Source organism: Eurosta solidaginis, chromosome X (genome assembly GCF_040869045.1).
Source record: "Eurosta solidaginis isolate ZX-2024a chromosome X, ASM4086904v1, whole genome shotgun sequence".
Taxonomy (NCBI): domain Eukaryota; kingdom Metazoa; phylum Arthropoda; class Insecta; order Diptera; family Tephritidae; genus Eurosta; species Eurosta solidaginis.
This window is the reverse complement of record NC_090324.1, coordinates 143,587,625-144,741,057: the sequence shown is the minus strand read 5'-3', so window position 1 is coordinate 144,741,057 and position 1,153,433 is coordinate 143,587,625. Positions and strand designations below refer to the sequence as shown.

Here is a 1,153,433-nt window from a genome sequence, read left to right as displayed (position 1 = left end):
AATAGTGCATACCCTGCCCATTGTTTCGATAACCTTTTCAAACCACACAGAGCTACGCGATATCTGCTTCATACGCGCAGTGCCCCAATGACCATCGTGTAGCATGTTTAATGTGCACTGCTGTAACTTGTTTGGTATGACTACTCGCAGATACTCAGTTTGTAGTAGAACAACGCCATCTTGGCATGACAGCCGGAAACGACGTTCAAAAAAAGGTTTCAATATTCGTTGCGATTCATTGAGTCGAGCAGGCCATCTCTCTAAAATCATTCTTTTAACGAGTTTAAGATTTTCGTCCTTTTCAGAATGTTCCGCTATGACGGCAGCAAGGAGCGGAATAGACTCAATGACGACTGAGTTTATTTCTTGTACATATTGAATTGCCAATTCCTTCGAATCGAAGTCCTTGTCGCCTCCCACAGGTAATCTTGAAAGAGCGTCTGCGTTTCCATGTAGAAACGTGTGTCGATATAGAATAATCGTAGGCCTGTAAGAGAATCGCCCATCTTTGAAGACGGTGCATAGTCATAACAGGGAGTTTCTTATTTGGACTGAAGATCGTTGTTAAGGCCTGGTGATCGGTGAGTAACTCGAAGTACCGACCGTAAAGAAATTGATGGAATCTAGTAACCCCGAGTATGATGGACAGGGCCTCTTTTTCAACTTGTGTAGTTCGCCTGACTTTGTGTAAGTGCTTAGGACGTAAATGCAATTGGTGTTTCTTGGCCATCGGGGTAGCGATGAGATATCACTGCCCCAATGCCATTTTTAGAGGCGTCGGTTGCTAAAATGATGGGCAGATTTCCGTCATAATGTACTAATAGTGTGGCTTTAACAATTTCATTTTTCAAGGTTTAAAGGCATCTTCTTGCTCACTGCCCCATTGGAATTGCGCTGTCTGCCTACGTAAGACATTCAATGCGCTAGACTTTGACGAAAAGCTAGGAATGAATTTGTTATAGTAATTAAGTTTTCCAATGAATGTTTCCACTTCTCTAACACTCGAAGGCCTAGGCATCATTCTAATTGCTTCATGTCTTTTTTCGGAAGGTTTAATATCCTGACAGCTAATTAAGTGACCCACATATTCTATATGTTCGCTTGCAAATACACATTTATTGTATTCGCAGCGAAGCTCATATTTCACAAATCGTGTAAAAAGCTTACGCACGTTTTCAACGTGCTCCTTATGTGTACGCCCTGTAACTATAACATCATCTAAATAAGTGGCACAACCTGTCATTCCACTTATAACTCCCTCCATAAATCTTTGAAAAATACCCAGAGCGGTGCAATCCCGAATGCCAGTCTTTGATACTGATATAAACCGAAGGGTGTGTTTATGACCAGGAATTTCTTAGTTTTCTCACTGAAAGGCAGTTGATAATAAGCTTCGCTTCGATCAAACTTTAACAATTTTCCTTCACGGACTTTTATAAAGAACTCCTCTACCTTGGGGATTGGATACCGATCAATTTCGATCTGAGGATTTATGCCTACTTTAAAATCTGCGCATATGCGGATTTTCCCATTACGTTTTCGCACGGTGACAATAGGAGCGGCCCATTCACTCGCATTAATTGTTTTTAGAACACCTACTGATACTCCCTCATAGGAGGGCGGCGGGATGTCGGTAACCAAGAACTGCCAACCCCCTAATCCAGGGTGTTATGCGGACCGTGCCTATTGGACGATTTGCAGCCAGGGGATAAATTCGGCTGTATTCGAACGGAGCCTTCCCGATACCGGGCCACCTCGGGAAGTATTAATGGCCTTACTACAGTAAGGGGCGCGGCTGTGGCGGACGGTTTTTTTCACGTATATAATACTGGACCGCTGAGCCCGCCTTGTCGGGCAGGTGGTGGTACGACCAAGATGAACGACTCATTACCTGATTGTAATGAAGACGATGTAAAGAGGACTGAGTCGCAATCCAAGGACGACAAATACGAATTAAGCGATGCGTCGGACTCGGGGAGCGAGAGTAGTGCTGATTCAATGAACTCCGTGTTGGAGAAGCACACAAATGAAAACGGAGTAGAAGAGTGGAGAAGGGTACGGAGCAGAGGAAGTAAAAGAGCTCCCTCGCAGTACCGTGAAGCACTAAGAATTGTACAACGCTTGGGAGCAGTGGTCGACCCAACAGAAGCGGTAGAAATAGGTCGAAGGCAGTTCAAAAGATTTGCTGCGAGAAACCCTCGGTTCTGCAACCGTTACGAGGAGGAAGGAGCGTCGAATGGCAGAATGAAGAGGCAACGTTCGGCGGAAGGCGACAAGCCTGCTTTCAAGAGGCAGAAAGGACCCAGTCCTAGAGCCGCGAGGCAGGGCAGTCGCATAGACAAGACAAGTAGGCCCAAAGCTGTAAGACAGATGGGCTCCAACAGCGAGGTAGCAACTACCTCGAAAGCTGCGAGTCAGAAGGAAGTAGGAGATAAGCCAAAGGGAAATAACGCTAAGACTCCGGCTTTCTCGGAGGTGCCAAAGGGAGATAACACTAGCCAAAGGGAGATTCCTAGCTTTTCCCGAGAAGATGAGTGATGTGGTAAAGCAGTCACTGACTGTGGCGTTGGTTGATCGTAGCAGTCCTTTCGGACAAATGACTACTGAAAGGTGGAGATCTGTGGAAAGGGAGCTTATTAGCTTAATGCTTAAGATGATGCGGGAACAACCAAGTAAGCCCCTTCCAACCATTGATGCGGGGGCTGGAGGAAGTTGTTCCAAACCTCCAAAGGCAAGGCACGAATGCTCGGTTTGAGGTGGTGGATAAAGCGCAAATCCCCACGGTACCAAAAGTTAAGGTATGGATACCATGCGTGATGAAGTCGGAGGATACACTGCGTCTTCTGCAGAATCAGAATCCGAACATACCGACACAGGATTGGAAGGTACTTACTGTATCTCGGCCTACCGAGGATGGTCAGTTCTACATCTTCCAAATAAACAAGCAGGCGGAGGATATTTTGTACACGCAGTTTGGCAAAATGTCCTTTGGCGCAGGCAAAATTTACATGCGACTAAGGAAAAGAAGTCCCGAGGATAAAAATCCTAACACGCTAGAGGTGGGCGAAGTCGAAAAGGGCCTCAAAACCTAAGGGAAAAAGGACAGGTGGAGGTCCCCGACGTCACCACGAATGTGCTAGAAGAGGACCAACCGCTAAATTGTGCTGTGACTCGCACAGAGGAACACCCGGCACAACAGTCCCGAGAGGCTGAAGGGGGCCTCGAATACTCTAAACCAAAAGGACAAGGGGAGGACGACGACATCAAGACGAAGGTGCTGGAGGGGGACAAACAGGCCAATGGTGCTGCGAGTCCTACAGATAAACTCCTCCTAACCCTTGAGGAGGTTTCGTTTGACGTGGCGCTGATCCAGGAGCCGTGGCTCTCATCGGGGGGAAAGGTTTCTGGACTGGGTTTGGCGTTTACTACGCGCAAACGGAAGGACGGGTGCGAGCTGTAGTAATGGTAAGGAAACAGCTGCATTCATATATGCTGCCTAATTACACCACTGAAGATTTCGTAGCGGTGGCCGTTGAGCAAAAGAATAAGCACGCATTCATGCTGGCGTCCTGCTACATGTCCCATACTGCGGAGGTTCCAGCGAGGCTAGTACAGGAGGAAGGGCGCAAAGGGCGGTTGGTCATAGGCGCAGATGCAAATGCGCACCACAATGCGTGGGGAGGAGCAGATACGAACGAGAGAGGCGAATCTCTGTTTTGTTACATCCTGCAAACCAATTTGCAGATAGCCAACAGGGGAAATGTCCCTACATACATTGGTCCAACATCCAGCAATGTTCTGGATATTACATTGAGCTCCGAGCGTGATATATCAAGGTATGATTGGATGGTTCTTGATAGACCATCCTTCTCAGACAATGCGTATATCAGCTTCAGCATCACAATAAAGAGGGTAGAGAAGGGAGGAACCTTTAGAAACCCTAGGTCAACGAACTGGACTAAATTCCAGAAACATGCAGAAACAAAACTGGGACAACCCAAAGAGGTTGCTAATGTAGAGGAACTGGAGGAGTCGAATGAATTCCTAACAAGGACGCTTATGACTGCGTATAAAAAAGCTTGACCTCTAAGAAAATTCAGAGGAAAAGCAAAGCCTCCATGGTGGAGCAATGAGCTGAGTCTTCTAAGAAGACAGGTATAAGAAATGTTTAAGCTCGCAAAGACCGCGGAAAGCGAAGCGTGTCGGGACGAGTACAGGGATATACTGAGGATCTACAAGCGTGAAATTACCAGGGCGAAGAGAAACTCATGGAAAAGTTTCTGTACGGATATAGAGTGCTCCAGCGAAACAGCACGGTTGAAAAAAGTCCTAGCAAAGGGAAACCTAGTCCAGGGAGTAATAAAGAAAGAGAACGGGGAATGGTCACGTAATAGTGAGGAATCCCTTGAGGTGCTTCTCGATGCACATTTCCCATCGGGAGACAGTTTAGAAGAGCCAGCAGACATCTCTCACACTTCGATCACGGAGCTAGTAGCTTGGTGAACGATACCAAGATCGAGTGAGCAGTGAAGACGTTTTCTAAGTTTAAATCGCCGCGCCCAGATGGTATATTCCCGGCCATGCTACAAGTCTCAAGTACGGCGGTCGTGGAATCGCTTAAAATAATATTCGATGGGTGCATAAGACTGAATCATGTACCGCACTCTTGGAGAACTGCTCGTGTTGGTATACGCATGCTGTGTTGTGGAGAGCAGCTTTTCATCCACGTTGGACGTTATGTACACATCTGTCAGCCTCTCAAAGGTTTTGAGCAGAAATGATGTTAAGCTAATGGGTCTATAGTCTTTGAGATACATGTGACTGATCTTCCCCGCCTTTGGTAAAAAAGCTACACGAGCAGTTCTCCAAGAGTGCGGTACATGATTCAGTCTTATGCACCCATCGAATATTATTTTAAGCCATTCCACAAAAGGGCCAGCAAAGTATACATGTACCCGTTCCCATGGTGTTGTGGACTCTGGCCACGAAGAAAATTCACGTTTGGGTTGAGTAGCCGAAGACTGGCAAATAGTGCATACCCTGCCCATTGTTTCGATAACCTCTTCAAACCACACAGAGCTACGCGATATCTGCTTCATACGCGCAGTGCCGCAATGACCATCGTGTAGCATGTTTAATGTGCACTGCTGTAACTTGTTTGGTATGACTACTCGCAGATACTCAGTTTGTAGTAGAACAACGCCATCTTGGCATGACAGCCGGAAACGACGTTCAAAAAAAGGTTTAAATATTCGTTGCGATTCATTGAGTCGAGCAGGCCATCTCTCTAAAATCATTCTTTTAACGAGTTTAAGGTTTTCGTCCTTTTCAGAATGTTCCGCTATGACGGCAGCAAGGAGCGGAATAGACTCAATGACGACTGAGTTTATTTCTTGTACATATTGCATTGCCAATTCCTTCGAATCGAAGTCCTTGTCGCCTCCCACAGGTAATCTTGAAAGAGCGTCTGCGTTTCCATGTAGAAACGTGTGTCGATATTTGATAGAATAATCGTAGGCCTGTAAGAGAATCGCCCATCTTTGAAGACGGTGAACATTTGAACAATTGTGGTGTGTCGCAAACTCGGCAACGGAGTGGAGGCACCACAATTGCGTTTGGGTTAAATTTAAAAAGAAAAGAAAAGAGGCGAGAGATATTTCTCGTTATAATAATTTCTTTATTATAGTGAAAAATTAAATTTGAACAGGAAATTACCTTTTTATAATAAAATGTGTTGGGGCTCCTCGGACGGTGTTAGCTCTGGTTCGCACAACGATCGCTGAAGAAGTAGACGGTTGCCTTGTCGAAGACAACCGTTGAACCGTGGAAAAAGTCTCCGGTTTTAAGGGGAAGCTTCCCCACATAGTTGTACCGGCATGCATGTATATGTGTACGGACAACATAACCCTACCCATGTACACCCATACATGCATGTGGGCGAACTAGTCGTCGATAATATTGTGCTATTAGGGTGGCGCAAATTAATAAGAATTTAGGCGTCGGCCCTAAACATGCCGGCCCCCTTGCGATACGCAACAGCCAAGACTCCGCCCGAGCGTCCCGACCACGATTTATCTTAAAACTAGATTCTAAAATTAAAGGTGCGCGCCGGATGGCGCGACGGCATCCTCCTTGCCTTCGCCGTGACCTAGAGCTAGGATAAGAAAAATTAATGGAAACCGTATGATATATTTCTTGCCATTCATATAAAACTTCATTTATTTCGGGAAAATACAATATACATGTATAAGCTTATCATCAGCTAACTAACTCTAAATAGCCATTGAGGTATATCAGATCGGGTGGGTCCCTGAGAGTACCCACCCGAAGATCATGCTTTGTGCGAGCAGCGATCCGAAGGATGGTGGCAATGTGCCCGACGTCATGATTTCGGCGTAGACGTCGCCGCCTAGAACGAGGCGAATTGGGGTGGACGCATAAAAGTGGGGGTCTGCAAGACGGATGTGCTCGTAAGGAGCCGCGACGCTGGGGTCGACGTTGTAAGTTGGACTGACGCGCCTGAACTCGTGGACGCAGACTGCGTGAGTCGTCACCGTCTTACTCTGCCCATGTTTGCCTCTAAAACGAATAAAACAGCCGGTTTCGCCGTCGGCGTTGGTTGTCGGCACTGCTAACTCTCGCGCCAGCCTGCGGTCGATCGTTGTGCGGGGGGAACATTCGTCTATGAGTGCACGAATGAGGTGCAGACGCCCTCCGGCTTCCACCTTCACGATCGCAGTTGGCGCCAGAGCAGCCATTGGCCGAAGAGTTGGGCCGGCTGAGGCGCGGGCCGGAATGACCCCGTTCCGGAAGGAACTGTGTTGGGGTAGCTTGCGCGGCCGAGTGGCCAGTCTACCGTATCGATGATCTTCCTTCACGTGTCGTATCGCGTGTAGGTGGCACGGCCGAGGGGCCAGTCTACGATCGCGCGTTGGTCGATGTGCTTGCGTGCGTTGTTGTGTAGGTGGGCGGAACGGCCGTGATTCCGCTCCACTGTTTCCTCGTCGTTCGTGTGCTGATAGGGGTCGGAACGGCCGTGGGTCCGATCCCCTAGTGTCGGGACTTACTATATGGCAGCCCGCTCCACTCCCGGATGGCAGTTGTGGTTCTTCTGCAAAGGCCGACTCGGACGCGTGGAGAGACAGCGCCTCATCCATCGTCCCGTCGTCCACCTCTTGCATCGTAGGCATCCGCTTATAACCTTCTCCCTCTTCTTCCATGACTAGCTGGTACCAGCTCTTCGGCGGCTCTGGCTCGGACGACAAGTCCTTCATGGAAAGGTGCAGCGTGGTATGATGATTGCTACCACATCTTCGGCACCTTCCTTTGCTAGTGCAGTCTTTGGCACGATGTACCATTGAAAGGCAATTTTGGCAGTACTTGGCCTTTATAATTTCGCGCAGTCGTTGCAGCGGGGATTTCGCGCGGTATATCGGGCATGACCTGATTGGGTGTTTCGCGTCGCATAAATGGTACGGCTTTGGGTAACGAGCGGCCTGGCGCTCAGTCCTCCTTCTTAGCGAAGCGTAACGAGTCATTCTATTGAGAGAGTAGGGAAGAAAATAAAGGAAACTCGTTGAGTTGTTATGACTGTATCACGCTTTCGGTGGCGACTAAGCCCCAATTCGATTATCGGGCGCTTTTGAAATTTCGCGCGTTAGTAGAGTGAAAACATGTCTAAATGCCTACGAGAATATATTCATCTCGCGTATGTTATGTGCGTGACCTCTTTCCCCGCACGTTATGTGCCTGGGTCATTAGTGCCTTATTCTGTTTAATTTTGTGTCATCCGGTAGCGCTTCAGCTAGTCAGGCATACTAGTGCTGCAGAAAAATTGACATTTAAGTTGCTTGGTACTCACATTTTGGTACCGAACCGGGTAGAGAGTGTTTAATGTGGGATCTTTCGAGTCGTTGCTATTTGTGTTGTTGGTGCTAAAAACCAACAACTTTCCTGCCCGCCACAAAAAAATTCTTGGACAGCAAAATTTTATCGATATAAAGAAAAAATATAAAATCTTCGTTTTGGACGAGGCGTAAAATTTGTCGAATGAGCCATTCTTTTGTATTGCCCTTCGATTATTTGTTCAGCTTTTCCCAATTACGCTTTTAGTCCTGTTTTATTGATGGTCTTTACTAAAAGGCACGGTTCCAGAAGTGTAGTTGGTTCCGATACCGATTTGCCAGAAACGGGTTTTTGGGTACCCGTTTGCATCTTTTTATGCATCCCTAATATAATGTACATTTAAAACTCGGCATATATATGTACATTCGTTGGTATAAGTATATGGGCAGTCAGTGCGCGGACTCTATCGCATTGGTAGATTGACCTACCTTTTTGACCCATTTTCATTTTCCACTACTTTTACGACTTCTGCTACCAAAACTTAGATTCTACCAATATTTCAGTATTTTCGCACTGAAACCGTATACTGCATTACAGTATTGAGTTGCCGCAACCACCCAACTACTATTAGGAGGCGATACTGACCAAATGAGTCAATTTTGACAAATTTGTGAATAACTTAAATAGGAAATGAATTTTTTTTGATTAGAGAAATATAGTAACTGAGCACGCGAGTATTTACTGCGCTATTTTTTCTCAGTATTTTTTTTTTTTTGACGAGTTTGAACGACAATAAAAAGTTTTGCGTAAACGATAACCTGCCGAAATCGGTTATTTTGCGGCAGTATTTTTGGTACCTTGAAAATTGTTGCGGTTGTCAGACGTTTTGGTATGTGATTTATTTTGAGAGCTGTTTGTTTTACAATGAATTGGGAATTTTTTGTTACCAATATAAACCGTAGTTATTGTTTCCATGAAACTTCTACTACTATTTTCATTCCCTGTTTTCCAACATTTTGCCTTTTAAAAAAGTCCGTGCACTGGTAGATATTTACTAGCAGCAAAGAGAAAAAAAATAAAAATTGTGCACATTCATACACACTTGTGTATAGAATGTAAATTCCTCTGAATTGAAGCCAACGGGACTAATCGAAAATTTATTCCGTTGCTTCATTCTTTCATTTTTTACGCATGATGGAGTAAGGTTGGCTAAACATGGTAAGTAAGTTGTAATATTTTCTTTCTATTAATATAAAAATAAAATCATTTTTTCCCTTTCCATTAGTAATTACTTTTATTTTATTTTTCAGGTGGAGAATGGGCATGGGCATGGAGCGCATGGGTAAGGTTGTTTTGTATCGTATTTTGTTCAAATTTAATTTTTCACTATAATAAAGAAATTATTATAACGAGAAATATCTCTCGCCTCTTTTCTTTTCTTTTTAAATTTAACCCAAACGCAATTGTGGTGCCTCCACTCCGTTGCCGAGTTTGCGACACACCACAATTGTTCATGGTCCTTTCTCCCCGTAAAAAGGAACTAACACCTATATAAAAGATACAGTCCACATTGCGCAAAATTTCAACAAAAATTATCCTGGTGATACACAAAGCCGCGACAAATCCGGTCCTTTAGGGTACATTTTTGGTGATACGCTTTGATACACATCTTGGTGACACTTTCAACGTCGACATACACTCAACACTTCTCATACAAATATCTTGGTGATACCAGCATTTAGTATATATCTTCGTGGTCTTACACTCTTGGTGGTATTGTTTATTTCGTGGTGATACACTCAAAATTTTTATTGGTGATATACACGCTTGGTGGTACACTCCTGGTGCAAGTTATCGTGGTGGTATTTTTTAATTTCTGGTGGCATTACACATCTAGGCAATTTACCGCAGCAACACAACAACAAACACTACTTCACGCAGCAGCCACGTAAGTTTATATATTTCTTGCCACATTTTTTTTTGGTTAAAACAATAAAATAAAGTGTGAAAAAAAAAATCAATTTACTGCCATACGTGACTTCTAATTAACCGCGAAAAGTGTAAAAAACAAAAATTTTTAGTGCCGAAAAGAAAAATAAGTGCAAACGCGTTGCATTAACTTCGTTTAAGATTCCTTGTGACTATCTGGTCTGTCCCCCCACCAGCGGTAAGGCTCTCCGGACACAGCACAAGGAAGAGGTGCACATAACCTCACATTCATATTAAAAATCTAACACAATACGGCAGTGGCAATTTTCATTTTCTTTTCAAGCACTTTAATTTTCACTAGTTCAATCAACACAGTTTTTTACAACAGTTTTTAGAGTTTTTACACTTTTCGTCGAGTTTTTATATCAACGCGCACACGTATTTTTTATAATAAAATAGAACGCTCAAGTGGCGAGTGGCCCCCCTTTGCTTCGCAAAATACACATTGGAGTTGCTCCCCCCTGCTCTCTGTCTTACGGTACAAAATAATCTGCAAATAAATTAATACACACACCGATACATACATACATATAAATTTACGTGCGGGTGGCGAGTAAGCCACATTGTTGTGTTTTACTTTTATCGTGGGAAAACCAGACGAATCGGCCAAGTCTGACCCTTATAATTTAATAGCCAGATCAATATATACATATATATATAATTTGCGTGCGGTTGGCGAGTAGGTTACACCATTGCCTATTCTTCCCTTGAAAAAAAAAAAAAAATATCAGACGAGTCGGCCAAGTCTGAAATAACTAAATAAAAGCGACCTTTCAAAGCATTGTTTCCATTTTTTTGTTCAAAGAATTAATTTGTTTTTAGTTGGGTAGGAATAATTTGTTGAGAAAATGGAAAATTATGTCCGATCAGCTGAGGTAATAACAGAGTTTGAGAAACAGTACAGCCTTATTCCAGACGAACATCATAATAAGCACACTCTTGCGATACAGCAAGAAGAGTTGCGCTCCTTATGGAAGCAGGTTAAGTCTGTGTTTGACTCACTGATGGGATCAGACGATTTCGACGCAAATGATGTGTTGGCCATCCGGAAAAAGCATATGACTACTTACTCAATATATATGCGATGCTTATCCACAGTATCTCCTGAGGCAGAGAAATTTAAAAAGGTAGAAAATAGTGCTATCTCTGAGCAAGCACCCCCAGCCGCACCTCGCGGGCATAAGATCCGCCTCCCTCCTTGCGACACGGAGATTTTCAAAGGTGATTATTTATTACGGCCATATACATAAATAATTCCGACCTACAGGGGGTGGAAAAACTGTTCCATCTGAACAACAAGACACAGGGCGAGGCCAAAGATATTGTAAAAAAATGCCCACTAACAAATAATGGGCTCGATATGGCCTGGAAAAACCTGTGCGAAAGGTATGAAAACAAGCGTATATTAGTCAACACGCAATTGCAAATTCTTTTTAATTTAAAGAAGGTAGAGAGTGAGTGTGGGAGCGCGTTAAAAAAACTACATAGCGATATAAACAATTGTCTATCGTCCCTCAAGTGTCACAAAATCGACACATCCAATTGGGATGCAATACTAACATATTTGTGTTCGACAAAGTTACCGGAAAGTACCCTGGCTCTATGGGAACAAAGCATAGACCACAAAATGGACATATCTAAATGGGAAGATATGGACAAATTTCTATCAAATAGGTTTCAGACACTGGAAACAGTGTCTAGCTTCACTGGCACTAACGCCCAAAAGGGACAAAAGCCATCTAATACTCGGCATACAACCGAAACCCCCATAAAAAGACTTGGTTCCTTCCAAACGAAGGTATCAAAACCTACCTCAAAATCAACTTCCAGGGTTTTTTGTAAAATGTGCAAAGCTGAACACAGGTTACGGAATTGTCCCCGATTTTGTGATCTGACCCCGGTGGAAAGAATCAACTTCATCAAATCCACGGGGGGATGCCTGAACTGCTTATCCCCAGGACACACAGTGACGAGGTGCACCAGTTCGTACAACTGTGCCAAATGCCACTCTCGTCACCACCCCCCTCCTGCATGCGGATACAGTTCAGCAAACTACAAAGCGCAATCCATTTAAAGACGCGGATAATATCCCGTCAACTTCAGCACAAGCACAAAGAAGACAGGAATCGGGGCAACCAAATTCTTCTGCGAACCAGAATGTAAAATCCTGTCATGCTAATTCCAGCACAGGCGTGCTATTAGGAACTGCTCGCGTATACATTCACCATAATGGCACCGACTTCTCCGCGCGGGCACTAATTGATTCAGGGTCTGAATGCTCTTTCATGACAGAAAGACTAAAACGCAGAATCAATTTGCCGGCAAGGAAAATGTATGCCTAAGTTTCAGGCATCGCCAATGCAGTATCTGCTCAAGTTAAAGAGGCATCCACCATCGAGCTACGTTCACCAGTGGACCCATGCTTTAGTTTGACTACTCCTGTTCTAAATTTAGCCAAACTAACTGGGAATCTGCCATCCTGCCATATCGAAACAATGACTATGCAGGCATTCCCAGACTTAGTTTTGGCAGACAAGAGGTTCTACGTCAATGAAGATGTAGACCTCATACTTGGTGGAGACATATATCCCCAAATTATACTAAGCGGTCTAAAAAAGAATGTACTAAATACACTTCTGGCCCAAGAGACAGTGCTCGGTTGGATACTAACCGGTCGTATTGAAGCACCGAATCCAACAAAGAACATAGTGTCGTTTTACAACGAAGTCGCGCTGGACAACCAACTAAAAGCTTTCTGGGAGTTAGAAAATTTGCCAAAAGGCAAAAGCATTAATGCAGATGAGGCATATTGCGAACAGCTGTATAAAGAAACAACAAGAAGAAACAAAGATGGGAGGTATATAGTATCCCTCCCATTCAAGCAAGGCTACTCAGAAGAGCTGAGTTTAGGAGGATCCCTTAAGCGCGCATTCTCACAATATTATCGAAACGAGTCCCGGTTAATAAAAAATCCGGACTTAGGGAAAGAATATATTAGGGTACTCTCAGAATACGAGACTTTTGGACATATGGAAAAAATCGGCAGTGTCGTCGCAGCAGATGAAACAAATAATTACTTTCTGCCACACCACGCCGTTGTCAAAGCAGAAAGTATAACGACGAAAGTCCGAGTCGTTTTCAATGCCTCAAGCCCGACGGCTAATGGCACCAGTCTAAACGACATTCTCCTACCTGGTCCAATACTACAAGCAGATCTCCCAATTCTTATTCTGCGTTGGAGACTCTTTCGATATGTCTTCAATAGCGATATAGAAACAATGTATAGGCAAATTTGGATGGATGCCAACCATACCAAATTTCAGAGGATTGTTTTCCGAAAAGACATTAGTGAACCAATAGGCCTCTACGAGTTAAAGACTGTAACGTTCGGAGTTAACTGCGCTCCATACCTGGCCATCAGAACGCTTCTACAGCTAGCTGACGATGTTGAAAATTCCCATCCAACAGCATCGAGCATCGTGCGAGAATGCATGTATGTAGACGACGTATTAGCAGGAGGACACACCACTGCATCGACCATTAAGGCAAGGGATGAAATACGACAGGTACTATAGTCAGCTGGTTTTCCACTTCGGAAATGGACATCAAACTCGGAGGCAGTTCTAAAAGACATCCCGAAAACTGATCGACTAAGCGAAGACTTTCTGGCGTTCGAAGACACCAGCACCGTGAAGGCATTGGGCATAAGATGGAATGTGCACTTCGATCTCTTTTATTTTAAAGCGGGACCACTGGAGGATCCAGAAAATCTAACTAAGCGAGAAATATTGTCAGCCATCGCCAAGCTGTTCGACCCATTAGGGTGGCTCGCCCCCAATGGTCATAGTGGCGAAAATATTAATGCAGAATATTTGGTTAGAAGGCACCGGATGGGATGAGCCTGTCTCACCAAATACATTAGAACGGTGGAAAACCTTCACCCAACACTATGGCGAGATAGATAACATACGGATACCGCGGTGGGTAAATTTTTCCCCGGAAGGCTAAATAGAAATCCACGGTTTCTGTGACGCTTCCGAGAAAGCATATGCTGCAGCGATATATATGCGCGAAAAAAAAAGAGACGATCAGCTTTTCATACACTTACTCTTAGCAAAAACCAGAGTAGCTCCAGTGAAAACCATCTCGCTACCACGTTTAGAACTCTGCGGCGCCGTGCTTCTCGCAGAAATGATGGAATCAATATTCCGAAATATTCATTTGGGACCAGTAAAAGTTCACCTCTGGACGGATTCAACCATCGTACTCGCATGGATACGCAAGCCGCCCTGTACTTGGTCAACCTTCGTCGCACATCGAATCACCAAGATCCTCGATATGGTCGGTAATAAGGACTAGCTTCACGTTGACTCGGAATCTAACCCAGCGGACTTAGGGAGCAGAGGACTACTAGCGTCAGATTTGGTCAACAATTCGTTGTGGTGGCAGGGTCCTCCTTGGCTACAAGAAGACAATTCTCACTGGCCAGCACAAGATGCCGATTACAACACGTCCGTTGAGGAAAAGAGGGCACAACATATGCCACGACAAGGGTAGATCATACAGATATTCTTGAACGATTTTCGAATTGCCACGAGCTTTGAAAGTCTTATCTTATGTTAGGAGATTCTATAAAAGAACGCATCATAAAACCAAAGCAGTGTTCCAAGAAAAGTCGTGCATAATCTCAGCCGATGAGATAAAGGCAACGACTCAAGCATTAATACGAGTCTGCCAGAAACAATTTTACGGTACCGAATATTTAAAATTAAAGAATAGGGAACCTATTGACCGGAAAAGTGAAATCCTGTCACTCAACCCATACATCGACAAAGATGACATTATCAGAACAGGAGGGCGTCTAGGGGCTTCAAGAGATATGTCATTCAACGAGCGGCATCCGATCATCTTGCCTTACAATTGCAGGCTGTCTCGCCTTGCAGTCATGATGATTCATCATGATTCCCTTCATGGCGAGAACCAGCTCATGCTCCGCCTTATTCGAACCCAGTATTGGATTCCGAAGGTCAAGACAATGATCAGAGCCATCATCTACAATTGCAAAACCTGCATTATTCACAGGAAGCAGGCGCAGTCCCAACTTATGGGTACCCTTCCCTGCGAACGCACCACTTTTACTCGCGCGTTCACCAATACCGGGGTAGATTTCGCGGGGCCTTTCGACATCAAAATCTACCGCGGTAGGGGATGTCGACTGTCCAAAGGCTACGTATGCCTCTTTGTTTGTTTCTCCACTAAGGCCATCCACCTAGAAGCCACTAGTGACCTGAGCACCCCATGCTTCCTCGCAGCCTTTTCGCGTTTTATCGCGAGAAGAGGATGTCCAAAAAACATCTACTCCGACAATGGTACGAACTTTGTCGGAGCTTCCAGATCTCTACGATCGGAATTCAAAGCCTACCTGGCAGAAAGCCGGGACAAAACAGTCTCCAGGTATAGCCATCAAGCATTAACTTGGCATTTTATTCCCGCCGGCGCTCCACATATGGGCGGCCTGTGGGAAGCGGGAGTGAAGAGCTTCAAAAGCCACTTCAAAAAGGTCGCTTCTCTCCATAAATATACCATGGAGGAGTTCCAAACCATTTTGTGCCGGATCAAGGCATGCCTAAATTCACGGCCTCTCAGCCCGGCGTCCAATGACCCAACGGACCTGGAGCCACTAACCCCAGGACATTTCCTCACGGGCAGCCATCTTCTGGTGCCGCCAGAACCGGATGCGAACGAAAGCCCTGCCTCCATGCTAAATAGATGGCAGAAGCTCAAGGCCCTCCATCAAACCTTCTGCCGGCGATGGAAAACCGAATATTTATCCGAACTTCAAATGCGTGTGAAGTGGAAACACCCCAAACCAAATATACAAGTGGGAGATCTCGTTGTCCTCAAAGAGGACAAATTATCTCCCAACGAATGGCGGTTAGGTAGAGTCGGCAACGTACACCCCAGCGAAGATAACCGAGTACTACTTCTTCAGCGATCGTTGTGCGAACCAGAGCTAACACCGTCCGAGGAGCCCCACCACATTTTATTATAAAAAGGTAATTTCTTGTTCAAATTTAATTTTTCACTATAATAAAGAAATTATTATAACGAGAAATATCTCTCGCCTCATTTCTTTTCTTTTTAAATTTAACCAAACGTTGCCGAGTTTGCGACACCCCACAATTGTTCAAATGTTCACCGTCTTCAAAGATGGGCGATTCTCTTACAGGCCTACGATTATTCTATCAAATATCGACACACGTTTCTACATGGAAACGCAGACGCTCTTTCAAGATTACCTGTGGGAGGCGACAAGGACTTCGATTCGAAGGAATTGGCAATGCAATATGTACAAGAAATAAACTCAGTCGTCATTGAGTCTATTCCGCTCCTTGCTGCCGTCATAGCGGAACATTCTGAAAAGGACGAAAATCTTAAACTCGTTAAAAGAATGATTTTAGAGAGATGGCCTGCTCGACTCAATGAATCGCAACGAATATTGAAACCTTTTTTTGAACGTCGTTTCCGGCTGTCATGCCAAGATGGCGTTGTTCTACTACAAACTGAGTATCTGCGAGTAGTCATACCAAACAAGTTACAGCAGTGCACATTAAACATGCTACACGATGGTCATTGGGGCACTGCGCGTATGAAGCAGATATCGCGTAGCTCTGTGTGGTTTGAAAAGGTTATCGAAACAATGGGCAGGGTATGCACTATTTGCCAGTCTTCGGCTACTCAACCCAAACGTGAATTTTCTTCGTGGCCAGAGTCCACAACACCATGGGAACGGGTACATGTATACTTTGCTGGCCCTTTTGTGGAATGGCTTAAAATAATATTCGATGGGTGCATAAGACTGAATCATGTACCGCACTCTTGGAGAACTGCTCGTGTAGCTTTTCTACCAAAGGCGGGGAAGATCGGTCACATGTATCTCAAAGACTATAGACCCATTAGCTTAACATCATTTCTGCTCAAAACCTTTGAGAGGCTGACAGATGTGTACATAAAGTCCAACGTGGATGAAAAGCTGCTCTCCACAACACAGCATGCGTATACCAAACGCAAGTTGGTAGACACCGCATTGCATAGGGTGGTAATAAGCATAGAGAAATCCCTGGAATATAAGGAGTATGCTCTAAGAGTCTTCTTGGACATTGCCGGGGCTTTCAATAATGTTGCAAAATGGGCGATTATGGATGGTCTTAATTACATTAAAGTACATCGTGCCTTAATCAGATGGATCGGCTGCATGTTAAATTGCAGAAAGATTATATCACAATGGGGATTGTACGAGGCCACGAAATCAGTGGACAGGGGCACGCTGCAGGGAGGGGTGCTATCACCTATGCTGTATACGCTGGTCATCAACCAACTGCTCAGGCAATTCGATGAGGGACCCGTAAAACTTACGGCTTACGCAGATGATGTTGCAATTGTCATAAGTGGAAAGTGCCTTCCAACGATTAGTTCTTTGATGGATCGGGCGCCTCGGGATATTCATACCTGGGCATCCAATGTTGGGTTGAAAGTCAATGCGGAGAAGACGGATATGGTCTTGTTTACAAAGAGGTACAAGGTCCCAAATTGGACCAGGCCTAAGTTAGGAGGGGTGACCTTACAGGAGAAACCTTGCACAAAATATCTGGGAATCATCCTAGATTGTAAGCTGTCATGGAAGCTCAACGTGGAGGAGAGGCTCAAGATGGCCTCAACGGCACTCTATGCATGTAAAAGAATGCTGGGGTGTACGTGGGGCCTATCGCCCTCTCTTTCTCATTGGGTTTTTACAGCGATTGTAAGCCCTATTCTATACTATGGAGTTCTTGTTTGGTGGAAAGCCACACAAAAAACAACATACCTCAAAAAATTAGAGGGGGTATGCAGACTATCATCGATGCTTAGCATTACGGGAGCCCTGAAAACAACCCCGATGGCTGCACTGTATGCCATTCTGCACATCCCACCTATAGACCTGGTAGAACAAAGCGTTAACGACCGCAACCTGGCTGGGTGCTTCGGGGCAGCTTGAGCGCCGACCATATGGCCATAGTAGTATAGCGTCATCAACCACAAGGCGAACAGACTACATGATTCCCTATCTGCGCTTCGAGGGAGATCTTAAGGCCACAATAGAGGTGGACGGTTGGCGCAAGGGTGCGCAAATGGCGGACGAGGCGATACATTTGTACACCAATGGTTCCAAAGTAATGGAAGGAGTAGGATCTGCGCTATACTTCGCTGATCCGGAAATAAGCAGATCATACAGGCTTCCGGATTGCTGTAGCGTTTTCCAAGCGAAAATATTAGCCGTAACCAAAGCAGTAGAAACCCTGGAAGAGAATAGCTTAAGCTGCAACCGTGTTAACTTTTATATTGACAATCAAGCAGCAATTAAGGCAATAATCTCGCATAGCACAGCATCTAAATGCGTGTTAGAGTGTAAGCAGTCCCTGGAGAAAATCGGGACAGGGAGAAGCATACATCTATATTGGTTCCCAGGGCATATGGGAATAGATGGGAATGAAAAAGCGGACGAACAAGCCAAATAGGGCGCATCCCTTGAAGCTTGATCCGTAGATGTCCCAATTAGATTGGGCGAGATTAAGCGAATGCGAGAGGTGCACATGATCGACCAAGCGGGAAAGGCGTGTGTTCAAGCGCGGGGCTGTAAAGTGTCGAAGATTATGTGTAGGTCTTAAAACCTTAGACTAACACAGTTGCTTCTATCATTAAAACGAGAGGACTGTAGACTCATGACGGGTATTCTGACTGGACACTGCTTTCTGGCTTCACATGCCTTTAAACTAAGCTTGGCCAGTGATAGCCGATGTAGGAAGTGCGGGTTGGAGGAGGAAACGATAGAGCACGTTCTTTGCTCGTGCCCTGCGCTTGCCAGGCTAAGACTCCAGCTATTAGGAGTGATACAGCTGTCAGATCTAAAAGCAGCAAGTGGCTTAAGTCCTAGGAAGCTTCTAGTATTTGCCAAGAGGACGGAGTTATTTTATAACATAGATCCTGGTACTTGATAGGGTTTTTCATTTGGTCGTTAAAAAAAACTTCTGGTAACACTACGGACTCATTCAGTCTATGTAAGGTCCTCATGGACCGGCCAGTTCAACCTACCTACTTACTGATACTAATCGTTCGATTTCGACACGAACCTCATTATACAACGCAAATGGTATACCATATGGTTTACTGAACTTCGGTGTGGCGTTTGGTTTGAGGGCTATATTAGCTTCGAACAACTTGTGAGAAAGCGAAAGATTATTGCATTAAAAATTTGATGGTAACGATATTATTATTATTATTATTTATTTATTATTACGGCGTTTTAAGCCTATAACTTAGATTATTACAAATTATAAATATATTTTAATAATAATAGGATTTCTAGCGTTTGGGGTGTCGGAATGCATGAGATTCCGATCAGCACGGGAACTGGTGGTCCCAACGGGCGAGTCTTGGAATCATCTCATTGGGAGGTTGGAAGGACCTGTTCTCAATCCTGCCCTACTCCAAGACGTATGATTACACAGTTTTATTATTTATGCTGTCGGAATGCATTTGATTCCGGTCAACCCAAAAGCTAGCAGCTCAGCAGAACGAAAATTGAATTTAAGAAACCCGTTTAAACCGAGAATATTGGTTGCGTCTTCGAAATCAGCAACTAGCAATGGTAAGAGATCGGCAATATTCTATTTTTAAGCAGCGATTTCATTTAGTTTTGTTCTTATAATGATAACAATCTTCTTGTTTATGGGAACTGGATCATCCGGGACATGATTGTAACATCTGCTCACTTACTTTGCGATTTGATGTTCGAGACAGCTGTCCGGATTTTGTTTTTTGAGCCGCATTGACGGCGGCTGCTTCCGCTCCCTGAATTTCGTTGCATGTACGTACGGTGACTTCGTATACTGTCGCGATATTTAGTATTTCCTCTAGAGTTGGACTTACTTTTTGTAACGCAACTGTTGGCACTTTCTCATATCACGGATTTTACTGTCCGCGTATGATTCTTCACAGCCCTGCTTAGCACACTTAAATAGGCAGTCTTTGGCTGCCTCTTTTAGTTCAGCTACCCATTCACTATACGATTGTTCTGGTTTCATAAGGGTACGATAAAATTTAAATCTCGCGCTTAGGACGTGTACCTTTTTGACGAAGTGCTGAGTCAGCGCGGAAGTTATTTCTTTGAACGTTTTCTCCTTCACCTTCCCATCAAACAACTTCTGCAGAAGCCCCACGCTTTCAGCTCCGATCCAGCTTAGGATACAAGCGCGTTTTGCGTCATTAACCCCATGAGCTTCAAAATGTTGTTCCAGCTGTAATAGGTATGTACTCCAGCGATCTTGTGTTTTGTTGAATTTATAAAAAATGGGTATAGCAGTGATGTAGTGATAAAATTCCCCAATTTAATACATAGCGACACATCTGGCAACGCCATTGCTGACAATGCAAGATGTGTCATTGTGAATGGTGCACTCTGTAAGAAAGAGTAAGAAACATGTTCAATCATATTCTAATAAGTAGTCAGCTATTGTAATACAATGTATAAGACAATATGCAAAGTATGTTTAATATAAATGAAATATAAAAATGACGAATGGCAATAGTGCCATCGGCATTTTTATATATTGCACCACCATTAATATATTCTTGGCAACCAAAAACTGCAGACGTTTCTGCGAGAGTACTTTAAATCATTTTAAATAAAACAGATTGTAAAGCAGTGTTCAAATAAAACATTTTTTATTTAAATGTGGATTTGGCGGATGAGAACGCCGCGAAAACTTCAATCTTAAGCATCTAGGAAAGCAGACGCCACTTGGTGCCACAGCCGATACGCAGGTAACCTAACCTAGGTTTTCACATGGCGACCGTGAGGCTGGAGCCTCAGCAGGCAACCGGATTTTTTGACGAAGGACTGGTGGTGAGTGTGGAAAATTTTTTTAAAAAAGGGACAGTCTTTGGCTAGCGGTGTAAAGAAAATGTGCGTGGTGTGCGAAAGCAAGGATAAAGTGCGTGGTGTTTAATGTAAAATTTAATAAAACTAAAATACAATTTTCAACATAAAATTTAATAAAACTGAAATATAATTCTCAATATCAAATTAAATAAAACTAAAATACAATTTCTAAACCAAATTTAACAATTTTCTAAATCAAATTATTAAAACTACAATTTCTAATCAAATTTAAAAAAAACCCCAATTTCTAAATCTAATTTAACCAACTAATAAAGCAAATTTAACAATTTTCTAATTCAGATTTAATAAAACTACAATTTCTAAACCAAATTTAATAAAACTAAATCAAATTCATTAAATCTAAAATTTCTAAATCAAATTTAATAAAAATACAATTCCTAAATCTAATTTAACCAAAGTAATAAAGCAAATTTCATAATTTTCTAAATCAAAAGATACAATTCTAATAAAGCTACAATTTCTAAACCAAATTCATTATATGTAACTACAATTTATAAAGCAAACTTAACAATTTTCTAAATCAAATCCATTAAAATTACAACTTCTAAATACAATTAAATAAAACTGCAATTTCTAAACCTAATTTAACCAAACTACTAACTTCTAAAACAAATTTAATAAAACTACAATTTCTAAATCTTATCGACCAAATTAAAGTAGTAACTTGGTAATACCAGCGGGCCTGTACTTAACGGCACTCACATCACGCCACGCCACGCATAACGGAACGCGAAAAACCACTCCACCAAATACAACGCCATTTTGTCACCACCACCAGCAGCAGCAACAACACCAGCAGCGATTCAGGTCTGCCAGCGCAGCAGCAGCAGTAACGGAAACTAGCAGCAGCGAAAATTAAGTATATATATATATGTATGTATTTAAAATTTTTTTTTGCTCACGGTTTTTTTTTTCTTTAAACACATATATGAACATATATAAAACATTAATATTCCAATTAAATGCAATGCGCTCGCTTTTCATATAATATAATTGGATTGTTTCAATAGCATTTCATATAAATTTTGGATTTTTTGATATAACGGTGGTTTGTGAAAAACCAATTAAATTTTTATAAACGGTGGTTTGTTAAAAAACAAATTAAAAACCAATTGAGATTTTTTTGAATAAAGCGGTGCGTCCGTGATTCCACATTTTGAGGCTTTTACCAATTCATACCTACATACTTTTGAGCCATTTTAAATTCAATATAAGTATACTGCAGTTTCAATTAATTCTTCTTTAGCCACTATTCACCTGTAAATCAGTTCCATTTTATAAAATTTTTTTTCTTCTCTCTTTTTCCTCAACAATTCAAAATTCAGACATTCAAATAAGTACTTCATTAATTTCATAGTTTGAACTGAATTATTTGTGCTATTCTGATAACTATATATGTACATTAGAAGTGGTAAGCAAGTGCAAAAAAATTCAGACTCAGAATCCGATTCCGATAATTCAGCCTCAAGCTACGAAAGTTTAGCTTCATCTTCGACCGAAGAAGTCACAAACCAGGAAAATATATTATCTTTGTCAACAGATTTTCCAGGCTTTGAATATTCTTCCAGTAAAAATTTAACTTCTAATTTAACTTCAAATCTTAACGATTCAAGTAGAGCAAACTTAACTTCAACTTCTTCCACTTTAAAATTAGATCTTAACGACTCAAATAGTACAACCTTAGTTAACCCTTCTTCTGACGTAAACCCAGATCTTAACGATCCAATTAGTACAAACGTGGCCTCACCTTCTGCTAATTCAGCTCCAGATCTCAACGCTCAAATCATGGCAACAGCTGAGGAAAAGAGAATTTTCATTAACACATGTGCTAATTCTATTAGAGAGAACTACAGTGGTGATCCTCTAGCACTTGATTCTTTTATAGACAGAATTGAATTACTTGAAAAATACGCTACTGCAGATTTAACTAATACTTTTATAGCATTCTTAAAATCCAAACTTGAGGGTAAAGCCCGGGAAGCAATACCAAGACAATTAATCTCAGTTAATGAAATTAAAACAGCTCTACGTAGTAGGATCAAACCAGACAACTCGAAAGGTGTAACAGGAAAAATTGCAGCCTTGCACGTTAATAACAATAATTATACAGATTTTGCCAAAAAATTTGAATATTTAGCTGACTCACTTCAGCGGTCTCTTATTATTGAAGGGATCACTCAAGTGAAAGCTCATGAAATGGCAGTCGAACAAACTGTTAACGTGTGTCGTTTAAATGCAAAATCAAATTTAGTAAAAACCATTTTAGCCTCAACGGCATTTACAGATCCGAAAAACGTGGTAGAAAAATTAATTGTAGAACAAAACAACGAAGTAACTGAACGTCAGGTTCTAGCTTTTCGATCACGTGGTAACAGTTCATTCAGAAATTCACATGGTAGTTATCGAGGTTTTTACCCAGACCGCGGCTATACTGGTTATAGAAATAACAGCTCATTTTCATACAACGGCAACCGTAACGGAAGCAATAATCAAAGATATAGGAATTATAACGGAAATAGATACCAAAATAGCAGCAATAGTAAAACACGTTCAAATACCAATGCTAATTCAAATAATAGTGACAATAGAGAAAACAATTCGAGATCATCCAACGGTAGAGGTAGAAACGTAAACGTTCGCGATTTAAACGCGAGTGCCCCTCAGGAGCGAACACTGGGGGAGGACGAACTAACCGAGTAAGCGAATTTCCCTCACCAATAGGCATCTATTGTTTAAAGCTAAATTATTCCGATTTCATAGAATTACAACTTAGCGAGTCACAAAAATTTTGTTCTTTCTTAGTAGACACTCAAGCAGACATTTCTTTAATAAAAATATCATGTATAGACAGTAATATTTCCTTAAATACCAACGACATTATTAACATTACCGGTGTCACTTCAAATTCAGTTTCTACTTTAGGTAAAATTACAGAAAATTTAAATTTTTCAAACTTTTCTATTAAACATACTTTACATGTAGTAAATGAAGACTTTAGTATTCCATCCGATGGCATACAACGTAAAGATTTTCTGAAAATTAACAAATGCATTACTAATTATGAAAGAAATAGTATTTCCTTTTGGGTAGGCAATGAAAAAGTAGCGATACCAATCCTGCACGGAACAGAAAGCGACAGTTGTATCATTCCTCCAAGATGTGAAATATTCAGACTTTTTGATTTAGGAGATTCACCCGAGCCACTTTTCGTGGACTCGCAGGAAATTGAAAAAGGCGTTTTCACAGCTAGGTGCATTGTTAATTCCAGTAACCCAATAATTAAAGTCATTAACTTTCAAAACTACAATGTTTATACAATTAACAAGGCAGAAACAGAAGAGAAACGAACGAGAAAACTTATTTCAATTTTAAAAAATCAAATACCTCAACATGCTCATAGTAAATTAATTGACCTTTACATAGATTATGCTGACATGTTCGCTACTGACACGGACAAAATGACTTAATACAACTTCTACGAGCAAAAATTAAGAATGACAGACAACGACCCGGTATATGTTAAAAACTATCGATTGCCAAACTCTCAACGCGAAGAAATAAATCGCCAAGTAAATAAACTGTTAGACAACGATTTGATTGAACCCAGGTATTCCAATTACAATAGTCCTTTGATTGTAGTCCCGAAGAAAGATACTAATGGTCAAAAGCTTATCGTATGTGCGTAGATCTCCGTGCAGTAAACAAAACACTCATTGCTGATAAATTTCCACTAGCTAGAGTTGACGATATTTTAGATAATCTCGGTGGAGCAAAGTATTTTTCAACACTAGATCTTTTTTCCGGATTTCATCAAATCCCCTTGCATCCTGACTCACGTGACATCACGTCTTTCAGCACTGACCGAGGTGCATTTAGATGGAAAGTGCTTCCATTCGGTTTAAACATAGCACCAAATTCATTCTCACGAATGATGACAATAGCTTTTTCGGGTATACCACCCATCGTCGCATTTCTGTACGTCGACGATATTATCGTCATCGGTTGTAGTGAAGCAGCAACAGTAGGTCTTTCAATCTCAAGCTTAACCCAAATAAATGCAACTTTTTACGACCAGAAGTTACATTTTTAGGTCACAAGTGTTCAGCCAAAGGTTTGTTGCCAGACGACTCCAAAATAAACGCAGTTAAAAATTATAAAAAACCGACTGACAAAGACGCGGTACGACGATTCGTCGCATTTGCAAAATATTACAGACGGTTTATACCTAATTTTCGTCTCTGGCAGCGCCTCTAAATCGATTAAGCAGAAAAAGAGTTGAATTTGTATGGGATGTTGAGTGTGAAAGAGCATTTTTATCTTTGAAAGCAACGTTACTTTCACCAAGATTACTTCAATATCCAGATTTTACTAAACAATTCATTATTACCGTTGATGCTTCCACAACTGGATGTGGCACTATTTTAAGTCAAGAACAGCAAGGTAGTGATTTACCAATTTGTTTCGCTTCTAAAGCATTTAATAAAACAGAGCAGAAAAACCCAATTATAGAATTAGAGCTTTTAGCTATTTACTTTGCAATCAAGCAATTTCGACCATACGTTTATGGCACCCATTTTATTGTAAAGTCAGATCATAGACCTCTAGTATACTTATTCAATATGAAAGACCCATCTTCAAAACTTTCAAGAATAAGACTAGAATTAGCAGAATATAACTTTACTATAGTTTATATAAAGTGTAAATCAAACGTTAGCGCTGATGCACTATCGCGCATTACAATGGATGAGATTAAGGAATCGAACAAACAAATTTTAGCAGTACAGACAAGATCATTGACAAAACGGCAAAACGAGAAAACGACAACAACCTTCCTAGCAAAACAGACAAAAACGACGAAAAACAACTTAATTTACATGTCTACGACAAATTTTCATTTAATTTTTTGAAAAAAGTTCCACGGATAAGATCTGCAATTACGTACGATAAAAATAATAAAACAACAAGTTTAAGAATTTTTGCACATATTAAACAAAAGAAACTCGAGTTACTTAGTTTTGAGCTTGTTAACGAAATAATGACTTTAGAGAAATTACTTTCGAGGCTTGAATCAGAAGCCGGCAAACGCAAAACTAAGCAAATTGAATGGCCTAAAAACGATATTTTGTTCGAACATTATACTATTACAAATTTCAAAAATATTGGAAATAAAATTTTAAAATTATTAGAAATTATTTTAACAGATCCAGTGGAGACAGTAACAGATGCAAAATTAAAGCTAATGAAAATTTACCATAACGATCCCATTTCTGGTGGACATTACGGAATGAAAAGACTTTACGCAAAACTACGTACAAAATTTTATTGGAAAGATATGACTCGTGATATATCGAAATATATCAAATGTTGTAATGATTGTCTTTTAAACAAGGTTAAACCTAAAATAAAAGAAAAACTTGTTTTAACACCAACTCCCTGTAAACCATTCGATAAACTAGTAATTGACACAATAGGACCCCTACCTGAGTCCAAATATGGTAACAAGTTCGCACTTACCATGATTTGCGACATGACTAAATACCTGGTAACAGTCGCTGTGCCAAACAAATCAGCAAAAATTTTTGAAACATTTATTTTAACATACGGCACAATGAATGCCATAAAATCAGATTTAGGTACAGAATTTAAAAATGAATTATTCGAAGAATTAACCAAACTTTTACATATTAAACATAATTTTTCAACTGCATACCATCACGAAACTGTTGGTACAATTGAACGTAATCATAGAGTTTTTAATGAATACTTACGTGCATATTTCAAAGATACTGTTTTCGATTGGGATGTTTATTTAAAATACTTTACTTTCCAACACAATACTGCGAGTAGCACAGTTTTCGACAATCAATTTTCGCCTTTCGAGTTAGTGTTTGTGAAAAAGGCAACTTTGCCTAATGAATTGGCAAAAGAAAAAATTTACCCAATCTATAATGTCGAAAACTATGCCAAAGAAGTTAAGTATAGAATGCCGAAAATGCACAAAATGGCACAAAACCTAATTAATAAAAATAAGTTACAAAGTAAAAATCTCTACGATAAAACGGCACGACCTTTAGTTGTCAAAGTCGGAGATAAAGTACTTTTACAGAAACAACCACATCATATACACGAAAATATTTATCAAGGTCCGTTTATTATAACCAAAATTAACGAACCTAACGTAACTATTTTCGATGAAGTTAAAAACAAAGAAAAAGTAGTACATAAAAATCGCCTAAATAAAGTAAATTAACATTACTTTAATACTTTGAATAAACCGTAAATTTGATTGCAAAATAAATCCAAATTTTTTTTACTAACATTTAAGCAGTCACGAAGGCTTAAAAACTGTTAAAAAAAAAAAAAAATAACACAAAATTTTGTATATTCAAAGAAAAAAAAAACTATTTTATAAAATTGTTCATAATTTATAACAAAATTATATTTCTTAAATTCCAAAAAAAAAAACAAACAAAACAAAAAAAAAACATATTTCAATGTTGAATGTTGAAAATATGTATATGTATATGTATATGTTGAATATATATTAAAATGTAAATATTTACAAGAAGAAAAAAAAGAACAAACAACATACTTTACAAAATTAAAATCAAATTAATTCGTTTGTAACAATCAGTAGCAAAATGGTTCCGAACCAACGAATTCAAAAGGGGAGGCACACCCTAATATAAATATATTCATTTGTTCGCAACAATTTTTAGAAGTCTATGGGCAAGAAGAATGTGACAAAACTGATCACTTTGTCAATTCTTCTTTTCCCCAAAAAGGGTGATGTAGTGATAAAATTCCCCAATTTAATACATAGCGACACATCTGGTATGCAAAGTATGTTTAATACAAATGAAATATAAAAATGATGAATGGCAATAGTGCCATCGGCATTTTTATATATTGCACCACCATTAATATATTCTTGGCAACCAAAAACTGCAGACGTTTCTGCGAGAGTACTTTAATTCATTTTAAATAAAACAGATTGTAAAGCAGTGTTCAAATAAAACATTTTTTTATTTAAATGTGGATTTGGCGGAGAAGACCGCCGCGAAAACTTCAATTTTAACCATATAGGAAAGGAGACGCTACTTGGTGCCACAGCCGACACGCAGGTAACCTAACCAAGGTTTTCACAGTGATCTGCCTCTCGCTACTAGAATGCCGCTCCGCAATCAAGTCCTGCATCATTTTTGTATTTGCTTCTATTACGCTTTTGATAAATGCTTGATTGGACGTTTGTAAGTTCTCCATAAGTGCTTTTTCGTCCACCATGTTAATAAATTGTGGTTAGGTACATTGTTTAGCGTGTGTATACTTTTCTTCAATTTACACAAACTCGTCGCCAAATGTTGAAGGTACCAAAAACGCAATACCAAAATATAATAAATTCGAGTATTTATTGAATTATATTTGAGCAGATAATTTTCACACGTTTATTGAATTCAGATGTCTATCCAGAATCGAACATCAGCTTATTATTAGTATGTATATCAGAACGAATGTAAAAAGGAAATGTCAAAAACAAGAGTTGCCATTAGTGTACTACTTTGATTATACATAACATCAGCGATTATCGTTTGCTTTAAGGAGCGTGATCCTTTCGGCGATTAATACCTCGCCATATTTCGCGCTATTTGGTATGCCTATGGTTCAACATGGGGCATCTTATGAATTATATAGGAAATTAGGGTAAATCAAGGATGTGGACTGTGAGGTAGAAGTGACGTCCGACAAACTTCAATCAATCCGAAATAAGATAATGAAAGAGCTGAGGTTGGCCCACGAGCGAAGTAAAAAGGTATATAATACTAGAAGTAGGGATGTGACGTTTAAAATAGGACAGGTGGTATACCGCCAAACAGAGTTCACAAATAGACAATTATAATGCGAAACTTGCCCCAAAACAAGTAAACTGCATAGTATTGAAAGTAATAGGTAACTCTATGTATGAACTCGGGGATGTTAGTGGAAACAGAATCGGGGTATACCATGCTAAGTACATATATGTGGCATGATGTTATTAAATGTTGAATGTTACATGTTATTTATTATCCACTTTGTACCTGAAAACTTGACCTTTAGTAAATTGAATTACCGTTTTTTTTTATTTATGCGATTATTTATTCATTTATTTTGGGTTTATTGACCTACTGTAGTGTTGCGAGGAATTCACCTCAATGCGTTTAACGTTACCAATATACATACACACCAACGTTCATATTTAACTGACCCAGATAACCACGATGAGTTCATTCGCATTTGCCAAACCGCCCAATATATCGATTCGTCATACCAACAAGCTTATGTGCGGATCATATTGGCAATATGTCACTACAATAAAATGCTGAAAAACAATTATTTATTATGAAATCATGTACTTTTTAGTACGTAAGCATTAATGTAATTATGTATGTGTAGGTTAAGAACTTTTGTATAAATAGAAATGTATTTCTTTAATAAACAACATTCACTTTTTAACGCTACACTTCGGCGTTCCTCATTATTTATTTAAAATATCATACTACTATTGTAATTATACACCTTCGACTTGACCTTCTAATTTGATTATACATTTCCGACTTGACATATTAATCCATTTATACACTTGCAACTTGACTAATTTTTTCTTCAGTCTGTGATATAAAAATTAAAATAAATGTATGTCGCGATAACCTCCGAAGAGATTTAAGGTCGAGCTTCTCTTCCAATTTGCGTCGTGTCCTCTTATTTTTTCCTACAAATTGGCTGGATGGGACCTACTTGTTTTAAGCCGACTCCGAACGGCATCTGCAAGGCAAATGAGATTTCACTGAGAGCTTTTCATGGCAGAAATACACTCGGAGTGCTTGCCAAACACTTCCGAGAGGCGACCCCGCTTAGAAAAATTTTCTTCTAATTGAAAAGACTTGTTTCTAAAATTTTTGATGTAGCTTTGCCCGAGGCGTGAACCCAGGATTTTCGGTGTGGTAGGCGAAGTACGCTACCATCACACCACGGCGTCCGCCGTATGTGATATAGTTTTAGAGTAACCTGTGATATAGGATTAAGAGGCTCATCTGTGATACCCTATAATAATTTTGCTTAAAACCCAGTGATATTAGATTTCGATTTTTTTAGATAATGTATTTATTTTTTTTGTGTCCTAGTAAAGTTATGTTAGTGTAGTACATGTTGCAGGAAAAAACAAGTAAGGAAGGTTAATTTCGGGTGTAACCGAACATTACATACTCAGTTGAGAGCTATGGTGACAACATAAGGGAAAATAACCATGTAGGAAAATGAACCGAGGGAAACCCTGGAATGTGTATCAAATGAAAGGCATTAAAGAGTATTTTATGAGGGTGTGGGCCATAGTTCTATAGGTGGAAACCATTTAGGGATATAGCCATAAAGGTGGATCAGGGTTGACTCTAGAATGCGTTTGTACGATATGGGTATCAAATGAAAGGTGTTAATGAGTATTTTAAAAGGGAGTTGGCCTTAGTTCTATAGGTGGATACCGTTTCGAAATATCGCCATAATGGTGGACCAGGGGTGACTCTAGAATGTGTTTGTGGGTATCAAATTAAAGGTATTAATGAGGGTTTTAAAAGGGAGTGGTGGTTGTTGTATAGGTGGTCGCCTTTTCGAGATATCACCATAAAGGTGGACCAGGGGTGACTCTAGAATGCGTTTGTACGATATGGGTATCAAATTAAAGGTGTTAAAGAGTATTTTAAAAGGGAGTAATCCCTAGTTCCATAGGTGGACGCTGTTTCGAGATATCGCCATAAAGGTGGACCAGGGGTGACCCTAGAATTTGCTTGTACAATATGGGTATCAAAAGAAAGGTGTTAATGAGTATTTTAAAAGGGAGTAATCCTTAGTTCCATAGGTGGACGCCGTTTCGAGATATCGCCATAAAGGTGGACCAGGGGTGACCCTAGAATTTGTTTGTACAATATGGGCATCAAACGAAAGGTGTTAATGAGTATTTTAAAAGGGAGTGGGCCTTAGTTCTATAAGTGGACGCCGTTTCGAAATATCGCCATAAAGGTGGACCAGGGGTGACTCTAGAATATGTTTGTACGATATGGGTATCAAATTAAAGGTATTAATGAGGGTTTAAAAAGGGAGTAATCCTTAGTTCCATAGGTGGACGCCGTTTCGAGATATCGCCATAAAGGTGGACCAGGGGTGACCCTAGAATTTGTTTGTACAATATGGGTATCAAAAGAAAGGTGTTAATGAGTATTTTAAAAGGGAGTAATCCTTAGTTCCATAGGTGGACGCCGTTTCGAGATATCGCCATAAAGGTGGGCCAGGGGTGACTCTAGAATTCGTTTGTGCAATATGGGTATCAAACCAAAGGAGTTAATGAGTATTTTAAAAGGGAGTGGGCCTTAGTTCTATAGGTGGACGCCTTTTCGAGGTATCGCAATAAAGGTGTACCAGGGGTGACTCTAGGCTTTGTTTGTACGATATGGGTATCAAATGAAAGGTTTTAATGAGTATTTTAAAAGGGCGTGTGGCTTAGTTCTATAGGTGGACTCCTTTTCGAGATATCGCCATAAAGGTGGACCAGGGGTGACTCTAGAATGAGTTTGTACGATATGGGTATCAAATTAAAGGTATTAATGAGAGTTTTAAAAGGGAGTGGTGTGAAGGCGTTTTCCAGATATCGACCAAAATGTGGACCAGGGTGACCCAGAACATCATCCGTTGGATACCGCTAATTTATTTATATATGTCATACCTGCCAAGATTTTAAGGGTTTTTTATTTCGCCCTGCAGAACTTTTTCATTTTCTTCTACTTAATATGGTAGGTGTCACAACCATTTTATAAAGTTTTTTCTAAAGTTATATTTCGCGTCAATAAAACAATCCAATTACCTTACCATGTTTCATCCCTTTTTTCGTATTTGGTATAGAATTATGGCATTTTTTCATTTTTCGTAATTTTCGATATCGAAAAAGTGGACGTGATCATAGTCGGATTTCGTTCATTTTTCATACCAAGATAAAGTGAGTTCAGGTAAGCACGTGAACTAAGTTCATTAAAGATATGTCGATTTTTGCTCAAGTTATCGTGTTAACGGCCATGCGGAAGGACAGACGGAAAGACTGGGCGTGGCATCAACCGATTTCGCCCATTTTCACAGAAAACAGTTAATGTCATAAAATCTATGCCCCTACCAAATTTCAAAAGGATTGGTTAATTTGCGTTCGACTTATGGCGTTAAAAGTATCCTAGACAAATTAAATGAAAAAGGGCGGAGCCACGCCCATTTTGAAATTTTCTTTTATTTTTGTATTTTGTTGCACCATATCATTGCTGGAGTTGAATGTTGACATAATTTACTTATATACAGTAAAGATATAAAATTTTTTGTTAAAATTTTACTTTAAAAAATTTTTTTTTTAAAGTGGGCGTGGTATTTTTCCGATTTTGCTAATTTTTATTAAGCGTACATATAGTAATAGGAGTAACGTTCCTGCCAAATTTCATCATGATATCTTCAACGACTGCCAAATTACAGCTTGCAAAATTTTTAAATTACCTTCTTTTAAAAGTGGGCGGTGCCACGCCCATTGTCCAAAACTTTAATAATTTTCTATTCCGCGTCATAAGTTCAACTCATCTACCAAGTTTCGTCGCTTTAGCTGTCTTTTGTAATGAATTATCGCACTTTTTCGGTTTTTCGAAATTTTCGATATCGAAAAAGTGGGCGTGGTTATAGTCCGATATCGTTCATTTTAAATAGCGATCTGAGATGAGTGCTCAGGAACCTACATACCAAATTTCATCAAGATACCTCAAAATTTACTCAAGTTATCGTGTTAACGGACGGACGGACGGACATGGCTCAATCAAATTTTTTTTTCGATCCTGATTATTTTGATATATGGAAGTCTATATCTATCTCGATTCCTTTATATATGTACAACCAACCATTATCCAATCAAACTTAATATACTCTGTGAGCTCTGCTCAACTGAGTATAAAAAGATTAGGCAAGAAGCGAACTAGAAGCCCGGCATTATATCGTTGGTCGAGGCCACACGTGGGCACTGGACTTATAAAACAACTCAAGACTGCAGTATGAATTTTTTTACAAGCCTGTGATGACAGCCTTTGATGATTTCTCTGACGACACGCAAGCGGGTATATGAACAGATGTGTAAGCAACCGCTAACCAAATCCCCTTCTCCACTTTTACGATATTAACAAACCGGATGTTTGATTGTGTGCGCGGGTTGAACTGTTGCTTGCACATATGTGTATACGTGTCGCGAATGGGTCAATCTCGGATTGGTTTGACCAAGGCAGGCAGGCAACTTGTGCCTTACGGGGTATAAAAGGGGTTTCTGCAGATCGACCGCAATCAAAATCGAAAAGTCGCGATCTTTAGTGTAGTGCTAAAAGTTGAAGTGAAAAGTTTTTCGCTAAAGTGCGGTTTTCACCATAAAGTGTTGGTACGCGAAGTAAGCTTTATTATAAAGTGTGGTTTGACTCGAAAGTAAACGCGAGCGCAAAAAGAAAATTAATTTAATAAAGTTAGTGAAGTGCCTGGAACTAGGGAATCCTCCCTAGAGAGATCACCAGCGCAAGGTGAGCTGCCACCACAGGGCGAGGAAAATACATACAGCAGCGAGCTTACTGGTAAGTCGACCTCGTTATTTAGTTGTATGTATTGTGACTAGAGTCAGGGCTGTAATTGGTTTTTGGAAGAAAGTTTTTTGTGTAAATATCGGTTTAAAATTTTTTATATTCTAATTAAAGTAATAGTTGAATCATTAATTTAGAAGTTCCATCCAAAGTCCCGTTTCTTTAGTTTTTGAATTTTTGTGAATACCTTTGTTCATCCCTTTTTTTGAAATAATTTGGAATTATTAATTTATTAGTTTTTATCAAAGTTCGTTTAACTTTAAATCCACAGAATTATAAAATATTCGGGAATAGGTTGTAGATTCGCATCTAAGGATTTATGCGTATGTATGTATGTACATATATGTCTAGGTATGAAATTAGCCAAAGGGGTATTGGGCGAACCGAAGTAAGAAAACAAATAAAAATTATAATTATCCAAACGCGTTCTTTGTTAAGTTATGACTTTAGAAAAAGAGAAAAAAATATTTTTGAGAATTAATTAAAAATTCACGACAAAAAAATATTGTTAAATGAAATATCTAAAAATACTTAAAATGTATCTTCGTACTTTTAAGATCACGAAGGCAGCCGAGGGCCGCGACATATCTTGGAATTACGCAAACATATTTGGCGGAAAAAGAAGGAAACACGAAAAACAACACCAACAACACAATCATACATCAACTAAAAACGAAAGGATTAATTATGCTTGGCCAACAACACTAACCACAAGGGATATATTGGCCAAAAGCGTCCACACGGCTTTGGGCCAGAATCGACCGACACCAACTCACACTAACACGCACACATTGTTATGATTTTCGTTTCTATATAAAAGTCCGCGTCAGTGGAGTTACCCATTTTTTTTATTTGCTCACTATAAACCGTGAAAGGTAGTGAGATCACATACTAACACTAGAATGAATTTAAAATGACAAGTACATTTTCATAAGAAAGGATGAAAATACGAAGAGTTGTAATGGTTGAGGCGAAAATATTTGTGAAAATATTTGTTACACGTGGAGGAGACGAGGCAGCTCCTTTTCGTGCTGTCGAAGGCGGCTTTAAAGTCGACGAAGAGGTGATGTTTGTCGATTCTCTTTTCACGGGTTTTTTCCAAGATTTGGCGCATTGTGATAATCTGGTCGATGGTAGATTTACCAGGTCTGAAGCCGCACTGATAAGGTCCAATCAGCTGGTTTACGGTGGGCTTCAATCTTTCGCACAATACACTTGAAAGGACCTTATATGCGATATTAAGAAGGCTGATTCCACGATAGTTGGTGCATTTTGCAGTATCCCCCTTCTTGTGGACTGGGCAAAGAACACTTAGATTCCAACTGTCGGGCATGCTTTCGTCCGCCCATATTTCGCGCGGGGTGACATATATTCCATCCTCATCGATTGCGGGATCGGGTTCTTCATCTCTGCGCGGTGAATTGCTGCCTCCATTTAGGAGAGCAGAGAAGTATTCCCTCCATAATCTAAGCACTCTCTGGACATCAGTTACAAGGTCGCCGTTTTCATTCCTACAGGAGTTTGCCCCGGTCTTAAAACCTTCCGTCTGTCGCCGTATTTTTTGGTAGAATTTTCGGGCGTTATTCCTGGTGGCTAGCAGCTCAAGCTCCTCACACTCACGCCTTTCTGCTTCTGCTTTTATCTTCCTGAAAAGGCGTCTCGCTTCCCTTTTCAACTCACGATAGCGTTCACACACTCCTCTTGTCGCTCTCGCTTTTAACGCAGCCCTGTAGGCAGCGTCTTTTTTTCGGTTGCAATGCGGCATTCTTCATCGTACCAGTTGTTTTTTCGTGGCCGCCGGTAACCAATTTTTTCCTCGGCGGCAATACGAAGTGCTTTGTAGATATTCTCCCACTGCTCCTGTATTCCTTCAGGATGAGTTGTGCTCTCAGAGAGGAGGTGTGGGAGTCGAGTTGCGAAATCATTGGCAGTCTGTTGTGATTGAAGCTTTTCGACGTCTAGCTTTCCTTGTGTTTTTTGTCCCTTGGTTTTAGCCGCGTTGAGGCGGGTGCGTATTTTGGCTGCAACGAGATAATAGTCCGAGTCGATGTTAGGTCCTCATCGTGCGCACATCTAAAACACTGGAGGCATACCGTCCGTCTATCACAACGTGATCGATCTGATTGCGAGTATTTCGATCAGGAGACAGCCATGTAGCTTGATGTATCTTTTATGCATGAACCTCGTGCTGGATATGACCATGTTTCGAGCACCGGCAAAGTCAATCAGCCTCAGTCCGTTAGGAGAAGTTTCATTGTGTAGGCTGAACTTTCCGACTGTAGGGCCAAAAACACCTTCTTTGCCCACCCTGGCGTTAAAGTCGCCAAGCACGACTTTTATAACATGACGGGGGCAGCGCTCGTATGTGCGTTCTAATTGTTCATAAAAAGTGTCTTTCACCTCATCGTCTTTCTCCTCTGTCGGCGCATGTGCGCAGATGAATGATATATTAAAAAATTTTGCTTTTATTCGGATAGCGGCGAGACGCTCGTCCACAGGCGTGAACGCCAGCACTTGGCGACAAAGTCTCTCTCCCACCACGAACCCGACGCCGAAACTGCGCTTATTCGTATGGCCACTCCAACATATGTCACAATTTTTGATCTTCTTTCTTCCTTGCTTCGTCCAACGCATTTCTTGGGTGGCGGTGATGTCAGATTTTGCTTTGACGAGGACATCGACCAGCCGGGCATCTGCACCAATCCCATTCAGTGAGCGGACGATCCAGGTGCATGCCCTCAATTCATTGTCCTTCAAACGTTTGTCATGGTCGTCATCAATAGAGAGTGTATTTATCCGAGGCTTGTTGTTATATTTCACTGGAGTATGGTTTTACGTGGCGGGTCCCAAGCCCAGCGCACAACCCGCTCAGCGGGGGTGAAAATATTACTTGGAACGTTTATATAGCGAGCAGCTTGCAGCAGACGCCCGCTTGCAGCCGCACCTAGAGGTGTACAGACGCTGCCGATGAGATCTCCCCCGGCTAGCCCTTAAACCGATTATGTCAGAGTGGCCTAGCCAGGTTGTCGCCTTCTCACATTAGCTCACCAGGCTACCCAGAGGATACTTGGCCGCAAGCAACCGGCAGTAGTGAGCTGCTTGAACCGCATGCAAAAGAATCGCTCTGGCCATTCCCAGGTGAATGGCGGTCAGAAGCTTTCCCCACTTTCGTGGACTCTACACACGGCCCCACCCTCCAACACTTTCTACCGATATATAATTTAATTTTTTGAAATTTTTATTAAAAAGTGAAAAGGAAAACCCTACGTAGCACGTGGTTATTTATAAAACCACGTACCTTCGTTATATTGGTTATCCGGTGTAATGATTCCGATTTTTTGATGTTGTTGTTGTTGTTTCCAATATATTTGCTGGTATCACCAAGAGAGTTGTAGTGTGCAAATTGCTGATAATATCACCACGTTTGTGAATGATGTTTACTGTTCCTTGATTATCTGCTGAAGTTTTGCCTGTAAGATTGGTGTGGGCTGTATTTATGAGTTGCTGGTTCTCTTTACCGGCGTGGTAAGGACCATGTACAAGTGCGTGGTGGCAACGGCACGCACCCACGCAATTGCAAAAGGATATGTGTTTAGGCAAAAAGGGGACAAAATAAAAACACCAAAAAGGTTTCGTGTTAATAAAAAGGAATTCACAGTGGGTTTTTATTAAATGTATGTAAAGGAAACAACAAGTGTTAAGAAAGGATTTTAACAAGTGTTGTGAAAATTAAAATATTAAGTATATTTTGAAAATCGACACTTACGTAGACGTGAAAGATCGTGTTTCCTGGCTGGCTGCTGGATACAAAGAGGGCGAGCCTCTTTGCGACATGAGCCCGGCAACAAAGTTGCTGTACCGCGGGCTCACAGCGGTAAAAATCTAAGATATATACGTACTACCACTTACAGATGCCTGTGTGTATTAGTGATCACACGCATATGTGGGTGGTAGTAAACGAAGGAGAATAAACTAAAGAAAATTATGTTACGAGGGGGGGGGGGAGATATATTTCGGCCTGTGGCCTAAACAACTCCTTTGATGGAATCATAGGCGACGATACCTTGAAGGATATCGGAGCCATAGTTGATACGAACTCAAATGTTTTAATGGTGGGAAAATTTAAGATACCCCTTAAGGAACGAATATCCAGTGAAGTAAATTGTGCAATGACTAAGCACCTTCCCTTAGAAGCGAAAAGAAGGGTAAGCGGAGTAATTGAAAAATATGGCGAATTATTTCAACCGATTAATGGAAACGAATTGGTAGACACTATTGTACGTACGGAAATAAGGACATCGACATCCGGCCCACGCTTTCCACCGCAGCCGGTTCTTCGTGCCGGAGCGACTCGGGATTATTTTTTTCCCGACCAAGGGCTGTCATTTCAGTGTAACCTCATTTAATGTGTTGCGTCCCTCCCACAAATTGTCATCCTCGGAGCAGCTCGTTGCAGCTGGACTGCTCCATACCCTCCTGCTCCGGGAAGGTATTGAACCTAACCACGGTCTGCTGCATATGTCGGAAAAGGATTTGTCTTAGACGGTCATACTCTTGTCACGTGTAAAAGATGGTGGCATCATTCGGGCTGTTCTGGTTAGAACCCAACGGTCGTCGCACCGAAATTTCTATAAAACTTTTGTGGCTTCCTGCTATTAACGTCCAAGGACGTCCCGCGGTTCACTCTCAAACGTAACCCCGCCACCTTCTAGCAGCGATGCTGCTCAGCAATCCACTTCAATCGTCCGCTGTTGCTCGTGCTAAATGGCGCTTCCACCTAATGCGGCCGCCACAACCCATCACTACAATCTACGTAGCATGGATAGTAGCAATGCCGAGCACCAGCTTTTACCCCGTTCCTCCCCTCCCATTCCGACATTCGTACTCGCGTAAGAAGGAGTCATCAACTCCTTGTCCCCACACCATGTGTTCCATATGCCGGCTCAGATTGTTTACGATTGCGGCATCGGTCCAATGCAGTTCATGCCTTGGCCTATGACACCTTCATAGATGCTCTGGGCTTACAAACGGAAATCGTCCCACTGGCACATTCGTTGCACCTAACTGCCAAAACACTAGTATCAACTCACTGACACCAGCTACACCAGCAGTAATCGGACATCACACTCGTCAAAGCCTATATCCTTCAACGCGGCTTCATCCAACTCTGACTCCCAGAGTGACGACTGCCCCCCCCCCCCCTATGCACTTCAGAATTCTGCAACTTAATTGTAACGGTTTCACTGGAAAGATCGCGGGGATAGTTGACTATATGAATAAAAATAATATCCGTATTGCCGCAATTCAAGAAACAAAGCTAACTGCCAGATCGGACCGCCAACTTGGGATGGCTACAACATTCATAGGCAAGAACGCGCAAGAGGTAATGCTGGTGGCCTTGCCTTTATCACTTAACACACCATGCAATATAATCTATTTCAATCCAACATCAGCCGCAGGGATAATACCTTAGAAAGTCAAGGCATAGCCATCCGGCCAGGCGATGTTGACCTAGAAATAATTAACATCTATATTCCCCCTGCCACCTGCTGTCCAACTGGCTATCGCCCTGATATCAGTACGCTACCCTGTGGCGAAAACCGTCTTATCTTTTGCGATTTCAACGCTCACCACGACCTCTGGCATTCCAGCTTGCCAGTCGAGAGCAGAGGCAGGCATCTAGTAGAGCAAATAGACAATACGACTTTCTGCACGATAAACGGCAATTCCCCCACCAGAATTGCAGGTAATTGCCACAGCTCACCTGACATCTCAATCGTCAGTGCAGGTCTCACAAATTGCGTTGAATGGTAACCGATCCTTACTTTAGCTTCTGATCACCTGCCCATACTCCTTTCTATTGAGCGACCTGCCAATTTTATCACCTCTGAAAAGCGGACTTTCATTAATTTTAAAAAAGCAATTTGGGAAGATTACACAACCTTTACAAACCAATCTTTTGCTACTTTTCCCGTTCCGACCGATGTCCGGCAGGTCGAGTGTGCGTTTCGCAAGGTCATCGTTTGAGCTTCTGCACGCTTCATTCCGGCCGGTAGAATACCTGAAATCATACCGCATTTCCGGCCGAAGCCGCAAATTTAGCAAGAGAACGTGATCTTGCGTGACACCTCAACCCTAGAGACCCCCTTATTAGGCGTCTTAATTTGGATATCATGCGGCTGGTAAATGAACATAAACGTACCAAATTCGAGGAGCATCTAAAGAACTGCAACCTCTCTGCGGGTGTTGGTAAACTGTAGTTAACCGTCAAATCCTTGTCTAATCCTACCTAACACAATAATAAAGTTTCTATAGCCTTTGGTGATAAAAATTTATCTGATTCGAAGAAATGCGCGAACGGCCTTTGCCGACAATTTATAATGCATTCTACTGTAGACAAAGCCAGACGTCGTGCTAACAGACGAGCCCATAAACACAAACACGATGTCCCACCCATTACCATCACCCCAAAGAGGTTGAAGCAGCCATACGTAAGGCCAGGCCCTCCAAGTCGATAGGCCCCGACGGAATAAAATACCTAACACATGTTTTCAACTTGTCACTGGAATCCTTCGTCATTACCGAAAAATGGAAAATGGCAAGGTTAATCCCGCTACTAAAGCCTGGCAAACCTGCCAACGAAGGAGAGTCGTATCGACCGACATCACTGCTTCGCCAGTAGCTAAGACATTGGAAACCGTTTTGCTCCCTCATTTCACGGCAAATCTTCGCCTAGCCACGCACCAACATCGCTTCCGTAAAATGCACAGCACCACCACCGCGGACGATACCATTAACACTCAGATTAATAACGGGTTAAATCAACAAAAGCCCCATCATAGGACGGTGCTCGTGCCACTTGACCTGTCAAAAGCTTTTGGCACCGTCAACTACGGCACGCTACTCTAAGACATAGAAGGCTCACACCTTCCTGCTCGTCTAAAAAGATGGGCCGCTAATTACCTGAGTGGTCGACAGGCGTCGGTTGAATTTAGGAACGAAATTTCTAAACCTAGATAAATAAACAGGGGGTTCCACATGGTGGTGTCCTATCCCCGCTTCTGTTTAATTTTTACATATCAAAACTCACTTCCCTACCAGAAGGAGTCACAATAATTTCCTATGCCGACAACTGCACGATTATGGCTACAGGACCTGGCCCTTCAGTTGATGAATTAGTTTCTAAAATAAACGGCTATCTCCCCGATCTTTCCGGTTTCTTCACCTCGCGCAAATAGGCATTATCACCGACAAAATTCACGGCCCCCCTGTTTACGACGTGGAAGGAACAGATGTCGCAAATATTGGACGTACGCGTCGATGATGTCACACTACCGGCTGTCAGTCACCCAAAGATCTTAGGGGTAACGTTCGATAATACTCTAACCTTCAAGGCTCATGCCACCGAGATTGTTTCTAAAGTACAAAGTCGCAACAAAATCCTCAAGTCGCTTGCCGGCAGCACATGGGGAAAAGATAAAGAACCGTTTCTAACCACATATAAAGCAATTGGCCGGCCGCTCATGAGCTACGCGTCACCAGTTTGGTCGCCTGGTCTTAAAAATACACACTGGAAAAGGCTACACGCCTGTCAAAATGCCGCAATCAGAACTGCCACCCGATGTCTCCTTATGACTCCCGAACACCATCTACATAGCGAGGCCAAAGAGCTCAATATCAAAGGGCACAATGAAATGCTGAACAAACAGTTCTTGCTTAATTATCACAAACCAGGACATCCTAGCAAACAACTGCTTGACTTAGCACCGCTTCCACGGGGATTAAGGGAACATTTCCTAGAGCACTATGACGAGATCCGGCACCTGCCAACACTGCCTTTGATCCAGGCAAACATAAGCATGCCCTTAGCCAAATACACACAGAATCGGTAAACGCTTTTGTCAGGACGCGCCCGGTGAACCCCGTTATTAATATACAATATCACACCCTTGCAGAAGAAGAAAGAACACTACCAAGGGAAACACGAGCTACCCTGGCCCAACTTCGTTCTGGATACTGCAACAGGTTAAACTCTTACTTGGCCAGAATCAACCCCGACATACGTAATGTATGTCCTGCATGTGATGTGTCCCCACATGAATTAGTTTCTATACCAACCATCTTTTCAATTGTAATGTGGAACCTACGCTTCTAACACCCTATATCAACATTCAAGTTGATATTTTAAAAAAATCTTTTATTTTCGGTTTGAAATATAAAAATTTATTTTTGTTTATTTTTGAGTTTAAATATTTTCAAGCTAATAAGAAATTTCTTTTTTTTGAAGTTATTCAAAAATTTTAAGTTAACACGAAAACTCAATTAAAAATTATTTTAAAAATTCAAGTAAAGAATACAAAGTAGTTAACACTATATTTACTCCCCCTCCAAGAAAATTTGAAACAAACAAATTATTAATTAATATTAAATGTAACCTTTTTTTGTTTTTTTGTTGTTTAATGTATTTGTATTTAAATTAGTGTTAATAAGTATGTTTGCTGGTTTAAGTAAATCAATTGAAATATTTTTAATAGTATTTTTGTATTGAATTGTAAATGTTTTTTGTTTCTTAGAGATAACTTTAAAAGGTCTTTCATAAGGTGATTCTAAATTAAATTTATGAAGAACTTTAACAAAAACATACTCACAATTTTCTAATTGTTTAGGAACAAAAAAATTTTCTTTGTTATGATGAAAAACTTTAGAACGAACAAGCGAAAAATAATCTCTTATTTTATGAAGAGCGTCATTAGAAAAATTATGTTCTTTATTACTATTTGAAATAATTAATTCACCAGGTATTCTAAGTGTTTGGCCATAAACAAGTTCAGCAGATGAACGTTTTAAATCTTCTTTAATAGAAGTTCGTAAACCAAGTAGAATGAATGGTAAAATGTCAGACCAATGAACCGAGTCGTTTGATGCTATAATTGCTGCTTTTAAAGTTCGATGAAATCTCTCTATCATGTCATTTGCTTGGGGATGGTAAGGAGATGTATGAATTTTATGAGAACCTAAAAGTTTAGTTAATTCCGCAAAAAATTTTGAAGTGAATTGTGAACCTTGATCTACTGTAATATTTAATGGTATACCAAATCGTGGTATATAATTTTGAATAAAAGTTTTTACTATAGTATTTGTTGAAATATCTTTAAGTGGATAAGCTTCAGGCCAACGTGAAAATCTGTCAATAATTGTTAAAATATAACAATTTCCATTTGAAACTGGAAGAGGTCCAACAATATCCATATGAATATGTTCAAAACGGCCTGATGGTATTTGAATTTTTTGGATAGGAGATTTAATATGTCTTCAAATTTTGGATTTTTGACAATTGATGAAGATGAAGTCCAATCGTTAATCTCTTTACGCATGTTAGGCCAATAATATTTATTTTGAATTAATTTTCTAGCTGTTCTTATACTTGGATGAGATAATGAGTGAATTTTGTCAAATATAATTCTTCTCATAGAATGTGGAACATAAGGTCGAAAAGGTTGTAGAGAAACATCACACCATATGTTTAAATTAATAACTGGAATATGAATTTCTTTTAAATTATTTTTAGAATTTGGATCAGAAATGGTTTTTTGTAAAAATATATCAGTTTGTTGTTCTTTATATAAAGTTTCTAAATTTATATCTTGAGTTGAAATTGCATTTATTTCTGGAATACGGGAAAGTGTGTCGGCAACTATGTTGTCTTTTCCACGTATATATTGAATATCATTTGTAAATTGAGCAATATATTCAATATGACGTAGTTGACGAGGAGATCTATCTACTTTAGAATTTAGAACATGAATTAAAGGTTTGTGATCAGTATAAATTGTAAAAGTTCTACCTTCAAGAAAATGTTTAAAATGTTAAATTGAATTATAAATTGCCAAAAGTTCAGGGTCAAATGTTGAATATTTAGTTTCTGTTGTAGTTAATTTTCTTGAAAAATAAAGGTTCTAGTATATTATTGCTAGTTTGTTGAAGAACTGCTCCAATAGCAACATTTGATGCATCTACTGCTAATGATAAAGTACCATTTTTGTCGAAATGTGTAAGTAAAGTATTTTTAGCAAAAAGTTTTTTAACATTTTCGAAAGCTGTTGTGGTTTCATTGGTCCAATTTAATTGTTTGAGTTTGTTTTTAATTGCATGTGTTAACATTTCATGAAGAGGATTAAGTTCTGTTGCTAACATTTTAATATATCTGTGATAGTAATTTATCATACCTAAAAATTTTTGTAATTTATTTATAGAAATTGGTTTTTCAAAATTTGTTATGATTTCAATTCTATCTAAAGATCGTTTAATACCTTCGCCTGAAATTTCGTAACTTAAGAAATTTAATTTATTTACACCGAGAGTACATTTTGAAGGTTTAATATTTAAATTATATTCTTCAAGTCTTTTGAAAACTGATTTTAAATGATTTATATGTTGATCTTCATTATCACTGGCAATAAGAATGTCATCAATGTATGTAAATACAAAATCGAATTCAGAGAATTAATAAAGCGCTGGAAAGTTTGAGCACTGTTTCGTAAACCGAAAGGCATTCTTACGAATTCAAACATTCCAAAAGGGGTAGTTATTGCAGTTTTATGAATGTCTTCTTCTGCCATTGGAATTTGGTGGTAAGCACGCACAAGATCAATTTTGGAAAAAAATTGTTTGTTTTTTAAATCAATTGTTAAATCGTGAATATGTGGTAAAGGATACCGATCTGGTGTAGTAATAAAATTAAGTCTTCGATAGTATCCGCAAGGTCTCCAATCATTTGGTTCTTTTTTAGGAACGAGATGAAGTGGAGATGCAATAGGAGAATTTGAGGGTCTGCATATACCCGTTTTAACTAAAAATTCAAATTCAGTTTTAGCAATTTTAGGTTTGATTGGATCAAGACGTCTGGGTTTCGAAAATGGTAAAATACCTTTTGTTTCTATCCTGTGAACCGTATGGTGTTTAACTTTTTTAGTACAATCTGGTTCGCAGGTAATAGATGGAAATTCATTAAGTAATTTTGAAAACTTATTTTCGACAATAGGAGTTTTGAGTGAGAAAATATCAGAAAATCCAGAAGATCCAGCAACCTTAATTTTTGTAGTAGAATCCATTATTTCTTTATTTTTAATATTGACAATAATTCCGAATTTTTCTAAAAAGTTTGCTCCTAAAATTGGTGTATCAATATTCGCAATAATGAATGGAAATTCAATATCTCTTCTTAAACCTAAGTCAATTTTAAGTAGTTTTGTACCGAAAGTTTCAATTGAAGAACCGTTTGCTGCAGTCAAAGTAAGATCCGAATTTCTTTTATAAATTTTAAATTTAGAAAAGGGAATAACTGATACAACTGCACCGGTATCGATAAGAAAATTAAGTTTATTGAATTTATCAAATATGAATAGGCGACGAGTAGGTTTAATAATAGTTCCATTATCCGTCACCGTCATAATGGATCGTTTCAGTTTAAATTTTGTTCGTAATTTGAATTATGATTTTGATTAAAATTGCATGGGGGTATACATTTGAGAGCGTTATTCTTAAATTTTTTGTGATACCAACAAATAGTTGTTTGTGAATTAAAATTACGATTGTTTGAAAAATTTCTTCATCCTGAAAAATTTCGAGATTTAGATCTATTTCTATCTTTAGATCTTGAACGGATTTGTAATTGATTAATATCATTAGAAATTTTATTTAAATTTTGAAAAATAGCTGTGGTTAATTCAGTTAAATTAATTTAGTGAAGTGCCTGGAACTAGGGAATCGTCCCTAGAGAGATCACCAGCGCAAGGTGAGCTGCCACCACAGGGCGAGGAAAATACAAACAGCAGCGAGCTTACTGGTAAGTCGACCTCGTTATTTATTTGTATGTATTGTGACTAGAGTCAGGGCTGTAATTGGTTTTTGGAAGAAAGTTTTTTGTGTAAATATCGGTTTAAAATTTTTTATATTCTAATTAAAGTAATAGTTGAATCATTAATTTAGAAGTTTCATCCAAAGTCCCGTTTCTTTAGTTTTTGAATTTTTTTGAATACCTTTGTTCATCCCTTTTTTTGAAATAATTTGGAATTATTAATTTATTAGTTTTTATCAAAGTTCGTTTAACTTTAAATCCACAGAATTATAAAATATTCGGGAATAGGTCGTAGATTCGCATCTAAGGATTTATGCGTATGTATGTATGTACATATATGTCTAGGTATGAAATTAGCCAAAGGGGTATTGGGCGAACCGAAGTAAGAAAAAAAATAAAAATAATAATTATCCAAACGCGTTCTTTGTTAAGTTATGACTTTAGAAAAAGAGAAAAAAATATTTTTGAGAATTAATTAAAAATTCACGACAAAAAAATATTGTTAAATGAAATATCTAAAAATACTTAAAATGTATCTTCGTACTTTTAAGATCACGAAGGCAGCCGAGGGCCGCGACATATCTTGGAATTACGCAAACATATTTGGCGGAAAAAGAAGGAAACACGAAAAACAACACCAACAGCACAGTCATACATCAACTAAAGACGAAAGGATTAATTATGCTTGGCCAACAACACTAACCACAAGGGATATATTGGCCTAAAGCGTCCACACGGCTTCGGGCCAGAATCGACCGACACCAACACACACTAACACGCACACATTGTTATGATTTTCGTTTCTATATAAAAGTCCGCGTCCGTGGAGTTACCCATTTTTTTTATTTGCTCACTATAAACCGTGAAAGGTAGTGAGATCACATACTAACACTAGTAATGAATTTAAAATGACAAAAACATTTTCATAAGAAAGGATTAAAATACGAAGAGTTGTAATGGTTGAGGAGAATTATTAGAAAATCTTCTGCCTGCTTCTGATTTGGATGCTGCTGGAGTTAAGTGGTTCTCGTGATAAAGATAAAAAAAGTTTAATTATTCTGCATGAAAATATTTGTTACACGTGGAGGAGACGAGGTCCACAAGTACCAGTAGTGTAAATCTTCGAGAAGATCTATTTTTTGGTCTTCCCAACGAAAATTCTTTCCGGCTATCAGAAGGAAGTCAGAAACATCCATAATGTTCCCGATCCCCCGATTTCCCGAAAAAGTGACTAAATATTTAAACGTAATACTTAAATTTAAAGGCTGCTTTTGAACGAAGAAATTGGAAAAAAAATATTAGAAAACGAAATTATTAATAAATTGAGGTTCAGTTAACGAAGCTAAAATTTTTTGCGAATATAAGAGTTATACGGAAAAACAAGAAATAAAAAAATGATTTTGCGAATACAAGGTTTATACAAAAAAAAAGAGGTTTATTGAATAATTAAATTTATATGTGAAGAAAATGATACACATACAAAAATAATTATATTTTGTAGAAGTGTAAATTTTGAAGTTCTTTTACCAAATACAGACGTACATAGCGTTTCCTAAATGTACACAGCGTAATACGTGCATCTTATCGCCTGACCAGCCGAGGGATCTCACGTCAAAAATAATGTAAGTGAAAAATTTCATATTTTCATTTTTCTACGCCAAAACTAGGTAGTATAGTGTGTATATGCTGAATAGAATTTGCACATTTAACTTACACGATATATATAAAAATCAGGTTGAATTCTTTATAAGAAAATAGAAATATTTGAGAATTTTCATTTAAATTGAATTACAATTAGAATAAATAAAAATTAAGAAAATGTACACATTGAGCGGTAATACTTAATTATATAATTTTCATAATTATATAATTTTCATGTCACATAATTATATCATTTCAAAGAATTAAATTCCTCAAAGAAATTATAACGTAAAATTTGATACTTATTGTGTGATAAAAGCCCCAGTGTAACCATGTGTATTGGCAATTACGGTAACTCGCCACACACTTATGTATCATAAAAAAGTTCACCGCAATAGAGCCATATATGTAATACTTCTATATCGGTACTACTGAACTGTGCAGCCTGTCAAACATTACAGTACAGATATACAACGAGAGAAGGAAACAAAACCTCAAGGCTGTCGTTTAATTTTTGTAAAAAAGGGCTTAGATATATGTATATTTCAACAAGCCGTCTTGCTTCTATCAATATTGTACATTAGGCTATTCGGCTCTTTTTATTGTTTTAAGAACTCCGCAAAATAGCATTACCGATTTGTGCTGAGTGTGCAGATATACGTATGTAAATGAGCCCTTAGCCGTTTTTTGAAACGAAAAAAAGCACGGACTAAAAAGAGTATGTTAGAAAAAAATTTACATATTTGATATTATTTCAACACCAATAGCAGCCAGCCCAGTACCTACTCATATTTTGTTTACTTCATCAAAAATTTACTTCATTAAAAAACTCAAAATAAGTAAAATTTTGAAAACGTTTATACATCGTTTGTTCAAGCTAATTCACTTTAAGTTTTTTTTAAAAACGTTTAACAAATGCTTGTTGGGATGTATGTATATGTATAAGTATATTTTAATACATTTATATTTGAATTTTTTTCATTTCAAAAATATGAATTCTTCCCCTCGTTTCTTTTTTTTTTACTATTTATGTAAATAATGTACTTTGTATGGCTGCAGCCCATGCTTAATCGACTAAACTGAGATTTTATAACAATGCAGAAGTTGGGTAAAGGGGATAGTGACCCGTTGAACCCCTTTAATACTTTTTTTACACACGCTAATACAATTCACTAACACTAACAAAGCCCGCGCATGCGCAGAACATACATTTGCACAGTTTCAGCAAATAATGATTGACAGAAAATTTGCACATTAGGAAGATAGGAAGGTATTGATATAGAAGTATTATATATATGAATAGAGCCTAATACTAGGTTCAAACACACACCAAATTGGCAATTTATATTATTTGGGCAATTTATTACGCAATTTGTCATATAATAAATTGTAATAATAAATTGCCAATTTAAAAAAAATTGCGTAATAAATTGTTTCAAACTGCAAATGCAACATTGTAAAGTGTGTTTCTTGAGTATATTTAAACGTCAGTTACGCATGGCTAAACTATATGGTTGGCTCATCTCATCACCTGATTTTATGTCTTTCATTTCATTGGAGTAGAGATTGTCAAAAGAAAATGGCAAACTCAAAATTAAACCAAAACATTGAACACATTTTCTTACAACACACAAAAATTTCAAAGTTTTATGTTTTCATTCCATTTCATTCGCCTAATAATGTGCGTGGTTATTTTGACAGTCTGAACAAAGGTATGTTCTTGCTGTATAGATGAGCCAACCAGCTATCAAATTACTATTGTGCAAGCTAAATCGAGTTGTATGAACAGCACTCAATTCAAATCGAAATTTCCTAAATTTATTTTCCTGTTTGAACATAGTATAAACATGCAACTTCTCATTGACAAAATTCAAGCGACATATTTATATACATATATAAGAATTAGCACCACTCATTGATAAAGGTCAAGAGCCATAATTATATACGTATAAAAAAATGTGCAAGCGCATCCCAACGAACCATTCTGGTCATTACGCAAACACATTGTTATAAAATCCACGATAAGATATTAAATGTTAATTTTAATTTGATTTAAATAAAGTTATATTTAATGGCATTGTGAATTTCATCAAGGTTTATTATTATGAATTGCTAACCTAGTAAAGTAGGGTCTGAGTAATCGAACCTAGCATTAGGGTGTTTTCAATATATAGTTTTTTTTGGTGTCGGAAACACAAGGTAGGGAGGGCATACGCGGAGTTTACCATCTTGTCCGGAGGAAAATCATACGTTCGTGAGTATTCATAGTATCTGATTTCATACATTAGAGATGCAATAGTGGTTTTGAATTTATTTAAAATGCCTACTAAAAGCACGTAGATTTTTATTGTCGGCGATTTTAATCCAAGTGATGTGACAAAGATTTCATCTCATTCCGACGAGCTAGATCCGAACCAGTACGTGCTGCAGTCGCCTCTCACTTTGGATAGCATACCATCATTTTTAACGCAACAATATAACAGCCAGAAAACTTCACACAAAGCTACATTCAAGCCCAAACATACAACCGAAACCACGCAACACCATACATTTTTTCACAACACCAACAAGAGGTAACATAAAACACTTTTATACTCACAACACAACAAATTTTGGCAACGGGTTTCATCAGCCGCATAAGCAACATTTTTTTGCCACGCAATATCGATCGTCGCCAACTTGTTGCTAATCATTTAGTGGCGCAACCACCCACGCAGCTAGCAACATAGTTAGAGCACGGCATCATCGGCCACACTCATCAACATTTATTTACTACATAGAAACCCACCACACCACTAATACCATCACCGAAAGAATCTGAGAGCGAGAGAAGTTAAGTGTGACTCACTGGGAGCGCGCTCGCCAACTTGACTATTTTTTTTACTCACCACTACTTAAATTTATTTTTATTATATTAGGCCGAACCACCATTATTATACTCAGTTGAGCAGAGCTCACAGAGTATATTAAGTTTGATTGGATAACGGTTGGTTGTACAGGTATAAAAGAATCGAGATAGATATAGACTTCCATATATCAAAATCATCAGGATCGAAAAAAAATTTGATTGAGCCATGTCTGTTCGTCCGTCCGTTAACAAGATAACTTGAGCAAATTTTGAGGTATCTTGATGAAATTTGGCATGTATTTGGCAGTCGTTGAAGCTGTAATTTGGCAGTCGTTGAAGTTATCATGATGAAATTTGGCAGGAACGTTACTCCTATTACCACGCCCACTTTTATATAAAAGATTTTTAAAAGGGTCGTGGACGAATAAAATAAGCTATATCTTTGCAAAAAAGAGCTTTATATCAATGGTATTTCATTTCCCAAGTGTACTTATAACAGTAAATAGGAAAAACTTCAAATTTAAAAAAATGGGCGTGGCACCGCCCCTTTTATGACTAAGCAATTTTCTGTGTTTCGGGAGCCATAACTTGAAGAAAATATAACGGATCGTAATAAAATTTGGTACACAAATTTTCCCTAAAGCAGGAAATATTTCTAGAAAAAATGGACAAGATCGGTTAAAGATCACGCCCACTTTTATATAAAAGATTTTTAAAAGGGTCGTAGACGAAAATAATAAGCTATATCTTAGCGAAAAGAGCTTTGTGTCAATAGAATATTTACACTAAAATTTTGGAAAATGGGTGTGGCACCGCCCCTTTTATGGCTAAGCAATTTTCTATGTTTTGGGAGCCATAACTCGAAGAAAAATTAACGGATCGTCATAAAATTTGGTACACAAATTTTCCCTATAGCAGCGAAAAAGAGCTTTGTATCAATAGAATTTTACTTTCTAAATTGAATTATAACATTAAATTGGAAAACACTAAAATTTTTGAAAATGGGTGTGGCACCGTCCCTTTTATGACTAACCAATTTTCTATGTTTCGGGAGCCATAACTCGAAGAAAAATTAACATATCATAACGAAATTGTGTACACATATTTTCCTTTTAGTAGAAAATATTTCTAGTAAAAATGGACGGGATTGGTTAAAGACCACGGCAGCTTAGATATAAAACAAGTTTAAAAGGGTCGTAGACTAGAATAATAAGCTGTAACTTAGCAAAAAATAGTTTTGAATCAATGATATTTCACTTATCAAGTTTTATTATAAGAGCATATGGGGAGACATCTTTTTTAAACGGGCGGTGCTACGTGTTATGTAGAAAAGTAATTTATCTGAAATGAAATGTACAATTGAAGCTCACGTTGAGTATATAATGTTCGGTTATACCCGAACTTAGACACCTTTACTTGTTTTTTTTAAATTAGGATTAGGTGAATTCGGAAAGATAATTTAAGACCAAATGTTAAAATTTAAAATGTATTGAGAAAAAAAAGAAATAATTAAAAATTAAAATTCAAAATGTCAGGAATATTTTTTTTAATTAGAATCAAAAGTTTAAAAAAGTATAATGTAAAATATTTCTAAAATTCAAATATTTTGTAGTTAAGAAAATTAGAAATATTATAAAACCATTTTTATATAGACATTTTTGTATTTTGAGTAAATTGGAATGTTTAAAGCCTTTTTGGAAAAAGATAGGAATGAATAGGGAACCCACAATAGAGGATGTGAAAAATCCTACAACTAGAGCAGAAGAAATAGCTAGGATGATCAGGATGGCTTTCCCCGATAGGGATCAACAATTAAAATTATAATAGCCCTAAGAAAATTTTATTTGTGTGTAAATAAAAATGAAAAAAAATCGCATAGGAATAAATTTTTAAATATTTTGTAAAGAAAATTAACTATACTAACCTAGTAAATTATAATATTTTTGAAATGCTAAAAATTTTTTTTTAAACTAAATAAAAATAAGATCGCGGGTTCGAATCGAGCTCAAGGCCTATCAGTAATTATTTTATCATTATTATTGTTATGATCAAATTTTTCTTAATTGAAAAAATTATTAAATTAGAATAGAAGACAGACAAATGTTTGTTTTTTTTTTTAGACAACTGCCAAAGCTCGTTGTATAGATCCATTTCGGGAACTGCTAAATTCCTTCATCGGCAACGTTTAGGCGCCGCTGCTATAACCATTCAGCCATCACAGCGGTTTTTTTGTTGTCGTCATTAATCTTACTTCTATTCTGGTTCTTGCCAATTGATATTCACAACACTGCGACATCTGTTGCAGAATGAATGTGAAAATTTGACTTGTTTGATGGCAATGCTGCCATAGTGTCATATTTTATTGACACTTTTTCCCCGTGCTCTGGGATGTATTAACAATTTTTGTTGTTATATCGGCCTACTGATTTATAAGATCGCGGGTTCGAATCGAGCTCAAGGCCTAACAATAATTATTTTATCATTATTATTGTTATGATCAATTTTTTCTTAATTGAAAAAATTATTTAATTAGTGTTTGAGCGACTGTCGTAGTCGCCAACAGCCAACCCTTCTATTTAATAGAAATTAGGCTTAAGAAAACCTAAACATGAATTTAAATGAATTTAGCTGAATTTTATATTGAAGTTTTTTACATATGTACCTTTTACGTATAAGTATGCATCGTGAATTATTTGCATGTACAAATACGTATATTCTATATTACGTACATATTCCTTATTAACTTTAAGTATTTGAGACGTTTGTATTGTACGCTAACACGCCAGCGTATTTCACCTCTCTGGCAACCCCAACAATGGGTTGACAGATGTGACTATCTACACATACATATATTTATCATTGCTTTGACATTTCTTTTTATATTTTATTATTCGAATTCTTTGACCATCTCGTGTGTGACACAAAATTTGTAATCTCTTTAAAAGATATAATATATTAAAAGAAACAGTTTTACCTTTTAAATATATAAAGTGTCTTTCCTCTGAAAACCATTCGCCTTAGTGAAATCGCTATAGAAGCTTGCATAAAGTTCTGTGCATTCGACGGCGACGGGTTTTATACGTGCAATTTTCGTTCTAGTGTATCGGTAACTTCCCGGGTGTAAAGCCCCTTTCGTATCCCGAGCCAGAGAAATCTTCTCCGCCGTTAGTGTGCCGCAATTGTTGTCCAATTTAGTGACGCACTCAACCCCCGCCAATTCGCAGAGGTTACCGCCGCTATCTCACCATATTTGGCCGGCATCACCATCCTCATCACCTCACCACCAGGTCCACGCCATCACCGCAGCAGCCGTGTCCGCATCCACCATAGCTACATCCCGCCAGAAACAACAGGTAAAGTTTATACTACCACCCCCTTGAACAATTAGAATAGAAGAAAGAAAATTTTTTTTTTTAGACAACTGCCAAAGCTCGTTGTATAGATCCATTTCGGGAACTGCTAAATTCCTTCATCGGCAACGTTTAGGTGCCGCTGCTATAACCATTCAGCCATCACAGCGGTTTTTTTGTTGTCGTCATTAATCCTACTTCTATTCTGGTTCTTGCCAATTGATATTCACAACACTCCGACATCTGTTGCAGAATGAATGTGAAAATTGGACTTGTTTGATGGCAATGCTGCCATAGTGTCATATTTTATTGACACTTTTTCCCCGTGCTCTGGGATGTATTAACAATTTTTGTTGTTATATCGGCCTACTGATTTATAAGATCGCGGGTTCGAATCGAGCTCAAGGCCTAACAATAATTATTTTATCATTATTATTGTTATGATCAATTTTTTCTTAATTGAAAAAATTATTAAATTAGAATAGAATAAAGAAAAAAAATTTTTTTTAGACAACTGCCAAAGCTCGTTGTATAGATCCATTTCGGGAACTGCTAAATTCCTTCATCGGCAACGTTTAGGCGCTGCTGCTATAACCATTCAGCCATCACAGCGCGATTCGAACCCGCGATCTTATAAATCAGTAGGCCGATATAACAACAAAAATTTCTAAATAAAAATATTTTTAAGAAATTTAAAAATTTTAAAATAAAAATGTGTATACTACAAAAGTCATAAATAAAATGGAGTATTTAGGATAAAGAAAAAAAAACAAAGAAATTTTATTGGAATTTACCCCTTATTCACTGAAACAGGAAAATAATCACAGAAGGTTCAAAATGTCTTGGTGGACAAAAATAGCCCATGGCATAATGATAGCCATACCCTGGCTACGAAGTAGGTAAAGGAAACTCTGAAACTTCAGAGAACAGGATAATCAAGTATGAACCACCAATAGAATCAGATTACAAAAACGTCCCAAACGTCCCAGATTTTGGTTAGCAGTAATAATTTGTGTATTCATGCTACTGATCATCACAATAGCCATGATGCTCAAAAACTAAATGATGCTTAAGTACAGACAACTAAACATCCAAGATCGTATCTAAGAAATTTCACTTTTAGCACTCTATTATAAAATAAACTCTATTATTTAAAGCTTTTTATTTAAATTTAAAACTCAGTTTGATGTTGAGGAAGAGCAACAAACTTTTGAAAATAAACCCTTAAACATTTACCCTCACAATGTCTCAGACGACAGTAAAAACAACTTCATTAATACTGCCTAAGCTCAATAGCAAATCAAAAATTTGCATAATTCCTTTGAATGCTCCTGACAAAGATGGTCATGAAGCAATAGGAATTTCTAGGACAGTGGAAATATGCAAAAAACTAAGAACAAAAAACAAACCAGTCCATAATAAACAACAAAAATGAAGAAAAGTCACAAGAGTACATATATATATATATATATATATATATAAAGCGCTACAAAAATTGTAGCGTAGAAAAATTTTCAAGCAACCAGATTGTTGAGGAAGTTATTGACTTAGGACAATATTCGACCATGCATACAAGAAATGCCGACAATCCAGGACTTGAAATTTTTAAGGAAAAACACAGTTGTCCTGAGGAACAAATTGGTGAAAAATAATTGAATATATACTCTAGTAGGCAAATTTAAAATAATAAAAGTAGGTACCCACGTTCTCTAAGATCAAATAATTGCACAAACCCAAGAGGTTGTGCATATGACAAATCCCGGTTAAAAATTAAATAATTCTTCATTAATATGACGACGATTCTGTCTTGGTGGCCGCCGCAGAAATCGCATGACACACATAAGATCAAAAAGATATTGCTGGAAAATAGGAAAAATATGAAAAGAGAATATTCAAGGATAGAAAAATTTTTGCCTCCACTGTACCTTCCTTCTACTCATTAGCTGAGCTACTACTTCTAATACATAACTACCTTGCCCTTCCATTAATTACACCCCCTAAATTTTTCGTATCATTAATGGCAGATTTCTTACTTAGTAGAACTCAATAAACAATGAAAAGCGTTGTTTAATAAAAATAGTCAAATATTTCATGTTTATACACTTAGTTACAGATTTAACTAAATAAAGTGAAAAAAGTCAAAAAAAAATTGTTTTTGTTTAATAGGAATAATATGCGGAATTAGTTTAAGAAAATAAAATAAATACAAACATTTATTGGCCCTGGTTCATTTAAGAAAACCTCGCTTTTTAGAGAGGTCATAATTTTAGGCGAAATATTTTTACCTTAACCCTCGGTAGAATAGGAAATGTAAAGTTAAATTATAAGAAAAATATTCTTTATCTTATCTTCTATATAAAGTAAAATAGTTTTACATAATTTACTAAATGAATGACAAAAACAATAAAGATAAGGGAAAAACAAGTAAGGAAGGCTAAGTTCGGGTGTAACCGAACATAACATACTCAGCTGAGAGCTTTGGAGACAAAATAAGGGAAAATCGCCATTTAGCAAAATGAACCTAGGGTAACCCTGGAATGTGTTTGTATAACATGTGTGTAAAATGAAAGGTTTTAATGATTATTTAAAACGTAGTGGGCCTTAGTTCTATAGGTGGACGCCTTTTCGAGATATCGCAATAAGGGTGGACCATGGGTGACTCTAGAATGTGTTTATACGATATGGGTATCAAATTAAAAGTATTAATGAGGGTTTTAAAAGGGAGTAGCCCTTAGTTGTATATGTGAAGGCGTTTTCGAGATATCGACCAAAATGTGGACCAGGGTGACCCAGAACATCTTCTGTCGGGTACCGCTAATTTATTTATATATGTCATACCACGAACAGTATTCCTGCCAAGATTCCAACGGCTTTTGATTTCGCCCTGCAGAACTTTTTCATTTTCTTCTACTTAATATGGTAGGTGTCACACCCATTTTACAAAGTTTTTTCTAAAGTTATATTTTGCGTCAATAAACCGATCCATTTACCATGTTTCATCTCTTTTTTCATATTTGGTACAGAATTACGGCATTTTTTTAATTTTTAGTAATTTTCGATATCGGAAAAGTGGGCGTGGTCATAGTCGGATTTCGGCCATATTTTATACCAAGATAAACTGACTTCAGATAAGTACGTGAACTAAGGTTAGTTAAGATATATCGTTTTTTGCGCAAGTTATCGTGTTAAGGGCTGAGCGGAAGGGCAGACGGTCGACTGTGTATAAAAACTGGGGGTGGCTTCAACCGATTTCGCCCATTTTTACAGAAAACAGTTATCGTCATAGAGTCTATGTCCCTACCAAATTTCACAAGGATTGGTGAACTTTTGTTCGACTTATGGCATTAAAAGTATTCTAGACGAATTAAATGAAAAAGGGCGGAGTTACGCCCATTTTGAAATTTTCTTTTATCTTTGTATTTTGTTGCACCATATCATTACTGGAGTCGAATGTTGACATAATTTACTTTTATACTGTAAAGATATTAAAGTTTTTGTTAAAATTTGACTTTAAAAAAATTTTTTTTTAAAAGTGGGCGTGTTCGTCAATCGATTTCACTAATTTTAATTTTAATTTAATTTATTTACAGCTTATACTAAGCCTAGCTTATGCCTATATATAGTAATTAATATATAATCTAATTAAATTAATTTATCTGCATCTATTGACTACAAAAATGGAGTGAGAGATGGGTAGCAGACGAATGACACCAATGCAAGGATTTTGCCAGTTGTATCTGACGCTTTTAACGTATTTAAAGTGCGAAGGCAACATCTGAACGGCGATGCACTTACTAGGATGAGTGATGCGTTACAGTATGAGCTTCGGCTACTTTTTCATACGTGGGAAAGCTTCCTAGTGCCAGCGTAGAATAAGCGGGATGTATGCATTGCTATTGATGATTCGAAAGTTTGCCCATCTTGCACTAGAATGGTAGTGTTCTACAGTAATTGTACAATTTGTGTTTAAATTCCCTTATGTTACTAGAATTAATTATGTAGAATTTTAATCCTTTATAGTACAAATTACAATTGTCTGCTTCTGTTCTATAAGCAGGGAGACTAAAATCATTTCTTCTTCTTGTAGTTATGGAATGAACATTTCTTACATATTTTATGTTACTTTTCAAATAATCAGGCAAGTTGCCTTCTATTATGTTTCTAATAAAATTCATCGTATGATAAAACAGTACCTGTTTAATGCTTAGCCAATTTGGATTGGCGAGCATATCTCTGATAGGTGTGTCATAGCGTTTCCTAAGAATAAATCGCATAGCTCGGTTTTGTTGCTTTTGTAATTTGTAAATTTGGTTATCTCTCATAATGAAGAATAATGTTGGACAATATATGAAGGGAGGTTCGATTATCGATCTGTAAACCATTACCTTGTACCGTCTACTTAAGTACTTGCAGGTTCTTTGCATGAAATATATCTTTTTGGCTATTTTCCCAACCGTGTAATCGATGTGCTCACTAAAGTTGAGTTTATCATCGATTTTGATTCCTAAGTACTTGATAGTACTGACTTTGTCAATAGCTTCGTTGTTTATATTTAGAAGTGGTAACTCATTGTTTTGAAAATTCCTTCTTGAAATAACCATAAATTTTGTTTTGCTTATATTGAGTCTCAATCTATTCGAGCATAACCAATCATATACTATATTTAAGTCTTCTTGTAATTTTATATATATATCGTCAGCAAAAAGTTTAATATCACAGTACTTTAGAGAATTGGTTATATCATTAATATAGATATTAAACAATATAGATGCCAGGACACACCCTTGCGTAAGTCCAACAGGCACCTCTCTTTTTTCAGACAGGGATGATCCAATTTCAGTTCTTTGACTTCTCTTCATGATAAAGTCTTGGAACCATTTTAGCTCCGTTTCAGTAACACCTATGCTATAAAGTTTTTTTTAGCAATAAATTTTGATCAATAGTCTCAAAAGCACGTTTTAAGTCTAGGAATACAGCTATTATATGTTTATTTCTGCTCAGATCTTCTTTCCAGTTAGCTAAAACAAGGTTCAAGGCACTTTCACAAGAATGTTTTTTCCGAAAGCCTGATTGCTGCGGTATAATAACTTTATTATCATCTAGGTGCTTCACTAGCTGGTTTTAAACTACGGTTTCCAGTATCCTTTCCTCACACGCTAACGTGTTAATAGGTCTTATCTCATCAGCTATTATAGTATTCTTGACTTTCTCTATTGGTACCACAATTGAAGTTTTCCATAAGTTAGGAACTACCCCTTTGTCTAGACTTTCATTTACAATTTGAGTATAAAAGTATCCCGTGTATGTTATAGAGTCCCTTATGACTCCTTCAGTTATAAGTTTTTTCCCTCCTATTTTATTTTTGAATTTACTTACTATTTCTAGTATATCGCTTGCAGATACCTTATGAAATTTGAAAGTAAGAGTGCTACTTTCAACAGCCGAAAATGCTACGTTATTGTTATTAACTGCAATATTCGAGCTGATTTCGACTATGCTGTCAATGAAATATTAATTGAGGGACTGGGCTATTTTATTCTCCTGAGTATATAGTTGGTCGTTTATCAATATTTTATTGATTCCATTATTTTCTTTGGACATACATGTAAACAGTGGTCACTAGCTAACAACAGTCGCCAACCACAGTAGCCAACAACAACCACTCAATGCTGCTCCGTTTGGTTTACAACAATAAGTAGTACATATGACTTCCAGTCGCCTTTACTCTCTCAGTTGATCCGTTGTACCTACAAGCAGTTGATACAGTCGTTTTTTTTGAAGTTGCAGTGGACCTAACAAAGCAGTCTTAAAGTCAAGTTGCGCGCCGTCGGTTGTCAAGAAATCCGTTGTTAACATCAGTCAAGCCGTGTGAAACAAAGCTGAATCAAATATCTATTTCAATTAATATGCTAAATTAATGTGTTAAAATTAAATCAGTATTATAACTAAAACCATTTTATTGTGAATTGAACAATTGAATTACATTAAATTATATTAATAGTGATTATTAAATCACAAAACTATACTTTCCCTTTATTTTTTACATTGGGGGCTCAACCGAAGCCAAAAGCTATTAAAAATCAAATTGTAAAATTCCGATAAAGCGCATAAGTTGTTTTAATTGATATATCAGCTACATATATCAGTCGTCAACAAATTTTACCAAATATAAACTGTACCACAGTATACGAAAAAAAGTAGTAACTGCATAAAATTCGTGAAGGTTAAGAAAAGGTGACTGTCATTGCAGTCGGCATAGGAAAAAATCCGTTAGTTGTCGCGTTGTCTTTATCAAAGTATTTGCCAATAATACGAAGCCAAAATGCATAGAAATATACACCCTTACGTTACACGTCACCAAGAGTCTCAAGGTGCAAGGGCATGGGCAGCAGAGCTGCAGTAACTAACAATAAATGTACTAGAGAGTGCTAACAAAACGACACAGCAAAATAGTATCAAAGAAAATGAAAGGGGGAAATGGTTGAGAACAACAATGAAGAAATTGGCGGCCAAGCAGCATGTCTGAGCGAAGGCGCTGGAGCATTGGATATTTCCAACGGTCTAGATGAGAAAGACGAAAGCATAAAAGATTTGGTAAATTTGCTCACATTAAAGATGCTACGAGAAGACGATAACAACAAAAAGGTTAAAATCTCAGCGGACAGCTTGGCTAAAATAGTGCCAGCGTACGACGTCAGAAGTATTCCAGTGTTACAGTGGCTCCAAAACTTCGAGAGTAACGCAGAGGCTTGTGGGTTAGATGAGAAGCAAAAATATGTTCAAGCGCGCGGAAAAATGATAAAAACGGCTCAATTATTTTTAGAGTCGGTTTGCGTCAATAAGTACGTTAGCTTGCGTGAAAAATTAATTGACGAATTTCATAAAGACTATACAAGTGCGGAATTGAATAAAGAACTAAGAGAAATGAAAAAACATAGTGATGAAAATTTCCATGAGTATGTTCTGCGTGTTAAAAAGTTGGCATCACTTGGGTCAGTTGATGATGCATCGGTAATCCGCTATGCTGTTGATGGGTTACTCGTTAAACCCGAAATAAAATTTGTATTATATAATTGCAAAACTGTGAAAGAATTAATTTAACGTCATGAAACATTTGACTATGCTTTTAAAAGTGATCAGCCGGTTGTGAGAAATAATAAAAATAATAATAATACGTCGAAAAAAGATCACTGCTTCAACTGTGGCTCTACAGAGCACAAAAGACCAGCGTGTAAGGAGCCTATGAAGTGTTTTAATTGTAACAAAAGTGGCCACCACGCGAAAGTTTGCCCTGCTAAAAATCAAAATAAAGATGTTAATGTTATATCTGTTTGTAACCGTTTTAAATCTATTACCATAAACGGTACCGAGGCGAAGTCCTTAGTCGACACGGGGTCCGACGTATCAATTATAAGAAAAAGTTTTTATGAAAAATTCTTGTCAAACATTTTGTTAAAAGAATCCGACAAATTACTTTATGGACTTGGTAATGTATCAAACAAAGTTGAAGGCAGTTGCTGCTGTAATGTTGTTGTTGATAATTTGAGCTGTGAGCAAACCTTTTCGGTAGTGTGTGACAAGAATATAAAATTTGACATTTTACTTGGTTTTGACTTCCTAAACAGATTCAAGGTTGTCTTTGATAAAAGTGGTTATAATTTCAGTAAGCTTACTGATGAAACCTTTCAAAACGAATTGAAAGTGTATAATGTAAGTGAATATCAGCACGATCTCGTAGTACCAGTTTGTTTTAAAGACGCAATCGTGGAAATTATTAAACTTTATAAACCAATAAAAGGTGATCGCGAATGCCCTATTGCGATGGACGTTATCGGTGATAATATTAGACCCTTTCGCCAATCGCCAAGTCGGCTTCTATTTGAGGAGCAAGAGGCGGTGAGGAAACAAGTTGATCAGTGGCTAGAACAAAGTATTTTTAGGCACTCTACCCCTGAATTTGCAAGTAGAGTGGTAGTTGTGAAAAAACAGGATGGTTCATATCGTGTTTGTATCGATTTTAGGAAACTAAACTCGATGGTGCTTAAAGACTCTTTTCCACTACCAATAATAGACGATGTTTTAGAGAAACTACAAAAAGCTAAATATTTTTGTGTAATAGACCTGGAAAATTAGTTTTTCCATGTCCCAATTAAAGAATCAGCCAAAAAATATACCGGGTTTGTTACTAAAGAAGGCGTATTTGAATTTAATTATGCACCTTTTGGTTTTTGTAATTAGCCAGCCGTTTTTATACGGTACATAAATTACATTTTTCAAGATATGGTGAATGAAGGTGTTATACAGCTATATATGGACAATATAATTATCTTCGGGGTTACGGCAGACGAATGTACGAAAAAGCTGCAAAAAGTGATAATTAAAGCTTCTGAATACGGCCTTAAAATAAAGTGGCAAAAATGTGCGTTTATGCAAACAAAAATTAATTTTCTGGGCCACGTAATCGAAAGTGGGACAGTGCGACCTGGCAGTGAGAAAACGACGGCGATACAGCAGTTTCCAACGCCCAAGAACGTCAAAGACATACAATCATTTCTGGGCTTGACCGGCTTTTTTAGAAAGTTTGTGGAAGATTATTCCATAATAGCACGTCCACTTACCGATTTGCTGAAAAAAGACAGTACTTTCAAATTAGGCCAAGTCGAGCTTGCGGCGATTAATGAACTCAAAAAGAAGCTAGCAGAAGAACCAGTGCTCAAGTTGTACGATAGAAACGCGAGAACAGAGTTACATACTGATGCTTCCAAAGAGGGTTTTGGTGCAGCCTTGATGCAAGTTTTCGAGGGTGAACTGCATCCCGTATACTTCTGGAGCAAAAAAACAACACCGCAAGAGTCTAGGCTACACAGCTATGTATTAGAAGTAAAAGCAGCTCATCTCGCAATGCAAAAGTTTCGGCACTACTTACTTGGAGTAGACTTCACACTAATCACAGATTGCTCCGCTTTTAAAAGCACCACGTCGAAAACCAATATTCCGAGAGAAGTTGCGCAATGGATTATGAATTTCCAAGACTTCAGATTTAAAGTTGAACACCGTATAGCGCCAAGAATGAGGCATGTCCACAGCCTTAGTCGTAACCCAGTTGTAGATATATTTGTTGTTACGTCAGCTGTTACCACACGTATAAGAAAAGCCCAAAAAGAAGATGAGTACTTGATAGCAGTGCGCGAAATACTAAAAACTAAGCAATACCAAAATTAAATAGTAAAAGGCGATTTATTATTCAAATCAGTAGATGGACACGAATTATTAGTGGTGTCCAGATCGTTAGAAGCTGACATAATTCGTGATGCACATAACGTTGGTCATTTCGCCGAACTAAAAAAAGTACACGCTATACAACAAAACTATTTTATACCACATTTGCAAAATAAAGTAAGACGTTGCATAGACAATTGTGTAAAGTGCATAGTACACAATAAAAAGCTGGGTAAAAAAGAATGCTTATTGAACTGCATTGAAAAGGGAGATCAAATGCTCGAAACCCTGCACATAGACCACCTCGGGCCAATTGACGCCACGGCAAAGCAATACAAATACATCCTAGTTCTTGTGGATGCATTTTGCAAATTTACGTGGCTTTTTCCAACAAAGACGACGAATGCTGAAGAGGTAATACGTAGGATGAATGAATGGACAATCGTATTTGGCAATCCAACACGAATAATCAGCGATAAGGGTTCGGGTTTTACCTCCAATAACTTCAACGATTTCTGTAAGAAAAATGGAATCACTCATGTTACTATCACTACAGGTGTCGCTCGTGGCAATGGCCATGTTGAGCGCGTCAACCGATCCGTTCTGCAGGTGTTGTCAAAACTATCCACTGACGAGCCTGCGAAATGGTACAAATACGTCGGGCTAGTACAAAAAGCCATTAATTCTCATGTGCACACATCAACAAAACGTTCACCATTCGAGATCATGTTTGGAGTGAAGATGAGGGGTGATATTAGTAACAGGGTGCTGGATATATTACGCAATGAGCTGATCGATAGGTTTGAAGATGAACGGCAAAATTTACGCCGTGACGTGAAGCAGCAAATTCTTAGGGCCCAAGCTCAATATAAGAAAAACTACGATAAGCAACGAAAAAATGCACCTATATACAAAGTAAACGACGTTGTATCAATTAAACGTACCCAATTTGTAGCTGGCAAAAAATTGGCTAGCGAATTTCTTGGACCGTGCGTTGTCACAAAGGTCAAACGTAACGACCGGTATGATGTGAAAAAAGCTGAAAATTGCGAAGGTCCATTTGAGACATCAACATCCGCTGACAATATGAAATTGTGGCGCTATGTTTGTAACTCGGAAGAATTGATGTCATCTGGGTCAGATGACGAAGATCAGAATGGCCGAATGTAAACAGTGGTCACTAGCTAACAACAGTCGCCAACAACAGTAGCCAACAACAACCACTCAATGCTGCTCCGTTTAGTTTACAACAATAAGTAGTACATATGACTTCCAGTCGCCTTTACTCTCTCAGTTGATCCGTTGTACCTACAAGCAGTTGATACAGTCGGTTTTTTTTTTTTCAAGTTGCAGTGGACCTAAAAAAGCAGTCAAGCCGTGTGAAACAAAGCTGAATCAAATATCTATTTCAATTAATATGCTAAATTAATGTGTTAAAATTAAATCAATATTATAACTAAAATCATTTTATTGTGAACTGAACAATTGAATTACATTAAATTATATTAATAGTGATTATTAAATCACAAAACTATACTTTCCCTTTATTTTTTACATACATATGCTTTTCTTCAAATGCTTCCACATTGCCTTACTATCCCCAACATTATGTGTGATTTTTTGATCCATATACTTGGCCTTTTTAATCTTTATCAGACGTTTATACCTACCTTTGTAAGGTTGTATTCGTTCCATTCACCTGCTCTTTGAGCTATTTTGTATAGATTGAATAGTATATAGGAGTAACGTGCCTACCAAATTTCATCATGATATCTTCAACGACTGCCAAATTACAGCTTACAAAACTTTTTAATTACCTTCTTTTAAAAGTGGGCGGTGCCACGCCTATTGTTCAAAATTTTTCTAATTTTCTATTTTGCGTCATAAGGTCAACGCACCCACCAAGTTTCATCGCTTTATCCGTCTTTGGTAATGAATTATCGCACTTTTTCAGTTTTTCGAAATTTTCGGTATATATTTCGGTGGTTGTAGTCCGATTTCGTTCATTTTAAATAGCGATCTGAGGTGAGCCTACATACCAAATTCCATCAAGATAATAAAAATTTACTCAAGTTATCGTGTTTACAGACGGACGGAAAGACGGACGGATGGACGGACATGGCTAAATGAATTTCTTTTTTCACCCAGATCATTTTGATATATAGAAGTCTATATCTATCTCGATTAGTTTATGCCGTTACGGATTACCGTTATGCGCAAAAAGTTAATATACTCTGTGAGCTCTGCTCATCTGGGTATAACAATCCATAAGAATAGGCTTAAAACAATATAAAACATCTGCTAGTAACCCGAACAATCAAAAACAAAAAAAAAACAAAAAGTCTCAACTTAAGCATTCCACGTTACTTACAATTATCAATAAACAAACAAAAAAAAACAAAACTTAAGGAAAGAAATGTTAACCCAATATGAAAAAAACGAGAGTCAGCATAATATGTACTGTATGTAAAGCAAAGAACACATAAGCAAACAATTCATTACTTATAGCATCAAGTTACCACTATGACATAAATTACAACTGAATGCAAAAGATTGAAATTTGGTAACACCAAGCAAGTTGACTGGGTCATTTAATGTAAAATGAAACAACATTTAATGTAAAATGAAACAACACGGCACAATTATATCAGTGACATTAGAGTGACGGTCTATAATTAAGCGCGAAATTATATACGTTCACTTTTGAAAGGCCGGTTGTGTAGTGTTGCGTGGAGTTCACCTCACTTCGAATGCGTTTAACGTTACAAATATACATACGCACCAACGTTCATATTTAACTGACCCAGATAACCACTATGAGTTCATTCGCATTTGCCAAACCGCCCAATATATCGATTCGTCATACCAACCAGCTTATTTGCGGATCATATTGGCAATATGTAGGTCACTACAATAAAATGCTGACAAACAATTATTTATTATGAAATCATGTACTTTTTAGTACGTAAGCATTAATGTAATTATGTATGTGTAGGTTAAGGACTTTTGTATAAATAGAAATGGATTTCTTTAATAAACAACATTCACTTTTTAACGCTACACTTCGGCGTTCCTCATTTTTTATTTAAAATATTATACCTACTACTAATGTAATTATACACCTTCGACTTGACCTTCTAATTTGATTATACATTTCCGACTTGACATATTAATCCATTTATACACTTGCAACTTGACTAATTTTTTCTTCAGTCTGTGATATTTTCCTCTTATTTTTTCCTACAAATTGGCTGGATGGGACCTACTTGTTTTATGCCGACTCCGAACGGCATCTGCAAGGCAAATGAGATTTCACTGAGAGCTTTTCATAGCAGAAATACACTCGGAGTGCTTGCCAAACACTTCCGAGAGGCGACCCCGCTTAGAAAAATTTTTTTCTAATTGAAAAGACTTGTTTCTAAAATGTTTGAGCTTTCCCCGGGGCGTGAACCCAGGATTTTCGGTGTGGTAGGCGAAGTACGCTACCATCACACCACGGCGTACGCCGTCTGTGATATAGTTTTAGAGTAACCTGTGATATAGGATTAAGAGGCTCATCTGTGATACCCTATAATAATTTTTGCTTAAAACCCAGTGATATTAGATTTCGATTTTTTTAGATAATGTATTATTTTTTTTGTGTCCTAGTAAAGTCGTGTTAGTGTAGTACATGTTGCAGGAAAAAAAAGATTAGGCAAGAAGCGAACTAGAAGCCCGGCATTATATCCTGGGTCGAGGCCACACGTGGGCACTGGACTTATAAAACAACTCAAGGCTGCAGTATGAATTTTTTACGAGCCTGTGACGACAGCCTTTGATGATTTCTCTGACGACACGCAAGCGGGTATATGAACAGATGTGTAAGCGACCGCTAACCAAATCCCCTTCTCCACTTTTACGATATTAACAAAGCGGATGTTTGATTGTGCGCGCCGGTTGAACTGTTGCTTGCACATATGTGCCACGAATGGGTCAATCTCGGATTGGTTTGACCAAGGCAGGCAGGCTGTTTGTGCCTTACGGGGACATAAATGCCGCAAGGCCTAATGGGGTATAAAAGGGGATTCCGCTGATCGGCAGCAATCAAAATTGAAAAGTCGCGATCTTTAGTGTAGTGCCAAAAGTTGAAGTGAAAAGTTTTTCGTTAGAGCGCGTTTTTCACCATAAAGTGTTGGTACGCGAAGTAAGTTTTATTATAAAGTGCGGTTTGACTCGAAAGTAAACGCGAGCGCAAAAAGAAAATTAATTTAATAAAGTTAGTGAAGTGCCTGGAACTAGGGAATCCTCCCTAGAGAGATCACCAGCGCAAGGTGAGCTGCCACCACAGGGCGAGGAAAATACAAACAGCAGCGAGCTTACTGGTAAGTCGACCTTGTTATTTATTTGTATGTATTGTGACTAGAGTCAGGGCTGTAATTGGTTTTTGGAAGAAAGTTTTTTGTGTAAATATCGGTTTAAAATTTTTTATATTCTAATTAAAGTAATAGTTGAATCATTAATTTAGAAGTTTCATCAAAAGTCCCTTTTCTTTAGTTTTTGAATTTTTGTGAATACATTTGTTCATCCCTTTTTTTGAAATAATTTGGAATTATTAATTTATTAGTTTTTATCAAAGTTCGTTTAACTTTAAATCCACAGAATTATAAAATATTCGGGAATAGGTCGTAGATTCGCATCTAAGGATTTATGCGTATGTATGTATGTACATATATGTCTAGGTATGAAATTAGCCAAAGGGGTATTGGGCGAACCGAAGTAAGAAAAAAAAATAAAAATAATAATTATCCAAACGCGCTCTTTGTTAAGTTATGATTTTAGAAAAAGAGAAAAAAATATTTTTGAAAATTAATTAAAAATTCACGACAAAAAAATATTGTTAAATGAAATATCTAAAAATACTTAAAATGTATCTTCGTACTTTTAAGATCACGAAGGCAGCCGAGGGCCGCGACATATCTTGGAATTACGCAAACATATTTGGCGGAAAAAGAAGGAAACACGAAAAACAACACCAACAACACGGTCATACATCAACTAAAAACGAAAGGATTAATTCTGCTTGGCCAACAACACTAACCACAAGGGATATATTGGCCAAAAGCGTCCACACGGCTTCGGGCCAGAATCGACCGACACCAACACACACTAACACGCACACATTGTTATGATTGTCTGATTTGGATGCTGCTGGAGTTAAGTGGTTCTCGTGATAAGATAAAAAAAGTTTAATTATTCTGCATGAAAATATTTGTTACACGTGGAGGAGACGAGGTCCACAAGTACCAGTAGTGTAAATTTTCGGGAAGATCGGCTATCAGAAGGAAGCCAGAAACATCCACAATGTTCCCGATCCCCCGATTTCCCGAAAAAGTTACTAAATATTTAAACGTAATATTTAAATTTAAAGGCTGCTTTTGAACGAAGAAATTGGAAAAAAATATTAGAAAACGAAATTCTTAATAAATTGAGGTTCAGTTAACGAAGCTAAAATTTTTTGCGAATATAAGAGTTATACGGAAAAACTAGAAATAAAAAAAATGAATTTGCGAATATAAGGTTTATACAAAAAAAAAAAGAGGTTATTTGAATGAATAAATTTATATGTGAAGAAAATGATACACATACAAACATAATTATGGGTTCCAGTAGGAAATAAAAAGATGGTAATTATTCCACTGTTTCGGCCCTACGTTTCGCTAGTCGTCCTAGCTTCTTCAGGGGCGAAGTCTATTTTTTTTTAACAATAAAAAAAAAAATTTATAAAAAAAAAAAAATAAATAGACTTCGCCCCTGAAGAAGCTAGGACGGCTAGCGAAACGTAGGGCCGCAACAGTGGAATAATTACCATCTTTTTATTTCCTACTGGAACCACAATAGGTCAAATAGCCTAAAAACAAAATATTAAAATTTATTAAAATTGACCGGAATAACCCAAATACAAAAATAATTTTATTTTGTAGAAGTATAAATTTTGAAGTTCTGTTACCAAATGCAAACGTACATAGCGTTTCCTAAATGTACACAGCGTAATTCGTGCATCTTATCTCCTGACCAGCCGAGGGATATCACGTCAAAAATAATGTAAGTGAAAAATTTCATATTTTCATTTTTCTACGCCAAAACTAGGTATTATAGTGTGTATATGCTGAATAGAATTTGCACATTTAACTTACACGATATATATAAAAATCAGGTTGAATTCTTTATAAGAAAATAGAAATATTTGAGAATTTTCATTTAAATTGAATTACAATTAGAATAAATAAAAATTAAGAAAATGTACACATTGAGCGGTAATACTTAATTATATAGTTTTCATAATTATATAATTTTCATGTCACATAATTATATCATTTCAAAGAATTAAATTACTCAAAGAAATTATAACGTAAAATTTGATACTTATTGTGTGATAAAAGCCCCAGTGTAACCATGTGTATTGGCAATTACGGTAACTCGCCACACACTTATGTATCATAAAAAAGTTCACCGCAATAGAGCCATATATGTAATACTTCTATATCGGTACTACTGAACTGTGCAGCCTGTCAAACATTACAGTACAGATATACAACGAGAGAAGGAAACAAAATCTCAAGGCTGTCGTTTAATTTTTGTAAAAAAGGGCTTAGATTTATGTATATTTCAACAAGCCGTCTTGCTTCTATCAATATTGTACATTAGGCTATTCGGCTATTTTTATTGTTTTAAGAACTCCGCAAAATAGCATTACCGATTTGTGCTGAGTGTGCAGATATACGTATGTAAATGAGCCCTTAGCCGTTTTTTGAAACGAAAAAAAGCACGGACGAAAAAGAGTATGTTAGAAAAAAATTTACAAATTTGATGTTATTTCAACACCAATAGCAGCCAGCCCAGTACCTACTCATATTTTGTTTACTTCATCAAAAATTTACTTCATTAAAAAATTCAAAATAAGTAAAATTTTGAAAACGTTTATATATCGTTTGTTCAAGCTAATTCACTTTAAATTATTTTTAAAAACGTTTAAAGAAATGCTTGTTGGGATGTATGTATAAGTATATTTTAATACATTTATATTTGAATTTTTTCATTTCAAAAATATGAATTCTTCCCCTCGTTTTTTTTTTACTATTTATGTAAATAATGTACTTTGTATGGCTGCAGCCCATGCTTAATCGACTAAACTGAGATTTTATAATAATGCAGAAGTTGGGTAAAGGGGATAGTGACCCGTTGAACCCCTTTAATACTTTTTTTACACACGCTAATACAATTCACTAACACTAACAAAGCCCCCGCATGCGCAGAACATACATTTGCACAGTTTCAGCAAATAATGATTGACAGAAAATTTGCACATTAGGAAGATAGGAAGTTATTGATATAGAAGTATTATATATATGAATAGAGCCTAAACATACAACTTCTCATTGACAAAATTCAAGCGTCATATTTATATACATATATAAGAATTAGCACCACTCATTGATAAAGATCAAGAGACATAATTACATACGTATAAAAAAATGTGCAAGCGCATCCCAACGAACCATTATGGTCATTACGCAAACACATTGTTATAAAATCCACGATAAGATATTAAATGTTAATTTTAATTTGATTTAAATAAAGTTATATTTAATGGCATTGTGAATTTCATCACGGTTTATTATTATGAATTGCTAACCTAGTAAAGTAGGGTCTGAGTAATCGAACCTATCATTAGGGTGTTTTCAATACATAGTTTTTTTTTGGTGTCGGAAACACAAGGTAGGTAGGGCATACCCGGAGTTTACCATCTTGTCCGGAGGAAAATCATACGTTCGTGAGTATTGATAGTATCTGATTTCATACATTAGAGATGTAATAGTGGTTTTGAATTTATTTAGAATGCCTACTAAAAGCACGTAGATTTTTATTGTTGGCGATTTTAATCCAAGTGGTGTGACAAAGATTTCATCCCATTCCGACGAGCTAGATCCGAACCAGTACGTGCTGCAGTCGCCTCTCACTTTGGATAGCATACCATCATTTTTAACGCAACAATATAATAGCCAGAAAACTTCACACAAAGCTACATTCAAGCCCAAACATACAACCGATACCACGCAACACCATACATTTTTTCACAACACCAACAAGAGGTAACATAAAACACTTTTATACACACAACACAACAAATTTTGGCAACGGGTTTCATCAGCTGCATAAGCAAAATTTTTTTGCCACGCAATATCGATCGTCGCCAACTTGTTGCTAATCATTTAGTGGCGCAACTACCCACGCAGCTAGCAACATAGTTAGAGCACGGCATCATCGGCCACACTCATCAACATTTATTTACTACATAGAAACCCACCACACCACTAATACCATCACCGAAAGAATCTGAGAGCGAGAGAAGTTAAGTGTGACTCACTGGGAGCGCGCTCGCCAACTTGACTATTTTTTTTACTCACCACTACTTAAATTTATTTTTATTATATTAGGCCGAACCACCATTATTATACTCAGTTGAGCAGAGCTCACAGAGTATATTAAGTTTGATTGGATAACGGTTGGTTGTACAGGTATAAAGGAATCGAGATAGATATAGACTTCCATATATCAAAATCATCAGGATCGAAAAAAAATTTGATTGAGCCATGTCCGTTCCGTCCGTTAACAAGATAACTTCAGCAAATTTTGAGGTATCTTGATGAAATTTGGTATGTAGGTTCCTGAGCACTCATCTCAGATCGCTATTTAAAATGAACGATATCGGACTATAACCACGCCCACTTTTTCGATATCGAAAATTTCGTAAAACCGAAAAAGTGCAATAATTGATTACCAAAGACAGATAAAGCGATGAAATTTGGTAGGTGAGTTGAACTTATGACGCAGAAAAAAAATTTTTTTAAAGTAAAATTTTAACAAAAAATTTAATATCTCTGCAGTATATAAGTAAATTATGCCAACATTCAACTCCAGTAATGATATGGCGCAACAAAATACAAAAATAAAAGAAAATTTCAAATAGGCGTGGCTCCGCCCTTTTTAATGCCATAAGTCGAACAAAAATTTACCAATCCTTTTGAAATTTGGTAGGGGCATAGATTTTATGACGTTAACTGTTTTCTGTGAAAATGGGCGAAATCGGTTGAAGCCACGCCCAGTTTTTATACACAGTCTTCCGTCTGTCCTTCCGCATGGCCGTTAACACGATAACTAGAGCAAAAATCGACATATCTTTACTGAACTTAGTTCACGTACTTATATGAACTTGGTATAAAAAATGAACGAAATCCGACTATGACCACGCCCACTTTTTCGATATCGAAAATTACGAAAAATGAAAAAAATGCCATAATTCTATACCAAATACGAAAAAAGGGATGAAACATGGTAATTGGATTGGTTTATTGACGTGAAATATAACTTTAGAAAAAACTGTGTAAAATGGTTGTGACACCTACCATATTAAGTAGAAGAAAATGAAAAAGTTCTGCAGGGCGAAATAAAAAACCCTTGTAATCTTGACAGGTATTACATATATAAATAAATTAGCGGTATCCAACAGATGATGTTCTGGGTCACCCTGGTCCACATTTTGGTCGATATCTGGAAAACGCCTTCACATATACAACTACCACCACTCCCTTTTAAAACTCTCATTAATACCTTTAATTTGATACCCATATCGTACAAACTCATTCTAGAGTCACCCCTGGTCCACCTTTATGGCGATATCTCGAAAAGGCGTCTACCTATAGAACTAAGGCCCACTTCCTTTTAAAAATACGCATTAAGACCTTTCATTTGATACCCATATCGTGCAAACAAAGTCTAGAGTCACTCCTGGTCCACCTTTATTGCGATACCTCGAAAAGGCGTCCACCTATAGAACTAAGGCCCACTCCCTTTTAAAATTTTCATTAACACCTTTCGTTTGATACTCGTATTGTACAAACGTATTCTAGAGTCACCCCTGGTCCACCTTTATGGCGATATCTCGAAAAGGCGACCACCTATACAACTACCACCACTCCCTTTTAAAACCCTCATTAATACCTTTAATTTGATACCCATATCGTACAAACACATTCTAGAGTCACCCCTGGTCCACCTTTATGGCAATATTTCGAAACGGCGTCCACCTATAGAACTAAGGCCCACTCCCTTTTAAAATACTCATTAAAACCTTTCGTTTGATACCCATATTGTACAAACGCATTCTAGATTCACCCCTGGTCCACCTTTATGGCGATATCTCGAAAAGGCGACCACCTATACAACTACCACCACTCCCTTTTAAAACTCTCATTAATACCTTTAATTTGATACCAATATCGTACAAACACATTCTAGAGTCACCCCTGGTCCACCTTTATGGCGATATCTCGAAAAGTCGTCCACATATAGAACTAAGCCCCACGCCCTTTTAAAATAATCATTAACACCTTTCATTTGATACCCATATCGTACAAACAAAGTCTAGAGTCACTCCTGGTCCACCTTTATTGCGATACCTCGAAAAGGTGTCCACCTATAGAACTAAGGCCCACTCCCTTTTAAAATACTCATTAACACCTTTCGTTTGATACCCGTATTGTACAAACGTATTCTAGAGTCTCCCCTGGTCCACCTTTATGGCGATATCTCGAAAAGGCGACCACCTATACAACTACCACCACTCCCTTTTAAAACCCTCATTAATACCTTTAATTTGATACCCATATCGTACACATTCTAGAGTCACCCCTGGTCCACCTTTATGGCAATATTTCGAAACGGCGTCCACCTATAGAACTAAGGCCCACTCCCTTTTAAAATACTCATTAAAACCTTTCGTTTGATACCCATATTGTACAAACGCATTCTAGATTCACCCCTGGTCCACCTTTATGGCGATATCTCGAAAAAGCTACCACCTATACAACTACCACCACTCCCTTTTAAAACCCTCATTAGTACCTTTAATTTGATACCCATATCGTACAAACAAATTCTAGGGTCACTCCTGGTCCACCTTTATGGCGATATCTTGAATCGGCGTCCACCTATGGAGCTAAGGATCACTCCCTTTTAAAATACTCATTAACACCTTTAATTTGATACCCATATCGTTCTTTGTGGATATTCGTTGTGTGCGGTCGTGTTTTTGTTTACCGCTCTCTCAATTTTACTTTAATTGTTTGTATTTTTTGTCATGGATGATTTCTGTGCAAAGTGCAATAAATGTTTTTCCAAGTCGGTTTCTAATATTGTGCCGTGTAACAGCTTTTGCAAAAAAATATTTCATCGTGCTTGTTGCAAAAATATCTCTGATTATGATATTAGACTAATTAAATCTAATCGTCATTTGTTGTAGGTACGTGTGTGAAGAGTGTGTAGATATGCTGGATAAGCTCTGTAAAGCTCTTGATTCTGTGCTCACCGCTCAAACGCTTGGTTTTGAGCTAATCACAAGTGCTATTGATAATAAATTCCTAAAGTTTTCTAAACAATTTGACTCGCTAAAGGAGGAACTAATAAATTCGTTGCATTCGTCCAACAATAATTTGAGTGTTCCTGCATATTCTCCAGATCTCAACATCAGAAATAATGTCAACTCTAATGTTCATAGTCCACTAACAATTTCTATGCAGCCATCAAACGGTTCCTATTCTAAAAATCTTCGCGCCCTGTCTACATTTGCCTCTTCTCAACATCCATCTTCTTTCACATCTACATTTGCAAATAAACAAACACAATCTTCGTTTGCTCTGGTTTATAATGTTCCTGAATCCACTTATACATTGGCATCCTCATCTACTTCTACAGTCGCAACTAATACACAATCATTGTCAAATGCTCTGACAACTAACATTAACAATTCATCTACTTCTACACCTGCAACTATCACACAATCATTATTGTCAAATACACTGGCAACCTCACCTACAATTAATCCTCAGTCAACATTGTCAAATGCTCTTACAACCAACATTAATAATGCATTTACTTCTTCACCTGCAACTATTACACAATCATCATTGTCAAATGCTCTGACATCTAACATAATCAATTCTTCAAATACGTCAACAAAAAATAAGGTAAGATCGAAAGGTTCTGCACCCCCAGCGGGCGATTCCATATAGAGCGGATTTGTTATTACTCATTCTAATTATTCAACAATTGCTACTAATAGTGAGTCAGTAAATACTCTATCATATGCCACTGTCACTGCTTGCCCTACTAGCAAATCACCTAAGGCTCCTACCACAGTTATTCGAAGCACACGTGCTCCAAACGAATTAAATGTTAATGGCAATAATAACAATGCTGAGCTGGATGTTTTTGTACCATATAAATGGATCCATATTTCATCTTTCAGACCCTCGGTCACAGAGGAAAAAATTTTTAAATATATATCCGAGCATATCAAAATTGATAAATCAGCGTTGGCTTGTTTTAAGTTAGTAAGGAGGGATGCTGACATCAACTCTTTGGTGAGAGTTTCGTTTAAAGTTCGTGTGCGCTCAGAAGATTATAATAAGCTCTAATGTCACTATCAAGCCATTTCACTGTCACTAATCTAGGGTCGTTTTCTGATTTCTGTATCTCAGGTTGATACCATATATACCGACTTCTCAAAGGCTTTTGATAAAGTTTCACATCAAATCTTACTATCTAAACTTGAGTATATTGGATTTCACTCTGTATTCTTATCTTGGTTAAAATCGTATCTATCGAACCGGTCTCTATGTGTTGAAATCGAGGGCTGCAAGTCCCTACCTTTTTATGCAACGTCTGGAGATCCTCAGGGTAGCAATCTCGGGCCTTTGTTGTTTGTACTTTTTATAAATGATACTGGTTCCTGTTTTTTTTCGTCCTCTTTCCTTCTATATGCAGATGATTTAAAGTTATTTCATAGATTTAATGGCGAGTCGGATTCCCTACTCCCACAAAATGACCTAAATAATCTTATTGAATGGTGTAATGCCAATAATCTCTTCCTCAATGTGAATAAATGTTTCCACATGTCTTTTACTAAATCATCTAACTTATATTCCACCCTCTACGATATCGCAGGTGCTCGACTGGTTTCGGTTAATGAATTTATTGTCTTAGGTGTTGTTTTTGATTCCTCTTTCTCTTTTGTCAATCATATCTCTTATATGCTTCCCAAGGCTTACAGAAACCTTGCCTTTCTTCGTAGATATGCAAAAGACTTTAAGGATCCTTATACAAGGAAGGCTCTTTATACCTCTCTCGTACGTTCAAAACTAGAATACGCCTCAATTGTTTGGAATCCTATCTATAGCTGTTATGCTGCCAGAATTGAAAGGGTTCAAAGAAAATTTACTCGTTTTTGTCTATTTTCACTCAACTTTGACGACCCAATTCCATCCTATCACTCGCGCTGCTTACTCATAAATCTCCAACCTCTCGAATCCAGAAGGATAAAACATCTGTTAATGTTCGTCTATGATCTAATAGTTGGCTCTCATGATTGCCCAGTTCTCTTAGCGAAGGTGTCATTTAATGTACCTAATCGGAGTCTTCAAACATTTTTTCCATTTTACATGAGTGCTTGCAGGGCTAGTTATTGTAATTTTGACCCAATTTTTCGTGCACTAAATGAATTTAATAGACTCTCAAGGAGGTTTTTTATTGATTTTTCTTTGTCGAGAAGCATCTTCAAGTCAACTTTGCAAAAGTTCCTATAATCTTTACTTGCATTATCTTTTTAGTTTTTGTTTTCGCTAGTCATGTTACTTACGTTATTCGTTGTGGTTTTCAGTTGATTATTTGTTTAAGTATTTATTTGCTTTTGTATTATAGTCTGTCAGATTGTTTAATCATAGACTGAATAAATTATACATACATACATGTCTTTTACTAAATCATCTAACTTATATCCCACCCTCTACGATATCGCAGGTGCTCGAATGGTTTCGGTTAATGAATTTATTGACTTAGGTGTTGTTTTTGATTCCTCTTTCTCTTTTGTCAATCATATCTCTTATATGCCTCCCAAGGCTTACAGAAACCTTTCCTTTCTTCGTAGATATGCAAAAGACTTTAAGGATCTTTATACAAGGAAGGCTTTTTATACCTCTCTCGTTCGTTCAAAACTAGAATACGCCTCAATTGTTTGGAATCCTATCTATAGCTGTTATGCTGCCAGAATTGAAAGGGTTCAAAGAAAATTTACTCGTTTTTGTCTATTTTCACTCAACTTTGACGACCCAATTCCATCCTATCACTCGCGCTGCTTACTCATAAATCTCCAACCTCTCGAATCCAGAGGGATAAAACATCTGCTAATGTTCGTCTATGATCTAATAGTTGGCTCTCTTGATTGCACAGTTCTCTAAGCGAAGGTGTCATTTAATGTACCTAATCGGAGTCTTCGAACATTTTTTCCATTTTACATGAGTGATTGCAGGGCTAATTATCGTAATTTTGACCCAATTTTTCGTGCACTAAATGAATTTAATATACTCTCAAGGAGGTTTTTTATTGATTTTTCTTTGTCGAGAAGCATCTTCAAGTCAACTTTGCAAGAGTTCCTATAATCTTTACTTGCATTATCTTTTTAGTTTTTGTTTTCGCTAGTCATGTTACTTACGTTATTCGTTGTGGTTTTCAGTTGATTATTTGTTTAAGTATTTATTTGCTTTTGTATTCTAGTCTGTAAGATTCTTTAATCATAGACTGAATAAATTATACATACATACATACAAATTCTAGAGTCAACCCTGATGCACCTTTATACCGATATCCCTAAATGACGTCCACCTATAGAACTATGGCCCACTCCCTCATAAAATACTCTTTAATGCCTTTCATTTGATACACATGTCATAGAAACACATTCCAGGCTTTCCCTCGGTTCATTTTCCTACATGGTTATTTTCCCTTATGTTGTCACCATAGCTCTCAACTGAGTATGTAATGTTCGGTTACACCCGAACTTAACCTTCCTTACTTGTTTTTTTTTTTTTCAAGTTATTTGGAATTTTGATTTTTTTGAATTTGTTAATTTTTTATTATTAGTTCTATAATTTTATTCATATAAGTTATTCTTTTTATCCTTGATTTTTCTTACCTTAATTTCACAGTTAGCATATTATTTTTTCTGCCGACAGTCACACTAATTTTGGGGTATTCGTACCCAGCCCCACGCAGGCATACCTATTTCTATGTGCATGAGCCACTCGCAAAACTTTATTCACAAACAATAATTTGTTTTGAATTGTTATATTAATTTTTCGTTTAAATTTTTTTGTCTAAATCTTTTTTGAATTCATAATTATTACTTTTTTGGTCCACTTTTAAATTCTAGGTAATATCCACTCGGCACTTTTACCGTCTTATTTTCGCGGATAAAAAAAAATTTTAATAATTCACTTTTTTCACTACTCAAAAAGTAATTCTAATTCGACTGAATTTTTTTTCGCGATTTTTTTATTATTTCGAGTTTTTGTAGCATGTGTATAAAAGTATAAAAGTGTGCACATGCATTGAACCGATACGCAAAACTAATAGCAAAAGACATTTGTGCGTAGGATTAGCCGTGACCACGGTCAATCGGCCAAAGACCTATAACAGGCCAAAAATTCCATTTTTCTGCATATGTTGTTTGAATGTTGAGCAGCTTCCTTGAGATTTTGTAAGGGTCTCAAATATAAGGCAGTCGTAAATTGCCATATACCAAAAGTAATTTTTTGGCCCTTACCGCTGGTGGGGGAACCAAAGAATACTTTAAAGAAGCAAAACAATGTTTTTAATGAGAAGCTAAATACATTCTCAAACGTTACAACAAATGCCCCTTACCTCTGGTGGGGGGAAGCAGTTTGTATTAAAATAAGAAGTGCTTGGTTTGAGAGTTCAAATAATTCTGATTTATTTACAAATTATCTTACTTTATATACACTTGTCTTATCCTAGCTTTATTATAATTTGTTGTTGTATACATAAATATTTACAAAGGTTCATTTACATGTGTGTGTGTGTGAATGTCTTATCTTTAACTATATTTATTTACATATATTTGTTTTGTTGATATGAGCGACCTCGTATGCATTATCTTATCTTTGTTTGTGTAAGTAGTTCATATTTACAGAGGTTCATTTGCTATATATCTATATACATGTGTTTGTGCGTGATTGTCTTATCTTTGTTTAAATAGGTCGCTCAATCGCTAAAATATAGTTTCTAACAGTGGACTGTATTTACAAATCGGTTAACTACTATTATCCTGTAAATAAGAAAAAATGTTCAAGGTTGCTTGAACATTGTTTGTCTTTCTTTTTTTACTTTCAGCTCCGCACAACGATTTGGTACCAATTCGGAGTTCTGAGCGAGGTGAATTTTTCATAAAGAAAAAAATCGTATGTACACACACCTTAACCCACGTACGTTTGTAAATTACCACCTCAGAGTAAAGTATCACACACCCACACATATAGTTATTTAAATTTTTTTTTTGGAGTGAGCACGCACACAAGCGTCCACATATACATATCTTATACGTATGCTTGTGCACAAATAGTTAGATGGGTATTGGGCCGGATCTAAAAATTAGAATATAAAGTACGCGAAAGAAAGGAAAAGTTAATTGTATAAAATTAGAATAAGTTTTAATAGGTAGAAATAATAATTGAATTTAATTCATATAATAATAATTGCATAGAAAGAATACGTTTTCGAGATAGGTATATAGGTTTCCAATATATTTTTAGGGAAATATTTGATATCAATAAATTGTAACTTCAAAACGAAAGTTATGCATAACTATTATTTAGTTTGCATGCATGCGCTGAAATTTTGATTTTTGGTAAGACATATGTAAACCAAGTCTGGATAAAAGCTTCAAGTTGTTGGTGCAAGTGTTGCCCTTGTGGTAACTGATGGTAAGTTGAGGTAATTGAGTAAGTAATGGAAGGGACGTAAAGACTTAGAGACGGACATTAGTCAGGATGAATGGAACTCTATTCGGGAAGCGGAGCCATAGTAGAGTTCGAAGGCTGGTCACATCTTTTGAACATGAGGGGTGGGACGGCTCCACCTGACTCGGAGAGGTTTTCACCCGCTTTACTATATTTCTTTTTCTCCCTTTGTTTCAATTATTTCCCCAGGCATGAACCTAAATTTTGCTATGCAACTGTTGGGAAAGGAGAAGTGGCAAGAACCGCGCCTCAAAGCCGACGAGCCTCAGCCCGGCTACTACCATGCCACTCCGCCACTCCTCCTCACCGTACCAGGCAGTTACATAACAATGGCGCCCGACGGTAAAGCCCACTAGTAATTGTAATTTTTCCCATATTTCTTTTTGCGTAGTCTATTTTTCGCACATTTCCAACTTTTATAAATTTTTTTTCTTAACGTTCTTTTCTACATATTATTGTCAGCTTGTTATCCTGCTTGTTTACTTAATTTTCCTTCCCTCGAGCAGATTTATTGTCACGAGTGCAATCCAGCCGGTTCTAATGAATTTAAAAATTCAATTGGATAATTCATTGCCTCATCTTGATTCATAGCACTGTCAATTGATTTATATGTCGTAACTACACCTGGGAGGTTTGTTTGAATTTGAAAATTAATGGTATTGATATGTATGTTCTTCGGTACTAAAATGGCGCGTTCTCTCAACCAATCATGATTTCTGTAATTCTGAAGAATATTTGGAAAAACACATTCAATCAATTCATCTATCGATTTCGTAATTGTACAAAAATTGTTCGGTACAGTGATCAATCCGTTGGTTCTGTCGATTTGTATTTTTCCATCACCAATTTCTAACAATTGTTTTGAAAACTCATGGACAGCTGGATCATTTTGTAGGTGAATACGAATATTAATTTTCAGTGTCAATTTTTGTACATATCTCCAAAAAACTGATGACTTCAAACAGGCATTTATCTCTTCAGCAGGAGTTGACCTAGGAATGACAGGCAATGTTTGTCGAGAATCCCCTGACAGTAATATCAAAACACCACCAAAAAGCTGTTGATTACTACGTAAATCTTGCATTGTTCGATTAAATGCTTCTAGTAATTTTTTTTTCGCCATTGTACACTCATCCCATAAAATAATTAACGTTAATCGCAGAATTTCTTGAAATATTGCAAGTTGGAGTTTCAATCGCATTTACATTCAATGGCAATTGTAATGCAGAGTGTGCTGTCAGACCACCTTCTAATAATGTAGCAGCAATTCCCGAAGATGCAAGTGCCAATGCAATTTTCTGTTCCGATCGAATAGTCGCTAAAATTAGTGATATAACGAACGTTTTGCCTGTACCACCAGGTGCATCCAAGAAATATAATCCACCTGCATTATTGGAAATGGCTTGCATGATTGTGTCGTATACATGTTTTTGCTGAATATTCATTTTGGTTATAATCGATTGTACAAAAAAACGCAAATCATTAGAATTGAACTCCTGCTCACGTTGCAATTCACGATCAAACAGATCATGCATCTCATGATTTGGTGCGATCATACCCAATTGTACTAATATTTTATTTGCAATCTTTAGACATATACTTCAATTATTATCAAAGCTTCGTTGTACATTTCCAAAGTTATCAACAAATCAGGATTTCTTGCATGATGACGCATACGAATTAAAATATCTTCTGCAATATAATGTTTATATTTGTTCCATAATTCAAGTGGATTTGATGGCATATATGTTGATAATATAATGGCAAGTAGCATTCGTATTTGTCATCCTCAACTGAAATAGATGCATCATGAAGTGTTGAATCCCAATGTGCATCATCCTCAAACAAATGCAAAAGTTGGCATGCTTCACCGTATGTTTGACACACATGACCGTTGACTGTTCTCAATTCTTGAAATGATTTTGGGCCATTCACGTTAACTAATAACAATCTCAAATAAAAACCCTCAACATTGTTTGGATGTACTGTGTATATTCTCCCAATTGCATCTGTTTGGAAAATGCCAGGATGTCCATGAACTGCTGTTCCTTGTTTACGCCTTTGAAAATTTTTCGTAGACACATTCCATGTGTAATACTTAGGCACTTCAGAATACAAAAAAGTTATCGCAAATGTATCATTTTCGCATAATTTGAAAAAAGCTGTTAACGTAGTTGATGGCGGTTGTGCTGCTCTTTCCAATACATTTGCTACATTAAAATAAACACGTTGGCCGTTCTCAAGATGTACAACCAAGTGAACAACCGCAGGATTCTTTCATTGCTATTAATATAGCGCCCCATTTGATACTGAGTAATTTCATCATTTGTATTATAACCAGCAACACCGAAAATTGCCATATCGCTCCCTTTATTTACATACTTGCAAATATATTTAATGGATTTGACAGAAATATAATATTTCACATTTATATGAGCATTGAATATTGTCGATAGTAATGGACAATACGGAACCACCCAACGATTATCAACTTCAACTTCCTGGTTATGTATTCTAATGGTTGCCGTTTTGCCATTTTCATTAGGTGATCTGCGTCGATAAAACGGATATCCGTCATTGCCCGTTATTGTGTCTGAAGAAAATTGCCTTGGGTATCATTTCGAACACTTTTCATCAATCATACATGGTGAATTCACATTTAGTTCACCGCACGGTCCATGTATCATGTTTTTAATGACAACTTGAAATAACTCAGGATCAGCAGCGTGATCAGGAATTTCAGCTGATATAAGGTTATCGATTTGATCCGGAGTTATTTTATGTACCAGCCAAATTAGTATATGTGCGTGCGGCAATCCCCTTTTCTGCCATTAGATGGAGTACGTATGGAAACACACCTCCCCAAATACATATAATTTCACAGTTAAATCCATAAGTGCTTTACATTTGCTTTTTTTTGTGCTTACCGAAAAACACGCGCAGTAATTTCATGACGATCGGTTGTTGACTGTCCTGCAAATAAATTGTTTTTGATGTCATCCCACTGCGGATCACATATAAATGTAATGAACAGATCCGGTCGACCGTATTTTCGTACATAACACATTGCGTGGGCTAACAATATACGAAAATGGAAATATAGTTAAACGTCCGATGTCATTAATATTAGCACCATTCGCTATCGCATCTTGCAAGTGAATATATTGTCCAGATCATAATTTTGCTTGGCTGAAACGAATAAAATTAAGACGTTCTGTTTCTATTTTGGCATACATATTAACGATGTACGGATGATATAGTTTACCACATCTCAAGATATAATTTTGTTCTTGTGGACGAACCCTCAATCGATACGAATAAAAATTCATGGCACTAACTTTTTTCTGTACATGTAGACCGGAAAATAAGTGCAAAATGTGACTTAAGAAATTTATAAAAATGATGAAATGTTAACACGCTGAAAATATTATTTACCTGTTCGTGGATCAATCATTGGTATATTGATATGGCAGCCATCGTCAACTTTCCAATGCAATATTGGGTATTGTAATGCGTCGTAACTACGATGAAGTTCCGAAATACGTTGAAATTGCTCATTTTTGCAATGAAGTATAATATCACGGGATTGAAACTGATCACCAAGAATTACAATTGCAACCTCATCAATTGTCGGTGCATTGAATCGCCTTTCATGCTCTCCAAAAGGTGTTCTATCAGCCCATATTACGATTTTGTGATTATCAGATGGCATACGATAGAGAGCAATTTTGAACAATTGAACTAATGCGTTATGCTGATGGAAAAACCTCGTCTTGTATTGAAAGCAATTGCACAACGTTGATCCAATTCACGATTTTCATCACCAATAAAATAAATTTGCAAAAATTTATAATCAGCGTCGGGGTATGGCAATAACGAACCAGCTTAATGATAAATATGGCCCTGAATCTGCAACATGTATGCAATTTTAGGTATATGTTGCATAATAATTTTGGTTGGCTACCATACATTTCCAATGCAATATTGGGTATTGTTATGCGTCGTAACTACGATGAAGTTCCGAAACACGTTGCAATTGCTCATTTTTGCGATGAAGTATAATATCACGGAATTGAAACTGACCACCAAGAATTACAATTGCAACCTCATCAATTGTCGGTGCATTGAATCACCTTTCATGCTCTCCAAAAGGTGTTCTATCAGCCCATATTACGATTTTGTGATTATCAGATGGCATACGATCGAGAGCAATTTTGAACAACTGAACTAATGCGTTATGCTGATGGAAAAATCTTTGTAGCTCACAAATAATTTCTCGTCTTGTATTCAAAGCAATTGCACAACGTTGATCCAATTCACGATTTTCATCACCAATAAAATAAATTTGCAAAAATTTATAATCAGCGTCGGGGTATGGCAATAACGAACCAGCTTGATGATAAATTTGACCCTGAATCTGCAACATGTACGCAATTTTAGGTATATGTTGCATAATAATTTTTAAAACTATATAATACTTTTATGATTCAGATTGATTGGGATAATCCTGTTTAAGTATTTACCTTAAACGTCGGCATAAAATTATCTCTAATTATGTTAGTAGCACCAAAAGAAGTCATTTTAAATGCCGAATTGTATTGTTAAATATGACTCAAAAAGTGCTTAGAATTTGCAGAAGTCCCAAAAATTAATGAAGGCAATGGTTCGGGTTGAGTTTCTAATGCTGGCAATCTCACTTTGCCATTAGCACAACACATGACGGGCGTTTAGCCGCATCACAATGTGGACATATTGCGTCCATTATTCCAATATATCCGTACATACTGTAATCAATCTGACTGTTGTAATTAAAAACAGCATGCATAATTTCAGGTAAAACAGATCTATTTCGTGCATTACGTTCACGCTGCGATGCATTAGCTTGTGGTCGTTCAGCTGGAGTCTGTGATCGCAGCATTTGCATGACGCGTTCGGCGACCTATATTTTCTCGTGTGGGTCGTGGCATTTTTCTTTCAATTAAAGAAGAATAAATTAAATTTAAAAAAAAATGCCTACATTAATAGTGGTACACCATATTTTTTTCAAATAAGGAAACACACATGCATTCGTCTAATTCACTTCAACAGTTCAAAACTTACCGTTTTTTGCACGGAAATTCGCTTTGCGCTATATTTCTTCTTTTCACAAATTCACATAAACAAAACCACTATTTGCATTTTTATGTAATAATTTGCACCGCGGTAATTTCGGACACTACTGAACGTATTGGGTGCTTCGTTTATTCTGCTAACGAATGGTGTTGAGGCCAAAGGAAACGCTCCAGCGATGTTTACACTCCAATATCATTTATTCTCCTAATTTGAATTTTCTTAATGCTAAGAGCCAAAGCTCTATATACCTATCTATACAAAATATTCATGTAATTCTCTATGCAAAAAAACGCACCGTAATATTGTTCGATGTCTTTTCAAAGCCTACTTTGTTTGTCGATCTGCCTGCTACATATATATAAAAATGAATGCCATTTTTCGTTGTGATTTTATAACTCAAGAACGGGCTCACCTATCCAACCCAAATTTTTAGACTTTGTTCTGACCATTCAGTAGATGGTTTGTGTTGTGAAATTTTAAGAATCAGATATCAGAGCTCGAGATAGAGGCCAAAACGTGGACCCGGCTAACCCTAGGATGTGTTTGTACAATATGAGTATCAAATGCAAGCTGTTGACGAATGCTATAGTATAGAGTATTTTTCATGCCGCTCCTTGACTAGGGTCTCGAGATATAGACCAAAACGTGGACCCGGATAACTTTAGGATGTGTTTGTACAATATGGGTAGCAAATGGGAGCTGTTCATGATTGCTATATTATAGATTATTTTTCATGCCCCTCCTTCACTATGGTCTCGAGATATAGACCAAAACGTGGACCCGGATAACCCTAGGATGTGTTTGAACCACGTGAGTATCCATTGTAAGTTGTTGATAAATGCCAATGAAAAGAGGGCTTTTCTTTTCGCTGGGTAACGAAGGACTCGAGATATAGACCAATTGGGAACTCGCCTTCAGGTTAAGAGATTGCATTCTCATCTACTACAACCAGTTAAAATAGTATATTCAATCACATAACAATATAATCTTTTTAAATGAAAGAAGGAAATACAGGAGTTAATAATAATAAAGAGAAAAATTCAATAATAATATAATTGCTATTAATTCAAAAGGAAAGTTAAATAATGCCCACTAAATGGCCAGTTGAAGACCTTAAAAGATTACAATAAAGAATTAAAATGACTCTGGAACAGGCAACATAAAGTTGGCCATGTGAAAAACATGATTCCTCCAAATTCACACCACAAACGTTAAGTGTTTGCCCTTGGGCTTTGTTGATGGACATCGCAAATGATAAACGCACAGGATATTGTAATCGTTTGAATTCAAAATGGCATATCAGTTGGAATCATAGGGATACGGGGTATTAAGCAAACTTCTCCTTTTGATTTACCAGTTAAGATCGTAGCTTCATTCAAATTTGGCAATACACTTTTTAACTGCCAATCTGGTGCCATTACACAGTTTTGGTGGATTAAAATTTCGCAATAATATAATCAAAGAACCCACTTTCAGATTCAAACAATGCAGTCGCATACCAGCCGGTTCTAATGAATTTAAAAATTCAATTGGATAATTCATTGCCTCATCTTGATTCATAACACTGTCAATTGATTTATATGTCGTAACTACACCTGGGAGTTTTGCTTGAATTTAAAAATTAATGGCATTGATATGAATGTTCTTCGGTGCTAAAATGGCGCGTTCTCTCAACCAATCATGATTTCTGCAATTCTGAAGAATATATGGAAAAACACATTCAATCAATTCATCTATCGATTTCGTAATTGTACAAAAATTGTTCGGTACAGTGATCAATCCGTTGGTTCTGTCGATTTGTATTTTGCCATCACCAATTTCTAACAATTGTTTTGAAAACTAATCGACAGCTGGATCATTTTGTAGGTGAATACGCATATTAATGTTCAGTGTCAATTTTTCTACATATCTCCAAAGAACTGATGACTTCAAACAGGCATTTATTTCATCAGCAGTTGTTGATCGAGGAATGACAGGCAATGTTTGTCGAAAATCCCCTGACAGTAATATCAAAACACCACCAAAAAGCTGTTGCTTACCACGTAAATCTTGCATTGTTCGATTAAATGCTTGTAGAAATTTTTTATTCGCCATTGTACACTCATCCCATAAAATAATTAACGTTAATTGCAGAACTTTTGCCATAGCAGAATTTTTTGAAATATTACAAGTTGGAGTTTCAATCACCTGTACATTCAATGCCAATTGTAATGCAGAGTGTGCTGTCCGACCACCTTCTAATAATGTAGTGCAATTCCCGAAGATGCAAGTGCCAATTCAATTTTCTGTTCCGATCGAATAGTCGCTAAAATCAGTGATATAACGAACGTTTTGCCTGTACCACCAGGTGCATCCAAGAAATATAATCCACCTGCATTATTGGAAATGGCTTGCATGATTGTGTCGTATACATGTTTTTGCTGAATATTCATTTTGGTTATATTCGATTGTACAAATAAACGCAAATCATTAGAATTGAACTCCTGCTCACGTTGCAATTCACGGTCAAACAGATCATGCATCTCATGCGATCATACCCAATTGTACTAATGTTTTATTTGCAATTTTTAGACATATACTTCAATTATTACCAAAGCTTCGTTGTACATTTCCAAAGTTATCAACAAATCAGGATTTCTTGCATGATGGCGCATACGAATTAAAATATCTTTTGCAACATAATGTTTATATTTGTTCCATAATTCAGGTGGATTTGATGGCATATATGTTGATAATATAATGGCAAGTAGCATTCGTATTTGTTGAGGATGAGCCGAAATAGATGCATCATGAGGTGTTGAATCCCAATGTGCATCATCCTCCAACAAATGCAAAAGTTGGAATGCTTTACGGTATGTTTGACACAAATGACCGTTGACTGTTCTCAATTCTTGAAATGATTTTGGGCCATTCACGTTAACTAATAACAATCTCAAATAAAAACTCTCAACATTGTTTGGATGTACTGTATATATTCTCCCAATTGCATCTGTTTGGAAAATGCCAGGATGCCCATGAACTGCTGTTCCTTGTTTACGTCTTTGAAAATTTTTCGAAGACACATTCCATGTGTAATACTTAGGCACTTCAGAATACAACAAAGTTATCGCAAATGTATCATTTTCGCATAATTTGAAAAAAGCAGTTAACGTAGTTGATGGTGGTTGTGCTACTCTTTCCAATACATTTGCTACATTAAAATAAACATGTTGGCCGTTCTCAAGATGTACAACCAAGTGAAAAGCCGCAGGATGTCTTTCGTGCATTGGAAACAACATAACCCTCCAGACAGCTTCATTGCTACTAATATAGCGCCCCATTTGATACTGAGTAATTTCATCATTTGTATTATCACCAGCAACACCGAAAATTGCCATATCGCTCCCTTTATTTACATACTTTCAAATATATTTAATGGATTTGACAGAACTACAATATTCCACATTTATATGAGCATTGAATATTTTCGATAATAATGGACAATACGGAACCACCCAACGATTATCAACTTCAACTTCCTGGTTATGCATTCTAATGGTTGTCGTTTTGCCATTATCATTACGTGATCTACGTCGATACAACGGATATCCGTCATTGCCCGTTATTGTGTCTGAAGTAAATTGCCTTGGGTATCGTTTCGAACACTTTTCACCAATCATACATGGTGAATTTACATTTAGTTCACCGCACGGTCCATGTATTATTATTGTGGACGAACCATCAATGCATACGAATAAAAATTCATGGCACTAACTTTTTTCTGTACATGTAGACCTGAAAATAAGTGCAAAATGTGATTTAAGTAATTTATAAAAATGATGAAATGTCAACACACTGAACATATAATTTACCTGTTCGTGGATCAATCATTGGTATATTTATATGGTAGCCAACGTCACCTTTCCAATGCAATATTGAGTATTGTAATGCGTCGTAACTACGATGAAGTTCCGAAACACGTTGCAATTGCTCATTTTTGCGATGAAGTATAATATCACGGGATTGAAACTGACCACCAAGAATTACAATTGCAACCTCATCAATTGTCGGTGCATTGAATCGCCTTTCATGCTCTCCAAAAGGTGTTCTATCAGCCCATATTACGATTTTGTGATTATGCATACGATCGAGAGCAATTTTGAACAATTGAACTAATGCGTTATTCTGATGGGAAAACCTTTTTAGCTCAAAAATAATTTATCGTCTTGTATTCAAAGCAATTGCACAACGTTGATCCAATTCACGATTTTCATCACCAATAAATTAAATTTGCAAAAATTTATAATCAGCGTCGGTGTATGGCAATAACGAACCAGCTTGATGATAAATTTGGCCCTGAATCTGCAACATGTACGCAATTTTAGGTATATGTTGCATAATAATTTTTAAAACTATATAATACTTTTATGATTCAGATTGATTGGCATAATCCTGTTTAAGTATTTACCTTAAGCGTCGGCATAAAATTATCTCTAATTATGTTAGTAGCACCAAAAGAAGTCATTTGAAATGCCGAATTGTATTGTTAAATATGACTCAAAAAGTGCTTCGAATTTTCAGAAGTCCCAAAAATTAATGAAGACAATGGTTCGGGTTGAGTTTCTAATGCTGGCAATCTCACTTTGCCATTAGCACAACACATGACGGGCGTTTAGCCGCATCACAATGTGGACATACTGCGTCCATTATTCCAATATATCCGTACATACTGTAATCAATCTGACTGTTGTAATTAAAAGCAGCACTCATAATTTCAGGTACAACAGATCTATTTCGTGCATTACGTTCACGCTGCGATGCATTAGCTTGTGGTCGTTCATCTGGAGTCTGTGATCGCAGCATTTGCATGACGCGTTCGGCGACCTATATTTCCTCGTGTGGGTCGTGGCATTTTTCTTTCAATTAAAGAAGAATAAATTAAATTTAAAAAAAATGTCTACATTAATAGTGGTACACCATATTTTTTTTAAATAAGGAAACACACATGCGTTCGTCTAATTCACTTCAACAGTTCAAAACTTACCGTTTGCGTCGTAACTACGATGAAGTTCCGAAACACGTTGCAATTGCTCATTTTTGCGATGAAGTATAATATCACGGGATTGAAACTGACCACCAAGAATTACAATTGCAACCTCATCAATTATCGGTGCATTGAATCACCTTTCATGCTCTCCAAAAGGTGTTCTATCAGCCCATATTACGATTTTGTGATTATCAGATGGCATACGATCGAGAGCAATTTTGAAACATTGAACTAATGCGTTATGCTGATGGAAAAACCTTTGTAGCTAACAAATAATTTCTCGTCTTGTATTCAAAGCAATTGCACAACGTTGATCCAATTCACGATTTTCATCACCAATAAAATAAATTTGCAAAAATTTATAATCAGCGTCGGGGTATGGCAATAACGAATCAGCTTTATGATAAATTTGGCCCTGAATATGCAACATGTACGCAATTTTAGGTATATGTTGCATAATAATTTTTAAAACTATAGAATACTTTTATGATTCAGATTGATTGGGACATCCTGTTTAAGTATTTGTCTTAAACGTCGGCATAAAATTATTTATAATAATGTTAGTAGCCCCAAAAGAAGTCATTTGAAATGCCGAATTGTATTTATTTATTTATTTATTCAGTCCATGAAGATACAGGTCTTACAGACTGCCAATAATGGTAGATACAAAAAATATTAACACAAAGATAACAAAATATACATGTAAATATATAGTTTACAATAAATAATAAGTTCTTATAACAAACAAATTAAAAACATTTAAATAGCTGACTTTAAAATATTTATAAAAGCGTCCCTACACATAGAAAAATCAAGCTCAATAAAAGATGAAATCTTATTGAATTCGTTCAGGGCACGTGCAATTGGCGCACTCCTTCCATAATTGGTTCTAATATTGATACCATAAAACGGGCAAACATTACGAAGATCCCTCCTTGGAACATTAAAATTAATTTCCACAAGAAGGTCAGCGCAGTCTACATCTCCGTGGATAATGCCAAACAAGAAAGTCAAGGAGAGAATAGATCTCCTGGCTTCCAGGGATTTAAGATTCAAAAGAAGTAAACGAGCAGTATATGGAGGAAGAGGGTATGTAAACCTTAATGACCGTAAAGCATACTTAAGAAAAACTTTTTGAACTCGCTCAAGCCTGTTGATTGAGAATTGTTGGAAAGGTCTCCAAATGATGGTAGCATACTCAAGATGAGAACGCACGAATTAGTAGTAGAGTACTTTTAAAGTATACGGGTCGGAAAACTCCGAATTATTACGCCGAATTAAGCCTAGGCACAGCATAGGCCTTGGCAACGATGCAATCAATATGGTTCACGCACATAAATTTTGTATCAAATACAACAAGATCTTTGATTTTTTCAACAGTCTGCAACGTACTGTTAGCGATACTAAACGAACTGTTGAGATTTGAACGAGATTTTGAGTAGGTTACGTGGAAGCATTTATTTATATTTAATGAAAGATGAGATCTAATGCACCAGGAGTAAAGTTTATCAATATCAGCTTGAAGATTAATCATATCGTTTGCGGAATTTACAACAGAGTAAACTTTGGGATCATCGGCGTACAACAGAAATCTAGCGTAAGAGAAGCATAAGCTAATGTCATTGATGAATAAGACAAAAAGTAATGGTCCCCAAATACTACCCTGCGGGACGCCCGATGTCGCCAAAAAGGGATCTGATGATACCCCATCAATAGAGACGGCACACCATCTATTACTTAGATATGATTTTAGCCACTGCAAAAAGGTTGAATGAAAGCCAAGGCAGTACAATTTGTGAATTAGAACATCATGCGATACCTTATAAAAAGCTTTGGAAAAGTCGGTGTAAATACAGTCGACCTGAAGACCAGATGAAATGGCAGAGATACAATATTCACTGAACTCCACAAGATTCGAAACGGTAGAGCGACCAGAAACAAACCTATGCTGTCTCGGACAGATCAAGTGGTTCACTGAAAAATAAATCTTTTCCTTGACAACGCACTCAAATAGCTTAGAAACGGTGGAAAGCTTTGAAATTGGCCTGTAATTACAGACATCAGTCTTACTGCCAGATTTATAAATAGGAGTTATCGAGGCGAATTTCCAAGCATCAATAAACTCACCAAAGCTAAGTGACAAATTGAACATGATCGCTAACGGGACAACTAGGGAAGTGCATCCTTTTAGCAAGGCAGCCGAGAGACCATCAATGTCAGCTTTAGTAGAGTTGCTCAGTTTCGAGATACCACTGAAGATATCTTCAGATGAAATTGACATTGAAAATTTCCAAACAGAAGATTGGCAAACTAAAAAGATGGCGCATACAACAGTAGAATTTTTGAAAACGGCTTCGTCAATTCTGCCTGAGTTTGATGGTAAGCCTGAAAACTTACATGGTTTCTTAGACGCACTAAATATCCTAGAACAAATTAAGGATACTCATGAGACCATAGCAGTCTGCATGATAAAAACTAAGCTGAAGGGAACAGCTACAAAGCTCTTGCGCACTGAAAATTCAGTACTGGCAATAAGGCAAAAGGTGAGTTTAGCAATTAAATGTGAATCTGTAGAGGTTTTGACAGCAAAACTCTTAAATGTCAAACAGCGCAGTAAAACAGCTAACCAGTACACTGCAGAAATCGAATTGACAAAATCGTTGGAGGGTGCTTACATATCTGATGGTTTTGCACCTGATTTGGCAACCAAATATGTCACACAATCAGCTGTAAAGGTTATGTGTAAGAACTCGGCTAACGAAAGAGGTAAATTGATAATGCAAGCAGGAACGTTCACATCTGGGAACGAGGCTATTTCAAAATTTACGAATAGCTGTACTGAAGTCACGGGTAACTCAAATACAGTCTTACATCTGACGCGCTCACAAGGCAATTATCGGGGTAACTTCCGAAGAAGCTACCAAAATAATAATTATCGAGGTAACCAAGACCGAAGATATTATAATAACTCTAACCGGTATAATAATAATAACAATATAAAAAATAATAATTTCCCAAGACGCAATTTTGGAGGTCAGTCAAGATCATCTAATCAAAGTAACACGCGAAATCTCCGTAATATAAACCAAAGGAAAACCAGCAAACTCCACTCCAACAGTAAACTCCAAGGGTAATAAAATATGTACATTCAACTTGCATCTGAACAGCTACATATCTTTCAATACTACTCTAAATAAGTCAACTTCAACTTTTATGATAGATACAGGAGCGGATATCTCAATTATAAAGAAGGGTCAAATTGACAGTAATGTCAAAATAAGTAAAAAGCAGATCTAACAGATGATAGTCTTTTAATAAGACATAAATTTCAGAGTAGAAGACAATTTCCCAACCCCATGTGATGGAATTTTGGGACTCGACTTCATTAAAATATATAATTGCATTTTAGATTATACGAAAAATGGGGAGAGCCTAATACTACGACCATATGACTACCCAGATGATATAGTTACACAAATGACAAATAAACCAACAATTAATAGCATTACAATACCCGCAAGAGCCGAAGTAATTAGACAGGTTCATATCAATAGTCACAATAAGGAACTATTAGTACCTCATCAAGAATTGACTAATGGCATTTTTGTAGCCAACACGATAGTAAACTCAAATCAAGCTTTAATAAGATTAATGATTACAGCAGATAAATATGCAATCATTCAATCTTATGACATCAAAACAGAAAATTTAGAGGACTATGTAATAATCGAAAATACACCTCACAATAAAGCTAATAATAAAGAAAAATTGGAAAGATTGAATAAAAATTTCCCGCCATTCGCTAGTAAATCACTCAACACATTATGCTCAGAATTCGTTGATATATTTTCGTTAGAAACAGAATCAATCACGGCCAACAATTTTTACAAACAAAAGTTGCATATGAAAGATAATACTCCTGTCTATATTAAAAATTATAGTAGACTACCTCAAGCACATAAGATTGAGATAAACAAACAAGTAAACAAATTAATTCAAGATGATATTGTCGCGCCATCAACTTCAGAATATAACAGCCCCATTTTATTGGTACCTAAAAAATCCCTTCCCAGTAAAGAAGAAAAAAGGTGGAGATTAGTTGTTGATTTCAGACAAATAAATAAAAAATAACAGCTGATAAATTCCCTTTGCCTAGAATAGATGATATTCTGGATCAATTAGGAAGAGCGAAATATTTCTCATGCCTAGATTTAATGTCAGAATTTCACCAAATAGAACTCAGCCCAGAGTCAAGGGATATCACATCATTTACAGCGGATAACGGTACTTATCGTTTCAAAAGATTTCCTTATGTCATCAAAGTAGCTCAAAACTCATTCCAGAGGATGATGATATTGGAATTCGCAGGTATAAAACCATCACAAGCATTTTTATACATGGACGATTTAGTCGTATTGGGTTGCTCCGAAAAACATACGATACAAAATTTAAGAAATGTCTTTTCAATTTGCAGAAAACATAATTTAAAATTACATCCCGATAAATGTTTATTCTTCAGTCAAGAAGTTACTTATATTGGACATAAATGCACAAGTACTGGAATCTTACCAGACCCAAATAAATTTAAAATTGTTCAAAATTACCCAACCCCCAAAAATGCCGATGAAGCAAAAAGATTTGTCGCATTTTGTAATTATTATAGAAGATGCATACCAAATTTCGCGAAATACGCTAGGATACTAACAAGGCTTAGTAAGAAAAATGTCATCTTCAAATGGACAGACGACTGCGAAAAATCTTTTAACTACCTAAAAAATTCATTAAATAGTCCAAATATCCTACAATATCCCGATTTTGATACAGAGTTCTGTATCTGAGTATGAAGGAAAACAATTACCAATTGCCTATGCCTCAAGATCATTTACAAAAGGCGAAATAAATAAAGCCACGATCGAAAAGGGACTGACGGCCATACATTGGGCCATTATATATTATAGACCATATGTTTATAGCAGAAGATTCACAGTGAAAACAGATCATCGACCCTTAGCATATTTATTTTCAATGAAAAACCCTTCATCAAAATTAACTAGAATCAGGTTAGATTTGGAAGAGTATGACTTTGGGGTGGAGTACATAGCTGGGAAAGAAAATTACGTCGCTCCTTCGTTCCGCCAACCGGCGCCAATTGTTCACACCAAGGGAGTTTAAATCGTTTTCCACCTGGTCCTTCCAACGGAGTGGGGGCCGCCCTCTACCTCTGCTTCCATAGGCGGGTTCCGATAGAAACACTTTCTTGGCCGGAGCATCATCCTTCATTCATATAACATGGCCTAGCCAGCGCAGCCACTGCGTTTTAATTCGCTGGACTATGTTGATGTCTGCATATAGCACGTACAGCTCATCATTAAATTTTCTTCGGTACTCGCCATCGCCAACGCGTAGAGGTCCATAAATCTTTCGAAGAACTTTTCTCTCGAGCACTCCCAAAGCCGCTTCATCTGCTGATGTCATGGTCCATGCTTCTGCCCCATATAGCAGGACGGGTACGATAAGTGACTTATCGTTATATACTCTACAGTATGATTTTCGTTCGCCGAGAGGACTTTACTTTTCAATTGCCTACCTAGTCCAAAGTAGCATTTATTGGGATGATTGGTTCTTCGCTGGATTTCAGTGCTGATGTTGTTGCTAGTGTTGTTGTAATCTGTCACGAATTGATATCAATGATTTGAAAGAAATGTCAGTACAGGCATGTAAAATATTGAAAGTTACGACAAGATCGGAAACTAAAAAAATTCCAGTAATAATAATAATAAAAATGAAGAGAAGAAAACTCACAAAGAGAACTCTATAGTATATGAAGCACTTAATAAATTTGAAGTAAAAAGACTAGTCCAACTCGTTTTCGATCCTCCGAAATTATATTTCAAAAAAGGAAAGAAAATCTGTAGTGAATAAATATAGATAATCAAATTGTTGAGGCGAAAATTGACCTAGATCAATTCTTTACCAGGCTTATGAAAGAAGCCGGCAATTTAGAAATAAATAAAATGCAGTTGTCCTTAGGAGACAAATTGTTTAAGTATACTCCAGTAAACATATTTAAAGGGATTGGTACCAAAGTTCTCAGAAATTTAACTATTGCATTAACTCCGGAGGTTGTGCATGTGACGAGAATGATAAAATTAAAAAGATTCTTCAAAAATATCACGATGATCCTGTTAATGGTGACCACCCAGGAATCAATCGTACAACTAATAAAATTAGACAAAAATATTACTGGAAAAATATGAAAAATGATATAAGAAAATATATAAAGAAATGCGAAAATTGTAATAAAAATAAAATTAATAAAAAATTAAAAGAACCAAGGATTTTGACTGAAACACCACCGAAGGCGTTCGAAATAGTACAAAAGATACAATTGGATCATTACCGAGATCATTAAATGGAAATGAATACGCTGTTACTCTGATATGTAATTTGACTAAATACCTAGTCGCAATTCCTATACAGAGCAAACATGCAAAAACAGTAGCCAGAGCCATATTCGAAAATTTCATCTGAATTTATGGAAGTATGAAAACAACAATAACGGATATGGGATCTGAATATAAAAATAGCTTGTTTGAGTAACTATGTAAGCTTCTCAATATTGAGCACAAAACATCTACGCCATATCACCACAAAACTTTAGGCACTCTTGAACGTAGCCATAGAAATTCCAATGAATATGTGCGTTCTTACATATACATTAACAAAGATGATTGGGATGAGTATCTTAAATATTTTGCATATTGTTACAATACAACCCCATCTACAATTCATTGTTATTGCCCGTTCGAGCTAGTTTTTGGTAAAACACCCCAGACTTACGAATTTTTTACAAGAAAATACGGTAAACCCATTATACAATTATGAGGTTTACGATAAAGATATTAAATACAGGTTACAAATAGCACAGGATATAGCCTCTAAATTAGTAAAAGATTATTTGAAAATGAAGCAGGCCATAAGTTAGATAGTAGATATAAAGGCCCTGTAAGGAAGAAAATATCGATAAAAATTATAATTTTATTCTAATATTCTATAAGGTAGAAAAAATCGATAAAAATAATAATTTTACTCTAATACCCTATAAGGTAGAAACCATAGATAGAAATAATAATAATTACGCTTTAAGAAATGAAAATAAGAAAATTATAATACACAAAAATATACTTAAATAAAAATATCTTATCTCGACTTAAATGTTCACTTTACTTTGCATGTCTAAGTTGTGTTACGTGAGATGTGCATCAGCCTTTAGGTAATTCGGAAAAGCAAATGTCTCAAAGCTGGTACATCCATGCATGACAGATAAATTCACAAAAATCTGCGAACACACCATAGTTGCGAATAGCGATCGCAGCTAACTTTGCATTACGCGGTTTCCGGCCTTTTCAAATCGGGCAGCCAAACGAACAACACATAAAAGGAAGAGAAAAAAGTAGGTAAGCTTCATATGAGAATATGTTTAATGAAAACTAGTAAATTCACTCCAGAGGAAAAAAATATATATTTAAGCATAATAAATTATCTTATAGCAGACGAAAGAACGAAGATAGACGGAGGATTCACAAACGAAGGAGGAAAAGGAAGGCGATTTCGCAGCATAACAAAAAGTGTGGCGACACATGTACGCATATAAGGGCAAGACAAACAATTACCCCAGCAAATCTAGCAGCATAAGCATATTGCAATAAATAAATACACGGTGAACATCAGTTCAGCGACAGGCTGTTATCAGTGGGACAACGAAAAACACAGCGCACACCAAACCACCAGAATATACAGACGGAGCTCACAACGCAGTAGCGGATTCATCACTCTGGGCCAGCAAAAAACGACAAAATACAGCATGTTACTAAAGTCAGCGGCAGCCTCACTGCTGCGGTTCTGACGAGTCCAACTGCAAAAGCTATGTTATGAAGCGGCCACATCAATGCTGAACAGCAGGCACGCGAAAATTCTAAACCCACAGTAAGAAGGTCCCATAAGCGGGTAAGTGAGACCCTTTACGATACATAGAGTCAGGCCGCAGATACGCACCAGTAGAAAAGCATCAAGAATTACTCCCTTACTTAGTTGTCCATTTGCGCATGGCGCTCTGACCGCTAGATACACATCGGCGTACCGGGCACGGGCACGCGCAAGTGCGCTCCAGCGAAAGTGACAGCCACACACTCAACTAACTATTCCACCGCCTTTCATACGGCACGACAACATAAACGAAGCAGAAATAGTAGTGTTAAACATAAAAATAAATAACGTTCAAACAGCGAGCTGCATGGGCTATGGTCATGCGTAGGTAGGATGACTATTGCTCCGTATCGGTGCATATATGTACCTGCATGTAAGCGTCGCATGATAGTATAAATAGCTCCTGCAATTCTCTGTGCATCACTAATTTAGATGTAGTTATCATTAAAGAAATCTATAAACTGTTGTCAAAGCTGTGAATGCGCAGTAGCGAAAGAATGGTACTTTAGCGAAAAGTATCCTAGGTGAAAGAAAATTTGCTATAAGCAATCGAGATACACAACCCGTTAGCTCAAGACCCAGGCGCCTTAGTGTAGTAGCTGATAGGGCCAAACTGTCTTGATTTTCATTATGATGAAAGGGAATAGAGTGGCCATTCTTTCACATACTGAGTGCAAAATAATATTACTGTTTAGAAATAGTAGATGCTCAATACACGCCTGAGTGTCTAGGGAGTGAGTTAGTTTGGTAAGGTATAATGTAAACGAAGATTTGAGAACTGAATCTATGTAGCAGTGTGCTCACCTAAAATAAGCTGAGCAAATAAGTTGAGGATGAATTTCGAGAGTGTGGGCTACCAAATGTAATGCTGGTATCAAGCATTTCTATGTGGATATGTATGCAAACGCGAGCAGGTATAGCTTGTTGTAATGCCAATTTATGTGCAGTGTTGATAATGCATGATATATTCTTGCATATGAGGTACATTTGAGTCAACAGAAGGGTCTTGTTCTTTTGTTTACTTCTTTTGAATAGTTCGTTAATAATGGATAGGCATACTCACACATAGATGTTCATACACACGATTGCGGATCAGACGACGAAAATGCTTTCAAGTGCCTCGGAAAGCTCATTAAGGAGATGAAGGAGTTTGTAGGAAGTGGAAAACGCATCATTAACCAAAACCTTCGGGATTTGGTCAAGGCTATTGCGATCTCCTACGGGCAAGCCACTGATGCGCTCAAGAAGACGAGTAATTCTTGCTGGGAAGTGAAGCAGTCACAGACTACTCCATCTCTGGCACAAAGCGTGCAACAGAAATCTACAAAACGTGGCAGTGAGTGCGCATCCAGGGGTACGCCATCGCCGCAGGTGCGACCAAAGAAGAAGAAGAACGCACAAAAGACCTCAGAAGTCGTGAACGCACCAACGAAGGAAGTAACAGAAGTAGTAAAAGAACCAGAAAAAGGAGGAGCTTGGGCGACGGTTAAAAAGCAAAAGCGCCCGAAGCAGAGACCAGCCCGCCCCGACGCAATCCTGATCAAAAGCTCTGGCGATTGCTCATACGCGGATATCCTTAAAGCTGTTAAAAATGAAGAGTCACTGAAAGAAATGAACACAATGGTTCGTAAGATCCGCAAGACTGCTAAAGGAGAACTCCTCTTCCAACTCAGTAGGCAGTCGGACAATGACACTGCAAAACTTGAAGCAGCTGTAGGACAAGCTCTCTCAGAGAAAACCGATGTCAAGTCCCTCAAGGAGGAGTCTCTGTGCGAAATACGCGATATAGACGAAGTAACGACGGTTGAAGAGGTCTGCCAGGCGCTGAACACACAGCTTACAGGCTTCAATGCTAAGCCGTCTTGTGTGCGATCCTTGCGCAAAGCGTATGGCGGTACGCAGACTGCGACTATTTCTTTACCCACCGAGTTAGTTCGGGAACTTACGAGAAGTGGTAAAGTCCGAATCGGATGAGTCATATGCCGAGTCCGAGCAAAAGTTCAGCCGAAACGATGCTTTAACTGTCTCGAGTTCGGACACATAGCAAGAAACTGCGGCACCGAATCCAATCTCAAAGGCGTTTGCTTTAAGTGCGGGGGCCAAGGGCACGCGGCGAAATCATGCACTAACGCGCTTAAGTGCTTATTGTGCGCTAGAAGAGGGCTCAGCGGCACAGACCATCACACTGGTGGCTATAAGTGCCCAGTATATAAAGAAGCGGTCCAGAAACAAAGACCTTTATGAGATTATTGCAACTTAATCTTAACCATTGTTTTGGAGTTGAAGATTGACTTAACACTTCTTAGTGAGCCCTACAGAGCGAAGACTGCGAATTGGATACAAGACGAATTGAGCAAGACTGCTATTTGGTCCTGCAGACATAATCCCTTATATGCGGAATTAATACTTAAGGAACGAGGATTCGTATGCGGTAAGATTGATGGCATTTACGTTTACAGTTGCTATATACCACCTAGTACGCCGCTGGACGCGTTCGAAGAAATCGTCGGGAAAATAGCCATGGATGCGACGTTGCGGGAGCGTTTTGTCATCGCGGGAGACTTTAATGCATGGGCTATAGAGTGGGGCTCACAGAGAACATCTCCCAAAGGGAGGACTCTGCTCGAAGCATTTGCATGCCTTGATGTAGCGCTCCTTAACGTGGGTGGGCAATATACCTTCTTATGAAATGGGTTCGGCTCCGTAATCGACATAACGTTTGTCAGCGCCAATCTCTACAGGTTGGTTGAGTGGAAAATCAGTGATTGCTATACCCAAAGCGATCACTCAGCGATTGTGGTGGACATCAACCTCGAGGGGGGGGGGCGGCCCACTATACAGCCACCCCTAAAAAACAGAGGTTGGAATATCAATACTTTCGACCCCGACATATTCAAGCTAATGTTGACAACAGTCGAACATAGAGGAAGTGCTAACGACATGGCGAATAAATTAATGGCGGATATTAGAGCAGCATGCGATGCGTCAATGGCTAGAAAGCCCAAGCGCAAACAACATTGTTCCACATTTTAGTGGAACGAGCGCATACACTCCCTAAGGAGAGAGTGTATTCAGGCTAGGAGGCGCTATCAACGAGCCAGAGGGAGACCGGAATTTCTAGAGTGCAGAGCTACCTACAAAAGGGCGCGACTCGCACTTAAGAGAGCAATAAAAGATAGTAAGCGCGAATGCTTTCTCAAGCTTTGCGATGACGTCGAGAATGACCCTTGGGGCACAGCTTATAAATTGGTTTTTAAGAAATTGAAACACAAAGGAGAGGCGATGCCAACATGCCCCTCTTTTCTCAGAAACGTGTTAGATACTTTATTTCCCACGCAAAGGGAGCTAGTTTCTCCCACTGACGAGGTTACCGTCGTCGAGGTCCTTCAAGCGGTGAATAGACTGCAAGACCGCAAGTCTCCTGGCCCAGACGGGGTACCAAACAGAGCACTCAAACTAGCTCTCACTTATAACACGCCAACATTTGCGGAACTATTTAATGCATGCTTGGCTGAGGGGACATTTCCTACAATATGGAAACGACAAAAGCTAGTCCTGCTGCCAAAGTTTGGTAAAAATACGGCGGAACCATCTAGCTACAGGCCCATTTGCCTGCTCGACTCCGCCGGTAAGGTTCTTGAGCGAGTCCTCTATAATCGACTCGAAAAAGAAATTGAAGATGTGGGTGGTATTTCCGATAACCAGTTTGGGTTTAGGAAAGGAAGATCTACCATCCAAGCTGCGAACTAGGCGAAGGAAGTGGCCCAAGAAGCCATAAGTGGCACCCGATGGCTCGAAGGCTCTAAGGAATATTGCCTTATCGTTACTTTAGATGTAAAAAATGCCTTCAACAATGCCAATTGGGCAAAAATTCTAGACACGCTGGAGCAGATAGGCATATCCCTTTACCTGCGTAGAATCATACGCAGCTACTTTGAAGGTAGAGTGCTGGAATATGACACGGCTGCTGGAGTAGAAAAGCTTCACGTCACAGGCGGTGTTCCTCAAGACTCCGTGCTCGGTCCACTGCTTTGGAATATTATGTACGATGGAGTATTTCGACTCAAGGTACCCAATGGGGTGAAAATTATCGGCTTCGCGGACGATATCGCTATATTGGTAATCACCGCCAAGCACCTAGGCGAAATATGCGCCAAATCTAATACAAGCATAGCGATGGTTCAATCGTGGCTTACGAAAAATGGACTGCAGCTGGCGGAACAAAAAACAGAGGATGTACTCATATCAAGTAGGAAAATGGTGGAGCAGGTCACTATAAGAATCGGCCGCCATGACATCGACACTCTGCCTGCAATAAAATACTTGGGGGTTGTGATAGACAGGAGGTTGTCATTCAAATCCCACTTAGAGTATGCCAATGGAAAGGTAGCAAAAACCGTAGCAGCATTATCTAGGATAATGATAAATGCAAAAGGACCAAAGTAACGTCGGCGTCAATTTCTGGCTGGCGTTGTAAAAAGCCAAATACTCTACGGGGCTCCTGTTTGGCATCAGGCCACGGAGTATAAATCATACTTCCGCGGGGTAAAGTCGACTTACCGCCTGTGTGCACTACGCGTATGTAGCGCCTTTAAAACTTTATCTGACGACACAGCACTAATCATAGCAGGAATGTGTCCTATAGACATATTTGCAAAAGAAGCAGCGACGATTTATCGGGATCAAAGCTCACGTAACGGAGCACGAGAGCGAAGCGTGCAGAACTGGCAGCTCAGGTGGAATGCCTCAACAAATGGTCGCTGGACACACCGATGTATCCCATATATTAATATATGGACATCTAGAAAGCACGGCGAGGTAGATTTCTACCTCATACAGTTTCTGAGTGGTCACGGATGCTTTAAGGAATATTTGCACCGATTCAATCACGAGCCTAACAACATATGCGATCACTGCGGCGGCGATACAATAGAAGATGTTTACCATGTATTTTTCGAGTGTCCTAGGTTCTATAGCTCGAGATGCAAACTGTGCAGAATATTTGGAGAGGATTACACTCCTGAAACAATTGTTGGATGCATGTTACAAAGCAAGGTAAAATGGTCCGCGACATGCGATGTAATAGCGGAAATAATGAAGTGTCTACGAAGTCTTGAAAGACTACGGCGCAGCAGCGAACATTGAACAGTCGAGTTGTGTGGGTGAATAACAAATTGCTAAGGTGGAGGGGATCGAGCTGAGCACGTATTGGATGCCAGGCCTCCGTACAATTAGCGGCGTGAGAATGATAAAATAAGAAAATACCGTAATATATGTAGGTAATGTAATAGTAAACCAGGCGACGGATTGGAGACAAGGCCTCTTCAACCGTTCGAATACTGTCCCAGGTGAAGGAATAAAGCACGGATTGGAGACACGGCCTCTTCAACCGTGCGACCAAAAGCAGTCAACATACACGCAACGACAAACCTACGGATTGGAGACAAGGCCTCTCCAACTGTAGAAACAACGAGTATGAGGGTAAACGTCTCACGTGTAATCAGAGTTTATACTCGGATTGGAGAGAAGGCCTCTCCAACCGGTGGAAGTACGATGAAAGCCCCGTTAAGTATTGTGGAAAAAAAAAATTAAATGAAAAACGGAAAAACCTATTGAAATAAAAAAAAATTTCTATTTATACATATATAATTTATTTACACATATATACTTATATAAAAAACAAAACCCTACAATACAAGTAGTCGAACGCACAAGCATGCCACAAGCACTATATGCACAGTGTTTAAGGTAGGCTTGGAAATATTCGTAGAAGTGGTATGCGTCAAGCCCATTCAGGTAGTAAGCAGGGCGTGTCAGTCACAGTGTTAACCATACCGCGGCACTATCTAAGTACAGCAAAGTGACCCCGACAGACGTAGAGCTTAGTGCTCAACCTACCTCCCGATGGAATACTTGACGGTAGTACCGGGGGGTAAATGGTACTCAGACGGTAGGAGATTTAGTGCGGTTAAAGTCCCACACTGACTATAAGGCTTTCGATGCTTCCTCCTCGTAAAAAAAAAACCTACGATTGATATATGTTCAGTGTAATAAGCTACCATGCTCACTTAGTGATTAGTAAGCGTGTGTATATCCATCCACACATGAATTGATAAGAGGATCTTGTTTCTCTAGTTTTTTTAATTGATAATGCGAATGCTTGCTCGTAGTCAATTTGCGTCAATAAGCATACCCTTGGCTGTGTAAATGTACATATAAACATATCGACATATTCAGAGTGGGTTTAATACTTCCCAAGAGCCATTTTTTTTCTCAGATTGCTACATTTGAATAACTAACTAATAATATTTACACTTATCTATGGTTATGCGTACACTTAAGATTATGTTCAATAGGTAATTAGTATACATACATCGATAAGCAAACTCATACATCCACATATATATATATACAAAAATGTTTATTTAGGGTGAATTTAATAACACCCGAATGCGACAATTGGTGAGGAGCCTGATTTACGGCAAACCAGTACAAATGTAGACTAGGAAATTTGAATTGAAATTTTGTTTTTTTTTGAAGGAATTTATGATAAGCCTGAATAAAGGCAACCTAAAATAAGGATAGTTCATGACAGTAGTAGATCGTTAAGAGAGAGGAGTAAAACAATGTACTAAATAATAAGCGATATGGTATTAAACGAAATGAATTGCTAAGCATAAACCGAAGTGGTGTGTGATGATTGGGGGTGAAGTGGGTGATCACTTCGGCCAGACAGACGGACATAAGGGTACAGGTTTGATATTAGGGTCGACCAACACTGGCCACGGTCGACAATGGTAGGGAGGGATAGTGAAAGCAGAAGGGCCAATCTCGATTTTATGGAGATAAACTGCATCGACGATGAAGGCGCATCATGAGAGTGGACATTCGCGTTGAAGGGTAGGTATTTTCCATCGATATAGCACAAGGGTACGAAATTTCTCTTTTTGTTATCAACCTGTGGTTTAACTGTCATCGGCATCGATCTATACAGACCCACCCCAATCCGGCGAGCTCAGTCGATAAAGCAAGCGTACCCAGCGGATCGGCAGGCCATAGCTTCTCCTTTTTGGAGACGCTCTTAGCCACAACCCAGGTAACCTTACTGGTGGTAGGTAACACCAATGGTAGGTAAACGAACAAAAGCGGAACCGTAACAGTTGTTTAGTCTGTAACTAAGAATTTTCTGACACCGCGTATTCCTCTACTCCAACATTTTCACACGATTTCAGCAAGTGCATTGAAGCAACTTATGAATGTGTGTACGAATGTGTATACATACGCTTGGCTACATGACTTTTGTTATTTTGTTAGACTTAGTAAGATTTAGAGTAAATATGTATATGTTTATGTGGTAACTAAGTAGCGCATAAGGTTTACGTATAAATACGCTGAAGTTTTTATTAATAAAGAAGATTCGGTATTCGGCACTCAAGGGTGCCACCTCCTGAATTAATCTTGTTTAATCATTTAGGGGTATTCGGCACTTAATGTTGCCTCCACCCAAATAAATAAATTAATCTATTTTACACTGCTTGCAAAGTGTCCCCATATGACACCAACCACCTTTTTAATTGTAATGTGGAACCAAAGCCTCTAACACCCCTCACACTATGGTCCACCCCTGTTGAAACAGCAAGTTTCCTTAGACTCCCGTTAGAGGAAATTGATGAAAATTTGTGATCGGTCGCACCTATTGGATGGGGCGAAGCACTGCTACAACAACAAGAACAACATCAGGCCAGCGGCAGTAATGGGTAACAGCCGTTAACGTATGTATGTAACCATTTATATCTTTTAATTATATGAATCAAAATTTTCTAAAAATAGAATTTTCTAAATAATTTTCCTAATGTTTTTTCAAATCGGTAAATTTGTATCAATTCTTTCAAAAATGTATATGTATAATATACTTACACAATAAATACCTATTTATCAATTTACTTTCACATATCCAAACATTTAATCCCATAAATATTTACCCTAAAAATTCAAAATATATTATTAAAAATAATATTAAAGATAAACAAAAAAATATAAATTATTTTTTTTTATTTTTCTAACCTAAATTAAGGCAGTTCAGAGTTTTGTGCATTTGATAACAACCTATGAATTGTACGTAATTCATTTAAAAACATTTGTTAAAAAAAATGTAACTTTGGGTTTACCATTTGCACAAAGTCCTGAACTCCCCTACTTTTGATATGCCATAAAATGAAATTTTTGCCTTTATATATAAAACACGTGAATTTAATATGAAAAAATTAAATTTCAATTTTTAAACAAAGCATCTCGTTTTCATTAGAAATTATACAAACAGTTTGGAAATTTCATTAATAGCGGTGCGTCCGCGATATAATAGAAATTTTTTTTGACCGAAAGCGGTGCGTCCGCGGTATAACATAAAGGTTTTTCGAAACAACATAGCGTTTTTGATATAAAGCGGTTCGTCCGCGATACAAAATACGTTTTCCATACTTTCGGTATAAAGCGGTGTGGTCCTAAACATCGCCGTATATTTGGAAAAATTTGGGTTATGCTTGTAATACAAGTGCGGTTTTTTTAAATTTTTTCCAGTAGTCCGGAAAAAAAATATACCGCCTGTTCCGGTTTTCACTAAATAAATTACGATTTAAAAAACCGGAACACGCTTGCCTATTTCCTTTTGTAAAGCCCTTTCTGGGGGCGAGAAACCACATACCAAGTGTCCTTTTTAGGACAGCCTGTCCATTGGTTAGCTAGCGGGGCTAACGTAGTGGGGGACAGTCGTTAAGTCCGACTAAGTTCTGCACGGAAGGGGGGTAGGCATTCTCTAGCCTATAATTTAGAGAAAAGCGGCAGACCGGATGTTCCCTTGTTTTCAAAGAAAAAAATTATATAATTATATAATTACCTTCACCAGATTTACCATTTTATAAATATTACAACAAACGTGACAAATACTAACCGGACAAATACTACCCGGAAAAAAAATCTCGGATTTACAAAATATTTACCTGAGTTACAAAAAAAACTTCCGATCTTACAAATCAGTAGGCCGATATAACAACAAAAATTGTTAAAAAAAACTTCCTTTAAAATAATTATTTTCAATAAAAAATACCCTATTTTCAAACACATGTCCGATTCTGAGGGCAATTCAAGTGCGATAAATCAAGCACTAAAGGAAGGTGTTCACTAGATCGTCAAGAAGATTTTTAGGATTTAATAACTCAGATATCGTAGCAAGCAATAATTCAAATTTTCAGTCAATAACTAATATTATACATTCTCAGCTATTCTAATAAATCAGACAACTTACTAACTAGTACTTCCAATTTTCAATCAGAAACTGACTTTTCCAATTCTCATTCTACTTCAAATCCTTCAATGCCTTCATTCAACAAATGACTCTTCAAATTGTCAATATTCAAATAATTTCTCAAATTTACAATTGAATACCAATATTTTAATCATGGCAACCCCAGAACAGAAAAAGTCGTTCATTAGCACTTGCGCTTCAATTATTAGAGAAAACTACAGCGGCGACCCGCTGGCAATAGAATCTTTTATAGATAAAATAAATTTAATTGCAGACTTATCAGATCGAAATTGAAATAGTACTTTTATAGCATTTTTTAAATCTAAACTTGAGGGAAATGCACACGAAGCATTGCCAACCGTGATAAATTCAGTTGATGACATAAAGGTTGCCTTGAGAAATAGAATAAAACCGGACAATTCGAAAGTTGTTTCTGGTAAAATCGCGTCTTTACATGGCATCACCAACACCTACTCGGACTTTTCTAAGCGTTTCGAAGAATTATTATTATATCTTTGATTATTGAAGGTGTGGCAAAAGCCAAGGCACATGAAATGGCCGTAGAGCAAACAGTGAATATGTGCAGGTTGAACACTCGTTCAGAATTTGTCAAATCCATCCTGGCTTCAACTACCTTCACTGATTCAAAAGACGTAGTTGCAAAAATGATAGTTGAACGTTGTTTAGGCCAGCAGGCTAACCCCAAAGGAAAAATTAAGGGCCGGCAACCCTAATGCAATTTAATACAGAACCGCTTATTTATTGCGGCCGTTAGCACATATACTAAAAGCAAAATTGACGTTTCGTTAAGTTACCCCGCCAAAGGCCTGTTAGCTTTGGGGGGTAAACGGAACGCGTGGAATGGAACTCGGTCACTTGGATTAAAACCGCAGCAGTTTACGCACGCTCGAACGTCTTGAAGCCGCAAGTTTAAGCCACATCAAACGTCACACTGCCAGAAAGTAGAGTTCCTGAATATATTAAAGGTAACATTGTAGCAATTGCATGCTTGCTCCTTTAAACTCTCCCTCTGTTAATTTCCACTACGTATTTTATGAAATAAAGTCTATTGAAATTTTAATATTAATCACTGCCTTTCCTTCCTAACCTCCATCGAGAGAAACTAGTCTGGAATCCGCCAGCTCAAGTTTTCATGGTCCTTCGAGCCGGATAAAGGAGTCAGAGATAGAGTCCACTAACCAAAACCATAATATTCATCACGTTTTTAATCGTTGAGTACACAGCCATTCCGGAAAACAACGGAATTTGTACAGCGTCAGAGCTCGCAGTTCATCACTGAAGAATTTCATCAAATCACTAATAAAAGCGTTTGCTTAAAAGGTATTTGCTTAAATTAAAAGTGACATAAAGGAAAAAGGGGTTAAGTTTTTTTTATATAAATCACCTGCGGTGATAAAAAATTGCTAAAAAAGTGACACAATAAAAAATTGGTAAAATTTTTTCCATATAAATCACATGCGGTGATTAAAAATTACTGAATAAACAGTGCTATTACAAATTCCTTTTGTCTATCCAATACTCTCCCGCACCCGTGGTAAGAGGTATTGGACACAACCTAAGGCTAGCAGTCAGTGACATAAAATCTTAGTAACATTCCTTAAAACGTTCCACTCCACTGCACTTTCGGTTCTTGCAACCATCGCGTTTATAAATCATTAAACAAATTTTGAGCTTATTCGTGACAAAAGGTGCTTGTCCAACTTCTATGACACCATTTTGGTCGTTCTTAGAATATTGAAAAACTCGCTAACACAGTGCTTTCTGCTCATTTAAAAATTTAAACGTGCAAACACAAACGCTCATATTGCAATAGACCATTTATTGGCTCTAGCTACACGCGTTAATTGTGGTAAGCAATTTTTTTGGACACTTATCACCAGCAATATTCATTTTTATTAGAGGAGATATAACCTCACTTTTCATATTGAACACCGGTCTCTAGCCATTCACCAAGAAGAGTTAAAGAATAATTGGAGAAAGGCAAAGCTAGCTTAAGAGGATCTCTTGTACTCTGAACCGGCAGAGAAAAAGGTGTTAGCGCAGGCCAAACCGAAATACCAGGTGACGTATTCCGTATATGTACGCGGCAGTTCAACCATGGCTGAATTAATAGCAAAACTAAATAAACGCGATAAGGAGGGAGAAGATACTCCTGACCCAGAACACAGCATGCGACTACCTCCGTGCGATACGGATGTATTCAAAGGTGACTACCTCTCCTGGCCAACGTTCCGTGACATGTTCACGGCAATATACATACGGAATAAGCGCCTCACCCCAGTTGATAAGTTATTTAACCACAACCAAAAAACGCAGGGTGAGGCAAGGGATATAGTTAAAAAATGCCCACTCACAAACGATGGGTTTGACACAGCGTGGAAGAATTTAGGGGAAAGATATGAGAATAAACGAATTCTCATCAATACCCAATTAAAAATATTATTCAATCTTGAAAGCGTAGAAAGCGAGTGTGGCACCGCGATTAAAACACTTCAGCGGGAAATAAATAACTGCATCTCAGCTCTAAAAGCTCATCAAATTGAGATAGGCAATTGGGATACGATATTCACATATCTATGCTCCACCAAACTACCCGAAAGTACGCTAGCTTTATGGGAACAGACCATAGAGAATAAAACTGAAATATCAAAATGGGAAGATATGGATAAATTTTTATCGAATAGGTTGCAGACCTTGGAAACAGTCTCGGGATTAGCAGGTAGCAAAAATACCAAACCTCTCAAACAACCACCACCCAAACATAACAATGATTCGTCTCAAAAGAAAGTAGGCGCCTACCAAGCAAGTGTAGCTAGAAACACTTGCAGATTCTGTAAGAAAAACAACCACAAGCTGTCACAATGCCAAAGCTTCCAACGGCTCTCTGTCGTAGACAGAGTGGCGTTTATAAAAGACAGTAGGGGGTGTCTGAATTGCCTCTCGGCAAAACACGCAGTATCCAAATGTACGTGCTCCTTTAATTGTAGCATTTGCCATCTAAGGCATCATACACTCCTGCATATTCAACAAAATGCGGGCACGAGTACAAGGCCAACCACAACCCAACAAACACAGTTAGATCAAAGACCATCTACTTCGGCGCAGGCTCAGGCCCAACGTCAGTTTGCCACGGCAAATAGTCAACCAACCAACTTCAATTCCTGTTTCGCGAATACAAGCAAGGGTGTTCTATTAGGTACCGCGCAAGTCAATATCTTTTATAACAACGAAAACTTTTCGGTCCGCGCCCTAATAGACTCCGGATCAGAGTGCTCGTTCATTTCGGAGCGACTTAAAAGAAGAATAAATCTACCCAGTCGGAAGCTAAATGCACAAGTGTCAGGGATAAACAACACCGTGTCAGCCCAAGTGAAAGAGGCATGCTTCATTCAGTTGCGGTCATCAATAAACCCGAACGTACGCATACACACCACAGCATTGGTTTTAGCCCAGCTCACTGGCAATCTGCCAACCTGTCAAATTTGCCCCATGACACACCAAGTTTTCCCGGACTTAGTGCTAGCAGATCGGAGGTTCTTTGTAAATGAAAAAGTAGATCTTATTCTGGGTGGGGATATTTACGCGCAGATAATGCTAGGCGGTATACGGAAAAATGTTTTAGGCACCCTCCTTGCGCAGGAAACAGTATTTGGCTGGATATTAACTGGCCAAACGGAAACGGCCAGCCCAGTTGGCAGGTGTGTGTCATTTTTTAATGAGGTATCATTGGATAAACAAATAGCGTCATTTTGGGAGCTGGAAGACATTCCCAAAAACCATATTTATACCAAAGACGAAAATTACTGCGAGGAGTTGTACCAAAAAACCACCAAAAGAAATGAGGATGGCAAATATATCGTGTCCTTGCCTTTTAAGCAGGATTTTAAAAAAGGTATCTCATTAGGACCGTCGCTAAAGAGCGCGTGCTCACAATTTTTCAGAAATGAAACCCGAATAAGAATTGAAGACGGTGACCTTCGGAGTAAACTGCGCGCCCTACCTGGCCATAAGGACCCCTCTTCAACTAGCAGAGGACGTAGAGGAAACCTATCCCATCGCATCGGACATCCTACGACAGTTTATGTATGTCGACGACATTTTAGCGGTCGGACACACCATCGCCACCGCCACCAAGGCACGGGACGAAATCCAAGCGGCATTACAATCAGCCGGCTTTTCTCTCAGGAAGTGGACTTCAAATTGCGAACAACTACTGGACGGTATTCCAAGATCGCACTTATTAAATGAAAACTTTTTAAACTTTGAGGATGCTAGCATGGTTAAAGCCTTAGGGATCAGGTGGAATGCCCACTCTGACTATTTCTATTTTTCTACGAAGCCCATAGATAACCAAGTCGAGTTCACAAAGAGAACAATATTGTATGCTATAGCAAAATTATTTGATCCACTAGGTTGGCTAGGGCCATTTATTATTACCTCGAAAATCATAATGCAAGGTAATTGGCTGGATGGCACGGGCTGGGACGAAGCCGTATCCCACGCGATATTAGATAGATGGCATGATTTTTTGGAAAGCTACCGACATATTGAAAGCATTCGTATACCCCGTTGGGTACAGTTTTCCCTGGTAGCGAGCAGCGAACTACATGGCTTTTGCGACGCTTCCGAGAAAGCATACGCAGCCGCAATATACCTGAGGGTACAAATCGAGAATCAGGTGTTCGTAAATCTGCTTTTCGCAAAAACCCGAGTAGCCCCGGTCAAGACTATATCTCTACCCCGCCTTGAACTATGTGGTGCGGTTCTGCTAGCGGAAATAGTAGAGTCAGTCGCAAAAAACCTCAATTTTAACATTTCTACAACCTATCTGTGAACGGATTCGACAATCGTTTTGGCATGGGTTCGCAAACCCCCATGCTCGTGGTTTACTTTCGTTGCCCATAGGGTGACAAAAATAATTGACAAAGTAGGGAAAGAAAACTGGCTTCATGTCGACTCGGCATCAAACCCGGCAGATCTCGCAAGTAGAGGTATACCCGCTGAAGATCTTATCAACAAAGCCCTGTGGTGGGAGGGCCCTTCTGGGCTTCATGAAGATAGCTCAAATTGGCCTACCCAAGAAACAGAATATACCACCACGTCAGAAGAAAAGCGGGTCCAGGTACATTCGTCAATAGTAGACGCAGACTCTGATATCCTAACAAGATTTTCTGACCTCTCGAGAGCTTTGAAAGTACTATCCTACGTCTGGAGATTCTTTCAAAGAACTAACCCAAAAACAAGAGCCTCAGTTCAGGCGAATTCTTGCTCAATTTCGTCGAGCGAAATAAAAGCAACGACCCAACGTCTGATTGTTATCTACCAAAAGAGGCATTATGGGGAGGAGTATTCAGCTTTAAAATCTAAAAAACTTATAGGAGCAAAGAGCGAGGTAGTACCACTGAACCCATTCTTAGATGAAAGGGGGGTTATGAGGGCAGGCGGCCGCCTCGAAGCTTCCGAAGATATCCCGTACAACGAGCGACATCCAGTCATTTTGCCGTATAATTGCCAGTTGTCGCGTCTTATTGTAAAGTTTACCCATAGGATCTCACTCCATGGGGAAACCCAACTTATGCTACGCCTCATCCGTACGCAGTATTGGATACCACGGGTCAATAACATGATAAAATCGACAATCCACAATTGCAAGGAATGCACGATTTACCGAAAACGTGTTCAAACCCAGCTAATGGGAATTTTACCCAAGGAGAGAACTACGTACTCACGGGCATTCACAAACACAGGAGTTGATTTTACGGGACCCTTCGATATAAAGAACTTTCGAGGGCGAGGTTGTAGAGTGTCGAAGGGGTATGTGTGCTTGTTCGTTTGCTTTGCAACGAAAGTGATTCACCTGGAACCCACCTCCGACCTCAGCCTCCAATCATTTTTAGCCGCATTTGCGAGGTTCGTATCGCGAAGAGGCTGCCCTAGTAAGATGTTTTCCGACAATGGCACGAATTTTGTCGGGGCTTCTAGAGCAGTTAAAGCGGAAATGAAGGAATTCCTACAAAATGCCCGCGATAACACCCTATCCAGGTATTCCCATCAATCCTTATCGTGGCACTTCATTCCCGCATCAGCTCCTCACATGGGGGGACTGTGGGAGGCGGGAGTGAAAAGTTTTAAAAGCAACTTCACAAAAATCGCTTCAAGTTGCAAATTCACCTTTGAGGAGTTTGCGACTTTGCTATGCAGGATCGAAGCCTGCCTCAACTCCCGACCATTGAGCCCTCCGTCAAACAATGCATCAGACCTGGAGCCACTAACCCCAGGTCACTTTCTGGTAGGATGACATCTCTTATCTCCACCAGAACCTGACGCCAGCGAAAACTCTGCCTCAATCATAAATGGATGGCAAAAGTTAAGATCCCTACATCACTCCTTCTGCAAGAGGTGGAAATCGGAATACCTCTCTGAACTGCAGAAAAGAAGCAAATGGAGATTTCCCAAAACGAACCTAAAAATCAGGGACTTGGTCGTAATAAAGGAGGATAATTTGTCTCCAAATGAATGGAGACTCGGACGGGTGGTCAAATTACACCCAGGACCTGACGATCGCGTCAGAGTGGTCGATATCATTACGATGAAAGGCCAGATAACCCGACCCTTGGTAAAGCTCATCATCTTACCACACCATCGCGGTGAGGCAGAAGAATCTGCTGCATCCCATTAAAACCTTTGCCGATAGTATTTCACAGCCTCCAGATACAAAATTAGGCTGAAAGGTCTTGCACAATAAATCTACACAAAGGTCGCAGTGCTTCCAGACCTATTAATAATAATAATAATTCGACCTCACGAAATCCCACAACAAAATCTACCGAATCATGGAATCTGCTACATGTTGCTATAGAACGGCATGTGAAAAGGTAGAATACCAAATTATGTCAAAAATTAGAAAAAAAACTTCCATCATCGTGAACCAAACCAGAAGGGGTTTGAGGAACGTTAGGAGGAAATCCGAATTAGTTTGGAACAATTGTACCCGGCAAAGGATGAACGTCGGTACCACTCCCCCAAAACCTTCGTGGAGTGTTTTTGTCGTTAATGCAACAACAACGTCAAACTGAAACATCACGGGGGCGTAAGTTATCAAAAACCAGATTTGCGAATGCACTACTGCCTTCGCTTTCCTCTGTTGGCGAAAGTCTATATCGACAGAAATACTTTCTGATAGTCTGAGTTCGGTTACACTCGGGCATTGTATACGCACTGAGCTTTGGTTAAGATGCTAGATCACGCCTACATCTTTTCTTTTAAAATTTTTTAAACACACCAAACAAATGAAAATATATATGCAGCTCCGAACAACAAGGTGACATGTGCATAAAAGTAGTTAAATAAATTTAATTTTTGATAGTAGTAACTTGCAAGTTATATTGGAATTTCTATGTAGTGATTCCTTTGAAAACAGCTTTTATTAGCTTTAGGCATAAAGCAATAACCTTTTGCTTAGGAATCAATCTTCTTGAAATAATTGGTTTGGCCGAATATCTAGCCCTGTGCTGTACAATGTTATAATCTTTTCTCACCTAGAAGATGTTACACCAAACACGTACGCCCAATTAACTCATTTTCGCTGCACTTACTTTATATTCATGCCTTTATATAAATACATATGTATTAGACATAACTTTCATTGCGTCATTAATTGCTTGTGAACTTTCGCGGTGGTGCTTTTAATCTCAAGATGCCCATTTGATATACAGAGTGCCGTTGGTAGGGGGATAGGTTGTTAGTCATAATATTAACAATGGTGGTGGTGATGGTGTCTATTTGGCAACAATTTAAGTTATTCAAGTGCTTCTTCACACGATTTCACTCATGAAAATTCCGATTATCAGTGGCTGCTCGACTGCCGCTATCTTGATGGCTGGGGCAGTTAATAACAGCGTAGCATATTCTCATCAATATCATAATATTGGTGATATAATCTTCTATGATGACTTCCAAAAAATTGGATGCTAATCTTGCCGAAGTTGATATGGAAAGGTTTTGTACTGAAGACATTCTTCTACATATGCCTTCATATTGCAAGAATATGGGTAATAGTAATCATTTGCTGCAATCGTATACCATACAAAAAACCATGTAGCCTCTGAATGCACAACAACATAATGGAGGAGGCGGCGGTATGATTGGTTGCCCTAATCAAGCATCACAAATTCCTATCACCTCAAACATGGATAATGCCATATGTAAATCGGAGTTGCTTTTCTCGCCGTTTAAAAAGTCTCATTTATCAGCTGATTCAATATCCACGGATGCCTCTCCGGAAGATCAGGATCTTATATTGACATGCGAAGGAAATAAAGACAATTACACAATCGCTTTTGCGGGTAGTGTTCTCCATTCCGATGAGAGCTTCTATGCTGAACCTACGGATGTAGCCGCAAATTCACATCGAAATTGGTCCAGCGCGACCTTCCCTGGTATATTGAACTGGCAACAATGGCTTTGGCAGACCTTACAATGTTTTTATGCAGCACGTACTGAACCAAAGCAAAAACATATTGATACAGAAAGTGAAGCGTTTTAAGAGGAAGATGCTAAATTATTCGATGCACGCAACTCTTATGTGAAAGGCGCAACATTTAATTATCGACACTCATACCAGCTAAGTGTGGCCATCTCTAAAATGCAAGGCCTAACAAATTCGAAAAGACGTGGACCTAAACACATTATTCGCTATGGTCCACAATATTAACGCGCTTTGGCTAGTCCAATAATTATGCTCGCACCAATGGCGCCACATTTCGCATCAGAACTATGGTCGAACTTTGTAGCTACAGCAAATCGTTTGAGTATTGAATCAACAGAACTGCAATGGGACCTCGATGTGCTGATACAACTCTGGCCGGATACAGACGTAGACTACAAACTTGATTTAACAATTAAGGTTAATGGTTCTGAGTATCGCGCCATTAAAGTATCACGTAAAAATTTGGGTAGTATTACTCATAATGATGCCATGGATATTGGATTCGATACCGCACCTATCGCACCATATCTTATTGATAAGAAAATATGTACAACAAATTTCGAGTTATATCCCGGTATTGAAGTTATATTTATGTAACTAAAATTAAACAATCAACGGAGCAACCAACAAATTCAAATGCTGAAGCTTTCAGTAGATAAGCATCACATAGGTTAATAGGTATGTATATTGTTGTAAATAGATGTACTTAATACATAGTTGCTAACAACGCAGGAGTTTAGCTCTAAGGAGAAAACAGAATAAAAACCGGTATATTCACAATTTCATACATTTGCATAACAATCTTGACGATACTGTGACGCATAAGGCTTTGAATGTCTCAATGTCACGTTCAGATCAGGTCACCGCTGTGCAAGCCAATTTACGAAGAAGAACCACATTGGCGTTGCACAGTCCGGTCACAGTCATCGCTCGAATATGCTTTGGATGATCATTTAGGTACAACTATGTTATGTTATAGCTTTTAAATAAACTTTCGCAAACATTGAGTCGCTCGAATTATACAAACACACATTCACCTCTGCCCACCAGCCAAATTCTTGCCAACCACGCTGGTCAATGCTAAAAGGGGTCTATACAAACACCACGCGTCTTTGCCAAAATGAGCGCCGAAGAAAATAAACCGCTTTGGCACAAAACAATGCTGGTCATATTTGTATGATATTTCGTTTTTTTCACAAAGGAATGCCATAGCGGCAATAGTTCTTATCATTTACGGCACGCCCCGCCAATATGATCAATAATAAATTAGCCAAATGAAACTGTGCGACGGAATGAATGCTGCAGAAAACCTGAAATTGAAAAGAAAAGAGAAAAAAAGTTCATTAATAGTAATAATAATTTAATACATTTACGACACTTACCGCTCTGCTACCGTATAGCCTCGTGGAATTTTTCACAATGACATTTCTCATTCAGGAAATGCCTTTAATAACTAAACAACAAGCAGTGATGCCAACAACCATGGCCGCAATTAATGAGCACTTGACTCACCCTGCACCATTTTAGGCCAAAAAGCCAAATGTACCAAATATTCTGGTAGGTCGTTAATATCAAATAAGACGTTAATAGTCAATGAAATACCGATTACAAAAGTATACCGAATCTTTTACGAACGTATGAGGAGAAAGAGTAGTGTATTGTCACATACAAGGGAAGGGGCAATAACCGATCTAGCCACCAGTGTAATAACCCTATAAAACGCTATCGTCAATCCACGTCATTTGACCAGTCATTTTACAGTCATAGGTTATATTCATAGTCACATTTGCATGGGCGTGGGTAAGTTTAGTGACCAAATTTTTTGTAGGGAATGTCCACACAATAATCCAGCAAAGTTTAGCACCTTGTTGGTGGGAGTCCAGGGTGGTTTATAGTAAACATCACCACCATTTATAGCAAGTTTCTGCAATATAAAACACACTAGGAGACACAAAGATAACTCCAAATTTTGAACTCTGTTTCTAAATTTTGTATACCTCATTTTGTATACCGAAATTTGTATACCTGGTTCCGAAAAATTTTATAAGTCAAAGTTTTGAGGTAATCTCGTCATTCAGCCACAACCAGATATTTTTTTTTGAAAAATAATCAATACATATATAATATGACTTAATGACTCTAATTGCAGGCATCATGACCCGCTACGGCCAATTGCGCAAGGTATATGAAAAAAAGGCCAGCTATTTCAAGGTCCCATGCCATTTGTGTTCGACTAGGCATCCGATACGTCTATGCCCAGTCTACCGTTCAAAGACGCCTGAGGAACGGATGCGTGAAGCTCTTCTGGGCAATTATTGTGGCAATTGCCTCTCCATGGCGCATCGCACGGCTGGTTGCACAAGCAACGGGAGATGTCGGCGATGTGGCGAGAAACACCACACGACCCTTCACGTGGATGAGCAAACCAAAGCCTCACGTGAGCCGTACAAGCCGTGGAGCGTACAGGTAGAGGAGGAAGAACGCGATAACCTCGAAGGGGCGTTATCACTATACGCCTCCGATATTGAGGCGGAGGAAATGGGAAGAGAAACCACGGAGAGGGACACCTATTCTCAACCGGCCAGCATGGTCCAAGAGAGATCGGAACCACTGGCCTTCCGACTCTCCGATAGACCGGAACCACTGCCCTTGTGACTACCAGGGGGATCGGAACCACGGCTCTTCCGACCCCTGCTACAACATGAGCGCCAACAGTCGAACAGAACCCCTCACCGTCGTCGCCGACAACGACAACGCCCCCAGCTGGCCAACAACAACACAAATCACCGTCACGAAGCCATCACGACTAACCTGCCTCGCTCTACGTCGACCGCCGCCGATTCTCGAGGAATCCTTGCCACTCGCCAGCTAAGGACGCCGCTAACGTTCCGCAGTGGACGTACAGGGCTGGACCCCGTCGCTGGACCTGTACTGAGGCCCATGATATCGATTCCGCCGACTGCTATAGTGAAAGTTGAAGCTGGAGGACGACTTCACTTGGTTCGAGCGCTAATCGATGTTTGTTCGCCGTCAACCGTCATATCGGCCGACTTGGTCCGGGATCTGCGGCTGGACGAAACTCGAGTGGGTAGCCAGACAGGCTGTGTGGTGTGTCTGCGGGGGAAGCACGGCGACAACAAACGCATTGCGACCCATGCCGTCATCACACCACATTTCCACCGAGTGGCGCCTAGTCGCAGCCTGGATCCAGCCATCGCGACTGTGTACACGCACATATGTCTCGCCTATCCAAACTTCTACGTTGCGTCGCCAATTCACCTAATTCTCGGGGCAGACGTATATGCCGACATCATGCTCAACCAAGTGCTGCCAGCGTCATTCGGTCCACTCTTGGCGCAAAGCACAATCTTCGGATTCGTGCTCTCTGGAGTATCCCGCGCCTAAAAATGTTGCAGATATAAATATCCAAAAAAATTAATTTTGTTTTTGAATTTAAATTATGAATTTTGTAATAAATAATATTTTATACTTTTGAATTCATGCGTACAGTCCGTCCATCCACAAATCTCTCATCTTTCTCCCTCTATATATTGTCTACTCTAGCAGCAGGGCAAGGCGAGGTTGCGTACCGCAAGGGGGCCGGCATGTTTAGGCCAGCAGGCTAACCCCAAAGGGAAAATTAAGGGCCGGCCACCCTAATGCAATTTAATACAGAACCGCTTATTTATTGCGGCCGTTAGCACATATACTAAAATCAAAATTGACGTTTCGTTAAGTCACCCCGCCAAAGGCCTGTTAGCTTTGGGGGGTAAACGGAACGCGTGGAATGGAACTCGGTCACTTGGATTAAAACCGCAGCAGTTTACGCACGCTCGATTCCAAAAATCAAGGTTATTTTTAATTCTATGGTAACGTTTTTGAGATATTTACGAATAACCGTTTTGGGTCCACTTAACCATATGTATCTCAAGAGCGAACTAAGCAATTCTAAAACGGTTTGAAGTTTTTAAAAGGCAATAAAATTTTCTATAAACTGTGCATACAAGACTTTTTGGTAGGCCCTGCAGATTCAAAGATAACGAACAATCATTACGGATTTTTTAAATTTTTTTTGTAAAAATATAAAAAAATGTGTACTTTGCGAAGAAGGATCTCGAAAACTTTTTATTTTTTTGCAGATTTTTTTCTCTCTAAGCTCTGTTTTATTACAAAAAAAATAAGCTTTCATTCAACAAAATCGATGAACTAATACAAAAGTTATAAGCATTCAAATAAATATATCTATATAGTAAAACTTAAGTACCCTACAAATAATAGCATATGTACATATTGTAACGAATTTACTGCAAATCCTCTTATTTGCCCTTTTGCTAAGTTCGAATCACTAAACTGTTGAATAAATAACTCCAATATTGAATAATGGAAAAATGGCCTTTATTAAAGTACTTCACATAACACTTATACTTTGCTACTCGCTGGCTTAATAACCAAACTGATTGATAACTCAAATGAAACTCTACTATTGGCCGCCAGATCGCGTGCTTAATCAAACAGATTGATAGCTCAGCTCAAACTGAATTACTTCTTACTCGCCTGCCCCGCTTTTATAGTTTACGCTGCATACTTCTAGGCTCTTCGATTTCCAGAACTTACTAGTTATTTTCGGCTACAAAATCGCCAGCCACAACTACGTGCACAAATTATTGCTCTCTCTTGTGACAACTCAGATAAGATATATGCATGTGTTTGTGCATTGCCGCTCCGCTGCTCGTATACGTACATATGTGTAGACGCAATTATTTATTCGTTTATGTAGATACATAATGATTGAATTATTGATGTGAATGTTTGTAGTTTACAGTCTCTTGCGCATACATAGGCGTATAAGTAAATGCATCTGTGTGACATCTTTCGGCTGCCTTATATATGTGTATACATGATTTGATTATTGGCGTAAATACTGCTTATCGTGGCCTTGGCATCGTCTTAGTGATGGTATAACTTAGTGATGTTAATATCCGTGACACTGCCCTCCACCTAAGTCTGATCGTCCCGATCAGACAAATCTCCCGATCTAAACGTTGCCAGCCTTTCCAAATGGACCACTTTCATTTTGGTTCGTGGCTTACCGATGAGCTTTGTATGCTGGTTTACTCAATAATGACGCCGTTTCCTGAGTCAATGCATGGGATACCGTTTCAGAAAATGTTTGCTTTGGGTTCGCGTATGTGGCTCGCTTCGTTTCGACGTCCCTTATGCCTTTTATAAAGCTCTGAATCTTCACTCTTTCCGTGTATTCCACAGGTGCATCCGCATTTGCAAGATGAGCCAATCTTTCAATGTCCGAAGCAAACTCCTGCAAAGTCTCGTTAGCTTTTTGGTAGCGGTTTTGCAATTCTATTTGAAATATCTTTTTCCTGTGTTCGCTTCCGTATCGTCGTTCTACAGCAGCCATCAATGTTTCATAACTGTTCCTTTCGTACTCTGGAATCGTCTGTAAGATTTCCGCTGCAGGCCCTTTCAATGCCACGAACAGTGCAGCAACTTTACCTTCCGCATTCCAGTTGTTCACTGCTGCGGTCTTCTCAAACTGTAGCTTAAAGACCTGGAAAGGAACAGAACCGTCAAAGGATGGTGTTTTTACCTTTGGATTACTCGCTGAAACTGCTGGACGATTTAATTGTAACTGCTCCATACGACCCTTCAAATCATCGACTTCTGCCTGAAATTGAGCGATTTTTGCATCCTGCGCTTCCAGCTTTGATGTTACCCTTGCTTCCTGTGCTTCTAACTGTGAAGACATTTGTGCCACCTGCAATGATAAGCGCTCCTCTTGTTCTTCCATCTTTGATGTTATACGGGTTTCCTGTGATTCCAGTTGTGAAGAAATTTGTGTCGACATTTCTAAAATACGTGTTTCTTGTGCTTCAATCTTCGCTGTTATACGGTTCTCCTGCGATTCCAGCTGAGTTTCCATCTTCGATGTAATATCTGTCTTTTGCGATTCCAGTTGAGATGACATGTTGGTGGATATTTTTGATGACATTTCGGACATTTGTGCCGATATTGAAGCCAATATCATGTTCAGGTCTGTGTTCGTCATTGTCTGCGGTGTTTCTTCCATTTTTGTTATTTCCTCGCCATCAAGATGAAAGTCATACTCTTCCACATCAATTCCTTCTGCATCCATTGCCTCTCGTAGCCGTGCCTGAAGTTCCAGTTTAACGCCGCTTGTATTCAATCCACGGCTCTCCAACTCCTTCTTTAGTTGCTGGATCTTCAATTCACTGAACTTTGCCATGTCCTTGTTTTCTTCTGGAATTTATTCAACAATTCCTCTTCTGACACCAATTGTAACGAATTTACTGCAAATCCTCTTATTTGCCCTTTTGCTAAGTTCGAATCACTAAACTATTGAATAAATAACTCCAATATTGAATAATGGAAAAATGGCCTTTATTAAAGTACTTCACAATAACACTTATACTTTGCTACTCGCTGGCTTAATAACCAAACTGATTGATAACTCAAATGAAACTCTACTATTGGCCGCCAGATCGCGTGCTTAATCAAACAGATTGATAGCTCAACTCAAACTGAATTACTTCTTACTCGCCTGCCCCGCTTTTATAGTTTACGCTGCATACTTCTAGGCTCTTCGATTTCCAGAACTTACTAGTTATTTTCGGCTACAAAATCGCCAGCCACAACTACGTGCACAAATTATTGCTCTCTCTTGTGACAACTCAGATAAGATATATGCATGTGTTTGTGCATTGCCGCTCCGCTGCTCGTATACGTACATATGTGTAGACGCAATTGTTTATTCGTTTATGTAGATACATAATGATTGAATTATTGATGTGAATGTTTGTAGTTTACAGTCTCTCGCGCATACATAGGCGTATAAGTAAATGCATCTGTGTGACATCTTTCGGTTGCCTTATATATGTGTATACATGATTTGATTATTGACGTAAATACTGCTTATCGTGGCCTTGGCATCGCCTTAGTGATGGTATAATTTAGTGATTTTAATATCCGTGACAATATGATTCCGTCTTAACTCTATGATCTTATTTTATAATTGAAAAAGTTATGTGTCTTGTTTTGCCGATTATTTACATTAGGATCGGTTTCTCTTATGAGAAACCAACAGTAGTCACCCATCATAGCGACGTCAAAGAATCCTTGATACCGACTTTCAATCATTTTCATTTGCTGGTGAAACCTTCCGCCATGCTCGTCGCTTTCGTCGCCAAAATTTTGCGGGAAAAAATTTAAATGGGAGTGTAGAAAATAAATTTTTAAAGACATATTTACTCCTGAAAGAAAATAAAAAATTATATTAGATAAATACATAAGTGACACATTAGTATATAATTTTCTTAGGCTGGATTTATCTTTCAATTCAGAACAAACTTTTTGTTTACATTTTTCTCGTTCTTGTTTGTTCGAAACTGGACGATGAATTCAAATTTAGGGCTATATATTCTCATGTGAATTTAAAAACAAATTTACAAATTTTTTGTTTATCGGGCAGATAGGTTTTAACTTTAACTGAGAAAACGGTCTTAAATATGTTTTTTTATTTACCCATTTCCGCATAGTTTCTGATTAAGTCGTTCACTTTCATCTCGTAGTTAGAACTTTTGTATTTGCCTCAAAAAGAAGTAACGACCTTTCCAAAAGAACCCCACGCTGGGTCCACTGGTTACAATAGTTCTTTGAAATGGTTATTGGTCATCATTTTCCTGAAATCTCTGGAAGGATTGTCTTCAAATGATGAAAAGCTTCGCCCTCTTTGTCCAAAGCCTTGACAAAGTTTTTGATAAGGCCGAGCTTAATGTGGAGCGGAGGTAGAATTATTTTTTCCTTCTTTATAAGTGGGGAGTATTTTATGTTATCCACCCCAACTTGAAACTCGATTCGTTCTGGCCAATCCTTTATTATGTAGTGGTCTTGACGAGCTCAGCTATCCCATTTGCATAGAAAGACACAGGATTTTGTGCGTCCACTTTGTAGACCACATAGCATTCCAACGACTTTAAGATCGGCACATATTTTCCAATCATGTTCTTCGTATTTGATTAATTTGAGCAATTTTTGCATTATCTCATTCGTATTTACTGCATGCGCGATCGAGATAGATGGCTTTTGGTTGCCGATATACAATAATACGACCTTTAAGCTTAATTTATTGCCGTCTATGAACAATCGCCACTCTTTTGAATCATATGGTTCACCAAACTGTTTGAATAGACCAGCAATGTCTTTGCAGTAACAAACACTGTCCTCCTGCGTATAGTACTTGGAAAATTGTTCGTGACGAGTTCTTTAATATGTTACCTTAACATCGGATGAAACAAATTTAAATTGTTGCATACGAGAGGCGTGTAGTTCGGCCTTTTCCTTTGACAATTCCAAATCCCTTATCCAATCATTGAGTTGTGCTTGTGACAAAGATTTTCTTTCGTTTTCCGTTTGAAGTACAACATTATGCCGCGTAATCAGATACTTCTGTTGACAATGAAACTGGAGCCGGAACTAAAGTTAAATTTGATTCTGGCAATGTAGCTTCCGTTGAATTTAGTTCTGGTAATGACACTGTAGATACGCTCTTTTCTTGACTTTCCAACCCGAAGTACTTTTGTAGTACACGACGAAGGTGCTAGAGCGGGACAAATAGCCCAATGGTGCTGCGAGTCCTACAAATAAACCTCCAACACAGTAAAGTGGCGTCGAGCGAACTCCTCCTAACCCTTGAGGAGGCTTCTTTGACGTGGCGCTGATCCATAAGCCGTGGCTCTCATCGGGAGGAAAGGTTTCTGGACTTAGCGGGCGCGGCTTTGGCGTTTACTATGCGCAAACGGAAGGACGGGTGCGAGCTGTAGTAATGGTAAGGAAACAGCTGCATTCATATATGCTGCCTAAGTAGACTACTGAGGAACTTGTAGTGTGGCCGTTGAGCAAAGGAATAAGTAGGGACTTATCCTGGCATCCTGCTACATGGCCCATGCTGCGGAGGTTCTACCGATGACGCGGATGCAAATGCGCACCACAATGCGTGGAGGAGCAGGTACGAATGAGAGGGGCGAATCTTCCCCAGCGGGTTAGGGGTCAAAATATACCCGCGGTAGGTATGCCTGTCGCAAGAGGCGACTTAAATATATACCGGATTCAAGGGGCTGTGTAGCGCAATCTTTCAGGTTGCCAGCTTCTCCAAACCCAATTGTCAACCTCACCTATCCGCGGCGAATCCTGTTTCACTAACAGACGAGGCTCTGGCGACCCCATGGTAAGGGGTCCTCATGGAACTTGGGGGTGGGGAGGGAGGGGATGGCCTGAAGGTTTAATGTGGCCACATAAATCGTTCCCGAGATAGTCGGGCTAGCACCTTAGTGGTGCTGTGGTACCGGAGCGTAGCGGATCTGTATCCGGCAAAGGACCACCACATCGATAACATTCCCCAAAGCCTTCAACATATAGCTACAACAACAACAACAACAGAGAGGCGAATCATCTCTATTTGTTACATCCTGCAAACCAATTTGCAGATAGCCAACAGGGGAAATGTCCCTACATACATTGGTCCAACATCCAGCAAGGTTTTGGATATGACACTGAGCTCCGAACGTGATATATCAAGGTACGATTGGATGGTTCATGATAGACCATCCTTCTCAGACCATGCGTATATCAGCTTCAGCATCCCCCTAAAAAGGGTAGAGAAGGGAGGAACCTTTAGAAACTGGACTAAATTCCAGAAACAGGAAGAAACGAAACTGGGACAACACAAAGAGGTTTCCAATGTGGAAGAACCGGAGGAGTCTAATGAATTCCTAACAAGGACGCTTATGACTGCGTATAACAAAGCTTGCCCTCTAAGAAGATTCAGAGGAAAAGCAAAGCCACTATGGTGGAGCAATGAGCTGAGTCTTCTAAGAAGACAGGTAAAAGAAATGTTTAAGCTAAAAGAGACCGCGGAAAGCGAAGCGTGTCGGGGCGAGTACAGGGATCTACTGAGGATCTACAAGCGTGAAATTTCCAGAGCGAAGAGAATCTCATGTAAAAGCTTCTGTACGGACATAGAGTGCTCCGGCGAAACAGCACGGTTGAGAAAAGTCCTAGCAAGGGGAAATATAGTCCAGGGACTAATAAAGAAAGATAACGGGGAATCGTCACGTAATAGTGAGGAATCCCAAGAGGTGCTTCTAGATACACATTTCCCATCTGGAGATGGTTTAGAAGAGCCAGCAGACAGCACTCACACTTCGATCATGGAGCGGGTAGTGCCGGGCTTGATGGCCGATACCAAGATCGAATGGGCATAAGGAATATAAGGAATATGCTCTAGGAGTCTTCTTAGACATTGCCGGGGATTTCAGTAATGTTTCTAAATGGGCGATTATGGATGGTCTTAATTACATTAAAGTGCATCCAGCCTTAACCAGATGGATCGGCTGCATGTTAAATTGCAGGAAGATTACATCACAATGGGGATTGTACGAGGCCACGAAATCAGTGGACAGGGGAACGCCGCAGGGAGGGGTGCTATCACCTCTGCTGTGGACGCTGGTCATCAACCAACTGCTCCGACGATTTGATGAGGGACCCGTAAAACTAACGGCTTACGCGAATGACGTTGCAATTGTCATAAGTGGAAAGTGTCTTCCAAAGATTAGCTCTTTGATGGATCGTGCGCTGCGGGATATTCATACCTGGGAATCAAATGTCGGGTTGAAATTCAACGCAGATAAGACGGATATGGTCTTGTTTACAAAGAGGTACAAGGTCCCAAATAGGATAAGACCTAAGTTAGGAGGGGTGGCCCTTCAGGAATCGGCCTAGACAGTAAGCTGTCATGGAAGCTCAACGTGGAGGAGAGGGTAAAGAAGGCTTCAACGGTACTTTATGCATGTTAAATAATGCTGGGGTGTACGTGGAGCTTATCGCCCTCTCTTTCTCATTGGGTTTTTACAGCGATTGTAAGCCCCATCCTATACTATGGAGTTCTTGTTTGGTGGAAAGCCACACAAAAAGCAACCTACCTCAAAAAATTAGAAGGGGTATGCAGACTATCAATGCTTAGCGTTACGGGAGCCCTGAAAACAAGCCGTAACCAAAGCAGTAGAAACCCTGGAAGAAAATAGCCCAAACTGCAATCGTGTTAACTATTATATTGACAGTCAAGCAGCAATTAAGGCAATAATATCGCATAGCACAGCATCTAAATGCGTGTTAGAGTGTAAGCAGTCCCTGGAGAGAATCAGGACAGGGAGAAGCATACATCTATATTGGTTCCCAGGGCATATGGGAATAGATGGGAATGAAAAAGCGGATGAACTAGCTAAAAAGGGCGCATCCCTTGAAGCTTGCTCCGTAGACGTCCCAATTAGACTGGGCGAAATTGGGCGAAGGCGAGAGGTGCACATGATCGACCAAGCAGGAAAGCGTGGGTTCAAGCGCGGAGCTGTAAAGTGTCGAAGATTATGTGCAGGTCTTACAACCTTAGATTAACAAAGTACTATGTACTATTCGCCGTCTAACAATTTGTTGTTTTATAGTTTTGTTTACAATTACGGTTTTTCATTTGTTTACTCTGTTTGTTTAGATTTTTAATCGCTGTTTCTTTTTATAATTGTTATGTTAAATGTTAGTCTTGAAAGCGCATTTGAAGATGTAAGTGGTGTTAATGCATAAAAGAATGTTGTTATTTTATTATTAAAATTACGTATTGTTTTTTTGCAGTCAGTCCTGATGATGACTTCAGAGTGAAGTCGAAATAAAACAAATCAAATTAAAAAAATTAAAAGTGTTTTATTTAATCCGGCCTTGAGCTCAAAAATATAAAATAACTGTTTATACTGACGGCCAAAAAAGAAAATAAATCAAAGTTGCTTCTATCATTAAAAAGAGAGGACTGTAGACTCATGGCGGGTATTCTGACTGGACACTGCATTCTGCCGTCACACGCATTTAAATCAAGCTTGGTTAGTTATAGCAGATGTAGGAAGTAAGGTCTGGAGGAGGAAACGATCGAGCACGTTCTGTGCTCTTGCCCTGCGCTTGCCACGCTAAAACTCCAGCTATTAGAAGTGATACAGCTGTAAGATCTAGAAGCAGCAAGTGGCTTAAATCCTAGTAAGCTTCTAAAATTTGCCAAGAGGTCGGGGTTATTTTATAACATAGGTCCTGGTTTTTGATAGGGTTTTTCAATTTGGCCGTTAAAACAAACTTCTGGTAACACTACGGACTCATTCAATCTATGTGAGGTCCTCATGGACCGGCCAGGTCAACCTAACCTAACCTAGGCTCAATTCCAAAATACTTATAGTATGTAACTTTCAAAGGATTTGAATACACACGTCGCATCCTTTTAACGATAAATTGACCGCAGATGAAACAGAGCATATTTGGATCATTTGTACACTCAAACTCTCGCGTCCTTTTATTCATATTATATTTTTAAGTAAATGCCGTGTTAAAAACTGCAATTATACACTGAACAGTATCCGGCGAGCCTTGCAGATATTATGAAGGAACAAGGCGCATGTACTATTATTTATACTTAGATCAAGTAATAATTCAAGCCTACCTAGACAAAAAGGTTTCCTAGTTCTACAAAGAAAACACTACCTGCCCTAAAAATATGCTCTTGCTTGAAATGTACCTGTGTTTGAGAATGCGACACTAACAGTTTTTTGTATCTAATAGCCCTTCGAAAATCTACCTGCTAACTAACTGATATACGAATACTAACACATATGTACCAGTAGGGTACTTAAGTATTAAATGGATATATTTACTTGAATGCTTATAACTTTTGTCATCGATTTTGTTAAATGAAAGCTTTTTTTTTTTTATACTCAGTTGAGCAGAGCTCACAGAGTATATTAAGTTTGATTGGATAACGGTTGGTTGTACATATATAAAGGAATCGAGATAGATATAGACTTCCATATATCAAAATAATCAGGATCGAAAAAAAATTTGATTGAGCCATGTCCGTCCGTCCGTCCGTTAACACGATAACTTGAGTAAATTTTGAGGTATCTTGATGAAATTTGGTACGTAGGTTCCTGAGCACTCATCTCAGATCGCTATTTAAAATGAACGATATCGGACTATAACCACGCCCACTTTTTCGATATCGAAAATTTCGAAAAACCGAAAAAGTGCGATAATTCATTACAAAAGACCGATAAAGCGACGAAATTTGGTAGATGAGTTGAACTTATGACGCAAAATATAAAATTAGTAAAATTTTGGACAATGGGCGTGGCACCGTCCACTTTTTAAAGAAGGTAATTTAAAACTTTTGCAAGCTGTAATTTGGCAGTCGTTGAAGATATCATGATGAAATTTTGCAGGAACGTTACTCTTATTACTGCATGTGCGCTTAATAAAAATTAGCAAAATCAGAGAAGGACCACGCCCACTTTTAAAAAAAAATTTTTTTTAAAGTAAAATTTTAACAAAAAATTTAATATCTTTACAGTATATAAGTAAATTATGTCAAGATTCAACTCCAGTAATGATATGGTGCAACAAAATACAAAAAAAAAAGAAAATTTAAAAATGGGCGTGGCTCCGCCCTTTTTCATTTAATTTGTCTAGGATACTTTTAATGCCATAAATCGAACAAAAATTAACCAATCCTTTTGAAATTTGGTAGGGGCATAGATTTTATGGCGCTAACTGTTTTCTGTGAAAATGGGCGAAATCGGTTGATGCCCCGCCCAGTTTTTATACACAGTCGTCCGTCTGTCCTTCCGCATGGCCGTTAACACGATAACTTGAGCAAAAATCGATATATCTTTACTAAACTCAGTTCACGTACTTATCTGAACCCACTTTACCTTGGTATGAAAAATCAACGAAATCCGACTATGACCACGCCCACTTTTTCGATATCGAAAATTGCGAAAAATGAAAAAATGCCATAATTCTATACCAAATACGAAAAAAGGGATGAAACATGGTAAGGTAATTGGATTGTTTTATTGACGCGAAATATAACTTTAGAAAAAACTTTATAAAATGGTTGTGACACCTACCATATTAAGTAGAAGAAAATGAAAAAGTTCTGCAGGGCGAAATAGAACACCCTTAAAATCTTGCCAGGTATTACATATATAAATAAATTAGCGGTATCCAACCGATAATGTTCTGGGTCACCCTAGTCCACATTTTGGTCGATATCTGGAAAACGCCTTCACATATACAACTACCACCACTCCCTTTTAAAACTCTCATTAATACCTTTAATTTGATACCCAAATCGTACAAACTCATTCTAGAGTCACCCCTGGTCCACCTTTATGGCGATATCTCGAAAAGGCATCCACCTATAGAACTAAGCCACACACCCTTTTAAAATACTCATTAACACCTTTCTTTTGATACCCATATTGTACAAACAAATTCTAGGGTCACCCCTGCTCCACCTTTATGGCGATATCTCGAAACGGCGTCCACCTATGGAACTAAGGAATACTCCCTTTTAAAATACTCATTATCACCTTTCTTTTGATGCCCATATTGTACAAACAAATTCTAGGGTCACCCCTGGTCCACCTTTATGGCGATATCTCGAAAATGCGACCACCTATACAACAACCACCACTCCCTTTTAAAACCCTCATTAATACCTTGAATTTGATACCCATATCGTACAAACACATTCTAGAGTCACCCCTGGTCCACCTTTGTGGCGATATTCCGAAAAGGTGTCCACCTATAGAACTAAGCCCCACACCCTTTTAAAATACTCATTAACACCTTTCTTTTGATACCCATATTGTACAAACAAATTCTAGGGTCACCCCTGGTCCACCTTTATGGCGATATCTCGAAACGGCGTCCACCTATGGAACTAAGGATTACTCCCTTTTAAAATACTCATAAACACCTTTCTTTTGATACCCATATCGTACAAACAAATTCTAGGGTCACCCCTGGTCCACCTTTATGGCGATATCTCGAAACGGCGTCCACCTATGGAACTAAGGATTACTCCCTTTTAAAATACTCATTAATACCTTTAATTTGATATCCATATCGTACAAACGCATTCTAGAGTCACCCCTGGTCCACATTTATGGCGATATTTCGAAAAGGCGACCACCTATAGAACTAAGGCCCACTCCCTTTTAAAATACTCATTAACACCATTCGTTTGATGCCCATATTGTACAAACAAATTCTAGGGTCACCCCTGGTCCACCTTTATGGCGATATCTCGAAACGGCGTCCACCTATGGAACTAAGGATTACTCCCTTTTAAAATACTCATTAACACCTTTCATTTGATACCCATATCGTACAAACGCATTCTAGAGTCACCACTGGTCCACCTTTATGACGATATCTAGAAACGGCGTCCACCTATAGAACTAAGGCCCACTCCCTTTTAAAATACTCATTAACACCTTTCGTTTGATGCCCATATTGTGCAAACGCATTCTAGAGTCACCCCTGGTCCATCTTTACGGCGATATCTCGAAAAGGCGTCCATCTATAGAACTTAGGTCCACGCCCTTTTAAAATACTCATTAATACCTTTCATTTGATACCCATATCGTACAAACGCATTCTAGGGTCAACCCTGATCCACCTTTATGGCTATATCCCTAAATGGCGTCCACCTATAGAACTATGGCCCACTCCCTCATAAAATACTCTTTAATGCCTTTCATTTGATACACATGTCATACAAACACATTCCAGGGTTTCCCTCGGTTCATTTTCCTACATGGTTATTTTCCCTTATGTTGTCACCATAGCTCTCAACTGAGTATGTAATGTTCGGTTACACCCGAACTTAACCTTCCTTACTTGTTTTGTAATAAAATAGAGCTTAGAGAAAAAAAAGTCTGCAAAAAAATAAAAAGTTTTCGAGATCCTTCCTCGCAAAGTATCTACAATTTTTTTTATATTTTTACAAAATGGAAAAAATCCGTAATTATTGTTCGTTATCTTTGAATCTGCAGGACCTAGCAAAAAGTTGTGTATGCACAGTTTATAGCAAACCGTTTTGGAATTGCACAATTCGTTCTTGAGATATATATGATTAAGTGGACCCAATTTGGTTTTTTTCTTTTTGAGAAAACGGTAATTCGTAAATATCTCAAAAACGTTACTATAGAATTAAAAATAACTTTGATTTTCAGAATCAGGGGATCATTTTACATAGGAATTTCATAATGGCGTCTCCGGTGCAGAAAAAAATTTGAATTTGTGATCCAGTGTTATTATAGGCGTTTTATACCTAACTTCGCGTCACTGGCAGCCCCTTTAAACCGTTTAAATCGGAAAAAAGTTGAATTTGTTTGGGATGATTATTGCGAAAATGCTTTCGAAAAACTAAGATTTTCATTAATGTCTCCTCAACTTTTACAATACCCTGATTTTTCAAAAGATATTATTATCACTGTAGATGCTTCTAAGAGTGGTTGTGGCGATATATTAAGCCAAAAACATGGAGATAATGATTTACCGGTTTGCTTTGCATCAAAATCTTTCAATAAAGCCGAACAGAAAAAGCCAACCATAGATCTAGAACTTTTAGCAATACATTTTGCTATTAAACATTTTTGGCCGTATGTATACGGTTCACATTTCACGGTAAAATCAGACCATATACGATTAGTTTATCTATTTAATATGAAAGATCCTTCCTCGAAACTCTCTAGAATCAGATTAGATTTATCAGAATACAACTTTACAATTGAATATATTGTAACAAATTTAGTGAAACTCCGCTTATTTCCAACCTTCTACTAACGTTCGTATCGCTAAACTGTTGAATAAATAACTCCAATTTTCAATAATGCAAAATGACCTTTATTAATGTACTTCACAATAACACTGATACTTCACAACCAATAGCTTGCTTAAATCAAACTGAATGGTCGTGCCTCAGCTGGCGCTGCATTTATACTCTTAGGTTTCCTCGTTGGCATATTTCTAGGCGTTTCAATTTCTAGAATTTACTATTTGTTTACCAGCTATAAACTCACCAGCTATAAACTACAGATGCACGTTTATAGCTTCTCATATGCGCGTGTGTATGTGAGTGATACATGAACAAATGATTGCCTACTTTTGTGAGCATCTCAGATATATGCATGTGTATGTGTGAGAAATAATTTTCTGATGATTGCGTACTTTTGTGAGTATCCCTCCGCTGCTGGCATGTACATATGTGTAGACATTGTTACGTACGGGTTTCCATCCAGCCGTGGAGTGAATCTAAACTCCCGGGCCAACCTACTCCCTCACTCCCACCCACTTGGCATGTCGGGGTCAGCGCCGGTACGTTTGCCGGACTGTGGGGTGGTTCTTGCGCCGCCCGTACCATGCACCGCACCATACAAGAAAAAAAATCGTACCAATCTCTCCACTCATTTCACACTCCAGGGATGTCACATCATCCTGGTCCCCCCTTATTTCCCTTCACTGCTCCGTATCCCCCATCGGTCCACCCCATGTAATCCCCCACTTGGCCAAAGATGTTGTTTGACCAACCACTCTATCCACCCTTCCTTGGTCGGCAGTGGCAATATTGTTGTTGGCTTCTTTTTGCTGCCGACCCCAAGTTCACCCCCTCCCCTTACATTCCCCATCAATTCTCACCCTCCCTTTTTATCCTCATCACCGTCCGTCCCCATCGCATCTGAAATCAGAAATCAACTATTTGCAATATTAAATTTAACAATGCATTGTAGTGTTTATTGCTTCATTCTTAAAATACATATTAATACAGCTAGTTTTTACGAAATTCGATGTGGAAATGCGCTTGCCTTTTGACTTCTATGCAGCAGAGCGCTAATATCAAAATGATTTAGAAAGAATTATGTTTACACCACTCTCAAACACATCGGTTACCTGGGTCAGACATGAACATTTCAATTTATAATCCATTTAATTAAGCCGTCTGCCCTTGACATGCTTACATTTAACAATGAGCCTCGGGTTCAAAAACCTATCAATTCATGCGTTTGCTTAACTTAGGCAACGAGTATATGTATTTTCATTTATATGTATGTGTGACTTGTGTATCACTAAGGACCTAGTGTGTGCATGGGTGTGTACGTTTCCACAACCCCTCTCCCCCCTGGGAGTCAGGTGACGACACCGCTGACCTGAGGCTCACGCCTCACAATATTCTCAAATTTAATGTAGAATCAAAGTTCTTTGTATGCAACCGGACTTATGTATATGTAGGCATGCACGTCCTCTCACAATAAGTTTAAACTTCTGTATAATCACTATTACAATTGAATTTACATGTGCACAGGCACGCACGCCCACGCACATTCCCGCCCCGTTTAACACTACCCTGCCTGTTCGGGTGCAGCACCCACGTGTCTATATATATATCCCTCTCTAAACCCGCTCCACGCTCAACGTGCTATATTCGTTCCCTACCCCTCTACACTTATCCTACAAAACCTGATTCCTTGCGTTTTTCCCAAGTCCGCTGCGCTGGTGCCCAGAGATGCGGGTGGCGCATCCACTGTTGTTCGGGTGCGTTTAGTCCTGTTGGTCGTGGCAACGACGGGATATCGCCATGCAGTGGTGGTGACGGTTGTGGCGATGATGGGGTATATTCTGCGCCTTCGCCCCGATGGTTACGGTCGCGATGAGGTGATGTGCCACGGCGATGTCTCTGTCGTCATGCAATGAGTTGTTGTGACATGCCACAGATGGAGTTGGTGTTGGTGTGGCGGCCTTATATTTGTATAGTGGCCTTATATTGGTATAGTTGCCTTATATTGGTATGGTGGCCTCATTTATGCCGACGAGGTTGCTGCCCGTGATCGTGGATGGCGTGGGTGGGTTTGCTTGGCTGCACACCTCTACACTGCCAACCACTAAAATCGTCGGCGTGGCGCCACTGTCCCGTTGAGGACGTCGCCCTACACTACCCAGCGACGACATCTTGGTTATTTCTGTTTTTTTTACCCACAAGGCATTTACTTACCCGCTGCTGATTTACTTTGTCGTATGGCCGCGATCTGAAGTGATCGCATGAACCCTTGTGTCGCTGGTTATCGTTCTCGGCAAGCCGCTGGTGTGCCTGAACTTGCCGCTGGTGTGCCTGAACTTGCCGCTTCTTTTATTCGATGTGAGCGGATTCCTTGCTATGCCTTCATTTTTCCCTTTGCCAGGTTATGTGTGACCGCGCTGTCTGAATCCCCGACGAAAAAGGCGGAAACGGCAATGAGAGAGAGTTGGCTGTGGTTGGCGCCTGACAGCTGTCATTCTTGGCACGGCCCGAAAGTGGAGAAGTTGCCAGGTCGTATTCTGGCTTAACCCCACAAGGTGACTGCAACAACATAATGATTGATTTGTTTATGTACATACAAGTCACTGCTTAGTATCGGCTTAGAGATGATAATATCCCTTAGTGTTTCTAATATTTTTCACACTGCCCTCCACCTAAGTCTGATCGTCCCCATTAGACAAATTTCCCGATCTAAACGCCGCAAGCTTTTCTATATGAACCACTTTCATTCTGGTTCGTGGTTTACCAATGGACTGTATGCCGTAAACAACATCGTTGATCAGTTTTACAACTTTGTATGGGCCTTCCCAGTCACACTGCAATTTCGGGGACAAACTTTTTTTACGTTGTGGGTTGTATAACAGCACCAAATCTCCTTCCTGAAAACCTTCTGAATTAAGTGCTTTATCGTATCTTGCTTTCATCTTGTCACTCATAATCTTTGTTCGTTGCCTTATCAGATCATGTATTTCTCTTAGCTCTTCTCCCAAATCACTAGTGGATTTCTTGACATTCCTCTCCGCATTGACATCTATCTCAAACTTCAAATCAGCTGGCAGTCTAAGGTCATTGCCAAAAATTACTTTTGCAGGGGTTTGGCCCGTTGTCTCATGCACTGCTGATCGGTAAGCCATCAAGAATAATGGTATGCGGGTATCCCACTCTTTATGGTATTTGTCTACTACTTTCCTTAAGTGCTCCTCCAATGTTCTATTGAATCGTTCTACCATACCATCGGATTGAGGATGCAATGCAGTTGTTCGTGTTTTTCGAATGCCCAATGATTTACACATTTCCTGGAACACAGCTGATTCGAAAATCCTGCCTTGGTCAGAATGTAACTCCATTGGTACACCATACCTTGCAACCCAATTGTTTATAAACACTTCTGCTACTGTTTCCGCTTCTTGATTTGGGATTGGGTATACCTTTGGCCATTTGCTGAAATAATCCATAACCACCAGTACATATATACTAGTAGGAAATGGACCTGCGACATCCATAGCGATCCCTTCAAGTGGCGGACCTGAGTTATATTGCTTCATCTGGCTATGACTTCGGGCTTTGGGCCCTTTCACTCTGCTGCAAACCTCGCAGTTCTCAATCCGTTCAGTGAACAACTGACGGCAACCAACCCAATAGAATCTCTGTTTAATCTTCTCGAGCGTCTTCGTGATTCCAAGATGACCTCCGCTTGGACCATTATGCAGCTCGCTGAGCACGTCAGGAATCCTCTTTCTAGGAACAACTATCAGTTTCTTCTTGCATTGACCATCCTCACTCTCCCATACTCAGTGCAAGCAACCGAATATCAATTCTAAACTGTTCCACTGTGCCCAATGTGACTTCGCAATGGGACTCTCTGCTGACATCTCCTCTCTATTTGGTCTTTCGTTTCGTTCGAGCACTTGCATAACATGTGACAGAACAGTATCTTCTAGCTGACACTTCCTTAGTTGTTCCTTGACCCATTCATCCGTACATGTTATAGTCATTAGCTGGACATCTATAATGTCTTCTTTAGCCTCGGCCTTTGAACAGGGGTTGCATTCAAAATTACATGGTCTTCGTGACATTGCATCAGCATTTCCATGGGTACTACCTTTTCGATACTCAGTGGAAAAGTCATAGCTTTGTAGTCGCTCGATCCACCGTGCCAATTGTCCTTCTGGATTACGAAACCGCAGAAGCCATTCCAACGCTGCGTGACCTGTCCTGACGCGGAATCGCTGGCCGTAGAGGTATTTGTGAAAATGTTTAATGAACTCTACCAATACCAACAGCTCTCTCCGTGTAACGCAGTAGTTCCTCTCTGGTTTTCCAATTGAACGGCTGTAATATGCAACTACATTCTCCTGTCCATCGACCAGTTGTGATAAAACGCCTCCTATAGCATATCCTCTCGCATCTGTATCTAGAATAAATGTTGCTCCTGAAATCGGATATGCCAACAATGGGGCAGTGCACAAACGCTCTTTTAATGTTTGGAAAGCCACTTCTTGCTCCTTCTTCCATTCAAAAGCTTTATTTTTTCTTGTAAGCTCGTGGAGGCTATAGGCTACGCTGGCAAAATTTGGTACAAATTGGCGGTAATATGTGCACACCCCAAGGAAACTTCCCAATTCATGTAGGTTCTGTGGTCTTGGCCAATCCTGTATAGCCTCTATCTTGTCGTTCGCAGTGCAGATGCCCTCTGTCGTTACCTTGTGACCTAAATAATTTATTTCCTTTTTAAACAGCGCACACTTTTTGGGACTTAGTTCCAGACCAGCTATTCTCTGGAAAACTTCTTCCAAGTTTTTAAGATGTTCATCAAAGTTCTTGCCCAATACGATGATATCGTCCAGGTACACCAAGCATCTTTTCCAATGTAGTCCTTTCAATACCTGATCCATGAGTCTCTCAAAAGTAGCTGGTGCATTACAAAGTCCAAAAGGCATTACTGTAAATTACCAAAGACCATGTCCGACGCTGAAGGCTGTTTTCTCTTTGTCTTCCTCCTTCACCTCCACTTGCCAGCAGCCACTTTTCAAGCCCAGTATGGAAAACCATTTCGTACCAGAGAGCGAGTCCAGTGTGTTGTCAATTCTTGGCAATGGGTAGCTATCCTTTTTCGTAACGTCATTCAACTTCCGGTAGTCCACGAAAAACCTCATTTTTCCATCCTTCTTCTTTACAAGTACTACCGGTGAGCTCCATGGACTAACTAATGGTTCGATGACGCCGCTGTCGCCCATTTCTTGTATGATTTGCCTCACAACTTCCCGCTTCGCCAGTGGAACACTACGTGGAGCTTGACGGCTCGGCCTTGCATCCGCAGTGCCAATTTGATGTTTCACAACGTTGGTTCGGCCTGATTTGGAGCCATCTTGGTCAAATATGTTGGCGTACTTTAGGAGAAGTTGTTTTGCCTTACTCTGATATTCTTCCTCTAGCCCCTCCGTCCATGCCTTGAAGCCAGTTGAAAGATCAGTATTACTAGTCGAACGTGTTCCTGGAGCTGTTCACAGTTAATAACTACTTCAGCCTCTTGGCATCTTCCCAATATAGCTCCTTGGGTCAGTTGGAGTGGTGACTTGAGCTCATTGAGTACTCTTACCGGAATACGTCCATCTTGTTTTGTCATAGCCACGGTTTTTCCTACAAGTACGTTCGATGCTGATTTGTTTGCTGCTTCGACAACCCACAATTTGTTTGTCCCACAATCTCCATCAACCTTTGCCCAGATGACTGTTTCTGATTTTGGTGGTATTTGCTGACTCTCTTCCACCAGCACTCGTTTACTGCTGTAGCCTCTCTCGTAGCCGAAATTAAGTGGCACATCCATGTTCTTATATCGCATCGTCTTGCTTTGCATATCGATTTTGATGCCTTGGTTGATTAAGAAGTCCACTCCAATTATGATTTCATCAACAATACCTGCCACTATAAAATTGTGTACTACCGTGATGTTCTCCTAGAACCGTGGTGTCTTCTCCCGTGGCTGTACGCAATTTTGCTCCATGCAATGGTCTTATCTTCTTGTTGACTAAATCCGCTCGAATTATGGAATGAGATGCACCCGTATCTACAGTCAGCAAACGTTCCTTTCCATCCACATGTCCTCCGACAGTAAGATTGTTTGACCTTCTTCCAATTTGCGAGATAGAGATTATGGGGTATTCAATTGAGGGAGCCAGCTGTCGCCCCTTGTAGCTGACTCGCTTTAGTTTAACGATTGAGTGGACTTGGATATTTGCTCATCTCCTTCAGCTCTGCGTTTACATCCACCCACATTGATGGAACTATTAGGATCGGTGCTGCAATGACGAGCAATGTGGTCTGGGTTGCCGCACTTGAAGCGTTTCATAACTCCAGGGTTTTTCTGTTGTGATCCCTTCAGTGCTTCCAAAATTGTGTCCACCCAATCTGGCCTTTCTACTTCCACACGATGGGCTTCGTACGCTGGCTTACTCAAAAGTGAGGCAGTTTCCTGAGTAGGTGCATGGGATACCGTTTCAGCAAATGTTGGCTTTGGGTTCGCATATGTAGCTCGCTTCGATTCGACATCCCGTATTCCATTTATAAAGCTCTGAATCTTAACCCTCTCGGTGTATTCCACGGGTGCGTCTGCATTTGCGAGATGAGCCAATCTTTCAACATCCAAAGCAAACTCCTGCAAAGTCTCATTCGCTTTTTGGTAACGGTTTTGCAACTCAATTTGGTATATCTGTTTTCTATGCTCGCTTCCATAACGTCTCTCGACAGCGGCCACCAATGCTTCATAATTGTTCTGTTTGTACTCTGGAATCGTCTCTAAGATTTCCGCTGCAGGCCCTTTCAATGCCACGAACAGAGCTGAAACCTTATCCTCAGCATTCCAGTTGTTCACTGCTCCGTTCTTCTCAAACTGTAGCTTAAAGACCTGAAAAGGAACAGAACCGTCAAAAGGTGTCGTTACCTTTGGATTACTTGCTGAACTTGCTAGGCGATTTATTTGCAACTCCTGTATACGACCTCTCAAAACTTCTATCTCGGCATCCATTTTGTCCTCGAGCTGTACAATGTTTCTATTCTGTGCTTCTGGCTGCGAAGACATTTGTGCCACCTGCAATCTGTGTCGACATTTGTGAAATACGCGTTTCTTGTGCCTTCAACTGCTCAGCCAACTGAGATGTCATATAAGTATTCTGTTCTTCCAGTTGAGATGACATCTTTCCTGGGCTTCAATATTGGATGTAACACGATTCTCCTGGGATTCTAGTTGTGTTTCCACCTCGGATGTTATACGTGTCTCCTGTGATTCCAGTTGAGATGCCACTGTCGATGTTTGAGCAGATATTTCAGCCAAAATCATGATCAAGTCTGTGCTCGTAACTGTCTGCGATGTTTCGTTTTTCTCTTCAATTTGTGTTGTTGTCTCGTCCCCATCAGGATGAAAGACATCATCGTCCACGTTGATTCCTTCTGACTCCATAGCGTCTCGTAGTCCAGCCCGGAATTTATTCAACAATTCCTCTTCTGACACCAATTGTAACAAATTTAGTGAAACTCCGCTTATTTCCAACCTTCTACCAACGTTCGTATCGTTGATCTGTTGAATGTTTATACAAGTCACTGCTTAGTGTCGGCTTAGAGATGATAGTATCCCTTAAAAAATAAAAAAATAAATGTAAGGCGCGATAACATCCGAAGAGATCTAAGGCCGAGCTTCTCTTCCAATTTGCGCCGTGCTCCTCTTGATTTTCCCTGCAAGGCAGATGAGTTTTCACTGAGAGCTTTTCATGGCAGAAATACACTCGGAGTGCTTGCCAAACACTGCCGAGGAGCGACTCCGCTTATAAAAATTTTCTTCTAATTGAAAACTGTAGTATCGCGTGGAATTCACCTCACTTCAAACACACTTAACATTACAAATATACGTGCATTGACCCAGATAACTACCATGAGTTCATTCGCCTTTGCCAAGTCGCCCAATGTATTAACGCGTCATACCAAACTGCTCAAGCAGGAATCATATTGACATTATGTAGGTCAATATAATAATTTGCTGGCAAACCATTCTTCACTATTGAGTCATGCACCTCTAGTATGTAAATATGAATGTAAGTATGTATATATGTATAGGCTAAGAACTTTTGTATAAATAGTAATCAATTTCGTCAATAAAGAAGAATCAGAAATGGCTATCCAAGCGTTCGACACACAATCACTTTTAACGTTTTTACATGGCGATCCTGCCAGTCTATATCAGAATTAGCAAAACTTCTAAAGATCTAGCTGGTCAGAGGAACCTGTCGTAAAGCAGGATTCGCTTTCTTTACATGGCGATCCTGCCAGACTAGATTAAAATTGGCAAAACTGCCAAAAAATCTAGTTGGAGGAAGATCCTGCCAGCCTGATCTTCAATTAGCTGAAAATTTGCTCATAAGCAAAATCGCTAGATCTTGCTGAACAGAGATCCTGCCATCTCAACAAACAGTACGCTAACTGCCAAGAATTTTAAAGACAGGAATAAACGTTCTGATCGGCAATAAGCATGACTGACCAAATAAAAGCATAAGCGAGGTGGAATAAGGATGACTGACCAAATAAAAGCATAAGCGAGGTGGAATAGGGAAATCCTGATCAACAGCAAAAATCCACAGCAAACAACATTCAGACTGGCAGCAAGGAGCTATAAATGTTTAAGTATAATTAAAATTTTTTAGAATCAATTGACTTCGTTTTTGCTTAGGAATTTTTTAAAATACGGTAGGATGAACACATTTTTTTTTTAAAAGTTTGATGTCAGCCTTGAAAATAACACAAACTAAACCTAAAAATAGAGAAAAAGCTTGAAGCCCAATGTGGGTAAAAAAAATAATAATAACATAAAATTTAATTTTAAACAATACTTTGTAAAACGAATTCAAAGAAAAACTTTTTTAAGAAAATCAAAAATTTTACAAACAAATTTTATACAATTGCTTCTATAATCTTAATTAAATAAGGAAAAAAATCAACAAAATGGCATAAAAATTAATTTTTAAAATATTTTGTAAATTGAAAACAAAAACTAAATTTCTAAAATTTTAAGAAAAATGTTGATTAATTTGTAAAATTAATTAAACAAAAGAAAATAAAAGTGTACTTAACTATTAATTTGAAAAAATTAGAAAAAATGTTTAAGGAAAAATTTTAAATATCTAAATTAGAAATGAAAAAATTCTAAAGTAAAACAAAAATTACAATTTTAGAAATAAATTGTTAAAATATCTATTAATTAAATAAGGTAAATTTATTAAAAATTAATGAAGGTCAAGAGTAAAATGGAATGTTTGAATAAAGATTAAAATTAAAGCTTAAATTAACAAATTTTTTTCCCAAGGAATCAGCAATAAATTTTTATTTTCCCTTGAATTTTCTCTTTCAATCGAAATGTCTTGGTGGACAAAAATAGCCCAAGACATTATGATAGCCATAGCTGGCTACGAAGTAGGAAAGGAAAGTTCTGAAGCATCAGAAAATAAAATGGTTAAATACGAACCACCAGCCGAGGTAGACACAAAAAACATCCCAAATATTTCGGATGTTGGGCTAGTCGCAATGATTTGCGTGATAGCCACTATAATCAGAAAATACCTGAAATTTAAGTATAGGCAATTGAATAACGTGCAACAGCGCGTCTAAAATTTTTTTTCTCTACCCAAATTTCCAAACTCAAAGCTGAGGAAGAGCAATAAACAATTCAAGTAAATCTAAAATAGTAAATTTAAAAATGTCACAATCGACAGCCAGCCCTGCCTAAAAAGAACAGCAAATCAAAAATTTGCACGATTCCTTGATTGCTCCTGACAAAGATGGTCACGAAGCAATAGGAAATTCTAGGACAGTGGAAATAGGCAAAAACGAAGCAAACAAAAAAAAAATTATAATAATACTAAAAAACCAGCAAATAAGAACAAAAGAAAAATGAAGAAAAATTCACAAAAAGAACCTATAAAAATAAATGTGAAGCGCTATATAAATTTGCAACAAAAGACTAGTCGCGCTCATTTTCATCTTAGGAAAATAGTAATAGGAAAATATTCCTTAGAGTAGAATATAGTAATAGAAAATATGTTTACTTCAACACACACATATAATCCATAAGAATAGGTTTAAACCCAAATGATTTGAAAAAAAAAAAACCAAAACAATCACGCTATAGACATTCCAATTTGCTCGTCATTAAAAATGTAAACAAGCAAAAACAAAATACACAAACATAAAGTCATGTTAGCATCAAGTTGCAGTTACTTCATAATAATTTGTAAACACATGCCGATTTTTAAGTGAGTCGACGCTCTTAAGGGTCGGCTGTGCAAAAAAAAAAAAATTAATTACTCATCATAGTAAATACACAAAAAAAAAATAGCAAAAGTTAGCTTGTTATGAAAACGCAAGAATCAGCACAACGGGCACTATATGTAAAGCAAATGCAAATGAGAACGGCTCGACAGATTGCCATGAAATTTTTAGGAAAGATACAGGAAGGAAAGATGATGGTTAGTTGATTTTTAAATCCCAAATCGGTTTAGCCATATATATATAAAAATCAAATTCTGTGTGTCTGTGTGTTCGCTATGGAAATGTAAAGGGGGCGTGGAACCACCCATTCAAATGGAATCTTTGGTACTGCATAACTTTGAAGGTATACATGCCAGAACATTGAAATTCAGTAAGGAGTTATTTGAGGTCAATTCTTAACACCACCAAGAAAATATGGAATTGGGAAAAAGGGGGCGTGGCACCTCCCATACAAATGGAATATATTATACTGCATATATCTGGATGTCGTAATGGTAGGATAATTAAAATTGGTAAGGAGCTATGTGACGTTAAGTCCTAAAACCTCCAGTAAAATGTGGAATGGGGATAAACTATGGCTGCCGTATAAACTTAAGTTATTTTAACACCTAAAGTTTGACTGCATTGTTGAGTTAAGCTGTTATGCCTTTTGGACGTTTAGTAATCTTCCGCTGTTAAAAAAATTGTTTAGCTTCAGTCTATCTAAATCTTCTATAAAAATCAAATTCTGTGTGTGTGTTCCCTATGAAAACGTGTTTGCTATACTTCGATCATCACCAAATTTTGGCTCGAGGTTCCTTCGATCAAGACAAACATTTTTCATATTTCAGAATTAAGAATTTTAAATTTAAATGTTTTTGTTTTTTGGCTATGCGAAAGAACTATCTTAGCTCCCAAAAATGATCATGTTAACAAAATCAATGATCGCTTTCAAAATCAATTTCCTGGTGAAGTGAAGAAATATAAATCGATCGGCACAGTTACAGATGAAGATAAAATTGTGAATTATCCAAATGAATTTCTATACTCCTTAGAACCAAAAGGAATATATCAACTTTGAAAATTGGCTCACCAGTCATGCTTCTTCGGAATGTAATCAAAGCAACAATCATCAGCGGTAAAAGCAATACAATAATATAAAATAAGATACAATAAGATACAAGAATAAAATGTTTTAACAGAAAATTTCACGAAATGTGCGTACAAAATTCAATTCAATTTACAGAACAATAAATTAAATTATCAACAAACATAACAAAAAAATAACGCAACAACCATTCGATCTCGGGCGTTACAACGTGCGCCTGGTAAAGCTAGTATACTCATAATATCAAGTTACCACTATGACATAATTAATAATTACAATTAAATTAAAAAAAAAATCTCTTTTGGTAACACCAAGCAAGTCAACTGGGTCATTCAACGTAAAATGAAACAACACGGCACACTTATCACAGTGACATTAGACAGACCGTCTATAATTAAGCATAAAATTATATACGCTCACTTAAAAGGCCGATGGTGTAGTATCACGTGGAATTCACCTCACTTCAAACACGCTTAACATTACAAATATTGGTTCATTGACCCAGATAACTACCATGAGTTCATTCGCATTTGCCAAGTCGCCCAATGTATTAACGCGTCATACCAAACTGCTAAAGCAGGAATCATATTGACAATATGTAGGTCAATATAATAATTTGCTCACAAACCATTCCTCACTATTGAGTCATGCACCTCTAGTATGTAAATATTATTTTAAGTATGTATATATGTATGTATAGGCTAAGAACTTTTGTATAAATAGTAATCAATTTCGTCAATAAAGAAGAATCAGAAATTGCTATCCAAGCGTTCGACACACAATCATTTTTAACGTTCTTTAACGTTTGGCGGCCGGATAGTATCCCTTAGTATTGCTAATATTCGTCACAATATTAAAGGAAAATCGAAATTCGTGTTTGATGCACGAAATTAAAGATTCGACAAAACACGTTTTAGCCGTTAAAACGCGATCAAAAACTAAACAACAAGAATTACAAAACGAAAAAATAAGTTTAAATTATACGAATTCTAACGATAATAAAGTACACGTTATGATAAATTTTCATAGAATGATATATTTTTCAATAATTTTTCAATTACGAACTTTAAAATCCGCGCAAATGAAATTTTAAAATCATTACAAATAATATTGACGGACCCTGTAGAGACCGTAACATACAATTAACAGAAACAAAAACGTATGACAATTTATCACGAAGACCCACTGTTAGACGGTCATTGCGGTACAAAAAGGGTATATGCCAAATTAAGAACTAAATATTACTGGAAGAACATGACACGTGATATAGCGAAATTTGTAAAAAATTGCAATAAATGCTTTTAAATAAGTGAGACCCGAAACAAAGGAAAATCTTGTCCTTACTCCAACACCCTGTAAACCATGTGACATAGTAATTGTCGATACAATAGGTCCACTTCCAGAATCAAACTATGGTAACAAGTTCGCTGTTACTATGATTTGTGACTTTTCTAAGCCGTACCAGATAAATCAGCAAAACTATCGCATGTGCTATTTTTGAAACCTTTATATTAAAATATGGTACAACGAAAGCCATTAGATCTGATTTAGGAACAGAAAAGAAAATGAATTATTCTCGGAATTAACAAAACTTCTAAAAATTAATCATGATTTTTCAACAGCTTACCACCATGAAACTGTTCGTACTGTTGGTTCCGTTGAAAGAAATCATAGAGTCTTTAACGAGTATTTACGTGCATATCTTAATGAAACGTATTCAGATTAGGATACCTACATATTTAAAATACTGATAGAGTTTTAGTAGAAACAGAACCTAGAAATAAACATAGAAATATATATCAAGGTCTCTACATAATAAAGAATATTGATGGACCAAATGTAACAATGTTTGATGAAATTAATAAAAATGAAAAAACTGTACATAAAAATCGTATACAAAAAAAAAAAAATTAAGTTGATAGTTGTAAAGTTGTAAATAATCTTTAAATATAAATATATTTTAAGAACACACCTAATAAAGAATATTGATGGACCAAATGTAACAATGTTTGATGAAATTAATAAAAACGAAAAAACTGTACATAAAAATCGTATACAAAAAAAAAAAAATTTAATTGATAGTTGTAAAGTTGTAAACAATCTTTAAATATAAATATATTTTAAGAACACACCTATGAAATACTTAATAAACTTACTTACGTTAAGTAGTAGTAGTAGTAGTAGATTTTACAATAAGCAAACTTAAAAAAATAAATAAAAAATTTAATAACTGTTCACTTCAAACTAAAGTAAATTATCAAAATCTAAAAATTAAAGTTTTTTACATACTTCATTTGGCAAATTTCAATTTTAATTCTCGTTGGTAAAGCCTAAAGGAGTATGTGAAAAGATTGATCACCTTGCCAAATTCTTCTTTTCTAAAGGGGGATGATGTAGTGTCAGATTGGGTCACTGCATTAAATTGGAGTAAAGCTGGCAACTCCCCCTCAAATACATAATAAGATGAAACCCTTATATTAACACTTGGCATCACTGAAAATGTTGGAGTTGAATGACGCAGAGATTCAACCCGATTGGTTGAATCTCCCGTTATTCGACTCCATCACGCCATTTTACTGGTATGCGCAAAGTGCATACCGACAAGGTTGTTGCTGAAAGCGCAGTTGAGTTTAGTTTGAATTGAGCCGGACGCCGCGCTACACGCGCAAATAAAAAATAAAAAAAATAAACGGGGACGGAGTGTGTTAATAAGAATTAAAATACTTATTTCTGTGAACATAAAAGAAACAGTTAAATAAAACAACTAAAGAAGAGTTATAAAGACTAAAATATTTGTTAAACAAAAGAAACCAAAGTGTTAAGACTGAAATGTAAAGAACCTAAATTAGCAGTTATAAAACTAAACTAAAGTGTTAAGAGCTTAAGTATACATAAAAACTAAAAATGTAAGAAATCATAAACAGTTTATAAATAAAAGAGTTTAAATACCACTAAAAGTAACAATTTTTACTAAAACAAATTAAAGAGGTGAGCTCGTGTTGTATGTGCGTGGGGCTTATCGCCGAAAAATGTGCGGCAGTAAAGCGTTATCATCTATGGGTTAGAGAATGTAGTTAGAAGAGGACGCTAACACCACAAATGATACAAAAGCGAAGCTGAAATTCTGTTGCAAAATATTATAATTTTAGTTTCATAGCATGAGTACATTTCTGGTATGAAATCTTAATGAGGGCTGATCATATTCAGCTCAGATTACAAGATCCGGAGATGATTTTAGAGAAGCGTATCATGATCTTAAATCATTAGCGACTGAACTATCCGGAATTCGAAAGACTCTCTGTGAAGAAGCAATAGAAATAACGAAGTCTCTTTGTGAAAAATGGGATATTGTATAGTATAACGTGTAAGAAGGTGCCGCAAATGCCCGGAGAATCGGCGAGAGATATTGGTCTTTCCGCAGAATGTGAAATTTCTCGCGTTATGAAAATTGTTATCGATCGTCTGCAACAAGAAATACCTACAAGATTTACACAACTAAATGACCTTTCTATATTCTTTGATGGATCGAGTGCTTCGGGATATTCATACCCGGGCATCTTATTTCGGGTTGAAAGCCAACGCGGAGAAGACTGATATGGTCTTGTTTACAAAGAGGTACAAGGTCCCAAATTGGACCAGGCCTAAGATAGAAGGGGTGACCCTACAGGAGAAACCTTGCACAAAATATCTAGGAATTATCCTATACAGTAAGCTTTCATGGAATTTCAACGTGGCGGAGAGGGTGAAGAAGGCTTCAACGGCACTTTATACATGTAAAAGAATGCTGTGGTGGTCCTGGTTTTTGATAGGGTTTTTCAGTTTTTTTAAAACAAACTTCTGGTAACACTGCTTACTCATTCAGTCTATGAGACGTTCTCATGGACCAGCCAGTTCAACCTAACCTAACCTAAATGACCTTAATTTGGGATTTGGATTTCTCTTAGACGTTGGAAATTTGTTAAATAAGGATAATAACGACTTAGGAAGAATTTCTAAGAACTTGAGTAAATTTTATAACACAAATTTTGATAGAACAGGACTTTTTATCGAAACCTGTGACTGCAAAATACTACTTCGCAGTATAAAATAAATTGAGCTCAAAACTCAGTTAGAATTACTTACCTTTATAATCTCGTATGTATTTGAGTCTACTTATCGATGATATCTTCAGCCCATGATAAAAATATAGGAAGGCAAAACCATACGGCCATAATGATTTTTTGATTTAAAAAAAAAGTTGTAAAATCTCTCTCAAAAATTTTGTTGAATTCCAAACCAAAGAATACCAAAAAAGATTTTAGCATATTTGACCTTAACAAATGCCGGATAAAAAATGAAAATAAAATAGATCCAAAATTGGTATGCTTTTTTTAGATCGGTTATATATATATATATATTTTTTTAATTTGAACGATATAACCACGCATGGTCATAATTTGCTCATACCAGCATCCAGCTACTTCCATCATTAGAGATGTTGCAGGTCTTCTCAGCTGGACGATTCACCTAGTCCAATTGAGGATATTAATTTGTAGAGGCTGAGTTTTCCGACATCTTACAGCTCATACATATATACATTTTCCTGCTTGTCATAGACAGAATTAAGCGGCGTAGTCTTTTTCCCGTCAGTCCATGTATGGTTCTTATTTTTGTTGTGAAAATCGCTCGCTTGGGTTAATAGGTTAGAAATATTTTTGCCCGGGCGCAAGAAAACCTCACTACGCCACTGCGTACATTACTTGTTATGGAAAATATATCTGTGCAAAATTAATGAAATTGGATAAAATGCGTTTTAAAGAATATCCTTAAAACAGTCGTAAAAGGTCATAAAACTAACTTTATGTCTATGCTATTTTACTTCCGGAATTCCTTTATAATAAGCAATTGGAGAAAATGCCACGTTCATATTAACACCGAGTGTTTTCTATTTGAATCTGTTTACGAAATTTCACTTGTACGAATTTGGAGGTAAAAGCTGATTTTTCAAATCTTATTTCATAAATTCGTTTGCTTAAAATTTTATGTTAGGTTAGGTTGAACTGGCCGGTCAGTAAAGAGCTCACATAGACTGAATGTGTCCATAATGTTAACAGGATTTGTTTGACAACCAAACGGAAGAACCCCAATCAGCTACCAGGATTTATGTTATAGAATAACTCCGCTGGCGCGAGCAGAATCCGGTTGATACTATTGGAAATGCCGGCTCATATCTCGCGAAACAAATGTGTATAGCGTTGGTTGTAAAATATGGCGCACCCTACCTTAAAGTTTCGTAGGTATTGAAATTTCTGCAGGTGTGTATCCAATGAAAAGGTGAATTGAGATAACAAATAAAATAATTTTAAAAAAAATTTTAGTGAAACGGTTTTATTGAAAACAATACTTACATGAAGTAACAATAATACAGAAAGCTAGAAAATAATTAGGTAGGTCCTAGGTACTAGTCATCACACTCCTTATCAATCTAGGGCGTTCATCAGACAATTAAATAAAAGCATTGGGCACGTGAAATTTATAAAAATGTGAGGCGTAGCATAACCTGATTAAGGTTCAGTTGGTTTTACTTATGACTATCAATAGAAATATGACGCGCCCAACGCTTTTATTTAATTGTCTGATCAACGCTCTAGATTGATAAAGAGTGCGATGACTAGTACCTAGGACCTACCTAATTATTTTCTAGCTTTTCGTATTATTGTTACTTCATGTAAGTATTGTTTTCAATAAAACCGTTTCACTAAAAAAATTTTTAAAATTATTTTATTTGTCATATCATACTTCATGCAAGTATGGTTTTCAATAAAACCGTTAAAGTAAACATTTTTTTAAATTATTTTATTTTCAAGTTTTTAGTCTTTATTTAATTGCCTATTATTTCTCATTCTATTTAGTTCATTTAGTGACACATTATTACAAGGACTCTTTCCTGACAATTTGTTACAACCCAAATCCTCAATACATAATCCTTCCAAAGACTTTAATCGACTCTGCGCCACGTAGCTTGTCCCTCCTCCAACTCCAAATTATTCTGATTTCACTTCTACCGGACTGTATGCAATATTTGTTTGTATGTATTATGTGTTCCAAATATGGACCAAATCGGACCACAAATACGATTTTTGTGAATATCTCGATCCTTGCGCCACATAGCAACGATTTTTTCATAGGTCGCTTTCTATTCTTGTATGTATTATGTGTTCCAAACGTGAGCCAAATCGGACCACAATTACGATTTTTGTGAATATCTCGATCCTTGCGCCACCTAGCGGCGATTTTTTTCATAAATCGTTTTTCATTCTTGCATGTATTATGTGTTTCAAATATGAGCCAAATCGGACCACAAATATGATTTTTGTGAATATCTAGATCCTTGCGCCACCTAGCGGCGATTTTTTTTCATAGGTCGCTTTTTTCTTGTATGTATTATGTGTTCCAAATATGAGCCAAATTGCGCCACAAATACGGTTTTTGTGAATATCTCGATCCATGCGCCACCTAGCGGCGATTTTTTTCTTAGATCGATTTCTATTCTTGTATGTATTATGTGTTCCAAATATTAGCCAAATCGGACCACAAATACGATTTTTGCGAATATCTCGATGCTTGCGCCACCTAGCGGCAATTTTTTTCTTATTATTGCATTTTCATCGGGTTATGAACTATATTCCAAGTTTCAAGCTTGTAGCTTATCGGGCAGTTACTTAAATTGCAATTACAAAATTCGTTCACAACGGCCGTGTATGCGGCCTGCCTGCCAAGTCAAGCTAAATAAAACCGTTTAAAAAATTATATGAAGAACCCTGCCCTTTTATACTGACTTACCGATAACATGTACATGTGAATATAGAGATTACAAAATATATATGTGAAAATGAAGATGACCAAAGAACATTGTGTTCCCGTACTGGTCACTTATATAAACTGAGTTATGTTATGTGGCGTCCATACTGATCGTTGTGACATCCAATATTCTCCCGGCCATGGCAACATTGTTGGCATTAGTCTTGCGTTAAACTGGTTGTATAAGAATCTGCATGGCGTTACTCGGAGAAGAGAATAAATGACTGAACCAAATTCGTATGGCAATAATTAAGCAAACAGATGTTGTTTACAAAATAACTTGGAATGGCAACGAAAACGAAAAATGTAACAAATGTTACATCGGTACAACAAAACGGCAACTAGGTATAAGAATTAATGAACATAAGAAAGATGCAGAAAACAAAAAAACGTCGACCGGTCTAGCACAACGCCTTACAAAGAGCAAACACGTAGCGGATTTCTCAAATGTTAAAATTTTAGACATTGAACGGAGAGAGAAAACGAGAATGACGCTGGAAAGTATTCGCATTCAACAACAACTACAAAACGCGATGAACTTCAAAGAAGATTTTGACAACATAAGCAGCGCCTACTCAGCTATTATACAGAGATGCAAGAGAATGTAAAAAATAAACAAATGTCAGTTTAATGTAACTATGTTAATAATGTTGTGCAAAATTATATTAGTACCTGAAAAAAATAATTATTAATGTGAATATTAATGTAAGTAGCTAAATAAGTGTTAAGTGATGTGCCAGTTTTATGTTTATTGTTAGATATCTTAAAATAAAGTTTAATGTATTTAATTTTATATACTTAACATTAAACAGATCCCCAAAGAAGAAGACGTAAGGTAACGTCGAAACGCGTCGGGATAAACAAATATACCCTGTTTTAATTCATGGCCACAAATGCTCATTTTAGCAAACCAAATATTTATAAATTGGCCCAAACAACATAATAAAGATTCTACAATCGGTGAGCAAATCCGAGATACAAAAACATCTTAACTACAGTCTTGCATAAACATGAAACATTTCATTCGGCACATCAAAACAAAATACAATGAAGAAATACTACACAATATTAATAAATTTAACAAAAAATCAAAAAATATCGCGAAACAAAAAGAAAGGCTTAAATTTCTCCTCAAATGCAAGAGCTACGGCATCACACCACCACACTTACGAGGTAAAATTAGATTCTTAGCAAACTCCTTTAAACACCAGTCCACCAAAACCCAACTACAAAAATTGGAAACCGGTTTTCTACTAAAAATATTAAACCTAGAAATTAAGGAAACTAATATAAACATTAAAATAATTGAAAACGAATTAAAATACGTAACAAATACACTAAAACATAAATTAAATGAACCCGACTATGATAATATTGTAGAAAAACAAAAACATTTCACAAAATACTTCATCAACGCCACGGAAAGAACACACCTAAAGAAGATCCAAACACAAATAACAAAAAACATCGACAAATTTGGCATACGATGCAACGAGGACTGGTTCATTAACAAAACGAATATCGACGTACCTCAAGAAAGCTGCTTATTGCTCTCGTTTGGCACAAAGTTTGCATTACCGGTCACAAAAGATAATTTTTCTCCAATACATATTATCGCGCAGCTGGAACAAGGTTTACATGAGATCGAAGATGAAAAAAGTAAGGACGCAATAAGAAGCAGTATAGCTGAAAAAATCACTAGCTACCAAAGACGAAGCAACCAGAACCCCAAAGATAAGCTAATTATGAGAATTTTCGAAGACACAAAGAAGTTTTTACGTCAACACAAGGACAAAATAGTACTGACTCAGGCGGATAAAGGTAACAAAACGGTATTAATGAATAAAACCGAGTACGAGGAAAAAATGACAGACTTACTAAGCGACAGTAAAGTCTACAAAATAATTAGGAAGGATCCAACGCAACAACTAATGAGGAAAAACAATACCATCGTTAACGAGCTATACAAAGAAAATAAAATGAATGTAAGAGAAAAATTTCAACTATCATGTACTGCGGCTGTCGCGCCCAGATTATACGGTCTACCAAAAATCCATAAAGATAACATGCCACTGCGACCGATCTCATCATCTACGAAAGTACCATGCTATAGGTTAGCTAAACGTACCGGTGCCATACTGAAAAACTTAATATCTGATGATTACAATGTAAAAAATGCGTTCCAATTAAAAGAAAGATTGAAAAATATTAATATTTACGAAGACGAAATACTTATATCATTTCACGTAATTTCACTTTTTACAAACATTCCCACACACATAGCAATACATACGATAATGAAACAATGGACGCAGTTGGAAAGACATACAAATATTTCAAAGAAACAATTCCAAACTATACTAGAATTTTGCCTGCGAGAAAATAATTATTTCATGTACAATTCAAAATTGTATCAACAAACCTACGGGATGCCAATGGGAAATCCACTATCGCCAACTATAGCGGATATAGTACTAGACAAAATTCTTGACGACAGCATAGCTGAATTGAAGAAAAAGGACATATACATCAAATACATCAACAAGTATGTAGATGATGTATTCGCAATAATCAAATCTAAGGACGCGGAAGAAATATTAAACACATTAAATTCTCAACTCACGAGTATAAAATTCACGATTGAAACGGAAAAAGACAACAAATAAGCCTTCCTAGATGTAGAAGTGAGTAGAAAAAATAAAAATTTACTGATGAATTGGTACGCAAAATCCATTGCCTCGGGAAGAATCATAAATTACCACTCAAACCATCCATGGAAACAAAAAATCAACACAACAACAAATTTAATAAGAAAAGTAATATTACTTAGCAATGAGGATTTCTTGACGGATAACATTAAACAGATAAAGAAAATTCTATTTAAAAATAGCTATCCAAGTTCTCTTACGGATAGACTCATCCAAAATACGGTGAACAGAGTTCACCAAAAAGATAACAACACACAGCAAGATAATACGAAAAAGAAATATATCGGCGTTAATTACATCCCGGGCCTTACAGAAAATGAAATATTACATAAAACTATAAATAACAAAAACATTAATTACGCGCATAAACCAAATAACACGCTCAAAAAAATTTTCACTAGAACAAAAGACCCAATTACAAAAGAAGAACAAACAGATGTTGTTTACAAAATAACTTGCAATGGCAACGAAAACGAAAAATGTAACAAATGTTACATCGGTACAACAAAACGGCAACTAGGTATAAGAATTAATGAACATAAGAAAGATGCAGAAAACAAAAAAACGTCGACCGGTCTAGCACAACACCTTACAAAGAGCAAACACGTAGCGGATTTCTCAAATGTTAAAATTGTAGACATTGAACGGAGAGAGAAAACGAGAATGACGCTGGAAAGTATTCGCATTCAACAACAAATACAAAACGCGATGAACTTCAAAGAAGATTTTGACAACATAAGCAGCGCCTACTCAGCTATTATACAGAGATGCAAGAGAATGTAAAAAATAAACAAATGTCAGTTTAATGTAACAATGTTAATAATGTTGTGCAAAATTATATTAGTACCTGAAAAAAATAATTATTAATGTGAATATTAATGTAAGTAGCTAAATAAGTGTTAAGTGATGTGCCAGTTTTATGTTTATTGTTAGATATCTTAAAATAAATTTTAATGTATTTAATTTTATATACTTAACATTAAACAGATCCCCAAAGAAAAAGACGTAAGGTAACGTCGAAACGCGTCGGGTTAAACAAATATACCCTGTTTTAATTTATGGCCACAAATGCTCATTTTAGCAAACCAATAATTAAGCAGGTTGTATGTATATGAAATCCACATGGCTTTACTCGAATAGGAGAATAAGTGTCTGATCAAATTCGTGGCAATATTTAAACAGGTTAATGAGTGACGATGGGTATAGCGAGCTTTGCGATCGGTCTTTTAAACATGCCCGTGGCTGTCTTGACTCATACCACGCGAATGAGCTCATCGCTTCCGGGATGCAATGAGACCACGCGACCCATGGGCCAATGACCAACTGGAAAGCGATCATCCTTGATGATAACCAAATCGTTTTCCTTAATGTTCGGTTTACTTTATTGCCATTTAGTACGGATCTGCATAGTAGACAAAATATCCTCTTTGAATCGCTGCCAAAAGTGTTGAACCATTTGGTCCATCAGCTGATGTCGTTTAATTGGATTCTATTCACATGGTGGTTGAGGTCGAGATAGATGAGCATTGCCCGTAAGGAAGTGTCCAGGCGTTAATGCAGTAAAGTCGTAGGGACTATCCGTAATTAGTGAAATTGGTCTGGAATTTAGCACCGCCTCGATGCGGGTCAGGACGGTTGAGAACTCCTCGAAGGTCAGTTTGGCCTTTCCCACTACTCTAGACAAGTGAAATTTCATGGATTTCACCGCCGCTTCAGCTAAACCATTAAAATGAGGAGCACCGGGTGGGCCAAAATGCCATTGAATATGTCGATTATTGAGAGCTGGGATAATTTCCTTTGCTATTGATCGGAGATATTGGTATCGACTTCTTTGATTCTAATTATCAGCACCAACAAAATTCGTTCCGCAGTCACTGAATACGTCGTGACAAAGTCCTCGCCTGGCCACAAAACGGTAGAATGCATGAAGGAAGGTTTGGGTCGAGCGATCGCCTGCTGCCTCCACGTGAATTGCTTTGGTGGTCATGCAAGTGAACACAGCGACGTAGCCTTTGTATGACTTTTGGACGCGACCTCTTGAGAAACGAATATCATATGGACCTGCGTAATCGATGACGGTCGAGTGTTGTGGTTCACACGCACCGTGGATAAGGCGGCCATTTGTTGTTGAGATAAAACTGGACGCGCCTTGAAACAAATTACACAGTTTCGGATGAGACGACGAGCGACAGTGCGCACATCTAAAATCAAATTAATTTGTCGAATTTGATTGACGGTGACTCTGGGTCCTCCACGTAACGTGAGGCGATGATAATGGTATACAGTCAACGTCGCGAGGTAGCTCTTTGATGGTAGTATTATTGGAATATCTCTTCAAACGATATAAAGGCACTTTGCAAGCGGCCATTGGCACGAAGAATATTATTATCGTCAATAAATGGATTAGGAAGAAATAGTTGGCTAGATTTTGGAATTGGTTGCTTAGTGTGAACTGTTTTGAGCTCGGATGAGACTTCCGTGGATTGGATCCAGTGGATGAGTGACAGTTCGCTATGTTGAATTTCGATAACTGTGGGAGGAGGGATATGTTGAATGAGTGGGCTTATCGGGTTCGAAAGCTTTGCAATTGATGGACGTTGCCATTTGAGTTTGATTGAAGACCTCACAATTTTTACAAAACGGATGGCGTATGAGACAGCACGACGAAGGCGATTGAAGTTCGAAAACCGTTTAAGGAGTGTTTCTAGTCCACACTCTTCTTTCGTAGTAAGATTTGTGGTTTTGAATCGTGCACGAAGTTCGGATTCATCGTCGTCATGAAGTTCGTATGATGAGTTTGGCCATTCTGCTTGAGACAGAGATAGAAATGGAAGTCCGTGCCACCATAGTGAAGAATCGCACAATGGTTAAATCCCGTCTGTTGAGATCGGCTCGATTAGCTGAGGAAGTGACATTGTTCAACTTCAGTCGACGCAAGAATTTTATGAACGCGATTCCATACGAAGACAGCCCAGCGATTTTGATCTCCTCGAATCCAGGATAATACGACGGTGGAATCAGTCCACTTAAAAACCTTGCCGATTTTAAGTCTCAATGATTGTTTGACAGCATCAAGTAATGTGACCGCCAGCGTCGCACCACATATTTCTGCTCTAGGTATAGTGAAAGGTTTTCTTAGCTGCTAATAGGTTGGGTTAGGTCGGATATAAATAGCGGTGGCGTATGCCTTGCTTGAACTGTCGGAGAAAACGTGAAGTTGGTTCTGTTTGTTCGTTGAGAATGTACGGATCCAGCGAGGGATTTCAATGTGGTTGATTGACGGTAGGTCATCCATAGTTTGGTTAAATTCAGACTGTAGATTGATACACGTTATGGGTTTATCCCAATCTAATTTCTGTTCCCATAGCTTGTTTAAAAAATGTTTTCCTTGGTGATGAAGGAATTCAGCCAACCGAGTGGGTCGAACAGGCGTGCCACTATGGAGGAGACATTGCGTTTTGTCAGTCGCATCGTCGTTGGAAAATGCATCGAAAACGTAAAATAAAATCGCTGAGTCTTGACCATCCCAATCCAAGTGCCTTAATGGGATCTTCAGGATTAAATAAACGCATCGTTGTTTCATCGCGATATTCGACGGGAATTTGCTTAAGAATTTCGGATGAATTGCTCGCCCATTTGCGAAGTTCAGAACCAGCACTGCGAAGCAATTTAATGAGTTCTTGAACCATTTTTATGGCGTCCTCGATTGCTTCGCTTCCGGTAGTGAACTCATCCACGTATGTTTCAAACTTAAGAGCGCTGCAGACCGCTGGCGAAGTGATTCTGGCATCTTCGACCAATACGTGAAGAGTTTTAATAGCCTGATACGGTGATGATGCGAGGCCAAACGTTACAGTTTGAAACGCATATGTTTGAATGCCCGAATTTTCATCGTCTTGCCATAAAATGTATTGATAGTGGGTGTCATCTGGATGCATGTCGATGCAACGATACATTTTTTCGATATCTGCAATGAAGGCGTATTTGTGCGTTCTCCAGTTTAGAATAATTGAGACTAAATTAGATTATAAAACGGGACCGGTGGTCAAAATGTCGTTTAAAGATTTTCCGTTTGCGAGTTGGCCGAGCCGTCAGAAACCTGTCGAAGTTTCGTCGTGAGGCTGGCTTCTTTAAGTACTGCATGGTGGGGCAAATAAAGTGCTTTTCTTGGATCTCATGCATTAGCTTGACCTGATTCAATTTCTGATACTCGTTAAATACCTTAAAATATGCTTACTTGAATTTGTGCTCACGGCTGAAGCGACGTTGTAGCGATTGAAAACGTGGAAGTTCCACTTCGTAGGAGGAACCTAATGCAATTTACGGATCTAAATAGGATTTGAATGGTAGACGCACCATAAACTTTCCATTTGGTTGACGAATGGTAGTCTCATGGTCTGTCCATTCATCTTCCATGGATAACGATCTGACAGTAGGTACCTCCTCTAGTCCATAAAACCTTGTAAGCAAATCTCGTATTTCTGTTGTGGAGATATGGTTACACTGAGTTAATGGAAAGTAAGAACATGATAATATAATAACGGGATCACCGATTTCACACTTACACACCCCGTTTTCAAGAATGCGGCCGTATACATCGCCGGCCAATAACAAATCAATTTGGCCCGTAGTTGCATAGTGAGGATTAGCCAGCGCAAAATTTTTAAGATGACACCAAGACTGGATGCAAAGGCAGCCCCGATGTGATTCATGGAAGAACTGCAAATTTCGATTTAAAATTAAAGTTAGGATTAACGGGTGATTAAATACTGAGAATAACACACTTATCAGCAATTTTGTATTGAGATTCCCCCATGGGCCGGTAACCGTGTGGCATTACCACAATACAAGATATTTGTATTTATGTACATGCCAGAATAGGTCTAGCTTGGAATGCACAATCAAATGAATTTCACTTTCGACCACACACAAATTACTCATAGCGGCATAGATAAGTTATATTGAACCCAGCGGGGAGCCGTATCCGTTTACAGTTGCTTAACCCATAAGCGTCACAATCACTAGCTATTGTGCGTTTAACTTTATTTACAACTCACTATATTGCGATCCTGCCAGCTTAGATTAAAATCTGCAAAACTGCAAAAAATAATCTAACTGAACAGAGATCCTGCCTGTTTAAAATTAACCAGTAAAAGTATTATTTGAAAAACAACTCACTGAAATGAGATCCTACAAGCTTTAGAAGTTAAAAACGTTATCCTGCTACAAGGCAAAGGACATAAATTATGTCAAGGGAATAAACTAGTTATTATAAAGAAGAACATCGAAAAGGTCGAGACCAACAGGACATATGAAGTAAATACACCACATTGCACCCAATCGGACCACTGATGCATAAAATCAGAGTGGAATAAAACGCAAAAGGCAATTAACAACAAGCAGCATAAGAGATGAAAAAAAATTGGGACTAACAGCACTATTAATACACGGCAAGGATTAGGTAAAGAAGTCAGCTAAACATGGACATTGGTAACCAATAATTCAAGTGGAATATAGAAGACACCACAAAGGAGAATTTAGAATGGCAATTAATAACGCTAAGTATGTTTCAAAATTTAGAATAAATTGAGCGGCCCTGTGACGCTTCACCATTGGCAAAAATTCTATTTTTGCCTAGGATTTTTTTTTATTACAATAGGAGATATTTGAAATAATTTAAGCAGAAGAAAAAATATATGTAAAAAATTAAAGAGAAAAAAAGGAATTAATTAAACGTAAAATAGACAAAAATTCAATATTTAAGTAAATTGGAATGTTTAGAACGTTTCTTAGAATATTTAGTTAACTTTCGACATATGTAAGTTTCAGTTATTCCTTAGTTATGAACGAATAACAACAGAGGAGGAATTGCATAGAATTTTTGTATTTTACAACAAATACAGCAGATAGGATTAAATTAAAAGAAAAAATCTAAGAATTAAGGAAAATAAACTAAAATAGAGAAAAAAACCAAATTTTTTTCTTTGTCCAATTTATTCAATTTGATAGAAAATAGTTAGGAAAATTCACTAAAATGCCTTGGTGGACTAAAATAGTGCAAGGCATAATGATAGCAATAGCTGGCTATGAATTCGGTAAGGAAAATAATGAGAAAATTCCTGCAGATACATTAATCAAATAAGGACCAAAATTAAGTGTAGAAAATAAAAGAGAAAACACAGATAAATGGTGAACTATTTTTGCATGCATAATTACATTATTGATTGTCACACTTGCAATTTTAATAAAATATTACATAAAAAGTAAATTGAGACAATCATATAATGTACAACAACGCATTTAAATAAAATGAGTAAATGGCAAGAAATTTACGACAAATTATTAGAAGAAAAAATTAAAGCGGAAAAAGCAAACAAATGCATAAATAAAAATACCACGATAAAGCCAGAAACTAAAGTTAAATATTTAAACACAATCGTAGAAGCCCTAAATAATATAGGACAGGTAATCAATAAGCTAAATAATATACTCACTAAAGAACACCAAAACGGAGCTTACCAATTATTTTCACACGTACGTGGCAAATTAGTATCCTCATTAGCAAGATACAACATAGAAATACCCATACCAACTACAATAGAGGAAAATCTTCAAGTTGATTTTAGCTCAGTTCTAACCGAATCTTCACGAAACCGCACCCCTTCACCAGCATTGAGTCAAACTTCATCAGTGGAAGAACATATACCACTACATATCCCAGTCATAAACGTCACAATGGCACAAACAGTAGTAGAATTTATCAAAACTGCCTCATCAGTGCTGCTAGAGGTTGATGGTAAGCCTGAAAATTTGCACAGTTTCTTAGATGCCCTTGATATTCTAGACCAAATCAAGGATAATCATGAAGCCTTAGCGATAACCATGATAAAGACCAAGCTAAAAGGCACTGCAAGAAATTTTATTAGCAACGAAACTACTATTGAACAAATAAAATTAAAATTGAGAACGGCAATAAAAGGCGAATCAGTGGAGGTTTTGTCAGCAAAACTCCTTAATATCCAACAGCGCAGCAAAACTGCAAACCCGTACACTGCAGAAATAGAGAAAATTACAAAATCATTAGAAGGAGCCTATATATCTCGGACGGGCTTAACCCAGACTTAGCAACGAGATATTCGACACAAGCAGCAATAAAGGCTATGTGTAAAAACTGCTCGAATGATAAAGTAAAAAAGATAATACAAGCAGGAACGTTCACAACAATGAACGATGCAATTTCGAAAATTACAAATAGCTGTACAGAAATTACAGGCAGCTCAAATACCATTTTAAACATTCGTCAACAAAATCAATACCGGAGTAATTTCCGTGGAAGTTACCAAAGTAACAACTATGGAGGTTATCGAGGTAGGAGATTTAGACCCCAGCCAAGATACAACAACAACTTTAGATTAAATAACAATAATAATAATTCCCAAGGAAAATCGCAAAACCAAATAATAATAGACCCTACATTCAGACACGCAACCAGACACGTAATGTACGCAGTTGTAACCAGCAGGAAAACCAGGAAACTCCACTTCAAAATCAGTAGATAGAAAAATGTGTGTACTAAATCTACACTAAAAATAGCTATATATTTACAAAAACATTATTAAATAACTCAATTTCTAATTTCTTAATAGACACAGGAGCTGATATCTCCATCATTAAAAAGAATCAAGTAATTAATCATGCAAAAATAAATACAGAACAAATAACAGAATTAAGGGGCATTGGACAGGGTATAACCAGTACATTAGGCACAGTTAAAGCTGATTTAAATTTAATTTATCATAAATTTCACGTCGCAGAAGACTACTTTCCAATACCGTGCGATGGAATAATAGGTCTGTACTTCATAAAGAAATATAATTGTATTATGGCAAAACAGAGGATAAATTAATCCTAAGACCATATGATTTTCCCCAAACCATCACAATGTATCTAACAAATTACCTGTCTGCTAACAAAATTACGATCCTTGCTAGATCTGAAGTCATTAGACAAGTAACAGTAAACACTGATAATAAAACCATCTTCCTACCCCATCAACAATTATCTGAAGGCATTTTTGTAGCACACACAATCACAAATAAAGATCAAACTTTCGTCAGAATTATTAACACCACACATAAAAACACAACTATTAAAAATTACAAAATACATACTGAAAATTTAGATGACTACAATTTAATTAAAACAAACACACGCAATAAACAGAGTAATGACACAGAAAAATTAAAAAGATTAACTAAAAATGTCTCAAAATTTGTCAATTCACAATTAACTTCATTATGCACAGAATTCATAGACATATTTGCACTAGAAACATAACCAATTTACTCTAATAATTTTTACAAGCAAAAACTACACATGAAAGATGACACACCAGTTGACATAAAAAACTATAGATTGCCCGAGACACAAAAAGGGGAAATAAGCAAACAGGTTAATAAATTGATCGAAGATGACATTATAGAACCCTCAATATCAGAGTACAACAGTCCAATTTTACTGGTACCTAAAAAATCACTACCAGGTAATACAGAAAAAGATGGAGACTGGTAGTTGACTACAGACAAGTAAACAAAAAATTAGTGGCGGATAAATTCCCACTTCCAAGAATTGATGATATTTTAGACCAACTTGGGAGAGCAAAATATTTTTCATGCCTAGATCTTATGTCAGGTTTTCATCAAATAGAATTACACCCAGATTCTATAGATATAACCTCATTCACAGCAGAAAATGGTACATATAGATTCAAAAGACTACCCTATGGATTAAAAGTAGCACCAAACTCATTCCAAAGAATGATGACACTGCCATTTGCAGGCCTCAAACCATCCCAAGCATTTCTCTATATGGATGATTTAATTGTACTAGGGTGTTCAGAAAAACACATGCTGAAAAATTTGGGATGTTTTCTCTACTTGTAGGAAGTACAACTTAAAATTACATCCAGATAAATGCCTATTTTTCAGTCAAGAGGTAACTTATTTAGGACATAAATGCACAAGCAAGGGAATACTACCTGACCCAAGGAAATTTGAAACAGTTCAAAACTACCCAACACCAAAAAAAGCAGATGAAGTTAAAAGATTCGTAGCGTTCTGCAATTATTACAGAAGATTTGTACCGAGTTTCGCAGAGTACTCAAGAAAATTAACTAGGCTTTGCAAAAAGAATGTTTCCTTCGACTGAACAGAAGAATGTCAAAAAGCATTTGTCTACTTAAAGGAAGCATTAATCAGCCCAAAACTTTTGCAATACCCCGACTTCTATAAAGAATTCTGCATAACAACAGACGCTAGTGGGTATGCTTGCGGAGCAGTCCTTAGCCAAGAACACGATGGCAAACAGTTACCAATTGCTTACGCTTCTAGATCCTTCACAAAAGGTGAAACAAACAAAGCTACAATAGAAAAAGAACTAGCAGCAATCCATTGGGCCATAACCTTCTTCAGACCATATGTTTATGGCAGAAAATTCCTAATTAAAACCGACCATCGCCCTTTAACATACCTTTTCTCGATGAAGAATCCTTCATCTAAGTTAACACGAGTAAGACTCGAGTTAGAAGAATATGATTTCGAACTGGAGTACATTGCCCGAAAAGAAAACCACGTCGCGGACGCATTGTGTCGCATTAATATAACAAATTTAAAAGAAATGTCAGTGGAAGCATGCAAAATAATGAAAGTCACAACTAGATCAGCAGCTAAAGATATCAAAAATAATGTTAAAACTGAAGAAAGTCACACAGAGAACCTCAAAATATATGAAGCGCTAAATAAATTTGAAGTAATAAGACATGTCAGGATCATTCAATCCTCCGAAATTATGTTTCAAAAAGGGAAAGAAAATTTGTAGCACTATAAATGCAAGCAACCTAATTGTAGATGATAAAATTGACTTAGGACAATTCTTTACCAGGCTTGAAAAAGAAGCCGCCAATTTAGGACTTGAAAAAATACAGTTGTCCTTAGGGAACAAACTGTTTAAAAGTAATTATACTCGAGTAGGCAAATTTATTGAAATAGGAAATAGGGTTCTCAAAAAATTAACAATTGCACTAACCCCAAAGGTTATGTACGTGACTAATCCCGGGAAAATTAAAGAAATTCTGCAGAAATATCATGACGATCCTATTAGTGGTGGCCACTCAGGAATAAATCGCATGATAAAGAAAATCAAACAAAGCTATAGCTGGAAAAATATGCGATGTGACATAAAGAAATACGTAAATAACTTCATCCACTGCAAGCAGAATAAGGCTAATAAGCATATAAAGGAACCAATGACAATAACGGAGACACCTTCGAAGGCTTTTGATATTGTACAGATCGATACGGTCGGACCATTACCGAAATCAATAAATGGAAACGAATACGCAGTTACCATTATATGCGATCTCACCAAATATTTGGTAACAATCCCAGTCCCGAGCAAACATGCGATAACAGTTGCTAAAGCTATATTCGAGCATTTAATTTTGATTTATGGTCCTATGAAAACAATCCTAACAGATATGGGAACCGAAACTTTGCCGAAGGAACCATACCTCTAAAACGAATTCTGATGTCCCCCCCTTTGGGTCGTAGGGGCAAATTTTGAAAAATCCCACTTTGAAACGCCTATGTTTTTTCTTTTTGGAGTTTATTTTTCTCTTTAGAAATTTATTTAGTCAGAACATATGTAAATGAAAAAATGAATTTAACTTAGTAATAGAAAAGAAATTAAAAAAAATTATTAGAAATTAGCGTTTTTACAACCCCCTTTTAAAACCAAGGCATCACTGTAATGCATTTGCATGTCGTAAACATAGTTGTGGGAGTTTTTTATTCAACCGTTTTAAAAAATGAAGGTATCACTGTGACACAATTGCAGACCGTAAAATTGCTTGTGTTGTTTTTTTAAGCCACCACAAGACACAGCAGGTAGAATTCAAATTGCCCCTACCCAAAAGTTCGAGCCGAGGGGGGGGGGGGGGGGACTTTCTTATTTTGATTCCTAGAATACGATTTTCACAGAGCAATGAGCGATTTTTAAATGGACCCGCCCTAACGTTCATACATATCCAGTGACAAAGATGATTGGGATGAATACCTCAAGTATTTCGTGCACTGTTACAACACGACCCCATCGACCGTACACGGGTATTGTCCTTTCGAGCTTATATTCGCGAAAAACCCCCCGACCCCCTTGGCCTGAGCTCAGCCACGACCTCCTGCTAACGTCCGTCTTCTAGCTAAGTGTCATACCAGGTACCACTTCATCAAGTTGTAGAAACCCGATGAAGGAACCCTGGCATGAGCACTCAGCTACTCCTAATTCCATTGCCGTGACGACACTTGTCAACCAGGCGAACGTAATCGGCCTTGCCATCATGACGGTCCCTGTCCAGTCTGAAGATGGAAATAAGTATTGGGATCGGAAGGGTAAGAAGGATTTAAGAAAAACAAGTAAAGGGGTCTAAGTTCAGGTGTAACCGAACAATATATACTCAGCATGAGTTTCAATTGTACATTTCATTTCAGATAAATTACTTTTCTACATAACACGTGGCACCGCCTGTTTAAAAAAAATTTCTCCCCATTTCCTCTTACAATAAAACTTGATAAGTGAAATATCATCATTCAAAACTATTTTTTGCTAAGTTATAGCTTATTATTCTAGTCTACGACCCTTTTAAACTTGTTGTATATCTAAGTTGTCGTGGTCTTTAACCGATCCCGTCCATTTTTACTGGAAATATTTTCTACTATAAGGAAAATATGTGTACACAATTTCATTACGATATGTTAATTTTTCTTCGAGTTATGGCTCCCGAAACATAGAAAATTTCTTAGTCATAAAAGGGGCGGTGCCACACCCATTTTCAAAAATTTTAGTGTTTTCCAATTTAATGTTATAATTCAATTTAGAAAGAAAAATTCTATTGATACAAAGCTCTTTTTCGCTAAGATATAGCTTATTATTTTCGCCTACGACCCTTATAAAAATCTTTTATATAAAAGTGGGCGTGGTCTTTAACCGATCTCGTCGATATTTTCTAGAAATGTTTTCTGCTATAGGGAAAATTCCTAGATGAAAATAAAATAAGCCCACTGTATAATCACGACGCTTATGACAAGGAAGTTAAATATAGACTTCAAATAGCACAACAAAGAGCCAGAAAATTAGTGAAAGAAGCTAAAGAAAAAAAAAGTTAATTATGATAAAAGTAGCGCCAGTAAGGAACTGAGCCTGAGTTGACAAAGCTTCTCATTCGCAACGAAGAAGAACTTTACAAAAACAAATCTACATGGCACACAAATTAATATAGAGGCAAAATGTCTCAATTGTGTTGTTAGTGTAGAAATGAGAAAAACTGAATTAAGCATGAAAACAAATACCAGCAGGATGGCCTAGTGGTTAAAGGCTACTGCAGTTTCACCATGTGATTCACGGTTCGAATCCCGGTGAAACCTTTGATAACATTACAAAATTGCCTGATGATGATTACGTTGGCGGTTTCCGAAATGGGTCCATCGCAGTATGCCAGTAAATGTTTCTTTCTTTTCAGTTTCTCTTAGAAAACATAATAATTGCGCTGAACATAAGCGCTACTCAACTTATATGTTCGTTTAACTTTATTTACAACTCACTACAACCTATACAAAAAAGAATGAAGGGTAATTTAAATCGTTGAACCACGCGCGTGGTAATGATGGATTGTTGCGATCCATTGTCCATTAATGCACGAAGCCGGACAGGCTGACCAGATGCATCAATAACATTGACAATTGCAGTTGCAAGTAGAATTGTGGAATTTGTATGTAACAAATTGTGGGAACCATTTGCGGATTGACCAAAGGCGCACGTTTGCCGTGAGGTGAGTTCGTGATGGTTCTAGATCTCGGAGAGATGTTGTATTTGATGATAACTTTGATTGGTTGTGTTTAAACCGCCTACATCCCAAAATGAGACGGCGGCGTGCGCCACCCTTACGCGCAGCCGTGCGTGGCGAACTGGAAGCGCTAACACCTACGAAGGACCATCGCCATCAACAAATTGCAACAAAGTCAGCCTAGCACTATAAACGGATAAAACGCGGACGCGCTCCTTTTGCATATTTATGTATATTTCGAACATAAGTTTATTAATATCGTGAACATAAACCTTGTCATCAGAAAGTTGTTGTAGATTTCCGGATATCCGGATTTCCCATTTATGAATCCGGATAGGTGGATTTTTTGCTTAGCTACCCCGTTATTCGAATATCCGGTTTATCCGGATGGTTGAAAAATCCGGATGCAGTTCACAGCCCTAGTGTAAATATAATAATAAAGAGAAGCATTTTCAAAATAAACAAGACTCACAAAGAATCACTTTAACTGATCGAACGCTTAAACATCAACTCCGTATTAATTATACTATACGCCCTACCGATCCTTCCTCTGCTACGACGACCGTTAGCCGCCGCTATTCTCCCTCCCCCAGCATCTAGGAATGGAAAGCATCTGCCCTCCTAACACCTCCAGGTGCATTCATGTGTTCGGAACACAAAAATATTGTGTTTTTATTCATTAGGGGTTTGTGGGACCTTTACTCTACTATGGATTGACTGAGCGTTACCCCAGCCTTAGACAAAACCCACCTCATAAATGGCAGGCACCCTCCTAAGCAGATGACAGTGCAAAAACAAATACAACAACCACCAACACTACCGGGGCGGGTTCGACGAACACACCACCAGAAACAACAAACACACCGGTTCACGAACGTATATGCCGATGCTGAATACCGACTCACTTAATTGGATATAATTGCTGAAAAGAGAGGGACTGATAGAGGAGTGTAAGAAGCATAGGCTTCACGTGGAGGGCCAAACCGTAGCCGATCTGCGCCGTGCACTGAGCACGTAGGTGCAAGAAAAACGCACGAGGAAATCAACCGAAAGCCTACTGCAGGATTTGGAGAGGGAAGTAGAAGAGGACGAAGGGAAACTAGCTAAACTTTCAACACCGACACTAAACATCACCCCAACTCAACCGACCAAGTCAATCCCCATCACCCAGATACAAAATCCCCACTCGCATCCGCATGAGAGAGAACGCGTACCACCGAAACGATACGAAATGAGCGACGGTGAGCTAGTGAATATCGTCCGCCGCTGGTCTTTGCATTTTTCGGGAGAGGAGTCGCTGCACGAAGCTCGCCGAAAGTTACCGCATCCCCGTTGACCGCCTCCTCCTAACGCTGCCGGAACTTATAAGTGGCAAAGCACTCCAATGGTACCGCATCCGTAAACAACAAATCAACCAATGGAGCGATTTTCGAACGGAAGTACAGAATTTTTTCCTGCCTAAGCGTCATCTTCGGCATTTAGAAGAGACCATCCGACAACGCAGGAAACAAGGTCGAGAAAAAGCCTAGGACTACATCCTCGCATTGGAAACGCTGATCCGCCAGCACCCGACAATCACACATTGTCCACCACCTCGAACGGATCTACGATGGCCTACGCGTTGAATATCGCCTCTTCGTTAAGCTCAGCGAGTTTAGGACGATCGACGAGCTCCTGGAAATAACGGAAGAGTATCAGCTGCTAAAAAGCGAAACAGGGCAAAGTGTCGGTCTACAGCCTGTATCATCTTCAAACGAAGTACGATAGCAAGGAGTGCTGCTGACACTGCAAGGAACGCGGCCCCACCGCTTCCAATGCAGGGGCCTCTGGAGAATGTTATGCTCCATATGGGGACAAGATAAAATCTTCTCCAGGGATTGCCAATGCCCCTTGACCAACCAATTATAACACACACAGGACGCCGTCAAACTATATGAGAGCAAGCCGCCAAGCATCATTGGTGCTGTCGCAGAAGCCAATGGAACCACCAGATTGCGAGCCCACTGCCCAAATGCGAGTAGATGGCCGTTTCTACATACCAGTAACCATCGAGAGAATGAGCGTGCGCGCGCTAGTGGACACCGGCGCCACCCTCTCATACGTGGATGAGTCAGTACGGAAACGAACTGGCCCTGAAGAGGAACGACATCAAACCACGGCGTAACCAGAGGGGCATACAACTGGCAGACCAGACGTGCGTCTATAGCTCGAACTCCTACCCAGCGAGGATTGTGTACGAAAGACGAACATCTAACACAATGATGTCCGTAATCCCGAACCTGGCAGAACGGATGATCTTAGGAATAGACTTTCTACGGGAAAGGGCAATCACCCTCACGCTAGGTGGCCCGCCATTAGAAGCCACCTTGACCAGGAGATCAGCCGAGCTAGACACACTTTGTGCAATGACCAGCCGGGAACACGGGAGCGATTGCCGAAATTCGGAGCAGGACACTTTTTCAGCGCACCACTAGAGGCGACTGGGCGAAACGGTTGGCCCAACTACCGCAGCTGAACATTCAACTATCCTCAATCATAACCGACCGCTGAATCAACGCTTCTACCCCCGTTGCCCGACTACACACAAATACAGCTTCGATAAAGACTACGGAAAAGGAGCGCCGAACGCGGCATGCCATGCACCAGGCATATTGTATACAATAAAAAGCAGCAGAGAAGCGTCCGGCGAGATTACTGGCAACCGTGCAATATTCGCGGTTATGGAAAATAGTAACCTCCGACTTCATGGGACCACTACCGCGTTCCAAGCAAAGAAACACTTACCTACTCGCCATGGTCTACAAATTCACCAAGTGGGTGGAGTTAATCCCGGTGCGCCAAGCAACAATGGCAAGCGTGCTCAAACGCGACAAAAAAAGGTTATATACCGACTTGGTTGACCGAAAACCTTCCTCACCGACAATGGGAAGCAGTTCATCGGAAAAGCGTTAGCACTGTTCCTGGACGACCACCGCACATGGGATCAGGAGATTCCGCAAATCGCACTTGCAATAAATATGGTCAGCAAAGAGTGTACAAAAGCGTCTTCAGCAGATGCGTGTGTTCGTAACACATAAATGTTGTGTCTTTATTCAGTAGGGGTTTGTGGGAACTTCAGTCGACTCTGGATTGACTGAGCGTTACACCAGCCTTAGACAAAACCCACCTCATAACTTTTTGACTTAGGTGATTCACCGGATTCACTTCTCGTGGACACGCAGGAAATTCAAAAGGGTGTATGCACATCTAGATGCATTGTTAATTCAAATAACCCAATTATAAAAGTCATATATACCACGGATGATGTAAAGTATGTTAAGAGAAATAGTATTCGGACAGAAAAACTTTCTAACTTTAATGTTTATTCAATTAGCAAGACGAAAACAGAAGGCAAACGTACAGAAAAACGGATTTCAGTTTTAAAAAAAGACAGATTCCTAAAAATACTCGACGTGAACTAATTGACCTTTGCATAGAATATGCAGACATTTTCGCTCTTAACACTGACAAAATGACTTTAAACAACTTCTATGAGCAAACTTTAAGACAGACAGACAACAACACTGATAAAAAAACTATCGATTGCCATATTCCCAATTACAATAGGACTTTGATCGTAGTTCCAAAGAAAGACAGTAATGGTCAAAAAGCTAATCGCATGTGCGTAGATTTTTGTGCGATTAACAAAAAACTCATTGCTGACAAATTTCCTCTTGTGAGAGTTGACGACATTTTAGAGAATCATGGAAGAGCAAATTTTTTTTCCACATTGGATCTTTTTTCGGGATTTCATCAAATTCCCTTGCATTCCGACTCACGCGACATAACTTCTTTCAGCATGGACCGTGGTGCTTTTAAATGGAAAGTTCTTCCATTCGGTATCAATATAGCTCCTAATTCGTTCTCGCGGATGATGACAATAGGTTTTTCGGGTATACCACCCAACATAGCATTCTTATGCGTCGACGATATAATCGTCATTGATTGTAGTGAAGCCCATCATATCAAAAACCTAACTAAAGTTTTCAATACATATAGGTCTTATATTCTCAAGCTAAATTCACATAAGTGCAACTTTTTACGACGCTCCGCAAAAGGTTGGTTGCCACAAAACCAAATGATAAAGACGAGGTACGACGCAGGTTCATACCAAATTTTGCGCCTCCGGCAGCGCCTTTAAGTAGTATGAGCAGAAAAAAGTTGAATTTCTTTGGAGTAGAGTGCGAAGAATCATTTCAGTCGCTGAAAGCACCGTTACTTTCACTAAAATTAGTACAATTCAGTTAGTTTAGTGTTTAAACCTCTAAAATTTTGATAAAACAAATAACATTTAAGATGTAACATTCAGTTTTTTGATGCAATATTGTTATGAGGAAGTGTAGCAAGATTTGAGATATTAGTGGAACGCCTCGAATTCCCGCACAAAAGCACCGGGCAGCCATAGAGAATTATTTAATATAGTTTTAAAATGTTGTGCGGATACATCAATCCTCAAAACCGAAATATCTCAAGGATAGTTAACTTGAATTTTCTTAGCGATAATGTACGACTTAAGGTCCCCTTCTGTAGTGTTTTTATCAAATCTTGACACAAAAACATATTAAAAAATACAATAAGGCTGTTCGGATTCCGTAGAAAGGTTTTGGGGATCCTGATTACTTGTTGTAAAAGATTTTTTAGGTTTGTTAAAGAAGCCTTGGATGAAGATGGCTGAGCTGTTAAGTGACTTGGGGATGCCTGATTCATTAATTCTAGAGTTGGGAGTGAAATTACTACTATTTCATAGAACCCATCGGGGGCCTGTTTGAAAACTTTGAAAAAATCAATCTCCGTTGGTCTACATTTCAAACAGGCCCAACGAACTCCCTTATCACTATCGTTGAGTGCGTCAACCACTCTTGCTGACAAACCGGCACAGTTCATATGGGCGAGCCCATCGCAAAGCCAGGATGACACGAAGGGATGGGATTCACTTTTTATAAAACAGTTTGCATATTTATTTATTTATTTATAAGACTCGTTGGTTGAGCGTAAGACTAATGTCTTTAAGCCCATCATCATTAATTAATTTACAATATTTTCATATATAATTAATAATAATAATATCTAATAACAATAATAATTACTCTATAGGCATATCATAAATCATTGCATTAATTTAAATCATAATTAACAACTTATAACAAGTATTTTAGGTTTAGAAAGATTTATTCCTTAAATGATGTTTTGGTACGATGAGGTTGCGTGTTCTAATCGAATGCGCAAAAGCCAACTTTTCAAAAAGGTACTTTGGATTTCTCATATTTATGAGTTTATGCATATATATAAGATTACGGTACTTCAAGTAGCAAGTCAGATTGCAATCGAATATCTTGTAACTAAATTGTGAGAAGTGGACATACTTACGCCTACAAAACACATACCTTGTGTTACGTGGCGGCAAGCAGGTATGCTTGCGGGCCCAGGCTAGCTCGTCGTCTTGGGCGGGGCATTTCACCACCGTCCTCACCCGCAGCCACATGAACAAAATAGGGGTTCATACCTGCATGATGAGAAAAGAAGGGAAAGCTGAAAAAGATCGAAACATACGTGAGGGGAAAGTTAAGAGGGGAAAAAGGATGAAGGCCTGTCCTGTCAAGTGGAGTCTACCCTCCCTCTGCGGCGCAACTTGCACCGCACCGTGGGCACTGTGCTGACTGCTATCTACTTACAGTGCCCCCAAACCTGACATAAGTCTGTCCGTCCCTCAATAAGTCATTTCCCTATCGCTCACCTGCACCTTACCTTGCCACGCACAAGCGCAGCACCAACACCAAAAGTGGGAATTTAGCCCTGCATTATGAAAAGGTCTAAGATTTTCATCAAACATAATTCTTATAATTTATTTACAAAGTTCTTGGTTTACAAATTAGCAAATACCACCCTACTACTAGTTCAATGATTTCTAAAAAAAAAGGGAACTTTAAACTCTGAGTTTAATACAAAATAATGTGACAATGATTTCAAAAGGCTTAGCTACTAGGATCCTTCCAAAGTTTCTATTTAAAAAACCAAATAGTTGGTTCGATTTTTATCCAAATCGACACGGGTATACTGAGGCCCGTTGACTTTGTCCCTACGGACTATTTTAATATGTGCGCGTCGCGGATTTTTGGATCTTTTGGCCCTGATCGCCCGCTGAGGGTCTCTGTCGCGAACGGGGTATCATTCAACGAGTTAGATAATAGCCTAAACTTCTCCCAAAAAATCGATTTGGTGTGTCAAGTGGTCGATAGGGAAAACGTAGGTGCCCAGGGGGTGATGTTCCGGCGCAGAACGTACCATCAACGAATGTCGGCACTAGTTTTAATGCTCCTCAAAGCCACACCGCTCAAAATGCAAATAATTTCGAACAGCTGAGCCGAATGATGGCAATGATGGCGCAACAAAACGACTTGGTGGCGCAAATGACAAATGAGGTGATGAGCATTAAGACCAGTGTTGGTAACCCTGGTGGAGGCGTAGCAGACATAGAAACGTCTGCGCAAGCGCCTGTACATCGGTCCGCCTTGGCATCTACGCCCGAGCCTCAGATCCGGAGGGGGGGGGGGGGATGCAGAGCGCATCAATGAGCCAACGGTCAGTTACAGTACCGGGCGAGATGCCAGCGATCCTCCCAGGTGGAAAAAGCTCGACCTTGAAAAGTGGCACATCAAATTCGATGGGACCAGTAAAGGTATAAGCGTCGAGAGCTTCATATTTCGGGTGGAGAGGATGCGCGAGCAGCATAATATTTCCTACTTCCAGCTCTTCACGGACTTTCATAGTCTGGTTTCCGGCGGTGCTTTGAAGTGGTATTGGCAGGTCCTTGAGGACCACGCAGACGAACCCGATTTCGGCTACTTCGAGCTGAAAACCGAAATGCTAAGCCACTTCAAATCCGCCGAGTCCGACTATGAAATCATCCGTGAAATCATGGAAAGGAAATAGCTGCCCGCGGAAGCTTTTGATGACTTTTATGCCGAAGTCCACAATATGACATTCCGTTTGCGGAAGATAATCCCTGAGAGGGAATTGGTTGGCATAATTAGGGGAAATCTTAACCCGTACCTAGCCAACTTGACCTTCGCCATAAAAATGGACTCGTCGGCGGAGCTCAAGGCGGAATGCAAGAGAGACGAAAAACTCATCAAAGAAAATAAGAGGAGGTCTAAAGTGGTCAGCGAAGTAGGCTTCGAGCTTCCTGAGCAGTTAGGAGAATCAAAAATAGAAGCTTTTGATAGGAAGCCTCAACGTCCAGCCCAACACCAATCTCAACCTCAACATCAACTCCCCACAAATCCCAATAGTGTTCGTCCTTCTGTTAGTCCCGCGTCCAAGTCCATTGTCAAATCATTTTGTGTTTCCCCCTTCCACTTAATGTTGTGTTTTTCGTGTGGTATGCCGGTGGATCACTTTGTGAAAAACCCGGCAGAAGCACAAAACCCAAATAAATGTTCGTCCTCGTTCCACAACATGGTCTGTTTTGCTTGTGGTAGTGATTCGTCCTTTTGTGTTTTCAAACCGAAACAGGGAAACCCCAGGCTGGCGGAGTTGACCGGGGACTCCAGCCAGAAGACAAGCAACCCGGCAGTACAACTGTAAAGATTTTGAGAAGGGAAAAGGTAGATAGGAGAGTTGAAAAGATAGAGGGAAATTTGAAAAAAATTGCAAAATTTGGATTGAAAGTGCGTGGGCGTGCCGCGGAAATGCTAAAGTAAAGTATAGTGCCGGTCAAGTAAAAAAAAATCTTCATTTTTTAATAAAACAAAAAAAAAAAAAATCCCGTAATTTTCGCAAAACGGTTTCAATTCCGTTCAATCTGCACAATTGTAAAGTACAAGCCAACCAACAACGAAAAGGAAATCTCGTTGGACATCCTGCCACCGATTTTGGGGCAGGACCTAGGAATGGGCTAAGGCACATACTTACCCGCATTTTAAGCATTTTTTAAAGGGAGTGATTGAAAATTCTGGAACACATATGTTCCAACGAAATATGTAGCGCACTGGATTGCCGTGGAATGTCATAGAGAGCAAGGAGAGAGAGAGAACGAGAGAAAGATAGAGAAATTTCCAGGCTAGAGAGTGATCGTGGCCTGCAAGTGACATTAATTGAGCAAAAGCCAGTGCCCACGCCAACGCCAACGTTCGACAGAGGAAGCCAGCCAACGTCAGCAGCAGTGACAGCATCGCCACCAGCAACAACGCCGACAGCAACACCAGCAACATCACCACCACCAAAGGCCAAGGAGCACCGAGGGAACACATTTTTTTTTTTGCCGCATATAACCATTTGTTAATTTCAATATTTTTTTTAAATATCACTATTTATTTTATTTCTGTAAAGATTTCCTTTGTGTTTTTTGCTAGGAACGCGTGGCTTGCACATTTCCCGCTTTTTTTTTTGTTTTTGTTGGTTACACGTAAGCACATTCTTGTTGGCTTCTAAGCTAGCTTTCGGGTTTAAATTTTTTTTTTTTAATATTTTTTCTTTGTCATTTTTTTCCTTTGCACACAAATGTCTTTGGTTTTTTTCTTTGCGGTGTTCAAACAATTTTATCTCCACCCACCTTTAGATTCAAGCCAGTAATAATATTTTTTTTTGTGTAAGCAAATCTTTATGGCACTTACATACTTTTTTTTGTGGGATTTTATTTTTTTTGGTTCCTTTGGTATTTTTTGGCCACGCAATTTCGTAACCCGGCCACCGTGGTGTGATGGGTAGCGTACTCCGCCTATCATACCGTATGCCCTGGGTTCAACTCCCAGGCAAAGCAACATCAAAATTTTAGAAATAAGATTTTTCAATTAGAAGAAAATTTTTCTAAGCGGGGTCGCCCCTCGGCAGTGTTTGCCAAGCACTCCGGGTGTATTTCTGCCATGAAAAGCTCTCAGTGAAAACTCATCTGCTTTGCAGATGCCGTTCGGAGTCGGCATAAAACATGTAGGTCCCGTCCGGCCAATTTGTAGGGAAAATCAAGAGGAGCACGACGCAAATTGGAAGAGAAGCTCGGCCTTAGATCTCTTCGGAGGTTATCGCGCCTTACATTTATTTTTTTTTTTTAATTTCGTAACCCACTCGACGCCCGCTACCCCGAGTGAGTGAGCGTAGAGTCGATTGAAAGATTCCATTGAACCTTACTTAGGCAATGAACGTATGGTATTTGTACGAGTGAGAAGAGACAAATGTATGTAAACTTTTCCTCCCTCACAGGTCCCCCACACCTTGAAGGCGCCTACAATGCTGATGTGCTGAGATCAGGTGAGTGAGAAAACAAAGAAAAAAAACTATCATATTCTTTTCCTTACATATATACGTATGCAAGCATTGACCTATATATATTCCTATGTACATAATACCTTAGCCTAGGTCAGGAAATTCCATTAACTTTAGCTGCTTTGGTTACTTTATTTTATATATATACATACCGATAGATCTTTTTGCGGTTTATTAGAATGAAAGGTATGAAAATGATTTTTTTTGTAGAAGCAAAGTATCTTCCTAATACGGAATACATTAGGGGGTGACGAGTTATACACAACCCTCAATATCGTTCACATAATTTTGTTTGAATTCGACAAATTTTTTTTTTGCTTCCAACTGGATTGTTTTTTTGAATTATGGTTGAAAAGTTATTTGAAGATGTCAAGCTCTTGTATAAATAGATATATTGTATTGCTAAATAGAATTGTCAAAATACTTTATTGGGCTTTTGTTTGCGATAATTTTTTCTTACACGTAGATTTAAGACTAGTGGTTAGGGTATCATCTATTTATTTTGTTTGTGACTTTAAAATGGAATAAAATAATGTTTATAACGTTGGCAAATTTGAAAGGTTGAAGCTAAATTTATTTCGGTAATGGAAGGATATCTTTTCAACAATTTGGTGTAGGACCCTTAGACAGACGAACTTGAGTCAGGTATTGGGGGCGTCACAGAATTAGAGGAGTCAGCACGGCGCCCATGGCTTTGCGTAAGATACGCGAAGAGGGTGGGTAGACTCCCCCTGACTCTGGACGGGCCTTCTTTCCTTTTTTTCTTCCATTTCCTACTTTCCCTCTATTTATGTATACACCTCTAGGCATGAACCACTTTTTTTGTTGAGATAACTGCGGGTAAGGCAGGTGTGCAAAACCCCACCCCATTCGACGAGCTTTGTTGTTGTTGTTGTAGCAATGCTCGCCCCACCTAATAGCCGCGACCGCGTTTCCCTGGGGAGTATGCGTTCCTCTTCCGCAAGTTTTGGATAATTTTCGTTAAGCACTGGATTCACCGGGCAATTCCCGGCATAAAGGTCTGACACCTGTTTATGGAGTTCACCAAGGACCTGCTTGTGTTTTTTCACTTCATACCGCTGGGTTGTCAGGTGCCGTATTTCCTTAAAATGCTTACGGAGATGACTCCTTAAGCCCCTAGGCGGTGCTAGTTCATCAACCAGATGTCTGTTGGGATGCCCAAGTTTCTGGGTATTCACCAGGAACTGTTTGGTCAGCATCTCATTTCTCTCCCTGATGGGGAGTATTCTCGCCTCATTATGCAGATGGTGTTCTGGGGACATAAGAAAACAGCCCGTGGCGATTCTGAGAGCAGTATTTTGGCAGGCCTGTAGTTTCTTCCAGTGGGTGTTTTTTAGGCTTGGCGACCATATGGGTGACGCGAAGCACGTAATCGGCTGGCTAATTGCTTTGTATGTAGTCATGAGCGTTTCTTTATCTTTTCCCCAAGTACTGCCAGCGAGGGATTTGAGGATTTTGTTACGGCTCTGAATTCTCGGAACAATTGCGGCTGCGTGCTCACCAAAATTTAGACCCTGATCAAAGGTGTAACGTAGCGTTACAATAAACCACTTGTACTTATGCTTGTATAGCATAGTCAACAACCACTAATAGCAAACCAATGAAAAAGCACAATAATGGTGCGTTGACTTCTCAACCAGTTTCTATAGCATAGCCAAAAACCACTTGTATAGCATAGTCAACAACCACTGATAGCAAACGAATGAAAAAGCACAATAATGATGCGTTGACTTCTCAACCAGTTTGCGGCACCACCCATATAAACATTGAATTTGCATTTTTGCAATTCAGTCCTCGCAGGTGAGCCAGCGGGAGTGGTTGTCTTTTTAAAGACAAAATTGCCACTCCGGCTAGCTAGCCGAGTGGAAGGGGGCGCTGTCATGGCGCGGGTCACCCTCCACCAGAGTTGCACGACGCGAGTGGTGTCTTCGGACTATCCTTCCCTCCGTCGCCCACCCTGGTGTTGAGCGGCCCGCTGCCTTAATGACCAAATAACCCCCCTCCCCCGCGGCTCGGACTGAGCGGAAGGGGCGCTGTCATGGCGCGAGTCACCCTTCACCTGGGCTGGACGACGCGAGTGGTGTCTTCGGACTATCCTTCCCTCCGTCGCCCACCCTGGTGTTGAGCGGCCCGCTGCCTTAATGACCAAATAACCCCCTCCCCCCTCAGCTCTGATTTTAGTAGGCTGGCCGGAGCGGAGGAACCACTCCCTCTAGTTAGCTGGGGAGAAGAGGGTGCGGCCGTGGCGCGAGTCACCCCCTGCTGCACGAGGATGACGCGAGTGGTGTCTTCGGACTACCCTTCCCTCCGTCGTCCTGGTCTGGTAAGGAATGACTCGCCGCCCGAACGACCGCACGACCCCCTCCCCGCAGCTCTGGTTTCGGCCGTGAGCCGATGCGTGCGCACAAGGGGCTACCGCTGTGCCGTTAAGGTGCACTTCCCCTCCGCCACGGGTCGACCCACGGCGCCTCGGCTGGTACAACCCCACCCCCCTTACGCACCTTCTACTAGTGTGCAAGTAGGGAGGCGGGGGTGTCCAGCGGTGAAACCAGCACTAACCCGAGTCCTCGCAGTTTCTCCCGCAGGTGACTGACCCCGCCGATTACCAAGCCTGCCGAAGACGTTCGATCAGCCCGATCCTGCCGAAGCCGACCGACCAATACAAGTCCGCTGGTACGTCCATCCTATCCCGCCCGGAACACGCTGCCGCTGTCCAGGTAAACCCCGTCGCCAGCCCATCTCCCCTCTCACCACGGCCCTGGTACGCGCTCCGTAGCCCACCGCCGCATCGTCGCCCCTCTGGTGCCGCCGCTGCTACGACGACCGTTGGCCGTTCGCCATCCTACCGCCGTTAAGCCGCTGCATCCGTCACGCCGCTGCTACGACGTCCGTTGGCCGTCCGCCATCATACCGCCGTTAGGCCGCTGCATCCGTCACGCCGCTGCTACGACGTCCGTTGGCCGTCCGCCATCATACCGCCGTTAGGCTGCTGCATCCGTCACGCCGCTGCTACGACGTCCGTTGGCCGTCCGCCATCCTACCGCCGTTAAGCCGCTGCATCCGTCACGCCGCTGCTACGACGACCGTTGGCCGTTCGCCACCCTACCGCCGTTAAGCCGCTGCATCCGTCACGCCGCTGCTACGACGTCCGTTGGCCGTCCGCCATCCTACCGCCGTTAAGCCGCTGCATCCGTCCCGCCACTGCGACGACGACCGTTGGCCGTCCGCCATCCTACCGCCGTTAAGCCGCTGCATCCGTCCCGCCACTGCGACGACGACCGTTGGCCGCTTGCCATCCTACCGCAGTTAAGCCGTTGCTTCTATCCCGCCGCTGCCTCCGTACCGCCGTACCAGTCCGTCCGTTACCCGCCCGTTCAGCCACCCTACCGAACCTCCGTTAGTCGACGCTCCGCCCCCTCGCCATCTTGCGACGGAAAGCTGCTGTCCGCCTAATATCTCCAGCCGTGTGTGCGTGTGTTCGTAACACATAAATATCGTGTATTTATTCAGTAGGGGTTTGTGGGACCTTTACTCGACTCTGGATTGACTGAGCGTTACCCCAGCCTTAGACAAAACCCACCTCATAAATGGCGCCCGAGCAGGGACCCTCCTCCGCAGATGACCGTGGAAAAACAACTGCAACCACCACCAACACTGCCGGGGCGGGTTCAACGAACACATCGCTAGAAACAACACACACACAGACTCCGGAAGGCACGCTGCTGAACCCCGACTCGCTCAATTGGATCTACCTACTTAGGAAGGAGAAGCTGATCGAGGAGTGTAAGGAACACCGAATCGACGTGGAAGGCCAAACCGTAGCCGAGCTGCGTCGCGCACTGAGTACTTACGTGCGAGCGAAACGCGCCAGGAAATCCAGTGAAGACCTGTTGAAAGAGCTGGAACGAGAAGTGAACGAGGAAGAGGGGAAGTTCGCTACGCTACCCCAGCCAACAACAAATCCGATCCCTTCAATCCAGATCCACAGCCCACAGCCGCACGGAGGAAAGGGAGAGAACGCATTACCGAAACGAGACGAAATGAGCGACGGTGAACTTATGAATACCGTTCGCCGCTGGGACTTGCACTTTTCAGGGGAGGAGTCACTGCACGAATTTCTTGAGAGGATAGAGGAGCTTGCCGAATGCTACCGCATCCCCGTCGACCGACTCCTCCCAACACTGCCGGAGCTTCTACGTGGGAAGGCACTGCAATGGTACCGCGTCCGTAAGCAACACATACACCGCTGGAGCGATCTGCGGAGGGAGGTGCAAAATTTTTTTCTACCTAAGCGACACATACGACATTTGGAAGAGGCCATCCGACAACGCAAACAGCAAGGCCGAGAGAAGGCCAAGGACTACATCCTCGCACTGGAAACGCTGATCCGCCAACACCCGACGATGTGCGAAGAGAATCACCTCGAACGGATCTATGATGGTCTACGCGTGGAATACCGCCTTTTCGTCAAACGCAGCGAGGTTAGGACGATCGAGGAGCTCCTGGAGCTAACGGAAGAGTATGAGCTGTTAAGAGGCGAGGAAGCGAAACAGGGAAAAATGGTGGCCCACAGCCTATACCACCTACCCATGGAATACGACAGCAAAGAGTGCTGTTGGCGCTGCAAGGAACGCGGACACCACCGCTTCCAATGTAAGGGCCCCTGGAGGAAGTTCTGCTCCCGGTGTGGCCAAGACAACATCCTCTCCAGGGACTGCCCATGCCCTCCGACTAGCCCAATTACCGAGAACGCATCCCGAACGCCGTCCAACGCTATTAAAGGAAGCCGCCAAGCACCGTACGTCCGACCAGAGAAGCCGAGGGAACCACCCGCCAGCAAATCAACCGCAAAAACACAAGTAGATGGGCGATTCTATATACCAGTGGTCATCGAGGACATGAGCGTGCGCGCACTAGTGGACACCGGCGCCACCCTATCCTATGTAGATGATACCGTACGGAAACACCTAGAAAAGAACAACATCAAGGCACGCCCCAACAAGCGAAGTATTCAGCTGGCAGACCAAACGTGCGTCTTTACCTCAAATTCCTACCCGGCAAGGATTGTGTATCAAGGACGAGCCACAGACGCGATGCTGTCCGTTATCCCAAACTTGGCCGAACAGGTAATCCTCGGAATGGACTTCCTAAGAAAGAGGGGAATCATCCTCACGCTGGATGGCCAGCCGCTAGAGGCCACCGTGACCAAGAGAGCACCCGAACTAGATACGCTATGTGCATTGACGAGCCGAGAACACCTGAGCGATGAACAAAACACGGAACTGCGAAACTTCCTGGCGCATCACCAAAAGCGGTTTGGCGAAATCATCGGACCGAGCACTGCAGCCGAGCATACGATTCGTCTCAAACACAATCGACCGCTGAAGCAACGATACTACCCCCGCAACCCGGCCATGCAACAAGTAATCAACGAAGAGGTAGACGAGTTATTAGCCGGAGGAAGAATAGAACCATCACGAAGCGCGTACAGCTCGCCAATCGTGCTAGTCCGCAAAAAACAGGGCACGTGGAGGATGTGCATAGATTACCGTCAGCTCAACGCCGCCAGCGAACCAGACGCTTACCCGTTGCCGCAATTTGGAGCCATTCTCGACCAGCTGAAAGAGGCGAAATTCATCTCGACCATTGACTTGAAGAACGGCTACTGGCAAATCCCGCTCGCCAGAGCATCCCGACCATACACCGCATTTACAGTTCCTGGCAGAGGGTTGTTCCAGTGGAAAGTCATGCCATTTGGCCTACACTCTGCTCCGGCTACCTTTCAACGCGCTCTGGATTCGATACTTGGGCCCGAACTCCAACCAAAAGTTTTCGCCTACCTGGACGATATCATCGTATTGGGAGATACCTTCGAAGAACACTTGGCGATCTTGAGGGAAGTGTTCGAGCGCCTACAAAGACACAGGATGCAAGTAAACTTCGAAAAGTGCAGCTTCGTCCAGCAACAACTTCATTACCTAGGACACATCATCAGTTCGAAAGGAATTCACACCGATCCAGCAAAAGTATCCGCTGTACAGGAGATGCCCGCACCGAAAACGCTCAAAGAGCTCCGCCGTTTTCTTGGACTCGCGTCTTGGTACCGCCGCTTCGTGGCAGACTTCTCTACGCTCGCCGCGCCGCTTAACCAACTGCTGAAAAAGGGACAAGTCTGGAAATGGGAGGCGCAACAAAATCACGCTTTCAAAGCACTCAAGGATAAGCTTTCCAGCGCGCCAATACTTTGTTGTCCGGACTTCTCTCGACCGTTTTTTCTCCAGACCGACGCGAGCGGAGAGGGCCTGGGCGTCGTGCTCTATCAACGCCATTCCGACCACGAAAACGTAGTAGCTTACGCCAGCCGAAGCCTAACCCAGCTGGAAAAACGATACTCGGCCACCGAACAGGAATGCCTCGCCGTGCTATGGGGTATCCGTAAGATGAGACCGTACCTGGAGGGGTATCACTTCACCGTCATCACCGACCACCACTCACTAAAATGGCTGCACTCGCTCCAGAACCCCTCTGGACGTCTGGCAAGATGGGCACTGGAATTGCAACAATATAATTTCGAGATAGAATACCGAAAAGGAGCACAGAACGTGGTAGCCGACGCACTCTCCCGCTGCCCGCTACAACACGCCGATGACGACATTTTGTACACCATAACCAACGGAACAAACGACTGGCACGAGAGGAAAGCAAGACAGGTGCGGGAAAAACCTCAAGCACATCCAGATTACCAGATCGTCGATAACCGACTCTTCCGCCACATTTCCCCGAGAAATCAACTCTCGCGGTCACCGCAATGGAAGCTGTGCATCCCAGCCGACCGACGAAAGGACGTACTACAAGAAGTCCATGACGCCGCCGCCGCCGGACATCTCGGGGTGAAGAAGACGCTTAAGAGAGCACAACAGAACTATTACTGGCCCGGGATGTTCCGCGATGTTCTCAAACACGTACGGAAGTGTATCAGATGCGCAGAATACAAAGTCGAGCAAAGACGCCCAGCAGGATTGATGGCAACCATGCAATCATCACGGCCGTGGGAAATAGTAACCGCTGACTTCGTGGGACCACTGCCCCGGTCCAAGCAAGGAAATACTTGTCTCCTCGTCATGGTGGATAAATTCTCCAAGTGGGTGGAGTTGATCCCAGTGCGCCAAGCGACAACGACAAGCGTAATCAAAGCACTCCAAGAAAGAGTCATATACCGATTTGGCTGCCCGAAAACCTTCCTCACCGACAATGGTAAACAATTCGTCGGGAAGGCATTAGCAGCGTTTTTGAACAACCACCGCATCGATCACAAGTTTACGGCAGCTTACGCCCCGCACGAAAACCCCACCGAGCGAACCAACCGAGTCGTGAAAACCATGATAGCTCAGCGATGCAAGGACGACCACCGCACCTGGGACCAGGAGATTCCGCAAATAGCATTCGCGATAAACACGGCTAGCCACGAATCGACAACAGCATCAGCAGCAGAAATCAACTTCGGTAGAGACCTTACAGCACCGCAGCAAGTGCGCACGGAGGGAGCAGTACCAGCAGAGCCACCAACCGTACCACCGTCCATCACCAAGTTATGGGACGAGATAAAAGGGCACCTAGCCAAAGCTTCAAAGCAACAGAAAAAACACTACGACTTACGCAGACGGCAATGGAAGCCACGCATAGGCGATCAGGTGATGAAAAGGGACCACCCACTCTCATCCGCGGCCGACAAATTCGCCCAGAAGTTAGCACCAAAATTTTCCGGCCCGTACTTGGTGATGGAATATGTTTCCACGAACACGGTGAAAGTAGGCCACCCGGGGCAAACAAAGCACCAACACGCGCACTTGCAAGATTTAAAGCCGTACAAATTCTAAACAACCCCCGTTTTGCTCACTCATTGCAGGAACCAACCGTCCAACAATGAGTCGAAAACAGCGGCAACCCACACCACCGGACTCACCGAAACCGATACGCCCGTGGCGCCCGCCGTTTGAGGCAACAGGGTGGCCGGCAAACAAACCGCCACCAATAGAGCAACTAATGGCCATACAAGAAGACCCACAACCAGAGCCACAGGGACGGGGCGACACCGAACACATCGAAACAAAGAAAACGTCATGCGAAAAGGGGCACCCCGATCCCGAACAATTTTTCGGGGAACTAAAACTAAAACGCCCGACAAAACTGAGCAAAAAGTGCTGGAAATTCTATTATAAGAACCAGCGCGTCAAGGTGAAGATGATGGGCGAGAACCGGGAGAAAGTCTCGCTGATGGGAATCAACCGAATGGTACAAGTCGAATGAGACAGCAAGAGAAGAGGCCGCCGCATTTCTTTTTTATATTTTTATATTTTCATACCTTCTACAAAAACTTGTTAGATTTAAGTCAGAAATGAATTGTAAATTATTTGCACAAAAAAAAAAAAAAAAAAATAAATAAATAAATATATATATATATAAATACATACATATCTACATAACATTAAAAGGGGAACAAGAGAAGTACGACAACGGACACAGTTTAGTACGACTCCACCCCCGACAAAAAAAAAAAAAAAAAAAAAAAACAAAAAAAAAAAAAAAAAAACAACAACAAAACAGTGGAACATTTTTTTTAAACAATTACAATAACATTAACTCTGTTAGATATAAGTGGAATGACTCTGTATATTTTTGGAAAAAAAATTTTTTTTTTTAAATAAAGTGCTTCGCCCACATGCACACCGGCACAAGACCTAGGCCATGCCTGGAGATCCATCTTTCCCCACCGCAGCTTTCCGTCAACCGAAGTGGGAGGGGGACTGTAACGTAGCGTTACAATAAACCACTTGTACTTATGCTTGTATAGCATAGTCAACAACCACTAATAGCAAACCAATGAAAAAGCACAATAATGGTGCGTTGACTTCTCAACCAGTTTCTATAGCATAGCCAAAAACCACTTGTATAGCATAGTCAACAACCACTGATAGCAAACGAATGAAAAAGCACAATAATGATGCGTTGACTTCTCAACCAGTTTGCGGCACCACCCATATAAACATTGAATTTGCATTTTTGCAATTCAGTCCTCGCAGGTGAGCCAGCGGGAGTGGTTGTCTTTTTAAAGACAAAATTGCCACTCCGGCTAGCTAGCCGAGTGGAAGGGGGCGCTGTCATGGCGCGGGTCACCCTCCACCAGAGTTGCACGACGCGAGTGGTGTCTTCGGACTATCCTTCCCTCCGTCGCCCACCCTGGTGTTGAGCGGCCCGCTGCCTTAATGACCAAATAACCCCCCTCCCCCGCGGCTCGGACTGAGCGGAAGGGGCGCTGTCATGGCGCGAGTCACCCTTCACCTGGGCTGGACGACGCGAGTGGTGTCTTCGGACTATCCTTCCCTCCGTCGCCCACCCTGGTGTTGAGCGGCCCGCTGCCTTAATGACCAAATAACCCCCTCCCCCCTCAGCTCTGATTTTAGTAGGCTGGCCGGAGCGGAGGAACCACTCCCTCTAGTTAGCTGGGGAGAAGAGGGTGCGGCCGTGGCGCGAGTCACCCCCTGCTGCACGAGGATGACGCGAGTGGTGTCTTCGGACTACCCTTCCCTCCGTCGTCCTGGTCTGGTAAGGAATGACTCGCCGCCCGAACGACCGCACGACCCCCTCCCCGCAGCTCTGGTTTCGGCCGTGAGCCGATGCGTGCGCACAAGGGGCTACCGCTGTGCCGTTAAGGTGCACTTCCCCTCCGCCACGGGTCGACCCACGGCGCCTCGGCTGGTACAACCCCACCCCCCTTACGCACCTTCTACTAGTGTGCAAGTAGGGAGGCGGGGGTGTCCAGCGGTGAAACCAGCACTAACCCGAGTCCTCGCAGTTTCTCCCGCAGGTGACTGACCCCGCCGATTACCAAGCCTGCCGAAGACGTTCGATCAGCCCGATCCTGCCGAAGCCGACCGACCAATACAAGTCCGCTGGTACGTCCATCCTATCCCGCCCGGAACACGCTGCCGCTGTCCAGGTAAACCCCGTCGCCAGCCCATCTCCCCTCTCACCACGGCCCTGGTACGCGCTCCGTAGCCCACCGCCGCATCGTCGCCCCTCTGGTGCCGCCGCTGCTACGACGACCGTTGGCCGTTCGCCATCCTACCGCCGTTAAGCCGCTGCATCCGTCACGCCGCTGCTACGACGTCCGTTGGCCGTCCGCCATCATACCGCCGTTAGGCCGCTGCATCCGTCACGCCGCTGCTACGACGTCCGTTGGCCGTCCGCCATCATACCGCCGTTAGGCTGCTGCATCCGTCACGCCGCTGCTACGACGTCCGTTGGCCGTCCGCCATCCTACCGCCGTTAAGCCGCTGCATCCGTCACGCCGCTGCTACGACGACCGTTGGCCGTTCGCCACCCTACCGCCGTTAAGCCGCTGCATCCGTCACGCCGCTGCTACGACGTCCGTTGGCCGTCCGCCATCCTACCGCCGTTAAGCCGCTGCATCCGTCCCGCCACTGCGACGACGACCGTTGGCCGTCCGCCATCCTACCGCCGTTAAGCCGCTGCATCCGTCCCGCCACTGCGACGACGACCGTTGGCCGCTTGCCATCCTACCGCAGTTAAGCCGTTGCTTCTATCCCGCCGCTGCCTCCGTACCGCCGTACCAGTCCGTCCGTTACCCGCCCGTTCAGCCACCCTACCGAACCTCCGTTAGTCGACGCTCCGCCCCCTCGCCATCTTGCGACGGAAAGCTGCTGTCCGCCTAATATCTCCAGCCGTGTGTGCGTGTGTTCGTAACACATAAATATCGTGTATTTATTCAGTAGGGGTTTGTGGGACCTTTACTCGACTCTGGATTGACTGAGCGTTACCCCAGCCTTAGACAAAACCCACCTCATAAAGGTCACACCCAAGATTTTGGGGTGTAGTACAGTCGGTAGCGTAGTGCCATCGACGTGGATGTTCAAAATGGGCGACATTTGGGGCGTCCATGTTGTAAATAAGGTCGCGGAAGATTTAGTCGGTGATAATGCCAGGTTTCGCGAGGCGAAAAAACTGGAGAGATCAGGGAGGTAGCCGTTTATTTTATTGCATAGCGCATCGATCTTTGGGCCTGGGCCTGTGGCCATTATTTTGCAGTCATCGGCGTAGGAAACGATTCTGACTCCTTCCGGGGGTGAAGGTAGCTTAGATATGTAGAAATTAAACAAAAGTGGGGATAGGACACCACCCTGTGGCACCCCTTGTTTAATTCTCCTTGGTTTTGACGCTTCGTTTCTAAATTGCACCGATGCCTGCCGACCACCCAGATAATTTGCGGTCCACCTTTTAAGACATGGGGGAAGGGTGGACCCTTCCAGGTCCTGCAGTAACGAGCCATGGTTGACCGTATCGAAAGCTTTTGATAGGTCTAGCGCTACGAGTACTGTTCTATGGTGGGGGTATTGATTTAAACCGCAATTTATCTGGGTGCTAATGGCATTTAGCGCGGTGGTAGTGCTATGGAGTTTTCTGAAGCCATGCTGATGAGGGGCTAGCTGCAAATTTGCTTGGAAATAAGGGAGCAAAATGGCTTCAAGCGTCTTTGCCACTGGCGATAGGAGAGATATCGGACGATACGACTCACCTATGTTAGCTGGTTTGCCAGGCTTTAGTAGCGGGACCACCTTGGCCATTTTCCATTTCTCAGGTATGACAAAGGTGGAAAGAGACAGATTGAAGACATGCGCTAAATATTTGAAACCCTCTTTCCCTAGGCTTTTAAGCATCGGCATGGCTATGCCGTCTGGGCCCACTGCTTTGGATGGTTTAGCACGACCAATGGCGTCCTCAACCTCTTTAGCGGTGATGGTGATTGGTGACGCGCTGAATTTGTGTTTATATGCGTGTCTATTGGCTCTCCGTCTATCTTTGTCGACCGTAAGATGCATTATATTTTGCCGGCAGAAAACGCTCGCGCATTTTTTCGCGTCCGACAGGACTTTGTCGCCAAAGGCGATGGAAACTTTGTCTTTGTGCTTAGTCGGATTCGATAGGGACTTTACGGTGGACCAAAATTTACCCACCGGTAGAGAGGTTACAACCTCTCATTTCGCCCGCTTGTGTTCATCCACAAGCAATCTGATGCGTTGGTTTATATCCCTTATTTGGGGGTCGCCTGGATCAAGCTGTCTTATAAGGTCACGTTCTCTCGCTAAGTTTGCGACCTCCGCCGGGAAGTGGGGCCGGATTTTGGGAATTCTCCCGGCGGGAATGAAATGTGCCGAGGCGGATTTAATGACCTTACGGAAGGCGCGCTCCCCTTGGCAGGCATCAGTCGGGATAGGGAGGGCAGCAAAGCGGCTGTCAGTAAAGGATTTATATTCTTCCCACTTTCCTTTTTTGAAGTTTATGAAAGTGCGTTTTTCAGTGACGATGAAGTCGGCGGTACGCTCAAGCGAAATAAGTATGGGCAGGTGGTCGGATGCCAATGTTACCATCGGCTGCCAGTTGACGCAGTTTACGAATTCTGCGCTCACGATTGAGATATCTGGCGAGCTGTGACAGCTTCCTACCATACGTGTGGGGGCGTCTCCGTTTATTGTGCAGAACGTCGTTTCTTCTATTTGATCCGCCAACATCTCACCCCTACTGTCCGCCCGGTAGTTCGAATGCCATAGATCATGATGAGCATTGAAATCACCTAAGATAATGCGATTGTTGCCAGTGAGTAAGGCCCTGATATTAGGGCGGTATCCACTGGGGCAGGGTGCCAGGATCAATTATATAATATTGCACAGAGTGGTGTATGATAAACGCGAGACCGCCTCCATTTCCGCTCTCGCGGTCTTTCCTGTGGACGTTATACCCAGAGCAGGTCTGCAATGCAGATCTCGCTGTGAGTTTAGTCTCTTGAATCGCAGCAATGCGGATGTTGTGCCGCTTCATGAAATCGACTAAGGCGTAGACTACGGGACGCCCTTGGGCGTGAACAGCAAGGAGCCACAAAAGATTTATAAAAGTTACGTGGACGTCGGGTTTTGGGATCAAGCCCAGAACAACCTGTCCGATGCAACTATCCCTTGCACGAGACACACTGAACAGAGTATGAACGTCCTAAAAAGATTCTTTTCCGGCAGATGCAGCAAAACCATTTCTCAGGACCGGGGTCAGGAGACGGACCCGGATTGGACTCGATGCCTTCCCGGAGTAAGAATATGGAGCAGTCCTGCTGCAAGGAGCTGCTGGGAGGATGACAATTTGTGGGAGGGACGAAACAAATTAGATGGGGTTACACAGAAATGACAGTCCTTGGTTGGGAAAAATCCCGAGTCGCTCCGGTACATAGAACCGACTGTCTTGGGAGCTAGCAGGGGCTTGCTAGCAGGGGCTTGCCACCATGCCACATGCCACCTCCGCCTTACCATTAAAAGTCAGTAATCACAACACTTGCACAGCTGTTTATGGCCATTGCATATAGGCCAGACTTTTTAATATAAATAAAGAGGTGGGAAAAAGAAATTAATATAATAGCGAGAGTAAGTTGATTAATTGAAAAATAGCACCGCGGGTCATAAGAAAAATAAAACTTACTTACTTACTTACTTAATTGGCGCTTAACCATCTAAACGATTACGGCCGTCCAACAAGGTGCGCCAGTCGCTCTTTCGCTCCACCAACCGGCGCGAAATGCTCACACCAAGGGAGTTTAAATCGTTTTCCACCTGGTCCCTCCAACGGAATGGGGGCCGCCCTCTACCTCTGCTTCCATAGGCGGGTTCCGATAGAAACACTTTCTTGGCCGGAGCATCATCTTTCATTCGCATAACGTGGCCTAGCCAGCGAAGCTGGACTATGTTGATGTCTGCGTATAGCTCGTACAGCTCATCATTAAATCTTCTTCGGTACTCGCCATCGCCAACGCGTAGAGGTCCATAAATCTTTCGAAGAACTTTTCTCTCGAACACTCCTAAAGCCGCTTCATCTGCTGTTGTCATGGTCCATGCTTCTGTCCCATATAGCAGGACGGTATCGTACCCGTGACTTGTAGAGTATGATTTTCGTTCACCGAGAGAGGACTTTACTTTTCAATTGCATACCTAGTCCAAAGTAGCATTTATTGGCAAGATTGATTCTTCGCTGGATTTCAGTGCTGATGTTGTTGCTAGTGTTGATGCTGGTTCCCAAATAAACGAAGTCCTCGCACTCACTCCTTTCTGCTTCTGCTTTTTTCTTCCTGAAAAGGCGTCTCGCTCCCCTTTTCAACTCACGATAGCGTTCACACAATTATCTTGTCGCGCTCGCTCTTAACGTAGCCCTGTAGGCAGCGTCTTTTCTTTCGGTTGCAACGCGGCATTCTTCATCGTACCAGTTGTTTTTTAGTGGCCGCCGGTAACCAATTTTTTCCTCGGCGGCAGTACGAAGTGCTTTGGAGATATGCTCCTACTGCTCCTGTATTCCTTCAGGGTGAGTTGTGCTCTCAGAGAGCAGGTGTGAGAGTCGAGTTGCGAAATCATTGGCAGTCTGTTGTGATTGAAGCTTTTCGACGTCTAGCCTTCCTTGTGTTTTTTGTTCCTTGGTTTTTGCCGCGTTGAGGCGGATGCGTATATTGGCTGCAACGAGATAATGGTCCGAGTCGATGTTAGGTCCTCGGATCGTGCGCACATCTAAAACACTGGGGGCATGCCGTTCGTCTATCAGAATGTGATCGATCTGATTGCGAGTATTTCGATCAGGAGACAGCCATGTAGCTTGATGTATCTTTTTATGCATGAACCGCGTGCTGGATATGACCATGTTTCGAGCTCCGGCAAAGTCAATCAGCCTCAGTCCGTAAGGGAAGTTTCATTGTGTAGGCTGAACTTTCCGACTGTAGGACCAAAAACACTTTCTTTGCCCACCCTGGCGTTAAAGTCGCCAAGCACGACTTTTATATCATGACGGGGACAGCGCTCGTATATGCGTTCTAATTGTTCATAAAAAGCCTCATCGTCTTTCTCCTCTGTCGGCGCATGGGCGCAGATGGATGCTATATTAAAAAATGTTGCTTTTATTCGGATAGCGGCGAGACGCTCGTCCACAGGCGTGAACGCCAGCACTTGGCGACAAAGTCTCTCTCCCACCACGAATCCGACGCCGAAATTGCGCTTATTCGTATGGCCACTCCAATAGATGTCACAATTTTTGATCTTTCTTCCTTGCTTCGTCCAACGCATTTCTTGGATGGCAGTGATATCAGATTTTGCTTTGACGAGGACATCAACCAGCCGGGCATCTGCCGCAATCCCATTCATAGAGCGGACGTTCCAGGTGCATGCCCTCAATTAATTGTCCTTCAACCGTTTGCCATGGTCGTCATCAATAGAGAGTGTATTTCATTGGAGTATGGTTTTACGTGGCGGGTCCCAAGCCCAGCGCACAATCCGCTCAGCGGGGGTGAAAATATTACTTGCACGTTTATATAGCGAGCCGCTTGCTCCAAGCCAGACGCCCGCTTGCAGCCGCATCTATAGGAACGTGAATTAAACCACATACTAGAACGTGAATTTAAACCTATAAAAAAAAGTTATATACTTCTAGAAGCTGATCCAGCGTAGTTGAACAACTGTTCGCTCTTCATTTCCTTTTCAACCTGTCCCACGGTCTTTGGTGCCTCGTGACTCTTTGACTGCCACTTTTCACGACGTAGGTCAATAACATCCTGAAGCATAAAGCGTACACGTGAGCTCACCTTCGATCCTTCTTTGTCAGTCTTAGCAGCTATCGCTTGCATGCGCGCAATAGTTTTTTCCAATGAATAACAGCGAGTAGATTCCTTCAAATTAATAGGTGTTTGCTCGAATTTTTCACCAATGGTAGTCAGAATTTTGCATAAGCATTCAAGTTGGTCTTCCGAGGAAACGCTAATCCGCCAGCACCCGACAATCAGCCCAGATAGACACACTATGTGCATTGACCAGCCGGGAACACGGGAGCGATTGCCGAAATTCGGGCCGGAAACTTTTTCAGCGCACCACCAGAAGCGATTGGGTAAAAACGTTGGCCTAACTACCGCAGCTGAACACTCAGTCATAACCGACCGCTGAAGCAACGTTTCTACCCCCGTTGCCCGACTATACAAAAATACAGCTTCGATAAAGAGTACCGAAAAGGAGCTCCGAAAGCGGCATGCCATGCACCAGACATATTGTATACAATAAAGAGCAGCAGAGAAGCGTCCGGGGAGATTACTGGCAACCATTCAATATCCGCGGCCATGGGAAATAGTAAGCGCCGACTTCGTGGGTTCACTACCGCGTTCCAAGCAAAGAAACACTTACCTCCTCGCTATGCTCTACAAATTCACCAAGCGGGTGGAGTTAATCCCGGTGCGCCAAGCAACAATGGCAAGCGTGCTCAAACGCGACAAAAAAAGGTTATATACCGACTTGGATGTTCGAAAACCTTCCTAACCGACAATGGGAAGCAGTTCATCGGAAAAGCATTAGCACCGTTCCTGGGCGATCACCGCAAATAGGATCAGGAGATTCCACAAATCGCACTTGCAATAAATATGGTCAGCAAAGGTTCACAAAATAATCTTCAGCAGATGCGTGTGTTCGTAACACGTGAATATTGTGCTTTTATTCTGTATGGGTTTTTGGGACCTTTACTCGACTCTGGATTGACTGAGCGTTACCCCAGCCTTAGAAAAAACCCACCACATAACTTTTTGACTTAGGTGATTCACCGCATCCACTTATCGTGGACGCGCAGGAAATTTTAAAGGGTTTACTCACACCTAGATGCATTGTTAATTCAAATAACCCAATTATAAAAGTTATAAATACCACGGATGATATAAAATATGTAAAGAGAAATAGTATTCGGACAGAAAAACTTTCTAACTTTAATGTTTATTCAATTAATAGCAAGACGAAAACTGAAGGCATACGTACAGAAAGACGGATTTCAATTTTAAAAGACAGATTCCCAAAAATGCTCGACGTGAACTAATTGACCCTTGTATAGAATAATCAGACATTTTCGCTCTTGACACTGACAAAATGACTTTAAACACCTTCTATGAGCAAACTTTAAGACAGACAGACAGGCAACAACCCTGATAAAAAAAACTATCGATTGCCATATTCCCAACGCGAAGAGATAAATCGGTAAGTAAATATGCTGTTCGATAACATTTGATTGAACCCAATTTTTCAAATTACAATAGTCCTTTGATCGTAGTTCCAAAGAAAGACAGTAATGGTCAAAAAACTAATCGCATGTGCGTAGATTTTTGTGCGATTAACAAAAAACTCATTGCTGACAAATTTCCTCTTGTGAGAGTTGACGACATTTTAGGGAATCATGGAAGTCTTTGTCCACATTGGATCTTTTTTCGGGATTTCATCAAATTTCCTTGCATTCTGACTCACGCGACATAACTTCTTTCAGCACGGACCGTGGTGCATTTAGATGGAAAGTTCTTCCATTCGGTATGAATATAGCTCCTAATTCGTTTTCACGAATGGTGACAATAGCTTTTTCGGGTATACCACCCAACGTAGCATTCTTATACGTCGACGATATAATCGTTATTGGTTGTAGTGACGCACATCATATCAAAAACCTAACTAAAGTTTTCAATAAATGTAGGCCTTATATTCTCAAGCTAAATTCACATAAATGCACCTTTTTACGACCAGAGTTTATATTCTTGGTTAAAAAACGCTCCGCAAAAGGTTGGTTGCCAGGGAATCATGGAAGAGCAAAGCCTTTGTCCACATTGGATCTTTTTTCGGGATTTCATCAAATTCCCTTGAATTCTGACTCACGCGACATAACTTCTTTCAGCACGGACCGTGATGCATTTAGATGGAAAGTTCTTCCTTTCGGTATGAATATAGCTCCTAATTCGTTCTCACGAATGATGACAATAGCTTTTTCGGGTATACCACCCAACGTAGCATTCTTATACGTCGACGATATAATCATCATTGGTTGTAGTGACGCACATCATATCAAAAACCTAACTAAAGTTTTCAATACATGTAGGCCTTATATTCTCAAGCTAAATTCACATAAATGCAACTTTTTACGACCAGAGGTTACATTCTTGGTTAATAAACGCTCCGCAAATGGTTGGTTGCCACATTAGTCCAAAACAAACGCAATAAAAAAGTATACAAAACCACATGATAAAGACGAGGTACGAAGCCTTGTCGCGTTTGCTAATTATTACAGAAGGTTCATACCAAATTTTAGGTTAGTGTTTAAACCTCTAAAATTTTGATAAAACAAATAAAGGGCCGATTTAGCATTCAGTTTTTTGATGCAATATTGTTATGAGGACGTGTAGCAAGATTTGAGATATTAGTGTTACGCCTCGAATTCCCGCACAAAAGTACCGGGCGGCCATTGAGAATTATTTAATATAGTGTAACGAATTTACTTGCAAATCCTCGTATTTGCAACCTTCTGCTAAGTTCGAATCACTAAACTGTTTAATAAATACCTCCAATATTTAATAACGCAAAATGGCCCTTATTAAAGCACTTCACAATAAATAACTCTACTATTGCCCAACAGATAGCGTGCTTAATTGAAACTGACTCTAGCGCCTCTAGCTGTCGCTGCCTTATATACTCTTTGATTTCCTCGTTCGCATCTTCTAAGCGCTTCCATTTCCAGAATCTACAAGTAACTACAATTGCACGATTTTATAGCTTCTCTCATTGTATACTTTCGGGAGTATCTCAGATATATGCATGTGGTTGTGCGTTGCTTCTCAGCTGCGTATACGTACATATGTGTAGACATAATGATTGATTCGTTTATGTAGATACATAATGATTGGATGTGCATGATATCACTGTTTAGTATCGGCTTAGAGATGACAGTACCCCTTAGTGTTGCTAATATTCGTAACATTGCCCTCTACCTAAGACTGATCGTCCCGATCAGACAAATCTCTCGATCTAACCGCTTCTAGCATCTCCAAATGTACCACTCTTCTATTTCGTGGTTTCCCATTGCTTGTATGCGGTAGATGACATCACTGATCGTCTTCACAACTCTGTACGGGCCTTCCCAACTGCACCGATATTTGGATGGAACACCTTTCCGCCAGTGAGGGTTGTATAGCAGTACCAAATCTCCCTCCACGAAACCTTCCGAATTAAAGTTTGTAACATAGCGTTACAATAACGTAACCCTGTATTTCCTTATTCACTTAAACCTGAACCTCCCTGTACTTATTTTTCTATAGCATAGTCAACAACCACTATGGTAAATAACCACACGCTACCAACGACTGATAGCAAACCAATGGCGTGTTCCGTCAAAACAAGAAAATCACAAGAAAATAACAATAATGGTGTATTGGTTTCTCAACCAGTTTGCGGCACCACCCATATAAACAGCGAATTTGCATTTTTGCAATTCAGTCCTCGCAGGTGAGCCAGCGGTGGTTGTCTTTTTTAAGACAAAATTGCCACTCCCGCTAGCTAGCTGAGTGGATGGGGCGTTGTCATGGCGCGGGTCACCCTCCACCTGGGCTGGTCGGCGCGAGTGGTGTCTTCGGACTATCTCCCTCTGTCGTCCACCTAGGTGTTGGGGGGCACGACGCCCTAATGACTAAACCGCCCCTCCCCCGCAGCTCGGACTGAGCGGAAGGGGGCGCTGGTATGGCTCGGGTCACCCTTCACCTGGGCTGGACGGTGCGAGTGGTGTCTTCGGAGTATCTCTCTGCGTCGCCCACACAGGTGTCGAGCGGCGCGACGCCGAACGACCAAGCGACCCCTCCCCCTCAGCTCTTGTATACTAAGCTGGCCGGAGCGGGTTTAACCACTCCCACTAGAGAGCTAGGGAGAAGAGGGTGCGACCTGGCGCGGGTCACCCCCTTGCTACGCCCAGATGACGACAGTGGTGTCTTCGGACTATCTCCCTCCGTCGCCCTGGCCAGGCAGGGGATGGCTCGCTGCCCAAACGACCGCAGAACCCCCTCTCCACAGCTCTGGTTTCGGCCGTGGGCCGATGCGTGTGCACAGGGGCTACCACTGTGCCGTTAAGGTGCACTTCCCCTCCGCGCACGGATCGGTCCACGGTGTATCGGCTGGTACGGCCCCGCCCCCCTTACGCACCTTCTATTAGCGTGCAAGTGCAGCACTAACGCGAGTTCTCGCAGTCTCTTCCCCAGATGACCGACCCCACCGACTGTCGATCCTGCCGAAGACTACCGATCAATCCGATACCATCAACCAACCCCGCCCGGAACGAGCCGCCGCTGTCCAGGTAAACACCATCGCAAGCCTACTTCCCCTCTATCACCACGGCCCTGGTACGCGCTCCGTAGCCTACCGCCGCTGCCGTCGCCCCTCTGGTGCCGCCGCTGCTTCCGTCCCGCCGGTGCTACGCCGACCGTTGGCCGTCCGCCATACTACCGCCGTGCCCATCCCGCCTCGCTGGTGCCGCCGCTGCCACACCAGCCACTGGCAGTTCGCCGTCCTATCGCCCTTCAGCCGCCGCTGCTACGACGACCGTTGGCTGCTTGCAATCCTAACGCCGTTAAGCCGCTGCTTCCGTACCGCCGTGCCAATCCATCCGTTACCCGACCGTTCAACCGTCCTACCGAACCTCCTCTGCTACAACGACCGTTAGCCACCGCTCCGCCCCTCGCCATCTTGCGACGGAAAGCTGCTGCCCGCCTAATACCTCCAGCCGTGTGTGCGTGTGTTCGTAACACATAAATATTGTGTCTTTATTCAGTAGGGGTTTGTGGGAACTTTACTCGACTCTGGATTGACTGCGCGTTACCCCAGTCTTAGACAAAACCCACCTCATAAATGGCGCCCGAGCAGGGATCTCCCTCCGCAGATGACCATGGAAAAGCAAATACAACCACCACCAACACTGCCGGGGCGGGTTCGACGAACACAACACCAGAAACAACAAACACACCGGTTCCCGAATATACGATGCCGAATACCGACTCACTTAATTGGATCTACTTACTGAAAAAGGAGAGGTTGATAGAACAGTGTAAGAAGCATAGCATTTCCGTGAAAGGCCAAACCGTAGCCAATCTGCGCCACGCACTGAACACGTACGTACAAACAAAACGCACGAGGAAATCAAGCGAAGACCTACTGAAGGAGTTGGAGAAGGAAGTAGAACAGGACGAAGGAAAACCAGCTAAACTACCAACACCGATACTAAACATCACCCCAACACAACCTAACAAGTCAATACCCGCCATCCAGGTACAAAATCCCCCCTCGCATGCACATGAGAGAGAACGCGCGCAACCGAAACGAGGCGAAATGAGCACCGGTGAGCTAATGAGTACCGTCCGCCACTGGGATCCGCATTTTTCGGGATAGGAGTCGCTGCACGAATTTCTGGAGAGGATAGAGGAGCTCGCCGAATGTTACCGCATCCCCGTCGATAGCCTCCTCCTAACGCTGCCGGAACCGCTGCGTGGCAAAGCACTCTTATGGTACCGCATCCGTAAGCAACAAATCAACCACTGCAGGAGGTGAAACATTTTTTTCTGCCTAAGCGTTATCTTCAACATTTAGAAGAGCCCATCCGAAAACACAGGCAACAAGGCCGAGAAAAAGCCAAGGACTACGTCCACGTATTAGAAACGCTGATCCGCCAGCATCCGACAATGTGCAAGGAAAACCACCTCGAGCGAATATACGATGGCCTACGCGTTGAATACAGCCTCTTCGTCAAGCGCAGCGAGTTTAAGACGATCGATGAGCTGCTGGAAATAACGGAGGAATATGAGCTGCGAAAAAGCGAGGAGGCGAAACAGGGCAAAGTGGCGATCCATAGCCTTTATCATCTTCAAACGGAGTATGATAGCAAGGAATGCTGCTGGCGCTGCAAGGAACGCGGACACCGCCGCTTTCAATGCAGGGGCCGCTGGAGAATGTTCTGTTTCAGGTGTGGACAAGACAACATCCTCTCCAGGGACTGCCTATGCTCTTCGACCAACCAACCCACCAGCAACAACACATCCAGGATGCCGTCAAACTATGTGAGAGGAAGCCGCCAAGCACTATTTGTTCGGCCACAGAAGCCAATGGAACCACCAAGTTGCGAGCCCGCTGCCGAAATGCAAGTAGACGACCATTTCTACATACCGCTAACCATCGAGAGCATGAGCGTGCGCGCGCTAGTGGACACCGGCGCCACCCTATCATACGTCGGAGAGTCAATACGAAATCACCTGGAGAGAAGCAATATCAAACCACGTTTTAGCAGGCGGAGCGTCCAATTGGCAGACCAGACGTGTGTCTATAGTTCGAATTCCTACCCAGCAAGGATTACGTACCAAGGACGAACGACTACCACAATGATGTCCGTCATCCCGACCCTGGCTGAACGGATGATCTTAGGAATGGACTTTCTACGGAAAAGGGTAATCACCCTCACGCTAAATGGCCAGCCGCTAGAAGTCACCTTGACCAGGAGATCAACCGAGCTAGACACACTATGTGCAATGACCAGCCGGGAACTCGTGAACAATGGTCAAAATCCGGAGCACCACTAGAAGCGATTGAGTAAAACCGTTAGCCCAATTACCGCAGCCGAACATTCGACCATCCGTAAACTTAACCGACCGCTGAAGCAACGCTTCTACCCCCGTTACCCGGCTATACAAAAGGCAACTTCAATAAAGAGTACCGAAAAAGAGCGCCCAACGTGACATACAATGCGCTCTCCCGCCGCCCGTTACAAAACACCGATCCAGACATATTTTACACAGTAAAAAGCGACAGGGAAGAGCCCGATAAGATTATTGGCAACCATGCAATATCCGCAGCCATGGAAAATGGTAACCGCCGACTTCGTGCCACCACTACCACGTTCCAAGCAAAGAAACAATTACCTCCTCGCCATGATCTACAAATTCTACAAGTGGATGGAGTTAATTCCGGCGCGCCAAGCAAAAACGGCAAGCGTGCTCAAAGCGCTACAAGAAAAGGTCATATACTTACTTGGTTGTCCGAAAACCTTCCTCACCGACAATGAGAAGCAGTTCGGCGGAAAAGCGTTAGCATCGTTCCTGAGCGACACACATGGGAGTAGGAGATTCCACAAATGGTACTTGCAGTAAATATGATCAGCAAAAAGGGTACAAAAGCATCTTCAGCAGGCATAAACTTCGGCGAAATAAAGCGACGTCAGAGCGGGTGCCTGATGGCGACGATGAAATCACAACCCGAGGAAGATGGAAACGACGAAGAAGAATATTATGTATTATAATGAATTGAATGAAATATACTCTGTTAGTTTTAAGAACAATGAAATGTAATTATTCTTACGTTATACAAATGAATTTAAAACGTGACACATAAACATAAACTCTGTTAGATATAAGTGGAATGACTCTGTATTGTATTCGGCGCGACGCCGAACGATCAAGCGACCCCCCCCCCCCCCCCCTAAGCTCTTGCACACGGAACTGGCCGGAGCGGGTTTAAACACTCCCACTAGCGAGCTAGGGAGAAGAGGGTGCGGCCCTGGCGCGGGTCACCCCCCTTGCTACGCCCGGACGACGAGAGTGGTGTCTTCGGACTATATCCCTCCGTCGCCCTGGCCAGGAAGGGGATGGCTCGCTGCCCGAACGACCGCAAAACCCCTATCCACAGCTCTGGTTTCGGCCGTGGGCCGATGCGTGTGTACAGGGGTTACCGCTGTGCCGTTAAGGTGCACTTCCCCTCCGCGCACGGATCTATCCACGGTGTATCGGCTGGTACGGCCCGGCCCCCTTACACACCTTCTATTAGCGTGCAAGTAGGGAGGCGCGGTGTCCAGCGGTGAACCCAGCACTAACCGGAGTCCTCGCAGTCTCTTCCCCAGGTGACCGACCCCGCCGGGTATCGATCCTGCCGAAGACTACCGATCAATCTGATCCCGCCGATACCGTCAACCGACCCCGCCCCGAACGAGCCGCCGCTGTCCAGGTAAACACCATCGCCAGCCTACTTCCCCTCTATCGCCACGGCCCTGGTGCGCGCTCCGTAGCCCACCGCCGCGGCCGTCGCCCCTCTGGTGCCACCGCTGCTTCCATCCCGCCGGTGCTACGCCGACCGTTGGCAGTCCGCCATACTACCGCCGTGCCCATCCCGCCTCGCTGGTGCCGCCGTTGCCACACCAACCACTGGCCGTTCGCCGTCCTATCACCATTCAGCCGCCGCTGCTACGACGACCGTTGGCCGCTTGCCTTCCTAACGCCGTTAAGCCGCTGCTCCTACCCCGCCGCTGCTTTCGTACCGCCGTGCCAATCCGTCCGTTACCCGACCGTTCAACCGTCCTACCGAACCTCCTCTGCTACAACGACCGTTAGACGCCGCTCCGCCCCTCGCTATCTTGCGACGGAAAGCTGCTGCCCGCCTAATACCTCCAGCCGTGTGTGCGTATGTTCGTAACACATAAATATTGTGTCTTTACTCAGTAGGGGTTTGTGGAACATTTACTCGACTCTGGATTGACTGAGCGTTACCCCAGCCTGAGACAAAACCCACCTCATAAGTTCTTGCCATGCCAGTGTTTCATCTTACTACTCATTACCCCGGGCTGTTTCCTCACAATCTGTTGTTTGACCAATGAACTACTTTGTAGAGCTTGCGCTCCACGGATTGGCTTTGCATAATCAGTATCGTTCCCACGTTTCGCAACAGTAGTGCGCTCCGGCTTGAAACTACCCTCGCATTCTTTCTGGGAAATTCGTTGCTTCGTCTTTGTGCGTCCATTAGGTTTAGTTAATGCCAGTGTTTCTCTCGCAGATACTTTTGATTTTGCTTTATTTGGGCCATTCGATCATCAACCTTTGACTTCCGTGTTTTTTGTCGAGTCTTCTCCACCAGTACTCGATTACTACTGAACCTTCTCTGCAAACTGAAGTTAAGTGGTATATCCTGGTTCTTATAACGCATCACCCTTCTCTGCATATCGATCTTTCTGTCATGGTCAACCAAGAAGTCCACTCCCAATATGACTTCATCAACGATCTCTGCCACAACGAATTTGTATAGAACTGTGACCTTTCCAATCAAGACTTCACATGCCACTTCTCCCTGGACTTGGTTATACTCACCAGTGACCGTACGCAACCTTGCTCCAGGTAAGGTTTTTACTCTCCTGTTGACCAAGTCAGATCGAATTAAGGAATGAGATGCGCCCGTATCTACAGTCAGTACACGTTGTTTGCCATCCACATTCCCTCTGACGGTAAGACTGTTCGATTTTCTACCAATTTGCGACACAGACACCACAGGACATTCAATAGCTGGAGCTAGCTCTCGATCTCTACATCTTACTCGCTCTTGCTCATCCCCTCCAACTTTGTTATTAAGACCACCCATGCTGTTGAAACCACTAGGATCAAGATCACAACGACGTGCAATGTGACCGGGCTTCCCGCATTTGAAGCATTTGATAACTCTTTCACTCCGCTTTTGCGATCCTTTAAGCGCCTCCAATATTGTGTTCACCCATTCTGGCCTTTCCACCTCCACACGGCGTGCTCTGAACGCTGGCTTACACAGGAGCAATGCTGTTTCCTGAATCAGAGCATGTGATACCATTTCTGTGAGTGTAGGTTTTGGGTTTGCGTATGTAGCTCGCTTTGTTTCGACGTCCCGTATGCCATTTATGAAGCTCTGAATCTTTACCCTTTCAGTGTATTCCATGAGTGCGTCCGAATTCGCGAAATGTGCCAGCCTTTCAACATCCGACGCAAACTCTTGCAATGTTTCACCAGGCCTCTGGAAGCGATTCAGTAACTCCATTTGGTATAACTGTCTCCTATGCTCAGTTCCGTATCGTCTCTCTAGAGCGGCCATCAATGCTTCATAACAGTTCCGTTCGCCATCTGGAATGGTCTGTAAAATCTCAGCTGTAGGCCCTTTCAGTGCCATGAACAGTGCAGCAACTTTATCATCCGCATTCCAGATGTTCACTGCTGCGGTCTTCTCAAACTGAATCCTAAACACCTGGAAAGGAACAGAGCCGTCAAAAGATGGAGTTTTACCTTCGTGTTGCTTGCTAAAACAGCTGGGCGATTTAGTTGCAACTCCTGTATACGACCTTTCAAAGCATCCACCTCGGCCTCGATTTTTTCCCCAAACTGCGTTATTTTCTCGTCCATGCTCGCTTCGAGTTTTGATGATATACGTGCCTCTTGCGCTTCGAGTTGTACTGTTATGCGTGTCTCTTGTTCTTTCAGTTGTGCTTCCATCTTTGACGTAATCTGTGTCGACATTTCTGAAATACGCGTTTCTTGTGCTTCAATCTTCGATGTTATTTCTGAAATATGTGTCTTCTGTTCTGCCAGTTGAGATGACACTGTCGATGTTTGAGCAGATATTGCAGCCAAAATCATGTTCGTCTGTGCTCGCAACTGTCTGCGGTGTTTCGTTTTTCTCCTCAATTTTTGTATTTGTCTCATCTCCATCAAGATGAAAGTCATACTCTTCCACGTCAATTCCTTCTAATTCCATTGCCTCTCGTAGTCGTACCTGAAGTTCGAGTTTAATGCCGGTTGTATTCAATCCACGGCTCTCCAACTCCTTCTTCAGTTGCTGGATCTTCTATTCCCTTAGCTTTGCTATGTCCTCGTTGTCCTCTGGAATTTATTCAACAACTCCTCTTCTGAAACCAATTGTAACGAATTTACTTGCAAATCCTCTTATTTGTAACCTTCTGCTAAGTTCGATTCACTAAACTGTTGAATAAATAACTCCAATATTTAATAATGCAAAATGGCCTTTATTAAAGTACTTCACAATAAATAACTCTACTATTGCCCGACAGATAGCGTTCTTAATTGAAACTGACTCTAGCGCCTCTATCTGTCGCTGCCTTTTATACTCTTTGATTTCCTCGTTCGCATCTTCTAGGCGCTTCCATTTCCAGAATCTACTAGTTGACCATCAGCTATCAAATTTCTCAGTTTCGAGTGGCGCGACGCCGAACGACCAAGCGACCCCTCCCCCTCAGCTCTTGTATACTAAGCTGGCCGGAGCGGGTTTAACCACTCCCACTAGAGAGCTAGGGAGAAGAGGGTGCGACCTGGCGCGGGTCACCCCCCTTGCTACGCCCAGATGACGAGAGTGGTGTCTTCGGACTATCTCCCTCCGTAACCTGACCAGGCAGGGGATGGCTCGCTGCCCGAACGACCGCACGACCCCCTCTCCACAGCTCTGGTTTCGGACGTGGGCCGATGCGTGTGCACAGGGGCTACCGCTGTGCCGTTAAGGTGCACTTCCCCTCCGCGCACGGATCGGTCCACGGTGTATCGGCTGGTACGGCCCCGCCCCCCTTACGCACCTTCTATTAGCGTGCAAGTAGGGAGGCGGGGGTGTTCAGCGGTGAAACCAGCACTAACGCGAGTTCTCGCAGTCTCTTCCCCAGGTGACCGACCCCACCGACTGTCGATCCCGCCGAAGACTACCGATCAATCCGATACCATCAACCAACCCCGCCCGGAACGAGCCGCCGCTGTCCAGGTAAACACCATCGCCAGCCTACTTCCCCGCTCCGTAGCCTACCGCCGCCGCCGTCGCCCCTCTGGTGCCGCCGCTGCTTCCATCCCGCCGGTGCTACGCCGACCGTTGGCCGTCCGCCATACTACCGCCGTGCCCATCCCGCCTCGCTGGTGCCGCCGCTGCCACACCAGCCACTGACAGTTCGCCGCCCTATCGCCATTCAGCCGCCGCTGCTACGACGACCGTTGGCTGCTTGCCATCCTAACGCCGTTAAACCGCTGCTTCCGTACCGCCGTGCCAATCCATCCGTTACCCGACCGTTCAACCGTCTTACCGAACCTCCTCTGCTACAACGACCGTTAGCCACCGCTCCGCCCCTCGCCATCTTGCGACGGAAAGCTGCTGCCCGCCTAATACCTCCTGCCGTGTGTGCGTGTGTTCCTAACACATAAATATTGTGTCTTTATTCAGTAGGGGTTTGTGGGAACTTTACTCGACTCTGGATTGACTGAGCGTTACCCCAGTCTTAGACAAAACCCACCTCATAAATGGCGCCCGAGCAGGGATCTCCCTCCGCAGATGACCATGGAAAAGCAAATACAACCACCACCAACACTGCCGGGGCGGGTTCGACGAAAACAACACCAGAAACAACATACACACCGGTTCCCGAAGGTGCGATGCCGAATATCGACTCACTTAATTGGATCTACTTACTGAAAAAGGAGAGGTTGATAGAAGAGTGTAAGAAGCATAGCATTTCCGTGAAAGGCCAAACCGTAGCCAATCTGCGCCACGCACTGAGCACGTACGTACAAACAAAACGCACGAGGAAATCAAGCGAAGACCTACTGAAGGAGTTGGAGAAGGAAGTAGAACAGGACGAAGGAAAACCAGCTAAACTACCAACACCGACACTAAACATCACCCCAACACAACCTAACAAGTCAATACCCGCCATCCAGGTACAAAATCCCCCCTCGCATGCACACGAGAGAGAACGCGCGCAACCGAAACGAGGCGAAATGGGCACCGGTGAGCTAATGAGTACCGTCCGCCACTGGGATCCGCATTTTTCGGGAGAGGAGTCGCTGCACGAATTTCTGGAGAGGATAGAGGAGCTCGCCGAATGTTACCGCATCCCCGTCGATAGCCTCCTCCTAACGCTGCCGGAACCGCTGCGTGGCAAAGCACTCCTATGGCACCGCATCCGTAAGCAACAAATCAACCACTGCAGCGATTTTCGAAAGGAGGTGAAACATTTTTTTCTGCCTAAGCGTTATCTTCAACATTTAGAAGAGCCCATCCGAAAACACAGGCAACAAGGCCGAGAAAAAGCCAAGGACTACGTCCACGTATTAGAAACGCTGATCCGCCAGCATCCGACAATGTGCAAGGAAAACCACCTCGAGCGAATATACGATGGCCTGCGCGTTGAATACAGCCTCTTTGTCAAGCGCAGCGAGTTTAAGACGATCGATGAGCTGCTGGAAATAACGGAAGAATATGAGCTGCGAAAATGCGAGGAAGCGAAACAGGGCAAAGTGGCGATCCATAGCCTTTATCATCTTCAAACGGAGTATGATAGCAAGGAATGCTGCTGGCGCTGCAAGGAACGCGGACACCGCCGCTTTCAATGCATGGGCCGCTGGAGAATGTTCTGTTTCAGGTGTGGACAAGACAACATCCTCTCCAGGGACTGCCTATGCTCTTCGACCAACCAACCCACCGGCAACAACACATCCAGGATGCCGTCAAACTATGTGAGAGGAAGCCGCCAAGCATTATTTGTTCGGCCACAGAAGCCAATGGAACCACCAAGTTGCGAGCCCGCTGCCGAAATGCAAGTAGACGACCATTTCTACATACCGATAACCATCGAGGGCATGAGCGTGCGCGCGCCAGTGGACACCGGCGCCACCCTATCATACGTCGGAGAGTCAATACGAAATCACCTGGAGAGCAGCAATATCAAACCACGTTTTAGCAGGCGGAGCGTCCAATTGGCAGACCAGACGTGTGTCTATATTTCGAATTCCTACCCAGCAAGGATTACGTACCAAGGACGAACGACTACCGCAATGATGTCCGTCATCCCGAACCTGGCTGGACGGATGATCTTAGGAATGGACTTTCTACGGAAAAGGGTAATCAGCCTCACGCTAGATGGCCAGCCGCTAGAAGTCACCTTGACCAGGAGATCAACCGAGCTAGACACACTATGTGCAATGACCAGCCGGGAACAAGTGAACAATGGTCAAAATCCGGAGCACCACTAGAAGCGATTGAGTAAAACCGTTAGCCCAATTACCGCAGCCGAACATTCGACCATCCGTAAACTTAACCGACCGCTGAAGCAACGCTTCTACCCCCGTTACCCGGCTATAACAAAAATGCAACTTCAATAAAGAGTACCGAAAAAGAGCGCCCAACGCGATATACAATGCGCTCTCCCGCCGCCCGTTACAAAACACTGATCCAGACATATTTTACACAGTAAAAAGCGACAGGGAAGAGCCCGATAAGATTATTGGCAACCATGCAATATCCGCAGCCATGGAAAATGGTAACCGCCGACTTCGTGCCACCACTACCACGTTCCAAGCAAAGAAGCAATTACCTCTTCGCCATGATCTACAAATTCTACAAGTGGATGGAATTAATTCCGGCGCGCCAAGCAAAAACGGCAAGCGTGCTCAAAGCGCTACAAGAAAAGGTCATATACTTACTTGGTTGTCCGAAAACCTTCCTCACCGACAATGAGAAGCAGTTCGGCGGAAAAGCGTTAGCACCGTTCCTAAGCGACACACATGGGAGTAGGAGATTCCACAAATGGTACTTGCAGTAAATATGATCAGCAAAAAGGATACAAAATCACCTTCAGCAGGCATAAACTTCGGCGAAATAAAGCGACGTCAGAGCGGGTGCCTGATGGCCACGATGAAATCACAACCCGAGGAAGATGGAAATGACGAAGAAGAATATTATGTATTATAATGAATTGTATGAAATATAATCTGTTAGTTTTAAGAACAATGAAATGTAATTATTCTTACGTTATACAAATGAATTTAAAACGTGACATATAAACAAAAACTCTGTTAGATATAAGTGGAATGACTCTGTATATTTTTGAGAAAAGAAAAAATAATTAATAAAGTGCTTCGACCACATGCACACCGGCATAAGACCTAGGCCATGCCTGGAGATCCATCTTTCCTCACCGCAGCTTTCCGCAAACCGAAGTGGGAGGAGGACTGTAACGTAGCGTTTCAATAACTGAACCCCCCTGTATTTCCTTATTCACTTAAACTTGAACCTCCCTGTACCTATTTTTCTATAGCATAGTCAACAACCACTATGGTAAATAACCACACGCTACCAACGACTGATAGCAAACCAATGGTGTGTTCCATCAACACAAGAAAATCACAATAATGGTGTATTGGTTTCTCAACCAGTTTGCGGCACCACCCATATAAACAGCGAATTTGCATTTTTGCAGTTCGGTCCTCGCATGTGAGCCAGCGGGAGTGGTTGTCTTTTTTAAGACAAAATTGCCACTCCGGCTAGCTAGCTGAGTGGAAGGGGCGCTGTCATGGCGCGGGTCACCCTCCACTTGGGCTGGACGGCGCGAGTGGTGTCTTCGGACTATGTCTCTCCGTCGTCCGCGACGCCGAACGACCACGCGACCCCCCCCCCCCCCCCCCCTAAGCTCTTGCACACGTAACTGGCCGGAGCGGGATTAACCACTCCCACTAGCGAGCTAGGGAGAAGAGGGTGCGGCCCTGGCGCAGGTCACCCCACTTGCTACGCCCGGACGACGAGAGTGGTGTCTTCGGACTATATCCCTCCGTCGCCCTGGCCAGGAAGGGGATGGCTTGCTGCCCGAACGACCGCAAAACCCCTCTCCGCAGCTCTGGTTTCGGCCGTGGGCCGATGCGTGTGCACAGGGGTTACCGCTGTCCCGTTAAGGTGCACTTCCCCTCCGCGCACGGATCTCTCCACGGTGTATCGGCTGGTACGGCCCGGCCCCCTTACGCACCTTCTATTAGCGTGCAAGTAGGGAGGCGGGGGTGTCCAGCGGTGAAACCAGCACTAACCCGAGTCCTCGCAGTCTCTTCCCCAGGTGACCGACCCCGCCGACTATCAATCCTGCCGAAGACTACCGATCAATCTGATCCCGCCGATACCGTCAACCGACCCCGCCCCGAACGAGCCGCCGCTATCCAGGTAAACACCATCGCCAGCCTACTTCCCCTCTATTGCCACGGCCCTGGTGCGCGCTCCGCAGCCCACCGCCGCTGCCGTCGCCCCTCTGGTGCCGCCGCTGCTTCCATCCCGCCGGTGCTACGCTGACCGTTGGCCGTCCGCCATACTACCGCCGTGCCCATCCCGCCTCGCTGGTGCCGCCGCTGCCACACCAGCCACTGGCCGTTCGCCGTCCTATCACCATTCAGCCGCCGCTGCTACGACGACCGTTGGCCGCTTGCCATCCTAACGCCGTTAAGCCGCTGCTCCTACCCAGCCGCTGCTTTCGTACCGCCGTGCCAATCCGTCCGTTACCCGACCGTTCAACCGTCCTACCGAACCTCCTCTGCTACAACGACCGTTAGCCGCCGCTCCGCCCCTCGCCATCTTGCGACGGAAAGCTGCTGCCCGCCTAATACCTCCAGCCGTGTGTGCGTATGTTCGTAACATATAAATATTGTGTCTTTACTCAGTAGGGGTTTGTGGAACATTTACTCGACTCTGGATTGACTGAGCGTTACCCCAGCCTGAGACAAAACCCACCTCATAAGTTCTTGTCATGCCAGTGTTTGATCTTACTACTCATTACCCCGGGCTGTTTCCTCACAATCTGTTGTTTGACCAATGAACTACTTTGTAGAGCTTGCGCTCCACGGATTGGCTTTGCATAATCAGTATCGTTCCCACGTTTCGCAACAGTAGTGCGCTCCGGCTTGAAACTACCCTCGCATTCTTTCTGGGAAATTCGTTGCTTCGTTTTTGTGCGTCCATTAGGTTTAGTTAATGCCAGTGTTTCTCTCGCAGATACTTTTGATTTTGCTTTATTTGGGCCATTCGATCATCAACCTTTGACTTCCGTGTTTTTTGTCGAGTCTTCTCCACCAGTACTCGATTACTACTGAACCTTTTCTGCAAACTGAAGTTAAGTGGTATATCCTGGTTCTTATAACGCATCACCCTTCTCTGCATATCGATTTTATGTCATGGTCAACCAAGAAGTCCACTCCCAATATGACTTCATCAACGATCTCCGTCACAACGAATTTGTGTAGAACTGTGACCTTTCCAATCAAGACTTCACATGCCACTTCTCCCTGGACTTGGTTATACTCACCAGTGACCGTACGCAACCTTGCTCCAGGTAAGGTTTTTACTCTCCTGTTGACCAAGTCAGATCGAATTAAGGAATGAGATGCGCCCGTATCTACAGTCAGTACACGTTGTTTGCCATCCACATTCCCTCTGACGGTAAGACTGTTCGATTTTCTACCAATTTGCGACACAGACACCACAGGACATTCAATAGCTGGAGCTAGCTCTCGATCTCTACATCTTACTCGCTCTTGCTCATCCCCTCCAACTTTGTTATTAAGACCACCAATGCTGTTGAAACCACTAGGATCAAGATCACAACGACGTGCAATGTGACCGGGCTTCCCGCATTTGAAGCATTTGATAACTCTTTCACTCCGCTTTTGCGATCCTTTAAGCGCCTCCAATATTGTGTTCACCCATTCTGGCCTTTCCACCTCCACACGGCGCGCTCTGAACGCTGGCTTATACAGGAGCAATGCTGTTTCCTGAATCAGAGCATGTGATACCATTTGTGTGAGTGTAGGTTTTGGGTTTGCGTATGTAGCTCGCTTTGTTTCGACGTCCCGTATGCCATTTATGAAGCTCTGAATCTTTACCCTTTCAGTGTATTCCATGAGTGCGTCCGAATTCGCTAAATGTGCCAGCCTTTCAACATCCGACGCAAACTCTTGCAATGTTTCACAGGCCTCTGGAAGCGATTCAGTAACTCCATTTGGTATAACTGTCTCCTATGCTCAGTTCCGTATCGTCTCTCTAGAGCGGCCATCAATGCTTCATAACAGTTCCGTTCGCCATCTGGAATGGTTTGTAAAATCTCAGCTGTAGGCCCTTTCAGTGCCATGAACAGTGCAGCAACTTTATCATCCGCATTCCAGATGTTCACTGCTGCGGTCTTCTCAAACTGAATCCTAAACACCTGGAAAGGAACAGAGCCGTCAAAAGGTGGAGTTTTACCTTCGTGTTGCTTGCTAAAACAGCTGGGCGATTTAGTTGCAACTCCTGTATACGACCTTTCAAAGCATCCACCTCGGCCTCGATTTTTTCCCCAAACTGCGTTATTTTCTCGTCCATGCTCGCTTCGAGTTTTGATGATATACGCGCCTCTTGCGCTTCGAGTTGTACTGTTATGCGTGTCTCTTGTTCTTTCAGTTGTGCTTCCATCTTTGACGTAATCTGTGGCGACATTTCTGAAATACGCGTTTCTTGTGCTTCAATCTTCGATGTTATTTCTGAAATATGTGTCTTCTGTTCTGCCAGTTGAGATGACACTGTCGATGTTTGAGCAGATATTGCAGCCAAAATCATGTTCAAGTCTGTGCTCGTAACTGTCTGCGGTGTTTCGTTTTTCTCCTCAATTTTTGTATTTGTCTCATCGCCATCAAGATGAAAGTCATACTCTTCCACGTCAATTCCTTCTAATTCCATTGCCTCTCGTAGTCGTACCTGAAGTTCGAGTTTAATGCCGGTTATATTCAATCCACGGCTCTCCAACTCCTTCTTCAGTTGCTGGATCTTCAATTCCCTTAGCTTTGCTATGTCCTCGTTGTCCTCTGGAATTTATTCAACAACTCCTCTTCTGAAACCAATTGTAACGAATTTACTTGCAAATCCTCTTATTTGTAACCTTCTGCTAAGTTCGAATCACTAAACTGTTGAATAAATAACTCCAATATTTAATAATGCAAAATGGCCTTTATTAAAGTACTTCACAATAAATAACTCTACTATTGCCCGACAGATAGCGTTCTTAATTGAAACTGACTCTAGCGCCTCTATCTGTCGCTGCCTTTTATACTCTTTGATTTCCTCGTTCGCATCTTCTAGGCGCTTCCATTTCCAGAATCTACTAGTTGACCATCAGCTATCAAATTTCTCAGATGTAACTATGATTGCACGATTTTATAGCTTCTCTCATTGCATACTTTCGGCAGTATCTGAGATATATGCATGTGTTTGTGCATTGCTTCTCAGCTGCGTATACGTACATATGTGTAGATAATGATTGATTCGCTTATGTAGATACATAATGATTGATTTATGGATGTGTATGATATCACTGTTTAGCATCGGCTTAGAGATGACAGTACCCCTTTGTGTTGATAATATTCGTAACAATAGTTTGAAAATGTTGTGCGGATACATCGATCCTCAAAAGCGAAATATCTCAAGGATAGTTAACTTGAATTTTCGAACTGTCACGTTTTCAAATTTCAGCTTAGCGATGATGTACGACTTTAGGTCCTCTTCTGTAGTGTTTTTATCAAATCTTGACACAAAAACATGTTTTTAATAGGGACAATAAGATTACTAGTCGGCGGTTGGGATTCCGTAGAAAGGTTTTGGGGATCCTGATTACTTGTTGTAGAAGATTTTTTGGGTTTGTTAAAGAAGCCTTGGATGAAGATGGCTGAGACTTGGGGATGCCAGATTTATTAATTCGAGAGTTGGGAGTGAAATTACTACGGGTGTAGGAACTTCAAACACGGCATCACGGAGCACTAGAGGAAGCACTCGTAGGATTACAGTTGCTATGTGGAATGTTTGTTATGTCATTCGGATATTTGAAAGACTTAAACAAGTTTTCATATTGTATGAATTTCTTAGACAGTGCCTATTTCATAGAACCCATCGCGGTCCTGTTTGAAAACTTTGAAAAGATCAATCTCCGTTGGTCTACATTTCAAACAGGCCCAACGAAACCACTTATCACGTTCGTTGAGCGCGTCAACCACTCTTGCTGACAAACCGGCACACTTCATATGGGCGAGCCCATCGCAAAGCCAGCATGACACGAATGCAAGACTTTTTAATATAAATAAAGAGGTGGGAGAAAGAAATTAATATAACAGCGAGAGTAAGTTGATTAATTGGAAAATAGCACCGCGGGTTATAAGAAAAAATAAAAACACTTTGAAAATAGCTGTTAGATAGGGATACGCTTTGAGCAGTTTGAGATGCACTGTGATAACACTGAAAAAACCGCGCAAACAGCTGAGACACTGAAGAAAGAGAAATGAAGTGTGCACGCAAAATCAAAAATAAAAACAATTACACTATTAAAACTGATGCGTATCAACAGCAACAACACAATGCAAAAACACTCGGCAATTCAACTGTAAGTAAATAAGTTTGTGGATATGCAAATTGATAAAAAGAATTAGTTTTGATATTTAAGTTTCACTTAAATTTAATTAAATTTCTTGATGTAGCACACTCAATGATTTCACTTCACTACTTATGTCATCAATAAAACTATATTTAACATTATTAAGTAATTTATTTATCAAAAAGACAAGAGCGCAGATACAAATCAACTATACAGTTTGACGATTGCGATCTAACAATTGAAATTTTTTTTTTACTTGACCCATGTCTCTTAAGAGTTAACTGATGGTTTAGAAGGGAGAATACATACCTCACATTTAAGGAAAATTATCCATACCGGTAGGCAAACAAATTATAGGTTTAAGACCTAAACTAATAATTGAACATAAAGGATTGAGCAATCAACACTAATATCCCAGTTTTACTATATGCCGTTTCATATCTAGACCTTTCTTAAGTTGCATAAAAATGTTTTAACCAGTAAATATATACATTCCATTAAATCATGTTTTACTATTTCTTATATAAATGTTTTTCTGCCACTAACCCATTATCTTAATTAATTTCTACTTGTATTGATGTACAAATTATATACTTGAAAGTTATCTTATATAAATCATATCCAAACGATTGGTGAATTTTATCATTTTCCGATGGTTTATCTAGTTATTCTCGTCACTCGTTTCACTGTTAAGTACATGATTGAAAAAAGGATTCAACCCCTTCACGGCGACACCTGGATCAAAGTAAAAGTACATAAATAAAGGACAGAAAAATAGGCCTCAGTAACATACCCTTTCCAGCCGATTGATCTTTAGAATCCCGCCACTTTACAAAGGAGTCTTGTGGTATAACATCAGCGTCATAAATCTCACCAAACAGATCACTTAGCAGTCCTTCAAAAAACATCTTAAAATAAGTTCTTTATATAATTAAATAACAAACCTCTAGGATGTTCCAATCGTGCTACTAATAACTGCATAGAGTACAAACACTCTAGTTCAAATTCTTCTTTTGAATCTATATACCGATGAAGAACAGGTATGCAAATTTTTTGGAAGCAATCAGTGTCCAACTTATAACTAGTATCTTTGTATGAAATAGCAAAATCACACAATTTCGTAACTAAATTTCGAATAAAAGACTTGTCTACTTCTGTGCAATTCCCCTAAAATGATAAAAAATAAACATGTATTCATATGCTGATATTCACGCAAATTTAAACTACATTAATATAATCTATGATCTCATCTGCTGAAGCTCTATCCTTCAAAAAATGATGTACATTATCCAAAATTCTACTCATAGCATCTTCCTTCGGTTCCTTCACAGCGATCTTAGGTTGCATTGATTCATCCTGAATATATTCGTATTTCTGTAGGTGAAATAAACAAAACATTAATATTTTATAAACAAAAAAATTAGAAAACCCACGTTCATTTCTATAAAAGCTTTAATCTCGGTCTCAGTCATAAAATCAGACCATTTCACATTAGTATTTTTCCACATGGTATGTGTAAAGCTCGGACCAATTTCGGTCAAACAGTAATCTAAAAATGTTTTCAACAACTTTTTTCCAAAGTTGTCCCCATTATCCTCTTTAAGCTGATTATTCCATAGATCGTAAACTGTTAATATATTTTTCTTAACCATCGGCCCTAAAAAATGATTTAATGCAATATGGAGGGATGATATTCTCTTAAAGATGCACTAACCTGTAAATTCGATTATATATTTCCATAGGTCAGGTATATCAAGCGCCAAATCACTAGCTATTTTGCAAAATTCATGATATGCTAATTTAAAATGATCACGCGATATAAAATTGTTTTGAATTAGGTAAACAATTATATTGCCTAAGTAACGTCTTTGCAGCTGTCCTATATGTCGTAAGTGCAAATATTCCGTCATAATGTAGTACAGCAAAGCACTGTGTTGGCTTTCTTTTATCCGCATTATACAAGGCTCTATAGCGCAGAATTCTATAGAGTTTGAAGCTACTTCCAGCATATCTGATACGAGTGCTTTAATAACTTTAATATCTACATCACTGGATTTTTCAAACACAGCAGGTAGGGGATCTAAAGGTCTCTCGTCGCCCATGTCGCCTGCTTGAGAATTGTAGCTTGAATATGTACTAATACCATGCTGGGGACATTCAGTAGTCTTAAATAAAAGAGGTAAGGACACAATATTTATTAGATTACATAGTCGTCCAGATTACATAGTATCAGAAACAAAAATGCGTAGAAATATAATAATTAACCAAGCTTTCAAATAGTAACGTTTCGAAAATTTTAAATTTTTTTCATTCATATAATTCTTATATCGATAATTCTCGCTCCATACATTGTATTCAAAGCTTTGGGATAGCGTCGGCATCCAAAAGGCATCTGATTAATCCCTTTACACATTTATGTTTCTGAAATCACGAATGAACGAATCAACATTTGTAACATACCTTTGTTGTTTTTCTTGACGGAATTTGTGGTACATATTTAGAGTCATTTGCAGATTTCTGCATAGCTGATGCACCTATAACTGAACGGGATAACTGAGGGGCTTTTGACGAGGAGTTCTCTCGTGATGTTTGAGACGAACTAGAACGTGAATTTAAACCTATACAAATAAGTAAATTATTACTGTATTAATTGATTGCTTTTAAGAGATTACCGTAACGATCGCGTTCAGTGGAACTTTTGTTGAAAGATCCTTTATTTCGCGGTCCACTTCGGTCCCTCTCATTCATTCTATTAGTATCACTTAGGACTGATAATGCTGCAAAAGAGTTCGTCGGTGTCAATGTTGGAGCCGCGGTTTGGCGGGACCCAGATGACCAAATAAATTGCGACACTCCACCCATCTTTTTAATATCAAAATTATTGGCGGTTGTCTGCGTCAGAAATATGGAAGCATAATAGTACAAATAATGTTTTGCATCCCATAAATATACTAACCAAACCCTCTAATTTCATCGTATCCAAAGAACGATTTCCTTTTCCGGTTTGGACATGCCATGTGCTGTCGTCATTACACGGATTTGTAGGTCCTTCATTTATATTACTATGCCGGCCACTGTTGCTTACTTGTTGCCTCCTATTAGTACCAAGGTCATTTTTTTGACTATTACTTCCTCCATAACCAGATCGCAAATCATTGTATCTGCCACTTCGTTCTTCACGTATTCCGTTGGAAATGCCGCCGCCACTAATACTTCCAGAGCCTGATCCAGCGTAGTTGAACAACTGTTCGCTCTTCATTTCCTTTTCAACCTGTCCCATGGTCTTTGGTGCCTCGTGACGCTTTGATTGCCACTTTTCACGACGTAGGTCAATAACATCCTGAAGCATGAAACGTACACGTGAGCTCACCTTCGATCCTTCTTTGTCAGTCTTAGCAGCTATCGCTTGCATGCGCGCAACAGTTTTTTCCAATGAATAACAGCGAGTAGATTCCTTCACATTAATAGGTGTTTGCTCGAATTTTGCACCAACGGTAGTCAGAAGTTTGCATAAGCATTCAAGTTGGTCTTCCGAGTTTGGATTGAGTAGAGCATCAATGCATGAATTTATTATCTTTCCAGTAAGCATGGAAATTTTAAAAAGCTCACCAATGAAGCGTACTGTACCTCCGGAACGACGCCGAATTTTACGTTCTTCTTCTTCCAGCTGAGCTTCTAGTTCAGCTTTTTCTGTTAAATCGGTACAGTTTGATATTTTGTCTATAATGGGTTGCAGCTTATTTTCTTTTGGTTTGTTCTTTGTTACATTTTGCGTAAATTCTCGTTCGGTTTTATCTAACAATGCGGCACGAAACTGGGCTAAATTTGTTTTAGTACCACTTTCCATTCGCTCGTCTCTTGCTTTTACTTCTGTGATTAAACGATGACACAAACGAGCATAAGAAACAGAAAAATTTGGCTCATCTATAGCTTTTTCGAATACCAGAACCATTACTTCTTCCATTTTATCAGGCGTATCAATTTTAAGTTTAATAATTTCTTCAACTAATGTATCGAATTTCTCTGGGGTTAGCTTGTTTAAAATACCACGAACTCTACGAATAAGCTCCTCCTTTTCTCGTTTCCCTCTAGCTTCTAGATCGCCTTCCACACATCCATCTTTTTCTAGTACCCTGGGACGCCAGGCATTCTCAGTTTCACTTAGCTTGACGTCCTGATTCAGCGATAGATTTACACGGATCATTCCTTTTAATAAAGAAGAAAGTAATATGGATTATGCTCTTAAACCAGAGATTGTAGGTATTTTAAATACTATATTTATATCTGCACTATGTATTTAAATATTTTTTTGATATGTATATCTTGTATTTGGATTTAAATACTTTTTAAGCAGTCTATTTAAATAATTTTTAAGCTGCAAAGCGAAACATAAAAATACGTGGTGGCGAGAGCTACAATCGGATAATTGCACCTCCGAACTATATGCTGTTGAGAAAAATACTTCAATTTTGCTAACGGACATAAATACGTCGACTGCCTGGTGAAATATCACCTTATAGAGCAGCATCCTCGACAAAAAAAAAACTTTCCTAATAAAAAGTTGATAACTATGATGTCAACTTTTTTAAATTCCCTGAGCTACTATGAACTTTGTTTTAGGTTCTGCACTTGAATACTTATGAAGTCATAAAGAGAACGCATTAATATTTTAATTAAATGATAAAAGCAGTTGTAAAAATATTTGTAACTTATCGTACCTTTTTCGCTTTTCGATATCGATTTCTTTCAAAGTGGGTGTGGTCGTCAACCGATTCCGACCATTTTCACAAAATTTGTATATAATAATAAAGATAACGTCCATGCCAAATTTCAATATACCTTCTCCGGATTTTGATTTACGGCTGTAAAACTGTTTAGGCTTCTTCTTATAAATGTGGGTGGTCCACGCCTGCTCTCTAGAATTTTACCTAATATATATTTTTTGTCGCAAGGTCAGCCCAGGTATCAAGTTTTATTACTGTACCCATATTTGGTAAGGAATTGTCGCGTTTTTTTCCATTTTTGAAAATCGATTTTTTTCAAAATGGGTGTGGCCTCCAACCGATTCCGTTTATTTTCACGAAGTTCACAGGACAACCTTCGTACCGAATTTCAATACGATTTCTTCACCGTCTTTGAAATTTTTATTTTCTTCTTCTAAATGGTGGCGGTGCCACTCAGATTTTCAAACTTTTTTCAAATGCTTATTTTTTGGCATAGATTCAATCCACGCATGAGGTTAAAAATGTTTACTCAAGATATCGTGTTAAGGGACGGACGGACATGGCTTAATCACAATCTTTTTCGATGCAGATAATTTTCATACAAGAAAGTCTATCAGCCCAATTCTAAACGAAAATTCCGTGCGAGTTTTTTCCCTTCTCCCATTCCTCGTATTCTAAATAAAAATTCCGTGAGAGTTTTTTCACTTCTCCCTTTCCTCGTATTCTGAACAATGTTCGAAAAAGCGGAAACCGGTTATGGGAGAAAAGTAGGTATTATGAATGTGAGTGAGAGGGAGATTTTTCCTTCATTTTAAAAGAAATTGTTCACTTGATAAGCTGAAAGGAACGCTTCATAAAAATGTAAGTAAATTGTATTTTTTGAATTGAAAATTACTTATTTTATTAGGTATGTAATAAATAAAATAATATTCTCTTATATTACTCTTGATTTCAGGTCTAAAAGTACAAATAAGCAACAGATAGAACTACTAATCGATTTGATGCAAAGTCATCCGGAAATTGCGCAAGGTTGTTTTAAAGGAGGCAAAGAAGCCTTACACAGATTTTGGCGTAAAGCTGAGGAAGAGCTGAACTCAGCCGGACCACCAGCAAAATGCATTGCAGAATGGAAAAAGGTGCTTATTTTCATGAAAAAGTTGTATACATACAAGCTGACTAAAACTTATGTGTTCTAGGTGTGGGCTGATCAAAAACAATACGTGCGTCAAAAAGCAGCGAACAACCATAAGAGTTCCAGAGGCACTGGCGCTGGCCCAAATAACGAATACAAGTTTTCCACAACAGAACGGGCAATATTTGAGTTGATCGGTATGAAGGAATCCGTGGAGGGAGTGGGAAATAAATTTGGACTGCCATCTAGGAAGAAGATATTGCAGCAAATTAATGGCAACATTCAAATTGAAGATGGAACTACAGTTAGGGAAAGTGGTGTTGTGGACGACATTGTCGAAGTGAGTGAATGTGAGTTAGCTAACGGATTTGAGGAATTGAGTGAGACTGTGGTAGGGATTGATTGTGAGGTATTGCATGATGACCCAGTTATTAGTGTTTGTATGAATGAGAGCCCCCCAAATGCTTTGATTGAAAGGCCCACTTCCTCAAAAAGAGTGCCATCTAAGAGATCTTCCTCTGACATTCTTCAAGAAGAATTGTCAATTCAACGCGAGCTCTGTGATACCATAAAAGGTGCAGTGTCAGATTCCACTGATCAAAAAGAAAATATTAAAAAAATATATAGGGCGATTGACAAAATATATGCAATTAATAAAAAGCATTATAAGGAAATGGAAAAATTAAAAAGAGAGGAAATAGATGAATTGAAAAGGCATAATTTAGTAATAGAAAATCTTATGCTCCGCCAGCTAGAAAAATAATAGAAAAATACCTAGTCGCATGACACTTGTATATAGCAAGCTACCTGAATTTGTGATTTTTTTAATAGTCCTTTTAATATTTACTAAAATATAAGACTAGTAAATTTTTTTAATATGAATTATTTTTTATTTTATTTCATAGTAGTATTAATATCAGTATTATACATGCTTACGTGAACTATTTTTATTTTGTAGACTATAATATTACTTAATTTAAGACTGTGTTATGACGAGCAAAAAAAAACTATTTGTGATATTTCTATTTTTTGTAAGAAAATGAGACTGAAACTCTTTAGTAGGAATTAAGTAAAATGTACTAAATTGTGATACCTGAATTTAAAGGCAGAAAAAATGAATTTAAAACAGAAAATACGGAGATCGATTGCGAGAGGACCACGGGCTCCTCTTAACAATCCCTCCTTTCCTCCCCATCCCTCTTTTCAAAAAAAAATCAACCCTAACGCAGATCCGCATCTGTCACAGAACACAAAGGCATTCGGCCCATTAAATTGTTAAACAAATTTCAAAAAAAGGTCAACGCAAATTTCACTCGTTCACCCGAAACGATGCCACCCAACAATCCTAACGCGGATCCGCTATCTGCTACAGAACCTAAAACATTCGGCCCATTATATTTTTAAATTTTCAAACAAACATCTCACAATTCACCCGCTCACCCCGAGCGAGGTCACCAGAACCCTAAGGCAGATCCACGGTCTGCCACAGAACTCGTTAAAAATGCTAATCGTTATTTTAGTAATGACCATAATATTACGATATCATAATATTATTGTAAATCCACGCACTAATTCTGAGTTTCATGCATACATTATATATATACACTGAGGAATCGCTTCAGTCGTTCTCTCTAATGAGCTCGATCTTTGCCATTTTCAAACAATTTTTGGAATTAACTATGGGTCTCTTTTTGGGGATTCGTTGACGATCTTTTCAGAATAGTTCGGAATAATTTTCTACTGTCTAGGGACTAATTTTGGCAATACTTTGGTACCATTCTTATATCGGGACTAGTGTCGAGCTACATCCTTTGAGAATTTTCGGAGTAGTTTTTGTATAAGTTCGTGGCCATTTCAGCATATTTTCGAGGCTATTTGAAAGCTTCCTCACATTATTATCCGTAAAATTATTATTGACAGGTTATCGGCTTGTTATCGATAAGTCGTAAAACCTTCACTTTTCGAAGCATTATCTTCAGAAATGATATCTTTATGAAACTCTTAAGGAGCAGAACATCGGTCTGTGCAGACACACCAAAAGGAATCACAAAAAAAAAAAAAAAAACAAAAACACCGGTTCCGATAAAGTTAGAACATTCTGTTATTCTTTTGAATGAAATGAATTTCTAACGCATTTGTGAGAAGTTTCAGAGTTTTAGCGCAACTTTTTGTGAAGCTTTATTGCTGTAGTTTCGAACCCTTTTAAGACTCATTTTTGGAGCCACATTGAAACTTTTTTTTTAACCTTTTTGAAGCTTTTCTATAGTCTTTAGAATTCAGATCAGTGGCTGAAAAGAGAACTTAAGACAAGTTAAGAACGAGTACGTTTGCCTGTCAATATCAATAACTTAGGAAAGTTTTCTCCACCGAACTGTTTTAATTTTAAAACAAGAAAAACAAATATTTGCTGCTGATATACAGTTCGAACCAAAGTGAGTCTTCCTTCGGTTAATAGTAAAACTGCCGCTACGAAAGAATTAATTTTGGCATTAGATAAACTTTCCGAATCGGATACAATTGGCGTTTCATTGCTAATGAATCTCTTTCGTCGTGCTGAACTTAATCGTTCCGAAATACAAATCCTCATCGATTATCTATTGAATAAACAGCAAGATACACCAGCAACACACTCTGAATGGTCCGATGACATATGTCAGAAGTTGAAACGCCAACTGGAGGAGAAAGAAAAGGCCTTGTCGAAGAGCAGGAAGCTTCTATGGGGATTCAAGCAAAATTACATGAATTGCGCACAGAAATCAATACCGAACGCGCCCAAATTAATGCTACTGTAAAATATATATATTGAAAAACTTCAATCCAAGGATCAAGAAATTATTGCACTTAGTCAAGAAATGCAGGTACTTAATGAAAAATTCGCACAAGAGCGCAAACAATTTCAGTCAAAACTTTTGAATGACAAACAAGCTGGTACACAAGATATGTTTGCACAACTACAACGCATACAAAGCGAATCAGCACACAAGGATAAATGTATGAATGATTTAACTTGCTTGTTGAATGCTTGCAATCAAGCCAACGAAGAATTGAAACAACAAGTTAGCCTTCTGGAACAACAACGCGAAGAGCTCGAACAAATTTCAAATAATCGTATCTTCGACCTTGAAAAGGCAAAAGCACTAGAAGTTGAAAATGCCGAACGTCAAATGGAATCGAATAATTTACAAAATGCACACGAATCCATCAAAGCCGATTTGGCGCACGCACGTCAAGAATTGGAATTGGCAGCGGCGCGTTTTGCTGACTTGAGTGAAAAACAAAATCAAGTACCTAGTTGATTTGCAGGCCAAAAATGATGAACTGCTTCAGCAATTGGCTGGTATCAATAGCAAACCAGCAGATCAATCGGGTTTGCAAGCAACAATCGATGCGCGCTAAGCACAATTGGCTGATAAGGAAAACCAATTGACTGATTTCAATGTAAAGAATACAACGTTGTTAAATCAATTCAATCATTTAGAATATAAATCAAAAGTATTTGGTGAAATTGAACACGGCTTGGAAAAACGTATTGAGTCTCTGCAACATGATGTGACTAATAAACATCAGCAATTACAACAAGCCGAACAGACAGTGGAGAAGCTTAAGAGCCGAGAAAAAGAATTGTCACAACAGCTGCACGATCAGAAGTCTAAGAATGACGATTTGCGTAAGAAAAACTGAAAGTTGGTTGAAGCCTTACCAAACGCTGAAACAGCAGCTAAACAAACTAAATCAGCACCTAAAATCGCAAATCCAAGCTTAGCTGAACAGTAACAACTTTTGTGCCGCTTGAAAAAAAAAAAAACAAATTAAGGATTTTATTTCGAAAGTTAAAAGAAAATTCATTAAGAAACTAGAAAAAGTGACGTCCACTAAAACAGTATTGCATATAGCAAGTCGCTTAAATGGATTAACAAGCCTACGTCATTATTCCGCCGCCAGTACAACCGCCATAAGCCCAGCTGTAGCTAAACGCAATGACTTATTCTCACAGGAGCAGCGACGTCAAAAAGAAGCCGTGGGAAGAATCGAAAAAATTGAAGTGCGTCATCTTGGATTGCCAGAGGATGTTACACACGTTATGAATGCTTCTATATCTACACCCTATAATTGTGCACAGCACTTAAGTGAAGGTCATTGCAAACGTTCCGCACTCGCTTTAATCGACGGAAATGTGCCTTGGGATATGCATCGTCCGTTGCCCGAATCATGTACATTGCAGTTGTTGAATTTTACCGTAGCTGATCCACATATAGTAAACAAAGTATTCTGGCGCACATGTCGCTTCATGCCGGGCGCAGCATTGGAAAACTGTTGTACTGAAGAGGCACAACTGCAACTCCATAGTTTCCCTGGACCAAATATTAAATCCGGTAGGTTTATTTACGATATAGTATTACGTTCACAAACCTGGGCGCCTAATAAGGTAGAGCTACGCGCTATTTCCGCCAAAATGATTAAATTAGCAGCAGAAGATTTGCAAATTGAATGGCTCGACGTAAGCGACGAACTTGCTTTGGGAATGTTCGCCGATTCACATTACAAACACGAACAATTGCCTAGTATTGCACAGCAAAATCAAGGGCGGGTTACACTCTATCGTCTGGGTACACATATTGATATATCGCGTGGCCCTATGGTAGCCTCCTCACTTTTTCTAGGCAAATGTACTGTGACGGTAGCGCATAAGATAGCTAATGAAGGCGAAAATGATGTATTGTATAGCGTGCAGGGTGTTGGTTTGCCAGTTGGTTTTACGTTGAGTCATGTTGCGTACAACACTTTATAGGAACGTGCTAAGAAACTGATCATTTGAGGATTCACAACAGCAGATAGCTTAAATTATGCAAGTTAAGTTTTTCTTAATAAAAATTAAGTTTTTTTTGTGTGTTTTATATTTTAAACAATTTGCAAATATCTTGTGCGGTTCTCACGGACCGGCCTTTCAACCTGACCTAATCTATACCGGATTCACAGAGATTATGAATTTGACGAATAGTCTAAAAAATGGTTTTAAGTAAACTGGTTTCCGTACCTTGTTGAACGACGCCTTCCATAGCCCGGTAGTTCATGAGTTTCTAAACGTCTCTGGTTTGTTCATATGTAATATTCTTCCCATTCTTGATGGGTTGCACCCTCACGCACTTACGAATGGCAGAGTTAGGCTGTTTGACATGAGATGCTCCACCAAAAGGGTTAGCCCTCCATCTTGTTCCTAAACCGCCTTTTTTGTTATCTTTATCAGCCCAACGCTGATCGCGGCGATGATTCACATGCTTCCTGGCTGTGCGAAGACCTCTTGGCTCGCCCATAATTTTTTATTTTTTTTTTGAGTTATTACTCCAAACCACGCCGTAGTAAAAAATGGAAGGAAAGAACGGAAAATCACTTGATACATTTCCCGTTGTTTCAGTTCATAGGAATTTTGCCTTCAATACACGGGTATGTATGAATGTGCGTTTTTTTTGTCATTGCCGTTGGTATGCTTAGACCAGTGCGCGGACTTTTTAAGAGGAAAATGTTGGTAGACAAAAAAAAATGAAAATAGTAGTAGTTGGTAGATTTTTTTTACCAAGAAAACAATAGATACAGTTCATATTTGTACCAAACAATTAATAATTTATTGTAAAACAAATAACGGGCATTTCAAGGAAATGACACTTTAAAACACGTAAACAAGACAAAATTACTTGCACATTTGTATATACCTACATAGCTTATGCCTATACGATACTTTGGTACAGTTCATATTTGTACCAAACAATTAATAATTTATTGTAAAACAAATAACGGGCATTTCAAGGAAATGACACTTTAAAACACGTAAACAAGACAAAATTACTTGCACATTTGTATATACCTACATAGCTTATGCCTATACGATACTCACTTTTTTCCTGTATCATGAGTGTGAGATACTGACAAACATGCACCAAAACGTCTAATCACAACAACAATATTCCAAAATACCAAAAATACTGCCACAAAATAACCGATTTCGGCATGTTATCGTTTGCGTAAAAATTTTTGTTTTCCTTCAAATTATTCACAAAAAAAAGGCTATTTATCTCATAAAAAATTTAATTCTTGTTTAAAGTTGTTCACAAAGTTTTTCAAAAATTAACTGATTTAATCAGTATCCCCTCCTAATGTTAGTTGGGTAGGCTCGGCAATTAAATACTTTAAAATGATCGCAGTATACGTTTTCAGTGCGAAAATACTGAAATATTGGTAGAATCCAAGTTTTGGTGGCAGAAGTAGTAGAATTAGTAGAAAATGAAAATGAGTCAGAAAAGTTAGTAAATCTACCAATGCGGTAAGATCCGTGCACTGACTGCCATATACTTATACCAACGTATGTACATATACGCCGAGTTTTAAATGTACATTATATTAGGGATGCATAAAAGGATGCAAACGGGTACCCAAAAACCCGTTTCTGGTAAATCGGTATCGGAGCCAAATACACTTCGGGAACCGTGCCTTTTAATAAAGACCATCAATAAAACCGGCCTAAAAGCGTACTTGGGGAAAAGTCGAACAAATAGTCGAAGGGCAATACAAAAGAATGGTTCGTTCGACAAATTTTTCTCCTCGTCCAAAACGAAGATTTTTTATTTTTTCTTTATATAGCATACAATTTTGCTTACGAAACATTTTTTTTTCTGTGGCGGGCAGGAAAGTTGTTGGTTTTTAGCACCAACAACACAAATAACAACGACTCGCAAGATCCCACATTATACACTCTCTACCCGGTTCGGTACCAAAATGTGAGTACCAAGCAACTTAAATGTCCATTCTTCTGCAGCACTAGTATGCCTGACTAGCTGAAGTGCTACCGGATGACACAAAAATAAACAGAATAAGGCACTAAAGGCCCAGGCACATAACGTGCGGGGAAAGAGGCCACGCACATAACGTACGCGAGATGAATGTATTCTCGTAGGCATCTAGACATGTTTTCACCCGACTCACGCGCGAAATTTCAAAAGCGCCGATAATAGAATTGGGGCTTACTCGCCGCCGAACGCGTAACATAGTCATAATAAATCAACAAGTTCCCTTTATTTTTATTCCATCTTCTCTAAATAGAATGACTCGTTACGCTTCGCTACGAAAGAGGACCGAGCGCGAGGCCGCTCGTTACCCAAATCCGTGCCATTTATGCGACGCGAAACATCCCATCAGGTCATGCCCGTTATACCGCGCGAAGTCCCCGCTGCAACGACTGCGTGAAATTATAAAGGCCAAGTACTGCCAAAATTGCCTTTCAATGGTACATCGTGCCCGAGACTGAACGAGTCAGGGCAGGTGCCGAAGATGTGGTAGCAACCATCATACCACGCTGCACCTGTCGATGGAGGACTTGTCGTCCGAGCCAGAGCCGCCGAAGAGCTGGAACCAGCTGGTCATGGAAGAAGAGGAAGAAAGGTATGAGCGGATGTCCACTATGCAAGAGGTGGACGACGGGACGATGGATGAGGCGCTGTCCCTCCATGCGACCGAGTCGGCCTTTACCGACGACCAACTTTTACCATCCGGGAGTGGAGCGGGCACCCATATAGCCCAATCAGACAGTAGGGGATCGGACCCACGGCCGTTCCGACCCCTACTGGCCCACGAGCAACGAGAAAAGAGTGGAGCGGAATCACGGCCTTTCCGCCCACCTACGAAACGACGCCCACAAATAAACCAAGAGAAGCGCGAGCGTAGACTGGCCCCTCGGCCGCGCCAGCTACGCGCTGTGCGAAACCTCTATGAAGAAAACCGAGACGGTAGACTGGCCACTCGGCCGCGCCAGCTACCTCACAGCAGTTCCTTCCGGAACGGAGTCATTCCGGCCCGCACTACAGCCGCCCCAACCCTACGACCAATCGCTACTCTGGCGCCAACTGCGGTCGTGAAGGTGGAAGCCGGGGGGTGTTTGCACCTCATCCGTGCACTCATAGACGCATGTTCCCCTCGCACAACGATCGACCGTCGGCTGGCGCGAGAGTTAGCACTGCCGACGACCAACGCCGCCGGCGAAATCGGCTGCTTTATTAGATTTAGAGGCAAATATGGACAGAGCAAGACGGTGACGACTCACGCAGTCTGCGTCCATGAGTTTAGGCGCCTCAGCCCGACGTATAGCGTCGACACCAGCGTCGCAGCTCCTTACGAACACATTCGTCTGGCGGATCCACAATTTTACGCGTCAACACCAATCCGGCTCGTTCTGGGCGGCGACGTTTACGCGGAAATCATTACACCGGGCACGTTACCGCCGTGGTTTGGCTCGCTCCTAGCTCAAAGCACTATCTTTGGCTGGATGCTCTCGGGGACCCACCCGATCTAACCTGACTTTGAAGGGTTACTTAGTTTCAAGCTTTATAAATGTTAATAACATCTTTCTTTTTCTCATAATAAATGGAGTTCTGTAGTAACTGGCAAGACATAAATGATGCGTGTTCTTTTACTTTACCATTCCTTTATCTCGTCCTAGCTCTAGGTCACGGCGAAGGCAAGGAGGATGCCGTCGCGCCATCCGGCGCGCACCGCTTAATTTAGAATCTAGTTTTAAGACAAATCGTGGTCTGGGCCACTCGGGCGGAGTCTGAGCTGTTGCGTATCGCAAGGGGGCCGGCATGTTAAGGCCCGAAGCCTAAATTCATATCAACTCGCGCCACCCTAATAGCACCACTTTATCGACCCCTAGTTCGACCACATGCATGTATGTGTGTACATAAGTAGGGTTATGTTGTCCGTACACATATACATGCATGCCGGTACAGCTGTGTTGGGGAAGCTTCCCCTTAAAACCGGAGACTTTTTCCATGGTTCAACGGTTGTCCTCGACGAGGCAACCGTCTACTTTTCCAGCGATCGTTGAGCGAACTACAACCAGACGTCCGAGGAGCCCCGCCACATTTTATTATACAAGGTAAATTATTGTACTAATTTTAATTTTCACTATAATAAAGATCACTATTATAACGAGAAATATCTCTCGCCTTTCTTTTCTTTTTCCTTTAAATTTAACCCAAACGCAATTGTGGTGCCTCCACTCCATTGCCGAGTTTGCGACACACCACAATTGTACACTGGCTATGACAAAACAAGATGGACGTATTCCGGTAAGAGTACTCAATGAGTTCAATTCACCATTTAATTTGACCAAAGGAGCTATTTTGGGAAGCTGCCAAGAGGCTGAATTAGTTATCAACTGTGAACGGCTCCAGGAACACGTTTCATCTAGTAATACTGGTCTTTCAAATGACATCACAGCATGGACGCAGGGGCTAGAGGAAGCCTATCAGAATAAGGCAAAACAGCTGCTCCTAAAGTACGCGAATATATTTGACCAGGATGGTTCCAAACCAGGCCGCACCAATGTTGTGAAACATCAAATTGACACTGGAGACGCGAGGCCGATCCGTCCAGCACCACGTAGTGTTCCACTGGCAAAGCGGGCAGTTGTGAGTCAAATCATACAAGAAATGAGCGACAGCGGCGTCACCATCAGCTAGTCCATGGAGCTCACCGGTAGTACTTGTAAAGAAGAAGGATGGAAAAATGAGGTTTTGCGTGGACCACCGGAAGTTGAATGACGTTACGAAAAAGGATAGCTACCCATTGCCAAGAATTGACGACACTCTGGACTCGCTATCTGGTACGAAATGGTTTTCCACACTGGACTTGAAAAGCGGCTACTGGCAAGTTGAGGTGAAGGAGGAAGATCAAGAGAAAACAGCCTTCAGTGTCGGGGATGGTCTTTGGCAATTTACAGTGATGCCTTTTGGACTTTGTAATGCACCAGCTACTTTTGAGAGACTCATGGACCAGGTACGGTACTGAAAGGACTACATTGGAAAACATGCTTGGTGTACCTGGACGACATCATCGTATTGGGCAAGAATTTTGATGAACATCTTAAGAACTTGGAGGAAGTTTTCCAGAGAATAGCTGGCGCTGGTCTGAAGTTGAGTCCCAAAAAGTGTACGCTGTTTAAAAAGGAAGTAAATTATTTGGGCCACAAGGTAACGACAGAAGGTGTCTGTACAGCGAATGAAAAGATAGAGGCAGTAAAGGATTGGCCAAGACCACAGAATCTGCATGAATTGAGAAGTTTCCTTGGGCTGTGCACATATTACCGCCGATTTGTACCAAATTTTGCCAGCGTAGCCCATAGTCTCCACGAGCTAACAAGAAAAAATAAAGCTTTTGAATGGAAGAAGGAGCAAGAAGTAGCTTTCCAAACATTGAAAGAGCGGTTGTGCACTGCCCCAATGTTGGCATACCCGATTCCAGGAGCAACGTTTATTCTAGATACAGATGCTAGCGGATATGCTATAGGAGGCGTTTTATCACAACTGGTCGATGGACAAGAGAATGTAGTTGCATATTACAGCCGTTCAATTGGAAAACCAGAGAGGAACTATTGCGTTATACGGAGAGAGCTGTTGGCATTGGTAGAGTGCATTAAACATTTTCACAAATACCTCTACGGCCAGCGATTCCGTGTCAGGACAGATCACGCAGCGTTGAAGTGGCTTCTGCAGTTCCGTAATCCGGAAGGACAATTGGCACGGTGGATCGAGCGACTACAAAGCTATGACTTTTCCATTGAGCATGGAAAAGGTAGTACCCATGGAAATGCTGATGCAATGTCACGAAGACCATGTAGTCTGGAATGCAAGCACTGCTCAAAGGCCGAGGCTAAAGAAGACATTATAGATGTCCGGCTAATGACTATAACGTGTACGGATGAATGGGACAAGGAACAACTAAGAAAGTGTCAGCTAGAGGATACAGATCTGTCACATGTTATGCAAGGTGGACGAGTTTAGAATTGATATCCGGTTGCTTGCATCGAGTATGGGAGAGTGAGGATGATCAATGCAAGAAGAAGCTGATAGTTGTTCCCAGGAAGAGGATTCCTGACGTGCTCAGCGAGCTGCACAATGGTCCAAGTGGAGGTCATCTTGGAATCACCAAGACACTCGAGAAAATTAAGCAGAGATTCTATTGGGTTGGTTGCCGTCAGTCGGTCACCGAATGGATTGCCAACTGCGAGGTATGCAACAGAGCGAAAGGGCCCAAAACCCGAAGTCATGGCCAGATGAAGCAGTATATTTCAGGTGCACCATTTGAAAGGATCGCCATGGATGTCGCAGGTCGATTTCTTACTAGCAACCGCGGAAACAAATACGTACTGGTGGTTATGGATTATTTCAGTAAATGGCCAGACGTATACCCAATCCCAAACCAAGAAGCACAAACAGTGGCAGAAGTGGATAAAAACGAATGGGTTGCAAGGTATGGTGTACCAATGGAGTTACATTCTGACCAAGGCAGGAATTTTGAATCGGCTGTGTTCCAAGAAATGTGCAAGAAGTTGGGCATTCGAAAAACACGGACAGCTGCATTGCATCCTCAGTCCGATGGTATGGTGGAACACTTCAATAGAACATTGGAGGAGAATTTAAAGAAAGTAGTAGACAAGTACCATAAGGACTGGGATACACACATATCGTTATTCTTGATGGCCTACCGATCGGCAGTACATGACACAACAGGCCAAACTCCCGCAAAGGTAATTTTTGGCAATGACCTTCGACTGCCAGCTGATTTGAAGTATGGGATAGATGCCGATGCGGAGAAGAATGTCAAGAAATCCACTGGTGTCTTGGAAGAAGAGCTGAGAGAGATACACGATCTGGTAAGGCAACGAGCAAAGATTATGAGTGACAAGATGAAAGCGAGGTACGATAATTAATTCGAAAGGGTTTCAGGAAGGAGATTTGGTGCTGCTATACAACCCACAACGAAAAAAAGGTTTGTCCCCGAAATTGCAGTGTAACTGGGAAGGCCCATACAAAGTTGTAAAACGGATCAACGATATAGTGTACCGCATACAAACCATTGGCAAACCACGAACCAAAATGAAAGTGGTTCATTTGGAGAGGCTAGCAGCGGTTAAATCGAGAGATTTCTCTAATCGGGACGATCAGACTTAGGTGGAGGGCAGTGTTACGAATATTAGCAAAACTAAGGAGTGCTGCCGTCTTTAAGCCGATGCTAAGCAGTGACGTGAATGCACATCAATAATTCAATCATTATGTATCTACATAAACGAAACAATAACTACGTCTACATATATGTACCATGTACGTATACGAGCAGCGGAGAGTCAATGCACTAACACGTGCATATATCTGAGATACTATAAGTATGCAATGAGAAAAACTATAAAATTGTGCAATTGTAGTTACAGCTGAGAAGTTTGAGAGCTACTGGACTAGTAGATTCTGGAAGCGCCTAGAAGATGTATAAAATTGTGCAATTGTAGTTACAGCTGAGAAGTTTGAGAGCTCATGGACAATGCTAGTAGATTCTAGAAGATGCGAACGAGGAAACCAGAGAGTATAAAATGCCGCAGATGTAGAGGCGCTGGAATTCAGTTTGATTTGAGTTGTCAAGCAGTTTCGATTAAGACGATATCTAGCGACCAATAGCAGTATTATTTTGAATAGTAGAGTTTCATTTGAGCTATCAATCAGTTTGGTTATTAAGCAAGCTATTCGTTGCACAGTTTGAGTGTTATTTTGAAGTACTTTAATAAAGGCCATTTTGCATTATTACAAATTGGAGTTATTTATTCAACAGTTTAGTGATTCGAACTTAGCAGAGGATTGCAAATAAGAGGATTTGCAAGTAAATTCGTTACAATAGTAAATATTCTGTGTTAATTTTATTGTCAGCTCTTAGTCCAAAAATCGTTTAGTTGATGTGGCAAAATTTTTTTTGATGTAATCCATCAATAATGATTCATGAAAGAGACGTCATTAATTCAAGTTAATCAAATGTATTAGTGGATTTTTATAGGGGGCCCGTAAATTGTTTAGTCCCGGGCACGGATTTTCTCTCTACGGCCCTGCATATATATACTTTAAGAATTGTTCATTTTTGAATTTTGCACATATTTTATCCTTTATACACATAGGTATCTTTTTATACACTTTCTATATATATATACACATACATATACTTCTTTCATACCATTTTTACCATTTGAATTACGATCTTTGTTAACACTGTTTATTTAAATTTTGTCATACTTTGGGTACAAAAGCGTTTCGGTTTTTATTTTTTTGTTTCCTTTGTCCAACTTTGGAGTTTGTCGATTTTTTCGATATGGTTTTGGTAGTCTGATTGTGGATTCCCCCAAATACCAGCCCCCTTAGTTTATGGATAAGGCCGAGAATCAAGGGAGCTGTATCAAAGAGGGGTTTAGGATTATTAACACACGACAAGCGGATAACACGTAGCGTATCTCGGGCTCTGGAGAATCAGGTGGCAGGGTCCTTGTTCACTCATATCGATACAGGTATCGAATATCCAGTCGATTTCTTTTCGGTAGACCTCTTGAACCATTGCACTGCTAGGGTATTTGGACAGCCAGAGGCCCAAACCAACGTAAGGCAGGAGGTTAGTATGACAGATAGGTTTTCCTTCGAAGTTTCTGACAGCACTTTGAGTATTTCACGGAAGATTGAGAAGGTATTGGAGATGTCAAACTCGGAGCAAGGGGCAACTGGAAGTGCTATACCGAGAAGACTCCCGGAGGTTGAGACGACCACGTATGGGGGCGCCGTTCCTAGGAGGGCACCTGGAGCAGAAGCGGCCGCATATGGTAGAACACCATCAACGTTAGCTGAGAGGACTGAACATCTGGCTATCAGGTTATGGAGGTGATGGTCCAGCAGAATGCGCAGATGACGGAAAATATGGACGAGGTACGCCAGATGAGAGCTGATGTTTCTAGGCTCAGCAATCGCGTTGCCGAAGTGGAGTCGTCAATGCGCGCTCCTACTGCGCCACATTGGGAGGTCAGCGCAACTCCAGCAACGCCAACACAAATTACCCAAGAAGAAAGTTTTGTCTTTCGCCTAGAAAGAATTCGTTTCCAATATCAGTTGTCATACCAGCAACTCTTTTCGGACTTCCATTGTTTGGCGACAGGGCCTGCTCTCAAGTGGTACTGGCAGATACTGGAACATCACGCCGGTGATGAAACTTTTGATTACTTCGGTTTAAAAAGGGAGATTCTGGCGCAGTTCAAGTCGGCAGAATGAGACTTCGAAGTAATACGTGAGATTATGGAAAGGAAGCAGCAACCCCAAGAGAGCTTTGACGAATATTACGCCGATGTCCACGATCTCACGTTCCGTCTTAGGCAAAGGATACCCGAAAAAGAGTTAGTGAAGATAATTAAGGGCAACTTAAAACCGTATCTGGCCAATCTCACATCTGCAACGAAGACCGAAACGTTGGCATAATTGAAGCTAGAATGCAAGAGGGCGGAACAACTCATCAGGAGAATAGGTCTAGCGCAAAGCCCGTTAGTGAGATAGGGACGAATAGCGGGTTATGGCGGGTGAGTTTAGTGTTGAGGTATTCAGCAAGGATACTAGGAGCATTAGTGCTAATAAGAATATGCCTCGTGCCCCTGTCTCTCAAAACATTCCTAAGCCTACCATTCCCACCAATCCTAGTCCCATGGGAGTTTCATCGTCCAATGGCCATCGTAAAGGTGTTAGTTCAGTCCAAAGCCAAATGCTTTGCCCTTCCCCGTTCCACCTTATGTTGTGTCTTTCCTGTGGAATGCTGGCGGATTTTTACATAAAGAACCCGGCAGAAGCAACGAAAGACACCAAGTGTAAGTCGTCGTTCCTTTTGACAAAATGTTTTGCGTGTGGGGGAGATTCATCGTTTTGTGTTTTTAAACCCGAGGCGGGAAACCGGGCCCTGGCAGAGATGTTCGGGAGCTCTGCCCAAAATCAAGAATGCCCGGAGAATTAGTAGAGGGTACACAGATTTATATATATTAAAACGAGATAAGGAAAGAGAGACAAAGGAGAAAGTAGAAGAGAAGAAGGAATCAGTTAGAGAAAGCTTACACGTTAGGGAGATGAAGTACGAAGAGGCAAGCAAAAGGATATTTTGTGAGGAGCTGAACGCTAAGAAGAGGAAGAGAATCGAGAAAGATACGAAAAATTAGGGAAAAACAGAAGTTGCTTAGAAGGATCAGGAAGAAGATAATTTCAACGGCAGTCACTGTGTAGGGTGATAGCAGGCTTTTCGCAAAAACGGAGATTGGTGGACGAGAGGTGCTCGCGCTCTTAGATTCCGAAGCCGGGGCTAGCTGCTTAGGGAAAATGCCAATAAATTGCTCGTAAGTAAAGAAAGTCTGATTCTGCCGATCCAGGGGCAAAACGTTAAGACAGCCAACGGGGGTGAAACCGCGGTTGTTGGAGTTGTGAATCTTCCAGTACTGTGGGACAATGCCACTCGGGAGCTGGAATTCCTTATAGTGCAGGGGTTGCAACAAGAGGTCTATCTGGGGATCGATTTCTGGAAAGCCTTCCAGCTTAATGTAGTCAGTAGGGGGCCCAAATCAACTCAAAGGTTTCTGCCGTGTCAGAGCTTACGCCTGTTGATGGTGACTTGTCATTCGATGCGGTGCAACATGATCTGAGTCCCGAAAAAACTGTAGCTTTGGATCGCTTGAAACCACAGCATCGTTCATTTGCAGTACTTGGGTTGGGTAAAGCAGCGCCACTACCCAATTTCTCCGGCAATACAAAAATTTATCTTCGCAGAACTGGACAGAATGTTGGAAATGGATGTCGTCGAAGAAAGTAACAGCTGTTGGAATTCTCCCGTGTCATTGGTTATTAAAGGAACTAAAACAGATTATGTTTGGACGCCCGTAAGTTAAATGAACGTACAATGCAGGATGCCTACCCACCTCCACATATAGATGGTATTCTAAGTCGGCTTCAGAATACCAGGTACATATCTGCCATAGATTTGAAAGACGCGTTTTGGCAGATACCTTTAGAGCGAAAGTCCAGGCAGAAAACTGCTTTCACTGTTCCTGGCAGACCTTTGTACCATTTCACAGTCATGCCTTTTGGACTGTGCAACGCTGCGCAGCGAATGTGTCGGTTAAAGGACAAGGTCATCCCCACTTCTCTTCGTGAATCCGTGTTTGTTTATTTGGATGATCTCCTAGTCTGTTCAGAAAAATTTTCAGCCAATTTAGATTTGTTGTCCCGTGTAGCTAAATGTTTTCATGATGCCAAATTGACAATAAACGTTGAAAAGAGTAAATTTTGCTTTAAGGGAGTACGTTACTTAGGGTACGTTGTAGGAGACGGATGTATTCGTATAGATCTTAATAAGTTGGCAGCAGTGCGAGACTTCCCCCAACCCCGAACACCGAAGCAAGTCAGACGGTTTCTAGGGATGTCAGGCTGGTACCGTAGATTCATACGGGACCACGCGACAATTGCAGCACCATTGCACGACTGCCTCACTAAAGACAAGATAAAAGCTTTTAAAATGACGAACGAAGCGATGCAAGCATTCGATTGCTTAAAGCAAAAACTTTATTTGCACCGGTATTAATCCATCCGGATTTCGAGAAGCACTTTTAAGTGCAGTGTGATACCTCAACGGACGGAGTTGGAGGTGTACTTTTCCAACTAGACGATGGCGGAAAGGAACGACCGATTGTCTATGTATCCGAGAAACTAAATAAGGCACAGCGCAACTATAGTATTACAGCATTAGAGTGTTATGTAGCGCTCCTGAGCATAAAGAGGTTCCGGACCTACATTGAGGGATTGCCCTTCACAGTGATCACTGACCATGCCAGCTTGAAGTGGCTGATGGGCAAGTAGGACCTGTCGGTTCGACTGGCAAGGTGGAGTTTAAAACTGCAAGGCTATAGTTTCGACATCCAACACCTTAAGGGTAGCCAAAATGTAGTGCCGGATGCTTTATCCAGGGTCTATACGAACGAGCTGCAAGTAAGTGACAGAATGATGGATATAGACGTCAATTCACCATATTTTAAACCGACTGAATACCACGAACTTATAGACACGGTGACATCAAACAAGGACAAATTACCTGAAATATGTGTATCTGACGGGTATGTTTATAGACGGACGCAATTTGACAAGGGAGAGGGGCTTCAAAGTGACCATGCCTGGAAACTCTGTCTACCGACTGAACTTTGTTCAGGGTTGGTGGAAGCGTCGCACTGCTCACCTTCTGCAGAACATCGGAGCATACATAAGACCCTCGCGCGTATACGTGAAAGATACTATTGGCCAGGACTTGTGGCCGACGTACAAAATTATGTCAAAAGTTGTGTTATTTGCAAAGGTAATAAAACCCAAAACGCGTTCCACAAACAAATGATGGGAAAGCAACATGTTACTGAACGCCCGTTTCAACGTTTATTCGTCGATTTCATGGGTCCATACCCACGTACTTGTGATGGAAATGTCTGTGTTCGTGTGTCTAGATCATTTTTCTAAGTTTGTGTTTCTGAAACCAATGCGTAGGGCAACCTCAGCAGAAGTAGTGAAGTTCCTTGAAAGGGATGTTTTTCATATTTGTGGAGTACCAGAGTATGTACACTCTGACAATGGCAAACAATTGGTGTCAGAAATGTTCACATCATTTTTGGCAAAATATGGTACCACGCATATAAGGACCGCCTTCTACTCAAGGTAATGTCGCAGAAAGGGTCAGTCGATCAATATTGCAAATAGTGAGGTCTTACGTGGGAGAAAATCAAAAGAATTGGGACAAACATATCAGCGATGCAGCGTTTGCTTTAGGGAGGGTGATCCATTCGGTGATTAACACCTCGCCATATTTCGCATTATTTGGTATTCCTATGGTGCAACATGGGGCATCTGTGAGGTAGAAGTGACGTCCGAGAAACTTCAGTCAATCCGAAATAACATAATGAATGAGCTGAGGTTGGCCCACGAGCGAAGTAAAAAGGTATATGTATAATACTAGAGGTAGGGATGTGACGTTTAAAATAGGACAAGTGGTAGCCCAAATTTTAAACAGACAATTATAATGCGAAACTTGCCCCAAAAGAAGTAAAATTAGTACTATTAAAAGTAATAGGTAACTCTGACTGTATGAACTCGGGGATGTTAGTGGAAACAGAATCTGGGTATACCATGCTAAGGACATATTTGGCATGACGTTAGTAAATGTTGAAGGTTACATGTTATTTATTATCTACCTTGTACTTAAAAACTTGACCTTTAGTAAATTGACTTGCCTTTTTTGTATTTATGCGATTATTTATTCATTTATTTTAGGTTTACTGACCTTCTAATGTAATTATACACCTTCGACTTGCCCCTCTAATTAGATTATACATTTCCGACTTGACATATTAATCCATTTATACACTTGCAACTTGACTAATTTTTTCTTCAGTCTGTGATATAGTTTTAGAGTAACCTGTGATATAGGATTTAGAGGCTCATCTGTAATACCCTAGGTTAACTTTTGCTTAAAAACCCAGTGATATTAGATTAAAATTTTTTATAGATAATGTATTTATGTTTGTGTGTCCTAGTAAAGTTATGTTAGTGTAGTACATGTTGTAGGAAAAAAAAATTAGGCAAGAAGCGAACTAGAAGCCCTGCATTATATCGTGGGTCGAGGTCACACGTGGGCACTGGACTTATAAACCAACCCAAGGCTGTGTTATGAATATTTGTACGCACACGCTCAATGATGCAGGCACCATCGGCGGATGCGAGCCTGTAACGACAGCCTTTGAGGATTTCTCTGACGACACGCAAGCAGGTTAATGAACAGATGTGTAAGCAACCGCTAACCAGATACCCTTCTCCAGTTTTACGATATTAACAAAGCGGATGTTTAATTGTGTGCGTGGGTTGAACTGTTGCTTGCACATATGTGTATACGTGTCGCGAATGGGTCGATCGCGGATTGGTTTGACCATGGCAGACAGGCTATTCGTGTCTTACGGGGACATAAATGCCGCAATACCAAATGGGGTATAAAAGGCGATTCCGCTGATCGAACGCAATCAAAATCGAAAAGTCGGGGACTTTAGTGTAGTGCCAAAAGTTGAAGTGGAAAGTTTTTCGTTAAAGTGCGTTTTTCACCATAAAGTGTTGGTGCACGAAGTGAGTTTTATTATAAAGTGCGGTTTGACTCGAAAGTAAACGCGAGCGCAAAAAGAAAATTAATTTACTAAAGCTAGTTAAATTGCCTGGAACTAGGGAATCCTCCCTAGAGAGATCACCAGCGCAAGGTGAGCCGCCACCACAGGGCGAGGAAAATACCAACAGCAGCAAGTTTACTGGTAAGTCGACCTTGTCATTTATATGTATGTATTGTGACTAGAGTCAGGGCTGTGATTGGTTTTTGAAAGACAGTTTTTTGTGTAAATATCGGTTTAAAAATTTTAATATTCTAATTAAAATAATTGTTGAATCATTCATTTAGAAGTTTCATCGAAAGTCCATTTTCTTTAGTTTTTGAATTTTTATGAATACCTTTGTTTATCCCTTATTATTAATTTATTGGTTTTTATCAAAGTTCGTTTAAGTTAACTCAATCCACAGAATTATAAAATATTCGGGAATAGGCCGTAGATTCGCATCTAAACATTTATGCGTATGTATGTATGTACATATGTGTCTAGGTACGAATGTAGCCAAAGGGGTATTGGGCGAACCGAAGAAAAAAAAAAAAAGAAAAATAATAATTATCCAAACGCGTTCTTTGTTAAGTTGTGATTTTACAAAAAGAGGAAAAAAGATCTTTGAAAATTAATTAAAAATTCACGACAAAAAAATATTGTTAAATAAAATATCTAAAAATACTTAAAATGTATCTTCGTACTTTTCAGAGTACGAAGGCAGCCGAAGGCCGCGACATATCTTGGAATCGCGCAAACATATTGGCGGAAAAAGAAGGAAACACGAAAAACAACAACTAGCACCAACAACACACAGTCATAAATAAATAAATGAAAGGTGCAATAACCTCCGAAGAGATTTAACGCCGAGCTTCTCTTCCAATTTGCATCGTGCTCCTTTTAATTTTTCTTACAAATTCGCGGGACGGGACCTACTTATTTTATGTCGACTCCGAACGCCATCTGCAAGGCAGATGAGTTTTCATTGAGAGCTTTTCATGGCAGAAGTACACTCGAAGTGCTTGCCAAACACTACCGAGGGGCGAACCTGCGTAGAAAAATGTACTTCTAATTGAAAAAACTTGTTTCTAAAATTTTGATGTTATTTTTCCCGGGCGTGAACCCACGATCTTCGGTGTGATAGGCGAAGCACGCTACCATCAGACCACGGCGGCCACACAGTCATACATTAACTAAAAACAAAAGTATTAATTCTGCTTGGCCAACAACACTAACCACAAGGGATATATTGGCCAAAAGCGTCCACACGGATTCGCGCCAGAATCGACCAACACCCACACACACAAACACGCAGACATAACAGCCAAAAAACTTTATCCAAAGATACATTCGAGCCCAAACATAGAGCCGAAACCACGCAACCATACATTTTTTTAACAAAACCACCAAGAGGTAACATAAAACACTTTTATACTCCCAACACAACAAATTTTCGCAACGAGTTGAATCAGCTGCATTAGCAACATTTTTTTTTGCCACGCAACATCGATCGTCACCAACTTGTCGCTAACCATTTAGCGGCGCAACCACCCACACAGCTAGCAACATAGTTAGAGCACAGCATCATCGGCCACACTCATCAACATTAACTCACTGCACAGAAACCCACCATACCACGAATACTATCACCGAAAGAATCTGAGAGCGGGAGAAGTTAAGGGCGACTCACTGGGAGCGCGCCCGCTAACTTAAATATTTTTTTTACTCACCACTACTTAAATTTATATTTATTATATTAGGCCGTACAACCATTATTTTCTTCTTTTTTTTTTTAAAGAAAAACAGTTATTTGGAATTTTTGAATTTTTATGAATTTGTTAATTTTTTATTACTAGTTCTGTAATTTAATTCGTATAAGTTTTTCTTTTTATCCTTGATTTTTCTTACCTTTTCACAGTTAGCATATTATGACGAATATTAGTGACACTAAGTGATACTCACATCACTAGTCTGATGCTAACTAAATGAAGTCACAGCAACAATAAAACAGACGGTCACTTGTATCTACATAAACGAATCAATTATTATGTCTACACATATGTACGGAGAAGCAACGCACAATCACATGCATATATCTGAGATACTCCCGAAAGTATGCAATGAGAGAAGCTATAAAATCGTGCATCTATAGTTACAGTTGAGTAATTTTATAGCTGATAACTAACTAGTAAGTTCTGGAAATAGAAGCGTCTAGAAATATGTCAACAAGGAAACCGCACAGTATAAAAGCAGCGACGGTGGAGGCACGACAATCAGTTTGATTTAAGCAAGCTATCAATCAGTTGCGAATGTGAGGCGTAGCATAACCTGATTAAGGTTCAGTTGGTCTTATATATAACTATCAATAGAAATTTGACGCGTCCAACCCTTTTATTTAATTGTGTGATCAACGCGCTAGATTGATGAGGAGTGTGATGACTAGTACCTAGGACCTACCTAATTATTTTATAGCTTTTAGTATTATTATTACTTCATGTAAGTATTGTCTTCAATAAGCCCGTTTAACTTAAAAAAAATGTTTTAATTATTTTATTTTAAAGTTTTTAGTCTTTATTTAATTACGTATTATTTTTCAAAATATAAAAAATATTTTGGTGTCACTTCTACCGTAATTTCTGTATGTAATATTTGTTCCAAATATGAGCCAAATCGGACATCATAGGTCGCTTTCAATTCATGTATGTATTATGTGTTCCAAATATGGGCCAAATCGGGCCACAAATACGATTTTTTTTAATATCTCGATCTTTGCGGCACCTAGCTGCGAGTCTTTTCATAGGTCGCATTCTATTCTTGTTTGTATTATGTGTACCAAATATGAGCCAAATCGGACCACAAATACGATTTTTGTGAATATCTCGATCCTTGCGCCACCTAGCGGCGATTTTTTTCACAGGTCGCTTTCTATTCTTGCATGTATTATGTGTTTCAAACATGAGCCAAATCGGACCACAAATACGATTTTTGTGAATATCTCGATCCTTGCACCACCTAGCGGCGGTTTTTTTCCATAGATCGCTTTCTATTCTTGTATGTATGGCGTGTTCAAAATATGAGCCAAATCGGACCAAAAATACGATTTTTGTGAATATCTCGATCCTTGCGCCACCTAGCGGCGATTTTTATTATTGCATTGTCATCGGGTTCTGAACTATATTCCAAGTTTCAAGCTTGTAGCTTATCGGGAAGTTACTTAAATTTCAATTACAAAATTCGTACCAGCCGCCAACCAGCCAGCCAACCAACCAGCCTGTCAAGTCAAGCTAAATAAAACCGTTTAAAAAAAATCTTAACCCACGTACATTTGTAAATTACGATCTCAGAGTAAAGTACACACACCCACACATATAGTTATTATACTCAGTTGAGCAGAGCTCACAGAGTATATTAACTTTGATTGGATAACGGTTGGTTGTACAGGTATAAAGGAATCGAGATAGATATAGACTTCCATATATCAAAATCATCAGTATCGAAAAAAAATTCGATTGAGCCATCCGTCCGTCCGTCCGTCTGTCCGTTAACACGATAACTTGAGTAAATTTTGAGGTATCTTGATGAAATTTGGTATGTAGGTTCCTGGGCACTCATCTCAGATAGCTATTTAAAATGAACGATATCGGACAATAACCACGCCCACTTTTTCGATATCGAAAATTTCGAAAAATCGAAAAAGTGCGATAATTCCTTACCAAATACGGATAAAGCGATGAAACTTGGTAGGTGAGTTGAACTTATGACGCAGAATAGAAAACTAGTAAAATTTTGGACAATGGGCGTAGCACCGCCCACTTTTAAAAGAAGGTAATTTAGAAGTTTTGCAAGCTGTAATTTGGCAGTCGTTGAAGATATCATGATGAAATTTGGCAGGAACGTTACACTTATTACTATATGCCTGTTTAATAAAAATTAGCAAAATCGGAGAACGACCACGCCCACTTTTTAAAAACAATTTTTTTTTTAATTCATATTTTGAAAGAAAAGTTAATATCTTTACAGTATATAAGTAAATTAAGTCAACATTCAACTCCAGTAATGATATGGTGCAACAAAATACAAAAATAAAAGAAATTTTCAAAATGGGCGTGGCTCCGCCCTTTTTCATTTAATTTGTCTAGGATACTTTTAATGCCATAAGTTGAACAAAAATTTACCAATCCTTGTGAAATTTGGTAGAGGCTTAGATTCTTAGACGGTAACTGTTTTCTGTGAAAAAGGGCGAAATCGGTTGAAGCCACGCCCAGTTTTTATACACAGTCGACCGTCTGTCCTTCCGCTCGGCCGTTAACACGATAACTTGAGCAAAAATCGATATATCTTTACTAAACTCAGTTGACGTACTTATCTGAACTCACTTTGTATTGGTGTAAAAAATGGCCGAAATCCGACTATGACCACGCCCACTTTTTCGATATCGAAAATTACGAAAAATGAAAAAAATGCCATATACGAAAAAAGGGATGAAACATGGTAATTGTATTGGTCTATTGACGCAAAATATAACTTTAGAAAAAACTTGGTAAAATGGGTGTGACACCTACCATATTAAGTAGAAGAAAATGAAAAAGTTTTGCAGGGCGAAATCAAAAGCCCTTGGAATCTTGGAAGGAATACTGTACGTGGTATTACATATATAAATAAATTAGCGGTACCCGACAGATGATGTTCTGGATCACCCTGGTCCACATTTTGGTCAATATCTCGAAAACGCCTTCACATATACAACTAAGGGCCACTTCCTTTTAAAACCCCTCACTAATACCTTTAATTTGATACCCATATCGTACAAACACATTATAGAGTCACCCCTGGTCCACGTTTATGGCGATATCTCGAAAAGGCGTCCACATATAGAACTAAGGCCCACTCCTTTTTAAAATACTCATTAACACCTTTCATTTGATAACCATATCGTACAAACAAATTCTAGAGTCGCCCCTGGTCCACCTTTATGGCGATATTTCGAAAAGGCGTCCACCTTAAGAACTAAGGCCCACGCCCTTTTAAAATACTCATTAACACCTTTCATTTGATACCCATATCGTACAAACAAATTCTAGAGTCACCCCTGGTCCACGTTTATGGCGATATCTCGAAAAGGCATCCACCTATAGAACTAAGGTCCACGCCCTTTTAAAATACTCATTAACACCTTTCATTTGATACCCATATAGTACAAACAAATTCTAGAGTCACCCCTGGTCCACGTTTATGGCGATATCTCGAAAAGGCGTCCACCTATAGAACTAAGGCCCACTCCTTTTTAAAATACTCATTAACACCTTTCATTTAATACCCATATCGTACAAACAAATTCTAGAGTCACCCCTGGTCCACCTTTATGGCGATATTTCGAAAAGGCGTCCACCTATAGAACTAAGGCGCACGCCCTTTTAAATTACTCATTAACACCTTTCATTTTATACCCATATCGTACAAACAAATTCTAGAGTCACCCCTGGTCCACCTTTATGGCGATATCTCGAAAAGGCGTCCACCTATAGAACTAAGGCCCACGCCCTTTTAGAATACTCATTAACACCTTTTATTTGATACCCATATTATACAAACGCATTCTAGAGTCACCCCTGGTCCACTTTTATAACGATATTCCGAAAAGGCGTCCACCTATAGAACTAAGGCCCACTCCCTTTTAAAGCACTTATTAACACCTTTCGTTTGATACCCATATTGTACAAACGCATTCTAGAGTCAACCCTGGTCCGCCTTTATGGCGATATCTCGAAAAGGCGTCCACCTATAGAACTAAGGCCCACGGCCTTTTAAAATACACATTAACACCTTTCATTTGATACCCATATTGTACAAACGCACTCTAGACTCACCCCTGGTCCACTTTTATAACGATATTCCGAAAAGGCGTCCACCTATAGAACTAAGGACCACTCCGTTTTAAAACACTTATTAACACCTTTCGTTTGATACCCATATTGTACAAACGCATTCTAAAGTCAACCCTGGTCCACTTTTATAATGATATTCCGAAAAGGCGTCCACCTATAGAACTAAGGCCCACTCCCTTTCAAAATACTCATTAACACCTTTCATTTGATACCCATATAGTACAAACAAATTCTAGAGTCACCCCTGGTCCACCTGTATGGCGATATCTCGAAAAGGCATCCACATATAGAACTAAGGCCCACGCCCTCTTAAAATACTCATTAACACCTTTCATTTGATACTCATATCGTACAAACAAATTCTATAGTCACCCCTGATCCATCTTTATGGCGATATCTCGAAACGGCGTCCATCTATAGAACTTAGGCCCACGCCCTTTTAAAATACTCATTAATACCTTTCATTTGATACCCATATCGTACAAAATAAATTCTAGAGTCACCCCTGGTCCACCTTTATGGCGATATCTCGAAAGGGCGTTCACCTATAGAACTTAGGCCCACTCCCTTTTAAAATTATCATTAACACATTTCATTTGATACCATATCGTACAAACAAATTCTAGAGTCAGGCCTGGTCCACCTTTATGGCGATATCCCTAAATGGCGTCGATCTATAGAACTATGGTCCACTTCCTCTTAAAATACTCTTTAATACCTTCCATTTGATACACATGTCATACAAACACATTCCAGGGTTACTCTAGGTTCTTTTTACAACATGGTGATTTTCCCTTACTTTGTCTCCACAGCTCTCAGCTGAGTATGTAATGTTCGGTTACACCCGAACTTAGCCTTCCTTACTTGTTTTAACATTTTTTTGGGAGTGAGCGCACAATCAAAGGGTCCACATATACATATGTTATACGTATGCTTGTGCACGAATGTTTAGATGGGTATTAGGCCGGATCTAAAAATTAGAATATAAAGTACGCGAAAGAAAGGAAAAGTTAATTGTATATAATTAGAATAAGTATTAATAGGTAGAAATAATAATTGATTCTAATTCATATAATAATAATTGCATAAAGAGAATAGGTTTTCGAGATAGGTATATAGGTTTTCAATATATTTTTAGGGAAATATTTGATATCAATAAATTGTAACTTGAAAACGAAAGTTTTGCATAATTATTATTTAGTTTGCATGCATGGAAATTTTGATTTTTGGTAAGACATAGGTAAATCATTTCTTCAAGTTGTTCGTGCAGGTGTTGCCCTTGTGGTAACTGATGGTAAGTTGGGGTAATTGAGTAAGTAACGGAAGGGACGTAAAGACTTAGAAACGGACATTAGTCAGGATAAAGGGAGCTCTACTCGGGAAGCTGAGCCATAGTAGAGTTCGAAGGCTGGTCACACCTTGTGAACAGGAGGGGTGGGACGGCTCCACCTGACTCGGACAGGTTTTCTCCCGCTTTCCTATATTTGTTTTTCTTTACTTTGTTTAGATACTTTCCCTCAGGCATGAACTCAATTTTCCTATGTAACTGTTGGGGAAGGAGAAGTGGCAAGAACCGCGCCTCAAAGCCGACGAGCCTCAGCCGGGCTACTACCATGCCACTCCGCCACTCCTCCTCTCCCGCACCAGGCAGTTATGTAACAATGGCGCCCAACGATATAGCCCACTAGTAATTTTAAATTTTCCCATATTTCGTTTCTTTTACTTTCCTTTCTTTTCGTTCACCTCAAGTTGCTTTTCAGTATACTAGTTTCAGCTTTTCACTACCTTATCTAGTTTCTTAATTTTCCTTCTCTCGGACAGATTTAGGGTCACGAGGGCAACATCGCTTGTTGTCAGCAACGAGAGATATGTGCCCAATTGACAAACCAGTGGGGGGAGTGCTGGCGGTGATTTCTGAGTTCCTTTTAAGAACTCCAACGTTTTTGAAAAGTAGTATCAGAAGTCATCGGCAGTACTTTAAGACGATAATTTTTTTGTTTTTTTGTTTTTATTTTGTTGCAAGCTACATCAGCTGCTATGCGTATGGTCCAGCACCGTACGAATGTGAGGTTTTTGTACGTTTGCAGGGGTAGATAATTTGACAGGGTAAAGAGGGAATTGTGGCAACCACGTCTTGTGCTAGTTCTTAAGACGCTGTAGTGCCAAATTTCACAATTAAGAGGGGATTAGCTGACTTTGACCTTGGACAGAATACTTCATTACTTTACTCAACTACCCACAGAGCCCATCAGGCGAGGACAACACCAAATGCACCAACAGTACCACAATATATTTCAGAAAGTTTAAAATTTCATTCGGAAACTTAATTCAAAATACTTAGTCATACTGAGATTTTTACATTTTTTTCATTTAGTTGTTTTTATCATTTATACTTGCAGAATATTCATATATATTTTGCAATCAATTTTTTTACTACAACTTTCCAGTTAATGGGTTGTGTATAAATAGAGGAGATTGTTGATCACGATTTTTTTGATTTTTTTTATGATTTTTCTTTCATTTTGATTTCAACTCTTGGAAGTTTTTTTTTTGATCTTTTTCTTTTTAAGTTTTTTTATCTATACTAAAACTTAAACAAACAATTTAAAACTATACTGTTTATTGACTCTGTATTTTTATATTAATTAATTTTTTTTTTGAATTTTTATATCTATAACGATTAAAGGTGAATTTTATTTTTATCTTTATGCACTTTCTCATCACATACACTGAGAGGGTAATCTATTCATACATACATATGCAATCTTGAATTTTGTTGAAAACTATTTTTTTTATATGCCTATACATACTAATATATAGGTACATAGCCAAACAAAGAAAATTTTTGAATACCACACATTTTTGAATATTTCATACACATATCCCTATATACAAAAAAAAAAAAAAATCTCTGTTTGAATTTTGGAGTTGTACCCCTTTTCATAGCTAAGACTTAAAGTTCTTACTCGCGTAGTAAATACTTGTGTTAGACACATTTTGTTACATACAGTTCGACATACTTAAACAGAACTACATATAAATACAAATAAAGAAATTTTTGAGGCTAATTAGTTTTGAATTTGTGGCCTTGTTGAAATAGACACAATTTAAGACACACACCGATACATAGGTACTTATATACATGTAATTTTCAGCTTTCGAATTTTGCCTGTTTTTGAATTTTTGTACACATACATATACCTATACACAAATACACATACACATACATATATACGCTTAAGAAAGTTCCAATTTTTTTTAATTACACATTTATCATAATTATCTTTTATACCTATTTGGAAATATATATATATATATATATATATACACGTACATATACTACGTTCATATCCTTTATATTTGAATTTTACCCATTTAAATACATATACATACATATACTTTAATAATTGTCCATTTTTGAATTTTGCACATATATATTTTTTTTTTCTTTTTTTTTTTATCCTTTATACACATAAGTATCTTTTTATATACTTTTTATATACATATATCCACACATACATATATTTTTTCATACCATCTTTATCATTTGAATTGCGATTGTTTATTTCAATTTTTTTTTACTCCGATTTAAGAAATAAATCCATAGGTGATATAATCGTTGAATTTAAAATTGTTTTTTTTGCTGTACAAAAGCGTTTCGGTTTTATTTTTTTTGTTTCCTTTGTCCAACTTTGGAGTTTGTATTTTTTTATTACGTTTCGGTAGTCGGGTTGCGGACTCCCTTTTGATACCAGTCCCTTAGTTTATGGACGAGTCCAAGGACCAGGGGGCGATTCCAAGGAGGGTTTTAGGACTGTTAGGAAGCAACAGGCGAATTACGCGTAGCGTAGCAAGGGGTTTGGAGAACGAGGTGGTAGGGTCCTTGTTCAATCAAATGGACACAGGCATCGAATTACCAGCCGATTTCGTCCCAATAGACCTCTGGAATCTTTGCACTGCTAGGGTATTTGGGCAAGCAGAGGTTTCGGTTGCTGATAGAGCTATCATAAACACGTCGGATCGCTCGCTGAATTTTTCGCAGAAATTGGAAAGATTATTGGAAATGTCGGACACAGAGGAGGGAGCTGTTGGAGGTGAAGGGATACAAGACCACAGGGCAGGTGCAGCTGCAGCAGCGAGGTCTGGCAAAGACAGGCGCACGCAGGCATCGGTAGAAGAGCGCATCGACCAGCTAGGACGTATGATGGAGGTGATGATGCAGCAGAACGCTGAGATGAATCGTCACATGGGCGAAGTGCGAAAGGTAAGGGAGGATATATCCACTCTTAGCAATCGTGTCGCTCATGTGGAGACATCTATGCGCGCGCCTGCTGCATCAGCTCCTCCACCGAACACGTCCACGCCAGGACAAGATCGGGATGCCACCATGAACCAGCACAGAAACGCGAACCACACAGGTGCAGGCAACGGCCACTCCAGCATTTCCGGACGAAAGAAAGTGGACTTAGACAAATGGCACCTTAAGTTCGACGGGTCAGCAAAGGGGATGACGGTGGAAAGTTATGTTTTCAGGTTGGAACGAATGCGCGTACAATACCAGTTGTCCTATCAGCAGTTGTTTTCCGATTTCCACTGTCTAGTTTCAGGGCCCGCTCTCAAGTGGTATTGGCAGGTACTGGAGGATCACGCCGATGACGAGACGTTTGACTATTTTGGGTTGAAGAGGGAGATTTTATCTCAATTTAAGTCGGCAGAGTCAGACTACGAGGTAATACGCGAGATTATGGAGCGGAAGCAGCAGCCCCAAGAGAGCTTCGACGAGTACTATGCTGACGTCCACGACCTAACGTTCCGACTGAGGCAAAGAATCCCGGAGAACGAGCTGGTCAAAATTATTAAGGGCAACCTAAAGTCATATCTGGCCAACCTGACATTCGCGACAAAGACAGCGACATTGGCGGAGTTGAAGGCCGAATGCAAGAGGGCGGAAAAGTTAATTAAGGAAAACAGGTCTAGGGCGAAGCCAGTCAGCGAGTTAGGGACAAACAACGTAGATTGGTCGGAAGGTCAAGAGAGTGAGTTTAGCATCGAGGCGTTCAACAAAGACAATAGGAATTTAGGAGTTAGTAAGAATATGTCTCGTGCCCCTGTCACACAAAACCATCCTAAACCCAACATCCCAACCAATTTTCCCAGTCCTGTCGCAAGTTCGTCGTCCAATGTCCATAGTCAAAATGTTAGTCCTGTTCAAAACCAATTGTTTTGTCCCTCCCCGTTTCACCTTATGTTGTGTTATGCTTGTGGCATGCCGGTGGATTTCTATTTGAAGAACCCGGCAGAAGCAGCAAAAGACACAAAGTGCAAGTCGAATTTCCACTTTATGAAATGTTTTGCGTGTGGAGGTGATTCGTCCTTTTGTGTCTTTAAACCAGAGGCGGGAAACCGGGCGTTGGCAGAGATGTCCGGAAGCTCTGCCTCAAACCAGGATCGCCCGGGGAATTAGTTGGAGGTAGGCAGATAGAAATTTTAAAAAGAGATAGAGAGAAAGAGGGAAAGGAAAAGTGGAGGAAAAGAAGAAAGTTGAGCCAGTTAGAGATACTTTACATGTTAGGAAGTTGAGGTATAAGGAAGCCAGGAGGAGAATATTCTGCGAAGAGATCAAGGCTAAAAAGAAGAAGAAAAATTTCGAAAAAATACGGAAGATGCGAGAAAAACACAAGATTTTCAAAAGGATTAGAAAAAAAATTATTTCGACCATAGTTACTGTGCAGGGTGATAATAGGTTGTTCGCCAAAACGGAGATCGGTGGACGCGAGATGCTCGCGCTCTTAGATTCCGGGGCCGGGGCTAGCTGCTTGGGGAAAAACGCCCATAAGTTACTCGAAGGGAAGGAAAGCTTGATTCTGCCGATTCAGGGTCAAAATGTGAAGACAGCCAATGGGGGTGAAACCGCGGTTGTTGGTGTAGTGACTCTTCCAGTACTCTGGGACGGTACCACTCGGGAGCTGGAATTTCTTATAATGCCTGGACTGCAACAAGAGGTCTATCTAGGGATCGATTTCTGGAAAGCCTTCCAGCTTAATGTAGTCAGTAGGGGACCCCAAATCCAGTCAAAGGTTTCGGTCGTATCAGAGCTTACTCCTGCTGATGGTGATTTATCATTCGATGCGGTGCAACATGATTTGAGTCCCGAAGAAACTGTAGCCTTGGATCGTGTAAAAGCACAGTTTCCTTCCTTCGCAATATTTGGGTTGGGTAAGACCGATGTAGAGGAGCACGTCATCGAGGTGACGGATAAGCACCTTCCTGTAAAGCAGCGCCACTACCATATTTCTCCGGCAATTCAAAAATTAATATTCGCAGAACTGGACAGGATGTTAGAGGTGGGTGTTATTGAAGAAAGCAACAGTTGCTGGAACTCCCCCGTCTCACTCGTCATCAAAGGAACTAAAAATCGCCTATGTTTGGACGCCCGCAAATTAAATGATCGCACCATCAAAGACGCCTACCCACTCCCACATATAGACGGTATTCTAAGTCGGCTTCAGAATACCAGGTACATATCTGCCATTGATTTAAAAGACGCGTTTTGGCAGATACCTTTAGAGCGAAAGTCCAGGGAGAAAACTGCTTTCACTGTACCTGGTAGACCATTGTACCATTTCACAGTCATGCCTTTTGGACTATGCAACGCGGCACAGCGAATGTGTCGCTTAATGGACAAGGTCATCCCCGCTTATCTTCGTGAATCTGTGTTTGTTTACCTAGATGATTTACTGGTTTGTTCTGAGAATTTTTCGTCCCATTTAGATATGTTGTCCCGTGTTGCAAAATGTCTTCGTGATGCTAAATTGACGATAAACGTTGAAAAGAGTAAGTTCTGTTTTAAGGAAGTAAGATATCTGGGTTATGTCGTAGGCGACGGATGTATCCGTACGGATCCAAATAAGGTGGCAGCGACTTCCCCGAACCCCGAACACCGAAGCAACTCAGACGGTTCCTAGGGATGACAGGCTGGTACCACAGATTCATACAAGATTACGCGACAATTGCAGCACCGCTGCACGACTGCCTCACTAAAGACAAAATAAAATCTTTTAAAATGACGGACGAAGCGATGCAAGCATTTGATTGCTTAAAGCAAAAACTAATATCTGCACCGGTGTTAATACATCCGGATTTTGAAAAGCACTTTTACGTGCAATGTGACGCATCCACGGACGGAGTCGGAGGGGTACTCTTCCAACTAGACGAGGACGGAAACGAACGACCGATTGCCTACGTATCTGCGAAACTAAATAAGGCACAAAGAAATTACAGTATCACGGAACTAGAGTGTTATGCAGCGGTCCTGAGTATAAAGAGGTTCCGGCCCTATATTGAGGGATTGCCCTTTACGGTAATAACTGACCATGCCAGCTTGAAGTGGTTGATGGGTCAGAAGGACTTGTCTGGCCGGCTTGCAAGGTGGAGCTTAAAATTACAAGGCTTCAATTTCGACATCCAGCACCGTAAGGGCACCCAAAATGTAGTGCCGGATGCTTTATCCAGGGTCGATATGAGTGAAATGTTAATAAACGACAGAATACTGGACATTGACGTAAATTCACCTTACTTTAAAACGACTGAGTACCACGAACTCATAGACACGGTGACAGCGAACAAGGACAAGTTACCGGAACTGTGCGTATCTGATGGATACGTTTATAGACGGACGCAATTTGACAAGGGGAAGGGCTTCAAGGAGACCATGCCTGGAAACTCTGGGTACCGACTGAACTTCGTTCTGGGTTGGTGGAGGCATCGCACTGCTCGCCTTCGGCAGGTCATGGAGGTATACACAAGACCCTTGCGCGCATTCGTGAAAGATACTACTGGCCAGGACTGGTGGCAGATGTACAAAATTATATTAAAGGTTGCGATACCTGTAAAGGCAACAAAACCCAAAATGCTTTCCACAAACCATTGATGGGAAAACAACATGTTACTGAACGCCCTTTTCAACGGTTATTTATAGATTTTATGGGTCCATACCCACGTACATGTGATGGTAATGTTTATGTGTTTGTGTGTCTAGATCACTTTTCGAAATTTGTGTTTTTGAAACCCATGCGTAGGGCAACCTCAGCTGAAGTTGTAAAATTTTTAGAAAAGGATATTTTTCACGTGTTTGGTGTACCGGAGTATGTACACTCCGATAATGGCAAACAGTTCGTTTCAGAAATGTTTACATCATTTTTAGCAAGATATGGCACGACGCATGTAAGAACGGCGTTCTACTCGCCACAAGGCAACGCGGCAGAAAGGGTCAACCGATCCATATTGCAAATAGTGAGGTCGTATGTAGGCGAAAACCAGAAAAATTGGGACAAACACATTAGTGACGCGGCCTTTGCATTACGAAGCGTCATCCATTCGGCGATTAACACATCACCGTATTATGCGTTGTTTGGTATGCCCATGGTGCAACATGGTGCATCGTACGAATTGTATCGAAAATTAGGCGCAGTCAAGGATGTGGACTGCGAGCTAGAATTAACTTCAGATAAGCTTCAGGCGATTAGAAATAATATTATGAAAGAGCTGAGGTTAGCTCACGAGCGTAGCAAGAAGGTATATAACACTCGAAGTAGGGATGTGACGTTCAAGATTGGACAAGTGGTATACCGCCGAAATTTTAAACAGAGTTCACAAATCGACAACTATAATCCCAAACTTGCCCCAAAACAAGTAAAATGCATTGTACTTAAAGTAATAGGTAACTCGATGTATGAACTCGGTGATGCTAGTGGAAACAGAATCGGGGTATACCATGCTAAAGACATATTTGTGGCATGATGTTAGTTAAAGTTCAATGTTGCATGTTATTTATTACTCACCTTTGTACCTGGAAAAACTTGACCTGTAGAAAATGGACATCCATTTTAATTTTTTCGTAATTATTTATTCAATTATTTTAGGTTTTATTGACCTGTTAATGTAATTACACCGTTTTGACCTAACTTTTATTTAATTATACATTCCCAACTTGACATATTAACCCATCTAGACATTTGCAACTTGACTAATTTTCTTCAATCTGTGATATAGTTTTAGTTCAAACTGTGATATAGGATTAAGAGGCCCATCTGTGATACTGTAGGTTAGTGTTTGCTTGAGAACCCAGTGATGTAGGTTTAGAGTTTTGATAATTTGTTTAAATTTTGTTGTAGCAGTAAATACATGTTGTAGTATATGTTTTAGTAAGAAGCAAACTAGAAGCCCGGCATTAGGTCGTGGGTCGAGGCCACACGTTAGCCCTACACTTATAAACCAACCCAAGGCTGCGTTATGAATTCCTTTACGCACACGCTCCATGATGCAAGCACCATCGGCGGATCCGAGCCTGTAACGACAGCCTTTGAGGATTTCTCTGACGACACGCAAGCGGGTATATGAACAGATGTGTAGGCAACCGCTAACCAAATCTCCTTCTCCGCTTTACGATATTAACAAAGCGGATGTTTGATTGTGTGAGTGGGTTGAACTGTTGCTTGCACATATGTGTATATACGCGCCGCCTAAGGGGCGAACGCGGATTGGTTCAACCAAAGCAGGAAGGCGATTCGTGACTTACGGTGTCCTAAATGCCGCAAGGCTTAGTAGGTATAAAAGGGGGTCCCGCGGATCAACAGCATTAAAAATCAAAAAGTCGCGGTCTTAACTAGTGCCAAAAGTGAAGTGAAAAGTTTTGTATTCAAAGTGCGTTTTGTTCACCTTAAAGTGTGGGTGCGCGAGTGACAAAATATTTTTTTTAAAGTGCGGTTTCACGCGAAAAGTAAACGCGAGCGGAAAAAAAAATAAGAGTGAACCTTGATACCAGGGAATCCTCCCTAGGTGCACCGCAGAGCAAGGAGTATCGCCACCACTGGGCGTGGAAAAATCCCCGCAAGGAAGCAGCAAAGTCACAGGTAAGCCAAAGTGTGATATTTGAAATTCCCTTATTTTTTTGAGAAACCATTGTGTTTATTTTTTACACGCGAATTTTCGTTACACCTTTTTCCTTTTATTAGAACATTTTTTTTTTCTTCTTTTTTTGAACCTTGGTTTAGATGATTTTTGTTTGAAATTGACATTTTTTTGGTAAATTTTTGTGAAACCAGAGAGTTGTTAGTAAGCCCTTTTATTTTCGGAATTTTATACAAAAAAAAAAAAATTTCTGAATTAAGAATAGTTTTGAAGCGCTAAATCGGCTCAACCTAAAGTCTACTTCGCGAAAGTAGAGTTTTTCTAGGTACTTTTACACAAAAATCATTCCTCTATTACCAAGCTAAACATTTTTTTTTGACCCAAAATTCCCTTTCAAATGTTGACCGTTTTTCGGTGTAAATACTTGCATTCCCGTCGAAATATTTGTTGTGAATTTTTAAATTTTTTGACTTTTATTCGATCGAATTTGGTCTTAATTTAAAATTCATAAATATTAAAATATGCATAGGTGCACTTACATGTACATATGTATATACATATATATGTATGTACACGAGCACATATGCAAACAAAAGTTAGATTAAAAGAAGAAGAGAGGAGATAATTGAAATATTTTTTTGTTAAGTCATTTTAAATTTAGAAGAAGAGAAACAAAATAACTAAATTTTTTTCAAACCCAGAAAAATTTTAAACAAAAATTCTTTAAAATAAAAATATTTGAAAATATATATGCGTTCTGTTTTTGCAGCGCACGAAGCCAGCCGAAGGCCGCGACTTCTTTTCACATAAAATCTACACAAAATCACACGGAAAAACATACAAGTTATTTGATCGAAGAAAACACGCAAAACAACAACAAACACCAACCACACATACAAAAGGGGTCAATTGTCAAATTAAGGGATTGGGTTCTGGCCAAAAGGGCAGCCAACGAGGCTATATTGGCCAAAAGCATCCGAACGAATTAGCGCCAGAATTTCGCAAACACATACACAAACACGCACACACAACATAATCAAAAAGTCACCAACGTCACACCACCAAGAAAATAAAACCAAACCCGAACATCAAAGGCAAGGCACGCAACTTCACACTATACACTTCAAACCACCACACAAAAAGGTAACACAACCTAGTTAACACCGACTTCGCAACCGAAGTCAGCCTGATATATGTAGATAGCAGCAGAAATAACATTGCACGCAACCGCAGCAACATACAACGTGTTGCTAAACATTTAGTGGCGCAACCACCCCACGCACTTGGCAACATTTGTTTAAAGCAAGCACGGCTACACAAACAGCACTCATCAACATTTGCTCACCACACCTCCACACGCCAACTCAAAACAGAAAAAAAGACCACGATCACAGCACTGATAAAAGAGAGAGAGAGAGCAGTAAAGCGCGGCTCACTGGAAGCGCGCTCACCAACTTGAAATCTTATCTCTTATCACCACCACCACTTACACTTTTTATTATATTAGGGTACACCAACCGAACATTTTTTTTTTGTCGCAAAGCTTTCATAAATTTTTAATTTGAATTTTTTTTATTTTTGGATTTGTTAATTCTCTTTGCTTTGCCTAGTTATAAAACCAGTTTTATTATTTAATTAGCATAAGTTTTACAGATCTCCTTATACTTTGAATATTTTCCTTACCTTTAAGTTTTTTTACATTTTTTTTGCACTCGGGCCTACACGTGTACAGGCATATGCATCACCATTAGGGTGTATGCTGCCACTCTCAAAATTAAATCCTAGTAGTGGATCTTTTCGGGCTATCGTAGCCCATCCACACAATTTACATCACATTTTCAATCCTTTTTTTTAGGATTGAAAAATTTCCTTTTTTTGATTTTTCCTTACATCTACACCGCACTTACACTTATTGCTTTACGCGCCGCGATCCTGTTTAGTTCCGTTAATTTTTAATTTTTATATTTAATTTAATTCAGATTTAATTTTTACTTTTTGCTAAACATTAAATTAAATTAAACACATACATTTTTTTACATATGCATGAAGGAATGCACATGCACCGAACCGCCGCGTTAAACTAACATCAAAAGACATTAGCTCCTAATAATTAGCCTTGACCACGGTCAAGCGGCCAAAGCCCGTAACAGTATCAGGGATAACTCATAGATCTACATACATATGTTGTTTGTTTCCTTCTTTACTTCCAGCTTGGGTGTTGTTTTTGGTACCAAAATCATACGGATAAGCGAGGTAAGTTTTTTGAAGAAAACATAGAAGAAAACATATGCACATACCCTTATTTATGTAGAGTGGTTCTCGGTGTAAGGGCACATATTCCTATACAGATATTTCTGCTGACATATTTTTGAGAGTGAAAGCACACACGTACGTGCATTTTTATATATGATTATACGTGTACTTGTGCATAAATGATTAGATAGACATTAGGCCGTTGTTGAATTTGTAATGTTTATTGGTAATAATAATTATTAATTCTGCTTTGTAAATTTTCCTTTCAAACAAAAATTAAAAGTTTGAAATTTGGACTAGGGGAGAAGTAATGAAACAGGAGTCATAATGTTTGATTAGCTGTAAGGAGTCATTTGTAAGTTATTTTAATAAATATTGTTTATTAATTCGAAGTTGGAATTCCTTGGAATCAGCGTCTTTATATTGTGTTGTATGGGTTGAGGAGTATTATTTTTCATACATAGGTAATTTCAGCAACAACATGTCTGGCTAAAGGCAATCCTTTGTTGGTGTAGGTGTTGCCCTTGCGGCAACTGATGGTAAGTTGGGGCAGTTGAGGGGAAAGATGGAAGGTACGTAGGTACCCAAAGACGGACATTAGTCAGGTTTAAGGGGACTCTACTCGGGAAGCGGAGCCATAGCAGAGTCCAACGGCTGTTCACATCTCGTGAACAGGAGGGGTGGGAAGGCTCCACCTGACTCGGACAGGTTTTCTCCCGCTTTCCTATATTTGTTTTTCTTTACTTTGTTTAGATACTTTCCCTCAGGCATGAACTCAATTTTGCTATGTAACTGTTGGGGAAGGAGAAGTGGCAAGAACCGCGCCTCAAAGCCGACGAGCCTCAGCCGGGCTACTACCATGCCACTCCGCCACTCCTCCTCTCCCGCACCAGGCAGATCTGTAAAACACCTACAAAGTAGAAAATGCAAACAGCACCTTTTCGATCCACAAATATTTGATATTATCTGGAAGGGTGCCATAGTACGAGGATCGCATGCGGAAGATCAGTCGGTTCAAATAACTAAGTCGCTATGTATGGCATGTGATGCTGCCATGCCCAAAAGTCGCGGAAAAGCTCAGCGCACTCCGGTATATTGGTGGAACGACGAAATTGCGGAAGAGCGTAGAAAATGTCACAAAGCACGAAGAATAGCGAAGAGGGCACGCTCATCGCCATGATATGCGGAGCTAAACGGCACCTTTGTTGCACAAAGAGAGGCACTTAAAAATGCATTAAAAAGACCAAGAAGTTGTGCTTTAGGGAACTGCTGTATAATGTCGACCTTGATCCTTGGGGATCAGCCTACGGAACTCTGATGGCCAAAATTAACGGACCAATATCACAGCAACCACGTGGCCGAATTTAATGAATAATAATGTTGAAACACTTTTCCCAGCGCAAGATTGGTTGCTGAACTTATCAAAGCGAAGATCTCGAAAGTACGGAAAATCCACAAATTACAAAAAGGTGGTGGATGCTGCAATTATGCTGCAAACAGAGTTGCTGATAACAAATCCCCAGAACCCGATGGAATACCAAACATAGCCCTTAAAGCCGCGATCAGAACTAGGACTACATTATTTACTGATCTTTTTAATGCCTGTATGCAAGAGGCCTGTTCCCTTGCCCGTGGAAACGACAAAGACTTGTTCTCTCCCTGAAACCTGCTAAACAGCCGCAGCAACCATTCTCAAACAGGCCACTTTGTATACTGCATTCCCTAGGAAAGATTTTCGAGCGTATAATTAGCAAGCATCTACAGCTGACTTTAGAAAGCCCAGGGGGCTTGTCGAATAAGCAATATGGATTTAGCAAATCAAGATCCACCGTAGATGGTTTGTCTTGCATCTGCCGTCGTAAATATAGTTAGAGAAGCTATCTCTATCGCCAAAGTAAAAGAAATTTTTACTGATTACGTTGGACATCAAGAACGCTTTTAACACTGGATGCAGATAGTAGCAACACTGCGAAACTTCGGCACTCCAGCTTACTTACGCAGAATAATAGGTAGCTATTTTAAAGACAGAGTACTTCTTTTTGACACGGATAAAGGAGCGAAAGAGTACAACATCACTGGAGGCGTCCCACAGAGATCTGTCTCAGACCAATGCTTTGGAATACAATATACTTATGACGGGGTGCAAAAGATTGATCTACCAGAAAACACGCAAATTGTGGGATACGCTGACGATATTGCAGAAGAATAAAGGAAAGGCTGACCAATACGGGACTGGAGTTGGCTATCCAAATGACAGAAGTGGTATTAGTAAGCTCCAAACGGTAGCTTCAATTTAGTCTTAACTGTTGGGGACCATCAAATCACCTCAAAACTTTCTCTAGAATACTTAGGAGTACACGTTGACTCTAAGTTAACTTTCAAAGAGCACGTCAGAGCGGTGGGGGAGAAAATGACCAAAGTTAATGGTGAATGAGCGGAAGCACGGCGAATTGAGCTACCATCGCCGGCAGATACTGAGGGGACATGGCGGTTTCAAACGAGTATTTATGGAAGCGCAGAATAGGGGGAGATCCTCTTTACCCAAGGTGTACCACGGTGTTAGAAAACGCAGAACACTTCATGTTCCACTGCCCCCGTTTTCACGGGGAAAGTTTCACCTTGCATAGAGTTTTTGGGGAGGAACCTACTACGAGAAATTTAGTATCACAAATGTGCAACAGGAAGGAATGCTGGGCTGCAGTGGGAAAATGGCAGTTATAGTTAGACAAGCCTCATGAATGCTGAGAGGGAGCGCAGAGAAATGCACAGGCGAAGCAGTGGCGATTAAATCGACATTCAGAGCAAATAGCGGGAACCTGGACGCAGGGACAACAGTAGGCTCTTAAAAAATTAGAAATCTGGAACGCCACCCTGAAGTAATGCGAAAGTGGTACCGGGGTGGGCGACGGTTCCAAAACTGGGGCTGTTTTTTAGTCTACGGGCACACGGTTGTTGCTACGGCAGCATTTATGGTGGATTAGGCACTTTTCAGCACTCTCGCAAGAAAAAAAAAATAAACAAAAAAATATAGATAGGTGTTTTGTATGTGAGCACTTCTACGCAGTGTCCTATGAGCAAAAGTATTTAAATATTGCTCCTGTGATCTAACATAAAGATTGAGACGCCTAATGCAACGACCTCGGGTATTTCTGCTTTGCTCGGATGATCTAATAATGCGTTTTCGGTCGTCAAAACGCTCATTGGAGCGTATTAATAAATTTTGGCGGCGTACTCTGTGTTGCCTTGTACTATTTGCTCAGCTGCACGAATTTCTGAATCACAAGTATGTCTACTTTGCCAGGCAAACGAGTTTCCGAATTCTATCGGCTCGCAAGTATTTCTATCAGGGATGCCAGATAAACTCTGTAAAATTACTAACGGATATTAAAAAAAAATCTCTAGTTCGCCGCATTTTCAATAAAAGGATGGCATGAAATTTCCACAGAGTTTAAAGTATTTATTTCTTCTGTCGGACATTGTGGCAGCGCATTGCTTTCAAGTGCCCCAATGCAATAAATAAATAAATGTAAGGCGCGATAACCTCCGAAGAGATCTAAGGCCGAGCTTCTCTTCCAATTTGCGTCGTGCTCCTCTTTTGATTTTTCCCTACAAATTGGCCGGACGGGACCTACATGTTTTATGCCGACTCCGAACGGCATCTGCAAGGCAGATGAGTTTTCACTGAGAGCTCTTCATGGCAGAAATACAATCGGAGCGCTTGCCAGACACTGCCGAGGGGCGACCCCGCTTAGAAAAATTTTCTTCTAATTGAAAAATCTTATTTCTAAAATTTTGATGTTGCTTTGCCCGGGAGTTGAACGCAGGGCATACGGTGTGATAGGCGGAGCACGTTACCATCACACCACGGAGGCCGCCGATGCAATCCCGCTCATTTTTTTCCGAGTTTTTGATTAGCAGCGGTTCGTCATGCGTCTAGATTTAAAACTGCTCAGCTGCATAAGCGATATCATCAGCTGAGCGCAATACTTAAATTAATAGAATGGAAACATCAATATAATATATATAATTATCAAGAGAAATCTTTTTTATTTGAATAAATATAGTTCAAGAAAACTAAACAACACGCCGTAGCACAGAGGTTCGTGTCTCCGCTATTAAGCACAACTCGTTTTGTAGCGAGTTATTTAACCACTGCCTTCTTCAATAATTGCCGCTAGATGGGTCTCTTTGCGCGCCTAGCCTAGAGAGTTACAAACGTACAAGTGAAGCTAATATAAGCGTGTTAAAAAGGGAACCAGAGCTATCAAATGTGTTTGAGTGAGAGTTGAAGCGAAGCATTGCACGCCTTACGAAAAGCTGTGAATTGATCGCTCGACATAGATTCCAACAAGCCACTGTACTTTTCCTCCCTCTGGCAACTTCTTTGGATACGCTTTTTCTTTGCAGCGGACTTCAGAATGTCCAAATTATGTATTTTTAATAAATTCTTGTTTTTTTTTACTACACAACGTAACGCTACAATACACGCAAGAAAGTCAGAAAATTTTTAGGGTACTAAATAAATGTAAGGTGTTGTGAGTTGTGCAAAATACATATGGCAGGCCAAAAAAAACATATATTGACATTAACTGGAAAGTTGTAGTAAAAAAATTGATTGCAAAATATATATGGAAATTCTGCAAGTATAAATGATAAAAACAACTAAATGAAAAAAATGTAAAAATCTCAGTATGACTAAGTATTTTGAATTAAGTTTCCGAATGAAATTTTAAACTTTCTGAAATATATTGTGGTACTGTTGGTGCATTTGGTGTTGTCCTCGCCTGATGGGCTCTGTGGGTAGTTGAGTAAAGTAATGAAGTATTCTGTCCAAGGTCAAAGTCAGCTAATCCCCTCTTAATTGTGAAATTTGGCACTACAGCGTCTTAAGGACTAGCACAAGACGTGGTTGCCACAATTCCCCCTTTACCCTGTCAAATTATCTACCCCTGCAAACGTACAAAAACCTCACATTCGTACGGTGCTGGTTCATACGCATAGCAGCTGATGTAGCTTGCAACAAAATAAAAACAAAAAAACAAAAAAATTATCGTCTTAAAGTACTGCCGATGACTTCTGATACTACTTTTCAAAAACGTTGGAGTTCTTAAAAGGAACTCAGAAATCACCGCCAGCACTCCCCCCACTGGTTTGTCAATTGGGCACATATCTCTCGTTGCTGACAACAAGCGATGTTGCCCTCGTGACCCTAAATCTGTCCGAGAGAAGGAAAATTAAGAAACTAGATAAGGTAGTGAAAAGCTGAAACTAGTATACTGAAAAGCAACTTGAGGTGAACGAAAAGAAAGGAAAGTAAAAGAAACGAAATATGGGAAAATTTAAAATTACTAGTGGGCTATATCGTTGGGCGCCATTGTTACATAACTGCCTGGTGCGGGAGAGGAGGAGTGGCGGAGTGGCATGGTAGTAGCCCGGCTGAGGCTCGTCGGCTTTGAGGGGCGGTTCTTGCCACTTCTCCTTCCCCAACAGTTACATAGCAAAATTGAGTTCATGCCTGAGGGAAAGTATCTAAACAAAGTAAAGAAAAACAAATATAGGAAAGCGGGAGAAAACCTGTCCGAGTCAGGTAGAGCCTTCCCACCCCTCCTGTTCACGAGATGTGAACAGCCGTTGGACTCTGCTATGGCTCCGCTTCCCGAGTAGAGTCCCCTTAAACCTGACTAATGTCCGTCTTTGGGTACCTACGTACCTTCCATCTTTCCCCTCAACTGTCTCAACTTACCATCAGTTGCCGCAAGGGCAACACCTACACCAACAAAGGATTGCCTTTAGCCAGACATGTTGTTGCTGAAATTACCTATGTATGAAAAATAATACTCCTCAACCCATACAACACAATATAAAGACGCTGATTCCAAGGAATTCCAACTTCGAATTAATAAACAATATTTATTAAAATAACTTACAAATGACTCCTTACAGCTAATCAAACATTATGACTCCTGTTTCATTACTTCTCCCCTAGTCCAAATTTCAAACTTTTAATTTTTGTTTGAAAGGAAAATTTACAAAGCAGAATTAATAATTATTATTACCAAGAAACATTAAAAATTCAACAACGGCCTAATGTCTATCTAATCATTTATGCACAAGTACACGTATAATCATATATAAAAATGCACGTACGTGTGTGCTTTCACTCTCAAAAATATGTCAGCAGAAATATCTGTATAGGAATATGTGCCCTTACACCGAGAACCACTCTACATAAATAAGGGTATGTGCATATGTTTTCTTCTATGTTTTCTTCAAAAAACTTACCTCGCTTATCCGTATGATTTTGGTACCAAAAACAACACCCAAGCTGGAAGTAAAGAAGGAAACAAACAACATATGTATGTAGATCTATGAGTTATCCCTGATACTGTTACGGGCTTTGGCCGCTTGACCGTGGTCAAGGCTAATTATTAGGAGCTAATGTCTTTTGATGTTAGTTTAACGCGGCGGTTCGGTGCATGTGCATTCCTTCATGCATATGTAAAAAAATGTATGTGTTTAATTTAATTTAATGTTTAGCAAAAAGTAAAAATTAAATCTGAATTAAATTAAATATAAAAATTAAAAATTAACGGAACTAAACAGGATCGCGGCGCGTAAAGCAATAAGTGTAAGTGCGGTGTAGATGTAAGGAAAAATCAAAAAAAGGAAATTTTTCAATCCTAAAAAAAAGGATTGAAAATGTGATGTAAATTGTGTGGATGGGCTACGATAGCCCGAAAAGATCCACTACTAGGATTTAATTTTGAGAGTGGCAGCATACACCCTAATGGTGATGCATATGCCTGTACACGTGTAGGCCCGAGTGCAAAAAAAATGTAAAAAAACTTAAAGGTAAGGAAAATATTCAAAGTATAAGGAGATCTGTAAAACTTATGCTAATTAAATAATAAAACTGGTTTTATAACTAGGCAAAGCAAAGAGAATTAACAAATCCAAAAATAAAAAAAATTCAAATTAAAAATTTATGAAAGCTTTGCGACAAAAAAAAAATGTTCGGTTGGTGTACCCTAATATAATAAAAAGTGTAAATGGTGGTGGTGATAAGAGATAAGATTTCAAGTTGGTGAGCGCGCTTCCAGTGAGCCGCGCTTTACTGCTCTCTCTCTCTCCTTTTATCAGTGCTGTGATCGTGGTCTTTTTTTCTGTTTTGAGTTGGCGTGTGGAGGTGTGGTGAGCAAATGTTGATGAGTGCTGTTTGTGTAGCCGTGCTTGCTTTAAACAAATGTTGCCAAGTGCGTGGGGTGGTTGCGCCACTAAATGTTTAGCAACACGTTGTATGTTGCTGCGGTTGCGTGCAATGTTATTTCTGCTGCTATCTACATATATCAGGCTGACTTCGGTTGCGAAGTCGGTGTTAACTAGGTTGTGTTACCTTTTTGTGTGGTGGTTTGAAGTGTATAGTGTGAAGTTGCGTGCCTTGCCTTTGATGTTCGGGTTTGGTTTTATTTTCTTGGTGGTGTGACGTTGGTGACTTTTTGATTATGTTGTGTGTGCGTGTTTGTGTATGTGTTTGCGAAATTCTGGCGCTAATTCGTTCGGATGCTTTAGGCCAATATAGCCTCGTTGGCTGCCCTTTTGGCCAGAACCCAATCCCTTAATTTGACAATTGACCCCTTTTGTATGTGTGGTTGGTGTTTGTTGTTGTTTTGCGTGTTTTCTTCGATCAAATAACTTGTATGTTTTTCCGTGTGATTTTGTGTAGATTTTATGTGAAAAGAAGTCGCGGCCTTCGGCTGGCTTCGTGCGCTGCAAAAAGAGAACGCATATATATTTTCAAATATTTTTATTTTAAAGAATTTTTGTTTAAAATTTTTCTGGGTTTGAAAAAAATTTAGTTATTTTGTTTCTCTTCTTCTAAATTTAAAATGACTTAACAAAAAAATATTTCAATTATCTCCTCTCTTCTTCTTTTAATCTAACTTTTGTTTGCATATGTGCTCGTGTATATATATATGTATATACATATGTACATGTAAGTGCACCTATGCATATTTTAATATTTATGAATTTTAAATTAAGACCAAATTCGATCGAATAAAAGTCAAAAAATTTAAAAATTCACAACAAATATTTCGACGGGAATGCAAGTATTTACACCGAAAAACGGTCAACATTTGAAAGGGAATTTTGGGTCAAAAAAAAATGTTTAGCTTGGTAATAGAGGAATGATTTTTGTGTAAAAGTACCTAGAAAAACTCTACTTTCGCGAAGTAGACTTTAGGTTGAGCCGATTTAGCGCTTCAAAACTATTCTTAATTCAGTAATTTTTTTTTTTTTTTGTATAAAATTCCGAAAATAAAAGGGCTTACTAACAACTCTCTGGTTTCACAAAAATTTACCAAAAAAATTTCAATTTCAAACAAAAATCATCTAAACCAAGGTTCAAAATAAGAAGAAAAAAAAAATGTTCTAATAAAAGGAAAAAGGTGTAACGAAAATTCGCGTGTAAAAAATAAACACAATGGTTTCTCAAAAAAATAAGGGAATTTCAAATATCACACTTTGGCTTACCTGTGACTTTGCTGCTTCCTTGCGGGGATTTTTCCACGCCCAGTGGTGGCGATACTCCTTGCTCTGCGGTGCACCTAGGGAGGATTCCCTGGTATCAAGGTTCACTCTTATTTTTTTTTCCGCTCGCGTTTACTTTTCGCGTGAAACCGCACTTTAAAAAAAATATTTTGTCACTCGCGCACCCACACTTTAAGGTGAACAAAACTCACTTTGAATACAAAACTTTTCACTTCACTTTTGGCACTAGTTAAGACCGCGACTTTTTGATTTTTAATGCTGTTGATCCGCGGGACCCCCTTTTATACCTACTAAGCCTTGCGGCATTTACGACACCGTAAGTCACGAATCGCCTTCCTGCTTTGGTTGAACCAATCCGCGTTCGCCCCTTAGGCGGCACGTATATACACATATGTGCAAGCAACAGTTCAACCCACTCACACAATCAAACATCCGCTTTGTTAATATCGTAAAGCGGAGCAGGAGATTTGGTTAGCGGTTGCCTACACATCTGTTCATATACCCGCTTGCGTGTCGTCAGAGAAATCCTCAAAGGCTGTCGAGCAGCTATATACTAATAGCTTTATGGTCGCTGTGTGTGTAGACGTTGCTTATGGACAATTTTGCTCGTCTTGCTATTTCGCTGCTAGCGAATGTGAGATCTATAACGGATCTTCTGACACCTGTTGTTCTGACCATGCATTGAAGTCTCCTCCCACTAAAAGCGGGTGTTTACCTCGTGCTTCCATGGTGATCCCGTACATCATGTCCTCGAACTCGGCGATGTTCCTGCTCGGAAGGGCATAGCAACTGAAGAGGTATATATCGTTGATTTTGGCCCACGTGAATTCCACTACCGGTGGCGTCATATTTTCCTGTGGAAGAAATTTCTCTGGTGCCCAAATTGAGGCTTTCCCTGCCGAGTCTTGAGTGTCAACCCATGCTCATGGCGATTTTTATATTGTTCAGAAAGTACCACTATGTCATATCCTCCTTCATAGACTGTTTGGGATAAAAGCTCTTGGGATGCCTCGGAATGGTTTAAATTAAATCCTCGTACTATGGCATCCTTCCAGATAATATGTGGATCGAAAAAGTGCTGTTTCCCTATCCTACTTTGTAGGTTTTTGCTGCTACCGTTCGTGGAGTTTCAAGCAGCTCTACACTAATAGCTTTATTGTCGCTGTGTGTATAGACGTTGTTTATGGACCATTTTGCTCGTTTTGCTATTTCGCTGCTAGCCAAGGTGAGATCTGTAATGGATCGTCTGGTACCTGTATCGAAGGTATATATCCCTGGTACATTTAGGAGTTCTAGCCTCAGAGAAGTAAGGCTTTCGAGAAGGACTCTTCCTCTTTCGTTGGTTCCTCTACTTCCCCACACAGGTGATCATGCATTGAAGTCTCCACACACTAAAAGTGGTTGTTTACCTCGTGCTTCCATGGTGATGCCGTACATCAGGGGCGTAGCGACGGGGGATTTGGGGTTTTTTATCCCATTTCTAGACTCAGCAATTCAGAATTTGGAATTACGATTCAACATTTTAAAATGTAAAAAACACACTAGTGTTTTTTCCGTGTAGATATGACTTTTTTAAATAAAATTTTTTTCTATTCGATCAGTTTCTTTCTTTTGAATTTTATATACGTATACTTTAGATATCATATTCTCAAAAAGCATGAATTCTACTTATACCTGAAGGAGGTACTTCGATTTTTTTTATCAATTTATCTATGTCTAATATTAGAGGAATGCGATTCTGTGGATTTTCCTAATGTCCACATGTTGTTGAAAATCTTGTGTACGCTTCCAGTAACAACGACAACGAACGAGAGATACTTTTCAACTCTTAGGCTGATTAAAAACTATTTGAAAAATACGATGAGTGAAAATCGATTGAATGGCTGTGCATCACTAATCATCCAGCGTGATCAATTTGTTACCGTTGATGAAGTTTTAGATGAAATGGCAAAGAAAAGCCGACGCACGCGCTTGAGTTTTTAATGTAACCTTTTTCATATCATATTGTAAATACACGTACTTGTACTTTAATGTTAAAGCTGAAGACAAAATTTTTTTTTATTTATTTAACTGAAAAAAAAAATATAGTAAAGCGGGTGAAAAGGTGTCAGAGTCAGGTGGAGCCGTCCCACCCCTCCTGTTCACAAGGTGTGACCAGCCTTCGAACTCTACTATGGCTCAGCTTCCCGAGTAGAGCTCCCTTTATCCTGACTAATGTCCGTTTCTAAGTCTTTACGTCCCTTCCGTTACTTACTCAATTACCCCAACTTACCATCAGTTACCACAAGGGCAACACCTGCACGAACAACTTGAAGAAATGATTTACCTATGTCTTACCAAAAATCAAAATTTCCATGCATGCAAACTAAATAATAATTATGCAAAACTTTCGTTTTCAAGTTACAATTTATTGATATCAAATATTTCCCTAAAAATATATTGAAAACCTATATACCTATCTCGAAAACCTATTCTCTTTATGCAATTATTATTATATGAATTAGAATCAATTATTATTTCTACCTATTAATACTTATTCTAATTATATACAATTAACTTTTCCTTTCTTTCGCGTACTTTATATTCTAATTTTTAGATCCGGCCTAATACCAATCTAAACATTCGTGCACAAGCATACGTATAACATATGTATATGTGGACCCTTTGATTGTGCGCTCACTCCCAAAAAAATGTTAAAACAAGTAAGGAAGGCTAAGTTCGGGTGTAACCGAACATTACATACTCAGCTGAGAGCTGTGGAGACAAAGTAAGGGAAAATCACCATGTTGTAAAAAGAACCTAGAGTAACCCTGGAATGTGTTTGTATGACATGTGTATCAAATGGAAGGTATTAAAGAGTATTTTAAGAGGAAGTGGACCATAGTTCTATAGATCGACGCCATTTAGGGATATCGCCATAAAGGTGGACCAGGCCTGACTCTAGAATTTGTTTGTACGATATGGTATCAAATGAAATGTGTTAATGATAATTTTAAAAGGGAGTGGGCCTAAGTTCTATAGGTGAACGCCCTTTCGAGATATCGCCATAAAGGTGGACCAGGGGTGACTCTAGAATTTATTTTGTACGATATGGGTATCAAATGAAAGGTATTAATGAGTATTTTAAAAGGGCGTGGGCCTAAGTTCTATAGATGGACGCCGTTTCGAGATATCGCCATTAAGGTGGACCAGGGTTGACTCTAGAATTTATTTTGTACGATATGGGTATCAAATGAAAGGTATTAATGAGTATTTTAAAAGGGCGTGGGCCTAAGTTCTATAGATGGACGCCGTTTCGAGATATCGCCATAAAGATGGATCAGGGGTGACTATAGAATTTGTTTGTACGATATGAGTATCAAATGAAAGGTGTTAATGAGTATTTTAAGAGGGCGTGGGCCTTAGTTCTCTATGTGGACGCCTTTTCGAGATATCGCCATAAAGGTGGACCAGGGGTGACTCTAGAATTTGTTTGTACTATATGGGTATCAAATGAAAGGTGTTAATGAGTATTTTGAAAGGGAGTGGGCCTTAGTTCTATAGGTGGACGCCTTTTCGGAATATCGTTATAAAAGTGGACCAGGGTTGACTTTAGAATGCGTTTGTACAATATGGGTATCAAACGAAAGGTGTTAATAAGTGTTTTAAAACGGAGTGGTCCTTAGTTCTATAGGTGGACGCCTTTTCGGAATATCGTTATAAAATTGGACCAGGGGTGAGTCTAGAGTGCGTTAATTTCAAAATGGGCGTGGCTCCGCCCTTTTTCATTTAATTTGTCTAGGATACTTTTAATGCCATAAGTTGAACAAAAATTTACCAATCCTTGTGAAATTTGGTAGAGGCTTAGATTCTTAGACGGTAACTGTTTTCTGTGAAAAAGGGCGAAATCGGTTGAAGCCACGCCCAGTTTTTATACACAGTCGACCGTCTGTCCTTCCGCTCGGCCGTTAACACGATAACTTGAGCAAAAATCGATATATCTTTACTAAACTCAGTTGACGTACTTATCTGAACTCATTTTGTATTGGTGTAAAAAATGACCGAAATCCGACTATGACCACGCCCACTTTTTCGATATCGAAAATTACGAAAAATGAAAAAAATGCCATAATTATATACCAAATACGAAAAAAGGGATGAAACATGGTAATTGTATTGGTCTATTGACGCAAAATATAACTTTAGAAAAAACTTGGTAAAATGTGTGTGACACCTACCATATTAAGTAGAAGAAAATGAAAAAGTTTTGCAGGGCGAAATCAAAAGCCCTTGGAATCTTGGAAGGAATACTGTACGTGGTATTACATATATAAATAAATTAGCGGTACCCGACAGATGATGTTCTGGATCACCCTGGTCCACATTTTGGTCGATATCTCGAAAACGCCTTCACATATACAACTAAGGGCCACTTCCTTTTAAAACCCCTCACTAATACCTTTAATTTGATACCCATATCGTACAAACACATTATAGAGTCACCCCTGGTCCACGTTTATGGCGATATCTCGAAAAGGCGTCCACATATAGAACTAAGGCCCACTCCTTTTTAAAATACTCATTAACACCTTTCATTTGATAACCATATCGTACAAACAAATTCTAGAGTCGCCCCTGGTCCACCTTTATGGCGATATTTCGAAAAGGCGTCCACCTTAAGAACTAAGGCCCACGCCCTTTTAAAATACTCATTAACACCTTTCATTTGATACCCATATCGTACAAACAAATTCTAGAGTCACCCCTGGTCCACGTTTATGGCGATATCTCGAAAAGGCATCCACCTATAGAACTAAGGTCCACGCCCTTTTAAAATACTCATTAACACTTTTCATTTGATACCCATATAGTACAAACAAATTCTAGAGTCACCCCTGGTCCACGTTTATGGCGATATCTCGAAAAGGCGTCCACCTATAGAACTAAGGCCCACTCCTTTTTAAAATACTCATTAACACCTTTCATTTAATACCCATATCGTACAAACAAATTCTAGAGTCACCCCTGGTCCACCTTTATGGCGATATTTCGAAAAGGCGTCCACCTATAGAACTAAGGCGCACGCCCTTTTAAATTACTCATTAACACCTTTCATTTTATACCCATATCGTACAAACAAATTCTAGAGTCACCCCTGGTCCACCTTTATGGCGATATCTCGAAAAGGCGTCCACCTATAGAACTAAGGCCCACGCCCTTTTAGAATACTCATTAACACCTTTTATTTGATACCCATATTATACAAACGCATTCCAGAGTCACCCCTGGTCCACTTTTATAACGATATTCCGAAAAGGCGTCCACCTATAGAACTAAGGCCCACTCCCTTTTAAAGCACTTATTAACACCTTTCGTTTGATACCCATATTGTACAAACGCATTCTAGAGTCAACCCTGGTCCACCTTTATGGCGATATCTCGAAAAGGCGTCCACCTATAGAACTAAGGCCCACGCCCTTTTAAAATACACATTAACACCTTTCATTTGATACCCATATTGTACAAACGCACTCTAGACTCACCCCTGGTCCACTTTTATAACGATATTCCGAAAAGGCGTCCACCTATAGAACTAAGTACCACTCCGTTTTAAAACACTTATTAACACCTTTCGTTTGATACCCATATTGTACAAACGCATTCTAAAGTCAACCCTGGTCCACTTTTATAACGATATTCCGAAAAGGCGTCCACCTATAGAACTAAGGCCCACTCCCTTTCAAAATACTCATTAACACCTTTCATTTGATACCCATATAGTACAAACAAATTCTAGAGTCACCCCTGGTCCACCTTTATGGCGATATCTCGAAAAGGCGTCCACATATAGAACTAAGGCCCACGCCCTCTTAAAATACTCATTAACACCTTTCATTTGATACTCATATCGTACAAACAAATTCTATAGTCATCCCTGATCCATCTTTATGGCGATATCTCGAAACGGCGTCCATCTATAGAACTTAGGCCCACGCCCTTTTAAAATACTCATTAATACCTTTCATTTGATACCCATATCGTACAAAATAAATTCTAGAGTCAACCCTGGTCCACCTTAATGGCGATATCTCGAAACGGCGTCCATCTATAGAACTTAGGCCCACGCCCTTTTAAAATACTCATTAATACCTTTCATTTGATACCCATATCGTACAAAATAAATTCTAGAGTCACCCCTGGTCCACCTTTATGGCGATATCTCGAAAGGGCGTTCACCTATAGAACTTAGGCCCACTCCCTTTTAAAATTATCATTAACACATTTCATTTGATACCATATCGTACAAACAAATTCTAGAGTCAGGCCTGGTCCACCTTTATGGCGATATCCCTAAATGGCGTCGATCTATAGAACTATGGTCCACTTCCTCTTAAAATACTCTTTAATACCTTCCATTTGATACACATGTCATACAAACACATTCCAGGGTTACTCTAGGTTCTTTTTACAACATGGTGATTTTCCCTTACTTTGTCTCCACAGCTCTCAGCTGAGTATGTAATGTTCGGTTACACCCGAACTTAGCCTTCCTTACTTGTTTTAACATTTTTTTGGGAGTGAGCGCACAATCAAAGGGTCCACATATACATATGTTATACGTATGCTTGTGCACGAATGTTTAGATGGGTATTAGGCCGGATCTAAAAATTAGAATATAAAGTACGCGAAAGAAAGGAAAAGTTAATTGTATATAATTAGAATAAGTATTAATAGGTAGAAATAATAATTGATTCTAATTCATATAATAATAATTGCATAAAGAGAATAGGTTTTCGAGATAGGTATATAGGTTTTCAATATATTTTTAGGGAAATATTTGATATCAATAAATTGTAACTTGAAAACGAAAGTTTTGCATAATTATTATTTAGTTTGCATGCATGGAAATTTTGATTTTTGGTAAGACATAGGTAAATCATTTCTTCAAGTTGTTCGTGCAGGTGTTGCCCTTGTGGTAACTGATGGTAAGTTGGGGTAATTGAGTAAGTAACGGAAGGGACGTAAAGACTTAGAAACGGACATTAGTCAGGATAAAGGGAGCTCTACTCGGGAAGCTGAGCCATAGTAGAGTTCGAAGGCTGGTCACACCTTGTGAACAGGAGGGGTGGGACGGCTCCACCTGACTCTGACACCTTTTCACCCGCTTTACTATATTTTTTTTTCAGTTAAATAAATAAAAAAAAATTTTGTCTTCAGCTTTAACATTAAAGTACAATTACGTGTATTTACAATATGATATGAAAAAGGTTACATTAAAAACTCAAGCGCGTGCGTCGGCTTTTCTTTGCCATTTCATCTAAAACTTCATCAACGGTAACAAATTGATCACGCTGGATGATTAGTGATGCACAGCCATTCAATCGATTTTCACTCATCGTATTTTTCAAATAGTTTTTAATCAGCCTAAGAGTTGAAAAGTATCTCTCGTTCGTTGTCGTTGTTACTGGAAGCGTACACAAGATTTTCAACAACATGTGAACATTAGGAAAATCCACAGAATCGCATTCCTCTAATATTAGACATAGATAAATTGATAAAAAAAATCGAAGTACCTCCTTCAGGTATAAGTAGAATTCATGCTTTTTGAGAATATGATATCTAAAGTATACGTATATAAAATTCAAAAGAAAGAAACTGATCGAATAGAAAAAAATTTTATTTAAAAAAGTCATATCTACACGGAAAAAACACTAGTGTGTTTTTTACATTTTAAAATGTTGAATCGTAATTCCAAATTCTGAATTGCTGAGTCTAGAAATGGGATAAAAAACCCCAAATCCCCCGTCGCTACGCCCCTGATGTACGGCATCACCATGGAAGCACGAGGTAAACAACCACTTTTAGTGTGTGGAGACTTCAATGCATGATCACCTGTGTGGGGAAGTAGAGGAACCAACGAAAGAGGAAGAGTCCTTCTCGAAAGCCTTACTTCTCTGAGGCTAGAACTCCTAAATGTACCAGGGATATATACCTTCGATACAGGTACCAGGCGATCCATTACAGATCTCACCTTGGCTAGCAGCGAAATAGCAAAACGAGCAAAATGGTCCATAAACAACGTCTATACACACAGCGACAATAAAGCTATTAGTGTAGAGCTGCTTGAAACTCCACGAACGGTAGCAGCAAAAACCTACAAAGTAGGATAGGGAAACAGCACCTTTTCGATCCACATATTATCTGGAAGGATGCCATAGTACGAGGATTTAATTTAAACCATTCCGAGGCATCCCAAGAGCTTTTATCCCAAACAGTCTATGAAGGAGGATATGACATAGTGGTACTTTCTGAACAATATAAAAATCGCCATGAGCATGGGTTGACACTCAAGACTCGGCAGGGAAAGCCTCAATTTGGGCACCAGAGAAATTTCTTCCACAGGAAAATATGACGCCACCGGTAGTGGAATTCACGTGGGCCAAAATCAACGATATATACCTCTTCAGTTGCTATGCCCTTCCGAGCAGGAACATCGCCGAGTTCGAGGACATGATGTACGGGATCACCATGGAAGCACGAGGTAAACACCCGCTTTTAGTGGGAGGAGACTTCAATGCATGGTCAGAACAACAGGTGTCAGAAGATCCGTTATAGATCTCACATTCGCTAGCAGCGAAATAGCAAGACGAGCAAAATTGTCCATAAGCAACGTCTACACACACAGCGACCATAAAGCTATTAGTATATAGCTGCTCGACAGCCTTTGAGGATTTTTCTGACGACACGCAAGCGGGTATATGAAAAGATGTGTAGGCAACCGCTAACCAAATCTCCTTCTCCGCTTTACGATATTAACAAAGCGGATGTTTGATTGTGTGAGTGGGTTGAACTGTTGCTTGCACATATGTGTATATACGTGCCGCCTAAGGGGCGAACACGGATTGGTTCAACCAAAGCAGGAAGGCGATTCGTGACTTACGGTGTCCTAAATGCCGCAAGGCTTAGTAGGTATAAAAGGGGGTCCCGCGGATCAACAGCATTAAAAATCAAAAAGTCGCGGTCTTAACTAGTGCCAAAAGTGAAGTGAAAAGTTTTGTATTCAAAGTGCGTTTTGTTCACCTTAAAGTGTGGGTGCGCGAGTGACAAAATATTTTTTTTAAAGTGCGGTTTCACGCGAAAAGTAAACGCGAGCGGAAAAAAAAATAAGAGTGAACCTTGATACCAGGGAATCCTCCCTAGGTGCACCGCAAAGCAAGGAGTATCGCCACCACTGGGCGTGGAAAAATCCCCGCAAGGAAGCAGCAAAGTCACAGGTAAGCCAAAGTGTGATATTTGAAATTCCCTTATTTTTTTGAGAAACCATTGTGTTTATTTTTTACACGCGAATTTTCGTTACACCTTTTTCCTTTTATTAGAACATTTTTTTTTTCTTCTTTTTTTGAACCTTGGTTTAGATGATTTTTGTTTGAAATTGACATTTTTTTGGTAAATTTTTGTGAAACCAGAGAGTTGTTAGTAAGCCCTTTTATTTTCGGAATTTTATACAAAAAAAAAAAAAATTACTGTATTAAGAATAGTTTTGAAGCGCTAAATCGGCTCAACCTAAAGTCTACTTCGCGAAAGTAGAGTTTTTCTAGGTACTTTTACACAAAAATCATTCCTCTATTACCAAGCTAAACATTTTTTTTTGACCCAAAATTCCCTTTCAAATGTTGACCGTTTTTCGGTGTAAATACTTGCATTCCCGTCGAAATATTTGTTGTGAATTTTTAAATTTTTTGACTTTTATTCGATCGAATTTGGTCTTAATTTAAAATTCATAAATATTAAAATATGCATAGGTGCACTTACATGTACATATGTATATACATATATATGTACACGAGCACATATGCAAACAAAAGTTAGATTAAAAGAAGAAGAGAGGAGATAATTGAAATATTTTTTTGTTAAGTCATTTTAAATTTAGAAGAAGAGAAACAAAATAACTAAATTTTTTTCAAACCCAGAAAAATTTTAAACAAAAATTCTTTAAAATAAAAATATTTGAAAATATATATGCGTTCTCTTTTTGCAGCGCACGAAGCCAGCCGAAGGCCGCGACTTCTTTTCACATAAAATCTACACAAAATCACACGGAAAACATCCAAGTTATTTGATCGAAGAAAACACGCAAAACAACAACAAACACCAACCACACATACAAAAGGGGTCAATTGTCAAATTAAGGGATTGGGTTCTGGCCAAAAGGGCAGCCAACGAGGCTATATTGGCCAAAAGCATCCGAACGAATTAGCGCCAGAATTTCGCAAACACATACACAAACACGCACACACAACATAATCAAAAAGTCACCAACGTCACACCACCAAGAAAATAAAACCAAACCCGAACATCAAAGGCAAGGCACGCAACTTCACACTATACACTTCAAACCACCACACAAAAAGGTAACACAACCTAGTTAACACCGACTTCGCAACCGAAGTCAGCCTGATATATGTAGATAGCAGCAGAAATAACATTGCACGCAACCGCAGCAACATACAACGTGTTGCTAAACATTTAGTGGCGCAACCACCCCACGCACTTGGCAACATTTGTTTAAAGCAAGCACGGCTACACAAACAGCACTCATCAACATTTGCTCACCACACCTCCACACGCCAACTCAAAACAGAAAAAAAGACCACGATCACAGCACTGATAAAAGGAGAGAGAGAGAGCAGTAAAGCGCGGCTCACTGGAAGCGCGCTCACCAACTTGAAATCTTATCTCTTATCACCACCACCACTTACACTTTTTATTATATTAGGGTACACCAACCGAACATTTTTTTTTTGTCGCAAAGCTTTCATAAATTTTTAATTTGAATTTTTTTTATTTTTGGATTTGTTAATTCTCTTTGCTTTGCCTAGTTATAAAACCAGTTTTATTATTTAATTAGCATAAGTTTTACAGATCTCCTTATACTTTGAATATTTTCCTTACCTTTAAGTTTTTTTACATTTTTTTTGCACTCGGGCCTACACGTGTACAGGCATATGCATCACCATTAGGGTGTATGCTGCCACTCTCAAAATTAAATCCTAGTAGTGGATCTTTTCGGGCTATCGTAGCCCATCCACACAATTTACATCACATTTTCAATCCTTTTTTTAGGATTGAAAAATTTCCTTTTTTTGATTTTTCCTTACATCTACACTGCACTTACACTTATTGCTTTACGCGCCGCGATCCTGTTTAGTTCCGTTAATTTTTAATTTTTATATTTAATTTAATTCAGATTTAATTTTTACTTTTTGCTAAACATTAAATTAAATTAAACACATACATTTTTTTACATATGCATGAAGGAATGCACATGCACCGAACCGCCGCGTTAAACTAACATCAAAAGACATTAGCTCCTAATAATTAGCCTTGACCACGGTCAAGCGGCCAAAGCCCGTAACAGTATCAGGGATAACTCATAGATCTACATACATATGTTGTTTGTTTCCTTCTTTACTTCCAGCTTGGGTGTTGTTTTTGGTACCAAAATCATACGGATAAGCGAGGTAAGTTTTTTGAAGAAAACATAGAAGAAAACATATGCACATACCCTTATTTATGTAGAGTGGTTCTCGGTGTAAGGGCACATATTCCTATACAGATATTTCTGCTGACATATTTTTGAGAGTGAAAGCACACACGTACGTGCATTTTTATATATGATTATACGTGTACTTGTGCATAAATGATTAGATAGACATTAGGCCGTTGTTGAATTTTTAATGTTTCTTGGTAATAATAATTATTAATTCTGCTTTGTAAATTTTCCTTTCAAACAAAAATTAAAAGTTTGAAATTTGGACTAGGGGAGAAGTAATGAAACAGGAGTCATAATGTTTGATTAGCTGTAAGGAGTCATTTGTAAGTTATTTTAATAAATATTGTTTATTAATTCGAAGTTGGAATTCCTTGGAATCAGCGTCCTTATATTGTGTTGTATGGGTTGAGGAGTATTATTTTTCATACATAGGTAATTTCAGCAACAACATGTCTGGCTAAAGGCAATCCTTTGTTGGTGTAGGTGTTGCCCTTGCGGCAACTGATGGTAAGTTGGGGCAGTTGAGGGGAAAGATGGAAGGTACGTAGGTACCCAAAGACGGACATTAGTCAGGTTTAAGGGGACTCTACTCGGGAAGCGGAGCCATAGCAGAGTCCAACGGCTGTTCACATCTCGTGAACAGGAGGGGTGGGAAGGCTCCACCTGACTCGGACAGGTTTTCTCCCGCTTTCCTATATTTGTTTTTCTTTACTTTGTTTAGATACTTTCCCTCAGGCATGAACTCAATTTTCCTATGTAACTGTTGGGGAAGGAGAAGTGGCAAGAACCGCGCCTCAAAGCCGACGAGCCTCAGCCGGGCTACTACCATGCCACTCCGCCACTCCTCCTCTCCCGCACCAGGCAGTTATGTAACAATGGCGCCCAACGATATAGCCCACTAGTAATTTTAAATTTTCCCATATTTCGTTTCTTTTACTTTCCTTTCTTTTCGTTCACCTCAAGTTGCTTTTCAGTATACTAGTTTCAGCTTTTCACTACCTTATCTAGTTTCTTAATTTTCCTTCTCTCGGACAGATTTAGGGTCACGAGGGCAACATCGCTTGTTGTCAGCAACGAGAGATATGTGCCCAATTGACAAACCAGTGGGGGGAGTGCTGGCGGTGATTTCTGAGTTCCTTTTAAGAACTCCAACGTTTTTGAAAAGTAGTATCAGAAGTCATCGGCAGTACTTTAAGACGATAATTTTTTTGTTTTTTTGTTTTTATTTTGTTGCAAGCTACATCAGCTGCTATGCGTATGGTCCAGCACCGTACGAATGTGAGGTTTTTGTACGTTTGCAGGGGTAGATAATTTGACAGGGTAAAGGGGGAATTGTGGCAACCACGTCTTGTGCTAGTTCTTAAGACGCTGTAGTGCCAAATTTCACAATTAAGAGGGGATTAGCTGACTTTGACCTTGGACAGAATACTTCATTACTTTACTCAACTACCCACAGAGCCCATCAGGCGAGGACAACACCAAATGCACCAACAGTACCACAATATATTTCAGAAAGTTTAAAATTTCATTCGGAAACTTAATTCAAAATACTTAGTCATACTGAGATTTTTACATTTTTTTCATTTAGTTGTTTTTATCATTTATACTTGCAGAATTTCCATATATATTTTGCAATCAATTTTTTTACTACAACTTTCCAGTTAATGGGTTGTGTATAAATAGAGGAGATTGTTGATCACGATTTTTTTGATTTTTTTTATGATTTTTCTTTCATTTTGATTTCAACTCTTGGAAGTTTTTTTTTTTTGATCTTTTTCTTTTTAAGTTTTTTTATCTATACTAAAACTTAAACAAACAATTTAAAACTATACTGTTTATTGACTCTGTATTTTTATATTAATTTATTTTTTTTTTTGAATTTTTATATCTATAACGATTAAAGGTGAATTTTATTTTTATCTTTATGCACTTTCTCATCACATACACTGAGAGGGTAATCTATTCATACATACATATGCAATCTTGAATTTTGTTGAAAACTATTTTTTTTATATGCCTATACATACTAATATATAGGTACATAGCCAAACAAAGAAAATTTTTGAATACTACACATTTTTGAATATTTCATACACATATCCCTATATACAAAAAAAAAAAAAAAATCTCTGTTTGAATTTTGGAGTTGTACCCCTTTTCATAGCTAAGACTTAAAGTTCTTACTCGCGTAGTAAATACTTGTGTTAGACACATTTTGTTACATACAGTTCGACATACTTAAACAGAGCTACATATAAATACAAATAAAGAAATTTTTGAGGCTAATTAGTTTTGAATTTGTGGCCTTGTTGAAATAGACACAATTTAAGACACACACCGATACATAGGTACTTATATACATGTAATTTTCAGCTTTCGAATTTTGCCTGTTTTTGAATTTTTGTACACATACATATACCTATACACAAATACACATACACATACATATATACGCTTAAGAAAGTTCCAATTTTTTTTAATTACACATTTATCATAATTATCTTTTATACCTATTTGGAAATATATATATATATATATACACGTACATATACTACGTTCATATCCTTTATATTTGAATTTTACCCATTTAAATACATATACATACATATACTTTAATAATTGTCCATTTTTGAATTTTGCACATATATATTTTTTTTTTCTTTTTTTTTTTATCCTTTATACACATAAGTATCTTTTTATACACTTTTTATATACATATATCCACACATACATATATTTTTTCATACCATCTTTATCATTTGAATTGCGATTGTTTATTTCAATTTTTTTTTACTCCGATTTAAGAAATAAATCCATAGGTGATATAATCGTTGAATTTAAAATTGTTTTTTTTGCTGTACAAAAGCGTTTCGGTTTTATTTTTTTTGTTTCCTTTGTCCAACTTTGGAGTTTGTATTTTTTTATAACGTTTCGGTAGTCGGGTTGCGGACTCCCTTTTGATACCAGTCCCTTAGTTTATGGACGAGTCCAAGGACCAGGGGGCGATTCCAAGGAGGGTTTTAGGACTGTTAGGAAGCAACAGGCGAATTACGCGTAGCGTAGCAAGGGGTTTGGAGAACGAGGTGGTAGGGTCCTTGTTCAATCAAATCGACACAGGCATCGAATTACCAGCCGATTTCGTCCCAATAGACCTCTGGAATCTTTGCACTGCTAGGGTATTTGGGCAAGCAGAGGTTTCGGTTGCTGATAGAGCTATCATAAACACGTCGGATCGCTCGCTGAATTTTTCGCAGAAATTGGAAAGATTATTGGAAATGTCGGACACAGAGGAGGGAGCTGTTGGAGGTGAAGGGATACAAGACCACAGGGCAAGTGCAGCTGCAGCAGCGAGGTCTGGCAAAGACAGGCGCACGCAGGCATCGGTAGAAGAGCGCATCGACCAGCTAGGACGTATGATGGAGGTGATGATGCAGCAGAACGCTGAGATGAATCGTCACATGGGCGAAGTGCGAAAGGTAAGGGAGGATATATCCACTCTTAGCAATCGTGTCGCTCATGTGGAGACATCTATGCGCGCGCCTGCTGCATCAGCTCCTCCACCGAACACGTCCACGCCAGGACAAGATCGGGATGCCACCATGAACCAGCACAGAAACGCGAACCACACAGATGCAGGCAACGGCCACTCCAGCATTTCCGGACGAAAGAAAGTGGACTTAGACAAATGGCACCTTAAGTTCGACGGATCAGCAAAGGGGATGACGGTGGAAAGTTTTGTTTTCAGGTTGGAACGAATGCGCGTACAATACCAGTTGTCCTATCAGCAGTTGTTTTCCGATTTCCACTGTCTAGTTTCAGGGCCCGCTCTCAAGTGGTATTGGCAGGTACTGGAGGATCACGCCGATGACGAGACGTTTGACTATTTTGGGTTGAAGAGGGAGATTTTATCTCAATTTAAGTCGGCAGAGTCAGACTACGAGGTAATACGCGAGATTATGGAGCGGAAGCAGCAGCCCCAAGAGAGCTTCGACGAGTACTATGCTGACGTCCACGACCTAACGTTCCGACTGAGGCAAAGAATCCCGGAGAACGAGCTGGTCAAAATTATTAAGGGCAACCTAAAGTCATATCTGGCCAACCTGACATTCGCGACAAAGACAGCGACATTGGCGGAGTTGAAGGCCGAATGCAAGAGGGCGGAAAAGTTAATTAAGGAAAACAGGTCTAGGGCGAAGCCAGTCAGCGAGTTAGGGACAAACAACGTAGATTGGTCGGAAGGTCAAGAGAGTGAGTTTAGCATCGAGGCGTTCAACAAAGACAATAGGAATTTAGGAGTTAGTAAGAATATGTCTCGTGCCCCTGTCACACAAAACCATCCTAAACCCAACATCCCAACCAATTTTCCCAGTCCTGTCGCAAGTTCGTCGTCCAATGTCCATAGTCAAAATGTTAGTCCTGTTCAAAACCAATTGTTTTGTCCCTTCCCGTTTCACCTTATGTTGTGTTATGCTTGTGGCATGCCGGTGGATTTCTATTTGAAGAACCCGGCAGAAGCAGCAAAAGACACAAAGTGCAAGTCGAATTTCCACTTTATGAAATGTTTTGCGTGTGGAGGTGATTCGTCCTTTTGTGTCTTTAAACCAGAGGCGGGAAACCGGGCGTTGGCAGAGATGTCCGGGAGCTCTGACTCAAACCAGGATCGCCCGGGGAATTAGTTGGAGGTAGGCAGATAGAAATTTTAAAAAGAGATAGAGAGAAAGAGGGAAAGGAAAAAGTGGAGGAAAAGAAGAAAGTTGAGCCAGTTAGAGATACTTTACATGTTAGGAAGTTGAGGTATGAGGAAGCCAGGAGGAGAATATTCTGCGAAGAGATCAAGGCTAAAAAGAAGAAGAAAAATTTCGAAAAAATACGGAAGATGCGAGAAAAACACAAGATTTTCAAAAGGATTAGAAAAAAAATTATTTCGACCATAGTTACTGTGCAGGGTGATAATAGGTTGTTCGCCAAAACGGAGATCGGTGGACGCGAGATGCTCGCGCTCTTAGATTCCGGGGCCGGGGCTAGCTGCTTGGGGAAAAACGCCCATAAGTTACTCGAAGGGAAGGAAAGCTTGATTCTGCCGATTCAGGGTCAAAATGTGAAGACAGCCAATGGGGGTGAAACCGCGGTTGTTGGTGTAGTGACTCTTCCAGTACTCTGGGACGGTACCACTCGGGAGCTGGAATTTCTTATAGTGCCTGGACTGCAACAAGAGGTCTATCTAGGGATCGATTTCTGGAAAGCCTTCCAGCTTAATGTAGTCAGTAGGGGACCCCAAATCCAGTCAAAGGTTTCGGTCGTATCAGAGCTTACTCCTGCTGATGGTGATTTATCATTCGATGCGGTGCAACATGATTTGAGTCCCGAAGAAACTGTAGCCTTGGATCGTGTAAAAGCACAGTTTCCTTCCTTCGCAATATTTGGGTTGGGTAAGACCGATGTAGAGGAGCACGTCATCGAGGTGACGGATGAGCACCTTCCTGTAAAGCAGCGCCACTACCCTATTTCTCCGGCAATTCAAAAATTAATATTCGCAGAATTGGACAGGATGTTAGAGATGGGTGTTATTGAAGAAAGCAACAGTTGCTGGAACTCCCCCGTCTCACTCGTCATCAAAGGAACTAAAAATCGCCTATGTTTGGACGCCCGCAAATTAAATGATCGCACCATCAAAGACGCCTACCCACTCCCACATATAGACGGTATTCTAAGTCGGCTTCAGAATACCAGGTACATATCTGCCATTGATTTAAAAGACGCGTTTTGGCAGATACCTTTAGAGCGAAAGTCCAGGGAGAAAACTGCTTTCACTGTACCTGGTAGACCATTGTACCATTTCACAGTCATGCCTTTTGGACTATGCAACGCGGCACAGCGAATGTGTCGCTTAATGGACAAGGTCATCCCCGCTTATCTTCGTGAATCTGTGTTTGTTTACCTAGATGATTTACTGGTTTGTTCTGAGAATTTTTCGTCCCATTTAGATATGTTGTCCCGTGTTGCAAAATGTCTTCGTGATGCTAAATTGACGATAAACGTTGAAAAGAGTAAGTTCTGTTTTAAGGAAGTAAGATATCTGGGTTATGTCGTAGGCGACGGATGTATCCGTACGGATCCAAATAAGGTGGCAGCGATGCGAGACTTCCCCGAACCCCGAACACCGAAGCAACTCAGACGGTTCCTAGGGATGACAGGCTGGTACCGCAGATTCATACAAGATTACGCGACAATTGCAGCACCGCTGCACGACTGCCTCACTAAAGACAAAATAAAATCTTTTAAAATGGCGGACGAAGCGATGCAAGCATTTGATTGCTTAAAGCAAAAACTAATATCTGCACCGGTGTTAATACATCCGGATTTTGAAAAGCACTTTTACGTGCAATGTGACGCATCCACGGACGGAGTCGGAGGGGTACTCTTCCAACTAGACGAGGACGGAAACGAACGACCGATTGCCTACGTATCTGCGAAACTAAATAAGGCACAAAGAAATTACAGTATCACGAAACTAGAGTGTTATGCAGCGGTCCTGAGTATAAAGAGGTTCCGGCCCTATATTGAGGGATTGCCCTTTACGGTAATAACTGACCATGCCAGCTTGAAGTGGTTGATGGGTCAGAAGGACTTGTCTGGCCGGCTGGCAAGGTGGAGCTTAAAATTACAAGGCTTCAATTTCGACATCCAGCACCGTAAGGGCACCCAAAATGTAGTGCCGGATGCTTTATCCAGGGTCGATATGAGTGAAATGTTAATAAACGACAGAATACTGGACATTGACGTAAATTCACCTTACTTTAAAACGACTGAGTACCACGAACTCATAGACACGGTGACAGCGAACAAGGACAAGTTACCGGAACTGTGCGTATCTGATGGATACGTTTATAGACGGACGCACTTTGACAAGGGGAAGGGCTTCAAGGAGACCATGCCTGGAAACTCTGGGTACCGACTGAACTTCGTTCTGGGTTGGTGGAGGCATCGCACTGCTCGCCTTCGGCAGGTCATGGAGGTATACACAAGACCCTTGCGCGCATCCGTGAAAGATACTACTGGCCAGGACTGGTGGCAGATGTACAAAATTATATTAAAGGTTGCGATACCTGTAAAGGCAACAAAACCCAAAATGCTTTCCACAAACCATTGATGGGAAAACAACATGTTACTGAACGCCCTTTTCAACGGTTATTTATAGATTTTATGGGTCCATACGCACGTACATGTGATGGTAATGTTTATGTGTTTGTGTGTCTAGATCACTTTTCGAAATTTGTGTTTTTGAAACCCCTACGCATGGCAACCTCAGCTGAAGTTGTAAAATTTTTAGAAAAGGATATTTTTCACGTGTTTGGTGTACCGGAGTATGTACACTCCGACAATGGCAAACAGTTCGTTTCAGAAATGTTTACATCATTTTTAGCAAGATATGGCACGACGCATGTAAGAACGGCGTTCTACTCGCCACAAGGCAACGCGGCAGAAAGGGTCAACCGATCCATATTGCAAATAGTGAGGTCGTATGTAGGCGAAAACCAGAAAAATTGGGACAAACACATTAGTGACGCGGCCTTTGCATTACGAAGCGTCATCCATTCGGCGATTAACACATCACCGTATTATGCGTTGTTTGGTATGCCCATGGTGCAACATGGTGCATCGTACGAATTGTATCGAAAATTAGGCGCAGTCAAGGATGTGGACTGCGAGCTAGAATTAACTTCAGATAAGCTTCAGGCGATTAGAAATAATATTATGAAAGAGCTGAGGTTAGCTCACGAGCGTAGCAAGAAGGTATATAACACTCGAAGTAGGGATGTGACGTTCAAGATTGGACAAGTGGTATACCGCCGAAATTTTAAACAGAGTTCACAAATCGACAACTATAATCCCAAACTTGCCCCAAAACAAGTAAAATGCATTGTACTTAAAGTAATAGGTAACTCGATGTATGAACTCGGTGATGCTAGTGGAAACAGAATCGGGGTATACCATACTAAAGACATATTTGTGGCATGATGTTAGTTAAAGTTCAATGTTGCATGTTATTTATTACTCACCTTTGTACCTGGAAAAACTTGACCTGTAGAAAATGGACATCCATTTTAATTTTTTCGTAATTATTTATTCAATTATTTTAGGTTTTATTGACCTGTTAATGTAATTACACCGTTTTGACCTAACTTTTATTTAATTATACATTCCCAACTTGACATATTAACCCATCTAGACATTTGCAACTTGACTAATTTTCTTCAATCTGTGATATAGTTTTAGTTCAAACTGTGATATAGGATTAAGAGGCCCATCTGTGATACTGTAGGTTAGTGTTTGCTTGAGAACCCAGTGATGTAGGTTTAGAGTTTTGATAATTTGTTTAAATTTTGTTGTAGCAGTAAATACATGTTGTAGTATATGTTTTAGTAAGAAGCAAACTAGAAGCCCGGCATTAGGTCGTGGGTCGAGGCCACACGTTAGCCCTACACTTATAAACCAACCCAAGGCTGCGTTATGAATTCCTTTACGCACACGCTCCATGATGCAAGCACCATCGACGGATGCGAGCCTGTAACGACAGCCTTTGAGGATTTCTCTGACGACACGCAAGCGGGTATATGAACAGATGTGTAGGCAACCGCTAACCAAATCTCCTTCTCCGCTTTACGATATTAACAAAGCGGATGTTTGATTGTGTGAGTGGGTTGAACTGTTGCTTGCACATATGTGTATATACGTGCCGCCTAAGGGGCGAACGCGGATTGGTTCAACCAAAGCAGGAAGGTGATTCGTGACTTACGGTGTCCTAAATGCCGCAAGGCTTAGTAGGTATAAAAGGGGGTCCCGCGGATCAACAGCATTAAAAATCAAAAAGTCGCGGTCTTAACTAGTGCCAAAAGTGAAGTGAAAAGTTTTGTATTCAAAGTGCGTTTTGTTCACCTTAAAGTGTGGGTGCGCGAGTGACAAAATATTTTTTTTAAAGTGCGGTTTCACGCGAAAAGTAAACGCGAGCGGAAAAAAAAATAAGAGTGAACCTTGATACCAGGGAATCCTCCCTAGGTGCACCGCAGAGCAAGGAGTACCGCCACCACTGGGCGTGGAAAAATCCCCGCAAGGAAGCAGCAAAGTCACAGGTAAGCCAAAGTGTGATATTTGAAATTCCCTTATTTTTTTGAGAAACCATTGTGTTTATTTTTTACACGCGAATTTTCGTTACACCTTTTTCCTTTTATTAGAACATTTTTTTTTTTCTTCTTTTTTTGAACCTTGGTTTAGATGATTTTTGTTTGAAATTGACATTTTTTTGGTAAATTTTTGTGAAACCAGAGAGTTGTTAGTAAGCCCTTTTATTTTCGGAATTTTATACAAAAAAAAAAAAATTTCTGAATTAAGAATAGTTTTGAAGCGCTAAATCGGCTCAACCTAAAGTCTACTTCGCGAAAGTAGAGTTTTTCTAGGTACTTTTACACAAAAATCATTCCTCTATTACCAAGCTAAACATTTTTTTTTTACCCAAAATTCCCTTTCAAATGTTGACCGTTTTTCGGTGTAAATACTTGCATTCCCGTCGAAATATTTGTTGTGAATTTTTAAATTTTTTGACTTTTATTCGATCGAATTTGGTCTTAATTTAAAATTCATAAATATTAAAATATGCATAGGTGCACTTACATGTACATATGTATATACATATATATGTACACGAGCACATATGCAAACAAAAGTTAGATTAAAAGAAGAAGAGAGGAGATAATTGAAATATTTTTTTGTTAAGTCATTTTAAATTTAGAAGAAGAGAAACAAAATAACTAAATTTTTTTCAAACCCAGAAAAATTTTAAACAAAAATTCTTTAAAATAAAAATATTTGAAAATATATATGCGTTCTCTTTTTGCAGCGCACGAAGCCAGCCGAAGGCCGCGACTTCTTTTCACATAAAATCTACACAAAATCACACGGAAAAACATACAAGTTATTTGATCGAAGAAAACACGCAAAACAACAACAAACACCAACCACACATACAAAAGGGGTCAATTGTCAAATTAAGGGATTGGGTTCTGGCCAAAAGGGCAGCCAACGAGGCTATATTGGCCAAAAGCATCCGAACGAATTAGCGCCAGAATTTCGCAAACACATACACAAACACGCACACACAACATAATCAAAAAGTCACCAACGTCACACCACCAAGAAAATAAAACCAAACCCGAACATCAAAGGCAAGGCACGCAACTTCACACTATACACTTCAAACCACCACACAAAAAGGTAACACAACCTAGTTAACACCGACTTCGCAACCGAAGTCAGCCTGATATATGTAGATAGCAGCAGAAATAACATTGCACGCAACCGCAGCAACATACAACGTGTTGCTAAACATTTAGTGGCGCAACCACCCCACGCACTTGGCAACATTTGTTTAAAGCAAGCACGGCTACACAAACAGCACTCATCAACATTTGCTCACCACACCTCCACACGCCAACTCAAAACAGAAAAAAAGACCACGATCACAGCACTGATAAAAGGAGAGAGAGAGAGCAGTAAAGCGCGGCTCACTGGAAGCGCGCTCACCAACTTGAAATCTTATCTCTTATCACCACCACCACTTACACTTTTTATTATATTAGGGTACACCAACCGAACATTTTTTTTTTGTCGCAAAGCTTTCATAAATTTTTAATTTGATTTTTTTTTATTTTTGGATTTGTTAATTCTCTTTGCTTTGCCTAGTTATAAAACCAGTTTTATTATTTAATTAGCATAAGTTTTACAGATCTCCTTATACTTTGAATATTTTCCTTACCTTTAAGTTTTTTTACATTTTTTTTGCACTCGGGCCTACACGTGTACAGGCATATGCATCACCATTAGGGTGTATGCTGCCACTCTCAAAATTAAATCCTAGTAGTGGATCTTTTCGGGCTATCGTAGCCCATCCACACAATTTACATCACATTTTCAATCCTTTTTTTTAGGATTGAAAAATTTCCTTTTTTTGATTTTTCCTTACATCTACACCGCACTTACACTTATTGCTTTACGCGCCGCGATCCTGTTTAGTTCCGTTAATTTTTAATTTTTATATTTAATTTAATTCAGATTTAATTTTTACTTTTTGCTAAACATTAAATTAAATTAAACACATACATTTTTTTACATATGCATGAAGGAATGCACATGCACCGAACCGCCGCGTTAAACTAACATCAAAAGACATTAGCTCCTAATAATTAGCCTTGACCACGGTCAAGCGGCCAAAGCCCGTAACAGTATCAGGGATAACTCATAGATCTACATACATATGTTGTTTGTTTCCTTCTTTACTTCCAGCTTGGGTGTTGTTTTTGGTACCAAAATCATACGGATAAGCGAGGTAAGTTTTTTGAAGAAAACATAGAAGAAAACATATGCACATACCCTTATTTATGTAGAGTGGTTCTCGGTGTAAGGGCACATATTCCTATACAGATATTTCTGCTGACATATTTTTGAGAGTGAAAGCACACACGTACGTGCATTTTTATATATGATTATACGTGTACTTGTGCATAAATGATTAGATAGACATTAGGCCGTTGTTGAATTTGTAATGTTTATTGGTAATAATAATTATTAATTCTGCTTTGTAAATTTTCCTTTCAAACAAAAATTAAAAGTTTGAAATTTGGACTAGGGGAGAAGTAATGAAACAGGAGTCATAATGTTTGATTAGCTGTAAGGAGTCATTTGTAAGTTATTTTAATAAATATTGTTTATTAATTCGAAGTTGGAATTCCTTGGAATCAGCGTCTTTATATTGTGTTGTATGGGTTGAGGAGTATTATTTTTCATACATAGGTAATTTCAGCAACAACATGTCTGGCTAAAGGCAATCCTTTGTTGGTGTAGGTGTTGCCCTTGCGGCAACTGATGGTAAGTTGGGGCAGTTGAGGGGAAAGACGGAAGGTACGTAGGTACCCAAAGACGGACATTAGTCAGGTTTAAGGGGACTCTACTCGGGAAGCGGAGCCATAGCAGAGTCCAACGGCTGTTCACATCTCGTGAACAGGAGGGGTGGGAAGGCTCCACCTGACTCGGACAGGTTTTCTCCCGCTTTCTTATATTTGTTTTTCTTTACTTTGTTTAGATACTTTCCCTCAGGCATGAACTCAATTTTGCTATGTAACTGTTGGGGAAGGAGAAGTGGCAAGAACCGCGCCTCAAAGCCGACGAGCCTCAGCCGGGCTACTACCATGCCACTCCGCCACTCCTCCTCTCCCGCACCAGGCAGATCTGTAAAACACCTACAAAGTAGAAAATGCAAACAGCACCTTTTCGATCCACAAATATTTGATATTATCTGGAAGGGTGCCATAGTACGAGGATCGCATGCGGAAGATCAGTCGGTTCAAATAACTAAGTCGCTATGTATGGCATGTGATGCTGCCATGCCCAAAAGTCGCGGAAAAGCTCAGCGCACTCCGGTATATTGGTGGAACGACGAAATTGCGGAAGAGCGTAGAAAATGTCACAAAGCACGAAGAATAGCGAAGAGGGCACGCTCATCGCCATGATATGCGGAGCTAAACGGCACCTTTGTTGCACAAAGAGAGGCACTTAAAAATGCATTAAAAAGACCAAGAAGTTGTGCTTTAGGGAACTGCTGTATAATGTCGACCTTGATCCTTGGGGATCAGCCTACGGAACTCTGATGGCCAAAATTAACGGACCAATATCACAGCAACCACGTGCCCGAATTTAATGAATAATAATGTTGAAACACTTTTCCCAGCGCAAGATTGGTTGCTGAACTTATCAAAGCGAAGATCTCGAAAGTACGGAAAATCCACAAATTACAAAAAGGTGGTGGATGCTGAAATTATGCTGCAAACAGAGTTGCTGATAACAAATCCCCAGAACCCGATGGAATACCAAACATAGCCCTTAAAGCCGCGATCAGAACTAGGACTACATTATTTACTGATCTTTTTAATGCCTGTATGCAAGAGGCCTGTTCCCTTGCCCGTGGAAACGACAAAGACTTGTTCTCTCCCTGAAACCTGCTAAACAGCCGCAGCAACCATTCTCAAACAGGCCACTTTGTATACTGCATTCCCTAGGAAAGATTTTCGAGCGTATAATTAGCAAGCATCTACAGCTGACTTTAGAAAGCCCAGGGGGCTTGTCGAATAAGCAATATGGATTTAGCAAATCAAGATCCACCGTAGATGGTTTGTCTTGCATCTGCCGTCGTAAATATAGTTAGAGAAGCTATCTCTATCGCCAAAGTAAAAGAAATTTTTACTGATTACGTTGGACATCAAGAACGCTTTTAACACTGGATGCAGATAGTAGCAACACTGCGAAACTTCGGCACTCCAGCTTACTTACGCAGAATAATAGGTAGCTATTTTAAAGACAGAGTACTTCTTTTTGACACGGATAAAGGAGCGAAAGAGTACAACATCACTGGAGGCGTCCCACAGAGATCTGTCTCAGACCAATGCTTTGGAATACAATATACTTATGACGGGGTGCAAAAGATTGATCTACCAGAAAACACGCAAATTGTGGGATACGCTGACGATATTGCAGAAGAATAAAGGAAAGGCTGACCAATACGGGACTGGAGTTGGCTATCCAAATGACAGAAGTGGTATTAGTAAGCTCCAAACGGTAGCTTCAATTTAGTCTTAACTGTTGGGGACCATCAAATCACCTCAAAACTTTCTCTAGAATACTTAGGAGTACACGTTGACTCTAAGTTAACTTTCAAAGAGCACGTCAGAGCGGTGGGGGAGAAAATGACCGAAGTTAATGGTGAATGAGCGGAAGCACGGCGAATTGAGCTACCATCGCCGGCAGATACTGAGGGGACATGGCGGTTTCAAACGAGTATTTATGGAAGCGCAGAATAGGGGGAGATCCTCTTTACCCAAGGTGTACCACGGTGTTAGAAAACGCAGAACACTTCATGTTCCACTGCCCCCGTTTTCACGGGGAAAGTTTCACCTTGCATAGAGTTTTTGGGGAGGAACCTACTACGAGAAATTTAGTATCACAAATGTGCAACAGGAAGGAATGCTGGGCTGCAGTGGGAAAATGGCAGTTATAGTTAGACAAGCCTCATGAATGCTGAGAGGGAGCGCAGAGAAATGCACAGGCGAAGCAGTGGCGATTAAATCGACATTCAGAGCAAATAGCGGGAACCTGGACGCAGGGACAACAGTAGGCTCTTAAAAAATTAGAAATCTGGAACGCCACCCTGAAGTAATGCGAAAGTGGTACCGGGGTGGGCGACGGTTCCAAAACTGGGGCTGTTTTTTAGTCTACGGGCACACGGTTGTTGCTACGGCAGCATTTATGGTGGATTAGGCACTTTTCAGCACTCTCGCAAGAAAAAAAAAATAAACAAAAAAATATAGATAGGTGTTTTGTATGTGAGCACTTCTACGCAGTGTCCTATGAGCAAAAGTATTTAATATTGCTCCTGTGATCTAACATAAAGATTGAGACGCCTAATGCAACGACCTCGGGTATTTCTGCTTTGCTCGGATGATCTAATAATGCGTTTTCGGTCGTCAAAACGCTCATTGGAGCGTATTAATAAATTTTGGCGACGTACTCTGTGTTGCCTTGTACTATTTGCTCAGCTGCACGAATTTCTGAATCACAAGTATGTCTACTTTGCCAGGCAAACGAGTTTCCGAATTCTATCGGCTCGCAAGTATTTCTATCAGGGATGCCAGATAAACTCTGTAAAATTACTAACGGATATTAAAAAAAAATCTCTAGTTCGGCGCATTTTCAATAAAAGGATGGCATGAAATTTCCACAGAGTTTAAAGTATTTATTTCTTCTGTCGGACATTGTGGCAGCGCATTGCTTTCAAGTGCCCCAATGCAATCCCGCTCATTTTTTTCCGAGTTTTTGATTAGCAGCGGTTCGTCATGCGTCTAGATTTAAAACTGCTCAGCTGCATAAGCGATATCATCAGCTGAGCGCAATACTTAAATTAATAGAATGGAAATATCAATATAATATATATAATTATCAAGAGAAATCTTTTTTATTTGAATAAATATAGTTCAAGAAAACTAAACAACACGCCGTAGCACAGAGGTTCGTGTCTCCGCTATTAAGCACAACTCGTTTTGTAGCGAGTTATTTAACCACTGCCTTCTTCAATAATTGCCGCTAGATGGGTCTCTTTGCGCGCCTAGCCTAGAGAGTTACAAACGTACAAGTGAAGCTAATATAAGCGTGTTAAAAAGGGAACCAGAGCTATCAAATGTGTTTGAGTGAGAGTTGAAGCGAAGCATTGCACGCCTTACGAAAAGCTGTGAATTGATCGCTCGACATAGATTCCAACAAGCCACTGTACTTTTCCTCCTTCTGGCAACTTCTTTGGATACGCTTTTTCTTTGCAGCGGACTTCAGAATGTCCAAATTATGTATTTTTAATAAATTCTTGTTTTTTTTTACTACACAACGTAACGCTACAATACACGCAAGAAAGTCAGAAAATTTTTAGGGTACTAAATAAATGTAAGGTGTTGTGAGTTGTGCAAAATACATATGGCAGGCCAAAAAAAACATATATTGACAATTGTTTCTTGAAATGCCAGAAATACAAATGTATTATCTACTAAAATTGTGTCAGGATACGGTAAGAACGAAAATCAACGAATCATTTTACAATGTTTAGTAAGAGTGCTGAATTGTTTTAGTTATATTATGATCAGCTTTTCATACATAGTTACATTTGCTACAAAAAATATCCTTTCTTTATATGGAGGACAAAACAGTTTCCCATTTTTCCCTTTTACTAAATTTTACAGAAAAAAATCTCTCGAAAAGGGTATTTTCCTGCAATCTTGCGTCACTGATTTCTCCTCCTTGCAAAGCGAATGTCTTCTTTTTTTTTAAATCGATTTTTTCGATTCGATTAAATCGAACCAAACAAAATTTATTTAAGTTTTGCTTATTCTTTGTAACAGTGTACTTGCTTACGTACTTAACCATTTACCCGATTTTTCCCGATAAATAAAGCTGGACAGTTCCTCTCTCGTTTCGTTGACTGCAGACAAAATTGGAAGCATCAAGGAATGCCACATGGGTCTTCACTTGATCCTTTCATCGGAGTGAGATAATTAGTAGTCTTTACCGAAATGTCATACTTTTTGCGTTTTTTTGAATCTTTTATTTCAAAATGTAGGGAAAGCAACCTTGGGATCATTAACTAATATACTTTCTTCTTTAATACTTATGATTAAAATATGTATAATGTTCTCGCTTCGTTTACGGCATTAGCATCGATCTACGTTCAGCGCCACATAAAAACGAAGTATTTTTTACATACGTAAGGTAACATGTTTTCAGTATACGTTTTGCAGCTTTTTAATCAACGAGGTATACGGAACTTTCTTTATTTTCTTAGCCTATTGAAAATAAAAAGGAATAAGGTATTTAATTGACGAAATTTCATAAAAATTGCCACTTCTGTTTTCGTGTTTGCTGCTGTCTATGTCATAAAAAGTATTGATTTTATATATTTGTTAAAAATGTGTTTCTTAATGTTACTCGTGAAGGCAAAACGTACCGAGGATCTAAGCATTGTGTAAAAGATCTGAATCCGTTATCTTCGACAATCCTAAAGGGCTGCATATCTGTGGCAATCATTCTAATCAAAGCACAATCCAGTTGTTTTTTTCGCTCATCTACAGACTGAGACTTCCTTATGTTATTGTTATTAGGTTCAAAAAAGGATTCTATAGGAGCTGTTGATGAAGACATTACCATCAACGTTGGATGTGACCACTTCAAATGATTTAACAAATTGGTTGTTCTTCCCACCTGTTTTCCATTTTTTCCGCACAATTTGCATTTCGCAGAATCGCCCTGCACTTGACTAAAGTACTTCCAGACAACAGATCTGCGAATCTTTGGATTACTTATAAGATTGAATTCCCCTTCAGAGTCACTCTCAATTGGCTTACTAGAATCTAAAAATGTGGTATTAATTAGTTTTAATTTCGTACTGAACACAATATCATACCACAAAATATATAAACACATGTTCAATATATTGCTTGCCAGAAGTGCGTAGAAATTTCTTCATCTTTCTCGCGAAACCACCAACAAAATAAAGCTAAATTTATAAAAACAAATATTATAGAATATGTATTTCCTCAAGCGTCCGTAAAGTACATAGTGATGAAAACTTCGATGCCTAAAGAATTCAACGATTTAAAAAAAAAAATCGATTCTACATTTCTAAAAAAGAGATCGCTTAAATCGCTTAAGAATCGAATCGAAATCCAGCTTTACTCTTGGACCGATTAGAAGGATTATCGCGGCCTGAACTGTGTTTCCGTGCATTGCTCCTTTTATCAGCTGAGCGAAGGTGTAGAATTTCTCTATGCAACCTGACGGGTATTCCTACTTTGCTCGGCGGACTGATATTATGTTGGTTGCTACACCAACTTTGTTCAGCTGACCAAGTTTTCGAATCCAGCCTTCGCTTGTTATCTTCTAATGTTGTCTATTTCTTCTAACCCTGGGAGAGATTTAAGAAAAAAATCCTAAAATGGTCCGAAAATATATGACATAGTTCCATCCCTTTCAAAATTTCATCGAAGTCCCCTATTCCCTTAAGCTTGCAACACAATGCCTTGCCGCCGCGAATTAAAATCGACGAACTTCGCCTTGTCAAAAAAAAGAATCCCCGTAATTACATGAAGTCGAACACAATGCAAGCGAAGAGCAATAATAACAGCTAGGAGGAGAGGGTGAAGGCAGGAGAAGGGAGTAAATGTAATGGAGAAGAGATGAAGAAAGAGAAACAGAGAGCACAGTGGAGCAAATTTTGAAGTACGATGAGTTTGAAGTGTTCAACTGGCTTTAACCCGAATCACCCTACGTAAATTTTTTGTGGAATTTCGAAGAGATTTTTGCTTTGCAGTATCCTTTAGGTCCAACCAAAAAAAAAAAAAGGTCGTTAGATTTGATGTCATGGACGCAGGGTCCTTGAAATGTCCTGTTGCCATATGGCAACGCCAGGTAAGATAGACCACTGGTTTACATATACGTAATAAATCATTCCGTAAACCTTTAAAATTGAAATTCATTATTTTAGTGGGCGTTTATTTGAAAAAACAAAATAAGGTGAATTCATTTTAGAACATTTCATTGAAAAACAAGTAAGGAAGGCTAAAATCGGGTGTAACCGAACATTACATACTCAGTTGAGAGCTGTGGAGACAAAGTAACGGAAATCACCATGTTGTAAAAGGAACCTAGGGTAACCCTGGAATGTGTTTGTATGACATGTGTATCAAATGGAAGGTATTAAAGAGTATTTTAAGAGGAAGTGGGCCATAGATCTATAGATGGACGCCATTTAGGGATATCGCCATAAAGGTGGACCAGGCCTGACTCGAGAATTTGTTTGTACGATATGGGTATCAAATGAAATGTGTTAATGATAATTTTAAAAGGGAGTGGGCCTAAGTTCTATAGGTGGACGTCTTTCGAGATATCGCCATAAAGGTGGACCAGGGGTGACTCTAGAATTTATTTTGTACGATATGGGTATCAAATAAAAGGTATTAATGAGTATTTTAAAAGAGCGTGGGCCTAAGTTCTATAGATGTACGCCTTTTCGAGATATCGCTATAAAGATGGACCAGGGGTGACTCTAGAATTTGTTTGTACGATATGAGTATCAAATGAAAGGTGTTAATGAGTATTTTAATAGGGCGTGGGCCTTAGTTCTATATGTGGACGCCTTTTCGAGATATCGCCATAAACGTGGACCAGGGGTGACTTTAGAATTTGTTTGTACTATATGGGTATCAAATGAAAGGTGTTAATGAGTATTTTAAAAGGGAATGGGCCTAAGTTCTATAGGTGGACGCATTTCAGAATATCGTTATAAAAGTGGACCTGGGTTGACTCTAGAATGCGTTTGTACAATATGGGTGTCAAAGGAAAAGTGTAATAAGTGTTTTAAAAGGGAGTGGGCCTTTGTTCTATGGGTGGACGCCTTTTCGGGATATCGCCATATACGTGGACCAGGGGTGACTCTAGAATGCGTTTGTACAATATGGGTATCAAATGAAATGTGCTAATGAGCATTTTAAAAGGGTGTGGGCCTTAGTTCTATAGGTGGACGCCTTTTCGAGATATCGCCATAAAGGTGGACCAGGGGTGACACTAGAATTTGTTTGTACGATATGGGTATCAAATGAAAGGTGTTAATGAGTATTTTAAAAGGGCGTGGGTCTTAGTTCTATAGGTGGACGCCTTTTCGAGATATCTCCATAAAGGTAGACCAGGGGTGGATCTAGAATTTGTTTGTACGATATGGGTAACAAGTGAAAGGTGTTAATGAGTATTTTAAAAGGGAGTGAGCCTTAGTTCTATAGGTGGATGCCCTTTCGAGATATAGCCATAAAGGTGGGCCAGGGGTGACTCTAGAATTTTTGTGTACAATATGGGTATCAAATGAAAGGTGTTAATGAGTATTTTAAAAGGGTGTGGGCCTTAGTTCTATAGGTGGACGCCTTTTCGAGATATCGCCATAAAGGTGGACCAGGGGTGACTCTAGAATTTGTTTATACGATATGGGTATCAAATGAAAGGTGTTAATGAGTATTTTAAAAGTGAGTGGGCTTTAGTTCTATAGGTGGATGCCTTTTCGAGCTATCGCCATAAAGGTGGGCCAGGGGTGACTCTAGAATTTTTTTGTACGATATGGGTATGAAATTAAAGGTATTAATGAGTATTTTAAAAAGGCATGGGCCTTAGTTCTATAGGTGGACACCTTTTTGAGATATCGACATGAAGGTGGACCAGGGGTGACTCTAGAATTTGTTTGTACGATATGGGTATCAAATGAAAGGTGTTAATGAGTATTTTAAAAAGGAGTGGGCCTTAGGTCTATATGTGGACGCCTTTTCGAGATATCGCCATAAACGTGGATCAGGGGTGACTCTAGAATGTGTTTGTACGATATGGGTATCAAATTAAAGGTATTAATGAGGGTTTTAAAAGGGAGTGGCCCTTAGTGGTATATGTGAAGGCGTTTTCGAGATATCTACCAAAATGTGGACCAGGATGATCCAGAACATCATCTGTCGGGTACCGCTAATTTATTTATATATGTAATACCACGTACAGTATTCCTTCCAAGATTCCAAGGGCTTTTGATTTCGCCCTGCAGAACTTTTTCATTTTCTTCTACTTAATATGGTAGGTGTCACACCCATTTTACCAAGTTTTTTTCTAAAGCTATATTTTGCGTCAATAGACCAATACAATTACCATGTTTCATTCCTTTTTTCGTATTTGGTATGTGATTATGGCATTTTTTTCATTTTTCGTAATTTTCGATATCGAAAAAGTGGGCGTGGTCATAGTCGGATTTCGGCCATTTTTTACACCAATACAAATTGAGTTCAGATAAGTATGTGGACTGAGTTTAGTAAAGATATATCGATTTTTGCTCAAGTTATCGTGTTAACGGCCGAGCGGAAGGACAGACGGTCGACTGTGTATAAAAACTGGGCATGGCTTCAACCGATTTCGCCCTTTTTCATAGAAAACAGTTACCGTCCTAGGAGCTAAGCCTCTACCAAATTTCACAAGGATTGGTTAATTTTTGTTCGACTTATGGCATTAAAAGCATCCTAGACAAATTAAATGAAAAAGGGCGGAGCCACGCCCATTTTGAAATTTTTTTTATTTTTGTATTTTGTTGCACCATATAATTACTGGAGTTGAATGTTGGCATAATTTACTTATACGCTGTAAAGATATTAACTTTTCTTTTAAAATTTGAATTTAAAAAAAAATTTTTTTACTAATTTTTATTAAGCAGACATAAAGTAATAAGAGTAACGTTCCTGCAAATTGCATCATGATATCTTCAACGACTGCCAAATTACAGCTTGCAAAACTTCTAAATTACCTTCATTTAAAAGTGGGCGGTGCCACGCCCATTGTCCAAAATTTTACTAGTTTTCTATTCCGCGTCATAAGCTGAACTCACCTACCAAGTTTCATCGCTTAATGCCTATATGGTAATGAATTATCGAGAGGAATCGAGATAGATATAGACTTCCATATATCAAAATCATCAGTATCGAAAAAAAATTCGATTAAGCCATGTCCGTCCGTCCGTCTGTCCGTTAACACGATAACTTGAGTAAATTTTGAGGTATCTTGATGAAATTTAGTATGTAGGTTCCCGGGCACTCATCTCAGATCGCTATTTAAAATGAACGATATCGGAAAATAACCACGCCCACTTTTTCGATATCGAAAATTTCGAAAAATTGAAAAAGTGGGCGTGGTTATTGTCCGATATCGTTCATTTTAAATAGCGATCTGAGATGAGTGCCCGGGAACCTACATACCAAATTTCATCAAGATACCTCAAAATTTACTCAAGTTATCGTGTTAACGGACAGACGGACGGACGGACGGACATGGCTTAATCGAATTTTTTTTTCGATACTGATGATTTTGATATATGGAAGTCTATATCTATCTCGATTCCTTTATACCTGTACAACCAACCGTTATGCAATCAAAGTTAATATACTCTGTGAGCTCTGCTCAACTGAGTATAAAAATACAAACTTATTGTAAAAATTTGGGTTTTCAAGTTTTTGTATGATATGATTCGAAGCAAGGCAAGCAAAGTCCGACATCGGATTTTTTGCAGGATGTTCGCACGATGGACCCACATACGTCTATAGCACATCGCCTCTTATTTTTGATTGGAATTACAAGATGATCAGTTCTTTCATAGCGTAGAGCGTTCGCTAAGGATTCCGTACGTTTAGTTGAACATTTTTGAAAAATTGTCGGTTGGACGCCGTAGTGCTTACTGTAGTAAATGGATATTTTTCTCCTGAAGTCTTTATGTGACAAATTTTCATTAGCGGATCTATAAAGAAGCCAACTGTTCTGAATGCTCGCATCCACAACCCAAGTAAAAATGCAGTGCCACCATTTTTTTCCTCGAAAAGAGATGCGTTGACCTGAAATATTTCGGTCAAATCGATCAACACCCATCATAAATTTGGTTTACTGGGTTACAACGCATGGACGTGGAACAGGAATTTTTCTACGTAATTGGCTACTGTAGCGAGATGCTGTGGGTAGTGGTTCAGAGCCAAAGCACGTCGAAGCGAGGCAGACCACCGAGTTATCCACCCATTTTGTCAGATGAATTCCTTCCTCTTTGATTTCCGTGGCCTCGAAATACCCTCTTTTGCATTTCCGCAAGTTTTTTTTATGTGGAATAGGAAAATTTTTTGGGATTCGTTTTTCGCGAATAGTGCCTGTAGCTTGGTAGCCTTTATTTTTCAGGTATTCCAGAGGTATTCCAGTAAAGAGATAGTCAAAGTAAAATGAGAACGGAAGTTTTTGCACTTCTTCCGAAAAATCGTCAAAAGTTGAGCTGCGCAAATGTCAAATCTATCTTCATATTTAGGATTCATCCTCGGATTTTTGCCTTGGTATATTTCAAAATTGATCATGTATCCACTAGGAGTGCAAAGAGATCAAGCCTTGTACTCAAGACGTATCGGCTTTCCTTTTATAAGTTGTTTACATCCATGGCGTCCAAAATATGCAATCATGCTTTCGTCATATGAGAGATTTGGTTCTGGATGAAAATTTTCAATCATCTTGGTCTTTATATGGTCAGTCAATGGGCGTAGTTTCCAAAGAGTATCGAATCTGCCGGAACTTTGGCCAGTTCGCATATTGATGACTCGAAGTGTAGCATGTAATTAGCGGTTTCTTCGCATAGCATTGACGACCATTGTGTTTTGAAGGTCGTCTTCGCAGCTCCACATGTCTCGAAAGGATCAGGTAGAATTGTATCCAGTTACTATCAAAATTCCCATGAACACACGTAATTCTGAAAAAGTTTTGGTTACTTGTGTTAATCGTAATGGATAGTACAACTTCATTACCTCCTACAGTAAGTGGTTCGTATCGTTTCTGATTGTGCGTAGCGTACAAATTCGAACATTTGCATATATGTTCAAGCAAGTCACCGCTAAAAAACTTCTCAAATATTTCATGTGGTCTAAGTTCTCGACAGTCTTTGAAATTCGGTTCAGGAAAGATAGGAAGCACTGCCAATAAATTATCGGGTTTCCAAGTGTATTCACTGTCTTTGTTACTTGGTGGAAGTGAAATTTCAGGTTTTGATGAGATCTCGCAACGAATTTCCTTTGAAGTGCTTGGTAAACAATCATTGAAGCTATCATCAGGTGCATAGTCATCAATATCGCTTGGGTTGCAGTCGTACGTGTTGATTCGCATGTCACTTTCAAACACGATTTCATATCCGGTCCGTAGTTGAGCTGCGCAAACATTATCTGGAGTTCCACCTTCAACGTCACCATCATCTTCACCACTTATGTTGCCATCCTGCTCAGGTGGCTCGATGTAAAGTGCCTGGATATTTTTGGGAAATTCGTTCTCCTCATCCGAGCACAATTCTTCCAAAAAATCCAGTGCTTCTTGCAAGGACAGTTTTATTCAAAAAGATTGTAATAAAAAAGGCATAAAATATTGTATGTATGCATAATAAACCAATCTAGGCCTTTATGAGACCCCAAATTAACAACAAAAGCAATAAAACGCAGCAATAACAGCAAACACACGAAAAAACACATTGAAATACATTTTTCTTATAACCAATTAATTAGAAGTTGTTTTGCGCTTCAAACACTACACAAAACCACAAATTTTATTGCTTAATCGCGTTTTTTATAGATGTAATAGATCTACTTACTTTTTTGTCTCCCGTTTTTTTCAATAGACATTTTTTATCAATCTTGAAGTGCACTCACTATCACAAACTAATTTATACTGATGAGGAGATGAATGCTGCTTAAAGCGTGATCAATTGCGTAACACCGCGCGCAAAAAAGTTAACGGTATCTGCATTCTTTGGAAATTTGTGAACGTTTCATTGCAAGACAATTGCGCGTTGCCATATGGCAATCCGAGGGTGATTCGGGTTAAGTATATTTACTTATTTCTATTTAAGGCAATAAAATTGAACTATCGAATATATAGGACGAATAGTATTTCTAGAGGATGGGGTCGTGTGTAGAAGTCCACGAAAGTGGGGAAGCTTCTGACCGACATTCACCTGGGACTAGCAACAGCAATTCTTTTGACTGCGGTTCAAGCAGCTCACTACTTCCGGTCGCTTGCGGCCAAATATCCTCTGGGTAGCATCTGTTTAGTGGTTAGCTAATGTGAGAAGTCGACAACCTACTAGGCCACTCTGACATATTCCTTTTAACGGCTAGCAGGGGGATCTTTCATCGACGGCGTTTATCCGCCATGAGATGGGGCTGCAAACGGGCAGCCATTGTGGGGCGTCTCCGTTTATTATGCAGAACATCGTTTCTTCTATTTGAACCGCCGACATCTCACTGCTGTCCGCCCGCAACTTTGAATGACATAGATCATGATGGGCATTGAAATCGCCTAAGATAATACGATTATCGCCAGTGAGTAGGGCTCTGATATTAGGGCGGTATCCACTGGAGCAACAGGTGGCAGGAGGGATGTAGATTTTCGATACCTAGGTTTCCATCGCCTGACCTGAAAGATAAGCCGTGCCGTTCTAAGACACTGTCCCTGCGGCCGAGCTGTTGGTGAGGACATTACCATCAACGTTGGTTGTGACCGCTTCAAGTGATTTAACAAATTGGTTGTTTTTCCCACCTTTTTTGCACTTTTTTCCGCACAATTTGCATTTCGCAGAATCGCCCTGCACTTGACTAAAGTACTTCCAGACAACAGATCTGCGAATCTTTGGATTACTTATAAGATTGAATTCCCCTTCAGAGTCACTCTCTATTGGCTTACTAGAATCTAAAAATGTGGCATTGTTATGTACCGAGTGAAACGCACAGAAGAGTTGTTTGTTCATGACTTCACTTTATTGACTGACTGTATGCTTCTTCTAGACTAATAATGAGATGCGAATAATAACTAAGGTAATTCTTAAGGGTGTATATATATATTTGGAGGTGAGTTATGTTTAGTTTGTAATTCACAATGTAATTCCCCCTTTTGAATTAATTTTACGTTTTGATTTGATATCTTGTACTTATACTTATAGAAATAAAAATTAACATTTGACATTCGAATTCAAAAATGTGTGTTACATACATTCGGTTAATTGAAATATAACTTATTTTACACATACGCCATACCTGTGTATGATATAAATATAAAAAGTTATTATTTAGAAACTTTTCCATCCTTATTTCTAGGTCTCAGTGTTCTAGTGTTTACATTATTTTTATGATTTTCAGCTTCATTGTTCAGCGTATCTCTTTCTTCCCCATTTGTGATACTTTCATTTTCTTCGATGCTGTTCTCTACTAAGGTGTTATGATTTTCACTAACTTCTAAATTATCATTTGAGCTTTGCAATGATTCGGCTGATGCACCCAGTGTATTTTCTATTGATTGCATTTGCGTATGGTTTGAAGTATTACTTCTTACGCCTGATCTCATTTGATCAGTGTGTCGCTTAATTACTCTGTTATTTGGTAACGTGCAATAATACCAACGTGGACCAATTTGATTCTTAACAACTGCGGCGGACCACGACTCTTTGTTAGGATTAGAATAATCCCGTACGAAAACATTTTGACCTTTTTTGAAAGTAACAGAACGTTTACCCTTGTAGTAAGCAATACTTTTACTTTGTTTTTCACAAATTTTATCGCGAATGAGAGGAGGTTTAATAAGATCAAAACGAGTTCTAATAGATCTTCCAAGGAATATCTGCGCTGGACTTTCTTCTGTTGAACAGTGTTTTGTGTTTCGATAGTCCATCAAAAATCTATTCAACACAACATCAAAATTTTCCTTATTTTCAGAATTAAAATTTGCTAAGATTGATTTTTTTAGAGTTTTGACAAAGTTCTCGGCTGGTCCATTGGTAGATGGATGACCCGGAGCTGTTAAAATATGATTTATTTTGTTTCGTTTTGTAAAGTCTTTAAAATCATTGGACACGAATTGTCTGCCATTACAATGGTGGTGGGAATGCCGAAACGACAGAAAAGTTCTCTTAGCTTGGTAATCACGAAGCTGGTTGTGATGTCCTTTGTTCTAAAAACTTCAACCCACTTCGAAAAGGCGTCAATAATTATGAAAAGATAATATCCTTTAATCGGACCAGCAAAATCCATGTGTAATCTTCGCCAATTAGAATCTGGTAATTGCCATGGTATAAGAGTACTCTTCTGTGGGGACAGTGAAAGTTTTTGGAAATGATTGCAGGATTTATTAAATTTTCAATATATTTATCTATCTGGGGCCACCAAACAAACGACCTGGCCAATGACTTTGTCTTCACTATTCCTAAATGAGAATCATGTAATGATTGGAGCACATATTTCCTAAGTTTTTGTGGAATTATTACTCTATAGCCCCACAGAATGCAGCCCTGCTCTACTGGAAGCTCAACCTCTTTGTTGGTGTACCCTTTAAAATGTTCATCCTTTAGTTCCCGGACTAAACTTTTTGTATAGATTCCTACACTTTGGATAGAATTGGGTCACGCCTTGTTTCACGAGCAATGTCTTTAAAATCAAGACTAAGAACATTGGATTTTTCAACTAGGTTGACGAAACTGCACAGTCTCTCGCACAGTCTTCTGTGGCATCCGCGACAAATGATCCGCAGTATTCAATTGTCCTTTTACGTATTCTATTCTGTAGTTGAATCCCGAAAGTACGAACGCCCATCTTTGTACTCTAGCAGCTGCAAGAACTAGTAAACCTTTATTTTCGTTAAATATTGAAATCAGTGGCTTATGATCTGTTTTCAAGATACAAAAATTTCTCAGTAAATAATGTTTCAATTTTGTGACCGAAAACACGATCGCCAGTGCTTCTTTTTCAAGCGTGCTATAATTTTGTTCAGCTTTTGATAAAGCTCTGGATACGACGGCAATTGGCTTGAGTTGTCCGATAAGGAATGAGACAAAATACCGGATATTGCATTGTTAGATGCATCCGTTGTGAGTATGATCGGTATCTTTGGGTTAACGTGTACCAAAACTTGGTCTGACGTCACATCTTTTTTTATCGTTTCATAGGCTTGCTGGCAACTTTTTGACCAATGAAACGTTACATTTTTTTGCAATAGTTTATACAAAGGGATCATCTTTTCAGCAAAATTATTAATAAACTTAGAGTAGTAGTTAACCATACCTATCCTTGCTCTAAGCTCTGGTACATTACTAGGAACAGGTGCCTGTAATACCGGCTCTATTCTATCTTTATTTTTGCTAAGACCAAGTTTGTCGATTGTAAATCCTAAATAAGCAATTTTGGATTTGAAAAACTCAAATTTGTTAATGTTTAACTTAAGCCCTGCTTCCCTAAGTTTACACAGCACTGCCTTCAAGATCCGAATGTGTTGTTGCATGTCTTTGCCTGACACCGTTATATCGTCTTGATACACAACTACAAATGGAATGCTCTTTAGTAAATTTTCCATAGTTTTCTGGAATATGCCTGCTGCCGGTTTTATCCCGAAAGGTAAGTACGTCATTTTGAATGTGCCTATGTGCGTTTACCACGTGCATAATTTTTGTGATTCTTCGTCAAGAATCAACTGATTATAAGCATTGGACAAGTCCAATTTAGAAAAAACCTCACCAACCTGAAGTGATGCGAAAATTTCATCAATTATAGGTAGAGGATACTTAAAATCGGATAGATGTTTATTAATTGTGACCTTGTAGTCACCACAGATTCTGATCTCGCCATTTGGTTTTAGTATGGGAACAAGAGGAGTACCCCATTCCGCGTGGTCAATTGGTACTAAAACTCCTGTCGCAACTAATTCGTTTAAGTTCTTCTCAATTTTGTTTTTCCATGCAATAGGAACTGGACGTGGTTTGAAAAATATGGGCTTTGCGTCACTATCCACAGCTAACGAAATTTTACTCAACTTATAAGCGCCCAGATCATTGTCAAAAACTTCAAAAAATTCGTTTTTTAATTCCTCAGCGATTGTGGAAGATCGATTAGTGTTACCGATGGAATTCACTTGCACTAGTTCAAAACAAAATTTTCGCAAAAAAATGTCTGCCAAGTAAAGCGGAATTATTGTTATTAGTAACTATTAATTTTACTTTCTTTTTGACGCCATTGCATTCTATCATTTCATAGTATTCGCCTTGTACTTTGATTCGGTTGCCATTATAATCAATAAAAGGGTTATTACAAGGATTAACAGCCCTATTCTGTGCACTTGACAAATTCACCACCTTGCTTATTTGTCAAGTTTGATTATTTATCAAGTATTTTCTATTCTGTGTCAAATATAAAAAGCTCTTTGGTTGACAAGTTGTCAATAAGTAAACACTCTTGATAATTTAATTTATACGGATAAACTTAAATTAGAATTCTGTTATTGTGCGATCGAGAGAAAATGGAAGATTTATTACTTTTGCTATTATTGTGGGAAGATCCTCTGGGGATTTTGGGGGTAATTTCAGGACGGTTTTGGGGACTCCCTCGGGGTCATTTGGGGGACATTCCGGGATGGTTTTGGGGTTTCCATTGGGTGCCCCCGGGGTCATTTGGGGGTCGTTATTGTATCGTTTTGGGGACTACCTCGGGGTCATTTAGGGATCATTCCGGTACAGTTTTAAGGACTCCCTCGGGGTATTTGGGGGTCGTTCCGGGATGTTTATGGGGACTCTCTCGGGGTCGTTTAGGGGTAATTTTGGCATTGCTTTGGGGACTCCCGCGGGGTCATTTGGGGATATTACGGGGAGGTTTTGGGGAGTCCCTAGGGGTCATTTGGGGATCATTCCGGGACGGTTTTGAGGACTCCCTGGGGGGCATTTGGGGGACATTCCGGGATGGTTTTGGGGACTCCATCTGGTCCTCCCGGCGTCATTTAGGGGTCGTTCCTGTATCTTTTTGGGGACTCTCCCGAGGTCATTCCAGAATGGTTTTGGGGACTCCCTCGAGGTTATTTGGGGGTTATGTCCCTCAAATGACCCCCAGAGAGTCTCCAAAAAGATCTCGGAATGACCCCTAAATGACCCCGGGAGGACCCGATGGAGTCCCTAAAAAGATCCCGGTACGACCCAAAATGCACCCGATGGGGACCCCAAAACAATCCCGCAATGTCCCCCAAATGACCCCGAGGGAGTCCCCAAACCCGTCCCGGAATGATCCCCAAATGACCCCGAGGGAAACCCCAAATGCCCCGACGGAGTCCCCAAAGTCATGCCGAAATAACCCCCAAAAAACCCAGCGGATTATTTTTTCCTATTCCAATTTCGGGGTTAGAAGCATAAAATGAGACATATCGCTCCAATTGCTCCTACGTAGCATGTTCCACTTTTGATTTCTTTGAAAAAACTATGATTTTAAAATATTTGTTACAAAAAATTAAGAACAATATTTAACTCTTACGTTTTTTCCATTTCGCGATTGTTGCACTAAACGGTTGATTTAAATGAAAATAAAATACAGTCCATTAAAATAATAATTTATAAAATAAAAAAAAAAATAATAAATTTAAAAAATTCTTGCTTGCAGTGGGCTTTGAACCCGCAACCCCAAACGTGTGAGTCGGGTACGTCATCCACTGTGCCACGACTCATACACCTACAAGCACATCAAATTACTCCCTTATAACTCACATTAAACTGCTCGCCCTCAACTGCCCCACGCTTAGCTAATTTGGTTCACCCCAATATGGTGAAAAGCACAGGTCGTAGAGCTTTTTAGAGTTGTCAAGCTATGCACAGAATAGAAATATTTGTCAACTTGATAAAAATCTTGATTACTTGTCAACTTATTGACAATTTGTCAAGTACACAGAATAACCCCGTAAGACTTACGTTCTTATTAATTTTATTTAAACAATGTCTAGAAACCAAACTACATGGTGAACCCGAATCGCCTATTTTGACCGATACACTGTACACTTTAGCTGAATCATCACACTTGCTTTGGTTGATACTGTAAATAGAAAAATTATGCGAATTGTTAGTATTAAATTCGTCGCCTGAACTATCAGATTCTGATACGTAATTAACTACTTTTCCACTTGTTTTGCAAACTGATGCTAAGTGTCCAATTTTGCCGTACTTATGACATTTGCTATTCTTGCATCGACATTCGTTAGTTGTATGATTTCGCCACCCACAGTGATTGCAAGCTTTTGCGTATTTTTTTGATGTATTGTGAGTTCCTTTCTTCTTTTTACGGTCATGTTTGTTGTCTTGCTTTGAAGTGTCAGAAGTAGAGCTTTTCGATTTGTTATTACTCTTGCCACTTTTGGTATAATTCACTTGCAAGTTGTGCGCATGCTTTGTCGATGACAGTTTCATCTCCATAATGAGAGCTTTTCGGAGTGCTTGGTCAATGCATATGTTCTCGTCTTCTTCGCACATACGTTCAAATATTCCCCTGTGAAGACCCATTATGCAACGATCCATTACAAAGGCTGACAGGTTGTCAACAAATTTGCATGTTAGCGCGACTTTTTTTACTCGTGCATGCCATTGCGATACCGTTTCACCTTCAGCTTGTGTTGCTGAGTGAAAATTCTTACGCTCGCGGAAAACAATGGACGGTGGAGTGTAATGAACTTTGAGTATGTCACTTAGCTCCTTATACGTTTTTGATACCGGTGCAGTTGGGCTGCAAAGGTTGTGCAAAACCTCATATGGTGTTGGGCCATTGGCTTTTAAAAGAGTAGCCTTTTTTGTATTCTCTTCTGTGCAATTTATTTCCGCAAAATGAATTCTAACTTTTCTTTCCACAATATCCATGATTCCGTTTGTGGAGAAAATTGCTGCACATTATTTGGATGGTATATGGTTACCGTATTTTGAGGTTCGTCGGGCATTATAGTAAAGTTTATGATAAATTTTGTTTAGCTCTGTAATTACAGTTGCTGCACTTTCAATTTCTTTTGTATGTACAAAAGAAGAGAAAAAAAATAAATTTTATTTTTCCTTTTTACTTCGTCGCCAATATGTTATGTACCGAGTGAAACGCACAGAAGAGTTGTTTGTTCATGACTTCACTTTATTGACTGACTGTATGCTTCTTCTAGACTAATAATGAGATGCGAATAATAACTAAGGTAATTCTTAAGGTGAGTATATATAATTGGAGGTGAGTTATGTTTAGTTTGTAATTCACAATGACGATACCTAACAGGTATTAATTAGTTTTAATTTCGTACTGAACACAATATCATACCACAAAATAGATAAACACATGTTCAATATATTGCTTGCCAGAAGTGCGAAGAAATTTCTTCATCTTTCTCTCGAAACCACCAACACAATAAAGCTAAATTTATAAAAACAAAAATTATAGAATATGTATTTCCTCAAGCGTCCGTAAAGTATATAGTGATGAAAACTTCGATGCCTAAAGAATCGAACGATTTAAAAAAAAAACAAAATCGATTCTACACTTCTAAAAAAAAGATCGATTAAATCGACTAAGAATCGAATCGAAATCCAGCTCTACTCTTGGACCGATTAGAAGGATTATCGCGGCCTGAACTGTGTTGCCGTGCATTACTCCTTTTAGCAGCTGAGCGAACGTGTAGCATTCCTCTATGCAACCTGACGGGTATTCCTACTTTGCTCGGCGGACTGATATTATGTTGGTTGGTACTCCAACTGTGTTCAGCTGATCAAGTTTTCGAATCTAGCCTTCGATTGTAATCTTCTAATGTTGTCTATTTCTTCTAACCCTGGGCGAGATTTAAGAAAAAAATCCAAAAATGGTCGGAAAATATATGACATAGTTCCATCACCCTTCAAAATTTCATCGAAGTCCACTATTCCCTTAAGCTTGAAACACAATGCCTTGCCGCCGCGAAATAAAATCGACGAACTTCGCCTTGTCATAAAAGAATCCCCGTTATTACATGAAGGTGAACACAATGCAAGCGAAGAGCAATAATAACAGCTAGGAGGAGAGGGTGAAGACAGGAGAAGGGAGTAAATGTAAGGGAGAAGAGATTAAGAAAGAGAAACAAAGAGCACAATGGAGCAAATTTTTAAGTACTATGAGTTTGAAATGTTCAACTGGCTTTAAGTATATTTACTTATTTCTATTTAAGTCAATAAAATTGAACGATCGAATATGTACGATGACTAGTATTTCTGGAGGATGGAGCCGTGTGTAGAAGTCCACGAAAGTGGGGAAGCTTCTGACCGACATTCACCTGGGACTAGCAACAGCAATTCTTTTGACTGCGGTTGTTGTTGTTGTGGTAGCAGTGCTTCGCCCCACCTAACAGCCGCGACCGATCACAAATTGTCATCAATATCCTCTAACGGGAGTCCAAGCAAACTTGCTATTTCAACAGGGGTGGACCATAAGGAAAGGGGTGTTAGAGGCGTTGGTTCCACATTACAACTAAAGAGATGGTTGGTGTCATGTGGGGACACATTGCAGGCGGGGCATACATTTTGTATGTCGGGGTTGATTCTGGATAGGTAAGAGTTTAACCTGTTACAGTATCCAGAACGAAGTTGAGCAAGAGTGGCACGCGTTTCCCTGGGGAGTATGCGTTCCTCTTCTGCGAGTTTTGAATACTTTTTTTGAGTACTGGATTCACCGGACAATTCCCGGCATAAAGGTCCGACGCCTGTTTGTGGAGTTCACCAAGGACCTGCTTGTGTTTTTTCGCTTCACACGGCTTCACACGGCTCAGGTGCCGTATTTCCTCAAAATGCTTACGGAGATGACTCCTTAAGCCCCTAGGCGGTGCTGGCTCATCAATCAGATGTCTGTTGGGATGCTCAGGTTTCTGGGTATTCAACAGGAGCTGTTTGGTCAGCATCTCATTTCGCTCCCTGATGGGGAGTACTCTCGCTTCATTATGCAGATAGTGTTCTGGGGACATAAGAAGACAGCCCGTGGCGATTCTGAGGTCAGTATTTTGGCAGGCCTGTAGCTGCTTCCAGTGGGTAATTTTTAGGCTTGGCGACCATATGGGTGACGCGTAGCACGTAATCGGCTGGCTAATTGCTTTGTATGTAGTCATGAGCGTTTCTTTATCTTTTCCCCAAGTACTGCCAGCGAGGGATTTGAGGATTTTGTTACGGCTCTGAATTCTCGGAACAATTGCGGCTGCGTGCTCACCAAAATGTAGATCCTGATCAAACGTCACACCCAAGATTTTGGGGTGTAGGACAGTCGGTAGCCACCGACGTGGATGTTCAAAATGGTCGATATTTGGGACGTCCATGTTGTAAATAAGGTCGCGGAAGATTTAGTCGGTGATAATGCCAGGTTTCGCGAGGCGAAAAAACTGAAGAGATCAGGGAGGTAGCCGTTTATTCTATTGCAAAGCTCATCGATCTGTGGGCCTGGGCCTGTGGCCATTATTGTGCCGTCATCGGCGTAGGAAACGATTGTGACTCCTTCCGGGGGTGAAGGTAGCTTAGATATGTAGATATTAAACAAAAGTGGGGACAGGACACCACCCTGTGGCACCCCTTGTTTAATTCTTCTTGGTTTTGATGTTTCGTTTCTAAATTGCTCCGATGCCTGCCGACCACCCAGATAATTTGCGGTCCACCTTTTAAGACATGGGGGAAGGGTAGACCCTTCCATGCCTTGCAGTAACGAGCCATGGTTGACCGTATCAAAAGTTTTTGATAGGTCTAGCGCTACGAGTACTGTTCTATGGTGGGGGTTTTGATTTAAACCGCAATTTATCTGGGTGCTAATGGAATTTAGCGCGGTGGCAGTGCTATGGAGTTTTCTGAAGCCATGCTGATGACAGGCTAGTTGCAAATTTGCTTGGAAATAGGGGAGCAAAATGGCTTCAAGCGTCTTTGCTACTGGCGATAGGAGAGATATCGGACGATACGACTCTCCTATGTTAGCTGGTTTCCCAGGCTTTAGTAGCGGGACCACCTTGGCCATTTTTTATTTTTCGGGTATGACAAAGGTGGAAGGAGATAGGTTGAAGACATGCGCTAAATATTTGAAACCCTCTTTCGCTAGGCTTTTAAGCATCGGCTTGGCTATGCCGTCTGGGCCCACTGCTTTGGATGGTTTAGCGTGACCAATGGCGTCCTCAACCTCTTTAGCGGTGATTGTGATTGGTGACGCGCTGAATTTGTGTTTATGTGCGTGTCTGTTGGCCCTCCGTCTATCTTTGTCGACCGTAGAATGCACTATATATTGTCGGCAGAAAGCGCTCGCGCATTTTTTCGCATCCGACAGCACTTTATCGCCAAAGGCGATGGAAACTTTGTCTTTGTGCTTACACAGATTCGAAAGGGACTTTACGGTGGACCAAAGTTTGCCCACACCGGTAGAGATGTTACAACCTCTTAGGTGCTCCTCCCATTTCGCCCGCTTGTGTTCATCCACAAGCAATCTGATGCGTTGGTTTATATCCCTTATTTGGGGGTCGCCTGGATCAAGCTGTCTTATAAGGTCACGTTCTCTCGCTAAGTTTGCGGCCTCCGCCGGGAAGTGGGCAGAATTTCGGGAATTCTCCCGGCGGGAATGAAACGTGCCGAGGCGGATTCAATGACCTTGCGGAAGGCACGCTCCCCTTAGGGGGCATCAGTCGGGATAGGGAGGGCAGCAAAGAGGTTGTCTGTAAAAGATTTATATTCGTCCCACTTTCCTTTTTTGAAGTTTATGAAAGTGCGTTTTCTGTGACGATGAAGTCGGCAGTACGCTCGAGCGAAATAAGTATAGGCAGGTGGTCGGATGCCAATGTTACCATCGGCTGCCAGTTGACGCATTTTACGAGTTCTGCGCTCACGATTGAGATATCTGGCGAACTGTGACAGCTTCCTACCATACGTGTGGGGGCGTCTCCGTTTATTGTGCAGAACTTCGTTTCTTCTATTTGATCGGCCAACATCTCACCCCTACTGTCCGCCCGCAAATTTGAATGCCATAGATTGTGATGGGCATTGAAATCGCCTAAGATAATGCGATTGTTGCTAGTGAGTAAGGCGATGATATTAGGGCGGTATCCAATGGGGCAACAGGTGGCAGGAGGGATGTAGATGTTGATGATTTCTAGGTTTGCATCGCCTGACCGGACAGATAGGCCTTGACATTCTAAGACATTGTCCCTGCGGTCGATGCCAGGATCAAATATATAATATTGCACAGAGTGGTGTATGATAACTCGAGTCCGCCTCCATTTCCGCTCTCGCGATCTTTTCTGTGGACATTATACCCAGAGCAGGTCTGCAATACAGATCTTGCTGTGAGCTTAGTCTCTTGAATCCAAGCAATGCGGATGTTGTGCCGCTTCATGAAATCGACTATCTCCGTAATCTTCCCAGTTAGTCCATTACAGTTTAACTGCAGAATTCTGAAGTACATGAGGGGAGACGTCGCCACTCTGGGGGTAAGTGACGGGTGACTGCGCCAGGGTTGAGGAAGGCTAGGACACAATTGCTGTTGTGGTCCTGGGACTGGGCGTCCTTGGGCAAGCATTGGGGTACCCGGAATATTTGGGTTTGCGACCTGGCAACATGGCGCGATGAAACCCGTCGGGGGGTTGCCGTCGCGGAGACCAGAACATCTAGGAAAGTGGCACCACCCAAGGCAGGAGCTGCATTGGGCGGATGTCGCAAACATATATATTCTGTGCTGGCAAACGTAGGGACTACGAGTCTGTTTCCCTGACCTAAACGATTGCTGCCGGAAAAGAGGGGATGAGGAGACGGGACCAGGGGCTGATGTTCAGCATTGCTACCAACTCTACTACGAAGATAGTAGTTATGAGTGGTAGCAGCTGTTTGAGTTGTTGGCGCCGTGGGGCGCGAGCAGCAGCGGGTACTTGTTGTGGCTTGCTGAGCAGCGGGGCTGCTGGCAGGTAGTGGGGGGGGCTTAGGCGTAGACCACGGGACGCCCTTGGGCGTGAACAGCAAGGAGCCACAAAAGATTTATAAAAGTTACGTGGACGTCGGGTTTTGGGATCAAGCCCAGAACAACCTGTCCGATGCAACCATCCCTTACACGAGACACACTGAACAGAGTATGACCGTCCTAAAAAGATTCTTTTCCGGCAGATGCAGCAAACCCATTTCTCAGGACCGGGGTCAGGAGACGGACCCGGATTGGATTCGATACCTTCCCGGAGCAAGAGAATATGGAGCAGTGCTGCAAGGAGATGCTGGGAGGATGACAATTTATGGGAGGGACGCAACAAATTACATGGGGTTACACTGAAATGACAATCCTTGGTCGGGAAAAATCCCGAGTCGCTCCGGTACATAGAACCAACTGCCTTGGGAAGCGCTTTGTGGTTCAAGCAGCTCACTACTTCCGGTCCCTTGCGGCCAAGTATCCTCTGGGTAGCATCTGTTTAGTGGTTAGCTAATGTGATAAGTCGATAACCTGGCTAGGCCACTCTGACATACTCCTTTTAACGGCTAGCAGGGGGATCTTTCATCGACAGCGTTTATCCCCCATGAGATGGGGCTACAAACGGGCAGCCACTGTGGGGCGTCTCCGTTTATTGTGCAGAACGTCGTTTCTTCTATTTGAACCGCCAACATCTCACCCCTGCTGTCCGCCCTCAAGTATGAATGCCATAGATCGTGATGGGCATTGAAATCGCCTAAGATAATGCGATTATCGCCAGTGAGTAGGGCTCTGATACTAGGGCGGTATCCACTGGGGCAACAAGTGGAAGGAGGGATGTAGATTTTCGATATCTAGGTTTCCATCGCCTGACCGGACAGATAAGCCGTGACGTTCTAAGACACTGTCCCTGTGGCCGATGTCGGGATCAAATATATTATATTGCACTGAGTTACTTTTCAGTGTAAACCCATTTAATTTGTTGCGTCCCTCCCACAAACTGTCATGATAACGCTTCTAATGAATATTATACTACATAAATATACTGTCATTTTACATCGAATGTGCAGTATTGCTGGGTGATTCACAATAAAGTTATGTTGATACTGTATTATTGCACCGCCGTTATATTTCATATTATGATGAACATTAATTTCTAATGGACCAATTGGACCGTTCTTGTTATTACCACAATTTTTTAAACAAAGTTGCTTGCAGTGCTACCAATATGTAAATAAACTCAAAGGACTTCCGGCAATACATTGAATTTACGTTGTCACATAGATAAAATCCACGGATACAAATTGACCCAGGAGTTGAAAGATACGATGCTCACTGCAAAGCAAAGAAGAATACATAATTACGCCATTAAAAATCAGGACTAGTGATAGAACGGTACGAGTAGTGAGCAGTATCTATACTTTTACAAAAAATACTAGAATATTTTATTCTCGATGCTTTTTACCAAGTACTGATAAAGTAACACTATAACTTGGGAAAAAATTTAGATATTTCCACCAAAACAGCTGCACGAGCTAATCTGACCGCAAGTTATCGTCAATGCGGTAATGCTTCTAACTCCACCTTTCACTCAAAACGAAAAGTATGTGTTTACTGTCCAGAATCACTAAACAATTTTAAAGACAAACCTTTACACTTTAATATATGGTTTCATTGGGCCACTTGAGGGAAGCAACGTCCATTAAAAACAAAAAACGTAATATTTTGAGCGTCGTTTTCATCCAATTGAGCTTTTTCATTCTACAGTGAAATTTTGTAAAATGGAGCTTTTACAGCATTGTCGACAATGTATTGGCATTGAAAATGGTCGCAATCAGATTAAACCCAGCGCCAATGTTCAACACGTTTAATAAATAAGGTGGTGGGTGAAACTTGGGAAGAGATTTAGTTTATTAAGCACGATAGCAATTAAGTACAATTTTGTAAAATGTGTATGGCACCGCACATATTTAGTAAAAAAAACTTTAAGTTTTCCAATGCATAAATCCAAAGGCTCTGATTTGGTTTGCCAATGGTGGAAGTATGGTCCCTGGTATTATCTGAGCGAATTCGGTAGAGAACCCCAACTACTTTTGAAAAAAAAGTTAAATAAAATAAATATAAGGCGCGATAACCTCCGAAGAGAAATAAGGCCGAGCTTCTCTTCCAATTTGCGTCGTGCTCCTCTTGATTTTCCCTACAAATTGGCCGGACGGGACCTACATGATTTTATGCCGACTCCGAACGGCATCTGCAAGGCAGATGAGTTTTCACTGAGTGCTTTTCATGGCAGAAATACACCCGGAGCGCTTGCCAAACACTGCCGAGGGGCGACCCCGCTTAGAAAAAAAAGTTGCTTAAAAGTTTAATCTTAACCAAATTTGCAATATATTCATGGTTCGTAGCTACACAACTTACACGTAGAGGAGTTTAAAAAAATTTAAAATCATCCTGGTCCGCTCCTTTTTAGTTATTTCTGCATAAAAAGTTTAATGCCAAAAGTCGATCAAAAATCAACCCATATTCATGAAATTTTGTAAGAACATAGATTTTATGACAGCAGTTATTGTATAAGTAGCCTTTTACGCAACTTGATATTTGCACATGTTAAGTAAACTACCCTAAGCTCTCATGTCATTAAATGTTCCTGACGTTTCTCTGTATATCTAAATGATGACCTTAAGCGTACTGACGATGAAGACTTCGCAAGCTTCCAAATGGATCTATCTGCCAAGCTATGGAAGGTATCTGAAAATACCTTTCTCCTACTTTAAATTAAAAGTACGTTTTCAATTATAGAAAAACTAAAAAAAACAATAATTATCACATAAATTATTGTTATAGGCGTTGATCTTGAACCAAGAATAATTAAATCAATAGGCCGATAAATACAAAAATAATTGTTAATAAACCCTAGACCACATGGAACTGTCAAAAATTAATTGGCAGTAAGCAAAAATTCAACATTATCAGTGTCTTTGGAACAGATGGAGCAAGCTGTTAAAAATATAGTTGGTAACGTGGAATAGAAAAAGAAACTTATCAGACAAACAAACCACCCCTGTTTCGCCTAATGGTTAGGGCATCGGGTTAAGAGAGTATAGAAGAGAATAATTAGCAATCTTCGAAATGGATCTATCTGCGCAGATGTGGCAGGTGTCTGAAAGTTTATTTCTTCTATTCCAAACTAAAAAGAAATTTTTCAATTAAAGGAAGAATAAAAAAAAGTTATAAAAAATATATATATTGTAACGAATTTAGGGAAAATCCGCTTATTTTACACCTTCTACCAACGTTCGTATCGCTAAATTGTTGAATATATAACTCCAATATTCAAGAATGCAAAATGGTCTTTATTAGACTACTTTGAAAATACTTCACAATAACACGTATACTTCGCAACTGATAGCGTGCTTAAATCAAACTGATCACTGCTTACTCAGCTTTCGCTCCTTTTAAACTCTCTGCTGTCTGGTTCGCATACTTCTAGGCGTTTCTTCTTCTAGAATTTACTACTTAGTTACCAGACACATATATGCCTGTGAATTTGTAGTTTATAGTCTCTCGCATAGCCATATGCGTGTGTATATGTGAGTACTGATGATTGCATACTTTTATGAGTATCTCAGATATATGCATGTGTTTGTGCGTATCTCTCCGCTGCTTGTACGTACATATGTGTAGACATAATGATTGATTTGTTTATGTACATACAAATGACTGCTTAGTATCGGCTTCGAGATGATAGTATCCCTTAGTGTTGCTAATATTCGTCACACTGCCCTCCACCTAAGTCTGATAGTCCCGATCAGACAAATATCTCGATCTAACCGCTGCTAGCATCTCCAAATGAGCAACCCTTCTATTTCGTGGTTTCCCAATGGTTTGTATGCGGTAGATGGTATCACTGATCTTCTTCACAACTTTGTACGGGCCTTCCCAACTGCACCAAACTTTGGATGGAACATCTTTCCGTCGATGAGGGTTATATAGCAGTACCAAATCTCTCTCCAGGAAACCTTCCGCATTATTGTTCTTGTCAAACCTGTGCTTTATGTTACTACTCATTACCCTGATTTGTTCCCTCACACTCTGTAGCTTGACCAATGAACCACTTCGTAGAGCTTGATCTTGACGGATTGACCTTGCATCATCAGTATCGTCTTGATGTTTCACAACCGTAGTGCGCGCTGGATTGAAACCACCCTTGCATTCTTTCTGGGAAATCCTCTCCTTTGTTTTAGTGCGTCCATTAGGATTTGCCAATGCCATTGTTCCTCTCGAAAGTATTTTTGATTTTACTTTGTTTGACCCATTCGTTCCATCAACTTTTGCCCGATCTGCTACCTTTGACTTTTGTGGTCTTTGTCGAACCGCCTCCACCAGTACTCGCTTACTGCTGAACCCTTTCTCCAAACTGAAGTTGAGTGGTACATGCTGCTTCCTATAGCGCATAATCCTTCTCTGCATATCGGTCCTGATGGCAGGGTCAACTAAGAAATCCACTCCCAATATGACTTCATCAACAATCTCTGCCACAACGAATTTATGTAGAATCGTGACCTTTCCAATTAAGACCTCACATACCACTTCTCCTTGGACTTGGTTATACTCGTCAGTGACCGTACGAAATCTTGCTCCAGGTAACGGTTTTACTCTTCTGTTGACCAAGTCAGATCGGATTAAGGAATGAGATGCGACCGTATCTACAGTCAGTACACGTTCTTTGCCATCCCCATTCCCTCTGACGGTAAGACTGCTTGATTTCCTTCCAATTTGCGACACAGATATCACAGGACATTCAATAGCTGGAGCTAGCTCTCGATCTCTACATCTGACTCGCTCTTGCTTATCCCTTCCAGCTTTGTTATTAATACCACCCATGCTGTTGAAACCACTAGGATCAAGATATCAATGACGTGCAATGTGACCGGGCTTCCCGCATTTGAAGCATTGGATAACTCATTCACTCCGCTTCTGCGATCCTTTCAGCGCCTCCAATATTGTGTTAACCCAGTGTGGCCTATCTAACTCCACACGGCGTGCTTTGAACGCTGGATTACACAGAAGCGATGCTGTTTCCTGAATCAGAGCATGTGTTACCGTTTCTGTGAATGCAGGTTTTGGGTTTGCGTATGCCGCTCGATATCCCGTATTCCATTAATAAAGCTCTGGATTTTTACCCTTTCGGTATATTCCAAGGGTGCGTCCGCATTCGCTAAATGTGCCAGCCTTTCATCCGACACAAACTCTTGCAATGTTTCACCAGGCCTCTGGATGCGGTTCAGTAACTCCATTTGGTATATTTGTCTCCTATGCTCGATTCCGTATCGCCTTTCTAGAGCACCCATCAATGCTTCGTAGTTGTTCCGCTCTCCCTCGGGAATATTCTGTAGGATTTCAGCAGCAGATCCTTTCAATGCTACGAATAGTGCAGCAACTTTATCTTCAGCACTCCAGTTGTTCACTGCTGCGGTCTCCTCAAACTGAATCTTAAATACCTGGAAAGGAACAGAGCCGTCAAAAGATGGAGTTTTTACCTTCGTATTGCTTGCTGAAACAACTGGGCGATTTAGTTGCAGCTCCTGTATACGGCCTTTTAAAGCATCTACCTCAGACTCGATTTTATTCTCAAACTGCATTATTTTTGCATCCTGTGCTTCCAGCTTTGATGTTACCTTCCTGTGCTTCTAACTGCGAGGACATTTGTGCCACCTGCAATGATAAGCGCTCCTCTTGTGCTTCCATCTTAGATGTAATCTGTGTCAACATTTCTGAAATACGCGTTTCTTGTGCTTCAATCTTCGATGTTATGCGTGTATCCTGTGATTCCATCTTGGATGTTATTTGCGACGACATTTCTGAATGGGTGCCTCCTGTGTTTCCAATTGTGATGCCATATATGTCTTCTGTTCTGCCAGTTGAGATGACACTGTCGATGTTTGAGCAGATATTGCAGCCAAAATCGTGTTCAAGTTTGTGCTCGTAACTGTTTGTGATGTTTGCGATGTTTCATTTTTCTCTTAAATTTTTGTTGTTGTGTCTTCCCCATCAGGATGAAAGACATCATCGTCCACATTAATTCCTTCCGACTCCATAGCGTCTCGTAGCCGTGCTTGAAGTTCGATCTTATTGCCGGTTGTATTCAATCCAAGGTTCTCCAACTCCTTTTTCGGTTGCTGGATCCTTAATTTACATAACTTTGCCATGTCCAAATTGTATTCGCAATCTTAGGAATTTATTCAACAATTCTCTTCTGACACCAATTGTAACGAATATAGGGAAACTCCGCTTATTTTACACCTTCAACCAACGTTCGTATTGCTAAATTGGTGAATAAATAACTCCATTATTCAATAATGCAAAATGGTCTTTATTAGACTACTTTGAAAATACTTCACAATAACACTTATACTTCGCAACTGATAGCGTGCTTAAATCAAACTGATCGCTGCTTACTCAGCTTTCGCTCCTTTTATACTCTCTGCTCTCTCGTTCGCATACTTCTAGGCGTTTCTTCTTCTAGAATTTACTACTTAGTTACCAGATACATATATGCATGTGAATTTGTAGTTTATAGTCTCTCGCACAGCCATATGCGTGTGTATATGTGAGTACTGATGATTGCATACTTTTGTGAGTATATCAGATATATGCATGTGTTTGTGCGTATCTCTCCGCGGCTTGTATGTACATATGTGTAGACATAATGATTGATTTGTTTATGTACATACAAGTGACTGCTTAGTATCGGCTTAGAGATGATAGTATCCCTTAGTGTTGCTAATATTCGTCACAATATGTAGTTTAGTATTTTTTTTGTTTTTGTATCATTTATATGTATATTGAAGCTTGCTCCGTAGACGTCCCAACTATATTTTGCGAAATTAAGAGAAGTCGAGAGGAGCACATGATCGACCAAGCGGGAAAGGTAGGTCCAAGCGCGAGGCTGTAAAGTGTCGAAGATTATGCGTAGGTCTTACAACCTTAGACTACCAAAGTTGCTTTAATCATTAAAAATAGAGGACTGTAGACGTTTTGTGCTCGTACCCTGCGCTTGTCAGGCAAAGATAAAAGCTATTAGGAGTAATTTAGCTGCCAGATCTAGAAGCAGAAAGTGGCATACGTCCTAGAAAGCTTCTAATATTTGCCAAGAGAACGGAGTTCTGGTTTTTCAGTTTTTGTAATGTAATGTGTAATGTTAAACGGCGGCACCCCTTAAGAGAGCTCCTCAGGAGGCCAACAATTCTGCCAGTGAGATACTTGTATTACTTTAAAGTTTTAAAAATATTTTTCATAAGGTGGTGTTATATGCACAGCATGAGATCGGATACCTATAGTCTTAGGATAAACTCCCACGATACCGTTTATGTTTATATTGAAGCTCCCTCAAGAACCACACATCCCAGAAAATTTTACACAACATTATCTTCACTACTTGCTGATATTCGCGCACTAAGAAATTTTTATAATTTTATGAAAAATGTAAAATTCTTTCTCTTAAACCTGTTGAACAATGAAATTGAATCTTTGCAACGGGCGAATAGCCAACATATACAAACACTTTGCTTATTACTTTGCATATATGTAAAACTCATATATTGCTAATAGAAAATGCTCACAATGTGTTTTGAATTCGAAATCAAAACAAGATAGCCTATAAAATGTTTGTGATTGTAGCAGCACAAGTGTGACAAGAAAAAATTTAAATTTAGGTACATTCGATTATTGAATACAAAAACAAAAACTTTTAAACAGCAATATATCGGCACTCTGATGTTTGAGAATGTACCTAGCGTTTTGTAGCAATATAGGATTATTACATATATGTTACTTTGTATATACTTAGGTATATTGTAGTTTTAGTTATTTTAGCTCCAAGAGGAACAATTTTTATAATTAGTACTCCATCTTAAATTTTAGTCATATTTTTATTTCGTTATTCTTTCATTTTCACATGTTTTAATAAGTTATTTATTAGTCATCTTACTGTATTATTAATTTTAAGAGATGGCATTTCCCACTATGTTACGCTTAACATATAAAATGTCTTATCTTTTCCTGTGACGAAGGTTTATGTTATAATTATACTGTATCCATACCATTATTTGTAACTGTAACTTCTGATAATACAATAAAAATGATCAATAAAGAATGAATGAATAAATGTATAATAGCAGCACAAGCTGAGGAATAATCAATAAGTATGATTTTAAACAAAAAATTCATTAGAATACGAATATGATTTTAAATAAAGAATCAATTAGAATTCAGTAGAATATAAATACCCCTAACGGGTTAGGGGGTTGGCATATACCCGCAGTAGATATGCCTGTGGTAAGAGGCGACTAAAATAACAAATAGATTCAAGTGGTTGTGTAGCGCAACCCTTTCAGGTTTCCAGCGCAATATGTAGCTTCTCCAAACCTAATTTTCAACCGCACCTATCCGTGGCGTATCCTGTTTCTTTAACAGCCGAGGCTCTGGTGACCCCGAGCTCCTCATGGATCTAGGGGGTGGCAGGGCGGGATGGCCTAGAAAGTCACATGTGGTCATAACAAATCGTTACCGAGATGGTCGGGCTTGGTACCGGAACGTACCGGATCTGCATACGGTAAAGGACCATCAACATCGATAACACTCCCCAAGGCCTTCGGGTAGTGTCTTTACCGCTACAACAACAACAAAAACAACAACATGATTTTAAATATAGGAAGCGAAGTAAGGGAGTAATTTAATTGTAAAGTACTACTACCAAAGTAGTGCTATAAATGAATATTTAGGTTATTTATTCAGCGATTCGAATCATAACATAAGCTGCAGAGTAATCAAGAACTTCCCTAAATTCACTACAATATATTGAAATAAGATTTGAAGGAAACGGGAGGTCCCTGGCTTTGCCTTCGTATCTTGTCTGTGATATACAGGAGAGGGAATAATACAGTTGTAATAATTCGCAAGTTTTTCCGAAAAAGTGAAGTAACGTCTTAACACACTTCCAAATTATGTAGCGTGGCAGTGCAACAAATCCGGCTTAACTTTCATGAGCGATAAATAGGAAATTCATTGAAAAATAGAACGTTATTTGGAATTATTGCGAATCACGCTTAGTTAAATAGTTTAAGATATATGAGCACAAACAATGTACGATTGTAGCGGGCAGTGAAAAATTTTGGCCATATAATTACTTTCCATGAATAATTTATTAAGTTATTTTATTTTAATACTAGGAGAGCATTTCAACCAACTATTTTTATTTACTGTTTAGTTTAGTAACTGCGCTACTAAACAAAGTCGATGTTATCATATATTAATCTAATTTAAATAAAAGTTGAAGCTGTGCACATATAATTACTTTACTTTACTTTACGGAGGTACATAAAGGCAATTACTTTAGTAAAGCTCTGGAAGATTATTAACTGCCGATAAAAAAAAAGATAAATTTGAAATGAAAAATGTTTTATTTGAAATGAAACAAGTTTTATTAGACTTACGAAAAGTTTCGTTTGACCTGAAAATGCTATGTAGTGTGAAAATATTAGTTTGCAAATATGTGGTATACATATATTTACCTCTCGTACTGCCACGTCCATGTACACTCGACATTGAAGCCTGTTTATTTCCATAGCTGTCCCCAGCCGAAGCACATATAATGGCACTGCGTTTATTATTTAACGGGCTCACCATTGACTGAATACGCTTAGAATTACGGACAAATGATGGCAACAAATTTGGTGTTGGTAATATTGACACAATATTTACATCGGGTTGCCGGCGTGATGCTTTCGAATCTCTTAATAACAGAAGTTGTTCCCTGTCGTATTGTTTTTTTCCTGTCACGTTTTCCGGCGACCACTGGCCTTCATTGTAACTAATCAGATATTGTTGGAGTTCTGACACGCTACTTCCTTTTCTAGGAGGAATAAATACATTTTTCATTGGTACTATATCAGTAATACCCGTTTTATTATGAATATGGCTGGTCCCATTTTCGGTTTCAGAATAACCAATTAAATCTACAGTCTCTTTAGATTCCTTCTCTGCTGGCGGGGTGACCCTTGAATCGGTTGTAGAACTAATAATAGTACAAACTGAACTTGAACTAGTTTTAGATGTTTGTTGCGATTGAGCATTTATCTCACTAGAACATTGCATGTGTTCCTGGTTTTCAGAAACAGTTTCATCATACTCATTTACAGCATCTATATTATGTTTCATGTATTGCCCTTTACATGGTTCGACCTGCTGATATCCAATTCCATTTAACGATATCGGAAGATCTATGCTTATATTCCGTCTTTCTTTGTCACCTTTTGATTCCTCGCATACCAAATATTGATTACTCGAAGTCTCATCAGCATATGTTAGGAAAGTCGTATCCCCTTTTGTGACGCTATTAATCCTTGTCGAAGAATCCGAAGTACTCACATTTTGGTTCCCATCTACTTTGCCGGTCGATTTATTTAAATATTCTTTCAGCTCCGAGGTTACAATTTTGGAATGGGGCACATTATGCACTTTTGAGGCAATTACAGGCATATTATTACTTCCCAAATGCATCGATAATTCCGAGATTAGTTTATCCTCAATTGAATTCGTGTTGCTTATTGCCGCTATAGTTTCATGTGAGAGACAATCCTTCTCTTGTGCCTGTTGATTTTGCAGTTTTGATATTTCATTTACCTCCGCTAAAATTAGCGCGTCGGGTTTAACGCTCTTACCGTCTTCTGTTTGTTGACTAGTAAGAGAGTTTGGTACTTCTTTTGTTCCGGAGACGTTGGTCGGCTTAAAAGCTTGTGCACTTTCCCCAACAACTTTTTCCGGCTGGTGCACAAATTTGCTGCTTAGGTTATCACTGGGTCGGCTTGCTATAATAATAAATAAAACAATATTAGTAATGAATGTTACGCCTCGTTGTCGCAATAAAACAATACTTTTAAAAAAAAGTGTAATAAATTTTACTAACCAGTATTAAGTTAGCAATAAATATTGTGTGATTCAATACGTATTTGTTTTTTGAATCCGCTTAAATTCTTTTGTGTTCGGCAAGCTTAAATTACCCTACCCGCGATATTTTTTATAAGACAAGTGTAATAATTTTGTACCTTTTCGTTTTTTGATTCAGTTTAAATTTGTTTGTGGTTGCACCAGCTTAAACAACCCGCGATATTTTGTACAAAACAAGTGTAACAAATTTAATGACTATCAAAAATTAAACTAAAAGCAAGTTAGCCCAGATCGCGATATTAAAAAAAAAAGAAAAAGTGTTATAAATTTTATTTACCCGAAATTAAAAAGTATTACATATTGAGTAATTTAGCTTAAACTTAAACAAGCAGATCCCGCGATATTTTTTGAAAGAAAAGTGTAATAAATTCAAGTAACCTAAAAATTAAGTTGAACTTAAGCTAGCTTAAGCCGCGAATTTCTTAAAATACGTTTATAATAAATTTAAGTGACCCGTATTAAATGAGCATTAAATATTTTGTAAAATAGCGCATCGTTCGCTTTTTGTTCGGTTTAATGTTTTTTATAGTTGGGCCAGATTAAGCCTAAGGTAGCCCTTCCAAATATATTTTTTAAACAAGTAAGGGTGTCTAAGTTCGGGTGTATCTCAGCGTGAGGTTCTATTGTACAGTTCATTGCAGATAACATACTTTTTCGAATGTTATTATAAGGGATTTATTTTTTTTAAGCTCTAAAAATGTTGTGTAATGCTTGATCGGAATAGGGGCATGGCACCGCCCATTAAACAAAATGTTTCCCAATTTCCTCTTACAATACAACTTGGTACATCATTGAAACATCATTGATACAAAACTATTTTTCGCTATGATATAGCTTATTATTCTAGTTTACGACCCTTCTAAACATCCTTTATATATAAAAGCGGGCGTGGTCTTTAACCGATCCTATTTTACTAGAAATATTTCTTGCTATAAGGAAAATATGTGCACCCAGTCTTATTACGATCCGTTAATTTTTCTTCGGTGCTACGCCCATTTTCAAAAATTTAAATTTTTTGGCTTTTTCGTGTTATAATTCTACTTAGGAAATGTAACACCAATGATATAAAGCTCTTTTTTGCAAAGATATAGCTTATTTTATTCATCCACGACCATTTTGAAAATCTTTTATATAAAAGTAGGCGTGGTTCTTAACCGACTCCTCTAATTTTTCTCTAAGCACTCCTTTATTACTCTGTCGAATTCTATTTTAATAGGTTTAACGGTTTTTGATTTATGATTAATAATATTTATATGTTTTTATCTTTAATGGTGTGTTCAATTTTACTTAAGATTTTTTAAGAATTGATGAGCTTAACACCATTAATGATAATTGTTATTCAATTATTATTTTTGGTTTTATTGGGAAAAACTGAAAAGAAGGAAACATTTACTGGCATATTGCGATCGTACCATTTCGAAAACCGCCACGTCATCATCGTCAGGCTATTTCGTAATGTTTATTTATTGCAACAGGTTTCACCGGGGCCATTGGGCTATTGTGTTGTATTTGCTTTCTTGGCTTATTTCAGTTTTATCCCATTTACACGCTCTCGCACAATTTGAGACATTCTGTCTCTACATTAATTTGTACCAGGCGTGCTTTTTGTTATTGGTATTGTACCACTCCTATTCACTGCAGAAGATTGTTTGTGTACTATATTTAAACTCGTGCTCAGTTTTATATAGTTATGCATGTTTAATGAGGTGTTCAATTTTACTTAAGATTTTTTAAGAACTAATGAGCTTAACACCGATAAATGATAATTGTTATTCAATTATTATTTTTGGTTTTATTGGGAAAAACTGAAAAGAAGGAAACATTTACTGGCATATTGCGATGGCACCATTTCGAAAACCGCCAGGCAGTTTCGTAATGTTTATTTATTTCAACAGGTTTCACCGGGAATGATTAGGCGATTGTATTTTCAGCAGTTTGACCGCGGTTCGATAAAACTGAAATAAGCCAAGAAAGCAAATAAAATACAACAGCCCAATGGTTAGGCGATTGTGATTTCAGCAGTTTGACCGCGGTTCGATTTCGAACCAGTAAATGTTTCCTTCTTTTCAGTTTTTCCCAATAAAACCAAAAATAATAATTGAATAACAATTATCATTTATCGGTGTTATCTAAGCTCATTACTTCTTAAAAAATCTTAAGTAGAACTGAACACACAATTAAACATACAAACATATAACTATATAAAACTGAGTACGAGTTTAAATATAGTACTCAACAATCTTCTGCAGTGAAGAGGAGTGGTACAATACCAATAACAAAAAGCACGCCTAATACGAACTAATGTAGAGACAGAATGTCTCAAATTGTGCGAGAGCTTGAAAATGGGATAAAACTGAAATAAGCCAAGAAAGCAAATACAACACAATAGCACAATGATTAGGCGATTGTGATTTCAGCAGTTTGACCGCGGTTCGATTCCCGGTGAAACCTGTTGAAATAAACAAACATTACGAAATTGCCTGACGATGATCACGTGGCGGTTTTCGAAATGGTACCATCGCAATATGCCAGTAAATGTTTCCTTCTTTTCAGTTTTTCCCAATAAAACCAAAAATAATAATTGAATAACAATTATCATTTATCGATGTTAAGCTCATTAATTCTTAAAAAATCTTAAGTAGAATTGAACACACAATTAAACATACAAACATATAACTATATAAAACTGAGTACGAGTTTAAATATAGTACACAAACAATATTCTGCAATGAAGAGGAGTGGTACAATACCAATAACAAAATGCACGGCTAGTTCAAATTAATGTAGAGACAGAATGTCTCAAATTGTGCGAGAGTGTGAAAATGGGATAAAACTGAAATAAGCTAAGAAAGCAAATACAAAACAATAGGCCAATTGTTAGGCGATTGTAATTTCAGCAGTTTGAACGCGGTTCGATTCCCGGTGAAACCTGTTGAAATAAATAAACATTACGAAATTGCCTGACGATGATGACGTGCGGTTTTCGAAATGGTACCACAGCAATATGCCAGTAAATGTTTCCTTCTTTTCAGTTTTTCCCAATAAAACCAAAAATAATAATTGAATAACAATTATAATTTATCGGTGTTAAGCTCATTAATTCTTAAAAAATCTTAAGTAAGATTGAACACACCATTAAACATACAAACATATAACTGTATAAAACTGAGCACGAATTTAAATATAGTACACAAACAATATTCTGCAATGAAGAGGAGTGGTACAATACCAATAACAAAAAGCAAAACTAGTACAAATTAATGTAGAGACAGAATGTCTCAAATTGTGCGAGAGCGTGAAAATGGAATAAAACTGAAATAAGCCAAGAAAGCAAATACAACACAATAGGCCAATGGTTAGGCAATTGTGATTTCAGCAGTTTGACCACGGTTCGATTCCCGGTGAAACCTGTTGAAATAAATAAACATTACGAAATTGCCTGACGATGATGACGTGGCGGTTTTCGAAATGGTACCATCGCAGTATGCCAGTAAATGTTTCCTTCTTTTCAGTTTTCCCCAATAAAAGCTCATTAATTTTTAAAAAATCCTAAGTAGAATTGAACATACAATTAAACATAAAAACATATCTATATATATAAAAATGAAAGTTTGTATGTATGTCATCGATAAACTCAAAAACTACTGGACCGATTATTATGAAAATTGGTATATATATGTATTTTTCCACGAGGAAGGTTTGTATAATGAGTGCTTTGATACCGAGTGACTAGGATCTCGAAATATAGCCCAAAACATGGACCCGGGTAACTCCAGGAAGTGTTTGTACAATATAGGTATCAAATGGAAGCTGTTCATGAGTACTTTAATACTGGTTTTTTTTTTGTCCCCTGGGTGATTAGGGTCTCGAGATAAAGGACAAAACGTGGACCCGGGCAGCTGTTGACGAGTGCCTTAGTACAGGGTAGTTTTCATACCTATTGGTGACTAGGGCTCGAGATATAGGCCAAAACGTGGACCCGGGCACCCCTAGGATGTGTTTATACAATATGGATATCAAATGAAAGCTGTTGATGAGTGCCTTAGTACAGGGTAGTTTTCATACCTATTGGTGACTAGGGTCTCGAGATATAGGCCAAAACGTGGACCCGGATACCCCGAGACAATGTTTAATTAAATGCTGATTAAAACAGAACAAGTTTGAAGGCAGATATGTGTAACAAAGTTTTACATCATCTGCGTACATAAAAGCTCGAAAATGCAAGATAACCTTTGGTAAGTCGTTAATGAACAGGGTAAAGAGTAATGGACCCAAATGGCTACCCTGGGGCACGCCAGAAGTTACATCAAACGACTTTGAAAGATTGTTGTTGAATGAGTCCTATTTTCAAGATAACTTGAAATCAAACTTAATAAAGGCGCTGGAAAACCCAGAAGATCAAGTTTGTGAACTAAGAGCTCGTGATTAACAGAGTCTAATGCTTTACTAAAGTCGGTGTAAATTACAACTGTTTGTTTGCAATCTAAAAAACCATTCATAACAAAAGACGTAAATTCAAGCAAGTTGGTAGTTGTTGATCTCCGATTCACAAAACCATGTTGACAAGGTGATATTAAAGAGCTACACATGTATTGAAGCTGGTATGTAATTATCTGCTCAAAATTTTTAGGGATAGCTGAGAGCTTAGCTATGCCTCTGTAGTTCTCAATATTAGACCTACTACCTTTTTTATAAAATAAAATAAATGTAAGGCGCGATAACCTCCGAAGAGATCTAAGGCCGAGCTTCTCTTCCAATTTGCGTCGTGCTCCTCTTGATTTTCTCTACAAATTGGTCGGACGGGACCTACATGTTTTATGCCGACTCCGAACGGCATCTGCAAAGCAGATGAGTTTTCACTGAGAGCTTTTCATGGCAGAAATACACCCGGAGTGCTTGCCAAACACTGCCGAGGGGCGACCCCGCTTAGAAAAATTTTCTTCTAATTGAAAAATCTTATTTCTAAAATTTTGATGTTGCTTTGCCCGGGAGTTGAACCCAGGGCATACGGTGTGATAGGCGGAGCACGCTACCATCACACCACGGTGGCCGCCCACTACCTTTTTTATGCAAAGGTTTAATAAACGATTATTTCCAAATAGATGGGAATGATGCGGATTCCAGACCCCAGCGGGTTAGGGGGGGTCAGAATATACCCGCGGTAGGTATGCCTGTCGTAAGAGGCGACTAAAATACCAGATTCAAGGGGCTGTGTAGCGCAACCCTGCAGGTTGCCAGCGCAACATATAGCTTCTCCAAACCCAATTGTCAACCTCACCTATCCGCGGCGAATCCTGTTTCACTAACAGACGAGGCTCTGGCGACCCTAAGCTCCTTATGGAACTTGGGGTTGGGGAGGGAGGGGATGGCCTGAAGGTTAATTGTGGCCACATAAATCGTTCCCGAGATGGTCGGGCCAGCACCTTAATGGTGCTGTGGTACCGGAGCGTACCGGATCTGTATCCGGCAAAGGACCATCACATCGATAACACTCCCCAAAGCCTTCGGGGAGCAACCTTATCGCTACAACAACAACAACAACATGCGGATTCCAGAGACAGTTTAAATAATTTAAAGTTAGGCTCAGCTAAGCTGACAGCAGAGTACTTAAGTACACAACCAGGAGCACCATCTGGACCCGGTGAAGATATCGGTTTAAATGCAAGAAGATTATTAAGAACAGTATCTTTATCAATAAATGGGTTTAAAATATTATTAGAAGTTTCCAAGCAATATGGATAAACATTAGACTGGACACATTGGGATGAATAGGTTGCTTTAAAGAATTCAGCAAATAAAATCTGCGATTTCGTGATCAGAATTTGCGTTTTTGGACCCATAAATAAAAGTATATGGGAAACCAGAAGTTTTTCTTTTGGAATTAACAAATCTGTAGAAACGTTTCGGATTATTAGTAAATTGGAATTTGCAGCACGATAAGTAACCTTTATAACACTGCTGGTTAAGACGATGAAAATTGGAGCGCGCCACTAAATATTTAGAAAAATCAATAGCTTTACCAGATCTTTTGAAACGCTTATAGAGTCTAGATTTAATATTATCAAGTCTTAATAGTTGCCTTGAGAACCAAGGTGGTTTACCCGTGGTGGTACTGGAATAACGAAGAGGGATACAGCTTTCAAAGAAAGCATCAAGAGAGCTATAAAACAAGAAAGTCGGTGTTTCAACGTCTGTACACGCATAAAAACTCGACCAGTCATGGGCAGAAATCAATTTATTGAGCTCACTAAAATTCGTTTTTGAAAAACATCTCGAACGGGGTCGGGAATTCGGCTTAGAAACATCGAGCATCACAGGTTGAACAACATCCAGTACTATTGTTGCGGGGGGAATGTGGCGCCCAGGTCGTGGGGCGCGATCGCACGCAAATAAAAAAGAGATAAAAGAAAGAGTTAGAAACGAGTAGTCACAAATTTATTCACTTTATAAACAATGGGATTGAAGTGTTATCTGTATGAGATAGGATAATTAATTCACAAACCACTTCGAAATTCCAAATTACAAAATGATGAGTTGTAAATATTAATAATATGATGACCGCAAATTGTTAGCTAAATTACAGTTCAAAATCGAAATATTGGTGGCTGATTGCCAGACAATTGCCAAGTGCAAATTCTAATGTTAAAATCGCAATTATTAAAAAGAATCACAATAGCAAAGTGCGATTATAGCGTAAATTATATGCACAAACTGTGAAAAGATACGTAATATGATAACTCACCTGTGAGATAGCTGCTGGCTCGTGAACGTTCCAAAATAGAAAAGAAAGATTTAAAAACGAAAAAGGTCCGCACCACCTGCCGATAGCCAACCAATGCCAACTTTCGTCGAGTTTTTCCCCTTTGAAGTTAGCGCTCGGCAGGGGTGGGCCGTTGCCGGTAAATAATAATATTGCCAAAAAATGTGCATTAGGGTGGTAGCGAATATTTAGGCTGGTGGCCTAAACATGTCGGCCCCCTTACGGCGAGCAACTCGAAAGAGCAAAACAAAAAAAAAAAACTGGTGAGTACGCCAGCAACCTTCCCAAGGCAGGATAAACTAAATAAATTAAAACTATGATATGTATGTATAGTTGGATCGTAAGTACGATCTCCGGCGAACATCCGTGCTCGCAGTAATGCATCCTCGCTGAACTGTGGATGAAAAAGAAAAGCGTTAGTATTCAAGTACGTGGGGTTGCTTGGTTTAAAATGCACCTTGTGGTATAATTAAAGTTTTTTATAGGGGGTGGGCTCCGGACACGACGAGGCCGAAAATTGTGGCTTGGGTGAGGAGCCCGCCGACAGTTGACGTGGGTGTGCCTCCGACCATAATACTGGCGTAGACGTCGGCGCCCAAAGTGAGCAACACTGGGGACGATCGGTAAAATGTCGGATCGGCCAGCTTCATGAACTGGAATGGGGCCGCTACCGACGGGTCCAGATTTGCCGTGGGGTTTTACCTGGCATAGTTCGATATTACGGTGGCTTGGGTCGTGATCTTTCCCGCTACCCCATACTTCCCTCGAAGAACGACGGTGCACCTCGAAAGACGTGCGGTATTGTTACGCTCCAGGTGTAGATCCTTGCACAGATTGGCATCGATAATGCTGGTGGGAGCGCAGGCATCTAACAGGGCGCGGACCAGGTGTAAACGGCCTCCTGCCTCAATTCGGACTATGGCTGTCGGCGCGATGGCGATCAATGCTCGAGTTATAGTCGGTGCCGCTAAATTGTCCCGGAGTCTACCACTCCTGAAGCCAGTGGGGGTTTGTTGTTGCCTCACGAGAGCTCGATGGTTGTTGCGCATCTTATTAGGGGCCGCCCTCCCAGTGAACTGTCGTGACGAGCGGGACGGACGCGGTTCCGCGTCGTCACGCTGGTTACCAGTAGGGCGGTGCGATGGGCGGAAAGGACGTGTCTCCGCGCCATCCCCGATTTGTAAGCGCGCGAAAGCGCCGTGCATAGGCGAGCGGTTCTCGGGTCTCTCATGACGTAATGGGGGCCGGAATCACGGCGTTTCCAAGCTGCCCGATTGGGCTACCTCTGCTGCATTGGCCAGCCTCTCTTCTTCCTCGACTTGCTGGGCCCATGATTTAGTTTGCTCCGTGACATGGATGGAGAGGACCCCATCCGAGCTCGCATCGTCGTCGTTGTGCTTGCTTTGAGGTGGCGACGGCTGATCCTCGTCCATATGTAGCGTCGTGTGATGTGGTTTACTGCAACGTCGGCATCGGTCTTGACTGGGGCAGATTTCCAGGCGGTGGAACGGGGATAGGCAGTTGGGACAATAGCGGTGCATGAGTATTGCACGTAGTCGCTCCTCAGTCGACATACCACGGTAAATTGGGCACAATCGCACTCCGTGCGGTTTGGTGCACAGACGGCAAGCGATGGTGAACGCATTTGGGCGTGCCTCGGTTTTGGAGCGTTTGAATGCAAATCTAGGCATGTCTGGAAATGGTAGCGTTTAGTAATATCGCTGCATAGGTTGGTTGGGTGGCTAATTGCCGGAGACCCGGGGTCGATTCTGGCTGACCTATTGGTTGGCGTACTCGGGATAAGGGTTCATTTGGGATGAATAATCTGGTTAGGTTATTCTGCCGAGGTAGTGACGTGTAGTGGTTGAACCCACTGTTAGGTTTAGTAAACTTTGATTGACATACGCCTAAAATGACCTTTCGTTTTGAAAATAGTTTCATCAGAATGAAATTGCTGATATTGAAAGCCACCAATAGTAAGATTAAGAATTATTAAATATAGACTTAGGGCAAACTATATTTTTTGGTGTTTGCCTAAGGCAGGCAATACGCGAAAATATACGGTACATCACGGTAAACTCGTGCGTTGTCACGGCTCCTTGTAATTGCCTTCCAAAAATTTGGTCACAAAACTTACCCACTCCCATGCAAATGTGACTATGAATATAACCTATGAATGACTGTGAAATGACGTCGTGCAGATAAAATGTGCGACTGATGTAAAGAGGCCTTTATTCGCTGTCTGGGAACACTCTTTGTGTTGATTTGGGCCATGTTATGTGAATTCTCACAACTTGTGATGTGTTTGTTGAATTCAACACATCCTGGCGGAAATAGACTACACTATCGAGTGTGGTAATTTGTAGAGCTGTCAGCTGCTAACGCTTCCAATCGTTGGAATGAGACAGCTGTGCGGTGCTGCCCATTGCAGTGTAATGTACATAATGGTCATGTCATGCAATCATTTAGGGACAGCTCGCGTCTGAGTCTTGACGCGACATCAACGCTGATAATTATTTCTGGAAATTTTCATTTTTTTTTTTGTTTTGGGTTTTCCCATAACGTTGATTTTGTTGAATTACTATTTCGTAAAAACATTCTGACCCTTCCTTTAATTATTTTATCAATCTTAAAGATTGTATTGAAATCTCCCATTAGCTCTTCCACCGTTAAGTGTACGCTACTAAACAACGTTGAAAGGCTTGGAAATTTTACGGTCTTAAAATTCGAAGTTATTTCTTTATAGTTCACGAAACAGTCTAAACTAAGTTGGAGTTTAGAAGAAAACTTAACTTGTCCTAATAAAAATAATAATGGAAACTGATTTAAGGAAAATACCTATTTTGCTTGTTTTTTTTTCATGTTTTTTTTTTGTTTTGATAAAAGGAAGCCCATGATACAAACCAGAGAGCGCCTTCTTGTTTAGGTCTATATTTTCGCGATTATATATGTATTCTGATTTTTGTTCACATGCTAACGCTCGGGTGTGTTGGATCTCATGGATCCGAGTTGTGATACCCTTTGGATCGCGCGCAATGTGCTTACTGCGTAAAAAAAGGCATCGAGTGGCACCCTTGTTTCGTTCATTCAAAATGACATTCATTCATGGAAATGAGTATAGATACATTTTGAATGAATTTTCACTATGAAGAAAAACTTGTGTGATGGGTAAGTATGCAGGTACCGTTCCTTTTTTATATTTTTATAAATTTACTAATTTTATTCTTTTATTTCATTTCAGGCACTCTTTTTGTTTCATTTCAGATACAGATTAATGAAAAGTTGGATACAATGAAAGCGATTGCGTGGGATTTCCAAACTTCTTCAGTTATGGCAAACACAGAGTCAGCAATGACATAACTGGACATCCCAGACAAGTCGGAAAGCGACAAAACTTTATTAAGTAATTGGAATACGAGGTTTAGTCATTGCGGACCCAACCCCTGTTCCACATTGCGGATTAACCTCTTCATCATCATCCTCTTACGACTCCGCAGGCGATTCAGTCGCTGAAGAAAGTAGTAGCACTAGTAGCGAAGAAGAGGAATCGACTCCTGAGAATTTTGCTGCTATTGAGATGATGAATCTCCAACAAATCTTAGTTTTGCAAAACAAAATTGATTTGGTAAAAGAGAGCCAAGCTAAAGAGCAATACGAGGAAATAACAAATTTTTGCAGGGCACAAATGGAAATGGACCACTTTCACGCAAACATGCGTTAAAAATAGTTTCAATATTAGCTGAATGGGGTTCAATGCCTCGTGCAAAAATCAATGAATTTGAAAATGATGCACGCTTCTTGCGCATCTGTCGTGTTTTAGGGCGTACAGGGGCAAATAGGGCTGGCGCTGCGACCAATGACACAAATAACTCGAAGCGTATATCAGGGTTTCGCACAGATGATCTCAATACTGTGCTGGGGGTTGCTGGAGATGACGAAGCAGCTAAGTTAATTGCTAGCATAAGTTCGACACAAATGGTAAAAGTGATGAGCACTTTGGCGCAACGTAAAACGACGTAGCACAACACTTTTGCGCTCGCTTGTTTTCAATATAAGTAGTACAACAGATCAGCTGGATTTAAAGCAGTGTGCTGATGTATTATATGCAATGGGCACCCTAAACGTTCAGGATTCTGTGCCGGCAGCGAAAGTTTGTGCTGATATACAAGCGGTGCTAAATAAAAACTCTGAAGGGTCTGCATTCTCAGCTGTTGAATCGTAGGCAAGTTTGTTTACTTCTTTACTAAATAACATTTAATTTTAAAAATGTTAAAAAAGGATACTAGTCCTTTTGCCACCTTGGGGCTGAGGCCATGGCTAACAAAGCAGTTAAAAAAATTGGGCTTCAAAACTGCAACTCCCATACAACAAAATTGTATTCCAGTCATACTTGAGGGTAGAGACTGCATTGGAGCAGCCAAAACGGGAGCTGGTAAAACATTCGCATTTGCATTACCCATACTTGAAAAACTTAGCGAAGAACCGACAAGTCATTTCGCACTAGTGCTTATACCGACGCATGAACTTGCTTATCAGATTTCGGAACAATTTCTTGTTGACGGTCAACCGATGGGGGTGCGCGTCTGCGTCGCATCTGATCAGTAATCAAATGATCGAAAGCCAAAAACTTATGCAACGTCCTCACATTGTTGTTGCAATGTCAGGGCGGTTAGCAGATCACCTAACTGGTTGTGATACATTTTCGTTTGATAATCTCAAATATTTAGTAGTGGATGAAGCAGATCGTATGTTAAATGGTGATTTTGATGAAATATTAGCAATAATTGAACGTTGTCTGCCGAAAGAGAGGCAAAATGTATTCTTCTCGGCGACAATGAAGGATTTCATTAACGAATCTAGTATATTTCCCATAGCAAAATATTGCTTTGAATGGTCAGATGATTCTGCAGTAGCAACAGTGGAAACACTTGACCAGCGTTATTTGTTGTGCGCAGATTATGATCGTGATATGGTATTAATGGAAGCGTTGCGCAAATTTCATGAAGAGTACCATAATGCAAATGTTATAATTTTCACTACTACAAAGAAGTACTGTCAGCTCCTCTCTCTGACTCTTAATAATATGGGCATTGAGAATGCTTGCTTACATGGTTTTATGCGACAAAAGGAACTTGTTGCCTCATTAAATCGTTTTAAATCCAATCATGTGCGTACTCTCATCGCCACAGATGTGGCTGCACGTGGCTTGGATATACCTAGTGTACAATTAGTTATGAATCATCGCCTACCACGTACACCCAAAGAATATATACATCGTGTTGGTCGCACTGCACGTGCAGGGCGCAAAGGAATTGCGATTTCTATTTTTAGATTTCCACATGACCTGGAATTACTGGGAGAAATTGAAGCAGCAATTAATACGAAATTAACAGAGCATCCAATCAATCAACGCATGGTGGAGCGCATTTTTATGCAAGTAAATGTAACACGCCGTGAATCCGAAATAAAATTAGATAACAACGATTTCGATGAACGTGCGCAAAATTATAGGCGCAAGCAATGGATATTAGAGGGTAAAGATCCAGACGCAATGGAGCAAGCTTTTCTCAAAAAGCAACGAGATAAAATACGTGCAGCTCGTCAATTACGAAAGCAGCGTCAAAAGGAATGGGCCGAGAAGGAGCCAGAATTAATACAAGATACACGATTTAAAAGTGTGGATGCTTTGCAATTCAAGCGTAAAAAATCAAAACCATTTAAGAACAGCAAAGCTGATAAGGCTCCAAGCAAAGGCAAACAGCACAAATTAGCTGCTAAATCAAAGGTGATTAACAAAAGCAAATTGAGCGAGAACTCTTGAGCTGAAATTAAATGCGACAAATTAGCATTAAAATAGTCAAAAAGAAATTAATTTTAATAATTCTTTGAACATAGTTATTATAAATGCCCGTTTCAGGCAAGCGTTCACGAAGAGAAGGAATACCCTACAATTAGTGGCCTAAATAAAACGTTGAAAGGTATGCTGTTGTCGGATCCATTTTAACTAGTTTGGGCATAATGAGGTATCGAGATTTGGATATAATGGAAGCGCTTACGCAATGGACATGCAAATCTTTGGTGGTCAAACTATACAGCCTATATTGGACAGCAACCCGTTGATTGGAATCAATTTATGATGGTAAGTAGGCAGTAACGATAGTTAAATCACCTTAATTTCAAATCCGTTAATTTAAAGGTGAAACAACGTTTAACAAAAACAGCTGCTTCAAATGCTACTACAGCCAAAAAACCACAGGAACCTGCAGAACCTGCGCACACCTAACGGAGGATGGCAGAACCTGCGCAAAAATAACGGAGTTTGATACGCAAACAGATTTAAAAGGTATGATGTTAAACGATATTACCTTACGGTAATAAAATATTAGATGTTTTAAGACAAAATTGTGATTATTGATTCACTGGTATGCCTTGGCAGATAGTGGATCTGCAGTAGGGTTCTGTTGGCCTCGTTCGGGGTGAAAGAGAGCGGGGTTAAGTGGTTTGTTGGCTTCGTTCGGGGTGAACGAGAGCTGGGTTATGGGATTTGTTGGCCTCGTTCGGGGTGAACGAGAGCTGGGTTACGGAGTTTGTTAGAACGGTTGGGAGTTACAGATCTTCCACACCCTCACTGGGGGGTGGTAGTAGGACCAATTTCGTGATTGGTCTGGTGGTTTGTCCCCTTGCCGTATCCAGTTCGACGACTCGAACTCGGTTATCGGGGCCATAATGAAGGTTGGCTATCCGACCTAGTCTCCATTCATTAGGGGGCAGATTATCCTCCTTAATGACGACTAGGTCTCCCTGATTAAGGTTTGATTGTGGATGCTTCCACTTAACGCGCTTCTGCAATTCGATGAGATACTCCGTTTTCCACCGTTTGCAGAAGGTTTGATGCAGCGCCTTGAGTTTTTCCCATCGAATGTATGTATGTATGTATAGTTGGATCGTATGTATGTATGTATAGACGAAAGAACGTGTATTACGGGAGTCCCTGTCGTGAAAATTTACCTCCGGTGTAAAACACAGATCAATGTCCGTTGATCTTCGGCCCAACAAGTTGGTACCAATGCGGTGAGCTGGGGTGTTCAAGTCAACCAGCCTTGGTTTGGCCGAGGAGGACTATCCATCCTCCTCTTCCATTTTCGGGTAATGGCACCCGGTTGCACGGCAACTCCACCGCGAGTTCCGTGCTTGCCTCAAGGTCCCTCTTTCATTGATTTTGATATCTCGGTATCTGGTTAACAAGTTAACCAGATTGAGATATTTAACGGCGGCGCTTGGTTTTGCTTAGATGTTGCTTAAAGGGCCGCACTACGTTGACAAACAAAGTGAGCTTGGCATCCAATTAAGCTCCGTATTCAACACCAAACACCATCACAATTTAAATCAAGGGATGTGACCAACCTTTTCCGCACACAGACCTGTGAGTGCCGAGTGCCCGCCTCAACAATTCCCCTCGACATCGCTTGAGGCCACACTACGTTGACAAACATTGTGTGCCATATTGTCTACTATTGGCTTCCATTTTCGCTACTAATTTCGCTCCAATTTCCACTCAATTACACAACAATTATGCACCGATTTGCCTCCAAATACACTCCTACCACAATTAAGGGATGTGGCCAACCTTTTCCGCTCACAGACCTGTAAGTACCGAGTACCTGCCCCAGCAACATCTTTGCATTGCAGTCCGCCACACTGCAGTGATTTGACAACGTCAAATCTTGCCACATATAGGGTGTGGCCATCCACACAGCGAACGCCTCCTATTCGCTTACGCAGTCTAAAGCAGCCTCAAACATCTCAAAAGACGAGATGAGCACCGGCCCACTCGTACAATTATCGATTGTTTTTTGGCTGACGATAGACATGCGCTCTTACACCATCTTTCGTCAACTATTTTTCAGCATTTTGTCACAATTTAAGGGATGTGACCAACCTATCATCTGCCCCTCAGGGTCAGCTTCTCAATGAAATTGGGACCGCCGTGGCAAGCATGAGACCGAATTCCCTTGGGTCTGGGTCCCCAAGAGAAAACAAGTCTACTCAGAGCGTGTGTCATAAGTGAACTCTATTTGAAACCACAGCCACCGCGATGCTCCCACAAGGGGGCCATCCCAGGACAGGAGGTGAGACCTGAGTACAAAGCATCGTTCGATGCAGTGCACCAGATCACACTGGCTACTCCTGCTCCCGCGGTAGCAGTTTTTATAAAGACCTTGCCTAGGGTCCCACAGGGTGATACACCGCGTCCACCCTGCTACCTTTTGAGTAAAACACCTTACTCATGGATTGGGTACCCATGGTATTATGGTCGCCTTTTACGACCGGTATACCTACCGTGGGCATATTCTAACCCCTAACCCACAGGGGGGTATGTATTTTTAGTTGGATCGTAAGTACGATCTCCGGCGAACATCCGGCTCGAAGGACCAATGTTGCGGGGGGAATGTGGCGCCCAGGTCGTGGGGCGCGATCGCACGCAAATAAAAAAGAGATAAAAGAAAGAGTTAGAAACGAGTAGTCACAAATTTATTCACTTTATAAACAATGGGATTGAAGTGTGATCTGTATGAGATAGGATAATTAATTCACAAACCACTTCGAAATTCCAAATTACAAAATGATGAGTTGTAAATATTAATAATATGATGACCGCAAATTGTTGGCTAAATTACAGTTCAAAATCGAAATATTGGTGACTGATTGCCAGAAAATTGCCAAGTGCAAATTCTAATGTTAAAATCGCAATTATTAAAAAGAATCACAATAGCAAAGTGCGATTATAGCGTAAATTATATGCACAAACTAAGATACGTAATATGATAACTCACCTGTGAGATAGCTACTGGCTCGTGAACGTTCTAAAATAGAAAAGAAAGATTTAAAAACGAAAAAGGTGCGCACCACCTGCCGATAGCCAACTTTCGTCGAGTTTTTCCCCTTTGAAGTTAGCGCTCGGCAGGGGTGGGCGTTACCGGTAAATAATAATATTGCCAAAAAATGTGCATTAGGGTGGTAGCGAATATTTAGGCTGGTGGCCCAAACAACTATCTCAAGCGTAGGATGAAGAGGGTCTTCAGGAAGGGATTATGGGGCAGTTCGGGTTAGAGTAATACCCACAGAGTCATCTGTAAATACTAAGTTTAAGATTTTTGTTTTATAATTTATATTATTATTATTAATTTGGAGAAGAGATGTATCTCGCAGGGTAGTGGGAGTCATACAATTTTAGTCGATGGTATTGATCCAATTTACTGATGATAAATTGAAATCACCAAGAACTACTAGGCGGTCTTTGCAATTGCGAGTACAAACTACAAATAACAGTGCAATGACATGTATAAACGTGTATATCCGATCGTGGGGGTATATACGAGCAGCAGATAAACAAACTAAAATTGTACTTCCATTAGGTTGCAAAGAGTTTGTGGAAATTTCCCCCGCATGGTGACGCAGATGTCATCTGCATACGCGATCACTTGGTGACCTTCTGCCTCCATGAGGCGTAGTAGTTGGTTGACGGTAACCACCCAAAGTAGCGGAGAGAGAACGCCGCCCTGCGGAGTGCCTCTGCCGACCGGTCTGCGGATCACGCATCCACCTAGCTCAGTTTTAATCTGCCTACGCGTAATCACATTTTATACAAACTCCACCAGGCACGCGTCAACCCCCAGATCGGCTAGCGCCGAGGTGATGGCCTCAGGGAGAACGTTGTTGAAGGCACCCGCTATATCTAGAAATGCCACCAGTGTTTATTCCTTGAGGTCAAGTGACTTTTCGATAACGGATACCAGTGAGTGCAAGGCCGTGTCAGTTGACCTACCCTTAGTATAGGCATGTTGAGCTTGCGAAAGAAGCGATGGCTCAATCCTCCTCCTGATGTAGTCCTCTAAGAGTCTTTCGAGTGCTTTTAGCAAAAAGGAAGATAAGCTTATAGGCCTATAATAATTTGGTTAAGAGTGGGAGGTGTTCCCTGCCTTGGGGATAAAGACCACGTTGACTTCTCTCCGCGATGCTGGTATAGTGTTAACTACTTTGTACTCTTTACTTTAATTTTTAAAATAATTTTAATTGAGTTTTCGTGTTAACTTAAAATTTTGAATAACTTCAAAAAAAGAAAATTCTAATTAGTTGGAAAATATCTAAACTCAAAAATAAACAAAAATAATATTTTATACTTCAAATAAATAACATAATATTTTTAAAAAATAAATATTTAAATATTTGGTTAACCACCAAATATATTGGCGATTCTACCAACGGACCTAAATGTTTATATAAGTCTATATGTGATACAATCACTGAATGTCGCGCTTTACGTATCACAAAGCTATTGACCAATAAAATACCGCAAATAAAAGTGCAACTAAGTGACGTGCTACCAAAGAAAATTTGTTTAAAGTTACCTGGACCAATTACAAGCTATCTACCGGTTTCAGCAAATGTACACACGGTCCTGCTCCGAATCATCACATCCTTGAATGCTGTTTAATATAAATTTTAAAAGTATATTCAGTGCATTTTCATACAACAAGAACAACCATTAAAATTTAAATAAAAAATCAATAACCGAAATTAACAGGATGAAATACGCATCCATCTACCCTCAACATTTGTGCGGTACATCTGTTAACACTAGTGAAGAAATCAACAATTAAAACAAATATCGAACAGGATGAGTACCGTTATGTGATATAGAAGAAAGAATAAAAAAAAAACCGCTGGAACTAAACAAAAATAACTTTGATAGAAATAATAAAATAGTTAAAAATGCAACAAAAAATTGTGAAATAATTAAAAAATTTAATTTCTGAGTGATTTTTCGCAACACATTGCAACATATTTTTAAGTTACGCAATATAAAACGCTTAAAACGAGAAGTGTAAATACGCTAAAACTCATTTTTAAAAATAAATGCCAGATCAAAACAATACTGTCACTGTTTTAAATACAACCACAGCTGTAGAAAATTGATCCAGCATTACTCAGGAAGTTTCATCTACAAAATAGTGTCACTAACCTCTCCCTACATTTCATTCGTATATCCAAGTATTTTAACATTCAACAAGCAACATCGTCATATAGTGTACCGTTTATTGGAACCATTCATGATCTTTAACGTCCTCTACACAAATAAGAGCATCATTATATTTTAAAGCCATTGCATATTTAAATTTATCAATCAACTCTTCCATAGTAATAAATCGTAAATATAAATTTTAAATAATTTTAACTTTTTCTAAATACAATTTTTATTTTAATATTAAATTAAAATTTCAAATTTATTTTAAGATTTTTTTTTATATCTTAAAAATTTTAATATAAGTTATTTAAATTTATTTATTTTTTATATAAAATTAAATATTGTATTTAAATTGTTAACTCCCTTTCCAAAAAATTCTTAAATATTTTCTTATTTTCAAATTTTTCATTTAAATTTCTTTTCATATGGTTCTACGTTCACCAATACGAACTCGTAATTTTACAAATTCAGAAAATCAAAATATTAACCATACAAATAACATCATGACTCACAATACAACTCAAAATTCTAACATTAATACAACACAAAACAACATCTCTAAAACAACACAAAATACTTCAACACAAGATAACTTTACAAATTTTCCTTCTACTAAATCTATTAAATTACCACAATTTTGGCAAGATTGTCCTGATGCCTGGTTTTTGCTTGTTGAAGGACAATTTGAAATTAACAATATCAATGATGACAATTTAAAATTTCAAAATGTTCTAATTACTCTTCAACGAGATACTATATCTAAAATTTTAGATGTTATTAACCCTCCTCCTCTTTTTAATAAATATGATACAATCAAAAAAGTTCTATGTGAAAGATTTTCTCTTAGCGAAGAAAAACGATTAGAACAATTATTTTCAAAAACTGAACTTGGTGATCGTTCACCATCTGAATTATTCAGATTTATGAAATCACTTATAGGTTCTACCTCCATAGTTAGCCAAGAATTACTCTTTAAATTATGGATTCGTAAATTACCACAAGAAATACAAATTCATTTGACTTCCAATAATAATCAAAACAGAGATGAAATTATTATTTTAGCTGACAAACTTTTTGATTTAATCAATAAACCTCATTCTTCCAAATCTCCTGTAGTCTCAAGTATAAATAATAATATTTTAGAACAATGCGTTAAAAATTTAACTGAATTAACTACGGCTATTTATCAAAATTTAAATAAAATTTCGAATGATATTAATCAATTACAAATCCGTTCAAGATCTAAAGATAGAAATAGATCTAAATCTCGAAATTTTTCAGGATCAAGAAATTTTTCAAACAATCGTAATTTTCATTCACAAACAACTATTTGTTGGTATCACAAAAAATTTAAGAATAACGCTCTCAAATGTATACCCCCATGCAATTTTAATCAAAATCATAATTCAAATTACGAACAAAATTTAAACTGAAACGATCCATTATGACGGTGACGGATAATGGAACTATTATTAAACCTACTCGTCGCCTATTCATATTTGATAAATTCAATAAACTTAATTTTCTTATCGATACCGGCGCAGTTGTATCAGTTATTCCTTTTTCTAAATTTAAAATTTATAAAAGAAATTCGGATCTTACTTTGACTGCAGCAAACGGTTCTTCAATTGAAACTTTCGGTACAAAACTACTTAAAATTGATTTAGGTTTAAGAAGAGATTTTGAATTTCCATTCATTATTGCGAATATTGATACACCAATTTTAGGAGCAAACTTTTTAGAAAAATTCGGAATTATTGTCAATATTAAAAATAAAGAAATAATGGATTCTACTACAAAAATTAAAGTTACTGGATCTTCTGGATTTTCTGATATTTTCTCACTCAAAATTCCTATTGTCGAAAATAAGTTTTCAAAATTACTTAATGAATTTCCATCTATTACCTGTGAACCAGATTATACTAAAAAAGTTAAACACCATACGGTTCACAGGATAGAAACAAAAGGTATTTTACCATTTTCGAAACCCAGACGTCTTGATCCAATCAAACTTAAAATTGCTAAAGCTGAATTTGAATTTTTAGTTAAAACGGGTATATGCAGACCCTCAAATTCTCCTATTGCATCTCCACTTCATCTCGTTCCTAAAAAAGAACCAAATGATTGGAGACCTTGCGGAGACTATCGAAGACTTAATTTTATTACTACACCAGATCGGTATCCTTTACCACATATTCACGATTTAACAATTGATTTAAAAAACAAACAATTTTTTTCCAAAATTGATCTTGTGCGTGCTTACCACCAAATTCCAATGGCAGAAGAAGACATTCATAAAACTGCAATAACTACTCCTTTTGGAATGTTTGAATTCGTAAGAATGCCTTTCGGTTTACGAAACAGTGCTCAAACTTTCCAACGCTTTATTAATGAAGTATTTTCTGATTTCGATTTTGTATTTACATACATTGATGACATTCTTATTGCCAGTGATAATGAAGATCAACATATAAATCATTTAAAATCAGTTTTCAAAAGACTTGAAGAATATAATTTAAATATCAAACCTTCAAAATGTACTCTCGGTGTAAATAAATTAAATTTTTTAAGTTACGAAATTTCAGGCGAAGGTATTAAACCATCTTTAGATAGAATTGAAATCATAACAAATTTTGAAAAACCAATTTCTATAAATAAATTACAAAAATTTTTAGGTATGATAAATTACTATCACAGATATATTAAAATGTTAGCAACAGAACTTAGTCCTCTGCATGAAATGTTAACACATACAATTAAAAACAAACTCAAACAATTAAATTGGACAAATGAAACCACAACAGCTTTCGAAAATGTTAAAAAACTTTTTGCCAAAAATACTTTACTTACACATTTCGACAAAAATGCTACTTTATCATTAGCAGTAGATGCATCAAATGTTGCTATTGGAGCAGTTCTTCAACAAACTAGCAATAATATACTAGAACCCTTAGCTTATTTTTCAAGAAAATTAACTACAACAGAAACTAAATATTCAACATTTGATCGTGAACTTTTGGCAATTTATAATTCAATTAAACATTTTAAACATTTTCTTGAAGGTAGAACTTTTACAATTTATACTGATCATAAACCTTTAATTCATGTTCTAAATTCTAAAGTAGATAGATCTCCTCGTCAACTACGTCATCTTGAATATATTGCTCAATTTACAAATGATATTCAATATATACGTGGAAAAGACAACATAGTTGCCGACACACTTTCCCGTATTCCAGAAATAAATGCAATTTCAACTCAAGATATAAATTTAGAAACTTTATATAAAGAACAGCAAACTGATACATTTTTACAAAAAACCATTTCTGATCCAAATTCTAAAAATAATTTAAGAGAAATTCATATTCCAATTATTAATTTAAACATATGGTGTGATGTTTCTCTACAACCTTTTCGACCTTATGTTCCACATTCTATGAGAAGAATTATATTTGACAAAATTCACTCATTATCTCATCCAAGTATAAGAACAACTAGAAAATTAATTCAAAATAAATATTATTGGCCTAACATGCGTAAAGAGATTAACGATTGGACTTCATCTTGCATCAATTGTCAAAAATCCAAAATTTCAAGACACACTAAATCTCCTATCCAAAAAATTCAAATACCATCAGGCCGTTTTGAACATATTCATATGGATATTGTTGGACCTCTTCCAATTTCAAATGGAAATTGTTATATTTTAACAATTATTGACAGATTTTCACGTTGGCCTGAAGCTTATCCACTTAAAGATATTTCAACAAATACTATAGTAAAAACTTTTATTCAAAATTATATACCACGATTTGGTATACCATTGAATATTACAGTAGATCAAGGTTCACAATTCACCTCAAAATTTTTTACGGAATTAACTAAACTTTTAGGTTCTCATAAAATTCATACATCTCCTTACCATCCCCAAGCAAATGGCATGATAGAGAGATTTCATCGAACTTTAAAAGCAGCAATTATAGCATCAAACGACTCGGTTCATTGGTCTAACATTTTACCATTCATTCTACTTGGTTTACGAACTTCTATTAAAGAAGATTTAAAATGTTCATCTGCTGAACTTGTTTATGGCCAAACACTTAGAATACCTGGTGAATTAATTATTTCAAATAGTAATAAAGAACATGATTTTTCTAATGACGCTCTTCATAAAATAAGAGAATATTTTTCACTTGTTCGTTCTAAAGTTTTTCATCATAACAAAGAAAATGTTTTCGTTCCTAAACAATTAGAAAATTGTGAGTATGTTTTTGTTAAAGTTCTTCGTAAATCTAATTTAGAATCACCTTATGAAGGACCTTTTAAAGTTATATCTAAGAAACATAAAACATTTACAATTCAATACAATAATACTATTAAAAATATTTCAATTGATTTACTTAAACCAGCAAACATACTTATTAACACTAATTTAAATACAAATACATTAAGCAACAAAAAACAAAAAAAGGTTACATTTAATATTAATTAATAATTTGTTTGTTTCAAATTTTCTTGGAGGGGGAGTAAATATAGTGTTAACTACTTTGTACTCTTTACTTTAATTTTTAAAATAATTTTAATTGAGTTTTCGTGTTAACTTAAAATTTTGAATAACTTCAAAAAAAGAAAATTCTAATTAGTTGGAAAATATCTAAACTCAAAAATAAACAAAAATAATATTTTATACTTCAAATAAATAACATAATATTTTTAAAAAATAAATATTTAAATATTTGGTTAACCACCAAAGCTGGTACGTAATTGAGCCTAAGACAACCTATGAACATCCATTTTATCCAGGGCCTTATAAGTTCGGCAGTATACTGTAGCTGAGCCGGAAAAATTCCATCCGGCCCCGGCGATTTATAGGGCTTGAAGGTCTGTAAAGCCCAATCAATCCTTTTATCATCTGTGATTTCGCTTATTAGCTGATCATTAGGTTACCCTCCGCTAACAATATTTGAAGACACGCCCGCGCTTGCTGGGAAGTGTGTATCCATAAGCAAGTTTATGGTTTCAGCGCTGGAGTCCGTCCAGTGCCCATCCGGCTTTTGGACGTAGTCCTGGAGCAGCTCCAGGATATCAGCTGGGTCCGTTGGCGTCACTGGAACCCAGGCTCTAGCCCTTGGTCGTGAGGGGATATCAGGCGCCTCCACTACCTTGAGGCGCGCGCCCGGATATACCACCCCTATCAGCGTGACGGCGGCCCTATAGAGGTTTACCGACCTGGCGTCATCACAGGCAATTAGCTTGACATTGCCCTGGAAGCACCCTGCATCGGTGTAAGATGGCGGTGGACCAGGGTTGTCTTTCTTAACCTTAACGGCCACCGTAGCGAGCGCGGCTTCGATCCACTTCCACTGTTGTTTCAGGATCCTGCCATCTTCGCTGCTCTCGTCTATAATACCAATGATCTGCCGACCCTTGGCAATTTCGGTGAAAGACCGCGTTCAGCCTCCCTGCGTCTTGGCCCTTTTCGGTGCCGTGGGGTTGGATTCATCCATGGACCGCTGGCGTTTCGAAGTTTCATCACTCTCGACTAAAACTTTTAAAATTACTTGAACTAAAAAATTAGAAATAAATAATAGTTTAAAAAAACTAAAAAAACACGCTTTTATAGCTAACCGAACTAGGTTGGGTGGTAGCTTCCCTAATAGAGGAAGCTCACTTGGACAACATGACGGTCCGTTGTGATACCACATAACCGAACTAAAAAATAGAAAATAATTTTCAATTAAAAAGAGTTAATATAACAGTAGTAGAAGGTCAAAAAATCATTCAGATTTAATTACCTCAAAATAAAATTATAATAAAATTTAAGCTATTAACAGAATAAATTAATTCACAGTAAAAAGCGTGGGGTGCTTGATATTCAATGTTACAATCATTCTATTGGCAACTATCTGAGAGGAAAGATATGAAATGTAGTCAAATGCACCCCACGCTTTTTAATCTGAATTAAATTATTCTGTTAATAACTTAAATTTTATTTTAATTTTATTTTGAGATTATTAACTATAAATGATTGTTTGAATTTCTACTACTGTTATATTAACTCTTTTTAATTGAAAATTATTTTCTATTTTTTAGTTAAAAAAAAAAAAAAGCGTGTTTTTTTAGTTTTTTTAAACTATTATTTATTTCAAATTTTTTAGTTCAAGTAATTTTAAAAGTTTTAGTCGAGAGTGATGAAACTTCGAAACGCCAGCGGTCCATGGATGAATCCAACCCCACGGCACCGAAAAGGGCCAAGACGCAGGGAGGCTGAACGCAGTCTTTCACCGAAATTGCCAAGGGTCGGCTGATCATCGGTATTATAGACGAGAGCAGCGAAGATGGCAGGATCCCGAAACAACAGTGGAAGTGGATCGAAGCCGCGCTCGCTACGGTGGCCGTTAAGGTTAAGAAAGACAACCCTGGTCCACCGCCATCTTACACTTAGCTATAAAAGCGTGTTTTTTTAGTTTTTTTAAACTATTATTTATTATCTATCAAATCTTCTTCTGTTTTATTTAAAGGTGCTCTAGACAAGGCGTCTGCAACGACTAATTCTCTACCGGGCTTATATATCACATTTAAATTATACGATTGAAGCGAAAGTAGCATTCTCTGCAAACGAGGAGGAACTGACCCAATCGGTTTTTTAAACAACAGAATGAGAGGTTTATAATCGCTTTCAACAACAAAATCTTGACCGTACACGAATTTATGAAATTTGGACACTGCAAATACAATTGCATATAACTCTTTTTCTATCTGCGTGTAGTTTTGTTGGGTCTCAGTTAGTGTTTTAGAAGCGAATGCAATCGGCTTATTATCTTGCATAAGGACTGCTCCTACGGCGAATTGTTACGAATCACATGATATTGTTATAATTTTTTTTCGGATCGAAAAATGCTAAACACGGTGGACTAACAACAGACATTTTTAAAATTTGTAATGCTTTCCCATAATTGTCGTTCCCCTGAAAAGCTACATTTTTCTTTAAGAGATGTTGTAAAGGAACTGATTTTTCAGATAAGTTAGGGATAAAAGATCGAAAATAATTTACTAGTCCTAAAAAGCGTTGGACATCTTTCACGCATTTTGGTGTTGGCATATTCATAATTGCCTCTAATTTAGTTGGATCTGGGTTTATACCTTTTGCACTAAGACTGTTCTTTGTTTCATCTAACGCAATGGAATTAATCTTTTTCTTTTTACAGAATTTTGAGAAGTGATTTGAACCCTGACAATTAAAGAATATTTTACCTAGTGCTGGGCATTTGGATCTATGCTGCTGACCACATCTTTGACACGTACTTTGGCTTTCACTTTTCCCGCTAGTTTTCTGGTTTGACGTTGCCGTTGTTGGCCTTGGTGTACGTCAACTTTCATTTTGCTGCTTCGATTTTCCAGCATATTTCCTTACCATATTGACTGCATCTTCAAGGACTACTTCGTTTTGGCTGGACATCTCCTTGGCTTGAGTTTGATTGAGAATTTACGATTTGGCAGTAATTTCTGCTTTCGCTAGTGTTAAATTTTCAATATCCAAAAGCTTCGTGCGCAATTTGTAATCGCATAATCCGATTATGAAAACATCACGGACCATCTCAGACTCGTCAGTACTGTATTCGCATGTTTTGACATTCTCCTTTAAGTTAGTTAGAAAGCAGTCAATTGTTTCAGCTGCTTTTTGACGTGACGAAAGGAATTTGTAGCGTTGAAAAATTAAATTCTTTTTTGGCTTGAAATGCAGGTTGAACTTTTCAAGCACCTGATCATAAGTTAAATTTGACGTAAATGTGTTGAAAATTTTGATGCCCTCATTACCCAGTAAATGTAATAAAATTGCTATTTTTCGCGAATCTTCTTCCGCATCTAAATTACACGCAGTTATGTAATTCTTAAATTTTTCTTAAATTTACAGGACACATGAAAAAACGAAAATCGTTAAAGTTGACTTTAAAGCGAGGAATAATTTACCTGCGCGGGTAGGTTAATTGAACTTTATTGGGTGGATGAGAAAACGGCCCTTAAAATAAAGTAATTTTTATTGTGACATCTCAAGCCGTTTCCGGGATATAGACCTAAATATTGACTAGGGCTACCAGTGAATAGGTATCAAATGAAAGGGTGTCATATCGGGTAGGTCTGATAATCGGTCAACATATATCTGGGTATGGCCCCATAAATATTAAGGGTAGTCCACCACTCATTTTTTTGGCAACATTTTTTAAATTTTTTTATGATACAGCATTCAAAACAACATGCAACCATGAAGTTTTTTTCCGGGAAGTGGACCATGAACCTACCTATTTCAAGGAATTTATTATAACGAAATTATTACAAGGAAGAGAAAGAGATAGAGGAAAAGGAGGAAGAGGAAAAGAAAGATGAAGAGAATGAGGGAGATATAGGGGAAAAGTATGAGCTTGTTGTTGTTGTAGCAGTGCTTCGCCCAATCCAATAGGTGTGACCGATCACAAATTGTCATCAATATCTTCTAACGGGAGTCCAAGAAAACTTGCTGTTTCAACAGGGGTGGACCACAATGAGAGGGTGTTAGTGGCGTTGATTCCACATTAGAATTGAAGAGATGGTTGGTGTCATGTGGGGATACATTGCAAGCAGGGCATACATTTTGTGTGTCGGGGTTGATTCTGGATAGGTAAGAGTTTATCGTGTTACAGTATCCAGATCGAAAATGAGCTAGAATGACTCGCGTTTCCCCGGGGAGTGTGCGTTCCTTCTGCAAGTTTGGGGTATTGCTCTTTGAGTAAAGGATTCACCGGGCAATTCCTGACATAGATGTCCGAAGCCTATTTGTGGAGTTCACTGAGGACCTGCTTGTGTTTCTTGACTTCATACTGCTGTGTTCTCAGGTGCCGTGTAAGCTCATCCATCAGATTTCTGTTGGGATGCCCAGGTTTCTGGTTATTCAACAGGAACTGGTTTGTTAGCATCTAATTTCTCTCCATGATGGGAGATATGTAGATGCTGTTCTGGGGACATAAGAAGACAACCCGTTGCGGTTCTGAGGGCAGTATTTTGGCAGGCCTGTAACTTCTTTCAGTGAGTAGTCTTTAGGCTTGACGACCATATCGGGGACGTGTAGCAGGCAATCGGCTGGCCAATTGCTATGTAAGTGGTAAGAGCGTTTCTTCATCTTTTCCCCAAGTACTACCAGCAAGAGGTTTGAGGATGTTATTACGTCTTTGGATTTTCGGTACAATTGCGGCTGCATGCTCTCCAAAATGTAGATCCTGATCGAACGTCACACCCAAGATATTGGGGTTCAAGAAAGTCGGTAGCGTAGTACCATTGACGTGGATGTTCAAAATGGTCGACATTTTGGACGTCCATGTTGTAAATAAGGTCGCCGATGATTTAGTCGGTGATAATGTCAGGTTTCGCGAGGTGAAAAAACTGGAGAGATCAGGGAGGTAGCAGTTTATTTTGTTGCAAAGCTCATCGATCTGTGGGCCTGGGCCTGTGGCCATTATTGTGCAGTCATCGGCGTAGGAAACGATTTTGACTCCTTCCGGTGGTGAAGGTAGCTTAGATATGTAGAAATTAAACAAAAGTGGGGATAGGACACCACCCTGTAGCACTCCTTGTTTTTTTTTTCTTCTTGGTTTTGATGTTGCGTTTATAAATTGCACCGATGCCTGCCGGCCACCCAGATAATTTGCGGTCCACCCTATAAGACTTGAGGGTGGGGTAGACCCTTCCAGGTCTCGCAGTACCGTGCCATGGTTCACCGTATCAAAAGCTTTTGATAGGTTTAGCGCAACGAGTACTGTTCTATGGTGGGGGTTTTGATTTAACCGCAATTTATCTAATGGCATTTAGCGCGGTGGTTGTGTTATGAAGTTTTCTAAAGCCTTGCTGATGACAGGCTAGTTGCAAATTTGTTTTGAAAGAGGGGAGCAGCTTCCCTAGGCAGTCGGTTCTATGTATCGGAGCGACTCGGGATTTATCCCGACCAAGGACTGTCTTTTCAGTGTAACCCCCAAAAGGATGAGGTCATATCCGTGGACCCGGGTACACCTAAAACATGCTTATACAATATGTACATCAAATGAAAGCTGATGATAAGTGCTTTAGTACGGGGTAATTTTCATACCTATTAGTGACTAAGGTCTCGAGATATAGACCAAAACGTGGATCAGGGTAACAATAGGACGTGTTTTCATATTATGGGTATCAAGGAGGGACTGGCGCGCCTTGTTGGACGGCCATAACCGTTTAGACGGTTAAGCGCCAATTAAAAAAAATAAATAAATAAAAAACAGGTGCAGTGAGATTCGAACCACCGCACTTTGCGTCTTTCATAGCAGCAAAAAGTAGCGGTGACTTATAAGGTTCAGCCGCAACAATATATTCTTTACTTAAGTTTAAATTAAAGCATATCATGTCAAGCTTAAAATTATGCAGAAAATAAAAGTAGTATACTTTTAATGTGAACGTATTACAGTTTTAATGTGACGTTGCCAAATCTAAATCAAATGCAAGCTTCATTTTACAGGGAACATGAGAAAAGGAAAATCGTTAAAGTTGACTTTAAAGTGATAGTTTACCTGCCCGATAAGTTAATTGAACTTTATTGGGTCGATGACATCTCAATCCGTTTCCGGCATATAGACCTTAATATTGACTAGGGCTACCAGTGGTTGGGTGTTCACGAAATGGGTATCAAATAAAAGGGGTAGGTCTGATACAGTGACGCTAACAGTGCGTATAAATAAAAAAAAAATAAAATAATCAACAGTGCGTATACGCAACATAAAAATGAGAATTACTCATATATATGAAAAATTCTAATATATATAAGGGCTTTAAACATATTAGTAACAATGTTCTAATAGTTACTAAGATCGTAATTTAAATTACATTTGTTACTTTAACAACGAATAATTTAATACCATAAATAAAGTATACCTTCACTGTCTACAACGCTTTCGATTATAAGTACAACCCTAAACTCTGATGGTAAGTTAGTTTTTTCTATTGAACTAAAAAAATATTAGATAGAAATACTGTTTTTGGGAAAACAACGCTTGCCGGGTCAGCTAGTTTATAAATGTAATACCACGAACACCTACTTAATATGGTAGGTGTCACAGACATTTTACAAAGTTTCTCTAAAGTTATATTTTGCGTCAAAAACCAATCCAATCACCATGTTCCATCCTTGTTTTCGTATTTGGTATAGAATTATAGCATTTTTTTCATTTTTCGAAATTTTCGATATCGAAAAAGTTCATTACTGGAGTTGAATGTTGACATAATTTAGGCGCCCACCTATAGAACTAAGGCCCACTCTCTTTTAAAATACTCATTAACACCTTTCATTTGATACCCATATCGTACAAACAGATTCTAGAGGCCCCCCTGGTCCACGTTTATCACCTTTATGGCGATATCTCGAAAAGGCGTCCACCTATAGAACTATGGCCCACTCCCTTCTAAAATACTCTTTAATACCTTCCATTTTATACCCATGTCATACAAACACATTCCAGGGTTACCCTAGGCCCATTTTCCTACATGGTGATTTTCCTTATTTTGTCTTCAAAGCTCTCAGCTCAGTTTGTAATGTTCGGTTACACCTGAGCTTAGCTTTCCTTACTTGTTATATATGTAGAAATTTTCGACTTTTGGAAAAATGTGAATATAGGGATTGGTTTTGCAGAATTTTTTTTTTCCTCTCCAGAAATTCTAGAACTTTGGAAATTTTATGCTACATGAAGTTGGCATAGAAAAATTTCTAAACATTTTGCTTTAACTAAAAACCAGACTTTTTTCCTTTCAGGAACTCCAGAACTATTGAAAAGCTACTCAGAACACCTTTTTTTTTGTTAATTGAAAGTTTACATTTGTAAATTTAATTAGTTTGACGCGTATTTCTTGTATAAGGTTATTGTATTTTTATTATGATGTAAAAACTGAAAGGAATCAAACATGCTGATCTTTTCAGATATCTTTGTATTTTAAATTAGAACTTATATGCTCCCCTATCACAGCATCAAGCAAATAAAATTACAAAAACAACAAAAGGGATAACTGTAGTTAAGCCACATCCACACAGACGCATACATAAATCATATACTAAATAAAAAAATAAGAAATCAATAATAAATAAGGAATCATATGTTCCTTCGATCAACGGGAAGGTTTTGGGCTAAAAATAATTTCGATATATAAAAGGGGAGTGGCACCTCCCATATAAATGGAATCTTTGGTACTGCATAACTTTGAAGGTATACATGCCAGAACATTGAAATTCAGTAAGGAGTTATATGAGGTCAATCCCTAACACCACCAAGAAAATGTGGAATTGGGAAAAAGGGGGCGTGGCACCTCCCATACAAATGGAATAAATCATACTGCATATCTCTGGATGTCGTAATGGTAGGATAATGAAAACTGGTAAGGAGCTATATGACGTTAAGTCCTAACACCTCCAGTAAAATGTGGAATGGGGGAAAAAGGGGCGTGGCACCTTCCCTACAAATGGAACTTTTCAGAACTATGGCTGCCGCACAAACTTAAGGTATTTTAACACCCACAGTTTGACTGCATTGTTCAGTTTGGCTGTTATGCTTTTTGGACGGTTAGTAAACTGCCGCCGTTAAAAAAAATTTTTAGCTTCAGTCTATCTACATCCTCTATAAAAATCAAATTCTTTGTTTGTGTTCCCTATGAAAACGTGTTTCCCATACTTCAATCATCACCAAATTTTGGCTGTAGGTTCCTTCGACCAAGACGAAAGTTCTTCATTTTCATATTTAAGAATTAAGAATTTTAAATTTAAATGTTTCTTTTTTTGGCTATGCGAACGAACTACCTCAGCTCCCAAAAATGATCATGTTAACAAAATCAATGATCGCATTCAAAACCAATTTCTTGGTGAAGTGACGAAATACAAATCGATCGACACAGTTACAGATGAAGATAAAATTGTGAATTATTCAATTGAACTTCTAAACTCTTTAGAACCACCTGGAATTCCTGCGCATATATTAACTTTGAAAATTGGCTCACCAATCATGCTTTTTCGGAATTTAAACCCACCAAAATTGTGCAATGGAACCTGACTTTGCGTTTAGAAATTAATTACGAATGTAATCGAAGCAACAATCATCAGCGGTAAAAGCAAAGGCGAAGATGTGCTCATACCACGGATCCCAATGATTCCTACGGATTTGCCATTCAATTTTAAGCGCTTACAGTTTCCTGCACGCCTTGCTTTTGCAATTATAATCAACAAAGCACAAGGACAATCGCTTACTATTGCAGGCTTAAATTTAGAGAGTCCGTGCTTTTCCCATGGCCAGCTATATGTTGCTTGCTCTAGAGTTGGAACAAAAAATTTTTTTTTATCTTTGCACCGAACGAATAAACCAAAACTATTGTGTACCCACATGCATTACAACAAGATACAATAATAAAATGTTTTTAACAGAAAATATCACCAAATATAAGTACAAAATTCAATTCAATTTACAGAACAATAAAATAAATTATCAACAAACAAAACAGAAAAAATAACGAAACATTCATTCGATCTGCGTTACAACTTACGCCGGGTAAAGCTAGTATGAAAATAAATATGAAATTTTGCAAAACGTTTTTCTAATGCTCAAGAACTCCGGAACTTTTGAAGATTTTCAAAGTTTGGAAAAGAGTGGTAAATCTTGGTGATTCTGGTTTCATTGGTCTGTAAATAATTAATTATTAAATAAATTGTTGGTCTTCAAGACCGGCTTTGTTATTTTTGTAAAATTGTATTTTAAAAGTTATTTTATTAAAACTCTTTTGTACAGAAAACGAGTAAATTAGAAAAATCAAAAGTTCATTGACAGTATTAACCGCCCATTTCAAAATTCATGACAGTTTATCGTCAGCGATCCACACATTTAAACATTATGACAACAAGCCATCGATGCACTTCAAACTTTCTACTTATACGAGCTGACCCGGTGTGAGGACCCCAAAGTCGAGGACTTTGTATCCTCACAACATACACATATCCATACATTTTTCTAAAGAACATACGTTTTGAAATAACTGGAAACTTATAATAATATTTGAATTTATCACTTATACATTTTATATGAAATATGCATATGTATACCTTTATGAATTATGCCCTAAATACATATATTCTATTGTACATTGAATTGATAATTATTAAAATGAAGAACAAATTACACTTGCGCACTTTTGCACGCAAGCCAAATATTTACATTTTCGCAAACATAAACTTTGAATATAGGATCAACCTGCTACGTACGCAACGACAAATTATATTCAACAGCCTGGCACATATGCAACGACCATGGACAGAGTAAGGAAGTGGGGATTAAAGTACGACGGAGGCAAAGATCCCCTAGGATTCATCGAAAGAGTGGAGGAGCTAGCAGATGGGTATGAAATCAACCGCAACACAATTCCGAAAGCGGAAGGAAAAAGCGTTGGTATGGTATAGGAATAACAACCGGCATTGGTAGGAGTGGGACGCCTTCAAGAAGGACTTCCTGAAGTTCTTTCTAAGCTCCCGATACTTAGAGCAATTGGAAGATGAAATTAGAATGCGCTTACAACGACAAGGTGAGCTATTTAAAGATTATGTCTTAGTATTACAAGGACTCATGCGTCACGCGGGCTACACCGAGGAGCAGAAACTAACCCGCATATACAGAAACTCGCGCAGAGAGTACCAACTATATATAAAGCGAAGCGAGGTCAGCAATCTTGAGGAGCTGGTAAGTTTAGCTCAAGACTATGAAAATATTACTTCTGACAGGGAACCAATGCGACCTACCACAAGGCCATCCATACTACGGCGTCAAGAAGGTCAGTACCAGTGTCTCCAGGCAGAACAAAGACAGGAGAAGAGAGTAGAGGTTAGAGCCACAACAAGAAGATGTAGATACAAGAACAGCCTGCAGACGATGCGGAAGAGGTGGCCACTTCTCATACGGGTGCCGAGGCATAAGAAGAGAATTTTGCTGGATTTGTGGTAAGATAGGCGTGCTCACTCGTGATTGTTGTAGGAAGCCACAGGGAAACGACCAGAGACCACATTGGAACCGGGGGATGGGGTTTTCGGAAGTGCAACCTCGGAGAAATTAAGCATGTTCAAATACACAAACGGCCGAATATTGGTAACAGCGTATGTGAACGGAGAAGAAGCGGTAGCAGCGATTGACACGGGAGCGACGAGGAGCTTTATAAGTGATGCAATGGCGAGAAGATTAAAAACTGGCAAATTCATGGAGGTAAAGACACGAGTAAGAATGGGCGACGGCAGAGCAATAATAGTCAAAGAAGCGGTAGATGCAGAATTAAGAATGGGTGATAAAGTACAGAGGAACGAGATGCTAATCTTACCGGGACTGGGCGATGAGGTGGTAATTGGCACGGACTATCTGGCGAAGGTAAACTTTGAGATGAGATGTGGTGGTCAAGAAATAACGTTGAGAGTAGACGAACGGAAGCAAGAGGTAGTGACATGTACAACTATGGTCGAAACAAATAGCGATGACTTCAAGGCACACAACCCAATGGCGGCGATAGCAACTAGCACGACAGAAGATGCGGTGAGTAAATTTCTGAGCCAAGAATTACAGGTATTTGCAAAGATGTCAGGAGTATCCAACGTGGCCACACACAAAATAGTTATGAGGGACGACCGTCCAATTAAGCAAAGGTACTATCCGAAGAATCCGAAAATGCAAGAAATTATCAACAAGGAAGTCGACGAGCTGATCGAAAAAGGTTGCATCGAACCATCGAATAGCCCGCACAGCGCAACCATAGTTTTGGCAAAGAAGAAGAATGGCAAATGGAGACTCTGCGTAGACTACCGTCAACTAAACGCAAGATCACTACCAGACGCACACCCTTTACCTCGTATACAACATATCTTGGACAAATTAAGAAGCGCGAGATTTATCAGTAGCTTGGATTTGAAAAATGGATATTGGCAAATCCCTATGGAAACAAGCAGCAAGCAATACACCGCATTCACAGTACCTGCACTTAGCCCCAGCAACTTTCCAGAGAGCACTTGATCGTGTCATAGGACCAGAATTGGAACCATACGCGTTTGGTTATCTTGACGATATTATCATTACAAGTAAAACATTGGAAGAGCACATTGCACATTTAACAGAAGTATTTCGAAGGCTGCATAGAGCGAACCTGAGGATAAACCCGGAAAAATGTGAGTTTTTTAAGAAAAGGTTAAAATATCTAGGTCATGTCGTTAGCGAGGAAGGCATCCATACCGACCCAGACAAGATAGCAGCCATCAAGCAACTGGAACCACCGAAGAATATACGAGAGTTACGACGTTTTCTAGGAGTCGTGTCATGGTATAGAAGATTCGTGCCGGATTTTTCACAAGTATCACACCCGTTAACATCTATGCTTAAGAAAGGTAGTAAGTGGAGGTGGTCTGAAGAGCAGCAATCAGCATTCGAAGCACTTAAGGCAGCACTGACGCAGGCACCGGTACTCGCTTGTCCAGATTTCTCAAGGAAGTTTAGTTTACAGACGGATGCAAGTGATTTTGGTCTTGGTGCAGTACTTACGCAAGGGTCAGGCGACGAAGAACGAGTAATAGCATACGCAAGCCGCAGGTTAAACAAGGCAGAGATGAACTACTCACCGACAGAAAAGGAGTGTTTAGCAATAGTGTGGGCAATACGAAAAATGAGGCCGTACGTAGAAGGATACACGTTTACAGTAATAACAGATCACCTAGCGTTGAAATGGTTAAATGCGATAGAGAGTCCGACTGGTCGGATTGCGAGATGGGCGCTGGAACTACAGCAATACTCATTTGACGTACAGTACCGAAAAGGAAAGTTGAACGTTGTGGCAGATGCATTATCAAGACAACCGATGGACGAGCAGTTGGGTACGTTGACGATGGACGACGGAAAAGACGAGTGTAAGTGGTTTAAAGCTAAGATGGAAGATGTAAGAAAGGCCCCGGAGAAATTCCCAGAGTACGTTATCGAGGATGGAAAATTGTACAGACGCATAGGAAGTCAGGTGGATGGCGAAGATGCAGTGCCATGGAAGCTATGTGTGCCGACTCCACAGAGACGCAGAGTGCTAGAGGAGATTCACGACACACCGAGCGCAGGGCATATGGGCATCCGAAAATCGATAGCAAGAGCAACAACACGTTATTACTGGCCAGGAATGTTCAGGGATATAAGGAAGTACGTACAGCAGTGTCACACATGTCAAATATATAAACCGAGTCAACAGCCAGCCGCGGGTAAGATGCTAACGAAAATTTCAGAGGAGCCTTGGGCAACAGTCTGTGCAGACTTTGTTGGTCCAATGCCACGATCGAAGCATGGCAACACGATGGCATTAGTCTTCCTAGACAAATTTTCAAAATGGGTAGAGGTAGTACCAATCAGAAAGGCAACGACAGAATGTTTAATAAGAGGATTTCGAGAGAGGATCTTGGCACGGTTCGGCGTCCCAAAAGTATTTATTACGGACAACGGAGCACAGTTTATCAGCAGACGTTTTAAGAGATTTTTAGAGGAACTTGGCGTGAAACACCAATTAACGACACCGTACACACCGCAGGATAACCCGACAGAGAGGGCAAACAGGAACATCAAGAGGATGATAGCACAATTTACGGGAAAAGAGCAGAAGACATGGGATGAGTTGTTACCAGAGATAACGCTGGCATTGAATACAAGTGTATGTGAATCGACAGGTTACAGTCCAGCATACATAGTACAAGGGAGGGAACCGAGAATCCCCAACAGCCTTTACGATGAGCAGACATTTGGTACAGGTGAGAAATTAGCGAACCCAGGAGAGAAGTCAACGAGGATGAAAGAAATATTCGAGATGGTACGACGGAAGCAAGAGAGAGCATCCATGGAGCAAGCGAAATATTACAATTTAAGAAGAAGGCAATGGCGACCGGCGATAGGCGACCTAGTGCTGGTAAAGGAACATCAGCTGTCAAAAGCGGCAGATAACTTTGCAGCCAAACTAGCGCCCAGGTACAGTGGACCTCACCGGGTAACGAACTTTGTGTCACCAGTGATCGTAGAGCTAGACAAAGTCTTCAGAGGAAGGAGGAGGACAGCCCACCTAAGTGAGCTGAAAGCATACCACGCAGCCGATGCCGCCGACAACAACGAATCCAGGAGGCAAAGTCATAAACAGAGATACAAGAAGGACGCTAGTGAAGATCAAACCGCGTCAACATCGTCAAATCAAACAGCAAACAACAATCCCGAGGAACAACAACAAAGAAAAAAACAGCGAGGTAGCCATTTGCGGTACGCTCACACGAGTCAGCGAAGAGACCGAGAGACAACACGGGGAGAACCAAGGTACAAGTCAACAGCTGATGGCATACAGAGACGGTCAAGTACAAAACATTGCGGAGAATCAGGTACGAATATTTCCAGAAAATAAATTTCAGATCACCAGAGAACCGGCGCATGGATCAAGATTACACCTGGGAAGGCAGTTCGCTATGGCAGCCTTAAACGAACACACACCCCGAGACAACTGCGGAATTACAGATTATCTTGTAAGATTCTACTTCAATCCGGATGAAATCGGTAGTAACGGACACGCCCAACCGAGACAGTGTCAAATCATACACGAAGAAATTTCATATCAAGAAGTACTCGGAAGTCGAATGAACCATTAAAAGCTCGGTAAATTTTAACGACAATTACATAAACATCCCATAAACATACCCTTTAACTATGCGCATGATATACCACGTTTTTTTTTTAAATCCACCATACATGGTGGGAACACCCTAAGGAAAATCCACCAGTTTTCATTTAAAGTACAGGCTGGCATCATACATACCACCAACTGGAAGGGCAGCGACGAACAACAACATAGTTACAAAACCTAATTTGGTAAGAAGGATTGAGTGATACCCGCTGCCAGGAAAAGTACCGTCTAACGCGTCAGGAGGAAAACATATATAAACCGGGCCGCGGCAGGTCAAACCTCAAAGTATCGTAAAGCGAGTAGCAATGAGTACGCCAAATTCTTCCAACTTTTCTGAAGACCAGAGTGAAGGGTGCGAGTGGGCCCCATTGAGAATACGGCTACGGCGAACGACACCAGCTGCCACATACGAGGAGGGAAGTGGCGATGACAGCACCGAGGATTACAGGTCCGAGTCCGAGGAGTGGGCCATCGTTCGGGACCCTACCCCGATCCCCATTTCCTCAGAGAGCGAGGACGAAGGCGACAACGAACCACCGCCAAGACAGCAGGGCGAGTTTTCGATACGCCAGGAAGACGAGGAGACTAAGGGCCTAGGGTTCGTGGAGTACACTCGGCGCGTCAATCTCAGAATGCGCATATATAACGCGCATGTCGAAACCGAACCCCCGGCCAAGCAGAGGATCATGGAGGCGATATGCGAACAGCCTCAACGATGACAACGACGACATCAACAAATTAAGCCGTCTGGCCAGCGGGGTCAACGGCAGCCTCAACGACAAAAACAGCGACATATTGAACCTGATGGCCAGCGACGGCAGCGACGACGAAGCAGCATGGGCGAACACCACTTCCGCGTACGGATCACGCGGTCCGACCTGGTGACGGTGGGCCTCATTGCGGCAGGTGAGGGGGGCGTGTGAGGACCCCAAAGTCGAGGACTTTGTATCCTCACAACATAAACATATCCATACATTTTTCTAAAGAACATACGTTTTGAAATAACTGGAAACTTATAATAATATTTGAGTTTATCACTTATACATTTTATATGAAATATGCATATGTATACTTTTATGAATTATGCCCTAAATACATATATTCTGTTGTACATTGAATTGATAATTATTAAAATGAAGAACAAATTACACTTGCGCACTTTTGCACGCAAGCCAAATATTTACATTTTCGCAAACATAAACTTTGAATATAGGATCACCCTAACATGCATTAAATATTTGGAAAGTAGATACGCACAAAACACAAAAATGCAGCGGTCGATCAACCCTTTGCACACTCAAAATCCAATGTACCCAGTTACAAATACAACATACATAATAACTTAAGTGAACGGAGATCAGCAGCAAGTCGTCAAAATAAGCGCCGCTACTAATTGAAATTTCGTTATACATATTTACGCACTAGCATACAACACACCAACGCACGCCATACAACAGAAGGCAGAAGCATTGGGCAAACCAAAACACAACATTAGAATCAGGTGACCACAAACAAATATACGAACACACAATATATAAACCAAAGCCTGGAAAGCACAGTATGAGCAAGTACAAAGGCATTGTATTCAATAAGGAGCATTATGGTGCATGGAAATTCAAGGGAAGGAAATATTTACCGGAACAACAGTTGTTTTATATTGTTAATACTATTAGTTGAAAGTTGTTATTATAAAATAACCGTTTGCCTGCGTGCAAAAAATAGTATATAAGGGCGACGAGTTCGCATTGAAATTCAGAGATTAGGAGACAGGCATACGAGTCGGTAGGTTATATCACTACCGACCAAGAGTACACCTGAAGGCTTTTTCACTTCATTTGTACTAAGAATATACTCGTCTGGAGGCTTTATCACTCCATTCGACCGCAGAGGTTGGTCGAGGGCTTTATCACCTCCGTCACCTCTTATAGAGCAAGGAAATCAGCCTAGGAGTAGAAAAGTAGAATTTTATTGAATAAATAATTTTTTATAACGTTTTGTATCGAACAAAACAGAGTTATTCTTTCAGAAGGACCGTTAGGAATTTCTACTTCCAGGAACCCTGGACGGACTGAGACCAACCCCGGCAAAGTCAAGGAAAAGTCCGTCACACCGGCAAGCGTTGTTTTGTCACTTTTGTACTTATAATCGAAAGTGTTGTAGACAGTGAAAGTATACTTTGTTTATGGTAGTAAATTATTCGTTGTTTAAGTAACAAACATAGTTTAAATTACGACTCTTAGTAACTATTAAAACATTGTCATTAATATTGTAACGAATTTACTTGCAAATCCTCTTATTTGCAATCCTCTGCTAAGTTCGAATCACTAAACTGTTGAATAAATAACTCCAATATTGAATAATGGAAAAATGGCCTTTATTGAAGTACTTCACAATCACACTTATACTTTGCTACTCGCTGGCTTAATAACCAAACTGATTGATAACTCAAATTAAACTCTACTATTGGCCGCCAGATCGCGTGCTTAATCAATAACTGATTGATTGCTCAACTCAAACTGAATTACTTTTTACTCGCTTGCGCCGCTTTTATCGTTTACGCTGCATACATCTAGGCTCTTCTATTTCCAGAACTTACCAACTATTTCGAGTGTTTATAGTTCTCATATAGTTTCTACTTGTTTACAATTTTCTACTTTTCAGCGTCTCTCAGATGTATGTGAGTTTGTAGTTTACAGTCTCTCGCACACACATAGGCGTATAAGTAAATGCATCTGTGTGTGACATCTCTCGGCTGCCTTATATATGTGTATACATGATTTGATTATTGACGTAAATATCGCTTAGTATGGCCTTAGCATCGCCTTAGTGATGGTATAGCTTAGTGATGCTAATATCCGTGACACTGCCCTCCACCTAAGTCTGATCGTCCCGATCAGACAAATCCATCGATCTAAACGCCGCTAATCTCTCCAAATGAACCACCCTTCTATTTCGTGGTTTCCCAATTGTTTGTGTGCCGTAGATGGCATCACTCATCCTTTTTACAACTTTGTACGGGCCTTCCCAACTGCACCAAAATTTGGAAGGAATCCTTTCCGCCGGCGAGGGTTGTACAACAGTACCAAATCTCCCTCCAAGAAACCCTCCGAATTATTCTTGTTGTCGTACCTGTATTTCATCTTACTACTCATTATCCTGGATCGTTCCCTCGCACTCTGTTGCTTGGCCAATGAAAAACTACTTCGCAGAGCTTGATCTTGACGGATTGACTTTGCATCATCAGTATCGTCTTGACGTTTCACAACAGTAGTACGCTTGAAACCACCCTTGCATTCTTTCTGGAAAATTCTTTCAGTCGTTTTAGTGCGTCCATTAGGGTTTGTCAATGCCAGTGTTTTTCTCGCAGGTACCTTTGACTTTGCTTTATTTGGCCCATTCGATCCATCAACCTTTGCTCGATCTACTTTCCTTGACTTTCGTGATCTCTGTCGAATCTCCTCCACCAGCACTCGCTTACTGCTGAACCCTTTTTCCAAACTGAAGTTAATTGGCACATCTTGGTTCTCATAATGCATCGCCCTTCTCTGCATATCGATCTTGATGTCATGGTCAACCAATAAATCCACTCCCAATATAACTTCATCAACAATCTTCGCCACAACGAATTTGTGTAAAACCATGACCTTCCCAATTAAGACTTCACAGATCACTTCTCCCCGGACTTGGTTATACTCGCCAGTGACCGTACGCAACCTCGCTCCAGGTAACGGTTTTACTCTCCCGTTGACCGAGTCAGGTCGGATCAAGGAATGAGATGCGCCCGTATCTACAGTCAGTACATGTTCTTTGCCATCCACATTTCCTCTGACGGTAAGACTGCAGAATTTTCTACCAATTTGCAACACAGGGCATTCAAAAGCTGGATCTAGCTCTCGATCTCTACCTCTTACTCGCTCTTGCTCATCTCCTCCAGGTTTGCGTTTACGGCCACCCACATTGTTGGAACTACTAGGATCAAGATCGCAATGACGGGCAATGTGATCGGACTTCCCGCATTTGAAACATTTGATAACTTTTTCACTCCGCTTTTGCGATCCTTTCAGCGCCTCCAATATTGCGTCTACCCACTCTGGCCTTTCTACCTCCAGACGGCGTGCTTTGTAAACTGGCTTACACAGAAGAAATGCTGTTTCTTGAGTCATTGCATGGGATACCGTTTCTGCAAATGTTGGCTTTGGGTTTGCGTATGTGGCTCGCTTCGTTTCGACGTCCCGTATGTCATTTATAAAACTCTGGATTTTTACCCTCTCGGTGTACTCCACGGGTGCGTCCGCATTTGCAAAATGTGCCAAACTTCCAACATCCGAAGGAAACTCCTGCAATGTCTCATTTGCTTTTTGGTAGAGGTTTTGCAACTCAATTTGGAATATCTGTTTTCTATGCTCGCTTCCATAACGCCTCTCTAGAGCGCTCATCAATGATTCGTAGTTGTTCCGCTCTCCCTGGGGAATAGTCTGTAGGATTTCAGAAGCAGATCCTTTCAATGCTACGAATAGTGCAGCAACTTTATCTTCCGCACTCCAGTTGTTCACTGCTGCCGTCTTCTCAAACTGTAGCTTAAAGACCTGGAAAGGAACAGAACCGTCAAAGGATGGTGTTTTTACCTTTGGATTACTCGCTGAAACTGTTGGGCGATTTAATTGCAACTCCTATATACGACCTCTCAAAGCTTCTATCTCAGCATCAATTTTGTCTTCGAGCTGCACAATTTTTGTATCCTGTGCTTCCAGCTTTGATGTTACCCTTGCTTCCTGTGCTTTCAACTGCGAAGACATTTGCGCCACCTGCAATGATAAGCGCTCCTCTTGTGCTTCCATCTTAGAAGTTATACGTGTCTCTTGCGACTCCAATTGGGATGCCATATATGTCTTCCGTTCTTCGAGCTGTGTGGAAATTTGTGTTTCCTGTGCTTCAATCTTCGATGTTATTCGTGTCTCTTGGGATTCCATCTGCGATGTAATCTGTGTCGACATTTCTGACATACGCGTTTCTTGTGCTTCTATCTTGGATGTTACTGTCGATGTTTGAGCAGTTATTGCAGCCAATATCATGTTCAAGTCTGTGCTCGTAACTGTCTGCGTAACTGTCTCTTCCATTTTTGTTGTTTCCTCGCCATCAAGATGAAAGTCATACTCTTCCACGAAGATCCAGCAACTAAAGAAGGAGTTGGAGAGCCGTGGATTGAATACAAGCGGCGTTAAACTCGAACTTCAGGCACGGCTACGATAGGCAATGGAATTAGATCCATTGCCTCTCGTAGCCGTGCCTGAAGTTCAAGTTTAACGCCGCTTGTATTCAATCCACGGCTCTCCAACTCCTTCTTTAGTTGCTGGATCTTCAATTCACTGAACTTTGGATCTAATTCCATTGCCTCTCGTAGCCGTGCTTGAAGTTCGAGTTTAACGCCTCTTGTATTCAATCCACGGCTCTCCAACTCCTTCTTTAGTTGCTGGATCTTCAATTCACTGAACTTTGCCATGTCCTTGTTGTCCTCTGGAATTTATTCAACACCAATTGTAACGAATTTACTTGCAAATCCTCTTATTTGCAATCCTCTGCTAAGTTCGAATCACCAAACTGTTGAATAAATAACTCCAATATTGAATAATGGAAAAATGGCCTTTATTAAAGTACTTCACAATAACACTTATACTTTGCTACTCGCTGGCTTAATAACCAAACTGATTGATAACTCAAATTAAACTCTACTATGGGCCGCCAGATCGCGTGCTTAATCAATAACTGATTGATTGCTCAACTCAAACTGCATTACTTTTTACTCGCTTGCGCCGCTTTTATAGTTTACGCTGCATACATCTAGGCTCTTCTATTTCCAGAACTTACCAACTATTTCGAGTGTTTATAGTTCTCATATAGTTTCTACTTGTTTACAATTTTCTACTTTTCAGCGTCTCTCAGATGTATGTGAGTTTGTAGTTTACAGTCTCTCGCACACACATAGGCGTATAAGTAAATGCATCTGTGTGTGACATCTCTCGGCTGCCTTATATATGTGTATACATGATTTGATTATTGACGTAAATATCGCTTAGTATGGCCTTAGCATCGCCTTAGTGATGGTATAGCTTAGTGATGCTAATATCCGTGACACTGCCCTCCACCTAAGTCTGATCGTCCCGATCAGACAAATCCATCGATCTAAACGCCGCTAATCTCTCCAAATGAACCACCCTTCTATTTCGTGGTTTCCCAATTGTTTGTGTGCCGTAGATGGCATCACTAATCCTTTTTACAACTTTGTACGGGCCTTCCCAACTGCACCAAAATTTGGAAGGAATCCTTTTCGCCGGCGAGGGTTGTACAACAGTACCAAATCTCCCTCCAAGAAACCCTCCGAATTATTCTTGTTGTCGTACCTGTATTTCATCTTACTACTCATTATCCTGGATCGTTCCCTCGCACTCTGTTGCTTGGCCAATGAAAAACTACTTCGCAGAGCTTGATCTTGACGGATTGACTTTGCATCATCAGTATCGTCTTGACGTTTCACAACAGTAGTACGCTTGAAACCACCCTTGCATTCTTTCTGGAAAATTCTTTCAGTCGTTTTAGTGCGTCCATTAGGGTTTGTCAATGCCAGTGTTTTTCTCGCAGGTACCTTTGACTTTGCTTTATTTGGCCCATTCGATCCATCAACCTTTGCTCGATCTACTTTCCTTGACTTTCGTGATCTCTGTCGAATCTCCTCCACCAGCACTCGCTTACTGCTGAACCCTTTTTCCAAACTGAAGTTAATTGGCACATCTTGGTTCTCATAATGCATCGCCCTTCTCTGCATATCGATCTTGATGTCATGGTCAACCAATAAATCCACTCCCAATATAACTTCATCAACAATCTTCGCCACAACGAATTTGTGTAAAACCATGACCTTCCCAATTAAGACTTCACAGATCACTTCTCCCCGGACTTGGTTATACTCGCCAGTGACCGTACGCAACCTCGCTCCAGGTAACGGTTTTACTCTCCCGTTGACCGAGTCAGGTCGGATCAAGGAATGAGATGCGCCCGTATCTACAGTCAGTACATGTTCTTTGCCATCCACATTTCCTCTGACGGTAAGACTGCAGAATTTTCTACCAATTTGCAACACAGGGCATTCAAAAGCTGGATCTAGCTCTCGATCTCTACCTCTTACTCGCTCTTGCTCATCTCCTCCAGGTTTGCGTTTACGGCCACCCACATTGTTGGAACTACTAGGATCAAGATCGCAATGACGGGCAATGTGACCGGACTTCCCGCATTTGAAACATTTGATAACTTTTTCACTCCGCTTTTGCGATCCTTTCAGCGCCTCCAATATTGCGTCTTCCCACTCTGGCCTTTCTACCTCCAGACGGCGTGCTTTGTAAACTGGCTTACACAGAAGAAATGCTGTTTCTTGAGTCATTGCATGGGATACCGTTTCTGCAAATGTTGGCTTTGGGTTTGCGTATGTGGCTCGCTTCGTTTCGACGTCCCGTATGTCATTTATAAAACTCTGGATTTTTACCCTCTCGGTGTACTCCACGGGTGCGTCCGCATTTGCAAAATGTGCCAAACTTCCAACATCCGAAGGAAACTCCTGCAATGTCTCATTTGCTTTTTGGTAGAGGTTTTGCAACTCAATTTGGAATATCTGTTTTCTATGCTCGCTTCCATAACGCCTCTCTAGAGCGCTCATCAATGATTCGTAGTTGTTCCGCTCTCCCTGGGGAATAGTCTGTAGGATTTCAGAAGCAGATCCTTTCAATGCTACGAATAGTGCAGCAACTTTATCTTCCGCACTCCAGTTGTTCACTGCTGCCGTCTTCTCAAACTGTAGCTTAAAGACCTGGAAAGGAACAGAACCGTCAAAGGATGGTGTTTTTACCTTTGGATTACTCGCTGAAACTGTTGGGCGATTTAATTGCAACTCCTATATACGACCTCTCAAAGCTTCTATCTCAGCATCAATTTTGTCTTCGAGCTGCACAATTTTTGTATCCTGTGCTTCCAGCTTTGATGTTACCCTTGCTTCCTGTGCTTTCAACTGCGAAGACATTTGCGCCACCTGCAATGATAAGCGCTCCTCTTGTGCTTCCATCTTAGAAGTTATACGTGTCTCTTGCGACTCCAATTGGGATGCCATATATGTCTTCCGTTCTTCGAGCTGTGTGGAAATTTGTGTTTCCTGTGCTTCAATCTTCGATGTTATTCGTGTCTCTTGGGATTCCATCTGCGATGTAATCTGTGTCGACATTTCTGACATACGCGTTTCTTGTGCTTCTATCTTGGATGTTACTGTCGATGTTTGAGCAGTTATTGCAGCCAATATCATGTTCAAGTCTGTGCTCGTAACTGTCTGCGTAACTGTCTCTTCCATTTTTGTTGTTTCCTCGCCATCAAGATGAAAGTCATACTCTTCCACGAAGATCCAGCAACTAAAGAAGGAGTTGGAGAGCCGTGGATTGAATACAAGCGGCGTTAAACTCGAACTTCAGGCACGGCTACGATAGGCAATGGAATTAGATCCATTGCCTCTCGTAGCCGTGCCTGAAGTTCAAGTTTAACGCCGCTTGTATTCAATCCACGGCTCTCCAACTCCTTCTTTAGTTGCTGGATCTTCAATTCACTGAACTTTGGATCTAATTCCATTGCCTCTCGTAGCCGTGCTTGAAGTTCGAGTTTAACGCCGCTTGTATTCAATCCACGGCTCTCCAACTCCTTCTTTAGTTGCTGGATCTTCAATTCACTGAACTTTGCCATGTCCTTGTTGTCCTCTGGAATTTATTCAACACCAATTGTAACGAATTTACTTGCAAATCCTCTTATTTGCAATCCTCTGCTAAGTTCGAATCACCAAACTGTTGAATAAATAACTCCAATATTGAATAATGGAAAAATGGCCTTTATTAAAGTACTTCACAATAACACTTATACTTTGCTACTCGCTGGCTTAATAACCAAACTGATTGATAACTCAAATTAAACTCTACTATGGGCCGCCAGATCGCGTGCTTAATCAATAACTGATTGATTGCTCAACTCAAACTGCATTACTTTTTACTCGCTTGCGCCGCTTTTATAGTTTACGCTGCATACATCTAGGCTCTTCTATTTCCAGAACTTACCAACTATTTCGAGTGTTTATAGTTCTCATATAGTTTCTACTTGTTTACAATTTTCTACTTTTCAGCGTCTCTCAGATGTATGTGAGTTTGTAGTTTACAGTCTCTCGCACACACATAGGCGTATAAGTCAATGCATCTGTGTGTGACATCTCTCGGCTGCCTTATATATGTGTATACATGATTTGATTATTGACGTAAATACCGTATAGCTTAGTGATGCTAATATCCGTGACAATATGTTTAAAGCCCTTATATATATTAGATTTTTACTTATATATGAGTAATTCTTATTTTTATGTTACGTATACGCACTGTTTGCGTCACTGTATCAGACCTACCCGATATGACACCCATTTCATTTGATACCCATATCGCGAACACTCATCCACTGGTAGCCCTAGTCAATATTAAGGTCTCTACCCCGGCATCGGATTGAGATGTAATCCACCCAATAAAGTTGAATGAACTTACCGGGCAGGTAAACTATTCCGCACTTTAAAGTTAACTTTAACGATTTTCGTTTTCTCATGTGCCCTGTACAATGAAGCTTGCATTAGATTTAGTTTTGGCAACGTCACATTAAAACTGTAATACGTTCATATTAAAAGTATACTACTTTTATTTTCTGCATAATTTTAAGCTTGACATGATATGCTTTAATTTAAACTTAAGTAAAGAATATATTGTTGCGGCTGAACCTGATAAGTCGCCACTACATTTTGCTGGATTTATTTAAGGTAAAAGCTAAAAATAAATTTTAAAAGGCAGATGAGCTGCCGGTAAATTTTTAAGTTCGATAATTTAAAAAGAACGTGAGCAAACGAAAATTCAATTATAATGAGGATAAAGTGAGCGCTAAAATTAAAGGCTAGATGAGACAACGGCCCTTAAGCTAACATCAACAGCTTCCATTTGATACCCATATTTTACAAACACATCAAAGGGTTACCAGGGTCCACGCTTTGGTCTATGTCTCGAGACCCTAGTCACCCAGCGGTATAAAATATACTCTTTACTAAAGCACACATCAACAGCTTCAATTTAATACCCATAATGTAAAAACTAGGCCTAGTGTTACCATGATCCACGTTTTAGACTATATCTCGAGACCCAAGCCACCAATAGGTATGAAAATGATGATGTCCATATTGTATTAACATGTTTTAGGGGAACCTGGGTCCACGCTTTGGCCTTAACTCAAGACCCTAGACATCAATAGATATGACCTCTTCCTTTTCCTCTTCCTCATTCTCTTAATCTTCCTAATCATCTTCATTTCCTCTTCTTCCTTTTTCTCTATCTCTTCCTCTTCCTTGTAGTAATTTCCTTATAATAAATTTCTTGAAATAGGTAGGTTCCTGGTCCACTTCCCGAAAAAAAACTTCATGGTTGTATGTAGTTTTAAATGCTGTATCATACAAAAATTAAAAAAATGTTGCCAAAAAATAAGTGGTGGACTACCCTTAACATTATCGGGCCATACCCAGATATATGTTGACCAATTATCAGACCTACCCGATATGACACGCCTTTCATTTGATACTCATCCAGTGGTAGCCCTAGTCAATATTTAGGTCTATGTCCCGGAAACGGCTTGAGATGTCACAATAAAAATTACATTACTTTACGCTACTTTTTGCTGCTATGAAAAACGCAAAGTGCGGCGGTTCGAATCTCACTAGCACCTATATTTTATAAAATTTTTTTTTATATATTTTAAAAGCTAAAAATAAATTCTAAAGGACAGATGAGCTGTCGGTAAATTTTTCCGGCCGTTAATTTAAAAATAACTTGAGCAAACGAAAATTCATTTATAGGCAGGCGCTAAATTAAAGGCTAGATGAGAAAACGGCCCTTAAGCTAACATCAACAGCTTCCATTTGATACCCATATTACAAACACATCCAAGTGTTACCCGGGTCCACGTTTTGATCTACATCTTTGGCCTATATCGCGAGACCCTAGTCACCAATATGTATGAAAACTGCCTTTACTAAAGCACTCATAAACAGGTTTCATTTGATATCCATATTGTATAAACACTGTCTAGGGGTGCACGGGCCCACGTTTTGGCCTATATCTCGAGACCCTAGTGACTCAGGGGCATGAACATTACCCTCTACTGACGCTCTCATCAACAGCTTTCATTCGTTATCCATATTGTATAAACACATTTTAGAGGTACCCGGGTCCACGTTTTTGCCTATATCTCGAGACCCTAGTCACCCAGTGGTACGAAAAGTAGCCAGTATTACAGTACTCAGAAACAGCTTCTATTTGATACATATATTGTACAAACACATCCCAGGATTACCTAGGTCCACGTTTTGATCTCACCTAGCGAACAAAAAGGTAGACGCTGGCCGATTATCAGACCTACCCACTCACAAAATTTCATGAGAATCGGTTTAGCCGTTTCGGAGAAGTTATGCCTCTAACACCGTTACACACGAACTTTAGATAATAGATTTCATTTTATATTTTTTGTTGTTTTTATTCTTTTACCACCCCAAATGAATTTAATATATATTATAAATGGGAAAGTTTGGATGTTAAGATGTTTGGATGTTTGGATGTTTAGATGTTTGGATGTTTGGATGTTTGGATGTTTGGATGTTTGTCCAGACGTTTGTCTTTGTGACTCAATAACGCAAGAACGGCTGGACCGATTTGGATGAAATTTTGCACACATATAGCCAATAGTCAAGAAGGATCTACTAGCTATATATTTTTCAAAAGGGGCGTGGTCCCCGCCCCCTAGGAACAGTTATAATTTAATTATTATATTTTTTCGTCTTTGCGACTGAATCACGCCAGAATGGCTACACGGATTTTGATGAAATTTGGGACACAGACAGTAGTCTACTTTCGAAATTTTTTTCGAACATGGAAAGAGGGGTGGGGGTCCCACGACCCTTCGAGAAATTATTTTTCATAATTTTTACACATTATAACTTTACATATACTGGCCTTCGCCAATATCACAGACTCAAGGGGTCAAATAAGTCGAGGGCTTACAAAGTAAGCAGTGACACCCTCCGCCCGCCCCCCTTTATCTCCCCCTGTGGTGTAAAATCCATAAATTGTTATAACTCAATCTAAATTTTCTCCTAAATCAATAGTTTTTGGTATCTGGTACATACAGAACGAGATCTAGACAATTTTGGAGGAACGATCAGTGGTCCTCTCCTCTACTCCCGCCATCCGCCCTCCATCAATTGTTTTTATTAGCACGCTTTTATTAGCTTTACCTGTATGTTTCTATCTAACTTTTTATTCGCTCCAATGCGCCTGCTGCCTTATTAACATGGTTTTATAATTAGCTTCACCTTATTTGTAATCCCGTAAGGGTCATATCGAGACCCTTCCGGGATCATTTCTGGATGGTTTTCGGGATCGGTCCGGGATTACGCCGGGGTAATTTCGGGACTTTTTCGCGACTAATACGGGATCATTTGGGAACCCTTTCGGCATCATTTCTGGATGGTTTTCGGGATCCGTCCGGGATCCCGTCGGGGTCATTTCGGGACTTTTTCGCGACTAATACGGGATCATTTGGGAACCCTTTCGGCATCATTTCTGGATGGTTTTCGGGATCCGTCCGGGATCCCATTAGGGTAATTTCGGGACTATTAGGGGATCATTTGGGAACCTTTCCGGCATCATTTCTGGATAATTTTCGGGATCCGTCCGGGATGCCGACGAGGTCATTTCGGGACTATTTCGGGATCATTTGGGATACCTACCGGCATCATTTCTGGATGGTTTTTGGGATTCGTCCGGGATCCCGTCGTGGTCCTTTCGGGACTTTTTTTCGACTAATACGGGATCATTTGCGGACCCTTTCGGCATCATTTCTGGATAGTTGTCGGGATCCCGTCACGGTCATTTCGGGACTATTAGGGGATCATTTGAGGACCTTTCCGGCATCATTTCTGTATTGTTTTCGGAATCCTTTCGGGATCCCGTCAGGGTCATTTTGGGACTTTTTCGGGGCTAATACGGGATCATTTGGGGATCCTCTAGGGGTCGTTTCGTGACTTTTTCTGTTTTATCTCGGGATCATTTGGGGACCCTTCCGGCATAATTTCTTGATGGTTTGCCGGATCCATCAGGGTCATTTCGGGACCATTTTGGGATCATTTGGGGACCCTTCCGAGATCATTTCTGGATCCGTCCGGGATGCCGTAGGAGCCATTTCGGGATTTTTTGTTACTTTTCCGGGATAGTTTTTGGACCCTTCCGGGATCATTTCTGGATCTGTGCGGGATCCCATCTGGGTCATTTCCGGACTATTTCGGGATCATTTTGAGATCCTTCCGGAATCATTTCTGTATGGTTTTCGCGATCCGTCGTTGATTCCCTCGGAGCCATTTCGGAACCTTTTCTGGAGTATGTCGGGGTCATTTGGGGACTTTTTCGGGATCATTTGGGGCTCTTCCGGCATGATTTCTGGATGGTTTTCGGGATCGGTCCGGGATATCGTCGGGGTCATTTGGGGACTTTTTCGGGATCATTTGGGGGCTCTTCCGGCATCATTTCTGGATGGTTTTCGGGATCCGTCCGGGATCTCGTCGGGGTCATTTGGGGACTTTTTCGGGATCATTTGGGGGCTCTTCCGGCATCATTTCTGGATGGTTTTCGGGATCCGTCCGGGATATCGTCGGGGTCATTTGGGGACTTTTTCGGGATCATTTGGTGGCTCTTCCGGCATCATTTCAGGATGGTTTTCGGCATCCGTCCGGGATCCCATCAGGGTAATTTCGGGACTATTAGGGGATCATTTGTGGACCTTTCCGGCATCATTTCTGGATAATTTTCGGTATCCGTCCGGGATGCCGACGAGGTCATTTCGGGATTATTTCGGGATCATTTGGGATACCTACCGGCATCATTTCTGGATGGTTTTTGGGATTCGTCCGGGATCCCGTCGGGGATTTCTGGATGGTTTATGGGATCCGTCCATGACCCTTTAAGGGTCATTTCGGGACTATTAGGTGATCATTTGAGGACCTTTCCGGCATCACTTCTGGATGATTTTCGGTATCCGTTCGGGATCCCGTCGGAATCAATGCGGGAATTTTACGGAATCATTTGGGATTCCTTCCGGCATCATTTCTGGATGGTTTTCGGGATTTGTCCGGGATCCCGTCGGGGTTATTTCGGGACCTTTTCGGGGCTAATACGGGATCATTTGGGGATCCTCTAGGTGTCGTTTCGTGACTTTTTCTGTATTATTTCGGGATCATTTTGGGACCCTTTCGGCATAATTTGTTGATGGTTTGCCGGATCCATCAGGGTCATTTCGGAACCATTTTGGGATCATTTGGGGACCCTTCCGAGATCATTTCTGGATCCGTCCGGGATGCCGTAGGAGCCATTTCGGGATTTTTTGTTACTTTTCCGGGATAGTTTTTGCACCCTTCCGGGAACATTTCTGGATCTGTGCGGGATCCCATCTGGGTCAATTCCGGACTATTTCGGGATCATTTTGGAATCCTTCCGGAATCATTTCTGTATGGTTTTCGCGATCCATCGTGGATCCCCTCGGAGCCATTTCGGAACTTTTTCTGGAGTTAGTCGGGATAATTTAAGGACCCTTCCTGGATATTTTCTGGATGGTTTTTGAGATCCGCCCGGGAGCCCGTCAGGGTCATTTCGGAACCTTTTCGGGATCATTTTGGAACACCTTCAGGGATCATTTCTGTGTGGTTCTCTGGATACGTCTAGAATCGTGTCGCTCTCATTTCGGGTTTTTTTGGGACTATTCGGGGAATTTTTGGAGACCCTTTCGGGGCATTTCTGGATGGTTTTCGGGATCCGTCCGCGATAGCGTTGGGGTCATTTCGTAGCTTTTTCTGGATAATTTCGGGATCATTTCGGATCGTATCAGGTTATCAGCTCATTTAGTTCTTTTTTTTACTCAATTACAAAAATAAAATGCATTAGACAGAAAACAAAATTTTAAACAGATAATAAGCAGGCTAACGCGAATAGCCCATATATTTAAAATTTTCCTTGCGGACGGGGCCGCGGGTAAAGGCTAGTGGTCCATAAATGCATCACTGTTGTGCGACTGAATGCTTTCCAAAACTATTCCAATGACTCATAAGATCGAAGAGTGACTTGCACTTTTTAAAGGGTTTTATTTAGCTTGACTTGACAGGCCATTGTGAACGAATTTTGTAATTAAAATTGAAGTATTTTCCCAAGAAGCTCCAAGCTTGAAACTTGGGATATAGTTCAGAACCCGATGACAATGCAATAATAAGGCAAAAAAACTCCGATAGGTGGTGCATGGATCGAAATATTTCAAAAAATCGTATTTGTGGTCCGATTAGGCTCATATTTGGAACACATAATACATACATGAATAGAAAGCGACCTATGAAAACAAATCGCAGCTAGGTGTCTCAGGTATCGAGATATTAAAAAAAATCGTATTTGTGCTCCGATTAGGCTCATATTTGGAACACATATTACATACATGAATAGAAAGCAACATATGAAAAAAATCGCCACCAGGTGATCGAGATATTAAATAAAATAAATAAAAAAAAATCATTTTCAAGTTCAACGGTTTTATTGAAAGCAATGCTTACATTAAGTAATAATAATACTAAAAGATAGAAAGTAATTAGGTAGGTCTTAGGTACTAGTCATCACACTCTTCATCAATCTAGGGCGTTGATCAGAAAAATAAATAAAAGCGTGGGTCGCGTCAAATTTCTATTGATAGTCAACCGCTTACATCTTTATAAATGATATTGTCATATATACATAAGTACGATCAACTGAACCTTAATTAGGTTATGCTACGCCTCACGTTTTTAAAAATTTCACGCGCCCAAACGCTTTTATTTATTTTTCTGAGCAACGCCCTAGATTGATGAGGAGTGTGATGACTAGTACCTCAGACCTACCTAATTATTTTCTATCTTTTAGTATTATTATTACTGAACGTAAGTATTGTATTCAATAAAACCGTTTAACTTAAAATTTCTTTTATTATTTTTTTATTAAATGGGTTTTGACCCAAATTGCATCCCGTCGCTACATGATACACCTGGAAATATTTCAAACCAAGATTTTTTGCTTTCATTGGTAAATACGATATTAAGGGGAGTTATTAAACCTTATAAATGTCTTATCAAGTGTGTAAACGTGTAAAATTATCTAATGCTTAAATCAACTGTCAAATTTTGTATGAAAAATCATTTACACAATTTGTATAAATATACGGGCACATTTCATTGTGTAAATGTGGTAAACTCGAAGGAATGCAACCTTGCAGACATAACAGCCATAATTTTCATACGAAATTGCGAACATCAAGAAATTATTTACAAAAATGTCTTTGTAAAGATCTTTTATTTTTGATTTTACACTTATTTTTTTGCATAATAATCACATTTTTCTAACAATAATACAGCTGATCGCCAATTAAGTTAACAAGAAAATTACTAGGTGCGTTCATGTAGCAGTGTGTGTTAACGGATATAATTATAATAAGGATAGATGATTAAAACTTATTCCGCTCAAAATATGGCAATATATGCACATTTCGAGATAATGGTCTATTGTTACAGTTTGGGAAGCATTATCCAGTTATATTCAAAAGGAAATGCATAAAAAATTTATTTATACTTTGATTGGTAGAGAAATACTATAAATATAATTTTTATAGGCGCACACTGGAGCCAAACGTGTTCAGTATTAGATTTTTAATAAATCGAACTTTTCAAAATATTAAAGCACAGTTATGTTCCTTATAAAATTCTGTACTTCCCACCATATTTTTAAATTGGAAGAGAAGCTCGGCCATAACCTACGTAGGCTGAACGTGCAAAGTATTATTTTTTTTTTATTTATATTAAAAGCATGGCTGCAAACCGTCACAAAAATCCAAGCGGTTTTGTTTTGGGCAAAACTTTAACCGGTTCGAGATTCGATTCCTGGGAACCTATAAACTCCCGAACCGGTTCGGTTCAACCCTAAGTGGTAAATTATATATAAACAAGTAAGGAAGGTTAAGTTCGGGTGTAACCGAACATTACATACTCAGTTGAGAGCTATGGTGACAACATAAGGGAAAATAACCATGTAGGAAAATGAACCGAGGGAAACCCTGGAATGTGTATCAAATGAAAGGCATTAAAGAGTATTTTATGAGGGAGTGGGCCATAGTTCTATAGGTGGATGCCATTTAGGGATATAGCCATAAAGGTGGATCAGGGTTGACTCTAGAATGCGTTTGTACGATATGGGTTTCAAATGAAAGGTGTTAATGAGTATTTTAAAAGGGAGTAATCCTTAGTTCCATAGGTGGACGCCATTTCGAGATATCGCCACAAAGGTGGACCAGGGGTGACCCTAGAATTTGTTTGTACAATATGGGTATCAAAAAAAAGGTGTTAATGAGTATTTTAAAAGGGAGTAATCCTTAGTTCCATAGGTGGACGCCGTTTCGAGATATCGCCATAAGGTGGACCAGGGGTGACCCTAGAATTTGTTTGTACAATATGGGCATCAAACGAAAGGTGTTAATGAGTATTTTAAAAGGGAGTGGGCTTTAGTTCTATAGGTGGACGCCGTTTCGAAATATCGCCCTAAAGGTGGACCAGGGGTGACTCTAGAATATGTTTGTACGATATGGGTATCAAATTAAAGGTACTAATAAGGGTTTTAAAAGGGAGTGGTGGTTGTTGTATAGGTGGTCGCCTTTTCGAGATATCGCCATAAAGGTGGACCAGGGGTGACTATAGAACGCGTTTGCACGATATGGGTATCAAATGAAAGGTGCTAATGAGTATTTTAAAAGGGAGTAATCCTTAGTTCCATAGGTGGACGCGGTTTCGATATATCGCCATAAAGGTGGACCAGGGGTAACCCTAGAATTTGTTTGTACAATATGGGTATCAAAAGAAAGGTGTTTATGAGTATTTTAAAAGGGAGTAACCCTTAGTTCCATATGTGGACGCCGTTTCGAGATATCGCCATAAAGGTGGAGCAGGGGTGACCCTAGAATTTGTTTGTACAATATGGGTATCAAAAGAAAGGTGTTAATGAGTATTTTAAAAGGGAGTGGGCCTTCGTTCTATAGGTGTTCGCCTTTTCGAGATATCGCCATAAAGGTGGACCAGGGGTGACTTTAGAATATGTTTTTACGATATGGGTATCAAATGAAAGGTGTTAATGAGTATTTTAAAAGGGCGTGGGGCTTAGTTCTATAGGTGGACGCCTTTTCGAGATATCGCCATAAAGGTGGACCAGGGGTGACTCTAGAATGATTTTGTACGATATGGGTATCAAATTAAAGGTATTAATGAGAGTTTTAAAAGGGAGTGGTGTGAAGGCGTTTTCCAGATATCGACCAAAATGTGGACCAGGGTGACCCAGAACATCATCTGTTGGATACAGCTAATTTATTTATATATGTAATACCTGCCAAGATTTTAAGGGTTTTTTTATTTCGCCCTGTAGAACTTTTTCATTTTCTTCTACTTAATATGGTAGGTGTCACAACCATTTTATAAAGTTTTTTCTAAAGTTATATTTCGCGTCAATAAAACAATCCAATTACCTTACCATGTTTCATCCCTTTTTTCGTATTTGGTATAGAATTATGGCATTTTTTCATTTTTCGTAATTTTCGATATCGAAAAAGTGGGCGTGGTCATAGTCGGATTTCGTTCATTTTTCATACCAAGATAAAGTGAGTTCAAGTAAGCACGTGAACTAAGTTCATTAAAGATATGTCGATTTTTGCCCAAGTTATCGTGTTAACGGCCATGCGGAAGGACAGACGGGCGCCTGTGTATAAAAACTGGGCGTGGCATCAACCGATTTCGCCCATTTTCACAGAAAACAGTTAATGTCATAAAATCTATGCCCCTACCAAATTTCAAAAGGATTGGTTAATTTTTGTTCGACTTATGGCGTTAAAAGTATCCTAGACAAATTAAATGAAAAAGGGCGGAGCCACGCCCATTTTGAAATTTTATTTTATTTTTGTATTTTGTTGCACCATATCATTACTGGAGTTGAATGTTTACATAATTTACTTATATACTGTAAAGATATTAAATTTTTTGTTAAAATTTTACTTAAAAAAAATTTTTTTTTTAAAGTGGGCGTGGTCCTTCTCCGATTTTGCTAATTTTTATTAGGCGTACATATAGTAATAGAAGTAACGTTCCTGCCAAATTTCATCAAGATATCTTCAACGACTGCCAAATTACAGCTTGCAAAACTTTTAAATTACCTTCTTTTAAAAGTGGGCGGTGCCACACCCATTGTCCAAAATTTTACTAATTTTCCATTCTACGTCATAAGTTCAACTCATCTACCAAGTTTCGTCGCTTTAGCTGTCTTTTGTAATGAATTATCGCACTTTTTCGGTTTTTCGAAATTTTCGATATCGAAAAAGTGGGCGTGGTTATAGTCCGATATCGTTCATTTTAAATAGCGATCTGAGATGTGTACTCAGGAACCTGCATACCAAATTTCATCAAGATACCTCAAAATTTACTCAAGTTATCGTGTTAACGGACGGACGGACGGACGGACGGACGGACATGGCTCAATCAAATTTTTTTTCGATCCTGATTATTTTGATATATAGAAGTCTATATCTATCTCGATTCCTTTATATATGTACAACCAACCGTTATCCAATCAAACTTAATATACTCTGTGAGCTCTGCTCAACTGAGTATAAAAATATAGTTACTTTATGACAAGTGTCTAATGATCAGATTCTTAAATGTAAATTTTCTGCAAGTAAAATCAAACGACAAGGAATAGGAATAAGCATTAAATTAAGAAAGTGTCCTCCTAAGGGACCATTCATTGCATAAACCGTACAGCAACACCCATATAAAACAATGGTTACAACGAAGGATACGAGGGGGTACATTACCCTGCGGGTCAGGGGGTTAGAATATACCCTCGGTAGGTATGCCTGTCGTAATAGGGGACTAAAATACCAGAGATAAGGGGCTGTATAGCGCAACCCTTCAGGTTGCCAGCGCAATATATAGCTCCTCCAAACCCAATTGTCAACCTCACCTATCCGCGGCGAATCCTATTTTACTAATAGAGGAGTCTCTGGCGACCCCAAGCTCCTCATGGAACTTGGGGGTGAGGAGGGAGGGATGCCCTGAAGGTTTAATGTGGCCATATAAATCGTTCTCGAGATAGTCGGGCTAGCACCTTAATGGTGCTGTGTTACCGGAGCGTACCGGATCTGTATCCGGCAAAGGACCATCACATCGATAACACTCCCCAAAGCCTTCGGGGAGCAACCTTGTCGCCATAACAACAACAACAACAGGGGGTACATTAAATTTCATGAGGAACAGGAGCAAGAACAGTCAATTGAGCCCGAAACGATATCAAAGACAATGCACACTGACAATAGAGTTCGCCTGGAGCCTAGTGACAAAAGATTTATCAGTAAACATGGAGAGTGATATGATGGTACAGAGTCTATGAAGTTCATCGACCGCAACGCAAAGCTCTCTTAACAGACTCCAACCTATTGACATAAACAGCATGAAAAGATCTCCAAACAAATACCGCATACTCCAACCTCGGTCTCACTAAAGATGTGTAAAATAGTTTGAGAGTATAAGGATCTGAAAATGATAAGCAGTTACGACGGATGAAAGCCAACATCACGTTCGCTTTAGAAACTATATAGTTTATGTGAGTTGTAAAAGTAAGCTTTTTATCAAAGTACACACCCAAATCTTTAACTTCAATCAACTTTTTTAAAGGAACGTCTGACATACTGTACGATGTAGGAACTAAACCAGACAACAATCGTGGCTTTCTGGTGGCGTCCGTCTCGAATTTTATCAACAATTCCTCCATAACGATGTCAGCTATGACCGAGGAGCCTGGAGTTCCCATTGGCATTCCAGTTCGTTGCTCATATATTTTCCGTTGTATTTGAAATAACGATTTTCCTTTATACAAAACTTAACTAATTGTTAAAAATATCTCTTTTGATAGTGAATTATGCTCTTTTATGTCGTTCCACTTCGGAGCAATGAGTCCGATGGCCACATCTACCGGAATGCTTGGAAATAAGGAGATGACGTCGAAAGACACTAAGCTTTCATCATCGTAGATATATGCACCCTTCACTTTTTCTTTAAACTCTGCCACGTATTTAACATGATATTTCGATGATTTGGTTAAATTTTTGAGGATTTTGATGAAATATTTGCATAAGTTATAAGACGGGGAATCAATTGAACAACAAATAGGTCGTAGCGTAAAACCATCTTTATGTATTTTTGGTAAACCATAGATTCTCGGCGGGTTAGCATTTTTGCAAGTAAGAAAGTTCCTTTCTTTTATATCTATAGACTCATTTTTGAACATCTTCTTCACTATCTCATTGTTCTACTCCTGCAATTTACTTGTCGGACCACGTTTTAGTGTTCTGTAGGTGGAGATATTATTGACTATCGTTTGCATCTCTTTATCATATTCGGTTTTGTTCATTGCTACAGTAACGTTTCCCTTATCTGCGTTAAGTATAAGCAGTTATTCATTGTTTTTAAGGAAATTTTTGGTTTTTCGTAGAGTATCCTGTGTGAACTTGTTTCTTGGTGAAGTTCTGCATTTATTTAAGTAATCTTGTATTAATGTCATCAAGTTGTTTCTTTCTATCCATTTTTTTGCTTATCTTGTACAGTTTGGATAATATTCTCCCCGTCAGCTATCATATGAAAAAGTGGAAATTTCTTGTTTTCTGTTTACAAAGCATACTTTGGACCTTGGGAAAGAATCCACTGAATATCTTGTGGAAAGTTTAAGGTTCATAATATTCCATATATAAAACGACTCCCGAAATTTTTAAATGGAAACGAATGTTCCGAACATACGGAATGAATAAGTTAACATGCTGAGTACATTTCGTTATGGCATCTCAATTATTTGCTAATGCTATTTTTACGTGAATCCACGTGAATACTAGTCGGGTTTTTGAGGTTGAACGATGAATTTTAAATCGGTTGAGGTTTCATATGTTTACGAAAGTGCACGGTTCCTTGGTGTCCGTACTTATCATAAAATTACCTCTGTTTAAACACACTATAGATCATGGTATAGTTAATAACTCATCAGTTAATAAATTCATCATTAGAAAAATTGCTCTAAAGAATTATGCAGTTCCGTACTTAACGGGTATTTGTAAACTGATTGCTTCCTATTTCTACTACTAATATTTCTCGAAAAATCGTAACGAAACAACACAGTTAACTGATGTCAATTCGATTTGGGAGCAAAATGGCTGCAATTGTCAAACAATTTGTCAGTCAAGCAAACCTCTTGTGATTTAATCATGTCTAACAAAAATGTTAGTGCAGAAATGTTTGATGTTAATTGCTCTAGTTTTATTTCGGGCAGACTCATGAACAAAAAGTGGAGCAATTCAGAGCAAAAGTTTGTTTTTAAACACAATTACGTAAAATTTTACATCTTAGTAAAGATGGACAATTGCCAAATTTTTATACTCAGCTGAGCAGAGCTCACAGAGTATATTAATTTTGTTCGCATAACGGTAATCCGTAACGGCATAAACTAATCGAGATAGATATAGACTTCTATATATCAAAATGATCTGGGCGAAAGAAGTAATTCATTTAGCCATGTCCGTCCGTCCGTCCGTCTGTCCGTAAACACGATAACCTGAGTAAATTTTGAGGTATCTTGATGAAATTTGGTACGTAGGTTCCTGGGCGTTCACCTCAGATCGCTATTTAAAATGAACGAAATCGGACTATTACCACGCCCACTTTTTCGATATCGAAAATTTCGAAAACCCGAAAAAGTGCGATAATTCATTACCAAAGACGGATAAAGCGATGCAACTTGGTAGGTGGGTTAACCTTATGACGCAGAATAGAAAATTAGTAAAATGTTTGACAATGGGCGTGGTACCGCCCACTTTTAAAGGAAGGTAATTTAAAAGTTTTGCAAGCTGTAATTTGGCAGTCGTTGAAGAAATCATGATGAAATTTGGCAGAAACGTTACTCCTATTACTATATGTGTGCTAAATAAAAATAAGCAAAATCCGATGACGAACACACCTACTTTTTAAGAAAAAAAAATTGTTAAGTAAAATTTTAACAAAAAATACAGTATATAAGTAAATTATGCCAAAATTCAATTCCAGTAATGATAAGGTGCATCAGTTTACAAAAATAAAAGAAAATTCCAAAATGGGCGTGGCTCCGCCCTTTTTCATTTAATTTTAGAATACTTTTAATGCCATAAGTCGAACAAAACATTACCAATCCTTGGTAAGAGCATAGATTCTATGACGATAACTATTTTCTGTGAAAATGGGCGAAATCGGTTGACGCCACACCCAGATTATATACACAGTCGACCGTCTATCCTTCCGCTCGGCCGTTAACACGATAACTTGAGCAAAAATCGATATATTTTTACTAAACTTAGTTCACGTACTTATCTGAACTCACTTTATCTTTGTATAGAAAATGGCCGAAATCCGACTATGATCACGCCAACTTTTTCGATATCAAAAATTGCGAAAAATTAAAAATATGCCATAATTCTTTGCCAAATATGAAAAAAGGGATTAAGCATGGTAATTGGATTGGTTTATTGACGCAAAATATAACTTCAGAAAATAAATGGTTGTGACACCTACCATATTAAGTAGAAGAAAATGAAAAAGTTCTGCAGGGCGAAATCAAAAGCCCTTGGAATTTTGGCAGGAATACTGCTCGTGGTATTACATATATAAATAAATTAGCGGTAACCGACATATGATGTTCTGGGTCACCCTGGTACACATTTTTGTCGATATCTCGAAAACGCCTTCACATATACAACGTACAAACACATTATAGAGTCACCCCTGGTCCACCTTTATGGCGATATCTCGAAAACGCATACACCTATAAAACTAATGCCCACTCCCTTTTAAATAATCATTAATACTTTTCATTTGATACCCATATCGTACAAACGCATTGTAGAGTCACCCCTGGGCCACCTTTATGGCGATATCTCGAAAAGGCGTCCACCTATAGAACTAAGGCCCAATCACTTTTAAAATACTCATTAACACCTTTCATTTGATACCCACATCGTACAAACACATTCTAGAGTCACCCTTTATGGCAATATTTTAGAGTCACCTTTCATTAACACCTTTCATTTGATACCCATATCGTACAAACACATTCTAGAGTCACCTCTGGTCCACCTTTATGGCGATATCTCGAAAAGGCGTCCACCCATAGAATTAAGGATCACTTCCTTTTAAAATACTCATTACCACCTTTCATTTGATACCCATATTGTACAAACACATTCTAGAGTCACCCTGGTCCACCTTTATGGCGATATCCCGAAACGGCGTCTACCTATAGAACTATGGCCCACTCCCTTTTAAAATACTCTTTAATACCTTCCATTTGATACCCAAGTCATACAAACACATTCCAGGGCTATCCTAGGTTCATTTTCCTACATGGTGATTTTCCCTTATTTTGCCTCCAAAGCTCTCAGCTGAGTATGTAATGTTCGGTTACACCCGAACTTAGCCTTCCTTACTTGTTTAGTTAAAGATTTTAACAGTAGTGTTTTGAAAATTTAGTTAACCTTCTGGTCGTGAGCCAATCAGATCAAAAAAAGGAAAAAAAAAAACTTCTTAAGTCGGGCTAGTATAGCCTGATCAACAATTCAGACTTGTTTTTTTATATTTGTGGTCACAACCAATAATCGGCTAAGTCTTATCCCTTTATAAATTAATTTATTTATCAATATTAAGCCTACAGTACAGACAGAGTACCTTATAAGATTTGAATAAAAAAAATCAATTAACTTGGTCGAAAATAAGTCATTGAATTCCTTTGAGGCACGTTTAATGGATGCATTGCTCACAAATTTAGTTCTCCAACTATCAACGTACATACCCCACAGGGTGGGGTACTTTCTCCACTTCTATCGGTTGCCACACTTAATGAGCTCTTGGTTCTTCTTGAGAAGGATGGTTGCGGCAAGGTAATCGCATATGCAGATGACCTCGCGCTGTTGGTTAGCGGGTAGTTTCCGCAGACACTATGCGATCTAATGCAAACTAAGCTTAGACTGGTGGAGAACTGGACAAGGAGTAAAGGTCTATCGGTCAATTCAGCCAAAACTGAACTGGTTCTGTTCACTAGGAAATATAAGATACCTGCGTTGCAGCTGCCGGTGCTAACAGGTACTACCCTGACGCTGAGGGGCCCTGCCAAATACCTAGGATTAATTTTGGATAGGAAACTATCCTGGAGGGAACACGCTCAGGAGCGTGCGAAAAAACAACGGTGGCACTGTACAATTGTAGTGGTGCTGTTGCGCGAAGATGGGGACCATCACCGGATATTACCCTATGGCTCTACACTGCTGTGGCTAGACCAATCCTTTTATACGGGGAATTGGTCTGGTGCCTAGATACTAAATCAAACCCACGGGGACTCCAGAAGGTATAACGGAATGCTCTAGCCTGCGTGGGGCGGTGCACTGCGCACTATCCCTGCGGAGGCGCTGGACACTCTTTTTAATGTGTTGCCAATAGATTTAATGGTCAAGCAATGTGCGCCCTTTTCTGTTCTGCGGCTGTGAGAGTTATCCGGCTGGAGAGACAATGTGGATGGCCATGCAGCCATCCTTAAGAATCTGGATTCGCCTTCGTCGGACTAATGCGCTCCGACTGCCTTTTTCGATATGACGTACGAGGTTGTTATCCCGGACAGGGATTATTGGTTGAGGAAGCCGCTGGACCTGAGCGATAGGCTGCAGATATATACTGACGGCTCCAAACTTGATAATAAGGTGGGTAGCGATGTCTTTGCACCTCAACTAGGGTGGACTCTATCCTTGAGCCTACCCGATCATTGCAGCGTCTTTCAGGCGGAGGTGGTTGCTATTAACGAGGCCGTTAAGCACCTGAGAAATGCTGCTCACGGCTATAACCAAATTTGTATTTACTCTGACAGCCAGGCTGCACTAAAAACGCTGGATCGGTCTCATGTAAGTCCAGGACAGTGGAGAAGTACCGAAAATCTCTTAACGAGATCGCTGAGCAAACTTCCCTTAGTCTGATATGGGTGCCTGGACACTCGGATGTACCGGGCAATGAGATGGCTGATGAACTTGCAAGAGGGGCCATCCGTTCCGCTTTCGTCGTCTTGGAAGGAATTGAGCATGCCGCTCGCTACCTGTAAGCTCACTTTGAAAGGGATTTTCCATAAGGAAGCGTGTGTGAGATGGAGCAATCTTGAATCCTGCTAGGCTCGTGTGGCCTGAATGGGACCCGAGACGCACGAGACGTCTCCTTCTTATTGGAAGAGGGGACATATCTCTGGTGGTTGGACTTATAACCGGCCACATAGCAATCGGGAGGCATGCACAACGGCTGAGTGCTTCCTATAATGATTACTGCAGTAGCTGCAAAGACGAAGAGGAGATAGAAACAGTCAAGCATTTTCTGTGTGATTCCGGCCTTTGGCACAAGAGGAAGATATCTCTGTGATCTCCTTTCTTTGACGATCTTTGTGATCTGGTTAACTTGAAACGTAAGAAATTCCCGACGTTTGCTAAATGGGTCTGATGGTTTGAGTAGGGGAGAGATCCAGCCTCGCACCGGTGGCCACTCTAACCTAACCTAACCGTCAACGTAAAATTTAAAGAAATTACGCAGACCTTTTTATGGAACATTGAAGCTATTACTCTCTAGAAGTGCTGGGCAATCAACTAGGCCATTAAAAACATTTGAAATATAGGAAAGAGTATGGACTGTCTTCTCTTTTCCAGAGAAATTACTTACTTATTTAATTGGCGCTTAACCGTTTAAACGGTTATGACCGTCCAACAAGGCGCGCCAGTCGCTTCTTTTCTCAGCCAACCGGCGCTAAGGGAGTTTAAATCGTTTGCCACCTGGTCCTTCCAGAGGATAGGGGGCCGCCCTCTACCTCTGCTTCCATAGGCGGGTTCCAGAGAACTAAGGTTAATTAATAGGAGACGTACGTGAATGTAATGGTGGAACTGGATCCTTGAATGCAAATGACCGAAATGTATGTTTTAGGAGTATTTTTGAACCCTTTCGATCCTACTAGGTGATTGTTGGCTGCAAGATCATCAGATAATGACCGCATATTCCACATGTGAGGGGACCAGGGGCGTGTAAAGAAGTTTAAAAGTGTGTGGATCACAATAAGATTAATATGAATATGAAAATAAAAGTTTACCTTAAGAATCAATCCACGATATTTAACCTCTATATCCTTCTTTAAAACAGAGTTGGCAATATTAAAAACGGTAGGCGTGGTATATGGCGCCTGGTATAATTTAAGTGGAAACATTTGTTTATGTTCAACCATAGTCTCGACCTTAGACACCATGAATGAAAATTGTTTAAATCACATTGAAGTTTGTTAGCATCCTCGGAATTCTCAACAGTAGCAAACCATTGGCATAGAGAAGAAAATTCGAAGAGAGCAGAGGACCTAAAATTCTCCCCTGGGGAACAACTGATGACGCAACAAAATCGTTAGAGGCATCACCATCTACCGAAACAACACAGTGCCGGTTAGATAGGTATGAAGTTATCAATTTCAAAAGCAAGTTAGCTTATGACGGGGAATAATCACACAATAGTGAAGAGTCCCTTGAGGCACTACTTAACACACATTTCCCATCAGGAGATGATGTGGAAGATTTATGTAGCCACGTCTACAGTTTTAAAGGAAGCGAGAGGTACAAGGATTGGTGATATATACCAAAATTGAATGGGGAACAAAAACGTTTGGTATGTTCAAGTCACTGGGCCTAGATGGGATATTTCCTGCTATGCTGCAGATGGCCGGTGGAACGATTACAGAATGGCTAAGAATAATATCTGAAGATTGCATAAAACTGAACCACGAACTGAATCTTGGAGAACAGCTCGAGTAGTCTTCATACCGAAAGCGGGAAACCGTAGTCATCTTCACCCGAAACACTACAGGCCTGTTAGTTTGACATCTTTTCTACGCAAAAACACAGAGAGATGAATAGATGTTTATATGAAATCAAAACTGAACGAGGAATTATTCTCTTCAGCATAACATGCTTATACCAAAGGCAAGTCAGTCGATACTGTATTGCATAGGGTGGTTATGAATATAAAGAAGGCCCTGGAACACCAGGAATATGCCCTAGGTGTTTTTCTGGACATTGCCGGAGCTTTCAACAATGTCTCGAAAAGAGGAATAATAGACAGTCTCAACTCGATTGAAGTTCATCCAGCTTTAGCAGATTGGATCGGGTCCATGTTAAGCGGCAGAATGATCACATCGCAATGGGGTCTGTGCGAGGCAACGAAATCTGTACACAGAGGAACGCCGCAGGGTGGGGATTTATAACCAATGCTGTTTATACGCTGGTTATAAACCAATTGCTTAGGCGGTACGACGGAGGACAAGTCAAACTTACGGCACATGCAGACGACGCTTCAGTCATCATAAGCGGCAGATGACTAACAACAATAAGCTCTCTGATGGATTTGGGATGTACATGCCTGTACATCTGGAGTTGGGTTAACCGCCAACGCGGAAAAAACCGATCTAGTATTATTTACTAGGAAGTATAAGATCCCTGTTGCGAACACATCCATCAGTATATCAAATACGACTCTGCAGTTATTTCATTCTTTCATTGTCTTCATTTACTTTATGTCAGACTGGAATTGTAACTTTCATTTTCGGTTATTTAATTCCTGTTTACTTTCAATTTCTCAATGCCTCATTTAAATTGTAAATCCCATTATCTCTTTGTAATCGAATCTTGCCTGTAAAAGAATACAAAGTGTAAGATATTTATTGTACTTTGAATATACAAATCAATGAATATTATAATTTATTTACAGTGAAACAAACGCCCAAGCAGTTATACAAATTAATTAAATAAGTGGTTAATTTCTTTGTGGAAACCAGCAAGATTTTTATCGTGTACCAAACAATTTTATTTCAACTTTCCCTTACTGGGAAGAGCCATCTTCGAATCAGGAATTCCAACATAATACGGATTTATGCTGACGCGAAGTCAAACCCAAGCGAAAGACGAAGCCGCAGCCGCAAGGCCTTCAACACCTATATCAGTAGACTCTGATGAAACCATCACTACATCTACCGAGCTTGAGAAATCACTGAAAAAAGCTGTTCAGAATCTTACCGAGCGCATTAGTATCTAGGAAATGAAACCAATATAAACATGTCCATCGACTCCACCGCGTGGTACCCTGTATACAATGGCAACACCGACTTACACAATGCATTCAGTTAGTGATAATTTGCCTTCACAAACCGCTCCAATGCCATGGAGCACGACGTATTCTTTGTGTAATTCATTGCCGTCTTGTACAAGTGCTAGCCATGCACTGCCATCGACAGGGACACTAACATCGCCGTACCCAAATTGTATACCAGCCACTACTGGGGATCTGTCATATCCATATCACATACCCATATTCACCGTCGCCTCATACATGCCATCGAACATGGCGCACGCTCCCGCCAACATGCCATTTTCGCCAAACCAAAGAACAAATAGACACCACATACTATGGTGAGTACCCCAAGAAAATTATATGATTTGTCAGAATTCAATGGCCGACCAGAAGATTGACCTATATTTCTTACATCCTTTAATGAATCTACAATAGCGTACGGATATTCTATGTTAGAGAATACACTAGGCCTACAAAAATGCCTTAAACCTGCAGCACGGGAAGAATTCGAATGTTTATTGATTGATCCACGCAACGTTTCCGAAGTCATTGAGCACCTAAAGTTTCGTTTTGGGCAACCAGAGCTTCTGGTGGGAAGACAATTGATGAAGGTAAAAGAAATATTACCTATACCGGAGAATCGCCTGGAGAGGGTGGTATCGGATGACCAAAATATTTGAATGGACATCCTACTCCATGCAGATTCGTCCGTATCCTACATTAGAACATTTCGCAGAATGGGTGAGCCGATATGCAAAGGGTATAGCTAAAGCTACGATGCACTCATTGACACCTACATCACACTTGCCTTCAAATCCAGTACTTACCGTAAACGAACCACTCAATAGTAACGAAGAGACAAAGCAGTGCGTAGATTGTCCAGAGTATCATCACTTATCAAAATTTCGTTCGTATTTGGATAAAGATGTAAAACAGAGGTGGGAATTGTAAAAACCCATAAATGGTGTTTCTCTTGTCTTGCAAAGGGCCACAGTATGTACCAGTGTAAGAAGAAGCTTACATGCACTGTGGACGGTTGCAGAAAATTGCACCACTCGACTTCTTGACGAACTTTTCCTTTGACTTTGCCGGGGTTGGCCTCAGTCCGTCCAGGGTTCCTGAAAGTAGAAATTCCTACCGGTCCTTCTAAAAGAGTAACCCTGATTATTTCGTATAAAAACGTTATAAAAGTATATATTTAATAAAAATTATATTTCTACTCCTAGCTGATTCCCTTGCTTTGTAAGAGGTGACTGAGGTAATAAAGCCATCGGCCAACTTCTGCGGTCGATGGAGTAATAAAGCCTCCAGACGAATATACTTTTAGTACAAATGAAGTCAAAAACCTTCAGGTGTACTCTTTGTCGGTAGTCATAAAACCTACCGACTCGTATGCCTGTCTCCTAATCTCTCTGTTTTAATGCGAATTCATCGCCCTTATATACTAATTTTTGCACGCATGCAAACAGTTATTTTATAATAACAACTTCTAACTAATAGTATTAACCATACAAAACAACTGTTATTACGGTGAATATTTCCTTCCCATGAATTTCCACGCACCATAATGCTCCTTATTGAATACAATGCCTTTTTACTTGCTCATACCGTGCTTTCCAGCCTTTGCTTTAACTATTATGTGTTTGTACATTTGTTTGTGGTCACATGATTCTAATGTTGTGTTTTGCTTTGCCCAATGCTTCTGCCTTCTGTTGTATGGCGTGCGTTGGTGTATTGTATGCTAGTGCGTAAATATGTATAGCGAAATTTCAATTAGTAGCGGCGCTTACGCGGAAGTGGTGTTCGCCAATGCTGCTTCGTCGTAGCTGCCGTCGCTTGCCGTCAGGCTCTATATGTCGCTGTTTTTGTCGTTGAGGCTGCTGTTGACCCCGCTGGCCTTACGGCTTAATATTCTGCTATAGTCGTTGTGGTTGAGGCTGCCGTTGACCTCGCTGGCTTTACGGCTTAATATTTCGCTGTCGTCGTTGGTTGTTGGCGTTTCGCTGCCCTCCCCGTCGGCGATATGTGTGATGCCAGCCTATAAAATAAATGAAAAACTAGTGGATTTTCTTTAGGGTGTTCCCACCGTGTATGGTGGATTTAAAAAAAAAAACGTGGTATATCATGCGCCTAGTTAAAGAGTATATTTATGTGATTATGTTATTTTGGTTAGAGCTTACCAAGATTTTAGTGGTTGATTCGACTTCCGGGTACTTCTTGAAATGAAATTTCTTCGTGTATGATTTGACACTGTCTCGGTTGGGCGTGTCCGTTATTACCGATTTCATCCGGATTGAAGTAGAATCTTACAAAATAGTCTGTAATTCCGCAGTTGTCTCGGGGTTTGTGTTCGTTTAAGGCTGCCATAGCGTCTGCCTTCCCAGGTGAAATCTTGATCCATGTGCCGGTTCTCTGGCGATCTGTAATTTATTTTCTGGAAATACTCGTACCTGAGTCTCCGCCATATTTTGTACTGGACCGTCTCTGTATGCTATCAGCTGTTGACTTGTACATTGGTTCTCTCCGTGTTGTCTCTCGGTCTCTTCGCTGACTCGTGTGAGCGTACCCCAAATGGCTACCTCGCTGTTCTCTCTCTGTTGTTGTACCTCTGTTATTTGGCTGTAAAGTTATCCACAGCTTTTGACAGCTGATGCTCCTTTACCAGCACTAGGTCGCCGGTCGCCATTGCCTTCTTCTTAAATTATAATACTTCGCTTGCTCTATAGATGCTCTCTCTTGCTTCCGTCGTACCATCTCGAATATTTCTTTCATCCTTGTTGACTTCTCTCCTGGGTTCGCTAATTTCTCAGATGCACCAAATGTCTGCTCATCGTAAAGGCTGTTGGAAATTCTGGGTTCCCTCCCTTGTACTATGTATGCTGGACTATAACCGGTCGATTCACATACACTTGTATTCAATGCCAGCGTTACCTCTGTTAACAACTCATCCCATGTCTTCTTCTCTTTTCCCGTAAATTATGCTATCATCCTCTTGATGTTCCTGTTTGCCCTCTCTGTCGGGTTCTCCTGCGGTGTGTACGGTGCAGTTAATTGGTGTTTCACGCCAAGTCCCTCTAAAAATCTCTTAAAACGTCTGCTGATAAACTGCGCTCCGTTGTCCGTAATAAATACTTTGGGACGCAGAACCGTGCCAAAATCCTCTCTCGAAATCCTTTTATTAAACATTCTGTCGTTGCCTTTCTAATTGGTACTACCTCTACCCATTTTGAAAATTTTTCTAGGAATAGTAGTGCCACTGTGTTGCCTTGCTTCGATCGTGGCATTGGACCAACAAAGTGTGCGCAGACTGTTGTCCAAGGCTCCTCTCAAATCTTCGTTAGCTTCTTACCCGCGGCTGGCTGTTGACTCGGTTTGTATATTTGACATACGTGACACTGCTGTACGTACTTTCTTATATCCCTGAACATTCCTGGCCAGTAAGAACGTGTTGTTGCTCTTGCTATCGATTTTCGGATGCCCATATGCCCTGCGCTCGGTGTGTCGTGACTCTCCTCTAGCACTCTGCGTCTCTGTGGAGTCGGCACACATAGCTTCTATGGCACTGCATCTTCGCTATCCACCTGACTTCCTATGCGTCCGTACAACTTTCCATCCTCGATAACGTACTCTGGGAATTTCTCCGGGGCCTTTCTCCATTTTCCATTCTTCTTCTTTGCCAAAACTATGGGTGCGCTGTGCGGTCGATGGTTCGATGCAACCTTTTTCGATCAGCTCGTCGACTTCCTTGTTGATAATTTCTTGCATTTTCGGATTCCTCAGATAGTACCTTTGCTTAATTGGACGGTCGTCCCTCATAATTATTTTGTGTGTAGCCACGTTGGATACTCCTGACATCTTTGCGAACACCTGCAATTCTTGGCTCAGAAATTTACTCACCGAATCCTCTGTCTTGCCAGTTGCTACCGACGCCATTCGGTTGTGTTCCTTGATATCTTCGCTATTCGTTTCGACCATAGTTGTACATGTAACTACCTCTTGCTTCCTTTCTACTCCTAACGTTATTTCTTGACCACCACATCTCATCTGCAAGTTTACCTTCGCCAGATAGTCCGTGCCAATTACCACCTCATCGCCCAGTCCCGGTAGGATTAGCATCTCGTTCCTCTGTACTTTATCACCCATTCTTAATTCTGCATCTACCGCTTCTTTGATTATTATTGCTCTGCCATCGCCCATTCTTTCTCGTGTCTTTACTTCCTTGAATTTGCCAGTTTTTAATATTCTCGCCATTGCATCACTTATAAAGCTCCTCGTCGCTCCCGTGTCAATCGCTTCTACTGCTTCTTCTCCGTTCACATACGTTGTTACCAATATGCGGCCCTTTGTGTATTTGAACGTGTCTAATTTCTCCGAGGTTGCACTTCCGAAGACCCCATCCATTGGTTCCAATGTGGTCTCTGGTCGTTTCCCTGTTGCTTCCTACAACAATCACGAGTGAGCACGCCTATATTACCACATGTCCAGCAAAATTCTCTTCTTATGCCTCGGCACCCGTATGAAAAGTAACCACCTCTTCCGCATCGTCTGCAGGCCGTTCTTGTGTCCACATATTCTTGTTGTGGCTCTGACCTCTGCTGTTGTTGGACTTCTACTTGCTCCTCCAGTCTTTGTTCTGCCTGGAGACACTGGTACTGACCTTGACTGACGTCGTGGTATGAATGGCCTTGTGGTTGGTCGCATTGGTTGCCTGTCAGGAGTAATATTTTCATAGTCTTGAGCTAAACTTACCAGCTCCTCAAGATTGCTGACCTCGCTTCGCTTTATATATAGTTGGTACTCTCTGCGCGAGTTTCTGTAGATGCGGGTTAGTTTCTGCTCCTCTGTGTAGCTCGCGTGCCGCATGAGTCCTTGTAGTACTAAGACATAATCTTTAAATAGCTCACCTTGTCGTTGTACGCGCATTCGAATTTCATCTTCCAATTGCTCTAAGTATCGGGAGCTTAGGAAGAACTTCAGGAAGTCTTTCTTGAAGGCGTCCCACTCCTGCCAATGTCGGTTGTTATTCCTATACCATAACAACGCTTTGTTCATTAACAACTCCGGCAGCGCTTTCGGAATTGTGTTGCGGTTGATTTCATACCCATCTGCTAGCTCCTCCAGTCTTTCGATGAATCCTAGGGGATCTTTGCCTCCGTCGTACTTTAATCCCCACTTTCTTACTCTATCCATGGTCGTTGCATATGTGCCAGGCTGCTGAATATAATTTGTCGTTGCGTACGTACCAGGCTGCTGAATAAAATGTACCGGTGGTTGTCCGACCTCCAATTGATTGGGTGCACCATTTGCCTGCCTATTATTTCTTAGTGAATTTAGTTCGCTGCTTGTGGATTTGTTAACCGCCCATGCCGAATATCCAACTCTGTGAATCGATCCCGTAAGTTCTCGTTATCCTTCTCCTCTTGGATGAATGTCGCCAATCGTTTTCTTAGTTCGTCAACCGTTCCGCCATCCTCTAGCCAAAATTCCGTGCTGTAGACTACCAGATCCTCTCGAATGAGATAGTATACCCACGATACCTTTACCATTGTTATGCTTTATATCCTCGTCGTATTAACCCAGAAGTGTGTGAATCTTGTTTCCCTCTTCGTTTGTGATGCTCTGAAAGTATATCTTAAAATTTGCTTTGTTTAACCTGCTCGGGCACCAAAATGTGACGGACTTTCCTTTGACTTTGCCGGGGTTGGCCTCAGTCCGTCCAGGGTTCCTGAAAGTAGAAATTCCTACCGGTCCTTCTAAAAGGATAACCCTGTTTATTTCGTATAAAAACGTTATAAAAGTATCTATTTAATAAAAATTCTATTTCTACTCCTAGCTGATTCCCTTGCTTTGTAAGAAGTGACTGAGGTAATAAAGCCATCTGCAAACCTCTGCAGTCGAATTGAGTAATAAAGCCTCCAGACGAATATACTTTTAGTACAAATGAAGTCAAAAACCTTCAGGTGTACTCTTGGTCAGTAGTCATAAAACCTACCGACTCGTATGCCTGTCTCCTAATCTCTCTGTTTTAATGCGAATTCGCCGCCCTTATATACTAATTTTTGCACGCAGGCAAACGGTTATTTTATAATAACAACTTCTAACTTATAGTATTAACAATACAAAACAACTGTTATTCCGGTGAATATTTCCTTCCCATGACTTTTCACGCACCATAATGCTCCTTATTGAATACAATGCCTTTGTACTTGCTCATACCGTGCTTTCCAGCCTTTGCTTTAACTATTGTGTGTTTGTATATTTGTTTGTGGTCACCTGATTCTAATGTTGTGTTTTGCTTTGCCCAATGCTTCTGCTTTCTGTTGTATGGCGTGCGTTGGTGCGTTGTATGCTAGTGCGTAAATATGTATAGCGAAATTTCAATTAGTAGCGGCGCTTATTTTGACGACTTGCTGCTGATCTCCGTTCACTTAAGTTATTATGTATGTTGTATTTGTAGCTGGGTGTATTGGATTTTGAGTGTGCAAAGGGTTGATTAACCGCTGCATTTTTATGTTTTGTGCGTATCTACCTCCCTTCCAAATATTCAATGCATGCTAGGGTGATCCTATATTTAAAATTTATGTTTGCGAAAATGTAAATATTTTGCTTGCGTGCAAAAATGCGCCAGACTAATTTGTCCTTCGATTTAATAATTATCAATTCAATGTACAACAGAGAATATGTATTTAGGGTATAATTCGTAAAGGTATACATATGTATATTTCTGGTTCTTCATATAAAATGTCTAAGTGATAAATTCAAATATTATTATAAATTTCAAGTTATTTCAAAATGTATGTTCTTTAGAAAAATGTATGGACATGTGTATGTTGTGAGGATACAAAGTCCTCGGCTTTGGGGTCCTCATAAACATGCACGTAGTCAGTACCAATGTGCCACCAATTACGTTAGAAAATGATACACAACAAACAAACACTGTGAAAACGAGTCAGTTTAATCATAATACTACCAAAATTTTGCATAAGATACTGCCAATTGAGTTGAGGGATAAAAAATCGCACTGTCAAAACATTCGCGCTAATAGTTGAAGGTTCATCATACACTCTCATCAACGAAGCAGTTGCTTATCAATTGGGTATTACTGGCCAAAATTCTCCGTTGTCGCTGCAATGGTTTGGTGGAAGAGAGACCAAGATCAGGTCAATGAAATTGGAAATGCAGATCAGAGGTGCTACCAATAATGCCAAGAGGTACGACCTGAAAGCGCAGACTGTTCCTAGTCTTGATCTCCCAATGCAAACTGTAACATTTTCTGAATTACATCCAAAGTATCGGCAACTTAAAAATCTCCCAATTGTAGGCTACACTGATGCAGAGCCAACAGTCTTGATAGGGTTGGATAATTGTCACTTAACAGCCAGTTTAAGGAGTATCCAATGCGAAGATTCAATTGTTGCAGTAAAAGCAGCACTAGGTTGGTTTATTTATGGTAAAAAAGCCACGAATGTAAACAAACAGCAGAGCGAGTGTCAACAATTTTCCACACATCAGCTAGGGATGATACACATGAGCTGATTGCCGATTATTTTACAACCGAGAATTTTGGGGTTGCCATGACGAAAGCGATTGTTGAATCTAAAGATGTCGTCAGAGCTAGACGAATTCTGAGCGAAACGACTAAAAAGATTGGGAGAAAATAAGAGTGTGGCTTATTGTGGAAATCTGACGACGTGCACTTACGGGATAGTTTTGACATGGCACTTAACCGGTTCCAGTCAATTGAAAGAAAAATGATGAACGATGCAGAGTTCGCCAAAGCGTACAAAACTGCTATAGCAAGTTTTATAAAAAGCGGGTATGCCAGAAAATTAGAGCCGGAAGAGTTGAAAATTAAGACAAATATAAATTGGGACATGCCGCACTTTGCCGTTTTTTATGTAAATAAACCAGGTAAGCTTCGAACAGTTTTCGATGCAGCAGCCGCCGTAAACCGAGTGTCCCTGAACTCAGTTCTTCTCAAAGGCCCAGATGAAGTGCAACCATTGGTAAAAATATTATTACAGTTTGGAAAGGTTATTATTGGCATATGTGCCGATATAAAAAAAACGTTTTTACAGGTAGGTATAAGACAACAGGACCAAAAAGCACAACGTTTTTGTGGAGATACGACAATAACGGCCCGATCGAAACATATGTTATGGCGTCCATGATATTTGGAGCCACATGTTCTCCGTGTATAGCACTACACGTTAAGAACAGAAATGCCGAGGAAGTCGCTAGCGATCGACCGGAAGTGATAAAGGCCATAACTGACAATCATTATGTGGATGATTTTGTTTGTAGCTTTGGAAGTGAGCGCGAAGCGTTGGACATAGGACAACCTGTATTAGAGACTCATTTCAAAGCCGGACTCGTTTTAAGAAATTTTACTTCAAACTCTCAAAGTGTTCAAAACCATCTGGCTGAGCGACTATCGCAGTCATCAACAGCCAACTTCAGTCAACATTATATTTTTATAGCTAATTTACAAAAAAAGAAAAAGACCTGAATTTTAACAGAATTTTATATTGAACTTAAATTGAATGTGAACCTGTACCTTATTTATAACTACTGTAACTAAGTTACATATATGTAAATATGTAAATTGAATCTTTTTATATATTACTATTTGATGTATAGCTATGATATTTAAGACTCATGAATTACATTTATATCCATGAATTATATTTATATTTATCTGCATTATAGTATAACAGTTCACATTTCGCCGCTCTGGCAACCCCATCCGTGAGTTGACAGATCGGGTTTGTGTATACATACATATGTATCGACACTTGTTATTATCATTCGAGAATTTTTACCCATTCGGTGTGACCAAATTTGTGCTAATTTAATTATATCCATTTTATAAGTAAATTTTGGTGTATCCTTTGTACCAATTTATAATTAAAACTGTGAAATACTAAAGCTGAGTGTCCCTTTCTTAAATTGGAGTTGAAAGCAAGGCTTGTCCTGAGCAATTTATTTACGAAGTACAAGCGCAGTGTGTAAAATTCGTGGGGATTAGCCAACTCGGCCTGAAAGGCCTCACTCACATAATCAACCACACCGCCATCAAATCGCCATCACCGCCGGGCCATTACCGGTGCATCCGCAGCAGCCACATCCTCCTCACAGATAAGATACAACAAAACCGGAAAGTAAATTTATATCGCCCACCCCCTAAACAGTGGTACTTCGATGCCACTACCTGAACCAACGACACAAAAGGTTATCATTTGGAAACTTTGAGTATTAAATGCGATAGTAATACACCCATTATTCACCCCCACACCCCCTTTTGCTAACAAAAATGCTCCCCTCGATTAAGCTCACTAGCGAGCTCCAAGCAAAATGGGAACACCTAAACCTCGCAGAATCGAACTGTCACTCCCCCTCGCAAATAGATCTCGTTTTAGGCAGTGACGTAATACCGCAAATCATCCAAAATGGCGTTGAGACACTTTCCCCCAGCCACAACCTCACGCGATGATAACGGTCGCTACATCCTCAGGCTGCCGTTTAAACCCAGCTTTCCAGAGTCAATCTCACTAACCCACTCTCAGTCTTCAGCTCTAAGCCAGTTTCTTGGAATGGAGAAAAGTCTGCAGAAGAAAGGGGATCTAAAGATTCAATATGATAGTGTCCTAGAAGAATATCTCAACCTCGACCATATGGAGGAAACCGGCTCCTATGAAAAATTTGACGAAGGTAAATGCGTCTCATCTTACCTTCCCCATCATGCAGTTGTCAAACCCGAGAAAAAGACAGCAAAGGTGCGGGTCGTGTTTAACGCCTCAAAGAAGTCGGCATCTGGACATGCGCTTAATGACGTTCTTTATACCGGCCCTACCCTCCAACCCGATCTGATGCTTCTGATTCTCAAGGGGCGTACATACCAATTTGTTTCAACGGAGACATAAAAAAATGTACCGTCAAGTTCTCATGCACGAGAACGACAGAGACTACCATCGGATCGTCTTTCGGTCTTAAGGTCTTTCGGTCATAAAGGACTTCCGGCTTAAAAGTCACCTTTGGCGTAAACTGTGCCCCCTACCTCGCCATACCCATAATTCACTACCTAGCCAAAGATGTGAAGAAACATATGTAGATGACATTCTCCCTGGCAGCCATGAAATTCTCTCGGCAGAACTATCTATCTCCCAAGTCATCCAAGTGTTAGATTCAGCTGGATTTCCATTACGGAATATAACAGCCAATCACCCCAGTATTATAAAAAACATTAAAGAGGAGGACTTGCTAGACACCAATTTCTTGGAATTCTAGAAATCAAGCAACACCAAAACTCTCGGCATACAGTGGAACGCCCTGACCGACAAGGTTTCGTATACAGTGGACTCAATACCCCTCTTGTCCGCTAGTACAAAGCGATAAATTCTCTCCTCGGTCGCAAAACTTTTTGTCCCCGCAGGGTGGCTTACGCCGATTATGATTCAGGCCCAGATTTTACTCCAAGAGTTATGGATAGACGGAACCGGCTGGGACGAACCAGAGAAGCCCTCCGCTTCATTAAATGGACGCAGTTCGCAAAATATTTATCCAACATCTCACATATAAAGATACCTCGATGGGTTGACTACATCCCGAACCAACAGGTTGAACTGCATGGTTTCTGCGATGCGTCAGAAAAGGCATATTGCGCCACAATATATCTGCGAACAAGCCACGGTGCCACCACGTCGTCCCACCTTCTGGTCGCTAAAGGCAAGGTTGCCCCTCTTCGCACTACCAGTCTTCCAAGACTAGAACTATGTGCAGTTCTACTGCTTGCCCGACTCATCGCCGTCGTACAGTGTCATCTTGAACTCTCTCTGCTAACCCTCAACCCATACCTCGATGAAAACGGGCTCCTCAGGGTTCATGGGAGATTAGCTCATTCACGTTGACGTACAACGAAAAACATCCCGTTATTATCCCAGAAAAATCTAGATTCGCTGTCCTCTATATACAGTACCTCCATGAACTTCTTCTTCACGCCGAAATACGTCTCACGCAGCAATGCCTCAGACAGGATCTCTATATTCCACGACTCAAACCCCTCATAAAGAGATGCATACATCAGTGCAAATTTTGTACCCTCCACAAGCAGCAAATGCGATCGCAAATCATGGCGGCCTTGCCCCCGGAACGATGCACATACGCTCCGCCTTTTACCACTACTGGTGTCGACTTTGCGGGGCCTTTTCAAATAAAAGCCTCCTTGCTAAGGTCTCACACCTTACTGAAAGGCTACGTGGCCGTTTTTGTCTGTTTCGTGACAAAAGCTATCCACCTTGAGCTGTGCTCGGACTTAACTACCAATGCCTTTCTCGCAGCATTTGCTTGCTTCGTCGGACGTCGTGGATATCCTGCCACAATTATGAGTGACAAAGGCAAGACGTTTATCGGAGCTAAAAGAGCGACCGAAAAGGAGTTCGTTGACTTCATGAAAACTGCCTCCCAAGAAGTAATAGCAAAATTCTCTCCCCAGGGCATCAATTGGAAATTCATTCCGCCCGGAGCTCCCCACATGGGCGGCTTGTGGGAGTCTAAAGTGAAGAGTTTCAAGCTACACATCAAGAGGACTGCAGGAACCCACAAGTTCACATTTGAAGAATTTATTACACTCTTGGTAAGAATAGAACCCGTGTTGAACTCTCGTCCTATCTCACCTTTATCCCAAGATCCCACCGAGATTACCGCGCTGACCCCCGGCCACTTTCTCAGAGGTAGCCCCCTCCTCGCTATCCCTGAAGTGGATCACGCGGATTTATCCCTTATAAACCGATGGGACAGGGTAAAAAGCTTACATCATCAATTCAGCAAAAGGTGGAAGGAAGACTAGCTAAAGGATCTCCAGAAAAGGCAGAAGTGGAAAATCCACAACCCGAACCCAAGGTCAATGAGTGCGTCTGCATTCACGACGACTCACTTCCCCCGACTGAATGGCGCCTTGGACGCATTGAGAAAATATATCCAGGGCCTGACGGCCATATATGTGTTATCGACGTTCATACGCAAACCGGCACCCTCACACGACCACTTGTTAAGCTCTCTTTCCTTCCTCATACGGACAGCCCACCCTCTCGGGCAACCCCGGAGAATTCGCAGCTACTCTCAAACCACCTCTGTCCACTCCTACCACATTACCGTCACTACAATGTCGTATTCCGCAACACAATGCCACCTCAGACCCCCTGTATCAGTAGTTATCTCCACTAAAATACCTTTACAATTGTAATTACAGGTCGCTATGGTTCGTGCAACTCAATCGTCATCACGAAGACGAGTGCGGTTGGATATCGTTGCCCCCAACCAATGAAACACGCAGCTCGACGCGACTAATTGATTACCGACGGTACCGGATCTGCACACGTCTGCACGCTCTTCGAAATTGAATCATCTTCAAAAAAATGAAGCCACCCCTGAAATGGATGCTTGCACGAGCCCAAAGTTCTGTCTAAATTGCTTGGAATTATCTCACGTCACCAGCGAGTGCAGCTCCAATGACAGATGCCGGATCTGTGGAGCGCGACATCATTCTCTACTCCATCGGCGGGACGCTACCCCAAGCGCCATCCAAGCACCCCGGCCTGGCAGATCCACCGTACCAATTGCGGCACCCCCATGCGCCGCCCAGGCACCACGACCTCGTCGATCAGCCGTACCGGCACCCCCTGCCCCACCGGGCGAATCCGTTCTCTGCCAGGTAACAACATTACCTCAGCAGCACCTAGCATCGCCCGACGCACCATTCGATGCACAGCGCAAGGGCTGCAGACTGCCAACGCTAGGTAAGTGTCCGAGATCCTCGTGCGAGATGCTTTGCGGACCCTGCGGGAACTCCAAGAGGATCTAGCCGCTGAACGCGCCTATGGCGGGACGATGGCTGAGTGACTATCGCAGTCGTCAACAGCCATCTTCAGTCAATATTATATTTTTATAGCTAATTTACAAGAAAAGAAAAAGACCTGAATTTTATATTTAACTTAAATTGAATTTGAACATGTACCTTATTTATAACTACTGTAACTAAGTTATATATGTAAATATGTACACTGAACCTTTTTATACATTACTATTTGATGTATAGCTATGATATTTAACACTCATGAATTATATTTATATCCATGAATTATATTTATCTCCATTATAGTATAACATTTCACACTTCGCCGCTCTGGCAATCCCATCCGTGAGTTGACAGATCGGGTTTGTGTGTACATACATATGTATCGTTTGACACTTGTTATTATTATCATTCGAGAACTTTTACCTATTCGGTGTGACCAAATTTGCGCTAATTTAATTATATCCATTTTATAAGTAAATTTTGGTGGATCCTTTGTACCAATTTATAATTAAAACTGTGAAATACTAAAGCTAAGTGTCTCTTTCTTAAATTGGAGTTGAAAGCAAGGCTTGTCCAGAGCAATTTGTTTACGAAGTACAAGCGCAGTGTGTAAAATTCGTGGGGATTAGCCAGCTCGGTCTGAAAGGCCTCAATCACATAATCAACCACACCGCCATCAAATCGCCATCACCGTCGCATCCGCAGCAGCCACATCCTCTTCACAGATAAGATATAACAAAACCGGAAGGTAAGTTTATATCGCCCACCCCCTAAACACCATCTGAACAAGAACATTCAACAAATGCAGCCGGTAATTAATATGAATGCAGTCATACAGGTAGACAAAGTGTTGGGAATGTGTTGGGACAGCGAAGCTGACGCACTTGTGTTTCAATTGAAGCTGCATCGAGTCGACCCTCTAATAATCGAGGGTGAAAAATGTCCAACGAAACGACAATTTCTGAGCTTGGCGATGCCTATTTATGATCCATTCGGTATGCTAGCCGACATTATGGTGTATGGGAAAATATTACTGCAATCACTCTGGCGGAAGGGAATCGAGTGGGATGACAAAGTGCCTCCCCATATATTCAATATGTTTTCATAATGGGTCAGAAAATTGCGAACAGCTTAAAGTTAGCAGGTGCTATGCTCCAGAATTTTTAGCGCTAAATGCTACGATTGAGCTACACGTATTCGTAGACGCTAGTGAGCAGGCGTTCGCTGCTGTTGCATATTGGCGAATTGTTTATGCCGAGAATGTTAAAATTACGTTTGTTTTGGGAAAGATTAAATGTGCACCCCTAAAACTGATATCAATACCCCGTTTAGAGCTACAAGCTGCTGTCTTGGGTTCACGATTGAAAAACACGGTTATTGGGAGCCACTCTATTAAGCCTGTCAGAACCATTTTGTGGACGGATTCCAAAACGGTTTTGTTGTGGATTAAGTCTGATCATTGACAATACAAACCTTTCGTCGCACATCGAGTGAGAGTGAGACACTAGAGGAAACACACGAGAACGAGTGGCGTTGGTGTCATCACATCTGAATGCGGCCAATGAGGCAACAAGAGCAGCCTACCCATTACGGGACGATATGAACTCACGACGGATTCAAGGTCCGGACTTCTTGCTCGAGCAAGTAGCTGTGGCCAGTTTTGAAAACCTCTATCACCGACGAAAATAACGATTAGGAGAAAAGAAAGTGCTTGCTTATTATACCCACGGAAAAGGTAATCGATCTAAAGCGCTTCTCAGACTATTTACGGCTGAAACGAACGATGGCTTGGGTGATACGATTCATTACCAATGCTAAAAATAAATCCAATGGAACAAAAGAACATTCTGGAGAACTTACCTCATCTTAATTACAAAAGGCAGAGCTCCGATTGTGTCAAATTGTGCAAAGAGAAGCGTTCCCCAACGAAATTGAGCAACTAAAGAATATTAAGGCTATTCTTAAGAACAGTGACATATACAAACTTACGCTTCAGATTAACGAAGGCGGTGTGTTATACGTTCAAGGGAGGCTCGATTACGCAACTGCGCTCACTAAGAATATTGCATTCCGTCACGATTTCACCGAATTATTCGTTCAATGGTACCACCAACGATTGTATCATCAAAACAACGAGAATGTCATAAGCGAAATTCGGAAAACATTTTGAGTTCCGCAGTTTCGTGTAGCGGTTAAGCGCGCTCAGTCTATGTGTCAGCAATGTAAAAATTCCAGAGCGATTCCAAGGCCTCCACTGATGGGACAATTCCCAATCGATCGAGTAGCGCCATATGTAAGGCCATTTACATATAACGGGCTAGACTATTTCGGCCCATTCCAGGTAACAATTGGTAGACGAACGGAGAAGCGGTGGGCAGCTTTATTTACGTGCCTTACCATACGCGCTATCCACATCGAGCTTGCGCGTGATCTTTCCACCGTTGCTTGCATCCTGTGCAAACGGAATTTTTTTAATCGTCGTAGCGTCCCCAAGTAGTGGCGGTTGCTGCGAGCGTCTTATACAGTCAGTGAAGAAAGTATTGGCACTTACGTTAAAAGAAAAAACGCCACAAGTAGATACCCTAAATAGTATGTTGATTGAGGTAGAAAAAATAGTGAACAGTCGCCCCCTTACTCACTTACCAATCACGCCTGAGGAGCCCGATCCTCTTACTCCTAACCACTTCTTATAAAGACTCACTAACTCTACCCAAACGCCAGGCGACAAAGGAATGGCTGCACTAGAAAGCAGTATCGAATAAGTCAACAACTGAAGAATCAGTTTGGAGTACCTGGAATAAAGAATATTTACCTACGCTTGCCAAACGTACAAAACGGTTTGCTCCTTAGCCTGGAGTAAAAGTCGTTGACGTAGTCATCATATGCGATAGCAATCTTCCACGTAGTGAATGGAAAAGAGGAATGGTAGCATCCACCATTAAAGCAAAGGATGGACAAGTACGTCTGGCCGATGTTAAGATAAAAGATGGCATGCTACGAAGGCCAGTATCGAAACTGGGGGTTCTAGATTTTTTGGGGTGAAGCGCTTAGCCGGGGTAGGAATGTTGCGAACACATCCATCAGTATATCAAATACGACTCTGCAGTTATTTCATTCTTTCATTGTCTTCATTTACTTTATGTCAGATTCGAATTGTAACTTCATTTCGGTTATTTCATTATAGCACAAAGCATCTAGGAGTTATACTACATATTAAGTTGTCGTGGAAACTCCATGTGGAAGAGAGAGCGAAGAAAGCCACCGCTGCACTGTATGCATGCAAGAGGATTCTAGAATGCACGTGGGGCCTATCACCCAAACTCTCTCATTGGGTATTTACGGCAATTGCCAAAATCATACTTTACTATGGGGTTCTTGTTTGGTGGACAGCCACACAGCCGCAAGTACGTATACCAAAAAACTTGAGGGGCTATGTAGAATATCCATGATAAGCAAAACGGGAGCCTTAAAAACTACGCCGACAGAAGCACTGCATGTCATTCTACACATCCCGCCTGTAGACCTAAAAGCCAAAAACATCGCGTTAGCAACTGCAACACTATACACGTGTATACAAATGGTTCCAAATTAATGGAAGGGGTAGGGTCTGCTGTTTACTGTGTCGACCCAGAAATAACTAGATCCTACTTACTAGATCACTGCAGCGTTTTTCAGGCGGAAATTATAGCAGTGAAGCGTCCTTAAGGTGCCGTCGCGTCAATATATATGTTGATAGTCAGGCTGCGAGTACGGCAATAATCTCACACAGTACTTCATCAAGAAGTGTCCTGAAATTCAAAGAAGCATTTGAAAAACTTTTACTGGGTTCCCGGTCATAAATGGAGATGGCATAGGAGGGTGCAACACTCGCTGAGTCGACGATAGACGTCCTAATCCGTTTGGGAGAAATCAAAAGGAAACAGGAGTTGCATATGATCCATCAAGCAGGAAAGGCGTGGTCAAAAGAGCGGAGCTGTAAAATTTCTAAGATCAGGAGCAAAGCCTACAATATTAGACTCACAACGGGGCTCCTATCTCTGAAGAGAGAAGACTTATTCCTTACAATGGGCATACTCACTGGACACTGCCTTCTGGCGTCTCATGCTTATAAGTTAGGTCTCGTTAGTAACAGGAAGTGTGAGCTGCAGGAAACGTGAGCTGCAGGAAGAAACGGTTGAACACGTTCTGTGTTTGTCTCCTGCGCTCGCCAGGTCAAGACTCCAGCTATTAGAGGCGGCAGAGTTGCCAGATCTCGAGGCAGCAATTAAGCTAGGTGCTAGAAAAGTGCTAGTATTTGCCGAGACGACGGAGTTATTCTATAACCTATGTCTTGGCACCTGATTTGGGTTCTTCCGTTTGGTCCTCAAACAAATTCTGGTAACACTATGGGCACATTCATGTCTATGTGAGGTCTTTATTATTGACCGGCCAGTTCAACCTAACCTAACCTAACTTACTAACAAGGTTTTTATGAGATTCTCTATCAAAAATGGGATTTAGGCGTTAGACTTCGGAAGCTCTAAAGAAGCTAGCTGATAAGTGTAACCTTAAGTTTTTATGCCCAATCAAAAAACGAAAACGTATCTATCACAATATACTTGAAAAACAAAACATCACACTAGCCTACAGGTCCAATAATACACTATCCAAAATATACACAGGAACAAAATCTCCAATAGCCAAGCAAAAACGAAACAACGTAATATATAAAATCGACTGCTTGGGAAAAGAAAAACAGCAATGTCATAAAAACTACATTGGGACGACAAAACGTGCACTTGGTATTCGCATTGCCGAACACGAAGCCGACAGAAAAAAACAAAAACCCACTACAGCCCTACCAAAACACATGATTAGCAATAGCCATATAGCATATTTTACCAACACCACAATTATTGATAAGGAGAATAGAGAAAAGACGAGATATACTTTGGAAAGCCTGCACATTTTAGAAAACAGAGAAAGGACCATAAATAAGAAGGAAGATAGCGACAATAATGCCGCAGCATACATGCTTTGCTTGAATAGAAAATAAATTAGGTATGACAAGATTTCCACGCAAGGTGATACTGATAATTAAATGTTAATATTGTCCGATATTGTTGTAAGTGTAATTGTTTGATTACTTATATGTATGTCGTTTTAAACATAACAAATTTTTGTTATGTTTATTGAATTTAAATAAATAGTGTTGCCCCTGAGGATGCTGGAATATTCAGCGAAACGTCGGGCGCAAGGTGAAGTAATCGATTTATTTGCATCAGTATAAATTAGATCAGACTAGCCTACAAACCCTATTAAATGAAAATGTATTTAATTACACTAACTTTAAGTTAGCCTAACCATTATGCCTAATCAAAGCACGATTTTACATTATTTACCCACTATTTAATGCTAATTTAACACGGATTAATTAAATTTATTACACTTGTGTTGTTTAAGCTAGGTCTTCTCTCGATATTTTTTAAAGGGACAAGCAATATTAAAAATACTTTTTGAAAGTCAGCTCCGAAAGTGTGATATACACTTTCGATGAAACGATGAAAATATAATCATGAAAAATTAAATTGCCAGATGCAATTTGGAGTCAGCATAAAATCGTAGTCGATTTCGTCTCAGATCGCTTAGCCAACTGAACTAGCTTACTTGGTGTTGTTGCTTTCTATGCAATTCATCTTACTTACTTACTTAATTGGCGCTTAACCGTCTAAGCGGTTATGGCCGTCCAAAAAGGCGCAATTCATCTACCTAGCTCTTAATTTCCACAAAGCGGCTTTTTGGGTTATGAGAAACCCCGTTGTGTATTCAGAACAGTTTATTGTTCTAATCGCAGTTTAATTAATTATTAAATTATGGAGCTTTTCGGCCAATTTTTTTGAAATAAAACAGTCGTTTATTTTATCTTCTACGCGTTTCGACGCACATTGGCGTCTTCCTCAGGAAGGCTTTAATAAATATACGAAAACAAGACATTTATAGTAATCTAATTACATCACAAATAACAAACAAATAACATTTTTTTCCATATAACACTTACTAAGTTAACAATTATTTAATTAAATTAATAAGTACGATAGAGGTTTTTGTTATTCGAATGAAAACTAGTTTTGTAAAAAAATTTGCTGATATAGGTTTTTACCGAGCAAAGAATTTATTAGTTTTTTGGATGTAGGATTTATGCTGAGTAATGTTTTGAACTCGGTGCCTTGTAATAGTGACTAAAGTGCTAGTAAAGTTCGTGACAATGGTGTTAGTCCTCAAGGAAAATTTAGAAACTTTAACGGCGTCACTGCTCTGTTGTATGTCGTTGCTAGATGTATAAACATACAAATTTGCATGACATTTGCAGCCGGGTTGTCACACGTGTATATTAATACCCGAATACCTATTATCATTTAATATTTAAAACCATTTATTAGTTATTAGTTTTAATACATTAGCACATTAAGATTAAAATCTTTTATTGCGTAATACAAACATAAAACTTATTAAAGTGGTACAATAAACCGACGACATCAGGACGAATCGTCAACTTTTTTTCTAAACACCCAAAGGCGATGATACGAAATACAGCAATGGGCTGTATTCGAAGGATGTTACAAAGTTCAGATGAGATGTACCACAACCAAATAGAAAAAGAAATATTTGTATTACTAAGGAATAACGATTTCCCCGATAAAGCTATTAAAAGCTTATTAAATAAATCAAAACATCAAAACCAAAAGCAAAAATCCGAAAACTCAGTAATTTTCAAATCAGTTATTTATGTACCTCAACTCTCTGAACGACTCGCGACGTCAGATTGTTACAATAAAGAAAATATTAAAATAGCACACAAACCTATTAATACCTTGAAAAACTTTTTCAACAAAACAAAATCTAAAATACCCGAAATGGAAAAAAGTAAGGTAGTTTATGAAATTCCATGCAAAGGAGGTAAAAACAATGAGCATAGTGTTTATGTAGGAACAAGCAAACAAAAATTGAAAAGTAGACTTGCCCAACACAGGTCGGATTTAAAACATTGCCGTAATCTAATGAATCAGAAAACAGCACTCATGATGCACTGTAAAATGAGAGCACATACACCAAATTTTGAAGAAACAAAGATTCTCCAGCAAGAACAACATTATAGCAAACGTTTCACTCTAGAAATGTTACATATCGTCGACAAAGATACAAACATTAGGCTCAATTATAAGACAGATATAGCGAACTGCGCGCACAGCTACAAATATTTACTTTCCAACAAGACAGTACACAGCTCCACGTCAGACAGAGCAGACGTGTAAATAAATGCAATGTATGTACATATATTTTGTTCAATTTTATAATTTTTAATATGTGCAATTGTCAATGTTTTATTTTATTTTGTTTTGATTTTGTCAATAGTTACGCCCTGAAGACGGTTACCGGAAGAGTAGCCGAAATATATTGGTAGTAAAACTTAAACATTTGTGTTTTACTCAATTTGACCTGAAGCCAGCTTTAAACAAAATAAATGAAAATACTTATTTTAAATTTAAAAATATGAGATAGACAAATTTATAAAAACCGTGTTATGCAATTCGATCACTAAAATAGTCAAATATAAGATATTTTAAATTATTTTCTCTCATTGAGTTCCTTAAAGACTGAGGAATGGAGTTCCATAGCCTAACGCCGTTAACAAAGAAAAGCCTGGAAGAGGTTAAATAATTAAACTTTGGAAGAATAAAATGAGAGGAGCGTGTGCTTTTGGAAAACGTAAGCTTATCGTACAAATAACCCGGCTTTTTGTAAACTAGTAATTTAAACATAAAAATGCAATTACGCACTTTGATAAAATTAATTAGGTCACATCCAAGAATTGAGTTTCTCAACGTAGATAAGTGAGCGAATTTCTTCAAACCGTGCACATTAACCCATTAACGCCGGGGTACATAACCCGTAGACCGATTTTTATGATCTTTTATGCACAAGTTACTTTCGTCCCCTGTATGCAAAAAATGATTTTAAAAAATTTTTGTGTATGATCACGCCCATTTCCCAGGCTGTACTTTTTAAAGTACAACCGGAATTAGTATATACTATTTTTCATGAAATGACATATTTGTTTATACAAAGCAAATGATTTTAGTTTATAAGTAGTAATATAAGAAAATTAGGTATGATTTGAGCGAAACAATCTCGTATTATGCAAAGCGTTTTTTTGCACATGGCACATGTTGATGGCACACGACGCAACGCAATTGTCCTGCATTTTTTTGTGGAATATGTCCATTAGTACTCCTTTCCACAGATGAAGATGGTACACGTCTTTTTCTTGGGACTCGTGCCTTTCCTTCTATCAAATATTTCCGAACTATTTCACGCCTGAATTGCAGTTGCGTGTTGAATTTATCGCATTTGCGATTGACTGAAGCATAAAATTTCCAAGCACTTGTCATGGCCAAATCAATAAGATAGATAAAAATCACCCACCACCATTTCTTTCCTCTTATTGCTATACGATAGGCACTTACATTTTGGTCAATGTTGTCAATTCCACCCATATGTTTATTATATGTAGCATACGCATTTGGTTGTGGTACGTTTATTTTACTTTGACTCTTGCGAGACCAGCGTTTAACATAATGCATAGGTGTCATTTTATCAAAATTTGTAAGAATTGAACAAACGTTAGTGTCCACCCACTTAAATGCAAGAATATCGTTGAGGCATCATACCTACAATCATATCTTCCACGGGCACGCCTTTTAAAAATTTTATTATTATTAAGCTTGCAATTAGAAATTCGGTTTTCTCGCACTGTACAACTTGCTTTTAACTTCATGTCTGCTAGCTGTCTCATAAGAGAATGCGTAGTGAAATAATTGTCGAAAAAAATTGCATGTCTCTCTAGGTTGGGAATCTTTTGGACAAAGTTCAGAACTACGCTTGCGCCTAATGGAATAGTTCGAGCTTCGACGCTATTTTTTCCACAATACACATCGAAATCATAACAATAGCCGCAAGAGCTAGCAAGCATCAACGCCCTATCAAGTCAGTGTTAAGTTTGCCATGGTAAAATTTCTTTTTAGCCAGTAGAACAGAGGTTGAAGCTTTGTTCCGAGCCTGCTTATAGACGATCCAGTTTTCACGAATACACTTCTTTCAGTGTAGGTTACCTTTTCCAAACGTTATATGCGAGGTTTCGATTTTTTATGGCCACTTTGACCTCACGTGAAATCCAAGGGCTAGAGCGCGAGGAGCACGCAAGTTTACGAAGAGGAACATGCTTATTAAAAAAGTAAAGTAGGGATTGTGATAAAAAATTAAGTTTGTCATCAATAGTGACTAATTGCCAGCAGCGTTCCCAGGAGATGTGGTTTAAATCGAAAAACAAACTGTTTAAATTAATAGCATTGTAATTACGGTAGTAAAAATGAGTGGTTGCAACATCATTATATTGCAATTCAAAATTTAAAGTACAAAATATTAAGTCGTGATATGAAACAAAAGACAATTCATCAAATAGAACCACAGCGGTGGAAGTTGGGACAATGAAGATGTCTAACAAACTTGGACGCGAATTACACGAAAACCTAGTAGCCATTTGGCTATTAACAATGCGCATGCCAGTAGATAGATGCGACCGAGTCTACGAAATTTACCGAATTGGAGTCAGGAGTTAATAAATTAATATTGAAATCCCCGCAAATAACTAAATGATAAAAATCAGTTAATTTGGAAGAAATATCGTCGAAGAAAGGGAGATACGAAGAGTTTTTATTTGGGTTGTAAACACAAGACACAATCACTTTTGAGGAGGAATCAGATAGGATTAACGAGAGAAACTCAATTTCAGTTACAGAAGACATCTAGGTAATCTCTACAATATATAGCTACACCATCTCCTTTTTACCCGACCGATCATTCCTGAACAGCTTGTAATTTTTAATGGAGTAAAATCGGCCCGGAATAACAGGGTGGATCCAAGTTTCCGACACGCAGATTACATCAACAGTAGATTGTTCAAAAATACTCCGAACATAATCTAACTTTTCACTGATCAAGCTACGAGTATTAAAATGTACAGCTTTAAAGCCATCAGCATGTTTGCATAGCGAATTAAGCATAATTGAATGATCAAATTGCATCTTAAAATACAAGCGAAAGCATTGACAAACAGCAAGCATTGACAAACAACAAGCATAAACGTAAATATGTAATAGGGGTGTGCCTATATTGTGTATATACGTAAATACGAAATAATAAAATAAATAAAAATGCAACCAACCAAGCACCAACAATGCTACATAAGTGGTCGTTGCTTGTGACGGTGACAGGTTCGCTGCTACTTGAGATGCGTACGAAGATTACTCCCTGTCTGGAGAACCCACTGCATAACTTATTCGCTTTCTTGTATTTAAGAGCAGCCTGTAAGAGTTTTCTATTCTCGGCAGAAAGGCTCTCGAAGATGCTAAAATTATTGTCACTGTCGAAACCAGCCAATTTAAGAGAAACAGCTTTGTTTTGTTTTCGATAGTTGGAAAAGGCTGAAAGAGTGCGAGTGCAATCATATGATGAACAGAACTTAACTACCACAGCACTGTTAGGTCGCGCAGCTGTATGTTTGGCGTGAAAGATGTCGCGAAGAGGGGGAGGGGAGAACTCAATAGATTTGCATACGTGCTCAAAAATGCAAGATAAGTTTTCATCGCTGGCGAAAGGTAGATGATAGCGTCGGCCGAATGATTGTTGTTGTTGTTCACCCTCTCAGTCTTTAGTTTTGCCAATTCCTCTTTAACTGCCTTTAACTGAACAGAAAAGGTGCACACCGTTGCTGATTCCACTTCAAGCCTACGTTCGACTTTATCAATGCGCTGAGCGAAGGCTGTAAATTTACGCTCAAGTGAAGCAATCTCTTCGGACAATTGAGAGTATATACCACTGATTCTCTCACGAATCCTCTCTTCCATCGAAAGAATTTGATCTTCAGTTGATTGTAATGCAACGAGTATAGCATCAGGGAGTGATCCGTTACTCTCCAGCCGCAGGGTTTTTGATGCTGGAGATTCTTTGCTAGCTGTTTGAAGTTTACGCTTACCAGCGGAATCCATGAAAATGTCCCAAAGACACCAGTGGGCAGCAGCAATCGACGACTAAGTTTATTACCAAAGGTCAAAGCACTGGCAGATACAACTCGCGAGTATTTTCCAAACGAATACACCACAACAAAGTAAAAATTACGGGAGCTCAACTAAAACACGTCTGTCTCGTACAACTTATCGAATGACCTATGATTTACTGAAAATCGTTTCGATGGTATTTTAAATGTTGAGTTGGGTTTTAAAAGCTGTGTTTTTTTTTACATCTATAGACGTTTACGCTTAAACTTTATATGGACTGCTAAGCGTCAAACTCTATCTACTCTTCTGAAATTGCTGCGCATAAATTAGGACTACTAAATTTCAATACGCATTATACTCAAATGCAACTAAATGCTACTAAGCATTATCTAAGTGACGATAAGCGTTTTTTTTACGCGTAAACGTAGACGTATATACGTGTAAAAAAAAACCACGGCTAATATTTGCTAAGGTTCAATAGACTTTTGAATATTATTGTGACGAATATTAGCATCACTAGGCTAGTTAATAATCACGCAACAACAAAAACATGAAGCAGCCACTCTTTTGTACATGTGCTCATTAAGTGAGCCACACTTATGTACAAGGCAACGAAGAGATATCTCACACACACAGATATAGTCATCAGCCGAAGTTTTTACTCACACATACACACATATATGTAGCTCAATTACCAAGCAGGAGATACAGCAGTTCTAGAAGGCGAAACGTCTAGACCTTAGTAGAAATATGCGGACGCGGCAACAGAGAGTATAAAAGCAGCGCAAGTTGAGTAATAACGAATCAGTTTTGATTTAAATACGCTATTGGTTGTGAAGTATAATTGTGAAGTACTACTCACAAAGTAATGTAAATAAAGGCCAGTTTGCAGTACTTAATATTGGAGTGATTTATTCAACAGTTTAGCGATTCGAACGTTAGCATAATGTTCCCTAAATTCGTTACATTATGTAACTCATTCATTAATTAGCTCACCTTATTCCTGTATTTCCTGAAAACAAAATAAACATATCATTGTCAGACGGGAAAAGGCTCTTCTCAAAAACGTATTGATATCTAAATAGCGAACCGCGTTTCGTTCAATTTCAGAGTTGCACAGAGGGGAACAGAATTCACTATTTCATTGTAGATTAAGCTCCTATAAATAATTTTAAAATAATCTCATTGGTTCGCGACAGTTGATGTTCAGAGTCTACATCGACCCCTTTACACCGTTAAGCCCCTACTCTATCCGATTAACGCGAAAAATACCTATTAATAAGTATAGTTATTTTTAATCTTCATCAACGACGTTGGTTTATATTTAAAGCATTACAAATATTTACTTTATTTAGATGACTTAAAGCTGTATAGAAAGATCACATGTGCATCAGATACATTGTTCTTGCAGGATGATTTAAATTCTTTTGTTGACTGATAATAATCTGCGGCTAAACATTTTTAAATGTTGCCATATGACGTTTTCTAAATCTATAAGCACTCTTTCGGGAACATACTATATCTCAAGTATAGCTCTTGCTTCGGTTAACGAATTTCGCGATCTTGCTGTAACTTTGAACTCTTCATTCACTTTTTTTAACCATGTTAACTATATCATACCGAAGGCTTATGCTAATTAAGCTTTCTTACGGCGCGGCGGTAAGCGAAGGACGTTAAAGACCCATCCACTAGGAAAATTTTGTATAGTTCTTTAGTGCAATCTAAGTTAGAATATGGATATGTCATTTGGAAAGGGTTCAATGCAAATTCATTCGATATGCTCTTCAACCTCTCTATTTTAATAACCACTTGCCTCCCTACCTGCTAAGTGCATCTTCGATATTATCGTTAGACAAATTATGTTTCAATATTCCTTACAGAACTTTCCGCTCTTATAATATTGATGATCAAATAATTTTAACTTTACACATCTCATTAGAGGAATTGACGAGTTTAATCTGGAATCTAGAAGTCTGGACCTTGGCATGAGATGTCGAAACCAGCGTTGCCAGAACTTTTTCAGATAAAAGGCTAGATTGTCAAAGACAAAAAGGTAAAAAAGGCTAAATAAAAATGTCTAAGGATAAGAAAAAAAGCTAAAAGTTTAAGGTAACTTTCTATGCGTTTTATTATTATTTTTTGTTTTTTTCTAAAATACAACAGAATAAAAAATTTAAATTAATTCAGCATATATGTATCATTGCATAGCTCTTTTGTTTACATGTGGACTTAGAAACCCAGATAAATGTTTCTGAAATCAAAAAGTAAATTTCGCTCGGAAGCGGTTTCGAAGCAGATGAAACAGTCATAAAATCGAGTGGCAAACACACGGAATGAAAATGATACTAGGTTGATGTTGCCTTAATAAAGTCACTACGCCCCTATTTCTGCCTACCATAATGTCAACATTATCTGTGCCTTGGCTCCTCAAATTTTATAAATCCAGCCAAAATTCATTCAATGTTCTTAAAATTGAATCTACATTAACTGATAAACTAGATTTTCCAAAATTTTGAAAAAGCTAAAAAATTTCTAAAAAAAAAAATCTGAAAAAAGGCTTAAAGCTAAATCGAAACTTTTCAAGGTAAACGGAGAAAAAATAGCGAAACCTTGCTTGAAAAAAGCTAAAATGGCAACACTGGTGGAAACCCTTGTTTAAGTTATGTACTGAGTCTTGCTAATGAGTAAATATAGTTGTTTCTGTTGGCATTGACTTAATAAAGATATGATGAATATGGAAATGTAAGCTGATAGAGAGTTTTGTATTTAAAAAAACGATTCATTGCTGTTGGTAAATTTTTCAAATTGAGAATTAATACCTCTTGAGCTAAGTTTTGAGCCTGGAATTAATGTCATATATGAAAGGTGGGTCGGAGATCACTTTTCCATCTAAAACTCATTTGCGATAAAATTGCTTATGGAGGTTATTGAACATAAGCTGACGATATTTTAAGGTTTATGTATCACGAGTAAAACCAGTATTCCTTATTGCTTACTACCCCTTAAGCCAGTTTTTCCCTTAGAATAAATGCACTCCAATTTTTTCAAAAGGACAACGATAAAGGCTAAATTTGCATTATAGAATTTAGAAGTGATAAAAAGTTGATACTAGTTTGATTATAACAAATGCGATAAAATTATCGCTAGCCAGCCAATAACGTTGAAAGCGTTAGCGAATTGACCTACTGGACAAAGTGAAACAATGAACAATGTGGTCTCAACATCATACACATATTGAATATTCAATACGAAATGACAGAAGTAGGTTGGCCGGTCAATAAAGACCTTACAAAGACTAAATGTGTCCATAGAAGTCCACGAAGTTTGCCGGTGCCAGCTAATAATCACTCCAAATGGAATTTTTGGTTCTAATAGACATAAAATTTTGATATTTCGTTACCAAAAAAAAAAACAACGTCTTAGGATATTTGAAGTGCTTAGAACCAAAAGGATCTAAGTAACATCGACGTTGAATTGAGATAATTAAGGTTGGATAAGATTCAGGGTATATGGGTAGGGAACTTCAATAATCTTCCTTCCAAATAAAAACCACGGCACTTCCTTCACCAAATATAATACAACTTTATTTTAAAGAAATTCACTGAACTTTCACAAGCACTAAATATTCTGCGAATAGTGGCGGATCGATCGACAGTAATTAGCGAACTAAACTTACATATTAAGCCCTAAAATTTTCAGCCTCCTGCGCAGCTAGGAAACGGTAACTATTTATATGTTCGTATGTATGTAAAAGGAATGTACAAAGTTGAGTGCACGGTACTTACAATACACAAAAATTTATAAATTCTTTGTTAAGAGGGTGGTTCATTAAGGTAAGTATTTTAACACATTTGCAGGGTATTTCATTAGGTAAGTATTTTTGCAAAAGGTTGGTATATTAGCAAATGTAAGTATCTTAAAAATAGTTAATATTTCATTAGGTAAGTATTTTTAGCAAAAGGTAAGTATCTTAAAAATAGTTAATATTTCAATACTTCATGTTACAAATAAATTTTGTGAAATCATTGTATACTACAATTTATAGGTCAATTAAATTTGGGCTCATGTCTTCAACATGGCGGCCGGCCTGCTCCGATGAGGGAAGCAGCAACTTCTGAATCTCCTCCAAAGTGTTAACCGCTGCTGAAAACAAGTTCCTCAAGCGCTTCTGAGTGGGATTATTGTCTGCCCGTTTCTTCTTTGGTTTTAAAATTACAGTCCTTTTTGTTGTCTTCGTTTTCGGGGTTGGAGTCTGGGGTTTATTGTTGAATCGTTTCCGGCGTTCTTCCTTTGGCCGCTCACGGTGAAGCAGCGTGTGGTGAGCGAGGCCACATCGGCGGCAGCTATCAGGGGAGCTGCATGCGCCCGTAACATGGGATGTTGCCAAACAATTTATGCAATATTTGTGAGCCCGAACCGACTCATAGCGTTCGTCCGGGGTCATAGCCATAAACGCATGGCAGTAGCGCAACGAATGCCTTTGGCAACACAGCCGGCAGGTGCTGAAGTTTCCATACTGTGGCCTGAAAAGAGAAGTCAAAATAAAAGGGGGTCAAGTGAGTATGGGTGTAGAGAGTGGGCTGTGATGTAAATCCCTAGAGTTTATACGGTTTGGAGAGAGATATAGGGTGAGGTTGAAGAGTTTATTCTGCTAGGGGAAGTACACACACTTTTGCTATGGGGCGTTTGTATATTCCGTCTTGAGTCCGGACATCTACTACTCGAACGTTTTCGTCCGAGCCAGGGTGGAGTCGAATGATGCGTCCAAGTCGCCAATCATTGGGTGGAAGAAGGTCATCCTTGACGACGACTAGATCCCCTTCTCTGGTCTGCTGAGTCTTCCATTTGGTCCGCTTATGGAATTCTTTGAGATATTCATTTTTCCAACGCGTACTAAATTGATGGTGTAGGACTTGCAGTTTCTGCCGTTTTTTTGTGAGTGACAAATTTTCAGAGTTGGGTTCAGGTAGGGAGAGTAACGGAGCGCCACGGAGGAAGTGTCCGGGAGTTAGAGCGAGTAAACCATTTGGATCTTGTGACATCGGAGCTAGCGGTCTAGAGTTGAGAACCGCTTCGATTCGAGTGAGTAGGGTAGTAAATTCTTCAAATGTGAATTTTTGACTGCCTGCAACTTTAAGAAAATGGGTTTTAAAGCTTTTAACTGCCGCTTCCCATAATCCGCCCATGTGAGGAGCATATGGTGGGATGAATTGCCAGGACAGTCCATGAGTAGCATATTTTTGAGCTATGTCAGTTGCGGCTTCCTTGAGAAAAAAGAAAGCTCCTTTTGAATGACACGACTTGCTCCAATAAAGGTTTTACCATTGTCTGACATTATTTTGTGTGGGAGTCCACGACGACTAACAAAACGAGCAAATGCTGCTTTAAAAGCAGCGGACGTCAGATCTGAGCAGACTTCCAGATGGACTGCTTTTGTTGAGAAACATACGAATACACAAACGTATGCCTTTGAGTAAGGGGCCTTCCGTAAGATTGATGTTTTAACGAGAAAAGGTCCAGCAAAGTCGATACCGGTCGTGTGAAATGGGAGAGAGTATGTGGACCTTTCCGGAGGGAGTGCGGCCATTATTTGGGATTTAGCCTGTTGTTTGTAGATCGTGCATATCTTACAATGGAATATGCACTTCTTCACCTTTTGTTTGAGTCGAGGGATGTAGTATTCCTGTTGTATCATGCGGATCATCAGTTGTTTTTCGGCATGCAACAAGGTAGAGTGACTAAATTCTAAGAGTAAATAGCAAAACTGAGAGTTATCGGGAATTATAATGGAATAACGCTCGTTGTAACTAAGATTGGCTTTTGCGAGCCGACCATTCACCCGCATTATGCCTGATTCGTCGAGCATAGGGTTTAGAGTTAACAATGAACTCTTTTTGTGGAGTGGTTTGTTGGACTGTAGATCTGCAATTTCGGCAGAGAAGTATTTATGTTGCGTCAACAGGATCAAACGAACTTTCGCTTGATGAACTTCCTCTTGGGTTAGCGTGATCGTTTTCAAAGTATCAAGACCTTGTGCTCTGGGTATAAATCGGTACATATAAGCAACGACTCGTAGAGCTCTTGAGTAGGAAGAAAAGCGTTCGAGTAGATCAGGCACATCTACAGCATGAAATGCATGGGTGCGCTTTTGTTCCGGTGGAGTAGGGGTTTGTGTCACTGGTTTCGGCCAGGACGTTGGGGATTTGGCCAACCACTCTGGCCCCTTCCACCAAAGGGAGCATTCGGCTAGATCCTTGGGTGTACATCCACGGGTACCAAGATCTGCTGGATTATCTCCACTGGGTACGTGTTTCCAAGGGGCGTTACTCACGTTTTCCAGAATTTGTGAGGTTCTATTCGCCACGTAGGTCTTCCAGGTGTGTGGGGGTTTTTCCAGCCATGCTAGTACGATAGCGGAGTCCGACCAGAGAAACAGGTCATGTGGAGTCAGAGTTAGGTGTGAGCGAATTTGTTTTATTAATTTTGTGAGTAGTACTGCTCCACAGAGTTCTAGACGAGGGAGGCTCACGGTTTTCACGGGAGCCACTTTGCTCTTTGCCACGAGTAGGTGAGTAGAAAACGTGTCCTTGCTATTCTGTACTCGCAGGTACACACAAGCGCAGAATGCTTTTTCAGATGCATCTGAGAATCCATGCATCTGAAAGGGTTTATTGGGTGAAAATTGAACCCATCGAGGTATTTTAATTTCATTTATCGCGGAGAGATTTTCGCCAAATATGTTCCATTTGTGGAAAGCGCTGGGTTTGACTTGTTCATCCCAGTCAGTTCCTTCTAACCAGAGTTGCTGGAGGAGAGTCTTGGCTAGTATCATTATTGGCGATAGCCATCCTGCCGGGTCAAACAATTTCGCAACCGCCGATAAAATTTGCCTCTTTGTGTTCGAGTTTTCTGCGGGTATAGGGTCGTAAGAGTATGAGAAAGAGTCGTTTATAGCATTCCATTTTATGCCGAGGGTCTTTGTTGAGCTGGCATCGTGAAATTTGAGGAAATCTGCATCTAGGAGATCAGATTATGGGATGGATTCCAATAATTTTGGGTGATTTGCTGTTATTTTCTTGAGTGGAAAACCGGCTGATTTCAACGCTTCGATAACCTGGTGTAGAAAGTCGTGAGCGGACTGTATACTATGTTCGCCCGAAAGTATATCGTCTACGTAGGTTTCGTGTAGCAATATATCATAGGCGAGTGGGTGGGTGGGTTTTGTGTCTTCTGCGAGTTGGTGCAGAGTCCGTATCGCGAGATATGGGGCACAGTTGACGCCGAACGTCACTGTCTTTAATTTGAAGTCCTCCATCGGTAGCTGTGGAGATCTTCGGAAGAGAATTCTTTGAAAATTCTGATCTTCTTTATGAACGAGTATTTGGCGGTACATCTTTTCGATGTCGCCGTTAAATACGTACTTAAAAAATCTCCATTTGAGTAGGACGAGCATTAAGTCGTTTTGGAGTATGGGGCCTGTGTGCAACACATCGTTTAACGAGTTGCCAGAGTGGGTAGTTCTAGACGCGTTGAAAACAACGCGTACCTTTGTTGTTTTGCTGTCGGGTTTTAAGACATCGTGGTGGGGGAGGTAGAACGACGAGTACTTTCCGTTCTCGATGACTTCGCGTGATGAAGTTGCCTCCATGTGGCCCATGGTGAGGTGTTCCTCCAAAACTTCTGAGTATTTTTCTCTTAATTCTGGTCTTTTCTCCAAGGATCGCTCGACGCTGATGCATTGCTGCTGTGCTGCAATTCTCGAGTGCCCAAGGGCAAGGGTACTGGGGAATTCCTTTTTAAATGGAAGTTTTACCACATATCGGCCATCTTCCTGGCGGTGAGTGGTTTCTCGGTAGAGTTCCTCGCAAAAGGGTGTCGTCTGGGTTTTCAATAACTTGGGTGGAGAATGCGTTCACTTGTTCTTTAATAGGCCCGCTGAGTATCCACCCAAATATTGTATTTTGGGCTAACAAGGAACCACTTACGTTGGCTTGTAGCCCCTGGAGTATTATTTGGGGTATGAGATCGCTACCTATAACCATGTCGATTCTCGAAGGGGTAAAACAGTTAGGGTCCGCGAGTGGCCATGTGGCAATTTCTTGCAAATCTATTTTTGACACTTTAATGCTGGGTAAGAAATGGGTCAGTTTAGGCAATAATATCGCTTGGGTGTTTATTTTTGTTTTGAGATCCGACGAGCAGTGTTATCTCGCAGATCTGGTTGGAGTTTTGAACTACCGATCCGCCCATTCCCGAGATCTTATAATGGGTTTTCTTGGTTGGTAGTTTCAAGAGCTTCTGGATTCGAGACGCTACAAATGTCTTTTCCGAACCCTGATCTATTAGTGCACGGATCTTGTGGTGTTCGCCATTTGATTTCACCGTGACTAAAGCTGTGGGTAAAAGAGTAGTTTCGCTACTACTCGCGAAGTGAGTTGAGGTTGAGTTTTTCTTAAAAGGGTTTTGAGTGGCTTGGGTTTGGCTGGCCTCTTTTGAGGTTGACGCCCTGTTCGGGTCTTCAGCTGGAGGTGGCAGACCTTGAGGGGTTGTGTGCGTCCTGTTCCTCTGCTGCCTGGGTCTACTGTCTGGCTGGGATTTTCCTTGGAAGTGGAGTAGCGAGTGATGTCGTTTTTGGCAATACACGCATGTGAAATTGCTACCACAATCTCTTTCCAAGTGAGAGCAAGCTAAAAAATTTGTGCAATAATTGTTTTCTTTTACGAATTTGCTTCGCTCTTGGGTTGAGAGATCTCTGAATTTTATACAGCTCATTAATGAGTGATTCAGATTGCAGAGTTTGCATGAGGGTTGCCTCTTTGAGTCCACATGGAATGTTGCGTCTTATTCCTAGAGTTCGATGAGGTTTGGGGTGTTGAGGATCTGTGGGTGAAGCTAGAGTTGGGGTTACGGGTTTTGCTCGGCCTATACGTACCAAGTCTTTCTACTACTTCGTACCTTGTCGTGAGAAATTTGTCCATCTCCGACCAAAGTGGAAGTTCTTTCCTGGAGTCGAGTGATTGTTCCCACAGTGCCAGGGTTTCATCAGGTAGTTTTGATGAGCATAAGAATACGAGAATGGGGTCCCAGTTATCGTTGAGACATCGCTCGCATTTAGGGTCGAGATACAGTTATTTATGGTGGTTTGAATTTCTTGAATTCTTTCACCATTTTCAGAATAAACTGTGGGCATATTAAATAGGGTTTTTAATTGATTGTCTACGAGAATTCTACGATTCTCGTAGCGGGACTTGAGTGCTCCCCAGGCCAAGTCAAAGTTTTGGTCGTTAAGGGGGTATTTTTTAATAATAAGGGCTGCTTTTCCACGGGTTTTTGCCCTCAGGTGATACAGTTTCTGGGCCTGCGACAATTTAGGGTGATTTATGTAGACCGCGGTAAACATATCCCGGAAGGACGGCCAGTCTTCATATCCACCATAGAAGATTTCGGTGTCGCATGCGGGAACTTTTAGACAGGGTTGATGCTGAGAGGGGGTATGAGTTTGTTGTATGGAGTTTACTGTTTGTTGATTAGGCTGGTGGGTGCTAATCAACTCGTTGATCCTGAGCTTTGTGTGCATCGCTGTGTCGAGAGTGCCGTCGTATGTTTCCTCGCATGCCGTCCTGGATTTTTCCTCAGTTCTGCTTAGGTGTACCGCTTCGTATGCAGCTTCTACCGCGTCTACAAGTTTGTTGAGTTCCTCCAAATACGTCTTGAGACTGCTTTCAGAGTGATCCGTCTCCGCTATCCCCCACCACTTTCCGCAGAATTTTTCTAACTTGTTGATTGCGAAGAGGAATTTTTTCTCGATCCTGCTGTATTCCTCATCATCGGACTGGGATTTTGACCGGGTATTGCCCGCCGGTGCCGCTAGGGTTTTGGGTTTTTCCTGCTTGTCCGTCATTTTGAAATTTGGGTGTAAAAATTCTTAAAATTGTACCAGTTTTAGCCCACTGTAAATTTATTTGATTTTTTATAAGCTCAGGTCCACTGTACTAAATTGTAAAGCGGAATTTGCTTAAGTGAGTGGATAATGAGCGCTTTGGATTGTGAGGGTGGGAACTACTTGTCTTATCGCTTCTAAGTGCAAGTATGTGTGGGTGTGTGTAAATATGTACAGCAATGAGAATACCCAAAAGATTGGTTTGAGTGACAATATTCTTGGAAAGTACTTGTCTTAGCGCTTAGAAGTACAAGTGTATGTACGTATATTTATATTTATGCGCAGCGAAGAGAAATAATAAAAGGTGTGGGTGGAGTTTCGATCACTTTGGGCGTAGAAGTTTTGTTTGCGCAAAGCAACAAATTAGATTAGGGTGTTGCAATTTTTAGTATGGATTTTGTGGAGCAAAGGTTTACGAATTTTATTGTGTTATATATAATTGGTTTTTGTGGGTAATGAGTGCAAGTTTCCGTGTAAGCCAAATTTATATTACAAACAGAATTTTATTCTTTGGGTGTAATTTTTTCCAACATTAGTGGGAGGAGTTTATCTTAACGTTGAGTAGTGCTTATTTGAGAAGTATGGGTGTTTCGCCGCTGCGGAAAAAGTGCAACGGGCAACGGTTAATTAGTTTGGGTAGCAACTAACTTTGGTGAAAGAGTAATATTCAGGCGGAAGTAGAATAAATAGGAGAGTATATGTGGGTTATTCTTGGTATACGTATTTATGTGTGAGTACCAAGTACAGCTTTTTGGGTTACCGCTACGGGATTTCCTGGATGGAGTTTACCGCTTGACTTTTAATTTATGCTTTACACATATGTATATGCCCGAACAAGGGGGAACTAAGGTGAGACTGTACCTTTTTGCTTATATAACAAGGTAATGCGGTTTTTTTTGATAAAAAAAAAAAACCAACGGTTTAGTATACCGATCGCGGGGGGAGTATTTTGCTGTACTTGGGTATATTATGCGTATTTTACTTTTGTGCAAAAGTGTACTTACTTTGGCATCCTCGGTACTCTTGTTTGTCACCTGTCTTGCTGCGCTGAGTGTGCTGTGTATGTTGTTGTTGTTGTTGGCGTACCACTTGTGCAGGTATACTGCTCGTGGCTATAATAAACTCTGCTGCTTCCTTATGCAGATTTGCCTGTGTGCCCTTTTTTGAGCGCTTTTTCTTGTATGTATGTGTGTTTATACGCTGTGTGTCCGTGCCCTATTTATTTTTTTCCTCTCGAGGAAAATATTTCATAAAGCAAACCTTTTTTGTTCTTTTTCTTTATTCTAAGTTACTTATTTTTTCAATATAGGTATATGCTTTCTTTACTTTTATTTGCAGCACTTTATTTAAATCCTTTTACGTATATATTTTGCACTTTTTACTTAATCTTTTATTATCTTTTTTTTTTTCACAGCTTTTCTTACTCTTACTTTCAGCGTTTACTTTTTATTTATATGTATTTTTCACTTTTATAGCTTTTGCACTTTTATTTCTTTATATGCGCGCCGCGTACCGGGTAAGTATTTTATATCTTTATTAATTTGTACGTTTATGTTGTTTTCTTCAAATTTTTCTTTAAATTTTCTTTTTACCGATTAGGGTTATAAGGTAAGTATGCACGTATGTAGGTATGTAAAACACGGGTATGTATATTTGTATTTAAACTTTTTAATTTAATATATGTTTTGCACTTTTTATTGTATGTATTTTTGTAAAGAATTTTTTGTTTTTAACTTTTGGATTTATATCCTTTTTTTCACTTTTTTATGTCGCTGGTTCCAATGGCGTCAAAGGACCATGGATAAGATTCAGGGTATATGGGTAGGGAACTTCAATAATCTTCCTTCCAAATAAAAACCACGGCACTTTCTTCACCAAATATAATACAACTTTATTTTAAAGAAATTCACTGAACTTTCACAAGCACCAAATATTCTGAGAATAGTGGCGGATCGATCGACGGTAATTAGCGAACTAAACTTACATATTAAGCCCTAAAATTTTCAGTTTCCTGCGCAGCTAGGAAACGGTAACTATTTATATGTTCGTATGTATGTAAAAGGAATGTACAAAGTTGAGTGCACGGTACTTACAATACACAAAAATTTATAAATTCTTTGTTAAGAGGGTGGTTCATTAAGGTAAGTATTTTAACACATTTGCAGGGTATTTCATTAGGTAAGTATTTTTGCAAAAGGTTGGTATATTAGCAAACGTAAGTATCTTAAAAATAGTTAATATTTCATTAGGTAAGTATTTTTAGCAAAAGGTAAGTATCTTAAAAATAGTTAATATTTCAATACTTCATGTTACAAATAAATTTTGTGAAATCATTGTATACTACAATTTATAGGTCAATTAAATTTGGGCTCATGTCTTCAACAAAGGTTAATGTAAATTACTTATTGTACATTCTGGGTAAATGCGTTTGAAATGATACCTGTCTAAATGAATGCAGGTTATTCAACTAATTCAAAGGATGTTTACTGCAGATGGAAAATAGCTTTAAATTTCCAAAAATTATTGCAAAAATTTCCAAAAATTATTGCAATAAAATTTGCAATATTGCAGTCTTGTAGCCCGTTTAATTTTAGTATAATAAAGTGCTAAACTTAAGTTCGTAGGAAGTCTCGCTGATTTTTGGCAATTTTTTTTCTGGATCCAAGCGCACTTAGACCCTTTTGGCTCCAAAAATTGTTGCAATAAAATTTCGAACGTTGATTGCTCGGCCAAAAGAACATGTAGAATTTTTTCGAGTATGCAGTCTTGTAGCCCGTTTAATTTTAGTACAATAAAGTGCTAAACTTAAGTTCGTAGGAAGTCTCGCTGATTTTTGGCAATTTTTTTTCTGGATCCAAGCGCACTTAGACCCTTTTGGCTCCAAAAATTGTTGCAATAAAATTTCGAACGTTGATTAAAATAAAAAAAAAAATATATATATAATAGCCCGTTTAATTTTAGTATAATAAAGTGCTAAACTTAAGTTCGTAGGAAGTAATTGACTCTTCATCAAAATCTTTTGACCCTACAGTTTCGCCAGATGATGAGCTACAACTCAGAGGAAAGTAGTCGCTGGTATCATCCGTTTCATAAGGATCTGATTCCTCAGATTCTGTAATGCCAGTAGTAAATAAAATTGTAGGTTAGAAAACCGAGAAGCAAACATTTTCATTAAATAACTAAATATTTTTAGCTTTGTGTGATTAATATAACACAAGTACTTACGGGAAATAATGTTATTTGGTTCACTCATTTCAAATCACTTTAACTTGAGCAAAAATGTCGTAAGCACACAAAATATGTAAATTTGATACCACGAATTAGATGAACATTTTTTGTAATAACAGCTGACTTTCTAAACGTCAGTTTCATTTTATTTTATTTTGTCACTGCTATACGATGATGTATTTTCATGTAAGCCTGCTTTTACATTAGTCAAGTATTGAACCCAAGTCTGCGGCACAGACGAGAGAGGGGAGAAGCTTCTTCACCTCTTTCAAATCAGCGAGACTTCCTACGAACTTAAGTTTAGCACTTTATTATACTAAAGTTAATCGGGCTACAAAACTGCATACTTGAAAAAATGCTGCATATTCTTTTGGCCGAGCAATTAAATTTTATTAAATTTATTAAAATTTAGTACGTTTTTGGCCTGCAAACATATGGCACTAAAATGTCCAAAATGGCTTGGATCGCATTGTCAACAAATATACACTATATTAAATATACAAATATGGGTATAACTCAATTTTAAAAAAAATTTACTTAGATCCTTTTGGTTCTGAGCCCTTCATTTGTTATGATAATAGGAAAGTCGTTAACTTTTGTTGGTATTTGGACCTCAGTCTTAATTTTGGATTTTGTGCGTAAAAGGTCAAATTTAATTTTTTTTGTGTACTTGGCAATTAATTTATTTATTTAAAGTCGACAACAAACGTAAAATGGTCGACTACATGATATAAAATATAAGACTGGGTCGATTTGTATGGACGAAAGTTAACCGATATCGCGCCATCGATTTTTCGATAGGATCTGGGCTCAGGAAAAAAAGGTTCCACTACGCATACCCAAAAAAATAATTTCCGAGCCTGCGAAATTTCATTTTTTTTACTTTTTTCGACTTTGATTTTTAAGGTTTTTCATGACCTACTAAAAAAATTTTCATATGTATACCCTTTCCGACCCAAAAATGTTCGCTAAAAACGTTGGCGATAACAGTTTTTTGGAAAAAAATACAAGAAACTTTTTTTAGTAGGTCATGAAAAAAACCTTAAAAATCAAAGTCGAAAAAGTCAAAAAAAAAAAAAAATGAAATTTCGCAGGCTCAGCGCAGTACTTAAGCATAGAACTAGGAACACCATCTGGTCCCGGAGAAAAGTTGGAATTCAAAGACAAAAAACATATGTATCACCACGGGAAATTTTCTTTTAACTGGTGCACTTCTTGACGAGAAAAATAGGCACTGTAAGTCGAATAATAAATATAAATATAAACTATAAACAGAAAGCAAAAAGGGCACATAATGCCTTGCTAATAGCAGATACCAACAAAAAGTGAGGATATGTGATCACACAAACTGAATGTTTAAATCGCACAAAAAGCCACTCTGTAATGTATATTGCACTGTGTAAAGATTTAATATGCAATTATACTTATAAACTGCTTTATCTATACTAATTTCTAAATTTTCGATATCGAAAAAGTGGGCGTGGTTATAGTCCGATATTGTTCATTTTAAATAGCGATCTGAGATGAGTACCCAGGAATCTACATACCAAATTTCATCAAGATACCTCAAAATTTACTCAAGTTATCATGTTAACGGACGGACGGACGGACCGACGGACATGGCTCAATCAAATTTTTTTTCGATACTGATGATTTTGGTATATGAAAGTCTATATCTATCTCGATCTTTATACCTGTACAACCAACCGTTTTCCAATCAAAGTTAATATACTCTATGAGCTCTGCTCAACTGAGTATAAAAATAGATAGGTACTTTGTGTGAGGATGCAAAGTTTAATTTTTTTGTGGTCTGCATGTAAAACCTATGACAACGTATCACGTATCTCAACAATATATGACGTAAACGTAAGTATTTGATGAAGTTTTATGAAATCTTAAGCTTCTAGCCGTAAAAGCCCTTTTTTATGACAGTTCATATGGGGTGACATCTATTGGAGTGACCATACGAATAAGCGCAGTTTCGGCGTCGGATTCGTGGTGGGAGAGAGACTTTGTCGCCAAGTGCTGGCGTTCACGCCTGTGGACGAGCGTATCGCCGCTATCCGAATAAAAGCCAAATGTTTTTAATATATCATTCATCTGCGCCCATGCGCCGACAGAGGAGAAAGACGATGAGGTGAAAGACACTTTTTATGAACAATTAGAACGCACATACGAGCGCTGCCCCGTCATGATATAAAAGTCGTGCTTGGCGACTTTAACGCCAGGGTGGGCAAAGAAGGTGTTTTTGGCCCTACAGTCGGAAAGTTCAGCCTACACAATGAAAATTCTCCTAACGGACTGAGGCTGATTGACTTTGCCGGTACTCGAAACATGGTCATATCCAGCACGAGGTTCATGCATAAAAAGATACATCAAGCTACATGGCTGTCTCCTGATCGAAATACTCGTAATCAGATCGATCACGTTGTGATAGACGGACGGCATGCCTAAAGTGTTTTAGATGTGCGCACGATCCGAGGACTTAACATCGACTCGGACCATTATCTCGTTGCAGCCAAAATACGCACCCGCCTCAACGCGGCTAAAACCAAGGAACAAAAAACACAAGGAAAGCTAGACGTCGAAAAGCTTCAATCACAACAGACTGTCAATGATTTCGCAACTCGACTCTCACACCTGCTCTCTGAGAGCACACCTCATCCTGAAGGAATACAGGAGCAGTGGGAGCATATCTCCAAAGCACTTCGTACTGCCGCCGAGGAAAAATTGGTTACCGGCGGCCACGAAAAAACAACTGGTACGATGAAGAATGCCGCGTTGCAACCGAAAGAAAAGACGCTGCCTACAGGGCATTTTAAGAGGGAGTGGGCATTAGGTCTATAGGTGGCCGCCTTTTCGAGATATCGCCATTAGAGTGACCAGGGGTGACTCTAGAATGTGTTTGTACGATATGGGTATCAAATGAAAGGTGGTAATGAGTATTTTAAAAGGGAGTAATCCTTAGTTCTATAGGTGGACGCCTTTTCCAGATATCGCCATAAAGGTGGACCAAGGGTGACTCTAGAATGTTTGTACGATATGGGTATCAAACGAAAGGTTTTACTGAGCATTTTAAGAGGGAGTGGGCATTAGGTCTATAGGTGGACGAGATATCGGCATTAGGGTGGGCCAGGGGTGACTCTAGAATGTGCTTGTACGATATGGGTATGAAATGAAAGGTGGTAATGAGTATTTTAAGAGGGAGTAATCCTTAGTTCTATAGGTGGACGCCTTTTCGAGATATCGCCATAAAGGTGGGCCAGGGGTGACTCTAGAATGTGTTTGTACGATATGGGTATCAAACGAAAGGTGTTACTGAGCATTTTAAGAGGGAGTGGGCATTAGGTCTATAGGTGGACGCCTTTTCGAGATATCGGCATTAGGGTGGGCCAGGGGTGACTCTAGAATGTGCTTGTACGATATGGGTATCAAATGAAAGGTGGTAATGAGTATTTTAAGAGGGAGTAATCCTTAGTTCTATAGGTGGACGCCTTTTCGAGACATCGCCATAAAGATGGGCCAGGGGTGACTCTACAATGTGTTTGTACGATATGGGTATCAAATTAAAGGTATTAATGAGGGTTTTAAAAGCCTGGGCCCTTAGATGTATATGTGAAGGCGTTTTCGCGATATCGACCAAAATGTGGACCAGGGTGATCCAGAAAATCATTTGTCGGGTGTTGCTAATTTATTTATATATGCAATACCACGAACAGTATTCCTGCCAAGATTCCAAGGGTTGTTGATTTCGCCCTGTAGAACTTTTTAATTTTCTTCTACTTAATATGGTAGGTGTCACACTCATTTTACAAAGCTTTTTCTAAAGTTATATTTTGCGTCAATAAACCAATCAAATTACCATGTTTCATCCCTTTTCTCGTATCTAGTATAGAATTATGGCATTATTTTCATTTTTCGTAATTTTCGATATCGAAAAAGTGGGCGTGGTTATAGTCCGATTTCGGCCATTTTTTATACCAAGATAAAGTGAGTTCAGATAAGTACGTGGACTAAGTTTAGTAAAGATATATCGGTTTTTGCTCAAGTTATCGTGTTAACGGCCGAGCGGAAGGACAGACGGTGGACTGTGTATAAAAACTGGGCGTGGCTTCAACCGATTTCACCCATTTTCACAGAAAACATTTGCCGTCATAGAAGCTATGCCCCTACCAAATTTAAGAAGGATTGGTAAATTTTTGTTCGACTTATGGCATTAAAATTATTCTAAACAAACTAAATGAAAATGGGCGAAGCCACGCCCATTTTGAAATTTTCTTTTATTTTTGTATTTTGTTGCATCATATCATTACTGGAGTTGAATGTTGACTTAATTTACTTATATACAGTAAAGATATTCAATTTTTTGTTAAAATTTGACTTAAAAAATTTTTTTTTAAAAAGTGGGCGTGTTCTTCATCCGATTTTGCTAATTTTTATTTAGCACATATATAGTAATAGTAGTAACGTTCCTGCCAAATTCCATCATGATATCTTCAACGACTGCGAAATTACAGCTTGCAAAACTTTTAAATTACCTTCTTTTAAAAGTGGGCGGTGCCATGCCCATTGAGCAAAATCTTACTAATTTTCTATTCTGCGTCATCGCTTTTTCCGTCTTTGGCAATGAATTATCGCATTTTTTCGGTTTTTCGAAATTTTCGATATCGAAAAAGTGGGCGTGGTAATAGTCCGATATCGTTCATTTTAAATAGCTATCTGAGATGAGTGCCCAGGAATCTACATATAAAATTTCATCAAGATACCTCAAAATTTACTCAAGTTATCGTGTTAACGGACAGACGGACGGACGGACGGACTTGAGCCATGTCAAATTTTTTTTCGATACTGATGATTTTGGTATATGGAAGTCTATATCTATCTCGATTCCGTTATATCTGTACAACCAACCGTTATCCAATCAAAGTTAATATACTCTGTGAGCTCTGCTCAACTGAGTATAAAAATAAGCAAGTATTCGAGAATACTATTCGCGAAAAGTCTGACCCTAGGAGAAATTCGCAACAATTGGTATCCGAAAAGGCATTGTTAAATAAATTCCGGAGTTTTAGAGGGCAATGAGGAAATAACCAAGTTGAAAGAATTGAGGATCCAGCAACTGAAAATGTGTTAGACCACCGTGGATTGAATACAATAGGAAAAAAGTCTGAACTTCCGTGGCGGCGACAGATTATGGATTGGAAGAGTATTTCCTTCATCTTGATAGCAACGAGACATTAAAACGGAAGAGAAGAATGAAAGACCGAACTATTCGCAAGCGGGGAGACTAATCCGATATTGGCTTTGTTGACACAGATAACGACAAAAATGGAAACCCAGGAGACACGTATTTCAGAAATTTCGTCCAAGATGGGATCCCAAAAGACACGCATATTATCCAAGATTGCAGCACAATGGACCTCTCTGAAGTTGGCAAGACAACTTTTACGTTGAAAAAAATTACCTGTTGGGAAAATTGCCGTGAATTTTCCGTAATTTATCCGTGAAACAAAAAAATTTGCCGCGGCCATATTTTAGAAAATATAGGGTGGTACGCCAACTTCCCGTGAAGTTAGCGTGCAACCCTCAGAAAACCTCCTTAGACACCAGTTAGGAAAATAATTCTTGCTTATGAGTTTGACGTAAAATAAGTGGCATATTTTATAAATTCAAAAAAAAAATTTTTTTTTGATGGTGCACCGCCAACTTCAAATAATTATTGCACGTGACTTTGTCGTAAATTTGCTGTAGATAAGTTGCATATTTTATAATTTCGAAAAAAGAAAATTTAACTTTTTTTATGGTGCACCGCCAACTTCACGCGAAGTTAGCGTGCCACTTTTCGAAAACCACCTTAGACACCAGTTAGGAAAATAATTGTTGCACGAGAACTGGTGTCTAAGATGGTTTTCAAAAGGTGGCACGCTAACTTCACATGAAGTTGGCGGTGCACCATGAAAAAAAATTTGAAAATTATTTTTTCGAATTTATAAAATATGACACTTACCTAAGGCAAATTCACGTGCAATAATTTTCCTAACTGGTGTCTTAGGTGGTTTCCGAAAAGTGGCACGCTAACTTCACATAAAGTTGGCGGTGCACCATGATAAAAATTTGAATTTCTTTTTTTTCGAGTTTATAAAATATGCCACTTATCTACGGCAAATTTACAACAAATTCGTGTGAAAGAATTATTTTCCTAGCTGGTCTCTAACGTGGTTTCTGAAGGTGGCACGCTAGCTTCACGTGAAGTTGGCGGTGCACCATAAAAAAAATTTTTATTTTTTTTTTTTCGAAATTATAAGATATGCCACTTACCTACGGAAAATTTACGGCAAATTCGTGTGCATGAATTATTTTCCTAACTGGTCTCTAAGGTGGATTTCTGAGGGTGGCACGCTAACTTCACGTGAAGTTGGCGGTGCACCATAAAAAAATTTAATTTTTTTTTTTCGAAATTATAAAATATCCCACTTATCTACGGCAAATTTATGGCAAATTCGTTTGCAAGAATTATTTTCCTAGCTGGTCTCCAAGGTGGTTTTCTGAGGGTTGCACGCTAACTTCACGTGAAGTTAGCGTGCCACCCTATATTTTCTAAAATATGGCCCCGGCAAATTTTTTTGTTTCACGGATAAATTACGGAAAATTCACGGCAATTTTCCCAATAGCTAATTTTTTTCCAGGTAAAAGTTGTCTTGCCAACTTCAGGGAGGTGCACAATGGGAAGAACAGAAGACATATATGGCATCAACTGGAAGCGCACGAGGTGTGTATATCTGGAATGTCGACACAGGTATCATCACCTAACATCGACTTGGACCATTATACTGTTGCAGCCAAAATACGCACCCGCCTCAGCGCGGCTAAAACCAAGGAACAAAAAACACAAGGAAAGCTAGACGTCGAAAAGCTTCAATCACAACAGACTGCCAATGATTTCGCAACTCGACTCTCACACCTGCTCTCTGAGAGCACAACTCATTCTGAAGGAATACAGGAGCAGTGGGAGCATATCTTCAAAGCACTTCGTACTGCCGCCGAGGAAAAAATTGGTTACCGGCGGCCACGAAAAAACAACTGGTACGATGAAGAATGTCGCGTTGCAACCGAAAGAAAAGACGCTGCCTACAGGGCTACGTTAAAAGCGAGCGCAACAAGAGGAGTGTGTGAACGCTATCGTGAGTTGAAAAGGGAAGCGAGACGCCTTTTCAGGAAGAAAAAAGCAGAAGCGGAAAGGCGTGACTGCGAGGAGCTTGAGCTGCTAGCCACCAGGAATACGCCCGAAAATTTTACCAAAAAATACGACAGACGGAAGGTTTTAAGACCGGGGCAAACTCCTGTAGGAACGAAAACGGCGACCTTGTAACTGATGTCCAGAGAGTGCTTAGATTATGGAGAGAACACTTCTCTGCTCTCCTAAATGGAGGCAGCAATTCACCGCGCAGAGATGAAGAACCCGAACCCGCAATCGATGATGATGGAATATATGGCCCGATTATGACGAAGTTAGAATAGCAATAACCAGATTGAAAAACAACAAGGCCGTGGGCGCTGATGGATTGCCTGCGGAGCTATTCAAGTACGGCGGCGAGGAGTTGGTAAGGCGCATGCAGCAGCTTCTTAGCAAAATATGGGCGGACGAGTGCATGCCCGACGGTTGGAATCTAAATGTTCTTTGCCCAGTCCACAAAATGCACTACAAAATGCACCAACTATCGTGGAATCAGCCTTCTTAATATCGCATATAAGGTCCTTTCAAGTGTATTGTGCGAAAGATTGAAGCCCACCGTAAACCGGCTGATTGGACCTTATCAGTGAGCCTTCAGACCTGGTAAATCTACCATCGACCAGATTTTCACAATGCGCCAAATCTTGGAAAAACCCGTGAAAAGAGAATCGACACACATCACCTCTTCGTCGACTTTAAAGCCGCCTTCGACAGCACGAAAAGGAGCTGCCTTTATGCCGCTATGTCTGAATTTGGTTTCTTCGCAAAACTTATACGGCTGTGCAAAATGCCGTTGAGCAACACCATCAGCTCAGTCAGAATTGGGAAGGACCTCTGCGAGCCGTTCGAAACTAAACAAGGTTTCAGACAGGGTGACCCCGTATCGTGCGATTTCTTTCATTTGATGCTGGAGAAAATTATACTAGCTGCAGAACAAGCTGCGAAATAGTAAAAGACTTCGTTTATTTGTGAACCAGCATCAACACTAGCAAGAACATCAGCACTAAAATCCAGCGAAGAATCAATCTTGCCAATAAATGCTACTTTGGACTAGGTAGGCAATTGAAAAGTAAAGTCCTCTCTCGGCGAACGAAAATCATACTCTACAATTCACTTATCGTACCCGTCCTGCTATATGGGGCAGAAGCATGGACCATGACATCAGCAGATGAAGCAGCTTTGGGAGTGTTCCAGACAAAAGTTCTTCGAAAGATTTATGGACCTCTACGCGTTGGCGATGGCGAGTACCGAAGAAGATTTAATGATGAGCTGTACGAGCTATACGCAGACATCAACATAGTCCAGCGAATTAAAACGCAGCGGCTGCGCTGGCTAGGCCATGTTATGCGAATGAAAGATGATGCTCCGACCAAGAAAGTGTTTCTATCGGAACCCGCCTATGGAAGCAGAGGTAGAGGGCGGCCCCCACTCCGTTGGAAGGACCAGATGGAAAACGATTTAAACACTCTTGGTGTGACCAATTGGCGCCGGTTGGCGGAGCGAAGGAGCGAGTGGCGCGCCTTGTTGGATGCCCATAACCGTTTAGACGGTTAAGCACCAATTAAGTAAGTAAATAAGTATCATCACAGGTCTTCGCTCAACTAAGAGGAAGAGCAAGAAGTCCGTACTTTTTCGAAACTAGAAGAGCAGGACAAGTTAAGGAAAAATTTGGGGCCAAGGTGGATGCTTTGAGGTTGCATATAGAAGTAGCAACTAAATCGCCCAGCTGTTTCATCGAGTAATCCAAAGGTACAAACTCCTTCCTTTGACGGTTCTGTTCTGGTAAGCTACAGTTTACGAAGACGGCAATAGGTTTTTGTTGATGTTGTAGCGATACGGACACTACCCGAAGGCCTTGGGGAGTGTTATCGCTGTTGATGGTCCTTTGCCGGATGCAGATCCGGTACGTTCTGGTACAAAGCCCGACCACCTCGGGAACGATTTTTTATGACCATATGCGACCTTCATGGCCATCCCGCCTTCCCACCCCTAGATCCATAAGGAGTTCGGGGTCGCCAGAGGTCGGCTGTTAATGAAACAGGATTCGGCACGGATAGGTGAGGCTGACAATTGGGTTTGGAGAAGCTATATATTGCGCTGGCAACCTGAAAGGGTTGCGCTACACAACCCCTTGAATCCGGTATTTTAGTCACCTCTTATGCAGGCATACCTACCGCGGGTATATTCTGACCCCCTAACCCGCTGGGGGAACGGTAAAAGGTAGATATGAATTATGAAGCATTGATGGAAAGACAAGGTAGCATCTTGCCCGGGTGCTACGCATAGGGGGTGCCAAATGGTCCGCAAAGCAGAACTTCCTGGATAATTTGTATATTTATTATAACTGATTTCAGGAAAATATTGAAAAAATTTTCAATACTCAAAAATACATGCATATATCCGGAACAGGTTGTGGAATAATTGAAAGCATATATCTTTTTTTCTCACGTTCAACGTTACGATGGGAATTATTAAAAAATGATTTAACAAAAACTGTCAAACGTGAATCTGAAACACGATAGAGCGCCAGAATACAAACGGTTAGCGTTATCGTCGATGGGCTAGAGAATGTAGAAGAGCACTTAGAAGAATTAGCAGAGGACAATAATACCACAACTGACACCAGAAGCGAAGCTACAGTTCTGTTGCAAAATATACTAAATTTTAGTTTCATAAGATTAGTTAAATTCCGGTATGAAATCTTAAGGAGGATTGATGTGTTCAGCTAAGAATACAAGATCCGGAGATGAATTTTAGAGAAGCCTATGTTACGTGGCTGACCACCTGGATGGCGAGGAGCGGCGGCAAGCAGGTATGCTTGCATCCCAGGCTAACTCGTCGTCTTGGGCGGGGTATTTCACCACCGTCCTCACCCGCAGCCACATGAACAAAAAGGGTTCATACCTGCATATGTGCTGGACAGAAAAGGTGAAACAGATAGCAATAGACGTGAGGACAAAGTTATAGAGGGGAAAGCATAAGGGGCAGAAAGAGATGAAGGCCTGTCCTGTCAGGTGGAGTCTACCATCCCTCTGCAGAGCAACTTGCACCGCTACTTACAGCACCCCCAAACCTGACCTTGGTCTGTCCGTCCGTCAATAAGTCATTTCCCTATCACTCACCTTCACCTTACCTTGCCACGCACCAGCGCAGCACCAACACCAAAAATTTGAACTTAGCCCTGCATTATAGAAAATCTGAAATTTTCATCCATAAATTACTCATTTATCATAATAAAACTAGAAAAAAGGAGGTAAACTATAAATTACGATTTCAAGAAATTTCTAAATTCTAAATTAACCTGAATTAGTCTACGCCCAAATACTAATTACACGTTTTCAATTCAGACGAAATTATTATCCGCAAAAAAACTTAACACAAGTAAAAATAAATGTTGCCCTAACAATATAACGAAATAATCAGTTCACAAAAATTTTTTTTGTTTTCAGTTTACGGCCTACCCGAATGTCTTATTAGCTAATCGGCAACTTATAGATACAATTCAAACGTAATACAAGAGATTCCTTGCGCTGCAAAAAAAACCAATAAAGTTAAAGCCCTAGTCCATGACCTAACTCAATAACTGAGAATGCAATTAAGAACGATGAAACGAAAACAAGTAAGGAAGGCTAAGTTCGGGTGTAACCGAACATTACATAGCTGAGAGCTTTGGAGACAAAATAAGGGAAAATCACTATTTAGCAAAATTAACCTAGGGTAACCCTGGAATGTGTTTGTATGAAATGAGTTTCAAATGGAAGGTATTAAAGAGTATTTTAAAAGGGAGTGCGCCATAGTTCTATAGGTGGACGCCATTTCAGGATATCGCCATAAAGGTGGACCAGGGGTGACTCTAGAATATGTGTTGTACGATATGGGTATCAAATGGAAGGTGTTAATGAGTATTTTAAAAGGGAGTGGGCCTTAGTTTTATAGGTGGACACCTTTTCGAGATATCGCCATAAAGGTGGGCCAGGGGTGACTCTAGAATGTGTTTGTACGATATGGGTATCAAATGAAAGGTGTTAATGAGTATTTTAAAAAGGAGTGGGCCTTAGTTCTATAGGGACGCTTTTTCGAGATATCGCCATAAAGGTGGACCAGGGGTGACTCTAGAATGTGTTTGTACGATATGGGTATCAAATGAAAGGTGTTAACAATTATTTAAAACGTAGTGGGCCTTAGTTCTATAGGTGGACGCCTTTTTGAGACACCGCCATAAGGGTGGACCTGTGATGACTCTAGAATGTGTTTGTACGATATGGTTATAAAACTAAAGGTATTAATGAGTGTTTTAAAAGGGGTGGCCCTTAGTTGTATACGTGAAGGCGTTTTCGAGATATCGACCAAAATGTGGACCAGGGTGACCCAGAACATCATCTGTCGGGTACCGCTAATTTATTTATATATGTAATATCAGGAACAGTATTCCTGCCAAGATTCCAAGGGCGTTTGATTTCGCCCTGCAGAACTTTTGTCATTTTCTTCTACTTAATATGGTAGGTGTCACACCCATTTTACAAAGTTTTTTCTAAAGTTATATTTCGCGTCAATAAACCAATCCAATTACCATGTTCCATCTCTTTTTTCATATTTGGTATAGAATTATGGCAGTTTCATATTATGTTCATACTGGCATATATACTCAAATAAAATAGTATAACTTTTACTCACTCACCAGGGGCCCTATTCGCTAACTGTGAGTTTTAAAGTGTACACAAGAAATTATGTAAACTTTGAAATTCTGATTCTGTAAAGCAAAACTGTGAACAAAAAACTCACTGATAAAAACTTCGTGAGTTTTCTTGACAGGCAGTGTACACTATTTTGACATTCAAAACTCATACGCACTGTTGCAGAATGACGTTTTTGTTTTCATGGCGTTTGATGAATATTTTCTCACTGACATAAGACTTTTTTTTACATTCGGCTCTCATTCAGCAAAACAATGTGCACAATAATTTACAGAATCGCATGAAAATTTAAAGTGTAAATTGTGTGTGCAAATGAGTTTTCAATGAGTGTACATTTTTCAGTTTTTCACAGTTAGGGAATTGACCCCCAGGTCACTCAATGTGTTGGAGCCTTCAAGCTGTAGAGTAGCTATGCTGAAAAGCTCAAAGCATACATGCTAGTTACCTATGATCACACTCAATCGCTGTTCCAGATCGATCACTCACGGTCTTGGATAATGAGTGCACAATTAGTGATACATTTATAGCCGTGGTGACAATATGACAAAAAAACGTGTGCGACAAAGAAATCGAGAAAAAAAATTTAAAAAAAGGTTTAATTTGGGTGCTTAAAAGCAAGCCCCCCTGCCGGAAGGATCAGGGTAAGTTTGCCGGAGCGTTGAGGCAAATCTGCGTAAGCGTAATCTATGTAAAAAAAAACAAAAAAATTTAAATTTTCAAAGTTCCATAATTTTGAGTTAGTCGCGGTCTAACTGAAAAAATCGCATGTGCGGAAGTGGGACTATGGGCAGGGCACACCGATAAAGATCGGTGTACTCAGAACATAGTAACTAATCGCAAAAGGAAATGTAAAGAATCAGAACTAAGTGAATTCAAATAAATGTCAAAAAAGGAAAAGTGTTAGTGAAAAATTACTCCGCAAGGGTAAATATTCAGAGCTTTATAAATGGAATTCTGGACGTCGAAGCCCAAAGCCAGAGGTAGCATCTTGCCCCGGGTGCTACGCATAGGGGGTGCCAAATGGTCCGCAAAGCAGAACTTCCTGGATAATTTGTATATTTATTATAACTGATTTCTGGAAAATATTGAAAAAATTTTCTATAGTAAAAAATACATGCATATATCCGGAACAAGTTGTGGAATAATTGAAAGCATATATCTTTTTTTCTTACGTTCAACGTTACGATGGGAATTATTAAAAAATGATTTAACAAAAACTGTCAAACATGAATCTGAAACACGATGGAGCGCCAGAATACAAACGGTTAGCGTTATCGTCGATGGGCTAGAGAATGTAGAAGAGCACTTAGAACAATTAGCAGAGGACACTAATACCACAACTGACACCAGAAGCGAAGCTACAGTTCTGTTGAAAAATATACTAAATTTTAGTTTCATAAGATTAGTTAAATTCTGGTATGAAATCTTAAGGAGGATTGATGTGTTCAGCTCAGAATACAAGATCCGGAGATGAATTTTAGAGAAGCCTATGTTACGTGGCTGACCACCTGGATGGCGAGGAGCGCCGGCAAGCAGGTATGCTTGCATCCCAGGCTAGCTCGTCGTCTTGGGCGGGTTATTTCACCACCGTCCTCACCCGCAGCCACATGAACAAAAAGGGTTCATACCTGCATATGTGTTGGAAAGAAAAGGTGAAACAGATAGCAATAGACGTGAGGACAAAGTTATAGGGGGGAAAGCATAAGGGGCAGAAAGAGATGAAGGCCTGTCCTGTCAGGTGGAGTCTACCCTCCCTCTGCAGAGAAACTTGCACCGCTACTTACAGCACCCCCAAACCTGACCTTGGTCTGTCCGTCCGTCAATAAGTCATTTCCCTATCACTCACCTTCACCTTACATTGCCACGCACAAGCGCAGCACCAACACCAAAAATTTGAACTTAGCCCTGCATTATAGAAAATCTGAAATTTTCATCCATAAATTACTCATTTATCATAATAAAACTAGAAAAAAGTAGGTAAACTATAAATTACGATTTCAATAAATTTCTAAATTCTAAATTAACCTGAATTAGTCTACGCCCAAATACTAATTACACGTTTTCAATTCAAACGAAATTATTATCCGCAAAAAAACTTAACACAAGTAAAAATAAATGTTGCCCTAACAATATAACGAAATAATCAATTCACAAAAATTTTTTTTGTTTTCAGTTTACGGCCTACCCGAATGTCTTATTAGCTAATCGGCAACTTATAGATACAATTCAAACGTAATACAAGAGATTCCTTGCGCTGCAAAAAAAAACCAATAAAGTTAAAGCCCTAGTCCATGACCTAACTCAATAACTGAGAATGCAATTAAGAAAGATGAAGAGAAAACAAGTAAGGAAGGCTAAATTCGGGTGTAACCGAACATTAAATACTCAGCTGAGAGCTTTGGAGACAAAATAAGGGAAAATCACCATTTAGCAAAATTAACCTAGGGTAACCATGGAATGTGTTTGTATGAAATGAGTTTCAAATGGAAGGTATTAAAGAGTATTTTAAAAGGGAGTGGGCCATAGTTCTATAGGTGGACGCCATTTCAGGATATCGCCATAAAGGTAGACCAGGGGTGACTCTAGAATATGTGTTGTACGATATGGGTATCAAATGGAAGGTGTTAATGAGTATTTTAAAAGGGAGTGGGCCTTAGTTCTATAGTTGGACGCCTTTTCGAGATATCGCCATAAAGGTGGACCAGGGGTGACTCTAGAATGTGTTTGTACGATATGGGTATCAAATGAAAGGTGTTAATGAGTATTTTAAAAAGGAGTGGGCCTTAGTTCTATAGGGACGCCTTTTCGAGATATCGCCATAAAGGTGGACCAGGGGTGACTCTAGAATGTGTTTGTACGATATGGGTATCAAATGAAAGGTGTTAACAATTATTTAAAACGTAGTGGGCCTTAGTTCTATAGGTGGACGCCTTTTTGAGACACCGCCATAAGGGTGGACCTGTGATGACTCTAGAATGTGTTTGTACGATACGGATATAAAATTAAAGGTATTATTGAGGGTTTTAAAAGGGGTGGCCCTTAGTTGTATATGTGAAGGCGTTTTCGATATATCGACCAAAATGTGGACCAGGGTGACCCAGAACATCATCTGTCGGGTACCGCTAATTTATTTATATATGTAATACCAGGAACAGTATTCCTGCCAAGATTCCAAGGGCGTTTGATTTCGCCCTGCAGAACTTTTGTCATTTTCTTCTACTTAATATGGTAGGTGTCACACCCATTTTACAAAGTTTTTTCTAAAGTTATATTTCGCGTCAATAAGCCAATCCAATTACCATGTTTCATCTCTTTTTTCATATTTGGTATAGAATTATGGCAGTTTCATATTATGTTCATACTGGCATATATACTCAAATAAAATAGTATAACTTTTACTCACTCACCAGGGGCCCTATTCGCTAACTGTGAGTTTTAAAGTATACACAAGAAATTATGTAAACTTTGAAATTCTGATTCTGTAAAGCAAAACTGTGAACAAAAAACTCACTGATAAAAACTTCGTGAGTTTTCTTGACAGACAGTGTACACTATTTTGACATTCAAAACTCATACGCACTGTTGCAGAATGACTTTTTTGTTTTCATGACGTTTGATGAATATTTTCACACTGACATAAGACTTTTACATTCAGCTCTCATTCAGCAAAACAATGTGCACAATAATTTACAGAATCGCATGAAAATTTGAAGTGTAAATTGTGTGTGCAAATGAGTTTTCAATGAGTGTACATTTTTCAGTTTTTCACAGTTAGGGAATTGACCCCCAGGTCACTCAATGTGTTGGAGGCGCCTTCAAGCTGTAGAGTAGCTATGCTGAAAAGCTCAAAGCATACATGCTAGTTACCTATGATCACACTCAATTGCTGTTCCAGATCGATCGCTCACGGTCTTGGATAATGAGTGCACAATTAGTGATACATTTATAGCCGTGGTGACAATATGACAAAAAAACGTGTGCGACAAAGAAATCGAAAAAAAAAATTAAAAAAAAGGTTTAATTTGGGTGCTCAAAAGCAATCCCCCCTGCCGGAAGGATCAGGGTGAGTTTGCCGGAGCGTTGAGGCAAATCTGCGTAAGTGTAATCTATGTAAAAAAAAACAAAAATTTTTAAATTTTCAAAGTTCCATAATTTTGAGTTAGTCGCGGTCTAACTGAAAAAAACGCATGTGCGGAAATGGGACTATGGGCAGGGCACACCGATAAAGATCGGTGTACTCAGAACATAGTAACTAATCGCAAAAGGAAATGTAAAGAATTAGAACTAAGTGAATTCATATAAATGTCAAAAAAAGGAAAAGTGTGAGTGAAAAATTACTCAACAAAAATTTAAAAAGTAAAGTTAAATTACTTAACAAAAATTGTACTTAGAAAAATGTTCAACCCAAAAAACTAAAGCTCAAACCCTTCGCCTTTTTCCGAACTTTTTCCTATCAACTTATGTCTAGGAAATTATACAGTAAGAGTATGTATACTAAAAAAGGATGTGCAAATATACAAAAATATAGATGTTGGAACCAAAAAAAAATTTAATTCAATTTCAATTATTTTTTCCTGCTGCTGACGTTGTGTGCTTTGTTGTTGTGACCTCCGCCAATACTGCTTTTATGCTTTTTATGTGGTAGCTTCTTGCCCGTATGTTGCTGATAAAAATTAATTTGTTGAGCTGGTGGGTGGATGAAGATAGTGTTGTTGTAGTTGTTGTTGTGGTGGCAATATATTGCCGATTCCAAATATGTGGCCGCCAATATAACAGGTGTTATCGTTGCTGCTGCTTATCGTTGGCGTTGCGCCGCCGATTAAACAAATTGTGTGATGTGGTTCAAGACTTTGTGTGCAGTCGGTGAAGAGAAAAAAGTATGCGCGTTTGTTGAATGCGTTGTATGCCGTCCAAGAAAGCCAATGGGTGTTGTTGTAGTAGGCGTGGTGTGCCGTCGGTGAAATGAGAATATGTGGCGAGCTTGTAGTGGTTGTGTTGGCGTCGCAAAAAAGTAAAATTGACGTAGTTTTTGTCGACGTGGTGTGCCGTGGGGGGAAGGTAAGATATGAATCAGCACAGTGCCCACGGTGCGGTGCAAGTTGCACTACAGAGGGAGGTAGACTCCACCTGACAGGACAGACCTCCAGCTTTTTCTCCCCCTTATGCCTTCCCCCTTCTAACTATGCCCCTCATGTCTTTTTACATCTTTCTCAGCAATTTCTTTTCCTTCCTACAATGCAGGTATGAACCCTCTTTTTGTTTATGTGGCTGTCGGTGAGGACGGTGGCGAAATGCCCCGCCTGGGATGCAAGCATACCTGTTTGCCGCCGCTCCTCGCCACGTAACACGTATCATGATATTCAATCATTAGCGACTGAACTATCCGAAATTCGAGACACTCTCTGTGAAGAAGCAATAGAAAAAGCGAAGTCTCTTTGTGAAAAATGGGATATTGATATAGTAAAACGGAGAATCGGCTAGAGATGTTGGTTTTCCGCAGAATGTGAAATTTTTTGCCCCGGGTGCAAGAAAACCTCACTACGCCACTGGAGCGTTGTAGGAGATGGATTGATCGAAATAGTTCCTTTTAACTTTAATATTTTCTTTGATTAGTTTAATATAATTCTATTGTAAACAAGATTGGTTTGTTGAAGCTACCTACTTCCAGGCATTATGTGACTAGCATGCCTAATAGTATACTTCAAGCATCATTTCTGGGTTTTAAATTTTGTGATCTGTGAAATTTTTTGTAATTTTAATCATACGGATAACTGTGGAATCTTACTTTACTTTTATTACATAAAACTAAAAAGCAAAAGCCGCAAAATGGAGAGGACTTATCATGAGAGGAAAATGTTAGTATATATTAATTTACTTAATTATAATAAAAAGTTAAAATTGATGAACAGACTAAATAAATTTAAGGCACAATTATTGATTCAGGTTCAAGGGCTATGAAGAGATGTCTTATTTTAATGAAAATTTCATTAGCCCATTATTATTTGTTATCTTAATTTAGGAGTGTAAAGCGAATAAGCAGTGCAAATCGACTTCAAATGACGTACCTGTCGCAGAACTTATTTCAATGTAGAATGATTTTAACATATAGTTTTTGGATTGAAGTGAGCATATTGTTTTTGAATTTTTAGTTTTTGTTCCAATATCTATGTAAAAGGTCACAAGAGATACAAACTTCGCAGTTTGTGAGGACTGAAATAGGGTCCGTTTTTTCTATTGAGCGATTTTATAATTATATATGCAGCTCCTTAATTGTAAGCCTACAAAAGCAATACATACGATGATAATACATTTGAAATTTGTAAATGTCCGATGCCCGCAAAGTAACTCATACACATATATCAGAGTTGTTAAGGAATGCAATCACCCCGGATTGCAATCAGTTCATGGAATAATACTTTTGGGTTGCAGCCTTTATTCCTTATTTTGGAATAATTAATAAATCGCGGGTTTGAATCGAGCTCAAGGCCTAACAATAATTACATATCATTATTATTGTTATGATACATTTTTTCTTAATTGAAAAAATTTTAAATTAGAATAGAAGAAAGAAAAAATTTAGACAACTGCCAAAGCTCGTTGTATAGATCCATTTCGGGAACTGCTACATTCCTTCATCGGCAACGTTTAGGCGCCGCTGCTATAACCATTCAGCTAGCACAGCGGTTGTTTGTTTGTCTTCATTATTTCTACTTCTATCCTGTGTCTGCAACAACTCTCTCAGCCATTCTAAAGTCGCCTTATTGATGCAGGTCATCAGTTTAACCCCATTGTGCCCTCCAGCTGTTTCGAAGGCTGGTAGCGGTCTGTTTGGTTCATCATGCATCATTTTGATCATAATACTGATCAGCTCCCCTTCTATGGATCTCCACCTTTCGGTTGACATCTGCCCATTGGGGATGCTGCACTGAATTAATTCCATAGTCAGAGACTGCTTTGCAACTTCGCTCATCTTCTTCTCGGTTAAAACCGGAGTCTCAGCGTTAGCTCCCTTTACTATCATCGAGTAAGCTGGAGTCTGATTGTTATCTCCCTTTAGCTTATTAACACCTGTGTATTTGCTTCTCAAGCCATTATTGCCTTCCTCTTCCTGTATTACAGCTTTTGAGGTACATGGCTTTTCAGTACTTATATTTCCCTCTTCGATCCGCTTTGCAGATTTTGAGGTTTGGTTCCTGTCATTCCGGCTAGTTCGCCTCCTTGTTCTTGGACTGGGGCGTTTACCCTCCCCCTTCTGTCTTGTCAGGCTTGTCAGGTTCAGCCGATTGCTGCCTCTTGCCTCTCGGGGCCTCTTCCTCTTCGACGCGGTGCAAAATTGAGGGTTGCTCGCAGCAAAGTTTTCGTCAGTGAACTGTCTTCGACACTCTTCCACTTTCTCACGGGCCTATGCCAAGCGATCGCTCTCATCGTTGGTTGGGTGAACCACTGGGCCCAAGCGCTGCATAAGTGCAGCCGCATATTTTCCTATGAAGCGAAATGACGTAGCTGCAGGCCGTAAACCGCTCAACCCCATAGTCGGGCGCTATGGAGTTCGGCTAAGCCCTCACACCAACAAGATGCCTGCCATAGTGAGGGATCTTGGCATTATACTCGATTCCAAATTAAGCTGGAGAGGGAACGTTGAGATGAGATCAAAAAAGCTCTAGCAGCATACCACACCTGCAAAAGGGTTTCTGTCATTCATGGCATGTACAGCACAGTCATTCGACCGATACTAACATATGGAGCTCTGGTATGGTGGAAGTTGCTAGACGAAAATAGTAATCAACAGAGGATCGGGAAGGTGCAAAGGCTGGCATGCCTGGGAATGTTAGGCGCCGTGAGCAGCGCTAAATGTAATCTTTCACTTTTCGCCTCTACAAGTTGCAGGGATTAGCCGCAAGAGGAGCTCTACGACTAAGAGAATTCAACATGTGGAAATCAGCACGGACACGCGACGATTCTGGGCGATATGACGAAGGGACAACGGAATAATAACCGACTTAGCATCCAAAACTGACCACACCGCAGTCGTCTTTGGACTTCCAGGAACATACGATATCCTTCAAGGGAGGAATGGGAAAAAGGCCTAGACATTGGCAGGGACATTACAACATACACCGACGGCTCGAAAATGGAAAAGGGAACTGGAGCTGGGATGTACTCAACACATCCACAGTTAAGCCAATCATTCCGACTTCCTGACCAATGCAGTGTATTCCAGGCCTAGGTCTATGACATAGACAGAGCAGCAAAGCTGCTTCAAGATAGTATGGTCTCTGACACCGGCGTAATAATCTTTTTTGACCGCCAAGCCGTCTTAAGGGCATTAGAGTCCAACATGATAAAATCAGATATCGTGCGGAGGTTTAGAGCCCTCTGGCTTTTATAAGTAATCTCAATTGTATTGAAGGGAATGAACTCGCAGATGAGGTGGCTAGGAAATGTTCCAATTTGGACATAAGTGAGGTGGACAGCTCCGTCCGACTATCGCTGAGTTATCTCCTGGGGAGAATCGAGGAATATAATAACAGGGCAACGGACGTTCTATGGACCAAAAGGGTTGACAGCGAAGTCTCAAAGTCCTTTTTTTTCTCGGACGTTGTGGCAGCGCACTGCCCTCAAGTGGCCCGATGAAACCAGGCTAATCCTGTTAATAAATTTTTTTTGTTTTAATTTAATACATAATTTTTTTTTTATTCTAATTCTTATTTATGTTTTATTTATAATTTATAATTTTTATTGTTAAGAGTCCGAAACATCAATTATTCTCGAGTGAGTTATAATCTTCACACAAACATAGAAAATGTTCGTTTAGTTGGAAATTGCTTCTACATTGTTCAAGAATCATAGGTTTATAATGCCTTGAAACTCGGCATGGAACATTCAAGTTTACTTCGTTCAAAAGAAATGAACTTGAAATCGATACATTTAATAGTTTAGCCATAAATAGTACACCTAGCATTTCTCTACGACTTGCAAGGGTAGGAAGATTTATTAGTTTTAACCGATAAGTGTAAGGAGGATGATTATACAAGGAGTCCCATTGAAGATTTCTCAAGGCGAAAAGTAAAAAGGCTTTATTGACTGTGGCATTACTATGAGGGTTGAAACTAAGTTTGCAATTCGTCGTAACTCCCAAGTCGACAAAAACAGCAACGCTTACCAGAGTTTGGCCATTAATTATGTAAGAAGCTGGCTGTACGTTCCCACGTGAAAAACACATAAATTTACATTTTTCTATGTTTAGTGGCATAAAATTCGCATTACACCAAGTACCTAAACAATTTAAATCCGAATGGAGTACAGAACGTTCTTCAACCGACGCGTATGACTTAAAAAGTTTTACGTCGTCGGTAAAGGTACATTAAAATTTTAGAATATTTTACAGTTGTGGAAAGAGCACAAACCGAATCGGACCGATATGGCTGCCCTGAGGCACACCGGAGGGAACATCTATCACAAATGTTTTTAAAAATTACTCTTTGACTTCTGCCGCAAAGATAGGAGGAGATCCAGCGAGTTAGACCAGGTTGAAAGCCAAGCAATTCGAGTTTATAGACAATTAATGAGTGACATACCTTGTCGAATGCTTTGCTGGAATCAGTGTATATAACGTCGGTATGATGATTGTTTCTAAACCCATTAAAGACGTGAGTTGTAAATTCAAGCAAATTGGTTGTGGTTGATTTGCCTCTACAAAAGCCATGTTGAGAATTATCTATCAATGTAGAAATCGAAAATGTAAGGTGATTAGTAACGATTTCATCGAAAAGCTTAGGGATAGCGGAGAGCTTTGCAATTCCACGATAGTTTTCAATAGAGGACTTGCTTCTTTTTTAATGGAGTGGGATAAGAAAAGATTTCTTCCAAGCCGTCGGGAAAATGCCGTTTTTTAAAGAGAGATTAAACAGATCAGTAAGGGGCTGGTAAATGTATTCCGCACATTTTTTAAGAAAACATGTTGGGATCAAATCGGGACCGTATTTGAAGGATTCTTTTAGGGTCCTTAGATGTAATAGAACATATTCAGGCAACAAATGTGGAGCATATATTGAGTTACCAGAATGGAGCTCATATGGATAATGTGTAGGTGATGAATAAACTACAGCAGAGTAATTAGAGTGAAAGAATTGAGCGAAGAAGTTTGCAATCTCTCGATTGTCGCTAGAAATGCTATTTCTAAACTTCATGACAGAAGGAAACCCGTTAGTTCTGCGTTTAGAATTTACGAAATCATAAAAACACTTCGGGTTGCAAATAATGTTTCTTTTGATTTTACATATGTTAACTTTATAACACTTTTTATTAAGTTCAAAATACTTATGACGGAAAATAGCGTACTGTGCATAATCAGAATGTAAACATGTTTTCTTATATAATTTGAATAAACGTGATTTTTTATTTTTTAAAGCTTTTAGCTCTTTAGTAAACCAGGCTTGCACTGGTTCATTGTACGAGCATGTGTGTTTGGGCACATGTTTTTCAAATAAAGTATAAATGGTTTTAGTAAAATGTAAAACGTTCTGCCCTAATTCCTCTTCCATCTGAAAAAATTATTTTCATTATTATTGTTGGAAACAATTAATTCGCCAGGTACTCTGAGTGTTTGTCCGTAAACAAGTTCAGCAGAAGAACACTTTAAATCTTATTTAATGGAAGTTCGTAAGCCAAGAAGAGTAAATGGTAAAATTTCAGACCAATGAACAGAATTATTTGATGCTATAATTGCTGCTTTTAAGGTTCTATGAAATCTCTCTAAAATGCCATTTGCTTGAGGATGATAGGGAAATGTGTGAATTTTATGAGAACCTAATAATTTAGTTAGTTGTGTAAAAAATTTTGAAGTGAATCGTGAACCTTGATCTACTGTAATATTTAATGGAATACCGAATCGCGGTATGTAATTTTGAATAAAAGTTGTTGGTATAGTATCTGTTGAAATAGCTCTAAGTGGATAAGCTTCCGGCCAACGTGAGTATGTGTCAATAATTGTTAAAATGTAACGATTTTCATTTGAAACTGGAAGAGGACCATATCCATAGGGATTATGTTCAAAACGACCAGATGGTATTTGATTTTTTTCAATAAGAGATTTAGTACTTGAAATTTTTGATTTCTGACACCTAATGCAAGAAGAAGTCCAGTCAATAATTTCTTTACGCATGTTGGGCCAAAAATATTTTCATTGAATGAGGCGCCTTGCAGTACGAATGCTTGGATGCGAAAGAGAATGAATTTTGTTAAAAATAATTTTTGTCGTAGAGAGTGGAACGTACGTACGTTACGTACGTAATTGGAATGTTAATTTCTTTTAGATTATTTTTAGAATTTGGATTAGAAATGAGATCTAGTAAATTATCGTCAGTTAGTTGTTCTTTATGTAAAGTCAGTAAATCGATATCTTGTGTAGAAATTGAATTAACTTCTGGAATCCGGGAAAGTATGTCGGCAACAATGTTGTCTTTTCCGCGTATGTATTGTACATCATTTGTAAATTGAGCAATATATTCAAGAGGACGTAACTGACGAGGGGATCTATCAACTTTAGAATTTAAGGTTTATGATCAGTATAAATTGTAAATGTTCTACCTTCAAGAAAATGTTTAAAATGCTTAACCGAATTTGAGATTGCCAAAAGTTTACCATCAAATGCTGAATAATTTATTTCTGTTGGAGTTAGTTTTCTTGAAAAATAAGCTAATGGTTCTAATATATTATTGCTAGTTTGTTGTAAAACTGCTCCAATAGCAACATTTGATGCATCTACAGCTAATGACAATGTGCCATTTTCGTCGAAATGAGTAAGTAAAGTATTTTGGGCAAAAAGTGTTTTAACATTTTCGAAAGCAACTGTGGTTTCGTTTGTACAATTTAGTTGTTTGATTTTATTTTTGACCGCAAATGTTAGCATTTCATGTAAAGAACTAAGTTCTGTTGCTAACATGTTTATGTATCTGTGATATTATTTTACAATGCCTAAAAATTTTTTCAATTTGTTAATAGAAACAGGTTTTTCAAAATTAGTGATGACTTCAATACGTTCTAAAGAAGTTCTAATACCTTGAGAAGAAATTTCGTAAATGAGAAATTCTAATTTAGTTACTCAAAAAGATACATTTATTCGGTTTAATATTTAAATTATATTTTTCGAGAATTTGAAATACAGATTTTAAATGTTCAATATGTTGAACTTCATTATCACTAGCAACAAGTATGTCATCAATGTAAACAAAAACAAAATCTAAACCTGAAAATACTTCGTTAATAAAACGTTGAAACTTTAAATAAAATTAATCAGTAGATACTTACATTTGTATCAAATTAATTTAGATGTAAATTGAAATAATAAGAAAATATACGATTTGTTCCATAAAAATTGCTTGTTGTTGTAGATTGATTTTTGCTTTGATAGGTGTTATTTGTTATTGTTGCTGGTTTCTTTAATGGACATTGATGTTATGGTAAAAAAACTCGAAAAAAATCTGTTGTTGAGGCTATAAATTTGTTATAAATGATGGTTGATATTAATTCTGTTCTATTGTCGCTATATTATGTTGATATATTTTAAATTTCTTGTAGTTGAGTATTTGTTGTTGCATTTCAAAATCTTTGAATAAGGCGTAAATATCGATGATAATATGGTTTATTTAATTCACTCGAAAAATTTAGCTCAATATATAATGTATGTGCACGATATATAATGTATGTATATTCATTTAAAGTAATTTGCACGATGCAGTTTATTTTAACTCAAAATGTTTATTTTAAAATTGAGTCGCTAAACTTTTCTTGGTAAACAAATTATCGTAGCACAAGAATATTCATTTAAAATATAATGTTGCAACTTAAAAGTCAATCAAATAACCGCAAAAATAAATTGCAACATAAGCATAAATTTTAAGTCACTCAAAGTTCAATTCTCAAGCCTATATTTTTGAATATATACTTAATATGCTGATAAAAAGGTCGCCAAAACTTTTATACATTTAATATATTTTTTGTAAGTTTGAAAATGTAGGATCGCAGGATAAAATTATATTAGTCTCGCCACTCTTCTAGTTTGATACAACACTGTTAAAGCAATTCATCTGTTCGCAGATTTTAATTTCTTCGCATTTATTTTTCTTTTGTTTATAATATGCAAACTACCATTTAGGTTAACAGGATCGCCAATATAATACTTCCCATTTGGATTGCATGATTTTACTTTACATTTTGTTGCTTCGTTATTGAAAGAGGCAAAGCTTTGCATAATAAAAAAAAATTTACGAAAGTCCCCAGCGTGTGAGGAGGCTTACAATAAACTCGCGGCAGGTATGCCTGTCGCAAGAGGCGACTAAAATACCAAATTGATTCGAAGGGGTTGTGTAGCGCAACCCTTTGAAGGGGTTGCCAGCGCAATATGTAGCTTCTCCAAGCCAATTGTCAACTTCACCTACCCATGGCGAATCTTGGTTCTTTAACAGCCGTGGCACTGGCGACCCCAAGTTCCTCATGGATCTAGGGGATGGGAGGGCGGTATGGCATAGAAGGTTTCAAGTGGTCATAACAAATCGCCCGAGATGGTCCGGCTAGTCCTTTAACCCATTTTCGGCCGCTGGTCGATTTTTCGACCACCAACTTTGGATTCTCATATCTCTGAAACTAAGTTTTAATTTATTGATCCGTTTTCAGGACTAGACAATTTAGAGTTTAGTTAGTTCCTAAAACATAGATTTGCAAGGAAAAATATTAAAATAATTTGTGGAAGAAATTATCACTATTTTTAAGTTTTTTGTGCAGATAAAAAAATAAGGAAAAACAAAAAGCGAAAAATTATTACTAATTTATTGTGAAGAAAAAAGATGAAATTAAAAGATTCAAAAAAGTGCCACATGAATATTGCAGTAATTCTAACCTTTTCATGTTCGTAAACTTTAGTGGTCGAAAAATCGACCGCTGGCCAGAAACCGTCAAGTAGGGTGGAACAAAATATAGCAATATTCCTTTTATTATTAAAAGAGATGCAAGTGAGCATCTTCACGATATTGAAAATGTACTTAATTTTGCTTTAGATATTTCTAATTATCTACTTTTTTTGTTTGAAGTTTTTGGAAATACGTAGATTTATTGGAGTTTTGTACCTCTCGGGGTACCATACTTTACCACATATTGACCACTATTGGTCTATTCTACCAGACATGGGGGTTCTAATTGTGAAACAGACGATGAGTCGTAATCGGTTTAAAAAAATTAAACAGTTCTTTCATCTCGCTGATAACAACAATTTAAATGCAACAGACCGATTTGCCAAGGTTCGCCCTCTTACTGACGCTCTCAACAAAAGATTTATGCAATTCTGAGTCTTTAGCCATATTCTCTATATAGACGAACAGATGATTCCGTACTTTGGCCGTCACTCATGCAAAATGTTCATCAAAGGAAAGCCGATTCGTTTTGGATTCAAGTCATGGTGCTTATGCTTTGAAAGTGGATACTTATTTTCTAGTTCATTGTACGGTGGTGCAGTAACCCTCACAATCAATTTATCGGCCTAGGCGCACAAACTGTCTTAGACTTGCTTTCAAATGTATCTGACCCTGAGTGCCACATTATTTACTTTGATGTTTTTTCTCTTCATACCACCTTATGTGCCTTTTGAATGAGCGTCGATTTTTTTGCAACTGGTACTATTCGCGAAAATAGAATGAGCAAATCTCCGTTGCGGAATTTAAAAAAAGAAATGCGCGGAATATTTGACCAGCAACTGGATCACAACCAAGAAATATTGACTGTTCGGTGGAACGATAATGCCGTTGTCAATGTTATAACTAATAACTCCACAGTCGAAATAATTGTTTCCGCTAAAAGGTATTGTCGGCAGCAAAAAAAGACTATCACTATCCCACAGCCAAAAGTTATTCAACAGTATAATCACGGCATGGGTGGTGTGAACCTTCATGATAATGCGGTGGCAAATTACAGAATATGCATACGAGGAAAGAAATGGTGGTGGCCAATATGGATAAACAAACCCTCTGTAGCGCGATGGTCAATGCATGGAACTCCATTGTATGATATCAAAAATCGAAAAGACGAAACCACTTTCACAAATTGATTTTCGTTTCAAAAGTCACAACCGAATTATTGACATACGACAATAACGACGAGGATAAGGGTCAGGATGAAGATGAGGATGGAGATGAAGATATACGTCATCCGTCAAATCTTCCTCGCAGCAACGAAAGAGTACACGCCGTCATGAAGAAGCCATTTATTGAAATATTTTAATAGTTTAACAATTTTTTAACAAACATGAAAGTATTACTTACATTGATTAATTTACATATACAGTATCACATTTTTTTAACACTGTGTATAGAATATATATATATATATAGGTATCTTAATGTTGACATTTACTTGTTTTATTTTCTTTTTGCACAACCGCAGTATAGACATTACTTATGTTATTTATATCTTCTTTGAAGTTCATTACATTGTTTATCTTTTACTGTATTCTTAAGCTCTCTAAAATTAGTCTTGTCTTTTCTCTTTTTTCTATATCTAATATTTGTGAAAGGTCAAAGTCCGCTATATGGTTACTCTTAGTCACGTGTTGCGCGAGAGCTGTGTTCATTTTCTTGTTTTTTGCATCTGCTCTGTGTTCGTTTAGCCGTATACCCAGTTGTCGCTTTGTTGTGCCCACATAGTACTGATCGCATTTTTCCTCATCTTTGCCGTTGCACTTTATTCGGTATACTACGTTATTTTGTTGCTCTTTTTCCACTTTGTCCTTTGTTTTGGTAAAAATATGTCGTATAGTGTTGTTAGGTTTGTGGGCGTAATTTATATTTTGAGATTTTATGGTTTTTTGGAGTATTTTGCTATCCGTTAGGCCCGGTATAAATGTTGCTCCGATAAATTTTTGGTTTTTCCCCTTTCACAATTAGATGTTTCCTTTTTCTCTTTGCGTATTTTTTCTTTTGTATTTTCTAGAAGCCTATCAATGAGCTTCTGGGGATAGCTGTTTTTAAATAAAATACTTTTTTAATGTTTTGGGTTTCTGCCATGAACTCGATGTCGGTAAGCGTTATGGCTTTTCTAATAAGGCTTGTCGCTGTATTTAGTTATTGATTGTACGGATGGTTCGATTGGTACAGAAACGAGTATGTAAAGAAAATGAATGAATTATTGAGTGACAGAAAAGTTATAAAACGATAAAAAAAAGACCCAACACAACAAGTTATGAGAAAAAACAGCACAATATTAAACGAAATGCTGAAAAGAAACGAAATCGACATTAAAGAAAAATTTCACTTGTCCAGTGTAGCATCCATTTGGTCTTCCCAAAATACACAAAAACAACATACCCACGTCATTTGACGTGGTTTCACTGTTCACAAACATCCCGATACACTTTGCAATACAGACACAAATGAAAAAGTGGTCAGAGTTGGAAAAACATACAAAAATTACAAAGAAACGATTTCAAAATATACTCGAATTGTGTCTGAGAGAAAACAATTACTTCATGTACAACTCAACGAAAAAACAACAAATATACGGGATGCCCATGGGTAATCCACTATCTCCCACCATAGCCGACCTAGTACTGCACAAAATACTTGACGACAGCATAGCTGAACTTAACGCAAATGACATATATATCAAATACATAAATAAGTATGCAGATGATATGATATATTCGCTATCATAAAGAGAAATGACGTGGAAGAAATTTTAAGAGTATTGAACGCACAGCATAATAGTTTAAAATTCACAGTAGAAATAGAGCCAGAAAGTAAAATAGCCTTCCTAGACTTACAAATAATTAGAAATAATAAAAATTATTAACGAATTGGTACGCAAAAACCAATGCATTAGGAAGAATAGTTAACTACCATTCGAACCATCCGTACAACCAAAAACTAAATACAGCGACAGGCCTTATTAGAAAAGTCATAACGCTTACCGACATCGAGTTCATGGAAGAAACCCAAAACATTATAAAAAGTATTTTATTTAAAAACAGCTATCCCCAGAAGCCCATTGACAGGCTTCTAGAAAATACTAAGGAAAAAATACGCAAAGGGGAAAAGGAAACATCTAATTGTGAAAGGGAAAAAAACCAAAAATTTATCGGAGTAACATTTATACCGGGCCTAACTGATAGCAAAATACTCCAAAAAAACATAAAATTTCAAAATATAAATTACGCCCACAAACCTAACAACACTATACGACATTTTTTTTTACCAAAACAAAGGACCAAGTGGGATAAAGAGCAACAAAATAATGTAGTATACCAAATAAAGTGCAACGGCAAAGATGAGGAAAAATGCGATCAGTACTATGTGGGCACAACAAAGCGACAACTGGGTATACGGCTAAACGAATACAGAGCAGATGCAAAAAACAAGAAAATGACCACAGTTCTCGCGTAACACTTGACTAAGAGTAACCATATAGCGGACTTTGACCATGCACAAATATTAGATATAGAAAAAAGAGAAAAGACAAGACTAATCTTAGAGAACTTAAGAATACAGCAAAAGATAAACAATGTAATGAACTTCAAAGAAGATATAAATAACATAAGTAATGTCCATACTGCGGTTGTGCAAAAAGAAAATAAAACAAGTAAATGTCAACATTAAGATACCTATACACAGTGTTAAAAAAATGTGATACTATTTATGTAAATTAATCAATGTAAGTAATAATTTCATGTTTGTTGTTAAAAAATTGTTAAACTATTAAAATATTTCATTAAATGGCTTCTTGAGGATGACGCATGAAGCGTTGAGACGCGTTGAAGCAAATTAAACAAAAACAAATTTTGCTTATTTAGACGACCAATAAGCTCAACACAGCTAACCATAAGATTTAAAAGAAGTTTTTTTTTTTGCATACTATACCGTTTTCGGCCAGCGCACTATGGTCTGGCGACCGGGGTTTGCTGGCAAAAAGTCATTTTCTAAAGTATCCGATATCAATTTATTTTTATACCCTCACAAAAATAATACTTCAGACTAAGAAAGTGCATACTTAGTTTTTTCTTTAAATATTTGGCAGTAAAGATTTCAGCTGTCAAATTTCGCATTTCGAAAAAAAAAAATTTAATAGTTCCTTTTCAGCTTCCTCGTATTTAAAAGTTTAACAATTCCTCGGATAGTGCATATATTTAAAAAAAAAAAAGTGAATGGAGGTCAATAAGGAAGGTAAGTATTTATGACTAAAAGAAAAACCAATTACTATTGATTGCTAGATAAAAAATAAAATCCCTTTCAAAAAGTGCTCTAATATTGATGATAATACTCCTAGTTAAGGAGAGCTATAAAAAGTCTGAGGTTGTCTGACCTAAAACTTCTTTAAGCATAATGCATTCAATTTTGAGTTCGAGGGCTGACTATTACGTTGCGCTTTTTTGCGTTTTTTGAATAAAAGCCCTTTTTCTTAGAAAACTTCTACGTGCGTGTTCGATGTTTGGAAAGAAGCAGTGAAAAATTATAAGAAAAATCCGCTGTTTTCAACTTTCCGTTAAAAAACATTAATAAAGAAAGTACAACTGCAGAATATGACAGATACCTGAAGGAAAAATCAAGACTAATATGCCTGCATATGAGTGAAAGATGGGAGAAATGTTATAGAATGCCCGAACATTTTTGAGGAAAACCCATTGAATGGCTTCAAACGGAAACTATAATAAAAATTAAAAAAAAAAAAACTTTTTTAAAAATAAGCTTTTATTGTTGGTTAATAAAATTAACTAAAAAGTAAAAAATAAATTGACTCTAAAGAAATATAACACCTTATAAGCTCATTGTAACCTTTAACGATAATTAGGCTTTTTCGTCTGCTACAAAAAATTCTATATTGTACATAATTATATATTTTTAACATTAAAACTTTACACCAAAATTATTAAATCTTACAGTTTATATCACAGTCCTAATTGTTCTAATAAAAAGCGTGTTAAATTTTGATGGTATAATTAAGAACATTTAGGATCTCCTTTTCTTGCTATCACAATGTACCTAACACGCTTTTATTAGAACAATTAGGACTGTGATATAAACTGTAAGATTTAATAATTTAGGTGTAAAGCTTTAGTGTTAAAAATATATAATTATGTACAATATAGAATTTTTTGTCGCAGAGGAAAAAGCCTAATTATCGATAAAGGTTACAATGAACTTATAAAGTGTTATATTTCTTTACAGTCAATTTATTTTTTACTTTTTAGTTAATTTTATTAACCAATAATAAAAGGTTATTTTTAAAAAAGTTTTTTTTTATTTAATTTTATTTTTTACTTTTTAGTTCATTTTGTTAACAAGTAATAGAAGCTTGTTCTTAGAAAAGTTTTTTTCTTAAATATAATTTAAATATGATTTTTTTAAATTTTTAGTAGGGTAAAATATTGTTTAAATTAGTTATGTAATCTTTACTTAGTTATTTGTAACGTTTCTCATCCTATCCATTTCTTTTAATGCATCAACATTACAAGGTTTCTTCGAAGTCAACTTTGAACAGACAAGTTCTTCTATTCGAGTGTTAACAAACTTAAAATCATATTTTATTGTGACTTTGCCTATGTCGCGTTCAGTTTATAACTATGTGACGGACTTTTCCTTTGACTTTGCCGGGGTTGGCCTCAGTCCGGCCAGGGTTCCTGAAAATAGAAATTTCTACCGATCCTTCTAAAAGAATAACCCTGTTTATTCCGTATAAAAACGTTATAAAAGTATTTATTTAATAAAAATTCTATTTCTACTCCTAGCTGATTCCCTTGCTTTGTAAGAGGTGACTGAGGTAATAAAGCCCTCGGCCACCCTCTGCGGTCGAATGGAGTAATAAAGCCTCCAGACGAATATACTTTTAGTACAAATGAAGTCAAAAACCTTCAGGTGTACTCTTGGTCGGTAGTCATAAAACCTACCGACTCGTATGCCTGTATCCTAATCTCTGAATTTTAATGCGAACTCGTCGCCCTTATATACTAATTTCTGCACGCAGGCAAACGGTTATTTTATAATAACAGCTTCTAACTAATAGTATTAACAATGAAAAACAACTGTTATTCCGGTGAATATTTCCTTCCCATGAATTTCCACGCATCATAATTCTCCTTATTGAATACAATGCCTTTGTACTTGCTCATAACGTGCTTTCCAGCCTTTGCTTTAACTATTGTGTATTTGTACATTTGTTTGTGGTCACCTGATTCTAATGTTGTGTTTTGCTTTGCGCAATGCTTCTGCCGTCTGTTGTATGGCGTGAGTTGGTGCGTAAATATGTATAGCGAAGTTTCAATTAGTAGCGGCGCTTATTTTGACGACTTGCTGCTGATCTCCGTTCACTTAAGTTATTATGTATGTTGTATTTGTAGCTGGGTGTATTGGATTTTGAGTATGCAAAGGGTTGATTGACCGCTGCATATTTATGTTTTGTGCTTATCTACCTCCCTTCCAAATATTCAATGCATGTTAGGGTGATCCTATATTTAAAATTTATGTTTGCGAAAATGTAAATATTTTGCTTGCGTGCAAAAGTGCGAAAGTCTAATTTGTTCTTTAATTTAATAATTATCAATTCAATGTACAACAGAATATATGTATTTAGGGTATAATTCATAAAGGTATACATATGTATATTTCTGGTGCTTCATATAAAATGTATAAGTGATAAATTCAAATATTATTATAAATTTCAAGTTATTTCAAAATGTATATTCTTTAGAAAAATGTATGGATATGTGTATGTTGTGAGGATACAAAGTCCTCGGCTTTGGGGTCCTCACAACTACTTATTGCAGATCTCTGCTCTGTGGGTTAAATCTGTTTTAAAATAAGATTCCAACTTTCGCTCAGTGCTCAGAAAAGTATGCAGAACTTACCGATAACAGCCTAACCGCGTTAGCGTTCGTTGTATCACAGAATTTTTACACATTAAAATGACGGCTGTTGTTTGCAAGGTTGCATTGTTTGAGTTTATCGCGTTTAAACCATGAAATGTTGTAAATGATTTTTCATGCAAAATTTGACAGTTCGTTTACGCACTACAACTTTTCCAGTTTATAATGAGAATATATATCTTTGTATTGAGAAATATAAGTTTATATTAGCTGTGTTTTTTTTCTCATCTATATACATACGTTTACGCTTAAACTTTATATGGACTGCTAAGCGACAAACTTTAAATATGCCTCTGAAATTGCTACGTATAAAATTAGTACTACTAAATTTCAATACGAATTATACTCAGATGTAACTGAAATATGTGTCTATGTTTCACCCTCTGCACTAATTCTGTGTATTCAATGCCCGTCCACTATTTATAACAACGCATTCAGCTATATGTTATACACAGAAATACAACAGATGGTTGTGTCTCCGCTTTTCGCTACACCCTGTTTCTGTAGCTAGTTGTTTAACCAAAGCCGCTAGATGGGTCTCCTAAGCATTATCTCAACGAGGATAGGCGTTTTTTCACGCGCAAACGAAACGTATACGCGTGTAAAAAAAACACGGCTATTGAGAAAACACAAATCGATAATGGGAAATCCAACTTTGTAATGAGAAAATAAAATATGATAATGAGAAGCGTATCTTCTTATTGAGAAAATATAAATTGATAGTGAAAAATGTTACTTCGTATTGAGAATACATAAATTGATAATGAGAAATATGAATTGATAATGAGGGGACGGCTGCGCCAGGAATACACCATACGATTTGCCAATGCTTCGTTTTCATCATCTGGATTAAAAAAGTCATGAGCCTGAACATTCGCGCAATTTTAGTGATGTAAATTGCATGGCGCCAGTGCAAATGCGGTGCCAGCTCAATGGTAGCTCATTGCCGCAATGACTCCAAGCGAATTTTTGACGCTACTTAGTAGTGAGTGCAAAGTACATTTCACTTGCGCTATTGAGTGAAACGACTTTTGTGTGTCAGGCACGAGTTTGGTGTTATTGGCGCTACTGGCAATGATGACACTGAGCTGATGACGGTAGCGCTAGTAGTTCAGCTTTTGAATTAGGGAAAGAATTGATGACCCGTGTAAATTATTATGGCTTTGGCCGTGTAAATTATTATGGTGTATTTGTATATTTTAGATTTAATGCACAATTAATATATGTGTGTTTGAGCGGCCAAATAATAACAGTAGTATTGCTAAAGTGCTGCTTAGTTGATGGTATGTCGCTAATTTCCTAGCGATGATCAATAGATTGTCAATATTTCGTTCAACGAATGCGCGAAATTGCCACATCTGCTAAAATTTTCCAAGATTTTCCATTGTTGATTTAACCTAAGCTGTTATGCCAATATTTTTCAGCCAGCTTATTTCAAATAGGTAATTTGTTCAAAAGCAAAATAAATTACAGAGTTAAACAGCCTTAAAAATCAGCTATGTTGGTTATACACAGAAATACAACAGAGGGTTGTGTCTCCGCTTTTCGCAAGCTTGGGATTCACCACCTGTGATTCACCACGTCTAAGTCTCAGAATCCACCGTTAGGTACCGGCGGGTTTGTATGGGACTTAGGCTGTTATGCCAAAGTAAACACAAATATGTACCGATAACTGTGTTATCGATTAATTTATCGAATTCTCGCAAAGTAATATTACATTGTCATCGGAGTTATACATGCGTGCAAAATTTCTGCTCAATCGGACACCGGGAAGGGTATCAAATTTAACTTGCAAGATTCCATTACATACAACAGAAGTGAAACTAAATAAAAGCTTATAAAAAAACCGAAATCATTTTCTTTAACCCCAATATCAAAAATGGGCCGCGAACCACTCGTTTTCAAAGAAAAATCAGACCGATCCCAAAGAAGACAGGCTGCGAAGCTAGCAGAAAGTCAAGAAAACAACCTAGGTTTAATGCTTCGTGCTACTTCTACGGCTGCGCTAAAAAGAGGTAATGTTGATTTAGCTGCTACTTTGAGGGCAGTTTGTCAAAATCCCACAAATGTTTCCAAACTCAGAAAAGTTGTTGAAAATAAATTTAACGAAAGATCTCCCATTCCGATGTCTGGAAATGAAGCCTTAGCTTTCATTTTAGACAATAACCACACGAAGGCGCAGTATTTTAAACAAAAAACGCGAGTGCCGACCGGCGATAATCACTGTAACAGAAAATTACGCAAACGTTTCGTTACACATGTTAATAAGGCATACAACCGAAAGAATTGTTGAGTTACAAAAGTACGTAATCCTCGCAACCATGGAGTCCAAAAAAGAGGAATTTTTAGTTGCTGATTTAACTATCAGTTACGGGTTTCATAGTTGCACGGGTCATTTTCTTTTTAAACAGAACTTTCCGTCCCCATCAATATCATCGCAATTGAACACTTCGCTCCTTGCTACCACGTTTACACCTTTATGTTTAAAAGATGCAGCTGGAAACATTTTATGGTGCAATCGAACACCACAATCCACTAGATTCTGCCGACCACTAAAACTAGAATATATAAAAGAAACAAGAGAGGTTACCTTGAATGAAGATACAAATGTTAAAAAAAGAAATCGAAGAAATGGAATCTCTCCTAATTACAATAGATGCTCAGAAAAAACTCCAAATAAATTGCATGTTTTATTTGACAGCAATTGATGGAAAAGTTTTAAATATATTAACTGAAAGCAAGTCAACTCAAACTTGTCCGATATGCAGTGCAACTGCAAAAGACTTTTTAAAAATAACAGACACCTCGTCAGATAATTTCCACCCAAATCCCGGCAGTTCACGATATGGAATAAGTCCTTTACATTGTTGGATAAGGTTTTTTGAATTCGTTGTTCATCTTAGTTATAAAAAAGATGTAAAAAAGTGGCAAATTCGTAATGAAAGAGATAAGCGCATAGTTGACGAAAAGAAAAAGAAAATTCAAGACTTTTTTTGGGAAAAACTTGGACTGCATGTTGATAAACCAAGAGTTGGAGGGTTTGGAAATACAAACGAAGGGATCACATCACGACGCGCTGTTTTGAATAATGAAATATTTGCAGAAATTACTGGTGTTGACAAAGACTTACTTACTTACTTAATTGGCGCTTAACCGTCAAACGGTTATGGCCGTCCAACAAGGCGCGCCAGTCGCTCCTTCGCTGCGCCAACCGGCGCCAATTGGTCACACCAAGGGAGTTTAAATCGTTTTCCACCTGGTCCTTCCAACGGAGTGGGGGCCGCCCTCTACCTCTGCTTCGATAGGCGGGTTCCGAGAGAAACACTTTCTTGGCCGGAGCATCATCTTTCATTCGCATAACATGGCCTAGCCAGCACAGCCGCTGCGTTTTAATTCGCTGAACTGTGTTGATGTCTGCGTATAGCTCGTACAGCTCATATTAAATCTTCTTCTGTACTCGCCATCGCCAACGCGTAGAGGTCCATAAATCTTTCGAAGAACTTTTCTCTCGAACACTCCCAAAGCCGCTTCATTTGATCTGCTGTTGTCATGGTCCATGCTTCTGCCCCATATAGCAGGACGGGTACGATAAGTGACTTGTAGAGTATGATTTTCGTTCGCCGAGAGAGGACTTTACTTTTCAATTGCCTACCTAGTCCAAAGTAGCATTTATTGGCAAGATTGATTATTCGCTGGATTTCAGTGCTGATGTTGTTGCTAGTGTTGATGCTGGTTCCCAAATAAACGAAGTCTTTTACTATTTCGAAATTATGGCTGCCAACAGTAGCGTGGTTGCCAAGGGGCATACATATGCGCTGACTCTTTGCTCGATGACAGCAGGTACTTCGTTTTGTCCTCATTCACCATCAAACCCATCTTTACCGCTTCGTTGTTTTTTTTTTGTTTGTGTTGACAAAGAGCTTATATATAATATACACATAATACTGACATGCTTGTCATGCCACCTTCCGCTAGACCTAAACAATTTTGAGCTTTTCTGCTGCCGAACAGCAGAAATCATGTATCAAAAATATCCTTGGTGTCCGATGATAGCTACATTACACAAAGTGCTTATTCACTCGAAACAAATTATTAAGAGCATGATACTTCCAGTTGGATATTTTGTGGAAGATACATCAGAGAGTAGACACAAACTTTATAAATTCGATAAGCTGCACCATGGTCGCAAAAACAGCAGAGTTAGTAACCTTGGGGACGTATTTTTGAGAGCCTTGGATACATCAGACCCACTGATTTCGAGCGTAAGTCTTTCCAGACGGATCAAAAAATACAGCCGAAAGGGGCTTTTCGTTGTAACTTGGTTATTTGACGTCCGATTTTTAAAATTTATATGTCATTATTTTGACCTTGAGAAGCTTCACATTTCCGTTTAATGTCCTTTTAAGTTATGAAGTCGTTTTCACATGATTAGGTCAGCTAATAAAGTTGTACCCCCCCTAAAGTATCCTTTTTTCCTTACCAAACGAAAGTACTTAAAAATTCAAGAAAATGTTGCTTTTAAACCATATTACTAAAATAATAAACAAAGAAGTTATAGCACTTTCAATATTTATTGCAACTGATTATACTTAGACCTGAAACTCATGACAACTTTTTTAGCTGACCTAATCATGTGAAAACGACTTCATAGCTTAAAAGGACATTAAACGGCAATGTGAAGCTTCTCAAGGCCAAAATAATGACATATCAATTTTAGAAATCGGACGTCAAATAACCAAGTTACAACGAAAAAACCCTTTCGGCTGTATTTTGAAGGATCAAGAAAAAAAATAAAAATAAATGTTTTCCGAAACCTTCTCAACATAATCTTTAGATGTGGGGGCGGACATTAGGAACTTTTTTTCCGCCCAATCTAATTTATACTCAGCGTGCTTTGAACACAGAGTATATTAACTTTGATTGGATAACGGTTGGTTATACAGGTATAAAGGAATCGAGATAGATAAGGACTTCCATATATCAAAATCATCAGTGTCGAAAAAAAATTTGATTGAGCCATGTCCGTCCGTCCGTCCGTCCGTCCGTTAACACGATAACTTGAGTAAATATTGAGATATCTTCACCAAATTTGGTACACGAACCAGAACAGATTGGTATTGAAAATGAGCGAAGTCGGATGATAACCACGACCACTTTTTATTTAAAAAAAAACACAGAAAACCTGATTATTTAGTAAATAATACACCTAGAATGTTGAAATTTGACGTGTGGACTGATATTGAGACTCTTGATAAATATTTGAAAACAAATTTTAAAATGGGCGTGGCACCGCCCACTTGTGATAAAATCAATTTTACAAATATTATTAATCATAAATCGAAAATCATTAAACCTATCGTAACAAAATTCGGCAAAGAGGTTGCCCTTACTATAAGGAATGCTTTGAAGAAAAATTAACGCAATCGGTTAAGGACCAATAAAATAAGCTATATCTTTGCAAAAAAGAGCTTTATATCAATGGTATTTCATTTCACAATTGGATTTATAACAATAAATGGGAAAAACTTCAAATTTTAAAAAATGGGCGTGGCACCGACCCTTTTATTACTAAGCAATTTTCTGTGTTTAGGGAGTCATACCTCCAAGAAAAATTAACGGATCGTAATAAAATTGGGTACACAGATTTTCCCTATAGCAGGAGATATTTCTGGACGAGATCGGGTAAAGACCACGCCCACTTTTATACAAAATATTTTTAAAAGGTTCGTAGACGAAAGCGAAAAATAGCTTTGTATAAAGCGAATTTTACTTTTTAAATTGAATTGTAACATTAAATTGGAAAACATAAAATTTTTGAAAATGGGTGTGGCACCGCCCCTTTTATGACTAAGCAATTTTCTATGTTTCGGGAGCCACAACTCGAAGAAAAATTAACGGATCGTAATAAAATTGGGTAGACAAATTTTCCCTATAGTAGAAAATATTTCTAGAAACAATGGACGGGATCGGTTAAAGACTACGGCAACGTAGATATAAAACAAGTTTAAAAGGGTCGTAGATTAGAATAATAAGCTATATCTTAGCAAAAAATAGTTTTGAATCAATGATATTTCACTTATCAAGTTTTATTGTAAGAGGAAATGGGGAGACATTTTTTTTTAAACGGGCGGTGCCACGTGTTATGTAGAAAAGAAGTTTATCTGAAATGAAATGTGCAATTAAAGCTCACGCTGAGTATATAATGTTCGGTTACACCCGAACTTAGACACATTTACTTGTTTTCTATTGTAATATCTTTGTAGTTTTGAATAAATTAAGGCAATATTGTGCAAATATAATCCAAATACAAATAATCTCGAAATTTACGTCTAACCAAACAAGTTTTATTTGAAGCAAATCTGATAATATTTAATTTTTTCATAATTTTCGCAATCTTTTTCATTAAAAGTAGTATGATCTCAAAACTGAGTATTTGAACTTTTCAAAACTGTATAAGACAGTGTTATTATTGTTACTAGGAAACTAATGGCTGTACTTAAAATGACTTAAGTTAATGGTTAACAGAAAACATGGAAACACCAGGTTGGTTTCTTTTATCGTTATGTGTTCTTTGAAAATAAGTTGTAAATTAAAAAAAATATTTCGAATCACCCTAATGTAGTTGGGTGAAAGATGAAATTCTGACATCATATTCGTGATCAGAGACTTCGAAAACCCTGGATTTATACAAAATTTTGAATAAAACGGATATATTAATAAAATTGGTCGCCATATTGGATCCGCCTTTTGAATTTTGAAATTCTGACATCAGATTCGAAATTAAAAACCTGGAAAGCCCATGTATACCAATTTTCAAAATAATCGGATAACTCCTCGAATTTTTGCCAGCGGTTGATTTTTCAACCAACCCATATCTAAAAAACGGTTGGTCGGATTGTTTTTTATTTTTTAATTTTTCTTGATTATGGTCATATAAGCCCTGCCTTAAAAGGAAATTGAAAAGTTACAGCGGGTTTTTCTAGCGGCCGAAGATGGGTTAATGGTGCTTGTTACCGGAACGTACCAGATCTGTATCCGGCAAAGGACCATCAGTATCGATAACACTCTCCAAGGAATTCGGGGAGTGTCCTTATCGCTACAACAACAAAAACAACAAAAAAGTTGGTTAACCGGTGAATTACAGCGCAAAACTTTTTTAAGTTTGCGTCATCTTAAAAATACAACATATCTGCTGAATTGTATACTTGATTTTAACGATGCATGGAAAGAAAGTTTTGCTGCGGCACTAATATAAATTGCATCAATCTATAACGGTCTTAGATAATAACTCCAAAGTATTTAAAAAAAAACTATGCTTAAATGTATGCATTATTATTAAGAAACATACATTTTAAATTATTTTTCCCCCGTGCCAAATGTGTTAAAAAGATGAAATTTGACAGGTTAATACGAACGTCAGAATCATTGTGATTACATTCAAGGGAAAAATCCCCCATTCTCACTCCTACCTGTAAATGCTGACAGGGACCAGGGCAGTAGGGCGGCCAGAGTTGCAATAAAATGGATCGAATTTTACATGCGAATGACAGAAGAATGGAGGAATACTACCAAGGTTGTAAATAAACGCATTGACAAAAAATACGCTCGGGCTGCCATTGCGTTTATTTCTAACCATTTTTTTTTTTATCTTTTGAATTACTTACACTAATTTTATGTTATATTAACTACAAAATTCAACATTTTCTGTAAAAATATGATAAATAAAATAATACTAAAATGTAAACAGAAAGCTAAAGTATTTGGTCGCATGATTTATGAGAGATATGCTTCGATAGTGGGAATGCATCAGCCCGAAATCAGAAAATAAAAGTATAAATTGAGCGAAGAAACGCACTGTAGTCTGATAAAAGCCGTTTTTACAATGTGTAAGCTACATTTAACACATGTAAGTTCTGTCACAATTTTTAGCCAAAGTCCTTCGCCTGTGATTTCCACGTATAAAGTATTTAGAGATCGTAAACCATTGGGCAAATAGTTGGATAATATGAAACAAATGACCTTAATCGAGATTTAACTTCATTTCATGTATATTTAAATGCCGAAATTATTGTTAAAGTCGACTTTATTATCACAATTAATATGGGCCAATTATTTAACTCAATATACTAATTGGTTTCATTACGATTGCAGTGTGCTAAAAATCATTTTAAAGAACATTTATACTCTTATTTACACCGTCTCAGATGTATATATTTCTACTTTAAATTTCAAAGAATATTTAAATTGTTTGGTGCAACGCTGTCAACATTACGCTCAGGCAACCTAGCTTCTTCAATGCAATTGTGAATGAATTAATTGTACGTTTTGCAACGATTTTTTGACAAATTAAAAAAAATTTGCCAAATAATTTCAGACAAAATAAATTAAACAAAAAAAGTTCGTTTGCTTCAATTGGTAAGTTCTACAAAAATATATGTGCACATTAAAAACACATGTGCATGCGATTCTAATATTTATTTAATTGTATTCTTCTTTCAGTTTGAAAATGGTCAACAAGACTTGCATTTTGGACTGCCTTCCAGGAACACCGCTCTACAGTTTTCCCACGGAAGTTGAAAGTGCCAGGTACGTAAAGTGCTATGTATAGTATATAAGTGGATATAGTCAGTGAAAGTAATCATATGCATATGTACTCAGTGTGACTGCAAGCCGGTAAAAGTGTAGAACAGGGGTCGACTGCTAATACGCGTCCATAAATATCGAGATAGGTGTTAAAAGACGCGTATTAATCTCGAAGGCGGAAAAGAAAAAATGTATCTCTGTCCGGAGATATTTGCAGTTGATGTTGGCAGTTTTCATGTGGTTGTTGTAATATTGTTGTGCACTGAGAAAAATTTTGTGTACAAAGGGATTTTGCTCGCATTTAATTTTGATCCCACCCCATTGGTGGATCGGCCAGGGTAATTTTTTATAAGCGCGGCCGAAGGCCGCCAACGTAGAAAGGTGTTCTGCGCAAAAATACTTTAGATCCCACCCCCGGTTTCGAAGGGATCGGGGCCACATTTCGGTTTTTCGTTAATATCTTTTGAACGAGCCAACATTTTTATTTTCCGCCTTCCGATTATTGTTGTCGATGTCAATACGTGTCTTTTGACACCTCTCGATATTTTTTGACGCGTATTAGCAGTCCACCCCTGTTCTAGACTATTACCCAAAAATATTGTGAAAGGCGCGTATTGACCTCGACAACAATAACCTGAAGGCGGAAAATAAAAATGGTATCTCTGTCCTTAGATACTTGGCAATTTTCATGTGGTTGTTGGAATGTTGTTGTGCACTGGAAAAAAATTTGTATACAAAGGGATTCAATTTTGAACCCGCCCATTAGTGGACCGGCCAGGGTAATTTTTATGAGCAGAGCAGAAGACCGCCAATGCAGCAACGTTTTCTGTGCAAAAATACAATACACTCCACCCACGGTTTCGGACGGACTCGGGGCCATTTTTCAGTTTTTTCGTTAATATCTTTTGTGCGACTCTAAATTATTATTTTCCGGCTTCGGATTTTTAATACTGATGCCAAACCCATCTTTTTGGACGCGTATTAGCAGTCGATCACTGTTTTTTTGGAATTTTACCGACAGTTTATTTATATATGCATTATGGATTTAATTTCAATCAGCTTTAATGCTGTGCTTTTACTCACTGTATATACAGCTGCAGAAGTGTAAGAAAAAATTCCTACAGGATAGTACACTACGTATTTATAATATACATTATATATTTCAATTGCATATATGCTGCCGGTGTCGATTAGAGTCGGCAAATATTCGTCTTCCTGTGATTTTGTCGCAGCTACTGTAATATCACGTTAATTTTCAGCGACATCTCGGAAAAAACAACAGTCACTGACTGTCTGTCACCATCGCGTTTACAAATAATAGCAATCACAGACCCAAACACAGTTCTCCACACAAGATCGGCTCGCTGTGATGGTATGAGCCATTGGGCAAGTTTTTTAATCTGCAACTGAATAGCACTAGATGTCCCAGTAAAATATTACAGTGACGGCTATGCAAACGCCCCTGCTAACAGTGGATATACACCGTTAAATCAATGGCTAGAAGCCATACAATAAAGTCCTATGGTATAAGTTTTCAAGGGAGTGGGATGAAGTTTTATTTTATTGTAAAGTAAAGTGTTATAGCTGTTATGACCTGTCGCAGTAACAGTAATCTTATGTACATACATATGTACTGATAATATGGGCTTTGCAGAGGCTGCTCTGTGGGGCTTCTACGACATCTAGGGTTACATATTCGGAATGCAATCAGCAGTCTTTATTCTTTTGTTTGTTTAACAGGCCAACCTAATAAAAAGGCATTGCTGCCCTTTTCTGTCAAGCATGTCTCATGCACATACAAATTGTATGAGAGCTGCCGAAATTGACTTTACTTCGTAAAAATATAAATAAAAAGGCATTGCTGCCCTTTTCTGCCAAGCATGTTCTGTCAATTAGAACAATTAGGACTGTGATATAAACTGTAAGGTTTAATAATTTAGGTGTAAAGTTTCAATGTTAAAAATATATAATTATGTACAATATAGAATTCTTTTGTCGCAGACGAAAAAGCCTAATTATCGTTAAAGCTTACAATGAACTTATAAAGTGTTATATTTCTCCAGAGTCAATTTATTGTTTACTTTTTAGTTAATTTTATTAACCAATAATAAAAGCTTATTTTAAAAAAAGTTTTTTTTTCTTTAATTTTATTTTTTACTTTTTAGTTCGTTTTATTAACAAGTAATAGAAGCTTGTTCTTAGAAAAGCCTTTTTCTTAAATTTAATTTAAATAGGATTTTTTTTTATTTTTAGTAGGTTAAAATATTGTTTAAATTAGTTACGTAATCTTTACTTAGTTATTTGTAACGTTTCTCATTCTATCCATTTCTTTTAATGCATCAACTTACTTTTTAGTTAATTTTATTAACCAATAATAAAAGCTTATTTTTAAAAAGTTTTTTTTCTTTAATTTTATTTTTTTTCTTTAATTTTATTATATCATAATCCGAATATATTGGGGCATATTCATAATCGAAATAAAATGTGACTAAGTTAGTTGAAGCATTTTTGACAGAGAGCACATCTAAAATTGTGTTAAACAGTGTTAAATAACTTAACTTTGCCTATGCCGCGTTCAGTTTACAACTCTTATTGCAGATCTCTCATCTGTGGGTTAAATCTGTTTTAAAATAAAATTCCTACTTTCGCTTAGCTAAAATTCCATCGCCAAAAATCTGTAAAACAAAATCAAGTGCGCAGAAAAGTATGCAACACTTACCGATAACAGCCTAACGGCGTTAGCGTTCGTTGTAACACAGAATTTTTACACTGTGAAAATGACGGCTGTTGTTTGCAAGGTTGCATTCCTTTGAGTCTTCGTTTTCACCATCTGGATTAACAAAGTCATGAGCCTGGACATTCGTGCAATTTTAGTGATGTAAATTGCATGGCGCCAGCGCCAACGCGGTGCCAGCTCAATGGTAGCTCATTGACGAAATTACTCCAATCGAATTTTTGACGCTACTTAGTAGTGAGTGCGTAAGTGAAATGTACGCGCTATTGAGTGAAACGAATTTTGTGTGTCAGGCACGAGTTTGGTGTTATTGGCGCTACTGGCAATGATGACACTGAGCTGATGGCGGTAGCGCTGGTAGTTCAGATTTTGAATCAGAGAAAGAATTGATGACCCGTGAAAATTATTATGGCTTTGGTCGTGTAAATTATTATGTTGTATTTCCACCAAATAATTGCTGCGGACATAACAACCGGAGTCATTTTTGAGTTGTATATTTTAAATTTAATGCACAATTAATATGGGTGTGTTTGAGCGGCCAAATAATAACAGTAGTATTGCTAAAGTGCTGCTAAGTTGATGGAATGTCGCTAATTTCCTAGCGATGATCAATAGATTGTCAATATTTCGTTCAACGGACACGCGAAATTGCCACATCTGCTCAAATTTTCCAAGTTTTTCCATTCTTGATTTAACTTAAGCTGTTATGCCAATATTATTCAGCCAGCTTTTTTCAAATAGGTAATTTTTCCAAAAGCAAAATAAATTACAGAAAAGATTACAGAGTTAAACAGCCTTAAAAATTCAGCTATGTTGGTTATACACAGAAATACAACAGAGGGTTGTGTCTCCGCTTTTCGCAAGCGTTGAGATTCACTACGCGTGACACGCGTGATACACCACGTCCAAATATCACAATCCACGGATAGGTACCGGCGGGTTTGTATGGGACTTAGGCTGTTATGCCAAAGTAAATACAAATATTTACCGATAACTGTGTTATAGATTAATTTATCGAATTCTAACAGAGTAATATTGCATTGTCATCGGAGTTATACATGTGTGCAAAATTTCAGCTCAATCGGACACCGGGAAGTGTATCAAATTTAACTTGCAAGATTCCATTACAGACAACCAAAGTGAAACTAAATAAAAGCTTATAAAAATTAAAAAAAAAGAAAAGGAACCCTCAAAAAATCAGCAGCGAAAGCTAGAAAAGCTGAATGTGAAGAATTAACCAGTGACTCCGAAGTAAATTTGCTCTTTTTGCGAAAAGTTATGGAAGGACGAAAGAAATATATCAGAATCGAGTGCTTGTTTACAGTGCGAGACGGTTTGGGCTCAAACGTCTGCATTCCAAAAAAAAAATTCAATTTTTATTTGCGGGTCTTGCACAAATTGAAGTTTTTAAGCCATTTTGATATTTCAAATAACACGACTCTACAAAAAAATGTGTTTCCTTGTCCTAAAGTTTATTTCATGATTTTCTGTTTTATTATAAACAAAAACGAAAAGAAAATACCTTTTTTCGGTATAAAGTTTGTTTTCGTAATAGTTATAGTAACAATACTCATGGCGCTAGAGTGATAACTAAACAACGATCAGGTGTTTTATACAAATCTAGAATAACCTAAAATGTCGTCGCGAAAGTGTAAATATGAAGCTGTTGCTTTTTGCTATATATGTGGGCAATTTATTAAAGTTCGAGATATAAAATATGAATTAAATACATCTCTCAGACTCTGTGAAGCCTACGAAGCATATTTTGGTTGTCCTGTTTGGAATCAATACAAGACATGGGCACCACATTTTGCTTGTAGTTATTGTAAAAGATGTCTGGAAGGTAAGCAAATTTTATTTAAGTAGTAAATTAAATAAAGTAGACATATTGATTTCTCTTTCTATATTTTAATTTGGTATCGAAGTGAGAAAAGATCTAAGAAATTTGCAACACCAAGAATCTGGCGAGAACCAAAAGACCACGTTAAAGACTGCTACTTTTGCATTGTGAATCCGAGTAAGAGACATAGAGGTAAAAATGAAAAAGCTATTGAATATCCTGATCTTGAATCTTCTTCTGCTCCAGTCGCACACAATCTGACACGACCAATACCAGAGCCACCCAAAAAATTATCGCAAAGAAGTGGATCATTTCTTAGTTCTTATAAAAGCAATGCCGAGAAGGAGTTTTTACCAACACCAGGACAACCAAAACATCATTTCATCACTACTGAAGATTTTAATGATTTGATTAGAGATTTAAATTTACCAAAAAGTAAAGCAGAGCTTGTAGGCTCTTCTTCGAGCAACGTTATCAAGGCCAATATAATGAAAACATGATTGGAGACTATATTTGGGGTTTATTGAGGGATAGTACCTATGAACATAAAAGAAAAAGTAAAAGTGTACACTATTAAATCATTTTCCACCTTTTTGTAAGTTATTTCGATATTAAAACTTAATAAAAATATTTATTTGAATTGTTTCATTTTCAAGTAAAAATTAAAACCACAGATTTTGAAAAATTTCATTCAAGCGGTTTCCTAAACAGGAAAGCAAACCTTTTCATGCCATATATTTTTTTCGTCAAATTACGACCTAAAGAATTGAAATTTAATGCTTTGAAGTAAAAGTCAAATTTTGTGTTGACCCGTGTAACTTATTCATTTTTAATATCAACGAGCCAAGGAGGCATTTTATTTTATCTTTTGAAAAGCTATTTATCTTTTATTAATAAAATTAGTAAGTTTTAAAAGTTATTTAATATTTTCTTTAGTAAAACTGATCTGGTTATTATTCGGGTTAAATGATATATTATACCAAATTATCCTAAATTTGCGTACTAGCGTTGCCAAATGTCCCGTATTGGCCGGGACATCCCGTATTTTTCACAAATTTTAAAGTGTCCCGCCGGGAAATGCTATGTCTCGGCATTTTCACAATATCAAAATTAATAAATCATAATCAGCTACGAAACATGGCCGCAAATATGCGGCTGCGATTGTATTCAGGTCATTAGCATATTGCATGCAACTCTGTAAAGAAGATAGGCCCATATTATGAGCATTTTTCGATCTTCGATCTTCGCTGGTTATCGAAAATCGAAAATCAAAATAAAAATTGGTATTATGACATCTAATCTCTGTCGAAATTTTCGTTGTGTATCTAAATTTGAAGCTAATAGAAATTTGTTGTCGACGCTGTATCGAATTAGAAGAAAATTGTTTGAAGTGTAAGTTTTTTGTGTTTATCTTCTACTTTTTTGCTACCTAATAGTAATTTCAAACTATTTGTATTAATCGTATATATTGTAGGATGCTTTATTTTTATTAAAATTATAATATCCACACAAAAATTATTTAAAAGAAAATGTTAACAAAGTTAAATAAAAATAATTAAGTAATATAATTTAAGAACCCTACGTATAGGTCCAAGGTCGTGAATACAAAATAACTGCTTGGAAGACTGATTTCATAAATTGGACAAAATCCTTTTATAACAAAACGAACTTGCAGAAAGGATCAGGTGGAAAAAATTCGGAGTGCATTCTCGTACCCGATGCTAAGTTAAGAAAATCCCTAGCGCAAAATCTGAGAACTGTTGCCAGAATAGTTGGAATAGACTTGGCTCTTGTGCATTGTTGCAGCCATTCATCTTAACTGGATAGCATGTCCATGAACACTTCTATGGTCATTATGAGGTTTAGTTTTTAACACACGTAACAACATGTTCAGAAAGTTACAATGTTTAGAAAGCTACAATTACGCTTTGAAATTCATTTCATCGTTTTATACTTTTGGCTAGTTCCAGTACTTGAGCTTTTTTCTTCATAATAAATAATTTTGCTTTTATTTTATTTGACAGATGATGGGAATGTGCTTTTCTGAACGGTTGTATTTATCGAATTATCGAACAATGACACTAGTCTTGATCGAATGAGTGTCATAATACCGAATGAAAATTCGTTCGACAGCTCTTTCGACCACAGTCGAAGATCGAATTTGTCTCATAATAGGGGCCAAAAATTCATCCCTACTGTGGTTCTAAATATTGTAAATGTTTGACATATCGCACACCTAAATATTCATTTTGCATGGGGAAGTGTTGTGTTTTAAAATAACCTTTACAAAATGAATCCATAGAATATTTTTGCACGCAGTTCCTCTATTTTGAAGACATTTCTAAGGTTCCTCCAGAAGTTTTTTGGAAAACTACTACTATCAAAAGAACAGACTCTACATACGCTTCTTCTTATTTATGTGCATTCGCTGCAGATCTAATGTGCTTGCCACACTCTTCAGCGAATGTAGAACGAATTTTTTCTAAAATAAATTTAAACAAAAACAAAATCCGAAAACGTCTGGAAACTGATACATTAAAAGGAATATTGCTAGCCGGAGATTATTTAAAATTGAATAACTTTTCCTGTCAAAATATTGAACCGCAATAAATAATAATAAAATGTTTAACTAAGAAACTAAGGCCCATATTATGGGCATTTTTCGAACTTCGATCTTCGCTGGCTATCGAACATCGAAAATCGAATTTGAAATTGGTATTATGAAACCCCATCTCTGTCGAAATTTTCGTTGTGTATCTAAACTTCAATCGAACAAGGTTTTGTTGACGACGCCTAACGAATTGAATTAAAATTGTTTAAAACGTAAGTTTTTAGTATTTTTTTTTTCTACTTTTTTGGTACCTAATAGTAAATTTATACTATTTTTATCAATTTTTAGTACAATCTACAAAAAGGTGGGAAGAGATAACAGCGGAGCTGAACTGCCTGGGACCAACCGTAAGAGAGACAAAGAAGTGGTTGAAGGTAAACTAAGGAACCATAGATGTCCTTTCAGCATAAAAAAAATATTTTTTTTCGTTTTGGCTGTGGGGTGACATGAAGTCGAAAACGAAAAAGAAAATGTCGGATAACATGGTGGAATATCGCGCAACTGGTGGTGGGCCAAACAGACTGAATACATATACGCACGCAAAAGAGGCTAATGGGCTCACTACAGCTTCACACCAGCTTACTACAGCTTCACACCAGCGTAGATCCACCTGGGGAAGAGCATGGGCTAAATGCAAGTGAGGTCGTCGAGTGTGAAGTTAGCATGAATGAGGAGTGATTGGACGATGAGAATACAAAACCTATTGAATATTTGGAGGTAAGCGATTATAGTGTTGCTGTTGTCGAGGAAAGGCCATGGAGAAATACCAGAAGAAGATGTAGCAGAGCGGAATGGTTAAAGTTATTGGAAGAGCAAACCAGTGATCAAAAAAGGTTCCATAAAGAAATGCTCTAAACTCTAAAAGAGATAAAAAAAGTGCAATGGAGACTGAAAAATATGCGGAAAGGACGTATGCGTTGGAGTATTATTATAAGAAACAAATGTTAAAATTAAAAAAAAGAGAAGCTTGAATTGTACAAGCTTCAAATGCAAAAATAGAATTCCACTCCGCGCTTTATCTGTAATATGACCTGAATTATGTTTTGTGTTAACTAATAAATTGAAACTGAAGTGATATTTTTTTACCTAGTTTAGAATAGAATTAAGCTTAGCTTTTAAATATTATCAATGAATTTACCAAATATTTTTTTAGTCTAAGTATATACACACATGAATTGAAAACGAAGAATATAAGTGCATATACATAAAAATATATTTACAGGAATAATAGTTTTATATTTCAATAAAACTGATTGACTACAAAGTTCTTAATATTTGATTTCTGATTTCTTCTGCTTCTGAGCTCATGGTTGATTCGATTTCGGCGAGTGTGATATCATGGTCGTGCTCCTCATCTGAAAGTTCTTCTACAGAAATTTCTACTTTGTAAAACATGCAAATATTGTGCAAAGCTGTACACACGTTTATAATTTTTGTTCCTTTTTCTGGTGTGTAGTGAAGGGCTCTTGCCTGCAACAAGCACCTAAACCTATTTTTTTAGACTCCAATTGTTCGCTCTATGATATTTCTACCTTTCGCATGCTGTGTGTTGTAAATACGTTGTGCAGATCCATCTTCAGTATTTCTGAACGGCGTTAGTAAGTATGGCTTTAATGCATATCCAGCATCACCTGCACGGGAAAATTTATGTTTTATAGGAATACAAATGTTTATAGGAATATAAATGTAAAAAAAGCATATACCAAGAAGCCAGGTGTTGCGAATACCATCTTGATGTTGCTGTTCGAAATGTGATTTCAATGCCGACATATTGAACACCATAGAATCATGTGTTGCTCCCGGATATTTGGCATTTATGTACCGTATAGTCATGTGATGTTCGCAAACCTTAACCCTTTCGACCCCAAAGTTGCTTATAAGCAACTTCGATTTTCAGCACAGTTTTTTTCGAACCAAACGGATCGAAAGGGTTAAACGCTTGCATGAAATGAATAACTTGTAGTTCCATGAAAAGAAAAACCATAACAAAGTTTCGCTTGTGCTGCGATAAAAATAATTGTAAATGTTTATTTAGTTGGAAGTCAAGTGAAGTGCGCGTGCCTAAGTTGTAGAGCAAAATTAAAAATTAAATAAAAATATATTCGAAATAGAATTTGAAAAAAATAAGTACGTCGTTTCAAAGCTATAAAGTTCTATAAAAAGGAAGTAATATAATATTTGAGAAAAAGTTGCAATATTTAGACTAATATTTTTTTTTCTACTGAAGTTGCTTATAAGCAACTTTGGGCAACGGTGGTAGTAAAAAAAAGATGAGCAAACGTAAAGGTCTTTCTGAAGTGGATATAGCTGCAGCTCTAGCATTTGACTGGGATGGATCTTCTGATGAAGAAAGCGAAGTTGACGAGGAGGAAGCTTTAGTAAACGATTTAGAAGATAATTTAGGTGAAGTTGATGAAATCCAGCTGAATTTATTAGAAAATATCGACAGCGAAGAACATGGTGAAGATTATCCGGAGAGGTCCGAAACTTGTATAGCTAAAAAATCGATTTGGCAACATTGCGGTGGAGAAAGACGTCATTTGATATACCAAATACCCATTTCGAAAATCCTCTAGAGGATTCTCAATTGGTTAAAAGCCCAATACAATACTTCAACTCATTTTTTGACGAAGCAGTCATAGACCTTATCGTAAAAGAGACTAACCTGTATGCACTGCAGGAGTCCGGCACTGAACTAAAATGTACTGAACATATGGGAGGGGTAGATCTGGCTGACATGCTAGTGGAGATTTACAAAATTAATCATCGGTCTATTAAATGGTACATGCGAATACTTTACTGGGCTTTAGGGACGGCCGTAACAAATTCTTGGCTTTTGTATCGTAAGGACCTGAAGAATGTTGAGCCGCATGCAAAACACACACCACTTATCAAATTTCAAATGGAGATAGAAAATGAGTTGCTAAATGCCACATCAACCAGCTCAGTACAACGAAAAAGAGGTCGATCAAGTGAAAACATATCGGAACAGTACCAAGTCGATACCACAGCATCATCTCCGTCATCGGATTGTGCATCCATCTCCAATCCTAAGCGCTGTAAATTAGTTCACGATCCGCCAAATTTCAAAAGATATGATGGGAGCCTTCATTGGGTAATATGGGGAGAAAAAGGCAGATGCTGCCACTGTAAAATTGCAACACCACTATCAAAATATGCGAAATGTGGCATACATCTATGTTCCAACACATGTAAAAATTGTTTCTTGTCATATCATACTTAATATTCTTATAAAATAAAGAGTTAAAACTTAATGATCATCCTATTGTTTTAATTAGCCAATGACATGAAATGTTTCATTGGCCCAAAGTTGCTTATAAGCAACTTTCAATAACTAACGACCTGATAATTCCAAAAGTCTAAAATCTTCAGGAATCCTTAGTTTAGGTCTAAAAAGCACGGGAATCATGAAAACAAATTTTTAGAACTGCTGGTTTATGAGTGGAGTCGAAAGAGTTAGAAGATATAAAGATAAATATTTATGCATTTACAACCTGAAATTAATATCACATTGGTATACTTACAGTCATGGCATTAATGCTGTAGAATCCTTTTCTGTTGTAGTACAAATGTTGTAGTTTTTTTTTGGGAGCAACAATTTTAATATGCTTGCCGTCAACACAGCCAATAACCCCTGGAATTCTGCTAATGTTAAAGAAATATAATTTAGCTTGTTGCAGTTCCGCTTCGTGTTAATTGAACTTTATCCACCGTTGACAAAGAGAGTTTTCCAATACATTTAACACCTCCGATAGCACCACAGACACCGTGGGTTGTGCCAGTCCGAGTGTATTCTCGTTCCCAATGCTCAATTGGTAGGATCCCTGAGCACAATATCTGAGAAATGTGGCCAATTTTAGAATGGTTGGTATAGATTTAGCCCTTGAGCATTGCTGCAGAAGATTGTCTGTACTGGACAGCAAGTCCATGAAAGCTTCCTTGGACAGCCTGAAGTTTTTGATAAATCTATAAACAAACTTTTCATTGTTACACATTCAATGACTTGTTTCAAACGCTACACTTACGCTGCGGAATTCATTTCTAAATGATTGGAAGCATCCCTCAATAGTTTTCTACTTCTGACTAATTCCAATATGCTTTCCTCCTCATCTGACGAATCATCGAACCAAAATTCCGTTGAAGTCATGTTTTTATATGTCAAGGCTTTTTTTTGTGTTAATTTTTAGGTTTACTTATATTTTGTTTACTTTTTTGCACTTTTGCTTGTTTATTTTTTTTTTGTTTCACAGCTGATAGAAATAAGCTATTGTGAATAATTGAAATGATCGAAATTCACAATGACGCTAGTCTTCATCGAACGCACGCCATAATACCAAATGAAAATTCGTTCGATGAACTCGTTCGACCACAGTCGAAGATCGAATTTGTCTCATAATAGGGGCCTAAAATGATTGTTAAAATGACTGAAAACAAGTACCTTTTGTATGTAATACAAAATTTATGTTTTAAGATGTTTTTGTTATTTATAAAATAAAACAAAATGAATTGAAGACGATTTTATATGTTGTATGTAGCAACAAAAATAACAATCAAAGCCAATTTTCAGAAAAGCGCCTTTAAAGTTAATATTGTCGAATGAAATCCGGCGATCCCATTTTGGTTTCCGGCGCATACAATCGTACGTCCCCTGGTAATAACCCAACTTCGTCCTAACTCAACTTTGGTTGTTATTGGTTGTTGCCATAGATATGACGATTTTTGACGATTTTTTTGGCGGCGTCTGACGACTTGGAAAAAAAATATATGGCAACGCTGCTCCCAACGCACATACCTTTGTAAGCGAAGGACAAGTACCAGTATAGACCATTTATTTATAAAATGTAAGAATACCGTCGTGTTGTTGTTGTTGTTGTTGTAGCAGCGCTTCGCCCCATCCAATAGGTGTGACCGATCACAAATTCAGGGGATGTGTGGAATAACGGTATAACTCAAAAATCAACCTTTTGAGAAAAGTGAAAAAAACTTAACAGGTAAAAATAAATTTATAATAATCCTACTTGGTAAGATTTTAGATAGTATGATTCTTTGATAAGAAAAAGTAATAAATTTTATATATACATAATTTTATTAAAAAATGGATGATTTCATTTTTTTTGACTTATGTCGTTATTCCATAGATCGAATATCAAATATTTTTATTGAGATACTTTATTAAACAAAATAGTAGATACATTAATAACCATTGTTAAATACATTATATTCTATTATTTAGAAATGCTTATAACTATTTGTTATTTTTAGCAATCTTTTTTTACTACTTTTATCATTTTTAACCTTTTTTCTATTTTTAACAATGGAGTTCTCTATCTGATTAGTCGTTTTTGAAACCACTTCAATTCTTTTATTTTTCAGTTCTTTTTGGTTTACGACATTGAGTATATTTTCATACCATTTCGATGCTTCACTACTGCAAAATTTTATTAGAGAGTTATACCGTTTTTCCCTAAATGAAGCTAATATCTTTCTTTAAATATCACTATTATTTTCTAATGTGGTATATGTAAGTAATCGTGCTCTTTTTATTTAGTTGATTTATGGAAAAACGGTGTAACTCGACTTATACCATTATTCCACACAACCCCTCAATTGTCATCAATATCCTCTAACGGGAGTCCAAGGAAACTAACTGTTTCAACAGGGGTGGACCCTAATGGGAGGGGTGTTAGAGGCGTTGGTTCCACATTACAATTGAAGAGATGATTGCAAGCAGGGCATACATTTTGTATGTTGATTCTGGATATGTTAGAGTTTAACCTGTTACAGTATCCAGATCGAAGTTGAGCTAGAGTGACTCGCGTTTCCCTAGGGAGTGTGCGTTCCTCCTCTGCAAGTTTGGGGTATTGTTCTTTGAGTACAGGATTCACCGGGCAATTCCTGACATAAAGATCCGACGCCTGTTTGTGGAGTTCACTGAAGACCTGCTTCTGTTTTTTGGCTTCATACGGCTGTGTTCTAGGTGCCGTATTTACTCATAATATTTACGGTGATGACTCCTTAAGCCCCTGGGCGTTGTTGGCTCATCAATCAGATGTCTGTTGGGATGCCCAGGTTTCTGGGTATTCAACAGGAACTGTTTGGTTAGCATTTCATTTCTCTCACTGATGGGTAGTATTCTCGCCTCATTATGTAGATGGTGTTCTGGGGACATAAGAAGACAACCCGTGGCGGTTCTGAGGACAGTATTTTGGCAGGTCTGTAGCTTCTTCCAGTGGGTAGTCTTAAGGCTTGGCGACCATATCGGGGACGGGTAGCATGCAATGGGTTGGCCAATTGCTTTGTAAGTGGTAATGAGCGTTTCTTTATCTTTTCCCCAAGTACGCCAGCAAGAGATTTGAGTATTTTATTACGACTCTGGATTTTCAGTACAATTGCGGCTGCATGCTCACGAAAATGTAGATCCTGATCGAACGTCACACCGAAGATTTTGGGGTGTAAGACAGTCGGTAGCGTAGTGCCATTGACGTGGATGTTCAAAATTGTCGACATTTGGGACATCCATGTTGTAAATAAGGTCGCCGATGATTTAGTCGGTGATAATGTCAGGTTTCGAGAGGTGAAAAAACTGGAGAGATCACGGAGGTAGCCATTTATTTTGTTACAAAGCTCATCAATCTGTGGGCCTAGGCCTGTGGCCATTATTGTGCAGTCATCGGCGTAGGAAACGATAGTAACTCCTTCTGCTGGCGAAGGTAGCTTTGATATGTAGAAGTTAAAAAAAAGTGGGGATAGGACACCGCCCTGTGGGACCCCTTGTTTAATTTTCGGTCCACCTTCTAAGACATGGGGAAGGGTAGACCCTTCCAGGTCTTGCAGTAACGTGCCATGGTTGACCGTATCAAAAGCTTTGATAGGTCTAACACAACGAGTACTGTTCTGTGGTGGGGGTTTTGATTTAAACCGCAGATTTATCTGGGTGCTAATGGTATTTAGCGCGGTGGTTGTGCTGTGAAGTTTTCTAAAGCCATGCTGATGACAGGCTAGTTGTAAATTTGCTTTGAAGTAGGGGAGAAAAATGGCTTCAAGCGTCTTTGCTACTTGCGATAGGGGAGATATCGGGCGATATGACTCTCCTATGTTAGCTAGTTTCCCATGCTTTAGTAGCGCGACCACCTTGGCCATTTTCCATTTTTCGGGGATCACAAAGGTGGACAGACAAGTTGAAGACATGTGCTAAATACTTGAAACCCTCTTTTCCTAGGCTTTTAAGGATCGGCATGTCTATGCCGTCTGGTAGGCTGTCAGGATGCGAAGTATTACCGCACTTCCAGAGCAGACCCGTTTCGTAGTGACCATCTATGCGTTTGGTGTTGGTTTTGAGCTGTTCGAGCGCGTATTTGTCCTCGGCAGATGATAATGCTTCTGATTTATTAGAGACGTACACGTTTTCGAGGCAGATATGGTTTTTAACGATCTGTAATAACTCAGCGTTGTCAGCGCCTTCACAGTCGCAGGCATGGAAGGTGTGGTAGCAAATTTGGCATTGTGATTCATTTGTTGCTATGGCTCCTTTCAATGTCCACCCTAGTCGAGTTTTTTCGGCTATTGGTTCATCTGTTGGTAAGGCGCATGCATCAGCTTCTTCGCAAAATATGGGCGGACGAGTGCATGCCCGACGATTGGAATCTAAGTGTTCTTTGCCCAGTCCACAATAAGGGGGAATCTGCAAACTGCACCAACTATCGCGGAATCAGCCTTCCTAATATCGCATATAAGGTCCTGTCAAGTGTATTGTGCGAAAGATTGAAGCCCACCGTGAATCAACTGATTGGAACTTATCAGTGCGGCTTCAGACCTGGTAAATCTACCATCGACCAGATTTTCACAATGCGCCAAATCTTGGAAAACCCGCGAAAAATGAATCGACATACATCACCTTTTCGTCTATTTTAAAGCCGCCTTCGACAGCACGGAAAGGAGCTGCCTATATGCCTCTATGTCTGAATTTGGTTTCCCCGCAAAACTTATACGGCTGTGCAAAATGACGTCGAGCAACACCATCAGCTCAGCCAGAACTGTGAAGGACCTCTTCGAGCCGTTCGGAACTAAACGGGGTTTCAGACAGGGTGACCCCCTATCGTGCGTTCTTTAATTTGATGCTGGAGAAAATTATACTAGCTGCAGAGCTTAACCGCTCTGTAATAATATTCTATAAAAGTGTGCAATTACTGGCGTATACTGATGGCATTGATATCATCGGCCTAAACAAACGCGCGCTTAATTCTGCTTACTGCAAACTGGAGAAAGAAGCGGTAAAGATGGGTTTGATGGTGAATGAGGACAAAACGAAGTACCTGCTATCATCGAGCAAAGAGGCGGCGCATATGCGCCTTGGCAAGCACGCTACTGTTGGCAGCCATAATTTCGAAATAGTAAAAGACTTCGTTTACTTGGGAACCAGCATCAACACTAGCAACAACATCAGCTCTGAAATACAGCGAATAATCACTCTTGCCAATAAATGCTACTTTGGACTAGGTAGGCAATTTAAAAGTAAATTCCTCTCTCGGCAAACGAAAATCATACTCTACAAGTCACTTATCACACCCGTCCTGCTATATGGGGCAGAAGTATGGACCATGGCAACAGCAGATGAAGCGGCTTTGGGAGTGTTCGAGAGAAAAGTTCTTCGCAAGATTTACGACCTCTACGCGTTGGCGATGGCGAGTACCGAAGAAGATTTGACGATGAGCTGTACGAGCTATACGCAGACATCAACATAGTCCAGCGAATTAAAACGCAGCGGCTGCGCTGGCTAGGCCGTGTTATGCGAATGAAAGATGAGGCTCCGGCCAAGAAAGTGGAAAACGATTTAAACTCCCTTTGTGTGACCAATTGGCGCCGGTTGGCAGAGAGGAGCGACTGGCGTGCCTTGTTGGACGGCCATAACCATTTAAACGGTTAAGCGCCAATTAAGTAAGTTCATCTGTTGACCCCTCCCTTATTTTTAGGCTTTGGCTAAGTCGACTATTATTCAGTCCTATTAACAGCCTTGGTACGGCATTAGCATACGATGACAACGGGATGCCGCTTAAATAAGCATACTTGGCTTGGAGCTTATTTTTTTTTATTTATTTATTTAAAGTCCTTAAAATTAAAAAGTTTTAAAGAGGTACATAGAAAATTAGTATGTTATAAAAATTTGGCAAGGCATTGCATCATTTTTTTATTTAAGTGTGCCCAGTGGGGGGCCATCGTGAGGAGCTCAGAAAGGAGCTCGGTGCCCATAAGGGGGCTGATGCGACGTGCTCATAAAGGAGCCGGATGCCCAGTAGGGGGAACACACGAAAGAAAAATAAAATTAAAATATCAGGCTAAACCTAAGAATATGGCAGTATGTAAAGCGGCAAACGAACATTCAAGGCTACTGCAGTTGTACAAATCATTGTAACGTGAGCACCGACGACGCAGGGGACTATTTCTAGCAACATTTTGCCGGCATAGAGGTAAATGAAAAGGTTCAAAATGTCTGGAGGCCCTATCAGGAACAGCAAAATTTAGTTGACTGACTAGATCAGGGATGAGCTTATGAATGAACATAACGCCGAGTAAAGCTTTACGATTTTCTAGAGATGGCAAATTCGTTAAGAGGAGCCTATTTCTGTATGGCGAAAGACGCGTACTTGATTCTCAGCTAAGACCTCGTAATGCAAAAATTAAAAACTGTCTCTGGACCGACTCAATCCGATTTATATGGCTTTGATAGGTTGGAGACCAAACACATGAACAATACTCGTCATCATCAACAGTCTGCATCGGCAGTTCAAGGCTGCGAACTGTTCGGACATCTTTTAGAATAAAACGCTTATTGGAACTAACAGCCAAAATTTCCAAATCAAACACACAAGACTCGTCTTCGTATCGGCGTGCATCAGCCGTCCATTTAAGGCAGAGCGGGTGTAGGGTCCCTTCTACATGCAAACTCTTTTGCAGCTCATCATCAATTAGCGTCAGCGACGAACCGTCATCGAAAAATGCGTATGTTTCCAGTTTCGTATTGTTGCCATAAAGTGTAACCAGTAGGACACGAAAGAGGAATGAATCAGCATCGTTGCTATGTGTATTAACCGAAGGGTTACTCAGGGTTTTGTCCAGGTCAATAGTAGATTGTTTGTGCAGAAGGGGGTGATGGGTGAGGTTGCAACCATCTACATTGCAGGCAGTAGTACATGAGCATGGGTATTTATTATGCCTTTTCAAGCAACGTCGACAAAGTCTTTGCATCCGAACTAAACTCCAACGTTCCGCTCTGTTCATTCCCCGAATCTCAACGCATCTGTTGACAGAGGAACAATTTCCGGGCCATATTAAGCACGTTTTAGCCTTTAGTTTGGGGTCATTCGTATGCGCGTTGAGATATCCCCGCTTGGTGTGACCTATGTTACATGGCACTATTACGCTGTTCGCTCCCTGTGCGAGCTGAAAGAGCTAGTTTCCAAAGCTTTCGAGGTTGCACGTAGGTAGCTGCGACTTGTGCATGCCCCAGAATGCAGCGAGCAAGCCTGGTAGTTTGCCTACCAGCTCCTGTTCCAGTTCGGAATTGTTTAGGTGGCACAACATGTTTGAGGCTTTCATCGTTGATCAAACATTTTGCACTTCCAGTCCCAAATCTACAAGAGTCTCAAGGCGATTTTCCTTGACAGCTGGTATGTCCCTGATTCGACCTAGGAGAACGCTAATAATAAGTTCGGGTGGACCAAACTTCATTTGAAGTGTTTCTATTATTTGAGAAACACAAGAGGCGTGAAGGAGAAGGTTACGTAGAGCATTGCGTGCCGGCCCTTCTAACGCTTGGCGCAAATGAATCAAATTTTCCCCTTCTGAAACCCCACATAGTTTAGTCGTTTGCCGGTAGGTAGCTACAAATAGAGGACATTCTTCAGGCTTAACGTCGAATTTGGGAAGCTCCTTACATAGACCCTTGCGTGCAGCCAGCTGGTTATTAGTAAGGCAGGGATGTTGTTGCGATTGTACTACAGGCCTTGCTGTCGAAGATTGTGGGTCCTTAGGTAATCAAGCACCATCCGGCGTCAGGTTAAGGAACCAGGTGGCGCTGCCTATGGGGCGGTTCGAATTTTCAATTGTTGCTCAAGAGTAGAGAGCTTTTGCATAAGCAACTCCATATTACGTTGAATATCGTCGCCGTACAAATTATCCCTTTTTGACACTTTGTGGTGGAATTAACATGTGGCCAGCTTGTGAGCTGGTGGTTTGACATCGGTGTTTTGAATGGCGCAGAATTGGGTAAAGTGATCCCAGTTGCATTTAGCCACTTTTGTACAGCGGTCACATTTAGCTCCTCATTCGGGTCGGAATCTTCTTCTGCTTCTGCTTGTTGCAGGAGTTTTCTACGTTAATCGAGTAGTGCTTCCTTTTGCTGCATTAGTTCTTGTTCTTCTTCTAGTAATTTGGCCCCAGCCTGGAGACGACGTGCTTTATTCTCTGTATCACCACGGTTAGAGGTCTTTGAGGTGCGGCACTGTTGATCATCTGACGATGGTTGATCGGGAGTGCGTGTTATCTGCCCTTATTTGGCCTTTCCAGAAGGCGGGGCACCAGCCACTAGCCTCATTGATGCTTGCATTCAACAGGGACGCTTTGGGAGCGACTGAGCAGTATAAGCAACGGCATTCCTCTTGCTCAATTGCAGTAGTCACGTTTACGTATACAAAGTGGTACCATTGATCGCATGCGTCGCAGCATACCATTTCCGAATCGTCAGGTTTATTGCAGATTCGGCAGCTAGATACCACGTTTATTCCTGATTTCGGCATTCTTAGAAATGAGCGATTGAAACAAAATATTTTAAAGTTGTTGGGATTCCTAGCAACCACCGTGCCCAAATTTTCTACAATATGCACTTTATTATGCGGCGTTTAAAATATATATTTATTTAAACAACAATAGTTATAAAGAATTCATTATAAATGTAACATTGTTTCTTACTTTGGTATTCTTGGCGATTTCCTATGATTAAAGTTTCAGAACACGTTGTCTCGATGGCAGCCAATATAAAAGGGAGGTTTTAGTTAAAGATCACAACAAACGAAGTAGAAAGAAAGACGTCGAAAATGAACGTTGACAGCTGCGTGTACGTGTGTGAGTTTAGGCTATGGTGATGCCGTATCTTTCGTAACAGCAATATTACCTGTCATTGAGTAAATATTGGAGGAGATTGTTGTCAAGAGATTGACAGCCTTCACTGAAAAGTATAAAATAATGAGAAAAATCAATACGGGTTTCAAAAACATAAACCAGCTTTTCGGTAATTTTGCTAATACAATGAACGAAAAACTTGGAAAAAATATGCATATTCTCGCGCTATTCATTGATTTTACCAAAGCATTTGATACTCTGACACATTCTTAACTACTGGAAGCTTTGGAAAATGCAGGAGAGGAAATTTCCTAGAATTGTTCAGAAGCAATTTGAATCTCAGAGTCTACAGGGTGAAGATCTGTTACGAATTCAGTGATGAGGTCTTTGTCTCTCACGGAGTTCCCAAGGCTCTAAACTAGGACCACTGCTATACCTGATCTATGCAAATAATATGATCAAACATCTGAAAGAGTGTGAGGTCTTTGCATATGCGGACGATACTACTATCGTCGTGTCACATAAAGATATAAATGTGGCAACAACTATTATGCAGCAAAAACTTGATATCATTTCCAAATGGTCTCATGACAATGGACTATCAATAAGCGAATTAAAAACTAAAGTAATGCGTATCAGACCACCGCACTTCCAAACTATAAACATAATTCTAAAATTTCATAGCTATGACTGCCTACAAAAGTCCCAAACGCATTTTCCATGCGATACAACTATTGAAACCGTCCACACGTATAAATACCTAGGAGTCGTAGTTGATGAACATTTCAAATGGAATGGCCATGTTTCGTATTTACTTAATAAATTGCGGAAAACTTGGTACTTCCTTAAGCATCTGAGCTATTGCAGCGACTATGCAGTTTTGCGAGAGGCATACATGGCTTTGTCTGAATGGTATATCAGATACGGCATCACAGCATGGGGTACGCCTACAAGCTGCAACAAAATACAATCTAGTCAGAATTATATCTTGAAAATTTTAGCTAAGAAGAAAAACATATACACGCACAATATAGAGCTTAACAGGAAGCTAGGTATACTTGATGTCAGATCTATTTTTAAAATTACGATACTTAATGATTTCTACGACGAGAAGAAGTTACAAACGCCTATAAACCATAACCTGGGGACAAGATGCAAATCGCACCTCCAGAGTAGCTTCTAGTGTTTTAACACTACTTGTCCAAGGAATAGGTGGGAAGTCTTGGACACATCCTTTAGTATACTTTACTGTACGCAGAACGTAACTCTTTCAGCGGAAAATATTCAAGAAAAATTCTACCCCCTTGTGTAGCAGAGAACTTTTTTTTTTTTTAATTAAATGTTTTTATTTTAATAAAAAATGATCAAAACTTAAAATGAATTCACAAAAAATTCTTAGATGATTTAAATTTTTGTTAAAAATAATATTTTATAGTGGTTCCATTTATAGACCATGGTCACTTGAACTACTTTTATGATAATCTTGGAAGCATCTTTTATTCTTTGATAAACACAACGGTACATTGCATGTTCCGCAAATCCAATCTGTTCTTATTTGTTTTTTCATTGTGCTGCAGAATGCACATCTTCTGCGTGTGCTGCGTTGTGGTTGATGGGCAGCTTGGGCTGTTCTTATACTTTCAGAAATGAATGGTTTGAATTTTTTTATTGAGGCTACTGGTATTTGTGTAGATATGCTCTGCCGTTTCATGTTTCGGTGTACAATTGTTTCAATTATTTGAAGCCGGAAGATTTTGTGTTCGACTGATGACTCCAATGCCAATTGATACAATATATATGAATTTACCACACAAACATCTAAGAAATAAAAAAAAATGCGATGCCACCATTTTCGACTTTTCCGGTCACATTGGTATGATGATAGTCTTTGATCAAACTTGTTAACAAAATTCATATTTCTGTTGTAGTCTTCGACTATTTGAGGAGCTGAAATATTAGACAATGCTCCATCTTTATTCCTTCTTTGCAAGAAAACTGTTTGTTCTGCATTATGATAATTTGATAATAAATGAACACATCTTTTGTCCTTCCATTTGATGGCGCATAGGTCTTTGTTACTGTACCAGTCATATTCTCCGCGCTTGAGTTTCTTGTCGCTTTTGAACTTTGGCAAAAACTTAAGCCTTATATTGACAGTACCACAAGCATAGATTTGATTTTTTTCAAGGTCTGCATCAAGGGTACACTGGTGAAAAAATTATCAAAGAAGCAAATATGATTTTTTCCCACAAGTTCAGCAGTAAGGTTTTTAACAATTTTCTCTCCAAGATTTGTGGTTATTGCTCCATCATCTGTTTTATCAGTATATATATCAAATTTCCAACAGTACCCATTTTTATCTGCTAAAATCCATACTTTATAGCCCCTTTTGATAGGTTTTTTTAGCATATATTGCTTCAGAGTACTTCGCCCTTTGAATTTGATCATTGATTCATCGACAGCAATTTCCATTGATGGATTCAAGCATTTTTTAAAATTTCCAGCTAAGGCAGTCAAAAGGGGACGAATTCTATAATCATAATATAATTAATAATTTATTTATAATTTATTTATCAAACGATAATTTATAATTTATTTATCAAACGATAATTTATAATTTATTTATCAAACGATACGTCTCCTCTTTTTGGCATTACTGAATTATCGTTGATATGAAAATTTGATAGTAAAAACCCGAACCGCTTCAAACTCATAATTCGAGGAATAAAAGTATCTTGTAAAATTGGGTTACTTGACCAGTAATCCTTATAGGATGGATATTTTTTGATTCCCATTAGTAAATTTATTGCCAGAAATGCACGCATTTCTTTAGCATCAGTAGCAATGTAATTTCTACCACTTGATATACGTTGTTGCTCGCAGTAAAGATTTGTTTGGAATACCAAGTGATCTACAATGTCTTCTGTCAACAACAGATTAAAAAAATTCAAAGGTGTTTTGTCTGCAACTGACCGAACATGGTCAGTCAAAAACCTGTGTCACTGGTAAACTGTGAAGCTGGAGAAGTTTTTGTAACTTTATCCCACTTAGGTGAACCTACGATCGCATTTTCACAATTATGATCTCTATTCAAATATAATAATGTGGAAAGTGGCATGTCGTCATCAGCATCAAATTCATCATACACGATATTAGGTGAATATGGACAATCTTCAATTTCGCTTCCATTTGATTCAGAATCGCTGGGAATTTCTGCACATTCAACATTGAGATCATTCATGTCTTCCAGAAGTTGACATATTTCTGCATCGTTTAGGTGTTTATGTGGCTGATTCACATTTATTTTACAAATAATAATCAAAATAATTTCCAATGAAAAAAATACCTTACGTCGTGATGGTTCAATATAAGTACCACAACAAAATACACTATCAGCAATAATAATGGTGTAATATTATTTCCAAAACATGAAAATACAAACCTTAGCAATACATCTGTCCAAAAAACATCAATTTTTATAATTATTTTATAAAAAACTATTTTTTCTTAATTTTTTTCAATAACCATCCACTGCGTTGCACAAAAGTTGCTTTACTGAACATAAAATGTACATAAGCTACGCAATTTGCACAAAACGACAATATTTCTGCGAACATTATTGCTTTATTGCCCCGTTATCAAGTGCGGATCAATTTTTAAACCTATGAGACTCAAGTGATAACGTAAAAAAAAGTGGTACAAAAAACGTACCACCGTCGCGGAAAATATGTAAAATATATGGTACAAAAATTAAACCATTTCCGCCGAAAGAGTTAAGCAATATATTTTCGAAAATATAACGCAGCTTCAGAGTATTGGCCTCCGTCCTTGTCAATTTGTCCTCGATCAAGGTAAACATTTTGGCAATTTTTATCATTTGGGCAATTTTTTACGCAATTTATCATATAATAAATTGTAATAATAAATTACCAATTTAAAAAAAATTTCGTAATAAATTGTTTCAAACTGCAAATGTAACCTTGTAAAGTGAGTTTACTGTAACCTTGTGTACTGATGTATATGGGAACGATTTTCCGTCATCCCTTGTCAAATTTGGTTTTGAGACAAACCGGTTTCGGCGTTGTGCCATCATCAGTGTCGATTTTCGTTCTGATCTGTTGTTGTCATTTGTCCTGTATTTATAGTTCGTAGGTATATGAGCAGGTATTGTCAAATTGATGCTTGTGTATATTTAGTTATGTGTATGTGCTGTGTGTTCGTTCAGAACCGAGGGTGGTTTACTAATCGATTTGTGTGGCTGACTGGGGTAGGTAGAAATCTGTGATTTTAGTCGTTTGACCTTCTTTGTCGGTTTTTTGTTTTGGTGTGTTAATTGTTTTGTGTTTATTTGTTGTTGTGCGTTTGTCTGTTGTACCTGTGTGATTAAGTTGTTTCCTGTAAACAAGTTTTAAAGGCTCGAATATTGTGTCAGAAATGGTGTTTATCTGTTCGTTTATTATTCTACCGTCGAATGTTTTCTGTTTGTAGATTTCCATGTTTTCGAGTACGTTGAGACGTCGGCCCTTTTCTTGTATGTGAAGAACCCTAACTGTTTTATTGATGTTTGCTGGGGAACATTCATTCTCGACCATGTGATTCGCGAAGTTAGACTCGGGTATAATGTTTGGATTCCGTATTTTTTTGTTGTAATCTCTAATATGTTCTCTGAACCTCGTTCTTATTTGCCGTCCTGTTTGTCCTATGTAACTATGCTGGCATCCGCAGGTAAGCTTGTATACGCCGTAGCTGCTAAACGGATCCTCTGAGTTAATGTTAGTTCTTAGTTTTCGCCCTAGATTGTTCGATGTTTTGAATGCTGTGTTAATGTTGTATTTTTTAAAGAAATTTGCCAATTTATATGTTGCTTTTCCAGTATATGTCATAGTCGTCCAGCTATTATTTTCTTTTTCATTATTTCTTTTTGGTTCTCCATTTGTCCTTCTGAGCTTATCTACTAGTGCTTTTTTATATCCGTTGTTTGCAGCGATATTATATATGACCTCAAGTTCTCTCTTATATGCCTCTTGTGTAAGAGGTGTTCTTTCAAGTCTATGTACCAAGTGCCTTAATGCTGCATTTTTATGATGTTGAGGGTGATTTGAGGTATTGTGTATTATTGTGTCGGTGGCCGTTGACTTTCTATATATGTCATAGTTAAATCTTTTGGCTTCTTTATCAATATTTATCGTGAGGTCTAGATAGTTGATTCCTCCGTCTTTTTCGGTTTCCATTGTAAATTTTATATTGCCGTGCTGTTTGTTGAGGTACTCCAGTACGAGCTCTTCGTTATTAGTAGTTAAAACGCATATTATGTCATCCACGTATCTAGCATAAAATGACACGCCTAATTTGGACTTCAGCTCCTGTATGTACTTTTCTTCCAGATTTTGCATGAACACTTCCATAAGAATTGCTGATGTGGGGCTTCCCATTCCAAGACCGTTTGTTTGTCTATATATTTTATTGTTGAATTTAAAATAGTTTTGACGTAAAGTGGTTCTTAGCGTATTTGTGATTTGCATACTTTTTACTTTGTTTTTTGTGTTATGAACTATTGTTGAGCTAACTATGTCCAAAGTCTCCGATAGTGGTATAGATGGATATAGATCTTTTATGTCAAAAGATACCAATTTGCTGTTTCTTGTTAGCTCTACGGTCTCGAGTCTCTCTATTAGTTCTGTTGTGTTAGCTATTGCATATTCGTTCCTTAGCTCCAGAGTGTCTATCAATATCGTTTTTAAATATTTGGACAGTTTGTAACATGGTGCCGATTTAAAATTAATGATGGGCCTCATTGGCGTGTCCGGCTTGTGGATTTTTGGTAGCGCAACCAGTGGAGGAGCCGAAGGGTTCATTTGGACCAATCTATGTGCAATGTTAGAATCTACTATATTTGTTGCATTTTTTATAGCAACTTTGATTTGTTTTTGGTATTCATCTGTGGGATCCTCTCTCATTCTACGACATTTCATTTCCTCTATGAGATCCTCGGTTTTGGATATATATTTCTCTTTTTCGATTAGCACAGTGGTGTTTCCTTTGTCCGCTTTCGTTGTGACAATATTGTTTTTCTTTAGTTTATGCCGTAGATTCTTTATTGTTTTCTCCTCTGTATTCGGTTTTTGTCCTTCCTGTGCTTTCACCTCCTTTCTTATGATTTCTCTGCACATGTGTCTTGCGTGCTCCTGTTCTTCCTGTGGTATGAATGATATTGCGATCTCCGCATCTACAATCGCTTGCTCCGTTTTTCTTACTGTATTCTGGTCCATGATATTGTGCTTCAGGCCCTTTTCGAGAAGTTGTGCCTCTTCCTTGGTAATGGCCACTGTTGTGAGGTTAACGAACTTGTCATGAAACTGGTGAGTGTTTGGGTTTTGGTTACCCTCTCGTCGTCCTGCCAGCTTGTCCAATTTTCGGTTCAGCGACCTGTATTTTTGTTGTAGTTCCTGATCGACCTCTGTCTTAATGCGGTCGAAGCATTCCATTAATACAGTCGTAGGTAGTTGTTCTGCCAATCTTAAATGGATAGATAATAACTCGGCATTTATCTCATCCTTCTTCGAGTATAAGCTTTCCAACTCATATTTTAAAAAATCCTTTTCCGCTTTTCTAACTGTTTTCTTGCTAGATTTGGTATTTGCCTTTATTGTTATTTTTGCGAATTTCGGAGTAACATTCAATTCCAGGCATTGTTTGTTGAACCAAAGGCGAGCATTTGGTTCAACAAACAATGCCTGGAATTGAATGTTACTCCGAAATTCGCAAAAATAACAATAAAGGCAAATACCAAATCTAGCAAGAAAACAGTTAGAAAAGCGGAAAAGGATTTTTTAAAATATGAGTTGGAAAGCTTATACTCGAAGAAGGATGAGATAAATGCCGAGTTATTATCTATCCATTTAAGATTGGCAGAACAACTACCTACGACTGTATTAATGGAATGCTTCGACCGCATTAAGACAGAGGTCGATCAGGAACTACAACAAAAATACAGGTCGCTGAACCGAAAATTGGACAAGCTGGCAGGACGACGAGAGGGTAACCAAAACCCAAACACTCACCAGTTTCATGACAAGTTCGTTAACCTCACAACAGTGGCCATTACCAAGGAAGAGGCACAACTTCTCGAAAAGGGCCTGAAGCACAATATCATGGACCAGAATACAGTAAGAAAAACGGAGCAAGCGATTGTAGATGCGGAGATCGCAATATCATTCATACCACAGGAAGAACAGGAGCACGCAAGACACATGTGCAGAGAAATCATAAGAAAGGAGGTGAAAGCACAGGAAGGACAAAAACCGAATACAGAGGAGAAAACAATAAAGAATCTACGGCATAAACTAAAGAAAAACAATATTGTCACAACGAAAGCGGACAAAGGAAACACCACTGTGCTAATCGAAAAAGAGAAATATATATCCAAAACCGAGAATCTCATAGAGGAAATGAAATGTCGTAGAATGAGAGAGGATCCCACAGATGAATACCAAAAACAAATCAAAGTTGCTATAAAAAATGCAACAAATATAGTAGATTCTAACATGGCACATAGATTGGTCCAAATGAACCCTTCGGCTCCTCCACTGGTTGCGCTACCAAAAATCCACAAGCCGGACACGCCAATGAGGCCCATCATTAATTTTAAATCGGCACCATGTTACAAACTGTCCAAATATTTAAAAACGATATTGATAGACACTCTGGAGCTAAGGAACGAATATGCAATAGCTAACACAACAGAACTAATAGAGAGACTCGAGACCGTAGAGCTAACAAGAAACAACAAATTGGTATCTTTTGACATAAAAGATCTATATCCATCTATACCACTATCGGAGACTTTGGACATAGTTAGCTCAACAATAGTTCATAACACAAAAAACAAAGTAAAAAGTATGCAAATCACAAATACGCTAAGAACCACTTTACGTCAAAACTATTTTAAATTCAACAATAAAATATATAGACAAACAAACGGTCTTGGAATGGGAAGCCCCACATCAGCAATTCTTATGGAAGTGTTCATGCAAAATCTGGAAGAAAAGTACATACAGGAGCTGAAGTCCAAATTAGGCGTGTCATTTTATGCTAGATACGTGGATGACATAATATGCGTTTTAACTACTAATAACGAAGAGCTCGTACTGGAGTACCTCAACAAACAGCACGGCAATATAAAATTTACAATGGAAACCGAAAAAGACGGAGGAATCAACTATCTAGACCTCACGATAAATATTGATAAAGAAGCCAAAAGATTTAACTATGACATATATAGAAAGTCAACGGCCACCGACACAATAATACACAATACCTCAAATCACCCTCAACATCATAAAAATGCAGCATTAAGGCACTTGGTACATAGACTTGAAAGAACACCTCTTACACAAGAGGCATATAAGAGAGAACTTGAGGTCATATATAATATCGCTGCAAACAACGGATATAAAAAAGCACTAGTAGATAAGCTCAGAAGGACAAATGGAGAACCAAAAAGAAATAATGAAAAAGAAAATAATAGCTGGACGACTATGACATATACTGGAAAAGCAACATATAAATTGGCAAATTTCTTTAAAAAATACAACATTAACACAGCATTCAAAACATCGAACAATCTAGGGCGAAAACTAAGAACTAACATTAACTCAGAGGATCCGTTTAGCAGCCACGGCGTATACAAGCTTACCTGCGGATGCCAGCATAGTTACATAGGACAAACAGGACGGCAAATAAGAACGAGGTTCAGAGAACATATTAGAGATTACAACAAAAAAATACGGAATCCAAACATTATACCCGAGTCTAACTTCGCGAATCACATGGTCGAGAATGAATGTTCCCCAGCAAACATCAATAAAACAGTTAGGGTTCTTCACATACAAGAAAAGGGCCGACGTCTCAACGTACTCGAAAACATGGAAATCTACAAACAGAAAACATTCGACGGTAGAATAATAAACGAACAGATAAACACCATTTCTGACACAATATTCGAGCCTTTAAAACTTGTTTACAGGAAACAACTTAATCACACAGGTACAACAGACAAACGCACAACAACAAATAAACACAAAACAATTAACACACCAAAACAAAAAACCGACAAAGAAGGTCAAACGACTAAAATCACAGATTTCTACCTACCCCAGTCAGCCACACAAATCGATTAGTAAACCACCCTCGGTTCTGAACGAACACACAGCACATACACATAACTAAATATACACAAGCATCAATTTGACAATACCTGCTCATATACCTACGAACTATAAATACAGGACAAATGACAACAACAGATCAGAACGAAAATCGACACTGATGATGGCACAACGCCGAAACCGGTTTGTCTCAAAACCAAATTTGACAAGGGATGACGGAAAATCGTTCCAATATACATCATTTATCCACCCTGTCGGAAAATCAACCAAACAAGATAAGCTTGTGTACTGAGTTTACGTCAGTTACGCATGGCTCAACTATATGGTTGGCTCATGTCATCAGCTGATTTTATTTTTTTCATTTCACTGGAGTAGGGATTGTCAAAAGAAGATGGCAAACTCAAAACGAAACCAAAACATTGAACACATTTTCTTAAAACACACAAAAATTTCAAAATTTTATGTTGTCATTCCATTCCATTCGCCTAATACCAGCACGCACATTTTGGCAATCTGAACAAAGGTATGTTGTTGCTGTAGAGATGAGCCAACCAGCTATCAAATTACTATTGTGTAAGCTAAATTAAGTTGTATGAGCACCTCTCAATTTAAATCGAAATTGTCTCAATTTATTTTTCTGTTTGAACATACTATTACAAAAGATAGGCCCTATTTCGAAGTAAATGGCGAGAAAATCATTTACTTCTTCGATTCTCCTCATCTTCTTAAAAGTACTCGAAACTGCTTGGAAAAAAGTAAAAAACAGAGTCAGTTTTTATGGTCGGCCTGTAGACTGGCTGGATATTGGCCATCTATACGAGCAAGGTACCCGATATGATATATATACATAAGCTAACTTCGACGCATATCAGACCTAAAAGTTTTAATAAGATGAGTGTTAAATTAGCTTCCCTTCTTAGTAACTCCGTTGCCAGCACCATGTTTGCTATATATAGCTCTGGACACCTTAACAACTCTGGTTCAGGAAATTTTTTTAACACGGCTGAATTTGTACTTTTTTTTGACAAATTGTTTAACATTTTTAATAGTCTAGTCTTTGGAGCGGTTAGAAATTTTAAGAAACCCTTCACAGCCTCTCCTGATTAAATAAGCTTTCTTGAGGAAGCCGAGCAACTTTTGAATTCTATAGAAGTTTACGATGACAAAGGAAATAACATAACAAACAATTTTTCCTTTATCAAAGGGTGGATCCGAAATATTAACAGTTTGCAGTATTTGTGGAATATTTTGCCAATTGAACGCTTCGACCACTTTATGACTAGAAAGTTAATATCAGACAAGATAGAAAACTTCTTTGGTCACATACGTAGAGGTGAGGATTTGATTTAAGAATAACTCCTCAGCGATTTTCATACCATTTCCGGCAAGCTTGGGGTATAGGATATATTCGCGGTGTTGATAAAGGAAATTGTGAATTTTTGCCTGAAGATAATATGGAATCGTTTGCAAATAATGTAATTACCACTGCTTGCAATGATAATTTAGTTATAGACACTTCTTTTTGCAAAGTGTTCACGGATTGCGCAAGTCCTCCACAAGCTCATTTCAAAATTTACAATTCGATATAACTGTTGCAGTCGCTGAGAGTAGTTTTCTTCGTTGTAGTGCTTTTATGTACTTTTTCCCTGTACCTGTATTTTAAATACTTTAAGCTCCACAACTGTTTAATGCCTTTGCCGAGATTTGATAGCGGAATCTCAGAAAGAGATTTTCTATTTACTGCCGAAAAACAATTTAGTAATAGTCAACTTGTAAGATCTCCCAATGAATTTATTTCTTTTATAAGTAAACTTGAAAAAATATATGCAGATCACTTTGATCTAAACTGGCATAAAGTTAGTCTCGCGCAAATTCTTTTTGAGAAAATGATGAATGTCCAGCCTTATTTTTGTTGTGAAAATTGTAGTCCTGATACGATAAAATACATTTTTATTAGAATAAGATCATAATTTTTAATAAACTGTTTTAATAAGGAGGCAAAAAACCTATATTTAGAAAACAAAAAATGTTTAGGTATGAAATATTAATAGTATCTTTCACATTTTCTTTGCTATCATTTAAGACACTGCTTGGTTATCCTGTTTTATGCTAGATTTCGGGTATTTTTTCTAGACTTAGGTCATTATTCCTACCGCACCTGTTTCTCTTATTAAATCCTAGCTCTTAGGAAAGATATCTCTAGGGGTGAATACCAATTTTTGTAGATATTATTTTTATTCTGTAAATATTATTTTTATTTGGTAAATATTATTTTTATGTATGATATGCTTATCGCATACTTTATTGTACCTTCGCATACTTCACTGTAACTGAATTATGAACTGTAGTATTATCGTTTGTATTTTAAATAAAAAATATATTATATGGGTGAAAATAGGCCTGCAGGGGAACCGAACACCCAAAACAAATCGGTAACGAGCCCGTATTGGGACCCCTTGGGTGGCGTGGAAGGGCGATATCGTATGAAGCATAAGATGCGGGTGACAACAAATTTTTATACTCAGCGTGCTTTGCACACAGAGTATGTTAACTTTGATTGGATAACGGTTGGTTGTACAGGTATAAAGGAATCGAGATAGATATAGACTTCCATATATCAAAATCATCAGTATCGAAAAAAAATTAGATTGAGCCATGTCCGTCCGTCCGTCCGTCCGTTAGCACGATAACTTGAGTAAATATTAATATATCTTCACCAAATTTGGTACACTAGCTTATCTGGACCAGAATAGATTGGTATTGAAAATGAGCGAAATCGGATGATAACCACGCCCACTTTTTATATATATAAAATTTTGGAAAAAACAAAAAACCTGATAATTTAGTAAATACACCTAGAATGTTGAAATTTGACATGTGGACTGATATTGAGACTCTTGATAAAAATTGGAACTTGGAAAAATTGGGATATTGGAAAAATTTTTCTAAATGGGCGTGGCACGGCCCACTTATGATAAAATGAAAATCGTTAAACCTATCGTAACAAAATTTGGCAGAGAGGTTGCCTTTACTATAAGGAATAATTTGAAGAAAAATTAACGAAATCGGTTAAGGACCACGCCCACTTTTATATACAAGATTTTAAAAAGGGTCGTGGACGAATAAAATCAGCTATATCTTTGCAAAGAAGAGCGTTATATCAATGGTATTTCATTTCCCAAGTGGAGTTATAACAATAAAAAGGAAAAACTTCAAATTTAAAAAAATGGACGTGACACCGCCCCTTTTATGACTAAGCAATTTTCTATGTTTCGAGAGCCATAACTCGAAGAAAAATTAACATATCGTAATGAAATTGTGTACACATATTTTCCTTATAGCAGAAAATATTTCGAGTAAAAATGGACGGGATCGGTTAAGGACCACGGCAACTTAGATATAAAACAAGTTCAAAGGGGTCGTAGACTAGAATAATAAGCTATAACTTAGCAAAAAATAGTTATGAATCAATGATATTTCACTTATCAAGTTTTATTGTAAGAGGAAATGGGGAGACATTTTTTTTTAAACGGGCGGTGCCACGTGTTATGTAAAAAAGTAATTTATCTGAAATTAAATGTACAATTGAAGCTCACGCTGAGTTTTAAATGTTCGTTTACACCCGAACTTAGACACCTTTACTTGTTGTTAATATTATTTGCATGAATATATTAATTTTCATTTCTATGCTTTTGTAAATATTATTTCTATGTATGATATACTAATTGCATACTTTATTCTAATGTACCTGAATTATGAACTGTATTATCTTCGTTTGCATTTTAAATAAAAGGAATATTTATGGGTGAAAATAGGCCTCCAGGGGAACCGAACACCCAAAAAAAAATCGGTAACGTGCCTAAATTGCAACCACGAGTGTGATATGGAGGGTGACCTTAAACTGACTGCTGAAGGAGGCTTATTTTTAACTCGATTCATTCACAAAACAAAATAAACAAATGTAAAACTTCAAATGACTAATTTGGAGTTTTTGTAAAACACGCAGCGGAATGCCACATTCAAAAGGGAAAGTTCGGGCAAAGCTGTTGTCGGGGTATCCTAGTGGACACTTGCAGTGGTTTCTTAAACAAAAATTAATAATTATATTAGCCAAACAGAGCTGCAAGTTTTTTGTATTATAACCGTCATTCCGAAGGGTACTATGCGCGCATAAAACTGGATCGCTTAGCTGCTGTTGGATCTAATCAAAATTATATTTTGAATTGCTTCCGAATGCCGCCTGTGCTGAAAAAGTTCCGTTGAAAGGAACTATGGCTCGAGCTACCGATTGTGAAAAGTCCGTGAAGCTGGACCCCCCACGATGGATACGAAATTTGGTAGGCCAGGTATTATGTGCTATTTATGTGCTAATTTGTTCCCAAAATAAATAATTTTGTGCTCAAAATTTAAGTACTTTTTTTTTAACCTCAAAATGGGGTTCTGCACCTATCCCGTTTCGATTTTTTCGTCTGGGGTTATATGCCCCCGCTCCCCCCTTGTCACCCCTCTGTTTTTCTGGACAGACCGTAGCTTATGTTGGAGCATATAAATAGCACATAATTCCCACATTTAAATTTTTTTGTTTGACCTAGGGCTTATAAGGGGGGGGGGGGGGTCTAGCTGGACGTCCAGCTGGGCCCCCCATTTAAAAAAAAACACAATTTTTTTTATTTTGGGAACAAAATAGCACATAAATAGCACATAATACCTGGCCTACCAAATTTCGAATCCATCGTGGGGGGGTCCAGCTTGACGGACCTGATTGTGAATCCTCCCGGGGATTTTTTTGCAAATTCCAGCATCTGCGTAGCCTCGTATTTTCTTTAAAACTAATTGCACCTTCCAGCAAGAATGCTGCGCAGCAGCAAAAGGTTCCTTCAGCTCACATGGCGGATACTATCAACGAGGATTATAACGGAACAAAGCCAGGCGCCCACTGCTCTGGGGTATCCTGTGCTAGGGCCACGACAACACATACGACCTAATCTCATTCCAGGAAGGCAGCTCACTCGTCTCTGACATTCAGAGTGACAATAAGATCACTGAGATAGTTGATTTCATGCAAAGATCTAACATCAGTAATGCTTTTATTTACTTTTGTATGGAATTCGTCAAGGTATGCTATTTCAGAGTATCATATTATATTGATTTTATTAAAAAAAATTAAAATATCATTTAAAAAAATGGTTTCGTCTGCTTGTTCATTACCTGCCAAATTTGACATTTTATTTGGCACAGCTAAATCCGACAATTTTGTTCAACATTTGTACTCTTAATTGTTTTCCAGCATTGAACAAGACAGAGATCCAATATATGCACATAGTTATGTATAATCACGCAAAGGATTGCGAAATATATTCAATTAAATACAGTGGATAAAAAGAAAGAAATAACAAAAAGGAATGATAAAGACAGAAATGACAAACAATTTTAGTCATTATTCCGGAATAACGAAAAAATAATGCAGTCCTCTGGGTCTACAATCAAAGAAATAACTATTCCAAATGAAGTGCATTCCTTAATAACTCTGACGTACATACATACATATATAATACCACTGCACTATTTTTAGATATACCACGATATATGTATGTAATACTCCTATATTGCTGCTATAGGCTATGTACACTCACAAACATCAGAGTGCCGATGTATTGCTGTTCAAAATGTTTTGTATTCAAAAATCGAATGTACCTAAATTTAAATGTTTATTGTCATACTTATGCTGCTACAATCACAAAAATTTTAGCTGTCTTGTTTTGATTTCTAATTCAAAACTCATTGCGTGCATTTTCTATTAGCAATATAGGAGTATTACATATATGTATACCGCCATATGTACACTTTTTAAAAATAAAGTCCATGCCATTACTCTTTAAATATGTTGAGGGTACAATATCACTATGTTTCTAGCGATTTTCATCGCTAGCAGTTTTATCTACAGCTGTTAGGTTAGAACTCCTTAAAAAAAATGTATATTATGAATAAGTTGTAAACAGGGTTCTACCATGTAGGACTTTATAAAATGATTTAATATTTCTTAATTTTATCACATTCATTAAATCATATGGTGTTCATAGATAAAAATAAGCACAATATTACTCATCGAGTATGGCGAAAGATTGAACCATGATATAATATATATATCAGCTGGCATTAGCGGCACTCAATATCAATATAATTCACACTTATTTAAAAAAAAAAATTATCTCTTTTATACAGTTTAAGACAACATTCGAGAGATATCACCTGAACAGAATAATGATTAGGAAGTCGGAAAGTATAGTTTTTTTGACATTTGGATACTTTATGGTAAAATTTACCTCTTGTTCGCAGCAACTTCCTTATAACTGTGTATAAAATTCTTTGGAAACGAAGACGAAAGTGCAATGGAAGCAAGATAATAAATCATCATCAAGCTGGGAGATAAAATTTCGACTTGGTTACGAATTCAGAGCTATTAAATTATTTCCGCACTTTCTAGACCAGATCCCTCCGCCCTTACCAAGTAAAATTAAAAAGGTAACATGGTGCGTTTTGCAAATACATGTATCTAGTTTACAACAGTTCAACCTGTAATATTTACATTGGCCGCTTTTAGCGAAGACAAGTGATTGATACGTTCCAAACACGTTTCCGTCAGTCGAGCGATAAGAAATTTTGTTTTATGCAAGGCGAGCTGAGCAAACTGCCAAATGAAATAGTTATTCTTAAAATTTTTCGGAAAAGGACACTTTAAAGTATTTTTCACACTTCACTTTAATATTGAAACAAAAAATTGTTTTCATAACCAACACTTAACAATGTAAAAGAACTGCCAGACCACAGAATAAACACGTTGAGCGAAAGAAGCGAACAAATAAACCGTTGAGTCGATCAAAAATACAAACGGTGCATTCAGATTCTAAGACAAATTGCTATATGTATGTGCAAAAGAAATTTGTTCGCCATATTACTAGTTATGCAATTAGTCGTTGCCCCTATGTTGCTGTTGTTGTGTTAACAGTGCTTCGCCTCATTCAATGGGCCACTCACAAATTGTCATCAAAGTCCCCTAACAGGAGTCCAAGGAATCTGGCAGTTTCAACAGGGGCGGACCATAGGGAGATTGGTGTTAGAGGCGTAGGTTCAACATTACAAAATAAAAGATGGTTGGTGTCATGTGGAGACATATCGCATGTAGGGCACACATTACGTATGTCGGTGTTGATACTGGACAAGTAAAAGTTTAACCTGTTGCAGTATCCGGAACGAAGTTGAGCCAGGGTGACTCGTGTCTCACGTGGTAGTGTGCTTTCTTCTTCTGCAAGGGTAGGATATTGTATATTAATAACAGGGTTTAATGGGCGCGTCTTGGCAAAAGCGTTTACCGATTCTGTGTGGATTCGGCGTAGGGCCTGCTTATGCTTGTCTGGATCAAACGGCTGTGTTGGCAGACTCCGGATCTCGTCATAATGCTTATGGAGACGCCTCCTCAACCCCCGTGGAGGCTGGGCTAGATCAAGCAGTTGGTTGCTAGGATATCCTGGTTTGTGACAGTTTAGCAAACACTGCGTGTTCAGCATTTCGTTGTGCTCTTTAATGTGGAGCTCTTTGGCCTCACTATGTGGTGGTGTAGGTAATAAGGCAGTTCTGATTGCAGAATTTTGACAGGCTTGCAGCTGTTTCCAATATGTGTTTTAAGACCATGCGACCAAACTGGTGACGTGTAGCTTATGAGCGGCCGGCCAATTGCTTTGTACGTGGTTAGTAACGTTTCTTCATCTTTTCCCCAGATGCTGCCGGCAAGCGACTTGAGGATTTTGTTGCGGCTTTACATACAACTTCGTTGACATGCGCCTTGATGGTCAGAGTATTATCGAACGTGATCCCAAAGATCTTTGGGGGACCGACAGTCGGTAGGGTGACTCCATCTATGTGAACGTCCAATTCTTGCGCCATCCATTCCTTCCACGTCGTAAACAGAATGGTCGTGGTTTTTGATAGTGCGAGGTGAGCAAACTAGAAGGATCGGGGAGACAGCTGTTTGTTTTAGGAACTAACTCGTCTATCAGCCGCCGGCATAGGAAATTATTGTAACTCTTTCTGGTGGGGAAGGGAGTTTTGATATGTAGAAATTAAACAGAAGCGGGAATAGGACACCACCCTGTTTAATTTTCCTAGGCTTTGAGATTGCCTTACTAAATTAAACCGACACTTGCCGACCGTGGTGTGATGGTAGCGTGCTCCGCCTACCACACCGTATGCCCTGGGTTCACACCCCGGGCAAAGCAACATCAAAATTTTAGAAATAAGGTCTTTCAATTAGAAGAAAATTTGTCTAAGCGGGGTCGCCCCTCGGCAGTGTTTGGCAAGCGCTCCGGGTGTATTTCTGCCATGAAAAGCTCTCAGTGAAAACTCATCTGCCTTGCAGATGTCGTTCGGAGTCGGCATAAAACATGTAGGTCCCGTCAGGCCAATTTGTAGGGAAAAGCAAGAGGAGCACGACGCAAATTGGAAGAGAAGCTCGGCCTTAGATCTCTTCGGAGGTTATCGCGCCTTACATTTATTTTTTTTTTTATTACTTGCCGACCATTAGAAATGGGATGGCAAAAGGTTTCCAATATCTTCGCTACTGGCGAAAAGAATGATATCGGTTGATATGACTCGCCTTCGTTAGCTGGTCCTTTCCATTTTCCATTGTTCGCGAATGACAAAGGACTTCTGCGACAGGTTGAAAACGTGAGCAAGGTAGTTTACTCCCTCAGCATGGCATGGCTTCTCCGTGTAGGGTTATCTACTTTATTTAAAAATACTATATTTTTATAAATTTTTTTTGCATTACTTTATATTATTTCAAAAAGAAAATTTTCTTGTCACTGCGTTAATAAATTTTCAATATTAATATTAATATTTTAATATAAAAATAAATAAAATTTTAAAATATATAGTTTTATTCTAAACTATAATGGCGATCCTACCAACGGACCTATGTCTATATTTAATACAATTGCTGAATGTGGCGCTTTACGTATCGCAGAACTACTGACCAATACAATACCACAAATACATAGAAGTGTAACTAAGTGACGTGCTACCAAAGAAAATATGTTTTAGTTACACCAATTGCAGACTATCTACTGGTTTCAGCAAATGTGCACACGATCCAATACAAAAATGTGTGGACTCATTTCTCAAGGAAATTTTGAATCAAATATACACTTTACACTTTATTTTTTAACTAATATCAAATCTAACCAAACTAGAGAATTAGTGAAGATTAAATAGTGAATTCTAAAACATCTAAAATAACTTTCTAAAATTGTGCACAAATATCATCAAATATTTTTATGAAGTAATAAACTATATACGTAAATACAAATATTCAAAAACTTTATTATCGATATTTAAAAACTTAAAATTAAACTAATTACTTAAAAATTAAAAACTATTTACAATAAAATATCTACAACAAATAAATTTAAATAAAAAACAAACAAGATTTCTTTAACTACAACAACAAGAATTTGGAGTATCATACAATACAATTTGATATATACAACAATAAATTTTTCAAAATTTGGAGTTCGCAGCAAGTGTTAAATATTGTTTATTTATTTACTTTCATTTATTTTTCAGATTATATCCTTTATATTTTCAAATTAAATAATTTCCTTTTTTAAAGATATAATTTTCAACAATATTTTCATTCTTTAAACTACTCAAATAATTTATTAACTTTATAATTGATTTTGTTTTAAATAATATTAAATTAAAATTACTATTAAATTAAATAAATTTTTATATATTCAATATATTTTAAATATTTAAAACAATAGTCAATTTATTATTTATATTAATTATGTACACTCTTTCTCCAGTTTATATTCAAAAGTACATATTTATCATTTATACAAATACGAAATTTTACAACAACAGACATACAAACTTCACAATACAAGTAAATTCATATTTAACCAACCTCATTTTCAATCCAAAAAAAAAAGAAAAAAAACAAACACAGAACAAAGAAAAAACTTTAAAATTTTTAAAAATCAAACTAATTACTATAATCAATTTTAAAAAATCTCAAAAGATTTCTTAAAATAATTTTTATTGACATATATTAATTCTTTCATATTGAAATTAAAATCATATGAAAATTTCGTATCAATCTCAAACGAACAACGGAATCAAATTTTCATTCCTTATCAACAACTTGGACATATGTACATTGTGCAGAGTACAATTATATATTGAACATATATTCTGCATACTACAAGTTTTAATTTTTCAGTAATTGTGCACACAAAGTTGCCATCTACTATAACTCAACCTCATTCTAGGTTCTGCAAAAACACAATTATAATTGACAATATTTAACAAACAGCTATTAAGTTATTTTTAACCTCAACAACATAGCAATAACACAACCAAATATTAATGTACATAAAATATTAATACAATAAGTTAGCATAACAACAACTAAAATAAGCTATCATGTACATCGAATCATCAAAAGATTGAGTACTTACATCAATACAAACATAAACTTTTTACGCAATTAACACAAAATTCAAATGTTTTTCAAACTACAACACAAAATTCTTACAGTAATCAATATACACTGTAAATTAACATTAAAAAAAATAAATTTTTCGTTTCACTGGATGGGGAGTAAATGTAAAATAAAATTATTATTTTTTGAATTACTTTATTTTGAATATTATTTCAAAAAGAAAAAATTCTTGTCATTGTTAATAATTTTTTTATATTAATATTAATATTTTAATATAAAAATAAATAAAATTGTAAAATATATAGTTTTATTTTAAACTATACTCCGCTTGGGCCTATTATATTAGAGGGCTTGGCCTTGGGGATGGCTTCTTCAATATCTGTGGGGGTGATGGCAATGGGTGGCACGTCGTGTTTATGTTTATGTGGCCGTTGTTGTTGTTGTTGTAGCAGTCCTTCGCCCCACCTAACAGCCGCAACCGATCACAAATTGTCATCAATATCCTCTAACGGGAGTCCAAGGAAACTTCCTGTTTCAACAGGGTGGACCATAATGAAAGGGGTGTTAGAGGCGTTGGTTCCACATTACAATTAAAGAGATGGTTGGTGTCATGTGGGGACACATTGCAAGCGGGGCATACATTTTGTATGTCGGGGTTGATTCTGGATATGTAAGTGTTTAACTTGTTACAGTATCCAGAACGAAGTTGAGCAAGAGTGACACGCGTTTCCCTGGGGAGTATGCGCTCCTCTTACACAAGTTTTGGGTACTTTTCTTTGAGTACTGGATTCACCGGGCAATTCCTGACATAAAGGTCCGACGCCTGTTTGTGGAGTTCACCAAGGACATGCTTGTGTTTTTTTGCTTCATACGGCTGGGTTCTCAGGTGCCGTATTTCCTCAAATTGCTTACGGAGATGACTCCTTAAGCCCCTAGGCAGTGTTGGCTCATCAATCAGATGTCTGTTTGGATGCCCAGGTTTCTGGGTATTCAACAGAAACTGTTTGGTTAGCATCTCATTTCTCTCCCTGATGGGGAGTATTCTCGCCTCATTATGTAGATGGTGTTATGGGGACATAAAAAGACAGCCCGTGGCGATTCTGAGAGAAGTGCCCGTCTGTTTGCACGATGTCTGGCCTTGTCTACTAAAGAATGCATTATAAATTGTCGGCAAAAGGCGTTTGCGCATTTCTTCGAAACCGATGAAGTTTTATCACCGAAGGCGATGGATACTTTATAATTCCGTTTTATTGAAGTGAAAAAAGATTTTACGGTTGACCACAATTTACCAACACCCGCTGATAGGTTGCTAGCCGCATAATATTCAAGTTGAGACTTCTAATATGGGGGTATGTATGTATTGTATATTCTTTATTTTCTTATAAATACGTACAATTTTCCAAGTAGTACAATATAAAAAGTAACAAATTCAAATAAGAAAATAGTTAATGACATTAAATGCTAATTATAAAAGCAGTGGAAATGTCATTTCCTTTAAATATAATTATAAATGCTTGTGGGGCGCATAATAATCACAAGATATAATTGCTACAATCTCTAGTTAAAGTAACGACCAGAGAATAACTATTTTAAATAAAAAAAAATACTATATTAAAAAAATATAAACACTATAAATAACAAAGTACTTACATATAAAGCTAAACACTTCATAAATATTACATAGCGGGATTTATACGATGGGTCGCAACAGAATTTCTACACCCTCATGATTGAAACCAAGTAGCCACCGTTTCACTTCCCTCATAAACTTAGAAAGTTTTCTAATGAGTTGTATTATAGCAGGTAATTTATTATACAGTTTACATGACACGATTGTGTAAAAGTTACGGAAAAGTGTGGTCCGAAAACGAGGAATTTTTACACTTGATAACGGTCTACTTCTTAGGCTGTAAGGGTTATATATCGGGCTTTGTGAATACCCACTCCTTATAAAAAAAATTTTCAAAACTTTGTAATAGTACAAATGTCGAATGGGAAGTATGTTTAATTTTTTGAAAAGGTTCATAGAGTGGGATAAACGGTCTGCGTTACACATTTTTCGGATAAAGCACTTCTGTAGGATTAAAAGCGCATTTAGCTTACTAGCATACGCTCCACCCCAGCAACTGATTCCATATTGTAATTTTGAGTGGACTAACCCATGATATATTAATGCTAACATTCGATTTGAACACAGCCTTTTTAGGTAAAAGAATGAACGAACCGCTGACAACATGTACGATTTCAAAGCAAAAATATGTGATGACCAACTTAGGCTTTGGTCGAATATAACTCCTAAATATTTAAAATTAGGGACCACATCAATTTTAAAGCAATTACTGTCACAACTTATTGTCTCGTCAAAGGTGTTGACAGAGTTTTGATGATTACAGTTACTCGAACACATACGAAACCGCATACAGTTCGAGCCGTGAAAGAAAATATCGTTTCTAGGTAACTCCTTTCCGCATTGATTAAAGTACATCAACTTTGTCTTGTTGCTTACCACGAGTTTGTGGCTAGCAAACCAAGACCTCAGCAAAAACATCGTGATTGATATCAGCAAAAAGATTAAATTCATTTGTAGATCCATATGCAATGGCAAGGTCATCTGCAAATGCCGTTACTTTACTAACAAATGGCAACGAGAATAGTGAGTTAATGTATATTAGAAACAAGATAGGTCCAAGAACCGAGCCTTGTGGCACCCCTAAGGTAATAGGTCTGGGTTCACTTTGAATTTTTACAACTTTAACTTTCTGAATTCTATTCGTTAAGTATGACTTAAACCAACTAAAAACGTTGCCACGAAAACCAGCGGAGCTAACCTTACTCAGTAGAATATTATGGTCCACCATATCAAATGCTTTAGTAATATCTACAAACAGACTAGCGCAACACATTTTTTCGTCAATCGCCTTATGTATAAAGGAAGAAAAGTCTAAAAGAGCATCTTCAGTTGAGAGATCTGACATAAAACCAAATTGCTTGGGACTAAAAAATTTTATTTTGTTGAGATAAGTTAACACCCTAGCCTTAACTGCCTTTTCAAAGATTTTGGAGATTGAGGATAGCAAGGATATAGGCCTGTAATTATTCTTGTCTTTTTTATCTCCCTTTTTGAACAGCGGTATCACGGTAGCACATTTTAAATCTTCTGGAAAAACTCCGGAGGTTATACTCAAATTAAATATATGCTTTAAAATATCAACGATATTAAAAGCTATGCTTTTTAAGGTCCTATTTGAAATGTTGTCACTGCCACTTGAATCAGACTTGCTCAAAGTTTGAATTATTTTAAGAATTTCTGAACCTGTAATTGGATCAAAGAAAAAACTATTACTGGGAGTTCTGAATTCTGTGATGTTTCGATTTTTACGGCACATGCAGATATTTGGATTCCTCATTGTATTAGAAGCTGCTCCTACATTTACAAAAAAATTATTAAGTTCATTAGCTACTACCAGAGTCTCCGATGTATCCACGCCATCCACATTTAACACAATCGAGTCGGACCTTTTCTTATAGTTTCGGTTCATTATTCTATTTACAGCTGCCCCTTCCTTTTTCGTGTTACCTTGCGCTGATAGAAAGAGATTTTGATAATATTTTTCCCGAGTTGAACTTATTTCTTTATTAAGATTATATGTCAACCGGCGGACACGGTTTCTCAGCTTAGTATTGGCCGGATTTCTTTTGCATTTTTTGCGTAACCTATTCTTCAGTCGGATCTTATATAACAAAGTACGAGTTATCCATGGCTTGAGAGTTAAAGATGATGGTCTTGGCAAGAAACAAATACTCGAATTGTTAATGTGAACCGTGAGTTTATTCATAAATAAATTATATGCCTTGGCAACGTCTGTTTCACCATAAACCGTTTCCCAGTTTTCCTCGCGAAGATATTCATTGAGAACGTTAAAATTTATTTTCCTGGTACCTGATGGGGTATATAAATTGGTAATACGCCTACTTACATTTATGTTTTGAAGTTGAATACCAGTCATGCAATGATCAGAGATTCCGAAATCAATATTTATACCCATATGTATGTTATCTTCCAAATTATTTAACCTACCATATACATGGTCTAAACAGGTTCCTGAATCTGGGCGGGTAGTCTCATGAATGAATGAAACTAGACCATGGTCCGCAAGAAGTGTAAGATAATTGTCTAATAAAACATTATGACTATGTAAGTCAAAATTAAAATCACCCATTATAACAGTATTTGCTGCTTTTTCTCTACTTAAAAAGAGAGAAAACTCCTCATGAAAGAGTTTAAAAGAAATTGAATGGAACCTATACAGGCAAATAAAAGTGTATTGAACATTGGATATTAGCATTGAAATTTTTATGACATCAGCGCTTGATAAGCTAACGCATGTCACTTTATACTTATAGATATCTCGCACAAAAACACCAACACCTCCGGCAGAATACGAGTCATTTGCATTAGCAGAAAAATTATAACCAGGTATATTATAATCGTTAATTTCGTAGGAAAAAATCCAAATTTCTGAAACAAATATTATATCGGGAAGTTTACCAAGGGATTCAAGGTTGCAAACCAAGGAGTCAAAATTCTGTCTTAGACTTCTTACATTTTGGTGAACAACAGTAAATATATTATCTTCAGAGGTTAATAAATTAGAGTCATTGATGACATTTGCGATGGGGCTGTTATCAATAAAAACGGATCTTGAGTTCATAATAAGTTAAAAGTAAAAGAAAAGAAAACAAAAATGTATAATAAAAGGTTCAATTTAAATTGAAATCAGCAAGATCGTCAAAAGTTCTTATAATAACAGCAGTATCGCTTTCATTTTTTTTCATTAGCAGTCTCAAATTTTTTAACCATAAGTATTTAAATCTTTTTTCTTTTTTACTTTGTTTGCAGCTGAAAAAAGAGCTCTAAAATAACTTGTAAAGCTATTGTTTATGTATATATTTTTATTTCGGTCATCAGAAAAAAGCGACGTATTTAACTTTTTCCTTGCAGTTCGTTTGGCCATCATGATTTTCTTTTTGCTTTCGAACGATTTAAATTTTACGCAGACAATCTTACTGTCATTGACATTTGATGATTGGGATCGCCGTGCACTGGCATGCTTAATGCTAATGTTTTCGATATCTAGGGTCTCTCTAGGTTGTCTCTCCAAGTCATGTTCTCATACATAGTATGCAGCTTCAACCGGGAAATGCGGTATGAGTTCAGGTATTCTACCGGCAGGAATAAAACGTGCAGAAGCTGATGCGATGACCTTGAGGAATGCACCCTCGGCTTGTCGGACATAGGTCGGGATGGGGAGAGCAGCATAATATTGATTTGTGCAGGTTGTGTAGCTTTCCCAGTTAGCTTTTTTGAAATTAATTAAAGTCCGCTTTTCAGAGGTGATAAAATTGGCAGGTCACGGTATTGCAGGGAGCATGGGCAGGTGACCAGATGCTATCTATTCGCGATTAATCCGTTACAACTAAGTTGCAGAATTCTGAAGTGCAACGGAAGGCAGTCGTCACTATGGGAATCAGAGATGCGTGAAGGCGCCTTGAAGGATATAGGCTTTGTCGAGTGTGCTGCCCGATTGCTACTGGGGTATCTGGTGTTGATGAGTTGGTACTTGTGTCATGAAAGCGCGGTGCAACGAATGCACCGGTCGGACGGTTGCCATTTCTAAGCCCAGAGCATCTATGAAGGTGGCATCAGACAAGGCATGAACTGCATTGGATCGATGTCGCAATCATACATATTATTTGCTGGCGTACGGAGCACATGGTGTGGAGGACTAGGAGTTGATGAGGAAGGGTGGGGCAGGAGTAAAAGCTGATGCTCGGCATTGCTACTGTCTATGTTACATAGATTTTAGTGATGGGTTGCAGCGGCCGCGTTAGCTATAGGTGCCGTTTGGAGCGAGAAACAGCGGTCAGTAGATGTGGCCTGCTGGGCAGCGTTGCTGCTAGAAAGTGGCGAAGGTACGCGTAGGGGTAAACAGAGGGACGTCCTTTGACGTGAACAGCAGGGAGCCACAAAGGTTTTGTAGAAATGCAACCATCTTTTACACGTCACGCACTAGCAAGAGTATTACCGTCTGAGATAAATCCTTTTCCGACATATGCAGCAGAACCACAAACTGGTATTATGCGTTTTCCACTAATTTACATTTACTTTGCTCTTGATTTTTAATACACGCCACTTTAAAAGAGAGAAATGTTTTTAGGGTTCCAGGAACATATCTTCAACAAAGTGGTAAATGCAATAAATGAAAAGCGCAAAGATAACTACTAAGAAATGCGAAAATATTAATTTAAAAATATTTAAGTACTTTTTAAAAATTGGAAAACGCATTGTGGAAAGGAATTCTCGTACTTGAAATGAGAATATTTGGCAAAAGTTGAAGATTTGGTATATTTTGTACTATTTCACAAACATTTCCGTCAGCAAAGCTAACGTTTGTATATCTTGGGAAGCACAAGAGTGTACTCTTTTCAGTGACATAAATATCTGTTCGAACAATAAACAGATGCAGAGTAATATCCCAGTAAATGTCTCCGCCTATGAAAAGGCGGTCCTAGGCGCTTTACTCCATATTTTGGTGATATTGTAACTCAAATATTCAGTATAGTAAAATGATGAACTACTTTGGAAGTAGTTATTCACAACAAAAACACTCGCGTTCCTCAATTATTGTAATTAAAATCAAACTGATTCATTATTCCTCAGCTTGCGCTGCTTATACTCCCGGTTACCTCGGTCGCCCATTTCTCCAAAGATCTAAAGTTTTCACAAACATTCTTCTCGAACAGCTGCTTATTTATTACTCAATTCTATATCTGCTTTTCACGTTCGTGTTCTAGTTATATGCATGTATATGTGTGAGTAATAACTTCCCGACCAGACAAACCTCTCGATCCAACCGCTGCTAGCCTCATCAAATAAACCACCCTTCTATTTCGTGGTTTCCCAATTTTTGGTATGCGTAGCCGACATCTCTGATCCGCTAAACCACTTTGTACGGAACTTCCCAGCTACACAGACATTTTTATGCAACACATTTCCGCCGGTGAGGGTTGTATAACACAACCAAATATTCCCCAGGAAACCATCTGAACTGTAGTTCCTGTCGTACCTGTCTTTCATCTTACTACTCATGATCCTATTTCCTTGGCTCAAATTATGTTGTTTTGACAATGGACTACATCGAAGAGCTTGACGGATTGACTGTGCATCATATGTATCGATTTGACGTTTCACAACAGAAGTGAGCCTCACTTGAAACCGCCCTTGCATTCTGTTGGGGAAGTTCTTTCTTTCGTTCGGATACGTACATTCAGGTTTGTCAATGCCACGGTTTTTCCCGCTGCGAGACTCGATTTTGATTTGTTTGTCCCATTCGTTCCAGCGATCGTTGCCCAGTCTACTGTCTTCGACTTTTACGGTCTTTGTCCACTCTTCTCCGCCAGCCCTCGCTTACTGCTGAACCGTTTCTCAAAGCCGAAGTTAAGGGCTCGTCCTTATTCTTATAGCCCATAATCCTTCTTTGCATGCCGATTTTCATGTCATGGTCAACTAAGAAGTCCACCCCCAATATGACTTCATCAACGTTCTCTGCCCCAAAGAATTTGTGTAGAACCACGACCTTCTCAATTAAGACTTCACATACGACTTCTCACTGAACTTGGTTATAATCGCCAGTGACCGTACGAAGTCTTCCTCCAAGTAATGGCTTTACTCTCCAGTTGACCAAATCAGATCGGATTAAGGATTGAGATGCACCCGTATCTACAGTCGGTAAACGCTCCTTGTCTCCTGGTATTCTAGTTGAGATGACATATCCGTTGAAATTTGTGACGATATTTTTGAAATACGTGGCTCCTGCGGATTATATTAGATCGGATTATTCCCCGTTGTATTCAGTCCACGGTTCTCCAACTCCTTTTTCATTTTCTGAATCTTCAATTCGCTTAAAAATTTACTTCCATTTCTTATCGCGTCCGAAACGAATTATATTTAAATGTTCAAGGTCCGCAAAACTTCTATGGTACGATAATCCTGGTTTAAATACACGAGAATATCTCGTTCGTAACCCAGGTCGTATCCATATATAACAAGTAAGGACGGGACTCTCTTCGGCTGTGCCGAAGACTTCATACCTTTCATGAATGGGGCTGAATAATAATTTATTCCCGCTCGTAATCTCCAAATAATCGGATGTATAAGTTAAGAAATATATAGTGAACAGATGTACATACCTAAACGATTTTTAAGGTAAATATAAAATAAAAAATGGGTAGATGTGAGGATGTAAAGTTTCACGTTACGACTACGAATCACGAATTTCAACAATATATGACGTAAACGTAAGTATTTGATGAAATCTGATGAAATTTGAAGCTTCTAGCCGTAAAAAGGGACAAAAATGACAGTTTCTATGGGGTATATAATATATATACCATCGCTCTCTATGATTTTTTCAGACAACAATATATGCTATATACGTATGCATTTGGTGAAGTTTGAAGCTTCTAGCTGTTAAAATGGGGCAGAAATTGCGAAAAGTTTCTAATCTGAACAATCGGTTGTATGAGATATATACTATATATACCACCGATCTCTATGATTTTTTCAGACAACAATATATGCTATATACGTAAGCATTTGGTGAAATTTTAAGCTTCTAGCTGTTAAAATTGGGCTGAACTTGCAAAAAAAAAATATATATATACTATATATGGGGAAATCCGCCAAACTTTGGCTTTTTTTGGAGAAAACATTTTTTTTTTTTTTGAAACATGGTATCACGCAAATATCTTTTTGTTAGAAACATTGAGGGGTATATTGGAGCTATAGTGCATCGCCGTTACTCGTCTTACATAATGCCTCAAAAAGATATAGTCAAAAGATCGAGCAAAATATATAAAAACTGAGGTCGCAATGTTAAATATACATTTATTTCATTTATTATATTATATTTATTATATCGAAATTTTAACAAAATATGGAGATATATGCAGCTGTTAGCTATGTAAAATTTTTTTGATAAACGAGACCCGGTTTTGTAGATATCGATAAAAATATAAAACCGAATAACCACCAAATATTTTTTACTGCGAAGTTTGCAACACATTTATCTTAACACCGTTCTACCGATTCTTTTGAAACTTTAAAAAGATATAGATATGTGACCGAAGTATGTTTAGGTAAAAAAGTTTTAATATCCGGGATCCGGTTTTGGAGATATTGATAACAATATAAACCCGGAAAACCTTAATTTTTTTTAATTATTTAAACACTTCTTAACCGATGGTGTTAAAATTTTAGCAGGATGTACATATCTATGTGGGGTATATTAAGGTAAAATTTTGTTGATACCCGAAACCCGGTTTTAGATATATCCGCAAAAATATGAAACCGGGCAACCGTCAAATATTTCGTACCCGAATGTTAATTTTTTCTCTATACCATCAATTGCCTCATCTTGGAATATTCACGCACGGAAAGTTATTTATGTTTGTACATGGGGCAAATATACAAAATTTTCGCCAAAAATTGGCAATCGTCAAAAAGTGTAGAAAAAAATTATTTTTTTTAAATATTTGTACCAAATGTGTGTTTCTTTTTATTTACTTTTAAATAAAACCTGGTTTAAAAAAAAATGTCTACACTTTTTGACGATTGCCATTTTTTGTCGGAAATTTCGTATATTTGCCCCATGTACAAACATGAATAACTTTCCTTGCGTGAATATTCCAAGATGAGGCAATTGATGGTATACCACTGTGGTGTAAAGAAAAAATTAACAAACGGGTATGAAGTGATAAAAGTAAAATTGTAGCTGTGCCCACAAAAAACATGCTCCTGAAACAAATTTACGCAACCAAGTGCTTTCACTTTTCTGCCTCTGCCTTTAAAACTGAAAGGGGCACATCGAATTTGAAGCCCCAGGTATTTTTAGTCCCTGATAGGCTATTATGGTGCATAATCCAAATTTCAATACTCAGTTGCCTCAGAAAGCTATAGGCAAACAGCTGTCAATATTGAAAATGACAAAAAAAAAGTATCGCTACTTTGATTGATGATAGTTTTGAGTATTGGAGGGGCCCATTAGTTTTGCCCATACTTTAAGAATCTCCGTCTCAAAAACAACATTCAGTTTAAATTCCATAGCTCATGTTGATACTATTTTCAATAGACAAATCAAAACAAACAATTTATACTTCAAACTTTGTATGTAAGTACATATGTATACATATTTGACATTTGTTGATCATCGGCGAATTCATGCTTGATGGATTAGTGCAGTCTCATTTGAGTATACACGCATAGATGTCGCTAATATTTCTTGCTTCTATGCTTCTTTTGTTTACACATTGTTTGTCTACTTTTATATGTATTTCTTCCAGAAGCATTCTCTTTTGCCAGTTTGTTTCTCTTGCTATTACTTTGGCATTATCAAAATCAAATTTGTGCCCAAAAGTAATGGCATGGTGAGCAAGAGCCCTTTTTTCTATGCGCTTATTCTCAACATCTTATCTATGTTGACCCAGTCGCTTATATAGTTGTTGTGATGTGGTGCCTATATAGCATCTTTTGCGCTGGCAGTCAACGCAGTCAATTTTGTGTACAATGTTCTTTTGTTTTTTTTTTGTTGGGATGCTATCTTTCATTGTTTTGTATAGTTTCCCAACGTTGTTCCTGTTCTTGTAGGCAAATCTTATGTTCTTTGTGTACCCTTTGAATCTTCGAGTTATCTTCTGTGTTATGTTTGGGTAATATGATATCGAAAAGGTTTTTTGTCTGTCTGTTGTAGTTGATTGTTGTTATTGATTTGGATATTTGACGTATTAATGTTGTTGTTTGGGGCTTGATATCTATTTAGTAGCCTGTATATCAATTTCTTTGGGTAATCATTAGCTTCTAGAATTTCCACAACTATTTTTCTGTTTTTGCAGTGATAATTTGGATCACTGAGGTTATATATTCTGCTTATTAACCCTTTGGCGGTGCTGATTTTTTGTGACAGTGGGTGGATAGACATATAATTTAATATGCGGCCTGAAGATACTGGCTTGCGATACCAATCAGTATTAAATCTTCCGCCTTCAGTGTTCCTATAGATGGTCATATCCAGGAACGGTAGTATATTATTATGTTCCTGTTCATATGTGAACTCGATTCCATTTTCTATATCGTTGAAAATTCCAAATACCGATGGGAGCATGTCTTCTGGTATTACCAGAATTATTATAATAATAAAAATAAAAAAAAAAATAAATGTAAGGTGCGATAACCTCCGAAGAGATCTAAGGCCGAGCTTCTCTTCCAATTTGCGTCGTGCTCCTCTTGATTATCCCTACAAATTGGCCGGACGGGACCTACATGTTTTTATGCCGACTCCGAACGGCATCTGCAAGGCAGATGAGTTTTCACTGAGAGCTTTTCATGGCAGAAATACACCCGGAGCGCTTGCCAAACACTGCCGAGGGGCGACCCGCTTAGAAAATTTTTCTTCTAATTGAAAAACCTTATTTCTAAAATTTTGATGTTGCTTTGCCCGGGAGTTGAACCCAGGGCATACGGCGTGATAGGCGGAGCACGCTACCATCACACCACGGATGGTTATGTTAAAACCTAGTTGTTCATTTACTTTTTTAATGGCCCGTTGTAACACGTTATCCATTAGGATTTCTACTAAAATACAACTTATGGGTGAGCCCATAGGACAACCATGCTTTTGAGAATAGAATTTCCGGTCGAATTCTTTGTGCAAATGGATATCATTTCTATAAACTCGTTTTGCAACATATTAGTACATGTTTGTATGTCATTCCAGCGTTCGATAAGTACTCTTAGAATAGAATCTACCGACGCATTGTTGAACAAGCTTTTTACATCAAACGATACCTGTATCTGGCCTGGTTGGTGTGTCTTCAGTGACCACTGTCACAAAAAATCAGCACCGCCAAAGGGTTAATAAGCAGAATATATAACCTCAGTGATCCAAATTATCACTGCAAAAACAGAAAGATAATTGTGGAAATTCTAAAAGCTAATAATTACCCAAAGAAATTGATATACAGGCTACTAAATAGATATAAGCCCCAAACAACAACATTAATACGTCAAATATCCAAATCAATAACAACAATCAACAACAACAGACAGACAAAAAAACCTTTTCGATATCATACTACCCAAACATAACACAGAAGATAACTCGAAAATTCAAAGGGTACACAAACAACATGATATTTGCCTACAAGAACAAGAACAACGTTGGGAAACTATACAAAACAATGAAAGATAGCATCCCAACAAAAAAACAAAAGAACATTGTATACAAAATTGACTGCGTTGACTGCCAGCGCAAAAGATGCTATATAGGCACCACATCACAACAACTAGCTAAGCGACTGGGTCAACATAGCAAAGATGTTGAGAATAAGCACATAGAGAAAAGCGCTCTTGCTCACCATACCTTTACTTTTGGGCACAAATTTGATTTTGATAATGCCAAAGTAATAGCAAGAGAAACAAACTGGCAAAAGATAATGCTTCTGGAAGAAATACATATAAAAACAGACAAACAATGTGTAAACAAAAGAAGCATAGAAGCAAGATATATTAGCGACATCTATGCGTGTATACTCAAATGAGACTGCTATAACCCATCAAGCATGAATTCGCCGATGATCAACAAATGTCAAATGTGTATACATATGTACTTACATACAAAGTTTGAAGTATAAATAGGTTGTTTTGATTTGTCTATTGAAAATAGTAATTTTAAATTATAAAATAATTTGCGTATTTTTAATGAAGTGATAGAGTGACTATGTTTTATTCAAAAACACGTATATACAGAGCAAAACTTGACGAAAAAGAACGCAGAGACTTATAAGTAAGAAATGTTGGTCAACTGAATGTCTATATATATATATATATATATATATATATATATATATGCAATTTTAATAAGTATTTATAGAACTGTGAAACTAAATTAAGTTATTTTAATTTCTTTATAAATTGTACTAGGCCCTGAAGAAGACCACAATAAACGGTCGAAACGTCGGCAATTAAATAATAAAGGTGTTTTTCTAATTATTTCGACTGAAAACCCGAATATTGAAATTTATAATTAAATTCCATAGCGTTTCAGCGATGCCTCAAAATTTTATCGAAAAAATTCAAAAAAAAAATCAAGGGTATGGCGTGAAAAAGTGTAAAAATCCACGGTTTTTACGTTTCGAAGCTCTGCAAAAACTTACTATCAGCTTTCTTAATTTTTAAAATCATCAGATCGGATAGTCAAAAGGTCAAACTTAATGTCCTTGTACTTTCTTCTGGCCTTAAGTTTTTTACCTGTGTGTAAAACCCGAGTATCCAAAAAAGTAAAAGTTTTGGGGATTTGCCCATATATATGTGACCCGGCCTATGAAAAGGTGACTTATGACTAAAAAAAAATAATGCAAAAGAAAAACTAGTAAGGGGTAGACTATACATTATGGGACCAGGGGAGGGGGTTGGATGTGGTGGGAGGTGGTGGGGGCGACTGCCCCTTTCTAAAAACACCACCCCCTCCCGCCGGAGGCTTATAGTTTGATTACAATTTAATATTAAAGTTACCAAAAAAATGTAAGAAAACGCAGTGAATTGAGCAAAGATGGTGCAACCAGACTTCAAAATATGTATCAATAAAAAACGACTCAATCTATTTTAATCGCGCCTTTTTTATTCCAGATTTTCTATCTTTTTATGAAGTAAACGTAATTTAATTTAAAAAATCGAATTTTTTAATTACAAATTTTCAATTTTTTTTAGGAAATAAACATAATTTATTTAAAAAAAAAAAAAATGCGCCGCAGGCGAAAATTTGGAATAAAAAATCGCGCGATTTTCAATTTTTATAAAATATATGTAAATTATTTAAAAAATAAAAAGCGCCACAGGCGAAAATTTTAAATATTCCAAATTTTCTATTTTTTCGTAAAATAAATAAATGGAGTTGAATGAAAAAGGTCCATTTTCCTCGTTGGTACTATTTAAAAATTTTTCATTCGTTGGAACAATTCAAAGCATCTGGTAGCACCAAGCAAGCAGTGAATTAGCTAAAATGGCTGTATGCTTGTGTTCGCGGAAAGTAAACAAATAAATTATTAAATTTTACAATAATACGTAAATTTAAACAAATGAAAATAGTTGGTTGTGGCTTTATAAACATTATAATGTGTACTTATGTATACAATTCTTGTGAAAGTGTTCGTATGTAGATAAAACGTGATAGTTATACCATGGTAACTTTAACAACTAATTACTAGTAAATTGTTAATAACAATTAAAAATTACTCACTGATTCTCGTTGGGGAACTCCCTGAGAACCTATGTGCCAAATTTCAAAGTTCAAACCCAAGAATAAAACCAATTGTTTCGATCAACTCAGCGGTGAACTGCGTAAGCGAGGCCGATCCGAATCTCGCGGCCGAAGCAACAAATCATACAATAGGTCCAAATCTCGTGGTTCAATAAAGGATGGTATTTGCTATTTTCACCGAAAATTTGGAAAAGATGCGTACATCAAAAGGCTGCAAGTTCGTGGGAAAAGAGAGCGGGAGTCACTAGTGGCGGATTGCGACTCCTTAGCCTCTTCTAACCGCCTGTTCGTCACAGATTTGACCACAAATACACCATATCTCGTGGATTCCGGTTCAGATCTATCAGGTTTCCCATGTAAGCAGTTGAAATGCAAGCCTGAATCAGTAGGATACCAACTATATGCAGCGAATGGTTCACTAATAGAGACTTATGGGTGTATTACAATCTCCCTAAACTTAGGCTTGCTTCGCGAATTCACTTGGAGGTTTGTTACTGCTGACGTCACGCGACCCATCATTGGTGCCGATTTTTTAAGTTATTTTAATTTGTTAATCGACCTCAAAAGCAAAAAACTATGCGACGGAGCCACTGGCCTGCACGCGAGCGTTAACTCTATACGCACAAGTGTTGAATGCATTAAAATCCTTTCCGAAGGCAACATGAAATAACATAAGTTGCTTTAAAGCTACGCGAATATCGTACGTCCAGAAGGTGTCTCTTCCTTAAAGAAGCATTCCGCGGTGCACCACATAAAAACAACACCCGGTCCTCCCGTGACTTGTAAGGCGCGACGGTTAGCACCAAACAAATTAAAAATAACGCAAGACGAATTTCGAAAAATGGTGAAACTCGGTATAGCTCGACCTTCAAGCAGCCCATGGGCGCCACCATTGCATTTAGTCCCCAAGAAAACTGGTGACTGGCGACCCTGCGGCGATTATCGCCCACTTAATGCGCGTACAATCCCTAATAACTACCCAGTTAGGCTACTAGACGATTTTACAGCGACACTACACGGGAAAACAGTATTTTCCGTATTAGATCTGGTCCGTGCATTTAACCAGATACCGGTCGCCGATGACGATGTAGAGAAATTCACCCCATTCGGCTTATTCGAATTTCCATACATGACGTTTGGTCTTCGAAATGCCGCGCAGACGTTCCAGTGTTTTATTGACGAGGCGAAACGAGATTTACGATTCGTTTTCCTTACGTGGACGATCTGCTCGTCGCATCATAAGATGAAGAAGCACACCTTGACCAGACAGAGTTGAGGCCAGTGTTGTCACTCTACCACTATAGTGGTAGATCTACCACTATTTAGGCTAAAATCCGGATCTACCACTCCTACCACTTTTTTTTTAAAATCTACCACTTTTTATTTTCCTGCATTTGACTATGTTCTTTAAGTTGCTCACAATGACCTAAAATTAAGGTTTTTAAGTATGTTGAAAATTAAACGTAAAGCACACTCTGTATAAGTTTTTGAAATTTTCACCAAAGAAATGTGTGATTTTTATAACACTTACGTACCTTCGAAAGAACTTATACAATTTTATGTAAAATTTAACTTTATTGATGGGAAATTCGTGCCAGGAACTTTGAGAATATCGCGTTCGTAACCCAGGTCGTATCCATATATAACAAGTAAGGACGGGACTCTCTTCGGCTGTGCCGAAGGCTTCATACCTTTCATGAATGGGGCTGAATAATAATCTATTCCCGCTCGTAATCTCCAAATAATCGGATGTATAAGTTAAGAAATATATAGTGAACAGATGTACATACCTAAACGATTTTTAAGGTAAATATAAAATAAAAAATGGGTAGATGTGAGGATGTAAAGTTTCACGTTACGACTACGAATCACGAATTTCAACAATGTATGACGTAAACGTAAGTATTTGATGAAATTTGAAGCTTCTAGCCGTAAAAAGGGACAAAAATGACAGTTTCTATGGGGTATATAATATATATACCATCGCTCTCTATGATTTTTTCAGACAACAATATATGCTATATACGTATGCATTTGGTGAAATTTGAAGCTTCTAGCTGTTAAAATGGGGCAGAAATTGAGAAAAGTTTCTAATCTGAACAATCGGTTGTATGAGATATATACTATATATACCACCGATCTCTATGATTTTTTCAGACAACAATATATGCTATATACGTAAGCATTTGGTGAAATTTTAAGCTTCTAGCTGTTAAAATTGGGCTGAACTTGCAAAAAAAAAATATATATATATACTATATATGGGGAAATCCGCCAAACTTTGGCTTTTTTTGGAGAAAACATTTTTTTTTTTTTTGAAACATGGTATCACGCAAATATCTTTTTGTTAAAAACATTGAGGGGTATATTGGAGCTATAGTGCATCGCCGTTACTCGTCTTACATAATGCCTCAAAAAGATATAGTCAAAAGATCGAGCAAAATATATAAAAACTGAGGTCGCAATGTTAAATATACATTTATTTCATTTATTATATTATATTTATTATATCGAAATTTTAACAAAATATGGAGATATATGCAGCTGTTAGCTATGTAAAATTTTTTTGATACACGAGACCCGGTTTTGTAGATATCGATAAAAATATAAAACCGAATAACCACCAAATATTTTTTACTGCGAAGTTTGCAACACATTTATTTTAACACCGTTCTACCGATTCTTTTGAAACTTTAAAAAGATATAGATATGTGAACGAAGTATGTTTAGGTAAAAAAGTTTTAATATCCGGGATCCGGTTTTGGAGATATTGATAACAATATAAACCCGGAAAACCTTAATTTTTTTAAATTATTTAAACACTTCTTAACCGATGGTGTTGAAATTTTAGCAGGATGTACATATCTATGTGGGGTATATTAAGGTAAAATTTTGTTGATACCCGAAACCCGGTTTTAGATATATCCGCAAAAATATGAAACCGGGCAACCGTCAAATATTTCGTACCCGAATGTTAATTTTTTCTCTATACCATCAATTGCCTCATCTTGGAATATTCACGCACGGAAAGTTATTCATGTTTGTACATGGGGCAAATATACAAAATTTTCGCCAAAAATTGGCAATCGTCAAAAAGTGTAGAAAAAAATTATTATTTTTAAATATTTGTACCAAATGTGTGTTTCTTTTTATTTACTTTTAAATAAAACCTGGTTTAAAAAAAAATGTCTACACTTTTTGACGATTGCCATTTTTTGTCGGAAATTTCGTATATTTGCCCCATGTACAAACATGAATAACTTTCCTTGCGTGAATATTCCAAGATGAGGCAATTGATGGTATACCACTGTGGTGTAAAGAAAAAATTAACAAACGGGTATGAAGTGATAAAAGTAAAATTGTAGCTGTGCCCACAAAAAACATGCTCCTGAAAAAAATTTACGCAACCAAGTGCTTTCACTTTTCTGCCTCTGCCTTTAAAACTGAAAGGGGCACATCGAATTTGAAGCCCCAGGTATTTTTAGTCCCTGATAGGCTATTATGGTGCATAATCCAAATTTCAATACTCAGTTGCCTCAGAAAGCTATAGGCAAACAGCTGTCAATATTGAAAATGACAAAAAAAAAGTATCGCTACTTTGATTGATGATAGTTTTGAGTATTGGAGGGGCCCATTAGTTTTGCCCATACTTTAAGAATCTCCGTCTCAAAAACAACATTCAGTTTAAATTCCATAGCTCATGTTGATACTATTTTCAATAGACAAATCAAAACAAACAATTTATACTTCAAACTTTGTATGTAAGTACATATGTATACATATTTGACATTTGTTGATCATCGGCGAATTCATGCTTGATGGATTAGTGCAGTCTCATTTGAGTATACACGCATAGATGTCGCTAATATTTCTTGCTTCTATGCTTCTTTTGTTTACACATTGTTTGTCTACTTTTATATGTATTTCTTCCAGAAGCATTCTCTTTTGCCAGTTTGTTTCTCTTGCTATTACTTTGGCATTATCAAAATCAAATTTGTGCCCAAAAGTAATGGCATGGTGAGCAAGAGCCCTTTTTTCTATGCGCTTATTCTCAACATCTTATCTATGTTGACCCAGTCGCTTATATAGTTGTTGTGATGTGGTGCCTATATAGCATCTTTTGCGCTGGCAGTCAACGCAGTCAATTTTGTGTACAATGTTCTTTTGTTTTTTTTGTTGGGATGCTATCTTTCATTGTTTTGTATAGTTTCTCAACGTTGTTCCTGTTCTTGTAGGCAAATCTTATGTTCTTTGTGTACCCTTTGAATCTTCGAGTTATCTTCTGTGTTATGTTTGGGTAATATGATATCGAAAAGGTTTTTTGTCTGTCTGTTGTAGTTGATTGTTGTTATTGATTTGGATATTTGACGTATTAATGTTGTTGTTTGGGGCTTGATATCTATTTAGTAGCCTGTATATCAATTTCTTTGGGTAATCATTAGCTTCTAGAATTTCCACAACTATTTTTCTGTTTTTGCAGTGATAATTTGGATCACTGAGGTTATATATTCTGCTTATTAACCCTTTGGCGGTGCTGATTTTTTGTGACAGTGGGTGGATAGACATATAATTTAATATGCGGCCTGAAGATACTGGCTTGCGATACCAATCAGTATTAAATCTTCCGTCTTCAGTGTTCCTATAGATGGTCATATCCAGGAACGGTAGTATATTATTATGTTCCTGTTCATATGTGAACTCGATTCCATTTTCTATATCGTTGAAAATTCCAAATACCGATGGGAGCATGTCTTCTGGTATTACCAAGTATAAATCGTATACGTATTTTTTTATAATAATAAAAATAAAAATAAAATAAATGTAAGGCGCGATAACCTCCGAAGAGATCTAAGGCCGAGCTTCTCTTCCAATTTGCGTCGTGCTCCTCTTGAGTATCCCTACAAATTGGCCGGACGGGACCTACATGTTTTTATGCCGACTCCGAACGGCATCTGCAAGGCAGATGAGTATTCACTGAGAGCTTTTCATGGCAGAAATACACCGGGAGCGCTTGCCAAACACTGCCGAGGGGCGACCCCGCTTAGAAAATTTTTCTTCTAATTGAAAAACCTTATTTCTAAAATTTTGATGTTGCTTTGCCCGGGAGTTGAACCCAGGGCATACGGCGTGATAGGCGGAGCACACTACCATCACACCACGGATGGTTATGTTAAAACCTAGTTGTTCATTTACTTTTTTAATGGCCCGTTGTAACACGTTATCCATTAGGATTTCTACTAAAATACAACTTATGGGTGAGCCCATAGGACAACCATGCTTTTGAGAATAGAATTTCCGGTCGAATTCTTTGTGCAAATGGATATCATTTCTATAAACTCGTTTTGCGACATATTAGTACATGTTTGTATGTCATTCCAGCGTTCGATAAGTACTCTTAGAATAGAATCTACCGACGCATTGTTGAACAAGCTTTTTACATCAAACGATACCTGTATCTGGCCTGGTTGGTGTGTCTTCAGTGACCACTGTCACAAAAAATCAGCACCGCCAAAGGGTTAATAAGCAGAATATATAACCTCAGTGATCCAAATTATCACTGCAAAAACAGAAAGATAATTGTGGAAATTCTAAAAGCTAATAATTACCCAAAGAAATTGATATACAGGCTACTAAATAGATATAAGCCCCAAACAACAACATTAATACGTCAAATATCCAAATCAATAACAACAATCAACAACAACAGACAGACAAAAAAACCTTTTCGATATCATACTACCCAAACATAACACAGAAGATAACTCGAAAATTCAAAGGGTACACAAACAACATGAGATTTGCCTACAAGAACAGGAACAATGTTGGGCAACTATACAAAACAATGAAAGATAGCATCCCAACAAAAAAACAAAAGAACATTGTATACAAAATTGACTGCGTTGACTGCCAGCGCAAAAGATGCTATATAGGCACCACATCACAACAACTAGCTAAGCGACTGGGTCAACATAGCAAAGATGTTGAGAATAAGCACATAGAGAAAAGCGCTCTTGCTCACCATACCTTTACTTTTGGGCACAAATTTGATTTTGATAACGCCAAAGTAATAGCAAGAGAAACAAACTGGCAAAAGATAATGCTTCTGGAAGAAATACATATAAAAACAGACAAACAATGTGTAAACAAAAGAAGCATAGAAGCAAGATATATTAGCGACATCTATGCGTGTATACTCAAATGAGACTGCTATAACCCATCAAGCATGAATTCGCCGATGATCAACAAATGTCAAATGTGTATACATATGTACTTACATACAAAGTTTGAAGTATAAATAGTTTGTTTTGATTTGTCTATTGAAAATAGTAATTTTAAATTATAAAATAATTTGCGTATTTTTAATGAAGTGATAGGGTGACTATGTTTTATTCAAAAACACGTATATACAGAGCAAAACTTGACGAAAAAGAACGCAGAGACTTATAAGTAAGAAATGTTGGTCAACTGAATGTCTATATATATATATATATATATATATATATATATATATATATATGCAATTTTAATAAGTATTTATAGAACTGTGAAACTAAATTAAGTTATTTTAATTTCTTTATAAATTGTACTAGGCCCTGAAGAAGACCACAATAAACGGTCGAAACGTCGGCAATTAAATAATAAAGGCGTTTTTCTAATTATTTCGACTGAAAACCCGAATACTGAAATTTATAATTAAATTCCATAGCGTTTCAGCGATGCCTCAAAATTTTATCAAAAAAATTCAAAAAAAAAATCAAGGGTATGGCGTGAAAAAGTGTAAAAATCCACGGTTTTTACGTTTCGAAGCTCTGCAAAAACTTACTATCAGCTTTCTTAATTTTTAAAATCATCAGATCGGATAGTCAAAAGATCAAACTTAATGTCCTTGTACTTTCTTCTGGCCTTAAGTTTTTTACCTGTGTGTAAAACCCGAGTATCCAAAAAAGTAAAAGTTTTGGGGATTTGCCCATATATATGTGACCCGGCCTATGAAAAGGTGACTTATGACTAAAAAAAAATAATGCAAAAGAAAAACTAGTAAGGGGTAGACTATACATTGTGGGACCAGGGCAGGGGGTTGGATGTGGTGGGAGGTGGTGGGGGCGACTGCCCCTTTCTAAAAACACCACCCCCTCCCGCCGGAGGCTTATAGTTTGATAACAATTTAATATTAAAGTTACCAAAAAAATGCAAGAAAACGCAGTGAATTGAGCAAAGATGGTGCTACCAGACTTCAAAATATGTATCAATAAAAAACGACTCAATCTGTTTTAATCGCGCCTTTTTTATTCCAGATTTTCTATCTTTTTATGAAGTAAACGTAATTTATTTTAAAAAATCGAATTTTTTAATTACAAATTTTCAATTTTTTTTAAGAAATAAACATAATTTATTAAAAAAAAAAAAATGCGCCGCAGGCGAAAATTTGGAATAAAAAATCGCGCGATTTTCAATTTTTATAAAATATATGTAAATTATTTAAAAAATAAAAAGCGCCACAGGCGAAAATTTGAAATATTCCAAATTTTCTATTTTTTCGTAAAATAAATAAATGGAGTTGAATGAAAAAGGTCCATTTTCCTCGTTGGTACTATTTAAAAATTTTTCATTCGTTGAAACAATTCAAAGCATCTGGTAGCACCAAGCAAGCAGTGAATTAGCTAAAATGGCTGTATGCTTGTGTTCGCGGAAAGTAAACAAATAAATTATTAAATTTTACAATAATACGTAAATTTAAACAAATGAAAATAGTTGGTTGTGGCTTTATAAACATTATAATGTGTACTTATGTATACAATTCTTGTGAAAGTGTTCGTATGTAGATAAAATGTGATAGTTATACCATGGTAACTTTAACAACTAATTACTAGTAAATTGTTAATAACAATTAAAAATTACTCACTGATTATCGTTGGGGAACTCCCTGAGAACCTATGTGCCAAATTTCAAAGTTCATACCCAAGAATAAAACCAATTGGTCCCTTAACGTATAGCCAACCCCTACTAAGAAACTGAAGAAATGCATTGTTTCTCTTTAACAGCTGTTTCTTTTTTGAGTCATAAGCCACCTTTTCAGAGGCCGGGTCACATATACTATATATACCACCATATATATACTATATATGTGGCAATTACATTCCCACTAATTCCCATATTCACCTTATAGTTAGTGAAGTAAATGTAAATACATATTTATAATTAACTCTCAATCTATGATGCATTTTGTTGTTGGACATAGTGGTTTGTGAGAACGAAGAACATAATAGGAATAGCAATAAGCTAACATACATACCATTTTAAGCAGTATGATATTATCTCGCGAAATGTTATATTAGTAAATTACAGTGCTTCTCAAAATCTGAGGAAGCAAAATTGCGCCAATTGCTAGACGGAGAGGCTATCGGCGACCGATGCCATCCCAATTTCTACGCCATCTTAAAGCTCTTGCACCCAAAGTTAACGAAGCTGTTCTGAAAACAAAATGGCTGGCAAACTTGCCTAAGAAAACTCAAAAGTTTCTCGCCATTTCTCCCCAAGGGACACAACTGGACTCATTAGCCGAAACCGCTGACAAGTTGCACAAAATGTTTCAGGTAACACATACGGAGGCCATTACGTCATCCACAAATGCGATGCCGACGCAAGAGCTTGAGAAGCAAATAAGTGCTCATACCAAACGTTTCGATCAACTCAGCGGTGAACTGCGTAAGCGAGGCCGATCCGAATCTCGCGGCCGAAGCAACAAATCATACAATAGGTCCAAATCTCGTGGTTCAATAAAGGATGGTATTTGCTATTTTCACCGAAAATTTGGCAAAGATGCGTACATGTGTTCAAAAGGCTGCAAGTTCGTGGGAAAAGAGAGCGGGAGTCACTAGTGGCGGATTGCGACTCCTTAGCCTCTTCTAACCGCCTGTTCGTCACAGATTTGACCACAAATACACCATATCTCGTGGATTCCGGTTCAGATCTATCAGGTTTCCCATGTAAGCAGTTGAAATGCAAGCCTGAATCAGTAGGATACCAACTATATGCAGCGAATGGTTCACTAATAGAGACTTATGGGTGTATTACAATCTCCCTAAACTTAGGCTTGCGTCGCGAATTCACTTGGAGGTTTGTTACTGCTGACGTCACGCGACCCATCATTGGTGCCGAATTTTTAAGTTATTTTAATTTGTTAATCGACCTCAAAAGCAAAAAACTATGAGACGGAGCTACTGGCCTGCACGCGAGCGTTAACTCTATACGCACAAGTGTTGAATGCATTAAAATCCTTTCCGAAGGCAACATGAAATAACATAAGTTGCTTTAAAGCTACGCCCAGCCCATGGGCGCCACCATTGCATTTAGTCCCCAAGAAAACTGGTGACTGGCGACCCTGCGGCGATTATCGCCCACTTAATGCGCGTACAATCCTTAATAACTACCCAGTTAGGCTGCTAGACAACAGGGAAAACAGTATTTTCCGTATTAGATCTGGTCCGTGCATTTAACCAGATACCGGTCGCCGATGACGATGTAGAGAAATTCACCCAATTCGGCTTATTCGAATTTCCATACATGACGTTTGGTCTTCGAAATGCCGCGCAGACGTTCCAGTGTTTTATTGACGAGGCGACACGAGATTTACAATTCGTTTTTCCCTACGTGGACGATCTGCTCGTCGCATCACAAGATGAAGAAGCACACCTTGACCAGACAGAGTTGTGGCCAGTGTTGTCACTCTACCACTATAGTGGTAGATCTACCACTATTTAGGCTAAAATCCGGATCTACCACTCCTACCACTTTTTTTAAAAATCTACCACTTTTTATTTTCCTGCATTTGACTATGTTCTTTAAGTTGCTCACAATGACCTAAAATTAAGGTTTTTAAGTATGTTGAAAATTAAACGTAAAGCACACTCTGTATAAGTTTTTGAAATTTTCACCAAAGAAATGTGTGATTTTTATAACACTTACGTACCTTCGAAAGAACTTATACAATTTTATGTAAAATTTAACTTTATTGATGGGAAATTCGTGCCAAAAACTTTGTAAAAATCTGATTTTTCGACTGCTGAGTGGAATATCGTCGTATCTCTGCCGCCGTTTCGAAAACGCCCTATCCCAGAAAATTTTGGAATAACGCCCTATTTCAGAACTTGTTTCAAAAACGCTCTATCTCAGCTTAAATTTAATAAATTTGTGACATAAGCTGGGACGTTTATGAAAAACATTTTGGGCGTTCTTCAATCGAGTTCAGAGATAGGTCGTTTTTAAAGAAAAACTGAAATATGCAGACCAATTCTAAATATTCTCGCGGAATTTTGTTCTCGCGGACTTTTTTATTCCCGAGGAAAAATTCCTCCAATTCTTTTCTCCTAGGGAGAAGAATAATTGGGGAATAGGAATTTCGAATTTTCGAAGTCAGCTGTTTTGTCAATTGAAATTTCGTTGCGCATTTCTTATTTTGTTTAAAAAAATTTTAAAGTTTAATTATTGTTGCCAATTTGTTTGAAATTAAGAAATAAGGTATAAACAATGCACATTATTGCATTTCATGTGGTATTCACTGAAATGAGTAATGAATTGGTGCCACAGCAACATCAACAGAGGAGCATAAGAAGAAGACCGGCGGGATAACACAAATCCACCGGAGTTGCCTGCATTCATTCTGCAAAGCAATTTTCTGGCGGCCAAGTCGAGTTGAGTTCGCCTTTCGCCATATGCCAAAATCTATTTAAGCCTTCTTAAAAAATCCTTGCGCAATTTCTGGATGGCTGCATCAAATATGCGAAGAGCTCTTCCGTTGCTTATGATATACTTTTCGACTTAAAATAAAGAATATTGTGGTTGTTGTTGTTGTTGTATTAACAGTGAGAATATTGTGGTAGAATGTAAATACATATTTTAGCACAAATTTGTACAAATAAGTGTTCTTTCTTAAAATAACCAATTTCCTTTAACTATTTTGATGCATTCCCTTTAATTTAACTAGTGAAAAAACTCCTATGAAATGGCAGAGAAATCTCCCTCTCCCCTCTTTTCTCCCATAACTGGTTTTCGCTTTTTCAAACATTGTTCAGAATAGGAGGAAAGGGAGAAGTGAAAAAACTCACAAGGAATTTTTATTTAGAATACGAGGAATGGGAGAAGGGAAAAAACTCGCACGGAATTTTCGTTTAGAATTGGGCTGATGGTGTTTTTGAAAAACATTTTCGGATAGGGCATTCTCGAACTGGCAGCCGAGATACGAGTGATATTCCACTCAGCCGTCGATTGCAGTATCCGATGGATGCCTTCGATGTCAAGGATGTAAGTTGTAAGATTTAAAAAATAAATTGTTTTAATGCACAAGTCTATTTCATTAGATTTGGGTTATTGGTATTCGTTGGATACCATTGAAGTAATTTGTTATTTTAAGGTTTCTTAGTAGTATTATTATATGTTTGAACTATGTGTTATGAAAAATGGAATATTTGGAGACTGTAAATTAACTTTAGTCGTATCCACACATGGTTTGTTAAAGTTCTTGGTCGGTAGTTCGTATTTGATTATCAATTTCAACTGTTAAGGTTTTTGTAGTAAAAAATTTTCAAAGATTAGTTCTTTGTTACTTATTCAAATAGTTTATTAAAAAAAAAACCCCTAATAACTACCGACTATGAACTTCAGAATTAAAAACTAGGTGAGAGTCCCACTATTATTTAATTATATTTTTTATTTGATAAGGTCTAAAACCTATACAGTATACATGTACTCTTCATACAGATGTTTATATGTATGTTGTTAATGCACTTGAAGTTGTTATGTTCGTTTTAGTCGTTGAATAATAATACTTTGAAAAAAATTGGTTTTAATGTTTTTGAAAATTCTACCACTATTTTCAGGAGATCTACCACCCTTTTTTTTTTGAAAATCTACCACTAAATAGATTTTAGAAGTGATAACACTGGTTGAGGCCATCACTAATTTGAAATTCCCAACTACAATAGCTGTTTTGCGTGGCTTCCTGGGAAGCATAAATTTTTACCGAAAATTCATTCGAAACGCGGCAGAAATTGTTGCTCCTTTGAACAAATTACTGGAAGGTCCAAAAGTAAAAGGTTCGATGCCGATAACAATAACAACGGAGCTGCAACTAGGTTACAATAACGTAAAACAAGCGTTAGCAAATGCAACATTACTGACACACCCGAATCCTGATGCACTCTGGGCCATATTCTGCGACGCATCAAACACAGCCATTGGCGCGGTACTCCAACAAGTTGTCAACGGAGAATGGCAGCCGCGAGCTTTCTTTAGCAGAAAACTACAGCCTTCGATACAAAAACGACGTACGATCGCGAGCTTCACGCGATTTACGAAGCTGTACGCCACTTCCGTCATATTTTCGAAGGTTAGCATGTTGCAATTTATACTGGCCACAAGCCTCTGCTCCATGCTTTTCAACAGCGTACCGATAGAGCATCGCCATGGCAATTTCGTCGATTAGACTTCGTTGAGCAGTTCGCGAGTGATTTCAGACATATATCTGGCCGTGAGAATATCGTATCAGACACTCTGTCCCGAGTTGAAACAATTTCACCACCAATAACTACGCGTGAGCTAGTCAAAGCTCAGGAAAATGACCCCGAGCTATGTGAACTCGTCGAAAACACTTCGTCGTCACTACATTGGCAAAATATTATATTCGAAGATTATCCGATCGAAGTTTATTGTGATGTTTCATCAGTAAACCACGTCCATACGTCCCAAAAGCGCTGAAAAAGAAAGTATTCGATGCGTTACACTCTCTTACACACCCCGGCACCAAGGCTTCGCAGAAGCTAGTAAGTAAATGCTACGTTTGGCCGTCAATCCGAAAAGATTGTCGTGAATGGGCAAAATCGTGCCTGCAATGCCAGCAAAATAAAATTCATCGGCACGTGACGTCACCATCGCCCCCTTCGAAATACCAACGAAAAGGTTCGAACATATACACATTGACTTAGTCACTCTGCCAACGTCTCGAGGATACAACAAATGTTTGACGATCATAGATAGATTCACTCGGTTCCCAGAAGCCGTACCATTAAAGAATGGAGATACAGACACAGCTGCATTCGCATTGATCACTAATTGGATTTCAAGATATGGCGTGCCTGTCAGAATAACATCTGACAGAGGACGTCAATTCACATCAACATTGTTTCAAACATTGATGAGGCTATTTGGCATTAAGCACTTGCGCACAACACCGTATCACCCCCAATCCAACGGTCTAGTAGAGCGGAAGATATAAAAACCACTCCAGCTGAACTCGTATACGGCGAACCGATTCGTCTGCCCGGCGAATTACTAGCTCCATGAAACAAGCATTCCAACGTCCAAACTTTGCTCATCCATTCAAAAAACCATTTCAACATGTTAGCTCCAACCGAGACATCGCGTTACGGGACCCGAACGGTTTTTTGTTACAAAGATCTCAATTCATGTTCTCACGTATTTGTTCGCAATGACCAAATTGGGCCATCTTTTTCATCGCCGTACGAAGGTCCGTTCGAAGTCATCACACGGCACGATAAATATTCCATAGTCAACTATAAAAATCACAATACCGCGATTTCCATCGATCGGCTTTCGCCACTGAGGACACCTAAGCTAACACTGTTACATAATTTTTTTTTGCATTTTAATTTAACTAAATTTCATAAGAAGAGAAATAATATATTAAAAAATTCAATACAAAATTAAATTGTTCGCTTAGTTTACTGCTAACATGTAATTTTTTTTAGTTATTCTTAACGTACATTCAAACAGTGTATTTACATACATAAAAGTATGTCATTGCAAAATTTCGTATCACTTAAGTTTTTTTTTCTGTATTTAGTAAAAGCTTTAACATAATAACAAAAATTCATTTTACATAATATTTTTTTTTTTAAGAAGGGAAGTAATGTGGCAATTACATTTCCACTAATTCCCATATTCACCTCATAGTTAGTGAAGTAAATGTAAATACATATTTATAATTAACTCTCAATCTATGATGCATTTTATTGTTGCACATAGTGGTTTGCGAGAACGAAGAACATAATAGAAATAGCAATAAGCTAACTCATCTTTAGGTACATACCATTTTAAGCAGTATGATATTATCTCGCGACGGGTGCAGTGAAATGTTATATTAGTAAGTTAATATATTAATAAATACGCAATAAATATTATACCCAAGAACACAAATTGATTTAATGGAGTAATTTATTTATAAACGCTACATATATACCACCGATCTCTATGATTTTTTCGCACAACAATATATGCTATATACGTAAGCAATTGGTGAAATTTTAAGCTTCTAGCTGTTAAAATGGGGCAGAAATTGCGCAAAGTTTCTCATCTGAACAATCGGTTGTATGAGATATATACTACATATACCACCGATCTCTATGATTTTTTCAAACAAAAATATATGCTATATATGTAAGCATTTGGTGAAATGTGAAGCTTCTAGCTGTTAAAATGGGGCTGAAATTGCGAAAAAATATATATACCGCCATAGATATACTATATATACCACCGATCTCTATGATTTTTTCAGACAACAGTATATGCTATATACGTAAGCATTCTTTGAAATTTCAAGCGTCTAGCTCTTAAAATAGGGCAGTAATTACGAAAAGTTTCTTATCTGAACAATCGGTTGTGGGGGATATATACTATATATAGACCGATCTCATCCATTTTTTCAGACAACAATATGTGCAATATGCGAAAGTATATGGTGAAGTTTGAAGCTTCAATCTGATAAATTGAGGAAGATATGACAAAAATCCTCTTTTTCTGAAAAATTGGTTGTATGGAGGATATATGCCATAGTGGTCCGATCCGGTCGGTTCCGACAAATGTCTAATTGGGCACCTAAATACCCCCGCTCGCCAAAGTTTATCAAGATATCTCAAAAATTGAGGGACTAGTTTGCAAACAAACAGACAGACGGGCAGATGGACATGGCTAAATCAACTCAACTCTTCATCCAGATTATATTATACCTATTTCTATACTCTATTTTCCTTTAAGGACTTACAATTTTGAGATTCGTATAGGTATAAAAATGTATTTGTACGCTTTAATATTGTGGCGAATTTTAGCAGTTTCAAAACGTCGCTATGCCGCCAAAGAAAAACAAGTGAAAACTCTTTGATGCCGCTAGTAAATAAATGCTACACAACCACAGGAAGACATATGCACGCACACACACACATAGAAGGCAACGATTCTTCGAAGAATATTTCACACACATAACCAGCAGCTAAGATCGAATAGATGTTTCACACACACTACGACCGAAGATAATATTTCCCACACATGCACACAGAAATAAATAGCGCATATGACCTTGCTAAACTACAAATAAACACCCTGCAAAAAATGCGATTAGTCTAGAATGAGTCCGGGATGAGTCGCAAAGGAGTATTCGACTAATGCCAGTTTTTATCTCTTTGTTTCCGTTGAACCCATTCCCTTTGTACCCATATGGGAATGAATGAATACTATTCCCCTTCTTATCAAAATGGTTAGTTTTCGTATGGTACGAGGATGTGTACATTTTAAACGCAATACTAAAACTTACAAAAGATTGTTTAATATATCTAAGTAAAAAAGTTATTTAGTCGCCAACTCATTCCAAAAGATATGGGTCGACGTTAATGGAACATATGATCCTAGATTCGGTAAAGAGCTCCGCGTTTTTTCTTAAATAGTTCTAATAAATCACCTGTAATATTTTTATTTTAATCATTTCGTTGCCATTTTTTTTTAAGGTTTCTTAAAATGGCCTGCATAGATTTCGAACTGACTAGCACCCAAGAGGGAATAGAGGGGATCAGCTATGCTCCAATGTAGACAAAAGAGATCAATCGAGGACCCCTCTCTTTAGGGATTAATCGCACGATTTTTTGCATAGCATATGTGTTAAAAATAGTAGCAGTGGCCTATGAAATGTTAAGTCATAGTTGTTTATACTTAAATAGCACTGGTTATTTAAATCGTATTGTTTTTGGAATAGTACGAAGTAACTGACAATACACAAAATCCAACATTATCAGTGATTTGCAACAGATGATTACATTTAGTAGCAATTTATCAGTCAATAAAACTACCGCTGTATGGCTAAATGGTTAGCGAAGCGTGCCTAAAGCTTACTGATGAAGGCTTAGCACCCTTCGAAATGGATCTATCTGCGCAGCTATGGCAGGTTGTTTGAACAATTTTCTACTTTCTATTCCAAAAACAAAATACAATTTTTCAATTATAGAAAAATGAAAAAAACAATAATTATCATTAAAAAAAATTATTGTTCTGGCCTTGAGCTCGAATGTAATCTTGAATCCTTTATCAATAGGCCGATAAAACAAAAACAATTGTTAACACGTAAAGACGGGCAGTCTTCGGCTGTGCCGAAGACTTCATACCTTTCATGAATGGGGCTGAACAATAATCTTATCCCATTCGTAATCTCCAAATAATCGGATGTGCACCGTGGTGCGATGGTAGCGTGCTCCGCCTATCACACCGTATGCCCTGGGTTCAACTCCCGGGCAAAGCAACATCAAAATTTTAGAAATAAGATTTTTCAATTAGAAGAAAATTTTTCTAAGCGGGGTCGCTCCTCGGCAGTGTCTGGCAAGCGCTCCGATTGTATTTCTGCCATGAAAAGCTCTCAGTGAAAACTCATCTGCCTTGCAGATGCCGTTCGGAGTCGGCATAAAACATGTAGGTCCCGTCCGGCCAATTTGTAGGGAAAAATCAAGAGGAGCACGACGCAAATTGGAAGAGAAGCTCGGCCTTAGATCTCTTCGGAGGTTATCGCGCCTTACATTTATTTTATTTTTTTTTTATAAGATAAGAAATATATAGTGAACAGATGTACATACCTAAACGATTTTTAAGATAAATATAAAATAAAAAATGGCAAAAAACCCCCTTATCTGAACGATCGGTTGTATGGGATATATATTATATATAGCTCCGATCGAAATGATTTTTACAGGAAATCTTCTATGATATATTAGAATATATATCACCAAGTTTCACGTTTTTATATTGGAAACTAATGGAGAAATGGCCAAAAATCTTTCTATCTGAACGATCGGTTGTATGGAATAGGTATAAACTATATACATATAGCTCCGATCAAAGTGAATTTTTCAGGAAATCTTCTATGATATATTAGAATAAATATCACCATGTTTAACGTTTTTATATTGGAAATTAAGGGAGATATGGCTACAAATCTTTCTATCTGAACCATCGGTTGTATGGGATATATATTATATATAGCTCCGATCGAAATGATTTTTTCATGAAATCTTCTATGATATATTAAAATAAATATCACCAAGGTTAACGTTTTTATAATGGAAATTAAGGGAGAAATTGCCAAAAATCTTTCTATCTGAACGATCGGTTGTATGGGATATATACTATATATAGCTCCGATCAAAGTGATTTTTGCAGGAAATCTTCTATGATATATTAAAATATATATCACCGAGTTTCACGTTTATACTTTCTAAATTAAGGGAGAAATGGCCAAAAATCGTTCTATCTGAACGATCGGTTGAATGGGATATAACTATATATAGCTTCGATCAAAGTGATTTTTTCAGAAAATCTTCTATGATTTATTAGAATATATATCACCGAGTTTCACGTTTATACTTTCTAAATTGCGGCAGGAATGACCAAAATCGTCTTATCTGAACGATCGGTTGTATGGGAGATATATGTTATAGCGGTCCGATCCTACCGGATCCGACAAATGTCTAATATAATACAAAAATACATCCTTGTGCCAAATTTCATTGAGATATCTCAAAATTTGAGGGACTAGTTTGCGTTCAAACAGACAGACGGACGGACGGATGGACAGACCGACATGGCTATATCAACTCAGTTCGGCGCCCTGATCAATTCGGTATACATAATGGTGAGTCTATCTTCTATATTTCTCAACGTTACAAACATCGGACCAAAGTTAATATACCATTGCATGTTCATGAAAGGTATAATAAACCAAGAGCACATGGGAATGTCACACAAAGTAATCGACAATCAACAAATCCAGCATTATCAGTGAATTGCAACAGATGGTGCAAAGCTGATTAAATATAGTTGGTAAAGAGGAATAGAAGTAGCAATCTATCAGTCAAACAAAACACCGCTGTATAGCTAAATGGTTAGCGCAGTGTGCCTAAAGCGTACTGATGATTTAGGCTTAGCACCCTTCGAAATGGATCTATATGCACAGCTATGGCAGGTTGTCTGAATATTTTTCTACTTACAATTCCAAAAACATGTACCATGCAACGTTTTGTAGTAAGCACAGTGTATGCAAAAAGTAAGGAGCGGGTGTACGTCTTTAAATCCGGCTTTTGCTCGTCGGCTAACGGGGTGGAGTTCTTGCTCCTACCTTTCGCTGTCAGCTCACACTACAGCATAATTATTTTATTTAACGTGCCAAGAAAAAGAGATACCTAAAGGAAAGCGGATACCTACAGTGGCTTACAAGTCTTGATGTCGCATTGGTTTCAGTACGGGGCATGTTGCATGGTGTTGTTGCAACAATCGCCCTCCCTACCATGATTTCCGTTGTCTCCAACTAAAACAAAACTAACCTGGAAATCCCTAACACTTACCATACTTATCTAATATAAGGCCAAGGAATCAGAAAAAAAAGTTTAGCAAGTCATTTTGAAATTGACAATATTTATTAAATAAACCAAAACCTTAAATTCAACCATAATTAATCCTAAGTGAAAGGCTTTGCTATTTTAAAATAAAAGCTTACTAGTATCGCCTGTGGTCGAAATTCGACCAACGTGTATTTTTTCAACTCAGTCTATGCATCAAGTGTTGGAAATATAGCAGACTGGTCTAACTTACTTAACTTTTTCTGTAAAATTTTGAATTTTATCTAAGACTTTGTACTTTTTGATTGTATTTTCTTAACTTTTCACATGTAATTATAACGTTTTGGTATGGAGCTCCTTAAACAAAAATATAAAAATTATGTAACATCAAATGAAATTGACATAGAATTATGGTGAAATTACTTGAAACTAAGTGAAGTGAACAAACAGTGCCATATAAAAACGCAATAAGTGCACTTAGACTTTTTTCCGGGTTTTAATGTGATCATTGTGGAAATATGAAGATTCTAATCTTCGGATAGAGCACTTACATAATTTGTCGAAAGATGGCGCGCTTTTGTGCAAGAAAGTAAATATCGATATTTGGAGAGATTGTTGGATTTACAAAAAACTTTTTCTATTAATTATAAACAAATAGAGTAATATTTGTTAACAAAAATAGGCCTATACACTGCGGCTGATCTATACGAATCGATTCATATCACTTTTATATGATTTTACGTATGCTAACTATGCGAAACCGCCTGTAAATTGTTTGTATGGAAATTTTGTTAGCGTATTAATATATAGATAGTGGGTAATATACTGCCTACACAATACTGCCGCCATGATGCCGGTTGCCGTTATGCCCTAAAATCAAAAACGTTTTTGGGACACATTTTTGGGCAAATTTGCCATTAATTGTTATAAATAAATTAGTTAGTTTCAACAAAAGTTAACTCATTATTTGCGATTTCATGTTTTTTTGAAAACAACTAAAATAAAAAACGAAGAATCTGTGAAATAAAGACTTAATGTATTTACGTGTAAGTGAAATTTGCCACAAAAAATGGGCCGGTCAAAAATTAATTCTATTTAAGATTTTTTGGTACGCTACAAATTATTTTGGAACAATTATTTAGGATTTTGGTAGAGGCTATTATAGGTAAGTGGCAACAATGGGAAACCGTGTTTTAATATTTCACCGCGTACGCTTATGTAGGTTTGTGTCTTAGAGCACTTACGTAATTTGTCCAAAGATGGCGCGCTTTTGTGCAAGAAAGTAAATATCCATATTTGGAGAGATTGTTGGATTTACAAAAAACTTTTTCTATTAATTATAAACAAATAGAGTAATATTTGTTAACAAAAATAGGCCTATGCACTGCGGATGATCTATACGAATCGATTCATATCACTTTTATATGATTTTACGTATGCTAACTATGCGACACCGCCTGTCAATTGTATGTATGGAAATTTTGTTAGCGTATTAATATATAGATAGTGGGTAATATACTGCCTATGCAATACGGCTGCTATGATACCGGTTGCCGTTTTGACCTAAAATCAAAAATGTTTTTGAGACCTTTTTTTGTTTCGTTTAATATACAACGTGAAACTTTCCGATTTAGTCAAGTTGCATTTAAATAATAATAAACCAATTTGACATAAGAGAATATATAATAAAATAAAATAAGAAATAAAATAAATTAGCATAAAAGGCAATATAAAAAATTTGATGTTATATTTTTGTAACTTTTTTTTTTGTTCGTTTTTTGTTGTTTAATACGTACTTTATCTAAAATGAGGATTAAATCTGCAAATGCAAAAACATTTTGAGGCAAATTTGCCATTAATTGTTATAAATAAATTAGTTGGTTTCAGCAAAAGTTAACTCATTATTTGCGATTTCATGTTTTTTTGTAAACAACTAAAATAAAAAACAAAGAATCTGTTAAATAAAGACTTATGTATTTACGTGTAAGTGAAATTTGCCACAAAAATGGGCAGGTCAGAAACTAATTCCATTTAAGATTTTTTGGTACGCTACAAATTATTTTGGAACAATTATTTAGGATTTTGGTAGAGGCTATTATAGGTAAGTGGCTACAATGGGAAACCATGTTTTAAATTTTCACCGTGTAGCGCGTACGCTTATGCAGGTTTGTGTCTTAGAGCACTTACATAATTTGTACAAAGATGGCGCGCTTTTGTGCAAGAAAGTAAATATCCAAATTTGGAGAGATTGTTGGATTTACAAAAAACTTTTTCTATTAATTATAAACAAATAGAGTAATATTTGTTAACAAAAATAGGCCTATGCACTGCGACTGATCTATACGAATCGATTCATATCACTTTTATATGATTTTACGTATGCTAACTATGCGAAACCGCCTGTCAATTGTTTGTATGGAAATTTTGTTAGCGCAATATATAGATGTTGCAACTATTATTCCAAATTGCTGCGTCCTTGGTTTTTTGAGATGCGTTAGCGATATCTCCGAAACCTGTGGACCAAAAAAAAATTTTTTTTCTCATATGAAAAACTACAAACGATTTAAAACGTATTTCATAAAGAAAAAACCCATATTTGCTTAAATTGCTTGGTTTCCGCCCAATGTATTATATTTTCGGAGTAACTATATAAACTACAAAATAATTAATTTCACTACAATCAGTTTCATCGTTTGTAGTTATATGAAAAGTACTTTTAGTGCTTCCGAATTGCTGCGTTCTTGGTTTTTTTGAGATGCGTTGGCGATATCTCCGAAACCTGTGGAGCAAAAAAAAAAATTTTTTTTTTCGTATGAAAAACTACAAACGATTTAAAACGTATTTCAAAAAGAAAAAACCCAAATTTGCTGAAATTGCTTGGTTTCCGCAAAATGTATTATATTTTCGGAGTAACTATAAAAACTACAAAAAAATTAATTTCACTACAACCAATTTCATCGTTTGTAGTTATAGGAAAAGTACTTTTAGTGCTTCCAAATTGCTGCGTTCTTGGTTTTTTTAAAATGCGTTAGCGATATCTCCGAAACCTGTGGACCAAAAAAAAAAATTTTTTTTCATATGAAAAACTATAAACGATTTAAAACGTATTTCAAAAAAAAAAAACCCCAAATTTGCTTAAAGTGCTTGGTCTATGCACTGCGGCTGATCTATATGAATCGATTCATATCACTTTTATATGATTTTACGTATGCTAACTATGCGAAACCGCCTCTCAATTGTTTGTATGAAAATTTTGTTAGCGTATTAATATATAGATGTTGCAACTATTATTCCAAATTGCTGCGTCCTTGGTTTTTTGAGATGCGTTAGCGATATCTCCGAAACCTGTGGACCAAAAAAAAATTTTTTTTCTCATATGAAAAACTACAAACGATTTAAAACGTATTTCATAAACAAAAAACCCATATTTGCTTAAATTGCTTGGTTTCCTCCCAATGTATTATATTTTCGGAGTAACTATATAAACTAAAAAAAAATTAATTTCACTACAATCAGTTTCATCGTTTGTAGTTATATGAAAAGTACTTTTAGTGCTTCCGAATTGCTGCGTTCTTGGTTTTTTTGAGATGCGTTGGCGATATCTCCGAAACCTGTGGACCAAAAAAAAAAAATTTTTTTTTTCGTATGAAAAACTACAAACGATTTAAAACGTATTTCAAAAAGAAAAAACCCAAATTTGCTGAAATTGCTTGGTTTCCGCACAATGTATTATATTTTAGGAGTAACTATAAAAACTACAAAAAAATTAATTTCACTACAACCAATTTCATCGTTTGTAGTTATAGGAAAAGTACTTTTAGTGCTTCCAAATTGCTGCGTTCTTGGTTTTTTTGAGATGCGTTAGCGATATCTCCGAAACCTGCGGACCAAAAAAAAAATTTTTTTTCATATGAAAAACTATAAACGATTTAAAACGTATCTTAAAAAAAAAACCCAAATTTGCTTAAAGTGCTTGGTTTCCGCACAATGTATTTTATTTTCGGAGTAACTATAAGAACTACAAAAAAATCAATTTCACTGCAATCAATTTCATCGTTAGTACTTATATGAAAAGTACTTTTAGTGCTTCCAAATTGCTGCGTCCTTGGTTTTTTGAGATGCGTTAGCGATATTTCCGAAACCTGTGGACCAAAAAAAATTGTTTTTCGTATGAAAAACTACAAACGATTTAAAACGTATTTCAAAAATAAAAAACCGAAATTTGCTTAAATTGCTTGGTTTCCGCACAATGTATTATATTTTCGGAGTAACTATAAAAACTACAAAAAAAATTAATTTCACTATAATCAATTTCATCGTTTGTAGTTATAGGAAAAGTACTTTTAGTGCTTCCAAATTGCTGCATTCGTGGTTTTTTTGAGATGCGTTAGCGATATCTCCGAAACATGTACCCAAAAAAAATTTTTTTTTCGTATAAGAAACTACAAACGATTTAAAACGTATTTCAAAAAGAAAAAACCCAAATTTGCTATTATATTTTCGGAGTAACTATAAAAACTACAAAAAAATGAATTTCACTACAATCAATTTCATCGTTTGTAGTTATAGGAAAAGTACTTTTAGTGCTTCCAAATTGCTGCATTCTTGGTTTTTTTGAAATTCGTTAGCAATATCTCCGAAACCTGTGGACCAAAAAAAATTTTTTTTCGTATGAAAAACTACAAACGATTTAAAACGTATTTCAAAAAGAAAAAACCCAAATTTGCCTAAATTGCTTGGTTTCCGCACAATGTATTATATTTTCGGAGTAACTATAAAAACTACAAAAAAATTAATTTCACTACAATCAATTTCATCGTTTGTAGTTATAGGAAAAGTACTTTTAGTGCTTCCAAACTGCTGCGATCTTGGTTTTTTGAGATGCGTTAGCGATATCTCCGAAACCTGTGGAGCAAAAAAAAGTGTATTCATATGAAAAACTACAAACGATTTAAAACGTATTTCAAAAAGAAAAAACCCAAATTTGTGTGAGGACCAAATAAATCCTCATTAATTTGGCCCACACAAAACGACCCCACAACATATTTGACACGACATTAACACAACAAGTGGCCACAAAAAGCTCTAGCAACACGATCAACCAACAAGTCTCAGCAACACAACGAGCGGTCGCAACATTTAACAGCAACACGGCCAACCAACAAATCTCAGCAACACAACGAGCGCTCGCAACATTCAACAGCAATACGGTGACCATGGCAACGCAACCATTTGAGCTAGCAACACCAAATACAACAGCCATAAAAGGAGCGACACAGCAGCACAGCAGTCAGTCAGCACGGAGCTGTGGTCGTGACCAGAGCTACTAGCGAAGTATATCCCTATTGCAGTTGACCTTATCTATGCAATAGGAATCCACTTCATAGGAGCGAATCGTGGAATGGTGATTGCGGTTGACCTTCTCTACGCATCACCCCCAGAGACCAAAGGCCCCGCCACAGTAACGCGCAACCGCGACAGGTGACACCCGCTCACCTCCGTCAGTAGAAGTACGCCGGCAGAGGCCGTAACAGAGCGACAACGCACGTAAACCAGCGCAGAGCGCGGCAGCAAAGCGCAGCAGAGGTCTGCCGACGCACAACGTAACCAGGGTAAGCCAGCGCGAACCGAGGCAGCAGAGGTACGCCGACAGAGGTCACGTCAACGCGGCGACGCATAGCGCAGCCAGGGTAAGCCAGCGCCAAGAGCGGCGGCAGAGCGCAGCAGAGGTACACCGACAGAGTAGTACGAGTAAGCGCCGACGTAGGGCGCGACAGAGCATCGCCTCAGCAATACAAGTAAACGCCGACGTAGGGCGCGACAGAGTATCGCCCAGCAAATACGAGTAGACGCCGACGCAAGGCGTGGCAGAGAATCACCCAGCAACCAGCAATACAAATAGACGCCGACGCACTGCGCAGCAGAGTAATACAAGTAAACGCCGACGTAAGGCGCGTCAAAGCACCGACGCCACATACTAACGGCATCCGTCTAACGGAACACGGCCGGACCGCTAAGGCCCGCCACCGCAATCAAGGATACCGCAAGATAATCCAAGTGAAATTGAAAATGAAGTGTACAAACACGTTTTATTTTATAGAATTTAGAACCAATAAAGAGAGTGAAGTTTTTTTTATATTAAATCGATTTGCAAGGCGCCCCTTTAATACAAATTTATTGTAAACGAACCCTGGGCACGGCGAGTATACCCCAGCAAATATCAAAGAAGCAACGGGGCACGAAAAAGCTCCGTTACATTTGCTTAAATTGCTTGGTTTCCGCACAATGTATTATATTTTCGGAGTAACTATAAGAACTACAAAAAAATTAATTTCACTCCAATCAATTTCATCGTTTCTAGTTATAGGAAAAGTACTTTTAGTGCTTCCATACTGCTGCGTTCTTGGTTTTTTTTAGATGCGTTAGCGATATCTCCGAAACCTGTGGACCAAAAAAAATTTTTTTTTTCGTATGAAAAACTGCAAACGATTTAAAACGTATTTCAAAAATAAAAACCCAAATTTGCTTAAATTTGCTTAGCTGTTGTAAAGGCATGACGTAGCTGAATGCGTTTGTAACCATTTCAGCTATCGTAGGGTTCGACTCCCACTCCCGGGAGAAAAGGCTTTGAAGAGATTTACAAGGTATAATCGAAACGGCTGTCGCCTTGTCCGTCCTGATGTCACGTTGTTTAAATTTTTTCCAAGTTATTAAATAAATTATAAAATTAAAAATTGCTTGAAATAAATGTTTTTCATACATTTAAAGCAATACGGGCAATCCCCGATTAACTCATACAAACAGACAACATTTGGTTAAATCGTTGTAGTTCTATAAATAGAACATAAACAGCAACAAAACCTTACAAGCATGCATAACTTCAACACATAATTACATACGAAGTATGTGATGTGTAGAAGATAATATATGCGAACGAAGGCAATTGGGCAAATACCACTGGAGCCCCAGAGCCGTCCCTACACAGCTTTCACAGTACCGGGCCGCGGGTTATTCTAGTGGCGCGTTATGCCGTTCGGCCTACACTCCGCACCTGCAACGTTTCAAAGAGCACTAGATCAGGTTATTGGACCGGAGATGGAACCCTACGCTTTCGCTTACCTCGATGACATAATCATCATAGGATCCACCTTGGAGAAGCACATTCGCAACCTGAAAGAAGTGATGCTACGACTACAGCGCGCCAACCTCAGAATAAATCCGGAGAAATGCGAGTTTTTTAAGAAAGAAATTCGATACCTAGGACACGTAGTAAGCGACAGGGGAATTCACACCGACCCCGAGAAAGTTGCAGCCATCAAAGACCTGAAACCACTAACGAACGAGAAAGAGGTGCGTCAATATCTCGGTATAGCATCTTGGTACCGACGATTCGTGCCCGGCTTCGCGACGATCAGCCAGCCACTCACAACCCTGCTGAAAAAGGGCAAACACTGGAAGTGGGGAGCCGAAAAACAGAAAGCCTTCGAGGTCTTAAAGCAAAAACTAACGGAAGCACCGATACTTGCCTGTCCGGACTTCACCAAGACCTTCACCTTGCAAACGGACGCAAGCAATTTCGGGCTAGGCGCCGTATTGACACAGGATTTGGAAGGCGGGGAACGCGTGATCGCCTACGCCAGCAGGAAACTCAACAAGGTGGAAACCAACTACTCGCCTACCGAGAAGGAATGCCTCGCGATCGTCTTGGGAATACGCAAGATGAGGCCATACTTGGAAGGGTACCGATTCAGGGTAATCACGGACCATATGTCTCTAAAGTGGCTAAACTCCATCGAAAGCCCCTCCGGCCGTATAGCACGATGGGCCATGGAACTTCAGCAGCACACCTTCGACATAGAGTACAGGAAAGGAAAGCTGAACCTGGTAGCGGATGCACTATCACGACAGCCACTGGAGACCCTACGACTGGCAACGACAACAGAGCGACCATGCAAGTGGTGGCACAAGCGCGTGAATGAAGTGCGCACAAACCCCGAGAAATATTCTGACTACATGATACAAGACAGACTACACTGTACCGCCATATTCCCTGCCGGTCACAAGATGAGGAAGCGGTACCTTGGAAACTTTGTGTACCCACACCACTGCGACAACGAGTATTAGAAGAAAATCACAATATACCAAGCGCTGGACACATGGGCATCCGCCGGACAGTAGCGCGGATTGCCAACCGGTACTACTGGCCCGGCATGTTTCGGGACATCGGTCGATACGTACGACAGTGCGAGTCTTGCCAGAAGTACAAGGAAACACAGCAAAAGCCGGCCGGAAAGATGCTCACACAAGTGGCCCAAGAACCATTCGCCACGGTATGCGTCGATTTCGTTGGACCACTCCCACGATCCACACACGGGAACACGATGCTACTAGTATTTTTCGACCGCTTCAGCAAATGGGTGGAACTGGTCCCCATGAGGCGTGCGACAGCAGTGTGACCGCGTCCACAGGATACAGTCCAGCCTTCTTCGTACAAGGAGAGGAACCGCGACTACCAGGGGCAGTGTTTGACGAGGTCAACCTGGGGACGGGCACAGCTACCACAACGGCAGAAGAGAAATCTGACAGAATGCAAGAGGCATTCAGAATAGTGAGGCAGAACATGGAACGAGCGGCGGCAGATCAAGCAACGCACTACAATTTACGGCGGAGAAAATGGACCCCCGTAGTCGGCGAACTAGTGCTCGCAAAGAAACACCATCTCTCCAAGGCCGGCGAAAATTTCGCGGCAAAGTTGGCCCCCAAATATGACGGACCCTACCAGATCCTAGGATATGTATCACCAGTGATACTCAAAGTACGAAAAACCAACGGCGGGAAGGAGAAAACGGTCAATATTGGGGAGCTAAAGCCATGTCATGCAGCAGAGACCATCGCGGGAAATTAAAATAAATTCAGGGAAAATAATCTAATTAATACCAAGGATGGGAGGATAAGCAAGCACCGGTCATTCTATCGCAAACCACCGAGGTGACAACACGTTCTTTTGCTACGAATTTCTTTTCCAAAAAAAGCTTCGTTACAATTGGCGCCCGAGCAGGAAAAAAAAACCAACAACCTAAGATGGATAGCCATAACGCCAAACTAAACAACAGCGTCAAGCGTATGCGCCAGCATTACGAGGAGGAGGAAGCAAAGCGCCCCAGGGTAGTACTGCTGGAAGGAGCTACCGGCGCCGACGTCAGCAACACGCGTGGAACCACACGCACAAACACGTACGCTGACGTCGCACGCAACGTTACACCACCAAGCGCTACTGGCGCCGACGTCAGCAAAACGCGTGCAACTAAGCGCGAAAACACGTACGCTGACGTCGCACGTATCATCGCACCACCGAACACCACAGGCGGCGACGTCAACAACATGCGTGCAACTACACACGCAAACACGTACGCTGACGTCGCACGCACCATTACATCACCAAACACTGCAGACACCTACACCAACACCACGAACACCGAGTCAGCCGCAGCCGCAGCTTATGCCAGCACCAACATCAGACGCGCGGTGGAAGCAGCCAGACGGGCAACGGAACTCGTGACACGCACCACGCGCATATCTAAATGGGAGGAAGTCGCGGCCAAGGCCCACAACAAGACCAGCACATCACCACTAACAGCCACACTGGGTAGGATAGACGTGGAGGCAGGGCAGTTGCCGGCAGCCATCGAGCTCTCCTCTGGCAAGGACACAGGCCCACCGGAACAACAACAGCAAGCGATCATTGAGCTCTCCTCGAATGAGGACACAGCCCCACCATAGAAAGAAACGACCAAAACAATATTCTCGGCAGGACCACTCTGGCATAACACTCTACGCGACTGACCTCAGCGCCCTCAAGGGATCTAGATGGCTAACCGATACCGTCATTGACGCTTGGGTAACGGGACTGGAAGAGCAACACGGACAACACAATACGACTCTCAGCCCTTTCGTGATCTGGCAGCTGACCCAGAAGAGGAACACGGAGGAAAATTACCGACGCATACACCGCTGGGTCCGGAACGTCGACCTGTTTGGCAAGAGCGTGATCCTTGCGCCCCACAACGTAGCCACTGGTACCTACTCGGCCTGTCGAACGCAGCAGTCACACACCACATCACTGACACGGAATGCTGGCAGGAGCGGTACGTATGGATAGCGGACTCGATGCACAGGGCCAAAGTTCCGCGCGCAACACAGGCTTGGGTGGATTTCCTTCGGTGGGAGTATGTACAGCGGTACGGGTATGACGGGTTTAAGGCCCAGGAGCTAGTACTCGAGGTCCCTCAACAATGCAACAACAACGACTGTGGCGTATACGTAGCCGAGAACATGGAGAGGGTATTGCGATACACAGGGAGCGGAGAAGGAGTACCCGGACTGTGCATACAGCCGTTCACCGAGGAAACGGCGAGCCAGAAGCGCACGGAAATGTTGAACCGATTTCTACGGGACGGTCGAGAGTCCACGAAGACTACGCAAACCATAACCACCACATACAATCCTTACACAGTCAAACAACCAATCCCGGAAAACAACACTGAACCGGTAGCACCAGACGTCGAAACAGAGCCACAACAAACAACAGCAGGCCACCAAGAGGTGATAATCGAGTCCCACGACGCGGATGGACCAACGCTAAACCAATTCCCGAAAATTGCAGAAAGCGTGCGAGACATTTTCCGACGCATCGCCGAGGGAAAAGGACGCTCCCGCGTAAGTTTCCGCACACGGGAATACACCATCACGGTGGTAAAAGGCAGGGCCCGCATACGAATACTGGGCACCGAGGGCTAAATTTCTGAAGTGGGGGGGGGGGGGGGGGGGGGGTGAGGACCAAATAAATCCTCATTAATTTGGCCCACACAAAACGACCCCACAACATATTTGACACGACATTAACACAACAAGTGGCCACAAAAGGCTCTAGCAACACGATCAACCAACAAGTCTCAGCAACACAACGAGCGGTCGCAACATTTAACAGCAACACGGTGACCATGGCAACGCAACCATTTGAGCTAGCAACACCAAACACAACAGCCATAAAAGGAGCGACACAGCAGCACAGCAGTCAGTCAGCACGGAGCTGTGGTCGTGACCAGAGCTACTAGCGAAGTATATCCCTATTGCAGTTGACCTTCTCTATGCAATAGGAATCCACTTCATAGGAGCGAGTCGTGGAATGGTGATTGCGGTTGACCTTCTCTACGCATCACCCCCAGAGACCAAAGGCCCCGCCACAGTAACGCGCAACCGCGACAGGTGACAGCCGCTCACCTCCGTCAGTAGAAGTACGCCGGCAGAGGCCGCAACAGAGCGGCAACGCACGTAATCCAGCGCAGAGCGCGGCAGCAAAGCGCAGCAGAGGTCCGCCGACGCACAACGTAACCAGGGTAAGCCAGCGCGATTCGCGGCAGCAGAGGTACGCCGACGGAGGTCACGTCAACGCGGCGACGCATAGCGCAGCCAGGGTAAGCCAGCGCCAAGCGCGGCGGCAGAGCGCAGCAGAGGTACACCGACAGAGTAATACGAGTAAGCGCCGACGTAGGGCGCGACAGAGCATCGCCTCAGCAATACAAGTAAACGCCGACGTAGGGCGCGACAGAGTATCGCCCAGCAAATACGAGTAGACGCCGACGCAAGGCGTGGCAGAGAATCACCCAGCAACCAGCAATACAAATAGACGCCGACGCACGGCGCAGCAGAGTAATACAAGTAAACGCCGACGTAAGACGCGTCAAGGTACCGACGCCACATACTAACGGGATCCGTCTAACGGAACACGGCCGGACCGCTAAGGCCCGCCACCGCAATCAAGGATACCGCAAGATAATCCAAGTGAAATTGAAAATGAAGTATACAAACACGTTTTATTTTATAGAATTTAGAACCAATAAAGAGAGTGAAGTTTTTTTATATTAAATCGATTTGCAAGGCGCCCCTTTAATACAAATTTATTGTAAACGAACCCTGGGCACGGCGAGTATACCCCAGCAAATATCAAAGAAGCAACGGGGCACGAAAAAGCTCCGTTACATTTGCTTAAATTGCTTGGTTTCCGCACAATGTATTATATTTTCGGAGTAACTATAAAAACTACAAAAAAATTAATTTCACTAAAATCAATTTCATCGTTTGTAGTTATAGGAAAAGTACTTTTAGTGCTTCCAAATTTCTGCATTCTTGGTTTTTTTGAGATGCGTTAGCAATATCTCCGAAACCTGTGGACCAAAAAAAATTTTTTTTCGTATGAAAAACTACAAACGATTTGAAACGTATTTCAAAAAGAAAAAACCCAAATTTGCTTAAATTGCTTGGTTTCCGCACAATGTATTATATTCTCGGAGTAACTATAAAAACTACAAAAAAATTAATTTCACTACAATCAATTTCTCGTTTGTAGTTATAGGAAAAGTACTTTTAGTGCTTCCAAATTGCTACATTCGTGGTTTTTTTGAGATGCGTTAGCGATATCTCCGAAACCTGTACCCAAAAAAATTTTTTTTTTCGTATAAGAAACTACAAACGATTTAAAACGTATTTCAAAAAGAAAAAAACCCAAATTTGCTTAAATTGCTTGGTTTCCGCACAATGTATTAAAATTTCGGAGTAACTATAACAACTACAAAAAAATTAATTTCACTACAATCAATTTCTCGTTTGTAGTTATAGGAAAAGTACTTTTAGTGCTTCCAAATTGCTACATTCGTGGTTTTTTTGAGATGCGTTAGCGATATCTCCGAAACCTGTACCCAAAAAAAATTTTTTTTTCGTATAAGAAACTACAAACGCTTTAAAACGTATTTCAAAAAGAAAAAACCCAAATTTGCTTAAATTGCTTGGTTTCCGCACAATGTATTAAAATTTCGGAGTAACTATAAAAACTACAAAAAAATTAATTTCACTACAATCAATTTCTCGTTTGTAGTTATAGGAAAAGTACTTTTAGTGCTTCCAAATTGCTACATTCGTGGTTTTTTTGAGATGCGTTAGCGATATCTCCGAAACCTGTACCCAAAAAAAATTTTTTTTTCGTATAAGAAACTACAAACGATTTAAAACGTATTTCAAAAAGAAAAAACCAAAATTTGCTTAAATTGCTTGGTTTCCGCACAATGTATTATATTTTCGGAGTAACTATAACAACTACAAAAAAATTAATTTCATTACAATCAATTTCATCGTTTGTAGTTATAGGAAAAGTACTTTTAGTGCTTCAAAATTGCTGCGTCCTTGGTTTTTTGAGATGCGTTAGCGATATCTCCGAAACCTGTGGACCAAAAAAATTTTTTTTTTCGTATGAAAAACTACAAACGATTTAAAACGTATTTCAAAAAGAAAAAACCCAAATTTGCTTAAATTGCTTGGTTTCCGCACAATGTATTATATTTTCGGAGTAGCTATAAAAACTACAAAAAATGAATTTCACTAAAATCAATTTCATCGTTTGTAATTGTAGGAAAAGTACTTTTAGTGCTTCGAAATTGCTGCATTCTTGGTTTTTTTGAGATGCGTTAGCAATATCTCCAGAACCTGTGGACCAAAAAATTTTTTTTTCGTATGAAAAACTACAAACGATTTAGAACGTATTTCAAAAAGAAAAAACCCAAAGTTGCTTAAATTGCTTGGTTTCCGCACAATGTATTATATTTTCGGTGTAACTATAAAAACTACAAAAAATGAATTTCACTAAAATCAATTTCATCGTTTGTAGTTGTAGGAAAAGTACTTTTAGTGCTTCGAAATTGCTGCATTCTTGGTTTTTTTGAGATGCGTTAGCAATATCTCCAAAACCTGTGGACCAAAAAATTTTTTTTTCGTATGAAAAACTACAAACGATTTAGAACGTATTTCAAAAAGAAAAAACCCAAATTTGCTTAAATTGCTTGGTTTCCGCACAATGTATTATATTTTCGGTGTAACTATAAAAACTACAAAAAAATGAATTTCACTAAAATCAATTTCATGTTGTTGTTGTTGTTGTTGTTGTAGCGATAAGGTTGCTCCCCGAAGGCTTTGGGGAGTGTTATCGATGTGATGGTCCTTTGCCGGATACAAATCCGGTACGCTCCGGTACCATAGCACCATTAAGGTGCTAGCCCGACCATCTCGGGAACGATTTATGTGGCCACATTAAACCTTCAGGCCATTCCCTCCCTCCCTACCCCCAAGTTCCATGAGGAGCTTGGGGTCGCCAGAGCCTCGTCTGTTAGTGAAACAGGATTCGCCGCGGATAGGTGAGGTTGACAATTGGGTTTGGAGAAGCTATATATTGCGCTGGCAACCTGAAAGGTTGCGCTACACAGCCCCTTGAATCTGGTATTTTAGTCGCCTCTTACGACAGGCATACCTACCGCGGGTATATTCTGATCCCCTAACCCGCTGGGGTAAAAAAAAATTCATTGTTTGTAATTGTAGGAAAAGTACTTTTAGTGCTTCGAAATTGCTGCATTCTTGGTTTTTTTGAGATGAGTTAGCAATATCTCCGAAACCTGTGGACCAAAAAATTTTTTTTCGTATGAAAAACTACAAACGATTTAAAACGTATTTCAAAAAGAAAAAACCCAAATTTGCTTAAATTGCTTGGTTTCCGCACAATGTATTATATTTTCGGAGTAACTATAACAACTACAAAAAAATTAATTTCACTACAATCAATTTCATCGTTTGTAGTTATAGGAAAAGTACTTTTAGTGCTTCCAAATTGCTCCGTCCTTGGTTTTCTGAGATGCGTTAGCGATATCTCCGAAACCTGTGGACCAAAAAAAATTTTTTTTTGTATGAAAAACTACAAACGATTTAAAACATATTTCATAAAGAAAAAACCAAAATTTGCTTAAATTGCTTGGCTTCCGCACAGTATATTATGTTTTCGGAGTAACTATAAAAACTACAAAAAAATGAATTTCACTAAAATCAATTTTATCGTTTGTAGTTATAGGAAAAGTACTTTTAGTGCTTCCAAATTGCTGCATTCTTGGTTTTTTTGAGATGCGTTAGCGATATCTCCGAAACCTGTGGACCAAAAAAAATTTTTTTTTGTATGAAAAACTACAAACGATTTAAAACATATTTCATAAAGAAAAAACCAAAATTTGCTTAAATTGCTTGGTTTCCGCACAGTATATTATGTTTTCGGAGTAACTATAAAAACTACAAAAAAATGAATTTCACTAAAATCAATTTTATCGTTTGTAGTTATAGGAAAAGTACTTTTAGTGCTTCCAAATTACTGCATTCTTGGTTTTTTTGAGATGCGTTAGCGATATCTCCGAAACCTGTGGACCAAAAAAAATTTTATTTTGTATGAAAAACTACAAACGATTTAAAACATATTTCATAAAGAAAAAACCAAAATTTGCTTAAATTGCTTGGTTTCCGCACAATGTATTATATTTTCGGAGTAACTATAAAAACTACAAAAAAATTAATTTCACTACAATCAATTTCATCATTTGCAGTTATAGGAAAAGTATTTTTAGTGCTTTCAAATTGCTGCATTCTTGGTTTTTTTGAGATGCGTTAGCGATATCTCCGAAACCTGTGGACCAAAAAAAATTTTTTTTCGTATGAAAAACTACAAACGATTTAAAACATATTTCAAAAAGAAAAAACCAAAATTTGCTTAAATTGCTTGGTTTCCACACAATGTATTATATTTTCGGAGTAACTATAAGAACTACAAAAAAATTAATTTCACTCCAATCAATTTCATCGTTTCTAGTTATAGGAAAAGTACTTTTAGTGCTTCCATACTGCTGCGTTCTTGGTTTTTTTTTGAGATGCGTTAGCGATATCTCCGAAACCTGTGGACCAAAAAAAAAATTTTTTTTTTCGTATGAAAAACCGCAAACGATTTAAAACGTATTTCAAAAATAAAAAACCCAAATTTGCTTAAATTTGCTAAGCTGTTGTAAAGGCATGACGTAGCTGAATGCGTTTGTAACCATTTCAGCTATCGTAGGAGTGCGGGTTCGACTCCCACTCCCGGGAAAAAGGCTTTGAAGAGATTTACAAGGTATAATCGAAACGGCTGTCGCCTTGTCCGTCCTGATGTCACGTTGTTTAAATTTTTTCCAAATTATTAAATAAATTATAAAATTAAAAATTGCTTGAAATAAATGTTTTTCATACATTTAAAGCAATACGGGCAATCCCCGCTTAACTCATACAAACAGACAACATTTGGTTAATACGTTGTAGTTCTATAAATAGAACATAAACAGCAACAAAACCTTACAAGCATGCATAACTTCAACACATAATTACATACGAAGTATGTGATGTGTAGAAGATAATATATGCGAACGAAAGCAATTGGAAAAAACTTTACAACAACTAAGGCATGACGTAGCTGAATGCGTTTGTAACCATTTCAACTATCGTAGGAGTGCGGGTTCGACTCCCACTCCCGGGAGAAAAGGCTTTGAAGAGATTTACAAGGTATAATCGAAACAGCTGTCGCCTTGTCCGTCCTGATGTCACGTTGTTTAAATTTTTCCCAAATTATTAAATAAATTTCTCATTGGACATTTACGGAAATTGTCAAACCCCGTGCGTTTCTATGGGGTTCTGCTTGGTGGACAACCAGTTCCCGAAATGGATCTATAATACGAGCTTTGGCAGTTGTCTAAATTTTTTCTCTCTTCTATTATAATTTTAATTTTTTTCAATTAAGCAAAAAAAAAAAAAATGTATCGTACCAATAATAATGATAAAATAATTATTGTTAGGGCTTGAGCTCGATTCCAACCCGCGATCTTATAAATCAGTGGGCCAACATAACAACAAAAATTGTAAATACATCCCAGAGCACGGGGAAAAAGTGTCAATAAATATGACACTATGGCATCATTGCCATGAAAGAAGTCCAATTTTCACATCCATTCTGCAACTGTGAATATCAATTGGCAAAAAACAGGATAGAAGTAGAAATAACGAAGACATACAAACAACCGCTGTGATAGTTGAATGGTTATAGCAGCGGTGCCTAAACGTTGCCGATGAAGGAATTTAGCAGTTCCCGAAATGGGTCTACACAACGAGCTTTGGCAGTTGTCAAAATTTTTGTTTCTTCTATTCTCATTTAAAATTTTGGCAATTAAGAAAAAAAATTTATCATAACAATAATAATGATAAAATAATAATTTTTATGCCTTGAGCCCGATTCGAATCCGCGATCTTATAAATCAGTGGGCCAACATAACAACAAAAAATGTAAATACATCCCAGAGCACGGGGAAAAAGTGTCAATAAATATGACACTATGGCATCATTGCCATGCAAGAGGTCCAATTTTCACATCCATTCTGCAACAGATGTCGCATCGCTGTGAATATAAATTGGCAAAAAACAGGAAAGAAGTAGAAATAATGAAGACAAACAAACAACCGCTGTTATAGTTGAATGGTTATAGCAGCGGTGCCTAAACGTTGCCGATGAAGGAATTTAGCAGTTCCCGTAATGGGTCTATACAACGAGCTTTGGCAGTTGTCAAAATTTTTGTTTCTTCTATTCTAATTTAAAATTTTGGCAATTAAGAAAAAAATGTATCATAACAATAATAATGATAAAATAATAATTTTTAGGCCTTGAGCCCGATTCGAACCCGCGATCTAATAAATCAGTAGGCCGATATAACAACAAAAATTGTTAATACATCCCAGAGCACGGGGAAAAAAATGTCAATAAAATATGACACTATGGCAGCATTGCCATCAAACAAGTCCAATTTTCACATCCATTCTGCAACAGATGTCGCAGTGTTGTGAATATCAATTGGTACGAACCAGAATAGAAGTAGGATTAATGAAAACAAACAAAAAACCGCTGTGATGGCTGAATGGTTATAGCAGCGGCGCCTAAACGTTGCCGATGAAGGAATTTAGCAGTTCCCGAAATGGATCTATACATCTTTGGCAGTTGTCTAAAATTTTTTCTTTCTTCTATTCTAATTTAAAAAATTTTTCAATTAAGAAAAAATTTATCATAACAATAGTAATGATACAAAATTATTGTTAGGCCTTGAGCTCGATTCGAACCCGCGATCTTACAAATCAGTAGGCCGATATAACAACAAAAATTGTGCTTGGTTTCCGCACAGTGTATTATATTTTCGGAGTAACTATAAGAACTACAAAAAAATGAATTTCACTGCAATAAATTTCATCGTTTGTAGTTATATGAAAAGTACTTTTAGTGCTTCCAAATTGCTGCGTTCTTGGTTTTTTTGAGACGCGTTAGCGATATCTCCGAAACCTGTGGACCAAAAAAAATTTTTTTTTTTGCATATGAAAAACTACAAACGATTTAAAACGTATTTCAAAAAGAAAAAACCTAAATTTGATTAAATTTCTTGGTTTCCGCACAATGTATTATATTTTCGGAGTAACTATAAAACTACAAAAAAATGAATTTCACTGCAATCAATTTCATCGTTTGTAGTTATAGGAAAAGTACTTTAAGTGCTTCCAAACTGCTGCGTTCTTGGTTTTTTTGAGATGCGTCAGCGATATCTCCCAAACCTGTGGACCAACCAAAATTTTTTTTCGTATGAAAAACTACAAACGATTTAAAACGTATTTCAAAAAGAAAAAAACCAAATTTACTTAAGTTGCTTGGTTTCCGCACAATGTATTATATTTTCGGAGTATCTATAAATACTACAAAAAAATAATTTCACTCCAATCAATTTCATCGTTTGTGGTTATAGGAAAAGTACTTTTAGTGCTTCCAAATTGCTGCGTTCTTGGTTTTTTTGAGATGCGTTAGCGATATCTCCGAAGCCTGTGGAGCAAAAAAAAAATTGTTTTCGTATGAAAAACTACAAACGACTCAAAAAAGTACACAATGTATTATATTTTCGGAGTATCTATAAAAATTACAAAAAAATTTATTTCACTCCAATCAATTTCATCGTTTGTGGTTATAGGAAAAGTACTTTTAGTGCTTCCAAATTGCTGCGTTCTTGGTTTTTTTGAGATGCGTTAGCGATATCTCCGAAACCTGTGGACCAAAAAAAAATTTTTTTCATATGAAAAACTACAAACGATTTAAAACGTATTTCAAAAAGAAAAAAACCAAATTTACTTAAACTGCTTGGTTTCCGCACAATGTATTATATTTTCGGAGTATCTATAAATACTAAAAAAAAATTAATTTCACTACAATCAATATCATCGTTTGTGGTTACAGGAAAAGTACTTTTAGTGCTTCCAAATTGCTGCGTTCTTGGTTTTTTTGAGACGCGTTAGCGATATCTCCGAAACCTGTGCCAAAAAAAATTTTTTTTCGTATGAAAAACTACAAACGATTTAAAACGTATTTCAAAAAGAAAAAAAACCAAATTTAAATTGCTTGGTTTCCGCACAAGGTATTATATTTTCGGAGTAACTATAACAACTACAAGCAAATAAATTTCACTACAAAAATGAATTTCACTACAATCAATTTCATCGTTTGTAGTTATAGGAAAAGTACTTTTAGTGCTTCCAAATTGCTGCATTCGCGGTTTTTTTGAGATGCGTTAGCGATATCTCCGAAACCTGTGGACCAAAAAAAATTTTTTTTCGTATAAAAGACTACAAACGATTTGAAACGTATTTCAAAAAGAAAAAAACAAAATTTGCTTAAATTGCTGGGTTTCCGCACAATGTATTATATTTTCGGAGTAACTATAAGAACTACAAAAAAATAAATTTCACTCCAATCAATTTCATCGTTTCTAGTTATAGGAAAAGTACTTTTAGTGCTTCCATACTGCTGCGTTCTTGGTTTTTTTTTGAGATGCGTTAGCGATATCTCCGAAACCTGTGGACCAAAAAAAATTTTTTTTTTCGTGTGAAAAACTGCAAACGATTTAAAACGTATTTCAAAAATAAAAAACCCAAATTTGCTTAAATTTGCTTAGCTGTTGTAAAGGCATGACGTAGCTGAATGCGTTTGTAACCATTTCAGCTATCGTAGGAGTGCGGGTTCGACTCCCACTCCCGGGAGAAAAGGCTTTGAAGAGATTTACAAGGTATAATCGAAACGGCTGTCGCCTTGTCCGTCCTGATGTCACGTTGTTTAAATTTTTTCCAAATTATTAAATAAATTATAAAATTAAAAATTGCTTGAAATAAATGTTTTTCATACATTGAAAGCAATACGGGCAATCCCCGATTAACTCATACAAACAGACAACATTTGGTTAATTCGTTGTAGTTCTATAAATAGAACATAAACAGCAACAAAACCTTACAAGCATGCATAACTTCAACACATAATTACATACGAAGTATGTGATGTGTAGAAGATAATATATGCGAACGAAGGCAATTGGGAAAAACTTTACAACAACTAAGGCATGACGTAGCTGAATGCGTTTGTAACCATTTCAACTATCGTAGGAGTGCGGGTTCGACTCCCACTCCCGGGAGAAAAGGCTTTGAAGAGATTTACAAGGTATAATCGAAACAGCTGTCACCTTGTCCGTCCTGATGTCACGTTGTTTAAATTTTTCCCAAATTATTGAATAAATTTCTCATTGGACATTTACGGAAATTGTCAAACCCCGTGCGTTACTATGGGGTTCTGCTTGGTGGACAACCAGTTCCCGAAATGGATCTATAATACGAGCTTTGGCAGTTGTCTAAATTTTTTCTCTCTTCTATTATAATTTTAATTTTTTTCAATTAAGCAAAAAAAAAAATGTATCGTACCAATAATAATGATAAAATAATTATTGTTAGGGCTTGAGCTCGATTCCAACCCGCGATCTTATAAATCAGTGGGCCAACATAACAACAAAAATTGTAAATACATCCCAGAGCACGGGGAAAAAGTGTCAATAAATATGACACTATGGTATCATTGCCATGAAAGAAGTCCAATTTTCACATCCATTCTGCAACAGATGTCGCATCGCTGTGAATATCAATTGGCAAAAAACAGGATAGAAGTAGAAATAACGAAACCTGTGGACCAAAAAAAATTTTTTTTCGTATGAAAAACTACAAACGATTTAAAACGTATTTCAAAAAGAAAAAAAAAACAAATTTACTTAAATTGCTTGGTTTCCGCACAATGTATTATATTTTCGGAGTATCTATAAATACTACAAAAAAATTAATTTCACTACAATCAATCTCATCGTTTGTGGTTAAAGGAAAAGTACTTTTAGTACTTCCAAATTGCTGCGTTCTTGGTTTTTTTGAGACGCGTTAGCGATATCTCCGAAACCTGTGGACCAAAAAAATTTTTTTTTTCGTATGAAAAACTACAAACGATTTACAACGTATTTCAAAAAGAAAATAACCAAATTTACTTAAATTGCTTGGTTTCCGCACAATGTATTATATTTTTGGAGTATCTATAAAAATAAAAAAAATTAATTTCCGCAAAATGTATTATTTTTTCGGAGTATCTATAAAAACTACAAAAAATTATTTCACTGGAATCAATTTTTGTGATTATAGGAAAAGTACTTTTAGTGCTTCCACATTGCTGCGTTCTTGGTTTTTTTGAGATGCGTTAGCGATATCTCCCAAACCTGTGGACCAAAAAAAATTTTTTTTCGTATGAAAAATTTACTTAAATTGCTTGGTTTCCGCACAATGTATTATATTTTCGGAGTAACTATAACAACTACAAGCGAATAAATTTCACTACAATCAATTTCATCGTTTGTAGTTATAGGAAAAGTACTTTTAGTGCTTCCAAATTGCTGCGTCCTTGGTTTTTTGAGATGCGTTAACGATATCTCCAAAACCTGTGGACCAAAAAAAAATTTTTTTTCGTATGAAAAACTACAAACGATTTAAAACGTATTTTGAAAAGAAAAAGCCCAAATTTACTTAAATTGCTTGGTTTCCGCACAACGTATTATATTTTCGGAGTATTTATAAAAATAAAAAAAATTAATTTCCGCAAAATGTCTTATATTTTCGGAGTATCTATAATAACTACAAAAAAATGAATTTCACTGGAATCAATTTTTGTGATTATAGGAAAAGTACTTTTAGTGCTTGCACATTGCTGCGTTCTTGGTTTTTTTGAGATGCGTTAGCGATATCTCCCAAACCTGTGGACCAAACAAAATTTTTTTTCGTATGAAAAATTTACTTAAATTGCTTGGTTTCTGCACAATGTATTATATTTTCGGAGTAATTATAACAACTACAAGCAAATAAATTTCACTACAAAAATGAATTTCACTACAATCAATTTCATCGTTTGTAGTTATAGGAAAAGAACTTTTAGTGCTTCCAAATTGCTGCATTCGCGGTTTTTTTGAGATGCGTTAGCGATATCTCCGAAACCTGTGGACCAAAAAAATTTTTTTTTCGTATAAAAGACTACAAACGATTTAAAACGTATTTCAAAAAGAAAAAACCAAAATTTGCTTAAATTGCTGGGTTTCCGCACAATGTATTATATTTTCGGAGTAACTATAAGAACTACAAAAAAATTAATTTCACTCCAATCAATTTCATCGTTTCTAGTTATAGGAAAAGTACTTTTAGTGCTTCCATACTGCTGCGTTCTTGGTTTTTTTTTAGATGCGTTAGCGATATCTCCGAAACCTGTGGACCAAAAAAAAATTTTTTTTTTCGTATGAAAAACTGCAAACGATTTAAAACGTATTTCAAAAATAAAAAACCCAAATTTGCTTAAATTTGCTTAGCTGTTGTAAAGGCATGACGTAGCTGAATGCGTTTGTAACCATTTCAGCTATCGTAGGAGTGCGGGTTCGACTCCCACTCCCGGGAGAAAAGGCTTTGAAGAGATTTACAAGGTATAATCGAAACGGCTGTCGCCTTGTCCGTCCTGATGTCACGTTGTTTAAATTTTTTCCAAATTATTAAATAAATTATAAAATTAAAAATTGCTTGAAATAAATGTTTTTCATACATTTAAAGCAATACGGGCAATCCCCGATTAACTCATACAAACAGACAACATTTGGTTAATTCGTTGTAGTTCTATAAATAGAACATAAACAGCAACAAAACCTTACAAGCATGCATAACTTCAACACATAATTACATAAGAAGTATGTGATGTGTAGAAGATAATATATGCGAACGAAGGCAATTGGGAAAAACTTTACAACAACGAAGGCATGACGTAGCTGAATGCGTTTGTAACCATTTCAACTATCGTAGGAGTGCGGGTTCGACTCCCACTCCCGGGAGAAAAGGCTTTGAAGAGATTTACAAAGTATAATCGAAACAGCTGTCGCCTTGTCCGTCCTGATGTCACGTTGTTTAAATTTTTCCCAAATTATTAAATAAATTTCTCATTGGACATTTACGGAAATTGTCAAACCCTGTGCGTTACTATGGGGTTCTGCTTGGTGGACATCCAGTTCCCGAAATGGATCTATAATACGAGCTTTGGCAGTTGTCTAAATTTTTTCTCTCTTCTATTATAATTTTAATTTTTTTCAATTAAGCAAAAAAAAAAAAAATGTATCGTACCAATAATAATGATAAAATAATTATTGTTAGGGCTTGAGCTCGATTCCAACCCGCGATCTTATAATCAGTGGGCCAACATAACAACAAAAATTGTAAATACATCCCAGAGCACGGGGAAAAAGTGTCAATAAATATGACACTATGGCATCATTGCAATGAAAGAAGTCCAATTTTCGCATCCATTCTGCAACAGATGTCGCATCGCTGTGAATATTAATTGGCAAACAACAGGATAGAAGTAGAAATAACGAAACCTGTGGACCAAAAAAAATTTTTTTTCGTATGAAAAACTACAAACGATTTAAAACGTATTTCAAAAAGAAAAAAAAAACAAATTTACTTAAATTGCTTGGTTTCCGCACAATGTATTATATTTTCGGAGTATCTATAAATACTACAAACAAATTAATTTCACTACAATCAATCTCATCGTTTGTGGTTATAGGAAAAGTACTTTTAGTGCTTCCAAATTGCTGCGTTCTTGGTTTTTTTGAGACGCGTTAGCGATATCTCCGAAACCTGTGGACCAAAAAATTTTTTTTTTCGTATGAAAAACTACAAACGATTTAAAACGTATTTCAAAAAGAAAATAACCAAATTTACTTAAATTGCTTGGTTTCCGCACAATGTATTATATTTTCGGAGTATCTATAAAAATAAAAAAAATTAATTTCCGCAAAATGTATTATATTTTCGGAGTATCTATAAAAACTACAAAAAAATGAATTTCACTGGAATCAATTTTTGTGATTATAGGAAAAGTACTTTTAGTGCTTCCACATTGCTGCGTTCTTGGTTTTTTTGAGATGCATTAGCGATATCTCCCAAACCTGTGGACCAAAAAAAATTTTTTTTCGTATGAAAAATTTACTTAAATTGCTTGGTTTCCGCACAATGTATTATATTTTCGGAGTAACTATAACAACTACAAGCGAATAAATTTCACTAAAATCAATTTCATCGTTTGTAGTTATAGGAATAGTACTTTTAGTGCTTCCAAATTGCTGCGTCCTTGGTTTTTTGAGATGCGTTAACGATATCTCCGAAACCTGTGGACCAAAAAAAAAATTTTTTTTCGTATGAAAAACTACAAACGATTTAAAACGTATTTCGAAAAGAAAAAACCCAAATTTTCTTAAATTGCTTGGTTTCCGCACAATGTATTATATTTTCGGAGTAACTATAAAAACTACAAAAAAATGAATTTCACTACAATCAATTTCATCGTTTGTAGTTATGGGAAAAGTACTTTTAGTGCTTCCAAATTGCTGCATTCGCGTTTTTTTTGAGATGCGTTAGCGATATCTCCGAAACCTTTGGACCAAAAAAAATTTTTTTTCTTATAAAAAACTACAAACGATTTAAAACGTATTTCAAAAAGAAAAAACCCAAATTTGCTTAAATTGCTGTGTTTCCGCACAATGTATTATATTTTCGGAGTAACTATAAAAACTACAAAAAAATGAATTTCACTAAAATCAATTTCATCCTTTGTAGTTATAGGAAAAGTACTTTTAGTGCTTCCAAATTGCTGCATTCTTGGTTTTTTTGAGATGCGTTAGCAATATCTCCGAAACCTGTGGACCAAAAAAAATTTTTTTCGTATGAAAAACTACAAACGATTTAAAACGTATTTCAAAAAGAAAAAACCCAAATTTGCTTAAATTGCTTGGTTTCCGCACAATGTATTATATTTTCGGAGTAACTATAAAAACTACAAAAAAATGAATTTCACTACAATAAATTTCATCGTTTGTGGTTATAGGGAAAGTACTTTTAGTTCTTCCAAATTGCTGCGTTCTTGGTTTTTTTGAGATGCGTTAGCGATATCTCCGAAACCTGAGGACCAAAAAAATTTTTGTTTTCGTATGAAAAACTACAAACGTTTTAAAACGTATTTCAAAAAGGAAAACCCCAAATTTGCTTAAAGTGCTTGGTTTCCGCACAATGTATTATATTTTCGGAGTAACTATAAGAACTACAAAAAAATGAATTTCACTGCAATCAATTTCATCGTTTGTAGTTATATGAAAAATACTTTTAGTGCTTCCAAATTGCTGCGTCCTTGGTTTTTTGAGATGCGTTAGCGATATTTCCGAAACCTGTGGCCCAAAGAAAATTTTTTTTTCGTATGAAAAACTACAAGCGATTTAAAACGTATTTCAAAAATAAAAAACCAAAATTTGCTTAAATTGCTTGGTTTCCGCACAATGTATTACATTTTCGGAGTAACTATAAAAACTACAAAAAAATTAATTTCACTACAATCAATTTCATCGTTTGTAGTTATAGGAAAAGTACTTTTAGTGCTTCCAAATTGCTACATTCGTGGTTTTTTTTGAGATGCGTTAGCGATATCTCCGAAACCTGTACCCAAAAAAAAATTTTTTTTCGTATAAGAAACTACAAACGATTTAAAACGTATTTCAAAAAGAAAAAACCCAAATTTGCTTAAATTGCTTGATTTCCGCACAATGTATTTTATTTTCGGAGTAACTATAAAGACTACAAAAAAATGAATTTCACTAGAATCAATTTCATCGTTTGTAGTTGTAGGAAAAGTACTTTTAGTGCTTCGAAATTGCTGCATTCTTGGTTTTTTTGAGATGTGTTAGCAATATCTCCAAAACCTGTGGACCAAAAAATCTTTTTTCGTATGAAAAACTACAAACGATTTAAAACGTATTTCAAAAAGAAAAAACCCAAATTTGCTTAAATTGCTTGGTTTCCGCACAATGTATTATATTTTCGGAGTAGCTATAAAAACTACAAAAAATGAATTTCACTAAAATCAATTTCATCGTTTGTAATTGTAGGAAAAGTACTTTAGTGCTTCGAAATTGCTGCATTCTTGGTTTTTTTGAGATGCGTTAGCAATATCTCCAAAACCTGTCGACCAAAAAATTTTTTTTTCGTATGAAAAACTACAAACGATTTAAAACGTATTTCAAAAAGGAAAAACCCAAATTTGCTTAAATTGCTTGGTTTCCGCACAATGTATTATATTTTCGGTGTAACTATAAAAACTACAAAAAAATGAATTTCACTAAAATCAATTTCATCGTTTGTAGTTGTAGGAAAAGTACTTTTAGTGCTTCCAAATTGCTACATTCGTGTTTTTTTTTTAGATGCGTTAGCGATATCTCCGAAACCTGTACCCAAAAAAAAATTTTTTTCGTATAAGAAACTACAAACGATTTAAAACGTATTTCAAAAAGAAAACACCCAAATTTGCTTAAATTGTTTGGTTTCCACACAATGTATTATATTTTCGGAGTAACTATAACAACTACAAAAAAATTAATTTCACTACAATCAATTTCATCGTTTGTAGTTATAGGAAAAGTACTTTTAGTGCTTCCAAATTGCTACATTCGTGGTTTTTTTTGAGATGCGTTAGCGATATCTCCGAAACCTGTACCCAAAAAAAAATTTTTTTTCGTATAAGAAACTACAAACGATTTAAAACGTATTTCAAAAAGAAAAAACCCAAATTTGCTTAAATTGCTTGGTTTCCGCACAATGTATTATATTTTCGGAGTAGCTATAAAAACTACAAAAAATGAATTTCACTAAAATCAATTTCATCGTTTGTAATTGTAGGAAAAGTACTTTTAGTGCTTCGAAATTGCTGCATTCTTGGTTTTTTTGAGATGCGTTAGCAATATCTGCAAAACCTGTGGACCAAAAAAATTTTTTTTCGTATGAAAAACTACAAACGATTTAAAACGTATTTCAAAAAGAAAAAACCCAAATTTGCTTAAATTGCTTGGTTTCCGCACAATGTATTATATTTTCGGTGTAACTATAAAAACTACAAAAAAATGAATTTCACTAAAATCAATTTCATCGTTTGTAGTTGTAGTAAAAGTACTTTTAGTGCTTCGAAATTGCTGCATTCTTGGTTTTTTTGAGATGCGTTAGCAATATCTCCAAAACCTGTGGACCAAAAAATTTTTTTTTCGTATGAAAAACTACAAACGATTTAAAACGTATTTCAAAAAGAAAAAACCCAAATTTGCTTAAATTGCTTCGTTTCCGTACAATGTATTATATTTTCGGAGTAACTATAACAACTACAAAAAAACTAATTTCACTACAATCAATTTCATCGTTTGTAGTTATAGGAAAAGTACTTTTAGTGCTTCCAAATTGCTGCGTCCTTGGTTTTTTGAGATGCGTTAGCGATATCTCCGAAACCTGTGGACCAAAAAAAATTTTTTTTTCGTATGAAAAACTACAAACGATTTAAAACGTATTTCAAAAAGAAAAACCCAAATTTGCTTAAATTGCTTGGTTTCCGCACAATGTATTATATTTTCGGAGTAACTATAACAACTACAAAAAAATTAATTTCACTACAATCAATTTCATCGTTTGTAGTTATAGGAAAAGTACTTTTAGTGCTTCCAAATTGCTGCGTCCTTGGTTTTCTGAGATGCGTTAGCGATATCTCCGAAACCTGGGGACCAAAAAAATTTTTTTTTTCGTATGAAAAACTACAAACAATTTAAAACGTATTTCAAAAAGAAAAAACCCAAATTTGCTTAAATTGCTTGGTTTCCGCACAGTATATTATGTTTTCGGAGTAACTATAAAAACTACAAAAAATGAATTTCACTAAAATCAATTTTATCGTTTGTAGTTATAGGAAAAGTACTTTTAGTGCTTCCAAATTGCTGCATTCTTGGTTTTTTTGAGATGCGTTAGCGATATCTCCGAAACCTGTGGACCAAAAAAATTTTTTTTCGTATGAAAAACTACAAACGATTTAAAACATATTTCAAAAAGAAAAAAACAAAATTTGCTTAAATTGCTTGGTTTCCGCACAATGTATTATATTTTCGGAGTAACTATAAAAACTACAAAAAAATTAATTTCACTAAAATCAATTTCATCGTTTGTAGTTATAGGAGAAGTACTTTTAGTGCTTCCAAATTTCTGCATTCTTGGTTTTTTTGAGATGCGTTAGCAATATCTCCGAAACCTGTGGACCAAAAAAAATTTTTTTTCGTATGAAAAACTACAAACGATTTGAAACGTATTTCAAAAAGAAAAAACCCAAATTTGCTTAAATTGCTTGGTTTCCGCACAATGTATTATATTTTCGGAGTAACTATAAAAACTACAAAAAAATAATTTCACTACAAACAATTTCTCGTTTGTAGTTATAGGAAAAGTACTTTTAGTGCTTCCAAATTGCTACATTCGTGGTTTTTTTGAGATGCGTTAGCGATATCTCCGAAACCTGTACCCAAAAAAAATTTTTTTTTCGTATAAGAAACTACAAACGATTTAAAACGTATTTCAAAAAGAAAAAACCCAAATTTGCTTAAATTGCTTGGTTTCCGCACAATGTATTAAAATTTCGGAGTAATTATAAAAACTACAAAAAAATTAATTTCACTACAATCAATTTCTCGTTTGTAGTTATAGGAAAAATACTTTTAGTGCTTCCAAATTGCTACATTCGTGGTTTTTTTGAGATGCGTTAGCGATATCTCCGAAACCTGTACCCAAAAAAAATTTTTTTTTCGTATAAGAAACTACAAACGATTTAAAACGTATTTCAAAAAGAAAAAACCCAAATTTGCTTAAATTGCTTGGTTTCCGCACAATGTATTATATTTTCGGAGTAGCTATAAAAACTACAAAAAATGAATTTCACTAAAATCAATTTCATCGTTTGTAATTGTAAGAAAAGTACTTTTAGTGCTTCGAAATTGCTGCATTCTTGGTTTTTTTGAGATGCGTTAGCAATATCTCCAAAACCTGTCGACCAAAAAATTTTTTTTTCGTATGAAAAACTACAAACGATTTAAAACGTATTTCAAAAAGAAAAAACCCAAATTTGCTTAAATTGCTTGGTTTCCGCACAATGTATTATATTTTCGGTGTAACTATAAAAACTACAAAAAAATGAATTTCACTAAAATCAATTTCATCGTTTGTAGTTGTAGGAAAAGTACTTTTAGTGCTTCCAAATTGCTACATTCGTGGTGTTTTTTGAGATGGGTTAGCGATATCTCCGAAACCTGTACCCAAAAAAAAATTTTTTTTCGTATAAGAAACTACAAACGATTTAAAACGTATTTCAAAAAGAAAAAACCCAAATTTGCTTAAATTGCTTGGTTTCCGCACAATGTATTATATTTTCGGAGTAACTATAACAACTACAAAAAAATTAATTTCACTACAATCAATTTCATCGTTTGTAGTTATAGGAAAAGTACTTTTAGTGCTTCCAAATTGCTACATTCGTGGTTTTTTTTGAGATGCGTTAGAGATATCTCCGAAACCTGTACCCAAAAAAAAATTTTTTTTCGTATAAGAAACTACAAACGATTTAAAACGTATTTCAAAAAGAAAAAACCCAAATTTGCTTAAATTGCTTGGTTTTCGCACAATGTATTATATTTTCGGAGTAGCTATAAAAACTACAAAAAATGAATTTCACTAAAATCAATTTCATCGTTTGTAATTGTAGGAAAAGTACTTTTAGTGCTTCGAAATTGCTGCATTCTTGGTTTTTTTGAGATGCGTTAGCAATATCTGCAAAACCTGTGGACCAAAAAAATTTTTTTTTCGTATGAAAAACTACAAACGATTTAAAACGTATTTCAAAAAGAAAAAACCCAAATTTGCTTAAATTGCTTGGTTTCCGCACAATGTATTATATTTTCGGTGTAACTATAAAAACTACAAAAAAATGAATTTCACTAAAATCAATTTCATCGTTTGTAGTTGTAGTAAAAGTACTTTTAGTGCTTCGAAATTGCTGCATTCTTGGTTTTTTTGAGATGCGTTAGCAATATCTCCAAAACCTGTGGACCAAAAAATTTTTTTTTCGTATGAAAAACTACAAACGATTTAAAACGTATTTCAAAAAGAAAAAACCCAAATTTGCTTAAATTGCTTGGTTTCCGTACAATGTATTATATTTTCGGAGTAACTATAACAACTACAAAAAAATTAATTTCACTACAATCAATTTCATCGTTTGTAGTTATAGGAAAAGTACTTTTAGTGCTTCCAAATTGCTGCGTCCTTGGTTTTTTGAGATGCGTTAGCGATATCTCCGAAACCTGTGGACCAAAAAAATTTTTTTTTTCGTATGAAAAACTACAAACGATTTAAAACGTATTTCAAAAAGAAAAACCCAAATTTGCTTAAATTGCTTGGTTTCCGCACAATGTATTATATTTTCGGTGTAACTATAAAAACTACAAAAGTTTGTAATTGTAGGAAAAGTACTTTTAGTGCTTCGAAATTGCTGCATTCTTGGTTTTTTTGAGATGAGTTAGCAATATCTCCGAAACCTGTGGACCAAAAAATTTTTTTTCGTATGAAAAACTACAAACGATTTAAAACGTATTTCAAAAAGAAAAAACCCAAATTTGCTTAAATTGCTTGGTTTCCGCACAATGTATTATATTTTCGGAGTAACTATAGCAACTACAAAAAAATTAATTTCACTACAATCAATTTCATCGTTTGTAGTTATAGGAAAAGTACTTTTAGTGCTTCCAAATTGCTGCGTCCTTGGTTTTCTGAGATGCGTTAGCGATATCTCCGAAACCTGGGGACCAAAAAAATTTTTTTTTTCGTATGAAAAACTACAAACGATTTAAAACGTATTTCAAAAAGAAAAAACCCAAATTTGCTTAAATTGCTTGGTTTCCGCACAGTATATTATGTTTTCGGAGTAACTATAAAAACTACAAAAAATGAATTTCACTAAAATCAATTTTATCGTTTGTAGTTATAGGAAAAGTACTTTTAGTGCTTCCAAATTGCTGCACTCTTGGTTTTTTTGAGATGCGTTAGCGATATCTCCGAAACCTGTGGACCAAAAAAATTTTTTTTCGGATGAAAAACTACAAACGATTTAAAACATATTTCAAAAAGAAAAAACCAAAATTTGCTTAAATTGCTTGGTTTCCGCACAATGTATTATATTTTCGGAGTAACTATAAAAACTACAAAAAAATTAATTTCACTAAAATCAATTTCATCGTTTGTAGTTATAGGAAAAGTACTTTTAGTGCTTCGAAATTGCTGCATTCTTGGTTTTTTTGAGATGCGTTAGCAATATCTCCAAAACCTGTCGACCAAAAAATTTTTTTTTCGTATGAAAAACTACAAACGATTTAAAACGTATTTCAAAAAGAAAACACCCAAATTTGCTTAAATTGCTTGGTTTCCGCACAATGTATTATATTTTCGGTGTAACTATAAAAACTACAAAAAAATGAATTTCACTAAAATCAATTTCATCGTTTGTAGTTGTAGGAAAAGTACTTTTAGTGCTTCCAAATTGCTACATTCGTGGTTTTTTTGAGATGCGTTAGCGATATCTCCGAAACCTGTACCCAAAAAAAAATTTTTTTTCGTATAAGAAACTACAAACGATTTAAAACGTATTTCAAAAAGAAAAAACCAAAATTTGCTTAAATTGCTTGGTTTCCGCACAATGTATTATATTTTCGGAGTAACTATAACAACTACAAAAAAATTAATTTCACTACAATCAATTTCATCGTTTGTAGTTATAGGAAAAGTAATTTTAGTGCTTCCAAATTGCTACATTCGTGGTTTTTTTTGAGATGCGTTAGCGATATCTCCGAAACCTGTACCCAAAAAAAAATTTTTTTTCGTATAAGAAACTACAAACGATTTAAAACGTATTTCAAAAAGAAAAAACCCAAATTTGCTTAAATTGCTTGGTTTCCGCACAATGTATTATATTTTCGGAGTAGCTATAAAAACTACAAAAAATGAATTTCACTAAAATCAATTTCATCGTTTGTAATTGTAGGAAAAGTACTTTTAGTGCTTCGAAATTGCTGCATTCTTGGTTTTTTTGAGATGCGTTAGCAATATCTGCAAAACCTGTGGACCAAAAAAATTTTTTTTTCGTATGAAAAACTACAAACGATTTAAAACGTATTTCAAAAAGAAAAAACCCAAATTTGCTTAAATTGCTTGGTTTCCGCACAATGTATTATATTTTCGGTGTAACTATAAAAACTACAAAAAAATGAATTTCACTAAAATCAATTTAATCGTTTGTAGTTGTAGTAAAAGTACTTTTAGTGCTTCCAAATTTCTGCATTCTTGGTTTTTTTGAGATGCGTTAGCAATATCTCCAAAACCTGTCGACCAAAAAATTTTTTTTTCGTATGAAAAACTACAAACGATTTAAAACGTATTTCAAAAAGAAAAACCCAAATTTGCTTAAATTGCTTGGTTTCCGCACAATGTATTATATTTTCGGTGTAACTATAAAAACTACAAAAGTTTGTATTTGTAGGAAAAGTACTTTTAGTGCTTCGAAATTGCTGCATTCTTGGTTTTTTTGAGATGAGTTAGCAATATCTCCGAAACCTGTGGACCAAAAAATTTTTTTTCGTATAAAAAACTACAAACGATTTAAAACGTATTTCAAAAAGAAAAAACCCAAATTTGCTTAAATTGCTTGGTTTCCGCACAATGTATTATATTTTCGGAGTAACTATAACAACTACAAAAAAATTAATTTCACCACAATCAATTTCATCGTTTGTAGTTATAGGAAAAGTACTTTTAGTGCTTCCAAATTGCTGCGTCCTTGGTTTTCTGAGATGCGTTAGCGATATCTCCGAAACCTGGGGACCAAAAAAATTTTTTTTTTCGTATGAAAAACTACAAACGATTTAAAACGTATTTCAAAAAGAAAAAACCCAAATTTGCTTAAATTGCTTGGTTTCCGCACAGTATATTATGTTTTCGGAGTAACTATAAAAACTACAAAAAATGAATTTCACTAAAATCAATTTTATCGTTTGTAGTTATAGGAAAAGTACTTTTAGTGTTCCAAATTGCTGCACTCTTGGTTTTTTTGAGATGCGTTAGCGATATCTCCGAAACCTGTGGACCAAAAAAATTTTTTTTCGTATGAAAAACTACAAACGATTTAAAACATATTTCAAAAAGAAAAAACCAAAATTTGCTTAAATTGCTTGGTTTCCGCACAATGTATTATATTTTCGGAGTAACTATAAAAACTACAAAAAAATTAATTTCACTAAAATCAATTTCATCGTTTGTAGTTATAGGAAAAGTACTTTTAGTGCTTCCAAATTTCTGCATTCTTGGTTTTTTTGAGATGCGTTAGCAATATCTCCGAAACCTGTGGACCAAAAAAAATTTTTTTTCGTATGAAAAACTACAAACGATTTGAAACGTATTTCAAAAAGAAAAAACCCAAATTTGCTTAAATTGCTTGGTTTCCGCACAATGTATTATATTTTCGGAGTAACTATAAAAACTACAAAAAAATTAATTTCACTACAATCAATTTCTCGTTTGTAGTTATAGGAAAAGTACTTTTAGTGCTTCCAAATTGCTACATTCGTGGTTTTTTTGAGATGCGTTAGCGATATCTCCGAAACCTGTACCCAAAAAATTTTTTTTTTTTCGTATAAGAAACTACAAACGATTTAAAACGTATTTCAAAAAGAAAAAACCCAAATTTGCTTAAATTGCTTGGTTTCCGCACAATGTATTAAAATTTCGGAGTAACTATAACAACTACAAAAAAATTAATTTCACTACAATCAATTTCTCGTTTGTAGTTATAGGAAAAGTACTTTTAGTGCTTCCAAATTGCTACATTCGTGGTTTTTTTGAGATGCGTTAGCGATATCTCCGAAACCTGTACCCAAAAAAAATTTTTTTTTCGTATAAGAAACTACAAACGCTTTAAAACGTATTTCAAAAAGAAAAAACCCAAATTTGCTTAAATTGCTTGGTTTCCGCACAATGTATTAAAATTTCGGAGTAACTATAAAAACTACAAAAAAATTAATTTCACTACAATCAATTTCTCGTTTGTAGTTATAGGAAAAGTACTTTTAGTGCTTCCAAATTGCTACATTCGTGGTTTTTTTGAGATGCGTTAGCGATATCTCCGAAACCTGTACCCAAAAAAAATTTTTTTTTCGTATAAGAAACTACAAACGATTTAAAACGTATTTCAAAAAGAAAAAACCAAAATTTGCTTAAATTGCTTGGTTTCCGCACAATGTATTATATTTTCGGAGTAACTATAACAACTACAAAAAAATTAATTTCATTACAATCAATTTCATCGTTTGTAGTTATAGGAAAAGTACTTTTAGTGCTTCAAAATTGCTGCGTCCTTGGTTTTTTGAGATGCGTTAGCGATATCTCCGAAACCTGTGGACCAAAAAAATTTTTTTTTTCGTATGAAAAACTACAAACGATTTAAAACGTATTTCAAAAAGAAAAAACCCAAATTTGCTTAAATTGCTTGGTTTCCGCACAATGTATTATATTTTCGGAGTAGCTATAAAAACTACAAAAAATGAATTTCACTAAAATCAATTTCATCGTTTGTAATTGTAGGAAAAGTACTTTTAGTGCTTCGAAATTGCTGCATTCTTGGTTTTTTTGAGATGCGTTAGCAATATCTCCAAAACCTGTGGACCAAAAAATTTTTTTTTCGTATGAAAAACTACAAACGATTTAGAACGTATTTCAAAAAGAAAAAACCCAAAGTTGCTTAAATTGCTTGGTTTCCGCACAATGTATTATATTTTCGGTGTAACTATAAAAACTACAAAAAATGAATTTCACTAAAATCAATTTCATCGTTTGTAGTTGTAGGAAAAGTACTTTTAGTGCTTCGAAATTGCTGCATTCTTGGTTTTTTTGAGATGCGTTAGCAATATCTCCAAAACCTGTGGACCAAAAAATTTTTTTTTCGTATGAAAAACTACAAACGATTTAGAACGTATTTCAAAAAGAAAAAACCCAAATTTGCTTAAATTGCTTGGTTTCCGCACAATGTATTATATTTTCGGTGTAACTATAAAAACTACAAAAAAATGAATTTCACTAAAATCAATTTCATGTTGTTGTTGTTGTTGTAGCGATAAGGTTGCTCCCCGAAGGCTTTGGGGAGTGTTATCGATGTGATGGTCCTTTGCCGGATACAAATCCGGTACGCTCCGGTACCATAGCACCATTAAGGTGCTAGCCCGACCATCTCGGGAACGATTTATGTGGCCACATTAAACCTTCAGGCCATTCCCTCCCTCCCTACCCCCAAGTTCCATGAGGAGCTTGGGGTCGCCAGAGCCTCGTCTGTTAGTGAAACAGGATTCGCCGCGGATAGGTGAGGTTGACAATTGGGTTTGGAGAAGCTATATATTGCGCTGGCAACCTGAAAGGTTGCGCTACACAGCCCCTTGAATCTGGTATTTTAGTCGCCTCTTACGACAGGCATACCTACCGCGGGTATATTCTGATCCCCTAACCCGCTGGGGTAAAAAAAAATTCATTGTTTGTAATTGTAGGAAAAGTACTTTTAGTGCTTCGAAATTGCTGCATTCTTGGTTTTTTTGAGATGAGTTAGCAATATCTCCGAAACCTGTGGACCAAAAAATTTTTTTTCGTATGAAAAACTACAAACGATTTAAAACGTATTTCAAAAAGAAAAAACCCAAATTTGCTTAAATTGCTTGGTTTCCGCACAATGTATTATATTTTCGGAGTAACTATAACAACTACAAAAAAATTAATTTCACTACAATCAATTTCATCGTTTGTAGTTATAGGAAAAGTACTTTTAGTGCTTCCAAATTGCTCCGTCCTTGGTTTTCTGAGATGCGTTAGCGATATCTCCGAAACCTGTGGACCAAAAAAAATTTTTTTTTGTATGAAAAACTACAAACGATTTAAAACATATTTCATAAAGAAAAAACCAAAATTTGCTTAAATTGCTTGGCTTCCGCACAGTATATTATGTTTTCGGAGTAACTATAAAAACTACAAAAAAATGAATTTCACTAAAATCAATTTTATCGTTTGTAGTTATAGGAAAAGTACTTTTAGTGCTTCCAAATTGCTGCATTCTTGGTTTTTTTGAGATGCGTTAGCGATATCTCCGAAACCTGTGGACCAAAAAAAATTTTTTTTTGTATGAAAAACTACAAACGATTTAAAACATATTTCATAAAGAAAAAACCAAAATTTGCTTAAATTGCTTGGTTTCCGCACAGTATATTATGTTTTCGGAGTAACTATAAAAACTACAAAAAAATGAATTTCACTAAAATCAATTTTATCGTTTGTAGTTATAGGAAAAGTACTTTTAGTGCTTCCAAATTGCTGCATTCTTGGTTTTTTTGAGATGCGTTAGCGATATCTCCGAAACCTGTGGACCAAAAAAAATTTTTTTTTGTATGAAAAACTACAAACGATTTAAAACATATTTCATAAAGAAAAAACCAAAATTTGCTTAAATTGCTTGGTTTCCGCACAATGTATTATATTTTCGGAGTAACTATAAAAACTACAAAAAAATTAATTTCACTACAATCAATTTCATCATTTGCAGTTATAGGAAAAGTATTTTTAGTGCTTTCAAATTGCTGCATTCTTGGTTTTTTTGAGATGCGTTAGCGATATCTCCGAAACCTGTGGACCAAAAAAAATTTTTTTTCGTATGAAAAACTACAAACGATTTAAAACATATTTCAAAAAGAAAAAACCAAAATTTGCTTAAATTGCTTGGTTTCCACACAATGTATTATATTTTCGGAGTAACTATAAGAACTACAAAAAAATTAATTTCACTCCAATCAATTTCATCGTTTCTAGTTATAGGAAAAGTACTTTTAGTGCTTCCATACTGCTGCGTTCTTGGTTTTTTTTTGAGATGCGTTAGCGATATCTCCGAAACCTGTGGACCAAAAAAAAATTTTTTTTTTTCGTATGAAAAACCGCAAACGATTTAAAACGTATTTCAAAAATAAAAAACCCAAATTTGCTTAAATTTGCTAAGCTGTTGTAAAGGCATGACGTAGCTGAATGCGTTTGTAACCATTTCAGCTATCGTAGGAGTGCGGGTTCGACTCCCACTCCCGGGAAAAAGGCTTTGAAGAGATTTACAAGGTATAATCGAAACGGCTGTCGCCTTGTCCGTCCTGATGTCACGTTGTTTAAATTTTTTCCAAATTATTAAATAAATTATAAAATTAAAAATTGCTTGAAATAAATGTTTTTCATACATTTAAAGCAATACGGGCAATCCCCGCTTAACTCATACAAACAGACAACATTTGGTTAATACGTTGTAGTTCTATAAATAGAACATAAACAGCAACAAAACCTTACAAGCATGCATAACTTCAACACATAATTACATACGAAGTATGTGATGTGTAGAAGATAATATATGCGAACGAAAGCAATTGGAAAAAACTTTACAACAACTAAGGCATGACGTAGCTGAATGCGTTTGTAACCATTTCAACTATCGTAGGAGTGCGGGTTCGACTCCCACTCCCGGGAGAAAAGGCTTTGAAGAGATTTACAAGGTATAATCGAAACAGCTGTCGCCTTGTCCGTCCTGATGTCACGTTGTTTAAATTTTTCCCAAATTATTAAATAAATTTCTCATTGGACATTTACGGAAATTGTCAAACCCCGTGCGTTTCTATGGGGTTCTGCTTGGTGGACAACCAGTTCCCGAAATGGATCTATAATACGAGCTTTGGCAGTTGTCTAAATTTTTTCTCTCTTCTATTATAATTTTAATTTTTTTCAATTAAGCAAAAAAAAAAAATGTATCGTACCAATAATAATGATAAAATAATTATTGTTAGGGCTTGAGCTCGATTCCAACCCGCGATCTTATAAATCAGTGGGCCAACATAACAACAAAAATTGTAAATACATCCCAGAGCACGGGGAAAAAGTGTCAATAAATATGACACTATGGCATCATTGCCATGAAAGAAGTCCAATTTTCACATCCATTCTGCAACTGTGAATATCAATTGGCAAAAAACAGGATAGAAGTAGAAATAACGAAGACATACAAACAACCGCTGTGATAGTTGAATGGTTATAGCAGCGGTGCCTAAACGTTGCCGATGAAGGAATTTAGCAGTTCCCGAAATGGGTCTACACAACGAGCTTTGGCAGTTGTCAAAATTTTTGTTTCTTCTATTCTCATTTAAAATTTTGGCAATTAAGAAAAAAAATTTATCATAACAATAATAATGATAAAATAATAATTTTTATGCCTTGAGCCCGATTCGAACCCGCGATCTAACAAATCAGTAGGCCGATATAACAACAAAAATTGTTAACACATCCCAGAGCACGGGGAAAAATGTCAATAAAATATGACACTATGGCAGCATTGCCATCAAACAAGTCCAATTTTCACATCCATTCTGCAACAGATGTCGCAGTGTTGTGAATATCAATTGGCACGAACCAGAATAGAAGTAGGATTAATGAAGACAAACAAAAAACCGTTGTGATGGCTGAATGGTTATAGCAGCGGCGCCTAAACGTTGCCGATGAAGGAATTTAGCAGTTCCCGAAATGGATCTATACAACGAGCTTTGGCAGTTGTCTAAAATTTTTTCTTTCTTCTATTCTAATTTAAACATTTTTTCAATTAAGAAAAAAATTATCATAACAATAATAATGATACAAAATTATTGTTAGGCCTTGAGCTCGATTCGAACCCGCGATCTTACAAATCAGTAGGCCGATATAACAACAAAAATTGTGCTTGGTTTCCGCAGAGTGTATTATATTTTCGGAGTAACTATAAGAACTACAAAAAAATGAATTTCACTGCAATCAATTTCATCGTTTGTAGTTATATGAAAAGTACTTTTAGTGCTTCCAAATTGCTGCGTTCTTGGTTTTTTTGAGATGCGTTAGCGATATCTCCGAAACCTGTGGACCAAAAAAAATTTTTTTTTTTGCGTATGAAAAACTACAAACGATTTAAAACGTATTTCAAAAAGAAAAACCCAAATTTTATTAAATTTCTTGGTTTCCGCACAATGTATTATATTTTCGGAGTAACTATAAAACTACAAAAAAATGAATTTCACTGCAATCAATTTCATCGTTTGTAGTTATAGGAAAAGTACTTTAAGTGCTTCCAAACTGCTGCGTTCTTGGTTTTTTTGAGATCCGTTAGCGATATCTCCCAACCTGTGGACCAAACAAAATTTTTTTTCGTATGAAAAACTACAAACGATTTAAAACGTATTTCAAAAAGAAAAAAACCAAATTTACTTAAATTGCTTGGTTTCCGCACAATGTATTATATTTTCGGAGTATCTATAAATACTACAAAAAAATTAATTGCACTACAATCAATCTCATCGTTTGTGGTTATAGGAAAAGTACTTTTAGTGCTTCCAAATTGCTGCGTTCTTGTTTTTTTTGAGACGCGTTAGCGATATCTCCGAAACCTGTGGACCAAAAAAATTTTTTGAAAAACTACCAACGATTTAAAACGTATTTCAAAAAGAAAAAAACCAAATTTACTTAAATTGCTTGGTTTCCGCACAATGTATTATATTTTCGGAGTATCTATAAAAATAAAAAAAATTAATTTCCGCAAAATGTATTATATTTTCGGAGTATCTATAAAATCTACAAAAAAATGAATTTCACTGGAATCAATTTTTGTGATTATAGGAAAAGTACTTTTAGTGCTTCCAAATTGCTGCGTTCTTGGTTTTTTTGAGATGCGTTAGCGATATCTCCGAAACCTGTGGACCAAAAAAAATTTTTTTGCGTATGAAAAACTACAAACGATTTAAAACGTATTTCAAAAAGAAAAAACCCAAATTTGCTTAAATTTCTTGGTTTCCGCACAATGTATTATATTTTCGGAGTATCTATAAAAATAAAAAAAATTAATTTTACTCCAATCAATTTCATCGTTTGTGGTTATAGGAAAAGTACATTTAGTGCTTCCAAATTGCTGCGTTCTTGGTTTTTTTGAGATGCGTTAGCGATATCTCCGAAACCTGTGGACCAAAAAAAAATTTTTTTCGTATGAAAAACTACAAACGATTTAAAACGTATTTCAAAAAGAAAAAAAAAACAAATTTACTTAAATTGCTTGGTTTCCGCACAATGTATTATATTTTCGGAGTATCTATAAATACTACAAAAAAATTAATTGCACTACAAGCAATCTCATCGTTTGTGGTTATAGGAAAAGTACTTTTAGTGGTTCCAAACTGCTGCGTTCTTGGTTTTTTTGAGACGCGTTAGCGATATCTCCGAAACCTGTGGACCAAAAAAATTTTTTTTTTCGTATGAAAAACTACAAACGATTTAAAACGTATTTCAAAAAGAAAAAAACCAAATTTACTTAAATTGCTTGGTTTCCGCACAATGTATTATATTTTCGGAGTATCTATAAAAATAAAAAAAATTAATTTCCGCAAAATGTATTATATTTTCGGAGTATCTATAAAATCTACAAAAAAATGAATTTCACTGGAATCAATTTTTGTGATTATAGGAAAAGTACTTTTAGTGCTTCCACATTGCTGCGTTCTTGGTTTTTTTGAGATGCGTTAGCGATATCTCCCAAACCTGTGGACCAAAAAAAATTTTTTTTCGTATGAAAAATTTACTTAAATTGCTTGGTTTCCGCACAATGTATTATATTTTCGGAGTAACTATAACAACTACAAGCGAATAAATTTCACCACAATCAATTTCATCGTTTGTAGTTATAGGAAAAGTACTTTTAGTGCTTCCAAATTGCTGCGTCCTTGGTTTTTTGAGATGCGTTAACGATATCTCCGAAACCTGTGGACCAAAAAAAAAATTTTTTTTTCGTATGAAAACGATTTAAAACGTATTTCGAAAAGAAAAAACCCAAATTTTCTTAAATTGCTTGGTTTCCGCACAATGTATTATATTTTCGGAGTAACTATAAAAACTACAAAAAAATGAATTTCACTACAATCAATTTCATCGTTTGTAGTTATGGGAAAAGTACTTTTAGTGCTTCCAAATTGCTGCATTCGCGTTTTTTTTGAGATGCGTTAGCGATATCTCCGAAACCTGTGGACCAAAAAAAATTTTTTTTCCTATAAAAAACTACAAACGATTTAAAACGTATTTCAAAAAGAAAAAACCCAAATTTGCTTAAATTGCTGGGTTTCCGCACAATGTATTATATTTTCGGAGTAACTATAAAAACTACAAAAAAATGAATTTCACTAAAATCAATTTCATCCTTTGTAGTTATAGGAAAAGTACTTTTAGTGCTTCCAAATTGCTGCATTATTGGTTTTTTTGAGATGCGTTAGCAATATCTCCGAAACCTGTGGACCAAAAAAATTTTTTTTCGTATGAAAAACTAAAAACGATTTAAAACGTATTTCAAAAAGAAAAAACCCAAATTTGCTTAAATTGCTTGGTTTCCGCACAATGTATTATATTTTCGGAGTAACTGTAAAAACTACAAAAAAATGAATTTCACTAAAATCAATTTCATCGTTTGTAGTTATAGGAAAAGTACTTTTAGTGCTTCCAAATTGCTGCATTGTTGGTTTTTTTGAGAAGCGTTAGCGATATCTTCGAAACCTGTGGACCAAAAAAAATTTTTTTTCGTATGAAAAACTACAAACGATTTAAAACGTATTTCAAAATGAAAAAACCCAAATTTGCTTAAATTGCTTGGTTTCCGCACAATGTATTATATTTTCGGAGTAACTATAAAAACTACAAAAAAATGAATTTCACTACAATAAATTTCATCGTTTGTGGTTATAGGGCAAGTACTTTTAGTTCTTCCAAATTGCTGCGTTCTAGGTTTTTTGAGATGCGTTAGCGATATCTCCGAAACCTGTACCCAAAAAAAATTTTTTTTTCGTATAAGAAACTACAAACGCTTTAAAACGTATTTCAAAAAGAAAAAACCCAAATTTGCTTAAATTGCTTGGTTTCCGCACAATGTATTAAAATTTCGGAGTAACTATAAAAACTACAAAAAAATTAATTTCACTACAATCAATTTCTCGTTTGTAGTTATAGGAAAAGTACTTTTAGTGCTTCCAAATTGCTACATTCGTGGTTTTTTTGAGATGCGTTAGCGATATCTCCGAAACCTGTACCCAAAAAAAATTTTTTTTTCGTATAAGAAACTACAAACGATTTAAAACGTATTTCAAAAAGAAAAAACCAAAATTTGCTTAAATTGCTTGGTTTCCGCACAATGTATTATATTTTCGGAGTAACTATAACAACTACAAAAAAATTAATTTCATTACAATCAATTTCATCGTTTGTAGTTATAGGAAAAGTACTTTTAGTGCTTCAAAATTGCTGCGTCCTTGGTTTTTTGAGATGCGTTAGCGATATCTCCGAAACCTGTGGACCAAAAAAATTTTTTTTTTCGTATGAAAAACTACAAACGATTTAAAACGTATTTCAAAAAGAAAAAACCCAAATTTGCTTAAATTGCTTGGTTTCCGCACAATGTATTATATTTTCGGAGTAGCTATAAAAACTACAAAAAATGAATTTCACTAAAATCAATTTCATCGTTTGTAATTGTAGGAAAAGTACTTTTAGTGCTTCGAAATTGCTGCATTCTTGGTTTTTTTGAGATGCGTTAGCAATATCTCCAAAACCTGTGGACCAAAAAATTTTTTTTTCGTATGAAAAACTACAAACGATTTAGAACGTATTTCAAAAAGAAAAAACCCAAAGTTGCTTAAATTGCTTGGTTTCCGCACAATGTATTATATTTTCGGAGTAACTATAAAAACTACAAAAAAATTAATTTCACTACAATCAATTTCATCATTTGCAGTTATAGGAAAAGTATTTTTAGTGCTTTCAAATTGCTGCATTCTTGGTTTTTTTGAGATGCGTTAGCGATATCTCCGAAACCTGTGGACCAAAAAAAATTTTTTTTCGTATGAAAAACTACAAACGATTTAAAACATATTTCAAAAAGAAAAAACCAAATTTTATTAAATTTCTTGGTTTCCGCACAATGTATTATATTTTCGGAGTAACTATAAAACTACAAAAAAATGAATTTCACTGCAATCAATTTCATCGTTTGTAGTTATAGGAAAAGTACTTTAAGTGCTTCCAAACTGCTGCGTTCTTGGTTTTTTTGAGATCCGTTAGCGATATCTCCCAACCTGTGGACCAAACAAAATTTTTTTTCGTATGAAAAACTACAAACGATTTAAAACGTATTTCAAAAAGAAAAACCCAAATTTTATTAAATTTCTTGGTTTCCGCACAATGTATTATATTTTCGGAGTAACTATAAAACTACAAAAAAATGAATTTCACTGCAATCAATTTCATCGTTTGTAGTTATAGGAAAAGTACTTTAAGTGCTTCCAAACTGCTGCGTTCTTGGTTTTTTTGAGATCCGTTAGCGATATCTCCCAACCTGTGGACCAAACAAAATTTTTTTTCGTATGAAAAACTACAAACGATTTAAAACGTATTTCAAAAAGAAAAAAACCAAATTTACTTAAATTGCTTGGTTTCCGCACAATGTATTATATTTTCGGAGTATCTATAAATACTACAAAAAAATTAATTGCACTACAATCAATCTCATCGTTTGTGGTTATAGGAAAAGTACTTTTAGTGCTTCCAAATTGCTGCGTTCTTGTTTTTTTTGAGACGCGTTAGCGATATCTCCGAAACCTGTGGACCAAAAAAATTTTTTGAAAAACTACCAACGATTTAAAACGTATTTCAAAAAGAAAAAAACCAAATTTACTTAAATTGCTTGGTTTCCGCACAATGTATTATATTTTCGGAGTATCTATAAAAATAAAAAAAATTAATTTCCGCAAAATGTATTATATTTTCGGAGTATCTATAAAATCTACAAAAAAATGAATTTCACTGGAATCAATTTTTGTGATTATAGGAAAAGTACTTTTAGTGCTTCCAAATTGCTGCGTTCTTGGTTTTTTTGAGATGCGTTAGCGATATCTCCGAAACCTGTGGACCAAAAAAAATTTTTTTGCGTATGAAAAACTACAAACGATTTAAAACGTATTTCAAAAAGAAAAAACCCAAATTTGCTTAAATTTCTTGGTTTCCGCACAATGTATTATATTTTCGGAGTATCTATAAAAATAAAAAAAATTAATTTTACTCCAATCAATTTCATCGTTTGTGGTTATAGGAAAAGTACATTTAGTGCTTCCAAATTGCTGCGTTCTTGGTTTTTTTGAGATGCGTTAGCGATATCTCCGAAACCTGTGGACCAAAAAAAAATTTTTTTCGTATGAAAAACTACAAACGATTTAAAACGTATTTCAAAAAGAAAAAAAAAACAAATTTACTTAAATTGCTTGGTTTCCGCACAATGTATTATATTTTCGGAGTATCTATAAATACTACAAAAAAATTAATTGCACTACAAGCAATCTCATCGTTTGTGGTTATAGGAAAAGTACTTTTAGTGGTTCCAAACTGCTGCGTTCTTGGTTTTTTTGAGACGCGTTAGCGATATCTCCGAAACCTGTGGACCAAAAAAATTTTTTTTTTCGTATGAAAAACTACAAACGATTTAAAACGTATTTCAAAAAGAAAAAAACCAAATTTACTTAAATTGCTTGGTTTCCGCACAATGTATTATATTTTCGGAGTATCTATAAAAATAAAAAAAATTAATTTCCGCAAAATGTATTATATTTTCGGAGTATCTATAAAATCTACAAAAAAATGAATTTCACTGGAATCAATTTTTGTGATTATAGGAAAAGTACTTTTAGTGCTTCCACATTGCTGCGTTCTTGGTTTTTTTGAGATGCGTTAGCGATATCTCCCAAACCTGTGGACCAAAAAAAATTTTTTTTCGTATGAAAAATTTACTTAAATTGCTTGGTTTCCGCACAATGTATTATATTTTCGGAGTAACTATAACAACTACAAGCGAATAAATTTCACCACAATCAATTTCATCGTTTGTAGTTATAGGAAAAGTACTTTTAGTGCTTCCAAATTGCTGCGTCCTTGGTTTTTTGAGATGCGTTAACGATATCTCCGAAACCTGTGGACCAAAAAAAAAATTTTTTTTTCGTATGAAAACGATTTAAAACGTATTTCGAAAAGAAAAAACCCAAATTTTCTTAAATTGCTTGGTTTCCGCACAATGTATTATATTTTCGGAGTAACTATAAAAACTACAAAAAAATGAATTTCACTACAATCAATTTCATCGTTTGTAGTTATGGGAAAAGTACTTTTAGTGCTTCCAAATTGCTGCATTCGCGTTTTTTTTGAGATGCGTTAGCGATATCTCCGAAACCTGTGGACCAAAAAAAATTTTTTTTCCTATAAAAAACTACAAACGATTTAAAACGTATTTCAAAAAGAAAAAACCCAAATTTGCTTAAATTGCTGGGTTTCCGCACAATGTATTATATTTTCGGAGTAACTATAAAAACTACAAAAAAATGAATTTCACTAAAATCAATTTCATCCTTTGTAGTTATAGGAAAAGTACTTTTAGTGCTTCCAAATTGCTGCATTATTGGTTTTTTTGAGATGCGTTAGCAATATCTCCGAAACCTGTGGACCAAAAAAATTTTTTTTCGTATGAAAAACTAAAAACGATTTAAAACGTATTTCAAAAAGAAAAAACCCAAATTTGCTTAAATTGCTTGGTTTCCGCACAATGTATTATATTTTCGGAGTAACTGTAAAAACTACAAAAAAATGAATTTCACTAAAATCAATTTCATCGTTTGTAGTTATAGGAAAAGTACTTTTAGTGCTTCCAAATTGCTGCATTGTTGGTTTTTTTGAGAAGCGTTAGCGATATCTTCGAAACCTGTGGACCAAAAAAAATTTTTTTTCGTATGAAAAACTACAAACGATTTAAAACGTATTTCAAAATGAAAAAACCCAAATTTGCTTAAATTGCTTGGTTTCCGCACAATGTATTATATTTTCGGAGTAACTATAAAAACTACAAAAAAATGAATTTCACTACAATAAATTTCATCGTTTGTGGTTATAGGGCAAGTACTTTTAGTTCTTCCAAATTGCTGCGTTCTAGGTTTTTTGAGATGCGTTAGCGATATCTCCGAAACCTGTACCCAAAAAAAATTTTTTTTTCGTATAAGAAACTACAAACGCTTTAAAACGTATTTCAAAAAGAAAAAACCCAAATTTGCTTAAATTGCTTGGTTTCCGCACAATGTATTAAAATTTCGGAGTAACTATAAAAACTACAAAAAAATTAATTTCACTACAATCAATTTCTCGTTTGTAGTTATAGGAAAAGTACTTTTAGTGCTTCCAAATTGCTACATTCGTGGTTTTTTTGAGATGCGTTAGCGATATCTCCGAAACCTGTACCCAAAAAAAATTTTTTTTTCGTATAAGAAACTACAAACGATTTAAAACGTATTTCAAAAAGAAAAAACCAAAATTTGCTTAAATTGCTTGGTTTCCGCACAATGTATTATATTTTCGGAGTAACTATAACAACTACAAAAAAATTAATTTCATTACAATCAATTTCATCGTTTGTAGTTATAGGAAAAGTACTTTTAGTGCTTCAAAATTGCTGCGTCCTTGGTTTTTTGAGATGCGTTAGCGATATCTCCGAAACCTGTGGACCAAAAAAATTTTTTTTTTCGTATGAAAAACTACAAACGATTTAAAACGTATTTCAAAAAGAAAAAACCCAAATTTGCTTAAATTGCTTGGTTTCCGCACAATGTATTATATTTTCGGAGTAGCTATAAAAACTACAAAAAATGAATTTCACTAAAATCAATTTCATCGTTTGTAATTGTAGGAAAAGTACTTTTAGTGCTTCGAAATTGCTGCATTCTTGGTTTTTTTGAGATGCGTTAGCAATATCTCCAAAACCTGTGGACCAAAAAATTTTTTTTTCGTATGAAAAACTACAAACGATTTAGAACGTATTTCAAAAAGAAAAAACCCAAAGTTGCTTAAATTGCTTGGTTTCCGCACAATGTATTATATTTTCGGAGTAACTATAAAAACTACAAAAAAATTAATTTCACTACAATCAATTTCATCATTTGCAGTTATAGGAAAAGTATTTTTAGTGCTTTCAAATTGCTGCATTCTTGGTTTTTTTGAGATGCGTTAGCGATATCTCCGAAACCTGTGGACCAAAAAAAATTTTTTTTCGTATGAAAAACTACAAACGATTTAAAACATATTTCAAAAAGAAAAAACCAAAATTTGCTTAAATTGCTTGGTTTCCACACAATGTATTATATTTTCGGAGTAACTATAAGAACTACAAAAAAATTAATTTCACTCCAATCAATTTCATCGTTTCTAGTTATAGGAAAAGTACTTTTAGTGCTTCCATACTGCTGCGTTCTTGGTTTTTTTTTGAGATGCGTTAGCGATATCTCCGAAACCTGTGGACCAAAAAAAAATTTTTTTTTTTCGTATGAAAAACCGCAAACGATTTAAAACGTATTTCAAAAATAAAAAACCCAAATTTGCTTAAATTTGCTAAGCTGTTGTAAAGGCATGACGTAGCTGAATGCGTTTGTAACCATTTCAGCTATCGTAGGAGTGCGGGTTCGACTCCCACTCCCGGGAAAAAGGCTTTGAAGAGATTTACAAGGTATAATCGAAACGGCTGTCGCCTTGTCCGTCCTGATGTCACGTTGTTTAAATTTTTTCCAAATTATTAAATAAATTATAAAATTAAAAATTGCTTGAAATAAATGTTTTTCATACATTTAAAGCAATACGGGCAATCCCCGCTTAACTCATACAAACAGACAACATTTGGTTAATACGTTGTAGTTCTATAAATAGAACATAAACAGCAACAAAACCTTACAAGCATGCATAACTTCAACACATAATTACATACGAAGTATGTGATGTGTAGAAGATAATATATGCGAACGAAAGCAATTGGAAAAAACTTTACAACAACTAAGGCATGACGTAGCTGAATGCGTTTGTAACCATTTCAACTATCGTAGGAGTGCGGGTTCGACTCCCACTCCCGGGAGAAAAGGCTTTGAAGAGATTTACAAGGTATAATCGAAACAGCTGTCGCCTTGTCCGTCCTGATGTCACGTTGTTTAAATTTTTCCCAAATTATTAAATAAATTTCTCATTGGACATTTACGGAAATTGTCAAACCCCGTGCGTTTCTATGGGGTTCTGCTTGGTGGACAACCAGTTCCCGAAATGGATCTATAATACGAGCTTTGGCAGTTGTCTAAATTTTTTCTCTCTTCTATTATAATTTTAATTTTTTTCAATTAAGCAAAAAAAAAAAATGTATCGTACCAATAATAATGATAAAATAATTATTGTTAGGGCTTGAGCTCGATTCCAACCCGCGATCTTATAAATCAGTGGGCCAACATAACAACAAAAATTGTAAATACATCCCAGAGCACGGGGAAAAAGTGTCAATAAATATGACACTATGGCATCATTGCCATGAAAGAAGTCCAATTTTCACATCCATTCTGCAACTGTGAATATCAATTGGCAAAAAACAGGATAGAAGTAGAAATAACGAAGACATACAAACAACCGCTGTGATAGTTGAATGGTTATAGCAGCGGTGCCTAAACGTTGCCGATGAAGGAATTTAGCAGTTCCCGAAATGGGTCTACACAACGAGCTTTGGCAGTTGTCAAAATTTTTGTTTCTTCTATTCTCATTTAAAATTTTGGCAATTAAGAAAAAAAATTTATCATAACAATAATAATGATAAAATAATAATTTTTATGCCTTGAGCCCGATTCGAACCCGCGATCTAACAAATCAGTAGGCCGATATAACAACAAAAATTGTTAACACATCCCAGAGCACGGGGAAAAATGTCAATAAAATATGACACTATGGCAGCATTGCCATCAAACAAGTCCAATTTTCACATCCATTCTGCAACAGATGTCGCAGTGTTGTGAATATCAATTGGCACGAACCAGAATAGAAGTAGGATTAATGAAGACAAACAAAAAACCGTTGTGATGGCTGAATGGTTATAGCAGCGGCGCCTAAACGTTGCCGATGAAGGAATTTAGCAGTTCCCGAAATGGATCTATACAACGAGCTTTGGCAGTTGTCTAAAATTTTTTCTTTCTTCTATTCTAATTTAAACATTTTTTCAATTAAGAAAAAAATTATCATAACAATAATAATGATACAAAATTATTGTTAGGCCTTGAGCTCGATTCGAACCCGCGATCTTACAAATCAGTAGGCCGATATAACAACAAAAATTGTGCTTGGTTTCCGCAGAGTGTATTATATTTTCGGAGTAACTATAAGAACTACAAAAAAATGAATTTCACTGCAATCAATTTCATCGTTTGTAGTTATATGAAAAGTACTTTTAGTGCTTCCAAATTGCTGCGTTCTTGGTTTTTTTGAGATGCGTTAGCGATATCTCCGAAACCTGTGGACCAAAAAAAATTTTTTTTTTTGCGTATGAAAAACTACAAACGATTTAAAACGTATTTCAAAAAGAAAAACCCAAATTTTATTAAATTTCTTGGTTTCCGCACAATGTATTATATTTTCGGAGTAACTATAAAACTACAAAAAAATGAATTTCACTGCAATCAATTTCATCGTTTGTAGTTATAGGAAAAGTACTTTAAGTGCTTCCAAACTGCTGCGTTCTTGGTTTTTTTGAGATCCGTTAGCGATATCTCCCAACCTGTGGACCAAACAAAATTTTTTTTCGTATGAAAAACTACAAACGATTTAAAACGTATTTCAAAAAGAAAAAAACCAAATTTACTTAAATTGCTTGGTTTCCGCACAATGTATTATATTTTCGGAGTATCTATAAATACTACAAAAAAATTAATTGCACTACAATCAATCTCATCGTTTGTGGTTATAGGAAAAGTACTTTTAGTGCTTCCAAATTGCTGCGTTCTTGTTTTTTTTGAGACGCGTTAGCGATATCTCCGAAACCTGTGGACCAAAAAAATTTTTTGAAAAACTACAAACGATTTAAAACGTATTTCAAAAAGAAAAAAACCAAATTTACTTAAATTGCTTGGTTTCCGCACAATGTATTATATTTTCGGAGTATCTATAAAAATAAAAAAAATTAATTTCCGCAAAATGTATTATATTTTCGGAGTATCTATAAAATCTACAAAAAAATGAATTTCACTGGAATCAATTTTTGTGATTATAGGAAAAGTACTTTTAGTGCTTCCAAATTGCTGCGTTCTTGGTTTTTTTGAGATGCGTTAGCGATATCTCCGAAACCTGTGGACCAAAAAAAATTTTTTTTGCGTATGAAAAACTACAAACGATTTAAAACGTATTTCAAAAAGAAAAAACCCAAATTTGCTTAAATTTCTTGGTTTCCGCACAATGTATTATATTTTCGGAGTATCTATAAAAATAAAAAAAATTAATTTTACTCCAATCAATTTCATCGTTTGTGGTTATAGGAAAAGTACATTTAGTGCTTCCAAATTGCTGCGTTCTTGGTTTTTTTGAGATGCGTTAGCGATATCTCCGAAACCTGTGGACCAAAAAAAAATTTTTTTCGTATGAAAAACTACAAACGATTTAAAACGTATTTCAAAAAGAAAAAAAAAACAAATTTACTTAAATTGCTTGGTTTCCGCACAATGTATTATATTTTCGGAGTATCTATAAATACTACAAAAAAATTAATTGCACTACAAGCAATCTCATCGTTTGTGGTTATAGGAAAAGTACTTTTAGTGGTTCCAAACTGCTGCGTTCTTGGTTTTTTTGAGACGCGTTAGCGATATCTCCGAAACCTGTGGACCAAAAAAATTTTTTTTTTCGTATGAAAAACTACAAACGATTTAAAACGTATTTCAAAAAGAAAAAAACCAAATTTACTTAAATTGCTTGGTTTCCGCACAATGTATTATATTTTCGGAGTATCTATAAAAATAAAAAAAATTAATTTCCGCAAAATGTATTATATTTTCGGAGTATCTATAAAATCTACAAAAAAATGAATTTCACTGGAATCAATTTTTGTGATTATAGGAAAAGTACTTTTAGTGCTTCCACATTGCTGCGTTCTTGGTTTTTTTGAGATGCGTTAGCGATATCTCCCAAACCTGTGGACCAAAAAAAATTTTTTTTCGTATGAAAAATTTACTTAAATTGCTTGGTTTCCGCACAATGTATTATATTTTCGGAGTAACTATAACAACTACAAGCGAATAAATTTCACCACAATCAATTTCATCGTTTGTAGTTATAGGAAAAGTACTTTTAGTGCTTCCAAATTGCTGCGTCCTTGGTTTTTTGAGATGCGTTAACGATATCTCCGAAACCTGTGGACCAAAAAAAAAATTTTTTTTTCGTATGAAAACGATTTAAAACGTATTTCGAAAAGAAAAAACCCAAATTTTCTTAAATTGCTTGGTTTCCGCACAATGTATTATATTTTCGGAGTAACTATAAAAACTACAAAAAAATGAATTTCACTACAATCAATTTCATCGTTTGTAGTTATGGGAAAAGTACTTTTAGTGCTTCCAAATTGCTGCATTCGCGTTTTTTTTGAGATGCGTTAGCGATATCTCCGAAACCTGTGGACCAAAAAAAATTTTTTTTCCTATAAAAAACTACAAACGATTTAAAACGTATTTCAAAAAGAAAAAACCCAAATTTGCTTAAATTGCTGGGTTTCCGCACAATGTATTATATTTTCGGAGTAACTATAAAAACTACAAAAAAATGAATTTCACTAAAATCAATTTCATCCTTTGTAGTTATAGGAAAAGTACTTTTAGTGCTTCCAAATTGCTGCATTATTGGTTTTTTTGAGATGCGTTAGCAATATCTCCGAAACCTGTGGACCAAAAAAATTTTTTTTCGTATGAAAAACTAAAAACGATTTAAAACGTATTTCAAAAAGAAAAAACCCAAATTTGCTTAAATTGCTTGGTTTCCGCACAATGTATTATATTTTCGGAGTAACTGTAAAAACTACAAAAAAATGAATTTCACTAAAATCAATTTCATCGTTTGTAGTTATAGGAAAAGTACTTTTAGTGCTTCCAAATTGCTGCATTGTTGGTTTTTTTGAGAAGCGTTAGCGATATCTTCGAAACCTGTGGACCAAAAAAAATTTTTTTTCGTATGAAAAACTACAAACGATTTAAAACGTATTTCAAAATGAAAAAACCCAAATTTGCTTAAATTGCTTGGTTTCCGCACAATGTATTATATTTTCGGAGTAACTATAAAAACTACAAAAAAATGAATTTCACTACAATAAATTTCATCGTTTGTGGTTATAGGGCAAGTACTTTTAGTTCTTCCAAATTGCTGCGTTCTAGGTTTTTTGAGATGCGTTAGCGATATCTCCGAAACCTGTACCCAAAAAAAATTTTTTTTTCGTATAAGAAACTACAAACGCTTTAAAACGTATTTCAAAAAGAAAAAACCCAAATTTGCTTAAATTGCTTGGTTTCCGCACAATGTATTAAAATTTCGGAGTAACTATAAAAACTACAAAAAAATTAATTTCACTACAATCAATTTCTCGTTTGTAGTTATAGGAAAAGTACTTTTAGTGCTTCCAAATTGCTACATTCGTGGTTTTTTTGAGATGCGTTAGCGATATCTCCGAAACCTGTACCCAAAAAAAATTTTTTTTTCGTATAAGAAACTACAAACGATTTAAAACGTATTTCAAAAAGAAAAAACCAAAATTTGCTTAAATTGCTTGGTTTCCGCACAATGTATTATATTTTCGGAGTAACTATAACAACTACAAAAAAATTAATTTCATTACAATCAATTTCATCGTTTGTAGTTATAGGAAAAGTACTTTTAGTGCTTCAAAATTGCTGCGTCCTTGGTTTTTTGAGATGCGTTAGCGATATCTCCGAAACCTGTGGACCAAAAAAATTTTTTTTTTCGTATGAAAAACTACAAACGATTTAAAACGTATTTCAAAAAGAAAAAACCCAAATTTGCTTAAATTGCTTGGTTTCCGCACAATGTATTATATTTTCGGAGTAGCTATAAAAACTACAAAAAATGAATTTCACTAAAATCAATTTCATCGTTTGTAATTGTAGGAAAAGTACTTTTAGTGCTTCGAAATTGCTGCATTCTTGGTTTTTTTGAGATGCGTTAGCAATATCTCCAAAACCTGTGGACCAAAAAATTTTTTTTTCGTATGAAAAACTACAAACGATTTAGAACGTATTTCAAAAAGAAAAAACCCAAAGTTGCTTAAATTGCTTGGTTTCCGCACAATGTATTATATTTTCGGTGTAACTATAAAAACTACAAAAAATGAATTTCACTAAAATCAATTTCATCGTTTGTAGTTGTAGGAAAAGTACTTTTAGTGCTTCGAAATTGCTGCATTCTTGGTTTTTTTGAGATGCGTTAGCAATATCTCCAAAACCTGTGGACCAAAAAATTTTTTTTTCGTATGAAAAACTACAAACGATTTAGAACGTATTTCAAAAAGAAAAAACCCAAATTTGCTTAAATTGCTTGGTTTCCGCACAATGTATTATATTTTCGGTGTAACTATAAAAACTACAAAAAAATGAATTTCACTAAAATCAATTTCATGTTGTTGTTGTTGTTGTTGTTGTAGCGATAAGGTTGCTCCCCGAAGGCTTTGGGGAGTGTTATCGATGTGATGGTCCTTTGCCGGATACAAATCCGGTACGCTCCGGTACCATAGCACCATTAAGGTGCTAGCCCGACCATCTCGGGAACGATTTATGTGGCCACATTAAACCTTCAGGCCATTCCCTCCCTCCCTACCCCCAAGTTCCATGAGGAGCTTGGGGTCGCCAGAGCCTCGTCTGTTAGTGAAACAGGATTCGCCGCGGATAGGTGAGGTTGACAATTGGGTTTGGAGAAGCTATATATTGCGCTGGCAACCTGAAAGGTTGCGCTACACAGCCCCTTGAATCTGGTATTTTAGTCGCCTCTTACGACAGGCATACCTACCGCGGGTATATTCTGATCCCCTAACCCGCTGGGGTAAAAAACAATTCATTGTTTGTAATTGTAGGAAAAGTACTTTTAGTGCTTCGAAATTGCTGCATTCTTGGTTTTTTTGAGATGAGTTAGCAATATCTCCGAAACCTGTGGACCAAAAAATTTTTTTTCGTATGAAAAACTACAAACGATTTAAAACGTATTTCAAAAAGAAAAAACCCAAATTTGCTTAAATTGCTTGGTTTCCGCACAATGTATTATATTTTCGGAGTAACTATAACAACTACAAAAAAATTAATTTCACTACAATCAATTTCATCGTTTGTAGTTATAGGAAAAGTACTTTTAGTGCTTCCAAATTGCTCCGTCCTTGGTTTTCTGAGATGCGTTAGCGATATCTCCGAAACCTGTGGACCAAAAAAAATTTTTTTTTGTATGAAAAACTACAAACGATTTAAAACATATTTCATAAAGAAAAAACCAAAATTTGCTTAAATTGCTTGGCTTCCGCACAGTATATTATGTTTTCGGAGTAACTATAAAAACTACAAAAAAATGAATTTCACTAAAATCAATTTTATCGTTTGTAGTTATAGGAAAAGTACTTTTAGTGCTTCCAAATTGCTGCATTCTTGGTTTTTTTGAGATGCGTTAGCGATATCTCCGAAACCTGTGGACCAAAAAAAATTTTTTTTTGTATGAAAAACTACAAACGATTTAAAACATATTTCATAAAGAAAAAACCAAAATTTGCTTAAATTGCTTGGTTTCCGCACAGTATATTATGTTTTCGGAGTAACTATAAAAACTACAAAAAAATGAATTTCACTAAAATCAATTTTATCGTTTGTAGTTATAGGAAAAGTACTTTTAGTGCTTCCAAATTGCTGCATTCTTGGTTTTTTTGAGATGCGTTAGCGATATCTCCGAAACCTGTGGACCAAAAAAAATTTTTTTTTGTATGAAAAACTACAAACGATTTAAAACATATTTCATAAAGAAAAAACCAAAATTTGCTTAAATTGCTTGGTTTCCGCACAATGTATTATATTTTCGGAGTAACTATAAAAACTACAAAAAAATTAATTTCACTACAATCAATTTCATCATTTGCAGTTATAGGAAAAGTATTTTTAGTGCTTTCAAATTGCTGCATTCTTGGTTTTTTTGAGATGCGTTAGCGATATCTCCGAAACCTGTGGACCAAAAAAAATTTTTTTTCGTATGAAAAACTACAAACGATTTAAAACATATTTCAAAAAGAAAAAACCAAAATTTGCTTAAATTGCTTGGTTTCCACACAATGTATTATATTTTCGGAGTAACTATAAGAACTACAAAAAAATTAATTTCACTCCAATCAATTTCATCGTTTCTAGTTATAGGAAAAGTACTTTTAGTGCTTCCATACTGCTGCGTTCTTGGTTTTTTTTTGAGATGCGTTAGCGATATCTCCGAAACCTGTGGACCAAAAAAAAATTTTTTTTTTTCGTATGAAAAACCGCAAACGATTTAAAACGTATTTCAAAAATAAAAAACCCAAATTTGCTTAAATTTGCTAAGCTGTTGTAAAGGCATGACGTAGCTGAATGCGTTTGTAACCATTTCAGCTATCGTAGGAGTGCGGGTTCGACTCCCACTCCCGGGAAAAAGGCTTTGAAGAGATTTACAAGGTATAATCGAAACGGCTGTCGCCTTGTCCGTCCTGATGTCACGTTGTTTAAATTTTTTCCAAATTATTAAATAAATTATAAAATTAAAAATTGCTTGAAATAAATGTTTTTCATACATTTAAAGCAATACGGGCAATCCCCGCTTAACTCATACAAACAGACAACATTTGGTTAATACGTTGTAGTTCTATAAATAGAACATAAACAGCAACAAAACCTTACAAGCATGCATAACTTCAACACATAATTACATACGAAGTATGTGATGTGTAGAAGATAATATATGCGAACGAAAGCAATTGGAAAAAACTTTACAACAACTAAGGCATGACGTAGCTGAATGCGTTTGTAACCATTTCAACTATCGTAGGAGTGCGGGTTCGACTCCCACTCCCGGGAGAAAAGGCTTTGAAGAGATTTACAAGGTATAATCGAAACAGCTGTCGCCTTGTCCGTCCTGATGTCACGTTGTTTAAATTTTTCCCAAATTATTAAATAAATTTCTCATTGGACATTTACGGAAATTGTCAAACCCCGTGCGTTTCTATGGGGTTCTGCTTGGTGGACAACCAGTTCCCGAAATGGATCTATAATACGAGCTTTGGCAGTTGTCTAAATTTTTTCTCTCTTCTATTATAATTTTAATTTTTTTCAATTAAGCAAAAAAAAAAAAATGTATCGTACCAATAATAATGATAAAATAATTATTGTTAGGGCTTGAGCTCGATTCCAACCCGCGATCTTATAAATCAGTGGGCCAACATAACAACAAAAATTGTAAATACATCCCAGAGCACGGGGAAAAAGTGTCAATAAATATGACACTATGGCATCATTGCCATGAAAGAAGTCCAATTTTCACATCCATTCTGCAACTGTGAATATCAATTGGCAAAAAACAGGATAGAAGTAGAAATAACGAAGACATACAAACAACCGCTGTGATAGTTGAATGGTTATAGCAGCGGTGCCTAAACGTTGCCGATGAAGGAATTTAGCAGTTCCCGAAATGGGTCTACACAACGAGCTTTGGCAGTTGTCAAAATTTTTGTTTCTTCTATTCTCATTTAAAATTTTGGCAATTAAGAAAAAAAATTTATCATAACAATAATAATGATAAAATAATAATTTTTATGCCTTGAGCCCGATTCGAACCCGCGATCTAACAAATCAGTAGGCCGATATAACAACAAAAATTGTTAACACATCCCAGAGCACGGGGAAAAATGTCAATAAAATATGACACTATGGCAGCATTGCCATCAAACAAGTCCAATTTTCACATCCATTCTGCAACAGATGTCGCAGTGTTGTGAATATCAATTGGCACGAACCAGAATAGAAGTAGGATTAATGAAGACAAACAAAAAACCGTTGTGATGGCTGAATGGTTATAGCAGCGGCGCCTAAACGTTGCCGATGAAGGAATTTAGCAGTTCCCGAAATGGATCTATACAACGAGCTTTGGCAGTTGTCTAAAATTTTTTCTTTCTTCTATTCTAATTTAAACATTTTTTCAATTAAGAAAAAAATTATCATAACAATAATAATGATACAAAATTATTGTTAGGCCTTGAGCTCGATTCGAACCCGCGATCTTACAAATCAGTAGGCCGATATAACAACAAAAATTGTGCTTGGTTTCCGCAGAGTGTATTATATTTTCGGAGTAACTATAAGAACTACAAAAAAATGAATTTCACTGCAATCAATTTCATCGTTTGTAGTTATATGAAAAGTACTTTTAGTGCTTCCAAATTGCTGCGTTCTTGGTTTTTTTGAGATGCGTTAGCGATATCTCCGAAACCTGTGGACCAAAAAAATTTTTTTTTTTTGCGTATGAAAAACTACAAACGATTTAAAACGTATTTCAAAAAGAAAAACCCAAATTTTATTAAATTTCTTGGTTTCCGCACAATGTATTATATTTTCGGAGTAACTATAAAACTACAAAAAAATGAATTTCACTGCAATCAATTTCATCGTTTGTAGTTATAGGAAAAGTACTTTAAGTGCTTCCAAACTGCTGCGTTCTTGGTTTTTTTGAGATCCGTTAGCGATATCTCCCAACCTGTGGACCAAACAAAATTTTTTTTCGTATGAAAAACTACAAACGATTTAAAACGTATTTCAAAAAGAAAAAAACCAAATTTACTTAAATTGCTTGGTTTCCGCACAATGTATTATATTTTCGGAGTATCTATAAATACTACAAAAAAATTAATTGCACTACAATCAATCTCATCGTTTGTGGTTATAGGAAAAGTACTTTTAGTGCTTCCAAATTGCTGCGTTCTTGTTTTTTTTGAGACGCGTTAGCGATATCTCCGAAACCTGTGGACCAAAAAAATTTTTTGAAAAACTACAAACGATTTAAAACGTATTTCAAAAAGAAAAAAACCAAATTTACTTAAATTGCTTGGTTTCCGCACAATGTATTATATTTTCGGAGTATCTATAAAAATAAAAAAAATTAATTTCCGCAAAATGTATTATATTTTCGGAGTATCTATAAAATCTACAAAAAAATGAATTTCACTGGAATCAATTTTTGTGATTATAGGAAAAGTACTTTTAGTGCTTCCAAATTGCTGCGTTCTTGGTTTTTTTGAGATGCGTTAGCGATATCTCCGAAACCTGTGGACCAAAAAAAATTTTTTTTGCGTATGAAAAACTACAAACGATTTAAAACGTATTTCAAAAAGAAAAAACCCAAATTTGCTTAAATTTCTTGGTTTCCGCACAATGTATTATATTTTCGGAGTATCTATTAAAATAAAAAAAATTAATTTTACTCCAATCAATTTCATCGTTTGTGGTTATAGGAAAAGTACATTTAGTGCTTCCAAATTGCTGCGTTCTTGGTTTTTTTGAGATGCGTTAGCGATATCTCCGAAACCTGTGGACCAAAAAAAAATTTTTTTCGTATGAAAAACTACAAACGATTTAAAACGTATTTCAAAAAGAAAAAAAAAAACAAATTTACTTAAATTGCTTGGTTTCCGCACAATGTATTATATTTTCGGAGTATCTATAAATACTACAAAAAAATTAATTGCACTACAAGCAATCTCATCGTTTGTGGTTATAGGAAAAGTACTTTTAGTGGTTCCAAACTGCTGCGTTCTTGGTTTTTTTGAGACGCGTTAGCGATATCTCCGAAACCTGTGGACCAAAAAAATTTTTTTTTTCGTATGAAAAACTACAAACGATTTAAAACGTATTTCAAAAAGAAAAAAACCAAATTTACTTAAATTGCTTGGTTTCCGCACAATGTATTATATTTTCGGAGTATCTATAAAAATAAAAAAAATTAATTTCCGCAAAATGTATTATATTTTCGGAGTATCTATAAAATCTACAAAAAAATGAATTTCACTGGAATCAATTTTTGTGATTATAGGAAAAGTACTTTTAGTGCTTCCACATTGCTGCGTTCTTGGTTTTTTTGAGATGCGTTAGCGATATCTCCCAAACCTGTGGACCAAAAAAAATTTTTTTTCGTATGAAAAATTTACTTAAATTGCTTGGTTTCCGCACAATGTATTATATTTTCGGAGTAACTATAACAACTACAAGCGAATAAATTTCACCACAATCAATTTCATCGTTTGTAGTTATAGGAAAAGTACTTTTAGTGCTTCCAAATTGCTGCGTCCTTGGTTTTTTGAGATGCGTTAACGATATCTCCGAAACCTGTGGACCAAAAAAAAATTTTTTTTTCGTATGAAAACGATTTAAAACGTATTTCGAAAAGAAAAAACCCAAATTTTCTTAAATTGCTTGGTTTCCGCACAATGTATTATATTTTCGGAGTAACTATAAAAACTACAAAAAAATGAATTTCACTACAATCAATTTCATCGTTTGTAGTTATGGGAAAAGTACTTTTAGTGCTTCCAAATTGCTGCATTCGCGTTTTTTTTGAGATGCGTTAGCGATATCTCCGAAACCTGTGGACCAAAAAAAATTTTTTTTCCTATAAAAAACTACAAACGATTTAAAACGTATTTCAAAAAGAAAAAACCCAAATTTGCTTAAATTGCTGGGTTTCCGCACAATGTATTATATTTTCGGAGTAACTATAAAAACTACAAAAAAATAAATTTCACTAAAATCAATTTCATCCTTTGTAGTTATAGGAAAAGTACTTTTAGTGCTTCCAAATTGCTGCATTATTGGTTTTTTTGAGATGCGTTAGCAATATCTCCGAAACCTGTGGACCAAAAAAATTTTTTTTCGTATGAAAAACTAAAAACGATTTAAAACGTATTTCAAAAAGAAAAAACCCAAATTTGCTTAAATTGCTTGGTTTCCGCACAATGTATTATATTTTCGGAGTAACTGTAAAAACTACAAAAAAATGAATTTCACTAAAATCAATTTCATCGTTTGTAGTTATAGGAAAAGTACTTTTAGTGCTTCCAAATTGCTGCATTGTTGGTTTTTTTGAGAAGCGTTAGCGATATCTTCGAAACCTGTGGACCAAAAAAAATTTTTTTTCGTATGAAAAACTACAAACGATTTAAAACGTATTTCAAAATGAAAAAACCCAAATTTGCTTAAATTGCTTGGTTTCCGCACAATGTATTATATTTTCGGAGTAACTATAAAAACTACAAAAAAATGAATTTCACTACAATAAATTTCATCGTTTGTGGTTATAGGGCAAGTACTTTTAGTTCTTCCAAATTGCTGCGTTCTTGGTTTTTTTGAGATGCGTTAGCGATATCTCCGAAACCTGAGAACCAAAAAAAATTTTTTTTTCGTATGAAAAACTACAAACGATTTAAAACGTATTTCAAAAAGGAAGACCCCAAATTTGCTTAAAGTGCTTGGTTTCCGCACAATGTATTATATTTTCGGAGTAACTATAAGAACTACAAAAAAATGAATTTCACTGCAATCAATTTCATCGTTTGTAGTTATATGAAAAGTACTTTTAGTGCTTCCAAATTGCTGCGTCCTTGGTTTTTTGAGATGCGTTAGCGATATTTCCGAAACCTGTAGACCAAAAAAAATTCTTTTTTCGTATGAAAAACTACAAGCGATTTAAAACGTATTTCAAAAATAAAAAACCGAAATTTGCTTAAATTGCTTGGTTTCCGCACAATGTATTACATTTTCGGTGTAACTATAAAAAATACAAAAAAATTTATTTCACTACAATCAATTTCATCGTTTGTAGTTATAGGAAAAGTACTTTTAGTGGTTTCAAATTGCTACATTCGTGGTTTTTTTGAGATGCGTTAGCGATATCTCCGAAACCTGTACCTGCTTGGTTTCCGCACAATGTATTACATTTTCGGTGTAACTATAAAAAATACAAAAAAATTTATTTCACTACAATCAATTTCATCGTTTGTAGTTATAGGAAAAGTACTTTTAGTGGTTCCAAATTGCTACATTCGTGGTTTTTTTGAGATGCGTTAGCGATATCTCCGAAACCTGTACCCAAAAAAAAATTTTTTTCGTATAAGAAACTACAAACGATTTAAAACATATTTCAAAAAGAAAAAAGCCAAATTTGCTTAAATTGCTTGGTTTCCGCACAATGTATTACGTTTTTGGTGTAACTATAAAAACTACAAAAAAATGAATTTCACTAAAATCAATTTCATCGTTTGTAGGTGTAGGAAAAGTACTTTTAGTGCTTCAAAATTGCTGCATTCTTGGTTTTTTTGAGATGCGTTAGCAATATCTCCAAAACCTGTTGACCAAAAAAAATTTTTTTTTCGTATGAAAAACTACAAAGGATTTAAAACGTATTTCAAAAAGGAAAACCCCAAATTTGCTTAAAGTGCTTGGTTTCCGCACAATGTATTACATTTTCGGTGTAACTATAAAAACTACAAAAAAATGAATTTCACTAAAATCAATTTCATCGTTTGTAGTTGTAGGAAAAGTACTTTTAGTGCTTCAAAATTGCTGCATTCTTGGTTTTTTTGAGATGCGTTAGCGATATCTCCGAAACCTGAGAACCAAAAAAAATTTTTTTTTCGTATGAAAAACTGCAAACGATTTAAAACGTATTTCAAAAAGGAAAACCCCAAATTTGCTAAAAGTGCTTGGTTTCCGCACAATGTATTATATTTTCGGAGTAACTATAACAACTACAAAAAATTAATTTCACTACAATCAATTTCATCGTTTGTAGTTATAGGAAAAGTACTTTTAGTGCTTACAAATTGCTGCGTCCTTGGTTTTTTGAGATGCGTTAGCGATATCTCCGAAACCTGTGGACCAAAAAAAATTTTTTTTTCGTATGAAAAACTACAAACGATTTAAAACGTATTTCAAAAAGAAAAAACCCAAATTTGCTTAAATTGCTTGGTTTCCGCACAATGTATTATATTTTCGGAGTAACTATAAAAACTACAAAAAAATGAATTTCACTAAAATCAATTTCATCGTTTGTAATTGTAGGAAAAGTACTTTTAGTGCTTCGAAATTGCTGCAATCTTGGTTTTTTTGAGATGAGTTAGCAATATCTCCGAAACCTGTGGACGAAAAAATTTTTTTTCCTATGAAAAACTACAAACGATTTAAAACGTATTTCAAAAAGAAAAAACCCAAATTTGCTTAAATTGCTTGGTTTCCGCACAATGTATTATATTTTCGGAGTAACTATAACAACTACAAAAAAATTAATTTCACTACAATCAATTTCATCGTTTGTGGTTATAGGAAAAGTACTTTTAGTGCTTCCAAATTGCTGCGTCCTTGGTTTTCTGAAATGCGTTAGCGATATCTCCGAAACCTGTGGACCAAAAAATTTTTTTTTTCGTATGAAAAACTACAAACGATTTAAAACGTATTTCAAAAAGAAAAAACCCAAATTTGCTTAAATTGCTTGGTTTCCGCACAGTATATTATGTTTTCGGAGTAACTATAAAAACTACAAAAAAATGAATTTCACTAAAATCAATTTTATCGTTTGTAGTTATAGGAAAAGTACTTTTAGTGCTTCCAAATTGCTGCATTCTTGGTTTTTTTGAGATGCGTTAGCGATATCTCCGAAACCTGTGGACCAAAAAAAATTTTTTTTCGTATGAAAAACTACAAACGATTTAAAACATATTTCAAAAAGAAAAAACCAAAAATTGCTTAAATTGCTTGGTTTCCGCACAATGTATTATATTTTCGGAGTAACTATAAAAACTACAAAAAAATTAATTTCACTACAATCAATTTCATCGTTTGTAGTTATAGGAAAAGTACTTTTAGTGCTTCCAAATTGCTGCATTCTTGGTTTTTTTGAGATGCGTTAGCAATATCTCCGAAACCTGTGGACCAAAAAAAATTTTTTTTCGTATGAAAAACTACAAACGATTTAAAACATATTTCAAAAAGAAAAAACCAAAAATTGCTTAAATGCTTGGTTTCCGCACAATGTATTATATTTTCGGAGTAACTATAAAAACTACAAAAAAATTAATTTCACTACAATCAATTTCATCGTTTGTAGTTATAGGAAAAGTACTTTTAGTGCTTCGAAATTGCTGCATTCTTGGTTTTTTTGAGATGTGTTAGCAATATCTCCAAAACCTGTGGACCAAAAAATTTTTTTTTCGTATGAAAAACTTCAAACGATTTAAAACGTATTTCAAAAAGAAAAAACCCAAATTTGCTTAAATTGCTTGGTTTCCGCACAATGTATTATACTTTCGGAGTAACTATAACAACTACAAAAAAATTAATTTCACTACAATCAATTTCATCGTTTGTAGTTATAGGAAAAGTACTTTTAGTGCTTCCAAATTGCTGCGTCCTTGGTTTTTTGAAATGCGTAAGCGATATCTCCGAAACATGTACCCAAAAAAAAATTTTTATTTGTATAAGAAACTACAAACGATTTAAAACGTATTTCAAAAATAAAAAACCGAAATTTGCTTAAATTGCTTGGTTTCCGCACAATGTATTACATTTTCGGAGTAACTATAAAAAATACAAAAAAATTTATTTCACTACAATCAATTTCATCGTTTGTAGTTATAGGAAAAGTACTTTTAGTGGTTCCAAATTGCTACATTCGTGGTTTTTTTGAGATGCGTTAGCGATATCTCCGAAACCTGTACCCAAAAAAAAATTTGTTTCGTATAAGAAACTACAATAAAAAGAAAAAAGCCAAATTTGCTTAAATTGCTTGGTTTCCGCACAATGTATTACATTTTCGGTGTAACTATAAACACTACAAAAAAATGAATTTCACTAAAATCAATTTCATCGTTTGTAGTTGTAGGAAAACTACTTTTAGTGCTTCAAAATTGCTGCATTCTTGGTTTTTTTGAGATGCGTTAGCAATATCTCCAAAACCTGTGGACCAAAAAAAATTTTTTTTTCGTATGAAAAACTACAAACGATTTAAAACGTATTTCAAAAAGGAAAACCCCAAATTTGCTTAAAGTGCTTGGTTTCCGCACAATGTATTACATTTTCGGTGTAACTATAAAAACTACAAAAAAAATGAATTTCACTAAAATCAATTTCATCGTTTGTAGTTGTAGGAAAAGTACTTTTAGTGCTTCAAAATTGCTGCATTCTTGGTTTTTTTGAGATGCGTTAGCGATATCTCCGAAACCTGAGAACCAAAAAAACTTTTATTTTTTGGTAGGAAAAACTACAAACGATTTAAAACGTATTTCAAAAAGGAAAACCCCAAATTTGCTTAAAGTGCTTGGTTTCCGCACAATGTATTATATTTTCGGAGTAACTATAACAACTACAAAAAATTAATTTCACTACAATCAATTTCATCGTTTGTAGTTATAGGAAAAGTACTTTTAGTGCTTACAAATTGCTGCGTCCTTGGTTTTTTGAGATGCGTTAGCGATATCTCCGAAACCTGTGGACCAAAAAAAATTTTTTTTCGTATGAAAAACTACAAACGATTTAAAACGTATTTCAAAAAGAAAAAACCCAAATTTGCTTAAATTGCTTGGTTTCCGCACAATGTATTATATTTTCGAAGTAACTATAAAAACTACAAAAAAGTGAATTTCACTAAAATCAATTTCATCGTTTGTAATTGTAGGAAAAGTACTTTTAGTGCTTCGAAATTGCTGCAATCTTGGTTTTTTTGAGATGAGTTAGCAATATCTCCGAAACCTGTGGACCAAAAAATTTTTTTTCCTATGAAAAACTACAAACGATTTAAAACGTATTTCAAAAAGAAAAAACCCAAATTTGCTTAAATTGCTTGGTTTCCGCACAATGTATTATATTTTCGGAGTAACTATATAAACTACAAAAAAATGAATTTCACTACAATCATTTTCATCGTTTGTAGTTATAGGAAAAGTACTTTTAGTGCTTCCAAATTGCTGCGTTCTTGGTTTTTTTTTTGTGATGTGTTAGCGATATCTCCGAAACCTGTTTACCAAAAAAAAAAAAATGTTTTTTTCGTATGAAAAACTAAAAACGATTTAAAACGTATTTCAAAAAGAAAAACCCAAATTTGCTTAAATTGCTTCGTTTCCGCACAATGTATTATATTTTCGGAGTAACTATAAAAACTACAAAAAAATCAATTTCACTACAATCATTTTCATCGTTTGTAGTTATAGGAAAAGTACTTTTAGTGCTTCCAAATTGCTGCGTTCTTGGTTTTTTTTTTGTGATGTGTTAGCGATATCTCCGAAACCTGTTTACCAAAAAAAAAAAATGTTTTTTTCGTATGAAAAACTAAAAACGATTTAAAACGTATTTCAAAAAGAAAAACCCAAATTTGCTTAAATTGCTTCGTTTCCGCACAATGTATTATATTTTCGGAGTAACTATAAAAACTACAAAATAATGAATTTCACTACAATCAATTTCATCGTTTGTAGTTATAGGAAAAGTACTTTTAGTGCTTTCAAACTGCTGCGTTCTTGGCTTTTTTGAGATGCGTTAGCGATATCTCCGAAACCTGTGGAGCAAAAAAAACTGTTTTCGTATAAGAAACTACAAACGATTTAAAACGTATTGCAAAAAGAAAAAAAACCCAATTTGCTTAAATTGCTTGGTTTCCGCACAATGTATTATATTTTCGGAGTAACTATAAAAACTACAAAAATATGAATTTCACTACAATCAATTTCATCGTTTGTAGTTATAGTAAAAGTACTTGTAGTGCTTCCAAATTGCGGCGTACTTGGTTTTTTGAGATGCGTTAGCGATATCTTATCTCCGAAACCTGTGGACCAAAAAAAATGTTTTTTCATATGAAAAACTACAAACGATTTAAAACGTTTTCGAAAAGAAAAAATCCAAATTTGCTAAATTGCTTGGTTTCCGCCCAATGTATTATATTTTCGGAGTAACTATATAAACTACAAAAAAATGAATTTCACTACAATCAGTGTCATCGTTTGTAGTTATATGAAAAGTACTTTTCGTGCTTCCAAATTGCTGCGTTCTTGGTTTTTTTGAGATGCGTTAGCGATATCTCCAAAACCTGTGGAGCAAAAAAAAAAAATTTTTTTTTCGTAAGAAAAACTACAAACGATTTAAAACGTATTTCAAAAAGAAAAAACCCAAATTTCCTAAAATTGCTTGGTTTCCGCACAATGTATTATATTTTCGGAGTAACTATAAAAACTAAAAAAAAATTTATTTCACTAAAACCAATTTCATCGTTTGTAGTTATAGGAAAAGTACTTTTAGTGCTTCCAAATTGCTGCGTTCTTTGTTTTTTGAGATGCGTTAGCGATATCTCCGAAACCTGTGGAGCAAAAAAAAATTGTATTCATATGAAAAACTACAAACGATTTAAAACGTATTTCAAAAAGAAAAAACCCAAATTTTCTTAAATTGCTTGGTTTCCGCACAATGTATTATATTTTCGGAGTAACTATAAAAACTACACAAAAATGAATTTCACTAAAATCAATTTCATCGTTTGTAGTTGTAGGAAAAGTACTTTTAGTGCTTCGAAATTGCTGCATTCTTGGTTTTTTTGAGATGTGTTAGCAATATCTCCAAAACCTGTGGACCAAAAAATTTTTTTTCGTATGAAAAACTTCAAACGATTTAAAACGTATTTCAAAAAGAAAAAACCCAAATTTGCTTAAATTGCTTGGTTTGCGCACAATGTATTATATTTTCGGAGTAACTATAACAACTACAAAAAAATTAATTTCACTACAATCAATTTCATCGTTTGTAGTTATAGGAAAAGTACTTTTAGTGCTTCCAAATTGCTGCGTCCTTGGTTTTTTGAGATGCGTTAGCGATATCTCCGAAACCTGTGGACCAAAAATTTTTTTTTCGTATGAAAAACTACAAACGATTTAAAACGTATTTCAAAAAGAAAAAGCCCAAATTTGCTTAAATTGCTTGGTTTCCGCACAATGTATTATATTTTCGGAGTAGCTATAAAAACTACAAAAAATGAATTTCACTAAAATCAATTTCATCGTTTGTAATTGTAGGAAAAGTACTTTTAGTGCTTCGAAATTGCTGCATTCTTGGTTTTTTTGAGATGCGTTAGCAATATCTCCAAAACCTGTGGACCAAAAAATTTTTTTTTCGTATGAAAAACTACAAACGATTTAAAACGTATTTCAAAAAGAAAAAACCCAAATTTGCTTAAATTGCTTGGTTTCCGCACAATGTATTATATTTTCGGTGTAACTATAACAACTACAAAAAAATTAATTTCACTACAATCAATTTCATCGTTTGTAGTTATAGGAAAAGCACTTTTAGTGCTTCCAAATTGCTGCGTCCTTGGTTTTTTGAGATGCGTTAGCGATATCTCCGAAACCTGTGGACCAAAAAAAATTTTTTTTGCTTGGTTTCCGCACAATGTATTATATTTTCGGAGTAGCTATAAAAACTACAAAAAAATTTATTTCACTACAATCAATTTCTCGTTTGTAGTTATAGGAAAAGTACTTTTAGTGCTTCCAAACTGCTGCGTTCTTGGTTTTTTGAGATGCGTTAGCGATATCTCCGAAACCTGTAGAGCAAAAAAAAATTGTATTCATATGAAAAACTACAAACGATTTAAAACGTATTTCAAAAAGAAAAAACCAAATTTACTTAAATTGCTTGGTTTCCGCACAATGTATTATATTTTCGGAGTAACTATATAAACTACAAAAAAATGAATTTCACTACAATCATTTTCATCGTTTGTAGTTATAGGAAAAGTACTTTTAGTGCTTCCAAATTGCTGCGTTCTTGGTTTTTTTTTTTTGTGATGTGTTAGCGATATCTCCGAAACCTGTTTACCAAAAAAAAAAAATGTTTTTTTTCGTATGAAAAACTAAAAACGATTTAAAACGTATTTCAAAAAGAAAAACCCAAATTTGCTTAAATTGCTTCGTTTCCGCACAATGTATTATATTTTCGGAGTAACTATAAAAACTACAAAATAATGAATTTCACTACAATCAATTTCATCGTTTGTAGTTATAGGAAAAGTACTTTTAGTGCTTTCAAACTGCTGCCTTCTTGGCTTTTTTGAGATGCGTTAGCGATATCTCCGAAACCTGTGGAGCAAAAAAAACTGTTTTCGTATAAGAAACTACAAACGATTTAAAACGTATTGCAAAAAGAAAAAAAACCCAATTTGCTTAAATTGCTTGGTTTCCGCACAATGTATTATATTTTCGGAGTAACTATAAAAACTACAAAAATATGAATTTCACTACAATCAATTTCATCGTTTGTAGTTATAGTAAAAGTACTTGTAGTGCTTCCAAATTGCGGCGTACTTGGTTTTTTGAGATGCGTTATCGATATCTTATCTCCGAAACCTGTGGAACAAAAAAAATGTTTTTTCATATGAAAAACTACAAACGATTTAAAACGTTTTCGAAAAGAAAAAATCCAAATTTGCTTAAATTGCTTGGTTTCCGCCCAATGTATTATATTTTCGGAGTAACTATATAAACTACAAAAAAATGAATTTCACTACAATCAGTGTCATCGTTTGTAGTTATATGAAAAGTACTTTTCGTGCTTCCAAATTTCTGCGTTCTTGGTTTTTTTGAGATGCGTTAGCGATATCTCCAAAACCTGTGGAGCAAAAAAAAAAATTTTTTTTCGTAAGAAAAACTACAAACGATTTAAAACGTATTTCAAAAAGAAAAAACCCAAATTTCCTGAAATTGCTTGGTTTCCGCACAATGTATTATATTTTCGGAGTAACTATAAAAACTAAAAAAAAATTTATTTCACTAAAACCAATTTCATCGTTTGTAGTTATAGGAAAAGTACTTTTAGTGCTTCCAAATTGCTGCGTTCTTTGTTTTTTGAGATGCGTTAGCGATATCTCCGAAACCTGTACCCAAAAAAAATTTTTTTTCGTATAAGAAACTACAAACGATTTAAAACGTATTTCAAAAAGAAAAAATCCAAATTTCCTGAAATTGCTTGGTTTCCGCACAATGTATTATATTTTCGGAGTAACTATAAGAACTACAAAAAAAATAATTTCACTGCTATCAATTTCATCGTTTGTAGTTATATGAAAAGTACTTTTAGTGTTTCCAAATTGCTGCGTCCTTGGTTTTTTGAGATGCGTTAGCGATATTTCCGAAACCTGTGGACTAAAAAAATTTTTTTTTTCGTATGAAAAACTACAAACGATTTAAAACCTATTTCAAAAAGAAAAAACCCAAATTTGCTTAAATGGCTTGGTTTCCGCACAATGTATTATATTTTCGGAGTAACTATAACAACTACAAAAAATTAATTTCACTACAATCAATTTCATTGTTTGTAGTTATAGGAAAAGTACTTTTAGTGCTTACAAATTGCTGCGTCCTTGGTTTTTTGAGATGCGTTAGCGATATCTCCGAAACCTGTGGACCAAAAAAAATTTTTTTTTCGTATGAAAAACTACAAACGATTTAAAACGTATTTCAAAAAGAAAAAACCCAAATTTGCTTAAATTGATTGGTTTCCGCACAATGTATTATATTTTCGGAGTAACTATAAAAACTACAAAAAAATGAATTTCACTAAAATCAATTTCATCGTTTGTAATTGTAGGAAAAGTACTTTTAGTGCTTCAAAATTGCTGCAATCTTGGTTTTTTTGAGATGAGTTAGCAATATCTCCGAAACCTGTGGACCAAAAAATTTTTTTTCCTATGAAAAACTACAAACGATTTAAAACGTATTTCAAAAAGAAAAAACCCAAATTTGCTTAAATTGCTTGGTTTCCGCACAATGTATTATATTTTCGGAGTAACTATAACAACTACAAAAAAATTAATTTCACTACAATCAATTTCATCGTTTGTAGTTATAGGAAAAGTACTTTTAGTGCTTCCAAATTGCTGCGTCCTTGGTTTTCTGAAATGCGTTAGCGATATCTCCGAAACCTGTGGACCAAAAAATTTTTTTTTTTCGTATGAAAAACTACAAACGATTTAAAACGTATTTCAAAAAGAAAAAACCCAAATTTGCTTAAATTGCTTGGTTTCCGCACAGTATATTATGTTTTCGGAGTAACTATAAAAACTACAAAAAAATGAATTTCACTAAAATCAATTTTATCGTTTGTAGTTATAGGAAAAGTACTTTTAGTGCTTCCAAATAGCTGCATTCTTGGTTTTTTTGAGATGCGTTAGCGATATCTCCGAAACCTGTGGACCAAAAAAAAATTTTTTTCGTATGAAAAACTACAAACGATTTAAAACATATTTCAAAAAGAAAAAACCAAAAATTGCTTAAATTGCTTGGTTTCCGCACAATGTATTATATTTTCGGAGTAACTATAAAAACTACAAAAAATTAATTTCACTACAATCAATTTCATCGTTTGTAGTTATAGGAAAAGTACTTTTAGTGCTTCCAAATTGCTGCATTCTTGGTTTTTTTGAGATGCGTTAGCAATATCTCCGAAACCTGTGGACCAAAAAAAATTTTTTTTCGTATGAAAAACTACAAACGATTTAAAACGTATTTCAAAAAGAAAAAACCCAAATTTGCTTAAATTGCTTGGTTTCCGCACAATGTATTATATTTTCGAAGTAACTATAAAAATTACACAAAAATGAATTTCACTAAAATCAATTTCATCGTTTGTAGTTGTAGGAAAAGTACTTTTAGTGCTTCGAAATTGCTGCATTCTTGGTTTTTTTGAAATGTGTTAGCAATATCTCCAAAACCTGTGGACCAAAAAATTTTTTTTTCGTATGAAAAACTTCAAACGATTTAAAACGTATTTCAAAAAGAAAAAACCCAAATTTGCTTAAATTGCTTGGTTTCCGTACAATGTATTATATTTTCGGAGTAACTATAACAACTACAAAAAAATTAATTTCACTACAATCAATTTCATCGTTTGTAGTTATAGGAAAAGTACTTTTAGTGCTTCCAAATTGCTGCGTCCTTGGTTTTTATGAGATGCGTTAGCGATATCTTCGAAACCTGTGGACCAAAAATTTTTTTTTCGTATGAAAAACTACAAACGATTTAAAACGTATTTCAAAAAGAAAAAGCCCAAATTTGCTTAAATTGCTTGGTTTCCGCACAATGTATTATATTTTCGGAGTAGCTATAAAAACTACAAAAAATGAATTTCACTAAAATCAATTTCATCGTTTGTAATTGTAGGAAAAGTACTTTTAGTGCTTCGAAATTGCTGCATTCTTGGTTTTTTTGAGATGCGTTAGCAATATCTCCAAAACCTGTGGACCAAAAAATTTTTTTTTCGTATGAAAAACTACAAACGATTTAAAACGTATTTCAAAAAGAAAAAACCCAAATTTGCTTAAATTGCTTGGTTTCCGCACAATGTATTATATTTTCGGAGTAACTATAAAAACTACAAAAAAATTAATTTCACTACAATCAATTTCTCGTTTGCAGTTATAGGAAAAGTACTTTTAGTGCTTCCAAACTGCTGCGTTCTTGGTTTTTTGAGATGCGTTAGCGATATCTCCGAAACCTGTGAGCAAAAAAAAATTGTATTCATATGAAAAACTACAAACGATTTAAAACGTATTTCAAAAAGAAAAAAACCAAATTTACTTAAATTGCTTGGTTTCCGCACAATGTATTATATTTTCGGAGCAACTATAAGAACTACAAAAAAATTAATTTCACTGCTATCAATTTCATCGTTTGTAGTTATATGAAAAGTACTTTTAGTGTTTCCAAATTGCTGCGTCCTTGGTTTTTTGAGATGCGTTAGCGATATTTCCGAAACCTGTGGACCAAAAAAAATTTTTTTTTTCGTATGAAAAACTACAAACGATTTAAAACCTATTTCAAAAAGAAAAAACCCAAATTTGCTTAAATGGCTTGGTTTCCGCACAATGTATTATATTTTCGGAGTAACTATAACAACTACAAAAAATTAATTTCACTACAATCAATTTCATTGTTTGTAGTTATAGGAAAAGTACTTTTAGTGCTTACAAATTGCTGCGTCCTTGGTTTTTTGAGATGCGTTAGCGATATCTCCGAAACCTGTGGACCAAAAAAAAATTTTTTTTCGTATGAAAAACTACAAACGATTTAAAACGTATTTCCAAAAGAAAAAACCCAAATTTGCTTAAATTGCTTGGTTTCCGCACAATGTATTATATTTTCGGAGTAACTATAAAAACTACAAAAAAATGAATTTCACTAAAATCAATTTCATCGTTTGTAATTGTAGGAAAAGTACTTTTAGTGCTTCGAAATTGCTGCAATCTTGGTTTTTTTGAGATGAGTTAGCAATATCTCCGAAACCTGTGGACCAAAAAATTTTTTTTCCTATGAAAAACTACAAACGATTTAAAACGTATTTCAAAAAGAAAAAACCCAAATTTGCTTAAATTGCTTGGTTTCCGCACAATGTATTATATTTTCGGAGTAACTATAACAACTACAAAAAAATTAATTTCACTACAATGAATATCATCGTTTGCAGTTATAGGAAAAGTACTTTTAGTGCTTCCAAATTGCTGCGTCCTTGGTTTTCTGAAATGCGTTAGCGATATCTCCGAAACCTGTGGACCAAAAAATTTTTTTTTTCGTATGAAAAACTACAAACGATTTAAAACGTATTTCAAAAAGAAAAAACCCAAATTTGCTTAAATTGCTTGGTTTCCGCACAGTATATTATGTTTTCGGAGTAACTATAAAAACTACAAAAAAATGAATTTCACTAAAATCAATTTTATCGTTTGTAGTTATAGGAAAAGTACTTTTAGTGCTTCCAAATTGCTGCATTCTTGGTTTTTTTGAGATGCGTTAGCGATATCTCCGAAACCTGTGGACCAAAAAAAAATTTTTTTCGTATCAAAAACTACAAACGATTTAAAACATATTTCAAAAAGAAAAAACCAAAAATTGCTTAAATTGCTTGGTTTCCGCACAATGTATTATATTTTCGGAGTAACTATAAAAACTACAAAAAATTAATTTCACTACAATCAATTTCATCGTTTGTAGTTATAGGAAAAGTACTTTTAGTGCATCCAAATTGCTGCATTCTTGGTTTTTTTGAGATGCGTTAGCAATATCTCCGAAACCTGTGGACCAAAAAAAATTTTTTTTCGTATGAAAAACTACAAACGATTTAAAACGTATTTCAAAACGAAAAAACCCAAATTTGCTTAAATTGCTTGGTTTCCGCACAATGTATTATATTTTCGGAGTAACTATAAAAACTACACAAAAATGAATTTCACTAAAATCAATTTCATCGTTTGTAGTTGTAGGAAAAGTACTTTTAGTGCTTCGAAATTGCTGCATTCTTGGTTTTTTTGAGATGTGTTAGCAATATCTCCAAAACCTGTGGACCAAAAAATTTTTTTTTCGTATGAAAAACTTCAAACGATTTAAAACGTATTTCAAAAAGAAAAAACCCAAATTTGCTTAAATTGCTTGGTTTCCGCACAATGTATTATATTTTCGGAGTAACTATAACAACTACAAAAAAATTAATTTCACTACAATCAATTTCATCGTTTGTAGTTATAGGAAAAGTACTTTTAGTGCTTCCAAATTGCTGCTTCCTTGGTTTTTATGAGATGCGTTAGCGATATCTCCGAAACCTGTGGACCAAAAATTTTTTTTTCGTATGAAAAACTACAAACGATTTAAAACGTATTTCAAAAAGAAAAAGCCCAAATTTGCTTAAATTGCTTGGTTTCCGCACAATGTATTATATTTTCGGAGTAGCTATAAAAACTACAAAAAATGAATTTCACTAAAATCAATTTCATCGTTTGTAATTGTAGGAAAAGTACTTTTAGTGCTTCGAAATTGCTGCATTCTTGGTTTTTTTGAGATGCGTTAGCAATATCTCCAAAACCTGTGGACCAAAAAATTTTTTTTTCGTATGAAAAACTACAAACGATTTAAAACGTATTTCAAAAAGAAAAAACCCAAATTTGCTTAAATTGCTTGGTTTCCGCACAATGTATTATATTTTCGGTGTAACTATAACAACTACAAAAAAATTAATTTCACTACAATCAATTTCATCGTTTGTAGTTATAGGAAAAGCACTTTTAGTGCTTCCAAATTGCTGCGTCCTTGGTTTTTTGAGATGCGTTAGCGATATCTCCGAAACCTGTGGACCAAAAAAAATTTTTTTTCGTATGAAAAACTACAAACGATTTAAAACATATTTCAAAAAGAAAAAACCAAAAATTGCTTAAATTGCTTGGTTTCCGCACAATGTATTATATTTTCGGAGTAACTATAAAAACTACAAAAAAATTAATTTCACTACAATCAATTTCTCGTTTGTAGTTATAGGAAAAGTACTTTTAGTGCTTCCAAACTGCTGCGTTCTTGGTTTTTTGAGATGCGTTAGCGATATCTCCGAAACCTGTGGAGCAAAAAAAAATTGTATTCATATGAAAAACTACAAACGATTTAAAACGTATTTCAAAAAGAAAAAAACCAAATTTACTTAAATTGCTTGGTTTCCGCACAATGTATTATATTTTCGGAGTAACTATATAAACTACAAAAAAATGAATTTCACTACAATCATTTTCATCGTTTGTAGTTATAGGAAAAGTACTTTTAGTGCTTCCAAATTGCTGCGTTCTTGGTTTTTTTTTTGTGATGTGTTAGCGATATCTCCGAAACCTGTTTACCAAAAAAAAAATTTTTTTTCGTATGAAAAACTAAAAACGATTTAAAACGTATTTCAAAAAGAAAAACCCAAATTTGCTTAAATTGCTTCGTTTCCGCACAATGTATTATATTTTCGGAGTAACTATAAAAACTACAAAATAATGAATTTCACTACAATCAATTTCATCGTTTGTAGTTATAGGAAAAGTACTTTTAGTGCTTTCAAACTGCTGCGTTCTTGGCTTTTTTGAGATGCGTTAGCGATATCTCCGAAACCTGTGGAGCAAAAAAAACTGTTTTCGTATAAGAAACTACAAACGATTTAAAACGTATTGCAAAAAGAAAAAAAACCCAATTTGCTTAAATTGCTTGGTTTCCGCACAATGTATTATATTTTCGGAGTAACTATAAAAACTACAAAAATATGAATTTCACTACAATCAATTTCATCGTTTGTAGTTATAGTAAAAGTACTTGTAGTGCTTCGAAATTGCGGCGTACTTGGTTTTTTGAGATGCGTTAGCGATATCTTATCTCCGAAACCTGTGGACCAAAAAAAAATGTTTTTTCATATGAAAAACTGCAAACGATTTAAAACGTTTTCGAAAAGAAAAAATCCAAATTTGCTTAAATTGCTTGGTTTCCGCCCAATGTATTATATTTTCGGAGTAACTATATAAACTACAAAAAAATGAATTTCACTACAATCAGTGTCATCGTTTGTAGTTATATGAAAAGTACTTTTCGTGCTTCCAAATTGCTGCGTTCTTGGTTTTTTTGAGATGCGTTAGCGATATCTCCAAAACCTGTGGAGCAAAAAAAAAAACTTTTTTTTCGTAAGAAAAACTACAAACGATTTAAAACTTATTTCAAAAAGAAAAAACCCAAATTTCCTGAAATTGCTTGGTTTCCGCACAATGTATTATATTTTCGGATTAACTATAAAAACTAAAAAAAATTAATTTCACTACAACCAATTTCATCGTTTGTAGTTATAGGAAAAGTACTTTTAGTGCTTCCAAATTGCTGCGTTCTTTGTTTTTTGAGATGCGTTAGCGATATCTCCGAAACCTGTACCCAAAAAAAAATTTTTTTTCGTATAAGAAACTACAAACGATTTAAAACGTATTTCAAAAAGAAAAAACCCAATTTGCTTAAATTGCTTGGTTTCCGCACAATGTATTATATTTTCGGAGTAACTATAAGAACTACAAAAAAATTTATTTCACTGCTATCAATTTCATCGTTTGTAGTTATATGAAAAGTACTTTTAGTGTTTCCAAATTGCTGCGTCCTTGGTTTTTTGAGATGCGTTAGCGATATTTCCGAAACCTGTGGACCAAAAAAATTTTTTTTTTCGTATGAAAAACTACAAACGATTTAAAACCTATTTCAAAAAGAAAAAACCCAAATTTGCTTAAATGGCTTGGTTTCCGCACAATGTATTATATTTTCGGAGTAACTATTAAAACTACAAAAAAATCAATTTCATCGTTTGTAGTTATAGGAAAAGTACTTTTAGTGCTTCCAAATTACTGCATTCTTGGTTTTTTTGAGATGCGTTAGCGATATCTTCGAAACCTGTGGACCAAAAAAAAATTTTTTTTCGTATGAAAAACTACAAACGATTTAAACCGTATTTCAAAAAGAAAAAACCCAAATTTGCTTAAATTGCTTAATTTCCGCACAATGTATTATATTTTCGGAGTAACTATAAGAACTACAAAAAAATTAATTTCACTACAATCAATTTCATCGTTTGTAGTTATAGGAAAAGTACTTTTAGTGCTCTCAAATTGCTGCATTCGTGGTTTTTTTGAGATGCGTTAGCGATATCTCCGAAACCTGTACCAAAAAAAAATTTTTTTTCGTATAAGAAACTACAAACGATTTAAAACGTATTTCAAGAAGAAAAAAGCCAATTTGCTTAAATTGCTTGGTTTCCGCAATATGTATTATATTTTCGGAGTAACTATAAAAACTACAAAAAAATGAATTTCACTAAAATCAATTTCATCGTTTGTAGTTATAGGAAAAGTACTTTTAGTGCTTCGAAATTGCTGCATTCTTGGTTTTTTTGAGATGCGTTAGCAATATCTCCGAAACCTGTGGACCAAAAAAATTTTTTTTCGTATGAAAAACTACAAACGATTTAAAACGTATTTCAAAAAGAAAAAACCCAAATTTGCTTAAATTGCTTGGTTTCCGCACAATGTATTATATTTTCGGAGTAAATATAAAAGCTACAAAAAAATGAATTTCACTAAAATCAATTTCATCGTTTGTAGTTATAGGAAAAGTACTTTTAGTGCTTCCAAATTGTTGCGTTCTTGGTTTTTTTGAGATGCGTTAGCGATATCTCCGAAACCTGTGGACCAAAAGAAAATTTTTTTCGTATGAAAAACTACAAGCGATTTAAAACGTATTTCAAAAAGAAAAAAACCAAATTTACTTAAATTGCTTGGTTTCCGCACAATGTATTATATTTTCGGAGTATCTATAAAAACTACAAAAAAATTAATTTCACTACAATCAATTTCATCGTTCGTAGTTATAGGAAAAGTACTTTTAGTGCTTCCAAATTGCTGCGTTCTTAATTTTTTTGAGATGCGTTAGCAATATCTCCGAAACCTGCGGACCAAAAAAAATTTTTTTTTCGTATGAAGAACTAAAAATGATTTAAAACGTAATTCAAAAGAAAAAAACCAAATTTATTTAAATTGGTTGGTATACGCACAATGTATTATATTTTCGGAGTATTTATAAAAACTACAAAAAAATGAATTTCACTAAAATCAATCTCATCGTTTGTAGTTATAGGAAAAGTACTTTTAGTGCTTCGAAATTGCTGCATTCTTGGTTTTTTTGAGATGCGTTAGCAATATCTCCGAAACCTGTGGACCAAAAAAATTTTTTTTCCTATGAAAAACTACAAACGATTTAAAACGTATTTCAAAAAGAAAAAACCCAAATTTGCTTAAATTGCTTGGTTTCCGCACAATGTATTATATTTTCGGAGTAACTATAGCAACTACAAAAAAATTAATTTCACTACAATCAATTTCATCGTTTGTGGTTATAGGAAAAGTACTTTTTGTGCTTCCAAATTGCTGCGTCCTTGGTTTTTTGAGATGCGTTAGCGATATCTCCGAAACCTGTGGACCAAAAAAAAATTTTTTTCCTCATATAAAAAACAAAAAACGAACCCATATTTGCTTAAATTGCTTGGTTTCCGCCCAATGTATTATATTTTCGGACTAACTATATAAACTACAAAAAAATGAATTTCACTATAATCAGTTTCATCGTTTGTAGTTATATGAAAAGTACTTTTAGTGCTTCCAAATTGCTGCGTTCTTGGTTTTTTTGAGATGCGTTAGCGATATTTTCGAAACCTGTGGACCAAAAAAAAAATTTTTTTTTCGTATGAAAAACTACGAACGATTTAAAACGTATTTAAAAAAAAAACCCAAATTTGCTGAAATTGCTTGGTTTCCGCACAATGTATTATATTTTCGGAGTAACTATAAAAACTAGAAAAAAATTAATTTCACTACAACCAATTTCATCGTTTGTAGTTATAAGAAAAGTACTTTTAGTGCTTCCAAATTGCTGTGTTCTTAGTTTTTTTGAGATGCGTTAGCGATATCTCCGAAACCTGTGGACCAAAAAAAATTTTTTTTCGTATGAAGACTACAAACGATTTAAAACGTATTTCAAAAAGAAAAAACCCAAATTCGCTTAAATTGCTTTGTTTCCGCACAGTGTATTATATTTTGGGAGTAACTATAAAAACTACAAAAAAATTTATTTCACTGCAATCAATTTCATCGTTTGCAGTTATAGGAAAAGTACTTTTAGTGCTTCCAAATTGCTGGGTTCTTGGTTTTTTTGAGATGCGTTAGCGATATCTCCGAAACCTGTGGACCAAAAAAATTTGTTTTTCGTATGAAAAACTACAACCGATTTAAAACGTATTTCAAAAAGAAAAAAACCAAATTTACTTAAATTGCTTGGTTTCCGCACAATGTATTATATTTTCCGAGTATCTATAAAAAAATTAATTTCACTACAATCAATTTCATCGTTTGTGGTTATGGGAAAAGTACTTTTAGTGCTTCCAAATTGCTGCATTATTGGTTTTTTTGAGATGCGTTAGCGATATCTCCGAAACCTGCGGACCAAAAAAAAAAAGTTTTTTTTCGTATGAAAAACTACAAACGATTTAAAACGTATTTCAAAAAGAAAAAACCAAATTTACTTCAATTGCTTGGTTTCCGCACAATGTATTATATTTTCGGAGTATCTATAAAAACTACAAAAAAATTCATTTCACTACAATCTATTTCATCGTTTGTGGTTATAGGAAAAGTACTTTTAGTGCTTCCAAATTGCTGCGTTGTTGGTTTTTTTGAGATGCGTTAGCGATATCTCCGAAACCTATGGACCAAAAAAAAAAATTTTTTTTTTTATGAAAAACTACAAACGATTTAAAACGTATTTCTAAAAGAAAAAACCCAAATTTGCTTAAAGTGCTTGGTTTCCGCACAATGTATTATATTTTCGGAGTAACTATAAAAACTACAATAGAATGAATTTCACTACAATCAATTTCATCGTTTTTAGTTATAGGAAAAATACATTTAGTGCTTCCAAATTGCTGCGTACTTGGTTTTTTTGAGATGCGTTAGCGATATCTACGAAACCTGTGGACCAAAAAAAATTTTTTTCCAATGAAAAACTACAAACGATTTAAAACGTATTTCCAAAAGAACAAAACCAAATTTACTTAAATTGCTTGGTTTCCGCACAATGTATTATATTTTCGGAGCAACTATAAGAACTACAAAAAAATTAATTCCACTACAATCAATTTCATCGTTTGTAGTTATATGAAAAGTATTTTTAGTGCTTCCACATTGCTGCGTTCTTGGTTGTTTTGAGATGCGTTAGCGATATCTCCGAAACCTGTGTACCAAAAAAAAAATTTTTTTTTTTGTATGAAAAACTACAAACGTATTTCAAAAAGAAAAAACCCAAATTTGCTTAAAGTGCTTGGTTTCCGCAAAATGTATTATATTTTCGGGGCAACTATAAGAACTACAAAAAAATGAATTCCACTACAATCAATTTCATCGTTTGTAGTTATATGAAAAGTACTTTTAGTGCTTCCACAGTGCTGCGTTCTTGGTTTTTTTGAGATGCGTTAGCGATATCACCGAAACCTGTGTACCAAAAAAAAATTTTTTTTTTTTGTATGAAAAACTACAAACGATTTAAAACGTATTTCAAAAAGAAAAAGCCCAAATTTGCTTAAAATGCTTGGATTCCGTACAATGTATTATATTTTCGGAGTATCTATAAAAACTACAAAAAAGTGAATTTCACTTCAATCAATTTCATCGTTTTTAGTTGTAGGAAAAGTACTTTTAGTGCTTCCAAATTGCTGCGTTCTTGGTTTTTTTGAGATGCATTAGCGATATCTCCGAAACCTGAGGACCAAAAAAATTTTTTTTCCGTATGAAAAACTTCAAACGATTTAAAACGTATTTCAAAAAGAAAAAACCCAAATTTGCTTTAATTGCTTGGTTTCCGCACAATGTATTATATTTTCGGAGTAACTATAACAACTACAAAAAAATTAATTTCAATACAATCAATTTCATCGTTTGTAGTTATAGGAAAAGTACTTTTAGTGCTTCCAAATTGCTGCGTTCTTGGTTTTTTTTTGCGATGTGTTAGCGATATCTCCGAAACCTGTTTACCAAAAAAAAAAATGTTTTTTTCGTATGAAAAACTAAAAACGATTTAAAACGTATTTCAAAAAGAAAAACCCAAATTTGCTTAAATTGCTTCGTTTCCGCACAATGTATTATATTTTCGGAGTAACTATAAAAACTACAAAATAATGAATTTCACTACAATCAATTTCATCGTTTGTAGTTATAGGAAAAGTACTTTTAGTGCTTTCAAACTGCTGCGTTCTTGGCTTTTTTGAGATGCGTTAGCGATATCTCCGAAACCTGTGGAGCAAAAAAAACTGTTTTCGTATGAAAAACTACAAACGATTTAAAACGTATTTCAAAAAGAAAAAAACCAAATTTACTTAAATTGCTTGGTTTCCGCACAATGTTTTATATTTTCGGAGTAACTATAAAAACTACAAAAATATGAATTTCACTACAATCAATTTCATCGTTTGTAGTTATAGTAAAAGTACTTGTAGTGCTTCCAAATTGCGGCGTACTTGGTTTTTTGAGATGCGTTAGCGATATCTTATCTCCGAAACCTGTGGACCAAAAAAAAGTTTTTTCATATGAAAAAATACAAACGATTTAAAACGTATTTTAAAAAGAAAAAGCCCAAATTTGCTTAAATTGCTTGGATTCCGTACAATGTATTATATTTTCGGAGTATCTATAAAAACTACAAAAAAGTGAATTTCACTACAATCAATTTCATCATTTGTAGTTATAGGAAAAGTACTTTTAGTGCTTCCAAATTGCTGTGTTCTTGGTTTTTTTGAGATGCGTTAGCGATATCTCCGAAACCTGAGGACCAAAAACAAATTTTTTTTTCGTATGAAAAACTACAAACGATTTAAAACGTATTTCAAAAACAAAAAAACCAAATTTGCTTAAGTTGCTTGGTTTCCGCACAATGTATTATATTTTCGGAGTAACTATAAGAACTACAAAAAATTAATTTCACTCCAATCAATTTCATCGTTTCTAGTTATAGGAAAAGTACTTTTAGTGCTTCCAAATTGCTGCGTCCTTGGTTTTTTGAGATGCGTTAGCGATATCTCCGAAACCTGTGGACCAAAAAAAATTTTTTCCTCATATGAAAAACTACAAACGATTTAAAACGTATTTCATAAAGAAAAAACCCATATTTGCTCAAATTGCTTGGTTTCCGCCCAATGTATTATATTTTCGGAGTAACTATATAAACTACAAAAAAATGAATTTCACTACAATCAGTGTCATCGTTTGTAGTTATATGAAAAGTACTTTTCGTGCTTCCAAATTGCTGCGTTCTTGGTTTTTTTGAGATGCGTTAGCGATATCTCCAAAACCTGTGGACCAAAAAAAAAAAATTTTTTTTTCGTATGAAAAACTACAAACGATTTAAAACGTATTTCAAAAAGAAAAAACCCAAATTTCCTGAAATTGCTTGGTTTCCGCAAAATGTATTATATTTTCGGAGTAACTATAAAAACTAAAAAAAAAATTAATTTCACTACAACCAATTTCATCGTTTGTAGTTATAGGAAAAGTACTTTTAGTGCTTCCAAATTGCTGCGTTCTTTGTTTTTTGAGATGCGTTAGCGATAGCTCCGAAACCTGTACCCAAAAAAAAATTTTTTTTCGTATAAGAAACTACAAACGATTTAAAACGTATTTCAAAAAGAAAAAACCCACATTTGCTTAAATTGCTTAATTTCCGCACAATGTATTATATTTTCGGAGTAACTATAAGAACTACAAAAAAATTAATTTCACTGCTATCAATTTCATCGTTTGTAGTTATATGAAAAGTACTTTTAGTGTTTCCAAATTGCTGCGTCCTTGGTTTTTTGAGATGCGTTAGCGATATTTCCGAAACCTGTGGACCAAAAAAAATTTTTTTTTTCGTATGAAAAACTACAAACGATTTAAAACCTATTTCAAAAAGAAAAAACCCAAATTTGCTTAAATGGCTTGGTTTCCGCACAATGTATTATATTTTCGGAGTAACTATTAAAACTACAAAAAAATCAATTTCATCGTTTGTAGTTATAGACTTTTAGTTCTTCCAAATTGCTGCATTCTTGGTTTTTTTGAGATGCGTTAGCGATATCTTCGAAACCTGTGGACCAAAAAAAAATTTTTTTTTCGTATGAAAAACTACAAACGATTTAAACCGTATTTCAAAAAGAAAAAACCCAAATTTGCTTAAATTGCTTAATTTCCGCACAATGTATTATATTTTCGGAGTAACTATAAGAACTACAAAAAAATTAATTTCACTACAATCAATTTCATCGTTTGTAGTTATAGGAAAAGTACTTTTAGTGCTCTCAAATTGCTGCATTCGTGGTTTTTTTGAGATGCGTTAGCGATATCTCCGAAACCTGTACCAAAAAAAAATTTTTTTTCGTATAAGAAACTACAAACGATTTAAAACGTATTTCAAGAAGAAAAAAGCCAATTTGCTTAAATTGCTTGGTTTCCGCAAAATGTATTATATTTTCGGAGTAACTATAAAAACTACAAAAAAATGAATTTCACTAAAATCAATTTCATCGTTTGTAGTTATAGGAAAAGTACTTTTAGTGCTTCGAAATTGCTGCATTCTTGGTTTTTTTGAGATGCGTTAGCAATATCTCCGAAACCTGTGGCCGAAAAATTTTTTTTTTCGTATGAAAAACTACAAACGATTTAAAACGTATTTCAAAATGAAAAAACCCAAATTTGCTTAAATTGCTTGGTTTCCGCACAATGTATTATATTTTCGGAGTAAATATAAAAGCTACAAAAAAATGAATTTCACTAAAATCAATTTCATCGTTTGTAGTTATAGGAAAAGTACTTTTAGTGCTTCCAAATTGTTGCGTTCTTGGTTTTTTTGAGATGCGTTAGCGATATCTCCGAAACCTGTGGACCAAAAAAAAATTTTTTTGTATGAAAAACTACAAGCGATTTAAAACGTATTTCAAAAAGAAAAAAAAACCAAATTTGCTTAAATTGCTTGGTTTCCGCACAATGTATTATATTTTCGGAGTAAATATAAAAGCTACAAAAAAATGAATTTCACTAAAATCAATTTCATCGTTTGTAGTTATAGGAAAAGTACTTTTAGTGCTTCCAAATTGCTGCATTCTTGATTTTTTTGAGATGCGTTAGCAATATCTCCGAAACCTGCGGACCAAAAAAAATTTTTTTTTTCGTATGAAGAACTAAAAATGATTTAAAACGTAATTCAAAAGAAAAAAACCAAATTTATTTAAATTGCTTGGTATACGCACAATGTATTATATTTTCGGAGTATTTATAAAAACTACAAAAAAATGAATTTCACTACAATCAATTTCATCGTTTGTGGTTATAGGAAAAGTACTTTTGTGCTTCCAAATTGCTGCGTCCTTGGTTTTTTGAGATGCGTTAGCGATATCTCCGAAACCTGTGGACCAAAAAAAAATTTTTTTCCTCATATAAAAAACAAAAAACGAAACCCATATTTGCTTAAATTGCTTGGTTTCCGCCCAATGTATTATATTTTCGGACTAACTATATAAACTACAAAAAAATGAATTTCACTATAATCAGTTTCATCGTTTGTAGTTATAGGAAAAGTACTTTTAGTGCTTCCAAATTGCTGCGTTCTTGGTTTTTTGAGATGCGTTAGCGATATCTCCGAAACCTGTGGACCAAAAAAAAAATTTTTTTTCGTATGAAAAACTACGAACGATATAAAACGTATTTCAAAAAAAAAAAAAAACCAAATTTACTTCAATTGCTTGGTTTCCGCACAATGTATTATATTTTCGGAGTATCTATAAAAACTACAAAAAAATTCATTTCACTACAATCTATTTCATCGTTTGTGGTTATGGGAAAAGTACTTTTAGTGCTTCCAAATTGCTGCGTTCTTGGTTTTTTTGAGATGCGTTAGCGATATCTCCGAAACCTGCGGACCAAAAAAAAAAGTTTTTTTTTCGTATGAAAAACTACAAACGATTTAAAACGTATTTCAAAAAGAAAAAACCAAATTTACTTCAATTGCTTGGTTTCCGCACAATGTATTATATTTTCGGAGTATCTATAAAAACTACAAAAAAATTCATTTCACTACAATCTATTTCATCGTTTGTGGTTATAGGAAAAGTACTTTTAGTGCTTCCAAATTGCTGCGTTCTTGGTTTTTTTGAGATGCGTTAGCGATATCTCCGAAACCTATGGACCAAAAAAAAAAATTTTTTTTTTTTGAAAAACTACAAACGATTTAAAACGTATTTCTAAAAGAAAAAACCCAAACTTGCTTAAAGTGCTTGGTTTCCGCACAATGTATTATATTTTCGGAGTAACTATAAAAACTACAATAGAATGAATTTCACTGCAATCAATTTCATCGTTTTTAGTTATAGGAAAAATACATTTAGTGCTTCCAAATTGCTGCGTACTTGGTTTTTTTGAGATGCGTTAGCGATATCTACGAAACCTGTGGACCAAAAAAATTTTTTTTCCAATGAAAAACTACAAACGATTTAAAACGTATTTCCAAAAGAATAAAACCAAATTTACTTAAATTGCTTGGTTTCCGCACAATGTATTATATTTTCGGAGCAACTATAAGAACTACAAAAAAATTAATTCCACTACAATCAATTTCATCGTTTGTAGTTATATGAAAAGTATTTTTAGTGCTTCCACATTGCTGCGTACTTGGTTTTTTGAGATGCGTTAGCGATATCTCCGAAACCTGTGTACCAAACAAAATTTTTTTTTTGTATGAAAAACTACAAACGTATTTCAAAAAGAAAAAACCCAAATTTGCTTAAAGTGCTTGGTTTCCGCAAAATGTATTATATTTTCGGGGCAACTATAAGAACTACAAAAAAATTAATTCCACTACAATCAATTTCATCGTTTGTAGTTATATGAAAAGTACTTTTAGTGCTTCCACAGTGCTGCGTTAGCGATATCACCGAAACCTGTGTACCAAAAAAAATTTTTTTTTTTGTATGAAAAACTACAAACGATTTAAAACGTATTTCAAAAAGAAAAAGCCCAAATTTGCTTAAATTGCTTGGATTCCGTACAATGTATTATATTTTCGGAGTATCTATAAAAACTACAAAAAAGTGAATTTCACTACAATCAATTTCATCGTTTGTAGTTGTAGGAAAAGTACTTTTAGTGCTTCCAAATTCCTGCGTTCTTGGTTTTTTTGAGATGCATTAGCGATATCTCCGAAACCTGAGGACCAAAAAAATTTTTATTTCCTATGAAAAACTTCAAACGATTTAAAACGTATTTCAAAAAGAAAAAACCCAAATTTGCTTTAATTGCTTGGTTTCCGCACAATGTATTATATTTTCGGAGTAACTATAACAACTACAAAAAAATTAATTTCACTACAATCAATTTCATCGTTTGTAGTTATAGGAAAAGTACTTTTAGTGCTTCCAAATTGCTGCGTCCTTGGTTTTTTGAGATGCGTTAGCGATATCTCCGAAACCTGTGGACCAAAAAATTTTTTTATTTCACTAAAATCAATTTCATCGTTTGTAATTGTAGGAAAAGCACTTTTAGTGCTTCGAAATTGCTGCATTCTTGGTTTTTTTGAGATGCGTTAGCAATATCTCCAAAACCTGTGGACCAAAAAATTTTTTTTTCGTATGAAAAACTACAAACGATTTAAAACGTATTTCAAAAAGAAAAAACCCAAATTTGCTTAAAGTGCTTGGTTTCCGCAAAATGTATTATATTTTCGGGGCAACTATAAGAACTACAAAAAAATTAATTCCACTACAATCAATTTCATCGTTTGTAGTTATATGAAAAGTACTTTTAGTGCTTCCACAGTGCTGCGTTCTTGGTTTTTTTGAGATGCGTTAGCGATATCACCGAAACCTGTGGACCAAAAAATTTTTTTTTCGTATGAAAAACTACAAACGATTTAAAACGTATTTCAAAAAGAAAAAACCCAAATTTGCTTAAATTGCTTGGTTTCTGCACAATGTATTATATTTTCGGTGTAACTATAACACCTACAAAAAAATTAATTTCACTACAATCAATTTCATCGTTTGTAGTTATAGGAAAAGTACTTTTAGTGCTTCCAAATTGCTGCGTCCTTGGTTTTTTGAGATGCGTTAGCGATATCTCCGAAACCTGTGGACCAAAAAAAATTTTTTTTCGTATGAAAAACTACAAACGATTTAAAACATATTTCAAAAAGAAAAAACAAAAAATTGCTTAAATTGCTTGGTTTCCGCACAATATTTTATATTTTCGGAGTAACTATAAAAACTACAAAAAAATTAATTTCACTACAATCAATTTCTCGTTTCTAGTTATAGGAAAAGTACTTTTAGTGCTTCCAAATTGCTGCGTCCTTGGTTTTTTGAGATGCGTTAGCGATATCTCCGAAACCTGTGGACCAAAAAATTTTTTTATTTCACTAAAATCAATTTCATCGTTTGTAATTGTAGGAAAAGCACTTTTAGTGCTTCGAAATTGCTGCATTCTTGGTTTTTTTGAGATGCGTTAGCAATATCTCCAAAACCTGTGGACCAAAAAATTTTTTTTTCGTATGAAAAACTACAAACGATTTAAAACGTATTTCAAAAAGAAAAAACCCAAATTTGCTTAAATTGCTTGGTTTCTGCACAATGTATTATATTTTCGGTGTAACTATAACACCTACAAAAAAATTAATTTCACTACAATCAATTTCATCGTTTGTAGTTATAGGAAATGCACTTTTAGTGCTTTCAAATTGCTGCGTCCTTGGTTTTTTGAGATGCGTTAGCGATATCTCCGAAACCTGTGGACCAAAAAAAATTTTTTTTCGTATGAAAAACTACAAACGATTTAAAACATATTTCAAAAAGAAAAAACCAAAAATTGCTTAAATTGCTTGGTTTCCGCACAATATTTTATATTTTCGGAGTAACTATAAAAACTACAAAAAAATTAATTTCACTACAATCAATTTCTCGTTTCTAGTTATAGGAAAAGTACTTTTAGTGCTTCCAAACTGCTGCGTTCTTGGTTTTTTGAGATGCGAAACCTGTGGAGCAAAAAAAAAAATTGTATTCATATGAAAAACTACAAACGATTTAAAACGTATTTCAAAAAGGAAAAAACCTAATTTACTTAAATTGCTTGGTTTCCGCACAATGTATTATATTTTCGGAGTAACTATATAAACTACAAAAAAATGAATTTCACTACAATCAGTTTCATCGTTTGTAGTTATAGGAAAAGTACTTTTAGTGCTTCCAAATTGCTGCGTTCTTGGTTTTTTTTTTTGCGATGTGTTAGCGATATCTCCGAAACCTGTTTACCAAAAAAAAAATGTTTTTTTCGTATGAAAAACTAAAAACGATTTAAAACGTATTTCAAAAAGAAAAACCCAAATTTGCTTAAATTGCTTCGTTTCCGCACAATGTATTATATTTTCGGAGTAACTATAAAAACTACAAAATAATGAATTTCACTACAATCAATTTCATCGTTTGTAGTTATAGGAAAAGTACTTTTAGTGCTTTCAAACTGCTGCGTTCTTGGCTTTTTTGAGATGCGTTAGCGATATCTCCGAAACCTGTGGAGCAAAAAAAACTGTTTTCGTATGAAAAACTACAAACGATTTAAAACGTATTTCAAAAAGAAAAAAAACCAAATTTACTTAAATTGCTTGGTTTCCGCACAATGTTTTATATTTTCGGAGTAACTATAAAAACTACAAAAATATGAATTTCACTACAATCAATTTCATCGTTTGTAGTTATAGTAAAAGTACTTGTAGTGCTTCCAAATTGCGGCGTACTTGGTTTTTTGAGATGCGTTAGAGATATCTTATCTCCGAAACCTGTGGACCAAAAAAAAGTTTTTTCATATGAAAAAATACAAACGATTTAAAACGTATTTTAAAAAGAAAAAGCCCAAATTTGCTTAAATTGCTTGGATTCCGTACAATGTATTATATTTTCGGAGTATCTATAAAAACTACAAAAAAGTGAATTTCACTACAATCAATTTCATCATTTGTAGTTATAGGAAAAGTACTTTTAGTGCTTCCAAATTGCTGTGTTCTTGGTTTTTTTGAGATGCGTTAGCGATATCTCCGAAACCTGAGGACCAAAAACAAATGTTTTTTTCGTATGAAAAACTACAAACGATTTAAAACGTATTTCAAAAAGAAAAAAACCAAATTTATTTAAATTGCTTGGTTTCCGCACAATGTTTTATATTTTCGGAGTAACTATAAAAACTACAAAAATATGAATTTCACTACAATCAATTTCATCGTTTGTAGTTATAGTAAAAGTACTTGTAGTGCTTCCAAATTGCGGCGTACTTGGTTTTTTGAGATGCGTTAGCGATATCTTATCTCCGAAACCTGTGGACCAAAAAAAAGTTTTTTCATATGAAAAAATACAAACGATTTAAAACGTATTTCATAAAGAAAAAACCCATATTTGCTCAAATTGCTTGGTTTCCGCCCAATGTATTATATTTTCGGAGTAACTATATAAACTACAAAAAAATGAATTTCACTACAATCAGTGTCATCGTTTGTAGTTATATGAAAAGTACTTTTCGTGCTTCCAAATTGCTGCGTTCTTGGTTTTTTTGAGATGCGTTAGCGATATCTCCAAAACCTGTGGACCAAAAAAAAAAAATTTTTTTTTCGTATGAAAAACTACAAACGATTTAAAACGTATTTCAAAAAGAAAAAACCCAAATTTCCTGAAATTGCTTGGTTTCCGCAAAATGTATTATATTTTCGGAGTAACTATAAAAACTAAAAAAAAATTAATTTCACTACAACCAATTTCATCGTTTGTAGTTATAGGAAAAGTACTTTTAGTGCTTCCAAATTGCTGCGTTCTTTGTTTTTTGAGATGCGTTACCGATAGCTCCGAAACCTGTACCCAAAAAAAAATTTTTTTTCGTATAAGAAACTACAAACGATTTAAAACGTATTTCAAAAAGAAAAAACCGAAATTTGCTTAAATTGTTTAATTTCCGCACAATGTATTATATTTTCGGAGTAACTATAAGAACTACAAAAAAATTAATTTCACTGCTATCAATTTCATCGTTTGTAGTTATATGAAAAGTACTTTTAGTGTTTCCAAATTGCTGCGTCCTTGGTTTTTTGAGATGCGTTAGCGATATTTCCGAAACCTGTGGACCAAAAAAAATTTTTTTTTCGTATGAAAAACTACAAACGATTTAAAACCTATTTCAAAAAGAAAAAACCCAAATTTGCTTAAATGGCTTGGTTTCCGCACAATGTATTATATTTTCGGAGTAACTATTAAAACTACAAAAAAATCAATTTCATCGTTTGTAGTTATAGGAAAAGTACTTTTAGTGCTTCCAAATTGCTGCATTCTTGGTTTTTTTGAGATGCGTTAGCGATATCTTCGAAACCTGTGGACCAAAAAAAAAATTTTTTTTCGTATGAAAAACTACAAACGATTTAAACCGTATTTCAAAAAGAAAAAACCCAAATTTGCTTAAATTGCTTAATTTCCGCACAATGTATTATATTTTCGGAGTAACTATAAGAACTACAAAAAAATTAATTTCACTACAATCAATTTCATCGTTTGTAGTTATAGGAAAAGTACTTTTAGTGCTCTCAAATTGCTGCATTCGTGGTTTTTTTGAGATGCGTTAGCGATATCTCCGAAACCTGTACCAGAAAAATTTTTTTTTTCGTATAAGAAACTACAAACGATTTAAAACGTATTTCAAGAAGAAAAAAGCCAATTTGCTTAAATTGCTTGGTTTCCGCAAAATGTATTATATTTTCGGAGTAACTATAAAAACTACAAAAAAAGAATTTCACTAAAATCAATTTCATCGTTTGTAGTTATAGGAAAAGTACTTTTAGTGCTTCGAAATTGCTGCATTCTTGGTTTTTTTGAGATGCGTTAGCAATATCTCCGAAACCTGTGGACCAAAAAAATTTTTTTTCGTATGAAAAACTACAAAAGATTTAAAACGTATTTCAAAATGAAAAAACCCAAATTTGCTTAAATTGCTTGGTTTCCGCACAATGTATTATATTTTCGGAGTAAATATAAAAGCTACAAAAAAATGAATTTCACTAAAATCAATTTCATCGTTTGTAGTTATAGGAAAAGTACTTTTAGTGCTTCCAAATTGTTGCGTTCTTGGTTTTTTGAGATGCGTTAGCGATATCTCCGAAACCTGTGGACCAAAAAAAAATGTTTTTTGTATGAAAAACTACAAGCGATTTAAAACGTATTTCAAAAAGAAAAAAAAACCAAATTTGCTTACATTGCTTGGTTTCCGCACAATGTATTATATTTTCAGAGTAAATATAAAAGCTACAAAAAAATGAATTTCACTAAAATCAATTTCATCGTTTGTAGGTATAGGAAAAGTACTTTTAGTGCTTCCAAATTGCTGCGTTCTTGATTTTTTTGAGATGCGTTAGCAATATCTCCGAAACCTGCGGACCAAAAAAAATTTTTTTTTTCGTATGAAGAACTAAAAATGATTTAAAACGTAATTCAAAAGAAAAAAACCAAATTTATTTAAATTGCTTGGTATACGCACAATGTATTATATTTTCGGAGTATTTATAAAAACTACAAAAAAATGAATTTCACTACAATCAATTTCATCGTTTGTGGTTATAGGAAAAGTACTTTTAGTGCTTCCAAATTGCTGCGTCCTTGGTTTTTTGAGATGCGTTAGCGATATCTCCGAAACCTGTGGACCAAAAAAAATTGTTTTCCTCATATAAAAAACAAAAAACGAAACCCATATTTGCTTAAATTTCTTGGTTTCCGCCCAATGTATTATATTTTCGGACTAACTATATAAACTACAAAAAAATGAATTTCACTATAATCAGTTTCATCGTTTGTAGTTATATGAAAAGTACTTTTAGTGCTTCCAAATTGCTGCGTTCTTGGTTTTTTGAGATGCGTTAGCGATATCTCCGAAACCTGTGGACCAAAAAAAAAATTTTTTTTTCGTATGAAAAACTACGAACGATAAAAAACGTATTTCAAAAAAAAAAAAACCAAATTTACTTCAATTGCTTGGTTTCCGCACAATGTATTATATTTTCGGAGTATCTATAAAAACTACAAAAAAATTCATTTCACTACAATCTATTTCATCGATTGTGGTTATGGGAAAAGTACTTTTAGTGCTTCCAAATTGCTGCGTTCTTGGTTTTTTTGAGATGCGTTAGCGATATCTCCGAAACCTGCGGACCAAAAAAAAAAGTTTTTTTTTCGTATGAAAAACTACAAACGATTTAAAACGTATTTCAAAAAGAAAAAACCAAATTTACTTCAATTGCTTGGTTTCCGCACAATGTATTATATTTTCGGAGTATCTATAAAAACTACAAAAAAATTCATTTCACTACAATCTATTTCATCGTTTGTGGTTATAGGAAAAGTACTTTTAGTGCTTCCAAATTGCTGCGTTCTTGGTTTTTTTGAGATGCGTTAGCGATATCTCCGAAACCTATGGACCAAAAAAAAAATTTTTTTTTTTTTGAAAAACTACAAACGATTTAAAACGTATTTCTAAAAGAAAAAACCCAAACTTGCTTAAAGTGCTTGGTTTCCGCACAATGTATTATATTTTCGGAGTAACTATAAAAACTACAATAGAATGAATTTCACTACAATCAATTTCATCGTTTTTAGTTATAGGAAAAATACATTTAGTGCTTCCAAATTGCTGCGTACTTGGTTTTTTTGAGATGCGTTAGCGATATCTACGAAACCTGTGGACCAAAAACATTTCTTTTCCAATGAAAAACTACAAAAGATTTAAAACGTATTTCCAAAAGAACAAAACCAAATTTACTTAAATTGCTTGGTTTCCGCACAATGTATTATATTTTCGGAGCAACTATAAGAACTACAAAAAAATTAATTCCACTACAATCAATTTCATCGTTTCTAGTTATATGAAAAGTATTTTTAGTGCTTCCACATTGCTGCGTACTTGGTTTTTTTGAGATGCGTTAGCGATATCTCCGAAACCTGTGTACCAAAAAAAAATTTTTTTTTTTGTATGAAAAACTACAAACGTATTTCAAAAAGAAAAAAACCCAAATTTGCTTAAAGTGCTTGGTTTCCGCAAAATGTATTATATTTTCGGGGCAACTATAAGAACTACAAAAAAATTAATTCCACTACAATCAATTTCATCGTTTGTAGTTATATGAAAAGTACTTTTAGTGCTTCCACAGTGCTGCGTTCTTGGTTTTTTTGAGATGCGTTAGCGATATCACCAAAACCTGTGTACCAAAAAAAAATTTTTTTTTTTTGTATGAAAAACTACAAACGATTTAAAACGTATTTCAAAAAGAAAAAGCCCAAATTTGCTTAAATTGCTTGGATTCCGTACAATGTATTATATTTTCGGAGTATCTATAAAAACTACAAAAAAGTGAATTTCACTACAATCAATTTCATCGTTTGTACAACTACATTTTTTTTTTGTATGAAAAACTACAAACGTATTTCAAAAAGAAAAAAACCCAAATTTGCTTAAAGTGCTTGGTTTCCGCAAAATGTATTATATTTTCGGGGCAACTATAAGAACTACAAAAAAATTAATTCCACTACAATCAATTTCATCGTTTGTAGTTATATGAAAAGTACTTTTAGTGTTTCCAAATTGCTGCGTTCTTGGTTTTTTTGAGATGCATTAGCGATATCTCCGAAACCTGAGGACCAAAAAAATTTTTTTTTCCTATGAAAAACTTCAAACGATTTAAAACGTATTTCAAAAAGAAAAAACCCAAATTTGCTTTAATTGCTTGGTTTCCGCACAATGTATTATATTTTCGGAGTAACTATAACAACTACAAAAAAATTAATTTCACTACAATCAATTTCATCGTTTGTAGTTATAGGAAAAGTACTTTTAGTGCTTCCAAATTGCTGCGTCCTTGGTTTTTTGAGATGCGTTAGCGATATCTCCGAAACCTGTGGACCAAAAAATTTTTTTATTTCACTAAAATAAATTTCATCGTTTGTAATTGTAGGAAAAGCACTTTTAGTGCTTCGAAATTGCTGCATTCTTGGTTTTTTTGAGATGCGTTAGCAATATCTCCAAAACCTGTGGACCAAAAAATTTTTTTTTCGTATGAAAAACTACAAACGATTTAAAACGTATTTCAAAAAGAAAAAACCCAAATTTGCTTAAAGTGCTTGGTTTCCGCAAAATGTATTATATTTTCGGGGCAACTATAAGAACTACAAAAAAATTAATTCCACTACAATCAATTTCATCGTTTGTAGTTATATGAAAAGTACTTTTAGTGCTTCCACAGTGCTGCGTTCTTGGTTTTTTTGAGATGCGTTAGCGATATCACCGAAACCTGTGTACCAAAAAAAAATTTTTTTTTTTGTATGAAAAACTACAAACGATCTAAAACGTATTTCAAAAAGAAAAAGCCCAAATTTGCTTAAATTGCTTGGATTCCGTACAATGTATTATATTTTCGGAGTATCTATAAAAACTACAAAAAAGTGAATTTCACTACAATCAATTTCATCGTTTGTAGTTGTAGGAAAAGTACTTTTAGTGCTTCCAAATTGCTGCGTTCTTGGTTTTTTTGAGATGCATTAGCGATATCTCCGAAACCTGAGGACCAAAAAAATTTTTTTTTCCTATGAAAAACTTCAAACGGTTTAAAACGTATTTCAAAAAGAAAAAACCCAAATTTGCTTTAAGTGCTTGGTTTCCGCACAATGTATTATATTTTCGGAGTAACTATAACAACTACAAAAAAATTAATTTCACTACAATCAATTTCATCGTTTGTAGTTATAGGAAAAGTACTTTTAGTGCTTCCAAATTGCTGCGTCCTTGGTTTTTTGAGATGCGTTAGCGATATCTCCGAAACCTGTGGACCAAAAAATTTTTTTTTTCGTATGAAAAACTACAAACGATTTAAAACGTATTTCAAAAAGAAAAAGCCCAAATTTGCTTAAATTGCTTGGTTTCCGCACAATGTATTATATTTTCGGAGTAGCTATAAAAACTACAAAAAATGAATTTCACTAAAATCAATTTCATCGTTTGTAATTGTAGGAAAAGCACTTTTAGTGCTTCGAAATTGCTGCATTCTTGGTTTTTTTGAGATGCGTTAGCAATATCTCCAAAACCTGTGGACCAAAAAATTTTTTTTTCGTATGAAAAACTACAAACGATTTAAAACGTATTTCAAAAAGAAAAAACCCAAATTTGCTTAAATTGCTTGGTTTCCGCACAATGTATTATATTTTCGGTGTAACTATAACACCTACAAAAAAATTAATTTCACTACAATCAATTTCTTCGTTTGTAGTTATAGGAAATGCACTTTTAGTGCTTCCAAATTGCTGCGTCCTTGGTTTTTTGAGATGCGTTAGCGATATCTCCGAAACCTGTGGACCAAAAAAAATTTTTTTTCGTATGAAAAACTACAAACGATTTAAAACATATTTCAAAAAGAAAAAACCAAAAATTGCTTAAATTGCTTGGTTTCCGCACAATATTTTATATTTTCGGAGTAACTATAAAAACTACAAAAAAATTAATTTCACTAAAATCAATTTCTCGTTTCTAGTTATAGGAAAAGTACTTTTAGTGCTTCCAAACTGCTGCGTTCTTGGTTTTTTGAGATGCGTTAGCGATATCTCCGAAACCTGTGGAGCAAAAAAAAAAATTGTATTCATATGAAAAACTACAAGCGATTTAAAACGTATTTCAAAAAGAAAAAAACCAAATTTACTTAAATTGCTTGGTTTCCGCACAATGTATTATATTTTCGGAGTAACTATATAAACTACAAAAAAATGAATTTCACTACAATCAGTTTCATCGTTTGTAGTTATAGGAAAAGTACTTTTAGTGCTTCCAAATTACTGCGTTCTTGGTTTTTTTTTTTGCGATGTGTTAGCGATATCTCCGAAACCTGTTTACCAAAAAAAAAAATGTTTTTTTCGTATGAAAAACTAAAAACGATTTAAAACGTATTTCAAAAAGAAAAACCCAAATTTGCTTAAATTGCTTCGTTTCCGCACAATGTATTATATTTTCGGAGTAACTATAAAAACTACAAAATAATGAATTTCACTACAATCAATTTCATCGTTTGTAGTTATAGGAAAAGTACTTTTAGTGCTTTCAAACTGCTGCGTTCTTGGCTTTTTTGAGATGCGTTAGCGATATCTCCGAAACCTGTGGAGCAAAAAAAACTGTTTTCGTATGAAAAACTACAAACGATTTAAAACGTATTTCAAAAAGAAAAAAACCAAATTTACTTAAATTGCTTGGTTTCCGCACAATGTTTTATATTTTCGGAGTAACTATAAAAACTACAAAAATATGAATTTCACTACAATCAATTTCATCGTTTGTAGTTATAGTAAAAGTACTTGTAGTGCTTCCAAATTGCGGCGTACTTGGTTTTTTGTGATGCGTTAGCGATATCTTATCTCCGAAACCTGTGGACCAAAAAAAAGTTTTTTCATATGAAAAAATACAAACGATTTAAAACGTATTTTAAAAAGAAAAAGCCCAAATTTGCTTAAATTGCTTGGATTCCGTACAATGTATTATATTTTCGGAGTATCTATAAAAACTACAAAAAAGTGAATTTCACTACAATCAATTTCATCATTTGTAGTTATCGGAAAAGTACTTTTAGTGCTTCCAAATTGCTGTGTTCTTGGTTTTTTTGAGATGCGTTAGCGATATCTCCGAAACCTGAGGACCAAAAACAAATTTTTTTTTCGTATGAAAAACTACAAACGATTTAAAACGTATTTCAAAAAGAAAAAAACCAAATTTACTTAAATTGCTTGGTTTCCGCACAATGTTTTATATTTTCGGAGTAACTATAAAAACTACAAAAATATGAATTTCACTACAATCAATTTCATCGTTTGTAGTTATAGTAAAATTACTTGTAGTGCTTCCAAATTGCGGTGTACTTGGTTTTTTGAGATGCGTTAGCGATATCTTATCTCCGAAACCTGTGGACCAAAAAAAAGTTTTTTCATATGAAAAAATACAAACGATTTAAAACGTATTTCATAAAGAAAAAACCCATATTTGCTCAAATTGCTTGGTTTCCGCCCAATGTATTATATTTTCGGAGTAACTATTAAACTACAAAAAAATGAATTTCACTACAATCAATTTCATCATTTGTAGTTATAGGAAAAGTACTTTTAGTGCTTCCAAATTGCTGTGTTCTTGGTTTTTTTGAGATGCGTTAGCGATATCTCCGAAACCTGAGGACCAAAAACAAATTTTTTTTTTCGTATGAAAAACTACAAACGATTTAAAACGTATTTCAAAAAGAAAAAACCCAAATTTCCTGAAATTGCTTGGTTTCCGCAAAATGTATTATATTTTCGGAGTAACTATAAAAACTAAAAAAAAATTAATTTCACTACAACCAATTTCATCGTTTGTAGTTATAGGAAAAGTACTTTTAGTGCTTCCAAATTGCTGCGTTCTTTGTTTTTTGAGATGCGTTAGCGATAGCTCCGAAACCTGTACCCAAAAAAAAATTTTTTTTCGTATAAGAAACTACAAACGATTTAAAACGTATTTCAAAAAGAAAAAACCCAAATTTGCTTAAATTGCTTAATTTCCGCACAATGTATTATATTTTCGGAGTAACTATAAGAACTACAAAAAAATTAATTTCACTGCTATCAATTTCATCGTTTGTAGTTATATGAAAAGTACTTTTAGTGTTTCCAAATTGCTGCGTCCTTGGTTTTTTGAGATGCGTTAGCGATATTTCCGAAACCTGTGGACCAAAAAAAAATTTTTTTTTCGTATGAAAAACTACAAACGATTTAAAACCTATTTCAAAAAGAAAAAACCCAAATTTGCTTAAATGGCTTGGTTTCCGCACAATGTATTATATTTTCGGAGTAACTATTAAAACTACAAAAAAATCAATTTCATCGTTTGTAGTTATAGGAAAAGTACTTTTAGTGCTTCCAAATTGCTGCATTCTTGGTTTTTTTGAGATGCGATAGCGATATCTTCGAAACCTGTGGACCAAAAAAAAAATTTTTTTCGTATGAAAAACTACAAACGATTTAAACCGTATTTCAAAAAGAAAAAACCCAAATTTGCTTAAATTGCTTAATTTCCGCACAATGTATTATATTTTCGGAGTAACTATAAGAACTACAAAAAAATTAATTTCACTACAATCAATTTCATCGTTTGTAGTTATAGGAAAAGTACTTTTAGTGCTCTTAAATTGCTGCATTCGTGGTTTTTTTGAGATGCGTTAGCGATATCTCGGAAACCTGTACCAAAAAAAAAATTTTTTTTCGTATAAGAAACTACAAACGATTTAAAACGTATTTCAAGAAGAAAAAAGCCAATTTGCTTAAATTGCTTGGTTTCCGCAAAATGTATTATATTTTCGGAGTAACTATAAAAACTACAAAAAAATGAATTTCACTAAAATCAATTTCATCGTTTGTAGTTATAGGAAAAGTACTTTTAGTGCTTCGAAATTGCTGCATTCTTGGTTTTTTTGAGATGCGTTAGCAATATCTCCGAAACCTGTGGACCAAAAAAATTTTTCTTCGTATGAAAAACTACAAACGATTTAAAACGTATTTCAAAATGAAAAAACCCAAATTTGCTTAAATTGCTTGGTTTCCACACAATGTATTATATTTTCGGAGTAAATATAAAAGCTACAAAAAAATGAATTTCACTAAAATCAATTTTATCGTTTGTAGTTATAGGAAAAGTACTTTTAGTGCTTCCAAATTGTTGCGTTCTTGTTTTTTTGAGATGCGTTAGCGATATCTCCGAAACCTGTGGACCAAAAAAAAATTTTTTTCGTATGAAAAACTACAAGCGATTTAAAACGTATTTCAAAAAGAAAAAAAACCAAATTTGCTTAAATTGCTTGGTTTCCGCACAATGTATTATATTTTCGGAGTAAATATAAAAGCTACAAAAAAATGAATTTCACTAAAATCAATTTCATCGTTTGTAGTTATAGGAAAAGTACTTTTAGTGCTTCCAAATTGCTGCGTTCTTGATTTTTTTGAGATGCGTTAGCAATATCTCCGAAACCTGCGGACCAAAAAAAATTTTTTTTTTCGTATGAAGAACTAAAAATGATTTAAAACGTAATTCAAAAGAAAAAAACCAAATTTATTTAAATTGCTTGGTATACGCACAATGTATTATATTTTCGGAGTATTTATAAAAACTACAAAAAAATGAATTTCACTACAATCAATTTCATCGTTTGTGGTTATAGGAAAAGTACTTTTAGTGCTTTCAAATTGCTGCGTCCTTGGTTTTTTGAGATGCGTTAGCGATATCTCCGAAACCTGTGGACCAAAAAAAAATGTTTTTCCTCATATAAAAAACAAAAAACGAAACCCATATTTGCTTAAATTGCTTGGTTTCCGCCCAATGTATTATATTTTCGGACTAACTATATAAACTACAAAAAAATGAATTTCACTATAATCAATTTCATCGTTTGTAGTTATATGAAAAGTACTTTTAGTGCTTCCAAATTGCTGCGTTCTTGGTTTTTTGAGATGCGTTAGCGATATCTCCGAAACCTGTGGACCAAAAAAAAAATTTTTTTTTCGTATGAAAAACTACGAACGATTTAAAACGTATTTCAAAAAAAAACCCAAATTTGCTGAAATTGCTTGGTTTCCGCACAATGTATTGTATTATATTTTCGGAGTAACTATAAAAACTAGAAAAAAATTAATTTCACTACAACCAATTTCATCGTTTGTAGTTATAAGAAAAGTACTTTTAGTGCTTCCAAATTGCTGTGTTCTTAGTTTTTTTGAGATGCGTTAGCGATATCTCCGAAACCTGTGGACCAAAAAAAAAATTTTTTTCGTATGAAGACTACAAACGATTTAAAACGTATTTCAAAAAGAAAAAAACCCAAATTCGCTTAAATTGCTTTGTTTCCGCACAGTGTATTATATTTTGGGAGTAACTATTAAAACTACAAAAAAATTTATTTCACTGCAATCAATTTCATCGTTTGCAGTTATAGGAAAAGTACTTTTAGTGCTTCCAAATTGCTGGGTTCTTGGTTTTTTTGAGATGCGTTTGCGATATCTCCGAAACCTGTGGACCAAAAAAATTTGTTTTTCGTATGAAAAACTACAACCGATTTAAAACGTATTTCAAAAAGAAAAAAACCAAATTTACTTAAATTGCTTGGTTTCCGCACAATGTATTATATTTTCGGAGTAGCTATAAAAAAATTAATTTCACTACAATCAATTTCATCGTTTGTGGTTATGGGAAAAGTACTTTTAGTGCTTCCAAATTGCTGCGTTCTTGGTTTTTTTGAGATGCGTTAGCGATATCTCCGAAACCTGCGGACCAAAAAAAAAAGCTTTTTTTCGTATGAAAAACTACAAACGATTTAAAACGTATTTCAAAAAGAAAAAACCAAATTTACTTCAATTGCTTGGTTTCCGCACAATGTATTATATTTTCGGAGTATCTATAAAAACTACAAAAAAATTCATTTCAGTACAATCTATTTCATCGTTTGTGGTTATAGGAAAAGTACTTTTAGTGCTTCCAAATTGCTGCGTTCTTGGTTGTTTTGAGATGCGTTAGCGATATCTCCGAAACCTATGGACCAAAAAAAAAAATTTTTTTTGTATGAAAAACTACAAACGATTTAAAACGCATTTCTAAAAGAAAAAACCCAAATTTGCTTAAAGAACTACAAAAAAATGAATTCCACTACAATCAATTTCATCGTTTGTAGTTATATGAAAAGTACTTTTAGTGCTTCCACAGTGCTGCGTTCTTGGTTTTTTTTGAGATGCGTTAGCGATATCACCGAAACCTGTGTACCAAAAAAAAAATTTTTTTTTTGTATGAAAAACTACAAACGATTTAAAATGTATTTCAAAAAGAAAAAGCCCAAATTTGCTTAAATTGCTTGGATTCCGTACAATGTATTATATTTTCGGAGTATCTATAAAAACTACAAAAAATGAATTTCACTAAAATCTATTTCATCGTTTGTAATTGTAGGAAAAGCAAAAGAAAAAAGAAAAATTTTTTTCGTATGAAGACTACAAACGATTTAAAACGTATTTCAAAAAGAAAAAAACCCAAATTCGCTTAAATTGCTTTGTTTCCGCACAGTGTATTATATTTTGGGAGTAACTATTAAAACTACAAAAAAATTTATTTCACTGCAATCAATTTCATCGTTTGCAGTTATAGGAAAAGTACTTTTAGTGCTTCGAAATTGCTGCATTCTTGGTTTTTTTGAGATGCGTTAGCAATATCTCCAAAACCTGTGGACCAAAAAAATTTTTTTTCGTATGAAAAACTACAAACGATTTAAAACGTATTTCAAAAAGAAAAAACCCAAATTTGCTTAAATTGCTTGGTTTCCGCACAAGGTATTATATTTTCGGTGTAACTATAACAACTACAAAAAAATTAATTTCACTACAATCAATTTCATCGTTTGTAGTTATAGCAAAAGCACTTTTAGTGATTCCAAATTGCTGCGTCCTTGGTTTTTTGAGATGCGTTAGCGATATCTCCGAAACCTGTGGACCAAAAAAAAAATTTTTTTTTCGTATGAAAAACTACGAACGATTTAAAACGTATTTAAAAAAAAAAACCCAAATTTGCTGAAATTGCTTGGTTTCCGCACAATGTATTATATTTTCGGAGTAACTATAAAAACTAGAAAAAAATTAATTTCACTACAACCAATTTCATCGTTTGTAGTTATAAGAAAAGTACTTTTAGTGCTTCCAAATTGCTGTGTTCTTAGTTTTTTTGAGATGCGTTAGCGATATCTCCGAAATCTGTGGACCAAAAAAAAAATTTTTCGTATGAAGACTACAAACGATTTAAAACGTATTTCAAAAAGAAAAAACCCAAATTCGCTTAAATTGCTTTGTTTCCGCACAGTGTATTATATTTTGGGAGTAACTATAAAAACTACAAAGAAATTTATTTCACTGCAATCAATTCCATCGTTTGCAGTTATAGGAAAAGTACTTTTAGTGCTTCCAAATTGCTGGGTTCTTGGTTTTTTTGAGATGCGTTAGCGATATCTCCGAAACCTGTGGACCAAAAAAATTTGTTTTTCGTATGAAAAACTACAACCGATTTAAAACGTATTTCAAAAAGAAAAAAACCAAATTTACTTAAATTGCTTGGTTTCCGCACAATGTATTATATTTTCGGAGTATCTATAAAAAAATTAATTTCACTATTTTTTTGGTCCACAGGTTTCGTAGATATCGCTAACGCATCTCAAAAAAACCAAGTACGCAGCAATTTGGAAGCACTAAAAGTATTTTTCCTATAACTAAAAACGATGAAATTGATTGTAGTGAAATTCATTCTTTCATACATATGATTTAAAACGTAATTCAAAAGAAAAAAACCAAATTTATTTAAATTGCTTGGTATACGCACAATGTATTATATTTTCGGGGCAACTATAAGAACTACAAAAAAATTAATTCCACTACAATCAATTTCATCGTTTGTAGTTATATGAAAAGTACTTTTAGTGCTTCCACATTGCTGCGTTCTTGGTTTTTTTGAGATGCGTTAGCGATATCTCCGAAACCTGTGGACCAAAAAAAAATTTTTTTCCTCATATAAAAAACTACAAACGATTTAAAACGTATTTCAAAAAGAAAAAACCCAAATTTGCTTAAAGTGCTTGGTTTCCGCAAAATGTATTATATTTTCGGAGCAACTATAAGAACTACAAAAAAATGAATTCCACTACAATCAATTTCATCGTTTGTAGTTATATGAAAAGTACTTTTAGTGCTTCCACATTGCTGCGTTCTTGGTTTTTTTGAGATGCGTTAGCGATATCTCCGAAACCTGTGTACCAAAAAAGAATTTTTTTTTTGTATGAAAAACTACAAACAATTTAAAACGTATTTCAAAAAGAAAAAACCCAAATTTGCTTAAAGTGCTTGGTTTCCGCAAAATGTATTATATTTTCGGAGCAACTATAAGAACTACAAAAAATGAATTCCACTACAATCAATTTCATCGTTTGTAGTTATATGAAAAGTACTTTTAGTGCTTCCACATTGCTGCGTTCTTGGTTTTTTTGAGATGCGTTAGCGATATCTCCGAAACCTGTGGACCAAAAAAAAATTTTTTTCCTCATATAAAAAACTACAAACGATTTAAAACGTATTTCAAAAAGAAAAAACCCAAATTTGCTTAAAGTGCTTGGTTTCCGCAAAATGTATTATATTTTCGGAGCAACCATAAGAACTACAAAAAAATGAATTCCACTACAATCAATTTCATCGTTTGTAGTTATATGAAAAGTACTTTTAGTGCTTCCAAATTGTTGCGTTCTTGGTTTTTTTGAGATGCGTTAGCGATATCTCCGAAACCTGTGGAGCAAAAAAAATTTTTTTTCGTATGAAAAACTACAAGCGATTTAAAACGTATTTGCGTTAGCGATATCTCCGAAACCTGTGGACCAAAAAAATTTTTTTTTCGTATGAAAAACTACAAGCGATTTAAAACGTATTTCAAAAAGAAAAAAACCAAATTTACTTAAATTGCTTGGTTTCCGCACAATGTATTATATTTTCGGAGTATCTATAAAAACTACAAAAAAATTAATTTCACTACAATCAATTTCATCGTTCGTAGTTATAGGAAAAGTACTTTTAGTGCTTCCAAATTGCTGCGTCCTTGGTTTTTTGAGATGCGTTAGCGATATCTCCGAAACCTGTGGACCAAAAAAAAATGTTTTCCTCATATAAAAAACTACAAACGATTTAAAACGTATTTCATAAAGAAAAAACACATATTTGCTTAAATTGCTTGGTTTTCGCCCAATGTATTATATTTTCGGAGTAACTATATAAACTACAAAAAAATGAATTTCACTATAATCAGTTTCATCGTTTGTAGTTATATGAAAAGTACTTTTAGTGCTTCCAAATTGCTGCGTTCTTGGTTTTTTTGAGATGCGTTAGCGATAATTCCGAAACCCGTGGACCAGAAAAAAAATTTTTTTTCGTATGAAAAACTACAAACGATTTAAAACGTATTTCAAAAAGAAAAAACCCAAATTTGCTGAAATTGCTTGGTTTCCGCACAATGTATTATATTTTCGCAGTAACTATAAAAACTACAAAAAAATTAATTTCACTACAACCAATTTCATCGTTTGTAGTTATAAGAAAAGTACTTTTAGTTCTTCCAAATTGCTGTGTTCTTAGTTTTTTTGAGATGCGTTAGCGATATCTGCGAAACCTGTGGACCAAAAAAAATTGTTTTTCGTATGAAAACTGCAAACGATTTAAAACGTATTTCAAAAAGAAAAAACCCAAATTCGCTTAAATTGCTTTGTTTCCGCACAATGTATTATATTTTCGGAGTAACTATAAAAACTACAAAAAAATTTATTTCACTACAATCAATTTCATCGTTTGCAGTTATAGGAAAAGTACTTTTAGTGCTTCCAAATTGCTGGGTTCTTGGTTTTTTTGAGATGCGTTTGCGATATCTCCCAAACCTGTGGACCAAAAAAATTTTTTTTTCGTATGAAAAACTACAAACGATTTAAAACGTATTTCAAAAAGAAAAAAACAAATTTACTTCAATTGCTTGGTTTCCGCATAATGTATTATATTTTCGGAGCAACTATAAGAACTACAAAAAAATGAATTCCACTACAATCAATTTCATCGTTTGTAGTTATATGAAAAGTTCTTTTAGTGCTTCCACATTGCTGCGTTCTTGGTTTTTTTGAGATGCGTTAGAAATATCTCCGAAACCTGTGTACCAAAAAAAAATTTTTTTTTTTGTATGAAAAACTACAAACGATTTAAAACGTATTTCAAAAAGAAAAAACCCAAATTTGCTTAAAGTGCTTGGTTTCCGCAAAATGTATTATATTTTCGGAGAAACTATAAGAACTACAAAAAAATGAATTCCACTACAATCAATTTCATCGTTTGTAGTTATATGAAAAGTACTTTTAGTGCTTCCACATTGCTGCGTTCTTGGTTTTTTGAGATGCGTTAGCGATATCTCCGAAACCTGTGTACCAAAAAAGAATTTTTTTTGTATGAAAAACTACAAACGATTTAAAACGTATTTCAAAAAGAAAAAAGCCAAATTTGCTTAAAGTGCTTGGTTTCCGCAAAATGTATTATATTTTCGGAGCAACTATAAGAACTACAAAAAAATGAATTCCACTACAGTCAATTTCATCGTTTGTAGTTATATGAAAAGTACTTTTAGTGCTTCCACATTGCTGCGTTCTTGGTTTTTTTGAGATGCGTTAGCGATATCGCCGAAACCTGTGTACCAAAAAAAATTTTTTTTTTGTATGAAAAACTTCAAACGATTTAAAACGTATTTCAAAAAGAAAAAAACCCAAATTTGCTTGAATTGCTTGGTTTCCGCACAATTTATTATATTTTCGGAGTAACTGTATAAACTACAAAAAATGAATTTCACTACAATCTATTTCATCGTTTGTAGTTATAGGAAAAGTACTTTTAGTGCTTCCAAATTGCTGCGTTCTTGGTTTTTTTGAGATGCGTAAGCGATATCTGAGAAACCTGTGGACCAAAAAAATTTTTGTTTTCGTATGAAAAACTACAAACGACTTAAAACGTATTTAAAAAAAAAACCCTCATTTTTTTAAATTACTTGGTTTCCGCACAATGTATTATATTTCGGAGTATCTATAAAAAAATTAATTTCACTACAATCAATTTCATCGTTTGCAGTTATAGGAAACGTACTTTTAGTGCTTCCAAATTGCTGCATTCTTGTTTTTTTGAGATGCGTTAGCAATATCTCCGAAACCTGTGGACCAAAAAAATTTTTTTTCGTATGAAAAACTACAAACGATTTAAAACGTATTTCAAAAAGAAAAAAACCCAAATTTGCTTAAATTGCTTGGTTTCCGCACAATGTATTATATTTTCGGAGTAACTATAGAAACTACAAAAAAATGAATTTCAATAAAATCAATTTCATCGTTTGTAGTTATAGGAAAAGTACTTTTAGTGCTTCCAAATTGCTGCATTGTTGGTTTTTTTGAGAAGCGTTAGCGATATCTTCGAAACCTGTGGACCAAAAAAAGATTTTTTTCGTATAAAAAACTACAAACGATTTAAAACGTATTTCAAAAGGAAAAAACCCAAATTTGCTTAAATTGCTTGGTTTCCGCACAATGTATTATATTTTCGGAGTAACTATAAAAACTACAAAAAAATTAATTTCACTACAATCAATTTCATCGTTTGTAGTTATAGGAAAAGTACTTTTAGTGCTTCCAAATTGCTGCGTTCTTGGTTTGTTTGAGATGCGTTAGCGATATATCCGAACCCTGTGGACCAAAAAATTTTTTTTTTAGTATGAAGAGCTACAAATGATTTAAAACGTATTTCAAAAAGAAAAAACCAAATTTACTTAAATTGCTTGGTTTACGCACACCGTATTATATTTTCGGGGTATTTATAAAAACTAAAAAAAAAATGAATTTCACTACAATCAATTTCATCGTTTGTGGTTATAGGAAAAGTACTTTTAGTGCTTCCAAATTGCTGCGTTCTTGGTTTTTTTGAGATGCGTTAGCGATATCTCCGAAATCTGAGGACCAAAAAAAAATTTTTTTCGTATGAAAAACTACAAACGATTTAAAACGTATTTCAAAAAGAAAACCCCAAATTTGCTTAAATTACTTGGTTTCCGCACAATGTATTATATTTTCGGAGTAACTATAAGAACTATAAAATAATTAATTTCACTACAATCAATTTCATCGTTTGTAGTTATAGGAAAAGTACTTTTAGTGCTTCCAAATTGCTGCCTTCTTGGTTTTTTTGAGATCCGTTAGCGATATCTCCGAAACCTGTGGACCAAAAAAATTTTTTTTCGTATGAAGAACTACAAATGATTTAAAACGTATTTCAAAAGGAAAAAAACCAAATTTATTTAAATTGCTTGGTATACGCACAACGTATTATATTTTCGGAGTATTTATAAAAACTACAAAAAAATGAATTTCACTACAATCGATTTCATCGTTTGTGGTTATAAGAAAAGTACTTTTAGTGCTTCCAAATTGCTGCGTCCTTGGTTTTTTCAGATGCGTTAGTGATGTCTCGGAAATTTTTTCCTTATATGAAAAACTACAAACGATTTAAAAAGTATTTCAAAAAGAAAACCCCAAATTTGCTTAAATTACTTGGTTTCCGCACAATGTATTATATTTTCGGAGTAACTATAAGAACTATAAAATAATTAATTTCACTACAATCAATTTCATCGTTTGTAGTTATAGGAAAAGTACTTTTAGTGCTTCCAGATTGCTGCGTTCTTGGTTTTTTTGAGATCCGTTAGCGATATCTCCGAAACCTGTGGACCAAAAAAATTTTTTTTCGTATGAAGAACTACAAATGATTTAAAACGTATTTCAAAAGAAAGCAACCAAATTTATTTAAATTGCTTGGTTTGCGCACAACGTATTATATTTTCGGAGTATTTATATAAACTACAAAAAAATGAATTTCACTACAATCAATTTCATCGTTTGTGGTTATAGGAAAAGTACTTTTAGTGGTTCCAAATTGCTGCATTCGTGGTTTTTTTGAGATGCGTTAGCGATATCTCCGAAACCTGTACCCAAAAAAAAAATTTTTTTCGTATAAGAAACGACAAACGATTTAAAACGTATTTCAAAAAGAAAAACCCCAATTTGCTTAAATTGCTTGGTTTCCGCAAAATGTATTATATTTTCAGAGTAACTATAAAAACTACAAAAAAATTAATTTCAGTAAAATCAATTTCATCGTTTGTAGTTATAGGAAAAGTACTTTTAGTGCTTCGAAATTGCTGCATTCTTGGTTTTTTTGAGATGCGTTAGCAATATCTCCGAAACTTGTGGACCAAAAAAATTTTTTTTTCGTATGAAAAACTACAAACGATTTAAAACGTATTTCAAAAAGAAAAAACCGAAATTTGCTTAAATTGCTTGGTTTCCGCACAATTTATTATATTTTCTGAGTAACTATAAAAGCTACAAAAAAAAGAATTTCAGTAAAATCAATTTCATCCTTTGTAGTTATAGGAAAAGTACTTTTAGTGCTTCCAAATTGCTGCATTCTTGGTTTTTTTGAGAAGCGTTAGCGATATCTTCGAAACCTGTGGACCAAAAAAAATGTTTTTCGTATGAAAAACTACAAACGATTTAAAACGTATTTCAAAAAGAAAAACCCAAGTTTGCTTAAATTGCTTGGTTTCCGCACAATGTATTATATTTTCGGAGTAACTATAAAAACTACAAAAAAATGAATTTCACTACAATCAATTTCATCGTTTGTAGTTACAGGAAAAGTACTTTTAGTGCTTCCAAATTGCTGCGTTCTTGGTTTTTTTGAGACGCGTTAGCGATATCTCCGAAACCTGTGGACCAAAAAAATTTTTTTTTCGTATGAAGAACTACAAATGATTTAAAACGTATTTCAAAAAGAAAAAACCCAAATTTGCTTAAATTGCTTAATTTCCGCACAATATATTATATTTTCGGAGTAACTATAAGAACTACAAAAAAATTAATTTCACTACAATCAACTTCATCGTTTTTAGTTATAGGAAAAGTACTTTTAGTGTTCCCAAATTGCTGCATTCGTGGTTCTTTTGAGATGCGTTAGCGATATCTCCGAAACCTGTACCCAAAAAAAATTGTTTTTCGTATAAGAAACTACAAACGATTTAAAACGTATTTCAAAAAGAAAAACCCAAGTTTGCTTAAATTGCTTGGTTTCCGCACAATGTATTATATTTTCGGAGTAACTATAAAAACTACAAAAAAATGAATTTCACTACAATCAATTTCATCGTTTGTAGTTACAGGAAAAGTACTTTTAGTGCTTCCAAATTGCTGCGTTCTTGGTTTTTTTGAGACGCGTTAGCGATATCTCCGAAACCTGTGGACCAAAAAAATTTTTTTTTCGTATGAAGAACTACAAATGATTTAAAACGTATTTCAAAAAGAAAAACCCAAATTTACTTAAATTGCTTGGTTTACGCACAACGTATTATATTTTCGGAGTATTTATAAAAACTAAAAAAAAAATGAATTTCACTACAATCAATTTCATCGTTTGTGGTTATAGGAAAAGTACTTTTAGTGCTTCCAAATTGCTGCGTTCTTGGTTCATTTGAGATGCGTTAGCGATATCTCCGAAACCTGTGGACCAAAAAAAATGTTTTTCGTATGAAAAACTACAAACGATTTAAAACGTATTTCAAAAAGAAAAACCCAAATTTGCTTAAATTGCTTGGTTTCCGCACAATGTATTATATTTTCGGAGTAACTATAAAAACTACAAAAAAATGAATTTCACTACAATCAATTTCATCGTTTGTAGTTACAGGAAAAGTACTTTTAGTGCTTCCAAATTGCTGCGTTCTTGGTTTTTTTGAGACGCGTTAGCGATATCTCCGAAACCTGTGGACCAAAAAAATTTTTTTTTCGTATGAAGAACTACAAATGATTTAAAACGTATTTCAAAAAGAAAAAACCCAAATTTACTTAAATTGCTTGGTTTACGCACAATGTATTATATTTTCGGAGTAACTATAAAAACTACAAAAAAATGAATTTCACTACAATCAATTTCATCGTTTGTAGTTACAGGAAAAGTACTTTTAGCGCTTCCAAATTGCTGCATTCTTGGTTTTTTTGAGAAGCGTTAGCGATATCTTCGAAACCTGTGGACCAAAAAAAATGTTTTTCGTATGAAAAACTACAAACGATTTAAAACGTATTTCAAAAAGAAAAACCCAAATTTGCTTAAATTGCTTGGTTTCCGCACAATGTATTATATTTTCGGAGTAACTATAAAAACTACAAAAAAATGAATTTCACTACAATCAATTTCATCGTTTGTAGTTACAGGATAAGTACTTTTAGTGCTTCCAAACTGCTGCGTTCTTGGTTTTTTTGAGATGCGTTAGCGATATCTCCGAAACCTGTGGAGAAAAGTTTTTTTTTCGTATGAAAAATACAAACGATTTAAAACGTATTTCAAAAAGAAAAAACCCAAATTTGCTTAAATTGCTTGGTTTCCGCACAATGTATTATATTTTCGGAGTAACTATAAAAACTACAAAAAAATTAATTTCACTACAATCAATTTCATCGTTTGCAGTTATAGGAAACGTACTTTTAGTGCTTCCAAATTGCTGCATTCTTGGTTTTTTTGAGATGCGTTAGCAATATCTCCGAAACCTGTGGACCAAAAACATTTTTTTTCGTATGAAAAACTACAAACGATTTAAAACGTATTTCAAAAAGAAAAAAACCCAAAATTGCTTAAATTGCTTGGTTTCCGCACAATGTATTATATTTTCGGAGTAACTATAGAAACTACAAAAAAATTAATTTCAATAAAATCAATTTCATCGTTTGTAGTTATAGGAAAAGTACTTTTAGTGCTTCCAAATTGCTGCATTGTTGGTTTTTTTGAGAAGCGTTAGCGATATCTTCGAAACCTGTGGACCAAAAAAATATTTTTTTCGTATGAAAAACTACAAACGATTTAAAACGTATTTCAAAAGGAAAAACCCAAATTTGCTTAAATTGCTTGGTTTCCGCACAATGTATTATATTTTCCAAAAAAATGAATTTCACTACAATCAATTTCATCGTTTGTAGTTATAGGAAAAGTACTTTTAGTGCTTCCAAATTGCTGCGTTCTTGGTTTGTTTGAGATGCGTTAGCGACATCTCCGAAACCTGTGGACCAAAAAAATTTTTTTTTAGTATGAAGAGCTACAAATGATTTAAAACGTATTTCAAAAAGAAAAAACCATATTTACTTAAATTGCTTGGTTTACGCACACCGTATTATATTTTCGGAGTATTTATAAAAACTAAAAAAAAAATGAATTTCACTACAATCAATTTCATCGTTTGTGGTTATAGGAAAAGTACTTTTAGTGCTTCCAAATTGCTGCGTTCTTGGTTTTTTTGAGATGCGTTAGCGATATCTCCGAAATCTGAGGACCAAAAAAAATTTTTTTTCGTATGAAAAACTACAAACGATTTAAAACGTATTTCAAAAAGAAAACCCCAAGTTTGCTTAAATTACTTGGTTTCCGCACAATGTATTATATTTTCGGAGTAACTATAAGAACTACAAAAAAATTAATTTCACTACAATCAATTTCATCGTTTGTAGTTATAGGAAAAGTACTTTTAGTGCTTCCAAATTGCTGCGTTCTTGGTTTTTTTGAGATCCGTTAGCGATATCTCCGAAACCTGTGGGCCAAAAAAATTTTTTTTCGTATGAAGAACTACAAATGATTTAAAACGTATTTCAAAAGAAAAAAACCAAATTTATTTAAATTGCTTGGTTTACGCACAACGTATTATATTTTCGGAGTATTTATAAAAACTACAAAAAAATTAATTTCACTACAATCGATTTCATCGTTTGTGGTTATGGGAAAAGTACTTTTAGTGCTTCCAAATTGCTGCGTCCTTGGTTTTTTGAGATGCGTTAGCGATATCTCCGAAACCTGTGGACCAAAAAAAATTTTTTTCCTTATATGAAAAACTACAAACGATTTAAAAAGTATTTCATAAAGAAAAAACCCATATTTGCTCAAATTGCTTGGTTTCCGCCCAATGTATTATATTTTCGGAGTAACTATATAAACTAAAAAAAAATTAATTTCACTACAATCAATTTCATCGTTTGTAGTTATAGGAAAAGTACTTTTAGTGCTTCCAAATTGCTGCGTTCTTGGTTTTTTTGAGACGCGTTAGCGACATCTCCGAAACCTGTGGACCAAAAAAAAATTTTTTTCGTATGAAGAACTACAAATGATTTAAAACGTATTTCAAAAAGAAAAAACCCAAATTTGCTTAAATTGCTTAATTTCCGCACAATGTATTATATTTTCGGAGTATTTATAAAAACTACAAAAAAATGAATTTCACTACAATCAATTTCATCGTTTGTGGTTATAGGAAAAGTACTTTTAGTGGTTCCAAATTGCTGCATTCGTGGTTTTTTTGAGATGCGTTAGCGATGTCTCCGAAACCTGTACCCAAAAAAAAAATTGTTTTTCGTATAAGAAACTACAAACGATTTAAAACGTATTTCAAAAAGAAAAACCCCAATTTGCTTAAATTGCTTGGTTTCCGCACAATGTATTATATTTTCGGAGTAACTATAAAAACTAAAATTTCAGTAAAATCAATTTCATCGTTTGTAGTTATAGGAAAAGTACTTTTACTGCTTCGAAATTGCTGCATTCTTGGTTTTTTTGCGATGCGTTAGCAATATCTCCGAAACTTGTGGACCTAAAAATTTTTTTTTTCGTATGAAAAACTACAAACGATTTAAAACGTATTTCAAAAAGAAAAAACCGAAATTTGCTTAAATTGCTTGGCTTCCGCACAATTTATTATATTTTCTGAGTAACTATAAAAGCTACAAAAAAAATAATTTCACTAAAATCAATTTCATCGTTTGTAGTTATAGGAAAAGTACTTTTACTGCTTCCAAATTGCTGCATTCGTGGTTTTTTTGAGAAGCGTTAGCGATATCTTCGAAACCTGTGGACCAAAAAAAATGTTTTTCGTATGAAAAACTACAAACGATTTAAAAAGTATTTCATAAAGAAAAAACCCATATTTGCTCAAATTTCTTGGTTTCCGCCCAATGTATTATATTTTCGGAGTAACTATATAAACTACAAAAAAATGAATTTCACTACAATCAATTTCATCGTTTGTAGTTATAGGAAAAGTACTTTTAGTGCTTCCAAATTTCTGCGTTATTGGTTTTTTTTGAGACGCGTTAGCGATATCTCCGAAACCTGTGGACCAAAAAAATTTTTTTTTCGTATGAAGAACTACAAATGATTTAAAACGTATTTCAAAAAGAAAAAACCCAAATTTGCTTAAATTGCTTAATTTCCGCACAGTGTATTATATTTTCGGAGTAACTATAAGAACTACAAAAAAATTAATTTCACTACAATCAACTTCATCGTTTTTAGTTATAGGAAAAGTACTTTTAGTGCTTCCAAATTGCTGCATTCGTGGTTTTTTTGAGATGCGTTAGCGATATCTCCGAAACCTGTACCCAAAAAAAAATTGTTTTTCGTATAAGAAACTACAAACGATTTAAAACGTATTGCAAAAAGAAAAAAAACCCAATTTGCTTAAATTGCTTGGTTTCCGCACAATGTATAATATTTTTGGAGTAACTATAAAAACTACAAAAAAATGAATTTCACTAAAATCAATTTCATCGTTTGTAGTTATAGGAAAAGTACTTTAGTGCTTCGAAATTGCTGCATTCTTGGTTTTTTTGAGATGCGTTAGCAATATCTCCGAAACCTGTGGAACAAAAAAAATTTTTTTTTCGTATGAAAAACTACAAACGATTTAAAACGTATTTCAAAAAGAAAAAACCGAAATTTTCTTAAACTGCTTGGTTTCCGCACAATGTGTTATATCTTCGGAGTAACTATAAAAGCTACAAAAAAATGAATTTCACTAACATCTATTTCATCGTTTGTAGTTATAGGAAAAGTACTTTTAGCGCTTCCAAATTGCTGCATTCTTGGTTTTTTTGAGAAGCGTTAGCGATATCTTCGAAACCTGTGGACCAAAAAAAAATGTTTTTCGTATGAAAAACTACAAACGATTTAAAACGTATTTCAAAAAGAAAAAACCCAAATTTGCTTAAATTGCTTGATTTCCGCACAATGTATTATATTTTCGGAGTAACTATAAAAACTACAAAAAAATGAATTTCACTACAATCAATTTCATCGTTTGTAGTTATAGGAAAAGTACTTTTAGTGCTTCCAAATTGCTGCGTTCTTGGTTTTTTTGAGACGCGTTAGCGATATCTCCGAAACCTGTGGACCAAAAAAATTTTTTTTTCGTATGAAGAACTACAAATGATTTAAAACGTATTTCAAAAAAAAAAAAAGCAAATTTACTTAAATTGCTTGGTTTACGCACAACGTATTATATTTTCGGAGTATTTATAAAAACTAAAAAAAAAATGAATTTCACTACAATCAATTTCATCGTTTGTGGTTATAGGAAAAGTACTTTTAGTGCTTCCAAATTGCTGCGTTCTTGGTTCATTTCAGATGCGTTAGCGATATCTCCGAAACCTGTGGACCAAAAAAAAATTTTTTTTGTATGAAAAACTACAAACAATTTAAAACCTATTTCAAAAAGAAAAAACCCAAATTTGCTTAAAGTCCTTGGTTTCCGCACAATGTATTATATTTTCGGAGTAACTATAAAAACTACAAAAAGATGAATTTCACTACAATCAATTTCATCGTTTGTATTTATAGGAAAAGTACTTTTAGTGCTTCCAAATTGCTGCGTTCTTGGTTTTTTTGAGACGCGTTAGCGATATCTCCGAAAGCTGTGGACCAAAAAAATTTTTTTTTTCGTATGAAGAACTACAAATGGTTTAAAACGTATTTCAAAAAGAAAAAAACCAAATTTACTTAAATTGCTTGGTTTACGCACAACGTATTATATTTTCGGAGTATTTATAAAAACTACAAAAAAATGGATTTCACTACAATCAATTTCATCGTTTGTGGTTATATGAAAAATACTTTTAGTGCTTCCACATTGCTGCGTTCTTGGTTTTTTTGAGATGCGTTAGCGATATCTCCGAAACCTGTGTACCAAAAAAGAACTTTTTTTTGTATGAAAAACGTATTTCAAAAAGAAAAAACCCAAATTTGCTTAAAGTGCTTGGCTTCCGCAAAATGTATTATATTTTCGGAGCAACTATAAGAACTACAAAAAAATGAATTCCACTACAATCAATTTCATCGTTTGTAGTTATATGAAAACTACTTTTAGTGCTTCCACATTGCTGCGTTCTTGGTTTTTTTGAGATGCGTTGGCGATATCTCCGAAACCTGTGTACCAAAAAAAAATTTTTTTTTGTATCAAAAACTACAAACGATTTAAAACGTATTTCAAAAAGAAAAAAACCAAATTTGCTTAAAGTGCTTGGTTTCCGCAAAATGTATTATATTTTCGGAGCAACTATAAGAACTACAAAAAAATGAATTCTATTTCAATCAATTTCATAGTTTGTAGTTATATGAAAAGTACTTTTAGTGCTTCTACATTGCTGCGTTCTTGGTTTTTTTGAGATGCGTTAGCGATATCTCCGAAACCTGTGTACCAAAAAAAATTTTTTTTTTTTGTATGAAAAACTACAAACGATTTAAAACGTATTTCAAAAAGAAAAAACCCAAATTTGCTTAAAGTGCTTGGTTTCCGCAAAATGTATTCTATTTTCGGAGCAACTATAAGAACTACAAAAAAATGAATTCCACTACAATCAATTTCATCGTTTGTAGTTATAGGAAAAGTACTTTTAGTGCTTCCAAATTGCTGCGTTCTTGGTTTTTTTGAGATGCGTTAGCGATATCTCCGAAATCTGAGGACCAAAACAAATTTTTTTTCGTATGAAAAACTACAAACGATTTAAAACGTACTTCAAAAAGAAAAAAACCAAATTTACTAAAATTGCTTGGTTTCCGCACAATGTATTATATTTTCGGAGTAACTATAAAAACTACAAAAAAATGAATTTCACTACAATCAATTTCATCGTTTGCAGTTATAGGAAAAGTTCTTTTAGTGCTTCCAAATTGCTGTGTTCTTGGTTTGTTTGAGATGCGTTAGCGATATCTCCGAAACCTGTGGACCAAAAAAAATTTTTTTTTTCGTATGAAGAACTACAAATGATTTAAAACGTATTTCACAAAGAAAAAACCAAATTTACTTAAATTGCTTGGTTTACGCACACCGTATTATATTTTCGGAGTATTTATAAAAACTAAAAAAAAAATGAATTTCACTACAATCAATTTCATCGTTTGTGGTTATAGGAAAAGTACTTTTAGTGCTTCCAAATTGCTGCGTTCTTGGTTTTTTTGAGCTGCGTTAGCGATATCTCCGAAATCTGAGGACCAAAACAAATTTTTTTTCGTATGAAAAACTACAAACGATTTAAAACGTATTTCAAAAAGAAAACCCCAAATTTGCTTAAATTTCTTGGTTTCCGCACAATGTATTATATTTTCGGAGTAACTATAAGAACTACAAAAAAAATAATTTCACTACAATCAATTTCATCGTTTGTAGTTATAGGAAAAGTACTTTTAGTGCTTCCAAATTGCTGCGTTCTTGGTTTTTTTGAGATCCGTTAGCGATATCTCCGAAACCTGTGGACCAAAAAAATTTTTTTTTGTATGAAGAACTACAAATGATTTAAAACGTATTTCAAAAAGAAAAAACCCAAATTTGCTTAAATTGCTTAATTTCCGCACAATGTATTATATTTTCGGAGTATTTATAAAAACTACAAAAAAATGAATTTCACTACAATCAATTTCATCGTTTGTGGTTATAGGAAAAGTACTTTTAGTGGTTCCAAATTGCTGCATTCGTGGTTTTTTTGAGATGCATTAGCGATATCTTCGAAACCTGTACCCAAAAAAAAATTTTTTTTCGTATAAGAAACTACAAACGATTTAAAACGTATTTCAAAAAGAAAAACCCCAATTTGTTTAAATTGCTTGGTTTCCGCACAACGTATTATATTTTCGGAGTAACTATAAAAACTACAAAAAAATGAATTTCACTACAATCAATTTCATCGTTTGTAGTTATAGGAAAAGTACTTTTAGTGCTTCCAAATTGCTGCGTTCTTGGTTTTTTTGAGACGCGTTAGCGATATCTCCGAAACCTGTGTACCAAAAAAAAATTTTTTTTTTGTATGAAAAACTACAAACGATTTAAAACGTATTTCAAAAAGAAAAAACCCAAATTTGCTTAAAGTGCTTGGTTTCCGCAAAATGTATTATATTTTCGGAGCAACTATAAGAACTACAAAAAAATGAATTCCACTACAATCAATTTCATCGTTTGTAGTTATAGGAAAAGTACTTTTAGTGCTTCCAAATTGCTGCGTTCTTGGTTTTTTTGAGATGCGTTAGCGGTATCTCCGAAATCTGAGGACCAAAACAAATTTTTTTTCGTATGAAAAACTACAAACGATTTAAAACGTACTTCAAAAAGAAAAAAACCAAATTTACTAAAATTGCTTGGTTTCCGCACAATGTATTATATTTTCGGAGTAACTATAAGAACTACAAAAAAATGAATTCCATTTAAATCGTATGAAAAACTACAAACGATTTAAAACGTATTTCAAAAAGAAAAAACCGAAATTTTCTTAAATTGCTTGGTTTCCGCACAATGTGTTATATCTTCGGAGTAACTATAAAAGCTACAAAAAAATGAATTTCACTAACATCTATTTCATCGTTTGTAGTTATAGGAAAAGTACTTTTAGCGCTTCCAAATTGCTGCATTCTTGGTTTTTTTGAGAAGCGTTAGCGATATCTTCGAAACCTGTGGACCAAAAAAAAATGTTTTTCGTATGAAAAACTACAAACGATTTAAAACGTATTTCAAAAAGAAAAAACCCAAATTTGCTTGATTTCCGCACAATGTATTATATTTTCGGAGTAACTATAAAAACTACAAAAAAATGAATTTCACTACAATCAATTTCATCGTTTGTAGTTATAGGAAAAGTACTTTTAGTGCTTCCAAATTGCTGCGTTCTTGGTTTTTTTGAGACGCGTTAGCGATATCTCCGAAACCTGTGGACCAAAAAAATTTTTTTTTCGTATGAAGAACTACAAATGATTTAAAACGTATTTCAAAAAGAAAAAAACCAAATTTACTTAAATTGCTTGGTTTACGCACAACGTATTATATTTTCGGAGTATTTATAAAAACTAAAAAAAAAAATGAATTTCACTACAATCAATTTCATCGTTTGTGGTTATAGGAAAAGTACTTTTAGTGCTTCCAAATTGCTGCGTTCTTGGTTCATTTCAGATGCGTTAGCGATATCTCCGAAACCTGTGGACCAAAAAAAAATTTTTTTTGTATGAAAAACTACAAACAATTTAAAACCTATTTCAAAAAGAAAAAACCCAAATTTGCTTAAAGTCCTTGGTTTCCGCACAATGTATTATATTTTCGGAGTAACTATAAAAACTACAAAAAGATGAATTTCACTACAATCAATTTCATCGTTTGTATTTATAGGAAAAGTACTTTTAGTGCTTCCAAATTGCTGCGTTCTTGGTTTTTTTGAGACGCGTTAGCGATATCTCCGAAACCTGTGGACCAAAAAAATTTTTTTTTTCGTATGAAGAACTACAAATGGTTTAAAACGTATTTCAAAAAGAAAAAAACCAAATTTACTTAAATTGCTTGGTTTACGCACAACGTATTATATTTTCGGAGTATTTATAAAAACTACAAAAAAATGGATTTCACTACAATCAATTTCATCGTTTGTGGTTATATGAAAAATACTTTTAGTGCTTCCACATTGCTGCGTTCTTGGTTTTTTTGAGATGCGTTAGCGATATCTCCGAAACCTGTGTACCAAAAAAGAACTTTTTTTTGTATGAAAAACGTATTTCAAAAAGAAAAAACCCAAATTTGCTTAAAGTGCTTGGCTTCCGCAAAATGTATTATATTTTCGGAGCAACTATAAGAACTACAAAAAAATGAATTCCACTACAATCAATTTCATCGTTTGTAGTTATATGAAAACTACTTTTAGTGCTTCCACATTGCTGCGTTCTTGGTTTTTTTGAGATGCGTTAGCGATATCTCCGAAACCTGTGTACCAAAAAAAAATTTTATGAAAAACTACAAACGATTTAAAACGTATTTCAAAAAGAAAAAACCCAAATTTGCTTAAATTGCTTTGTTTCCGCACAATGTATTATATTTTCGGAGTAACTATAAAAACTACAAAAAAATTTATTTCACTACAATCAATTTCATCGTTTGCAGTTATAGGAAAAGTACTTTTAGTGCTTCCAAATTGCTGGGTTCTTGGTTTTTTTGAGATGCGTTAGCGATATCTCCGAAACCTGTGGACCAAAAAAAAAATTTTTTTTCGTATGAAAAACTACAAAGGATTTAAAACGTATTTCAAAAAGAAAAAAACCAAATTTGCTTAAAGTGCTTGGTTTCCGCAAAATGTATTATATTTTCGGAGCAACTATAAGAACTACAAAAAAATGAATTCCACTACAATCAATTTCATCGTTTGTAGTTATAGGAAAAGTACTTTTAGTGCTTCCAAATTGCTGCGTTCTTGGTTTTTTTGAGATGCGTTAGCGATATCTCCGAAGTCTGAGGACCAAAACAAATTTTTTTTCGTATGAAAAACTACAAACGATTTAAAACGTACTTCAAAAAGAAAAAAACCAAATTTACTAAAATTGCTTGGTTTCCGCACAATGTATTATATTTTCGGAGTAACTATAAAAACTACAAAAAAATGAATTTCACTACAATCAATTTCATCGTTTGCAGTTATAGGAAAAGTTCTTTTAGTGCTTCCAAATTGCTGTATTCTTGGTTTGTTTGAGATGCGTTAGCGATATCTCCGAAACCTGTGGACCAAAAAAAATTTTTTTTTGTATGAAAAAATACAAACGATTTAAAACGTATTTCAAAAAGAAAAAACCCAAATTTGCTTAAATGCATTGCATGATTTAAAACGTATTTCACAAAGAAAAAACCAAATTTACTTAAATTGCTTGGTTTACGCACACCGTATTATATTTTCGGAGTATTTATAAAAACTAAAAAAAAAATGAATTTCACTACAATCAATTTCATCGTTTGTGGTTATAGGAAAAGTACTTTTAGTGCTTCCAAATTGCTGCGTTCTTGGTTTTTTTGAGATGCGTTAGCGATATCTCCGAAATCTGAGGACCAAAACAAATTTTTTTTCGTATGAAAAACTACAAACGATTTAAAACGTATTTCAAAAAGAAAACCCCAAATTTGCTTAAATTTCTTGGTTTCCGCACAATGTATTATATTTTCGGAGTAACTATAAGAACTACAAAAAAAATAATTTCACTACAATCAATTTCATCGTTTGTGGTTTTTTTGAGATCCGTTAGCGATATCTCCGAAACCTGTGGACCAAAAAAATTTTTTTTTGTATGAAGAACTACAAATGATTTAAAACGTATTTCAAAAAGAAAAAACCCAAATTTGCTTAAATTGCTTAATTTCCGCACAATGTATTATATTTTCGGAGTATTTATAAAAACTACAAAAAAATTAATTTCACTACAATCAATTTCATCGTTTGTGGTTATAGGAAAAGTACTTTTAGTGGTTCCAAATTGCTGCATTCGTGGTTTTTTTGAGATGCATTAGCGATATCTTCGAAACCTGTACCCAAAAAAAAATTTTTTTTCGTATAAGAAACTACAAACGATTTAAAACGTATTTCAAAAAGAAAAACCCCAATTTGTTTAAATTGCTTGGTTTCCGCACAATGTATTATATTTTCGGAGTAACTATAAAAACTACAAAAAAATTAATTTCAGTAAAATCAATTTCATCGTTTGTAGTTATAGGAAAAGTACTTTTAGTGCTTCCAAATTGCTGCATTCTTGGTTTTTTTGAGAAGCGTTAGCGATATCTTCGAAACCTGTGGACCAAAAAAAATGTTTTTCGTATGAAAAACTACAAACGATTTAAAACGTATTTCAAAAAGAAAAAACCGAAATTTGCTTAAACTGCTTGTTTTCCGCATGTATTATATTTTCTGAGTAACTATAAAAGCTACAAAAAAAAGAATTTCACTAAAATCAATTTCATCGTTTGTAGATATAGGAAAAGTACTTTTAGTGCTTCCAAATTGCTGCGTTCTTGGTTTTTTTGAGATGCGTTAGCGATATCTCCGAAACCTGTGTACCAAAAAAAAATTTTTTTTTTTGTATGAAAAAATACAAACGATTTAAAACGTATTTCAAAAAGAAAAAACCCAAATTTGCTTAAATTGCTTGTTTTCCGCATGTATTATATTTTCGGAGTAACTATAAAAACTACAAAAAAAATTATTTCACTACAATCAATTTCATCGTTTGCAGTTATAGGAAAAGTACTTTTAGTGCTTCCAAATTGCTGGGTTCTTGGTTTTTTTTGAGATGCGTTAGCGATATCTCCGAAACCTGTGGACCAAAAAAAAATTTTTTTTCGTATGAAAAACTACAAACGATTTAAAACGTATTTCAAAAAGAAAAAACCCAAATTTGCTTAAAGTGCTTGGTTTCCGCAAAATGTATTATATTTTCGGAGCAACTATAAGAACTACAAAAAAATAAATTCCACTACAATCAATTTCATCGTTTGTAGTTATAGGAAAAGTACTTTTAGTGCTTCCAAATTGCTGCGTTCTTGGTTTTTTTGAGATGCGTTAGCGATATCTCCGAAATCTGAGGACCAAAACAAATTTTTTTTCGTATGAAAAACTACAAACGATTTAAAACGTACTTCAAAAAGAAAAAAACCAAATTTACTAAAATTGCTTGGTTTCCGCACAATGTATTATATTTTCGGAGTAACTATAAAAACTACAAAAAAATGAATTCCACTACAATCAATTTCATCGTTTGTAGTTATAGGAAAAGTACTTTTAGTGCTTCCAAATTGCTGCGTTCTTGGTTTTTTTGAGATGCGTTAGCGATATCTCCGAAATCTGAGGACCAAAACAAATTTTTTTTCGTATGAAAAACTACAAACGATTTAAAACGTACTTCAAAAAGAAAAAAACCAAATTTACTAAAATTGCTTGGTTTCCGCACAATGTATTATATTTTCGGAGTAACTATAAGAACTACAAAAAAATGAATTCCATTTAAATCAATTTCATAGTTTGTAGTTATATGAAAAGTACTTTTAGTGCTTCTACATTGCTGCGTTCTTGGTTTGTTTGAGATGCGTTAGCGATATCTCCGAAACCTGTGGACCAAAAAAACTTTTTTTTTTTCGTATGAAGAACTACAAATGATTTAAAACGTATTTCACAAAGAAAAAACCAAATTTACTTAAATTGCTTGTTTTACGCACACCGTATTATATTTTCGGAGTATTTATAAAAACTAAAAAAAAATTAATTTCACTACAATCAATTTCATCGTTTGTGGTTATAGGAAAAGTACTTTTAGTGCTTCCAAATTGCTGCGTTCTTGGTTTTTTTGAGATGCGTTAGCGATATCTCCGAAATCTGAGGACCAAAACAAATTTTTTTTCGTATGAAAAACTACAAACGATTTAAAACGTATTTCAAAAAGAAAACCCCACATTTGCTTAAATTGCTTTGTTTCCGCACAATGTATTATATTTTCGGAGTAACTATAAGAACTACAAAAAAAATAATTTCACTACAATCAATTTCATCGTTTGTAGTTATAGGAAAAGTACTTTTAGTGCTTCCAAATTGCTGCGTTCTTGGTTTTTTTGAGATCCGTTAGCGATATCTCCGAAACCTGTGGACCAAAAAATTTTTTTTCGTATGAAGAACTACAAATGATTTAAAACGTATTTCAAAAAGAAAAAACCCAAATTTGCTTAAATTGCTTAATTTCCGCACAATGTATTATATTTTCGGAGTATTTATAAAAACTACAAAAAAATGAATTTCACTACAATCAATTTCATCGTTTGTGGTTATAGGAAAAGTACTTTTAGTGGTTCCAAATTGCTGCATTCGTGGTTTTTTTGAGATGCATTAGCGATATCTTCGAAACCTGTACCCAAAAAAAAATTTTTTTTCGTATAAGAAACTACAAACGATTTAAAACGTATTTCAAAAAGAAAAACCCCAATTTGTTTAAATTGCTTGGTTTCCGCACAATGTATTATATTTTCGGAGTAACTATAAAAACTACAAAAAAATTAATTTCAGTAAAATCAATTTCATCGTTTGTAGTTATAGGAAAAGTACTTTTAGTGCTTCCAAATTGCTGCATTCTTGGTTTTTTTGAGAAGCGTTAGCGATATCTTCGAAACCTGTGGACCAAAAAAAATGTTTTGCGTATGAAAAACTACAAACGATTTAAAACGTATTTCAAAAAGAAAAAACCGAAATTTGCTTAAATTGCTTGTTTTCCGCATGTATTATATTTTCTGAGTAACTATAAAAGCTACAAAAAAAAGAATTTCACTAAAATCAATTTCATCGTTTGTAGATATAGGAAAAGTACTTTTAGTGCTTCCAAATTGCTGCATTCTTGGTTTTTTGAGAAGCGTTAGCGATATCTTCGAAACCTGTGGACCAAAAAAAATGTTTTTCGTATGAAAAACTACAAACGATTTAAAACGTATTTCAAAAAGAAAAAACCCAAATTTGCTTAAATTGCTTGGTTTCCGCACAATGTATTATATTTTCGGAGTAACTATAAAAACTACAAAAAAATGAATTTCACTACAATCAATTTCATCGTTTGTAGTTATAGGAAAAGTACTTTTAGTGCTTCCAAATTGCTGCGTTCTTGGTTTTTTTGAGACGCGTTACCGATATCTCCGAAACCTGTGGACCAAAAAAATTTTTTTTTCGCATGAAGAACTACAAATGATTTAATTCGTATTTCAAAAAGAAAAAAAAATTTACTTAAATTGCTTGGTTTACGCACAGCGTATTATATTTTCGGAGTATTTATAAAAACTACAAAAAAATGAATTTCACTACAATCAATTTCATCGTTTGTGGTTATAGGAAAATTACTTTTAGTGCTTCCAAATTGCTGCGTTCTTGGTTCATTTGAGATGCGTTAGCGATATCTCCGAAACCTGTGGACCAAAAAATTTTTTTTTCGTATGAAGAACTACAAATGATTTAAAACGTATTTCAAAAGAAAAAAATCAAATTTATTTAAATTGCTTGGTTTACGCACGACGTATTATATTTTCGGAGTATTTATAAAAACTACAAAAAAATGAATTTCACTACAATCGATTTCATCGTTTGTGGTTATAGGAAAAGTACTTTTAGTGCTTCCAAATTGCTGCGTCCTTGGTTGTTTGAGATGCGTTAGCGATATCTCCGAAACCCGTGGACCAAAAAAAAAATTTTTTCCTTATCTGAAAAACTACAAACGATTTAAAAAGTATTTCATAAAGAAAAAACCCATATTTGCTCAAATTGCTTGGTTTCCGCCCAATGTATTATATTTTCGGAGTAACTATATAAACTACAAAAAAATGAATTTCACTACAATCAATTTCATCGTTTGTGGTTATAGGAAAATTACTTTTAGTGCTTCCAAATTGCTGCGTTCTTGGTTCATTTGAGATGCGTTAGCGATATCTCCCAAACCTGTGGACCAAAAAATTTTTTTTTCGTATGAAGAACTACAAATGATTTAAAACGTATTTCAAAAAGAAAAAACCCAAATTTGCTTAAATTGCTTAATTTCCGCACAATGTATTATATTTTCGGAGTAACTATAAGAACTACAAAAAAATTAATTTCACTACAATCAACTTCATCGTTTTTAGTTATAGGAAAAGTACTTTTAGTGCTCCCAAATTGCTGCATTCGTGGTTTTTTTGAGATGCGTTAGCGATATCTCCGAAACCTGTACCCAAAAAAAAATTGTTTTTCGTATAAGAAACTACAAACGATTTAAAACGTATTGCAAAAAGAAAAAAAACCCAATTTGTTTAAATTGCTTGGTTTCCGCACAATGTATTATATTTTCGGAGTATTTATAAAAACTAAAAAAAAATGAATTTCACTACAATCAATTTCATCGTTTGTGGTTATAGGAAAAGTACTTTTAGTGCTTCCAAATTGCTGCGTTCTTGGTTCATTTTAGATGCGTTGGCGATATCTCCGAAACCTGTGGACCAAAAAAAAATTTTTTTTGTATGAAAAACTACAAACAATTTAAAACCTATTTCAAAAAGAAAAAACCCAAATTTGCTTAAAGTCCTTGGTTTCCGCACAATGTATTATATTTTCGGAGCAACTATAAAAACTACAAAAAAATGAATTTCACTAAAATCAATTTCATCGTTTGTAGTTATAGGAAAAGTACTTTTAGTGCTTCGAAATTGCTGCATTCTTGGTTTTTTTGAGATGCGTTAGCAATATCTCCGAAACCTGTGGAACAAAAAAAAATTTTTTTCGTATGAAAAACTACAAACGATTTAAAACGTATTTCAAAAAGAAAAAACCGAAATTTTCTTAAATTGCTTGGTTTCCGCACAATGTGTTATATCTTCGGAGTAACTATAAAAGCTACAAAAAAATGAATTTCACTAACATCTATTTCATCGTTTGTAGTTATAGGAAAAGTATTTTTAGCGCTTCCAAATTGCTGCATTCTTGGTTTTTTTGAGAAGCGTTACCGATATCTTCGAAACCTGTGGACCAAAAAAAAATGTTTTTCGTATGAAAAACTACAAACGATTTAAAACGTATTTCAAAAAGAAAAAACCCAAATTTGCTTAAATTGCTTGGTTTCCGCCCAATGTATTATATTTTCGGAGTAACTATAAAAACTACAAAAAAATGAATTTCACTACAATCAATTTCATCGTTTGTAGTTATAGGAAAAGTACTTTTAGTGCTTCCAAATTGCTGCGTTCTTGGTTTTTTTGAGACGCGTTAGCGATATCTCCGAAACCTGTGGACCAAAAAAATTTTTTTTTCGTATGAAGAACTACAAATGATTTAAAACGTATTTCAAAAAGAAAAAAACCAAATTTACTTAAATTGCTTGGTTTACGCACAACGTATTATATTTTCGGAGTATTTATAAAAACTAAAAAAAAATGAATTTCACTACAATCAATTTCATCGTTTGTGGTTATAGGAAAAGTACTTTTAGTGTCTCCAAATTGCTGCGTTCTTGGTTCATTTGAGATGCGTTAGCGATATCTCCGAAACCTGTGGACCAAAAAAAAATTTTTTTTGTATGAAAAACTACAAACAATTTAAAACCTATTTCAAAAAGAAAAAACCCAAATTTGCTTAAAGTCCTTGGTTTCCGCACAATGTATTATATTTTCGGAGTAACTATAAAAACTACAAAAAGATGAATTTCACTACAATCAATTTCATCGTTTGTATTTATAGGAAAAGTACTTTTAGTGCTTCCAAATTGCTGCGTTCTTGGTTTTTTTGAGACGCGTTAGCGATATCTCAGAAACCTGTGGTCCAGAAAAATGTTTTTTTTCGTATGAAGAACTACAAATGGTTTAAAACGTATTTCAAAAAGAAAAAAACCAAATTTACTTAAATTGCTTGGTTTACGCACAACGTATTATATTTTCGGAGTATTTATAAAAACTACAAAAAAATGAATTTCACTACAATCAATTTCATCGTTTGTAGTTATATGAAAAGTACTTTTAGTGCTTCCACATTGCTGCGTTCTTGGTGTTTTTGAGATGCGTTAGCGATATCTCCGAAACCTGTGTACCAAAAAAGAACTTTTTTTTGTATGAAAAACTACAAACGATTTAAAACGTATTTCAAAAAGAAAAAACCCAAATTTGCTTAAAGTGCTTGGTTTCCGCAAAATGTATTATATTTTCGGAGCAACTATAAGAACTACAAAAAAATTAATTCCACTACAATCAATTTCATCGTTTGTATTTATATGAAAAGTGCTTTTAGTGCTTCCACATTGCTGCGTTCTTGGTTTTTTGAGATGCGTTAGCGATATCTCCGAAACCTGTGTACCAAAAAAAAATTTTTTTTTTTTTGTATGAAAAAATACAAACGATTTAAAACGTATTTCAAAAAGAAAAAACCCAAATTTGCTTAAATTGCTTTGTTTCCGCACAATGTATTATATTTTCGGAGTAACTATAAAAACTACAAAAAAATGTATTTCACTACAATCAATTTCATCGTTTGCAGTTATAGGAAAAGTACTTTTAGTGCTTCCAAATTGCTGGGTTCTTGGTTTTTTTGAGATGCGTTAGCGATATCACCGAAACCTGTGTACTAAAAAAAATTTTTTTTTTTTTGTATGACAAACTACAAACGATTTAAAACGTATTTCAAAAAGAAAAAACCCAAATTTGCTTAAAGTCCTTGGTTTCCGCACAATGTATTATATTTTCTGAGTAACTATAAAAGCTACAAAAAAAAGAATTTCACTAAAATCAATTTCATCGTTTGTAGTTATAGGAACAGTACTTTTAGTGCTTCCAAATTGCTGCATTCTTGGTTTTTTTGAGAAGCGTTAGCGATATCTTCGAAACCTGTGGACCAAAAAAATGTTTTTCGTATGAAAAACTACAAACGATTTAAAAAGTATTTCATAAAGAAAAAACCCATATTTGCTCAAATTGCTTGGTTTCCGCCCAATGTATTATATTTTCGGAGTAACTATATAAACTACAAAAAAATGAATTTCACTACAATCAATTTCATCGTTTGTAGTTATAGGAAAAGTACTTTTAGTGCTTCCAAATTGCTGCGTTATTGGTTTTTTTGAGACGCGTTAGCGATATCTCCGAAACCTGTGGACCAAAAAAATTTTTTTTTCGTATGAAGAACTACAAATGATTTAAAACGTATTTCAAAAAGAAAAAACCCAAATTTGCTTAAATTGCTTAATTTCCGCACAATGTATTATATTTTCGGAGTAACTATAAGAACTACAAAAAAATTAATTTCACTACAATCAACTTCATCGTTTTTAGTTATAGGAAAATTACTTTTAGTGCTCCCAAATTGCTGCATTCGTAGTTTTTGTACTAAAAAAAAAATTGTTTTTCGTATAAGAAACTACAAACGATTTAAAACGTATTTCAAAAAGAAAAAAACCCAATTTGCTTAAATTGCTTGGTTTCCGCACAATGTATTATATTTTCGGAGTAACTATAAAAACTACAAAAAAATGAATTTCACTAAAATCAATTTCATCGTTTGTAGTTATAGGAAAAGTACTTTTAGTGCTTCGAAATTGCTGCATTCTTGGTTTTTTTGAGATGCGTTAGCAATATCTCCGAAACCTGTGGACCAAAAAAAAATTTTTTTCGTATAAAAAACTACAAACGATTTAAAACGTATTTCAAAAAGAAAAAACCGAAATTTTCTTAAATTGCTTGGTTTCCGCACAATGCATTATATCTTCGGAGTAACTATAAAAGCTACAAAAAAATGAATTTCACTAACATCTATTGTGACGGACTTTTCCTTGACTTGCCGGGGTTGATCTCAGTCCGTCCATGGTTCCTGGAAGTAGAAATTCCTAACGGTCCTTCTGAAAGAATAACTCAGTTTTGTTCGATACAAAACGTTATAAAAAATTGCTTATTTGATAAAATTCTACTTTTCTACTCCTAGGCTGATTTCCTTGCTCTATAAGAGGTGACGGAGGTGATAAAGCCCTCGGCCAACCTCTGCGGTCGAATGGAGTGATAAAGCCTCCAGACGAGTATACTCTAAGTACAAATGAAGTGAAAAAGCCTTCAGGTGTACTCTTGGTCGGTAGTGATAAAGCCTACCGACTCGTATGCCTGCCTCCTAATCTCTGAATTTCAATGCGAACTCGTCGCCCTTATATACTAATTTTTGCACGCAGGCAAACGGTTATTTTATAACAACAACTTTGAACTAATGGTATTAACAATATAAAACAACTGTTAATCCGGTAAATATTTCCTTCCCATGAATTTCCATGCACCATAATGCTCCTTATTGAATACAATGCCTTTGTACTTGCTCATACTGTGCTTTCCAGGCTTTGGTTTATATATTGTGTGTTTGTATATTTGCTTGTGGTCACCTGATTCTAATATTGTGTTTTGCTTTGCCCAATGCTTCTGCCTTCTGTTGTATGGCGTGCGTTGGTGTGTTGTATGCTAGTGCGTAAATATGTATAACGAAATTTCAATTAGTAGCGGCGCTTATTTTGACGACTTGCTGCTGATCTCCGTTCACTTAAGTTATTATGTATGTTGTATTTGTAACTGGGTACATTGGATTTTGAGTGTGCAAAGGGTTGATCGACCGCTGCATTTTTATGTTTTGTGCATATCTACTTTCCAAATATTTAATGCATGTTAGGGTGATCCTATATTCAAAGTTTATGTTTGCGAAAATGTAAATATTTGGCTTGCGTGCAAAAGTGCGCAAGTGTAATTTGCTCTTCAATTCAATAATTATAAATTCAATGTACAACAGAATATATGTATTTAGGGCATAATTCATAAAGGTATACATATGTATATTTCTGGTGCTTCATGCAAAAAAATATATAAGTGATAAAAATTCAAGTATAAATTCCAAGTTATTTCCAAAGTGATAAAAATTCAAGTATAAATTCCAAGTTATTTCCAAATGTATGTTATTTGCAAAAATATATAGATATGTGTATGTTGTGAGGATACAAAGTCCTCGGCTTTGGGGTCCTCACACTCCCCCCTCACCTTCCGCAATGAGACCCTCCGTCACCAGGTCGGTGCGCGTGATCCGTACGCGGAAGTGGTGTTCGCCCATGCTGCTTCGTCGTCGTTGCCGTCGCTGGCCATCAGGCTCAATATGTCGCTGTTTTTGTCGTTGAGGCTGCCGTCGACCCCGCTGGCTTAATATTCTGTTGTCGTCGTTGGTTGGCGTTTCGCTGCCCTTCCCGTCGGCGGTATGTGTGATGCCAGTCTATAAAATAAATGAAAAACTGGTGGATTTTCCTTAGGGTGTTCCCGCCATGTATAGTGGATTTTAAAAAAACGTGGTATATCATACGCATAGTTAAAGAGTATATTTATGGGATATTTATGTAATTGTGGTTAGAGTTTACCGAGTTTTTATTCGTTGATCCGACTTCCGGGTAATTCTTGATATGAAATTTCTTCGTGTATAATTTGACACTGTCTCGGTTGGGCATGTCCGTTACTACCGATTTCATCCGGATTGAAGTAGAATCTTACAAAATAGTCTGTAATTCCGCAGTTGTCTCGGGGTGTGTGTTCGTTTAAGGCTGCCATAGCGAACTGCCTTCCCAGGTGTAATCTTGATCCATGCGCCGGTTCTCTGGTGATCTGTAATTTATTTTCTGGAAATATTCGTACCTGATTCTCCGCAATGTTTTGTACTTGACCGTCTCTGTATGTTATCAGCTGTTGACTTGTACCTTGGTTCTCTCCGTGTTGTCTCTCGGTCTCTTCGCTGACTCGTGTGAGCGTACCGCAAATGGCTACCTCGCTGTTATTTTTCTGTTGTTGTACCTCTGGCTTGTTGTTTGCTGTTCGATTGGACGGTGTTGACGCGGTTTGATCTTCACTAGCGCCCTTTTTGTATCTCTCTTTATGACTTTGCTTCCTGGATTCGTTGTTGGCGGCGTCGGTTGCGTGGTATGCTTTAAGGTCACTTAGGTGGGCTGTCCTCCTGCTTCCTCTGAAGGCTTTGTCTAGCTCTACGGTCACTGGTGACACAAAGTTCATTACCCGGTGAGGTCCACTGTACCTTGGCGCTAGTTTGGCCGTAAAGTTATCTACCGCTTTTGATAGCTGATGCTCCTTTACCAGCACTAGGTCGCCTATCGCCGGTCGCCATTGCCTTCTTCTTAAATTGTAATACTTCGCTTGCTCTATAGATGCTCTCTCTTGCTTCCGTCGTACCATCTCGAATATTTCTTTCATCCTCGTTGACTTCTCTCCTGGGTTCGCTAATTTTTCACCTGTACCAAATGTCTGCTCATCGTAAAGGCTGTTGGGGATTCTCGGTTCCCTCCCTTGTACTATGTATGCTGGGCTGTAACCTGTCGATTCACATACACTTGTATTCAATGCCAGCGTTATCTCTGGTAACAACTCATCCCATGTCTTCTGCTCTTTTCCCGTAAATTGTGCTATCATCCTCTTGATGTTCCTGTTTGCCCTCTCCGTCGGGTTCTCCTGCGGTGTGTACGGTGCCGTTAATTGGTGTTTCACGCCAAGTTCCTCTAAAAATCTCTTAAAACGTCTGCTGATAAACTGTGCTCCGTCGTCCGTAATAAATACTTTTGGGACGCCGAACCGTGCCAAAATCCTCTCTCGAAATCCTCTTATTAAATATTCTGTCGTTGCCTTTCTGATTGGTATTACTTCTACCCATTTTGAAAATTTGTCTAAGAATACTAGTGCCATTGTGTTTCCATGCTTCGATCGTGGCATTGGACCAACAAAGTCTGCACAGACTGTTGCCCAAGGCTCCTCTGCAATCTTCGTTAGCATCTTGCCTGCGGCTGGCTGTTGACTCGGTTTGTAAATTTGACATGTGTGACACTGCTGTACGTACTTTCTTACATCCCTGAATATTCCTGGCCAATAGTAACGTGTTGTTGCTCTTGCTATCGATTTTCGGATGCCCATATGCCCTGCGCTCGGTGTGTCGTGAATCTCCTCTAGCACTCTGCGTCGCTGTGAAGTCGGGACACACAGCTTCCATGGCACTGCATCTTCGCCATCCATCTGAATTCCTATGCGTCTGTACAACTTTCCTTCCTCGATAACGTACTCTGGGAATTTCTCCGGGGTCTTTCTTACATCTTCCATCTTTGCTTTAAGCCACTTGCACTCGTCTTTTCCGTCATCCATCGTCAACGTACCCAACTGCTCGTCCATCGGTTGCCTTGATAATGCATCTGCCACAACGTTCAACTTTCCTTTTCGATACTGTACGTCGAATGAGTATTGCTGTAGTTCCAGCGCCCATCTCGCAATCCGACCAGTCGGGCTCTCTATCGCATTCAACCATTTCAACGCTAAGTGATCTGTTATTACTGTAAACGTGTATCCTTCTACGTACGGCCTCATTTTTCGTATTGCCCACACTATTGCCAAACACTCCTTTTCTGTTGGTGAGTAGTTCATCTCTGCCTTGTTTAACCTGCGGCTTGCGTATGCTATTACTCGCTCTTCGTCGCCTGAACCTTGCGTAAGTACTGCACCAAGACCAAAATCACTTGCATCCGTCTGTAAACTAAACTTCCTCGAAAAATCTGGACAAGCGAGTACCGGTGCCTGCGTCAGTGCTGCCTTGAGTGCTTCGAATGCTGATTGTTGCTCTTCAGACCACCTCCACTTACTACCTTTCTTAAGCATAGATGTTAACGGGTGTGATACTTGTGAAAAATCCGGCACGAATCTTCTATACCATGACACGACTCCAAGAAAACGTCGTAACTCTCGTATATTCTTCGGTGGTTGCAGTTCTTTGATGGCTGCTATCTTGTCTGGGTCGGTATGGATGCCTTCCTCGCTAACGACATGACCTAGATATTTTAACCTTTTCTTAAAAAACTCACATTTTTCCGGGTTTATCCTCAGGTTCGCTCTATGCAGCCTTCGAAATACTTCTGTTAAATGTGCAATGTGCTCTTCCAATGTTTTGCTTGTAATGATAATATCGTCGAGGTATGCAAACGCGTATGGCTCCAGTTCTGGTCCTATGACACGATCAAGTGCTCTCTGAAAAGTTGCTGGGGCTGAGTGCAAGCCAAATGGCATTACCCTCCATTGGTATAGTCCACGCCCAGGTACTGTGAATGCGGTGTATTGCTTGCTGCTTGCTTCCATAGGGATTTGCCAATATCCATTTTTCAAGTCGAGGCTACTAATAAATCTCGCGCTTCTTAATTTGTCCAAGATATGTTGTATACGTGGTAAAGGGTATGCGTCTGGTACTGATCTTGCGTTTAGTTGGCGGTAATCTACGCAGAGTCTCCATTTTCCATTCTTCTTCTTTGCCAAAACTATGGGTGAGCTGTGCGGGCTATTCGATGGTTCGATGCAACCTTTTTCGATCAGCTCGTCGACTTCCTTGTTGATAATTTCTTGCATTTTCGGATTCTTCGGATAGTACCTTTGCTTAATTGGACGGTCGTCTCTCATAACTATTTTGTGTGTGGCCACGTTGGATACCCCTGAAATCTTTGCTAATACCTGTAATTCTTGGCTCAGAAATTTACTCACCGCATCTTCTGTCTTGCTAGTCTCTATCGCCGCCATTGGGTTGTGTTCCTTGAAATCTTCGCTATTCGTTTCGACCATAGTTGTACATGTTACTACCTCTTGCTTCCCTTCGTCTACTCTCAACGTTATTTCTTTACCACCACATCTCATCTCCAAGTTTACCTTCGCCAGATAGTCCGTGCCAATTACCACCTCGTCGCCCAGTCCCGGTAGGATTAGCATCTCGTTCCTCTGTACTTTACCACCCATTCTTAATTCTGCATCTACCGCTTCTTTGATTATTATTGCTCTGCCATCGCCCATTCTTACTCGCGTCTTTACTTCCTTGAATTTGCCAGTTTTTAATCTTCTCGCCATTGCATCACTTATAAAGCTCCTCGTCGCTCCCGTGTCAATTGCTGCTACTGCTTCTTCTCCATTCACATACGTTGTTACCGATATGCGGCCCTTTGTGTATTTGAACATGTCTAATCTCTCCGAAGATCCCATCCCTCGGTTCCAACGTGGTCTCTGGTCGTTTCCCTGTGGCTTCCTACAACAATCACGAGTGAGCACGCCTATCTTACCACAAATCCAGCAAAATTCTCTTCTTATGCCTCGGCACCCGTATGAGAAGTGACCACCTCTTCCGCATCGTCTGCAGGCCGTTCTTGTATCTACATATTCTTGTTGTGGCTCTGACCTCTGCTGTTTTTGGATTTCTACTCGATCTTCCTGTCTTTGTTCTGCCTGGAGACACTGGTACTGTCCTTCTTGCCGCCGTGGTATGAATGGCTTTGTGGTTGGTCGCATTGGTTCCCTGTCAGGAGTAATATTTTCATAGTCTTGAGCTAAACTTACCAGCTCCTCAAGATTGCTGACCTTGCTTCGCTTTATATATAGTTGGTACTCTCTGCGCGAGTTTCTGTAGATGCGGGTTAATTTCTGCTCCTCGGTGTAGCCCGCGTGACGCATGATTCCTTGTAGTGCCAAGACATAATCTTTCAATAACTCACCTTGTCGTTGTACGCGCATACGAATTTCATCCTCCAATTGCTCTAAGTATCGGGAGCTTAGGAAGAACTTCAGGAAGTCCTTCTTGAAGGCATCCCACTCCTGCCAATGCCGGTTGTTATTCCTGTACCATACCAATGCTTTGTCCTTCAATAACTCCGGCAGCGCTTTTGGAATTGTGTTGCGGTTGATTTCATACCCATCTGCTAGCTCCTCCACTCTTTCGATGAATCCTAGGGGATCTTTGCCTCCGTCGTACTTTAATCCCCACTTCCTTACTCTGTCCATGGTCGTTGCATATGTGCCAGGCTGTTGAATATAATTTTTCGTTGCGTACATACCAGGCTGCTGAATAAAATGTACCGGCGGTTGTCCGACCTCCAATTGATTGGGTGCACCATTTGCCTGTTTATCATTTCTTGGTGAATTTAGTTCGTTGCTTGTCTTTGACGCTTGTGGATTTGTTAGCCGCGCATGCCGAATCGCCAACTCTGTGAATCGATCCCGTAAGTTCTCGTTATCCTTCTCCTCTTGGATGAATGTCGCCAATCGTTTTCTTAGTTCGTCAACCGTTCCGCCATCCTCTAGCCCAAATTCCGTGCTGTAGGCTACCAGATCCTCTCGAGTGAGATTGTATACCCACGATACCTTTACCATTGTTATGCTTTATATCCTCGTCGTATTAACCCAGAAGTGTGTGGATCTTGTTTCACTCTTCGTTTCTGATGCTCTGAAAGTATATCTTAAAATTTGATTTGTTGTCCCTGCTCGGGCGTGACGGACTTTTCCTTGACTTGCCGGGGTTGATCTCAGTCCGTCCAGGGTTCCTGGAAGTAGAAATTCCTAACGGTCCTTCTGAAAGAATAACTCAGTTTTGTTCGATACAAAACGTTATAAAAAATTGCTTATTTGATAAAATTCTACTTTTCTACTCCTAGGCTGATTTCCTTGCTCTATAAGAGGTGACGGAGGTGATAAAGCCCTCGGCCAACCTCTGAGGTCGAATGGAGTGATAAAGCCTCCAGACGAGTATACTCTAAGTACAAATGAAGTGAAAAAGCCTTCAGGTGTACTCTTGGTCGGTAGTGATAAAGCCTACCGACTCGTATGCCTGCCTCCTAATCTCTGAATTTCAATGCGAACTCGTCGCCCTTATATACTAATTTTTGCACGCAGGCAAACGGTTATTTTATAACAACAACTTTGAACTAATGGTATTAACAATATAAAACAACTGTTAATCCGGTAAATATTTCCTTCCCATGAATTTCCATGCACCATAATGCTCCTTATTGAATACAATGCCTTTGTACTTGCTCATACTGTGCTTTCCAGGCTTTGGTTTATATATTGTGTGTTTGTATATTTGCTTGTGGTCACCTGATTCTAATATTGTGTTTTGCTTTGCCCAATGCTTCTGCCTTCTGTTGTATGGCGTGCGTTGGTGTGTTGTATGCTAGTGCGTAAATATGTATAACGAAATTTCAATTAGTAGCGGCGCTTATTTTGACGACTTGCTGCTGATCTCCGTTCACTTAAGTTATTATGTATGTTGTATTTGTAACTGGCTACATTGGATTTTGAGTGTGCAAAGGGTTGATCGACCGCTGCATTTTTATGTTTTGTGCGTATCTACTTTCCAAATATTTAATGCATGTTAGGGTGATCCTATATTCAAAGTTTATGTTTGCGAAAATGTAAATATTTGGCTTGCGTGCAAAAGTGCGCAAGTGTAATTTGCTCTTCAATTCAATAATTATAAATTCAATGTACAACAGAATATATGTATTTAGGGCATAATTCATAAAGCTATACATATGTATATTTCTGGTGCTTCATGCAAAAAAATATATAAGTGATAAAAATTCAAGTATAAATTCCAAGTTATTTCCAAAGTGATAAAAATTCAAGTATAAATTCCAAGTTATTTCCAAATGTATGTTATTTGCAAAAATATATAGATATGTGTATGTTGTGAGGATACAAAGTCCTCGGCTTTGGGGTCCTCACACTATTTCATCGTTTGTAGTTATAGGAAAAGTACTTTTAGCGCTTCCAAATTGCTGCATTCTTGGTTTTTTTGAGAAGCGTTAGCGATATCTTCGAAACCTGTGGACAAAAAAAAATGTTTTTCGTATGAAAAACTACAAACGATTTAAAACGTATTTCAAAAAGAAAAAACCCAAATTTGCTTAAATTGCTTGGTTTCCGCACAATGTATTATATTTTCGGAGTAACTATAAAAACTATAAAAAAATGAATTTCACTACAATCAATTTCATCGTTTGTAGTTATAGGAAAAGTACTTTTAGTGCTTCCAAATTGCTGCGTTCTTGGTTTTTTTGAGACGCGTTAGCGATATCTCCGAAACCTGTGGACCAAAAAAATTTTTTTTCGTATGAAGAACTACAAATGATTTAAAACCTATTTCAAAAAGAAAAAAACCAAATTTACTTAAATTGCTTGGTTTACGCACAACGTATTATATTTTCGGAGTATTTATAAAAACTAAAAAAAAATTAATTTCACTACAATCAATTTCATCGTTTGTGGTTATAGGAAAAGTACTTTTAGTGCTTCCAAATTGCTGCGTTCTTGGTTCATTTGAGATGCGTTAGCGATATCTCCGAAACCTGTGGACCAAAAAAAAATTTTTTTTTGTATGAAAAACTACAAACAATTTAAAACCTATTTCAAAAAGAAAAAACCCAAATTTGCTTAAAGTCCTTGGTTTCCGCACAATGTATTACATTTTCGGAGTAACTATAAAAACTACAAAAAGATGAATTTCACTACAATCAATTTCATCGTTTGTAGTTATAGGAAAAGTACTTTTAGTGCTTCCAAATTTCTGGGTTCTTGGTTTTTTTGAGATGCGTTAGCGATATCTCCGAAACCTGTTGACCAAAAAAATTTTTTTTCGTATGAAAAACTACAAACGATTTAAAACCTATTTCAAAAAGAAAAAACCCAAATTTGCTTAAAGTGCTTGGTTTCCGCAAAATGTATTATATTTTCGGAGCAACTATAAGAACTACAAAAAAATTAATTCCACTACAATCAATTTCATCGTTTGTAGTTATAGGAAAAGTACTTTTAGTGCTTCCAAATTGCTGCGTTCTTGGTTTTTTTGAGACGCGTTAGCGATATCTCCGAAACCTGTGGACCAAAAAAATGTTTTTTTTCGTATGAAGAACTACAAATGGTTTAAAACGTATTTCAAAAAGAAAAAAACCAAATTTACTTAAATTGCTTGGTTTACGCACAACGTATTATATTTTCGGAGTATTTATAAAAACTACAAAAAAATGAATTTCACTACAATCAATTTCATCGTTTGTGGTTATATGAAAAGTACTTTTAGTGCTTCCACATTGCTGCGTTCTTGGTTTTTTGAGATGCGTTAGCGATATCTCCGAAACCTGTGTACCAAAAAAGAACTTTTTTTTGTATGAAAAACTACAAACGATTTAAAACGTATTTCAAAAAGAAAAACCCAAATTTGCTTAAAGTGCTTGGTTTCCGCAAAATGTATTATATTTTCGGAGCAACTATAAGAACTACAAAAAAATGAATTCCACTACAATCAATTTCATCGTTTTTAGTTATATGAAAAGTACTTTTAGTGCTTCCAGGTTGTTGCGTTCTTGGTTTTTTTTGAGATGCGTTAGCGATATCTCCGAAACCTGTGTACCAAAAAAATTTTTTTTTTGTATGAAAAACTACAAACGATTTAAGACGTATTTCAAAAATAAAAAACCCAAATTTGCTTAAATTGCTTTGTTTCCGCACAATGTATTATATTTTCGGAGTAACTATAAAAACTACAAAAAATTTTATTTCACTACAATCAATTTCACCGTTTGTAGTTATAGGAAAAGTACTTTTAGTGCTTCCAAATTGCTGGGTTCTTGGTTTTTTTGAGATGCGTTAGCGATATCTCCGAAACCTGTGGACCAAAAAAAAATTTTTTTCGTATGAAAAACTACAAAGGATTTAAAACGTATTTCAAAAAGAAAAAAACCAAATTTGCTTAAAGTGCTTGGTTTCCGCAAAATGTATTATATTTTCGGAGCAACTATAAGAACTACAAAAAAATGAATTCCATTTCAATCAATTTCATCGTTTGTAGTTATATGAAAAGTACTTTTAGTGCTTCTACATTGCTGCGTTCTTGGTTTTTTTGAGATGCGTTAGCGATATCTCCGAAACCTGTGTACCAAAAAAAAATTTTTTTTTTGTATGAAAAACTACAAACGATTTAAAACGTATTTCAAAAAGAAAAACCCCAAATTTGCTTAAAGTGCTTGGTTTCCGCAAAATGTATTATATTTTCGGAGCAACTATAAGAACTAAAAAAAAAATGAATTCCACTACAATCAATTTCGTCGTTTGTAGTTATATGAAAAGTACTTTTAGTGCTTCCACATTGCTGCGTTCTTGGTTTTTTTGAGATGCGTTAGCGATATCTCCGAAATCTGTGTACCAAAAAAAAATTTTTTTTTGTATGAAAAAGTACAAACGATTTAAAACGTATTTCAAAAAGAAAAAACCCAAATTTGCTTGAATTGCTTGGTTTCCGCACAATTTATAATATTTCCGAGTAACTGTATAAACTACAAAAAATGAATTTCACTACAATCTATTTCATCGTTTGTAGTTATAGGAAAAGTACTTTTAGTGCTTCCAAATTGCTGCGTTCTTGGTTTTTTCGAGATGCGTTAGCGATATCTCCGAAACCTGTGGACCAAAAAAATTTTTGTTTTCGTATGAAAAACTACAAACGATTTAAAACGTATTTTTAAAAGAAAAAACCCTAATTTTTTTAAATTACTTGGTTTCCGCACAATGTATTATATTTTCGCAGTAACTATAAGAACTACAAAAAATGAATTTCTCTACAATCAATTTCATCGTTTGTAGTTATAGGAAAAGTACTTTTAGTGCTTCCAAATTGCTGCGTTCTTGGTTTTTTTGAGATGCGTTAGCGATATCTCCGAAACCTGTGGACCAAAAAAAATTTCTTTTTCGTATGAAAAACTACAAACGATTTAAAACGTACTTCAAAAAGAAAAAAACCAAATTTACTTAAATTGCTTGGTTTCCGCACAATGTATTATATTTTCGGAGTAACTATAAAAACTACAAAAAAATTAATTTCACTACAATCAATTTCATCGTTTGCAGTTATAGAAAAAGTACTTTTAGTGCTTCCAAATTGCTGCGTTCTTGGTTTGTTTGAGATGCGTTAGCGATATCTCCGAAACCTGTGGACCAAAAAAATTTTTTTTTTCGTATGAAGAACTACAAATGATTTAAAACGTATTTCACAAAGAAAAAACCAAATTTACTTAAATTGCTTGGTTTACGCACACCGTATTATATTTTCGGAGTATTTATAAAAACTAAACAAAAAATGAATTTCACTACAATCAATTTCATCGTTTGTGGTTATAGGAAAAGTACTTTTAGTGCTTCCAAATTGCTGCGTTCTTGGTTTTTTTGAGATGCGTTAGCGATATCTCCGAAATCTGAGGACCAAAACAAATTTTTTTTTCGTATGAAGAACTACAAATGATTTAAAACGTATTTCAAAAAGAAAACCCCAAATTTGCTTAAATTGCTTGGTTTCCGCACAATGTATTATATTTTCGGAGTAACTATAAGAACTACAAAAAAAAAAATAATTTCACTATAATCAATTTCATCGTATGTAGTTATAGGAAATGTACTTTTAGTGCTTCCAAATTGCTGCGTTCTTGGTTTTTTTGAGATCCGTTAGCGATATCTCCGAAACCTGTGGACCAAAAAAATTTTTTTTCGTATGAAGAACTACAAATGATTTAAAACGTATTTCAAAAAGAAAAAACCCAAATTTGCTTAAATTGCTTAATTTCCGCACAATGTATTATATTTTCGGAGTATTTATAAAAACTACAAAAAAATGAATTTCACTACAATCAATTTCATCGTTTGTGGTTATAGGAAAAGTACTTTTAGTGGTTCCAAATTGCTGCATTCGTGGTTTTTTTGAGATGCGTTAGCGATATCTCCGAAACCTGTACCCAAAAAAAAATTTTTTTTCGTATAAGAAACTACAAACGATTTAAAACGTATTTCAAAAAGAAAAACCCCAATTTGCTTAAATTGCTTGGTTTCCGCACAATGTATTTATTTTCGGAGTAACTATAAAAACTACAAAAAAATTAATTTCAGTAAAATCAATTTCATCGTTTGTAGTTATAGGAAAAGTACTTTTAGTGCTTCCAAATTGCTGCATTCTTGGTTTTTTTGAGAAGCGTTAGCGATATCTTCGAAACCTGTGGACCAAAAAAAATGTTTTTCGTATGAAAAACTACAAACGATTTAAAACGTATTTCAAAAAGAAAAAACCGAAATTTGCTTAAATTGCTTGTTTTCCGCATGTATTATATTTTCTGAGTAACTATAAAAGCTACAAAAAAAAGAATTTCACTAAAATCAATTTCATCGTTTGTAGTTATAGGAAAAGTACTTTTAGTGCTTCCAAATTGCTGCATTCTTGGTTTTTTTGAGAAGCGTTAGCGATATCTTCGAAACCTGTGGACCAAAAAAAATGTTTTCCGTATGAAAAACTACAAACGATTTAAAACGTATTTCAAAAAGAAAAAAACCCAAATTTGCTTAAATTGCTTGGTTTCCGCACAATGTATTATATTTTCGGAGTAACTATAAGAACTACAAAAAAATTAATTTCACTACAATCAATTTCATCGTTTGTAGTTATAGGAAAAGTACTTTTAGTGCTTCCAAATTGCTGCGTTCTTGGTTTGTTTGAGATGCGTTAGCGATATCTCCGAAACCTGTGGACCAAAAAAAATTTTTTTTTCGTATGAAGAACTACAAATGATTTAAAACGTATTTCAAAAAGAAAAAACCGAAATTTGCTTAAATTGCTTGTTTTCCGCATGTATTATATTTTCTGAGTAACTATAAAAGCTACAAAAAAAAGAATTTCACTAAAATCAATTTCATCGTTTGTAGTTATAGGAAAAGTACTTTTAGTGCTTCCAAATTGCTGCATTCTTGGTTTTTTTGAGAAGCGTTAGCGATATCTTCGAAACCTGTGGACCAAACAAATTTTTTTTTCGTATGAAGAACTACAAATGATTTAATTCGTATTTCAAAAAGAAAAAAAAATTTACTTAAATTGCTTGGTTTACGCACAGCGTATTATATTTTCGGAGTATTTATAAAAACTACAAAAAAATGAATTTCACTACAATCAATTTCATCGTTTGCAGTTATAGGAAAAGTACTTTTAGTGCTTCCAAATTGCTGCGTTCTTGGTTTGTTTGAGATGCGTTAGCGATATCTCCGAAACCTGTGGACCAAAAAAAATTTTTTTTTCGTATGAAGAACTACAAATGATTTAAAACGTATTTCACAAAGAAAAAACCAAATTTACTTAAATTGCTTGGTTTACGCACACCGTATTATATTTTCGGAGTATTTATAAAAACTAAAAAAAAAAAATTAATTTCACTACAATCAATTTCATCGTTTGTGGTTATAGGAAAAGTACTTTTAGTGCTTCCAAATTGCTGCGTTCTTGGTTTTTTTGAGATGCGTTAGCGATATCTCCGAAATCTGAGGACCAAAACAAATTTTTTTTTGTATGAAAAACTACAAACGATTTAAAACGTATTTCAAAAAGAAAACCCCAAATTTGCTTAAATTGCTTGGTTTCCGCACAATGTATTATATTTTCGGAGTAACTATAAGAACTACAAAAAAATTAATTTCACTACAATCAATTTCATCGTTTGTAGTTATAGGAAAAGTACTTTTAGTGCTTCCAAATTGCTGCGTTCTTGGTTTTTTTGAGATCCGTTAGCGATATCTCCGAAACCTGTGGACCAAAAAAATTTTTTTTCGTATGAAGAACTACAAATGATTTAAAACGTATTTCAAAAAGAAAAAACCAAAATTTCCTTAAATTGCTTAATTTCCGCACAATGTATTATATTTTCGGAGTATTTATAAAAACTACAAAAAAATGAATTTCACTACAATCAATTTCATCGTTTGTGGTTATAGGAAAAGTACTTTTAGTGGTTCCAAATTGCTGCATTCGTGGTTTTTTGAGATGCGTTAGCGATATCTCCGAAACCTGTACCCAAAAAAAAATTTTTTTTCGTATAAGAAACTAAAAACGATTTAAAACGTATTTCAAAAAGAAAAACCCCAATTTGCTTAAATTGCTTGGTTTCCGCACAATGTATTATATTTTCGGAGTAACTATAAAAACTACAAAAAAATTAATTTCAGTAAAATCAATTTCATCGTTTGTAGTTATAGGAAAAGTACTTTTAGTGCTTCCAAATTGCTGCATTCTTGGTTTTTTTGAGAAGCGTTAGCGATATCTTCGAAACCTGTGGACCAAAAAAAATGTTTTTCGTATGAAAAACTACAAACGATTTAAAACGTATTTCAAAAAGAAAAAACCCAAATTTGCTTAAATTGCTTGGTTTCCGCACAAAGTATTATATTTTCGGAGTAACTATAAAAACTACAAAAAAATGAATTTCACTACAATCAATTTCATCGTTTGTAGTTATAGGAAAAGTACTTTTAGTGCTTCCAAATTGCTGCGTTCTTGGTTTTTTTGAGACGCGTTACCGATATCTCCGAAACCTGTGGACCAAAAAAATTTTTTTTTCGTATGAAGAACTACAAATGATTTAATTAGTATTTCAAAAAGAAAAAAAAATTTACTTAAATTGCTTAGCTTACGCACAGCGTATTATATTTTCGGAGTATTTATAAAAACTACAAAAAAATGAATTTCACTACAATCAATTTCATCGTTTGCGGTTATAGGAAAAGTACTTTTAGTGCTTCCAAATTGCTGCGTTCTTGGTTCATTTGAGATGCGTTAGCGATATCTCCGAAACCTGTGGACCAAAAAATTTTTTTTTCGTATGAAGAACTACAAATGATTTAAAACGTATTTCAAAAGAAAAAAAACAAATTTATTTAAATTGCTTGGTTTACGCACAACGTATTATATTTTCGGAGTATTTATAAAAACTACAAAAAAATGAATTTCACTACAATCGATTTCATCGTTTGTGGTTATAGGAAAAGTACTTTTAGTGCTTCCAAATTGCTGCGTCCTTGGTTGTTTGAGATGCGTTAGCGATATCTCCGAAACCCGTGGACCAAAAAAAAAAATTTTTTCCTTATCTGAAAAACTACAAACGATTTAAAAAGTATTTCATAAAGAAAAAACCCATATTTGCTCAAATTGCTTGGTTTCCGCCCAATGTATTATATTTTCGGAGTAACTATATAAACTACAAAAAAATGAATTTCACTACAATCAATTTCATCGTTTGTGGTTATAGGAAAATTACTTTTAGTGCTTCCAAATTGCTGCGTTCTTGGTTCATTTGAGATGCGTTAGCGATATCTCCGAAACCTGTGGACCAAAAAATTTTTTTTTCGTATGAAGAACTACAAATGATTTAAAACGTATTTCAAAAAGAAAAAACCCAAATTTGCTTAAATTGCTTAATTTCCGCACAATGTATTATATTTTCGGAGTAACTATAAGAACTACAAAAAAATTTATTTCACTACAATCAACTTCATCGTTTTTAGTTATAGGAAAAGTACTTTTAGTGCTCCCAAATTGCTGCATTCGTGGTTTTTTTGAGATGCGTTAGCGATATCTCCGAAACCTGTACCCAAAAAAAAATTGTTTTTCGTATAAGAAACTACAAACGATTTAAAACGTATTGCAAAAAGAAAAAAAACCCAATTTGCTTAAATTGCTTGGTTTCCGCACAATGTATTATATTTTCGGAGTATTTATAAAAACTATAAAAAAATGAATTTCACTACAATCAATTTCATCGTTTGTGGTTATAGGAAAAGTACTTTTAGTGCTTCCAAATTGCTGCGTTCTTGGTTCATTTTAGATGCGTTAGCGATATCTCCGAAACCTGTGGACCAAAAAAAAATTTTTTTTGTATGAAAAACTACAAACAATTTAAAACCTATTTCAAAAAGAAAAAACCCAAATTTGCTTAAAGTCCTTGGTTTCCGCACAATGTATTATATTTTCGGAGCAACTATAAAAACTACAAAAAAATGAATTTCACTAAAATCAATTTCATCGTTTGTAGTTATAGGAAAAGTACTTTTAGTGCTTCGAAATTGCTGCATTCTTGGTTTTTTTGAGATGCGTTAGCGATATCTCCGAAACCTGTACCCAAAAAAAAATTGTTTTTCGTATAAGAAACTACAAACGATTTAAAACGTATTTCAAAAAGAAAAAACCCAAATTTGCTTAAATTGCTTGGTTTCCGCTCAATGTATTATATTTTCGGAGTAACTATAAAAACTACAAAAAAATGAATTTCACTACAATCAATTTCATCGTTTGTAGTTATAGGAAAAGTACTTTTAGTGCTTCCAAATTGCTGCGTTCTTGGTTTTTTTGAGACGCGTTAGCGATATCTCCGAAACCTGTGGACCAAAAAAATTTTTTTTTCGTATGAAGAACTACAAATGATTTAAAACGTATTTCAAAAAAAAAAACCAAATTTACTTAAATTGCTTGGTTTACGCACAACGTATTATATTTTCGGAGTATTTATAAAAACTAAAAAAAAATGAATTTCACTACAATCAATTTCATCGTTTGTGGTTATAGGAAAAGTACTTTTAGTGTCTCCAAATTGCTGCGTTCTTGGTTCATTTGAGATGCGTTAGCGATATCTCCGAAACCTGTGGACCAAAAAAAAATTTTTTTTGTATGAAAAACTACAAACAATTTAAAACCTATTTCAAAAAGAAAAAACCCAAATTTGCTTAAAGTCCTTGGTTTCCGCACAATGTATTATATTTTCGGAGTAACTATAAAAACTACAAAAAGATGAATTTCACTACAATCAATTTCATCGTTTGTATTTATAGGAAAAGTACTTTTAGTGCTTCCAAATTGCTGCGTTCTTGGTTTTTTTGAGACGCGTTAGCGATATCTCCGAAACCTGTGGACCAAAAAAATGTTTTTTTTCGTATGAAGAACTACAAATGGTTTAAAACGTATTTCAAAAAGAAAAAAACCAAATTTACTTAAATTGCTTGGTTTACGCACAACGTATTATATTTTCGGAGCATTTATAAAAACTACAAAAAAATGAATTTCACTACAATCAATTTCATCGTTTGTAGTTATATGAAAAGTACTTTTAGTGCTTCCACATTGCTGCGTTCTTGGTTTTTTTGAGATGCGTTAGCGATATCTCCGAAACCTGTGTACCAAAAAAGAACTTTTTTTTGTATGAAAAACTACAAACGATTTAAAACGTATTTCAAAAAGAAAAAACCCAAATTTGCTTAAAGTGCTTGGTTTCCGCAAAATGTATTATATTTTCGGAGCAACTATAAGAACTACAAAAAAATGAATTCCACTACAATCAATTTCATCGTTTGTATTTATATGAAAAGTACTTTTAGTGCTTCCACATTGCTGCGTTCTTGGTTTTTTGAGATGCGTTAGCGATATCTCCGAAACCTGTGTACCAAAAAAAAATTTTTTTTTTTTTTTGTATGAAAAAATACAAACGATTTAAAACGTATTTCAAAAAGAAAAAACCCAAATTTGCTTAAATTGCTTTGTTTCCGCACAATGTATTATATTTTCGGAGTAACTATAAAAACTACAAAAAAATGTATTTCACTACAATCAATTTCATCGTTTGCAGTTATAGGAAAAGTACTTTTAGTGCTTCCAAATTGCTGGGTTCTTGGTTTTTTTGAGATGCGTTAGCGATATCGCCGAAACCTGTGTACCAAAAAAAATTTTTTTTTTTTGTATGAAAAACTACAAACGATTTAAAACGTATTTCAAAAAGAAAAATCCCAAATTTGCTTAAAGTCCTTGGTTTCCGCACAATGTATTATATTTTCTGAGTAACTATAAAAGCTACAAAAAAAAGAATTTCACTAAAATCAATTTCATCGTTTGTAGTTATAGGAACAGTACTTTTAGTGCTTCCAAATTGCTGCATTCTTGGTTTTTTTGAGAAGCGTTAGCGATATCTTCGAAACCTGTGGACCAAAAAAAATGTTTTTCGTATGAAAAACTACAAACGATTTAAAAAGTATTTCATAAAGAAAAAACCCATATTTGCTCAAATTGCTTGGTTTCCGCCCAATGTATTATATTTTCGGAGTAACTATATAAACTACAAAAAAATGAATTTCACTACAATCAATTTCATCGTTTGTAGTTATAGGAAAAGTACTTTTAGTGCTTCCAAATTGCTGCGTTATTGGTTTTTTTGAGACGCGTTAGCGATATCTCCGAAACCTGTGGACCAAAAAAATTTTTTTTTCGTATGAAGAACTACAAATGATTTAAAACGTATTTCAAAAAGAAAAAACCCAAATTTGCTTAAATTGCTTAATTTCCGCACAATGTATTATATTTTCGGAGTAACTATAAGAACTACAAAAAAATTAATTTCACTACAATCAACTTCATCGTTTTTAGTTATAGGAAAATTACTTTTAGTGCTCCCAAATTGCTGCATTCGTGGTTTTTGTACTAAAAAAAAAATTGTTTTTCGTATAAGAAACTACAAACGATTTAAAACGTATTTCAAAAAGAAAAAAACCCAATTTGCTTAAATTGCTTGGTTTCCGCACAATGTATTATATTTTCGGAGTAACTATAAAAACTACAAAAAAATGAATTTCACTAAAATCAATTTCATCGTTTGTAGTTATAGGAAAAGTACTTTTAGTGCTTCGAAATTGCTGCATTCTTGGTTTTTTTGAGATGCGTTAGCAATATCTCCGAAACCTGTGGACCAAAAAAAATTTTTTTCGTATAAAAAACTACAAACGATTTAAAACGTATTTCAAAAAGAAAAAACCGAAATTTTCTTAAATTGCTTGGTTTCCGCACAATGCATTATATCTTCGGAGTAACTATAAAAGCTACAAAAAAATGAATTTCACTAACATCTATTTCATCGTTTGTAGTTATAGGAAAAGTACTTTTAGCGCTTCCAAATTGCTGCATTCTCGGTTTTTTTGAGAAGCGTTAGCGATATCTTCGAAACCTGTGGACCAAAAAAAAAAATGTTTTTCGTATGAAAAACTACAAACGATTTAAAACGTATTTCAAAAAGAAAAAACCCAAATTTGCTTAAATTGCTTGGTTTCCGCACAATGTATTATATTTTCGGAGTAACTATAAAAACTATAAAAAAATGAATTTCACTACAATCAATTTCATCGTTTGTAGTTATAGGAAAAGTACTTTTAGTGCTTCCAAATTGCTGCGTTCTTGGTTTTTTTGAGACGCGTTAGAGATATCTCCGAAACCTGTGGACCAAAAAAATTTTTTTTCGTATGAAGAACTACAAATGATTTAAAACCTATTTCAAAAAGAAAAAAACCAAATTTACTTAAATTGCTTGGTTTACGCACAACGTATTATATTTTCGGAGTATTTATAAAAACTAAAAAAAAATTAATTTCACTACAATCAATTTCATCGTTTGCGGTTATAGGAAAAGTACTTTTAGTGCTTCCAAATTGCTGCGTTCTTGGTTCATTTGAGATGCGTTAGCGATATCTCCGAAACCTGTGGACCAAAAAAAAATTTTTTTTGTATGAAAAACTACAAACAATTTAAAACCTATTTCAAAAAGAAAAAACCCAAATTTGCTTAAAGTCCTTGGTTTCCGCACAATGTATTACATTTTCGGAGTAACTATAAAAACTACAAAAAGATGAATTTCACTACAATCAATTTCATCGTTTGTAGTTATAGGAAAAGTACTTTTAGTGCTTCCAAATTTCTGGGTTCTTGGTTTTTTTGAGATGCGTTAGCGATATCTCCGAAACCTGTTGACCAAAAAAATTTTTTTTCGTATGAAAAACTACAAACGATTTAAAACCTATTTCAAAAAGAAAAAACCCAAATTTGCTTAAAGTGCTTGGTTTCCGCAAAATGTATTATATTTGCGGAGCAACTATAAGAACTACAAAAAAATTAATTCCACTACAATCAATTTCATCGTTTGTAGTTATAGGAAAAGTACTTTTAGTGCTTCCAAATTGCTGCGTTCTTGGTTTTTTTGAGACGCGTTAGCGATATCTCCGAAACCTGTGGACCAAAAAAATGTTTTTTTTCGTATGAAGAACTACAAATGGTTTAAAACGTATTTCAAAAAGAAAAAAACCAAATTTATTAAATTGCTTGGTTTACGCACAACGTATTATATTTTCGGAGTATTTATAAAAACTACAAAAAAATGAATTTCACTACAATCAATTTCATCGTTTGTGGTTATATGAAAAGTACTTTTAGTGCTTCCACATTGCTGCGTTCTTGGTTTTTTTGAGATGCGTTAGCGATATCTCCGAAACCTGTGTACCAAAAAAGAACTTTTTTTTTGTATGAAAAACTACAAACGATTTAAAACGTATTTCAAAAAGAAAAACCCCAAATTTGCTTAAAGTGCTTGGTTTCCACAAAATGTATTATATTTTCGGAGCAACTATAAGAACTACAAAAAAATGAATTCCACTACAATCAATTTCATCGTTTTTAGTTATATGAAAAGTACTTTTAGTGCTTCCACATTGCTGCGTTCTTGGTTTTTTTTGAGATGCGTTAGCGATATCTCCGAAACCTGTGTACCAAAAAAAATTTTTTTTTGTATGAAAAACTACAAACGATTTAAGACGTATTCCAAAAAGAAAAAACCCAAATTTGCTTAAATTGCTTTGTTTCCGCACAATGTATTATATTTTCGGAGTAACTATAAAAACTACAAAAAAATTTATTTCACTACAATCAATTTCACCGTTTGTAGTTATAGGAAAAGTACTTTTAGTGCTTCCAAATTGCTGGGTTCTTGGTTTTTTTGAGATGCGTTAGCGATATCTCCGAAACCTGTGGACCAAAAAAAATTTTTTTTCGTATGAAAAACTACAAAGGATTTAAAACGTATTTCAAAAAGAAAAAAACCAAATTTGCTTAAAGTGCTTGGTTTCCGCAAAATGTATTATATTTTCGGAGCAACTATAAGAAATACAAAAAAATGAATTCCATTTCAATCAATTTCATCGTTTGTAGTTATATGAAAAGTACTTTTAGTGCTTCTACATTGCTGCGTTCTTGGTTTTTTTGAGATGCGTTAGCGATATCTCCGAAACCTGTGTACCAAAAAAAAAAATTTTTTTTTGTATGAAAAACTACAAACGATTTAAAACGTATTTCAAAAAGAAAAACCCCAAATTTGCTTAAAGTGCTTGGTTTCCGCAAAATGTATTATATTTTCGGAGCAACTATAAGAACTAAAAAAAATGAATTCCACTACAATCAATTTCGTCGTTTGTAGTTATATGAAAAGTACTTTTAGTGCTTCCACATTGCTGCGTTCTTGGTTTTTTTGAGATGCGTTAGCGATATCTCCGAAATCTGTGTACCAAAAAAAAATTTTTTTTTGTATGAAAAAGTACAAACGATTTAAAACGTATTTCAAAAAGAAAAAACCCAAATTTGCTCGAATTGCTTGGTTTCCGCACAATTTATAATATTTCCGAGTAACTGTATAAACTACAAAAAATGAATTTCACTACAATCTATTTCATCGTTTGTAGTTATAGGAAAAGTACTTTTAGTGCTTCCAAATTGCTGCGTTCTTGGTTTTTTCGAGATGCGTTAGCGATATCTCCGAAACCTGTGGACCAAAAAAATTTTTGTTTTCGTATGAAAAACTACAAACGATTTAAAACGTATTTTTAAAAGAAAAAACCCTAATTTTTTTAAATTACTTGGTTTCCGCACAATGTATTATATTTTCGCAGTAACTATAAGAACTACAAAAAATGAATTTCTCTACAATCAATTTCATCGTTTGTAGTTATAGGAAAAGTACTTTTAGTGCTTCCAAATTGCTGCGTTCTTGGTTTTTTTGAGATGCGTTAGCGATATCTCCGAAACCTGTGGACCAAAAAAAATTTCTTTTTCGTATGAAAAACTACAAACGATTTAAAACGTACTTCAAAAAGAAAAAAACCAAATTTACTTAAATTGCTTGGTTTCCGCACAATGTATTATATTTTCGGAGTAACTATAAAAACTACAAAAAAATGAATTTCACTACAATCAATTTCATCGTTTGCAGTTATAGGAAAAGTACTTTTAGTGCTTCCAAATTGCTGCGTTCTTGGTTTGTTTGAGATGCGTTAGCGATATCTCCGAAAACGTATTTCACAAAGAAAAAACCAAATTTACTTAAATTGCTTGGTTTACGCACACCGTATTATATTTTCGAGTATTTATAAAAACTAAACAAAAAATGAATTTCACTACAATCAATTTCATCGTTTGTGGTTATAGGAAAAGTACTTTTAGTGCTTCCAAATTGCTGCGTTCTTGGTTTTTTTGAGATGCGTTAGCGATATCTCCGAAATCTGAGGACCAAAACAAATTTTTTTTCGTATGAAGAACTACAAATGATTTAAAAAAAATAAAAAATAAAAAATAAATGTAAGGCGCGATAACCTCCGAAGAGATCTAAGGCCGAGCTTCTCTTCCAATTTGTGTCGTGCTCCTCTTGATTTTTCCCTACAAATTGGCCGGACGGGACCTACATGTTTTATGCCGACTCCGAACGGCATCTGCAAGGCAGATGAGTTTTCACTGAGAGCTTTTCATGGCAGAAATACAATCGGAGCGCTTGCCAGACACTGCCGAGGGGCGACCCCGCTTAGAAAAATTTTCTTCTAATTGAAAAATCTTATTTCTAAAATTTTGATGTTGCTTTGCCCGGGAGTTGAACCCAGGGCATACGGTGTGATAGGTGGAGCACGCTACCATCACACCACGGTGGCCGCCACAAATGATTTAAAACGTATTTCAAAAAGAAAACCCCAAATTTGCTTAAATTGCTTGGTTTCCGTACAATGTATTATATTTTCGGAGTAACTATAAGAACTACAAAAAAAATAATTTCACTACAATCAATTTCATCGTATGTAGTTATAGGAAAAGTACTTTTAGTGCTTCCAAATTGCTGCGTTCTTGGTTTTTTTGAGATCCGTTAGCGATATCTCCGAAACCTGTGGACCAAAAAAATTTTTTTTCGTATGAAGAACTACAAATGATTTAAAACGTATTTCAAAAAGAAAAAACCCAAATTTGCTTAAATTGCTTAATTTCCGCACAATGTATTATATTTTCGGAGTATTTATAAAAACTACAAAAAAATGAATTTCACTACAATCAATTTCATCGTTTGTGGTTATAGGAAAAATACTTTTAGTGGTTCCAAATTACTGCATTCGTGGTTTTTTTGAGATGCGTTAGCGATATCTCCGAAACCTGTACCCAAAAAAAAATTTTTTTTCGTATAAGAAACTACAAACGATTTCAAACGTATTTCAAAAAGAAAAACCCCAATTTGCTTAAATTGCTTGGTTTCCGCACAATGTATTATATTTTCGGAGTAACTATAAAAACTACAAAAAAATTAATTTCAGTAAAATCAATTTCATCGTTTGTAGTTATAGGAAAAGTACTTTTAGTGCTTCCAAATTGCTGCATTCTTGGTTTTTTTGAGAAGCGTTAGCGATATCTTCGAAACCTGTGGACCAAAAAAAATGTTTTCCGTATGAAAAACTACAAACGATTTAAAACGTATTTCAAAAAGAAAAAACCCAAATTTGCTTAAATTGCTTGGTTTCCGCACAATGTATTATATTTTCGGAGTAACTATAAAAACTACAAAAAAATGAATTTCACTACAATCAATTTCATCGTTTGTAGTTATAGGAAAAGTACTTTTAGTGCTTCCAAATTGCTGCGTTCTTGGTTTTTTTGAGACGCGTTACCGATATCTCCGAAACCTGTGGACCAAAAAAATTTTTTTTTCGTATGAAGAACTACAAATGATTTAATTCGTATTTCAAAAAAAAAAAAAAAAAAAATAAACTTAAATTGCTTGGTTTACGCACAGCGTATTATATTTTCGGAGTATTTATAAAAACTACAAAAAAATGAATTTCACTACAATCAATTTCATCGTTTGCAGTTATAGGAAAAGTACTTTTAGTGCTTCCAAATTGCTGCGTTCTTGGTTTGTTTGAGATGCGTTAGCGATATCTCCGAAACCTGTGGACCAAAAAAATTTTTTTTTTCGTATGAAGAACTACAAATGATTTAAAACGTATTTCACAAAGAAAAAACCAAATTTACTTAAATTGCTTGGGTTACGCACACCTTATTATATTTTCGGAGTATTTATAAAAACTAAAAAAAAAATGAATTTCACTACAATCAATTTCATCGTTTGTGGTTATAGGAAAAGTACTTTTAGTGCTTCCAAATTGCTGCGTTCTTGGTTTTTTTGAGATGCGTTAGCGATATCTCCGAAATCTGAGGACCAAAACAAATTTTTTTTCGTATGAAAAACTACAAACGATTTAAAACGCATTTCAAAAAGAAAACCCCAAATTTGCTTAAATTGCTTGGTTTCCGCACAATGTATTATATTTTCGGAGTAACTATAAGAACTACAAAAAAATTAATTTCACTACAATCAATTTCATCGTTTGTAGTTATAGGAAAAGTACTTTTAGTGCTTCCAAATTGCTGCGTTCTTGGTTTTTTTGAGATCCGTTAGCGATATCTCCGAAACCTGTGGACCAAAAAAATTTTTTTTCGTATGAAGAACTACAAATGATTTAAAACGTATTTCAAAAAGAAAAAACCCAGATTTGCTTAAATTGCTTAATTTCCGCACAATGTATTATATTTTCGGAGTATTTGTAAAAACTACAAAAAAATGAATTTCACTACAATCAATTTCATCGTTTGTGGTTATAGGAAAAGTACTTTTAGTGGTTCCAAATTGCTGCATTCGTGGTTTTTTTGAGATGCGTTAGCGATATCTCCGAAACCTGTACCCAAAAAAAAATTTTTTTTCGTATAAGAAACTACAAACGATTTAAAACGTATTTCAAAAAGAAAAACCCCAATTTGCTTAAATTGCTTGGTTTCCGCACAATGTATTATATTTTCGGAGTAACTATAAAAACTACAAAAAAATTAATTTCAGTAAAATCAATTTCATCGTTTGTAGTTATAGGAAAAGTACTTTTAGTGCTTCCAAATTGCTGCATTCTTGGTTTTTTTGAGAAGCGTTAGCGATATCTTCGAAACCTGTGGACCAAAAAAAATGTTTTTCGTATGAACAACTACAAACGATTTAAAACGTATTTCAAAAAGAAAAAAACGAAATTTGCTTAAATTGCTTGTTTTCCGCATGTATTATATTTTCTGAGTAACTATAAAAGCTACAAAAAAAAGAATTTCACTAAAATCAATTTCATCGTTTGTAGTTATAGGAAAAGTACTTTTAGTGCTTCCAAATTGCTGCATTCTTGGTTTTTTTGAGAAGCGTCAGCGATATCTTAGAAACCTGTGGACCAAAAAAAATGTTTTTCGTATGAAAAACTACAAACGATTTAAAACGTATTTCAAAAAGAAAAAACCCAAATTTGCTTAAATTGCTTGGTTTCCGCACAATGTATTATATTTTCGGAGTAACTATAAAAACTACAAAAAAATGAATTTCACTACAATCAATTTCATCGTTTGTAGTTATAGGAAAAGTACTTTTAGTGCTTCCAAATTGCTGCGTTCTTGGTTTTTTTGAGACGCGTTACCGATATCTCCGAAACCTGTGGACCAAAAAAATTTTTTTTTCGTATGAAGAACTACAAATGATTTAATTAGTATTTCAAAAAGAAAAAAAAATTTACTTAAATTGCTTAGCTTACGCACAGCGTATTATATTTTCGGAGTATTTATAAAAACTACAAAAAAAAGAATTTCACTACAATCAATTTCATCGTTTGTGGTTATAGGAAAAGTACTTTTAGTGCTTCCAAATTGCTGCGTTCTTGGTTCATTTGAGATGCGTTAGCGATATCTCCGAAACCTGTGGACCAAAAAATTTTTTTTTCGTATGAAGAACTACAAATGATTTAAAACGTATTTCAAAAGAAAAAAAACAAATTTATTTAAATTGCTTGGTTTACGCACAACGTATTATATTTTCGGAGTATTTATAAAAACTACAAAAAAATGAATTTCACTACAATCGATTTCATCGTTTGTGGTTATAGGAAAAGTACTTTTAGTGCTTCCAAATTGCTGCGTCCTTGGTTGTTTGAGATGCGTTAGCGATATCTCCGAAACCCGTGGACCAAAAAAAAATTTTTTCCTTATCTGAAAAACTACAAACGATTTAAAAAGTATTTCATAAAGAAAAAACCCATGTTTGCTCAAGTTGCTTGGTTTCCGCACAATGTATTATATTTTCGGAGTAACTATAAAAACTACAAAAAAACGAATTTCACTACAATCAATTTCATCGTTTGTGGTTATAGGAAAAGTACTTTTAGTGCTTCCAAATTGCTGCGTTCTTGGTTCATTTGAGATGCGTTAGCGATATCTCCGAAACCTGTGGACCAAAAAATTTTTTTTTCGTATGAAGAACTACAAATGATTTAAAACGTATTTCAAAAGAAAAAAAACAAATTTATTTAAATTGCTTGGTTTACGCACAACGTATTATATTTCGGAGTATTTATAAAAACTACAAAAAAATGAATTTCACTACAATCAATTTCATCGTTTGTGGTTATAGGAAAAGTACTTTTAGTGCTTCCAAATTGCTGCGTTCTTGGTTCATTTAAGATGCGTTAGCGATATCTCCGAAACCTGTGGACCAAAAAATTTTTTTTTCGTATGAAGAACTACAAATGATTTAAAACGTATTTCAAAAGAAAAAAAACAAATTTATTTAAATTGCTTGGTTTACGCACAACGTATTATATTTTCGGAGTATTTATAAAAACTACAAAAAAATGAATTTCACTACAATCGATTTCATCGTTTGTGGTTATAGGAAAAGTACTTTTAGTGCTTCCAAATTGCTGCGTTCTTGGTTCATTTGAGATGCGTTAGCGATATCTCCGAAACCTGTGGACCAAAAAAAATTTGTTTTTGTATGAAAAACTACAAACAATTTAAAACCTATTTCAAAAAGAAAAAACCCAAATTTGCTTAAAGTCCTTGGTTTCCGCACAATGTATTATATTTTCGGAGTAACTATAAAAACTACAAAAAGATGAATTTCACTACAATCAATTTCATCGTTTGTAGTTATAGGAAAAGTACTTTTAGTGCTTCCAAATTGCTGGGTTCTTGGTTTTTTTGAGATGCGTTAGCGATATCTCCGAAACCTGTGGACCAAAAAAAAATTTTTTCTAATGAAAAACTACAAACGATTTAAAACGTATTTCCAAAAGAACAAAACCAAATTTACTTAAATTGCTTGGTTTCCGCACAATGTATTATATTTTCGGAGCAACTATAAGAACTACAAAAAAATGAACTCCACTACAATCAATTTCATCGTTTGTAGTTATATGAAAAGTACTTTGAGTGCTTCCACATTGCTGCGTTCTTGGTTTTTTTGAGATGCGTTAGCGATATCTCCGAAACCTGTATACCAAAAAAAAATTTTTTTTTGTATGAAAAACTACAAACGATGTAAAACGTATTTCCAAAAAAAAAAAAACCCAAATTTCCTTAAAGTGCTTGGTTTCCGCAAAATGTATTATATTTTCGGAGCAACTATAAGAACTACAAAAAAATGAATTCCACTACAATCAATTTCATCGTTTGTAGTTATATGAAAAGTACTTTTAGTGCTTTCACATTGTTGCGTTCTTGGTTTTTTTGAGATGCGTTAGCGATATCTCCGAAACCTGTGTACCAAAAAAAATTTTTTTTTTTGTATGAAAAACTACAAACGATTTAAAACGTATATCAAAAAGAAAAAACCCAAATTTGCTTAAAGTGCTTGGTTTCCGCAAAATGTATTATATTTTCGGAGCAACTATAAGAACTACAAAAAAATGAATTTCACTACAATCAATTTCATCATTTTTAGTTATATGAAAAGTACTTTTAGTGCTTCCACATTGCTGCGTTCTTGGTTTTTTTGAGATCCGTTAGCGATATCTCCGAAACCTGTGTACCAAAAAAAAATTTTTTTTTGTATGAAAAACTACAAACGATTTAAAACGTATTTCAAAAAGAAAAAACCCAAATTTGCTTGAATTGCTTGATTTCCGCACAATTTATTATATTTTCGGAGTAACTGTATAAACTACAAAAAATGAATTTCACTACAATCTATTTCATCGTTTGTAGTTATAGGAAAAGTACTTTTAGTGCTTCCAAATTGCTGCGTTCTTGGTTTTTTTGAGATGCGTTAGCGATATCTCCGAAACCTGTGGACCAAAAAAATTTTTGTTTTCGTATGAAAAACTACAAATGATTTAAAACGTATTTTTAAAAGAAAAAACCCTAATTTTTTTAAATTACTTGGTTTCCGCACAATGTATTATATTTTCGGAGTAACTATAAGAACTACAAAAAATGAATTTCTCTACAATCAATTTCATTGTTTGTAGTTATAGGAAAAGTACTTTTAGTGCTTCCACATTGCTGCGTTCTTGGTTTTTTTGAGATGCGTTAGCGATATCTCCGAAACCTGTGGACCAAAAAAATTTTTGTTTTCGTATGAAAAACTACAAACGATTTAAAACGTATTTTTAAAAGAAAAAACCCTAATTTTTTTAAATTACTTGGTTTCCGCACAATGTATTATATTTTCGGAGTAACTATAAGAACTACAAAAAATGAATTTCTCTACAATCAATTTCATTGTTTGTAGTTATAGGAAAAGTACTTTTAGTGCTTCCAAATTGCTGCGTTCTTGGTTTTTTTGAGATGCGTTAGCGATATCTCCGAAACCTGTGGACCAAAAAAATTTTTGTTTTCGTATGAAAAACTACAAACGATTTAAAACGTACTTCAAAAAGAAAAAAAACAAATTTACTTAAATTGCTTGGTTTCCGCATAATGTATTATATTTTCGGAGTAACTATTAAAAATACAAAAAAATTAATTTCACTACAAACAATTTCATCGTTTGTAGTTATAGGATAAGAACTTATAGTGCTTCCAAACTGCTGCGCTCTTGGGTTTTTTGAGATGCGTTAGCGATATCTCCGAAACCTGTGGAGAAAAGTTTGTTTTTCGTATGAAAAACTACAAACGATTTAAAACGTATTTCAAAAAGAAAAAACCCAAATTTGCTTAAATTGCTTGGTTTCCGCACAATGCATTATATTTTCGGAGTAACTATAGAAACTACAAAAAAATTAATTTCACTAAAATTTGTAGTTATATGAAAAGTACTTTTAGTGCTTCCAAATTGCTGCGTCCTTGGTTTTTTGAGATGCGTTAGCGATATTTCCGAAACCTGTGGACCAAAAAAAATCTTTTTTCGTATGAAAAACTACAAACGATTTAAAACCTATTACAAAAAGAAAAAACCCAAATTTGCTTAAATTGCTTGGTTTCCGCACAATGTATTATATTTTCGGAGTAACTATAACAACTACAAAAAAATCAATTTCATCGTTTGTAGTTATAGGAAAAGTACTTTTAGTGCTTCCAAATTGCTGCGTTCTTGGTTTTTTTGAGATGCGTTAGCGATATCTCCGAAACCTGTGGACCAAAAAAAATTTTTTTTCGTATGAAGAACTACAAATGGTTTAAAACGTATTTCAAAAGAAAAAAACCAAATTTATTTAAATTGCTTGGTTTACGCACAACGTATTATATTTTCGGAGTATTTATAAAAACTACAAAAAAATGAATTTCACTACAATCGATTTCATCGTTTGTGGTTATAGGAAAAGTACTTTTAGTGCTTCCAAATTGCTGCGTCCTTGGTTTTTTGAGATGCGTTAGCGATATCTCCGAAACCTGTGGACCAAAAAAAAATTTTTTTTCCTTATATGAAAAACTACAAACGATTTAAAACGTATTTCATAAAGAAAAAACCCATATTTGCTCAAATTGCTTGGTTTCCGCACAATGTATTATATTTTCGGAGTAACTATAAAAACTACAAAAAAATTAATTTCACTACAACCAATTTCATCGTTTGTAGTTATAGGAAAAGTACTTTTAGTGCTTCCAAATTGCTGCGTTCTTGGTTTTTTTGAGATGCGTTAGCGACATCTCCGAAACCTGTGGACAAAAAAAATTTTTTTTTCATATGAAAAACTACAAACGATTTAAAACGTATTTCAAGAAAAAAACCCAAATTTGCTTAAAGTGCTTGGTTTCCGCACAATGTATTATATTTTCGGAGTAACTATAAGAACTACAAAAAAAGAATTTCACTGCAATCAATTTCATCGTTTGTAGTTATATGAAAAGTACTTTTAGTGCTTCCAAATTGCTGCGTCCTTGGTTTTTTGAGATGCGTTAGCGATATCTCCGAAACCTGTGGACCAAAAAAAAAATTTTTTTTTCGTATGAAAAACTACAAACGATTTAAAACGTATTTCAAAAAGAAATAACCCAAATTTGCTGAAATTGCTTGGTTTCCGCACAATGTATTATATTTTCGGAGTAACTAAAAAAACTACAAAAAAATTTATTTCACTACAACCAATTTCATCGTTTGTAGTTATAGGAAAAGTACTTTTAGTGCTTCCAAATTGCTGCGTTCTTGGTTTTTTTGAGATGCGTTAGCGACATCTCCGAAACCTGTGGCCCAAAAAAAATATTTTTTCATATGAAAAACTACAAACGATTTAAAAAGTATTTCAAGAAAAAAAACCCAAATTTGCTTAAAGTGCTTGGTTTCCGCACAATGTATTATATTTTCGGAGTAACTATAAAAACAACAAAAAAATCAATTTCATCGTTTGTAGTTATATGAAAAGTACTTTTAGTGCTTCCAAATTGCTGCGTTCTTGGTTTTTTTGAGATGCGTTAGCGGTATCTCCGAAACCTCTGGACCAAAAAAAAATTATTTTTTTTCGAATGAAAAACTACAAATGATTTAAAACGTATTTCAAAAGAAAAAAACCAAATTTATTTAAATTCCTTGGTTTACGCACAACGTATTATATTTTCGGAGTATTTATAAAAAATACAAAAAAATTAATTTCACTACAATCAGTTTCATCGTTTGTGGTTATAGGAAAAGTACTTTTAGTGCTTCCAAATTGCTGCGTCCTTGGTTTTTTGAGATGCGTTAGCGATATCTCCGAAACCCGTAGGCCAAAAAAAATTGTTTTTCCTCATATGAAAAACTACAAACGATTTAAAACGTATTTCATAAAGAAAAAACCCATATTTGCTCAAATTGCTTGGTTTCCGCCCAATGTATTATATTTTCGGAGTAACTATATAAACTACAAAAAAATGAATTTCACTACAATCAGTTTCATCGTTTGTAGTTATATGAAAAGTACTTTTAGTGCTTCCAAATTGCTGCGTTCTTGGTTTTTTTGAGATGCGTTAGCGATATCTCCGAAACCTGTGGACCAAAAAAAAAATTTTTTTTTTCGTATGAAAAACTACAAACGATTTAAAACGTATTTCAAAAAGAAAAAACCCAAATTTGCTGAAATTGCTTGGTTTACGCACAATGTATTATATTTTCGGAGTAACTATATAAACTACAAAAAAAAACTAATTTCACTACAATCAGTTTCATCGTTTTTAGTTATAGGAAAAGTACTTTTAGTGCTTCCAAATTGCTGCGTTCTTGGTTTTTTTGAGATGCGTTAGAGATATCTCCGAAACCTGTGGACCAAAAAAAAAATTTTTTTTCGTATGAAAAACTACAAACGATTTAAAACGTATTTCAAAAAGAAAAAACCTAAATTTGCTGAAATTGCTTGGTTTCCGCACAATGTATTATATTTTCGGAGTAACTATAAAAACTACAAAAAAAAAAAAAACCACTACAACCAATTTCATCGTTTGTAGGTATAGGAAACGTACTTTTAGTGCTTCCAAATTGCTGCATTCTTGGTTTTTTTGAGATGCGTTACCGATATCTACGAAACCTGTGGACCAAAAAAAATTTTTTTTTCATATGAAAAACTACAAACGATTTAAAACGTATTTCAAAAAGAAAAAACCCAAATTTGCTTAAAGTGCTTGGTTTCCGCACAATGTATTATATTTTCGGAGTAACTATAAGAACTACAAAAAAAGTAATTTCACTACAACCAATTTCATCGTTTGTAGTTATACGAAAAGTACTTTTAGTGCTTGCAAATTGCTGCGTCCTTGGTTTTTTTGAGATGCGTTAGCGATATCTCCGAAATCTGTGGACCAAAACAAAAATTTTTTTTTTCTTATGAAAAACTACAAACGATTTAAAACGTATTTCAAAAAGAAAGATCCCAAATTTGCTGAAATTGCTTGGTTTCCGCACAATGTATTATATTTTCGGAGTAACAATAAAAACTACAAAAAAAAATAATTTCACTACAACCAAATTCATCGTTTGTAGGTATAGGAAACGTACTTTTAGTGCTTCCAAATTGCTGCGTTCTTGGTTTTTTTGAGATGCGTTAGCGATATCTCCGAAACCTGTGGACCAAAAAAATTTTTTTTTCGTATGAAGAACTACAAATGAATTAAAACGTATTTCAAAAAGAAAAAACCCATATTTGCTCAAATTGCTTGGTTTCCGCCCATTGTATTATATTTTCGGAGTAACTATATAAACTACAAAAAAATGAATTTCACTACAATCAGTTGTATCGTTTGTAGTTATATGAAAAGTACTTTTAGTGCTTCCAAATTGCTGCGTTCTTGGTTTTTTTGAGATGCGTTAGCGATATCTCCGAAATCTGTGGACCAAAACAAAAATTTTTTTTTCGTATGAAAAACTACAAACGATTTAAAACGTATTTCAAAAAGAAAAAACCCAAATTTGCTGAAATTGCTTGGTTTCCGCACAATGTATTATATTTTCGGAGTAACTATAAAAACTACAAAAAATTAAATTCACTACAACCAATTTCATCGTTTGTAGTTATAGGAAAAGTACTTTTGGTGCTTCCAAATTGCTGCGTTCTTGGTTTTTTTGAGATGCGTTAGCGATAACTCCGAAACCTGTGGACCAAAAAAAAATTTTTTTTTTTCATATCAAAAACTACAAATGATTTAAAACGTATTTCAAAAAAAAAACCCAAATTTGCTTAATGTTCTTGGTTTCCGCACAATGTATTATATTTTCGGAGCAACTATAAGAACTACAAAAAATTTATTTCACTACAATCAATTTCATCGTTTGTAGTTATAGGAAAAGTACTTTTAGTGCTTCCAAATTGCTGCGTTCTTGGTTTTTTTGAGATGCGTTAGCGATATCTCCGAAATCTGTGGACCAAAACAAAAATTTTTTTTTTCGTATGAAAAACTACAAACGATTTAAAACGTATTTCAAAAAGAAAAAACCCAAATTAGCTGAAATTGCTTGGTTTACGCACAATGTATTATATTTTCGGAGTAACTATATAAACTACAAAAAAAACTAATTTCACTACAATCAGCTTCATCGTTTTTAGTTATAGGAAAAGTACTTTTAGTGCTTCCAAATTGCTGCGTCCTTGGCTTTTTGAGATGCGTTAGCGATATTTCCGAAACCTGTGGACCAAAAAAAATTTTTTTTCCTCACATGAAAAACTACAAACGATTTAAAACTTATTTCACAAAGAAAAAACCCATATTTGCTCAAATTGCTTGGTTTCCGCCCAAAATTTATATTTTCGGAGTAACTATATAAACTACAAAAAAATGAATTTCACTACAATCAGTTTCATCGTTTGTAGTTATATGAAAAGTACTTTTAGTGCTTCCAAATTGCTGCGTTCTTGGTTTTTTTGAGATGCGTTAGCGGTATCTCCGAAACCTCTGGACCAAAAAAAAATTATTTTTTTTCGAATGAAAAACTACAAACGATTTAAAACGTATTTCAAAAAGAAAAAACCCATATTTGCTCATATTGCTTGGTTTCCGCCCAATGTATTATATTTTCGGAGTAACTATATAAACTACAAAAAAATGAATTTCACTACAATCAGTTTCATCGTTTGTAGTTATATGAAAAGTACTTTTAGTGATTCCAAATTGCTGCGTTCTTGGTTTTTTTGAGATGCGTTAGCGGTATCTCCGAAACCTCTGGACCAAAAAAAAATTATTTTTTTTCGAATGAAAAACTACAAACGATTTAAAACGTATTTCAAAAAGAAAAAACCCAAATTTGCTGAAATTGCTTGGTTTCCGCACAATGTATTATATTTTCGGAGTAACTATAAAAACTACAAAAAATTAAATTCACTACAACCAATTTCATCGTTTGTAGTTATAGGAAAAGTACTTTTGGTGCTTCCAAATTGCTGCGTTCTTGGTTTTTTTGAGATGCGTTAGCGATAACTCCGAAACCTGTGGACCAAAAAAAAATTTTTTTTTTTCATATCAAAAACTACAAATGATTTAAAACGTATTTCAAAAAAAAACCCAAATTTGCTTAATGTTCTTGGTTTCCGCACAATGTATTATATTTTCGGAGCAACTATAAGAACTACAAAAAATTTATTTCACTACAATCAATTTCATCGTTTGTAGTTATAGGAAAAGTACTTTTAGTGCTTCCAAATTGCTGCGTTCTTGGTTTTTTTGAGATGCGTTAGCGATATCTCCGAAACCTGTGGACCAAAAAAAAAATTTTTTTTTTCGTATGAAAAACTACAAACGATTTAAAACGTATTTCAAAAAGAAAAAACCCAAATTTGCTGAAATTGCTTGGTTTACGCACAATGTATTATATTTTCGGAGTAACTATATAAACTACAAAAAAAAACTAATTTCACTACAATCAGTTTCATCGTTTTTAGTTATAGGAAAAGTACTTTTAGTGCTTCCAAATTGCTGCGTTCTTGGTTTTTTTGAGATGCGTTAGAGATATCTCCGAAACCTGTGGACCAAAAAAAAAATTTTTTTTCGTATGAAAAACTACAAACGATTTAAAACGTATTTCAAAAAGAAAAAACCTAAATTTGCTGAAATTGCTTGGTTTCCGCACAATGTATTATATTTTCGGAGTAACTATAAAAACTACAAAAAAAAAAAAAACCACTACAACCAATTTCATCGTTTGTAGGTATAGGAAACGTACTTTTAGTGCTTCCAAATTGCTGCATTCTTGGTTTTTTTGAGATGCGTTACCGATATCTACGAAACCTGTGGACCAAAAAAAATTTTTTTTTCATATGAAAAACTACAAACGATTTAAAACGTATTTCAAAAAGAAAAAACCCAAATTTGCTTAAAGTGCTTGGTTTCCGCACAATGTATTATATTTTCGGAGTAACTATAAGAACTACAAAAAAAGTAATTTCACTACAACCAATTTCATCGTTTGTAGTTATACGAAAAGTACTTTTAGTGCTTGCAAATTGCTGCGTCCTTGGTTTTTTTGAGATGCGTTAGCGATATCTCCGAAATCTGTGGACCAAAACAAAAATTTTTTTTTTCTTATGAAAAACTACAAACGATTTAAAACGTATTTCAAAAAGAAAGATCCCAAATTTGCTGAAATTGCTTGGTTTCCGCACAATGTATTATATTTTCGGAGTAACAATAAAAACTACAAAAAAAAATAATTTCACTACAACCAAATTCATCGTTTGTAGGTATAGGAAACGTACTTTTAGTGCTTCCAAATTGCTGCGTGCTTGGTTTTTTTGAGATGCGTTAGCGATATCTCCGAAACCTGTGGACCAAAAAAATTTTTTTTTCGTATGAAGAACTACAAATGAATTAAAACGTATTTCAAAAAGAAAAAACCCATATTTGCTCAAATTGCTTGGTTTCCGCCCATTGTATTATATTTTCGGAGTAACTATATAAACTACAAAAAAATGAATTTCACTACAATCAGTTGTATCGTTTGTAGTTATATGAAAAGTACTTTTAGTGCTTCCAAATTGCTGCGTTCTTGGTTTTTTTGAGATGCGTTAGCGATATCTCCGAAATCTGTGGACCAAAACAAAAATTTTTTTTTCGTATGAAAAACTACAAACGATTTAAAACGTATTTCAAAAAGAAAAAACCCAAATTTGCTGAAATTGCTTGGTTTCCGCACAATGTATTATATTTTCGGAGTAACTATAAAAACTACAAAAAATTAAATTCACTACAACCAATTTCATCGTTTGTAGTTATAGGAAAAGTACTTTTGGTGCTTCCAAATTGCTGCGTTCTTGGTTTTTTTGAGATGCGTTAGCGATAACTCCGAAACCTGTGGACCAAAAAAAAATTTTTTTTTTTCATATCAAAAACTACAAATGATTTAAAACGTATTTCAAAAAAAAAACCCAAATTTGCTTAATGTTCTTGGTTTCCGCACAATGTATTATATTTTCGGAGCAACTATAAGAACTACAAAAAATTTATTTCACTACAATCAATTTCATCGTTTGTAGTTATAGGAAAAGTACTTTTAGTGCTTCCAAATTGCTGCGTTCTTGGTTTTTTTGAGATGCGTTAGCGATATCTCCGAAATCTGTGGACCAAAACAAAAATTTTTTTTTTCGTATGAAAAACTACAAACGATTTAAAACGTATTTCAAAAAGAAAAAACCCAAATTAGCTGAAATTGCTTGGTTTACGCACAATGTATTATATTTTCGGAGTAACTATATAAACTACAAAAAAAACTAATTTCACTACAATCAGCTTCATCGTTTTTAGTTATAGGAAAAGTACTTTTAGTGCTTCCAAATTGCTGCGTCCTTGGCTTTTTGAGATGCGTTAGCGATATTTCCGAAACCTGTGGACCAAAAAAAATTTTTTTTCCTCACATGAAAAACTACAAACGATTTAAAACTTATTTCACAAAGAAAAAACCCATATTTGCTCAAATTGCTTGGTTTCCGCCCAAAATTTATATTTTCGGAGTAACTATATAAACTACAAAAAAATGAATTTCACTACAATCAGTTTCATCGTTTGTAGTTATATGAAAAGTACTTTTAGTGCTTCCAAATTGCTGCGTTCTTGGTTTTTTTGAGATGCGTTAGCGGTATCTCCGAAACCTCTGGACCAAAAAAAAATTATTTTTTTTCGAATGAAAAACTACAAACGATTTAAAACGTATTTCAAAAAGAAAAAACCCATATTTGCTCATATTGCTTGGTTTCCGCCCAATGTATTATATTTTCGGAGTAACTATATAAACTACAAAAAAATGAATTTCACTACAATCAGTTTCATCGTTTGTAGTTATATGAAAAGTACTTTTAGTGCTTCCAAATTGCTGCGTTCTTGGTTTTTTTGAGATGCGTTAGCGGTATCTCCGAAACCTCTGGACCAAAAAAAAATTATTTTTTTTCGAATGAAAAACTACAAACGATTTAAAACGTATTTCAAAAAGAAAAAACCCAAATTTGCTGAAATTGCTTGGTTTCCGCACAATGTATTATATTTTCGGAGTAACTATAAAAACTACAAAAAATTAAATTCACTACAACCAATTTCATCGTTTGTAGTTATAGGAAAAGTACTTTTGGTGCTTCCAAATTGCTGCGTTCTTGGTTTTTTTGAGATGCGTTAGCGATAACTCCGAAACCTGTGGACCAAAAAAAAATTTTTTTTTTTCATATCAAAAACTACAAATGATTTAAAACGTATTTCAAAAAAAAACCCAAATTTGCTTAATGTTCTTGGTTTCCGCACAATGTATTATATTTTCGGAGCAACTATAAGAACTACAAAAAATTTATTTCACTACAATCAATTTCATCGTTTGTAGTTATAGGAAAAGTACTTTTAGTGCTTCCAAATTGCTGCGTTCTTGGTTTTTTTGAGATGCGTTAGCGATATCTCCGAAATCTGTGGACCAAAACAAAAATTTTTTTTTTCGTATGAAAAACTACAAACGATTTAAAACGTATTTCAAAAAGAAAAAACCCAAATTTGCTGAAATTGCTTGGTTTCCGCACAATGTATTATATTTTCGGAGTAACTATAAAAACTACAAAAAAATAAATTTCACTACAACCAATTTCATCGTTTGTAGTTATAGGAAAAGTAATTTTAGTGCTTCCAAATTGCTGCGTTCTTGGTGTTTTTGAGATGCGTTAGCGATATCTCCGAAACCTGTGGACCAAAAAAATTTTTTTTCGTTTCAAAAACTACAAACGATTTAAAACCCATTTCAAAAAGAAAAAACACAAACTTGCTTAAATTGCTTGGTTTCCGCACAATGTATTATATTTTCGGAGTAACTATAAAAACTACAAAAAAATCAATTTCATCGTTTGTAGTTATAGGAAAAGTACTTTTAGTGCTTCCAAATTGCTGCGTCCTCGGTTTTTTGAGATGCGTTAGCGATATTTCCGAAACCTGTGGACCAAAAAATTTTTTTTTTCGTTTGAAAAACTACAAACGATTTAAAAAGTATTTCAAGAAAAAAACCTAAATTTGCTTAAAATGCTTGGTTTCCGCACAATGTATTATATTTTCGGAGTAACTATAAAAACAACAAAAAAAATCAATTTCATCGTTTGTAGTTATAGGAAAAGTACTTTTAGTGCTTCCAAATTGCTGCGTTCTTGGTTTTTTTGAGATGCGTTAGCGATATCTCCGAAACCTGTGGACCAAAAAAAAAATTTTTTTTTTCATATGAAAAACTACAAACGATTTAAAACGTATTTAAAAAAAAAAAAACCCAAATTTGCTTAAAGTGCTTGGTTTCCGCACAATGTACTATATTTTCGGAGTAACTATAACAACTACAAAAAAATGAATTTCACTGCAATCAATTTCATCGTTTGTAGTTATACGAAAAGTACTCTTAGTGCTTCCAAATTGCTGCGTCCTTGGTTTTTTGAGATGCGTTAGCGATATTTCCGAAACCTGTGGACCAAAAAAAAATTTTTTTTCGTATGAAAAACTACAAACGATTTAAAACCTATTTCAAAAAGAAAAAACCCAAATTTGCTTAAATTGCTTGGTTTTCGCACAATGTATTATATTTTCGGAGTAACTATAAAAACTACAAAAAAATCAATTTCAGCGTTTGTAGTTATAGGAAAAGTACTTTTAGTGCTTCCAAATTGCTGCATTCTTGGTTTTTTGAGATGGGTTAGCGATATCTTCGAAACCTGTGGACCAAAATTGTTTTTCGTTTGAAAAACTACAAACGATTTAAAAAGTATTTCAAGAAAAAAACCTAAATTTGCTTAAAATGCTTGGTTTCCGCACAATGTATTATATTTTCGGAGTAACTATAAAAACAACAAAAAAAATCAATTTCATCGTTTGTAGTTATAGGAAAAGTACTTTTAGTGCTTCCAAATTGCTGCGTTCTTGGTTTTTTTGAGATGCGTTAGCGATATCTCCGAAATCTATGGACCAAAAAAAATTGTTTTTCGTATGAAAAACTACAAACGATTTAAAACGTATTTCAAAAAGAAAAAACCCAAATTTGCTGAAATTGCTTGGTTTCCGCACAATGTATTATATTTTCGGAGTAACTATAAAAACTACAAAAAAATCAATTTCATCGTTTGTAGTTATAGGAAAAGTACTTTTAGTGCTCCCAAATTGCTACATTCGTGGTTTTTTCGATTTAAAACGTATTTCAAAAAGAAAAAACCCAAATTTGCTTAAATTGCTTGGTTTCCGCACAATTTATTATATTTTCGGTGTAACTATAAAAACTACAAAAAAATTAATTTCACTACAATCAATTTCATCCTTTGCAGTTATAGTAAAAGTACTTTTAGTACTCCCAAATTGTTGCATTCGGAGTTTTTTTGAGATGCGTTAGCGATATCTTCGAAACCTGTGGACCAAAAAAAAATTGTTTTTCGTATGAAAAACTACAAACGATTTAAAACGTATTTCAAAAAGAAAAAACCCAAATTTGCTGAAATTGCTTGGTTTCCGCACAATGTATTATATTTTCGGAGTAACTATAAAAACTACAAAAAAATCAATTTCATCGTTTGTAGTTATAGGAAAAGTACTTTTAGTGCTCCCAAATTGCTACATTCGTGGTTTTTTCGATTTAAAACGTATTTCAAAAAGAAAAAACCCAAATTTGCTTAAATTGCTTGGTTTCCGCACAATTTATTATATTTTCGGTGTAACTATAAAAACTACAAAAAAATTAATTTCACTACAATCAATTTCATCCTTTGCAGTTATAGTAAAAGTACTTTTAGTACTCCCAAATTGTTGCATTCGGAGTTTTTTTGAGATGCGTTAGCGATATCTCCGAAATCTATGGACCAAAAAAAATTGTTTTTCGTATGAAAAACTACAAACGATTTAAAACGTATTTCAAAAAGAAAAAACCCAAATTTGCTGAAATTGCTTGGTTTCCGCACAATGTATTATATTTTCGGAGTAACTATAAAAACTACAAAAAAATCAATTTCATCGTTTGTAGTTATAGGAAAAGTACTTTTAGTGCTCCCAAATTGCTACATTCGTGGTTTTTTCGATTTAAAACGTATTTCAAAAAGAAAAAACCCAAATTTGCTTAAATTGCTTGGTTTCCGCACAATTTATTATATTTTCGGTGTAACTATAAAAACTACAAAAAAATTAATTTCACTACAATCAATTTCATCCTTTGCAGTTATAGTAAAAGTACTTTTAGTACTCCCAAATTGTTGCATTCGGAGTTTTTTTGAGATGCGTTAGCGATATCTTCGAAACCTGTGGACCAAAAAAAAATTGTTTTTCGTATGAAAAACTACAAACGATTTAAAACGTATTTCAAAAAGAAAAAACCCAAATTTGCTTAAATTGCTTGGTTTTCGCACAATGTATTATATTTTCGGAGTAACTATAAAAACTACAAAAAAATCAATTTCAGCGTTTGTAGTTATAGGAAAAGTACTTTTAGTGCTTCCAAATTGCTGCATTCTTGGTTTTTTGAGATGGGTTAGCGATATCTTCGAAACCTGTGGACCAAAATTGTTTTTCGTATGAAAAACTACAAACGATTTAAAACGTATTTCAAAAAGAAAAAACCCAAGTTTGCTTAAATTGCTTGGTTTCCGCACAATGTATTATATTTTCGGAGTAACTATAAAAGCTACAAAAAAATTAATTTCACTAAAATCAATTTCATCGTTTGTAGTTATAGGAAAAGTACTTTTAGTGCTTCGAAATTGCTGCATTCTTGGTTTTTTTGAGATGCGTTAGCAATATCTCCGAAACCTGTGGACCAAAAAAATTTTTTTTCGTATGAAAAGCTACAAACGATTTAAAACGTATTTCAAAAAGAAAAAACCGAAATTTGCTTAAATTGCTTGGTTTCCGCACAATGTATTATATTTTCGGAGTAACTATAAAAGCTACAAAAAAATTAATTTCACTAAAATCAATTTCATCGTTTGTAGTTATAGGAAAAGTACTTTTAGTGCTTCCAAATTGCTGCGTTCTTGGTTTTTTTGAGACGCGTTAGCGATATCTCCGAAACCTGTGGACCAAAAAATTTTTTTTTTCGTATGAAGAACTACGAATGATTTAAAACGTATTTCAAAAAGAAAAAAACCAAATTTACTTAAATTGCTTGGTTTACGCACAACGTATTATATTTTCGGAGTTTTTATAAAAACTACAAAAAAATGAATTTCACTACAATCAATTTCATCGTTTGTGGTTATAGGAAAAGTACTTTTAGTGCTTCCAAATTGCTGCGTTCTTGGTTCATTTGAGATGCGTTAGCGATATCTCCGAAACCTGTGGACCAAAAAAAATTTTTTTTGTATGAAAAACTACAAACAATTTAAAACCTATTTTAAAAGAAAAAACCCAAATTTGCTTAAAGTGCTTGGTTTCCGCACAATGTATTATATTTGCGGAGAAACTATAAAAACTACAAAAAAAATGAATTTCACTACAATCAATTTCATCGTTTGTAGTTATAGGAAAAGTACTTTTAGTGCTTCCAAATTGTTGCGTTCTTGGTTTTTTTGAGATGCGTTAGCGATATCTCCGAAACCTGTGAACCAAAAAAAATTTTTTTTGTATGAAAAACTACAAACAATTTAAAACCTATTACAAAAAGAAAAAACCAAAATTTGCTTAAAGTGCTTGGTTTCCGCACAATGTATTATATTTTCGGAGTAACTATAAGAACTACAAAAAAATGAATTTCACTGCAATCAATTTCATCGTTTGTAGTTAAATGAAAAGTACTTTTAGTGCTTCCAAATTCTGCGTCCTTGGTTTTTTGAGATGCGTTAGCGATATTTCCGAAACCTGTGGACCAAAAAAAATTTTTTTTCCTTTGAAAAACTACAAACGATTTAAAACCCATTTCAAAAAGAAAAAACACAAACTTGCTTAAATTGCTTGGTTTCCGCACAATGTATTATATTTTCGGAGTAACTATAAAAACTACAAAAAAATCAATTTCATCGTTTGGAGTTATAGGAAAAGTACTTTTAGTGCTTCCAAATTGCTGCGTTCTTCGTTTTTTTGAGATGCGTTGGCGATATCTCCGAAACCTGTGGACAAAAAAAAAATTTTTTTCGTACGAAGAACTACAAACAATTTAAAACGTATTTCAAGAAAAAAACCCAAATTTTCTTAAAGTGCTTGGTTACCGCACAATGTATTATATTTTCGGAGTAACTATAAGAACTACAAAAAAATGAATTTCACTGCAATCAATTTCATCGTTTGTAGTTATATGAAAAGTACTTTTAGTGCTTCCAAATTGCTGCGTCCTTGGTTTTTGAGATGCGTTAGCGATATTTCAGAAACCTGTGGACCAAAAAAAATCTTTTTTCGTATGAAAAACTACAAACGATTTAAAACCTATTTCAAAAAGAAAAAACCCAAATTTGCTTAAATTGCTTGGTTTCCGCACAATGTATTATATTTTCGGAGTAACTATAACAACTACAAAAAAATCAATTTCATCGTTTGTAGTTATAGGAAAAGTACTTTTAGTGCTTCCAAATTGCTGCGTTCTTGGTTTTTTTGAGATGCGTTAGCGATATCTCCGAAACCTGTGGACCAAAAAAAATTTTTTTTCGTATGAAGAACTACAAATTTTTTAAAACGTATTTCAAAAGAAAAAAAACCAAATTTATTTAAATTGCTTGGCTTACGCACAACGTATTATATTTTCGGAGTATTTATAAAAACTACAAAAAAATGAATTTCATACAATCGATTTCATCGTTTGTGGTTATAGGAAAAGTACTTTTAGTGCTTCCAAATTGCTGCGTCCTTGGTTTTTTGAGATGCGTTAGCGATATTTCCGAAACCTGTGGACCAAAAAAAATCTTTTTTCGTATGAAAAACTACAAACGATTTAAAACCTATTTCAAAAAGAAAAAACCCAAATTTGCTTAAATTGCTTGGTTTCCGCACAATGTATTATATTTTCGGAGTAACTATAACAACTACAAAAAAATCAATTTCATCGTTTGTAGTTATAGGAAAAGTACTTTTAGTGCTTCCAAATTGCTGCGTTCTTGGTTTTTTTGAGATGCGTTAGCGATATCTCGGAAACCTGTGGACCAAAAAAAATTTTTTTTCGTATGAAGAACTACAAATTTTTTAAAACGTATTTCAAAAGAAAAAGACCAAATTTATTTAAATTGCTTGGTTTACGCACAACGTATTATATTTTCGGAGTATTTATAAAAACTACAAAAAAATGAATTTCACTACAATCAACTTCATCGTTTTTAGTTATAGGAAAAGTACTTTTAGTGCTCCCAAATTGCTACATTCGTGGTTTTTTTGAGATGCGTTAGCGATATCTCCGAAACCTGTACCCAAAAAAAAATTGTTTTTCGTATAAGAAACTACAAACGATTTAAAACGTATTTCAAAAAGAAAAAACCGAAATTTTCTTAAATTGCTTGGTTTCCGCACAATGTATTATATTTTCGGAGTAACTATAAAAGCTACAAAAAAATGAATTTCACTAAAATCTATTTCATCGTTTGTAGTTATAGGAAAAGTACTTTTAGCGCTTCCCAATTGCTGCATTCTTGGTTTTTTTGAGAAGCGTTAGCGATATCTCCGAAACCTGTGGACCAAAAAAAAATGTTTTTCGTATGAAAAACTACAAACGATTTAAAACGTATTTCAAAAAGACAAAAACCCAAATTTGCTTAAATTGCTTGGTTTCTGCACAATGTATTATATTTTCGGAGTAACTATAAAAACTACAAAAAAATTAATTTCACTACAATCAATTTCATCGTTTGTAGTTATAGGAAAAGTACTTTTAGTGCTTCCAAATTGCTGCGTTCTTGGTTTTTTTGAGACGCGTTAGCGATATCTCCGAAACCTGTGGACCAAAAAAATTTTTTTTTCGTATGAAGAACTACAAATGATTTAAAACCTATTTCAAAAAAAAAAAAACGAAATTTACTTAAATTGCTTGGTTTACGCACAACGTATTATATTTTCGGAGTATTTATGAAAACTACAAAAAAATGAATTTCACTACAATCTATTTCATCGTTTGTGGTTATAGGAAAAGTACTTTCAGTGCTTCCAAATTGCTGCGTTCTTGGTTCATTTGAGATGCGTTAGCGATATCTCCGAAACCTGTGGACCAAAAAAAATTTTTTTTTGTATGAAAAACTACAAACAATTTAAAACCTATTTCAAAAAGAAAAAACCCAAATTTGCTTAAAGTCCTTGGTTTCCGCACAATGTATTATATTTTCGGAGTAACTATAAAAACTACAAAAAGATGAATTTCACTACAATCAATTTCATCGTTTGTAGTTATAGGAAAAGTACTTTTAGTGCTTCCAAATTGCTGGGTTCTTGGTTTTTTTGAGATGCGTTAGCGATATCTCCGAAACCTGTGGACCAAAAAAATTTTTTTTTCGTATGAAAAACTACAAACGATTTAAAACCTATTTCAAAAAGAAAAAACCCAAATTTGCTTAAAGTGCTTGGTTTCCGCAAAATGTATTATATTTTCGGAGCAACTATAAGAACTACAAAAAAATTAATTCCACTACAATCAATTTCATCGTTTGTAGTTATAGGAAAAGTACTTTTAGTGCTTCCAAATTGCTGCGTTCTTGGTTTTTTTGAGACGCGTTAGCGATATCTTCGGAACCTGTGGACCAAAAAAATTTTTTTTTCGTATGAAAAACTACAAATGATTTAAAACGTATTTCAAAAAGAAAAAACCAAATTTACTTAAATTGCTTTGTTTACGCACAACGTATTATATTTTCGGAGTATTTATAAAAACTACAAAAAAATGAATTTCACTACAATCAATTTCATCGTTTGTGGTTATATGAAAAGTAGTTTTAGTGCTTCCACATTGCTGCGTTCTTGGTTTTTTTGAGATGCGTTAGCAATATCTCCGAAACCTGTGTACCAAAAAAGAACTTTTTTTTTTGTATGAAAAACTACAAACGATTTAAAACGTATTTCAAAAAGAAAAAACCCAAATTTGCTTAAAGTGCTTGGTTTCCGCAAAATGTATTATATTTTCGGAGCAACTATAAGAACTACAAAAAAATGAATTCCACTACAATCAATTTCATCGTTTGTAGTTATATGAAAAGTACTTTTAGTGCTTCCACATTGCTGCGTTCTTGGTTTTTTTTGAGATGCGTTAGCGGTATCTCCGAAACCTGTGTACCAAACAAAATTTTTTTTTTTTTTTGTATGAAAAACTACAAACGATTTAAAACGTATTTCAAAAAGAAAAAACCCAAATTTGCTTAAATTGCTTTGTTTCCGCACAATGTATTATATTTTCGGAGTAACTATAAAAACTAAAAAAAATTGCTGCGTTCTTGGTTTTTTTGAGATGCGTTAGCGATATCTCCGAAACCTGCGGACGAAAAAAAAAGTTTTTTTTCGTATGAAAAACTACAAACGATTTAAAACTACAAAAAAATGAATTTCACTGCAATCAATTTCATCGTTTGTAGTTATATGAAAAGTACTTTTAGTGCTTCCAAATTGCTGCGTCCTTGGTTTTTGAGATGCGTTAGCGATATTTCAGAAACCTGTGGACCAAAAAAAATCTTTTTTCGTATGAAAAACTACAAACGATTTAAAACCTATTTCAAAAAGAAAAAACCCAAATTTGCTTAAATTGCTTGGTTTCCGCACAATGTATTATATTTTCGGAGTAACTATAACAACTACAAAAAAATCAATTTCATCGTTTGTAGTTATAGGAAAAGTACTTTTAGTGCTTCCAAATTGCTGCGTTCTTGGTTTTTTTGAGATGCGTTAGCGATATCTCCGAAACCTGTGGACCAAAAAAATTTTTTTTTCGTATGAAGAACTACAAATTTTTTAAAACGTATTTCAAAAGAAAAAAACCAAATTTATTTAAATTGCTTGGCTTACGCACAACGTATTATATTTTCGGAGTATTTATAAAAACTACAAAAAAATGAATTTCACTACAATCGATTTCATCGTTTGTGGTTATAGGAAAAGTACTTTTAGTGCTTCCAAATTGCTGCGTCCTTGGTTTTTTGAGATGCGTTAGCGATATTTCCGAAACCTGTGGACCAAAAAAAATCTTTTTTCGTATGAAAAACTACAAACGATTTAAAACCTATTTCAAAAAGAAAAAACCCAAATTTGCTTAAATTGCTTGGTTTCCGCACAATGTATTATATTTTCGGAGTAACTATAACAACTACAAAAAAATCAATTTCATCGTTTGTAGTTATAGGAAAAGTACTTTTAGTGCTTCCAAATTGCTGCGTTCTTGGTTTTTTTGAGATGCGTTAGCGATATCTCGGAAACCTGTGGACAAAAAAAAATTTTTTTTCGTATGAAGAACTACAAATTTTTTAAAACGTATTTCAAAAGAAAAAGACCAAATTTATTTAAATTGCTTGGTTTACGCACAACGTATTATATTTTCGGAGTATTTATAAAAACTACAAAAAAATGAATTTCACTACAATCAACTTCATCGTTTTTAGTTATAGGAAAAGTACTTTTAGTGCTCCCAAATTGCTACATTCGTGGTTTTTTTGAGATGCGTTAGCGATATCTCCGAAACCTGTACCCAAAAAAAAATTGTTTTTCGTATAAGAAACTACAAACGATTTAAAACGTATTTCAAAAAGAAAAAAACCCAATTTGCTTAAATTGCTTGGTTTCCGCACAATGTATTATATTTTCGGAGTAACTATAAAAACTACAAAAAAATTTATTTCACTAAAATCAATTTCATCGTTTGTAGTTATAGGAAAAGTACTTTTAGTGCTTCGAAATTGCTGCATTCTTGGTTTTTTTGAGATGTGTTAGCAATATCTCCGAAACCTGTGGACCAAAAAAAATTTTTTTTCGTATGAAAAACTACAAACGATTTAAAACGTATTTCAAAAAGAAAAAACCGAAATTTTCTTAAATTGCTTGGTTTCCGCACAATGTATTATATTTTCGGAGTAACTATAAAAGCTACAAAAAAATGAATTTCACTAAAATCTATTTCATCGTTTGTAGTTATAGGAAAAGTACTTTTAGCGCTTCCAAATTGCTGCATTCTTGGTTTTTTTGAGAAGCGTTAGCGATATCTCCGAAACATGTGGACCAAAAAAAAATGTTTTTCGTATGAAAAACTACAAACGATTTAAAACGTATTTCAAAAAGAAAAAAACCCAAATTTGCTTAAATTGCTTGGTTTCTGCACAATGTATTATATTTTCGGAGTAACTATAAAAACTACAAAAAAATGAATTTCACTACAATCAATTTCATCGTTTGTAGTTATAGGAAAAGTACTTTTAGTGCTTCCAAATTGCTGCGTTCTTGGTTTTTTTGAGACGCGTTAGCGATATCTCCGAAACCTGTGGACCAAAAAAATTTTTTTTTCGTATGAAGAACTACAAATGATTTAAAACCTATTTCAAAAAGAAAAAAACCAAATTTACTTAAATTGCTTGGTTTACGCACAACGTATTATATTTTCGGAGTATTTATGAAAACTACAAAAAAATTAATTTCACTACAATCAATTTCATCGTTTGTGGTTATAGGAAAAGTACTTTTAGTGCTTCCAAATTGCTGCGTTCTTGGTTCATTTGAGATGCGTTAGCGATATCTCCGAAACCTGTGGACCAAAAAAAATTTTTTTTTGTATGAAAAACTACAAACATTTTAAAACCTATTTCAAAAAGAAAAAACCCAAATTTGCTTAAAGTCCTTGGTTTCCGCACAATGTATTATATTTTCGGAGTAACTATAAAAACTACAAAAAGATGAATTTCACTACAATCAATTTCATCGTTTGTAGTTATAGGAAAAGTACTTTTAGTGCTTCCAAATTGCTGGGTTCTTGGTTTTTTTGAGATGCGTTAGCGATATCTCCGAAACCTGTGGACCAAAAAAATTTTTTTTTAGTATGAAAAACTACAAACGATTTAAAACCTATTTCAAAAAGAAAAAACCCAAATTTGCTTAAAGTGCTTGGTTTCCGCAAAATGTATTATATTTTCGGAGCAACTATAAGAACTACAAAAAAATTAATTCCACTACAATCAATTTCATCGTTTGTAGTTATAGGAAAAGTACTTTTAGTGCTTCCAAATTGCTGCGTTCTTGGTTTTTTTGAGACGCGTTAGCGATATCTTCGGAACCTGTGGACCAAAAAAATTTTTTTTTCGTATGAAGAACTACAAATGATTTAAAACGTATTTCAAAAAGAAAAAAACCAAATTTACTTAAATTGCTTTGTTTACGCACAACGTATTATATTTTCGGAGTATTTATAAAAACTACAAAAAAATGAATTTCACTACAATCAATTTCATCGTTTGTGGTTATATGAAAAGTACTTTTAGTGCTTCCACATTGCTGCGTTCTTGGTTTTTTTGAGATGCGTTAGCAATATCTCCGAAACCTGTGTACCAAAAAAGAACTTTTTTTTTGTATGAAAAACTACAAACGATTTAAAACGTATTTCAAAAAGAAAAAACCCAAATTTGCTTAAAGTGCTTGGTTTCCGCAAAATGTATTATATTTTCGGAGCAACTATAAGAACTACAAAAAAATGAATTCCACTACAATCAATTTCATCGTTTGTAGTTATATGAAAAGTACTTTTAGTGCTTCCACATTGCTGCGTTCTTGGTTTTTTTTGAGATGCGTTAGCGGTATCTCCGAAACCTGTGTACCAAACAAAAATTTTTTTTTTTTTGTATGAAAAACTACAAACGATTTAAAACGTATTTCAAAAAGAAAAAACCCAAATTTGCTTAAATTGTTTGTTTCCGCACAATGTATTATATTTTCGGAGTAACTATAAAAACTAAAAAAAATTGCTGCGTTCTTGGTTTTTTTGAGATGCGTTAGCGATATCTCCGAAACCTGCGGACGAAAAAAAAAGTTTTTTTTCGTATGAAAAACTACAAACGATTTAAAACGTATTTCAAAAAGAAAAAACCAAATTTACTTCACTTGCTTGGTTTCCGCACAATCTATTATATTTTCGGAGTATATATAAAAACTACAAAAAAATTAATTTCACTACATTCTATTTCATCGTTTGTGGTTATAGGAAAAGTACTTTTAGTGCTTCCAAATTGCTGCGTTCTTGATTTTTTTGAGATGCGTTAGCGATATCTCAGAAACCTATGGACCAAAAAAAAAATTTTTTTTGTATGAAAAACTACACACGATTTAAAACGTATTTCAAAAAGAAAAAACCCAAATTTTATTTCGGAGTAACTATAAAAACTACAAAAGAATGAATTTCACTACAATCAATTTCATCGTTTTTAGTTATAGGAAAAGTACTTTTAGTGCTTCCAAATTGCTGCGTACTTGCTTTTTTTGAGATGCGTTAGCGATATCTCCGAAACCTGTGGACCAAAAAAAATTTGTTTCCAATGAAAAACTACGATTTAAAACGTATTTCCAAAAGAACAAAACCAAATTTACTTAAATTGCTTGATTTCCGCACAATGTATTATATTTTCGGAGCAACTATAAGAACTACAAAAAAATGAATTCCACTACAATCAATTTCATCGTTTGTAGTTATATGAAAAGTACTTTGAGTGCTTCCACATTGCTGCGTTCTTGGTTTTTTTGAGATGCGTTAGCGATATCTCCGAAACCTGTGTACCAAAAAAAAATTTTTTTTTTGTATGAAAAACTACAAACGATTTAAAACGTATTTCAAAAAGAAAAAACCCAAATTTGCTTAAAGTGCTTGGTTTCCGCAAAATGTATTATATTTTCGGAGCAACTATAAGAACTACAAAAAAATGAATTCCACTACAATCAATTTCATCGTTTGTAGTTATATGAAAAGTACTTTTAGTGCTTCCACATTGCTGCGTTCTTGGTTTTTTTGAGATGCGTTAGCGATATCTCCGAAACCTGTGTACCAAAAAAAAATTTTTTTTTTTGTATGAAAAACTACAAACGATTTAAAACGTATATCAAAAAGAAAAAACCCAAATTTGCTTAAAGTGCTTGGTTTCCGCAAAATTTATTATATTTTCGGAGCAACTATAAGAACTACAAAAAAATGAATTCCACTACAATCAATTTCATCGTTTGTAGTTATATGAAAAGTACTTTTAGTGCTTCCACATTGCTGCGTTCTTGGTTTTTTTGAGATGCGTTAGCGATATCTCCGAAACCTGTGTACCTAAAAAGAATTTTTTTTTGTATGAAAAACTACAAACGATTTAAAACGTATTTCAAAAAGAAAAAACCCAAATTTGCTTAAAGTGCTTGGTTTCCGCAAAATGTGTTATATTTTCGGAGCAACTATAAGAACTACAAAAAATTAATTCCACTACAATCAATTTCATCGTTTGTAGTTATATGAAAAGTACTTTTAGTGCTTCCACATTTCTGCGTTCTTGGTTTTTTTGAGATGCGTTAGCGATATCTCCGAAACCTGTGTACCAAAAAAAAATTTTTTTTTTGTATGAAAAACTACAAACGATTTAAAACGTATTTTTAAAAGAAAAAACCCTAATTTTTTTAAATTACTTGGTTTCCGCGCAATGTATTATATTTTCGGAGTAACTATAAGAACTACAAAAAATGAATTTCTCTACAATCAATTTCATTGTTTGTAGTTATAGGAAAAGTACTTTTAGTGCTTCCAAATTGCTGCGTTCTTGGTTTTTTGAGATGCGTTAGCGATATCTCCGAAACCTGTGGACCAAAAAAAATTTCTTTTTCGTATGAAAAACTACAAACGATTTAAAACGTACTTCAAAAAGAAAAAAACCAAATTTACTTAAATTGCTTGGTTTCCGCACAATGTATTATATTTTCGGAGTAACTATTAAAATTACAAAAAAATGAATTTCACTACAATCAATTTCATCGTTTGTAGTTATAGGATAAGTACTTATAGTGCTTCCAAACTGCTGCGCTCTTGGGTTTTTTGAGATGCGTTAGCGATATCTCCGAAACCTGTGGAGAAAAGTTTATTTTTCGTATGAAAAACTACAAACGATTTAAAACGTATTTCAAAAAGAAAAAAACCCAAATTTGCTTAAATTGCTTGGTTTCCGCACAATGCATTATATTTTCGGAGTAACTATAGAAACTACAAACAAATTAATTTCACTAAAATTTGTAGTTATAGGAAAAGTACTTTTAGTGCTTCCAAATTGCTGCATTGTTGGTTTTTTTGAGAAGCGTTAGCGATATCTTCGAAATCTGTGGACCAAAAAAAATTTTTTTTCGTATGAAAAACTACAAACGATTTAAAACGTATTTCAAAAGGAAAAAACCCAAATTTGCTTAGATTGCTTGGTTTCCGCACAATGTATTATATTTTCGGAGTAACTATAAAAACTACAAAAAAATGAATTTCACTACAATCAATTTCATCGTTTGTAGTTATAGGAAAAGTACTTTTAGTGCTTCCAAATTGCAGAGTTTTTGGTTTTTTTGAGATCCGTTAGCGATATCTCCGAAACCTGTGGACCAAAAAAAATTTTTTTTCGTATGAAAAACTACAAAGATTTAAAACGTATTTCAAAAGGAAAAAACCCAAATTTGCTTAGATTGCTTGGTTTCCGCACAATGTATTATATTTTCGGAGTATTTATAAAAACTACAAAAAAATGAATTTCACTACAATCAACTTCATCGTTTTTAGTTATAGGAAAAGTACTTTTAGTGCTCCCAAATTGCTACATTCGTGGTTTTTTTGAGATGCGTTAGCGATATCTCCGAAACCTGTACCCAAAAAAAAATTGTTTTTCGTATAAGAAACTACAAACGATTTAAAACGTATTTCAAAAAGAAAAAACCCAATTTGCTTAAAGTGCTTGGTTTCCGCACAATGTATTATATTTTCGGAGTAACTATAAAAACTACAAAAAAATTAATTTCACTAAAATCAATTTCATCGTTTGTAGTTATAGGAAAAGTACTTTTAGTGCTTCGAAATTGCTGCATTCTTGGTTTTTTTGAGATGCGTTAGCAATATCTCCGAAACCTGTGGACCAAAAAAAATTTTTTTTCGTATGAAAAACTACAAACGATTTAAAACGTATTTCAAAAAGAAAAAACCGAAATTTTCTTAAATTGCTTGGTTTCCGCACAATGTATTATATTTTCGGAGTAACTATAAAAGCTACAAAAAAATGAATTTCACTAAAATCTATTTCATCGTTTGTAGTTATAGGAAAAGTACTTTTAGCGCTTCCAAATTGCTGCATTCTTGGTTTTTTGAGAAGCGTTAGCGATATCTCCGAAACCTGTGGACCAAAAAAAAATGTTTTTCGTATGAAAAACTACAAACGATTTAAAACGTATTTCAAAAAGAAAAAAACCCAAATTTGCTTAAATTGCTTGGTTTCTGCACAATGTATTATATTTTCGGAGTAACTATAAAAACTACAAAAAAATGAATTTCACTACAATCAATTTCATCGTTTGTAGTTATAGGAAAAGTACTTTTAGTGCTTCCAAATTGCTGCGTTCTTGGTTTTTTTGAGACGCGTTAGCGATATCTTTGAAACCTGTGGACCAAAAAAATTTTTTTTTCGTATGAAGAACTACAAATGATTTAAAACGTATTTCAAAAAGAAAAAAACCAAATTTACTTAAATTGCTTCGTTTACGCACAACGTATTATATTTTCGGAGTATTTATGAAAACTACAAAAAAATGAATTTCACTACAATCAATTTCATCGTTTGTGGTTATAGGAAAAGTACTTTTAGTGCTTCCAAATTGCTGCGTTCTTGGCTCATTTGAGATGCGTTAGCGATATCTCCGAAACCTGTGGACCAAAAAAAATTTTTTTTTGTATGAAAAACTACAAACAATTTAAAACCTATTTCAAAAAGAAAAAACCCAAATTTGCTTAAAGTCCTTGGTTTCCGCACAATGTATTATATTTTCGGAGTAACTATAAAAACTACAAAAAGATGAATTTCACTACAATCAATTTCATCGTTTGTAGTTATAGGAAAAGTACTTTTAGTGCTTCCAAATTGCTGGGTTCTTGGTTTTTTTGAGATGCGTTAGCGATATCTCCGAAACCTGTGGACCAAAAAAATTTTTTTTTTCGTATGAAAAACTACAAACGATTTAAAACCTATTTCAAAAAGAAAAAACCCAAATTTGCTTAAAGTGCTTGGTTTCCGCAAAATGTATTATATTTTCGGAGCAACTATAAGAACTACAAAAAAATTAATTCCACTACAATCAATTTCATCGTTTGTAGTTATAGGAAAAGTACTTTTAGTGCTTCCAAATTGCTGCGTTCTTGGTTTTTTTGAGACGCGTTAGCGATATCTCCGGAACCTGTGGACCAAAAAAATTTTTTTTTCGTATGAAGAACTACAAATGATTTAAAACGTATTTCAAAAAGAAAAAAACCAAATTTACTTAAATTGCTTTGTTTACGCACAACGTATTATATTTTCGGAGTATTTATAAAAACTACAAAAAAATGAATTTCACTACAATCAATTTCATCGTTTGTGGTTATATGAAAAGTACTTTTAGTGCTTCCACATTGCTGCGTTCTTGGTTTTTTTGAGATGCGTTAGCAATATCTCCGAAACCTGTGTACCAAAAAAGAACTTTTTTTTTTTGTATGAAAAACTACAAACGATTTAAAACGTATTTCAAAAAGAAAAAACCCAAATTTGCTTAAAGTGCTTGGTTTCCGCAAAATGTATTATATTTTCGGAGCAACTATAAGAACTACAAAAAAATGAATTCCACTACAATCAATTTCATCGTTTGTAGTTATATGAAAAGTACTTTTAGTGCTTCCACATTGCTGCGTTCTTGGTTTTTTTTAAGATGCGTTAGCGATATCTCCGAAACCTGTGTACCAAACAAAATTTTTTTTTTTTTTGTATGAAAAACTACAAACGATTTAAAACGTATTTCAAAAAGAAAAAACCCAAATTTGCTTAAATTGCTTTGTTTCCGCACAATGTATTATATTTTCGGAGTAACTATAAAAACTAAAAAAAATGTATTTCACTACAATCAATTTCATCGTTTGCAGTTATAGGAAAAGTACTTTTAGTGCTTCCAAATTGCTGGGTTCTTGGTTTTATTGAGATGCGTTGGCGATATCTCCGAAACCTGTGGACCAAAAAAAATTGTTTTTCGTATGAAAAACTACAAAGGATTTAAAACGTATTTCAAAAAGAAAAAAAAACAAATTTGCTTAAAGTGCTTGGTTTCCGCAAAATGTATTATATTTTCGGAGCAACTATAAGAACTACAAAAAAATGAATTCCATTTCAATCAATTTCATCGTTTGTAGTTATATGAAAGTACTTTTAGTGCTTCTACATTGCTGCGTTCTTGGTTTTTTTGAGATGCGTTAGCGATATCTCCGAAACCTGTGTACAAAAAAAAATTTTTTTTTTGTATGAAAAACAACAAACGATTTAAAACGTATTTCAAAAAGAAAAAACCCAAATTTGCTTAAAGTGCTTGGTTTCCGCAAAATGTATTATATTTTCGGAGCAACTATAAGAACTACAAAAAAATGAATTCCACTACAATCAATTTCATCGTTTGTAGTTATATGAAAAGTACTTTTAGTGCTTCCACATTGCTGCGTTCTTGGTTTTTTTGAGATGCGTTAGCGATATCTCCGAAACCTGTGTACCAAAAAAGAAAATTTTTTTTGTATGAAAAACTACAAACGATTTAAAACGTATTTCAAAAAGAAAAAACCCAAATTTGCTTAAAGTGCTTGGTTTCCGCAAAATGTATTATATTTTCGGAGCAACTATAAGAACTACAAAAAAATGAATTCCACTACAATCAATTTCATCGTTTGTAGTTATATGAAAAGTACTTTTAGTGCTTCCACATTGCTGCGTTCTTGGTTTTTTTTGAGATGCGTTAGCGATATCTCCGAAACCTGTGTACCAAACAAAATTTTTTTTTTTTGTATGAAAAACTACAAACGATTTAAAACGTATTTCAAAAAGAAAAAACCCAAATTTGCTTAAATTGCTTTGTTTCCGCACAATGTATTATATTTTCGGAGTAACTATAAAAACTAAAAAAAAATGTATTTCACTACAATCAATTTCATGGTTTGCAGTTATAGGAAAAGTACTTTTAGTGCTTCCAAATTGCTGGGTTCTTGGTTTTATTGAGATGCGTTGGCGATATCTCCGAAACCTGTGGACCAAAAAAAATTTTTTTTCGTATGAAAAACTAAAAAGGATTTAAAACGTATTTCAAAAAGAAAAAAAACCAAATTTGCTTAAAGTGCTTGGTTTCCGCAAAATGTATTATATTTTCGGAGCAACTATAAGAACTACAAAAAAATGAATTCCACTACAATCAATTTCATCGTTTGTAGTTATATGAAAAGTACTTTTAGTGCTTCCACATTGCTGCGTTCTTGGTTTTTTTTGAGATGCGTTAGCGATATCTCCGAAACCTGTGTACCAAAAAAAAATTTTTTTTTTATGAAAAACTACAAACGATTTAAAACGTATTTCAAAAAGAAAAAACCCAAATTTGCTTAAATTGATTTGTTTCCGCACAATGTATTATATTTTCGGAGTAACTATAAAAACTACAAAAAAATGTATATCACTACAATCAATTTCATCGTTTGCAGTTATAGGAAAAGTACTTTTAGTGCTTCCAAATTGCTGGGTTCTTGGTTTTTTTTGAGATGCGTTAGCGATATCTCCGAAACCTGTGGACCAAAAAAAATTTTTTTTCGTATGAAAAACTACAAACGATTTAAAACGTATTTCAAAAAGAAAAAAAACCAAATTTGCTTAAAGTGCTTGGTTTCCGCACAATGTATTATATTTTCGGAGTATCTATAAAAAAATTAATTTCACTACAATCAATTTCATCGTTTGTGGTTATAGGAAAAGTACTTTTAGTGCTTCCAAATTGCTGCGTTCTTGGTTTTTTTGAGATGCGTTAGCGATATCTCCGAAACCTGCGGACGAAAAAAAAAGTTTTTTTTCGTATGAAAAACTACAAACGATTTAAAACGTATTTCAAAAAGAAAAAACCAAATTTACTTCACTTGCTTGGTTTCCGCACAATCTATTATATTTTCGGAGTATATATAAAAACTACAAAAAAATTAATTTCACTACATTCTATTTCATCGTTTGTGGTTATAGGAAAAGTACTTTTAGTGCTTCCAAATTGCTGCGTTCTTGATTTTTTTGAGATGCGTTAGCGATATCTCAGAAACCTATGGACCAAAAAATAATTTTTTTTGTATGAAAAACTACAAACGATTTAAAACGTATTTCAAAAAGAAAAAACCCAAATTTGCTTAAAGTGCTTGGTTTCCGCACAATGTATTATATTTTCGGAGTAACTATAAAAACTACAAAAGAATGAATTTCACTACAATCAATTTCATCGTTTTTAAAAAAAAAAATAAATGTAAGGCGCGATAACCTCCGAAGAGATCTAAGGCCGAGCTTCTCTTCCAATTTGCGTCGTGCTCCTCTTGATTTGTCCCTACAAATTGGCCGGACGGGACCTACATGTTTTATGCCGACTCCGAACGGCATCTGCAAGGCAGATGAGTTTTCACTGAGAGCTTTTCATGGCAGAAATACACCCGGAGCGCTTGCCAGACACTGCCGAGGGACGACCCCGCTTAGAAAAATTTTCTTCTAATTGAAAAATCTTATTTCTAAAATTTTGATGTTGCTTTGCCCGGGAGTTGAACCCAGGGCATACGGTGTGATAGGCGGAGTACGCTACCATCACACCACGGTGGCCGCGTCATCGTTTTTAGTTATAGGAAAAGTACTTTTAGTGCTTCCAAATTGCTGCGTACTTGCTTTTTTTGAGATGCGTTAGCGATATCTCCGAAACCTGTGGACCAAAAAAAATTTGTTTCCAATGAAAAACTACGATTTAAAACGTATTTCCAAAAGAACAAAACCAAATTTACTTAAATTGCTTGATTTCCGCACAATGTATTATATTTTCGGAGCAACTATAAGAACTACAAAAAAATGAATTCCACTACAATCAATTTCATCGTTTGTAGTTATATGAAAAGTACTTTGAGTGCTTCCACATTGCTGCGTTCTTGGTTTTTTTGAGATGCGTTAGCGATATCTCCGAAACCTGTGTACCAAAAAAAAATTTTTTTTTTGTATGAAAAACTACAAACGATTTAATACGTATTTCAAAAAGAAAAAACCCAAATTTGCTTAAAGTGCTTGGTTTCCGCAAAATGTATTATATTTTCGGAGCAACTATAAGAACTACAAAAAAATGAATTCCACTACAATCAATTTCATCGTTTGTAGTTATATGAAAAGTACTTTTAGTGCTTCCACATTGCTGCGTTCTTGGTTTTTTTGAAATGCGTTAGCGATATCTCCGAAACCTGTGTACCAAAAAAAAATTTTTTTTTTTGTATGAAAAACTACAAACGATTTAAAACGTATATCAAAAAGAAAAAACCCAAATTTGCTTAAAGTGCTTGGTTTCCGCAAAATTTATTATATTTTCGGAGCAACTATAAGAACTACAAAAAAATGAATTCCACTACAATCAATTTCATCGTTTGTAGTTATATGAAAAGTACTTTTAGTGCTTCCACATTGCTGCGTTCTTGGTTTTTTTGAGATGCGTTAGCGATATCTCCGAAACCTGTGTACCTAAAAAGAATTTTTTTTTGTATGAAAAACTACAAACGATTTAAAACGTATTTCAAAAAGAAAAAACCCAAATTTGCTTAAAGTGCTTGGTTTCCGCAAAATGTGTTATATTTTCGGAGCAACTATAAGAACTACAAAAAATTAATTCCACTACAATCAATTTCATCGTTTGTAGTTATATGAAAAGTACTTTTAGTGCTTCCACATTTCTGCGTTCTTGGTTTTTTTGAGATGCGTTAGCGATATCTCCGAAACCTGTGTACCAAAAAAAAATTTTTTTTTTGTATGAAAAACTACAAACGATTTAAAACGTATTTTTAAAAGAAAAAACCCTAATTTTTTTAAATTACTTGGTTTCCGCGCAATGTATTATATTTTCGGAGTAACTATAGAAACTACAAACAAATTAATTTCACTAAAATTTGTAGTTATAGGAAAAGTACTTTTAGTGCTTCCAAATTGCTGCATTGTTGGTTTTTTTGAGAAGCGTTAGCGATATCTTCGAAACCTGTGGACCAAAAAAAATTTCTTTTTCGTATGAAAAACTACAAACGATTTAAAACGTATTTCCAAAAGAACAAAACCAAATTTACTTAAATTGCTTGATTTCCGCACAATGTATTATATTTTCGGAGCAACTATAAGAACTACAAAAAAATGAATTCCACTACAATCAATTTCATCGTTTGTAGTTATATGAAAAGTACTTTTAGTGCTTCCAAATTGCTGCGTTCTTGGTTTTTTGAGATGCGTTAGCGATATCTCCGAAACCTGTGGACCAAAAAAAATTTCTTTTTCGTATGAAAAACTACAAACGATTTAAAACGTACTTCAAAAAGAAAAAAACCAAATTTACTTAAATTGCTTGGTTTCCGCACAATGTATTATATTTTCGGAGTAACTATTAAAATTACAAAAAAATGAATTTCACTACAATCAATTTCATCGTTTGTAGTTATAGGATAAGTACTTATAGTGCTTCCAAACTGCTGCGCTCTTGGGTTTTTTGAGATGCGTTAGCGATATCTCCGAAACCTGTGGAGAAAAGTTTATTTTTCGTATGAAAAACTACAAACGATTTAAAACGTATTTCAAAAAGAAAAAAACCCAAATTTGCTTAAATTGCTTGGTTTCCGCACAATGCATTATATTTTCGGAGTAACTATAGAAACTACAAACAAATTAATTTCACTAAAATTTGTAGTTATAGGAAAAGTACTTTTAGTGCTTCCAAATTGCTGCATTGTTGGTTTTTTTGAGAAGCGTTAGCGATATCTTCGAAACCTGTGGACCAAAAAAAATTTGTTTTCGTATGAAAAACTACAAACGATTTAAAACGTATTTCAAAAGGAAAAAACCCAAATTTGCTTAGATTGCTTGGTTTCCGCACAATGTATTATATTTTCGGAGTAACTATAAAAACTACAAAAAAATGAATTTCACTACAATCAATTTCATCGTTTGTAGTTATAGGAAAAGTACTTTTAGTGCTTCCAAATTGCAGAGTTTTTGGTTTTTTTGAGATCCGTTAGCGATATCTCCGAAACCTGTGGACCAAAAAAAAATTTTTTTTCGTATGAAGAACTACAAATGATTTAAAACGTATTTCAAAAGAAAAAAACCAAATTTATTTAAATTGCTTGGTTTACGCACAACGTATTATATTTTCGGAGTATTTATAAAAACTACAAAAAAATTAATTTCACTACAATCGATTTCATCGTTTGTGGTTATAGGAAAAGTACTTTTAGTGCTTCCAAATTGCTGCGTCCTTGGTTTTTTGAGATGCGTTAGCGATATCTCCGAAACCTGTGGACCAAAAAAAAAATTTTTTTCCTTATATGAAAAACTACAAACGATTTAAAACGTATTTCATAAAGAAAAAACCCATATTTGCTCAAATTGCTTTGTTTCCGCCCAATGTATTATATTTTCGGAGTAACTATATAAACTACAAAAAAATGAATTTCACTACAACCAATTTCATCGTTTGTAGTTATAGGAAAAGTACTTTTAGTGCTTCCAAATTGCTGCGTTCTTGGTTTTTTTGAGATGCGTTAGCGACATCTCCGAAACCTGTGGACCAAAAAAAATTTTTTTTCATATGAAAAACTACAAACAATTTAAAACGTATTTCAAGAAAAAAATCCAAATTTGCTTAAAGTGCTTGGTTTCCGCACAATGTATTATATTTTCGGAGTAACTATAAGAACTACAAAAAAATGAATTTCACTGCAATCAATTTCATCGTTTGTAGTTATATGAAAAGTACTTTTAGTGCTTCCAAATTGCTGCGTCCTTGGTTTTTTGAGATGAGTTAGCGATATTTCCGAAACCTGTGGACCAAAAAAAATCTTTTTTCGTATGAAAAACTACAAACGATTTAAAACCTATTTCAAAAAGAAAAAACCCAAATTTGCTTAAATTGCTTGGTTTCCGCACAATGTATTATATTTTCGGAGTAACTATAACAACTACAAAAAAATCAATTTCATCCTTTGTAGTTATAGGAAAAGTACTTTTAGTGCTTCCGAATTGCTGCGTTCTTGGTTTTTTTGAGATGCGTTAGCGATATCTCCGAAACCTGTGGACCAAAAAAAAATTTTTTTTCGTATGAAGAACTACAAATGATTTAAAACGTATTTCAAAAGAAAAAAACCAAATTTATTTAAATTGCTTGGTTTACGCACAACGTATTATATTTTCGGAGTATTTATAAAAACTACAAAAAAATGAATTTCACTACAATCGATTTCATCGTTTGTGGTTATAGGAAAAGTACTTTTAGTGCTTCCAAATTGCTGCGTCCTTGGTTTTTTGAGATGCGTTAGCGATATCTCCGAAACCTGTGGACCAAAAAAAAAAAATGTTTTCCTTATATGAAAAACTACAAACGATTTAAAACGTATTTCATAAAGAAAAAACCCATATTTGCTCAAATTGCTTGGTTTCCGCACAATGTATTATATTTTCGGAGTAACTATAAAAACTATAAAAAAATTAATTTCACTACAACCAATTTCATCGTTTGTAGTTATAGGAAAAGTACTTTTAGTGCTTCCAAATTGCTGCGTTCTTGGTTTTTTTGAGATGCGTTAGCGACATCTCCGAAACCTGTGGACCAAAAAAAATTTTTTTTTCATATGAAAAACTACAAACGATTTAAAACGTATTTCAAGAAAAAAACCCAAATTTGCTTAAAGTGCTTGGTTTCCGCACAATGTATTATATTTTCGGAGTAACTATAAGAACTACAAAAAAAGAATTTCACTGCAATCAATTTCATCGTTTGTAGTTATATGAAAAGTACTTTTAGTGCTTCCAAATTGCTGCGTCCGTGGTTTTTTGAGATGCATTAGCGATATCTCCGAAACCCGTGGACCAAAAAAAAAATTTTTTTCCTCATATGAAAAACTACAAACGATTTAAAACGTATTTCATAAAGAAAAAACCCATATTTGCTCAAATTGCTTGGTTTCCGCCCAATGTATTATATTTTCGGAGTAACTATTGGTTTCCGCACAATGTATTATATTTTCGGAGTAACTATAAGAACTACAAAAAAATTAATTTCACTACAACCAATTTCATCGTTTGTAGTTATACGAAAAGTACTTTTAGTGCTTCCAAATTGCTGCGTCCTTGGTTTTTTTTGAGATGCGTTAGCGATATCTCCGAAATCTGTGGACCAAAACAAAATTTTTTTTTTTCGTATGAAAAACTACAAACGATTTAAAACGTATTTCAAAAAGAAAAAACCCAAATTTGCTGAAATTTCTTGGTTTCCGCACAATGTATTATATTTTCGGAGTAACTATAAAAACTACAAAAAAAATAATTTCACTACAACCAATTTCATCGTTTGTAGGTATAGGAAACGTACTTTTAGTGCTTCCAAATTGCTGCGTTCTTGGTTTTTTTGAGATACGTTAGCGATATCTCCGAAACCTGTGGACCAAAAAAAATTTTTTTTCGTATGAAGAACTACAAATGATTTAAAACGTATTTCAAAAAGAAAAAACCCATATTTGCTCAAATTGCTTGGTTTCCGCATAATGTATTATATTTTCGGAGTAACTATATAAACTACAAAAAAATGAATTTCACTACAATCAGTTTCATCGTTTGTAGTTATATGAAAAGTACTTTTAGTGCTTCCAAATTGCTGCGTTCTTGGTTTTTTTGAGATGCGTTAGCGATATCTCCGAAACCTGTGGACCAAAAAAAATTTTTTTTCGTATGAAGAACTACAAATGATTTAAAACGTATTTCAAAAGAAAAAAACCAAATTTATTTAAATTGCTTGGTTTACGCACAACGTATAATATTTTCGGAGTATTTATAAAAACCACAAAAAAATGAATTTCACTACAATCAGTTTCATCGTTTGTGGTTATAGGAAAAGTACTTTTAGTGCTTCCAAATTGCTGCGTCCTTGGTTTTTTGAGATGCGTTAGCGATATCTCCGAAACCCGTGGACCAAAAAAAAATTTTGTTCCTCATATGAAAAACTACAAACGATTTAAAACGTATTTCATAAAGAAAAAACCCATATTTGCTCAAATTGCTTGGTTTCCGCCCAATGTATTATATTTTCGGAGTAATTATATAAACTACAAAAAAATGAATTTCACTACAATCAGTTTCATCGTTTGTAGTTATATGAAAAGTACTTTTAGTGCTTCCAAATTGCTGCGTTCTTGGTTTTTTTGAGATGCGTTAGCGATATCTCCGAAACCTGTGGACCAAAAAAAAAATTTTTTTTTTCGTATGAAAAACTACAAACGATTTAAAACGTATTTCAAAAAGAAAAAACCCAAATTTGCTGAAATTGCTTGGTTTCCGCACAATGTATTATATTTTCGGAGTAACTATACAAACTACAAAAAAATGAATTTCACTACAATCAGTTTCATCGTTTGTAGTTATATGAAAAGTACTTTTAGTGCTTCCAAATTGCTGCGTTCTTGGTTTTTTTGAGATGCGTTAGCGATATCTCCGAAACCTGTGGACCAAAAAAAAAAATTTTTTTCGTATGAAAAACTACGAACGATTTAAAACGTATTTCAAAAAGAAAAAACCTAAATTTGCTGAAATTGCTTGGTTTCCGCACAATGTATTATATTTTCGGAGTAACTATAAAAACTACAAAAAAAAAAATTTCACTACAACCAATTTCATCGTTTGTAGGTATAGGAAACGTACTTTTAGTGCTTCCAAATTGCTGCGTTCTTGGTTTTTTTGAGATGCGTTAGCGATATCTCCGAAACCTGTGGACCAAAAAAAAAAATTTTTTTCGTATGAAAAACTACGAACGATTTAAAACGTATTTCAAAAAGAAAAAACCTAAATTTGTTTAAAGTGCTTGGTTTCCGCACAATGTATTATATTTTCGGAGTAACTATAAGAACTACAAAAAAATTAATTTCACTACAACCAATTTCATCGTTTGTAGTTATACGAAAAGTACTTTTAGTGCTTCCAAATTGCTGCGTCCTTGGTTTTTTTTGAGATGCGTTAGCGATATCTCCGAAATCTGTGGACCAAAACAAAAATTTTTTTTTTCGTATGAAAAACTACAAATGATTTAAAACGTATTTCAAAAAGAAAAAACCCAAATTTGCTGAAATTTCTTGGTTTCCGCACAATGTATTATATTTTCGGAGTAACTATAAAAACTACAAAAAAAATAATTTCACTACAACCAATTTCATAGTTTGTAGGTATAGGAAACGTACTTTTAGTGCTTCCAAATTGCTGCGTTCTTGGTTTTTTTGAGATACGTTAGCGATATCTCCGAAACCTGTGGACCAAAAAAAATTTTTTTTCGTATGAAGAACTACAAATGATTTAAAACGTATTTCAAAAAGAAAAAACCCATATTTGCTCAAATTGCTTGGTTTCCGCCCATTGTATTATATTTTCGGAGTAACTATATAAACTACAAAAAAATGAATTTCACTACAATCAGTTGTATCGTTTGTAGTTATATGAAAAGTACTTTTAGTGCTTCCAAATTGCTGCGTTCTTGGTTTTTTTGAGATGCGTTAGCGATATCTCCGAAATCTGTGGACCAAAACAAAAATTTTGTTTTTCGTATGAAAAACTACAAACAATTTAAAACGTATTTCAAAAAGAAAAAACCCAAATTTGCTGAAATTGCTTGGTTTCCGCACAATGTATTATATTTTCGGAGTAACTATAAAAACTACAAAAAATATAATTTCACTACAACCAATTTCATCGTTTGTAGGTATAGGAAACGTACTTTTAGTGCTTCCAAATTGCTGCGTTCTTGGTTTTTTTGAGATGCGTTAGCGATATCTCCGAAACCTGTGGACCAAAAAAAATTTGTTTTCGTATGAAGAACTACAAATGATTTAAAACGTATTTCAAAAAGAAAAAACCCATATTTGCTCAAATTGCTTGGTTTCCGCCCATTGTATTATATTTTCGGAGTAACTATATAAACTACAAAAAAATGAATTTCACTACAATCAGTTGTATCGTTTGTAGTTATATGAAAAGTACTTATAGTGTTCCAAATTGCTGCGTTCTTGGTTTTTTTGAGATGCGTTAGCGATATCTCCGAAATCTGTGGACGAAAACAAAAAATTTTTTTTTTCATATGAAAAACTACAAACGATTTAAAACGTATTTAAAAAAAAAAACCCAAATTTGCTTAAGGTGCTTGGTTTCCGCACAATGTGTTATATTTTTGGAGTAACTATAAGAACTACAAAAAATGAATTTCACTGCAATCAATTTCATCGTTTGTAGTTATAGGAAAAGTACTTTTAGTGCTTCCAAATTGCAGAGTTTTTGGTTTTTTTGAGATCCGTTAGCGATATCTCCGAAACCTGTGGACCAAAAAAAAATTTTTTTTCGTATGAAGAACTACAAATGATTTAAAACGTATTTCAAAAGAAAAAAACCAAATTTATTTAAATTGCTTGGTTTACGCACAACGTATTATATTTTCGGAGTATTTATAAAAACTACAAAAAAATGAATTTCACTACATGAAAAACTACAAACGATTTAAAGCGTATTTCAAAAAGAAAAAACCCAAATTTGCTGAAATTGCTTGGTTTCCGCACAATGTATTATATTTTCGGAGTAACTATAAAAACTACAAAAAAAATAATTTCACTACAACCAATTTCATCGTTTGTAGTTATATGAAAAGTACTTTTAGTGCTTCCAAATTGCTGCGTCCTTGGTTTTTTGAGATGCGTTAGCGATATTTCCGAAACCTGTGGACCAAAAAAAATTTTTTTCCTCACATGAAAAACTACAAACGATTTAAAACGTACTTCAAAAAGAAAAAAACCAAATTTACTTAAATTGCTTGGTTTCCGCACAATGTATTATATTTTCGGAGTAACTATTAAAATTACAAAAAAATGAATTTCTCTACAATCAATTTCATCGTTTGTAGTTATAGGATAAGTACTTATAGTGTTTCCAAACTGCTGCGCTCTTGGGTTTTTTGAGATGCGTTAGCGATATCTCCGAAACCTGTGGAGAAAAGTTTATTTTTCGTATGAAAAATTACAAACGATTTAAAACGTATTTCAAAAAGAAAAAACCCAAATTTTCTTAAATTGCTTGGTTTCCGCACAATGCATTATATTTTCGGAGTAACTATAGAAACTACAAAAAAATTAATTTCACTAAAATTTGTAGTTATAGGAAAAGTACTTTTAGTGCTTCAAAATTGCTGCATTGTTGGTTTTTTTGAGAAGCGTTAGCGATATCTTCGAAACCTGTGGACCAAAAAAAAATTTTTTTCGTATGAAAAACTACAAACGATTTAAAACGTATTTCAAAAGGAAAAAACCCAAATTTGCTTAGATTGCTTGGTTTCCGCACAATGTATTATATTTTCGGAGTAACTATAAAAACTACAAAAAAATGAATTTCACTACAATCAATTTCATCGTTTGTAGTTATAGGAAAAGTACTTTTAGTGCTTCCAAATTGCAGAGTTTTTGGTTTTTTTGAGATCCGTTAGCGATATCTCCGAAACCTGTGGACCAAAAAAAAATTTTTTTTCGTATGAAGAACTACAAATGATTTAAAACGTATTTCAAAAGAAAAAAACCAAATTTATTTAAATTGCTTGGTTTACGCACAACGTATTATATTTTCGGAGTATTTATAAAAACTACAAAAAAATGAATTTCACTACAATCGATTTCATCGTTTGTGGTTATAGGAAAAGTACTTTTAGTGCTTCCAAATTGCTGCGTCCTTGGTTTTTTGAGATGCGTTAGCGATATTTCCGAAACCTGTGGACCAAAAAAAATCTTTTTTCGTATGAAAAACTACAAACGATTTAAAACCTATTTCAAAAAGAAAATACCCAAATTTGCTTAAATTGCTTGGTTTCCGCACAATGTATTATATTTTCGGAGTAACTATAACAACTACAAAAAAATCAATTTCATCGTTTGTAGTTATATGAAAAGTACTTTTAGTGCTTCCAAATTGCTGCGTTCTTGGTTTTTTTGAGATGCGTTAGCGACATCTCCGAAACCTGTGGACCAAAAAAAATTTTTTTTCATATGAAAAACTACAAACAATTTAAAACGTATTTCAAGAAAAAAATCCAAATTTGCTTAAAGTGCTTGGTTTCCGCACAATGTATTATATTTTCGGAGTAACTATAAGAACTACAAAAAAATGAATTTCACTGCAATCAATTTTATCGTTTGTAGTTATATGAAAAGTACTTTTAGTGCTTCCAAATTGCTGCGTCCTTGGTTTTTTGAGATGAGTTAGCGATATTACCTGTGGACCAAAAAAAATTTTTTTTCGTATGAAGAACTACAAATATGTTTTCCTTATATGAAAAACTACAAACGATTTAAAACGTATTTCATAAAGAAAAAACCCATATTTGCTCAAATTGCTTGGTTTCCGCACAATGTATTATATTTTCGGAGTAACTATAAAAACTATAAAGAAATTAATTTCACTACAACCAATTTCATCGTTTGTAGTTATAGGAAAACTACTTTTAGTGCTTCCAAATTGCTGCGTTCTTGGTTTTTTTGAGATGCGTTAGCGACATCTCCGAAACCTGTGGACCAAAAAAAATTTTTTTTTCATATGAAAAACTACAAACGATTTAAAACATATTTCAAGAAAAAACCCAAATTTGCTTAAAGTGCTTGGTTTCCGCACAATGTATTATATTTTCGGAGTAACTATAAGAACTACAAAAAAATAATTTCACTGCAATCAATTTCATCGTTTGTAGTTATATTAAAAGTACTTTTAGTGCTTCCAAATTGCTGCGTCCTTGGTTTTTTGAGATGCGTTAGCGATATTTCCGAAACCTGTGGACCAAAAAAATCTTTTTTCGTATGAAAAACTACAAACGATTTAAAACGTATTTCAAGAAAAAACGCCAAATTTGCTTAAAGTGCTTGGTTTCCGCACAATGTATTATATTTTCGGAGTAACTATAAAAACAACAAAAAAACCAATTTCATCGTTTGTAGTTATAGGAAAAGTACTTTTAGTGCTTCCAAATTGCTGCGTTCTTGGTTTTTTTGAGATGCGATAGCGATATCTCCGAAACCTGTGGACCAAAAAAAATTTTTTTTCGTATGAAGAACTACAAATGATTTAAAACGTATTTCAAAAGAAAAAACCCAAATTTATTTAAATTGCTTGGTTTACGCACAACGTATTATATTTTCGGAGTATTTATAAAAACTACAAAAAAATGAATTTCACTACAATCGATTTCATCGTTTATGGTTATAGGAAAAGTACTTTTAGTGCTTCCAAATTGCTGCGTCCTTGGTTTTTTGAGATGCGTTAGCGATATCTCCGAAAACTGTGGACCAAAACCAAACATTTTTTTCCTTATATGAAAAACTACAAACGATTTAAAACGTATTTCATAAAGAAAAAACCCAAATTTGCTGAAATTGCTTGGTTTCCGCACAATGTATTATATTTTCGGAGTAACTATAAAAACTACAAAAAAAATAATTTCACTACAACCAATTTCATCGTTTGTAGGTATAGGAAACGTACTTTTAGTGCTTCCAAATTGCTACGTTCTTGGTTTTTTTGAGATGCGTTAGCGATATCTCCGAAACCTGTGGACCAAAAAAAATTTGTTTTCGTATGAAGAACTACAAATGATTTAAAACGTATTTCAAAAAGAAAAAACCCATATTTGCTCAAATTGCTTGGTTTCCGCGCATTGTATTATATTTTCGGAGTAACTATATAAACTACAAAAAAATGAATTTCACTACAATCAGCTGTATCGTTTGTACTTATATGAAAAGTACTTTTAGTGCTTCCAAATTGCTGCGTTCTTGGTTTTTTTGAGATGCGTTAGCGATATCTCCGAAATCTGTGGACCAAAACAAAAATGTTTTTTTTTTTCATATGAAAAACTACAAACGATTTAAAACGTATTTCAAAAAAAAACCCAAATTTGCTTAAGGTGCTTGGTTTCCGCACAATGTGTTATATTTTCGGAGTAACTATAAGAACTACAAAAAAATGAATTTCACTGCAATCAATTTCATCGTTTGTAGTTATATGAAAAGTACTTTTAGTGCTTCCAAATTGCTGCGTCCTTGGTTGTTTGAGATGCGCTAGCGATATTTCCGAAACCTGTGGACCAAAAAAAATTTTTTTCCTCACATGAAAAACTACAAACGATTTAAAACGTATTTCACAAAGAAAAAAACCATATTTGCTCAAATTGCTTGGTTTCCGCCCAATGTATTATATTTTCGGAGTAACTATATAAACTACAAAAAAATGAATTTCACTACAATCAGTTTCATCGTTTGTAGTTATATGAAAAGTACTTTTAGTGCTTCCAAATTGCTGCGTTCTTGGTTTTTTTGAGATGCGTTAGCGATATCTCCGAAACCTCTGGACCAAAAAAAAAAATTATTTTTTTTCGAATGAAAAATTACAAACGATTTAAAACGTATTTCAAAAAGAAAAAACCCAAATTTGCTGAAATTGCTTGGTTTCCGCACAATGTATTATATTTCCGGAGTAACTATAAAAACTACAAAAAAATTAAATTCACTACAACCAATTTCATCGTTTGTAGTTATAGGAAAAGCACTTTTAGTGCTTCCAAATTGCTGCGTTCTTGGTTTTTTTGAGATGCGTTAGCGATATCTCCGAAACCTGTGGACCAAAAAAAAATTTTTTTTTCATATGAAAAACTACAAACGATTTAAAACGTATTTCAAAAAAAAACCCCAAATTTGCTTAAAGTTCTTGGTTTCCGCACAATGTATTATATTTTCGGAGTAACTATAAGAACTACAAAAAAATGGATTTCACTGCAATCAATGTCATCGTTTGTGGTTATAGGAAAAGTACTTTTAGTGCTTCCAAATTGCTGCGTCCTTGGTTTTTTGAGATGCGATAGCGATATCTCCGAAACCTGTGGACCAAAAAAAATTTTTTTTCCTCATATGAAAAACTACAAACGATTTAAAACGTATTTCATAAAGAAAAAACCCATATTTGCCCAAATTGCTTGGTTTCCGCCCAATGTATTATATTTTCGGAGTAACTATATAAACTACAAAAAAATGAATTTCGCTACAATCGTTTCATCGTTTGTAGTCATATGAAAAGTACTTTTAGTGCTTCCAAATTTCTGCGTTCTTGGTTTTTTGAGATGCGTTAGCGATATCTGGGAAACCTCTGGACCAAAAAAAAATTTTTTTTTTCGTATGAAAAACTACAAACGATTTAAAACGTATTTCAAAAAGAACAAACCCAAATTTGCTGAAATTGCTTGGTTTCCGCACAATGTATTATATTTTCGGAGTAACTATAAAAACTACAAAAAAATTAATTTCACTACAACACTACACTATAGGATTAGTAATTTTAGTGCTTCCAAATTGCTGCGTTCTTGGTTTTTTTGAGATGCGTTAGCGATATCTCCGAAACCTGTGGACCAAAAAAAAATTTTTTTTTCATATGAAAAACTACAAACGATTTAAAACGTATTTCAAAAAAAAAACCCAAATTTGCTTAAAGTGCTTGGTTTCCGTATTGTATTATATTTTCGGAGTAACTATAAGAACTACAAAAAAATTAATTTCACTGCAATCAATTTCATCGTTTGTAGTTATATGAAAAGTACTTTTAGTGCTTCCAAATTGCTGCGTCCTTGGTTTTTTGAGATGCGTTAGCGATATTTCCGAAACCTGTGGACCAAAAAAAAAGTTTTTTTCGTATGACAAACTACAAACGTTTTAAAACCTATTTCAAAAAGAAAAAACCAAAATTTGCTTAAATTGCTTGGTTTCCGCACAATGTATTATATTTTCGGAGTAACTATAAAAACTACAAAAAAATCAATTTCATCGTTTGTAGTTATAGGAAAAGTACTTTTAGTGCTTCCTAATTGCTGCATTCTTGGTTTTTTTGAGATGCGTTAGCGATATCTTCGAAACCTGTGGACCAAAAAAAATTTGTTTTTCGTATGAAAAACTACAAACGATTTAAAACGTATTTCAAAAAAAAAGAAAAACCCAAATTTGCTTAAATTGCTTGGGTTCCGCATAATGTATTACATTTTCGGAGTAACTATAAGAACTACAAAAAAATTTATTTCACTACAAACAATTTCATCGTTTGTAGTTATAGGAAAAGTACTTTTAGTGCTCCCAAATTGCTGCATTCGGGTTTTTTTTGAGATGCGTTAGCGATATCTCCGAAACCTGTACCCAAAAAAAAAATTTTTTTCGTATAAGAAACGATTAAACGATTTAAGACGTATTTCAAAAAGAAAAACCCCAAATTTGCTTAAATTGCTTGGTTTCCGCACAATGTATTATATTTTCGGAGTAACTATAAAAGCTACAAAAAAAATTTATTTCACTAAAATCAATTTCATCGTTTTTAGTTATAGGAAAAGTACTTTTAGTGCTTCCAAATTGATGCGTTCTTGGTTTTTTGAGACGCGTTGGTGATATCTCCGAAACCTGTGGACCAAAAAAATTTTTTTTTCGTATGAAGAACTACAAATGATTTAAAACGTATTTCAAAAAGAAAAACAAAATTTACTTAAATTGCTTGGTTTACGCACAACGTATTATATTATATTTTCGGAGTATTTATAAAAACTACAAAAAAATGAATTTCACTACAATCAATTTCATCGTTTGTGGTCATAGGAAACGTACTTTTAGTGCTTCCAAATTGTTGCGTTCTTGATTTTTTTGAGATGCGTTAGCGATATCTCCGAAACCTGTGGACCAAAAAAAAATGTTTTTTTTTTTTGTATGAAAAACTACAAACGATTTAAAAAGTATTTCAAAAAGAAAAAACCCAAATTTGCTTAAAGTGCTTGGTTTCCGCAAAATGTATTATATTTTCGGAGTAACTATAAGAACTACAAAAAAATTAATTTCACTACAATCAATTTCATTATTTGTAGTTATAGTAAAAGTACTTTTAGTGCTCCCAAATTGTTGCATTCGGAGTTTTTTTGAGATGCGTTAGCGATATCTTCGAAACCTGTGGACCAAAAAAAAAATGTTTTTCGTATGAAAAACTACAAACGATTTAAAACGTATTTCAAAGAGAAAAAACCCATATTTGCTAAAATTGCTTGGTTTCCGCCCAATGTATTATATTTTCGGAGTAACTATATAAACTACAAAAAAATTAATTTCACTACAATCAGTTTTATCGTTTGTAGTTATATGAAAAGTACTTTTAGTGCTTCCAAATTGCTGCGTTCTTGGTTTTTTTGAGATGCGTTAGCGATATCTCCGAAATCTATGGACCAAAAAAAAAATTTTTTTTTCGTATGAAATACTACAAACGATTTAAAACGTATTTCAAAAAGAAAAAACCCAAATTTGCTGAAATTGCTTGGTTTCCGCACAATGTATTATATTTTCGGAGTAACTATAAAAACTACAAAAAAATTAATTTCACTACAACCAATTTCATCATTGTAGTTATAGGAAAAGTACTTTTAGTGCTTCCAAATTGCTGCGTTCTTGGTGTTTTTGAGATGCGTTAGCGATATCTCTGAAACCTGTGGACCAAAAAAATTTGTTTTTCGTTTGAAAAACTACAAACGATTTAAAACCCATTTCAAAAAGAAAAAACACAAACTTGCTTAAATTGCTTGGTTTCCGCACAATGTATTATATTTTCGGAGTAACTACAAAAACTACAAAAAAATCAATTTCATCGTTTGTAGTTATAGGAAAAGTACTTTTAGTGCTTCCAAATTGCTGCGTCCTTGGTTTTTTGAGATGCGTTAGCGATATTTCCGAAACCTGTGGACCAAAAAAAATTTGTTTTCGTTTGAAAAACTACAAACGATTTAAAACCCATTTCAAAAAGAAAAAACACAAACTTGCTTAAATTGCTTGGTTTCCGCACAATGTATTATATTTTCGGAGTAACTATAAAAAACTACAAAAAAATCAATTTCATCGTTTGTAGTTATAGGAAAAGTACTTTTAGTGCTTCCAAATTGCTGCGTTCTTGGTTTTTTTGAGATGCGTTAGCGATATCTCCGAAACCTGTGGACCAAAAAAAATTATTTTTCGTACGAAGAACTACAAATGATTTAAAACGTATTTCAAAAGAAAAAAACCAAATTTATTTAAATTGCTTGGTTTACGCACATCGTATTATATTTTCGGAGTATTTATAAAAACTACAAAAAAATGAATTTCACTACAATCAATTTCATCGTTTGTGCTTATAGGAAAAGTACTTTTAGTGCTTCCAAATTGCTGCATCCTTGGTTTTTTGAGATGCGTTAGCGATATCTCCGAAACCTGTGGACCAAAAAAAAAATGTTTTTCCTCATATGAAAAACTACAAACGATTCAAAACGTATTTCATAAAGAAAAAACCCATATTTGCTCAAATTGCTTGGTTTCCGCCCAATGTATTATATTTTCGGAGTAACTATATAAACTACACAAAAATTAATTTCACTACAATCAGTTTCATCGTTTGTAGTTATATGAAAAGTACTTTTAGTGCTTCCAAATTGCTGCGTTCTTGGTTTTTTTGAGATGCGTTACCGATATCTCCGAAACCTCTGGACCAAAAAAAAAATTTTTTTTTCGTATGAAAAACTACAAACCATTTAAAACGTATTTCAAAAAGAAAAAACCCAAATTTGCTGAAATTGCTTGGTTTCCGCACAATGTATTATATTTTCGGAGTAACTATAAAAACTACAAAAAAATGAATTTCACTAAAACCAATTTCATCGTTTGTAGTTATAGGAAAAGTACTTTTAGTGCTTCCAAATTGCTGCGTTCTTGGTTTTTTTGAGATGCGTTAGCGATATCTCCGAAACCTGTGGACCAAAAAAAAATTTTTTTTTCATATGAAAAACTACAAACGATTTAAAACGTATTTAAAAAAAAAAAAAACCCAAATTTGCTTAAAGTGCTTGGTTTCCGCACAATGTATTATATTTTCGGAGTAACTATAAGAACTACAAAAAAATGAATTTCACTGCAATCAATTTCATCGTTTGTAGTTATACGAAAAGTACTTTTAGTGCTTCCAAATTGCTGCGTCCTTGGTTTTTTGAGATGCGTTAGCGATATTTCCGAAACCTGTGGACCAAAAAAAAAATTTTTTTTCGTATAAAAAACTACAAACGATTTAAAACCTATTTCAAAAAGAAAAAACCCAAATTTACTTAAATTGCTTGGTTTCCGCACAATGTATTATATTTTCGGAGTAACTATAAAAACTACAAAAAAATCAATTTCAGCGTTTGTAGTTATAGGAAAAGTACTTTTAGTGCTTCCAAATTGCTGCATTCTTGGTTTTTTTGAGATGCGTTAGCGATATCTTCGAAACCTGTGGACCAAAATTTTTTTTGTATGAAAAACTACAAACGATTTAAAACGTATTTCATAAAGAAAAAACCCATATTTGCTCAAATTGCTTGGTTTCCGTACAATGTATTATATTTTCGGAGTAACTATAAAAACTACAAAAAAATTAATTTCACTACAACCAATTTCATCGTTTGTAGTTATAGGAAAAGTACTTTTAGTGCTTCCAAATTGCTGCGTTCTTGGTTTTTTTGAGATGCGTTAGCGATGTCTCCGAAACCTGTGGACCAAAAAAAATTTTTGTTCGTATGAAGAACTACAAATGATTTGAAACGTATTTCAAAAGAAAAAAACCAAATTTATTTAAATTGCTTGGTTTCCGCCCATTGTATTATATTTTCGGAGTAACTATATAAACTACAAACGATTTAAAACGTATTTCAAAAAAACCCAAATTTACTTAAAGTGCTTGGTTTCCGCACAATGTGTTATATTTTCGGAGTAACTATAAGAATTACAAAAAAATTAATTTCACTACAACCAATGTCATCGTTTGTAGTTATACGAAAAGTACTTTTAGTGCTTCCAAATTGCTGCGTCCTTGGTTTTTTTGAGATGCGTTAGCGATATCTCCGAAATCTGTGGACCAAAACAAAAATTTTTTTTTCGTATGAAAAACTACAAACGATTTAAAACGTATTTCAAAAAGAAAAAACCCAAATTTGCTGAAATTGCTTTGTTTCCGCACAATGTATTATATTTTCGGAGTAACTATAAAAACTACAAAAAAAAATAATTTCACTACAACCAATTTCATCATTTGTAGGTATAGGAAACGTACTTTTAGTGCTTCAAAATTGCTGCGTTCTTGGTTTTTTTGAGATGCGTTAGCGATATCTCCGAAACCTGTGGACCAACAAAATTTTTTTTTCGTATGAAGAACTACAAATGATTTAAAACGTATTTCAAAAAGAAAAAACCCATATTTGCTCAAATTGCTTGGTTTCCGCCCATTGTATTATATTTTCGGAGTAACTATATAAACTACAAAAAAATGAATTTCACTGCAATCAGTTGTATCGTTTGTAGTTATATGAAAAGTACTTTTAGTGCTTCCAAATTGCTGCGTTCTTGGTTTTTTTGAGATGCGTTAGCGATATCTCCGAAACCTCTGGACCAAAAAAAAAATTATTTTTTTTTCGAATGAAAAACTACAAACGATTTAAAACGTATTTCAGAAAGAAAAAACCCAAATTTGCTGAAATTGCTTGGTTTCCGCACAATGTATTATATTTTCGGAGTAACTATAAAAACTACAAAAAAATTAAATTCACTACAACCAATTTCATCGTTTGTAGTCATAGGAAAAGTACTTTTAGTGCTTCCAAATTGCTGCGTTCTTGTTTTTTTTGAGATGCGTTAGCGATATCTCCGAAACCTGTGGACCAAAAAAAATTTTTTTTTCATATGAAAAACTACAAACGATTTAAAACGTATTTCAAAAAAAAAAAAACCCCAAATTTGCTTAAAGTTCTTGGTTTCCGCACAATGTATTATATTTTCGGAGTAACTATAAGAACTACAAAAAAATGGATTTCACTGCAATCAATTTCATCGTTTGTGGTTATACGAAAAGTACTTTTAGTGCTTCCAAATTGCTGCGTCCTTGGTTTTTTGAGATGCGATAGCGATATCTCCGAAACCTGTGGACCAAAAAAAAAAATTTTTCCTCATATGAAAAACTACAAACGATTTAAAACGTATTTCATAAAGAAAAAACCCATATTTGCTCAAATTGCTTGGTTTCCGCCCAATGTATTATATTTTCGGAGTAACTATATAAACTACAAAAAAATGAATTTCGCTACAATCAGTTTCATCGTTTGTAGTCATATGAAAAGTACTTTTAGTGCTTCCAAATTGCTGCGTTCTTGGTTTTTTTGAGATGCGTTAGCGATATCTGCGAAACCTTTGGACCAAAAAAAATTTTTTTTTCGTATGAAAAACTACAAACGATTTAAAACGTATTTCAAAAAGAACAAACCCAAATTTGCTGAAATTGCTTGGTTTCCGCACAATGTATTATATTTTCGGAGTAACTATAAAAACTACAAAAAAATTATTTTCACTACAACACTACACTATAGGATTAGTACTTTTAGTGCTTCCAAATTGCTGCGTTCTTGGTTTTTTTGAGATGCGTTAGCGATATCTCCGAAACCTGTGGACCAAAAAAATTTTTTTTCATATGAAAAACTACAAACGATTTAAAACGTATTTCAAAAAAAAAAAACCCAAATTTGCTTAAAGTGCTTGGTTTCCGTATTGTATTATATTTTCGGAGTAACTATAAGAACTACAAAAAAATTAATTTCACTGCAATTAATTTCATCGTTTGTAGTTATATGAAAAGTACTTTTAGTGCTTCCAAATTGCTGCGTCCTTGGTTTTTTGAGATGCGTTAGCGATATTTCCGAAACCTGTGGACCAAAAAAAAAGTTTTTTTTCGTATGACAAACTACAAACGTTTTAAAACCTATTTCAAAAAGAAAAGACCCAAATTTGCTTAAATTCCTTGATTTCCGCACAATGTATTATATTTTCGGAGTAACTATAAAAACTACAAAAAAGTCAATTTCATCGTTTGTAGTTATAGGAAAAGTACTTTTAGTGCTCCCAAATTGTTGCATTCGGAGTTTTTTTGAGATGCGTTAGCGATATCTTCGAAACCTGTGGACCAAAAAAAAATTGTTTTTCGTATGAAAAACTACAAACGATTTAAAACGTATTTCAAAAAGAACAAACCCAAATTTGCTGAAATTGCTTGGTTTCCGCACAATGTATTATATTTTCGGAGTAACTATAAAAACTACAAAAAAATTATTTTCACTACAACACTACACTATAGGATTAGTACTTTTAGTGCTTCCAAATTGCTGCGTCCTTGGTTTTTTGAGATGCGTTAGCGATATCTTCGAAACCTGTGGACCAAAAAAAATTGTTTTTCGTATGAAAAACTACAAACGATTTAAAACGTATTTCAAAAAAAAAACCCCAAATTTGCTTAAATTGCTTGGTTTCCGCATAATGCATTATATTTTCGGAGTAACTATAAGAACTACAAAAAAAATTTATTTCACTACAATCAATTTCATCGTTTGTAGTTATAGGAAAAGTACTTTTAGTGCTCCCAAATTGCTGCATTCGGGTTTTTTTTGAGATGCGTTAGCGATATCTCCGAAACCTGTACCCAAAAAAAAATTTTTTTTCGTATAAGAAACTACAAACGATTTAAAACGTATTTCAAAAAGAAAAACCCCAAATTTGCTTAAATTGCTTGGTTTCCGCACAATGTATTATATTTTCGGAGTAACTATAAAAGCTACAAAAAACATTTATTTCACTAAAATCAATTTCATCGTTTGTAGTTATAGGAAAAGTACTTTTAGTGCTTCCAAATTGCTGCGTTCTTGGTTTTTTTGAGACGCGTTGGCGATATCTCCGAAACCTGAGGACCAAAAAAATTTTTTTTTCGTATGAAGAACTACAAATGATTTAAAACGTATTTCAAAAAGAAAAACCAAATTTACTTAAATTGCTTGGTTTACGCACAACGTATTATATTATATTTTCGGAGTATTTATAAGAACTACAAAAAAATTAATTTCACTACAATCAATTTCATCCTTTGTAGTTATAGTAAAAGTACTTTTAGTGCTCCCAAATTGTTGCATTCGGAGTTTTTTTGAGATGCGTTAGCGATATCTTCGAAACCTGTGGACCAAAAAAAAATTGTTTTTCGTATGAAAAACTACAAACGATTTAAAACGTATTTCAAAGAGAAAAAACCCATATTTGCTAAAATTGCTTGGTTTCCGCCCAATGTATTAAATTTTCGGAGTAACTACATAAACTACAAAAAAATTAATTTCACTACAATCAGTTTTATCGTTTGTAGTTATATGAAAAGTACTTTTAGTGCTTCCAAATTGCTGCGTTCTTGGTTTTTTGAAATGCGTTAGCGATATCTCCGAAATCTATGGACCAAAAAAAAATTTTTTTTTTTCGTATGAAAAACTACAAACGATTTAAAACGTATTTCAAAAAGAAAAAGCCCAAATTTGCTGAAATTGCTTGGTTTCCGCACAATGTATTATATTTTCGGAGTAACTATAAAAACTACAAAAAAATTAATTTCACTACAACCAATTTCATCATTGTAGTTATAGGAAAAGTACTTTTAGTGCTTGCAAATTGCTGCGTTCTTGGTGTTTTTGAGATGCGTTAGCGATATCTCCGAAACCTGTGGACCAAAAAAAATTTTTTTTCGTTTGAAAAAATACAAACGATTTAAAACCCATTTCAAAAAGAAAAAACACAAACTTGCTTAAATTGCTTGGTTTCCGCACACTGTATTATATTTTCGGAGTAACTATAAAAACTACAAAAAAATCAATTTCATCGTTTGTAGTTATAGGAAAAGTACTTTTAGTGCTTCCAAATTGCTGCGTCCTTGGTTTTTTGAGATGCGTTAGCGATATTTCCGAAACCTGTGGACCAAAAAAATTTTTTTTCGTTTGAAAAACTACAAAAGATTTAAAACCCATTTCAAAAAGAAAAAAACACAAACTTGCTTAAATTGCTTGGTTTCCGCACAATGTATTATATTTTCGGAGTAACTATAAAAACTACAAAAAAATTAATTTCATCGTTTGTAGTTATAGGAAAAGTACTTTTAGTGCTTCCAAATTGCTGCGTTCTTGGTTTTTTTGAGATGCGTTAGCGATATCTCCGAAACCTGTGGACCAAAAAAAATTTTTTTTCGTACGAAGAACTACAAATGATTTAAAACGTATTTCAAAAGAAAAAAACCAAATTTATTTAAATTGCTTGGTTTACGCACAACGTATGATATTTTCGGAGTATTTATAAAAACTACAAAAAAATTAATTTCACTACAATCAATTTCATCGTTTGTGCTTATAGGAAAAGTACTTTTAGTGCTTCGAAATTGCTGTGTCCTTGGTTTTTTGAGATGCGTTAGCGATATCTCCGAAACCTGTGGACCAAAAAAAAAATTTTTTCCTCATATGAAAAACTACAAACGATTTAAAACGTATTTCATAAAGAAAAAACCCATATTTGCTCAAATTGCTTGGTTTCCGCCCAATGTATTATATTTTCGGAGTAACTATATAAACTACAAAAAAATTAATTTCACTACAATCAGTTTCATCGTTTGTAGTTATAGGAAAAGTACTTTTAGTGCTTCCAAATTGCTGCGTTCTTCGTTTTTTTGAGATGCGTTAGCGATATCTCCGAAACCTGTGGACCAAAAAAAAATTTTTTTTTTCATATGAAAAACTACAAACGATTTAAAACGTATTTAAAAAAAAAAAAAACCCAAATTTGCTTAAAGTGCTTGGTTTCCGCACAATGTATTATATTTTCGCAGTAACTATAAGAACTACAAAAAAATGAATTTCACTGCAATCAATTTCATCGTTTGTAGTTATACGAAAAGTACTTTTAGTGCTTCCAAATTGCTGCGTCCTTGGTTTTTTGAGATGCGTTAGCGATATTTCCGAAACCTGTGGACCAAAAAAGAATTTTTTTTCGTATGAAAAACTACAAACGATTTAAAACCTATTTCAAAAAGAAAAAACCCAAATTTACGTAAATTGCTTGGTTTCCGCACAATGTATTATATTTTCGGAGTAACTATAAAAACTACAAAAAAATCAATTTCAGCGTTTGTAGTTATAGGAAAAGTACTTTTAGTGCTTCCAAATTGCTGCATTCTTGGTTTTTTTGAGATGCGTTAGCGATATCTTCGGAACCTGTGGACCAAAATTTTTTTTGTATGAAAAACTACAAACGATTTAAAACGTATTTCATAAAGAAAAAACCCATATTTGCTCAAATTGCTTGGTTTCCGCACAATGTATTATATTTTCGGAGTAACTATAAAAACTACAAAAAAATTAATTTCACTACAACCAATTTCATCGTTTGTAGTTATAGGAAAAGTACTTTTAGTGCTTCCAAATTGCTGCGTTCTTGGTTTTTTTGAGATGCGTTAGCGATATCTCCGAAACCTGTGGACCAAAAAAAATTTTTTTTCGTATGAAGAACTACAAATGATTTGAAACGTATTTCAAAAGAAAAAAACCAAATTTATTTAAATTGCTTGGTTTACGCACAACGTATTATATTTTCGGAGTATTTATAAAAACTACAAAAAAATGAATTTCACTACAATCAGTTTCATCGTTTGTGGTTACAGGAAAAGTACTTTTAGTGCTTCCAAATTGCTGCGTCCTTGGTTTTTTGAAATGCGTTAGCGATATCAAAAAAAATTTTTTTTCCTCATATGAAAAACTACAAACGATTTAAAACGTATTACAAAAAGAAAAAACCCAAATTTGCTGAAATTGCTTGGTTTCCGCACAATGTATTATATTTTCGGAGTAACTATAAAAACTACAAAAAAATGAATTTCACTACAACCAATTTCATCGTTTGTAGTTATAGGAAAAGTACTTTTAGTGCTTCCAAATTGCTGCGTTCTTGGTTTTTTTGAGATGCGTTAGCGATATCTCCGAAACCTGTGGACCAAAAAAAATTTTTTTTCGTGTGAAAAACTACAAACGATTTAAAACCTATTTCAAAAAGAAAAAACCCAAATTTACTTAAATTGCTTGGTTTCCGCACAATGTATTATATTTTCGGAGTAACTATAAAAACTACAAAAAAATCAATTTCAGCGTTTGTAGTTATAGGAAAAGTACTTTTAGTGCTTCCAAATTGCTGCATTCTTGGTTTTTTTGAGATGCGTTAGCGATATCTTCGAAACCTGTGGACCAAAATTTTGTTTGTATGAAAAACTACAAACGATTTAAAACGTATTTAAAAAAAAAAAAACCCAAATTTGCTTAAAGTGCTTGGTTTCCGCACAATGTATTATATTTTCGGAGTAACTATAAGAACTACAAAAAAATGAATTTCACTGCAATCAATTTCATCGTTTGTAGTTATACGAAAAGTACTTTTAGTGCTTCCAAATTGCTGCGTCCTTGGTTTTTTGAGATGCGTTAGCGATATTTCCGAAACCTGTGGACCAAAAAAAAATTTTTTTTCGTGTGAAAAACTACAAACGATTTAAAACCTATTTCAAAAAGAAAAAACCCAAATTTACTTAAATTGCTTGGTTTCCGCACAATGTATTATATTTTCGGAGTAACTATAAAAACTACAAAAAAATCAATTTCAGCGTTTGTAGTTATAGGAAAAGTACTTTTAGTGCTTCCAAATTGCTGCATTCTTGGTTTTTTTGAGATGCGTTAGCGATATCTTCGAAACCTGTGGACCAAAATTTTGTTTGTATGAAAAACTACAAACGATTTAAAACGTATTTCAAAAAGAAAAAACCCAAATTTGCTGAAATTGCTTGGTTTCCGCACAATGTATTATATTTTCGGAGTAACTATAAAAACTACAAAAAAATCAATTTCAGCGTTTGTAGTTATAGGAAAAGTACTTTTAGTGCTTCCAAATTGCTGCGTTCTTGGTTTTTTTGAGATGCGTTAGCGATATCTCCAAAATCTGTGGACCAAAACAAAAAAATTTTTTTTCGTATGAAAAACTACAAACGATTTAAAACGTATTTCAAAAAGAAAAAACCCAAATTTGCTGAAATTGCTTGGTTTCCGCACAACGTATTATATTTTCGGAGTAACTATAAAAACTACAAAAAAATTTATTTCACTACAACCAATTTCGTCGTTTGTAGTTATAGGAAAAGTACTTTTAGTGCTTCCAAATTGCTGCGTTCTTGGTTTTTTTGAGATGCGTTAGCGATATCTCCGAAACCTGTGGACCAAAAAAATTTTTTTTTTCATATGAAAAACTACAAACGATTTAAAACGTATTTCAAAAAAAACCCAAATTTGCTTAAAGTGCTTGGTTTCCGCACAATGTGTTATATTTTCGGAGTAACTATAAGAACTACAAAAAAATTTATTTCACTACAATCAATTTCATCGTTTGTAGTTATTGGAAAAGTACTTTTAGTGCTCCCAAATTGCTGCATTCCGGGTTTTTTTGAGATGCGTTAGCGATATCTCCGAAACCTGTACCCAAAAAAAAATTTTTTTTCGTATAAGAAACTACAAACGATTTAAAACCCATTTCAAAAAGAAAAAACACAAACTTGCTTAAATTGCTTGGTTTCCGCACAATGTATTATATTTTCGGAGTAACTATAAAAACTACAAAAAAATCAATTTCATCGTTTGTAGTTATAGGAAAAGTACTTTTAGTGCTTCCAAATTGCTGCGTTCTTGGTTTTTTGAGATGCGTTAGCGATATCTCCGAAACCTGTGGACCAAAAAAAATTTTTTTTCGTACGAAGAACTACAAATGATTTAAAACATATTTCAAAAGAAAAAAACCAAATTTATTTAAATTGCTTGGTTTACGCACAACGTATTATATTTTCGGAGTATTTATAAAAACTACAAAAAAATGAATTTCACTACAATCAATTTCATCGTTTGTGGTTATAGGAAAAGTACTTTTAGTGCTTCCAAATCGCTGCGTCCTTGGTTTTTTGAGATGCGTTAGCGATATCTCCGAAACCTGTGGACCAAAAAAAAATTTTTTTCCTCATATGAAAAACTACAAACGATTTAAAACGTATTTCATAAAGAAAAAACCCATATTTGCTCAAATTGCTTGGTTTCCGCCCAATGTATTATATTTTCGGAGTAACTATATAAACTACAAAAAAATTAATTTCACTACAATCAGTTTCATCGTTTGTAGTTATATGAAAAGTACTTTTAGTGCTTCCAAATTGCTGCGTTCTTGGTTTTTTTTGAGATGCGTTAGCGATATCTCCGAAACCTCTGGACCAAAAAAAAAATTTTTTTTTTCGTATGAAAAACTACAAACGATTTAAAACGTATTTCAAAAAGAAAAAACCCAAATTTGCTGAAATTGCTTGGTTTCCGCACAATTTATTATATTTTCGGAGTAACTATAAAAACTACAAAAAAATGAATTTCACTACAATCAATTTCATCGTTTGTGGTTATAGGAAAAGTACTTTTAGTGCTTCGAAATTGCTGCGTTCTTGGTTCATTTGAGATGCGTTAGCGATATCTTCGAAACCTGTGGACCAAAAAAAATTTTTTTTGTATGAAAAACTACAAACAATTTAAAACCTATTTTAAAAAGAAAAAACCCAAATTTGCTTAAAGTGCTTGGTTTCCGCACAATGTATTATATTTTCGGAGTAACTATAAGAACTACAAAAAAATTAATTTCACTCCAATCAATTTCATCGTTTCTAGTTAAAGGAAAAGTACTTTTAGTGCTTCCATACTGCTGCGTTCTTCGTTTTTTTGAGATGCGTTAGCGATATCTCCGAATCCTGTGGACCAAAAAAAATTTTTTTTTTTTTCGTATGAAAAACTACAAACGATTTAAAACGTATTTCAAAAATAAAAACCCCAAATTTGCTTAAATTTGCTTAGCTGTTGTAAAGGCATGACGTAGCTGAATGCGTTTGTAACCATTTCAGCTATCGTAGGAGTGCGGGTTCGACTCCCACTACCGGGAGAAAAGGCTTTGAAGAGATTTACAAGGTATAATCGAAACGGCTGTCGCCTTGTCCGTCCTGATGTCACGTTGTTTAAATTTTTTCCAAATTATTAAATAAATTATAAAATTAAAAATTGCTTGAAATAAATGTTTTTCATACATTTAAAGCAATACGGGCAATCCCCGATTAACTCATACAAACAGACAACATTTGGTTAATTCGTTGTAGTTCTATAAATAGAACATAAACAGCAACAAAACCTTACAAACATGCATAACTTCAACACATAATTACATACGAAGTATGTGATGTGTAGAAGATAATATATGCGAAAGAAGGCAATTGGGAAAACTTTACAACAACTAAGGCATGACGTAGCTGAATGCGTTTGTAACCATTTCAACTATCGTAGGAGTGCGGGTTCGACTCCCACTCTCGGGGGAAAAGGCTTTGAAGAGATTTACAAGGTATAATCGAAACAGCTGTCGCCTTGTCCGTCCTGATGTCACGTTGTTTAAATTTTTCCCAAATTATTAAATAAATTTCTCATTGGACATTTACGGCAATTGTCAAACCCGTGCATTACTATGGGGTTCTGCTTGGTGGACAACCAGTTCCCGAAATGGATCTATAATACGAGCTTTGGCAGTTGTCTAAATTTTGTCTCTCTTCTATTATAATTTTAATTTTTTCAATTAAGCAAAAAAAAAAATGTATCGTACCTGTTGAACCAAGGAGGATTTTCCTGGGTTACATGAAACTTAGGTAGTGGGGGTGTGCGACTGTTGACCAGTGAGTATATACTTGCCAGCGAATGTAAATATAGCGACTAAAATACAACGACGAACCGTTCACGTTAAGATGATGATTTGCAATGATTTATTGGAAAACAAATTATGTAGGTACAACTAAAAGCATAAGTGAGATTGAGAATGAGTGCAATAGTTAATGCTTAATGTTAGGTGTGTGTGTGTGTGTATGAACATGTTTACAAAGAGTGCGTTTAGTATAAATTGAGAGTAGTTAGCAGCTACTTAATAAGTGTTTTTAATATTTGCTATAAATGCTATTAGGGTGATCCAACATCCCGGCCCCGTTGAAGGAACCCTCTTCAAGTTACAGGTTTTTTTTTTTTTTTTTTTTTTTTTTTTTTTTTTTTTTTTTTTTTTTTTTTCTTTGTCTCTACACGCTAACCGCGCTTCGAGGAATGTATTATTTTAACTTTGTGATTACAATCTTATGTTACTGTATGATAACTCTTTATAATATTGGTATGTATGTATCCAGATTAGTTGTAAATAATATTAAAATAATACCGCTTGCAAATGGATACAAGCAAAAATATATTACAATTTAAAATTTAATAGCAAGCATTGAAAATTTATCAAATAACAATCTATGCGTTAAAAGTTTTTAGAGTACTAATAATAGTATAAACGAATTTATTAAGTGATTTTATTAGTTGCTTGTGTCTAACGACTTCCATAATGTTGAATGGTCGTACGCCGAGATCTTCACATAGTATTGTATGAGGTCTTCGGGCTCTTTCATAGGCTGGACAGTCAATCAAAAGATGGTTGATTGTTTGTGATGTTGTCGAGTCACATGGACATGTATCTTCTTCGATGATTTTAAAACGTTTTAAATACGCCTTGCAATAGCTGTGACCTGTTAGGATTTGAGTCATTTCGAAAGATATACCCAGTATTTGACTATAACTTTCCGCTTCCGCAGGAGATTGAAAAAATAGTTTAGTGCCGCTTCCAGTTGGTTCGTTTATAAACTCACTATGCCACGTTTCAGAAATCTTTTGATGTTCTTGGCGCTTAGCGTCATGCGAGGGAGTTGTTGTTAGTTACAGGTAGGATAGCTAATTTGTGTATCGGGCGGCAACAAGACCCATTAACAGTACGGAGGTGCGCAACACGAACATGACCATCTTTACCAGGTACTGTAGATTCGACGCGACCAAGTTTCCAGCGCAAGGGTGGCAAATTGTCGTCGTGAATTATTACTAGGGCTCCAACATTGAGATTTGGTTCAGGAGTCGTCCACTTGACCCGTGAGCGGAGTTCATTAATGTAGTCTTTGGACCAACGACGCCAAAATCGTTGTTTAATTGAGGAGATCATCTCGAAATGATCCAAATTAGATAGATTTTTATGTTCCAGGCAGCGCTCAGGTAAACCACGTAGGGACTCATCAACCAAGAAGTGTTCAGCAGTAAGAGCTCCGAAATCGTTCGGGTCTGAAGACAACGGCGATAGTGGACGAGAGTTGAGTATAGCTTCAATTTCAGCAGCGACAGTACTCAGCTCTTCAAATGTTAATTTGGTGTTTGCTAACGTGCGATTAAGCAAACCCTTTGCGCTTTTACGCAATTAGGACTGTGATATAAACTGTAAGATTTAATAAATTAGGTGTAAAGTTTTAATGTTAAAAATATATAATTATGTACAATATAGAATTTTTTTGTCGCAGACGAAAAAGCCTAATTATCGTTTAAGCTTACAATGAACTTATAAAGTGTTATATTTCTTTAGAGTCAATTTATTGTTTACTTTTTAGTTAATTTTATTAACCAAAATAATAAAAGCTTATTTTTAAAAAAGTTTTTTTTTCTTTAATTTTATTACGGCTGCTTCCCAGAGCCCGCCAAAATGAGGTGACCTGGGAGGAATGAAATGAAAATTAATGAAGTCTGATGAACAAAATTTGAAAATTTCTTTTTGTATATCAGGATTAAACAGAAATTGCTTAAGCTCCTTTAGGTGATTGGCTGCTTCGACGAAATTCGTAGCGTTATCGCAATATATATCGCATGGCATTTTTCGACGACTACCCATACGTTTAAGTGCATTTAAAAATGCCTTCGTTGACAGGTCCGATACTACCTCAATATGAACTGCTTTGGTGACCCAAGCACACGAATACGGCCAGATACGACTTGTTGGGTGGCTTTCCACGAATCCGCAAGTATGTGTTGATGGGTCCACAGAATTCAACCCCACAGCGTTCAAATGGACGAGAAGGTGTGAGACGTGCAGGTGGCAGCGGTCCCATAATCTGTTGCAACAGCTTTGGTCTGTAGCAGACGCAATGAACACACGAGCGAACAATGCGGCGAGCGACGCCTCTAGCGTTGACTATCCAGAATTGGAGTCGAATTAAGGCTACCAATGCCTTGGGGCCTGCATGATAATTTTGCATATGTAAGTGGCGAACTTATTTTGTTACAAATTGCAAGTTGCTGGGTAGTAAGATTGGATGCTTTTGATCGTTCGGTAGATCTGCGCTGTCCAATCGGCCACCAACCTTAATAAGTTCAAAGCCGCTTGAATTGTTTAAAAATGCTGTTAAATATTTTAAGGTGCCTTTCAATGGCAGATTTTTTCTGATCAAACGGATGTCGTCGGCGAAGTGCTGCTGTTGAATCATCCAAACGATAGAATATAATGCATGCCGCAGCTCTTGGGGTGTTGGCGAAGAAGTCGTTTGTCTGGACCTTTTTTCTGCATATGTCACTGAACCTAAACATCCAAGCAACGAGTCGAAGACAGCGAATGTATGAGCTAACTTCCTCGATGGTTTTTAGGATGTCATTTGTTTCTACAATGGCAGCAAACAAGCTTTTTCGCTTTTCAGCTTTGACTATGTTAATATCTACGTCGAATTTTTCTCCCTTAGCAGGCCATTTCGCCACGTCTTCACGCAGGAACCGTGGACCTGAAAACCAGTTCGATGTTTTCAAGTCATCGACAGTGCAGCCGCGAGATACCAAGTCTGCGGGATTTTGTTGAGTTGGCACGAATCGCCAATGGCCCTTCGCTGTTAACTCCTGTATGTCAGAGACTCTGTTGCCTACAAACGTTGACAATGTCACCGAGTGTTGTTGCAGCCAATGAAGCACTAGTTGCGAATCAGTCCAAAAGAATGCGAAAATTGTTTTCTTTGAAAAAATGTTTTTTACCTTATTGTACAGTTGAGCGAGAAGATGCGCACCGCAGAGCTCGAGTTTCGGAAGCGATTGTTTTTTGACTGGAGCCACACGTGACTTTGATGTAAGTAAGTGAACAGCAATATTCCCATCGGCATCTTCGGTGCGCAAATACAATGCGCAACCATATGCTCGAATTGATGCGTCGCAAAGGCCGTGGAGTTGAAGATTGCATGTGTTCGGCTGCAGGCAATAACGAGGCACCGCAAGCGTGGTGATAACAGACATTTGTTCCAAGCTTGCTGGAGGTTTTGTGAAACGGACTCGTCCCAATCGAGCTTTAAAAGCCACAATTCTTGCAATATGATTTTGGATGTGATCAGAAGTGGTGACAGCAATCCGAGTGGGTCGAAGAGTGACGACGCAGTCGAAAGGATCGTACGTTTTGTAACCGCAGTATGGACTTGTTTTGGTAAGAAAGCGAATAAAAATATATCACTGTGTTGATCCCATGTTACACCAAGTGTGCTGGTGACGGAGTCTTCTGTAAAGTTGAGCTCTTTTGAGGTTTGGCATTCTCTGAAGTCTGGGTGGTTGGAGTGCCATTTGGATAAAGGAAAGTTGCCTCGCTTGAGTACAGAAATTACTTCAGTTTTTACTCTGTTCAAGGCGTCAACGTCGTCAGCTCCACACAACATATCGTCCACATAGAAAGACTTTACCACATGAGCACCAACTGGGAACTCGTGCATGTATTTGTCTGCCAAATAGTGTAGGCTGCGCACTGCAAGGTATGGCGCTGAAGCTGTTTCATATGTGACGATATTTAGCTTATACGTACGGAGTTCTACATCTGGCGGAGCTCGCCAAAGAATATAATGGTATTTACGATCATTATTATTCAAAAGTACTTGCCTATACATCTTTGTGACGTCTGCGGTTATGGCGTATCGAAACAAGCGAAAACGTAGCAAAAGTATGTACAGCTCTGTAGTTGGTCCAACTAGTAGTAAATCATTTAATGATTTTTGCGATGTCGTCTTACATGAAGCATCGAACACAACACGAAGTTTTGTTGATTCGCTGCTGGGCTTAAGGACACAATGATGTGGTATGAAAAAATGAGATTCATCTAGAATCGGGTTTGTAACAATGGACATGTGGCCGAGAGTTTCGTATTCGGCCATAAATGATATGTATTGCGATCGAATCTCAGGCGACTTTAATAGCCGTCTCTCGACCGACATGAATCGACGACGCGCTGTTTCGAAAGAGTTCCCCAGACAAGGACAGGACTATCTTTGAAAGGCAGACTTACGGTTATGCGTCCAGTGGCATCATGATAAGTGTTGGCTAAAAAGTGGTCTTCGAAAATGCTGTGCTCCGGTTGAATTTTCTTGTGTGGTGCGTTGACAGCTTCCAGTTTCCAAAGCTGCTGTAATTGGTCGTCGATGGAGTCTTCGCATGACATCAAACAAGTAGATGTATTCGCTTGACGCTCTTGCTGATATCGGCCAGACACGATCCACCCGAACAACGTTTTTTGTAATGTTGGTAAATTAGCTCCTAACCGGATTTGGCCAAGTGTAAGCGCTTCGAAAAATGCCTCTGTCCCAAGCAGGAGATCAATGCGGCGTGGTTTGAATAATTCTTCGTCTGCCAAAGTTGTGTTGCGTGGAAGGTTCCATCTCGAAGTATCGATTTCAGCATCCGGTTGGTAGGCGATGTGCATTGTAATGCCGAATTGTAGGGACAAATTAAAGTCCGATGTCCGTGACTTGACGGTTGTAGTTGTGAGTGCCTTCAGGTTTGTGAGTTTCCGATGCTACGTATTCCAACGTGGTGTTTTTCACGACCAAGACGAAGTTTTTGGGCGAAGTCGTCCGTGATGAAATTCACTTGCGAACACGAATCAAGCAAAGCCCTGCCGAGTATGTACTCACCGGTTGCGTGCTTGACTAGAACCGTTGCCGTTGCTAGTATTACTTGCCCGCTTTCCGACGTTCCCATATGTGAATGTGTTGCAGCTTGCGAAGAATGCGGTTCGGCATAAGATTGAGGTCTAAAAGTAGTGTTTGTTGATTGCCAAGTTGGTGCAGCAGACTGCGAAGTATGCGTGATGGGTGTTGGTTGCTTTGTCGATGACGTGGCTTGCGATGAATTGCCATGATGTAACATCGTGTGATGGCCTTTTTTCATATTCGACAGCGACTTTTCGATGGACATTGAGCTACTCTATGTCCATTTCCAAGGCAGTTGATACATAAGTCATGCGTTTTCATTGTATCGAAGCGCTGATTTGAAGTCATCTCCTTGAATGTAGGGCAACCAGTGAGTCTATGTTTGGAGCTGGCACAGAGAACACAATTGGAACTGGATACAGCAAACGATGATTGCTGGTTGCTATTCGTCCCACGATTATGCTTGCCAGATTCTGACTTGCGTTTGACTGACGAATCAGATGAATGCAAAAACTGGCTGTGGCGTTCTAAGACCTGCGAGCATTTGGACCAAGTCGGAAGGGATTTGTAGTCGAGGAACTCGTTCCATTTATTGCGAGTCTGCTGGTCACATTTGCTCATAACTATATAAATCAACATGGCTTGCGCAATCTCGGAGCGTGTACCCAGTGATTCCAGCGAGCTGTAGATAGCGGATGCTTTGTCTACGAGACTTCTCAACTGCTGATCGTTCGACTTGTCTGCTGGCTGCAGCGTAAAAAGTGGGGCGATTCCTTCTAAAAATATCAAAGTCGGATTGTCGAATCGTTCTTTGAGTCTGTCTAATGCCTTGGGATAATTCTCACTGGTTACTTGAAAGGCCTTCACTTTTTCTAGGGCTGAGCCTTTCAAGCAGGATAAAAGGTAGTTAAAACGCTCTATATTTGATAGTCTAGACTCACGTGAGATAATTTGAGTGAAAGACGTTATAAAGTTCTTATACTCAGCGTAGTCTCCACTGAAGGTAGGTAGCGACAACCTTGGGAGATGCGACGACGTAACGACAGGTGCAGGTGTACCCGTATCATTATAAATTACTGTGGTATTACCATCATTTCCAAGTCGTGCCTGTATGCTGAGCTTTACAGCCACGTAGCTGTCTTCTAAGTCGGCTCGACCGTTATCGGAAGGATCTAAATCTTCTATATCTGCTTGCAAGGAAAGTGCTTGTTTGAAGTAGGACTCCAAAATCCCTAGTCGACATTGGAGTTCGGCGTGCGCCGGCTTTTCATCCGTATCTTTAATTGCCTCTACAATGGATTTTATACGTGAAATATTTCGTTTAATATTGGAGCGCTTGCGTTTACATTCTTCTAGGGACATGGTGACTTGCGACGTGGTATACGACCTGAATGATTGTTCAGTTGTCTGCTGGGTTGTGCTAATGTTGGTTGCGAAGAAAAATGCTGCTAGTCAAGTGATGACGTAGGCAGGACAAGCGAAAATGACGAAACGAGCAGAGCAACGTCAGCTTAGACGTGGGTGTATACGCTAGCGGCGCAGCAGTCAACAAAAAAAATTATTTGCAATGAACCGCAACAGCGAATATGAATGCAAACTCAAATAATGCAAAAAGGTGGCTGTGACAAAAAATAATAATTTTATGCATACATACGATTTCCAAAGGGCAGTTGATAGCGGCAAACGGTTTAAATTTACAGATGATTATTTGTATATAGCGCTGCCGATTGTCCACGGGAAATGTACAGCACAATTACGGCCGATGAACTGCTGACTGCGGGATCGGCGGTTGTTGTTGTGATGTTCGACGGTTGATAACTCCCAATCTGGACTATGAAGTTGCACACAAGCTCCACGTTTGGGCGCCAAAATGTTGAACCAAGGAGGATTTTCCTGGGTTACATGAAGCTTAGGTAGTGGGGGTGTGCGACTGTTGACCAGTGAGTATATACTTGCCAGCGAATATAAATATAGCGACTGAAATACAACGAAGAACCGTTCACGTTAAGATGATGATTTGCAACGATTTATTGGAAAACAAATTATGTAGGTACAACCAAAAGCATAAGTGAGATTGAGAATGAGTGCAATAGTTAATGCTTCATGTTAGGTGTGTGTGTGTGTGTGTTTACAAAGAGTGCGTTTAGTATAAATTGAGAGTAGTTAGCAGCTACTTAATAAGTGTTTTTAATATTTGCTATAAATGCTATAAGGGTGATCCAACAGTACCAATAATAATGATAAAATAATTATTCTTAGGGCTTGAGCTCGATTCGAACCCGCGATCTTATAAATCAGTGGGCCAATATAACAACAAAAATTGTAAATACATCCCAGAGCACGGGGAAAAAGTGTCAATAAATATGACACTATGGCATCATTGCCATGAAAGAAGTCCAATTTTCACACCCATTCTGCAACAGATGTCGCATCGCTGTGAATATCAATTGGCAAAAAACAGGATAGAAGTAGAAATAATGAAGACAAACAAACAACCGCTGTGATAGTTGAATGGTTATAGCAGCGGTGCCTAAACGGTGCCGATGAAGGAATTTAGCAGTTCCCGAAATGGGTCTATACAACGAGCTTTGGCAGTTGTCAAAATTTTTGTTTCTTCTATTCTAATTTAAAATTTTGGCAATTAAGAAAAAAAAATGTATCATAACAATAATAATGATAAAATAATAATTTTTAGGCCTTGAACCCGATTCGAACCCGCGATCTAACAAATCAGTAGGCCGATATAACAACAAAAATTGTTAAAAATTCCAGAACACGGGGAAAAAGTATCAATAAATATGACAATATGGCATCATTACCAAGAAACAAGTCCAATTTTCAAATCCATTCTGCAACAGATGTCGCAGCGCTGTGAATATCAATTGGCAAGAAACATGATAGAAGTAGAAATAATGAAGACAAACAAACAACTGCTGTGATAGCTGAATGGTAATAGCAGCGGCGCCTAAACCTTGCCGACGGAGGAATATAGCAGCTCCCGAAATGGATCTATACAACGAGCTTTGGCAGTTGTCTAAATTTTTTCTTTCTTCTAATCTAATTTAAAATTTTTTCAATTAAGAAAAAAAATGTATCATAACAATAATAATGATAAAATAATTATTGTTAGGCCTTGAGCTCGATTGGATCCCGCGATCTTACAAATCAGTAGGCCGATATAACAACAAAAATTGTTAATACATCCCAGAGAACGGGGAAAAAGTGTCAATAAATATGACAATATGGCATCATTGCCAAGAAACAAGTCCAATTTTCACATTCATTCTGCAACAGATGTCGCAGCGCTGTCAATATCAATTGGCAAGAAACAGGATAGAAGTAGAAATAATGAAGACAAACAAACAACTGCTGTGGTAGCAGCGGCGCCTAAACGTTGCCGATGAAGGAATTTAGCAGTTCCGGAAATGGATCTTACAACGATATTTGGCAGTTGTCTAAATTTTTTCTTTCTTCTAATCTAATTTAAAATTTTTTCAATTAAGAAAAAAAGTTTATAAATAAATAAAATAAATGTAAGGCGCGGTAACCTCCGAAGAGATCTAAGGCCGAGCTTCTCTCCAATTTGCGTCGTGCTCCTCTTGATTCTTCCCTACAAATTGGCCGGACGGGACCTACATGTTTTATGCCGACTCCGAACGGCATCTGCAAGGCAGATGAGTTTTCACTGAGAGCTTTTCATGGCAGAAATACAATCGGAGCGCTTGCCAGACACTGCCGAGGGGCGACCCCGCTTAGAAAAATTTTCTTCTAATTGAAAAATCTTATTTCTAAAATTTTGATGTTGCTTTGCCCGGGAGTTGAACCCAGGGCATACGGTGTGATAGGCGGAGCACGCTACCATCACACCACGGTGGCCGCCAAAAAAGTTTATCATATCAATAATAATCATAAAATAATTATTTCTATGCCTTGAGCTCGATTCGAACCCGCGATCTTAACCATCTTTAGTTACCAACGTGCTTACTACTCGACCTTGGGCCACATGTTGCGTGGCAAGTTTTCATCCACCACGATTACTATATCGTTTACCGCCAGTGGTGTAGATTTCTGTAACCATTTAAGACGTCTCGTAAGTGCAGGTTAAATTCATTCACGCACCGATGCCAAAAACAATCGCCGAATAATTGCACTTGACGCCAACGCTGTCTGATGTTCATATCATTAGCACAAAAAGGCTTGTTTGTACCCATCTGCTGCACCAAGTAGTAAATGGTTGGGTGTCAATGCGGTGTTATCAGTCGAATCGAGGCTTACAAAAGGTAAAGTACGAGAATTAATATTAAATTCTGCTTTCATAAGCGCACTGTGGAAACTTTCGTTATTTAAAGAGAAGGCAGAGCATATGCTTCTAAGTGTAGTTTTAGCTGACCGGACTAAGCCTTCCCAGGCACAGTCTATGTGTGGAGCGCTTGTTGTTGGGTTGAATTGCCATTTGATGCTGTCGTACTTGTTATTTTATCAAAATCGATATTTAAGAGTTGTTCGCAATATACGCAATGGGGTACTCGCCTTGCCATGAAGTTCCGTAGACTCAAGGTGCGACATGACCCGAAGCGTCAAGCTCGTGAAAAGTACAACCCATATATTCCCTTTTTGTCTGTCAGCATTAACAGGCATCGGCCCAATGTATTGTACGCCGGTATATGGGTACGGTTTTTCGAAGATGGCCAACATTGTGGCAGGTACAGTTGCCATCTGTAGAGGTGAAAGTACGGCTGAGTACAGCTTGCACTGCTGACATGAATGGCGAACCGCTTTATACAATACTCGCTAAAGTCGTATAGAGTATGAGCATTTTACGTTATTGATGACGGATTCATGAGATGAATGGTGGCAATTTTCGTGAAAGGCTCGTTATATGCTCTCTCGCGACATTAAAATAGCGTCCATAGTCGTTGGCTCTTCTTTGAATGCGCAAAATTGCATTATTGCCTAAGAGAGCGTTAAGCCCAGACAACTTACTTCGTTTACTCAGTGGTTGCCCAGCACCCAGTGTATTGATCTGCAAAGATAATGCATGAAACTGTGCCTGTGTGATGAGACGATTTTTTGCTGTGTGTACGATGTCAGTGGTAAATTTGTTTGCCTTACTATGCCGTTCACTTTTTCACTCACTTTGGCAATGTATAATATAAATGTAGCGTCGGCCCTATATAGGCGACGTCAGTCGGAAAAATAATGAGCCTAACACTTGATAGCAAGAAATTGTTTCACTACAAATACATGCTTGCGCAGCTCGGTCATGACAATATTATCGGTATTGCAAATAAAATCAGGCCACTCACAACTTGCCTTAACATGAAATCTGGACCATGCAATCACTGAGTGGTTTGCACCGAACTGTTTACCTTGGTTGCTGTATCGACTACATTCAATTTAATCGAAACCCATTACCACTGTGTGATGTCTGAGTTTTCTAGTATCTCACCGACAGGATGCATAACGAATTGCTGAAAATTGCGTAGATCCATCTTTAACTATTGTAAAACTGTTCTCGTATCTGACCAATGTTGAACGCTTTTTTATGTTGAGCCTGCTGACCTTAATAATTCGTAGAGATAGCAGCAAGCCCATTAACGCGGCTTGTAATTCGTTACGAGGAATCGAAAGAGGTTTAAATGCAGAGACTTTGCTTTTCGCCGCCACTAACGCCGACTCCACCTGGTCTTCATAAACCACCCTCGAGTAGCATGCCGCAGAACAAGCGTACTCGCTTTCATCGACGAAAGTGTGCAGAAGAGATCTTTGGCAGGGTCGAAAGAGCTATAATATTAAAAACTCATTAAATTTACGAATGCAATAAAATATGCCACTTATCTTGGAGAGAAAATACATTTCTTTATGGTGCACCCCCAACTTCATATGAAGTTAGCGCACCGCCCTGAGAAAATCACCTTGTAGACCATATAGGAAAATAATTATTGCACACGAGTGTATTTTTGGCATCAAAAGCTTTTCATCTGCCTTGCACATGCTCTTCAGAGTCGGCATAAAACATGTAGGTCCCGTTGTTGTTGTTGTTGTAGCGATAAGGACACTCCCCGCAGGCCTTGGGGAGTGTTATTTATCGATGTTGATGGTCCAGATGCAGATGCGGTACGTTCCGGTAACAAGCACCATTAAGGTACTAGCCCGACCATCTCGGGAACGATTTGGTATGACCACATCAAACCTTCTAAGCCATACCGCCCTCCCAACCCCTAGTCCTATGAGAAACTTGGGGACCCAGAGCCTCGGCTGTCAAAGAAACAGGATTCGCCACGGGAAGGTGCGGTTGATAATTGGGTTGAAGAAGCTATATATTGCGCTGGCAACCCCTTGAAGGGTTGAAAGGGTATTTTACTCGCCTCTTACGACAGGCATACCTGCCGCGGGTATATTTCAAGCCCCCTAATCCGTTGGGGTTATGTAGGTCGCATCTTGCCAATTTGTAGGGAACAATTAAAAAGGACCACGACGCAACTTGTAAGAGAAACTCGGCCTAAATCTTCTTGGAGGTATGTCGCCCCATGTATTTACTTTTTTTATAAGGCCGACTGATCGTATAGCCATTCAAAGTGGTCATAAGATCAATTGACCTTTAGGCCGTTGACCTTATTTCACCACACCATTCATAAACAGAAATTAAAATTGGTTAGCGAGTAAAACTAACAGGGACGTAAAAAAATTTTATTTAATAATTATTTATTAAAATCATTATCTATTTAAGTTTCTATTGAAGACATTGTTATATGTCTTCCGAAATGAACAAAGGACTCATCTAGGGAAGTTAGATCCAAAAAACGACGTCTTCAATGAAAGTCACATATACGCTTACTTTGGCCAATATATTCAGGACAAAGAGCCCCCAAAAGTACAAAAATGACGTTTTTGCATCGGGTGGTTTCGGAAGCATAACTTCTGGGGCCATACTCACCTTATAAATACTGCGATGCTCCTTCTTTTCATTTGATAAGGTTTTGAAATTTTAAACATTGATATATTAGTAGAATAGCACATTATTCACATACCTGTATTTTGAATGCTATAGCCATCTTTCGGATTTACAATAGAAAGTATTCTAGAAAATGAAATAAATAATTTTAATGAAGAATTTTATTACCCACATTTTCTATTGAAGAGTATAAATGAAACTAATAAATAACGAGCAAAGCTTGCGCAAGATCACAGCATAAGACATTATCAAACAAATCACATTTTACCTGACATGGGATTGAAGATAGTGATTGCTTCTACTTAGAGTAAGGTAAAAGTTTCAAGAATTTCAAAAGTTATTGTAAGGCATCAGTTTTGGAGATATATTCTTTGCAGGCTTTTAGTAAGAAAATGAAGAATTCTGCAGAATATACACATTTTTAGCTTAAACAGAATCTTAGTTGTAATACGGCTTCAGGGTACTCATGTGGAAGAATTATTTTCCTAACTGGTCTTCAAGGTGGTTTTCTCAGGGTGACACGCTCACTTTACGTTTTTTTATAGTGCACCGCCAACTTCATGTACAGTTAGCATGCCACCCTGAGAAACCACTTTGGAGACCAGTTATGAAAATGATCCTTTCACACGAATTTGTCGTAAATTTGCTGTAGATAAGTGGCATATTTTATAAATTCGAAAATAAAATTAAATTACATTATCGATTTTAGAGAAAAGTTACAAACCTTACACACAGCGAAGCTTTTTAGGAATTATTTCTGGATTACTACGTTTCTTGATAGTGTGAAAACTTAACCAAATGCCAAAAGAATGTTTTCATAAAAAACGAGAACGATAATACTCAATAGGATGCAAAGGTTAAGTTGGGTTATGTTGCACTGGCGGGTCCATGAGGACTTCACATTAGCTGAATGAGTTCGTAGTGTTACCAGAAGTTTATTTTAACGACCAAACTGAAAAACCCTATCAAAAACCAGGACGTATGTTATAAAATAACTCCGTCCCCTTGGCAAATACTAGAAGCTTTCTAGGACTTAAGCCACTTGCTGATTCTAGATCTGACAGCTGTACCACTAATAGCTAGAGTCTTAGTCTGGCAAGCGAAGAGCACGAGCACGAAACGTGCTCGATCGTTTCCTCCTCCAACCGGCACTTCCTACATCTGCTATCACTGACAGGTCAGAATACCCGTCAAGAGTCTACTTACTTACTTACTTACTTAATTGGCGCTTAACCGTCTAAACGGTTATGGCCGTCCAACAAGGCGCGCCATTCGCTCCTTCGCTTCGCCAACCGGCGCCAATTGGTCACACCAAGGGAGTTTAAATCGTTTTCCACCTGGTCCTTCCAACAGAGTGGGGGCCGCCCTCTACCTCTGCTTCCATGGGCGGGTTCCGATAGAAACACTTTCTTGGCCGTAGCATCATATTACATTCGCATCACATGGCCTAGCCAGCGCAGCCGCTGCGTTTTAATTCGCTGGACTATGTTGATTTCTGCGTATAGCTCGTACAGCTCATCATTAAATCTTCTTCGGTACTCGCCATCGCCAACGCGTAGAGGTCCATAAATCTTTCGAAGAACTTTTCTCTCGAACACACCCAAAGCCGTTTCATCTGCTGTTGTCATGGTCCATGCTTCTACCCCATATAGCAGGACGGGTACGATAAGTGACTTGTAGAGTATTATTTTCGTTCGCCGAGAGAGGACTTTACTTTTCAATTGCCTACCTAGTCCAAAGTAGCATTTATTGGCAAGATTGATTCTTCGCTGGATTTCAGTGCTGATGTTGTTGCTAGTGTTGATGCTGGTTCCCAAATAAAGGAAGTCTTTTACTATTTCGAAATTATGGCTGCCAACAGTAGCGTGGTTGCCAAGGCGCGTATGCGCTGACTCTTTGCTGGATGACAGCAGGTACTTCGTTTTGTCAAGAGTCTACAGTCCCTCTTTTTAATGATAGAAGCAACTTTGTTGGCCTAAGGTTGTAAGACCTACACATAATCTTCGACACTTTACAGCCCCGCGTTTGAACCCACGTCTTCCCCGTTTGGTCGACCATGTGCAGCTCTCGCCTTCTCTTAGTCTCGCAAATCTAATTAGGACGTCTACAGAGCAAGCTTTAAGAGATGCGCCCTTTTTAGCTAGTTCATCTGCTTTTTCATTCACATCTATTCCCATATGCCGTGGGACCCAATATAGATGTATGCTTCTCCCTGTGTGTTTTTTGTGTGGCTTTCCGCCAAACAAGAACTCCATAATAGAGAATAGGGTTGACATTCGCTGTAAAAACCCAATGAGAAAAAGAAGGCGATAAACCCCTCGTACACCCCAGCATTCTTTTACATGCATAAAGTGCCGTTGAGTTCTTCTTCAAACTCTCCTCTACGTTGAGCTTCCATGACAGCTTACTGTCTAGGATGATTCCTAGACATTTCGGGCAAGGTTTCTCCTGTACGGTCCCCCTCATAACTTAGGCCTGGTCCAATTTGGGACCTTGTACCTCTTTGTAAACAAGACCATATCCGTCTTCTCCGCGTTGGTTGTCAACCCGACATTAGATGCCCAGGTATGAATATCCCGTAGCGTCAGATCCATCCAAGAGCTAATCGTTGGAAGGCACTTTCCATTTATTACGATTGCAGCGTCATCTGCATAAGCCGTAAGTTTTACGGATCCCCCTGAGCAGTTAGTTGACCAGCGTCCACAGCAGAGTGGATAGCACCCCTCCCCGCGGCGTGGCCCTGTCCACTAATTCGTGGCCTCATACAATCCTAATTGTGGGGTAATCTTCCTGCAATTTAACATACAGCCGATCCATCTGGTTAAGGCTGGATGTACTTCAATGTAATTAAGATCATCCAAAATCGCTCATTTAGAAACATTGTTGAAGGCCCGGCAATGTATTAGAAGACTCCCAGAGCATACTTCTTATATTCCAAGACTTTCTCTATGTTTATTACCACCCTATGCAGTGCAGTATCTACCTCAACGGACTATTCACTTTACGTGACCATTCCCAGTTCTCTTTCTTTATTAGTCCCTGGACTATGTTACCCTTGCTAGCACTTTTTTCAACCGTGCTATTTCGGTGGAGCACTCTATGTCCGCACAGAGATTTTTCCATTAGATTCTCTTCACCCTGGAAGTTTCACGCTAGTAGATTCTCAGTAGATCCCTGTACTCGTCCCGACACGCTTCGCTTTCCGCGGCCTTTGTCAGCCTAAACATTTCTTTTACTTGTTTCTTAGAAGAATCAGCTCCACATTGCTCCACCATGCCTTTGCTTTTCCCCTGAATCTTCTCAGAGGGCAAGGGTCTACGCAGTCATAAGCGTCCTTGTTAGGAATTTATTAGGCTCCTTCAGTTCGTCCATACAGGCAACCTCTTTGGGTTGTCCCAGTTTTGTTTTTACCTGTTTCTGGAATTTCGTCCAGTTCGTTGACATAGGGTTTCTAAAGGTTCCTCTTCTCTGCCCTCTTTATGGGGATGCTGGAGCTGATATACGCATGGTCCGAGAAGGATGGTCTATCTTGATGTATGATCTTCGGAGCTCAATGTAATATCAAGAACATTGCTGGATATTGGACCAATGTATGTAAGGACATTTGCCCTGTTGGCTATCTGCAAATTGGTTTGCAGCACGCAACAAAATATAGATTCGCCTCTCTCATTCGTATCTCATCCTCCCCACGCATTGTGCCCCACGCATTATGACCACCCGCCTTTGCGCCTTCGTCCTGTACTAGCCTCTTGCACTCCAAAGGGGGAACCTCCGCAGTATGGGCCATGTAGCAGGATGCCAGGATAAATGCCTGCTTATTTTTCTGCTCAACGGCCACCAATACGAGGTCCTCAGTAGTCTAATTAGGCAGCATATATGAATGCAGCTGTTTTCTTACCATGACTGCACCTCGCACCCGTCATTCCGTTTGCGCTTAGTAAACGCCAAATCCGCGCGCGCTGAGTCCAGAAACCTTTTCTTCCGACGAGAGCCAAGTTGGTCTCTTTTGAGAATTTTGTTGTCTTTTTGTACAAGTGATCTATTGGTCAAAAAAATCTTTAAAAATTCTGTTTCTTTAAATACATGTAGTTTCTTATAGGAATAAGTTTAAAAGGTGGAATCAACAAACGTTTTATCTTTTTTTGTTGAATTTTTTTTATAGAATAAGGTATTTTAATAAAAATGCTGAGTTGAATTAAAACGAAAGAGATAATGGTTTGCTAAAGTTTAATCGGTTGGGGAGGGGGAAGATGACACTAAGGTAGGTAAAAGAAGTCAGATGGAGCATCGCAAAAGGCGACTCGCTGCAGGCGAAATAATCGAGCGGCCCAAGGTAGGGTGGGCTTTCTGCGAGGGGTGTGTATGGAAGGTAATATAATGGTGATTGTGACATCCGCCCGGCATCAAGGTGGACAAGGGTTAAGAGCCCGACCTCTCGCCCTGAGCTAGCTGGGGGATATTCCACCTTGATTGCGCAAAGGAGCGGATTCACCTTTAACAGGTCTACGTGAGAATTATTATTAATATGGCCATATTAATAATAATTGTTTTAAGGTTTTAAGGCAACGTCTCGTTATTTACTTCCTTCAAATATTTAGAATTAATTTGCTATGCAAATATCCTCAAATCTTTTTTTGCTGGTATTTCATTATTTTTAGAAATTTTACCAAATTTCGACCTGTCAAATGCACGCAAATGCTTGCTATGGAGGTGGTCAGTCTTTTCCCACGAAAATGCTTAGAAGCACATACGAACGCAGTCGTGCCTATGGAGTTTCGCTATAAAAGAAAAATTATTGAAAACCCATTTCGAGAACGCGTTCCAAACACATACCATGAGTTTCTAACGAGTGCAAAACATGTCAAAAGAGATAAAATTAAAATAACTACTATCGTAACGTTATCTACATATATTATTATCTTATAAAGAGTATAAACAAAAAATAAATTCAAAGCGTCGTAGTATAGAAATGATTTAAAAACTGTCCGAGTATTAATTGGTCGTATCAAGGTGGCAAACACCCTATAGAAAACAGCAGTATTATATTTTAAATAATTTATACCTCATTTATTGGCAATTTATTATCACAAACAAAATTTATAGCTGCGTCCGGCTCCGAGAAAATTGAGTGTCTGCTGGCTTAAGTTTCAAGCCAGCAGACACTTCGTGGAAACACGACGTACAGTTCCACAGCTGCGTCCGGTGCCGAGAAAACACGACGTACAGCTCCCAAACGACATGAAGAATTTATACCACATTTATTGGCAATTTATTACCGCAAAAAAATTATTGCTGCGTCCGCTTCCGAGAAAAGTGATTGTCTGCTGACTCTCAAGCCAATTTGGGGTCGCTGATGAAATCTGCCCTCAAATTTCTTCTAGCAGCTCGAGTAGGTGTAGTAACTGCTGTAATCCAATACGTTAATTATTACGAGTTCATCAAGGAGAATATGCGTAAACAATCCAAACAGTTTTTTTTTTGGAGCAATATGTTAAGGCCTTAGACAAAAGTGGTGAATGTTTCAAATACATTTCTAAATCATTTTCAAAACTGAGTTCTTAAAAAGTGAAAGCTGGGGTTTTCGATGGCCTACACAAAAATTAATTTGTGATGCAGTTCACTAGAAGCATGAAAGCACCGCAAAAATCTACATGGGACCAGTCCGTTTGGGTTGAAGAAAACGTTCAAGGGAGCAAGAAGTTACCGAACTTCTCTGAGCATATAGACCAACTGATACTGAGCATATAGATCAGCTGTATCCTGATCATAAGAAAACACTCAAACAATTTTTATTCTTTTTTGTCATCAAAACTTGATATTTGAAATGAAATTATCTAATTTCCTTTTTTATTATTTATTCCCTCTAAAAAATGCCCTACAAGATACGTTCTGTGTGCATCAATTGAAGCCTGCAATTATTTCTTAGGCATTTCTGAAAGGGTCCAAGACGTGCTTATAGACTTACATAAATATACGGTTGCTGCACAGACCTTGGAAGAAGTTGTATAAAGAAAATGAATAATAAACAAATGAAAACATAAATTTCCAAATAAAAACACTTCAAGTTTTGCTTACAATGGATATCTATATTATACATATAGATAAACCGTATTTCTTCTACAAAATTATTTTGTTGCTATTAGTTTTGTTTAACGCCACAATAGAGGTGGACGGTTGGCGCAAGGGAGCTCAAATGGCGGACGAGGCGATACATGTGTACACAGATGGTTCCAAAGTAGTGGAAGGAGTAGGATCTGCGGTATACTGTGCTGATCCGGAAATAAACAGATCCTACAGGCTTCCGGATTACTGTAGCGTTTTCCAGCGGAAATATTAGCCGTAACCAAACCAGTAGAAACTCAGGAAAAACAACATCAAACAATTTTTCTTTTTTTTTTTTTGTTAATCAAAACTTGATATTTGAAATGAAATTATCTAATTTCCTTTTTTATTATTTATTCCCTCTAAAAAATGCCCTACAAGATACGTTTTGTGTGCATCAATTGAAGCCTGCAATTATTTCTTAGGCATTTCTGAAAGGGTCCAAGACGTGCTTATAGACTTACATAAATCTACGGTTGCTGCACAGGCCTTGGAAGAAGTTGTATAAAGAAAATGTATAATAAACAAATGAAAATATAAATTTTCAAACAAAAACACTTCAAGTTTTGCTTACAAGGGATATCTATATTATACATATAGATAAACCGTATTTCTTCTACAAAATTATTTTGTTGGTATTAGTTTTGTTTAACGCCACAATAGAGGTAGACGGTTGGCGCAAGGGAGCTCAAATGGCGGACGAGGCGATACATGTGTAGACAGATGGTTCCAAAGTAGTGGAAGGAGTAGGGTCTGCGGTATACTGCGCTGGTCCGGAAATAAGCAGAGCCTAAAGGCTGCCGGATTACTGTAGCGTTTTCCAAGCGGAAATATTAGCCGTAACCAAAGCAGTAGAAACTCTGGAAAAGAATAGCTTGAGCTGCAACCGTGTTATCTTTATATTGTCAGTCAAGCAGCAATTAAGGCAATAATCTCGCATAGCACAGCATATTAGAGTGTAAGCAGTCCCTGGAGAGAATCGGGAGAGGGAGAAGCATACATCTATATTGGGTCCCAGGGCATATGGGAATAGATGGGAATGAAAAAGCGGATGAACTGCTAAAAAGGGCGCATCCCTTGAAGCTTGCTCCATAGACGTCCGAATTAGACTGGGCGAGATTAAGCGAAGGCGAGAGGTGCAAATTGTCGAAGATTATGTGCAGGTCTTACAACCAGACTAACAAAGTTGCTTCTATCATTAAAAAGAGAGGACTGTAGACTCATGACGGGTATTCTGACTGGAAACTGCCTTCTGACATCACATTCCCTTAAATTAGGCTTGGCCAGTGATAGCAGATATAGGAAATGCGGTTTGGAGGAGGAAACGATCGAGCACCTTCTGTGCTCGTTCCCTGCGCTTGCCAGGCTACAGCTGTCAAGTCTAGAAGCAGCAAGTGGCTTAAGTCCTAGGAAGCTTCTAGTATTTGCCACGAGGACGAAGGTTTTTTATAACATAAGTCCTGGTTTTTGATAGGGTTTTTCAGTTTGGTCGTTATAACAAAACTTCTGGTAACACTAAGTACTCATTCAGTTTATGCGAGGTCCTCATGGACCAGCCAGTTCAACCTAACCTAATAAAAAATAAATAAATGTAAGGCGCGATAGCCTCCGAAAAGATTTTAGGCCGAGCTTCTCTTCCAATTTGCGTCGTGCTCCTTTTTAATTTTTCCTACAAATTGGCGGGACGAGACATACTTGTTTTATGCCGAATCCGAACGGCATCTGCGAGGCAGATGAGTTTTCACTGAGAGCTTTTCATGGCAGAAATACACTCGGAGTGCTTGCCAAACAATGCCGAGGGGCGACCCCGCTTAGAAAATTTTTCTTCTAATTGAAAAACCTTATTTCTAAAATTTTGATGTTGCTTTGCCCGGGGTGTGAACCCAGGGCATTCGGTGTGGTAGGCGGAGCACGCTACCATCACACCACGGGTGCCGTTCTACCTAACCTAGTTTTGTTTAAAATAAGTAGGGTGTTGTTAAAAAAACGTATAAATAAACGCGTTTCGATAAGTTAAATAAAAAACAAGATTTATTTAAAACTGGTCTTTGGTGAAATTTTATAAAATTATGTTGTGCGTTCCGTTTAGACAAAACAGTACGGTGATGTTTTGTTCCAAATATTATTAATTAAAGAATTTTCTTTCACCTTTTTATATAAAATTCCGACGAAATTACTCAAAAACTATGTATCAATCTATTGAAACAAAGATACATTTTTTCAGGAATGATACACTTTCGGATACAAAAAAATTGCGCAAGTGGCAACGCTGGAACATACATTCATGCTAGCGAGCATACTTATACAAATGATTTGATTAATGAGTAAATTTAGTTGCATGAATATGTTGATTGTATATGTATTAACACAAAATGATACGTTTGCTACTATAAGGGTTTCTAAAATACATCTCGCTCTCCTATTTTTCGAAAATCAGAGAAATGTTTGTATTTCGACATGCTTCAAATACCATGCGCGCCGGATTTCTGCGCTAACGGGTACATATGAAAAAGTGTACATTAGGTTGCTTCGAAAAAAATTTTGTCCTTCTATCCTCTCAAATATTTCTATTTGATGTAAAAATAAAACCCTCGAAAAAACACTCTTTAATATATTGAGATCTTAATTACGATTTTTTTCCAAAAGCCATGGCTATTTGAAATTATGTTCTTTGACGAAATTGTGTATACAGTTACTATTTGACACTTGAAAATTTCTTTGAAATGATAATGCATAAATTCAAATAGCCATAACATTTCGTAATTAAGTTCTCAATATCTTAAGAGTGTGTTTAAATGATATGATTAGAAAAAAAATCATAAAAACTTTTGTTGTTGTAACCTCATTTATCTCAAAATCCTTACGTGGTGGGCAAATCCTGATCGCGTATACGGCTTGTACACAGCAATTTACTTCGGAATGATATATAAATTCGTTGTTGCAAAACCATGTTGACCTGTGTTATACTTTGCATCAGAATTTCGTAAAGTTCAAAGACTAATCTTTGCGGAAATAAAAGATTTTCGTAAAAAATTGCGTAAATTCAAGTTAACGAAACGGAAAAATAAAAAAAAATTGAGTATCCCTTAGAGTGGAGTTATAGGAACCATCTTTGCTGAGGGTTTTTTACATAAAATAGAAACATTTGAGAGGATAGAGTTGAATTTTTTTGGCGCACACTAATACTATGTACAAACGCACACCAAATTGGCAATTTATACCATTTGGGCACTTTATTACGCAATTTATCATATAATAAATTGTAATAATAGATTGCCAATTTAACAAAAAATGCGTAATAAATTGTTTCAAACTACAAATGCAATCTTGTAAACAACATATTGATACAACTAAATTTACGCATTACTTAAATCATTGTACATACGAGTATGTCATTTAAGCAGTTTTTCATATAGATGCCTTTTACTCAATGCATCGAGTATATTTCACGTATTTTTACGGGGATCGGTAGATTGAGCTACACTGGCGCCATCTGACATGAAAAAATAGCCAACTTGGAAACTTTTGTTGCAAGCATAGCAGAATTTGACATTTGCTTTGGCTAGGGGTCCTGGCACACTTTGCACGTGAAATTATTTTTTCCACTCGTTGGTAACTTTTCTAACATTTTTCACAGTTAAAAACTGCAATATATCAGATGAATAGGACAAAAAAGTATATTAAAAGAATATGTTAGAAAGTATTTTTCTTGCATAGTCAGAATGTTTATAACAGTGATTCGCAAAATTTTGTATGTGAATGGGCAAAGCGAAATAAACTTCAATTGCCAAGTCTCAAGTTCGTTCATATTTATAAACGCAACATGTTGTTGTTGTAGCGATAAGGTTGCTCACCGAAGGCTTTGGGGAGTGTTATCGATGTGATGGTCCTTTGCCGGATACAGATCCGGTACGCTCCGGTACCACAGCACCATTAAGGTGGTAGCCCGACAATCTCGGGAACGATTTATGTGGCCACATTAAACCTTCAGGCCATCCCCTCCCTTCCCACCCCCAAGTTCCATGAGGAGCTTGGGGTCGCCAGAGCCTCGTCTGTTAGTGAAACAGGATTCGCCGCGGATAGGTGAGGTTGACAATTAGGTTTGGAGAAGCTATATATTGCGCTGGTAACCTTTTTTTTTTTAACCTGAAGGGTTGCGCTACACACCCCTTGAATCGCCTCTTAAGACAGGCATACCTACCGCGGGTATATTCTTACCCCCTTACCCGCTGGGGGTATAAACGCAACATCTTGGTTGATTGTGGCGATGTTACGGGAATGCATAAGCTTGTGTTAAACGCATCTATATGAAAAATTTCATTATTAAGCCAGCGGACACTCAATTTTCTCGGAACCGGACGCAGCTATAAATTTTGTTTGTGGTAATAAACTCCAATAAATGTGGTATAAATAGTGGAAGTCGTTCGGGATCTGTACGTCGTGTTTTCACGAAGTGTCTGCTGGCTTGAGACTTAAACCTACAGACACTCACTTTTCTCGGAAGCGGAAAAGCTATACATTTTTTTTTTTTGCGGTAATAAATTGCTAAAAAATGTGGTATAAATTATTCAAGTCGTTCGGGAGCTGTACGTGGTGTTTTAACGAAGTGTCTTCTGGCTTCAGACTTAAGCCGACAGACACTCACTTTTCCCAGAACCGGACGCAGCATTAAATTTTTTTGCGGTAATAAATTGCCAATAAATGAGGTATAAATTATTTAAAATATAATATTATTACTTTCTGTAGTGTGACTGCCACCTTAATACGACCGTATAAATTCGTCATTTCGGGAACGCATGGAAAACATGTCAAAACTTGTTTCACTGAAGGTGCAGATTCTATTAAGAAGCCTTGCTGAAAAGTATTTTGGCAGATGAATCAGGCGTTATATAATACCGGCGAAAAATTTGGCATAAAAATGGCACAATCGTCATTTCGGGTACGTTTCCGAAAATATGAGCTTTCTAAAATGACAATTAAAAGGACTTCAGCAACTTTTGATCCTGTTTAGATGAATTAATATTTACTGATGGCAGAAGCCGTGGTTACAATTAAACGTAAAACGATTAATTATGATTAGTATGTTTTAATTTTTTAAGCCTAATCGTCATTTTGGCAAACTAAAGCGATTAAAAGAAAACTTCTTTAATTTTGAGTGTTCACCCCAAATTCTGTAAATTTCCACAAACTGCAACCTTTTCTAAAGAACCCAAATGCATTTCAAATACTAATTGCATAATTTTTTGCATTACTTTTGGCTATAAATGGAAAATATGCCATCTGGCGCCCTTTACAGACATCTAAAATGGTAACGTAATATAAATAATGACAGTGAAAAATTACTTTAATAACGAATTTAAAATGACGTGAGCGCGATTTTAATTCTTAAAATAGGTTTTAAGTTGGCGGCTGTCAAAAGTTGCGAAACATTCAAAAACTTGCTATTTAAATTCGAAAAACTTAAGAAACTAAAAATGCATATTGATATGTTTGTGACAAAAATTACGCGATTTTAGAATTTGCAATGGTTACTTGGCTCTACACATGCAAAATCAGTAAAATTTTTAATTAAGATTATTCCGCATTGAGAGATATTTGTGTGTATTTTAATATGTTAGTATCTTTTGAGGAAATGATCCTATATTCATTTTAGCATTATATACAGAAATAAATATTCAATGGAGGTAATAATTTACCACAGGAGTCGGTTGCTAATACATGACCAAAAATATCGGGAGAGGTGTCAAGAGACGCGTTTTTACCTTGGTAGCAATAATCCGCAGGAGTGAAAGAAATATTTTTACTCTCTCAAGAGATTTTTGCAAAATAAAAAGTTTAAAGTTTTCATGTGGTTGTTATAATTTTGATGATTTTGTTGTACACAGAAAAGGATTAACCTAAAAGTCGTATTTTCTTAGCGCGGCCGAAGGCCGCTAATTCAAAAAGGTATTCTGCCAAAACTACTACGGATCCCACTCCCAGTTTCGCAGCGGTTTGACGGAAATTTTTCGGTTTTTGGTGAATATATATTAACAAAAGAACAATTCTTTATGATTACTGAATTACATTATAGATATCTTGAATTCAATTATACTAGCATTCCCTTTTGTGTTTTCTTGTACAATTTATATTTGGCAATTTTTTCCTTGAAAGATAGCATGAAATAAAAACGGCATACAACACCGTGGTGTGATGGCAGCGTGCTCCGCCTACCACACCGTATGCCCTAGGTTCACACCCCGGGCAAACCAACATCAAAATTTTAGAAATAAGATTTTTCAATTAGCAACAAAAAAGACTTCTTGGTACGAACGCTGTTGTACTTTCCCCCCTCCTTTATCACCCTTAGTATATGTCGCGACTGACTTGAATTCAATGGTTGTCTAAGGTAAAAGGTTCTTACAGTTTGCCTTCTAGGTGATTCCTTTCCTATGGAAAACCATGCTATATTCCCTTTACTTATGCTGATTTTGCAAAGACAAACAAAATTTGTCTTAACATGATGTCATTGAAAGTGCTGCATACTTATACAATATTGAGGTTAGCCATATCCCTATTCTGTTTAATTAAACTAAACTGCTTCAACGGTTAGGTTTTGCGTTCACACCTGCCTTAGTGCAACAACTTTTCCTTACAACGTTCTAAGTATGCAACGCAGTGCAACGTCGAAGTAAGTTTTATAAACAATCTGTAAATTTTTATTTTATTCAATTTCGGCTCAATTTTTCCTTTCGAGCCACTGTTTAGTTTTATATTATTGTAAACTGTAACTAATTATTACGTTCATTGTTGCAACCAAACTTTCAACCTGCATCTTGTACAAGCACGTAAATTTTAAAACAGCGCAAAAATTTAATTTTTTATTAACCTCAAGGCAAGATCTGCCTTGTAGGCTTTGTCTGAGTACAAGGTCCATAGGAATGATCGTGCGAGAGGGAATGGATGCGGACTCAGTGCAATATAATATTGTGGCGAATAGCATCACTATGATGTTAGTAAATAATCACAAAAACAAAAGGCCAGCATCCCCACTTATGTACAAGGCAACGAAGAATATTCCACACACATAACCAGCAGCTTGAAGCAAAGAGATTGTTCCACATACATATATGTAGCCGGCAGCTAAGAGTACACACGCATATACATAAACTACAGATATACATGTATACAGCTAAATAACCTAGCATAAGCTTCAACTGTTCTAGAAGGCATGTCTGTGAAACGTCTAGACCTTAGGAGAAATATGCGAAAAAGGCAACAGAGAGTATAAAAGCAGCGAAAGCTAAGGAATAACTAGTCAGTTTGATTTAAACAAACTATTAGTGAAGTATAATTGTGAAGTACTACTTCCAAAGTAGTCTAAATAAAGACCATTCTGCCATACTGAATATTGGAGTTATTTATTCGACAGTTCAACTATTCGAACGTTAGCAGAAGGTGCATAATTATCAGGAACTCCCCCAAAATTCGTTACATTATAATTGATCCTAACTTCGGCCACAGAGACAGTGCAAACTAACAAATCATCAACATCTATACTACCCTTAATCAGCGCTATACTCACTGGTGAAAACTGCAATTTTCTTAGAGATTTTAAAGTCCACCGCGATCTGAGGCATCCTAATTTACAAGCAGGCAGCAGGGGTGACAGGAAGCTGTCATAACTCGCCAGGCAGCTCCATCCTTAGCGTAGGACTCGTGAACTGCGTAACCTGGCAGCCGATGGTAACATTAGCATCCCACCACCTACCCTTGCTCCTCCTGCGAAGAGCCGAGTTCATTGCATCAAAGCAACGCACTTTCATGAATTTCAAAAACGAAAAGTGGGAGGAATATAAAGTATATATGCAGACGATCACTTTGCTGCCCTCCCAATCCCGACTGATGTTCGTCAAAGAGAGCGTGCTTTATGCAAGGTCATTGAATCTCTGTCGTCAGGTTTTGCTCCCGCTGGACGAATTCCGGAAATCTGGCCTTAGCGAGAGAAGTTGCTTTTCGATAGACGTTTTCCATCGGGAGATGATTCGGAAGAGTCAGCAAACAGCACTCACACTTCGATCATACTGGCCTATGCATGACGTCCGTACAGTAAGGAAGTGTCGCACACACTATTACCACACTGAACGGTTGAAAAATACGCACATATGAATAAAAAATTGTTCAGGTTGTGTTGAAGTTATTTTTTTTTTAAACAGCAAACTTATGGAGACAATGCTTGATTTGTGTAAAAATATTGAAATATTTTTTAAAAGAAAGGAGTGGCCCCACTAAAGATCCCTCTCTTTCAGCCGCGAATCAAGATTTAACACCGGTTATGTACCGCGTATCGAAAACAAAAACCTACGAGAAATGTTTTTAATTAAATCATCGTAAATTAAAACGAAATTTTAAACTTTTAGTCTAAGCTGATATTCCAAGTGCTCATCAGTGAGTTTTCTTCTGTACACGTTTTTAATAAGAGCTATAAATGAAAACACTAATTAACACATATAAGTTATTCCAAACATCGAGCACAACTTAAAAATTTCAGATAAAGCGAAGCTAACCACGAAAGCTTTCAATTGACCCCAGCGTATTAGAGGGTCAGAATATACCCGCGGTATGCCTGTCGTAAGAGGCGACTAAAATACCAGATTCAAGGGGTTGTGTAGCGCAACCCTTTTAGAAAGACGGGAGAAACCGATGGCCTGAAGGTTTAATGTGGCCATATATAAATCGTTTCCGAGATGGTCGGTGGTGCTGTCTTACCGGAGCGTGCCGGATCTGTATCCGGCAAAGGACCATCACATCGATAGCACTCCCCAAAGCCTTCGGGGAGAAACCTTATCACTATAACAACAACAACAACAACAAAGCTTTCAATTTTGCTTGATAAAAATTTTCTTCCATTTCATTAATTTTTGAACTTTCCAAAAAAGCAAACATATTTTCGAAGAACTTTATATTTTTTTCTCAGGGGTAAGAATATTTACGCTCCTGTGGAGAGAAATGAAATGCCGACTTCTACCGATGCCAACTCTACTTTCCATTCAACCTGAAACATTTGGCATTCATAAGTATGTATACTAGGGCGGTTCGATTTAAAAATCGCTCATTGCTCTGTGAAAATCGTATTCTAGGGATCAAAATAAGAAACTTTGCCGGAGGAACCATACCTCTAAAACGAATTCTGATGTCCCCAATTTTGGTCGAACTTTTGGGTAGGGGCAAATTTTGAAAAATCCCACTTTGACCTATTTAGAGTGCTCCAATCGAGTCCAAATGTATGACCCACCCCCACTAACTTTCGAGGCCCGACCCACCGATGCCAGTGACACACCCCCTGGAACACCCCTGGGGGTTCACCATACAAACATTTCAAAAAACCGCAGGTTTTGCACTTTACATGGAAAAATCAGCTAAATGGCTATGTGGTAATGAGGCCAATTGACCTTATGGCCATTAACCTTATGTCACCACACCATCACATTAATGCGTTGTCATCGAGCCTTGATAGGTGTGCAAAGTTGCAATCAAACTTATCGCCATTTAAAGTCGTGATAAGGCCAATTGACTTTATGGCCGTTGACCTTATGTCACCACACCATCACATTAATGTATTGTCAACGGTCCTTGATACGTATGCAAAGTTTCAAATTAATCAGACTTCTAGAAACCGGTGAAAATTAAGCTCAAATATTCCGTTACATACAGGCCAAGCTAATAAAAGCGTGCTAAAAATTAATTTAACTTAGTAATAGAAAAGAAATTTAAAAAAATGATTAGAAATTAGGGTCTTAACAAATTAGGGTTTTAACAGGCTGGCGCAAATCCTTGGGCTGAACCCTCCCAGAGGGTGCCGGCTGGTAATATGCACAACAGTTTCCCCTTCCAGGGGAGTGCTAGCTAAGTTTAGGAATTATCTCCATTTGTGCCCCAGCTCCTTAATAGCTTAGGCATATGGAAATGGTATTTAAACGTGGCCTCAAGGTGGGAACTGGACCGCGCCCAGTTGAAAAGGTGGTCCACCCCTAATCCAGGGTGTTATGCGATTCCGTGCCCATTGGATGGTTTGCAGTCAGGGGCATCCGACTGTATTCTTACGGAGCCTCCCGGATACCGGTCCACCTCCGGGAATAACGGCGACTTGCTGCGGTATGGGGCTCTACCGCAGTCGACCGCATTGTTTCCCCTATCCCTTTAACTTCAGGCTGCCGAACGGTCTCACCTTAGTAGGCAGCTAAAGAACAAGATATTTTAATGAATAACAAAAACCTGGCCTCGGATCCCTGCACGGGTAAAGATGCCGCCCTTGGACTAGGCATTAAAAAAGTCCACAATTCGTCGGGAACCGCACTGACGGCGCCGACCAGGCCTTCACGGCAACAAAAAAATCTTCGGCCAACTGTGCAAGCTAGCGGAAGAACTAAACCCCTTGAGGGCAAGTCCAATTCCGCAGCAGCCGGCAAAGCTAGCCCCAAAGAGGGAAAGCAATGTCCGACTGAGCAAGCACAGGAGGCCCGTCCCACGCCCGTACCGGGCACCTCTTGTCAGCAGGTGGCTGGTAACAGCACTAAATCCTCCACGGACAAAAGTACTGCCTCCACCGCTGCAAAGTTACCTCGCAAGCCGGCTGAACCCCTTGAGGGTTCCAAGGCAAATAAGCGAATCCCGACTTCAGTCCGCAACCAGCGGAACATTCGCAATGCCCTCAAAATCGTTGAGAAACTTGGCAACTCTCCTAGCGACAAGTTGACGGCAGAGCAAAAAAGTTCTCTGGCCTGGGCCAGGAAGATTATTGCTGCCAAGAAGAGCAGCAAAAACAACCCCACCCCTTCCTCTTCTGCCACCAAACAAACTTCTGACCCGAAGATGCCGGCCCTTAAGAGACAAAGGTCTATGGGAAATGCCTCGAGCGATCCCAAAAGGCACCGGCCTTCGGCCTCTACTCCCCCTGCCCTGACCAAAACCTTCAGCGAGGCGGCTAAGGCCAACTTTACGCTGGCGGTTTTGAACCGCGGTCACCCGTATGGGAACATGACCCCGGATAACTGGAAGGATGTCCTTAACGACCTTCTCAAGATCTTTAAGGACATCATGACCAAGCATCCGGGGCCGGCTCCCACTATCCGTGATGCCGGCTGGTACCAGGGAAGGGTCAAGCTTGTTTCCTGCGCCGATGAGCGCTCGTGCAAGCTCTACAAACTCGCCATAGCTTCGCTGGGACAGCTGTGGCCTGGGGCCAGGTTGGATGCGGTCGGTGTGGAAGAAATTCCGAACAGACCGAGAGCCTGGGCCTGGGTCCCAGACGGCATATCGGATCCTGGCGAGACCCTTGATACCATCGCGGAGTCGAATCCGGGGCTGCCTTCGAGCGATTGGAGGATAGTCCGGGTCGGCGAGACAAGGGCGAAGCAGCGTTATGTTGGTTTCATCATAAACGAGGCTTCTCTCCCTTGGCTTGACGAATGTGGTGGAGTATTAAGCTACGGCTTCTACTCCATCACGTTGAAAATTCGACGGGATGGTGCGAAGGAGGAAACACCGGACGAGGGTGGGCCTGTACCGCAGGGCGAGGGGTCAGACAGAAACACCCTGAGTGGATCTGCTGCCAATGGCACTGCGGAAGGGACCGCCACCGCTCCGGAGGATCTGGTGATCGGGGATACCGCCTCGAGCGAACCCGCAATCGCCACATTGAATCTCACGGTCCCATGCAACACCTTGAGTGGACATGGGGCCGATATCGAACTGGCACGTAGCACTCCGGATGCCGAGAGCGATACACTCTCGGTATCTGAGTTTGCGGGCCAGTTCTTTACGGGCATGGACGAGCAGCTTTTGCTGGAATCCGACCCGTCGGATTCCGAATTCGACGATACTATCGTAGAGGAGGCATCCGACGATGCGGATCAGCAGAGGATGGACGTCGATGCCACAAACGAAACGTAACGGGCGCGCAGGTACTACAGATAAACCTGCACCATTCTAAGGCAGCCTCGGCTGCCCTAATATACGCCTCGGCACTACGTATGAGGACGTCGTTCTAGTCCAGGAGCCTTGGGTCGTTGGCAGCAAGGTCTGTGGACTCTTTTCTAAGGACTACCAGCTGGTGACACCGCCCGTGACAGGTAGAATCAGATCTTGTATTCTAGTAAAGAAAAATCTAGTATTTATTTTACTATCTCTTTTTAGCGACGAGGTCTTTACCTGTATTAGCCTCGAGCTACAGGGGCAAACAATCTGGCTGATGTCCGCATATCTATCGCACGATCGCCCAACTTCTGTGCAGGACCGGCTCTGCAAAGCGGTACGGGAGGCCCACAGTAAAGGGTTCCCGATAATAATTGGGGCCGATGCCAATGCACATCACACTGCTTGGAGCTCTACCGACATTAACAGTAGGGGTGAGTCTCTTTTTGATTCTATTATAAGTAACAATCTAAGTATATGCAACTCTGGAGACAAACCAACTTTCATCACCTCAAATAGGAAGGAGGTTCTAGATGTTACTCTAGTTTCTGGGGCATTCTCTGACCTTGTCAAAAATTGGAGAGTTTCCAACGAAAACTCCTACTCTGATCATATGTATATCATTTTCACTCTGCTCTTGCGTACACCGCCTAGGGTGGCTTACAGGAATAGGAGACGTACGGACTGGAACCTTTATAAAAAAGTCCTATCCTCTACTCTCCTAAAGAACGCTTCTCACGGTAGGCCGAGCCTACCGCTAACAACTGATGAAGCGCCTCCTTTAGACACAACATTTGCTTCTCTCGGTGAGCTAGACTCATCGTCAAAAATAGAAGAAGCAGTAGATCTTATCACCAAATCTTGTAACGCTGCCTTCACAGTAGCCTGCCCGGAGATTAAGGTGAGGGGAAAGAAGAAACCCTATTGGTGGAACCAAGAAATCTCCGAGCAGAGGAAAAACAGCAGAAAACTCTTTAACGAGGCTAAGCGCACGGGAATCTGGTCCCATTATAGGGACGCCTTAAAATCTTTTAAGAAGTTAATCCAGAAGGCCAAAAGGGACTCCTGGAAGAACTTCACTAATGACATCGAAGAAGTCTCAGAGGCCAATCACCTACGAAAGGTCCTCTCCAAAAACCCCATACCTCCAAGCTGCATTCGCACAACGAGCGGAGAATGGGCCACTTCTAGTACGGAAATTCTCGAAACCCTGATCAGCACTCACTTTCCGGGCTGCAGATCTCAACCATACATCTTAAACACGCAATCTAACCCAGGGCCATTTCAACCCCTGGACCACATTGTAAGTGAAAAAGGAGTTATCTGGGCAATCAAGTCCTTTAAACCCTTCAAATCTCCGGGAACGGATGGAATATTTCCCGCTGAATTGCAAGCTGTAAGCGATGTTATAAGCCCGCTGCTAGCTAAAATCTACAAGGCTTGCCTCAACCTGGTCTATATCCCCACGGAATGGACCAAGGCAAAGGTAGTCTTCATACCCAAAGGAGGCAGGATATCGGGCAACAGTCCAAAGGATTTCAGACCAATAAGTCTGACCTCCTTCCTCCTAAAAGTTCTAGAACGATTGCTGGACGCCTACATTAGACGATCGGCAAATAAGGCACTCATCTCCAACAACCAACACGCCTACTCTAAGGGCAAATCCGTAGAGACAGCTCTACATGCTATCACTACTAAGATAGAGAAGGGTCTTGCCTTTAAAGAATTTACGCTGGGTATCTTTCTCGACATAGAAGGAGCCCTCAACAACGTTCTCCCAGCAGCGGTCACAAAATCTCTACGTTCTTTAGGGTTGGAAGAGCCTCTTGTGAAGTTCGTCGAGCTCCTTCTAAGCAAGAGAATCATTATCTCTGAGCTGGGCAGCTCATCGTTAATAAGGTATACCAACAGAGGAACCCCCCAGGGGGGCGTTCTTTCTCCTCTACTATGGAACCTGACGGTGAACGCTCTGTTATCTATACTACGGCCCACCGGATGCCAAGTCATTGCATATGCCGACGACATAGCCTTGACAGTTACCGGCAAACACCTTCCGGTGCTTGGCGAACTCCTGCAAAATGCTCTTAATCTAACAAACACATGGTCTATGGAATGCGGACTCAGCATCAGCAGTCAAAAAACTGAGATGGTGCTTTTTACCCGCAATCGCAGTATACCGGAATTTACCCTCCCATCCCTAAACGGGAAGGAAATCAAACTCTCTACCGAGGTTAAATATCTCGGAGTTATTCTAGACAGAAAGCTTGACTGGAAGCGAAATGTGGAGGAACGATCCAGGAAAGCCACAATGGCTCTCTACGCTTGTAAGTCGGCAATCGGAAAAGGTGGGGTCTCCAGCCACGCATAGTCCATTGGATCTATACGGCAGTGGTGAGACCCATACTCTTCTACGCCGTCACCGTATGGTGGACGGCACTCGATATCGAATCTAACAGGAGTAAAGTAACGAGAGTGCAGAGGATGGCGGCAATGCTCACCAGCGGTGCCCTTCCCTCCACTCCCACCAAAGCTCTTGAAACCATATTATTCCTTCTCTCAACTGATCTATATGGCAGATACTGTGCCTCCTGCAACGCGGCGAGGCTCAACGCTATCGAACCATGGAGGGATTGCAGGTTTGGTCACACCCGGATCCTGAAGCAGGTCCCTGAAACCTTCTTGAAATTGGACCATACAACATCGCCCCCTTGCTGGGACAACAAATTTTCCACAAGAATCCCAGAGAGGAACGAGTGGGCAAACGGCGTAGAGCCGGGATCACACGAAATCTCCGTTTTTACAGATGGCTCTAAACTAAACAACAGAGTCGGCAGCGGGATATTCTCGGAGAAGCTCAATCTAAGCGAGAGCTTTCGCCTACCTGATCACTGCAGTGTTTTTCAGGCTGAACTCAGGCAGCCCGCTATATGGCTAACCTACAGGTAACCAATTCTATTTCAATTTTCTCTGACAGCCAAGCTGCCATAAAATCCCTGCAATGCAGTAACACCTCGTCACTAGTGGCATTGAAGTGCAGAGAAACCCTCAACAAACTAGCTGAAAATTGCAACCTAAGCATAATATGGGTTCCTGGCCACTGTGACATCTCAGGAAACTGTGCTGCGGATGAGCTAGCTAGGGAAGGCACCAACTTGCAAACAACAACCTCCGCTGATTGGGCCAGCCCTCCTCTAAACACTTGCAAATACCACCTGCGATCTCTTTTCACGTATCAGGCAAACGCCAGATGGGCGAGGGAACCTACATGTAGTATATCCAAGCAAATCTGGCCTAAGCTGGATGAAAAGAGATCGCGATCGGTGATATTATTAAACCGTATCTCTATAAGCCCACTAGTGGGCCTTCTTACAGGTCACTGTCTCATGGGCACTCACGGTGCCTATATGGGCCTGCAGACAAATGACTTCTGCCGCAGCTGCAGGGACGAGGAGGAGATAGAAAGCGTTGAGCACTATCTGTGCCACTGTCCCGCACTGTCAAAAACCAGGTACCAATGCCTCCACAGACACTCTTTTGGGTGCCTTGCGGAGCTTGAATCTATAAACCCAAACGATATCTTGCGTTTCATTAGGCAAACGCGCTGGTTTGGCCTCACTGGGGTCTAAACTCTCCTCTTCTTCGAAAGTAGGGTAATAGGAAATAGGGGCCCCCTGCGTGGTAGCACAACGGGCCACAACGGCCTACGTGAGTCTCCGCTCGGACAGCGGAGGCAGCCACTCTAACCTAACCTAACCTAGGGTTTTAACAACCCTTTTAAAACCAAGGCATCACTGTGATGCATTTGCATGTCGTAAACATAGTTGTGTGGGTTTTTTATTCGACCGTTTTAAAAAATGAAGGTATCACTGTGACACAATTGCAGATCGTAAAATTGCTTGTGCTGTTTTTTTTAAGCCACCACAAGACACAGCAGGTAGAATTGAAATTGCCATTTCATTCTTATTACCTCGTCTCGTAGGCCATATATAACGCAACAGTTTTTGTCAATGCATTAAGTCGTTGTGAAGAACTCAAAGTGTGAAGTGCTAATTTCAAAAAATATCAAAAAAGTTAGTACTGATTTTTTGTCTTCTTGTAACCAAGAAGGTCCCTGCCACCACAGCGAATTGTTGACCAGTTAATGTGCTGGGAGTCCTCTGCTAGCCAATTAGGCTGGATTCGATCCCGAATCCACATGACGCCAGTTATCTTTTCCAAACTTTTTAACGATTTTCGAAATACGGTGCGCTACGACAGTTGACTAAGAACAAGGGGGCTTTCGTATTCATGCCAGTACAATCATTGAATCGGTCCATAAGTAGGTTTTTGGATCCCCGAAGTTGAGATTTGTTGCAATTGTTTCCATCATTTCGGAGAGTAGTACAGCTCCGCATAATTCCAATCAGGGAAGCGAGATAGTTTTTACCGGAGCTACTTCTGTTTTTGCCAATAGCAAATTGATGAGAACTTGGTCGTTGTTTTCCGCTCGTAGGTATACTGCCGAGGCATGCGCTTTCTCTGATGCGGCACAAAAACCGTGAATTTCCACTTTGTTGTACGGGGAGAAATGTGTCCATCGCGGTATCCGAATTTTATCAATTTCATGATACGTTTCAATAAAGGTGTTCCAACGTTCCGTAGTAGTTGGTGATACATCTTCATCCCATTTTGTACCTTCAAGCCAAATGTTTTGCATGATTATTTTGGCTACAACTATTATTGGAGCAATCCATCCTAATGAGTCGAACAGTTTAGCAATTGCCGATAGGATCGCTCTTTTTGTTAAATTGTCGCAATTTTCCATTGGTTTTGCGATGAAGTAAAACTCATTATAGTGTGCATCCCATCTTATTCCTAGTGCCTTCACTGAACTTGCATCTTCGAATTCCAGGAAATTTTTGCTGAGTAGATGTTGTTTAGGAATATCTTTAAGAATTTTCTCGCAATTGGCTGCCCACTTTCGTAGTGGAAAGCCGGCTGATTGCAAGACTTGGATATTTGATCTCTGGCAGAAATTGCTGATTGGATGCAGTGTCCACCAGCAAGAGTATCATCCACATACATATACTCTGAGTATTGTGGATGCAATTGGAAAGGTGTTTTCGACGTCCTTTGCCAATTGTAAAAGCGTCCTTATTGCGAGATAGGGAGCGCAGTTTACCCCAAATTTCACAGTCTTCAGTTGTTGTTGTTGTTGTAGCGATTAGGTTACTCCCCGAAGGCTTTGGGGAGTGTTATCGATGTGATGGTCCTTTGTCGGATACAGATCCGATACGCTCCGGTAACACAGCACCATTAAGGTGCTGGCCCGACCATCTCGGGAACGATTTATATGGCCACATTAAACCTTCAGGTCATCCCTCCCTCCCCACCCCCAAGTTCCATGAGGAGCTTGGGGTCGCCAGAGCCTCGTCTGTTAGTGAAACGGGATTCGCCGCTCGAAGGTGAGGTTGACAATTGGGTTGGAGAAGCTATATATTGTGCTACACAACCCCTAGAATCCCACAGTCTTCAGTTTATAAAGACCTATGGGATTTACAGGTGTACCATGGGTACATGTTAGAGTCGCTTTACTTTATCTGCAAAAGCAAGCTTCATTCCATATATCGTATTTCAACACGATTGATTACCAGTCTGCCTTTCTGCATACACGGACGCCCTGTACCTTCCACAAAAATAAACGCATTTAATTTTTTATTTCCTTTTTATGCTATGTTTGTCTAGAGAAATAGCGATAGGCATGACTGTCAATTTGGCTTAGTATCAGCTTCCGCAAATTTTCCTCTTTCTTTTCCTTTGGAACTTTGGAATCGACGGTAGCTGATTAGCAGATTTAATATGCGCCCAATATTGGCAGATATATAGTGGACATTTTAACTTTGATTTTTTTTAAAGAAAAAGTAGAATAATTTAACTACCGCGCCAGGCGAACACCGTAGCTGACAGTATATTAGCAGAGACAATCATTGGTAAGAAGAATAAAGTATATAGTGAAGTGCCCAGTGATTATTTGCAATTTTTTTATAAGGTGTTTGAATTTCTACTAAAAGAAATTGTATAAAAGGGATTTGGGGATTGAGCAGCCGGAGCAGCGTGACCGGCACCCGGCCTAAACATTTGCAAACAGCCACAGGAGCTGTTTATATTAATACAAAATACATTAATTTATTTAAGATTCTTGAAAGTTTTACCTAACGCGCGAGTAGGCAGAAAAAGGCTAAGGATTTCTCGCCTTACCTCTGCGTTTAAATTTGCGCAAAGCCTGCGGGCTAAGAGCTAAAATTTACAAATTTTCTGTGCGATCACAGAAAAATACAATTATTTCATTTTTCCTACCATAAAGTTTCACGCATATATTTAACTATACATAATTATAGAAAAAGAAAAAAAAATAAGAACCTGAAATCAAAAGAAATATAAAGGGCAAGGTCCAATATGCATTTGCATATTACATTTGATACTCACCTCTAAATATACATAGGTATACGCACTTACCTTAATACTTACAATAAGATTTCCTGAAATTAATTACGCACTATGAAGAAAAAACTTAAATTATAAAGATTATAATACAATAGAATTTCGCTGCTTTTAGATACTTACCTATATTCAAGTTTTAAATGTAATCTAAAACATGCATATTTACTTATAATTTTTGCAATCATACATACTTATACTTACGTTTGATTGTCGAACTATGTTAAAGTGGTAGGTATACCCATACCAACTAGTGCATAGGATTTAACAGTCTTCTTGTTTAAATCGTCATAATGATCAATAAGATCATCCCACCTAACTCAACATAGGAGTATGTTCATACACATTAACTCAATTTATATGTACTATTTAAGAGCGTACGCTTGTAAGAGTACAAGACATTTCGGTTGACATTTCTTTCTTTGATTTTTGTTTCTATTTGCGTCTGAGATGAGCGCTTACTCTATCTCCCATTCCGCGCTCTAGGTTGTTTAGCGGGCATATAACTACTGATAACTCCAAAAATAAAATGTGCCCCTTAGACATACCTTAGCAACATTTTTATATGTCCGATTTAGGTAAACCATTATATAACTATGACCGGCATAGTTATACTATAGAACCGTCATATAAACCTGTCGTTCCACGTCAAAGGACAGCGCGGTTTAGATACGCATCCTTTTTTTCCCTAACGCCGTTATACACATAGGAATAAACCAAGCACATTAAGCGGAATCGCTACTCACAGGAAGCAGCAGCAACACAGCAAGGAGGCCTCTTCTCTACGTGGGAACGCCAACAACGTGAGTTCGTCTGGTTTGATTTTTATTTGTAAACATATATTAATTTTGGTATTTTTTCGCGCTTCACGCTCCCTGTCGTACTTAGATCCGGCACAGACACCGGTATATGCTTCACGTTCGCAGAGACCAATAATATGGTTGCTTGACCACTCTCTGAGTACACCCTTTTGAATATCTTTATGCATTCAATTAGTTTGCCTCTCTTCTTTCATAAAACGATTTCCGAGCTCATTTTGGCTTATATTACTTGCGAATGTATGCACATACTTTTATTTAAATTGGGTCAACGACAGCAAAGATTCTTGCGTTGAGGTAGGTCGGGATACAAAATCATCATATTACGCCCTAGGAAAAATGTTCGTAGATATACTTTTAAGCATTAAATATTGTAAACAAATTTAAATTCGCTATTCTCTCTAGAAGTTATATATTGCTTAGTTGTACTTTATATAGGCCTTATGTATAGGTGTAAGCAGCTATGAGTTGAATTGTTAAATAAAATACTGTTATGCATTACTGATTTAAGGATTTTGGTCTGATTTAGAAGGAAGTGTAGGTGGTTGAAAAGGGGCTTTAAAAACATCAACAGTCATGGTAGGGTGGGTGCAGAGCAGTCGCCAATATCATTATAAGCAGGCGCTGCATCAGGTGTAGGGGCATGAATGACACAAAGCGGGAGACGGTTAGTCTGGAGTTGTGGTTATTTAGTGTGCAAACTAAGTTTTGTTAGGGTCATAGTTTGAGGAGGAAGGGGCTTGGTCAACCGCTAAGAGTTTTACCCACCCCAGGCTGAAGCACCGGGAACAAGCGAGTGCACACGCCTTAGCGTTTGGCAGCATCACAAGACCTTCTCGCTGAACTGATACGACAGTTACGCCAGGCTCAGGCTACCAGCTCATAACAGAAATGGCGTCCAAGTGTGGGACCCGATAAAGGATGCGGCTGATTGTAATTAGCCAAAATTATTGCGGCTCCAACAGTATATTCCTCTTTGGAATAAGTTTTAGTCCGTTTGGTTTTTTTTCCCCTCTATAAACTGTTCTAATATTTTTTTTTTGTTTGTTTTGTGAGACCAATCGTAACTATTTGGAAATTAAATTTAATGCGAAGAGCATAGATTCTTGACCAGGTTACTAAAGTTGGTATAATCTTGGTATTAATGTTAGTATGCAGACGACTAGCTGGAATTGCGACTTTTATAGACTATATGTTTTGGAAGTTGACCACTTACCAAACCATTTGATTTTCCGTTCCAATTCTAGTTTGGAATTCTTGCCAGTTGCTTGGAATTGAGGGTTAGAACCATCTAAATGATAGTTGGCTCACCAGCAACGTTAGAGAATTACAGTTTCCAGAATGGACGACGTTTATTTCTCAGTCTCGCTTCGAGAAGCCCTTTAATAATACACATACAAACATTTTTTTTTCTGATTTTGTTTGATTGATTAGCTTTTTGTCAAACTCCAGATTGATAGGAAACCCGCTTTGAGTTGATCTATAGCCACCTACACCAATAAATACCACCACATGACCGGAAGATCAGACCATTTTATTGATGCCTTTTGTATCGCTCTCGATTACAAGAAAAACTACTTTCTTCTTTTATTTTTTGTTGTACGCGGGAAATTCGTGTGGACATCCATACATACATTTATTAGTTTACTTTACATTCGTTACATTTAGTTAGGTACTCTTAGTAGATAACTAGTGTTGCCCTTTTACCAATTGTAGGGAACAACCCCAATTTTTTTTATTACACATAGGTACATACCTAGAAGGAATAGCACAAAACTTAAACAAGAACCTAGTGCTTGAGATATTTCCATAAGACTACTGGAATTATTCAAGCAAATTTCGTTGGTTCACACAATTTTTTTTTACAAATTTGTTTTTTTTTGCTCGATCTTTGGGTTTTGTCGAATACCTACTGGTTATGAAGATGTCGCTAAGAAATACAAGCGACTCTAGATTTGAGCCAGTTGGTTCTTGTTCTATCTGTAGAGATGACCTTTCCGACGGTGACGATGTTCTGGTAACGACGTGTGGACATCGCTTCCATAGGACCTGTCTGCTAAATTGGCTGAAGAAGAACTCCTCGTGTCCCCAATGTTGGGCCAAATGCACCAGAAGTGAGTTTACTCAAAAATCGGGTGCACGTTCAAAAGTTGCAAGTGCCGCACAGTTAAATTCGAACTTGGATAATCTTACTTTGCCCCAGTCAACCCAAAACAAAGACCAGGAAGTTCAAGGAGCAGCCAGCCTACCTATTATAAATGAGGAGGAGAATAGTGTCCGTAACATTGTCGCCGCTGTAATATCAGCGAGACAAGCATCAATTTTTGATAGCCTGGAGAACCGAGTTTCTCAATTAATTGAACAAAGAATGGATGGTATACTTACCACCTTAGTAGACCGTTTGCAATTGAATCCCCCGCAGCCACAGCCGGCACACAACAGCCCTAACATTAGCCCTGACGCTTTTGCCCAACCAGCCCCAAATCAACGTGACCGATCAACACCCGTCTGGCCTAGGGAGATACCAAGTTTTAATCAAAACACGAATAATTTTCACCATCAAATTGACCAATTTCGGTTTAGCGATTTGTCCAGTGTGCCAAACTCAGGAAGAATCGCGCAATTGATTTCGAATTGGGATATTAAATTTGATGGATCCCCCAAACTTTCCGTTGATAGTTTCATCTATCGTATAGAGTGTCAGGTGACTGCTACGCTTGGGGGAAACTTCAACGTATTATGCGAGCACGTACAAAGTTTGTTTGTTAAGGAAGCTAGAGAATGGTATTGGCGATATCGACGCTCAGTTGAACGCGTCATGTGGCCCTCACTTTGTCAAGCTTTAAGAATAAATTTTCAACTTCACAAAAGCGACTTCGAGATCAAAGAAATGATTCGAAGCCGCAAACAGGGCCCAACTGAAAGTTTCGATGATTTCCGGAACGCTGTCCTTAAATTAGCTGAGACCCTACAAACACCCTTACCCGAACCCGAGTTACTTGAAATTTTGCAACACAACCTTAGACCACGCGTACGTCAACAATTACTATACGTGAATATAAGCTCACTAGCGGAGTTGCGTAGGTTATGTTTAAAAGGCGAAAGCCTGCTGAACGAAATGGCGAAACCAACCAGTCAATTACTGGCGGCCAACGCCCGGCAACAACAGCGGCGCTATGTGGAAGAGGTGGAGGATGAAGACAACTTGGCAGAGGATCTGGAGGTCCAGATAACTGAGGTGGGAAGAAATGCGACAAGACCAAAGTTAGTTTGCTGGAACTGCCAAGCCGACGGTCATCGATACATGGATTGCCTGGAGGACAGATCAGTCTTTTGCTATGGATATGGATGTGGTGCTCCAGAGGTTTACCGCCCGAAATGTACGACTTGCAGTCCGGGAAACTTGAAGGAGAGCGAGGTTTCAAGACAGAATCCTCGCAACGACACGAAGAAAAAGACTTAAATAATGTCCGGTCTAACGACAATGTCGTTATACCACCCACTCGCGCTAATATACCAGTCATCACCAACCCATTGGTGCATAAAATCGTCCCGTATGAAGTACGATTAGCTAAATACAATCAAATTAGAGACCGAATTTTTAATGACAAAAATAAAAATATAGATAGCCCAACCCGTTCCGCTACCAGAATGAAAGATTTTTGGAAACGTGTAAAAAGAAGCCGAAAGGTGGTTAACACCTTTATCTCTGCCATTGAGCACAAACCCTCCGATTTGAGGCCATATGCCAAAGTCGAACTTTTAGGCGACGAATACTTAGGTCTCTTAGACAGTGGAGCTCAGGTTTCGTGTTTAGGTTCCACTTTGGCTGAGCGCATTTGTAAAGGCGTGAAACTGCGTAAACATACAATGTCCGTCTGTACTGCGGACGGAAAACAACAAGTTGTTTATGGCATCATCGACTTAGTCGTTAAATTTGAGAAAAAAAAGCGGTCATCAGTTTCTTCGTCATCCCTAGTATGTCGCAAAAGATAATTTTAGGAGTCGATTTTTGGATCAAGTTCCAAATCGCCCCGAACGTGATTTCCGAGATTTCCTTTGATGCAGATGAAAACACTCTTTCCCTAAGTAGAGAGCAACAACAACAACTAGATTTAATAAAGAATAGATTCCCATCTTTTGAGAAAGAAGGTCTGGGAAAGACCTTATTGATGGAATACGTCATAGAGCTCCAGCCAAACGTCCGTCCGATAAAGCAACGATACTTCCCGATATCTCCAGCGGTTGAAAAATTAGTTCATGCCGAGATAGATGAAATGCTAAAGTTAGGTGTAATCGAGGAGGCCCCAAACAGTCCATGGTCCAGTCCGATTGTTTTAGTGAAAAAGCCAAATAAAGTCCGTCTGTGTTTAGATTCTAGGAAAGTCAATAGCGTAACCATCAAGGACGCTTATCCCCTACCTCATATTGAGGGTATTCTGAGTAGAATACCTAAGGCAAGATTTATTAGTTCCCTCGATCTGCGCCGAGCCTTTTGGCAAATCCCCCTCGCGGAAAACTCACGAGATTACACCTGTTTCACCGTCCCTAATCGTCCGCTTTACCGATACCGTGTTATGCCTTTCGGTCTTTGCAACGCCCCGCAAGCACTATGTCGCTTGATGGATCGTATTATCCCACCAACACTAAAAAACCAAGTATTCGTCTACTTAGACGATCTTTTAATATTATCGGAAACATTCGATACTCACATGTCCGTTTTTTCCGAAGTCGCTCATCATCTGAGGAAAGCAGGTCTGACCATAAACGTCGAAAAGAGCAGATTCTGCATCAGGGAAGTGAAGTATCTCGGATATATTGTAGGTGATGGTATCTTGAAAACCGACCCTGACAAAGTTTCAGCGGTTACTAATTACCCGGTTCAGCATGACTCCAGTAGCAGCTCACAGAGCACCTATGAAAGGTCCCAGGAAGGGAAAAATACAGAGCGGAACCCGGAGGAGTGGAAGCGGCCTAACAGAAGGCACAACAGAGGCAGGCAACCTGCACTTCCACCACGGGGCAGTCCAGGAGCGCTGGATGACAAGAGACGCTTTGGACTAAGTGGGGCTGGGGTAAAAAGATACCTCCGATATCTAGAGGAAGGCCTGTCGCCCAGGGAGGCAAGAGCCAGGGCAGATGAGCGCAGGCATGAGCTAGACCACGGGCAGAGAAAAGCCAATGCTCAAAGTGGAAGCAAAGAAGGAAGGAGAGCACAGCCAGCGGCAGCTGACCAGCATGCGCCCGCTCCCGCTGAAAAGCGCAGGATCGGGCAAATTACGCCGGAGGAAACTCCGAGCTCAAAAAGGCAACGGGCCCACGCTCCCAGGAACACTGCACCCACGGGCAGGGAGATTCAAGCCAGGGCGACTGGGGTACCTGCTGGGATGGCACCAAGGCAGCAGAGCTATTCGGAAGCCCTTAGGGGTATCCGAATAGCTGTTCTGCCCAGTAAGTACCCGGCGGAGGCCCTAAGTCAAGAAGACCTGACGAATCTCCAAGAGCTCATAATGGACGGAGTGTTCAGGGGATGTGGGCATGCCCTAGTTTTTTGCGGGGTATACTTCCGAGCAGGGCTGCTCCTCGTGGACTGCGAGGACGAAAAAACAGTTAAGTGGCTCGTTGAAGTAATACCGACGCTTGAGAGGTGGACAGGGCCACAATTATGCACGAGACGCGGGGATGAAATACCGCCAACGCATAATGTGACCATGTTCCTCCCCAGAAGTGCGGAACGCCCAAAAGAGTTTGCGTTACGGCTCCTCGCCAACCAAAGTGAGGGCCTCAGGACGCAGAGATGGCGCGTCATTAATTGTAGCGCAGAGGAAACAGGCCTACGTCTCGACGTAGGCATAGACGAGGAATCGTATCAAATCATACGCAGGAACGGGCTTAAGCTGCACTATAGGTACGGCCTGGTCCTGGTGAGACCCTGGAGGCAGAGGCAACCAGGGAATAGTGAGCAGCCGGAAGACAAGGCGGAGGCAGAGGGCACCGACAGAGGCGAGCTGTCGGACGAAAACATGACGGACGCGAGCACCGATACCATCAGAGCTCGCGAGACCATAAACCCTCCCACCGCAGCAAGCAAGGACAAAATCGTACAGCCTGGGGATGAAAAAGAAATCCCCACCGCACAAGAGCTCATCGAGGGCCTCGACCTCCAGGAGCTGGAGCTGAATAGGCGGGACGAAAGCGAGAGCGGATTTAATTTAATTTAATTTTATTTATTTACGATCTTGAAGATCTATATAATTTAATAAGGTACAAAGTATTTTTAATGTTTACATATTTGTTTCAATTCATTGAATTTCTTTGACTTCAACTATATAATAATCTATAAAATTATTACCTAAATAAATTTAACTACTTTACAGGTAGCGCTTTACAGTAGCTGTATAATAACTTTCTGCATTTTTTGGTATTATTACAGTTTTTAATATCAATTGGCAGATCATTATATTCTCTAATTCCTTCGTAGTATATACTTTTTTTATCAAATTCAGATCTCACTACCGGCAAGTAAAAGTTGTTATTGTGTCTTGTTTGATAGCTATGGACCTCTCTGTTTAGTCTGACACGTTCACTTAGGTAATTCGGCAAGTTTCCCAACTTTATGTTGTGTATAAACTTCAATGTGTAGTAAGTGATGTTCTGTTTTACACTAAGCCAGTTTAAGCTGTCTAGTAAATCCTTAATTGGGGTATCATACCGTTTTCTTAATATGAAACGCATAACTTTGTTTTGTTTAATTTGTAGCCTGGATTTTTGCGAATCAGCTAATGCGAATAGGATTGTAGGACAGTAAATAAAATGCGGCTCGATAATGGATCTATATACCATTATTTTGTATTGCATACTAATATGCCTGCATGAACGAAACATGAACCCTATTTTTTTGGAAATTTTCCCTTCGATGTATTTAAGATGTTCATCAAATTTTAATTTGTCATCTATAATTATTCCCAGGTATTTTATTCGGGTTACTCTTTCTATAGGGGTATTTGCTATTTTTAGCGATACATCATCTTGAGTCACTCTAGACCCCATTATCATCCATTTTGTCTTTTCTATGTTTATTTTAAGGATATTTTGGCACAACCACTTATATATTGCCTGTAGGTCCGATTGTATTTTTGAGGCTGCCTCATCAATTGTGTTACCGCTTATAGTCAAAAGTGCATCATCAGCGAATAATCTTATTTTGCAGTATTTGATACAGTTTTTAATATCATTTATGTAAATTATAAAAAGAATTGCTGCAAGCACCGATCCCTGTGGCAATCCTATTTCAATGTCCACTTCGGGGGAAATCTTATTTCTTATTACAGTTTTCTGCTTTCTTCCACTAAGGTAACTTTTGAACCAGTTAAGCGCTATGTTTCTTATGCCAATTTTATACAGTTTTCTTATAAGAATATCTCTGTCTACTGTTTCGAAAGCTCTTTTTAGGTCGAGGAAAACTGAAATTGTAAATTGTTTCTTCGTTCTACTTTCTATCCATTCTGCAATTACCAGGTTAAGTGCAGTTTCACACGAGTGTTTTGATCTAAACCCCGACTGCTCCTTTATAATAATTTCGTTTTTATTTAAGTAATCCAGCAATTGGTTCTTAACTACAGTTTCTATTATTTTCTCATCGCTAGGTAAGGTATTTATGGGTCGTATCTCCTCTGGTTTAATTGTTCCCTTTACTTTTTCCACAGGTACAATTACTGAGGTCTTCCAGCAGTCTGGAAATACACCAAATTGGAAACTTTCATTAATTACACATGTGTAGGTATATCCTAAGTACTCCATGCTGTCTTTTAATACACCTTCCGTTACTAATTTTTTTCCTCCGTACTTGTTTTTTAATTTCGTTGTAACTCTCATAATTTCTTCAACATCTATTTCCTTCAATTTAAACACGCTTCTGCTTATCTCCATTTGATTTCCACCTGCTTCGAAGATTTCAATGCTATCTCTGATTCCGATTATGCTCTCATTAAAGTAACGGTTTAATTCAGTTGCTATTTCATAATCATCTTCAATAAGAGCACCATTTATAGAAATTTTTTGAATTTGTGCTACCTCACTACTCAAACTTATGGCGTCTTTTAGACATTTCCACATTAACTTTTGGTTATTAGTATTTCTTGAGATTTTGTTTTCCATAAATGTTTTCTTTTTTATTTTAACTGCTTTTTTGTAATATCGTTTTATTGTAATATAGTTATCCCAAATATTGGTTCTCTCTGCTATTTTAAATTGTTCATACTTCAGCTTATTCAACTCTGTTAGTTCATGGTCGTACCATTTATTAATCAATTTAACTTGAACTCGCTTTTTATATGTTAAAGTGGCCATTACGTCATTAAGGATGTTGTTTATTCTTTGGACCTTTAGGCTAACTTCGCAGTTGTTTAGTTCAGCTAAGTTGTAAGTTCTAAGGAGATTTACTAAGTGGTCTTTTGCATAGTTATTCCAACACACGCGGTTTTCAAAGATTCTCATTTGGTACTTCTTTTGAATTGGTAGTTTGAATGAAATAGTTTCATGATCCGATATTTTATGCGAATCCAAATTCGATACTTCAACTTCAGTTTTGTTACTAAAGAGTAGATCTATTCTCGTTTGCGTTGTTTCTGTTATTCTTGTATTAAAATTATTTAATTGATACATTGCTAGTGATTCGAATGTCCTAATTAGCTGTCTCGAGTATGTTGTGTGTGTATTGACATTTATATTAAAGTCGCCAATAACGATATTGTTGCCGCTTTCAGAAAAGCAATCTTCCATCATCTCATTAATATGTCTTATGAACTCGGCATCACTGGTGTTAGGTGAGTGATATAACGCACAAACCCTCCACTTAGTTATACATCGTATTGTTTCAAACACAATACACCATATATTATTACCTATGCTCCTATTGAATATAACTTTGAAATCAATTTTCTTATGAATATAGGTTAAGACACCACCGGTGTGACGACTATGCGAGTCGCATCTAATATGATTGAACCCAGCAATCTCCAGTTCCGAGTCATATACATCCTCCGTAGTATGTGTTTCTGCACAAAGTACAATATCTGGATTTTCTTCCTCGATCATTATTTCAACTTCATTTTTGTTAGCTGTTATACTATTTGTGTTAAGATATATACATTTTAGTTTATTTTTGGGTTTCTTGAATTTGTCATTATATATTTTTTGTGAGCTTTCTGCATCTTCATTTAGTTGCTAATATCCTAATTTTTGTTTTTTTATCTCTAGTTTATTATTGTAGCAGTGACAGTTCCTGTCAAATGTATCATGATTTGTGTCTAAAGCTAGGTTTAAGTTTGTGTTCGCTTTTATGCAATTTAGACACTTGTTAATTGGATTTTCTTCACATGTTTTATCGTTGTGTTTTCCGTGGCATTTGTGGCAAGCTTCTTCGTTTTTACAGTCGGCTGATTTATGATTAAATCCTTTGCATTTGTAGCACATTAGTACATTAATAGCATCGAAGACTTTACATCTATCCCACCCGATATTTATTCGCTCTGCGGCAAGAACCTTTGTAAAATCCTCTTTATCTATTTCGATGATTGCATTATACACCTTTATGTTGCCTCGATTTCTTTCAAACTGCTTCAATACTTTTAATGAGCCTTGGATCAGGTTAATATTTTGCTTCTTTATTGATTCTATTAAATCGCTGTTTTCGTATTTAAAATTCATTCCTGTAATTAAAAAGCTTGGGCGAATTGAATTTGGCACTTTTATTTCATATTCCTTGCCAATGTTTTTTTCAATGGCATCTTTGATTTTTTTGCGTTCATCATTATTTTGACTATGAATCACCATTACACCATTATTTTTTGATACAATTTTCGAAATATTCAAATCTTTGGGATCAACTTTGCTGTTCAGGTCTATTTTCGTTTTTTCAACCGCTTGCTTCACTTTGGGTTTCACAATTAACTGGAAGTTGTGAATACCGAAAACTTTGGCTAGACAGGCAATCGAAAATGCCCACTGTCCTCCAAATAAATGCCACGGTGGCATAGCAAAAACTTTAGAGTGGTTGAGACTTAACCTATATTGGCCAAACATGACTACCGATGTTAAAGATTACGTTACGAGTTGCCAGGCTTGTCGACAGAGTAAGGCCTCTAATTGTATATTACGACCACCGATGTCTGCTCAATATGTTGTCCAACGGCCATTTCAAAAACTTTATATCGATCTAATTGGTCCTTATCCAAGATCAAAGCAGGGAAATACGGGCATACTGATTTTGCTTGATCATCTCACCAAATTTCCCCTGCTAAAAGCTATCCGTAACTTTAATACTACATCGATTTGCAGTTTCTTGAAAGATAATGTCTTTAGCGTTTTCGGCACTCCTGAAATAATCTTTAGCGATAACGGGAAGCAATTCAAATCACAACAGTTTAGCAGTCTATTGGCAGAGCGGGGTATTAAGCATATCTTCACGGCTCTTTATAGTCCCCAGGCCAACGCCAGTGAGAGGGTTAATCGGTCAATTATAGCAGGCATTAGGTCCTATTTGAAAGAAGATCAAACACATTGGGACAAGCATCTGACGGACATCGCAGAAGCGCTTAGGAGTTCATTGCACCAAACGATTGGCTGCTCGCCATATTTTGCACTGTTCGGGCAACAGATGGTAGCACATGCTAGCGAATATGAGCTATTGAGGAAGCTTGATACCCTGGATTCCAATGTTTTGGATAGAGTCGATAAATTAAAGATTGTTAGAAAGGATGTCATGGAAAATATAAAAGCGGCATTTGAACATTCCGCAAAGCGGTACAACCTCCGGACTTCCAAAGAAACTTTCAAGGTAGGCGATATAGTGTACAGAAGAAATTTTGCTCAGAGTGACGCGAGTAGGAAATTTTGCGCTAAACTTGCACCGAAATTTATAAAAGCCAAAGTAATTGCACTAAAGAGAAACTGCATGTATCAGCTCGAGGATGTGGGGAACGGGAAACGAGGTATATACCATCGTAGAGACATCCAGAAAGCGAAAGACTGATTGCGCACTCCGCCAACACTTTAGGTAGGGGGTGTGTACCATGGGTACATGTTAGAGTCGCTTTACTTTATCTGCAAAAGCAAGCTTCATTCCATATATCGTATTTCAACACGATTGATTACCAGTCTGCCTTTCTGCATACACGGACGCCCTGTACCTTCCACAAAAATAAACGCATTTAATTTTTTATTTCCTTTTTATGCTATGTTTGTCTAGAGAAATAGCGATAGGCATGACTGTCAATTTGGCTTAGTATCAGCTTCCGCAAATTTTCCTCTTTCTTTTCCTTTGGAACTTTGGAATCGACGGTAGCTGATTAGCAGATTTAATATGCGCCCAATATTGGCAGATATATAGTGGACATTTTAACTTTGATTTTTTTTAAAGAAAAAGTAGAATAATTTAACTACCGCGCCAGGCGAACACCGTAGCTGACAGTATATTAGCAGAGACAATCATTGGTAAGAAGAATAAAGTATATAGTGAAGTGCCCAGTGATTATTTGCAATTTTTTTATAAGGTGTTTGAATTTCTACTAAAAGAAATTGTATAAAAGGGATTTGGGGATTGAGCAGCCGGAGCAGCGTGACCGGCACCCGGCCTAAACATTTGCAAACAGCCACAGGAGCTGTTTATATTAATACAAAATACATTAATTTATTTAAGATTCTTGAAAGTTTTACCTAACGCGCGAGTAGGCAGAAAAAGGCTAAGGATTTCTCGCCTTACCTCTGCGTTTAAATTTGCGCAAAGCCTGCGGGCTAAGAGCTAAAATTTACAAATTTTCTGTGCGATCACAGAAAAATACAATTATTTCATTTTTCCTACCATAAAGTTTCACGCATATATTTAACTATACATAATTATAGAAAAAGAAAAAAAAATAAGAACCTGAAATCAAAAGAAATATAAAGGGCAAGGTCCAATATGCATTTGCATATTACATTTGATACTCACCTCTAAATATACATAGGTATACGCACTTACCTTAATACTTACAATAAGATTTCCTGAAATTAATTACGCACTATGAAGAAAAAACTTAAATTATAAAGATTATAATACAATAGAATTTCGCTGCTTTTAGATACTTACCTATATTCAAGTTTTAAATGTAATCTAAAACATGCATATTTACTTATAATTTTTGCAATCATACATACTTATACTTACGTTTGATTGTCGAACTATGTTAAAGTGGTAGGTATACCCATACCAACTAGTGCATAGGATTTAACAGTCTTCTTGTTTAAATCGTCATAATGATCAATAAGATCATCCCACCTAACTCAACATAGGAGTATGTTCATACACATTAACTCAATTTATATGTACTATTTAAGAGCGTACGCTTGTAAGAGTACAAGACATTTCGGTTGACATTTCTTTCTTTGATTTTTGTTTCTATTTGCGTCTGAGATGAGCGCTTACTCTATCTCCCATTCCGCGCTAGGTTGTTTAGCGGGCATATAACTACTGATAACTCCAAAAATAAAATGTGCCCCTTAGACATACCTTAGCAACATTTTTATATGTCCGATTTAGGTAAACCATTATATAACTATGACCGGCATAGTTATACTATAGAACCGTCATATAAACCTGTCGTCCCACGTCAAAGGACAGCGCGGTTTAGATACGCATCCTTTTTTTCCCTAACGCCGTTATACACATAGGAATAAACCAAGCACATTAAGCGGAATCGCTTCTCACAGGAAGCAGCAGCAACACAGCAAGGAGGCCTCTTCTCTACGTGGGAACGCCAACAACGTGAGTTTGTCTGGTTTGATTTTTATTTGTAAACATATATTAATTTTGGTATTTTTTCGCGCTTCACGCTCCCTGTCGTACTTAGATCCGGCACAGACACCGGTATATGCTTCACGTTCGCAGAGACCAATAATATGGTTGCTTGACCACTCTCTGAGTACACCCTTTTGAATATCTTTATGCATTCAATTAGTTTGCCTCTCTTCTTTCATAAAACGATTTCCGAGCTCATTTTGGCTTATATTACTTGCGAATGTATGCACATACTTTTATTTAAATTGGGTCAACGACAGCAAAGATTCTTGCGTTGAGGTAGGTCGGGATACAAAATCATCATATTACGCCCTAGGAAAAATGTTCGTAGATATACTTTTAAGCATTAAATATTGTAAACAAATTTAAATTCGCTATTCTCTCTAGAAGTTATATATTGCTTAGTTGTACTTTATATAGGCCTTATGTATAGGTGTAAGCAGCTATGAGTTGAATTGTTAAATAAAATACTGTTATGCATTACTGATTTAAGGATTTTGGTCTGATTTAGAAGGAAGTGTAGGTGGTTGAAAAGGGGCTTTAAAAACATCAACAGTCATGGTAGGGTGGGTGCAGAGCAGTCGCCAATATCATTATAAGCAGGCGCTGCATCAGGTGTAGGGGCATGAATGACACAAAGCGGGAGACGGTTAGTCTGGAGTTGTGGTTATTTAGTGTGCAAACTAAGTTTTGTTAGGGTCATAGTTTGAGGAGGAAGGGGCTTGGTCAACCGCTAAGAGTTTTACCCACCCCAGGCTGAAGCACCGGGAACAAGCGAGTGCACACGCCTTAGCGTTTGGCAGCATCACAAGACCTTCTCGCTGAACTGATACGACAGTTACGCCAGGCTCAGGCTACCAGCTCATAACACTGGGCTAGTACGGAATACTATGCGCTGATATTTTCTTTGGTTCGGATGTACCATAATTTGCGGTACATTCTCTCAATATCCCTACTGAAGACGTATTTGTATAGTCTCCAGCGAAGAATGAGAATCGTCAAGTCCGCTTGTAGGGTAGGGCCCGTATAAATAACGTCGATTAGGCTTACTCCGTTTGCAGTCGGACTAGACGCGTTAAATACGACGCGAACTTTAGTGGAGGTACTTTCTTCTTTGATGACGGCGTGATGAGGTAGGAAATAATGGTCAGAGGAGTCTGGTGGCACGTTGCTGTTGATCCTTGACATATGTCCTAATTCCTCGTATTCGGTCACAACTCGATTGTACTCCGTTTGTAGGGTAGGATTTTTTTCGAGCCGTGTCTCGTTCCGGAAGAACTGAGAGCATGCTCTTTTAAGAGATGGTCCTAGAGATATGCTTAAAGTTCCCGTTTAAATTGTAGTGAGCCAGTATATTTCCCTGTGTTATCCCTTTTTTTATTATCCCTTGTGGTTGTATTTCTATAAAACTCCTCGCAGTATTGTTCGTCTGGGTTTAGATGTTTGTTGTTGGGGAGTTCTTCGGCTCCCAGAAGGTGGATAGTTGTTTATCCAATGATACGTCACTATAATAAGAGACGATCCGGTTTGTTTACTCTTTAGCATCTGCATGGCCTATAAGAATCCAGCCGAAAACAGTTTCTTGTGCTAAGAGTGTACCAAGCACATTCTTCTGCAATCCGTTCAGGATAATTTGAGGGTAAATGTCCCCTCAGAGAACTAGATCCACTTGCTCATTTAAAAAGAATCTTTAATCTGCCAACTCGAGATATGGAAATAATTGCTCTGTCATCGCACTGATCTGGCACGTTGGAAGATTTCCTGTTAGTTGAGGAAGGACAAGCACTGTTGCGTTCAAAGATGGGTCAATTAGGGACCGCAACTCTATTGAACAAGATTCTTTGCCCTGTGCAGAGAATGCGTTGGTAATACCGGAAACTTGAGCAAGAATTTTCTTGAATGGCAGGTTAATTCGACGTTTAAGGCGTTCGCTGATGAACGAGCACTCAGAACGAGAGTCAATTAGGGCCCTAGATGAAAAATTTGTATTATTATAATTAATGCTGACACGATCAGTGCCTAATAGTACACCTGTGGTTGTATGCGCATGACAAGATTGCACATTCGAGACTTGCTTCTCATGTGACTTTGAATTTTGTCTCTCCCTTGCCTTTTCTGATGTTGATGGGACATCATCATCCGAATGCTTTCCATGCGCTGCTGTCTTTTGTTAAATTTGTTGTATATGTAGGAGCGTGTTGTGTCGAGAATGACAAGTGCTGCAGTTGTATGAGCTTGTACATTTCGACACAATATGTCCAGAAGATAAACAATTCAGGCAGCCATTATTGCTCCTAATAAAATCGACTCTACGAGCAGGTGAAAGTTTAAGGAATTTCGTGCAGTTGCGTAGTTTATGCTCATTTGTGTGACTCATTTTACAATTGAATTTCTTTACGCTTGTTTGGAAGATGCCAACCTTTTTTTGTTGGTGTTCAGGAGTTGGTTTTGTAATATGAGGCTTAAAATTTTTGAAGTCTTATTGCCTCTATGGTCAGACACGTTTTCCAACGCAAGAAATCGGTCAGAAATAAATTCATTCATGTCCTCCCATTTAGCTATCTCTGTCATGTTCCCCAAAGACTATTCCCAAAGCGAGAGGCTGCTCTCGGGCAATTTTTCAGGACACAGGTATACAAAGAGGGCGTCCCACAGATCTATTTTATGACGCTTTAATGCTGTCATACAATTATTTAATTTTAATTGTAAATCCTTTATTGATTTACCACAATCAGACTCTATGGGCTTTATGCCAAAGACTGTGTTGAGTTGAGCCTTCACTAAACTACGATTATTTTCATACCTTTCAGTTAAACTCTTCCAGGCAATATCAAAACCTTCATTAGTGACAGGTGCATTGCTTACAATATCGTTGGCCTCCCCTTGAGTTTTTGATTAAGATGGAATAGCTTCTCAGTCTTGGCAACGTCCTTGTTCGATATGTAAATGGCAGTGAACATATCTCGGAATGTTGGCCACGACAAATAGTCACCCTTGAACAGCTGTATAGTACGGAGGAAGACGCATATTGTGTGTTCGGGTGGTTGGAGCTTCAGACTGCTTGGTGCTCTTGGATAACTTGTCAGACAACTAACCCATTGCAGTCAAGCATCGTACATACGATTGGTATGACAATTTATATTTATTTTTAATTGAATAAAGTTCTTTTGTTTGCAGCCCCTGAGTTGAGGGTGTAGCTTCTTCATATGCAGACCTTAGCTTCTCCCACACAATCTTAAATTCACCCTGCTGAATACTGAGGCAGATTATGGAGTGGTCAGCTGTGGGTTGATCATTGAAATCCGTTTCGAATTCCAAGATCGCTTCTGCTTTTTGTATGAAGGATTCCATTTTTTAAATTTAATTTGCAAAAAATAGCAACCACCTATATGACCCAACAACGCAAATGAATAAATAAATGAGAAAAAAATTTCTAATGTGAACTATTATTTATTTCAGTGTAAGTGCTTATTTACGTGTATATATCTATACACAGGTTCGCCACCCAAATTTCAGAGGGTTTGTATGTATTTATATGTATATACTACTGGAATTCATAGTGATTGTGACAAATGTATGGGCAAAATCAACGAAAATATGCAAAGTGAAAAATAAGCGAAAGTGTAAAAAAAAATTTTTTAAATTCAATAGTTACAAGTACCAGTGAATTTTTTGTTGGGTATTTATGCACATAAAACAGTGTGTTTTTGTTATTGTTGAAAATTAACAAAACTGGAGTCCCCAAATGGAAGTATGGTTATGTGAAACAGAAAATAGTGCAGTATCAATTTAAAAGAAAATTTGCTTGAAAAAAACTGCACTATGTTACCTTAAGCTGTGTCAGCTGTACCTTACCGCGGGTGGGGGATGTAGCTGATAGACAAAAGGCCATATGAACACAATTGACATAAAAAAAATTATTTGTGACAGTGCAAGTACCAGTGATTTTTTTGTTGGGTACTTATGCACATAAAACAGAGTGTAGCGTTGTTTTTGTTAAAAATAAATAAAATTGAAGTTGATACATTTGAATGCAACACTGATAAACATATGTAAATGCAGCACTGAATTTGACGTTTGCTTTTTGCATATGCTTGTCTGTCGGTGGCCGATATTACGCATGCGCGCTATAATTTACTTTTGACTCATAAATTACATGAAAGTAAATAGTAATTAAATTTGTATTGTAAGTTTCTAAGAATAAATGCATTCGAAATTATAACAGAAGTATCCAAAGGAAAGTGTGGTTATGTGAACCAGAAAATTGTGCAGTATCAGAAAATTTTCTTGGAAAAAAACTGCACTATGTTACCTTATGCTGTGTCAGATATACCTTTCCGCGGGTTGGGGGATATGGATATAGCTGATATATAAAAGGCCGTATGAACAAAATTCACTCAAAATAATTATTTGTCACAGTGCGTTGTGGTGGTGATTTCTGTTGAAATTTGGTTAAATATCTCGAAGGTCTTGTATTGTACCAAAAATCTCGAAGGTCTTGTGTGGGGACATTGCTTAGATATATGATGATCTTGATTTGCCTTTTTTGTGATGTGGACTGTATGATCAAGTTCTGGTCGCTTGTAAAAAATCTCACGGTGAGAAAGGACCAATCCGGCTCGAAGGACCAATGTATATTCTCGCACGGTGCGCGTTTACATGGATAATATATATATATGTAAAAAGAAATAAAAAGGCAAATGGTTGTATTAATATAATGGCAATAATTAGTTTATTTATATGTTAAGATGGTGAAATATTTTACCTTTGATATTTGATGTGGCGTGACAGCAGCAGCGATTTTCTTCCTCCGTGGTTGAAATGGAACAGAAAGCAAGAAAATGATCTCCGTTGTGTCGGACAGGAGATCGTTCGGGGGTTATCCCAGGGATATTTGTTATCCGATGGAAAACTCAGTTACCCGTGTTATGTTGCTTATATGTGTGATTGACTGTATAAGTGTGTATGTTTGCGTGTGAGCTATACATGACAGTGTATTTATGTGTGTGCATACAAATGTGCAACTAAATAAATTATGCATTAGGGTGGCCGTGTTAAAGGATATAAATATTTAGGTTCTGACCTAAACAATGGTCCTTCCCAGTTACACTGAAGTTTCGGTGACAAACCTATCTTTCGTTGTAGGTTGTTGAAACGTTCCACCATACCATCGGATTGAGGATGCAATGCAGTTGTCCGAGTTTTTCTAATGCTCATTGCCTTAGACATTTCTTGGAACACAGCTGATTCAAAATTCCTGCCTTGTCGTGAATGTAACTCAATTGGTACATAATACCTTGCAATCCAATTGTTTGTAAACACTTCTGCTACTGTTTCTGCTTCCGCGGTTGCTAGTAGGAAATGGACCAGCGATATTAATTCTCTGTTCACGGGTTTTTTTTCCAAGATTTGGTGCATTGTGAAAATCAGATCGATGGTAGGTCATAGTCGGATTTCGGCCACTTTTTATACCAATACAAAATGAGTTCAGATAATTACGTGAACTGAGTTTAGTAAAGATATATCGATTTTTGCTGAAGTTATCGTGTTAACGGACGGACGGACATAACTCAATCAAATTTTTTTTCGATACTGATGATTTTGATATATGGAAGTCTATATCTATCTCGATTCGTTTATACCTGTACAACCAACCGTTATCCAATCAAAGTTAATATACTCTGTGAGCTCTGTCAACTGAGTATAAAACTGGAGGCGCCCTGTGCCATGAGAGTCATGAGTATTAATAGACCATTAATAGCAACCGTAAGTCGCCTTTGTGCGCGACTGCCAAGGAGCCACAAATAATTTAAAGAAGACGGACATAACTCAATCAAATTTTTTTTCGATACTGATGATTTTGATATATGGAAGTCTATATCTATCTCGATTCGTTTATACCTGTACAACCAACCGTTATCCAATCAAAGTTAATATACTCTGTGAGCTCTGTCAACTGAGTATAAAACTGGAGGCGCCCTGTGCCATGAGAGTCATGAGTATTAATAGACCATTAATAGCAACCGTAAGTCGCCTTTGTGCGCGACTGCCAAGGAGCCACAAATAATTTAAAGAAATTGTGTTCGCGACGAATATTAGAAGTTAACCCCAGGTGAAACTACGCTTTGCACGAGATATACAGACAAAAGTGTGACCATTTTATGTATCTCTATTTCATTTAAGCAGACGCAGCAGTACCAATTCCAAAGACCGGGGTTAGGTTCGAAGCCTCTCTGGAGTAAGTGAACGAGGGACAATCCCTCCGTAAGGAGCTACTCCTGAAAATTTTTGAACGATCTGCGAGTTAAAAAACCCCGGATCTTTCCGAAATGGCCAAAACGTTGAAATCTTAAAAATACATACAAACAAAACCTTTCCTAAATATTATTATTATTTTTTTAATATGTTTGTAAATTGTCGAGCTCGAGGCCATACAATATTAAATAACATACAAACACTTTTTATTAAACGGTTTTATTTAGCTTGACTTGACAGGCTGGCTGGCCGGAACGAATTTTGTAATTGAAATTTAAGTAACTTCCCGATAAGCTACAAGCTTGAAACTTGGAATATAGTTCAGAACCCGATGACAATGCAATTATAAGAAAAAAAATCCGATAGGTGGCGCATGGGTCGAAATATTTCAAACTGCTTTCAGTGTCGGCTCTGCCACCGCTACCACGCGCTGCGGACCGAACAAAAGGAAGCCAACCTGCGCCTGTAGGGCCCAAAACGCGCACCCAGCAAAGAAACCTACGGCAACCCCCAAACCGGAACGGATGGCCAAGCGCACGATCACGCGCACCCCACAGGGCCTGCAAACGGCGAAATGCCAACGACGCAAGCGCCTTAAATACCAGCATCCGCGCCTTGCAGGAACTGCAGGAGGTGCTTACAAGCATCTCCCTGCAGGGCGGGCAGGATGTTTAAGCCGCCTCCAAAAATATTTAGACGGAGGCGAAATTCCTATGCGCTGCCTTGCAGTGATGCCATCGAATCGAGAAATGAAAACCCATGAAGTTGGGGTCATTTACCCATTTTTCCCCTTATTCGAGTGAGAAAACCCTCACTTTTACCCATCAAGATAAATAATCCTTATGATATATGGATATGTAAAGAAATAATTGCAATAAAAATGGAAAATTTTGTGAATACGCAAATATTTATTTATTTGTAACTTAGAACAAATTTTTTCACATAAACTAAGATTTTTTGTATTTGGCTTTATAAAGTTGTACATGTTTTTTCGTTACCTCAAAATTTATATAATTGATATTTTTTGAGGCAAAAGAAGTTCTTACCTTTGCTATGCTGTTTAATGTTAACGGTCCCAACCTATTTCTTTTTTACATTTAACATCTGTAGTAATAGAAAATACCCCCTCTGTATCAGCATTTGATTGAGGCAAACTTAATACAATATTAATGATTTTTCTTAAGTTTGGAAATTCATATTTATTGTTATAATTTCTATATTCCAAAATTTCATGCCACATGCGATCAATTGGAAGATTTCTTAAGTAATCCTTTTTTTCGTCACTGAATAATACTGCAATGTTTTTATACTCAAGACAGGCCGAATCGGCAGAATCAAGTCTGAATTTTTTTAAAACAGAAGATATTATAGTATTCAAGCTTTTTTTAACACCAAATACCGTACTAGGGTTCAAAAAATCAAGACTTTCAATAAATTCATCATGAATAGGCAAACGTTTTGCCATTTCTTTAATAGCTGTTTTATAAAAAATTCATACATGATGTTAATACTTCAGCTTTTTCAATATCATTTAAATTTGATAGCATTTCATTGCAATCTTCTCCCACAAATAGATTATGTAAATCAACTATATATGCATCAAGATTTTCCATTATTATAGAGAGTTTTGAGTTCCATTCTAGTCGAAAAAAATTGGAGTTCATGAAGTTTCTGCTAAATTTTAAAATTAAATTCTTACACTCGTTAAAAATTATATGAATCAAAATTTTTTTGCTTTGACAAAGCAAGTTGAACTCATTTATATACCGTAATATGAAATTTACAAAAATAAGATCTGTCTTAATTTTATTGTCGTTTAACATTTAGAGAATGGTATCAGCTTTATTTTATCTTCAAATGAAGCTATACGAAAATAACTTGCTAAAACATTCCAATTTTGTAAAATTCTACTCACACAAGCACTTAAAGAGCCCTGGTACTGGAAAGTTTTAAAATTTTCCTAACATTACAATTAAAATACGTCTGCATTTCTTTTAGCTGCGCACAGCGCTTCGCATTATCTGATACATACGTGTATAAATCGCGAACAAGTTCTTCACATTCGGATGGCAATTCTTTGCATGCATGAGCAGAGATTAAGGCGGAAGAATGACATATAAATCTCATCAGTATAATATCTGGCCATTTTGATTTTAACCTGGTGTAAGGAGTTGGCACCTAACATCACTGATGCATTGTCGCATGCTAGACCAGTTATATTTTCAAACGGAATGCCTTTTTTTCATCATGCTTGAAAACTCTTTAAACAAAGCTTCTGCACTGTTGTCGAGAGCATTAACGTGAATTAGTTCCAATAAATCCCTACAGCACTGACCATTCGACGGGCTTATGTATTTCGCCAAGACGCATAATTCTTTTTGGTTTTCAATATCTGTAGATTCGTCAAGGAGGACTGAGAACTTTGTAAATTTAAGTATATTTATGATTTCATTGTCTTCTTCAGTAGAAACCACACTATACAAGATATTAGTGAGTTTTGTTCACCCCAAACACATATCTTTTAGTATTTTGGAATCAGGAAAAATAGATTTTAACAAAGGCACTAAATCCTCCACTATTTCCATTGCTATATTGTGTTCAGCGAAAAATGCTGAACATTTTATTTCAGTAATAACAGTCATACTAACCGAATTTGAATGCCACATATTGTCTATCTTCACCGATGAACTTGCTGCATTCTGACTTTTTATATGTTTTTGTGATTCGCTGTGCCTCTGCAGTTCAGATTTCCCACAATTAAAGCTTACACCATATGTTTTGCAAAATGCTTTAAAGTCATCATCTTTTACTGGCATAGGCCATTCTCCAAATTCCTTCCTCCAAATAGATTGGAAACGCTTTCGTTTGGACATATTTTCGCTGGAATGTATTTATATGTCGAGTGATTTGTGAACAGCTTCGGGTTTTTCAAACTGACCATGGCGGAACAATACAGGTGGTGTTAAAGGAGCAGCTGATTGCTAGTTTTTTCATTTGATTTAACATTAAATTGTTTGACGCAGTTCGATTTTGACATCAAACCAGAGAATTACAAAAGCAAAATCCACTGTGTTTGTTTGTTTCTATGTACATATGTATGTCGCGCTGCCGCCACCTTATACGATTCCGCCATGAAACTAACTTTGAAAGAGTTTTCATAACATTCAACCATCAGATATGTAGATTTGAAACTATGTGTTAAAAAGAGATAAATGTACTTTGTATTTTAAAAGCACAAATAACGGTTCGCAACAGAGTAGCCAAGTTGAGTAAAACATTCATACGATTTTATAAGCAATAAGGGTGCACAACTGCTCAACTGAGCAATTAAAAATTATTCATTTCGAAACTACCCACATTTTGTTCTGCTGGCTTGCGGAAGTCCCTTTTACCCATTCAGCTAATTTTTTGTTGAAAACCCCCACGAATGGGCGAAAAACCCACGTTTTGGTATCACTGCAGCCGTGCGCGGCGAGTGGAAGGGCGCCAACACGCATGCATTACCATCGTCCCCGACACGAGCGCAGTCAAGTTAGTCTTGAACTAACAACCGGCAACCGCGTCCTCTTATATATAAGTTAAACACGATAATTTTCATATGAAAATATTTAATTTTATTTGACGGATGTTAATCGATTTAAGTCCAATTTACAATTAATTCATATGACATTGTTAAACCTAAGCCAAAGTCATAGCTCAGCAAAACTCTTCTCAATCTTCCAGTAATGTTGTTGGTATGCTATCACCAATTAGCTTTTGATTTAGACCTTCGCACAGTCGATGCAATAGCAAATATGTTTTACCGTAACTTTAGTCTATTGTTATAGCTATACTGTTGTTGGATGTTTTTCACTGATCAGATCATACGATGAAGATATGTACTTGTTTTTGTATCAAGTATTCTAACATAATAAGCCCAGTAGAAGTTTGAACTCGGCTTGTGACTATGTTAGCTGCTATGCTAACTTAGCGGTGGCAAATCTGTTAGCCGATATGGAAGATAAACGTTCGGGACTAGGTTAACTAATACATATGTTAACTACTCCCCTTCTAAATCTCGAAGCGTCCTCGTTTCGTGGAAGTAAATATTTCCCATCTTATTTTGTATGTGTCGAGAATGGAAATGTGATTGCGTGGCTGCTTTGGTTTTGCATGACTTTGGCTACAAATAAGTACTATTGAAACTAAAGCACTTTCAAAATAGTAAAAAACGAACTTAAGAGACATACAAACAAAAAAAAAAAAAAAAAAAAAGACATACAAACGCTAAACATAATTTGACCTTTTACATTTTTAGGGCTATGATGATAATTCAAAAAATTAACAAGTGGTTAGAATATTATTTTAATATATTAGTTTAGTGTGTTTGTTGTTATTTTAAGAAGATACTATTTTTTTTAAGCTTCAAACTATTTTTTCTGCTTGCCACGAAAAAAAAAAATTTAATGAGACAATAAAAATATTTTACAAGCGAATATAATTTTAGGCACCTACAATTTTTCATTTTGATATATTTTCCATTAAAAATTGGATAAGAGTTGGATACAAAATTATTATTTTTACCGGAGATTACTTTTATGCACTTTTCTGCCATCAACTAGAACTGTAGAACCAAGGTCCTTTTCAATTATCTTCTCAACAAATACCTTAACGAACTTAGTTCCAAGCCTTTTATTCCTTTTTAGGAAAACTTTATCTCCTGGACTATAATTTCTAACTACTCGACCTTGATTTCTTTTTTGTAGAGTTTTTTCTTGAGTTTCAGATAACTTTCTTCTTATGGAATCCAATTTTTCCCCAAACAAAGTTATGAAATATATCAGTCGGTCTAGCATTGATGACCGAATGGTAACTACGATTGTATTTGTGAGTTGCTAAAAGAACCAGGTCAATAGTATCATCAATCTTTTGCTGTTCTTTGATACAACGTCCGATTTCCAATAGAGTAGAGTGGAACCTTTCTACCTGACCGTTACTTTCGCTGTGAAGACTGGGAATAAAAATTGATTTATCCCAAAGGTATCTCTTAGTAAAAGTTCAATTGCATTTGATTGGAAAGCTTTTTCATTATCGGAAACGATAACTTTCGTATTATTGAATACTAGTAAAATTTCCAACAGGGCGTACTTGATGTCGAATGTAGCTCTTGAGATAACAGGTTTCACGATAGCAAACTTAGAAAACTTATCTATACACGTTAAAAAGAATTGCTTACCAGATATGAAAATATCCATATGGAGAATTTCACCTGGAAGATTTGGAATTGGTGTTTTGCCTATTCCAGGATCGGGAGGATTTGTCTGATATTTATTCTCCTTACAAATTTACAGTTTGATATTACTGATTTCAATGATTTTTTTATATCTGGAAAGTAATATTCACGAGAAATCTGGCGAAAGTTTTCATGTAAGCCGCGATGAGCCCTGGTATGTTCCGTCGCTATCAATTCCATTTGATCATCTCTGTTAACTAAATCTATTAGAAGAAGTTCGGTGTGAATAAATTTAATGCCTGGAAACGCTGTTACAATTGTATTTTGTATCTGTGCTAAGGTTTGAAGATCACAGTATACCCCGTTGGTAACGTCAGGGTTAATAATACTTTTTAAGCAATGAGCAAGATTTTCCAGAGTATCAAAAATTGTCGAGTGACGCATCATCTTTTTAAAATGAAGTTTGGTGGCTTTGCTAAATGAATCAGATTTGGAGATCATTAACTGATTTCTGAATTGGTTAATGGGACAATTAACTGTCTTAATTACTTTGCTTAAAGATTCTTCGCTATGTACAGTTTCATCTGACGCGACTTCGCTTAAATTATGCGAAAACTGCCTAGAAAGTGCATCTGCGACTGTATTATCTTTTCCAGGTTTAAAATGAAAGCTGGGAGCGACTTCTTCTATGAATGCCCGCCACCGTTTCATTTTCGCATTTGGGTTCTTCTCAGACATTGTGAAAATTAGCGGTTGGTGGTCAGTAAAGATTTTTATGTCTTTGGTTCCATACAAATAATGACGAAGTTTGTTTAGTGCCCACACAATTGCGAGTAGCTCACGCTCGTTTGTGGGATAATTTTGCTCGGTTGCAGAAAGCGTTCGCGAAATCATAGTGATTGGCCGACCTTTTTGTGACAAAACCGCACCTAAAGCTATTGAAGAAGCATCCGTAGTAAGCTCAAAGGGTTGGTTATAGTCAGGGTATTGAAGTAAAACATCTTCTGAGGCCAATATTTATTTTACACGTTCAAAAGCTTGAGAGGCTTCAGAGTTAAATTCGACTTTCACATTTTTCGAACTGCGTGCACCAACATACCCGCTTTCTCCGCGAAGGTAAACAGTCAGAGGTTTGACGATGGCAGCGTAATCTTTTATAAAACGCCGGTAATATCCCGAGAGACCAAGAAATGAACGCAAAGCCCTAAGGGTTTGTGGAGGCTGGTAATTAATTATATCATGAACCTTATCCGGGCAAGTTTTGATTCCTGTATTAGAGACGAGAAACCCAAGAAACTCTACTTGAGTTTTAAAAAATTTGGACTTTTCAGAGGAAACTCTCATTCCCGCATTTTGAAGTTTTAGTAGTATGTGGTTCATGTGTTCTAGATGAGACTCCTCATCTGAAGAATATATGATTATGTCATCAACATAAACATGACAATAATTCCCTATAAACTCACGGAAAACATCATCAATTGCCCCTTGGAAAATACTAGGTGCATTTCTTAACCCAAAGGGTAATCGACAGAACTCGTATTTTCCGTTGTTGACGCTAAACGCCGTTTTCTGTCGATGTTCCTCATACATGATGATTTGATGAAAACCTGACTGAAGGTCTAATGTGGTAAAATATTTTGAACTTCCTAAGTTAGCCAGGATTCCTGATGTATCTGGAATGGGATATCGATCAGGAATCGTTCTCTCGTTAAGTTTCCGAAAATCGATCACTATTCGCAGTGTTGGCTTTCCATCTTGAAACCGTCTTGTACGGCGAGCAAGATGGCCTTATAATTCCTTCCTTAAGTAGAGTTTTTATTTCATTATTTCATCATCGGTTCATCCGTATTTGTACGAATTTTCCCTTTTACGGTCGTTGTATGGTAATGCTCTATTAGGATCAGCAAACGCATTAATATTCCTATTTATTACCTCGCGAAACTGGGATTGGAATCCTAAGGGAACTGAATCTTTCTCTAATGTAATTAAATTTACTTGTTCGCGTGCAAAATATTGTAGTTTTTCCTTACCATTACGATGAATTAAATAGCCTTGAACTGTGTCAATTGTTGCGTCAATTTGCCTTAAGAAATCGTAGCCTATTATACCATCGAACGTACTTAAGCTTGAAAGCAGAAAGAACGTTGAGGTATTTCCTAACACATTTACAGAGCACTTTTCGTCTATTAAATTTTTACCGTTTACTTACTTTAAAACAAAAGGTTTACCAGCAGGTTTGAATCCTTTTAAAAATGAAAAGTTCCGAATATAGTTTTTTGATGTGCCTGTGTCAACTAAAATGCGAAGCTCATTACCATTTTCGCACGTTTTTGTAATAAACGGAAGGAGCGATTTTAGTTTAAAAAATTTGTTTCATCTCCATATTCTGCCACAACATCATCATTATAGTTATTGTGGTCATATTCGGGACTTCCGTAATGGTGCTCGTTTTCAAAATGGCTATTCTGGATACAATTTTCGTCGTCATTTGAACGATTTTCCGGTTCTACCGGCATACAATTTACCTTTTGTAATTTATGAAAAGGTGAACGATTGGAATGCAATTGTTCGCGATTTCTCTTATATGCAACTGGGAAGGTGGAATTTGGGTTATGCGGATTAGGGGCATAATTAGGAATATTGTTAATTTGCTGATGCTGTTGGACAGGTGGATTTGAAACTTTATTACCTTGTCTGTAATAACTTGTAGAGTTATCAACATCCATTGGGGTTGGTCTATTGGGGCGATTTGGGTTAAAACGATTACTAGCATGAGGTTGATTATTGTGATCTGTTGGTTTATACTGCGACATTATCGGTCTATCGAATTTATTGGTGTTTCCGACAGCGAAAGCTTCTGCAAAATCATACCGTCTATGGCGTATTTGTAGCTCTTGAGCAACTGCAAGGGCAGTGGGAAGGTCTTTAGGTCTGGCGGAGAAGAGGATATTGCATAGTGGGCGGCGAACCCGTAAGGCGTTCTCTCTAGCACGCTCGTTAAATGTAGACCGATATCACTTCTTCCACTATATGCCATAATTTGTTTATTAATTATTTGGCACAGTTTTCTATCTACTTCGTTGTAGTACGCAGTAATAGATTGATTGCCTTGTTTGAGAATGCTTAATTCATTTTCCAGAACATAAAGTGGCCATTTGTCTGCGTATTACTGATCTAGCCTAGCTATGATTGCTTTGAAATTAGGCACTGTACTAAAAGATACAAGAGTGGCATTTGCAGAACCAGTAATTCGGTTTCGGAAAATACCCATAGCAATGTAGTATTTTCAGATCCCTCTGTATAATATTTGATGGCGAATTCAACTGCGCTTCGCCAGGCTGGGTAGGAAGCAGAATCACCACTGAATTCAGGGAGTGACTTTATTAAGTCTAGACTTGAACTATTTTCTACAACCGCTGGGTTAATAGATACGGGTAAATGTTGCTCAACACTACGTGGCTGCAATTGATTAATTGCCAAGGTCAAACGGTTAAGCTAGTCAGATAATTCCTGCCTTGTGTGCTCATTAACTTCATCAACAATTGCTACTACCTCATCTCTACATATTAGGAAACATTTTTCCGCACTCACTGATTAAAAGGCTTGGTAGAAAAATTTAATGAGGGTGTAAATTTTCGAAGTTGAATATCGAAATGCTTTAATGACAATATTTAGTCGGTTGTCTTCCAAGAATAATTTTTAAATCGACAAAGAATTGTCGTATCGCTATAAACCGTGGCACTTCGTTCTTTAGAGTAGCAGAAAACGTTCTTGTAAAAAAAACTCTATATTATTTATTGGAATGAATATATGTAAGTGCATTAATTGAAAATTACTGCAGTTTGAAGCATATAGTTTCTAAAGATTTTACGATTTTAAGATTTACCTTTACGTGTTTTAAACACTCACATAAACAAGGGAACTCTCAGAATTTTAAAGAATATTAAAAAACTTCGATAAGTTTGAACAAAAAATATAGTTCGACAACTAAACTCAATTTAAACAAAAACTAAACTCACATTTAAACACGGATTTTTAACATATACATTTTTTGATTATTATTAAAAATATCACTTTTCGGCGATTTATAAATTTGTTGTATTCTTAGCCACTTAGAAAATTTATTGAATAATCACTTACAATTTTTAATTAAATAAGTTGGCTCGTGATCCTCAAGGATTCCTATGTCCACTCGATTTTATTGGTCCTTTGTCCTCCAGGATTCGGATGTCCTTTTAATTAGTAGGTCCTTGGTCCTTCAAGTTTGGCGCCAGTTAAACACGATAATTTTCATATGAAAATATTTAATTTCATTCGACCGATGTTAATGGATTTAAGTCCAATTTACAATTAATTCGTATGACATTGTTAAACCTAGGGCAAAAAACTGGTCTGCTATCACCAATTAGCTTTTGATTTAGACCTTCGCACAGTCGATGCAATAGCAAATATGTTGTACCCTAATTTTAGTCTATTGTTATAGCTATACTGTTGGTGGATGTTTTTCACTGATCAGATCATACGATGAAGATATGTACTTGTTTTTGTATCAAGTATTCTAACATATAAGCCCAGTAGAAGTTTGAACTCGGCTTGTGACTATGTTAGCTGCTATGCTAGCTTAGCGGTGGCAAATCTGTTAGCCGATATGGAAGTTAAACGTTCGGGACTAGGTTAACTAATACATATGTTAACTTATACATTTATTTTGAGTTTACCTCTTGTATATATTTTTTATAGTTTGAATTACAAAAGTCTATAGTGAGTTTCTTTAATTATTGAATAATAAATAGCAAGTCTGTTTTCAAAGTTAAACGATTAAAAGTGAAACATTATAACATTTTAAGAAAAAACTTAATAACCATCTTTTTTATTGGTGCGTTTGAGTGTTGCGAAGAGAGACCAAAGTTATTCATGGTCCTTCGCAGCCATCCTTGGCCCAGCCTTAACAATTCAAACAATAAAAAAATTTATATTAATCGAGTTTTCGTCCGAAAAAAATATATTTAAAATATATAAAAATTTTAAGTAAAGTTGCAGAAGAACAAAAAGCAACAATACACAAAAGTGGAGACGTGTTCAAAATATACATATAACATATGGATAAATAAATTGAGTGAAGGAAGTGATTACGAAAAAAAAAATTTACATACATATACACTTATACATTTCCAAAAAAAAAAACAAGCGAACGAGTTGCAAAGTGCTTGGTGGAAAAGCAAAAAAACCTCATAAATTGTCGAAGAATATATATACATTAGGGCGGGTCGATTTAAAAATCGCTCATTGCTCTGTGAAAATCGTATTCTAGGGATCAAAATAAGAAACTTTGCCGAAGGAACCATACCTCTAAAACGAATTCTGATGTCCCCCCCCCCCTTTGGGTCGAACTTTTGGGTAGGGGCAATTTCAATTCTACCTGCTGTATCTTTTGTGGTGGCTTAAAAAAAACAACACAAGCAATTTTACGATCTGCAATTGTGTCACAGTGATACCTTCATTTTTTAAAACGGTTGAATAAAAAACACACACAACTATGTTTACGACATGCAAATGCATCACAGTGCTGCCTTGGTTTTAAAAGGGGGTTGTAAAAATGCTAATTTCTAATAATTTTTTTTAATTTCTTTTCTATTACTAAGTTAAATTCATTTTTTCATTTACATATGTTCTGACTAAATAAATTTCTAAAGAGAAAAATAAACTCCAAAAAGAAAAAACATAGGCATTTCAAAGTGGGATTTTTCAAAATTTGTCCCTACGACCCAAAGGGGGGGACATCAGAATTCGTTTTAGAGGTATGGTTCCTTCGGCAAAGTTTCTTATTTTGATCCCTAGAATATGATTTTCACAGAGCAATTGGCGATTTTTTTGCCTCCCCACAAATCGACCCGGCCTAATATACATATATACAAAAATACCAATTCAATAAAAATTTCTTAAAATTCTTTGAAATATAATTGAAAAAAACAATCATCAGTCGGAAAAGTGACAAAAAAAAAACACAAAAAATCAAAGTGCTTGGTTATAAAGCAATACATATGTATATACCAGAGATGCACCTTAACGTTAAGTTAATCGTTTATCAAAAAATTTCCACCGTTTCCGTTGAAACACTTCGAAATATTATCGATAAAGAAATTATCAAGATAAATTGTATCTCGTTTTTAACGGAAACGAAAAGCTTTCGTTAACGTTAAAAACGTTAACAAAAACGTGATACTTCATGTTTGAATTGTGCTGGCAGTGCTATAGCCATGGTGAAGCCGTAAGGTGGTAACAGCGAGCGGACATATACACAAACTCCATGTAATTTGTTTGTGTAATTCGTTGGTGGTAATGTCAAAAATTGTCTGAGAAATATTCGTACTGTCAAAATTCATGAGAAAAGTTGCAATCCGCTTGGCTAATGCTTTCACCTTAATGACTCCGCCATCAATCAGCTTTGCCAGCATAGTTTGAAATTAATAATCAACATATACGATTTCATTTCGTTTTGATATGGCAGAAAACGAAACAAAATCATTTCGTTAATTTGACGTTTTTAACGTTAATAAACGAAACGAAATGACTTTGTTTCATTTATTAACGTTAATTATCGTAACGAAATGATATGGGTTCGTTGGTTAAGCATGCCTGGTATATACAAAATATACACTCGTATTTACAAAAAACATCGTTTTTTGTGCACACCTTTTTTAAAGAGGAAAAACTTATTTGTAAATTTTGAGATACAATAAAAAACAATCAAATTAAAATAATAACGACCAACCAAGCAGCAGCAACAACCAGCTAAGCAGCATCATCGCCAAGCGAGCAACAACAAGAGGTGCAGACAACATACATAAATAAGAAGCAGCATAATAAAACGTGAGTTCATAAAAAAATATAGAAAATAATAAAAAATTTTCCTACAAAAGTTATATTATTTTTGTAAACCGCAAAATATATATATATATATCCACTTATATATATATGAATATTCCGGAAATTTTCTTACCATTGGTTTTCCTGCAAATTTTTTGCAACCAAAAATTGGCAGAAAACATTCCGCTATACCAATAGGTAAAATCCGCAAATTATTTATAAAGATATACATATAAAGATATATATATATATGTACAAATTTTAAGTGGTATTCAACCAACAAAAATTGCAGTTTACTTGCCTACTCAAATCCACTGTGCAAGAACAACATCAGCAAAATTTCTTCTACATCTGAACTTGGCGATACAGTTCAACTTAGTTCCAAGTCATTTTTTCTTGCTTGGCAGCATAGAAAAAGTTATAATATTCATACGTACATACTTACATACATGTACAAATAACTGAACTTGCTTTTCCGGCATTCCTATTTCTTCACTCTGAGAACATCACACGTGCTTACTCACACGTTCAAGTCTTTCTTCCAGCGACATTCTCACGCACGTTTAGCTGCATTAGCAAAAAGAGTGTGTGCTGTTGATCAAATTTCTTAACCTCTCCCACATTAGTAATTTTCTCACCTTTCTTTGCTGCACTCTTCCAACATTACAATCAAGCGCACTCAGCTCCGCTACAAAAACGCAGCGAAGAAGCAAATCAACACAAACTCTGTTTGTAAACAAAAATAGAGCAGCTTCTTTGATTCACGTGCATACGTTCGCAAAAACAAACATATGTACATACGTTTGTATATTGCGCATGTACATTTGTACTTATTCTAGCGTACAAAACTAAGTTTGAGATATTTTCGTCCCTTTAGGAACTTTCCAAAAAATATTCATACAAACTTTAAAGTAAATATTATTATTTTCTAATCTATACATACATTTATATACCAGTAATATACAAATACACGTTTATTTCTACACGTATATTTACACGTATATATAAGTGAAAAGTGTTTGATTTTTTTTTAATTTATTTTTTTGTTTTTACAAAACATTATACATACAATTAAATTCCGTAGTTCGTGGATTTAAATTATTTAAGCAACGTCCAGTTGTCCGTGCTTGACTCTATTTAAAAAAAAAAAAAAAAAAACAAAAAACACCGCCACCAATTTAAATTCCCTTTTGAAATTTCTGTGGCACGAAGAGCAATTCTATCTTCGAATTTTGCGAACGAACAAATATTTTTTTTTTTTGTGAAACCCCAAATGTTTCCTTTAAATGCCTCTCAGTCCCCCAAAAACGTCCGAACTGGGACAAAACCAAAAGATGACCCAAAAGAAGAAACGGTCAAGGAAAGGGCAACATCCCCCCGCCCAAAATCCAAATCCGTTGACCCATCCGCGCAAACGTTCATCGCGGAAAGTGACAGTCTTATGAGATACTGTGCAAAATTTAACGAGGGGCCGATTCAAGACCACACTGAGTCGTATCTCATGATCAAAGACAAATCACTAGATGATTATTGGGCCCGGCTTCTATCGGTTTACGATCTGGTATTTTTGAAACCAGACGAAAGTTTCCCTGAAGGCTTCAAGAGTTCAGTACAAGGCAAACAATGCGCGTGCCTTGATACGTATGAAACGACCAAAGCAAAGATTGCCGATCAATTTTCATTGATCAAAATGATGGCAACGCAGAATCCACCACCCCGCGTGGAACTCCCCCTGTGGGTTAGGGGTTAGAATATGCTCACGGTAATTATACCGGCCGTAAAAGGCGACCATAATACCATGGGTACCCAATCCATGAGTAAGGTGATTTTACTCGAAAGGTAGCAGGGTGGACGCGGGTATCACCCTGTGGGACCCTAGGCATGGTCTTTATAAAAACTGCTACCGCGGGAGCAAGAAAAGCCAGTTGTGACCTGATGCACTGCATCGTACGATGCTTGTATTCAGGTCTCATCTCCTGTCCTGGGATGGCCCCCTTGTGGGAGCATCGCGGGGGTTGTGGTTTCAAATACGAGTTCACTTTATGACACACGCTCTGAGTAGACTTGTTTTCCCTTGGGGCGTGCAAGACCCAAGGGAATTCGGTCTCTTGCTTGTCACAGCATACCCAATTTCATTGAGAAACTGACCCTGAGGGACAGATGAAAGAGTTGGTCACATCCCATAATTGTGGCAACCGGAGAAAGATGGTGAAAGATGGTGAAACGTATGTCTATCGTCAGTCGAAAACAATCGATAATTGTACGAGTGGGCCGGTGCTCATCTCGTCTTTTGAGATGTTTGAAGATACTTTAGACTGCGTTGCGAATAGGAGGCGTTCGCAAAATGGATGGCCACATCAAAAAAAATGTGGTAGATTTGATGCTGTCAAATCACTGCAGTGTGGCCGACTGCTATGCGAAGATGTTGCTGGGGCAGGTACTCGGTACTTACAGGTCTGTGAGCGGAAAAGGTTGGACACACCCCTTTAATTGTGGTAGGAGTGTAATCGGAGTGAAAAATGGAGCATAATTGTTGCGTAATTGAGTGAAAATTGGAGTGAAGAATTGTAGCAAAAATGGAAGCTAAAATGAGGCACAATATGGCGCACAATGTTTGTCAACGTAGTGTGGTCTTAAGCGATGTCGAGAGACATTGCTGAGGCGGGCACTCGGTACTCACAGGTCTGTGTGTGGAAAAGGTTGGTCACATCCCTTGATTTTAATTGTGATGGAGTTTAAGACGGAGCATAATTGGTGCTAAGCTTACTCTGTTTGTCAACGTAGTGCGGCCTTTAAGCAATATCTAAGCAAAACCTGCTCCGTCGTCAACAATGTATTTTACATTGTTGTAACACTGCAGGACAGGAAAGGTTGGTCACATTCCTAAATTGCGACAAAACACAATATCTCAATCTGATTAACTTGTTAATCAGATATTGAGATATAAAATCAATGAAAGAGGGGCACTGAGACAAGCACGGAACTCGCGGTGGAGTTGCCGTGCAACCGGGTGCCATTACCCGAAAATGGAACGGGAGGGTGGATAGTCCTCCCCGGCCAAACTAAGGCTGGTCGACTTGAACACCAAGCTCACCGATTGGTACCAACTTGTTGGGCCGAAGATCAACGGACATTGATCTGTATTTGACACCGTGGGGTAGGTCTCCGTAGACAGGTACTCACGTTAAGCACGCATTAACCCCGCGTGGAACAAACCTCGGCTGAGGCAAATATTTGCCTCAAAGTCCCAGCATGCGACACGGAGACCTTTTATGGTGGCTATGAAGAACGGCCCGCTTTTCGTGATATGTTCACAGCGGTGTACATTAACCACCCAGGGCTCTCCCGTGCTCAGAAATTGTACCATCTTCGCTACAAAACGCAAGGCAAAGCCGGCTCCATCGTCAAACAATAACCCTTGAGCGATGATCTTTGACCTTGCCTGAGAAGCTTTACGGTCACGATAAGAAAACAAGCGTATCCGGGCTGCCAACCAGATCAAATCCTTACTGACTCTTGCCACTATTCAATCCGAAAACAGTGAGCAACTTCAGAGATTGCAAAATACAATCAACAACTGCCTGTCAGTGCTTCACTCACAAGGAATTACGACAGACAGTTGGGATCCGATTGTGGTGTACATTTGTTCATGAAAGCTCCCCGAAACAACCCTGTCACTTGGGAACAATCTCTCTTTTCTCGAAGAGATCTACCCTCATGGTCACAAATGAACGACTTTCTCACCTCGAGATATGAAGTCGTTGAAAGAGTCAATAGGCCTCAACCATGCAAACAAAAAACCGTCGCTCATAAAAACTCTGCGCAAAACAGGACCTTCGACAGGAAGCAAACCCTTGTAGCAGAATCTAAAAAGGAAACTGGCCAATGTTGCAACTCCCCGCACCTTATTAGATTCTGTCCACAATTCAAGCGAATGTCTGTGCGAAACCGGACACAATTCGTAAAGCAAGCTAAGCTGTGTACAAACTACCTTAGCAGCACTCATACCATCAATGAGTGCACGAGCAAGTGGTCGTGTTCGACATGTCATCAACGGCATCACACAATGTTGCATGCGAACCCACAAGCTCCACGTTCCACCCCTCAAACGAATGAACCAAACGTGCAGCACACAACTGCTGAGTCAACATCTCCCGTTCGACAAACGCAGAATAGCTCCGATTCTAGCGAGCTACCGTGTTGTTCAAAACACGCACCGGTTCAATCATTGCATGCAGCCAATGATAACCAAATTCTCCTTACTCCTATGGAGGGCCCTTATCGGTCAGGGCTGGGAAAGAACTTTCATTTCCTCGAAAATTCAAAAACGGTGGAAACTTCCATTGAAACATTCAAAGTTCGAAATCTCTGGCATGGGTGGACAAGTCGTACAAAAGACCTCCAAGCTTTGTCCCTTGCCACTGGTTGCATCCAAGGCCATGAAAAGGATAAAGGCTCATGCCGTTGTGTTGCCGCAACTGACAAAGAATCTGCCAACATCCACCATTATTCGCAAAATAATAGATGGCAACCCTGTCAACCTATTAAGTGATTTGCTGTGTGAGTCCTATAAAAAAATTAAAATACCGTGGAAACAAGAGCATTTAATTAAACAATAGCGCTAAAATATAATTTGGAAGTCATTCTGCGTACGGTAAATATAAAATAAACTCCTAACTATATAAAAACACGCGTAATTGGCTAATTATAATAAATCAAATTTTAAAATGTCACCAAATGCAAGAAGAAATAAAAAAGCCAACCAAAAAGAAAAAGCAATAACAACAATATCAAGTGAAAGTGAAGAAGACGGAGGTGATTGCACTAGCTTAACATCACTAATTGAAAATATGCAAAAACAATTTAAAGTGCAAGAGAAAGCTTTGAACAAGATAAGAAGTTCACAACAACATATCAGTGACAGCTTTGATGTGCTTAAGAGCGAGATAGCTAGACTTTCCGAAGAAAATAAAGAAATTAAAAAAGAATTGGTAGAACTTAAAGCTCAAAGCTCGGGCATGAAAGCTAAAATGAGAAAAGTTGAGAAAGATTTAATAGCAATAAAGCAAAGTAAACATAAAAATAATTTAATTATAACAAATTTGCCAAAAATTGAAAAATCAAAGTTGAAGGACGTCGTAGTTGACATTGGAAAACAGGTTAACTTAAAAGTTGACACCAGTGAAATTCTAGACGTCTATCAAAACGAAAATAAAAAGTTCAAAACTTATCCACTGATTGTGAAAAATGAAAACTCAGGAATTCAAGAATAAATGTATGGAACTTAGGAAGAATAAAAAGCGAATAGATATGACAGAGATACTACCGGATACGAATATGAGAGAAAGAACATCAACTTCCACCATCTAATGGAAAAAGAAGTAAGTGACTTATTCAAGAAGACAAAACAAGAAGCTATGAAAAAGAACTACACATTTGTTTGGATGAAAGATACGAACATCTTGGTGAGAAAGGAGGAAAGTAGTGTCGTAATTAGAATAGAATGTATTGAAGATATACAGAAAATTAAGTAGCTTTATATTTTAATTTACATACAATAATGAAATAATTTAAGGTTATAGAGAAATTATAGGAGCTCTTAATGGATGACTTTAACATAATGAATAATGCTCATATAGCAACAAATGTGAAATATAAATGTAATGAAGAATTTATCCATAACTCCGTTAATGCTAATCATAATCTTAATATTTTATACATGAATATACAAAGTATACGAAACAAAATGAATGATCTCAATTGCATAGTTGATGAAAAAAGGAAAAAAGGCAAGGTAATACACATAATAGCACTTAGCGAAATTTGGATATATGAAAATGAAAATAAGTATTTTAATATCCCCCATTACAACGTTTATTTTGCAAACCGGGAAACTAATCGAGCAGGGGGTTGTTTGATATTTGTACATGAAAATCTTGATTCGACTTTGGTGTCTTCTTTAACATATGAAAATAGTAGCTTTCTAACTATAAAGTTAATTCAAATTGGTATTCACATAACATGTGTATACAAGAATTGTGCTTCAGATACTGGATCGTTTGTTAGCTATCTTGAAAATGAAGTGCTGCAACATAAAAGCTCTATTGTAGTTGGCGATTTTAATTTAAACCTTCTTAATAAAAATAACGAGGTTATTAATTATTTTACTACAGTCTACAGCAACGGTTTCGTTTGCCTGAACAGTTTAAGTCAAGAAATGTTTACCAGGAAGAAAATTACTATTGGAAGCATAATAGATGACGTTCTAACTGATAAATTTAACTATAATTATTTTTTATCCTTAGAAGATAATCCGATCTCAGATCACAGAATAATTAATTTAGACATAGATATGAACCAAACATTTTTTAAAGAAAGTAATACTACTTGGTTTGAAGTTTTCGATTATAGCGCCTTTGAAGATAGTGCTGTAATCGACGAAATTATACAAAACTCCTCTTTTAATGATTTCTATAGTTCCTTATCCAATAAAATAAATCAGTTTACAAAAAAAGTTAAAAAACCTAGGCATGATTATAGGAACCCTTGGATGAACTCCGAACTTTCAAAAATTATTAGGGAAAAAAATAAATACTTCAAAATGAAAACCAAATATAGAAATAATCTGTTCTTCGAAACTGAAAATAAAAGCTCGGAAATGACTAACTATTTGAAAAAGCGGTACTATGGCAATCGCATAACAGAAAATATACATTCAGGAAGCAAAACGTGGTCTATTATGCAAGAAATAATCTATGGAAAAAAGAATGAAAATGTGACTGATATCAGTCAGATAATATATAAGGGAAAAACGATCACAAATTGCACTGATATTGCTAACAGTTTTAATGAATACTTCACTACAGTTGTTGAAACGCCAAATGAAATTAATTACACGGATAATCCAGCAAATAATATTATAACTCTATTCACCTTAAGTGAATGTAATATCTTGGAAGTGAATAGTGCGATAGATAATTTAAATTCAAAATCTGCAAACGGCCCGGATGGTATCTCCACAAGGTTTGTCAAAAAATACAAAAATCATCTAGCTATGCCGATCTGCAATTTTATTAATGATTGTTTTAGATCAGGTCAGTATCCTGATGAGTTAAAGGTAGGTTCCGTAGTACCTGTACATAAAGCCGGAAGTAAAGAGTTATGTTCAAACTACCGGCCAATAACGAAACTCAACACCATTGATAAAATATTTGAAAGCATACTTCTTGATCAACTTACAATATTTCTAGCACAAAACAACATAATTGACAAAAACCAGTTTGGCTTTGTAGAATGCTCCAACACCATGGCAGCGTGCATATCGTGCACAGAGTATATCTACGAAAATATTGATAAAAAGAATTATGTGGCTCTTTTGGCAATTGATTTATCAAAAGCTTTTGACACAGTAAATATAAAGATAATGGTTCGTAAGTTAGCTGAACTAGGCTTGGAAGGCAAGGAACTGAAGATATTTGAAACCTTTTTAACCAACAGAAAACAGTTGGTACAAATAAATAATACAACGAGTTCCACCTTGGAAATTAAAACAGGCGTACCGCAAGGATCAAAAATAGCGGCAACTCTGTTTATAATATATATTAATAATGTACTAAAACTAAATCTAAAGGGTGTTCCCCAGTTTTATGCTGATGATGGAACCTTCATGTACTCTGCAAGTACGTTAGAAGAATTAATCACCAACATTAGGACAGATTTGGATGAGATAAAAAAATGGTTTGACTGTAATTTATTAAAAATTAATTTAGAAAAAACACATTTCATTATTTTTAACAACTTCAAACCCATACCGAGCATTACAGATTTTCCTGGTTTCGCATTTGATAACAAAATTATCACGAGGGTAGACAAGTTGAAATACCTGGGAATATGGTTCGACACGAATTTAAATTGGCACGAGCATATAACTAGATTGAAGCTTAAGTTAATACCGCTAAATTTCGCAATATATAGAAGTAGAAATAATATACCCAGAAAACAATTGCGGCTATTATACGATGCGTACTTTATGTCACGTTTAACGTATTTAAACCCAATCTGGAGCAGATGTGCAGAAAATAAAATAAATGAGTTACAAATACTTCAAAACAAAATAATAAAAAATATCCTGTTACTACCTAGAATAACTCCCAATATCAGGCTTTATGAAAATAGGTTAGACGTTAGAAAATACAGTATTCTACAGACACTGCTCATTGTTTTCAAAATCAAAAACAATCTGATTAAACATAGTCTTGATTTAAATTTCGCAGGAAATCTAAGCTATAACTTTAGAAATACTCTATATATAAAAACTTGTTTTTTCCGTACTCAAAGAAGCACAAATTCAATTCGTAGCTATGGTGCTAGAATGTTTAATAAATTGCCCGACAATGTTAAAACATGTTCCAATTATTTGCATTTCAAGAGGCAAGTTAAAAGCCTCTTGTTACTAGATTATAACTTTAGCCTGTAAAATACAAATATATGTAATTTTTTCTTATATGTTTTTTATAAAAAAAAAAAAAAAAAACACAGTAAATAAGTATGTTAAAATAATTCGGCGCCAGTATATTTAAGTTGGCACAACACACTTGTTAGTAAGTACTAAAATAATTTAAATGTAAACTAGTATACTTAACGCAGTTGACAGCGTAGGAAGCAAATATGCATACATGTTAAGCTATCTTCTCATACAAAATGTATTTTTTTCGAGAAAACATTGTATTATTTTTAAAATACGCCATCAATAAAGAAAAAAAAAAATTGGCAGCAGTTCAAACTCCTTGAGCTCGCTGATCCCAGTTGACACATACCAGGTCAGACTGAAATGGTCATTGGCAGCGACATACTTCCACAAATTCTGCTGGAAGGTATATAAAAGGTGTGCGGTAGCATACTTGCGCAACAAAGCATTTTTGATTGGATTCTCAGAGGTCCAATAACTGCAAATGTTGTGTCATTCTCGACACAAGTCCAAGCGTCAAACGAGACACTCAGTTCTCAACTGAGAAAATTTTGGGAAGAGGAGGAAATTCCACATCCTCCACAGATATCCCCCGAGGATCAAGCGTGTGAGCAGACAACCACGACACGTGCACCAAACGGTCGATACATTGTGCGACTTCCATTCAAGGAAGAGTATCCTGAAAAACTCTCTCTCGGCAAATCCCGCCCGGGTGCCCTACAGCAGTTTTTCAGTATGGAGCTATCGCTTCAGAAAAAGGGGGAGTTGGGTACAATGTACAACAATGTGTTGCAAGAATATCTCGACTTTGATCACATGGAATCTACCGACCCATGCGAAATAACTTCGAATGGCAAGGTCTTCTCATTTTACTTGCCACATCATGCGGTAGTCAAACCAGATAAGGTCACCACCAAAGTTCGTGTGGTTTTCAACGTCTCAAAACAATCTGGGTCAGGCAAATCCCTGAATGACGTTTTATACCCTGGTCCAACTCCAACCACATCTCATGCTACTAATTCTACAGTGGCGCATGCATAAGTATGTGTTCAATGGAGACATTGAAAAAATGTACCGGCGTAAATTGCGCACCATATCTCGCTATTCGTACATTGCATCAACTATCCGATGACACGAAAGCTACATTCCCCTCGGCTGCAACAATTCTCAAGACGCACACGTATGTCGACGACGTCCTATCAGGAAGTCACAACATCGATAACGCCACAGAATCACTCGTTCTAGTGATAAAAGCCCTAAAATCAGCTGGTTTCATACTAAAGAAACTAACGGCTAATCACCCGGCCATATTAGAACAGTTTCCGAAGGAGGATCTTCTAGACTCCAACCTCTTGAAATTTAAGAGCAATTCCAATACCAAAACTCTTGGCATTCGATGGAACGCGCTCACGGACAAATTTTCATACACCATTCTGCCGGAACACACCCAAAATGCGATCACAAAGCGACAAATTTTATCTTCTGTTGCAAAACTTTTTGACCCGGCAGGATGACTGTCGCCAGTTATGATCCAAGCCAAGATGCTTCTCCAAGAAATCTGGCTGGATGGCAGCGATTGAGATGAAAGCGCCAAGCCCGCAACATTATCAAAATGGCAACATTTCGCAGAAAATCTGCCAGCCATTTGCCACATCGAAATCTCTCGATGGGTTAATGTCGTTCTAGGACAAGATGCCCAATTCCACGGGTTCTGTGATGCCTCGGAAAAAGCATATTGGGCAGCGATTTACATCCGCACACATGTGGGCAACCAAATAAGATCTTCTCTTTTGGTTGCAAAAGGCAAAGTTACCCCCATAAATACTGTAAGCTTACCCCGCTTAGAGCTATGTGGTGCAGTCATACTCGCCAAACTGGCTTCAACTGTTCGAAACCAGCTCGACTTACAAGCATGCAACACATTCTTATGGTCAGATTCTGAGATTTTACTAGCCTGGCTAGACAAATCTCCATCGACCTGGAAAACTCGAGAATATCTTCCTAGCGGCACCTGGCGCAATGTATCTATCCAAGACAACCCTGCCGATCTTGGCATACGTGGTTGCAAGCCGCCGGATTTGATAAGTTCCTCACTTTGGTGGCACGGACCACAATGGCTTTCTTTCCACATTTCGGCATGGCCAAAGCCGAAAGCAGGCAGCGCTTCTCCACCCGAGAAACGCAAGGTCGAAGCATATCACGCACTCGAGGAAGAGGAAGATATTCTTCAACGTTTCTCCTCATACTCTCTAGCTCTCCGTGTGATTGCAAACGTGTTCCGTTTTGCGAACAATGCCCGCAACAAATCCAGATCTGTAGCAACAACACATAATCCCCAACTGACCCACAAAGAGTTGCAACATGCAAAAAAGCGGCTTGTGGCAATGGCACAATCTCGTCATTTCGGGGCGGAAAAGTGCGCCCTACAAAACAAAATGCCAATAAGCAAAAAGAGTTCCCTTCTGGCTCTTAACCCCCTTCTCGATGGAGATGGCCTCCCACGTATCGGTGGCAGATTGGAACATTCTACATTACCATACAACGAGAAGCATCCAGTAATCCTTCCTTCGGATTCAAGGCTATACCAGTTGTATCTACAGCTTTTACACCGCCTGCTTCTTCATGCAGAAATATGGTTAATGCTCCAAATGGTGAGGCAAGAGTACCACGCACCAAAAATAAAGCCTCTCACCAAGAAATGCATTTTGCAATGCAAATCGTGCACGCTTTTCAAACAGAAAACGCGCACGCATATAATGGCAGCGCTACCACCTGAGCGCTGTAATTTCTTACTCCCCTTTTCCGCAACGGGAGTAGCTTTTGCAGTTCCATTCCAAATAAAAGCATCGGTTTTGAGGTCGATCACTATCATGAATGGGTACGTGGATATATTCGTCAGTTTTTCCACAAAGACAGTACACCTGGAGCTATGCTCGGACCTTACCACCGAAGCCTTTCGAACAGCATTCGCCCGATTCTTTGGCAGACGAGGTTATCCCTCAAAAATGATGACCGACAATGGTAAAACGTTCATTGGCGCTCAACGCGCCCTCGATCGCGACTTCGTTAAATTTTTTAACGGATGTCTGCGGACATTGTGCAGAAATATGGACCCCAGGGAATAAGCTGGCAATATATTCCACCCAGTGCCCTCATATGGGCGGCTTGTGGGAATCCGCAGTAAAAAGTTGTAAAACCCACTTCAAAAAAACCGATGCATCCCACAAGTTTACATTCCAAGAATTCACGACGCTGTTGGTGCGTATTGAAGCAGTTCTTAATTCGAGGCCTCTAACCTCACTATCCCAGGACCCAGCTAACTTCACAGCGCTCACTCCGGGTCACTTCATCCGAGGTGCACCGCTATTAGACATTCCTAAGCTAAACGCGGAAGACCTGTCCTTGATAAATCGATGGGAAAAACTCAAATCGCTTCATCACCAATTCAGTCTACGCTGGAAAGAGGATTATCTGAAGGACCTTCAGAAGCGCTATAAATGGCAAACGCCACAGCGAAATCCTCAACCAGCGACCTCGTCGCAATTAAAGAAGATTCGCTCCCACCCACCGAGTGGCGTCTGGGACGAATCGAGAACGCTCGCCTCGGCCCTGACAACCATGTTCGGGTTGTAGAGGTTCGCACCCAAAATGGGATTGTCATGCGCCCCTTAGTTAAACTGTGCTTTCTTCCAATGGAGCACTCTTCGCGCGCAGCGCTATAGCTTATATACAGTTTCCTTGTATAATTAACTTTCCGTATTAACTTATCATCCGCTGTATCCAACTACTTCTCGTTTCTCTGTCTGCTCTTATACTTCCAGGACGACACCCATCTGGCTCTCACGGCAGAGACTGACAACTGCCTTCAGTGTCGGCTCTGCCATCACTACCGCGCGCAGCGGACAGATCGAAGAAACGAGCGGCAACCCCCAAAACGGAACGGATGGCCAAGCGCACGATCTCGCGCACCCCACAAGGCCTGCCAACGATGTAATATGTTCAGTCACGCCTCAAATACCACCATCCGCGCCTTGCAGGAACTGCAGAAGGTGGTTACAAGGACCTCCCTGCAGGGCGGGCAGGATGTTTAAGCCGCCTCCAACAATATTCAGACGGCGGCGAAATTCCTATGCGCAGCCGTGCGCGGCGAGTGGAAAGGCGCCAACACGCATTCACTATCATCGTCCCGACACGAGCGCAGTCAAATCAGTCTTGAACTATCAACGGGCAATCGCGGACGCGCTCCTTTGGATATTTATATCTTTATATATATATTTACTTTATCATCGAATTTTGTATGCAAAGTGAATTGTGAACAAATACGAAATATAAGCAAGTGGCTTGACGTTTTGAAATTAATTTATAATTATTGAATAATTAAAGATGAAATTAAAAACCTAAACATTATAATGTTTATTAAAAAAAACTCATAACTCTTTTATTTTTCGAGTAGTGTAAAGTGTAGCGAAGAGAGGCAAATTTATTCATATAATAAAATAAAATAAGAAATAAAGTAAATTAGCATAAAAGGCAATGTAAAAAATTTAATGTTATAATTTTGGAGCAAATTTATTTTTATTTTTTTCAGTATAAGACGTACTTTATCTAAAATGAGCATAAAATCCGGCAATGCAAAAATATTTTCGGGTAATTTGCCATTAACTGTTATAAATAAATTTAGTTAGTTTCAACAAAAGTTAACTCATTATTTGTGATTTCATGTTTTTTTGAAAGCAACTAAAATAAAAAACAAAAAATCTGTTAAACAAAGACATGTATTTACGTGTAAGTGAAATTTGCCACAAAAAATGGGCCGGTCAAAAATTAATTCTATTTAATTTTTTTTGTACGCTAAAAATTATTTTGGAACAATTTTTTTTTAGGATTTTGGAACAGGCAACTTTAGGCAAGTGGCAACAATGGGAAACCATATTTGTATGTAGGTGAAGGATTTGAGCAACACGACTACGCAGCTTTCGAATTGAGCGGGGTTATATAATATGTAGGTTTGTGTCTTTGAATTGACTTACATAATTGGTCCTACAGGTGGTGCGCTTTTGTGCAAGAAAGTAAATTTCGATATTTGGAGAGATTGTTCGAATTTACAAAAATCTTGTTCTATTAATTTAAACAAATAGAGTAATATTTGTTAACAAAAATAGGCCTGTGCACTGCGACTGATTCATGCGAATCGATTCATATAACTTTTGTATGATTTTACGTATGCTAAGTATGCGAAACAACCTGTCAACTAATTGTATGGCAAATTTGTTAGCGTATTAATATACAGATTGTAGGGTAATATATAGGTTTGAAATGGGAAAAAGCCGCAATGATGCCGGTTGCCGTTTTGACTTAAAACCAAAAACATTTTTGAGACGTTTTTTTCGTTTAATATACAACGTGAAATTTTCCGATTCAGTTAAGTTACATTTAAATAATAATAAACTAAGTTGAAATAAAAGAATATATAATAAAATAAATTAGCATAGAAGAATGTAAAAAATTTAATGTTATAATTTTGGAGCACATTAATTTTTTTTGTTCAGTAAAGACGTACTTTATCTAAAATGAGCATAAAATCTGGAAATGCAAAAACGTTTTCGGGTAATTTGCCATTAATTGTTATAAATAAATTTAGTTAGTTTCAACAAAAGTTAACTCATTATTTGTGATGTCATGTTTTTTGAAAGCAACTAAAATAAAAAACCAAGAATCTGTTAAATAACGACCTATGTATTTACGTGTAAGTGAAATTTGCCAAAAAAAAAAAAAAATGGGCCGGTTGTGGCAACCTAAACAATCGAACTACGCTGGTAACCCAGCAAAAGCGAAAGAACGAAACAAAACGAAATACAAGTGCACTTAAAAAGAAGAAAAAGTTTTCAATCAGTATATCGTCATCTCGTCATCGAAACGCCGGCACGCACATTTAAATTCGACACCAAGTACTCACATTAAATTTATACCTTTATTAAAAAATAAGAGTTCCTTACTTTTAGTATATGACATGCAAATGAATTGAAATTGTCTTAGCGTAGTAAGCATTTACGAAGTGAATTAAAGTAAGCACACAAAAAACTTAAACTCGTAGATTCATTATCCCCATAAAGTGGTGACCCCGAAACAAAAACGCGGTGATAGTGAGTCTTAAAGCAAACGACGATTCAAGTGAGATTGTACGGTGGGCGAACCGGTATTTGGACCCACAGCAGATTCATTATTCTGTAAGAGTCGAAAAGCAAAGGCGTAGGTATTACAACGTGACCATAACGGCATACTTCATAACGGTTCTCAACGACACTTTCGACCTCTGGCAAAATGAGCGATGACGAAGCAGCAAAAGCCGCAGCTGCTGCAGGAGGCGGCAGCAAAGTCGACGCCAACAGCGGTGCTAACGACGAAAACGCCGATAGACCGCAAATAAATGCGGTATTTGGGAAGTTACGGTTTCCCAAGCTTAATTCCAAATACAACATAGAGTCATGGTGTATTAAAATCGATGCGCGGTTTGAACTCCATGGTTTTGGTGTACGTAAGGAAAAGGACAAGTACACAGCTATTATAGCACATGCGGACGACTTCATTTTAGACCAGGTTTTTGATTTAGTGCGCTGCCCACCCACAACAGTCCCTTATGCTACGCTTAAAAAAGCCATAATGCTTATATACAGTTTCCTTGTATAATTAACTTTCCGTATTAACTTATCATCCGCTGTATCCAACTACTTCTCGTTTCTCTGTCTGCTCTTATACTTCCAGGACGACACCCATCTGGCTCTCACGGCAGAGACTGACAACTGCCTTCAGTGTCGGCTCTGCCATCACTACCGCGCGCAGCGGACCGATCGAAGAAACGAGCGGCAACCCCCAAAACGGAACGGATGGCCAAGCGCACGATCACGCGCACCCCACAAGGCCTGCCAACGATGTAATATGTTCAGTCACGCCTCAAATACCACCATCCGCGCCTTGCAGGAACTGCAGAAGGTGGTTACAAGGACCTCCCTGCAGGGCGGGCAGGATGTTTAAGCCGTCTCCAACAATATTCAGACGGCGGCGAAATTCCTATGCGCAGCCGTGCGCGGCGAGTGGAAAGGCGCCAACACGCATTCACTACCATCGTCCCGACACGAGCGCAGTCAAATCAGTCTTGAACTATCAACGGGCAATCGCGGACGCGCTCCTTTGGATATTTATATCTTTATATATATATTTACTTTATCATCGAATTTTGTATGCAAAGTGAATTGTGAACAAATACGAAATATAAGCAAGTGGCTTGACGTTTTGAAATTAATTTATAATTATTGAATAATTAAAGATGAAATTAAAAACCTAAACATTATAATGTTTATTAAAAAAAACTCATAACTCTTTTATTTTTCGAGTAGTGTAAAGTGTAGCGAAGAGAGGCAAATTTATTCATATAATAAAATAAAATAAGAAATAAAATAAATTAGCATAAAAGGTAATGTAAAAAATTTAATGTTATAATTTTGGAGCAAATTTATTTTTATTTTTTTCAGTATAAGACGTACTTTATCTAAAATGAGCATAAAATCCGGCAATGCAAAAATATTTTCGGGTAATTTGCCATTAACTGTTATAAATAAATTTAGTTAGTTTCAACAAAAGTTAACTCATTATTTGTGATTTCATGTTTTTTTGAAAGCAACTAAAATAAAAAACAAAAAATCTGTTAAACAAAGACATGTATTTACGTGTAAGTGAAATTTGCCACAAAAAATGGGCCGGTCAAAAATTAATTCTATTTAATTTTTTTTGTACGCTAAAAATTATTTTGGAACAATTTTTTTTTAGGATTTTGGAACAGGCAACTTTAGGCAAGTGGCAACAATGGGAAACCATATTTGTATGTAGGTGAAGGATTTGATCAACACGACTACGCAGCTTTCGAATTGAGCGGGGTTATATAATATGTAGGTTTGTGTCTTTGAATTGACTTACATAATTGGTCCTACAGGTGGTGCGCTTTTGTGCAAGAAAGTAAATTTCGATATTTGGAGAGATTGTTCGAATTTACAAAAATCTTGTTCTATTAATTTAAACAAATAGAGTAATATTTGATAACAAAAATAGGCCTGTGCACTGCGACTGATTCATGCGAATCGATTCATATAACTTTTGTATGATTTTACGTATGCTAAGTATGCGAAACAACCTGTCAACTAATTGTATGGCAAATTTGTTAGCGTATTAATATACAGATTGTAGGGTAATATATAGGTTTGAAATGGGAAAAAGCCGCAATGATGCCGGTTGCCGTTTTGACTTAAAACCAAAAACATTTTTGAGACGTTTTTTTCGTTTAATATACAACGTGAAATTTTCCGATTCAGTTAAGTTACATTTAAATAATAATAAACTAAGTTGAAATAAAAGAATATATAATAAAATAAATTAGCATAAAAGAATGTAAAAAGTTTAATGTTATAATTTTGGAGCACATTAATTTTTTTTGTTCAGTATAAGACGTACTAAAATCTGGAAATGCAAAAACGTTTTCGGGTAATTTGCCATTAATTGTTATAAATAAATTTAGTTAGTTTCAACAAAAGTTAACTCATTATTTGTGATGTCATGTTTTTTGAAAGCAACTAAAATAAAAAACCAAGAATCTGTTAAATAACGACCTATGTATTTACGTGTAAGTGAAATTTGCAACAAAAAAAAAAAAATGGGCCGGTTGTGGCAACCTAAACAATCGAACTACGCTGGTAACCCAGCAAAAGCGAAAGAACGAAACAAAACGAAATACAAGTGCACTTAAAAAGAAGAAAAAGTTTTCAATCAGTATATCGTCATCTCGTCATCGAAACGCCGGCACGCACATTTAAATTCGACACCAAGTACTCACATTAAATTTATACCTTTATTAAAAAATAAGAGTTCCTTACTTTTAGTATATGACATGCAAATGAATTGAAATTGTCTTATCGTAGTAAGCATTTACGAAGTGAATTAAAGTAAGCACACAAAAAACTTAAACTCGTAGATTCATTATCCCCATAAAGTGGTGACCCCGAAACAAAAACGCGGTGATAGTGAGTCTTAAAGCAAACGACGATTCAAGTGAGATTGTACGGTGGGCGAACCGGTATTTGGACCCACAGCAGATTCATTATTCTGTAAGAGTCGAAAAGCAAAGGCGTAGGTATTACAACGTGACCATAACGGCATACTTCATAACGGTTCTCAACGACACTTTCGACCTCTGGCAAAATGAGCGATGACGAAGCAGCAAAAGCCGCAGCTGCTGCAGGAGGCGGCAGCAAAGTCGACGCCAACAGCGGTGCTAACGACGAAAACGCCGATAGACCGCAAATAAATGCGGTATTTGGGAAGTTACGGTTTCCCAAGCTTAATTCCAAATACAACATAGAGTCATGGTGTATTAAAATCGATGCGCGGTTTGAACTCCATGGTTTTGGTGTACGTAAGGAAAAGGACAAGTACAAAGCTATTATAGCACATGCGGACGACTTCATTTTAGACCAGGTTTTTGATTTAGTGCGCTGCCCACCCACAACAGCCCCTTATGCTACGCTTAAAAAAGCCATAATCGAGAAATTCAGCGATTCTGCTATGGCCCGACTCGATAAGTTAACCGGCATACAACTTGGCGACAGTAAACCAAGCCATTTGCTGAGCCAAATGCAACGAACGAATGCCCCTAAAGACGAGTCAGTTATCCAGCAATACTGGCTCAAACAGCTACCTGAATCAGCACGCGCCGTTATAGCCGGCATGCTACAGGCACAACCCAGCACGCCATTGCATCAACTCGCAATCATCGCAGACTCAGTACTAGATGCACTAAGCCGAGACTCGACCGCATCACCACCAGCTAGAGGATCCGCCATCAACGCTGTCGAAACATCATCCAACCGTGTGTCAGAGCTCGAAAGACGAGCGGAAAAGCAAGAAGCCATACTTGACAGCATCAACAGCAAGCTACATCAGTTAACACTCAACAGTCGCAGTCGACCACGTGAACGTTCACGAAGCACAGCTAAACGCACTAATACACCGTACGGCACGGCAAAGGTGGAACAATCTCCGACTTGTTGGTATCATCGCGAATACGGAACGCAAGCTCGTAAGTGTCGCAGTCCTTGCGATTTTTCATCGAAAGCTACAAAGGCAACAAAAACTGAACACTGCCTCAACGGGCATTTTCGACGGTTGCGGCAAAATAAAACAATCGGTCCCAACGCGAATTAGGGGTAAAGTTTTTAGAATTCATTAAATCTAAACGTTTTTTTATACCCGATAGAAAATCGAAGCAACTGTTCCGAATCGACACAGGAGCAGAGATGAACGCACCAGCTCCTTCCAAAACTCAAACGGGTGTAACTCACTGCATCGAAACAAAGGGTCCCCTGTTTTTGCCCGACCTAGACGACTCGCCCCAGACAAACTCAAAGCGGCAAAAGACGAGTTTGAATACTTAACCGGACTCGGAATTTGTCGCCCGTCTAAAAGTTCTTACGCTTCCCCACTACACATGGTAAAGAAGGCAAGTGGCGAGTGGCGACCATGTGGCGACTATCGCGCTCTCAACGCCCAAACAATACCGGATCGTTACCTACTGCCACATATACAAGACTTCACACACTTCCTATACCAAAAACGGGTTTTCAGCAAAATTGAACTAAACCGCGCTTATCACCAAATTCCAATCGAGCCCAGCGACATCCCGAAAACGGCAATAACCACGCCATTCGGGCTATTTGAGTTTACGCACATGACATATGGTCTGTGCAATGCTGCACAAACATTTCAGCGGTTCATGCATGCTATTTTTCGAGGAGTGGAATTTGTTTTTGTTTACATCGATGACGTGTGCATCGCTTCAGAAAGCGTCGACGAACATAAAATCCAATTGCGACAAGTTTTTGAACGTTTACGGCAATTTCACTTGACTATTAACCTCAAGAAATGCAAATTCATGCAAAATCAGATAGATTTTCTCGGGCACGTTGTCACAGCGGAAGGCATTAAACCATTGCCTGAAAAAGTGCAAGCCATCATAAATTTTCCACTCCCCAAAGTTGCCAAAGAACTACGGCGATTCTTGGCGATGATCAACTTTTACCGCCGTTTCGTTCCCAATGCAGTACGTCATCAAATACCTTTAATCACTTTAATTCCGGGGAACCGAAAAAACGATAACACTCCTATCAAATTCAATGACGAAAACACGAACCATTTTAATGAGTGCAAGAAGCAACTGGCAAACGGAACCCTCCTCGTTCACCCAGCGACAAACGCTAAAATATCGTTGTGTACAGACGCCAGCGATACTGCTATTGGTGCTGCACTCCACCAAATCGTTAATAACAATATCCAGCCACTGGCATTTTATAGCAAAAAGTTGACCGATACCCACCGGAGGTATAGAACCTACGACCGGGAGTTGCTCGCAATATATATGGCCATAAAGCACTTTCGTTGCTTTTTAGAAGGGAGACCTTTCGAGATACGAACCGATCATAAACCACTCGTTTACGCATTTAAGCAAAAACCGGAAAAGGCGTCACCACGGCAGCTGCGACAACTAAATTTTATCGGGCAATTTACCACGACCATCGTTCACGTTTCTGGTATTGAAAATACAACCGCCGACGCTCTGTCGCGTATAGAAGCAACCGAGCCAATAACAATGGACTTTAATCATATCGCCGAACAACAAACGAAATGTCCAGAATAAAAAACGCTAATAGAAGGTAATACTTCCCTCCAATTGAAATGGATACGCTTCCCAGGCACGAAATATAAAATATGCTGCGATGTCTCCACGGCAGAGGTACGTCCATTCATAGCAAAATCGTTCCGTAGGAATATCGTCGACAAGATGCATGGTATATCGCACGGTGGTGTTCGAGCAACCACCAAACTCATCAAGGCACGCTTCGTCTGGCCGAACATGGGAAAGGAAAAAGCGAACATAGTTCAACGATGCCTCAGCTGCGAACGATCTAAGGTTAGCAAACACGTCCGATCTCCGTTACAGCCAATACCGTTACCATCAACCAGGTTTGAGCACATTAATGTGGACATAGTAGGTTCATTACCACCATCTAACGATTACCATTACTGCCTCACGATCATTGACAGGTACACTCGCTGGCCTGAGGCAACACCGATTCACGACATATGCGCAGAAACAGTAGCCAAAAAACTAGTCAACATTTGGTTCTCACGATTTGGTATACCAGCCCGCATCACTACCGACCAAGGAAGGCAGTTTGAGTCCCAACTCTTCAAGGAGCTGTCACGCATGCTAGGCATAACACATCTGCGTACAACAGCATATCATCCACAGGCGAACGAAAACATCGAACGATGGCATCGAACCCTCAAAACTGCAATTACGTGTATCGAACGAAATGATTGGGTTGATCATCTGCCTATATTCCTACTAGGCCTTCGCTCTGCATTTAAACCTGACAACAGAACCACAGCTGCGCAACTCGTTTACGGCACTAATCTACGGTTACCAGGTCAGTTTTTCAATGACAGCGACAACCATATACCGCAATCAGATTTCGCTAGACAGCTCACAGATATAATGCAGAAGGCACGCCCAGGTCAAACGGCAAATCACGACGCTACGAAAGCTTTTGTATTCAGCAAATTAGCCGACGCAACTCATGTATTCGTGCGCAACGACAAAACCAGGCCAGCGTTTCAACCGCCGTACGATGGCCCGTATCTCGTAGTTTCTAAACACCCAAAGTATTTTAAAATAAATAAATCACAGTCGAGCAACTATATCTATAGATAGATTAAAACCCGCATTTATGGAAGTACAACAACAACATATGCAATCGCCGACAGTCATAACACAACAAAGCTCAACCCAAGGAGCTGCAGCAACACCATCATCAGATAAACCAGACATCCCATCTCAAACGATTCCAATCGCTCAGAATTCAACCCAAGCGACCACCTCATCGACGATCACCACAAATGAAACGCCTACTAATAGCCGCGGTCGCAAAATAAGACTTCCCGTCCGTTTCAGGACGTAAAGTCTGGGGGGGACCTCTGTGGCAACCTAAACAATCGAACTACGATGGTAACCCAGCAAAAGCGAAAGAACGAAACAAAACGAAATACAAGTGCACTTAGCAAAAAGAAGAATGGACGTACCTCTGCCGTGGAGACATCGCAGCAGATTTTATATTTCGTGCCTGGTAAGCGTATCCATTTCAATTGGAGGGAAGTATTACCTTCTATTAGTGTTTTTATTCCGGACATTTCGTTTGCTGTTCGGCGATATGATTGAAGTCGATTGTTATTGGCTCGATTGCTTCTATACGCGACAGTGCGTCGGCGGTTGTATTTTCAATACCAGAAACGTGAACGATGGTCGTGGTAAATTGCCCGATAAAATCTTGCGGTTTTGCTTAAATGCGTAAACGAGTAGTTTATGATCGGTTCGTATATCGAAAGGTCTCCCCTCTAAAAAGCAACGAAAGTGCTTTATGGCCATATATATTGCGAGCAACTCCCGGTCGTAGGTGCTATACCTCCGTTGGGTATCGGTCAACTTTTTGCCATAAAATGCCAGTGGCTGGAGATTATTATTAACGATTTGGTGGAGTGCAGCACCAATAGCAGTATCGCTGGCGTCTGTACACAACGATATTTTAGCGTTTGTCGCTGGGTGAATGAGGAGGGTTGCGTTTGCCAGTTGCTTCTTGCACTCATTAAAATGGTTCGTGGTTTCGTCATTGAATTTAATAGGAGTGTTATCGCTTTTTCGGTTCCCCGGATTTAAAGTTATTAAAGGTATTTGATGACGTACTGCATTGGGAACGAAACGGCGGTAAAAGTTGATCATCGCCAAGAATCGCCGTAGTTCTTTGGCAACTTTGGGGAGTGGAAAATTTATGATGGCTTGCACTTTTTCAGGCAATGGTTTAATGCCTTCCGCTGTGACAACGTGCCCGAGAAAATCTATCTGATTTTGCATGAATTTGCATTTTTTGAGGTTAATAGTCAAGTGAAATTGCCGTAAACGTTCAAAAACTTGTCGCAATTGGATTTTATGTTCGTCGACGCTTTCTGAAGCGATGCACACGTCATCGATGTAAACAAAAACAAATTCCAGTCCTCGAAAAACAGCATGCATGAACCGTTGGAATGTTTGTGCAGCATTGCACAGACCAAATGTCATGTGCGTAAATTCAAATAGCCCGAATGGCGTGGTTATTGCCGTTTTCGGGATGTCGCTGGGCTCGATTGGAATTTGGTGATAAGCGCGGTTTAGGTCAATTTTGCTGAAATCCCGTTTTTGGTATAGGAAGTGTGTGAAGTCTTGTATATATGGGAGTGGATAACGATCCGGTATTGTTTGGGCGTTGAGAGCGCGATAGTCGCCACATGGTCGCCACATGGTCGCCACTCGCCACTTGCCTTCTTTACCATGTGTAGTGGGGAAGCGTACGAACTTTTAGACGGGCGACAAATTTCGAGTTCGGTTAAGTATTCAAACTCGTCTTTTGCCGCTTTGAGTTTGTCTGGGGCGAGTCGTCTAGGTCGGGCAAAAACAGGTGGACCCTTTGTTTCGATACAGTGAGTTACACCCGTTTGAGTTTTGGAAGGAGATGGTGCGTTCATGTCGGTGATTTCACTAAACTCACCGAGCAGATGTGCGATTTCGTTGGGAATTTGGCACTCGTTGATTTTTGGCTGTTCGAGGCTACATACGCGCGGTGGGTTCGTTTGTACTACCTTGTCGATAAGTATAGAGCTCGCGATGTCTACTATGAGGTTGAAATGACGAAGGAAATTGACACCGATAATAGCGTACCTCGTTTCTGCGATGACAAGTCCCACGTAAATGTTCGTGTGAGACCTAAGTCGAGTGTTCGTTATGTTACAACATATGTTTTGATGGGTGTGCCATTAGCTGCGAAGAGGGGGCTGCCTTTAAAATTTGACAAACGGCATGCCCGGGTTGGGGGAATCACAGAAACCTCTGCTCCGGTGTCGATTAGGAACAGTTGCTTCGATTTTCTATCGGGTATAAAAAAACGTTTAGATTTAATGAATTATGAAAACTTTACCTCTAATTCGCATTGTGACCGATTGTTTGATGATTTTATTTTGCCGCAACCGTCGAAAATTCCCGTTGCGGCAGTGTTCAGTTTTTTGTTGCCTTTGTAGCTTTCGATGAAAAATCGCAAGGACTGCGACACTTATGAGCATGCGTTCCGTATTGGCGATGATACCAACAAGTCGGAGATTGTTCCACCTTTGCCACGCCGTATGGTGTATTAGTTCGTTTAGCTGCGCTTCGTGAACGTTCACGTGGTCGACTGCGACTGTTGAGTGTTAACTGATTTAGCTTGCTGTTGATGCTGTCAAGTATGGCTTCTTGCTTTTCCGATCGTCTTTCTAGCTCGGACACACGGTTGGATGATATTTCGACAGCGTTGATGGCGGATCCTCTAGCTGGTGGTGATGCGTTCGAGTCTCGGCTTAGTGCATCTAGTACTGAGTCTGCGATGATTGCGAGTTGATACAATGGCGTGCTGGGTTGTGCCTGTAGCATGCCGGCGATAACGGCGCGTGCTGATTCAGGTAGCTGTTTGAGCCAGTATTGCTGGATAACTGACTCGTCTTTAGTGGCATTCGTTCGTTGCATTTGGCTCAGCAAATGGCTTGGTTTACTGCCGCCAAGTTGTATGCCGGTTAACTTATCGAGTCGGGCCATAGCAGAATCGCTGAATTTCTCGATTATGGCTTTTTTAAGCGTAGCATAAGGGGCTGTTGTGGGTGGGCAGCGCACTAAATCAAAAACCTGGTCTAAAATGAAGTCGTCCGCATGTGCTATAATAGTTGTGTACTTATCCTTTTCCTTACGTACACCAAAACCATGGAGTTCAAATCACGCATCGATTTTAATAAACCATGACTCTATGTTGTATTTGGAATTAAGCTTGGGAAACGGTAACTTCCCAAATACCGCATTTATTTGCAGTCTATCGGCGTTTTCGTCGTTAGCACCGCCGTTGGCGTCGACGTTGCTGCAGCCTCCTGCAGCCGCTGCGGCTTTTGCTGCTTCGTCATCGCTCATTTTGCCAGAGGTCGAAAGTGTCGTTGAGAACCGTTATGATATATGCCGTTATGGTCACGTTGTAATACCTACGCCTTTGCTTTTCGACTCATAAAGAATAATGAATCTGCTGTGGGTCCAAATGCCGGTTCGCCCACCGTACAATCTCACTTGAATCGTCGTTTGCTTTAAGACTCACTATCACCGCGTTTTTATTTCGGGGTCCACATTAATGTGCTCAAACCTGGTTGATGGTAACGGTATTGTCTGTAAGGGAGATCGGACGTATTTGCCAACCTTAGATCGTTGGCAGCTGAGGCATCGTTGAACTATGTTCGCTATTTCCTTTCCCATGTTCGGCCAGACGAAGCGTGCCTTGATGAGCCTGGTGGTTGCTCGAACACCACCGTGCGATATACCATGCATCTTGTCGACGATATTCCTACGGAATGATTTTGGTATGAATGGACGTACCTCTGCCGTGGAGACATCACAGCAGATTTTATATTTCGTGCCTGGTAAGCGTATCCATTTCAATTGGAGGGAAGTATTACCTTCTATTAGTGTTTTTAATTCCGGACATTTCGTTTGCTGTTCGGCGATATGATTGAAGTCGATTGTTATTGGCTCGATTGCTTCTATACGCGACAGTGAGTCGGCGGTTGTATTTTCAATACCAGAAACGTGAACGATGGTCGTGGTAAATTGCCCGATAAAATCTAGTTGTCGCAGCTGCCGTGGTGACGCCTTTTCCGGTTTTTGCTTAAATGCGTAAACGAGTGGTTTATGATCGGTTCGTATCTCGAAAGGTCTCCCCTCTAAAAAGCAACGAAAGTGCTTTTTAACGCTGGATAATTCATAATTAGATTTTATGGTGTCTGGTGACCAAAAATTAATTCTATTTGTGGTTTTTTTTAAGCTACACATTATTTTGGGAGAATTTTTTTAGGATTTTGGAACAAGCCACTATATGTAAGTGGCAACAATGGGGAAACCATATTTGTTTGTAGGTGAAGGATTTGAGCAACACGACTACGCAGCTTTCGAATTTGTTGAAAAAGACATTGTAACGTTTATGAAAAAACTCATCTCTTTTATTTTTCGAGTAGTGTAAAGTGTAGCGAAGAGAGGCCAATTTATTCAAGGTCCTTCGCAGCCATCTTTGGCCCCTTAGGTTAGGTTAGGTTGAACTGGCCGGTCCATGAAGACCTCACATACACTGAATAAGTCCGCGGTGTTACCAGAAGTTTGTTTAAAAGACCAAACTGAAAAACCCTCTCAAAAACCAGGACCTATGTTATAAAATAACTCCGTCCTGTTGGCAAATACTATAAGCTTCCTAGGATTTAAGCCACTTGCTGCTTCTAGATCTGACAGCTGTATCACTCCTAATAGCTGGAGTCTTAGCCTGGCAAGCGCAGGGCAAGAGCACAGAACGTGCTCGATCGTTTCCTCTTTCAGCCCGCACTTCCTACATTTGCTATAACTAACCAAGCTTGATTTAAATGCGTGTGACGCCAGAATGCAGTATCCAGTCAGAATACCCGTCATGAGTCTACAGTCCACTCTTTTTAATGATAGAAGCAACTTAGTTAGTCTAATACAGTGGTCTTCAGAAAGAGATCACCTAAATTGAGGTTGTATTAGTGTATTAGACAAAAAATTAATATGTGTTGGCGGCATTCCACTGAAAAAATATTTTTTTAATTTTTTTTGTTAAATATTTTTTTAATATTTTTTTTTTAATCATTCGAATGTACTTTTAAACAAAATAAAGCCTGCACTGAAAAAAACTTTTGTTTTAAGGATGGTTCTTTTAAATTTTGGTTATACATTTTAAGGTTTTGTAATCAAAATAAAGTTTTCCTGCACGGTTTTTCTAATAAAATAAAGCTGTTAAATTTTTTTTTTTTGAATGTATCATTAATAATTCAAGTTTATGTTTTGTGATTTTTTATTTGTTTTATATATGTATTTGTTTATATTTTATTGTAGTTTTTGTTTTTTTTAATCTTTTTTTTTTAATAAACATACTATCTCGAATAATCCAACTATAGTATTTGAAAGCAAAGTAATGGTAATGTTTTTTTGGTTTTTGTTTTTTTATATTTTTTTATTTGTTTTTAATTTTGTGCTTTTTTTTTTTGTTTTATTTTTTTTTTTTTAACGCTGTATAATTCATAATTAGATTTTATGGTGTATGGTTCTGTGACCAAATTAAAATTAAAATGCTTCCTGCATGCTAAAAATAGTTTGCTTTTTAATAATAAACACAGATATTATAAATAAATTATGTTTATTTCAAGTGAAAAAAATGTATTTTGCAGCCAAAAATCAACAGCATTAGTAACTTTTCTTGTAAAAGTATCACTATCAAAAAATGAATGGCCCACTTCAGATATTTTGAGCCAATAGTCAAAAACGTAAAGAAAGTTTTAAATCGCTATTTGCTTATGTTATGAAATTCTATCAATTCATCAATTTAAATTTCTTTATTATAACACTTTATTTTGGGCAACGTCTCTAAGTGCTTGTCAGTTAACTGGTTTCGATATTTAGATTTTATTTGAGACATTTCCGAAAATGTTGACTCGCATATATATGTTGTAGACAACATTGAATACATATTTAGTATTAAGTCCCTAGTGGCACCATATTTGCTAGGGCAAATATTTAAAAAAAAAATTAATACCGATTTCTAGGGGAATAGAATAATCACCCCTCATCATAATTAGTTCCGCTTGAATGGTTAAAGGTATATTTTCCATTGAACATGTCAATGGGTTGTTGTAAATCTTAATCTCATTGCATTGAAAATACATCTTTAAATCTACAGTCAAAGTTTGCTAAAAGTTTAGCTATTTCTTCTCTGAATATATCTAGTTGACCTGGGTTTGGAAATTTTGAATATATTACGGAAACTCTTTGAAAGTTACTAAAGTTTTGGCATATTATCTGATCTTTAAAAATTACCAATTTTCTGGAAAAATCATTTACGGCATGCACATTAGTCCATGTTTTTATTTTTGCCCTGTAAAACTAAGTTCAAATTATTTATATGTAGGGTAATGTCTGCAAGAAAAGCTAGTTGCAATAAATATTCGGGGCATGTAATTGCATTAAGTAAATGTATATCTTTTGGCGAAGCCTCAGCCTGCATAAAAATAGCTATTTCTTCTCTAAGGCCAAACAGACGATCTAAACTTTTTCCTCGACTTAGCCATCTTACTTCTGTAAATGACAAAATATCCTTATATTCCGCTTCTATTTCTTTCAAAAACTCTTTCAGCTTCCTATGTGGTGTAACAACATTGTGTCCACCCCTTAGCCGATTAATTATTTTTACAGCGGTTGCCATTACTTCAACAAGTCCAAGGAATTTAGCAAATAGAGCTTGTTGATGAATTATGCAATGAAAGGTGGGAACATTTATTTCAGCTCTTATTAGGTGTCCTACAAAACCACGCTTACGGCCAACCAAAACAGATGCGCCATCCGTACACACAGCTGATAATTTATTTTTATCTATCAATGACAAAACATTGCACTCGAAAGATTCATAAATTTTTTCGCCTGTAACGTTACCATGGAAGGAATGGAGTTTTAAGATCTTTTCAAAGGAATTAAAGGAATCACCAACTGTGCTTATATATATTATCATTTGACTAGTATCGGAAATACCGACGCTTTCATCAAAACAAACTGATACATATTTAGCATTTTTTATTCTATCGTTTGTCTCCTTTTGTATATAGTACCCTATATTTTCAGAACGTCGATTTATTGTGGCGGAGGACAACCGAAGTTCTTTAATTATATATTCCATTTGTTGGAATGATAGACGAGAATTATAATGGCGCTGAAGATGAAATTTATCTTTACATTTAAGTGTTTGATTGCATACAAGGCACTCAGCATCGTTAAAAATATTTAAACAAAAAAAATTCGTTTTCCATCTCGTGAAATAAGAAAAAAACAGGGTTTGTTACGCTCAGTGTATCAGTTAAATTGAATCAAGCGACATCAACCTGCTTCATTCAATGTTTGCATGCAACTAAATACAATTCTTTGCTCTTCTGCTTTTTGTGTTGACGATCGCGTAGTATAAGTGTAAAAAGCCGATTGTGTATGTGTGAAGGCCGAGCGTAGTTCGACTCCCAGGAAAATAAATGAAGATCACTGGTCTAATGTTGCAAGACCTGCACATAATCTTCGACACTTTACAGCCCCGCGCTTGAACCCACGCCTTTCCTGCTAGGTCGATCATGTGCACCTCTCGCCTTCGCTTAATTTCGCCCAGTCTAATTGGGACGTCTACGGAGCAAGCTTCAAGGGATGCGCCCTTTTTAGCTAATTCATCCGCTTTTTCATTCCCATCTATTCCCATATGCCCTGGGACCCAATATAGATGTATGCTTCTCCCTGTCCCGATTCTCTACAGGGACTGCTTACATTCTAACACGTATTTAGATGCTGTGGTATGCGAGATTATTGCCTTAATTGCAGCTTGACTGTCAATATAAAAGTTAACACGATTGCAGTTTGGGCTATTTTCTTCCAGGGTTTCTACTGCTTTGGTTACGGCCCAACCCTTTAACAATTAAAACAAAAAAAATTCATACTAATCGAGTCTTTTCGTTCGCCAAAAAAAATAAATAAAAAATACAAAAACATGCATACAAAACACACATTAAAAAAAAAAAAAATTAAAATAAAGTGACAGTGTGTTCAGGGTATACACATAGATATACATTGACAACAAAAAAAAAAAAATACAAACCAAGCAGCAAGCAACATCAACCAGTTTCTCATTAATAACAAGCGACAACAACTTAAGCAACAACACCATAAAGAGCACAAGTAAATACAGGAATCGGTGAGTAGGCAGTTTTTTATTTTTCATAAAAAATTTAGAAAATAATAAACCCTTTTCCACAAAAGTTATATTATTTTTTGTAAACTGCAAAACATATATATATATATATATTTATCCACATATACATATACAGGATTTTTGCGGAAATTTTCTTACCGTTCATTTTCCTACAAACTTTTTGCAACCAAAAATTGGTAGAAAATATTCCGCTATACCAATAGGCAAAATCCGCCTATTATATATATATATATATATATATGTACAAATTTTCAGTGGTATTCAACCAACAAAAATTGCAGTTTACTTGCCTACTCAAACCCACTGTGCAAGAACAACATCAGCAAAATTTCTTCTACAGCTGAATTTACCCCGATGTTCGCACAGATCGTTGAACTTGGCGATACAGTTCAACTTACTTCCAAGTCATTTTTTCTGCATAGAAAAGTATAATATTCATACGTATGTACATACTTACATACATGTACAAATAATTTCAAGTTGCTTTTCCAGCATTCGTACTTCTCCACTCATAGAACATCATACGTGCTTACTCACACGTTCAAGTCGCTCTTCCAGCGACATTCTCACGCACCTATAGCTACATTAGCAAAAAGAGTGTATACTGTTGATCAAATTTCTTAACCTCTCCCACATTAGCAATTTTCTCACCTTTCTTTGCTGCACTCTCCCAACATTACAATCAAGCGCACTCAGCTTCACTACAAAAACGAAACGAAGAAGCAAATCAAAACAAACTCTGTTTGTGAACAAAAATAGAGCAGCTTTTTTGATTCACGTGCATACGTTTGCGCAAACAAACATACATATATACATACGTTTGTATATTGCACACGTACATGTGTACTTATTCTAGCGTACAAAACTAAGTTTGAGATATTTTCATCCCTATAGGAACTTTCCAAAAAATATTCATACAGACTTAAAAGTATCATCTTCTAATATAGACATACATATATATACAAAGATTTGCAAATATACGTTTTTTTACACACGTATATTTACACGTATATATAAGTGAAAAGTGTTTGTGATTTTTGTTATAATTATTTCTTTGTTTTTGTCAAAACATTATACAATTAAATTTCGCATTTCGCGGATTTAAATCATTTAACGAACGTCCCTTTGGCCGTGTTTGACTCTATTTAAAAAAAAAAATAAAAAAATAAATAAAAATAAAACAAAAAAAAATCAAACACCGCCACCAATTTAAATTCCTTTTTTTAAATTTTCGGTGGCACGAAGAGTATTTGCAGCTTCGTACTTTGCGAACGTTTCCTGAGCGTACAAATAATTTATTCGGTTTTGTTTTGGTGAAAACCCAAAAGTTTGCGTAAAATGCCTCTCAGTCCCCCAAAAATTTCCGAAACCGGGACAAAACCAAAAGATGCCCCAAAGGAAGAACCGGTCAAGGAAAGGGCAACATCCCCTCGCCCAAAATCCAAATCAGTTGACCCATACGCGCAAAAGTTCATCGCGGAAAGTGACAGTCTCATGAGACAGTGCGCAAAATTTAACGATGCACCGATTCAAGATCACACTGAATCGTATCTCACTATAAAGGACAAATCACTAGATGATTATTGGGCACGGCTTTAATCGGTTCACGATCTGGTATTTTCAAGAGCTCAGTACAAGGCAAACAATTCATTTGCCTTGATACGTATGAAATGACCAAAGCAAAGATTGCCGATCAACTTTCGTTGATCAAGATGATTGCAACACCGAGACCACCATCCCGCGTGGAACAACCCTCGGCTGAGGCAAATATTTACCTCAAATTCCCAGCATGCGACACGAAGAACTTTTATGGTGGCTATGAGGAATGACCCGTTTAACCACCCAAGGCTCTCCGGTGCTCAGAAATTGTACCATCTCCGGTACAAAACGCAAGGCAAAGCCGGCTCCATCGTCAAACATTATCCCTTGAGCGATGATAACTTTGACCTTGCCTGGGAAGCTTTACGGTCACGATACGAAAACAAGCATATCCTGGTTGACAATCAGATCAAATCCTTCTTGACTCTTGCCACTATTCCATACGAAAACAGTGAGCAACTTCAGAAATTGCAAAATACAATTAACAACTTCTTATCAGTTCTTCGCTCCCAAGGAGTTACGACTGACAATTGGGATCCGATTGTGGTGTACATTTGTTCATCAAAGCTTCCCGAAACAAGCCTGTCACTTTGGGAACAATCTCTCTCTTCGCGAAGAGATTTACCATCATGGTCACAAATGAACGACTTTCTCACCTCGAGATATGAAGTCGTTGAAAGGGTCAATAGGCTTCAACCAAGTCAAAGCAAATCAAAACCAGTCGCTCATTGGAATTCTGCGCAAAACAGGTCCTTCAACAGGACGCAAACCCTTGTGGCAGAATCTAAAAAGGAAACTTGCCAATGTTGCACCTCCCCGCACTTTATTAGATTCTGTCCACAATTCAAGCGAATGTCTGTGCAAAACCGGACACAATTCGCAAAGCAAGCTAGGCTGTGTACAAACTGCCTTAGCAGCACTCATATCATCAATGAGTGCATGAGCAAGTGGTCATGTTCGACATGATACGCTGTTGCATGCGAAACCACAAGCTCCACGTTCCATCCCGTGAACGAATGCACCAAACGTGCAGCACACCACTACTGAGTCGACATCTCCCGTTCGACAAACGCAGGGTAGCTCCGATTCTAGAGCGCTACCGTGTTGTTCAAAACACGCACCGGTTCAATCATTGCATGCAGCTAATGATAACCAAATTCTCCTTCCGACTGTTACGGTTGCAGTCGAACACGAAGGTGAATTATTTCAACTGAGGGCTTTCATTTCCTCGAAAGTTCAACAAGGGTTGAAACTAGTGTAATGTTGAAATAAAAATGAAAAGAATTTATGAAATACCGTTTAGGCCGCACCAAGAGTAAGTTCCTTTATTCGTAAATTTCGGCTTATTTATACTAAAATATTCTAAACAAATTCTTATGTACTAAAGTTCCTATATATTAAACAGACGTACATACATATTGCATGAGCAATCTAAACGTTTGTACATAGCAACCGGTCGCACGATCGCTGGCACATAAGCGTGGCTCATATAGCGCACGCGTTTTGCTTACTTGCTTGCCTGTGGGAACGTAATTATGTTGGCAGTGCTTAATATAAACACAAGCCGTGTTTTTTTACACGTAAACGTCTATACGCTTAAACTTTATATGGACTGCTAACCGTAAAACTTTAAATACACTTGTGAAATTGCTGCGCATAAAATGTGTACTACTAAATTTCAATACGCATTATACTCAGATGTAACTCAAATATGTGTTTTTGTTTCACCCTCTACACTAATTCTTTGTATTTTATGTGTGTCCACAATTCATCGCAACTGATTTAGTTATATGTTATACCCCATGGCCATCAGAGGACTGTGTCTCCGCTTTTCGGTACACCCTGTGGCTGCAGCTAGTTATTTAACCACTGCCGCTAGATGGGTCTCCTAAAAAACACGGCCACATTCACACTTACGAATCAAGGATAATGTCGAATGCACTGCAGCGTGTGAATTGTTTAGAATGAATGCAAGATATATGTATGTTACACTAATCTTCGAACATTCAAAGTTCGAAATCTCCGGCATGGGTGGACAAGTCGTACAAAAGTCCTCCAAGCTTTGTCCTTTGACACTGGTTGCATCCAAGGCCATGAAAAGGATAAAGGCTCATGCCATTGTGTTGCCGCAACTTACGAAGAATCTGCCAACATCCACCATCAGCCGCAATATCTGGCATCAGTTAAATTCCTTAAGCTCGCTGATCCCAGTTGCCACATACCAGGTCAGACTGACATGGTAATTGGCAGCGACATACTTCTACAAATTCTGCTGGAAGGTATAAAAATGGTATGCGGTAGCATACTTGCGCAACAAACCATTTTTGGTTGGGTTCTCAGTGGTCCAATAACTGAAAATGTTGTGTTATTCTCGACACAAGTCCAAAAAGTGCCAAACGAGACACTCAGTTCTTAATTGAGAAAATGTTGGGAAGAGGAGGAAATTCCACAAACTCCACAGATATCCCCCAAGTATCAAGCGCGTGAGCAGATATATGCAACAACCACGACACGAGTACCAAACTCTCTCTCTCGGCAAATCCCACCCGGCTGCCCTACAGCAGTTTTTCAGTATGGAGCGAACGCTTCAGAAAAAGGGGGAGTTAGGTACAATGTACAACAATGTGTTGAAAGAATATCTCGACCTTGATCACATGGAATCTACCGACCCATGCGAAATAACTTCGAATGGCAAGGTCTTCTCATTTTACTTGCCACATCATGCGGTAGTCAAACCAGATAAGGTCACCACCAAAGTTCGTGTGGTTTTCAACGTCTCAAAACAATCTGGGTCAGGCAAATCCCTGAATGACGTTTTATACCCTGGTCCAACTCCAACCACATCTCATGCTACTAATTCTACAGTGGCGCATGCATAAGTATGTGTTCAATGGAGACGTTGGAAAAATGTACCGTCAGATCCTTATACACGAGGACGACAAAGATTTTCAGCGAATCCTATTTCGCAAATCGGCCAGCTCCATTGTGCACCATATCTCGCTATTCGCACGTTGCATCAACTATCCGATGACACGAAAGCGACATTCCCGTTGGCTGCAACAATTCTCAAGACGCAAACGTATTTCGACGACATCCTATCAGGAAGTCATACCATCGATAACGCCACTGAATCCCTCGTCCAAGTGATAAACGCCCTAAAATCAGCTGGTTTCATACCAAAGAAATTAACGGCTAATCACCCGGCCATATTAGAACAGTTTCCGAAGGAGGATCTTCTGGACTCCAACTTCTTGAAATTTGAGAGCACTTCCAATACCAAACCTCTTGGCAACGCGCTCACGGACAAATTTTCATACACCATTCTGCCGGAACACACCCAAAATGTGGTCACAAAGCGACAAATTTTATCTTCTGTTGCAAGACTTTTTGACCCGGCAGGATGGCTGTCGCCAGTTATGATCCAAGCCAAAATGCTTCTCCAAGAAATCTCGCTGGATGGCAGCGATTGGGATGAAAGCGCCAAGCCCGCAACATTATCCAAATGGCAACATTTCGCAGAAAATCTGCCAGCCATTTGCCACATCGAAATCCCTCGATGGGTTAATGTCGTTCCAGGGCAAGACACCCAAATCCACGGGTTCTGTGATGCCTCGGAAAAAGCATATTGCGCAGCGATTTACATCCGTACACATGTGGGCAACCAAATAAAATCTTCTCTTTTGGTTGCGAAAGGCAAAGTTGTCCCCATAAAAACTGTAAGCTTACACCGCTTAGAGCTATGTGGTGCAGTTCTACTCGCAAAACTGGCTTCAACTGTTCGAAAACAGCTCGACTTACAAGCATGCAACACATTCTTATGGTCAGATTCTGAGATTGTACTAGCCTGGCTAGAAAAATCTCCATCGACCTGGAAGACTTATGTGGCCAACCGTACCTCTCAAATTCGAGAATGTCTTCCTAGCGGCACCTGGCGCCATGTATCTAGCCAAGACAACCCTGCTGATCTTGGCACACGTGGTTGCAAGCCGCATGATTTGATAGGCTCTTCCCTTTGGTGGCACGGACCACAATGGCTTTCTTGCCACATTTCGGCATGGCCAAAGCCGAAAGCAGGTAGCGCTTTTCCGCCCGAGAAACGCAAGGTCGAAGCATATCACGCACTCGAGGAAGAGGACGATATTCTTCAACGTTTCTCCTTATACTCTCGAGCTCTCCGTGTGATTGCATACGTGTTCCGCTTTGCGAACAATACCTGCAACAAATCCAAATCGGTGGCAACAACACATAATCCCCATCTGACGTACAAAGAGTTGCAACATGTGAAAACGCGGCTTGTGGCAATGGCACAATCTCACCATTTCGGGGCGGAAAAGAGCGCCTTACAAAACAATATGCCAATTAGCAAAAAGAGTTCCCTTCTGGCTCTTGACCCATTTCTGGATGGATACGGGCTCCTAAGTATCGGTGGAAGATTGGAACATTCTACAATGCAATACAACGAGAAGCATCCAGTAATCCTTCCTCCGGATTCAAGGCTCTGCCAGTTGTATCTGGAGTTGAAATGCAGTTAATGCTCCAAATGGTGAGGCAAGAGTACTACGTACCAAAACTAAAGCCTCTTATAAAGAAATGCATTTTTCAATGCAAATCGTGCACGCTTTTCAAACAGAAAACGCGCACGCAAATAATGGCAGCGCTACCACCTGAGCGCTGCAATTTCTCACTCCCCCTTTACCACAACAGGAGTAGACTTTGCAGGTCCATTCCAAATAAAAGCATCGATTCTGAGGTCGACCACTATCATAAAAGGGTACGTGGCTGTATTCGTCTGTTTTTCCACAAAGGCAGTACACCTCGAGCTATGCTCGGACCTTACCACCGAAGCCTTTCGCGCAGCATTCGCCCGATTCGTTGGCAGACGAGGTTATCCCTCAAAAATGATGTGATGAACGTTTTACCATTGTCGCTCAGCGCGCACTCGAACGCGACTTCGTTAAATTTCTTAACGAATGCTCCGCAGACATTGTGCAGAAATATGCCCCCCCAGGGAATAAACTGGCAGTATATTCCACCCAGTGCCCCTCATATGGGCGGCTTGTGGGAATCCGCAGTAAAAAGTTTTAAAACCCACTTCAAAAAAACCGCTGCATTTCACAAGCTTACATTCGAAGAATTCACGACGCTGTTGGTGCGTATTGAAGCAGTCCTCAACTCGGGGCCTCTAACCTCACTATCCCAGGACCCATCTGACTTCACAGCGCTCACTCCGGGTCACTTCCTGCGAGGTGCACCGCTATTAGCCATTCCTGAGCCAAACGCGGAAGACCTCTCCTGAATAAATTGATGGGAAAAACTTAAATCGCTTCATCACCAATTCAGTCGACGCTGGAAAGAGGATTATCTGAAGGACCTTCAGAAGCGCTATAAATGGCAAACGCCACAGCGAAATCCTCAACCAGGCGACCTCGTCGCAATTAAAGAAGATTCGCTCCCACCCACGGAGTGGCGTCCACCAAACCGGAACGTTCGCCTCGGACCTGACAACCATGTTCGGGTTGTAGAGGTTCGCACCCAAAATGGGCTTGTCATGCGCCCCTTAGTTAAACTGTGCTTTCTTCCAATGGAGCACAGCGCTTTAACTTATATACGTTTGCCCTGTATAATTAACTTTCCGTTTATCATCCGCTGTATCCAACTACTTCTCGTTTCTCTGTCTGCTCTTATACTTCCAGGACGACACCCATCTGGCTCCCACGGCAGAGACCGACAGCTGCCTTCAGTGTCGGCTCTGCCACCGCTACCACGCGCAGCGGATCGAACAAGAGAAGAAACCAGCGGCAACCACCAAACCGGAACGGACGGCCAAGCGCACGATCACACGCACCCCACAAGGCCTACAAATGGTGCAATACCAACGACGTAATATGGCCAATCGCGCCTTGATACTACCATCCGCGCCTTGCAGGAACTGCAGAAGGTGCTCACAAGCACCTCCCTGCAGGGCGGGCAGGATGTTTAAGCCGCCTCCATTAACATTTAGACGGCTGCGTCAAAATGTATATGCGCAGCCGTGCGCGGCGAGTGGAAAGGCGCCAACGAAGAGGCGCATCAACAATTTTCCAATAAGCTAGTCAAGGCAGTCAAGTACTATCACTCCGCAACCGCGGACGCGCTCCTATTGTAACGTGCCATAATCATATAGATACATACATATATAATATATATTTTTTATATGAATATCCAAAGTTATTCTTTAAAGTTTTAAGTTAATTTAATCAATCAAGTTTGCTGTGCAAAGTGAATTTTGTAAAATCATTGACAACTAAAGAAGAAATTAAAAATTTAGAATTTATAAGGTTTTTGAAAAGATATAAATCAAAAGGCCTTTTCATTTAAAACGAGTGTAGCGAAGAGAGACCACAGCTTTGTTCAAGAACCTTGTTGACTTGATGGTGGTACTTTGCCGTAACGCAATTGTTGGCAAACAGATTAATTTAACTTTTGCACTTTAACTGGCCCAGAGATACGCGTGAGCACAGCAGTAGATTTTATCTTGCACAAAAGTACCGAATTTTTATGGTACAGGAGTACAGGACAAGTCCTTTTCAATATACAGGACTGTCCTGTCATGGTCGCCAAATGTATGGGGGTTGAAATATATTAATCAAAACACATGAACGTTTCTATCAAACTTCTTCACCGTTTATTTGCTTTTAGTCAACTAACATATAAAATTACAAAAAGTGAAGTGCTAAGTAGATAACTGTATGTGTGTAAATCTTAATATAAGAGAGAGCATAATAACTTGCAATGCTCTATAACCTTGAATACAGGCATTGACTTGAAATTACGCTATAATACATAATTTATTCTTATGTTACAGTTAGTGCGTGAATAAATAGAGTGCATACATGGGCACTATCTTAACAACAGTAGTGCTTAAGAAATTTGAAAATCTTCAGTTTATAAATAGTTAAGCTAATAGAACTAATTTGACTTTTACTATTCCTGATACTTTGACTGTTATTATTCCTGCTGTTACACCCCTTTCGTATAGAATTGATGTAAGTATATTAGTCGGAGTGGATGGAAATAATTTTGTCAGATGTCGCCCTTAATAAATTTCTTTTATACAACCCTTTCGTATATGCAACATAAATTTTAATATTTCCTATGCCAACCTTTGAGAATTTTACAAGACTTTTATAATCTATATATATAAATGAATTTGTGTGCTTTAGTACGTTCAAAGCTGAAAAATGGCTACACCGATTTTAATAATATTTTCTCTGTTATTTTCGATCTGATTGAGGGATCATTTACAAGTGTACATTTATGGTAACAAAAAATTTTGAAAATCCTCAATATATAAATATTAATATATGCTAAAAAGAGATATACATTTAAATTTTTTTTATGCAACCAGTGCTGCCACTCACATATTAGTCTTCGTACTAAAAAACGAACCAAAACGCTTTTGAGAGTACCAAAATAATTGTTTCCCAGTTTTAATCTTAATATATATAAATTTCATCTCACGTTGTTTGTCCGAGATGGACTCCTAAGATACCTAACCGATTTCAATAAAATTTGACAACCGTGTGCAGGTTGATCCAACTTGAAAGATAGGATAGCGTTTCTGTCAAGTTTTTTCCGAGAAGTGGACCGATCTCTTCGACAAACTCTATTCACGGTTCAATTTGCCTGAAATTTGGTATATAGGTAGCCCTTTGCCTAGATTAGTATTTACGATACCTTTTTTCTGGGAAGAGGACTATGGACCGATCTTTTCGAACAAATTCTGTTCTTGGTTCTATTTAACTGAAATTGGGCATATTGGTAGCCCTTTGCATAGATTAGCATTCATGCACTTTTTTTCGAAAAATAGAGCAGGGACCGACTGGGACTGGAACTGGGACTTGGGGAGTAACTTGGACTGGGGAAGAGATGGAGAAGAACAAGAATAATTAGAGAGAAGGGAAAGAGGGAAGGAGAAATATTTAGACGAAGATAGAGAGATATGGATAGGTGGAGCGGAAAAGAAGTGAGGGAAAAGACTGAGAGGGAAAAAGAGACTGAGAAAATGAGAAAGGTAGAAGGATGAGTGAATGAAAAGATAATGAAAAGTGGTAGAGAGAGCTCCCTTCCTAAGAGGTAAAAGCTGATTAAAAGTTATGCAGATAGACCAAAGCTAGGGAATAGCAACGTCTGCCGTGTCTGCTAGTGAGGAATAAAACAGAAAAGAACTTACAATGATTTTTTCTTCGTTTGAAATCCTGCTTACTTGCCACTGCTTATATTTATAACACAGTTGTATATAGCCAAATCTAATTTGAGATGCGAGACACGAGAATTAAATGAGCAATAAACTGCAAAGTAATCATGAGTTTCCCAAATTTCGTTACCATTGGTGTCAGAAGGGGAGTTGTTGAATAAATTCCGAAATTTCAAAAGACAACAAGGGTATGGCCAATGTTGAATGAATTGAAGATCCAGTTACGCCCCGATTCCGAGCGTTACCGGTAAAATAGTACCCAGAACATTATGTAACCGAATATCGTTACCAGTTCTCAAAAAAAAAATTCACAATATTGCCCACAAATTCGCCACACTTTCGTTAGCCCCCATATAATTTTGAATTTACTTCAATGGAACTCTCACCATAAAAAATTGCTCAGTCAATAAAATGTACCAGAACAACAACATTTCACCTAGGATATAATTTATGCCAGGCATTAAAAAGAAAAGTGTTGCCAAAGTTATTGTCGTTAATTGTTGATGAAATAACCGACTAATCACAAAAAAAAAACCCTTGTTTTATAATAATATTAATAACGGCTAGATATTTCGATCGGTTATACAACACAATGTAAAATATATGAAAGTAAAAAATTGATTCTCGCCTAACATAGCTTATAGCGAGCAATCTGCCGTGAGCCTAACACTTTCAAAACTTATACAAAGAAATTATATACATTACTTCTCGTTTGGCCCTTTGATATTTAAATCTTTCTCACCCAGCTCAATGAGTTCAAGGAATTCCAGGACTATTGTGGTGTTAAGGCACGCAAGGTTATTGAAAATTAAGTACCTTGGCACAAGAAATATTTTAACTCGAAAACAGAAGGAAGCAAATGCAAAAGAGACTGGATTTCGGAAGAAAGGTTTTGTATAAAACTATTCCCGCAGGTGCTAGCAGAACCCCTGAGGACTGGGATCGAAACTCAAACTTACTGAATCTAGGCTTTGAGACGAAGTTCAAACGTTAAGGGAAAAAGTAAGCATCTATAAAAATAGCACTAACAAAATTGCCTAGTCTTTATGTTTTACTGAGTTTTCCACATACATAGTTCGGCAACACCAGAACGCAAATTTTTAACCGTTTCTTACTAAAACCTAACTGCACTATACATTTTATTTCATTGCAATCAACAACATAATGCTAGAACCAAGAGCTTTGTGACCAAAACTAAGTTCACAACATTTGGTTGGTGGAAGCTTAAACTTATCCTATGTCAAAATATAGTACCATTTTTGGTTGCATGCACATATATTTGTTTGTTCAGCTTGAACTAAAGGAAAGTCTTCACTATGCTTGGTAAAATTTTGTATTTTATACTAATAAAATAAAACAAAAATTTGGTCCTTTATTTTCGATGAATTTTGGTCCCAAATGAAAACATGGTGTGGCAACCGTGTTCGCTTTACCGAAAGTGTCTCGCTTGTAGATACGAGGTTAACGAATAAACGGGACGATGTGTATATGCTTATTATGCATGATAAGTTTGTACATAGGTATATTGTAATTTATTCTGTGACAGTACATAATGTAAACAAATATGTATAGCAAGAGGCAACACTTTTTTACTATTATCTTTACTTATTTGCGCTACCAATTCTTTATTTTTCAGTTTTGCCTTTTTCTAAATAACAGCTGTTGTGTGGTTATTTCGATGTAACCACCTACTTTTGTGGGTAAAAAATTATCCGGCTACTTTCGCGGGTAGAATAACAAAAGGGTGTAAAGTTTCCACATGATTTCGTTACCGTGGTGAAGAATGTTGTTACCACACTAGAATCTGGGCGTAAGTGAAAAACGAGTTGGAGAACCATGGGTTAAATACAACGAGCAATAAATCCGAACTTCAGGCATGGCTACTGTTTTGGAGTCAGAAGGAATTAATTTGGAAGAGTAAATGTTTCATCCTGATGGGGAAGAGACAACAACAAACATGGTAGAAAAAAACGAACCACCGCAAAACAAAAGGCGAACAGACTTGAACATTAGTGTTGGGAACTATCGAATGAAAACTATCGAGTTATTCGATAGTTCTCATTTATATGCATTGGATAGTCATTTGAAAATCGTTCATTAATAATTGTTCGAATTACTAGTTTTTGGTATGAATTATTCGTTCATTATTATTTTTTCGAATCGTTCGTTCTTTTTAAATTTTTACTGTGCATATATGAGTGTTGGTGTTGTTGTAGCGGCATAAAATCTCCCAAAGGTTTGGGGGAGTACTGACATATTGGCCATATGAAGTGGGAATGCCAAAAAACTCAGTGGGTTGCGAACCAAAACCTTTTGCATATCATGCTTGCGCTTTGCATAATATGCAACAAAGGCATTTAAATTTAATATTTGCATTATTTACTTGAAGCAAAACTTAGCCCATTTTAGCCACATTCAAAATTTTGTCTTATATAGGTTTGTTCTTTAGCCCACCGGGGGTAAGCAAAACGATATAGAAATCGTTCTTTTGTATAGTAAATGTACTACAAAAAACATCGGTACTGGCCTCGGGGTAGCTAAAGAGCAGATCAATGGAATGAATGAAAAAATCCTTTCGATAGTTAAAGCCGTTCAGTACCTAACTATCGATTGTTGAATTCATTCGATAGTTCCTAAAACTATTGAACAAGATATTGGATGCAATATCGACATAAACGTCCACAAAAAAAAATAAATAAAAAAAAAAATAAATGTAAGGCGCGATAACCTCCGAAGAGATCTAAGGCCGAGCTTCTCTTCCAATTTGCGTCGTGCTCCTATTGATTTTCCCTACAAATCGGCCGGAAGGGACCTACATGTTTTATACCGACTCCGAACGGCATCTGCAAGGCAGATGAGTTTTCACTGAGAGGTTTTCATGGCAGAAATACACCCGGAGCGCTTGCCAAACACTGCCGAGGGGCGACCCCGCTTAGAAAAATTTTCTTCTAATTGAAAAACCTTATTTCTAAAATTTTGATGTTGCTTTGCCCGGGTTTTGAACCCAGGACATACGGTGTGATAGGCGGAGCACGCTACCATCGCACCACGGTGGCCGTCTTCAGAATTGGAAGTACAGAAAACTTATATATCATCACAGCTTGAAGAACAGAAGACTTACATGTCATCACAGCTTGAAGAATAAAGACTTACATGGCATTAAAGCTGGAAGAGTCGCAGGAGACACGTATATCATCCAAAGTGTAAGAGGCTATCTGAAATGTCAGAACCAATTTGGGTGAAGGTATCATCGCATATCTTTGTACAACTATAAGAGCAGGAAGTCCGCATTTCTTCGCAGCTGGAAGAGCAGGATGCAAAAATTACACAATTCGAGACAAAATATGTAAAATTCAGTTGCTTCAGCTTCAGCGAGTAAACTAAAGGTAAAAGCTCCACCCTTCAAGGGTTCTGTTCTTTTCCAGGTCTTTAAGCTACAATTTGAGAAGAGCGCAGCAGTTAATATTTATTTATTTATTTATTATTTAAAGTCGACGACAAACTATGGTCGACTGCATAATATAAAAGGTATATAAATATACAACTCAAAAGATAAAATTTAAGATATATCGAGATTTCAACAATGCTATATTACAAACAAAGATATATTAATGAACGTTACTCTTTAATTTCAGAACATAATAATAATAAGAAATATGAGCAGAAATAAGATCTTATGCCGAAAACCATCCAGAAATGATGCCGGAAGGAATCCCAAATGATTCCGTAAAAGTCCCGCATTGATTCCGACGGGATCCCGAACGGATACCGAAAATCATCCAGAAGTGATGCCGGAAAGGTCCTCAAATGATCACCTAATAGTCCCGAAATGACCCTTAAGGGGTCATGGATGGATCCCATAAACCATCCAGAAATGATCCCGATATATTCCCGAAGAAGTCCCGAAATGACCCTGACGGGATCTCGAACGCACCCCTAAATGACCCTGACGGGATCCCGGACAGATCCCGAAATCCATCCAGAAATGATCTTGGGAGGGACCCCAAATGATCCCGAAAAAGTCCCGCAATGATTCCGAGGGGATCCTGATCGGATACCGATAACCATCCAGAAGTGATGCCGGAAAGGTCCTCAAATGATCACCTAATACCAAAATGACCCTGACGGCATCCCGGACTGATCCCAAAATCCATCCAGAAATGATCTTGGGAAGGTCCCAAAATTATCCCGAAATAGTCTCGGAAAAGTTCAGAAATTACCCTGACGGGTTCCCGGACGAATCCTGAAAGCCATCTCTAAATGATCCCGAAAAAGTCCCGAAATGACCCTGACTGGACCCCGAAAGGATCCCGAAAACTATCCAGAAATGATGCCGGAAATGTCCTCAAATGATCACCTAATAGTTCCGAAAAGACCCTGACGGGATCCCGAACGGATCCCGACAACTATCTAGAAATGATGCCGAAAGGGCCCGCAAATGATCCCGTATTAGTCGAGGAAAAGTCCCGAAATGAACCCGACGGGATGCCGGACGAATCCCAAAAACCAGCCAGAAATGATGCCGGAACTGACACCAAATGATCCCGAAAAAGTCCCGCAATAATTCCGAAGGGATCCTGAGCGGATACCGAAAACCATCCAGAAGTGATGCCGAAAAGGTCCTCAAATGATCACCTAATAGTCCCAAAATGACCCTGACGGCATCCCGGACAGATCCCGAAATCCATCCAGAAATGATCTTGGGAGGGTCCCAAAATTATCCAGAAATAGTCTGGGAAAAGTCCAGAAATTACCCTGACGGATACCGGACGAATCCTGAAAACCAATCTTAAATGATGCCGAAAAAGTCCCGAAATGACCCTGATGGGACCCGGAAAGGATCCCGAAAACTAACCAGAAATGATGCCGGAAAGGTCCTCAAATGATCTCCCAATAGTTCCGAAAAGACCCTGACGGGATCCCGAACGGATCCCGACAACTATCCAGAAATGATACCGAAAGGGCCCGCAAATGATCCCGTATTAGTCGAGAAAAAGTCCCGAAATGACCCCGACGGGATGCCGGACGAATCCCAAAAACCATCCAGAAATGATTTTGGAAGGGACCCCAATGATCCCGAAAAAGTCCCACAATTATTCCGACGGGAATCGGAACGGATACCGAAAACCATCCAGAAGTGATGCCGGAACGGTCCTCAAATGCTCACCTAATAGTCCCAAAATGACCCTGAGGGCATCCCGGACAAATCCCGAAATCCATCCAGAAAAGATCTTTGGAAGGTCCCAAAATGATCCCGAAATAGTCTCGGAAAAGTCCAGAAATTACCCTGACGGGTTCCCGGACGAATCCTGAAAGCCATTCTTAAATGATCCCGAAAAAGCCCCGAAATGACCCTGACGGGATCCCGAAAGGATTCCAAAAACTATCCAGAAATGATGCCGGAAAGGTCCTCAAATGATCCCCTAATAGTTCCGAAATGACCGTGACGGGATCCCGAACGGATCCCGACAACTATCCATGCGGAAATCATCAGATTCCGCTCAGCACGATTTCGGAATGCAGTGGATGCCAATCTTCCTGTTGGAATGCAACAAGATTCCAATCAGCATGTCATCGGAATCCGGCAGTGCTAAGAGTACTGTAATGAGGATACGCCATCACAAGGCATAAAAAAGTAACATGACCTGTGTTGTTGGAATGCACCGGATTCCAATCAGCTCGATGCCTGACCCATAAGATTATCTTGCCGGAATGCATACGATTCCGGTCAGTGACTCATGAAAAAGCATGTTTTTTACGTTGTTGGAATGCACCAGATTCCAATCAACACAGTACTGCATTGTTCCTTTGTAATGATACATGTTGACAAATGTTCCTCCATCCTTAAGCGAGATAGTTCCTGTTTTTTATGGAAGGAATAAAATGCCGGCAAATTAAATTAGCTTGTATCTCTTAAATTAGATAGGCAAGTATTGCATTATGTATAGTGGCAAAAGTACATTCAAGACTGATACAGCTATACAAGTCATTGTAGTGCGCGCACCAGATAAGAAGAGGACTATTTAGTGAAGTGAACCACAGTATGCTTAGGCCAGTTCTATAAAACGAACAAAAACAACAACAAATACCAAGTTTCTCTGAAAACCGCCTTACAAACATGCATAACTTCAACACATAACTACATACGAATTATGTGATGTGTGGAAGATAATATATGCGAAAGAAGGCAATTGGGAAAAACTTTACAACAACTAAGGCATGACGTAGCTGAATGCGTTTATAACCATTTCAACTATCGTAGGAGTGCGGGTTCGACTCCCACTCCCGGGAGAAAAGGCTTTGAAGAGATTTACAAGGTATAATCGAAACAGCTGTCGCCTTGTCCGTCCTGATTTCACGTTGTTTAAATTTTTTCCAAATTATTAAATAAATTATAAAATTAAAAATTGCATGAAATATATGTTTTCATACATTTAAAGCGATACGGGCAATCCCCGGTTAACTCATATAAGTAGATAACATTTGGTTAATTCGTTGTAACTCTATAAATATAACAAAAACAATAACAAATACCAAGTTTCTATGAGAACCGCCTTATAAACATGCATAACTTCAACACATAACTACATACGAATTATGTGATGTGTGGAAGATAATATATGCGAAAGAATGCAATTGAGAAAAACTTTACAACAACTAAGTCATGACGTAACTGAATGCGTTTATAACCATTTCAACTATCGTAGGAGTGCGGGTTCGATTCCCACTCCCGGGAGAAAAGGCTTTGAAGAGATTTACAAGGTATAATCGAAACAGCTTTCGCCTTGTCCGTCCTGATGTCAATTTGTTTAAATTTTTCCCAAATTATTAAATAAAGGAGGATTTGTTTAACTTTATTTCGGTAATCTTTCTTGCGTCCTTCATTCCATGTTGTGATATCACTTGAAATATCCATCTTGGGAACATTGTCTTAAAGTTGCTCGCAATCGCTTACTACCTCATCCTGTTGGCATCTTCCTAACGGAGCTCCTTTGGTAGGTTTGATTGGTGACTGAAACTCATTAAGTACTCTCATAGGAATACGTCCATCTTGTTTTGTCATAGCCATGGTTTTTCCTATAAGTACATTCGGTGTTGATTTGTTTGCTGTCTTGGCAACCCACAATTTATTTGTCCCATAATTCCCATCAGCTTTTGCACAGATTACTGCCTTCGATTTTGGTGGTGTTTGCTAACTCTCCTCCACCAGGAATCGTTTACTGATGTACCCCTTATCGTAACTTATATTTAGGCGCACATCCACGTTGTTCAGTATAACGCATGACCCTTTTCATGTCGATCTTAATGCCTTGGTCGACTAAGAAGTCCACTCCAATTAGGATTTCCTCAACAATCCCTGCCACCATAAAATTGTGTAGTATCGTGACGTTACCAATTGGTGCTTCACATGTTACTATCCTCGCTCGTAGCCGTACGCAATCTTGCTCCTTGCAATTGTCTTATCTTCTTGTTGACTAAATCAGATGGAATGATGGAATATGATGCGCCCGTATCTATAATCAATAAACGTGCCTTTCCATCCACACGTTCTCCGGCTGTATGCAGATTGTTCGACCTTCTTTCGATTTGTGAGACAGAGATTATGAGGCTTTCAATTGGGGGAGCCAGCTGTCGCCCCACATGGCTGACTAGCTCTAGTTTAATGGTTGAGCGGAATTTCCGAGTTTATGACCGGGGTTGCCGCATTTGAAACACTTGACTCCATCTTTTTTCTGCTGTTACGATTCTTTAATTAATTCCAAAATTGTTTGTTCCAAGTTTGGCCTATCCACTTCCGCGCGATGAACTTTGAATGCTAGCTTACTCAAAAGTGAGGCTGTTTCTCGAGTCAGTACATGGAGTACCGTTACACCAAATGTTTGCTTAGGGTTTGCGTATGAAAGTCTCTTTGTTTCGTATTCCGTTTATAAAGCTCTGAATTTGTACCCTCTCTGTGTATTTCGCGGGTGCATCCGCATCCGCTAGATGAGCGGATATTTCGATGTCGGACGCGAACCCGTGCAATGCTTCAATACGCTTCTGGAAGTGGCTCTGCAATTCAGTTTGGTGTTTATGCTTCCTGTGTTCGCTTCCGTATGGCCCTCTAGAGCGCCATTCAATGTCTCTCCTACGGGAATTGTGTGTAAGATTTGGGTCGGTCCCTTCAATGCTACAAATGGTGCGGCGACATTGTCGTCTAACCTCCAGATATTAACTGCTGCGCTCTTCTCAAATTGTAGCTTAAAGACCTGGAAAAGAACAGAACCCTTAAAGGGTGGATCTTTTAACTTTATTCGCTGAAGCAACTGCATTTTACATATTTTGTCCTGAATTGCGTAATTTTTGCATTCTGCTCTTCCAGCTGCGAAGAAATGCGGACTTCCTGCTCTTATAGTTGTGCAAAGATATGCGATGATACCTTCACCCAAATTTGTTCCGACATTTCAGATAGCCTCTTACACTTTGGATGATATACGTGTCTCCTGCGACTCTTCCAGCTTTAATGACATGTAAGTCTTTATTCTTCAAGCTGTGATGACATGTAAGACTTCTGTTTTTCAAGCTGTGATGATATATAAGTTTTCTGTACTTCCAATTGTGAAGACATTGTGGACGTTTATGTCGATATTGCATCCAATATCATGTTCAATAGTTTCAGGAACTATCGAATGAATTCAACAATCGATATTTAGCTACTGAACGGCTTTAACTATCGAAAGGATTTTTTCATTCATTCAATTGATCTGCTCTTTAGCTACCCCGAGGCCAGTACCGATGTTTTTTGTAGTACATTTACTATACAAAAGAACAATTTCTATATCGTTTTGGTTACCCCCGGGGGGCTAAAGAACAAACCTATATAAGACAAAATGTTAAATGTGGCTGAAATGGGCTAAATTTTGCTTCGATGAATTTTGGTCCCAAATGAAAACATGGTGTGGCAACCGTGTTCGCTTTACCGAAAGTGTCTCACTTGTAGATACGAGGTTAACGAATAAACGGAACGATGTGTATATGCTTATTATGCATGATAAATTTGTACATAGGTATATTGTAATTTATTCTGTGACAGTACATAATGTAAACAAATATGTATAGCAAGAGGCAACACTTTTTTACTATTATCTTTACTTATTTGCGCTACCAATTCTTTATTTTTCAGTTTTGCCTTTTTCTAAATAACAGCTGTTGTGTGGTTATTTCGATGTAACCACCTACTTTTGTGGGTAAAAAATTATCCGGCTACTTTCGCGGGTAGAATAACAAAAGGGTGTAAAAGTTTCCACATGATTTCGTTACCGTGGTGAAGAATGTTGTTACCACACTAGAATCTGGGCGTAAGTGAAAAACGAGTTGGAGAACCGTGGGTTAAATACAACGAGCAATAAATCCGAACTTCAGGCATGGCTACTGTTTTGGAGTCAGAAGGAATTAATTTGGAAGAGTAAATGTTTCATCCTGATGGGGAAGAGACAACAACAAACATGGTAGAAAAAAACGAACCACCGCAAAACAAAAGGCGAACAGACTTGAACATTAGTGTTGGGAACTATCGAATGAAAACTATCGAGTTATTCGATAGTTCTCATTTATATTCATTGGATAGTCATTTGAAAATCGTTCATTAATAATTGTTCGAATTACTAGTTTTTGGTATGAATTATTCGTTCATTATTATTTTTTCAATCGTTCGTTCTTTTTAAATTTTTACTGTGCATATATGAGTGTTGGTGTTGCTGTAGCGGCATAAAATCGCCCAAAGGTTTGGGGGAGTACTGACATATTGGCCATATGAAGTGGGAATGCCAAAAAACTCAGTGGGTTGCGAACCAAAACCTTTTGCATATCATGCTTGCGCTTTGCATAATATGCAACAAAGGCATTTAAATTTAATATTTGCATTATTTACTTGAAGCAAAACTTAGCCCATTTTAGCCACATTCAAAATTTTGTCTTATATAGGTCTGTTCTTTAGCCCCCCGGGCGTAAGCAAAACGATATAGAAATCGTTCTTTTGTATAGTAAATGTACTACAAAAAACATCGGTACTGGCCTCGGGGTAGCTAAAGAGCAGATCAATTGAATGAATGAAAAAATCCTTTCGATAGTTAAAGCCGTTCAGTACCTAACTATCGATTGTTGAATTCATTCGATACTTCCTGAAACTATTGAACAAGATATTGGATGCAATATCGACATAAACGTCCACAAAAAAATAAATAAAAAAAAATAAATGTAAGGCGCGATAACCTCCGAAGAGATCTAAGGCCGAGCTTCTCTTCCAATTTGCGTCGTGCTCCTATTGATTTTCCCTACAAATCGGCCGGAAGGGACCTACATGTTTTATACCGACTCCGAACGGCATCTGCAAGGCAGATGAGTTTTCACTGAGAGCTTTTCATGGCAGAAATACACCCGGAGCGCTTGCCAAACACTGCCGAGGGGCGACCCCGCTTAGAAAAATTTTCTTCTAATTGAAAAACCTTATTTCTAAAATTTTGATGTTGCTTTGCCCGGGTTTTGAACCCAGGACATACGGTGTGATAGGCGGAGCACGCTACCATCACACCACGGTGGCCGTCTTCAGAATTGGAAGTATAGAAAACTTATATATCATCACAGCTTGAAGAACAGAAGACTTACATTTCATCACAGCTTGAAGAATAAAGACTTACATGTCATTAAAGCTGGAAGAGTCGCAGGAGACACGTATATCATCCAAAGTGTAAGAGGCTATCTGAAATGTCAGAACCAATTTGGGTGAAGGTATCATCGCATATCTTTGTACAACTATAAGAGCAGGAAGTCCGCATTTCTTCGCAGCTGGAAGAGCAGGATGCAAAAATTACACAATTCGGGACAAAATATGTAAAATGCAGTTGCTTCAGCTTCAGCGAGTAAACTAAAGGTAAAAGCTCCACCCTTTAAGGGTTCTGTTCTTTTCCAGGTCTTTAAGCTACAATTTGAGAAGAGCGCAGCAGTTAATATTTATTTATTTATTTATTATTTAAAGTCGACGACAAACTATGGTCGACTGCATAATATAAAAGGTATATAAATATACAACTCAAAAGATAAAATTTAAGATATATCGAGATTTCAACAATGCTATATTACAAACAAAGATATATTAATGAACGTTACTCTTTAATTTCAGAACATAATAATAATAAGAAATATGAGCAGAAATAAGATCTTATGCCGAAATCTTTTACTGGCGGAATGCATCAGATTCCGCTCAGCACGATTTCGGAATGCAGTGGATGCCAATCTTCCTGTTGGAATGCAACAAGATTCCAATCAGCATGTCATCGGAATCCGGCAGTGCTAAGAGTAGTGTAATGAGGATACGCCATCACAAGGCATAAAAAAGTAACATGACCTGTGTTGTTGGAATGCACCGGATTCCAATCAGCTCGATGCCTGACCCATAAGATTATCTTGCCGGAATGCATACGATTCCGGTCAGTGACTCATGAAAAAGCATGTTTTTTACGTTGTTGGAATGCACCAGATTCCAATCAACACAGTACTGCATTGTTCCTTCGTAATGATACATGTTGACAAATGTTCCTCCATCCTTAAGCGAGATAGTTCCTGTTTTTTATGGAAGGAATAAAATGCCGGCAAATTAAATTAGCTTGTATCTCTTAAATTAGATAGGCAAGTATTGCATTATGTATAGTGGCAAAAGTACATTCAAGACTGATACAGCTATACAAGTCATTGTAGTGCGCGCACCAGATAAGAAGAGGATTATTTAGTGAAGTGAACCACAGTATGCTTAGGCCAGTTCTATAAAACGAACAAAAACAACAACAAATACCAAGTTTCTCTGAAAACCGCCTTACAAACATGCATAACTTCAACACATAACTACATACGAATTATGTGATGTGTGGAAGATAATATATGCGAAAGAAGGCAATTGGGAAAAACTTTACAACAACTAAGGCATGACGTAGCTGAATGCGTTTATAACCATTTCAACTATCGTAGGAGTGCGGGTTCGACTCCCACTCCCGGGAGAAAAGGCTTTGAAGAGATTTACAAGGTATAATCGAAACAGCTGTCGCCTTGTCCGTCCTGATGTCACGTTGTTTAAATTTTTTCCAAATTATTAAATAAATTATAAAATTAAAAATTGCATGAAATATATGTTTTCATACATTTAAAGCGATACGGGCAATCCCCGGTTAACTCATATAAGTAGACAACATTTGGTTAATTCGTTGTAGCTCTATAAATAGAACAAAAACAATAACAAATACCAAGTTTCTTTGAGAACCGCCTTACAAACATGCATAACTTCAACACATAACTACATACGAATTATGTGATGTGTGGAAGATAATATATGCGAAAGAAGGCAATTGAGAAAAACTTTACAACAACTAAGTCATGACGTAACTGAATGCGTTTATAATCATTTCAACTATCGTAGGAGTGCGGGTTCGATTCCCACTCCCGGGAGAAAAGGCTTTGAAGAGATTTACAAGGTATAATCGAAAAAGCTTTCGCCTTGTCCGTCCTGATGTCAATTTGTTTAAATTTTTCCCACATTATTAAATAAAGGAGGATTTGTTAAACTTTATTTCGGTAATCTTTCTTGCGTCCTTCATTCCATGTTGTGATATCACTTGAAATATCCATCTTGGGAACATTGTCTTAAAGTTGCTCGCAATCGCTTACTACCTCAGTAACGGAGCTCCTTTGGTAGGTTTGATTGGTGACTGAAACTCATTAAGTACTCTCACAGGAATACGTCCATCTTGTTTTGTCATAGCCATGGTTTTTCCTATAAGTACATTCGGTGTTGATTTGTTTGCTGCCTTGGCAACCCACAATCTATTTGTCCCATAATTCCCATCAGCTTTTGCACAGATTACTGCCTTCGATTTTGGTGGTGTTTGCTAACTCTCCTCCACCAGGAATCGTTTACTGATGTACCCCTTATCGTAACTTATATTTAGGCGCACATCCACGTTGTTCAGTATAACGCATGACCCTTTTCATGTCGATCTTAATGCCTTGGTCGACTAAGAAGTCCACTCCAATTAGGATTTCCTCAACAATCCCTGCCACCATAAAATTGTGTAGTATCGTGACGTTACCAATTGGTGTTTCACATGTTACTATCCTCGCTCGTAGCCGTACGCAATCTTGCTCCTTGCAATTGTCTTATCTTCTTGTTGACTAAATCAGATGGAATGATGGAATATGATGCGCCCGTATCTATAATCAATAAACGTGGCTTTCCATCCGGCTGTATGCTGATTGTTCGACCTTCTTTCGACTTGTGAGACAGAGATTATGAGGCTTTCAATTGGGGGAGCCAGCTGTCACCCCACATGGCTGACTAGCTCTAGTTTAATGGTTGAGCGGAATTTCCGAGTTTATGACCGGGGTTGCCGCATTTGAAACACTTGACTCCATCTTTTTTCTGCTGTTACGATTCTTTAATTAATTCCAAAATTGTTTGTTCCAAGTTTGGCCTATCCACTTCCGCGCGATGAACTTTGAATGCTAGCTTACTCAAAAGTGAGGCTGTTTCTCGAGTCAGTACATGGAGTACCGTTACACCAAATGTTTGCTTAGGGTTTGCGTATGAAAGTCTCTTTGTTTCGTATTCCGTTTATAAAGCTCTGAATTTGTACCCTCTCTGTGTATTTCGCGGGTGCATCCGCATCCGCTAGATGAGCGAATATTTCGATGTCGGACGCGAACCCGTGCAATGCTTCAATACGCTTCTGGAAGTGGCTCTGCAATTCAGTTTGGTGTTTATGCTTCCTGTGTTCGCTTCCGTATGGCCCTCTAGAGCGCCATTCAATGTCTCTCCTACGGGAATTGTCTGTAAGATTTGGGTCGGTCCCTTCAATGCTACAAATGGTGCGGCGACATTGTCGTCTAACCTCCAGATATTAACTGCTGCGCTCTTCCCAAATTGTAGCTTAAAGACCTGGAAAAGAACAGAACCCTTAAAGGGTGGAGCTTTTAACTTTATTCGCTGAAGCAACTGCATTTTACATATTTTGTCCTGAATTGCGTAATTTTTGAATTCTGCTCTTCCAGCTGCGAAGAAATGCGGACTTCCTGCTCTTATAGTTGTGCAAAGATATGCGATGATACCTTCACCCAAATTTGTTCCGACATTTCAGATAGCCTCTTACACTTTGGATGATATACGTGTCTCCTGCGACTCTTCCAGCTTTAATGACATGTAAGTCTTTATTCTTCAAGCTGTGATGACGTGTAAGACTTCTGTTTTTCAAGCTGTGATGATATATAAGTTTTCTGTACTTCCAATTGTGAAGACATTGTGGGCGTTTATGTCGATATTGCATCCAATATCATGTTCAATAGTTTCAGGAACTATCGAATGAATTCAACAATCGATATTTAGCTACTGAACGGCTTTAACTATCGAAAGGATTTTTTCATTCATTCAATTGATCTACTCTTTAGCTACCCCGAGGCCAGTACCGATGTTTTTTGTAGTACATTTACTATACAAAAGAACAATTTCTATATCGTTTTGGTTACCCCCGGGGGGATAAAGAACAAACCTATATAAGACAAAATGTTAAATGTGGCTAAAATGGGCTAAATTTTGCTTTCGATGAATTTTGGTCCCAAATGAAAACATGGTGTGGCAACCGTGTTCGCTTTACCGAAAGTGTCTCACTTGTAGATACGAGGTTAACGAATAAACGGGACGATGTGTATATGCTTATTATGCATGATAAGTTTGTACATAGGTATATTGCAATTTATTCTGTGACAGTACAAAATGTAAACAAATATGTATAGCAAGAGGCAACACTTTTTTACTATTATCTTTACTTATTTGCGCTACCAATTCTTTATTTTTCAGTTTTGCCTTTTTCTAAACAACAGCTGTTGTGTGGTTATTTCGATGTAACCACCTACTTTTGTGGGTAAAAAATTATCCGGCTACTTTTGCGGGTAGAATAACAAAAGGGTGTAAAAGTTTCCACATGATTTCGTTACCGTGGTGAAGAATGTTGTTACCACACTAGAATCTGGGCGTAAGGGAAAAACGAGTTGGAGAACCGTGGGTTAAATACAACGAGCAATAAATCCGAACTTCAGGCATGGCTACTGTTTTGGAGTCAGAAGGAATTAATTTGGAAGAGTAAATGTGTCATCCTGATGGGGAAGAGACAACAACAAACATGGTAGAAAAAAACGAACCACCGCAAAACAAAGGGCGAACAGACTTGAACATTAGTGTTGGGAACTATCGAATGAAAACTATCGAGTTATTCGATAGTTCTCATTTATATTCATTGGATAGTCATTTGAAATTCGTTCATTAATAATTGTTCGAATTACTAGTTTTTGGTATGAATTATTCGTTCATTATTATTTTTTCGAATCGTTCGTTCTATTTAAATTTTTACTGTGCATATATGAGTGTTGGTGTTGTTGTAGCGGCATAAAATCTCCCAAAGGTTTGGGGGAGTACTGACATATTGGCCATATGAAGTGGGAATGCCAAAAAACTCAGTGGGTTGCGAACCAAAACCTTTTGCATATCATGCATGCGCTTTGCATAATATGCAACAAAGGCATTTAAATTTAATATTTGCATTATTTACTTGAAGCAAAACTTAGCCCATTTTAGCCACATTCAAAATTTTGTCTTATATAGGTTTGTTCTTTAGCCCCCGGGGGTAAGCAAAACGATATAGAAATTGTTCTTTTGTATAGTAAATGTACTACAAAAGACATGGTACTGGCCTCGGGGTAGCTAAAGAGCAGATCAATTGAATGAATGAAAAAATCCTTTCGATAGTTAAAGCCGTTCAGTAACTAACTATCGATTGTTGAATTCATTCGATAGTTCCTGAAACTATTGAACTTGATATTGGATGCAATATCGACATAAACGTCCACAATGTCTTCAGAATTGGAAGTACAGAAAACATATATATCATCACAGCTTGAAGAACAGAAGACTTACATGTCATCACAGCTTGAAGAATAAAGACTTACATGTCATTAAAGCTGGAAGAGTCGCAGGAGACACGTATATCATCCAAAGTGTAAGAGGTTATCTGAAATGTCAGAACCAATTTGGGTGAAGGTATCATCGCATATCTTTGCACAACTATAAGAGCAGGAAGTCCGCATTTCTTCGCAGCTGGAAGAGCAGGATGCAAAAATTACACAATTCAGGACAAAATATGTAAAATGCAGTTGCTTCAGCGAGTAAACTAAAGGTAAAAGCTCCACCCTTTAAGGGTTCTGTTCTTTTCCAGGTCTTTAAGCTACAATTTGAGAAGAGCGCAGCAGTTAATATTTATTTATTTATTTATTATTTAAAGTCGACGAAAAACTATGGTCGACTGCATAATATAAAAGAAATATAAATATACAACTCAAAAGATAAAATTTAAGATATATCGAATCTTTGAAAATAATGTTGAATTTCTAACTAAATTTGACTTATGTTTTTATATTTTTCCAGTAATGCAAGTATTTAATTCTAATTTATCTACTGACATGAATTTGCTGCTAAAAGTGCATCCCATATTTTTTTATTTATACTTCGTTGCTATATTGATCACTGTTTAATTTAATTTAATATAATTCAATGTTGTTAAGTCCTGTAAAGTTGTAAGACCGGATCTACATAGAACACTTGAGGTGTTGCTTTGCTAATTAGACGCTTTCAAGGAGCCATAAATTAACAATACCTCAAATTTTTCTTTTTTTCACATTTCACAAACTTTTTGTAGAAAGATATGGGTGCGCCTATACATTGAACAGTCAGTCAGGCGAAGCAAGGCAACAAAGCATGAGTTCAGCCCAAGGAATGTTAGAAATATCCCCTAATTGTAAATGAGTTTCGAATGATAGCATATATAAAAGAAAGGTACCTGATTACTTTTCTTTCGATACTTATATCGTTAAAATCGATAAACCACTTTTGTAAGTTTTTAGAATTTTCGAGAAACATATGCATATGTAATTACAAAAAACGGAACTAAAATTGTAACGAAAGTGAACATTTTTCACATATTTTGAGCAAGTAACCAAAGCTTACGTATTTCAAAAGAAACATATTGCCATTCGTTTCCTTTCCGATGTATACAGTTGAGAAAAACTTTTTAAAATTTTGTAAAGCTATAAGAAAAGAATAAGTTTTTCACTTCTTGGCAACGAGTTTCAAGTATAAGCATATACCAAAAAAAAAGATAGCTAAATTACTTTACTTTCGATAGGACTATCGATAAAATTAAGACGTTTTTTTCTAAGGTTTTGTGTAGTTTAGAAATACATCTTTGTAAAAAGGAAGAATATCAAAGTTTATTAAATCGAGTGATTAAAAACTAATAATTTGCTTAAAGAAGATACTTATTGTGATATCCTTAGTTATAATTGATTTGAAAAATTTAGTTCATCGATTGATTGGCTTCTAATGGAGTTTCCCTTGTAGTAACTCGACCTAATCAGGTTTGATATTTTATCAATTATCGACTTAAGCTACTTTGATAAAATGACAGATTTATGTGATTTTACAAAAAACACGAATATTAAGTGATTATATGACAGTGTTATTCAAAATTGTTTTATTTCAATGTCATTTTTATTTTATTTCTGAAGCTTACCAAACATCTATTCGCTCAAACATCAATATTTTGATAAATGCGGAAGTTATTGAAATGCTTAAAAATTTATTGCACATGTATAAATCATTAATTTCAAGCTTCAAGTGCAATATAGAACGTGTGTCCACGCCCGAGTCTGCGAATGATTTTCGGTTAGTTATACACGCGGACAAATTACCGGCTAATGATCACAGATGACGATATAACGCATCTTTAGTAAATGAAGTAGCCGTCCTTTTGATAGACGAAGACGAGGGCCCTAGCGATATTGTCTTGTACTGTCGCACAGGGCAACTCCAACGAGTCTCTGAGCTACATCGAGCGTATGATCCTCTTCAAAATCCGGCCATGTTTGTAAGAGGAGAAGACGGATACTGTTTGAACATGCCAAATTGTGATCAAACAAAATATATATCTTGCATGCAGTTCTATTCTTACCGGTTCATGATCAGAGATAACTGTTTAAATCACCTTCATTATTTTAAAAATTTATTGAATCAATACTACGTGGACATGATGGCAAAGATGATTTCCGAAAGATTGAATTTCATACGCAGAAATCAGCAAAAACTACGTGCTGAAGAATATATCCACTTACGTGATAATATCAATGAAGATTCTAATATTAATGTTTCTACTATAGGCCAAAAAGTTATACTTCCATCGTCATTTACGGGCTCAGCGCGTTATATGCGGGAAAAAACACAAGACGCGAAGACATATGTATGTAGGTCATTAAGGACGCCCTGATTTATTAATGTATAACATTCATATGTAATCCTGAATTCACAAAAGTCATATGATCGACATGATATTGTAGCTAGAGTTTTTCATTTAAAAATGAGAAAGCTAATGTTTATTAAAAAAGGTATAACTGGAGAAGATAGGTGCCACATGGTCTCAGCAGAATGGCAAAGATTTTGGTTACTGCATTGTCATATATTGCTTTGGCTGCAGACGAAAATTCAACCACACGAAATAGATAGCATTATTTGTGCTGAAATACCCAGCCAACGCGATGACCCACTCCTGTACGAAATTTTATTCAAAAATATGATACATGGACCATGTGGACAAATAATATATTTCCCCTATGAATGGCAGATGGTAAGTGTGTGAAGAGATTTCCCCGCAATTATAGCGCTGATGCGCAGTCTGGCGAAGATGGCTACCCAACATACCGTCGTAGACGGTGTCCTGAAAACGGAGGTAATACTGCCGACCTTGATTTAAGTGGAAATATGACCAGGATAGACAATAGATGGGTTGTTCCTTATTGCCCTGTATTCCTGCGATGTTTTTCGACACATATTAACGTTGAATACTGTCATTCCGTTAAAGCTATTAAATACATTTGCAAATATGTTAATAAGGGCACAGATCAAGATATCTCAACGGTCGGTATATAAGCACTTCAGAGTCTTTCTGGCGTTTTTTTGATTTTCCCATCCATGAGCGATATCCAACTGTTGTACACTTACCAGTGCATTTAGAGAATGGGCAACGAATGTACTTCTCGTACTTGGCGGCCACCGTGATGTGATGGTAGCGTGCTTCGCCTACCACACCGAAGATCATGGGATCGCGCTCCGGGCAAAGCAACATCAAAATTTTAGAAATAAGGTTTTTCAATTCGAAGAACATTTGGTGCAGTGAAATAACTCCCAAATAAAATAACTCCCATGAAATAAGTCCCAATGAAATAAGTCCCAATAAAAATGAAATAACTCCCAACTTTAATAAATGAAATAACTCCCAAAGAAGGAAATGAAATAACTACGAATATTTGCCAGTTATTTCATAATGAAACCACAAGTCCCAAAAAAATGAAATAACTTCCAAATGAAATAAGTCCCAAAAAAATTAAATAAATCCCAAATCAGAATTTGAAATGGTATCTTTATACTATATAACCAGTTACAATGAGATTTGAAAAATAGAAAATTTGGAATAAAAAATCGCGCGATGCACAGTAATTCTGCGTAGAACCCCTTTCTGCATAGGCGGCCCTTGGCCGCGCTTATAAAAAATAACCCTGGGCTGCAACATGCCTTGGCATGGCGTAGCCCAGGGTTATTTTTCATAAGCGCGGCCGAAGGCCGCCTATGCAGAAAGGTGTTCTACGCAGAACTATTGGCGTACAGATTGATAATTGAAAAATAACTCATTGTTTTGATACAGATTTCTTTACATCAGTTATAGAAACTGTTAGAAGAACGTCAAAGTTTGATAAAATTGTATTTTTAAGAAAATGAAATAACTCCCAACAAAAATGAAATAACTCCCAATGCCTGAATTACAAACAATGAAGTAAGTCACAATAAAAATGAAATAACTCCCAATCTAAAAAAATTATGAAATAACTCCCAAAGAAATTTTATTGGGGATTATTTCATTTGGGAGTTATTTCATTATGAAATAATTACCAGCAAAAATTATGAAATAAGTCCCAATGAATTGGGAGCTATTACATTATGAAATAAGTCCCAATTTGTATGGAAAATATTTGGGAATTATTTCATTTTTTTGTTGGGAGTTATTGCATTTGGGAGTTATTTCACTGCACCGAAAATTTTTCTAAGCGGTCGCCCCTCGGCAGTGTTTGGCAAGCACTCCGAGTGTATTTCTGCCATGAAAAAGCTCTCAGTGAAAACTCATCTGTCTTGCAGAAGCCGTTCGAAGTCGGCTTAAAAAAAGTAGGTCGCGTCTCGCCAATTTGTACGAAAAACCAAGAAGGAGCACGATGCAAATTGGAAGAGAAGCTCGGCCTAAAATCTCTCATTTTTTTTATTTATTTTTTTTTGATGTACACCCAGTTCTTTGAACTATGCGCTACCGATTCTTTTGCGAAAACACTTCTTTATCATGAAGTGCCGTCTTATTATACGTGGAGCAATAATACATTTTCAAGAAGGGAGCGCGGAATATTTATTGAAGGTAGAGTTTACAATGTACACCCCAATCAAACGGAATGTTTTTATACACGTTTATTGCTTCACAATATTCGAGGACCTACCACTTTTGAAAGCTCGAGGACTGTAAATGGTGTAGTTTTCACAACTATTGAAGCCGCTTGCAGTGAACTACGACTTTTGGAAAACGACGACCATTGGAAAAATGCCATAGCTTAGGCCGCCAAGGCTAAGAGAGTTATTTTCCATTTTAATAGTTTTTTGTCAGCCGTCAAATGCTGAGTTATTATGGAACATGTTCAAGGATGACTTCGGTGAAGACTTCCTTTTCAATGAACGCAGAGGAGCGTAACGATCCCAATCTACAAATTTCTGAAGATATAATAAATCAAGGCTTGAAAACATTTTACGACTATTATGATAATGATTGAATAATTAGTTAATATTTCTTTTAAGGTTTGATTGACATCGATGACAAAGTAATCAAAGTAATAGGCCTTTGCGAAAAAGATTTATCCTGTTTTGGGTTGCCTTCCCCAAATCGTGATATTCAATGCCCGGAATGCACTTTTGAGACAATCCTGAGGCGCCCATGTGACTTAAATTATTTAAATGACTAACTTCAAGCTAATATATCGAAAATGGTTTCGGATCAGCAGCTGTCATATGATAAAGTCGTTGACAGCATTGAAAACAAGAGGTCAAGCATTTTTCTTAGATGCTCCTGGTGGTTGTGCAAAAACCTTTTTACTTAGTCTTCTTCGCGCATATGCCAGACGTAAAGGTAACGTGGCGCTGGCTGTAGCATCATCGGGAATTGCAGCGACTCTTTTATCTGGTGGTCGAACAGCCCACTCCACTTTTAAATTACCCTTAAACGTGTCCCTCCAAGAAGAAAAGGTTTGCCCCATTCGAAAAAACGGGTCACTGGCTAAAATAATAAAAGAGACAATTCTTACGGTGTGGGATGTGTGTACAATGATTAACCGAGCACATATTGAAGCAGTAGATCGCACATTAAAAGACCTAAGATCAAACGACAAACCCTTTGGTGGGATAACAATCCTTTTTGCAGGGGATTTTCGTCAGACTTTGCCAGTAAGACTGTAGACGAAATTAATAACATAATTCTAGATAGAGTTCCTGACGAAGTTAAAGAGTATATATCAAATGACACTGTTTTTAATAATAAAGACGCCGTACACTATCCAATTGCATTTTTAAATTCGCTTAATCCCTCTGGCATGCCGCTCCATAATTTGAAGTTAAAAACGATATTCCAATTATTTTGCTGCGTAACTTCAAGCCACCAACTCTATGCAATGGGACGAGATCACAAATAAAGCGAATGCATAGCAATATCCTCGAGGCAATGATCCTTGTACATTTCAACTTAGATTTTGGAAAACGTCAAATTACACTTATTTATTTTAATTTTTGCATTAAATGTTGATTAAATTTTTGAATAATTTTATTTTAGCAACGCTGAAAATTGTTGAAAAGTAGTCGCTTTGCACACATTTCTTGCATGTGAGAAATATTTACTCCAATACTGAGGTCTTTGCAGGGATCGGAGACGATTTAAAAAAAAAAAATTATATACAATTCTATATATTTTAACTTTTATTTATCTTTTTATTAAATTTGTTTTAACTGAATAAGTACTTGTAAACATGACCCATCTATTCTTTTTTCACCCTTTTTAGTTGATTGTGCTTCGAAGTTTGGTGCAAGTTGTAGTGTTTCTGTTTTTTTTTTTTTTATTTTTTGAAACAAGACTAATGTCTTTTAGCAGCGGTACATATGGTGGTCGGGAGAATAATTTGGCGATGGTAAACATTCTATGCAGGCGTCATAACGGTTTTAATAATGTTCATTTTAATGCTAGGAGTCTCAATCCAGAAAAGATAGATATCATCAGATATGCCTTTGAGTGTTCGGAGGTCGATGCAATTTGTGTAACCGAGACTTGGTTCTCAAATTGCGTGAATGATTTACACGGTTCGTTGCAAAATTACACATTGATTCGCCACGACAGAGGTTGTAAGAAAGGCGGCGGAATAGCTGTATACTGCAGAAATAATATTAGTATGTAGGTTATACAAGTCCGAAAACTGGCTAAGAATATATGTTTGTAGAACTGTCTGGCAGATTTTCTAAGACCTTCCTGTCATGTGTATATAACCCTAAACAGGATAGTTTCGATCAATTCTTTACTTCCCTATTACCGCTTATTGTTGACTACGCAAATATAATTTTGCGCGGAGATTTTAACGTTAATCTTCTTGTACGTGACTCTTATACCTCTAATTTGTTGAACAGGATTTATTAGATATTGGAGATAGTAAAATTTTCACTGAGAACGGCTACTTTATAGTAGATCCAAAGCTTGGGAATGTGGTACATAATGTGAGCGAACTAATATCAGAAGTTTATCCAAATATTGAAGAGCTATCCAGCAAGCCATATACTTGGCTATGCGATAGCGTTCCTGGCGAAAATAAGGAGTATATTTCGAATGACACAAAACTGGGTCGAGGTGAAAAGGAGTTCAAATGCGTATCAACTGGAATGTCGTGCGCAAAATTACCCGATAAATATATTGGTACTGAGAAATTTTTACGAAGCTACTGTTGCAACTGTCACAAAAACCTTGAAAACAGGCAAAAAATTTAAAAACATTATATCGGAAGATCATAGGAGGTGATTGGTTGGCTGATCAAATGTCTAAGCCTTACGAATATGATCGGAAATGGAATAAATGGTGGAAGAAGGTTTTTAGTCATTTGATAATGATAACAGGCGTTGATACTTGAGTTATTGTAACGACCTCAACAAGAGCAAGTTGCCATTTAAATAATTTTTAGTTACCTTAACTGAGGCATAAATACAAACCATATCCGTTTTCAATAAAGCCTGGAAAACCCCCACACACTTCATCACGTAAGGCAATGCATCTTCCTGTTGAAGACCTCAAAAATTCAAGGGGCCCGTAACCCACGGAAGTATCCTCCTTTTGATAAAGCTTCAACGCTTTTTATATCAAACACACTCAAGCCACTAGAAGTGGTTTCTACATGATGAGTGATGGCAGACAAAAATTATGACTTTTTCATACCATATTACCGTAATGCTTCTACTTGCAACACACTCCGGTTCCATGACCTATCTATGACCACGGCGCATGTGTAACCTACAAGAATGGATGCGAGCCCGGTTTATACGATTTAATCACTCATACTAAAAATTAAGTGGGTACTTAAAGTTAGTTACAGCTTTTAGACACAATTTCCTATATCAAAAAAGCTGCAACTAACTTTAAGTAACTACGAAATTTCGACTATATCAATAATGACCGTCATATGAACCATAAAATGACTATCACAGCTGTTCCCTTTTCCAAATTCCCCGAAATTTGCAATAGATGCACATAATTTGTGAATATTTTCATTCAGTGTTCTTGTAGGGTAGGCAGTAATGCGCTAGCAAAACTGTTTAATTGATGATATAAATGAAAATACCAAGGTTCGGAAAAATTAATTTATGTACCTACATTCGCTCTTAGTTTACACACGAACGTGTATATATAAAAATTTATTCAAAGCAATAATTCGCAAAGGTAATAATCCGCAACATTTTTGGTCCTTACGATCAAGATTCATCGAAATGTTTGCATGTATAACCTGCTAATAAATTCTTCATATATATAGCTGAAAGCCTTCCGCTCTAAATATACATAATACATTTTTGCAAATTACTCCCCTGCCCCCCTCGCCTCTGCAATAAACTTTAAAGGCAAATTAACCTGCAAACAATAGTAGATTCTGCAACTATAAAAAAAATTATGTTTACATTTGTGAAAACTCGCGATTCTGCCCTTAACGCAATCAAAACGTACATGACAAAAAGCATAGACGAGGAATTTGTTATGAACGTGGATAATGTCACCAGTTATATGCAACTTTTAAATGAGCAATGTGTGCGTTTCAATACTGCCCATGACGCTGTCGAAAATTCGTGTGGAGCTGACAATGCTGCAGTAGAAGAAAGTGTTCGAGAGCGGTGTGAAACTTGGTATTCCACAGCCTGGGCTAATTTCAAACGCGTAGAAAGGTGTCGAGCGGAAACGGCAACTCATTTCGCTGTCACTACCGCGTCTGTGTCTGCAGCAATACGATTACCGAAAATGGACTTACCTACATTCACGGGTGATTCCACGGAGTGGGTCGTTTTCTATAATTCCTTTTTCTTACTGGTTGATGGCAATGCTACTTTGTCGGACGGACAAAAGCTTCGTTATCTACGTAGCTGTTTGAAAGAAGATGCACTAAATATAATTAACGGCTTCAAGATTTGCGATGCAAATTAGAAAGAGGCTTGGAATCTACTTACATCGCGCTACCAGGGCATGAGGGTTATCGTGGAAGCGCATCTCACGGCTATTGATGATATTCCCAAGGCTACAAATGACAGCGCCGCAGCCATCAAGAATGTTCTCGACACCTTTCAACAACACATTCGCTCCATCGACCTCTGGGACGATTGGTTGGTGCATGCAGTGGTAAAGAGACTTGCGTTTGAGACCAGAAAACAATGGGAGCTATCTTTAGTCAGTGACGAACCCCCTACCTTCGAGGAGCTATCAACGTTTTTATAAGTCCGCTGTCAATGCTGGCTACCAAATCGGCACGAAAGTCGACGAAGGTGTTTCACGCTGTCGCTGTGCACGCGATGCACGTACTGCAATGCAGTGCACAGGATATAACGTTGTGACAAATTTCGGAACCCTGATACTACAGCGAAATCCAAATTTATAAAGGAAGCCAAGGTTTGCCTAAATTGCTTGAGTTCAGGCTATTTTAGAGAGCGTTGCAGTAGCTCATCCGTGTGCCGAATCTGTCATCAACGTCATCATACGCTGCTCCATGGGGTCTCAGTCTCAACCGCCATCACAGCCACTACCCACGTCGCTGAGGCATCCCCTACCGCTCCGAATACCACATCTGTCACCCATCAAACAACCGCTTCTTCGGTCAACCAGTCAACCGCCGCTGCATGCATCTCATCGTGTCTGAGTTCCGAAAGCCTTCCACTACCCGTACCGCAAAAAAATGTTTTATTATCAACCACTTTGGTAAAGGTTCGCGATTGTTCTGATCGGTGCAAGCGGCTCGTATACTTTTCTATTCCGGTTCCCACGCTACTTTCGTTACTGATGCGTGCGTACAACGCTTGGGCCTGACTCGTACATTATCGTACGTTTTCGTCACTGGAATCGGTTCATCGCAAGGAGGTCGATGTAAGGTTGAAACATCACTCTTACTTTCTTCGAATTTTTCCAATGAACGTTATACGGGTGATGCTTTAATTTTACAGAAAATAACGTCGGACTTGCCATCGCAGATGCTAGATACCCCTGAACGGCCTCATATTCGCGGCTTGTTTCTAGCTGATGCGTATTTCTACAAACCTGGTCGCGTCGCTATTTTGGTTGGTATGGACGTCATGAGTTGTCTAATCTCCACCGAGCTTCGCAAAGGTCCACCTGGCACTCCCATGGTGCAAAAAAGGTATTTGGCTGGACTCTGTGTACAAGCGTTGATATGTCGTCTTCGCCAACACGTAACTTACAGGTATTGCACTGCGATGTGCAACTCGATCGCGCGCTAAATAGATTATGGGAACTGGAAGAATTTCCCTGCAAAGCTCATCTCACAAACGAAGAGCGCTTCTGTGAAGATCACTTTGCCCCTACTCATAAAAGGTCGCCCGACGGTCGCTTTATATTGAAGTTACCGCTGAAGGTTGATGTTCTATTGGGCGAATCACGTAATTTCCATCCTCGCAGCCTGCTGCGCATTGAACGGAGGATGGAGAATAACGAGTTGAGATCGCGTTACAACGAGTTCATGCAAGAGCTCTTGGAGATGGGTTACATGGAAGCAATACCTCAACCGACGAACAATGCCTTATATTATATGCCGCATCATCCAGTTGTCAAGGAGTCTAACATCACGACGAAGCTGCGTCTTGTTTCTAACGCTTCCGCTAAAACGGCTTCTGGCAACTCGCTTAACGACGCGCTCTTTGTTGGGCCGCAGTTGCAAGGCGACCTATATGCCGTGTTGTTGCGTTTTCGAGCGCACCGCTTCGCAGTAACTGCGGATATCACCAAGATGTACCGGCAAGTTTGCGTATCCTCGAAAAACGTCGATTTGCAACGAATCGTTTGGAGGCCTCATCCATCATCGCCGATTCAGGATTACCGCATGCTTCGCGTCACATATGGTGTGGCGGCCGGGTCCCATTTAGCCGTAAAGGCTGGGCAGCAAACTGCCAAAGACTCTTCCAGCAAATGCGAAAAAGCCGTGTCAACGATTCTGAACGACTTTTACATGGACGATCTACTCACCGGTGCATCTTGAAAAGCTCATCTGCAATCCCTTCAAAATAACGTATTGGATATTCTAGAGGAAGACTATTTCGAATTTCGAAAGTCCGCGACGAATTGTAAGGAGTTGAAGCCTCTAGAAGCGTATCGCATTACGTAGTCGACGGTAAGGATGTTCATGCGTTGGGTCTAATGTGGGATACAGAGGGTGATCATTTCACGTTTGCAGTCGATTTAAAGGAAGAACCATCAAGCCTAACCAAGAGATCGTTTCTCTCCGATGCCAGCACTCTCTTTGATCCTCTAGGTCTGCTCGCTCCAGTAACGATTAAGTGCAATATCTGGTTCCAAGACGTATGGCGTTCCGCAGTTGGGTGGGACGATTTGATACCAGATTTAATCGCAAGGTCGTGGCTCAATCATCGTTTGCAGCTGCAGAAACTAAAAGAATTGAAGATAGATCGCTGACTTGGATGTGGAGCAATTGGAACACTCATTGAAGTGCATGTCTTTGCCGACGCTTCTGAACGCGCTTATGCCGCCGTTGTCTACGCCCGTACATTTCACCCGAACGGTACGGTTATTGTTCGTCTCATATCAGCGGACACTAAAGTGGCACCGCTTAAATCAACGACTTTGCCGCGTCTAGAACTTTGCGCGGCGCATTTAGCTACAAAATTAGTACGAAGCGTTTTGAGCAGTTGGTGTGATCTCCGCTATCCGCTGTATGCTTGGACGGATTCAGCCATCACGTTAGCCTGGCTACAAGCGCATCCTAGAATATGGGCGACTTTCATCGCAAACCGCGTTGCCGACGTCCAAGAGATTTTTCCTCCAGAGTGTTGGCATCATGTAAGGCCCGAGTTGAATCCAGCTGACTGCGCGTCCAGGGGTATATCGCCGTCCGATCTACTATGTCATGAGCTTTGGTGGAACGGTCCTAACTTTTTGAAGGGTACAGACCAGTATTGGAAGCATGATATGAGCGTCCGCAACAAAGTCGTAGCACACTTAACGAACACGGACGAATACTGGCCAGTAGTCATGAAATTTTCTTCGTTTTCTAAGCTGCGTCGTGTCATCGCTTACGTTTTACGATTCATTGCGAATCTTCGTGCTGCTACTAAGCACCTACTTGACAAATCAAAAGGCCCCCTGATCGTTTCAGAATTAGTCGAAGCAGTACGCCACTTAGTTAAGTATACTCAAAACTTTTACTTCACTAACGAAATATTTTATTGTAGCACAAAGAGGCCGATCCCGCTACGCAGAAGTCTGTTGCGCTTGCAGCCATTTCTAGACCCGAACGGCATTCTTCGTGTTGGTGGGCGGTTGAAATCCGCGGATGTCGCGCCTGATCATCATCCAATCATCCTGCCTAAAAATTCTCCGCTGTCACGACTCATAGTTTCCGATATCCATCAGTACACATTTATGGGTGCTTGGCGGCCGCAATATAATTCGTAGCGTTTATCACAAATGCGTAAAGTGTACTTGCCTACATCGTCGGTCGTCCGCACAGTCAATTGGTGACCTTCCTGTGGCTCGCACTACTTATGCTCGCTGTTTCACACGCACTGCCGTATACTTCGCAGGTCCTTATTCATACAATTTCACGCATGGCAGAGGGGCGAAATCCACGAAGGGATACATCTGTTCCTTTATTTGTATGTGTACCGGTGCAATTCACCTGAAATTCGTAGGAGATTTGTCTACACCTGCATTTCCAAAAGCGTTCTAGCGTTTCATCAACCAAAGAAGGTATTGCAAAACCATATTTTCTGAAAATGGAAGGAATTTCGTCGAGAGCTTCGTATCATGTACGACGATTGTATGACAGACTATATGCTTAAATCATGGCGGCCACCGTGGTGTGATGGTAGCGTGCTCCGCCTATCACACCGTATGCCCTGGGTTCAACTCCCGGGCAAAGCAACATCAAAATTTTAGAAATAAGATTTTTCAATTAGAAGAAAATTTGTCTAAGCGGGGTCGCCCCCCGGCAGTGTTTGGCAAGCACTCCGGGTGTATTTCTGCCATGAAAAGCTCTCAGTGAAAACTCATCTGCTTTGCAGATGCCGTTCGGAGTCGGCATAAAACATGTAGGTCCCGTCCGGCCAATTTGTAGGGAAAATCAAGAGGAGCACGACGCAAATTGGAAGAGAAGCTCGGCCTTAGATCTCTTCGGAGGTTATCGCGCCTTACATTTTTTTTTTTATTTTTTATATGCTTAAATCATTTTTCGGCGATTCCAACCCGCCGATCGCACCGCATATGGGCGGATACTGGGAAACTGGTATAAAATGCATCAAATATCACTTAAAACGCGGCCTAGGTGAAATTTTCTAATCATACCAGGAGTTCAGTACATTATAGACAGAAGTGGAAACCTTCGTCAACTCTCGTCCATTGTGCGAGGTTTTTATGAGTGCACTCGACCTCGAAGCTCTAACGCCGGGGCACTTTACTATTAGCGATCCGCTTAAGTCTAGCCCGGAACCTGAGGGCCAAGGGTTCCGGGGGAAATTTCCAGCAACGGTGGCAGTTAATAGCATCTATAAGACAGCACTTCTGGCGTCGTTGGAGAGACAAGTCTCTCCTGAGTTTACAACGCCGCACCAAGTGGTTTCGTCCGTCACGTAACTTCGAAGAAGATGTTGTGGTTGTATTCAACGAAGCTACCCCTCCCACAAAGTGGACACTAGCGAGGGTACTTCGATGTCATCCGGGATCTGACGGTCGCACAGCGGCTCGTCTCAGTGAGAACGCCCAATGGCGAATACAAACGGCCAATAGCAAAGATAAGCCTTCTACCTACGAAAGGAGATTTATTTTGCGATAACGAAGACTCGTAAATACACAATTTTTCAACCATGTTAAGATTGCTTACTTTTAATAATTTCTGTTAACAGTCGAATCGGTAACCTATTAATCTACTTACGCTAAGTTTTTTTTTTCATTGTTAACATAATGATTTCACTCTGCTAAGTTTTTTTGCTATTTTGGTTACATAAAAAGTTAATTGTTAAGTTTTCTTTCTAATATTCTTTATGTTACAAAAAAAATCAAATGTAATTTAAAGTTGAACGTTTCATACATAATTAGATAGTTCAAGGGCGGCGGTGAGTTGAGCTCGAATTTGCAAACATAAAACATATTCAGCCCAATTCTAAACAAAAATTCCATGCGAGTTTTTTCCCTTCTTCCATTCCTCGTATTCTATATAAATATTCTTTGTGAGTTTGTTCGTTTCTCCCTTTCCCCTTAATATGAACAATGTTGGAAAAAGCGGAAAATGGTTATGGGAGAAAAGTAGGTATTATGAATGTGAATGACATTTCTTAGGAGTGTTTCCACTTGTTAAATTAAAGGGAATGCATCTGTATAGTTAAAGTAAATTGGATCTTTTAATTAAGAACACTTATTTGTTCAAATTTGTGTTAAAATTATTACATTTTACCACAATATTCTTTATATTAAGTCGAAAAGTATATCATAAGCAACGGAAGAGCTCTAGGTATATTTGATGCAGCCATCCAGAAATTGCGCAAGGATTTTTTAAGAAGGCTCAAATAGATTTAAACATATGACGAAAGACGAATTCAACTCGACTTGGCGGCCAGAAAATTTCTTTGATGAATGGAAGCAGGCAACTCCAGCGAATTTGTGTTATCCCGCCGTCTTCTTCTTCTTATGCTCCTCTGTTGATGTTGCTGTGGCACCAATTCATTACTCATTTCAGTGAATACCATATGAAATGCAATACTGTGCATTGTTTATACTTTTTTTCTTAACTTAAAACAAATTCGGATTAATAATTAAACTTTTAAATTTTTTAAACAAAATAAGAAATGCGCAACGAAATTTCAATTAACATAAGGATATACATATTTGTACTGTTTTATGTTTATTAACCCAGTTGAAGTACCTCTAAAAGACTATATCTGGTCTTACTCTGTACTACGTTGGTAAATAAATAAATAAATATAAATAAATAAACAGCTGACTTCCAAAATTAAATATTCCTATTCCCCAATTCTTGTTCTCTCTAGGAGAAAAGAATTGGAGGAATTTTTCCGCGGGAATAAAAAATCCGCGAGAACAAAATTCCGAGGTTTAGAATTGGGCTGATTATGAAATCTAGTATTCTAGGGTTAAGGCACAATCATGTCAAGCTTGTTTGTTCTGACATTTGTATTTTCACTATTCCTTTTTGTCTTTATAATTCTTTTCATATACATCTGCACAGTCCATTTTCTACCCCTCGCTATTAAAATTTTTGTTCACATAGTTTTCCGATATTTTTGAGTATAATAAAGTTGTTTTATTATTAAGAATAAAAGTATTCTACCGCGTATTCATTTAATCGGAAACACCGCATTTCAGTAGCAAAAGCATTTCTTGCCGCTTGGACAACCCGCTTTAGCCGCAAAGGTAAAATACCACCACCGCAAAAGCAATAACTCGCAGAGGTAATAATCCGCGTTGAAACTCCTTCCATTCGCCTTACAAGTTAAGAGTAAAACTACTATAGTAATTTAACATACCTAGGGACCACTGTAAATCTCTTAAATATTTTGGACCCAATGCGTTAACCATAGCGTCTACTTTCTCACTATTCGGCTACTATAGTAACTTAGCATACCCAGGTACACGTAAATCTCTTAAATTTTTTGGATCAATGCGTTCACCATAGCGTCTACTTTCTCATTATTTGGCTTCAATCCATATGCCGAAATAGAGTGTCCAAGATAATAAAGTTATTCGATAGATTCACCTAACCAGACATCAACATAGTCCGGAGAATTAAAACGCAGCGGTTTCGCTGGCGCTTCGGCTAAAAAAGTATTTTTTTTCGGAGGCCTATGGAAGCAAAGGAAGAGGGCGGCCCACTCCGTTGGAAGGACTAGGTGGAACACGATTTAAACTCCCTTGGTGTCACCAATTGGCAGAGCGAAGAAGCGACTGGCGCGCCTTGTTGGACGGGCATAACCGTTGAAACGGTTAAGCGCCAATTAAGTAAGTGAGTAAGTAAGAATTTGTAGTGAGGATGACGTATATCTATTTTTTCGGTTGTATTATCAGATGTAACAGGATGGTTGGTAGCCTGCAGCCAAGTCGGCTGCTTCATTGCCCGATATGTTTCTATGTCCGGGTATCCAAAGAAGTAGAAAATTTGTCTTGAATTGAATTAGTCTTAGGCCCGGTTTTTCAGTATAAGTTCAACTCAGTTTGTCAGTTAAACTACGCTTAAACTTATTCTGCAGTTTTTCAGTCTACTGAAGTTTAAACTCTAGTTAACCTAACATTTATTTGCGTTCGTTCGAAATGACGGCGAATATACCCAACACTCATTTGGGCTTTAGTACCATTAGAGCTCATGTTGATAACTAGGTATACTTCTGAAATCTCAAGAGTTGTTTCGAACCAGTGGCTCAACTCGAGGATCATACCCTACTAAAGTATAAATTGCTTTTACTAAAGTTGCAAAAATTTAATTAACAACTTGTGGTTATCTAACTGGACTCAAATGTAAGATTATTACTACAGTATTTTCACGAAAATAAAATGAAATATATATAATTTAAAAAATAAATAATGTTAGGCGCGATAGCCTCCGAAGAGCTTTTAGGCCGAGCTTCTCTTCCAAATCGCGTCGTGTTCCTTTTAATTTTTCCTACAATTTGGCGGGACGAGACCTACTTGCTATATTCCGACTCCGAACGGCATCTGCAAGGCAGATGAGTTTTCACTGATAGCTTCTCATGGAAGAAATACACTCGAAGTGCTTGTCAAACACTGCCGAGGGGCGATCTCGCTTAAAAAAAGTTTCTCCTAATTGAAAAATCTGTGTGAACCCAGGATCTTCGGTGTGGTAGGCAGTGCACGCTATCATCACACCACGGTGGCCGCCTATATAATTTATGTTTGTTAAATTACGCTTCATTACTGCTATCAACCTCGTGTATATTTCTCACAATAAACAGCTGTTTGTTTTGGTGGTACCACCTTGGCGATTTTTTTCAACTCCACCTCAACTCGATATGCAATGTAGGATATCAACTAGAGAAATGTGTTGAATATTCATTTAAGAACTGTACATTTGTCAAAATCTCTCGAAATTAGCATAATAATTGGAAAATATTAATGACGTTGGAGATCAAATCGAAAACTTTTAATTTTACAAAATTTCTCAAAGGTTGGATAGTGATTGGAGAATGAAGTCAACTCGAGAACTATCTGGTTTAAGAATAATTAAATAATCATGTTCGATATCACTTCCGGAACTAGATATATATTTCGCTGGAGAATTTATTTTCCATGTTTGTTGGGTAAACAAAATCCAGCTGTTGCCGTATCTACAAATTATCTAGATAATAAAAAAACCAATAATGTCGCGCAAAAAAGCATACCCCAAAGGCGGCCTTAAACTGTGACTGAAAACTGCTCAGTAGTTTAACTCGAGTTTAAATTTGACTAGAGATTAAGCAAACTTATTTTAAGCTTAGCTTAATCAACTACTGAAAAACCGGGCCTTAGAATTGCAACTTTGCATTTGAAAACTTTTACACCACAAGCATTCAGCGCGCAGTAGTTTGAATAAAATGGCTGATATCCGCCAATTTGTTAATCACAGGACTAGACTATGAAGATAAAAAAAGAGAAAATTGTATTGTTCCAGACATTTTGCGAAATTATCGACATTCAAAAAACAAGAAAACCACATCTTCATTAAATTCAAAAAATCTACTGTTTTTACATGCAACTGTGAAAACGATTTTTACCCTACTAAAGATATTCGTTTGGCCCAAAATACCGCCATAAAATGTTTTTCAATCTAAAAATGTCTTCAATCGTATAAGCGGAAAATAGAGTACAATTTACATTCGTGTAGCAGTATGGTGAAAACACCTCAATAAAGAGCAAATATTTCATGATGTTATATTAAAGCTTCATCAATTCCAGATCTTATTTGTTCAATTAAAAAATTGTTTCCTGAAACCCTTCCGAATTAATTGCTTTATCGTACCTCGCTTTCATCTTGTCACTCACAATCTTTGCTCGTTGCCTTACCAGATCGTGTATCTCTCTCAGCTCTTCTTCCAAGACACCAGTGGATTTCTTGACATTCCTCTCCGCATCGGCATCTATCCCATACTTCAAATCAGCTGGCAGTCGAAGGTCATAGCCAAAAATTACCTTTGCGGGAGTTTGGCCCGTTGTGTCATGTACTGCCGATCGGTAGGCCATCAAGAATAATGATATGTGTGTATCCCAGTCCTTATGGTACTTGTCTACTACTTTCCTTAAATGCTCCTCCAATGTTCTATTCAAACGTTCCACCATACCATCGGACTGAGGATGCAATGCAGTTGTCCATGTTTTTCGAATGCCCAACTTCTTGCACATTTCTTGGAACACAGCTGATTCAAAATTCCTGCCTTGGTCAGAATGTAACTCCATTGGTACACCATACCTTGCAACCCATTCGTTTTTATCCATTTCTGCTACTGTTTCTGCTTCTTGGTTTGGGATTGGGTATACCTCTGGCCATTTACTGAAATAATCCATAACCACCAGAACGTATTTGTTTCCGCGGTTGCTAGTAGGAAATGGACCTGCGACATCCATGGCGATCCTTTCAAATGGTGCACCTGAAATATACTGCTTCATCTGGCCATGACTTCGGGTTTTGGGCCCTTTCGCTCTGTTGCATACCTCGCAATTGGCAATCCACTCGGTGACCGACTGACGGCAACCAACCCAATAGAATCTCTGCTTAATTTTCTCGAGTGTCTTCGTGATTCCAAGATGACCTCCACTTGGACCATTGTGCAGCTCGCTGAGCACGTCAGGAATCCTCTTTCTGGGAACAACTATCAGTTTCTTCTTGCATTGACCATCCTCACTCTCCCATACTCGATGCAAGCAACCGGATATCAATTCTAAACTGTTCCACTGTACCCAATATGACTTCGCAATGGGACTCTCTGCTGACATCTCCTCTCTGCTTGGCCTTTCGTTTCGTTCGAGCCCTTGCATACCATGTGACAGATCTGTATCTTTTAGCTGACACTTTCTTAGTTGTTCCTTGTCCCATTCATCCGTACACGTTATAGTCATTAGCCGGACATCTATAATGTCTTCTTTAGCCTCGGCCTTTGAACAGTGCTTGCATTCCAAACTACATGGCCTTCGTGACATTGCATCGGCATTTCCATGGGTACTACCTTTTCGATGCTCAATGGAAAAGTCATAGCTTTGTAGTCGCTCGATCCACCGTGCCAATTGTCCTTCCGGATTACGGAACTGCAGAAGCCATTTCAACGCTGCGTGATCTGTCCTGACACGGAATCGCTGGCCGTAGAGGTATTTGTGAAAATGTTTAATGCACTCTACCAATGCCAACAGCTCTCTCCGCGTAACACAGTAGTTCCTCTCTGGTTTTCCAATCGAACGCCTGTAATACGCAACTACCTTCTCCTGTCCATCGACCAGTTGTGATAAAACGCCTCCTATAGCATATCCACTCGCATCTGTATCTAGAATAAATGTTGCTCCTGGAATCGGATATGCTAACATTGGGGCAGTGCACAAACGCTCCTTCAATGTTTGGAAAGCCACTTCTTGCTCCTTCTTCCATTCAAAAGCTTTATTTTTTCTTGTAAGCTCATGGTGGCTATGGGCTACGCTGGAAAAATTTGGTACACATCGGCGGTAATATGTGCACAGCCCAAGGAAACTTCTTAATTCATGTAGGTTCTGTGGTATTGGCCAATCCTCTACAGCCTCTATCTTTTCGTTCGCAGTGCAGATGCCCTCTGTCGTTACCTTGTGACCCAAATAATTTACTTCCTTTTTAAACAGCGCACACTTTTTGGGACTTAACTTCAGACCAGCGCCAGCTATTCTTTGGAAAACTTCCTCCAAGTTCCTAAGATGTTCATCAAAATTCTTGCCCAATACGATGATGTCGTCCAGGTACACTAAGCATGTTTTCGAATGTAGTCGTTTCAGTACCTGGTCCATGAGTCTCTCAAAAGTAGCTGGTGCATTACAAAGTCCAAAAGGTATCACTGTAAATTGCCAAAGACCATCACAGACACTGAAGGCTGTTTTCTCTTTATCTTCCTCCTTCACCTCCACTTGCCAGTAGCCGCTTTTCAAGTCCAGCGTGGAAAACCATTTCGTACCAGATAGCGAGTCCAGAGTGTCGTCAATTCTTGGCAATGGGTAGCTATCCTTTTTCGTTACGTCATTCAACTTCCGGTAGTCCACGCAAAACCTCATTTTTCCATCCTTCTTTTTTACAAGTACTACCGGTGAGCTCCATGGACTAGCTGATGGTTCGATGACGCCGCTCTCGCCCATTTCTTGAATGATTTGACTCACAACTTCCCGCTTCGCCAGTGGAACACTACGTGGAGCTTGACCGATCGGCCTCGCATCTCCAGTGTCAATTTGATGTTTCACAACGTTGGTGCGGCCTGGTCAAATATGTTCGCGTACTTTAGGAGCAGTTGCTTCGCCTTTCTCTGATAATCTTGATCTAGCCCCTCCGTCCATCCCGTGATGTCATTTGAAAGATCAGTCTTGCTGGTTGAAACGTGTTCCTCGAGCTATTCACAGTTAATAACTATTTCAGCCTCTTGGCATCTTCCCAATATAGCTCCTTTTGTCAGTTTGACTGGTGACTTGAACTCATTGAGTACTCTTATAGGAATACGTCCATCTTGTTTTGTCATAGCCAGGGTTTTTCCTACAAGTATGTTCGGTGCTGATTTGTTTGCTTCTTCGAAAACCCACAATTTGTTTGTCCCACAACCTCCATCAACCTTTGCCCAGATGACTGCTTCTGATTTTGGTGGTATTTGCTGACTCTATTCCGCCAGCACTCGTTTATTTCTGTAGCCTCTCTCGAAGCCGAAATTAAGTGGGACATCCATGTTATTATATCGCATCGTCTTGCTTTGCATATCGATCTTGATGCCTTGGTCGGTTAAGAAGTCCACTCCAATTATGATTTCATCAACAATCTCTGCCACTATAAAATTGTGTATTGCCGTGACGTTCCCAATTGCGCCTTCACATGATACTTCTCCCCGAACCGTGGTGTCTTCTCCAGTGGTTGTACGCAATCTTGCTCCATGCAATGGTCTTATTTTCTTGTTGACTAAATCCGCTCGAATGACGAAATGAGATGCACCTGTATCTATAGTCAGTAAACGTTCCTTTCCATCCACATGTCCTCCGACAGTAAGATGGTTTGACATTCTTCCAATTTGTGAGATAGAGATTATGGGGCATTCAATTGAGGGAGCCAGTTGTCGCCCCTTGCGGCTGACTCGCTTTAGTTTAACGATTGAGTGGACTTGGAGATTTGCTCATCTCCTTCAGCTCTGCGTTTACGGCCACCCACATTGTTGGAGCTATTGGGACCGCTGCTGCAATGTCGTGCAATATGACCTGGGTTGCCGCACTTGAAACATTTAATAACTCCGGCATTTTTCTGTTGTGATCCCTTCAGTGCTTCCAAAATTGTGTCTACCCAATCTGGTCTTTCCACTTCCACACGATGAGCTTTGTATGCTGGTTTACTCAATAGTGAGGCCGTTTCCTGAGTCAATGCATGTGATACCGTTTCAGCAAATGTCAGCTTTGGGTTTGCGTATGTAGCTCGCTTCGTTTCCACGTCCCGTATGCCATTTATGAAACTCTGGATTTTTACCCTTTCAGTGTATTCCACGGGTGCGTCCGCATTTGCAAGATGAGCCAATCTTTCAATATCTGAAGCAAACTCCTGCAATGTCTCATTTGCTTTTTGGTAGCGGTTTTGCAACTCAATTTGGAATATCTGCTTTCTATGCTCGCTTCCATAACGTCGTTCTAGAGCAGCCATCAATGCTTCATAATTGTTCCGCTCTCCTTCGGGAATCGTCTGTAGGATTTCCGCTGCAGGCCCTTCAATGCCACGAACAGTGCAGCAACTTTATCTTCCGCATTCCAGTTGTTCACTGCTGCGGTCTTCTCAAACTGTAGCTTGAAGACCTGGAAAGGAACAGAACCGTCAAAAGATGGAGTTTTTACCTTTAGATTACTCGTTGAAACTACTGGGCGATTCAGTTGCAACTGCTCGATACATCCTCTCAAAGCATCCACTTCGGCCTCGATTTTTTCCTCAAACTGTAAAATTTTTGTATCCTGGGCCTCCAGCTTCGATGTTACCTTTATCTCCTGTGCCTCCAGCTGCGAGGTTATGCGGGCCTTCTGTGCTTTCAACTGCTCAGCCAACTGAGATGTCATATATGTCTTTTGCTCTTCCAGTTGTGTTTCCATCTTGGATGTAATCTGCGTCGTCATTTCTGACATACGCGTTTCTTGTGCTTCAATCTTCGATGTTATTTCTGACGACATTTCTTTTACTGTCGATGTTTGTGCAGATATTGCAGCCAAAATCATGCTCATGTCTGTGCTCGTAACTGACTGCGATGTTTCGTTTTTCTCTTCAATATTTGTTGTTGTCTCGTCCCCATCAGGATAAAAGACATACTCATCCACATCAATTCCTTCTGCTTCCATTGCTTCTCGTAGCCGTGCCTGAAGTTCGAGTTTAACGCCGCTTGTATTCAATCCACGGCTCTCCAACTCCTTCTTTAGTTGCTGGATCTTCAATTCACTCCACTTTGCCATGTCCTTGTCGTCCTCTGGAATTTATTCAACAATTCCTCTTCTGACACCAATTGTAACGAATTTGCTGCAAATTCTCTTATTTGCCCTTTTGCTAGGTTCGTATCGCTAAACTGTTGAATAAATAACTCCAATATTGAATAATGGAAAAATGGCTTTTATTAAAGTACTTCACAATAACACTTATACTTTGTAATTAGCTGCCTTAATAACCAAACTGATAGCTGACTTTCAAAATAATACTGCTATTGCTCGCTAGATATCGTCTTAATCGAAACTGCTTGACAACTCAAATCAAACTCTACATCTGTCGCCTTTTATACTCTTTGATTTTAACATTCGCATCTTCTAGTCGCTTCCAGAATCTACTAGTCCAGCAGCTCTCAAACTTCTCAGCTGTAACTACAATTGCACAATTTTATACATCTTCTTGGCGCTTCCAGAATCTACTAGTCCAGTAGCTCTCAAACTTCTCAGCTGTAACTACAATTGCACAATTTTATAGTTTTTCTCATTGCATACTTATAGGAGTATCTCAGATATATGCATGTGTTTGCGCATTGACTCTCCGCTGCTCGTACTCGTACATGGTACATATGTGTAGACGCAATTATTTATTCGTTTATTTAGATACATAATGATTGAATTATTGATGTGAATGTTTGTAGTTTACAGTCTCTCGCGCACACATAGGCGTATAAGTAAATGCATCTGTGTGTGACATCTCTCGGCTGCCTTATATCTGTGTATACATGATTTGATTATTAACGTAAATATCGCTAAGCATGGCCTTAGCATCGCCTTAGTGATGGTATAGCTTAGTGATGCTAATATCCCTGACAATACAGTTATCTACTTAGCACTTCACTTTTTGTAATTTTATATGTTAGTTGACTAAAAGCAAATAAACGGTGAAGAAGTTTGATAGAAACCTTCATGTTTTTGATTAATATATTTCAACTCCCATACAGACAGGGCAATTCCTGACATAGAGGTGACGCATTTGGCACAGCTTATTTTTAGACCATAATTTATTATATTTCCATTGCATAGATTAATATCTGCAATTTCTTTTCTCAACCATTTTTGTGTGGGATCATTTCTAATTGCATTTGTCTATAAGAAAATTATGCATTAAAACCGTTTTGTTACCTTTACATACAATCGTTATAGCATATCTCCACTAAGGGCTTTATTCGAGATTTAGGCATCTGAAAGGATTTAACTCTAAATCTTGCAAGTTTTATCATACAAAATTAAATCTCAAAAAAACAGAAGGTTTCAGTTAAATCTTCAACAAATCTTCAATTAGTTGTTCAATCATCACAATATTCCTGGTATGGTAACCTAAAATTCATATGTCATGTAACATTTGATAGGAAAATATTTTAAGGTAGGATCAGTTTTTTAAATTCATAGATGACAGACGTTTTTTGAAGATATTCAAGTTCAGATTTTAATGCCAAACGAGAGTAAAATAAAAAATGTATGAAATAAGAATATTCGGATATGCTTTTGCGTTGTAAAACATGTGAAAATGTACGAGTTTCATTCGAAAACGTACATTTTTTTTGTGGCTGAAAAACTTCAGACAAGTTGAAACCGTGTCCCGCATGCACTTTATAGTTTTTTCAATATGAAAAACTAAAACTCAATTAAAAATAAAGTGGACCAGAGCAGGTTAAAATTTGGGTTTAATAAATCTTATCAGTTAAAGCTTTAGGTGGAGATATGTTATTATTTTGATTTAATTCTTTATTTGTTTAGTTTCGTTAGCGTTAGATTTCACACACTCTTCTTGCTGCGCTCCCTTTTAAGGTAAGCAGGTTAAAATTTGGGGTTAATAAATCTTATCAGTTAAAGCTCTAGGTGGAGATATGTTATTATTTTGATTTAATTCTTTATTTGCTTAGTTTCGTTAGGGTTAGATTTCACACACTTTTCTTGCTGCGCTCCCTTTAAAGGTAGCTTTGTAGTCAACGTCTTTTAAAATTCGGAGTCACCGTTTCTTGCCAGTGGATTGTAGATGGAGGTTTGCCTCCTACCGTTTGGAGAACTCCTCAAACAAATTGGCGTCCTTTGTCTGTGGTGTATCGTACCGTCCATTCGCTTAGAAATTCTCCAGTTAATATCTCCGCCAGTTAATATCTCTCCACACATGTGCCACAGTATATGAAACCTCTTTAAGACGTAAAAGGGCCAACTATGTCCAGGTAGATATGCTCGAGTCTCCCTTGTCAGTGAAAATAGTGCAAAATAGATATTTGATGAAGTTTTCCAATACGGGCGTGGTATCGCCCACATTTCGAAGATGAAAATTTAAGCTTTTAATCTGAAGATATGCTGAAATTTTGCACTCAGGGTGATACTGACTTATAAATGAAAGGCGAAACTTATAAACATTTCCGTAAAAATATTTTCCATCAAACATGGACCCATAATTTTTTTCCATTATAAGCAGACAATTAGGAACAATTCCAGGATCACTTCCGGATTATTTAAGGAATCGTTTCGCCAAAACTTCAAAACGATTTCGGGACAATTTTGTGGTTAACTTCGGCATTTTATTTCGAAACTATTTCGGGATAGTTACAGGATCACTTCAGAAATATTTCGAGGCTATTTCGTGAACAATTGCGAACAATTCCAGGAAAGTTTCAAGACTACGAGGGTTGCTATTTATATTTTGAGCTTAATAATGAAAAGACAGTAATTTATTATCGAAAATGGCTTTATTGTTTTTCGAGGTATTCTCCATGATAATCCATTGAATGCGTTCAAACCAATTATCGTAGCACTTTTTCCACTCCGATTGAGTTCTTGAGGATTGAGCTTTTGTCAAATTATGCGGGATCCAACGCGAACAAGTTTTTTTCACAGCTAAATGTTCATCATATCTTATTGATGCTCGTCATACCAATGCCCAGGGATACCTCAATCTCACGATAAGTCGTATGACGATCTTGCAATATAAGTTCGCGCACAGCGTCAATGTTTTGTTGCACAACAACTGATTTTGGCAACCTTCACGACTTTCGTGCGAACGGCGGCCAGGATGGAATTCGTTATACCAACGTTTCACAGTGGCACAGGATGGGGCTTCATCACCAAAAGTGGAAGTAAGTTGTTCAAAGCACTCCTGTCTTGATAATCCACGTCAAAAGTCGTAAAAAATCATCGCACGAAAATTTTCACGAGTTAATTCCATTTTTTCGCTGAGATGCAATTTTTAAGTTACTGTAAACAACACAAGTTGTGCTCAAATGTTGTTGTTGTTGTGCTCAAATGTCAAAATTTTCTGAAGAAGTTTATGCTTAAAAACGTCAAACTTTCAATTGAAAACGTCAGCTGGCTCCGGCAAACAATTAGTGTTGGCAAGGCTCAAAATATAAACAGCAATCCTCGTATTTGACTAAAGGATGCTCCAACTCCATTAAAATTGTCCTGAAATGGTTTCGAAGTTTTGACGAAACGATAATCCCGAAGTGATCCTGAAATTGTTCCGAATTGAATGAACCGATATGCTTCTTATGGATAATAATTAATAATAATTATAATTAAAATAATTAATAATAAATAATTGTAAGGCAATTGTTGATGTTGATGTTTTTGGGCATTTGTACTAATTTTCCAAAGGAGCTCTTCGGCCCGTAAAAGAAAGACAAAAACTTTCGTTTTTTTTGTTCTCCTACACGTTTTAATGTTTTTCTTTTACATCTTCACCAGGGAGTCTTGTTTTATTTTAGTAAAATATCAACAGTTGAATTACATTTAACATAATAAAATGTCAACATTACAATTTTATGTATTAGACGTATCATTTAACATTATGAACATTTAACACACCATTAAGGTAACATAAACGTTTTACAACAAATAACATTTAATAACAAACATTTTGCACTTCAAATTTGTGGATGCGTTCATTACATTTGATGGCAGTTAAGCACGCGTCTATATCATTCACATATTCTGTAAAATTTACCGTGTTCTCTATTTTTTGTTGTACGCGTGAGTGTTAGTCGCATCCTTTCCCTCCTCTCAACATCCAAAATTCTGACATAATCAGCGGTATGTCCTTTGCTGGTTAGGTGCCCAGCATTGGCAGTAGTCGTTTGTTTGTTTGTAAAAATTTTGTTTAGTGTTTGGTTTACGTGCTAATATAATGTTGTTGTTTTGCATAAGATTTTGCATTGATTTTGTCTCCGTTCATCCTAGTATGGTTATTGTGCGCACACCCACTCCACAATCAAACACCAATTCCAAAAAACTACTTTTAGTTTTAATTCTTTATTATTAGTACTAATTCTTATTTATTTAAGTTAGTTTTGTAGGATGATAAATAGTTTTAAGCTTTTTCTTTCCGTTTTAAATTAATCCCTCGGCTTAGTTAATTTATAATTTTTCCGATTCAATATGGTTTTAGTTTTTTTCCACAATTGCTTCGTGCGTTAACTTTTATGTCCAAAATTATAATGATGGCGGTGAAACATGAAAATGCCGATGCCACTATTGCCAATCGTCATTTTCATGTTTCACCCCACATATATCTTATTCTTTCTTAAATGCTACCTTATAATAGCTTATAACATATTATGGTGTATTTTATTCTTTCTGTTAATGGTATTCACAATGACATCTTAGCATTGAGAGCAACGGTGTTGCCAGATGTTACTGTGGCAAGGTGATATGGGGAATTTTACCCTTACATCATCCCTTTTGGGGAAAAGAAGAATTGACAAAGTTATCAGTTTTGTCACATTCTTCTTGCCCATAAACTTGTAAAAATTGTTGCGAACAAACGAATATATTTACATTAGGGTGTTCCTCCCCCTTTGAATTCGTTGGTTCGGAACCATTTTTGCTACTGATTGAAAAAAGAACTTAGAACTAAAATACTTGAATTTTAGTTACATTTTTGTTTAAAATAGTCTATTTGTTTTTTTTTTTTTTTTGTCTGAATTTTTCTTTGTACAATATTTACATTGTAATATCGATATGTTTACATGTTATATATGTAGTTAACTTAGACTTGTTTTGTTTTTCAGCTTGTCCTATACTTTTGATAGCTTACACATGTATGAATAATTTTGATGATTTACATTTTTTCATTTGGGTGCACAAAATTGTGTGTTATTTTTTTTTTTTTTTGTTTTTATATATATTTTTGTGCTTTCGTGGCTATTGAAAAGTTAAGAGAATGAAACTATTGGTAAAAAAAATTTTGGATTTTTTTTTTTCAACCCAATTTAAGGTTTAATCAAGGTATTAAAGTAATGTTAATTTACTTTACTTAGGCGATTGTTTTGTACTACCTTTTCTTTGTTTTTCACTTCATCGAAAATAGTTACGTTAGGTTCGTTAATGTTAGTTATAATAAACGGACCTTGATAAATATTTTCGTGTTTATGATGTGGTTCTTTCTGTAAAAGTACTTTATCTCCGATTTTGGCAATTAACAGACGAGCCGTTTTATCATAAAAATTTTTACATTGTAACTTATTTTTATTTATTAGGGTTTGTGCCATTTTGTGCGTTTTCTGCATTCTATACTTAACTTCTTTGGCATAGTTTTCGACATTATAGATTGGGTACATTTTTTCTTTACTTAATTCATTAGGCAAAGTTGCCTTTTTCGCAAAAACTAACTCGAAAGGCGAAAATTGATTGTCGAAAGCTGTGCTAGTCGTAGTATTGTGTAAGAAAGTAAAGTATTTTAAATAAACATCCCAATCAGAAAAAGTATCTTTCAAATATGCACGTAAGTATTCATTAAAAACTCTATGATTACGTTCAATTGTACAAACAGTTTCGTGATGGTATGCAGTTGAAAAATTATGTTTAATATTTAAAAGTTTTGTTAATTCTTCGAATAATTCATTTTTAAATTCTGTAGCTAAATCTGATTTTATGGCATTCATTGTGCCGTATGTTAAAATGAATCCTTCAAAAATTGCTGAAGCGATTGTTTTTGCCGATTTGTCTGGCACAGCGACTGTTACGAGGTATTTAGTCATGTCGCAAATCATGGTAAGTGCGAACTTGTTACCATATTTGGACTCAGGTAAGGGTGCTATTGTGTCAATTACTAGTATATTGAATTGTTTTCAAGGAGTTGGTGTTAAAACAAGTTTTTCTTTTGTTTTAGGTTTAACCTTGTTTAAAAAACAATCTACAATTTTTGATATATTTCGATATATCACGAGTCATATCTTTCCAATAAAATTTTGTTCGTAGTTTTGCGTAAAGTCTTTTCATTCCGCAATGTCCACCAGAAATGGGATCGTTATGGTAAATTTACTTTACTTTTGTATCCTCGTCTGTTACTGTCTCCACTGGATCTGTTAAAATAATTTCTAATGATTTTAAAATCTTGTTTCCAATATATTTGAAATTTGTAATAGTATAATGTTTGAATAAAATATCGTTTTTAGGCCATTCAATCTGCTCAATTTAATTAACTCAAAACTAATAAACTCGAGTTTTTATGTTTAATATGAGCAAAAATTCTTAAACTTGTTGTTTTATTATTTTTATCGTACGTAATTTTAGATCTTATCCGTGGAACTTTTTTTCGAAAAGTTGTTTTTCGTCGTTTTTGTCAGTTTCCCTATGTAAATTTTTGTCGTTTGCCTGTTTTGTCATTGCCCTTGTCTGTACTGCCAAAATTTGTTTGTTAGCTTCTTTAATCTCATCTATTGTAATGCGCAATAGTGCATCAGCGCCAACTTTTGATTTACCCTTTATATAAACTAAAGTAAAGTTGTATTCTGCTAATTCTAGCCTAATTCTCGAAAGTTTTGAAGAGGGGTCTTTCATGTTGAATAGGTATACTAGAGGTCTATGGTCTGACTTTACTATGAAATTTGTGCCATAAACGTATGGTCGAAACTGCTTTATTGCGAAATAGATAGCTAAGAGCTCCAATTCTATAATTGGTTTTTTCTGCTCTGCTTCATTAAATGCTTTAGAAGCGAAACAAATTGGTAAATCACACACCTTGCTGTTCTCGACTCAAAGTAGCGCCACATCCAGTTGTTGAAGCATGAACGGTAATAATGAATTGTTTAGTAAAATCTGGATATTGAAGTAATTTTGGTGAAAGTAACGCTGCTTTCAAAGATAAAAATGCCCTTTCGCATTCTACATCCCATACAAATTCAACTCTTTTTCTGCTTAATCGGTTAAGAGGCGCTGCCAGAGATGCAAAATTTGGTATAAACCGTTTGTAATAGTTTGCAAACGCGACGAATCGTCGTACCGCGTCTTTGTCAGTCGGGTTTGTATACTTTTTAATTGCGTTTATTTTGGAGTCGTCTGGCAACAAACCTTTGGCTGAACATTTGTGACCTAAAAATATAACTTCTGGTCGTAAAAAGTTGCATTTATTTGGGTTAAGCTTTAGATTGAAAGACCTACAAGTATTGAGAACTTTTGAAAGATTTTTAATATGGTGTGCTTCACTACAACCTATGACGATAATATCGTCGACGTATAAAAATGCAACATTGGGTGGTATACCCGAAAAAGCTATTGTCATCATTCGTGAGAACGAATTAGGTGCTATATTTAAGCCGAATGGAAGCACTTTCCATCTAAATGCAACTCGGTCAGTGCTGAAAGAAGTAATGTCACATGAGTCAGGATGCAAGGGGATTTGATGAAATCCCGAAAAAAGATCTAATTATGAAAAATACTTTGCCTTGCCAAGATTGTCTAAGATATCGTCAACTCTAACTAGTGGAAATTTATCAGCATTGAGTTTTTTGTTTACTGCGCGAAAATCTACGCACATACGACACGCTTTTTGACCATTAGTATCCTTATTTTGGACTACAATCAAAGGACTATTGTAATTGGAATAACTGGGTTCAATCAAATCGTTGTCTAACAATTTATTTACTTGGCGATTTATTTCTTCGCGTTGAGAGTATGGCAATCGCTAGTTTTTAACATATACCGGCTCGTTGTCTGCCAATCTTAATTTTTGCTCGTAGTTGTTTAAAGTTATTTTGTCCGTGTCAAGAGCGAAAATGTCGGCATAATCTATGCAAAGGCCAATTAATTTATTTTGAGCATGTTGAGGTATTTGATTTTTTAAAATTGAAATTAGTTTTTTCGTACGTTTGTCTTCTGTTTCTGTCTTGTTAATTGTATAAACATTGTAGTTTGATAGTCGTTCTGTCCGAATACTGTTTCTTTTCACATACTTGACATCATTCGTGGTGTTTATGACTTTAATTATTGGGTTACTGGAATTAACAACGCACCTAGCTGTGAAAACGCCTTTTTCAATTTCCTGCGAGTCCACGAAAAATGGCTCGGGTGAATCTCCTAAATCAAAAAGTCTGAAGATTTCACATCTGGGAGGAATGATACAACTGTCGCTTTCTGTTCCGTGCAGGATTAGTATCGCGACTTTTTCATTACCTCCCCAAAAGGAAATACTATTTCTTTCATAATTAATAATGCATTTGTTAATTTTCAGAAAATCTTTACCCAGTATGCCATCGGATGGAATATTAAAGTCTTCATTTACTACATGTAAAGTATGTTTAAGAGAAAAGTTTGAAAAATTTAAATTTACGGTAATTTTACCTAAAGTCGAAACTGAATTTGAAGAGACACCGGTAATGTTGATAACGTCGTTCGTATTTTATGAAATATTACTGTCTAGACATGATATTTTTATTAAAGAAATGTCTGCTTGCCTGTCTACTAGGAAAGAACAAAAGTTTTGTGACTCGTTAAGTTGTAATTCTATGAAATTTGAATAATTTAAGTTTAAACAATAGATGCCTATTGGTGAGGGAAATTCGCTTACTCGGATAAGAGAAAATCGAAATCTAGGTTGCAGTGCCCAGTTAGCAGCACCAGATAGAATTTACTGTTCTTTATTCAAAAGTTGTTTTCTTTTATACAAAATTTCTATGAGCTAAAATACTTACTTACACTAATACTTACAAACTAAGTATAACACACATAAACATTCAATTCAGTTCCCTGGGAGCTGCATTCTAAGCATAATTAAAATTGGATGTGGAATGTGCAACGCAAGCATAAATGAATCATGTTAATAATTTGTCTACAGGAAAAGGCTTTTCGCGAGCAAGCTCTCAACAGTGGCATACCAAGGCTCAGGTTACCATATGATGCACGGTGTACAAAATATATGTTTGTACAATTGAATGAATGTGTCAATAGAATCTCATGCCGTACCAAAGCGAGCCAAAATATAGTACATATTTTAAGACATTCCAAAACGGGTTGAAATATATTTTTGTACAAATTAATGAATAACTTAATGAGTGAATGCTACGCCATCCGTCTTTGAAAGAGTAGACATATATAATTTTGTGTACGAATTATCTATGGCTACTCAAGTTAGGTTAATGGTTTTGAATCCGTTTGTGCTTACTTTGCTTGTTGGGTTTTTTGTTTTTTTTTTTTGTGTGACATTTAGCTTGATTTCCAAAGAATAGTTTAGATTTCTTTTTTTTCTCTTTTTTTTTGTTTTATTATTGTATTTTTATGTATTACAATTTTCTTATTTTTATTAGTTTGATTTATGTTTTCTATGTTTCTATTTTCTACATTGTTTTTATCGATCTTTTCTACCTTATAGGGAATTAATGTAAAATTATTGTTTTCATCGATATTTACTACTCTAAAGAATCTTTTATACCTACTATCTAACTTATGCCCTGATTCATTTTTTACTAACACTAAATTTCCTAAATTTATTTCTTTATATTGTGTTTTCCTATCATAACTCATTTTTTGTTTTTCCTTAGCCTGTTTTACTAATTTGTATGCTTTATCTTGCGCTATTTGTAACCTATACTTAATTTCCTTGTCGTAAGCCTCATAATTGTATAATGGGCTTACTGTGTTTTCTCTTAAAAATTCGTAAGTCTGGGGTTTTTTGGCAAATACTAATTCGTATGGACAATAATTATGAACTGTAGATGGGGTAGTATTGTAACAATACGCAAAATATTTAAGATATTCATCCCAATCACTACGTTCAACTGTGCCTAAAGTTTGATGGTGGTAGGGTGTTGACGTTTTATGGTTTATTTTTAGAAGCTTGCATAATTCTTCAAATAAGCTATTTTTATATTTGCTTCCCATATCCGTTATAATTGTCTTCATGCAACCATAAACTAGGATAAAATTTTCGAATATCGCTTTGGTTATTGTTTTCGTGTGTTTGCAGGGTATTGGTATTGCAACCAAATACTTAGTCAAGTCACATACTATAGTAACTGCATATTCATTTCCATTTTCCGTTATGGGAAGAGGGCCTATCGTATGTATTTGTACTGTGTCGAACGCTTTTGTGGGCGTTTCGGTTGTAATCATAGGCTCTTTCAAATTTTTTATTATTTTATTTTTATTACAATGAGCGCATTTTTTGATATATTTTCTGATATCATTTTTCATTCCTTTCCAATAGTATTTTTGTTTTATTTTATTTGTCATGCGAATTATTCCTGGGTGGCCACCAAAAACAGGATCGTCATGAAATTTGTGAGAATTTCTTTAATTTTTCCATTATTAGTCACATGCATAACTTCTGGAGTTAATGCTATAATTATTTTTTGATAACTTTGGTACCAATTTCTTTAAATGTGTCTACCCGGGTATAATTATCTTTAAATAATTTGTCTCCTAAGGAAAACTGTATTTTTCTAATTCCTAAATTGCCGGCTTCTTTCATAAGCCTGGCAAAGAATTGACCTAAGTCAATCTTCGCCTCAACAATTAGATTTTTTATATTAATTTCGCTACAAATTTTCTTTCCTTTTTTGAAACGTAATTTCGGAGGATCGAAAACGAGCTGGACTAGTCTCTTTACTTAACATTTATTTAGCGCTTCAAATATTATTGGGTTCTCTTTGTGACTTTTTATTTCTTCATTTTTACTACTGGACTGTTTATTGTTATGATTTTTGTTAGTTTCCGACCTAGTCGCAACTTTTAATATTTTACACGCTTCTACCGATATTTGTTTTAGTTCTTTAATATCTGTGCGTGATAATGCGTCGGCTGCATAGTTTTCTTTACCTGCGATATACTCCACCTCGAAGTCATATTCTTCCAGATCTAATCTGATTCGAGTTAACTTTGATGACGGATTTTCATCGAAAATAGGAATGTTAAGGGTCTGTGGTCCGTTTTGACCAAAAATTTTCTACCGTAAACGTATGGTCTAAAATATGTTATGGCCCAATGAATGGCCGCTAATTTCTTCTCAATTGTTGCTTAATAATTTCTCCTTTAGTAAATGATCGTGATGCATAGGCAATTGGCAATTGTTTTCCTTCATACTCTTGGCTTAATACTGCTCCGCAAGCATATCCACTTGCGTCAGTTGTTATACAAAATTGTTTATTGAAATCGGGATATTGTAGGATATTATGACTTATTAACGCAGCTTTCAAATAGTCAAAGGATTTTTTGCAATCCACTGTCCAGTCGAAAACTACATTTTTCTTGCAAAGTCTTGTTATTATTCTAGAATATTCTGCAAAATTTGGGATAAATCTTCTGTAATAATTGCAAAATGCGACGAATCTTTTCGCTTTATTCGCGTTTTTAGGTTTCCTTTCCTTTGCTTGTGCATTTATGACCAAGGTAAGTTACTTCTTGGTTGAAAAATAAGCATTTATCCGGATGTAATTTTAAATTATATTTTCTGCAAGTTGCGAAAACATCTCGTAAATTTTTAATCATATGATTTTCGGAGCATCCTAATACGACTAAATCGTCCATATATAGGAATGCTTGTGAAGGTTTTAAGCCTGCAAATGCTAACGTCATCATTCTTTGGAATGAGTTCGGTGCTACTTTAAGGCCATACGGTAGTCTTTTAAAACTATAAGTACCATTATCTGCTGTAAAGGATGTTATATCTCTTGACTCTTCGCTGAGTTCAATCTGGTGAAATCCAGACATTAAATCTAAGCATGAAAAATATTTAGCTCTTCCTAACTGATCTAGTATGTCATCAATTCTCGGTAAAGGGAATTTAACTGCGGTTAATTTTTTATTTACTTGTCTATAATCTACAAACATTCTCCATCTCCTTTCTTGGTTATGCGGGAGTGATTTTTTCGGTACTAATAAAATTGGACTATTGTATTCTGAAATTGAAGGTTCTATTATGTCACTAATTTGTTTACTTGTTTATTAATTTCACTCTTATGAGCTTCTGGTATTCTATAATTTTTTACGTAGACTGGGGTATTGTCTTTCATATGAAGTTTTTGTTTGTAAAAATTATTAGTGGTAATTTGCACTGTGCATTAAGTGCTTTATTTGCATTTTTTGGAAAATTTTTATTTAATCTTTCTAATTTTTCCTTATTGTTGGCCTCATTTTAGAGTTTTTTATTTTTAACTATTGCATAATCATTCAAATTTTCTGTACGAATATTAAAATCTTGAAGTGTTGCATTTTTATCTGTTGTATTTATAATTCTAGCGAATGTTTGTTGTGAATATGCTAGTGTGTTTGCAATAAAAATACCTTCAGACAATTTTTGTTGTGGGATTAATAAATCTGAATTTCTATTTTCTATGTGAATTTGTCAAACTACTTCTGATCGTGCGGGAATTGAAATACTATTGATTGTTGGTTTGCTAGTCATCTGAATTATTATGTTTTCTGGGTAGTCATATGGTCTTAGTATTAGAGTGTCACCTTCTGTTTGATAATCTAAAATGAAATTATATTTTTTAGTGAAATCTAATCCCAATATTCCATCGCATGGGACTGGGAAATTGTCTTTTACTATGTGAAATTTGTGCCCAATTAGTAGGTAATCATCTTTTAAGTCCGCTTTAACCGTGCCAATAGTGCTTGTTATCCCTTGACCAATTCCTCTTACATCTGTTTTTTGAGAATTATTTATCGTGGCATTACTGTCAATTTGACCCTTTTTTATTATTGAAATATCCACTGCCATATCGATTAGGAGGGTTGATATGGAATGATTCAGAGTTGTTCTGGAAGATATGTAGCTATTAAGGTGTAAATTGAAAATATATAATTTTTTATTTATTGAGGTGAAGTTTGTTGGTTTTCCTGTTGTGTTACAATTCGGAAATTTCTGGTGTTATTGCGGGTATTTCCTCGCGATCCGAAATTTCGACCAGATCTTTGGTTATTTTGTCTGTTATTATTATTATTGTTATAGGTATTGAAAGAACGTCTACAATTTCCTCTATAATTATTGTTTTGGTAACTCCTGCGGAAGTTACCTCGGAGATTGGAATTTTGTTGGCGAATATGTAATATTGAATTTGTATTTCCAGTTACTTCTGTGCAACTGTCAGTAAATTTGGATATAGCTTCGTTCATTGTTGTGAACGTTACAGCTTGCATAACTGTTTTTACTTTATCGCTGGAGCAGTTTTTACACATAGCTTTCAAAGCTGATTGTGTAGCATACTTGGTTGCTAACTCTGGTGTTGGTTCGTCAGATATGTATGCTCCTTCCAACGATTTTGTGAGCTTTTCAATTTCAGCAGTGTATTGATTTGCAGTTCTACCGCGCTGTTGGATATTCAGGTGTTTTGCTGCAAAAACTTCAACTGATTCACCCTTAATTGCTGTTTTTAATTTTTGTTTTATTGCCTCAATTGAGCTTTCAGTGCTTATTAGGTTAATGGCTGTTCCTTTCAGCATGATTTTTATCATCGAAACCGCTACAGCTTCATGGGTATCCTTAATTTGTTCTAAGATATCCAAAGCATCCAAAAAGCTATTCAAGTTTTCAGCTTTACCATCGAATTCTGGCAAAACTGATGAAGCAGTCTTTAAAAATTGGACTATTGTTTGTGACATTTTGTTGGTTTCAGTTTGCGAGGTTTTATTAAAAATTTAAATTTTTGGGGTTTCCCCTAGATTTGGTTGAGTTTCAGGTAATAAGCTAGCAAAATCAATTTCTATCTCCCCTTCAAATGACGTTGGGACAAATGCCTCAATGTTGTATCTACCTAATGAGGATACTAATAAAACACCGGAAAAATTTGTTGTGCTTCTAGTTGATGGCTGGCAGTTAATTTGTTATGTACTTCTTGTATAGCTTTGCCTATATTATTCAATGACTGTAATATTGTCGTGAGGTGTTTAAAATGGTTATTCTTTGTATGCCTATATTTTTATTAATACATTTATAAGCTTTTCCTGCAAACATTTTTTCTTCCACAAGTGTGTTGAGAATAGTTTCCCATTTGCCCATCGAGGTAAAAAAATATATATATTGTTTTTTTTTTGTTTAGACTTTGTCTAGACCATCTGCTCGGCTCATGTATTTTTTCTTTAAAAATTTATTATGAGTTGAGTATGATTTTAGAAATAAGTTGACTCAAGTGCAGACCGTCAAAATTATCAACAAGATTTTGATAAAGTCTAATGCCTCACTATGGTCAATTACTTGAATGGAATTAATTACGTTTGCATTGGGTTCTTCTACTTTGGATTCTTTGCCTCCTATTTTGAAATAATAATTGTAAAAATTTTTTTTTCATTGAAAAAGTTAGTGCGAGAAGAAAAAAATTTTTTAATTTTATTAGCAAAAATCTACTTTTTGGCCGTAAACTGGCAGCCGTTAGGTTGCCAAATGCTTTTAAAACAAACTACCTAAATAATTACATACATAATCTGCTATCTCCGTTTGTCTTCTTGATGTGTGTCTGCAGCCTAAGGTCAATTCCATGCCTTCTTGATGTGTGTCTGCAGCCCAAGGTCTATTCCACTTCTCTATGCCTTACGCTTCAATTCCAAGTGTTCATAATAATCTGATAGACACACTATTACGCAAAATCGATCAAATTTAGGCATCCATGTCAAACCCAAAGTTTTGATGGTTTGACTGGTCTCATTGTCAAAGTCTACATCAACTTCCTGGTCCTCCACACCAATATTTTGCAGTAATTGTGAATCATTCGAGTACCACTTTTGTAGGTTGAGGCCATGTTTCCTTAAAATGTGTATTATTTGCGGTTGAATTTCAATTGTTGTATTTAAGTTGTCTGAGCCACCAATTCCGTCATCCACATAAAAGTTGTCCTGTAGAAACTGGGCCCCCAGCGGATATTGTAACATATTTTCTATTGCAATTTTTTGTAAGCACTTCGTCGCGTCCTGCTAAAGATGTTTAGCAGACTGCATTGTAAACAGCACTTTGCCTAAGCAGAACTGGCAGGATCGCCATGTAATGTTTGCGGATAAGAGAAAATCGAAATCTAGGTTGCAGCGCCCAGTTAGCGGCACCAGATAGAATTTACTGCCAATTGAAACGGCAGCAGGTTGAATTCTGTTCTTTATTCAAAAGTTTTCTTTTATACAAAATTTCTATCAGCTAAAATACTTACTTACCCTAATACTTACAAACTAAGTATAACACACATATACATTCAATTCAGTTCCCTGAGAACTGCATTCTAAGCATAATTAAAATTGGCTGTGGAATGTGCAACGCAAGCATAAATGAATCATGTTAATAATTTGTCTACTGGTAAAGGCTTTTCGCGAGCAAGCTCTAAACAGTGGCATACCAAGGCTCAGGTTACCATATGATGCACGGTGTACAAAATATATGTTTGTACAAATGAATGAATAACTTAATGAGTGAATGCTACAAGTGTTCGCTCCTGAGGGGCACTCGCGATTAAAGCGCGAACGTTTGCGTTTCTACCTCTACCTCTTGACGATCTAGAATTGTTACCTCTATTGTTACTATTGTTTGAATTTGTATTTGAAAGCAATCGATATCGCTGACTATTGCTACCGTACGGTTGCTGTTGTATGCAAATAAACTATTGTTTCTATAACCAGTATAGCCGCGGTTTGGGTAAAAGCCACGGTAACTACCACGTGAATTTCTGAATGTATTGTTGTCACGCGATCAAAAAGCTTAAACCTGACGCTCTGTTACTTCGTGGTTTTGTTCTACAATTAATTTTGCTACTACGTCTTTCGGATCAGTAGATGCCGTTGAGGCTAAAATGGTTTTGACTAAATTGGATTTTGCGTTTAAACGACACACGTTAACACGTTAACAGTTTGTTCGAATGCCATTTCATGAGCTTTCGCTTCAGTGATCCCTTCAATAATAAGAGACCGCTCAAGTGAGTCAGCTAAATCTTCAACTTTTTTGGCAAAACCTGTATAATTGTTATTGTTAACGTGCAATGCTGCGGCAATTTCTCCCTGCTACAACTTTCGAGTTGTCCGGTTTGATCCTACTACGCCTTTTTTAATTTCATTAACTGAATTTACTTGTCTTGGTATTGCTTCACGGGCTTTACCCTTAAGTTTTGATTTTAAAAACGCTATAAAGGCATTAGTTAAATCTGCAGTAGCGAACTGTTCAAGTAATTCAATTTTGTCTATAAAAGTTTCAAGTGTTAGAGGATCACCACTGTAGTTTTCTCTAATAGAATTAGCACATGTGTTAATGAAAATTCTCTTTTCCTCAGGTGTTGCCATGATTTGATCGTTAAGATCTGAAGCTGAATTAGAAGAAGGTGAGGCCACGTTTGAACTAATTGGATCGTTAAGATCTGGGTTTACGTTAGAAGAATGGTTAATTAAGCTTGTACTATTTGAGTCGTTAAGATCTAATTTTAAAGTAGAAGAAGTTTAAGTTAATTTTGTACTATTTGAATCGTTAAGATTTGAAGCTAAATTAGAAGTTAAATTTTTACTGGAAGAATCTTCGAAGCCTGGAAAATCTGCTGACAAAGAAAATCTATTTTCCTGGTTTGTGACTTCTTCGGTTGAAGATGAAGCTAAACTTTCGTAGCTTGAGGCTGAATTATCGGAATCGGATTCTGAGTCTGAATTTTTTTGCACTTGCTTACCACTTCTAAGGTACATATGTAGTTATCAGGAAAGAAAAAGAATTCAGTTCAAACTATGAAATTAATGAAGCACTTGTTTGAATGTCTGAATTTATATTTGAAGCTGAAATGTTGAGGAAAAAGAGAAAAAAAAAATTTTTGTTAAAGGGAACTGATTTACAGGTGAATAGTCGTTAAAGAAATATTTAACAATTTATTGGAAGAGTTAATTGAAACTGCAGTATACTTGTATGAGAAATCTGTGAGAAGTAATTGAATTTAAAATAGCACAAAAGTATATAGGTATGAATTGGTAAAAATCTCAAAAATGTGGTAATCAGGGAGGCACCGCTTTATTCAAAAAAATTCAATTGCTTTTTCACGGAACCACCGCTTATATCAAAAAAAATCTTAGTTGGTTTTTCACGGAACCACCGCATGTATTAAAAAAAATGTTAATTGATTTTTAACGGAACCACCTCATATATCAACAAAAAAAAATTGAATTGGTTTTCCACAAACCACCGTTATATCAAAAATTCAAAATTTATATGTTACAAGCTATTGAAACAATCCAAATATATTATATGAAAAGCGAACGCATTGCATTTAATAGGAATATTAATGTTTTATGTACGTACATATATGTGTTTAAAGAAAAATAACCCGTAGGCAAAAAAAAAATTTTAAATACATACATATATATACTTAATTGTCGCTGCTGCTGATGCTCGCCGCTGAGCGTTGTATTGTGTGGAGTGGTATTTCGCGTTCCGTTATGCGTGGCGTGGCGTGGTGTGAGTGCCGTTATGTACAGGCCCGCTGGTTTTACCAAAGTTACTATTTTAATTTTGTCGATTAGATTTAGAAATTGGAGATTTGTTACATTTACTTTAGAAGTTAGTAGTTTGGTTAAATTAGGTTAAGAAGTTGTAGTTTTATTAAATTTGATTTAGAAATTGTAGTTTTAATGAATTTGATTTAGAAAATTGTTAAATTTGCTTTAGAAATTGTAGTTTTATTAAATTTGGTTTAGAAACTGTAGTTTTATTAAATTTGATTTAGAAAATTGTAGTTTTAATGAATTTGATTTAGAAAATTGTTAAATTTGCTTTGGTAGTTTAGTTAAATTAGATTTAGAAATTGTAGTTTTATTAAATTTGATATTAGAAATTGTATTTTAGTTTTATTAAATTTGATGCCGAAAATTGTATTTTGGTTTTATTAAATTTGATATTAAACACCACGCACTTTATCCTTGATTTCGCACACACCACGCACTTTATCTTTTTTTTCAGCTAGCCAAAGACTTTCCGGTTGCCTGGCGAGGAATGAGGATTGGCAAGAGTGGCATCGGCATCTTCATATTTCACCATCATTATAATTTCCGACTTCGTATACTGCAAACGTGTTGAATTCCGAGCTCAATAAATAGAACTTATAATTTAAAAGCAAATTCGTTTCGGTGTTTTTATATAAAAGAATAATGTGGCGTAGACGACCGCCACGATATTAAAGTACATACAATGGCAACCATATGGAGTCGGCGCCCTCCAAGATCGTAAGGAGGCATCGTAGACTGCATCACATGCAGTATAAGGTAACTGAAAATTATCATAGTGTACTATGGAGGCGTGCGTATCATCCAGGGGGATACAATAGTTACATCTGTGTATATTATCTTATTGTTTTAATTTGTGAAATTTGTGTTCTTAGAGACATACTTAGTGCTGTTTGTTCTTGTTGTTGACATCCATCAATTTATTAGGTATGTAGATATTTTTGTATAGAATACTTAAAATTTATAAATTTTTTTTTCTATATGAACGCCGCAGCACCTAAATTGTGTATTTGTAAAATACTAATACTTAAAATGGTAACACATCGTCGCGATTTCTTTAAATCACTTGTGGCTCCTTGCTGTTGTTGTTGTTGCGGTAACGACACTCCCCGACCATCTCGGAACAATTTATTATTGCCACCCACCCCATGAGGAACTGGAGGTCGCCGGAGCCTCTTCTGCTAAAGAAACAGGGTTCGCCACGGTTATATGAGGTTAACAATTGGGTTGGAGAAGCTATAAATTGCGCTGGCAAACCCCTTGAATCAGTTTGGTATTTTAGTCGCCTCTTATGACAGGCATACCTTCCGCGAGTATATTCTAAGCCCCCTAACCCGTTGGGGTTCATGCACAAAGGTAAATTAGGGCCGCTATTAATGTTCTTTTTATAGTCAAGATTTTCGGGGTACAGTTTAAGCGGTTCTCATCAATGCTAGCCTATTGTTAATCAACTATGCGAATCACCGGAGAACCAACTTAAAACGTTAGGGGTAACTATTCGGCCAATCGGCCAAAGATGCCGCGCTCGAATCTAACTGAATATTATTGCGTAATTCATGGGCAAAATCCAAAATCCTTGGCGCATCTACATAACTTCAATTTTAAATGTAGTTCGTTAAACCAAAACAATATTTTAAAATGAAAGTCGACCAATTTTAAGTTGAAAGATGTTAATGGTAATATGTTCAGTCCAACATATGTTTTCCCGGACTTATGATGTAAGATTTCACTTTGGATGACCGCGTAACTTCAGTTTTCCGACTAGTTGGACTGTCCACTACGTTAGGGTAGTAGCCCACCCAGTCATTTGTTCGAATTTTTGCTTCACCACTTTTAGTCTTCTTAGTAATGTCAGAGTCGCACCTAGTAAATATATGTAACAGGAGCCGCAACGTGTAGGTGATACTTACATTTGGTTGATAGGCTATAATCAGTTTGATTGACCCTAAGGGACTAGTTAGGGATAGGGCCGCCAGCATTAAGAAACGTCAAACCGAGAGACTTATGTTTTGGTAATGATCACGTGTGAAAATCGAAAGTAACATTTCAGATGCTAAAAAAACAATGTAAGGCGCGATAACCTCCGAAGAGATCTAAGGCCGAGCTTCTCTTCCAATTGGCGTCGTGCTCCTCTTGATTTTCACTACAAAAAGTGATGCTCACATCACTAAGGTTATTAAATAAAGGCACAACAGCAATAAAGCAAGCTGCCACTCTTGTGTACATCAAATCAGTCATCATTTACACACGTACATACAAGGCAACGAAGACATAACTCACACACAGATGTAGTCATCAGCCGAAGTTTTACTCACCCATACACACGCATATGGAGAAACATTATAAACTACAAATAGGTATACATATATGTAGCTCAATTACCAAGCAGGGGATACAGCAGTTCTAGAAAGCGAAACGTCTAGACTTTAGTATAAATATGCGAATAGAGCAACCGAGAGTACAAAAGCAGCGCAAGCTGAGTAGTCACAAAGCAGTTTGATTTAAACACGCAGTTAGTTGTGAAGTATAAGTGTTATTGTGAAGTACTCTCAAAGTAGTCTAATAAAGACCATTTTTCATTACTGAATATTGGAGTTATTTATTCAACAGTTTAGCAATTCGAACGTAAGCAGAATTTCCCAAAATTCGTTACACTATTTTATAGTTCCGCAACTACAAAACAGAGGTTTGAATATAAGTCCAAGTTTTTTTTCAACCCGTTCTGACACTTATATTTCAATTAAAGTATGAGGTGAGAATCATTTTAAAAAGGTATTTAAACCCATTGAGTCTCCGGGCGGACACCTGATGGTTGGCAGCCCTGGTTCGGAGTAACTGTTAAACACTTTAGTGCCAAAAGGGATAAATCCGTGGTGGCCTTTAAAAAAAGGATTTTGCATCACCGATTTCGCTTATTCTTTAAACCGATCGGGATATAGAGCCAAATAACAAAAATTCCTTACGAGTTTTTACCTTCCCCATTCCTCGTATTCTAAATAAAAATTCCTTTGAGTATTTTCACTTCCCTCCAGCGTTGCCATATATCTTTTTTCCAAGTCGTCAGACGCCGCCCAAAAAATCGTCAAAAATCGTCATATCTATGGCAACAACCAATAACAACCAAAGTTGAGTTAGGACGAATTTGGGTCATTCCCAGGGGACGTACGATTGTATTCGCCGGAAACCAAAATGAGATCGCCGGATTTCATTCAACAATATTAACTTTAAAAGCGCTTTTCTGAAAATTGTCTTTGATTTTTATTTTTTGTTGCCACATACAACATATAAAATCCTTTTCAATTCATTTCGTTTTATTTTATAAATAACAAAAACGCCTTAAAAGATAAATTTTGTATTACATACAAAACGTACTTGTTTTCAGTCATTTTAACAATAATTTTTTTTTTTTTTTTTCTTTGAGCTCGAATCGAACCTCCTATATCATTTTAGTTTCTTAGTTATACATTTTCGCGTTCATGTTTTAGCATATTTATTTGCGGTTTAATATTATAACAGGAAAAGTTATTCAATTTTAAATAATCTTGGGCTAGCAATATTCCTTTTAATGTATCAGATTCCAGACGGTTTCGGATTTTTGTTTTGTTTAAATTTATTTTAGAAAAAGTTCGGTCTACATTCGCTGAAGAGTGTGGCAAGCACATTAGATCTGCAACGCATGCACATAAATTTAAAAAAAGCATATGTAGAGTCAGCTCTTTTGATATTGATATAAAATAGAGGAACTGTGGCATTTGTGGTATAGCGTTTAGTTTTTGGGTAATTTTGGCCTAACCAAAAGTCCAATTCACCTCTTTTTCGTCACATTTTGTTTTGTGAAATATCATCTATAGCGTACTTTATCAAAAGTTGTATACCACCAACAGTTTACAATTTATAAGACGAAATTCGGGTGAGCTCGAAATACTGCTTCCCCAAAAATTGGCGGGTAATGTAGTACGCAAACGTAGGCTAATTTTAATTTACTAAAGAAAATATTAAATAACTTCTTTTAAAAATTCCAATTTTACTAATAAAAGATAAATAGCTTCTCAAAAGATAAAATAAAATACCTCCTTGGCTCGTTGATATTAAAAATGAATAAGTTATTGGAAATATCAAAATTGTTTAAAAACTTCAATTTGTGCAAGTCTCGCACAATAAAAATTAGATTTTTGTTGGAAATGCAGACGTTATGAGCCCAAACCGTATCGCACTGTAAACAGGCACTACATTCTGATATATTTCTTTCGTCCTTCCATAACTTTTCGCAAAAGGAGCAAATTGCTCCTTCTGGAGGCTTTTCAACAAAGTCCCCTTGGTTTGATTCTGCGTAGGCGACGCTTACTTCGGAGTCATTGGTTAATTCTTCACATTCAGCTTTTCTAGCTTTCGCTGCTGGTTTTTTGAAAGTTCCATGGTGAAACGACTCCTTTACTGGTTGATACCACATGTTCTGGAGAAGTCACTCGATTTGTATTAGATGTCGGTGAAGTAAGAGTACGTCCAGTCTCCGAAGTTGTATTATTTTGCTCGGAAACTTCAGAGTTTTCGGCAGTTAGGTGGTCATACATATCATTTGCATCAGTAAAAATATTTCGATCGAATGGGTATATACCAGTACATCTGAAACCGTTAACTGCAACCTGGCCAGTCTGAACCTTTTAATACGCTTTGGAATTTAGTAACTTTCCTCTAATAAAACGCTTTAATTCGTTACTGTAATAAGTCTTGAGTGGGCTCATGAATGCTCTGTGTAGCGGTTGCATTTTATGAGTGGAATGCGGAGGCAAATATATCATCACCACTCCGCCGTTTTCACGAGCTAAATTCATCACTTCAATATTTATTACTGTAGTGTCGCTCTAAAATCAACATTATTGGATCTATTTCTTAGTGTTTAAATATTTAAAATAAATCTTACATAGAAGGCAGGCTTAAATCGTCATTTTTCATAACAGAATCGTCCAAGCGTCATTCTAGTTGAAAATCGTCAAAATGACGACGGCGTCGTCAATCTGTCAACGCTGCTTCCCTCTTTCCTCTTATTCTGAACAATGTTCGAAAAAGCGGAAATCGGTTATGGGAGAAAAGTAGGTATTATGGGTGAGTGAGAGAGAGATTACTCTGTCATTTCCAAGGAGTTGTTTCACTTGTTAAATTAAAGGGAATACATCAAAATAGTTAAAGTAAATTGGATCTTTCAAGAAAGAACACTTGCTTGTACAACTTTGTGCTAAAATATGTACATTCTACCACAATATTCTTTATTTTAAGTCGAAAGATATATCATAAGCAGCATGGTATATTTGATGCAGCCAGTAAACTTTTTAAACAAAATAAGAAATGCACAACGAAATTTCAATTGACAAAACAGCTGACTTCGAAAATTTTAAATTCCTATTCCCCAATTGTTGTTCTTCCTAGGCGAATTGGAGGAATTTTTCCGCGGGAATAAAAAAATCCGCGAGAACAATATTCCGAGGGAATACATAGAATTGGGCTGATAGACTTTGTGAAAAAGGTGGCACCTTCTTTGGATAACGTGGGGACAAAATGAAAACGTCTTCGACTTGGATCGTTTTATTTTGCTCTTAATAATTTTTCTGAAAAAATTATGCAAACTGAGGATTTAAATTTATTATATTACTTTTCTTTTAGTGTTTTTTTTTTTGATAACTTGGTGAAATCGGTGATGCAAAATCCGTCGCTATGTTGATCTGGCATTGAAAGCACCTGTTTTTTAAAATAAGTTTTGAATGGTTAGAGAGTTAAATTTCGGTGCACAAAAAACCTCCGTGATGCTTTCATCAAGTATTTTGTCTAGCACTTTATCTGCTACTGTTGGTGATAGGGTTTTTCCCATGGGCATTCCGTATACATGTAGATTGAATTTGCCGTCGTATGTAAAGTAGTTATTATCTGTAAGTTCATGTTTTATAAGAAAACATGATAAATAAAGCTTTTACTGCCGTTTTATTTTTTTACCGCACTTTTACGGAAATGTTCCGCTTTTTTTTTCACTCTTAAATAAAAAATAGTTTTTATCGCTGGCCTTTCATATACACTGTGTGTAATTAATTAAAGAAAAACCTAGGAGTTACAGAAATTTAGAATCTTTTCGGTACATAATTAGATTGTACGACTATTTCAGTTCGTAAGTGCTCGCGCCTATTCCATGGGGCGAAGCCCTGCTTTGATCAGCAGTCCATTTCTATCAAAAATAAAAAAACCGTTTCAAAAGAAGAAAATGTAAGAGTTTCATCTAAATCACAAGCAAACATGATAAATAAAGCTTTTACTGCCGTTTTATTTTTTTACCGCACTTTTACGGAAATGTTCCGCTTTTTTTTTCACTCTTAAATAAAAAATAGTTTTTATCGCTGGCCTTTCATATACACTGTGTGAAATTAATTAAAGAAAAACCTAGGAGTAACAGAAATTTAGAATCTTTGCGGTATATAATTAGATTGTACGACTATTTCAGTTCGTAAGTGCTCGCGCCTATTCCATGGGGCGAAGCCCTGCTTTGATCAGCAGTCCATTTCTATCAAAAATAAAAAAAACCGTTTCAAAAGAAGAAAATGTAAGAGTTTCATCTAAATCACAAGCTTTAAGAAATGGTGTTGAGATCAGTTGTCTCTTGCACTATATACAAACTATGTAGAAATTTACGAAATCGATAGACGACCACACGCAGTTAAAAAAAAAACTCGTATCTTTCGTATATATCTAAAATACACTGATATATTACACTTAACTGTGACGTGGTGAGCCAAAATACGAGATTTAAAAACAAGTTTTAAAATGGGCGTGGCACCGCCTCTTTTAAGTGAATCTCCTTATAATAATATTAATGTCATAAATCGAACCAAAAATGCCCAATTCAAACGCAATTTGGTAAAGCATTATTTTTATGTCAGTAGCTCTTTCTTACAAATGGTCAGTCTGAAAAAAGGAAATGGTCGTCGACCATTTTTTTGGAAGTTAATCTCCACAAAATGTTTAATTCAATAAGAGGAACACAAATTAACAATTTGTATCATCCAGAATAGATTAGTATTGAATATAGTCGAAACAGAGCGACAACCACACACAATTTTTTTAATTTGAAAATATGCTAAAGGTTACAACCAAAGACCGATAAATTGATGAAACTTGATGAGAAATTTAGTAAAATATTGGGAAGGGTGCTGGGCTCGTCTTTAGAAGAAGAAAATGTAAAAGTTTTTCCTAAATCAAGTCATTGCAGAAGCCATGTTGAAATTTCGCAGGGTTATCCCATCCTTTCCGACAAAAAGTGTGTTTTTCAGTTACAACCTTTTTAACTAGTCTTATGAGATACGACTTTAAAAATGACTTCGCTAAAGTCATACCTTATTAACAGAATGCTGAGATACGTCCTTGTTAGGAAATTTTTAAGTTGCGATCTTTCCATCAGGATACATATAAAAATTACTTGAAGACCTAGCCCGTTTAAAGAAGTCAATATCTTTCGTACATATATATTTAAAATACACTGATAATTTACCTCAGTGGGAAAGCAAAGTACAAGAATTAAAAAAGTTTAAAATGGGCGCGGCGCCGCCTATTTGTTAGTTAATCTACCTATAACACTGTGGAAAAATTCAGGTTAGAAAAAGTTAGGTCGATTCTGAGAGTGAGGGGTGAAAATAGAGGCTAAATTAGAAGACCCGTATCGCGGCGTTTATGTTAGTTCGAATTTTTTAATCGACCTTCGAACTTTGCAGTCAAATGCAATAAATTTCTTCCCCTTCCTCTTTTTGCTCGTCTTCCTCTTTTTTGTTTCCAACCACCGCCCAGGTAGCGATTTTTATTTATTTCGTACATGCGAACTAATATCAAAAATAAAGATTCAGTTAAGACTCGAAACTCAGCCGAAGCTGATGTCTTTTAATTTTCGCTCGGTGGTGATAAATTCGCTATTAATTTTTTTGGAACTTATTTCATTTTGTGAGTAATTTAAGTTAAGTGCATCGGTTTCATAAAAATAACAAAAGTAACATTGTATAATATATATTGTATTAAAAATGTCGGAACCAAAATATAAAATGGACCATTTTTGTAATGTTTGTGGACGTTTCATAGCAAGCCATGAAAAATGTGGCAATGCGACTGATTGTTTTTTGGAAGCCTATAAACAATATTTCTCGCAAGAGTTTATCACTGACGTAAACTATGCCCCTAAAAAAGTTTGCTTTAATGGCTGTTCAAGTCTTATGCAATGGAAAAGTGAAAAGAAGAAGGCTATGCCTTTTGGTATACCAATGATGTAGTTAGACAACAACCCGCATCAACAAGAAAATTGCTATGGATGTATCAGCTACCATAAAACTTTGAATAGAAGAAAAGCTAAGAATAAAACTTATGTAGCAGTGCCAAGTGTCCAATTAACATTAACGCACTCATAATTCGTTCCAGTGAAACACATTCTGGAAGTAGTCAAATATAATGAACACCAGTGGCGCATTTGCTGAGACCTCAAAATAGTTTCATTGATTACAGGCTTAACAGCATCTGACCGTCCAAAATATCGGTGTTTTTTGTGCGACTGGGATTCACGATACGGAGAAGGTATTAGAGGAAGACCCCAGTACAAACAGCATAACTGCAATAGTCGCACTGGACGGAAAGACAATAGGCTACACGAAAGTCTTGTTCCTGAAATGAAAATTTTGTTGCCGTTGCTCCACATTAAACTTGGCGTTGCTCTAAACATTTTTTGAAATGTATCGCAAAAAGACCAGCAGTATTCGACCGCTTAATAGACAATTTCCCAAGACCAAGTAACGCCAAAATTCAGGAAGGGGTTGTTAATGGTCCCGACATACGGAAACTAATGAGTCGTCAAGATTTTGACCAAGTTCTGACAGACCGAGAATTAAATGCATGGCTCGCATTGAAAGCAGTCATTAAAGGGCTTCTGGGTAAAGAACGCAAAGACAACTACAGGGAATCTGGACCATGTTGGCAGCTTTCGATGAAATTGGGGTCAATATGTCGTACAAAATTCATCTCTTGCATCAGCATCTTGATCAACGCGCTCAACAGTTGCCAACTGAATCTGATGAGCAAGGCGAACGTTATCACCAAACTGCGCTTCCATTTGAAATAAGGTAATTTAAACGTTAACGTAATTTAAACATGTTAACGATTGATAACTATTTTCGTTTCAGGTACAGAGGAAAGAAATCTCCAGATGCAATACTCGCTGAAATTTGTTGATGGTATAAAAGCACCTTTGAAGAGGGAGACGATGAAAAAGAGGAAGACAAAGATAAGATGAACTTCCAGAATATCAGTGTGTAACGTAGCGTTACAATAACATAACCCCCCTGTACTTCCTTTTTCACTTAAACCTGAACCTGTACTTATTTTTCTATAGCATAGCCAACAACCACTATGGTAAATAACTACGCGCTACCAACGACTGATGGCAAACCAATGGTGTGTTCCGTCAACACAAGAAAATCATCACAAGAAAATAGCAATAATGGTGTATTGGTTTCTCAACCAGTTTGCGGCACCACCCATACAAACAGCGAATTTGCATTTTTGCAATTCAGTCCTCACAGGTGAGCCAGCGGGAGCGGTTGTCTTTTTAAAGACAAAATAACCACTCCGGCTAACTAGCTGAGTGGAAGGGGCGCTGTCATGGCGCGGGTCACCCTCCACCATGGCTGGACGACGCGTGTGGTGTCTTCGGACTACTTTTCCCTCCGTCGCCCACCTTGGTGCTTGAGCGGCCCGCTGCCTCAATGACCAAATACCCCTTCCCCCTCAGCTCGGGCGCGTGGCAGGGGCGCCGTCAAGGCGTGGGCCACCCTCCACCAGAGCTGGACGACGCGAGTGCTGTCTTCGGACTACTTTTCCTTCCGTCGCCCACCCTGGTGTTGAGCGGCCCGCTGCCTCAATGACACAAAGCACCCCTCCCCCTCAGCTGTGAACTAGCACTAACGAGTCCTCACAGTCTCTTCCGCAGGTGACCGACTCCGCGGACTACCGATCCTGCCGAAGACCGCCGATACCGTCAACCGACCCCGCCCGGAACGAGCCGCCGCTGTCCAGGTAAACACCATCGCCAGCCTACTTTCCCTCTCACCACGGCCCTGGCACGCGTTCCGTAGCCCACCGCCGCTGCTCCGACAACCGTTGGCCCTCCGCCATACTATCACCGTGCCCATCCCGCCTTGCTGGTGTCGCCGCTGCAACACCAACCACTGGCCGTTCGCCGTCCTATCGCCATTCAGCCGCCGCTGCTACGACGACCGTTGGCCATTCGCCATCCTACCGCCGTTAGGCCGCTGCTTCCGTCCGGCCGCTGCTACATTGACCGTTGGCCGGCCGCCATCCTACCGCCGTTAATCCGCTGCATCCGTCCCGCCGCTGCTACGACGACCGTTGGCCGACCGCCGTTAAGCCGCTGCTTCCGTCCTTCCGCTGCTACGATGACCGTTGGCCACCCGCCATCCTACCGCCGTTAATCCGCTGCATCCGTCCCGCCGCTCCTACGACGACCGTTGGCCGTCCGCCATCCTACCGCCGTTAAGCCGCTGCTTCCGTACCTATCCGTCCTTTACACGACCATTCAACCGTCCTACCGAACCTCCTCTGCTCCAACGACCGTTAGCCGGTAAGGGTTTGTGGGACCTCTACTCGACTCTGGATTGACTGAGCGTTACCCCAGCCTTAGACAAAACCCACCTCATAAGTTGGACGAATTTATCGACCTTTCTGATGATGATGACGATGACCAAGATATTAGATCTGATGATGATGACGATGACCAAGATATTAGAGAGAGCGGTAATGTTGATCCACAGCCGCCTGCTAAACGGCGACTGGCCAAATCATTAATTTAATTAATTTAATTTTTTTAATTAAAACTTTTCATAACTAACCTTTCAAAATTATGTTTCTTCAAAACCAACACTGAAAAAATTGGTACATAACAAATGAGAAGTAAATTAATATTAAGCTGGAAAATGCAAGTTTTGTATTATGATTGTTTTCTTTTCAAATGAAATTTATTGAAGAAACTGAGAAACATAATATAGATCAAACAGAAAGAAAAAATACTTAGTTTTGTGGAAAATATGTCCAAAAAGCATGAAAAAATGTCCAACATTTTGCTTCATAACCACAAAAATTTTCTAAAGCAATTTTGTTTAAATTTAAATTGTTGCACAGATCTCTAGCAATAATTTGGCTTTAACAGATTGAAAAAATATCAATTAGTCGACGAGTTGTAGCCAAAAAACCATACAAACAATATGCTGAAAATCGGCATTTGACTGCAAAGTTCGAAGGTCGATTAAAACAAAATTCGAACTAACATAAACAAACACCGCGATACCGGTCTTCTAATTTAGCCTCTATTTTCACCCCTCACTCTCAGAATCGATCTAACTTTTGCTAAACTGAATTTGTTCCACAGTGTAATACTATTTATTAATGCCATAAATCCTGCCGCGATTTGGTAACAGCATTGTTTTTAAGGCAATAAGTCTGTCTTACAAAACGGTTGGAAGCCACGCCCACTTTTTATACACAGTGGTCTATCTGGCCTTCCGTAAACAAAAAAAAAAAAATAATAATAATGAGAGCGCACAGCTTGGTATATAATGTTTACTTTCGCCAAAACTTACACTTCCTTTTGTTGGTTATAGCTGTATGTATATGTCACTAAGCTTATCTATCAGCAGTCGATGCCAATCAAAATTAAAAATTGACACTTTTTTTGATGTCGTTTTAGCTGTTATTGGTCTATGTAGAGCAACACTCTTAGTTGTTGTAATCAAAGCTCATTATTACGGCTGGGTAGTATTTTTTCGCTTAAGCACATAAATGATACAGTACTTACTTCTTGCTTCTGGAGGATTTTTGGGTTGAGGGAAGTATTTCTACAGAAGGGCCATCAGTTATTGCTGAAACTACTGGAGTTTGTCCAAGTGTGGCGTCACGACTCATTGGTTGGACTTCTATATGACGGAAGGTTAATGAGATTTTACTGGTGTGAAAAAAACTTACCTATAACATCATACTGCAAATTGTGTAGCTGTTCTGCTATAACAATAGGCTGTTGGATATACACATTTTGTTCCGGATATTCGATATCTAAACCTTGTGGTGTCTATCGAAAAACAAAAATATTTATGAGCTTATGAGCATATGCATAAATTATTGGGTTAATCATATCTACCTTAAGGCTATCAAAATCGTCCAAAATATTTTTATTTGTACTTGGGTCGATAATCTCCAGAGCGTGAGCACGTCGACGTGTTGTCTTTTGATTTGGTTGTGTAGGAACGGTAGCTTGCACCACACTAGCCATTGACTGGACGGAAACTTGTGGTCCATTAGGACTAGGTGCTACGCCCAAAACGGTGGGAGTTGATACTTGAGGTACAGCACCAGTGGTAATCACGGTACCAGGCGCTATAGGCACCTGGGCTTGCGCAGCACCTGCCTGCCCCGATATCGTTCCAGGTGGCCCTGGTTGCACTGGCATCGTATTGCTAACAGTACCGCGTTGTGCAGGCACAGGATAGTAAGAAGGATAAGGATAAGGATAATTTGGTGGCATCGTTTGAGTATATTGTGTATACGGAGGTGGTTGGAAGGCCTGACGCTGATATTGTGCAAAAGGTTGCATCACCACGCTTTGAACACCTTGATGCATTGATTGCGGATACATAGCCGGCATCGGAACATGTCGTGTCCCATTACGTGATGCTGGACTTGCCGAAGCTGCTCGATATAGATTACCCACTTGATTGGAACGAACCTGGCTGGAGGTATTGGAGAGAGTTGATTGGACATACTATATTATGTAATAAAAGGAAAACATGTAACTTGTGTTAGAATACTGGTGAATTATTTGTTGTAGTAAATGCAGTACAAGACTGGTTTCTTAATTTTATATACCTAAGCTAATATAACAAGCAATATTAAATATAACACACATTTGTCGTCGCCTTTCAGACTTATTACAAGGAAATCCTTATGAATTATAATAAGGTACTTCTTTCTGTATTAGGGACAATTTTCCACAAAGCGCTAATAAAATCATTAGTCAAGTTTTCTACATTAATTTTTAATCTTATTGAGATCAATGTTTAGTTCAAATTAAAAAATTCTTAATTATTCAACTATTGCTATATTGGAAGCCTATTTCCATTAAAAAGATGTCAAGAAAAAATCAATAATTTTCAATATTTTGTTTAAGAAGAAAAATGTTTCTTTCTGTAGGGTTTGCGGCCAAAGACCTTACGGCGTTCAAGCGAATAAGCACATATGTACTTTCACAGTTAGGTGTAAAATCTAGAAATAACATATATTTAATTTAGATTACATTGTTACAGAAAGACGAAGGCGAAATTCTGATTAAGAGTAAAAAAAAACTATAAATCGTGCTCCGCCTACCACACCGAAGATCCTGGGTTCCGCCCCGGGCAAAGCAACATTATAATTTTAGAAACAAGTTTTTTCAATTAGATGACAGTTTTTCTAAGCGGGGTCGCCCCTCGGCAGTGATTTGGCAAACCCTCCGAGTGTATTTCTGCCTTAAAAATTTTCTCAGTGAAAACTCATCTGCCATGCATACGCCGTTCGGAGTCTGTATAAAACATGTAGGGGTCCCGCCTATTTTTAGGAAAAATTAAAAAAAGGAGCACTATGCAAATTGGCAGAGAAACTCGGCCTAAAATCTTTTCGGAGGTTATCGTACCTTAAACTTATTTATTTTATAAAAACTCGAAAAATTGTAAAATCCAAAACGAGTTTAAAAAGTATACCAAAAGATTTCCAAATACTTTTTAATACTTAAAAAAGTTTAGGAGCACAGCTGAATTCTTTCATAAAACTGACGATCCAGCTAAAAAACTGTCTGCAATTTTTTTTTTATTTTATTCACTAGACCAAGGGAGTTGTTAATTTGATTTATTAATTAGAGCTTATTCCAACGTTAATCTTTTATTTGTTTATTGGAAGGGCTTCGAATCCAGCAGCAGATAAATAATGCAATGAATTACAAAGAAGACGTAGATAATATCAGCTGTGCATACAAATGTGTGACAACCAACAATTGACGAACAGCTCAGATAGAATGTAGATGTTTTTTAAATGTATATATTTTTGTAAATATGTGTAATTTAATCGAAGTCTACAATTTATATCAAGGTGTGTATGTACTACAATTTGTAAAAAATATAATGTTATTGCTTTAAGTTGAACGACCGAATAAGCTCTAATTATACATTTAATATTACTTTGTTTATGAATAAATGTGCATACAACTCAATTTTTGAAAGAAAAATAGATAACATTCAATAAACAATATTATAACATTTTATTGTCCATCTTTTTTGTTTTAGCTGGCTAAGAGTCGTAGTGCCTAGGAGGATTTACGTGGACACTTTGCGTTAGACAGATTTAATAGGTGATGCATTTTAACATTTTCAACTATGACGATGATTGGATAAGTCTGTGTGCTTCATTATTTTTGATAAAGTATTGAAGTCTTTAATCTGCCTGATATGAAATTGTGTATATTTTTGTCACCTGTTTTACAATGTTGGCTATTGTCGTGGGATTTTCAAACAGCCTGATGGTATACGTCTCCATGTATTTTTTCTAACATCAGCGGAACCGGCTAATGTGGATGTTGTTGTATTTCTTGATTTATTGTTAAGTATGTAGGTACTTTTTTGCTGTAAGATTGTATAAAATAAAGTGAAATAATGTGAGGACCAAATATTGCCAACAAATTTGGCCTACACAACAACCACGCAACAGACTAGGCCATACCAACTTCAACAGCAAGGCTGGACGCCTATATTAGACGATCGGCAAATCAAGCACTAATCTCCAACAACCAACACGCCTACTCTAATTGCAAATCCGTAGAGACAGCTCTACATGCTATCACTACTAAAATAGAGAAGGGTCTTGCTTTTAAAGAATTCACGCTGGGTATCTTTCTCGACATAGAAGGGGCGTTCAACAACGTTCTCCCAGCAGCGGTCACAAAATCTACGTTCACTAGGGTGGAAGAGGCTCTTGTGGAATTTGTCGAGCTCCTTCTAAACAAGAGAAGCATTATCTCTGAGCTGGGCAGCTCATCGTTAATAAGGTATACCAACAGAGGAACCGCCCAGGGAGGCGTTCTTTCTCCTCTACTATGGAACCGGACGGTGAACGCTCTGTTATCTATACTACAGCCCACCGGATGCCAAGTCATTGCATATGCCGACGACATAGCCTTTACGGTTACCGGCAAACACTTTCCGGTGCTTGGCGAACTCTTGCAAAATGCCCTTAATCTAACAAACACTTGGTCTAGGGAATGCGGACTCAGCATCAGCAGTGAAAAAACTGAGATGGTGCTTTTTACCCGCAAACGCATTATAACGGAATTTACCCTCCCGTCCCTAAATGGGAGGGCAATCAAACTCTCTACCGAGGTAAAATATCTCAGAGTTATTCTAGACAGGAAGCTGGACTGGAAGCGATAAGTGGAGGAACGATCCAGGAAAGCCACAATGGCTCTCTACGCTTGTAGTTGGCAATAGGAAAAAGGTGGGGTCTCCAGCCACGCATAGTCCATTGGATCTACACGGCAGTGGTGAGACCCATACTCTTCTACGCCGTCACCGTGTGGTGGACGGCACTCGATATCGAATCTAACAAGAGCAAAGAGAGTGCAGAGGATGGCGGCAATGCTTACCACCGGTGCCCTTCCCTCCACTCCCACCAAAGCTCTTGGAACCATATTATTTCTTCTACCCACTGATCTATATGGTAAATACTGTGCCTCCTGCAACGCGGCAAGGCTCAACGCTATCGAACCAATGGAGGGACTGCAGGTTTGGCCACACCCGGATCCTGAAGCAGGTCCCCGAAACATTCTTGAAATTGGACCATAAAACACCGTCCCCTTGCTGGGACAACAAATTTTCCACAAGAATCCCAGAGAGGAACGAGTGGGCAAACGGCGCGGAGCCGAGATCTCCGTTTTTACAGATGGCTCTAAACTAAACAACAACAGAGTCAGCAGCGGAATATTCTCGGAGAAGCTCTATATAAGCGAGAGCTTTCGCTTACCCGACCACCGCAGTGTTTTTCAGGCTGAACTTATAGTTATCTGCGAAGCAGCCCTCTAACTTGCTAACCTGCAGGTGACCAATTCTATTTCAATTTTCTCTGACAGCCAAGCTGCCATAAACTCCCTGCAATGCAGTAACACCTCGTCACTAGTTGCATTGAAGTGCAGAGACACTCTCAACAAACTAGCTGAAAATTGCAACCTAAGCATAATATGGGTACCTGGCCACTGTGACATCTCAGAAAACTGCGCCGCGGATGAGCTAGCTAGGGAAGGCACCAACCTGCAAACAATAACCTCCGATGGTTGGACCAACCCTCCTCTAAACACTTGCAAACACTGCCTACGATCTCTTTTCACGGATCAAGCAAACGCCAGATGGCCCAAGGAACCTACATGTAGTATATCGAAGCAAATCTGGCCTAAGCTGGATGAAAAGAGATGGCTATCTGTGATATGGTTAAACCGTATGTCTATAAGCCCAAGGAACCTACATGTAGTATATCGAAGCAAATCTGGCCTAAGCTGGATGAAAAGAGATCGCTATCTGTGATATGGTTAAACCGTATGTCTACAAGCCCACTAGTGGGCCTTCTGACAGGTTACTGTCTCATGGGCACTCACGGTGCCTATCTGGGCCTACAGACAAATGACTTCTGCCGCAGATGTAGGGACGAGGAGGAGATAGAAAGCGTAGAGCACTATCTGTGCCACTGTCCTGCACTGTCAAAAACCAGGTACCAATGCCGCCACAGACACTCCTTTAGGTGCCTGGCGGAGCTTGAATCTACAAGCACAAACGACATCTGGCGTTTCATCAGGCAAACGCGCTGGTTTAGCCTCACTGGGGTCTAAACTTTCTTCTTCTTCGAAAGTAGGAAAACAAAAATAGGGGCCCCCGCGTGGTAGCACAACGGGCCACAACTGCCTACGTGAGTCTCCGCTCGGACAGCGGGGGCAGCCACTTTAACCTAACCTAACCTAACATCAAACAACGATATACCCAAGTCATGCGACAATGCATCATGCGACAGAACAATAACAACTTCTACCGACACGTGACCGATCGTAGCAACACGGTCGCAACATGTCGGCGAACAAACACATTTATTGTTTTGATTCAAATATATAATAACACCAGTGTTGCCATTTTGGTGCTTTTGAAGCCAGATCTAGCCCTTTTTTTTGCGTTCAGGTCCAAAAATTCCGATTTAGCCCTTAGCTCGGCAATTGTTAAATTTGTAATGTGTTTTATGTGTGTCGAAGTTTTATTTTATTTGCTTCGTTATGTATGATGTGGCAACTCGGTACTCAACTCGTAACAAAAACTTTAATTGATAAACTGTGTCATGAGGTTGTATATTTGCTTTTCAGCTTGTGCAACAGCATAGTGTCACCTTCTAAGAGTTTTGACCCTTTAACTTCAGATTATAATAAATTTTTGTCTCCTGTACCTTATTTTCATTATACCTTTGAAGAATATATACGAATTAAAAAATAAGATAAATTTATAGACGCTTATAGAAACGCTTAGCAAAATAGATTTCTTTTCGGTTGAGAATTGTAAAACCTCAAAAGTTTTCATATTTCACAAATGGTGTTAAACAGTATAATTCCAAAAGCTTGTCCATTTTGTGCTGCCACTAAGTAATGCTGAAGTTGCAAGAACGTTTTCAACCATGAGTTTGATTAAAATCAAACACAGAAACAAAATGAGGTTAGTTATGTTGAATTCGCTTCTGACAATAAGAAGTGGTCTTAAACGGCTGAATAAATGCTGTCATGACTTTGAAATAAACAACGATTTCATAAAATTAATGAACACAAAAAATATTTATGAGTGTAGCAAAAATAATAATTCATCTTCTGAGGACGAAATCATAGATTTTGAAGACTAAGGCCCTTCAAACATATCTCGTCCCAACATAAACTTGAATATCGCACACGTGTATTTTAATGGTGATTTGTACATCCGTAGGACGCTAAAAATTTAATAAAAAAATTTAAAAAAAATTAAATTCATTTTCATCGGCCAACATTATGGCAAGTCGTATTTTTGCCGAACCTATAGCCGTGCCGTCATTGTAGTAGTGTACAAAATACTTCTTACTTTTTAACGATACCTTACCGCCAAATGGCAAAACAAAAGTAAAAAAAAAACGTATTTTTGTTATTAAAAAATATAAAATGAACTATAAAAACAGTATTATTTATGTACCTCTATTGTACCTTATTTATTTTTTTTTTGTTAGTTTACTGTACCTTTTTTATAACTTTGTTTAAGTTTGACTTGAAATAAATGTGAAAACTTACATTGAAAAATATACATATACTTTTAGCTCTTTTTGCGACGGTTTTCGGATTTTCTTGAAGAAATTTAGCTCTTTCTAGCCCTTTTTTCCTAGATTCTAACCCCATTTTTTTTTCTGGCAACACTGAATAGCACGACCATAGCAAGAAAGTAGTCAGTGAGTACGGAGCCGTGGAAGTGAACAAGTCAAGGCGGATAGCTCGTTGCGCCACCCGTGAACCGATATACTAACGCGAGTGAATACAGTTATCGCATAAAGCCCCGCCGCCGTCGACCCAGTCGGTCAACCGCACCAGCGACAGAGTCATCAACGCCGACGCCACCTACCAGCAAACGGTATAGCCCGGCACTGTGAGTATTAATCGGATCTACGAACGGAGGTGATAGGTCGTAAATAGGAGGTTTCTTCAATGCGAGACATCACCACCCGACGTAGACGCAGACTGAGCGGTACGTGAGTGTGTGGGTTTCCCCGTCACTGAACGTTTAAGGCTACGCTCCGCCGACTCATCACAGTCGACCGCGAGGCGACCCGTAACCGCTACCGAGTCCTCGACGCCATCAAACGGTATAGCCCGGTGATAGGTCGTAAATAGAAGGTTTCTTCAATGCGAGACATCACCACCCGACGTAGACGCAGACTGAGCCATACGTGTGGATTTCCCGCCACCGAACGCTAAAGGCTGCACTCCGCTGACTCACCACAGTCGACCGCGAGGCTACCCGTAATCGCTACCGAGCCACTGACGTCAACCACGCGTCCTCAGTGGCTACATATTAACAGCGACAACAGCGTCAATGCGTCGTCAACAAGCGCCCCAGTAGCCGCATACTCATTATCATCGAGCGTCCTCAACGACGAAATACTAATCGCGACAGCCGGCGAAACACCAGCGTCAACGGCGACAGAGCGCCATCAACGAGCGTCCTCAGTGAATAAATACTAACCGCGACGCCAGCGTCAACGCGTCCTCAACAAGTGACCCAGTATGCACTCATTATCATCGAGCGTCCTCAACGACGAAATACTAATCGCGACAGCCTGCGTAACACCAGCGCCAACGGCGACAGAACGCCATCAACGAGCGTCCTCAGTGACTAAATACTAACCGCGGCACCAGCGTCAACGCGTCGTCAACAAGCGCCCCGGTAGCCGCATACTCATTGTCATCGAGCGTCAACGACGAAATACTAATCGCGGCAGCCGGCGCAACACCAGCGCCAACGGCGACAGAGCGCCATCAACGAGCGTCCTCAGTGACTAAATACTAACCGCGACGCCAGCGTCAACGCGTCCCCAGTGGCCGCATACCCACCATCAACGAGCGTCCATCAGCAAACAACATACTAATCACGACCGTCAACGCAGTAGCAGCGTTAGCGACAACCGCGCGTCCTCAGCGACAGAGTACCTAGCGCAGAGACGAACGCCAGCGTAGGCACGCCACTAAGGCATCCCATAACCGCGCGCTAACGGGACCGGGCGGACCGTTAGCCAATACAAAAAGCATAATAATATCAACGTAAGCAAGCACGCCAGCAGGCACGCCACTAAGGCGTCCCATAACCACGCGCTAACTGGACCGGACGGACCGTTAACCAATACGAGAGCATAGTAATAACAACGTAAGCAAGCACGCCAACGGGACACGGGTGGACCGTTACCCACCAGGCCACGCCGACACCGAATACCAAATAAAGTAAATAATAGAACTTAAATGAAATTTTAGGCATAAGTTTGTTATAAATAATTAAGTTAAATAAAGTGAATTGTACGACTTGGAAAAGGGCCCAAAGTATAAATTTATTGTACGGAAACCTGGACACGGCGAGTATACCCCAGCAATTATTTAAGAAGCATTGGGGTGCAGGGAAAGCTTCGTCACAATATTTTAAGCGCATGTTAGTATTGATTTTTGGTATAAAACAGTTAATTGGTATAATATACCTTAGTTCGAGTCAGCGCGTTTGCACCTTTGCAACCACGCTACTGTTGGCAGTCATAATTTTGAAATAGTAAATGTCTTCGTATATTCGGGAACCAGCATAAACACAGCACTCACTTTCACAACATCAACTCTGAAATCCATCGAAGAATCACTCTTGCCAATAAATGCTACTTTGGGCTAGGTAGGCAATTGAAGAGTAAAGTCCTCTCTCGGCAAACGAAAATCATGCTCTACATGTCACTTATCGTACCCGTCCTGCTATATGGTGCAAAATCATGTACCATGACAAAATTAGACGAAGCGCCTCTGGGAGTGTTCGAGAGAATAGTTCTTTGAAAGATTTACGGATCTCTACGCGTAGGCGAGGCGAGTACCAAAGTAGTTCTAATGATGAGTTGTACGAGCTTTACGCATGCATCAACATAGTCCAGCGAATTAAAACACGCTGGCTAGGTAATGCTAGGTGAATCAAAGATGACGCTCCGGCTGGGAAAGTATTTTTATCGGAACCCGCCTATGGAAGCAGAAAAAGAGGGCGGCCCCCATCCCGCTGGAAGGACCAGTTGGAAAACGATTTATGTAGCTTTCTGGTGCTTAATATACTCGTTGATTTATTAACTTTATTTATTATTTATATTATTAACTTTTATATAGTATATCTAAATAAAGTGCAAATTTTGTTTGTTTTTGAAAATAGACTCCGCCCTTGAAAATGCTAGGATGACTAGCGAAACGTCGGGCTGGAACAGTGAATAAACTTGTTTTATTTGCACTGACAAAGTAATAGGTCAATTAGCCTTGCATAATGTCATACAAGATTTTAATTGCCTTGGTGTGACCCAATGACGCCAGTTTACCCAGAGAAGCGACTGTGGCCTTGTCGGACGGCCATAATCGTTTAAACGGCTAAGCGCCAATTAAGTAGTCCTCTTCGGATGAACAAGATTTAGAATTGAAGTTTTTCGGTCTAAAATACGTAAAATTCTGCAGTTTAAGTTTAAAACCAAAGAGTTTAAAAATTAAACCCAGCTCAGAGCACTTACTTTCACAAGACCTAAAAGGTTTGGGCGTTATGTGAATTTATTTATTTATTTATTAGTCTACAAATTTAACAATTAATCAGACTAAATTTAGTTACGGATTACAGATAAATTACAGGAGCATACAAATTGAACAAAATTATATTATAAAATATGTATATATATTATTAAATCAGTTGTGGGGATATACTGTGATGCCGAGCAACGGGAATTGATTATTAGTGCTGTCCGAATGGACGTGATTTCGAGTAGCTGATGTATATTTGACACACAACAAGTAGGGCTGCGATGTGTGTAAGGTTGGAAAGGACGTGATTCCAAGCCACCCGCCCAAAGTTACTGCAGCTGGTGATCAGACGTGATTTCGGGCAGCTGATGTATATTTGACACACAACAAGTAGAGCTGCAACGTGTGGGAGGTTGGAAAGGACGTGATTCCAAGCCACCCAAATCAATGCGTATTTAAGGTAGTCAGCAGATATTTTTTTTATTACGTAGAGTGAGTTACACGTATCAATGTTTTTACAGTGCTTATTTGACAACGAAGAGGTTCGTGCATTTCAAAATTCGATCTGCATGTGCTTATATCAAGCGGTTGAAAATGTCTAGATGGTCTAAAGGGAACATTAAATAAAATTTCACCAAGCAGAAAAGGGCTATTTACAATCCCTCTAATAAGCTTTACTACAAATAACATACCTACCGTTTCCCTACGACTCCGTAACGTAGGGAGCTGAATAAGTTTTAAACGGCAGCAGTAGGGAGGAATAATCCTTTAGGGGTCCCACGGTAAGTCCCTTAGTGCAAAAATCAGAAATTGCTTTTGAACCGACTCTAATTTGTCGCAGTGCGTCTGGTAACGAGGGTTCCAGATTATCGAAGCGTATTCTAATATTGGCCGCACCAAATATATACAGGGCTGTCATGGAATCCAAGTCGGTTTTACGTTTTGTCGGAATTACAAGCCAATATTGATTTGAATTGGTGTCATAAAACCGTATTGGTTTTGTTCTTTTCGAATGTAAATAAAACCGATGTTCGAGTCAGCTGGTTTGCGGTGTACCGGCAATTTTGATGTTAATTTTTGGGCAAAATTTTATGAAATAGTTGTTTTGTGCATTTGAACAGAAACAAACAAATTTATTGACATCAAAATGGCATCAGCAGTTGTAGCATTTATATTATTGGAAGAAGAAGTTGCGAGAAGGTCAAAAGGAAAATTTTGGAGAGATCGCAGCAATCCATTTGAGTTTCTGGAGACAGCGTAATTAAAACTATTTATAATATGTATAGTGTATTTGCAGTTACATTGCATGCTATCGCATAAGCAAAGAGGCTTTCCGAATGGTATTGGACACCATTGAAGGATGCTTAATGCGCTCGAAAGTTCTGCCAATACTGCAACTAGCAGCTACGTTACGATTTTTCGCTGAAGGACCCTATCAAAGATCAGTTAGCAAGGATTTTAGCACGAGTGTGGGTAGAAGCACGGTGTCAACGATTTGAGATGATGTGCTTCGTGAAGCCCTTCGCAATATCTGGATGTTTCTCCATAAATTCAGTCAAAATACTGTTTTGCATTGAATTTTTATGTTTTCCCCTATTAAGAATGAAAATATATGTAAATTTACATTTATTTTTATAAAATAAACTTTTATTTACTTACATTATTAGAAAATACTCAACTACAAGAGAAATACAACTATGAAAAAATTTAATCCAACAGCATTTAACTGATTGGATTGTTTCCGATAGCAAAACCGATATTATCGGATTCTGTGACACCTAAAGCCGACACTAATTCCAATTCGAACATTAAACCGATAACATTGGCTTCATGACACCAAAGTAATTATTTTGGCGTTTTTAAATCCGATTCCGACAACAATTGGATTCCATGACAGCCGTGATAAAGAGAGTTTTAGTAATATATGGATCATCGAATTCATTAGACCATCGTTTGACGAACGCCAGAGTCCCTTTGGCTCTGTTCACGCAACCTTCTATATGCAATTTAAAGTCAAAATTAGAGTCCAGTAACGCCAATGTCTACAAAACTAATGACTTGGTTAATCGTGTAATCATCAATCATATACTCGTAGGATTGGCATGATTTCCTTGTAAAGCACATGAACTTGCACTTCGGCATGTTTAGTGACATTATATTTACACTACACCATTCGACTAGGCTATTCAGATCCGATTGAAGATTTGATCTATCCACAGGTGAGGGGATAGGCATAAGAAGTTTGACATCATCAGCGTACATTAGCGGCTTGCAGTACTTCAAAACATTAGGAAGGTCGTTAATGAACAGCAGAAACAGCAATGGATCAAGGTTTATAGATTCTGCCCTACAGTTATTAAATATAACTGTTTGTTTTCTATCCATCAAGTATGAAGATATCCAAGATAGAAACAAAGGCGGGAAACCAAAACGATCGAGTTTGAACAGAAGAAGTGAATGGGAAACTTTATCAAAAGCTTTACTAAAATCAGTATAAATTACATCAATTTCGATATTAACCCTAAATCCTTTCAGTACATGAGTTGTGAACTTAAGTAAGTTAGTCACGGTAGATTTACCCGAGCAAAAACAATGTTGAGACAAGTCAATGATTGATGTTGCTTTGTGACGATCGATTCAAAGAGTTTGGGAATAGCACTAAGCTTTGCTATTCCTCGGTAATTTGAAACACATGATCTATTTCCATTTTTGTAAAGTGGTATTATAAAAGACTCTTTCCACCTTTTGGGAAATATCCCTTGCTTTAGTGATGCGTTAAAAAGACATGTAGAGGTTTATGCTGATGACATTGATATCATCGGCCTGAACACCCGCGATGTTAGTTTTGCTTACTCCAAACTGGAAAAAGAAGCGGTAAAGATGGGTTTGATGGTGAATGAGGACAAAACGAAGTACCTGCTGGCATTGAGCAGAGTCAGCACATATGCGCCTTTGCAACCACGCTACCGTTGGCAGCCATAATTTCGAAATAGTAAAAGACTTCGTTTATTTGGGAACCAGCAGGAACACTAGCAACAACATCAGCACTGAAATCCGGCGAAGAATCAATCTTGCCAATAAATGATACTTTGGACTAGGTAGGCAATTGAAAAGTAAAGTCCTCTCTCGGCGAACGAAAATCATACTCCACAAGTCACTTATCGTACCCGTCTTGCTATATGGGGCAGAAGCATGGACCATGACAACAGCAGATAAAGCGGCTTTGGGAGTTTTCGAGAAAAAAGTTCTTCGAAAGATTTATGGACCTCTACGCGTTGGCGATGGCGAGTACCGAAGAAGATTAACCGATGAGCTATACGCAGATATCCACATTGTCCAGCGAATTAAAACGCAGCGGCTGCGCCGGCTAGGCCATGTTATGCGAATGAAAGATGATCCTCCGGCCAAGAAAGTGCTTCTATCGGAACCCGCCTATGGAAGCAGAGGTAGAGGGCGGCCCCCACTCCGTTGGACGGACCAGGTGGAAAACGATTTAAACTCCCTTGGTGTGACCAATTGGCGCCGGTTGGCGGAACGAAGGAGCGACTGGCGCGCGTTCTTGGACGGCCATAGCCGTTTAGACGGTTGAGCGCCAATTAAGTAAGTAAGTAAGAGGTTTATACAGGAATTCAGCACACGTTTTTAGTACAACAGATTGAATTTCATCAGGTCCGCTAGAATAGGAAATTTTTAGGCTTTCCAGATGTCTTAGTACGTTTTCCGTATGAATATACGGAACAAATGCTGAATTAAGCGAGGAAAGTTTGAATGAATAGTTCAATGGCGGGAAGTCATATGCAGTGGAGTAATAAGATTTAAAGAAGGTGGAAAACATATTGGCAATTTCATTGTCATCATTAGAACTTAGATCGTTAAACTTCATTACGGTTGGAAACCTCTTGATTTTTCTTTTCGAGCTGACGAATGAATAAAACGACTTTGGATTAGAGAAAATTGTATGCTTAATCTTTTTTAAGTAATCCGCATAGCATCTTCTCTGTAGCCTAATGTACCTGTGGCGCAGAATAGAGTATGCCGCATAGTCACTTCTTGATCCGGATAATTTGAATTTCTTAATAGAACGCGTTTTTCGATTTTTAAGATATTTGAGTTCATTAGAGCTCCAAGCAGAAGTTGGAATTGCTGAAGAGGTGTTAGATATAGGTACGCATTTGTGAAATATCGCATATAAAGCATTGTTGAAGTGTGCACAACTCCTTTCGACATCTCCATCGTAGGCGGGCCACGAAATTTTGGAAACCTCATCAATAAGCACAGACATATTGGCCTTCCTGAAAAGAAATTGGTCAGAACACACATTCCTAATAGTTCTACGCTCACGTGCATGGAGATAATCCAAGTATAAAACCAAAGTCGGATGGTACACATCTTCGGGCAAAACTATTGGATCGCATCGACTCAATGAAAAATTCGACGAGTCATCTGAAAAATATATCGCGAGATGATGTGGGAACTAACGAACCATTAATAAGATTCCAAGACACAAAAGGGAATTTAAAATCACCAGCCACGATGACGGAATCAACAGACCTAGCCAAAGAAAATACCAACCTCACCAGGGAAGCATGTTTTATATATATAGAAATATCTGACTGGAGCGGAATATCTAATGCTACAAAATATTTGTAAATAGAGAGAGTTTTACTTTCACACAAAGGAGCTCAACATCATTAGAGTCCGCGAAATACATTTCCTCTGCAGAGAACCTGGTATGCACGGCATTCAACACGCCACCACCAACTCTGTTTAGACGATCTTTCCTAAAGATTTCATAAGAATCCGATAAAATTTCAGAATTAAACACCGATGGTTTCAGCCATGTCTCGGTAAGAATCAGAACTTCGTAACTGAAGTCATAACTTTGTACGAAAAGATCCACTAATTTAGTATTAAGACTCCTAACATTCTGATAATAAATACAGAGAGTGGTATTGTCTGACAAATTTAGAGGCAATTGCTTTTTAAGACAATTGTTTAGGGAATTAGTTAATCTACTACACTACAGGATTTTCTCCGGGCTTCGGAAAAAATGGAAGGGTTTAAAAATTACGTAGGCCACAGCGCAGCGTTAAAAAGTTTGCTGTAATCAGATGCAAACACACGAATTTTAAGTGAAACTCTCACCAGAGAGTTTATATCGACATCTCTCTTAGTCAACTTGAAGCAAGGCTAATTTGGAGGAAGCAATGCCAAAGTGAAAAGAAATGGATCCACTTATATTTCACAAACACATTCAAATCAGCATTGTCATTAATGCCACTAACAAAAGCACGCGAATTACGATTTGACTCTTTTCCTGCATTCGTTTTCTGTGTACCAAAGTATTATCAAAGATTATCGAAAAGTAAAGATGTTGCAGGGGCAGAAAAATCGTGTGAAGCAAGCTTCACAAAACTTCTAGTAGGTCACATTCACCACTTACCACAGCAGAATTTGTTAACTACCACTGTCTGTATTTGTTATTTAATAATTATTTGTACACTTTTTATTCAGGTAATATGTTCAGAATTTTAACTTTTACTCTCTAAAACTCCAATGAGTGTATTTCTGTGCTTAAATTATGTTAAAAATTTTGTTAAAGTTTTTGGTGTGGTGAAAGTGACCTACTAGAATTTCGTTACGCTCCGCTGCTTTCCACCGAAGTTTGCGTCTGCAACATCTTTACTTTTCGATAATCTTTGTTATTATTCGACGGCTCAACTGCGTTGCTAGCAGCGCTAGCAGCGACATGAGCAAAAGAATGGGAGGTAGCAGAGCACCATGTCGCAGTATTAGTTATCGTAATGTTAGCAACAACTGTGGAATTAGAGTTGATAACATTACCACGACTAACTTTGACTGTAGAGTGAGTGCGCAGCTGCAATTGATTCGGATGGTGTAGATGTAGAAGTAGACGCCTTCGGTTTTTTATTATTATTCTTAGCTGGTGGTGAAGTAGACGTTGTGTTAGATTTATGTGGGGATATAGCAGGTGACGTTGTATGTGTAGATGATTTAGATGCAGAGGCGGTAGAGAGACACTTGTTTGTTGTAGGAATATTATAGCGTTTTCTTTTCTGGCTAAAGTGTTACGCTTTTTGTACGCCGCGCAAGGATTGTTGTTCTATTCTAAAAAACAGGCAACGCCTTTACGGGGTATTTCGTTCTTTTGTGAAAATTGTTGCCTGCTCGCAACGCAAAAGCGTTACACTTTTAGCCTGTATAAAATGGCGGTGTGGCAGTGCAACTCTGTAAAACTCTCAATTCTTGAGTTCCACACACAAGTCACACACAGAAGATTTCGCACTCACGAATTCATAATTGCTTCGTTCTGCGCATCTACGTCACAGTTGACTGCTTGAGCGAATGAAAGAAAGAGAGAAAAAAACAAGAGCTAAAGGAAAATTACGTAAAAATTGCCCATAAAAAACAGCTGATCTTTTGTTTACATGCGCAATGGGCAATATTGTGTGTGTGATTTGTGAGTTCCACATATACTCTGTTAATATGAGTGAATATGGTGAGTTGAAATGTTCTTTGTATGCACTATAAATGTTGAACATTTTCTGAGGTAGGAGTAACTCTATTAAGGCTTTACCATTTACTTAGGCAACAATTTATTTTAGAAAAGAAAACGCTATTAGATAGCATATTTGACGATTACATTTGTTTATTTGCTGCAGGTGTTAATGTTGTTGTAGATATAGATTTTGGAAGCGCATTAACAGTAGAAGTGGAAGACGAAGAAGATACAGGTAAGCAATGCCAATGTTGGCAGACACGATGAATTTGTTTGAAAGCCAACGGTATGCGGGTTAGTCGGCATACATTCAAAAGGAGATTGAGAGAATTCCGTGCCTTAAGTGGTAGAGGGAAATTCAATAAGATTGTTTGACAAAGGGTTATTAGTATTGTTGTTGGAGGGCATAGAAATAAATAATACGCTGTTTCTAGCACCACACACGCTATTTCTCACACAACAACAAGATTCAGCAGTAACAACTTTGATGTTGGATGACTGAAAAGGCCATTAATTGGTTTTTTAGTTCGACGAGCTGTTTAGACAGATTATTAAGCTTGTGTTCAGAAGCGCTCGACACTATTTCAAACCCTTGCATTTGGCCCACAAGAATCGCGTCTAAAGCTTTACCGAGCTTATCCGGCATGTCTACGAACTCTTCACAAAAATAAAGCAAGTGACGATTGTTTTTAATTAATTGTAACGACAGCCTTTCACCACACTGGCTTAAAGCTACGACAACATGTTCCTAGGTTAAGTGTCTGCCGAATTGTTGCAGCGGAAGTAAAATGTTGCGCATTGGCATCAGGCTGTTATCAGCAGCCATCATGTTGCTAGCAACCTAGCAACATTGCGCCCTGTACACAAATGTTATACACGTATATGTTTGAATCAGTGTGAGCGGCCAGGGCACGAATGTTATGTATCTATGTGTGTGTGTTGTGTTGTTAAGTATGTAAGTGTTAGTTCGTAAGTATAAGGATGATAATACGGGAAAGCCGAAAGAAAGTTTTGTACGTATAGGTGAAGAAGTTTTCCGTTCTGGGTAACGTTCGCTGCCACGGCGGCAGCTATAAAAGGGCATAACGTTAGGCAACGGGCCAAAGTTCTATTTCAGTGCTCGGTGTGAAGTGCGAAATGAAGTGTCAAGTGTTAGATAAATACTTTTTTTAATTAGAAAAAAAGGGAAAAGAAGTTTTTAGTGCGCGATTTTGAACCCGCCAGAAATGTTTCCGTGGAAAAGTTGATAGTGCGCACGGAGTCGGGAAAGTCGTGGGGAACTAAACCCCCTATATTTCTATTTTTGGTGCAGCTAAGCTTGGACACTGAGGTAAGTGACACCAACATTTTACTGTATATCTGGCGTGCCTCCATATAGCCAATTTTTTCAGGCAAGCCAAAAGCGAACTTGCATGAGTGTATTCCCACCTCCATACAGACATATGTATGAAGGCGAATATATTAACCATGCAAACAACTAATTAATATAAATGAATCCGGTGTCTTCATTACCATGAACGTTTTTTTTAAGGAATTATCTTTTTTACTAATATTTTTTTAGAACACCCCCAGTTCGGTTGGAGAGGATTCACTGGGCACTGACCTTGGCAGCTCTAAACCAGATTTGGCGGCGTAAACCTCAACATAGCAATGTTTTTATGCAACGGCCATTAGACCTGACACTTTTTGGTACTAAGCCATGACCACAACTACAACAATAATTTGTGATAGTACATCCACACAACATAGTTCGATGATAACCGGGAACAAGGCTTACATCCACCAACCGCACCAACAACATTGGCAAGACACACACATGCACAAATTTCTGCAGTAACAGCAACTATAATAACTCATGCATTTATACTCGTATTCACCGGCCCATAGTTCCAACAAATTTTGGTAACGACAACAAAAACACCCGTCACTATTACTAAGAATACCCACTTATACACCGGTGAGATTCTGCCCAAAAGTCATGGTTGACAATTAACCACGAAATGAGAAGCAAAGGTATCGAAAAGCAACAACCACCAACCTAGTTATAATAAAACCAGCAACATTTGGAGACGGCGACAACAACAACAACACCAGGTTTTTGATTTTTTTTAGATTGTTGTAGATTTATATTATTGTAGATTATTAGTAGAGTAATTACCTACTTTCATAACTTTTTGTAAATTTTGGGGGGGAAAAGTTTTTTTTGGTCACATAATTTTTTTTATAGTAAATTCTCTCGTTTGCTTTAGTTTTCTTACATAAAAATTCCATAGCTTTTTTTTCATTTTTCTTTTAGTGTGCATTCACTCGTGTTCCTTTTTTTTCATTATAAATTCATTTGGTTTCCTTTTTGTACAAAAAATTCATTTTTTTATTTTTTCCTTTATCATAGATTCACTTCAGCTTTGGTTTTGTATAAAAATTTCCCGTTGTCCTTTTTTCCTACCATTTAGTTGGTTTAATTTTTTTTGCTTCCCAATTTTTCTTTTTTTTTCTTTTGCGCATTGTTCACTTCATTTTTTTTTTTTTTACTTTTCATTTAATCCTGCTTTATTTCTGACATTATTTTTGATGGTATACTATATTTTGGGTATACTCGCGTTTCCTTGTTAGTCACGGCGGATAACTCAAAATTACAAACTTTTGAGAATTTGGTAATTCTTACCTAAACATTTGTTGGCGCAACATTAAAAGTTGCAAATATATTATTCGCAAATTTACGCTCCCTTTTTGCGCACAGTCCACGCTTTGAAAGCTGGCATTTTCATTTTTTTTATTTTCCTAATTTTTTTTTTTACATCTTGCACACAAATTTCAATTAGTACGATCACCACGTTGGTAGAATCGATACTACCAATTCACTCATTACCTTTAAGCAACAGCGAGTGATCAATAAATCAATAGCTGAGCGTATATGCTTTGAGTGTTTTCCTCTCTTTCCAGCATAGCTTCTCAACCACGTGAAGGCATCCTCAACGAATTGAGTGATTTGGTAAGTGAGCAAAAAAACTACAATTTGCATTATTATTTGAGTACATATGCATGCAAAATTTTGTGGAAGTTTATGTTTGCATATACATATTTTGATACGTACATATTTCTATAATTTCGATTCCTTTTTGACATTCTTTTTATATGCAAAACTATTAATTTTTCCCGTTGTACATACATTCCTTTCTTGTTACATTTATATGTTCAGTTAGGTCAGGGAATAGGTATTTGTTTGTTTTGTCGGTTATTTTGTTACTAGCGTAAGGAATATTGTTATTGAATTTTTTTTTGAAATTGTATCTATAAGATTCCATACGAAAAGTAGCACATTAGGTGGGTCAGAACCCAACACGAAATGTTTTGAATTAGCCTTTTGGCCGTTTATATAATTTTGTTTTGCTTTTATATTTATGGTTTTTCTTTGTGAATTGGAAGTTAAATATTTTGTAATTAGACATCAACGTAGCTTAAGTTTTTTTTATATATTATTGGTAATCGCTTTTTGCTTATTTTGAATTACTTGGCAATTGAAATAGTAGTCGTAGTATTATGGTGAGATAAGGCCAATTAAGATTAGATTTATTTAGGGTTTTTTTGTTTGAAATCGTAGGTTAGTTTTTTATTTCCTTTCTCTTTTAAATCAATCATAATTTATTGTTGCGTAGAGGTTAAGGAATATTTGAATTGTTAATAAATCTTAAATAATGTATGGTTGATAATATAGGATTCTTTCTTCTTGTCATGCAGGGCTAAATTTAAATATTTGGTGTAGGTGCTGCCCTTGCGCGCGATAAGGGTAAGTGAAGGTGAACATAGGGAAATTACTTGTTGACGGACGGACGGACTTATGTCAGGATTAGGGGCACTGTAAGTAGATAGGAGTCAGCACAGTGCCCACGGTGCGGTGCAAGTTGCACTGCAGAGGGAGGGTAGACTCCACCTGACAGGACAGGCCTTCATCTTTTCCCCCTCTTAACTTTGCTACTCACGTATGTTTATATCTTTTTCAGTTTTTCTTTCCCTTTTTTCTCATCAAGCAGGTATGAACCCCTATTTTGTTCATGTGGCTGCGGGTGAGGTCGGTGGTGCAATACCCCGCCCAAAACGACGAGCTAGCCTGGGCCCGCAAGCATACCTGCTTGCCGCCGCTCCTCACCACCCAAACAGTCAGTCACCTAACATAATCTTACGTCATAATCAGAGATGCCTTTACTGGCTCTATGGAATGTTTTTTTACAGAATCCATTGCACGGTATTATATCATCATCGAGAGCTCTCGAAAACCGTCTGTTACACTTTCCACAAAAATCGTCCATTGTAAGAAGTTGAAAAAAAACATTAAGACGAAAACTACGAGAGCGATTAAAAAGCACGTCCGCGCGCAACGAAAGGCTTCGACTGAATAAGTAGCCAACTTAGGTTGAGACTTTTAACCGTGTCGTTTCAATAAGTAAATGTAATTTTTGTCCTTTGAAACAACCTGCTCCTGACCAGTTTATTTCAAGTGTTTGGTATATTGCCTTTTTATCTTTCCTACATATTGGCGGGAGCTACGTGTTATATGCCGACGCCAAACGACTTCTGGGAAATGACACCTGGCAAATAAGTTTTTGAAAGGACTATATACGCATTCTGGGCTGGCCGAACCACTGCCAAGGAGTTACCCTATTTAAAAAGAACTTTCAGCTTTTCAATGTTTCTTAAGATTGCCATTCTATACCTAAATAATGTTTTGAAACGGCTGATCTCTACATATAATACAATTCTAACAGGGCGATGTCCGTACATTGAAGATATAAAAGAAAAATTGGTGCCCGGGGTCATTATTAGAGCATCTGAGTCCATACGGACAGTTTTTAAAATTTGTGTCTGTCTGTTTGTCTATAAGTTTGACCAGACATCACTCAAAAACCACTGCATAAAATTAAAAGCGACTTTCGTCATTGTGAAACTAGAGCTCTAACTTAAAGTTTAGTGTAGTTTTAATCCGGTAGATCAGTAGGGCCTAGATCCCAAGATATGGACACGGGTAACCCTAGCAAGTGTTTGCCGAATATATATATCAAATGAAAGCTCCTGCCTGTCTGTTTGTCTGTATGTTTGATCAAGCGAAAGGTATGAGGAAATGCTTTTACATTGGGTTCATTTTAGTGCAATGTTGTTGTTGGATATGTAACTCTGATTCCGATATCTCAACCCCTTTCCTAAATATATACGAAAAGGTGGATCAGGAGTACCCCTGGATTTATTTTCGCCAAATAGGTAGCAAAAAAAGTATTTGCTACCGGGGGTATTAACGTACAGGGTAACACCCTGCAAAAATCGTTGGATCATGTGGTCCAATGGAGTACTTACCATTATACTCCATTGTAATCCAGCAATGGACCAACTCATGTTTCTACACGAACATATTGTAAGCCGATCATTGCTCGTTTTTAACGATTGTAATCACTACACGATGTTTATTGGACTGTGGGTACTCCATGTATTACTCTGATGTAATGCGGAGATGGAGTATATGGTCAAGTCCTAGGACATCGCAAAGTTAATTGGACCATATTTTTTGTATGAATTGTGGTTAATTTTGGAGCACTCGGTTGGTCCATAGCGAGTACTCCATACATGCATGCATGCATGGAGTACTCGCGATTTTTGCAGGGTGACAGTTCTCTAGTCAAGTCAAGTCTATGCCAACCCTGCAAAAATCGTTGGATCATGTGGTCCACTGGAGTACTTACCATTATACTCCATTGTAATGAAGCAATGGACCAACTCATGTTTCTACACGAACATATTGTAAGCCGATCATTGCTCGTTTTTAACGATTGTAATCACTACACGATGTTTATTGGACTGTGGGTACTCCATGGATTACTCTGATGTAATGCTGAGCTGGAGTATATGGTCCAGTCTTGGACATCACAATGTTAATTGGACCATATTTTTTGTATGAATTGTGGTTAATTTTGGAGCACTCGCTTGGTCCATAACGAGTACTCCATACATGCATGCATGGAGTACTCGCGATTTTTGCAGGCATATTGTAAGCCGATCATTGCTCGTTTTTAACGATTTTAATCACTACACGGTGTTTATTGGACTGTGGGTACTCCATGGATTACTCTGATGTAATGCGGAGCTGGAGTATATAGTCCAGTCCCTGGACATCGCATTGTTAATTGGACCATATTTTTTGTATGAATTGTGGTTAATTTTGGAGCACTCGTTGGTCCTTAGCGAGTACTCCATACATGCATGCTTTCGCAGACAGTTGGATTATGGAGAAGTTCCAGCTTCTATGATAAAATACTTCAAAATGGCGAAACATTTTTTTTGTATGCGCCGGAGGGTACAGGCAAAACTTTTCTGACTCGACTACTTCTTGCTGATGTAAGAAGACAGGGCAAGAAAGCATTAGCCGTGGCTTTTGCGGGTATTGCTGCCATCTTACTCCCCGGGGGAAAACCGCACCCACTATGTTTAAGATACACTTGAACCTTGATGCAAGTGAAACTCCAGTTTGTGCCAATAGTGACAAAGCGAAGATTTTTGAAGAGTACAGCCTCATTGCTTGGGACGAGTGTACAATGGCATACAAGAAGGCCGTGGAAGCAGTGAATCGCAAAACATCAGGCGATATAACCACATCATGGGAAGAATAACAGTTTTTCGTCAGACTCCACCCGTAATACCTCGACGAACAAGAGCTGATGACGTAAGCGCATGCCTCAAACGGTCTGCGCTCTGGACACAAGTGCAGAAAATGAGTCTAACGCGGAAACTCTTCCAGAAAATCGTTGTAAGATTGTTGCATCAGTAGAAGAACAAATTTTTTTTTTTTTTATGGAGACGTAACTCAAATGACGCGTCAGCCAAATTCTTGGCTTTGCGAGCGAGCCATACTTACAGCCTAAAATGATAAAGCAGCGGCGATCGATCACAGTATATTGGAAAAAGTTCACGAAGAAGAGGTGGTATACCGGTCACTAAACATAGTTATGGAAAGAAATGATGCTACCAGTTATCCAGTAGGGTTTCTTTACTTTCTTTCAGAACCCGGACTTCCAGCGCATATCATCGTTCTGAAGTGGGTATTCCCATAATATTGCTTCGAAACTTAACTCCTCTAAAGTTATGCAACGATACCCACCTTAAAGTGGCATCACTTAAAAATAATATTATAGAAGCAGAAATTCTTACGGGCTGTGGAGCTGGTGAAATAGTTTTCATACCTCGCATACCCATTATTCTAAACAATTTTGCTTTAAAATTCAAACGCGTACATATTCTCGTGAGCGCGTGGTTTTCCATGACAATTAATAAGTCTTAAAGACAGACACTTCGAGCCGCTGGTATCGACTAACTGTTTCTAACACGGGCAGCTGTATGTTGGTTGCTCAAGGGTAACTACCTCCAAAAATTTTTTTATACTTTGTAACACAGATAAAACATCAAATGTTGTCTATAAAGATATTCTTTAGTTTTCAATATAACGTTGTACATATATATGTTTATAGTTTGTAGTATTGACAGAACGTAAAATTTTGTTCATGTTCATAAAGTAAATGATTGTAAGCAGCCCAATTAAAATCGTCGCTACAGCCGAAGAAAGACGTTCTCAGGACATTTTCAGACAAACTTACTTGCACTGTAGTGACGAAATCTTTTTTTATTGTTCTCAATCAATATGTTCTCAACTTTATCCGCAAAAATGAAAATGATGACACTTTATTTGGAATTCCTCGCATACGAAGTAGCGAGCATTAGCTACCCTGCAAAAAACGCGAGTACTCCATGCATGCATGTATAGAGTACTCGCTATGGACCAACCGAGTGCTCCAAAATTAACCACAATTCATACAAAAAATATGGTCCAATTAACATTGCGATGTCCTAGGACTGGACCATATACTCCAGCTCCGCATTACATCAGAGTAATCCATGGAGTACCCACAGTCCAATAAACATCGTGTAATGATTACTTTCGTTAAAAAAGAGCAATGATCGGCTTACAATATGTTCGTGTCGAAACATGAGTTGGTCCATTGCTGCATTACAGTGGAGTATAATGGTAAGTAGTCCAGTGGACCACATGATCCAACGATTTTTGCAGGGTAGTTATAAATAAAATTATATTGTGGCGAATGTTGACGTCACTAGGCTGTTAGTAAATAATCACGCAACAACAAAAACATGAAGTAAGCCACACTTGTATACATGAATACATCAGTCATCATTTATACACATACACACAAGGCAACGAAGAGATATTTCACGTACACACATGTGTCATCAGCCGAAGTTGTTACTGACACATATATGTAGCTCAATTACCAAGCAGGAGATACAGCAGTTCTAGAAGGCGAAACGTCTAGACTTTAGTAGAAATATGCGAATGAAGCAACGGAGAGTATAAAAGCAGAACAAGCTGGGTAATCAGAATCAGTTTGATTTCAACACGCTTTTGTGAAGTACGTGATATTGAAGTATACTTGTATACTACTCCCAAAGTAGTCCAATAAAGACCATTTTGCAATGAAGAATATGGGAGTTATTTATTAGACAGTTCAATGATTCAAACGTTAGCAGAAGGTTGCAAATAAGCGGAATTTCTCCAACTTCGTTACAATTTGTGTCAGAAGAAGAATTGTTGAATAATTCCCGAAGATTTTGAATACAACTTGGACATGGCAAAGTTAAGTGAAGATCCAGCAACTCAAAAAGGAGTTGGAGAACCGTGGGTTGAATACAACCGGCATTAAATCCGAATTACAAACACGACTACGAGAGCCAATGGAATCAGAAGAAATTAACGTAGAAGAGTATGTCTTTCATCTTGATGGCGATGAGACAACAAAATTAGAGGAGAAATATGAAACACCGCAGACAATGGCGAACACAGACTTGACATGATATTGGCTGCAATAGCTGCACAAACATCGACAGTGGCATCGCAACTGGAATCGCAGGAGACACGCATAACATCGAAGATTGAGGCACAAGAAACGCGTATTTCAGAAATTTCGACACAGATTACATCCAAGATGGAAGCACAGAAGGCACGCATTTCAGAAATGTCGTCGCAAATGTCATCTCAACTGGAAGAACAGCAGACATATATGACATCTCAGTTGGCTGAGCAGTTGAATGCACAAGAGGGCCGCATATCCTCGCAGCTGGAGGCATAGAAAGTAAGGGTATCATCACAACTTGAATAGCAGGATGCAAAAATCGCACAATTTCAGGCAGAAGTCGATGCTTTAAAAGGTCGTATGGAGCAATTACAACTAAATCGCCCGGCTGTTCCAGTGAGCAATTCGAAGGAAAAAACTCCATTTTTGACGGTTCTGTTCCTTTCCAGGCCTTTAAGCTACAGTTTGAGAAGATCGCAGCAGTGAACAACTGGAATGCTGAAGATAAATTTGCAGCTCTATTCGTAGCACTGAAGAGGCCAGCAGCCGATATCCTACAGACGATTCCCAAAGGAGAGCGGAACAACTACGAAGCGTCGATGGCTGCTGTAGAACGACAATACGGAAGCGAACACAGGAAGCAGATATATCAAACTGAGTTGCAAAACCGCTACCAAAAAGCGAATAAGACTGCTGGATTTTGCGTCGGATGTTGAAAGGCTGGCCCATCTAGCAAATGCAGACGTACCCGTGGAATACACCGAGAGTGTAAAAATCCAGAGCTTCATAAATGGCATACGAGACGTGGAAACGAAACGAGCTACATATACGAATCCAAAACTACCATTTGCTGAAACGGTATCACATGCACTGACTCAGGATACAGCCCATCGTGTGGAAGAAAGGCCAGATTGGGTACACAATTTTGGAAGCACTGAAGGGGTCACAACAGAAAAATGCTGGAGTTATGAAATGTTTCAAGTGCGGCAACCCAGGTCACATTGCACGTAATTGCAACACCGGTCCTAATAGTTCCAACAATGTGGGTGGCCGTAAACGCAGAGCTGAAGGAGATGAGCAAATCTCCAAATCTACTCAATCTTTAACCTAAAGCGAGTCAGCCGCAAGAGGCGATAGCTGGCTCCCGCAATTGAATGCCCCATAATCTCTATCTCGCAAATTTGAAGAAGGTCAAGCAATCGTACTGTCGGAGGACATATGGATGGAAAGGAACGTTTACTGACTTTAGATACGGGTGCATCTCATTATATCAGATTTAGTCAACAAGAAGATAAACCATTGCTTGGAGCAAGATTACGTACAGCCATGGGAGAGGACACTCAGGTAATTGGAGAAGTAGGATGTGAAGTAGCAATTGGGAACGTCACGGTACTGCACAATTTTATAGTGGCAGAGATTGTTGATGAAATCATTGATTGATTGATTGATTGATTGATTGATTGATTTATTGATATTAGCACATTTAAAATTGAAGATACTTAAATACTAACATATAACCCGCTAAGCTAAGGTGCTTGTCTGCAGGTTTATATAATAGATATTTTGTGTTTTTTTTTTTACATAATTACATTAAAAAGTGTTATCAATAGTGACGTGAAAACATAAATAATGTGTACAATTTTATTATTTTTTGTATTATCAGTTTATATATATAGATTTAAGAATTTAAATGAGAATATAAGAAGTCAGTTAAATTAATCTTTAAATTTCGTTTCAATAAACTTTAAATTCGAAGACTTTTTAAGTTTTACAATAGATTTTTAATCAAAGTTTTTCTATTTGGACCTTTAGGCAGATTTACAAGACTCATACACAAGACACAAGGTAGTTCAATTAAGAATGTTGGCACTAACACAGAGAGAGTATTCTTCGAGTAATTATTCAAGAACCTGGGTACTCTTACACGATTTTGAGTTTGCATTCTAGTTCCTATGCTGTGACTAATTGGAGTTAGGAATTTATTGTCGTCACATAACTCGTTGAGTATAGTTATTTTAAATATGGACTTAACATCAAGGATGCCTAATTCCCTATTAAACGATATATTTGTTGTATGCAGATTTTTCGTTTTAGCTAATATTTTTAGAATAAAATTCTGACTCTTTCTTACTGCAGCTGGTGGGTGTGCCCCATGCTGCGATTCCATATCTATATAGGATTCTGACAACGCCAGATACGCCTGCAGAAGAAGAGAGTAGTTGGTACAAAATTTTGAGATGTTTAAGGAAGTTTGAGGTTTTTCTCAACTTGTTTCTCAAATACAACACGTGTTCATTCCACTTGAAATGGTCATCAATGACTATTTCATATTTCTTTATTTCAGTCTATGGCATTTAAAGCCCTTACAGACTAGATAACAATGTTGAATTAAAATTAGATAATTATTTAATAGTATAGTACATAAGTTGAGTATAGACACAATAAAACTTACATGCTATAACGAGATTGACCAGTACATTTATCTGTTTGAAAAGATATCAGTAAGTATAGTTTTAAAAGTAAACTTAGAAAGAGCAAAATCAATAGCTGAAGAATCAGAGATGCGATTAAAGTCGGTCATAGCTCTATGCAAAGGTGCGTTTGAGGCATAGAGGGTTCGGACACAATCCGTATAGAAAATCGGTATATTGCGAAGAGGCCTTATAGGTATATGGAACTGGAGACTCCTGAGGAGACAAGGTGCATCAACTACACCATTAATGATGTCATAAACAAACGTGAGCGATAGAACAGTTCTTCTGCATTCCAGGGACTCTAATTTGATAAGTGAGCACTTGGATTCATAAGATGGAATCGGTTCAGAAAAGTTCATCGAGCGCATCGCGAACCGAACAAACGCTTTCTGCACACGTTCAAGCCTAGCAATATGGCATTCATGATACGGGCTCAAAATAAAACAGGCATATTCCAGCTTCGAACGAACTAGTGCAGTGAACAATAACTTGAGGGTGTAGGGATCCGTGAAGTCTGTGCAGGAACGCCTAATAAAAGCCAGAAGTGAATACGCCTTAGCAATAGTAGAATTTATATGAGTAGTGAAAGAAAATTTCGAATCGAAGACAACCCCCAAGTCCTTTATCTCGTTAAGAGTTGAGAGGTGGGTACCATCGAGAGAGTAGGAAGTGGGAATGAGGCCACGTGATTTAGAAAAGCTTACAAGAAAGCATTTGCTAACATTTAGTGGCAAGTTATTGGCACGACACCAAACAGCAACGTTATCTAAATCAGATTTCATTTTACTCACGTCGCCTGAGTTTGCGATGGTATAAAAAATCTTTAGGTCATCAGCGTATAATAGAAAATTAGAGTGCTGGAAGCAGGTGGAAATATCCTAAGTATTTATACGTCCGAACAGTTTCGATGGTGACGTCACATACACATTGCACCTCGTTATTATGCAGACAGTCGTAACAATGGTATGTTAGATTTATTTTTGCCGTTTTTAAGTGCGGTAGTCGTATGTGCATTAATTTTGTTGTCGTGTGACCATTTTGCAACAATATTAAGTTTTCTTTGCATTATATTTGTTGCAGTCTCTAAATCTTTATGAGATACAATGATGGCGGTGTCATCGGCGTATGCAAATACTTCGCAGTTTTTCAAATGTTTGAACATGTTGTTTCCATGCGATATCAAGATTTCATCGCTAAAGTGATTAGACACTTTAACCCTAAAGTGTCTTAGTTGCAAATAGCTTTGAAACCACTTTAAGCAGTTACCTCGCATTCCTCCATTTTCTAGACCTTTAAGCAACTGCCCGTGGGAAAGAGTATCGAATTCCTTAGTAAAGTCAATAAATAGTGCAAGGCTGTGATTGTTTTTTCCGAGGTTTTCGTTGATTGCCAAGAAGTTGATTAACATTTCTTTGTCTTTGGAATCCATATTGATTATGTTCTATTATTTTATATTTTTCAATAAATGCTATCAGTCTCTTGACAATAGCTTCTTCTAAGATTTTTTCCAGGACTGATAATATTGCTATAGGTCTATAATTTTTTGGATCAGATGTGGTTCCTGTTTTGTGTAAAGATCGTATTACTGACATTTTTAAGGCGTTTGGCACAATGGCTTGTTTTAAGCTGAGGTTAATCAACTTGGTTATCACTGGAGCTAACACAGATGCGCTTTTTTTAAGATGTTTAGGCCTAATGCCATCAAAACCTGGGCTTTTAAACTCGTCAAGTCCCTGGAGAATATTTAAAATTTCTTCCTCACAGATCTCTTCTATATATATAGTTAGGTGTCGTATAATCGACATAAGTTATCGTCCTAATATCACAGGTATGTATTGCACTTTTTACACCATCATCAAATCTTCTAGCAAAAGTATTACAGATTTCCTTTATGTCTGTACTCTTAAAGTTTTTTATAATAGAGTCATCAATATGATTAAAATTTTTTCCAATAATTTCGTTAATAATCTGCCAAGTTTTCTTCATGTCATGCCTGCATTCTGAAAACTTGTTCATATAATAAAGGTTTCTAGCTTTATGGATCTGCTTATTGGCGTAATTTCTGTATCGCTTATATTGTGATTATACTGTATGATCATTGGGCTTTGCTTACCATTTGCGATATAACTTATCTCTATTATCGCATAAGGTTCTTAGATCCCTTGTCATCCAGTAGTTTGTTTTTCTTTGCTTTTTACTTTTTTTCTCAACGGTAGAGTTTTAATATATTTTTTTTAATTGGATTGTATATTTTCGTATAATTCCTCAACATTACTCAATGAGAGAGAGTCGCTCCAGTTTGTGCTATTTATCTCTTCCCTTACTTTTCTAGCATCTAAAACCTTTGAGAAGGGTCCAGTGTTTTTTATTTCATTTTGGATATTCAGAATACCAAAGAGTAGTGGTCTGTGATATTACATTCAACAATGGCCGTTTCTATATCAGCACTTCTGCATTTTATAAGAATGTGGTCAATGCACGTTGTTGTTCCCCTATTTATATCTTCTGTTGTACAGTCGCCTATGATTTTCCGCATACCAACTCCAGTCCTTTCTTAGTGATCTAATATTTAGGTAAATGCCGCTTAAAGAGTGATTTTTAAAACTTTTTGCATTTACTTCATTAAAACTTATGCATCTGGTATTAGTGACGTTGTTCATTCTTGTAACAGGAAAGAAAGGTTATAAGTAATGGAAAAAAATGTATTTATAAATGTATGTATAATAAATAAATAACAGTTAAGTTATAATAATTATTTGATTGATTCTATATCAGATTCAGTATTAATATATATAAATTTATTGTTTTCTTCCTTTTTTGCCATAATTCTACCCTCTTTTTCCCAAACGAATTTCCAACCCGCAGCCCTTGCCTTCTTTTTTTCTTCCCAAAGTAGTCGACGCTTTGTACCCGTAAGATGTTTGTTGATAAAAACTCTCTTATTGTTGTCTTTTCTCTGGTTATCGAAATCACAGCTTTTATCTTCCTACCTCGAAGTTTCAGAAGCAACTCTTTTTTTTTACGTACCGAAGAGAACTTTACAATTATGTTTCTACTCTTTGTTTTCATACGGTATACATCATCAGTGTCGTCTGCCTTTAGGTTAATGTTCCCAACAGTGGCAATATGCTCCAATACTGTCATAAGACGTTCTCTTTTTCCTTAATATAACCATAACGTTCCGCTCGAGAGAGCGTTGATCAAGTTCTTCGATTTTGCGTTCCATTGTTATCATCCGCGTTTCGTTTTGATTACCTTTTTCCGCCAGTTCGTTTATTCTAGTCGCTATTTGTTCCGTAGACGTGTAAAGTTGTGCTGTTTTGTCCCGTATTTCATTTTTTAGATCGTTCTGCGATTGTGATAATTTGTTTGCTATCTCTTCCATAAGTAGTTTAATTTCTTTGGTATCAGATTTAAGCTCGCATACATCACCTTTCACAGAAAGCATTTCGGCTCTTATATAAGATATTGATCTATGTTCGTTTTGACCATTTTCATTACCCACACACACGTTAGTTCCGGCTTTTTGTTGAACACTGACATCAGCGAGGAGCGTCGGTGTCAATTTTTGTTTTTGTGATATTTGTTTTACTGGTGCCTTAGATTGTGAGGGTGCTGATTTTGTTCGTTGTCGGCATTTGCGACACCTCCAATTTCTGCGACGATCACCGGTCATCGTCGAATAAGTGTAGTCAGAAATAGTCGTGCATGTTGAAAAATGGTACTTGTACCGAGGTACATATTTGTGACGTAAACGCTCTTGGACAAAAATACACCAGTTTTATTTGGGCATATTTGGATTTCCGGTACAGAGTATTTTTTTTTGTATCTTATTCACGACAGCTTATCCGAACACTTCCATTTATACCAGCCACGAATCAGCTGACTGGATAGCTGTCAAAAATTTGTCTTGGGCCATGCTCCCGGAAAGAGCTTTTTGTTTCCTTCTTTTTGGTACGAGCGATCGAAGGAGGCAGATGTCAGTGGAGATTCTCGGTGGGAAAAATATATATATACATACATATTATACGTTTACATAATGGAACATCCGCGGTATATAATTTGTTAAGTAAAGTTCGCTAAAAGTATTAAGTCCCTTAAAGATTAAGGCGTAACCGCGGTAAACTCATACGGGAAGAATCACCACTGGCCACCTGAATTTCAACAGAACCTCCAGAAAGCCACCTATATATTGCTACATGTGCAGGCCACCGCACCAACAATTCCCGGCTGCATCCGGAGAGTACAAGCAAACCTTCATGAACTTCACCATTCCTCGAGTTGTATCACATCGTCATCAACAAAAGTCGGTAAAACCAAAGCAGACAAAATTATAAAATTCATACGGCAAACCCTTTATTTTTGTTAAATAAACAAAATTCTAAGTGACATGTAGGGCAGCCATTAGTGGAAACTAAGAACAAAACTCAAGAAAAAGGCGTGAAATTAAATACATAAGTTTTTTTTGTTTGAAATACACGTTATATACATATATATAATATATACACCTATGTATATATATAAAACAAAAGAAGAAGAAAAAAAAAGACAAGAAAACGAAGAGAACAAAGATAAAAATAAATATACGAAATTTGGAAATTATAAGGTAGCGCGGGGTTAATACAAAATTAACTTTTAATTTCGTTTTTAAAAACTTAAACAAATAAGGGCATAATTATTATTAATTGGATCAGAATTCCAGGAATTTATAAAACATAACACGCGCATGTAATGATGCTTCTATTATGTACCACTGGGTGCTAATCGACCTCAGCAGTATTCTCGTAGTTGAAATTTTCGTCTCTTGAATATTTCCTTAAAATTCCTAATCAAGGGTTATGTACATAAGTGCACATATCTATATGCATACATACATATGATTGTGAACCCTTCAAAAAGAAAGGATCAAAGAGAAGAATTTCTTGTATGTCACTTAAATGCCTAATTGAACATCTCTCAATTGATTTTCACAACAAACAAACGAAAAATACCGTAAAATAAGAGTGGGATCACTTAGCAAACTCATTTTGTCACTTAAATGTACTTTTAATAATCGATTATAATTAATAATTAATAAGAACAAAAGCAGCACGACTACCCAGCGGTGAGGCCTCGTCGCTACGTGGGAAGGCGAAACCAGTAAGTAAATTTCTTTTTTTCACACGCTATATTGTTCTATATCTCTATCGCTATTCATTCATAAGTACAGAAATATGTATGCAGGCGAATAGGCGCGATTGAGCCTGGATCGCTAGTGAAATATTTTTTTTTCTTTTTGTTGTTGCAAACCACTACGGAGAGTGATCGCCGGTTTCACATATTTGGACGTACATAGGAATGCACTGGCTGATTAACATTTTTGTTGTGTTTTACACTACTGACTCTTTCTTTTTATTTGCGAACTCTCGCAATTTGTCTCTGACAACTATTGACATCAGTATATTTATAGACTTATACATATACATATACCTGATTTCATTGACAAATTGTCTTTAGGGCTCTCAGATTTGGGGTTTTCTTTTTCGAGCAAATATGTATACGTATGTATATAGATAGGCCCATAGTTTCTCTTACTTATTTGATTAACTAGAAATTTGGGTCAATGACCTTATAACTAAACAGCTGTTGGGGTAGGTTAGGATTCGGTGTTCAAGTTACCCCCAAAAAAAAAGAGTGAGTTATTATTAGAGTTATATATATTACAGAAAATAGATAGGTGAACAGAAAATGAATTATTGTAATATTTTAAGTTACTAAAGGACTAAGCGAATAACTGTAACATATAATGAGTTGAATTCAAAAAAAAAAAAGAAACAAATAAGAGAATGGATTGCTAATTCTACTATATATTTGGTTTGATTGGAAAGGGAGTGTAGGTTGTTTAATGGGGCATTACTACCATCAACAATGCCATGGAAGGGCGGGTACAGAGCAGCCCCACGAAAGCCTACATACTTATTTAGGTATGTATATCTACGCTGCTTGATGCGCAGGCTTCTAGGCGGATTATGTGCACAATGTAATACGTTGCGTGGTAGAGGTATGTATATAGCTTCCCGTGTGCAAATATTATACTATCTTGTTACGGTCTAGACTGGCAGGGAAATGGCTAGGTCGCACGACTATTTACCTGAACCTACGAAACTGAAGCTCCGGGTAAGAGCCAGTGCACACAACATAGTGGTGGGACCCCTTACAAGCATTCCCTGTCCTAATTACGGGTTTACGGTCTACGGACTCATAACAGATAAATGGCGCCCAACGCGGGGCCCACATTATAGACTGTGGTTCGATATTTAGTAGAACCAAGGAATTGTGGCCTCCAAATTTTATTCCCTCTTGGAATATTTTCGTCTGTCCGTTTTTTTTTACTTTTGCTCAAGTAATACTATATTTGACACTTTTCGTCCGAAGTAACCCTTGGATGTTCAAACTCTGCGGCTTACTGCTGCGGGTTTAACCAGGTGACTTCTTTGTAATTAATTTTTTTTTTTTTTGCTCGCCTTAGAATGTGTCTACTTGGCAGCTGTATTAATGTTCTTACGCAGGATTTGTAGTTTCTATAGGCTTTATGCCAATAGAACTGCGCATGGAAGATACATACAGCAGTCAGTTTATTCTATATATGCAAAAATTATATTTTCATATTTTGAACCAGCTCAGAATTTGTAATCTTCTATGAATAATTAGGAATTAAATTTAACATGGTTATAAATCAGTCGGATTACCGATTGTTCGAGGAAATTGTATATTTTGAACGGTTTAGATATTTTAGAAATCGCCTCAACCCCAACCCGACCTTCGAGGCTATTATTCAGTAAATTCGTGCGAAGCATTTATCTCAAGTGCTTTATAAGTTTTGTGGACTTCGGAACTAAGCTTTCAAGAAAGAAAGCTGTTGCCGATTTCAATTTTTTCTTCTATTTAATGCCTCTCAAGCTAACGTGAAAATTTGCCCATTACCTAGTAGTACTTACGCAATGAATCCTTACACAACCTGACAATCAAACCAAAGCTTCTTATAAAATAATTGCGTTTTTTTTTTGGTGAAAGAAATTTTTCGAATTTTTATTTGTGAAGTTTCTAGGTTTACATGGTAAATCGTTATTGCGGTAATTTTTTTTTACTCGCGAATCACGAATGATCGGATATTGTCGTTATACTAAAAATTTTAAATAATCTTGAATACATAGGATAGGTTTAAAATCTCAAACTAGAATTTAGTTTAAGAAAAAAATATTGAGACCTTAACCAAACACCTTCTTAAGAGCTAGAACTTTATCTGGCGGCAAAATAAAACCTAACAAGCATCTGCTAAAAATTTATACAATTTTTCTTTCATTCCTTAAAGTTTTTTTTTACCAGTTGCACCAATATGGCATTTCGGCAAAGCGGTGAGCATCAGCTTGCCCCAGCCTCTTCATGCTCCCTATGTAACGAAATTTTCCTTGAAAACGATGATGTTCTAATAACCGTCTGCTCGCACAGGTTTCATAAGCTATGTCTTTTAAACTGGCTTAAAAAGAGTAATAACTGCCCTCAATGTAAAACCAAGTGTTATAGCAGAGACAGAAAGGAATGCTAGTGGTAAATCCACTGAGCTGCAGACTAATACACCTACTGGAGACGCAGCTGCAGAAGGCGCAACTAGTATTCCTACCAGTAACTTACAGGGCTCCCTCAGTAGCTTTTCTGAAGATGAAACCCGTATTCGGAATCTTGTTTCCGCTGTGATATCTGCTCGTCAAGCCCCGATTCTTGAAGACTTGGAAAACCGTGTTGCACAAGTTATAGAACAAAGGCTCGAAACTGTTGTAAGTAATCTTATGGAACGCCTCAATCTGAACGCCCGGCCTTCTGCCCCGATAGTTAATAGCAGTCCTGAGGTGAATGGTCAGCAGCCAAATATGCATCGAGAAAACTCCACCCCTATATGGCCAAGAGATATTCCACCTTTGGCTAACAATTCCAATCACAACTTCCTTCGTCAAATAGACCAGCTACGGTTCAGTGATATGTCCAGTGTCCCGAACTCTGGAAGAGTAGCGCAACTAATTGCCAACTGGGATCTTAAATTTGATGGCACTCCAAAACTAAACGTAGACAGTTTTATATACCGAATTGAGTGCCAAGTTACTGACACCTTAGGAGGAAATTTCAACATTCTGTGTGAACACGCGCAGAGTTTATTTATAAAGGAGGCCAAGGACTGGTACTGGAGGTATCGCAGATCTGTAGAACGCGTTACCTGGCCTTCATTGTGTCAGGCCCTTCGTACCAATTTCCAGCAACACAAGAGCGATTTTGAGATTAAAGAGCAAATACGAAGCAGGAAGCAAGGGCCAAACGAAAGTTTCGATGACTTTAAGAACGCTGTCCTCAAAATATCAGAGTCCTTGGAGTCTCCGTTGTCAGAGTCCGAGCTCGTTGAAATATTGCAGCATAATTTGCGACCCCGTGTAAGACAGCAACTGCTTTATATGCAAATAAATTCACTGGCCGAGTTGCGTAAACTCTGCCTCAAGGGCGAAAGTCTTCTAAGTGAGATATCGCGAACTTCATTTCTGCCCACTGCGAACCAGCGGCAAAATCCGCGTCGGTACGCGAACGAGTTGAATTGTGAAGAAGACCTATCAGATAGTGTACACCTCGAAGTCGACGAACTCGTGAGGCATGCAACGAAAACCAAGTTAGTTTGCTGGAATTGCAAGGGAGGTGGGCATAGATACCTTGACTGCCTGGAAGACCGGACTGTCTTTTGCTATGGGTGTGGCACGCCGGATACATATAGACCAACCTGTACATCATGCAATCCGGGAAACTCCAAAAGGAGCGAGGCATTCAAACCGAATCCTCGCAACGACCCGGAGAACAAGGACTTAAAAGAGTACTAAAACGATCTGATGAAAGTTTGGATTACATAATAACCAGTTCGCCCACTACTAAAGATTCTCGTTTCATACACAAAATTATACCCTACTCAGTTCGCCTTGAAAATTATGAGAAAGTTAGAAAAGATATTTTTAATACGGACACTAAGCTCTCTCGAAAGACAACCCGTTCTTCTGCCCGAATAAACAAATTTTGGAAGAATGTTCATGAGAATCGTAAATCGTTGCAGAAAATAATTGGCTCCATTGACCAGAAACCTCTTGACTTAAGGCCATATGCAAAAATTTAATTACTAGGATCTGAACATTTAGCTTTGCTGGATAGTGGTGCTCAAATATCCTGCTTAGGGTCTTCGTTAGCTGAAGACGTAAACAAAACGAAACAATTACGCCAGCATGCAACAACTGTTTGTACTGCCGACGGAAATAAGCAGTTAGTCTATGGCACAATCGAGTTGAACGTTCAATTCCAAGACAAGACTGAAATTATACGATTCTTTGTAATCCCAAGTATGTCACAACAAATAATTCTGGGGGTAGACTTTTAGATTAAGTTCAAAATCGCACCCCACCTAGTATCGGAAATTTCTATAGATACCAACCACGACGAGAATTTGCTTTTCTTAAACGATGTCCAGCAGAAACAGTTAGAAGTAGTCAAGAATCGATTTCCCAGCTTCGAGAAAGAAGGCTTAGGGAAAACTTCACTTATGGAGTACGCTATTGAACTCCAACCAAATGTCCGTCCGATTAAGCAAAGATGTTTCCCTATATCTCCTGCAGTGGAAAAGATTGTCCATGCAGAAATTGATGAGATGCTTAAGTTAGGTGTAATTGAGGAGTCTCCAAATAGTCCATGGTCCAGTCCGATTGTCCTAGTGAAAAAGCCTAACAAAGTCCGTCTGTGTTTAGATTCAAGGAAAGTAAATAGTGTTACCGTTAAGGACGCCTACCCGCTTCCACATATAGATGGTATATTGAGTAGAATACCTAAGGCTAAATTCATTAGTTCTCTTGATCTGCGACGAGCCTTTTGGCAAATCCCCTTAGCAGACAACTCCAGAGATTACACCTGTTTTACAGTCCCTAATCGTCCGCTCTACCGATACCGCGTAATGCCTTTCGGTCTCTGCAACGCCCCTCAAGCTCTGTGTCGCTTGATGGATCGCGTTATCCCTCCCAAATTAAAAAATCAAGTATTCGTTTATTTAGACGATCTGTTAATATTATCGGAAACTTTCGATACTCATATGTCCGTTTTGTCTGAAGTTGCACATCAATTAAGAAAAGCAGGTTTAACTATTAACGTAAATAAAAGTAAATTTTGTATCAGAGAGGTCAAATACTTAGGATATATTGTGGGTAATGGGACGCTTAAAACTGATCCCGAAAAAATTTCAGCGGTGACTGACTACCCAGTCCCTTCTAACGTGAAACAACTAAGACGTTTCTTGGGAAAGGCTGGTTGGTATCGACGCTTTGTTGATAATTTCGCAAGTATTACCACTCCTTTGACTAATCTGTTGAAGAAAAACAAAACGTTCGCTTGGAACGAGGAAGCTCAAGCTTCGTTCGATACCCTTAAGAGATCGTTGTGTTCCGCCCCAGTACTCGCTAGCCCAAATTATGAAAAGCCCTTTATAATTCAATGCGACGCCAGCAAACTTGGTGTTGGTGCGGTGCTTTTGCAAAAGAACGATGAGGATATCGAGGTCCCGATCGCTTACTTTTCCCAAAAACTGAACAAGTCACAAAGTAATTACAGTGTTACCGAGTTAGAATGTCTAGCTGCAATACTCAGTTTAAAGAAGTTCAGGGCGTACGTCGAAGGACAAGAATTTACAATAGTAACCGATCATGCCAGTTTGCAGTGGCTTATGCGCCAGGCGTCGCTTAAATTACAAGCATACAGATTCAAAATTGAACACCGGAAGGGGACTCTGAATGTTGTGCCAGATAGCTTGTCACGTCAAAATTTTGATGAAGTTTGTGCTGTTGAAGCCCACCCTTTAATAGACCTGAAGTCATCTGCCTTTCAGTCCAAAGAATATACGGAATTATTGCGACATGTACGAAGTAATAATAACCTTCTTCCTGACCTACAAATTATTGACGATCAGGTTTATAAACGAACCGAACACCCAGATGGAAATGCAGTCCGTGAGGCCTTTAATTGGAAGCTGTGGGTTCCAAAAGCCTTAATCGACCAGGCCATCGAAAATGCGCATTGCCCACCGAACAGAAGTCACGGGGGGATTGCCAAAACCTTAGAGCGCTTGCGACTGAATTTGTACTGGCCTAATATGACCGTAGATGTAAAAGATTATGTTGGTCGATGTGATATCTGCCGGCAAAATAAAGCTCCAAACGTAACCTTACGGCCCCCAGTGGCCGCCCAGCACACTGCGCAAAGACCGTTCCAAAAGTTGTATGTTGATTTTTTGGGACCATATCCAAGATCAAAGAAAGGAAATGTAGGAATTTTTATAGTCCTCGATCATCTAACCAAGTTTCCCTTGTTAAAAGTTGTAAAAAACTTTAATACATCTGCTATATGCGAGTTTCTTCAAGAAAACGTGTTTAGAATCTTCGGCACTCCTGAAATTGTGATGAGTGACAATGGCCAGCAATTTAAATCCTTGCAGTTTAACACGTTGCTATCCTCAAAGGGAATAAAACATGTATACACAGCTTTGTATAGTCCCCAAGCAAATGCAAGTGAAAGAGTAAATCGATCTATAGTTGAAGGAATTAGGTGCTATATTAAAGGGGATCAATCGCTCTGGGATAAACACCTTTCAGAGATCGCTGAGGCACTTAGGAGCGCGTACCATCAGACTATTGGTTGTTCGCCGTACTTTGCTTTATTTGGCCAACATATGGTATCACATGCAGATGAGTATGAACTCCTTAGGAAGCTCAAAACTTTGGATGATAATGTGCTCGATAGAGCTGACCGCCTTAAATTAATACGAAGATCTCTGACTGAAAACATAGCTCGAGCTTTTGAAAACTCATCGAAACGATATAACTTGCGAAGTAGTAATAGGCGTTTCAAAATTGGCGATATAGTTTTTAGGCGAAATTTTATACTAAGCGATTCAGCAAAGAGATTCTGCGCAAAATTAGCTCCAAAGTTTATAAAAGCCAAAGTCGTATCAATAAAAGGAAACTGTATGTATGAGTTAGAGGATACCCTTACTGGCAGAAAAGCAGTTTATCACCAGAAGGACATACAAGCAGGACAATCTTAAGGGCATACCGTACCAACACTTTAAGCGGGGGGGTGTGTACCGAGGTACATATTTGTGACGTAAACGCTCTTGGACAAAAATACACCAGTTTTATTTGGGCATATTTGGATTTCCGGTACAGAGTATTTTTTTTGTATCTTATTCACCACAGCTTATCCGAACACTTCCATTTATACCAGCCACGAATCAGCTGACTGGATAGCTGTCAAAAATTTTTCTTGGGCCATGCTCCCGGAAAGAGCTTTTTGTTTCCTTCTTTTTGGTACGAGCGATCGAAGGAGGCAGATGTCAGTGGAGATTCTCGGTGGGAAAAATATATATATACATACATATTATACGTTTACATAATGGAACATCCGCGGTATATAATTTGTTAAGTAAAGTTCGCTAAAAGTATTAAGTCCCTTAAAGATTAAGGCGTAACCGCGGTAAACTCATACGGGAAGAATCACCACTGGCCACCTGAATTTCAACAGAACCTCCAGAAAGCCACCTATATATTGCTACATGTGCAGGCCACCGCACCAACAATTCCCGGCTGCATCCGGAGAGTACAAGCAAACCTTCATGAACTTCACCATTCCTCGAGTTGTATCACATCGTCATCAACAAAAGTCGGTAAAACCAAAGCAGACAAAATTATAAAATTCATACGGCAAACCCTTTATTTTTGTTAAATAAACAAAATTCTAAGTGACATGTAGGGCAGCCATTAGTGGAAACTAAGAACAAAACTCAAGAAAAAGGCGTGAAATTAAATACATAAGTTTTTTTTTTTTTGAAATACACGTTATATACATATATATAATATATACACCTATGTATATATATAAAACAAAAGAAGAAGAAAAAAAAGACAAGAAAACGAAGAGAACAAAGATAAAAATAAATATACGAAATTTGGAAATTATAAGGTAGCGCGGGGTTAATACAAAATTAACTTTTAATTTCGTTTTTAAAAACTTAAACAAATAAGGGCATAATTATTATTAATTGGATCAGAATTCCAGGAATTTATAAAACATAACACGCGCATGTATTGATGCTTCTATTATGTACCACCGGGTGCTAATCGACCTCAGCAGTATTCTCGTAGTTGAAATTTTCGTCTCTTGAATATTTCCTTAAAATTCCTAATCAAGGGTTATGTACATAAGTGCACATATCTATATGCATACATACATATGATTGTGAACCCTTCAAAAAGAAAGGATCAAAGAGAAGAATTTCTTGTATGTTACTTAAATGCCTAATTGAACATCTCTCAATTGATTTTCACAACAAACAAACGAAAAATACCGTAAAATAAGAGTGGGATCACTTAGTAAACTCATTTTGTCACTTAAATGTACTTTTAATAATCGATTATAATTAATAATTAATAAGAACAAAAGCAGCACGACTACCCAGCGGTGAGGCCTCGTCGCTACGTGGGAAGGCGAAACCAGTAAGTAAATTTCTTTTTTTCACACGCTATATTGTTCTATATCTCTATCGCTATTCATTCATAAGTACAGAAATATGTATGCAGGCGAATAGGCGCGATTGAGCCTGGATCGCTAGTGAAATATTTTTTTTTCTTTTTGTTGTTGCAAACCACTACGGAGAGTGATCGCCGGTTTCACATATTTGGATGTACATAGGAATGCACTGGCTGATTAACATTTTTGTTGTGTTTTACACTACTGACTCTTTCTTTTTATTTGCGAACTCTCGCAATTTGTCTCTGACAACTATTGACATCAGTATATTTATAGACTTATACATATACATATACCTGATTTCATTGACAAATTGTCTTTAGGGCTCTCAGATTTGGGGTTTTCTTTTTCGAGCAAATATGTATACGTATGTATATAGATAGGCCCATAGTTTCTCTCACTTATTTGATTAACTAGAAATTTGGGTCAATGACCTTATAACTAAACAGCTGTTGGGGTAGGTTAGGATTCGGTGTTCAAGTTACCCCCAAAAAAAAAAGAGTGAGTTATTATTAGAGTTATATATATTACAGAAAATAGATAGGTGAACAGAAAATGAATTATTGTAATATTTTAAGTTACTAAAGGACTAAGCGAATAACTGTAACATATAATGAGTTGAATTCAAAAAAAAAAAAGAAACAAATAAGAGAATGGATTGCTAATTCTACTATATATTTGGTTTGATTGGAAAGGGAGTGTAGGTTGTTTAATGGGGCATTACTACCATCAACAATGCCATGGAAGGGCGGGTACAGAGCAGCCCCACGAAAGCCTACATACTTATTTAGGTATGTATATCTACGCTGCTTGATGCGCAGGCTTCTAGGCAGATTATGTGCACAATGTAATACGTTGCGTGGTAGAGGTATGTATATAGCTTCCCGTGTGCAAATATTATACTATCTTGTTACGGTCTAGACTGGCAGGGAAATGGCTAGGTCGCACGACTATTTACCTGAACCTACGAAACTGAAGCTCCGGGTAAGAGCCAGTGCACACAACATAGTGGTGGGACCCCTTACAAGCATTCCCTGTCCTAATTACGGGTTTACGGTCTACGGACTCATAACATACTTGCCATTTCAGTTCATGCACAAAACGTAATCACCGGTAATAGGCAGAGGTTTCTGACACTCATCGCCTTGAATAGTTGTTGTATTCTGCTCGTTATTTGCCATTTTCAGTATTTTCAGCTTTTATATATATGCTTTCAGTGAAAGATGTTTTTAGCTTTTAACTTATACCTTGAAATTAAGAGATTCACCATGGTTCAACTATATGGTTGGCTCTTCTGTGCAATAACAAAATCAGCCCAATTCTAAACGAAAATTCCGTGCGAGTTTTCTCCCTTCTCCCATTCCTCGTATTCTAAATAAAAATTCCTTGTGAGTTTTTTCATTTCTCCCTTTCCTCCTATTCTGAACAATGTTCGAAAAAGCGGAAACCGGTTATGGGAGAAAAGTAGGTATTATGAATGTGAGGGAGAGGGAGATTTCTCTGCCATTTCATAGGAGTTTTTTCACTTGTTAAATTAAAGGGAATGCATCAAAATAGTTAAAGGAAATTGGTTATTTTAAGAAAGAACACTTATTTGTACAAATTTGTGATAAAAGATGTATTTATATTCTACCACAATATTCTCACTGTTAATACAACAACAACTACAACCACAATATTCTTTATTTTAAGTCGAAAAGTATATCATAAGCAACGGTAGAGCTCTTGGTATACAAATTTGATGCAGCCATCCAGAAATTGCGCAAGGATTTTTTAATAAGGCTTAAATAGATTTTGGCATATGATGAAGGACGAATTCAACTCAACTTGGCCGCCAGAAAATTGCTTTGCTGAATGAAAGCAGGCAACTCCGGCAGATTTGTGTTATGCGGCCGTCTTCTTCTTATGTTCCGCTGTTGATGTTGCTGTGGCACCAATTCATTACTAATTTCAGTGAATACCACATGAAATGCAATAAATACTGTGCAATGTTTATATTTTATTTCTTAATTTCCAACAAATTTGCAACAATAATTAAACTTTTCAATTTTTTAAACAAAATAAGAAATGTGCAACGAAATTTCAATTGACAAAACAGCTGACTTCGAAAATTCGAAATTCCTATTCCCCAATTATTGTTCTCCCTAGGAGAACAGAATTGGAGGAATTTTTCCGCGGGAATAAAAAAATCCGCGAGAACAAAATTCCGCGAGAATATTTAGAATTGGTCTGAATATGTCTGTTCAAATCTGTGTATTGGTATCGGTGCGAATGGTATGGAATGGAAACAAAACTTAGCAGTTTTTGTATGTGTAAGAAAATGTTGCCAATGTGTTGGTTTCAATTCGAGTTTGCCATCTCCTTTTGACAATCCCATCGACCATGCAATAAAATAAATAAAATCAGCTGATGAGATGAGCCAACCATTTAATTGAACCATGAGATTCACTTAAGTGGGTTACGTTGAATTTCTTCCTTGTTTGTTTAATGTTTTTTATTGTTGATTACTATTGACATTTATTTGGTTAAGTTTTCTGTTTTTTAGTTTTATTCATTTTCACTAGCTTTTATGACAACAAAAACGCGTTTTCTCTTCACAGTTCGCCTTTTGATTTGATATTTTGCGCAAAGAATAACATTCAAATGAATCTAAAAAAATATTAAATTTACAAATAGGCTCTTCTTTTGTATTCAAAAGCGATAGCCAGCTAAAACTAATTGGAGTGGACTTCTTAATCGACCAAGGCATCTAGATCGATATGCAAAGCAAGACGATACGATATAAGAACATGGATGTGCCACTTAATTTCGGCTACTAGAAAAGCTACAGCAGTAAACGGATATGCTAGAGGAGGCGGTTTGTCACAGCTGGTTCGTGAACCTCACAACAGTTGCTATTACCAACTTCTCGAAAAGGGCCTGAAGCAGAATATCATGGATCAAAATACGGTAAGAAGAACGGAGTAGGCGATTGTAGATACGGAAATCGCAATATCATTGATACCACAGGAGGAACAGGAGCACGCAAGACACATGTGCAGGGAAATAATAAAATAGGAGGTGAAAGCATACGAAGGACAAAAAGCTAGTGCAGAAGAGAAAACAATAGCCGTGTTTTTTAACACGCGTATATCCGTTTACGCTTAAACTTTATATGGACTGCTAAGCGACAAACTTTAAATACACCTCTGAAATTGCTGCGCATAAATTTTGTCCTACTAAATTTCAATACGCATTATACTCAGATGTAACCGAAATATGTGTCTTTGTTTCACCCTCAACACTTATTCTATGTATTCTATGTGTGTCCACAATTCATCGCAACTGATTCAGCTATATGTTATACCCTATGGCCATCAGAGCGTTGCGTCTCCGCTTTTCGGTACACCCTGTTGCTGTAGCTAGTTGTTTAACCACAGCCGCTAGATAGGTCTCCTAAGCATTATCTAAGCGAGGATAGGCGTTTTTTTTCACGCGCAAACGAAACTTATACGCGTGTAAAAAAAAACACGGCTAATAAAGAACGTACGGCACAAACTAAGGAAAAACAAAGGAAACACCACTGTGCTAATCGAGAAAGAGGAATATATAGAGAAAACCGAAGAACTCATAAGGGAAATGAAATGTCGGAGAATAAGAGAGGATCCCACGGATGAATACCAACAACAAATCAAAGTTGCTATAAAAATGCAACAAATATAGTAGATTATAAAATGGCACAAAGATTGGTCCCTTCGGCTCCTCCACTGATTGCGCTACCAAAAATCCACAAGCAGGACACGCCAATGAGGCCCATCATTAATTTTAAATCGGCACCATGTTACAAACTGTCCAAATATTTAAAAACGAATATGCAATAGTTAACACAACAGAAGTAATAGAGAAACTTGAGACCGTAGAGCTAACAAAGAACAACAAATTGGTATCTTTTGACATAAAAGGTTTATAGCCATCAATACCACTATCGGAGACTTTGGACATAGTTAGCTCAACAATAGTTCCTAATAACTATTTGGCGATTCTGCTGGCTCAAGGTCTCTTTAAATAAAACACATAGGTTTTTTTCTCGATATATTTCGGTTACACTACGGTAACCGTCCTCTGGGAACTACAAACGTACAAAAATTTTTTATTAATAAATAAAACCAAAAACTTTACAATAAAATTGATTAAAAATATCACATACATTATTTTACACGTCCTTCCGCTGTGACGTGGAGTTTGGTACTGGTCGTTTGTTTGTTAGTAAATATTTATAGTTGTGAGCGGAATGGTCAATGTCAGTTTTATAGTTCAGTCTAATGTGTTCTGGAGTGTTTACGATATGTAGCATTTCCAATGTAAATCGCTTATTGTAGTGTTGCTCTTGTTGTAGAATGCTCGCGCTCTCGAAGCTCGGTATATGGCCGCTAGCTGCACAGTGAGACATTAGTGCAGTTTTTTGATTATTAGACTGTTGGGAATATTTTAAATCTGATTTGTGTTGCGACAATCTGGTTTTTAATTTCGATTTTGTTGTTCCTACGTAAACGCTGTTACATGGTTCGTTGTTTTTGCCGCCGCATGGGATTTTATATATGACATTACTTTTTTCGGTTTCGGGTATCTTTGCTTTTGTTTTGTTAAAGAAACACCTTAATGTGTTGTTAGGTATATGTGCAATTTTAACTTTTTCTCTGTCATAGCAATCAGACTTTGCGAGTCGTTCTGATAACCGCGGTATATATGTTACGGATCTAAAAATGGTAGGTTTTTCTGAATTTTGTATTCCTTTGTTAGATTTTGCATTTTTAATTAATGTTTTAATAATGTTGTTCGGGAAATCATTGCTCTTCAATATATTTTCCGCTTCTCTTATTACCTCGTTGTGGTACGTGTCGTCCGATATACGCAGCATCCGTTGTATACAGCACATTGCTGTATTCATTATCATTGACTTCGGGTGTTTTGAGTGAAAGTTAATGATTCGTCCTGAAGATATTTGCTTTTTATACCACGATAACTTTAGCTGATTTCCTCTTTTTATCACAATGGAGTCTAGATACGGTAGTTTTCCATCTTCCTCTATTTCTAATGTAAATTTAATGTTTTTATGAAAAGTGTTGAGAGCGTTGAGTGTGTTATGTACTTCTTTTTCGGGGACAATCGCGAACAGATCATCAACGTACTTTGTTAGCAATCTCGGTGGCTGTGATAGTTTTTTTATTGTGGTGGTTAAAAGTTCTTCCAATATTATGTCCGCAATCACTGGGGACAACGGGGATCCCATAGGCATTCCCTTTAGTTGTGTGTATACCTGGTCGTTGAACTTGAAATAACGGCTCTCTTCAGTACAGAATGTTACAATTTCCATAACTGTTTGTTTTGGCATCTTCGTGTAGTTTTTTATCAGCAGCCATTTACTTTGTATTATTTCGAGTGCTAACTGTGTTGGGATACTCGGAAACAGCGAGACCACATCGAAAGAAACCAATTTTCCATCGTCGCATATAAATGTGTTATTAATTCTCTCTTTCAAATCAATTGTATTTTTGATATTAAATGCAGAGTTCGCTGTTATGTTGCTTAAAATGTTGGTGATGAATTTGCATAAACTATATGAAGGTGATCCTACGGCTGAGCATATTGGTCTCAGTGGGGTTCCTTTGTGTATTTTCGGGAGACCATATATCCTTGGAGGCAATGCAGTAGTTGTGGACAGTTTAAATTTTTCTTTCTTTGAAATAATTCCCATTTTAAAAAGTTTTTCCACCAGACTATTATTTTTGCTTTGAAGTTTCGATGTGGGATCTTGTCTTTGAACTCTGTAGGTCGTCAGGTCGCTTAATATATTGGTCATTTTATTTTCATAGTCATCTTTTTCCATTGCTACAGTTTTATTTCCTTTTTCAGAAGTTAAAATTTTAATGTTTTTATTTTGATTTAAAAATTTCCACGTTTGCCCCACTGTGTCTATTATTGCACGATCTACTGCACTTTGGTTGTTTGTTTTTGTGTGCTCTTTTAATAATAGCGCAAAATTGGTACGCGCCTCCTCTTGTTTCTCCTTCTCATTGAGAGTCTGTATTAGATGCTCTCCATCGGCGATGTATTGAAAAAGAGGAAAACGTTTGTTTTCCACTGGTATCCCATACTTCGGTCCCTTTGTCAACAGCGTTTTAATGTTTTGTGGGAAGTCCACTTTTGTTTTGTTAACAAACCAATCTTCGTGGTTGTTGTTGGTAAGAATATTATTGCGTTCACTTCGAAGTTTCTCATATTTTGATATTTGATTCTCCTTTAATGTTGATGATACTTTTTTTGTAACATTCTCCTCACTTTCCATAAATCTGTTGAAGTCATCTAGGCTGAGTTGCATTTTTAATTTTGTTGTTATTTTTTCTAACCGCTGATTTTGTATCTTCAAAAAGTTGTGTTTGTGTTTGATAAGTGTATTTAAGATTTTTGTATGGAAGTTGTGTGTATGTTTGTCTAAAATGCTGTTTATGTCGGAGTGTGTGTATCGGTCAAATACAAATAATTTTTTACACTGAGTAGAGTTTCTTATAAAATTAGGAATAAGCTTAGATTTCCTGCATTGTAGCAAGAATTTTATACTAGACCTGATTTTAACCAATTTTTTTGATATGGATTGGAATTTATTTATTACCGCTTTACAGTGTTTGTAGTTGGCTTTAATTTTCGCATACCCCATTTTTGTTGTTTTATGTCTTCCGTCTTTGTAATACTATTGGATTTTTTGCGACCTGTGTTCTTGCACCTATTTGGCGATTCTGCTGGCTCAAGGTCTCTTTAAATAAAACACATAGGTTTTTTTCTTTCCGATATATTTCGGTTACACTACGGTAACCGTCCTCAGGGAACTACAAACGTACAAAAATTTTTTATTAATAAATAAAACCAAAAACTTTACAATAAAATTGATTAAAAATATCACATACATTATTTTACACGCCCTTCCGCCGTGACGTGGAGTTTGGTACTGGTCGTTTGTTTGTTAGTAAATATTTATAGTTGTTAGCGGAATGGTCAATGTCAGTTTTATAGTTCAGTCTAATGTGTTCTGGAGTGTTTACGATATGTAGCATTTCCAATGTAAATCGCTTATTGTAGTGTTGCTCTTGTTGTAGAATGCTCGCGCTCTCGAAGCTCGGTATATGGCCGCTAGCTGCACAGTGAGACATTAGTGCAGTTTTTTGATTATTAGACTGTTGGCAATATTTTAAATCTGATTTGTGTTGCGACAATCTGGTTTTTAATTTTGATTTTGTTGTTCCTACGTAAACGCTGTTACATGGTTCGTTGTTTTTGCCGCCGCATGGGATTTTATATATGACATTACTTTTTTCGGTTTCGGGTATCTTTGCTTTTGTTTTGTTAAAGAAACACCTTAATGTGTTGTTAGGTTTATGTGCAATTTTAACTTTTTCTCCGTCATAGCAATCAGACTTTGCGAGTCGTTCTGATAACCGCGGTATATATGTTACGGATCTAAAAATGATAGGTTTTTCTGATTTTTGTATTCCTTTGTTAGATTTTGCATTTTTAATTAATGTTTTAATAATGTTGTTCGGGAAATCATTGCTCTTCAATATATTTTCCGCTTCTCTTATTACCTCGTTGTGGTACGTGTCGTCCGATATACGCAGCATCCGTTGTATACAGCACATTGCTGTATTCATTATCATTGACTTCGGGTGTTTTGAGTGGAAATTAATGATTTGTCCTGAAGATATTTGCTTCTTATACCACGATAACTTTAGCTGATTTCCTCTTTTTATCACAATGGAGTCTAGATACGGTAGTTTTCCATCTTCCTCTATTTCTAATGTAAATTTAATGTTTTTATGAAAAGTGTTGAGAGCGTTGAGTGTGTTATGTACTTCTTTTTCGGGGACAATCGCGAACAGATCATCAACGTACTTTGTCTCGGTGGTTGTGCTAGTTTTTTTATTGTGGTGGTTAAAAGTTCTTCCAATATTATGTCCGCAATCACTGGGGACAACGGGGATCCCATAGGCATTCCCTTTAGTTGTGTGTATACCTGGTCGTTGAACTTGAAATAACGGCTCTCTTCAATACAGAATGTTACAATTTCCATAAATGTTTGTTTTGGTATCTTCGTGTAGTTTTTTATCAGCAGCCATTTACTTTGTATTATTTCGAGTGCTAACTGTGTTGGGATACTCGGAAACAGCGAGACCACATCGAAAGAAACCAATTTTTCATCGTCGCATATAAATGTGTTATTAATTCTCTCTTTAAAATCAATTGTATTTTTGATATTAAATGCAGAGTTCGCTGTTATGTTGCTTAAAATGTTGGTGATGAATTTGCATAAACTATATGAAGGTGATCCTACGGCTGAGCATATTGGTCTCAGTGGGGTTCCTTTGTGTATTTTCGGGAGACCATATATCCTTGGAGGCAATGCAGTAGTTGTGGACAGTTTAAATTTTTCTTTCTTTGAAATAATTCCCATTTTAAAAAGTTTTTCCACCAGACTATTATTTTTGCTTTGAAGTTTCGATGTGGGATCTTGTCTTTGAACTCTGTAGGTCGTCAGGTCGCTTAATATATTGGTAATTTTATTTTCATAGTCATCTTTTTCCATTGCTACAGTTTTATTTCCTTTGTCAGAAGTTAAAATTTTAATGTTTTTATTTTGATTTAAAAATTTCCGCGTTAGCCCCACTGTGTCTATTATTGCACGATCTACTGCACTTTTGTTGTTTGTTTTTGTGTGCTCTTTTAATAATAGCGCAAACTTGGTACGCGCCTCCTCTTGTTCTTCCTTCTCATTGAGAGTCTGTATTAGATGCTCTCCATCGGCGATGTATTGAAAAAGAGGAAAACGTTTGTTTTCCACTGGTATCCCATACTTCGGTCCCTTTGTCAACAGCGCTTTAATGTTTTGTGGGAAGTCCACTTTTGTTTTGTTAACAAACCAATCTTCGTGGTTGTTGTTGGTAAGAATATTATTGCGTTCACTTCGAAGTTTCTCATATTTTGATATTTGATTCTCCTTTAATGTTGATGATACTTTTTTTGTAACATTCTCCTCACTTTCCATAAATGTGTTGAAGTCATCTGGGCTGAGTTGCTTTTTTAATTTTGTTGTTATTTTTTCTAACAGCTGATTTTGTATCTTCAAAAAGTTGTGTTTGTGTTTGATAAGTGTATTTAAGATTTTTGTATGGAAGTTGTGTGTATGTTTATCTAAAATGCTGTTTATGTCGGAGTATGTGTATCGGTCAAATACAAATAATTTTTTACACTGAGTAGAGTTTCTTATAAAATTAGGAATAAGCTTAGATTTCCTGCATTGTAGCAAGAATTTTATACTAGACCTGATTTTAACCAATTTTTTTGATATGGATTGGAATTTATTTATTACCGCTTTACAGTTTTTGTAGTTGGCTTTAATTTTCGCATACCCCATTTTTGTTGTTTTATGCTTACGGCGTGCCTTCCGTCTTTGTAATACTATTGGATTTTTTGCGACCTGTGTTCTTGCAACTATTTGGCGATTCTGCTGGCTCAAGGTCTCTTTAAATAAAACACATAGGTTTTTTTCTTTCCGATATATTTCGGTTACAGTACGGTAACCGTCCTCAGGGAACTACAAACGTACAAAAATTTTTTATTAATAAATAAAACCAAAAACAATTTTTGTTGTTATATCGGCCTACTGATTTGTAAGATCGCGAGTTTGAATCGAGCTCAAGGCCTAACAATAATTATTTTATTATTATTATTGTTATAATATATTTTTTCTTAATTTAAAAAATTTTAAATTAGAATAGAAGAAAGAAAAAATTTAGACAACTGCCAAAGCTCGTTGTATAGATCCATTTCGGGAACTGCTAAATTCCTAAACGTTGCCGATGAAGGAATTTAGCAGTTCCCGAAATGGATCTATACAACGAGCTTTGGCAGTTGTCTAAATATTTTCTTTCTTCTATTCTAATTTAAAATTTTTTCAATTAAGAAAAAATATATTATAACAATAATAATGATAAAACAATTATTGTTAGGCCTTGAGCTCGATTCAAACTCGCGATCTTAAAACCAAAAACTTTACAATAAAATTGATTAAAAATATCACATACATTAATTTACACGTCCTTCCGCCGTGACGTGGAGTTTGGTACTGGTCGTTTGTTTGTTAGTAAATATTTATAGTTGTGAGCGGAATGGTCAATGTCAGTTTTATAGTTCAGTCTAATGTGTTCTGGAGTGTTTACGATATGTAGCATTTCCAATGTAAATCGCTTATTGTAGTGTTGCTCTTGTTGTAGAATGCTCGCGCTCTCGAAGCTCGGTTTATGGCCGCTAGCTGCACAGTGAGACATTAGTGCAGTTTTTTGATTATTAGACTGTTGGCAATATTTTAGATCTGATTTGTGTTGCGACAATCTGGTTTTTAATTTTGATTTTGTTGTTCCTACGTAAACGCTGTTACATGGTTCGTTGTTTTTGCCGCCGCATGGGATTTTATATGACATTACTTTTTTCGGTTTCGGGTATCTTTGCTTTTGTTTTGTTAAAGAAACACCTTAATGTGTTGTTAGGTTTATGTGCAATTTTAACTTTTTCTCCGTCATAGCAATCAGACTTTGCGAGTCGTTCTGATAACCGCGGTATATATGTTACGGATCTAAAAATGGTAGGTTTTTCTGATTTTTGTATTCCTTTGTTAGATTTTGCATTTTTAATTAATGTTTTAATAATGTTGTTCGGGAAATCATTGCTCTTCAATATATTTTCCGCTTCTCTTATTACCTCGTTGTGGTACGTGTCGTCCGATATACGCAGCATCCGTTGTATACAGCACATTGCTGTATTCATTATCATTGACTTCGGGTGTTTTGAGTGAAAGTTAATGATTCGTCCTGAAGATATTTGCTTTTTATACCACGATAACTTTAGCTGATTTCCTCTTTTTATCACAATGGAGTCTAGATACGGTAGTTTTCCATCTTCCTCTATTTCTAATGTAAATTTAATGTTTTTATGAAAAGTGTTGAGAGCGTTGAGTGTGTTATGTACTTCTTTTTCGGGGACAATCGCGAACAGATCATCAACGTACTTTGTTAGCAATCTCGGTGGCTGTGATAGTTTTTTTATTGTGGTGGTTAAAAGTTCTTCCAATATTATGTCCGCAATCACTGGGGACAACGGGGATCCCATAGGCATTCCCTTTAGTTGTGTGTATACCTGGTCGTTGAACTTGAAATAACGGCTCTCTTCAATACAGAATGTTACAATTTCCATAAATGTTTGTTTTGGTATCTTCGTGTAGTTTTTTATCAGCAGCCATTTACTTTGTATTATTTCGAGTGCTATCTGTGTTGGGATACTCGGAAACAGCGAGACCACATCAAAAGAAACCAATTTTTCATCGTCGCATATAAATGTGTTATTAATTCTCTCTTTAAAATCAATTGTATTTTTGATTTTAAATGCAGAGTTGGCTGTTATGTTGCTTAAAATGTTGGTGATGAATTTGCATAAACTATATGAAGGTGATCCTACGGCTGAGCATATTGGTCTCAGTGGGGTTCCTTCTTTGTGTATTTTCGGGAGACCATATATTCTTGTAGGCAATGCAGTAGTTGTGGACAGTTTAAACTTTTCTTTCTTTGAAATAATTCCCATTTTAAAAAGTTTTTCCACCAGACTATTATTTTTGCTTTGATGTTTCGATGTGGGATCTTGTCTTTGAACTCTGTAGGTACCGTCAGGTCGCTTAATATATTGGTCATTTTATTTTCATAGTCATCTTTTTCCATTGCTACAGTTTTATTTCCTTTGTCAGAAGTTAAAATTTTAATGTTTTTATTTTGATTTAAAAATTTCCGCATTTGCCCCACTGTGTCTATTATTGCACGATCTACTGTACTTTGGTTGTTTGTTTCTGTGTGCTCTTTTAATAATAGCGCAAACTTGGTACGCGCCTCCTCTTGTTTCTCCTTCTCATTGAGAGTCTGTATTAGATGCTCTCCATCGGCGATGTATTGAAAAAGAGGAAAACGTTTGTTTTCCACTGGTATCACATACTTCGGTCCCTTTGTCAACAGCGCTTTAATGTTTTGTGGGAAGTCCACTTTTGTTTTGTTAACAAACCAATCTTCGTGGTTGTTGTTGGTAAGAATATTATTGCGTTCACTTCGAAGTTTCTCATATTTTGATATTTGATTCTCCTTTAATGTTGATGATACTTTTTTTGTAACATTCTCCTCACTTTCCATAAATGTATTGAAGTCATCTGGGCTGAGTTGCTTTTTTAATTTTGTTGTTATTTTTTCTAACCGCTGATTTTGTATCTTCAAAAAGTTGTGTTTGTGTTTGATAAGTGTATTTAAGATTTTTGTATGGAAGTTGTGTGTATGTTTGTCTAAAATGCTGTTTATGTCGGAGTGTGTGTATCGGTCAAATACAAATACTTTTTTACACAGAGTAGAGTTTCTTATAAAATTAGGAATAAGCTTAGATTTCCTGTATTGTAGCAAGAATTTTATACTAGACCTGATTTTAACCAATTTTTTTGATATGGATTGGAATTTATTTATTACCGCTTTACAGTTTTTGTAGTTGGCTTTAATTTTCGCGTACCCCGTTTTTGTTGTTTTATGCTTACGGCGTGCCTTCCGTCTTTGTAATACTATTGGATTTTTTGCGACCTGTGTTCTTGCAACTATTTGGCGATTCTGCTGGCTCAAGGTCTCTTTAAATAAAACACATAGGTTTTTTACTTTCCGATATATTTCGGTTACACTACGGTAACCGTCCTCTGGGAACTACAAACGTACAGGACGAATCATTAACTTCCACTCAAAACACCCGAAGTCAATGATAATGAATACAGCAATGTGCTGTATACAACGGATGCTGCGTATATCGGACGACACGTACCACAACGAGGTAATAAGAGAAGCGGAAAATATATTGAAGAGCAATGATTTCCCGAACAACATTATTAAAACATTAATTAAAAATGCAAAATCTAACAAAGGAATACAAAAATCAGAAAAACCTACCATTTTTAGATCCGTAACATATATACCGCGGTTATCAGAACGATTCGACGGAGAAAAAGTTAAAATTGCACATAAACCTAACAACACATTAAGGTGTTTCTTTAACAAAACAAAAGCAAAGATACCCGAAACCGAAAAAAGTAATGTCATATATAAAATCCCATGCGGCGGCAAAAACAACGAACCATGTAACAGCGTTTACGTAGGAACAACAAAATCAAAATTAAAAACCAGATTGTCGCAACACAAATCAGATTTAAAATATTGCCAACAGTCTAATAATCAAAAAACTGCACTAATGTCTCACTGTGCAGCTAGCGGCCATAAACCGAGCTTCGAGAGCGCGAGCATTCTACAACAAGAGCAACACTACAATAAACGATTTACATTGGAAATGCTACATATCGTAAACACTCCCGAACACATTAGACTGAACTATAAAACTGACATTGACCATTCCGCTCACAACTATAAATATTTACTAACAAACAAACGACCAGTACCAAACTCCACGTCACGGCGGAAGGACGTGTAAAATAATGTATGTGATATTTTTAATCAATTTTATTGTAAAGTTTTTGGTTTTATTTATTAATAAAAAATTTTTGTACGTTTGTAGTTCCCTGAGGACGGTTACCGTAGTGTAACCGAAATATATCGGAAAGAAAAAAACCTATGTATTTTATTTAAAGAGACCTTGAGCCAGCAGAATCGCCAAATAGTTGCAAGAACACAGGTCCAATAATAGTTCCTAATACAAAAAAAAACAAAGAGAAAAGTATGAAAATCACAAATACGATAAGAAAAATTTTACGTCAAAACTATTTTAAATGCAACAATAAAATATATATACAAACAAACGGTCTGGGAATGGGAAGCCACACATCAGCCATTCTTATGGAAGTGTTCATGCAAAATCTGGAAGAAAAATATATACAGGAGCTAAAAATTAGGCGTGTCATTTTATGCTAGATACGTGGACGACATAATATGCGTTTTAACCACTAATAACGAAGAGCTTGTACTGGAGTACCTCAACAAGCAGCACGGAAATATAAAATTTACAATGGAAACCGAAAAATACGGAGGAATCAACTATCTAGACCTCACGGTAAATATTGATAAACTTGCCAAATGATTTTACTATGACATATATAGAAAGCCAATGGCCACCGACGCAATAATACATAATACCTCAAATCACCCCAACAGCATAAAAATGCAGCGTTAAGGCATTTGGTACATAGACTTGAAAGAACACCTCTTACACAAGAGGCAAATAAGAGAGAGCTTGAAGTCATATATAACATTGCTGCAAACAACGGATATAAAAAAGCAGTAGTAGATAAGCTCAGAAGGACGCATGGTGAACTAAAAAGAAATAATGAAAAGGAAAATAATACCACCTGGACGACTATGACATATACTGGAAAAGCAACATATAAATTGGCAAACTTCTTTAACAATACAACATTAACACAGCGTTGAAAACATCGAACAATCTAGGGCGGAAACTAAGAACTAACACTAACTCAGGGGATCCGTTTAGCAGCCACGGCGTATACAAGCTTACCTGCGGATGCCAACATAGTTACATAGGACAAACAGGACGGCAAATAAAAACGAGGTTCAGAGAGCACATTAGAAATTACAACAAAAAAACACGGAATCCAAACATTATACCAGAGTCTAACTTCGCGAATAACATCATCGAAAATGAATGTTGCCTAGCAAACATCAATTAAACAGTTAGGGTTTTTCACATACGGCATCTCAACGTATTCGAAAACATGGAAATCTACAAACAGAAAACATTCGACGGTAGAATAATAAACGAACAGATAAACACAATTTCTGGCACAATATTCGAGCCTTTAAAACTTGTTTAGAAGAAACAAAGTAATCACACAGGTACAACAGACAAACACACAACAACAAATAAACACAAAACAATTAACGCTCCAAAACAACAAACCCACAAAGAAGGTCGAACGACTAAAATCACGAACTTTTACCTGCCTTGTGAATGTGCACACGGCACATACACATACGTAAATATACACAAGCATCAATTTTGACAATACCTATTGATGTATCTATGTTTAAGTTGTAAATTCCTGTCCCTTACCGCTGGTGGGGGAAACAAGAATATTATAACTTAAAAAGGAAAAGATGCTTTCCAATGAGAGTTCAAATGAATTCTGTTTTACTGAAATATTTACACCAGTTTATATACAAATTTTACAAGCTATTTTCCTAATCTAAATATTTATGAATGTGTACATTATATACCAACGCATTCTAAGTGCCTTAAATTTAATGTATCTCATGCAGCTCCAATGTATCCTAATGAGCAATAATCTTTGCTTGAGCAATGAGCAATAAAATTTCTTAGCTGTTTGTATGCGTTGGTGTCTTGGGTTATTTTTATATTTTTATGTGTTTTCAGATAAGCAATTTAGAAATATTTTATGAACAACAATCACATTGTTACGCTTATCTTTTATTTCGACATTTAAGTGGACTGTAGATATTTATAGGTTTTTACGTGTGGATTTACATATTCATATATATGCACAAATTTATGTTATATTTCTAGTTTCTTATCGCCATAGGGCCAACAAGATTACATGTTCATATTTTTATGAACATTCTGCCAAAGGCCAAAATTTACGCCATTTCTCTTAAACATAACAGGTTTCCTAACAATTTATTTAATTATTTAATATATCTAACTGGAAGTTCAAATGGAACAGCTACGGTTTTAGTTTTACATTTTGATCTTACATATAATATAACGATGATTAGCCCTATTATTGAAACTAAAGACAGTGCAGCATGGCCACTTATGTGGTGAAAATTTATACCCTTTAATTTGATATTTTCCCTTTTGAGAACCTCTATTTGCTGTTTAAGCGTAATGATATCTTTAGTGTTGTTTATTGAGGTAGAGTCAAAAGGTTTAATTCGCAGGTCTGGTATATTTTCAATATCTTTTACCCAAGAAGAGGATAGCAATTCTTTAGTGATCTCGGATTGTATTTGATGAGATGCTGTTAAAGTTACTCCTTCATGTCGAACTGTACATCCTTCCCTTATGGTGATAACGCCTTGTTTAGGGATTTCCATTTGTTGATCGTCATCACATTCTAGATGTATCGTTGATTTGCTAAATATCTTGTAAAGCCAACGATTTTGAGAGGGTAGTTTAATCCAAACATTTTCATCTCTGGCGGCCTTGAATCCATACACTTCGTTTTCATATTGCTTTAATGCTGCTACTTCGCATGCATTGTCCGTTGCTGACTTCCAAGCCCAATTCTCTGGACATTGGTAATGATCTTCCGAGTTAATTGGACACTTCTTTAAATCTACTTGGTTTATCATTACATATTGATTTAAATCAAACTTGTATATTAAATATTCTGCCTTTATATCAGGAATAATCACGTTTCCTTTGTATTTTATGGGTAGCGTATTTAACTTGTACGCATTTGATGGATCATATGATATTAAGGGAATTTCTATGTTTATGACGAGTCGTGAATCAACAATTAACCCTTTAGCAGTCATTGACTTATAGATTTATTTTAATTCATTACCGAGTCGTTTCCCAGGTAGTACTAATTTGTGTGGTAGCTGGTTTTTAATCAATGCTATTTCATTATTAAGCTGTGGCGGTTTTAATAGTTTTGGATTTATGCGACCATGATTTATGTCAATTAGTAAGTTGATTATCTTCACATTCGTCTATAACTATTCCTATTTGAATGGTTAATATCTGAAACATTAAAGTCATTCGTTCGGCATTTTGATCTTTAACTAGTTCATTATAAAATTTATTTAGCTGTTCATTCATCTTTTGAAAACCTTTGTTAACTTCATCGGCTGTCTTTTTAAATATATTTATTGTAGAATCAACCACTGATGTCTGTTTCTTAAACGACTTTGCGATATCCTTTTGGTTTTCAAAAATGTTTTTAATATTTTATTCCATGCTCTCCCGGTCGTCAGAGTCCATGATTCCGAATAATATGAGGAAAATTGAGCCAACAAATTCGAATGGCGCACGTCTTTTTCTATTCCCTTGCTTGTTACTTGACTCAAGGTTGCTATATCTCTGCTTCAAGGTTGCGGTAATCATTATACAAGCCTCTTCATAATACGTCAATATTTTGCACTGATGTTCAAGTATATTAATTAATTCTTTTATTCTCTCCATCCTTTCGTAATAGGAACCTAACTCGTAATAAAATATTAAGTCCCATTTTTAATTTATTATGTCTATTTTGCTAATTTTATCCAAATATATTGTGGTATTCTTTCTTAGCTCATCCACTGAAGCACCTATTTTCCCTGTATTATTTACGTATAATGCTTTAACTTGCGCTGCTAGCATAAGAAACGTAAACCACATCATCATTATTTTTGTTACTTTCTGCCCCCCTGTACCTGCTATATTTTTCGATATTCTTGATGTCAACAGGCTAGCAGCTTGATTTCGCTCTTCTGTATTGTATTGCTGCTGCCTGTCATTTCTAGCGGGCATAGTTTGTGAACGGGGCGTTTAAGTATCTCATTTTGCAATTTTAGGGTTACTACTCTAGTTTTTCCATCGCTTCCAGGGTGAGTTTTAATAACTTTGCCCAGTGGCCATTTTACCGGATGAGTCTCTTCATTTTTAATAATGACTATTTGAACTTCTACTAGATTGTCGGATTTATTTTTCCATTTCATCCGTTGTTGCAACATTGTGACATATTCGCTTTTCCACCGTTTCCAAAAATCTCTTTTAATTTTCTGTATCAGTTCCATCTGTCTAATGAACCTCTTGTTTTGTCGACATTTGGTTCTAGGCAGTCTATTAATGGGCATCCTATTAAAAATGTTCAGGGGTTAAATCATCTATATCGCTTTCACTATTGCCTGCACATAGAGGTCGCGAGTTTAGCACTGCTTCAATCTGTGCTACTAAAGTGGTCATCTCTTCAAATGTCAATTTACTTTCGCCTAGCATTCTTTTTTAATGATATTTTACTGACTTGACTCCAGCCTCCCAAATTCCTCCGAAGTGAGGAGCTGCCGGCGGCCCAAAATGCCATTGAATTTTGTCTGCTTCTAATATGGGAGCTATTGCTGAATTATTTTTTATTGCCTCTTTGAAATCTAAGTCTAATTTTCTGCAAGCTCCGACAATGTTTGTTCCGTTATATGAGTATTTATGCTGACTTTTCCCCCTTCTAATCGTTTCAAGGCAGCTAGAAACGCTTCAGTTGTTAAATCACTTACTGCCTCTAAATGAATATCTTTTGTTGCCATACATACAAATACCGATATATATCCTTTAAATGCCTTTTGCGCTCTTCTTTTCGAACATCTCATCTGTTTCGGACCTGCATAGTCTACACCAACATGTGTGAATGGAATTGACAGTGACACTCGAAACTCTGGAAGATTTCCCATTGTTTGTTTGGCTGCTTCCTTGCGGTAACGTATGCAGTGATTACAAGCTCTAATAGTTTCCTTTATTGAATTTTTTAATCAAATTATCCAATAATTCCTTCTAATCATTGATTCAATTAACTTATTTCCTCCATGTAAAGTTGTTTTGTGAACCTTTTCAATAATTAACGTTGATAAATGTGATTTATTTAATATGCTTTTGATAGAATTGCAGTTTTGCATTCCCCAACCTACCACCTACGCAAAGGATTCCGTTATTACCTAGGATTGGGTTTAAGCTTGCAATGTTACTTTTATTACTAACTTCTTTCCTAATTTCCAAGCTCTGTATTTCTTCTTTAAATTGTAATCTTTGCTGATGTTTTATTATTATCTGTTCAGCTTCCTTAAGCTCTGATTTAATTAAGTACGAAGGATATTTTTGTTCTCGAATTTGTTTTATAAATCGCAATATGTAAGCTACAACCCTTATTAATTTAGCTAAACTAGAATACTTTACTATTACCTTATCCAAGAAATGTGATTCTTTTGATATTTAGACATACAATGCATCGAATTTCAGTATAGTCTGTGTTGGCCATTGACTTTCTTCTTTTTGTAACCATTTGGGTCCTTTCCACCATAGTTCGTGCTCCACAAGTTTGTTCGCCAATACTCCTCTGGATGCTACATCAGCTGGATTGCCCTTGGTTCCAACGTGTTGCCATATCGCCGTGGGAGCATACAGCTTGATTTGTTCTACTCTCGTTTTAACGAATTTGTCTTTATTTCGGGAATTTTTTATCCATGCTAAGGTTTAAGTAGAGTTACTCCAAGCAAATATTTTACCCCCTCTATTGATAATTGCCTTTATTCTTTGCAGCACTTTAGCAAGCAGGTGAGCCGCGCATAATTCCAGTTTTGGCAATGTCTTTCTGTTTTTAATCGGGTTTACTTTGGTTTTACCAGCAATTATCTTTATAACTGATCCCACTTTAGCGTATACTGCTGCTGCGTAAACTTTTTCAGATGCATCTGCGAATCCGTGAAGTTCAATTTCAAAATTATTTTTTGTTTCAAACCATCTAGGAATTTTTATTCTTTTTATCTCTGGTACGTACTTCATAAACTCTTGCCTTTCTTTTGCCAAATTCTCGTCAAGTAACTCATCCCAGTTGAGTTTCATCAACCAAAGTCTTTGTATAAACAACTTTGCTATAACCGTCATAGGTGAAAGCCAACCCACTGGATCGAAAATTCTCGCCAAATCAGATAAAGCTTGCCTCTTTGTTACTAGCTTTTTTGTTGAAAAATTCATATTGAATGCAAACATATCTTTCATCGGGTCCCATTGTATACCCAAAGTTTTAACTGTTTCGTCTTCTGCTTTTCTTATTACCTCATTTTCGCCATTTGTGGGAATCGTTTCTATAATCTCACTATTACTGGACATCCATTTTCGTAAGTGAAATCCATATTTTTGCAGATTTTTCGATATTTCGCACTGAATGACTTTACATTCATTTACTGAGTCTGCTCCTGTCATTAAATCGTCTATGTAGAAATCGTCTTTAATGATGTTTGAAAGCAACTCATCGTAGGGCTCGCAAAGTTTGGCGATTTCTTGTAATGTTCTTGTTGCAAGAAAAGGAGCGGATGCTGTTCCGTACGTAACTGTTTACAGTTTGTACTCTTCAATCGGCTTTTGCTTCGTGTCTCTCCACCATATGCGCTGATAATCTTGATCAGCCTCTGCTACCTTAATTTGCCGATACATCTTTTCTATATCGCTTGTTACCACATATTGCCAAAGTCTCCATTTGATAATGATATCAAATATATCTTTTTGGAGCCTATGAAAAGGATGTCATTTAAACTGGTACCATTTGTAATTTTTGCAGATGCATCAAAAACTACTCGTAGCTTAGTTGTGAGACTATCTTCTCGAATTACGGGGTGATGTGGCAAATAGATATTTCCGCAATTATTTTCACTTGCTTTTTTCATATGGTTCATTTCTAAGTACTCTCCCATAAATTCAACATATTGTTTTCCCAATTCGTCATTTGCCGCAAACTTTTTCTCAAGATTAAGAAACCTCGCCATTGCTTATTTGCGAGACCCGCCTAGTTCCTTTACTTTCCTAAAACGCAGATTGAGGACAAATTTATTATTTTCATCCCTTTTTGTCGTTTTGTCAAAAATATCTAGGCCTTCATCTGCTTTATTAGTTGGTGATGTGGTGTCTTCTATTTCCCAAAACCTCTCCAATGTTGTAGTCACCGCTGCTATGATTCTACCATTTCTTCTTTCTTGCTGTAAAACTCTGGACAATATCCAACCTAATTTCATAGCTTGGCCTAGTATACTATCTTTTTGAAATATGCCTTCTTCTAATATGTCAGCATATACGTCTCCTCCAATAACGAGATCGATTCGATCTGACTTATTGAAGTTGGGGTCAGCTAAGGTATAATTTCTCCATTGTTCTATATCCCATTTAAATGTTTTGTCGCCAATTTTGGTAAAATTAGTGCTCCGACCTTGTAGTTTCGTTGCTTAGGAACCTTAGCTTGATTTCAATATTTAAGTGTAGTATTTGAACCGCTTCTTCCGAAATGGTAGCCTTCTCTGATCCTTGAGTGCACGCAATATCACGTACTCTCCATCTGCTGCTTTTACTCTTACTTGTGCTGTTGCTAAAAGTATTGATGTTTCGGAATTTTGTGTCATCATAGCGGAAGATTTCTTCATATTTTCTTCACCTGCTCCTTTTTCCTTTTGGAACTCATTATAAGGCAGTAAATTATGATAATTTTTCCACATTTACTGCATTTTTTCTTGTTATTACAATTGCCTTCATATACATGATCGAGGCACATGTTGCATAGCTTATTGTTAACTATGAAATTTCTATGACATATCCGTTAACTATGAAATTTCTATGACATATCCGTTATTAGAAATAAAAAATTGTCGGCAGTGCAGACATTGCCTTAGAATCATACAGTATGCCCCTTGACTGGAAAGCAATTTCCAGATGTTTATCGCTATACTATGCGGATAAGAGAGATATTACCACCCCCGAATGCCAACTCACATCCTTGGTGCAAGGAAATTGTACGATCCAAGAATTTTATCAAAACGTTTACACTCACCTGTCCTTAATACTAAACAAATTAACAAGTCTGGAAATGAGCCAGGAGTCACTCTCGCTCCTTACACAGACTTATAGGCACGAAGCCCTTGACACATTTATTAGAGGCTTAAAAGGCGATCTTCCCCGACTCCTAGGGATGAAAGAACCCGAGGATCTCCCACAAGCCCTACATTTATGTCTCAAACTCGAAAACCAAGTTGCCCGTAGCAACTATTCCTTTACACAACCAAGCATGACTCGAAAGGCTAATCCCATTATCACGCCTCCACTGCCACCAAAGAACCCGCAGTACAAACCTCAACCATTCTATCCGCAACTCGCGTATATCCCAGGACCGCACATGCAACCTCGACACCAACAGTTGCCCCAATATTACCAACAAGTCACCCAACCAAACCATCAACTTCAACAACCTTAGCAAAACTATCGCCAAACCCAACCACCTAGACCAACGGCTCCGAAGCCGCAACCTCGTCCAGAGCCTATGGACATCGATCGCTCCACCCAGTCGAGAGCACTAAACTACATGAATAGGCCAAATTTCAATAAACCAGTCGAAAAAAGGACGTCAAACCTTTCGCAACAAATTCCACGTAACAGCAACGGAATTTTCACATAGACATAGCCGCACAATACGAACAATATTATCAGGAACACCAGCACCATCACCAAAACTGGACACCAACTGAAGAGGGATACGAGATATACGTGGCCAATGCAGAGCACGAAGATCTACTGCAGGAACACCCTGACGATAATCAAGCAGATTATATTGACGTTAATTTTTTAGGATGAAAGTTCCTCGTTACCCTACGTTTAGTTTAGAACGAGAAACGGGAAAATCCGTAAAATATTAATAGACACCGGTTCAAGTAAAAACTATATACAACCTCAATTTGTCTCCCATCCCCAACGAAAAACCCTTTTTCACAAATTCAATAGCGGGTCAAATTAGGATCACCCACCACACAATAATAATAAATGCAAATTTAAAATTTCTTATTTTGCCAGAATTAAAATCCTTTGATGGGATCATCGGCAACGATAGTCTCAAGGATCTCCATGCAACCATTAACGTTCGTGATGAAGTTAAAATTAAACAAATGCTTTCCCCTGCCGTAAACAAAATCGATGTTAGGACCGAACATATGACACCCTCTCAAAAATTTTATATGCAACAACTTGTAAAAAAATACGATCAATTATTTACTGAGCCAAACGAAAAGCTAACCTATAGCACTACCGTATTAGGCGAGATAAGCACGTCTTCCGCCACGCCCGTATACACTAGATATTACCCATATCCTGTTGGAATGAGAGAATTTGTCACCGACGAAATTCAAACCTTACTTAATAATGGCATAATAAGGCCATCGCGTTCCCCATACAACTCACCTGTGGGTAGTCCCAAAAAAACTAGATGCCTCTGGGAAAAAAAGTATAGACTCGTAATCGACTACAGGAAATTGAACAACGTAACTATAGGTATCCAATTCCCGAGATTAACTAAATAATTGCGCAACTAGGAAATAATAAATACTTTTCCGTACTGGACTTAAAAAACGGAATCCATCAGATACCTTTAAAGGAAAAACGCGCCGTCCATATTTCAAAGGGCCTTAGATGACATTCTAAGGAATTACATAGGTAAAACCTGTTATGTCTATATCGACGACATAATAGTTTTCGGCGACAATGAAGAAAGCCACCTCCAAAACATCAAACAAATATTTCGCACTCTACAAGAAGCGAATATGAAGGTTCAATTAGATAAATGTGAATTCTTTCGAAAAGAAGTACAATTCTTAGGATTCATTATCTCACCTGACGGCATCAGAACCAACCCTTCAAAGGTCGAAGCAATTCAAAAATTCCCATGTCCAAAAACTTTGAAAGATTTAAAATCTTTCCTTGGACTATCCCCTAAACCCCTGACCACGCTCTTAAGAGGGGAGGAGGGAGAAGAATGCATCCAGTAAAAAACAAATAACTCTCGACAGCACAGCATTAGACGCCTTCAACAAATTAAAATATTTACTTGTGTCAAAGGAAGTAGTTTTAGCATATCCTGATTTTACCCAGGACTTTCATCTCACCACCGACGCGTCCAACCACGCGATCGGCGCCGTTCTCGAACAATCAGGCAAACCAATAGCCTACATACCCCTTTCGTTAACAAAAGCCGAAGAAGCATACGCTGCAAACGAAAAAGAGATGCTAGCGATAATTTGGCAGTCTACAGCTTCAGAAATTATTTATACGGTTCACCTAAAGTGGTAATCTTTACGGACCACCAACCCTTGACTTTCGCTTTGAGCAACAAAACTACAATGGCAAGATGAAGAGGTGGAAGTGCATCCTAGAAGAGTATAACTATGAACTACAATATAAACCAGGAAGAACCAATGTGGTTGCCGATGCACTCTCTAGGCCTCCTAGTACAGAAAATAATAGCCTTTCAACTGCCACTTGTCACAGCAGCGATAGTTCCTCACACGATCTAATACCCAGTTTGGAAACACCCGTTAACGTATTCAAAAACCAAATCCTATTAAAATCAGGCTCGATATCAACATATCAATTCAAAATGGTTACACATTGTAGAGGAACCAGACTACGATACTACCCGACTTATTAACATCCTTAAAAGACATTTGAATCCATCCGTTATAAACTGTATAAAAACAGATGAATCATCCATTTTAGATCTTACAAAATAGGGTTCACCCAAAAACAAGTACAGGAATCATAAGTGAACAGAAGCAAGAAGAAATGATCATAAAGACTCATCGAAGAACACACATAAACCATTGTGAAAATAAAACCCAAATTTTAGAAAATTACTTTTTTTCCAGCCATGTCCAGAAAAATAAAAAATACAATTAAGAACTGTTTGGTATGCAGCGAGAATAAATACGATCGCCATCCCAATAACCCCGAATTGAAAAAGACGCCATTACCACAGTATCCAGGACACATCCTTCACATCGATATATACACAACAGAAAAAAACCTAGTACTAACGGCAATCGATAATTTCTCAAAATATGTTCAGACGAAAATTATAAAATCCAGAGCAATAGAACACGTGAAAGAGCCCTTGCGTGAACTTTTATTCCAATTTGGCGTCCCAGAACTCATAGTCATAGACAATGAGACAAGTCTCAATTCCGCATCCATTACCTTTATGCTCGAGGACACCCTCCGGCATCCGAATATACAAAACTCCTCCATATAAAAGTTCAGTTAACGGACAAATCGAACGCTTTCATTCTACCCTTACAGAATTAATACGTTGCCCAAAAGCTGAACGAGATTTTTCATCATTCCCCGAACTTTTGGACAGAGCAGTTTACGAGTACAACTATACAATATCTTCCACAACAGGACGAAGACCAATTGAAGTATTTTTCGGACGAAACGTTAGTACAGACCCAAGCAAATTTGAACAGGCTAGGAGAGAAATTACAGAAAAACTCAGGGAAAAACAGAATAAGGACCTTACCCAACACAACAAGAAATGAACACTCACAAAGACATACATGCCAGGAGATATTGTATTCGTAAAAATCGACAAACGATTAGGATCCAAGATATCCCCAAAATACAGAAAAGAAATAGTAAAAGAAGATAAAAGCACAACAATTATAACTGAATCAGGAAAGACGGTACACAAAAGTAACATGACAAGTTAATAATTCCTACATTTACAGACTCCATCTCCTCCTACCGATTAACGGAGACGTAGAAATTTTGGACTACACGCACTCCTATTTAGTGACCATCAGCAATGGACTCGCCAAAATTCAGGACGATACCTTTCGACTTATTCACGTAATTTACCTTAATAAGGACGAAGCACTTTTGACAGACATTCCATCTCCTCCTACACTCACATAACATAGCGACTACCTAAGGACAGTTTTCTTTATCCAATCCTTAAACATGAAACAAACCAAACCCTCAAAATCCTTGAATCCCTTAAACCAATAAAGAAACTACGTAAGGAAAGAGCTATTAATATCCTAGGCACTGCGTGGAAATATCTGGCTGGATCACCCGACCACGATGACCTAGAAATCAATAACAACAACCTGATGAACCTAAACGAAAATAACAATAAACAAACGATAATAAATGAACTTTTTAGTAAAAGGTTAAGCAATATTACCACAATGACAAATTCAATTTTAAATGCAATAAGTAAGGATAATAGTATAATCGATGAAATTGTAGTAGATTTGCAAAGCAAAATAAGGTTAATAAAAGATGAATTAATAAATATAAAATACGCCATACAATGGGCTAAAAGAAATATCCTTAATACTGTAATATTTAACAAACAGGAAGTAAAAGTAGCATTAGAAAAATTAAAGACAGAAACAATTTCAATGGTCAGATAGAAGTCAACGAGGCACCCCAAGAAATTAATGGGACACACCTTATTCAATTTTATAATTCAACAGTAAAAATAAATAATCAGTTATACAGAAATATTGCATCCCAACCATTTGAAGCCATATCTTCAGTCCTGCAGCTAACCCCAGCTGAAAAAAGTCATATGGACATTTTATCATTACAAGTTCTGCAAGAACTACACATAAACAACACAAAGCGAATTAATTTTTTGAGAAAGAGATCATTTTGATTACATTCACTGACAATCGTAGCCTTCATAGCGCTGGTGGGTATATTAATTATCATCCGTACACGTAAATCAATTAGTTTTGAATACATTGAAAGAAGCCAAGCAGCTTAAGCTGAAATCCCTACAGGGGTTTTACCCAGCCAGACAAATAAAATCCCGACCTACATCAAGTGCAATGATCTTCCGTTCTTCTAATGACCGAGGACGTTCATTCTTGAGTGGGGGATAGTTAACACAACAAACGTTGCAATAACAAAATTATTGCATCACAGCAATATCAAGTGACAATGCGAACATTTAAGATTGTCTCCAATGGGCAAATGACACCACACGCGCTACCAAAATATGATGACGCTGCTACAACAAATCCGGCAAATATTCCCAGCACATGCAGGTGCAACGTGACCTAACAAACACACAAATGTAGAATTAGCTGTAAAGTATAATTAAAAATAATTGTAAATTCAGTTCTAATTTGACAGTGAAAGAATAAAGTCGGACTTCGAGTCCACAAAAAAATATTTTTTTAAAGGATTTAATGTAGTAAAATCCTAACTAATACAACCGGCGTTACAACAGATACAGTTTCAACTTTGGGACTATTAAAACAGAACTTTTTCATTAAAATTTTCCAATTCCACATACTTTACATATAGTAGATGACAAATTCAACATACCGTCAGATGGCATTTTAGGCAAAGACTTTTTGAAAAAATACAATTGCATAATCGACTATGCAAACGAGAGTATAACAATTGGCATTGGCAAAAATATTGATACAATTTCAATTTTACATAATACAACCGATAACACTTTGATAATTCCTCCAAGATGTGAAGTTTATCGTTTATTTAACTTGAAAAAATCAAAATATCCAGTTTTTGTAGACACACAAGAGATTTGTAAAATACATAAAAAATTTTAACATAGTTACGGATGAAATCACCAACTACAATGTCTACAAAATAAACGATACTTCACAAGACTTGAAAAGATCCGAGGAATTAAATTTAATTTTAGAAAAACAAATGCCTAATTATGCCAAATCACAGCTTCTCGACGTATCTCTAAAATATGCCGACGTGTTTGCACTAAAGACCGACCGTATGACGATTAACAATTTTTATGAACAGAAACTACGACTGAAAATCCCGTTTACATAAAAATTACCATTTGCTATATAGTCAGAGAGAGGAAATCAATAGACAAGTTGATAATTTATTAAAAAACGACCTTATTGAACACAGCCACGCTAATTACAATAGCCCATTAATACTGGTACACACATGACTTTAGCGCCGTAAACAAAAAATTAATAGCAGACAAATTTCCGCTGGCACGAGTAGACGACATTCTGGATAATCTCGGCCGAGTCAAATATTTCTGTACATTGGATTTGTATTCAGGTTTTCAACAAATTCCCTTAAATAAAGATTCTAGAGACATCACCTCATTCAGCACTGATCGTGGTGCTTTTCGTTGGAAAGTTTTACCATTTGGTTTAAACGTAGCTCCAAATTCATTTACAGGAATGATGTCGATTGCCTTTTCAGGAATTTCTCCAAACCAAGCGTTTTTATATGCCGAAGATCTAATAGTCATTGGGTGCAGCGAAGCTCACCATCTTAAGAATTTAGAACAAGTTTTTCAAACATGCAAAAAATTTAACTTACGCCTAAATACCAAAAAAAGGCAACTTCATGCGTTCGGAAGTCACTTTCTTAGGGCACAAATGCTCTGCAAAGGGCCTACTTCCCGACGATTCCAAAATAGTCGCAATAAAGAAATATCCAAAACCTTGTGATAAAGATGCAGTAAGGCGATTTGTGGCATTCGCCAATTATTATCGAAGGTTCATTCCAATTTTTGCTTCTATATCAGCTCCTTTAAATTAACTTAGCAGGAAAGGAGTGGAATTTAAGTGGGATGAGTCGTGTGAAATAGCGTTTGAAAAACTTCGAAAATCTTTAATTTCTCCTCAAATTCTCCAATACCCAAACTTCAAAAAAGAATTCATCATTACAGTCGATGCGTCAAAAATTGGTTGCGGAGCCATTTGATAATGCGGAACAAAAGAAACCAATAATTGAGTTAGAACTTTTAGCTATATTTTTTGCTATTAAACAGTTTAGACCATACACTTATGGCACACACTTCACTGTCAAGTCCGATCATCGTCCATTAGTTTATTTGTTTAACATGAAAGACCTATCTTCAAAACTTTCACGTATTAGGCTTGAACTATCAGAATACAACTTCACTATACAGTACATAAAAGGAGAAACCAATGTAGGAACAGATGCACTCTCTCACATCGCAATAGAAGAACTTAAAAATTCAACAAAAGAGATTTTAGCGGTACAGACAAGATCAAAGACAAAACAAGACCAATTATCGCAAAAACTAACAGACAAAGAAGAAGCAGAAGAGGAGGACATAAAATTACAAGTTTACGATCAATTTTCACATAATTTTTCAAGGAAAATACCTAGGATTAAAAGCCAAATAAGTTACGATAAAAGTAGTAAAATTAAAAAATTCGAAATACATGCGGATTTAAAACATAAACACTCGAGTTAGTCAATGTTGCGTTTGCTAACAAAATAATGCATTTAGATGAATTACTTTTGAAGCTCGAAAAAGAAGCTGGCAAGCACAATATTGATATAATAGAATGGCAAAAGGACGATAACTTTTTTAAATATTTCTCTATATCCGATTTGAAAACCGCTGGAAATAAAATTTTAAACCATTTAGAAATTACCCTAACGGAACCGGTAAAAACTGTGACAGACGAAGACAAAAAAACAAAAACTCATGACAATTTATCATAACATCGCATTTTAGGACATTTCGGTAGCAAAAAATTATATGCAAAATTGCGAACAAAATACTATACTACTATATATTTAATAATGCAAATGGCCTTTATTCAAGTTCTTTACAATAACACTACAACTGATTTTCAAAATAATACTGCTATTGCTCGACAGATAGCGTGCTTAATCGACACACAAGAGAACGAAACTAACTCGCGCCTCTACTGTCGCGGCCTTTTATACTTTTTGATTTCTCGTTGCATACTTTTAGGCTTTTCCATTCCAGAACTTACTAGTTAGTTATCAGCTACAAAATCACCAGCCACAACTACGTTTATGGCTTCTCATATGCGTGAGTAATACTTGCACAAATTATTGCCCTCTCTTGTGAGCACCTTAGATAAGATATATGCATGTGTTTGTGCGTTGCTTCTCCGCTGCTAGTATGGACATGTGTGTAGACATAATGATTGAATTATTGATGTGCATACAAATCACTGTTTAGCATCGGCTTAGAGATGGCAATACCCCTTAGTGTTGCTAATATTCGTAACAATATGGAATAATGAAATCCATTAGATCAGACCTAGGAACAGAATTTAAAAATGAAGTATTTTCCGAATTAACTAAACTTTTAAATATAAATCATGATTTTTCGACGGCTTAACACCATGAAACAGTCGGCACAATCGAAAGAAATAATAGGGTTTATAATGAATATCTGAGAGCATATTTAAATGAAACAGCTTCGGATTGGGATATTTATCTCAAATATTTCACATTTTTGCACAACACAACAACAAACACTGTATTTGATAATAAACTTACGCCTTTTGGATTAGTGTAGTGGCTACATTGCCACTTGAATTAAAGAAGGAACAAATTGATCCTTATTTATAACGTAGAAAATTACAGTAAGGAAGTTAAATTTAGGATGCAAAAATCGCATGCAATGGCAAAACATTTAATAAATAAGCATAAAGTACAAAGTAAAAATGCCTATGACAAAACGGCAAAACTAATAATTAATAAAATAGGCGATAAAGTCCTTTTACAAAAAGAACCACACCACAAACATGAAAGTATATATTCAGGTCCATTTGTTGTAACAAAAACAAACGAACCCAATGTAACATATTTTTGATGAAGCAAATAATAAAGAAAAAATTGTACACAAAAATAGAATAAACAAAGTAAATTAATATCCTTTATTTATTAAATTCAAAAATGTAAAATTTGTTTTTTTAAGTATTGTCAATAACTTTTAAATCCAAAAGAAAAGAAAATTTAATCTAAACCTATGGAAATGAAACTTTGAATTACAAAAAAAAAAAAATTTAAGTTATTAACATTCATATATGTAAATAAGTAGGCTAACGACGAAGGTAAAAATAAGCATAATAAATGTAATTAAATTAATTAGCTAAGTTATCTTAGGTACATCTGCCACAAAAGTCCAAAAAAATTTTTTTTTTCATTCATGAATGTAAAAGCACACCACCCAAAAAAGTTGAAGCCGACAAACCTGATCAACTTGTCGACTTCAACCTTTTTTCGCAAAGGGGGATGGTGTTACAGCAGCCTAATAAATAATAAAAGGGTCTATTGTGAACGGACAACAGGTGTTGAAACAAATGGAAACAGAGCAATTCGGCTCGGCAGAAAAAGGCCGGCCATCATTGTATTCTTGGACGCGAAAGAAGAGGTGATCCGGCAGCCTGCCCAAACGAAAAAGAAGAAAGTGAAAATTGTTAACAAGGAGTTTAAAATAAAAGTTGAAGAACTAAGAACTCATTTTGTAAGAAAAAGAAAGTTAAAATAGTATATGTATAAATAAATAAAAACTAAGAGGTTAAATTTATTGTGCAACTAAGAACAAAATATCGATACAAAATAAAAACCTAAATAAAACAAAAATAGTCTTTTTCGCTCGCGTGAGTGTGCGTGCATGGAGCCAGATGCCCAGAAACGAGTGACTACAAAAGGTCACTTTACAGCCGATTGCATGCCAGGCGTCCCCAATATGGTCGCCAAGCCTAAAGACTACTCACTGGAAGAAGCTACAGGCCTGCCAAAATACCGCCACGGGTTGTCTTCTTATGTCCCCAGAACAATATCTACATAATGAAGCGATAATACTTCCCATCAGGGAGAGAAAGGAAATGCTAACCAAACCCAGACACCTGGGCATCCCAACAGGCATTTAATTGATGAGCCAACACCGCCCAGGGGCTTAAGGAGTCATCTCCGGAAGCATTATGAGGAAATACGGCACCTGAGAACACAGACGTATGAAGCCAAAAGACACAAGCAGGTCCTCAGTGAACTCCACAAAATGGCGTCGGACCTCTGTGTCAGGAATTGCACGGTGAATCCTGTGCTCAAAGAACAATACCCCGAACTTACAGAGGAGGAACGCACACTCCCTAGGGAAACGCGAGTCATTCTAGGTCAACTTCGATCTGGATACTGTAACAGGTTAAACTCTTACCTATCTATAATCAACCCCGACATCAAAATGTATGCTCTGCTTGCAATGTGCTCCCACATGACACCAACCATCTCTTCAATTGTAATTTGGAACCAACGCCTCTAACACCAATCTCATTATGGTGCGCCCTTGTTGAAACAGCAAATTTCCTTGGACTCCCGTTAGAGGATATTGATGACAATTTGTAATCGGTCACACCTATTAGATGGGGCGAAGTACTGCTACAACAACAACAACAACAACAACAACAACAACAACAACAACAACATAAATATGACCTTGCGGAACGCACGCTCTCCTTGCTGGACATCAGTTGGAATAGGAAAAGCAGCAAAAGATTGATTTGTGAAGTTTTTGTAGCCTCCCCAGCTTTTTTAAAATTAATAAAAGTCCGCTTTTCAGAGGTGATGAAATTGGCAGGTCGCTGTATTAAAAGGAGCATGGGCAGGTGGCCAGTTGCTAAAGGAACACGCGGTGTGAGGGACTGGGGGTTGATAACTCCTTCTTACGCGAGTGCGTGTGTCAGAAAATGAAGGGAGCGACGCGGTAAAACTGGTGCTCGGCATTGCTACTGTCCATGCTACGTAAATTGTAGTGATGAGTTGCAGCGGCTGCGTTAGGTGGAGGCGCCGTTTGGGGCGAGCAACAGCGGACAGTTGATGTGGCCTGCTGGGCAGCGTCGCTGCTAGAAGGTGGCGGAGAGTTAACCGCGGGACGTCCTTGGACGTGAACAGCAGAGAGCCACAAAGGTTTTGTAGAAATTTCTGGGGAGACGAACGTTGGGTTCCAACCCAGAACAGCCCGAACGGTGCAGCCATCTTTTACACGTGACACACTGGCAAGAGTATGACCGTCTGAGATAAATCCTTTTACGACATATGCAGCAGAAGATATGGAGCAGTTTGTCTGCAAGGAGCTGCTCCGATGATGACAGTTTGTGGGAGGGACGCAACAAATTAAATGGGTTACACTGAAATTACATCCCTTGGTCGAGAAAACAATCCCGAGTCCCTCTGGTACATAGGACCGGCTGCCGTGGGAAGCACATTTTCCTGCTTGATGGACCATATCAACTCTTTTCTCGTTTTGATTTCTCCCAAACAGATTTGGACGTCTATCGTCGACTCAGAGAACGCTGCACCCTGCTTTAACGTTGGCATTTTCATTACCTTCTATCTCTTTATGAGCGTGAACCTAGTACAGATGTAAGGTCCGGCCTGAGCGATGTTTTTCCAATGCTTATTTGCATCAATATATATATATCGATGCGACTGCAGCTTAAGCACGCTTCCTCCAGAATTTCTGCTGCCTTCCTCACTGCTATAATTTCTAAAAGACGCTACAGTACCCTGTAGGATCTACTTAATGTGGGTATTTATCATTTCTAGAAATTATCAGTTAATAGCACTGCTGACACTTTTACCTAAATCTTTTCGGATAACCAACAGCACCGCTTAATTGGTGAGGGACACTTCAACATCAGCCGTGCGTCCATACGTGTCTATAAGGTGTCCATTCCGTGAACACTATGAAATATTGTTCTGTGCACACACTGCTACACACACACACGGAACTGTTATCGAACTTACTCTGTCTTCTTTTATGTTTGGTTAAATAAATGTTTGTTTAATTTTTAAGTTTAATGGTTTTGTTTAAACTTTGTTCTTTACACGTTTTAGTTCTTAGTTGTGCACTTAGTTTTTAGTTTCTACTTTTAACTTAGATTATAATTTCTACTGTTAACTTAGACTTTCCAATTCATTCGCGTGTGTATAAGTTGCCGGTTCCATCTGAACTGTAAAATGTACCCACGCTGCGTTGCCATTTTTTCATATTGCTGAATGCAATTGCCACTGCTGAGCGCAATTGGCATTGCTGTTCAGCAACAGCTGACAGCGATGCCATTTGCACTCAGGGGTGTGTTTAGTGCGTAAAGGCGGGTAACGCAGTGCGGTTATATGTCGAAAGAGCTTGGAGAGATCGTGCTATGAAAAGTACATGGAACCCAGGTGTCTGGTGGTAAGAAGCACGCATCAGCTTCTTTGCAAGATATGGTCCGACGTGTGCACACCCGTCGATTGGAATCAAAGTGTTCTTGGCCCAGTCCACAAGAAAGTGCATACTGCAAACTGCGCCAGATACAGCGGAATCATCCTTCTTAATATCGTATGTGAGGTCCTGTCTAGTGTATTATGAGAAAAATGGAAGCACATCGTATATACGCTAATTGGACCTTATCAATGTGGCTTCAAATCTGGTAAATCTACCATCGACCAGATTTTACAAATCTTGGAAAAGACTTACGAAAAAGGAATCGACACACCTCACCTATTCCTTGATTTTAAAGCCGCCTTCGACAGAACGCAAAATTTACACGGCTGTGCAAATGACGCTGAGCAACACCATCAGCTCAGTCATAACTGGGAAGGACCTCTCCGCGCCGCTCGAAACTAAACGAGGTTTAAGACAGGGTGACCACCTATTGTCCGATTTCTTTAATTTGATGCTGGAGAAAATTATACTAGGTGAAGAACTTAAGCGCTTTGGAACAATATTCTATAAAAGCGTGCGATTACTGGCGTATGCTGATGACATTATCATCAGCGGCTTGAACAATCGCGCCGTAAGTAGAGATGGTAGAGATGGTTCTGATGATGAATGAGAACAAAACGAAGTACCTGCTTTCATCGAGAAATGAGTCAGCGCATATGCGCCTTGGCAACCACGGTACTGTTGGCAGCCATAATTTTGAAGTAGTAAAATTCTTCGTTTATTTGGGAACCAGCATCAACACTAACAGCAACATCAGCTCTGAAATCCAGCGAAGAGTGATTCTTCAATAAATGCTACTTTGGGCTAGGTAGGCAATTGAAAAGTAATGTCCTCTTTCGGCAAACGAAAATCATGCTCTACAGGTGCAGAAGCATGGACCATGACAACATCAGATAAAGCGGCTCTGGGGGTGTTCGAGAGAAAAGTTCTTCGAAAGATTTATAAACCTCCACGCGTTGGCGATGGCGAGTTCCGAAGATTTAGTGATGAAGCTTTACGAGCTATACGCAGACATCAACATAGTTCATCGAATTAAAACGAAGCGGATACGCTGGCTAGGCAATGTTATGCGTATGAAAGATGACGCATCGGCTAAGAAAGTATTTTTATCGCACACTCCTATGGAAGCAGAGGAAGAGGGTGGTGCCCACTCCGCTGGAAGGACCAGGTGGAAAACGATTTAAAGTCCCTTGGTGTGACTAAATGGCGTTAGCGGAGAGAAGAGGCGACGGCCATAACCGTTTAAATGGTTAAGCGCCTGTTCGCGCCTATATGGCAACTCACTTATATTTTGTAATTCCAGCTAATGATGGAATGAAGTAAAAGAAGAAAATGAAATACAGTCCATAAATGCATTTAAAGACTTATTGCTAGTTTTAAAGCATTGCAAACCTATATTAAAAAGGGGTTTATATATTAAATCGCTCGCATGTGCATAAGTTGTGATTTTTAAGCGCATATCAAAAACTGCAATCACACGTGTGCACCATAACCCCCATTCGCATACAATTGGTTATACCCTGCAGCAGCTACCATGTCTAAGTTAAATGTAAGAGATTCTGCATTAAATGCAATTAAACGTTACGTTGCAACTAGCAAAAATGATGCGTTGGCAGTAGACAAAGAAGCAATAGAAACATATTTCCAGCTTCTTGAGGAGCAGCGGCTTCGATTCAATGAAGCTCAAGAAGTAGAATTATCGTGCGGTGACGAAAATATAGCTATTGAGGTGCAGTCGCGCGTACAGGCAGAAGAGTGGTACGTTGTATCGAAAACAAATTTTAAATGACTCATCGGCACTCCTGAGCCACCACGTCTATCTACACCAACAAGTTTTACGTCTTCACCAGTTCAGCTACTTAAGCTGCAGTTGCCGACTTTTAGTGGTGATCCTACAAATTAGTTAGTTTTCTACGACGCGTTTCAGTCGCTCGAACATAAATATTCTAGTTTGTCTGCTAGTCAAAAATTACATTATTTACGCAATTGCCTACAAGGTGAGGCACTTCAACTTGTAAGTAGTTTACAAATTTGTGATAGCCACTACGATGCCGCATGGGATCTACTCACTTCGCGTTATAAAGTTTTGCGTGTCATGGTTGATATTTCATTCCAAAGCTATTTTTCCAATTGAGAAGGCAACACGAGATACTGGTAAGGCTAATAAGCATATTTTAAATATAACTTTGCAACACGTCGGCCCGTTAAAAGCATTAAATCGCCCTACCGAGTTTTGGAACGATTGACTCGTCCACATTACCGTATCCAAGTTAGCTTACGAAACTAGAAAACAATGGGAATTGTCGTTGGTAGGTGATGTTTTACCCACCTTCGAAGATTTAGTCGAATTTTTGGAAACACGTGCACGATCGTTGGAAATTATACCAACGAGTGGTATATCGTCAACATCGTCGGAGGGAACACGCGCGCAAAGTAAATATACGGCAAAGGCTACAACAAATGTGCTCCATGCTATTGGTGAGCAACATTCATCGTCATCCAGCTCAGCTGATGCATCATTATGTTTTCATTGCAACGGCAAACATAAAATTTACACTTGCCCTATATTTCGCAAATTAAACGCTGGTACAAGGTTTGTATCAGTCAAAAAAATAACGCTTGTTTAAATTGTCTCAGTAAAGGTAATTTTCAAACAAAATGTCGAAGTTTGTTGAGTTGTAACATTTGCAAACTTCGACATCATACACTATTGCACGGCTGCCGCGAAGAAGACAACACCAGTGGCGAGCTGAATGCAAACGCTTCTCCTTTCGTAAAGCAGCAGGGCAATCATTCTGAGCTAGTATGTCGTCCACGATGGATAACACTACTACATCACCCATTGTTACTACTAATTCCGATACACCGCATTCAGGTTCCGCAGCATCTCACGTCGCTGAATCTGATAAGGCCATTTTGTTGGCAACCGCAGAAGTATACTTGAAAGATCACGCAGGTCGGTGGCAACCTGCACGAGTGTTGTTTGACAAAGGCTCACATGCGTCTTTTGTGACTGAGGCCTGCATACAACGCCTTCGCCTGTCGAGGAAACCTTCGGTAGCTCATGTCATAGGGATTGGTTCATCAGATGGTGGTAGAGTTAAGGGTGAAACCGCTCCATCGCTTGCGCCTCAATCTCTTGATCAAAGCTTCACAATCAACTCGCTAATTTTATCGAGGATTACAAACGATCTTCCTAGCGTTTTTGTACAGGTATCATCTTGGCCTCATTTACGAAATCTAACTCTTGCTGATCAGCACTTCGCCAAACCTGGTGCTATTGACGTCTTAATAGGAATGGACGAGATGGATCAATTTTTACTAAGCGGTCTCTGCAAAGGACCACCTGATACGCCCATGTCACAAAACACAGTTTTTGATTGGGTACTTTTCGGAAAGGCCATGCGTTTATCAAGTTCAAGTGTAGGAGTTGTATCTCTTCACTGTGATCTGCAGCTTATCAGAATGGTGAATAAATTTTGGGAGCTGGAGGAGTTTCCACTAAAGCGATACTTCCGCGAGTATTAACGCCGTGCCGACGACGGGCGTTACATTTTACGTCTCCCGTTGAAGGAAGCCGTGACTCTAGGCGAGTCTATAAACAGCTATCAGAAGTCTACTAAGATTGGAAAAACGTTTTGCTGTTAATGATGAGCTACGTTGTCAGTACATCGAATTTATGCGTGAATTTTTAACCATGGGCAACATGGAACTTGTAGACACTCAACCGCATAAAAGTTATTACATCATCACGCCGTAGTTAAAGATACCAGCTCTACCACTAAACTTAGAGTTGTGTTCAACGCCTCATCGAAAACATCATCAGGATTCTCCCTCAATGATGCGCTTATGGTAGGTCCGCAACTAGAAGAGGACCTGTTCTCTGTAATGTTACGATTCCGCACTCATCGATACGCCATGATGGCTGATGTCGAGAAAATGTATCGGCAGGTGTGCGTCGCTGAAGAAGATACCGATTATCAACGCATCGTCTGGCGTGATGCGTCAACGGAACGCATTCGAGACTATCGCATGCTTCGGGTAACCTAGGGAGTAGCAGCGGCTTCAGACTTAGCCGTACGATATTTACACCAAACCGCTTTAGATGCCGGTGAAGCTCACAAGTAAACGGCTGCTGTATTATACGCGACTTTTACATGGAAGACCTTCTAACAGGGTAATTTTCTATAGACCAGCTCACCAAGGATTTGGATTGCTTATTGATTGCAGTGAATCTGATACCACTTCCTGCAGTTTTTACGAAAAAAATATTTCTGTCGGACTCAAGTAAGATATTCGACCCGCTCGGATTAATCGCACCTTGCACCATTCTTACCAAAATTTTGTTTCAACGTATCTGGCGGGCAGATGTTTATTGGAATGAACCTGTGCCTACCGATGTTCCTAAAGAGAGGCTCGTGCACCGTCAGCAGCTTCCTAAACTTACGGCTCTTAAGCTAAATCGTTGGATCGGTACCAGTCACATCTTCGATCATGCTGAATACCACGCTTTTACTGATGCATCACAACGTGCCTACGTCGCTGTACTCTACTGCCGTACGCAATTACCCGATGGGAAACTTAAGATCGTTTTAGTTGCCGCTCGCGCTAAGGTAGCACCTTTGAAAAGCACCACACTCCCAAGTTTGGAATTATGCGCAGCTCATTTAGGCGCTAAGCTCGTTAAGCAGGTACAGTTAAGTTTCGGTTGCAATATGACTAAGTTATATGCGCGGACCGACACTACTATAACGCTAGCATGGGTGAAGAGTCAACCAAGTCGATGGTCAGTCTTTGTTGCGAATCGCGTGGCTGCCGTGCAAGAAGTTTTAGCCCCTGAGTGCTGGAGACCCGTCCGTTCCGAACACAATCCAGCTGATTGCGCCTCCAGAGGTATGACTCCAACGAATCTACTTGCACATTATCTATGGTGGCAAGGACCGAGTTGGATGGTTGAAAATGAAGATCAGTGGCGGCATCAAGCAGTAGAAGATTCGGAACAACTGATAAAACAGAACAAAGTTGTTAGTTCTGAATTGCGTTCAATAAAGTCTACATTTCATCTCACCCAAACCACAGACGAGTGGGAACTGCTGTCAAGATATAACTCGTTCATCAAACTCAAACGAGTTACGGCATACGCTCTCCGTCTCGTCAAAAACTTGCGAACAATTAGCAGCAGGCGCATTAGTGGCGCTCTTACTAGTAACGAAATTCATCACGCTGAACAATCATTGGTAAAGTATATCCTAACTAACGCTTTCTCAAAATATTGTTTCTTGCAGGTCAAATAAAGAAATTGTGTTGAGAAGTAGTTTACTTCGTCTTCAACCGTTTTTGGATGCTGATGGAATTCTTCGTGTTGGCGGCCGAATAAAATATGCTTTAGTCGCTGCCGACATCAAATACACGATAATACTACCGAAGAACTCATCATTAGCGAAACTCATTATATTTGATATTCACCACAGTACACTCCACGCAGGCCCGCAAATCATGCAAACAGTTCTACAACGTCGCTTCTGGGTTTTGGGACTCGCAATCGGGTTTGTTCAATCTACCTTAGATGTGTCAAATGCAAACGTATAAATCGACAACCTCTTGGCCAAACAATGTCGGATCTGCCAAGCAGCCGTCTAACTAGTTTTCGATGTTTCCTGCACAGTGCCGTCGACTTTGCAGGACCATATTTTATAAAGTTCACTCAAGGTAGAGGTGCTAAATCATGTAAGGCTTACATCTGCAGTTTCATTTGTATGAGCACTGGTGCGATACATCTTGAGCTTGTTGAGGATCTCTCTTCCCCTACATTTATTGCCGTTTTTTTCAAGATTTGTAAATAGAAGAGGTTATTGCCAGCACATATATTTGGACAATGGCACTAATTTCGTTGGTGGTGAAAGGGAGTTATACGCCGCTTACCAACGCTGTATAACAGATTATAGATTTAAATCATATTTTGCAAACATGCAAGTAACATGGCATTTTAATCCGCCAAGCGCACCACACATGGGTGGTTACTGGGGTGAAGAGAGTGAAATACCATATAAAACGTATTCTCGGTAGTCAACTACTAACTTAACAAGAGTTTTCTACGCTATTGACGGAAGTGGAAGCATGTGTCAACTCTCGACCACTATATTGGTATTCTGCTAATGCTGATGATTTGGAAATTCTCACGCCTGGTCATTTTTTGATTGGCGAACCAATTAAAGCGCTTCTTGAACCTGACACTGAAAATTTCTCAGGGACGTTACATCGGCGGTGGCAAGCTAACAGCGCAATAAGACAACATTTTCGGTCTCGATGGCGAAACGAATACCTCGTTAACTTGCAGCGACGAGTTAAATGGTTTCGTCCATCTTCAAATCTAAAGGAAGATGACGTGGTTGTTATACATTATCAAAATACCCCACCTAATAAATGGCGACTTGGGCGAGTGATTCAGTGTCACCCGGGCGCAGATGGTTAAACAAGAAAATATGTAATAATTAATCGAACAAGCTCATCAGCTTCGAGGGTTATGAACTTATGATACTTGTCAGCCTCTAAGTCTTTGAATAATAAATGAATAATGAATGAATAAATGTTTTGTACGCGTAGTCAGACTGAAGACAGCAGACGGTGAATTGGTGCGGCGCGCAGCAAAGCTGACGCTTTTGCCAACGAGAAATGATTTATAATTTGTAATTATTCTAAGCTTTTGACATGTAATTAATTAATATTTGAATTTAATTTTGAACTTGTAATGGTCGTTAAAAGCGGCCGGTATGTTCGCGCCTATATGGCAACTCACTTATATTTTGTAATTCCAACGAACGATGGAATGAAGTAAAAGAAAATGAAATGTCAGTTCATTGTAAACATCCGCCTACACATATTTTGTACAACCGCTTAAGAACTAATTTATATTAAATTAAATCTTGTTCAATCCGCTGATTAATTACTCGCTTTTTTACAAACCGCTTTAAGTTGCGTACATTGCATCTATAGGAAACTTTCGCTACTCCGCTTTTTTCGTTTTGTGCGCAATCAGCGCCAATTTAGTAAGATGTAAGGTGTCCGCCCGTCTGTTAAGCACTGTTCGCTGCTGTGAAGCATGCCAGAAGGCGAAGACGCATTCGAGTAACGAACCACACCACAAATATAAGAAAAGCCTCAGCATATTCATACATATACTGGCAGTGGTAGACACGTGAGCATCTCTATTCGGTACGGTGCAGTACTGTGGCACCCTGCACTATTACTATGTCACTGCATACGATCTGCTTTACGACATTCTTATCTTTTTTCTTTACACATATATGTAAATGAGTTGAGCTCATACAGATAATCAATCATCGATTTCTATTTTGATTTAAAGTTAATAAATATTGAATTAAATTGACCATGAGAAATTTTTATTTTATGATGTATTAACGACAAAGACACCCGCGAAGGTTTTGGGGAGTGTTATAGATGCTGATGGTCCTTTGCAGGATATAGATCCGGTACGTTCCGGTAGCAAAGCACCGTTAAGGTCCTAGCCCGACTATCTCGGGAACGTTTATTTTATGATCTTGAATTCAATCGTCTCTTCATACATTACACCCGTAATATTTAATGAGTATTAGAAGCATTGCACATTAATTTGTTCAATATTATTAAATTATTGTATTTAATGAGTATTAGAAGCATTGCACATTAATTTGTTCAATATTATTAAATTATTGTATTTTATTATAATAGAAAAACTTTAATATGCTGGCTGATATTATAGATATTTCGACCTTGCCAAAGATCTCTTAAAATATTGTATTTTTAAATTATAAATTATACTCTCTCGGAGCGAGATTCGAACTGGAGTCGGCAAATTTCTAATCCCGCAGGCCTACCATTAGGCTACGACTGCGTCTGTATGTATGTGGCTCAGATTAAGGTTTTCCCTTTGTTATTTTTTGCTATTTTTATTTGATCGATGCAGTAGAGCTGAGCTATTCTGGTTCCGTGTGTTATTCTGTGCACAAAGCCTTTGTGTTGTTGCTTTTGGTAAAGGAACAAATGCCATCTGGATTTAGTCGAGAAATGCAAAGATTTTAAAAATGATATGCAGATATAAGCAGGCGTTGCCACAGCCATTTTTAAAAATTGTTTAATAATCATATTCTACCAACTTAAGAACTTGGTTCTCTAAAATTTTATCATTGTATCTTTACAAATTTCAGACGCGCATTTTTGTATTTTATGTAGAAAATGGGCGCGATTGCCCAAGGGGTTTTGTAGTTTTTGCTGAAAAAGATCAACTTTTAATAAGGACTTGACACATCAAATTTCGTAACTTACATTCAACGTTCTGAAGAGATCGCAAGCGAAAGCAGATGAAATCTATTTAAATAAGTAGGTTGTGCCGCACTCACTTTTATACATTTTTAGGAATATCGAGTTTGCTCAATGTAGCCAACCTATATATCAAATTTAAAGACAATAGCTCAATTACGTATCGGAATATCAAACAAACCTATTTATGGGAAATGTTTGATATATAAAAAGTGCGCGTGGTTATATACCGATTACAGCCATTTTTAGTAAGAATCTTACGAACTTCTACTCGTGTTCGTATGTCAAATTTCACTGCAATAGCTTTTTTCAAATGAAATTAATTGCGAAAATACATTGCCATAATGAGCCTATGGACGGATAGGCGGACGAATGGGCTAATGTATGGATGAGCATTGCTATTTCTCAATTTTTTTCCGGCTGAGAGTACCGAGAATTTTTAGAGGTTTCCGAAAAAATGTGTTAATTCTATCGTAAAAAAAGGTAAGGGCATTCGTGTTGTATCGACGAATCTTTTTATCTAGAACATAGAACCAAACTTGGTCAACATTGATGATGGATAAAATTCGAAATAATGACATCGACTTTCAGAACAGGCCACAAGATTTTCAACGCAGCCAGACATGTGAAATTAAAAATTTTAGAGACTTAACAAATTGAATTTCACCCATAATTATTCTTGGGACCAATTAATATTTGATTTTAGCGACCTTTATACGTTTAAATGTAATTTTTTTATTTTGCCGGCTCTAGGTCAAAAGTAATAAAACGATTTGATTTTTTATTTTCTCAATATATTTCAATCACCTTCGCAGATCTTCATCAGGGGGCTACAACAATAATACACAATTCAGCTTAGTTTGTAATAACTAACAAGAATAACTAAATAAACCATTTTACGTATGCAATCACATGCATATTTATATACATACATACATTTTTATTTTTATTTTGCTAATCTGCGTCCGTTCAGTTCGCCATGTAGCTTTGAACTAATTTTCCACGATTCTAGCAGGTGTCTGTAGATATGTGAGCAACCGTCGGTGTCTATTTTATAGTTAAGTCTCTTGTTTGTTGGTGTGTTTGTTATGTGGAGCATTTCTAAAGTGAAGCGTTTGTTGTAATGTTGCTCTGTTTGAAGTATGCTCACTGCTTTGAAATTAGGTTGATGGCCGCTCTCTGCACAGTGGGCCGCAAGTGCAGTTTTTTGCGTGTTACTAGCTGTTCTGCATATTATATCAGATCGGTGGCCTGATATTCTCGTTTTCAATTTATTCTTAGTTGTACCTACATACTGTTTGTTACATTTATCGTTTTCATTTCCAGCGCATGTAATTTTGTATACGATGTTGTTTTTTTTTTTCTAATAATGCTACTTTACTTTTCATGTTTTTGTAGAAAATATTCGTCGTATAGTCTGGTTTATGTGCAATTTTGATGTTTTCCTTGTCATATATGTCGGAACCTTTTAATCTGTCGGAAAAGACTGGTATGTATAACATCGATTTGTACTTTGTAGTTGTTTTTTCTACGTTTTTGGATATTTTTATTTCACTGTAAGCTTTTATCATCCTCCGTATAATTCCATGAGGGAAGCCATTCATTTTTAGTATATTTGCTATTTTTCATTTGTTTTTAGGGTGGAACACTGCATCCCTCGTGACCAACACCTTCCCAATAAAGTTTTTGGCTGTATTTATAATCATGCTTCTCGGATATTTGGATTTGTAGCTTATTATCCGTCCTGATGATGTGGGCTTTTGGTACCAATCTAGTTTTATTTGGTTACTTCCCTTACATACGAGACAATCCAAGAAGGCTAATCTGTTTTCAGTCTCTAGGTCCATCGTAAATTGTATATCTTTATGATATGTGTTTAGGGTTTTCATTATTTTTTCTAGTTCGACCTCCCTTACTATTGCAAACACATAATCTGCGTACTTGCTAAGTAGTCTCGTGTTTGTCACTTTTTTTCAATATTTCTTCCATGATGATGTCGGCTTCTATCGGTGATGCTGAAGATCCCATTGGAAGCCCTTTTAACAGCGTATAAATAATTTCTTTATACTTAAAATATCTATTTTCTGTGATGCAAAAGGTCAATATTTCCATAAAGAGCTTTTTTGGTATATCTGTGTATTGTTTTATGTCATCCCACTTTGTCATTATAGTCCCTATAGTTAAATCCGTTGATACACTTGGAAACAATGGTACTACATCAAACGACACAAGAAGTTTATCATCACATATACAGGAGTTGTTTATCTTATCTTTGAACTCTATTGCACTTTTTACATTAATTTTGATTCGGAAGTTAGATTTTTTAAAACGTTGGTCAAGTATTTACATAAATTATAGGATGGAGAATTAATCATTGAACAAATTGGTCTTAAAGGCATATTATCTTTGTGTACTTTTGGCGCACCATATATTCGTGGTGGTAGAGCGGTATGGGTTATCATTTATGACCTTTCTCTTTTTGTAATCATACCTAGTTTTTCTAAATTATCTACTAATTAATTGCTTTTTGTTTGTAAACGCAACGTTGGGTCTTGTCTTAATATTCTATATTTGTTTGTTTGTTTATTCATTATTTTCTTATAATAGTTAACAATTTTCATAAAAATATTACTAAAATAATAACAATAAGAAAATAGTTAATGGCATTAAATGTTCATTTTAAGAACAGTGGGAATGTCATATTCTTCATTTTTTATTATAGATGCTTGTGGGGCGCATACTGATAATACAAGAACATATATGTATATAAAAAGAACAAAACCAAAGAAAAGGGAAATATCTTTAAGTGAGCTTAATATAACTATAGAATATAAAAAAACTGGAGGTGCAAAGTAAATACTTTCATATAATTAGTTATTACTATATTTTAAAGACAGCATTACATTATAGGTCGCAGCAGAATTTTAATATCCTCATGATTGAAACCAAGAAGCCACCGCTTCACTTCCCTCAGGAACACAGTTTGCCTTCTAATCGTTTGCAACCCTGCAGGTAGTTTGTTAAATAATTTACATGATATTGTGGTGTAGAAGTTACGAAAAAGAGTTGTCCGAAAGCTAGGCACGTTTATGTGAGAAGACGATTTGCTTCTTAGACCGTAGCGATTGTACATAGGGCTTTGTGTATACCCGCCTCTATTAAAGAACATTTTTAAAACTTTAAAATAATATAAGTGACGTAAGGGAAGGATATTAGTTTTCTGAAATGATCCATAGAGTGCGTTAGACGACCAGTGTTGCAAATTCTTCGAAGAAGACACTTCAGAAGGACTAACAGAGATCTAACCTTAGTGCTGTAGGCACCACCCCAACAACTGACCCCGTATTGCAATTTTGAGTGGATTAATTCATGATATACCAATGTCAGTAATCTATTAGAGCATACTTTTCTTAACGTATAGAAAGAACGTACGGCTGATAGCATATATTGCTTGACAGCAGAGATATGCTTTTAGATTTTGATCTATTATAATACCCAGATATTTGAAATTAGGAACAATTTCGATCTCGAAGCATTTCTTGACGCATCTTGCTATCTGGTCAAAAATTACAGAAGAGTTCGGCTGAGTACTATTTGTTGAGCACAACCTGTGACGCATGCAATCTGACGCATGAAAGATTATTTCGGATCTTGGTATTTCTTTACCGCAAAGACTAAAATACATTAACTTAGTTTTGCTGCTTACCACGAGTTTATGGCTTGCAAACCAAGATCTTAACAAATAAGCATCATAATTTATATCAGAAAAAAGTTTAAAGGAGTTATTAGACCCGAGAATATGTTGATAGATCGGATAATATGTTATTCATCTTTGCCATGTAGTCACTTTTTTCCATTGCAACAGTCATGTTACCCTTATCTGCATTTAAAATAACTATATTTTTGTTTTGGTTTAGAAATTTTCGGGTTCGCCCCACTGCATCGTTAATGGCAATATCACCTGTGTTCGTTTTATGTTTTGTTACTGATTCTTTTATCAGCAACTAAGTTTTGTTCTCGCAGACTCGTGATCCTCTTTATTTTTCACGCTCTGTATTAGTTCTTCTCCATCAGCTATACATTTGAATAGAGGAAAAGTGTTTTTTGCAACCGGTAGAGCGAACTTTGGACCTTTTGCAAGAAGCGCCGCAACATCAGGTTGAAAACCCGTCTTTGTTTGGTTTACCAACCAATGTTTGTTGTTGTTGTTTTCGAGTGCTTGATTGTTTCGCGCGCTTCTCAATTTTTGGAGCTTTGATTGTTGCGTGTTTTTGCAAATGCTGGTACGTGTAAGTGCGAGTTGTTGTTCACTCTCTAAAAAAGCTTTCAGTTCATCCTCTTTCATATTTTGGCTTAAAGTAGCCTTTGTATAAGTAAGTTTTTTTTGTTTTCACTTTTAAAATATCATGTTTGAATTTAATTAAAATATTTAGTATCTTACTGTGAAATAATCTTATGTATTATTGTTGTAGCCCTCTGATGAAGATCTCCGAAGGCGATCGAAATATATTGGGAACATAAAAAAAAAACCAAATCGTTTTATTACTTTTGACCTTGAGCCGGCAAAATAAAAAAATTATATTCTTGGGACCTTTATAATATAAATTGTATGATAATAATTAAGTTACTTTAAAAAAGTGACAATTAAAAATTATAAAAATAATAGCTGCGAACGTCACAAATTGTCATCAATATCCACTAACGGGAGTCCAAGGAAACTTGCTGTTTCGACAGGGGTGGACCATAATGAAAGGGGTGTTAGAGGCGTTGGTTCCACATTACAATTAAAGAGATGGTTGGTGTCATGTGGGGACACATTACATGTCCGACGCCTGTTTGTGGAGTTCACCAAGGACCTGCTTGTGTTTTTTTTTGCTTCATACGGCTGAGTTCTCAGATGCCGTATTTCCTCAAAATGCTTACGGAGATGACTCCTAAGTCCCTAGGCGGTGCTGGCTCATCAATCAGATGTCTGTTGGGATGCCCAGGTTTCTGGGTATTTAACAGGAACTGTTTGGTTAGCATCTCATTTCTCTCCCTGATGGGGAGTATTCTCGCCTCATTATATAGATGGTGTTCGAGGGACATAAGAAGATAGCCCGTGGCGGTTCTGAGCGCAGTATTTTGGCAGGCCTGTAGCTTCTTCCAGTGAGTAGTTTTTAGGCTTGGCGACCATATAGGGGACGCGTAGCACGCAAAAGGCTGGTCAATTGCTTTGTATGTGGTAATGAGCGTTTCTTTGTCTTTTCCCCAAGTACTGCCAGCAAGGGATTTGAGGATTTTATTGCGGCTCTGGATTTTCGGAACAGAATGTAGATCCTGATCAAACGTCACACCCAAGATTTTGGGGTGTAGGACAATCGGTAGCGTAGTGCCATGGACGTGGATGTTCAAAATGGTCGACATTTGGGACGTCCAGGTTGTAAATAGGGTCGCGAATGATTTAGTCGGTGATAATGCCAGGTTTTGCGAGGCGAAAAAACTGGAGAGATCAAGGAGGTAGCCGTTTATTTTGTTGCAAAGCTCATCGATCTTTGGGCCCGGGCCTGTGGCCATTATTGTGCAGTCATCGGCGTAAGAAACGATAGTAACTCCTTCTGGTGGCGAAGGTAGTTTTGATATGTAAAAATTAAACAAAAGTGGGGATAGGACACCGCCCTGAGGCACCCCTTGTTTAATTCTTCTTGGCTTTGATATTTCGTTTCTGAATTGCACCGATGCCTGCCGACCACCCAGATAATTTGCGGTCCACCTTTTAAGACGTGGGGGATGGGTAGACCCTTTCAAGTCTTGCAGTAACGTGCCATGGTTGACCGTATCAAAAGCTTTTGATAGGTCTAGCGCTACGAGTACTGTTCTATGGTGGGGTTTCTGATTTAAACCACAATTAATCTGGGTGCTAATGGCATTCAGTGCGGTGGTGGTGCTATGGAGTTTTCTAAAGCCATGCTGATGACAGGCTAGCTGCAAATTTGCTTTGAAGTGGGGGAGCAAAATAGCTTCAAGCGTCTTGGCTACTGGCGATAGGAGAGATATCGGGCGATATGACTCTATGTTAGCTGGTTTCCCAGGCTTTAGTAGCGGTATCACCTTGGCCATTTTCCATTTTTAGGGTATGACAAAGGTGGAAAGAGACAGGTCGAAGACATGTGCTAAATATATGAAACCCTCTTTCCCTAGGCTTTTAAGCATCGGCATGGCTATGCCGTCTAGGCCCACTTCTTTGGATGGTTTGGCAAGACCGATGGCATCCTCCACCTCTTTGGCGGTGATGGTAATTGGTGACGCGCTGAACTTATGTTTACGTGCGTGTCTGTTGGCCTTCCGTCTATTTTTGTCAACCGTAGAATGCATTATGTATTGTCAACAGAAAGCGCTCGCGCATTTTTTCGCATCCGACAGCACTTTGTCGCCAAAGTCGATGGAAACTTTGTCATTGTGCCTAGACGGATTCGATAGGGACTTTACAGTGGACCAAAGTTTACCTAAACCGGCAGACAGGTTACAACCGCTTAGGTGCTCCTCCCATTTCGCCCACTTGTGTTCATCCACAAGCAATCTGATGCGTTGGTTTATATCCCATATTTGGGGGTCGCCGGGATCGAGCCGTCTTATAAGGTCACGTTCTCTCGCTAAACTTGCGGCCTCCGCCGGGAAGTGGGGCCGAATTTCGGGAATTCAACCGGCGGGAATGAAACGAGCCGAGGCGGATTCAACGACTTTGCGGAAAGCACGCTCCCCTTGGCGGGCATCAGTTGGGATAGGGAGGGCAGCAAAGCGGCTGTCTGAAAAGGATTTGTATTCTTCCCACTTTACTTTTTTAAAGTTAATGAAAGTGCATTTTTCTGCTACGATGAAGTCGGCGGGGCGCTCGAGCGAAATAAGTATAGGCCAGATATAGATGCCAATGTTACCATCGGCTGCCAGTTGACGCAGTTTACGAGTTCTGCGCTCACAACTGAAATATCCGGCGAACTGTGACAGCTTCCTACCATACGTATGGGGGCGTCTCCGTTTATAGTGCAGAACGTCGTTTCTTCTATTTGATCCGCTAACATCTCACCCCTACTGTCCACCCGCAAGTTTGAATGCCATAGATCGCGCCTGAGGCGCAGACTACGGGACGTCCTAGGACGTGACGTCTGGTTTTGGGGTCTAGCTCAGAACAACCTGTCCGATGCAACCATCCCTTGCACGAGACACCTTGACAGGAGTATGACCGTCCTAAAAAGATTCTTTTCCGGCAGATGCAGCAAAACTATTTCTGCAAGGAGCTGCTGGGAGGATGACAATTTGTGGGAGGGACGCAACAAATTAAATGGGGTTACACTGAAATGGCAGTCCTTGGTCGGGAAAAATCCCGAGTCGCTCCGGTACATAGAACCGACGGCCTTGGGAAGCGCTTTTTTTCTGTTCTTATTGCTTAGTGATATATTCTTTTGCAATTCATTATTAAACGTATTATATCTCTGCAAAAAAGGGTAAACTTTTTGCATTTTGGTTTGGAACTCCTCAGCAACTCCTATTATATATTGAGTTCTTAAAGTCAAAGTATAGTAATTATTACTCCGTAAATTATCTGTATTATGAATGATATCTGGGTGGTTAACAAGTAACCCTAAGTGTACATACTATACTCGGTTAGAAATTTGAGACTAACTTTCGAAACAATTCTGCATTGTTAAGTTAGAAGTAATATTCTATTCGAGCGAGATTCGAACTCCAGTCGGCAGATTTCCAATCCTGCAGGCCTGCCTTTAGGCTATGACTTTTTTGTTTAACTATAATTTTATAGGCTGCTGCAGTAGAGCTGAACCATTCTGGTGCTATGTGTTCATCTGTGCACAAGGTTTTTTTTGTGTTGGTGTTTTTGGTTAAGAAACAACTGTCACCTGAACTCGGGTTGTGTATGGTTCACGTCTGTTCATCTATTACGTTCGTTCAATTGATTAAGTTTTAGAGATATTGCACAATAATTTCTTTATTTTATTATTGTACCTTGTTATGGTGGAAAAAGGGGAGAATTTCGCTATTTCGACCCTGCCAAAGATCTCCTCATACATCTTTGTATTTTTAAATTAGAAATTATATTCTCCCCGAGCGAGATTCGAAATCGAGTCGTCACATTTATAATCCAGAAGGCCTACCATTAGGCAACTGCTATGTGTGTATGAATGCGGATGAACTTCAGTTTTTCCGTTGTTTTTTGTTATTTTTATTTCATTTTATTTGATGGTTGCAGTTGAGCTGAGCACGAGTTATGGTGACAGTTGTTCTTAACCAAAAGCAATAACTCAAAAAGCCCTGTGCACAGAGTAAGACATAGAAATTAACTATCATCAACTACCATCAAGCAAATAAAATGAAATAACAATAAACAACTGAAAAAACTGAACTTGAGACGCCTACATACGGACCCAGTCATCCAGTCATAGCCTAATGATAGGCCTGCGGGATTAGAAACTTATCGACTCGAGTTCGAATCTCGCTCGAGGAGAATATAATTTCCAATTTAAAAATAAAAAGATATCTCAAAAGATCTTTGACAGGGTCGAAATAGCTATAAACCAGCCAGTATGTTTAACTCTTTTCGGTTTTTCCACATAATAAAATACAATAATTTAACAAAGAAATTATTGTTCAATATGTTTAACACTCATCGTATTTAACGAATTTTATTTAATTTATCATATGGTTGGTGAATGTTAGAAATTGACATGCGACATTAATAAAGCCTCCCAAGTAGTTAAGAGTGTGAGGCGAGCTGAATGTAAGGCTCTAACGACACACATAGGATGTTGACGGACGGAAATGTGTCAAGATAAGGGGGCCTAAAGTATAGGAGTCAAAGCTTTGTACATTTTCACATCAACTCACATTTGTTTGTGTACTGAAAAGTGATGTGCAAAAACTCATCCATGCAACGAGCTGGCAGGGGCTTGTAGCCATTTCGCATACGACTTACCCCAAAAGCCGGGGGTTAAGATACTTGGCTTGGATATCATACGTGGTTCCAGGCTCTGGATCAGGGACTGGCATCAGTCTTAGACCGGCCATAGTGACGAATTGTCACACGTGATTAGATATGACGTCCTGCACGAGGTGCCCCTGCTTCTACTGATAATGGCGGATATAGAGGACAACTCGATAAAACCCGCACCCCTGAATCATTGTGCCGAGCTCAGGGGAGGGAGGACCATGTTAAGGGTCAAGATCGGTACACAACGGTGACGAACTGGATTGTTAGGGATTTTAATTTTGACTCTGTTTTGGACTTGATGACTTTGGGCTGGTAGGTGCGGTATTCTGCCACCTTGAACCTCATTTTATATATTGCCCAAGGATTCTATTTACATTAGCTGATTCAAGGATAAATACGTTGCAGAAAAATAAATAAATACGGTGATGCGATTTATTTTAAAGAAGCGTTTTGATACTCCCATACAAGAGCTACTAAACAGCTTGAACTGGCTTAGTGTAAAACAGCTATATTATACTTTAAAATTCAGACACAACATGAAATTAGGAAACATACCAAATAATCTAAATGATCGTTTAAAATACAACAACGATGTCCATAACTATAACACAAGAAACAAAAATAATTTCCACTTGCCAATTGTAAAATCCGAATTTGATAAAAAGAGTATATATTTTGAGGGATTAAGAGAATACAAATGAACTTCCTAAGGACTTAAAAGATTGTAAAAATATGAAAGAGTTCAAGAGGTGAAACCCTATCGAAACGGCTGGTAGGCTAATGCTACACCTGTCCACGTCCCGCTAAAACCGTGGCGGGCCTCAAGGTACGTTCCGCCTCCGTCGCCGTTAAGTTGGTGGTGTAGGTACGGTTGAAGATTTTCCCGCTTTGCGTCCGGTCTGGCTCTGAACGCATTACCCATAAGGTAATGCGTCAACCCTCGCGTGGCCTCCCTGCGCAGCATAGATAACCACGGGACCGTTGAAGGGTGACTACACAATCGACTCCGGATAGCGGCCTTGAGGGGGACTTCTTAGAATGGACACGAACATAAATAAAAAGGAGGGTAGGAGTGACGGCGAAGGTCGTCATGGTGCGAAGGACGCGACAGGTGCGGAGAGCGCTCCGAAGCAGGTCACTGGCAGCCGGGAAAGCTCCCGGCGGATCAAAAGGGCTGATGAGACGGATCAGCGCAGGGGTCTGGTTTCAAACCCGGTAGGTTCGGGTAGTGGAAGGGTGTCGAAACCGACACCCAATGCAGACCCATATGGGGCTGTGACTGGGAAAGGTCCGACGAATGCGGCAGACCAGCCCAGCACCAATAAGAAAGCCCTGTCGCGAGGAGCTTTCCCAACGGGAGCCCCGGGGTCCAAGCCTGCCAGGAAAGGTAGGCGATCGACACCGCGTAGGAAAGCTCTGGGTTATCGGCGCCTGGCTGCGAAGATCTTGGAGCGCTACGGCGGAAGGGATGCAGCTCACATTTCTGAGAAGCATTCCCGGACGCTGGGCCAGGAGCGTCGTAGCTGGCGAAGACCACACACCGGTGTCGAACGATGCGGGTGAGTAGTAGGGTCTGGGGGCTAGGAAACGGCAAAGGTCGGATGAGCGGAATGGCGCAACGACAAAAAGGGTCCGAGGAGGTGGGGACGCAATTGCGTCCATCGCCCTCGGGGTCCTGGATAGGAGTAGGGAGGATGGTGTCATCTCCCGAGAGGATTGGCCGTGGGTCGCCAGCGCCAAACCAGCGGCCTATATGACCTCTCCCCCAGAGACTGTTCGGGAGGTGGAGGCGTCCGCAGGAGAGCCAGTACCCATGGTTGTGGATGCTGACCCCGCTAATTTCGACAGCGAAAGCACTGTTGGCGTCCCGTCAATAGCGGGATCTGTCATCAGTGCTAGTCGTCTGGCTGATAGGACAGAGGAGGAACTCCTAGCCTCCGAGGGCGAATCGTCGATGGCGGGATCCGTCATCAGTGCAAGTCTGTTTGGGGGTGAGGAGGATCTCCTAGTCTCCGAGGGCGCAGAAGAAGAGTGGTGTTGATGAAAATCTGTCAAATCAATCTTCAGCATTCTAAGGCGACTTCCGCAAACTTGTTGCTCTGTCTTGAAAAAGGCTGAGTGGATATAGTTCTTGTTCAGGAGCCGTGGCTGAGTAGTAAGGCGGAAAAATTTCTGGATTAAGGACGGGAAAATTCAACATCTTGGTGCGTGGGGAGGCAGGTAGGCCTAGATCCTGTGGGCTTATTAAAAAGGAATTTAAAGCTTTTATTCTCTCTAATTTCAGCAATGCTGACGTAACCACGGTCTGCCTCGAGCGAGGCAGTAACGAAATGTGGGTGGTCTCAGCGTACATGCCCTATGGGGACGTAACGGGACCACCACCTGTGATACTGTGCGAAATCACCGCTGAAGCAAGGCGGAGAGATGTTGGCGTAATTATAGGTGCCGATGCTAATGCCCACCATAGCATATCACCCCAGAGGTGAGTCTTTATTTACTTTTATTGTAGATGAGGGACTTTGTATATGTAATAGGGGGAATAACCCGACTTTTATTACTGCGGTAAGGGAGGAGCTCCTGTACCTCACGCTGGTTAGCAGAGAACTGGAAGATCGGATATCTGGCTGGAGGGTTCTCAACGAGCACTCCTTCTCTGATCACCGATGTATTCTGATCTCGGTGAACGAAGAACGTCCCGGTAAAATATCTTTTAGGAGCCCTAAAAGAACCAACTGGGACTTGTATTGTAGGAAGCTGGTAGAGCTATTGCCTGAGGCGCCTATCGTTGGTTCGGACCTGTCCGAATCTGGGATAGACGGTCTGGTGGAAAACTTCACCTCGGCAAGCAATAGCGCCTTTCAACTGTCCTGTTCATTGAAAACTTACAGGGGCAAGCCGCTCTGGTGGTCTGATTCTCTTCACGACCTAAGAGCGTCCAGTAGGCGGCTCTTAAACAGAGCCAGGAGGAGTAAATTACCCTCGGACTGAGAGCTCTATAAGGTGAGTCTGGGGATTTATAAATACGAAATAAGGATAGCCAAGCGAGATTCATGACGAAGCTTCTGCGAAAACATAGAAGGCTGCAATGAATCCGCGAAGCTAAGAAAAATACTCTCTACGAATCCCGCCCCTCGGGGGTATCTGAGAGATGATGGCGGGGACTGGTCGATGAGTAGCGAGGAGTCCCTAAGGCTTTTACTGGACAATCATTTTTCCCGATGTCCCAGTTGCGCAGGGATCTTCGCCTGCATGATCGACGGTCGCTGAAGATGACCCTAACCGTGTGCCACGACTTCGGGTCATCTTCATTCCGAAGTCCGGCAGGAGCTCTCATGTATCACCTAAGGATCTCAAGCCAATCAGTCTCTCGTCGTTTCTTATTAAGACGTTTGAGCGGTTGACTGACCTGTACCTAAGGGAAAGGATTCCTCGGGGGTTACTGTCGGCTTCACAGCATGCCTACTGTAAGGGCAGATCGACGAAAACGGCTCTCCATTCGATTGTAAAGCAAATAGAGGGGTCTCTAGAACACAAAGAGTTTGCTCTGGGTGCCTTTCTAGACATCGAGGGGGCCTTTAACAATGCCTTACCGGGGGCAATCGAAAGAGCTCTGGTGGGTTTAGGAGTCGAGGCGGCACCGGTTGAATTTATTAGTAAACTTCTATGCAGCACAATTGTCGCAGCTGAGTGCGGAAGGGCAATAACTGAGAGGATGGTGTGCAGGGGGAGTCAACGAGCTTCCTGTGGAGCTAGAAGCCAATGGCTGTAGGTTGGTTGCCTATGCAGATGACCACGCTATCCTAGTCAGGGGCAAATTTCTGGACACCCTGTGCGATGTTATGCAGGGCTACCTGGATACTGTGGCTTGGTGGGCTGAATCATGTGGATTGGTCAACCCGGGAAAAACAGAATTGGTTCCTTTTACAAGGAGATATAAGATACCCGACTTCAGAACTCCCTCGATCGGAGGGGTGCCGTTGGTACTTTCTGACAGGGTTAAATATTTGGGGATTGTTCTGGACAAGAAACTGTCCTGCCCGCGGTTGCCATGTACACTGGTTTTATGAGACGGTGGTCAAACCGATTCCGCTCTATGGGGTGCCGGTCTGGTGGAAGGCACTGGACACGGAGAGCACCTCCAAAATGTTAGTGTCAGTGGAACGGACGGCACTGATTGGTATCAGTGGCGCTGTGAGAACAACACATGCTGAACATACATCCAGTAGATATTGCGGGAAATGCAGCCGCGGCCCGGTTGTTGTTGTTGTTGTAGCAGTGCTTCGCCCCACCTAATAGGAGCGACCGATCACAAATTGTCATCAATGTCCTCTAACCGGAGTCCAAGGAAACTTGCAGTTTCAACAGGGGTGGACCATAATGAGAGGGGTATTGGAGGCATTGGTTCCACATTACAATTAAAGAGATGGTTGGTGTCATGTTGCAAGCGGGGCATACATTTTGTATGTCGGGGTTGATTCTGGATAGGTAAGAGTTTAGTCTGTTACAGTATCCAGAACGAAGTTGAGCTAGAGTGACTACGTTTCCCTGAGGAGTATTCGTTCCTCCTCAGCAAGTTTTGGGTACTGTTCTTTGAGTACTGGATTCACCGGGCAATTCCCGGCATAAAGGTCCTACGCCTGTTTGTGGAGTTCACTGAGGACCTGTTGTGTTTTTTTGCTTCATACGGCTGAGTTCTCAGGTGCCGTATTTCCTCATAATGCTTACGGAGATGACTCCTTAAGGCCCTAGGCGGTGTTGGCTCAACAATAAGATGTCTGTTGGGATGCCCAGGTTTCTGGGTATTCAACAGGAACTGTTTGGTTAGCATTTCATTTCTCTCCCTGATGCGGAGTATTCTCGCCTCATTATGTAGATGGTGTTCTGGGGACATAAGAAGACAGCCCGTGGCGGTTCTGAGAGCAGTATTTTGGCAGGCCTGTAGCTTCTTCAAGTGAATAGTTTTTAGGGTTGGCGACCATATAGGGGACGCGTAGCATGCAATCGGCTGGCCAATTGCTTTGTATGTGGTAATGCGTTTATTTGTATTTTCTCCAAGTACTGCCAGCAAGGGATTTGAGGATTTTATTACGGCTCTGGATTTTTGGTACAATTGCGGCTGCATGCTCACCAAAATTTAGATCCTGATCAAACGTCACACCCAAGATTTTGGGGTGTAGGACAGTCGGTAGCGTAGTGCCATCGACGTGGATGTTCAAAATGGTCGACATTTGGGACGTCCATATTGTAAATAAGGTCGCGGAGGATTTAGTCGGTGATAATGCCAGGTTTCGCGAGGCGAAAAAACTGGAGATCAGGGAGGTAGCCGTTTATTCTGTTGCAAAGCTCATCGATCCGTATCAAAAGCTTTTGAATGGTCTAGCGCAACGAGTACTGTTCTGTGGTGGGGTTTTTGATTTAAACCACAACTTATCTGGGTGGTAATTGCATTTAGCGCGGTGGTGGTGCTATGGAGTTTTCTGAAGCCATGCTGATGACAGGCTAGCTGAAAATTTGCTTTGAAGTAGGGGAGCAAAATGGCTTCAAGCGTCTTGGCTACTTTAAAGTCGGCCTTTTAACGCCAACTATTTTTTCAATTTTTATACTCACGCTTGTGGGTACGCAGCCCACTATACACATCCGCACACACAGTTCCTTAGGTTTCTTTTGTTTTTTTTTTTTCAAATAAGTACAATTATTCAAGTTTTCTTTCAAACACAGTTTATTTAAACAATTTATCTTTCCACACCTTCAGTTCTACTTAGGTTATGTTAATCCCTAATTTAAATTTAAGTTCTACACTGTACTTTGTCTTTTAAATTAGTTTTTACATTTACAACTTTTTGCTTTTAGTTTTTTAGCATATCATACAACACTCTTTGGTTTCAATTTCAATTTGCTTAGCTTTTTTTGTTCTTTAACTTTTTAGCCACGACCGGTCACTACTATGTGTCAAAACGAAATCATTCGGTTTCGTTTTTACCCACGCTCAGCGGCCATCATTTTTATTGGTGAGTCAATTGGTCCTGCTGAGTGCAATTGGCATTGCTGTTCAGCAACAGCTGACGGCGATGCCACTTGCACGCAGGGGTGTGTTTTGTTACGTAAAGGCGGGTAACGCAGTGCGGTTATACCACCCTTCCTTAGAAAAAGAAGAATCTGACAAGTTGATCAGATTTGTCATATTCTTCTTGTTCCTATTACTTTCAAATTGTTTTGGTTGAATGAATGTATGACATTAGGGTGTTCCTCCCCTTTTTTCTCATTCGTTCAATCAGAACAATTTTTCCCTTCACATATGAAATTTTGTTAATATTAATTTAATTACTTACATGTAATTTGTTTTCTAATTTCTATTGCACTAAATTAATGTATTATATATATATTTATTACAAATAGTGTGTGCATATTAACATTTGGTTTTATTTACATGCAAATTGAAATTTATGTTTTCGTATATTAATATAAATTTTAATTTGATAATTCATGCTTCAATAACAGAGTAATTAAAATTTAAAATTAGTTACAAGCTAGTTTGTAAATTTGTATGAGAAAAAATTATCAGTTTACCTTATTGATTCGGTTTTTGTGAACGGTTTTTTCCTTTTTATTTATTTCATCAAAAACCGTGACATTAACTCCATCAATTTTTGTGACTATATATGGTCCTTGGTAAATGCTTTCATGTTTATTTCTAGGTTCTTTTTGTAATTCTACCTTATCGTTTATATTAATTGCTAACGGACGCGCCCTCTTATCATGTATATCCTTATTTTTAATTTTATGTTTATTAATTAAATCGTTTGCTATTTTATGCGTTTTTTGTAGTCTATATTTTACTTACATAAACTGTGCGAGAACTATTTATTTATTAAAATAGCCGAACCTAAGGTTTGTAGTCTGACAACAAGTAAAATGATTTTTCTCCAATTTCCTTTATTGACTACAAAATAAGTTTGTCAAATAAAAAACACACTGATGCACTAACAACATATATTTTTTATTTGGCACAACAAATGCATTTCGGACAGACCTGCTGTCCATCATCAGCGACGCGCTACTAAAACAAAGGAGTCAAGAATATAAACAAAATAGAAAATATTAGCAATATTATAGCAATTACAAATCAACGTACATATGTATGTATTAAACTAAAGAAAAAAGAGGGGAATTTATGTTCCCGTTGTCAGCATTCATGGCAATCTTGGTTTTTGTGATATAGAGAGATTCGTAAGCGTCTAACTTTCTGTTGTTGTGCACAGCTTTTATTAAATGAAGACTCTCTTCTACAGTGCCGATGCTGTGCTTTGTTGAGCTGTCGTCATTTGTCGTGTGAATGTGCGCTGCTACTGCAGACCGATGAATTTGTTTATTGTTGGCGTGCTTTTCGTGTTCTTTGAAACGAACAGAGATTTGCCTTCTAGTTTGTCCAACATATTTTGCATCGCAACCCAGGCAGCTAATTTGGTAAATGCCGCTACGCTCAAGCATTGGGACAGTATCTTTTGTGGAGCCCAAAATGTTTTTCAATTTTTTGTTGTTTGTATATACGATTTTCATTTCATTCTTTTCAAATATGTTCGATAAATTATTGGTGATAGCAGGAAAATAACTAAATGGTATGCGTGCTAATTTGTTTGCTTTAATTTCTTTATTTTGAGCGAAGAGAGTAGTTAAATTGTTTTTGTAGTGTAAGTTGGAATGTTTTTTTATTAGTTTATCGATGAGTTTCTTGTCAAAGCCATTGGTAGTTGCGAGATCAATAATTTTTGTATACTCGTTTTTATAATTAATTACGGAGAGTGGTAAATTCACAAGGCGATAAACCAATGAATGAAATGCAGCTATTTTGGTTTGATAGGGGCAGAAAGGATCACTTGTGATTAAACGGTTAGTTGAGGTGGGTTTTCGATATACCGCATAGTCAATTTTATTGTTCACTCTTGTGCATTTCAAGTCTAAGAAATTTATGGAGTTTTGTTCATCTTCCACTTCAACTGTGAATTTTATGCTGTCGTATTTGTTGTTTATTGTGTCCAATGTGTGTTGAAGTTCTTGTTTTTTAATTATGCAAAACACATCGTCGACGTATCTGATCCAAATTCGAGGTAAGACACCTTCTGCTTTCAAATCGTTTTCGAATTTGGTCATGAATGCTTCTGCAATTAGTGGTGAGAGTGGGTTTCCCATGCTGGTACCGAAGTCATTAGAATAAAACTTATCTCTGAAGGCAAAACAATTGTGGGACATACAAATCTGGGATGCTTCAATTAAAACTTTTATTTCATCCGGGTTGGCCTGTTTGTTTTCCAGGTGTTTTCGAAGAGACTCTATAGCTATTATGGACAAAAAAGACTACGACCGCCGAATGCATCTCTCTATCGAAGAAGATGGTTTCCAACTTTTAAAACGATCCCCGCTTAATCGTATGGTTAATGACGCCAAATTAATCATCAAAAAAATTTGCGAAGTTTTTAAGACCAATAAATACGCCTTTTTGGTGCCAAATCCTAGTGTACCCAAAATGTACGGTTTGCCAAAGGTCCACAAGGAAGGAGAAAAGATGCGGAAAATCGTCTCCAATACATCATCACCGTTGGTTCGCGTCGCAAAATGGTTGGTAAAAGAGTTGAGCAAATATGGAAATTTTGAGGGTGCCAGCATAAAAAACACCTTCGAATTTGTTAACAGGACCAAAGATATAGAAATCCATAAAGGTGAAATTTTTGCATCCTTCGACGTAACAGCATTGTTTCCGAGCATCCCAGTGATTTTTAGGAGTTTAGTTAATTCAGAGAAAATTTCATTTTGATATTCGGTTCCTAAATCGGTTTTAATTGATTTCATTATGCCATAAATGAGGATGCAGCCTTCAAAAATGGCAGTTGCAATTGTTTTTGCTGTCTTATCAGGGATTGATATTGTAACTAGGTATTTGCTTAAGTCGCACATAATGGTAACCGCGAACCTATTCCCATTATTCGACTCAGGCAATGGTTCTATTGTATCTATAACTACGACATCGAAAGGTTTGCAGGGTGTCGGTGTAAGCACCAAATTTTCTTTGGTTTTTGGCTTGACTTTATTCAAAAGGCACTTTTTGCAATTTTTGACGTATGTGGCAATATCACGGGTCAATATTTTGTACGCATTTTTGCGTAAAGCTTTTTATTTCCGCAGTGACCACCTGATATCGGGTCATTGTGGTAAATTTCCATTAGTTTAAGTTTTTTGTCGTGGTCCGTAACTCTATTAATAGTATTTGTAATTATTTAAAATTGAATTTCCTGTACTTTGAAATAGAAAAATATTTAAATATTTGGTCATCTTTTTGCCATTCTGCTTGCTTAATATTGTGTTTACCAACTTCTTTTTCAAGCTTCAAAAGTAACTCATCTAATTGCATTATTTTGTTAGTACACACAATATTAAGTAACTGGAGTTTTTTATGTTTTAAATGCGCATATATTTTTAAATTGATTTTATCATTATCGTTGTCATGACAAATTTGGCTTTTTATCCTACGGATTTTCTTGGAAAAATTATATGAAAAATTTGTAGAATACCTGTAATTTAATATTTTTTTCATAAATTTTATTTGCCGGCTTGAGGTCTGATGTTTTGGAAAATAAAACACAGATGTTTTAAATTTTTTACCAATATATTTCGGTTATGCACGATAACCTCCTAATATTTTTTTCGTTTATGTCCTCAGCCGATTGTTGTAGTTGTTCGTGACGTTTCGTCATAGACCTCGTCTGTACTGCTAAAATTTGATTATTTGAATTTTTAAGTTCTTGAATTGAAATTAGCGATAATGCGTCTGCACCTACGTTAGATTTTCATTTAACATTCGTACATTCGTACAATTCCAAACGGATTCTGGAAAGTTTCGATGACAGATCTTTCATATTAAATAGATAAACTAGTGGACGATGATCTGATTTAACTTTGAAGTGAGTGCCATAGATATATGCACGAAATTGTTTTATTGCAAAATATATTGCCAAAAGTTCTAATTCTATTATTGCTTTATTTTGTTCCGATTTGCTAAAGGCTTTTGAAGCAAAACAAATTGGCAAGTCGTTACCATTATGATTTTGACTCAGTATCGCACCACAACCCAACTTTGAAGCATCTACCGCAATTAAAAATTCTTTGGTGAAGTCTGGATATTGTAATAGTTTTGGAGAAATCAGGCTTTTTCTTAGTTTATCGAAAGCTAACTCATATGCCGCATCCCAATTAAATTCAACCTTTTTTCTACTCAAACGATTCAGTGGAGCTGCTAAAGAAGCGAAATTTGGAATGAATCTCCTATAATAATTTGCAAATGCCACGAATCTTCGGACAGCGTCTTTATTGCTTCAAATTTTGAATCGTCTGGTAGCAAACCATTTGCTGAGCATTTATGCCCTAAGAAAGTTACTTCAGGTCTAAGAAAATTACACTTTTTTGGGTTAAGTCGCAAGTTGAACTTCCTACAGGTTTCGAAAACTTTTTTTAGATTATTGAGATGATGTGCTTCGCTACATCCAATTACTATTATATCGTCTACATACATAAAGGCTTGGTTGGGTGAAATACCAGAAAATGCAATTGACATCATTCTTGAAAATGAATTTGTAGCTACGTTTAGACCGAATGGTAACACCTTCCATAGAAAAGCTCCGCGGTCAGTACTAAAAGATGTTATGTCTCTTGAATCTTTGTGAAGTGGGATTTGGTGAAAACCCGAAAAAAGATCTAAAGTAGAAAAGAATTTCGCACGGCCAAGGTTATCTAAAATATCGTCTACACGTGCCAAAGGAAATTTGTCGACAATTAACTTTTTATTTACAGCCCTAAAGTCAACGCACATTCTATACGATTTTTGGCCATTTAGGTCTTTTTTCGGTACCAAAATCAAGGGACTGTTATAATTCGAAAAACTATTTTCGATCAAATCGTTTTCCAATAATTTATTAACTTGTTTATTTATTTCTTCGCGTTGAGAATACGGTAGGCGATAATTTTTAATGTATACTGGCGTTGTATCGTTTAGTCTTAGTTTTTGTTCATAAAAATTGTTTATTGTCATTTTATCATTGTCTAGCGCAAAAATATCGGAATATTGTAAACATAAGTTAATAAGCTTATTTTCAGCATAATTAAGTATTTGTTTTTCTAAAATGCTTTTAAGTTCTTTGATACGACTATCTTGCTTTACCGGGTTATTGATTTTATAAACGTGATAATTAGAAAGTTTTTCTGTTTGGATGTTGCAGTTATTTACGTATTTTACGCTATTTGTGGTGTTTATTACTTTAATGATCGGATTACTAGTATCAACTATAAATTTCGCTGTGAAAACACCGTCAGAAATCTCTTGAGAATCCAAGAAAAGGCGTTCTGAGTCTTCTTCCAAGGCGAAAATTCTATAAACTTCGCAACGAGGTGGAATAACAAATGTATCGCTTTCCATTCCGTGAAGGATGGGAAGTGCGATCTTTTCATTGCCTATCCAGAAGGAAATGCAATTTGTTGCATAGCTCATATCGCATTTATTTGTTTTTAGGAAATCCTTACCAAGTATTCCATCTGACGGAATGTTGAAATCATTTTCTACCACGTGTAACGTATGTTTGATATAAAAATTTGAAAAGTGTAAGTTGGTTGTAAAAGTACCTAATGTAGAAACTGTATCTGTAGTTACTCCAGTAATATTAATTGTATCACTGTTATTAATTGACAAATTTTTATTAAGAGAAGAAATTTTAATTAACGAAATGTCGGCTTGTGTATCGACTAGAAATGTACAAAATTTGTTAGAGCCAGTAATATTTATTTGTATAAAATCGGAATAATTTAGGTTAAGACAATAAACGTTTTTAGAAGAAAAACTGTGAGCTGAATTAGTTAGTAATTTATCTCGTCCTCCCTCAGTGTTCGCTCCTGAGGGGCTTCCCTGTTTAAAGCCCGGACGCTTGCATTTCTACCTCTATTATTGGAAGTGTTAGAACCGTTGTTATTGCTAGTACGACTATTGTTGCTATTATTATTATTGTTAGGCTGATTCTGATTTCCACCGCCGGAACGGAAATTTTGCCTTTGATTGCCGCGATTGAAGTTGTTGCCATAGTTACTGTTACTAAAAGATGGTCTATTTTGGCCATAATTGTTAAAGTTACGACTTTGATTTTGAAAATTTCGACCTCGGTATTTACTTTGAAAATTTCTAAAATTGTTATTCTTCCGCGCCCTAAATGCTAAAACTTGGCGTTCTTTTATATCATTTGATTGCTCTACAATCAGTTTGGCTACTACGTCCTTGGAATCAGAAAAATTGGTTGAAGCGAGGATTGATTTGACTAAACTGGTTTTTGCGTTCAATCGGCAAACGTTAACTGTTTGCTCGATGGCCATTTCACGGGCTTTGGTCTGAGTAATCCCTTCGATAATGAGCGAACGCTCTAAAGCATCAGACAATTCCTCGACGCGTTTTGCAAAATCGGTGTAACTATTATTATTAACTTGCAAAGCTGCAATTTTTCCGGCCACAACTTTGGAGTTGTCGGGTTTTATACGGTTACGTAGTGCTATTTTTATATCGCTAACTGAAAGTACTTGAGTTGGTATCGCTTCTCGAGCTTTACCATCGAGTTTGGATTTAATATATGAAATACAAATGCTTGTTAAATTTTCGTCGACAAATTGTTCGATTAACTCAATTTTAGTAATGAAAGATTCGAGACCTAGGGGCTCACCGCTAAAATTTTCACGCATAATACCAGCACATATGCCGATAAATGTCCTTTTTTCTTCAGGAGTCGCCATATTTGTATCGGAATTAGGAGGATTTGAAATATTTGTTTCGGGCAATTCCTCAAATCCGTGAAATTCTCCGGACAAAGAAAGTCTAACAACAAGGTTTTTGATTGTACTGGGCAAATATGTGGTTGAGCCTTCAGAAATTGGGCTTTTAAAATCAAGATTATCGGAATCGGAACTTTCGGAATTAAAATTTTTGGAATTGGAATCTGAGTCTTGTTCTGAAATTCTGGGAACTACTTTTTGGTTTCTAAGGAACATATGTATGTAGTAGGAAGCAAAGAAGAAATATTTAAACTGATTAAAGTCGAATTTGTAGAAATTGCTTACGAAAATTTAACAGAAATTGAAATTGAATTGAATGTTGATGTGAAATTGAAAGAATTATTCGGCAATTTAATGAAAGACTGAATATTTAATGATAAATTGAATGTATATTGAAGTAATTTAATTTAAATTGATTTCAAAGAAAATATGTTATTTTGGTAAAAGGACTTGGCTGTTGATAACGGACGCACCGCTTTAGTAAAAAGATCTCAATGTGATTCGTGCTTTTACGGACGCACCGTTTTTATTAAAATTGTATGGTTTTATTTTTATAGATACGGGCGCACCGCATCTTTTCAAATTTGTTATACGAATATCCTCGGACGCACCGGGATTAAAAAAATTTCATTGGTTTTGTACGGAACCACCGTTTACGCAAAAAAAATCTTTTTGGTTAACTACGGAACCACCGCTTTATGCAAAAAATATTAATTATGTTTTTTTTTTGTTTTGTTTGTATTGTTTTTGATGGAGCTCACTGTAGGGCAGAGTAGGACTACAACCGAAAAATTTATAAAAATTATTTAATGTTTTTTTTTTTTTTTTTTTTTGGAGATGGCAACTGCTTTTAATTTTTTTCAGAAAATTTACCAGTTGAGCCGGTTAAAGGAAACTCACAGAAAAAAAAAATTTTCGGTGTTTTCCAACTCTGTCCCACTGTGCCTACCCGTAAGTTCACACATATATATGTATATGTAATTGTGTTATCTAACGCTTTCGGTAAATGATAAAAACCGGTTTAATATATATAATGTAAAGAATTTTGTATTAATTGTGAAAAGTGAGAAAATATATGTGATATGTAGTATAACTTTTAATTTAAATATTTATGAAACGAATGAAAAATGTAATTTTATATAAATCTTTGTGTATATGCGTATAAAAATGATTTTCGCACACTGTGCGTCATACCGACTTCTGCTTTATTTGGTTTGCCGTTTGGATTCTGCTACTGCATCTGATGTTCTGCTGCTTCGGTTGCTGTTGTCGTTGGCGTCACTCGTCTTCCGCTATTCGGCTTTCCTTTGGTGTACGGTGGTTTTCCGTTATTCTGGTGGCGTGGCTAGTGCTGTTTTTTTCGCAATTTTGGTACAGTTTTTTCAAAATGTTTTCGCACAAGTATATTTGAGTTTTTGTTGTATTTAAGTATTATCTCTGTTTTCGTTAGTATTTTTATTATAGAAAAACATTTTCTTATTATTTCCGTTTTTTATTAAGTAGTTTTATTATATTTTTCTGATTTTTCAACTTTTATTTTTCTAATTTTTCTGCACTAGCCACGGACAAAGAAACCACCACCACCACTGCCATATGCATCCTTGAAAAATTTTTATTTTTAATGTCGAAAATGTTTATGTTTCAATAAGTTTTGTGTATCATAGTGTTGTATTTTTTGGTAATTTTTGATTTTGTCCTTCTTTTGTAGATTTTTTTTTAAATATTTTATAATTTTTTTTGTAATGGTTTTTCGAATTTTTAAAGTTTTTTGTAATTTTTTATAGTTTTCGAAGGAACTTTTTTTTTTGTGTAGATTTTAGTTTTTTTTTTTTTTTTTTGTAGGGTTTTTATAAGTTTTGTATTTTTTTTCGATTTTATAGTTTTTTAAATTTTTTTGTAGATTTTTTGGATTTTTATTTGTAAATTTTTCTTTTCGTATATGTGTATTTTGTTGTAATTAATATTTCATTTTCTTTCGATTTTGTAATTTTTTGTATTTTTGTTTGGTGGTTTAATTCATTTTCGTTTTCAATTAATAAAAAATTTTTTTTTTTGATTTTTAAATTTTTATAATTTTAGGTTTTAAGAGGCCTGCCTCTTCGCCACTATGGCCGCCATTTCGAGGCCCGGCGTCACGGTCGCCATGTAAGGTTGGCTTTTCATCGCCAACCATTTTGCAATTTTTATAACCACGCTTGTGGATTGGATACTCGCCCTAGCGAGTATGCAGCCCATTTGTTGAACTGGACACACAAACTTTCTTTCCTTTTTGCTTATTTCCAATAATAGTACACTTAGTTTAGTTCTTTTAATTTTCGTCTTTATTTACGTGTAACTTTAGTCTTTTTAATTTTTTTCAATAAATTCGCTATCGTTTCATTTCTTTATGTTTCAGCCGTAAAATATAGTTACACTTTAATTTCTCAACTCAGTTACTTAGACTTTTAACTTTTTAGTTACAACCGCACAACCACCACTTAGTTTTGTTCAATTTACTTTTTTCTCTTTTTGGTTTTTAATCACTAGCGCGTTCTGATGGCTTGGCCGGTTACTTTGCTTGTCCTCACGAAAAAACCGTCGGGCTCGTTTTTTCGGCCAAGCTCAGCGGCCATCATTTTTTACCGCTGATGATTGGTTCTGCTGAGTGCAATTGGCATTGCTGTTCAGCAACAGCTGACGGCGATGCCAGTTGCACGCAGTGGTGTGTTTTGTTGCGTAAAGCGGGTAACGCAGTGCGGTTATAACGCTCCCCTTGGCGGGCATCAGTCGAGATAGGGAGGGCAGCACAGCGGTTGTCTGTAAAGGATTTGTATTCGTCTCACTTTCCTTTTTTAAAGTTTATGAAAGTGCGTTTTTCTGTGAAGTAGGCAGGTGAAGTAGGCAGGTGGTCGGATGCCAATGTTACCATCGGCTGCCAGTTTACGAGTTCTGCGCTCACGATTGATATATCCGGCGAACTGTGACAGCTTCCTACCATACGTGTGGGGGCGTCTCGTTTATTGTGCAGAACGTCGTTTCTTCTATTTGATCCACCAACATCTCACCCCTACTGTCGCCCCCAAGTTTGAATTCCATAGATCGTGATGCGCACTGAAATCGCCTAAGATAAAGCGATTGTTGCCTTTAACTAAGGCGCTGATATTAGGGCGGTATCCACTGGGGCAACAGGTGGCAGGAGGGATGTAGATGTTGATGATTTCTGTGTTTGCATCGCCTGACCGGACAGATAGGCCTTGACGTTCTAAGACACTGTCCCTGCGGCCGATGTCGGGATCAAATATATGATATTGCACAGAGTGGTTTATGATAAACGCGAGGCCGCCTCCATTTCCGCTGTCACGATCTTTTCTGTAGACATATACCCAGAACTGGTGTGCAGAGCAGATCTTGCTGTGAGTTTAGTCTCTTAAATCGCAGCAATGTGGATGTTGTGCCGCTTCATGAATCGAAGACGGGGGCAGGGGCTGATACTCGGCATTGCTCCCGACTCTACTACGGAGAATGTAGGTATGAGTGTGAGCAGCCGTATGAGTATGTGGCGCCGTGGGGCGCGAGCAGCAGCGGGTACTTGTTGTGGCTTGCTGAGCAGCGGGGCTGCAGGAAGGTAGTGGGGGCGCTAAGGCGTAGACTACGGGACGCCCTAGGGCGTGAACAGCAAGGAGCCACACAAGATTTATAGAAGTTACGTGGACGTCTGGTTTTGGGATCTAGCCCAGAACAACCTGTCCGATGCAACCATCCCTTACACGGGACACACTGACAAGAGTATGACCGTCCTAAAAAGATTATTTTCCGGCAGATGTAGCAAAAACATTTCTCAGGACCGGGGTCAGGAGACGGACACGAATTGGGTTCGATACTTTCCCGGAGCAAGAGAATATGGAGCAGTCCTGCTGCAAGGAGCTGCTGGGAGGATGACAATTTGTGGGAAGGACGCAACAAATTAAATGGGATTACACTGAAATGGCAGTGCTTCGTTAGGAAAAATCACGAGTCGCTCCGGTACATAGAACCGACTGTCTTGGGAAGCGCCGCGGCCCGGTCGTCGGTCAGGATTCGTGATATGGGTTATGGGTTTCTGACTACGGACACCTAGCCTTCTTACTAGTTTCGACTTTATCCCGGACAGGACGGACTATTGTATGCCGATAACCGCTCCCTATGTAACCTTCACCCCAGTCATTCCCCCCAGGGAGGTGTGGGGAAGAGGAATTAGCTGGGTATGGGACCGGTTAACTTATTCACGGATGGGTCGAAGTTGGACGGAAGGGTTAGCAGGGGGTCTTTTGCCAAGAGCTAAATGTAAGCCGCAAGTTTAAGTTGGCTGATCACTGCAGCGTATTCCAAGCGGAAGTTGCTGCGATTAAGGATGCGGTGGATGAAATGCTATCCAGTGCTACTGCGGTTAGGGAAATTAACATCTACTCTGATAGCCAAGCGGCTATAAAAGAATTGAGCTCAACTACAGTGCGATTGCGGGTGGTCTGCGAGTGCCTGACCTCACTTGCGATTACATCGAATTATTTTACAATTAAGATTATCTGGGTCCCGGGCCTAAGTGATATTCCGGGTAACTGTTAAGCGGATCTCTTAGCCCGAATCGGTACAATTGAACCAGATGAAGATGGCTGTAGGGATTTCGGGATTCCGCTAGCCACCTGTGGACTGCTCCCCCATAACTGGGCCTCGAGTCAGCTCAGCAAACGTTGGGCGGACACTACGTCTTGCAGGGTAGCAAGATCTTTCTGGCCGAAAGTGGAAGGCAGGAGGTCTGCTGAAATAATTGGTTTCACTAAGGCTCACCTATCAATGGTCATTGGGGTTTTGACAGGGTACTGTCCCATGGGTATCCATGCGGTACGTCTCAATATATTGAAAACTCCATCCTGCTGCAGCTGTATGGAGGATGATGAGGTGGAATCACCAAATCACTTTATGCTTGATTGCCCAGCTTTTGCCAGAACTAGGAAAAAGTATTTCGGTCGCGACGCTTCCCAAGGCAGTCGGTTCTATGTACCGGAGCGACTTGGGATTTTTCCCGACCAAGGACTGTCACTTCAGTGTGTCCCCATTTAATTTGTTTCGTCCCTCCCACAAATTGTCATCCTCCCAGCAGCTGCTTGCAGCAGGACTGCTACATATTCTCTTACTCTGGGAAGGTATCGAACCCAATCCGGGTCCGTCTCCTGACCCCGGTCCTGAGAAATGGTTTTGCTGCATTTTCCAGGAAAGAATCTTTTTAGGACGGTCATACTCTGTTCAGTGTGTCTCGTGCAAGGGATGGTTGCATCGGACAGGTTGTTCTGGGCTTGATCCCAAAACCCGACGTCCACGTTACTTTTATAAATCTTTTGTGGCTCCTTGCTGCTCACGCCCAAGGGCGTCCCGTAGCCTACGCCTTAGCGCCCCTCCACTACCTTCCAGCAGCCTCGCTGCTCACCAAGCCACAACAAGTACCCGCTGCTGCTCGCGCCCCACGGCGCCAACTCAAACAGCTGATACCACTCATAACTACTACCTTCGTAGTAGAGCTGGTAGCAATGCTGAGCATCAGCCCCTGCCCCCGTCTTCTTCTCTCCCCCCTCTTTTCTGGCAGCAGTCGTGCAGGTCAGGGAAACAGACTCTTAGCCCCTACCTCCGTTTGCACCGTCTGCCAGCACAGAATATATAGATTTGCGACATCCGCTCAATGCAGCTCCTGCCTTGGGTGGTGCCACTTTCCTAGATGTTCTGGTCTCCGCGACGGCAACCCCTCGACGGGTTTCATCGCGCCATGTTGCCAGGTCGCAAACCCAAATCATCCGGGTACCCCAATGCTTGCCCAAGGGCGCCCAGTCCCAAGGCCACAACAGCAGTTGCGTCCTGGCCTTCCACAACCTAGGCGTAGTCACCCGTCACTTACCCCTAGAGTGGCGGCGTCACCCCTCATGCACTTCAGAATTCTGCAGTTAAACTGTAATGGACTAACTGGGAAGATTACGGAGATAGTCGATTTCATGAAGCGGCACAACATCCGCATTGCTGCGATTCAAGAGACTAAACTCACAGCAAGATCTGCATTGCAGACCTGCTCTGGGTATAATGTCCACAGGAAGGACCGCGAGAGCGGAAATGGAGGCGGCCTCGCGTTTATTATACACCACTCTGTGCAATATCATATATTTGATCCTGGCATCGACCGCAGGGACAATGTCTTAGAACGTCAAGGCCTATCTGTCCGGTCAGGCGATGCAAATCTAGAAATCATCAACATCTACATCCCTCCTGTCACCTGTTGCCCCAGTGGATACCGCCCTAAAATCGAGGCCTTACTCACTGGCAACAATCGCATTATCTTAGGCGATTTCAATGCCCATCACGACCAATGGCATTCAAACTTGCGGGCGGACAGTAGGGGTGAGATGTTGGCGGATCAAATAGAAGAAACGACGTTCTGCACAATAAACGGAGATGCCCCCACACGTATGGTAGGAAGCTGTCATAGCTCGCCAGATATCTCAATCGTGAGCGCAGAACTCGTAAACTGCGTCAACTGGCAGCCGATGGTAACATTGGCATCCGACCACCTGCCCATGCTTATTTCGTTCGAGCGTACCGCCGACTTCATCGTCACCGAAAAACGCACTTTCATAAACTTCAAAAAAGGAAAGTGGGAAGAATATAAATCTGCAACAGACAGCAGCTTTGCTGCCCTCCCTATCCCGACTGATGGCCGCCAAGGGGAGCGTGCCTTCCGTAAGGTCATTGAATCCGCCTCGGCACATTTCATTCCCGCCGCGAGCTTAGCGAGGGAACGTGACCTTATAAGACAGCTTGATCCAGGCGACCCCCAAATAATGGATATAAACCAACGCATCAGATTGCTTGTGGACGAACACAAGCGGGCGAAATGGGAAGAGCACCTAAGAGGTTGTAACCTCTCTACCGGTGTAGGTAACTTTGGTCCACCGTAAAGTCCCTATCGAATCCGACTAAGCACAAAGACAATGTTTCCATCGCCTTTGGCGATAAGGTGCTGTCGGATGCGGAAAAATGCGCGAGCGCTTTCTGCCGACAATATATAATGCATCCTACGGTCGACAAAGATAGACGGAGAGCCAATAGACACGCACATAAACACAAATTCAGCGCGTCACCAATCACCATCACCGCTAGAGAGGTTGAGGACGCCATTGGTCGCGCTAAACCATCCAAAGCAGTGGGCCCAGACGGCATAGCCATGCCGATGCTTAAAAACCTAGGGAAAGAGGGTTTCAAATATTTAGCGCATGTCTTCAACCTGTCTCTCTCCACCTTTGCCATACCCGAGAAATGGAAAATGACCAAGGTGGTCCCGCTACTAAAGCCTGGGAAACCAGCTAACGTAGGTGAGTCATATCGTCCGATATCTCTCCTATCGCCAGTGGCAAAGACGCTTGAAGCCATTTTGCTCCCTTACTTCCAAGCACATTTGCAGCTAGCCCCTCATCAGCATGGCTTCAGAAAACTCTATAGCACTACCTCCGCGCTAAATGTCATTAGCACCCAGACAAATTGCGGTTTGAATCAATACCCCCACCATAGAACAGTACTCGTAGCGCTAGACCTATCAAAAGCCTTTGATACGGTCAACCATGGCTCATTAATGCAAGACCTGGAAGGGTCTACCCTTCCCCCATGTCTTAAAAGGTGGACCACAAATTATCTGGGTGGTCGGCAGGCATCGGTGCAATTCAGAAACGAAACATCAAAACCAAGGAGAATTGAACAAGGGGTGCCACAGGGTGGTGTCCTATCCCCACTTTTGTTTAATTTCTACATATCTAAGCTACCTTCACCACCGGAAGGAGTCACAATTGTTTCCTACGCCGATGACTGCACAATAATGGCCACAGGCCCAGGCCCAGAGATCGATGAGCTATGCAATAAAATAAACGGCTATCTCCCTGATCTCTCCAGTTTTTTCGCCTCGCGAAACCTGGCATTGTCACCGACTAAATCTTCCGCGACCTTATTTACAACATGGACGCCCCAAATGTCGACCATATTGAACATCCACGTCGATGGCACTACGCTACCGACTGTCCTACACCCCAAAATCTTGGGTATGACGTTTGATCAGGATCTACATTTTGGTGCGCACGCAACCGCAATTGTTCCGGGAATTCAGAGCCGTAATAAAATCCTCAAATCCCTTGCTGGCAGTACCTGGGGAAAAGATAAAGAAACGCTCATGACCACATACAAAGCAATTAGCCAGCGGATTACGTGCTACGCGTCACCCATATGGTCGCCAAGCCTAAAAACTACCCACTGGAAGAAACTACAGGCCTGCCAAAATACTGCTCTCAGAATCGCCACGGGCTGTCTTCTTATGTCCCCAGAACACCATCTGCATAATGAGGCGAGAATACTCCCCATCAGGGAGAGAAATGAGATGCTGACCAAACAGTTTCTGTTGAATACCCAGAAACCTGGGCATCCCAACAGACATCTGATTGACGAACCAGCACCGCCTAGGGGCCTAAGGAGTCATCTCCGTAAGCATTTTGAGGAAATACGGCACCTGAGAACCCAGCCGTATGAAGCGAAAAAACACAGGCAGGTCCTTGGTGAACTCCATAGACACGCATCGGAGCTTTATGTCGGGAATTGCCCGGTGAATCCAGTACTTGAAGAAAAATATCCAGAACTCGCGGAAGAGGAACGCATACTCCCCAGGGAAACGCGTGTCACTCTTGCTCAACTTCGTTCTGGATACTGTAACAGGTTAAACTCTTACCTATCCAGAATCAACCCTGACATACAAAATGTATGCCCCGCTTGCAATGTGTCCCCACATGACACCAACCATCTCTTCAATTGTAATGTGGAACCAACGCCGCTAACACCCCTTTCCTTATGGTCCACCCCTGTTGAAACGGCAAGTTTGCTTGGACTCCCGTTAGAGGATATTGATGACAATTTGTGATCGGTCGCGGCTATTAGGTGGGGCGAGCATTGCTACAACAACAACAACAACAACATTTCGGTCGCGACTCACTTGGATCTCCCGAGGAGTTATCCAAGGTTGAGATCGGGATCATTCGGAACTTTATCGTTGCTACCCAACGATTCTCTAAGTAGTTATATCTACGTCACCGTTATTTTAGTTTATTATATTTGGTATCACAACGGACCTTCATGTTGTCCAAGTGAGCTTCCCCTATCAGGGAAGTTACAACCCAACCTAACCTAACCTTCCCCAAAAGCCAGTTTCTGCTTAGTGTTTTCCGAAAATTACCAACTCACCTTAAGGCTAATTAATAATTCTCTTTATGTTGGCTTACCATATTTTGTGTGGGTTGCGGTTGCATTTCTGTGAAACTGTCGAGCTGTAACGAGGATTCCAATAAAGCCACTCTTTTTTGCATACCATGTGATTGCGCTGTTATGGTTAAAGATATATACTTTTCGATGTAGCTACATAATCTCCTTTAATTAGTAAAAATATAAACTTCGAGTTATTAATTTATGAATGCATCTTACCCTGGTAATCAAAGCTAATAAGAAGCAGTTTATTAAAAATCCCAACTTTCTGTGCTTCGTAGTTATTAAGGAGTTGTCTTCATATGAATATAAGTAATGGTATTCCTTCAATTATTCAGCATAATCCAATAAGCTGCATACTTTACATTTATTTATATCGATTTTGATCAGAGTTACCTAAAATTAAAGAATATGTTCAGATCTCAATTACTTACGACCAAAATTCTTTTAAGTTCTTTATACCACCCGGTATTCAACACATAAATAATGTTCAAAAACCATTTAATTCCAATAACGACCACACATAGATTGAATATGTCCATAGTGTTACCAAAATGTGTCCATAGTGTTACCAAAATGTGTTTGACCGCCAAACTGAATAACATCAATTAGGTATCAGAACTTATAAAATAACTGAGTCCCCTTGGCAATAGTAGACGTTTTCTAGGACCCAGCTTAATAACTGCCCCGAGATCTAGCCACTCTGCCGCTCCTAGTAGATGGTACCTTGCCCTCACGAGAGTATGAAACGAACACGGCACGCGCCCAACCGTTTCTTCCTGCAGCTCGCATTTCCTACTGCTGTGTTACTCGCAAGGCCTAATTTAGAAGCTGTGATGTCAGAAGGCAACAGCGGGAGCAATATCACCCCTCGGGATTGATTTGGCAAGCATGACTGTATTTTTGCCAATTAAAGCTTGTAAGTGAAAACTCATCTGCCTAGAAGATGCCTCTCGGAGTCGGTATTAAACATGTAGGTCCCGTACCGCCAATTTATATAAAAAAAGAAAATTAGCAGCATGACGCAAATTGGAAGACAAGCTCGGCCTAAAATCTCTTTGGTGCCTATCGCGCCTTTCATTTATTTTTTTTTTTGTTTTTGTTTTTATAATTGAGGGTGCTGTCGGAAAGAATTAAATGCCGAGCAGCATATGTTTACGTTCACTTGGAGGTGGAAACCTAGCTTCCAATCCTACATTGTTTACATAATTATCATTTTATATTTATTTTTTGGTAAGATTTTTTATATCATTTTACAAATACGACGAACTGTATTTGAAAATGGACCTGAGGTACCAAGTTACTACTTGCAGTCTGGAGAGGTCATTTCTAATTCGGAGAGACCATCCGGATAGAAAAATTTGGCAAAAGGATTCTGGTTTGGTAAGCTATTTGCGAATGCGGGCGTAAATCCAGGCCGTTCTTTACGATGGGAACCATCTGCACTGACGTTTGTTTACGTGAAAGAGCGGCTTCAGAAACGTCTACAGCCTTTCTTATGGATAATGGTCCAGTACATTAAGTTAGTGTCAAACGAAAGTGGTTTGAAGATAACAATGTACATTTTGTTAGGAAAGCAATGTTAGGAAAAATTCAAACCACTAATTAGGCTCTGATGAAAGCAAAACTTTTAAAAAGAGGGAAACCAACAAAAACCTATACAGAAGTTAAATGAACAAGGGTAACAGTATCAGTGAAAGTGGACAAAACCGTTGTAAATTGATAGAATTTGCAATGTGTGTTGTTATATCAACCTACTGATTTGTAAGATCGCGGTTTCGAATAGAGCTCAAGGCCTAACAATAATTATTTTATCATCTATATATATTAATACGCCAGCAAATTTCAAATACAATCAACTGACAGGCTGTTTCGCATACTTAGCATACGTAAACTCATATAAAAGTTACATGAATCGATTCGTATGGATCAGCCGCAGTGCATAGGCTTATCTTTATTAACAAATATTACTCTATTTGCTTATAATTCATAGAAAAATGCTATTGCAAATTCGAACAATCTCTCCAAATATCGAAATTTACTTTCGTGTACAAAAGCGCACCATCTCTGGACCAATTATGTAGGTGCTCAATTCAAAGACACAAACCTACATATTATGTAACCCCGCTCAATTCTGTGCAAAGTTACGAGTTGCGGAGTAATGTTGCACACAAAATAAGAAGAAATTATCTATTATTCGCTTTTATGGAATACTTTATTGAAAGGACGTTGTTCAATAGACAGCTTGAATAAGAAAAAAAAAAGGAATTACAAAATAATGTACAAAAGGAATGTGTGTGTTGTGTTACTCCGTTCACAAAAACAGTGCTGCCGAATGTTTTGATTCCTTTGTTTATTACAACGTATTTTTCAACACTCCCACTCATTGTTGCAAACAAAATGAAAGTTATGATGTTAACTCCATTAAGCTACAGAGATATTTATGTCGATTCTTGTTCAACGGCTGAAGTGACCATCTTGATACTTTTCTCTGATGAAATGGTATTGCACGTCAATATGTTTAGTTCGTTTGTGGAACATCGGATTCTTAACTAGACGTATTGCGCTTTGGTTATCCACATACAATTTTGCATTCAAATCCGACTTTAATACCAACTCAGTCAAAAGTCCTTTTAACCAAACTAATTCTTCCACAGCTTGACATGCCGCGACATACTCGGACTCTGTCGAAGAAGTTGAAACAGATTGTTGTCTCATTGATGCCCAACTAATGACACCAGAACCAATGTTAAAAACATAACCACTAGTTGACCTTCTTGTTTCACTATCTCCAGCATAGTCAGCATCACTATATCCATTCAGATTTAACTATCACTTTTATAAAGGATACCAACTTGAATTGTTCCCTTTACATACTTCATGATGCGCTTGACTGCATTTACATGGGCCAAAGTTGGTTTGTCGAGGTACCGACTTACAACCCCAATAGCATAGCTTATATCCGGCCGCGTTCCAGTTGCCAGATACATCAGGCTTCCTACTGCTTCTCGATATGGATATTCTGTGTCTCGTTCATCATTCAAGAAGTCGCCAAGATTCTGATTATGATCTATCGGTGTTGACACATGTTTACATTCCATCATACCGAAACGATTTAGAATTTTCTTGGCATAGGCACCTTGATGTATGTATATTGATCCGTCTTGCAGCCGTTGAAGCTCTAGCCCCAAAAAACGATTGACATCCGATACTGTTATCTCAAAATTTTCCTGTAAATGTAAAATTATTGCGTCGATTTCATCATTGTCGTTGGTAACTATCAGCCCATCGTCCACATAAATTGCAATAATTGTCATTGAAGCATCTTTGTAACGAGTAAATACACATGCATCGAAATTGCTAACCTTGAATTGTATTTACGAAGAAAAGACGTAAATTCCTCATTCCAGCACCGCGATGCCTGCTTTAATCCATACAAACTTTTATTCATCTTGCATGCGCGGTCACTGCCGTCGTTATAACCAACCGGTTGTTTCATAAAAATATCTTCTTTTAGGTTTCCGTCCAAAAATGCAGTTTTAACGTCAAACTGTTTTAATTGCATTTTGTTCATTGCTGCCAGAGATAAGATTGTGCGAATTGATGTGTATTTGGCTAAAGGGCTGAATGTCTCCTCATAGTCTACACTATATTGTTGCGTAAAGCCAATTCGTGGCCAAACGAGCTTTAAACCTTTCAATCGAACCATCTGTTTTCTCTTTAACTTTAAATACCCATCGATTGTCAACCCTTTGATTTTCGGGTGGGTCGACTAAATCCCAAGTATTATTCTTGATTAACGAGTAGTATTCTTCGTCCATGGCATGCTTCCACTGTTCTACATTTGATGATTTCACAGCTTCTTCATATGTTACTGGCTCAATTACGGTCGCACAACATACAGTCTCAATCAAACGATCTGGGGGCTTGACTCCTAATAGCAAATCATACCGTTCCTTGTTTCTTTGGCCTACGCTTTTCTCTTGCGCATCTTCAAAATGCTCTTCATCGCTTGCACCAGTTTCACTGTGCGATTTTTGATGTTGAACAATTACCTCGTCTTCACTATCGGAGCTGTCCTGAATAATGAACTTTTTGGCCTCAACTTCATTAAAACGAACATTGCAGCTGTGAAAAATCGTCTGGTTCTCTGGGTCATATAGCCGAAAATTCTTGATAGTGGGGTCAAACCCAACCAAATGAACCTTCTTTGCCTTTGGATCGCACTTTTTACGACCTTTTTCCACCGGGATTTGGACAAAACACTTACATCCAAAAATTTTGATGTGGCCCAGGTGTGGTTTTCGACCAAACCACTTTTCGTATGGCGTACTGCCAATACACTTACTATTTGTTGCACGATTCAACAAATATGTTGCAGTTCGTACTGCCTCAGGCCATAAAAACTTAGGCTAGCAATCAGCATGGTTCTCGCACTTTCTTGAATGGTTCTATTTTCTCGCTCAACTCGACCATTCTGCTCTGGCGTCCCATTGTCAAAACGAACGAATTTAATCTGCGCACCATTCATATTGCGAACCATGGGAATAAAAGATTTCAGGCACTCATAGCCCTCATCTTTGGTCTTCAACAAATACGTAAAGCGAAAAGTTGTTGCCTCATCCTTGATCAAAAGAAAATAATTATACCCACCGATTCCACTCACTTCCATGGGACCGCACACGTCCATGTGTAAATACTCGCCAGCAACTGAAGAACACGCCCTTTGAGTTAACCTTTTAAGTGTTGACCTGGTAATTATTCCAAATTGACAATCTTCACAGAAAAACTTTGCATTGTCCGACAACTTCATACCGATTACTAAATCGTTTCTACGCATCCTTTTGATTGATTCAGCATTTACGTGACCCATACGACGATGCCAATGTTCAAGTGATACAGCCGCTACATTAGCATATTCATCTATGCGCAAACGAAAATCCATTCGGAGCTGATTCATTTCGTTAAACTTACCTGTTGCAACAATTCTCTTTGCTTTATCGATTATTTTGCAACCATATTTTTCGATTATTACACTTGAACCTTTCTCAGTCAACAATGCAGTTGAAAATAAATTTTCTTTTAGCTTTGGTACCTATAAAACATTTTCCAGGCGACGCGGCTCCCACTGATTGTTTACTCTTGCATCAAGTAAGATGGTACCAATTCCACGAATTTCTAAACTAAAACGATAGGCCAACTTGACCGTTTTCTTTCCGGTGTATTTAACTCCATGAACCATTCACGACGAGAAGTCATATTACTTGATGCTCCGGAATTAGCACACCAAAAATCTGATTTTGATTCTTCCTCTTGTTTGGCATTTACAACGGAACACCACGAAATCTCATTAGTATCAGAATTTACTTTCTGTCTACTTTCATTGGATGTATATTTGACCTTTGGACACTTTTTGTCCCTTGCCCAATGCCCAATTTGACCACACGAATTACATTTGGTTTTCTTTTTTAATTCATTTAAGTTTGATTTCGATTTCGCTTTGATTTCACTTTTACGTTTAAATTTTGTCACAAATGCTGCATCTGATGTGTTTTGATCACCACTTATTCGGTTTAAATTGTCTTCTTCTAATTGTAATGATGACATTAACGTATCGAGTGTGCGTGTGTCTTTAGTATTATACCAAACAGTTTTGTAATTGTTAAATTTTACCGGAAGACTACCAATTATACGCACCATTTTTAACGTATCAGACAATTTTTCACCTTGCTGCTTAATTTCAGATGACAATTGATTAACTTTGGCAATGTACCCGACGACTCTTTCATCATCCGCCATTTTGAGTGAAAAGTATTCCTCATAAAGTGTCATTACACGAATCGCGGAGTTCTTTTCATAGACACTGCTTAACTTTTCCATCATTTCTTTAGCTGTGCTGCATGCCAAAACAAGATTTGCATGCTCTGTGTCTATGGATTGAATTATCGCGTTCATTGCTTGCTTCATGCGCTTTGATATACGCGGTTAGTTGAAATTTCCATAGCCTATAATTAGAACCATTTAACTTGTGACCAATGAAATTATTTCCTTCTTTTTGATCTGAAAACAAGTCCATTTTAAAATGAGAAATTCAAATATGCGTACTTTCAAATATAAGACGATAACGATAATTTTCCTTGCAATCCACTATTTCTTTTAATTTAATGGCGGCGATCGAATGTTCTTTGTTGTTGTACCATACACTATAACGGGAAACTGCGACAGGCGATATTGGATAAAAATTGTGAAATATGCCTTTAGCAATAACGAAGTTGACCTCCAATTGACTTTCAACTAAATTTGGTGTGATCTGTTGGTGGTACGCCTCTCAAACATTAAATAAATGAAACTTCTTATTATTCTTACTCCCAATTTTTTTACGCTACGAGACGACTCGATAAAAAAAAATTATGCACACGTCCAACACTTTTTCGACAAAGTGATCTCTATTTACTTAAAGAAATCTTCCTGGGCCCATAACCTGTGCAACGTTACGAGTTGCGCAGTAATGTTGGACACAAAATAAGAAGAAATTATCTATTGTTCGCTTTAAGGGAATACTTTATTGAAACGATGATGTTCAATAGACAGTTTGAATAAGAAAAAAAAGAAAGAATTACAAAACTATGCACAAAAGGAATGTGTGTGTTCAGTGTTACTCCGTTCACAAAAACAGTGCTGCCGAATATTTTGATTCCTTTGTTTGTTACAATGTCTTTTTCAACAAATTCGAAAGCTGCGTAGTCGTGTTGCTCAAATCCTTCACCTACATACAAATATGGTTTCCCCATTGTTGCCACTTACCTATAGTGGCCTGTTCCAAAATCCTAAAAAAATTGACCCAAAATAATTTGTAGCGTAAAAAAACCACATATAGAATTAATTTTTGACCGGCCCATTTTTTTTGGCAAATTTCACTTACACGTAAATACATAGGTCTTTATTTAACAGATTCTTGGTTTTTTATTTTAGTTGCTTTCAAAAAACATGACATCACAAATAATGAGTTAACTTTTGTTGAAACTAACTAAATTTATTTATAACAATTAATGGCAAATTACCCGAAAACGTTTTTGCATTTCCAGATTTTATGCTCATTTTAGATAAAGTACGTCTTATACTGAACAAAAAAATTATGTGCTCCAAAACTATAACATTAAATTTTTTACATTCTTTTATGCTAATTTATTTTATTATATATTCTTTTATTTCAACTCAGTTTATTATTATTTAAATGCAACTTGACGGAATCGGAAAATTTCACGTTGTATATTAAGAAAAAAACGTCCCAAAAATGTTTTTGGTTTGAAGTCAAAACGGCAACCGGCACCATTGCGGCTTTTTCCCATTTCAAAACTATATATTACCCTACAATCTATATATTAATACGCTAACAAATTTGCCATACAATTAGTTGACAGGCTGTTTCGCATACTCAGCATACGTAAAATCATATAAAAGTTATATGAATCGATTCGCATGAATCAGTCGCAGTGCGCAGGCCTATTTTTGTTAACAAATATTACTCTATTTGTTTAAATTAATAGAACATGATTTTTGTAAATTCGAACAATTTCTCCAAATATCGAAATTTACTTTCGTGCACAAAAGCGCACCACATGTAGGACCAATTATGTAAGTCAATTCAAAGACACAAACCTACATATTATATAACCCCGCTCAATTCGAAAGCTGCGTAGTCGTGTTGCTCAAATCCTTCACCTACATACAAATATGGTTTCCCATTGTTGCCACTTGCCTAAAGTGGCCTGTTCCAAAATCCTAAAAAAAATTGTTCCAAAATAATTTGTAGCGTACAAAAAAAACTTAAATAGAATTCTTTTTTGACCGGCCCATTTTTTGTGGCAAATTTCACTTACACGTAAATACATGTCTTTATTAACAGATTCTTTGTTTTTTATTTTAGTTGCTTTCAAAAAAACATGAAATCACAAATAATGAATTAACTTTTGTTGAAACTAACTAAATTTATTTATAACAGTTAATGGCAAATTACCCGAAAATATTTTTGCATTGCCGGATTTTATGGTCATTTTAGATAAAGTACGTCTTATACTGAACAAAACAAATAAATTTGCTCCAAAATTATAACATTAAATTTTTTACATTGTCTTTTATGCTAATTAATTTTATTTCTTATTTTATTTTATTATATGAATAAATTTGCCTCTCTTCGCTACACTTTACACTACTCGAAAAATAAAAGAGTTATGAGTTTTTTTTATAAACATTATAATGTTTAAGTTTTTAATTTCAACTTTAACTATTCAATAATTATAAATTAATTTCAAAACGCCAAGCCACTTGCTTAAATTTCGTATTTGTTCACAATTCACTTTGCGTACGAAATTCGATGATAAAGTAAATATATATATGTATATAAAGATATAAATATCCAAAGGAGCGCGTCCGCGAATGCCCGTTGATAGTTCAAGACTGATTTGACTGCGCTCGTGTCGGGGACGATGGTAGTGAATGCGTGTTGGCGCCTTTTCACTCGCCGCGCACGGCTGTGCATAGGAATTTTGCCGCCGTCTGAATATTGTTAGAGGCGGCTTAAACATCCTGCCCGCCCTTCTTGTAAGCACCTTCTGCAGTTCCTGCAAGGTGCAGATGGTGGTATTTGAAGCGCGACTGGCCATATTACGTCGTTGGCAGGCCTTGTGGAGTGCGCGTAATCGGTAATCGTGCGCTTGGCCAACCGTTCCGTTTTGGGGGTTGCCGCTGGTTTCTTCGATCGGTCCGCTGCGCGTGGTAGTGATGGCAGAGCCGACACTGAAGGCAGTCTCTGCCGTGAGAGCCAGATGGGTGTCGTCCTGGAAGTATAAGAGCAGACAGAGAAACGCGAAGTGGTTGGATACAGCGGATGATAAACGGAAAGTTAATATGGAAAGTCAATTATACAAGGAAAATGTATATAAGTTATAGCGCTGTGCGCGAAGAAGAAAGCACAGTTCAACTAACGGCACATGACAAGCCCATTTTGGGTGCGAACCTCTACAACCCGAACATGGTTGTCAGGGCCGAGGCGAACGTTCTTGATTCGTCGCAGACGCCACTCGGTGGGTGGGAGCGAATCTTCTTTAATTACGACGAGGTTGCCTGGCTGAGGATTTCGCTCTGCCGTTTTTAGTTCTTCTGAAGTGCTTCTGAAGGTCCTTCAGATAATCCTCTTTCCAGCGTCGACTGAATTGGTGATGAAGCGATTTTAGTTTTTCCCATCGATTTATCAAGGAGAGGTCTTCCGCGTTTGGCTTAGGAATGGCTAATAGCTGTGCACCTCGGATGAAGTGACCCGGAGTGAGCGCTGTGAAGTCAGCTGGGTCCTGGGATAGTGAGGTTAGATGACTCGAATTAAGAACTGCTTCAATACGCACCAACAGCGTCGTGAATTCTTCGAATGTGAATATGTGGGATACAGCGGTTTTTTTGAAGTGGGTTTTAAAACTTTTTACTGCGGATTCCCAAAAGCCGCCCATATGAGGGGCACTGGGTGGAATATACTGCCAGGTTATTCCCTGGGGGCCATATTTCTGCACAACGTCCGCGGAGCATTCGTTAAGAAATTTAATGAAGTCGCGATCGAGTGCGCGTTGAGCGCCAATGAACGTTTTACCATTGTCGCTCATCATTTTTGAGGGATAACCTCGTCTGCCAACGAATCGGGCGAATGCTGTTCGAAAGGTTTCGGAGGTCCGAGCATAGCTCCAGGTGTACTTACTTACTTGTACTACCTTTGTGGAAAAACAGACGAATACAGCCACGTACCCTTTTATGATAGCAGTCGATCTCAGAACCGATGCTTTTATTTGAAATGGACCTGCAAAGTCTACTCCTGTTGTGGAAAAGGGGAGTGTGAAATTACAGCGCTCAGGTGGTAGCGCTGCCATTATTTGCGTGCGTGTTTTCTGTTTGAAAAGCGTGCACGATTTGCATTGGAAAATGCATTTCTTGATGAGAGGTTTTAGTTTTGGTACGTAGTACTCTTGCCTCACCATTTGAAGCATTAACCGTATTTCTGCATGAAGAAGCAGGCGGTGTAAAAACTCTAGATACAACTGACATAGCCTTGAATCCGGAGAAAGAATTACTGGATGCCTCTCGTTGTATGGTAATGTAGGATATTCCAATCTGCCACCGATACGTAGGAGGCCATCTCCATCGGGAAGGGGGTTAAGAGCCACAAGGGAACTCTTTTTGCTTATTGGCATTTTGTTTTGTAGGGCGCTCATTTCCGCCCCGAAATGGCGAGGTTGTGCCATTGCCACAAGTCGCGTTTTTGTATGTTGCAACTCTTTGTGGGTCAGATAGGGATTATGTGTTGTTGCCACTGATTTGGATTTGTTACAGGCATTGTTCGCAAAACGGAACACGTATGCAATCACACGGAGAGATCGAGAGTATGAGGAGAAACGTTGAAGAATATCCTCTTCCTCGAGTGCGTGATATGCTTCGACCTTGCGTTTCTCGGGTGGAGAAGCGCTACCTGCTTTCGGCTTTGGCCATGCCGAAATGTGGCAAGAAAGCCATTGTGGTCCGTGCCACCAAAGTGAAGAGCCTATCAAATCATGCGGCTTGCAACCACGAGTGCCAAGATCAGCAGGGTTGCCTTGGCTAGATACATGGCGCCAGGTGCCGCTGGGAAGATATTCTCGAATTTGAGAGGTACGGTTGGCCAAATAAGTCTTCCAGGTCGATGGAGATTTCTCTAGCCAGGCTAGTACAATCTCAGAATCTGACAATAAGAATGTGTTGCATGCTTGTAAGTCGAGCTGTTTTCGAACAGTTGAAGCCAGTTTGGCGAGTAGGACTGCACCACATAGCTCTAATAAGCGGGGTAAGCTTACAGTTTTTATGGGGGCAACTTTGCCTTTCGCAACCAAAAGAGAAGATTTTATTTGGTTGCCCACATGTGTGCGGATGTAAATCGCTGCGCAATATGCTTTTTCCGAGGCATCACAGAACCCGTGGAATTGGGCATTTTGTCCTAGAACGACATTAACCCATCGAGAGATTTCGATGTTGCAAATGGCTGGCAGATTTTCTGCGAAATGTTGCCATTTTGATAATGTTGCGGGCTCGGTGCTTTCCTCCCAATCGCTGCCATCCAGCCAGATTTATTGGAGAAGCATCTTGGCTTGAATCATAACTGGCGACAGCCATCCTGCCGGCTCAAAAAGTTTTGCAACAGAAGATACAATTTGTCGCTTTGTGACCGCATTTTGGGTGTGTTCCGGCAGAATGGGGTATGAAAATATGTCCGTGACCGCGTTCCATCGAAAGCAAAGAGTTTTGGTATTGGAAGTGCTCTCAAATTTCAAGAAGTTTGAGTCTAGAAGATCCTCCTTCGGAAACTGTTCTAATATGACCGGGCTTAGTATGAAACCAGCTGATTTTAGGGCTTTATCACTTGAACGAGTGATTCAGTGGCGTTATCGATGTTGTGACTTCCTGATAGGACGTCGTCGGCATACGTGTGCGTCTTGAGAATTGTTGCAGCCAAGGGGAATGTCGCTTTCGTGTCGGATAGTTGATGCAACGTACGAATAGCGAGATATGGTGCACAATTAACGCCGAATGTAACCGTTTTTAGATTGAAATCGCTAACAATGGAGTTGGCCGATTTGCGAAATAGGATTCGCTGAAAATCTTTGTCGTCCTCGTGTATGAGGATTTGACGGTACATTTTTTCAATGTCTCCATTGAACACATACTTATGCATGCGCCACTGTAGAATTAGTAGTTGGAGTTGGACCAGTGTATAAAACGTCATTCAGGGATTTGCCTGACCCAGATATTTTTGAAGCGTTGAAAACCACACGAACTTTGGTGGTGACCTTATCTGGTTTGACTACCGCATGATGTGGCAAGTAAAATGAGAAGGCCTTGCCATTCGAAGTTATTTCGCATGGGTCGGTGGATTACATGTGATCAAGGTCGAGATATTCTTGCAACACATTGTTGTACATTGTACCTAACTCCCCCTTTTTCTGGAGCGATATGTCGCACAATGTATCGACCATTTGGTGCACGTGTCGTGGTTGTTACATATATCTGCTCACACGCTTGATCCTCGGGGGATATCTGTGGAGGTTGTGGAATTTCCTCCTCTTCCAAAAATTTTCTCAGTTGAGAACTGAGTGTCTCGTTTGACGCTTGGACTTGTGTCGAGAATGACACAACATTTTCAGTTATTGGGCCCCTGAGAATCCAACCAAAAATGGTTTGTTCCGCAATTGTGCAGCCGCACACCTTTTTTTATACCTTCCAGCATAATTTGTGAAAGTATGTCGCTGCTAATGATCATGTCAGTCTGACCTGATATGTGGCAACTGGGATCAGCGAGCTAAAGGAGTTTGAACTGCTGCCAGATTTTGCGACTAATGGTGGATGTTGGCAGATTCTTTGTCAGTTGCGGCATGAGCCTTTATCTTTTTCATGGCCTTGGATGCAACCAGGGTCAAAGGACAAAGCTTTGAGGACTTTTATGGACAAGTCGACCCATGCCAGAGATTTCGAACTTTGAATGGTCGAATGGAAGTTTCAACCGTTTTTGAACTTTCGAGGAAATGAAAGTTCTTTCCGACCCCTGAGCGATAAGGGCCCTCAGTTGAAATAATTCCCCTTCGTGTTCGACTGCGACCATAGCAGTAGGAAGGATAATTTGGTTATCATTGGCTGCATGCAATGATTGAACCAGTGCGTTTTTTTAACAACACGGTAGCTCGCTAGAATCGGAGCTATTCTGCGTTTGTCGAACGGGAGATGTTGACTCAGCAGTTGTGTGCTGCACGTTTGGTGCATTCATTCGCGGGGTGGAACGTGGAGCTTGTGGGTTCGCTTCGTGTGATGCCGTTGATGACATGTCGAACACGACCACTTGCTCGTGCACTCCGTGATGATATGAGTGCTGCTAAGGTAGTTTGTACACAGCTTAACTTGCTTTACGAATTGTGTCCGGTTTTGCACAGACATTCGCTTGAATTGTGGACAGAATCTAATAAGGTTCGGGGAGTTGCAACATTGGCAAGTTTCCTTTTTAGATTCTGCCACAAGGGTTTGCGTCCTGTTGAAGGACCTGTTTTGCGCAGAATTTTGATGAGCGACTGGTTTTTGTTTGCTTGGTTGAAGCCTATTGACTCTTTCAACGACTTCATATCTCGAGGTGAGAAAGTCTTTCATTTGTGACCTTGAAGGTAGATCTCTTCGAGAAGAGAGAGATTGTTCCCAAAGTGACAGGGTTGTTTCGGGGAGCTTTGATGAACAAACTGTCTGTCGTAACTCCTTGTCCGTGTCGCATGCTGGGACTGCAAGGTAAATATTTGCCTCAGCCGAGGGTTGTTCCACGCGGGGTGGTGGACTCGGCGTTGCCATCATTTTGATCAATGAAAGTTGGTCGACAATCTTTGCTTTGGTCATTTCATATGTATCAAGGCAAAGGCGTTGTTTGCCTTGTACTGAACTCTTGAAGCCTTCAGGGAAACTTTCGTCTGGTTTCGAAAATACCAGATCGTAAACCGATTGAAGCCGTGCCCAATAATCATCTAGTGATTTGTCTTTGATCATGATATACGACTCAGTGTGGTCTTGAATCGGTGCCTCGTTAAATTTTGCACAGTATCTCATAATACTGTCACTTTCCGCGATGAACTTTTGCGCGGATGGGTCAACGGATTTGGATTTTGGGCGGGGGATGTTGCCCTTTCCTTGACCGTTTCTTCTTTTGGGCCATCTTTTGGTTTTGTCCCGGTTTCGGACGTTTTTGGGGGACTGAGGGGCATTTAAAGCAATCTTTTGGGTTTTTACAAAAAAAAAAACTGAGTAAAATATTTGTAAAGTATTTGTTGTTGATAGAATTGCTCTTCGTTGGTGGCTGTGTTTGTTTTTTTTTTTTTTTTTTTTTGTTTTTTGAAAAATAGAGTCAAGCACGGACAACGGGACGTTCCTTAAATAATTTAAATCCGCGAAATATGGAATTTAATTGTATGTATAATGTTTTGTAAAAACAAAAAAATAAATAAAAAAAAAATCACAAACACTTTTCACTTATATATACGTGTAGAAATAAAGGTGTATTTGTAAATTACTGGTATATATATGTATGTATAGATTAGAAAATAATAATATGTACCTTGAAGTTTGTATGAATATTTTTTGGAAAGTTCCTATAGGGACGAAAATATCCCGAACTTAGTTTTGTACGTTAGAATATGTACAAATGTACATGCGCAATATACAAACGTATGTATATATGTTTGTTTGAGGGAACGTATGCACGTGAATCAAAGAAGCTGCTCTATGTTTGCTTACAAACAGAGTTTGTTTTGATTTCCTTCTTCGTCGCTTTTATGTCCCGTTTTGTAGTCAAGCTGAGTGCGCTTGAATGTAGTGATGCGAGAGTGGAGCAAAGAAAGATGAAAAAATTGCTAAGGTGAGAGGGGTTGAGAAATCTGATCGACTGTTCCCACTCTCTTTGCTAATGTAACTATACGTGCGTGAGAATGTCGCTGGAAGAGCGACTTGAACGTGTGAGTAAGCACGTATGATGTTCTCTGAGTGGAGAAGTACAAATGCTGGAAAAGCAACTTGAAATTACTTGTACATTATACATTATACTTTTCTACTTTCTTTTCTATTTCTTAAAAAATGACTTGGAAGTAAGTTGAACTGTATCGCCAAGTTCAACGATCTGTGCGAACATCGGGGTAAATTCAGCTGTAGAGGAAATTTTGCTAATGTTGTTCTTGCACAGTGGGTTTGAGTAGGCAAGTAAACTGCAATTTTTGTTGGTTGAATACCACTGAAAATTTGTACATATATATACATATATATAATTGGCGCATTTTGCCTATTGGTATAGCGGAATATTTTCTACCAATTTTTGGTTGCAAAAAGTTTGCAGGAAATTAACGGTAAGAAAACTTCCGCAATATTAATATATATGTATATGTGGATAAATATATATATGTACATGTTTTGCAGTTTACAAAAAATAATATAACTTTTGTGGAAAATAAGAAACTGCCTACTCACCGATTCCTGTATGAACTGGTGCTCCTTATGGTGTTGTTGCTTAAGGTGTTGTCGCTTGTTGTTGATGAGAAGCTGGTTGATGTTGCTTGCTGCTTCGTTTGTATTTTTTGTGTCAATGTATATCTATGTGTATATCCTGAACACACTGTCACTTTATTTAATTTTTTTTTTTTAATGTGTGTTTTTGTATGCACTCACTGCAGTGATTTTTTGTATTTTTTATTTATTTATTTTTTTGGCAAACGAAAAGATTCGATTAGTATGGATTTTTTTTGCTTTTAATTGTTAAGGGGTTGGGCCGTAACCAAAGCAGTAGAAACCCTGGAAGAAAATAGCCCAAGCTGCAATCGTGTTAACTTTTATATTGACAGTCAAGCTGCAATTAAGGCAATAATCTCGCATACCACAGCATCTAAATGCGTGTTAGAGTGTAAGCAGTCCCTGGAGAGAATCGGGACAGGGAGAAGCATACATCTATATTGGGTCCCAGGGAATATGGGAATAGATGGGAATGAAAAAGCGGATGAATTAGCTAAAAAGGGCGCATCCCTTGAATCTTGCTCTGTAGACGTCCCAATTAGACTGGGCGAAATTAAGCCAAGGCGAGAGGTGCACATGATCGACCTAGCAGGAAAGGCGTGGGTTCAAGCGCGGGGGTGTAAAGTGTCGAAGATTATGTGCAGGTCTTACAACATTAGACCAATGAGCCTCATTTATTTTCCTGGGAGTCGAACTACGCTCGGCCTTCACACATGTACAATCGGCTTTTTACACTTATACTACGCGATCGTCAACACAAAAAGCAGAAGAGCAAAGAATTGTATTAAATTGCATGCAAACATTGAATGAAGCAGGTTGATGTCGCTTGATTCAATTTAACTGATACACTGAGCGTAACAAACCCTTTTTTTCTTATTCCACGAGATGGAAAACGAATTTTTTTTTGTTTAAATATTTTTAACGATGCTGAGTGCCTTGTATGCAATCAAATACTTAAATGTAAAGATAAATTTCATCTTCAGCGCCATTATAATGCTCCTCATTCAAACCTTCATTTAGTAAGAGGAACTGATAGAGATGACTTAATTTTAAAACTAAAAGAAAATTTTAAAATAAAATATAGTATTTTATACAAAACCCTTAATGAAAATGCCAGTTCTTTGGCAAATAGTCAATTGAAGGCAGGCATGCTTAACCAACGAACCGATATCATTTCGTTACGATAATTAACGTTAATAAACGAAACAAAGTCATTTAACGAAATGATTTTGTTTCGTTTTCTGCCATATCAAAACGAAATCAAATCGTTTATGTTGATTATTAATTTCAAACTATGCTGGCAAAGCTGATTGATGGCGGAGTCATTAAAGGTGAAAGCATTAGCCAAGCTGATTGCAACTTTTCTCATGAATTTTGACAGTGCGAACATTTCTCACAGTATTTTTGACATTACCACCAACGAATTACACAAACAAATTACATGGAGTATGTCCGCTCGCTGTGACCACCTTACGGCTTCACCATGGCGATAGCATTGCCAGCACAATTCAAACAGAAAGTATCACGTTTTTGTTAACGTTTTTAACGTTAACGAAGGCTTTTCGCTTCGGTTAAAAACGAGATACAATTTATCTTGATAATTTCTTTATCGATAATATTTCGAAGTGTTTCAACGGAAACGGTGGAAATTTTTTGATAAACGATTAGCTTAACGTTAAGGTGCATCCCTGATTGAAGGCAACATACGCAATTTCTTAAGCGTTAGCAAAGAAAGGCCGCCCTTTCGAAGATGGGGTATTTTTTAAAGAAATGTGTCTTTCAATTCTTCCTTTCTTTGGAAATGTAGGAAAACAAATGGAATATATAATTAAAGAACTTCGTTTGTCCTCCGCAAATATAGGGTACTATATACAAAAGGAGACAAACGATAGAATAAAAAATGCTAAATATGTATCAGTTTGTTTTGATGAAAGCGTCGATATTTCCGATACTAGTCAAATGATAATATGTATAAGCACAGTTGACGATTCCTTTAATTCCTTTGAAAAAAACTTAAAACTCCATTCCTTCCATGGTAACGTTACAGGCGAAAAAATTTATGAATCTTTCGAGTGCAATGTTTTGTCATTGATAGATAAAAATAAATTATCAACTGTGTGTAGGGATGTTGCATCTGTTTTGGTTGGCCGTAAGCGTGGTTTTGTACGACACCTAATAAGAGCAGAAATAAATGTTCCCACCTTTCATTGCATAATTCATCAACAAGCTCTATTTGCTAAATCTCTTGGACTTGTTGAAGTAATGGCAACCGCTGTAAAAATAATTAATCGGCTAAGGGGTGGAGACAATGCTCTTACACATAGGAAGCTGAAAGAGTTTTTGAAAGAAATAGAAGCGGAATATAAGGATATTTTGTCATTTACAGAAGTAAGATGGCTAAGACGAGGAAAAAGTTTAGATCGTCTGTTTGGCCTTAGAGAAGAAATAGCTATTTATATGCAGGCTGAGGCTTCGCGAAAAGATATACATTTACTTAATGCAATTACATGCCCCGAATATTTATTGCAACTAGCTTTTCTTACAGACATTACCCTACATATAAATAATTTGAACTTAGTTTTACAGGGCAAAAATAAAAACATGGACTAATGTCCATGACGTAAATGAGTTTTCCAGAAAATTGGTAATTTTTAAAGATCAGATAATATGCCAAAACTTTAGTAACTTTCAAAAAGTTTCCGTAATATATTCAACATTTCCAAACCCAGGTCAACTAGATATATTCAGAGAAGAAATTGCTAAATTGGGGGGTGGGGGGAACCAAAGAATACTTTAAAGAAGCAAAACAATGTTTTTAATGAGAAGCTAAATACATTCTCAAACGTTACAACAAATGCCCCTTACCTCTGGTGGGGGGAAGCAGTTTGTATTAAAATAAGAAGTGCTTGGTTTGAGAGTTCAAAGAATTCTGATTTATTTACAAATTATCTTACTTTATATACACTTGTCTTATCCTAGCTTTCTTATAATTTGTTGTTGTATACATAAATATTTACAAAGGTTCATTTACATGTGTGTGTGTGTGAATGTCTTATCTTTAACTATATTTATTTACATATATTTGTTTTGTTGATATAAGCGACCTCGTATGCATTATCTTATCTTTGTTTGTGTAAGTAAGTTCATATTTACAGAGGTTCATTTGCTACATATCTATATACATGTGTTTGTGCGTGATTGTCTTATCTTTGTTTAAATAGGTCGCTCAATCGCTAAAATATAGTTTCTAACAGTGGACTGTATTTACAAATCGGTTAACTACTATTATCCTGTAAATAAGAAAAACTGTTCAAGGTCGCTTGAACATACTGCCACGGCCAAAAATATTCTTATCGATTATAATTCTGTTTATTTTGCATGACCGTCAAGTTTTATTGTAATTTTATTTTTTTTTACTTGCATATGAAATAAAGCGAGGGAAAATTATGTATGAATATTTTTAAATTTTAAAATACTAGAATGTTTTTAGCAATAGTTCATCTTAGCGTACACTTATTATTGTGTACGTATGTTTTTCTCTAATTGAAGAATATTTTGTGGATGAAAAGATTTAATTAATAAAAAATAGATAAAATATACATACATTCTTCCAAACTGCCTCCGCCTTTATCCCGGAAGTAACGTTTGATGTCATCTTTCCTGAAAAATTTGCTTGCAGTGATCTGAATGCCTTGATGCTTGAGATGTTTTAATTGTTGTTGTTGCTGCTGTTGACGTTGCACAAGGAAATTGCCTATAACTTGCCTATTTGTATCAACGATAATTTTCCTTTGTGGTATGCTATGTTGTCGCTCTTTTGTAGCTTTTTCTTGTAGTTGTTGTGGATGCTGTACTTTCGGATGATGCTGGTGACCGATAGACACCGGCGAAGCTAAGTTCAATTGTATGGGTACAGTATTGACGGAGATACTTCCATTACTACTACCATCGATACGGTGAATACTACAACCCATTTGTATTTCATTTATGCTATCATCTGAATTGCTATTGGTTACTTCCATTTTCTTCGACGCCATCTGAACATCACAAACTAAATCCGATACCAACTCATAGTCAGCATGCTCGTATGTTAAATGATCATTTTTTGACTTCCGAAGGTTCTGCGGTTGTTCTTCGATTTGATGTTGCGGTTGCAGTGCGGTCGTTCTATTTTTCGTACAGCATCATTATAATCATCCTCTTTTGCCTCGTCGTCGCCATCTTCAAGAGTCTCTGTCCTCATGCTTATTCCACTTTTCCCCCCGGTTTGGCAAATTCGACCAGAATTTCCTGGCGAGGGAGTAGAACGCGTAATGAGAATTGTATTTTCATCTGCCTCGGTCCGAATATCACTAATACTTTTATCCGCGTTAATATTTCTTTGTGTTATTGAATATGAGTTCATAGCATTGTCGTGCGCGCCATCGTTGGCTGACACGTATTCATCCTTGTCCTTCTCTTGCGGCATGAATAGCTGACGTAATCGCGGTGATGGAATGAATATGAAGGTTTCTTCTTCTAAGTCACCTAAAGTATGTTCATCTGATTTGCATTCTTCTTCGTTTCCTCCTACTTTATTTGCAAGAAAATTAGGTATGTAGATATATTTCTTATGATATTCGGCCAACATTTTGTGGTAATCATTCTCCAATTCTAGATTACAGACTTCAGCAAAATGTGTTTTGTAGAGGAATTGTATATCCTCAAAATATTGGGATATAAATTTGTCAGAAGCGGTACTGTTGGCAAGTTCACACTTGTCCAGAAGTCTGTAGAACAAATCAATTTTTCCTTTAAATATCTGTCTTTTTCTTTGACTTATGTCAAGTTGACTTTCAGCGATCTTCGCCATGCTGAGTTATTTTTATTTAATTGTACTTTTGTTTTTGCCCAGTATATATTTTTTTTAAGGCCCTATTAAACCACTAAAATGTGGTCCTGCCGGGGGAGTTTTGCCTTTAGCCAATGCTAAGGTTTTTATGTGCCTAATTATATAGGACTTTTTACTTCGCCTATATTGATAGGGCTTTTTTGTTTTGTTGATTGCCTGTATTTGTTTCACAGGTCTTACTTTTACTTATTTGCCTATGTTTATAGGGCTTCTTTACTAATGCGAGCAGACTTTGCTGTCCCGTCTTACATATATTTTTGTTTGCTTGGTCATGCTCTTTTTCTTTGGAGAGACTTATAGTACCACCGCTGAGCTCTTTTTAGGCTCGATTGACCAATGAATGTTGAGCAGCTTCCTTGAGATTTTGTAAGGGTCTCAAATATAAGGCAGTCGTAAATTGCCATATACCAAAAGTAATTTTGTGGCCCTTACCGCTGGTGGGGGGAACCAAAGTATACTTTAAAGAAGCAAAACAATGTTTTTAATGAGAAGCTAAATACATTCTCAAACGTTACAACAAATGCCCCTTACCTCTGGTGGGGGGAACCAGTTTGTATTAAAATAAGAACAATGGTTTGATAGTTCAAAGAATTCTGATTTATTTACAAATTATCTTACTTTATATACACTTGTCTTATCCTAGCTTTCTTATAATTTGTTGTTGTATACATAAATATTTACAAAGGTTCATTTACATGTGTGTGTGTGTGAATGTCTTATCTTTAACTATATTTATTTACATATATTTGTTTTGTTGATATGAGCGACCTCGTATGCATTATCTTATCTTTGTTTGTGTAAGTAGTTCATATTTACAGAGGTTCATTTGCTACATATCTATATACATGTGTTTGTGCGTGATTGTCTTATCTTTGTTTAAATAGGTCGCTCAATCGCTAAAATATAGTTTCTAACAGTGGACTGTATTTACAAATCGGTTAACTACTATTATCCTGTAAATAAGAAAAAATGTTCAAGGTTGCTTGAACAACATGTTCAATGGAAAATATACCTTTAAACATTCAAGCGGAACTAATTATGATGAGGGGTGATTATTCTATTCCCCTGGAAATCGGTATTCATTTTTTTAAAAATATTTGCCCTAGCAAATATGGTGCCACAAGGGACTTAATACTAAATATATATTCAATGTTTTCTACAACATATATATGCGAGTCAACATTTTCGGAAATGTCTCAAATAAAATCTAAATATCGAAACCAGTTAACCGACAAGCACTTAGAGACGTTGCTCAAAATAAAGTGTTATAATAAAGAAATTGAAATTGATGAATTGATAAAATTTCATAACAAAATCAAATAGCGATTTAAAACTTTCTTTACGTTTTTGACTATTGGCTCAAAATATCTGAAGTGGGCCATTCATTTTTCGATAGCGATACTTTTACCAGAAAAGTTACTAATGCTGTTGATTTTTGGCTGCAAAATACATTTTTTTCACTTGAAATAAACATAATTTATTTATAATATCTGTGTTTATTATTAAAAAACAAACTATTTTTAGCATGCAGGAAGCATTTTAATTTTAATTTGGTCACAGAACCATACACCAATAAATCTAATTATGAATTATACAGCGTTAAAAAAAAATAAAACAAAAAAAAGCACAAAATTAAAAACAAATAAAAAAATATAAAAAACAAAAACCAAAAAAAAAACATTACCATTACTTTGCTCTCAAATACTGTAGTTGGATTATTCGAGATAGTATGTTTATTAAAAAAAAAGATTAAAAAAAACAAAAACTACAAAAAAATATAAACAAATACATATATAAAACAAATAAAAAATCACAAAACATAAACTAGAATTATTAATGATATATTAAAAAAAAATTAAACGGCTTTTTTTTGTTTTTTAGAAAAACCGTGCAGGCAAACTTTATTTTGATTACAAAACCTTAAAATGTATAACCAGAATTTAATAGAATCATCCTTAAAACAAAACTTTTTACAGTGCAGGCTTCATTTTGTTTAAAAGTACATTCGAACGATTAAAAAAATATTTAAAAAAAAAATAAAAAAATAAAAATTTTTTTCAGTGGAATGCCACCAACACATTAATTTTTTGTCTAATACACTAATACAACCTCAATTTAGGTGATCTCTTTCTGAAGACCACTGCATTAGACTAACTAAGTTGTTTCTATCATTAAAAAGAGAGGACTGTAGACTCATGACGGGTATTCTGACTGGATACTGCCTTCTCGCGTCACATGCCTTTAAATTAGGCGTGGTCAGTGATAGCAAATGTGGGAAGTGCGGGCTGAAGGAGGAAACGATCGAGCACGTTCTGTGCTCTTGCCCTGCGCTTGCCAGGCTAAGACTCCAGCTATTAGGAGTGATACAGCTGTCAGATCTAGAAGCAGCAAGTGGCTTAGATCCTAGGAAGCTTCTAGTATTTGCCAACAGGACGGAGTTATTTTATAACATAGGTCCTGGTGTTTGAGAGGGTTTTTCAGTTTGGTCTTTTAAACAAACTTCTGGTAACACTACGGACTTATTCAGTCTACGTGAAGTCTTCATGGACCGGCCAGTTCAACCTAACCTAACCTAAGGGGGCAAAGATGGCTGCGAAGGACCATGAATAAATTGGCCTCTCTTCACTACACTTTACACTACTCGAAAAATAAAAGAGTTATGAGTTTTTTTTATAAACGTTACAATGTTTAAGTTTTTAATTTCATCTTTAATTATTCAATAATTATAAATTAATTTCAAAACTTCAAGCCACTTGCTTAAATTTCGTATTTGTTCACAATTCACTTTGCATACAAAATTCGATTATAAAGTAAATATATATATAAAGATATAAATATCTAAAGGAGCGCGTCCGCGATTGCCCGTTGATAGTTCAAGACTGATTTGACTGCGCTCGTGTCGGGGACGATGGTAGTGAATGCGTGTTGGCGCCTTTCCACTCGCCGCGCATAGGAATTTCGCCGCCGTCTGAATATTGTTGGAGGCGGCTTAAACATTTTATATTGAATACATATTATATAACCCCGCTCAATTCGAAAGCTGCGTAGTCGTGTTGCTCAAATCCTTCACCTACATACAAATATGGTTTCCCATTGTTGCCACTTGCCTGAAGTGGCCTGTTCCAAAATCCTAAAAAAAATTGTTCCCAAATAATTTGTAGCGTACAAAAAAAACTTAAATAGAATTAACTTTCGACCGGCCCATTTTTTGTAGCAAATTTCACTTACACGTAAATACATGTCTTTATTTAACAGATTCTTTGTTTTTTATTTTAGGTGCTTTCAAAAAAAACATGAAATCCCAAATAATGAGTCAACTTTTGAAACAAACTAAATTTATTTATAACAGTTAATGGAAAATTACCCGAAAATGTCTGCATTTCCAGATTGAATTTTTTCCATTGTCTTTTATGCTAATTTATTTTATTTCTTATTATTATATTATTATATATTCTTTTATTTCAATTCAGTTTATTATTATTTAAAAGCAACTTGACTGAATCGGAAAATTTCACGTTGTATATTAAACGGAATCATAGCCGCTTTTTCCCATTTCAAAACTATATATTAACCTACTATCTATATATTAATACGCTAACAAATTTTCCATGCAATCAATTCACAGGCTGTTTCGAATACTTAGCATACGTAAAATCATATACAAGTTATATGAATCGATTCGTATGGATCAGCCGCAGTGCATAGGCCTCCTTTTGTTAACAAATATTACTCTATTTGTTTATAATAGAAAATGTTTTTTGTAAATTTGAACAATCTCTCCAAATATCGAAATTTACTTTCGTGCACAAAAGCGCACCATCTGCAGGACCAATTATGTAAGTTCTCGATTCAAAGACACAAACCTACATATTATGTAACCCCGCTCCATTCGAAAGCTGCGTAGTCGTGTTGCTCAAATCCTTCACTACATACAAAAATGGGTTCCCCATTGTTGCCACTTACATATGGTGGCCTGTTCCAAAATCCTAAAAAAACTGTTCCAAAATAATTTGCCCATATAAAAAAACCTTAAATAGAATTAATTTTTGACCGGCGCATTTTTTGTGGCAAATTTCACTTACACGTAAATACGTAGGTCTTTAACAGATTCTTTTTTTTTTAGTTGCTTTCAAAAAAAACATGACATCCCAAAAATTAGTCAACTTTTGAAACAAACTAAATTTATTTAGAACAGTTAATGGCAAATTTGCCCGAAGTGCGTTTTATACTGAACAAAAAAAATAAATTTGCTCCAAAAATATATCTAACATTAAATTTTTTATATTGTCTTTTATGCTAATTTATTTTATTTTATTACTAGCAACCCGCACCTTGTTTCACACAGGTTGCAATGTTTAAAAATGGAAATTTTTTGATGCATTTTGAATTAATGGTTCAATTAAAAAATAAAGATAATTCATATCCTTTCCTTTCTTTTCCCTTTCTCTTTTCCTTTTTTTCTTTCCTTTCTTCTTTTTTTTCTTTCCCTTCCTTCCGTTCTCTTGATTTCCTTTCCTATCCTTTGATTTCACCTCCTTTCTTGTCCTCTTTTCTATCATTTTCTTTCGTTTCCTTTAATTTGCTTTCATTTCCTGTCCTTTCGTTCGCGGTCCGGTCCTGTCTCTGCCTTCCTTTCCTCCCCTGTAATTTCCTCTCCTTTTATTTGCTTATTATGAAAAGCTCGGCTCAAAAACTTATTTAAATCGTAACAATAAATTACTATTAAAATATTAAACTGCATGGATTAAAGTTAAAGAAAAATTATCTTAATTAATTGTTTTCATTTCCTCTGCTTTCCTTTACTTTCCTTTCTTTTCCCTTTTTCTTTTCCTTTCCTTTCCCTTCCCTTCCCTTTCTTCTTTTACTTCCTTTCTTTTCATTTCCTTTCTTCTCCTCTTTTCTCTCGTCCTCTTTTCTCCTATCCTTTCCTTTTCTTTCGTTTCCTTTAATTTTCTTTCATTTCCTGTTCTTTCATTCGCCGTCCGGTCCTGTCTTCTGCCTTCCTTTCCTCCCCTTTAATTTCTTATCCTTTTATTTGCTTATTATGAAAACCTCGGCTCAAAAACTTATTTAAATCGTAAACAATAAATTATTATTAAAATACTAAACTGCATGGATGAAAGTTTAGGAAAAATTTTCTTAATTAATTGTCTTCATTTCTTCTCCTTTTCTTCCTTCCCTTTCCTTTCTTGTCCTTTCTCTTTTCCTTTTTTACTTTCCTTTCCATTCCGTTCCTTTCCTTTCCCTTCCTTTCCTTCTTTCCCTTCCTTCCATTTTTTTCATTTCCTTACCTATACTTTCCTTTCTTCTCCTTTCTTGTCGTCTTTTCTCCTATCCTCTCCTTTTCTTTCGTCTCCTTTCCTTTTCTTCCATTTCCTGTCCTTTCGTTCGCTGCCTCGTCCTGCCTTCTCCCTTCCTATCCTCCCCTGTAACTTCCTCTCCTTTTATTTCCATATTATGAAAAGCTTTCTTCTCCTTTCCTTTCCTTTGCTTTCGCTTTCTTTCGCTTTCTCTTTCCTTTTCTTTCCTTCCTGACCTTTCGTTCGCTGTCCGGTCCTGTCTTCTCTCTTCCTTTCCCCCTGTAATTTCCACTCCGTTTATTTCCTTTCATTGCCTTTCATGTACTTTCCTTTCCGTTTCATTCTTCTCCTATACTTCCCTTTCTTTCTTTTATTTGTCCTTTCGAAAAATTATATTATGTAATATAGAAAATCGCACTGTATGGTACTTACCTTTGCAATAATATTGATAAAAAAAGCTCACTTCTGTTTTGATTTTAAATAAAATAAAATAAATTATTAGCACAGCTTAAACAACTTACGTAGAAATTTTAATAAGAAAATTCGTGAAAACTCACTGTTCTCTCTAAAATAACTCCTTTAGAGATGCCATAAAAAACATTACAAATGGATACTCATTTAATTTATCTTTACGATCAGCATACAAATTAGCATAAAAAATATATTGAAGAATTAGGTAAATCTCCTTAGTGCACAACTATTAGCATATACATGGAAACATACCAAAAAATAAAATATTGTTTAAGTATTTTACGGAAATGTTCAATATTTTTAACGAAAGAGTATTTTTCAAGAGATGTATGCATTCTTAACCATTTATGTTGCATTAATACATGTTAACATAATAAATGTTAACTCCAACGGAAATGAAACTCGACTTTCACAATATTTCCCATACCTGAAGCCAGACGCATCGTCAGCAAAAAGCTTAATTTCAATTGTGACGGAAGTCGATTACACCGTCAGCAAAAAGCTTATTTTCGATGGGAGCGGAAGTCTTCACACGCGCAGCCCAAATTGGCAAATTCAAGAAATCTGCCCAACAACATCAACAAGTGGCCGGTGCAAGCTAGCTTAGCTTTTAAGTTAATTAATTTGTAAACTTTAGTCTTAGTTTGAAGCTCATAAATAAAGGTCTTACTGACCATAAAAAATTATTTTTTTGGATTCTTGTACTAAATAATCCTTAACTGGCGCCCAACAACGGGCCTGTGCTGTTGTCGCGTAGGTGTCGTAAAAATTTCCTATAACGTGAAAGTTAACAGTACCGCCAATTTAACAATACCGCTAAAGTTTTTAAACGCTCTTAACACGGAAAAATTCGCGGATAAACAGAAAAAAAAGACAGAAGCAGGTAATAAATCGGAAAAAATACCGCTTTAATCATCAAGCAACAGTGATAGCAACAAGGGCCCGCCCAAGGAAATCGGAAAAGTGTGCAGGAAAGGGCTCCTTAGTAGCCGCAGCAACCGCAGCATCAAACGGAGGACGCTAGTCGTTAGCCGCCGAACCAACTACTAGAATCACTAGATATGTCAGCAATTTGGATGTAAGTTTAAAAATAAGTTAATTTAAGTGTTTGAGAATTGAAAAAAAAAAAAATTAAAAATTGGTTAAGAATTTGTAAAATTAAGTGAAAAGAAAACAAAAACAAATATTCGAATAACAAAATAGTCTCAAAATAAGTATTAGAGTAACTAAAATAATCTCAAATATTTTTTAATAAGCATTAAAGTGAATAATTTCTCCCCCTGATTAAAATTAAGAAAGTGAATAATTTTTCTAATAAACATTAAAAGTGAATAATTTTTCCCCTTTGATTAAAAGTAAGAAGGTGGAAAATTTTTGTATAAGCATTAAAAATGAATAATTTTCTTAAGAAAGTGAAAATGGCTAATCCCGCAAACCTCATTCGACCTCCTTTGCTGAACGCACCCCCATCACCCCCGCACCCCTCCCTCCCCCCTCAGAACATCAACCCCTTACGCAAACCCTTAGTAATAAAAATAACAACGCCAAAAGGAAACGCTGGAAATCTATTTTAGAAGAATATAATCATGAACTCAAGAATGCCACCTGAACCAATTAATTCCTTATCCTCAACCCAACATAGCGACGAAAGCTCATCCGATAATTTAATTCCTCACGTAGAAACCCCAATAAATGTATTCAAAAATCAGCTATTTCTGAGAGTAGCCGAAACTTCAACGTATCAATTTAAAATAGTATTTCCCACATATCACAAACATGTTTTAGAGAAACCAGAACACAGTCACGAAATTTTGACAAACCGCCTCAAAAGATACCTTAATCCCTCCGTAGTAAACTGCATCAAAACAAATGAAATAATCATGGGAAAAATTCAAGAAATTTATCCTACAAACTTTAGTAACTATAAAATGCGAATCACCCAAATGGAAGTTCAAGACGTTGTAAGGTAACCCTAATGGTAAGTGTTGCTTGACCATAAAGTCAGGCAATGCTTATTAAACACAACCAACATTCACAATAAGGGTTACCTGTCAAAACAACAACATTGACAATAAGGGTTATCTGTCAAATGAAAGAAGCCAATTAATTCCGCGCATTTTGACTCGAGCAGACGTGTGTGCGCAGATACCGCTTGTGAAAGAAAAGTTTATAAACTTTGATATAAGCATTCTATATCTGTGTGTGCGGTTAAATTGTAATAAAGACAAGTGTATAGTTTCACGTAAATGAATATTTTATTTCAAACACGATCACGTGAGTATAATCGGGTTCGCAACGTTAATTGGAACATCTCCAAAACGCAGCGAAGAAGGTCTCGCTACATGGCGACCGTGACCAAGCCTGCGAAAAATGCGGAAAAATGGCTCCTGAGAGGTGTGAAACCCCCCCCCCCCCCCCCAGCATAATATATCTACTAAATAAATTTTAAAGAATAATATATGCGTGGTGGTAGTGCAAAAATAGAGCGTGGTGGTTGTGCGAAGGCGGAAAGTTTGCAAAATTACGTGAAGTAACAAAAAAGTTATAAAATTTCAAAAACTACAAAAAAAATTTTAAATTATAAAGACTACAAAAAAAATTTTTTCATAAAATTTTAAAGGTACAAAATTACAAAAATTTCAAATACTACAAAAATATATAAAACTTCGACAGAAAAACCACAACAAAAAATACATACAATACGAAATAACATTCGAAAATTAGAAATTTAAAACAAAATTTTGTTTAATAAATATACATACATGAAAAAAAGTTATGAGCAAATTGTGGTGTTACATACATACATATATATATACATATATATGGAAAAATTATTTGCCATTCTGCACATTCCACCTGTACACCTGATAGCAAAGAACATAGCGTTAACAACTGCAACCAAGCTCAGTGCCTCGGGGCAGCTTGAGCGCCGACCATACGGCCATGTAGGATAGCGTCATCAATTACAGGTCGAACAGACTACCTGATTTCCTATCTGCGCTTCGAGGGAGATCATAAGGCCATAATAGGAATGTATGGTTGGCGCAAGAGTGCTCAAATGGCGGCCGAGGCAATACATTGTACACAGATGGTTCCAAAGTAGTGGAACGAGTAGGGCCTGCGGTATAATGTGCTGATCCGGAAATAAACAGATCCTACAAGCTGTCAGATTACTGTAGCGTTTTCCAAGCAGAAATATTAGCCGTAACCAAAGCGGTAGAAACACTGGAAGAGAATAGCTTAAGGTGCAACCGTGTTAACTTTTTTATTGACAGCCAAGCAGCAATTAAGCCAATAATCTAGCATAGTACAGCATCTAAAAGTGTGTTACAGTGTAAGCAGTCTTTGGAAAGAATCGGGACAGAGGAAGCATACATCTATATTGGGCCCCAGGGCATATGGGTAAAAGGTGTCCATCTTGGACACCAAAAATGTGCTTCACTACACACACAGCTCTACACACACTTACGTTCACTTTTGTTCAATAAAATGTTTGTCTTAATTTTGTTAAGTTTAGTTGTTTTATTTAAAACTTTGTTTTTCTTTTACACGTTTTAGTTTTTCAGTAATGCACCTAGTTTTAGTTTCTAGTTTATTCTTTAGGTTTTAATTTCTACTCTTAATTTAGATTTTACAATTTATTCGCGTGCGTAATATGCCGGTTCTATAACAACTGTAAATGCCCAAGACCACCCCAAGATCAGTGATTTTGGAAACAATGCTTAGTTGTGAGCCTGCAATATAATATGAAGTAGGGATAGAGGAGCGGGATTTGGAATAGCATTCTGGCAACAAGCTACAACATTGTCTAGATCACTCTGAAGTTTCAACGAGTCAGCGGGACACGTAATATTACTAAAAATCTTCATGTCATCAGCATACAAGAGAAATTTTGAAAATTTAAAACAACTAGTAATATCGTTGATGAAAATCACAAAAAGAATTGGACCTAAAATGCTTCCCTGAGGAACGCCTGAAAAAGCAATGAAAGAGTACAACGACACCCCGTCAACTACAACTGAACAAGATCGATTTGAGAGATACGATTTGATCCAGCTTAAAAAAATTGAAAGGAAGCCAAACCACTGTAACTTCGATAATAAGATACGATGATTAACTTTATCAAACGCTTTCGAAAAATCAGTATACACGGTGTCAACTTGGACCCGGTTACTAAAATCTTCAATGCAGTATTCGGAGAAAACTGCTAAATTAGAGGTAGTTGATCTCCCCGACATGAAACCATGCTGGTCCACCGAGATGAGACGACTAATGGCAAAGAAATTTTTATTTTTTATTATACATTCAAAAAGTTTTGAGATAGTCGAAATTTTAGAAATAGGACGATAATTGGTGATATCATTTTTATTGCCAGATTTAAAAATTGGCGTAATAAAGGAGATTTTCCATGCATCGATGAAAACACCTTGCCCAAGAGATTTATTAAAAAGCAGCCATATTGGGTAGGCGAGAGCTGAACAATTCTTAAAAAGGTGAGACAACAAACCATCAACATGAGTCTGCGACGACAAATTGATTTGACGAACCCCCAGTACAACATCGACTAAAGAGATTTCAAGAGCTCCAAAGTTTAGCGCGAAACCACTAGCACCAAGGCCACTGTAAAAATCACTACTACTCAAATTAGAGTCAGCCTCAAAATTCGAGCTGAAAAAAGCCGCAAAAAGATTTGCAGCAACTGATGCTGAATCAGCTTGTGTATCCTTGTAAAATACAACAGAGGCAATACTCGAACACGATTTTTTAGACTTCACAAAACGCCAAAAAGCTTTCGGATTCAGTTTAATATCCTCTTCCAATTTTATTATATAGTTATGCTTCAAGACTTTGCTCAATGATTTAAACTCGTTCAAATATTTTATATACATTTCTTTGTAAAAAGGAAGCCTTGAATTTTTAAATTTTTTGAAAAACTTGTTTCTCAAATTCTCAAGTTTTTTCAACTCCTTCGTGAACCAAGGAATTTTGTAAACTTTTTTCTTTACTTTCGGAATGTGCTCACTACAAATACAATTTAGATTATTCTTCAAGATATTGAAACAACCGGTCGCATCAACCTCAGTAAATAGCGTATCTCAATCAATAAATTCAATTGCCGCATTAACCACATCAACATCATAATTTTTAAAACAAAACTTGGAAATTGTATCCTCTACCTCTACGTAAGTTTTAAGCTCATAAAATTCCAAATGAAGAACCAGCGGAACATGATGTGGACCAGGATTGGACAAAGGGTCCAGACATTCCTGGAGGCAAAAGTTCATGTTATCACTTAAAAATATGAGATCCAATATTCTATGAAAACTGTTATTAAAACTGTTAATCTGACTAAGGTCACATCTTGAAAAACCGCCAATCACATATGTTTCAGGAAACGCATTTGAAGACTTTGGAAGAAGCCCCCTACTATTGTCAAAAGTAGACCATTCTAATTTACTGAGGTTGAAGTCGCCAATTACGCAAACATTTTCATGGCTAGATACTACTAACGAGCAAGTCCGTTTTATTCAAATGAATTTTGTACGCAATACTCAAAAAATCGCAAGCAATCTTGGTTCACCAATTACATAAAGATGCTTATCCAAAAGCGGAACTTAGCTTTTAGGAAATGGAAACGATTTAAATGTACTGTAACATACGATGAAAAATTATGACTACCAGTTTAGTACAGCAATAAGGTCGAAGAAGTCATGGAAACACATTCGTGATATTGGCATCGGTAGAAACTGTAATGATATCTTTGAAAACGAAGATGTAAATAAATTAAATAAGCAATTTGTTCAATCATGCAGCTATGATAGTCAGCCTTATTCTGCATTTCGACTTGGATTGGAATTTTTTCGATTTGGCAATTTTGGTATTCTGTGTTCCAATCTCTTTCGATCCAACTTCGAATAGTTCGATTTTGTGTATTCTGCATTTCGATCGTAGTTCCGTTTTTCTAAGTTGCAAATTAGTTGGCGGAAAAATATTTTCTTTTTATTTTTTTATTAATTTATAACAGAATTTTAACAAAAATGTAAGTAAAACTTGTTGAGAAACGTAAAAGGCTTGATGATTATTGTTTTTTATATATTTCCAGGTCAAAAACAACATGTCGATGTCGAAGTCCTTGGACGTATTTGCCCCGCAAAAGTATATAACACATACTTGAAAGCATCCCTATTATGTCGAAAGTTTTTTTAAACTAAATAAGAAAATAAGTCATTAAACATTACCACATTTAATTTAAATTTCTTACAATTCGTCACTCATCTCAAATGGATTACACAAATCCCGCAATATTTGCCTTTCCATTCTCGCCTTGCCATTTTCGTATGCGTTGCTTTCCAACTCCACAAATAATGCCGCGGCTATTGATTCCATTATAATAGACAGCTATAATTTGTGTCTGTTCGTTGGGTCCAGTTATATGCCAAAGCAAGCTGCCGGAGTAGAGGAAGGTGAAGCGAAAACGTAAACAATCCTTGCCGAAAGAATAAATAAATCTTCATAAAGTATTTTAGGCCAGTGCAATGAAATTAGCATCCATAAAATTCAGAAAATGTCAGCTATATTCGTGCAGGAATTCTTTTTAACAAAACTTGGTGGCCACGGCAGAGAATTGGACAAAAACACACTTACAATTATGAAAGCACTTCACTCAAAAAAATATAACACAGCGGCAATATATTCTATTGCTTTTTTTTGTACAAAATGGCGTGGATAGTAAAATATAAACGTTTTTCAGTGTTTTTTACAAATTTTCTTTAATTTATTTTGTTCCAATGTTCACACATTCCGTACAAACAGCTGATTTCGAAAAAATCATTTGCTCTTCCTCTTCTCGTTACGACTCCGTCTTAATGCAGAATACCCAACTTCGATTAAAGCGGAGCGTAGAACGGGAAATTATCGAAATGCAGAATAGGGGTGAGTAACTTATGCCATGAAAGTTATGGCGATAATTTGTGTGGTGCGATACCCCAATTCTTTTCTTCGAACGTTGATGATTGTGCAGTGGGTGAGTCTGTGCTTGGTATAAAGTGAAAGGCTATTGGGCCAGGCGGAATTCTTCCAATAATTTTAAAAGTTTACTTAGTTACTAATATGTCCTTAACAACATTTTGACCACGTCTGCGGTCCCTGATTGTTGGAAAGTTGCAAAGCGCATTCCAATGAAGAAACCCAACGGAGAGTACAGACCCATCTCTGTATGGCTTTTCCTGTCAAAAGTCCTTGAACGTATAATGCATAACCAGATAACTCATTTCTAACTCGCAACTAACTAGTAAGTCGTAATCTTTTTTCCTCAGGAGTTGCCATATTTGTATCGGAATTAGGAGGATTTGAAATATGTGTTTGTGGCAATTCCTCAAATCCGTGAAATTCTCCGGACAAAGAAAGTCTAACAACAAGGTTTTTGATTGTAATGGGCGGGTATGTGGTTGCGCCTTCGGAAACTGGGCTTTTAAAATCGAGATTTTCGGAATCGGAACTTTCGAAATTAAAATTTTTGGAATTGGAATCTGAATTTTTGGAATTTTCGGAATCTGAGTCTTGTTCTGAAATTCTGGGAACTACTTTTTGGTTTCTAAGGAACATATGTAGTAGGAAGCAAAGAAGAAATATTTAAACTGATTAAAGTCGAATTTGTAGAAATTGCTTACGAAAATTTAACAGAAATTGAAATTGAATTGAATGTTGATGTGAAATTGAAAGAATTATTCGGCAATTTAATGAAAGACTGAATATTTAATGATAAATTGAATGTATCTTGAAGTAATTTAATTTAAATTGATTTCAAAGGAAAATATTTTATTTTGATAAAAGGACTTGGCTGTTGATAACGGACGCACCGCTTTATTAAAAAGATCTCAATGTGTTTGTGTTATTACGGACGCACCGTTTTTATTAAAATTGTATGGTTTTATTTTTATAGATACGGGCGCACCGCATCTTTTCAAATTTGTAATACGAATATCCTCGGAAGCACCGGGATTAAAAAAAAAATTTTGTATGTTTGTTTACGGACGCACCGTATTTCCAAAAAAACAAAATCAAAATCTCATATTTGTGTTGCCATGAAAGGTTGGCGGAATAAATTGTTACACTTGAAACGTAAGTACGTATATGGGGTAGTTGGGCAAAAACCAAAAATGTTTTTATAATGAAAATGTTACAAAGTTATGTTTTTGTGAAAGTTTACAATGATTAGAATTTTCATAAATTGGATTAGAATCAACGAGATAAAATTTTTACTTATTTATGAAGTTGTGATTAAGACAGTTGAAATATGCTGAATGTGAAAAGTAGAAAAAAGAATTTTATTTGATTAGATGCATTAATTGGAAAATTTTAGGTTTGGCTTTGTCTAACTGTGACCCATATTATTTAAAAAATTCATTGAAAATTTTTATAAATGTATTTGTGTTGTGCTTTTCTCATTTTTTTTTTTGTATTTGTTTGTAATGTTTTAATAATAATAATAAATTTTGTTTGAAAATAGTAATGGGAATTACATAGGTGATGTTTATTTATAGGAAAAGTTAATTATAATATAGTAAAGTGATGGGATAGTATGAAAATTCAAAACCACAATCTTTTTAAAGAACAAGTTGAAACAGAATTTTAATAATCTACTTTTCTTTTCTGCACACTGTGCGCCATACCCGTACTGCAAATTTTCCTGCTGCTGCTGTTGTCCGCTGCCAGTATGTAGTTATTTTATATTGTTAAGCTGATTGCCTTCTCTACTGGCGTTCTGCTGCTGATATTTGCCGCTGGTTTTCAGCGTTATGTATATAGCTGTAAATATTGATGGTGTGGCTTGCCTATGACCGTTATGTACAGTTCTTGGTTATGCTACACATATTTTTTTTGGACCGTTATGCCTCTATGATTTGGAGGTACAGTGCTACACGAGCGTATTAATGCCGCTTTAATTTATTCAAAATTTAACAAAAGTTTTATGTTTGTCTTTTAATATTACCTCCGTTGCATGTTAAGTAGTTTTAGTTTTTACTTTTGGTACTATTTCCGTGTTTGTTAATTATATTAATTATCTCTGCTTTTGTTAATGTTGTAGATTGTTCTTTATTAATTTATTTTTATTATCTCCGTATTAATTTTTAGAAAAATTGTCCGTCTCTTTTTATTTTACGTAGTATTATCTCTGCATAAGTTAAAGTAAAATTTCAATATTAGTTTGTTTTTATTATATTCGTAGTTTGCGTGGCTGCACTGTAACTATTCCCAATTAAACGACATTGCCACCAATATGTGTACGTATGTAGAAAATTTGAAGAATGTCTCTTTTTTTTGTAGACAAATTTCGAATTGATTTGCTTTTTCAGCATTTTTTTTTGTAAAATTTTTGAATATTTTTATATATTTTTTTTTTTTGTAAAGTTTTTCACGTTTTAAATTTTTTTTTTTGTATGGGTTTTTGAATGTTTTTAAATTTTTTTTGTAGGGTTTGCCTAAATTTTGTATTCTTGTAATTTTTATAGTTTTTAAAGAACATTTTTTTGTGTAGTTTTTATTTTTTTTTTTTATTTTTTTGTAAGATTTTGGCAGTTTTATATATTTTTTTGGATTTTTATGTGGTGCGGCGGCCACCGTGGTGTGATGGTAGTGTGCTCCGCCTATCACGCCGTATGCCCCGGGTTCAACTCCCGGGCAAAGCAACATCAAAATTTTAGAAATAAGATTTTTCAATTAGAAGAAAATTTTTCTAAGCGGGGTCGCCCCTCGGCAGTGTCTGGCAAGCGCTCCGATTGTATTTCTGCCATGAAAAGCTCTCAGTGAAAACTCATCTGCCTTGCAGATGCCGTTCGGAGTCGGCATAAAACATGTAGGTCCCGTCCGGCCAATTTGTAGGGAAAAATCAAGAGGAGCACGACGCAAATTGGAAGAGAAGCTCGGCCTTAGATCTCTTCGGAGGTTATCGCGCCTTACATTTATTTTTTTTTTTTTATGTGGTTTTATGATTTTTTGTAGATTTTTTTTGTAAATTTAATTTTAATTCTTTAGATAATTTTTTTTTTTATTTTTGTTTGATTCATTTTTAATAAATTTTTGATTTTAGGTTTTTAGCCTTTTAGCCTTTTAACCATTTTAGATTTTAAGCTTTTTTCCTTTTTGATTTTTAGTTTTCACGCGGCCTGCCTCTTCACGCCTATGGCCGCCATTGCAAGGCCTGGTCACGGTCGCCATTTAAGGTTGGCTTTTTAACGCCAACCATTTTTTCGGTGTGGGATAATACTCACGCTTGTTTGTGGGTATGCAGCCCACCGTGCACACACAAACCCTTCTTACTTTTCCCAATAATGTATTAGATTTCGTTTAGTTTTTTTTTTTTTGCGGGTAACGCAGTGCGGTTATAGCTCCTCCCATTTCGCCCGCGTGTGTTCATCCACAAGCAATATGATGCGTTGGTTTATATCCCTTATTTGGGGGTCGCCTGGGTCGAGCTGTCTTATAAGGTCACGTTCTTTCGCTAAATTTGCGGCCTCCGCCGGGAAGTGCGGCCAAATTTCGGGAAATCTCCCGGCGGGAATGAAACGTGCCGAGGCGGATTCAATGACCTTGCGGAAAGCACGCTCCCCTTGGCGGGCATCAGTCGGGATAGACAGGGCAGCAAAGAGGTTGTCTGTAAAAGATTTGTATTCGTCCCACTTTCCTTTTTTAAAGTTTATGAAAGTGCGTTTTTCTGTAACGATGAAGTCGGCGGTACGCTCGAACGAAATAAGTATAGGCTAGAGGTTTACGCCGATCGCTTTATCGGCGGCGGCGGCGTAGGCGGCGCGCCGGCGTACGCCGGTGTTATTACTTTAAAAAGCTCGATTTTTCTATTTAAAAAAATAATATTTAGGAAAGGTTTGTTTGTATGTATTTAAGGAAATGAACGTGTTGGCCATTTCATAAAGATCCGGGGTTTTTGCCTCAAGATCTCGCAGACCGTTCAAAAATTTTCAGGAGTAGCTCCTTGGGGAGGGATTGTCCCTCGTTCACTTACTCCAGAGAGGCTTCGAACCTAACCCCGGTCTTTGGAATTCGTACTGCTGCGTCTGCTGAAAAGAAATAGAGATACATAAAATAGCCACACTTTTGTCTGCATATCTCTTGCAAAGCGTAGTTTCACTTAGGGTTAACTCCTAATAATTGTCGCGAACACAATTTCTTTAAATCATTTGTGGCTCCTTGGCGGTAACGCACAAAGGCGACTTACGGTTGCTATTAATGGTCTATTAATACTCATGACTCTCGTAGCACAGAGCGCCTCCAGTGTTTTCGGCTATTTTTAAGAGCTACAATTCCCGATGTGCGAACAGTACCAATCCCTACAACCAGTCGCTACCACGCCTCCTGGCCCAGTTGTTGTTGTTGTTGTTGTAGCGATAAGGCTGCTCCCCGAAGGCTTTGGGGAGTGTTATCGATGTGATGGTCCTTTGCCGGATACAAATTCGGTACGCTCCGGTACCATAGCACCATTAAGGTGCTAGCCCGACCACATTAAACCTTCAGGCCATTCCCTCCCTCCCTACCCCCAAGTTCTATGAGGAGCTTGGGGTCGCCAGAGCCTCGTCTGTAGTGAAACAGGATTCGCCGCGGATAGGTGAGGTTGACAATTGGGTTTGGAGAAGCTATATATTGCGCTGGCAACCTGAAAGGTTGCACTACACAGCCCCTTGAATCTGGTATTTTAGTCGCCTCTTACGACAGGCATACCTACCGCGGGTATATTCTGATCCCCTAACCCGCTGGGGTGCCTGCTGACCCTCACACCATATGCCAGTACAGAAGCTATAGGACTGCGACTTCGAACTCATACCTTCGTCGACTTCACTTTCCTAGAAGCTCTAGGTGTAGCCCCGAAGACTTTCCAACGGATGCTTTTGTAGCGCTATGCTGCCGAGCTACACCAGAGAAACGCCATGAAACGTTAGGGAGTGACTATTCGGCCAAGGATGCCGCCTTCGAAATCATAAACAATCTAAGTGGAAGTCATTGCGTAATGGGTGAAAATCGTATAATCCTCGGCGCATCTACATGATTAACCCTGGATAAAATTTTTAAACTGTAGACCAAAGTTTGCAGACGTTTGTGTTCACAACATTGATTTCAATAGTCTTCCTTAAATCAAAACGATATTTTAGAATGAAAATCGACCGATTTTAAGTTGAAAGATGTTTACTGCTGTTTTCCGGCCCTATGATATAAGAGCTCATTATGGATGACCGCGTAGCTTCAGTTTTCAGACTAGTTCGAATGTCGAATACGTTAGGGTAATAGCACACACGGTCATTAGTTCGACTGTCTTCGGAAAGCTTTTGTTTCACTACTTTGAGTGTTCTTGCGAAGGACAAAGCCCCACCTGGTAAATATATGTGCCTACGAATTCACATTTGTAAACGGAGCCGTAACGTGTAGTTGATATTTTAACTTGGTTGATAGGGTATAATCAATGTAATTCACTCCAAAGGACTAGTTTTGGATAGGGCCGCCAACTTTAGGAAATGTCAAACCGGGAGACCTGGGTGTTGAAGGATGAAGTGTGAAAATCAAAATTAACATTTCAGACGCTATTGTATAATTTCGCAAATAAGCAACAGATGTTCGAATGTAAGCCCAGGCGATTTTTCAAACCCTTCTCATACATACATATATCCTCAACTTAAGTATGAGGTAAGAATCATTTCAATGGACTGTTTATGCTCCTAGAACCTACTAAAGGATTTTCCATCACTGATTTCGATTATTCTTTCAGCCAATCGCAATATAATATTAAAAAAAAAAAATCGGCACCTTTTTTGGGTATTTTGGTTTTTTTTTACAACTTGAGGACAATTTGAAACGCTTTGGGTCATTTTATTTGAATTCATTGTTCATTATTAATTTTTTGAAAATAATATGCAAAGTGAGCATATAAATTTATTATATAACTTTTCTTTTAGTGTTTTGTTTTAATAACTTGGTGAATTGGGTGATGGAAAGTCCGTGTTAAGTTGACATCGAAAACGCCTGTTTTTTAAATAACTTTTGAACATTTAGAACAAGTTAAATTTCGCAATTAGTTTCTTATAACTGGCAGTTATGCGCATCCGTTGATACCACTTTCGACCATATCCGACCAATTTTCGACATGAACAATAAATGGCATAACAGTCTTAAACGAGTAGCAAATATAGTAACGCGCTGGACGCCGCCGCCGCCGCGCCGATATTTTTGACTTTCGGCGGCGGCGTGCGAAAAACGACCCTAGTCGGCGGCGGCGGCGGCGTATATCTCTAGTATAGGCAGGTGGTCGGATTACGAGTTCTGCGCTCACGATTGAGATATCCAGCGAACTGTGACAGCTTCCTACCATACGTGTGGGGGCGTCTCCGTTTATTGTGCAGAACGTCGTTTCTTCTATTTGATCCGCCAAAATCTCACCCCTACTGTCCGCCCGCAAGTTTGAATGCCATAGATCGTGATGGGCATTAAAGTCGCCTAAGATAATGCGAATGTTGTCAGTGAGTAAGGCGCTAATATTAGGGCGGTATCCACTGGGGCAACAGGTAGCAGGAGGGATGTAGATGTTGATGATTTCTAGGTTTGCATCGCCTGATCGGACAGATAGGCCTTGGCGTTCTTCTAAGACATTGTCCCTGCGGTCGATGCCAGGATCAAATATATGATATTGCACAGAGTGGTGTATGATAAACGCGAGGCCCCGCCATTTCCGCTCATGCGATCTTTTCTGTGGACATTATACCCAGAACAGGTTTGCAGTGCAGATCTTGCTGTGAGTTTAGTCTCTTGAATCGCAGCAATGTGGATGTTGTGCCGCTTCATGAAATCGACTATCTCCGTGATCTTCCCAGTTAGTCCATTACTGCAGAATACGCTAAGGCGTAGACTACGGGACGCCCTTGGACGTGAACAGCAAGGAGCCACAAAAGATTTATAAAAGTTACGTGGACGTCGGGTTTTGAGATCAAGCCCAGAACCTGTCCGATGCAACCATCCCTTACACGAGACACACTGAACAGAGTATGACCGTCCTAAAAAGATTCTTTTCCGGAAGATGCGGCAAAACCATTTCTCAGGACCGGGGTCAGGAGACGGACCCGGATTGGATTCGATACCTTCCCGGAGCAAGAGAATATGGAGCAGTCCCGCTGCAAGGAGCTGCTGGGAGGATGACAATTTGTGGGAGGGACGCAACAAATTAAATGGGGTTACACTGAAATGACAGTCCTTGGTCGGGAAAAATCCCGAGTCGCTCCGGTACATAGAACCGACTGCCTTGGGAAGCGCGAGTTACTTCAACAAGTAAAGGCAAATTCTAACCTTCAACAGCAACAAACGTCACCGCAACCGACGTCGCACATTATGCTGCCGCCATTCGAGACTTTCGATGAAAAGAAAGAAAATTTCAAACGTTATTTACAAAGATTTGAAAATTTCCTCCAAATGAAAGGAGTATTTACAAATAAAACTTTATGTCATCAAATGCTGGTCAATTCCATTGGCTCTACACACTTTAGATTATTAGTATCGTTGATCGCGCCTAAAAGCATAACAGATCTAAAAGATGAGGAGGTGGTGGCGAAGCTAGAAACACATTTGTGTCCCAAGAAAAACATATTAGTAATACAGCACCGTTTCCTTTCAACATATCAAAACGAAGAACAATCCCTGGCAGATTTTGTAGCATTACTCCGGCGGGACATAAATGATTGTGCGTTTATATCGGCATGTCAATGCAATGCTGACATTTCTAACATTTTTCTTCGTGCGCAATTCATTAGAGGAATAAAAGATAACACAATTCGTGAGCAGCTTCTTCAATCAGAAGAGTCAGATTTCGAGAAACTTGTACAAAGGGCACTTGCTTTAGAAGCGCCCAAAATAGATAGCTGCAAAACCACGAACTGTCGTGAAGGAAGTAAACAAGGTGCACGGTAGGCTCGCAGGTGCAAGTCGCAGTACGCAGACGTCAAGAAATCGTTCATCATCAAGACAGTCGAAGTGCGCAAATTCTAAATTAAATTACAAGCAATTAGGCATCGACAACTTGTGTATTCGCTGCGGTAAGGACAATCACAAAACGAAAGAGTGTCGAACAAATCGACATAACCTCAAATGCAATTCATGTGGCAAAAGAGGCCACGTTCAACAAGTATGTATAAAAACGTTAATGAGTAATTCAAGCGACGAGTCGAGTCACAAAGCGGTTGATGGCGATGAGGCAATTCACCAGGTATACGGAATAAATCAAATAGTTGATCTTTACAAAAGTCATCATGGCGAATTGAAGGAAGACGTGGGTAAATATTACATTACTGTTAAAATTAATAGTCAACCACAAAAATTTGAAGTATATTCGGGGGTAGCTTTACATTAATTCCTCGAAATGAGTTCGAACAGCTCAATATCAAAACAAAACTTCAACCATCCTCAATAGCATTTCGTTCATACACAAAAAACCTAGTAGTCCCAGATGGCAAAGTAAATATAGAGGTAGAATACAATAACCACCAATCAGTAAAAGAAATGTACGAAGTACCAAATGGGTATGATGCTCTTTTGGGTCGAATTTGGATTAGATATCTAAAAATCAACTTACAGCAAGTAGACAATCAATGTGCAAATAAGTTATCCAACTACCAAATGCGTAATATTTGTTCAATAGAAGACATCATTCACAAATTTCAACAAGCTTTTATACAAAAAGTAGGGTGTGTGCCAAACCTTGAAGTCACACTTCAACTTCGAAAAGACGCTAAACCGAGTTTTATCAAGGAGCGAGAAGTTCCATATGCACTACGCGACCGTGTTGAGACGGAGCTAAATGATTTAGAAAAATTGGGGATCATATCAAAAGTTGAAAGAAGTGACTGGGGGTCACCCTTGGTAATTATCCCTAAAGCAGACGGCGGAGTGCGACTCTGCGTCGACTACAAAGTCGGAGTTAATACACATCTCGTGTCTGCAAACTACCCCATACGTCGCATTGACAATATTTTGAACAATCTCAAAGGTGACAACTATTTTTGTAGGCTTGATTTATACAAGGCGTATTTATGTACATCTTCGAGTAAGTGAAGAATCTAGCATTATCCAAACAATATCTACGCATAGAGGCACGTATAAGGCAAATAGGCTTTCATTTGGTATCAAAACGGCACCAGCTGAATTTAACCGCATTTTTGAGCAAATATTATTTGGATTAAAAACACAATGTCGTATTTCGACGATATGATCGTACATGGAGCTACAAAAGAAGAGTGCGCAACTAATCTAATCGAATGCCTTCAACGCCTTAAGGAACATGATTTACATTTAAATAAATAATAGTTTAAAAAAACTAAAAAAAACACGCTTTTATAGCAAACCGAACTAAAAAATAGAAAATAATTTTCAATTAAAGAGTTTATATAACAGTAGTAGAAGGTCAAACAATCGTTTATAGTTAATCACCTCAAAATAAAATTATAATAAAATTTAAGTTATTAACAGAATAATTTAATTCAGAGTAAAAAGCCTGACTACATTTCATATCTGTCCTCTCAGATAGTTCCCAGTAGAATGATTGTAACATTCAATATCAAGCACCCCACGCTTTTTACTGTGAATTAAATTATTCTGTTAATAACTTAAATTTTATTATAATTTTATTTTGAGGTGATTATAAACGATTGTTTGACCTTCTACTATTGTTATATAAACTCTTTTTAATTGAAAATTATTTTCTATTTTTTAGTTCGGTTTGCTATAAAAGCGTGTTTTTTTTTTTTTTTTTTGTTTTTTTAAACTATTATTTATTTTTAATTTTTTAGTTCAAGTAATTTTAAAAGTTTTAGTCGAGAGTGATGAAACCTCGAAACGCCAGCGGTCCATGGATGAATCCAAGCCCACGGCACCGAAAATGGCCAAGACGCAGGGGGGCTGGACGCGGTCTTTCGCCGAAATTGGCAAGGGTCGGCAGATCATTGGCATTTTAGACGAGAGCAGCGAAGATGGCAGGATCCCGAAACAACAGTGGAAGTGGATCGAGGCCGCGCTCGCTACGGTGGCCGTTAAGGTTAAAAAGACAACCCTGGTCCACCGCCATCTTACACCGATGCAGGGTGGTTCCAGGGCAATGTCAAGCTAATTGCCTGTGACGACGCCAGGTCGGTCAACCTCTATAGGGCCGCCGTCACGCTGATAGGGGTGGTATATCCGGGCGTGCGCCTCAAGGTAGTGGCGGCGCGTGATATCCCCTCACGACCAAGGGCTAGAGCCTGGGTTCCAGTGACGCCAAAGGACCCAGCTGACATCCTGGAGCTGCTCCAGGAGTACAACCCGCCACAGGTTTGGAAGTCAACCCGGATAAAACCGAGCTTGTTCTCTTCACGAGGAGGTACAAAGAACCAAACCTTAAACCGCCAAGAATTGCGGGTACGTTCTTAGCGTTTAGCGATCAAGTCAAGTATTTGGGAGTCATTCTGGATAGGAAGCTGAGTGACCATATAGTGGAGCGATCCAAGAAGACAGCAGCAGAGCTGTTCACCTGCAAGAGGGCAATTGGCACCTCCTGGGGATTCTCCCCTAAGGTGACCTACTGTATTTACACAGCCATTGTGCGCCCGATTCTTTATGGTGCCTTGGTCTGGTGGCATGCACTAGCTAAAAGTACCTATCTTAAAATGCTTCAAAAGGTGCAAAGGAGTTCGGAGCTCTGCATTACCGGGGCTCTCGGCTCCACTCCAGATTCCGTTACATACATACATGGATACATAGATACATAGACATATACAGGCCAAGCTAATAAAAGCGTGTTAAAAAGGGCTCCAGTATGCTCTTTCGTAGATGTGCCATGCATCCACTTCTATCATTAATAAGGGAATGCGTTTTTCGCATTATGTGTAAGCTTTCAAATCTATGGCCATTTGGGGTGGTCATAAGTTCAATTCACCTTATGTCCATTAACCTTATGTCACCCCACCATCACATTATTGCATTGTGATCGAGCCTTGATACGTGTGCAAAGTTTCAATCAAACTTATGGCCATTCAAAGTGGTAATAAGGCGAATTGACCTTATGGCCGTTGACCTTATGTCACCACACCATCCCATTAATGCATTGTCATCGACCCTTGATACGTGTGCAAAGTTTCAATCAAACTTATAGCCATTCAAAGTTGTAATAAGGCCAATTGACCATATGGACGTCATTGACCTTACGTCACCACACCATCACACTAATGCATTGTCATCGAGCCGTGATATGTGTGCAAAGTTTCAATCAAACTTATGGTCATTCAAAGTGGTAATAAGGCCAATTGACCTTATGGCCGTTGACCTTATCTCACCACACCATCACATTAATGCATTGTCGTCGAGCCTTGATACGTGTGCAAAGTTTCAATCAAACTTATGGCCATTCAAAGTGGTAATAAGGGCAATTGACCTTATGGCCGTTGACCTTATGTCACCACACCATCACATTAATTCATTGTTATCGAGCCTTGATACGTGTGCAAAGTTTTAATCAAACTTATGGCCATTCAAAGTGGTAATAAGGCCAATTGACCTTATGGCTTTTGACCTTATGTCACCACACCATTACATTAATGCATTGTCATCGAGCCTTGATATGTGTGCAAAGTTTCAAATTAATCAGACTTCTAGAAACCGGTGAAAATTAGGCTCAAAGATTCCGTTACATAGATACAGGCCAAGCTAATAAAAGCGTGTTAAAAAAGGGCTCCAGTATGCTCTTTCGTAGATGTGAAATGCATCCACTTCTATCATTAATAAAGGAATGCGTTTTTCGCATTAAGTACAAGGTTTCAAATCTATGGCCATTTGCGGGTGGTCACAAGTTCAATTGACCTTATATCCGTTAGCCTTATGTGACCCCACCATCACATTATTGCATTGTCATCGAGCCTTGATACGTGTGCAAAGTTTCAAACTTATGGCCATTCAAAGTGGTAATAAGGCCAATTGACCTTATGGCCGTTGACCTTATGTCACCACACCATCACATTAATGCATTGTCATCGAGCCTTGATACGTGTGCAAAGTTTCAATCAAACTTATGGCCATTCAAAGTGGTAATAAGGCCAATTGACCTTATGGCCGTTGACCTTATGTCACCACACCATCACATTAATGCATTGTCATCGAGCCTTGATATGTGTGCAAACTTTAAATCAAATTTATGGCTATTAAAAGTGGTAATAAGGCCAATTGACATTATGGCCGTTGACCTTATGTCACCACACCATCACATTAATGCATTGTCGTCAGTCCTTGATAGGTATGCAAAGTTTCAAATTAATCAGACTTCTAGAAACCGGTGAAAATTAAGCTCAAAAATTCCGTTACATACAGGCCAAGCTAATAAAAGCGTGTTAATAAAAATAAATGCTAATCTTTTCAAACTAAGATCGAATATTTGGGTCATGTTGTTCAATATAATAGAATTTCAAAATCACCATCAAAAATTCAAGCGATAATAAATATGCCACGACCCGTTAAGCAAGACGATATTAGAAGATTTTTAATAATGTTTACGTACTACTCCAGATTTATTCGAAACTTATCTACAATCACGTTACCGTTACGACAACTACTACAAACCCACACAAAGTTTTTATGGTCTTCCGGTTGCGAGGCAGCGTTTTTAAAACTTAAAGAAATTATCGCCAGTGATACAGTGCTAATGCCTTTCAATCCCGAACTGCGAGTAATAGTACCATGCGACGCAAGTCCTACGGGAATCGCAGGTGTGCTTTCGCACATGAAGGATGGCCTAGAGCATCCCGTCGCTTTTGCATCCAGATCACTGACTGCCGCTGAAAGGAATTACAGCCAGTTAGATCGAGAAGCGTTAGCCACTGTATTTTTTATGTATCTACTAGCCTTTACCCGCGGCCCCGTCCGCAAGGAAAATTTTAAATATATGGGCTATTCGCGTTAGCCTGCTTATTATCTGTTTAAGATTTTGTTTTTTGTCTAATGCATTTTATTTTTGTAATTGAGTAAAAAAAAGAACTAAATGAGCTGATAACCTGATAGGATCCCAATGATCCCGAAATTATCCAGAAAAAGCTACGAAATGACCCGAACGCTATCGCGGGCGGATCCCGAAAACCATCCAGAAATGCCCCGAAAGGGTCTCCAAAAGTTCCCCGAATAGTCCCAAAAAAACCCGAAATAAGAGCGACACGATTCTAGACGTATCCAGAGAACCACACAGAAATGATCCCTGAAGGTGTTCCAAAATGATCCCGAAAAGGTTTCGAAATGACCGTGACGGGCTCCCGGGCGGATCTCAAAAACCATCCAGAAAATATCCAGGAAGGGTTCCTAAATTATCCCGACTAACTCCAGAAAAAGTTCCGAAATGGCTCCGAGGGGATCCACGATGGATCGCGAAAACCATACAGAAATGATTCCGGAAGGATTCCAAAATGATCCCGAAATAGTCCGGAATTGACCCAGATGGGATCCCGCACAGATCCAGAAATGATCCCGGAAGGGTGCAAAAACTATCCCGGAAAAGTAACAAAAAATCCCGAAATGGCTACTACGGCATCCCGGACGGATCCAGAAATGATCTCGGAAGGGTCCCCAAATGATCCCAAAATGGTCCCGAAATGACCCTGATGGATCCGGCAAACCATCAAGAAATTATGCCGAAAGGGTCCCAAAATGATCCCGAAATAATACAGAAAGTCACGAAACGACCCCTAGAGGATCCCCAAATGATCCCGTATTAGCCCCGAAAAGGTCCCGAAATAACCCCGACGGGATCCCGGACAAATCCCGAAAACCATCCAGAAATGATGCCGGAAGGAATCCCAAATGATTCCGTAAAAGTCCCGCATTGATTCCGACGGGATCCCGAACGTATACCGAAAATCATCCAGAAGTGATGCCGGAAAGGTCCTCAAATGATCACCTAATAGTCCCGAAATGACCCTTAAGGGGTCATGGACGGATCCCATAAACCATCCAGAAATGATCCCGATATAGTCCCGAAGAAGTCCCGAAATGACCCTGACGGGATCTCGAACGCACCCCTAAATGACCCTGACGGGATTCCGGAAAGATCCCGAAATCCATCAAGAAATGATCTTGGGATGGAGCCCAAATGATCCCGAAAAAGTCCCGCAATGATTCCGAGGGGATCCTGATGGGATACCGAAAACCATCCAGAAGTGATGCCGGAAAGGTCCTCAAATGATCACCTAATACCAAAATGACCCTGACGGCATCCCGGACTGATCCCAAAATCCATCCAGAAATGATCTTGGGAAGGTCCCAAAATTATCCCGAAATAGTCTCGGAAAAGTTCAGAAATTACCCTGACGGGTTCCCGGACGAATCCTGAAAGCCATCTCTAAATGATCCCGAAAAAGTCCCGAAATGACCCTGACTGGACCCCGAAAGGATCCCGAAAACTATCCAGAAATGATGCCGGAAAGGTCCTCAAATGATCTCCTAATAGTTCCGAAAAGACCCTGACGGGATCCCGAACGGATCCCGACAACTATCTAGAAATGATGCCGAAAGGGCCCGCAAATGATCCCGTATTAGTCGAGAAAAAGTCCCGAAATGACCCCGACGGGATGCCGGACGAATCCCAAAAACCATCCAGAAATGATGCCGGAATGGACACCAAATGATCCCGAAAAAGTCGCGCAATAATTTCGACGGGATCCTGAACGGATACCGAAAACCATCCAGAAGTGATGCCGAAAAGGTCCTCAAATGATCACCTAATAGTCCCAAAATGACCCTGACGGCATCCCGGACAGATCCCGAAATCCATCCAGAAATGATCTTGGGAGGGTCCCAAAATTATCCCGAAATAGTCTGGGAAAAGTCCAGAAATTACCCTGACGGAGCCCGGACGAATCCTGAAAGCCAATCTTAAATGATGCCGAAAAAGTCCCGAAATGAGCCTGATGGGACCCGGAAAGGATCCCGAAAACTAACCAGAAATGATGCCGGAAAGGTCCTCAAATGATCTCCTAATAGTTCCGAAAAGACCCTGACGGGATCTCGAACGGATCCCGACAACTATCCAGAAATGATACCGAAAGGGCCCGCAAATGATCCCGTATTAGTCGAGAAAAAGTCCCGAAATGACCCCGACGGGATGCCGGACGAATCCCAAAAACCATCCAGAAATGATGTCGGAAGGGACCCCAATGATCCCGAAAAAGTCCCGCAATTATTCTGACGGGAATCTGAACGGATACCGAAAACCATCCAGAAGTGATGCCGAAAGGTCCTCAAATGCTCACCTAATAGTCCCAAAATGACCCTGAGGGCATCCCGGACAAATCCCGAAATCCATCCAGAAATGATCTTTGGAAGGTCCCAAAATGATCCCGAAATAGTCTCGGAAAAGTCCAGAAATTACCCTGACGGGTTCCCGGACGAATCCTGAAAGCCATCCTTAAATGATCCCGAAAAAGCCCCGAAATGACCCTGACGGGATCCCGAAAGGATTCCGAAAACTATCCAGAAATGATGCCGGAAAGGTCCTCAAATGATCCCCTAATAATTCCGAAATGACCGTGACGGGATCCCGAACGGATCCCGACAACTATCCAGAAATTATGCCGAAAGGGTCCGCAAATGATCCCGTATTAGTCGAGAAAAAGTCCCGAAATGACCCCGACGAATCCCAAAAACCATCCAGAAATTATGCGGGTAGGTATCCCAAATGATCCCGAAATAATCCCGAAATGACCTCGTCGGCATCCCGGACGGATACCGAAAATTATCCAGAAATGATGCCGGGGTCCACAAATGATCCCCTAATAGTCCCGAAATTACCCTGATGGGATCCCGGACGGATCCCGAAAACCATCCAGAAATGATGCCGGAAGAGCCCCCAAATGATCCCGAAAAAGTCCCCAAATGACCCCGACGAGATCCCGCACGGATCTCGAAAACCATCCAGAAATGATGCCGGAAGAGCCCCCAAATGATCCCGAAAAAGTCCCAAATGACCCCGACATACTCCAGAAAAGGTTCCGAAATGGCTCCGAGGGAATCAACGACGGATCGCGAAAACCATACAGAAATGATTCCGGAAGGATCCCAAAATGAACCCGAAATAGTCCGGAAATGACCCAGATGGGATCCCGCACAGATCCAGAAATGATCCCGGAAGGGTCCAAAAACTATCCCGGAAAAGTAACAAAAAATCCCGAAATGGCTCCTACGGCATCCCGGACGGATCCAGAAATGATCTCGGAAGGGTCCCCAAATGATCCCAAAATGGTCCCGAAATGACCCTGATGGATCCGGCGAACCATCAAGAAATTATGCCGGAAGGGTCCCCAAAAGATCCCGAAATAAAACAGAAAAAGTCACGAAACGACCCCTAGAGGATCCCCAAATGATCCCGTATTAGCCCCGAAAAAGTCCCAAAATGACCCTGACGGGATCCCGAAAGGATTCCGAAAACAATACAGAAATGATGCCGGAAAGGTCCTCAAATGATCCCCTAATAGTCCCGAAATGACCGTCACAGGATCCCGACAACTATCCAGAAATGATGCCGAAAGTGTCCGCAAATGATCCCGTATTAGTCGAAAAAAAGTCCCGAAAGGACCACGACGGGATCCCGGACGAATCCCAAAAACCATCCAGAAATGATGCCGGTAGGTATCCCAAATGATCCCGAAATAGTCCCGAAATGACCTCGTCGGCATCCCGGACGGATCCCGAAAATTATCCAGAAATTATGCCGGAAAGGTTCCCAAATGATCCCCTAATAGTCCCGAAATTACCCTAATGGGATCCCGGACGGATCCCGAAAATCATCCAGAAATGATGCCGAAAGGGATCCCAAATGATCCCGTATTAGTCGCGAAAGTCCCGAAATGACCCCGGCGGGATCCCGGACGGATCCCGAAAACCATCCAGAAATGATGCCGATAGAGTTCCCAAATGATCCCGTATTAGTCGCGAAAAAGTCCCGAAATGACCCCGACGGGATCCCGGACGGATCCCGAAAACCATCCAGAAATGATGCCGGATGAGCCCCAAAATGATCCCGAAAAAGTCCCCAAATGACCCCGACGAGATCCCGGACGGATCCCGAAAAACATCCAGAAATGATGCCGGAAGAGCCCCCAAATGATCACGAAAAAGTCCCCAAATGACCCCGACGAGATCCCGCACGGATCCCGAAAACCATCCAGAAATGATGCCGGAAGGGTCCCCAAATGATCGCGAAATAGTCCCGAAATGATTCCGGAATAGTCCCGAAAATGTTCCAAAATAACCCCGACGGGATCCCGGACGGATCCCGTAAACTATACAGAAATGATCCCGGAAGGGTCCCAAAATGATCCCGAAAAAGTCCCGAAATTACCCCGGCGTAATCCCGGACCGATCCCGAAAACCATCCAGAAATGATCCCGGAAGGGTCTCGATATGACCCTTACGGGATTACAAATAAGGTGAAGCTAATTATAAAACCATGTTAATAAGGCAGTAGGCGCATTGGAGCGAATAAAAAGTTACATAGAAACATACAGGTAAAGCTAATAAAAGCGTGCTAATAAAAACAATTGATGGAGGGCGGATGGCGGGAGTAGAGGAGAGGACCACTGATCGTTCCTCCAAAATTGTCTAGATCTCGTTCTGTATGTACCAGATACCAAAAACTATTGATTTAGGAGAAAATTTAGATTGAGTTATAACAATTTATGGATTTTACACCAGAGGGGGAGATACAGGGGGGGGGCGGAGGGTGTCACTTCTTACTTTGTAAGCCCTCGACTTATTTGACCCCTTGAGTCTGTGATATTGGTGAAGGCCAGTGTACGTAAAGTTATAATGTGTAAAAATTATGAAAAATAATTTCTCGAAGGGGTCTTGGGACCCCCACCCCTCTTTCCATGTTCGAAAATAATTTCGCTAGTAGACTACTGTCTGTGTCCCAAATTTCATCAAAATCCGTGTAGCCATTCTGGCGTGATTCAGTCGCAAAGACGAAAAAATATAATAATTAAATTATAACTGTTCCTAGGGGGTGGGGCCCACGCCCCTTTTGAAAAATATATAGCTAGTAGATCCTTCTAGACTATTGGCTATATGTGTGCAAAATTTCATCCAAATCGGTCCAGCCGTTCTTGCGTGATTGAGTCACAAAGACAAACGTCTGGACAAACATCCAAACATCTTAACATCAAAACTTTCCCATTTATAATATACTAGCCTTTACCCGCGGCCCCGTCCGCAAGGAGAAAATGAAATATGTGGGCTATTCACGTTAGCCTGCTTATAAAGTTATCTGTTTAAAATTTTTTTTCTGTCTAATGCATTTTATTTTTGTAATTGAGTAAAAAAAAGAACTTTATGAGCTGATAACCTGATAGGATGCCAAAATGATAACGAAATTATCCAGAAAAAGCCACGAAATGACCCCGACGCTATCGCAGACGGATCCCGAAAACCATCCAGAAACGCCCCGGAAGTGTTTCCAAAAGTTCCCGAAGTAGTCCCAAAAAAACCCGAAATGACAACGACACGATTCTAGACTTATCCAGATAACCACACAGAAATGATGCCTGAAGGGTACCAAATTGATCCCGAAATAGTCCCGAAAAAGTTCCGAAATTACCCTGACGGGCTCCCGGACGGATCTCAGAAACCATCCAGAAAATATCCAGGAAGGGTCCCTAAATTATCCCGACTAACTCCAGAAAAAGTTCCGAAATGGCTCCGAGGGGATCCACGATGTATCGCGAAAACCATACAGAAATGATTCCGGAAGGATTCCAAAATGATCCCGAAATAGTCCGGAATTGACCCAGATGGGATCCCGCACAGATCCAGAAATGATCCCGGAAGGGTGCAAAAACTATCCCGGAAAAGTAACAAAAAATCCCGAAATGGCTCCTACGGCATCCCGGACGGATCCAGAAATGATCTCGGAAGGGTCCCCAAATGATCCCAAAATGGTCCCGAAATGACCCTGATGGATCCGGCAAACCATCAAGAAATTATGCCGAAAGGGTCCCAAAATGATCCCGAAATAATACAGAAAAAGTCACGAAACGACCCCTAGAGGATCCCCAAATGATCCCGTATTAGCCCCGAAAAGGTCCCGAAATAACCCCGACGGGATCCCGGACAAATCCCGAAAACCATCCAGAAATGATGCCGGAAGGAATCCCAAATGATTCCGTAAAAGTCCCGCATTGATTCCGACGGGATCCCGAACGGATACCGAAAATCATCCAGAAGTGACGCCGGAAAGGTCCTCAAATGATCACCTAATAGTCCCGAAATGACCCTTAAGGGGTCATGGACGGATCCCATAAACCATCCAGAAATGATCCCGATATATTCCCGAAGAAGTCCCGAAATGACCCTGACGGGATCTCGAACGCACCCCTAAATGACCCTGACGGGATCCCGGACAGATCCCGAAATCCATCCAGAAATGATCTTGGGAGGGACCCCAAATGATCCCGAAAAAATCCCGCAATGATTCCGAGGGCATCCTGATCGGATACCGATAACCATCCAGAAGTGATGCCGGAAAGGTCCTCAAATGATCACCTAATACCAAAATGACCCTGACGGCATCCCGGACTGATCCCAAAATCCATCCAGAAATGATCTTGGGAAGGTCCCAAAATTATCCCGAAATAGTCTCGGAAAAGTTCAGAAATTACCCTGACGGGTTCCCGGACGAATCCTGAAAGCCATCTCTAAATGATCCCGAAAAAGTCCCGAAATGACCCTGACTGGACCCCGAAAGGATCCCGAAAACTATCCAGAAATGATGCCGGAAATGTCCTCAAATGATCACCTAATAGTTCCGAAAAGACCCTGACGGGATCCCGAACGGATCCCGACAACTATCTAGAAATGATGCCGAAAGGGCCCGCAAATGATCCCGTATTAGTCGAGAAAAAGTCCCGAAATGAACCCGACGGGATGCCGGACGAATCTCAAAAACCAGCCAGAAATGATGCCGGAAGGGACACCAAATGATCCCGAAAAACTCCCGCAATAATTCCGACGGGATCCTGAGCGGATACCGAAAACCATCCAGAAGTGATGCCGAAAAGGTCCTCAAATGATCACCTAATAGTCCCAAAATGACCCTGACGGCATCCCGGACAGATCCCGAAATCCATCCAGAAATGATCTTGGGAGGGTCCCAAAATTATCCCGAAATAGTCTGGGAAAAGTCCAGAAATTACCCTGACGGATACCGGACGAATCCTGAAAACCAATCTTAAATGATGCCGAAAAAGTCCCGAAATGACCCTGATGGGACCCGGAAAGGATGCCGAAAACTAACCAGAAATGATGCCGGAAAGGTCCTCAAATGATCTCCCAATAGTTCCGAAAAGACCCTGACGGGATCCCGAACGGATCCCGACAACTATCCAGAAATGATACCGAAAGGGCCCGCAAATGATCCCGTATTAGTCGAGAAAAAGTCCCGAAATGACCCCGACGGGATGCCGGACGAATCCCAAAAACCATCCAGAAATGATTTTGGAAGGGACCCCAATGATCCCGAAAAAGTCCCGCAATTATTCCGACGGGAATCTGAACGGATACCGAAAACCATCCAGAAGTGATGCCGGAACGGTCCTCAAATACTCACCTAATAGTCCCAAAATGACCCTGAGGGCATCACGGACAAATCCCGAAATCCATCCAGAAATGATCTTGGGAAGGTCCCAAAATGATCCCGAAATAGTCTCGGAAAAGTCCAGAAATTACCCTGACGGGTTCCCGGACGAATCCTGAAAGCCATCCTTAAATGATCCCGAAAAAGCCCCGAAATGACCCTGACGGGATCCCGAAAGGATTCCAAAAACTATCCAGAAATGATGCCGGAAAGGTCCTCAAATGATCCCCTAATAGTTCCGAAATGACCGTGACGGGATCCCGAACGGATCCCGACAACTATCCAGAAATTATGCCGAAAGGGTCCGCAAATGATCCCGTATTAGTCGAGAAAAAGTCCCGAAATGACCCCGACGGGATCCCGGACGAATCCCAAAAACCATCCAGAAATGATGCCGGTAGGTATCCCAAATGATCCCGAAATAATCCCGAAATGACCTCGTCGGCATCCCGGACGGATACCGAAAATTATTCAGAAATGAGGCCGGAAAGGTCCACAAATGATCCCCTAATAGTCCCGCAATTACCCTGATGGGATCCCGGACGGATACCGAAAACCATCCAGAAATGATGCCGGAAGAGCCCCCAAATGATCCCGAAAAAGTCCCCAAATGATCCCGAAAAAGTCCCCAAATGACCCCGACGATATCCCGGACGGATCCCGAAAACCATCCAGAAATGATGCCGGAAGAGCCCCCAAATGATCCTGAAAAAGTCCCCAAATGACCCCGACGAGATCCCGCACGGATCCCGAAAACCATCCAGAAATGATACCGGAAGAGCCCCAAATGATCCCGAAAAAGTCCCCAAATGACCCCGACATACTCCAGAAAAGGTTCCGAAATGGCTCCGAGGGAATCAACGACGGATCGCGAAAACCATACAGAAATGATTCCGGAAGGATCCCAAAATGATCCCGAAATAGTCCGGAAATGACCCAGATGGGATCCCGCACAGATCCAGAAATGATCCCGGAAGGGTCCAAAAACTATCCCGGAAAAGTAAAAAAAAATCCCGAAATGGCTCCTACGGCATCCCGGACGGATCCAGAAATGATCTCGGAAGGGTCCCCAAATGATCCCAAAATGGTCCCGAAATGACCCTGACGGATCCGGCAAACCATCAAGAAATTATGCCGGAAGGGTCCCCAAATGATCGCGAAATAGTCCCGAAATGATTCCAGAATAGTCCCGAAAATGTTCCAAAATAACCCCGACGGGATCCCGGACGGATCCCGTAAACTATACAGATATGATCCCGGAAGGTTCACAAAATGATCCCGAAATTGTCCCGAAAAAGCCCCGAAAGGACCCCGATGGGATCCCGGAAGGATCCCGAAAACCATCCACAAATGATCCCGGAAGAGTCCCAAAGTGATCCCGAAAAACATACAGGTAAAGCTAATAAAAGCGTGCTAATAAAAACAATTGATGGAGGGTGGATGGCGGGAGTAGAGGAGAGGACCACTGATCGTTCGTCTAAAATTGTCTAGATCTCGTTCTGTATGTACCAGATACCAAAAACTATTGATTTAGGAGAAAATTTAGATTGAGTTATAACAATTTATGGATTTTACACCCGAGGGGGTGATAAAGGGGGGCGGGCGGAGGGTGTCACTGCTTACTTTGTAAGCCCTCGACTTATTTGACCCCTTGAGTCTGTGATATTGGTGAAGGCCAGTATACGTAAAGTTATAATGTGTAAAAATTATGAAAAATAATTTCTCGAAGGGTCGTGGGACCCCCACCCCTCTTTCCATGTTCGAAAAAAATTTCGCTAGTAGACTACTGTCTGTGTCCCAAATTTCATCAAAATCCGTGTAGCCATTCTGGCGTGATTCAGTCGCAAAGACGAAAAAATATAATAATTAAATTATAACTGTTCCTAGGGGGCGGGGACCACGCCCCTTTTGAAAAATATATAGCTAGTAGATCCTTCTAGACTATTGGCTATATGTGTGCAAAATTTCATCCAAATCGGTCCAGCCGTTCTTGCGTTATTGAGTCACAAAGACAAACGTCTGGACAAACATCCAAACATCCAAACATCTAAACATCCAAACATCCAAACATCTTAACATCCAAACTTTCCCATTTATAATATATACTAGCCTTTACCCGCGGCCCCGTCCGCAAGGAGAAAATGAAATATGTGGGCTATTCACGTTAGCCTGCTTATAAAGTTATCTGTTTAAAATTGTTTTTCTGTCTAATGCATTTTATTTTTGTAATTGAGTAAAAAAAAGAACTTTATGAGCTGATAACCTGATAGGATCCCAAAATGATAACGAAATTATCCAGAAAAAGCCACGAAATGACCCCGACGCTATCGCGGACGGATCCCGAAAACCATCCAGAAACGCCCCGGAAGTGTTTCCAAAAGTTCCCGAAGTAGTCCCAAAAAAACCCGAAATGACAACGACACGATTCTAGACTTATCCAGATTACCACACAGAAATGATGCCTGAAGGGTACCAAATTGATCCCGAAATAGTCCCGAAGAAGTTCCGAAATTGCCCTGACGGGCTCCCCGACGGATCTCAGAAACCATTCAGAAAATATCCAGGAAGGGTCCCTAAATTATCCCGACTAACTCCAGAAAAAGTTCCGAAATGGCTCCGAGGGGATCCACGATGGATTGCGAAAACCATACAGAAATGATTCCGGAAGGATTCCTAAATAATTCCGAAATAGTCCGGAATTGACCCAGATGGGATCCCGTACAGATCCAGAAATGATCCCGGAAGGGTGCAAAAACTATCCCGGAAAAGTAACAAAAAATCCCGAAATGGCTCCTATTGCATCCCGGACGAATCCAGAAATGATCTCGGAAGGGTCCCCAAATGATCCCAAAATGGTCCCGAAATGACCCTGATGGATCCGGCAAACCATCAAGAAATTATGCCGAAAGGGTCCCAAAATGATCCCGAAATAATACAGAAAAAGTCACGAAACGACCCCTAGAGGATCCCCAAATGATCCCGTATTAGCCCCGAAAAGGTCCCGAAATAACCCCGACGGGATCCCGGACAAATCCCGAAAACCATCCAGAAATGATGCCGGAAGGAATCCCAAATGATTCCGTAAAAGTCCCGCATTGATTCCGACGGGATCCCGAACGGATACCGAAAATCATCCAGAAGTGATGCCGGAAAGGTCCTCAAATGATCACCTAATAGTCCCGAAATGACCCTTAAGGGGTCATGGACGGATCCCATAAACCATCCAGAAATGATCCCGATATATTCCCGAAGAAGTCCCGAAATGACCCTGACGGGATCTCGAACGCACCCCTAAATGACCCTGACGGGATCCCGGACAGATCCCGAAATCCATCCAGAAATGATCTTGGGAGGGACCCCAAATGATCCCGAAAAAGTCCCGCAATGATTCCGAGGGGATCCTGATCGGATACCGATAACCATCCAGAAGTGATGCCGGAAAGGTCCTCAAATGATCACCTAATACCAAAATGACCCTGACGGCATCCCGGACTGATCCCAAAATCCATCCAGAAATGATCTTGGGAAGGTCCCAAAATTATCCCGAAATAGTCTCGGAAAAGTTCAGAAATTACCCTGACGGGTTCCCGGACGAATCCTGAAAGCCATCTCTAAATGATCCCGAAAAAGTCCCGAAATGACCCTGACTGGACCCCGAAAGGATCCCGAAAACTATCCAGAAATGATGCCGGAAATGTCCTCAAATGAACACCTAATAGTTCCGAAAAGACCCTGACGGGATCCCGAACGGATCCCGACAACTATCTAGAAATGATGCCGAAAGGGCCCGCAAATGATCCCGTATTAGTCGAGAAAAAGTCCCGAAATGAACCCGACGGGATGCCGGACGAATCCCAAAAACCAGCCAGAAATGATGCCGGAAGGGACACCAAATGATCCCGAAAAAGTCCCGCAATAATTCCGACGGGATCCTGAGCGGATACCGAAAACCATCCAGAAGTGATGCCGAAAAGGTCCTCAAATGATCACCTAATAGTCCCAAAATGACCCTGACGGCATCCCGGACAGATCCCGAAATCCATCCAGAAATGATTTTGGGAGGGTCCCAAAATTATCCCGAAATAGTCTGGGAAAAGTCCAGAAATTACCCTGACGGATACCGGACGAATCCTGAAAACCAATCTTAAATGATGCCGAAAAAGTCCCGAAATGACCCTGACGGGATCCCGAAAGGATTCCAAAAACTATCCAGAAATGATGCCGGAAAGGTCCTCAAATGATCCCCTAATAGTTCCGAAATGACCGTGACGGGATCCCGAACGGATCCCGACAACTATCCAGAAATGATACCGAAAGGGCCCGCAAATGATCCCGTATTAGTCGAGAAAAAGTCCCGAAATGACCACGACGGGATGCCGGACGAATCCCAAAAACCATCCAGAAATGATTTTGGAAGGGACCCCAATGATCCCGAAAAAGTCCCGCAATTATTCCGACGGGAATCTGAACGGATACCGAAAACCATCCAGAAGTGATGCCGGAACGGTCCTAATAGTCCCAAAATGACCCTGAGGGCATCCCGGACAAATCCCGAAATCCATCCAGAAATGATCTTGGGAAGGTCCCAAAATGATCCCGAAATAGTCTCGGAAAAGTCCAGAAATTACCCTGACGGGTTCCCGGACGAATTCTGAAAGCCATCCTTAAATGATCCCGAAAAAGCCCCGAAATGACCCTGACGGGATCCCGAAAGGATTCCAAAAACTATCCAGAAATGATGCCGGAAAGGTCCTCAAATGATCCCCTAATAGTTCCGAAATGACCGTGACGGGATCCCGAACGGATCCCGACAACTATCCAGAAATTATGCCGAAAGGGTCCGCAAATGATCCCGTATTAGTCGAGAAAAAGTCCCGAAATTACCCCGACGGGATCCCGGACGAATCCCAAAAACCATCCAGAAATGATGCCGGTAGGTATCCCAAATGATCCCGAAATAATCCCGAAATGACCTCGTCGGCATCCCGGACGGATACCGAAAATTATCCAGAAATGATGCCGGAAAGGTCCACAAATGAACCCCTAATAGTCCCGAAATTACCCTGATGGGATCCCGGACGGATCCCGAAAACCATCCAGAAATGATGCCGGAAGATCCCCCAAATGATCCCGAAAAAGTCCCCAAATTACCCCGACGATATCCCGGACGGATCCCGAAAACCATCCAGAAATGATGCCGGAAGAGCCCCCAAATGATCCCGAAAAAGTCCCCAAATGACCCCGGCGAGATCCCGCACGGATCCCGAAAACCATCCAGAGATGATGCCGAAAGAGCCCCAAATGATCCCGAAAAAGTCCCCAAATTACCCCGACATACTCCAGAAAAGGTTCCGAAATGGCTCCGAGGGAATCAACGACGGATCGCGAAAACCATACAGAAATGATTCCGGAAGGATCCCAAAATGATCCCGAAATAGTCCGGAAATGACCCAGATGGGATCCCGCACAGATCCAGAAATGATCCCGGAAGGGTCCAAAAACTATCCCGGAAAAGTAACAAAAAATCCCGAAATGGATCCTACGGCATCCCGGACGGATCCAGAAATGATCTCGGAAGGGTCCCCAAATGATCCCAAAATGGTCCCGAAATGACCCTGATGGATCCGGCAAACCATCAAGAAATTATGCCGGAAGGGTCCCCAAATGATCCCGAAATAAAACAGAAAAAGTCACGAAACCACCCCTAGAGGATCCCCAAATGATCCCGTATTAGCCCCAAAAAAGTCCCAAAATGACCCTGACGGGATCCCGAAAGGATTCCGAAAATAATACAGAAATGATGCCGGAAAGGTCCTCAAATGATCCCCTAATAGTCCCGAAATGACCGTGACGGGATCCCGACAACTATCCAGAAATGATGCCGAAAGGGTCCGCAAATGATCCCGTATTAGTCGAAAAAAAGTCCCGAAAGGACCACGACGGGATCCCGGACGAATCCCAAAAACCATCCAGAAATGATGCCGAAAGGGTTCCCAAATGATCCCGTATTAGTCGCGAAAAAGTCCCGAAATGACCCCGACGGGATCCCGGACGGATCCCGAAAACCATCCAGAAATGATGCCGGATGAGCCCCAAAATGATCCCGAAAAAGTCCCCAAATGACCCCGACGAAATCCCGAACGGATCCCGAAGACCATCCAGAAATGATGCCGGAGGAGCCCCCAAATGATCCCGAAAAAGCCCCAAATGACCCCGACGATATCCCGAAAACCATCCAGAAATGATGCCGGAAGAGCCCTCAAATGATCCCGAAAAAGTCCCCATATGACCCCGACGAGATCCCGCACGGATCCCGAAAACCATCCAGAAATGATGCCGGAAGGGTCCCCAAATGATCGCGAAATAGTCCCGAAATGATTCCGGAATAGTCCCGAAAATGTTCCAAAATAACCCCGACGGGATCCCGGACGGATCCCGTAAACTATACAGAAATGATCCCGGAAGGGTCCCAAAATGATCCCGAAATAGTCCCGAAAAAGTCCCGAAATTACCCCGGCGTAATCCCGGACCGATCCCGAAAACCATCCAGAAATGATCCCGGAAGGGTCTCGATATGACCCTTATGGGATTACAAATAAGGTGAAGCTAATTATAAAACCATGTTAATAAGGCAGCAGGCGCATTGGAGCGAATAAAAAGTTAGATAGAAACATACAGGTAAAGCTAATAAAAGCGTGCTAATAAAAACAATTGATGGAGGGCGGATGGCGGGAGTAGAGGAGAGGACCACTGATCGTTCCTCCAAAATTGTCTAGATCTCGTCCTGTATGTACCAGATACCAAAAACTATTGATTTAGGAGAAAATTTAGATTGAGTTATAACAATTTATGGATTTTACACCAGAGGGGGAGATAAAGGGGGGCGGGCGGAGGGTGTCACTGCTTACTTTGTAAGCCCTCGACTTATTTGACCCCTTGAGTCTGTGATATTGGTGAAGGCCAGTATACGTAAAGTTATAATGTGTAAAAATTATGAAAAATAATTTCTCGAAGGGTCGTGGGACCCCCACCCCTCTTTCCATGTTCGAAAAAAATTTCGCTAGTATAGTACTGTCTGTGTCCCAAATTTCATCAAAATCCGTGTAGCCATTCTGGCGTGATTCAGTCGCAAAGACAAAAAAATATAATAATTAAATTATAACTGTTCCTAGGGGGCGGGGACCACGCCCCTTTTGAAAAATATATAGCTAGTAGATCCTTCTAGACTATTGTCTATATGTGTGCAAAATTTCATCCAAATCGGTCCAGCCGTTCTTGCGTTATTGAGTCACAAAGACAAACGTCTGGACAAACATCCAAACATCCAAACATCTAAACATCCAAACATCCAAACATCCAAACATCTTAACATCCAAACTTTCCCATTTATAATATATATTAGATTAGATTAGATAATAATATTAGATACGGTAGGAAGTTTGAACTCATTACCGATAATCGACCACTTACGCGAATTTTACATCAGCACAGTAAAATGCCCGCAATAACAGCATCACGATTACTACGTTATACTGAATTTCTATCAAGTTTCAACTATGAAATAGTCTATAAAAAGGGTTCAGAACACACTAATGTTGATTGTTTATCCCGCGCAGCGCCAACTCTAACAAAACCGTCTACAGACAAAATTATCAATGAAGAAGTAAATGAATTATGTTCAGTATCAATTTTTGAAATTTCTAATGAGTTCATAAATGCGGAAATTCTAGCGTCAGAAACTGATAGAGATTCAGACCTATCTAAACTTAAGTCAAGTTTACTTAACAATTATGACAATAAAGATGTATATACACTTAATAATGGAATTATCTTTAAAGGTCAAAGAGTGTTGATTCCGAAAAAGCTACAACCGCAAATGCTATAAGAACTTCACCATACCCATCCGGGAATAACTAGGATGAAACAGCTTGCTAGAAGATATTGCTTTTGGAAAGGCATCGATCGTGACATTGAAACAACAGTCAAGGCTTGCGAAGCTTGAATGAAAGTCCAGTCTAAGCCCGCAAAGGCACCACTCCATCATTGGCAGGAGCCAGATGCAAACTGGGACCGAATACACATAGACTATGCAGGCCCATTTCAAGATAATTTTTTCCTAATCGTCATGGATGCGAAATCCAGATGGGCAGAAGTGCAAGTGTTACGCGATGCTCCTACGACCACAACAACAATAAATCTACTTTCAAATATATTTGCGTTTCATGGCTTTCCTTCGATAATGGTATCCGACAATGCAACCATCTTCACAAGCGATCAATTCAAAACATATTGCAGTACCAACGGAATTTTTCAAAAACTTATAGCACCAGGGTATCCTAGCACAAAGGGATTAGCGGAACGCAATGTCCAAACCCTCAAACGAAAATTGAAGGCGATGTCAGCAGAGCCAGGCTCTGTACACCACAAAATTAACAAAATTATGCAAAGATACCGCGCAACACCACTTAATTGCGGAAAAAGTTCAGCAGAATTATATCTCAATCGACTAATTCGAATCCGGTTGGATACGTTAAAACCAAACACGGAAAACAAATCAACTAACCCTATTCCAGGCGTGCGTCAACTAAGCGTGGGAAAAAGGGTTCAGGCATTATTCACAAGAACTAACAAAACGGTTTGGTAATCTCCATTACTTAGTCCAGCTAGATGACGACACATTGATCAATTGAAATCCACCAAGATTCAACAACGAAGAGTTCATTTTTCTCCAGATATTGAAGAAGGAAAAAAAAAACAAAAAACACAACAGTCCAACGATTATAGTCAATACAATTTTGAGCCAATCATTCCACAAGTTCAACTCGAGTCAAACAACCAACCAACCGAATTGTCAAACAATCAAGGGACGCCTGATGAAGCGCAAGGAGGTCAAGAACCAGTCGTCCGTAAATCTACACGTTCGAAGAAGAAACCTCGACACTTAATAGACTACGTATAGAAACAAAATTTCAATATTTACTCGTATTCATGTACATATATATTTAATATTCAGATTTGTAAATCAATCATATCATAATTCAATCATAATTCAATTGAACTGTCGTCAAGAGTAGACGTGTTTTCAGTGTGTGTGGGGTGCGCGCAATTGAAATCGCTCTTTACACTATTATTATAATCAAGTTTTATTAAAATTTACGCTAAGTTTTCACTTCAAATAATGAATTGTAAAATCTGCAATCAAAAAGTGGACCGCGCAGACGGTGGTAAAGTCACCTGTGCCGACTGCAAATATATTTTTCATTGTGTGTGGGTCAATTTAAATAAATCCGATGTCGATTTTATGAGAAGCAACAACACCTAATTTAGTTGTGATGGATGTGGTGTCGCTCGTCGTAAATCGTTGCACATCCAGCCTCTGCCACCACCAGCGACTGCATCAGGGCTTGCAAATGCCTCTAAAGCTGCTCCGACCCTGGAAAAAAAGTTGGCATCTACAAGTTTGGATCAAGCCAAAAAACAACAACAACTGTCCGCGAAAGCAACTTCAGGTAATGCAAATGGGCAAGGCAATGCTAAAGAAAACATTGCGTCTATTACCAACACAAATAATCAAAAACAGCAGATAGACAAATACACGGGTCAACAACCTAACGAAAACTCCGACAGCAGTAACAAAGCAATCACTCTTCAGTTGCTATATGAAGAGATAATTGCGCTAAGAGAAGTCAACACCAATGTTCTTAATGCACTCGGCGCGCTGAAAGAGGAGAATGAAGCACTTAAGAAAAAGGTGACAGTATTGGAGAGCAAACTCATTTGGAGAGAGCAGGAAGATTATGGGAATGCAATTGAAATTACTGGCATCCCACAACAGTACAGCAGCAGTGCGGAAGATTGTGTACAAAAAATTATTATGGACACATTAGGAGTCACAATCGCGCCTACAGATATCGACAAATGCGTGGTAAAAAGCATTAAACGTAATAATGACTCTCCGTGTGCCCGTGACGTAGTTTGCGTGCATTTCTCATCTAATTCAATCAAGAAGAGAGTGATGACCGCAAAAAAAGCAAAAGCGCGCTCGCTGTCAGCAAAGCTATTTGATGACTCCAACAATAATAAAATATATATAAACGATGCTCTCTCACGATCAACTCGAGCTTTGTTTACTGCGGCATATAAATTAAAACAAGAGAAACGATATAAATATTTATGGTTAGGGAAATCTAGCTTCCTAATGAAAAAAGGCAACAATGAGAAGGTTATCAGTATCAGAACATTTGATGATTTGCATTTAATAGTTAACTAGCTAATTTTAGCTCTTCTCTTAATTTTTATATTTACTTTTAAAGATCTAATGATAACCCAATCGTCGCTAGCAATAATGTTTTGAATAACTCGCCCTCAACTGACTCTAACAAATTATTAGTTATCCATCAAAATATACGTAGTCTTAGACAAAATTTCGATGTATTCGTTGGTAATATAGAAGCGTTAGGTATAAAGCCAGATATTATATTTTTGTCTGAAATATGGATTTTTTCGTATGAAGTAGGAGATTATAAAATCCCCAATTATAACTTTTATACAAATACCAATGACAGCTACAGTGCAGGAGGTGTTGCAGCTTTTGTACGCGATAATTTTGACTGCTCGTGAGTTAGTAATAGCTTACAAAGTGCAGATACGTTACAGCTTTCCATCAATATCAAAGGCGAACTATTTGTTTTCTTGGGGGTATACAGACTTCAGTCTGTACCTATCTCGTTATTCCTTGAAGAATATTCCTCTTTGGTGGTAAATGCGAAATCGGTAAATTTTTTTATTCTTGGTGACATCAATTTGGATATTTTGCATCGTTCCAGTATTACCGACGAATATTTGGCTTTAATGGCGGTAAATGGTTTGGAATCCTACATAAATGAACCAACACGAACAAGTTCAGGCACTTGCATTGACCACGCGTTTTGTCGTTTCAACTCGCTTCCTAATAGAAATTGTACAAGTCTTAATATGGACTTGCAAGTAACCGATCACACGATGACTGGTATACAGCTAACTGGTATTACGTCAGGCAAACCAAGTATCAACCGCGCTCGTAAATCGATTTGTAAGGTAAACTTTACGATGCTGAATAACAAACTTCTTCTCGAAAATTGGTCAGACGTGTACGCGGAAAGTAACGTATCGGCGGCTTATGGTGTATTTTTAAACACTTTAAAAGTGCATGTCAATAACTGCACTCTTAATGTGAGTCAGCGTAAACAAGCTCTGCGGCTTAAACCTTGGATTACCCGAGATCTATTAAGGAAAATAAAGTTCAAAAATAAGTTAGGCAAAAAATGTGCTAAGCATCCCAATTGTAGGAAGCTTCGCTCTCGCTACAATAAAATTAGCAATCAGTCCAATAAAGCAATACGCACTACGCGCGATACATTTTTTTAAAACAAGTTTAACTCAGCTTTGGGCAATACCAGAAAAGAATGGGGCGTCATCCACAGTTTCCTAAACCGGGACAGTGTAGGGAGCCACGAGCCAGTTACCCTACGTGCTGAAAGCCAGCTGACTACAGACCCAGAAGAAGTTGCTAACAAATTTAATACATACTTTACATCGATTGGTAATTCAAGTTCAACCCTTTGTGATTGTCAGTTTGCAGCCAATCTACCCTTATGCCAAGTTGCAACTAATAGTTTCTTTTTTAACCCCATATCCAGCTTCTAAATCGCTAAAATTATAAAAACATTGACCAACTCTAGCTCTTGCGGCGATGACGGGATTTCAAATAGTTTATTAAAAAAAATATCGCTCAATATAGTAGATATACTGAAACATTTATTCAATTAAAGTATAACTCAGGGTGTTTTTCCTGATGATCTTAAATGTGCCATTGTAATCCCGATCTTCAAAAAAGGGGATAAGAGGGACGCACGTAACTACAGGCCCATATCTCTACTCCCATCGATTTCCAAATTATTTGAAACGGCGGTTAAAAATAGAGTTGTGAACTTTCTAGATAAATCGAACTTTTTCAGCCCCATGCAATTCGGATTTCGATCCAGACTCTCAACAGAGGACGCTCTACTAGATTTCTGCTCAAAGGTGTACAAAGCTCTAGATAGTAAAAGTAACTGTGCTGGTTTATTTGTCGATAACAAAAGCTTTTTATATGGTAGACAGGAATATACTTCTGGAAAAAATACATAGTGCAGGTTTTCGTGGCTTTATGTACAAATGGTTTACATCTTATGTTTCTAATAGAATACAAAAAGTTAAAGTGGGTAGTTACTACAGTAGCCTGCAGGAAGTTAATCTGGGCGTACCCCAAGGCTCTGTCCTTGGCCCGGTACTGTTCCTCATTTATATTAATTCAATTTTTTCAATTCCATTGAAGGGCAAAACGACTGCCTTTGCAGATGATCTTGCCATTGCGTATAGTACAACGAGTTACGTCGAACTAATATGTGATATTAGCCACGATGTACATATGCTGAGGACTTGGTTTGCTTTACACAAGCTACTAGTTAGTAATAAAACGAAGTTCGTGTATTTTAGCATTCCTCCCAAAGAATTTGAGGCTTGTGATCTTTTTTTTTTCATTCAGCAGAATGCGCACGTTTTAACATACATCATATGGCGTGCACTTTGAATGGCACGAAAAGTTCATTTGCAACCAACGTTAAATGCAGTGATAACTGCTTCAGGATTGATGTTGTTGAAAATTTCAAATACCTAGGCATTATAATCGATAATCATTTAAATTGGTCTGCACACATTCAGAAACTAAAACATTACTTTCTGTACACTACCCGTCACTTCTATCGTCTCAAAAAGTGTTGCACTATGTCCACTCTAAAAGCTGTTTACTATGGTGTAGTCCAATCGAAACTTCAATATGGGATTACTTGCTGGGGTGGCGCCTCGGCTAGTAAGTTGTCACCCATTGTAACACTCCAAAAGGGAATTATAAGACGCATATGTGGCGCAAACTACAGGTCTCACGCTATGATATCCTTTAGGAGACTAGATATACTACCATGTCGTCATCTATATTTATTTAAAGTCCTAAAAACGTTCTTTATTAGATCGGGGTACTTAGAAAGTTATCCTTCTGAAGTCTACAACCTTAGGAGCAATCTGCTTCCATCGGTACAAATCCCGCATGCTAGGACATCTCACTTCAGAAGTTTTTATACATACACGTCGTGCAAAATGTACAACACTCTCCCTACTTCTGCACAAGTTATAAGAAATCTAAACCTATTTCAAAATAAAATAAAAATGTATCTGATTAGTTTTAGCCACTACGATCTAGAAGCCTTGCTGAGGACGTTGTTGTAAGCCATATCTAACTTTTTTAACTATATCAACTGTTTCTCTATCGGAACCTTAACTAATTAACGAATTATCAATTGTTTCTCTATCGTAATCTTAACTAATTATCTGAATTATTATGAGTTTATTATATAATATTATTAAAAACTATACACCCCACACTGAAAAAGAATTTTAATATGTGAACTGGCATTTAATACTATTTTAAAAATTTAATATAAAAAATGCCATGTACCTTTCTTATGCTATAGAGTAATAGAATGTGCTCTTTCAATATTGTAATTTATTTAAAATATGCATTAAGAAATGTTTAATAAATAAATAAATAAAATAAAAAATAAAATATATTAATTCATTTATCACATAATGAGTCCAATTAAGCGTGGGAGATTGTTATGCCCCACTTTAAATATTATTCAAACAGTCTGGCAAAAACACCAGAGTACTAGCGAGTTTTACATCCGGTACTTTACCTTCCTTAGAGTTAAATAGATAGAATAATAAAGAAGAGTTAAATAGATAGAATAATAAAGAAGATTGAAGAATAACGCGTGCATACTTATTTCAAGTGAGATTATATCACAACAGCATCCGACAGCACTTTGTCGCCAAAGGCGATAGAAACTTTGTCATTGTGCCTAGACGGATTCGATAGGGACTTTACAGTGGGCCAGAGTTTACCTACACCGACAGAGAGGTTACAACCGCTTAGGTGCTCCTCCCATTTCGCCCGCTTGTGTTCATCCACAAGCAATCTGATGCGTTGGTTTATATCCCTTATTTGGGGGTCGCCGGGATCGAGCTGTCTTATAAGGTCACGTTCTCTCGCTAAACTTGCGGCCTCTGCCGGGAAGTGGGGCCGAATTTCGGGAATTCTACCGGCGGGAATGAAACGGGGCGGATTCAATGACCTTGCGGATAGCACGCTCCCGTTGGCGGGCATCAGTTGGGATAGGGAGGGCAGCAAAGCGGTTGCCTGTAAAGGATTTGTATTCGTCCAACTTTCCTTTTTTAAAGTTAATAAAAGTGCGTTTTTCTGCGACGATGAAGTCGACGGGACGTTCGAGCAAAATAAGTGTAGGCAGGTGGTTGTTGTTGTTGTTGTTGTAGCAGTGCTTCGCCCCACCTAACGGCCGCGACCGATCACAAATTGTCATTAATATCCTCTAACGGGAGTCCAAGGAAACTTGCTGTTTCAACAGGGGTGGACCATAATGAAAGGGGTGTTAGAGGCGTTGGTTCCACATTACAATTAAAGAGATGGTTGGTGTCATGTGGGGACACGTTGCAAGCGGGCATAAATTTTGTATGTCGGGGTTGATTCTGGATAGGTAAGAGTTTAACCTGTTACAGTATCCAGAACGAAGTTGAGCAAAAGTTTGTATCAACAGAGGGAGGACAGTGAGTGATGCGCCTATCACAAATCCAAAGCTCACAATATATTATCACAATGCCGGTGGTCTGCGTACAAAAACAAATGAGCTATTTGAATCGGCAGCGACCCACGACTTTGATGTGATCATACTCGTGGAAACTTGGCTAACTGCAGATTTTTTATCATCACAGCTTTTTGATAGTTTTTATAATGTCTATCGAAGGGACAGAGTACTGCAACCGGGGGTAACAAGAGGGGCGGTATTTTGGTGGCTGTAGCATCTTCTCTGGCATGTCGTGAAGTGCAACTACACGTTAATGATGCCAACATTGAGCAAATTTGTATTTCTGTAAATATAGGAGAAGTGTTCCTTGATATTATAAATGAAATTTTCTTTATTGCTAGTTACATCCCACCAAATAACAATTATGGAATGTACAAGTCACATATTGATAATATCAGCTTTATTATTGATTCACTATTACCTCACCAAACGCCCTGTATTTTGGGTGACTTTAATCTGGGTTATATTCAATGGGTGAGAGAAGATGATGACGGCTTTTTAACCCCCTTTACATCTAAAAAGGATGTCGAGGACTTACTTTGTGATACATTGTACTCCTTTAACCTATCTCAAATTAACGACATTGGAAATGATTTAAACAGAGTGTTAGATCTAATTTTTATAAACAATGATATATCCTGTGATATTTATAAGTGTGATATGCCACTCACCTGTGAATCGGTTCATCACAAAGCAATCTCTATCCAGTTCTCATTCTATAAATACGATAATAACTCCACTGAACCCGAGTACTACTTCAGTTTTTATAAGGCAAATGTTACGGCTCTGAATGCGTTTTTCGACTCCATTGATTGAAATTTAATCTTTGAGCAATTAGACTTATCAAATATGTATATGAAGTTCAAGAGCGTAGTAGAAGAAAGCCTTAACTTATACGTCCCAGCCCACAGAAAAAAGAGATCTTTCAATCTCACATGGTACACAAAAGAACTTTACAGGTTATAAAACCAACGAAACAAAGTGCATAAAAAATTTAAGAAAGCTGGCTCTGCTGACGACGAAACAAAATTTGCTGAGTGCAGGAAGAAATTTTAATGCCTATCAAAGTTCCTTCATGATAAATATATTAATTCGCTTGAAACTAACATAAAAGCCAACCCGAAGTCTTTTTGGGTTTTTGTTAACCCAAAACGAAAATATAACGGTATGCCGAAATCAATGGAGTTTGGAGGCAAAGTTGCTTCCTCAACTCAGGAAGCATGTGAGCTCTTTGCCGACTTCTTCGGGTCGGTATTTAACAGGTTCCGGACAGTTAGTACGTCATGTGATACATCTGCCATAGTGGAGTCTGTAAATATTGGTCAGTTCACGGTTACAGAGGAAGAAGTTCCGGAGTCCCTTATGAACCTTGATGTATCTAAGGGAGCTGGATACGATCTTCTGCCACCCTTGTTCTTAAAGAATTGTGCGGTTTCTCTCTATCCGCCTCTTACTAAAATCTTTAACAAGTCCCTTGAATGTGGTAATTTCCTTGACGAATGGAATGGCATTCTTATCGCCAATTTATAAGTCTGGCCCTCGAAACAAGGTAGACAACTATCGACCCATTGCTAAGCTATCCATCATCCCAAAGCTGTTGGACAAAATTGTAAATTACCAGCTATTTGCAGTTTTTAAAAACTATATTGTCCCTCAACAGCATGGTTTTTATCCAGGGAGACCCATCAGCACAAATCTCACAATATTTGTTAATTTTGTGGTTAATGCGATTGAGGACGGCGAACAAGTGGACACTCTGTGCACTGATTTCGTAAAAGCTTTAGACAGTCTCAATCATAATCTTTTACTTAATAAACTCGAGAAACTCGGAATCCACTCCAACGCTCTAAGTTGGCTTGAGTCGTATCTCAAAAACAGGGAATTAATAGTAAAGATTGGCAGCAATCTCTCCAAGCCTATAATCGTTACATCGGGAGTACCACAAGGTAGTCATCTGACCCCTTTACTTTTTTCTTTATTTATAAATGACATCTGCCAATGTTTTAATTTTGTAGTTGCTTGATGGACGCTGATGATCTAAAACTTTATTACAGAGTTAAACACATTAGCGACTGCATAGAGCTACAGCAAGACATTTTGGAATTGAAAAAATGGTGTAATAGTAACGGTCTTTTCTTGAACTTCTCCAAGTGTATTATTATCACATTCACTCGGAGAAACGCATGCATAATGAACAGCTATTACTTTAACGATAACGACTCATTCAATCGTACAACTACTGTTAAGGATTTAGGAATATACTTAAACTCGAAGCTTAGATTCGACTTTCATAGGGAGTACATAATCAGTGCTGCCAATTCAAAAATCGGCTTTCTCAAACGTAATTCCAAAGACTTTTTTGATCCGGTAACGCGGAAAAGTCTTTACATTAGCCTTGTAAGATCCATTTTGGAATATGCCTGCATCATTTGGGACTCAGACTTTGTCACACATTCCAGCCGGTTAGAAAGAGTTCAAAGGAGATTCACTAAATTTGCTCTTCGACGAATGCTCACTCTTGAATCGATGCCATCTTATGAACTAAGATGTAGAATTTTAAATATTAAGTGCCTTAATATTGGCGGCCACCGTGGTGTGATGGTAGCATGCTCCGCCTATCACACCGTATGCCCTGGGTTCAACTCCCGGGCAAAGCAACATCAAAATTTTAGAAATAAGATTTTTCAATTAGAAGAAAATTTTTCTAAGCGGGGTCGCCCCTCGGCAGTGTCTGGCAAGCGCTCCGATTGTATTTCTGCCATGAAAAGCTCTCAGTGAAAACTCATCTGCCTTGCAGATGCCGTTCGGAGTCGGCATAAAACATGTAGGTCCCGTCCGGCCAATTTGTAGGGAAAAATCAAGAGGAGCACGACGTAAATTGGAAGAGAAGCTCGGCCTTAGATCTCTTCGGAGGTTATCGCGCCTTACATTTATTTATTTTTTAATATTCGAAGGAAAATTTGTGGTATTTTCTTTATCAAAGACATTTACGACAACAAAATCGATTCTCCGGAACTACTTTTTCTTCTCCCCTTCTATGCCCTGAAAGGTGTCTAAGGGACAAATACATTTTCTACGAATTTCTTCTTCTGAATGAATTTCTTCTTACGAATTTTGGAAATAATGAACCTATTCACAGAATTATCTCTTTATGTACCTCTCTTTGCAATCATGCCGATTTTAACTCATGTAAAGAACATTTTAAAGCTGATGTTATTGATTACTTTCTTTTCAATTAATATGTTCCAGTATTCCTATTAATATATAAATGTTTGTACATGTGTATTTATTTAAGCCGTAGCGAATTTTTTACAAAAATTTTTGTTATAATGTTGTAACAGCAGCATTAACAAATTATAAAAATGTCACCCTGTTTCCAAATTGCTGCAACACCCGTTGTCTACTGTGAACGAACAACAGGTGTTGGAACAACTTGGAAACAGAGCAATTCGGCTCGGCAGAAAAAGACCTGCCATTATAAATTTGGACAACTAAAAACGCAAGACGAACATTGGCAAAAAAACAAAAAAAAAAAAATAAATTAAATCCAGTTGTACAAAACTAAAGTTAGTTAGTAATTGATAAAAATTGTAAATAATTAAAAGACATTTTACTATACGACAACTGAATTAAATAAAGAAGAAACTAACTATAAAACTGCAACTACTATGTTTGGGTGTTTTATGTGGAGTGCGTTGCGCGTGCAAGCGCACGTCCACATTTAAATTTACATTTTTCGGAGGTTCATAAAGGTAGGTGGTGGAACTTTTTATGAAATATGTGAAAAGTGGCAGTGAAAGCGTTAAATAAATAAAAACGTCCAAAAACTACAACTAAATTATACAGAAATCATCAAAAAAAAACTTTAAATAACAAAATATATTAAAAACTACAATAAACGGTACAGAAGTAATACAGAATCTTTAACTGAATAAAATCGACTTAAAACTACAACAAATATAAGGCCAAAATGGAAAAATTTCCATACAACAACGCTATTAATTAACGGAATTTAAAACCGACGCCACTAGCCAACTGTACAACACGGCCATTTTTAAAGTCCACCACCACCACCAGCATTTAACATCACCGCCAGCATTAAAATCGAGACCAGCAGAGGCAGCGCCGGCGAAGACCGTCAGAAACAACTCCGGCATCAGCAGCATTGGCGACGACAGCAGCAGCGTTTACGACAGTGGCAGCATTTACGGTTGGCGCAGCAGCAGTCATAAGTATATTATATATATATGTATTTAACATTTTTTAACATTCTTTTCTTTAAACGTATATATGTACGTATATTAAAATTTTTTAAAATTCGGTGCTTTCGCATTTCAATCAAAAATTTCAAAAATTAAAGGAAAAAATAATTTCACATTTTATATAAATTTGGGATTTTGACATAACGGTGGTTTGTGAAAAACCAATTGCATTTTTTATATAAACGGTGGTTTGTTAAAAACCAATTAACTTTTTCGATATATGCGGTGGTTCCGTTAAAAACCAATTCAAATTTTTTTGGATACATGCGGTGGTTCCCTTAAAAACCAATTAAAATTTTTTTTGATATAAACGGTGGTCCCGTGAAAAGCCAAGTAAGACTTTTTTATAAAGCGGTGCATCCGTGAAAATATACGACTTTTTTTAACAAAGCGTGAATATAAATGGATCTTTTGAACAAGTTACAACAATTTTGAGATTTTTACCAACTAATACCTATATACTTTTGTGCAAAGTTTAAATTCAATTACTTCTTAAAGATTTTTCTATACAAGTATAATGCAGTTTTCATAAATTCTGCAAATAAATTGTTAAATATTTCTTTAGCGACTATTCACCTGTAAATCAGTTTAATTTTACAATTTTTTTTTCTTTTTCCTCAATATTTCAGCTTAAATATAAATTCAGACATTCAAATAAGCACTTCATTAATTTCATAGTTTGAACTGAATTATCTGTGCTATTCTGATAATTTCATATGTACAACCTTAGAAGTGGTAAGCAAGTGCAAAAAACTTCAGATTCAGAATCCGATTGAGATATCTCAGCCTCAAGCTACGAAAATATAACTTCACCTTCGACCGATAAAGTCACCAAACAGGAAAATAAATTATCGTTGTCAGCAGATTTCCCAGGCTTCGAAGATTCTTCCAGTAAAAATTTAACTTCTAGTTTAGTTTCAAATCTTAACGATTCAAATAGTGAAATATTAACTTCAAATTCTTCTACTTTAAAATTAGATCTTAACGGTCCAAATAGTACAAACGTGGCCTCACCTTCTGCTAATTCAGCTCCAGATCTTAACGATCAAATCATGGCAACACCAGAGGATAAGAGAATTTTTATTAATACATGTGCTAATTCTATTAGAGAAAACTACAGTGGTGATCCTCTTGCACTTGATTCTTTTATAGACAAAATCGCATTACTTGAACAGTTCGCTACTGCAGATTTAACTGATACTTTTATAGCGTTCTTAAAATCAAAATTAGAGGGTAAAGCCCGTGAAGCAATACCCACACAAGTAACTTCAGTCAATGAAATTAAAACAGCTCTACGTAGTAGGATCAAACCGGACAACTCGAAAGTTGTAGCAGGAAAAATTGCAACGTTGCACGATAATAACAATAATTATACAGATTTTGCGAAAAAAGTTGAAGATTTAGCTGACTCACTTCAGCGGTCTCTTATTATTGAAGGGATCACTCAATCGAAAGCTCATGAAATGGCAGTCGAACAAACTGTTAACGTGTGTCGTTTAAATGCAAAATCAAATTTAGTAAAAACCATTCTAGCCTCAACGGCATTTACTGATCCGAAAGACGTAGTAGCAAACTTAATTGTAGAACAAAACAACGAAGCAACTGAACGTCAGGTTTTAGCTTTTCGATCACGTGGTTAAAACACATTCAGAAATTCAAAACCTAAATTACTCAGATTTCATAGAATTACAACTTAACGAGTCACAAAAATTTTGTTCTTTCCTAGTAGACACTCAAGCGGACATTTCTTTAATAAAGATATCATGTTTAGACAGAAATATTTCCTTAAATACGAACGACATTATTAACATTACCGGTGTCACTTCTAATTCAGTTTCTACTTTAGGTAAAATTACAGCAAATTTAAATTTTTCTAACTTTTCTATTAAACATACTTTACATGTAGTAAATGAATACTTTAATATTCCATCCGATGGCATACTGGGTAAAGATTTTCTGAAAATTAACAAATGCATTATTAATTATGAAAGAAATAGTATTTCCTTTTGGGTAGGTAATGAAAAAATCGCGATACCAATCCTACATGGAACAGAAAGTGATAGTTGTATCATTCCACCAAGATGTGAAATATTCAGACTTTTTGGTTTAGGAGATTCAACCGAACCACTTTTGGTGGACTCGCAGGAAATTGAAAAAGGTGTTTTCACAGCTAGGTGCATTGTTAATTCCAGTAACCCAATACTTAAAGTCATAAATACCATGGATGATATAAAGTATGTCAAAAGAAAAAGTATTCGGATAGAAAAACTTTCAGATTATAATTAACAAGACAGAAACAGAAGACAAACGAACGAAAAAACTTATTTCAATTTTAAAAAATCAAATACCTCAAGGTATACGTTAAAAACTATAGATTGCCATACTCTCAACGCGAAGAAATAAATCGCTAAGTAAATAAATTGTTAGACAACGATTTGATTGAACCCAGTTATTCGAATTACAATAGTCCTTTGATTGTAGTCCCAAAGAAAGATACTAATGGTCAAAAAGCTTATCGTATGTGCGTAGATTTTCGCGCAGTAAACAAAAAACTCATTGCTGATAAATTTCCACTAGCTAGAGTTGACGGTATTTTAGAAAATCTCGGTAGAGCAAAGTATTTTTCCATATTAGATCTTTTTTCAGGATTTCATCAAATCCCCTTGCATCCTGAATCACGTGACATTACTGCTTTCAGCACCTCGGTCGGCGCGTTTAGATGGAAAGTGCTTCCATTCGGTTTAAATATAGCACCTAATTCATTCTCACGAATGATGACAATAGCTTTTTCGGGTATACCACCCAATGTCGCATTTTTGTACGTCGACGATATTATCGTCATAGATTGTAGTGAAGCACACCACATTAAAAATCTTTCAAAAGTTTTCGATACTTGTAGGTCTTTCAATCTCAAACTTAACCCAAATAAATGCAACTTTTTACGTCCAGAAGTTACATTTTTAGGTCACAAATGTTCAGCCAAAGGTTTGTTGCCAGACGACTCTAAAATAAACGCACTTAAAAAGTATACAAAACCGACTGACAAAGACGCGGTACGACGATTCGTCGCGTTTGCAAACTATTACAGACGGTTTATATTTTGCGTCTCTGGCAGCGCCTCTAAATCGATTAAGCAGGAAAAGAGTTGAATTTGTATGGGATGTAGAGTGCGAAAGAGCATTTTTATTTAGCAGCGTTACTTTCACCAAAATTACTTCAATATCCAGATTTTACTAAACAATTCATTATTACCGTTGATGCTTCCACAACTGGATGTGGCGCTATTTTAAGTCAAGAACAGCAAGGTAGTGATTTACCAACTTGTTTCGCGTTTTTTCTAAAGCATTTAATAAAGCCGAACAGAAAAACCCCATTATAGAATTAGAGCTTTTAGCTATTTACTTTGCAATCAAGCAATTTCGACCATACGTTTATGGCACCCATTTCGTTGTAAAGTCAGATCATAGACCTCTAGTATACTTATTCAATATGAAAGACCCATCTTCAAAACTTTCAAGAATAAGACTAGAACTAGTTGAATATAATTTCATTATAGTTTACATAAAGGGTAAATCAAACGTTGGTGCTGATGCACTATCGCGTATTACAATCGATAAGATTAAGGAATCGAACAAACAAATTTTAGCAGTTCAGACAAGATAATCTTCATATTAAAACAGACAAAAACGACGAAAGACAACTTACTTTACATGTCTACGACAAACTTTCATTTAATTTTTCGAAAAAAGTTCCACGGATAAGATCTGCAATTACGTACGATAAAAATAATAAAACAACAAATTTAAGAATTTTTGCGCATATTAAACATAAGAAACTCGAGTTGCTTAGTTTTGAGCTTGTTAACGAAATAATGACTTTAGAGAAATTACTTTCGAGGCCTGAATCAGAAGCCGGCAAACGCAGAATTAAGCAAATTGAATGGCCTAAAAACGATATTTTGTTCGAACATTATACTATTACAAATTTCAAAAATATTGGAAATAAAATTTTAAAATCAGTAGAAATTATACTAACAGATCCAGTGGAGACAGTAACAGATGAAGATACAAAATTAAAACTAATGAAAGTTTACCATAATGATCCAATTTCTGGTGGACATTGCGGAATGGAAAGACTTTACGCAAAACTGCGAACAAAATTTTATTGAAGAACATGACTCGTGATATATCGAAATATATCAAAAATTGTAATGATTGTCCTTTAACCAAGGTTAAACCTAAAACAAAAGAAAAACTTGTTTTAACACCAACTCCTTATAAACCATTTGATATACTAGTAATGGACACAATAGGACCCCTACCTGAGTCCAAATATGGTAACAAGTTCGCACTTACCATGATTTGCGACATGACTAAATACCTGGTAACAGTCGCTGTGCCAGACAAATCGGCAAAAACAATAGCTTCAGCAATCTTTGAAGGCTTCATTTTCGCATACGGCACAATGAATGCCATAAAATCAGATTTAGGTACTGAATTTAAAAATGAATTATTTGAAGAATTAACTACACTTCTAAATATTGAACATAATTTTTCAACTGCATACCATCACGAAACTGTTGGCACGATTGAACGCAATCATAGAGTTTTTAATGAATACTTACGTGCATACTTAAAAGATACTTTTTCTGTTTGGGATGTTTATTTAAAATATTTAACTTTCCTACACAACACTACGAGTAGCACAGTTTTCGACAATCAATTTTCTCCTTTCGAGTTAGTTTTTGGGAAAAAGGCGACTTTGCCTAATGAACTGACAAAAGAAACAATCATTGTAAATTTTACCAAGTAGCGCAACTAACAGCTGATCGGTGAAAATTCGCACATTCACACGCACAGTTCTCGACTCAGGTTCAAAAAAAAACTTTAGATTATTTAACTCAAATTTTAAAGTGAGATAATCATTACGAATTTATGTATATAGAATATATAAGGCGTTTTTGTTGTTATTAAAACAATAGTTTTATTTATATTAAAGCTTTTATCATTTTTTTTTTAACTTTGAAAAAACTCCGAACACCATTCCTTCATTATATGAAATTCGACTGCCTAGTCCACTGCCTTCCACTCTGTTCGCAACATAACCTCTATTTAAGCTGCCAAACTATATAGTAAACAATGGAAACAATTGACCCAATTTATAACGTTGAAAACTATGCCAAAGAAGTTAAGTTTAGGATATAGAAAACGCACAAAATGGCACAAAATCTGATTAATAAAAATAAATTACAAAGTAAAAATCTGTACGATAAAACGGCACGACATTTAATTGTAAAAATCGGAGATAAAGTAGTTTTACAAAAAGAACCACATCATAAACACGAAAATATTTATCAAAGTCCGTTTATTATAACCAAAATTAACGAACCCAACGTAACTATTTTCGATGAAGTTAAAAACAAAGAAAAAGTAAAAAACCGCCTAAGTAAAGTAAATTAACATTACTTCAATACTTTTACTTTAAATTCGATTGAAAAACAAATCCAAAATTTACTTACTAGCATTTAAGCAGCCACGAAGGCTTAAAAACTGTTAAAACAAAACAAAAAAGAGAAAATAACACGAATTTTGTATATTAAAAAAAAACATATTTCCTGAAAATTGTTCATAACACAAAAAATACATATTTAATATGTAATAGAAATGTAAAACTTTAAATTGAATATATAAAACACGCACAAAATGGCACAAAATCTGATTAATAAAAATAAATTACAAAGTAAAAATCTGTACGATAAAACGGCACGACATTTAATTGTAAAAATCGGAGATAAAGTAGTTTTACAAAAAGAACCACATCATAAACACGAAAATATTTATCAAGGTCCGTTTATTATAACCAAAATTAACGAACCCAACGTAACTATTTTCGATGAAGTTAAAAACAAAGAAAAAGTAAAAAACCGCCTAAGTAAAGTAAATTAACATTACTTCAATACTTTTACTTTAAATTCGATTGAAAAACAAATCCAAAATTTACTTACTAGCATTTAAGCAGCCACGAAGGCTTAAAAACTGTTAAAACAAAACAAAAAAAGAGAAAATAACACAAATTTTGTATATTAAAAAAAAAAACATATTTCATAAAAATTGTTCATAACACAAAAAATACATATTTAATATGTAGTAGAAATGTAAAACTTTAAATTGAATATATAAAACACAAATATTTACAAAAAAAACATTCAACATATTCTCTCGTAAATTAAAATATTATTAATATTTATACCTTTTATTTAAGTTAAAATGAACTACAAAAATGTAACTACAATTTGAGTATTCGATGTATAAAATCTTTTTTCAATTAATAATAAAAATGGTTTCGAACCAACGAATTAAAAAGGGGAGGTACACCCTAATATAAATTTATATTCGTTTGTTCGCAACAATTTTTATAAGTTTATGGCCAAAGAAGAATGTGAAAAAACTGATCACTTTGTCAATTCTTCTTTTCCCCAAAAAGGATGATGTAACAGCAGCCTTAACAAATTATAAAAATGTCACCCTGTTTCCAAATTGCTGCAACACCCGTTGTCTACTGTGAACGAACAACAGGTGTTGGAACAACTTGGAAACAGAGCAATTCGGCTCGGCAGAAAAAGACCTGCCATTATAAATTTGGACAACTAAAAACGCAAGACGAACATTGGCAAAAAAACCTAAAAAAATAAATTAAATCCAGTTGTACAAAACTAAAGTTAATTAATAATTGATTAAATAATTAAAAGACATTTTACTATACGACAACTGAATTAAATAAAGAAGAACTAAACTATAAAACTACAACTACTGTGTTTGGGTGTTTTATGTGGGGTGCGTTGCGCGTGCAAGCGCACGTCCACATTTAAATTTACATTTTTCGGAGGTTCATAAAATGATCCTTATAATGTCATTGTATTTGTAAATTGTTACCATATATTTTTCCAATCCGATAATTTTTGTTTAAGTTGTTACATATCTGTGAGGACTATGTCCGGTAGATAATAAATAAATAAATAAAGAGTGACACGCGTTTCCCTGGGGAGTATGCGTTCCTCTTCCACAAGTTTTGGGTACTTTTCTTTGAGTACTGGATTCACCGGGCAATTCCCGGCATAAAGGTCCGACGCCTGTTTGTGGAGTTCTCAAACGTAATTCCAAAGACTTTTTTGATCCGGTAACGCGGAAAAGTCTTTACATTAGCCTTGTAAGATCCATTTTGGAATATGCCTGCATCATTTGGGACTCAGACTTTGTCACACATTCCAGCCGGTTAGAAAGAGTTCAAAGGAGATTCACTAAATTTGCCCTTCGACGAATGCTCACTCTTGAATCGATGCCATCTTATGAACTAAGATGTAGAATTTTAAATATTAAGTGCCTTAATATTGGCGGCCACCGTGGTGTGATGGTAGCATGCTCCGCCTATCACACCGTATGCCCTGGGTTCAACTCCCGGGCAAAGCAACATCAAAATTTTAGAAATAAGATTTTTCAATTAGAAGAAAATTTTTCTAAGCGGGGTCGCCCCTCGGCAGTGTCTGGCAAGCGCTCCGATTGTATTTCTGCCATGAAAAGCTCTCAGTGAAAACTCATCTGCCTTGCAGATGCCGTTCGGAGTCGGCATAAAACATGTAGGTCCCGTCCGGCCAATTTGTAGGGAAAAATCAAGAGGAGCACGACGCAAATTGGAAGAGAAGATCGGCCTTAGATCTCTTCGGAGGTTATCGCGCCTTACATTTATTTATTTTTTAATATTCGAAGGAAAATTTGTGGTATTTTCTTTATCAAAGACATTTACGACAACAAAATCGATTCTCCGGAACTACTTTTTCTTCTCCCCTTCTATGCACCTGAAAGGTGTCTAAGGGACAAATACATTTTCTACGAATTTCTTCTTCTGAATGAATTTCTTCTTACGAATTTTGGAAATAATGAACCTATTCACAGAATTATCTCTTTATGTACCTCTCTTTGCAATCATGCCGATTTTAACTCATGTAAAGAACATTTTAAAGCTGATGTTATTGATTACTTTCTTTTCAATTAATATGTTCCAGTATTCCTATTAATATATAAATGTTTGTACATGTGTATTTATTTAAGCCGTAGCGAATTTTTTACAAAAATTTTTGTTATAATGTTGTAACAGCAGCATTAACAAATTATAAAAATGTCACCCTGTTTCCAAATTGCTGCAACACCCGTTGTCTACTGTGAACGAACAACAGGTGTTGGAACAACTTGGAAACAGAGCAATTCGGCTCGGCAGAAAAAGACCTGCCATTATAAATTTGGACAACTAAAAACGCAAGACGAACATTGGCAAAAAAACAAAAAAAAAATAAATTAAATCCAGTTGTACAAAACTAAAGTTAGTTAGTAATTGATAAAAATTGTAAATAATTAAAAGACATTTTACTATACGACAACTGAATTAAATAAAGAAGAAACTAACTATAAAACTGCAACTACTATGTTTGGGTGTTTTATGTGGAGTGCGTTGCGCGTGCAAGCGCACGTCCACATTTAAATTTACATTTTTCGGAGGTTCATAAAGGTAGGTGGTGGAACTTTTTATGAAATATGTGAAAAGTGGCAGTGAAAGCGTTAAATAAATAAAAACGTCCAAAAACTACAACTAAATTATACAGAAATCATCAAAAAAAAACTTTAAATAACAAAATATATTAAAAACTGCAATAAACGGTACAGAAGTAATACAAAATCTTTAACTGAATAAAATCGACTTAAAACTACAACAAATATAAGGCCAAAATGGAAAAATTTCCATACAACAACGCTATTAATTAACGGAATTTAAAACCGACGCCACTAGCCAACTGTACAACACGGCCATTTTTAAAGTCCACCACCACCACCAGCATTTAACATCACTGCCAGCAAATTAATTGTAATGTGGAACCAACGCCTCTAACACCCCTTTCCTTATGGTCCACCCCTGTTGAAACGGCAAGTTTCCTTGGACTCCCGTTAGAGGATATTGATGACAATTTGTGATCGGTCGCGGCTATTAGGTGGGGCGAGCATTGCTACAACAACAACAACATCACTGCCAGCATTAAAATCGAGACCAGCAGAGGCAGCGCCGGCGAAGACCGTCAGAAACAACTCCGGCATCAGCAGCATTGGCGACGACAGCAGCAGCGTTTACGACAGTGGCAGCATTTACGGTTGGCGCAGCAGCAGTCATAAGTATATTATATATATATGTATTTAACATTTTTTAACATTCTTTTCTTTAAACGTATATATGTACGTATATTAAAATTTTTTAAAATTCGGTGCTTTCGCATTTCAATCAAAAATTTCAAAAATTAAAGGAAAAAATAATTTCACATTTTATATAAATTTGGGATTTTGACATAACGGTGGTTTGTGAAAAACCAATTGCATTTTTTATATAAACGGTGGTTTGTTAAAAACCAATTAACTTTTTCGATATATGCGGTGGTTCCGTTAAAAACCAATTCAAATTTTTTTGGATACATGCGGTGGTTCCGTTAAAAACCAATTAAAATTTTTTTTGATATAAACGGTGGTCCCGTGAAAAGCCAAGTAAGACTTTTTTATAAAGCGGTGCATCCGTGAAAATATACGACTTTTTTTAACAAAGCGTGAATATAAATGGATCTTTTGAACAAGTTACAACAATTTTGAGATTTTTACCAACTAATACCAATATACTTTTGTGCAAAGTTTAAATTCAATTACTTCTTAAAGAATTTTCTATACAAGTATAATGCAGTTTTCATAAATTCTTCAAATAAATTGTTAAATATTTCTTTAGCGACTATTCACCTGTAAATCAGTTTAATTTTACAATTTTTTTTTTCTTTTTCCTCAATATTTCAGCTTAAATATAAATTCAGACATTCAAATAAGCACTTCATTAATTTCATAGTTTGAACTGAATTATCTGTGCTATTCTGATAATTTCATATGTACAAGCTTAGAAGTGGTAAGCAAGTGCAAAAAACTTCAGATTCAGAATCCGATTGAGATATCTCAGCCTCAAGCTACGAAAATATAACTTCATCTTCGACCGATAAAGTCACCAAACAGGAAAATAAATTATCGTTGTCAGCAGATTTCCCAGGCTTCGAAGATTCTTCCAGTAAAAATTTAACTTCTAGTTTAGTTTCAAATCTTAACGATTCAAATAGTGAAATATTAACTTCAAATTCTTCTACTTTAAAATTAGATCTTAACGGTCCAAATAGTACAAACGTGGCCTCACCTTCTGCTAATTCAGCTCCAGATCTTAACGATCAAATCATGGCAACACCAGAGGATAAGAGAATTTTTATTAATACATGTGCTAATTCTATTAGAGAAAACTACAGTGGTGATCCTCTTGCACTTGATTCTTTTATAGACAAAATCGCATTACTTGAACAATTCGCTACTGCAGATTTAACTGATACTTTTATAGCGTTCTTAAAATCAAAATTAGAGGGTAAAGCCCGTGAAGCAATACCCACACAAGTAACTTCAGTCAATGAAATTAAAACAGCTCTACGTAGTAGGATCAAACCGGACAACTCGAAAGTTGTAGCAGGAAAAATTGCAACGTTGCACGATAATAACAATAATTATACAGATTTTGCGAAAAAAGTTGAAGATTTAGCTGACTCCCTTCAGCGGTCTCTTATTATTGAAGGGATCACTCAATCGAAAGCTCATGAAATGGCAGTCGAACAAACTGTTAACGTGTGTCGTTTAAATGCAAAATCAAATTTAGTAAAAACCATTCTAGCCTTAACGGCATTTACTGATCCGAAAGACGTAGTAGCAAACTTAATTGTAGAACAAAACAACGAAGTAACTGAACGTCAGGTTTTAGCTTTTCGATCACGTGGTTAAAACACATTCAGAAATTCAAAACCTAAATTACTCAGATTTCATAGAATTACAACTTAACGAGTCACAAAAATTTTGTTCTTTCCTAGTAGACACTCAAGCGGACATTTCTTTAATAAAGATATCATGTTTAGACAGAAATATTTCCTTAAATACGAACGACATTATTAACATTACCGGTGTCACTTCTAATTCAGTTTCTACTTTAGGTAAAATTACAGCAAATTTAAATTTTTCTAACTTTTCTATTAAACATACTTTACATGTAGTAAATGAATACTTTAATATTCCATCCGATGGCATACTGGGTAAAGATTTTCTGAAAATTAACAAATGCATTATTAATTATGAAAGAAATAGTATTTCCTTTTGGGTAGGTAATGAAAAAATCGCGATACCAATCCTACATGGAACAGAAAGTGATAGTTGTATCATTCCACCAAGATGTGAAATATTCAGACTTTTTGATTTAGGAGATTCAACCGAACCACTTTTCGTGGACTCGCAGGAAATTGAAAAAGGTGTTTTCACAGCTAGGTGCATTGTTAATTCCAGTAACCCAATACTTAAAGTCATAAATACCATGGATGATATAAAGTATGTCAAAAGAAAAAGTATTCGGATAGAAAAACTTTCAGATTATAATTAACAAGACAGAAACAGAAGACAAACGAACGAAAAAACTTATTTCAATTTTAAAAAATCAAATACCGCAAGGTATACGTTAAAAACTATAGATTGCCATACTCTCAACGCGAAGAAATAAATCGCTAAGTAAATAAATTGTTAGACAACGATTTGATTGAACCCAGTTATTCGAATTACAATAGTCCTTTGATTGTAGTCCCAAAGAAAGATACTAATGGTCAAAAAGCTTATCGTATGTGCGTAGATTTTCGCGCAGTAAACAAAAAACTCATTGCTGATAAATTTCCACTAGCTAGAGTTGACGGTATTTTAGAAAATCTCGGTAGAGCAAAGTATTTTTCCATATTAGATCTTTTTTCAGGATTTCATCAAATCCCCTTGCATCCTGAATCACGTGACATTACTGCTTTCAGCACCTCGGTCGGCGCGTTTAGATGGAAAGTGCTTCCATTCGGTTTAAATATAGCACCTAATTCATTCTCACGAATGATGACAATAGCTTTTTCGGGTATACCACCCAATGTCGCATTTTTGTACGTCGACGATATTATCGTCATAGGTTGTAGTGAAGCACACCACATTAAAAATCTTTCAAAAGTTTTCGATACTTGTAGGTCTTTCAATCTCAAACTTAACCCAAATAAATGCAACTTTTTACGTCCAGAAGTTACATTTTTAGGTCACAAATGTTCAGCCAAAGGTTTGTTGCCAGACGACTCTAAAATAAACGCAATTAAAAAGTATACAAAACCGACTGACAAAGACGCGGTACGACGATTCGTCGCGTTTGCAAACTATTACAGACGGTTTATACCTAATTTTGCGTCTCTGGCAGCGCCTCTAAATCGATTAAGCAGGAAAAGAGTTGAATTTGTATGGGATGTAGAGTGCGAAAGAGCATTTTTATTTAGCAGCGTTACTTTCACCAAAATTACTTCAATATCCAGATTTTACTAAACAATTCATTATTACCGTTGATGCTTCCACAACTGGATGTGGCGCTATTTTAAGTCAAGAACAGCAAGGTAGTGATTTACCAATTTGTTTCGCGTTTTTTCTAAAGCATTTAATAAAGCCGAACAGAAAAACCCCATTATAGAATTAGAGCTTTTAGCTATTTACTTTGCAATCAAGCAATTTCGACCATACGTTTATGGCACCCATTTCTTTGTAAAGTCAGATCATAGACCTCTAGTATACTTATTCAATATGAAAGACCCATCTTCAAAACTTTCAAGAATAAGACTAGAACTAGTTGAATATAATTTCATTATAGTTTACATAAAGGGTAAATCAAACGTTGGTGCTGATGCACTATCGCGTATTACAATCGATAAGATTAAGGAATCGAACAAACAAATTTTAGCAGTTCAGACAAGATAATCTTCATATTAAAACAGACAAAAACGACGAAAGACAACTTACTTTACATGTCTACGACAAACTTTCATTTAATTTTTCGAAAAAAGTTCCACGGATAAGATCTGCAATTACGTACGATAAAAATAATAAAACAACAAATTTAAGAATTTTTGCGCATATTAAACATAAGAAACTCGAGTTGCTTAGTTTTGAGCTTGTTAACGAAATAATGACTTTAGAGAAATTACTTTCGAGGCCTGAATCAGAAGCCGGCAAACGCAGAATTAAGCAAATTGAATGGCCTAAAAACGATATTTTGTTCGAACATTATACTATTACAAATTTCAAAAATATTGGAAATAAAATTTTAAAATCATTAGAAATTATACTAACAGATCCAGTGGAGACAGTAACAGATGAAGATACAAAATTAAAACTAATGAAAATTTACCATAATGATCCAATTTCTGGTGGACATTGCGGAATGGAAAGACTTTACGCAAAACTGCGAACAAAATTTTATTGAAGAACATGACTCGTGATATATCGAAATATATCAAAAATTGTAATGATTGTCCTTTAACCAAGGTTAAACCTAAAACAAAAGAAAAACTTGTTTTAACACCAACTCCTTATAAACCATTTGGTATACTAGTAATGGACACAATAGGACCCCTACCTGAGTCCAAATATGGTAACAAGTTCGCACTTACCATGATTTGCGACATGACTAAATACCTGGTAACAGTCGCTGTGCCAGACAAATCGGCAAAAACAATAGCTTCAGCAATCTTTGAAGGCTTCATTTTCGCATACGGCACAATGAATGCCATAAAATCAGATTTAGGTACTGAATTTAAAAATGAATTATTTGAAGAATTAACTACACTTCTAAATATTGAACATAATTTTTCAACTGCATACCATCACGAAACTGTTGGCACGATTGAACGCAATCATAGAGTTTTTAATGAATACTTACGTGCATACTTAAAAGATACTTTTTCTGTTTGGGATGTTTATTTAAAATATTTTACTTTCCTACACAACACTACGAGTAGCACAGTTTTCGACAATCAATTTTCTCCTTTCGAGTTAGTTTTTGGGAAAAAGGCGACTTTGCCTAATGAACTGACAAAAGAAACAATCATTGTAAATTTTACCAAGTAGCGCAACTAACAGCTGATCGGTGAAAATTAGCACATTCACACGCACAGTTCTCGACTCAGGTTCAAAAAAAAACTTTAGATTATTTAACTCAAATTTTAAAGTGAGATAATCATTACGAATTTATGTATATAGAATATATAAGGCGTTTTTGTTGTTATTAAAACAATAGTTTTATTTATATTAAAGCTTTTATCATTTTTTTTTTAACTTTGAAAAAACTCCGAACACCATTCCTTCATTATATGAAATTCGACTGCCTAGTCCACTGCCTTCCACTCTGTTCGCAACATAACCTCTATTTAAGCTGCCAAACTATATAGTAAACAATGGAAACAATTGACCCAATTTATAACGTTGAAAACTATGCCAAAGAAGTTAAGTTTAGGATATAGAAAACGCACAAAATGGCACAAAATCTGATTAATAAAAATAAATTACAAAGTAAAAATCTGTACGATAAAACGGCACGACATTTAATTGTAAAAATCGGAGATAAAGTAGTTTTACAAAAAGAACCACATCATAAACACGAAAATATTTATCAAAGTCCGTTTATTATAACCAAAATTAACGAACCCAACGTAACTATTTTCGATGAAGTTAAAAACAAAGAAAAAGTAAAAAACCGCCTAAGTAAAGTAAATTAACATTACTTCAATACTTTTACTTTAAATTCGATTGAAAAACAAATCCAAAATTTACTTACTAGCATTTAAGCAGCCACGAAGGCTTAAAAACTGTTAAAACAAAACAAAAAAGAGAAAATAACACGAATTTTGTATATTAAAAAAAAAACATATTTCATGAAAATTGTTCATAACACAAAAAATACATATTTAATATGTAATAGAAATGTAAAACTTTAAATTGAATATATAAAACACGCACAAAATGGCACAAAATCTGATTAATAAAAATAAATTACAAAGTAAAAATCTGTACGATAAAACGGCACGACATTTAATTGTAAAAATCGGAGATAAAGTAGTTTTACAAAAAGAACCACATCATAAACACGAAAATATTTATCAAGGTCCGTTTATTATAACCAAAATTAACGAACCCAACGTAACTATTTTCGATGAAGTTAAAAACAAAGAAAAAGTAAAAAACCGCCTAAGTAAAGTAAATTAACATTACTTCAATACTTTTACTTTAAATTCGATTGAAAAACAAATCCAAAATTTACTTACTAGCATTTAAGCAGCCACGAAGGCTTAAAAACTGTTAAAACAAAACAAAAAAAGAGAAAATAACACAAATTTTGTATATTAAAAAAAAACATATTTCATAAAAATTGTTCATAACACAAAAAATACATATTTAATATGTAGTAGAAATGTAAAACTTTAAATTGAATATATAAAACACAAATATTTACAAAAAAAACATTCAACATATTCTCTCGTAAATTAAAATATTATTAATATTTATACCTTTTATTTAAGTTAAAATGAACTACAAAAATGTAACTACAATTTGAATATTCGATGTATAAAATCTTTTTTCAATTAATAATAAAAATGGTTTCGAACCAACGAATTAAAAAGGGGAGGTACACCCTAATATAAATTTATATTCGTTTGTTCGCAACAATTTTTATAAGTTTATGGCCAAAGAAGAATGTGAAAAAACTGATCACTTTGTCAATTCTTCTTTTCCCCAAAAAGGATGATGTAACAGCAGCCTTAACAAATTATAAAAATGTCACCCTGTTTCCAAATTGCTGCAACACCCGTTGTCTACTGTGAACGAACAACAGGTGTTGGAACAACTTGGAAACAGAGCAATTCGGCTCGGCAGAAAAAGACCTGCCATTATAAATTTGGACAACTAAAAACGCAAGACGAACATTGGCAAAAAAACCTAAAAAAATAAATTAAATCCAGTTGTACAAAACTAAAGTTAATTAATAATTGATTAAATAATTAAAAGACATTTTACTATACGACAACTGAATTAAATAAATAAGAACTAAACTATAAAACTGCAACTACTGTGTTTGGGTGTTTTATGTGGGGTGCGTTGCGCGTGCAAGCGCACGTCCACATTTAAATTTACATTTTTCGGAGGTTCATAAAATGATCCTTATAATGTCATTGTATTTGTAAATTGTTACCATATATTTTTCCAATCCGATAATTTTTGTTTAAGTTGTTACATATCTGTGAGGACTATGTCCGGTAGATAATAAATAAATAAATAAAGAGTGACACGCGTTTCCCTGGGGAGTATGCGTTCCTCTTCCACAAGTTTTGGGTACTTTTCTTTGAGTACTGGATTCACCGGGAAATTCCCGGCATAAAGGTCCGACGCCTGTTTGTGGAGTTCACCAAGGACCTGCTTGTGTTTTTTTGCTTCATACGGCTGGGTTCTCTGGTTTCTGGGTATTCAACAGGAACTGTTTGGTTAGCATCTCATTTCTCTCCCTGATGGGGAGTATTCTCGCCTCATTATGTAGATGGTGTTCTGGAGACATAAGAAGACAGCCCGTGGCGATTCTGAGAGCAGTATTTTGGCAGGCCTGTAGCTTCTTCCAGTGGGTATTTTTTAGGCTTGGCGACCATATGGGTGACGCGTAGCAAGTAAACGGCTGGCCAATTGCTTTGTATGTAGTAATGAGCGTTTCTTTATCTTTTCCCCAGGTACTGCCAGCAAGGGATTTGAGGATTTTATTACGGCTCTAGATTTTCGGAACAATTGCGGCTGCGTGCTAAAATGTAGGTCCTGATCAAACGTCACACCCAAGATTTTGGGGTGTAGGACAGTCGGTAGCGTAGTGCCATCGACGTGGATGTTCAAAATGGTCGACATTTGGGACGTCCATGTTGTAAATAAGGTCGCGGAAGATTTAGTAATACCAGGTTTCGCGAGGCGAAACAAATGGAGAGATCAGGGAGGTAGCCTTTTATTCTGTTGCAGAGCTCATCGATCTGTGGGCCTGGGCCTGTGGCCATTATTGTGCAGTCATCGGCGTATGAAACTTTCTGGTGGTGAAGGTAGCTTAGATATGTAGAAATTAAACAAAAGTGGGGATAGGACACCACCCTGCGGCACCCCTTGTTTAATTCTTCTTGGTTTTGATGTTTCGTTTCTAAATTGCACCGATGCCTGCCGACCACCCAGATAATTTGCGATCCACCTTTTAAGACATGGGGGAAGGGTATACCCTTCCAGGTCTTGCAGTAACGTGCCATGGTTGACCGTATCAAAAACGTTTGTTAGGTCTAGCGCTGCGAGTACTGTTCTATGGTGGGGGTTTTGATTTAAACCGCAATTTATCTGGGTTCTGATGGCATTTAGCGCGGTGGTGGTGCTATGGAGTTTTTTGAAGCCATGCTGAGGACAGGCTAGCTGCAAATTTGCTTGGAAATAGGGGAGCAAAATGGCTTCAAACGTCTTTGCTACTGGCGATAGGAGAGATAACGGACGATACGACTCTCCTATGTTAGCTGGTTTCCCAGGCTTTAGTAGCGGGTCCACCTTGGCCATTTTCCGTTTTTCGGGTATGACAAAGGTGGAAAGAGACAGGTTGAAGACATGCGCTTAGTATTTGAAACCCTCTTTCCTCAGGCTTTTAAGCATCGGCATGACTATGCCGTCTGGGACCACTGCTTTGGATGGCTTAGCGTGACCAATGGCATCTTCAACCTCTCTGGCGGTGATGGTAATTGGTGACGGGCTGAATTTATGTTTATGTGCGTGTCTGTTGGCCTCCGTCTATCTTTGTCGACCGCTGAATGCATTATATATTGGCGGCAGAAAGCGATCGGGCATTTTTTCGCATCCGACAGCACTTTATCGTCAAAGGTGATGGAAACTTTGTCATTGTGCCTAGACGGATTAGATAGGGACTTAAGGTGGACCAAAGTTTAACCACACCGGCAGAGAGGTTCCAACCTCTTAGGTGCTCCTCCCATTTCGCCCGCTTGTGTTCATCCACAAGCAATCTGATGCGTTGGTTTATATCCCTTATTTGGGGGTCGCCTGGGTCGAGCTGCCTTATAAGGTCACGTTCTCTCGCTAAATTTGCGGCCTCCGCCGGGAAGTGGGGCCGAATTTCGGGAATTCTCCCGGCGGGAATGAAACGCTCCGAGGCGGATTCAATGACCTTGCGGAAAGCACGCTCCCTTTGGCGGGCATCAGTCGGGATAAGAAGGGCAGCAAAGAGGTTGTCTGTAACAGATTTGTATTCGTCCCACTTTCCTTTTTTAAAGTTTATGAAAGTGCGTTTTTCTGTAACGATGAAGTCGGCGGTACACTCGAACGAAATAAGTATAGGAAGGTGGTCGGATGCCAATGTTACCATCGGCTGCCAGTTGACGCAGTTTACGAGTTCTGCGCTCACAATTGAGATATCCGGCGAACTGTGACAGCTTCCTACCATACGTGTGGGGGCGTCTCCGTTTATTGTGCAGAACGTCGTTTATTCTATTTGATCCGCCAACATCTCACCCCTACTGTCCGCCCGCAAGTTTGAATGCTATAGATCGTGATGGGCTTAATGCCTAAGTCGCCTAAGATATGCGATTGTTGCCAGTGCTTAAGGCGCTAATATTAGGGCGGTATCCACTGGGGCAACAGGTGGCAGGAGGGATGTAGATGTTGATGATTTCTAGGTTTGCATCGCCTGACCGGACAGATAGGCCTTGACGTTCTAAGACATTGTCCCTGCGGTCGATGCCAGGATATTGCACAGAGTGGTGTATGATAAACGACAGGCCGCCTCCATTTCCGCTCATGCGATCTTTTCTGTGGACATTATACCCAGAACAGGTTTGCAGTGCAGATCTTGCTGTGAGTTTAGTCTCTTGAATCGCAGCATAGCGGATGTTGTGCCGCTTCATGAAATCGACAATCTCCGTGATCTTCCCAGTTAGTCCATTACAGTTTAACTGCAGAATTCTGAAGTGCATAGGGGGAGACGTCGCCACTCTGGGAGTAAGTGACGGGTGACTACGCCTGGGTTGAGGAAGGCCAGGGCGCAACTGCTGTTGTGGCCCTGGGACTGGGCGTCCTTGGGCAAGCATTGGGGTACCCGGTAGATTGGGGTTTGCGACCTGGCAACATGGCGCAATGAAACCCATCGGGGGGTTGCCGTCGCGGAGACCAGAACATCTAGGAAAGTGGCACCGCCCAAGGCAGGAGCTGCATTGAGTGGATGTCGGAAACATATATATTATGTGCTGGCAAACGGTGCAAACGGGGTTAGGGACTAAGAGTCTGTTTCCCTGACCTACACGATTGCTACCGGAAAAGAGGGGGGGGGGGGGTCATCCTACGGTCGACAAAGATAGACGGAGAGCCAATAGACACGCACATAAACACAAACTCAGCGCGTCACCAATTACCATCACCGCTAGAGAGGTTGAGGACGCCATTGGTCGCGCTAAACCATCCAAAGCAGTGGGCCCAGACGGCATAGCCATGCCGATGCTTAAAAACCTAGGGAAAGAGGGTTTCAAATATTTAGCGCATGTCTTCAACCTGTCTCTTTCCACCTTTGTCATACCCGAGAAATGGAAAATGGCCAAGGTGGTCCCGCTACTAAAGCCTGGGAAACCAGCTAACGTAGGTGAGTCATATCGTCCGATATCTCTCCTATCGCCAGTGGCAAAGACGCTTGAAGCCATTTTGCTCCCTTATTTCCAAGCACATTTGCAGCTAGCCCCTCATCAGCATGGCTTCAGAAAACTCCATAGCACTACCTCCGCGCTAAATGTCATTAGCACCCAGATAAATTGCGGTTTGAATCAATATCCCCACCATAGAACAGTACTCGTAGCGTTAGACCTATCAAAAGCTTTTGATACGGTCAACCATGGCTCGCTACTGCAAGACCTGGAAGGGTCCACCCTTCCCCCATGTCTTAAAAGGTGGACCGCAAATTATCTGGGTGGTCGGCAGGCATCGGTGCAATTCAGAAACGAAACATCAAAACAAAGGAGAATTAAACAACGGGGTGCCACAGGGTGGTGTCCTATCCCCGCTTTTGTTTAATTTCTACATATCTAAGCTACCTTCACCACCGGAAGGAGTCACAATCGTTTCCTACGCCGATGACTGCACAATAATGGCCACAGGCCCAGGCCCAAAGATCGATGAGCTATGCAATAAAATAAACGGCTATCTCCCTGATCTCTCCAGTTTTTTCGCCTCGCGAAACCTGGCATTGTCACCGACTAAATCTTCCGCGACCTTATTTACGACATGGACGCCCCAAATGTCGACCATATTGAACATCCACGTCGATGGCACTACGCTACCGACTGTCCTACACCCCAAAATCTTGGGTGTGACGTTTGATCAGGATCTACATTTTGGTGCGCACGCAACCGCAATTGTACCAAGAATTCAGAGCCGTAATAAAATCCTCAAATCCCTTGTTGGCAGTACCTGGGGAAAAGATAAAGAAACGCTCTTGACCACATACAAAGCAATTAGCCAGCCGATTACGTGCTACGCGTCACCCATATGGTCGCCAAGCCTAAAAACCACCCACTGGAAGAAACTACAGGCCTGCCAAAATACTGCTCTCAGAATCGCCACGGGCTGTCTTCTTATGTCCCCAGAACACCATCTGCATAATGAGGCGAGAATACTCCCCATCAGGGAGAGAAATGAGATGCTGACCAAACAGTTTCTGTTGAATACCCAGAAACCTGGGCATCCCAACAGACATCTGATTGACGAACCAGCACCGCCTAGGGGCCTAAGGAGTCATCTCCGTAAGCATTTTGAGGAAATACGGCACCTGAGAACCCAGCCGTATGAAGCGGAAAAACACAAGCAGGTCCTTGGTGAACTCCATAGACAGGCGTCGGACCTTTATGTCGGGAATTGCCCGGTGAATGCAGTACTTGAAGAAAAATATCCAGAACTCGCAGAAGAGGAACGCATACTCCCCAGGGAAACGCGTGTCACTCTTGCTCAACTTCGTTCTGGATACTGTAACAGGTTAAACTCTTACCTATCCAGAATCAACCCCGACATACAAAATGTATGCCCTGCTTGCAATGTGTCCCCACATGACACCAACCATCTCTTTAACTGTAATGTGGAACCAACGCCTCTAACACCCTTTTCCTTATGGTCCACCCCTGTTGAAACGGCAAGTTTCCTTGGACTCCCGTTAGAGGATATTGATGACAATTTGTGATCGGTCGCGGCTATTAGGTGTGGCGAGCATTGCTACAACAACAACAACAACAACAACAACAACAGGGGGGGGGGGGGGGGGAGAGAAGACGGGGCAGGGGCTGATGCTCAGCATTGTTACCGACTCTGCTACGAAGATAGTAGTTATGAGTGGTAGCAGCTGTTTGAGTTGTTGGCGCCGCGGGGCGCGAGCAGCAGCGGGTACTTGTTGTGGCTTGCTGAGCAGCGGGGCTGCTGGAAGGTAGTGGGGGGGCGCTAAGGCGTAGACTACGGGACGCCCTTGGACGTGAACAGCAAGGAGCCACAAAAGATTTATAAAAGTTACGTGGACGTCGGGTTTTGGGATCAAGCCCAGAACAACCTGTCCGATGCAACCATCCCTTACACGAACACACTGAACAGAGTATGACCGTCCTAAAAAGATTATTTTCTGGCAAATGCAGCAAAACCATTTCTCAGGACCGGGGTCAGGAGATGGACCCGGATTGGGTTCGATACCTTCCCGGAGTAAGAGAATATGTAGTAGTCCTGCTGCAAGGAGCTGCTGGGAGAATGACAATTTGTGGGAGGGACGAAACAAATTAAATGGGGTCACACTGAAATGACAGTCCTTGGTCGGGAAAAATCCCGAGTCGCTCCGGTACATAGAACCGACTGCCTTGGGAAGCGCCTCAATAGTCTAGTTGAGGGGTCGACTGCTAATACGCTACCATGGGCTACGCCATGCCAAGTCCGGGTGTGGGGTAAAACCGTGGCTACCGCCACGGTGATGCACAATTTTTATTGTGGGTACGGCACAACAGCCACATGAAAATCGCCAAATTCAACTGCAGATATCTCCGGACAGAGATAAAATTTTTCTTTTCCGCCTTCGGATTATTGTTCTCGAGATTAATACGCGTATTTTGACGCTTCTCTCGATGTTTGACGCGTATTAGCAGTCGACCCCTCAACTAGGCTATTACCGCAGAAAGGTGTTCTGCGCAAAAATACTATGGATCCCACCCCCGGTTTCGGAGGTACCCTCGGGTCTTTTTTCGGTTTTTTGTTAATATCTTTTGAACGACCTAATTTTTATTTTCCGCCTTCGGCTTTGTAATACAGATGTCAAGACGCGTCGTTTGACGCCTCTCTCGATAGTTTTGGTAGCGTATTAGCAGTCGACCCCTCAACTAGACGGTAGTAGTGCAGTTTACGGTACCCACCCTAAAGTTGGGCCAAGATTTTCGAGTGAGGTATCAAAAGACGCGTATTAATCTCGAGAACAATAATCTGAAGGCGGAAAAGAAAAAATTTATTTCTGTCCGGAGATATTTGCAGTTGAAGTTGGCGATTTTAATGTGGTTGTTGTTGTGTTTGTACCCACAAAAAAAATTGTGCATCACCGTGGCGGTAGCTACGGTTATACCACACACACGGACTTGGCATGGCGTAGGCCAGGGTTATTTTTAATAAGCGCGGCCGTAGGCCGCCAACACAGAAAGGTGTTCTACGCAAAAATACTATGGATCCCACCCACGGTTTCGGAGGGTCCCGCGGGTCTTTTTTCGGTGTTTCGTTAATATCTTTTGAACGGGTAAAATAAGTTAACATCCGCTTTCGGATCTAGACGTGAATACGCGTCTTTTGATACCTCACTCGAAAAGGTAATAGTCTAGTTGAGGGGTCGACTGCTAATACGCTACCAAAAATATCGAAGTGTCAAAAGACGCGTATTAATCTCGAGAACAATAATCCGATGGCGGAAAAGAAAAATTTTATCTATGTCCGGAGATATTTGCAGTTGAAGTTGGCGATTTTCATGTGGTTGTTGTTGTGCTAGTGGCTACCGCCACGGTTATACCACACACCCGGACTTGGCATGGCGCAGACCAGGGTTATTTTTTATAAGCACGGCCGAACTCAGAAAGGTGTTCTGCGCAAAAATACTATGGATCCCACCCCCGGTCATTGTGAATGATAACTAAGTGTGATATCTTCTGCATAGACGTCAAAATTCCGAAGTGATTGGATCACCTCATGTGTAATTGACTATCGCTGTCTCATTCTGTATCTCTTTCTATCACCCGCTGAAGATAGGCGCCGCCATATTGAACACCTCGCCAAAACGCTATAAAGTAGCTATATTGAACATACTGTCAGGCAGTTAGATAAGATATCACACTTAGTCATCATTGAGAATGCCCCCGGTTTCGGAGGTACCCGCGGGTCTTTTTTCGGTTTTTCGTTAATATCTTTTGAACGTGTTATTGTTTTTATTTTCCGCCTTCGGCCACCGTGGTGTGATGGTAGCGAACTCCGCCTACCACACCGTATGCCCTGGGTTCACACCCCGGGCAAAGCAACATTGAAATTTTAGAAATAAGGTTTTTCAATTAGAAGAAAATTTTTCTAAGCGGGGTCGCCCCTCGGCAGTGTTTGGCAAGCACTCCGGGTGTATCTCTGCCATGAAAAGCTCTCAGTGAAAACTCATCTGCCTTGCAGATGCCGTTCAGAGTCGGCATAATGTAGGTCCCGTCCGGCCGATTTGTAGGAAAAATCAATAGGAGCACGACGCACATTTAACGAGAAGCTTGGCCTTCGATCTCTTCGGAGGTCATCGCGCCTTACATTTATTTATTTTTTTTTTTGCGGTAGCCACGGTTATACCACACCCGAACATGGCATGGCGTAGCCCAGGGTTATTTTTTATAAGCGCGACCGAAGGCCGCCAACGCAGAAAGGTGTTCTGCGCAAAAATACTATGGATCCCACCCTCGGTTTCGGAGGGACCCGCGGGTCTTTTTTCGGTTTTTGTTATCATCTTTTGAACGGGTAAAAAAGTTAACTTCCGCTTTAGGATTCTTGGTCTAGATGTGAATACGCGTCTTTTGATAACTCACTCGAAAATTTTGGCCCAAATTTCGGTGGGTACCGTAAACTGCACTATTACCAAAAAACCGTCTTATTTTGGGAATAGGTTTCAGTTTTAAAACAGTGAAATGAGATGTAACTCTATTAAATACGCTGGTATTAGTCTAGTTGAGGGGTCGACTGCTAATACGCTACCAAAAATATCGAGAGAGGTGTCAAACGACGCGTATTAATCTCGAGAACAATAATCCGATGGCGGAAAAGAAAAAGTTTATATCTGTCCGGAGATGGAAATCGCCAACTTCAAATGCAAATATCTCCGGACAGAGATAAAATTTTTCTTTTCCGCCATCGGATTATTGTTCTCGAGGTTAATACGCGTCGATTGACACCTCTCTCGATATTTTTGGTAGCGTATTAGCAGTCGACCCCTCAACTAGACTATTACCGGTTTTTCTTCTGTAATGTGTTAAAAAACCAATAACTATACTTACACTTTGTTCATATAATATTAAGCACATTACACGTGGCATACATTAAAATTAATGTTCACGTATTACGTTTCACTTCTACTTTATTTGAACAGCTATTACTACAAAATTTAATTAACTTGACAAATTAACTGAACATTAATGTAATGCTTACAAAAGACATCCACTCCAACATTTAATGGTAAAAACTTCACAATCGTATGCAGACACTAGTGATAGGCTCGTTCCCTAACAATCAGAAACAGGAGGTCATCAAGTCAGAATATACACAACATCTATGCCGAACTCGGTTCTTTCACTCGAAAGGCAACACAAGGGTACGCTTACATAGCCACCGATAAACCGAAAAATTGCAATCAGCTGTTAAAATCGGCCGGGCTGATATTAAAATTGCAACCGATTATCGGCCGGGGTAATCGTGCAGTTTAAGGTACCCACAGAAATTTGGGCTTTTTTTCGAGTGAGATATCAAAAGCCGCGTATTCACGTCTAGAAGTTAACTTTTTTACCCGTTTACAAGTTATCCGCACACTGTGGTAAGCTCTTGACCGGTGTAGTTCGCAACTTTTTTCAAGTCCGCTAAATAAAATCGGCAACGAAAGAAAATGATAAATTGATAAAACACGGTGCAGTGAAATAACTCCCAAATGCAATAACTCCCAACAAAAAAATGAAATAACTCCCAAATATTTTCCATACAAATTGGGGCTTATTTCATAATGAAATAGCTCCCAATTCATTGGGACTTATTTCATAATTTTTGCTGGTAATTATTTCACAATTTTTAAATGTTTTAGAAGTCCTTTTGACTGAACCAATTAAGTGAGTAAAAAGGATAAGCGCACAAAAGAAAAGACGTTTAATTAACAGTTGAACAATTCGCTTTTATGGAAAGAAAATTTTATTGAAGTGCTTATTCTTTAAACGTCACATTTCAACTGTAGTTAACGAAGGTAAAAGTAGTAAAATAGAATACAGATAAAAGGGTTGCCATCTTTGTTCCGACAATGGATAATACCAATACTCCCACTCATTGTTGTAAACAAAGTCGGCGACGTTCTCTTATGATGTCATCACCATCAAATTGCACAAGTATTTATGACGATTCCTATTCAATGCTTTCGTAAATATATCCGCGATCTGCTCACAAGTATTTATATATTCTAAGTTGAATTGATCATCTTGAAATTTTTCTCGGATAAAATGGTACTTTTATGGAAGACGGGATTCTTAATTAAACGAATTGTGCTTTGATTGTCCATATATAGTATCGTTTTTAGTTTTGGTTCATACAACAAACTAATTAAAAAACGTTTAAGCCAGATTAGTTTCTTGATTGCCTGACAAGCCGCCACATATTCAGATTCCGTTGTTGATGTTGAGACCGAATTTTGCCTTACTGATGCCCAGCTTACGACACCGGTCCCAATATGAAAAACATACCCACTCGTCGATCGTCTTGTTTCGCTATCGCCAGCATAATCGGCATCACTGTAGCCGACCGAATCAAGAACACAATCATTTTTATAAACAATACCCATATCGATCGAGCCCTTAATGTACTTGAATATGCGTTCCACGCAGTTACGTGTGCTGAGCTAGGCTGTTCCAAATATCGACTTACCACACCAATTGCGTAGCTTATGTCTGGTGGTGTCCCAATAGCAAGGTAAATTAAGCTACCGACCGCTTCACGATATGGATATACACCTGTTGGGAATGCTTTGCAGAAGCGGTTGAAATACAACTCCATTTAAATGCGTTTATTTCTGATTATATGTAAATTTGACAATTACAATTAGTTAATGTATTATAATAAATATTAATAAACTCACCGCAGTTTCCACTTCTGCTTGGGCTGTTTTCTGTCGGTTTTTATCAAGTTTAAATTTTTCAACTTCAATGCTAACAGCTGACAGCTTAGAGAAGACAAAACTGCGGTGTTGCCATGTGACATCAAAGTGATACAAATGGTGGTGTTGCCATGTAGCATAACGTTGCAGGGTATTTGAGGTCTGTTCATAACATCCCCGACCCCGTGAATCCACTATGATTCACTACTAGATATGTCAAGAATTGCCAACTTAGATGCTGGCCTTTGTGTCAATCCTACAGTTGTGCATACGGTTGCTCGTCTCACTTCACCATCTGCTCCAGTAAATACCTCCTCCACACGGCCACGGCGCCAGTCCTTTCTATGCGAGTTCGAGTCGCATATAAAAATTAGGTCGCCCTTGTGTACACTTCTCATGGGATTACACCACTTCGTACGACGAGTAAGAGTTGGAAGGTACTCGGAAACCCATCTTTTCCAGAATCTTTTTCTTAGTTCTCTGGCGATCCTCCATTGCCTACGTATGGCACACAGCTTTACTTCCGGTTCATCTGCTCCACCCGTTTGTGCTGTATTGGCAATTCCAAGCAGGAAGTGGTTCGGCGTTAGCGGCTCCTCTTGGTCTGGGTCTATAGGAAGATGTGTGAGCGGGCGAGAATTTACTATATTTTCTGCCTCGACTATAAGACTTTGCAATGTGAACTCTCTTGGAGCGTCCTCCTTCATCGTATGATGCAGCACTCGCTTTACGCACTGGACCATCCTCTCCCAGACTCCTCCCTCGGATGGATTGGCCGGACAGTTGAATATCCACTCTACGCTTTTTGAAGACAATTCAGACTGAATCGCTTCACAGTCAAAGACATCAGAAAAACGCTTCACATCGTTGGCCACCCCCACGAAGTTCTTTCCGTTCTCGGATCGGGTTCTCTTGGGCACACCCCTACGGTTCATGAAGTTACGCATGGCCAGGATGCATGCATCAGTGGACAGGTCATGCGCCACCTCGAGATGAATGGCGCGTATTGTAAGGCACGTGAAAAGCGCTACCCATCTCTTTTCCACGCGTCGTCCTATAGTCACATTTATTGGCCCAAAATAATCCATTCCCGTAAAGGTGAATGGTCTGACGAATGGTGTAAGTCGATCTTCCGGTAGAGGTCCCATTATTGGCTGCACCGGCTTCGCATTCCTTATTTTGCACAAGTGACAAGAAGCGATTACGTTTCGGAGAACTCTTCGTAGTCGAGGTATCCAGATCCTTTGACGTATTTGGCATATCGTGGCTTCGCTGTTTTGATGCATCATTTTCTCATGTTCGTTGGTGACTATGAGTCTTGTCAGTATGTGCCCACTTGGCAAAATTATCGGGCGCTTAATTTCATGAGGTATCCAGGTTCCAGCGTCTATCCGGCCACGAACGCGGAGTATTCCATCATCGTCGAGGTACGGAGAGAGCGAAAATAGTTCGCTGCCTCTTGGGGGCACGTCTCCCTTACTTAGTAGATGAATTTCATTGGCGAACGCTACTCGCTGAACTTGTCGGCAAATCAAACGCTCAGCTGGATTCAACTCTTTCACAGTAAGACCGTATTTTTTCGGATGCGTTGTCTCTCCAGTATTGGGCTTGGATTGATTTATGAAGCGAGTGATCCAAGCCATGACTCTCTTGAGCTTCGTAAAGGAGGAAAATTTCGCGAAGTCGATTACTGCGGTCGTGTTGACTACCATCATTACTCTTGGTGGAAGTTCTTCTTTATCCTCGGAAGGGTTCAAATCGTGAAGTTGCGGCCACTCGTGCTCCTCTTTGGATAGGAAGCTCGGTCCGGTAAGCCACCTGGATGAAGGGCTGAAGTCAGTTTCCGTGTTCAAACGAGTGCCTTCGTCCGCAACGTTTTCGCTTGTCGGTACCCATCTCCAGTCTGACGGTCTAGTAGAATTCAGTATCTCGGCGACTCTGTGTGCTACGAAGGGTTTGTATCGCCGTTGCTCATTATTTACCCATTTTATGACCGTGGATGAGTCACTCCAGAAGACGCACCATTCAATATGGAAGTTATGGTTTTTGACGATTGTTAACATCAGACGGGTGCCCAGCACCGCAGCCTGTAACTCTAGTCGAGGGATCGAAAGCTGCTTCAGAGGAGCACTGCGTGATTTGGCTGACACAAGGGAAATGATTCTATCGTTTAGCGTAGTCTGAGCCCTCCAGTACGCAACTGCTGCAAATGCCTCTTCGCTAGCGTCGACGAATATGTGGAGCTGAAGAGTTTGCATGGAGCCTCCCACAAAGTAATGACGTGGAATTCTACATGAGACGACGCTGGACAACTGCTGCCTAAACAAATTCCATATAGCGTTGACGTCGCTTGGGATAGGTTCATCCCATCCGAGTTTCTTCTTCCAGAGTTGTCGCAACATCCATTTAGCTGTGACAGTGAAGTTGCATAAGAATCCCAGTGGATCCAATATGGACATCGTTATACTTAGTAGTTCTCGTTTTGTTGGAGGACGACGGCCTTCCACGACGGGCGCATCGACGCCATGAATTTTAAGCTATACGTGAATTCATCGCTTGACGGTTGCCACATCATTCCGAGCACCTTTTCTGATCCTAGACCGTCCTTACATTGGATGGGCAGCTCATTGTAGCTTCCATCGAGGTATTCAACGACCTCACGGGAGTTAGAAACGAATTTTTGAAGCTCGAAGCCAGCATCTTTATGTATGTCCCTGACCTGTTCCGACACGCGTATTGCTTCGACACTATTCTGGAAGCTATCGACGAAATCGTCAACATAATGATAGTCGGTGATGGCCTCGATTGCACGAGCGTCTTTCTCAATATGACTCAAAGCATTGATGTTTTTGACATAGTGGGCAGAACTAGGGGAGCAAGCTGCTCCGAAGATCATCGCTGACATTTCATAGATGCCTGGGGTTGTATCGGACTCTCCTTCCCGCCAGAGGAATCTTTGAGCGCACCTATCTTCGGAACGAATGACGATCTGATGAAACATTTCCTTAATATCTGCGCAGACTCCCACTACGCCTTCCCGAAAGTGAAATAACACTGACACCAGTGGTCGACCCTGTTGAGGACCCTTTAAAAGGCAGGAGTTTAACGAAACTCCATTAACTTCTGCGGCAGCGTCGAAGACCAGTCTGATCTTTCCTGGTTTACGGGGATTATACACAGCGAAATGTGGTAGATACCACGTTCTTTGACTCGACTGTGAGGCTTCTTGTGGCGATAATTTGCGTGCATACTTTTTAGTGACGTAGCTCTGTATTATATTTTTATAGGCCGTAGCGAATTCTGGGTTTTTTCTCATTTTTCGTTCGATGCCAATTAAGCGTTGTAGTGCCATGTCGCAGCTTTCCGGCATTTCTATCTGTTCTGATCTCCACAACAAGCCCGTTTGAAAGCGTTCACTAACTTTCGACGTTGTCTCTTCGAGAATACGGCGAGCACGTATATCATCAGAGATCTCGACGAGTGGCAGCGGCGTTACGCCGAATGACTCAGTGGAGAAGTACTCCGACACTATCTCCTGTATTTGTGTGTCTGCGGTAGGTCTAGCATGCAGACATATTTGACCTCTGCCCCCGGCTTCTACTGGTCCGAATACGACCCAACCCAATTCAGTATGCGCGGCGTAGGGTGCTTGTTTGTTGGGATTTGCTGAACGCGTGGGCAAACCGAGATGACCATGATCCAGTCCAATCAACACGGTGGGTACAGCGTTCGTGTATGGTTTCATCGGTAGTTTATTTCTGTATCGTGCGACGTCGGGAATGTCGCTCTCGCGTAAGGTCTGGGTGGGCAGCATGAGATTGGAGACCCCATAAACGTTATGGAGCATGTGACGTCTTCTAATTTCCACTCCGCTGATCTCGACGTTCGCTACTGCGACCGTTTGCCTGGCGGCCTTTCCGCCAAACCATTGAATGTCCACATCTCGACGATGGACATTGACGCCCAGCTCTTCCATTAGTGAGTTCTCCATTAGCGTTATCGATGACCCCTCATCCAGTAACGCATATGTGTTGACGCTTTTCCCGGGTCCATGTAAGGTCGCTGGCAGCACTCGAAACAATATGTTAGGATTAGTCGTAGAAGAACAGTTCAGCACTGGGTTATTGGTCGCCTTTTTTTCTGATGGGCTCGGAGTCGGAGCTGTGATATCTCTTTCGGTCGTGTTTTCCGTTCGACGAGGAGGCTCAGCGCTATGTAGTAGTCGATGATGAGTGCGTTTGCAGTTGTCGATCGAACATACTTGACGATGTCGACATTCCCGCGTAGCGTGACCAACTTTCAAACAACCGAAACATAACCGAAGCTCTTTGGCTTTATTCCACCTCTCCGAAATGGTGGCATCTTTAAAACGTCGGCACTCTGATGCATGATGCTCGTCTTGGCAAATTGGGCATCTATCTCGTCGCTGTTCTCCGTCGTACTCGTTGCCTGCAGCATGTAACACTGGGCGACGCCTAACGTCCTGTCTTTCAGATTCTATGACTAGTTGCACGTAGTTGGACACGTCAGTCAACCACATATTGAAACTAACGATCGTGGGATATGGTCTCACAGTTACGGCATGGCGGGCCCATTCCAAGCGTTTCGTAAGAGGAAGTTTCGACGTTAGCTCCTCGAGCAATGTCGGATTTGATAGATGTCTTTCGTCGCCCATGGATTGAAGGAACACTACCAGGTTATTTGTAAACGTAGCGAACTGGAGCAATTCTTTCATTGCTCCCTCTGGTATACAGTGAGTTTCCTTTACCTCGCGGAGCTGACTGCGTATTAGCTGTTCCGGTCTACCAAATCTGAAACGAAGGTGTTCAATGACGGCATTGACGTTACCCGGCTGTATCAATAGCGCCTTTACGGCCTCTCGTGCTGCGCCTTTCAAGCTCTTATTCAACCTTTGGTTATTCTCGAAATTTGAGTACCCATATGCAGCGGTAGACTCGTTATATGCAGTATAAAATACAGGCCAGTCTTCAGGTTGTCCGCCGAACTCCGGCAGGTCACGTACTTGCCTGGGAGTTAGCATCATCATGTTATGACCTGGGAACGTCTGAGTTGGTGCGTAATGCGGCGGCGGCACTGTCGTTGGACTGTCCCTCATTCCCATAAGTTGTTTTTGTAGTTCATTAACTTGTAGTTGTAAGGCGGCGACTGTAGGATTGTCTGGTATATGTGACGGACCATATGGGTCGGGTGGCAGAGCTCTTGTAATGAGCTGCGGTTGTGAGGTGACTGTGTTGCTGCCTATATTCGAAGGCGCATAAGATGCGATGTTTGATGTATTTATCGGAGGAACATTGACGAGGGCCTCTGGCTTGTGGACATATGGCGGCCTGTCATACGCCGCTGCGGGCATATACGAATGGGGAGGCAATGCATTTGCAATAAGGGGTGTATAGGTATATGGCAATGGGCTGGTCGTAGGCATCTTGGAATAAGCATAATAAGGATGAGCACTTGACCCGATCGGCGTGTATGAATAGGTGTGCACTGGCGGCGCTTCTGTGACGGCAGAAATACTTTTTGACTGTGTTATTTCAGTTGTAGGTGACACATATTCGTACAGCATATCAGGTACAACTGCTCGACTAGTTAAAGGTAAATCATGTGTGACTGTTGTACGTGTATTTGAAAAGGATACATTTGACGTCGCCGTAGTGATGGCGAGTGCGCCTGTACTGTATGGCGAGGCACAGATTGAAGGCAGAATATTCGTGACGGCTGGTATAATTGCAGTGGAGGACAAGTTCGATGGCAATGTGTCGATGGCGATTACTTCGCTTGCAACGGGCGACCAAGTGCACGGCAGTGACGGATTCGACGGCAAAATGTCGATGGCGGTGGTCACGCTTGTACTTGCCGGAGAGGTGCAAGTGGTTGTTGACAAAAAGGCTGTACTTTGCATATTTATCTGGTTGTTTGCTCCTGTCTGTAGCTGTGGACTACGGCGAACGGGTGTATGATGAATTCTGTACATGTGCGCAGGAGTTCACTGCTAGCGAAATTGCGAAATAAAAATTGTTGGGAATCCTTTGCAGAAGCGGTTGAAATACAACTCCATTTAAATGCGTTTATTTCTGATTATATGTAAATTTGACAATTACAATTAGTTAATGTATTATAATAAATATTAATAAACTCACCGCAGTTTCCACTTCTGCTTGGGCTGTTTTCTGTCGGTTTTTATCAAGTTTAAATTTTTCAACTTCAATGCTAACAGCTGACAGCTTAGAGAAGACAAAACTGCGGTGTTGCCATGTGACATCAAAGTGATACAAATGGTGGTGTTGCCATGTAGCATAACGTTGCAGGGTATTTGAGGTCTGTTCATAACAACAGCATCATGCTCATCTCTTGCAAAATCACCAAGGTTCTGATTGTTATCCATTGGAGTTGATACAGTTTTGCTTTCAGTCATACCAAACCGATTCAATAACCTTTTAGCATAAGCCTGCTGATGTATGCGTATTGAAACATCCTGACGTTGACCAATTTCGAGACCCAAAAATCGCTTTGCCTCGATAACTTTTACTTCAAAACTGTCTTGCAAACTTATCGAATTAATTTCAGTATTTGTTACCATCAACCCATCATCTACATCCCAGCAAAAATCTAGTGACTGAAAATGGCGACCAACAACAAAATATCCCACATTGTTCCACAATTGTTAGTATGACAGAATGAGATGGCCTATTTGAAATGTCCGATCCATATATGCTTGCCTTTTCTTACATGCTATGTACCCTCAAATACGTCACACAAATTTTCTGCGAATCCGCCATTTGTTGTTTTCAGCTTGAAACAACAAGTGCAGCAACAGCAGAGTAATAAAAATTTATTTACAAATAATTTCGGATATAATAAAAACTAAATTTAAATTAAGTGTTGTGTGCGCTACGGTATTTGCATTTTATATTAATAATACATTTATATTTTCTACAAAGGAACCAATATGAAGTAAGTTTTAATGCGATATGGGAAAAGCCATTTTCTGGGAAATCTAACATCATTTTCCCATATTGCTACACATCCATTCATTCACTTTCATTACTGGTGCTACAAAATCTGCATCGTTCAATCTGTTATATTGTAGGATTTGCTTTAATATAATTGAATTAATAAAAAACTATTATTAACAGGATATCGAAAATTTGTCCCCATTATCGCCAGAGGTAATTTCGCGTCCGGCAACAATCAATATTGGCAGGATTGGACAAGGTAAGTCCACTGTTGTGAAAGCTATTTCCGGAGTTTAAACGAAAAGCCATTTTTTATGCAATGCCACGACAGCAGCAGCAACAACCTATCTGCCAATGCCACAACAGTCGGGTTATACACTACTACCTGGTCCACCTGGTTGCCCTCCACAACCTCAACATCCAGGCTATTCTCTACAACAACCAAGTGCACCAGGTGGTTACATGGGTCAAATGATGCCACCAACACAACCAGGACAGGCGCCAATGCCCAGTCAGCCACCCATGCCGGGTCAACCCCCAATACCCGGTCATATAATGTATGCTAATACAACTAAAATATTTCAAATATTACTGATGATTATTTTTGTATTATTTTCTTTAGCAACCACCTGCACCTGGTACTGGTATATATCAACAGCCGCAACAGTAGCCCAACGCCGTTTAGATCCCGATCAGATGCCTAATCCGATAAGCGTTATCGTTGAAAATCAAAATAGCGCGTGTGGTGCTTTTAATACTAATGAACAGGGTTTATTACCACCATTGGTGACCACAAAATATGTGGTACAAGATCAGGGTAACTCCTCGCCACGTTACGTTAGGTATTGATATTCGAAATTAATTTTTTCTTTGCCAATTACATTGATCATACCCTACAAAATCATACTCTACAAGTCACTTATCGTACCCGTCCTGCTATATGGGGCAGAAGCATGGAACATGACAACAGCAGATGAAGAGGCTTTGGGAGTGTTCGAGAGAAAAGTTCTTCGAAAGATTTATGGACCTCTACGCGTTGGCGATGGCGAGTACCGAAGAAGATTTAATGATGAGCTGTACGAGCTATACGCAGACATCAACATAGTCCAGCGAATTAAAACGCAGCGGCTGCGCTGGCTAGGCCATGTTATGCGAATGAAAGATGATGCTCCGGCCAAGAAAGTGTTTCTATCGGAACCCGCCTATGGAAGCAGAGGTATAGGGCGGCCCCCACTCCGTTGGAAGGACCAGGTGAAAAACGATTTAAACTCCCTTGGTGTGACCAATTGGCGCCGGTTGGCGGAGCGAAGGAGCGACTGGCGCGCCTTGTTGGACGGCCATAACCGTTTAGACGGTTAAGCTCCAATTAAGTAAGTAATTACATTGATCTTTCTCGTTTGCAGGCCTTTTTGTATTGCATACCTGCAACAGCTGATTTATTAAAAACAACAGCTTTGTCCTTTACACTTACCATCTCACCAGTGGCACGCACGATTGAGGGTGAATATGAGCCACCCATTGTAAATTTTGGTGAAATGGGTCCAATTGGATGTAATCGTTTGCAAGGCTAAAATGCAATTTGTAGATGCTGGTCGTCGTTTCCAATGGCTAATGTGTAAAGTAACAACAGATGGTAAAAAAAATCTTTCACTTTTACTTGTGTTCATTGATACATATTTTTTCTCAACAGTGCCAACTGAATATTTCCAACATTTGGGCCACACCGGACAGCGTGTCGATAAATATGAACGTCCTGAACTTGTATTGGGTACATGAGTTTTTGTGTAAAAATTATTTGGATACCGATAGCTCTCAAGCTAGAAACTCTACTCGGTAATAGTCTAGTTGAGGGGTCGACTGCTAATACTAATACGCCTCAAAAAATATCGAGAGAAGTGTCAAAAGACGCGTATTAATCTCGAGAACAATGATCCGAAGGCGGAAAAGAAAAATTTTGTCTCTGTCCGGAGAAATTTTGCAGTTGAAGTTGGCGATTTTCATGTGGTTGTTGTTGTGTTAGTACATCACCGTGGTGGTAGCCACGGTTATACCACACACCCGGACTTGACATGGCGCAGATCAGGGTTATTTTTTATAAGCGCGGCCGAAGGCCGCCAACGCAGAAAGGTGTTCTGCGCAAAAATACTATGGATCCCACCCCCGGTTTCGGAGGTACCCGCGGGCCTTTTTTCGGTTTTTCGTTAATATTTTTGAACGAGATAAAATTTTTATTTTCTGCCTTCGGATTATTAATACTGATGTCAAGCGTATTAGCAGTCGACCCCTCAACTAGACTATTACCCTCAGCTCATATCTAACATCAATGCCTCGCATTCAATTGTGGACGCTGTACGCACTACATTGGGTTCACACAGTATGGACAAACATATTGTTGATTTCAGTGGTAGGGCCACAATTTAAAATGACGGGGCAACCATTATGAAACTATTGGATATTGTGCATCCAGCCGTAAAACTCTAGTCGACATCGCCAAATCTCAAAATGCTGAGGTAAGTTTTTTGTTATATTAGAATGTGTAGAATAAAAATGTATATCTTATCAGGTCGGCGATGGCACCACTTCAGTAGTACTTTAAGCAATGGAAATCTTAAAACAAGGCGTGCATGCACGTACCATCATTAAAGCTATACGCAAAGCATTACAATTATGCATGACCAAAATATGACATGGCTGAACATGTCGAAGCGCCAATCAACGTGCCTTATTGGAAAAATGCGCTGCCACAGCAATGTCCTCCAAAATTATTCATCAACAAAAAGATTTCTTTTCTAAAATGGTTGTGGACGCTGTACTTTTCTTTGGTAGATCCAACGTCATACAAAAAAGATAAAATCGCAATTTTAAATATAGAATTGGAATTCAAGGCTGAGCGTGACAATGCTGAAGTACGTATTGATAATGTTCAAGAGTATCAGAAAATTGTTGATGCTGAGTGGCGTAATCTGTACAATAAACTAGCCAAGTACGAAGCAAATTTTGTGTTATCTAAACTACCAATTGGTGATGTTGGTACACAGTATTTTGCAGATCGTGAAATGTTCTGTTAGTGTACCAGAAGAAGATTTGAAACGTACAATGAAAGCTTGTGGTGGTGCTGTTATGACTACAGCTAATGATATTAATTCAAGTGTTTTGGGTCAATGTGATTACTCTGAAGAACGTCAAGTTGGTGGTGAACATTTCAACATTTTCCAAGGTTTGATAGTGGGTTTGACATTAATTTTATTTTTATAGTTTATAAATATTTAAAGGTTGCGTTAATGCTAGAACATGTTTGGAAGAAACAGCTTCGTTACATGATGGTACAATGATTGTGCAGCGTACAATTAAACATGATTCTATTGTTGCTGGTAAGTCAAAATACAACTTGAAAAAAATGTCTAATCTTAAATTGTTAAGTAATATTGTGAAAAGATTGTGTCCAACTACGGAAGAAAAAACTTTAAAATTTATGTCAGTGAAATGATAATTATTGCTTTTGGTTGTTAGTTTTGAGGCATCGTCTTCGAGTACCTTCTGATGTCGTTGTAGCAGTGCTTCGCCCCATCCAATAGGTCTGACCAATCACAAATTGTCATCAATGTCCTCCAACGGGAGTCCGAGGAAACTTGCAGTTTCAACAGAGGTGGACCATAAAGAGAGGGGTGTTAGAGGAGTTGGTTCCACATTACAATTGAAGAGATGGTTGGTGTCATGTGGGGACACATTGCAAGCAGGGACATTTTGTATGTAGGGGTTGATTCTGGGTAGGTAAGAGTTTAACCTGTTGCAGTATCCAGATCGAAGTTGGGCTAGAGTGACTCGCGTTTCCCTAGGGAGTGTGCGTTCCTGTTCTGCAAGTTTAGGGTATTGTTCTTTGTGTACTGAATTCACCGGGCAATTCCTGGCATAGAGCCCCAACGCCTGTTTATGGAGTTCAGCAAGGACCTGCTTGTATTTTCTTGCTTGTTGTTGTTGCGATAAGGTTGCTCCCCGAAGGCTTTGGGGAGTGTTATAGATGGTCCTTTGCCGGATACAGATCCTCCCCGAAGGCTTTGGGGAGTGTTATCGATGTAATGGTCCTTTGCCGGATACAGATCCGGTACGCTCCGGTACCACAGCACCATCAAGGTGCTGCCGACCATCCCGGGAACGATTTATGTGGCCACATTAAGCCTTCAGGCCATTCCCTCCCTCCCCACCCCCAATTTCCATGAGGAGCTTGGGGTCGCCAGAGCCTCTTCTGTTAGTGAAACAGGATTCGCCGCGGATAGGTGAGGTTGACAATTGGAGAAGCTATATATTGCGCTGGTAATCTGAAGCGTTGCGCTACACAGCCCCTGGTATTTTAGTCGCCTCTTACGACAGGCATACCTACCGCGGGAATATTCTGACCCCTAACCCGCTGGGGTATTTTCTTGCTTCATATGGCCGAGTTCTCAGGTGCCGTATTTCCTTATAGTCCTTACGGAGGTGACTCCCTAAAACCCTGGGCGGTGTTGGCTCATCAATCAAATGTCTGTTGGTATACCCAGGTTCCTGGGTATTCAACAGAAACTGTTCGGTTAGCATTTCATTTCTTTCACTTATTGGGAGTACTCTCGCCTCATTATGTAGATGGTGTTCTGGGGACATAAGGAGACAACACGTGGCGGTTCTGAGCGCAGTATTTTAGCAGGCCTGTAACTTCTTTCAATGGGTAATCTTAAGGCTTGGTTATATATACATGTTTATATTATTAAGCGTTATTAAACTGGTTATCCATTATTAAAAGTTTTGGAGCGCCTAGTATTGCTATTCTTTCCTCTAATTTAATCTTAACAGTACACATATTCTTATCAAAAAGTTTATGAACTGAAGCTAATTTCGTAAATCCATCGATTGAAGTCAAAAAATACGTTTTGCAAACTTGAAAAATATCTATATGTACAAATTCGTTTGGGCCATTTGGAGTCAAGGTATGATTAAATTTTTTTTTAAAGGTTGACGGTCATATTTATTTTCAAAACAAATAATACAACTATTAATATATTTATTAATAATTTTTTTAAATTTGGATAAAAATATTTTAATTTAATTTCCTCAAAATTTTCAGAAATTCCCCTATGATTGCTTTCATTATGAATCGTTCTATTATTTCAAAAATATCTTCCTTATTACAAACATCGATTGCCAATTTATTACACTTTGTGAATAAATTTTTTTTTATTGGAAAATAATTTAATTAACATTTCCTTTATAACATTGTACTCGCAATCATCTAACTCAGAATATATGCCTAAAGTTCCGTGTTTCAAATAACGCCGAAGCAAATCATTTAAAAAATGTGTTTTATGTATATCCTGCTGAGAAATATAAATAATTTTATATTTTCCAAAAATTGTTTCAAAATCTTTGTCTTTCTTTTTACAATTCGTATTTGCATTAAATACTTATTAATAATAGAATCCGAAATTAAAAATTGTTCATTTAAATCATCAGCTAAAGAGTTTTCAAATAAATATTCTATTCCGAAATCTTTATTATCCTCAATGTTATTTTTCTGTGGTATACGACTTAAAAAATCAGCCACCTTATTTTCATCACCTTTTAAATATTCAATTTCGAATTCATATTTACTCAACAATATTTTCCATCTTATTATACGTGAGTTTGGTTCTTTTAAAGAAAACAACCATTTCAATGGTTGATGGTCAGTTTGAACAAGAAATTTTCTAACATATAAATAAGGCCTAATGTATTTAACTGACCATACGATATCAAGTAATTCCTTTTCTATTGTGCTACAATTTCGCTCATGTCCATTTAATGTCCTACTTGCAAAACAAATTGGTCTACCACTTTGACTAAGCACTGCACCAATAGCTGAATTACTGGCATCTGTCGTAAGAACAAATTTTTTAGAAAAATTTGGAAATGATAAAATAGGAGGTGACACTAATATTTTTTTAAATTTATTAAACATAAAAAAAATAAAAATAAATGTAAGGCGCGATAACCTCCGAAGAGATCTAAGGCCGAGCTTCTCTTCCAATTTGCGTCGTGCTCCTCTTGATTTTCCCTACAAATTGGCCGGACGGGACCTACATGTTTTATGCCGACTCCGAACGGCATCTGCAATGCAGATGAGTTTTCACTGAGAGCTTTTCATGGCAGAAATACACCCGGAGCGCTTGCCAAACACTGCCGAGGGGCGACCCCGCTTAGAAAAATTTTCTTCAAATTTAAAAACCCTATTTCTAAAATTTTGATGTTGCTTTGCCCGGGGTGCGAACTCAGGGCATACGGTGTGGTAGGCGGAGCACGCTGCCATCACACCACGGTGGCCGCCATTAAGAAGGCTTAAACAACGAACTTAATAATATAAACATGTATATATAACTCGCCCTCTTCATATAATTCGAATCCCTTCGAATTTCAATTCAAAATTCACAAACAAATTATTTTTAAGTTAACAAAAATAACAAACGGAAATTATTACTCTGCAAATTGCCTCAAAGGTCTTTTAATCTGAGAAAAATCTTTTTTATTAAAATTTTTGTGTTTGACAAATTTTTTTGCTATTTTTTGTCTGGTTGCCTTCGGATTTCTAACATAAATATTGCCTGTATCGAAATTTGGTAAATTCTCTCTCTTTTTATTAATTTTGTTTATAACATATTTCTTTTTTTGGCTCATTTCATAAGCGATTTTATTGTAATCAATATCGGATCTATTTAAAAAATCGATTGGTTTTATTTTAGTTGTACTATGAATCGTATTGTCCAACTCCCTGAATTACTATTTCTTCAATATCTTCAATATCGTCTGATTTTCTCAAAACCCTAATATGCTCTAGCAGAGTTGAATGAAATCTGAATTACCTGTATGCGAATTTGGCGTAGTAAAATGCACTTCAATCTGTTTTTCTCAACAAAACATTTTAATTAAGGCGTTATTAAATTGGTTATCCATTATTAAAAGTTTTGGAGCGCCTAGTATTGCTATTCTTTCCTCTAATTTAATCTTAACAGTACACATATTCTTATCAAAAAGTTTATGAACTCAAGCTAATTTCGTAAATCTATCGATTGAAGTCAAAAAATACGTTTTGCAAACTTGAAAAATATCTATATGTACAAATTCGTTTGGGCCATTTGGAGTCAATGTATGATTAAATTTTTTTTTGAAAGGTTGACGGTCGTATTTATTTTCAACACAAATAATACAACTATTAATATATTTATTAATAATTTTTTTTAAATTTGGATAAAAATATTTTAATTTAATTTCCTCAAAATTTTCAGAAATTCCCCTATGATTGCTTTCATTATGGATACGTTCTATTATTTCAAAAATACCTTCCTTATTACAAACATCGATTGCCCATTTATTACACTTTGTGAATTAAATTTGTTTTATTGGAAAATAATTTAATTAACATTTCCTTTATAACATTGTACTCACAATCATCTAACTCAGAATATATGCCTACTGTTCCTTGTTTCAAATAATGCCGAAGCAAATCATTTAAAAAATGTGTTTTATGTATATCCTGCTGAGAAATATAAATAATTTTATATTATCCAAAGATTGTTTCAAAATCTTTTGTCTTTCTTTTTTCAATTCGTATTTGCATTAAATACTTATTAATAATAGAATCCTAAATTAAAAATTGTTCATTTAAATCATCAGCTATTTCTAAAGAGTTTTCAAATAAAGATTCTATTCCGAAATCTTTATTATTCTCAATGTTATTTTTCTGTGGTATACGACTTAAAAAATCAAAGGGCATTCTCAAATATTCAAAATATTGGACTAGAAAAAGCAGTCTTTTCAATATCAGCCACATTCATAAGAATTTGATGAAATCCCTTTGCAAGATCAATAGTTGAAAAATATTGAGCTCTACCAAGTTTCTCAAA

General features: G+C 37.7%; 1 protein-coding gene and 3 pseudogenes across 8 annotated transcripts; 3 read left to right on the top strand and 1 right to left on the bottom strand.

Moving 5' to 3' along the window:
* Positions 1-211,537: 211,537 nt before the first annotated feature.
* LOC137235448 (eukaryotic translation initiation factor 4 gamma 3-like) lies at positions 211,538-1,136,992 on the bottom strand. Of its 8 annotated transcripts, none has more exons than XM_067758449.1 (17): positions 1,136,857-1,136,992; positions 1,039,929-1,040,105; positions 1,039,730-1,039,874; positions 925,886-926,506; positions 925,714-925,816; positions 925,547-925,664; positions 761,605-761,654; positions 319,556-320,851; positions 214,006-215,255; positions 213,722-213,941; positions 213,510-213,667; positions 212,764-213,214; positions 212,483-212,706; positions 212,277-212,423; positions 211,994-212,216; positions 211,843-211,944; positions 211,538-211,784 (listed from the first exon to the last, which is right to left on the bottom strand). In XM_067758449.1, exons 3-17 carry the CDS (start codon positions 1,039,811-1,039,813, stop codon positions 211,711-211,713), a joined length of 5,121 nt encoding a protein of 1,706 aa, XP_067614550.1. In that variant the 5' UTR covers positions 1,039,814-1,039,874; positions 1,039,929-1,040,105; positions 1,136,857-1,136,992; the 3' UTR covers positions 211,538-211,710. The 8 variants fall into 8 exon arrangements, with proteins under 8 accessions (XP_067614550.1, XP_067614547.1, XP_067614551.1 ...); XM_067758446.1 differs by having other exon boundaries at positions 1,136,706-1,136,927; XM_067758450.1 differs by having other exon boundaries at positions 925,547-925,661; positions 1,136,706-1,136,927.
* Positions 216,530-221,721, top strand: LOC137234703 (interaptin-like; annotated as a pseudogene).
* On the top strand, positions 332,017-334,033 carry LOC137234702 (probable ATP-dependent RNA helicase Dbp45A; annotated as a pseudogene).
* A 10,109-nt stretch (positions 1,136,993-1,147,101) lies between the features above and the next one.
* Positions 1,147,102-1,153,433, top strand: part of LOC137235177 (T-complex protein 1 subunit eta-like) — a 6,722-nt pseudogene continuing 390 nt past the window's right edge.

What these genes read in the sequence shown, in the direction of transcription:
- LOC137235448 (XM_067758449.1), bottom strand. Translation starts at nt 1,039,813, where the DNA reads ATGCAAAAAAGAGTGGCTTTATTGGAATCCTCGTTACAGCTCGACAGT. An exon ending in CGCAACCCACACAAAATATG is followed by an intron (nt 926,507 to 1,039,729) that starts GTAAGCCAACAT and finishes TACATAATATAG; the next exon opens with TATGTCCAATCAACTCTCTC. An exon ending in ACGATTGGAACATCCTAGAG is followed by an intron (nt 211,945 to 211,993) that starts GTTTGTTATTTA and finishes TGTTTTTTGAAG; the next exon opens with GACTGCTAAGTGATCTGTTT.